We start from the raw sequence: 849723 nt of genomic DNA, 5'->3' as shown, positions 1-849723 counted from the left end.
ACTTGCTGCTTCCATTTTAAGGTAAGTGCAGCTGCTTCCAGTTGTTTCTTGCTGTGTATTTTGATTGAATGTTTGTTTTTTGGCGATGGCGCCATCCACGCCCTTTTGGCTATATTGTGGCATTTTTTATTGTTGTTGCATTGTTTGTTGCATTTGTTCAGTCACGTTGGATATGGTCCCTTGGGGATTGGGTTCGGGGCTTTAACCTTCACTCAGGCTACTTGGAAAGTGCTGTCAAGGCAAACAGCAGGATCATTGCAGATCTTTTTCTTTTTTTTTGACGGGGACATTGAGATGCTCAGCGGACAGCAGCGAGCGATGCTGTTTGCCCGGCTTGTGGTCCCCTATTGTGAGGAGACAAAAGTAAGCGATGCAAAAAGAAGCGCTTTTTGATTTAAACAGATCGGGCTAAATGTCAGCAGCAATTAGCTAACAGTGAGGTAGCGAGGTAGCCTGCTGTGTCTGTGGCCTTTGAGCGGTGCTTGACTTTTTGCACTTGTTGCATAGATAAGAAAAAGAAGATGGAAAAAAGCAGCAGGAACTATTTGGCTTCACTATTATTCGTCTCAGTGTGTAGTCCTTATTGTCTGTTTGTGTGTTATTGGAACCTGCATAGCTGAACAAGTGGTCATGTATAAAATATATTCTCAAAAAATTGGACTGAACTTGAGCATGGACGTCAAAAAAATCAATTTGCACTGACAGCACTTTTTAACTCATTCACTACCATTGACGGCTATAGACGTCAAAGATCTATTTTGACTAGGCTGGCAGTGAATGAGTAAAATAATGTTGTGTCCCCAACAAGGCTTTTGTCTTTGTCTTTTAAAATGACAACACAATGCATCCAGACATGATTACGCATGCAACAAATCGGCAGCGGCGTTTTATCCAAACGCTTAATTTCAAATTAATCCCACTAGCGACGTGATTACAGGAAAGCACCGTCGTGGTGTTCTCTGCAGGATTTAGCTGAAAGTTAATTTACTTTGGCGCGCCGTCACGCCGCTGTTCATTTGCAAAGCGACTCCCTTTGCGTCCCCCCCCCACCCCCAGCACGTAAATGTCAGACAGTTACACTCCACCATTAATGAAATCATTTGGTCGTTTGGAGTCAGTGCGTCTCGTGTTTCGTTTAAGCCTCGTGAGGAAACGGGTTTGGCCTGAAGGAACCCAGATGAACATATTAAATCATCCGTTTGTTTTCTTCACACCGCTGAAGATGGATAGGAAAACTCTCCTTATTAAATAATGTCCTCTGATACTGCATCGTGTTTCGCTACAAAGAAATAACTCTGTCAGAACGAGATAAATTGGCTTTATCTATGAGGCAATTTCAAAGTCAGTGGAGCGTCATAAATGTCCACAATAGCCCAATTAAGAAAAAAGTTGTCCAAGAAAAAATGACTTATCATGTATTACGAAAACACATTTTAGCTGCAATTGCTCATTGAAAGAACTCATTTTACCTCAAATAATGGGAATAATTTGTTCCGGGGTCAAATTGTGGACATGAAAAAGCTGCATAGGTATTTTTTTTTTGTAGGCACCAATGTCAGTTTTGTATTACACCCGATTAGTAACTACAGACCCGATGTGAATTTCGAGAATTGCCATTTTTGCTTCCATATTTGTGAAGGAAGATCTGCTGCTAGTTGCGCCTGTTGACACATTTCGACTGTAAACTTTGTGAGGCTCGTCATCTGTCAGATGCAAAGAAGAAGCAGCACCGAAGCGCAGCGACACATAATTTAGTTGTATAATGTCACTGGTTTTTTTTTTTTTTTTTTTTTTTGCTGAGTGTGCAGAAAATCGCTGTCAGCTCTCAGTGTTGAGGGCCTCGCTGAGATCCTCTAATCGCCGCAATAGCAAGAAAGTTTTGAAATATTCTTGAAGGTGTTTCATTTCCACAGGGGGGCCTGGCAAGGTTGCTGATTCTCGTCGGTTGATTTGAATTTAAAGAGGACTGATTTATGGTGAATTACCAAGGGAGTGGATTCTCTGGAAGCAGCTGGCGCTTTAGCGGCGATTAAGTGGATGTGAATATGGTGCACAAGCAAGCACGACGAGACGGATTTGGGATGGGTACGCATAGTGGACGTACAGTAAGGTGTTTTTGTGATTTGCATAAGAGCGGAACAAAGAGGCTGGGGTGTGTGTGTGTGTGTGTGTGTGTGTGTGAATGCAGAGAGAAATGGAAGCAAGTGTGAAGACAGGCTGAGAGTGCCTCTCAAGCAACACTGGCGCTCATCAATATGCACATAATTGCTCTTCAGCTTCAGCAAGTCCCACCGGCTGTTAATTGTTTTGTGCAGCTCTATTATGGAGACCACTTTAAGCTACTTTAAGCTTGACCATCTCTGAGCGAACAGGATCAGAAATGCTGAGATGTACGCAAACTTTATATCACTGGATGGCAACAGTGTTTGTTTAGCATAGTTCGGTCGTGTTTAACTTTGAAGTACAATATGTTTGTAATTAGTCTTGGAGCTGTTCACTTTTCAATATTTAGATTTTTTTTTTTTAGTGTGCAATGGTGCAAAGAATTATTTTTCATTCTTATATATTGAGAAACTGTGTTGGCTTCCAAAGGCAATGTTATTTTGGAGTTAATATTTTAATTTCAAAAAGGAATACAAATTAACAGATATTTTTTCCCTGCACAAAACAAGCCCAAAAATTGACTTGTCATCTTGACCCATCATGGTTGATTCTGACTCAACCAGAAATAATTTTCACCCCAGTTAGGGGTCGCCAGTGCAAGTCCCTAGTGTGATGTTTGGCACAGTTGGATGCACAAATTGAATCAGTGCCTCAACATTTTGTCCAAATAAAAAAAAAAAATACTTTGTGCTCACTTGAGATGCATCACTTGACCAGCATCTCTCCTGTGGTGACGTCAGAGGGTTGTGGAAGTATGCATAAGTGAGTGAGCATCACCAGAAGAAGCACTTCCAGGACTACAATGAAGGAGGAAGGTGGACTTCTGTGGACTTGGAGCGTCCAGTTTTACTGGGATTCTTTTTAAGACACTCCAGTGGACCACACATTTGCAGCACAGGAGTGGAGGAGGAGGAGGATGGTGATGATGAAGATGAGCTGTCGGAGGACGGGTCCAATGGAGCGTCATGCAGAACCTTGAGCCCCCATGGAGACATGGCACAGCGGTTCCTCTCGTCCGCCTTCATGCTGACCGTCTCGCTGTCGTGCACCTACCTGTGTTACACGATCATCTTCGGCCGCACCACCGTTATCTCGGGCCGGGCGTACGAGGGGAACCGATGCCCGCCGAACCCCAACGCGGCCGGGAAGAAACTTCTCGCCCAGTCGGAGCAGTGTGCCCGGCTGCGGGGGGTCCGCGCTGCCGCTGCAGCAGCCCAGCCCGGCGCGGCCGGATCTCCTCTTCTTCCTCCCTCTCCTCCGTCTCGCTGGATGAGGAACGCAAGTTTGGCGCAAAGATACGGCAATAAAAAACTCCCAGGCGTCTTAATAGTGGGAGTGAAGAAAGGAGGAACCAGGGCGGTGCTGGAGTTCATTCGGATCCATCCAGATGTGCGCGCGCTCGGAACCGAGCCGCATTTTTTCGACCGCAACTATGACCGAGGACTGGACTGGTACAGGTGGGTAAGACCAAGACAACTTTTTAGCGTTTAAATATTCATTTGCTTTATGTTTAAATTTGTGACGAATACATTTATTCGTCGCAAATTTGCATAGATTATTACAAGTGCGTACTTTTGTTCCTTTGCTCAACATACTGTAATGCTGCGTTTGGGAAAACCTGGGAAATTGGTGCGCCTTACAGTCGAGATTTCTATTTGGGAAGTCCGTGTCTTGGAATGTTGACACATTTGACGTCAGTTTACAAGGAAAATAGAACAGAAAACAATTTGGGTGGAATAGAATTGATAAGAATAAAACAGATCTTTTATTGTCATTGTATGCTGCACGAAAATGGTGTGCAAATCCAAGTGTGTTAGAATAAAAAAATAGAATTAAAAAATGAATCATAAAGCTATGAATTATGCAGTATGAATCGCAGAAAGGCACAATAATGTTCTGTGTAAAAGTTGCATAAAATAATTATATCAATTATGTACGCCACTGTGAATTTTCAGTAAGTCCAACGCCCCTGAAGTTGTTGCTGCATTTAAGAAAATTGGGAAAAAGCCACTTTTGTACCAAATTTGTTTTGACCAGCCCATGACATCATATCCACAGTAAAGTAAAACCTCAATTCATGCACAATTTTGAATTGATCCTATTAAATGTGAAACATCGATGCCCATATGCATATTTCTTGTTGAACTCGTCTCTCTCTCTCTCTCTCTCTCTCTCTCTCTCTCTCTCTCTCTCTCTCTCTCTCTCTCTCTCTCTCTCTGAACAGTGGAATGAGACTCTGGCGCAGGGGCGTTCAAAAGGGGGGGGGGGGGGATGCAAAGCATTGGTAGTCGCCCCGTTGACCGATGGGCATAAAGTATGAAAAGTATCCATATATTTAGTTTTAAAGTTTAATACTACCCCTCTAACATGCTTTAAACACATTTTTTCTTAAAAAAATTAACACTAAAAACTACTTTTTGATACATTTCTTTTTCCACTTTCTCACTGCTCGATTTGTGAACTTAAACAGTTATGAAAAATATTTTCTCTGACACACCGCAGCTAGCTTAATGCTAACATACTGTAAAATGGGAAATGTAGAATGCAGGCTAAAGGAAATTTGATCTTACAATAATTCTAAATCTAAAACATAAATTCTGTTTGTGGGAACATGTGATGGTCCCAGTCCTCACTTCTCCCGAGTTTTGTGAATTTGTCAGCATTCACAAGTTTTGAAGGAACTGCATTTTATTTTTGTTAGTCACTCGCCGAGCATGTTTACAATTCCGAGTGAAGACCGTCAGCCGCATATGAGTGCGCAGACTACAAACAACTGCGCTCAAACATTCTGAGCGTCATGTTTCATTATGTTTGACGCTCGGAAGTGTGTGTGCTAGCCAGTCTTCTGGAAAATGTACCACAGAGCAACATGAACAAGTGAAATGTTGAAGGCTAGAGTGGTGATGTTTATGCAAAAAAAAAAAAAATCTGTGACAGCCATCAGGAGTCCAAATGAATCGTTGGGCAAGTGACGTGTTTGTGGTTTGACGGCGTTGTCTACTCAAATCCGTTTTAATTGACACTTTAATTTCAGAGCCTCTCAGCATCTCTGCTTGATGAATGACTCGCTTAATCAATTACCAAAAAATGTCAGCCTTTGATTTTCTCAACTGCAAATTCTTTTTCTTTTGATTTCCTTCTTGACCTCTACTGTACTGACTCAATACACATTAATCACGGTATGATTCATTGCAATCACATTGTAGCTCACTCCAGTTACAATAAAACTCTCTTTATAACATCGTGGTTCACTTCAATCATATCTGTGTTCACGGTAACATTCACTCATTTATAATAAAATACGACTCACTCCAATAACAATATGAACCACCTCAATTGCAGTACAATTTATTTGAATCACGAGTGATTCAGCTCAATCCCGATACAGTTAATAGTCTAATTTGATTCACTGCCGTTATGATGTGATATGATTCACTCATAATACGATTCACTACAAATACAAAACAATTCTTGTCCAAACGATTCCCTGCAGTCACGCCACAGTTCATGGCAGTAGTGATACGATTCATTTGGCGAACGATACAACTCAGTTGCGATATGATTCACTCCAGTTTTTACGATTCAGTTCAATCATGATTCGATTCGTGATCATAGTTCGCTCTACTTACAATTCAATTCGTTCCCAATATGGTTCACTGCAATCACGATACATTTCACGACACTTATGATGAAATACGATTCACTCCAATTGTAATATAAGATGAATCACTTCAGTTGCTGTTCACTGTAAATACAGCACAATTCACTTCAGTTATGATAGAGTCAAATCAATTCAAATGAGATGACATTTTCCTCCACTTCTATGACATGATACGCTCCAATTATGATATAACAAGAGCATCATGTCTTTGATTACACCTACTTCACCTTTGCTCACCGCTCTGGTTAATGATGCCAAATCATGATGTAATGTGCACTTCACCTGAACGAGAACCATCCCACTTTCTGTCCGTCAAGCTTTTTTGGACGACTCCCCCCGCCAGATCTCCCTGCCTCCCCGAGCCAATTAACAGGGACCCCGGTGAGAATTTGTTGCCGTGGTCCAGGCTCATACAAGTTTTTTTTTCCAGAGTGAAATCAATACAACTGAGCGAGAGACACCCTTTAAAGTCTCAGCGTTGTAGTTTGATATTTGGTTTTAGAAAATTTGACCAAATGTGATTGTTTGAATTTTACGAGTTTGACTCAGTTATGCCGTTACGATTTGATGCGGAATGTGCCGCTCAGGCCGATACATTGCCCGATTCTCATTTTTGGTGCCGGCTGTTAACGTGACAGCATTTAAAATGGCTTCGATTCAGAGTCTTATTGCTCAAGGAGAGTAAATGTCAGTCATTTCCCTCTGCGCTGCAAACCATGAATAATTGTTATTCCAAAGTAAAGGCCTCCGGTTGAAAAAGGAGCATTTCAAGGTCAAGTGTGTTGTGCTGCTTTTTGGGTGCTACTTTTTCCTTTCCCTTTTTTTTTTTTAGTCTGAGCTGAACCTTCCACAGTAGCAAAGTCTTGCATTTGATTCATGACCGGATGTCTTTACAGCTCTAATTTTAGAGTAATACTTTAATAATGGAGCAGTTCTCGACTTGCTATCTGTCATATCGGGAAAAGAGGAAGATGCCTCTTTGTCTTTTTTTTTTTCCCCCTCCCTTTTACGAGGTGCAGCAACTGAGACTTAATGAGAATCACTCAAGTTGAAGACATTTCCCCTCCGTGTTCAAGCTTAGTTTTATTCCGTTCACGCTGTGTCAGATTTTTGGGGCATTTTGGGACAAATGGGACGTGATTCCGACTCCATTTGGACTGCCTGAGTGTTAAAAAACTGTGACATCTGTATTTTCCTGGTGGGCACTTGTGTCGTTCTCAGTTTTTGGTAGACATGGCTGCATAACTTCAAGTATTCATGCCAAAAAAAAAAATAAAAAAAACCAATGACATCCCTTAAGACCTTGCCCTAGATTTGACTACTTAGTAGTTGAAGATCTCGAGAGACTGGACAGCCTTGATTTTGTTGCTGCAGGCCTGCATATTGTTTAATGGGCATCATTATTATTACTTACGCAGATAAATAGTTGTTGTCCAGAAAGAGACAAAGGATATTATTTCCATTTTGATTCAACACAAAAGAATCTGGGGGACAATTTGTCCACACACTCGTGTTATCAGTTACTTTTTTGCAACAGACTTGTCCTTGTCCTTTTTTTTGGTGTGATTCTTGTTTAATCATCTGAACGATCCCCAAAGCCTTCTGATTGGTGTCTTTTTAGTTTTGAAAGTTTAGTTACAAAAGTTAATCTGAAAATAATACATTTACAAAGCTAATGCTAGCAGTCCCTCTCAATTTACTTATGTGTTAGCATTAAGCTAGCAGGGCTTTCAAATCATTTTTAATATGCTAACTTTATTTGTATGTGAACGTGTTTTGTTTAAAATTCTCTTAGAAAGATAGATAAGATTTTTTTATTTTATATTTGTCCATGGAGGTATGTCCCAATATATTTGTCAACAGTGTATGTACTAATTAGCCAAACAATCGCCATGTTGTTGCTTGTTATTCCAGTGATGCTGCACTCTGCGGCGGTACCGCAGCATAGGAGGGAGTCCTTGCTACTTTGAATTAAAAGACATGGGTGTTGTCTTCCTCCGTAACGATGTAGCGGTGTCCCAACGGGAAACGAGCGTGAACCCCGAGACCTCGCGCTTCGCTAGCGCACCCGCAGCAAGCTAGATAAATCGTGGAGCGACACAGCCGCCGGGCCCTCTCCGAGGTCGCTTTAGTAGTGAGCGCTCATTAAGTGAGGGAGCAGCAGGCGCTGTGTGTTCCGCTCTTGACCCAAAGTACCTGTAGAAGAACCTTCTCCAAGGCCACATGTTGTTATTTGCTACTTCTCGCTTAGCGTTGAATCAAACTCGGTAGAGGTGAGCAGTTCTCTGCTGGTCTACGTCAAGGTCCTTCGAATCTGCTGGTAACTTTTAGCAACGGCGTTTCGAGTTTAACCAATCAGATTTTAAATTTTCCTTAAAATAGTGTCAGTACCACCCGGTTGGCCTTTCACCCCGTGTTAGCTGAGGATAAGCAGATAAGACGCTGTACGATGTATCGTAAATTGGAACATTGCACTGAGTTTCGATTCTGAGAGAAGGGAATGATATCACTCAACTATTAAGGACAGAACATCTTGGATTGCTTTTTTTCCCCCCCTGACTCACAAGGTCAAACAAAGTGTGGATTCACACAAACAAGACTCACACACTTGCACAAATCCAATGCCAGAGGTGAATTAACGTATTTGAAGGCATTACATTGTGTACCTGATGAGATGTGCGGTGTGGTCTCCAAGTAAACATGCCTCCCTTTCTAACAGATTGTCCAATTCTCATTAAATGCAACACACATAGTGAAGAGAGAACACATTGTAAAAAATAATGCCACTATTAACAACCCTCCCATCTAATGGCTCACTCAATGGAAACGATTAATTATTGATAATACTTGATGTCCAAATGTATAGTATCTCATTAACAATTTAACACTAATTAAAATTTTTAAGCAGGTGAGTATACTGTACGCAATTACGGCACCGTTCGAGCGTTTTGGAGCTTCTGTCTGTGTTAACAGTATCGAACGCATTGTCCTCACCTTGCTCGGGTTCATTTTCTCAGAGTCATTAAAATGTCACCGCAGAGCCTCCTAATGCATCTTGACTTAAACTTTAATTCACCGTGTGTGTGCGTGTGTGATATTAATATATTATATATGTATGTGTGTATAAATATATATATGTATATGAAATACCAGTGCAGCACAATATGGCAGTGTGTTCCTAAACAACCTGTCAGTGTTGCACTATTTAAAGACACCACCATCTGCGACCTTTCACACCGTCAGCCCTATTGTGTGTGCGCCTTGACAGCTCGCAGCAGACACCTTCCACACCCCGGTTGCAATCGTCACCAAAAACGTGATCTGTGAAAAAAGGCCCGCGAGTTGCCGTTTGTTCTGGAAAAAAAAGGACTGCGTTCTCATGAAAGATTAATTGTTTGCTCTCTGGCCCCGAGGCTCCGGGGCCCCCGACGACTCGGAATGAATAAAGCAGAACGGATCGATAGCGGTGAGACTTAGAGGTAACCTATGGCTGGAGTTTGAAAGGTTAGCTCTTAATCGAAGCCTGCCCACACTCATAATGAAGAAATGTCATCTTTAATCATCCGCACGTTGAAGTACAGCGCTGTGAGAAATTGCGAAACAAATCTTTGGCGCGTTCTGGTGCCGGGAGCCGACCTATTACTTTTACAGTGATTACAACCTGATGTCGTTCAAAGTCGTCATGTTTCGGTATTTGTCATTTACAGTATGTACTGTATCCTATTCAAAAAGTTTGGGCTGATTGAATTTCAGGTTTTGTTCTGTTTCCCCCTCAAGGGGCCTCATGCCACGAACTTTGGAAAGTCAGATCACATTGGAGAAGACCCCCAGCTACTTTGTCACCAGGGAGGCACCCCGCCGCATCTCCAGCATGTCCCAACAGATCAAGCTGATCGTGGTGGTACGCAACCCAGTCACCCGAGCCATCTCGGACTACACGCAGACTCTGTCCAAGAAGCCCGACATCCCCACTTTTGAGGAGCTAGCCTTTAAGAACCGGAGCCTGGGCGTGGTGGACACATCGTGGAACGCCATCCGCATCGGCATGTACATCCTGCACCTGGAGAACTGGCTACGCTACTTCCGCCTCACGCAGATGCATTTTGTCAGCGGCGAACGGCTCATCACGGACCCGGCGGGCGAGATGGGCCGCGTTCAGGACTTCCTGGGACTCAAGCGGATCATCTCGGACAAGCACTTCTACTTCAACAGGACCAAGGGCTTCCCGTGTCTGAAGAAGCCGGAGAGCAGCGGGCAGCCTCGATGCTTGGGCAAGTCCAAAGGCAGGACTCACGTCCAAATCGAGCAGGAGGTCATCGAACAGCTGCAGGAGTTTTATAGACCATTCAACGTCAAGTTCTTCGAAACGGTCGGACAGGACTTCAAGTGGGATTGAACACAAAAACCAGACTTGGGTCCTTGAAACTTTGGCTTGGAACTACTTTAAGGAAGCTGCTTGACAAAATGAACTCATCCAAAGACTGGATTCGTCACGGACATAGCAGGAAGTTGTAAAAAAAAACGAAGGCTTGGAATATTTATGGAAGACACTTGAAAAAAATAGACATGACGGTATTCACAGGAATCATTTTGAACCACACCTTGAGATTGAATGTGTGATGTACAAACACAAAGGTTCTATGCGCTTAAATACAAATATTATTTTTGAATTTCAGCTCCAAAAGCCCTGAAAACTTCAAGGAAGACAAATGTTGACAAAACTGGGCTGATCTCGTCGCAAAATCAGACGGTATTTTGTGGTAACAGTATCGAACCACGGGATCGAAAACGTCAACAAACGAGAACTTGGATGTGTTCAGATCCAAATACTTTGTTCCTGAAAACTTTATGGAAGATGCTTGAGGCGTTTTTGGATGGACCACCCGGCACGTTTTCACCAAGTGGTTGTATCCCCCAAAATCGGAAATATAAAAATAATCGGGTGGTGCTACACATTTAATCAATCGGTTGACGATCACCCAAACCCTTGGTGAAAATATTGTTTAAGGTGTTGATTATCTAAAAAAAAAAAAAAAATCCCCAAATCAAATCAAGTGTAGTTGCCCCACGCATGTAAATCACATGAATAAATTATCGAAGAAGCTGCATTAATTCTTCAAGGCCTCTGTCGTGTTAGCGCTTCACGCCCATGCGAACGGCGCCGCTTAAATATTCATAAGCTCCGATTGCTTTCCGACGCGCTCGGAATGCACCCGTGCTTTTTCCTGTCGGTGCATCAACAACCCAAAAATAAAACGATTTTGTCGATTAGTAAATCTATCTAAATGAAAGCAAGACAAAAAAATTAATATTTGCTGTTTACCGGAATTTTGAATTCCTACTTGATGCTTCAGTGACTGATTGATTATGTCGCGGTGTCTGTCCGCCGATATCAATTGAATCGGACACAAAATGGGCTGAGTAGTTTGTCTCCACTATACATATCGATCGGCCAAAAATTCTCATTTCGATTTTTCTCCTTTTTAACTTTTTGATTGACAGGTCAATCGCGTTAGGCGTCTGTGTCTCGCCCAGCCGTCAGCGGCAGACACGTCGTGTTTGGCAACTTTATCTCGCCTCGGTTAATTATATTTTTCCCCTCACGTCTCCCTGCCAACCTCAGAAAGCTGGAGGCTTTATGATATTACACTCGCAAAGTTTGGCTGATGTGATACTTTCCATTTGACAAGTGATAAAAACCTGCTCGGCACAACAATTTTGTTGCAATCTTGTATGCTCGTGGTTTTCATTTGCTTATTAATCCGAGTATTGGTTTGTCATGTAATCACAGACGAGATATATGCAAGTGAGACTTCCAGTAATGAATGCAGAAGCTCTGTGATGACCGCTTGGAGGAAAGGCGATCAGCGAGATGATAGTCCAACTTGTCACGACATCCTCTCAGGTTTTAGCATTTCCATTATGACTTTTCTTCTTCTCCTTCTAGAGAAAATGGGTTCAATCCAGACGCTGTCGCCGTTCCCTGTCAGTCAGTGTTGACCTCAGGATTAACATATTCATGTTTCGCGATTTCTCCGTGGAATTATTGCAGCTCAAAATCTACAGTGAGGTACAAACTAATGAGATCCGATGCCAGGAATGTTTTAGTCATGATTATTATTCTGGTTGCAGTTTGAAGTGGTGAAGAAATTTCTCTCTATATATATATTATAAATTAATAGAGCAGATTCGTCTCCTGTTTGAACTCATTACATTTCTGACAACTTGGCACACTTCAAACGGCAGCAAAAATGAAACAAAGAAAAGACGGCTCGAGAGAAAAGTCCCGTGTCTCGTCATGCGTTCGGCAGAGACGACTGGACAGCAACAAAAGGATGTAAGCGTAACTCACGATAAGTTGTGCAGTGTTGAAATTGATTTTATTAAAGATTTTTATAACATTTAAAACAGGACAGTTTTGGTGATGGAGTGACTCAGGGATCCTAACCCAGCCCTTAAATCTTTTGGGATCGTTAAAATAGCATTTGGGGGCTGGGGCTAAAACAATTAGTTTACAATTTTTGCAAATATGGTGAACATGCAGTCATGGAAAAAAAATATTCGACCACCTCAAGGACCCCTACCTGAAATTCCAGGGATCACACCATCCTTAATTCATAAGCATCCATGATAGATGAAAGAGACTAAATTGCAAATATATTTGAACGTTTAATGTAGGCTGAGCATGGTGTCCAAGTTCAATCATTTGGAGGATTCATTTTCAAAAAGGCGGTTCAGCAGCTTTAATACACAGTTGATTTCAATCAGCGCTCTTGTGTTGTCAAAGGGACCAACTCAAGTATGAATTTGTTGCCACTCATTGGGATGAAAGATGAATCATTGGGCCCAGCCAAAACAGCCGCTCTTAAACTGGAGCTCGTCGCTGCAAAAGTGTTGGGGTGTTTTTATTTTTATGGCTAAAGGCACTTCAAGGGCCTCATCAAATCGTGTCGACACTTGGGGAAAAAAAGCTGTTTTGGGTTTTGAAGAGCTGCGTGAAGTTTGTTTTTTATGCGAGATTCATATTGCTTTGAAAGTCAATTCAAGGTTTTCGTCGGAGAGTATCGAAGATGAGCGGTTCCTCGACGTAATGGCGAGGTCGTGGAGTTTGCCTGTCTTCAAATTTGGAATTCAGACACATTGACTCTCTGTACAGCTGTCGGATAGAAGGGACATGAAACACGCCTATGTGGGTGAGTTTTACATTTACCGTATTGGCCTGAATATAAGACGACCCTGATTATAAGACGACATCCTCTTTTTCAAGACTCAAGTTTGAAAAAAGACTTTTTGAACACCAAATTTAAGTTTTATACAGAAAATAATTCCATTTTTCAGTCTTATTTCAATGCAAAAAACACCGTCTTATATTCGGGCCAATACGGTATTTACTTTTATTTGACTTTATTACAATTCTAACTCTCACTTTTGTGTAACAGGTTCAAATTTACAAAGTCGACTCTAGAAACCTCCTTTTCCATCTCTTTCAATGCTAAACGTCCATTATGGCCATTAAAGGGTGAGTAGTTTTACTTTATTTTAGTTTTATTTGTCCATTACACAGTTTTAACTTTTTTTTACGCTTGTATGACAGCTAAAAAATGAAAAAAAAAAGCTCCCTCTTGACCTATTCATTGTCATGAAAGTGAGTATTTTTTTATTATTATTAAATGATTCTGCAATATGAAATGATCAGACATTTTAATAATTTTTCGGAATTTTGAATTGAACATTGACAATAATGTGAACATGATGGAAAAAAGCTAGCGGACCTTAACATGGTCATATAAAGTGCTGACAAGAAACATTAAATCCAAGCCAGAGGTTGATGGGGGGGAAAAAATGTTTCTCTCCCTTCCAGCTAAGAAAACATTAAAAAGAAAATAAAGGTGCGCAATCGGTGTGAAAGGAGATGATTCATGGGGCCGGAATCAACGCAGCGGCTCTTGTTAAATGTTCTGCAAACCCGCCGTGGCCTTTCCAACTCCCCCCTCCCCTCACCCCAAAGTCTGTCATGCGTTCTTGCGCCGCATCTTCGGCCAACACTCCCGAGACGGAACGATATGTCAGAACTTCAGCCCCGCGTGGTTCATCACTGAAAAGGTCACTTAGAGCCTCGCGTGGACGACCTGAGCAGCATCCGAAAAAAGAGCTTGACTCTTTGGAGGCCAGACTTTGTTTTGATGAAGATTCTCACTAGTGTGTGTCGATTAAATGACCTCATGAGGGACAAATGACGACTAAAATACTAGCTAGTTTTCTCGTTAGCATTGTGTGCTATTATTTATAGTAGCAAGAGCTAAGGCTTGTAAACAGTAAATCTCCCTGCTGCCATTGCGGCTAATGAGCTGTGTTAGTTTAACTCTCCCTTTGCCTGCAGCAGCCACTCACCATAATGAGCAATAATTACCGGAACAGCACATACATAATTGCCATTGTGATAACATTTTTTTTTTTTTCCCCCACATGCATGCACAATGCACTTTAATTGGTTTCAGCGAGTCGTTTTGTACTAATGTTATGTGCAGGCCCGACGGTCGTTTACATTACAATGCTCATCGCTGCCTCCTATTGATTGCTTCTGAAATGATTATAGAAGTATTAAATGGTTTCAAATGTCAGCTGTTCACATTTGCGATTTTTAGACTCGGAAGATAAGACAATCTTCCACCTGCAAACAACCCCAGCCTTGGTCCAGTCCAAAAGCGGTGTGCTATTGACTTGATTTTCCCAGCATTGATATTACAAGCACACGTCGGGCAGGTTGTTTGAAACGCTTCTAAGCACAGCCTGAAGGCGGAATGTTCTTTGAACGCCGCAGATCAACACGTCTCCAGAGATGGGGAGCGACGGCGCTTATGCCGGCTCGCGTTTGAAGCGCCCCTGAAAGCTGTTCCTTTTTCAAACATTGCTGATTCCCGCAAACGTCGCGTGACCGCCGCAGTGCACGACCGCGAAGACAAGCAGGTGGATTTCGAGGACAGTGACGGAAAAGATTTGAACAATTCCGACACATGTAGACAGGAAATATAATACGATTCAGTCATGTATTCTTCGTCTTCTGCGTTGCGTGACTAATATTAGTGCTGTTCTGATGAGCTGAGAGGAGCTGAGCTTTTTAATTAATGCTGTCTGCCTCCTGGTGGCCAAAGCGGACAGCACAATTGTTGCAGTGCTACAAAATTTTGTTTTGCATAGTATGAGGCTAACAGTGAGGGAAATTTGTCAAGGACTGTTGGAAATTATTAAAATAACTCTAAAATGGTCGCTTTAAACAAAAATGCAAGACTTTGTCTTTTCAAGCAAAAGTCCTTGAAACCTTTTTTTTTTTTTTTATCTACTCTTGGTTACCAAATTGCATGTTGCTAAGTAAAAAGTTGCTTCAGGGTGGTTTCATCCTTGTAAGTAATGAAGAGATGTTTTTTTTTTTTTTTTTTAAAGCAGACCTTGCACTTTCACTGTTTCACTCCATCAAAAGTTTGTCTAATTACATGACGTGAGTACTTGGTAGAGAGCAGCACATTGCTTTGAGCCGACGTGTCCAAGTGGATCATCGTCGACGTGTCTTATTAATAAATTATTACAAAGCATGAAGCCGCTTTTTGATGTTCAAAATAGCCTGCAGAGGGACATTGTGTTTTTTTTTTTTTTTAATAAAAGATTATAAGTTGAGCATGATTGACTGTTTGCTAATCATTGCAGCTGTCTACAGACTTTGATAACAAATAGCAAAAGATGGAGGAGTTGATCGACTCACAAACCTGGCAATAAATTCAAATAAAGACCAAGTGCAGCAAAATGACATTGTGAACTTTACGCTAACTTATGCAAATGTAAGTCTGATTCCTGCAAGCTGCTTCATTAGCGCCTTTGACCTTTGCGGGTTAAAATTGTACTAAATAAAAAAAAGCAGCATGTAGTTATTGAATTCCCCAGATTATGTAGGCCTGTGGCGACTGCATTTAAAATGTGCAAATCGTTTAAAGTCATTTCGCCGCGTTTATTGTCGCGCACCTCATTAGCATTCATTTGTGCTCCTTGCGCTCGGGAGCTCATTAGCATGCTAACGGTAATCTTTTGGCCCTTTGTGCTCTTCCTGACAGACTTGTGTAAATAAATAGCCGCAATTAAACATAAACCGCTTTGAACTAGCCTCTCTGGCTCCCCTGAGTCATGGTTTATATTAGCCTCGTTTATGTTTTTGGATTAGAAAATAGCTTTTATATTTGCCTATGCATTTGGAGTTCAAATAATCGTAGCATGTTAGCTCCTAGCAATGAAACAATGAATATAAAGTTTATTTTGGCAACTAAGCAACATAATTCCAAAAAGAAATGTGACCAAATTGTAAAGTGGTAATCGCTAGCTAGCAGGGTCATCTGTTCAACATTTAATTAGCTATCTTAAAGGTTCATTCGTTAATTGATGGGTAGTTAGCAAAATAGTCGGTGCATTGATTAGTTGTAACCTGTGAATAAAGAGAAACAGACACATGAACATTTTTCAAAAACTTCCTTTGGTTTCTTTTGGGAGTAAACACCATTGATTTATGATTCAATTAACTCTTCGCCAAACAATCCAAAATGAGGTTTTCATGTGGACCTCTGAAGCGAGGATGATGTCTTTGAGTTCCCAAATTCATACGGTTTTGAATATCCTGAAAGATACTATAAATCATGTGTAAAGCCTCTCCGTGGCATACCCACGTTGACCGCCACGCTCTTTTCGTCTTTATTATATCGACATGGTGGCTGTCTGAGCTGACAGAAGATCCATCAGTAGAGTTACAGGCACCACTACCGGAGCCGCCCCCTGTGACTAAATGGAGATTAATTACGGAGACACTCGGTGTGTTGAGACAGGAAATCATGCGCTAGCAGTGAAGGCCTTGCTGGCCCTGACCATCCACCACTGGGGAGCACCACCTGTCACGTTGCGTAATGAACCGTAACGGCCATTTTGATGTGTGAAGCATGGTGGCGTACAGGACCGCCTCTGTGCTCACACCATGGGTAGAAACAGCGACGGGCAGCTGGCAGCTGCAAATGCTTTCACACGGCCAACAATGTGAAACATGCTAATTTGTTCCGAGCAAAATAGCCAGGCAAATGTTTGGAAAACAGTGATTAAAGTTTAGGGAACAAATGTCCCATAATAACAAAAGTTTTGGCTCTCGATAAAATGCACTTTTGCCATGCTATGCTAGCTACCCAAATGGCTAACAAAATAACTAACAATTGAATCTGTGTGCTAGCTAACTTGCACGCAAATTACCGTATTTTACGGACTATAATGTGCACCTAAAAACCTAAAATTTTCTCAAAAGCCAACAGTGCACCTTATAGTCTGGTGCGCCTTATACATAGACCAAATTCCTAGATTTAAACTAGCCTGAAGCATTGTGTCATGAAATCAATCAGAAGTGGCCCGCTGAAGACTATGAATCATGAATCAAAAAGACTATGGATCATTATTTTGTGATTATAAAGTAATTTGTTGCGTCTGAAGTTGAAATAAAAAAGATCAAATGGAGAATGATTTGATTTGGATTAAAAATCTGACATGATGCATTAATGGTGCGCCTTATAGTCCAGTGCGCCTTATAGTCCGGAAAATACGGTAATCTGCAACTAGCAAACTAACTAACCAATTAAATAACAGTATGAACATACTAGTTTCCTATTTTTTTCAGTTTGGTCGAAGCCGTTTGCGGTTGTCACGGAAAAGAAGAAGCCACAGAAAGTCAACAGTCTCAAGAAGGTAAAACTAAAAGTTGCCAAGGTTGCAGCATTCATATTTTACGTCTTTTTTTTCTACTTTCTTGTTATACTCTTGTAAGATCCCTTAAGGGAAGCGAAGAAAAAAAAAGATGAGTTGGAGATAATTTATGATATTCGTTGTCTGGCAATGAGGCTGTTTAATAAAGTGCAAGCTTACACGGCAGCCTGCTCTTAACTGTGATTCATTACGGAGCCGACGTGAAAATAAAAGAGGCGCCGAACCACCATTGCTCTTCACTCGCAACAAATTGCCGTCGCATTTGACTTGAATAAACCCGTTATTGAAACTTATTCAACATATTTTCGCTAAAGAAAGAACTTCTTAAAATTCGGGGCAGATTCGGTTAAAGGTGGCAATCTACTGTAGTGGTGCCTTAATTTGCAAGATTTTTATCTATAGTGACAAAAAAAAATAATATTCTGCCTTTATCATTAAATACTTTCTCCTTAAAAAATGTCATAGAAATTTGATTCCACCCCAACTTTGGACACCACGTGAACTGTTTACTTCATGCAGCCTCCTTTTTTATTATTTTTTATTTAGCCGTTAATTAAAAATGCATGAAAGGAGACTTTTAAGGCCCTTGCAAACTTCATCCACAGTAAAGCCCCCCCGCTATGTTTTATTCATTACCATGTTTCCTTACATCATAATTATAGCTGTAGACTTACAGAGCTTGCCTTCGAGTCACAGCCGACATTTCCCTGGGGAGCCTTCCTCCGAGGGCTTCTTCTTCTTCTTCTTCACCTCTCTTTTACAGCTCAGCTCAAATGAGCTCTTTAAGATGCTCGTTAGGTCGAACATCATTTTGCATCCTCACTCAAAAATCTTTTCACCCCGTCTCCAGTCAATTTGTTTCCATCGCCCTTGACAATCATGTTTTTGTGCTTCAATTGAAAATACAATGATATCCAGTTTAGTCATTTTTGTGTTGAGGAGTAAGCATTACTAGACGCCATGTTTCCTAACTTTCTTCCAATTGATGGAAACATAATTTTGAATTGCCATACGTGTAGCCTACAGCTAAGCTAGTTTGCACCCGTTAAACTTGGAGTGGGCAGGCCTGACCTGAGCTGGCCGGGTGGTGGAGTCTTCAAGCTGGAGACGACTCATTAGTCACCTTTTTCTCCCCGGCATTGAGAAATTTTTTTGAAATGGACGACTGGCCGTCCAAAGTGGTCGTTTTGCCCCTCCGAGCGAGGCTCTCACTGCTAATTCCTGCCGCCGGACTTCATTGTTATGCTCGGAATGTGACAGGGGTCTCTCCTTCCTGTTAATTAGTCGAGCTGATGCGATGGATTTCTTGTTTTTTTTCGAGGCTGCCACGAGCATGACACAAGGCCATTAGGTTGCAGAGAGCGCTGTCCTTTGCCGCAAAAGCTGGAATAAAACGAGCAGTTAACGACATTCGAGTGTCAAGGGAATGGTGTGTAAAAGAGGGCAGAGAGACACATGCTTCACATGCTTAAGGACAGTTTGGCTTTTGTGTACGTATAAAAGACGGGCAGCGGACCCTTACTAGGCCTTATTTTTGGAAATGGTGCATAATCAAAATAGGATTCTGTTTCTAATGTTGTATGTTGTGTTTTTCCGAATTAACAATTCTATTTTGTGAATATTTTTTAACTATAAAGAAATATTTTTTATTTTTTTAGAAATAATTTTGGCCTGATTTATATGGATTCTTTTAAGGCAGATTCTGATAGTTGGCAGAATAAAATTCCAGGAACCGATTAATCAACCGATTAATTTAAAGTAAATAAAATAACCTATTTTGGTTTACAACAATCAAGATATGAAGGAAGAAAAAGTTTACTTATTCGACAATTTTAAGAATACTGTATTTGAATACAGTGTTTACATATAATGGCTAAATTATACATGTAAAAAATTTTTTTGCGCCAATTGGCTGCAGCAGGGCGATGACGAAATTCGTGGTGACGTAAATACGAGCCACGTTGCTCATTACACCGACGCTGCTCTGTAAAAGGACGCACAGCAGAGCCATGCCTTTGCACCGTTACAATAAATAACACTTTAGTTTTGACAAGCTTCATCCAATTTTTATTCTTCTTTTTATATACGTAGCGAGTACAGGCGGTAATAATGCAAACATTTATGCACTTACGAGCGCCTCCTGTCACAAACGTTTTTTTTAAAGGATTCACCGGGAAATAAAAACGTCATGATGGATTGTTGCGCTTACGCTGACGACACCTCCTAAGGGTGACAAACGCACTAGGTCTCTTTTTCCTGAGTGAATAGTTCGCCTTCTATAAATCATATTCGAGAATCCAATGACAAGGTACTTCTAATTACCTGAAAGGCCAAAGTGTTTTCGAGTAGTATGCGGAAGAATAACTGAATTATAGGTTCCGGTGATCTATCCTGGATACAATTTAGACTTTACGGTCTGATCGTGTCCTAGCCAAAAAGCACTTGTACGGATAACAGTAACGTTTAGTTAGACACAGTTCATGTGCGTGACCTCTCGTGACTCATTTTTCCTGCATCCCAACCGTCGTTGTGGTAATGTAGTCACCCAGAGAAACTTTAATGAGGAAACAGCGCCCTCTAGTGTTTGCACAAGGGAAAATGATTACTATAATTGATGTGATTTTCCATATTTTTTATTTTACATGGGTAAACCAGCAAAATATGTACACAATTGTACATTTGAAGTAATAAAAAAAAGTGCATACACGATAACAATAAAAAGAGAAATAAATTAATACAGAAGACTTGGGTGATGTTTAAAATGCCGTGTTTTCCCTTGATGCATAAAAAGTATAAACATTAAAAATAAAACAGCTTAATAAACCTGCCAGGTTTTTCTTGAAGGGAGGGGGGGATTTATTGCAGATTGCAGGGCTGTACCTAATAAACTGGCAAGACAAGGGACATGATGTGCTTTCATTCAGCATTGTAGTGTCTTTAATTAAAGTTGGTAGGAAAAGAAAATGTAAAACTTAAAAAAAATATATCCAGTTGATCGTAACAAAATGACATTCAATCACTTGACAGCTCCTTATTTTTTCAGTCATAAGGCTTCTCAAAACATTCAGTATATTTGATACCAAGTCTTTCTATATGTAATATATACTATATACGCACTGCAAGTTTTTTTATTTTTAAAAAGCGTTCTCAATTTATGTATATTTTACCAGCAGGTCTTGTGATTTGGTGTTTGAAATATGATCATACGTTCATACTATAGTACAAAACTAGAAATGTATTACTTGTTATTGCATTTTGCTGCGTAAACTATTGAACTATTTATAGCGTGACATAAATAGTAAATACACGAAGCTCTTTCAGCACTTTTAAAAACTGTTTTTTTAAGTGTATCGGAGCACCCGGAGAGCACAAAATAAACAAAGTGATGATATAGAACGACGATGTGCAAAATGAAGCTGACATGCTCAAGCAAGACACTTGCATAGTTGATGACGAGCATGCTTGAGCGTTTACTGTACACGCGTGCGTCCCTTTTGTACATCCTTACGAATCGCAACTATTATTATATTGCTCCAAAGCGGCATGATGCGACTTAAAAACGACGGGAAGACAAATATATTGCCGTTTTAAAAGTTGGAAGAATCACAATAATAAGTTGATGTGAAAGCGGGGACGCACGTCACAGTGTAGAGGTTAAGCGAATGCAAACTTGCAGTCATTTATTTAAAATAAAAAAAAGTCTTGTTAGGCTTGACTTTTTTTTTCATGGCGTGAATTATATGAGCAAATATAAGATGCATTTTCAGGCAGATGAAGAAAAATACGTGAGGTAACAGCAGGTTGAGGCGAGATGCTCGAGTCACGTGATATAAAAAAAAAGTACCCATCTAGTCTAAGGCATGAAACTACTACGTGATGCTGAGACGATTACGTTAAAGTTTCGAGTGTTTTTTTTTCTACGAGTTAGTGGAGGAAACTAGCCATCTACTCAAAAGTGCAAGACAACATTCCTACTCAGTGATGCATAAAGTAGTAGACTAGTATTGGTTTGCGTAATTAGTGTTGAAAAGGCGCTTAAGATCGTTTTCAGTTTCCATTTGGAAAAAAAAACAGTTCATATTTTATATACCTTATATACAGACGCATCTATAGCTAATATATTATCTATGTTGATTTTTTTTTGTTTTTAAAGGGTGTCATTTCAAAACCCACCTTTTTTTTCCCCAAGAAAAAAAAAACATATAAAAACAGTTCTATCATAAAATGTCAACAAAAATAGTTGTAAAATATCTGAAAAATGATGGACATGTTGGATTATTTGACAGTGGATTTTCATATGTTGGCCTGACTGAAATTTTTCTCAAAGCACTTTTTCATTCCATAGGTGTGTGGTTGATCACAATAAAACTCCTATTTTTTTTGTGTAAGCGTTTGTGTGTGGTCTCCACAGCAGACCAGACCATTGAGGAGAAAGTCAATTTGGGGTCATTCACAAAGTCTGGATTTACACTGCATGCTTCCAGTGGCACATATTCTGAATTATTTTTCCCCCTTCCCCTTAGGTGGCACAACTGAGCTATGCGGCGTCAACCGGAATCTTCCAAATGTGGACTGATATGTTTCAAATATCTGCACAAACACAAACTGGATACACCCTGCCCTGAGGTCCTAAAAATGAGGTACACACACACCCTACATCTGCCCTAAACAACAATACCAAAAAACTCAAACTATAGCAAAAAAAAAAAACAACTAGATGCGATGAAATGTTGATTGTTCACATATTATTATATTATGTGCAATTTGCGTGACTCGTGTTCTGTCAGTGTAAACAGTCAGTTAAAAAATGTGCTTAAAAAACAGCCTAGCTTGGTATATTAAAAAAAAAAAAAAGTAATTAATGCCTTCCCCAAATAAGGTTGATGCAGCAGCTCAACTTGCTCAAACATAGTTGCTTGGCGCCAAGATGCTAAAAAAATGGCTGCAAAGCATCGTTATTGCGAATCAGTGAGTTTTTCAGCCAGTTTAAATAAATAAATAAAATGCGCAACTTTCATTGATTCAGTGAAGCCATTTAAGGAACCTGGAGTGTAAATCCAGCCTTGGGTATGATTTGAATTTTTTTTTGAGTGTGGGTATGTGTCAAGTCTGAATATTTATCGCTATGAGTAGAAGATAGGCACAAAGAATGTACAGTAGCTGCATTTGGAGAGAAGAGTACGTACGTTAGCTGCGTCACTGAGGCCTCTGCGAGGCCCGCGCGGGCGATTGCGTCCCCAACGACAGCTTCCGGGAAGACGTCTTCTTTTCGAGGGGCTTCTTGGTCCCGTTAGCGGGAGACTTGAGACTCACGTCGGCGCCGGAAGACTTGGATTTGCCGACGTGCAGCAGGGAGCGACCGAGCGAGCCTGTCTGCTTGATGGGCTCCGATTTGGGAGCGTCGGTGAGCGGCGGCGAGGAAGCCGCGGCGTCGGAGGCTTTTGCGTGCTCGACGCCGGCTTCCTTGACCTGTCCGTTCTGCTTGCACGTCCTCTCTGAGGTCTTTTTGAAGAGCAGCGTGCTCCTGCCCAAGTCGGCCGAGCGGCGGCTTTCTCGCTGCCTCAGGGCGCTCTTGAAAAAGGACAAGCCTTTTTCCTCCGACTTGCTGCCCCGCTGTAGGTCTCTGGTGGACACGCTGGGTGAGCGTAAGCTAGTGACGGAGGAGCTGCTGCTGGAACTGCGCACTGACCTCCGCTCCACTCGGCCACTGCCGTCCGCCGCCTTGGGGACGGACGAGCGCGCCGTCGCCGCGGTGCTTCCTCGCTGAGCGCTGACCACAGAATCCCGACTGTAGCTCCTCTCCACCTGACGCTTGCGAACGTTCTCTGGGTTCTTTTCATGGTTGTTGAGGTTCCTGGGAGAGGGCGATGCCGATGATTGTGGCGTGGAGCGCGCGCACAGTCGATGTTGCGGCGTGGAGCTGGAGGAAGGGAGCGACTTATTGCTTTTGGATGGGGTCCCGCTGGGAGTGGATGAGCTTGTCTTGTCACTCTTTTCTTTAGCGGCGGTCGCCTTTTTGCCTTTCACGGGTGTGCTGGTGGGTGTCTCGGATTTGTGGGTGGAGCACAGGCGCTTCTTGGAGGTTTTTCCTGACTCCGCTTTGGTGGATTTGGTGGCGACGCCGCTTTCCGCCTTGGATACAGAACCGCCAGTGCTGCTCTTGCGGTTCTGATCTTTGGAGGGGGCGTTTTGAATGTTTTGGTCTTTTGCCGTAATCTGGTTGTTGTTTTCTGTCGTCTTCTCCACCGGGGTGGGAGCGCGACAGTATATCATGTCCAGAAATCGCTTGTTGTTTTCCTGCTCGCCGCAGCTGCTTTCCACCGCCACCGGGGGCGGCCTGCCGCCGGAGTACCGCTCGTGCCGGCTATAGCCGCCGAAACAGGAAGTGGACACGTGGTCGTCGTAGGACTCGCCGATTCTCTCCAGGGGCGGCGAGCAACGTGAGTCCAGAGAGAAGCGCGAGGGCGAGTTGGGGCGAATTTGAAGCTTGGCCGACAGCGACCACGAGGGTTTGACGGCGCTGTCGCTCAAAGCTAGCGGGCTGGCTACGGATGACCTGGAAGTCACGCTCTGGCGCTGGATGCTCCTCACAAAGGGCCGCGCAGAGAAACCACCTTCAAAACAAAAAAATATTTCATGAAGACATTCAGTGTGTCAAAAACAAGCTGAGAAATTCCGTTTTTGAGGCGACATAGCATGTGGAAGGGCTTGCTAGAAAATCCGAGCAAATCGTAAAAACATACAGCGCTGAATTGACTGCGTTCCGGCTCATCAAACTCTGTCAAATACTACACAGGCAATAAGCGTTGTTGTGTGTGTGCTGGCCACACGCGCCCCGGGGCGACCATATGCTGAGGCAGCAGTCTGCAGCGTGAGCCCCTCATTACGAGAGCCACAAACAGCAGGCCTGGCTCACATCTGTTTCAGTTTGACACGGCAGAGCGGAGGACCACCTCGAATGGGTGTTTCCTTGTTTTTGTCTTCACCCCAAAAAAAAAGTAGTCCAAATTTGACGCAAAGGTGAGGAGAAAGTTTTGAAACGGTTGAGTTGCCTTCATGTTTCATTTGATTCTAACAGCAGTATTTTTATTGGGGAGAGCACGTTGGTAAAATATGTGTTTTGAAAAAAAAAATACTCTTGAGACTCGTTCAAGTCCAAACCAATTATTTAGATACCAGACTTGACTATAGTCATGAAGTTGTCAATCTGAAAAACGAAAATCAGAATGTCAGAATCAGTCTTGTGTGGTCGGCTCCTTTGGAAACCGATCTTGACCTCACCGTCGTCTTCGCTGCGCTCTCCGGTGAACTCCACTGACTCCGCCAGCGAAGCCAGTGAGGTGCGTCTCGACGAGGCGCCGGACGCTAGACTAGCAGGTCTGCTCCCGGGCAGCCTGTTGATCCAGTGGTCGCACAAAGAAGAACTGGTAGAACCTGTCAGACAAATCATTAAGAGTCACTATCCAAAGCAAAATAGTGCACCAAGGCTCTATTCTGAGTACTTTACTCTTTTGCCCCACATTATTTGAATCAGTCACAGACTGACCTGCAACAGAACTGTTGGCCGACCAAGAGGGAATGGCGGTCCTGCGTTGGTAGAAAAGTATGTAAGCCGTCTGCTGACACACGTCGTCGTCAGCCACCGGCGCCACCTCGCTGTCATCAAAGCAGTACCACTGACCGTCCACGGAGTTCTTGCAATAGGCTACGAGCGTAGACAGGAAACATTGCTTGAAAAAAAACCACTGCCCATCCCAATGACTCACAGGCTGTGATGTCATCGCTACCCGTGTAGTGGCCTCCGTGCATGCTCCCGTGATGGTTGCACACGGCGTAGAGATCATATAGGAAGTCGTCGGGGTTCCTCCCTAGGCCGTAGGGTCGTCTCCATGGCGACCAGTGTGAGGGGAGACTCCAGCTACTCTGGCTTCTCTTCACCACGTGAGGCGCCATGTCCATGCCCATGAGAGGGAATCTCACCATGTTCTGCATCTTCACCCTGCGGTCACCTTCCTACGGGGAAACCAAGGGAGGAACTCGTATCCGCTACAAGTTTAGAGTTCAAACTTCAAATTACCTGTCTGAATCTCTTGAGGTGCAATATGAGCACATCCGGCAGCGTCCATAGGCTGAGCTTGATGCGGCCCTGTTGCAGCTGCTTGCAATGGGGGCAGCGCCAGGCGTCGTCCGGGGCCAGCTGAAAAAGAACCAGAGCCATGAAGGACAAAATGTTTAAAAAAAAATAAAAAATCAAGGCGCTGGCTTTTGCCTCGCTTTCTACATTCTTTTCTGGCAGCGGCGAGCGAAGCCACAATGTTTATGTTGGTCGTCGCTTCTCGTGTCTAGCTTAGCGCTAACGTACCATTAGGAGTCGAATACGCAGCAAAACCACAGCGAGCTCAAGACTGTTATTACTCTCGGAGTGAGCACCGAGATAAACATGAAGAAAATATTCCAGCTGATGTGCTCTGAGCAAAATGGAGACACACAGAGTCAGACAGTATTTTTTATTTCTGTGGAAGGAACTTTGCCTCAAAGTCACTGGTAGTTATTAAACTCGACGTTTGATTGATGATTTTTTTTTTTTTTTTTTTTATCTAATTGTGATTTCTGAAGCTTTACCTGCTCCTCTTTAGCGTAGAGCTGAAAACACTGAGTATTTTTTATTTCAGTGTCAAAGACACTGGTAGTTATTAAACTCGACGTTTGATTGATGATTTTTTTTTAAATCTAGTTGTGATTTCTGAAATTTTACCTGCTCCTCTTTAGTGTAAAGCTGAAAACACTGAGCCAGCGTGCACGCCTGTGGCTGGTGGTGTTGTTCTCTGTGCAGATAAACGCTCTCGGCGTCGGGGATGTACTCCTCTTCCGTGTGCCCGAACAGACTGTGGGGGAAAAAGAAAAAAAAAATGGTGTGATTTGTGTTCATTAAGTTTGAACAAGATAAAAGCTGGCAGAGGTCAATTCATTTTAGCTTTATTGCGAGGTAGCTTGTCACCAATGATAAATTATGCCGGTGAATTAGAATTAGTCAAATGTCTACTAAATTAAAGACATATTCAACCTTTTGACCACAATTTGTATTGCCAAATAAGATGTGTGTGATGTAACTTGGAGATGACTCCACTTACTAATCTTTGGTCTCCTTGTCCCACTCCACCACAATTTTCACGTGGGGCGGTCCACCTTGTCCGCAGGATTTGTACGCTCTGAAACACCCACAAACAAAACCACAAATTTACCGTTGGTTAAGTTATTTAAGTTACGCGTTCAACAAAATATAAATGTTGCCGTACCAAAAAAATGTGTTTTAAAGTTTACTGTATTTCTATTAGCTACCCTTAGGACAAAAACTCAACTACGCTTTTTACTGATGAATTTTTGTGCTTGAGTGATGTTCTGGCTTGCTTTATGTACCTCAGGAAAGAAAGAAAAAAGTTTTAAACTGGCATTTGAGGACGTGCTCGGGCCTGTCACTGAACGGCTGTGAGACGATAAACAACACTTGCGGTTCTGATTGATGATGTTTTCCCTGGATGTGAAATTTGATACGCCAAAGAGTAACACTAACCTCTCCACCGTGGGGTGACAAAGCGGTCGCTCATCTTGAGGGAGGAGGTAGGTGATCCCGACTACACCAACCACACGGAGACTGAAAGGCCCCACCTGTGTGTGAAGATTGTTTTGCAAAGGTCAAATGATGCATTGGGGCTAAAAAAAAAAAAAAAAAAAGTAATTTCACTTTCTACCTGAATGTAGACCCCAGGTCGCAAAAGATGGCGCATTTTTTCCAAAATCTCCTTCTGCAGTGTGTCCCAGGTAGCCATGCGATCCATGAACAGCACGAAAGGCAAGCCAAACCTAAAACGAGAATTAACTCAATTTATAAATTGACGTCTATAGTTGTCAATGGCAGTGAATGTGTCAATTTTTTATTTTATTTTTTTAATGAAACCATGAAACAAAACTGAGTATCAACTTGGGGTCACAGTACAGATGGAAGCTTTACCTTTTTGCTTGGTGGCCGGTGCAGGCTCGGTTGCACACCAGCAGGATCATTTTCTCCGGTGCCATGTTCTTATTTGGGGACACCACGGGAGTCAAAGTCCCCTGCATGAAAGACGGCGTGCGGCCATTTTCCACGCCATATTTTAAGTTGTTTTGATTCAGGTTGGCCAGAAGACTTCCTGTACAAAGTAGTTAGCTAGTTTAGGCTGGATTTGAACTGTTGATGAGTATCCAATTTGTATCCGTTTGGGAGAGGACTGCACCAATTCCATCTTTTTTTTATTTTTGATGTGAATTGTTTCCATTTCACACAAAAAAAAGAAGTTACATGGACCTCTTTTTGTGCGTAGGTTCTCCAGTTTGAACATCTCTGGCGTCTCAAAGGCAAAGATGGAGTCGCTCTCTTGGATGATGTTCAGGTCGTCGTCATCGTCGCAAAACGAACGATGGAAGCCGTCGTAGTACATTTCAGTCAGAATGAACTAAAACAGGCAAGCAAGTAAGTAAGTCAAAGTGGAGAAAATTTGGCTATCGCGAAGCTGAAGGAATGAACACCTGGTCCATTGGCATCTTGGTCTCACGTGACACGGCATCTCGTAGGCGGTACACGGTGCTGTTGAGGGGCACGGCCACGCCGATCCGCAGACAGTGAGAGTACTTCCCCTGGTAGACCACCGTGACGTAGAGAGGGCTGGAAAACAAACACGTGAATTTCCTTGAAGCTGGTTCGCAGGCGTTGACAACGTCTCCACTTACCGTGTGTGTGGCAGGGGGATGGGTAAGGAGATGCACAGGAAGGGGTCAAAGGTATTGCTCTGTTTTTGGCAATGGGGGCAGGTGAGGGAGGACCTTCAGGAAAAAAACAACTATGGATCAACTCATGCTGTAGACGCATAGAAAGGAATGTAGTTTTTACCTGTACTGAGCCTGGAAGAGCTCCTGTACGAACGAGCCAGCCGAAAGGGGCGGGGAAGGTCCCTCCGTGGTTTGGTCATCTAAGTCGATAGGTGGCTGAACAAGCACAAACGTGTTTTAATGACAATAGCAGTGAAGAAATTGTAAACTACTGCAGCAGGCTTTCCTGTTTGGACACATTCAAGTTGCTTTCCGAGCTGCTGATATTTAACTCACCCTCAAGGTTGGCCTGGCGTTTGGGTTGACGGTGTTGAGGTCCTCGTGCACTCGGTCCAGCAGCCACAGCAGAAACTCTTGGGCGTCGTGCTGAGCGTTCCCTTTAAACTGCGTGGCGTTCTTGGACACCGCGTTCTGTAAAAAATGTTTGTGGTGGGTTTACTCGTGTTTGGATTTGCACAGCTTGGCTCCAAAAAAAAGCACGCTGAGATCAACTATGGCAGCTCATCAGCGTTACCTTAAAATCTCTGCTGTGCTGGGGGGTGTACTCAAAAGTCCATAAAGCCCGAACAAGTCCAGACAGTTGCTCTGTCACTTCCCCCTTGGCCATGGGACCTTTCTTCTGCAGATGGACGCCATTTGTTTTTGGTTTGTCCTCCTGGTTAGCCTCGTCCGCCCTGTACTGCTCCAGGACGAGGTACTCGGCAAACAGCTCGGTGTTGCTGAGGCACTGCAGAATAGCATTCATAAAGCAGGTATTGCCGTGGTTCTTCAGGCCGGACACGCCGGGAATCCTCTCGCCGGAGAGGTAGAACCGGAGGTCTCCGTCCTCCAAGGGTGCGTCCTTAAGTCCGGAGTGAAACGCCGAGAAGCCCCCGTCATCCTTGTCGTCGTCGGTTTGCACTTCGGAACCAAAGTGGGACAAGGCAGTGAGCGTCCTCAGGACTCTGCTCATAAAACTACCCACGGAGCGTACCGAGCCTCGCCTGAACAACTTCTTGCCGAAGCTCGTCTTCTTATCCTTGGTGGCGGCTTTACACGACATGATTGTACTACCCTCACCTTCACCCTCCAGTCCGAGTCAAAGGAGACCTTCAGCGGCGTGCTGTCCGCCGACGCTCCATCGCTCAAACAACCCTGAGCCGAGTTAACTAACCCCTCGCCAGGCATAACATTGTAACTACAGTCTCTCGCCCCACTTACTAAATAACATACCGAGAAGTAAGACTCCTCTTGGGAATATTAAAACAACCGCCGCGTTCGCTCCTTTTCTTCCCTTGGGGCGGCGGCAAGCTCCGTCCGGAGTCTCCTTACTTCGCGGTCGGCTGCCGCATAGCGACGAACTCACTCCGGATTGTCTTTCGGGTCGAAGAGCGCTGATGTTAGCCAAGGTGGCTAACGTTAGCTACACAAATTGGGGCCGAAAAAACGACGCCGGTCGTGTTCGGCCGAGAGGTCCAGGTCTAAAAAAGAGCGATAGTCCGCCATGGCGAGCACGGGGTGACATTCCATGAAGAGAGCGTGTCAAATGTGCAAATGTCTGAAAATTGTTTGCATATTTGCGAGGCACGTTCGTCAACGGGTGCCAAATAGCGGAGCGCTTCTGATTCTTCTTCTCGTTGTTTGTTTTGGCAGACAAGTGATGAGGAGGAAGACGTGGATTCATCTCCTCCTATCGTTCGGGCGGAAAAACTACAGTAGGGAAAAATGCATACAGTAAGTTTTCAATTCTCGTTTTTGCCTGTGGGTGGCGCAACAAGCACGCAGATTAAAAACAAATCGGCCAAAATATGTCGTGCCAAAAAGTCGTGACCCCCCATTTTTTTTTAACTGGCAAAGTGGATTGACAAAGTTTGTGTCGATTCTTAAAAAGTATTATATGCTAAAAACCTCAGTAGACCAGCGGTTGTTAAGAATTATAACACTAATTATTTATCGATTGACTCTGAGTTATTTTATTATAATTTGTGTTTATTTTTATTTGCCCACCTTTGTATGTAATAACCATGTGTAATAACTATGTTTGATAATTAACTATATTAGCAAGTCACCTAGCAACATGCTAGTCATGACTGTAATTGTAATTGTCTATTGTTCAATTCCAACTTTTAACATACAAAAAAAAAAAGATGGTTATTCAATTAATTCACAATTCTAAATTGTCCATAGATGTGACTGTGTAAATAGGAATGATTGTTTGTCCGTGTCCTGCGATTGGCTCGCCCAAAGTCCAGTAGAATAGGCAGTTACATCATCACGCTGTCATTTTGTGGTGACATGATGGAGGAGCATTCATAAGGTTGCAATCAATCAAATTGGGACGGATTAGTAAAATAATTAGTGGTGAGCAATTAAAGAGCGTGCACATGAGAACCGGTCATATAAATAACCTCTTCACTTGGTATTCAAGCAGGCAGAGGGAGCCAGCTGGGGATCTTCTCTCATGACGTGTCCATGGAAACAAGGCAAAGAGGGTGGGGGGCATCATGCGTTTTGTTATTTTGCCTGGGATAATGTCAAAACGTGGCAACATTAAAAAAGGGAAGTCAATTGTTTTGTTTTCCAACCAAATGAGTCCTCGGGTGGTTCTCTCTCATGAGGCCGCCTGTCAATCACAGCTCAGGTCGGCCTTGCAATGGCGAGGAAGTTCCACACGGTTGAGGAGGTCCTTCAATGTGACAACCAACCAATGGCGACACCCCTGAGGTTTTGTTTTCATTAGATGAGGTGACTCAGGGTGCATCGTTTGTTGTTTCTTTGAATTTCATTAACTTTAATAACTTGGACTTTGGAGAACTTATTGTTTAGCTATTAATAAACAAGACAAAAGCTTCAAATTTAAAGGCCACAATTTTAAGTAATTGCTTCCTAATTGATCAATTTGATTGCTCTGATGGCGTCCACAATCTACTCGCTTGGCATTGCTATGATGTGCTATGATGAATTAGCGAGCACGTTCTAGTTTGAATAAAACAGCTCTGAGCTGCACGCCTTTTCAGTCAGTGAGAAATCATATTTTGTGTAAGAAGAGAGACACCTCTCGCCTACTAGCTTATAATTACGTTCCTGTATCTATTTAAAGTGCTTTCACAGAAGATTGTGTTCTTATGCATCATCAGACAGGTGATAAATATGCCGTGTTTGTACTGTAATGTGAATGTGCCATCTGTTTTACTGGTTTGGCATATGCTGTGCAGCGCTACAGTGATATAAGCTAGTTTAATTAGTTTAATATGCACCAGCATTACAGAAAGTGACATTTGCTTGTTAGAATAATGTTAATTGCTCTTCAATTGGCCCAAAAGTTACAAATGGGGAAAAATACATAACTTAAAGTTCTGTCATAATCAAGTTGGAGTCACAGAGGACAAATGTCAGGCTCTGATTTTTATGCCTCAATTTGGTGGTGGAATGGATGTTTTGATGCATTAAAGGGCAGAAGAGAATTAAAGTACATGAAAGCCACTGTGACTGATGTCCAAGACATTCAGTCTTCTGTGACTGAGGAGAAAAATCCTTCTCAGAGCATCCCTCAGCAACAGTCGAGTGGTGCGTTCAGGTGCTAGTTGTCAGTGGCGTAATTCAAGAGTCACCCCCATTCCGCCCGTCATATGGACAGAGAGCACTGGAAAAAAAAACATTTTTTGATAATTTGATCTTTTGACCAAAGTGCAACAACTAGCAGAAAACAGACAAAATCTCATTCGTTTGAATTTGTGATTCAAAACACAACGTAAAAGCTTATAGAAACTTAAATGAAATTTAATTAGCCAAATAAAATCAATGTTAATTCTTCATAACAAGGTTACTGAAGGTTTAATAAATCTCAGGAATACGAAGCGTAGTATTTCCCACACTCTTTGCTGGACCTGAAGTTATCATCACGCTTCCTTTGCCCATATTTGGTCGCTCATCTGGGGAAAACGTGAGCTTGCCAAAGCATCTCGAAGGTCTAAAAATGAGCTTTTCTCTGTCGCCAGTCACAAGAAAAACATCCAAATCTTCAGTGGCAAGTCGATCACACGCCCGAGCCGAGTCGTGGTGCCGCGAAGAGCAACTCTGAGACGCGGCGACAAAACATTTGAAAGCGGACAACTGCCCGGAGGAGACACACAGGTAAGCTTGACGTCTCGTCGTTTTATTAATAGCGCCAACGACTGTTTTACTTTGCATTTTATGTCAAAATATATGTTGCTATTTGTTTTCCTGTTATTCTGAATCACACTGCAATCACTTGCGAGCTTTGTCGATGGCCACCTGTTGAGCTATTAAAATAAACATTCATTTATTGCAAGGAGCATAAAGTTGCGTTATGGAAATATATAAATGCATTTGTTTGACTGGAGAAAGTTGAAGTCTTATTGGAAAGATTTTTTTACATATTAATTTTGCAAAAATGACTAAAAAGTTGTTTATTTATTTAGACCAGTTTTGGGTGATCATCAAAAAGCTGCCATGAAATTAAAACGATACTCCTTTTATCATATTTATTTATTTAGTTGGTTAATTAGCTTTTTTTTTTTTTTTTAATCAAATCAGGAAAACAAGCTTGGCATGCATGTATGACATTCTCCATATACAATATTCAGGTTTGGGTAATATAAACACTGATATTATTTAAGAATTTTGCGTAGCAGGTTATATGTAACTCGTTGTCATGGGAGACGGGTTATTATTTAGCCAGGACACGTGAGAGCGGCAGTTTGTCAGACACAAATACTGCAACAATATTGAAGTGTGGCCAATAATTTCAAATCATCAGACGCTGTCGGATCCACTGGTACGCTAACAGAAGGCCCGAGAGGGCGAGGAGTTTGCAACACAGAGCAACATATGTGCAAACGTCAGAAATCTCCATATCTAAAAATATCATGTGTAACTTTGTCCTCATTCCTTCAGAGGCCGCCTTAGTCCTCTTTTGACTCATCTTCACATAGCAATTAGTTGTGAATTAATCACCGCCGACCTTTTTATCGTAATGTTATTTATAGTGGCGGATAGTGTTTTGTTCTCCTTGGCACTCAAAGAAGCGCCACAACAATATTGCTCATACGCCTTTAATTGCGGCACGGGCGAATGCCTTTATCTCCTTTTCTTCTACTCTAAGGGCTGAGTTGATTCTAATATGTTTGGCGTGAGCGAGCGAGCGAGTGTGAGGCCTTGTTTGTCGTTGTACAAACATTCGGCTGAGGTGCAGTCACAGCATGTAAAAGCTCTCAATTTCACTGGATTCTCCGCGCCGGATCGCTGGCCGAGCCAAATCGGCTTTCAGTTGCTGTCATTGCAGCCACCAGAAGCATTTGGGAATAGAGTGACTGACTGGATTTCTCTCCCCTCCCCCCTCCCCCCCCCTTCTCAGATCTTAAGCTGGGTAGACGCATGGCAATAATCGGTTATGCATTGAGAATGAATCTGCCTTTTCCGATCAAAGTCACAATTGTCTCTCTAAAAATTGATTCTGGTGGTGTTTAATATTTCCATCGGTTACATGTGAACTTCTGGGAGTGAGTTGTGGCCACCAGCAGCTTCTTGCCAGCTTCTGTGGCATTTGTGTGTTCGACTGGTTTTCACTTGAGATAAGTGGCTAAAAGTTAATAGGTGATTGTGGCTCCCCCTGTCCTCAGTGAAGGGAATTGCAGGTCCTTAATTGCTGTAATGTTGCTTAATTTTTTTTTATCACTAAATAAACAGTAATTGGAAAAAAAAGTTTTTAAAATGCTTAAATGCAAAATGCGATTTTATTCAATTAATCGATGGAATAATTGATTATTAAAAATATTTAATAGTGGTAGCTTGAGTTATTTGCGTACACTTGAGTACACCACACCATAAAGAAAGTGAGAACCCTCTTCCTCATCATGTGTATGGTCTTTCGAAGTTAAAAAAAATATTTGTGGATTAGCCGTGTTACCTGCAGGCGCAAGCGTTGGTGTCACTTTGATTCGCTCGTCACTTCAACTTCTTCAAATTGAATTGATGGTCGATCGTCTCTCGGCATAAAAGACTTCAGCAGAGGTCCATTTTTAAATTTCTGCCGATTTCAAGTCCTCATGCTCCCCTGGAGTTGGTCACCAGTCAATCACGGAAAGATTGCAAATGATTCCGTGACTGACACTTTATCCCGAGTGAACCGCTGCACTAATGACTCCTTCAAAGGTGCTTAACGTCTGCTTGAAACCACCCAAGCATAAAAAGTAGCCTTCTCGCATCTTACAAGACCCCAGGCACATGTCCAACTGTGTGTACATTTAACCATGTTAAGGCGAGCCCATTAGAACATCAAGGTTCCTCTGCTGGCCGGCCTTTTGTGAAATTCCATTTACCTGTATTTACTGGCTCCCTTTCCCCTCCGCCGTTACCATAGAGACACTCAGCTAGGCGCCTTTGGCTGCCGGGCTCATTGGCTCGCTCAGAAGAGACACTGGTGAGCGTTTTTCCCTGGCATGCCATCGCCGCCGATGTCGGGGGGGGGCTTTGACTGTGTTTCCCTGGCAGCTGCTTTAACAGAAACAAGCCAGCCCGCCGCACTTCCCGATGGGCACCGGCGAGACCCACTTTGTCACCACAGAGTCAAATCCAGTCAGTCGGCGGCTGTAATTGAAATGAGTTCACCTGGGAGCCAGCCGCTGTTGCCTGTCAACACGGGGCACGCTGAAAATGACGTGTTGGGGTGTGTGACCTCCCCCGCCCCACCCTCAGAGCAGTAAAGAAAACATTTCCACTTTCAACGATACGCTTCGGGAGGTCTCTGGGAGATGCCGTCAAGTGATCTGCCGATCACGATGCGGGCGCAGCGAAGCGTTAAAAACATCCAATCGTTTTTCACTTGAGGAGGCAGAAAATGGACTTGCACTTGGTTGCCACATTACTCACAAACTGAGCTCGTTGAATAACTCACGGAGACGTCGCTATTCCCCATACACCCGTGAAGATTTCTGGTCGAAAAAACACCAACACCTACGATTTATGGCTCGACTCTTTTTCGACCCCGTTATTGGGTCAAATCCATTTTTGTCAAAGCCAGTAACAGAATAAGAATTTTTTTTTGTTTATTTATACATTGACATTAAAGAGAAGCAAACTACAATTTGCTAACCAAAACAGCAGCACTTTTTTTCTTTTTTGCCAATTATCTACATTTTCTATCGTCCACCTTTTATCTGAAGCGCTACAATTTTCCAACACTTTCCTCTCAGCGGGATGCATTTAAAATGACCCACGGGTGAAATGTGGCAGAGAAGACAAGAAGACACTTGAGGCTAATGGAGTGGACGCACCGTGAGGGTTCCAGACGTCAGCGGCGTGGATCGATAAGATCGCGGCCGTCCGTGCAACTTGCACTTGCTCACGTCTGACTTGCTTCGAGACGGCCAGTCGGCTGATTAATTCGGCCATTGCACTAACGATGTCTGGAATCTCTACAATCTGTTTGTCTGCTGCTAATGTTTTGAGTTTTGGGACTGACTTCATTTTAATGGGGTCCACCCTAAAGCGATGATATTAATTCAAAGACTCCCTATTTGTCCTCAATTACACTTTGCTAATTGCAGCCGCCATTGTTCTTCTTCACTGACGTGGCCTGTCAACTTTTTAAAAGAGTGTTCGACCGAGTCGGGCTGACTGTGCGGAACGGCGTCTCCGTCAATCACGCCGGCTTCTCTTGTGCTTCTTGTCAGCGGTCTTTTGTGAGCTGGCTCTTCCAAGCTTCTCTTGATTCGTAACCTCACAAAAGGGGGCTTTGCAAGATGGGCGGCTGCACTTGGGGTGGATTTACACTGCTGGTCCTCACGCCCAATTGCCTTTAAAAGCCTAATTTGATTTCTGAACATTTCAAGTCACATTTAGGCAATATTGCAATATTTTTTGAAGTGCTCTCTTGTGTTTTTGTAACTAACTCAAGCCATTAATCTGTATTATAGTAAACAATATTTAAACTAGATTAATTATACATACATGTTTTGGTCTTGTAGGGTACTGAATTAATATAAAAGATAGTTCACCTACTTCAATTTAATTAGAATTTATCTAGATAAAACAAAATACACATAAAGGGAGGGAAAAAAAATCCCTCTTATGCTGCTATGATTCACATCTCAATTGTGCCACTTGAAAGCAAAAAATCCTAACACTAAATGTAAATCCAGTTTCAAAATGTCTGAAATGAATGGTGGCCTTCAAGAGGGTAGAAGCACCCCCCCCATCCTCCATGACATTTACACAATCTGATGAATGAGTGAAGCAAATCTGACCAACAGTTATAAGTCTAAAGTGATATTTACACGGCAGCTATATAAAAAAAATGAGAATATGATTAATGGCTCTGGGGTTAGATATGATCACTTATAGTAAATATAGTGAATGGTGGGGGCTTTTGACTTGGTCCGATTTCTCAAATGTTATTAGATGATATTGCAAGGAAAGCCAACCCCGCCCCGCGCTCGCCGCCTTGTGCCGCTCAGCTTCATTAAATCCATCTGACTTTATTTGAATCTTCTCTGCAGAGAGCCCGTCGCGTTATGAAGGTTACATAACTTTGTTAGTCTTGAAAGACAAACTTGAAGTGGAAATGAAAGTGAAGGGCGTGACAAGTTACTGCCGTCATTGTCTGCATTTGTAAAAAAAAAACAAAGCGAATGCATAACCTATTTAGACGTCCTCTTGATCAAGAAATTTTAGTTGCACGAAATTTGTACCTCCTCCAAGTGTCCTCGAGAAATTAATTTCAATTTTTTTCCAGTGCTAATCTAAACGAGCATGAATGTCACTCATGTGGGTCTGGCAAAAGAGGGGAGGGGCTGAACTGCAGTTGGACGTTGCCATAGCGATGATAACCGACTAATGAGACACACTGGCTGGCTTTTCTCACCTTTTTCACGCCTTTCGGAATAACGTGTTGGGCACCGAAGTGGTTGAAGAGGACCCACGGGACACAGTTTTGAGGTTTGGGGTTCAAATCCCAGCCTTTGTAAATGTGTCCTGTGAATTGCTGGCCCAGGTCTAAGGTTTTACCCCGCCTTTATGAGGACAGGTTTTATAATAAAAAAAAAAAAAATGAATCAATGTTAGGGTCCTCAAATGATCTCAATTTCTCACCTTATTCCTCCTTTGGGAGTCATAAGTGCTCAAGAATGAGTCATTGCAAAGTTAGGTGAATTGAAAGTGAACTTTTTCTGAATCCCTCTTTGTCTTTCGGGGTCCGACAGTGTGGCGCCATGACGACGCTGCTGGACCTGAAGAGTAGCGTCTTGCGGCAGGTACAAAGGAGCCAGTCGTTGAGGACCCGCAGGGAGTCGCCGCCCGCTGTCGGCAGCCCCCTCTCCCACTGCCCGGAACCCTTAACCCGAAGGTGAGTGGATGCCAAAACTCAAATAAATGCCTTACCCCAATTGGCCATGTGAAGCCATTTGAATAAAAATTGACGCTGCATCTCAAATTTACGGACCTCAACTCTAATGAACACCTTACCCCAATTGATAACCAGGCCACTTGTAGATCTCAAATATAGGGACCTCTGCTAAAATGGATGCCTTACCCCAATTGATCACCATCTTTGCCATCCATGACTGTATAAACATATACTTACATTTAATGTGCTGTTATGGCACTGCTTCGTGTTAACTGCACCAGCGTGTGGCTAAATGCATATGTTTATCTTCTGTTTTAAATCAAAATAACTTTACCATGTGCTTGTCTCATAGCAACAAATCAAGTGACACAGGTGACACCCCCCCTCCCTCCCCGGTTCTTATTTTGAAGCCTCATCTGCAGCAAAAAAAACACAACTAATAGTATGAACCTAGGGTTACCATAGCAACCTAAACCCCGGCTTTGCTGCCTCGACGTGAACTTCCTTTTGTAATGACGCCCGTGTTTATTTTTAACACGGAGGAAGGACGACCTCGGGTGCCGCGTGGAACCTGTTTATCTCCTGGCATATCACTCTGATTAGATATTTTAATAAATGCATAATCCAATGGGCTCCGGCAGGATCCATTTTGTTTATGCCTTTAAATAGTCGTCTGAACTGTCACGACGGTGCATGTCATTCCTCATTTCCCGTGCGGGCTCTCCGGTGTTAAAGCCTCCCCGCTGAGTCTCCACCATCCCCGTATATGATGACAGATCATCATTAGAGGTTGATCCTTGCTCGCCATTCCCGCCACTGTACACTGCTTGGATTGACAATGGAACCCGGCCAGGTCGATCATTTCTATTCAGCGAAATTTAGATGTGTGTGCGCGCACTAATTGCATCGGGAGGTGATAATCACTTTCCACTCGGCAGAGGTGGACTTCACACTTTGCATTTTTTGCCTTACCGGGATCTCATTAGCAGGTTTGCCTGCGTCGTGTCACTGCTTTTTAATCAGTGCACCGCTACCATCACTCCTAACCCTTCATCGAGGGGACCGAGTGGCTAAAACTGTTTAAATTTAATTTTTTTTTACCTGTGAATATATAAAAGGTATGAGTGACAAAACATGGGGATATCTCTGAGTGAGCACTCAGTGATTCCTTCTTGCTTAATTAATCGGGTAATTAGACCACGAGGAATTGGGGGGAGGGTGATCCTTGTCACGCACATCCTCCAGACGTGATAAGCGCCGCAAAGCGGATAGCGACAGCCGTGTGACAATCGGATTTCTTGAACAGAAAAAAAAAATCTTTTGATCGGAAGGCATCACATGGTCTTTCATCCATGGCGTTGCCGACGGTAACGCGCGCTCGGGTAATTGCCGTATATGTGCTGCCACAAGTTTCGAAACGAGCGGCCGCTTGTCACCTCTACTTTTTCAACAAGCCGTTTCCGTCTCCACACTAGCCCAAATGAGGGGGAAAACAAAAAAATAAAAGCATTGGAAGGAATTCAGGAAAGTATGTTTGACTCAAAAACAACATGAGCTGTTTCCTAGCAACATCAAGACACTTTTTCCGGTGACGTCAGTAAGACTGAGTGTCAAGTGCGTTTTGTTTATTTCACTGTGTCAGATCAGGCATTATTAAGAAATAAAAAAAAAAAAGTCTTGCTCCAAAAGCCGGGAACAAAAGAGCCGATGGTGTTTAGCCAAATCCTTTCCGGCAGTAAGACTGACAGAAGACTGAACAGATTTGTGCTCACTACAATGCCCACGACAATCAAGAACGGATGTGGAGGGAATTGAGAGTCTCAAAGCGCAACAACGAGTGGAGTGGAGCTTATTTGTATCGTATGCGCTGGAATAAAAGTGGAATACCACTCCAACAAAACAGACTCCCATCTGTGGGAGAATTTAGATTTCCACGTAACTTAACTCAAATATTCCAGCTGGTTTTCTGTGAGAGGTCGACCAGCACTCCCAGCATGCCTGCCATTAGTCTTCATCAATACCTCAGGGGTTTACCATCTGCTCCCCAGCCATGGTGAAAGTTGGCGGGTGGCGGCGAGGATGGGCTGCCACACCCCCCGCTGCGATGCGATGACGCCAATAAAAGCGAGCGTGATGGGGGCCCTCATTCCACCGCCGCCTAATATGACAAGGGAACAGGAAAAGGGTGGGCGGCGAGGGATTGGGGCGGGGGGCAAAAGGCGGATCCCCCGCTGCTCACATCAGAGGTGATTTCCATCCATGTTGGCGGGTGATGGTGGAAAGCTGTGAGAAATTTGGAAAAGGGGATTCTCAAGGTGTTGGAGGTTTCTACTCCACCCCGCCCTCGAAACGTGCCCCCGCGTATCGCCATGACGACCGGGAGGCTGAAAAAAATTTACATTTTTGCACACAGCTGTGCTCATTTGATTCAAATAGATCCCAGAGAGCAGCCATGATGGAGCAAATCAGTGAAGTCCAGACTACATTATTCTAATTGATATTTATGAGATAGTTTGAGTTTAATTTGATAGAATTCAATACTTATTCCGAACCACCCGACTCTCTTTTGGAAGCTCGTTTGCGATCGAAGAAGCTACCAACAGGTCCGCCGACCAATTTTCTGGTGTTTCGATAATTAATAAATAAAAATATATTAGTTTTCAGCACAGATTGACGTAAAACCAATTCGGGAATCTTCTTGTTTTGCCGTTGGTATTTCAAAGGCATATAAAGTCTTTGAAATGGTAAAACCAAAAACAGCATGAGCTCAAAATTTTTAAAAATTTATTTGTATTCATTTATCGTTCAAAAGTCCACATGACAAAAAAGATCAAGAGCAACTTGTATGAGGTCAATACTCAGCAAGCATAGCAAATCACGCTCGCCATGATTTCAACCTTCATCCACATGTTATGAGTCACCGGAACTATTCTAATGCCACAAAAGTTTTCTAAAAATCATTAAGGATAGATTCCGTGCACCAAAATGGCGACCAACTTCAGCCCCTTCAGCCCACCCAATTTTCAATCCCTTCTACTGGCTCAACAAATAACCCAACCACAATCATCAAATCAAGCATCTTGTTTGTTTCCTCTTCCCTTCCCAGGTTCTCCGAGGAGAGCACGGAGTTCTTTGAGCGTATGAATACCATTCTACAGAAACAGGAGAACATGCTGCAGGCCGGCCAGGCCGAGGTAACCTCCCACCCGACTTCCACCTTTCCATCTGTTGGCAAGCTAACGACGCTCAAGCTAGCGAAACGCGGGTGGGCGGCGCCGCAGCTCGGCCAAAGTGACGTCCACGAACAGACGGAGACAGTTTGTTTTGGAAGTTGGTCATTGACGAGCTGGCGGCGGTTCTGTTTCGCCTCCTGTCTTTACAGCGCATTGATGATTTCTTAGCATCTTGAAAAAAATGCTGCAATAAATGAAATATTGAACTTTCATTTATATTCGTCCAACGAGGATTCTCTGTTCCCATCACAGTGCCAAAGAGGAGCCTGTACCGTGCCACCACCACAAGAACATGTGGACCAGGCCTTTATCCAGGACCGAATCAGCAGAACAGAGGTTTAATTCCCATTTTTTGCTTGAAAACAACTTAAAGAATAAATATCGTGAATATTTTACGTTTTATTTCTCAGCTGGACTTGCTGTACGAAGAAGCCGTGTACACGGTGGTCAACCGAGTGGGCGTGCCTTCATCGGAACACGTGACGAGCGACGAAGAACTTTTTGCCTACCTGCTGAAGGTAATACCACGGCCAGACCGGACCTCCTAAAAAAAAAAATAATTACTCCTGTTTTCAAATAAAGGTTTTTGACATGGGGGAGGAGGAGCATGACATCATATTCCAGAAAGTGCAAGAATCCAAGGTGAGACGCCAAAGAATTCCTTCGTTAGGGTTGCAATTATTGGTGAATTTCTTCTACAGAGAGCTACATTTTCCTTGAGAGCTTCTGTCTTGAAAGCCAAAAACCTCCTGGCTAAGGACGCCAATGGTAAGACACTTCAAGTACTGAATCACCTCCCTCTGCCCGAAGCTAATTTAGCCTCCATTATGCCTCCGAAAAGCTTTTGAAGCACACTTAACGAAATACTCAATTATTTTTCCTCTCATTTGCTAATAGCATGTCATTTGTGTACAAGTGCGCAGTTGATTGATTGTGAATAAATATTTATCGCATGTGAGCAGCAAATAAAAAAATAAAATCACGGCCAAAGCAGGACGTCTTGGCAGTTTGAAATTGTAGCGGTCGACGTTAGCATCTGTTGCGTGTTGCGCAGGCTACAGCGACCCTTACTGCATGTTGGGCATCCTGGAGGGTCAAAGCCCGAGGGAGCCCGAGGACAAGAAGGAGAGAAAGTTCAGCTTCAGGAAGAGGAAGGAGAAACTGGAGAAACGCTCCAGCACCAAGGAGGCGCTGCCCGCCAGGTGCATCCAGGTCACCGAGGTCAAGCCGGAGACCCTCAATCCGGTCTGGGATGAGCATTTTGTCTTGTGAGTTGGACATTTTTGTGATGCTGGTGATGACATCACTTGGAAAATTCCAAAAAGGATCTTCTGTTTTTCGATCCACAGTGAAATTGATGACGTCCACAATGACTTGCTACATTTGGACATTTGGTATGATTCATTTTGTTTTTTTGTGATATTTTTCTTGAGATTTGATTGTTGATGTTCTTGTGACTGCAAAGAGAAGGAACTCTCTGTTTCTTCTCCAGGGATCACGATGATGACGTCTCAGTGGCCGAGGCCTGCAAAAAACTCAATGAAGTTAGTGGACTTCGAGGAATGGGAAGGTATTTTTGATTCTTCTGGCTTGGATTTTTTTTTTTTTTAATGTAAAAATAGTACAGCAGGAAAAAAGTAGTGTTCTAAATTGGCTTGGCTAGCTTAACTGAAACTGTTACCGCTCTGAAAGGTATTTTAAGCAGATTGCGAAATCGGTGCGCGCCAACGGATCGTCGTCATCCGGCTCCGAGGAGAACGTAGACGACTTCTTGGGATGCCTCAACATCTCTTTAAGCGTGAGAAAAAGTTCCAACATTTAGAATTAAGAGTATTTATTCTGATTTATATCGCTCATTTTTACCATTCTACCAGGAGATTCCCGTCGGCGGCTTCGACACTTGGTTCAAGCTGGAGCCCCGATCGAGCGCCTCCAAAGTGCAGGGCGAATGTCACCTGATACTGCAGCTCTTCACCAGCCAGGTACGAGCATCTGCCTCTCATTTCCAGGAAGGCGCTCACGCTTTCATATCCGACTCAGAGGGACACGACGCTGTCGAAGAAAGAATCCAACGTGTCCGTCCACAAGAAACTGCTGAGTCAAATTGTTGAGTATGAGCACGCTCACGTGAAGGTGAGTTGGTTCAATCGAGTTGCGTGCTTTGGTACATTTGACATCATATTTTTTTTGCTAGCGTGAGCCCTACAACTGGAACGGGCAGGTTAGCCCCCCGGCGTGGACAGTTTTGACTCACCACGCCGTGCAAACGGACCTCACCCGTCTCCAACAGGCCATTATGTGAGTTTCTATTGTAAGAGAATGAAAACAAAACAGCAGCTAACGTGCTAAAAGGTTGCGATTTCCGCCTCAGTCGCTGGCACTGCTACAGCGGCCACCATCGATCTCAACGGGTGTGCTACTCCCTGCTGCTGCGCCTCCTGAGGGCTATCGATGCAGAGTGGGACCCTCCCTCTGTGAGAGGAGACCTGGTAGGGGTGGAGGGGCGGGGGGTAAGGGTCATCATCTGGAAGCGTCCACCTCATTAGCTCATCGCTGACATTCATTAAAAGTTTTTGGTTCAGCCAAAAATGTCTCACGGGGGGACGCTTGGTGTGTCCAGGAGAGGCAGCTGTCAGACAGCTTCCGGTTGTACACAGAACACTGCCTGTGCTTGATGAAGAACATGCGGCAGGTTTTCCCCTGCACCAGCGTCGCCGCCATTACACGCTACGAGCTCATGCTGAGGTAACGTCCCTGCTGCCGCCATCACATCGCATCACGTCATGCGGTGGCGGGAAACTGTCTGACCTTTTCTCGCTGAGACGCCGCCGCCCACGTGACCCTTCTCCACTGAGCCATCTCGCCATTCTTCTACTCTTTAGCCTGCACAAATTTTAATCATCAATCGGTTGGGTCCGAAACAAAATCACCCATTGGGTTAAAGTAACCCAATCAGCTCAAAATCCACTGCTACCAAGATGATACCTGTAATAAGATGATCATCTTTTTTTACCAGGGGAATCGGTTACATGCAGAACATGCGGGCGTTCAAGACCGTTTGCCCTCTACGAAACGAGCTGCACTTGGACATCACATCCGCCGTGAAGGTAACAACAGTGGAATTACGACTCGCGGGAGTCCTCCTAATGAGTTTGAACTCACTTCTAATCACCGACTACTTGAAATGGCAGAAAGGAACCTCGGAGTGGTATGAGAGTCTAATTGCGCAGTACAAGCCAGAGGATGGGGTAAGTGCATGCGAGAGGAAAATTCCTCCGATTTATTTTTGTACTGTAGCGTCATGAATGTCAAAATTCTGCAGTCGCTTGAGGAGCACCTGAAAAAAATGGTTGTGGTGGTGGATGCCGTCAGCGCAGACGTTCAGAGAGCTCAGAATATCTACAATAAACTCTTCTACAGGTACAACCGAAGCTGAATCTATTTTTGCTTGAATTGACTTCCGTTAATGTTCACCTCCTGGTGTTTCTTTTGTTCTAATAGTGCGGTCAAAGTGGATTTCTTCAGCGTGTCCTACAGGCAGCTGGAGAAGCTGGTAGGTCTTCACAATCGTCTTTCAAAGGAGACGTATGAAGTCATCGTTAGCATTTTGCCGTCAAAATGCTAAGGAAACAAAAGAAATGTGACGACTTGGTGGTAGAAAACTGCTAAGAGGTTCCTGCGTTAATGTTTGGAAACTACCTAAGGTGTGTTTTCATGAACTAAAAATCTGTTAAAATATTAAACTGCTAGCTAAAGGCTAGCGGCTAGTTGCTAGCAGCTAGTTGCTAGCCAACACCTGGCACTAACACTGCAAATGTTTAATTTATTTGATCAAGGTCCTCGAGAACTGGTTAAACAAACCATAGAGAAATATTTTTCTATTTTTTGTATCGTAGGTGGCTGATGATGTCAACGTAGCCATGGAGAGGCTTTGCGGCACCCTGGAGCAAGAAAGTTCCAGACTGACGCAGACAATGGGCGAGACCATCTTTGAACTTTTCGTGTCCCTGAAGATCCTCAAAGGCTTCCGGGAGTTTCTTCCTCTCAAGTCTGTTGCTTACTTTCAGTTTGCCAGTGTCACAATACTTTTGTCGTGTTTTCTTCATCGTGCTCCTCCGCAGGGATGCAAAGATGTTAGCCTTGACCGGATTCCACGACTGGTTCAAGTCGTCCATTCACAAGTTCCTGCAGATCGTTCACGACAGGTCGTGCGACAGGATCTGCAAAGCGGTGGAGACGGATAAGGCAAGACGCCCTGCTCGGGATTTATCGGTCCTCGAGTGCGGTAACCATGGCGATACACCTATCGATTGTTGGTTTTTAGATGGAAGCGGTGCAGCAGGACAAGCACAGCTCCTCGGCACTAGAAGTCACATCTTGCTTCCGACAAGTCCGAGACATCTGGCTCCAGCTGGCCTGGCCGGACTCCGCTGGCGCCTTCATTTTTGTCACCCGCTTGACCGACGTAATAAATAAAATACATATCATTCATCATTTCTATGTTTCTGATTTTCACCCGATTTTTCACTCATCCTTGTTCCAGAACTTTTGCAACGAGGCCGTGTGTTACTCGGAGATGCTCACGCGCAAGATTGAGAGGAGCCAGCTGGGCCGGGACCACAAGAGCTTCATAGTTCAGGTAACGCCCGTAGTGAGGCTCGGTGACGTGTGATGCTAAATGGCAGCCAGGACCCCTCGCGCGCCGTGCCAGCAGGACCATGAGACCACGGCGTTGTGTTGACACTAAAAAAAAAAAATGTTGCCTGTCGGTCATTCACAGCGGCACCCTGCCCTCTTTGTAGCCCTGCTTCTTTTCCTTCAGCCTATTCTCCACCTCCGCCCTATCCCTCTCTCTTTTTCTGCTCCTTCGCTCCTCTTCCTCGCTTCCCGCTTAGCTGTGTGTGGCCCTCAATGACGTTGAACACGTACGCGTCTTCCTGGGTCACCTGCCCCGCGACCTGGGCTGGCAAGGCGTGGAGCGCGCCATGGAGGAGTCGTGCGGCGCCGAGGGCAAGGAGCAGGTGTTCAAGGCCCTCAACAGGCAGCTCTTCAACGTGGACCTGGACCTGCAAAGGGAAGCCAAACGCCTCATCGCAATACTCACGGACAAGGTGCAACCACCCCTTTTTTCAATTTTTTTAATATTATATTTATATATTATAATTATTTACATATATTATATATATATATAATATGTATATATATTTTTCCAAATATTTATGTTTCTATTTTTTCATATTAAATTTATATATTATTATTTATATATTTATAATATTTATATACTGTTATATTTATATATTATTATATATTATATATATTTTTTTCAAATATTTATGTTTCTATTGCCGCAGATGGTGCCGGAGCTTCGGCGCTACATCCAACACATCAGCTTGTCCCCCGACTCCATCAACAACGACGACGTAAACCCTCTAGTCAATTTGCTTCGATTTATAACCACACGCGTGTGCACTCGTGACCCGCGTGCACTCACGTTGTCGTGACCAGGCCGTGGACCCCCTCATGAAGTACCTGCAGGACACTGTGGTCATCCTCACCGATGCGCTGGTGAAGGACAACCTCACTCGGTAATTACTGCCTCCCACGTGCCTCCTTCCTCTAAATATTTTTCTCCTAACAGGCACAATGTGTGATTAGCATACCAATTATGATTTATAATTATACCTTCTGTTGAATTGCTTTTCCCCCCTGTGCATGTGTGTGTGTGCTGCCAATTATTTGCAAAGGTAGCGCAGAATCATAGCCCATAATGCTAATGCAAAAGTGAGATTATACTAAAAGAGACATTTCATACAAATTTGTCATAATTAAAAGTTACTGACGTTCTCCCGTCAAATGATAAAGAATTACAGCTCTTGGGGGCGGAGCTAGAGCTACCAACATTTCTGACCCCTCCAGTGACTTTCTTTTAAGGCAACACACGGCTCAAGATGTGTCATGTGTTTGACCCGTCAGGGTTCTGCAGAGCTTGTGGGAGCTGCTGTTGCGCATGATCCTGGATTCAGTCACGGAGAACCGAGGCGTTCAAGTGGAGTTCTACAACCGCTTCCAGTACACTGTCGAGGTCAGAGCGGTTTTATCGTGACGTGCGAATTGTGCGAGCGAATACATCCCTCCATTTTTTTGCCTTTTTCTCATATATGCAGACCTTATTGGAATTCCTCCAAGGAAACAGTCTGTCCCTTGATGATATGAAGAGTGGAGACTACAAGGTGATTTCTTTTTGTGGTAAATGTATAGATGATGAAAATGGTTGTTTATAATTTGAAAATGTTTTTGCTTCTGCAACAAAAACAGCCATTAAGAACATTTATGTGTTTTGTCCTTCCTTGCAAACATGACCTCATCCTCCTCCATGACCCCCCCCTCCAAGGCCCTGGAGGAGGAGCTGAAGTTGAACAAGTGTTCCTCTTTCGAGCTGATTGAACAGTATTACCTGGAAAAGATCTCCCTGCAGGTACATTCCGCTTCACCGGGCATCGATCCGGACGCCAGACACTTGTTCTCATTGTACGCTTCTATGGCTTCGATGTTATTATCAGATGAGGAAAAAAAAAAAAAAAAAAAAGTTGAGCTTTTTCTCAATAAGTGAATGTGTGTGCGTTGCAGAAAACCCTCAAACACACACGCTTCGGTCGGATCAGCGTCAAGTGCTACTACGACGCTCCCGAGCAGAGGTTGACCGTGGAGATCCTGCACGCCGCTGACATCATGGCGTTGGATGCAAATGGTAAAGATTCTTCTAAGTAGGGAGTCTGCACAGATTCTTATAAGACTGAAAAAATCCTCATGTTGTTAGCATATAAGCTAATCGTTAGCGTAATCGTCAATCGTCAGGTCTGAGCGACCCCTTTGTCATCGTGGAGCTGTGCCCCCACCACCTCTTCCCTCTGGCCAAGAGCCAGCGAACGCAGGTGAAGCTGAAGACGCTGCACCCCGTGTTCGACGAGCTCTTCTACTTGTGAGTGCTTGTTCCCGCTCGTGTCATGTAAAAGGTCACGCCAGGGTGGCTTATGTGCTTCGGGGATTGCTATTGCTTCACCACTCCATTTCTTCTTCGGAAAGGTCGCCCAAGTCCCCGCCCCCCGCCCCTGACATACCTTTCTCTTCACCTTTTATTAGCAACATGACATCAGTTGGTGGATTTATAGGATTTAACATAGAAAGTAATTAAGAGGAGTCATTTGAAAAGTAATGAAAAATGCTGCATTCCATATGAAAAAAAAAAAAAATCTCAATCCCACCGGCGCAGCCACGTGAGTCCCGAGCAGTACAGGCACCGATTCGCCTGCTTGACCTTCACCGTGATGGACTACGATTGGCTGTCCACTAACGACTTCGCCGGCGAGGCGGTGGCCCCGCTCAGCGATTTCTGCTGGCCGGGGAGGCCCAACGCCACGGCGGCCGGGAAGAGCGTGCAACCCTTCATCCTCCACCTGTCTCGCAGCAAGCCCAGCGGTCGGTACTCAAACACTCGGCAAAGACAGATGATCTCCTTCCCAATGTTCCGCTGTTCAAACTTGCTGTCAAAGGTTTTAATGGCATCATGGATTTTTGGGTTTTTTGCTTCTCACCCTACAGAGAAGCCAATCATGCGGATGCTGGACGCTCGGGCGGGCGACAGGGAGGCTCAGGAGTTTGTCCGCAGGCTGAAGGAGATTGAGAAGTCCATGGAGGAGGAGTAAAAAAAAAAAAAAAATCCCTGCGCCAAAGCGTATCGATGTTCTCTGACCAAGTGTCGCCACCTGTGCTCTTGTACCGGTACCATGTTTACAATTTTTGGGTTGTCGTTTGTTTTTTTACAATATTATCGTTCGTTTAGTATCTATACCAAAATGAGAAATTACGAGAGAGTCACTGTGCAACCCGATTCTGTCTCAGTTCAACTCCATTTTAGGGAAAAAAAAAAGTATCTGTGACTATTTTTTGTAACGTTCTCTGTCGTATATTTGATATGATATTGAATTCCGAACTATTTTGTGGAAGTAGCACTCAGTCAAAGTCTGAATCTTTACCTCACGTGTGTTTGTGGCAGTTTTGGAGGGTGTCCGATGGTAAGTGGAAGGAAGCTCAGGGTACAAAACTTGGGGGGGTGTTGAACGTTTTTCAACTTCGTATTTGTTCACTGTATTGTATTAATTAGTATACTACACTTAAAATAGTGGACATCAACTGCTAATTAGTGACTGCTAACTGTTATGAGAATTTAGTAGGATTTTGTCCAAAAAGTAACTTATTTATTTAATTTTTTGCAAATGATGATTTTTTTTTGAAAATTAATTCAGCTTTGTATTCTTCATTTGGTTAATATGCCAAAATCTAAATCGCTTTGAAATGTTTTTATAGTCGTGGGGACTGACTAACCAAATTTGGACATGGAAGATTGAAATATAAAATGGTAAAATAAAAATATACAAAATAAGTGAAATGCATTACTGATTATACAGAACACACAAATAGTACTAAAAATATAACAATATCAAAATCCTTCGATGGGGGGAATATAATTTTACAGTAAGATGGTGATGAACTTTTTGTACAATGTCCTACTAAAATCATTCCAGCATTTCTATCGGTTTATCACAAACAAATTATCGCATCAATTTTAGCGAGAATACAACTTGAATTACGTTTGTATGTGAATATATAGCAGCCTAAAAACAAACAGCATTTCTGAAAAGCATTTACATCTCACTTATAAGATGATGATGAGGGAGGAAAAAGTGTAGCAGGTCAACAAAACAAAAATTGCACTGACAGCATTTTTTGATGGTGTTGTAAACTCTGATCGTAACTTTTTGTGCAGTGTTGTGTTGTTTTTTTTGTGAAGTTGCTATGGAAGAGGAGGCAAACTTCCATTTTGGTTGAGCACAACACAAATTGAGGACACGTTTTATTTGGAAACTGGTGGTACGAGAAAAAACGTCAAGTGGCACTCTGGTGGGTTCGAAGGCGTCTTGTGGGTAAAGCACCTTGTTATAGTTGCAGTGAATTATTTGTCCTTAAACGTGTAAAAAAAAAAAAAAAGCTTGTGTTGCTATTTATTAGATGATCAAACTATTTGAGATCTGTCAATGGACTTGAAATAAAATGGTGTTTACATTTCAACTATGCTTTTAGTACTTTGGCAATTACTTCTTTTATGGCCTGAAACCTTTTATTTTTTCTAAAACGTTTGACTTTTAATTTGAACAATACTGTGACATCAAATCTGCGCACTCCATCTACTGACCTTTAATACACTTTTACTATTTGCTGTAATGCCACAGCAGCCCCACGGGAAGATACACACTTACACACTAAAAGCAAACATGACAACGTGTGAGACGAGAAGAGTTGGGACATGTCTCCTGGATGCTGCTCGGAAAATTCTTGAAGCCTTTGTGTGTGCATTTGCAGGTGTTGCTGTGGAAGACCTTGTCATCTACTCACGAATTTAAAAAGCAGCGGTGTCCAAAGTCCCACCCTGAGGTCATTTGCAGACGGTTGTAGATTTATCGTCCTGCTGACACATATTCAAAAATTAGTGGCGTTGATGCTAACGTGTGATTAACCTCGGAAGTTTAAAAATATATATACGTTTGCCAGCAGGTGGCAGTATTGAGTCTCGTTTGGAAGCGATCGTGTATAAAAACAATGCTGCATAGAAATATTAAATTAGAAGTTATCTTCAATAATTTTAATTTATTTTTTAAAAACAAAGATATTAAAACTTCAAGTAAAACTCCAAGTCAAATGCACAAATGCATTGTAATTTTAATGAAATTGTGTAATAGTTTGTTTGGATACAGCAGCCATAAGAATCTTTAAAATGAAGAACTAAAGTAAAAAAAATAAAAAAAAATCTTCCACGCATGTCAATCACCTTGTTCATGCTTTTCTAGTCTGTGCAGGTGTACCTAATATTGTGACCCACCGACGTAAACACCTGCAACGAGGCCCCTGGGGCCCCCGAAGGGAGCCCCGACACAGCAGCTCTTTTGTGTTTTCTGTGTCCGAGTAAGCGGACAAAATTGGACAGTGTGCATCAGAGGAATGCTAACTGGGGACGGCCTTCACTTGGCCGCCCGCCAGCCTCAGCTAGATCCGCCGTCGCGTCTCGAACCGAGGACGCATTGCTATCAGTACAGTGAGGGCTGCACAGTACTCGCTGTACGGCCTAACAAGAGGGCTGCAGGTTTGTTTCGCCATTGCACTGAATGTCCTTAGAATAAAAACAACCTCCCGTTTGTTTTACTTGATTAGATAGAATGACTATCACGGTCTTAGACAAACAATCAGTTGTGTTGGAAATGCACACATAGCTCATTGACTAGTCTTGACCTTTAATACTGTGGGTGGGAAGGGTTCTACGTGAAAAAAAAATACTGCACTTAACGAGTTTGCAGTTTAAAAAACACTTTTTGTTTCAGCTTGGGCCCGGCAAACAAGCTAGGATTCTGAGGCGCTGCGTGATTAGCAACATTTTTGCTCTACAGGTAAGTTTATTTCCTAGTAAATAAAAAAAAAGAGGTATTTTTGACGTTTGACTCTGCTTCTAAAACATAAATATTCAAAGTGACGTCATTACGAAAAGTTATGCTAGGAAATGTAGCCGTGGCTATCATTAGCTTATTAAACGTGCTAACGCTAGCGTAGCATTGCTATTTTCTGGATACCCTTTTGTTGTATTTTTGCAAACAAACATGGGAATTCAAGTAGAAATTCAAACCACCCATAGGCTTGGAGTTTGTACCAGATGAACGCACTTTTCGTTCGAGCCTTGAACCTTCTAAAACTAATTGGCTAAAAGGTACAGTGTGTTTCGTCAAGCGAGATGTTGATCTGACGGCTTAAAACCTGAAAATGGCTTTTCATGAAAGATCAAAAAGACAGGAATGTGTGCTGTCATCACGCCACACTGGGATAAACTCAGCAATGCGGAACATTGGGGGGGGGGGGTCTCTGTTTACATTTCGGGGCTAGCTTCATGCTAACATATACTGTGAAACGTCATAGATGGGCTAACAAAAATTAGCAGTGACGTTCCAGTCATTATAACCCTACAAAAATCTGTCTCTTCTCCATGCTGTTAATTAATTGTTAATGACTTTAAAAGATGAAATCTATTTGATAAAATGTTCATTTGGCATACCAGCAGACACAGTCGCGAGGGCTTTGACATTTTGACCAGGCTGTTGTTTATTCTGTGTCACCGCTGCCCTTTTCCTTAGGTAATCAATGGCCTAGCCAAAAATCCTTCAAAGTCGCAAACAAAAAGACCACCATCATTGCCTTCTTCTTTCTTTGTTGCTAATTGATGGATCCCCTTGGATGATTGCGACCCGAGTAATCCACAAAAGTCTTTTTCCCATCTCAGACCTTGGAGGGTCAAGTGGTCGTCGGCTGGCGGGGCTACCGAGTGGTCCTGCATGGCGCCCTTCTTTGAAGTGAAACAAAGACACCTGTAGCCATGGACGCCGGAGGGATATGCGGTGGCGAGGTTCGTTTTAAGGTCAGTGCAAGTTTCACACTTTTGAAACTTTAACTAACTGCGGACACTTAATAAGAAACACCACAGACTGGACAAAACAAAAGCGTCTATTCTTTATCCAATGCTGAACTCAGACTTGGACCCTTTCCAGAAACTTCACACGGAGGGTCTCATGCGTGCCCCCCACCTTTGATTCCGTGTATTAACTTACTAGACAGTTAAGTTGTGCATGGTACAGAACATAATGTGCTTTCTTTTCATGTGCGCTTAATGAATGTGAGAGAACACGTTTGTAGAAAGTCCCAGCCTGGGTCGGTGGGTGGTACGCACATACTGTATTGGGGGTCTGGGGGGTCCTTTTGACTTTTGTGACTTGGGAGGGAGACTACGAGGCATGAGAACAACAATGTGAGAATTTTCCTCTTTTTTTTTTTTTCTTCTCCTTTCTTCATATGGGCCACTTGCCTGCATGTTCAGTATTGGCTCTCCCTGTATAACGGAAGGGAACAAATTGCACTGTTTTCCCTTGAGGATTTAAACACACTCCAAAGTGAAATGGCTTCTCCCTTGTTTTGCTCTAGACACAAACAGATGCCGATCAATCGTCACTAAGTCGTAAAATAAACAAAAAAAAAAACTCCCCTGTCAACGACTATGAAGAAGACATGAGTGAAACAAGTTGCACTTTAGAAGGCTCGAATAAAAGGGAAAAAAAATAATTTCACAAGAAAAGTTCAAATGTTATTAATCTGATAAAGCTAATGTTGCAAAAACATTTATTTGACAAGAAAAAAGTCATTTTTAGAAAAGGAAAAAAGTCAATTAAGAAGTTGCTAATGCAGACAAAGTCCTAATTTTACTTGAAATTGAAAAAGGTAGCCTCACTTACGAAATGATAAAGTCAGCCTTTGTGCAAGTGTGAGATTCCCCGCCCCTCTGCTTCCAATCAGCGCTATGTCGCTTGTTTGGCTAACACCATCTGCCGAAGGCCGGGCCCCAGCGGAGTGAAACTAAATCCAGATGCCTGCTTGCTTTTTGGCAGCGCCGACCGGACCGGCAGTTCCGCGTCCGCCCAACGGGGGCCTCGGGCGACAACAACGCGTGGCGCTCGTACAGATGATCGCATGGGGCGAAACCTGACAAATATTGAATGACGCACGTTGAGATTCCGTTTAGACTGAGTCATCTGGATTGCGATTTACAGGGATTTCTCTTTGGGACTTACTGAAACATAATGGTTGAAGCAGTGGCGGTCAAAATGGGGCAGGTGGGGGGGCTTGGCCTCCCTCGCATTGAAATCGATGGACGATTTAGTCAGTGTATTCTTATTGAAAATTGATTAAAAAAAATATTTTGGTGCGGCTAAAAAGATTGAATACATTAATAGCATTAGCTAAAGTAATAAAACAAACCCTGGCCATAAGATTGATTAGCAATACATTATGTTATAAATAGTTGCTGGTGAGAAATGATTGTATTTGTGTGTAGCTGCTCTAAAATGCATCTTTTTTTTTTAATGAGGATTCATATTCGCATTTTAAAGCTTTTTGCTAATCAACAGTTTGAGATGAAGCACTTTGTGTTCCTTTTAATTGCACCACATAGTTGCTTTGAGCAGGTTTGCAGATATGGCCCTGGGGGAGCTTGCATTGATATAATGATAGCTTTTCTTTCTGCGTGCCCCGGTGGAGATAATCATCCTGCTTTTATTACAGAGCCTCACGCTGCCAAATCTCCCAACATCAAAACGTGAGATTACGCAAAAGTAAACACGGTTGCGCCTCCTATGTCGCACGGGTGGTCTGTTGCATTTGTGATATACATCCGATGGGAAATATTGTGGCCATAGGCTCCGATCCCATCATCATCACTCTGTGTGATTAATATGGCCACAAGGGGATAATAAAAAGCATCGCTCTTGTCGAAAGGCCAACAATATGGTGAGAAAACAAAAGGCCTCGAAAGGAGCTCTTACGCGCTCCCTGGATTCAACGCTTATCTGATCCCCCAAGGCCAAGCGAAGCCAGTTTTCATTTATTCAGTCTTTCTTGGACAAAAAGGCTAAAGCCTGCTTTTCCAACTCAGCTTTGGTCATGGGAGGTGGCTTTCGACATCATTTGTTGAAATCATGTTGAGGTATACCTTGACTCAAACATTTACAAAGTTCTAACAACTTTTGCGTCTTCTTTTTATGATACACCATGGGCGTAGCTATAGTTTTATTTTTAGGGTGGCCATGGTGACACAACACCTATTTGAGGTTCCTAAAATACACAACGCACGCTTTTATAAATGTGCTAATTTTCTGGCTCAAAGTCGACGAAATGGGTGGGAAAATAAACTCCTTCGCTAAGCGTGGTGTTGAAGCTTTTATTTCCAGGGAGCGAGGCAGAAAGATGTTTGTGGTGAGGAAGGCTGGAGCCTGCGCAGCTGATAAGAGCGCACAAGAACAATGGAAAGCAGGAGACACAGGGTAAAAAGGGGCCCACAAAGGGGGCGGCTGAAAGGCTGGAGCCGGAGTGGGAGGCACACGTCTGAGTGCATGCTGACTCGACCACTCTGAAAAGTGCACAACGTTTTTTGTTTGTGCAGCAACCCAACCTGTGTCACTCCTTTTAGCTTCATTTTTTTTATTGGACATTTTGAAACTTCATATCCTGTCCCTTGGCCAATCAGATGCCTGCTTTCACTTGTGTTCTCGCCATTGGTCGTCTGCCTCAACGAAACATGTTAATGCATTTTAGGTACGTTCGTACAAAAACGGGATTCGTTTACCTCGTACGATATGTGAAACATGTGGTCCTGTTCTGTGGTTTGGCATCTGGATTTGCCTCGCTGGTGAGCGGTGGGTGCACCGCAAGGGTGTGGAAAGATAAATCTCAGAGAAAGTGCGGTTCTTAGCCAGATCTGGTGGCACGTCGACAACATGGGCCGCGCGCCACAACAAACAAGAGCAAAGTTTTGATCACACTACATGTGGGCGGCATATGTAGCGAAACTAAATACTTTTTTGGTCCAAGTTTGATTTGAGTAAGATATTGTCAACATTAAAAATATGTCATTTGTTCCATATTATCCGTGAATTTGTTTCATTTTATACCACATTGAAAAACAACTTTTTCCGTGAGATTTTGGCCAAGCTAATAGCAGCTAACTCACTTAGCGTGAAGGAGAATGGCAAAAATGATTTGGCCCAGTCTAAAGGGACATTGATAAATGATCCATGTGGAGGGGAAATTATACAATTTTAAAGGTTGACTACAGTTATGGCTTTGAGCAAAAGCAGTGTGAAGGCCTTACATCTTTTTTTTTTTACAGCGTACATCTGTGCTAAGCTAAGCTAACCAGCTGTCGTTTTAAAATTCACCCTTACCATAAAACGTTATAAAACAGAGCTAGTATAAAAAAAATAATAAAAAATAACTTTTACGGCACAAGTTTAGTAGAGCCAAAACTTTTTTAAGCGGCAACTAAATCTTTTTGTTTGTTTGTTACCGTAAAGACTTTTCAGAGTATGAAGTAAATAAGCCTTATCAGATGTGCTGTTATCTGATGTTTGCAAAGCTTTCTGGCAAATAGAGGTCGAGCAGAAGCACACAACAGACTGGTTGGTGAGTGGGTTGCTATTTATTAGTTAATAACCGCAAGGGCTTTCTGCAAAAAAAAAAAAAGAACATCCAAATGTAGCTCAAATTTGTCTTTTTGCTGGCTTTTTCTTGATTTTAGCGGGGGAGTTTTGGGACCTTACCTAATGTGACTTTCAAGTTGTACATTCTCTACCTCATCTCGAGGACTTTGAGATATTCCTGTATGAGAGTTCACATTTGCGTCAGGAGCTTTTACCGGAATGAGACAAGGCAGAGCCACTCTGTTTCCTGGAAGGAATAACAAGATGAAGACATGACACTGGAGGATTGTTCTGTGCTTTTTCATCTTCCGCACCTCTAAGGGATTTTTTTTTTCTCTCGATGTCACTTGACGAAAGAGAAGAAGACCAGGTTCCTCGTTGTTAACTCAATGACGCCCAGAGGTCATCAGCATCCATCGAGCGGAAGATGCATGTCCTGTTTATTGCCCATAAAGATGGTTAACATTTCCCCCCCTGCTGTCTTCTGCTTCCTTGAACAAGCACAGGTTCCCCAATTGAATTCTCCACACTGCGGAGGCCTGCAGCCTTTCCCAGCACACACAGAATTCGGACGCACACATCAACGTGTCGGGAGTCCAGGAGCTCTTTGTTCCCTTGTTCAAAGGCTTCCTCGTACTTCCTTTCTTTTGAGGACATGGAGCCATCAGTCACAACATTTGGGACAACTGCACAATGTCATGCCGATCAATAGCTGTCTAGGAAATGCCCGATTTTCCCTGGATACATCGACGTTTTGAAACCTACATTGTGTACTTATTTGCTATTAATCAACCTTTTGTGTTAAGTGTCATAATTCAACAAATCTGTTAAAACCTAAATACAATTAGATAATATAATACTGGGGTGCCTTGAGATACAAATAATTTTTTTCTGTGATCAGGCTTCTAACCCTAAACAATCATATCTCAAATCGGCTTTCCCCATTGAAAGGAATGGAAATGCCACTAATCCGTTCCATCCTTCTCCAAAAAAGTATAGTAAAACAGGCATATAATATTCAGTAAAAATAATCAATAGTCTGTCCGGTTTTACTAATTAAGTGGTCATGATGTTGTCAGTCTTTGCAGAGGATAAAGAATGTATGCCTGCTAGTATTGCTCTATTATGTCTGTTTATTATGTGTTGCTGCACTATTTGTATTCATATATCCATTGCTTTAAAAGTATTGCTTTGCTTTGCTACATTTATGGTGTGTTGACGTTTGGCTTTTATTTATTTATTTTTTTATTCAAAGACGTAGAGGAAGTTCAGTAGAAGTACAGCTAATTCGACACAGCGCAAGCAAGAAGACTTTTAACGAGAGCGAAAGCTCCGAGTTGAGTTAGAGGGGAAGAGAGTGAGTTTCCGAGGAAAGCAACTCTCTGATGTTGATTAAAGACGCTGGATGTCATGAAAAAGTAATGAGCTTGTTCTCTACCCGGCCGTCCTTGAAAGGGCGCGTGAGCTTACTTAAAAAAAAAAAATGTAATAATATGCTGGAGCTGGAAAACATCAGCTGACCGAAGGTGCTTTGTTGGCAGCTCTCTCCTTTACGGATCACCGCTGTTTCCAGACTAAACAAGTTCCTTTTTTTTTTTCTGTTTTTGTTTTAGCGGATAGAGCATTTATATGAAGGCTGCAATACAAAAGCAAGGCATATAAACAGAGCTGGACAGACACAAACACACAGAGGCTGCTGCGGATTCGCTCGAGCACAACATGCTGACAGCCAAGCACTTTTTTTTTAGAGGGCGACCTCACCGCAACATCAAACAGGCCAATGTGTGCGCTGCAGGTGTGGGCCAACCAGGCACTTTTCTCCCAACTGTCAAATCGGAATTCATAGGCCAAATCGAAAAAATACTTGATGGGTCTAACGACGCAGCCCGAATGTCAGCCCTTTCACATCTTATGCCACCGATGTTGACGCATGATGGGCGAAGCCGCTTTCCAACTCTCGTAAATCCCGTGATGGTATTTAGCTCGTGCCAGGCTGTTTTATGAATAAAATCTTGAGACATTACCCAACCAGTCCTTTGGGGGTTGGTCCCCTGCAAAAAAAAAACAATGCGTCACATGCTAAGAAAGTTTGACTCAATTTGACAAAACGAGTTGCATAAAAAACATATGGAATAGGTTGGGGAAATCTCTCGTGTAATTTTCCGGAGTCCATCTTTTGTATTTAGCAATATGATCTAAAAAAATCTATTAAACTCATTAAATAAAAGCTTAATTTCGAAAAAAAAAAAAAGACTAGACAGGGCCGATAGGATTTACCAGCATGTATTTGAACCTTCTCACTAACTACAAGACTCATTAAGTTCATCATCAAGTTGGTAAGGAATGAAAAACTACATAGGTGCAAAAAAAAAAAAAAACAAGACCAGACAGGTCTGATGGTGTAGCGGCATGTATACATGTACGCTCACCGACCACGGCACGAATTCGTGTACTTTCCCGTCAGACCCGTCAAAATCATTGCTAGACGCCAAGTAAAAAAAATTCCGTCAAGAAAAAAAATGGTTATATATGCAATGTTTCCCGCATTTCAAGCGACAGAAAAAAAACCTTCCTGCTGTCTGCAGCCGGCGAGCTTTATGAACTTTGAGGTCAGTGGGAGGGGGAAAATGACCGAGGGGTCCGAGCCAAAGACGGAGCAGGGGTCCAGAAAGGCCGGAGCGTTCTGAAAGGCCCCAAGCGCACAGCTGTGTATGGACAGCCTCCCGCTGTTTGGAGCCCATCCACCACAACAGCTCGCTAATCCCTCTTAGATCTACTCGTCGGCACCCGTGCGAGCGCCAAAACTTTTTTTGTGGGTCTATCAGATTTGATGGAGAAACTACCACCCGATGAGGACACAAACATCCATAGGTGACCTTTTAGTAGGAGTAGGAGGCAAGGAAGAACAAACAGCCTTTGAGAAGTAACACATGAAGGTGATGACATGCTGTGAAGCTTCTTTTGTGCTGCTGGAGGCCTTTTTCTCGCATCAAAGGGATGCGGAAATCACAGGAGGCAAAATAATGTTAGCCAGAGTCAGCAAACAACATTTCGGCGGGACAATGTTTTTGGCTCTTAAGACCAGCGGCCATGACTCAAAGCAGCAGCAGCACATACAAATGGAAAAAATGCATCCTGACCTAAATCCCATTGAAAATATTTGGGTAAATCAGAAGAAAAAAAAAATGACTTGTGACTCTCCAGCATGGAAAGAATTTACTATTTTGCAAGAAGCCTCTGGATGGTTACAATAATTGCTCGTCGTACGGCTTCTGCTGTTGTTTACACACTCGGCATTCCTCAGGGCCGCAAAGTGTGACCGCGACTTTACTGAAAATACCATACAGTACTTTTCCAACGTAACCCCATAAGTGGTTTATGTACAAGAGGATTTGACAAGCGACCCAGACTACTTTGACCAAAGAAAACAGCTGACCACGACTGGATCTTTTACTTTGTATAAGGATACTTTCACTGTCGACTAAAAATCGAAGATAATGTCGCTTCATGGATGTTTTTGGCATCTACGGTACATCCCAGCAAGCTTGGCACCTCCTCTTTGAAACCCGCCCACCACCAGCTGATGCTTCTTCACTTATTCCAGGAATTCTGTTTAACAGTGTGGGATCTCTATATAGCCAAAAGCACATGTTGTCCATATTCTGGATAGAAAATATAATTCATACATTGGTGATTTTTTTTTGTTGCTTAGGATAATATTAAAATCTACTGTATCAGAAGGTTTATTTTTAAAAATATATTTCTATTGAGACTTTTGAAATTAAACATGAGCAAAGAAAACCTCATGGGGCAGATAACAGACCCTTGAGGGATACCACATTGCAAAACTTTCTTTTTGTTGCTTAGGATAGTATTAAAATCTACTGTATCAGAAGATATAGTTTTAAAATATATTTCTATTGAGACTTTTGAAATTAAACATGAGCAAAGAAAACCTCATGGGGCAGATAACAGACCCTTGAGGGATACCACATTGCAAAACTTTGTGATATCACATGGAGACAACCCACATGGTCAATTTTAACATCTTATCACTCTTCATTACTTTGATTTCAAATTTTTATGCAACCTCTTACTGCTTATTTAAGTGTAAACAGGGACAAAGGTTGTTGGTCCCAACAAAGATTCATCGCTACTATTATTAGCATCTCTCTGCGAAAGCATAAAAGTTGAGGGATCTTTCCAGGCCCGATGGTGGAAATGACACAGATGGAAGGGGAGTATTAAAGTTAATCATTAAAACTCTTTCCAAAATATCAGACATAAGATTTTGGAATATTGATCTAAGATATGTAGGGCCTGTTGGGTACTTTTTCTATACAATCTGTCATGAACTTTGAACACACAAGCAACAGTGCATATGCTGACCACGAATATATTTTTTAACCTCAAGTTCCTGGAACCAACCAAAAAGGAGAAAAACAGTACTGTATATAAAACTTATTTTTGTTCCTGTGCTTAGCTCATGTGATATCTGGCAACCTATTGCGTAACAAAACCAAAAATGACTTTATTCATCCCAACAATATTTGCTTGCCGCTTGAGTGCTTGAAGTTAAATTAAGACAGGACATCAAAAGTCCCCAAAAATGCATGTCCTCCGGTCTTGCTGGCAACATTCCAGGACTTTCTGCTGGAATCATCTCCGAGGTGCTAATGTGACAAATGCATTGTCGTCACAAACAAGTCAGTGTAGTCATTAGAACTCGTGTCTGTGACCATCTGGTGCCAAAGTCATTACGCAAACACCTTGACGTGCATCTGGGACGGACGAAGCAAAGATTTCAATTTGTAAACAGGCGGCGTGTGCAGACCAACGCCTCGCTGTGCCCTTAAGCCGTCCGAGAATAGGGAGAGATTTTAGTGCTTGCTTGCGGATCACGTGGATTGTTACCTTTAAGACATTCCACATTAAGATTAACAACTCCTTCCCGGATGCAGAAAACGAACGCATCCACTCCCCGTCAAAAGTATTGGGACAATGAGGCCACTTCCCTTTGGGAGATAAAATTATTGGTCTATACCACAGGTGTCAAACTCAAGGCCCGGGGGCCAGATACGGCCCGCCACATCATTTTATGTGGCCCTCAAAGACAAATTGTGCATCAAATTCGTGTCATTACTAGAATCGCAAATTGTCTTCACTTTTAATATCTGTTTTTTTTAATATTTGACCAGTTTTTACTCGTCTGATTTGAAAACGAGTTATTTGTCAGTTTGTTTTGTAGCTTTTACTGGATATAATATGAGGTGCTCATACATTTATTTGGGTTGACAGTCATAATGGCCCTCCGAAAGAAGCTATGAGAACAATGCAGCCCGCGAAAAAAATGAGTTTGACACACTAGCTCTATAGGATTTAAGTCAGGGGATTGCATTTTGGACCCTGATCAAGATTTTCATTGTAAGAGTATTTTATTATTACAATTAGCGCTATTGTAGGTGTGTTGAGTATGTCATGCTGTCTACTCTCAATACACAAACTGATGACACAGCGTTGTAAAGATTTGGCTTGTCGTCACACGAATCACAATACGGTGTTTAATCACGTTCATGTTTAATCACAGTTCAATGAGATAAACACTTGGCTTTCTTGTGTCACGCGAGCTTGCTCTAAAACCCGATCCTATGCATAATACATTTCCATTAGTCCTCCGGATAAGAAGATTAGTGAATTAAAGATTTAGCATCCTCCGTCTTTTAATTAAATAGAATACAAATGCTGACAAGTTTGTTGTTACAACCGAGGGATCATGAAAATAATCCAATAGATTTGAATGTTTAGGTAACATTGGCTGGAACATTTGTTGCAATGTTCTCTCATGCTCATTTTGTGCGGCTGTGCTACCTCAATAGTATAGATGAGTGAAGAGGTCACTTGTTTGAATCTTGCTGAAATAATGAGAAATGTTATTTTATAATTTTGTAGCTATGAATACGATGTTGGCGCAGGCGTGCATTTGTTTGAGATTGTTGTTTTGTACGAATGAGACATTTTATGAGTTGAACGGATGCCAGCGCTGTGCTTCTTAAGTGCGGCGCCGGTCAACAGGTTATCAGCCGTGGCTCAGGCGGCTTATCCCAAAGTACAGTAATTAAACTTTTGGAAACCCTGTTGATTTATTTACAATCTCTTTTGTTTTGTGCAATACAGTCATATTTGTCTTTATATATATATATATATAAAAAAACACTCATAAAATGGTGGTGTTTTGGGGTGCAGGAACTAATGAGTTTTTAATTTTTTAAAAAAAAACGGGCATACATCTCCAATAAACGTCTTCCGTGAAAAGTAAATAAATGAAAAAAAAAAGTAATTTGCCTGGATCCAATGTGCGTTTGCGCAACAAGGTCCCTTTCTTAACGCCCCGCCCCCTAAGCAACTACCCAATCAGAGCTGAGAACGTCCTCCGGGGCTCGCGACCGGAGATGAAGCGAGGGGAAGTGGGAGGGGGTGGGGGGTGAGGCAGAGGGAGGCTGGTGGGCTGTGGGGGAGGGTCACGTGTGTACACATTGTAACGCTCGTAAGCGTCTCCAGTGGACGGCCCACTCTTTTCAGAACAAGCTTCGTCGCAAAAGTTGCTGCCACGAATGGAGTAAAACGATATATTTTTTGTTTACTTCTGTAAAGGATTAAGCAACGCGGGTGGGAAGCCGACCAGGAGTGCTTTTCGGGACGTTTCTTCTCCAAATGCAGCGATTGAGAAATGCCTGTCGAAATGCTACATCCTGACCCGATGCCTCCGTAGATTGCTCCGAGCAAGTCTCAAACGTCTCTGGTGAGTCCCCCCCCCGACTTTTTACCCCCTTTTCCACTTTCTGATGTTTTTCCCTCCCACACCAAAAAATGTCGGTTTTCTTTTAGTTTCGTTTCGTTAATTTTTTACACGCGTGTAGTAGTAGTAGTAATAGTAGTAGTAGTAAACAATGGTGGAAAATGCTGACTAAACGGTGACAGCTGGGCACAATTTGTTCTGTGGCGTCAAGTGCGATGGAGCGATTATTTTCCTTATAACATACAATATGACAATTTTAAGTTGACATTAATTGTAAGGACATTTTTTATCATACAGTCTGCACCCAAAATCGGACGTCAAATCGTCGCAGAGGTCATTAAACTATATGTTGATACCAGGGAAAGTGTCATTTAATGGTTCCGGTTGAGTCTTGAGTTGCCAAAACCTGATGAAAAGGTTCAAACTATTAGAAAACAGCTCTCACTATTCCACAATAATAAGGAAAACATGTAGATGTCTTTGCGTAGACAGAATAGACCGTGTACCTAATTTTGTGGCCTGTGAGCGTATTTATTACGTTAGGTTCCCCCCCTCTTTGCCCCATAACGCAGTGGTCTCCAACTCATTTTATGTTGAGTAGGCTGGCGCAAGAATCTGGGTGTGTCTTGGCCACATTAGGTATTCCACAAAAAAGTCTAATCCAGTCAGTAACTACTACGACAACCAAAAAGTCAATTTAACAGCAGCAGAAAAGTAGTAATGGTAAACAGATGACTGAAAAGTGAAAGCTACAGTTTGATCAAATACTGTAATCATCTCGCTCAGCAAATTAAAACGGCGCCTGAGATTTAAGGGCCACCTGCCGGCCTGGCCGCCCGTTATCGTCCTCAACTTCATCCACGTGACCAAAAGGCGACGTGAGGCGTCCGGGCGTTGTGGCTTAGGTGCACGTAAGCCTGCTTTGTGCTGAACTGTTGAACTCTGGTGAACGGCTGGAGAGAAGTCACAACTCAAAAAAAACGTGCCTGTCGTTCGTTATCTTCAAGTTATATATGATGGAACTGACGGAAAGTGACAAAATGGCCAACGGGAGACCTTATCACAAAAGACATGGTGGTGGAAGTGACTCATTTTAATCAGCCTTGGATCGGATGGTTTATAATACCACCACCATGAATTATTAGGGAATAAGTCTGAGAAGCTTTGGGGACTCTAAAAATATAACTTGGTAATTCTTAAAAAAAAAAAAAATCTATAAGAATTATCTTGGTGCAGTTCTTTTGCTGTCGATTACACACCAAGAAGGGATGTCTGCAACATTTGTTTGTGTGTGTCTTTTTTTTTTTTTTTTAATATGCAATCATGTGACATAATCCAGTCATTTCTCAGAAGGCTCTGCAAATTCCGGTAAGGACGCAAGACTGTAAAACGAGGGGTGTGGAGCACGCATTATAACACGCGGGGCACATGGGGGTCACTCTTACGACATAGGTGGGGTCCTCGCCATCTGGGAAATATTTCATCCTGTCACAACTGACGCACAGTCGTGCAGGAAGTTCAGACTGCAGTTACGTGCGAGGACAACATATGCAAGATGTCTTCCTTGTGTTGTTATTGCCGAGGCTTGAGAAGCAAGTGCAAAACTTTTGCAGTTTCTGATGACAAAGGAAAACACTCGCAGTGATTTAAGATGAAAGAGACAAAGCTAAGCTAGCTAGTGCTTATCTGACGTGGGAGCTGCAATTACGGTTGTCAACTTCTCACTGTGATTTCGATTTGCGAGACACATAACGCTTTCAAGCTAACCGCTCGTTCCGCTATTTGTGTTTGTTCCCTAATTGGCCATTGTTGCGTTTCTTGCCAAAGCCACCACAAGTTTGTCAAACTCGACGCTGACCACAGGCGCGACAAATATGCAGTTGTTGATATTGAACAGGTTCAACAGGTTTAACTAGGACGTTTGTTTTCTAAGCAGATCAGGTCAGTAAATAAAAGACATGCTGTTTGGCATGTAGGAAATAATTTTACAAATATGAGGCATTATAATTATGCATGCTTTAATCTGCTTATTTCTCACACTAAGTTAAAAAAACAAACCACAAAAACCTGTTATTGCGAAACCACTGTAGAGAGCCTTATGAAAATTAGCATAGATGCTATACTAATTAGAAACCTTAAAATGAGACAACAGGGATGAGCCAACTGTTAAATAATATCTTCTAATATCAATGAGGATGTGGAAACCATTTCCACGTTTGCATGTATCAGCGCACGTTAAAACGTCACTTTTTTGCTTCCTCTCAATTGTTCTTTTTGTAAATTTCATTTATGCTAACTCTATAGCCGATTTCCCCTATGTGGTCTTAATTTGTTAAAGGGAGCCTGCTGCCCCATATCGAATTGCGTAAATAAAATCAACACCATACCCCTGCGTCCTAATCAACTTTACGATACATTACAGTTTGCGTTTAAGAAGGAGAGGACGATTAGCAAGCTAATTGCCGTGCGAGCTTTTCACTCAAGTAAAGCGCTTGTAAACGCCGCGGGCCGAGCGGCTCCGCTGCGGGCGAAAACCGACTTTTGTCGAGAGTAACCGGAGACGCTCTTCCTGCTGACCCTGTTTCTAGTCCAACCGCTTTGACTCCCAGTCTCAGCCACAGCCTCATTATAGCCAGTTGGAGTAGCGCAGAGACGGACTGATGTCTCCGCCTCCCCTAGGCCAAAACAGACCCTTAGTAGTGGCTCTTACGTAAGTCAAGGAAAAGGAATGCTTCCCGTCCTTACTGAAAATGCGACCTTGCAAAACAAAACAGATTTCCTGCACTTTGTTGTAGATTAGCGCAAGTTTTGCTTCCGAGTTGATTTTCCTCATCATCAGGGTTTTTGTAGATGCCAAAGTTGCAAAGGACCAAATTAAGCCCAGGGAAAATAAACAAGAGCTTTGGCTCGATTCCCCGGCGCTCCCCCGGTCATTTTCATGTGTCAAGAGGAAGATTCAAAGCGCTTCTCGCTAAGTTGCCAAAAATTCCTCGCATATATCAGCCCGTGTTGTCAATGCAGGATTCCTCGCAGTCTGAAGCCGAGACACTAAATACAGCGACGCCTCCACTCAGTCATTCGTCAAATAATCTGATTAAAAAAATGTTTTTTATCGGCATAGCATGTATTGTTGTGCCGGTGAGTGACATGGGTGTTAGCAAATTTGATTGACAACCTGTTACTTATTTGGCCACGCCCCTAATGGCACCCAAACGTGAGTGCCGTACAATCATTATATTTCATAAAAAACTTTTTTTTTAATTTACATGCTCTTGCAGTGCCCTTCATAATTGTTGTGGCACCAAGAGAATAAGTTGAATTGTGAATTGGACCATGAATGCCATTGTCTTGGAAACCATGCGGAAATCAGCAGGCCTGCACGTGACAGCGAGGTGGGAAAGAAGCTCGCGGGGGTGTCAAACAATTCCGTTTTGTGCGGCGCCACCAGAACAAGGCCTTCTTCATTTACTGTGGCCCGGCCCGCCTGGTGTGCGCCCCGAGATGTTGAGATTTCTGCCTGCTAGCTTCGCATGTTGATCTTTGAGTTCCTCAAGACTGAATGTTCCTTCTCCTTGATTGTGATTGCAGTCCACCTCCTCCGGGGTCCAGCGATGTGGATCTGCGTGGTTTACAATGAGACGGAAACCAGCGTGGACTTCCGTCTGTGCCAGGACTTTGGACTCATCCTGTCCGTGTTATCGCTGGTCTACCTGCTGGTGTGCTTCCCGCTGGGCCTGTGCTACAACGTGCTGCTGGTGGCCGTCAACCTCTCCAACAAGGTATCCATGACCATGCCCGACGTCTACTTTGTCAACATGGCCATCGCGGGCCTGGTGCTCAACGCGGTGGCGCCCGTGGAACTGCTCAGCTCCACCTTCACCCGCTGGCACGCGTGGGAATACACCAACGAAGTGTACATCACGCTGCTCATCCTCTTCAACATCTCCTCGCTGGTCATCATGTATTCCACCACGCTGCTCAGTTTGGACTATTACATCGAGCGGGCCCTGCCACGCACCTACATGTCCAGCGTGTACAACACCAAGCACGTGTGCGGCTTCATCTGGGGCGGCGCCGTGCTCACCAGCTTCTCCTCGCTGCTTTTTTACGTGTGCAACCACATCTCCACCAAGATGGTGGAGTGCTCCAAGATGCAGAACAAGGAGGCGGCCGACGCCATCATGATGTTCATCGGCTACGTGGTGCCCGCCGTGGCCGTCCTGTACGCCTTTGCGCTCATCCTCCGTATCCGGAAGGAGTCCACGCCGCTGGACCAGGACTCGGCCCGCTTGGACCCGTCCATCCACCGGCTCCTTTTAGCTTCCGTGTGCGTGCAGTTTGTGCTGTGGACTCCGTATTACGTGACGCTCCTGGTGCACACTGTGGCCGGCACGCCCGGGTACGCGGGCGGGTCACGCTACCTGCCCACCTACTACTTCCTACGCTGCGTGTCCAAGCTGCTGGCGTTTTCTAGCAGCTTCGCCATGCCGCTCATGTACCGCCAGATGAACAAAAACTTCTCCAACAAGCTGCGGCGGCTGCTAGCCAGGTTGCACTGCCGAGACCAGTCTTGTCCACACGAACGCTCCACAGTGCAGCAAGTGGTCACGTGAAGCCCCCCGCCCTAGCACTTATCTAACGTCCCTCCAGAGCCAGTATCTCGCCCTCGCCGTTTTGGACTGCGTTAAAGCGCGACATAGCAAACTGTGGAATTTCCTGTCACCTTCCGGAACGCGATCCGACGGATCCAAGAAACCACTAAGTGCTGCCATTTTGTCTGTGTGTGTGTGTGTGTGCGTGTGTGTGTTTGACCAAGGGAAGCTCTCCACTAAGTCACTTTGGCTGCATATCGGCTCTCAGCTCCCCCAGCAGTGCAGCGGCCTGACATCCTGGCAATGTGATGAACATGCGAATGTCACTGTACATTCATTAAGCTCTTCTTCAATATGACGACCCCCCCCCCTCCCCCCCGAGTTGCAGCTTGAAATGAAGTCATTGTGCAAGGAAAACATTAGCTAGCTCTGTTCTCTACGCACGACGTATCACAAAAAGACAAGCTGCTCAGCCTTTAAATTAACTCCAACTTGAAGGTCTCTTCTTGGATTGCGTTTTCACTCTGCTGCCAGAATTCCATTGTTGTGGTGCCAGAACACTGCCATTTAGTTCGGGCACGGGAAATAAATGTTGGCATTGCGGAAAAAAGATGTATAACATGTGTAGGCTGCTCGACACACTCGTAAAGCCTCGAAATGTGTTAACACCTGCAGAGGCTCTCGCTTCGATGCCAAAATTCTGCCATTAAGTTGAAAGTACAAATTAATTTTGTGCAATGCCAAACTTTGCTCGAATGCCCTCCAAATGGCAGCGTTTTGAATGAATCGTTACCTTGGATTTTGAAAAATGCCTTCACGTCGAAATACCGAACCCTACACCCTCGTTTGTTGTTCGGGGTTCACACATAACCGCTTTACCTCATTTCCAAGCAAATCATCAAATCCAGACCAAGAATTTGGCTCCAGTTGTAAGCTCCTTAGCATTTGCTCCGTTCAGCTAGCACTTGCTACCAAAGCTGTGTTTGCAAATTTAGTCTTTAATCATGTTTTTGTAAACAGTGCGCAGTTGAGTACTCACCACGAGTACTTTTGAACTTTTGTTAAAATATAAAAAACTGCACATCACGCCTTTCGGCAACGCTTCACTATGGGAAGTTCGGGTAAGGTTACAATTTGGTTTTATTAGCTCTACCGGCATCGCATCCATTTTAGAAAGTCTCTTAGGAGATGTGACGGCCTTTTTATAACACACACGTCTCATCAGTTAATCATTAGCTGCTCAAAGTTCATTGTAGCTCTTCATACAGTGCTGTATACTGTAGCCACGTTGCACGTCAACTATGAGGCATTGATTAAATCGACCTAGAAATACCTGCCATATTCTGAGATATGACACGTAACGTTAAATTGAAGAAGTCAACACCATTTTGGAACCTTTACAAACTGCTGTCTGTCTGGATGAAGTGTGGAAGATGATGTTGTTCCTCACCATGTAGCCACAGCGCCACCTGTTGGCCAAAATGTATAGTCATTTGGAATTCTGGCTGCATTTTAGGATCCGGACTAGCCGTTTATTTCAGCTTCAACAGCCTCAAAGTTCTCAGTTTTAGTCAGATGCAATGTTCTTACGTTCAACGGCAAAACCTCATAGGGTCCAGAGTCCACTTGTGCTTTTAATCCCCCCTCTGCGTTTGAGTGACTATGATGCAAAATGATTGTGTATATATTGTGAGCGATCGATATACTGTACTGTAGGGTGCTCTTTGAACACATTCAGTATTTTGTTGTTGTTTTTCCCCCAGAGATTTATCTAGATTCTCTAAGTAATCTACTTTCATCTGAGTCAAAGACTGAATAAAATCATAAACTAACTAATCATCCTTGTGTAACTCAGTCAGTTTATTAGGTAGACTTGGGTAATACCACATTTGAAATGCTCTCTTCTGAGAGACTCTGTATTTAATAAGACATTTGTTTTTTGCTATTTTGAGCAACACTGGATCATTAAAAATACTTTACATAATGACACGGTATTAAATTGGCACTGGGGTCAAGCTTTGTCTAACCTGGAGGGAGCTGTTGCCTAGCAACCGTACAGCCACCCAAACTGAGCTAATCCTTTTATATATGGGCCGAGAACCCGTCGATATACTGGATGACTGATTTTATCATAAACCCAAGTGCTTGTGGCAACGATTTTGCACTGATGTAATAATTTAAAATGTTCATGATTAGAGTTCTACATAACTTGTTCCACCTAAATTTTGCATTCCCCTCTGCAGAATTCAATTTCAGAGTCTTGAAACAAACAAAAAAAAAGGTATGAAGAATCCTCAGTTGGGGAAAAGGTCGCAGTGACATTGCACACGTTAGACTTGTTTTTCTTGATGTTTTTCCCTCATTAAGAAGCCTCTTGCCTCGCTGAAAGGTAGCAAAGGCTCAGAAACATTCGCAAAGCGTGAGACCACCTGGCCGTAACATTGGCCCCTGGTTTTACAAGTCTGGTTTGGCCATCAAGTTGAATTTATGAGGCCTTTTTTATGTGTTTGAGTCTGCTTGGATTATTTTTTTCACCCGAGGTCAAGATTCACAGTCTTCTATTAACGTAAGAACAATTTTTGAGTCTTCAAAAAAACAACGTTTTCGAAAACGTCAACGATTAAAGTAAACAAAGTTTGTAAAGTCATTTATGAGAGATTGACATTTTTTTGGGAGAAAGATTTCAAGAAGAACTGGGACGTTTCATGACTTCTGGGGTTAATTCTTCATCAAATACTTTTAAATTAAATTGAATATATTGTGTTCCGCCATCTAGTGGTCAAGAATAGAATTACATCCAAAATGTGAACATTTAACATTAAATTTTAAGCTTGTAGTCTTCAACGAAGAGTATAAGGACAAAGAAAAACATTTTCAAGTCCTCAAGGAAACTAGTGTATACACCAAAGATATTTCTTCTTAGCCAAACCTACTTTACCTGTTTTCATAAGACCGCTAGAATCAATGACAAAGACTGAAATGTTAATTAATTGATTAAGTTAATTATTTAATGCCCGTTATCCCTTTTCAACACCGCTTATTGAAAAGCAAACACAACCGTCCACACCCTTGTTAATCTTCCTTTTGTTGATTTTTTTCCTTGTTGCTAAGGCCACACACAAAAAAATGCTGTTGAGAGATTGTCTTTATTTGTGTGTGGTTTGCAACTCTTGGAGTTGTTGCGATGTCATCGTTTGCTTCCAGACGTTTAAGTGGAGGCAGATGAGACTCATGGTTGGAACCTCCCCTCGTGTAGACCGCCCACTCAGACCTAAACCCGATTACTTTCCATCAACTGTCACTTGTAAGGTCATTATATCCCGATTAAAGTCACTGGACGGTATATAAGGCGCACCTGCATTGTATATCTTTATGGACACTATAGCTTTGGTGACAGTGAAAATGTCCAGACTGTTTCCCCCATTTTGTAATATTATGTCCTTATTCCAAAATTAAATCAATTAATTTTTTCTGCAGAAAATTCTACACGTCACATATTGACAATGTAAAAGAAAGTATTTCGTAAATACATTCAAATAGAAAATAATTTCAGTGGACATAAAAGACTGACTTACTGTACATTCAAGTCTTGTTATTTTTTTAAAGCAAACGTTTGAGCGCTCACTCCAATCAAACACTGTGTTAGAGGGCCCTCTAGCGGATTTAAGACAGAAGTGCAATCTGCACTGCCAGTCTTTTTTTTTTTTTTTTTTTTTTTTTTTTAGGAGGTGCCAAAAGAGTCACTCGTCAGGCATTAAATTAGATATTGGCTCATACCGTTTTCACTTGTGCCTGAAGGCTAATTCGATCACAGAAAGTCTTTAGTGTCATTGCGCAATACTCACTGTTATTGATTCAGGGTCCCTACTGGACTGAAACCTGACATAATTGGAAACAGGTCCTCTTTTGTATTTCCTCTAGATCTGAACTAGACCATTTAGTCTTCGACATTTTTTTTTTTTAATAGTCTGTAAAGTGACAGTAGGGGTCCTGAAAGTCGCTTATAGAATAATTATATTTTATTCTAATTGTATTATTCTGATTCAATCTGCATTAATGTTCCCATACTGGTGTGTGTCCACCTTATTGACGCAGACAGGTGCCCAATTATATTGTATTTTTTTAAATTGTTATTAAAATCTGTGTACAAGAACGGTAAATTGAAATTCTATACATAAAAAAATCTGTAATATTAATAAATAGTGATGGAGCTGTTTAAAATTGATGTAACTTTTAAAGATGGGAGAAAAGGGAAGCTGAGGAGTCATGTCAAAAGTCCAAGTGACATGTTGTTGGCCCGCCTCCTCCCCTCTCCGAAAAGGGGGTGGAGGGCACTCACAGCAGGTGGTGCGGCAGAGGATCACGGACATGAGATTTGATAATCTCCACTTGTCTGACTTGGGCACAGGATAAGGAGAACCAAATTTGGGGACAAGTAAGTGCAATTTTGGATCCATAATTCATATTTTAGGGGATTTTTTTGGAGGAAATTCCAAGGCACTTTGGATGGAAATTACACTTATGGTGTACTTTTTTTTGCAGTTTTTTTTAATTAACTTCAAAATACCTTAGTTTGTGTGACTCAAGTTGCAATATTAGTTAATTTTCATTTTAGTTGACTTGTCCCCCTAAATTTGTTGTTGTTAATGATTATTATATAATTGCAGATTTTAATATGATTATCAAAATATACTCAGATTAATATGTGATTGTGATTTTGGCTAATTATTCTCAAAAAAAATTGTCTAGTGTGTATTTTCTAAGAAAAAAATAGAAACTACTGCAAAGTGTCTTTCTGTCATTTTCATGTATCGTACTTTATATGTCCTTATTGATGTTACTTAATATTTCTCTGTTGCATTGCAGCTGTTTTGTCAGACGATATTGTACAAAAAAGCGCTAACAATATTCAATATTTTAGTTGGTGTTTTATTCTCATGCTCCTGGGTGATGTTTGATTTGCATACAAACTAAATTCAAATCCTTCCAAGCTTGTTAGGTTAGCATAGCACGGTGCAAAGAAACATGTTAGCAACAAAAAGTGACTTGGAATTTTTGCTGGAATATGTTTCAATTTGGCTTCAACACTTAAAAGTGAATTTGTCTTTTTTTTTTTGTGCATACATGATGCTCCGCTTAAAAACTCTTAATAAGAGTACATTAATTTTGCAGAGTTTCCTCTCATGCAGCCTGCGGGCTGGGAATGTTTGTTAAAGGTCATGTTGGCCAAACAGATATCAGGATTTCTTTCTCTGGGGAGCATCTGACAACCAACAGCGGTTAATGTTAAAGCGCATAATTAAATAACAACAGTGATAATATAATATATATTGTGCCGTCGTACGCTGTGCATTTAATAATCGTGGGATAACCGCCCAAAACGTTTATCCATGGCTGTTTTCAGCTCGGCCATATGGACAACGCGGTAGCCGGAATTGGCCGAAAGGGTTTTAGAGGAGGAATTTCAATGCATCTGCTTAAGCCTGAAGCTTGAATTTTAATGAAGGTGCCTATTTGTCTGTCGTCCCGTTAGGACACAACAAAAAAAAAAAAGCAATGGGAGATTTTTCCAAACAGCTACTTGGTGAATCTCTGGCTCAAGAAGTGAACTTAATACTGTTTGGTTCCAACCTCGGAAAGAAATTCCTAATTTGTGGTGCGTTGGTTCTAATCTTCTCTTCTCTCCTTAGCTCAGGTGTCTCATCGGAATCGTCTCCAGCCGAGATCGGCTGAATAAAGATGGAGCGGCGGGGGGAAAGCGGCGGCCAGTGACGCATCGAATCAATCTCAGGCGTGCTAAGGCCAAAAGGTGTCATGGCGGTGCTCCCTGGTTGCGGCAGGAGTGCGTCCCCCTCAATTGCCAACGGAGCGTTCCTCCATCGGGATGGATGATCCAGTTGACGGACTCCAACCATGTAGCGGTGTCAGGTGATCCGAAAACGTTCCCACGGCAGCCACTATGGAAGTGCAAACCACCTCCCTGGTGTGGATTTACGTTAACGTCACGGTCAACGCTTCCGACGAATTCAACTCCACCGAGAGCTCGGAGAAGTCTTACACCATCGGTCTCTTCCTATCCTGCCTCTACACCGTCCTCCTCTTCCCCATCGGATTCATCGGCAACATCCTGATCCTGGTGGTCAACCTGAACCACCGCGAGAAGATGACCATCCCCGACCTGTACTTCGTCAACCTGGCGGTGGCCGACCTGATCCTGGTGGCCGACTCGCTCATCGAGGTGTTCAACCTGAACGAGAAGTACTACGACTACGCCGTGCTGTGCACCTTCATGTCGCTCTTCCTGCAGGTCAACATGTACAGCAGCATCTTCTTCCTCACGTGGATGAGCTTCGACCGCTACGTGGCGCTGGCCGGCTCGGTGGGCTGCAGCCCGATGAGGACCATGCGCCACGCCAAGCTCAGCTGCGGCCTCATCTGGATGGCGTCCATCCTGGCCACGCTTCTGCCCTTCACCATCGTACAGACGCAGCACCGCGGCGAGCTCCACTTTTGCTTCGCCAACGTCTTCGAGATCCAATGGCTGGAGGTGACCATCGGTTTCCTGGTGCCCTTCTCCGTCATCGGCCTTTGCTACTCCCTGATCGTCCGGATTCTCATGCGGGCGCAGAAGCACCGCGGGTTGTGGGCCAGGCGGCAGAAGGCGCTACGTATGATCGTGGTGGTGGTGCTGGTCTTCTTCATCTGCTGGTTGCCCGAGAACGTTTTCATCAGCATCCAGCTGCTGCAGGGCACGGCCGACCCTGCCCGTAGGACCACCGCCACTCTGTGGCACGACTATCCTCTGGCGGGCCACATTGTTAACCTGGCCGCCTTCTCCAACAGTTGCCTCAACCCCATCATCTACAGCTTTCTGGGCGAGACCTTCCGGGATAAGCTGAAGCTCTTTGTCAAGCAGAAGGCCAGCTGGTCTGCCGTCGGTCTCCATTTGGGACCTTCGGTCAGGACTGGGGTGACGCAGGTATAAGGACAGAGTGGGAAACAATACCTCGGATTTACGCCTCTTGGATTCAGTCACCTGCTCACTTTATGAACAAAAAACCTAAAGATGGATTCTGTACATATTATCTTAGCTCCACACCAAAATGTTCCCTTGCCTAAATGCTGCAAGAAAATATTCAAAGAAATCCCCCCGGCATGATTTTGCATTTGATGTTGACCTACATGTTAGCGTAGCGTAGCATTCACAGGGGACGCTGTCACATAAACAACACATTTTTATTTGCTTCGTGTATCCGTCAAATACTTGTAATCCAACTTACATGTCCAGTCCAGCAGTGCGGTGGTGGTCAAAGTATGGCTTGGGGGTCAAAAAAATTATTTAATCAGGGCTAGCAAGCATGTTATGCAATTTCAAAAAGAGATTGAAATATTTAAAAAAAAAAACTCTTTTACTTTCCCCTCACATTTGTCTGGGTTTTGGTGACATCAGCTCTTTTATTTTATTCCTGGAAATAAAGACAACAATTGCACTTTTTCAGCATTTTGAAGAATTATGATGTCATAAAAAAAGAATTATACAGGACATTATGTGATCGCGTTACGGTATGAAATGAGAGCTTTACCGTCCTGCAGACAGTCAACATGTTTGTCATGACAAGCATCCTGAGATGATTGTTTGTGTACCAAACCACAAAACTGTTTTTGCAGCTGTAAGCAGACCAGAAGCCCTGGGAAAGTAACATGGAAGGGGATACTGTTTTTACTGGTTTTCATTAAGAGGCTTGCAAAAATAATAAATGATTACGTCCGTTCTCCTGCTATACGTAATGTTTGCGTCGTTGTCTTTACAGGGCAGGAAAGACATTCTGCTCTCAGTCCCGCATAATGAATACTAATTAGAGCTATTTTAAGTGGACTTAACGGGCTGTGGGACCAGAGAAATGAAAATTGTGACCAAAACAATGCTGTCATGTTCACTTAGGGACAACAAGTCACCACAGCAATCCATGACCTCACATGGTATGAAAGCACTCAACATCAAAGTTTGATTTTAATTTTTGAAAGAGTTGAAAGAGGGAATTAGTTTGTACTGACTTCAGAAACGTGATGTCATGTGGCTTCTTTACATTGCTATTATTTTTTTATATATAATTTGCTTTTAAAAAACAAAAGGGAAATTACAAAAGAAAGTTTTTTGCCCTTATGTAACTTATGTACAGTATTGTGCTATTTGTAATGTCTGTGTGATGGGGCGGGGTTAGAGGGGGGGGGGGGGGGTCCCAAAGCAATTACAAGAGCCTTGTGGCGGTCTGTTGCATAATTACAAGGCAGGGTACTTGGTGCACTTCAGCGGCTGAATAATGGATTACAAGTATAATTGCATTTGTAAATTTAAATCCCATATGAGAGGGAAAGGGAAAAAATAGAATTGGAGGAAGAGAAAGGAAAACAAGACAAAGAAGTCCTTATATGATGTCATCATTATTTTAATATCAATCGAGGGAGTGAGTGAAAACTACAAATTTTAGAGTTAAGTTTTGAATTTTCGCCCCCCATCCAAAAAAACAGGGGGGTTATTGCATAACACAAAAAATACTCTAAAACAGAAATATATATTACTTAGAAAAAAAAACTTTTCCTTCGTGTTTGAAGTCCTTCTGTATTATCTTCTGGTGACCACTGGGTGGCGCGCTTCGTCAGCGACGTGCATTCGCCGTGCTGGAGCAACAGATCAACGCGCATGCGCACTTGATTGTTTTGACTGAAAATGCCGTCGGTTTCGAAAACGGCGGCCAATGCGTCTCCTCAAACCGAGAAACCAACCCATTATACGTGAGTATTGCACCGTTGCTGTGTGCGTCCTCTGCGACTCTGCGTCGTTCTCGCTTTGTTACAACTCTTTGCGTATGTGCGTGCGTTTACGAATACTGCTTTCGCAAGGCTTTGTGACTGCCCCCAAAAAACTGCGAGTCTCCGGGCTTGAGACGACAGCGCTTTAATGTTCCCTGATATGTTGGCCCTTAGCGGAATAGTTCTTAAAACGCCCAGTCGACGTGTTCTTTTGCACCGTGAACTTTACGAGCCAATCGTTTTTTAGCCAGGAGCTGTTAGCTCGCTGCCCCCCGTGTGCTTGTCAACAGCTTGGCCTTTATTTTTGTGCCCCCCCCCCTTTCGTCTTCTTTCTACGTGCTTTAATTTACGTACGCTCAAGGAATTCCCACAAGGGTTGCGTCGGAATGTGCGCGCATTCTGCTACGTGAATAGCGAGCGAACGCCAGTGACCCAAAACACAGCGTCTTTTAAAAACAATTTGCCAACATTAAATGAACCGAGGCAGGCGTTATGCATCAGAAAAATATCCACCAAACAAAAATGTCAAATAAGTATGACGTTGATGGCTAAGATCCCTTGTCCGTTTAACTCTTTGATCATATCCTTAAAGACATTAAAGCTTTGGGGGCCTTGAACTTTTTTAAAGGTGTTTTCAAAGAAGGCTTTCTTATATTTCAAAAAGTTTTTTTTTAACTTCTACTGTGCCTTAATAATCAATAGTAGAACTTTGTTTCATAAAATAATTGAGAGAAAACAACACCACTATAATACACCAATACTCCTTTAAAACTACGTGAAATAACTATTATTTACTTTATGTACAAACCTCATTCATGTTAACATAAATACCCACATTGAACATACTGTAAATAAAATCTTTCACCTTCATTCTTAGATTTATAGTTATACTGTAAATAAGATCTTTCACTTTTATTCTCAGACTTTTAGACTTTTTTTTTAAATTTTGTGATGTTTGCACTAGGAAGGGAGCAGCTCTCCAAATTTCGTTGTACAACTAAGTTGTAAAATGAGAATAAAGGGCATTCTATTCTATTCTATTCTATTCTATTCTATTCTATTCTATTCTATTCTATTCTATTCTATTCTATTCTATAGGCAGTTAGCAACCACCAAGCCATCAAAACAAACTTTTCATGACAAGAATCATGTCATGCATAATGGAAATTTTGACTTTCGTGAGATGTTTGACAATAAAAATATAACTTGATAACAAGGTTTTGATCAACATATGAGGATGTTGCTTGACTTGAACATCAATGGCTCTTTTACATGGTGTTCACCATTCATTACATGAGCGCTGTCATCTTTCCTCACAATTGTGACTCACATTTTTCCACTACAACACAAACTATTTATATTATACGTTCACATACTCCGTTTAAGTGTGAGGTTCCTAAATAAACAATTGCCTTTTTTTTTTTTGTGTGTCAATTTGTTAATATTGCATTGTCCCTTTCAGCTACTTGAAGGAGTTCAGAACAGAGCAGTGCCCGCTGTTCCTGCAGCACAAGTGCACGCAGCATAGACCGTTTACGTGCTTCCACTGGCACTTTCTCAACCAGAGGCGGAGGAGACCCATCCGCCGTAGGGACGGCACCTTCAATTACAGCCCCGACGTCTACTGCACCAAATACGACGAGACCACAGGCATCTGCCCGGATGGAGACGAGTAAGTTGACGGTTGAGATGCCGGCGATGCTGAGATGCTTTCGGGATTTGCAATAATAGGCCAACAAAAAAATAAGAAGTTAAGGATAGTATGAGATTAAACTTGAAATGCTCTTATGTTTGATTTAATTATTTTCGTGGTGATCATTTTAGCTTATTACTGAAATATTAGTTTGTAAATTTGCCTCCATTATTTCACAATGGTATCATTTCTTAGCCCTATAGTTGAGAAAAAAAACAAGTGGGGGAAAAAAAAATCAAGCTCCAGCCATCACTACGCCGCCCCTGATAATGCCAGCTATTTTTGTATGACCTTACCTGTTGCCATAGCAACTGTTGCTACTCGAGATAGATGGCAAAGTCGGTGCATGCAAGAAGTTAATAATGCAATATATTTGGACTCACAGTGGACTTTTTTTTTTTTTTTTTTCCTGTCTGGAATAATTTTTGTTTTGTGCCCACCTCTGTCAGTTGTCCTTATTTACACCGGACCACGGGTGACACAGAGCGCAAGTACCACCTCCGCTATTACAAGACGGGCACCTGCATCCACGAGACAGACGCTCGGGGGCACTGCGTGAAGAACGGCCTCCACTGCGCCTTTGCTCACGGCCCGCACGATCTCCGACCTCCTGTTTATGATATCAGGTAACCACAAAAGCAGAAATTAACCTGTTTTGCTGGAGGGGGCGGGGCTTTTCTCACACAAATTCATTTGGCAAAAATGTAAGGTGCAATACATTTAGTTGGTCGACACCTAGTAATCGTGTAAAAATGATATAAAAATGTGTCAATAGAGAGATTCAAGCACAAGAGGCACTCCAGAATGGACAGCTGGGCTCCAGCGAAGGAATTCCCGACCTGCAGCCCGGCGTGTTAGCCAGCCAAGCCATGATCGAGAAGACCCTGACGGAGGACCCCAGGTGGCAAGGTAATAAAACGCCGCTTCATTTCAAGCACTGTTAACTTTGAATTGATCTCTAACGAGTGCGTAAGATGAGACTTTGCCCTGCTTTTTTTTTTTTTTTCTTTTCTAGACACCAACTTTGTTTTAGCAAACTACAAGACAGAACAGTGCACAAAACCGCCCAGATTGTGCCGACAGGGCTACGCTTGTCCGCACTACCACAACAGTCGGGACCGCAGACGCAATCCGCGTAAATACAAGTACAGGTGAGCAATGAAGTCGATATTATTCTAGAATATGGAGATGATGTCAAAGGTCAATGTTTTCCATTGTCACGTGACATCACACCACAGGTCAACTCCGTGCCCCAGCGTGAAACATGGCGACGAATGGGGCGAGCCTTCCAAATGCGAAAGCGGCGACACCTGCCAGTATTGCCACTCACGCACGGAGCAGCAGTTTCACCCAGAGGTGGCTATCGAGTTTAGCTTTAACAACACGAATGTCTGACGTTAGTACAGTATATAATTTTGCTTCTTTTTTTTCCCCCTCAAGATCTACAAATCCACCAAGTGCAACGACATGCGGCAAACCGGCTACTGTCCCCGAGGGCCATTTTGTGCTTTTGCACACGTGGAAAGTGAGTCATTCAGATTTGCACTTTTACAGTAATAAATTACAGGAGACAAATTTACACAAAGTATCATAAAAGTTTGAAAATACAATCACTGGAATGGCACCAAATAGAGCGCAGGCAATGTCGAAATGTTAACAAAATGTTTTTACTTTGATTCTAGTCTGCAGGCGACTTCCTGTTTCTTAGAAAATGTCTGCATCAGCAGTTTTGTACAGATGCGCCCCCCCCACCCCCCCGTGTGTTTTATTGTAAAAAGATCTCTGAAGTTGACTAGCAAACAGTCCAGCTAGCTTTCGCTCAAAGTCACCTGAGATAGGGGCTCCGTCTCATTCCGTCACGTCTCCCCCTCAGGAATCCCCTCCGCCGAGGACACCATGAGCTCGTTGCTAACGGCGATACATTCCAACTCGCATTCCCAGCCGGGCTCTCAGCAGTATTCCGAGTGTCCGCTCGGCGAGTGGACGACGGCCGGCGGCTCCAACACCAGCAACGGACAAGTGGCCAGTGTATGTACTGTTACAATGTGTCCATATTCTTTTTGTGGTTGTAAGAAATTAAATCATGCACTCTGTATGTCCCCCTTTGACCCCAATCAGACACAAAATAGCGTTTTCTGCGCTGTGAACCCGCTGGCGTCGAGCTTCACCTCCAGCATAACGTCCAGCTTGGCCTCCAGCATTGGCTCGGACAGCTCCTCCCCGACCACCTTGTCCACCATGAACGCAAAAGCCACTCCCTTTTATCCCGGGAGCAACACAGTGGAATCAGTTATAGGTATGAGGATGTCAAATATTTATTTAAAAAAAAGAAAATCCTTTTAAACTTCTGATCCCCACTCAGGATCCGCTCTGGACCTCAACTTTTGTGACATCAACGTTGCGTCGCTTGATAAGGAGCTAGAAGAACAAGAAAACAATATTGGGCTGGAAAGTAAGCATGAAGAAATTCAAATATAATGTTTGGCTGGAAAGTCACCGCTTTATTGCATCGCGCCCATCGCAGGTCAAAGAATGCTCGGTGGCTCGGCCCCGGTCAACATTCCCGGCTCGCTGGCACGTTCGTCCTCCTTCAACTCCTCATCGTCGCTGTCCACCTCGCCGCTGAGCTCACTGTCGCAGTCGCAGTCACTGCTGTCTGGCGTCGTGTCGCATCACAACCACACGGCTAACATGTTGGCCAAGCACGAGCATGGCTTGCTGGGAACGCCTACTTCTTCTTCCCAGAATTCCTTAGGTCAGTGGGAAATAGTAGAAGCACTCAGATGGTTTGAATCTTTGTAACATTTAGAAAGGAAAGTTGATTATATTATTCCGGTAAAACAAGAAGATACTGGTACTGGAATTTCCCTTGGATTTAATATTTACTCATCTAAACACTGCTTGGAAAATTATTTATTTGAACTGCTAGTCAGAGTTTAAATATTCTGAGCTTGACTCCAGTCAGCTCATTAACATAAATCATTTTGCGCTGAGATTAGTGGCGCCATCAACCGCTTCCCACGGATATCAACTGAAGAATTTTTAGTCGTCGTAACTCAAAAATTGTTTGTTGCCATTTTCCACCCGACCAGGCTTAAACGGCGCCAGCAGCATTTGGGACTTTGTGAGCGGCAGTTTTTCACCAAGTCCGTCTCCGGTCTTCAGCAGCCTGACGGCCAGTGGCGACGTCTCGCGTCTCTTTCGGGAACTGGATGAAGCCAAGAGGAAAATTAAACAGTGGGAGGAGGCCTGGCATCAGGTCAAACAGGTACGCCTTGAAAAAAAAAAATGGATGATGTTTTATAATCCTCCTATCAAATTGTCATTCCTAATTTGGGAAAAATTTGTTGGCAGGCGTGCGAAAACTGCCAGAAAGACGCCCACGAAGCCAAGGAACAAGCCAAGGCGGCGGAGGCGGAGCGGCAGCTGGCCGAGCAGAAACGTGACGAGACGGAGCGCAAGTTGAAGGACCTGAGGGGCGACTTTGACGCTCTGTGCCGAGCGCCCGGAACGCCGCTCCTGCGCAGCTACGGCGAGCTGGACCAGCTGCCCCTGTCCAAACTACACTCGCTCAAGAACCAGCTGCGCAACGACCTCGACGCCATCGAAGGGGTAAGTAAAAAACACGGCTAGGAGTGTTCGTAATGGTCACGTTTGTCTCCTCCCGCCTCCCCCAGGTCATATATCTGCTTCAGTCAAAGAAATGTCTCGTTTGCCAAAAGCGCGACCGCTGCGTCGTGCTGCAGCCGTGCCAACATTACGTTCTATGCGAGAGCTGCTCGTCCAGCAAAGCCGAATGTCCCTACTGTCGAACAACAATACTCAAGTGGTGATGCACACTCAGAGGTACTATTTAGAAGAAACTACTAATAGATAGCAAATTTTTGTATATTTCATAGAATCGTTAAAAACGCTGAATGAAATGATGCTTGACTCATATAAATCTCTATCAAAACGTCGAATCGTGTACATGAGATTTGGATGTGGAGGTTTTTGCTCATTTTACGTGGCCAATATCTTCAGCGAGCAAAACGACGCACTTAAAATGGGCAACAATTTGACATCCACTTCCGCTTTAGTTAAAGAGGAACAATTGTCGGGAAAAAAAAAAATTCACTTGTATTTTGCGGAGAACATATTGTGAAATTTAACACTATGCAGAGTGAATCTTGGACGTATATATATTATATGAAACAAAAATATTTGTATTGCGAAATGATCAAGTGTTTTCAGGTATTAGCGCTGAATGTTCCTTTTTAAGTAACCCCCCCCAAATATTAGCTAATATGAATGCAGCTAGTCAAGCAATTATTCTGACCAATTTCCTGAAGATTTCTTAATTCAAGCACTTTGTTGACATGGGACTATTAAAAGGGTATGTAGACATTTTGTTTAAGCTGCTTCGTAGGTATTTGTTTTGTTTTTTAACTAGTCATACTTTTTATAAATATACCTATAAATGTATACATATAAGCTAATGCTTTTTAGTGCGTACCGTGAGACATAAATGGAATATTTCACGTTTCCTGTTGTTAAATCATGGCATGATTCTGGATATTAAGATTTAATAGCAAAATCAAAGTATTTAATAGTTTCTACTTTCATAGTTAGGTTTATAAATACATTTTGGAAAGGAAAAAAAAACAATCAAGTGCAAATTTATGATGCGTTTTAGGCATAACCAGCAGCAGTAATATGTGTAAAGTGCACACACGCTACACGTGGTTCAATCAGTTACTTTTTGTTTTTTGTAAAGATTTCTAAGGAGGAGCATGTGTTGTCTCTTTTACGTGTGTAGGAAACTAGCCTCGAGAACATATCGGCCTCCAGTTCAAAAGTGCCTTAAGGTCAAATTGTAGAAGCAGAAAAGCTCGTTTTTGGTGTCAAAAAAAAAAAAAGTTGACTTAAACATCATGACCATAGTGTATGTATTTTAGGCCCAGTCTCATAATCATGATAATTAGAATTTTTTTTTTTTTTTAAATGGAACATTACCAGTGCCTGCGTCCTTTAAGCAGGCCACGGTGCTCTTCCCGTGCAGCTTTTGCTCTTTGGAGATTTTCTTTCCTGGCTGTATGCAAACAGAAAAATCTATTAGGACAATTTCCATGATTAACGTCATCGAGTCCGTCTAAAATGACCTTCTACTGTGTCAGTGAATCGTCTCTTTCACACTCGCTCTCGCTTTACAAAAGAAAGTGTCTCCAGGTATAATTGAATTAAGCTACTTGTTAAGTTTACATTCCCCAATGTGCTCAGTGGACAAAAAAATATATATCGCAAAAGAAATTTGCTGACTTAAAGACGTGGCTGTAGCTATAATGATTCAAAATGGACCAGCGATCTAGCAATCGTAAATCCCGACAAAGAGGACCACCCACTGTTTTAAAACGAGAGACTCATGCTGCCTTCCAGAAAACTGGGAAGTCGGACATTTTGTCCGCAAATCAAAACACACCCGAGTTTTACGAACATCCAAAACAACAAATTAGCCCAAATTACCTTTCATTTTATTTTATTCTGTAAAAAAGTTGACACCCCCCGAAATATTTTCTCTTTTGTCCAGATTTTTGCCATGTTTTTGTTTGCATTACAACTTTAGACCCAACGTAAGCATTTAAGCTTGTCTCAAGCACAGATCGGTATCTTTCCGACTTCCCGGCAGCCTCGAACGCAGCACTAAATCTTAAGAACTTTTTTTTTTTTAAGAGACAATGTTGTCTTTCGAATGGATGAGTTCCATCCACTCATTTCTATACAGTTTGTATTTTCCTACACGATGTACAAAGCCTAAAAAGCTTCCGCTTGAGCCATACGAAAATTGACAATAATAATTGACTGTAATTGTGTCACACTGCCAGACTGTAGTTCGACTGACCCATTCGAACGTAAAATCATATGAATAACTATTGTAAAAAGTATTCATGTAGTTCCATCACAAATTCTTTTCAAATCATTTGAATGACTTTTGTTTAGGATCTCGGTAACTGCCCGTTGAATGATGTCACCGACCTGTACTGCTGTAAATTGTCAAAAGTGTTTGTTTTTCTTTTGTTTTTAAACTGTTTAATTTGACAAGGTCCTTTGGTCTTCAACATTTTGCCTGTAAAAAAAATTAATAATAATAACGATGTCTCATGCAAAATTAAGAGTAACCGACCAAAGCGTTTCTCGTAGTTGTCCGAAAATTCCAAAAGATTGTCCATCTTTAAAAGGGGACTCCACGTGTCGTTGGGGAGCACAAATGAATGCCCGTGTAAGACGTGGAATTCCATTTTGGAGGGCCTTTGCTATTTCACTTAACGGCTAAATAACTTTTATTCTTAACGTCATCGCACCTGAGCCCGTGTTTGTTGCAGTTTTACCAAAGACCTGTACTTTTTAGTTTTTCTTTCAGTCACAAACGTAGGTTGGTAACGGCTAAGGAAAATAATCACCTACCACCTTAAATAGTCAATTAGCAGTAGTCAATTAATTTTCCCTGAGTTGAGTTGAAAAATACAGACAAATCTCGACTAATGGTGTTTTTACGGGCGATTAAAGGGTTTCGTTGAGAACGGTGAAGGAATTGAATGTGCTACTGAAGTGGCTACATAACCTTCACTTTTTTTTTTTTTTTTTTGAAGTTTTCTTTATTCTAAATGGTTGGTTTATTCATTTGTCTATTGTTTATGATACTGTTCGGTGCTTTTAATTCAGTGTCCAGGAAATGAGGTTATCTGTGGCAGATACAGACCGAATTCATCCGAACAAAACAATCCCAGAAGTCCACTTTGTAAGCACTGCAGTTTATTATAACTTTTTGTGCCTTTTTTAAAATTCAAATTTGTGCTATCCTGACAGATAAAAATGGTCAAATTTCCCAGAATTAGGAACCAAATATTGAGTGCCTTACATAAGTCAAGTGGACAGGCCAATTAAGTGTGATTGGTATGAAAACAAGACAGGAACTTAAAAAAAGAACAGCAATATTCAGTTACTAAGGACACAATTAAGATCAATCTGGCACCAAATGGGAAACAAAAAGCACCAAATAGGAAGATTTTTGTAAATGAACTGTACACGGCATACTTTTCAATCTGTTTTACATTCTAGTTGTTTAGTCTAGTGTTTGTCGTCGTTTTTGAATGCTATGAACACGCCAGCCTGAAGATTTATGCAATCGTGTGTAATGAGTGTCATGTTGGAATTGAAAATGGCTTACTAGTACGATTGTTGTGGGAAGTAAAAAAAAAAAAAAAGAATCTGAATGTGGAACCAGCCGTTCCATGTACTGTAGACATGTTGTTGTTGTTATTATTATTATTATTATTATTATCAACATTTTGAAGCCCTGAAATATTGAATGTATTGTTCTAAATTAGATATTCAATGAAGAGGTCACTGGAATCTTATTATTACGGAGCTCAGTTCATTCATTTTGATGTAGCATCTAGTTGTAAACTGCTATTCAATAAAAACAAATGTATTAGCACTAAAGGTGTTTTTTTTTTCTACGTTATTGGAGTGCTTGAATGGAAACTGGATTCAGTGGGTTCATTCCTGTCAGTCTGTATGAATATTTAAATATTTTTTGTGATAATATGTAGGAATTCAAGCTGATAATCACAAAAATTTTACTGTCGGTATTAAATCTGTGTTGTGAACACAAACATACCGTATAGGTGCAAGTCTTAGAGTACTACCAGATTGTTTTTTTTTTCTTTATTATTTTTCAGTTTCTACATTAATGATTGTGTACTGCATATATTCTGTAGTGTATGGCTAGTTTGTTAACACTTGTTAAATTGTTACACTAAAGTGTTGTAATGGTTTACAGAGTTCACAAGATTATATTTTATCATCTTGACAATTAAACTAATTTTTCATCTCATGTGATTGATTATTTTCTTTCCATTAAATTGCAGTCATGACTATAGTCCTTTACAGGGATATTTAATTGTTCAATACACTTGATACATTTTGAAAAATCACATGTATTAAGCACGTTTTGGCTTTCCCACAGTGATATATTAATTTTGCAAATTAAAACTTCAAGGAAACATACATAAAAGCATTTTAGTACTCTAAATGTTTGAAACTTTTCAGTTTCCTTGCAGTTTGTCGTTCTACCACCAGGCGGCAGCCTAACTGCACTGCACTGGTTGAAAATCAATTAATTTTAAGATCACTTCAGCAGCTGAGGGTTAAAACATTAACGCAGCAGAGTTCCTTTTAAAGACTTTTTATTATGTTAATTGGCGCATCCTAGCTTAATAAAAAGTTCGGGCGTTAATGATTTGATTTACCTGTCAAAGCTGTCTTCGTGATGCTTTCAGGAACCTTCAGAGAAACACACCTTCAGCTATTTTTCGAAATTTTGTGTGAATCATTTTGCTAATTTAACATGCTTTTATTTTCCAAAGCCTTACCTTATAGGAACGCTCGAAAGAAAACTCCCAAAAGTGTATGTTAAATTATCGAGCTCGTTCGTTACCAACGTCACCTGTCTTAAATCTGAAAGGAACAATTCGTCTCGAACGCCACAATGTGAGTGGGAAGGACAAATCAGCAGACGTGAAGCACCCGCGGAATGATTGTTTTGTTATTTTTCTCAAACTTCTGCAACGGATCGAACTTGGCCAAGGTATGCTCAAAAACACAAATTATCTCACAACATCACCCCAGCAAGTCCTGTTATTAACTCAACTCACAATTAGTTTAACCTTTATTTTGTTGGTCACAATGTTAGCTAGCTAAACGAAAAGCTACCGGAAAAATATGAGATTTAAATAAACTACACCCTCAATAATCAACTCAAGTTTAGGTTAAAGTCAAAATTTAGGTTAAAATAATCTGTGTGACAGTGTTATCCAATTTGTGTGTTAGTGTCAATGACAGCTGACGAGGTTTGTTCGTAAGTCGGAACAGGGCGTCGTCGACTTACGTCAGAGTGGACACAAGTCTCGCCCAAGTACAAATACAGTTCTCGAATTTAAACAACATAAACTGGATAAAGTACGGATAAAAAAATCCTTTAATTAAATATAAAAAAATGCCAACTGAAAAAAATAATACAAAAAATCACTGTCAAGTATATTATGTACCCGTTTTGGTAATTAGGCGCAATGGGGGAAAAAAACAAAAAAAACAAAACTGCTTGGTGTATGATTGGAACTGTTATGTTGCTGACAGTCAAGGTCTTAAGACAAAAAAAGGGATTGGAGTACAGTTTTTGATGCGTTTATTGCACACTCCAGCACTTACAGTGCAAACTATTTTAAGGTAAACACAATTTCACTTGCATGTGACATTATTTGTCATTTTACAACCATTTTTATGTCCTCGTGCTTGTCACCAAGATGATTATACAAATGCATTTCTTATGGGTTATTTTTTTGCTTGTTTTTCAAAGTGATTTGGGTCACCACAATTGCTGCTTGTATCAATTTACGGCTGCTCTGCACGTTTGGAAGTGTTCGGCGTCAATATCTCGCAGATCCTGACCTGCTAGACGTGTGGGGTTAGTGCACGTTATGTTGTTATATATAGTGATGGTGCTGTCGGGTTCTTCGCCCTCGGCGTGCGTCTCCACTCGCCGAGGCACCACTTGCGCATTCCTCAAGCTGTAGTTCCTCAGCGAGACGGCGCCGCAGTCGCATTTCCAGCGGTTTCCAGACAACAGAAGCTTCTCCATGTTCTCTGAAAAATCCGGGGTGAGATTTGTCAAAGCGTTTGCTCTCAGGTCAAGGTAGCGTAGCCTTGGGAGGAGATGCTTGGTTCCGTTGTGCAGAAACTGGCGGCATTCATTGTTGGACAGCAGCAAGTACTCCAGATTCTGAAGACCGGAAAATGTGTGGCTGGTGAAAACTTCTAACTTATTGAAACTCAAGTCCAGTCCCAGTAAGCCCACCAGGTCTGCAAAGCTGTGGCGTTCCACGACGGAGATGTTGTTGTGCTGAAGGAAAAGTCTCCGTAGACTTGACAGCCCCGTGAATGCTTGATTTGTAATTTTTGTGAGACAACCTTTGTCCAGATGAAGGCTGTGAAGCTTTGATAGACCTTTGAAAACATGATTGGGCAGACTATGGAAGCAACTTCCCGACAGGTTGATGACGGCCACATGCGAGAGTCCCGTGAAGCTACCCACTTGTGCCTCCTGAACTCGGTTGTGCTCGAGCTCGAGAACCTCCAGATGTCCAAGGCCTTCAAAAATCCTTTCACCCAGAGCACGCAGTTTGTTGTAGCTGAGACGCAGCTCCTCCAAGAACTGAAGATCACGGAAAGTCCTCGGCCTAATTCCGGCAATGGTGTTGTTGGAAAGACGCAGCACGAGAAGATTGTGCAAGCCCAAGAAGGTGTCGTCATGAAGGCTGGTCATTTTGTTGTTGTTGAGGTCCAGCCATCTGAGAGCTCTCATGCCTACAAAGGCTCTCGGCGCCACCGTGACAATCTGATTCTGGGCCAGGTAAAGCTTCCGCAGTTTCACGAGTTTCACAAACACGTTCGCCTTGATGACTTTGAGGGAATTACCCGTTAGATCCAATTCTTTAAGCTCGCCAAGATTTTGGAAGAGCTGCGGCTGAAGGTAGGCTAGTCGGTTTCCCGCGAGGACCAGTTCTCTCAGACCCTGCAGGTCTTGGAAAATGTTCTCGGGCAAGACCGCTATTGCGTTCCATCCCAAGTTGAGAAGCCACATGTGCAAGAGTCCGGAAAAAAGCCTCTCCTCAATGCGAGCGAGTTGGTTGTTGTGCAGACTGATGGAGGCGATATTCGGCGTGTTCTGGAAAACGCTAACCGGCAACGTACGCAGGCGGTTGCGCTCCAGATGAATGTGAGCCAGCGACCTGAGTCCTCGGAAAGCCTGAGCATCCACGGTGGCCAGCTGACCGCTTTGCAAATTCAAAAAATCCAGATTGGCGAGATCCTTGAACGAGGCTGGCGGTAAGGTGGCGAAAAGATTTCCGTCGAGCCAGAGAGAGTGGGTTGCTCTCGGCATGTCCGTCGGGACCTGGGTAAAGTTACGGCCGCTACAGTACATGTTAAGTTCCAGGCTGTAGTCATCGTACAGACAAGCGCATCCTTTGGAACACGGAATGGGTTCTTCTGCCGTCGGGGTGGGATCCGGCAACACCGCTAATGTTCCCAGTACCCACAACGAGAACAACGCAAGGCTTTGCATCCCAGCTGTGGAAAGAGCGTCTGCTTCAATCCACCATGTGAAACGCGTCCCGAAAAGGAGTCGTGTAAACTCGCTTACCTTGAACCTGGAACGTTTCGCTTGTCGAAGCGCGAGCAGCGGAATGACTGAACCTTATGCAATCGTTTGTATGCTGGATGGCTGCTGAAGCAAACCCCGACCATTTTTTTTTTTCCAACGGATGTGTTCAGTTCCTTTCAACCGGTCTTAAAAAAAAAGTCAGATTACACACGTGACTAACTAAGCTCTTCTAAAAAAGTTGTTCTTCTTTTTGGATGTCATTGATAAATAAAGAAATGGTATCGGTGGCTTAGTCTCGGTGGCCTTTGGTGTTCACTGCTTCTGTCGGTGAGTGCATTAACTGTATATTGTAAATGATATACTGTCGAGTGCACAAGAGATAAGATAAACCCCCGCTGCACAAGACAAACAACTTTGTATGCGTTGTCCATTCACAAAAAAAAAAAAAAAACACTTGTCATGATGTGACCTTAATTCATAACGTCAAGAATATTCTCTCGTTTCTTGTTTTCTTTGCACAAGAGACGAGATGACCGTAGAGGTCCAGAGGTCCGTTTCCTAATCTGCAATCATAATGGCTAACTTTTTGTTTGCTCTTTTTCCTCTGTACCCAGAGGTTGTGTTAGCCATGAACCGGCGATGCTCTTGAGGACAAGACAACTAAATTTCGATAACACAAACTGTGTGTGTTTGTGTTTTCCAGGCACATAAACTCAATCGATTTTGATTGACACTGAAGAGAATGACGTCAGATTGACGCAGGTTGTCGTTGATAAAAGTCGTTATTGCTGTAACTCAAGAATATTTCTGACACCGTTTTCACAAAATTGGCAGAATTATTTGCAGGAAGTACTTCAAATGTTCCCTGTTCTCTCTTTTTTTTTGTTTGTTTTGTATTTATGAGTTTAGGCTGATATCCAAGTACAAGTTGCAAAAAGCTAAAGCACCTTTGAAACCTTGCGATGTTTCCACTTACCGTGTAAATATACCGAACAAACAAGCATCAAGGCTACACATTATGAGATTTATTTCTGAGAATCTCTCCATCAAAACGCAATTGCGAAATCTCCCTCAGTTGTTAAATTTCTAAACGTATCGACAGAAACAGAACAACACTGCCATGCACTGGTAAATTGGCGAACAAATTTTTTTTTAGTGGTCCCAAGCTAGCTGAGATGACCCATTTGTGACAAGTTACAAATAAGCAGGTAAAAGTGTGTCGTCGGGGAGGCCATGAGAATATTATGATGTGTGTTAACAGTCAGTAGCCCAGGGCTGCTGTTCCAAATATAGACAGAAGTGTAGGTCAATAAAAAAAAAAAAAAAAATTAACTGCACATGTGGGGTGATTGGAATGTTTTTAACTGTTTCATTTGGGAAAAACACTTGTAAGATAGGCAGACGTCTCGTATCAAAATAACCCATCGCAAAATATTTGTGTTTTGTTGTCTGACTCATTCATCCCATTACAAAGGTGTCAGCCGATACAATCACAGCATAAATCTTAAAACTATTTTAGGATATTTTCAGCTTGCCAGTCTGGCAAGATGTCAGTCTGTGAATAAATAAACAGTTAAGGATTCTTTCGTTCCATCTTCCCAGACAACTTCGCTTTCCCCTCAGTCTACCCTTGAACTTGGCGCTTAAAATTCCCAGCGGACAGCTAACGTTACATGGCGGAGGCTCCACTAACAACAGGAACTGGGCAACATGTATAATAAATATTAGCTGGATTCATGTGTGGGATGTTATTCCATGAATATGACTTTTAATGCGAGAGGAAGATTTTTTTTCCTCTTCTTTAGACTGTAAATGATTTTGGACTGAGAGCCAAGAAGTGAGCGCCAATACATCATTAATCAAGTATTAATTTAATTATGTTTTGCAGAAAACAGATGTTTGGCCGTCTTGAACGTAGACTAACAAATGCGAAATCCGATTCATGAAACGGCACAGTCTGTTATTAAAAATATTTTAATAGCCACACAAAACAAAACCATGCCATTTTTTGTACTGCTGCAACACAATTAAAAATGTTCTTTTTTTTGGACAATCCACCAAAAATTCAAATAATTTGGACTGTGTTCCCATTTTTTGTTGTTATTACAAATTAGTCAACTGCCCTATTACCCCAAAATAATTTGAAAATATTTCAAATAGTCCTCTAATATAATCTTTTGCTCAACTACCAACCTAAAAAGCTTGTTTTGATAAATTTTCCAGTTTGTACCATTAAAGGTCAAGTAGCTAAAATCTCGAATAGTCTCGCAACCATAATAAAAGACATTTTCTTTATTCTTGTAAAATATCAATCTTGCCCAGATAAAGGCATTCATTAGAACAAGCGAGTACAAATAGTGTATCAAACATATGTAATGTACATTCCTGATATGAAAACAACAATTAACCACAGAATGTAACAATAATATGTACTCACTACATTTAATAGCATTGTGACTGGTTGAAATGGAAAATATGACCTCAGTCTTGAAATAGGCAAACACATTTAATTAAGTGTTAATTTCACAAGTTGAGTAAAAAAAAAAAAAAACTGTGCCTTTTAGATACTGTATATGTGCTTATGATGTAATAAACATAACAGCCTGAGCCATTTTTAATTATTTTTTGGAATTTATGAAACATTACATTTTAGTGGTGGCTTGAGAGTAACCCAGTTTATTTTGGCAGGAATAAGATAAATAATATAAGTAAAATGGTGCGCAGAGTTTCAGTGTGTATGATTTAATTAGAATTTGTGATTTTGGTATTATTGTTCGTTAACACTCAAATGATTTTATGTCGAACAGTCCACAGTCATATTTTACACAAGCACTCGCTGTTCTTCATACTGTCACCTCCGTCTTGCTGTTGGTGACCAAATAGGGCTGCGGCGGCAAGAAGCGAACGTTCTGAACTTCCCTCCCGGTGATGCAAAGTTTAGTCGGGCCGAAGCACCGCTTCAGCCCCAGCGTGTCGTTGCTCTCCCAAGGTCTCGGCGTGGCCGGGCTGGAATGAGAACCGAAGGACAACGACTGGGAGCTGCTGTAGCTTCTCGGGTATTTGTGTTTGCGTCCGCTATGGTTGCTGGACATCTGTCTAGGCGGGCTGTAGGGGTTTCTGGGTTCCGGCTCCACGTGTTCCATTGGAAGGCCGCCCTTCGCTGTTATTCCGCTCAGCACTTGGCGGCGGTTGATGTAGAAGCTGTCGTTCGCTTTTTCTGCTGACATATCGACAAAAGCAAGAAGCATTAACCAAGGGGTCCTCAAATATTTGGACAAGATTTTTTTTCCAGTAGCTTAATCCGGTCCGGGTTTTCTTGATCGCCTCCTGTCCTCAATCTCATTAGCTAAGATCTGCTCTATTTTTGATCGTTCCTAATTATCTGTTTGCTTGAGACGCACTTCCGAGGAGTCGGAGGAGCTTCAGCTGCATGGTCCAAAACGGTCCCCGAGAGAGATTGTTCAAAAAGGAACACTGCTGGATGCTTATCGATATTGACGTCTAGTGTCCGACGTGTTTTGAACATCCTTTTTTTAGCGCCACCTGGGAAAGCGCGTCTATTTTTGGGCTCGCTTTAAGGTTTTGGCAATTGTCTCGTTTCAACTGCCGGTGTACGTCGGAGCAGTTCCAAAATGATCACTTGAGACGATCGACAAACACATCCTATAAATACATTTTGCTTCCTCTCTCTTCGGGCCTTGTTTGCCTATTGATTCAATGTTAAAGAAGGGAGAGTTCTAGAATCCTAAAAAAAACAACCAAGTGTCAAGAAACTTTGATTGACAATTTTTTTTTTGTAATAGTTGTCTGGAACTATTTTAATTAGCGTGAAAAAATGTTGTTTCTATTCTTACCAACAGCCTTGAGGGTGGCATACTTGTTAAAGTCCTTGATTGACGTCTGCGGTTCATAAGGGCTGCTGATCTGCTCCAGCAGTGCATAGGGCTCAGTTAGCAGAGGCGACACAGGCGTCGTCGTGTTGTTCATCTGGGGGCTGTCTGAAATATAAAAACAAAGATCCAATATTTGAAATGCAATACTTGTGGTTTAGCGCTCCGTGTACTCGAGGTAACCAAATAATTATATCCCCACCAACAACCGCCAATCTTCTGAGATAAAACAATATGTAGTACCAATATTGACCAGTGAGGGGCAGCATGGTGCATGCATATTACCAGAAATACAAATATTGAAAGTAAATAAGAAGTTGTAAAGGATGAAGTTAGGCTAACTGTTAGCTTAGCGGCATATTACCAGAAATACAATAATTGAAAGTAGGTAAGAAGTTGTAAAGGACGACAAAAAAGTTAGCTTGTTAACTTTTTCTTATAACTTATATTGCAGTGAAGGACTTGTAAGACATCAGCTCAGCGGAATGACTTTTTTTTATATTGTTTGCGGAATATACTTGAGCCTTTCTGTACATGCAGCTGGAGAATCGTGGCTGCTCTCCCAATCCTACACGAGACATCTGCGTAATTAATGGCTGTGCAGCAAATAAACGCTCCGTCGTGGCCTGGCACGACAGCGCTAGCAGATGTTCGGAAAGTCGCCGTTAGATTAGAGCGGGAAAGTTAGAGCAATTATAGGGGCTATTGCGTTTGAATTAACTGGGAAAAAAAAAAAAATCTACATCACTAGTTTCTTAATTCATATAAGGTTCTTTCCCTCATTGTCATCGCCATTTTTAGAGGTTTACCAACTTGAGTCGGCCTTTCCCTTGCTCTTGGATTTCTGTGGAAAAACAGATCATTAATCCAGAATGAGGTTAATGAGGCTCTTATTCCCCACTGGTCAGCAAGAGACTTTATTACTGTGCTAATTAATGCGCAAGAAGTCTCAAATCGCCAACTCCGTCTCGCCTTACGATGCACAAGACGGCTTTGACGACCAATTCCTCGGTAAAATCAGTTAAGTGTTAACCAATCCATAAAAAGGGAGTCCAAGGAAAAACTATTAAATTCCATGTCCTTTTGCTCTTGAGTTTTTCTTTCACTAAACTCATTTGTGATCAGCTCATGGCTTCCAGCCTTGACTTTGGACTTAGTTCTTTTCTGGTCTGTGTGAAGTCAATTCCCTCCAAGCTTTCGAGCTCCAGTACATCTATCTGACCTACAATCCGACATGCCAGAGGCGATGGTGATCAAAGCGCCGACCTTAGGGCAATCCCCGGCCAGGTCGTTGTGGTTTGACACAACACAACATTGCTTTGTCAGGCAAATGTCTCCACTTGTTGACCTGCTTTACTTTCATACAATTAAAGTAAAAGTGGGCCAAAGTCATTTTGTGTCATCTACTGCTATGCACATGATTTGACTCAGGCCTTGTTACCCGTTCGAACGGAATCTTTGAAATGTGACAGACACCGCACCGTTCGATTGTGTGACTCGAGATGGCCAACGCTGCACGGCTGTGGTGGAACCGAAACTGACAGAACCATGAGACAAAAATATCGATTCACCCTTAAGAATCTCGCTAAGACTGTCGTCATGGGAACAACAGTTGTTGTCTGGATAATTAGGCTGCGCTGCTCACCTTCAACGGCTTTATGGCGACAAACAATCAAAATTGTGGGAAATTTTAGATCGGCTCGTCTAATCATTATAATTTGTCTCGACAGATTATCCTGAGCAATTATCCAAAGGTTTAGGGTGATTAAAAAAGTTTTTACTCCGAAAAATAGTCAGAGTTTGAGACAAATTCTTGTGAATGTCAAGAGAAATTTGACTCGTGATGTGAAATGGAATGGCAGTGATTATAAAGCGATCCGAAGTTTGTGCTGTTGCTGTTGCTACTACTCCGTCTTGTTCTATGTCTTTTCCGTAAATCAGATTCCTTTTTGCACCATGCTGCCTCTCACAGGTCAGTATTGGTACTACAACAGCCATCTGGACGCTATAGATAGAGCAATCAGATTTTTTAAGTAATGAAATATTTATCCAATGTCAAAACTATTTTGAAATTTGTTGTCAATAACACTTACGGAGACTGTTTATTGCAACTCTTGTCTGCATGTTCTCATAGTGCAGCCCCAGGGTCATCTCGTCTGTATGTTCAGAGGCGGGATGACGGGTCACATGTGCCAAAGTTCTGCAAAGATGATATAAATACCCAAATACAATAAATGCTTGTTGAATTTTTAGGTGCAATCATGATTTCAAGATGACTGGAAATTACTTTGCTCTCGACTGTTGTGGCTATAGCGCCACCTGTTGCTTTGGCATGCACTTCCCAGCCTACTATGCTGCAAAATTTATTTTTGGCCATTAAAGGCAAAGTATAATTTCAAAAGTTGTATAAAAAGTCCTACTGTGACCTGTTGTCTTGGTTCGGTCGCTGTGTCTTCTCCAGCCCGAGCTTGGTGAAGATGCCAATCAGCGCCACGATGGCCACCAGCCCGCAGACGACATACACGATCATGTTGGTCTTGTCCTTGGTTGAGTCCTGCGCCACGTCCACTTTGGACGGCGGCCTGCCTGTCATCATCCACGGCGGCGTGTCGTAATTCTTACAGGTGGTCTGGTCCAGTCGGGAGCTGCGGAAGGCGCAGCAGAACCTGAAGCCGCACGTGCCGCAACAGTACAGGTAGTTGCCCGTCTGACACACGAACGGCGGGTCCCACTGGCCCATCACGTCGTAGTAGCCGCGACATTTGTCCTCCGTGTGCGGGATCTCCGTCACGCCGCTCGTCGTGGACTCCGCCGACTCGTTGTATCCGCTCACCAGCACCAACTCGTCCGCCGCGCGCTCCACCTGGCCTTCCACGTGCCGCACGCTCACTTTGGCCAGGACGTAAGCGAGCAGCAGCTCAGCGCCGCGCATCTTGCCTCACTTTGTTTTTCTTTCCCCTCCACGCTCACATCCTCCGCGCTGAGAGCCGTGCGTAAAAGTGCTTTGGGTGCAACTTGCCATGCGCCAAAGCACTACTTCCCCTTAATGCGATGTAATCTGGTAGTTCCAGCTCTCGAGTGACAAGACGGGGTGAAAAAATGCGCCGTGCTGGAGGTCCTCAGCCTCTTTCAGGCTGCCTCTCTCCAGCACTGAGTGGCAGCAGACAAAACAAGTTGGGTGAGGGAAGACGCAGAAGAGAGAGGTGCTCTCTGTGTGTACGTGAGAGAGAAAGCGAGAGAAATGGAGAGAGAGAGAGAGAGAGAGCGTGCTTTCAAAATGCTTATTTTAAGGAGCTGGAACAAATTAACAGCATTTCCATTTACAAGAGGATTTAAGATACTTTGTTGTGGAATAAATTAAAGTTGTATCTCAAGATATTACCATTTTTCTATACAAACAGCATTCTGTAATGTACATTTCAGACTTCTCGCAAAGGAAAAGGAAAAGGGTGGAAGGTCACTTCAAATTAGTTAACAAACTAGTAACCATATTGACACCATGTGACAGTGATTTTGCTCACGCGTCTTCTGAAAAAGAACCGCAACTAGTCAGCGGTTTATTTTTAGATAACTTTTTTTTTTTCTGATTGGAGAAATTATGCCTGCCATCTGCCACTTGAGAAATGGCTTTTTTGTTTTTTTGCGTTTTTTGATGTTGAATCATCTTGGCGGTGGGAGGTTACTTTTATTTACAATTGGCCACCGGGGGACTTTTGGCTTGTTTCATCTCGCTACGTCTTCTATAAATAGTTTGACTTCTCTAAGGAGGAAACTTTTTGAGTTGCTTTCAAGTACGAACAGCTCGCTCCCGACTGCGAAATGGCCACCTGGTCAAATAACAGACATCTTAGCCTTGAGCTAGCTAGGCCGTGTCAGCGTCGCTCACGCGGGGACGGCTTTGTTACATGAATCAGAAACGTCCGCGCCATGTTTACGCCCCAATTACCTCCATCAAGATATTTTTGTAGTTGATAATGAGGGTGGCAGCATGAAGACAACTTTCCTAAACAAATAAGCTGAATTTTGCAAAGCTTCCATCTACACTCGCTAGCTAACATGCTAACTTAGCTAACACATCAATAAAAAGGCGGGAAATTAATTCAACTTTTTGTTTAAAATATACAATATGATGTTTTAGCTCCTGGTGAATCACTTAGAGATTACAATGTGCTCCAACTAATATCTTAATTTGGGTTACATCACACCCTTTAAAGTGCTTTTTTTGGGTACAATTTTCTACTAAATTGCAGTGAGAGCATGACAGCTGCATAAAATGTGCGACAGGCGTTGGCGCGGGATCAGGTGGGTCGACCAGAGTGCTGCAACACACACACACACACACACACACACACACACACACACACACACACACACACACACACAGAGCGTAATTAAATGTGTGGGGATTTTCATGTAATGACTTACCATTGAATAAATAACATCTTTTCATTTTTACAGTCCACAACGGTGGAGTAAATGAAGGCCGTATAGACAACGATGAACGTTCAACCTCTGCGTGACACGCTCCGGAAAACTTTGATGCCGTCGACGTGCGGAATATTCATAACTTTCTGTGATCTCAGATGAAGTCTGTTTTCGTTCAAAGCTAATCTAACTCTGCTCATTTGGACCGCTATATTTATCTATTCTTTGAAAGCTTTTAATACCAGCGCAGGGAAAAAGGTTGACAGGAAGCTGGTCTTCAAAAGCGTTAATTTACAGAATAGGGTCATAATGGGCACATCCGCTCTCTAAATAACTGCACGTGTTTTCAGACAGATATATAAAATGACGATGGATGGACTTCCTGTGTGGTTGCATGCTGACACTTCCCCATTTTAAATGTCACTGTCCATTGCACCGCATCATCTTCCATTATTTTATCTTCAATGGGTTTCCGGGGCGCTTGTTGGACAGCTGTTGAGTTAAACAAGCTACTTACTTACATAACATGCTGCTTCTTGTTTTTGTTTGCTGTTGATTACTAAGAGCTTTTTTTTTTTGCAGGTGAATCAATAATGTCTGGCATTCCTACATCAACGTATTTGATGCAAGGATAAAGCATACTTTTTTTGCCACACTGTGCAATACTGAATTCAGTTTTTGTTACCATGACAACCCGGGACAGAGTTAGGGTGTTGTGACAAAGTAAGGTCTACTGAGTGTTCTATTCATTGTCGTTTCTCACCCCTCAGCCCTTCATCACTCAGCTGCAGTTTCCAGATATTTTGGCAATTCCTGAAGCAGATCCATGTGCCAAACGTACGCCTCGTGTCCACAACACAAATATTCAAATATGTGCCGGACGAGCTAATGCTAATTTGGAAAAAAAAATGCAGCTCATGCTAATGTGCAAAAAAAAAAAAACTAGAGTTCTATATTTGAGCCTTGATATGAAACTTCAGAAATCACAAAAGTTTTCCTTAGTTTTTCATCTCACATTTTAGAGTCCTGTTTGTATTCAAGTCATTAAAAAGTCAATTTTCCATTATATGGCCCCATTGGATGACGTCCAAAGATGAGCACAGAAGAAAAGTGCCAGTGGCATAATTTGCGGACAAATGATTGCGAAGCGTTCGCCGGCAACGCTACACACGCTGACATTTTTCCCTTTTGTCTTCCTCTTCAGCGGGCACGCAATCAAAGAGGCGGTAGAGTGCAGGGGAAACGTCGTCATGGTAACAGAAGAATCAGCCGCGATGACCGCGAGAAGCGAGGCGGGCTTGATCCTCCATGATCTGCTACCGCAGCTGAGCATCATTACGATGAGACGGACGTCTCGCACAGGTAGGGCCCCGGTGGGCTTTGAAAGGTCACGTGGATTTGCTGGCCAGACATCTTCATAACATCTTTTATTTCACTTATTAAATTATATAATAATTTTGGACATATTTATTGGGCGATATTTCAGTACAGTAGGCTGCATCCCTAATTAAAAACAAGACAATTTCCTAAAATACCTTTAAATATGTTGAGAGCTTTTCGTCCGGAGGTCACAATGGGAAAAATCAAATTTTTGTGCCCAAAACATGGCACGTGAGAAATAATAATTCGAAAAAATCGACAGCTTTTTTTAAATACAGAATTTCCAAACAAAAAATGTTTATTCTCAAATCCTGAAGTGTAATTATTTTCTTTCTAGTGGCGAGTACAGTGGAAAAGTTCAATGTCACTAGCACCCTACAGAATACCCCCCCCTCCCCATGTCAGAGAGCCTCTGCTTATTTCCTGCGGCCGCTTTCATGCCTTCACGAGTCTCCGGTGTCTTGTCAGGCTCATTATGGCGAGAGGAGAGTTCTTTCCCCCTCTCAAGACGTGAGCTTCACAGGCCATAACGAGCCTCCATGTCTGCACTCTGCACTCACACGACTTGTTTTAACCGGGAGTGGGGCCAGCCCAATTATATTTCAAAATCGCTGCACAATATAGCAAATCAAGGCGAAAATATCATAACAAAAGGAAGCAGGTAAAGTGAGGTCAAGTTAGGGTGACTTTGAATAGTGTCCTCTAAATTAGGAGCGCTTCAAAAAGTGACAGAGGAGATGTCGTTCAGGTCTCGAGGCCGGGAGATGTAACGTGAAACACGGGTGCTTCGATCAGACCTATTTTCAGACCACACTCTTACCTTTTTTTTTTTTCCGATGGGGTCAAAGCTGAAGTTGTGGAGTACCTGACCCCCCCCCCCCCCCCCCCCCCCCCCACACACACACACACACACATTTCGGGCAGCTAAATGAGAGCTCTTGGGAAGTCGCAGGTGTTCTCATCATCAGCTCCAAATGGAATCGGAAAACATGCAGATTCATGTGCAGCCTTATAAATACATTTTGAATAAATTAATGATATTTCCAATAGGGAGCTTATGATGATTGCACACACACGCACACACACATATATATATGCACTGGAAATGAGAAATGAAAACCACATTCCATTTATTGAGAGAGCAAAAAATATACATCTCACAGTGGCTATGTAACATCAGATAGAACCAAGTTAAAAAAAAAAAAAAATCTACATTTGAACTCGCTTTTTTTTTTTCAAATGTGTAATAATGACATCTGAGCAACCTTGTACATTAAATATTTTATAAAAGACTCATTTAATCTACAATATATATTTTGGGGGGTATCAAAATTGAGCATTACTGCCTGTATAGAGGCAGACGTTAGATGAATGCAAATGTTTCCTTATAATTCAATTTATAATCTAGTATCAACTTTCATGTCCAGGCCTTTTGCACAAATATAGCATAAATGAATTTCAATGGAGGCGCCCCTTATTCTGGCCTATTCTAATAACGCTCTTAGAGATTTAAGAACATCTTGATAATTTCACATTTGACAATTGCCTGGTAAAATCAAATTATCTCGCTCTGATGGCTTCATGAAAAGATTTTTTTATACGTGGGATGGAGAAAAGGTAATATAAAAAGACATGGACTCAGATATAATTTTATGACACATATTCCCATAACAAAGGAATAGATGGGCTCGAGTTCTCAAAGTTGTCAATGCAGCCTTCTGTCTTTGGCGCGCCAATGCTGACGAGCAGTTTTACAAATTTTGCTGACTCCTTCCACATGTGTCAAGCATTTCAAACTAAGTGGTCAGCCCTTTTTTTTTTTATCACGAGAACTTTTTTTTGGAACCATTTGAATTTGGGAAAGTTAGTGCAGTGGCCCGAAGATGCAAAAACATTATTTCACAGTAGAGGGCAGCACTAGTCTGTACATTCTCGCATTCTGTTATATTAGGTGAGAGTTTTGAAAAGCAAACTTTGAGCAACTATTTTCTCAGACAGCTATTTTATCGCTCCCGGGATGGATGTGTTGTTATATTTTAGCTTGACCACGTTTTTTATTGCCGCCCACAGCTCCCAAAATAAATATTCAGGGTTAGAACTATGTATCCTTTTTTGTTTACATATTGCAAACCACATTAGAAGTTCTTCAGATTCTTCTGTTTGTCTCATTTTGGTCATGTTTTTAGTTATTTTGCGGCACAGTGATATATTAGTGTTGTAAACATCATATTGAGCCTTTTTAAAATAATTAGATCCAAAGTAAACCATCATGTTTTCAGACCTTCAGTGTTTCCAATGAAATAATCGGTTCTGGAGTCAAACTGTATTTTACCGTTATTGAATGAAAGATACAAACAATGTCTAAGGTCATTAAAACTTTTTTGCTCCGGGAGATACAAACTTCAGGGAGTTATATTCTCGGCTCCACGATGAATATATTTTCTTAATTGAAGAGAAATATATGGATCGTAGGGGTCCCACGGTCGCCCTAATTCGTATGACATAATCTGTTTGAGTCATCCCAAAGAATCCTGACCAAACTGAAGTCGATTTTTTTTTTTTTTGTCTGTGTGGACAGGGAGGGAATGCTCCCATAAGGATAGCTTGTGGCCTTTGCACGCCGTGATGCAAATGCCATGTGGGTGTGGGATCTGGGCTCCACTCACTTTGGGCCTGAGTAAATACTACAGCCATTCCTGGCATGGTTGCATATGGCGCAGGAAGGAAATGTCTGTAATCGGGGGAACTTTGACGCTTTCCCATAGCTGCTTCAGGGAGTGGGTCGGCAGGAGAGCGATGACAAAGTGGCTATGCACGAGCCCTTCGATATATTTCATTTCGAGTCTGCATCCTCCTGAAAGATGTTTTGTGTCTATGATTCTAAGGAGAAATTTGGAGATAGTTCCCACATGGGACTTCAAAACATCTCTCCAGGGGGCCTAAAATTATATTATTTCCTGCTTTTCAAAGGACCAAATTATCTTTTTCCCCAGCACACAAAACATGTTAAGAATGTGTCAATAGTCATCAAGTTTGAATGCTTGCATGCTATGTCACAGCTTTTAGTTTAAAATTGAAAAGGCATTGATCTGAGACAAGAACCCTGGGGCACTCCGTTAAACTTATATCCTATAGTAATTAAAGCTTTTCATTTTTAACATAACTAAATGTATTTTTTTTTCATCAGCTGTCAGTTTATCTTAAGCGAGACATGATCATTTACATTTATTTATATTGTGATTATAGCTCACCGGATTAACGTTGTTGAGTTAATGCTGTTTTCCATCGAACGTTAATAATATCTTTTTCCTCTGCCTGAATAGAAATATGGGTTGAGGGGAAAAAAAAGAGCCCCTAATTATACGCTCCGACAGCTTTTTGCACCATAATTATCTATCCTTTAAGATTTGTGAGCTTGCAAAATATATATTTCAAATGGACACTTAGGGTGCTGGCCTGGAAACAGTCATTTCTATATATTTTTTTAAACCTCAGAAACTGCAGAACACATTTAATGTCACGTCAGAACCTCTCCTGGCCTTATGTAAACCTTCCCCTTGAGTCAGCAAAAGCACATGCCGGCTATTATAATATCCTTTAACGTCAAGTCTAAAACTGCTTGGTCGTCTAGAAAGTCATCATTGTAGATCCACTACTTGTTTTTTTGCCCGTCGAGTTCTGCCCAGCAACACGAACAACAGCAGTATTAAGTCGCGGCATGCCGGCAAGCACATATGGTTATTTTCATCTGTTTGTTTGCGAGCCCACGTTGAGTCAAGGCCACTCGAGGGTTAATTAGGGCTATGGGAAAGCTACAGTCTGTTGAAATCTGGGAATGTTGGGCAAGTGTGAAGTCGTCACCCACTCTTTGGTGTCGCCATAATCGTTTTATTTGATTTTTTTAAAACCCTGAGCTATCTAATGGCTATTTTTAGCTGTGTGGTTTTTGTTTGCCGATTGCTTGATATTGAATCTAATATATAATGTTAAATATTCGTTGTGGGTCATAAAGAAAACTAGCCTCGTGTTGTCATTAGGCAAACTAACAATGAAGAAGTAGGAAAAAAAAAAAGTTGCTAACCATACATGGTTGAATACAACAATTTCCTGTCCTGGCTTTGGTGACACGTGGGTATTTAGTGATGTAACCCCCAAGGGCAACCCTGGCTCTGATTTTTTCCAAAGCTGTGTTTGAACCTGTGGCTCAGGTTCTGCTCAAGCTTCTGTCAGTCAAAGCAGCTCTGCGTTGGCACTTGCACATCTGGGAAATGAATTTTTGAAGATGACTTCAAGCACGCTCAATTGGACTTTCATGTCTGGAGGAGAGAAAAATGGTTTTGGATGAAGACACTTCGCTTCATGAGAAACTTGTTTTCCTAGTTGCTGTTTGTGTTTATACTACAGAACGGAGCTTTTGGTAAATCTATATTTTTGACACCCAACATTTGACAATAGAAAAACAGAGTGTATTTTTTAGAGTGTGAAGTGATGTTATCTCATGAAAGTTGTTAGTAGTTTTGAGATGAATAGCAGGCAGCTGTGCAGAGTGTCGCTTCAAAAGAACTCTGAAGGGCCCACGGGGATTTTCTTCTGGCTTTCCCACCATTTGCACGGGTTTACATGAGCTGCAACGGGAGTTGAGTGCGAAGAAATTGTTACAAATTCTTTCAAACACATGTCTCCCCTCGCCTCCTTTGTATACATTTCATATTTAGTAAGAGTCAATAGAACCTCCAAGGTCCATAATTAAAATAGAAAAAAAACCGACAGAGCTTAAGTTTGATCATAATTTATGTGCTCATCCCTAAGAGTTGAAAAAGTTTCTACTCAAGCATTTTTGGTTCCTTATCTCCATCCAGGTGCTTTGTGATGCTTCCAATGCCATGACCCAGACTTTTTACTACCTGCATAAAAAATAAAAAAAAACTGCAAGGAGACATTGTACGTCAGGTTTCATGACCCGTCAATCAGGGAGCCAGAAGTCAAATCTCATAGAATCGTGTTTTTTGCCAACAAGGATTAGCATCACGAACCTCTTGGACTAGGCCAAAGCTGATGCTCCTGTGAATCTTCCTAACCTTCTCAAGAAGCCACCTTGGAATGAATACAGTCAAACCGCAGAAGGAATTTGCCAGTCTGGCTTTTATTTTAAACGTGAGCTTAACGTGAGTGCTGCGTAGCCTGACTCTTTGATTACGGTGCACCTGTATGCGATTACCACGTGCCAATCATCGGGCGCCATCGGAAAACCGACAGTAGCGCCCCGAAAGCTTTTTAATGCAGCTTCAAAAAAAATAAAATACTGCAGTAAATGATTTGCAGGCTACACCAGCTGCTTACTGACTAAAAACAGGCAGTTGTTGAAAGTTGTTTGGAACAAGGCTTAGGAAAATAGACAGAGCCACATGCTGCTTCACCAAAACAATGCTGTTGGTATTGACAACGCCCCACCAAATACATTTTATCGTAAACTAACTGACTGTACATCTTAAAAATGAAAGGTCTATTTAAAGACTTTGAGATGTTGATGTTAAAGAGTTGAGATGCGTCACGTTAAACTACTTCCTTGACACCGATTACTTCTTCCCTATCAGCCTGGGATTTGGCGCCATCTTGTGGCATCTTGGAGCATATAGCACAGATATTTTGAAAATTTCAGCCAAGACAGACAAATAGTGTGTGTGGGGCGGTTAACTTTACTTTGGTTAGTTTTCTTCCCCCCTACGCACATATTAATATTTCAAGAATATTCATCTTCACAACACTTGGCCGTACGAGTGTAGCTCAACTTCCCAAATCTGATGTCATGTTTGGAATGGATGAAACAGCAAACTGGTCGAGTTGTTGCGAAACCACAAAATCAGCACCATTGCGCGTCTGTGAGTGTTTTCACTGTATTAAAGTCGCGCTTTAGTCAAAAACATCTGGCCTGGCGTGCTGCAGATGGAGGCAATAATCCGTGTTGTAATCATCAAAAGCTCCACAATGACTTGTCGCAGTTGCAAATTAAAATTCTGTCACGTCACTGTGATCGCTTTGTTCTCTCCGTTATTTAGTATTTAGTCAACTGGAAACTTAATTTAAGCCAGAGGTTGAAAAAGAGCAAACGCAAAACAGATTTTTTTTTTTTTGGAAGGGGGCTTCGACAGGTAAATAATGGCACTCATTGAGTTTTGCTTCCCGAGCTGATTAATAGGACATGTTTTTCCCACATTCCTAATCCCCCCCGCAGAGCTCAGGTTGTTAACCATTATTTCATGTAAATAGGGACTGCTCATACTTCCGCTAATCCCCCTCGACTTGAACGGATGCCCCCGCTGCGTGACGTGCACGTTTCCTGAAAGCAAACGTCATTTGTTATCAAGTTGGCTCTCAGCGCTGGTCCAGCATGTGGAGGCCTGTTCACACATATCGCAGCATCAAATTCAAACCACGATTTAGAAAGAAAAAAAATGTAGCAAGCAGTGAGAAAGTGTCTCTAGAGCCATCCCGGTTCCCCTCAAATTAGAGGAACTCACCTCAATTAGTCTTTTTTTTTTATCTCACTTCCTGTTAGCGCGATCATTAGCATACCACCTCCACACTGACCCGTTTGGGTTTACTTCTCTGTTACGACTTGTAATGGCGATAAAAAGCGGAAGGGGGGAAAGAAGTTCATCATAAAACATGCATAGCGGGCACATAAATTAATAAAGACAAGTTAGAAGATAAGCTTCCCCGTCCCCGAGGGCTTGGTGTGTTTACTCATGTCTTTGTTATTTAGGACTCCATCAAGAAAAAACAAGACTTCTCATGAGAAGTGTCCACTATTGCGAAAAGTGCGGTGCGGGTGAGTTGAATGCGCTGTGTGAATGCAGTCAAAAATTAGCCAAATCAAATAAATAAAAATGAAAAAATATATTTGTAAAGTAAATCGAAAAAAAAAGCTTTTTTACACAATACTCAATAAATACTCTTAAAAAAAACGAATATATCCGAAACTAAAAATGCAGCATTTTCAACAACAACAAAAAATCCAGTAAAACTGAAATAACTATAATGGAAAATCCAAAAGTCTTGCATGCTCTTAGGGAGTGTTTTCATTTTTTTTATATTTGCCCGTGCGTTATGTTTAACTGTCCTAAAGTCTGGCCAAGCAGCCTTGAGAGGGTTAACACGAGCAGCGCCGATCCCTCCTACTGATTTTAACTCACACACACTGTCAACACACACTTTCTCAGCTGAGCCACAGAGGAGGGGGTTCGAAGCCGCCAACCCTAGCTGTCCTTGGCTCGGAGCTGAGTCTGGTCTACCCCGGACAGCTGCCGCCGTGTCGCTCCATGGGACTCCAGAGGTGCCCCCCCAGCACAGCACCCTCCATGATGGCCTGCCTCCATGTGGAGCCCCCCTCCATCTGCACAGGCAAGTTCAAATCAAGTAAGTCCTGCTACTTAGTACTTGTTGATATTTGTGAGGACAATATTGAATGATGGCTACTTTTGGGGGGGGGGGGCTCAGTAAGACACCAGGAAGTGACAAGGCAACGCTAAAATTCTTGGCATGGTAGACATCACTGTCACTGTTGTGGCAGAAGAAAAGACAAACATCTGAATGTGCGTCAAGAATGTGCGATTTACCGGATTGTAAGTGTTAGTGGAATTCTGTTTCCACACGGGAGTCGAACCCAGACCTAAAAAATTGTATTTCCAAAATGTCGCTGTATTGCTACTCTTTCTATGCATGCTCCCTCTAGTGGTACATGAGAGAATCACTCCCTGAATACAGTTCTGTTGTATTTAACTTGAGTATGATTCTTTTTAAAAATATATATGTATAAATATAATTTATGAAAACTTTACATGCAATACAGATTTAAATCATTAGGTTAAGGGCTACAGTAGAATTTTATTATTTTGCTCTAAGTGCGGCGTTAACATTCAAACTGTGAAGAATGTTGTCGTGGCTTACTCAGACAAGAACCTCCGTCTCGTTTTTGACAAACAGTTCGTCTTTCTACGCTTCTGTATTTTTATTTTGGTCATGATGGTGATACTTGGAGGACAAATTATTTTTTGAGGTTGTGCTTGGGAGAGTTGTTATTTTTTTAAGGTGGTACTTGGTGTAAAAGTTTGAGAACCATTGCAGACGTTCAAACCACTATTGCACCATGCTGGCGGAATTAAATCTAATTGGCCTAAAATGTTCCGCAGTTCAGGCGCCAAAAAAAGCGAAGTCCGACGTCAGATCGATGGATTACTGTTTAAGTGTGCAAAAATGCGTCGGAATTAGCTGCGCACAAACTGACTCGATATGATTGAGTAGTCTCCATCTTTGCTTAAAGTGCATCTAAAGCCATCTTTGGATATTTATAACCAATAAAGTCAACATAACTCACAGTCACCCGCTTTCTAAACATCTTTGTCTTGGCATCCACGAAAAAACTTTTTTCTTTTTTTAGTCCTCAAAGAATCAAATCAAATGGGAATCAAAACGGGAGCTTCACCGCGAGATAAGAGATGACGTCGCAAGAGCAACCTCTGCTTTTCCTCTGAAGCGGTTGACATGAAGAGGAGGTCAGCCAGGGTTCAGCGCAAACTTACAGGAGCTCCCCAGGGCTCGGATTGTGGTCCCCTTATATTTACGGATAGACGCTCATATGTTTTATTGCTTGGAGCATTTTTTCCAGGTCACAGTGACTGTAAACACTTAAAGGACGCATTTCCTTCTGTCTGCTCGTCTGGAAGAAAACAGCAACACCTTCAAGTGATTTGCTATGATTCAGAGAGTCTTGTTTGCACCCTTACCGAGTTGTCATTCTACAACCAAAGGCAAGTCCCGCCCCCCTTAAATTGCAGCCGACATGTCACCGTTCCCAGGCCTTGTTCTCACAGCTGCCCGGTTTATTTTTGCTCGCTTGAGTCAGAGGGGCCCGTTCAACGCTTTTCCCGGGAGAGCCGTGCAGGTCTGCCTTGTGTGTGTGTGGGTGTGTGGGGGGGGGGGAGTATTTACTTCCTGTGAGCCACTCTGCAAATGTCGCGACAATGCAGAGGTGACCATCCACGCATCAACAACTTCAGCTTTACTTCTTTACTTGGGTACACACTTTAATAAGCTTTTTGCAATTTTTGATAAGACTAAATCCGTTTGTATTTTGGGTTGTCGGCTTCTTAAATCCGGCTGTTTTTTGTTTTTTTTTAATTGTAGGCTGTGTGTCTAATCATTTGACTTTTTCTCCTTTCGAAAAAAAGCTCTCCACCAAAAAAAAAAAAAATTCTTGCTAATTTTTGCTAGCTTGCGGGCTTCCTTTTTTCCTGCCATATCACATGACCAAAATGAGTGGTTTGACATTTAAAACAGATGCAAAGTCGAAGTGTGGGCTCATAAAAGGCGGCATTCAAGCTAAGACCATCACTCGCGCTAACCATGAGACGCACCTCAGTAAATTTGGACAGTCAATCAAGAGCATCCTTATTTTTTCCGAAAGCAATTTTCAGTCCATAAAGGTTGGCTTGTATGAGTTCTGAACATAAAAACTAAAAACCAGGCACGTTGACATCTTGTAATAAGTTTTCCCAGCATCGTGCAAGCTGTTATTACTGCAAAAATGCCAAACCAAGTTCTTATTTTCATATTTCCTCTTGGCCAGGTGTCCCAATACTTTTGCGTCCACATTTCCTGATGAATCCATTTATCAACTTAGGGAGCAGACGTGACTCACGACGCTCTCCCCGGTGTTCTGTCTGACTGCGGCTTTACTCATTAACGCGCTCATAGTGTAGTTTGGATTCGAGTCTATTCACTGTTGACTTTGGCCTTTGAGTCTTGTTCAACACTATCGCCGTGTGGTTTCTCCCAACTTCCCTTATGGCTGAATACAGGAAGTGAATTTCCCTTCATTAACCTTGGGCGTTTATTACAAAGCATGTACCCGCGTGAAAAACTCTACGGGCGTCTCATTTCATGAAAAAAAAAATTCAGTTGTTGAAAGTGACGTTTGACTTTGTGAATTCCGACTCATTTTGCTACGCTGATCACATTTGGTATCGGTGTGAAGTATCGGCACACTTTAATGAAGATGGGTGATGGGTTGATCCTTATTTGATCAGACACATTTTAAATACTGAAAAGAATGCGGAATATGAAATGAGTCTATTTATGTTTTACCACCAATGTCGTCTCTGAGACGAAGAAGTCCAAGTCCCCCCACACGGAGTGAGCTCCTCCCTGGCTCCAACATAGCTTCATGAGTCACAGGCTGGGCCTTTGGGAGGTCACTCACCCCTTTGGACTCAAACAAAACCTCCCCTGGGTCAAGTCTCCATCCAGTAAGCGCCAAAGCGTTCTCTTGGTGCTGTTGCTATGCAGCCGACTGTTTTGGTTTCCTCCTTTCTTCATGCGTCCATTAAATTGGTCACAATGAAGGTGACTGTGTGCTCAGCATCTTGAAAAAAAAAATCAACATCACATTTAAAGATTTTTTTTTTTTTTTTCAGCTTTGAAAGCTCCTGCTGCCTTCCACGAGCAGATTCGCAGTCTGAACAGATCGAGGGTAAAAAAAAATTGGATTCTGTTTAGATGTCACTAATCAGTCTGTTTTGTAATTCATCCAACCTGAATTTTTTTTTTTTCTGAGCAGACAGGGAACTTAGTGAAGGACAAGCTTTGCCGCAGACCTGCTCGCTCGGAGATGGTGCACATGAAACTCCGACAAGGTGCGCAATCTCTTTGTTCCTTTTCCTAAAAGAGACAAACTGACGGCGTCTTCCTCACGCAGAGAGCGAGGCCGACGCTTCTGTTCAAGCCGCTCGGCTCGAGCTGAAGCGGGCGCTGCTGGCCGACGATCTCAAGCAGAAGATCGCCCGCAGGCCGGGACCCATGGAACTGGTGGAGAAGAACGATCATGATGGTAGATTTTCACGCATGGGCATCAACAATTTAGGTGGACGTTGGGGAAAAAAAAAAGTGTTGCTACAAACGTCAACAGGATATCAGTGTAAAAACAAAAATGATGACTTTTCTTGGCCTGCCATATAAAATACATTTTTCACACATGATTTTACGGTCTTCCGAGAATACACAATAATCACACAATAAACATTCGTTCTCATTTCTTATCTTTATTGTTATTTTTTTGTTTTACTTTGACCTCAAGGGAGTTTGGATTCTGAGAAAAGCAACCAAAACAAATTCACGTTATTGAAGAGGCAAGCCTGAAGAAATAAGCAGTAAGGCAAAATATGGGTACAACACGAGAAGAAAATAAAATCTGGCATGTTAAAGGAACGCAATACATTTTCACTGAGTCCTGATTGTTATCATTGCAATTAAAATGTTTGATTATTATAATTGCAATTACAATGTTTGTCCTCCAGGTGATAGTCCAGACCCGAGCGAGAGAGCAAATGTGTACACTTTGAGTGAGGACAACAGCGAGGCTTTATCGCCGTGCACTCGCGGCCAAACATCTCCGAGCGCCGACTCGGTCTCGCCGACTCGGACCGAGGCCTCGCCATGTAATTCCTCATCTGATTTATCCTCCACCGGCGAGCAACCCGCAGCTTCATCTCAGCTAATCGCTGCTGCGCTCACAAAGGTCAGCCTCACCTTTTCACAGACACACACACAACACACACACACACTCACACACAACGTCAATACAGATCGGGCAGCTTGATGGAAGCGTGGCCCACAGATTTGCCTCACAGTTTTGAGGTTCTGGGTTCGAGTCCAAAATCTCTACTGCCACAATACAGTAGTAGCTAAAATAAATAAATAAATGAAGCTCGTAAGCACATCAGTGACCTCTGACCTTTAAGTCGTCCAGCAGGTCCCGTTTTTCACCACTCATCTGCCGTTCTCTTCCTGCAGGTGTTAAAACAATGAGGATCTCATTTCCACTTCCTCTTTTTTCATCCAGACATTTTCATCAACTGTTTCCCCTGTGGCGTTCATCCAAATGTCTCATTTCTCATATGCTGTCCTGTGTGTGTGTGTGTGTTTGACTACACAGGAGAGCTCGCCAAAACCGCCGGGCGAGAAAAGCCGCGGCAAAAAGAGCCGAGAGGCCAAGCCAAGGATACGCAAGCTCAAGTATCATCAGTACATTCCCCCGGACCACCACAAACACGAGCTTAAGCCATCGCCGGCGGCGCGCGTGGACGCCGCTTATGTGCGCATTCTGCAGCAGCAGCAGCACTTTTTGCAGCTGCAGATCCTTAGCCAGCAGCACTTTGGCCACCAGCAGGTGGCGCTCAAGTATGATCATCATTTTATTAGATTTTGGGTACAGCTACTTCTTATAGTTTTTATTTATCTATTTATTTTAATTTAATTTTGTGTATATATGGAATCTATTTTTGTATTTAATTTTATTTATTTATTTATGTATTTATTTATTTATCTCTCTGATATGGCACTTTTCTTTTGTGTAAACAGCTGCCATGTGTCTCAAACAACCGCCCTTGTCTTTCTCCACAGCGGTGAAAATGCACAAATGAATCTCTCACTCCCTTTTCCCTTTCCGCTCTCGTTCTGACAGTTCAGCAAGCGACTTCCAAACCAGCTGTTCAGCTAAGGTCCCAAACGAAAACTGCAAGCCTTATCAGTTACCGAGCAATGTTGATGAAATGAAGGTGTGGTTCTTGTTTTTCTATGAAAATGACGACACACTATGAATTTTGTGTATTTGGCGCCATCTGCTGGTTTTGCACTGCCATTGCCTCAAGCGCAAAAGTGACGCGTTGTAATGCTGTTCTGTATGCACTTCCAGGTGGCGGAGCTGAAAGTGGAGCTCAAACTTCGCTCGCTTCCCGTCTCTGGCACCAAGATGGATCTGATCGAGCGGCTAAAGTTGTATCACGAACGTGTCGGCGGCGTGGAGACGAAAGCTCCCGAAAGCACCCCGCCGCTCTCCCCCAAAGCATCTGGCGTGGGCCCGGAGGACAACAGCGGGGCGGATGGTCCCGCGGCACTTCCTCCGGGGCAGAGCGGGTCCTTCGAGAAAGACCGGCGTCTCCACGAGAAGGAGCGTCAGATCGAGGAGCTGAAGAGGAGGCTAGAGCGCGAGCAGAAGCTTGTGGAGGAGCTCAAGCTGCAGCTGGAGGTGGAGAAGAGGACTCAGCAGCTGGGAGAGTCCTCGCCGCTTTCCCTCAGTCCTCCGTCTCCCCTCAAGGGGGAACGCGTGCAAGTCAAACAGGAAGTGGACACAGAGACGAAGCTCAAGCATGCAGATCATCTCAGTTGTCTCCAACAGCCTTGTGGCCATCCCGCGGCCTTCCTGCCACCACTTAAATGTAAGCTCCTCCGAGAGCCTCCTCGCTATGAAGACGCTGTGAAACACACGCGCATGCTGCCGGCTATTCAGGTGACAAACATTCTTCTCACGTTTCCGTCAAATACTGTAAAGCACAATGAAAATGTCATGGCAATGTTTCCTGTAGACTTTGTGTGCAGCAAGCCAGCAGATGGACGACCTGTTTGACATTCTCATTGAAAGCGGGGGTAAGAATGAAAACTATTATAATAGATGACTTTCCAAAAAACATGTGTGATAGGTCCACACTTTGTGAATGCACAGAGATGTCTCCCTCGCTCAAAACCGACCCTCCGGACGCCAACAAGCGAGTGGCGGTCACGCCCAGTGTCACCCTCCTGCCCGTCAACACCGTTCTGTCTCGCCCTCCGCCACGCGTCCAGGTGGCACACATGCCTGCCAAGGAGGTTCCTGTACCCTTGGTCGCCATGGAGATAGAGCCGGGCGACGGCGTGGACACCGAGTCCGACCTCCACGGTATGGACTGGTTGGACCTGAGCGTGTCGGCGCCTGAGGGTGTCTTTACTCCAGACTTCCTGGACACTTACCAGTTGCTCTAGGGGACCACAGAAAGTGGATCGCTCGAGAAAGACTGGCAGAGCAATTGTCAAATTTGCCCTTCAGCTATCAGGCGTGACGCTGTCGCCATCTCCTGGTAAGTTACTAAAATGCAGCCAGTGACAACTTTTTTTATGGGAATCCCAAATGGACGAGCTGTTATTTCTAAAAAAAATAAACAAACTTGCAATATGTGTAATATCAAATAAATACTTGGGACAGTGAATTCCTTATTTATTCATAATTCTTCAAAAAAATTGCAAAAGAAGAAACACGGTCTAAAAATTAGACAAACTCTGCATAAGAAATGAGCTTCAATTAAAGAGCTGTGTGGTTACATAAGCTTGAAAACCCTTTTTATGGCTGGAGATCTGCCCACAGGTGACGTCACCTGATTGTTTTTCTCCATTAAGCTCAACACGTAGTGTGTGGCCAGTAGAGGCCGCTAGAGTGCCATCATTACCAAGAACACGTGAATTAATTAGTATTTTTGTTACTACTTTATTTCAAAAAAATTACAGAGCATGGTGGAAAGATACAATGTATCACATGAGTTGTCGACACGTTCTCGTCCTCACGAGAAACAGATGTTAACATATCCTCCAAGGTCGCAGAAGCCACACAACAAAAAAAGAAAATTCATAGATAACAATGACTTAAGATCTGGTATTTAGTTTTACAAGTGGAAAATCCCTCGACAAGAGGTTCAAAGAACGAAAGCTTTGGCGGCGGGTTTGATGAAGGATGAGAACAGTTCATGATTCATGCGCGATTATCCTTTCACCACACACCTCACGCCACAGGAACATGCCTGGGTGTGTCGGCGAAGAGCTTGAGACGTATGTATCCATTTCGCCAGAAGTTAAAGATGACTCCTCCTGTCTTTCATGGTTTTCATCAGTGTTGCTGATTCATGCACCATGCACCGATTTTCCCTTCACGTGATTGACTTGTTTATCTGTGAATAATATCTGACTGTATTCTAATTAATGTGCAATCAGAAATCTTTGCACAATATGTTTAATTTTATAGAAACAATTCAAATGATGTAGAGGAAGAGAAAAGTTACAGGTTCAATACAATGTTAAACGACAGAAATTAGATAAAGAAGTTAGCTGTGACCTTGGCAACCTTAACAAATACAGAATGTCACAATTGACCATTTCCATGGCAAACACAAGCTTCGAAAGAAAACTCAAATGTAGGAAGTGAATCTTCTTCTTCCCGATTTGTGTCTGGTTGAAACGGTCAAGGGGGCACCGGTTGCGTAAACCGACGTCTCCTGAGGTCACCGTGGACATTTTGCTGACGAACAATACGGAACAATTGCGGCATGATATTTCGAATTGTATTTTTTTTTTTATTCTTGAGGGTTTCCGATGATTTTTTTCAGCTCATGCGACGAATACCCCGAAGCTGAGGGCATGCCGGGAATGGGTCGGACTTTGGTCAATTTAGAGGTTTCTGGTATCCCTCTAATTCCCAAGAAGGTATATTCTGACTCTTCTTTTTTTTCATGTGTCATTTCCTCCCATTTTCTTCCAGCAGCCAACATCTGGTACTCGACCGACGAGTCATGGTATCTTACAAAATTTCGTGCGTATGGGAACATTCACTTTTTTCCATGGAAGCCCTGCGCCAGCCTTTTGTCGTGTCTGCATCAAACGTGACGTCTCCTGTCTCTTCTGTTTTTCAGATTATGCCTTACAACACTGGTAATACTGCGGAAAATAATAAAAGTATTTAAACCGTTGGGTGGCCAGAAACGCAGTAAGCAGCCAAGTATGATGTCAGGAAGCAAGAAACAGACTCGACTTATTTATACATAGTCAGCTTTAGGTGTCGAATGTTCAAAAGCTACACAACAACCAAAACCCAATGACAATGGTCTACATTTGCAGACAAAGACAGTGATTTGACGCCTAGTCTACTTGTGAATGAAAGAATCTGATTAAATTGAGCAAAATTGCTTGAGATTACCGTTTTCTCAAAAAGCCACTCCGCAGTCAAATTTCCAACGAAAGGCCAATTACCTTGCGTGAGTAAGGGAAAAGAACGTGAAGAATTTTGACCATAACACCACGAGCCCTTCCCAGAAGGTGCGCCGGGTTCAGTTGAATCGCCCCCACATTGAATCTATTCAACTTTATGATGATGTCATCTCGAATCGTCCCCTGTGTTTTGCCGGTGGTATTTTTAATAACAGAGTCTGACCACATCCATCAAGTCATTAAAGACCACTTGACTCAGCGCTTGTCACAGCCATGTACATATTTCGCCATCGTAGTTTTTACATTGTTGCTGTGATTTTTTTTTTTTTCTTTTAAGGGGTATTCAGTTGATTGTTACCACCACCATTTTTCTAGGCATTGATGTCACATCTGGACATGTAATTATAAATCATTTGGTGACGCAAATAGGTTTCTCGTCACTGTGTTTCTCAAATCCCGTTTTACGATCATTTTTCTTCTTTTCAGAAGAACCTATTTAAGGTGTGAATAAAGAAATGTGACAAATTAATGAGAGGATAGGGGTGGATAAATTACACCCACTAATAGCCACCGCTGTCCTTTCCAGTGAAGACATGCTCTAAAAAAGTTGTTTTGGAAATGTCCATTACGGTCATGTTGGGACAAACATGTACTCGCAAAGCCAGCATGAGCTGGCCTGCTAACTTTAGCTCATTACTGTAAAGATGCCTCACAGACCTTTCAATCTAAAGTTTGTTTTTCAAGGACACAATGAACAAGTCTTTCCCTTTTACTTGACTAATTTAATTCAATAAAAAACTTTTATTAACTCAGGTTTCCCTTTCCTTTTCTAGTCAAAGTCTAGACAGCCCTTGGGTGGAGGGTGCGGGGTGTCCAAGCATATTTCAGGTGCCCCCACGAGCCCCCCCTAGCTCCGCCAGTGATCTCCTGACCACAGTGGCCACATTAGTCATTATCTAATCACCAGGTTCCGTTTCTTCGTATTTACCCAAGTTATGTTTCTTCACTTTTTTGTTTTCTCAGAAAAGTTTATACGCACGAATACGTGCGTGTATATGCTTGCGTGCTTTATGACAATGTGAAATAAAAAGTCACAGTGTATGACGTCATTTGGGGGCGGATTCGACAGCCATAAAAAGACCCTCGAGAACGTGAACTCAAGCAGAACAAGCCCGCCTTGTGCAGCGAACAGACGAGCCATTCAGAAACCGTTTTAACAACTGAAAGCTTTTGCTCTTTTTTGTTTGGTTAGTTTGTTGTTGTGATCAGTCAACGATGATCTGGACGGTGAAGAACTTCATGCTGCCCCTCGTGCTGCTGTGCTTGTGGCTGTTACAAGAAGGAGCGCAAGCCTGCACCTGTGGCGCGGCGCATCCGCAGCAGGCGCTTTGCCATGCAGATGTCGGTAAGTTTTGAACTTTAAATGTAGTTTTTTTCCATAATGAGTTATATCATGACGTAATATGTTTGAGGTAATTGATTGATAAAACTGTTTTTCCAGACTTGAAAGCCATTAGAGTCAATGTACTTTGATTGATGACGACACAATGTTTTTTCAAGACTTTCGCATCATAATAAATGTACGTTGATTGACGACATCTAAATAACTTTTAAGACGTCTCTAAGATTTTAATTAGATATGTACCAATTGTTCCGGACTGCCAAAAAGCACTATTGTGTAAGCAACGTCAGAAAGAGAATTGCAAAATATTTTCTTGCATTTCCAAAGAAAATGCGCAAACCTTAATTGAACATGGTAGAGGTTTCACACATGATTGAAATATAAAATGCAAATTTATTTTTTGTCAATATTCTCTCATGTTCATCAGTTAAGTTTGTATTTGTTTCCACTTTAAGTAGACTTGATAGCATGATTCAAAGTTTTGTACATCATTGCTATTTCATAGCCTGGCGTTTTTAATCTTTTAACAGGTTTTACTCTACTTTGCAAAAGTCATTAAAAAAATTACTACAATTATTGACTTATTTTGAATCGTGTTTTGAAATAAACTAATGTGCTTGTTTTTTCTACTGCAAAGTATTTAAAAGGCAATAGTTTTGCATGACTTTAAAATTTTCCCCAAAGATATCCTGACAGTCTGAAAGAGCTGTTTTCCTTCATTGGGATTATCCTCACCCTTCAAATATTTTACTTAACGCCAGTTGAGCGATGTTTGCGTGCAATTCTGCAAAGTCAGGCGAGCAGGATTACCGCAAATTGTAGCCAGAGCTGTTGGAGACTTTCTCAGCAACATCAGCACTGTTTTCTCCATTTGTCCACTTCTCGAGGTTTTTTTTTTTTGCAAGTCAGTTGTGCACATCTCCTTAAAAGGAGATACTGTGTTCTGGAGGCCACTATTATAATCCAATCATGATAAGTCAAAGAAAATGATCTTGTTTGCTTTGGCAGCCCCAAATGGATTCCGTGGAAGCATGAGTCACCTGCGTTGGCTCTACGATGATCGAATGATACTTTTCTTTCCTGTCACATGATCAATCACACGTTGAGCTTTTATTTTTGTTTAAGCACTTGGCTGTATTAGAGCTGAAAAGGCACATTTGTATCATCTTAATACTTTTCCACTTGATGTGTTCTATCCCTGCTCTCACATTCAAAGCTCTCAAATCAGGAAGCTGGAAAGTAAGAGTCATTTCCCCATCCCCATTTTTTTTTTTTAACAGAAACTCAGGAAGGTTTTTTTTAGGGCATTATCGTGGTTTAATTCTAGTCTTCAAAAGTGCTGACTGGCTTTCTTGGTGTGTTTTGGATTCCGGCTGGGTACATCTGATGAAACAGTCATGCGGTGCTGCCGTCTTGGCCGCAAATCCTCAAAGCTGGATGCCAGTATTTTTATTGTAATGTCATTTCATTTATTTTAGTCATCAAAGCAAAGGTGGTGGGAGTGATGGATAATGGTGACCTCTTCAAGCCCATGAAGTATAACATCAAACAGACCAAGGTAAAATATTTATTATATTCAAGTATCTGCATGTATGAAGACAGTAAATTGATTTTACTTTTTTTTTCAAACAGATGTTCAAGGGCCCTAACAAGAATTTTGATTTGATCTATACCCCTTCATTGTGCAGCGTCACTCTGTCTAAAGGCATCGATTATCTAATCTCAGGTATGTATGTATATTGTGCCCATGGTCCAACTATAGACATAAAAATATCATTCATTAATGCTTTAAACCTAATTGCCATTCACTGAGAATGATTTTTTTCACAAATGTCTTTATTATTTTTTTGCCCCCCACCGTCCTTTCTTGTCCTCTCCACAATTCCAGGCAGACTGGATTCCAACCACACGCTGCACGTCAACCTGTGCAACTTCGTCGAGCCGTGGAATAAGTTGACCGCTGCGCAAAGGAGTAGCCTGGTGCATCGCTACGAAATGGGCTGCGGGTGCAAGGTGGGAATTTTGTATTTTGCATTTAGACTGCTCAGTAGTGGCGCCCTTATGCTAACCAAAACAGCAGCACCTACCGATGAAAGTCAAGTCTTAGTTGTGGAGATGTTGTATAATGAGTGTTAGTGACCTTTGACCTTGGTTGCTCTCGCAGATCACTTACTGCACCTCCGTCCCGTGCGCCATCAGCACCCCCGCTGAGTGCTTGTGGACAGATTACCTGACGGAAGGTGTCGTCTTCGGCAGCCAGTCCCGGCACTTTGCCTGCATCAAGAGAAACGACGGCTCTTGCGCCTGGTACCGGGGTGCCGAATACCCCAAAAAGAAATTCATGGAAATTGAAGAGCCTTAAAATTATAGGGAGTGTTTTTTTTTCCATGGTGATGAGCACTTTCTGTCTTCAAAATATATTTCAGTAAACAATGATGAGCCCTCCTATGTTTTATATGCTATTTGTAAAATGTTGATTCTGTCAAGAGAACTAGATAGCTCACTCTTTTGCATACAAGTTTGTGAAGCCAATTTCAGTGGTGTTTGGAACAATATTGTATTTTTTTTGACTTGTTTAATAAATATTACAGTAATATTTGTAGTGGTTACTTGAAATCTGCTGCTCTCTGGTGGTAATTAATTATGGTGAATAACTATTCTAGGTTATTCAAATACACCGTTCCTTCAGATTAAAATTTTTATTTAAAACTAAAATTACCTTAAAACGCCACAGACGGGCAAACATACCATTTACAGTGTGTGGCAGATTTTTATAGCTAAGAACGCATATTTGTACACAGTGCAGAAACCAAACAATAGTTACATATTTTTTATCCTCTGCAAAGAATGATTAAAGCACTTAACAGTGGTTGAGTGGAATTCTATGATTAAACTTAACTTCTGCCTTGGTCAGAAATTTTATAATCGTGGTCACGCTGCATATGGTTTAATACATTTAGAGTATGTTATTAAGTATGAAGCACACTGTATAATGTGACGTTTAACAATTAAATTTCACTTCGGAAATGATCCTTTTTGAGTGTTGAAAGTTGATGACGGTCCGAATCTCGTATCTCAAGGTACCGCTGTGTTACGTAACCATTGGGAGGGTATGTCATCAATGTATATTACTCTTTATTTTTCTGAATCAGATTCCCGTAAAATTTGACCACTACATCTTGTAAGATTTCATTCTTGTTCTGTGGCTCTCAAATGTATTTAGTAACTCTAAAAAAAAAAAAAAAAGACATTATTTCAGCTTTCCAGTAGTTGATCATTGAAAATGGTAAACAGCATAGGCCGCGCGTCACGTCGCTTTCTGACAGCGTAGTAACTACTAAGCCGCTGATTGGCTCAACCTTGACACAAAGGCGGGACTTGTTCACCGATAGGTCTTCGCTAGGAGCCCATCAATGTCGTCACCGCCCTCTCATAATGCAGCATGGGCTAAAATACCAGCGGACCGAGAAGCAGCATCTGCCCAACGGACTTCTCCCTTCTCAAAGATTTTGACCGTTACAAAGGTGAGGCCATGAAGAAGGTTTACATATCAAAAAAAAAATTTTTTTTTGCCTCGTTTGTGCTTGAGTGATGTCATCGACGTTTTTGGGCGCGGAGACGCTAACCATTGCAGCAAGCGAGTGAGGGCAACGCGAACCCTCCCCGCCACGTTAGGTTAGCCGGCTAGCCTTTAGCCACCGCCGTCCTTTAAAAACACGCTAAATGGCTCAACTCCTCAAAATTAACGACACATAAATCACTCAACACGACTCTTAAAGTTAACATGGACGCAATGGCATCATTTCATTGCCCTTCTGACGCCGTTTAATGTCGACATTGGCTCTTGGTTGGGGTTAGCAACTTAGCATGCTAACCCCACGCTAAGTGGCCCGACACGTCGCGGTCATGAAGTGACAGACACAGCCGAGGTGAAAATGAGTTATGCCTTATAAAATATACATTTTTAAATGGTGGAATTGATTTTTACTATGTAATTACGACAAACTCGACGATCGAATTTTAGTGTCACGTATGGTGCATGGAAATAGTCGATGCCAAATGCCCTCAAACATGTTTCCATGTTGTATGCTGACCCACAAGGGAGAGACATTCACTGGGGAGGAAGTGTTCCACGTGTTAGGGTTGAAAGGGATGATTTATATGTAATTTAAGGGTTGAAATGGGAGTAGCTCTCTATGTAAACAGTTTTGTTGTGAACGATAAAGAGGCTTGACTAGTTGTCAGTTACAGCATCTCTCAAGTATCCATGACTGCCTTTCATCATTGGATCTGGTCGGCTGCAACCAAGGGGATTAAATGAAATTCTCTAATTTTTCAACTTTTAGTTTGTTTTGGATTGATGATTATCAGTTTGTCCAATTAGTGACTCAGTTGCATGGTCTTTTTTTTTTTTACATCGGACACTTTTGATGAAATCTACCTATTTCTGCAATGGTGTAGTATTTTGGTGACATAATCAGAAACGATATTAATAAATAAATCAGTTGCTCATATTTACATGCTGCTTTTTAAAATCATGTGCCTTTGTTGCTTGTTTAAAAAGTAGGCCCCAGAGGAATCAGAAAATCACATTTGCAACACAGATTGCGCTTTTGTTAAACTCTGATGGCAGCCGCGTTATTGTAAGCTGCAAGGACATGCTTTAAACTGCAGAAACTGTTTATTTTTTTTGCCCAACATCATCTGCAATGTGTAGGTTAGTGATTTATTTTTGCAAGCTTGATTCGAAACATGCCAGATATTTTTCTTATGGAATATCATTTTTAGAAGCAGCAGGCATGATTAATTGAAAATTCTTCCATTCACTGCCTTTGGCAATTTCTTGTTTTCCCTTTTACAGCCCCTTCATTATCCAATTGGTTGCAATTAAAAGGCGACTGTTAAATTGCATAACAACATGGCTGTCGTCTTCACACCCGTGGACTGCGTGTCATCCTATCGAGTCTGCAACGGCTGCACGTGAAGGTCGCGGTGTCCTTGTGCATATGTTCGGGCCTGCTCCCCCCCCACCCCATTCTGGTGACATCACCACCCTCTGTGATGTCTTTCTAGGTGTTGGGTAGTGTTTTGGAGCGACGCAAAGAAAGAGGATGTTTACGTTGAGCACAATCGTGCCGAGCTTTCTGATTATTAGGTGACTGGTACATGCTGCTTGTGGTCAAGCACATGCATGCTGAGCTTTTAGTGCGATTACAGTATTTAAAGGGACAGTAGCCTGACTACAACGCATTGATGGGCAGTTAATTTTTGATTAATCCAAACCAATTCCGAATGACTGAACTGTTTGGTGCCACGAAAGCTGTTGAGGGGAATTATTTCATTTTATTTTCGGGGGGGGGGGGGGGGGGGGGGCTCATATTCCACACAATTGACGCCTCCCTTCTTTTCAGTGATGGTCCAACAATGCCGATTGTGGACAAACTCAAGGAGGCGCTAAAGCCAAGTCGAAAGGAGTCAGGCGATGACGGCGACCTGAACAAGCTGCTGGCCTCCTCGGCCAAGAAGGTCCTCTTGCAGAAGATCGAGTTTGAGCCCGCCACCAAGGGTTTCTCCTATCAGCTGGACAGCTTGAAAAATAAGTACGTGATCCTCAATCCCAGGAATGAAAGTTGCCCCGGGCAGAAGGTGGGCGAGCCCGCCCAAATCAAGAGGCAAGGTAACCAAACGGAGCGCTTTGCTTTTCGACACGCGCATCTGTGCTTTGTTTTTATTCCAAATGTGAATGTCTAGTTTCAGAGAATACAGTCGGGGGCCAAGGCGATGGCATTGCCGCGCCGCAGAAGATGCTCTTCCCGGCGAACAAGTTGACCCTCAAATGGGAGCGGGTGTACAGGGTGGGGGCCGGCCTCCATAACCTGGGCAACACCTGTTTCCTCAACTCCACCGTGCAGTGTCTCACCTACACGCCGCCGCTCGCCAACTATTTGCTCTCCAAGGAGCACAGCCGCGTCTGTGAGTGTTTCATCCCAAACATAGCCTGGGTTACACAGCTTGCGTTCCCATGACAACCAGAGACGGAGCTAGGGCGTTGTGACTAGGAAAGCGACTTGGATACTGGATTTTTGGTGGTAGTTGGTGTCACTAGTATCAAAAACATACAATTGTACAGTTGATTTAGGATACCCCCACACACACAAATGTGTCATTACCACACTGACAAATGTTTGTGTTTTTCAGGCCACCAGTCAGGCTTCTGTATGATCTGCGTCATGCAGAACCACATCATCCAGACATTTGCCAACACGGGCAACGCCATCAAGCCCGTGTCCTTCATCAGAGACCTAAAAAGTGAGACAGCCGCCGTAGCTTTGTATTTGTTTTGCTTGATGCAACTCTGTGACGTCACACTGCGGTACATTCGGCGAGCAGAATGAATGAATGGAGGACGTATGGGGAGATGAGGGGAGAGTTTAGGTGCTGGAGTCCCAAAGGACCCCCCCCGCTATTCTCCTTCCTGGCGACCCCCCTCCCTACCTGCTTACTGCTGCAGTCTCCATAACCACCGCCCGTCCGCACCATCTTCCCCTCGAGTGCCCTCTCCGTCTCCTTGTGACTGCAGGCTTGGATGCTTTAGCACAAAAAAATTCCTGAAAAAACAACACAATGTCACCAGTATTAAATTATTAGGAAGACAAAAAGGATTTAGAATTTCCACCCACTGAATGTGACTTATTGCTGGGAATACAGCGATGAGAGTATTAAATATCGACCAGCTTCGTATTTTTTTTCCTCCTCCCTCCTGTGCCTCCAGGAAGGCTCGAAGCTTCCTGAGCTACATTAGCGCTAATGCGATCAGCCTGTTAAAACTCGCTAAGTGACTGTAAATGTTTCTTTTTTTTTTTTATTATTTAGGGGGAGGTTGAGAGGTTGCAAAAACATCACGGGTGGTTACTCAGAAAAGGGTGTGCCAAATCTGTTTTGAAGTATCTTGTTGTGACATTTTAAAAAGATTAACGGCGCTCTTTGGGCAGTCATTAACAAGCGATCATTCTGAACAACGCACTCACTGCCATCATTTTTTTTATTCCGCTTAATGCTATAATGACCACTTGCTGTTGAAAATATGGCATTTCAGTGATTTATGGAAAGTTGATTTGAGCGTGCTTTTTTTGTGCAGAGATCGCCCGACATTTCCGCTTCGGTAGCCAGGAGGATGCGCACGAGTTCTTGCGGTACACCATCGACGCCATGCAGAAAGCCTGTCTCAACGGCTACCCAAAGTATGCACCCCCCCTGCCCCTCCATGTCCACATCTTTTTTTTTTTTTCTTTAAATAACAAAGAACAATATTTTTAGACTCGACAGACAGACACAAGCCACAACACTGGTGCACCAGATTTTTGGAGGTTACCTGCGCTCAAGAGGTATTGACGGAGCAAAATATCACACGGGACAATTAGTTGATTGATCTTCTATTTATTGCTTTTGTATATTCTTTGCAGTAAAATGTTCCATTTGTAAAAGTGTGTCAGACACCTACGACCCTTACCTGGACATTGCTGTGGAGATTCGGGTAGGTTCAAACTAATACACAAACAAGAATGAATTAATTCCAGCTTGTAACGTCTTAAATGTCATTGTATCTTTTAGCAAGCTGTCAACATCGTGCGAGCCTTGGAGCTTTTTGTCAAACCAGATGTTTTAAGTGGCGACAATGCTTACATGTGTGCCAAGTAAGTCCAAGACCTTCTGTGTACTTTGTGGTCTGTTCACATTTAAGATGTGTGCCCCTCCCCTTTCAGGTGCAAAAAGAAAGTGCCAGCGACAAAGCGCTTCACCGTCCATCGAACGTCAAATGTGCTGACGCTTTCGCTCAAGAGATTTGCCAACTTCAGCGGAGGCAAAATAACAAAGGTCGACAAATAATTTCCCATGATTGAAGGACTGCATACTTTCTCCTCATACCTCACATATTTTCCTTTTTCTCCTTTTTTGTTTTTTAAAGGATGTTGGCTATCCAGAATTTCTCAACATCCGTCCCTACATGTCTCAGAGCTCAGGCGATCCCGTCATGTATGGCCTCTACGCCGTCCTGGTTCACTCTGGCTACAGCTGCCACGCCGGACACTACTACTGCTACGTTAAGGTGCCACCATTGCATACACAATCTTCATGGGGCAAAAAAAAAAAAAAAATAGCCTGAGAGATGCCAGTGTTCATCATGACAAGTTAACAACAGAAATCTCAAAAGGTTGCTTTGATGCTGCTGTGCACTGACCCCTAGTGGTGAGTCTTGTGCACGACAGCCCTAAGCTCATGTTTACAGTAGCGCTGTGGAATGTTTTGAGTCTATAATGAATCATCCTTACATGCATATTTATTTTGCTGTTGTAGGCGAGCAACGGACAATGGTACCAAATGAACGACTCCATGGTCCACTCCAGCAACATCAAAGTGGTCTTGAACCAGCAGGCCTACGTGCTTTTTTATCTGAGGTGAGAACCGGCGCGCTTTTGCGAGCGTCAACACTTTTACTACCACCTTTGTTGTTGTGTTTATTGAAGAATCCCAGAGACAAAGAAGAATGCAGATGGACAGTCGGGCAAACAGGGAATGCTGCATACTGCGAAGAACAGCGCCTCGTCAGAGCAAATTAAGAGGCTCAATCTGAATGGACCTCTTTCTTCCCCGCAGGTCACAAAGGTACATACATGTCGAAAAGAAAAATGAGGACGGGGTTTATTTGTCTTCTGATGAACACATATGACTAAATCTGGTTTCCGTGGCTGAACAGAAACTGGAGCCAGCGCAACTGCGTAAGATCCAGTCCATGGATGGCGGTTTGGGCCTACCGGTGGCCAGAAACGGCGTTAGCACTCAGCCGCAGCCCCGCCTCTCCGGCTGGACCTCGTCCTCCTCCAACGGCGCCGCCAAGCTGCCTGGCGGGCCCGCGGTTATCGAGGAGCCCTTCAAGAAGCTGAAGAAGCCCTCTCCTCAGAGCCAGTTGCGCTGCAGCACGCCGACGCCGTCCAGCAACGGCAACAACAACGGCGTCGGCAGGACCGATGGAGACAAAAAGCAAGATGGCGGCAGAGGCCTCACTGCGTCTACCTCATTCAAGTCTCTGTCCGACTCCTCCTCTGCCGACACCACAGAGTCAAAGGTAAGTCCGACGTTGCTTTTAAACAGCTACACCAGAGAATATGTGCCCAAGGGCCACATTTGATTTTTAAAACATTCCTATCATTGTTCTGCAAACCAGGACATGGCAGGTCCTAAGAGTGCGCCAGCGGGAGGCGCTCCCTCCACCCCTCGAAAAGCATCCGGCGCCACAGCATCCCCCGCCAAGAGCGTGGAGCGCTCCCACAGCGCAGAGGAGCAGAAGACGGCCAAAATGAAACCCCCGGCTCTCAACAACATCACAGCGGAAGCCACCGGAAGCACCATGTCCCCGCCTCCCGCCAAGAAGCTGGCGCTGTCGGCCAAGAAGGTGAACCACATTCACGAACTGTTTCGACTTTCGTTAAAATATTGTTGGAATCCATTGGAACATTCTTAAATACATCTAAACTGTCCTTAGGGGGCAGTAGAAAATATCACACTCTGATCAATACAATATAGTTATTCCTCCTCGCTGAACTCAATTGAATGATGTCACATTAAAGTTTCTTCCCTTGTGAATGTAACGGTCTAATCAACCACACAGTCTATGGTTTGTCTTCTTTTCCTTTTTTTACCTTCTTTTTTTTCTAACCATTTCTATTTGTTCTCTGCCATGCCCCCTCCTCTTTGTTCCTCCATCTTTTCCTGCCATCCCGCCATCCTTTATTTAATTTAATTCTCTCCTCCTTTCTTTGTCACATTCATGGCTACTTTTTTCTTTTAGACCACCAAGTTTTTATTTTTGTCGATAACTGCAGGCTCACAGCCGGAGTCCGAGCAGCACTGATTCTCCACGACGACTGTCTGGCGACTCCCTTCATGTAAATCACCATAACCACCTTGCCGCGACGCTTGATACTCACAGGTTGGGAATTTGTTGCTTCTTTTAGTTTATTTGGTGTAGTCCCTATGTTTTCTTTTTTTGGTACTAAAAGCAATGATTGTATTCCCAGAGCTTCATCCCGTTCCCCCAAAAAACACGCATCACCTTTGAAACGTTCCCCTGTCGTCACGCCGCTCCAACCGCACGCCAGCCCATCTCTGAACGGCTTCCACCTTCCTGCGCAAAAGAGCCCCAAGTCCTCCCACCAGCCCCAAGAAGAACCAAACCGCCCCCCGACTCAAAACGTCAACCAAAAGAAAAAGAGGAGAAAGAAGCGGCGCCACTCTGAGGTGGAAGTCAACCCGGAAGCTGTTGTGGAGGCGCCGTCAAACCCCGTCGGTGAAAAGAAGAAGAAAAAGAAGCGAAAAAGAGACCAAGAAGACGGCGAGAAGACAGCGGTGGGAGAAAGTCTCCCGTCCCATCTGGATCCAGCCAAGCCGGAAGAGGAGGATTGGTGCCAGGGCGGCATGTGGAGTCTCTCCAGTCGTCAAGAAGCTGAGGAGCCAAAAGAGAAGCGAGACTCCGCCGCAGAAACGGTGTGTCAGACCAACGGGAAAGACCATGAGGCGGACTGCGTGCTGTTAAAGAAGAAGAAACAGAAGAGGAAGAAAAAGAAAATTCTGCTGGAGGCTCCGCAGCAAACAAATTCATCAGCTAGCACTTCAGAAAGGTGAGAAGAGTTATCAAGTCTTAATCGACTTGAGCAGTTTTTAGCTCTTCTCTTTTGGAACAGTTTTGTGGGATTCACATTTTCTCAAAAATTTCACTGGGACATTTTCTCATATAGACTTTCTGAATAAGCAATATAGTCTTTTATGAAAGCTAAGTTGAAAAGGTAAATTTCTTTGAAAAAGTAATTTCTCCGTAATATCTCATTTAACTGCAGCCATTCCAAGGCCGATCTGAACGATGAAAAGGTCCTCACAAAAAAAGACAAAAAGAAGAAAAGGAAGCTGAAAGAAGTGAGTCAACCTTGCCCGGAGGCGCAAAATGGAGACGCTGAGGAGCCCCCGCCCAAAAAGAATGCGACGGCAGGTGAAAAGATGCGCAAGCTCAGCACCGGTACGCGCAACCACAGAAACGCAAACGTAAACAAAAATGACATGATTAGTTATTGTGTCATGTTTGTGCCATATGAAGCCACAGTGCTGGTTTGGGACAGCCAGGTGAAAGACGGCTATAAGCGGCGGCCACCGGCGAGTGACGTGTCGGAAGAAACCCCGGCCCGCACCGTCGCCAGTGCCGGCGTGTCCTGGGATGGCAAAAGGAGCAGCGACGTAGTGGAGGAGCTGATGCGGAACGCCTCGGACAAAGCCTATGGCGCTTGCGGTGAGAGAGTTGCTGCAGAAACCAGAGCAGAACTATTTGGAAAAATATTCATCATTTTATATATTTTTTGGTCCGCTCTAGTACTCAGTTGGGACGGTGAGGTTTCCGCTATCAGTCGAGACGCCATCCAAGATGCTCGCCTGGCCAAGAGCGATACGGTGATCGACGAGTGGGATGAAGACTTTGACAGTGGCAAGGTGAGAGGAGTGTCTTTTTAAAAATCATATGCCTTGCTGTCATTAGGAATAAATTCATTTCAAATATTTAGATTTCATGGATGTGGAAAAGATTTTCAAAGGAGTCTTGTGCTGGCTTTCACTAGGTGAAAAAGACAAAAAGCTGGAAAAGAGAAAAGTGGCGAGGCGGCGGCGGCAGCATCTTCCAGCAGATCCAGGACCGCCGCAACAAGTGGTCCGTGAAGCCCGGCGGGAGGCGAGCCTTCCCCGGGTGTCGCTGACAACTTCTGGACTGGAAATGGAGACACCCAAAAAAAAAAAAAATCCCTCCCCCTTTTTTTTTTTTGTTCTCGATTCTGAATGAGCCAATTACCAAAAATAATACTGGACCTCCATTTTGTATCATCAGCCTCAGTTTTTTTTTCCCTGGGCCACTGGATCTCTTTCTATGAAATAGAATTAAGTTCTCCATATATTTTAGTTTTCCGAATGTTCTGATTTTATACCTTTTATCAGCCGCTGTGTTATGTTGCTGTGTTGAGTGGCTAGTTTTTCCCACTGAATTTATTTTATTTTTTTAATTCATTTCCACACTTTTTGGAGCACCAAAAGGAACGGACGACATGTGTAGGCCATAATGTTACATTTTCTTCTCATGTTTTTTACGATACACAAATTGATATTCAATCTAATGATAAAATTCACTGTTGTGCTCAAGAGTATTTGCAATGGCGGCGAGGGGGCGTTTCTCAACTCACAGTTTAACATTGCGCTTGATCTCCCCCTCACGTCAGTTGAAGTAATTTATTCATATACCTCTATGCAATTTTTTTCGTCGCTCCCGGTCACCTCCACAAAATGGGCGGAGACTCAGGAAGCCATCACATATGTACTGTATTCCATCGCCATATGACCACAACTGTTTTGTAAATGTGGTGGGGGAAATTGGATGTCATCTTGCGCCAGAACATTAACTTAAGACACGCACTGTACAAATACTACATCAGTTTACAACAAATGGTTCAGGGTCACGACCCCTCCCTCCTGCACCAACGTCATGACACAAAATGCATTGTATACAGTCCTCCCATGCTGTAAAAATCTGCCCCTTCTTTCCAGTTTAGAGATTCTGCCTTGAATCGGCCGTATATAGTTATAAATATATTGAGAAGACATCTTTAATCGAGCAGTCGGTGGGTGTTTTACCTGCACAGCGTTTTGTCAAGGCCGCTGAAATGAACCTTACACACTTGCACCACGTTTGAAGAAAACAAAAAGAAAAGGTGCAATAAAGTTATGACTTTTTGTCAAGCTGCTCTGTGTTTGATATTACCCCCTGATTTTACAAAGTTGAAGGGTGACGTCACGGTCTGTGTGGGCGGGGCATGGGTGTGTATTGACCGGTGGCGTCAGAAGTACAGCGACACTCGTTTGACAGCACGTACGCTAATCGTTAGTTTGTGGTTTTGTCAGTTCTAAGTTCAAAGTGGCGAGGTGCAGGCTCCGTAAAGTACATACGAGCGAGGAGGAAAGCGGAGAAGGATTTGAAATAGAGAGAGAACCGAACAAGAAGGTTTCCGGCTTGCTGCGGGCGGCTCGGTGACAGCCTCGCTCCCGCCTCCCTCCCTCGGGCACTGAGACTTCTTCACGCCGCCAGAGAAGCACCAGGATGGAGGGAGACACTCCAGGTTTGTCCCAAACAATTCTTCCTTCTTCATATCGACCATTTGATTTGCTATATATGTAAAAAGAAAAAAAATGTTATGGGATGTTGATTATGAAGCGTCACACTGCAGATAAGACGGCACGCTACTGCTGTATTCGCCAGTTCGTGTAATCAAAGATGGAAATGATAAAAGACGATTGATTGGAATGAATGAGGTTGGTGAGGCAATGACAGAGGGATTTTTCTATCAATTATGCATCACTTTAGTATTCTGCGCTTGCAGTGGAATCTCAAAATAGAGCAGCACTAAGCACTGCCCTCATTGCAACGTTTCCTACAAAAAGAATGACTAAATGTTCAATGAATGGTTACGTGTGGCGCATTTGTCTTTTATTTCTAAAATAGTTTGATACGTTAATTTTTTTTTGCACATTTTAGTTTTTTTTTAAATATTTAAGGTAATATTTGAAAACATATTAATGTAATTACCTCACGTGCTAGCTATTTTTAGATCATCCTTTACCCTAACACAACAAAATTGAGAAAAAATAAGTTTAAAAGAATAAAATATGGGAATTTTTTTTAAAGAATATACTTTTTATATTTATCTTATGGTTTGCATATTATTTTTATTAAATGTACTGATATATTTAAAATTGGTCAGTTATAATTTGTTCCATTAAAAAAAATATTATGTAATTATAGATACTATATTTTTTGCATCTGACTGCACAAAGACAAAACTTTGGTCAGCAATTTTTTTAACATGCCACAACAGACGGTCAGCGATGACATGATGTAAATAGCCTGACAGTAATGGTGTTTCTTTTTCTTTGGCTTTTTGTCTGTACTGCCACCAACCCAGATGTGTTCGAAGGCAGCTTGTTGTGGTCATACTGGTGAGCCCTCCTACCACTATGATTGACACATGTGCAAGGTGTGCACACACATCTTGTCATGAACAAAGCAGAATGAAAATAAAGGAGCTGTCAAATTCACAGCTAAGCAGCCGAATCACAGGGGACCCATTCTGGGTACGTTAATAATGAAAAAACAAAGGATGACACAGAAACGAACGTCAAAAAGCAAGCGTCTCATTAAAATGCACCGATTGTGACCAAGGAAAGTTTCTACTCTGACAGTTTGAAGCTGTGATCTATATTTAGTGTCCAGTCACTGGGGAGGATGCTAACATTAGCGGTTTTATGTTGGTACGGTGGAGGTAGTGGTTGAGAGAGCTGTCTCGCTGTACTGAAGTTCTGAGTTCAAATCTCATTTGCATGCTTTAACTTTTTACCACCAGTTTTTCTTTCCAACTTTGAGCTTTCCCGTCAGTTCAGTTCAAATTGAGAGTGCACTAAAAAGTAGAGAGTGCTGACTCCACTGTGCCGATTCACCACTGCGGCATTTTTTGCTTGAGGATGACTGACGTCGCGGTTCACAAGCGGGTCAACTCTTGACTCTTGATGTCACATGAGACCATGTGGGGGAAAAAAACTTATCATGCCATGTTATGGCTACCATTTCTGTTTGAGTTCAGACAAGTAATAGCAAACCTCTTCTAAAGAAGGTCCAAATTTTAGAATTGGTTGTATTAAAAACTGTTGAGCGATGGATGGCACTGTTATTAACCGCCATAAAAATATACAAATTGAATCCGTTCAGAGAATAACAAAACTCGTAACTCAAATCAGGATATGTGAATTTGTGTAATAGCAAACCTCACCTAAAAGAGCTGCACATTTTGCTTGACCAATGGCTCAATTAACTATTAAATTACATTAATTACTGGAACTGAAATCTGGGGCAATAAAGAAGAATTTTCATATGAAAAGTGCATTTGCCTTTTCTGAGTGTCATCTCGCATCTTATTAGGGCGTGAGAGAAAACTGAGAAACCGACACAAAAAGAGGAACCAGGTGAAAGCGGAAACAGTTGCCGCCTCCGACAACAGGCGCGCCTAGATGGAGTGAATCCACCGTCATCTGGATTAGCTCAAGAACCTCTCCGTGGAATAACTATAGCATCTTTGAGTCTTGCTAAAAGTTTTCTATCAATTTGATTTTTGACTGTTATTAATATTATTAGACATGGGGACAGTAAGCGAACTTTGTGGGTCCAGTCTTCATTTATTCTTGTGTCCAACTGTGGATGTGGTCCAGCAAGTTGCAGGTAACCTTTTAAATGAAATGTTCTAATATTTGTTACGTGTAATTGTTTGAATTTATTCCTGCTGTGGCCGATTAATGGCTGTGAGTAGTGTAGTGGAATACAAAAATGGAAAATCTTCGCAAATTTGAGACATCACTGAGACACATTGCAACATTATTGCGGAAAAGGTCTTTGGTAACAAAAAGTGGTTGGAGTGAGTAAACAATATTTTGACCCAAATTAGAATTACTGTGAAAGCTTAACTCTCTCTGCATTCACATATTTAAAAAATAGATTTATATTTTTGGGTGCCCAGCAGCATTTTTGGAAGGCAAGTCAGTGTTGTTGGCATGACTTGACGGGTTGCGGCGAATCAGCTGCTGACGGAGTGTGACACAAAGGGAAGTGTCGCTGATTTCCAAACGTCTGAATCAGCACACCGCTTGTGCAAATGTGTGAATGTATATCGTGTGTGTGTAAAGAGATGACGTGGATGCTCAATGGGGAAGTTGTTTCTTGTGGTGTGGTAATGCGGGTACAGCACAATCTCGCTAGCCATTGTCACGCAACCTCAGGTAACCTCTGAAGGCCTCACTCATGTTTAATTTTGACCGATTTGTGTCGGTTACGGATGGACGACTATTCATCAGCTCCTCTATGGCATTTTGCATTGTGTGTTAGCATTAAGCTAACTCCAAGTTGTGTGCTTGGAACATAACATGTAATTCCGTTTAAGTTTAGTTTGACAGTAAACTTGAACTGTAACTGACACCAGGCTCACCAACTGGTCAGGACTTGGGTGAAAAAGCGCCTGTAGTGTAATGTAATGACCAACAGGGGTCACTGTTTGCACATTTTCTGTGCATTGATCACATTTCTTTACATGAGTGAAGTCAAAATGAGAAGCCTCTGTGAGTTGTCCCATTTTTTTTTTGCAACAGTTGAAGCATTGTAAAGTTTTCAACTCAACACGAGAAGCATTGTTGCGCGACGCTTAATCACAAGTGCGGCATTCACACACAGCGCAAAGTCATGCAAAACGAACTGTGGTTCTGATCTTTGAGAGGAACAATGTGTTTTTTGATGAGTGACTATTACCTGACACCGCTGCGCGGAATCCGCACATGGAGCGCGTGAGAGCCGGGGGGTGTTTTCACAGGCTGTCACAGGGCAGCATTCCTGCACCTCCAACTGTCTTCTGCCTTCGTGAGCAAGCAGCAACAGGCTCCGTCCTTTTCACTGGAAGTAAAAAAAAAACAAAAACAAAACGTTAATTCTGCATGTATTAGGGGGAAACTAACTTTTGGGGGTAACATTCACTGAAAATCGCGGGTCTTCACGGTATTTATGCTCGAATCCTGAAAGTATTACTTTGGCGCCATCTAGTGGAATTATGGTCTTCTTGTTAGGTTTAATTTTGGGGGGGGGGGGGTATGCGTTAGAGATGCTTTGTTTTGTTGGAAGTCTTTAAACGCACCTAGTGCCGTTCTACATTTTGTGGCATATACATTCAGTTACAAGTTATTTTAAATTATTATGCTGATTCGTGTAATTCGTGTCAGGGCTTGGTCACTATGTGGGTTTTCTCGGAATAAACTTAACTTAAGTGGCAGATAAAGTGGTGAAAACTGCTGAACGTGTCAATCAAGCTACCCGCCCCCACACGGTCCAGCTGTCCCGCCTCTCCCCACCCCCTGAGCTGTGTGCGTGCCTGGGCCAGTGCACAAAAGAGGGTGGAGAGGTGGGCCCCTGAACGCGTCATTGGGCCCTTTTCCTGCACCTTTCGCCCAACACAATGACACCCAGATTGTCATGTATTTTTCTTCAAAATAAGACTTTTTACTGTCACAAAAACACGTTATTGTGTTTTTAGTTAGACGTATTGCACTCTATGTAATATTAGACGAACCCCAACTTGTATTTCATGTTTATTTTCTCTGTACACATATGACCAAAACGACTGGGTGGTTTATTGCGAAAATATGGACCGGAACTGGCTTGTAGTTTTTGGCTGTCTTGATAGACTGACGCACCCCCTCCCTCCTCACACACAAACGCACACACAGGAGTGCCCGACAGGACAAGGGTGGACCTTTTGACTGAAACTTCCAGTAGATTTAACTGCTCCCTTTAACTGTCTACTGCCTAACTCTCCCGAGATAATATTTAAAGTTGTTAGTTGAAAACACAGAGACGAATTAATTAACTTTGGACGCTTGAAAAGGCTCGTCGAACTTTAGTGTCGGACTCGAAAGCAGCACGCAGACAAGAAGACAGACAGAAAACATGGTGTTAAAGTCTGAAGACGGCGTGGGTGAGTCAAACTCTTTTGACTTGTCATACTTATATAAATATAATGGAAATAATATTAACGTAATACCATATTAACTTTCGAGTCAGGTCCGGAAGTCGCTATTAGCATTTATTTCCGGTTTTTAAAAGTTCTATTTTCTTCTACAGGTATATAGGATGTTTATTTTCTCATTACTTAGTCTCATATTGTAGTTCTGTGTACTTTTTGTAGAATTTGAAAATACTACAATGCACTTGTGCTTCACATTCCGAGATTCTGGGTTCGAATCTGGAACCTGTGAGGCGTTTGTATTGTTCTCCTCCTGCTTTGAGTGTGTGTTCTTTGGTTACTCCAGCATCCTCCCACATTTCAAAACCATTCATATCAGGTTCATCAAGTATTTTTTATTGTCCGTGTGAGTGTGAATGGATGTTATATAAAGGCTGTGATTGGCTTGTGACCAGTCCAGGGTGTCCCTGGGCTGGGACAGGTTCCAGATCAACCTAATCAGGACTACAAAATGGATGGATGTTCACTGTTGTGCGGCCCTCATAATCCCTGAAATGGCCCCTGGAGGGTTTGTTTATGTCAATAAATGGGGGAGTTTTTAGACGGGTGATTAGACATTTGACATCTGACACCGCTTTCAGTCATCAAACTGAAAATGAAGTTCTAATGAACACAAAATATGTTTCAGTTGAAGTATTTTTTTAGAAACGTAGGGAAAAGTACCTTGCTCTGTTTGCCAAGGGAACTAAGATTCATGATCGCTTTCTATTCCTGTAGCTAACATTCAAAGAACACAAATACAATTGATGTACATAGAATAAAGTGAATAATCAATAACTTTATTTTTCTTTAATTTGTGCTCTAAGGCTTCTTTCTCTAGCGTCACCAAGACCTCTGTAGGCCTACGTCTATCCGACATTGTCATAAAATGGCTATTAAAGTGACGCATGTAATCGGAATAGGTCACATCGCATGAACACAGTTGACCAAAGATGTTGAATCATAATAATTTCAATTGGAATGACAATTGGTCACCCGATTAAAGAGGTGAACATTCATGTGGGTTAAATGTCATATTTAGCGCACACTCTGTAGCAACAGGTGTGAAGCACGACCACACACACCCCCTTACGTGTTCTCACGTTACCCCTCTTGAATGTTTTATAACCCCAACAAAGTGTGCTAGCAACAAGCCCAACAATGCGCTTCAGTTGCAGGCGGCGTTAATTAGCCCACGCCAACTGCACGAACGCTAATCGTATTAGCCTCGGTCTCGCTGACTGATCCTGTTATGTTCTGCCGCGATGAGACGGCCACACAGCTGCTTTGTTGTCCATGTGTCTGTGCCGCATGTTGGCGGGTGGGCCCGTCGAGTTAAAAGTAGTCGTGATGAACGGCTGCACCGCAAGTCGCCGGTGGTTTGATTTACCCCCGCCACAATCTTTACGTCTCGCCACAATCTTGTTTTATTTTCTCATGTTTTTGCGTTGGTGGACGCCCTTTTTCCACTCAACTCAGCACTTTTGAGTAAAATGCAGTCAGAAAATTGTGTTTTTACATTGGTCTGGTGTTACTAAACTACAACCATTTGTGCGGGGAAAAATGCCAAATCATTAAGAAATGGGAATCCCCAAGGTTTTGCAGTTTCAGACAGTTTCTATCCCCGAAATAGAAATAATATGTTCCAGGGTTAGAAATGTGAATTAACTGTTTACGTTGAGAAGTCTCAGCCACTTTCATTTTTTTAGGCACGTGTGCAGCAGGTACTAACATGCCTTGCAGTTGCGTTGTCCTCACCGCAAAATGGCGGCTCTGGTCTGCAGGTACGCCTTGCGGGTATCACACAAAGAAGTGAAACTATAAATATGACGTGCTTTGTTTGTTAGATGTAAATACAGAGAGCAAACACCCCAGAGAGAGAAAAAAAAGCCTTCCCAAAGGACAGGTGTGTTCCACTTGTGTGTGAGAACCAACAAACAGGAAGCTCCAGCATTTGAAACTACGCCACACAGGATGTGGCAACTTTCTGTCTTTGCTACAAACTCGCGAAGGTGATTTTTAAAGCAGAAAAAACCCCAAGAATGTACTTTCACAACAGTACACATACACAGTACTTTGCTAAAAGTACACATAAGTACCGATTCAACTCCTGTATTTAAAAAAACAAGTTTCAACAGATGTATTTGTATTTTTTTACTTCCCACCATCATACTAGAAATATTCACACGGGCTTGTCTGGATGTGTTGCCCTTTCCGAGAGGATGTTGATAATCGGTCGTCCACGATAAGAATCGAGGCTAGTGGCCGCCGGAGCACAAAGGCTCGCATTGTGCGGGTCCAAACGGCACTTCCGCTTCCAGGGGTGTCCGCACCAGCCTGTACAAACAACGAAATGATTAAGAGAAAGCAACGTCTTTTTAGCGTCCACCACGACGGATTACGCGCGTGTGATTATTCGAGTGCAGCCGTGGGATGTTTGTGTTTTCTCCGTTTGTTTTGATTCTGAAGCTGGGGCCGCCTCGCTTTACATTCCCTTCGACATTCCTTCACAGCGGCCTCGTTGTGCTAGTTGAACCAACATTTTTTGCAGACGTGAGGTCGCAAGCACATGTCTTGAACACACATGACGCAACACTCCATCATCTTACTCAAGGTCCCGGTATGTGTCACTAAACTATCCCGTGGAGAGTAATGATTGTCCTAAGCATAGATGTGCATTGTCGAGTGAGCCAGGCGTTAATCGGTATGACTCGTCAGGAGTGAGAGTGTCCCGCCGTGACGGGCTGACTCATGTCTGCCTGTGTTGGAGCTCCTGGCTTCTCCACAGATAACTTCATGCTCACAAATAGTCTTTTTTTGTTTTGTTAGCGTAGCATAATTCCCCGGCGCCTGTATGGTGCAATAGATCAGTTTTAGATATTCTGGCCTGGCAGTTAACCCAAAATGTAGAAAAATATGACGCAAGTATTGCTGCTTGCGGCTCTTCAAATAATATCAAGTGAAGAACATCTGCGATGTGTCTTGTCTTGTTTGTTTTCGCCTCGTCTGTCCTCCCTATATTGTTTTTTTTTTTTATGAGAGGAGGAGGAGGAGGCAGAGTAAGGAATGGCCACAGGGTGGAGCCTCCACATTTAAAGCTTGCAAAGGCAAAATAGAGAAATGGGATGGAGACGGGGGAGGAGGGAGGCTTCTTCCCACGTGTCTCGAGCTGGAAGCCGGCAGGGAGCTGCTCATTCCGCCGTGCAGCTGGAAAACACTGCGTAGCATCTATTTTTGCCTCATGAGGATGGACGCCTTGCTCGAAGGGAACTGAGCAAATGATTTTTTTTTTTTTAAAAACAAATCCAGTGTCATTTGGGAAGTCTTGGACTAGATAAGAAACCCCAAAAACTGGGCAGCTTGGCGTTTTTGTCATTCAGGTGAGTGGTCGGAGTTTGGGAATCCGTCTTGTTATGGTGAACTCGTTAAGATCGATCTGTCAAAGTTCGGAAGTTTAATTCGTGTAATTTAATTCTGATATTTTCGTGAGACCAAGACTAAGAATTTGTCCCTTCATTTGCACCTAGTCGCGGAATTCTTCTGATCCCACTTTAACTCACCCTGGGATCATTCCACCGACTCAGTTTCTATCCCACGCCGTCACGACTGCACAACGTTCCTTCTATTTCCTCCCACAGTCCAGGTCGGATGCTTTGGGGATTTACGATTCATAACCGGTGGTCTCGTCTTCTCATGTGTGCGGCAATAAAGAGTCAGGAGGTCAATGGTGAGCAAGTTTATTTGGGATGCTGCCCATTTGAGTGACTTTTGAAACCCCCGCTGGTCTTTGTTCCAGGTTGTTTGGTTTTAGGTCCGAATAGCGTGTGTGTGGTCTTCACAGCAATCCCAGAGGGACTTGTTGTAATGACGTTTAGTCTGCTTATGAATCTTACATCACCTTTTGCCTAATGGACGATGGTGTTGGCGGGCGTCCATAGGTTAGTGATGGATTGTCCACGTGCTTGCGACTTGCGCTGAATGCATTATGACATGGACCGCTTGGAGTTGCTCCCAGCACTCTTATTAGTTTCGGTTTGGGGTCGATTGATTGGAGCCTTGAGGGTTGAGGAGCAAGATATCTTCACGTAAGGATGGCCCAACATCCGTTTCCCTCGTTAAGCCTAATGAAGCTTGTCTTTGGACCAGATGGTTGCTGTTGCTTGAAATAGAAACGTTAGTCATGTTGCGGTGGAAGGACATAAAAAAGTGCTTCAGGTCAATCCAGGTTTTCCAAGGGTGTGTTCAGACTTGACAGTCTTGGGATTGGTTCAGTCCAATTCTGGTTTTGTGATAGTGTCTACGCAGACTCGCAAACCCAAGATCAAGTGAGCTTATATAAAGGTCGACTCTTATGCATTAGTTCCCCACCTTCCCCACTTGCCCTTCTCGTTTACGCCCTTTCTCGTTTTTCTTCCTTTCCGATGACTGCTTCTTTTCATCGGGTCGGGCCAGGCCAGACGTTGGCTGACTAACAGCCAAGTAGTGACTCTCAGACAAGAAGGGAAACAAGTAGCTCTCGGCATTTAATTTGAGTGGATGGTTTCCTGCCTGCGGTGCTGCTTATGTTCTTGGAAATGACAGACGCTTGCTAGCAACCTAGATGAGGCCTCTTTTTGTCCTGGTCCGTTCTGGACCTTATTGAGAGCGTTTTTTCCCAAAATACTCAACATCAATTAATTCGCTGCCAGTGACGATTATAGATGTCAAAAATTCATTTTAACTGGACTGGCAGGGAATCGGTTAATGACAAAGCTGGTTAGCTTGTGATGCTATAGGTTAATGGCAGCCAATCATCAGTCAACCTTTTGACAGTATATTGGAATTTAAAGCACCCTGCTAATTAAATGTTACGTGTAGCGCTTCTCTCCGTCGACATTAGCATTATGTTGCTAATTATTCACAGCCATCCACCAAGTCAGCATGGGCCATGCACCGCGCTAGCCTTTGAACCCTACCACTGATGTCATGAGGTTGAGAAAAAGTTTAACCCTGGAGTTAATTGGTGCCTGTTGTTGGCCGGTATATGTGGTAGAAGATCTGGTCTGCAATAATCCTCGATGTCGTCCCCGATGTTCTTTTTGGTGCCTTGTCCGCTAATCTCCCGTTTTTTCCTAGTGCCGGACGATCTTACTCCGGAGGAGCAGCAGGAGCTGGAGAACATCCGCCGGCGCAAGCTGGAGCTGCTGGAGGACATTCAGGTACTGTCAAGAATGCAGTTTTTCTTTTACAGGCTTCCCAATTTAAAGAAAAACCAAAATCTGTCATGAAGTGTTGCCTCTGTGGCTGAGTCTTTATATTTGGACTTGCAAAACAATGTCAAAATATTTGCTCGAACTCATTCACCACGCCTTCGTTCTCCCACCACTTTGTCTACAAATTCCCCCGCCACACATTTTAACCCAAGTGGAATGTCGGGAATTTCCTACCCAGATCTCATTTCCCCCAGAAAAAACATTTGGGCTATCTCCATTTAAAATGGTCGCCATCTACTGAGTGACGTGATGGGGAGTTTTAAACGCATCATGTGAAGCATTCAGATGAAATATGGGTGATTAGACAATTGACACACAAGGGTGACAGATTGTCACACCCGACGTCCAGATGTCCCCACGAGAGAGTCGGCTTCCAACTGTCCTTGCAGACAAACACCGCAGGCTGACACCCGCACTTTAATGAGCCTTGACTGGCATTGCCGCCCGAAAATACGCCCTCTTCTCCATATTTGGTCGTAGCGCCCCCCCCCCCCGGGCCCCTCGCTGACTCCCACGCCCTCCTCCGCCGGCCGTGCGGGTCAAGGCCTCTTGTGTGCGCCCGGCCATTGTTTGCGGAGGCGAGCATTCGAGGAATGCGTTGGGATTGCGCAGATCTTGACGACACAGATGTTGCCTTTGTGGTGCGGCCCGGAATAAATCGTTATGCACGGGACTTGGATATGAATCCGGCCTTTATCACTCAATACGGGACATTGACATAAAACTGGAGGCTAATGGGACTGTTAGCATAAATAACATGACATAAATGAGGTTTTGTCTCTGAAGGCTACATTTACGTGAAACCAACAAACTTTTTTTAATTTAAAATGAGACTGCCCCCAAATTCTCTGACATATAATGACTCGACCATAAATTGGAAAGAATTAACAAGTGAACTCTGTTTTGTTTTCCCCAGCGGCTAAAGGATGAGATAGCAGAGGTCACCAACGAGATTGAGAACCTGGGTTCCACCGAGGAGAGGTAAGATGGATGGACCTTTTATAGGTTTTGAGATAGAACCCAGAGATGCCTTCATTTACAGCCTGTGAAAAAAAACATTCCCTTCACGCCCCCCCCGACGGCAAACATCACCTCGCCTGTCGCCCAAATTGACTCGTTTGCCTTCTATTTACTTAGCAAATGAAGGCGTCAATTATTGATCGTCGATGGTAATCTCGTCACATCGAATACTCCTCCCACATTGGCCGTGCTTTTAAGGCACTTTAAATGTTTTATCCGGCGCACACCCCACATGATGGCAGGCCTCATTGAATAATGCAGCGGGCCGAGGCAGACAATACGCGGTCCCGAGGGAAAGGGGGCGCGGGGGTCGACTACTTTGGTCAGAGAGATCCCATCAACGGCAGATAAATCATGGCGCACTTTGGCGTTCCTCCCAAACCCATTAAGGCTCCTCGATGGCATCGCGGCGACACCGCACCATCACGTTGGTCTGTTGTCTGCTGCCGTTTGACTTAAAGAAGCTCAGCAGCAGACAAAAGCCAAAGGAATCTCACCGGGGGTTGCGGGAGAAGGTCGCCGTGGCGACAGAAGTACCTTGAGAACTCCACCCTGAACAGCTCCAGGCCTGAGAATGAAATTCTTCCCATAATCGGGATTAGTCACAGCAGCCAGGGTCGACGTGAATAGTTGGCGGGAAATATCATTTGGTAATGCGATTTATGAGTCACGTTGGATAAGATGACTCGTCTGTTTGATAAATGAATCAGGGAAGTGGCTTATAGCTGATAATTGGGAAAAATGCTTGGGTCAGACGGCATGCTAGCCTTGTGGTTTGGACGTCTGGCACCTAGCTTCAAGGTTCGGGGTTTGAGTCGATCTTCATAGTCCTACCTTCATAAATATCTAATTTATCTGACCTTCCAGGAAAATCATGCAGAGGAACAAACAGGTGGCCATGGGCCGTAAGAAATTCAACATGGACCCCAAAAAGGTAGGCCGGTGATTAGCATGAAACCTCACGTGTGTGAAAGAGGATTTTTTTTTGACCTCCCGCATGTCCTTTGTCACTCTTCCAGGGAATTCAGTTCCTCATTGAGAACGACCTGCTGAAGAACACGAGCGATGACATCGCTCAGTTCCTCTGCAAGGGGGAAGGTTTGAACAAAACTGCCATTGGGGATTACCTCGGGGAAAGGTGAGGACCTTAGCAAGTGCATAGTTTCCACCGTGCTCACTTTCCACCGAAATACTTTTCTGTTCCCGCATTTGGATAACGTCTGCTCCTCACTCATCTCCATCTGCTTTCAATTGTCTTAGTCACTCTTAAGTGACGCGCTCAAGACACTGTCTGCATCATTTAAGGGAAATTAAAGCTCGGACTCCACAGCCCGACGTTGCTTTACAAGTACGTGAAAATGATGCGGGGCTCGTTTTCGGAATGCGAGGATTACGGGTCAGACAGTCACGTATTAAAGGCGAGGTCCGGGAACGGCTGTTTTCACTCTGCACGCTTTAAGGCAATTGCTGGTCCGCTGGGAGTGATGCGGCGTGAGGCTCCCGGGGGAAGATCATCTACTCTGAAGGGCGTACGGGTCACGGGATGATGTCATCATCCAGATGAGATGTTAAACGAATTAGCAAAGGGGCGAGCCTTCTGATGGGAGCACAATCCCTTTACGACCAAAACATCTTCAGTCACGCTTTAAAGGCCTCAACAATCAGACTGAGACATTTTGTTCAAATTAGGGTGTTCCTCTTATTATCTTCTCAAATGTATTTCCTTGTTTGCCTCGTAGAGATGATTTCAACATCCAGGTCCTTCACGCTTTTGTTGAACTTCATGAATTCACAGACCTCAACCTGGTTCAGGCCCTGCGGTAAGACGACACACAATTGCTACATACCCCAAAAAACCAAACCGTGCCCTAACGGCGACCTTTGCCCTCACAGACAGTTCCTGTGGAGCTTTCGGTTACCGGGAGAAGCCCAGAAGATCGACCGTATGATGGAAGCCTTCGCTCAGCGCTACTGCCAATGCAACCCCGGCGTTTTCCAATCCACAGGTGCCAGCTAAGAACCTTTTCAATTTAGCTCCCACATAATCATGATTGAGTGCTTGATATTTCAGTCGAGGACGGCCTAATGGCGTGCCGAGCTACTTTACTTTCTTCCGCAGACAGAAAGTCTGCCCAGCTAGTCTTTTAGTCCGCCTTTTGGGAATAATGCGCATAGATGAGCGGCTTTATCATGGATGCAGATGGACGTGCATAATGCATGTGGGGCCGTACAACACATCAAGTGCTGCTTTGTCAGCTGCATGATCGGCCTTTCAATAGAAAAGTGGCCGCGCTAAGCTAACTTTCAGACTGCGGAATGCCCATCAGGTCTTGAGTGTGCCGCATGTGTTCCAGACACCTGCTACATCCTATCCTTCGCCATCATCATGCTCAACACTAGCCTCCACAACCCCAACGTGAAGGACAAGCCCACCGTCGAGCGCTTCATCTCCATGAACCGGGGCATCAACGAGGGCGGAGACCTACCCGAAGACCTGCTCAGGGCGAGTTTGGCTTCAAGGCTGCTTTCGGTCCCATTCCGAGGCGCCGCGTATTAACCGCGTCTTTTCTCCCAACGCAGAATCTCTACGAGAGCATCAAGAATGAGCCTTTTAAAATCCCAGAGGACGACGGCAACGACCTCACACACACCTTCTTCAACCCGGACCGAGAAGGCTGGCTCCTTAAACTGGGTGAGTGACGATCACTTGATAGCCTTAAAAGACAAATATCATCATACAATAGGCTTTGTTGTCGGGCAGGTAGCAGCACATCCATCAAGTGGGTTAAAAATGAGGTCACCAACCTGTGAATGTGTGCGTGTGTGTTTGTGAAACACACTTCATGCAGCCGCCATGTTCTCATGAATTATGAATGAGGCCTTGAGATCAGACCACCATATGTGAAGGCTTATAAATGTTTCAAGATGGATGCATACATTCACATAAGCACGGGAAAGGAAGTCAATCAAGTGTGCGTCTGAACGTGAACGTACTTTTAGTGCGCTTAATTTTCCGCACCATTAAAACTGTGAGCAGGTGTCCTTATGGAAGATTTAATTATATAATTAGCATGTTTCCAAGACGACAGTTTTAAATCAGCATTCACACGTCTCCTGTAGGTTTATATTCGAGATGTACATATAAAAGACACTTTTGGGCTGCCTTACTGCATTCCAGATGTTCCACAGGTCAACTGATGGTAGCTGAAAATAATAGCGCTTGGATTCCTCAACACTCCCCTCCTTCTGTTTCCTCCTCCTTGTTCTGATTCACGCTGATTTGTGAAAAGTCAATCGTGCTAATCACTGTGAATCCGGACAACTGGCTGACGTCAGACGTCTTCCTCTAAACGAAAAAAAAAAATCAAGGTGGAGGATAAAATAAATCGTCAATATGGAGCCAAGGCTTTTTGGTGTGCACAGCTCCACCATGTGGCGAATAGAAGTACAACAACAGCCTGAAAGCCAAATGAACGTCACTGTGGTGCAATAATTCCTTCTCATTTATTTAATTTGATGATTTATTTTGTTTCCTTTTCCCTCTTCGTTTGTTTGTTCCCATGATTTTGGCTGTTGTCTTTCCTACCTCAGGAGGTATGTACACCTGTTCTTCCCAAACCAACCAAACAAAAACAAAAGACCTGCTCCATCTCTCTCTCTCAGCTCTCCGGTGCTTTTGGTGGTGCGCCATTATTGCTTTTTGTTCTCCTCCGACATCCAGCTGGGTTTTTTATTTTCCATGTCTGTGGATATTTCTGTTTGTCCCTTCCATCGACGCATTTCCAACTTCAGATGTTTGTCTGTTCAGTCGACTCACCGCGCTGGCGGTTTTTTGATTTTTGTGTCCTGTCATTTTATCTCTGTGGGTGGTTGGCTGCCACCCTCGCGGGCTCCTCTCGCTTTCTGACCGCTCCCACCGAGGTCTTCTGATGGTCACTATCTTTTTCATGTGGCTTTTGGTTTCGTCGTCCTAAAGCTGCATTATACCCTTTCCTCCATCCAGTAGAGCAGCCACATCAAGATTTTGCTCTGTGTGTATGGAAAGGGAATACTGCAGCTTTTCAACTATGTGGCTCTTCTCTTTGCTATTCAATGGATCGGATGGGTGCGTGCTACGTGGCTGGAGAAAGCGGTGCGGCCAGCAAAGTGTTTTGATTGGATACCACCGACCGAATCCAAGTGGTCACAGAATTAGCCATCGTAATCCTTAAAAGCTGCCAGCATCCCGCCGTGCCTCCACTTGAGCATGCACCCGCTCAACCCTCCCTTAGCAACAATGTGCCGGGACCGCTACCCAGCTATTCTTGCATCGGAGGAGTTCGCTCTCTTCTTAGTCGGAGTGCGAGGAAAGCCCCCACCCCCCTTGACCATTTTATGGTGTTTGACCATAGCTTGAATGGCTGCATATGTGCGGTGCCTACGGGCCGTGACTTAAACTCCGTCTTTCCTATCGCAGTAGATGTACGTCAACTAACATGGTGGTGGGCTCACATAGTCTAGACTTGTAGCTAACCAAGAGCCCAACAGGAAATTCGACGCTTAAGAGTAGCAGAATGTAGCTGCAGGCTCCTGACCCTCATTGGCATCCTGTTTGGGGGGGGGCATCTGCTTATGTAGATCAGGTTTCCCCGCACAGGAAACTAGCCTGCTGTGTTTAAGGTGAGAGGTCAGGTAGGGTCAGCGATGCCCGAGTTAATGAAAAGTCCCACCGGGCGTGAAAGGGGGTGTGGCCTTGTAAAGAAAGACCAGATGATGAAGTGTTTTTTTTTTTTACTCATACATTGGGGGGGGGTGTTTTCACTCCAATTTCACTTGATATCAATTGCAATATGATAATAACAGTTACAGATAGTATTCTAAAAATAAAGGCATCGATGTCACCTCTATTTTCCTGGCAGGAAATGAATTTTCATATTCTGGTTCCGCCTAATTTTCCAGTCCAGTTTCATGTAATGTTGCCCTATTCTCGTTTCATTGATCTACAATAAAGTCCCCCACCCCACCCTTCTGGATGTTCCAGTAATGTGTGTTTCAAACTCTATTTATGGGGCGGGTGATGTCAGTTGTAGTATAAAAATAAAAGCGGCCTATCAAACACCTGCGTGTGTGTGCGGGAATGCAGTATTGGTATGCAAGTGGAGTAGCGGCCCCACACTGCGTCCTTTACGAGGTGTGTGTTTATCGGGCCAGATGAGGCCAGCAGCAAGTTTTCAATGACCTCATCAAAGCAGCACTTGAGTTTCTTTCTACCTATGGTGGTGGTGGTGGTGGTGTGGTGAGTGCATGACGGGACCCGGCGCACCATTTTGTGCGCGGGCGACTCGTCGGGAGCTTCCATCTGTCTGCCTGCTCACGTCTGTCCGCCTGCGTGTTGCTAGACTCAACGCTTTGCCTCCTGCGCTTTCTCCTCCTTCCCACCGAGCCCATCTGATGGTTTTGATTTGCCACGCAGGAGGCCGAGTTAAGACCTGGAAGCGACGATGGTTCATCTTAACCGACAACTGCCTCTACTACTTTGAATACACGACGGTGAGCACCACGTTACCTTAGTGCCGCTCTGACGCCGGGCGTCTCACTGAACTTGTTGTGTCTTCTTCACGTGCGCAGGACAAAGAGCCGCGAGGGATCATCCCATTGGAGAACCTCAGCATCAGGGAAGTGGAGGACAAGAAGCCTGTAAGCACACTGCACTCTTGTGTCTCGTTTTGGCACTACACGTAAAAATTCCTCGTTTTATTTCCCTCCATGACGGTGGTCTTTCTTTCCGCCACAGAACTGCTTTGAGCTTTTCATCCCCGACAACAAGGACCAAGTGATCAAGGCGTGCAAGACGGAGGCCGACGGTCGCGTGGTGGAGGGCAACCACACCTTCTACCGCATCTCCGCCCCCACCACCGAGGAGAAGGACGAATGGATGAACAGCATCAAGTACGTAACTAAGGGCTCCTCTTCTCAAAAAAATATTTTTCCAGAGGCCACCTTAAACAAATACTTGAAATGTCCGCAGGGCCGCCATCAGCAGGGACCCCTTTTACGAGATGCTGGCCGCCAGAAAGAAGAAGGTGTCGTCCATGAAGAGACACTGAGGAGCCCCGCCCCACGCTCACCATGTTGCACTTGACGGAGCAGATGGGGGTTCTCCTCGCTTTTTTTGGACTCAGCCGGTCAGGAAAGCAGGAAGCGCGCCGGATGCTCAGGATGGAGTCAAGCCAAGTCGCCCATCGCTTCCTGAAAAACAAAACACTCTGTAAGGCAGCCCCCCCAACACGCACTCCACCCGGCACATCGAACTCAGCAGGTCTGAACGCGCGGCAACAAAATAGTCCTCATAAGAAAAGAACTTTTCCAAAAGGCTTTAACATGTTTGGATACGTCTTTTTACAGCTTTACTCCCTTTTTTTGCTTTTGTATGCAAATGTTGGGAAATGCCAACAATTGGGTGACTTTATAGATACATTTCCTTCCATAATTGGTATTCTCAAGAGAAATGCTGCTGGTTAGCGATAGCAAATCAGTCCGAAGAGTAATAACTAGATAATAGTAGACGTTGTTTATGCACAAGTTCCATACAGAAGCTTTAGAAGACCACCGGTAGAAGTTCAACTGTGGCTCGTCTCAGGTTATCAAACCAAAACAGGTTTTTTTTTTTTTTTTGCGATTAGGAATACCTGATGTTTCTTACGCTTCCGCTATTTCCAGTGCACTAACATGTAGAGAATTGAAAGAAAACAATCATATTGCTAGTCAGTATTGGTTTATTTATCAACCTTTTTGTACATACTTAAATGTATAGTATTTGTTTTTCAAGATTTGTTTCACTATTAGTCGTGCCATCTTTTATTTTTTAAACCTTGTTAAGAAAAATTCTCTTGTCATTTAATCGAGTTAAAATAAAGTAAAATAAAAAATCGGTCAAGAAAAAGTATAGTTGTGTGTTATGGACGGCAGGGGGCGTTATGAGACTACTAAGTGCAGCCTGAGGAAAGGCTTCATATAATCCCTTACAATCAATCCTTAATGTTCTAATAGGCCCACTGGCTGGTTGCTTGTTCACTGATACAAAAGCCCGACTTTCTTCCAGTTAATTTTCTGCATATAAATTAAACATCTGCATGTTTTTCTAGCCTGAAGCAATTCCACAGCTTCACGTGTGCATGTGTGTCCGATCTCAGCATATATGCAGCGGAAATATGTACATTATGCCCGGAAAATTGCTCTTACTTTCGTGAATACTTTCAATGGATTGGACACTCATGCAGTGAACATCAGGTGAGAGAGGATTGCAGTTTACAAATAAGCAACGTGATGGAGGACACAAGGTCACACACAACCTTGAATGATCACATCTCAGCCGTCGAAGATGATAATGGTTATGATGCTCTCTGTGAGTGGGGAAAATGGTGACCCCGTGACTCCCTCGTGAGACGTCACTACAAACAGCAAAACACAGTAAAGCTGGATGACACCACTAAAGCCGAATGAAAAATTATACACTGCAGAATTGTCCAGAGCAGGGCTGAAGGCGAGCACTTTTCAACACGAGCAATTCGATTAACCATCTGAAGAAACTCAGTCTGAGACATACCTCGGAGCGACCGCAACGGCTCGAGATGATAACTGTTACACTGCTGGGTTAATAAAGTTTCCTACTCTGGCTCAGATGTCACACAGAGCTGTTTCTCAGCACCATGCGGCCGCATACAAAGTGAGCTGATGAGCTCTGTGTTACACTTTGTGGATGAAAATCCAAACGGGGTTACTGGAAACAGATGTTGAGAAGCTTTTTTAATAATAAAGACCCTGTTCCATAATTTGTTTTCAAATAATATTTGGTTAAAATAAAACTCCGCGGAAACAAACTGGTATCAGTGCATCCCTGATTTTAATGTAAATGTTGGGATCGATATGGTGTCAAAAATGTCACATAGGGACCATCACATTTCTTTTTCATTCTAACTGCACAAAAACATGCAAATCAAAAATTTGACAACTCTAATTTCTGCCAAAAAATCCATCTTGTACAATGCTTTTTAAAAAAAATATTAAATTTTGTCGCTAGGAAAGAGTGTATCAGGTTTTGTGCATTAATATCACACCAATGTTATTTTTATAATTTTCCATGGGACATTTTTGTAGGCCACATTTTTGAGGAGCAAGTGTGCCAGTTTTTTTTTTAATAGCTTTGCCAACTGAAACTAATAATTTAAAGATCAGAGGTTCCATAATAAACAATTTGTACGTGTCCCAGTGATAGCTCCAATATTATCGTTTGCGGTTTCCCCAGCAGACCCTCGCGCCTTTTTTTTTTTTTTTTTTTCTCTCGAGTGTGCCGCTTCCAATTAGGCCCAGATTGTTTCCCAGAAGCGTCCCTCCGCCTTTCTCCTGGCGCAGGCACGACGGCGGGAGAACCGAAGGTACCTCGCAACGGGAGTCCTTGCAGTGCCTACTTTGCGTGGGAAACCGAGGCTCATAAAATGTCAACGGTGTGGCACAGGCAAGTGAGTACGTTACCAAACAAACACATATTACAATTGTGGCCTGGCTGTTACACTTTTCACACGTGTTACGGTAGCGTCGCGCCGAGAGCTGGGGCAAAAACCCGGAAGTAAGCAAAAACGTTTTTTATTGTAGTTTGTTTTTATTTTCAACATTTTTTAACAAAGAGTTTGAACAATTAATGCCTAATAAATACAAAACGAGAACAAACAAGAAATTTGTTAGTTGCATATATCCCGTGATGCATTGCGTCATCGAGTTTGTTTTCCACCGCCCGTCCATTTTGTGTGTAAAGCGGTTCCCAAATACACGTAAATACAATTGTTTCGAATGTTTCATATTTGCTAAGTATAAATGCTATGGTTTATGTCCTGTACTACACATTCATGGCTTTTAATTAAAAAAAAATATATATATATCATATATATCGTTTTTGCTAGCTATCCCGTCATGCATTGCGTTGTAGTTCTTTTGAATATTATTTTTGCATCCTTCAATAGGGGTATGGCTAAAATATAACTGCCACATATTTATTGAAAATGCACTTTAGAAGTGAGCAGCATTTTTTTTTTTTTACAGCCATACAATAAATCACTGGTGCAACATTATACACTGGAGAGGGACAGTGAATGATTCCTGAGGGCAGCCTTTCTCAGAAAGAGGATTAGAAGGCAGCCACAAGACATGCCCTCCTTTTTCTTCCTATGGATTGTTGCGTGTCGTTAGATGAGCATGACTATTGTGCACGTGATGCAGCATTGTTCTCTTCAGACTTCCAATGAAATCTCACTTATAAAAGAGAAGTGGATCATAAACTGTTCAGTCACCCTGGTTGACTTGCAAATATTTGTTTTTCCTAAACAATTTTTACTCATAAATAATGTGAAGTGGATATTTCCAAGCAACTGCTGAAGTGGATATTTCCAAGCAACTGCTGATTAAATATAACTACTCTAACTTCTGTCATAGAATTACACGTTGCTTTGGAAAAATGACGTAAATTTAACGGTTATTTTCATGCAATGCTTTTTTTCTTTGCAAGTGATACCGCAACCTTGATGCATTTTGTTATTTTAATAAAGAAAAATTATGTTAAATTTGCATGTTTTTTTTTTTTCATTACGCTCGGACCTGGCTCCACTAGTCTAAACACGGTATTCTGATTCATCTCAGGGGGTGGCCATTTTATCACCTGCTGTCAACTGAAAACGTGCCTTAAGTCACAACCAATCACGGCTCAGCTTCTGAACATCATGTGACCAAACTCCGAAAACAGGTAAGGCATATAATTTACAATGTTATATTCTCTTTTTTTTTATATTGCTAAATTTGAGAGAGTGACAAATTAATAGGCTGTGCAAGCAAGAATCTCCTTTTTGATTCCTAAAACAAACTTTTAATACACGTTGCATTCCACAATTGTTTACTGTTTTTACATGCATGTGTAGTATTTCAAAAATTGTTCGACCAGTTCCCGTTTTACGGTAAGTTCCATTTCATGTCACACTGGTAATGGTACCCATTTAGATTTCCCAAATGTTGCCTCTGGGAGGAGGAAAAGAAGCTTTCCTGGAACTTATTCATATAATTGTTTTGTTTTATTTGCGTCTTATCAGCAGACCAGAATTGAAATAGGCCGCATTTTACGACTTGTATGTGTGAATATGTGCAGACAATAAAAGGCTTCTGTCAATGATTTGACACGTTAGCAGAAGTTGATGTAATGTGACCGCCCGGATTGCCAGCATTCATTATTACACTTACTGGAAGGGATGGACTTTGTTTTTGGGGGGTGGCGGGTGAGAAGGAAAATGTGGCATTTTGTGCGCATTCATTCACTTGTGCATTTGTGTGTGTGTGGCTTTCATTCTGGGAATTCTGGTTGTGTGTTTGTGGTGTGCCAGCATTATCTCCTGTGGGAATTTTAACAAGTGACCTCACATCTCATTACGTGACCTAACCCTAACCCCCCCCACCACCACCACCAAAGCTTGTGGTGCACATTCATAACGTCCACATTTGACGGCAAAGCTTTCTGAAATGGCGCAAGGTGTTTTGTTGACCCGCTGTTCGGAACTCACTGTACCGGTCCTTCTAGGATTCCAAGCTGGGAAGTGGGAGGGAGCAACAATAATAAGAAATTGAAAAAAATAAAAGCAGGCGGTGATTTTGGAGTGCCTCCAGAAGAATTTCCTGTCGTTGGGGAGCGCCCATTTTGAAGGGAACAAAGGGAAATGGCTTGAATGCTGTTTGAGTGATAGTGTATCATTTTGATTTTCATCTTCTGTCATTTTTTTTCTTCTCCTCCTCCAATCACACCATACTGTGAAAAACAACCTGGTGTGCGCGCCGTCGAGTGCCATGAGTAATTTCTTGAAGTACTATCAAGCAGTCACCAAGCAGGTGCATGTCACAATGTCGGCAGGCGGACTAAGTTTTCAGGTCAGTGCGCAGAGGCTGACAATGACCCCGTAAAGTAAATTCCGAGAAGTGACTTTCGCCGTCTCTCTGTCAGGTGGTTACCATAGCGACTCGCGGTATGAAAAGATGTAGTGCAAAATATGGCAAACTGTTTTTTTCTATTTGTTTGTCGAAGATAAATTGATATCTGCTAGTGCTGTTCTCAAATTGAGGAGTGAGTTGGCCATTTAAAAAAAACAACGCTGAATTATTAATGCCGAGGATCCAGTCAAAGTGCAGACAAAGCAAAAAAGATGGCACTATATTCTTAGATTTGCAATGGTGGCAGAGTCAAAAAATACAACTGGTTCATGAAGCAGATTTGAAGCTTCATCATCCCATCACTAAAAAAAAGACAGGGATAAATCATAAGTCATGAGTCTGAGCTCTTGAACATCACGATTAACCTTAAAGAGTCCCTGTAAGGAGGTCAAGTGGACTTGTGCATGAGCTTGTGTGCTTAAATGTAGAAATGCGCTGTCATGTATGAAGTCATACTCCCTAAATAAAATAAGGGAAGTGCGTCATGCTGTGTGATGGACACCTTGGCGCCAGGCGTGACTTGTTACAATGTTGCAATGATGTCAAAACAGGCGAATTGTTGAATACATTTGCGGCTTACGTCTTTTATGACCTTTTTCTTCCCCTCTTGCCATTTAAGGATCCGTTTTTGGTGTCATAGGATGTCGATAGTGTCCTCACCCCACCTGCATCGCAAACAAAGGCTCCATTGAAGCGTGCGAAAATGGCTCGCGCTCCCCTCGTATGATCTCATTGTATGTGTGACCACATTTACGCGCTGAGTCACGAAAATCGCTTCCTGATGGCATCAAAGCAAAAGGCATGTGGCGTCCTGAAACATCTGCCAGGTAAAGGAGGAAAGCTCCTTCAAAAGAAAGGCTTTGAAACGCGGCAGTACATTCATACAGCAATCTGGCTATCGTGGAAGCATCTAGCCATGCTTCCATCCATCCTTGCAGGTGTGGCTGTGTGTCATGTTAACCTTTACGCACACACACTTTCTATTTGGAAACTTCTTACCGGCATGGTACAGGATCCGATTACCGCATAGCCTCATCATGCGGATAACAATTTGGACCGCTTGTTTTGCATATGAATAATGCGCGTGTGTCTCCATACGTGCGTATGTGTGTGTGTGTGTTGGTGTTTGAAAACCACAACCTTCTCAGCTATCAGCGCGGTTGAGTCCGAGCTGCTGTTCCAGCGCAGACACATTCATTAGCCTTCTTCCCAATGACATCAGCCTGCTATTTCCAGACCCGCTGGTGGGAATCAAAGTCCATTCTGAACATCCCCATTATGTCACCGCCTCCTCCGTCTCCCGCCACCCGATACTGATAAACGGACGGCGGCGGCGGTGCCAGGCAGCCCGGCTCGGATCAATCCTAATACCGCCATGAATAACAACGGCCCGTTTTCAGCATGAGCTATTTGCCAGATAGGCATTTTTTACTCGTGTGTGTGTCTATGACCTCATGACCTTATCAGGGTTACAAACTCGCGCTATTTGTGTACGATAAAGATATGAGAAAAGACAACTTATAAATAGTATTCTGACTGCTGTATGTCTGACTAAATAAGTACATTTACAAGAAAATGTTCGCATTGTTGCATGAATAAGAGCTGTAAGGCCAAAAATATTTCTCAGTCCACACCTTTAATAGCACCTATTGTAAGCGAATATGTATGTATAAATTTGTGGGTCCAATAAAAGACAATTTTGATACGCTTTTCGATATATAATAGGGGCGATCCGATTTTAGGAGCGTTTATTTGAAAGTGAAACGATTCGGTTTGATTCGGCGGGATTCGAGAAAGAATGAGACGCTTTTTGTTGTTGACGCTTGTTATTTTACAATAGAAATGAACCTGTCAGTAGTTTCCCTCCAAGATACTGTTTCGTTCTCCAGTAAAACATGATTCGATATATTTTAAACTGAAACGATTCGATACAGTCACATCTTTTGAATCCAAAACGTTTTTTGATGGAGTTATATTATTCTGAGTACACCCGAATCGTATCTTTAGTTAGCTAGAATTGTGACAATGCTTCCTAAACAGTTCCTTGGAATCTCTCTAAATCTACATTCGTCCACGTCACGCGTAAGTGCTCGAGTTTCACGTGGAAACGTTGGTCCACGCATGTTAGGAAAGCTTGGATATGTCGTCAGTGAGGAAAACGGGAACAATCCAGAATGTTGTGAAGCAAGTACGCTTGAAGTTGCGCAAGTTTCTCCCACTCGCTGTATTTGGCATCATGAAACAAGACAACAAAAAGGCCCGAGTGTTGCAAGCGAGATTTGGGTTGCTTTAAATGACTTTCATCCGCAATGTGACTACATGACAAAGCGTGTGTGTGTGTGTGTGTCTGTGTTTATGTGTGTGTGTGTGTGTGTGTCAAAGGTGATTAATCATGGCAGTCTATTCTTAATGACACCACGTTTCTTTCCCGTAACATTTCAGGACAGCTAAGAAGTGATGAGGAAGTTTCAAATTCCTTTAATTACCTTTTTATTTTGCACATACACGTTGTCATAATTTTTTTTTTTTTTTTTTTTTAATTACTGTAAAGAAACAAACAAACAAATCAACCTGTGACGCATCATGTGCTTCACGTGTCAGCAATGAGAACACTGGCTGTAATTACAACTTTGAGCAGTTGTTTTAGCAAAGCGTCAAATGCCAGGAAGAACCACAGTTAAGCGCTTCTGCAACATGCGCTTTCGCAAAAAACAACACTCTTTTACGCACGTCTCCTTTGTTTATATGCAAAAAGGACTCTAACTTCCTCCTGTCAAATATATTAAATACACAAATGTTTGTGAAAATAAAATGTACACTGAATAATTCCACCGGAGGTTTTTAAATTATTTTCAATATTAATATAAAAAAAAATCTTGGCTCAAGTTTCATTACAGTTATACCTGATCGCAGATAATAATAGTAATTACCTTGATAACTGATGTCAAAGATGAGTGGAATGTTTTGGAAAAAAAAGTTCCTTCATCCGGTTCTACCGCTACGGACGTAATTTGTTTGTACCAACAGGAGACTTGCTATTGTGTGGAGTGCTGTAATATCGGGTTTTGTGACATGCATCAATGGTAGGACTTATTATCTGCATGCTGCATTGTGCTTTTTCCCAGAAGAGGCTTGTGACAGTAACAATATGCACCGCCGCCCTAAATAGCCCTCTTGTAAGAAGCAGGCGCCCGTGTGAAGCTCTGCATGTGTTCTCCAGGCCTCGCCCGTCCTTTCTTGTCTTCCGTGATCAGGTTTTTTTTTCAGTTTTAACTTTTGCGGTCAGCTAATTAACTTCACAAAACATATTCCGTTCACATAACACATTCTGTTAACTTGTTAATGCTAAAGCTAACATGTTTTTTTAAAATCCTGAGAATTAAAAATGTAAAAAATGCTAACTATTTAAGACATTTTGTCTATGTAGCCGTGTTATTAGCTAGTTAGCTTGATCGTGCTGAAGTTAGCTGAGGTCATTAGGTTAGCGCATTCAAATATCGGAGGTCTTGCAAAATAATGAGAACTAGTTTAGTTTTATCTGCCATGCATTATTATTGCTGTATAGCAATTTAAAATGACTCTTTGTGTCATGTATTACTTTTCACTGTGCAAGTGAGAAAAATCCAGAAAATAAGCATATGCGCAGTACGTATTCTAATTCCCTGAAGGCGACAAGAAAACAAAATGTTCCAGAGAATTCCTGGAATTCTGCGACACGCACGCATGCGCGCACACACTCGGAGGAGTCAACACACAGCACGTGCTTTTGGTCTGAGGATTGCAGTCTTGAGAAGGAAAAAAAAAGAAAGAAAATAAAGCAAGAACATGTCTCGTGGCTTGACACTTCCCATCATTGACAGTGAGAGAGGCTCAGTGAGCAGGAAGTGATTATCAGTGATCACATAGCGGCCAAGCCTGTTGGCTAAGCGGCACCACACGAAAGAGGAAGCCTGCAGGTAGACACAGGAAGTGACTGCACATCTCCAGCTCATGACGGGAAGGCAGCAGGAAGGATGATGAGTGCGTTTCGATGCCAGGAAGCTGCCACCTGGGTGCGTGGCACGCATGTAGCTTGCTAGCATTACTAAATTACCGAGTCCGAATTCATTGGCCGAAATTTACAGTACGTATTTTAAAAATGGAATCACCCTTTTCCTTTTTTTTTTTTCTCATTGTATCCAGCCTAATTTATTGCTTTAATTATTTTTTGAAATCAAATGAGCCTAGTTTTTTTTAAACATTTATTTCCTTTTATTTTTATTCAAAACACATTAAACAATGCCTTTCATTATTAGTTTTGTTAAAATATCAGCAAGTAGTAAACTAAATAAGCCCACCCTCAAAACATCTCATTTATTAATTTTATTTACTTAGTATGCTTTTTTTAATTAGGAAAAAAAAATAATTTAGCCCACTCCAAACATTACTCCCCCCTAATTCTGCCAACAAACAACCAGGCAATGAAAGCTTCCCTGGCAGAGGTAACAATCCCTTCCTTAGCAAGGCCCTGACATTCTGCCTGCACGACAAATATTTAGTATGAAAACATTATTTTTTTTTTCGCTCGTCATTCCAGGGGGAAGAATTCCTGCAAACTTCCCGTGTGTGCCCAACGGCCTTTTTACGGGAATGGTGAGCGAGGCTACATTTCTGAGTCAGTGTGGGAAAAAGCAGCTGTTTTTTTTTTTTGAAGCGGTTTAAACCCACGAGTTGTCATGGACTAGACTTCACTCCATAATTAAACGGACTGACTTTGCATAATAATGAGCCAGTGGACTTAAGCGCTGGCGTTTTGATTGGGTCGAATCTTCCATTTCTTTCTCATGTGGTGAAGCAGCATGTGGCTCAAGTGTTCCAAGTAGCTGCATACAAACCCACTTTTGTGTTCACTAGGCGATTCAACTTTTTGTAGAAGTGAGACAGCAAGTCAGAGGAGTCTGTGTTTTCCCAATGTGTATTACAGTAAAATTCAAAGTACTGTATTTCCACAACAGTTCTCTTTTTAGCTGCTTCTTGTCTTTGAAGGGCGAACGCTGTACTTAGACTTCCCTTTCTAGGAAGTGTGTAAATTACAGTGCGTGAGATGCAAGGTCATAATAGCAACCGTGCCGCTTGACATGGCGACCAATCAGAATGTTCTTCTCAGAGCCCCCCCACATATGGAGTCTTAGCTATGTCAGGGATTGGGGGAGGGAAAGTGAAAGAGTTGGGGGGTTGCTTTGAACGGGGACGTTAAGTACGTGTCTCACCGCGATGACACAAGAGATTTTCTGGAAACCAGTTCCGACACTATCTGCCCATCCCCCTGTCCCCTCTGAATCAGACAACACCTGATTCCTCTGTGGGTCCAGCTGGCTACCCGCAAGGCCCCCACTCTTCCCCCCCACCCCGAAGCGCCTCTGCTCACATCTGATATCATGGCTCATTTTTGCATGAGGGGCAAATGAGATCAGAGCCAGCAATTCTTGCTGTAGGTGAAGAATAGATATTTTTATTATATTTATTCCAGACTGATAATTGATTTTCTTGCTAATGCTGTCAGTAATAATGATGACTAAATCATTGAGCTGGTTCAGGAAAGCCACGGCGCGGCACTGGAAGATTAGCTGAGCCTTCTGCTGCAACTAGTGTCTGTGGTGATCGTGGCTGTGTCAGCAAGGCAAAGTGTAACTTGTGTTCAGCGTGAGCACCTTCTCAGTCACAAACATGATGCACATTGTCTTTACGTAAAGCTTCTGGAATCACCATTGCTCACTCCAGACATTCCAATAACCTCCTTATGACCCATGCACCGGTGAGAAGTAATCATGTATTCTCAGGTGTCTGTACATTTCAATTTCTAATTATTTATTTTTAGTACAGGAATACTAAAAGATGAGTACTTCTAAATTTACTTCAAGCCGTCAACTCTTATGTTCTGTACAGTAGAAAGCTTTCTCACGCGTCTTGTGTGATATGAATTCTGGCGCCCCCTTTGGCCAAGCTGGTTCCTGCAAGTTTTTTTTTTTTTTTTGTGGAAACCTCTTACCGTGAATTTCTGCGAAACTGATTACACAACCAAACCTTTCGGCACCGTCAAAGTCCTTACCTCATAGCGAGACAATAAAGAGGAACTTGTACTATGCAAATACGCAATTACGTACAGCATAACCTGTTTTTTTCTGTTTGTTGTGGTGATAAAGTAATCAAATGCCGGATGAATAATAAAAGTGAATTCACCGACATAGGAAGGGTGAGTGAAAGAGAGAGAGAGAGAGAGAAATAGAGTTTCCTGTCAACTTGCCAGCGCCTTACTGGAAGGAGGGGGGAGGGGGTGGGGCCTGCTAGCCCAGCAGACGCACATTGAACAGCAAGAGGAGCTGTATAAAGGCAGCCCTGTGCTTCCAAGCAGGGCTCAGACGCCTTTCACAACTGCTCCAGCGCGCTCAACTTTGGCAAACTCCCACAACTCCATTTTTGGGCGAGGAATTTCAATTTCAAACCAAATAAGAAGGCACCTCATCACCGAGGAACATTTGGACCATTTGGATTTAAATTTTGAAAAGACTTTGGAACAAGAGGTGAGCATCTATCTTTTTTTTTTCCTCTCAGATTTATAACTTTTAAATCATGCATGTGGATATTATTGCTAGTATGTTTATCTCAGTTCGTTACAAAATTAAGAGACTGCCCCAAAAAAAGTAATTAAATAAACCTTTTTAGGGAGAAAAAAAAGCCTGCTACAAATAACCAATATTTGCAGTTTGAAGCTCAAAATAGCTTTTATTATCAGTCTCTTAATTTTTTCCAGAGCTCTAGTTGTCTGTGAGCGACTAAGGACTTCCCGTGAAAATTTCACAATAACTTTACTGGAACTGACCGTGGTGCCTGAGGCAGAGGGTTGCACAAACAAAAAGGACTTACCGGATTTGCACGCCATCCTAAATGGGAATGTATGATTCAAAGACGTTAAAACAAACGAGCACTATTCTCCAGTCGCACTCACAAGTTACACTGCCAGGAAAAACCTAGTCAAGCTGTCGAAAAGCTCATTGTTGGACTCCAAGGTGACTTTTTTTTTTAAGTACCTTTAACTGCAATCAAAAGTTGCAGTACTCGAGCGCAACTTCCAATTAGACAAACGGTACTCTCATCATCTCATTTTTACCCTCCAAAAGTTACATTTATACTTTTATAAGGATCCAAAAATGAAATTGCCTCAAGTGGACCCGATTACAAAGAAAACAGGAGACCCTCATCTTAATTATTTGACTCTAAAGTCAAAAGTTTATTCAGTTTAAAATCCAGTGATGTACTTACTGGACTGTGATTGGCCGATTATATTATTAGCTAAGATTCTTGTCTGGTCTGATCCTGACATCTAAACTTTTCTGTCGTGACGCAAAGCAATATTATTTCAAGCAGTGTTTCCCAACCTCTCTTGCGCCAAGGCTCAGATTTTCCATGGCAAAATGTCACAAATAGTGGAAAGACGGGTTAATGACGTATCTTGTGCTGTTTTTTTGGTGGTTCCTGAATTAAATATAGAAATTGTACAATACATTGGTTAAGATAAGTTCACTTGTATTTAACTTAAGAGTTTTATATACAGCATCCAGACTTGGTGTGTTAACCTTGCTCCTCTTCCCGCTTCCTCAGGTGTCACCTCCTCAGAACACTTTTGTCCCAGTGTGGTCTTCTGCGGTGCCGCCCCACCTCCAGCACCACACCACATAGTGGCCACAGCGCCATGGTAACTCTCAGCAAGGCCTACTCCGCCATGAGCAGCAGCCACTTGGACTCTCCCGGCATGCGGCTGCCTCAGCGCTACAAGACGTTCACGTCCAAGGCTCAGTACCAGATGGTGCTGGCCACTCTGCGCAAGCTGCAGGAGAGCGGCTTCTACTGGGGCGCCATCACGGGCAAGAACGCCAACAGCCTGCTGTGCGCCGAGAAGGCCGGCACCTTCCTGGTACGCGACAGTTCCGACAACCGCCACCTCTTCACGCTCAGCGTCAAAACGGCGGCGGGCACCAAGAACCTGCGGGTCCAGTGCGACGCCGCCTCCTTCTACCTGCAGACGGACCCCAAGAACATCCACGCCGTGCCCCACTTTGACTGCATCCTCAAGCTGGTGCATTACTACATGCCCCAGAGCAGAGGGAACGGACGCAACGTGGACTATATTTACTCTGGCGGCGAGAAGGTGCCGCTGGAGTTGATCACACCGCTGGCGTGTTGCCCGTCCACCTTGCAGCACTTATGCAGGAAGACGGTGAACGGACATTTGGACATTTCCTCCACAAGGGACCAGCTGCCACATCCTCTGAGGCAATACATGCAGGATTATGACTCTCCCATTTAGAAGCTCATTCCAAGTCTGAGGGGAGCCACAAGGGAGGGAAGGACAGCTCGCCAGCCAGGAGTGAAGTTCCCGGCGAAGATGACGCACAGTTTCCCTCCGCTAATGATGCTGCTAACAATGTTCTGTGAGGCCTCGATGAACGCGTTGGCGCCCGTCCATCCGTCCAACGGCAGTCCCCGGGATGGCCGTCTCAGAGCGTATTCTGGGAGTTTGTTCGACAAGAGCGGTCGAACCTTTACAAGGGCTGAACTTTGGACTGAATCCTCCGTGACGGGAGATTCACATGGTCATATTTTGTATTTTTTGAAACTCTTGGCACTGACAGGAACGCCACTCGCTCGCCAATGAATGTATTTAAACGAGACGAAACAAGGTTGTCTTAATCCACTGTCTTTTTTTTTTTTTTTACAACTCCATGTTTACATTGAAGACAAAATCTTTTATAAAGATGTACTTAAGATGCTTGAAGGTTGTCTGGTCGACACAACGATTTGCACTTATTTATATGTGGACAGACATTTCAGTAATTTATAATAAAGAATGTTATTTTTTTACTGAGCTGCATCTCGGTGTGTGCTTTGTTTCCCACACTGTTCAATGGTGACTCTTGCATGTAGAGGCAATCAGCCCTAATTATCTTATAATTAGTAGAAATCATGCAAATGAGAAACTGCACCTCTTGGCTTAAAATAGCTACATTCCAAATCACTTAGGCTAATAGTAGTTTTTCTAGTATACATTAAAAAAAAAAAAAGTGTTAGCCCCTTTAAAAATTATCTATTAGTATGAGCACAATGCAAATTAAATACATTTCATACAAATTCCAAATATGTTTACATCACTTCTTAATAAATATAAATTATGTATGTTTTTATAGTAATATGTATACATATTATAGTATACATAAATATTATACAATGACATCTTCAAATTTGTTTATTATAGAAAGAAAACATGGAGAGTGTGAAAATGATGGGCCCAAAACAGACCCTTGTGGAACACCACAGGAACAGACAAACTGGCTAATGAGGACCAACAAGCAACAAAAAAAGTATTCTCTGGGCTCTCTCTTCTGAGCCATTTACTTCATGTAATATTTTTTTTGGCTGACACTTCACCCCAAATCATTTTACACTCTTCACGCACCATAAATATCTGTTCAATTTATTAATTAAATGTCAATACCATAACGTTTAAACCAGTTTAGATTCCTAATATGGTGACAGATGCTAAAGGTGACATTAAATTAAATTATAGGCCATATTCTGTAATGTATAATAAAAAGCTTAATTAAATGTCAGAATGAATTAAGTTATCAGACTTTGCACTCGCTGCTTGTTGATCTTATCCGACCTTCCTTTTTTTCATCTTGTGCTTCACTCATTGAAGTCCATGTAGTAAACAACCATCAAAAACCAGATGACATCCAGAAGCATTAAGGCGCTCTATATTTACAGCAAGCTGCTAAAATGACGGATGTGCAGGAATCCACAGTAACCTCCCGCGCTGTTAACGGGAAAAACCGCTCGGGCTTGGACCTGCTTCCACAGCACTTTTGCTCACAAGCAGTCTGGGCTTTGATTTGTGAACTGTCAGGAAACAATTAGAACTTCCTCTGTACCTCTGCACCCTTTTGATACGAGACGAAATTACGACGTGGGTGTAATTCACTGCAAATGCATGCCTATCTTGTTTTTGTTTTATAATTGCGGCATTTTGAATGACGTCGTCACATGGTGTGCAAGGTTTGCCGAGCTAGCCTTTCCAAAGTATGCGAACGAGTAGTTGAAGCCCGGGAGAGCTTCTGCCGAGCACTATAAAAAGCACCGTGTTGCTCTGAGGAAATTCTCTGGTAGGGAGGTCACGTGACCGCCGGCGGATACTAAATCCGTCACCATGGATACATAGATACAGTACACGCGTTCTTTCTGACTGTTGTGTAATTTTCACTTTGTGGAAACGTGACAGACTTACAAAGAATTTCGGTTTCTTCAGAATTATGAATGCAATCTGTCTCACTTAAATGTGTTTTTTTTCTGTGTTGCAATTGTTTGAGTGTGTACGGGAACAAATTGGGAATGGGCTCAAAGTGACAGGAAATCAAAGTGGAAGACTTCCTGTGTATTTCCTGACATGGGTTAAGGGGACTTTTGTTTTTTTGTGCGACTTTTCATGATAGAAGATCCTTCCAAGTATAATGCTGCGAAATTGACCAACCTTTAGGGGCTGAATTTTCAGAACCTTTACGACTGGACTATTGAGCCATTATTCTAAAAAATGTAAATGGCCACTTACTAGATAAAATGCTTGACTCCCTGTCTTTGCGGTCACGGGTTTTTGACTTTTTTGAGCATCCACTTAAGCTATAAGTACCTACTCAATTGTTTGTTGCTAAGGTGCCTTCAGGGGCTGCATTTTTTAAAACATTTACAGCTGTGCATTAGAGCCAGTTTTTTTATGGAAATGGCCGCTCTCAACCAAAATAGTTGACTCCCTGTGTCTTCTCAGGCTTGTATTCTTGAGACTTTTTTTGTGCATTTACTCATGATAAAAGTGCCAACTAAATTTCATGTTGCTGAGTCAAACTGACTTTGCAGGCTGAACTTTCCCCCAAAATTCGTGGTCTGAATTAAGCCAGTTTTGGAGGGAATACTTCAAACCAAACCTATATTTGCTTTGCTTTTTTTTTGTGTGTGTACCCACCCAATTTCATAATGCTTAGTCAAACTAGTTCTAGGGGCTGGATTTTCAAAACAATTTGGAATGTGCTTTGGACTCTTCCTCATGTAGCCTTTGAGGAATAGGTTCTTGAGACTTTTTCTGCGTCTTTTCATAATAGATGGGCCTACCAAATTTGATGTTTCTAATTGAACCAGGGTTTGGCGGCTGGATCAAGTTCATATTCCATGTGACTTGAAGTTGAACTATTGGTCTGTACTAAACTTCACAGAAGAGGGAGGGACTGTATCGCATGTCAACACAAGATCATTTTCACCTAACGTGCTCCCTGTGACCTCAGCATGTCAAGGCGGCGTTTTTATATGTGCGAGTGAGACGGGCACAAGGCAGCCTAAAGTGGCTTCCCGCTCGTCTTTCCACCGGCTCGGCCTGTTTACAATTCCACAACTGCCGGTTGCCATGGAGCGCGGTCGTCAATGAGCTCCAGATGCCAGATAGCACGGAGCGGGCCAGAATCTATGAGTCATCACGGACCAGTAAGTCCCGCCCACCCCTTCGGTCCAAAGTGTCTTCTCCGGGCACACTCCTCCTGTTCCTCCATATTTTGTGATTTACTGTCAGCCCCCCTCCCCCGTGGATCCACCGCCATGTAAACTTTTATCTGCTTCATCGAAGCATGCAAGATGATGCTTCATCTTTGCGTCACTTTGGATACATTCCAGCTGAGAGAAAAAAAAAGCGCCTGAAGGTTTGTTCTGTTAAAAAGAAAAACAACAACACCGCAGTCATTTGTTTCTGAGTCCAAATTGTGACGAGCACATGGCAGCTCACCAGGAGAAGCTAGAATAGCGTTCGTTCGACATCATCGCTCAGTGTTCCGTCTTGGCCCAAACAGATTGACTCCCGAAGCAGTCGCCAAATCCAAGTTCTTTGTTCCCAAAAAGTTTCTTTCGAGCAACATTTTGTTTTGACTGAGTGGAGTGCCATCCCACAGCAGTGTGCGGTGCGATAAGGTTTTGGTGATCCCTTAATTGTCAACTTGCAGAAACATAGTTGGCCAAGTGTTTCCTTTGGAATACCCCAGAAAAAGTTTCAAAACAACATCAAAAAAGTATTTCCCAGGCAACATTGTGCTTTTTGTTGCCAGTGGGCGGATAGCAACCAGATTGGATTTAGGTCATGACACAATGTGGTTGGATACCCCCTCGCAGTCATGGCTTTACGTCACATCGTGCATGACACTGAACACTTTCACAATGTCTGTCGTCAAGTAAATGTAGTTCTTGCACATTGCTAGCTCGACGTAGCGGACTCCCATCCCACAACATTGTTTGACTAGACAGTTAACCTGTTTTAATTCCAGTAGTTTGTGCTACCGTTTACCGTTCAAGGGAGTCTCCGATTTCCCTCCGCACGCTATACAACTATAGTCACGCAAAGCAAACAATGCAAAACAAAAAAATGTCAGCAGAGCAGAAATCCCGAGCAAACTCTCAGCGCTGTGTCGGGAAACACCCCGTGAGTCACTGTGACAGACGAAAGCTTGGAGGCTCTCCCTGAGTGAAGTGACGCCCTTCTGGTTAGCGAACGCTCGAGTTGCGCAAACACGACCCTCGTTAGCTGCGCCATGGCAACCAGAAACATAGCAGCAAAAAAAATAGACACTTGTTTATAATCATGGCTGAAAAATACACCAGTTAAAATCCTCCTTGTTTACATTGTTTTATATTTAAGAACAAATCCTGAGGAGGATCTATTGGGAAATCTGTTCTTGTTATATAACAAGCAGGTCTATTTCAAGTACGCTTCTTTGAACAATTGCCAACAAAAAAAGTTAAACAGGTACATGAATGTTTTTCTGTCGAGATTTTCTTTATAAAAGCGATAGCGTTTGTGGCCGCTTCATCTGAATTGAGCTGTAATGTAAGATAGCGGCGTAACTGATTGTTATCATTCCAGGAAATACAAAGTGACTCAATGACCTTCATATGGAAGTGAATCTTAAAATACAGTTCTACCAGAATACACTTCAAGTACATTGAATTAAAAAAGTATTCTCAGTCTCTTGGATGATTTTAGTCTGTAAAAATTAAAAAAAATGATTTTTGTTTGTTACATTGCCATATTTTTTTGTCTACTTTTATGCTAACATTGAAAAATGACTCGGGCAAATATGCTAGTATGCTAGCAATATTTGAAGAAAAGCATGTGGGAAACGAACAACTTGAACAAAGAAACGGTACGAAACTGTGATCAAATATTGTCATATAACGCAGGGTCATAAAACACGCTCAGTTGTTCGTGGAAGCAAAGCCTCCCTAATGCCTAATTGGTGAATCAGCGTTGCATTTTTCCTGTGAAGCGCGCTGCCACTTCCTCGGACTCTGAAAGGCGGGAGCGAGGGATGGGTTAGGGTTAGTGTTTGGTGCTGTCTTGTCATTCCAGGTCAGACTGCGACTCTTGGATGTAACGCTGCTTAAGATGCGATAAGGATGGCAGACTTCACGCTCTCGAAAGTGTTTAGCTGCCATTTCGTTAGGCTGGGTAACATTTGGGTAGAAATAGTCAGTAGTTATAGTAGTAGTGGGGTAAAGGTGATTTATGGAAGCCCATTTCCAGCATGTTGAGTCATAAAGTACACATGATGACTGGAACGTGAGCCGTTCATGCGTTTGTTAGCGTGCTAGCTGCTAGCATGACACACATCCTGCCCTTGTGCATTTTATCGGGAAATGGTCACGTTTCATAAGTCCCCCCCCAAAGTGTCGACATTGGTCAGCAAACAGGACAAATGTTGTGAAATGATATCAGAAAATGAAAGATTGCGTTAATGTGAACTTTTTGTTTGCTTTCCTACAAAAACAAGTTTTCTGATGTAGTTCAGTACATCAGAAGTCATTAACATCTGATACTACACCACATTTACGATAAGGCCTCAAAAGACTGATAAGTACTGCTTGTATTTTATGTAACAAATACGGTTTTATTATCCTTATTGTCTGGATCACTGGGCGGGGCCATGTGTACTCTCATGCGAATATTCTAATATTCAAGGAACTGAATGAGAAGTTTGAGAAATGTGAGTCACTTGCTGTGGCACGTCAGGAAACCACTCACTTGTTACACACTTGCCTCATATTCTTCATCCCATTGTCATTGACTCAAATACAGGACAACTGGAGTTCGAATGACAAAGTTTTCAAGGTCTGGGAATGGAAAAGATGGTGATGATAGTGCTTTCTCCGTAATTCGTCCAATCACATTTTTTTTGAGCAATGGGATTTGTCTGCCTGTGCACTTCGACGTCGTGCTGCTTTAAAAGCAACTCAAATAACATGCTGGGAGGAACACAAACAACAATCAATTTCCACCAATGTGATTGAGTCATTCATTCATCAGTACGCTGTGTGTGTGTGCGTGTGTGTGTGTCATTTGTGTTTCAGCTGGCTTTGATTTCATCCAAATGCATTCATCAAATGAAACCTTGGAGCAATGCAGATCGGATAGAATTGCCTTAAGGGATTGCGTCAATCCGAGCGCCATTCATGAAATGCACCAGTGCAATGGATACGTACGTACGCACAGCTACATTGGCAGAAATTATTTGAATTTTATAATTTTTTTTATTACTGCATATCATCCAACCCGGGGGTGGGGAGGCATAGAAAAAAAGCAGTCATTACAAACTTGAAAATGTTATGTACTTAACACACAGCGCAATCACACATTGTCATGTCAGATCCTCATTTTTATTTTTATTTATTTACATTTTATTTTAATTATTTTCTGTTATGCCCCCCGGGAAAATAAATATTTCACACTTACGACTATACTAAATCACTTGTCCATCAATTTGACACATCCGCATATTTTATATTTATTTTTTATTCAGAAGCCTTAATTTTTAAATGTCAACCTCGTGAGCAGTTCTTCCCACTAATGCAGATAACCTTGCTCGGAAGTGCCATCCAATGTCCAATTCGTCCAGCAATTTGGCTCAAGGACGTTCTTTTGCCCTGTCATTCATTCGCATAAATAACTTTTAGCCAAACTACGCAGACAGGACACCTTCATAAAAAAAATTTAAAAAAAAAAAAACAGTATGTCCAGCTTACCAAATGACTCGCGTGGGAAGGAATACGTTTTTCCATGACGTGCGCTCATGAGCTCATGTGCAGTTAGTTGAGCGTAAACACTTGCAGCTGCAGGGTCTTAAATTTTCAATCGCAGGAATTCAAACTGTGCTGAGCAGTCACTTTATTATCATAATACAATTATCTGTTTGGATGCATTTGTATGAATACAACACTTGAGGGCGGTTTGTTCATAAAACCACCAAAACGGAATTTGCATCGTTTCCACATAGTAGTCCAGCCAATGTTTTTTTTTTATCACCATCAAAAAGTTAATTATAGTGAAATTTCAAAAATGGTCACTATCTTACAAATATACGTATTGGCAAATTCTTTTGTTGCCAATCACTTTTTTTTTTAAATCAATTTCTGAACAATCGCTTTGACTTCTGATGTCCAAAGCAGTCATCCATTAACTTATTGTGTATTCAAGTAACCCCGTCAAAGAATAAATGGACACACCCTGTCTTAAAAAAGCACTTTCCAGCAAACATCTGCGCTTATCACTGCCTTATCTCATGATATGTTTAATTTGCTCTGTCTTGTGGGACCGTTCAGGTGTGCGCCCATTTTTACGATTGCTGCGGCTTCACACAACATGGCTAAGTTGCCGCCGAAAAGTTTTATAAGACCTGCCCGATGAGGAAATGAGGAAATTATCTGTTCGGATAGACCGACGGACAAATTGATAAAGAGACACTCAAAAGCACTTTCCCTCTTGCAGAAAACACAAATGAAAGTCTTTGCCCACAAAAACTGCTTTCCAGTGGTTCCTCTGATTATTTAGCTTGTTCTCAAAAAGCATCATCAAAGCAAGCCCTGAGATTTTTTTTTTTTTTTTTGTGCAGAGCGCGATTGAATTACGGATATCTGATAGAGCAATCTTTTCTTTTCCCGTGCGCGGTTGAATAATTGTCCGCAAACAACCGAGAAGTGGAGCTCAATGAACGGGGACGGACGCCATTTGTCCTGGCGAGAAACCCAAGCTCCTCCGGTGTGAGGTCATCGTCAGCGAGCGCTAGTGGGATCGCGTGTCGGCAGGGGCCACATTTTTAATCGACACGCGCGTACACCGACACACGTTTTTACCAGTAACCTTTACTCCAGTTTCTTTACTCAGAAGACGAATTTTTATGACAGTAATTTTCGTTATCTGCTTCATGATGCTGTGGGATTTCCTTTGTTTAGTTTCGCAGAATTTCACAGGAAACGTGGCCACCTGCTAGGGCCACTAATGTGGAATTACAAGCGTTATACATCGGTTTCCTCTTTCTTAATAACGAGACAGTATAACTGGCGGTTGAGCGAAAGGTCCTCTGACAGTCACATGATTGAAGTTAACCATGTGAGCTCATGTGTGATGTGGTGAGCGTCGCTGACCTCATTTTAGCCTGTGAGTCACTCGGTGAGTGATAGTGACTTAGTCACATTAAGAACGACCACCTCAGCTAGTTAACTTCGTCACCGCATTGCCCGGAATTCGACAATCGTCTAAGACTGCGTAGCTACTTTGACGATGATGCTTCAATACAAACGTTCAAAAGTTGATTCGTTCGGAATTGCACTGCTGTTTTTAACCACAGTGCCATCTGCTGGATCTGGCGGGGCAATGCTAGGCATGCCCCTTTTCTTTTTTGACGGCCAAAAAGCTGACTGCTCATGTTGTAGCACGTTCAGGAAATTGTGGGGGGATGTGTTTTCAGGCTTGTAACGATGACCTCATGTTGGCTCTTCCCGTCTTGGCTTTAATTGAGCTTCTCAAGCTTGCCAGTACTAGCATGTCATGCGGGTTTGTGGTGTTGGTGGATGGGGGAGGGGTGTGGGGGGGGTATTGTGGATTAATACTGCCCATAGTCAACATACTTTTCTCCAATGTTTGTTGTGACAGCAGGAGTCAGACTGATGGCGCTGCTCGACATGGGGGAGATTAGAGTAATGTGCACGGAAACATGGCACCATTGTTTGTTGGCTATTCTGGTCTGAGCCGCAAAAATAAATAATATAATAAATATTTTGTATGTGCTGCAGCCTGCTATACTATTGTCTGATGGTGGCTAGTCATAATTATTTTTGAGATTCTATTTGGTGCAAAAAGTAAAACAATGCAGTGGTGGTAGATTTTTAAATTGCTTTGCTGCAACATTCCCACACCGGAACTGAAGCGGCGTATCTGAACATTACCATTGACCTACATTCCGCAAACACTACCTGCCACATGGACTGACCCCTTTCCAATCAATCGCAGGACATCAGTGTACGTGAATGGAAGACAAACAAAACAGAAGCCACTGTTCAATCAAGAATAGATGCTCACTGTCAGCTGACATGCTGGATTCCAGGATGAGGTCAAAAGTCTTGGACGGGTCATGTCCATTCTTTGGCTGCCTGTTGACACCTTATAAATAAATCCAAGCAGGCGCAGCGTGATGAGAAGATGATGGGACGCTGACACCTAGTGGATTATGGGACGCCAGTCCAGAGCCAGATAATGATTGTCCTAGCGTAGCCAACAGGATGACTAATTACCGAAGCCTGCAGGCTTTGGTAATGACTTCGCCTGTGCAATCACCCTTCCGTCAAAAAGAAACCAGATGATTAATCTTTACCGCCGCGTTTAACTGTTAATTTCGTTTGTTTATGGGCCACGCACGTTCCTCCGGTCCCGAGTAAAACTTGATCAGCTGTGGCAGTTAAAATATGGTTGTCGTTCCCAGAGTGACTCCGCTTCAATTTTCACGAGAAATACCGTCACGAGAGCCGCTGTGCTCTTTTACGTGGAGAGTTTTAGGTGCCATTTGAATTCATGGTGGTGTGCTCAGTTGTCCCCAGACAACTCTTTCAGCAGCATCCACGGTCAAAGCGGCAATTGCACAGTTTCTTTTTCGATTTACCGTGACGGCGCCGATTCACCTCTCACTTCATATGTTGTTGCCTAACAACCGATCCTAACTACTTCATATCGTTGAGATTGGAAATAAGTGTCATTATGCTGAGTGCAGCCTCGCACCCAGGAGCAGACAATGCTTGAGGTGTGAAAATTGCTTGATTAAAACTTGAATAAAATACCAACTTAAGTTCAGGTTAACAAAAGGGAAAATTGGGGTTTACGCAATCTTCCCTTGCCGAATTTTGAACTCGTACACATCTCGATTTGATCTCTCTGTTTACCTTGGTGTTTTCACTCTTGAAGCAGTAAGCACGAGTCAGAAAGAAAAATAAAGACCAGTTATTCCACTCAAGTTAAAAAAAACATGCAAAAACAATGTTAAGCTTGGCATTCATCAGATCGCACTTGCGAACCTGAAATGAATGCAGATGAAGTCGCTAACAAGCTCAGCTCTTCAAGCGAAAGGTGCAAATGCCACCGTTGTGCATTGAGCTCCGTCACCCCCATACTGAACCTACCTCCCAGCGTGGGAGCTGTCTGTAATCAAATAACGGACGGACCATGATGTGTGATTGCTACTAATTACCGAATCTGGACGTTGCTTCCCTGCACTATTTGCTCGCATCATTTAACAACATGGCTTGGTAATTGGGCTTAGCTTGTGACTTTAAGCTGCAAAGTGGAGATAAAGTAGAGCCGTGCTTCAAGGAGAGCGCAAGTTCATTGTTTTCCGAGAAGTAGATGCCCGGGAGGCGGGTGAAAGAGCTCGCCAGTAAAGACAAAGATGAAGGAGGGTCGCGCAGTGTTCTTTGTACTTCCTCCATCATTGTGCTGCTGCACATTGTGCCACTTTTATCAAGGTGGGCACAGGAAGTCCATTCAGAGAGAATTGCGTGCCCCCACACAACCTATAAATGGAATAATGAGCACACTGCTTGTGTAATTTTATATTAATCATATCCAGCCTTCAGCCTCTGTCATTATAGCTGATGAGTAGCACTGATTTAGGTCATTGGTCCTTCATCATTGAAGAGCATATTTCATCACTATCAACCATCTAGCAATAAATTGTCACGATCATTAATTGGAAATTGCGGTTGATGTTCCACTGGGGTCAATGCTTGGCCCATCGTCAGTGGCTCAGACAATATTTACTGAAGCTAACAGCTATTCGCTCACAAATTCCTATTTTGTGCTTTCTATAACGCCGTCAAAGTTTTTGAAATTAAATAATCTGTAAATTATTTTTAAGACAAGAATTATTTTTACACTTGAACACTAACGGCGTTCATTATCGTTCAGCATTAGTTTGTATATTGAAAAAAAATAAAAGCTCATTAAATAATATCCCACAAGTGTCTGTGCTCAGACCATTAATGAAAATAAAAACAAGAAAAATATTTTCATTTGATGTAATATTTATCATGGACTGCACACACATCAATGCCCTCTTCACATGTAATTTTTTAATACATTACACTTTGACATTAAACACCAAGAAAAATGAGTTACATATACACAACATAAAACTCCAAATTGATATCTTGATTATACATTTATGGCTAAGTAGCTTTCCCTGATGTCATTTAGTGATGCAACTTGACAGAACATTAAAAACAAATTCACACCACCCAAAAAAATTAACCAATGCAAAAAATAAGTTAAAGCTACAACAACATTATACATATGCTGAAACAAAATTTACTGTACGCCAGAAAGCCACCAAGAAACGTGATGTTTGCAGTGACCTCTTTGAGAACTGAGGTATTTTTTGGGCGGCAAAACAGCATTCAACTCTGAATGAGGAATCAGTCGTGGGATTCCACAGGGATCTGTCCTCAAACCACCATTATTGCCTATTATTTGCATGTTACAGCAATAACTGTACCCAATATTCCAGTTTAAATCCTTACCTTATTGTTCGACTTGGCTCATGCTTGCTTACCGAGATTGACGCGGTTATTTCCCATGATGTACTAGCCCCCCCCCCCCCCCCCCCCCCCCGTCCACCTGTTTACATTCAGAAACCAATAATACATGATATAAAATCATAACATGTCTTGTCTGCTGTGACACTGAAGCCCAACAATGCTTCAGTAGATCTCAATCGATCACAGTTGTTGTTTGTTCAGAATAACAAATTGTGAAATGATCAATACAACACAACTGAAGCGAATGCACCATCCCATTTTTCTACAATAAGAAATAAAAATCCACATACAATGACAAAATTGAACCTAGTAGACAGTATTCACATAGAACAAGGTAGGCTTTTGTCGCAATTTATTTTTTTTCAAGTAACTGACCTTTCACTAAAACCCATTCCCTCTTGGTAACTGTCGCTAGCATCAAGCTTCAAGAACTGACACATGCATTCCCCAGAGGAGCATTATCAAACTTTCTGGGGGAAATTACAAGCAGCAGACAAAAGGATGCGCAGTGTTTTTTTTTATCAGGAGCTTGCGTTTGTCTGGCTTACATACTTTGGCATTCTGGAAAATGCATTAAAAATAATGGTTAAAATGGGCTAGTGGTTGAGTTGTGTGCTCAACTGTGATTGGCCCAGTCTGCATTTTTAGGGGAGTGTGACCATACCCTGCAGACATTTGATATTCACAAAGTGACGGCGACGCCACAATCATAGCGTCCTTTCATTTGGGTGATTTTGGCGGCCAGCAGGAGGAGAAGGCCGGCGGCCAGCTCCAAAGTGAAGGAGACCCACGCCATGGCGAAAGACCAGCCGAACGACACCCTCACATAAGCTAGCTCCTCCTGAGCCACGATTCGCCGGAACTCCTCCATGGCCTTGTTGGAGTATTCGATGTAGAGGCTTACGCCAGTCAGGGTAAAAAGACCTGGACAGATGAAAACAACAGATGGGATTCAACTCCCGTATTTTTCGCACTATAAGGCGCACCGGATTATAAAGCACACCTTCAATGAATGGCCCATTTTAAACCTTTGTCCATATATAAGGCGCACCGGATTATAAGGTGCACCTTCAATGAGTGGCCCATTTTAAAATTTTGTCCATATATAAGATATATACATTTGGCCCGCGGGCTGGACTTTGGACACGCCTGCTGTAGTGGCTCAATATTGGTCCATATATATAAGGCGCACCTGATTATAAGGCGCACTGTTGGCTTTTGAGAAAATTGGAGGTTTTTAGGTGCGCCTTATAGTGCGGAAAATGTGGTAAATATTTAAAAATATATATTTTTGATGTTTTGTGTTTTCACCTTAAACACTGGTTCCCCACCCAAAAAAAAAAACACATAAAAATGCGACTGGAGAGCAACTAGCCCAATAATAAAATCCAAAACAAATCAAGCCATCTGTCCTCAATGGCTGGCTAATGAAAAACAAAAACCAGCACGCTCATTATTTGAGCGCTTAGCGTTTCCATTAAGTCCGTCATTTATCAGCATCATATTGTTTTTGACCGCTCAATTGTCTTGAATGACAATCAAGGTCGGCTGAAAGCAGAGTCGGGACCGTTCAATTCGCCACAAGTTGGTGGATTTGCATGAAAATCATTTTCTTGACACAAAGCATGTGTTTCTTGATGAAATCATAAAGCAAAGCCATAATCACGACCTATCTGAATAAGTTAGAAAACAAAATTTGATTCCAGGCTCATTTCAATGCAGTGGCTTCCACTGAAGAATCTTTTCATTTTTTATATTTCTCTTCCAAAATACCTTAACACAACGTCTTCATCTCGAAGTGGCTACGGAATTCTCACCGAATAACGGCTGCCTTGATTTGCAAAACAAAGGAAGCCTTGATTATAAATGCGGCATTAAGGACAAGCAGTGCGAGGTGTCACAATAGCGCTTTTAAACACCTTTGGACCCCCAAAAAACATTTCGCAACAGCTAACACGACGGAAATAAGCTTTTGAGTGTCTTTGCCGAAAGATTATAAGTCATAGCCATTACGAGATCTTAAAAGGCTTGCAGTGTTTTTCTTTCACACCATTAGAATTGTGCATGAAATGAACTTGGCCCAGAAGATTGAAACATGAAGAGCCGTTTTTGTCTGAGACATATTTGCAGTGATGTGCAGTCGTTGCCGCTCTCCTTGGCAAACAGCCATTTCTCTTGACTTACTTTATGGACAGTGCCTATAAAATAGTGCATCGGCGCTGCATGAAGCCTTGCCACAAAAAGATTGCGGAGGGAATCTCATTAGTATTAGATGAGCGTTTAGCAGCATGGCAGTTCTCGTTACGGTGTTTTGTTGTCCGAAAACCTACAAATCCGATTTTGCTTTTCTTTTAGTCGAGGAAATAGAGGTCCCCGGTGAAGACAATTCGTTCGTAAAAGACATCTACAGAGCTTTCTTGAAATACGAGCAGGGTTGGGCAATCGATCTATTATTTATTTAATTATTTATTAATTTATTTACAATTTTATTTGATTAACTCAAGTTTGTCAGGATGATTTAAAAAAGAATAAATATATGTAGGTGTGTGTATAAAGTCAACCAAAATTATGTATTCAAAGTCAACTACGATAATTCAATTCCGTGAAATCAGTTGCTGGGTTTAGTGTTTGCAAAGCGTAAATGCGGACGGTTGTAAAAATGAATTAATGTCTAATGCCTCGGTCAACTGGAGTATTTGCCACCTGTTCACTTTCACAATGGAATGGACAGAGTATGTATTGACAAAGGCTGGAATGAGACTCTGACAGCCGCCTCGAGGAGGAAAAAAAAAAATCGTGGAAAGCTAAAAATGGATTCTCAAGGTTCATCTTGAGTGGAAACAAACAAAGCATTTAGCCCACACGCGTTACAGAAGAAAAGAAAACCAATGGCATTTGGACCTACTGCAGATGAGAAAGTAGAATGCGGTTACGGTCAACAGCTTCGGGCTGTAGGCCAAGGAACTGACGAGCCCGCAAATCCAACCAAACACCAGCAACACTAATCCGAATGGCAATATGATGACCACCGCCTTGTGCAGAGCTGAAAGAAAAACACACACACACACACGAAAATCTCATTAATCACAAGACTATAGGATTCCTATTTGTACTTGTCATCCAATCGACACCCCACGGCTGTTTTTTTGTTGTTGCTCTAATAATAGACAATTGGTGAGAAAATGAAAGTGATTTTAATCGGCCGATTTCCCATTCCGGCATATAATTACCCGAGATGAAAATGTGTTACAGAGATTGCATTTGTTGCACTTAGGTTTTTTTTCAGTATGTTTGTGCTGGTTTCCACAAATGAGTTGTGCCCATTATCGACTGCAAAGGGTGAGGATCCGAAAAAAGAAAACTAATTTTCACTCTCCTGTCATTACAGTTGGCTCGCATTGATGTGTTTGCAGGGACCAGCCACAACCAGCAGGTGGCGTTGAGTGTGACAGAATGGTAAGTCAAGATGGATGGACTGATGACAGTTTTTTTTTTTTTAAACACATAAAAAATACAAACACTCACTGAGAAGGTGCCTCTCCACTTCGGACAGGGCCGACATGTTTGCCGTAAAGGAAGAGATAACGGAACTCTTGTCTGATCCTGAAAATGTCAAGAGAAAATGTTCAACGGAAGATTAGCCTCATTGAGGCAAATCTGCTATTTGAAAGCAGAAAATGATGTTACTTTAATGGCTGTAATCTTGAAGAACTCGCATAGGAAAGGGTAAAAACCTCATTTTGTAACATTCATGACTCATACATTCAGACACCTGTTTTGCTGTGTTAGAGAACATAGATGCAGTGTGAAAAGCCTTTACGGTAATGGTGCATTTAAAAGTTTTTATGGTCTTGTCAATTTTTGTCAATTGTGAATATTTAATAGCTTGCTGACAAATTGTTGGGTTTCTGGAGTGTCAGCCCACACACTGAGTGCGACACAACCATTGTTTTTTTTTGCCCTCCATACTCCGGGCTCTCCATCAACACTCGCCTTGTTGCAACTCCCTAGATCTGTTGTCATGGTAATAAGAGCTATACTCGGTAGCTGCCACACAATGTAAAGTAGGTTGATCCAACTCAAATGATTAAATTATGAAGAAAAAAAAAAGCACAGGTTAAAGCCTCGGCCGGGGCAGTCAAGTGGCTTTCTCCCACGTCAGCAAAAGATGAACTCCTGATTTCTCCTGATGCTGTATGATCAGTACGTGAATGGCTGTGCATTACCATGACAATGTGTCTGATTCTTCAAGTTGCTTGGAGTACACGGAAGGATGAACAGCGACGTTTAAATTGAAGCCTATTTTGAATTAAGCCTGCATTCAAACGTCGTCATGACAATTGACGCCTAACTGTGACACATGTTGAAATTTTTGCAGCCCATTTCATTTTGCTGCCCATTTCATTTTGCAGCCGCGTTGGCAATTTCTGTACAAGAGGGACCTGATGAGATGAGGTGTTTCAAGTGTTACTTTAGTCTTTCTGTCAATTTTAAGTTGTGCTTTATTTGCATTGAAAAACAGTATTGGAAAAGCCACTTTTGCACACTGAAGACCCCTATTGTACCAAGATAAGACAGGGGGCTGGGGGGGTGGGCGTTTTGCAATGAGTTTTTTATGGATGGATGCCGTTGCTGACTTCACCCCTCCCTATTCATCTAAGTCTGTCCAGCTTTACCTCCCAGGGCCTCCATTTGTCACCCACCCATCCATGTACTGATCACAATTCAACTACCGTTCAGCTACCTTTGTTCCAATCAGAACCAAATTAAGGACGTGCGTCTAATCAATTACAGTGCAACAACGGATATAAAAAATAAATCAGAAAAACTTGTAAAAATGTGCTTTTCAGTGCAGCAATCAATAAGTGCACGTACCTTCATTAATCCTCCACAGTCCGGAGTAGGAACTCAGGTCCTCGGAGTCGGTGTAGTTAGGTTTATTCACATCGATGATGTACCAATAATCAGTTCCGATTGACACGGCGAGGCAGCAAAAACTGAGCAAACCCGAAAAGCCAGCAGAGAGAACTACCAAGCCGTACCTCATCGTGAAGGTGAGTTATTCGAATACTCCGTGCATTTTTCCCCTAGAAGAATAAATAAAACGGATTTCACAACGATCGTCCAAGACGCGCAAAAGCTTCGCTTCTTAATTCACTCTGAGTTTGTCTCTACTGCTCTCAGTGCAGCTGGGAACATTCGATAGAAAAATAACACTTTGTGCTCACTTTTTCTGCTAAAATAAAATAACAGATGCTTCTGTTTTGAGGGAGGTCACTGACAGGTGATTCGCACTCAACAGGGCGAACAAGCGACTGGGTAGCGACGTCAAGTGCGACGAAAGCGAATCATTGCTTCCGGTTTTAGATTTCAAACTAAAAGTAAATGCTATGGTTTGACTTATGAACTGCGTATTTATGTAACTCTCGTTTCCGGTCTCCGTGCAAGGTATCGCAATAGCTCTAATTAAATCGTTGAAAACGGAGTGACATTCTTCAAAGAAACCGAGTCTTGCCGCTGTTTTATAAAGTGAAAATGTCTATTTTATCGTCAAATTCAGAAGAGAAGAAGAATTCAACACGGCATCCACCCGTAAAACAAGTAACATTTATCTAACTAACACTTTGGCGGGAGAAAATGGTAGCCCTCTGCTGAAGGTAGGTATTGACTTTTGTCCCCCATGGAGAAAATAGTAAGAGGTCGATTGTTGGGAGAGGAAAGAGATGCCACTAACTTCTCAGGTAAATAAATAATCAACGCAGTGAGGTAGTTGAACAAATAAATTGGGGTGTAACTTAAAGGCACTTTTAAAAGCGGTATTTTATAACTAAAACAAGGCTTATTGATGTGAGGAGGATGTTGTAGAAGCTTTTACTTGTTTTCCCTTCCAAAAGGAAGATGGCCGCCTAATGAGCAGCGCTTTTGGAGACAACTAGAGCCTAATAATGTGCGTGCTTTGAACACTTAATTCCCTTCCACTTACACAAATAAGTGTGTCCGCTCCTTGGTGAGGGAAGAGAAGAGACATTTCCAAACAACTGGGGCCTCCACTTCAGGATATTTCAACCCCGTTCTCGTGTAATGAATTTCTGTGATGATCTCTTGTGGCTATGGATCTTTCAAAGCTGCTCTCTCAAAAGAGTGATGTTTAAGAAAAAAAGGGAAAACAAACTTTTTTTCAGTGGTAGAAAATGTTGAGATGGAGAACAAACAAAACCACACACAAAAGAGCACACTGAGTTTTGATTGTTGTCTTCTTGCCAGGCAGGACGTTGACGTTTGGAAGATTGTGGCAGTCACTCAAACGTGGGCTCGTAAACATGAGAAATGCTGCATTGTGGAGGAAAAAAAAAAAACGGCAACGCTGCAATTGAGCGCTCTGCGGTAAGCACGGACAATGGAATGATGTGAGGTTCTCTCTGGATTTAACTTGATTACTTGACATATAATTGGTCTTCACAAATAAACCATCTTCATTCTTATCAGGTTGGGTCTGGAGGACACCAACATCATCAGCAGCCTCTTGTTTAATTTGCAAGTCATGCATGATTTATCTTCCATTTTTGGAGTCAGCCCTTGACAGAGCTGGCTATTCTTTTACCATCTTAGCAAGCTAACAAAAGAAGAAATATGTTGCGGCAATATATTTTTTACAGTAGAGTTAACCTGATTTGAAGATAACCTACTCATTTTTTGGTGACCACAATGACCACTCTCGAATGAAAAATATTTGTGACTAATAATATATTTGTGTTTTGTTTAGGATGTTAAGGTTGGAGCTTTACTATACAAAGTTGCCTCTTTGTGGGCTTGTTGGCAGGAGAGCAAACCTTTCAATATGCTCCTCAAAGGCTCTCAGTCATAATGACTCGCTGTGCAACTTGAGGTAAGATCTTTTTCCATTATGTATTTTTTCACTATTTGATCAAAGCTGGAATCAAGTGACGTATATAAAAGTAGTAATAGATATTTTACTTTTACGGGATTGATTAAAATTGTTCATATGTTTTTTGTAATTTTGTCAAAGAAAATTACATTTACAAATCACAAATGGGTCTTCAGTCAATACACTTTAAATATGTATTTGTCAATAAATGTGAAAATGTTATTTTACCTGTGGGGTCAAATTGTACAGGTAAGTGGCAATTTAGTACTTGTTTGACAAATGTGCTATGTTTTTGTCGTGCAATTAAAAAACACTGTAGACACTCAAAACACAATACACAGAGAATAACGGCTGAGATCAAAACTCCAAACCTCTCAACTCTTATTTAATTTTTTTATTTCTGCTCAATTTTAGAGCTTGGCCTTTGAGGTTCAGCTTTCTTTCATTTTTCATAAAAGTGCATATGTGGTGTGGAGGTGAGTCATTCGGCGTCCCCTCAATACCCGCTGCGCGGTTGCATTTGACGTCATGACAACGCCGGAATGGGCAGCGAATAATTGAGTAGCTAAAATGTACTACTAGCTAAAACGACAAATGATGTTTTGCACTGCAATGATCTTATTCTTAGAGTTTAACTCTCCAACGCGAACACTGAGTCACATGAAAATAGTCCCGACTTTCTGTTCATTTTCTACGCTTTGGTGCATTGGCCATGCCATTCAGGAAGTACAGACTTTGCGCCGTCTGTGCCGACACTCCAGCCCGGTTAATGAACTCGATCCTTTCGACCAGCTGTCTCGGGGGTGGTGTCAATGGTCTTAACGGTGTGTGGCTCCAGATTGGAAAAGGGAATTGGCGCACTTCACCCCAACGCCAATCGTGCGCTGCCATTTTCTGCACCTTCTATAAACATGAGCAAGGTGTGGGCTTTTATCTCCATTTTCAATGATTTTCTGGACAGTTTGAATATGTGTCATGGATTTCGGGGTAAACCGGGATTTCATTCTGATTCGCTATTGTTTCAACAGGTGGTAATATATTTCTGCTGGCTATCAAAGGCAATTAAAGTTGACTTGTGCTACTTAAGAATATAGTGTGGAAGCTGTTTTTCATTCGTGCTTGCGGAGTTCACGCAATTTTGAAAGTCTTGCTTCCCAGAACCTTCTGTCCACCCACAACTACCTGTCAAGAAGCCTGTATAAGACCCCTGCTGGTAAAACGATTCTTATTTCTGTGCGGGTAATTTGAAAAATTGACTGCTGTGATGATAGTGAGCATTTTCTTCTTAGAGTTGTTTGTTCACGATACCGTGAAAATCAAGGACCTCTCAGCTGGTGATATCTAGAAACCCATCCAGATTCTCTGAAAAAAACATCGAATAATTATTACGTAGCTTAGTGATATTGCAAATGTATTTTTGGATTGTCTTACTGTTTCTTCACTTCTACTCTCTGGATCTCTGGAGTTTTAGTCAACATCAAATGATTATTACGTAGCTTAGTGATATTATTGCAAATTTATTTTTGGATTGTCTTACCGTTTCTTCACATCTACTTGTGATATTGTTCACTCGTCACATAGAAATGTTGACCGTGTACTGCAAAGTTTTTACGAGTTGGACGGGATGAAGAACGTTTTCCGCCCAAATAATTAACCTCTGTAGAATATGTTATATTAACCAGATCGCGATGACCTTCGAGGGCTCTATTGTGCGATATAATTTAAATGCAGGACAATATTACGGGGTGCTGCAGTTATTTCAAGGACGTTTAAATCCCTCACGTGTGTCCACTTGGACACATCGACCATTTGCTCTGCCAACGTTTCACGGCCCAGTTGGTCGAAAAGATATCAGTGCTGCCGTGACTGTTTACTTTGAGTCAACCATTCTTTTCATATTTGCCAGTTGAAAAACTTCGCTTGGCATGAGGCGTTCTCTCTGAAGCGCAACTTTGTTGTCCTTGTTTCGTATGTATACTGTTAGGATAGTGTTTTGCACTTGAGGTCGAGGTGGGGTGGAGTTGTGTGCTGGCGCCAGATGTCAGGGCTGGGAGCCAGCGAGCGTGCTAGGATTCTAAAAGATGCTGGCATCAAGCTACGGCGGTTGTCTCAGCCCTCGGAACCTGACTGTGTGTGTAAATTGACTCAATGACAAGAGGCACAGGTTGCCCTCTAGTGGAGGCAATGAAAAAGTTGCATGCACACAGTTGAGGCTTGTTGAATTTCCTGACGAAGCAAATCTCATGTTGGTTCCTTAGACGCTTTTAGATTTTATTTCTGCAGTGTTTTCAGAACATCTTTGATGGACAGCGTGCAAGTGGAGAGGAAGGCCAATGCGTATTGGCCGTGATTGAATCTTAGCAAGTGTCACTTTTTAACAACAGTGCTAACTCCGGGCGCAAGATGAAACCATGTTAACTTAATGGCTCGTATCACGCTGCCATCATACCGCCGTCTACTTACTTAAATATATTTTGCAATATTTGAGCTTACTACCAAGCCTTGCTATGCTTATGTATGTGATGAAATGAATTGTTTTGGGGATCATTAATCCGGATGACCAGTTTTAGGATTCTGCTAGCGGTGCTTAACTGACACGGTGGGCGTTAGCAAACATCGCATCGATCGATTTGTGGTCTTGCAAATTCTTGCTGCAATCTCTATTAGCATTCACTGAGGTAGCCGTAGCCTACCCAATGATCTCATGTACTGTTGAGTGCAGTGTAAGGCCGCAATGCAGAAACTTTTCCCACTTGACACTGATGGGCGCATTTCATTATCTTCCCCCATTCACAACACACATGTTCCACCAGGCGTGTTTTTTTCAAAGTTTGCTTTACTGTACATTGCTTAGCATGAGAGAACTATACAGTTCATTTGTGCGAGTCCACTTTGTGTCATACTGTGTTTTATGGAAGCTGTAAATGGTCCATTAAAATGAATGAAAACTCCGTCTTTAAAGACAATGGGGCATTACCGATCGCTCGGAGTGACGTTTAGCCTCGCCTATGGAGCATAAGAATTAAAAGCATCAGACAAAACAAAGGGATTGATGCAGAGGAGCTAAACTAAGTGTGCCTGTTTCAATATTTTAACAGATCTGGATTTTTCTTCCTGACAGAATTTTAGTGGTGGTTGTTGAGAACAATAATTTTGAATGGATGGTATTTCAGGAATATATTTTTCGATTTACCAAGACGGATCGTTGCATATTGTGGTTCAATAATCGGCTTTGCAAAATAACACTTGAAAGGCAGCGCTCGTAATAATAATGTTTTGGTTGCGGGTGTCTGCTTGGACGTCATGTACTGTTGCTGACCTACATATTTTGATTAGTTGTGTTTTTTTCATCATGTTGGCAATAATGTGGTCATTTGAAAAAAACTAAACAAAACCACACGTCTCCCTAAATGTCTTGATTGGAAAATGCAATTGGGTGTCTTCTGGCTGCTGGTATAAAAAGATGGCATGAAAATGTTAGCCAGCCAATCCACTTTGTGTGAGCTGACAGCAGCAGCTTCTTCATCTCATTATGGTCTTGCACTGTGTTAGGATACTGACTTGATGAGGTTTTAGTACTCCCAAAGAGACGATGCATCAACTGAAGTGCGATCGCCCATCAGCGTGCCGCCTTGGTCTCCCCGAAGGTACTTCCCGTTGGAACCTTTGATAGCTACTCGCCCGTGTTCCAGGAACTCCAAGAAAAAATCTTCAGCCTTATCTCCGTCCGAGCACACGAGGCCACTACTGGACACGTACCAGAACTTTCCAGTCACACCTGCCGAAACACGGGTTAAATAAGCGCGGTTGTGGATTTATTGATCGGGAAAAGTTCTGAAAACTGACATTGCACGTTGTAGGCTCCGTCGTTGAATATCAGTGAGAAAATGTCGTAGACCGATCGATTGGCGTTGAGAGTGTTGGAGTTCTTGTGATGACACACAAAGCCGTTCTCTCCGCGAAGGATCAGCATGGGTCGGTTGATGAGCTTCATCAGAAACAATTCATCCTCGCCTTTAAAAACAAGACATAGTGTACTGTTACAGCAATCAAGTTTAAGCCACGCCCCCCCTGCCTCCCAGAGCACTTACCTACTGCATCGCTCACTGCTGAGAGCTGCCCGTTTTTCTTTGTGCACACGTATTTGCCGTTACTGGCCTTGAGAGCCACTCGCTGGCCTCGCCACTCGATATCGAACATTGTATTGATCTCTCTGGGAGGGGTACATACAGCTCAAGATCAACTAATTTCTATAGCTCTCTAAACATCTTTTACCAGCCACTTACACTTCCGATGCGGTGGACTGGATCTCTCCGTGAGTCACAAGAGTCCAGTAAGATCCCCCGTTTGTCCTGAACGTGGCCTTTTTGCTCCTCTTGTCAATTTCCATCTGGAAAGTCTCCATGTCTGTTTCTGCGTCCTGATTGGCTGAAATGCTCACACCTGTAAGCAAGAGGAGAAGACGGCTTCTTGAGTTTCTACTTCACACCGGTATTTTTGTTGCCTGTTCGTCAAGGACGTCATTTCATCGCATCGCACTCATTCAACAGGTTATGACTGTTGATCTTTGCATCATTAATTTTCTTTTTTTGCAAGTCTTGGGGGAAGTCTTGTGGCCTGCAGACAAGCAAGACAAGCATGCCACGTACTTTATCTGAGGCTTTTTTTCCATCTTTTAATTGGGAACCTTGTCCAATGGGTCATTTGATACGTGATTTTTAAAAAAAGTTTTTTTAATGATAGTTACTGCAAATAAAGTATTTGCATATAATTTCCTGTCAGTCAGCCGGTGCCCTGGGGGGCGCCTCGCTTGCAGCCAATCCAATGTTTTCTGCTTAAGCCCTCACGAATTAGCTCCGTCTGGTTGCTTGTGTCAGGTGGTGGTGAATATACTCACAGACGCGTATAACTCAACGGTGTCTGCTGCGGGTCAAATTAGATGCCACGGAAATATCCTTCCAAACTCTTTCTTAAGCCTGTTACAACCCTAATCCTCCACAGTCAGCCCCCCCCCCCCCCTCCCTTCCTGCTCATTCGCTTGCTGTAATTCCCTGAGTGGTGAAATGCAAATCTTCACCGCGGGGCCCGTTAAGCAGCTTTCAGAAAACGTGAAACTGCCACCAGGACCAACAGTAGAGTTTCAAATGTTGGTCTGATAAAATAAATGGAGGGTTGTAGAAACATGAAGCTAAATCTACTCCAGTTAAGATGCTCTTCACTGATGGTGTCAGATGTTGTAATTGAGTCGAGGGAGCGCAGCCTGCGTATTACTTGCATGAGTAATTTTTACAGGAGAAGCGAACGGATCACCTCTCGCAGGCTGACGTGAGCGTCATTTCACAAGGCTCAGCTGTAATTATTTGTCATAGCCACACCGGCGTGTTTGAGAACCAAAATGGAGAACGGAGAACTTCCCCTCAGTGGGGAGGGACGGACAGTAAAGACTGAGCGGCGTCAAGGTTTAGCTTATTGACCCGTAGAGGACGATTTGGTCACGGCATCATTTCCTCCAGGCTGAGATGACAAAGACCATTACTATAATTACCTCCACCGTTTGGCTGACGACCATTCGGGGGCACGCACACAAGATAAACTCAGCTTTCTGCTATTCGTTATGGCTTCTTAATGTGACCGTCTTTTTTTTTTTGAGGGTCATATTAGGCCTGGCGACCGGTCCAGATTTCGTCACAGAGAAAAATAGTGTTTGTGTTGATTTTGTGGTCCATTTTAAAGGGGTAGTCGAGTCATTTTTTCTTTTTTCTTTCAATAATATGTCCAATGTGCCCTTTGAGTCTAAACATGGCATTTTGCCTTGTTCTGCCACTTGCTGTCGACTGAAAATGACATCACGGTGACTTAAGGGCTCAGCTTGGGAAGCGCGAGTGAAAAGCCAGAAAACTCATGAGCCCTGACTATTTTTTTACTATCGACATAATCAAATTCTCATTGTTCTAAATGAAAACCGAGCGTGATTGTGGATATGGCAAGACCGCCAACCTTAATTACATTGCGTTAACCGTGAGCTGTAAAGAAAAGTGTCAAGTAATAAGAAGGAAGAAATCAAAAATTACAACTAAGTGGACTGTGAAATCAATTGTAAGAAAATAGCCCGAATGCTGGGCACTAATGTTTTCATGACCATTTACATTCATAAATCCACCTTTTAGTCTGGCTTTCGTTCACATGATTTATGTTTTAATTAATTTTTATGTACTGCGAGCAAGCAATTACAGTCATGTAAATAGAATCCTCGTGCGTACTCGCGCAACCTTGGAATATTTACAGAGAAACACAATGTAAGCTTAATGCTAATATATGCAAATTGTTTTGTGAGGCTTAACTTTGTCCTGTGGGAGATTTTGGACAAATGTATTAGAAAGTTCTACAATTGTAAAGCAACACAGTTAACTTTAATGAACATCTATTTTGTTTATTTATCGGTGAATGCTGCTTTGTTTCTCATTGGTGTAGTTGTTGTGGAATTTTTTTTTATGCATCTCCAATCTCTAATACAAGGACTTGCTAAAAGCCACAGTGGGCTTTTGTTTTGGGATTGTGCCTAAAGTTGTAGCCCTTGGAACTCGGATTACAACAGGATCAGATTTTTTTTTTTTTTAATAATGGGATCATTGTGTCAGGAATACCAAAGTTTAACTGTTATAAGTTAGTGTAGTTGTATTTTTGGTTAAGATGGGGATTATTTCATTATTGATTCTTGAGATTTATTTTGTAATATCAAAATAGTATTCAAGCGAATATGATGGGATAATACAATTGTTCGGTCGGACAGTATATCCACAGAAACCTTTGAAACGTCCACTGTGAAATAAAATTTTGTAAGAATCTCGCAGATTTTCTGGGTTTGTCCTACACTTGTTCTATACTGACATTTGAAAACAGGCTGACATTTTAAAACCCAGTTAAGTATGAAAAATAATCTACTCAGTCACCCACAAAACATAAATTTAAGATGGTGTTATTTTTTCTTCTGGTTTACGTGAAGTGTGAGGCTTTGCGAGTAATGGACCGCTTAATTGTCGCTTCCTGCGAGTTTCCTTTTCAGTTGTCGTGTCGTGTTCTCCGCCGCCTGGCGGCAACGATGTGCGCTTTGCCGAGTTACCTTGCTTGACGGAGACAAATCTGTTATTGGCGGCTTGAAAGACAACTTGCGGGTGGCTTTCTTCAAGGTCAAAGAGCTCATCCTTGCCCGGCTTGGAGCATCGGCCGGATCGCAGCGTTCCCGTGGGACCCACCGGGGTTAGATATTTGCCGTCGCAGTCCTTGAAGGCCAGCTTGCCTGATTTCAGCTCCAGCGTGAAACTGGTCGCGTTGGTGTTCTCCTTGACGAGTTTGCCGTCATTACTCAGGAAACGCCCGTCGCAGGTTTTCAGGCTGTACTTGCCGTCCTGGTAGACCAGGGTGACCAAGGAGTCCACTCCCCAGGGGATGTTGCTGTCCACCGAGATCTCGCCGTCGGAGGCTGACAGGTGAGCGTAGCGTTTCCGTGCCACGCTCAGCAAACTGGCCTGTGGGTGCAAGGCCAAATGGACCGCCCACAATTCCTGCTCGCCAATCACCTGGGCAAAGCAGGACAGGTAGTCGGCAGAGCCTCCGAAGTAGCGGAGGTAGGACTCAGACTGTAGCGCCCAACGGCCATCAGACCGGGGCACGATCACAAAGCGGCACTCGGTGTCGGGACTTTCAGCCCCGCACATAATCTTGCCGTCCTTGTCGGACGCCAGGTAACGTCCCAAGTGACTGCGGAGGAAAACCACCTGGCCGTCCTGCTCGTCCTGCTCCAAGGTCCAGATCTGCTTCTTCTTCATACTGGTGCCAGAAGCGTTCACCTTGAAGCCAAAGGCCTCTGCTGTTAGGTAGCGGTTTTCGTAGTTGATGAGCCCAAACTGGAGCTTCAAGGCTTTGTTGATTCCGTTGGTGGGCATGTTTGCCTCACGATTGGATTCCAAGGATCACAGAAAAACAGAAAGAAACCAAGCAAGACGCTCCAAATAAAAAACTCCCAACTGCTTCTCCTCTACCTTTAAGTCATAGATAGCTACTTATCTCCCTCGATGGAATCTTGAGTGCTCCTTCCGTCGCTCGTCACTTTCTCTCTCTCGCCGGAGCACTTGTGCAGACACTTGCTCTCGGTTCCTTAACGACTTGGGATTAAAATCAGCGGGACAAAGCACCTCAATCCAACAAGCTGCTGACGTCACAAATGCTTTCACCAACTGCAAATCTCTCCTCTTCACTCCTCCTCCAACTCAGGACAACACACCCGCTGTACCTTCAAGCACATCACCTTTCATTTACTCTTTCTTTCCCCTTTATCATTCAACCTTCTTTATGGTATCGCTCACTTTGCCGCTCCCACAATGCCATAACCCATCGGATTAACCTTGCTTAGATCTGCCGGTGATCCGCAACCTAATTGGAAAATGCCCAACGAGGAGAGCTGCATTGTGTTGGCTCTCGTCTCACCTTTTTATTCAGCCGCTCCACGATCATCGAGCCATTCGGGCCTCAAGGCTTGAATGAAAAAGTCTTAAACCCCAAGGTGGTAACACAAAGGCGTCTTTATCAGCCACATGCTGTTTCAGCATACGCGAGTGCCAAGTCTTCCGTTTGCGAGCTTAGCTACCAGGATTTTAAATAGCCCATATTTGAATGCACGCACTTCGCTTATTTGCCTCTGCTGCGTTTTTTTACTTTTGATTGAACTTGATTTTTACAAATCCTGCATTCACAGCATCACCATAATGTGATGAGTTCATACCCACCCATCAGCCATATTGAATATTATTTCCAGGTCATATGCGCTTCCAGTTTGTCTTTATTACACTTTTGTAAACAGGATTCCACCTGTGCTCACTGGATGGCAGCATTGCAATTCTTATAAGTGAGATTATTTTTCCATGAAAAATTTGGGGAGCAACACGCTCCCAAAACACTTAGAATATCATTTCTTGGCACTGAAAGTGTTTTGCTAGGTCTTGAAAAAAATATTTGGGGTTTGGGGATCGCAATCATTCTGCTAAAACAAAATTAGTGTTTGTTTGACCGACTCAAAATGATGCTCAACTGGCAAAGATGGTCAAGCCAGTCGATAAAAATTGTGGAGGGAGTAGTAAAAAGTCATAGTGACAAATTTGCTTGCAATAGTGAATCAAAAGAACGAGTTCCGCCTCAAGCCTATTATTATTATACATCTTTCAACCTTGCAGTTGTGATCCGATTGAAGATGCGCTGCAGATGGCAGTGTCGACCAACAAATGCGAAGCGGCGATTTCACGCATGTCTGCTCGTTTGGGCTGAACTGCTGACAAATGAAAAACATTTCCTAAGATGAATGTTTTTCATTTTCTCATCCGTCTTCAGGGAATTCCTCGCCTGGTTGAACACAAAACAAAAAGCTGATTTCATTTGTTTGTGTTTAAGGACACGGGAATAACCCCGGGTCCGTTTGTCTATGGAGAGGACAAGATTTAAAAAAAATTGAGACACGCTGCGGTTGGTGTCACGTTACCTACTACTGACGTTGATGCTAATATTCCGCTAATGAGGCCATCCTTTTTTGCCCCGCCCCCTCCCTTTGCACATCGAGCTTGCCTGGCACTCCAGGAGCCTTCCAAGCAATAACATTACATCATTTTTACGGTGGCGTCTTAGTGCTCGCTGGCTATTAGATGCCAGATTGCCAATTGTGTCTTTTAAGTTGCTCCGTGATTGAATGGCGACCACTCCGGGGTGCACCCGGCCTGCCGCCCAAAGTCAGGTGGGACCACTGACGGATTCCTTTGAGTTATTTAGTCTCTTGTGTTTTTATCTTTCCATTCTACCAGAGGCAAAAGCTGACATTTTGCAAACTCTCTGTTCACTGTCATACTCAATGATTGAATGTGAGGTATGCCGGGCAAGGAGGGAAGGCGTTGGTCACTTGCAAACACACACAGACGTACATTTACACACCGCTCGCTCACACTAAGCCAAGGTCTCCCCTGAGGGCACGGCCACGGATTAATGTGCCCCGTATGATTATTTCATTTGTAACTGTCCTGGGCCTTTCTCTGATAAGACCATTTTTCAACTTGTCATCCATTAGCACCTTTGCACGGCATCCATTAGCCCGCTTCGTTTAAAGGGCCAGCGACCGCCGTATTACGATTCGATTGCGAGCAAGAGTCAAAGTTGTCAAATGACACAATGAACTCGATATAATCGCAAAAAAACTGAGGAACAAATGCTTGGAATAATTACAAAAGCGCCGATGCATGTAATGGCGTGACATTGTACGCGTTTGAAAACTGCGTTTGCCATCTAAGACGGGCTGGGCTCATTTGCAGACTGAAGGCAATTAAAAATAATAGCTGGTTCGAAATTATTGCATGGAAGGAAATAAAACAGTTTTCAAATGTGCTTTCGCTTTCAAACTGACACCAGGACGTGACCCGCCCGCCTTTGGTTTTCTTCTGCAAAAAAAAAATGTCTTGTGGCTCTTTGGGATCCTCCGGCTACCTCTTGTAAAACCAGCCAAGGAAAACGGGCCATGAGACGTGCAGTAAAAGTAGCGTAAAATATAAAATGGCTACATTGGCTGGGAATCTCCTTCCTCAGCAGCTTGCCGCGCACTGACCTCATCTACTGGATGAACCTCTCTCGGACCGTTAACGTCTCGGCCCCAATCCCAAGCCCGGACGTCTGGTCTCTCACCGCCGTTCCACCCGCCCGCCATAATTGGGACTTTACCAATGAGCCGAGTGTGGTCGGCCATATAAATGAGCCTTGCTAAATGTCAAGCCTTTTAATTCTCGCTTGTAATTGCACATTTGTTTTGTTGGCTGTCATTTGTCTTCAGAACCGGCCAAACCCGTTAAACCCCACTCGCCCCCTCCCCTTTCTTTGCAAGTCAAGACGCAGCATTGGTCATCCAGACTGAGAGGGAGAAAATGATGGTAGACCATAATTACAAATTCTCTTTCACACAGTGGACACTTGGAACGTAACCACAGTCAGTTCCAAAGTTCCAAACCAAAACTGCAACACATTTTAGTTTGGAGTCACGATAAAGCATGAAGCAACGCCTTTTCATTCTGCATTCAAATCCGTTATACTCTAATAGTGGATTTCGCCGCCCGGTTTTGACCTTCACGCTTCATTCAGCCTCAATTCAGTGCAAATGTTTTCTTTTGTTGTCAGTCATCTGCTCCAAACAATACATTCATAATCCAAGGCTGTCAACACTTCTCTGCCGGTGCCCAAGTACGTGTTTTGAAGGCCGGTTCTGGCAGCCAATTGAGATACCGCTGATAAAATTCTCGTTCACATTGTATTCACATTTTCGTGTAATAACACACGCAGCCCAGCGAGAAACAACGTGGTCTGTTAAATTCCCGAACACGGTAAATGGGACATCCTCGGCCTTTATGGCAATTCCCTCTCCGGACTCCAAAGTCCAGGCTGATGTACGTTGTAATTTATGTACGGCGTGCCTCCACATGTTGGTTGGGCTACTTAATGGTTGCACATAAAGCTCTGCCAAACATACTTGGCACGTTATTTGCCCGTCCTCACGTTTTACTGCATTCCCACACGGACAGATTGTAACGGTGAGTGATTTATACACACTCAAGTGAATGAATGCAGTGGCTTGGCATTACAGAACACTCGTGATACCCCCCCCCCCCCCCCCTGAAAACTTCAGCTGGTCAGTGGTTCCGTCAGACAGGTCATGTTTGTTTAGCGTAACTTGGACATTGAACTTGAACCATAACTCTTAAAATATTGATGAAACAATCCAGACCGTGGTAGCTTCAGGTAACCACACAAGGAACGGAATACAGAACGTCGTGGGAGCTTCTCCCGTTTAGTCGCAAACACATTCAAACCCGTCTCCCACCAGCGATGCCATTTGTCCCGACACTCCCCTCAAACAGACTACTGACGCATGTCTGAACAAATTGAACACATTTGTTTCATTGGGGACATGTCTTCGTCCCCCCGGTTGTCCCCCCACCAACTCGAAATGTGGGTTGTGCGTGTTTACAACAGGAAGTGCCTGGCGCCGACTCACTTGGCATTGGTGGGTAGACACTTGGCTGCTGCTCCAAGCCCAACATCGTTCACGGTCCCTGTATCTGCTTTGCTGTAATTCGTGATCTTCTGGGAGACATCCTTACTGTAATAATGGACACTTTTTTATTGAAGATTCCATCTGTTTTTGATTCTATCCTGGCAGACCAAGAGCCGTTGGACAATTGAGCTGTAATTCCTGAATTTGTTAATGGGCCCCAGGCTCCAAGTTTATATTGGGGCGAACAGCCGGTTGGCAACGATTGTCAATTGTTGCATGATGAATGCTTCTAAAGTGCCATGTAAAGACAGTTTGATCCATTTTCCAACCAAAGGTATCAAAAAACAGATTTTCTGATGGCTTTTTAATCCTGTGATGTGAAATATTTGAAAAATGAGACAGATGATTGTACACGGTGTAATAAACTTGTTCAGAGTTTACGAAACCAAGAGGAGAGTGACCATCGTCAGTGGAAAGCTCAAATGAACTTCGGAAAATGTGCTCTTGAGCCCTTGCGATGGATTTTGCATGATCCAAATAGCGCTAGCTTCTGGACAAGCGCTCCAATGGTGTTCTGTCGAAGTGCTAAGCCCGCCCGAGCAGTTTGTACCGGATCAGCTTTTATTTCCTCGAGCACCTGTCAGCAAGAAACACAAGCGTGCATGGATTTGGATTTGAGTGTGTTTACATGCCGGTGCATGGCCGTTACAAGCGTGTCAAACGCTTTGACCGTCAGTTCAAGCCAAGTGTTGTTCTAAGTCAACCGAAAGGGGCGGAGCTCTCTTATTAAGGAGTTTTTCGATTGTGTAATTGGATTCCAAAAGCGGCGGCGGGGGCTCGTATGCGCTCATTTTCACGAGCGTACATGCAACTTTCCCAAGGGGGCTACCTGATCCTATTACATTATCCGAAGCACATCAAAGGGTTAAGAACTGTCTGCTTCTATAGTCATTAAGCCCTCTCTTAGCCACGGTAAATCAACGCCGAGCTGGCAGCAGCTGCTCTGATCACCTATTAAAACTTCCATAATGTGCCGTGCGTACCGACTGGGCCTTGTAAGCCGACACCGAACGCTGGACCGCAGATGAAGGCTCGCTTGAGTTGTCTGATCTGGTTCCGATGGTCAAGATAGCAGAGGAAGTTCAGAGATGATGGAAAAGCCTTGAATGCGGAAGCTAGACCGTAGATCTAAGACACCGATAATAATAAGATGGTATCTGTTTTAAATCTTTAAGCCGAAATTCACTACTTTCGAAGCTAGTCTGACTTGGTGAAGGAATGGTAGCAGCTGAGGATGTTGTAATGAGTCACCAGTTTGACTCCAAAATGCTGTGCCAGATAATTTGATGACAACCTGTAGCCATTATTATGCTGCACATGTCATACCGGGCAATTCGTAGGCCAGTTTGACCAGATCAAGGTCAATTTACCAGGCAGAGCTCATTTGGATCAATTCCGACCTGGGTGGTTAGTTCTGTTACCGTGTAAATGAGCTTAGTCACGTTGAGTATCTTAAAGGTAATGGCAGAAAGCCACGGTGTCATTTACCATTTAGTTCCCCGCCCGCCGCATCATTTCAGTTTACAGCAGCAGGCAGGTAGGCCTAACCACAGGGCTGCTTTTTGTCCCCATCTGGTCAAGAACATTGTGGGGAAATCAATCGCCGGGCAGGCTAGTCGGTCAACAGTCGGCTCCCATCAAAGTGTGCACTCAGGAAGTCCGGTCTCCATGGAGACACAAACAATATACGAGACTACCCTCAGGTGAATTCACTGTTTGCCTCTGCCGACTGAATTGCTCCATTTAGCTTTCATTTTCTTTCTTTTTCTCTTTTCTTGCCTTTGACCCCGACTGTTCAGCCGCGGGCTCTCAGCCCACCTTGTCTTTCTCCGTGATTCATTCACTCAGTGTCTCCCCCACTGACGGGTTGACGTCGCGGAAATTCAAGAGAGGATATAAGACAAAATTGGTTTTCTGTACATAACTGTTATCACAGAAGAGCATTTGGGATTCGCCTCTGGCAAGGTTGCAGAGGTGTGTCGGATGATCTCAGTGTTGCCCATGCTTGCTGTGTCCTCACGTGTATAATCTCTTGAGCTCCTCCTCGTTGTTGAAAAGAAAGGTACATTTATAGCTGTGTCCTGCATCCTCGAGTACGTACACTTGATGCTTGATGAGTTTCTTTGGAATCTAGCCCCAATGGATTTGTTTGAAGCAATAGCGCAGCGTCTCCAAAATGTCTGATCAAAGCCCGGCTTAGCGGCCCAGGGGCTTCAACTCATGTTAATAAGTTGTCCAAGTGCCAGTCACGAGGCTTACGAACACCTTCTATCCCGAGAGATTGTGTATTTTTAAAAGTAGTGAGGAACACAGATGTGTGTTTTTTTTGGCAACTAACGGAGTCTGGATTTTATAATCTGCTCAAACTGTTACTTTTTAACATGCAGATGTGTCTCTCAGCCGCCACGTCTACTTTTATTGTATCAGGTCACCACTTAGCTAAAAAGATCGAGATTGAGCCGAAAAATGCCGCGTTAACGAGCTGATTTCATGTCGGAGTTTAGATCGCAGCCGAGTTGTGCCTCAAGAAATTATCGTCACCTGTTTCTGGTTTCATATCCAGTATACGTAACAACATGCAGCCCCTCCAAAGCATCGGCAGTTGCATATTAATTTATGCACCGTGTCTCTTGTCCTTGCAGCCAAGTAGTTTGCCTTGCAGCAGTCCACAGGCTGCCTGGGGCTGTTTGGTGGCCTTTTGGACAGGTTTCCTGTCGCCTGACTCAGCACCAGCTGTGCATGCCAACAGGAAAAACAACCCCCCCCCTCCAAAAAAAAAAAAAAACCTCCCAAGAGTTTCATGGTGCTGACCAAAATAGCCCAAGGGATACTGTACATAAAAGTGACATACCGGATAATCGGTATCTTGATCTGTATTTCCCGATATCAGAACGAGAACATGTCAGTGTGCAATGTAACCACGAAAACTGGCAATACAAACTGAAACTAAATTTAAGGAAAATCGTGCCGTCATGGAGTACGGTCATACTAATCCTTGCAGCTGGTAATGTGTGCCTCTTAAGTCAACAAATATCCAGAAAGATATTGGGATATAATTTTGAGGCTATATCGCCACAAAAAAAAAAAAAACCTAATCAAAAGCAGACCTTGGTCAATTTTCATCGTGGTTTGACAAGCTCCTCTGACGGTTTCCCTGGCTGACTTTATCCAGAACGCTCTTGGCATTGCCGGAGACTCTAAGCTTTATGACTTTTGCGTCCGTGCCAGCCAAGGCAGGCAATCATCGCGGTGGCAGCGGTAATGGCTGTCGACGAGAGCTCGTGCGGCAGAGCATTGTGGTTGAAGCGCCCGCTCTCGTTATAATGGAACAGCTGTTTGGAGCGCCGTGCAGCAGAGCAAGTCAGCGCAGAGTCAATAGCAGAGAAGAGCAACGTAAACAGAGATGAGATGGCCAAAGCTGCTGAAAGGGGGTAAACACCTGAGACTGGGTTTGGGGTTGTCAACACGAGAATGCACAAAACACCACGACATGGGAAAATAGGTGATTCGGTAATTCGCGGCGTGAATTACATTTCCAGATTGAAGCGGTTCTTTTCAAATTACAACTGCGTACGAGAACCAAACTGGGATCCGCCGCACCGCTTTTTACGTGTCCCCTCTTACAAAGAGCAAAGTCGTTACTCATGAGATTTTCCAGTTGTCCGCCACCTGACCCCTTTTATGACAGGTTGTAACTTTACTTGCCATTACTGTACTGGCTTATTGGACTGCTGAGATAACAACTGTGGCTGTTGGCACGCTATCGTTTTTATAACGGCAAGATCCAATTCTACCTTTTGGTTGCAATTCACTCTTTGAAAGTGTCATAACGTCTCAGCAAAAATGAAGATTCTGTATCCTGTAAAATTTTCAACTTCAGGAACGTCTGACTTTTTCCGGCTGGACTTTACATCCATCACGGTATAACTAAAGTAGGGCTCGCAATATGATGAGGTTCCGTTCTATTGCTTTATAATTGATATGCTTAACAATGAATGAGCGGGGCTTTAGTGCCCTTTAAGAAAGGGCACTCGGTATTTGATTGATATGTTTTTTCCTGCCGGGAGAGCCAGCATCTTGTTAAAACCCAGGACCTTACCTCAGCTACGTTTACCAGCCCCCCCTCACCTTTATCCACGCATCCAAACCGACTAATGCACACCAGGCTGTCTGTCCCCTGCTCAACCTCAACCCCCTTCACAGTCAGAGGCCAGACAGGGTCAAGCAGAGGGCGAGACATTTATGAGGTGCAGATATTTTGGCAAGAAAGTATTCCTCCTGTTGACACTGAGCAACGTCGTCTGGATACTGAGCAAGCTAATCCGGAGAGGAGGCAGTAAAAAAAAAAAAAAAATACATGGTATATCACAATAGGTAACAGTCAAGCGACCTTGGCTTTCCCACGAATATCCGTTGAGCGGTTGCGTCCCTTCCAACCCACATTTTCCAAATTAGAAGGCAGACCTTTCCTATCTTGACTGTGTATCTCAAAGCATGGCGAGGTAATGAGGCAAGTCCTTCTCCAAACAAAGAATGTTAACCTCATCATACTCGGACCCCCTTGTCCTAATCTCCCCCCTCCTGCCCGCACGCTGCTGAGACAGCAAAGGGCCGTGACTCGGACACGGGGCGGCGGCCATCGTCAACACAAAAGGTTGTGGTAGCAAACAGCCTTGTTTGTGTTCACTGGGCTGTTGTTGGAGATGACTGATGTCGCCATTAACCCCTGGTGAGGGCGTTGGCGGTGGGGGGGATGGGTGGTGGCGATGCTGCTCCAAAAACACCCGTGGGCCCGCAGACAAAGTCATTGACCCATATTGTTTCTCCTTCGGGCCCTGTCAGCGGTTCATTCACTATTAACAGAGATAAGCGTTGGCAAAGCTGACAGGGATGGATGCGGATATTTAAAATTTCTATCGAATCATTTGTGATCATTTCCTTTACATTTTATATCGAGTCAAATTTTTTTTAAATCTGGTTTTTCTATGGCTCCGCCTTCTTTTTGTAGCCTGGCAAGAGTGCGCTCCCGCTTAAATGTGCATCGACTGTATCTCTGAATCAGGCGCCATCATATTTACAGAGCTTGGCAGTTAAAGCCAGAAGGCTTTATCTGATGCTGTGACAGATCTGTCTATTTACCATGGAACTCCACGCTCGCCCAAACTCGGCTCAGCCCGAGACACTTACACAGAAAGACTTAGCACAACAAATAAAATTTGGCAGGCGAAGGTCTGATAAGTGTTCTCCAAATGTAACCTCAAATTCTTCCGCGTCGCGATGCGTTGACGAGAGCGCAGCCAAAAATCACAGACGTAATTCGTAGATGTTTGTGGACGAGAACAATCCAGTGTTTTTATTTCTTTTCACTGTTTGGCCTCTAGAAGACCACTTTTATTTAAGAAATGCAAAATGCGACATCACACCCATTTTTGAAAAACTGTCACATTCTCATAAAGCGCTCTTGGACAAACAGCAACGTTGACGTGAAAATAAATAGTGTTGGCGAACAAAATAAACTTTTGTCAATACAAGAGTCAGGATTGCATATAAAACAAGACTAATGTAGACAAAAGGGACTTGGCACAAATTAAATAAACTGAAATGAACTTAGTCCATTGCTTTGTGAATCTGATTGTCCTTCACAGTTACTATCGAGTATGTGCGCGTACTGTACAAAATCGACATGATATTCAAATGGAAGTAACATTTTTGAATGCTCAATCTCATATTTTGTCAGTACCTGGACGTTCATGCTCACGCTCCCTGGTGGGCTTTTAAAACTGCGAGAAGTCACAAGCAGAGCCAAAACACACAGCGGAGGAATATTTCCGATCAGTAATTTCCGATTCAAATTCGATACAGGTGCTTTGCGATACGATAAATTCAAATCAAGATATTAAAGCCACTTTGGTATGTTTTTTAGGATGTAGCACATTGTTAGAAGAGCCAGTCTTGTTCTAAATTCATTTGTATGGACATGATTAGTGATGACTCAAATGTCATTCATATCTTAAATTATTATCTATGATTGCAGTCCGCTGGGGTCTGCCTTAAAAATCAGTTGAGAAGGACATAAATAAAAAATGATAGGTTAAAAAAAAAAAAAATAACATTTACAAAAAAGCCACTTGACCTTTTTTTAAAACAGGACGACTCAGAATCTCTCAGAGAGCGAGTCTTGCCCGGTTATCCACCATATCCTTCTCTCTTTGTGCTCTGTCTGTTTCCGTCTCAGCAGGGCATAAGCAGTGCAACGCTAACATCTTCAAAAATGAGTTCCCAAAGCAAAAGAAAGAAAGCAAAAAATAACAACAACAACAATCTATACACATATAAAAATAAATCAATTGCAAACATGGAAAGATACATCTCATATGTACAATATAATCCCGTATAAAATAGCTTTTATGTACATATCGACAACAGACAACGATACAATATTCCATCTGTACAATCTGTACACCTGAACACTGAAGACAGGCGAGAGGTACTGAAGTGTATGGCTTGATTTGGATCCATTTCAAAATATTTACAGACATCGACTTTACACGTCGTCAACTTCCCTGGAATGACGAGGCTTTGGGAGAGTCCCGAGTCTCGCTCGCTTTCACTTCTTGGTTCAGGTAAGGCTACCTTCATCGAATTGGTCCTATAGAGACCGCGACGGCCTTGCCCAGCTTCGTTTCGGTGACACGTGATAGAAGCCAGGTTTATCAAACCGTTAGACCGATAAAACGCCAGTTTTATTGATGGCTGTGATGCAAAGGAAGACCCAGAGTTCAGCCGTTTTACTTAAATGGTCCAAGTTTTTGAAGTCTTCCACGTAGGTTAGACATCAGTAGTCTCCAGTGTGTAGTCTCAGACGGCCCGAAGCCAAGCAACACATCACTTTACAAGGCTAGAGTGGGGCTTCTTTGTAAAGTATTGGACTTTGATATTTCCGGCAGAGGAATTCTTCAGTAGTTTCCTCATAGAGGTTCAGCACAAGATCGAAACCCCTTCAGCAGTGACCAGCTGACCAGTGGTGGGGTCATAAGTCCCGGCCAGGTAATACAAATCTGGCACGGTACTGTTCGGCTTCTGATTGCGTGTCAGACTCTCATATTCCTCTTGACTCACGACCTGGCACTTATGAGAGATTGTCTGGACATCATTTTCATCCTCATGACATGACTGGTACAGGGCATGCTGGTTGGGAGAGGTTTGAGGTTAGTCAGAGCAAAACTAACATATTCCGGCAGAACAAACGTCTGCTTACCTTGCCGTCTCGCTGCCTTTTTCCTTGTTTGGTCTCTTCAGGGTGGTAGAACCACTTAACTTTGACCACCATGCTAGATGTCCAAGACTCCCAGAAGTTTTCAATTTTACCAATGTATGGTAGGTTGGGGCGCCCAGCTGAGAGGAACACGGCACAGTCTCCCACTTTCACTGCTTCTTTTCCTCTCACGATGCCCTTGTAGAAAAGCTTCTTGGCCTTACCTTTTAGGCCCCGCCTCTGTGGAAATCCGGACATGTCAGCAATCTTTCTTGACAAGCGCTGAAACCGATAATATCCTCACCTGTGTAGGGCTGCCAGACCATCTCCACATCTGGCGTCCCGCAAGGAATGTGGACATCTTGGGCCTCGGTATACATGAAATGTCATCTGGTAGCATTCTCGGTTTCTTGACAAATTCTCTCGATGACTTAGAGATGGAACTGTCGCAGTCTTTCCTCTTAAGAGATTTACTGTTGGAGACGTGTTCATCAAGCGGTCCTTTGGTATTGGAAACAGCCAAGGCTTTGGCCACAAACGAATGTTGCCGTGAGGACGTGGAGGCTTCACTAGGTTGGAGGAGTCCTCGGTGAGAAGACAGGCAGTTCTGTAGCATTAGTGTCGAACTTTCCTCATCCTCTGAGCTGTAGGACGAGTCGTTGTCAGAGGAACATAAGCTGGAGCTTGATATTGAGCCTGATGAAGAGGAGCTGGATGAACCAGAAGATGAGGATGAAACTGCAAGATGAGAGAGGAAATGTCCAGCTGTCCTTAGACCCCCTGAAGCTAACCTAAGTGCAGCCCTTTTCCTCTCTTGCTCTTCCTCCTCTTCATCATCCATATCAGAGTAGGAGCTATGACACTCTCGGTGCGAACTGAAGCCCAAGTCTCCATATTCTCCTAGAAGCAATGAAGGCTTTCTTTGGGGCGTGGTTCCTTTCAGGAGAAGTTCTACCCTCGAGTTGTCACCCTTTTTGTTGTCTTTAACAAGAAGGACCGGAGGTGAGTAACCCTCCGTCTTGGGCATTCCACTCAGACTGGAAGAGCCGCCTCGCAGCAGCAGAGCCTTGCTGTTCTTGGTCTTTGGGGAAGTTACTCCTTCGTGATCTAATTTGACCAGAAACTCCTGACTAGACTTCTTCACCCTGGGTGCAACCAATTCGTCTTGTCTGCGTTTCTGTCCGTAAATTCCACTTTTTGGACCGACAGATGAATCTGGACGTGATCCTGTGGACTTGGTACAGAAAGAGGAGTAGCCATTTGCAATGCTACTAAAGGAGTCCACCTCAAAGGAGCTACTGCTGAAAAGCCCTTTGGATTGGGTGGAGGCAAGCGGTTGGATGGGAGTCAAGGCAAATGAGTCATCCTCCCTCAATCTCAAGGCCTTTCTCGGTGTCCCATTGAGCTGAAATAGATTGTGGGACGTCCTCTTCCTGGTGCTCGTCAATGAAGGCCATGCCACAAAGAGGGAAGAATTTTTATTGGCATTTTCAGCCAGCTGTTGCTTTTGTTTTTTCCCAGATCCCTTTGGTCTCCCTAGGATGAAAAATTTTGCGGTGTCATTATCCAGCTTTCTTGAAAATTAGGACAAATATAGTGTTTTATTTGCAGGATGAAAAAAAATCTTACCTGGTCTTCTTTTTGGGAGAGTTAGCGGTTGGTTGTTTTTGACCATACTGACAGTGTTGAATCTATCATTGGCTATATTATTGAAACTGGAGCTTTTCTTGACCTGACTCCCGCTGGGTCCATATGCAGCAGGAGATGTCTCCTCACCTTAGGAAGTATATATTGATTTCAATTATTAGCATTTATTTACAGATAAATATCTTAAAAAGGCGGACACTTACAGTGTATTTGATATCCCGGTGGTAGGAGGCGGATGTTTGGTACAGAAATCTTCCCTCGGTCCCCGTCGTCAAACTCTACCATTACTCCTGGCCTCGCCTCATCGGTTGAAATCCCTGCAAGAGATAAACGTGAAATTTGTTGGAGTGAATATTTGGGATGTGCAAGATACTAGAAATTGAGGTTGACGTCTCACCTCTGCGAACATAGCCTGGGTACAAGCAGCGTGAACGTTCACTCCAGTAAGCGCACACCCTGGTTCCTTCGCCTAGCATAGCTTCTGACTCGGGGCGTACATCGAGGACCTGATACCCGGATGAAAATGTCATTATGGTTTGTTACAAGCTGTCCAAAATACCAGACACACATGTTGAAACAGTTTGAGCAAACTGAAACCAAGTTCATGAGCATCCAGTGTGCCGCAATTGTAAGCGGTTGCTTACTGCGTGTCATGCCAATCTGCCAGTCAGGGCTGAAAGCAACGGAAGCCTGGATGTAGTTAAAGCCTGACTTGCTGAGTAATACCAAAGAAGGCCTGAATAGAGAGCTTGTGATTGCCGGTTGCCAGATCCTCCTTCCAACAATACAGGCAGCCCTAACATCCGCCTCTCACTGGGGGCTCTTTCAGGTTGCTTTCATTTACTGTTGCCATGACGAGAGACCCTTTTGAAAGATGAGGCGTGGATGTGTGTGCAAGCGTGTGCAAGAAGGCGCTCGGGGAAATTTGTTGATGATCTCTCTTAACGTCCAACAAAGGATCTTGCTAGTTATCTCAGGCCACTGTGAGTAAAGCGGGTCCAATATATGGAACTATTGTTCCTAACCCCGCATCAACTGAAGTATGTACTACAGTCTCAAGTCATGACAGTTGGAGATAAACTTACAGCTTCCCGAAGCAGTTGCTCCAATGAATAGATCTTTGCCCGGTTTCCCCTTTCCCCGTCAATTGTGACACTAAATCTGGGAACAAAAATGCGTGTTTATTAGGCTTGATATCCTTGAAATGAATACAAAACTAACAATAAATAATAATGGTAATACATGACCAATACTTCAATTGCAGTCACTCACAAATGTCAATTTTCTTAAAAATAAATAAATACAATTTTCCCAGGATAGTCAAAAAACAGACTGTTTGTGTGCTTACATATCTGGGAAATCCATAGTGTGGATCCTGGCAGCGTAAAGAAGCTCATCTTCCTTTGAGACCAGAATCTTCAGTCCGTCCGTTAAGAGTTCTTTGGTCAAGACACAATTAGGAACTGCAACTGAAAAACGCAAAACATCCCAATGAATAATTTCGCATCCCTTCAAAATTGCCACATGATGTGGTTTGTAATTTGGTTTACCTTCAGGGTTCTTTTTGCCCGAATCACTGTTGTCCTCGTCGTCGTCCTCTTCGGAGAAGCTGCTGCTATTCATCTGAAAGCCCTCATCGGCCGCAAAGCTTTCCAACAGTCGACTAACTGCTCGGCCTTTTGTCTGTGGATCATCAAGGTCAAAATAGACAAATGTTGGAATTCATTTTGCATTTAAATAAGGTGACTGCTTCTGGTACCTGGTGCTCTTTGGCTCTTCTGCCTCTGCTTCCGTCCTCAGTCTTTGGCACCGGGGCCCAGCTATTTCTCCGCTAATAGACAAGATGATGGGGGGGGTAATTAAGATTTTGGGATAAATTATGAAAATCTTTATGCACAAATGTAATTAGTCTACGATATTTTCTTGCACATCTATGAGAATGACTTCTTGCTAACCTTAATTGTTCCTCTCAAGATGGTACTTTTCCGCGTGGCCTTCTTTAACCTCTCGCTCGTTGTCGGAAACGTTGGCAGCCCCATGCTACGTCGGAAACGGTTGCCCCGGTTGCTGTGGCTTCCCCACCGAGGCTCCTTGGGCCTGGGTGCTCGCGGTCCGCCAACCCCCCTTGCGTTGTGGTCCTCAAAGCGGGTTTTGACCGCACTGGCCGGGCTCAGTCTACCGGGGTTCTTCTTTCGTACTTTGACCTCACCCTCCGCGCCAGAAAGAGTATGGGAGCCTATGCGGTTCAATTGCAGAAACAGACACCGTTAACAAGCCACGAAGAGAAACGCAAAACAGATGCTTCTCGTGAAGATTCCTTATAAATCAAACAACTGTCACTCTTACCATAAAGCTCCTGTCTCTGTTTTTTGTTCCTGGCTTTCTGATTGGCCTCCAGTTTTACAATGGACGAAGGACTTGGACCGGTCACAGAAGAGCAAGAAGTCACATCTCTTGGCGGTTGTGCTCTTAGGTCTTGACCTTCATCACTATCATTACTGCCTTCCTCCTCTTCCTCTCCTGATGGGAACCGAGAATACAGAGCATGCGTTTTTGGGGTTAGAATGTTTTATCAAATGCCTTGCTGAACTGTGATTATCTTGAATGTCTCCATTATTTCACAAACACTTCATTAGCAGTCGAGTAAACATTGAACTGTTCATTGAAATGATGTATGAAGTGCTTTGCCTTGATGATATTTCCTGGTGTGAAGCCACATGCAACAGAGCCGGAAAACAACAGTGAGTGTGTGTGTGTGTGTCTGTGTGTGTGTTTGTCACATTGCTCTCCTTGAGCCAACCAGTCTCTCCGTCTCCAGGGCTGTCAAAGCCTCTCAGAGGCAAGTGTCCGCAGCTGCACATGTAGCGCGGAATCAGCCAACAAGGCTAGTGTCAAAATGTCCATGCGCACCTTGTCTTCCACACAAGGTGTTCCTCACCTTTTCACCCACATCTGGTTGCCTTCAGAGTGATTTGCGGATTTTAAGACTCACTAGAGTGTGGCACTGAATATCATGCATCGGCATTCCTCTGATCTCGAGGTTTACGGCGGTTCCTTTTGAGTTCAACCGCTCTTAAACCAGAATGGTTGGCTGTTATGTGCTTGTCACTTTGGATCAAGAGGTGGAAGGTAGTTGTGTGTGTTTTGCATTATCTAATATCACTTAATAGAATACATCTGTGAAGTGTGTATCAATAAAAAGTTTGGTTTTGAATGACTGCCAAATATTCTCATCTTACCTTGTTCCGAGGAGTCACTTTCAGGATTCGAACTGTCTCCCAGTGACTCCCGTCTTTGTCCACGGTGAACCCTCACTCTGGTCTTGCTATGATGAGCAGAACCATGTGTCTCTTTTTTAGATCCGCGGTGCCCTTCCCCAGCCCAGCTCTCCTGGGGGCAACTGTCCACACTTGCTGCTGAGAGAGTTCGACAATCCTTCTGAGATCTAGCTTTGCTCGACCTTACAATTAGTTTGACGGGTGAAATAATCGCAAAGCATGTACCTGTGTCGCTGTGTCCCCCAGACTCTCGTCTGTTGCCCTGGCTCCGGTGTCCATGCTTTGAGTTGCACGGTGAAACCTCCTTGTCCCTGTAGCGCATCCCTGAGAGACTCTTTTTCGCCTGGCTCTTCTGTTTGAGCTGTGCCACATCGGCAGCCATCTTTGAGCCCAGAACACTTTGAGGACCACCTTTTTTGCAACCTTGCGCTTTTATCTGCTACAGCAGAAGAGGGACAGTGAGACCTAGTTAAAGCTACAGCAAAAAAAAAAAAATTGACTATAAAAGCTGAAACAGAATATTAAGTGCCCAGGTGTAAAATGCATTAACATCAAGTGCTCGGGTTTCGACTCATGTCGATTGTATTTAATTAGAAACAGAGCTCAACAAAGTCGTATTTTAAATGCAACCGTGGCCTCTTTCATTCGGAGTTGCGTGGCGAACTTAAGAATAGCGGACAATGAGATCCTGACCTGTGTGCTTCCAAGTTGTTCAAAGGCTCGACAAGACAGCCTCTTCTTCCTTCTCTGGCTGTCTCCTCCCCCTCCGAGCTCCTCAGGCGTCAGGGAATGCCCCGTCACCATCGGCCTGTCAGTCAAAACAAGGGAGATGAATTCATTAGACAAGAATCGCAGTGGTTTGAGGGGAGCGAGGACATCACAAGGAAAAAGAGTTAAATCATCTAATAACTTTGCTATGTCTGAGGCAGAGCAACATAAAAGTAGAAGGACAGCCTGGGATCTGTACAGGACTGTGAGGAAAAATTGGCCATCTCACAAGAAAGCTGTGTTTGAAGAGAGATCGGCACACGGGAATGCACACAGCATGTGACCTAGCATTGAAAAGTTTTGGCAAGTGCTTGGAAGGATATTTATATTTAGCGCTATTGTTTTCAGTGGAAAAAAATTATAGATCTCCAATTGCATTGTCATTTTGGATCCTTTCACCAGCGCTAAAGAAGCAACACAAGTCAACCACTTCAAAAAATATATTGCAAAAGTATATATAGTGTATGCGCAGTGTACAATTCGGCAACCGCTAAAAATCTAGTGAATGGGTTGAGAATTTCTCCCATCTTTAATTTCAAGTTGTCAGAGATCAGATTGGAGCAATGTCAAATGTCCACTGAGACTCATTTCAATAATCCATCCCTGCAAGCGGTTAGAATGACATCTTCTTCATATTTTTTTCCTCAGTAAAAATATGGCCGAGTAAGCAGACCCTTTTATCTCATCATCGGAATTCAGCCTTGAACAATCCTTAAGAGAATACAATGACTGGGGTTGTTGTGCGGTGGGGTCTGCCAACAGACTATCTGGAGAATGACGGTAAAGTGCAACTTGCCTGCAAGAATGATTCTGCCGTCCGCCGCTAAACATGGCAAAGACTTTTGGGTTCGCTTTCCCAATTGATTAGCTGATGTTAAAAGATTTGCTACTATAGCACAAAGAACACCAGTGATGTAGCTTCAGCCTCTGTCCTGATTGACCCGTTGCCCTGGGTCGTGACACCCAAATATGACAACTAGCTATGACTTGTACACGGTGAGTGACTAGCCCGTGCTACAGCTTGCAAAACACCCGCCAACCCCAACAGCATGTTCGGTGGCGGGCCACCCTTCCCCCAATGCACCTTGCTGCAGGGCCTTGGCCCCGTTACCCTTTCACTTGGGCGTCACTGTCACCCGGCATCAGCGTCCCCCTCCTCTGGCGTCAGCAATGGCCTGGTGAGGGGGCAGGGGCGATACGGTTGAAAGAAGAGTGGAGGTGACATTGTAGAAGGGCAGCTCGGGGCACTGTCGTTGCCCGGAAACCACGAGAAAAAAGCGTGACACAACTAACCCAAGCCTGACGGTATTTGATTTCCCAATTCTTCTGCCTTAGCGGGAACAACACTATTTGGAATGACCACCATGTAATAGTTATATTTAGAGTCAAAATCCCTTTCCTCATCGTAAATATTGTTTTTATATATAGATGTTCATGTGAGCAGAGGTCACTATTTGAAGAATTACTAACCTATATTTATTTTAGTAACATATTTCATTTCATTTTTTACTGTACTCAAATGGCCTTGCCTCGTGGCCATTTGCATGCGTGGGATTCAATCTGTAGAACTGAACACGGCCATCGTGTTATCCTTCGTGACCCACGTTGACCCATTGAGCCCATATGACAGTGAGGTGTCACATTCCTTGCACAGGGGAAGATTACCAGAGAATTCACAGTACTCTAATTACATCGTCTGCCTGTTAGCCCCGCCCCCAGCCAAGCTCCAATAATACCAAGTTGAAACCTAATGGGTAGATTTTGTAGGTATGTCCTAACATAAATATTCTGCGAATAGCCATGAGCACAGCTGACACAGTTATGTCGTTATAGAATTAACACCGACGTTGAGGATTAAATGGACTTTCTTGAATGGTTCGATTGACTTCTCCCTTTTGTTTAACGCCAGCGAAAGGCAGTAGGAGAGATGGCGGGACTAAAACTTAACGCACTTGACTTTTCTTTGGCCCTCAGATGACACTGAGCTCGTTGTGAGGATGGGCTTCTTCTTCCTGGGTCGTCCCGGTCCTCTTCGTGCTGGGCTACGTGGCGTTTCCTCTTTTCTGTTTGAGCACACGTCAAAATGATGATGTTGTGAGTAGGAAAAATGGGTATAAATAGTCGGAAAGGCGTATCCCGCTTACTGATGATCGTGTTTCCTCTGGAGTTTGGCCAGCTCCCTTTGCTTCTCTTTATAGTGACGTTGAAGCTCGGCCAACTTGACACGCATCTCGAGCTCGGGACCGTCCATCGTTTCCATGCTGCCTTTGGTTTGGCACACCTGGAAAGTATCCATTGTCTCTTTAACATTAACCCAAATAAGAGCTTTGAGGGTGTTGACAGCAAAATGATACTCTTACTGGTTCATTGCGTGGCGTCCAGCTACATTTTCTTCGCAAGTTGAAGGTCTTGCGAACTGGGAACTGTCGACCCGAACACGTAGCGTTGCCTGCCTGTGGACTCGTCTCCAGTAATCGGGCTGTCGCTAGAGTTGCCAGGCTGTGGAGGTCAAACATCAACAACTCCTCCTCTGTGGAAAAAGACATGGTTGATGCTCATGATGAAAATTTAAAGCCTAATGAATTGTCTTGTTGTCCCACACATTTTGATAGACTTGCCATGACTTTGAAACATTGCACCGCTTCCCTAAGCTGTCAACAGTGCTTCATCACAAGCGCCTCACTGACTCCGAAATCAGTGGATGAAACCTTTTTTTTTTTTAATCGAGGTCCCTTTTGGGAGCTGTTAAATGCATTAGGACGCTGTGGTAAACACAAAACATCCTTTGCTTGAATGATATAAAAACACATGGCGCTTTGGAAAACAAGGAAGCTTTTAAAGGCACTTTGAAACAATGGGTTCTAATTAGCAAGGCAATGCTCCAGGGTGCTGAAAACATTGACTGCATTTGTGATTACGCACAGGCTAGGGGGTAGTGTTGTGTACGGGGAGGTGGTGGAACAATCATTGGGTTTCTTTTACTGTATAACGATGGATATCTGTTCAGTGTTAACACGTTTACTGAGATAGATGCCTTGTGGGGACCCTTTACATTTTGTGACATCTGAAGTGATGGGAAGCGACCGCCGAGTGAATGAAACCTACGCAAGTGCGCGTGTGGCTCAAATAACATTGTTCCCCGAGGAAGAGAATATATGGGAAAGAAAGAGGTGAACACCCTCTCTTACAGGGTTCGACCCTGTCCTGCTACTTTCGTCTCTCTCCCTCCAGAGGCCTTTGCATCGTGAGAGCAGCCTTTTAGGAAATAAAACTGCCTTTAGCACACCAAAGTAAGGAACGACAAGCAAGCATGCAGAGGATTTCCCTCGGGAGATTTCACCAGAGGCTCTAGAGATGGAGAAGAAGAGCGAAGAACCTAGGAGTGAGCACAGAGCAACGGAGGCTAGCCCTGAGGGGGAAGTGGGAGGTGGTCTCTGTGGGAAAATGTAGTTGAGTGATTGGTTACCAGAAAAATGGTTTCCTTACCTCTGCTTTCCCCACTGCGGTGCCTCTTCTGTTGTAGCTCCAGGTCGGCCACCTCACTGAGCAGCTCCATTCCCTGGCAGGGGTTGCTCTGTGACGGGACCGCCGGTGTAGAGTTGAAAGGAAGCAAGGGGAACGGGGGGACGTCTGTGCAGAAAGCAGCAGCGATGAGCAGCTCAAGGCTCCAGTAGCACGGCACAAGAGGTTTGTGGGATTCAGCAGACGTCGCCTGGCTTGGGCTGGGGACGGACGCCGCTACAGGGGAAAGACATGCCATCTCCAATGGGGCCTTGTCAGCCACCAGCATGTTCCCTTGCTGCTTCTGCTTGCAGTCCTTGAATTCTTCCACGCATTGTTCCAGCGGGGCTGCCGGCGTCGTAGCGTCAAGCTCCACGGTGGTGCCCGGGCCGGGTGTGTGCTCTTCTGACATAGCAGGCTCCACCTGGCTCTCCTCACCCATAGGCTCATCGTCCTCCAAGGTGATGACAGTCTCTGGCCTTTCTGCTTGATCCGTGCACAGGGGCACCACTGGACAGGAAGCAGCCTCGCACAGCGGGCTGTCAGCAGGGGGGCAGACGAGCACCTCTTCCTCGGAAGCCCCCTGCGTCTCCGCCTCGTTCTCCCTTGATACATAGTTGGCTACTGTAACCGCTGTGGCCTCCACCTCCTCTCTTTGGTCCAGGACTCGCTCAAGGATGCCCCCCTCATCTCCCTGATCCATTTCCTTAGGTTCAAGTGGCTCAGAGAGAGGCCTGACCACCGCTTGGCAGTCAAGCCCTTCCCCAAGGCTAGAAAGAGTCTGCGGAGCATGCTCGGAAGGCTCAGATTGGATTGCTTCCAGGTCGGCTGGTTCTGCAAGCTGAATGTTCTGGGGAGAAGGCCCGTTCCTGTAGCCAATCGTGACGGCAGAGTATGTGTATCCAGGAGGCAAGTCTTTGGGGAGAAAGAGATTTCAATTATTTCAGTAACCGCGCCAAGAGGGTTATGATCTTATCAGTTTGTTTGTTTGTGAACAGGATTACTACCAAATCTGCAAATTCCACAAAACTTTTAGGAGCAGTTATGCAAAAACCTGGAATTTTTTACCTCTTTTAGTGATTTTAAAAAAGGAAAACTGCAGATTCAAATTAGGATTGTTTGGCCTTGACAAAGTTTTGCACTCTGCTGGATGACACTTTTTGTAACTGATAAAAGAAAAATATATAAAGCTTCTATCTAAATATATAATTTACCACATCTTTAATGTGCTGAAAAAAATCCTCACAAGTACTTAAAAAGTGCTTGAATTCGACCTTGTAAAGATGATGCCTGTCTCACATCAAATCCTGCATGCACTAACGACTTTAGTTGTAAATCCTTTTGACACATTCTGCTTACCAGGCTCCAAAGATTCTGGATAATTTTGTGGGGGCTGGCCCTCCCCTCGCTTAACCTGGGGATCGGCCTCCTTGGGCATCTGGGATGGGGCCGGACTCATGGTAGGTGAGTGGGGGGCCGTAACAGCTGGGCTGGGAGCCCGGCACGGTGTTGAGGGAGTGCTTTTTGAATGCGGGTGCATTGAAGGGGACTGGCAGCAAGGGGACAAGAGAGCTGTGCAGGCTCCAGCAGGGGAGGTGTTCCTTTGGGGAGGGTTATAGGAGTAGGGCTTGGACGGTTTTGATGTCCTTGGTTTTGGAAGAAGTTCCTCCAGGTCAACAGAGGGTTCAACGCCCCTTTTCTGCATCTATTGGGGTTTAGACAAGGCATTAGGAAAAGCTTGAACTGATTATTTGCTCATAGTTGCTCAAATTTGTTTCCGGTCACCTGAGGATTATGAGGGGCTTGGTGTTGCATGTCCATGCCGTGCACAGCTTTGTGTTGTTGCTGCTGCTGCTGTGGTTGATGAGGCTGCGCGTGCGCTTGCTGCGACTGGTGGCTTTGGTGCTGATGCTGAAGCTGTTGATGCTGCTGGAGAGCGTAAAGCTCCTGTTGCCGTAGAAACTGGGATCGAGAGTATACTGTGGGATGCTGCATGTGGGAGGGTGGGCCCCGGGCGCCGTACACTGGGGGCCAAAGTCCTTGCTGTTCCATTACATCTAATGAGAACAGGAGAGTGAGACAAATGGGGGTTCTTAAAACTAAAAAGACATTTCCGTTTCAATATCTGATAGCCTAACGTATTGTATTTACTCTTAGTCATCTTTACCAGATTAATTTTTTAAATAATTTACCTTAAGACAAACTGGACTTTTAAGTGAAGATGGACTAAAAGTCATGATGTGTGATGTTTCTGACTCGGCGAGAGATGAAAAGGGCCTTATTAGGACATACCGAGGTGGTGGGATGCCGGATGAGTAGGGGCATCCGTGGGTAGGACCACCAACTGAGCAGAGGGATCCTGAGGCAGAGGCAGGACCGGTTGCAAAGGGCCTGGCATGGCTGCGGAGAAACCAGGGGGAAGATTCTGGTGCAGGGCGGTATGACCTATACCTGCTTTAAATAGAGAATGGGGACTCTGTATCGAATCGATCCGTGATACCTAAAATGAACTCTATAATAATCTGGCGATTTTACCATAAGAGTGTCCTGTCATCCAAAGGGATGGGCTTCCAGTTCTTGGCATCCAATGGTGGTGAGCAGAATGTGCAGCAGGGTCTGCTAATTGGCCAGATTGGAGGGAAGTCCCGCCTGGGACCATGAGATGAGACGTGAGGTCCCCGTGGCAGCTGTTGGAGGGATGAATCCTGGAAAACTCCACCCTTTCCTTATTATCTCTGTGTCGGGATATCAGGGAAAGGTAAACATAGGGGATCGCAAATCATCGAACAATGCAAATTTAATCTCTCAAGTAAATGCCTTGAAGTGGTTTACCTGAGATATGCGTCTCGATCCCTGTCCAAACACGTCAGACCTATCTGTTCCCCGCTCATCATTTTTCTCTCCTGCTCCGTCGTCGGATCTGAGGGATACATGGTGTGGGCTGGTCCTGAGAGACAAACATTAGCTTACAATTAACTAGCTCTGTTCAGCCTTGTGTGTCAAGGAGAGGACAAATTCTCTGGTGGCTCAGCTTTTTTAAAAACACCAACTTAACCCACAAGAGACTTGGTACGTAATATTTCCGCGCAAGACTATTCCAGCCAATAAGCAGCAGGGGGAGTGGTGCACAGTGACCGTGGCTTTTTCAAAGACTGATTTGACTGCACTTTAGATGTAAATTAGATGTAATATTTTCTTTCCGGCTGTTCCACTTGATTTTCCTTCATTTGGAACAACTGCCTTTGCTTGTATGCGGTCCTTATGTAAATTATGTCAGTATGAACGCTTGTCGTTTGAAATGTTTCTAATTGCTGCTTTAGCAAGCTTCTATATGGGCTATTAGGAAGATGAATGTCTGAATCAAGTTGTTAGTCCATAACCACAATGGGAGAAAATCATTTACAAACCCCATAAGATCATAAAAACGATTCCAACTAAAAGGGTACTAACGGCTAAAAGGCCCGACGCAACTATATTTTGAGCTGGTTCTACCGATGAAGGAGTTGACATTTGACTTCACCTTTCACGGTCGGCTGCACTCTGCCATGTCTGCTGCCGGAATGGCCGTCTGACGAATGACACGACGGTTCCCTTTGTCTTGCCACGGCGACCGCGATACCAACCGGCGGTTGCCGCACCTCGCCTTCCCCGTGGCCCGCTTCACCGATGTCCCGATGTCGTCCACTGTAATCGGGACGCTCGTTGTCACTGACTGGGCCCTTCCTTGATGGTAGAGTCTGTTTGTTAATCTGAAGGGCGCAGCTCCCCCCCGCAGGCCCCGATTTCAGGCTCCCGAGACCACCGAAGGGGGTTTTCTGCGAAAGGAGCTGTGGCTGCTGCTGGTTGCTATACTTGAGTAAGCTTTTCATGGCACTGCTCTCTCCCCGGGTTGAGCCTTGGCTGTCAGGTTGTTGCTGTGGCTGCTGCTGCTGTTGCTGACTGACTGAAGATGCAGTCGTTGGCTGAGGAGGCGGATTTATTCTCTGCTGCTGTTGCTGCGAATGTTGCATAGTACTGCTTCCTAACTCCATGTAGGACTTTCTCTGGTCCTCCTCATTGTGTGCCATGTGGTGAGGAGGTCTCATGGCCCATTGCGGCACAGGGGGCTGCTGCTGGTGGTGCTGCCGCCCACCGTTGCCACTGTAACCATAAGCCGACATGTCAATTTTTCTTTTCATCTCCTGCACCGTCCCCTGGTTGAGGTCACCCGGAGACGGAGCATCCGGACCAGGTCGCCCGTGCTGCTGGTGGCGAATCCTGGCCACTTTTTGGCCATCTCTCTGTAAGGAGCAGCTCCCGGCAGAAGCGCTATGCTGACTCATATTTTTGTTTCCAAGTGCGGAGGAATTTGCTGGGGGTCCTGAATGGGAACAGTCTCTATAAGGTGAAGTGTTGACAGAATGCGGGACAGTGTGTCCAGTTTTGGGTCCCTGGGGCAATGAGGATCGGAACATGTCCATGTCAACAGCACTGTTTACACACTCAACACTGCGTGAGCGGACAACTTGGTGCTGCTTCTGGGGTTGTGGAGGTTGTTGTTGTGGTTGTTGTTGGATAGGTGGAGGAAGCTGAGAGGCTTGGAGATGGTGGTGATGCGACTGCATCCAGTCTGGAGCCTTCTCTGTTTTTCTATACGTGTGCTGTTGTTGCTGCTGCTGCTGCTGCTGCTGCTGCTGCTGCTGTTGTTGTTGTTGTTGTTGTTGTTGTTGTTGTTGCTGCTGCTGTTTTCTATGCCAACTACCGTGGTGTCCACCACCTGCATTTTTTACCATATTTTTGTCCTTGGTAGTCCCCCCTCCACTGCCTACAATCTGGCAGTCGGGGTTCCCGAGTTGGAATGGCCCACCATGTTTCTCCCCTGCGTCTGCCACAGATGGCACAAATGTAGGCCCTGTGACTTTAGGTTCCCGCCCCGCATTTGCTTGCCCCCTGTCGTGTGAGGCGGGGTTACTTAGTGGGGCAGGAGCGGGTGGACAGAAGAATTCTGGGTGGTGGTGAGCATGGTGGGAAGGGTGTGGATGGTGCGGGTGGCTTGGGTGAAGCTGAAGGCAGTGGAAGCCTCCTGGGTGTGCATGCGTATGGGGGTGAGTGTGCGGGTGTGGGTGGGTGTGCGCCCCTCCAGTGGAGCCCAATTGTAAGGGTGGGGCTACGGAGTAAGACAAAGAGTGGTGAAGCGGCGCCTGCCCCCTTTCGAGGCAGTCTGAGGGCTGTTCGCTAATTCGCATCTCCCCACTTATCCCTTCTTTGGTGCAGCGGCTGTTTCCGTTGGAGCTCATATGTCTGCCGTGACCGTTCCCTCCACCTGCAATAGTTCCCAATGGTGTGCCCTCCCCTCCACAACTAGACATGGAGGTCTTGGGCCCAGCCACATTTGCGCTCTCTCCATTTTGCATCTTGCCATTGTGCAAACAAGCGCTTAATGGCTTGCCCATGATTTGTGGGTCCTTGCTGTATTCCATTGGGAGTGACGCCTTGTGCCTTTCCAGGGCCCGGCTGTTAACTTCCTCCAGGGGCAGTGGATGGTGGGGATAGTGTGGGTGCTGCTGATGGGAGTGAGAATGGTGGTGATGGTGGTGTGCGGGCAGGGCAGATTGGTGGCTGTGGTGCTGCGGTTGCTGCTGCTGCTGCTGCTGCTGCTGCTGCTGCTGCTGCTGCTGTTGCTGCTGTTGCTGCTGCTGCTGCTGCTGTTGTTGCTGCTGCTGCTGTTGATGTTGCTGTTGCTGTCTTTCCTTCGCCTCCTGTTTGCTATTCGACCTCTCCTTGTCTTTGACTGGTCCAACTCCCCTCTCCACCGCTCCCTCTTTGAGACCCTTGAGCAGAAGCGCTCCACCACCTGGATCTCTTTCTCTGCTGCAAGGCCCCTGGGAGAGTCCCGAGCCCGCCCTGGACATCGGTGGCAGACTGTGATTAGTCGAGATGAGAGGAGGCTGTGACGGGAGACCTCGAATGTAGAAGTTCTCTGCGACAAAGAGAGCAAACACAAATCAAATGAAAAAGAGATTTTCTAGAATTACATTATTCATCTCACCAATCATGTCCCTGGGCATTCGTTTATAAATACCCATAACGGATTAGGCCATACAATGTTTTATGGATTCAATTTACTTATTACTTCTGTCTGATTACATTCTAATCATCCGCGGCTCACCTTTTTGGGTGTCATAGAAACGGTGTTGACCATAGAGAACTCCGCCGTTGGCATGGTGATCCAAGTGGCTCATAGGAAGAAAAGTGTGGGCCAGACTCCCTGAGAATCGAGGATACCCCGCAGCGGCTGAAATAGATAGCACAGAATGGGGCACAGATAGCAGATAAGACGGGCCAGTAAGCACCATGATGCACTTATCCACACAAACTCTCCATAATCCTCCAGGTCCCATGCAGCTGCTGGTGTTCATACGCAAATAAGTAGTGGCTCCGCCTGTCATGTTTGCCTTTCCCGCTTGAATTTAGAATGCAGACAATACACGATAAGCTCGGGCTTGGGGATGATTGCGATGTCTCTTCAACATATGGCTATTTGTCTTTCATTCTCCCAGAAACGTCCGTGACACCTTTGTCCATCTGATTGTAAAGACTTCACGTTCTGTTTATTGCCATATTTTGACCTAGACCGTCTCTTGGATTCAGTGTGATCCTCTTATTGCTGTGCCCTTCAGGGGACTTAAATCCACTAAAGTTGAGTCAAAGGCAACTGGAATTTAAAATGGTTCCCTTTTTAAATCCAAAAGGGTTCTTCAGTTCGGAATTTCCACTGGACCAATGCTGCTGATTGAAAACAACCACTCAACAGATACTTTGGAACAAAAAAAAAAAGTCTCTTGAGACCACCCCCTTTCTTGAACAATCAAGGAGAAATCCAGATTCAGGAATTATCAGAAACTTGATGAAAATTTCCTGATGTGTTGACCTGCTATAGTTTGCGCCAAATCTTTCCTGTGTAATAATAAAGACTTTGTTGCAAACATTGATTGACAGGTGAGGCTGTCACATTGTTACGACCATCCTCATCTTGAAACATAGCGCACAGGTGAATGGAGGATGGGAGGAAGAAGGGGGGTGGGGAGTGAACAGGGAGGGAAACATGGGTTGTACAAGCTAAATGAAAGCCAGATGTATTTGTGTTGGCAAGTGTGCGGCCCGATCCTGGAAAGCGCAGATGCAGTTCACTTGGCTTTGTGTGTGTACGTGTGTGTGGCGGCGGCGGCGTGCTTTTCTTTTTTCTTTTTCTTTTTTTTTTCCCTTCCCTCTCAGCAGTGTTAGATGTCTCACTTTTAGCTCTCGGGAACAATGGCGACAGTGCTTGTGGTGGCTCTGGAAAGGGAGGAGTGTTGTGGTGGGCTAAATGACCTCGGCTCCGAGCAGAGGCCTCTTTGCCCAACCCGTCTTAATTAATGAAATGCGCCAAGAGGGCAAACAATAACACAGGAGGGGGATGCTTTCCACCGAGGGCACCAGGGTGATAATTACCCTCACTTTCCTTCACCTCTTTTTTTTTTTTTAACCCCTCCACTCTTTCTCCTCATCCCCATTTGTCTCATTCTCAATCTTTGCCGTCATGATTAATAAGCACCCAAATTTATGCCAATTTATCCACGGAGTAAGAAAGGGGGGAATCCTTTTGTTGAAAAAAAAGAGAAATACAGAGCGAGCTGCTTGGCGAGTCTTTATCCGAGCTTTTTTTCTTTCGTTCTTTTTTTTGGGGGAGAGTGAGTGTGACGATTGATGGCGTAATCCCTTTTCACAGTGTGGTCTGGCTGTGCCCGATAATGCCAGCCCGCTCCGTTTCAGCATGCCCTCCGCGTGTGGGGAGGGGGGTTCTGCCGGGCACAGCGTCGCCCATTCAGCCATTAATCTGGTCTGGACAAGGGAAGATGCTACTGCTCTTGCTGCAGGCCACGCAAGAAGGGTGTTAGCGCTGTCTGCTGACTGCACAGCGGCTTCGCTTTCTTTCTCTCTCTCCACAATAAACAAGTCAGCAGCCACAGAGGGGATTTCGCTAAGCGTGCCCTCGTTTTTAGCGGGCAGAGCGGGAGGCAGAACTAACAGAACCCGGGAGGGGCTCGAAAAGGTATTTCTCACAGCTTGGTGGTTTGAGAGGAACTGAATGACGAAGACAAAAAAAGGGCATAGTGAATCAAGACACCGAAAGGGAGGAGAGAAAATGAAAACTGTTTGGCGGGGGGAGGGGCTACGTGGCGATGCATCTCTCCAGGTCTGACTAATTGAAAGGAAAGGATGCAAACCAGCTCGGGAGAATTAAAGAGGCAGGAGAGGAACAGAGGCGACTTGGGGGGTTAGCTTGACATTTTAAATCCCTCAAAAGGGGGAAACGAGCTGCTGCTCACATACGGGAAAGATGGACAACTGAAGATAGGCATGGAAAGGCAAAAGTAATCCAAAATGGATTAGACAGGTGTGTGGAGGCATCTGTGAAGAGAGTGGCGTTCGGATTATTGTTTGGATCCAATCCAGCTGGCCTGAAGCCTGCGAGGCTCCCCGAAATTTTGCCAGATTTTTTTCCTGTTTCTCCTCTACACCTTTTACGTTTGTACTTGAAGAGCAAAGAACAAAAACATAAAAGTGCAAAACCGCTTCCACGCTTGGATTAGGCTGGAAAACGCGCTGAATAAATCATGACATCAGCCCTTAAGTGTTTTCCGTACCGAAGGGAAGAAAAAGAAAGTGGTTGCAAACAAAAAGAATAGCAGATCTGAATGTGAAGCTAATTCATGCAGTAAATTTCAATGATTTACTTTGCTTGCTGCTTCTTTATAATTATTTCCGTATTCGTCATCGAAGTGCCTTTATATGATTAATATAGCAACCGCTTTTATAATGAGCTAATTATTGGTGCCTGTGGTTGGCTGACAACCAGCCCACAGAGTAATCTTCCCTTCGCCCAAACTCTGCTGGGATTGCTTCCAGTTCACACGCGACCCTAATGAGGACAAGCATGATAGAAAATTGATATTTAACGCATTCAGTACCATTGACGGCTATAGACGTCATATATTCATTTCAACCGGGCTGGCGGTGAATGAATTAAAAATGTGTAAGATGTGTTCCCAGGTGCTTTGTGCTCTAAACAAAAAGTGTGTGCTCCATGTTCAAAGCGACCAAGGCCCAAACCGGGCCACATTCGCCGTTTCTTTATTTATGCACTTCACGACCACAACAAAGCAGTTGATGTCACAGTCCACAAGCATATTTTATCGGCTGCGAAACCCCGCAAGCCAACTAATGATTGGCGCGGCGTACTGTTTGAGAAATTGCGACCAAAAAAGATAAAGTTTATGTCATGTGTTCCATCTTGAATCACAACTTGGCCCAAATTCAACAGAGACTCGACGCCTGATTCTTTTTTTTTCTATCGGCCCAAGCAACCCTCGTGAAGACATGTTCATAATTTTGTCATCTTTTATGCATCCTGGGTACGGTCCACTTTTAGAAGTCGCAAATATTCCGTATTGTATAACTTTGATTTCGTTATGGCACAGCAGGGGCGGCACCATAGCGCCATTCTGACGGTACGGTTTTTAATAAGTACTCAATAAATCCACTCAAAAATATTGATGCACATCTGCACTTAATGAAACCCTGTAACATCCCGACATTTTTGATTCACTTTATTTCTAAAAAAAAGATCCTTAAAGCGACGCCTACCACATCAGTGCCTTCCACGCCTGATAGTTCGGGTTTCTTCCGATACCCGTCGAGAGAAGGTGCGATTGTGTGTAATTGTCCCGCTGGTTTTGATGACTTGCTTTTTATGCAAAACACGCCAAAAAGACAATATGCAATTATCTTGAGGAGAAAACAGCTGAATGCGGCTGATGAAAAGTCTGGATTCAATCATACACTTAGCACGTTAGATGCTATTAAACCGCAGATAATAGCCTCCATTGCCTACCGAGTAATAATCCCGCTCGTATCGTAATCACCTCCATTACGTTTATTCAGCTTGGCGTTATCATCGCCGCTCTTATTAATATTAGTCTACTTTTTCACAAGAATCAAATTTCTTGGACAATCAAAACATTCAAGTTTTGAGTGAAAATACGTTGCCTGGTACGGGTGCTCTTTCAGACGGGCTGGTTTCTGAGAAGTGCTTCGGATCTTGGTTGCAGTCGACGTAAATAAAGTCAAAGCTATTTTTAAGGATTTGGAGCCTGCCTCACTTTTAGTACACCGCTATTAAATCAAACATATATTGTTTATGTGACGACGCCTCCCTTGTCGGAGTAATTAAAAATAATTAAAAGCTAGATGAGTGAAATACGACTAACTCACAGTGCGAGTTGCTCCATGATCACGTAATGAAGAACAGATTGGCGACTATGTAGTAGTCACAGAAAGGCATCACAGAGGGGTAACACAACATAAACATCGAAAGGGGTACGAACAGAACGTACACCACAAAGTCTGCCATTTTTAGTCTTAATGTAAAGCCTCCTGTGTTTAACCAGGAAACCTTGATCTGATGTTTGCGCACACACAGTTCATTATTTTTAACTTTTACAAGGTTGATACACTTGTGTAAGAATGCAAAAACCACTTCTAGTTATTTCCAGCCAACCGACCACATCCGTTTTTTTGTGGGGTTTGTCCTCAGATGGGTCGCTGGAAGGGCACCAGTGGATAGTTTAGAAGAGGGGCGGCCACTTTTTTGTGTCCAATGATGAGCTAGGCCAGGTCATTTGTATGTTAAAATGGGCAAGCTAAAGCAGTAACATGTTATTTTGGTCATTGTTTCCGATCAGGTAAAACAACAAAATTTGAAGAAATAAATCGCCATTAGCGGTCCCACAAAATTTTAGCATCGTTCTACTGAAAGCATGTGTTTTCATTTTCTTCATTTTGCACGTGCGACATGTGCGCGACCCGGTTTTGTCTTTCTGATGCCGAGCGTTGGGAGGGACACGAGGCGAAGTTTTTTTTTTTACTGGCCCAAATTTACGAGTGCTGTTCCAGAGGCGTTCCGCCTGACGCGCTGCGAGGACCGCAAGATTCCCTGGCTGAACTTTTGACTCTCGTGTCCACGGCCAGAAACGGTGGCACAAGCGTTCCGTCCCAAACATACTGGGCTTGGAGCCTATTTTGCTGCCGAAATAAAAAGGCGGCAGACGGCCCGATTACAAGACATACTTGGTCAAAAAAAGCCAGTGTATCCTAAAAATAAAGAACAATGGCGCCCTGTGGGATTGTGGTTGGTTTGGGGAGTGTGCTTCTGAGATACCTTCATGCGAATGGGAGAACCAGATTTGCGATGCGCTGGAATGGGGTCCGCCCCGGAAGGAGGGCGAGGAAGGCGAGGAGGGCGGCCGGGAATGGTGAGACGGGTGGGAAGGGGGCGAGCCCAGACTGCTGGCCAGAAAGGTCCCCATGAAGGAGGCAGAGGAATTTCCCATCAATCCACCGCCTGTGTGAAGGAGACAAAACAGAGTCTTTTGATTTGTGTGAACAGAGCAAGAAACATCTGATGTGTCTGTCAAAGCTTTTTGTGGGAGAGGAAACAAATTTGACCATATATGGACGTGTCACAGGAAAACATTTGTAGAAAAGGACAGCGTTGCTTTGAAATTAGTGCCCCCAAAAATGTAGCGTAACACAAGAGTCCCATCTCACAGCTGAGCACACACTTTTCCAGGCTCGCTCCCTCTTGCTCTCGCACACTTTCGCCTCTGTTCCCCAATGTGCCCCCCCACCCCACCCACACTCTCATGCCCTCCATTATCTCTCACCGCTCCGTTCCACTTCTCTCATCTTTCGATTTCATTGCACAAATCTGAGAATCCCACCTTTTTTTTCCCCCCTCGTTAGTTAAATTTAGACTTTTTTTCTTGGTTCCATCTCAGTAAGCAGTAATACACTCGTGGTGGTTTGTATTAAAGCTTCCCATCACTTCAAGCTCAAGTTATGTCATCCTAACGTCGACTATTTTTTAATGAAGCAATTCTCAAAATAGAAGCTAAGTTCCTCCCAAATGCACCAAATACTTATATTCCCATAATATGGACTAATTTAGAATTGAATGCAAATTCCAAAAAGCACCAAAACAAAAACTTGAAGGCCCTTATCAAAATTGTGCCGTGTTGCACTTTCTCCTCTGTGGCTTCTGCTTTACAATGACATCACCTCTCGCTCCACTGGTGAGAAATGACCGTCTCCCGGTTCCTTACGTTTCTGCCGCTTAGCATCGCATTAGGCCTTGTTTTCCACCATAATGATCGCAGCAAAGAAATCCGTCGCCGGCTGCTGGAAGTGTGTGTTTAACAAGACTGCGATGAGTAATTGACCATTTGTAACAATGCTGAACACGGCCGCTACTGTGGGGCTGATTGTCGATTATGCATTGCCGGGGAAAACACACTCATTAAGCACTGCTTAAATTGCATTGCCATTATTTGCCCGCGACACTCCGCTCGAGTCGCACGACCGTGAAGTGTTACGCTTTTGTATAAAGACAGCGCTCATGCACACGATTGTATCCTGCATTGTGTCGCAAATGCACTGTGTACATCATACTGGAACCTGAGTCGGCGGCTTTCCGTGAATCCACAAATTTCATTGCGCACAAATCTCAATCTCAATTAGATTGCATTGAAAAGGAATCATTGTTTGTCCCCCTGGAGCAATTTAAGAATCTCCCGGAAATGAAAGGAATGGCCTTTTAATTCATGTATTTACGGAACGGTCTTGGTTTGTTTTCCTGGCAAGGACCGCAGAAATTTCACGTTCAAATCCCCATCCACTACTGTCCTTGAAGAAATTTTATTTTATTTTACATAGGACTTTGCCTCGTCCAGTGTGAAATACTTCTCCAGAGACTTCGGCTTGTTATAAACAGAACCCGAGCTAGACAATTGTGTCTTGAACATGCTGCAGAAAAGGGGGCCACCGCCGTATCGTTGTTTTGCGGTACAGGGATCCCGCCGGGCTGTTGAAGTGACGGGGGAGGCATTGTGTGGCAGCCCGCTGACATGCTACAATGTCGTAGGCTTTCTTACCCCCCCCCCCCCCCCCCCCCCCACCTTATCGCCTCCATCTCTGGTGCCACCTCAAATCACCCGAGTGCCTGCGGTAAAGCCCTGTCACGGCTCCAAAGACGACAGGGGCGGGCAAGGGGGGGGGTTGAGGACAGTGGGGGGATGGATGATTGCCAGCATGCTTGCCAGGCACACATCGTATCAGTCAGACACCCACAACCGCCGCTGCCATCTACCGTACACACACTCCTGCCCTGTTTTCGGCTTATTTCCCCTCCAGTTAGCCAAGCCAAGGCTCCTCGGTGCCTCGGGCTCACATAAATCAGCTAATCCTCTTGCATTATTAACAGCATGGCTCCGGAGAGAAAAAAGGGGTTAGAGAGACATCGGGAGTGACAGCGAGGCTTTTTTTTTGTGAGCGGTGACGGAGAAAGGTGTCTCTGCGACGATGACAAGAGAGAAAACATAGAAAAGGAGTGTCTGGATGTCAAGCGAGGAGAGCGGTACTTGATGAAAAACCTTCCGGATGACAAAGACCTGATCAGACCGAGCAATGACCTGCATCATGGGACCATGTCCTCACATTGAAATTATGGAAGGTCCATGTTTGGGTCTTCTTGGAGTCTCTAACGTCTGCTTCGTTTTGTGACATCAAGAAGCAGAATGAATCGGAGGTGGTGTCGAGAGTGCCCGTTAGTGCTCTGGTGTGTTAAGGCGACCCCAAAGGAGCGAAGATCAGAGGTTATTGGAGGTCATCAGGAAATCAACTTTCTACGTCGGTTTGCTTATGAAGGACCGTGTCGATGTTCTGTCTATTTTGAGCTGCAGTTCTTAAAGTGGTGCCATCAGAACATAGATTTGGTTCTCATCCCTCACAGCAATGGAGTTTAATCCCATTAGCGAATTCAGAGAGAAGGAAGCGTTTCATCGAACGTGCAACATAAACCTCCGGAGGTGGAGGTGTTGACTGAACAATGAAGCTCAATTTGTTCCCAACTGCAGCGTCACACATATTCATAAGTAGATGGACTGGAGGCCCCCACGGACAGCTCCGAGTGAGCAGCAGGCAGGGAGGATAAAGGCCCCGTTGTCATGGGAACAAAAGCGAACCAAAGCTCCAGGCAAGGAGACCGACTGAGTGCTCGCCATTAAAGCAGAAGAGGGGCGATGTGCTCGGTCAGTGTGATGCCCATCAGAGATCCCGTTGGAGCTCGTAGCTTGCATGTTTTTGCTCTCCCCCACCGAATTTAATCCAGTTTCAATCGGAGGGCTTCAGGGACAAAGGTAATCATCCCCCCCTTTTGGGTCACTAATCAGCTTTGATGAGTATTTTTTGCCTATTAAGCTAACCGTGAGGTAAGATTAGACTGATTCTTTTTTGCTGTCTTGAGGAATTATACAATAATAGGATGTCGAAGTTTGTGTAGGCAAACTGCTGAAAAAGACAACAAGCAACCACCCACAAAGGTCATGGATACTCTTGCGCCTCTAAATGCGAGGATAAAAATGAGATGTTTACATACTAAGCCGAACTATTGCCTCTTCAGCAAAATGGCAGGCCACCTGGAGATGTTCTAAATCTGTGTTACCGTCATTAAGAATAGGACTCATCGATTCCCAGACCTATCAAATGTCTATTTTGAAGAGTCATCCAAAAATGAAGACTGGAAAATGTTGACTTACCAAGTAAAAACATCACGAAGGCTTTTTCAGACAGTTTCTCCTCAGACTGTGTTGCTCATCTGATTTCCTGTCAGCGCAGTCCTTGTTGCGTGCCCAACACTTTCCACTTATACCTCATGTTCCTTAATCATTGCAACATCTTGAAACCGGACGGTCGGTGGCCTCGGAGAAACTGCACACACCACCGAGCAGGGCCGCTGACTAACCCAACATCGACTTCCTCACAATAAAACGCACAGGGAATTTGAAATGGCTACTCAAGTGGGGGGTGGGGGTGGATTTCCTTCAAACAGTCATCTTGAAAACATTAACTCAATTGGTAGCCAGATTGTTGCGCACAAATTGTCACAGACGTCTTTGTTCTGGTATCTCCAGCCCCCTTCTCTACAGCTTGGTTCTGTACGCACTGGTCCGGTACAAAAATGTATCTGTACGTGGATTTGCTTTTGGCTAGCCCACTATGTTGGAAACACAATCCAGATCTCCAAAATTAAAACTGAACTGTACCGTTTGGTGAACGGGTCGAAATCCTTCAACCCTACTTCACCCCCGACGTGTTTTGGATTGGATGGTGGCAGCATGACCAAACACGAGGGCCTGAACGTAAGATGAGACGAGCCCACGTCTTCTGTTGGAGGCTCGTCCGTACTCAAGTGAGCGAGCAGGCGCTCCAGTCCTGGAACCAGGCCCAGTACGGGGGCGGGGGAACGTGCCAGCAGCGCACGCCTCCGACACTCTACATGCCTGTGGACTGAGTTTAGTGGATGTGGTCAGCGTGGGTGGAGAAGGAACAGGAGAAGCATTTGGAAGAATTGATGGTGGAGGAAAGTGAGGGAGATTTTTCTGTACAACGGGGGGAACATCCCGATGATGGGTCAGGGCCGTAACTGAGCCGATAATGGTGTCGGGGATTTTTAGGGACTTGTCTTCATTGGTCTGGTGATTAACGGTGAGCAAAAAGGCATGCAGAGATCGTTTTCCCTTGACCTGGAGCATCATATTTATACAATTGAAGAATGTCACAGAAGGTTGTGAAGAACCGCCGAATATCAAAAAGCCAAGGACAAGATATGTCCTTGCAAAGGTAGCAAAAGGAAAACAGATTGGAAGTTAAATGTTCTCGTTCCAAGCCACACAAAGGTTTTAGAAGCTGGATGATCTCCATCCTTCCATTTCCTGAACTTGATCTCGGATTTTGTTATTCACGCCTCAGTTTTCTATGGTTACTTCAACACTCTTGTGTCTCTTTGCTTTTCCGTAGCTCTGGCTGTTATTTTCGACTGGTGCTGTCGCCCGTTCGCAGCCAAGTCAATTTTCCATGTGGTGCTCAATTTCTGAGAATCACAGCAAAAATCAGAATCAGCGACGCCACCGACCACCAGGCCGTCATTTTAGAAAGACGGAATCTTTGACGGCTAGAGGGGAAACAGCTTTTCTGTATCCCTTATCATGTCCAAGGTCACACGTGAGCTGGATCCAATCCCGACTGGCCGGTAGATCCGGGTCAGGTCGTCAGTTGATCGCAGGGTCCATATAACAACCATTGACACCTTGGTCCAATTCAGTTTTCTAATGTCAAGTCCAAGATGAGATTCAATCCCAGAAGCTCTAATTGCAGGGAAGACCGTGGCCCATATATGCTAGACTCCGTTATTTCAATCACAAGCCTGTTTTCTACGGGATAGATGTCGAGCGCTGTTTTTGTCCGTGAGAAAATGCCATAATGTGTCGAGTCACTGGCCTCAATTGAGGCCAACACATCGACATTCCATACTGGGACAGGGGAGGGAGTGGGAGGACAGATTTGAAACAGCAACAGGATGAGACCAGGACAAGGCCCATTACCTCCTTTTTTTACACCAACCGCCCACACTTGTACACTCAAACTTCCCACACCCACTGCACAGATTTGGTTTAATAGCCCAGGCAAGAAAAGCAAGGTCTCCGCCGAGAGTCGTGTAACGCTGGCTTCATGTTTATGATGTCACAGGAAGTCGATATTAAACCCAGACCAGGGTGCTATACTTTTGCTCCAAGCTTATTACAGAGTGTTTACTCTCCAAGCACCTTAGTTCCATTGTACTATATTGACTCACCCCCGCCCCTGCACCAGCTATTAAAGCCAATCTAAAGTGTCTGTCTCTTGCTTAAGATAATATACAAGAGGTCTGGCTGGCTGGCTGGCTTTGTATGCAGAGCAGTTCCACACCTCCTGGTGGAAAGCCATTTTCTACCTGTCCAAACGTTTGCGGAGCCGGCTTGTTAACTGACCTATTGTAACACGAGAAGCTTTCAGAGCCCTTTCCTACTTTCCGGATCGTTATTCCCGAGGCATAAAATCGCCATTATCATAGTGGAGCTCATCCATCTCACGCATGCATGCTAAACATCCGCTTTTAAAATTTCTTTCTTCCTCTTTCCACACACACACATACACACAGCAACACACCCAAACATAAAGACGCCCACAGCTGCGCCAGGCCATCTTTCTAACAATCCAATCTGTTTTCTTTCCCATGATGTTTCCCATTGGCACAGGCAGGAGAAAATCAGATTTACTCCCCCACAGGGCCAATGCAGTTGCACTGATATGGAAAATGATTTCAGAGCTGCTTTAGCCCATAAACATTATTTTGGTCCCCCCCCCCTTCCCCCCCTGTTAATGACACATTTCTTCCCAGCATTGTAGTCGGGATGAGTGTTTAGAGAGGAAGTGGGGAGGAATCCTCCAGGGCCACCCAAACATCGGGGGAGTCCTTCACCCTGTTCGCTGACATCCAAGACTTTGCTCTCTCTCTCTGTTTTTCATCCACACATACACACTTAATCAAGCACGGAGGAACTTATATTGTCACGGCCTTCAAATGTAAGCCCCGCCCTCCCACAAAGCTATCCTAGAGCCGATCCAAAACGGGATTTCTCTCCTCGCTCTCTCTGGAGCTGTCAGCCTGCTTCCTAACATTTGGCTTCCGGGCTCAAACCAGCCCGGCTACAATTGTGTCATACAGACCACAAATCTTTTTATTGGTGTAATGCGGCAAGCGCAACGACTCCCCCTCTTCAACGCGGCGATGAAACGCACACTCGTCAAGAGGGGGGCGAAGTTGCAAACACTTTGCCCGAGGCAGATTGTCAACAAGAGAGACCAAAATTGTAGCCTGGAGTCCAAAATGCGTTGTTGTCAAGAGACTCCAGCGGGCCAATGGCGGGGGCACTAAACCTTGCATTTGGCACCCATTAAAACACATCTGCACGACCGAACAGGAAGCGGCCATTTTGAATCCCGGAATGATCTTGTCGTGATTTTGTCTTTCACCGGAAAATATCATTAGAAAAACTCCGGATGTCCATATATTGATTGGCTTTATCCATTTATCCAGGTGATTTGCAGACAAAGGCCAATTAAAACACACGCTCAGCACTTTTTCCTTCCCCTGTTAAGTTTGGAACTGAATTGGCTAATTGGGACGTGGTTTGACTGAGCGGGTTTCGCCATCCCTGGGGGTGATCATACGGCTCCACTTTTCCACCCTGACACAGTCCTTCTGTCGCAATGAGAAGTAATGACGTCGTACAGGAGGCAGTAAAAAAAAAAAAAGAAAAAAGTGTTTTATCAAGATGGCTCCCTCGTGCCGCACATATGCTCATGCCACATGAAAAGCGGCTCTTTCCCGACGGCGTCCTGGGTGGTCTGGCCTCCCGCTCTGGTAGATGGATCTACTTTATGCAAAAGCAGAGCGGGGCTGGACCTCGTCTCGTGTGTTCTGCTGATCTCGGAAGTCCACTTGAGTGAGATGAACGCACGATCAACGATACAACCAGGACCGTATTAATTCACGGGCTTCTGAATTCATCGGCAGCTTTTTGGACCGTCTTGCCTCTTTTTGCTTTCATCATGTCTTTCCTCCCCCTTTTTATCTTCCCTCCTACTGTTCAACTCATGTTCCTTCACTTCCTCATCGCCTTGATGTCTTCCCTCAGCTGCCATCAAGTATGTGCTTCAAAGTGGCCTTCATTTCTCATATGTTGGGTTCTTAAGCACTTCCTCGCTGTCCGCTGTGGGCCGTTCTTTTTGTCCATCGGTTTTCCCTACGATTGTGACGGACATCTTTTTTTACTCTTCATACCACCGGCCGTAAATCAGCTTCAAGAAATTGCTGGAATGTCCTGTCCTTCTTTTAGGTCAAGAGCCGGGACATTTGGGACTCATTTGAAGTCCACACTTTGCTCCCGTCCTCTCAGTTCTGTCCCCGTTTGCCCTTAAAAACGATCAAGTCTGCGCGAAAGAAAACACAACCCTGGCTTCTCTTCATCTGATCCTTCCCGTCGAGGCGCAGAGACAGAACAAAGAAGATAAGAGAGCCGAAAGACGCCGAGCAGCCTGCTCAAGGTCTCGCCGGTGACCTCGGTGTAATTTGAGTTCACACGGAGAACAAAAGGGAAATATTTAACTCTGCTGGCTACTTGATCAGCTTGAGACGTCAGCTATGTCCTGCACGTCCCTCTTCCAGACAGTAGCGAGGAGGAGGAGGAGGAGGCCCGTCTGGTAACCTCCGTTTGCGGTTGCTCATTTTGCAACATGTGTATCAAAAGATGGAACCAGAGGGAGGAAGCACATTTCCAGCTAGCCCCGGCAGCTTTCAGCAGGTTATCACAATGCAAACAAAGCAGTCAGAGGCCACGATGGTGGAGGCAGAGGAGGGGATGAAGAGCAACACAAGCGATGAATAAAGAGGAGTTACTACCGGGACCTCAACTGACATGCTTATATTCCGGTGTCAAAACATTTGACACAGGTACTTGACCGTGGCTTTGAAATACAAATCAGTGCCGCTTCCCTCGTCTCTCCATCCCGATCACCAAGACCCTCAAGACTCCACGAGGAGCTTGAAAATGCATGGCCTGGTATTTCCTTTAAAGCCACGATGATGTCACCAGCAGCTCCGTAATGCCATCCGGCGCATTCCCTTATGTGGATGTTGGTTTTTCTTTCTGTATTTGTTCTGGCGGCGTTTTCTATTGTGGGGTCGGTCGGGCTTTTTGCACTCGCCAGATAAGAGGGCAGTTATGTCAACAGCGTGTGCTGCGAAATAGGCCGCCTGCTCATGTTGACATTCTACAACTCCGCTTATTTACCCTGACCACAACCGGCAATGAAGCCGCTAGTGCGCTAATGAACAGATGACTCTTGGTGAAGTGCCCCCTTCTGGCACCGACCGGTACTATATTTCCACTCGACGGGTGAACTCGGAACATTTGGACGAATTTTGGTTGTTTGGTCTGTGGGGGCTCAGACTCGATTTTTTTTGCTAGGAATGTTTTTCCGTGACGAAAGCCGATGGTGCTTGGGAAGTATTACTCTCGTGAGACCTGTGAATATTTTTTATGGAGCAGGGAAGCATGTCTGTTGAATTTTGGTGATTTTGCATAGGATTGCTGTGCAAAGTTTTGGAACTCTAGGTGTAAATGCAGGATCAGTGTGTGGGGGGGTAATAATGGGGGAAAAAATTAGAACCTGCAATAGCATGAGTGTGCATACCGAGCTGAGCGTGACTCTAAAGGAACTGGTGGAGCGGCATAATTAGGCCATGAAGGGAAGCGGGTTAATTGACTTCTTTGAGAAAAAGCCTGATTTCTATCAGCCAGTCCCATAATTATCTGAGCCCACTGAGCTTTCATTAAGCCCTCCCCCCCTTTCCTGATTTATCTCTCAACCCCCCCTCCCCTTTAAAGGAGGTAACACCCGGCCGCCCATGCCGTGCCCTCAGCATGGCCCGGGAAGACCGAGGCAGATTTACGGCCAGCACCTGAGCAAGTAAGGTGCACGGAGGCACATAAACACACCGGGAGTGCACAATTGCACACACTAGGCTCCAGACTGCTGCTGACCTCGCCAAGACCTCCGCGTGCTAATGTATTGACGAGCAGCTATTAGCCGCAGCGCGATGTATGCTGGAAGTATTACAGCACCAGGCCATGCTCATGAAATGAAGACATAAGAGAAAAGATGGTTTATAGTTTTTGTAGTGGGGCTGTGGAATTTTTGAAGATGGAAGCTCTTTTTTTTTTTTTTTTCCCCCAACAATTATGTTCTCATCTAAGATGTGTGAATGTTCTAAATGTCGACTAAACGGTTTGTGTTTCGATAGAAACAAATTGCCTTCTTCCTGGCTGCTCCTTTCTCGGGAAAAATATTTGAGCGACCATTGCGAGTACAAGCAGAAGGGGAGGGGGGATGATGAGGGGAAAAAAGAGATGAGAAGTGACAAATGAGCGATTTCCTACACAAACCCATAAATCAGTAGACTGAAGCAGGGGCAGTATGAGGTCTCCCTCGAAAGGCTTAATCTTCGCTCTCAAGCAGACGCACAACTTTTGCACACGCACAATCGTTGTCCAGATGGCGAACCGGTATAGCTTTGCTCTTTGTGAACGTGCCGTTTGGCTTGGCAGACTCTCTTAAACGTGAGTTTTCAAAGCGGCATGTGTGCTCAATTATGTCCCGTGTCTTCGGTCGCATACAAAAAGGGCGGCAGGGGGACTGTTGGCAAACTCAACGAAATTATCCGTCCACGCTGGGACTAGGCAATCTGGGTTAAGAAAGTGCAACAATCTAGTCAACTTTGTTTACGCCGTTGTGAGCTTTAATTGTAAGACAGGAAGGCGGAGACTACAGTCTGCTCGGAGGGGGGGGCGGAGCTAGGAAGGCCCAGTCGGTCCTTGGAAACTCGAGCCCCTCACAGGACAATCTGAGGTGGATTGATGAGGGTCCAAAAGGACTTAGGATCTGCTTTCATTGTGAGTGTTCGCCATCTGCTCGTTTGGAAAGAGAAGCCACAACGCCGAGGAAAACTCTTTTGAATGTCAGATGAGACGTAAAAAAGTGTGCGGTACGGTGGACGGCACGGCCGTATCGATCCTCAAAGCAGCTCTACTTTCTGAAATGAGATCTGTTAAATGGGAACCGGGAGCAGGAATGGTGTGAATACAACGCCGGTCCCCGCTACGTTTCTAAAATAACAGCGAGGCTCCACTTTCTACAGTAATATTTTCATTCCCCGCTTCTCCCAAATGAACATCCTCCTCCAGCCTGCTGTCGGCGATATTGATCCACTCACTTTCCATCTCTTGACTGTCAGTGAATTTTTTTTTTTTTACCCTTTTCAACCGGGGAGGTAAAAGTCTTTTCTCACTGCTAAATAATCTCGGCCGTTTAAGTAAATAATCTACAGCAAGCCCTCCCTTGAAACCTCGTAAAGGTCTCATCTAATCCCCCCCGGGTAACCCCTTAAACACTCTCAGCTATCTAAAACCCATGACTCACCTTGGAAGCAATCAGCAGGAAAAAAACCCACGTGAGGGTTTTTTTTTTTTTGACCTCTTAACCTTCCCCAAACCTCGACCCGCACGTGGCCTACTGATAGATTTCCGATACCCTCCGAACAGCTCCGGCGTTGGGGTGGAGAACAACGTTGCATAATGCGACGCAGACATTTGCTCGCGATATTGCAATCGAGGAACAAGGCGCGGGAGAAGCTCGGCAAACCACGCTCGAATGGAAGTTTAATCACAGATCCACATGGCAGCCACCCACACGTGCGCCCCCAATTATGCGGTAGAACCAAAAGGCATCCAGCGAGCGTTGAGAGCCAGCCAAGCGAGCGCTCTGTCAGAGCATTAGCCAGCATGTAACCATTGCCCAACCTCACGGCAATTACAAGTGCTTCTAATTCTTCGCTGGAATAATTGCCTTCTCCCGCCACTAATAGTTTACTTTTCTTCGACGGCTGACAGAGCCGAGACCGGGTTCCCGAGCGCAGACATACACGCTCGCGCGGCCGCAGCTGGAGCTCATCTGTCAGCGTGCGGGATCAAGATGGATACTGGGAACCGGCTCGGGCCGTGTCCCACTTGTGCAACATCAATCCCGTGACTCTTGACTCTAGCGCTGTGTTGCGGATGTGTGTGCGTGGATGTGTGCGCTCCCAGCAGCTCTCTAGTGCCTTCAGAAAATAATCATGGTGGAATAATTGCTTAAATGTTTGACAAATGAGCCCTTTCGACCTTTTTTTTTTTTTTTAAATGGCAAATGCTTGAAATAATCATTAAACTTTGACGCCATGTTCCGCTCGCATTAGATGCTTTGAGAAATTGGGCAGAATTCCATCCATCAAAACAGACACTATGGATTTTTCCCATTTTAACATCTTTACTTGATAACATACTGGCGGATGAAATTTAGCAGACAAAATCTCCAGTTTGTTTTTGAAGGAACCAGATGAACGGCTCAAACGTTGCCCTGGTATGTCTCTTCAAACCCAAATTTCTGAAAGCCTTTAAAATGGCAAATTATCCAACTTGAGAAGAACAATGTTGGCAAATTGAGGCAATTTCTAAAAAAACTCTTTGAGGCTCTCTGCACACGAGGTAGGCCCATTCTGGGAACACTAACGACTGACCAATCAGAGAGACCCTTCCTTGACTGTACTTGCCTGTCACTTCCTCCCACGATTAATCAGCCGCTCTCCTCGACATGCTCACAATGGAGCGATCATTATAGCCGTCGTGTTACACCTTGCCTTGACAGTGCGCCTTTATCTCCGCGCAAGCTAATTAATTTGCTTGCCATCGAGCTGAATGTTGCAGAGCAGCCACAGTTGGCTTGTGCTGAACGCAGCCGTTGGTTCCCATTGTGTGTGCGTGTGTGTGTTTAGAAGGGGGATGGGAACACCTGTCTCAGGTTGCATCCAGCTCCCGCCATGTTTTGACTTGATTTAGTTTTTTTTGTTATGCTTAATCATGATGGGGCTTGCGAAAGCAGCTCCATAAAAAATGTGATGTCATCGCATAGCAACAAGTGTCACGCACCATAAATTCAACTAGATGCTTCAAATCCTCTCTTGGAACTCGTCCAATTCATCTTGTCGATATCTGTGCGGAAGGAAGGCGCTACGAAAACTTCACATATAATATTTTGGGTGGCGGCGAGTGTAATTATTTGTTTTGTGAGGATTCTTGCCAAGTGCCCCTTCTCCCCCCCCCCCCTCCCCTCAGGTAATAAGAGCTACTCGGCTGCATATCAGCCACCAAGCTTGAGGATTAACTCCCGCTCTGCCCCCGTCTCTTTAACGCGAGATACATTTTTACACAAGTTAATCCCTGGCTTGGACTCTCTCTCTCCTTTTGTTTTGACTTGGCTTGATGGACGGCGAGAGCGCCGGGCAGAGGTGGCCAAATGACTCTTCTCTGGCGGCGATGGCCCCGATGAGCGTATTACCCTGACTAATGGGGGGAAATATATATCGCCCGGCTTCTCGTAAATTTGCACGTTGGTGTTACGCGAGGACAAGAGGGCTTACGATCCAGGGTGAGCACCCTCCACCTCCCTCCCACTCCCGCCTACTCTTGTAACTGTACTATGAGCTTGCTGCGCTGAGGCTATGAGATAACCACTTTCCATTGTGAGAAAAGCCTGTCGGAGCTTTTTTTTCCCCCTCTCTCTCTCTCGCTCTCTGGTAGGAAAAATATAAAAAGCTTCAGCCGCGATTGCAGAAATAGTTCTGTCACTATAATTAGATGTAAACAGTCAAAGCAGACGCTCGCGCTCGCTCCATCTCGCCGGCCCGTGGCCTCTTGGGAAACGAGATGTGTTAGTGCGTGTGACAACCGCGTGTGTGCGTCACTTTGCCATGCACCGGCGAGTGTATGACAGCATGAGACAATGCCCGTCGAGTCTGGCTGACTGGCTGACTGTCTGACTGTCGGTGTGTCCTTGAGAAAATACACCATCTCACTCGGCCCCCCCTACACGGCCACCAGAAGGGAGGTCAGCGGCTGCGCTCGGCGAGCTGGGAGAGCTAATGCATGCAGCGCCAGCGGACAAATGCACATCTGTTGCCGAGCCCTCCGTCGTTTGCCTCCACATCCTCAGGACATGCTGCAGTGTCCGAGGGAAAAGGCGGTGTAGCTTAGCGGCCCCATGGGACAAAAAAGAAAACCTGAGAGCGATCCGAGAGAGGACAAGCGATGAGTTGTTCAAGGATAGATGTGGACGAATCACCAAAGAACATGCAGAAGTGAAAGAATTCAGCTTAAAATCCAAAATGTTTTATTCTAATTCTAATGAAAGTTAGCAGAAAATCAAGACAGAGAAGGAAAAAGAACGAAGACGACCGAGCAACAAGTCCCCTTTGGATTGAGGACAAGACAGCTGGTTAGAGGATCTCCTGAGACTTATTAAAACGGAATTCCTGATGCTAATCTTTGTTTTCTCACCAACGGCGTGACGCATCCTTAAGAAGCATCTCGCCATGTATATTTAATGGCAAATGGCAGCATATGTTTAGCGGCGCAACCTCTGCCGGCCCTCAAATTTGATTCTTGATATTTTGGACTTGTGCGAGAAGTACTTGCTGGTCGCAGCAAAAAATGCACTTAACTGGAGACGCTTTATCAAGCTCATTATCTTGAGTGACACACGCAACGACAGCCCTCCGTGCCGTCATTTGTGAACGAAAGCGACGTCCTTGCGCACGCTGCAAAGATAACGCCGGCCTTTTATTTTTACAAAGTTGCCTTTCGAGAAAAGATAACTACCTTACACCCGCTGGAAGGAAATTCTGCTATTGTGGACACGAGCAGCACACGATTTAAAAATATGAATAAAATGGTCTTGTGTGAGCCAACCCTGAAATCTTTTACCCTCATCCAGATCCACCCCCGTTCAATTCAGGCCCTCCACTCCCTGAGTTTTGCGGTTCAGTCGTTTTTTGCTTAATCCAGCAAACAAACAAACAAACACACGGCCACCAAAACCTCCCAAGAAGAAAGCAAACACACGAACAACTGCTGAGCTGAATCCCATGTATGCAAAATAAATTCAGATCCTCCCCCCTTCTCCCGCTTGGTTGGTGGCCTCTAGACATGCTGCATTAAGGGCTGAAGTCCTGATGGGAGAACTCTTCCCGCAGATCCTGCAGGGACCGACTGAGACGTTGGAGGGTTAACAATGCACCTGTCTGGGCCTCCAAATCAACCACAGGGTGCCTGGCTCGAGTCATGCCGTCCTGGAAAGCGCGCACACACACACACACACACACACACACACATGCGTGCAAACCTCAAGTGTTGTTTCTCGCCACAAATCTGCCGACAACAATAGGGCACAATGGTCCCCCCTCTTTGTGTGTGTGCGTGTGTGTGTGTTCCCGTCACTGAGCGCTTAGAATAATACATTTGAAATTAAAAAACAAGTAATCTGGATTTTCCGCATGAGCCGTTAATAATGTCCAACAGCTGTCACCCGGACGCAACGCTGCCACTCGTTGAGGTGGACCGGCCAATCAGAAAAGAGCAGTTTGGAAGAAAAAAAAATCTATTCACTGTGCTGTAATATATTTCCAGTCCTTTTTTTGTTGGTCATGGGAAGTGAAGAAATACTTTGCAAACCCAGCTGGATTCTTCTCTCCTCCGCGCCGAGCATAAAAATAGATGAGGGCTACGCTTATGAAATTCAGCGCCCTGAAAGCTGATACAAGAAGCCGCTAGGCCGACCGCCGCGCTCGGCCGTGGGTCTCCTTTGTGTTTTGGCGCGGCGTACACGCCCCGTGCTCCGGGCCAGCGGGCTTTGTGGCAACACGCCAAGCGGGGGGAGTGTGGGTGGCGCAGCGTTTCAAGTGCCCTCTCGGAGGCGGCGAGGCCACTCGCTGGCCAAAATCCTTTTTTGCCTTTCGGAGAAGAGTTCTTGAATTTTAGCTCATTTCATGCTAGTCTTCTGTTAGACTCAACAGCGCCTCTGCTGGTGGCACTCTATTTTTACCTTCCAGACACCATTATTCAACAATTAATGGGTTATTATGGCCATTTCTAATCTTAATGGCAACAATCGGTCATGTGCAGGCGGTGGCAATCGATGAGGTTGTGCCATTTGCCGCCAATCTAATGCACTCCACTGAGTTGTAGTGCGAGGCAGGAAGACATTTCGGTCGCCATTGTAAATTACTTGGGTTCCACTGGGAGTGTTGGGGGGGATGGCAGAAACGCCAGCGAGGTGCCATTTTGCCCAGGTTTGCACTTTGCGGGGTGGATGCGTCAGTGATGTCATCTCGCCAAAATCACGCCACCCCCCCACCCAACCTCGACTGGAGCCAAGGCGGAAGGGCTTGTTCGGAGTCAAACCCGAATGGATTTTGGCCCGAACCCCATGTTCTGTCAGTGCAGCTGCTGAAGCGGGGTTACAAATAGCAGATTTCATGTAAAACTACAACGTCGATAGAAATGAATGCGTGACTTTGTGAGTCATCATTTGTCTTCAAAAGACTTTGAGATTCAGTTAAAGACAGCGGCACTAGTTTTTTTTTTAAGTCGAGTAAGTTGTCGCTCGATCAAATCTGTCATCATTAATTTGTCTTTGTCGTGTGCCAAATTTAAGGTTCTAATAAGCTTCTGATCTGCTGCCATTGGACTGAAGTGAAAAGTCAATGGAGCACTTAAGGTACTGTAATGCCCTTGCATGATCATTTTTAGTGGTTTGTTGAAGTAGTACAAACAGTCAAATACAAAATGAAAAGAGTCACAAAGCTGCTGTGGACCACAACTCACACTCAGACTCTCACACGCAGACGAACTGACTCCAGATGTTGCTATCACTCATAAGACCACACCCTCAAAAATACTGCAGCACGTACATTATTTACAGCATAAAATGTATTTTATTTTTCGTTAAAAAAAAACAACAACACTGACTGTTTGGTCCAATATTTACATGATAAAATGTATTTTCTTTTCTTTATAAAAAAAACAACACTTTGGCTATTTGAGAGACCCAATGTGCAACTGGAGGCTTTTATTAGATAATCTAAACTACCCTTAAATTGCCCGAAAACACTGTAGTGTGCATGCCAGGCCAGTAGGTGGCACTATTAAAGGCCATCTCGTGAATACCCTTAACTGGAACTAACATGATGTCACAAAACGGCCGAATTCGACATCGTTTTTATCGGTTGTTGTAAACAGCCCCGGTCACAATCGACCCATAACCCGTTCACTCGGCTTGATTCTTTTTAAAGGCTCGGGTCGTAAGCGGCCCTTTTGCTAATCCCTCCAGACACCTGTGTTTGTCTTTGAAGCGTCCTCAGACCCACGGGATATTCCAGCAATGAGATGTTCAATAAAAGTCTCAGTGAAGTTATTTATTCCCCTTTGGTTAAGGGGAAAAAAAGTGGGGGAGAGCGAGACGGCAGACAGCCCGGCTAACCTTTGAAGGGGGAAGCTGCCTCGAACGTAAAAACTGGGAGAATGACAGGGACATCCTACAAGAGAACAATAAAGGGGGTGGACGGGGCTGTTTTTTATCTTTAACAGCAGCCGTAAAACACACGCACAAAGCCGGGCTGGCCAACAATGGTCCAGGGCTGAGGGGACGGCGGCTCGAGCCCAAGTGGCAGGAAGGCCGCCGCTTCCCAGACACAGGGCTCTTCCTGCAAAGAACGGCTTGCGGGAAAGGGAAGCGAGGGGAGATGCAAAGGAAGTGGAAGTTTGAGCGTGCGGGATGACACAAATATGACCTCTCGCTACAGATCCCCCCCCACCTCACCCCTCCCTCCGCCCCACAGCTGCCTTCACACGAGCACACCTCCGTCAAGGCGCGGCGATTCAAACAATATGGCTGAAAGACGAGCCCCCTGCCATAAAGGCCGGCAGTAAAGGCCGCTTCCAGCGCGTCCCCGCCACAGCCAAGTGCAAACTGTCCCCCAAGTCAACAGACGATAGCGTTACCCCCTTCCGCCACCTCGTCAATGGACTCGCTGAATTCGAGCGCATTAAATGACTTTACAACTCGGGGAGGAAAAAGTTGATCCGCGGTCACGTTCGGCAATGCGCGACCGTAAACCGGCCACCTGGCACGCGTCTCAAACGCTCTTAAAATGAAAATGAACTGACAAGGTCGCAGTGTGTTTTTCTACAATTTTAAATTCCTGATGTAATCCGGTGTTTTCACTGTTTCGTGTCAAATTCGAGTCCCTGGTGGCCAGATCCAGCCCGTGATCCAATTTTTTGTGGCCCACTGTAGCAAACAGTGTATCCCCTTCATATTTCTTGGCTGAAAATAGAAGTTTGTGTCCCTTTTAGCAGCTATTATTTATTAAAATGTACAATATGATCAAGTCATCCTCTAGAAATGTGATTTTTGATTGTAAAAGTTCATGGTGACAGAGGCTCTCCACGCTTCGCTTTTTTACTCAAACGGAATCATGAATATAGTTCAGTATTACTGAAAGTATTGCACACCTTATCGTGACACTTTTTTGTTCTACACCCACCTTGAAATATTCATCGTGTCTGTTAAATATTGATGTCAACCAGTGTGCGAGTTAGTCCCCGAGGGGATCCGACGCACTCTGCAAACAAGATACTCAGTGAGGCTAACGTCGCTAGCATATAAGACAATGGACGGGGACATGAATGACTAACAACGGACATCCTACCTGAGAGGTTTTGTTTCTTTGGGTTTTGGAACATGTATTTTTTAGGGTTGAGACATAAAAGCTACTTTGAGAGGTATTTTCACGAGGTGGATATGTTGAGTTAATGAGGGGCCAAGCCGCTTCACCTTGTGTTTTCGACTCCATTTCAGTTTGTTGTTGCATTTGCCATTAACTGTGGTTATCGTATTTTTTTTTTTAAAACTTGTACATGGACATCAACAGTAGAAATTTTCAGATAATTTTGAATGAATGTGGTCGTACAGGCTGGATGAACAGATCATCTTTAAGGATTGGGTATAATTGTATTTACATAGCAACAATAGCATTTGCAAAAAATTTTAGCTTAGCCTTTAAACTAACATGTAAAGTAAAATTGTCAAAAATATATCAAATTAAAATTACAAATGGGGCCACATCGGAACAATATAACTGCTTAGGATTGCTTTTGCCATGTTTAGTAAACAAAATGTATAAAATAACATCCTTCAATGTTTCTTTGCGCAGCCCTCGGTAGGAAAGGTTAAACCACCCCTGTCATAAAGCATACATTTTACGTTTGAAATCTCATTTTAAATATGATACAATAAATGTCACATAGATAATACAGTAGCTTGGCACTGCACGTGGTGCTGTAAAAGAAAGACGTGTGTCAGGTTCTTCTTTTATTTTTATTTTAAAATACATCACCGTACTTCCAATATTCCAACGGAAGAAATTGCGAGTGAGAGAGCTAAAAATGTGCGGAGAATTAAACGGGTTTTAAAGGCTGCACGGGGAGATAAGGTTCCCTCCAGTCACGCCCAAAAGTGACGAGAGCGGCGAGAACAATAAGCCACCTGTGTTCACTGCACTGGAGCGCTGGCATTTGCAGTCTTTCGTCTTGCTGCAGCACAAAAGATAGTCGGTCCATCCTTTTCTACGTGTGTGCGCGCGCATGTGTGTGTGTCATAAGCAAACATGAATGCTGAGTGATGAAAGGCTAATAAATTCTTCGCATTCCACATCATTTTTTTTTGGTGTGTGAACGAGACGATTTTTCAAATGCATTTTTAGCTCTTTGTTATTTAGCCTCTCCCGTGTCAGTGAAAAATACAAAAGATGGTAACATCGGAACAAATGGAACATACGGGTATTTTATTGGGTGTGGAGAAATCAATACCAAAAGTGTCAATGTTGATGAAATATAAATAATATATATAAATATGAAAAAAATATCAACAAAGAAATAGTGGCAAAAATCTATTCATTTTCTTGCCATCAAGTAACGCAGATTAAAGTTCATTTTGGGATCTTTTCTAAATGAATCCGCTGAGCAAAAATATAAACGCTTTCGTTTTTGATCCATTTTTCATGACTCATGAAGTGAAGAATCTGAGATGTTATCTACGTGCCCAAAAGGCCTATTTGTCACATAATTGGTTCTGAATCTGTGTTCGGAAGCGCTTCTGCTTTTCCAAGATCAAAATGTGGTGCGCATAATAACCTCCCCACAACAAAATGTCAACTGCCATAAATCTAAAAGAAAGAAAAACACTGTAATAGTACTATGAATACATTTTCCTCCCACCAACTAACTCTGAATAAACTCCCCAAAGTTGCATGTTTCCTAAATGTATACACAGAGGAAAAACATCAAATTTTGCATCTGCGTCTGTTTTTCATGAGCTCCACAGAAAGCAAAAATTGTTGCTAAATTGATAAGCGCTTGCTTCTCTTGCGAGGATAGTCCATCCACCTCGCAGGTGTAGCATGCTAACATGCTAAATTACGCAGCATGCTTATTGCACAGGTGTGCCTCGGCCGCCCACTCTAAAATATCCACAATTGCATACTAACTGGTAGCTTGTGAAAAGGGGAGCAAAAACAAAAGTGTTTAAATTTTTTCAGTTATAGATGCGCACAAGTTGGAAAAAAATGCAGTTGTCTCTGTAGCTGCTTTATAAATGATAAATTAACGCCATGTCAGAAATGTAAATACGCCCGAGTCACTTGTCAAAGCTGGCGCGTGCACCGCGAACACATTTGCACCCCGACGCTTTGAAGGCCAACACGGGAGGACGCCCCCCCTACCGCCACCCTCCACTCCCCACCCCCCGCTCACATAGGCAGCCCACGTCCACGAGGCGACGGCGTCAACGCAAAGTGACAAAGCGAGGTTTTGCATGCGCGGCCGCGACCCTCAGCGACGCATGCCCGAGACGCCTCGTCAACAATGAAGGCCTTGATTATCCTCAAACACGACACTTGATCCTCAAATGTGTCATTCAAAGAACACGGAACAGCTTTGCTGTCTTTTCTTAATGTATTTATGTTGTGGCGGCACAGAGATTAGAATGGGCGGAAGCATCAATAATCTTTGGGTTGTCGTAGGAACGGGGGGGGGGGGGGGGGGGAGCTTTTTGTTATGGGCTCACATTTTCTTCACAATGTGATCGAAATGTGGCCTTAAAGTGGCTTTAATTTGATCTCCTTATGCATGCAGAGACCCTGCCGTAATTACTTTGACAAAATATCCATATCACATTGCTATGACATCAGACGTCATGGGAAATAGTACCATTTGTAGCAGTCCAGTTTAAGTACCTTTGCCGATCAGGTTGCTATCTTGCGATATGTTAGCATACCAACTGCTAGCATTTTAGCGATTCACCATTTCTCATTACAAATAGTGACTGATTCCCAACCTATATGTCAATTCCATAGCTTGATGTAGTTCTACTCAAGTAGCCATTTTGTTAGCATACCAACCAGGTAGCATGTTAGCATTTAATCACTTGCCATTGGAAATTGGACGTGAATAAATGGCAAGATTTCAAATCCTTATTCATCTGTCACGGTATTTTCACTGCTCGGGTTGCTATGTTACGAAACGTTAGCATAGCAACTGTTTTTGTGTATTTCATCAGTTCCCATCAGAAATGTTAATCGATGCAAGAAATTATGTAAAATCCATCCGGCTTGGCACTTTATAGCAGTTCTCATTCTACTAGCACTGATATCATTGCTTATCAGCTCATGTATCATTTAGCAGTGGCGACTGCTGTATGATCATTTTCTTATGCAGATTGACAATATTAATTTCTTATCACATTAAAGTAAAATTAATTGAATAACATCACATAAATATCGTAACATAGATCGATTATCACGCCGTTGCGGTATCGCGATACTATTGGTATCAAACAACCATAACTGCTGCTCGCTGTTGGGTTTTAAAAAGTATTCAAAGGTAGTAAAAGAAAATTGCAAAAATGAAGGCCATTAAAAGGTATTGCGTTGCATTTTTACGAGGTATTTCATTTTATTCTTGTGTTGAAAGGTTTATCTGTCAAAGTTGGCGGAGTGCTGGGTTTAGGTTTTTAAAAAAGTATTAAAAAGATATTACATTTAACTAAAGGACTTCTGAACAACAAAAAACGTGATACTTTAGCTGCTATTTGAGTAGTCAACGTGTCAACAGCCACTCCCTGTATGCCTTGATAAAAAAAATAAAAAAACATTTATTTTTTTTTCCATGAAGCACCATCAGTATTGCGCTGCACCAACCTGCACACGCTTGAATAAGAGTTAGGCTTGGTGGACTAACCTGAGTGAGGAGCCATCGGTATGTGTGACGGGTAGTACTTCCCCGCGGGGAAGTGACCGGCGTGCTGCACGGAGCTGTGGCCAGAGGGGGCGATCCGAGAGGTGGCTCGATGCACCAGGGCGCCCCGCTCCGAGAGGAGGTGGGCCGGAGCCGCGAAGTCCCGTCCTTCCATTCCCGACAATGTCCAATAATCCGCAATCCGGATGGGGCCCGGTGAGGAAAATCAAACGCAGCCCATATAATAATCCTCTCCTGCGGTTGCGTGTGTTGCATTCAGTCGATCGCGGGGCTCATGCAGCCGAAAACGTCGCTCCGGATCATCTTTTCTGCCCAGAAAAAAAAAAGAAATGAAAGCAAAATGATGCGAGGCGAGTACAAAACAAGACATTAGTGGCGCTTCATTGAATTTAGACTGCTTGAGATTCCCTCTTCTTTTTTCTTGAGCGGAGATCCTAACGGGCCCTGCTCTATTGATCATGCCGACTTGAGCGTGCCTCCCCCGGTCAAGCTTCGCTCCACTGCACGCTTCTATTTCCAGCCGTCCCCCTCGCTCGTTATTCGGGTTTAAACAAGCACATTTTCGCAAATAAACCTTGAACCCTTCGTGCGTTCTCGTTCTATTGTCTCCTCTATGCTGATTTAATTGTCACATTTTGCAGTAATACCACCTAGTGTTTTAAATTAATTGATTAATTAAGAAATGAAGAAATGCAACGCAGCTCTTAAATCAGTCGGTCCCTAATTGCAAGATTTTAGAAAGTGTCACGTGAAAAGCGGATACATGACATTTAAATTCAAAGATGCGTCATCAACCTCTCAGTGTGTGTGCGCGCGTGTGTGCGTGTGTGCGCGCGTGCGTGTGCATTATAGTCCACTCTAACCATGCAAAAGACTTAGATGACATCGGGACATCAAGAGAAGCACGTTTATTATTCTCGCTATTACAATTGGACATTATTGCACAGCCAAGATATAAAATTGTGAATAAATTACCAAAAATATATACGCAATCGACTAGAGCTATAATCACATTTTCATGTATAAAATTACGTTTGCGCCCAGCAGGATGACCACAGTACATTTAATTGAATAATATAATATAAATATCGCTTGTAATTTATGTGCCCCTGAACCTCCTGCATGCGAGCCCCTCCACCTCCTCCCATGCATGACAAACACACACGCACGCACACACACATGCACACACACACACAGCTCCTGTGTCGTGTGCTTCATCCACAACAATAAAAATCTCCCACGTAGTCGAAAACATGATGAAAGGAAGGCAACGTGTAGTGAGCTACCGTGCAAGCACATGCGGCTTATATGCGCAAAAGAGTAAAGAAAATGGCCACTGCAAACATGACAGCTGAGATTGTAAGGGAGGTAGAGGAGGAACGAGGAGAGGGGGGGTCTCATTGGAAGCGAATGGCCGCCCGTCAGCTGCCTTTGTCTCGGCTTTGCTTGCAGCCATTAGCCCGCCATGCTGGCGCGTCTAAACACGTCATCGACATTTCTGCTAAATGCGCTGTTCAAATGCTGCAAATCTACAAATAGTCGATTTTTTCTTTTTTTTGGGAGCGGGGTTGTTCCGCGATTTTTTCATTTCGCCTTAAATGTGCAGCTTCGAAACGTCGAGAAACTGATCGATTTGTTTATAAACGTAAAAATATTCGACGCAGTTTAACATAATTAATTAAATTGCTGACAATTTTGGCGCATATTAGTAAAAGGGGTGAGAATAAAATTAATTATGGGGTAGTTTGTTTTTTTGTTTATGGCTCAGACCGAGCTGCGGAGACAGGCGCTCCTTCGCGACAATGCCGGCCGAGGGTGAGCGCACCTCGACTGGGGAGAGGCAGGAGCATGATTCGCTGCTACAGTTTCGACTTTTCTGATCACAGCAACCGATATTTTCTTTTTACACATTTAGTAACTATACTAAAGATACTTAAATTTTAGATATCTTTGAAAAAAACCACATTAAATAAATAGATTTAATTTAAAAACAATACGCCAGTGATAAAAATAATTAAATGCATGGTGACAAACATTTATTTTGAGCTGAATGCTAAGGAAGTCAAACAATCATAATAATGACATTTTACTATTTAAGAATGCAATTTTCAGTTCGTTGTATTAATTCATATTTTCTGCCCAATGTGAAGCCCACGCATCCTGTTTATTTTAGACTATTACACGTCACATTTGGATTTTAGAAAGATAAAAACAGCCGGTTATACAATAAAACGACGGGAAGCTTGCCCTGTATTTCTTTCCATTCAATTAATTTAAGGCAGCATAAAACAATAATATAAGAAGCACTACTTACTGGCCTGTTAAATTCCTGCATACGAATGAATTAAAATCGTACAAATCGCTGAAGGTGAGACTGCAGGCAAAAATGCGACGCCCATTGAAAGTCGCGGTGAAGCGTTCAAACAGAGGCAGGCCGGCCGAGCGGCTCCGGTATGTCCATGAGAGGTGCCTCGGAGTCGGGATGCAACGGGGACTGGGACGCTTCCGGCCTGGCTCGATCGCGCCTCCGACCTTCCAAGCGGCGCTTTTCTCTCCCGGTGCAACTGCGTGCCTGGCGCCCGCGCGCAGGGTAAACACGCGCTGCTATTGGTTGGATACCTGCATGCTAATGAGCAGCGAGGCCTGTGATTGGTCGATGGCGCTGGCCAATCGCGCGTCGCTTTGGCTGATCTACTCGGAGGGAAGCGGCAGATTTAAAGCACAGGATGCTTTTGTTCACAATGCTTGTATGCAAGACAGGGGCGTGCAAGGCACAGTGGATGCCAGGGGCCAGCACATGAGTGCGATGCCCCCTAAAAATGATTGATGCTTGTGTGTTGTGTGTGCCGATATCTTGCTGCCATATATCTTATAGCAGATGGAACATTTAATGCATCTGTTGTATTGACTGACCAAAGTAATTTTGCTGCCCATTCAAAATTTTTCTTCGGTTAGGTGGAGGAGGATTCGGGGGATGCCTGGGGCTGGGCTGACTTCCCCCCCCCCCCCCACCACCACCACCCCAGTGTTGTTTTTAGCAGTTTTAAACATCCAATAATTCGAAAATAGTATCAAAACTGACACCAATTTAAAAAGCGAATGGAAGTTTGCATATCTGGCCCTGTTGTGTTGAGATCTACTTGTCGTTCACACAAGGCCGCTTTTAAAGGGAGAAAAGCCGCTCGTTTACATGACAACAGTGTTCTGGAGCCTGAAAAAGTAAACAATTCAAATCCTATCAAATCGCAAGTATTTTAAAATAGCAGCGTTAGCATTTCAATGCAAAGGGTTACAAACAGTGCTCGTAAGTGTGGACACACCCGAGCCGCAAATTCATGCCGGGTGATGCAAATCATACATTTGACTTGGGAATTAGGAGTTGAACCAACTAGTCGACGTTTAATGTTTTAAATTGACTAATAATCACAGGTTTTACAAATACAATCCAATATTTGGCCACATGACGAAAGCTGCTGTTGCTGACGTGCTTCGTAACAGCAAAATGTTTGGCCAGCAATGCGTCTTCGTCTTTCTTCATCAACAGGTTTTAGATTTTGAATGATCCTGCCAACGCACCAATGAACTTTGAATCCGATTGCTGCGATGTCATCCCTTCTCACAGCCACTTTGTGTCACGTTACACTTGAGTATTGCTGTGACATATTCGTCTTCACTTCCCGTGCTTCCGTCTCAGCACTCGTTTTTATTCCACAGCAGGTTTCGAAAGCCGCCAGCCTAAGGCGAGTCGCCGAGTGAAGCGCGGCTCCAATCAATGATCGCTATTACGTGTTGTTTGTTTTTGCGCGGCGTCATACGCACTTGCAGTAGTGTTTACGTTCCATTTTACATGACTTTTATAGAGGTGGCTTCCAATTGCACGGCATTTTAAAAATCAGCATTTACTGCATGGAGGCAGCAATCGGTGTTGGCTAAATCAAGTCAAACCAGATGCGGTTCTTTCTATTAGACTCTTGTTTTATTTGTATTCATAAAACAACACGGAAAAGTGTTTCTACACATTTCTGCTTGTCGGATTCTTGTGAATGGAGCCTTTTTTTAAAACATATATTTTATTGCAGTTTTGACACGTGGGTCTAACCTGGAGCGCAAAGTCCGCCAAAATAAGCACAGAGGGGATTCAACATAAATATAATTTATAAATATGTGCTATTTAACTGAAACGATGTCAAAATATTAGGTGATATATTTTCAGGTCTCATTGCAGTTTAAAACATATTACCTACGAGTTAGCCTGGTAAAAGAAAAACACTTATTTTGTCAATGATAAATTTCCTTTTGGGAACTGTTGGGAAAACATTCTTCATGAGGCCAATTTTGTTTATTTAATCACCCAATAAAACGGGATTCAGTAAATAATTGGATAAATACACATCTATCCATACCTTTGAATATTTACAAACGGAATGTGTGCGTCGGTACACCGGCGCTGCTGATTGGCTGGCGCGCCTCCATCGTATTGTCAGTCACCAGAATGTAAACAAGCCTCTGATTGGCTGATGGCCAGTCCGCATTGGACTGCCTGCAGAAAAAAGGCAATAACTGTCCAGGCGGTTTCAAGGCGTCCCTGGAGTAGATGATGAAAAGGGATAAGAAGGGGGGGGGGCTGTTTCAAGGCGCCCCCCACCCCCCCACCTATCCAAAGGCGGACCCCCGTTGGCCCTGAAGCCAAACGAGTCAAGCGTGAATCAAAGGGAATCTACTGCAGAGCGAGGGGGGGAACGATAGCGTGGATATGAGCATTAATGGAGCTGTTCCTGCCACCGAAATCTGCACCGAAAATCGTTGCAAGCTTGTCGTGCGTGGATCGTTGTTGTTGTTTTTAAGTGAAGACGACGCGCGTGGAAACATTTCTGCGTGTTTTCGCGTGCGGCTGCGGCATGCATGAGGTTTGTCGCAGTGGGCTGGCTGGTGCGGTAGAATAAAAACAACACTCGGTAATTGCTCGCAAGTAAATAATTTGCACATTTGCGGTTTGGGGGTGGAAAGGAAAAGGGGGTGGGTGGTTGCACGGTGAGTTCGGGAAAAGACAACGCGAACGACATGCTTGTTGTGTGTGAGCGTGTGCGCGCGCGATCGTTCAAGCCTGCCACTTCTCCCATTGTCAGCACCCACTCATTGGAGATAGAAGAGGAAAAAAAAGATCTGTTTCAATGTGTCTTTTAATCTTAACAAATCAAAGAATATAAACAGTACATTTAAGAAAATAAATTCGTGCATTTCTTATTTCTCATTATTTCTGCAATTACATTTTCTAAAAAGAAAAAGTCATTCACATGTACTATCAAATATTCCATATTTATTAAAATTTCCTTTTTATGTCACTCTTTTTGTTATATTTTGTACTATTGTCACCGCATACACCTTGCCCATATTTTGAAATCCAGTCGAAATGTAATGCTAATGTTGGCCACCACCAAATAAACACGTATTTTAATTCCCCTCATTTATGAGCACCCCACTAAAAATGAACCCTGCCCTTTACTATTACACACAAAGTATAAGTGCTGCCATATGAACTTCCAAAAATATTATAAAATGCTTTAAAATTAATGAATATTTCACTACAAATATACACTGCCAATTATTAATACACATTTGGAAGAAGTTACATTTTAAATGTGCCACCAAATAATGAGTTTTTGAAAAATCTTCCCTGATCACATGACCCATATGAATTTACCACAAAAAAATGCACACTGTCTCTTATTAATGCACATTTTAACAAAGGTGAAGCATTAATTATAAAAGTCATAAATTTTAAATAACCTTGACTGCAATTATGTGTAGATGAATAAAGCTAAATTTAAAAAAAAAGCCATACATTTTAATCCGGTTTACTTTTTAAAGGGGCGGTTGATTAATATAAAAAATGTTTAGAAAAAAAATGAACAGTGTAAAATGTATCTTACAATTTATACAGGACAACCTGCGTGATAATTAAAGCTGGCTGAGTGACTTGTAAAAGTAAAAAAAAGGCAGTTTTACAAGGAGGATTGTCCTTGATCAATGAAGTGTTGATGATTGACAGCGTCTTCCTCCCGCCCACATCCACAACAGGACAGACGGCCTTCGAACACGTTCAAGATGGACAAACCGTGCAGCCCTTTCGCCTTTATGTCCTCAATAAATAAAAAAAGTGGGCCACCACAGCAGACATTTTTATTCACAGGGGCGGCTTATCCTTTGGGGTTTAAAAAAAACAGCAAAAATAATAATCCCACCCAAAAAAGGATTAAGCATTAAGAGCACAAAAGCGCTTGATGACATTTTGTGGATCAAGACTTCCGCTTTTGTTCAAAACAAATCCACACATGTCACTCTCGCGAGCCAGTTCAGAAATTATATTTGATGATATACGTATTATTTGATATTGTTCGCTCTGACTGCTGGCAAAAGATACTAGCGGCTGAAGGCACGTATTTACTCAACCGCAGATGGGAGAGGGCATTTATTACTATTTGAGTTTATGACAAGTGAACGTGGTGTTTAAAGCAAAACAGAAAGAATCATTCTGGTGGAAGAGTTGAGGCAGACTATGGTGAACACATAGTTTTGCTAGTCTTTCCGTATAGTGTTTATGTGGCTTGATAGGTGCTGCTGTTTTGGTTAGCAAATACACTTTAATATCCAAGAATAATAATTTTTACCAAATTCTTTTTTTTTAACCTGTTGCTGCACCGTTTGTGTTCCAACGCAAAGAAATGTAAACATGGCGACATCGACGCTTGTTGGCTAGCCCAAGCGTTTTGCATTAGCATTAAGCTAGCTAGTTCGTTTAAGATGAGTTTAAAACGTAAGTAAACTTCAACGTCAAGTGTTAATGAACAGCTTGAAGCAAGCACACGTTCACTCCTTTGATAGAATAACGGGCTGGTGGATGGGTATTTTTTTTTTTTAACTCCAGAACCACTCGGCCGTTGCGCTACGGCGTCGAAACCATAGCATACATTTTTTTGTAGACATTTCGTTCCAATTTTCATCACTCCTACTTGTTTGCCCGCATTCCTCTTTCGTCGACTTAAAATTTGTCATTTCTCTGCAGCTCCCCACAATGTGTCACCTTTGCCCTTCCTCCTGCTGCAGGCCCGCGGCGAGCCTGTCAACAGGTTTGCATTCTTCCATCTGCCGCAGGTTGCATTTTAGTCTCTGTGGGGAAAGTGCGGGGATTCCCATTTCTTGTTTGCCACAAAAGACAAGCGCTTCCGCTGTTGTCATTCCAAGGTGACGCGCTATTGCAAACATATCGCTACAATGTAAACGTTTTAATTGCTGTATCGTCAGACGTCGTATTGAAACATAACTGTTAGTACAGTAATTCCTCGTCCGTGTTTTGTCAGCTTTTTACGCAAACGGCTTTGTGGTTAGGTGTTCCAGCGCCACCTGTTACTTTTTTTTATTTGGATTAATGGTTGTGGTGTGGAAGGAGATTTTTTGGGGTGTGCATAGTAGCAGAGAAAAGCCTCACGTCCCAGTTTTTGCGCTCAAGATTGATGCGTTTTAAATCACTTGGCGCGCGCTCCGATTATGCAGCCCAACAAAAACATTGGCCCGATTTGTTCAGACGTAGGATCCATTTTTCTTTCTTTCTTTCTACCCCACAATAGATAATATCGAATGCTGAAATGTTACTTCAAGTGCTTTTCCAGTTAAGTTTTATATTGGCCTGCATTTTTTTTTTTTTACACTTTAGTCAACACTAAACTTCTTTTGTCAATGACCCGGAACCGATTATTTCTAATACCATATGTGATTTATTTTATTAACTCAACAGATTCTTCTATTATTTTCTTAGAAATAAAAAAATGTAGGCAATATTTTTTTTTGTGTCTGATTTTTGCTAATATTTTCCCTTTTAGTTTTGTTACGCATTACCGTTTTTTTCCACCGTTTTACCGAGTGATGGTTTTAAGCAAAGTTAAAAGGCTGCCTGGTAACAAGACGACTACAAAAAAACAAAAACAAAAGAGATTCTTGGATTCAGATGTTGCGGCGCAGCGGGCTAAAAAAGCCTCGGAGGAGAAGTGGCTGGCTTACGGCGCATGCTGTGGTTTATGTACAGTGACAAGTGTGGAGGGATTGTGAAAAACATGCCAGGGAGCTCCGAAAAACAAAACAACTTTCCGTGTGTCGTGCTAAGACAAATATGTTTGTGTGACAAGAATGTTTTTTTTTTTGTATGCACTTGTCTAATTAAATTCGATGTCCCATCTACCCATTGGTGGTTGGATTACATCAATCGGGGTCAGCTCAGGGGCAACAACGATAAGAAGTAAAAAAAAAAAAAAACTTTACACGCACATTCGCGGAGGACTTGAAGGCGTCTCGAGGCAGGAGGACACGTCGAACGTCCCCGGCCACAAGACGGAATGTGACGGAGTGACTGGCTGCGCACGCTCATTAGTGTCATTAATCAGCAGAGACGGAGCAGCCTAATGATGGAAAGGGAGGAGGGACTTCATAGCGGCCTGGAGATGTGACAGAGATGGACGATTCTTCAGGAATACCAACATTCGGAAAATATATCTGGCTTTTTTTGGATTTGCAATTTCTGGCCTGTCGGTAATTAATACCAGCTAGGATTGTCACTCTCATTTGTCATAGGAGGAAGTGTGAGGCGGCGGGTGGGGGGGGCTCAGCCGGGTCTCTTGTGAGCGTGGACGGGGGAATCAAAAGGAACCTCTGTGGCCGCGTGACATTTTCTCACAGGCGTTTGATTGTGATTCTGAAGATTTCTCTTCCGGGACTTCCACTGGCTGGTCATTGCCCTCCGTAATGTGCGGCTAATGGGAGCAGCTGAACCTTGAACCAGATCTGTGTTGCTGCTTGTTTGGTGGGAGCACAAGGCTCTGGTGGGGGGAGGGCGGCGAGGGGGGTGGGAGGACAGCGGTGCATGCTTAGTGAGGGCCGGCTGTTTGATCAGCACATATTTTTAATTGGCTTCGGGCCCCCTGGAGTGTCAGCGTTGCCAACTGCACCTTTCCTAATTAAAATCATTACAAATTCCATACGCGTCATAAAGGATGAAACGAGACTTTGCCATTGTTCTTCTTGGTCATACAAGCAAGGCGAGTTTGCGCGTGGAAATAATACCGCTTAGACGAGATGAGATAGAAAAGTCGGAAAAATGTGTTTTACCTGATGCTTTTTTTCCATTGATTATTTGTTTGTGTGTAGTGTCAGCGGCGTGGTTTTAACAAGAGCACTTTGTCTTATTTGATATAATTGATGTCAGAGACGCGGCGTGATTCCGTCGAGGATTGTTTTTAAAAGGCGCCGGGAAGAAAAAACAACCACAACAAATGATCTCAAGAAAAGCTCCATGTAATTAAAAGAGGATGTTTATTAATTACGGCTGAAGTCGTTGCCTAATTAGTCATACAGTTGATTATTGTGTGTGAGCGGGTGGGGGGTGGGCCAAGCGTTTCAGTCTGAAGAGCCACGAAGGAAGTCGAAACCATTTCTCGTTCTGGGTTCATTTTTGGGCAAGTTCCATTTTGGAATTTCCCAGTTGATTCAGATATGAGGAATGGATATGGATGAACAAACCGTCTGGGAAAGCAGGATTGCCATGGATGCCTGGCGAAATTTTGAAATGCAAGTGATAGGCCTAGTTCAAAAAAAAAAAAAAAGTAGCTTGCTCAAATCTCACCAGATTTGTCGCCTGTATTTTTTTTTTTGCTATATTTTTCCTCCCCAGAACATTTTGGTTTCGTATATGTCTGCTATTTTAGGAGACCTCTCGAGAATTTAATATGGGGGAAAAAGTGACACATTCTCCACTACAACGCGAGTGTGAAACCCGCAGCAGTGATGCATTCCCACCATGGCAAATTCCACAAATATTGCCGACACGGCGTGTAGAAAATGCGTGTTTGGACACAAACATGAGAAATGTTGCCAATGCAGGCTTGTGATTTTCATCTAAACAAAATGTTCTTGTCCATGAACAACTCTAAATTGTCCTTTGGGTGTTGATGTAAGTGTGAATGGCCGTTTGTGCTTTCGATTGTATAAGACATCCCAAAGTCAGATGGGGACAAGCGCTAAAGAAAATGGACAGATGTGAAGGAATGGCGTCGATAAAACGGAGTTGTCCACGTAGCACAAACGGATCAAATACAGCGCTGGGCGGTTCTTCCAGAAAAAAAACATTGTGGGGACCCAACGTCCTCAGAAAAAAAAAACGCAGCCCTATTTTTAGAGGAGTATATTTGTGGAACAGGACCACTCGGTTAACGGATAACAGAAATGTGGCTGAGGCAAGCGAGTGAAAAATGGATTTGGGAGAGATGCGTCTGGGTGGGGCGCTTTCTCCTCCTCCTCGACGCCGCTTCCCGTCCGGGAAAAATCCATTCATCATTTTTTCACATCTCCGTGTCGCGGGTTACTTTGGCAATAGGCGCGAGTGTGGCAACGATGACACGCGGGATTGATGAGGTGCTGGCGGGGGGATGGAGATGGTCAAAGCAGATGTGGCGTGAGATGGGGCACGGATGGATCGCAGGGGGTGGGGGCGGGGCCAATGAAGGTCATCTTGTTCTCCGATGCCCCCATTAACAACGTGCACTCAACGGAGGCTCCACACATATTCTCTCCACGCGGTAAAGTGCAGCACTTAGATTATTTATACTGACCATATGATGGCAAATATTTCTGAATTCTTTCAGGAACAACAAGCAGAATCTCAACAGAGGGAGGCGGTATCATGGGATATAAAGTTTGGAGGACATTCGCTGTCCACTTGATGGATTAGTTTCTTTTCGCCAAACTTTTTATGCTGTTTAATCTTCAGTGACATCCATGGGAAAATGATGGTGCCATCAAAGTTTGAGGACTAAAAGACAAATCCTAAAGAACAACAAATGCACAGTTGGAGATGACCACAATAAATCCCACTGGGAGTTTATGATCTTATTGTGTTGAACCCTAACTATAGCTCAAGTCATTTTTCCCCTTTAAAACAAATGAAACAAATTCCTCACTCCCGCTAAAATAAAAAAATAATGATTGATCTAACTAACATTGTGTATTGCCGCACTCCCCCTTGTGGCGAAACGTCTCGGCCGTCCAGTCAACTGGAAACGCATGAAACAAATGAAACCAAGCGGAACTAAACGGGAGCCGTTCGTAGTATCAAAAAGGTGTTCTCGAGCCTCGCTCCGCTTCATCGTCGTCTTCCCAACTCGGTAGTTGATCACAACCAGGTGGGTCGGACCGCCATGTGTTTTGAATTTGCGCAGGATGTAAACGCATTCAATGAGATCCAAATGTCTGCCAAAGTGGGAAGGGAAAGGGGGGGGGGGCGGAGTGGCAGACGTTCAAAGGCCGTTAGATTACGGGCGGGATTGAGAATAAAACCTTCACTGGATGGGATTGGGCCATTAAATTGGTTGATGTGCACGTACTGATGGGCTCCGCTGTTCATTAGCAGCTGCCGTCAGTTATGTTCAGGATAACGGCAGCGCATTTTAAAGCGTAAAGCTCAAAATCCTTCTCGTAGTCTTAATTTCCAAAACACTGAGACACTGCATTTTCTTAATTAAAACATGAATAAGAATCTATCTGGTGTGTTATGTCTTGATAGGAAGTCAAGAAAAATGGATGTAAAATAACAATGTCTGCAAATTTTTTATCAAGTGAATTACAAAATGTATATTTACCGTCTCAGCATCGTTTCTGCTTCACATCTGAGTTGTAAGGATTCAACCAACTTTTTGAAAAAGGGAGAAAAGGGAGAATTAAAAAAAAATCACTGTACAATGTACATCGTAGATTTGGCAGCTTGCAAATCCCTCACCAGTCACAAGAAGCACGCACATAAAACTTAAAGACTTCCAGGCCGACTTGTAACACATCACCTTATTTTTGAATGGCCGCCATTACGCCGCCGTGGAAACGAGCACGCGCGTGAAATACGAAAAAAATACGAATAGAAAAGCGCCGTAATGAGCAATTTCACACGCAATAAAAAGCGCACGACAGATGTGCGAGTTGCGCGACGACAAAGCGTTTACAGCGGCGAAAACAAAAAGAGCGCCGATCGCTCTCGTCTTTACGCCGTAGTGGATCGCCGCTGCTGTTCTTATCAGCGTTCGCCGGTGCTTAATGAGCTCATTAGACGAGACCGACGGCAGATTGATGGCAAAACGGGCCCGGGCCCAAGTGAGATGTATGGCGGCGGAAGGTGATGGAGGAGTCGCGCTCGTTGGCTCCCAAAGGAGTTTTTCATCGTGCAAAAATCAGGAAGTAGACAACTTCATGACTGCCAAACGCTTTGCAGTCATTTATAAATGCTCAGCGTTCACACAATGAAACAAATCAAGTGCACCTGTGCAAACATGGCTGGAATAAAAAGGTAGTGCTGAAGGCAGAGTGTCACCGTACAAATGATACCCCGAGCTCATCTATAAAAGTCACGCGAGCGAGCGAAGCGGTCGTAGAACAAAAGGAGGGAAAAGCGGCCAGAGCACAAAGAGCACAGCGGTGTGTACGGGAGTGTGAACGACGTTATTGGGCCGGACGTTTGCTTCCCCCCGTGGGCGAGCTTGATAGGTCATCGTGTGTGAATCAGACAGTGGAAGAGCACCCCCGCCGGTGCCGCGTTCCCAAAGCCCGATCGAAACATGCGAGGGGAAGGTCAGCGCTAAAGCTAAAAAAGCGGTCAGGCTCTCTCGCTCTCGCTCGCCGTCCCCGGCGGGGCAGATGTGCTTTCAACTCCAGCTGTTGCCATGCGTGGAGATGGCGCCATCTGCTCTAGACCAGCCAATGTTTTTTTTATATGAGTATAATGGAGTAACTTTGATAGCAACCTTATTGGACAAGGAACAATTGTCGGAACTCGAAGTGGAAGGAATCAAATGATAAAAACGTTTCGCGTTGGACTCCGATAAATGTCAACTTGAAAATTCCAAATATGACGGCGCACACGGCAAGTTTCAAAAAATAAAGCCAGAAATTTGACTGAAAGGTTGAATGAAAGAAAAAAAAAAACGGAAAGTGATCTTTTGTGTGACGCCCGGCCCCGTAAAAGCTGATGAGATGTATCGAGCTGTAAAGTGTTATGAGAACCCGGGAGATGGCAGATTAAAACGCGCGGGGGCGATTTCCAGCTCGTACGCCCGCCCGCCGCTGATCTACAACTGCAGCTTGTATTTCAGCAACCGTCATAAAGCCACTTCACCAAAGAGAGGCGGACAATCAATTAATGCCCCCCTCCTCTGCCGGGACCGGGAGAAACGCTTTAAAACCTGCCGCGCGTGACCCCTGCACCGGCATTGAGCGGGAAAATCCCCTCTTTTTTTTTTTTCCGCCGCTTTGAATGCCCCTCGGCTTTCTTTGTGTGTGTTCTCGTGCGCCGTCCGTGCGTTGAAAGGCAAACTATCAAGCGCACTGCCTTAAAAGCCAATGAAAATAAAGCCGGGGAAATGGTAGGCATTCGGAAGCAACAGGGAGGAAAGCGAAAGGGAGACTTCATAAGGTTTAAGCGAGCCTCCTTTCAAATATACGCCGGCCGTAAATCGCCCACTTAATGTCTTCGAGGCTTCGCTTTTTACGGCCGGCGACAATGGCGCTGAGTGGAGGTCCCGTTTTTATTTTATGTTAATCAACGCGGCAACTTTCAACACTGGCGCGTGATCTCCATTTCCAGTAATGCAAGTTGACGTTACGCTTTGTTACATCATGCTCATCGTGGCAAATCGTTAGCGTTAGCAAACACACATGCCGCGCACATGGCCTCCATGCGGGAGTAGTTTTCTGAGCAACACTCAAAAGTATTGTGAGGAAAAAATATAAAGATTAGGAAATGGACTTGTATTCTTTTCTTTCTATTATCCTTTCCGAGAGAAATAAAAAAACATAGTTTGGGTGTGTCATTACCTGCACTCCGTCCAATGCATTACTCAGTATTTTCTTTGGAGAAAGGTTTTTTGCTTTTGCTTTTGCTTTTCTCTCAGTTGTGTTCTCCTTGTCCTTCCTTCCTTCCTTCCTTTCTTCCTTCCTTCCTTCCTTCCTTCCTTCCTTCCTTCCTTCCTTCCTTCCTTCCTTCCTTCTTTGCAATGGCACTTCGTACCTTTTGTTGTTGCTAGCGCGGCAGACAGAAAGCGAAGCGTTTGGTCGCCGCGGTCTTGCTTTCACGTTCGACAGAGGGGTGATCATCGGCACTGCCGACTTGATAGATGCCTTTAATAACCTCTGGCTGCTTTTTACGGCCCTGCAGGATTCGCTGTTATTAAGATGGAGGTCTTATGATGATGAGCGGCGCTTTCGTTGACTCCCGCATCACGTAACGTGTCGGTCCGAATCGACGCGCTGTCCAAACCCCCCCCCCCCCCCACCCCCCACTGCAGCCATCTTGTACTTCCACGGATCATTCACCTGACTTCATGATAACTTTAATAGTCCTCAGTGCAGCATTTGGAAGCTAGGGCTGACGTGCAGTTTGGTTCATGACTGGCGAGGCACCAACAATTAGGAAAGCATCCGTTATTTGAGGTTAAGCTTGATTACAACTGTATTTGAAACAGGAATTATTCAATTGTTATATAACCTCTGAAGGAAAAAGAAGACAACATCGCCGCACATTTTATTGCGCCTCCATTTCTTTGACGGCGAATCTAAACGCTCTGCTCCAGTGGCTCTAAGTAGCTTGGGCATAGATTTGGTGAGGGCCCATGTTTTATTAATTTGCAGATGAGCTCAGCTATTGATGGGCGCTGGCCGCCCATGGGTTCAATTAGGATAATACGGGGAGATGGGCAGATTATGGGCAGCTATTTAAGTGGAAGTGTATCTCTTCCTGACAGTTATAGTCCAAACGCAACAAATTGCACCTCGGTGACTACGAGAGGCACCGAGCCCCGGTAGCGGGTTCGCAGTCGCCGTCAGTCGAAAGGGAGGTACAAACCATCTCCGTTGTAGTAGCCACGACTGACCAATAGGTGGTAGCACAGGGTGAAGGGGCTTCCAGATTGCCAGAAAATACAACGATGTCGTAATAGAAGAAGCTAGGGCCTTATTGTTGGTATGCGAGTGTCCTGCTTGATATAGCGCCCTTCTGTTCTAACAGCTCCAAAAGCGAGTCACGTTTTTAGGGACGGGAGCCAACGGCGGCCGTAAAACTCTGCGACGCGAGGCACAAAAAGACTGCGCTCAGCCTTTCTTTCAGGCTTCTGGGGGCGAACGTTTATGATGATCGATAGAGGCCTTGACTGTGACTCGGCCGCGCAATGAAAACAGTCTACTGTACATTGTCTCCGGAGCACATTGTGTGAAATTGAATGGGAGGCGGAGGTTGGAGGAAAAGGGGGGGGGGGGGGGACAAGCCGTAAAGTGGAAGCGGAGACACTGACCCGAGCATGCCAAGCCTGTCGGTTATCGCAGCGCTGCCTTCGAAACACTGGCTGGCTCTAGAGAGGCCAGTCGACCGTTTTGGTTGGGGGGGGGGGGGGTATCAGCTATGTGTTTAGGCTACTGAGATTAGCCAGCTCTCGTTGCCAGCGAGCAGGATTGTCAGGGCCAGCGTCGACTGATTTGTACACAAGTGGAGAAGGTCCTCGAACTTTTACGCTCGTCGTAAGAGCCGTAAGAACCTTTTTATCGACTATAACTGGGCCCTCAACCATACGGCGAGTTGCACTTTTACGACTTTTCAAACAGGTGAATGTCGACATTTGAAGTGGTGCAGAGCTCAAGTAGTACTTTTAGAAGCACTTGAGCTCCAAAAGTGAGTTATAACCTTTTATTGCGGGATTAGTGGTAAATTTTAAAAATGTAAAAAAAAAAGATGTTTTCATTTCCAGTCGAAGCTAGTGAAGCAAAGCTAATCGCCAAGCTAATTCTCTACTCGCGCATTTTTCGAATAGAAACCCGAATATAAGTATGAAATCTGTTATCTTTCAAGTCCAACTCTTGAATGTCCTGCAAAATACTTCCCACGTTGAACCTTCAATCTTGTTGTCCAACTGCCGTGCCCCCGACTTTTTCCTGTGCCAGCCAGGACGGGGGCAGTAGGGCACCGCTAATTTGCACGCTGGGTCATTAATTCTTCGCATGGGGGGCGAGCCTTCTCGTCTGATACCGAGGCAAAAAAAAAAATGGCGGCAGGGAGGAGGCAAAGCAGATGTTTGGCTTGGCGTCGGGACCTCATGGACGCCAAAGCCAACGGGCGCCTCATGCCAGGCAACAGCTGCCCAAACACGTTCTGGCAAAGAGGAGCTCGGATTTAGCTCGCTCCTGCTTTCCATCGCGTTCACCGTGACATTTTGGTTATATTCAAACCACCGAGGGCCCCGTTTCTGCGAGGAAACTTGAAAGGGAGGCGAGAGACGATTCGCAGAGCTTTCAAGTTGAAGGTGAAAGCAGACGCTGATGAATAGAAGAATTTTGTTGTCGTCGCCCAGATCTTCTCGCCTTTGAGGAGCGATTAGGATCCGAGCCTAAAGGACACGGCCAAATAGAAAGGAGACACGACTAACCCGTTTGTTTTTTTTGCTTGTTGTTTCTGCTGGCCACAGTAAAAATATAACAATATATGCGCATACATAGACCCCGGAACCCGGAAAGTTCATTTAACTCTCTCTTGCCTCCTCGCTCAACTGATTTGAGTCATTCATCATCGCTTCATATCTGTGTGCCGCATAGAAAGTGTATGTATGGATAGAGAGAGGGAGAGAAATGATCTCCTACAAGACCTTCACACAGATCCTCCTGAATTAGTTTACAGGAGGAAGCATGTGCTGCCCTCTACTGAGCTTTTTGAGCACTTTTTGTAATATTGTACCCCCTTCTTCAATTTTTATCTACAAGGATGGATTGATTATTTATTTTGTATAATTTGTTTGTAATCTTGTGTGTTATTGTGTGACATTTTACATTGGGCTAATGTCACGTAAAAATATATTTTACATAACAAAACAATTGTTAACTACACACAATTACAACTTAAAAATATATATTATAAGCATAAAAGTTGTCTTGAGGAAAACAAAATCAAAATTGTAACCAAATGTCATAAGAAAATGATTTTTTTTTAATAGAAATTGCATATTGTATTTTCAACATTAATATATTCTTGATGACACTGAAGTTGGAATTTTTGTGGTGTAAGAAAAAAATCATACCATCCCATTAAAAAGAAATAATTAAACCATGATGCCATATTTAAATCTTACAATGTACTATAAGTTTGATCGATGTGTTATTGCAGTATATATAAGTGTTTGCTGCTTCAAATGACATCATAGCAATTAGCACGTATTTCCTCCAAAATCAAGCACCTATGCGAATGAATATGTGACCGTAATAAAACGAAGCCATCTCCAGTACAGTAACACCGTCATGAATCAGAGAAATGCCTCGCGCCGAATTACCATCGCCTCATTTGTCATCTCTAATTAAGCATCAATCATGGGTGGACTGACTAATAGGGACCGGTTGTGGCTGAGGGGGTAACCATGGCGACGCGGGTCACACTAATGCGCGTGATCTGTTATTGTGCGTGTGAGACAAGGACGTGCAGTGTGCTAATTAAAGAAGTCTTTGGCTGCTCACAGGTCAGAGCTCATTAGTGAGGGACTCAATGCACGGCCGCTTGTTCATTAAGAGCCAAAATGCGAGGATCAAAGTTCCTGCTTAGACTTATGATGTCGGGAAAATTTTTTAAAAATAGTTAGGTCTATAAATAACGGGGCATGGACACAATTTTGGTTCCTGCTTGTTCTATGGACATTTTGCCTTCAGTGCGATAAATATACACTTATTGATTTATATGGCTATGAATAACATTCCATTAATATCCCTTTAGTTGTTTTCATTTTGTGTTTTTTTTAATTGACATAATCTAGTGGTTGTAGATAACCAAACAAAAGCTACTTAAAAAAAAACTTTTATTTTGAAATCATTTACAATAACAGTGGCAATCAATGTCAAGTTAAATTCATGTACACAACTAAAATCATGAAGAAGAGAAAAATGCTGTTCAAAAAAAGGCTGAGCCTTCGCCCCCCCGGCTCTTAGGATGGACAGTGGACATACCAGGCACAAATACACATGGAGGGGCTGCGCTGTGCATTTTGTTTAGTAGTCGTTCTCTTCACTGAACAGAAAGGACAAGCTAAAATCAGCCGCTCTGGAGATGAGTGTTTTGGATCTAACTAGAAAGGGGAAAAGGACAGAAAAGTTCACAACCACGACCTCCCTGAGACTGCAAAACCACCCACACGTCCTAAACAAGTCAAAGCGACTGGTCCTAAACTTGTCATTTTGGCAGCTCCCGTCCAATTTTAGCATTAGTTTGGTCCCAGTTCTTAAATTATTGCTGATAATTTTCCCCTCCCTGATAGCTAACTAGCAAATATCGCGAAGTCACAGCTGCGTCTCTCGCGTTTGGCAGCGGCTGAGCAAGCTCTGGAAGTGCGCCTCCCTCAGAATGCGGTTGATAAGCAGATAGGAGGCGGCCGAGTCGCATGATTCGCCGGAGCTGAGGGGGCTGCAAGGGCCCGCGGCGCAGCGGCTACCGCTGGAGCTGCCGGATGCGTGCTCTGGGCTGCTGAGGCTGCTGGAGCTGTTGGACCACTGAAACAATAAAGCACCTTGTCAATTGAATTGAGCCACTCACAAATGTGTCTGGCCAAGCTGTAAAACAGAATTATTTTTATTTTTACCTCCGAATCCCAGGCATCTCGTCCCAGCTCGGGGGAAAGCGGGTGAGCTTGGTTCTGCCTTTTGGCTTGAGGAACCAGGTGGCCACTCTCATCACCACCACTGTGTTGCCTTTTCCTGTGTGGCAAGATCGAAGACACAAACATCAGCTTTACTGATGCCACATCTTTTGTGCAGCAGTAAAATATTACATAAGCACTCTAAGTCCTCCATTCCCTACCCTTAAAATATCATAAGCTCCTTTACAGATGCCACATCGGTGTATATCTCAGAAAAGGAAATATTCACGTTGATTGTACTCTTTGTCTTATCACTTTCTTATCAATGCCAACACGCATCCACAGCCTGTTATCACTGTCAGATGGTTATAATTTGAGAGATGAACGAATCACTCACCTGCTTTCAGTCAACATGTGATGATCACAAATGTCAACGTAGATGAAGTCCTTCAAGAATATCCGTCTGTGTCCAACAATCGCGCTAGCGGGTAGCTTGCATTTGGCAGCTATTAGCAAGCTTAACTAACCGGGCGGCTAATTGGGTTTTATGTGATGAAATTAGCCATTGTTACAAGTGAGAAAATCATACACGTTATATGTGTGTTATATGAAAATTTCGCAGATACTTTATATCACATAATAGCCAAATGGTGTCTCCTAAAGTGTATAAGCCCTCTTTCTTGGTCGTCACTCACAAGCTAACAGCGTTAGCCTTTATGCTGATCAGCGAAAAGTAGCCACCTGAAGTTCGTCGTTTAAAACACGCGTTAATTGTCTTTCCTCATACCGATGCAATCTCCACACATGATAAACTCCGAACTCATTAAAAAAAACTTGTAGTTTTAAAATCCAACGGCTAAAAAAATGAAGTTATCTACCATGACCAGCCGCTACGCCTGTGTTTACATCGTACTGCGCCTGCGCGGAGACCTTTACTGACGCGTTTACGTCATGTTGTATAAATATAAACTCCTTTTGGTGTCCTTCCATTTTGGGTCATTTAAAGAAATATATGACAGAAAAGAAAAACATCACCGTGATTGTTAATTAAAAAAAACTTGTTTGATATATTTGCTTTATCTTTTAAAAAGCATGACGGAACGGAGTAAAATGTATCCAAAAGATGTCGCTGTTTACAAAGGCATCCACGTTAAACGCAGTCGTGGCTCTTCTACTCATTTTGTTACTTATATATAAACAGTTCATCTTAACAATACATATTGAACCACTCTAGTTTTTAAAAAAATACTCCCGTTAATATTTATTGCAAATGAGTGAACATCTCAAAACAATTCTCTTTTTGACGTCAGTCAAAACCAGGAAGTGAATAACCAATGGCGTGAAAACACAGCAAAACAGAACCCCGCCCCTTTCTCCTATGACTCAAGCCAAAGGACGGAGGGGAGATTAACAAGAACCCTCAGCGGCATCGGCGCCACTCTTATTATATCATCCCATTAGAATATAGAAATTCAACAATGGGGAGTACCGATTCAAAACTGAGCTTCAGGAAAGCAGTGATTCAGCTGACAACCAAAACGCAGGTTAGATCCTATTGTTGCAAATGTAAGCGACGATAATCAGACAGCGCGTTCACAACAGTCAGTCCTCTTGCTGCATTTAACCATGTTAAATAATCATTCGGCGTTTCTTCGTGATCGCATTCACCGAAATGGAAAGTCGCCACGTTAGCAGCATGCACATATGTCATAGCTGTCATACCAAAAAAAATATTTTTACAAAATGATGGCCTGGTTAAATCAAAGCTGCATGGTGTTGACATGGATGCGGCAGCAGGTGCATGCTGTTTACATTGTCGTCATCACTCACTGAGCGGGCGACACAATAGACTCACACAATGATGCTTCCAATGTACTGCAAGCAATGCCGCATCGATTTCTACATTTTTGTTGAACATTCATGCATGTTTTACAGCCGGTGGAAGCCACAGATGATGCCTTCTGGGACCAATTCTGGGCAGACAGCACCACCACAGTCCAGGATGTCTTTGCACTGGTTCCAGCTGCCGAGATCAGGGCTCTACGAGAGGAGTCCCCCTCCAATTTAGCCACGCTCTGCTATAAGGTAAACACTGCAAACATTCGGATTGCTGCCTTTGCTGAACTTTTTGGAAAGTGCGTCACGGACCAGTGCTTCCGAACAATGTCCCGCTCTTAGATGTGGAAAGAAACGAGTCGCCTCCCTTCCCCCAGCTTTCTTTTCCACTTCCTGGCTCCTGCCTGAGGGTCGCCCTGAGAAAAACACTCTTAATGCTTTTACAAAGAATTGATTGATCAGACAAACTCCCCATTTGCTCATAAAGAGGCCCCGGCGTTTATGATCTTTCTGGTGGATGTAGTCCATTAAAGTAAAAGATGAATATGTGGTCTGATAAAAAAAAATAGATATGTTTTTTTAAATAGTGTGTTCTTAGAGTCATTAATTCTCTACCCTAAACTTGAGTTTTGTGGCGCTTGTCCTCAGGCTGTGGAGAAACTGGTGCAGGGCGCCGACTCGGGCTGCCCCAGCGAGAGGGAGAAGCAGGTGGTCCTCAACTCCACTCGTATCCTGACCCGCATCCTCCCCTACATCTTTGAGGACCAGGACTGGAGGGGTTTCTTCTGGTCCACCGTGCCCGGTGCTGGCCGAGCAGGGGTGAGTGGCAAAAAAAAAAAAGTTATTATGACTGACGGACCAATCTGCTATTTTTGTTTTTCTTCAGACAGAGGAGCTGGACGACGACGAAGGCGCTCGCCCCTTGGCTGAGTCGCTCCTCCTGGCCATCGCCGACTTGCTCTTCTGTCCCGACTTCACCGTGCACAGCCACAAAAGAGGCCCGGTAAGAACGACCCAGATCAGATTTGGGTGTATTTTTATTATTTCTCCTCAGTGTTTCCTCCTTCCTGCTACAAATCCACCCCACTAAACCTGTCGCCCAAGTTGCTTTGAAAAATCAAAACAGAGCGTGATGACATTGTCAGTCATAACAGGAAGAGCGCTTTACGGCTAATGGGCCCGAAAGGAATGTCGTAGCTCTGACTCATTTCAGTTGAGAAATATTGTGTAATTGACACAAAGAGCTTTATCTGCAAGTCACACTTTGATTGGCCAGATTGAATGAGATTTTTTTTTTCCCAACCTTCCTTTTATAAAAATGGAAATGAGTCAAAACATATTTTGAGCCATTCCATGGAAGATAGCGTTTTGTGTGTTGTAGGACTCTGTGGAGAACATGCACTCCATAGACAGCTGCGAGTACATCTGGGAAGCGGGAGTAGGCTTCGCACAGTCCCCCCCTCTCAACTACATCCACGATTTGAATCGGTGAGTTTCCGACTCCTTCTCTCATCTTGCCCGGACTCGCTTTTGACTCCTCGTCGTTTGGATCGGATGCCGTGCCAGCACGGAGCTGTTTAGGTTGCTGCTCACTTGCTTCTCCGAGGTCATGTATCTGCCAGCTTCGACCGACAACCACGTTCTCAACCCCTGGGTGACCTTCTTCTGCTCCACTGAGAATCGGTAAGCCGACGTTTGTCCTCGTGATTATATGAAAGAGGCGGGCCGAGCACACAGTTTCTTTTCAGGCACGCTTTGCCGCTGTTCACCTCGCTGCTCAACGTGGTGAGCGCCTACGACCCGGTGGGCTACGGCATCCCGTACAACCACCTGCTCTTCTCCGACTACCGGGAGCAGCTGGTGGAGCAGGCCGTGCAGATCCTCATTGTGACCCTGGAGCACGACGGAGGGCCTTCCCACTGCCCGTCGTCTCCCTCCAGCATGGAGGAGCACGAGGTTTGCTAACCGCCACCACTTTGGATGATTCACTTGAATAATCCTCCCTTTCTCTCTACCCAGTCTACCGGCCCCGAAAACCTTTTTGTGAATTATTTGTCGAGGATTCACAGAGAGGAGGTAGGGCCCTGACGACAGCGGTGAGTTAACATGAGGATTTTCTCCCTGAAGCTTTTGTTTGTGTTCCATCCAGGATTTTGACTTTGTACTAAAAGGGTTGGCCCGTCTCCTCACCAACCCTTTGACTCAAACGTACCTGCCCAATTCCACCAAAAAAATCCAGTTCCACCAGGAGCTCCTGGTGCTCTTCTGGAAACTCTGCGACTTCAATAAGGTAGCCGAGCACCCACAGTTCGACATGTTAAAAATAGATTTATTTCCAAGTTCGAGTACAAATCATGCAAATGATCATTTTATCCAAGTTGAGCAACGTTAAATAAAATTCATCCCAATTTTGTGTTCCCATGGCAGAAATTCCTCTTTTTCGTCCTCAAGAGTAGCGACGTACTGGATATCCTGGTTCCAATCCTTTTTTACCTTAACGATGCTAGAGCCGACCAGTGTAAGTCGTCTTATGTTTGCTCACCCCACCCGTAAAAAAAATATTACCAGGAAAATCCTGACTGAAGCATATGTTTGTGTGTGGGCAGCCCGTGTGGGCCTCATGCACATTGGCGTGTTCATCCTCCTGCTGCTGAGCGGCGAGAGGAACTTTGGCGTTCGCCTGAACAAGCCCTACGCTCTCCACGTGCCCATGGACATCCCGGTGTTCACGGGCACTCACGCCGACTTGCTGATTGTGGTGAGCGGCCCGACCGCGTCGCCATGGAGACCGGCCGACCTTTTTCCCGGTGAGAGCTGACCAGCTGTCGCTCTGTTTGCTTTTGCAGGTCTTCCACAAGATTATCACCACGGGCCACCAACGTTTGCAACCTCTCTTTGACTGCCTGCTCACAATTGTTGTCAACGGTGAGTCATTCGCTTCATTTTTATGGATTTAATAGTCCTCCCTATTAAAATAGTTTTTTTTTTTCTTTCAACAATCCATATTTTTCTCTCAGTGTCTCCATATTTGAAAAGTCTGTCCATGGTAGCGGCCAATAAGCTGCTCCACCTGCTGGAGGCTTTCTCCACCAGCTGGTTCCTGTTCTCTGCCGTCCAGAACCACCATCTTGCCTTTTTCCTCCTGGAGGCGTTCAATAACATCATCCAGTATCAGTTTGATGGTAGGAGATGCTTCTAATTTTGTTTTGGTCATACGTCAATTGCCTCGAGATGTGATTAATCATTAATGTGACACCCCCTCCCCTCCCCAGGGAACTGTAACCTGGTGTACGCCATCATCCGCAAGCGTAACATTTTCCACCAGCTGGCTAATCTTCCGTCAGACCCGGCCACCATTCAGAAGGCCCTGCAGCGAAAGAGGAAATCGCCCGACGTTATCTCCCGCACCAGCTCGCAGGAGACCGTCTCCATGGAAGGTTCCCGACCCGCCGTGCCTGCAGAACCTGGCACCCTCAAGGCCAGCCTGGTCGCCATACCTGGTACATCTACTTTTTTTTTTTTTATTATGATCATCAATCAAGAACTGGACATGGTAAGGAGCTAATTTATTTCTTTACAGGCATCGACAAACTGACCGAGAAGTCTCAGGTGTCTGAGGATGGCACCATGGTGTCTATCCCCAAGATGCAGCACTCAGCGCAGATTACAGCCGGCGGGACCAGCGACACTGAATCCAACTCGGGCAAAGACAATGAAGTCAGTGTGTTTCTGTTCTTCTGCCTCAGGGGCAACAATCCAAGGAGCTCTGGAGCTCAAAGAAAATTATATGAGTAATTCTTCCTTCCCACAGGATGTTTTCTATACCGAGGCCGAAATGGAGAGAAGTCGTTTGTCAAGTAGTTCAGCATCAAATTGGGTTCCCACACCAGACTGGGTGAGTAGATTCACCTTCTTTTCATAATAAGAGCTTAACTGAACACAAAAGCATTTCACTCTGGTCTTGTCCTTTCCAGGTCCTGTCCTGGAAATGTAAACTTCCCTTGCAGACCATCATGCGTCTGCTGCAGGTGTTGGTTCCACAGGTGGAGAAGATCTGCATCGACAAGTACGCATGTGTTGGATCATTGTCCGTCTTTCCGTGCGCGCTAAATCTTCTCGTTAATGTCCCGGCAGGGGTCTGACGGATGAATCGGAAATCTTGAAGTTCCTTCAGCACGGCACATTAGTTGGCCTGCTGCCTGTGCCTCACCCCATCCTCATCAGGAAGTACCAGGCCAACGCGGGCACGGCCATGTGGTTTCGCACCTACATGTGGGGTGTGGTCTACTTGCGGTGAGTATCCCCCATGATAATTAACTGTTATTTGATTCTAATTGTGCTATTTTGTCCCCGCCCCTTCCAGTAACGTGGACCCTCCCATCTGGTATGACACGGACGTGCGCCTCTTTGAGATTCAGAAGATGTAGACTACAGAGCATATACCCAACCACGTTAACGCAGCACTCTCATAATCCTTACGAAGCATGTCAAACGTTTCTTTATCGCGTATCAATATTGTCCATAGGCAATTTGTTACATGTCGTTTTGACCTGTGCAGCAGCTTTTAGTCTAAAAAAAAAAAAAAATCAGGTCAAGTCTGACTCAGAAGGCGATTTGGTCAAAGGGACACCGGTAAGTTTTTTTTTTTTTTGCCGCTGTGGCGTGAGGGCTTTAGCCTCCAATTTGGGGATGCGCGTTGGTAATGCACTGGGATGCTTGTTTGACACCTCATAATTATTCCAAACATGAATCCCCAGGCATGCCAATTGCAAAAAGGTGAATTTTTTTGGGGGGGGAACTGTTTGACATGCCCAAAGTGAATTTAACTTGCACCTTTATGTATCAGTACAAACTAGACTGGATTGTTTAATTTCTATCGTTGCTTGTTTAAAAATGTATTTTCCTTAAATTATTCTAAATACATATCGCAATGTGGAATGTGTGGTGAATACTAATGCAGTAATTAAATATTTTGAGACAGAACATCTGATGCCGTGCTTTAACCAGTGCTTATTTTTTGACCAGAAGATGGCACTGTTTCCCTCCCTTGATGCTGAAGATTGGGGCAATGAAGAAAAAAAAAAAAAGCCTGTCAAAATTTTCACTTTAAAGACAGAATTCTTTGATAATTTTAAATTTGAATTTTGAGATTAATTTTATGTTCGTTTTATTGTAAAAATATATTTTATTTATTACAAAAACTTGTGCAGATACAGACAGGCGAAAACTATGAAATAATATACACCTCGAAGAGACTGGCCACTGAGTGCATGCGGTAGAAGATTCCAAATGGCAGTCCGATGTTGACTACGGCCGTCCACATCCTGAACTTGTAAAACTTCATCTCCACCGTGTGGTTGAACTGAGGTCGAGCTCCAAAGGCAGGCATGATCCACAGCTGTCGAGGCAACAACAAACAGGATTAAAAAGTAGGAGCTCCATTATAGTTAAAATTGCGCTGAACTTACAATAATGTTAGCGAGCATCAGAAAGGCGCACACTTCCTTCAGCACTCTCCTCTTCCAGTTTGGCCGCATAGGCGGCGTCAGCCTGCACCTCGAATTTTGCCGGTTGGCGACACCGCTGGCCTCGGCGTGCAGGGTGTCTTCCTGCATGGCGTGGAAGGGCTCACGGTAGAGGCCCTCGATGATGAAGTAGTTCTGCAGGCACAGCTGCACCACCATGAGGACAGCCCACGACAAGTTGACAGCATCCAGGAGGTCCTGAGCCCCCGTGGCTGCCACCGCCACAACGGAGAAGTAGCTGATAATCAACTGGCCCATCGAGGCCCCCACCAGGAGTTGCACGTCCAGGCTGCGGGCGGGGTTCTTCTCAGAGATGTGTTTGCGGTGGTCCAGTCGGTAGATGACACAGCCCACCGCGGTGGAGACGCACATGAGGCTCACAATCACTATGTTTATGACGAAATGGATGAGCAGGGCATTGCGGTGCATGGCCTCGTCTTCCAGTGTGATCTCCACTTCGTACACGACGAAGGTCACCAGGCCCACCACCACGACCAGGAGCCCCAGCACGGGCCCCACGCGCACCTCTTTGGGACGGAACTTTGCCCTGCGGTGGCCCTGGTTGTCCGCCAGGCGGCCCACGTTCTTCCACATGACGTAAGCCATGGCCGAAGCAAAGAGGCTGTACTCGATGTTGAAGGGGTACAGGTAGTAGAAGGCCTCCTTGAAGGCGCTGCACGCTGAGTGACTGCAGCTGCACTTGGCCTCTTGGTTGTAACTGTCTGTCATGGAGACAACAGATATAACACGAACGGAAACTAGTACAAAGATGCGGCAGCATTTAATTCATGTCCTTAAGTTTCCTGAAAAGTGCTTGAACTGAAATGTATTGTGATTCACATCTTGTATTTGAATAGGGGCGAGCCACTTAAGAAAGGTAACTGATGACCTCCTGCGTCCAATACCTCTGTACATCTTGGACGGGAAGCTGACATTCAGATAAGGGCCATCCATTTGGTGAAGGGACTCCTCTGTGACGCTCGCCATCCACACCACCAGGTTAGTAGAGAGCATTAGCATGAGGCCACACCTGGCAAGAAGGGAAAAAAAACCTGACAAATGAGTCAATAGATCACATTGGAGGGGGAATTCTGCGAGAATGCCGTTTGTACCGTGTCACACTTGTTTGGAACTGCACGCAGTCCTTTGCGTGGACCCACAGGAAATAAGTCTAAGCGGAAAAAATTATCAACCAGTTAGACCGGTCTGCCTACCCGTTATGGATTAAAATCTGTTCTAGCACCAGGATGTATTCATTTATTTTTAAAAAAAATAGACCACCTGGGTGATTAAGAACACTGTTTGCACGGCAGGGAAGGCCACTTTGACTGCAGAGTCGCAGTGCAGGTAGCCGATGTAGTTGGCCATTTTGAAGATATCCATGAGCAGACTCAGCAGGCCAAAAAGCATAAGTCCACCTAGAGGAAAAAAAACAATTGAGGAATTTAAATAATCAAACTCAATCTATGAGGTGAGTAGTGAATGATCCCCATCGCGGTTACCTCGGAGCCACACCGGCCCGGCATGGCTGTCAAGAGTCATTAGGTTTTCGTTCCTGCGGTAGGTGACAGTGACGTACAAGAGCATCCAAAGCATTGTGAGGGCAAGGAGGAAGATGAGGAAGATCTGGCGGTGCACGGGTGTAACGGCCACGCTATTGATGGCGCTGCTGCCAACCAGCACGCAGCCCAGAATGAGGACATTGATGCACACAATGACCGACAGAAGCCAGGCGCCACCGTGGTGGGTGCGTTGGGCCGGCGCCTCCACATGGTGTGCGTGCTCCGGGGCCACCTCCACGTCACGCAAGTGCTGGATGTTTTCCATCTGGGCGGCCGTTTCGATGTTGGATGAGTGACCATCTGTGTCGCTGTTAGAGGTCTTCCTGCATGTACTTATTAGAAACAAGAAAGTTTTTTTGTTTACAGAGGATACCTGAATTTACATTCCTTAGTATGCCATCTCTGGAAATTTACCAGAAATGTTCCACCCCTTTTGCAACTTCACAAACAAAAAAGTTAGGCTCTTTTGTTATAAAAGTTGGTTTTTTTGCATTTATGTGTTGCCTTACCTTGTGAACAATAAGTTGCAGGTCCTTAGCATCTTTTGTGCCACAGTTCTCATTATGTCTTACACACAATACAGACAGTAAACACTGACGTCAATTGTTAGACAGGCGCCACATTTTTTTTACTTGAAAACTAAAATAAAATTGTGTAATCTGACAGGTCTCAAAGGGAAACGCAAGCAATATAAAGAGAAGGGAAGGCCGAAATGTCTTCGCCCGTCCAGCCTCGGAGATCGATACGACCACCAGGTGAGATTGGTTTATATTTATTACGTGTCGTCACTTCCGGTCAGATACAAATGCATGCTTTATTTTTAGATTTTCATGTATTACATTCAATCTATCTAGCATCTTGCTACCAATACGCGTCAAATAAATATACATAGTAATTTTATTTTAATTTCTCAACATTTTGTTGGATCAAGCTAGCAGTGGTCCATGGCCCCGACATACGTGGGTTCCAGGTTACGAACTGCGCCGTCATCAGTATGCACGCGCAATCGCCGCCTATCATTTGATTTTATTTATATTACTATATTATTATATGGTCTCGTGTTTTTTCCATATATAAATATTTAGCCTATTACTAGTGTGGTGGCGTCAGTTACTTATGGGCTACGGTCGTTTTATTCTTAACGAAGCGAGTGTGACGTCACATTTCTGCAGGTCAGTGCCAGGCGAGTTATGTAATTGGGGGGGATTAGATGAATTACGCAATGTCAAAGGTTGACAGTGTACACAGATTTTGAGTATCCTTTGTTTTGGCGGAGGGTTGGTACCATCGCAACTGAAAGAAAAATTACTTTTTCTGGATCGGCACCAAATTCCAATGAGTTATTCCTTGCATAAATTTCTACTCATGCAAACAAACAAACAAACAAATCACAATGTGATTGTAATGGCGGGAGGAAAAAACCAGATAATAAATCAAACACTTTAAAATCCTGCAATAATGACAACATACTTACTCTGCATATGAAAGTGCAAACGCTGAGAAAGTATAAGCAAACATGAAGTCCAGCGCATTTATTGCATAATATAAACCAAATACTAACACATTAACACTGTGCGGAGAAAGGTACACAGAGACGATAAAATCCTTCAAAGATATCGTTATGACTGACATTATCTACATAAATATTGACTCGGCATGCACTACACAGCGTGTGCAATTACAACAAATGATGATAAGCGAGTATTGTAAAATTGTCAAGGCTCGAGTTCACACATAACTGCAAGTATGCAGTCGTCTGGCCTGCAAATACGAGGCCGAATAATTTTTTTGATTTTGCATTAATAACATCGAGGGGCATGCTCCAAAAATACTATGCATGTAAAGTGTGTAAAAGACAACATGAGAGTCTCGGTCAACCCCACGGGGGCAAACGTGTCCGATGACACGACAAGTTTGTTCAACCACTTTGAATCTTGACATGGATCCTCTCCATGATAGAGGTAGATGGTTTAGTCGTCTCTCTTTGCAGTGATGCTCCCACCTCCACTTCAATCATCTGTACAACACGATGGGGGAGAAAAAAAACATGTAAGGAGAAGAAGCTGCTATATAGAAAATGGAGGAATGAGAACTACTCACAGTTCAGTGTCATCAATGGACTCGGGGTCCTCTATGGTCTCAAGGCGTCTCTGACAGGCATCTAAGATCTTTTTCCTGGGTCCTAAAGGGATGTGGATGCTCCTGAGATCCTGGTCAGAGCAGAGCAGCAGTGCTTGTAGGTCGATCTTTTCCCTCCTAAAGATGGAGAAGAACTCGCTCATGCCGTGCGTGGCCAAGAAGACTTCCAAAGGGCTGGTGAGGGCCTCATTGTCGTCGTCCAGTCCCAATTCCACCTCCTCCCAAGGAAGTTCCTCCAGGTTCCTCTCCTGCAGGCTGCGAGCGCTTCCGATGCTGTCCTCGTCCAAACTGGGATGAGGGTGCAGTCTGCCGCGGAAATGCACAGAGTGACCCGAGCCCTCGGTTCCGTCCGGATCGCCCATGTCAAACATCCCCCCGCTCACGTAGTTCCTCCTGAAGACCATGGTGCCCAGACCGGGCCGGTTGAATAGGGAATCGTGTCCCGAGTCCGTGCTGACCTCCGAGTGGTCAGCGTTGATTCCATGGAGGTCCGGCTCGCTGATGGCACGTGAAATGGCGTCGTCGTGATCTCGGGGGAACATGTCGCGGATGTTGCGGCGGCCGTAATCCTTAGGGTTGACGTATGTTCCGGGTTTGAGGAACATGACGTCATTGCCCAGTTGGAGTCCAGAAAGGGAGCGTACGCTCTTCCTCCCGTCCTCGTAGATTTTAAAGGTCCCATCTCCTTGTTTCCTTTTTTCCAGCTTCTTCTGGATTTTTGTCTTCCCTCGGTTTGTGGCTTGAAGAGTAGCCTGGTAGAAACAAAGCAGAGATTCAATGACGTACATTGAAACGCTCGTTGAGTCATCGCTAATATTTGCCGCACGGTTTTAAATGTAAACAACCTGCGAATATGGCACACCGACGGCGGCCTCGTCCAAGTTGCGCAACTTGTGGCTAACCGAGCCGCTGCTGTAACTGGAAAAACTCATAACATCTGACACGGATGCCTCTGGCGCCTCCTTGTGGTACTTCTTCTCCATACGCTTATGGTGCTTCTTCTGCATCTTGGCGCAATCTTTGATGCGCCGCTCGGCGTCTCGAAACGCCCGCTCCTTCAGCTTGTTGACCAGCTTGGGGTTGAGCCCCATTTGCTTGGAAGCGATGGAGTCCAGGTAGCGAACACAGTCCATGTGGTTCTTGGTGGCGGCCATGTTGAGTGGCGTGTGGTAGTCATTATCAAGGCACCAGATGTTGGCGCCGAACGTCACCAGGAAGAAAAGGCAGTTGTGGTGACCGTTGGCAGCGGCGAGGTGGAGAGGCGTGTTGCCCCAGATGTCACACTTGTCAGGGTTCCCTCTGTGAAACACAACGGGGTTCAATTGCTTATGCTAACACTTTTTGAAAATCATGTCGGCCTGTTTTCAAAACATGGCGGCACCCTCGGTTTTGAGTTCCCAGCAAACCTTGTTGTCACCTCCTTGAGAGTCACACAGCGGCTGCAATTTGATCTACGGCTTGTCGCCGCTACTGCTCGGCCACCCCGGCTCGTGTTACACGCCGGCCTTTCAAAAAGGTTTCAGTCGGCTCCCACCGCATAATTGTGCATGGCGGATGATCTCAGACGCATTCCTCAAGTCTAATCATGACTGGTAGCACAATGTGCATCTTTCACATCCTGTAGCGTGAGCTTTAAAGAATGTGTTGTTAATTTGTCTGCTATTTTTCTCGTACTGGTAATCGAAAGTGCCGAGCGGACGCTAAATGGGTAATGCAAATTATTTGTGCATCAAAAGATTTTCCCATTTTTCCCTATCGTTACACACCTTCAATTAAGAAACCTGTGAACTTGTTTAAATATCGGGGGGAGAAAATGTATAAATGTGCTTTTCAGGTGAGACCATGTCTCTTTAAGTTCTAGGCTATGTACTTAAATGATGTGCCACGAGGTTCAAACAAATCATCAACAGGCTATAAATAAACATTAAAAGATGTCATGTGATTATCCATGTTCAAATTTTATTTGAAGTAATTTATGATATTCTCAGTTCGGATTACATAACGTAAGGAATGGTGATAGCTTTATGCGTACTAATTTATGTGCCGTCGTTGAAAATGCTGAATACGAGAGGGTCGTCCGTTTGTTTACCCCTCGAGTGTCTTTTATCTCATTACGGAACGTTTGCTTTGCATAACGGCCGTTTGCCGAGCATGGCATGTTCCTGAGACGCGCTCATCGTTATCATTCAATGGCAGTTATTTATGTTAGTACATGATGTATCATTCGAGGGATACTATGTCCTTACAGGACTGCGGGGACGGTTGTTTGCACAGATTCCGTGGGAATTGGTAGATTTTGTTTTGTTCAGCAGACTGCTCGTATTATCGTCTGATTTCTTGTGTTTGATCACGAGATGTGGTAAAGATTTGTAATTTTCTAATATGACAGCCTCACAGGACATGAATTATTTGTTCGTGTGACCCAGGCTTTAATTAAAGAGCCTTCATAATAGGCCCATTTTTCTGACTTGCAGGCGAAATAGGTCAGCCGTTAACGATGAGCCTGTTTTGTACTTTACCATCCTAGCGGTGCCTCACGCTTTTGTGCTTCCACTAAAAGTCTAAAAGTTTTGTGATTTTTTTCCCCTTGGTCACAATTTTGTTCAAACAGCTCCGACAAACAGGATGTTTATGTAAAAGGCCAACACAAATGTCGCCGTGCCGCTTTATCTTCTAAACGGACGATCCACTGCTTATTTTATCAAGCGCGATCTTTTGTGATAACAGCCACGTTATAAAAGTCACAACGATGGCCGCCGGCTCTTGTTAAAGTGTCACACCAACGGCATCCATAACAGTGCGACCATTTAGGGAGGCGCCGTAATTCACATGCTTTTTACGGGCCCCAACGTGGACGTTCCGGCGAGCGCGCAGTAAAATATTGAAGAGGGAACGCATGGCTGAAGAGCATTTAATGAAATGCGATAACTCGCACATGACCTTGAACGCCGTGACGGCGTAGTGACATTTCAGAGTCGTCATTAAACCACCCTGCCGGGCGTTAAAGATAACTAAGTATCTTCTGCCTTTGTGTATTGCTAACAATCGAGGGTAGTGCAGTCGGACACATCTTTGTGCTCAAGGGCAGCAAGATTTTTCAAAACAGGTGGGCCAGGTCATTTGTAGATTCAGTAGAAAATTAATAAAGGTGGATGTTCCTTACGCGGGCAGGCTAATTTATACATATTGTATATTACATTAATGACTGCTCAGTTAGCTGCAGTAATATTAATCATTTTTTGGAGAGGAGCTAAATTAAACTGCTTGTCCACATAAGTTGCTGCACCATTGGTGTTCAAATCAATGCAACATCAATGCTAGCTTTGTTAGCCTGTCCATCGCGTCTTAATGTGTCCAAGTTGGGAAACCAAGGATGATTTACAAGTTCAACAACTCATTAAAAATAACTGTTTAAAAAGTTTATAACAATAATCGACTATTTATTTGAAAAATAACCTAATAACCTATTCTGATTGTTACGTATACGTGTAAAATTAGCAATAAAATTAGTGTGTGAAATGCATATGACTAGTATATTGTTATTTATAAATATATTTTAACTAATTGATTCTAGGGTGGAAAAAAAGTCAATCTGTATGTAGTGTATGTTTGATGGACAGTTATTTAGTTCAATTATCAGTTATCCAATTATTATTTGATATTCAAATGTAAAATCCAGGTTAAAATAAACTCTTAAATTCATAGAAAGTCTTCCCACCCCCGAACAATGGCTCATGTTTTTTTAAAACAGTCACCAAACAAGAAATTCTGCCTGGTTGTTGCTGCTTCCAGTCATTTGCTGGCGCCACGTCTAGGACCTTCCGCATCTTTATCTTCCTCTAATGTCATACAAGATACACCATGTGCACCTTAAAAATTCTCCTGAGGGGCCCACATTTTTCACATAGCAGACTTTGGGGTAGGTCAAATACAAGCAAGAGCATTCTCGAATGAGAGATTGGATGTTGTCCGTTAAAAATGATAAAAAATAAATACATAAAATAGGGGGTGGCAAAGTCGCATATTAAATAAATCCCATTTAAGGTTATGGATTCATTTTTTCATCACAAACTGGTGACTTTTCCATAAAAGGTTATTTGAATCATTTTCATACCAATTGATTTCATCATAATTGAATCATCTTTCCCCACCTACTACGCCTTACCTTTTCACCAACATACAATTCCCATTGTTTAAGTTTTGTTGAGAACTCGTACCAATTAACAAATAAATAATACAATTATTAACAATAGGGCAATTGTGTGATAGAGGTTTTCACTGATGTAGGGATTTTACAAGCACGGCATTCTCACCATTTAAGGTTTGTGTGTGTTTGGGAGATTTGTTCAAATATAAACACGAATCTGCTTTGTGATTGCATCGCAGATACGTATTTCTTATATTTTGGTTAATTTTTTTATTAGATGGCTAAAACTGAAAGTACATAGAAACAATTACGCAACTACAACCACTTAACACCTGTCTCCGCGTAAGTGTAGGTGTGCCCGACGAGTTGGCCTTCGGGAGTTTTTTTTTGTACCCACCCCCTCGCGACGATGAGCCGCAGAGCCTCCAGGTTCCCGTGGTAGGCCGCCCATAGCGTCGGTGTCATGCCATCCTCATCGGGCGCGTTGAGGTCCTTGCGTGTGGCCTCCCTCAGCAGGTCCAGGTAGCCGTCCCGGGCCGCCTTGTGGTACCTGTCATTCATGGCGACCCGTTAGTCCGTCCTGGTCCGTTTGGCTTCATCGACACTTCCAGTAGCGCCAGTAACACCAGTAAAGCGGCACCTCCGCTACCGCCGTAGTCCTCGTCGTTAACCTCATAGCGGAGTTGCCAAGTCGCCCTCCCACCCACCAGCGTCGGTCAGTCGGTCGGTGTCCGGACTCTCCCGAGTCCCGAAGGCTTGTGCGCGTCGCTGGTATCCAGGGAGGCGACGACGCGGTCGCTCATCGCTCAGGCAGCCTAAACACTGCTCCCCCGTGGCCGATCTGCTCCTAAACACGCACACATGAGGGACCCTCATATAATGAGCAAATACTACCACCACCATTACTACTATTTATGTTATTACATCTTTGTTATTACTACTGGTACCACCATTGCTATGCAAAATAACTACGACTACTGCTACAAAAAAATTATAGCAGCGACATTACTACGTACTGTTCTTTTGGTATTGGTTTTTGCCCACTGTTTTTTTTTCTGAATAGATTTTGATGATCAGGCTTTGTTGGCAATCTGATCTATTGACTGACTGGAAGGCGGAAATTCTGGGCCCCTTTTTTTTCCGTTAACAAAGTTAGCCTTTTTCCAAACCTGTTGGTGTTGAAGTCTCACTTCACTGGAAGCATATATGCATGACGTAAATTAACTTCCTCATTGGAACAGGTTGAGATTATTGTAAGCCTGATGTGTCTGATTACAACCACGGGCACATACAAGGAAGGTTTTTCGTTTTATACGGGCTGTTGCAATGTCTAAAATGCACTCCAGCTGCCTCCACCCTGACAAGCATCTTGCATGGCAACTAATTAAAAAATAATAAGTATATTTAGCCTTGAACAGCTTTAAAAACCTGAAAGTATTCATTTCAAGCATCAAATCAAAGATAGGCAAATGCATTTGCTTCTCACACCTGTTAGGTGAATTTCCATCATGCTGAAATTGTGACGGTCAAGTCAAAGTTGGCTTTACCGGTCCTGCAAATGAGAAAATTCGGATGTTCATAATGTAAAATGTACATAAAGGTCAACTGTCGAGAAATTATATACAAACAGAACATCTGATGTGTGTTATGAGAAGGAACCGGTTTCAGCGTGCGATGGGAATTAGTGAAAAATAGGTATTACCGGGAATTAGGTTTTGAACTTTAGTGGAATATTTTGAGCAAAACAGGCCTTGTTTGCCCACAATATGTTTTGCGGCTCACGACAGATTTATTGACCTTTATGGCTCCTCCAGCTGTTTGGGTGCTTATAAAAAGGGGAACGGACACCTCTGCATCCCACACTTGCGGTCAAGTTAGCCTACAGGTAAGGTCCCAACCTCCACATTCTCTTTTTTTTGGGGTATTTTGAATGAGTGCATGCTATTGGTGAGAATAACAATGTACAAAGACTTATTAGGAATCTGACATTTTTACTTTTAATGCCTTCCTTTGAAAACGGACATTTGTACTTTCTATTTGTCAAAATAGGCTTGTTACTTTTTTCAAAATAGGCTTGTTACCTTCCGCGGATGCAAAAAAATAAATAAAAATAAAATAGGCAGAGGTATACTCAACTGTAGATGAGATTTTGATTGATTTATTGATATTTTGGGGACTTATTGGTCTTTAACAATGATGGCGCACATGAGACTTATTAACGTTACAGAAAAGTGCATCATTCCTGTTAACATTAGTAATTTAGCTTTTTTTTTGTTAGCCGGTTCACAGTGATGCTCTGTCACTCTTATAAAAGCGTAAATCTTAATGAGTTATTTTTAAGGTTAAATGACTCTTAACAAATTTAATAAAGTCAGTCTTAGAATGTGCTGTTTAAATGGTGTGAAAATCAGAGCTAACGCTACTTAGCTTTTTTTCATCACTGTATGAACACTACAAAGGTTTTGCCAACTGTCTATAGGTGAAAGTAAAAATCTCTATTCAGTGTGTTTGTTTTGTTCCTCTTTGTATGAACCACAAGTATTGAGTATTGTGACTTTGGCAACAGATGGAAACTATGTGCCATTTGCTGACGAACTCAGTCGAACCTGTGTTGCAATCTCAAAGTGTCAATTATGTTGATTCCAGTCACGGAAACATTTGAACCTGGGCGGGTTCTTTACGGGGAACGGCAAACAGTGGGCAAGCTTGTAAAACCAGTCACATCTCGAAAAGGCGCTCAGATGCCGCCGGTAATTCAAATGCAATGTTATGTCGCAGGACATGTGCTTGAACATGGGCTTCCCATGCAACTGTCTTGCCGACGGGAAGCTCTGTGAACCCTGCAGGATGAGCAAAGACGGTCACGACGTCGACTCCCACCACGGCGCCGTGGCGGAGAACACGGGCGAGCCCGAGCACCCGAACGAAAAAACGAGTTCTCCCAATAAGGAAAGGGACAGAAACTGGGGATGGATTCTCTCCGGGGTCATCTTTATCAACATCCTGATGTTGGGCATCGCGTTGGTGAGCGGCAGCGCCTACGAGCATGTCGACATCAGTATGTCCGACCTCCAGATTTTCATGGTCATCATCCTCATCCTCACCTGCATCTGGATGATCTACTACATCATCTTCACGGCCAGAATTGATAACGCGGTGGCTTACAGGGACCAACACGCCGGACCCGTTTGGCTCAGGGGTATGGAATCTTGATAAATCCATATTTGGGGGAGGGGGGTCCGAATACATAAGTGTCAACATAATGTCCATCTTGCAGGAGGAATGGTGCTCTTTGGACTCCTCAGTATCATCATGGACATTTTCAAGATAGCGAGCTACGTCGGCTACCTCCACTGCGAGTCGGCCATCAAGATTGTTTTTCCTGTGGTCCAACTTATTTTCATTGTTGTGCAGGTAAATGTCAAGTTTGCATGCTCATTACAATAGCTATTGTTGGAATGACCCTCAAAAGTTTTAACTGGGAAATTTGTTATCAGACATATTTCATGTGGGTCCATGCCAAAGACTGCGTACAGCTCCAAAGGAACCTTACACGGTAAGCCACGATTTGGATTTGTGACTTTAAAACAGGCAACGGCCCTTTAATATATGTACAAAAACATGGACGGACCATGGATGGATAGACAGCCGGATACATTGACGCTGAGTTCTGGATTGACGTCACAAGTGGTTCTGAACTGGTTGTTCGACTCTTGCGGTCTATTTTCCCCTAAATGTTTCGGTTAAATTCTGAACTGCATGAGCGTGAGAATAGATTCAAGTTCCATCTCATTATACAAAGAAGTGCTTAAGCGTAAATCCGCATATACAATAGTAATTCATTTTCAAATCATTCCATTCAAACACATGCATGAAGCTGCCTGTGTCTCTAAAGGTGGATTTCCGCCACACCAGCGAAGCAACCACAAAACGTTTTTGCGTCACAGCAGTAGCAACGCAAGTATTAATAGGTGGAGAATCGAGAAAAAAATTGGCACCACCATTCTTTTCCTTTTCTGGGCAGTCAACTATGAACTAAATAAAATCCGGTTCAGGCACATATTCATGAGAAAATCTCATGGCCTGACCTTCTGCCATCTAGTGAAAGCATTTTTTATTGTTCCGTCTGTCATTATAAGTTGCTGGCATGGATCGATCAGCAATAAAACATTATGTGTAGTAAATAAAAGATTTTTGAGGAATTAAATTGGATTGAATAATTTCCCGGCAGGTGCGGTCTGATGCTCGTCCTTTCCATTAATCTGGTTTTGTGGATGGCTGCGGTCACCGACGAGTCCCTGCACCAAACAGCCCACCCAGACGGCGGCGGCCATGGTGGCGGCCATGGTGGCGGCCATGGTGGCGGCCATGGCGACGACCACGGCAGCGATAACGGCGGCGACCACGGCGGCGCACACGGCAACGACACACACGAATCCGACGACCACCATGACAACAGCTCTCATAAGATGTGGGGACGGATGATCTACATCCAGAAAGGTACAGAAGATGCCATTTGAGAATCGTTTGAGCTCAAAACCACATTTGAGTTTCAAAGCGGATCTGATAAGCTCGCGTTCTTTTCCCGCTGCAGCGAGTTACGGCGAGGACCAATGCAACTGCAGCCACACGTCCTGTACCCTGTTCAAAGACGCCTACTTCTACCTGTACCCCTTCAACATCGAGTACAGCCTCTTCGCCTCGGCCATGGCCTACGTCATGTGGAAAAACGTCGGGCGACTGGGCAAGGCCCATGACCCGCACAGCCACGGCCACGCACACAAGTTCCACCTGAAAGATGCACTCATTGGCCCCCTGGTGGGCGTTCTGCTGGTTTTCGCCGGCCTGGCCACATTCATCGTGTACGAGATGGAGATGAATGAGGACAAAGAAGATGACCACAGCAAGAGAGACCAAGCGCTGTTGATCCACTTTGTCATAAACATCGTGATTATCAGCCTGATGCTGGTGGCCACCCTGGTCGGCACCACCATCTACAAGCTGGACCGCCGGGAACACGACTCAGAGAAGAACCCCACACGGAGCTTGGACGTGGGCCTGCTGGTGGGAACCTCCATGGGGCAGTTCATCATCAGCTACTTCACGATAGTCGCCATGGTGGCATCTGGATCCCAGGGCCACCTTAACAGGCTCAACTTGACCTGGGCTATACTGATGGTGATCCAGATCGGGCTGCAGAACTTCTTCATCGTCGAAGGTCTCCACCGGGAGCCTTTCCACGAAGAACAACATCATGAGCACATAACCACGATGACCAACATCTACGCCGTGGAGCACTACAGCAAAGAGATGGACGGTCTGCAAGGATCGGAAATAAGAGCCAAGCCTGAGATGGAGGTGCCGGAGGTGAACCCGTTTAACCACATCGTGCACTACCCGCATAAACTGACGTGGAAGAGGAGAGTCCTGAAGGAAGTGTCAGTTTTTTTATTGTTGGCCAACATCATTGTGAGTATCGTTTTACCAACCCAGCGAACCCATCGCTGATCTTTTACACTATTTTAAAACAACAAAATTGCTAACGTTTGCTTCTTTTCGCCAGCTGTGGATCATGCCGGCGTTCGGCGCTCGCCCCCAGTTTGACCACCCGGCTGAAACGGAATTCTACGACTTTAACATGTGGGCGGCCATTGTGAACGTCGGACTGCCTTTTGCCATCTTTTACCGCATGCACTCAGTGGCCGCCCTCTTGGAAGTGTTTGTCATCTCTTAAGTGGACGACCTCCGTGGTTTGTTCTTTTTTTTTTTCCATCAAACCAATAGTCCCCAAACTCTTTTTGAAGACGGGTTTCACGTTAAGCAATTTTTCAACAAGTGATTAACAACACAACTTAGCTTTAGCTTAGCTTTAGCAACACTCAATGGAGTTGTTGTTGCCGGCCCCATCTTGGGGAAATTGTGAGCGTCTTTCTTCTGTCCAGTCTGTGCCTGATTTTTAAATCAAAACTTCAAGATGCAGATTTATAAATTAATATCTTTTTCTACAATCGTTTTGTGCCGCACAGTACTAGTCGCGGCCTGGTGGTTGGGGATCTGATTTATTCCACTTATCCTAGTTAGGATGAGAGGAAAGCTGGAACTTATCCAAGCTAACTTTGGGCGAGAAGAGGGGGAAAGTTTGTTATACCCTGGATGAACAACCAGTCACACTCAAACAAGTAAAAGTGTTCACTTGAGCCAACATAATGAGAAAACCAAATCAAGCACAGAAAAAGCATGCAAACACTGTTTCTGTGCAGTTTAAGGCTGACGTGTTCGCCATTTGCGCGGTTCCACAAAATGTTTGTACAATATGAATGTAAATTTTGTTTCTCTAAAGACACTTTAGTAATGTGGTAAAGTTTTGACTGACGTTATTGCGATTGATGTTTGTTTTATTATTAAGGGAGAAAAGTATTTATTTTACCCCGTAAATAAATACACGTGTAGGTGTAATGTACAGATGCTGAACGAAAATAAATTAATTGCATTCTTTATCGGCTTCAGCGTGTATTAAAAAATAATAAAAATGATTTCAGGTGGTCATGATTATTGCCTTTGTGTAATTTGTCATTCTGGTCAAATTGCTTCTGGGCATTTATTACTTGAGATAACACAAAAAGTTAAAGATTTTTTAGACCTTGATGCAATACAGTTATCATATAGGATTCTCCTGTTATCATAAAAACATTAACTGGATTTTATTGTAAAAAAACATAATCTATATTTCTTCCCAAAAAGTGTATTTCAGATTTTTTCAAATGGATGATGCTTTCTTATGGTATCTATCGATACGAAATAAAACGTTTCATAAACACCAGCAGGTGGCAGCGTTTGCTCTGCCAACTACACGCTCCTAAAAGGAACTAATATTTACTAATTTTAACCATATTTCACAATTTTTACAACTTTAATTTGGAAACCTATTTTCCTGCTTTTCACGTTAGTACTAACTATCCATTTTTTCAATTTATACATTTCAAGAGGTAAGTTTCCAGAACAAATATGACGCAATAATACAGTGACGTAGACTTCCGGACATGCGCAGTGCACCTTAAGTGAGGGAATGATGGCGTCTTCTGCTGCCCGCTGTTCCTCACGCTGGTTAACTCTCATCGTGTCGTCTGGGCACCACCGGCACCTCCGTGTGACGGGCGCTATTGTTACCTCTTCTCGTGGCTCGCTCCGGGGCGTCTGCACGTTTGGAACCGAGACGCTTTGGACCGGTGGGAGTAAGGCATGTGGCGCTGTTGGGAAAGGATTGACATTGAGAGGGCTACCAGGTTTGTGACGTTTGATTTTAGCATTGGGGTAATGCTAGGCTTTATTTAGGTGTCATTTCTGTTTTGCAGTTCGATTTGAATTACCTCACAATTATTTGATATTGTTCTTTGAGTGTTCTTTGAAGTATGCACTTTCTGTAGATATCGTCAAAGCTGACTTAAGTTTTTTTTTTCTTGTTTCATAATTGATACTCCCTACCAAAACTTGTATTTTTTTTTCATGATGTATCTGTACTGTCTTTTAACCTCCCAGGATTCAAAGCAGCTCAATGCGGATTTCATACAAGCACTTCAGCCAAAAATAAGCAGGACTTCTACCAGGTCCTTGGGGTACCTCGCACAGCAACCCAGAAGGAGATCAAGAAGGCCTACTATCAGGTCTGCTTTTGCTGGGCAGATTTACAACACGTATTTTGTCTCTTTTACCACAGTCGGCTTCTTTGTCGTCCCCCAGATGGCCAAAAAGTACCACCCGGACACCAATAAAGATGACCCAAAAGCCAAGGAGAAATTTGCTCAGCTGGCTGAAGCTTATGAGGTTTAGCGTTACCCTTCTAGCTTTCGAATGTTTATTTAAGGCTCAAACCACTATAACATTTATTCCTCAGGTCCTCAGCGATGAAGGAAAGAGGAAGCAGTACGACACGTATGGCCAAGCGGGCTTCAACGCCGGACAGGCAGGCGGCGGGCAGCAGTACTGGTCCGGGCAGACGCAAAACGTGAACGCTGAGGAGCTTTTCCGCAAGATCTTTGGGGAATACTCCGGAGGACGTGGATTTGGAGACTTTGATGCCATTTTTGAGCAGCCGCAGGAGGTTAGTTGTCTAGATTACGATGATGCTTTAAGAGATTATATGATACTTGTTGGTTTTCTTTCCATTTATGTTTTTATCTCCTCCCAGTATTGTTTGTCATGAAATCAACATTTTTATCATGTTTGCATAGCCCCAATTTGTATTTTGTTTTCTTTGCACAGTACTTCATGGAGCTGACGTTTACTCAAGCAGCCAAGGGAGTCAACAAGGAGATGACAGTCAACACTGAAGCCACCTGCCAGCGCTGTGACGGGAAGGGCCACGAGCCTGGCTCCAAGGTCCAGCACTGCCACTCCTGCAATGGCTCCGGCACGGTAACATTATCTTCTATCTTCTTCAACGCACTTCCTTCCTAAGCATGTATGACCTCAAAATGTGGCTTAGACTCGAATCGTAATAATTTTAGTAAACATCTGGATGCGCCATGACCATTGTAACACAGATTTCCTTTCAAATGGGTGCCTTACCGCAATTAATGTCCCGCAGGAAACGGTGAACACGGGACCGTTTGTGATGCGCTCTACTTGTCGACGTTGCGGCGGCAAGGGATCGGTCATTTCCAACCCATGTCACACCTGCCGCGGGACTGGACAGACCAAGCAGAGGAAAACTGTCACGGTTCCTGTGCCCGCTGGTCGGTCACGCCGCCATTGTGAACGCCATCAGCAATATAAGTAACAAATATCAAATAACTATTGAATGTTTATTTTTTTCCTTCAGGAGTGGAGGATGGCCAGACTGTGCGAATGCCTGTTGGAAAGAAGGAGATCTTCATCACGTTTAGGGTGAGTAGATCAGATCTGCATTTGAGTAAATAAACTTTTAAGGAAATGACAGGAATTCATCCTTCAGTGTAAACGGTTTGTGGTTTCAGGTCCAAAAGAGCCCAATGTTCAGACGGGAGGGCGCCGACATCCACTCGGACCTTTACGTCTCTGTGGCGCAAGCAATCCTGGGTGGCACAGCCAAGACGCAAGGCCTTTACGAAACGCTCAATTTAGCGGTAAATACTTTTAAGAAAAAAAAAAAAAAGCCTCGTGAGGACAACAGTGGTCAAGTATTTGACTTTGGTCCTTGGATCAGATCCCAGCAGGCGTCCAGACAGACCATAGAATCCACCTGGCAGGGAAAGGAATCGCCCGCATCAGCGGCTACGGATTTGGAGACCACTATGTCCATATCAAAGTTAGAGTACCTAAGTAAGACATTTGAGGGGGACGTGTGGATATTCATCACAAGACCTGACCTGTTTGGATAACGCCGGTTGCTTTTTTTCTTTTTTTAAACCTTCTTCGAAGGATGCTGACGGACCGGCAGAGAGCTCTACTCCTGAGCTACGCTGAGGACGAGGCAAATGTGGAAGGAACGGTTAACGGCGTCACAGCAACCGCTACAGGTAGATGTTGCTCATTTCACTCGATTCATTTCGCCACCTTGAAATGAGTGGGAATGCCTTTAAATTTGTTATAGCCCCCCAACAACAACAACAAAAATCAGGTCACTTGTAAATTGAAGCACCACTTCGTTTTGCAGTAGTTAATTTACGAGTAATGTCTGACACGGGGTGAATGTGTGTCCAGGAGGGGGCAGCAGTGGTAAGCAATTTGAGGAAAGGCTTGACACAAAAGGAGGCCAGTTGAAACAAGAGGAGGGCTTTTTCGCCACACTCAAGAAATTGTTTAGTTCCTCCTGACAGCCACAAACCAGGTAGGACGAGTACAGGTCACCTCTGGTTTGTGGCTATCGGGCTCCGATGTCCTCAGCGCATTTCAAGTGTATTTCTGATTGTCTTCCAGGTAAGAGGTCTTCCTGGAGTTGAGAGGCTCGGTCCTCCCGCGCAAAGACCGGCATGCCCTCGGCGTTCCCGCACGCATCCCGCGATGCAAAGAAGATCCCGTTTCGGCTGATTAAAACGTTTCGTCCACTTCAGCCTCAACGACTCTAAAAGATGGCTAATCGTAGCAGTCTCCTCATCCACAAATAAATGATGTACGAAGACGCAATCATGAAAGGTTTGTCACTACACACCCTGCTGTTAATCGTGCTTACATGTTGACACGCTCATGTTATTTTATAACTTGAAAAGTTTATCTGGCCCTCTGGAGGATCTTTAAATTTGTGTATATGTAATAAATGTAAAACTAAGCATTTAGTTTCTTATGTGTCAATCTATTGGATCTGCTTCAGAAAGACAAAAAATTATTCCATACATCAGTCACATAGGTTTTATTTGATTTCAGACAGCAGAGTTTTGTCCAGATAATGAGAGCAGCAATACAAGTGCATGCACATTGTTTTCCATTCGACTTATCATGCCGGACATGTGCTTTGCCCTCTTTTGACTGTCTCAAGAGTCTCCAAAATACAATACGATCTCAGTATTGCCTTGAAATTAGAGTGTCTTTTAAAATAATATGTCGTGAGGGAAAATACAGAAGTTAAAAATAAACATGTCAGCATTCAAATTAAAATCACTGAAGTGTGCAATTACACTACATGTACACAAAAACAATAAACCAGCACAGTATGAATTAAAGGAAGAATATGAATGCAACCGACAAAACTTTTATAAATTGATACCTAACCTTCCATCAAATACTCAAATAGGCCTTCATGTAATGTGCCCTATTTTTACTCTCCATTTAAAAAAAAAAACACAGCAACAATCTCCTTTGTCTACACCATCATAGTATAAGCTAAATAGTATTGCAGTGTTATTAATATAGACTCCTTTGGCATATTAAACTAATCTGTCATTCATGTTGGGATCAAACTGTGCAATGTTTAAAAAAAAAAAAAAAAGGCAGTTGGGTTTGTTTTTTTCTTTAAACTAATGCATCAAGCCTTGGTGCATAATTCCCAAATACTTAGCACTAATCATTCACTTGTCAAAGCATGATACCACAATTCCTCCGTTGCTCTTTTAAATCCCATTCCTCATTATTGTCCAATCCAATAAATAAAACATGGATTGCAATCTTGCGCATAGCTGAGATGACATCTGTAAAACACATCTACAGATTCTTACAATAAATTGTACAATAGTCTACTAACCAGCTCTTACTTGGGATATTTTTTAATATATGTGATAAGAAAAAAAATATTTATCCCATCTATTTACTTGCATAAATGGATACGTGAGGAAATAGTTAACATGAAAGGCCCGTGTAGGAATGATAAAATGTAACCATTTTTTTATTATTTTAGCAGTACATCAACTGTTTAGCACACTGCAATATCAAATAGTATTATGTGTAAGGAATAAACCGCTCTATTGGTAAAACCGTTTCTTTCCTGAGTCAAATCGAGTCCCTGTATAGCCAAAAATACTCATTACGAACTCATCTGCAACATGTGCATAGTATGTTTTGACCAAGTAATTATCATTAAACATCATCAAGACCTGTGCTTCGATCATCTGTCAAGTTAGGGGAAAGTGAGAGAAAACCTGATGTGATGACATCACAGGACGGACGGATGGTGCAAAGGAGGTAGAAAAAATAATAGACAGGGTGAGGGGTCAACCAGGTTAACACATTGGAATACTACATCCAGGCAGATTTCCGATGGCTGCACGAGGCAGCTTTCAATACACTTGACTTGGTCTTTGAGCCTGAGACCTTCTTCCAGCGTACCGCCCTTCAGTGTTTTCCCTCCTCACATCAGATACCAGGCAGCCACGCCGGCTAAAGCAGCGAACCACGCGGCGATGAGGACTTGCCCTGTGGGGTGCCGCAGGATGGCCATGGCCAGTTGATAAGCATACGCCGTCCCACCTGTTGCCGCTAAAGTGAGAGGAACAAAAAATGAAAGTGCTTAGTAGGCCGAGTGCTAAGTATGTTATAAAAACAAAAGCGTACCCATTTTGGCAGCATAGTAGGGACATTTGCTGATGTCACCTCCCGTATCTCCATGAACGGGCATTCCTGCTTCGGAGACTTCCTCTTGGAAGGTTTTCCCGATTTCCTCCAGCTCCTCGAAAACCTGTTCATGCCCGTAACTATTGTTAATATTGTCTGTCTTGAGTTTTCACAGTTCGGGATTTACCTCAGTACTGGTATCTTGTGGCGTCTTACCTCCATGTTGAACTGGAAGGCCTTGACAGCCTCGTCCACCAGGCTCTTCTTGGTCTCCACGTCCAGTTCCAGCTCGTTCATGCGGCTACGGTAAAGCTGCTTGAAGGCCTTGGCGTTGTCGATGGCGTCGAACTGGTAGAACTCCAGGCCCTCTCCTGTGGGAGGGAGCTTCAAGGCTCTCTGCGCCACCTTCTTCAGCACCTGGCCCCCGGACAGGTCGCCCATGTAGCGGGTGTAGGCGTGGGCCACCAGGAGCGCTGGGTCCTCCTGGCCCACTCGGTGGATGCGCTCCACATAGCGTTGTGTGGCCGGGGAGCAGCTGATCTCGTTCTTCCATTGGGGGCCGTAAAAGTATTCCAGGTCGCGGGCCAGAGCCTCGTGGCGGTGCAGCTCGGCCGGGAAATACAGCGGGGCGAAATGGGGGTGCTCTTGGTTTATCTCAATTTCCTCCTCCATGGCTGTATAGGTGTAGTAGAGAGCTACGGCGCCTAGCTGATGGGGAAAAAATAGCAATCGTGATATCATTTCCATCAAAGCCGTCTGTGTTACTTTCATCTTTGTTCCTCACCTTGAAGAGCTCTTTGCGGATTCTACCCCTCAGGAAGTCCTTCACGAATTGTGTGTTCTCTGCCTTTTCATGGACTTCTTTGGTACCAGCAGCCAGCATCTCTGATAAATCATCGGGACTGAGGAGAAGAATGGAATAATGTTCTGTGGTCACGAATATTGATGCTGGTATGTCAACATCTTAGTTTTCTGTTCTTGGTGTCAGAAAAATAGTTTGGTACTAGTGTGATATAATACTTGTAAAAATGATCCTTTAACTTTAATCAATTGGTTCTGTTTTAAGAAACACTAAAAATCCAAGAGAGGTTTAACCTGACGGTGTCGTCTTTCTCTTTGTGCATGGGCCCTCCTCCGTTGGACACGGTCTCTGGCGTTGCGGCCATCTTGTCTGATGGTTGCCGCCCCTAGAAAACATAAAACACCAAAAATGTAGAAAGCCCCAAAGAGTGTAAGATTGAATGGAAAATCAAAGTTGTGATTGATAGTGTGATAAATATAAAATTCAGTGCTTGTGTTTGGTGAGGTGCCACAGACAATTACTAGCTTTGTCAAGGCAGAATTTCGGATAAAGCACCTGTATTGCTTGCCGAATGTGACGTCCGACGTTGTATTGTGTACAATGGTACAAAGCGTGTGACCGTTTGTGATGAGTAATCACTTTGCCTTATACTATACAAAGCAGTCACATGCATTGATGACAGAACAAAAAATGAGGAAATAACATGGTGCATTATGTTATGTATTTTTTTTTTAACAGCTCCAATGTGTCTTAGGAACAAATCTGTAACCTGTGTTAACTTTGTGTGCGTAAAGATCAGAATCAAAAGAAGGCAAATACAACCTAGTTAAATTTGGGTCAAAGAGTGAATGGATTTTTTTATTTACCAAACAGCCAGATGTTCAGATCAGGAAAAAGAGGTGGCCCTACTGTGGTGTTGATTTCCCTGAGATTATGGTGGTGGTGATGCCACAAGATACCAGCCTCTGGGAAGATGACAAAGCAACGGTCGGTTCAAAGCTGATTAAAAACAGGCCTGGTTTAAAGTTAAATAGGACTGTAGGTTACAAGGACAGAATACTAGCAACAACAAAAAAAAAAAAACATCAAGACAAAGGGGCCCGGTGTGATTCACGTCGATTATAGATGGCACGGCTACAATTTGGTCAACTTTTATTGATGAGAGATTTACAACCTTCGTCTCAATACGATTAATACACTGCTTCTTTGAGGAAGAGTTTTGCAAAAAAAACGTCATTATGACAACAATAACAACAGCTAACTTTGCTAACAAGACGCACGCTAATACCTAGAAAGGTCTCGGCTAAGTTTTGCAACAAGACGGTCAGCAAATTTAAGATTCAAACATAACGTGATTATTTTTGTACACTTTTAGAGTTCAGATTTAAAACGGCACAATGGTGTATTGCTATAACACCGTACTAACCTTCACTCCAGTCACTTGAACTAGACGTCAACTGCGCATGTCAAGTTCCACCCCCAACAATATTTAGAGCGTCACGTGATATCACCATGTGATTGAAAACCGGAAAAATTAAGGGCCAGTTTCCAAACCACGAGGATACAAAGTCGCGTTCCTGCTTTTGTCGGTGATTATGTAATTAAAAGTCGTTTGTGTTTTGTCAAACGGGGAAATTTGGCTCACAAGCGTTTTAAGAATTTTCATTATTGCTAGTACTATTTTAACTTTTTTTTGTCAGTTACTTCCGTATACGTCATAGAGATTCGTATTTTTTCATGTTAGTTTTTGAGGGGAAATATAACGGCACACTTCGACGCTTTCGAATCAACTCATCCCGATTTTATGTTCTTTTAAAGTCCAGAACAGCACAACAACTACAGTATGTCGCTGCTTACCTCTGTCGAGACAGCCATCAAGTCGTGCAAAGACGAACAGGCGAGGGTAAATGGTCGCATTCAGTTATACAAAGACCTTCTAAATAGCCTGTAAGTACCCTTTTATTGTTCGACAAGGACCAGGAATATTTACCTAGTTGCTGCCGATTCAACTTGATGACTGTCGCCTCAGCGGGCACCTGGCGCTGTGGCTTAGTTGGTTAAAGCGCCTGTCTAGTAAACAGGAGATCCTGGGTTCGAATCCCAGCAGTGCCTTTTTGACGCGATGTGACGTAATGTTATTTAACTAGGTGTATTAAACAGGCACGATTGTATTGCTCTTGTCATATATTAAGTAACGAAAATGTCACCTTTTAATAAAAGCATGTATCAAGTCAATGTGGATAAAATTAAATACATTTTAATTTGACTATTGTATGTAGTTGCTAAAATTTCCTAGTTATATATGTTTATAAATTAAAAAAGTATAAAATTAAATACATTTTAATTTGACTATTGTATGTAGTTGCTAAAATTTCCTAGTTATATATGTTTAGTCCCATTCTGTCTTTTCCCTCCAGGACTGCTCCAGAAGAACCAGAACCGACGAATGATGCTCTGACCGGTAATATTGAGAAAAAATCCCCGGTAATATTAAGAAAAAAATATATATATTAAAAACAATTGAAAACTGCTGTGTTAAATAACTTGAGTCACTTTGGAGGAACATTCGATGCTCAGGAAAATGTCTTCTATTTGCGTTGAGGTGCTTATTTATTTAAATGGATGACGCTGGGTGCATCACACTGCAATTAGTTGGCTGACATGGGGCCACTATTTGAGGAAATATGGAGCTAATTAGATTCTGCTAGTGTACCTCATATATCGTAGATGTATCGTCTTTAAATTATGGAATAATGTTTGTGTATCTTTTTAGACCCAACCATATCATTTCCAGAGGAGATCCAAGAAATGATGCTGCTTGAGAAAGCATTAGAAAAAGCTCTTTGCGTGCGCACTGGCAAAAGGCTTACCAGTGAAGACCACAAGGGAAACAAACCAACTCAGTTTCGAAATGACTTTGCTGCCATACCCAAAAAGGCGACTTTAAAGACCTTTGGAATTCCGACAAACAGCAAAACAACCCTCAAGTCCACCACTACTGACAAAAAAGCACCTCAAAAGTCCGTGACATCCTCAAGCTCCTCGACCACCTGTGGTCCCGTAAGGTGTAAAAATACCACTAGTAAAAATGGGACCCGTTTGAAAACCATCCAACATCACGCTGTAAAAAGTTCTCAGCAGACTGCCCCAGTGAGCATCACCGGAGGAAATATCGCAGCAAGTGGTGAGCATCGGACCAACGTTTCAGCTGCTACGTCGTCACATGACAAAGGAGACATGGGAGATGACAGTCTGCCTCAACCGAGAAGGTACATGCTCAACCTAAATAGTGACTGGTTTGCATTATGTGGAAATCTGCCATTTTGAGACACCAACAGCAACAACATTAATTTATCTCCATCCAGACAAAGCAAGCAGAAGGAAGAGTGGATTTATTTGAGGCACAAGCAAAACAGGTGTGTAAAATCGCTCCCTATTTGTCCGACCGTTACACAGGTCGTTTCTTACTTTCCTTACTCCGCCATTTCCTTCCTCGACAGAATGTGGGACAAAGTGATGGCCGCTCAAAGGAAACCTGCGGCGGGGAGGAGTCGCTTCATGGAGAGAGTGAGAGCAACGGTATATCCTTCCTCTTTTCGAGTGACCCCTGCCAAATTTTGGTGGGAAAACTCTCACGCACATTTTCCCCACTCGAGTAGCGGTTAGCACATCTGCTTCACAGTCGACGTGTGTGAGAAAGTTTATTGAAGACTAGACTCCCCATAGAGTGCCCTCAAATAATCACACAATGCATTTTGAATGGGACTCAACAACCAATCAATTTGGTCCAGCAGTATGGATACTTATAATGTCAATGTGACGTTTACAGTTTCCCAAGGACTGGCCGTCTGGAAGCCCAGAGCAGATCGAAAGTCTGGTCGACAGACTGACTCACCGGGTTGCTGAACTCGACCAGCAGTGCCAAACGATGAACCTTCTGGATCAGCAGACCTCAGAGCAAAGCGCGGAAGCGGGTACAGTCGAAGTTTTTAATTAACCTTGGCAGAAGAGTAAAACATGAGAAGAGGAAGAACTATGACATTTTGAATCCAATCCAGGCTTTTTAATTTTACTTTGACCTTGGCAGAGGCCTGAGAGCTGATTGGAAGTGGTTGTCTTAGGAATTTACATTCTTGCGGTTCTCCTTGACTCAATTTTTATTTTTTTTGGCAAGACTGCAAGCCATAACGTCTTCAAAGCATGTTTGCATTGAACACCTCGCATTGTTTGAATCCTTGCAGGGATGAAAGAAAACTGCCGCTCCTGCCTCACGCCCGAGACACTGCAAACAACAGCAACGGAGCTTCAGAATGTTGCAGAGCGAGCGAAACAAGGTTTTTTTATTATTACTATGCTAATTCCATTTTAAAGTGAACCATGGTCACATATTTATGCCACAATTAGTACCCTAACCCATTTTCAGTAATGGACGGATTAAATATTTACTTGGTAGTTTAATTTGACACTTGATGGGGTGGGCAGGTACTCAGGAGCCCCATGCGATTAAAAATTCATTTCCCATAATGCAATTCCCGTGAAAGCCATTTGAGCCGCCCTGGCTCATCAAGCTAAGGCACCAAATATTTTATGGTTGCTCCTGCTCTAAAAACAATTTTCGCCAGCGTGGGAAGCGTGGGATCGATGTAAGCCGGACGCCGTTTGTCTTCACGCCGGCGAGCCAGTACAAGATGAGGCGATCACACGGCGTCTTCCTGTGACCGTCACTTACGCCTCAGAGGCCGAGCTCCGACAGCTGGAGGCCATCAGGATGCGAGTGGCTCTGCTGCAGCAGGAGGTTCACCTGCAGCAGGTGAGTACAATGCACTCATTCTGGAATATTTCATAAATGAGCCAATGGTGTTTACCCGTCCTCGTCACAGGCTCTAGTGGACGCTCTGTCCCCTCAACTGGCGTCCATCATCCCTTCGTGTACCAACCGCAGTGTGCTGAGAGACTTGTACTCCCTGTTAGGTGAAGGAGGTCAGCGTTTCCCTGCCATCGTCCTGGACTCTGAGCCTGAGTAAGGATTGATTTTCAAAATGATTGTTTTGGAATAACTTGGAATAAATTTTTCTGTTTGCTACATCGCCTGTTGCAGGGGACTCGCAGAGTTGGACCACCATTCGCAATAAGTGACGACTGAACCGGCGCACAAAGTAAGTCAACCACCACATTGTTCATGATTTGTTTCGTTCAATATTTGAACATAAAATCGTTCGAAACTCTCAGTTGATGTGGTTCCCATTAAAATGCCCCACACAGTCTAACTTTGAAAACTAGTCGTTCGCGTAGTTAATATCTCGGACAATAAAGATAAAAGAACCGTCAGAAGTTCAAGCCATTGCGACAGACTTCAGGGAATTAAAAGATGTCATTAAAATGGCTCATTCTAGTGAAGTGTGCAGAATACAAAGTAATTCCCCATCTGTGATGCGGAGGAACTCGGCCATTGTGGGTTTATTTTCTGAGAAAATATGACGTCGGAAGCCTCGAAAGAGGCCTTGAGGGCTTGCGCCCCCAGATGACGTTTGGATGGCCTCAGACTTGCCAGACGGGGCGACAGGTGGCTCCGAGTTCACACAGCAGGACGTGGGTGTTGGAAGCCTGCTCTCTGAACACACCAAGGCTGAGATGATACACACGGGGACGTGCTCGGCCGTATGCTACGATCTGGAAATGCCAACATTTCCCTCCTGGGAGGGGGGGGGTAGAAAAAGAGCTGAAGTTCAAATGTTCTACCGAGTGAATCTTAATAATAAGAGCACTCGAGAAAGAAAAAGTCCGACCTCTCGTCAAGGATCAGAAGTCTCAGACAGCATCCTCCGCCAGGTCGTATTAGCTCAGGTCCAAGTTGTGGTGGCGCCGATGTAGCGCAGCCTTTCTCTGACCGGAATCATTCAGCTGTCACCAGGTCAGCGCTCCCGCCCGCTTGGCCTCGCCCTGCCTGTCTCATGCCCGTTTTTCTCTTTTTCCCAATATCCTCATTTTCCGGTGAGGACGACACTTTGTTTCCGATGTCAACCGTAGCTATCAGCAGAATTACTCATTTGTCAAATAAGAGTTGTGGCCGCCTGCCAGGTAGGGTTCATGGAGTCTAAGCATAACCGCAATGAAAAAAATTGCCGTGCTTGGCCAACTAGGTCATCAACGGGTTTTGAATGCAAGCTTGAACGCTTGTCTCCATGTGTCCTACGACCTCAATGGAACCCGCCTCTCACCCAGAGTTGAAGAATCTCTCATTTTGCCCCAGAAGCTAAGAAAGAAATTCCACAGAAACTGGAAAGCTCCCCCAGGAATCTCCGCTTTTCTCTTGAACGTGTTTTTTCCTTCAGTGCTTACAAAAACATTCCTCTCCTCCTGTTCCCATCTTTTGTTTTTGGCTTCTGCGCCTCTCGAGTTCTCCTTTGGCGCAACAGCATTGGCCGCTTAGTCACCGTGTTCAGCTGCATATGGGTGTGTGGTACTCTCCATTTCCAACGTTCCCCTGAGCAAGATGTTCGAATATCACAGCAAAACAGTGTGCTGTATCTTACAGGAGGAAAAAAAGTGTACCTTATCTCGGAAGATCTTATGTGGTTGGCATACATATGAGAATATTACGTCTTCAATTATCTCGTAATGCAGGCCTTGAGGAGCAGCCGTCCTTTTATCGAATCACGGGAAGACGGCCAAAGTCATACTACTTCCTGCAATTTTCAACCCTTAATTCGTTTTGGTCGCATTTTCAGTCATAAAAGACTCCCAACTCACCGGCCACGTGAGATCGGGTAACCCGAGCACCACTTTGATATTGAGCGAGGGGATGGCTAGCAGCGTTTATGCATGTAAACATGTTGCCTGCTCGCTGCACGGAAAGGCGTGGGTAGATGTCCACATGAAGACCTCATCAGGAGGGAAATTTTACATGGTGGTGAAGCGACACACCTTTGTTATTGCAGAGTGGTGCAGAGCATATCAAATTTACGTCAAAGGGATTCTCCGTCACGTCTCAGTCGGCTTCTGGCTTTTTTTTTTTTTTTTTTTCCCCCCCGACTGGATAACATCGAAAATACAACAAATGTGAGGCATTGATGGGGAGATGCGGGGGAAAAAAGAGGAAGCTGTTAACGCTCCCCTTCGCTGCTATCGTCACCCCAAAGAGCACCAATGGGAGGACTCGGACTCCCCCAGAGCTCCTCCCCCTCCCCACGCTGCTTTATATGAGCCTCGCCACTGCGCTCAGTCCCAGTGCACAATGTGCAGCCAGAGAGTCAGAGTAGAGACGCTCACAAAGGGAGGGGGAGAACGTGAGGGCTGTTTTCAGACCAACTTCATCTGAAAGCTTTTCTGCTCCTGTCTGCAGAGACCTCGTCTCTCTGTTTGGACTTTCTCTATCCAAGTGACTGTACAAAAGGGGCTCAAGCGAAGACTCACCTGCCCCTGCAGCAAGGATGGGCTGCACCACAGGGCCCCTTGCGTGCCAGCCGCAAGAGAGCCAGTCCTTAGAAGCCGGAAGTGCCAAAGTCCCGGAGGTGCTCTCCTCCTTGGAGCGTCTGTCCCAGGCTACAGGGGGTATGGAGAAGTCTTGGTACCGCTGCATCTTCCCCTTTGGAATCATCTCCTTGGTGATCGGGGCAGCAGGAACGGGGGTTACCTACGCTTACAACGACTTGCCCCAAACCAAGGTGGTGTCTCTGGTGCTTCTGGTCTCCGGGCTGTTGCTTCTGCTGATGGCCACCGCTTGCTGGAGCGTCCACAAGAGGAAGAGGAGGAAAAAGAAAGAAGGAGGCTCCTTTGCCTCGGAGCAGTGTCCGCTGTGAAGCGTACGCGAGGAGAGGGGGAAAGTGTTGTCGGAACTTCCGAAGCGGAGGTTGGAGGGCTGACTGAAAAAGCTAGCACTCCACCTCCGGCGTATGCCTTCGTTCCTCTCTTCTCCCAGCTTTGGGGACGGCCGATGTACAGACGCTCCGGATCTGTTTAGTCTGGACCGCTTTGGATTGGCAAGGAGCGATACACCGTGTTTCACATAGTGTTTTATCATCAAGCAGGTGTCCAGTGTCAAAACAACCTCCAAGGAGACGTGCATATTTACGCGCACTGGCAGAGCTCCCTCGCTATGCAGAAGCGCCGCCAAAGTCACTGCTGGCGTCACCGGCCGCGTCAGTCGCGGCATTCCTCCCACCCCGGAACAGGTGACTCTCCGAAAGGGCCCGAAGACGGCAACCCGATACTCGGGGCCCAAAGAGCAGCGCACCCACGTCAGCGGACGGCGTCACTCGCTCGTCCTGTGACACCGCAGCAATGTGTCGGGGGGGCTTTTTTTATGCAACGAGAGAGTGGAACTTGAGTCGGCGAAGATCTCCATGGCGGCATCAAATCGGCGTCCTCAAAATGAAAGACTCCGGGACTTTGTTACAGAGGAACACCAATATTTTCACAAGCAAAGCTCCCAAATGGGCGATGACGGGGATCTCTGTGCGGGGTACCTCAACTCCGCACAAGTCAGGCCAGGATTACTGAAGGACACATGCCATAACTGGGACCCTGTCTGATCCCGCTCAGCCAGAAGCCCCTCCCGCTTCGTGCCTTGACCAAGCACACATGGAAAAAGGCTCTTGTCACATTCGTATGTTTCCATATGAACTCATGCCCCACTTGCCCTACGCTCACCCTCGTGCTCCTTTCCCAGGCAGCACTTTTTCATCCATCTCCCATTACACGACCCGCTAATCGTTTTCACAGCTGAAAGTGATTATTTGACACTCACTGAAACGGAGCAAACTAGCGAGTCAATGTAGCATTGTCGAGGGAACTTGTGTCCCGGGGTTGTCGTCTTTAACTCGCTGTTCCAAACTCGTGACCATCGGTGAGTTGTGAATGCAAATTGATATGGAACTTTTTTTTTTCCATTTGATGAATGTGAATGCTGACTTCACAATGAAACGCTACCTCTTATAGGATTCAGATGTGTAGCGTGATTAACAAAGCAAGACATAATCCAGCCAAAACATCCAAATTATAATATTGAAATAAGAAAATGTATGAAGTGGCCACGATTTTGTATTTTGTGGTCACAAATTAGCATTTTTATGAGCACGTTGGATCTGTATTGTGACCAAAATTAATTTTCTTAGTGTCTTGTCTGCGGCTCCAAAGTGCCATGTTCTGAATGTATGTAAGATTAAGATTGATACCCTGCCCCCCCCTTACTCTCAAAAATAAGTGTTAACTCGCCGATCAAATGTGTCTATGCATCCAGAAGTAGCAGATACAACAACACTTAATGCCAAAGTCAACCCCAACTGGGAGGAAAATGACATATCGCTGGCCTGGGAAAATAAGGGATTCTATGGCATGTCTGAAGGGTTGAATTGAAATCAGTCCATTTAATCGATAAGTTTTAATTCAACTCAAAAAGGATCAGTGAGATGTAAGTGTTGTAATTTGTTCTTTTTTTTTCTGGCAGTCTGGATGCACTTTGGCTCCTCTCACAAGTCAGTCTTGGTACGACAACGGGTGTCATGTGAGGCCCCCCCATTTTAAAAATCGGGTTCAATGTTAATCAAGAGTGTATCCTGTGAAGTAATGAATTCTAAATCCTCGCTGGTGTGGTATTGAATCATGCAGTTGTGAACAATTTGGAAGTATCGACAGACGCTGTTAGCAATTTCTTACTAATCTGTGTCATTGTGTTGCCACGGTGCACTTACACAGATGACAAAGTGACCAGATAATTGTAGGTTTTTTGTTTTCCCTTCTGCCTTTAAATATGAAAACTAAGGGAAATTCTACCTCTGTGCAAGGTCGGGCAACTTTGTAGTGCTGTACTTTTGCCTCAAGGATGACAATGTTTTCTGCTTTTGCTGTTGGTGGAGATGTGTATTGGTCCTGTACATGCAACAACTTTATATTTGTATTGTATATTTCTATGTAGATGTACATTTTACAATGGTGTAAATAAATGGTGAACAATAAATGTCTTTGATTTGATTTTTTTTTTCTTTTTTTTTTTTGTTATGCCGCCAGGAAAATTTTACTGGAAAACAGCTGCGTGTGAGTGCGAATGTGTGTGACGTTTATGTTTGAACAAAGTGGGTGTGGAGGCTAACAAGGCCACGGAGCACATGTGGTGGAAGTGGTTGGTTGCTTTGCAAGCCTCGGCACAGATGACAGGAAACAAGATGTGGGAGCATCTCATCCGCCTGTCCATCTCCGCCGCTTTCTGTCCACTTGGCAGTCAACCATCTTTGATTTCACACAATTTAGAAAGATATGTTGTTCATAAATCAATTACAGTAAATGTTTCTATTCTCTGGTAGTAGTTATTTTAAACTGTGGTTAAACCTTCCGTTTCCCCTGAGCCTTTTACTGGTCATTTTGTGTTTTATTGAGTGTACTGGATTGGAGTTTCCATGGAAACAGCCACGTTACGAATGTCCCAGCCTCTGCTCCAGCTGAGGTCATTGAGTTACAAAACAATTGGATCGGAAAACACAGTTTGGGAAGAATTCCCTTTGTATTTTGGAAAAAAAATTTATGTTAAAATCCACCTGAATCCACCAGGTCATTGAAAAATTCTAATCCGAAAAAACACACATAATTAAGGTCCATTTTCTTCTTCTCCTGAGATAGTTTTGCATTTTAAGTTGCTCATGTTTTAGTAGTTATGGCCTGATACTCCTGTGAGAATTTAATATTGCGGCTACAGTTATTTATTTTTTCTTTTGGGTACGATCATCTTGTACAATGTCTTGTTTGAACACGATTTTTTCAATCGAGTAGTTAAAAAAAAAAGTTAAAGATTTACTTTCTCTCTCTGGTGATTGTGTCTGTCTCTTTAAATGCCGTACCTTTAAATTGTACGTTATTATCCACAACTACATATCCCATAATCCTCAATACGATCCTCAATGGGTGTTCTTGATAATCAGGTCAACCAATGCCATGCCCTCGTTGGCGAGCGCGTACTTCGAATTGCAACCATTTTATCCAATTGCGTCGCGGTGTTCTGATGTTTATAAAACTCCGGCCAATAAGAGCGGCCTTGACTGACCTCAGCCAATGGTGGCGGACTTCAGCACAACCAATCAGATCAAATGTAGTGTTTAAACAGTCGACGCGGGCGGTGCTCAGAGAGCTTCGGGGCGTGCCGAGCAAGTAGGGACTTATGGTTGGATTTGAATTCAGCCAGCAATTTCAAACATTAGTAGTTTGTGTTGCTCCAACTTGGAAAAGCGAGGGAGTCATTTGACGACAAGCTTCCCCATAAAGATAGTTTTAAATTTGCACGTGTTTCGGTGTATCTAACACTTTAGTTTAAATCGCTGCTACAAAGATCGCCGGTGGGAAGATTCAAGATACTGTACATTGAGTACAATTGCAATGAAAGCCGGTGGTAAGTCTTTTTGTTTTCCTCTTAAATAATCTCTTATTGATGCAAATGTTGTAACTAATACATGTGAAGGACTTCCATATAATATTACTATTGCAATACTTATTACCGAGTTAGCATGGCTAGCTCTGCATACAGGCTAAATAGTGTATATTAACTCGCTATTAGCCTCAGTATTTCTGTGAAACGTGAGTATTACGTTTTTAAATTATCTAAAAGAATACTTCAATGTTGAATTTCCTGAAATTTTATCGTATATTTAAAGTTTACCCCAGTTGCGCCACAGGAGGGAAATTTGAGCGCTCACTTGGGTTGACTTGTTGAGCTCACCAGCGCGTTCCGAATCCACTCTAGTCAGTAAAGGATGTTTTCTTTCCATATTTTTTTAAATGTTATTTTCAGTATTGAATATATAAGTTGGTGGTTTAATGAGTTGACACAGATTTAATACTCCAATTGTTAAATCTACTTTTGAATGTGGGGGGAATGACGTCAAGGCGAGAAAATGCCTACTTCTTACCATGCAATTTTTTTAGTATGATAAAATGGCATGATATTGAAGAAAATTGAAAACTAAACATTAGCACAGCTAAAATATGCAGAAACTGACATTAAGACGGAGTGCAATAATATGTACATCAATTGTGAATCTTAATTTTTAATGTTTTTTCCTAGTCTGTGACAGACTCTTTTAAAATAAAAACCCAATACATGTTCTGACTTTCCACTGCCTTGTTTTGTCATCAGTCCACTGCCATTGCCCAAAATGCTACTCCGTCCCGGTTCGAAAGAGGGTCCGCCTGCGCACGCCAACCATCACTTTGTTGAGTCTACCCAAGGAGGTCCTTCTCTGTGTGTTCCAGTGCCTCCCTGCTGAAGACCTGCCGTCTGTCAGGGCTGTGAGTCACCATTTTCATCATTAGTAACATCGACGCACAATTGACAAGTCTACACCACTTTTCACAAGCACACGCTTCGCCGTGCCCCCACTGCATTTGTTCGGCTTGAGCGTCTTTATTTTTTGTGGCTGTGTTGACTAAATGAAGCGCACTCTGTTGCAGGTTCACTCTCAGCTTCGTGACATTGTTGACAACCACGCCAGTGTTTGGGCCCGAACCAGCTTCAGAGATTCTTGGCCATCCCCTAAAAATTTGTGGTTATTTGAAAGGTAAAAAAACATAGTATATATTAATCAGTACGTTTCTTCATGCTTTTTTTTGTTGGCCTAACAAATATTTGTTTCACAGAGCTGCAGAAAAAGGGAATTTTGAAGCTGCCATCAAGTTAGGGATCGCTTACTTGTACAACGAAGGACGTAAGTAAAATGTATTTCTCCTCATCTACTGCAGAATTTTTAAAACACATGCAAGAAGAGGTTTTATTACAGTCAACTTAAATATTCATTTTCCCATTCTGGACTCAATTATCATTGAAAGAAACCTGTCACCCTAAAATAATTCCAAGAATGATAGTTTGCACTTCAACTGAAATCTTCTGGCCAAATGTGCATCAACTCAAACTCAACCTTCCCCGTAAAATAGCGCTGCTGAGCGACGAGGGTCGCGCCGACGTGTGCGGGCGTAAAGCGTCGCATTTCTTCAGCCTGGCCGAGAGCCTGCGTTCCCCCGCCGCCGACCCGTTCAGCTGGCTGTTTATCAGGCCGCCGTGGTCGCCCACCGGCAGCTGCTGCAAAGCGGTCGTCTTTGAGCACCTCAAGGCTGAGTGTGACAACAAGGTGGGCTGCCGTAAAATTGTAGGCAGGGTTGTTGTTTTTTTCTTACAGTTCAAAAGCTTACAATGTGTTGCTGTTTTTCCCATCTTTCATTTTCTAGGAAAAGAAGGGTCACTTGTTGCATTGCTTGGCGAGAATCTTGCAGTTATTTGAGGTGAGTCTCACCTAGAACCGGGTGTGGTCAGCGTTGTTTCTTTTACTTAACAAAGCACTTTTAATTTTTTGGAGTGATACTCATTGCTTCTCCTACCTTCGTCTAGGAGGATGACAAACATGCTGAAGCCATATCCATGTTGGAAGAGTCTTCACGTTCAGGTTGTTTGCAGAGCTCCTTTCTTGTGTGGGAGCACAACCGCAAAGATGCTGTAAGTTCAATATAAAAATTTAAATATTTGATTGGAGAGGGTCAAGTTTTGTTTACAAATGAGAAAGCTTACCAGTGACTGGTGGAACCCTTTTGAATATTTTTAAGCATATTTTATATTTCCTATCTCTCGGTCCCCCAGTGAACTAAACAGATTAAACCTTTCGTGACTTGCAGATGTCAGATCCCGGCAGATACCTCCAGTGTATTCGAACCCTCCGGGATTGCGCTGCAAAAGGATGCTGGGAGGCGCAGGTTAGTGTGGGTCCAATACACGTGATACAATTAACTTTCAATGTTATGTGTCTAACAGCTTGCCTCTGTCTACGCAGCTCTCCCTGGCCAAAGTGTGCAGCAGTGGCAATCCACTGGGCTTGGAGGCTAAAGCCTGCGCAGACTTGGTGTCTCAACTTTTTAACACCTCCCAGCAGGCCGAACAGCACGGCAGTGACGCTATCCTCAGGCGGGGCATTAAGGACACCATGAGGTAAGCCACAAATCCTCGGTGATAACGCTATCCTGCCGCTGGCTCCTCACCCTTTTTTGTCTCTCTGCAGGTACATTCTCGTGGACTGGCTGGTGGAGGTGACCACCATGAAGGACTTTTCCAGCCTGATGCTGCACGTGACCGTCGGCTGCGTGGACCGCTACTTGGCGCTGCGCTCCGTCCCCAGGGTTCGCCTTCAGCTGCTGGGGATTGCCTGCATGGTGGTTTGTACACGGTAAGAATAATCGTTTTCAGGTTACTGCGTATTGGAGGGAGGTGGATTTTCTTTTCGTTTATACAATGTAGTGAGATTTTTTTTCTCTTTTGTAGCTATATCAGTAAGGATATTCTTACCATAAGAGAAGCAGTGTGGCTCACGGACAACACCTACAAATATGAGGACCTGGTCCGAATGATGGGAGAGGTCGTCTCTGTGCTGGAGGGGAAAATTAGGGTAAGTCTAATGATAAAAAAAAAAAAAAATTGTCCAAATAAAAACAATCTAGCCATTTTACTGCCTGTTTTAATGAGACCCAATGCAAGCTTTTATTGTAAAGGGGACTCTCTGTATTGTCTGGCAGTCTTCAGTTGACTTCTCAATTGGTTTATCAAACACAGACACACAGGGGTACCTAATAAAGTGGTTTGCAAGTCTGTAAAGGATGGACTATGTTTCTTATCAGAGCCCCACACTGCTGGACTACGGCGAGGTGCTACTGTCCCTCCTCCCCACGGGGAGACGGACCACTCACCTCTTCAGCTACATCTGCGAGCTGTCCTTGCTCCACACGGCCCTGACGGCGAGGTCCGCCAAGATGGCCTGCGCCGTGCTGCTGCTCACGAGAGCGCTGCATCACTACGGTAAAGAGCAGCCGCCCGGGCCGAGAGCCGTCGTTTGAATCCGATGATTGATTGCTTTTATTTTTGACAAACGCAGCTCCCGTCTGGCCCAGTCAGTTGGTGGATTACACCGGCTTCTCCAAGCAAGACCTCACTCAGCTCGCCGTGCTGCTTTACGTCAAGTGGTAAGACGCTGTCGACGAGCACAATCGACCACTATTCTGCAGCCCCGCTTCACACACATGTTGAATCCCGCTCATTAGAGCTGCTATTCACCGGTTTCACAACAACCTATAATTTGCGTCGTTGCCGAGGAAACTGTCCACCTTGATGGATTTTTATTTTGTGTTTAAAAAGTAGTTTGATTACATCTCTGGTAAAAGCGCCTATTGTAGGCAAGACGTAGCACAATTATTGTAGATGGATGTCGAATGAATAGGGCTCAAAAGTGAAAACGTGGAGTTGAAACGTGTGCCCCCCCCTCCTTTTATTTTCTTCAGTTTCAATCAAGATGCTCCGACAGACTACAGACACGTGTCTCTGACTGGCGTGAAGCAGCGCTTCGAAGATGACCTCTACCAGCACATCAGCAGGGAAAAAGTACATGCACCTTTATGGTCTCTTCTGTCTCCAAAATGATTGCTATTTATAAACCAATTTTTTTTTGCTCTCCAAGGTGATGGATTACAAGGAGCTGTGTCATATTCTTGAGATTCCTGAAGTGGAACCTCAGTTGGAGCCTCCCAGTCCCACTGGCCCAACAGCAGAAATCCACGTTTTCCTTGCCTCACCTACCAGTACCAGTAAAAAGTAATGCACAAAGAGATTTACTTGAAATTTTGTAATTTTTACGTTTTTTCTTCCCCTCCTCACAAAGACAAAACCAAACAAAAAACTTAATGAGTCACAAAATGACTCCTTCTGGCTGTGCTCATTTAGCTTGCATCCTACAAGTTTCCACCTCTCAACAGACGTGAACTGTTTAGTCCAGAAGGGGTTTGTTTGTTGGATCCATCTGTGAGACAATCCAATGACTCACCCCAACCTCTCATCTTCTCCCTAGGAGCCGCAACGCTGGCACGCAGACAGACAGAGGCAGCCGAGTGACCACGCCCACCGCAGAGCTATCCAATCAGGAGCAGAGTTTACTGGGCGACATCCTGGACTGGAGTCTGGACACGACCTCCTCTGGCTACGAGGGTGACCACGAGGAGAGCGAGTGGGAGAAAGATGGTGATTGTGAGTGTGGAAACGCGACCCCCCCCCCCCACCCCCCACCCCCCCCCCCCCCCCACCCCCCCCCACCTGCTCGTGATGAATCTGTTCCGTTCACTGTTTAAAGCCTATGACGTCTTTCTCTTGTTGACAGTTTCCATGATACCCATCGATATGGATGCCATCCCAGACACCAGTCAAGAGAATTGCAGAGCACTGTCCAGCGACGAAGAGGACGAAAGTGACCAGGCCCGCCTTCCCAAAGAACCGCGCAGCCTTTTCTTCTCCAGGGACCTTCAAAGTTCAGGCTACTCGTCGGTGCCGAGTGTCAGCTCGACGTCTTTGTCCTGCTCCCCCTCTTCCTCTTCACTTGTCCCGTGCTCGCTCAAAACCTTTGCCGCTTACCCCAACCAGGCCGCCTCGGCTCATTCCCAGCCGGGCTTTCGCCTTTTGGTCCCCATGCAAAGGCCCCGGGGCCACTCCAGCAAACAAGTGAAGCGGAAGAACTCTGCGGCGCACAGTGGAGGTGAGGTGGAGAGGGAAGATGAAAAAGAGGAAGAGGCGGAAGATGAGCAGTATTCAGCCAATGTGGGCTTCCGGATTCTGTAGACAGCGACTGTTTCAGGATGCACGAAAATGCATTTTAGGTTTATCATGAAATGTCACGATTCGAGAATAGTGTATGTAAAAATAGAGTTTATTTGAACGGAAAAAAACTATCCCAATTTGGACCAAAGGCATTAGTATTAAGAACAGATCTTATTCTGGGTGAGAAACTCATTATTATCATAGATATATTATTGGATATATTGGTAAAAAGGGAAAACCCATAAAAAGAAGCTCATTGCACATGAATATAAAATTAATAGATTTAATATTAAATCTAATATTAGAATGTAAAAAAACACTCGCCACAAAATAACTCAATTTTGTGCAACGGTCGCAACTTGATGTAGATGGAATTAAGTCATAATTGCAGTAAATATTTGTAAGGAAAAAAAAGCCGTCATCAGCCGTAAATATAAAACAAATAAGTATTGCGGCAAGTGAGTGGGCCGCCTTCTACGAACCATTAAGAGCTTAATCTTATGTTGTTGTTTTTTCCCCATCACTAACGACGCTAAATGTAAAATCTTGGCAGCACTGATGATCACACAGTACGTTTCATTTTTGTTTACAGGAAGAAAAAACATTTTAAACCTCTAGTTGTCTTTTATGAAACTACCGACGTACCTCAGGACCTGTTTTTGGTTTTTTTTATTCCACAATAACCACAGTGGATAGTTGTAAACTGTGAGGAGACCCTAACTTCGGTTATTTTGGGTTTTGTCCGCTTTTCAAATGCACTGTCCTTACAAGAGCATCTTGTATTTGCCAAGCCACTGAACAAGCTGTGTGCCAAAGGTACTGTTGTTGTTTTAGTTTAAAAAAAAAAAAAAAAATGTGAATCTCAACATGTGCTCTTCAGTCATCAGTGCAGCACACTAAAAAGACACTGCCGAGGTCTCCACATTCAAAGTGTTATTTATTTTTTTATTTTTCCCCCCAAGCTGCCTCTCATGATAATTAAGTCTGGCATTTAGTTTTTTATTTTATGTTTATTTTTCTAACATTCCAGACTGAATGCAAGTGGATTATCATTTGATACTCCAGTTTAACATAATTTTACATGGCTGCGTTGTCGTGGAAAATAGATCGGACAGGTTCAGAAATTCATTTTTTTTTTTAAATGATAGTTGACTGAACATTCATATGATATCAATATGAATAACATCAGTTGTTGGACTGGTTCTCGCCTGTGTTTTCTGAAATGTACTGTACTTTTGTGCACAGTATGTGAAGAACAAATGTGCTACTACTACTTGAAAATGTGCTTGAAACAAATTTGTTCGTTCACACGTTAGGTAGTATTTTTCTACCATACAGTACACAGCTGTGATGTTTTTGAATGTTAGCTTTTTTGCAAATAAATCATGGATTGTGAAACTTGGTCATTGAACCTATTGCATTCTAAATTAAGAATGAAATCAAATGGTTGTTGATTTGGAAAGGGACTATCTGCGTCGCACACTGGTTATGTATTGAATTGATGTTTTTCAATTATAGTGATGTATTTGTCGGTGACGTCACAAACAACCAATCCGTACTCTCGGCTGGAACGCTGAAGTCATGTGACACCGGCGATTCCACAGTGGGTCACGTGGTGTTTTTTTGTTGACTATTCCGCTGTAATTTCGTGATGTATGCGCGAGCTCACCACCGCCGGAGCTAGTGCGCCGTCATCGCCTCGCTAGCAGGCTGGCAGGCTCGAAGGGCGAAACCCGCTGTTGGAGCAATGCGATTTCTTATGTTAGTAGAGGAGGACCATAGATAAGAAAGAAAAAAAATCACACGGGGATGTTTTTATTCCTATTCAATTAAGTCGACGAGGCAGAATTGGGACTGCAAGCCTGGGAAGTTAACCTGCCAAACAACGATACTGAGGTAATTTGTTGACTTTTTCAACACGCCAAAGAATTGATTCATGATAGTGTTTTTAAATGCAAAATTGAAGACATAGCCGCGAGAGGTATTTAATTCGGTTAATTTATTAACCTTCAATTCCATCCTTTTACATTCATCAGGAAGCATTTGGGATTGACGAGCAGGTTTGTTATCCAATCACAGGGCGTTATATCTCCGCTGGGCCAATCAGGGAGGACAGAATGGCAACAAGGAAACTCTTCCCGTTTTAAGGCGTTTCTGTTTATTTATTCAAATTCAAAAAAACAAAGCAGATATCATTTTCCAACCAATATATGGTTATTATATTAAAGTTATTAGGGATTGCGTTAACATCAAAGCAATAATGAAGCTAAATTTTATTTGTCAAAAAGTTATATTTTATTTTATCCAGGGTGTCCCGATGGACCAATCAGGGTGTACGAAGGCGTGGCTTGTAGCAACAAGGAAACATTGGCGTCTTGAGGAATTTTTATTTTTTAAGAATACTGGTAAAGATACAAACAATATTAGGACCATGATTCCGGGATCGTGTTGAAATTAAACGAGATAATTAAGGTAAATTCTTATTCACTGGACTGATTACTTTGTGGTTTGTTGAAACTGTCTAATTAATCTCGTGTTTGTGTGTCGTTCCGCACGTTTTATATTATTAAACTAAGCTTTCTCTAAACAGTTTTTTTTTCCACGCCACTAGCCTGACTGTTGAAAATGGCTATCGTGCGCCAGTTTGGACTCTTGGTCTGGAAAAACTACCTTCACCAGGTAAGTTGGAGCAAGGTGGAGCCATTTAGTGCAAGTGACGATTGTGAGAAAGAATTTGTGCGTGTTTTTAGGTCACAGAGGCTGTAAATTAAGTCGACTCGTACCTGCCTGCTGCTGATCATATTGTTTTTTACAAGTTTTATATGGATGTGTAAGACCTAGATGATAATAAAAAAAAACTGAGATAATGTGATATTGATAATGGACAACTGGACAGGGAGGCTACGAAGAGGCTGAGAGCAACTTTGTAGGATCTGAAAGAATTTCTGGCAAGTACTGGCTGTTCAGTTGATGACAACAGAATTCTGTGATCTTCTTATGTTTGATGTAGAGTGACAAATCAGAAACCTTAATATTTCAAAGAAAAATATCAAAACCTGGCTCCACTTAACCCAAAGCTGAACTACTTGGAAATAATTCCAAAAAGTGACGAGCATCAACTATTGGCAGATCAGGCTTTGTGCCTTTCTGAATAGCGTCTTGCAAATCTCAGTTAAAGTTTGCACAATGCAACACATATTTCGATAAGTTGTTGTTGCTCCGTCAAATGTTATCTTTGAACCCCTGTGGCTTCACTTTGGGACAACACTGCCAATCTCAGCAATGCATGCCTGACCCTGGCTCACTTTGCATGCAAAATTAGTCAAACGTGTTCTGTTCACTTGTGCTGTTAACTGAAATTTGCAATAAGGTGAAGTCGAGGGAGATGTCGGTGTAGCTGTCATATTGTCTGTAATGTAAATATAGACTCAAGTTATTGGATGTGAAAATTATGTAATGCATGCTTTCTGTGAGTCCTAGAGGTAGAAAAAAGAAATGAATGTGGTCACGTGACTGAATTGCCTTTGCGTCATTGTGTGTTCCAATCAGTCATCACAAGAATCCAATTACTTCTACTTTCAAGTCATTTCAGGCCATGTTGCCATTAATTACCATTAATTAGGAAGCGTTCTGGAAGGATGCACAGACCCCATCTTTTCATTTATATTTCTCAAAGATCCCCTTTGACATTTTAGAGCTCCAGAAAAACAAGACTTTCCACAAACAAAGAAAGGAAAGTAACCTGATCAGCAAATATTTCTGAAAGTCTCAAGTGTGATCATTCCCACTTCCTCTGAAGACTTGAATGCGGCAATGTACTTCCTTTCATTATGTCAAACCCATGACCGACAAGTCATGACCAATAACCCGTGATCTCAATTACCCCCCCACCCCCAACAGAAACGTCAAATCTTGGTAACCCTGGTGGAGATCATCTTGCCCTTGCTGTTCTCCGGCATCCTCATTGTACTGCGCCAGAAGGTTCCCTTCAAGGACTTCCCCAATGCCACCGTTTACGAGAGCTTCGCCGTCGGCGCTTTGCCTCAAAACTTCTTGAGGCACTTGCAGTTGGCCTACGTGCCGGCCAACTCCAGCGCCGTGCGGCAAGTGGCGGAGGATGTGCGACTCAACCTCGCCATCGCTTCAGGTGGGTTTGGTGTCTCCATTCATTTTCTATATAAACCTTTTACACCAAGCACCACCGAAAATTAATTTATAGTAGCAGGCCAAAGACACTGTTTTCATTCAAAACCGAGAGAACTGGTTCCTCCGGGTCAAGAGTGTAAACGCGCCACGCCCACCTCTCAATTAATACACAAAGAAAGATGCCTTCAACCTTTGCTCAGCAGTGGGACTTGACTCATATGCAAGCCAGCTGACAATAAGCCACAGTGTGAAGCGTGTCGTCCTGTACACCCTGCAACCTCTCTCCGATGAATAATTAAATCGGCCTCGTTGTTTCCAGAGCCGACAATTAGTACGTACGCACAAGAACAACAAAAAGCCAACTCGGTTGCTTTTGTGTTCAGTGGCTGAAACGCCCACTGATATTTAAAATGTCACAGTCGTGGTTTTGAAATGTCTGCATGTTTTTTTTAGCTGTTTTTTTTTTTTTTCTTCACAGTTTATTGCGAAATGAGACATTGTGTAATCTCACTTCTGATTATAGACTTTTCCAAAACTAATCCTAATATTTAAAATCAATTGAAAATTTGTGTCATCATGACTGTTTGAATCTATGGATGAATTGATTTGTACTAAGTCTTGTTTTTCTCCCCCCCACATGATTTTTAGCATCAGTTAGAGGAGCTTTATGGTCATCAAAAAATAAAGTGTATCGTGACCTTTAGAACACACTTTGTGTACGCAAAAAAAAAAAATCATATATACATTGTAGAGGAGCTTTATGGTTATCAAAAAAGAAAGTGTTTCGTGACCTTTAGAACACGCTTTATGTGTACATAAAAAAAAAAAAAATCACATATAGTACATTGTAGACAATGCAGCGTCAATTTCCTGAAAATTTTCAGCCTCATTGCACTGAACCATTTTGTCAAATAGCAAAAGAACCTTTTAGTATTCGTCTCAGGCTGAAGCAGAGCGAGCACATTTGAACCGATGCAGCTGCTCGTCCTTTGTTGTCCTGCTGTGTGTGTGTGTATGTGTGTGTGTGTTTACTCGCTGGGTCTGACCCAGATTTAACCTCCTGGGCATGCGTGTCAAACCCCACCGCACTCTCAATACCTGCATGTGTCCGTGATAAGTGCAATCTTTTGTAACTTCTGGAACGATGCTTTTATATGACTCATGCGCGGTGGATCAGCGTTTGATAAGACTGGTTTGATAATAAAAAAAAAAAAAAAATAACGTCATCTTTCCCCAGTACGTGGCTTTGAGACGGAGAAGCACTTTGAGGACTTTGTGAGGAATGACCCCGAGTCTGGAAATCTCCTGGCCGCCGTGGTTTTCGAGAAGCCCTGCTGTCACAATGACGAGCCTTTGCCCCTTCAGGTATAAGTGCCACCCTATATTAAAAATCGACAACAAAACCCAAGCATTATCTTTTGTCTGAAATCCTTTCTTGAACTTTTTATTATTCGCTCATGTATGCAGGTCAGCTACCATCTGCGTTTCACCTTCACCCCTCGCAACGCCCCACCCAAAGAGAAATCGGAGCTAGACCCCAACAGTGACTTGGACTGGCACACGCTCAGCCTCTACCCGCTTTTTCAGCTACCCGGCCCGAGAGAACAATACGACAGGCATGGGGGAACACCTGGTAAGAGCCTTTCTTTTAACGTGCTTCTTTATTTTCAATTCAAGCTGGTGCCAGTGCTGGTTTAGAAATAAAGCGGCCATTTGTTGCGGATAAATCTCATGCCTGAGGAACACTAACTCTTAATCGTTCCTGCGGGAAAGCCTCTATGAAAGTGGAGCACTTTCTCCAAACTTTGTGTTACGGCCTTATTTCATATAAATGTATGATTTTTTTTCTTCAATATTCTGGAGGTTTATCACTTTAGTCTCCTCCCTAGGAGGTATTTGTATAGGGGTGTGTAGACTTTTTATATCCACTGTATCTAGTCTGGAAGACACATTTGCCAAAAGACCATAAGCTGTAAAAACAATAAACTCTCTCGCTCCTTTCAGTTCCCTACAGGTGTAATTTTGTGTAATAGCAAAACAATGTCAGTTTTAATTTCCATTACGATGATACTTAAAAAGTCAGTTAAATTGGATTTTTCAAAATGAAGGCTCAGCATGTTTTCTTTAGGGCATTAAAATCAAATAAATTAGAATAAAGCCATAAGTACATAAATTTTAGTGGTGCTTAAAAAGTCAGTTCTGTTTGACATCCTCAGACCAGCAGATGCCCCGCCCTTAATCTCAGCAGCCTCTCGGCACAAGGCTACGTTTCCGTGGAAACCGCCATCCGGCACGTTCAGTGTGACCCCTCTGTGCAGTGTGACATCTGCGAGGCGTTCAGGCGCCGTTCGTACACACACTCGAGACTTTGCGACGTGGCGAGGACAACTTGAGTTTGTAAGATGCATCGAAGCTCCTCAGAAGATTGAATTGTTCTCCGTTGCCATGGTTTCCCTCAAGAAAATAAAGACATCTCTGTTTCCATCCAAAATCAAGATAGCCTCATTAAGAGTGAAAGTAAATATCTGCTCTTCTTCCCTTCCAAGGTTATTTCCGTGAGGGCTTCCTGGCCGTGCAGCACGCCGTGGACAAAGCCATCATGCGCTCTTACAACAGGACGGCGGCCGACACGCTTCTGGGACAGACCAGAGTGGTTCTGTCCCGCTTTCCTTACCCGCCCTTCATTTACGACGTCTTCATCCTGGCCATCCAGAACCAACTGCCTCTGCTGCTGGTGCTCAGCTTCACCTACACGTCCCTCAACATCGTCCGAGCCGTGGTGCAGGAGAAGGAGAGGAAGCTGAAGGTGCCTGTCATTTGGTTTTTTTTATCCATTTATTTATTTCAATTTGCATTCTAATCCTTTTTGTCTGTGCTCTTTTGTGGATCTCAGGAGTACATGAGGATGATGGGACTCAGCAACTGGCTCCACTGGACTGCTTGGTTCCTCATGTTTTTTCTGTTCCTCTCCATCTCAGTCTTCTTTGTCACGCTGCTCCTCTGCATTCAAGTGAGTTTGCTAAAATTGTAATTTAATAACCTCCTCGAGCAAACTAACTAACCGCATGAGCTTTATTGTTTTAGGTAAGTCCAAATGGAGCGGTCTTGAGTTACAGTGACCCCACGCTGGTCTTTGGTTTTCTTCTAATCTTCGCCGTGGCTACCATCAACTTCAGCTTCATGATCAGTGCCTTCTTTTCACGAGGTGTGTGATGGATTGATCGAGATTGTTATTTTTTTAAGGATTTATTATTCCTAATTGTATCATGGCGACCTGGTGGTCAACAGGTCACATGGATGTTAGTCTATACCTAAATGTGTGTGAATACAGACTAAAATCCTTTTTTTGCAAATTCATATATTAAAATGTTTTTTTTTTTTTTGTTTAACTGGGTCCGGAAAGCAATAACGCTGGTAAATGCAAAACATCATATATCAGAACAATCCCCGGATACGCATTTCATGGCTCCATTTCCAAGCTAATTAAAATGCTTGATAACAAACTCTCCTAATTAGACTTGCGAGGGTCGGCGGTGTGCTGTTGCAGGTTTTGTCTTTTGCTCGAGCAGCAGCCTCGGCACGACGTCGACTCGCAACGCACTTTGTAAGTGCACTCCAAATGTCACAGCTCTTTTGAGAGCTTCTTTTTGTCGCAAATGGAAGCCGGCACCCTTTTATCCGGCTCGTTCATTAATTATCTTGCATTCACACTTGGTCCAGTTTGGTCTTTTTGTGTGGGTAGTCGGGAGTAGTCAGTCAAGTAAAAAAACAATTTTATGCTGATCTTAATGTACCAGGCTATTCTTTTGCGTACTTTTCTCAGAGGTGACTAGCTAATCAGAGTGATCAATTCTTTTTGCATGACACAACAATCCCACAAATGTATTTCAGACGAAAAGCTATTTTTAGTCAACTTTATAATGGCCATGTATTGCTGGAGTATTTAGTTTTCTAGGAGCAGCTTATTCCTTTTGGTAACCATGGCGACGACTGAAAAAGATATCTTTCTTGCCGCATTGTCAGACAGATATTTAGCGTTATTTATTTTTTTTCTCCTCACTGTGCCCTTTTCTTTATTTTGCAGCCAACGTGGCAGCGGCGGCAGGCGGCTTTACATATTTCCTGAGCTATCTGCCTTATTTGTTCCTGTGGCCACGTTACGACCTACTCAGCCATGCTCAGAAGGTTTCGGCCTGCCTTATCTCCAACGTGGCCATGGCCATGGGAGCTCAACTTTTGGGAATGTTTGAAGGCAAAGGTGGGTCGGCAGACATTTTTGTTCTCAAGAGCCATATTTGATTTTTAAAATCAGTTATTTGTAGATGAGGTAAAAAAAAAAGAATATATATTGTTTTGTAGTCGAATAAAAATGTATTAATTTTTTTTATTTTATTTTCTTCAAATTTAATTATTCAATAATTTTTTCCTGTCCTCCGCAGGCACAGGCATTCAATGGAGTAACTTGTTTGATTCGGTAACGGTGGACGACGATTTCTCGATGGCTCAGGTGATGAGCTTGCTGCTGTTTGACGCCGTTCTCTACGGCCTGGTGGCCTGGTATGTGGAGGCAGTTTTTCCTGGAGAGTACGGCGTGCCATTGCCCTCATACTTCTTCATACTGGTACGCTGTGCTCAGCTTTTTGCACACGATCTAATCAAACTGATTTAATCCAAAACTTGACGGGAACAGTTTGTCCATTTCACTTTATTGTACGTACAATGTGGTGAGGGCGGTGAAGCAGAACTTAGAAGTTTAGATTCATTATTGCTGCTACCTACAAGCAGCAATTATATTATTGAAAATATAATTGCAAAATTTTGTAGAAAATTAGCATATCATTTTGAGCCCATATCACCCACTCCTACTTGTCATATTTGATTCAAGCCTGAATAGCCTCCGCAAATCATTACAGTTATGGATGATAAAAAAACAGGCACATAAATAATCTTTTGCAATTAAAAAAAAGACACATCCAGTCCCAGGGTATGGAGCAATATTGTGATAGCTTGACGCCGTAAATGATTTTGCCTCATCCATAATGAATGGGATGTGAGATAATGAGTTTTGTTCATTATTTTTAATTTGCCGCCACCTGAGTCTAAGCTCTTCTTTTCCACGTGCAGCCTTCCTACTGGTGCAGCAGCCCTCGCATGGCTCTGTTGAACGAAAAGGAGGAAGAGGAGGACGCCGAAAAGGCTCTGAAAGGAGAATTTATAGAGGAGGAGCCAAACGGAGTCGTCGCCGGGGTTAAGATAAAGCATCTTGCCAAGGCAAGCACAACAGACAGTAATTTGATTTGTTTTTTTTTCCAAAGTGAAATAATTTATTCTTGTTCCGTGGCAGGAATTCAAAGTGGGCAACAAAACCCGTAAGGCCGTGCGGGATCTCACGCTGAACATGTTTGAGGGGCAGATCACGGTGCTGTTAGGACACAACGGTGCCGGCAAGACCACCACGCTGTCCATGTTGACAGGTGACCAAAATGTTACATTTCGTAAACAATATTGAGCTCCATTTTGTGTCAGAAGAGCGACACCGGATGAATTGTAGAAAAATGTTTGTGACTCCCCTTCTTTTTTTCCTCCACAGGTTTGTTCCCCCCAACCAGCGGCAGGGCCTACATCAACGGTTACGATATCTGTCAGGACATGGCTCTGATCCGACGCAGTCTCGGACTCTGTCCCCAGCACGATGTTCTGTTCGATAATCTGACTGTGAGAGAGCACCTGCTTTTCTACGCCCAGGTATTTGTCTTTAAAAAAATGGGCTTCATATTTTATGGTGAAGGATGTAAACCATTTGAGAACTCATGGTTTAAAAGTAGAAGATGAATATGCTGTGTGATTCAGCTGAAAGGTTTCTCTAAAGAGAAGATCCCAGATGAGGTGGACCGAATAATCTGCATCCTCCAACTTGAAGACAAGCGACACGCCCGCTCCAAGACGCTGTCAGGCGGCATGAAGAGAAAACTCTCCATTGGCATCGCCCTCATCGGCGACTCCAAGGTGAGGAATCACTCGTCATGCTATTTGTCAAATTTGAATTCCATCTTCTGCAATCCAGGTGGTGATGTTGGACGAGCCCACGTCCGGTATGGACCCGTCAGCCCGACGCGCCACGTGGGATCTGCTGCAGGGTGAGAAGAGCGGACGCACCATCCTGCTCACCACGCACTTCATGGACGAGGCCGACCTGCTCGGCGACCGCATCGCCATCATGGCCGGTGGGGAGCTCCAGTGCTGCGGCTCGCCGCTTTTCCTCAAGAACAAATACGGTGAGGACCAGCTCTTGAGATGATGGATGGGTTCAGCTCAAATGGATCTTTGACGTCTCTATCCATCAATGGCAGTGAATGACTTAGATATAATATTACTGTGCTTTCCAGGTGCCGGCTACCACATGGTGATCGTCAAAGAAGCTCTCTGCAACGTGTCGGAGATCACCCGCCTCGTTCACCTCTACGTTCCGAACGCCACGCTGGAGAGCAGCGCCGGGGCCGAGCTGTCTTACATCCTCCCGAAGGAAAGCACCAGCAGGTTGGTCATGCAGATCCTGTTTAGGTATCTCAATATAATCTGAGACTATTTATTTCTTGCTTTTTTTTTTTTTTTCTCTCAGGTTTGAGCTGCTGTTTGCCGAGCTGGAGATGAACAGAGAAGAATTGGGCATTGCTAGCTACGGCGCATCCGTTACCACAATGGAGGAGGTGTTTCTCAGGTCGGAATTATAGGAAAAAAAGAAGTGCCTGTTGTGCAAACTGAGAGCTTCTTTGACTCAGATTAATGCGAAAGGCTACAATAACATCATTATCTTATTATGTGATAACGACTTAATGATATTCATCGAAGTCAAGGCACTGATAATGATTCCACACAATAATTAGGAAAGATAAATATTTGACTTCAATAAATCTCCGCGAGTGTTCACATTTCAAATGATCACAGATGGACAGCTGTTCCAGGAAAGTTTCGACTTGGCATCATTTTCCTCTCCATTTTGACTTCACACTGCTTCATTTCGCCTCCCGCGTTGTCTCTATGGCAACAATTTACAACAACATGCTGCTTCGGCTAGCAACATGAAAAATTATAATTGGTGCTACTGCGAATGTTTCCCCCCCCCGGGCTTATTATCCGCAAATCCAGTCAGGAAACAATCAGTGGCTGTCCATGCTTTTTTAAATGTCATAAATGTTTGCTCCTTGAGGGAGAAAATAATAGGAACGGGAATGGTCCTATTACTTTGTTATTGTGGCTTTATCCTGCACCTTCCCTTGTTAGCCGGGATTCAGCTAACAAGTCTATTTTCTTTCTTGCTATATATATTGCACTTGCTGCCTCGCTATCTATCTAGCCTCGAATTGTTAGCAATTACTTGAAATGGAAAGGGCAAAATCACCTAGGGTTGTGAGCCACATGCTGCTTCACCAAGTCTATGTCCCATCAACTTCTGTATTGTGTGTTCAGAGTGGGCAAATTGGTGGATTCCAGTTTGGACATCCAAGCAATCCAACTGCCCGCCCTGCAGTACCAGCACGAAAGACGCTCGCACGACTGGACGACGGACGACGCCAGCAGCATCAGCGGCATGACCGACGTCACCGACTTCACCGACAGCGGCACTCTCATTTCTGAGGACTGCTCCAACATCAAATTGAATACAGGGGTGAGTTCAATAAAGTAAAGTTGGAGGGATTTCAATGACAGCCTTTTTTTCTACCAGGTGAGACTTTACCTGCAGCAGTTTTACGCCATGTTCCTGAAGAGGGCGCTGTACAGCTGGCGAAACTGGAAAGTCATGGTGGCCCAATTCCTCATCCCCTTGGTGTTCATTGTGGTGGCTTTAGTGGTGGCGCGCACCCTCCCCAACCATAAGAACGCTCCTCAGCTGGGACTGGAGCTGCGCCGTTACGGCCCCACCCGGGTCCCCATCGCTCTCCAGATGGAGGCGGGGGCCTTAGCCTCCGACTTGGCCAACATTTTCGGATCGCAGCTCCTCGCTCAGCATGGAGAACTCGTTAACATCACGGGTAAGTGTTGAGAAAAAGAGGTTCGATTAATCATTCGGCCCCACTTTAAAGCATGTTTCTTCTCTCCTCCCAGACTTTACCGATTACATCCTGAACCAGGCGGAGGAAGAAGGCGGCAGCTTTAACGAGCGCTGCGTGGTGGGCGCCGCTTTCCGCGGCAGCAGCAAGCACTTTGCCGAGGCGACGGCGTACTTCAACAACGAGGGCTACCACACGCCCGCCACAGCTCTCATGATGGTGGACAACGCTCTATTCAGACTCCTCGCCGGGCCCAACGCTTCCATCCACGCGGGAAACTACCCGATGCCGCGCAATCTCTCCGAGGCCGCCCAAAGCCAGCTCACATTGTATGCGACTCAGATACGGGATGACACGTACAATTTCAATTAACTAATGGTCGCCATGTTTCCTCAGGGGAAAGACGGGCTTCATCATCGCCATCAACTTGATGTACGGGATGGCCTCCCTGTCCAGCACCTTCGCGCTCCTCCTCGTCACCGAATCGGCCATCAAGGCCAAACACGTGCAGAAGGTCAGCGGCGTCTACCTGTCCAACTTCTGGTTCTCGGCGCTGCTGTGGGATCTGGTCAACTTCCTGCTGCCGTGTCTCCTCATGTTGGTCAGTAACAGGATGTTGAAGACACACTTTTGATATTCATGAATGCAAATTTGATTTTGTATCATGGTGATTTCTTCGGCAGGGTGTGTTCCAGGCTTTCAGCGTGGACGCCTTCACGTTGGACAACCGGCTGGTGGACGTGCTGCTGATGCTCCTGCTGTACGGCTGGGCCGTGGTGCCGCTCATGTACCTGCTCAGCTTCCTCTTCTCCTCCGCCGCCACCGCTTACACCCGCCTCACCATCTTCAACATGATCTCCGGCACTGCCACATTCCTGGCCGTCACCATCATGACCATCCCAGGTGAGAGTGGAGAGTTTGGGAAGATCCAAGCCAGACATTTTCATCCACAATATAATCATAAATATAATTTTCAATGTGGTTTCCTTTTCCCGCCCAGAGTTGAACCTGCAGAACCTGTCCCGCCTACTGGACAAAGTGTTCCTGATCTTCCCAAATTATTGTCTGGGAATGTCCTTTTCGCAGTTCTATCAGAACTACGAATTCATCTCGTTTTGCACCTCCAGCCCAGTCACGGAGGCCATCTGCAAGTATTTAAGTAAGTTATCTGCAAGTAATATTTTGAGAAGAGAAGAATTTCTTTTTTCATTTGTGATGTCAACATTTCTCTCGTGTTAGATATCAAATACCAACCCAACTACTTCTCCATATCCGAGCCCGGCGTGGGACGCTTCCTGTTGGCCTTCACCATACAAGGCGTCGTCTTCATCCTTCTGCTCTTCATCATCGAACTGCAGTGCGTCCGCTCTCTCCGACGACTCCTCTCCTCCCTCTGCAGGAGGCGAAAACAGGTATTTGACTTCTTCACTTTCATGACCTTGATATTTTGCGACAGTATTAGCGGGCCAGCCATGATCGTCATTCATAATCGAATTTACAAGGGTTCCCTGTAATCCTCTTTTGTGTGTCAGTTATCTTTTCTAGGAGACTCCACGCTCCTTGCCGAGGACCGAGATGTAGCAGATGAGAGAAAGCGGGTTCTTGAGTGCCAGCCCATGGTGGAGTCCATGGTTGGGAGTCCCCTTATTCTGCACGAGCTCAGCAAGGTGTGCTTCATGTCTCGTTATGTGGTTCGTAAATCTGCGTGTATATATGTAAAATGATGTCGTGGTCTTTTTTTCAGGTGTACTGCAACGGCGAGCCTCTTCTGGCCGTGGACCGCCTGTCTTTGGCCGTGAGTAAAGGAGAGTGTTTTGGCCTGCTGGGCTTCAACGGCGCCGGGAAGACCACCACCTTCAAGATGCTAACTGGCGACGAGACCGTGAGCTCCGGCGACGCCTACATTGACGGTTACAGCATCTTGAGAGACATTAAGAAGGTAAGCGCCGTTTGGTGTTTGTCCGTTGTAAAAGTCGGATGTGATGAACCACCGCTTATTTGTTTCACAGGTGCAACAGCGGATTGGTTATTGCCCTCAGTTTGACGCCGTGTTGGATCATATGACGGGTAGGGAAACCCTGAGCATGTACGCCAGGCTCCGAGGAATACCCGAGAAGTACGTGTCGGGCTGCGTGGAGAACGTTCTGAGGTCTCTGCTGCTGGAACCACACGCGGATAAACTGGTGCGCAACTACAGGTGAGACAAAATGGCGGTTTTTCCGTACGATTTAATTTTGGGCTGAGCGTAACGATCGCTATGCACACGTAGCGGCGGCAACAAGCGCAAGCTGAGCGCCGGCACGGCTCTCATCGGCGGACCTCCGGTCATCTTTCTGGATGAGCCGTCCACCGGGATGGATCCCGTCGCCAGGAGGTTGTTGTGGGACGCCGTGACGCGCACGCGGGAATCGGGCAAGGCCATCATCATCACTTCGCATAGGTGAGTGTGAGGGAAACACGTTTATATCATTTATTGATTTATTTCCAAAGTGTTAGGGTTCGTACGTTTAACCAAACTCGCTTCCTCCGCCAGTATGGAGGAATGCGAGGCGCTGTGCACCAGACTGGCCGTGATGGTCAACGGACAGTTCAAGTGTCTCGGGAGCCCCCAGCACCTGAAGAGCAAATTCGGCAGCGGCTACACACTGCTAGCTAAAGTACGCGTCGAGGCCGAGTTGGAGGACAGCGACCTGAAGCTTTTTAAAGACTTTATCGAAAGCACCTTCCCAGGTCGGACCTTCACTAAACGGAATTTTATTTGACTTTGTCCTTATGTGGTGTTGAATGGCAGATTTAACTGTGATTTGGCTTCTCTTACAGGAAGTCAAATGAAGGATGAACACCAGGGAATGGTCCACTATCATTTGACGGACAAGACGCTAACTTGGGCTCAGGTATTGAGAACAGGGAAACTTGAGTTAAATTAATCAAATTTTTTAAATCCCTCTGTGTCTTCTTTTGAAGGTGTTTGGCACCTTGGAGGCAGCCAAAGAGAAGTACAGCATTGAGGACTACTGCGTAAGCCAGATCTCATTGGAGCAGGTCTTCCTCAGCTTTGCTCAGTTCCAACACTGCATTGAAGGCAGGAGGAAGTAAGGCCCGTCCTTCCCGACGCCTGTTCCACACACATCCGACACCCGTCCGTCCTTTGCATGTGTGTGTGTGTGTGTGTGTGACACAGGTTGACATGGACTTGACACAAGCAGTCGATTCCATTGCATCACACCACTGTTGCGTAACAGACTTGGAGTCGTTTAGCTACTCGCCGCTATCGCTTTTTATTATCTTTTTAGTAAGGTGAAAGGCAACGGTGTCATACGTCGCCGCCGAGTTGCGTCCAACTTTTTTGGTGTGTGCGTGTGTTATTTAAAAGGTGATTTTAGAATGTGTTCGAAGGACTTAAGAAAAAATTAACCACTGTTTGTTCATGATTGTTGAAAGCCTTACCTAAACAAATGAGGGTTAGGTTTATTTTGTTTGCTTTTTTTTTCTTTTTTTTTTATTGCCTTTGTTTAAAGCCTTTAAATGTTGCCAGCTGCAAAAATCATGTGATGTGCTCAAGGTGCAACCCTTCCCAAAAAAGGAATAGGGCATTTCAAGTTTTGGTTGCTTTGCGTAGGAGTTGATTAGCTGAGAAACAACAAGAAAATATTTTTTAATTTCAAGCTATTAACTGGCATCCATTTTCTTTCTCTGTTTGCTCCTTTAAAACAACTGACGGCTGTGGCACCAAAAAAAAAAAAACTGAACTAAAAAAACAAAAGCTGTTTGTGCGCATGTGAGGATTAGATCGTATACACTGTAATGTATATAATACTTTGAAATCAATGTCTGACAATAGAGAAAGTTTCTCAAGTGTGCTTCTGGACAAGCTGCAAATGCCTCGTGTTTCATATCAAGCTGCTTTTTCCCCAACTTAAAACGCCTTCTCGCTAATGTGGAATGATCGGACGGCTGGTTATTCCTCTTTTAATCCGCAAGTCTATTCCTACAAAGCCTTTTTTTGCACTATGAAATAGATTATATGTGTATTCCTAATCCATAGGAATTGTTACGGTAATAATCTTGCTGTCCTCAACGTACAATATTGTCAGATGTGAGATGAATGTATTTACCAAGCAAAAAAAAAAAAAAACAAAGCGCTACTAACTGTGTCGGCAGCTCGAGATACTTTTGCAGAGCTTCCCTAAAATCTGACATTCCGCAAAGATTATTTAACGCAGGTATGATCTTTTTTTTTTCTCGCATTTTAATTTTTTTTTAATATAATTGTATTTTGCACACATCATCACTTCGGTGCACGACTTGAATCAAAAGTGCGAATTAGTCGGGGGTTTGCGCTGCTGATGCTGCTGTATGATATTTCAAAAAGGGAATAGTGACATCATTGTAGCTGTATGGAGCTCACTCACCCTGTCCACTGTATATGTATGTATGTATCGCCATCTTCCTTTTTACATTAAAAAAAAAAAAAAGGCTCTATGCAATCGGGAGCTAGCCTGCTGTTGTTTTTGCACATACTCGGGGTGGGTCAAAATGAAAACCGGTTAGATCAGAAAATTGTTTTGTTGATTGTTTTCGAGATCTGGAAGGGCAAGTGTCATTCATTTTGTCTTTATTTGACTTTTTACTTTAATAATCCATTGACTTTCTTCTGCAATAAGTAAATGGTAAAAACAGGAAAAAGTTTAATACCTTTAAAAGATTATTTTCGAGATCTAAGATTTCTGACCTACTAATTTGACGAGCCAATTGCTGCAATTTAGGATCGAGCTAGAGATTGATTGATTTTTATTGCTGTCAGTGATGTTACACAATACAGGCCTGTAATTTATTATTCATTGTTTGAAGTTAAAATCTAACCCTGCTGCTGTTTTCATTGTACTAAATTCAAATAGCTAACTTATTTGCACTTTGTGATGCCGGTTATTCAGCCAGTTATTTGCAAAGGATGACCAAAGTGGGCGAGGCTTCATTTTGGGAGCTCCACAAATAAAAACAGTGAGACAGCCCTTGTGAGTGTCACACAAACACCAGGTCCGCCCCAAAGTCAACATGTCTCTTTCGGAAGACTCTTCGGCCGCCTTGCTTTCATCCAGCGCCACGCCGGTGCTGGCGTGCGTGGCCGCGTTGTCCCTCTTAGCTTTCGTCTCCAAACACTTCAGCTCACCGCGGGACGGCAGGAAGGAGCCGCCGGGACCGAGGCCCTTGCCGTTGCTTGGCAACCTGCTGCAGCTGGATCTCCCGTGGCTCAACAAAACTCTGTGTCGGGTAAATGTGCAACATCTTTGCTTGCCTCAAGGGATGATTTAACTCTTATTGTTGTTGTAGTTTGCAAAACAGTACGGTTCGGTGTTCACCATCTACCTGGGCACCCAAAAAGTGGTGGTCCTGGCTGGATACAAGACGGTCAAAGAGGCTCTGGTTGGCCATGCCATGGAATTTGGAGAACGCTTTGTCCAACCCATGCCCGCCGATCTCTCAGGTGGTCATGGTAGGACCTTTCTTTAACTGTATTGATTTATTTTTTGCAGATTCACCTGCATAAAAGGCAAAAATGTATCTTTCACAGGGATTATTTTTGCCAACGGGGAGTCATGGAAAGAATTGAGACGTTTTGCCCTCAGCACTTTGCGAGATTTTGGCATGGGCAAAAAACTCACACAGGACAAAGTCTTGGAAGAGTGCAGCAGTCTCATTCCAGTTTTGGAGAGTCATCAAGGTGAGTATAATCCAGTTGTGTCCTGTGATGAACTCTGATCTTGTTTCCTGTTATTGTTTTATTGCAGACATTCTCAAACAGGTGAGTATAATCTAGTTGTGTCCTGTGATGCCCTCTGTTGTAGTTTACGGTTATTGTTTTACGGCAGACATTATTCTCAAACAGGTTCATATAATCCAGATTTGTCCCGTGATGACCTCTATTCTTGTTTACTGGGTTAATCTCAAACATGGAAATTGTTACGTAATCTCTCACGTCAATAAATGATGAGCTATTTATGCATTCTAACGTGGTACATTTTGAAATTCCACCTTGATGTTTTTCGAAGAATTTGAAAGAGCAAACTACCAAACCTTTCCTCCAGGGCAACCTTTCGATACGACATCACCGATGAGTTGGGCGACATCCAACATCATCTGCTCCATCGTGTACGGGAACAGATTTGAATACAGCGACCCTCGCTTCACAGCCTTGGTGCGACGAAGCAATGAGAGCATTCGATACTTTGGCTCGCTCCAGATACAGGTGTGTGCATTTTTTTATTTTTTATTTTTCTCCTGCCCTGAGATGACAAATTCATTTCCATTTTATTCATGCGGCAGCTCTACAACATGTTCCCGTGGTTGTTTCGCTGGGTGAAACTCCGGCAGTGTCTTCTCGACAACCGTGACGAGACCATAAAGGATGTGAAGGAGCTCCTGCGCCAACGGAAGGAGAAACTTGACCCCGAAATGTGCACGGGGGTGGTTGACTGCTTCTTTGTCCGCCAGCAAAAAGAAGAGGTTTGTCTCACTTTCTAGGCTGCAAGTAATATTTGTATTTTTTATAAATATTTATAAAAATGACTGATCGCATTCAAAACCGATGTCCCTCTCCCTGGATGCTGATTGGTCGACTATATGTATTGAATACGTTTCCCACTTCCTCTAGGAAGCAGGTCGCAAGCAGGGTTACTACAATGAGGAAAATATGATTTTCCTGGTCAACAATCTGTTTGCTGCGGGCACCGACACTTCCGCCACCACGTTGAGATGGGCCTTGCTGCTCATGGCCAAATATCCGCAAATACAAGGTAGACACCTTGTTCATGGGTCTTCACCAGGCAGACACCATTTTATTTATTTATTTATTTTAGAGAATGTCCACGAGGAGCTGAGCAGGGTATTGGAAAGCCGCCCGATTGATATTGAGGATCGCAAGAACCTTCCGTACACCAACGCCGTCATTCACGAAGTTCAGAGATTCGCCAATATCGTCCCCATGTCCATTTTGCACCAAACCAGCCAGGACGTCACCTTCCAGGGCTACTTCATCGAAAAGGTTACTTTCTTGATTCACTAGATCACCAGGGCTGTCCACCTGCCCAAAACAAAATGTAAATTAAGAAAATTACACTCTATGGCCTTGACCGATTAATCTTTTTTTTTTTTCTTACAAAAATTGGCTAAGATCTAAAAAAATTGACCCACATAAGCTCATTTGGTCTTTCCCTCACACGCAGGGCACCGTTGTGATTCCTCTGCTGTCTTCCGCCCTCTACGATGAGAACGAATGGGAAACTCCAAACACCTTCAACCCTTCCCACTTCTTGGATAAAGACGGGAACTTTGTCAAGCGGGATGCCCTCATTCCCTTTTCTGCAGGTACAACCGGTCTCACCCTCTTTTATTTTTTGCTTCCATTCTAGTGTTAAAAAAAAATATTGCGGTTTTGTCATGTTGCAGGTCGCAGGGTTTGTCTGGGCGAGGGTCTGGCCCGCATGGAACTCTTTCTCTTTTTCACAAGTCTCCTCCAGCACTTCCGCTTTACTCCCCCGCCTGGGATTTCTGAGGACGAGCTGGATTTGAGTCCCGTAGTGGGCTTCACCACCAATCCCGCACCTCATCGGTTGTGTGCCATCAAGCGGCAGTGACACTCAAATGTCGGGTCATGGAATCTTTTATTGTCATTGAATTCTCCATCATGTATTTGAAATAGATATTAAACCAAATTCACTCGTTCTTTCTTTTACTCATTCTGTAGAAAAGGCTGCTAGAGGACTGTGTGACTCTCCTTTAAGAGGGCGGAGTTTTGAATCTGCGCCTCGTTGTCCGTGTTAGAAGGAAAAAAGAGGAAAACAAAAAAGAGACGGTACAAGTTCGGATTACACATAGTTTAAATTTAGTTCAGCCCAGTACAGTGTGCGTAAAGAAAGTAAGTTCTGCACGTTGTTTATTGTTTATAACTACTATAGAGTGATCAGATTTGGGTTTCTGAATAATAGGAGACTTTTTTTGGGGGTCGGGGGGCATTTTTTTATGGGGGGGTAATTTATGTCATATGTTATGACACAAATGACATGGTGTCTGTATAGCAATTGCATTTATTGGCCCGAGTAAAACAAAACAACATATATACAATAACAAAAACATATTTACACTAACAAAAACATGTGTACACTGACATTTTATAGTTTTATGGTGGTACACTAAATAAAAAAACATCAGAAAACCCAAGACCACCTCTTTTTTGGAGCTCCGAACCAGATTCACCATAGTGTTCTGCACTACCCCACCAGCGCATTAGCCGACAATATTTAAGCCATTTAACGTACCCAAATAATTGTTTTTATCTGCATGGAGCAGAAAATAAGTCACTCTTTACATTGATCTTTGTACCCTTATTGCCTTTTTTTTTTTTTTCAAAATATTGGTGTTTAGCTGAGTGGGCTACTCAAACACACCCAGTGGACTGTGATTGGTAAGCTTTATCTGTCAGCCCTACCTCAACTTTCTTCCAGTAAGCCACAGATTGCATTTGCATGAGTTTCAGTGCGTGCGAGAAGATGTTTGAAGAACTCCTGCAGGATGCGGTCTCGCTCTCCTTGTTGGGCGCCCTTGCAGGGGTGCTGGCTGTCCACCTGTACTCCATCTTGAGCTTCCGGAGCAAGGTCAAATTGGAGCCTCCGGGGCCCAGATCGCTCCCCCTGGTTGGCAACCTGCTTCAGGTGGATCTCAAGAGACTGGACGAGTCTCTTTTCAGTGTGAGGCATTCTGGGTTTTTTTTTTTCTCTGTCTAACAAGCAAGTATTGTTGACTGTGATAGTGGCCATTTGTGTCCACTATTTTTTACCAGTTAAGATGTTTTTATGAAAATGTAATGAAACTTTTTATCAAGTCAAGTTTATTTAATCACTGACAAGTCTCAAAGGGCGTGGAAAATTTCTCTGCCACTCTAAACAAAATACATAAAAAATATTTCAGGTAACCACACCACTTGGTGTTTTTAATGTAAAGTACAATGCCACGCAGATTTCTAACAGAGTTATAGCGCCCCCTAACCACGGCGTTACATTTTAACCGAACTGACCTTTTGTTTTTCCAGCTATCCAAGACCTATGGCCCGGTTTTCACAGTCCACTTAGGACCCAAGAAGGTGGTGGTCCTGGCCGGAAGCAAGATGGTCAGAGAGGCTCTCATAAACCATCCTGAGGAATTTGGAGAAAGGGACATCAATCCACTCTTCCATGATTTCAGTGAAGGACATGGTAATTCAAATTTTTTATCGCTCTTAATTACTGCTCTGTATTAAATACAAAATATGTAAACCAAGCGGTTTGAGCTATGATGAAATAAAATGGCTGCTTGGTTCTAGGCATCATATTTGCTAACGGGGATTCATGGAAGGAAATGAGACGTTTCACCTTGACAACGCTGAGAGACTTTGGGATGGGCAAGAAGCTTAGTGAGGAGAAAATCATTGAGGAGTGTCACTTCCTCATCAAGGAATTTGAGCAACACAAAGGTAAATGATTGAAACACTTTGGGTCCATTTGGTTTCTCATGAAATTGTTTTGCTCTTAGGTGAACCTTTTAACAGCGCAACAGTCGTCAGCTACGCAGCTTCTAATATCATCTCGGCGATTATGTTTGGAAAGAGGTTTGAATACGACGATAAGGTTTTCCAAGAAATGATACAGACGGACGTCGACACCATCTATCTGTCTGGAACGGCTCCTATGCTGGTACCTCAAATACTGACTTAAATTCTCGGGTCACAAAGAAAAAAGGAAAATTTTCGTTATGAAATTCAGCATTATTTAAAAGCAATATCTGTGACATCATTTAATCCTCCCTGGATTTTGTTTTCTTTTTTTGCTCCATGACAGATGTACAGTTTCTTCCCCTGGCTGCGCCCCTTTCTCAAATCGTGGAAGGTTATTATGCATAACGTGGAAATTACCAAGCAGCATATCCGAAACTTAATAGCCGAGCTAAAGCAGACGTTGAGTCCTCACGTTTGCAGAGGCTTTGTCGATGTTTTCTTCACACGGATCGAAAATATGGAGGTAGGATGCTTTCCTTTCATATAGTCAAGTCTCAGAACCTCAAAGTGGGAACAATGTGCTAACTATTAGCCTGCCGTTAAAGGTTAAGGCGTAACCCATGACTGGGTATGCATTTTCTTTCCTGTAGAATGAAAACCAGAAGCCGTACTATCATGACGACAACCTGGTCAACAGCGTGTTTAATTTGTTCGGAGCGGGCACCGACACCACATCCGACACGATTTCCTGGAGTCTGCTTTACATGGCCAAGTACCCTCAAATTCAAGGTACCCATACGTGAATGCTCTTATGGGCTAAAGGCACATTAACATTGTCCTTCTTCCCCCGTAGATAAAGTCCAGGAGGAGCTGAGCAGGGTGGTCGGACTCCGACAGGTTCAAACGGAGGACCGCAAGAACCTGCCTTTTGTGAACGCCGTCATCCACGAGACTCAGAGGCTGGCCAACATCGTCCCCATGTCCATCATGCACCAAACCAGCCGAGATGTTACCTTCCACGGATACAATATCCAAAAAGTATGTGGATTTTAAATTGAGTGTGAATTTGAATTTATAGTAGCTGCTATTTTGCCTAAAGGGGACCGCCATCATGCCTCTGCTGACGTCCGTCCTTCGTGACGAGAGCGAATGGGAAACGCCCAATGCCTTCAACCCGTGGCACTTCCTGGATGGAGAGGGTAACTTCGTCAAGAGGGACGCCTTCTTGCCCTTCTCTGCAGGTACCCTCAGAAAATGCACATTTGTGAACTTTTTCAGTCATTTGACTCAGAACCTCTTCACAGGCCGCAGGGTTTGTCTGGGTGAGGGTCTGGCCCGGATGGAGCTCTTCCTCTTCTTCACGTTTCTCCTGCAGCGCTTCCGCTTCACTCCTCCGCCCGGGACTACCGAAGACGAGCTGGATTTGAGGCCCGTGGTGGGTTTCACCCTTCACCCAACGCCTCAACGGCTGTGTGCCATCCGGCGCTACTGAGGAGCTTAAATCGAAAGCCATAGGAAAGTTCAAAACGTGTGAACTCAATCAAATCCAGTTCACCAAGTCGTATCATATTTGGGTGTCTCCTGTTACTTGCTGACAATTTTTAAGCTATTAATATTTGAATAAAAACAGGCGGCTAAATACAACGATAAAAACTACAACTCAAAATTGAAATTTAATTGAATGCAAATACAAATAAAACAGAAAATGACAAATAAAAATACAATATCAAGTCTCATGTTAGTCATTCCGGCGTTTGCCAGCAAGTGGCGCTGTCGCGCGTTTGCTCTCTTATTTTATGGTGCCATGCGCGTGACAACGGAAAATGTGGGCGCGTGCGTGACGTACGAACGTTAACAGTCCTCGTAGTTCTCAGGCGCGCAGTTCTCTGTCGAGAGAAGTGTCACGAAGTAACTTTTAGAAGATTTGGACTAAAAAACGACTACCAGGATAAAATTGGAACTGTCACCCTGCACTCGGAGAGAGTTGCCGTGTAAGTAGTGCTCAAGTCTTCCTTTTTGAACTTGGCTTACCTGCGCCGTCAGGATTTTATGCTTTGTATTTTTAGCCTCGTTAAAGCTTGGCCTGGTTAACGTTGTTGACTTTCAAAGCAGGAAAGCAAGCGCGCGTTGGTGCCTTTTGACGTCACATACGCTGAATGGAACCCGGATACTCGCGGTTCGGTATTTAAAAAAGTTTTCCTAAAAAAATATATGTACCTTTTGCGTTTTCAAAAACACTGTTATTTGTTTTTGATGAGGAAAATAGCACTTATTACACTTTTCATCAGACTGATGACAGTACAAATAATCACTCGAGTACTTATCGATACAGGATACTGATACCAATTGATTATTCTTGACACATACCACATAATTTCAGTTCAATTAATGACAGGTAATTGTAAATGAAGAGCTTTATGATGCATTGTGTCAAACGGCCGCAGTGTATCGCCAACTACTGACGAGGAGGACTCAATGTGTAAGAATTTCTTTTATTTTTGTGCCTTATACGTGGCTGGTCTCTGCAGCCTTCACGATTTCCTGATACCCTGAAATAAGGCTGGCATTGGGCGATACCCTAGTAAATACTTTACATAGGGTAGTATCCACGTGTTGGATGTTTGCCTTTCGAGGGGTGTGGCTTAGTGACGTCAGCTGTATTCAGCCTTGCTGGTTATTTTAGTGTGTCTGGGTGTCAGTTGTTTTTTTAGTATTTGTGTGTTAGCTCTGCTTGACGAACAGCTGAAAATTAATTGCTGCTGTGGGTTGTCTTGCGTGATTGTTTTTTTGGTTGTTGTTGGGGGGGGTGGCAAAGGGGGATTTTGCACACTGTCTACTATTCAAGAACCGCCACAGGGCCCAGTTGTCAGCTCACAATTGAGTGATTGTCTTTGCAAGTGTAACTGTCCCTCCCGTGTGATTGAATGCTGCAAGTGTGCACGTATGTGATTTGCAAACTGGCCCTGCTAAAGAATGCAACTTGCTCCTATTGAATGTAACTGTCGGCTGGCGAGTGAGTGCAGCCCCGGCAGCTGTCAGGCGGCACATCGGCTCCTCCAATGGATTTGAGGCGGTTGTGCCGAGTGGGAGGATCAGCCGCACAGCATCACAGCAGCCATCCTTGTGTGCTTTGTCCGCTCGGGAAGCCATTTTGGAAACAACACCACACACTCACTTCAGTTCGCAACTTTCGATCGCGTTGAAGAGAGCACAAGGTCGCGCCACAAACCAAAAGGACGCTTTGTTTTTTGTGTTTTTTATCTACGGGAATGCCACCAGAGGGAGTTTAGCGCGTCGACGGTCAGCGGTGGATTTTGGGAATCGCTTTAGGATGATGCTACCGTGCACGGATTCGCAGTACACGGGCAAGTTATGGTACTAGAACGTGCACAACGCCGTGGAACAAGTACGATCAAATCTGGCTAGAAAATAAGCTCATTAACGTCCAAATTTGCGCTGCATAACCACTTCGATTATTAGTCAGTATGTCGGCTGGTCCCAAAAAACGCTTCTAAATTTAGCACGGCCGGACGGACCATGTTGCCGTCCGTGTGCAGCTGGTCGAGTGCTGTCACCGATTTGACGCTCGCTACCCCGTCGTTGTTTTAAGGCCAGCGGCTGGCTTGCAGGTGGTTTGGCGTAAAGGAGCGAGCAAAGCTGACGTACAGAGCAGACATACTACACTTGTCAAAGTGTCGGCGTGCTGCACGTTTATGGTCAACACAAGTGCGAGGGTGCCGGTGTGTTTCTCAGAGAGAGAGAGAGTGCAATGTTCAACCTGTCTCTTTGTAATAACGAAGGTTAGCAAAGCCGCAATTTTGGAAGCTTGTTTGGGGTGCTTTGGTTGGCACTGAGATAAGTCATCTTCATCGAATGAGATTGCAAAAAAAAAAAAACTCTTGGCTTAGTTAAGAGCTGATCGCCCCCCTCCTGGTTTTTGGATCTTTGCTCCAGCTTATCCCTCTTTTGGACTCAAGGGTCCTGATTTGAAACAATTATGAGCTGAGACTCAAGCGGTGGGATTGCAGGATTTGGCCATCTGTTTGTTTGCATTTGTGTCTGCACGAAAAGAAAATCCCCAAGAAAGCGTGAGTTTAAAAAAAAAAAAGTTATTATTCTGGCAGCTCTGTGAGGAAGATTGTCTTCACTAATGTGGCTTGGTTATGTACCTGAGGGGACCCACAGACAGAAAATAGTGTCCCTCTTTTATAAAACAACCAGGAGTCTCTAAAAATGTAAAAATCAGCTACAAAGTAAGAAAGTTTGTTGACAGCAAGTTGTAAGGGTGGAAAAGTGCAAAAATAGCAAAATGCTCATGGAAATTGTGGAGCTAAATTCAACATAATTCATTTAGCACACCATCCATGCACTTAACTAGCTGTTAGCAGTTAGCCACAAGTTCTTGGCTTATAACCAATTGTGTTTACCCAATCTGAAAATGCAGGTTCCAATGTGTCAAGTACAACTTCACTGCCTTGTGTTTTCCCGCCCGTTTCCCTAAAAGAAAAAAAGAAAACTGGCCACACCCCTCAGTTTCATAACACTCTCTTCCCTGTGTGCCAAGCTCACACACACAAGTAGTAGCTTCAGCCTGGAGACGGCTGGAGGACTAAGAGGATCTGCTCGCCCGTCAGTCACTACCACAGGGGGGACACGACCGCTTATCGGTTCCAGTCAACGGCGGCAACATGGAGGAAAAGGTTAAGACGGCCACCATGACAGTGTCATTGTTCCTGCTGTGTGTCGGGCCTGCCCGGGTTGTTGTTTTGCCTGACGTTGAACAGAAACTACATAGCAGCTAGAGCAAATTGTTCTGGAGTTTATCGGCGTTATTGTGTCTTTTTAGAGTTGCTAGTTGAGTGGTTTAAGACAAAAGAGACAGGCTGAACAAGACAGTGTGTGCGTGTGTTTGTGCTAATCTCCCTACATTATGTCAGCGTGGGCTGACCCTACCCCCTGCATCCTGACTCTTGCAGTCTAAGCAAAGAAGAATGACCATGGATTTTTCCCAACTGCACACATACACGCCGCCGCAGTGTGCTCCGGAGAACACCGGCTATACCTACTCCCTCAGGTGAGACCTCTGGCACGCGTGAGCTCAGCAGAGCAACTTGTTGCCGATCAAGTTCACCCGCTCCGCTCGAGTTATTTGAAGAGGAAATATTTTGTCGGCGTTGCGTTGAGGATTCGTCCCGCTTTGAGAGATTCGAAAGGAACACAAATAGGCTTTGTTGAAAAGCTCAGTTTGTGGTTTTTTATTCGAAGTATTACGTGGGGAAGTGATTTGGATGATTCGATGGTTGGCTCACGGAATGTTCGGAATATTAGAAGCTTATATTGATCAAAAATGGAGTGCATTGTAGCGTGGGTGTGGTCGAGTCGGTTTGTGCATGTGGAAAAATGGCGATGCCAAAATGATGTCCCATTAGTCAAGAGCAAGAATGTTTAGTAAATTTACTGCCTGTCTGTGCAAATATGCCTTTCATCGTACATTTTTCACAAGTGAGCTGAAAACGTTCAGGTGGTCATTTTTTAAATACGTTGTTGGGCTTGGTGTTCAAATAGTTTGGTGGCAATCTACTTTGAAAAGAGTCGCTCAGAATCTGACAGCCAGGTGGACCAGAATGAACCTCGCCGTCACAAGCATGGCCCTGATCCCGGATTAGAATTTAGAAGAACCCTTTCTACACCATTGTGAGCAGAACAAGCTATGCTGTGTGTTTTTCTTTTAAGCAATTTGTATGTGGACACGATGTCCAAACTCTAAACGGATGTTCTAATTTTTTTGTGGCTGTGGCTCGATTTGCATTTCATACCGTCGCCAAAACGTCAATGTGTCGAGATGAACAAACCAAGCGTTTACGACACTGAATAGAAGTGCAGTCGGACCACCGAGTAGTCAAATATGACCGTTTTTCACTTGCAAATCCGAGTTAATCATAAATAGAATGTACAAGGCCAGAACGTTTACAATCTGGATTGAAAGTGTCTCTTTTTGCAGAGCAGAGAAGGTTGCGCTCTGTTGCACTCACAGAGGGCCTTCATATTTGATGGTGCTGGAAGTGGGTCAGGGGGGCCTCCAGTGCAGTTTTTTTCCTCAAGAGACAACAGACCTTTGTGAATACTAAACAACAAAATAATCCAGTTGCAAAAAAATAGATTTGTTTACCCCCTTTTTTTTTTTTTTTATGTGAACTTGTCAAGATCCGATCACACTTGGCAAGACGACGCTAAGGAATGCAACCCAAACATTGGCGCCTTGTGAGTGTGATTGTGACATTCTGACTGAAGTCAAACAGAGAGACGAAAAGTCCGAGGGTGGGATCCAATGATGCTAATCTGTGCCAAGTGGGAGTCGGATGGCAATTTAGCAGCCCACCATATTTGTCTCTCCCTTCCCAAATGCTTGTAAACACGGGCTTGTGGATCCTGAGAGGATTTTGGTTGCTCTGTTGCAGTCCCGGCGAGCAAGATGTCAGCGTGCTGTTCATTTTGTATTTGGACATGTCCCATGAATGTGATTCATTAGCTAAAGTCCAGCTTGTTAGAACGTTCAGTTGGACATGTCCCATGAATGTGATTCATTAGCTAAAGTCCAGCTTGTTAGAACCTTCAGCCTCACGGTAGTTATTTTCCCTAATGCCATGATGGGTGTTTTTTTTTTTTTTTTTTTTAAATTCAGTATGCAAAGAAGGCAGCATGTGAGTGGGTAGTACGCCCATTTAGTGGCAGCAAACCAACTTTTAATGTCTTTGTCACGGAGGGAATTATGTTTGTTTGATTCAAGTGGACAAGCCTGGTTAGCACTCCACCTGCCAGAAGAAAAATAGCTCCATCCGATAAGATACTTTGAGTTGCGTGCCTCTGACGCAAGATCACCGGCAGTGCCCACTGAGTGTGGGAAGGCCATCAAAACCTGGCGTTATGCAAGGAGGGCTGATTGTCCGACATCTTTGATGTCCATGCTTGGCTGTCTTGCCTTCTTCTCTTGCTTCTAAAAGCGTAGTCTCTATTTATATCACCGATGTGGGCTGGCGGAGCTGCCTGAGAGCGAGCGGCGGAAGTGTCGATATGGAAAATAATTAGTTGATCAGATGAAACACATTTTAAACACTATCCTATAAGTTTGTTGGAGAGATGCTGAGTAAACAACAAAGCACGTAATTGGATGGAGGCGACGCTGTGTAATCCTCAGGCTTTAGCTTGGAGATCAGGTCCACAGACGTGTGCACGTGCGCCCGCCGCGCCATTCACAGTTTCGCTTACAATGGTATGTTTTGCTAATAATAAACTTGCTTAAAAAAACTGCCAGAGCTAGTTTTTTTTTTTCCCCTTCCATGAGGGGGTCAAGGATATCCCAGAGGCTTCATTTATTGATTTATTTATTACAAACTGGCAAAATTCATCCAATTGCATGTATTTTAATAGCATTATATTCCATTTTAATCAGTTTGTGGAGTTTGATGTTCAATTCATTTAGGACTCTAGATGGAGTTTGATGTTAAATTCATTTAGGACTCTAGATTGCCTGTACTAGTTGTGAATGTAATCCGAGTAAATGAATGAGTGGCTGGCTATCATGGCTGACAGTTGAATAATTTTGATCTATTTTCCTCTAATGGCAGTTAAAGTAGTGTCTTTCCAGTGCTCTGTGTTTGTGTTGGCGTGTGTGCCTCCAGCGCTGTGCTGGCCGGGTGGGTGTGGCCCTGTGACTCAGCGCAGCGTGATCCACAGCAGCTTTCAATTTACAACTTTTATGCTGCCTTTCGGATCACCGGCCGCTGCATTGCTTTTGCTTGTCAATGTGAGTGAGTACTTTGGGGAAATGATGCCAGCCTGTGTTTCCATTAGGCAGTGAAGCGTGCACCACACGCTGCCTTCTATTGTTGTCTTGTTTTGCCTTGTGGCTGAGTCACTTCCTGTTGGCTAAGCTGCTGGCGTGCCAGCTTTAATTTCTCTCTCCGTGCTGTCCTAGCTTGGTTTTGTTTTATCCGGCTCCTCTGAAGTGCAAACTGTGTCCTCATTTGAAGCGGTCTGGGATTCCTCCTTAAAGTTGTTTTTCTTCAACTCTTGCGCTCGTCTCCGCAGCTCCAGCTACTCGACGGCAGCCTTAGAGTTTGAGAAGGAGCACCAGATTGCTCCGGTCTACGAGTCGCCCAGGATGTCACGGCGGAGCCTGCGTCTGCAAAACATGGCCGATCACCATGGTAACGACAGCCTTATGGACTACACCAGAAGCCAGAGCAGCTATGCTTCCAGGAAAGAGTCACGGCAAGTGTCTTGAAGGAAATAAAAGTCAAAATATCAGATTGGTCTTTAAGATTTTTTTTTCTTTTACAGGACGCTACGGGGGAGAAAGCTGCAGTCCAACACCTTGTCGTTGTCCCTGAGCCAAGCCGACACGCCCAGGCAGCACCTCAGCTTCTCCGCCATCAGCACCCCGATAAGCAGCAGCACCAGGGTGGAGGAAAGCAACGCGGCGGCGTTTGCCGGCAACCTGCGTGACGGCGCCGCCGACCACCTGAGACAGCGCACCGTCACGACCACCACGACGTCAGTCGACGGCATCTGGGGTCAGTTTAGAAAATAGAGATGACCATTACAAGATACGTGTACTAAAAAACATAAACGTGTCCTCCACAGGAAGGACGTCCCACTCCGTGCACAGCTCGTCCAACGTCAACGGCGACGTGGATGCTTCCAAATCCTACGTGACGCACGCCAACGGCTTCATCTGCAAAGACTGCTCCTTCCATTCTGAAAAGAACGACTCCCTCATCACGCACACGTCATCGACATCATCGCCGTCGTCTCGCGCCGAAGGAGCGTGCGCCGATTCCCTCTACTACTCGTCGTCACCTTTCGCAACTATATACACCAGAGACAGGAGTCAGAAGAACAAGACAGGTGCGAAGATTTGCATCAAATGCACATGGCTGGAAAGTTGCTTCATTCCATTGAGATGTTTTTTTTTTTCTCCTTAGGCATCCTAACGTCAGTGTCCAATACGTGCGTGCGTCTGAGCAAAAAAGTCCTGGCTCCTTTTGTGTCCATCTTCACCATGCTTTACAACAGCGTGCTCTGGCTACACACACGAACCACAAGCGGCACACAAGGAAGAGGTAGACAATTCCAACGACCTCCATTAAAATAGTTGCAGTTTGAACTTGCACCACTAGGGAGAGCCTTTAACCTTGTGTAGGAATTGGGTTAACACTCTTTAATATATATATTTTTTTTTTCTGTCTTGATACTGCCGTGTGTGTATTTTGACGAAGACCGCGTGTTTCCAGCAGGCGTCTTTGCGTCATGCACGGACTCCCTGAGACAGACGGCGTCCTCCAGTTTGTCCCAAGTGTGGCTACTCAAGCGCAGGGTGATGGGCGACAGCTCTGAAAACTCTCAAGTACAAGGTAACGCCCCCGTTCTTAACATAAGGTCATAGCTCCACCTCAAATCTCAGTACATTTATAGTATTCATTAGTTTTCCTTTTGTTGATTTTGTTGTGCATTTTTATCGCAACATTCAAATAAAAATGAGCTTTGTGTGTCTTTCAGCTCACTCGAGTTACTGTGGGAGCATGAATGTTAAAGATCTGGTGACAGAAGATGCATCACATCTCAATCTCAATGGTTCCCTATGTAAGGGCGTTCACACACACACACACACACACACACTCACACTGCCTGTTGTCTGTTGATTGACAGAATTAATGTGACCTGCGTGACCTGTGTCGGGGTCATTCTGCAGAGGTTGTGTGAACCGCTTTGACTGCTCGGCAACTTGTTGACTCATTTTTAGGCTGTTTGACATTTTAGACATGGAACTCAATGCTTTATCCATCTCCGCTAGTCCAATATGTAAACACAAGTGAATATACTTGTTGAGGGGTCAGCAAGATGTTCGTGGCAGCCCGCACTTGTGCATGCTTTTTTTTTTTTTGCTAACTTACGTCATTTCTTTTTTTATTCCTTTTTCCATTTTGCTTATCTGACAATTCATGCATGTTGGTTTTTCTGTGTGCACTTTGATTTTGCTTGCCGTGGTTTTGCTGCACGCAGGTGATGACTGTAAAGGGAAGCAGTCCTTTGAGACGCACACCGTCCTCGTCACTCAGTCCTCCAGGTCCCGGCGCCTGGCGGAAGCGCTGTGGAGCCTTCTGGCTTGCGCAGGTTGACCAGCGCTCCTATTAATGCCCAAATGATGTCGATGAATATTCGAACGCAAGCCGTGACAAATAACTGCTTCCGTTTCCAGGTTACTGCTTCCTCCGGCCGGGTCACTACGCGGTGAGAGGCGCTAAAGCTTTGGGCTCAGGGGTCAGCACGCTGACGCAGAGACTGCTTACGTTGCTGTGGACAATCCTAGCGGCTCCAGGTTGGTCATGTGTTCTTTTGTCGCCCTTGAAATCATCTTTAAGGTTCTGATGATGTTGCCGTCGTGTTTTTACGTCAATCCGCCCACAGGGAAGGCAGGCCGGGGTCTTCTGTGGTTTCTCGCCAGTGGCTGGTACCACCTTGCATCCCTCGCGGCTCTCCTCAACGTCTTCTTTCTGACACGGTAAGAGCCAACATGGCTTTTTTTTGTGTGTGTGTATTCTTAATTTCTTTTTGTTTCATGTTTTACTTCTAGGTGCCTTCCAAAACTCTGGAAGCTCCTCCTGCTTTTACTGCCGCTCCTGCTCCTCTTAGGTGAGTTGTTAAAAACTAGCTTATTTCTTTTTTTGTAACAATTCCCGCCAATACATTTTATACCATAAAGCCTTTTTATTTCTATTTTTAAATGTTGCACAAACCTACACCAATTAATTCAGCATTTTTTCTTGTTCTTGTCATTCAGCTTGGTGGCTGTGGAGCCCGCCCGTCGCCGTCCTGCTCAGCTACTTACCGGCCGCAAACCTCACCGAGTGGCGTCCTTCCTCCCTGATCACGTACCTGTCTATCTTAATGCCAGCCTCTGCTCCGGTTCCTGTATCTGCTCCGGTTCCTGTACCTGCTGCAGAGTTCCAGACCTCAGCTCCCGTTTCACAAGCGCCAGTGGGTTGGATTGTAAAAGTGAAGAATTATAAACCACCATGTCTTGTTTTCTAATTGTGTGGGTTTTTTTTCTCCTCAGCCAATTGTAGTCTCGAGTTTGGACATGGAGCGCCTCGAGCGTCTGGAGCGCCAGCTAGCGCTCCTGTGGCAGCGAGTCCAGCAGAGCGAGCAGAAGCAGGAGCAGAAGCACACGGATATAATGGCTCTGTACGCCACGCTGAGGGAGAAGCTCCACGCTGAGACCGACAAGAAGACGCTGGGACTGTGGGTGTCGTCCCTGCTGGAGCAGAGGCTGGGCGTGTTGCGAGGAGAGCTGAGAGAGGACCACGCCCTCAGAGAGCAGGTCTGTAAACACAAATTATATCTTGCTGATGTGAGTTGAGCGTCAACTGTCATTTGGCATCCCCGCAGAACGAAGAGCAGCTCAAAGCGTTACAAGGGAGTCACACGACACGGTTGGCCGAGGTGGAACTGCTGCTCGGCGCTCTGGCTGCCAAGACTGAGGTATGCTTGCTTCTGCACGCCTGCAAGGAAAGCAGTTGAAGAAACATTAGCCAGTGACAATTACTTTCTTATTTTTTCTGTTTTATAAATATTTTATCTTGTTGTTTTTGTAGACCGTGCAACAGAGGCAGCAGCAATATGAACTTGACAAAGAGAAAATCGAAGTCGGCGTCGCTCCAGCAGTAGACACGCCTCCTCTTAGGTACCATAAACACACACACTGATGATTTTATTTGCGAGGAGTAGCTCTGATGTGTTTTGCCTCGCTGTTGCCGCCGCAGTGTGGGAGTGAAGCAGGAGACGCACGATGCGTTGCAGGCCGAGGTGCAAAGACTTGAGATGGATTTGGTCAAAGTCAGGCAGGACCTCCACGCCGTCATGGGATGCAGGGGCAAGTGTGAACAGCTGGACTCGCTGCAGGAGACGGTAAGACGGAGCATTCATCATATGTCGTACAGCAAAAGATGTCTTAATCATGTCTAATTAATTTTTATTTATTTTTTTTGCCTTGGGTGGGGAATTTTCAACTGGCACCACCCACCCAAAAATATTTAAAGATGCCAGAAGATGGCAGCAAAGCACTTTTTTTTCCCCTCTTAATTTCAATGCCTTCTCTTTCCAGATGTCGGCTCAGGTTTCCTCCCAAGTGCGTAAGGAGTTGCACGCTCTCTTCTTCGGCAGCGGCTCGTCAGATGAGTCTCAGGAGGAATTGCCCGAATCTCTGGTGGTCTGGCTCTCCCAGCGCTACGCCACCACACCCGACCTGCGGGCGTCGCTGGTTGCCCTGGAGCAGAGCATCCTGAGCAACGTTTCTCGGCAGCTGCAGCTGAGCCGTGTCGAGACTCTCAGCGAGGCCGAGTTCAAGGCCGCGTCCATCGCTGGCGCGGCGACCGTCACGGTGCAGAACGCTGCCTCGACCGAGTGCCTGTCGGAAGAGGTAGAGGAAGTAGAATGCATTGGCAAAGATATTTTTGCTAACTGTAATTTACACTGAAAGGTTTTCATTCATGTATTATTGTGTGTTGTTTATCCCAGCAAGTAAAATTGATCGCCCAGAATGTGCTGAAGCTCTACTCGCAGGACAAGACCGGTCTGGTGGACTATGCCCTGGAGTCTGGAGGTAAGAAAGTTCATGATTGTGTCCGTGCCAGATGGATTGTGGCTTTTGATCCTCTTGTTCATCACTTCTTTGTCACTGTTCTCCGCCATTGGTATATTCAGGCGGGAGCATCCTCAGCACTCGCTGTTCAGAGACACACGAGACCAAGACAGCCCTCATGAGTCTCTTTGGGGTCCCGCTCTGGTACTTCTCCCAGTCCCCTCGAGTTGTCATCCAGGTGGGTTTTACATGTGCAGATGCCTGAACCCAAAGGATATTTCAGAACACTTTGCTTTCCGCTCCATCAGCCTGACATGTACCCAGGCAACTGCTGGGCGTTCAAAGGCTCACAGGGTTACCTCGTGATCCGGCTTTCCATGAGAATCCGGCCCACGTCCTTCTGCTTGGAACATATTCCCAAAGCGCTGTCCCCCACCGGGAACATCAGCAGTGCCCCTCGTAACTTCACAGTCTTTGTAAGAAGCGTGATCTATTATGAATAATATTTTTTTTTAAAAATCAACAGGCTGTCAGTGATTTTTTTTTTTTTTCTTTTTGCCATCCTTCCCACAGGGACTGGATGACGAGTACCAAGAAGAAGGCGAGTTGCTCGGTCACTACACCTACCAGGAAGACGGAGAATCGCTGCAAATCTTCCCTGTTAAGGTTATTTGAATTATTTTATCGTAGGGTTTGCCGATTAATCGTTTTTTGCTGTATTGCGTACATTACGTCACACTATACACTGGCGCCACTTTGGCCCTTTTTTAACTTCCAGGAGCCGACGGAGAAGACTTTCCAAGTCATGGAGGTCCAGGTGATGTCCAACTGGGGGCATCCCGACTACACTTGCTTATATCGCTTTCGAGTCCACGGAGAACCTCGCCCTCAGTGAACCAACCACTACGAAACACAAAAAACTGTTGTACATACAGCAAAGGCGCTCTGAAGTCCTCGTGGATGTGAGGCTGACCAGATGGTGGCAGGTTTTATTTCTTTTTTTTTTTGTGCTGAAAGCATAACAGAGACATCCAAATGGAGACTTGAGGACAAGAACTTTGATTTCCTAAGAGACATCTTGCACTGAATGAACTTACGAGGGCACAAGACTAACTCAAACCACCCAAAATGAAACCTTCGCTCCCTCCTTCCTCTCATCCTGCTTTTTTTTGGGATTTGGCCTGTTTATTTGTTTTTTTTTGTACCTGTTTTTATTTTACTGGCCATTGTGCGTGGTCATCCATTTTATTCCACCAGCTGATCGGAATGATTTACTACTTTATGATGCATTTCACCCTTTAAGGACACTGCAACCCACTTGCGGAGGTTCTTCCGCTCTGTAAAGTAATCACCATAGACAAAATGCGTCAGTGTAATGTTGGATGGACTTTCTCTCGCAATTTTCTTTTAACAACAGCTTTTAAGAGAGTGTTGCCTCTGAAAGTCATGTGCCCGGATCTCCAATTGGCAATCAATTTGGAATGGTTAGAATCTTAATTACGCTCGTGGAGTTTTTTTCTTTAAAAATAACATTCTGTTCCTCTTTCCTTTAAGCTAAGTTATCCGCTTCCTTTTATCCGAGACTTAGGCCGAATGTAACCTGTATATTTGATGTCCATCATATAGTCGGTATTTTTATGAAATCTGCTTTCATCAGTGTTGATTTATATCAGAACAACCTATCGCTATTGTCTATTATTTTTGCCAGTTTGTTTTGGTTGAATGATGTTTTTGTAAGGATGCACTGCAGATGTAGTCGTTCTTTAATTGAGAGGGGTTGACTTGTGATTTTGATTGCAAATATAAGTGGAATGCCTAAATTTTGTACAAAAAATGTTTTATCCCACTTTCCTATTTATTACGAGGTCAATTGATGACTGTGGTATACGAATTCTGCCTTGTATATTTTGTCGAAAGCTATTTAGTGCATTTTGAAAGCATCTTGGGGTTTAATTTTGTTTTTTTTAAGAAAAAAGATAAATGGCTATTTTTGGTTGTCGTAAGACAAGTGCTTTGGAATATATTCCAATAAAGAGCTTAATTTTGAATCGTGAAGTTCATGCAATTAAATGAAATTGCAGCGTATCGGTTTTGGAAATGAAAAATTTTAACTTTACAATGGCAGACCAGCTAATGAGTCGTCATCCATATAATCCACTTTCATGGAGTCGACATGTTTGACAACATCCAGCAGCATGGTATTAAAAGTATGTTAATATCTCTTCTGCAACTCACCTTCCTCTCTTTCAGCCTCCACTGAAGAAAGACAACGGTGCCAATAAATAGGTCACGTGATAAACATGTTGAAGACCTTGGGATGTTAGAAAGAGCCCGGAGATCCTCCCCTACTGATCACCTTTTATAAATGGAAGAAAGCCCGACTCACCCTAACACAATTTTGACTGAGGCCACATCCCGCCTGCTGTTTCGCAAACAGCTTTAATTCACACTGGTAAGTAACAAGATTATCAAAGTTTTGCAGATTTGTGCACATTATTTTTCTGGTGCGTTTTTTTTTTTTATTTTAATGATCAAATCATGCATCCTTTCGTCCCGATTTTGCATTTGCTTAGATGATTTTGCGGGTTATATTTACAGTATCTATATTTTACTATTTTGTGAAGACAAATAGAAATCCAATGGGCTCCTCATAATACCGTACTAATATGTATATATTGTATATTATGAATTTAATGAGTATCCAAGATGGCTGATGTCAGATATTTTATACATTGTTGAAACCACCAATACTGTACTAACATATCTAAATGTAGTATTTATTACTAGTATTAAGATCCCCTCTCAAATATAGAGAGATTAAATTTTGGATTGTATGTTTTGTTAAATTCGGGAAGAAATCATGACAGCAGTAATGTACAAATATTTATCGCAAATTTAATATTTATTGTGACGTTGCCAAAATATGCCATGTACATTAAAGTATATTGCATTAGAGTTCTAAAAAAAAAAAAAAAAAAAAAATTTAAAAAAGACACACTCGCAGGTAAACTAAAAAAAATAAATACTAAATCAGAATCATAAGAGCAGTCATGCATATTTTTAAAATGCACGTTTATTCTCCTCGCGTAAAACCACAATTGATTTCACGTTACATCTCGGGAGACAAATCTTCTGTCGGTGTGATTAGTCCCACGAGAGTCCCCCGAGGGAAAACAATCCGCAGAGAACGGCCAGCCCTTCATAGGTGCACGAACACTTTGTTTCTAAAAAAAAAAAAAAGGACATTAGGACATCAATTGGTTTCTCAGTAGACCCCCCCCCCCCCCCCCATCCCCCCCTATAAAAAAAAAACTAAAAACAAAAAGGCATTCCTTAGACTCCATGTAAAAACTTGTCCAGGTCTGATCATAAGTTGGCAAAGCAGGCCATTTACGTGCCGACAGCCGTCCTTTTATTCATCTCAGAATGGGCGTAGCTTGAAGCGAGAGTGCTCCCGAGTGATGGAGACGTCCCCGAAAACAGAGGCTGGGTCCCAGCGGAGGCTCCGCAAAGTGACAATAACAAGATAACAGCCTGAGGAGAAGAAAAAGCCCTGATGGGGTTTCGAACATGTTTACGTGTTGCTAAAGCTCTCGATTTGCAGAGGACTAATCTTCTTTTGCTCAACATTTGCACCACTGCAAATATCTTGATGACATGTTGACACATAAGGGCCATTGTTTAAACCCAAATAATGTTCAGCGGTTCTAGTAGGATTCAGGATAGCAAAAAAAAACAACTGAACTTGTATTTAGGTTTAATCAGAGGCACTTTGAATCCACTGCAGAAACCTGGGGTGTGTAGACTTTTTCAACCCCACTGCACCACTCTTCTCCCATCCTAGTCCACCGCCATGGCCGCCAATGCATCCTGGCTGACGCCGGCGAACGAGACAACGGGAGACAACCAGACGGCGAAACCCTTCAGCGTGTTCGACGGCTGCGACACCCAAGTGGAGGGCATCCTGTACGACCTGACGCTGCAGTGCATCAACGTGGTGGTGGGCATCCCCGCCAACTTGCTGGTCATCGCCCTGCTGGTGCGCAACCGCAAAGAGTCCACCACCTCCGACATTTACCTGGGCTCCCTGGCCTTCATGGATGCCTACTTTGGCTCCATGACGCCCATCAGCTTCCTCAACCTCTACCACTGGCACAGCAAGGAGGTGTGGTCCGCCCTCAAGTTCTCCTACGGGGTGAAGGACACAAGCGGGCCTCTCTTCCTGTCCTGCATCTGTCTGGACCGCTTCTTAGCCGTCGTCTTCCCGCTGGCATTCGGACGATTCAAACGCGTCGAGTACCGCTTGAGTCTGTCCGTCTTGGTCTTCGGACTCACCTTCGCCTACTCCGCCGCCAAGACGGTGGGCGGCCTGCCCGACTTCGAGAAAGTTTTCACCGGCGAGATCCTGGCCACCTTCACCTGGATGGTGGTGTGCAACGCCAGCATCCTGTGGGCCCTGAAGAAGTCTGGCGGCGTCGGGAAGGACGACATGCGGCCCATGAAGAGGAAGGCGTTCAAGATCGTGCTGTCCATCCTTTGCATCATTGTGGTCAACTACTTGCCGCCCGTGGCGTTGTTCCCTTTCGAGGACTACTACTCTCCTGACGTCTTCCGCTGCTACGTGCAGCCCATCGGGTTCTCCTTCCTCAACATCAGCAGCACTATCCAGCCTCTGGTCTACCTATGCCGCCTGGACAAGGTCCCCTTCCTGCCGGACGCTTGTGTCCGCAAGTGGTGCCCCTGTGTCCCCCAGGAGAAAGACAAAACAACACCTGCGCAGAAGCCATCTGGCTAACTAGAACATTTTTACATCAGGGCCTAAATTTTGCTCTTTCTAGTCAGTTACATAGTGGATATAAAAACACATCCCTGATGAAAAAAAAATTGTGATAGGGTCCTAGATAATATTCTGTCCACCTTGAACCAGATCAGACACGTTCAACTGTGGAGATAAATATTCCCTTTATTTCAAAGTGTGATTGTGCTTGGATACTTGTACCTTAAAATACAAAGTTCATTTGCCATAGCGCCCTCGTGTGTACAACAGCAATAATGCAGTTTGTAATAATAACTGTGTCTGAGCTTGCCATTATGTGCATTTTTTTTAAAGGTGCAAAAATAGTGCAGGCCTGCAGAGTCCCTTCCCGACATGAAAAAGCAGACTTTATAGAAGTTGAATGGAAGATACTAATAGAATTGAATTTTAATCAGAATGCAAATTTAAGTTCCAATCGAGGTTTCATTGCCTCAGCATAGTGACAAGCCCCCTTCTCCGGAAGAATCTTTAACGGATGGCTGCTTTGCGTGTAAAAATAAGGAAGCAGCGTTTCATTAAAGGTGTGTTCGTACGCGTGAATCAGCGAATCGTCATCGGCGTCCCAAAACATCACGGTGCCTTTGTCGTAATCCACGTGCACTTTGATTCGCTTCGGCGTCTTGGACACAGCCAGCCGTCTCGGTGGGGAGGTCATGGCCTTGACCTGGCCATCCCTAAAGCACAAAGTCCAGAAGCCGTTCTCGGGTCTGGCGTTGACCTCGGCGTTCCTGGGGATGGATGAGGAAGCCACGCCCAGGAGCCAGTCTTGGTTGCTTTCCGTCTGCACCACCCAGCGATGGCTGCCCGAGCCCAGCGCCATGGCGCCGACCACCTCGGCGCTCAGGTGGAAGCGCTCCGGGTTGTCAGGGCAACAGTTCATTTGGTTGGTGTAGTGGCAGGAAGTGAGGTCGTCGGACAGGATGAGGCAAGGGTGTGCTGTGTTTGGGTCCAAGGTCACCGGGGCTGAAAGGCAGGAAATGAAATGGAAGTTTCTTTCAACACACACATTCACACACACTTACTATAATCAATATGTTCCAGCATTTTTTCCCACACGCTGTACTTGAGGTTGGAGAGATGGTTGGTCACATCGATAAGAGGAACACTCATGTTGTCGGAGCCCAACGTTGTGCTTCTGTCGTCACACAATCACACTCCTGTTTTCAAATGTCAACGATTACGTCAGACCCAAATGATTCCGTACCTGTTCTCATGATCTTTTAAGTTCTGTGAAAAGAAAAGAGTGACTCAACGTCTATAATGGAAGTTTTTTTTCTTTCAACATCATTTTTGAATGTTGATCTCTCAGCGGTTTTCTCTACAGACCTTCAAAAAGACCATGTCGTCTTTCTCCAGAAGCTGGCGCACGACTTCGATGTGTTCCTCCAACGACATCCTCTCGGCCTCCATCTTGTCGTTCATGGCCACTATCTTCTCCTCTTCCTCCCGCTTGACCGCCGCCAACCGGGCCTCCTCCTCCCGATCCAGCATTTGACGGAGCTGCTCGAACTGACCCCGGATCCGACGTTGTGTGTCCGCTGCCTGTTCCTAGAAGAGGAAATACCTCAGGTGGTCCGTCATCGGTTTGTAACAGTGGTTAGCGGTCAGGTATGGCAAACATGTCCCAGAATTGGACTGCAAAATTATATTCGCTACTTCTAATAGTGCTGTAGAGTTTTGTTAATCAAAATATATTTTTTATTTATTTCATTTTAATCCATTCTTAAAATTAGACCAACTCACTTTGATGTACTTAAACATGTCGGTGGAGGACTTTTCAATGGTCTTCAGCTTGTTCAATTTGTCTTCCAGGCTCTTGAGGGACTTGTTCATTTTCTCCTGGAAAAAACAACCAGAAAGTGATGAGCTAGCATACGGTAAAGTTTGGACTGGTTGGAATTGTTCAGAGTGTTGGACAGACTCGAAGAACAACATTCTACATGGAAGTGTTTGCATGGTTACTTAATGAATTACTTTGCGGCCTTGTTCTTGTTCGACACGCACAAGCTTTTGCAGAAATATTTTTTTCTATTTTTTTCTTTCTATGGAAACTTCCCACTCCTGATTCTTGTTAAGTTTCTTTTGCAACAGTGTAACCATGGTGAAGGTTCACACCCTGCCGCCGTACCTTGCAGTCTGTCGCCGCCTCTTCTACAGGTGAGCACTGGTGGTCCTTGTGCGCCTTGGAGCAATGGCACACTACGCAGATGGGCTCCTTGTCCTCCAGACAGAAAAGTTTAAACTTCTCTCTGTGCAGGGGACACATCAGCCTCTCCTCCTCAACTTCCATCTCTTTACAGGAGACCACGGCCTCGCAGATGTTCTTCAGGGCCAGGTTGGGGAAGTGGCTGGAGCTCTTCTTGCGACAGACAGGACATTCACAAAGACATCCGTCCCACCAGCGCTCTTGACATGTCCTACAGAAGCTGTGGCTGCATGACAGCACCACCGGGTCAGAGAAGATTTCAAGGCAGATGGGGCAGGTGAGATCCTCTTCCGAAAGTGACATGGTCCATCCAAGTTTAAAAAGTTCTCTGAGATTCCCACATGATTCTGAAAGTTGTATCCTGCTCTGTTGCAAAGAGGGTTGTGTGGGTGTCGCTGAGGGACGCAGTCAGACAACAATACAAAAATGTTAGAAGCAGGAAGTTGAGCGTCATTGGTTGCTTGCTGGCTGGTTACTTTGCACAAGTGAGGAATGCAATCATGCAGGATCTCAACGCTTTTTGTTGCTGTTAGCAGAATCGACACGCCACATTAGCAGTTATTCACCCTAATTAATTCATTACACAGTTGCTTTCAAAAAAAGTTTGGTTGCTAAGAGAATTGAGAACTAGAGTGGGCTAACTCCATTTCTGTTTTATTTTATTTAGTGCAGTGATAGATTTAAAAAAAAACTGAATTTATATCAATGACCCCCAGGGGACAGTATAAAACATTTACTAAGATTAAAAAGAAAAAGATCTCAATAAACTGAGTATTGGTGTCATCTAAGGTGTACCTAATATTGTGGCCAGTTAGAACTTGTTTGATTGGGTGGTATCCAGAAATGTGTTGTTCTATTTTTAAAAGGGTTTGGGTTATTTTTAAACAATGTTTCAAAAAAAAAAAAGAGAGAGAGAGAGATTGAAAAACGAGAAAATAACTGACAGAGTGCGTAAGAAGACAATAGGAGCATCTCAGACGTCGCACCCTATCTCGCACTTCCACGGCCCGGCAGCCCCGCCCTCTTCTCCTCCGCTCTTTGGTTGCCATGACGATGACGTCATCTTGCACCACCGCTTTCCTCCAGTAGAAGCGTTGCGAGAGGGAGGAGTCGCATCCATCTCAGAAAGAAACAGACGTCGATTGAGCAGCCGTAATCCATCGTCGCTTCTCTTCTCTTTCATCTTCTCGAATCTTCCACGTCCCACATCTCAAAATGCGTGAGATTGTGCACCTTCAAGCCGGCCAGTGCGGAAACCAGATCGGCGCCAAGGTAATCTAAGCTTCATGATGTCACGTTTAAATCTAATTTTGTTCGTGCGCAGTTAAGTGCGTACATGTGGTCATGCGTCGTTGAACAGCGGCCTAGAAAGCCGAATCCACCCTCTCAGGAGTTTCTAAAGATTTTTCCTCCTATTATTTCGCTTAATAAAAACGACTGTTTGTAAATTAAATACATTTTTGTGATAGTTTAGTCCATTATGTGTTTCAATCACAGGGTGGAGCCCCCCCCCCCGCCCCCCCATGACCTAGTTTTACCACATTTAAACAAATTACACCGTCACGTATTTGCATAGCTAGGTATATTTTAATTGTGTTAGTTTATTTATCGCACATTCAAATGTACGTATGTCTTGAGCTAAATTTTAATCATGTTAATTCTTCCATCATTTGATTGAGATACATCATCTATTATTTTTGTTCCATACAGTTCTGGGAGGTGATTAGTGACGAACACGGCATTGATCCCACCGGAACGTACCATGGCGACAGTGACCTGCAGCTCGACAGGATCAGCGTGTATTACAACGAAGCCACTGGTAACATCATTTCATTTTTCAAAAATGCATCATGAATAATAAAAAACATAGACAAAAGTCGTGAGATGCACCCCTTGATCAATAATTTATCAATTGAGGGTTTGTCAAAACGCCCTTTGTCTTAATTTTTTTCACTTACCAAGACATTTTAGACTACCATGCTCTGCTCTAATGCAACATGGTAAATCTGGAAGCAGTCAATATGCTTCTTAAATTATCATTTCTTTTTTGCAGGTGGGAAATATGTTCCCCGTGCCATCCTGGTGGATCTGGAGCCAGGAACAATGGATTCCGTCAGGTCTGGACCCTTTGGTCAGATTTTTAGACCTGACAACTTTGTGTTTGGTAAGTCAACAGAAAGTAATCTTCACAAGAGCATACCTTCAAATATTTAGTTATATTGCCATACTTATAATTTATCAAAGTTGGTTGCCTTGATGTTCGTGGCTCTTTGAAAATTGCCAATGTAGGAGATCATGTGATCGTTGATGCTGATCGCGTGTTCTTTTTCAGGTCAGAGCGGAGCAGGCAACAACTGGGCCAAGGGCCACTACACAGAGGGAGCCGAGTTGGTAGACTCGGTCCTGGATGTGGTTAGGAAGGAGGCGGAGAGCTGCGATTGCCTGCAGGGCTTCCAGCTCACGCACTCCTTGGGCGGCGGCACCGGTTCTGGCATGGGCACACTCCTCATTAGCAAAATCCGCGAGGAGTACCCAGACCGCATTATGAACACCTTTAGCGTGGTGCCCTCGCCCAAAGTGTCCGACACGGTGGTGGAGCCGTACAACGCCACCCTGTCGGTGCATCAGCTGGTGGAAAACACGGACGAAACGTATTGCATTGACAACGAGGCGCTCTATGACATCTGCTTCCGCACGCTGAAGTTGACCACGCCCACTTATGGAGATCTCAACCATTTGGTGTCGGCCACTATGAGCGGAGTCACAACCTGCCTGCGGTTCCCCGGCCAGCTCAACGCCGACTTGCGCAAGCTAGCCGTCAACATGGTGCCATTCCCCCGCTTGCACTTCTTTATGCCAGGCTTCGCCCCTCTCACCAGTAGGGGGAGCCAACAGTACCGCGCCCTCTCCGTCCCTGAGCTCACCCAGCAAATGTTCGACGCCAAGAACATGATGGCGGCATGCGACCCGCGCCACGGCCGCTATTTAACCGTCGCCGCCGTCTTCCGCGGCCGCATGTCGATGAAAGAGGTGGACGAGCAGATGCTGAATGTGCAAAACAAGAATAGCAGCTACTTTGTGGAGTGGATCCCGAACAACGTGAAGACGGCCGTGTGCGACATCCCACCACGCGGTCTGAAGATGGCCGCCACCTTTATCGGCAATAGCACGGCTATCCAGGAGCTCTTTAAGCGCATATCAGAGCAGTTCACCGCCATGTTCCGCCGTAAGGCTTTCCTGCATTGGTACACGGGCGAGGGCATGGACGAGATGGAGTTCACCGAGGCCGAGAGTAACATGAACGACCTCGTGTCCGAGTACCAGCAGTACCAGGACGCCACCGCCGAAGAGGGCGAGTTTGAAGAGGAGGGTGAGGAAGAGGGCGCCTAAAAAAAATCCCCAACTCCTCAACCAACCTATCTAACATTCACTAACCATTTCACCTCAACATTCCATCTTAGTTCCACCTCACGCTGGTGTTTTATTAGACGTTAGCTGTTTTCGGAAACACTCAGTAATTTTTACATACTTACAGCTCAGTTAAAATACAGTAATTATTTGGGTTCGGAATTATTCACTGATTGGGACATACGTGCTCCACTACAAAATCTATGTACTAAATGGCCGGTGGTTTGAGCCCACTGGTAGAATAAAGTACTGAGTAGTATGTAAGTGAGTGGTTTCGAACTCAGCCGTTGTGTTAGCGACGCTAGTGAAGGTTACGCTTGTGGTTTTAAGCTATGTTGTTAAAGCACTGATTCAACCCCCACATTTGCACCCCCGCCCCACCATTGTTCCCAAGCAAGCGAGTTTCAACTGTGAAGCATTTCCATTGGAGAAGCATTAAAAACAAAATCTGACTCAAAAGCCGCTTTTAGCGTCCTTGTGTCTTTATCGTGTCGTTTGCCGCGTTCCAGCCTTTTATTCATTTAATTTAAAATATTTAATATTAGTTTTTCATGTTAATTGCAATTAGTCTGTCCCACGCTATTTGAGAGGTTCTCAGCATGGAGGTTTTCATGTTCAGCCATGGTTGCATGTTAAATAACCCCAACTTAAATAAATAAATGACCCTAATATAGCGATGACTTAGCAATTCTCAGGATTTTTTTGCATTAAAAGACAAATTGTACAAATACAGTAATCCTTTATTAGACAAAGGTATAAATTAACTTTAAAACAGACGACACCATGACACTAATTGATCAAATGAAATGTCCTACACGTGTAAACAGCTGTTGATTCAAACAAAAATTGACTTGTGATGAGTAGTGTGTTAGGGTAACAAAATGTTCAAGTGCACTGGGGTCCTCAAAACAACAAAATCTCAAACAGTTTTTCAAAAAAATGCTAATTAATGTTTATTAAATGTTCTCTTTGGGGGATGGGTAGAAATGTAGCACGGGGGGTGTGGAGGGGAGGCAGTGCCCTCGTGGCCCCCCCGCTAGCTCTGCCATGACACTGACATTGTGGTATTGTTTTACTATATGGTGCATAATACATATCACTAAGCAAGTTTAAAGCCACTTCAAGTGAAAGATGTTAGGTAGTGATAAAATACTGAAGCTCCTCTTTCATTTGTGCAGAGGAAAATGATTGAAGACCGCTTTCAAGAAAAAGTTGGTTTTCAGCTGGGACCCCCAACAAAGAGGATCCTTAAATTAGTCTTTCCTCCTTGGGGAGCTTGAGTATGTCAGTGGCGGCCACGCTGCGAGTGCCGCACTGCTCCTCGGCGCTTGGTCGGTACGCACCTTCCGTCTGTCGCTTTTTCTTTACCATGCACAGCAGCCAGCCCGTTACTGCCAAGATTATGGCGAGGAGGCCCAACGTGACGGTGGGGGCCACTATGGCTGCAATGTTAGTCTCCTGGAAATAGAAAGAAGAAAAAAAATGGAAAATGCTTTGTCAGGTTGTCAAGGAAAATCCCAACCAAAAGGGGGCGCTATAACGCGGAGTTAACTTAATTTTAGTGGGGATAAAAAGTCTACACACCCCTGTTAAATGCCAGGTTTTGATGAGATAAAAATGAGACCAAGATAAAAGAATTCAAAACTTTTTCAACCGTGAATGTCTTTCAATCATTAATGTGACCTATGACCTGGAAAACACAATTGGAAAAAAAATAACTGAGTTTTGGTAAGTAAATTCATTTAAAAATAGAATAAATAAAAACACCCATTTTCCCCTGAACCTTTATTATTTTAAAAATAATGGGCTTCACTTACTGTTGCATTTTGTGATCTGAAGTTACTCGATACAGTGTTGTTCCCTGTCAAAAGAAAAAATATAATTTATAAAAAAGTGAAAGCAAGAGAAATGTAATCATGCTACATTGTTATCTAAGTCAGCTAAATCTTGTTGTCATGGCAACCACAGTAGTTTATTGTTGCCGTTTTATCTCACGAGTGCTGCATGTTCTGCTCGCTTGGCTAAGTTGTACCCCCACTGCTTCTGTTCCTTTTTTTTTATCCATGTGAGCGACCATGTGATGACTCAGTGACATCACGAAACTACACAGTAACCACTTTGAGGAGTAGGAGGTTAGGCTGAGGAATGTGGAGTGCACTGCTACCTTCTCGTCGGCTCAATCAAAACCACGCTGAGATATGAATTTAAAAAAAAACACGCTCATGTAAACGATCAAATTTGTCTATTCAGCAGCTATGACTTTCTGCTTGAGCCACTTTTGGGAAACTACAAACAAAACAAAAAACAACGAATCACCAAGTCCCGGAGTCAATAATTCACCAGAGCAAATAGTCACGTTAGCAAGGACAAAAGTGCAACGTGATAAGGGTGTAGGGGGGAAGGCAAGACCAAGATCAAAAAGAAGAAATTTAATTATGCCTTGATACGCTACAGTGTTTCATTGCAAAATATGCGCCTTTCAACTTTTGTCATAGCCGGCATTACAAAGTGACTAGAAATTGATTTTGCCCTGAAATGCAATTCATGAGCATGGTAGCACAGGTGCAATGGTTCTCAAACTTTTTAAACAAAATACCACCTAAGAAAATAACATACAAAATACCACCATCATGACTTAGAATTTTTAAAAAAAAGCCATAACATCAGTCATCGCGTGTCCCTGTCTTGGATTCAAACCTTGACCTCCAAGCTGCGAGGCTAGCCACTAAGGTACCGAGCCTCAAGATTGTTTTCATTATTATTATTACACTTTCAAAGAGGCGCCAAGCCAGTGACTCACCCCAGGCATGATTGGCGAAACGCACCAGGAGGAGAAATAGGACTCGTCCCACCGCGATGCCGGGGAAGGAAGGCCACCTGTCCATGTCTAGAACCAGGCCAGGTGGACAGGCACGGACCGGGTCTGGCTGGCATCAGCTGGGGTCCATCTGCTGACAAATGCTGCCGAGACCAATGTGCTTCCGATGACTATTTTAAACAGAGACGAGGAACAAGCAGTGAGTCAAGCTTAATCACCGCAAAACCACCAAAGATAAAATCAGTCCACAAAGGTGGACAACCTGTCTTTTTGACACAAAAGGGTACAAGTCAAAACCACAACTATGTAATCCAGAAGAAAACTTTTGGCAATGTTAATGTGATATGATTTTTAGTTTCATTTGTTAATCCTAAACACAGTCACAACTACATTGATGAGAGGGTGTACACACTTATGCAGCCACATCAACAGAGCTTCTCTGTTGTTTAGTTTGACTTCCCCTCTTGAAGTGTTCATTTTTGCTTTGAATGGTGTATATGTCACGTTAATAATGGAAAAGCTTTTAAAAGTTCATTCTGTACTCAAATTAACTGAATATGCGGAAATTAAGATATTCAACCTTTTCTTTTAGTTTAATATGGAACAGTTACTTGTGTGAGTCACTCAAATGATGCCTTGGTGATTAGCCGTGCATATTAAACAAAAAAATTATACATTAGAGAATAAATGACACAAACCTCAATCGGTCGGGCTGTAAACGGACAATCAAATGTTGTTTTCAACGCGTCCCAATAGTAATGAAAATAATGAGAATAAGAATAAAAAGCACCTGCTTCAAGAGCGAGCGGTGTGCTCGCTCACATCCTCTTTAGGGAAAGCGGTTTTGAGCGTCGATCACGTGACCCTGCTCGGTGTTACATTACCTGAGCGCACCTTCCTGGCTTCCTTCGCTCGTGCACCAGCACAGATCCTCCTTTGTGCAAAGTCCACTTCAAAAAACGCCGTTTAGTGGAGCACAGCAGCCTCGAGTTACACTCAACACAAACGCGCCTAGTATCTCACTGAAACCTGTTGTGAGAAATTTCAATGAATGGGTTGTTTTTGCTCTCGAAACGAGCCATCTTTCTCTTGCTCTCTCCTTGTGTGAGCGCCGATGTTGGACTCAATTTGCTTTTGAACCTCACCACCTAGCAACCTGCCTAGTGTCTAATAACTGGGATGCGTCAAACAGCACCCTCATCAGGCGGATGTCTGCTCTACACCTAGGGGAAATGCATGGTGACATTCCTGGAATATTTATCGGGATGAAAACCTGCAGCCAAGCAAGACCTCTAAAACCTAATCTGCACCTAATCTCCCCTGGACTGCAGAAGGTGGGCGGGGTTTAAAAATGCATGCTTATAGAATAAAATACATTATAGTACATAGGAACTCAAACAACATTAAGGTAGTTAAATAAATGTTTATATTCTCCCCAAATTGCTTAAATTGTCAGTTGAGTTCAATCTATTCAGTTCTCGGCCTCACGTCGTCTGATGAGTGTACTTCCACAGTTGACCACAGAGGGGCGTATTTCAGTTGCAAGCAACCGGAAGTTTAAAGTCTTTCGCGAAGAAGGGCATTTTGGGTAAGCTTGTCAAAGCGGCGGGAGAGCGGGTAACATCTTACTCCAAATATTTAGGGCTCAAAAAAGGAGAAAAAGACAAAGCCTTGCCCTTTGTTCTATGCGATTGACTTGCGTATATTCTGTTGTGTAAAAAAAAAAAAAAAAAGTCTGGTGTCGTTTAGAATTAATTCGAAGTGTGTATTTGCCAGACGGCCAAGTGAGCTTTCAGGATTTCCCGGGAAAAGGGTATTTGAAGCGCCTGTTTTGTGCTTAGCCTCACCGTGCTAACGCTAGCACAAGCTCGGCGACTCCAACGATGGCGAAGGTACAGGTGTTGAACGTGGCCGTTCTGGATAACCCGAGTCCGTTTGGGAACCCCTTCCAGTTCGAAATAACGTTTGAGTGCATGGAGGACCTGCCTGAAGGTGAGCAGCGCTACTGTCATGGTCTCACTTTAATGCTAGCCGCTAACGGCTAGCTGACTTCATTTAATGCAATTTTTACGAGGTCACATGAAAATACCTGCAAGCTTTCTCAACTCGATTCAAATGTATCTGCAATGTATGTGCGTACAATTTCCAGAATTTAACAAAAGCAGCTTTACTTGACAATTGCGTTCAAATAAGTTGTATCGAATAGTAAGAAACTTGTGATTATTCTTAAACGTTAAAGTTATTGAGGTCAATATCGTTCTACTCTAATTTCGTCATCTTTCTGAGTAACATGACATCACATCGTTTTTATGCTTGTCCAGACTTAGAGTGGAAGATCATTTATGTGGGCTCAGCAGAGAGTGAAGAGTATGACCAAGTCCTGGACTCAGTCTTGGTCGGACCAGTACCTGCTGGACGACATATGTTTGTGTTCCAGGTGACGTCATACAGTCGTGTTTTATTCCAGTCTATGGCTCCAACAATTAACTGTGTATTGTATTTAATTGACACAATGGAGATGAGTAATAACAAATAAAATCCCCCGAATAATATTTTTTACTGTATTCCATATTCTCCACATTCACCCTTTTTTGTTTTTTCTTGATAGGCAGATGCGCCAAAGACGGGCTTGATCCCAGAGAGCGACGCCGTAGGCGTCACCGTCGTGCTGATCACCTGCACATACCGAGGCCAAGAGTTCATCCGCATCGGTTACTATGTCAACAACGAGTACACAGACCAGGAGCTCCGTGAGAATCCGCCCATGAAACCAGACTACACACAGGTTGGACCAACTTAGACATGAATGTGTTTTTAAATCTCCAAAAGTCACATGGTTGCCGCTGAAAATGTATTGAAATATTGGTTCTTGTGTTCAGCTCCAGAGAAACATCCTGGCATCGAATCCGCGCGTCACCAGGTTCCACATAAACTGGGAAGGCTGTGCTGAACGGATGGAGGACTCTGAGAACGTTGACCCGTCTTCCAACTCCATGCTGCCGCCGTCCTGTCTTCCTGGCAAAGCCCCGCCTTTGGGAATACTACCAGAGAACTCAATGGACTGCTTATAGATGTGTCTCGTTTCATTTGTTCTTTTTGTGAAGTTTGGAGGGTGGTGGTGGGAGGGGGTCATTCTAATGTACAGACTTGATTGCCTTATAATTGCTCTACTCATTCAAGCGCTTCAAAAAGTGTGGGGAAATTCCACATAATTGGATGTGGTTCCATTTTGCTTCCCACCACTCACACACACACAGCAGATTTGTACCACATTAAAAAAATTACAGCACTGTAGTTGCATCCAAAAGGCAATATTTGCTGTGCAAGTTGACACACTGATGGGAAATTGTTACTTTCTCCATGTGTTTTTTTCTAATTTGCCATTTTGTGTTCCAAATAAAAATATGTATTTGTAGTTGTGTGTTGAGAGTCATGCTGTATGCACGTATGTGTAGCTGTAGATTGACATTTATGAGTAATTCCGTATGTTTTCACATGTTGCTAAAAATAGCCTGTCAACGTCACGCCCAGTCAGATGGATCGGGCAGCAGTAGCTGTTATGACTGCATGAAATGCTTGTATTAATTCGACACTGATAATAATTTTATTATTTTGAGTTCCTACACAATTACTCGTCAATCACTAGATTTTAAACGGATTAATTCGAGCAACCGGTAAATTAGAAGGTAGAAAAACAACAGCTCCTCTTACGGTCGGGCTATCTATTGGCTAGACGCAGGCCTTGTAGGCGGGACACAGCTGGGTTCTTGCCCAATCACATGTCCGTAGCCACTTCACATGTCAAGTTCTGTCCAATCCGCGCTGGCTCTCCATGCCTATCATTGCAATGAGCCAATCGGAAGCCTTCAAGGGGCGCTGCTCGGTGGATGGATGACTGGAGTTTCCCTTGCGGTCTAAAGATTAATGGAAAGGCTCTGTTGATTTGGGGAACTGTCCCTTAGACGGTCGGCTCCGCATTCGGCCTGGCTGGATTCGAAGCGTGCGTGGATAAGAAAGAAAAGAGTGGACGGAACGAGGAATTAACCTGGATACCGTATTTGTTTCTACACAGGAAAAAAAGAAGAAAGGGCCTGCCCACACACACAGTGGCTGGTTTGACAAGGCCAGTGTGCGACTACTGGGGACGCTAACAGGCTAACAGCTAGTCAAAAACTGGGGGAGCGAAAAGCGGCTGCCGACTATTCTTTGTATGCCCCTGGACTACCTTTGGATACGTTACTTCAACTGAATAGCTTCAAAACCTCCAATCGAGTGCTGTTTTGAAAATTTAATATTTGACAAGCAACCCGAGCTAACACCCACTTAGCCGCGCCTGCTAGCGTGCTAACCTTAGCCAACTGTAGCACAAGGCTCGGTTTTAAAAGTTGTCCGTGAAAACAGTGGTCGTCTGAAAGAAGGGGAATATTTCACGAGCCGTTTGTCGAGAATGATAACGGTCAGGTAGTGGGCAACCGGACAGCTTCATTGAGCACTGTTACTCGGCGTGATCGTCAAGCCAACCCAAGTCGCTACAGAACCTCCAGGAGTCCGCTTGACAGGCTGCCATCATGGGCAACACGCCCACCGCGAAGAAAGGCAATGAGATGGAGAGTGGTAAGTCCATTTTATTTAATTTTTGTATCAACCTTTTTTTTTATATATGTGGTTTTCCTTCCAAAGTTTTCTTCTGATGCAGCTTGGCTTTCTGGCCTATCCGTTGATCCGCACCTTCCATTGAACAAACGAGGATTTTATTCGTGTTCTCCTCGGATTTTGTGGCAAAAGCTCGTGATTGAAAGTGCCCCGAGGTGCATGCAGAGGTAGCACTCATGACGACAACACAAGCAGCCTGCATTGAGTTAGGCCTCTTCGTTGTTGTGAAAGTCTATCCCAGGCTAATAATTAAACCCACTAATCTTGAGAGGGGGGACTCATTCGTCTTATTGCGATTTTAGTAAAAATGGTGGAATGTGAGGGATATTGTGATTGCAGTGACAAGGGAGGACAGGACAATGCAGTCATATGATGATCCTCTCCGGGCAATCAAACTTGGGAGTTGAGAAGTCTCTTGAACATCATGTGAGGGAGCACACATGTTCAAGAACAAGGCTGTTTGTATATACGTATATAAATATATGTATGGGTTTGTCAACGACACAGACGCTGTGCATTGCTAAGTGCAGTGCGAAAAGTGTCAAACTGTCCATGTCTTGCAATAATATTACTTTTTCGGAACATGACCTCTGTCTGACACGTCAATCAACGTCAATACTGCTGTTTAATATGAGTCATAATTGTGGTACTTGGAGAGTGAAATATTTTTACTGGTTGTAGTAGATACAAAAATCTGAACAATTGACTGCGAGGCTATTTGGCCAATGAAATGAGCCATACGTTCTCCCGCCAACCTGTTGAACCCTTTGGTCGAACACACCCTGTTCCAGGACATTCCGTTATAATGGTTTGTCCCAGAGTCAAACTATCGGTGTCATAAAAACTTTTGATTATTCGAACTTTTGTCCTTATTAGGATTTTGTCGCTAACTCCTTGTACATCGTAATAAAGTCCAATCTATGGATGTATGATGAGTTATTGCTTTCTTCACGGTTCATGGGGTCCAAGCAAAGGCTTAAGAGAACTCGGTGTTATGTTTTTATTCATAACATCGCGAGTGACGCTCAAGTGTGAGCTGCGAAATGAACGACGGCTCCTCGTTGCTGCTCGTGAGGACGTGTGAAAGAAGGGAAATGTTTGACGCAGCCGTCCAAACTGGTGTGACTCTTTCACTTGTTTGCTAGTTAGGAATTATGTGGAACTGAATGCAAATTGGCATGCTTAATATTCTGCTTGGGTAGGATTATGTAAATCTGTTGTTGTTGTGAAATTAGGAGGGAAAAGGAGCTAATGTTAAAAATTATTTTATTTTCCTATTATGTACCAACTTTTTCTTTGAAAGGTAAAAAAAAAAAAATCTTCCCGTAATAATCAAATTTTGTTCGCACAAGACACGTGCTTTTTTTTTCTTGCATATATAATAACAGAACAGAGACCTTTTTTTTGTTTGCATGCAAAATACAGTGTCAAGGTTTGTCGAAACACGGTGAATAAAGAGCTGCGGCACCGCAATGTACAAAACTGAGGCCGAGCCCACAGGAAGAGGCCCGACCCAGTGGAGGAAGTGAAAGAGCGAGCGAGGTTCAGTCCAAAGCTTCCTCGGATGGGAGGAGTGGGTGGAGCTTATGCCATGTTTGTGTGTGTTTCAGTGGATGTCAGCCTTGCTCTCTTTGTGTTGGCACATTGTGAGTTTTTGTAAGCGCCTGCAGCCATGCTTGTTAGTATTTGGATGTGAACACACACACGCACGGACATACACGGTCTAGCCAAGTGTTATGTAAGCAATTGTTTTCCACTAACACTTTCAACGGCGATATCAGTCAGTCATTGTCAAGTGAGTGTCAATCCGAGCCAAACTTGTTTTTTGTGAAAAAGTGAGTTCCGTTGCTCTCGTCTGTTACGTATGCTCAACCCTTGTGATCTGCGCTTACTGTCAGAAATCGGGTTAATCAGATGACCTCGCTGATTTGGGATAACTTGTGACGACGTCAAGGATAGGAGAGTACAAGTGGAGCTTGTTCCTGCGTCACACTCGCCCAGCGAGGCCCATAAGAGAAATGTGGGATTGATTTTTTTCTTTTTTTCATGGGGAGGGGTAGTTGGGTGGATCGATCAATGAAGCCCTGTCACCGCATTGACTCTGTACCATATTTGGCTGTCTTTATTGTCTCTTGAGCCAAACACTTGTCATTGAATGCACATCATTTCAAAACGGTCCCAACTGATTGTGTCCACTTTGCCTCATCCACGTTTACGCACTACTTCCTCTCAGGTTTGGAGAGATAGCCTAACTAGGCCCCGCCCCCTCCCGATGACCACATCAATATGTATCCCCCCGTGTGCGTGTTTGATGTGAGAGGCAACAGCAGGCGAGAACCTTGCGTACAGAATAAATATTGATACAAACCAAGCAGGGGTCCAGTTGATTCATGTGACCACTGACAACAAACTGGACGCTTCTCGGGATTGAGCTGAAACGCCAGCGAGGACGCTCGTTTTCCCGTACGTGAGGCCCACCGTAAAACTGACCCGGAGAAACTGGGAAGCGGGGGAATGAGTGTGCTGTGAGGAAGAACCCGAGAGAGACCCCCCCAAAAAAAAAAAGTAGGGAGAGGGACTGTTGTGCTCATGTGTGACCGCAAGAGCTCCAGAAGACATGCGAGCAAGCGGGACTCCTCAAAGGAATCCTCAAAGGAGTCGTCGCGCTCATCTGAATCGAGCTCGCGCTCATCTGAATCGAGCTCGCGTTCGGCAGAGGTGCCCGTGGTCATCCCTGATGGTGAGAAATTTGGAGTAATCTCGCTTAGAACATGAATGGTCTTCCCAAAAGAGCTGCAGCTTCCCATCTCTGACCTTCCCAGCTCAATTGGTCCCTCTTTCCCAGGAAACCCTTTATTAATTTACTTTTTGTCTTCCACTCAACTCCTCAAATCATCTTGCTCCCAGTGGGACGTTCTGAACGTGTTTACGCAATCCCTGCGCTCGCTCAGCCGATTGTTGCAGCTGTTGCTCTTTGGAGGATTTGCAAGCCTTATACTTGTTTAAATTAAATGTCCATCTGTGTGTGTGTTCCTGTTCAATGGTTCACTGTTGAAGTCTCCACCATGCCAGCAAATCCTTTTGTGTTTGTGTGATGGCATTACCAAAAGCTACCAGTGATAAAAGGAAAAGTACGATGCTAGTCGTGGGATGGAAAATGGTGTCGCTGCTCCATACAAAGAGCCAAAGAATTCAGTAACTATCATAATTAATTTCACAGTGTAAATGGAATGTTGCCAAAAGCAAAATGGCGAACTGACAAGCGTGGAAATGATCCAAGACGAGTTTCTATCAGGCATCTTCAAATGTAGTTTGACATAATTTGACTTGTTTTGGTATGATCCAGTTCTTGTTTGACTGTTAGAAATTCAAAACTGTGACCAAAGATATTACTTGTCCACAGTGAGACTAGTTTGAGAGTCAAAATGGCGGCTGTGACGGTTGGAGACTGTACCTCTTGCAGATGACTGGCTTTGCGCTCGCATTTAGCCGCGGGCTGTTGTTTGGCATTGATTATTCCGACATTCCCGCACGATCCTGAAATGCTCAATATACTTTCCGCTTTTTTTTTTTTTATAACCTGCTATAACGAGTCGCTCTTGCTTTCCGTTAGTTGATTTTCTGCCCGGTTGCTACAATCTATGAAAAGCGTGCTAGGAGCTCTGCATCCGTCCTCCACAGCGTGTTCTTTAAACAATGAATGGAGAAGGGCTTATTATCAGCGTGTTCCCACAGAGAATCATAATTCAGCTCATAAAGATAAGGAGCAAAAAAAAAAAAGTGTACTTCTGCATATGATACCATCACGCTGTTGGAATATATCCGCAGGCGTGTCTTTGGCCGTGCATGTGTTAGCTGCGCTGATGGCCAGTAGTTCTCATTTTATTTCTTTGTTGCCCATCACAGTGAAGGAGTTCCTTGCCAAAGCCAAAGAAGATTTCCTCAAGAAATGGGAGAATCCAGCCCAGGTAAGACCAGATCTAAACGTTATGTTCGTTGGAGTCTCAAGTGCGCCCTCTGCTGGTTTAAAACGAAACTTGCCGTTTTTCGATTTTTTTTTTTTTTTTTTTTTTTTACATTGTCCTTGGTGTCGGTCCTCAGCAAACGGCAGGATTGGACCACTTTGAGCGTCTCAAGACTTTAGGCACCGGCTCCTTCGGCAGAGTCATGCTGGTCAAGCACAAAGAGTCGGGCCAGCACTTTGCCATGAAGATACTTGACAAACAAAAGGTAATTGAATTGAAAATGTTTTGTTGTGAAAACGCCATACTAGACATGAGAGAAGAAAATGTATAATGAAATTTAAAAAAATGTCTTGCGGCATCTATCAGGTGGTGAAGCTGAAGCAGATCGAGCACACGCTGAATGAGAAGCGCATCCTGCAGGCGGTTAACTTTCCCTTCCTTGTGCGACTCGAGCACTCTTTTAAGGTTTGCATTTTGTACGCCTTTTATTGAGCAGGCTGCTCGCCTCATTTCCGTTTGATTTTTTTTTTTTTTTATGTCTTGCTAAGCATCTTGATCGTCTGCCAACAGGACAACAGTAATCTCTACATGATAATGGAGTACGTGCCCGGAGGCGAAATGTTCTCCCACTTGAGGAGAATCGGCAGATTCAGGTATTCCCCACCCCCCCCTGCTTAGTTTGTCCTAAATGCATCTGCTGTGTACAAATTGTTTTATTTTTACATGTATGGATTTTTTTTTTTTTTTTCCTCACAGTGAACCACACGCCCGCTTCTATGCGGCGCAGATTGTACTGACCTTCGAGTACCTTCACTCGCTGGATCTCATCTACAGAGACCTGAAGCCAGAGAACCTTCTCATTGACCAGCAGGGTTACATCCAGGCAAGGCCATTTGACAACGCCTGAAACATTTTTTTTTTGCTTCAAAGTATCAATATTGAGTCCTGTACACTTTTTACTTGGGCAGGTTACAGATTTCGGCTTTGCGAAAAGAGTGAAAGGCCGAACCTGGACACTTTGCGGAACCCCCGAGTACCTGGCACCGGAGATCATCCTCAGTAAAGTGAGCATTTGACCGCAATTCTCAAAGCTGCTTTTGAAGATACCTCAGCACCTTTTTATTTGTGTTTCCAGGGCTACAATAAAGCTGTCGACTGGTGGGCTTTGGGAGTGCTCATATACGAGATGGCCGCTGGCTACCCTCCCTTCTTTGCAGACCAACCCATCCAAATATATGAGAAGATTGTATCAGGGAAGGTGAGTTTATTAGGTTGTCATTTTTTTGCAGTGTGTGAAGTGCACAGGAACAGTTTCTCATCCACACTGAGGTTTTTATTATTCCAATCACCTTATATCCTTCTATGTTTGTCATCCCCAAAAAAAATTCCATTTGCAACACTGACTCACGGATTGTGTGCAGGTTCGCTTCCCCTCGCATTTCAGCTCGGACCTGAAGGACATGTTGAGAAACCTGCTGCAGGTGGACCTCACCAAGCGCTTTGGAAACCTCAGGAACGGAGTCAATGACATCAAGGGCCACAAGTGGTTTGCCACCACTGACTGGATCGCCATCTACCAGAGGAAGGTGAGCCCGGCATCCCCCCTGTCACTCCTTAGTGGTGGTGGGGAAGTAAGTTACTCCAGTCGATTATGACTTGAGGGCTGGCTGTCTCCAAAGTAAGGTGACCCCTTAAAGGTCACCCGCTCCCATCCACTCATTTACTAGCGTAATCATGTGATCCAGGTGGAAGCGCCATTCATCCCCAAGTGCAGAGGCCCCGGCGACACCAGCAACTTTGACGACTACGACGAGGAGGAGATCCGAGTGTCCATCACGGAGAAGTGCATCAAGGAGTTCGCCGAGTTCTAGGTTCCCATTTAATGCGTTGCCAGAGTTGGGCTTGTGGGGGTGGGACGCGCGGATTGGGTGGACTGCTTGTTCATAACCCCCCCCTCCCTTCCCCAATCCTTCGTCTCCAGACGGGAGACGCGGGTCAAGCAGCAAGGAGAGAGCCACCACAACCAGCAGTGTTGCCTTTTTCTCATTTCGAATGCCAACTGTTACCTGTTCATCCCTAAGCGTGTTTCGTCGTGGCCGGGTTGTCATCAGGCGTCGTTAAGGTACCAAATCTGCTTGTCCCTCACCCCCCCTCGTTCGCTGAGCGGCGACTTGATTGTCTCGTTAACCCGCCGCCCCCACAATCGCGCACCCACCCACTCCAAAAGCGTCCAAGCAATACCGAGTCCAACAGATGTGCCTATCGCCATGCCAACCGGTTAGAGCACTGTCAGACAAATAGCCTCCACGTAAAGCTTTAGAGTCAGAAAAGATTTATCACCAACGACGCATTTCTTTTTTGTTTCTCACATCCGTCTTTACTGCATCTTATTTTTTAATCCTACTGGTGATCTCTTTTTTTTATGTTGATCTGTGCTTGTCTTTATTTGGTGTTTAACATTTGGATTAAACACTTTGGTTATTTAAATTCCTTACAATACGTGTATATTGATTATATACACCGGATATAAAAAGTCTGCACACCCCTGGTGAATCGAATTTGGGGTTAATCAGAAGTATGCGTGTGTGTTGACTACCATTTAACTTTTTTGAATGAGATTAATTCTGAGCACATCCTTGGAAGTAGGGGGTGTGTAGACTTTTTCTATCCACTGTATATAGAGAGGCACTCAAAAGGATTCAACCTCCAAATTGTGAACGAATGAACCAACATTTCCATGAAAACGTTACATTGACCGTCTAGTGAACATTTGTTCGTTTGCAAATAAATGTGCTTCACAATGAGCGGCACGATGGAAAAGTGGTTACCTCTGAGGTTCATGTTCAAAACCCCGCTTACTCCAATTTACTCCGACATTCCACAAATATTCCGCGAAGACTCGATGGATGCGCTTTACAACAGGGCTTTGAATGCTTGCGAGAGCAAGCTTAAAAGATGGGGAACATTTTTCAACATTGACTCTCATAGCTGTGACATCCACTTTGCCCCATTTGACAAAACTCAGAGCATTGCAAGGTTTTCTGTAAGGATAAAAAAAAAAAAAAGAGTAGCAGATATGTTCAGAGAATTGTGCCTGTGTGTGTCTGTATTTTTTATTGCTCCAAAATATGTAACCGACCCTGAAATGCTGGTAACATTTGCTCAATTGAATCTGGCTCTCGGAGGACTTGACAAAACCTAAAATGGCCGCTGATCAGACAGATTTTCCGCAGTGTCCAATCGTTATTTGAATTTTGGATGCAAGACAATCGCAGACCAGTGCTGATCCCTGGTTTGTTGATTTGTGAAGCTTGTACGCTTACCGTCCTCCCTCACACGCCGTGCGAGGCCCGAGGTGCTAGACTCGTCCGTGTTTCTTTCTTTCCATGCGTGTGCATTGCTTTGGACTAGCGTCGCTCCATTTTGTGACATAACTGTTTTGTTTGTTTTCTTGAATGTGATCGGTTTCAATGCAGGCTGTCGTCAGTTAATGGCCTCGTAATGTAACGGAGCTCAAACGCTGGACGAAATTCATTACGAATGCCCCCGACATGTCTGATGGTTTCAAATGCTGTTCAGAAAATATGATGTTTTGATGTTGTTGGGTTTTTTTTAGGTCGCGGTAATCCGGTGAGCTTTTCTCTCTCTCTCTCTCCTATTTAGTAAAGCTATGTCGACGAGCTTACTTACACATTCAATACATGATGTTGTCACAAAAAGCGTGGATCTTGACCCAAATTATTTTTTCCAATACAGTGGAACCTCCAAAGTCCAAATTGTCATTTCAAAGCCCCCTCCTACCCCCCCAAGGTCTTGTCTACATGCATTGTTAGCCTCATAGCATAGTTGCCTAACTTTAAAAAAAAAAAAAAAAAAGCACAACAAATTTCAACCAACGAGGTACTCCATTGCCTCAACTTAACTTTAGCAGATTACCCATGACCAGAATGACCAAGAAAGAATAACGATTCACCTCATTTTTAATACTGTGATAGCGAGTTCAAAATGAAATAATGCTAATGACCTTGTGCTGAGCTGACGACTTACTTTGCCACAGTGAGTTTCATTTCCAAATTTGCAACGCTATTGTTATTTTTTTGTCACGAGTGCCCCTTATTTGGGACCTTGGACTTTGGGGGTCCCCACTCATGTGAAGACACTGTATGTATGTACCGCATTGAAGAGAGCACATGTAATATGTTAAGACGAAAAGGCAACAATCCACAATCCGGGTTGATGCTTTTATATTGTTGCGTGCCACATGCCTCTATTGTTATTATTGTATATCAGATGAACACTAAATAATAAGTGAACAGAATACTTTTCTCTGGTTGTTTGCCTTCAAATTAACAAACATAAACTTTCCATGTTCAAACATAACTCTTTTTACATCCAACATGTTTTAGGTTCATATTTTCTAATTGTATTTTCAAAAAAAAAAAAAATCCAAAGATAAAAAAAAAAAAAAGGTAACTTTTTTTTTCCTTCTCACGACCCGGGTACAGTGATTGTGTAGTCTAATGTTTGGGGTGGGGGGTGGGGGGGGGGACAATACTGTATATTATAATGCCTTTACAGTCTTAACTATCTTACCTTCTGGAGAACTTGACAGATACCCTTAGAACACAGTTTAAATGGTTAAAAAATAAATATATATATATATATACATAACATATTTTGCAAAATGTATAATTCTAATAAAGTTTTACTTGTTAAGACAAATCTGTCCGCGTTCTGTGTACATTTTCTAGCCAACCAGCAATTGACCAAGTCTACTAATTGCGTTACTCCAAATAGAAATGACCAGGATAGTACTGGATGTGCAATTGGCCATCCGTTCGTTAGATAAAATAATCAAGACCCCACAAATGGGAGAGAAACAAACTTCGTTTATATAGCATCAACTTTGAAATGCAGTACACAGTTACAGTAAATAGTTAAATGAAAGCTAAACAAGACCCTTTTTTTTCCCGTCAAATTTTGTTGCATTGTTGCATACGACATGCAAAAGGCCTAAAAAAAATCCTTGAAAAACAAGTCTTGCATGCAGACCCCACTCACACGGAGTCACACCCTGTCCTCAACAAATTGGTTTTCTGGCCACGACAATGCATTAAGTTGTACCGTGTGCAGCCCCCCCCCCCCCCCCCCCCCCATCCCAATGCGGTTTTCCAGCACAGCCTCGTGTTGTGTTTTGCTTTAAATGGCCTTTGTTACAGTGTGATGGCAACCGACCCGCAAGAACTCCTCGCTACACCACCTACAAACAAACGTTCAAATTAGTACTTTGACTCCCTTTCACGCGTCCTGCGCTTCACGCATGATTTATACACGCTCAGTCCGGGAGCGCAATGGGGCGGGAGGGACGAAACTTTTGACTGCAACTCGGCCGGTCTACCTTTAGCGCGAGGCAGCCAGCGTAGCGCGAATCTGACAGTGGGACGACAGTTAAGTTAGCGTGTTAACCCGGAAGTGGTCCTTGTGTGACGTATGAGAATTAGGTCGCGTCGATACCAAATCATATTATAAGCCTTTATTTTGGTACGCTATACCGGAAGCGCGTTTATTTCCACCTGGGCATGCCAACGAGGGGCATAGTCTTGAGGAAAACGCTGTGAGAATAAAGGCCAAGAGGACGTTGTTGTAGCATTTGTCTTCTAGCGTCACGTTTTTAGTCAAATACGTTTTAATGAAAGCTTGCAGGACTGCGAAACGACTTGGACGCAGCTGGCGTGTCAAACCCGGAAGTTGGCTGCGTTTGATTTCACATTATAAGATACATCAACGCGAACGTATCTTCTTGACTTTTATTTTAACGCGACGTGTCGGAAATAGACCATTATTTACACTTTAGCTTATCAACGAGGGAGCGTGAAGCGGCGACAGTCTGCAAATCGTGTAAATGCATTCATGTTGACGGTTTTCGCCGTGATGTTTATTTCAGATACGTATTAGCCTTGCGAGATTACAACCATTACCAAGGCCTCCAAACGTGCCGTCGCGTTGTTTTAGTCACGCGTCGCCGTGTGGGCCGCTTTAACACAAACTTGTGGCGTTTAACTTTTCCGTTCCACCTTAAGCGCACAGCAGACGCAGGCTGCGTCGACTGTGTGGAGCAAGCTAGCCCGATATTACCCGGAAAAGAACTGCTTTGTTTTTCACAATTGAAGCCATTGGAAGTACAAATTCAGGGTCGTGCTATTAATTTTGAAACGTCGTCCAGGAATTACGTGTTTGTGTTACGCTTTGCTTCACAACCGGCGAGTTCAACTAAAACGCCGTACCTGAAGCATTGTCGACTGTCTCCGAGCGTCATGTGTCATTCAAAACACGTTTTAGCGTGACGAGATTACGACCCGTCCCCCCGCTCACTTTCTTACTCGCTAAACGTGCCCCCACTTTGTTTAGTCGCGCGTCGCCGTAAGCTCCACCCAGCAGTGCGAGCGAGCGAAAGGGAGGGCGAAACTTTTGGCCTGGAACCCTGCCGTTCCACCTTAAGCGCACGAGCCAGACGCAGGCAAGCGTACGGACGAAGGTTTCCGCTTCTCGGCCGCTGCAACTAACGCACTAGAGAGGCAAGACACCCCCTTACCCCCCACCCCACCCCCCCAAAAAATTAATAACACAAGAGGAGGAAAATGTCCGACGCCAAGTACCGCGAGTGGATACTGGACACTATCGACTCTCTGCGGTCGCGAAAAGCCCGACCGGACTTGGAGCGAATCTGCCGAATGGTCCGGCGGCGTCACGGGTGCGAGCCCGACCAAACGTGCGGCGAGCTGGAGAAGCTCATACGCGAGCAGACGGTGCTCAAAGTCAACTACAAGGGCTCCATTTCGTACCGGAACGCCGCCAAGGTTCAGAGGAGGTGCCGCAAAAAGGACGACGCCGTGACGGCGTCTTCTGCAGCGGCGGCGGTAACGGCGACGTCTGTGGCGGCCGTAAACGACGCCAGTCACTCGGACTTGAGCAACGGGGATAGCGCGCTCGGCCCCGCGGACCCGGACGACGACGACGAGGAGGAGGTAAGTCACGTTTCTTTCTTTCTTGTTCTATTAAATTTTTTTTTTACAATTAAGTAATTCCTTCACAGGTGGGGAGACAAAACACAGCACAGCATCCCTTGTTGTTTATTTTTTATTTTAAAATATATTATGTCTAAGCGTCTCTAATGTTTCTTGCGTGGGGAGTGGTTTGCGAGTGTACCCAGAAAAGGAATGCCGCAAACGGGGAGCGGCGGTTGAGCGCTACCGCGGACGACAGAAAGGAGGGAGGAGGAGGTGGAGGGGGCGAGGGAGAAGGTGCGCGTGCGAGCACAGTAACGCGCATTACCCACTCGTTTATGCTTAAAATCCAGCCAAACACACTCACGAGTTGTTTAAAGGGTGTACTTTTCGACAGAAACAGCTGTTTGAGCTCAAAACCAGCTCAAAACTTAGCGTTCGTGGAGCTTATGGTCGGGCGTCGGTAAAGCTCGCTCTCAATCAGCGAGTCAAACCCCGAAGTCGAGTTTCACAATTAAACAACTGAAGTTCAAGCTAACTAAAACGGCCTTTATTTTGACACGATCCAGAATACGCGTTTGTCTTTGTATAATGTTAATAACTAGGGACTCAGATGTAAAAAGTGCCAAAAAATACACTAGACGCGAGGACATTGTTGCTTCTTTTTTTTTTTCCAGCGTCATGTGTTTTTAAGACACGTTTTAGCTGTGACGAGAATACAAACCTTCCTCTCTTACTCCCAAACGCGCCATACACTTTATAATAAGTCACATTTGAGCGACTTATCCCGTGGCTATACTGCCGTGGAAGTGCCATCTGCGTCACTTTTTAAAAAAAAAATTTTTTATCGATGGACGCGTGACGAGGCGACACGGCAACCCTCTGTGTGCATTATCGGACACTGAAAGAGCGCGGCTCTGTGTTTTGATTTATCGGAGCATTTCCATATAAAAGTGGTTGGTAATTGTAAACGACAACAACAAGCTTGCTTGCTCGCTTGCTCGACTGGATGGACGTGGCCGTCCGTCCGATGTGGGTTAAGCCGCGATCACGTCGAGTTAGTCCCCGTAAAAATAATTTTAAAAGGTGATGCAAAACACATGGATTGGATCACCCGATGTGTGAACGGCACGTGTACGATAACGGACGCGTCCAAACGCCAAATTAGGGTTGCATGCGCGTCGCTTCAAAGAGCCCCCCCTCACCCCTCTCCTACAAAACGCCCTCTTCGCTCGCACCACGCACGCACAATGGCGAGACATTCGAACTGCATGCGCACTTCGTAGGAAATGTGCGAAAAACAACACAAACCACCTCCCATCGGCCCTTTCCATGTTGTCGCTTGCGTTTTAGCGATTAAGAATGAATGCATACACCGACGAGGATCACATCGGCGTGTGGTTTTAGTGCCACACAATCCTCGGTTGGTGCTTTTTCAGGGGCGGGAGTGAAAGTTGTGTGAAATGCGGCGAGGCGAGGCGCGCTCCACGACACGCAGCAGCGAAGCTCGTTCACGAGCCGCCCCGTCGAACAAGAAACGTCCCATCAACTCGTTATTTTCCCTTCTTTCTCCAAAGTTGTGTGGCTCGTGAGTCGCAGCTAATGATTTACCTCCACTGGGGTCAAATTGCGACATGTGCACGAGTATTTTTCAGACGCGTTCGGATAGTCAGCTCCCTGCAGTCGTGTCAACAATCCCTTCGGGTTGAACGCACTGGGGACGAGCAGGCTTTTCTTCCAGGACCTGCACGGCACAGTTCAACCATGTTGTTCGTGCTTTGCAAACGGGAAGTAACAGAAACCAAAAAGTAGCGAGAAAAACTAAAGTTTCATCTTCTGTGAGCTACTTTTACACGAGCAAACGTGCAGAGGAGCGACTCGCATTCAGTAACATTTAATATAATTTCCACAGTTGTACAAAAAACGTGCAATGTACAGATGAAAGAACACAATGTACGGTATGGTATACATAAAAGAGCAGTTCATTTACAAACAGAAAACTATCTGTTGAGAGATTAACATCCACCCAGAATAAACACTGCACTAATTGCAGACCAAATGTATTTTATGCAAAGGCAACAAAACAATCCTGACAAGTCATATGCCATATGCAGAATGTGCAAAGTGAACTCATACACTCAACTCTTCCAGGCCGACGCCTCCATGGCCATGGACACAGATAGCAATATGGACGAGGAAGGGGGTGACGAGAGCCGGGACGGCCAGGACGGACCCTTCCCCTCACCGGGCCCCGTGTGCTTGGCCACGTCGGCGGTATTGCGAGCAGCGTCCGCCCCCTGCTCGCCCTCTCACGCTCGTCCCGCTCCCGGCCCGGGTCGCAGTCCTGGTGCGGCCCCAGGCTCCGGTCTGGATTGCGTCATCTCCTTCCAAATGGCTACCGCCAGACCCAGCTCCCTGCCCGCTTCCAGCCCAAAGTCCCTCACATACAACAACTTGGCCAACGGGACCAATGGTGTCGCCAGCTGCCCGGTGGAGCACCAGGAGCTTGGAATGCACACAGATAAAGGTACCTTCTGTTGTCCCCGCCACCTGGAGGCAGTTAAAGCACCGTAACGTAGATGCTAATTAGCTTAAGCATTAAGCTAGCGGGGACATTCTATGGGGAGTTGTCGGGTCATTTAAAATAGTAAATAGTTTGAGAGTACACTTTTTGGTGTTATGAATTGTCATTATTTGCTACACTTCTGACTTATTTGTGCCTCTGTTGTTAGTATGTCCAGTGACAGTCCACCCCGTAGCCATCTGCCCGAGCGCTCCCAAGAACAACCTGAAGGAGGAGGACAAGATGGAGGACAGCAGCCCCCTCTTGGACCAACTGGTACCCGACTACGCCGTGCAACTGGTAACCCGGCCCCGTTCCTGCTGTTCGTTTCCTGCTCGACCCGACCTGACTCTCCCCATGTTTTTTTTTTTTTTCCCGTCACACAGGAGAGGAGCGGAGATGCGTCCCAGGTTAGAGTGCAGGTGCTGTCATCGTCGAACGACTGTGAGTTTGTCAAAAGAAAACAAAACTGTTTGTGCAGCTTGATTAATTAATTCATTGCGACGCCTTCTGGTGTGGACGAGTTGGCCACCTGGGGGCAGTAAAACATAATAAGAAAAAAGTTTTTTTTTCCCTAATGGAAAATTTTGTCTTCAATTAATTCTTTTTGCTGTGTGTTTAGTTTTACAAACTAAACATCTGCGCATTCAATTGTGCATTCACAGCATGGCATACGCCGCACCATTCAGACATAGTTTTTTTATCCTTTGCAGTAGCTATAATGTATAATTGAGCCCTGTGTTCCCTCAACAGGCACTCTAAAGAAGAACGCGGAAATGCTCGCCTCCTTGGCACAAGCCGAGAGCGTCCACGTGAACGGCAACGATAAAAGCGACGACCTGTAAGTCGAGCGTCAACCTTCTCATGAATCGAAACAAAATTCATGTCGTCTTTCTGCGTTGGCAGCTCGGTGAAGAAAGAGAAGTTGAGTCAAAACTTGCTGCAGTGGACGGTGGCCGACGTGGCCAGTTACTTTGCCGATGCTGGCTTTCCAGAGCAGGCCCTGGCCTTCAGGACGCAGGTGGGTGCTCGTTCCCGTACGTCCACGTACGGAGCTAAATTGGTTGTCCACCCACAGGAGATCGACGGCAAGTCGCTGCTGCTCATGCAACGCAGCGACGTTCTGACCGGCCTCTCCATCCGACTGGGGCCCGCGCTGAAAATCTACGAGCGCCACATCAAGGTGCTGCAAAGGAGCCACTTCCTGGAGTGCGACGACCTCTGATGGTAGGCACGGACTATGTCGGGGGAAGACCGAGTGAACTCTTCCACTAGGATCCTGCCACACGATGCATATATTGACACGTGGAGGAAGGAAAGGACCTGTGACAAAACAATCATCCTACCTCTCATGATCCTCGTTCTCCCCCATGCAAAAGGAGCAGTGGCCCTTTAAGAAAAGCCACACGTGCACTTCCTGTGGACTTTCTGACTGCGACGCGTTTCGCCTCTGACTCCCACCAAAGTCTCGCAGCTAAAACAAAACCCTCGCGTGTTGCGCGTACACACATCCAGTTCCTGGCGTAGCTGCTAACACGTGACCTTCCGTGTTCATTTCTCTCGTTATGTACCTCATTGCGTTTTCTTAGCGGCGACACACGTGGTTGATCATAAAAAAACAAAACAGGCAATATTGAAGATTTAAAAGGCCAACGCGGTGGACCACATGCAATATTTTCAGTGTTAATCGTCTGCCGCTTTGTTCGTGTTGTGATACAAGTCATCCATTTGAAGCGTGTAACATTCCATAGCATGTAGCATTTTTTTTTTTTTAAATCAATCAGTCCATGCTTCCGACAAGAGTCACAAATAAAGTTCACGCCTGTTTGACCTATCGGTTTAATTTTTCCTTGGCAATGTTCGGTACAGATGAAGAAAGCGTCTAGCTTGTAGCGTGAACACAATCATGAAGCCATGTTGCTACTGTATTCAGTAGGTAAATTAATCAATACAAACAAACCATTTTCAGGAGGCTCTTAAATAGCATTAGCTAGCATACCGCAAACTTTAAGACTTAAAGCAGCAAAACGTTGACGGTATATCCCGTGACCTTTAGAGATTTACAGATTGCCATGCAAATGTCAAAACAATTACAACATAGCTGAAAAGAAAAAGGACACCTGTAATTTCTAATTGGGCTTTGTTGCATTCATTTTCAAATACATTTTGAACCACCCTGGGAGGACATAAACAAAAATGGCCCCTGATAGGAAAAAAGTACACGTGGCGCTCTAGAGGATGAATGGTAGTATAGGAGAACGCAGGCTGGGGTAGTCCTTGAATTCCCTTAAGTAGGCGCGGTGTTTGCCTCGGGCCCACACGCTCATCTGCACAAAGGCGGCCAGAGTGAAGAGAGCCACGGGCAGGCACTGCGTCATCACGCTGAAGCCCAACCACGAGCCCACCTAAACACATACACACACTAATGAACACACAAAAAAGCTGTACCAAAAAAAATGATTGCTAATTGACCTCATATGTGTAGTTTGGACAAGACACCAGCCAGAAAACCCACGTGAAGGGATTCTTCGTCGGGTAAGGAATCTTCTTGGATTTTGAACCTAAAATGACATGAAACAAATTTTCAACTCATGCAAATGTACTGTCAAACAATTTAAATACCTGGCTGTTTAAGGTTACGAAGTGCTATGTGGATGGAGAAATTCCCAACTTGGCAAAACTGTGCAAAAGAAAAAAAAAACATGAGTACTTATGTATATTCACAGCACTGATTTTAATTTTAAACCTACCAGGAAAACGTAAAGTCCAACATTCACCTGCTGTTGCCCGTAAACTAAAAAAAAAAAGTATGAACTGCTGTATGAACAAACAAGGAACATACGTGAAGATGACACTTACGTGGTGGCGTGTAGAGCGGGTGGTTGATATAGTACGCCATCCAGGCTGCGGTACACCAGTAAAATCCGCAATTCTGCAATGATTATCATTCAATACTTGCTGAGTCATATTTTGCTGACACGCACATAGCGGACTCACTTTAAAGATGTTCCGTAGAGGCATGGTCCCGTGTGAGATGCGGTGAACAAAAAGCGTCTCCAGAATCCTCTTGATGTAATGTAAAGAGTGACAGACACAAGCAGAACTGCGCAAAAAAAAAAAAAAATCATTTAAAATATAATGATGGGAAAAAAAAAAAACTGACACTGACTGTACGACCCAGTTCTTGCTGGCGGTGAAGTCATATTTTGGAGCGTAGATGAACGGGAGGCGGAAGTAGAACATTAAATAGATGACCAGTGGACCCACACACTCTGCAAGGAACACCTAAAAAGGTAAGCAGAGGTCAAATTTATTTTGACAGTTTATCACAAAAACTGGATCTCAGTGACTTGCTCTCAAAGTGATGATCTTGACTTAATTTCTTCTTTCTGATCTGTAAAATAGTGCTCATGGAAATATTCAGAAGCAACATGGTGGGCAACAACGTGGCACTGTGAGGGAGTCAAGAACCCTGGATGAGGGTGGCGGGATAAACACCTTGGAGAAAAATGGGGCCATGAGATTAGATGTCCCGGGATAAATAGACACTGCGGGAGGTGAGAGCAAAACAAACGACCGCAAATGGCCTTTTGGGTGTCACACTCAGTATGTCGACCGTTTATTTGCTACCTGGCCCTTCGGAAGGGACTTACCCAACTTAATCCGTATCTTAACACCCGCCACTATCATCGTGCAATTATAGACACCCTCAAAACAAAATCTGTGTGAGGGTTGGGAACTCACAGTCCCCCATGTGAGTTGTGGACCAAGGTCACTGAAGTAGAAGCTGGCTGTGGTTCCCACAGGAAGTGTTTGGAGGACTTCCTCATCCCTGAGACACTTTGTTTCTGAAGAAGAGAAAAAAAAAATCTGGCTTTAGATGACCTCCCGGATATTGTAACCTGACCTGTTGCACCTACTTGGATCTAAGCGTAGAGATTGTCTCGCAGGGTACCACTTTGGATCTGTCAAAATGGACACACCTGTAGTGAAACATTAAAAGGTATTTTTTTTTCCTTCTTTTAAACCTACGTACATGATTTGTGAAACAAAGCCTTAATATCCAAAATAGTGGCAGTTGGCTCCACCTGAAATCACAAGGCAAACACAATTCCGGTTTTAATAACAGCACTGATCTTGACAACTGCAATGATGTCATAGTTTGTCCAAAACGACAGAACATCAAAGTCATCCTAGGAGGTGCCAAAGTTAACTATAAAACCTCCAACATGCTTCACATTCTTCAGCTGTCTTACTTGTGTAAGGTCAAGGACTAAACATCTGCGCTCTCGATGCAATGATTTAAAAATACTTTATCATCCGAAAATAATACCGGCTAACACTCTTACCTTGTCCAGCAACAGCAGTTTCTCTTTAGTCTTCACATCCACAATCTCTACCTCAAAGTAAACAATCCTTTTGGGCTTTTTCGCTGGTTTAGGTCTGGGTCTGGATGAAGTCTTCTTCTCGGGCTCGGAACCGTTTGGATTTTTTGCCTCTAAGGCCAGGACATCCATAATTGCCAAGAGTCTGCTGGTGAAACAACCTCCGGCGCTGCTGATCTGCTGGTCTGGTGCGAGTGCTGAGGGAAAAGCTTTTCAACGCCGGGAGGAAGACGGTGGCGGACCGCAGCTATCCCTCGGGTTGGTGTGCCGAGCGTGCAGTAAAAAAATGCCTGGAAGACGAACCGGTGGGGAAGAACATGACACTGAGCCTCACCTGAATAGCTCGGACCGCAGCCCCGTCATGCTAGGCAGAGGCGTTGAAGACGAAACCGGAGAGCCACAAGACATAATCCACAGAACGCCATTTGCGAGGCTAAATATAAGCCGCCTGATTTGCTCTTCACACAGCAGCTCGGCCGTAACCTTGGGACGACGAATACAGTGCACAGTCGAGCCAGTGACAAATACCGACGTGTGGTCCTTTGGACCCAGGTCAACTGTCTACTACTTTAGAAGAAACTGCTTCTGTCTGTTGTGATTCTGGCTCGAGCAGGCCTGCTTTCAAGTTGGATTTGGTGCGATGAAGCCCCACCACATGCCATACGCACACTTCTTACTCTCACCTCTGACCTCAAGACCACCTGTTTACCTATTCTTTCCTATTCCTGACCTCAAATGTCCCATTAATAATGCAAATCTACCGTGGTGATTTCACATTAGGCTATACTCCAAAATATTTGGCAGATGTTAGAAGTATTTCTATTTATATAGTATTATTATCTGATTCCTGCTGATTCCTGCCAATTCCATTTGTCAATTCTCAGTTGTGAGGGCAGCATTTTTTGTATTACCGAGTCACATACTGTATTATATATTTGAATTGCAAAATTAATCTTCATAAAGTACCTTGTTTAATTATATTTTGGAAGAATTTTCTAACATTAGGTCTAAGTTGGGTTAGGCTTAAGAATGATGTAAAATAAGGTCTCATAAAGTTTTTGTGCATTATCAATTTTTTTTTCTATACGCGCACATACACACGCGCACAAACACGACCCTGTCAAATTATTATTTATATTTATCGTAGAAGAGGACTTTTTGTTAAATCACACACGCACACATGCACACCGTCATATGCAGGAATCAAACTCGAGTCCTGACTTTCCCGTTCGCGAACGAGTCAATGAGTGAACTGCCTTTCCGTGCATCAACGGATCAGTCAGTGAACGTGTTGCGGCTCCTTGCATGAACAATTTGACGTTTGAACAAATCTTTTGAGAGAACTGATTCTAAAGATTCAAATCACTTAAAAGAACTGTAATGCACATCACTATGCACAACACTATCAGCCATCGCCCCTAGAAGAAGACTTTAGACTACTTCCTGGTTTTCGCGCAAAACCGGAAGTAACAAGGAGTGAATCATCTCACTGCGCACACAGGCATGCACACACGTCAGGAGAGCCAGCTTCTTCCAGAAGTTTCTTCCTCGCGGTTGGCTGGCTGCTTCGGCAGCCCAGGCAGTCGAGACATCGATGACCCGGGACACACGCGGGTCTGACGTCTCCTCGTTCCATCTGGGTGACACTTGATTCTTCGTCTTTGCCGCGAAGCGCAAATTCGTCTCCGTACCGAAGTGAGCCGGGCCAGGCTAACCCTTTACCTGTCGCTAGCTAGAAAGCTAGCGAGAAGTGAGTGGCGGTTAAGCCACATGCAGGCGGTGGCTCCACCTGGGATATTTTTTTTCTCGAGAACTAGGTGAAGAAGTGACCGCTGGTTGCGATGGGTAAAGACTACTACAAGGTGCTGGGAATAGCCAAGGGTGCGTCAGAAGACGAAATCAAGAAGGCGTACAGAAAGCAGGCCCTCCGCTATCACCCTGACAAGAACAAGTCTGCCGGAGCTGAGGACAAATTTAAGGAGATAGCAGAAGCCTACGACGTCCTCAGCGACGCCAAGAAGAAAGATATTTATGACCGATATGGCGAAGAAGGTAAATGACCAGTTTCTATATCCCATTCTTCAATAATTGCTCCTAAAGTGGCCATAAATGTGTCACCGTTGCAGCTTGAGAACTTTCTAGAAAGCGACAGAACCCCACTGACGTTTGTTGCTAAACTAGATGCAACGCTGCTAAAAAAAAAAGTAATTTCTTGGTGAATTTTTGCACAGCTCACTCCCACTTGTCAGTGAGTATTGCTAACGTGACAGATAGTGACGTCATCGCTACGTCGCTAATTTACATGCGCTCTCACCTCATTTTAATGAATGAATAATTGCAAAGTCCGCCGTTTTGATTTAAAACTCTCGTATGCATCATTAGCTTTGTTGTAATTGAAAATTTGTGCTCAAAATAAAATAAAACCCCTTTTTGCTGTATGGTGTAACTGCATTCATGTCAGGAAAAGCCTGCTAGAACATCAATTTGAGGGTGGGGGGCTTTAAATATTAGCAAATGGATCAATAAAGGTTGGGAAACACTGATTCTTCTCTTCTGTTTTAGGGTTGAAGGGCTCAGCCGGAGGTGGCGGTGGAGGCCACTGTGGCTCCACCTACAACTACACCTTCCATGGCGACCCCCATGCCATGTTCGCTGAGTTTTTTGGTGGCCGCAACCCTTTTGACCACTATTTCTCGCATAACGGTTGCGACGACATGGTGGACACCGCCGACCCCTTTGCCGCCTTCGGGATGGGTGGGATGGGTGGCTTCCAGCGGCCCTTCAAGTCCCACTTGGGCGGCCCTCGCGTCGCCCGTGAGAAGCAGAAGGATCCACCGGTGGTGCACGAGCTAAAGGTGAGCCTGGAGGAGGTCTTCGCCGGCTGCACCAAGAAGATGAAGATCTGCCGCAAGAGACTGAACCCTGACGGGCGAACCATGCGCAGCGAGGACAAGATTCTGTCGGTGGACATCAAGCGCGGCTGGAAAGAGGGAACCAAGATCACTTTCCCCCGCGAGGGTGACGAGACCCCCACTAACATTCCCGCCGACGTGGTGTTTGTCGTTAAAGACAAGCCTCACCCCGTTTTCAGGAGGGAGGGCTCCGACATTATTTACCCTGCCAAAATATCACTCAGAGATGTAAGTAACACTTAGGTACACATGCACCACTTACGTTTTTCCCCCCCCCACACAATATTGTCAATAATACAACTTGGAGTGTCTGCTTTTATTTTTTTCAGGCATTGTGTGGGTGCACGGTCAGCGCACCGACGCTGGACGGCCGCACCATCACAGTGACGTCGCGAGACGTGGTGAAGCCAGGCACCAAGAAGCGCATCGTTGGCGAGGGACTGCCGCTGTCCAAGTGGCCTGACAAGCGGGGCGACATGATCTTGGACTTCTGCGTCAAGTTCCCTGACAAGCTGGGGCAAAACACACGCGACACACTCAGGCAGGTTCTCCCGCCGTGATGGTCACATGGAAGACTGTTCCCCCTTCAAACCGTTCTTCAGGGTGCTGTTTACTTTTCAAACGTACCTGCTCTGTACATGACTCAGGGCTGCTTTGCGTTGACTTCAGTTTGCTTGGTGAAGACAAAGAAAACTTCAAAAATGTCGTAAGACAAGAGAAGTGATTTTAGTATTTATCCGCATTCAAGGACATTTTTTAAATTATTTTTTTAATTGTGAAAAGGCACTGCCTCAGTTTGGAGCTTTTTATCTCTTACGTCTTCTACTAGCACAGACGAACACTTAAAAGTTGGCAAAGTGAAAATCGGCAACAAAGGAATGGAGGATTTAGGTTGCCCTGACAACAGTAAGACAGGATGAAGTCGGAATATCGTAGGACAAATGGTGTAATTTTGCTAAGCAAAACAAAATATACAAGAAAATGCATTATTAATTTGATGTCAAAATATTATGAGGAGAGTCACAATCTTTTTTTTTTTCTTTCTCAGCCAGTGTGCATGACTGTAAAAGCACATTACATTTTATGAAATTAAGTAAAATTTCATTGTCAATTTATTCACACATCCAAATGGCATTAATTCTCGTAATATTATGACATTTTCTCTCCAAAGAACTCACTTTAAATTCTTGATATATTTATGCGGCGTTTTCCTTGTAATTTCTTTTCAGTGCCGCCCTTGTAGACTTCATTTCAGAAAGCACCTTAACTGTATTTATTCAAAAAGCTCCGCCCCTTTCCACCATTTGCATTAATGCCGCTGCCTGAGGTGCTAGCTCCACGTAAAAAAACCGTACCGCTGACGTAGCACTGTGAGCTCCGTTTCATCATTGCTGACCTCATGCAAACTATGTTTACGAAGTCGGTTACCTCAGTCGCGCCACTCCTGGTGCGTTAGTCCCGCAATTAACAATGCCAGTGAAGTAGCGCGCTAGTACACTTTTTGTATGAACTTGGGGAAAACATAATTTTAGTTGATGTGCCAAATGATTGTCATGTAGGTTTTGTGTGAACGTTGAAAGCAACTTTAAAATACTTGTCTAGTTTTGAGTTTTTGCACGTCGCATTTAAAGAAAAAGGTGGCAGGTTTTCCCTCAGTCACAGAAATATTACGCGCGTTGAGATGCGTAATATATGTTTAGCTTGAATCCTTTTAATGGCATCATTGCCTTTGTTTTGTTTACATTATATGAAGTGGATATAGTTTACACACCCTTGTTTAAATTACGGCCCTGTAACAAAATAACAAAAAAATACAAGCAGAACATTTCCGTTTTACAATACTTTGTCCTTTTTAACTTCATGTATTTACAAAAAGGCTTCTATAGGTTAAACAAGCAGATTTTCTTATGGAATTCAAGTGGTTTGATTTAATCTTAACGACTGTGTGGATTTGCATTGTTGCCATCGACATGACCATGCAACAACTGGTTAAATTGTGATGCATTTTCTTAATTTTGCACTATAAACTTAAGGAGTTTTACATGGATTTTATTGTATTCACACTGACTATATGCCTCTGCGATATGTGAATTGATACTTCATTGACCAGATGACTGCAAATAAAACATGTTATGATGTAATCTTACAGTGCATATTAATTATTACAAGGTCGGTGGCCTTTCTGCCGGTTTTCGGTGCCTCTGGCGCCATCTAGTGTACAAGTGGAAACATGCACGATACTTAAATCACTTGCATGTTGTTAAGTGTTACAATTTGCGTAGTAAGCGTTCTCTAAAAATTGTAAATTGATATAAAACGACTCGAGTGAGGCCTTACAGGTAGTGTGACACTCCAATTAATATCCTTTGGTGGTTTTTAAACGCAGCCATAAGCGTGTGAGCTCCTTGCTGACGTCACCTCCACCGAGAGCAGTTCGCTTTGACGTGTCGGTGACTAAAAGGAACGTAACCTTGAGATTTATGACCACATTACTGACGTAAATCATGTTCTCATTTAATTGTAATCTTATGTTTGTGATTAAATGCAAGTTGGTGTAAACTATTGAAAAAATATATATATTTCATTTTATTTTTTTCATCCACTGGCAGTGCGAAGCTTTTAGAAACAAGATGGATGTCGACCTCCAGCCTGGTGGGTGTAATATAAGTTTATACATTTGCGGAATTAACCAAGTTAAAATAAGTAGCAATTTATTGTAATTGATTTGATATTCAGTCACTGTACTTTTTCCAAATAACCGTCATGCACTTGAGACAAATGACAAATTTTTCCCATATGGAAAAAGGTCACAACCTTCATGATGTATCTCAAGTTTAAAAATTTGTTTTATGTGCAGTATTATAAATGTATGTGATGGACATGATGACACCATCTTTAACATTTTAATGACGATTGGCAATATTGTAGACAACAAATCCTTCTTTTTAAAATGTAAATTTAATTTAAATTTACCAAAACTGCACAAGCAAGTTGATGTTGAGTTTCTTCTACCAGTTGCAGGCACCAGAGAATGTTGCTCATGTTTGGAAGATTGTGTGGTGGTGAGAGATTCTGAAGGTATGGTCTTTGGGAACAGAGGACTACCTACAAAGAGACATCATGACCACCTCCCAGATGCTGGAGGCTTCAGAGAGGTAGCATCTGATGAAAGTGTGCCAGCCAAAAGGACCAAGCATATGAGAATAATAACTGGTGTCAAAGCCACCAAGGTATCTGTTAAGGCTTCACTGGCTAAGAGGACCAAACCGAAGACCGGCACCAAACTGCAGACACTCAAAGAGTGTCAGAGGGTCAAAGTTACAAAAGTTCCTGTCAGGGCTAAAGTGGCCAAAAAGACTACACCCAAACCAGAAAGCCTTCTAAGGAATCGAAGGACCACGACCGCCAGGGTTTCGATGAAGGTCAGACCCACTAAGGGGACCAAGCGGAAAACTGGCGTAAAATCTGAGACCCTTGTGAAGAAGCAGAGGTTTGAAACCACCAAGGTGTCTGTAAAGATTGTACCAGCAAACGGGTCCAAACTTAAGGCTGGACCCAGACTACAGACTCGTATGAGGAAGCGCCGAGGTAAATCCAAACCACAGACCCTCATGAGGAAGCACAGATGTAAAACCAAACCAGACGTCCTGATAAGGAAAATAAAAAATAACGCCAATATGAAGACTAGGAATGCAGAAGATAAGGCCCGACTGGAAACACGAATGTGTAATCGAGGTAGTAAAGCCAACCCAGATATCCTTAGATGGAGACAAGAAGGTACAACGGAGACCATGACTACTGTCACCTCAACCAAACGGAGAGCCGACACAAAACTGAGAACCCTTCAAAATAAGCAGCGGATCACAGTTACCGATGTCCTAAAGTCTCAAGGACCCAAACAAAAAGCCAGTACAAAACCAGAGACCCTATCAAGGAGTCAGTGGCTCAAAGCTACCCAGATGTCCATGGTGCAACATGCCGAGAAACGACTTTTGCCTACCGCCTGTCAAGGTAAGCCCCAACAGACTGTTAGTCCGCAAGACATAAGAGGCCTTGACCAGCTTCTGCTTGATCATGCTTGTTGTTTCTCTGCGCAGCCTCGTTAGCTCACAAGTATCAGCAACTCGATAAGATTGGCGAAGGAGGCTTCGGATCTGTCTACGTTGGTTACCGGAAAACTGATTTGTTTCCTGTAAGTAGTCTGTACAAACACTTCACTACATTTTCATAAAATAATGCTGCTGTTAGCTAGTTTGACAAAAAGCTAATGTCATAGCTAAGCTAACATAGCTAGCTATATACTGTTTTTTTTTTTTTGTCGTAAGCACTAAAGACTATGTCCTCTAGGTGGCCATCAAACACATCCCCAAACATGAAGTTAAGATCCTCCCCCTGGTGAGAAGAACCTCAATGGAGGCCTTTTTATTTTTTGTGGATATTTCCGAGCTAGGTTTCTACTTTGCTTCTTCTACTATTGTCTTTTCTCCGATAGAACATAAAAGGGAGGAAACACGACGTCCCCCTGGAGGCGCTACTCATGCTGCAGGCGTCGTGCATCAAAAACGCCGACGGGCAATCGGCCGTCGTGTCTCTGCTGGACAAGTTCGACTTCGACGAAGAGCTGGTGCTAGTCATGGAGAAGCCGGCGCGATCCGTTGACCTCTTCACGTACATTACCAGGTGTCGGCTAGGACACCTCAAGGAGAATGAAGCCAAGGTTTGGATAGGAACCTCTATCATCTTGATATCTGTGTGAGTAATTTGCACCAATCACAAATGACTTTGTCAGAACATCATGAGGCAGTTGGTGGACGCCGCCATCAAAATGCACGCCGTCAACGTCTTCCATCGGGATCTCAAACCGGGAAACATCCTCCTGGAGGCCACCTACGGCGTCCCCCGAGTGCGGATCATCGACTTTGGCTGCAGCTGCTTCGTAACCGAGGAGCCTTATTACGACTACACCGGTGAGTCAGCTCACTCGTCAATTTTTAGCAGCCAGTGGTGCAATTCGTGCTGTTTTATTTTAGGGACCCTCTCCTATGCTCCTCCGGAGTTTGTCCTGAGGGGGTCCTACAGGGCAGGCCCAACCACAGTGTGGCACCTTGGGGCCATGCTCTTTGAGTTATTAGCTGGAAGTAAACAGTTTGACACACTCCTCTTCATCTCCCAGATGCTCCAACTCAATCGAGTTCTTTCCCAAGGTATTACATGAAAAAAAAAAAGTCAGATACAAAACGTGACCTGAAACTCACAAGTATTTGACATCTTTCTCTCCAATCAGATTGCAGAGATTTTTTGCAAATGTGCTTGCAGTGTGATCCGGGGCAGCGCGCCACCCTGGTGCAGGTCCACCAGCATCCATGGCTCATTTGATGCTTCCCATCAACTCATTGTAAACTGTTGAGTGTGTCAATCATATATTTTGATGTGTAGTCAAACACTCTGCATTCCAAACAAATCCTTTTAATGATCACTGGAGCAGTTTTCTTACTGTATTGTTACTGCACGTGACAGAGATCAGTTTTTTTTCCCAAAAGAAAATATGTTGACATGGAAAATAGATGGCCACTTCGAGTTAAAGCCCAGACCCCCTATGAGGAAACTCATTTTGGCTGGTTGTGTCTGCGATCTTCACAGCGTATAAAGAGGAATAGTCCAAAAATGTATCTTGATTGTTGTGCACATCTGCTTATTGCTGCCAAAAAAAGATAAATTATGTGTTAAATGCAAGCACTTCCTCCATGCACACCAAATGTTTATTTTCAATAAAATGTTGAAATCATAATTTCATGAGTGGTAATTATTTAGGGACTCTGCACATCCTTGTGAGTTAAATGGTAGGTACATTTAATGACCATTAATTTTTTTAGAAATTTAAGAAATTCCAAAGGGTTCATACATTTGACATAATTTGGATTCACAAAATTAGCTGGAAAATAAATCAAGTCTAAATAATACATCACGTTTATATTTAAAAATGTTACAAGTATTTTCCATTTTCAATTTCTCAGACCACCTGCAATACCAGCACGGACCACTAGAGGAACGCGGATCACCGGTTGACAATCCCTGCACTAAATCATGAGGTACAAACTGCTTAATTCTTACCATTCTATTTTATTTGCCACGTTTGTATGAAGGTACAACATTACATGGGAGTTATTTTCTTTCTTGCATTATTTATCCTATTTGATAAAGTACAAAATATAGTGCGCTACTTGCACTGAAAAAAAAATTTTTTTAGAGTGGTGGCTGCAACGGATTATATATGTATTTGTAAAAAAAATTAAATGCTTGGAAACGATTTGTTGCTACCAACACTTTTTTTGCTGCAGCTGTACCTAATGTATTGTCCACGGTCCAGCGTAGTCCGACACAGCCCAGTCGTGCCTCGTATTGACTTTTTGTAATAACAGCACAGTTGCCTCTGATAAAGCAAACCTCGCATACTTGAGCACTTTGATTGGAACGTCAATAACAGCTTTCGCAAAGCTCTCAAGCGCATCACGATGAGAAAAGGTGACGGCGCTTCATGTCTTTGTCCAAAGTGGATTGATTTCTGAAGGTCGTGCTCGGCGCCGGTTTAAGTCGCCAGCTTGTGTCACGCCCGTCGGGCCCTTGTTCGAGTCCCGCCGGCGAGTCCGCGCCTTTGACGTGTTTGTGATCGCAGCCCCTTTATGACTCAGCTGCAGCACGCGCAAGCCTCTAAAACACAGTCTCTGCATTATGTGCAAAGGGATCCATGTTTACACTCAAGAAATAAGCATAACGACGGGCCCGTTCTGCAGGCAACAGCAGCAACATGAACGTCGACAAGTTTCACCCGTTTCCATTTCTTCCCACTAACATCCACCCTGGTGAGTTACAAGCAACGGAAGTGCTAATCTTTAAAATTGCATTGGAGAAATAGGTTTCATCATATGTTTAGGATCATGCCGGAACATAAAAGAGTTTTGTAATATAATATTCCCAAATAGTAGCATGTGGCTTATAGGCATGCAAATGATCACGGTGCAAAAAACTGCAACTTGTTTCAAAATGTTAAACATTTAGATTTTAAAATAAAAATATGGAATATTTTGTCCGTCCTTACAATTTGATATCTCTTAGTTACAGAAGCTCGAGACTTCACCCCCTTTATGGAAGGCTGCGTGCTGTTAAAACCTGACACTAAGGCCATCAGAAATGGAGCGATGCCCATGAGGAGATTTTGTGGCACCATTCCAATCGTTGGCGAAACCAAGCAGCCGGGACAGGAGCTGGCGCAAACTATACCGGAGACCGTAGATCAGATTTCCCAGAAGGTGGTGCCGGTTAAGAGGACCAAGTGGCAGACAACCCCAAAACAAGACATCCAACCCAAGGAACAGAGACCGGAAGTCGCTGAGGTTCCGGGGAATGTTCTTCAGGTCAAAAGGACTAGTAAACGAAAAGCAGTAATAAAACCTGAGTCCCTCACCAAGGAGCAAGGACTGGACCTCATCGAGGTCTCAGCCAAAGGGTTGCCCGCTAAAAGGCAGAGACGCAAGTCCAACGCTAAAGCGGATGTCCTCGCCAAGGAACCCACCACCGAGTTGTCCGTCAAGGCCCTGCTGGCTAAAGTCCTAAACAGCAAATACAGCGCAAAACCCGAAGTGGCCGTCGTCGCCAAAAAGCCTCAGGTAGAAGTTGCCGACGTGTCCGTCAAAGCTCTGCTGGCCAAGCTGACCACCAAGAGGAAGTCCAGCGTGAAAGCCGAAGTCCAAAAACAAACCAGGCAACCCGTGAAGAATGTCGCTCAGAAGTCCGCCACCCTCCCGGCTTGTCCTTGCTGCCCGCCCGCCTTGCAACCGGCCGACACCACCCGAAGTAAGTTCAGAACTTTGTAAAGTCACAATCCAGTACTGCATTTGAATTCCTCCCAAAAAAAAATCAATCTGTCTGCTCTGAGGTAAGCAAAGTAAACCTGATCTTTGTCTTTGCAGCATTGTTTGTGCAGAAGTATCAGCAGCTAGAAAAGCTCGGAGAAGGAGGCTTCGGATCGGTATACGCCGGATTCAGGAAAAGCGACTATTTCCCAGTAAGTGCGCTTTTACGAAACCCCCTACCATCGTTCCCCGTAATAACGATTTGACTCTATCCCGTAGGTGGCCATCAAATACATCCCCATCGAAAAAGTGGAGAGCGTCTTTTTGGTGAGTGTGCCAGCCTTGCCCAACATGCTTAAAAATTCAAACAGAAGCAAACCTATGTAAAAAAAATTATGAAATCCTGACAGTCAATATTTCTTCATTTGTAGTACATCAACGGAAAAGTCCAGAAGGTGCCCTTAGAAGCATGGCTCATGCTGCAAGCATCCTCGTTAAAAAACGCTGACGGCTCCTCCGCAGTCGTCCTGCTGTTGGACACGTATGACCTAGAAAAAGAGCTGGTTCTGGTCATGGAGAGGCCGGTACCTTCCGTGGACCTCTTCACGTTCAGGACTAAATACAAACTTGGGCCGTTGGAGGAGTATGAAGCAAAGGTAAAGAAATTCTTATGACTATTTTTTATTTTTTAAGTGGCTGATAAAACTCTTTTGTTTACGTTTGTCAGAACATCATGAAGCAGCTTGTGGACGCCGCAATCAAAATGCACGCCGTCAACGTTTTCCATCGAGATCTGAAGCAGAGGAACATCTTGCTGGAGGCCACTTTCAGTCTCCCTCGAGTACGCCTCATAGACTTCGGCTGCAGCTGCTTCGTGAACGAAGAACCTTATCGAGAATATGCCGGTAAAGCGGGAGAAACCGAATGGAAAAAAAAAATCATCACCAAGGATTATCTTAAGAACCATAGCCCGAAATATTCTTTGTGTTTACCTACAGGAACCTTACGGTACGCCCCTCCAGAATATGTTTTTAAGCGGCCGTACAAGGCCGGCCCGGCCACCGTTTGGCAGCTAGGCGCGCTGCTCTTCGAATTACTGGACGGAACGGAACGTTTTGATACACTCATGTTCCTCTTTAAAGGCCTCACGTTGAACCGAGTACTATCTCAAGGTAAAAGTTATCTTAGTAGACCTTTAAATGTTTAATTGGGATTTGGAAAACTGGGGACAGATCAGTGATTTTAATTTACACTTCAGGGGTGGTCTTATTGTTTCCAAACGTTGTGAAATGCTCTATAAAGTTGATTATTTTCTCCATCACTGCAACTAACAACCTATTTTGTTCCCCGCAGATTGCAAAGACTTCCTATGGATTTGCTTAACATCAGACATGGAGCAGCGAGCCACATTGGAGCAGATGCAATGGCATCCGTGGCTACTCTGATTCCACACCAAAATGATAAAGACTTTAGCCTGTGTTGCAAGACTTGTGCAGGCAACTATGAACAAAGTGTGGCCTTTTTAAAAGAAAATATTTTTTACATAAAAACAAGATGTCTCCGGAAGCCAAGAAAGAGGACAAACTTGGTGCATTCAAGTATTTATGCTGGCATAACTACACGTATCATTAAACGTTTGAACTGTCGTGATCCATGTAAAAATATTTTGAATAACAGTCCGGAATGTGGATATTTATGTTTCCGAGTGGACGTGAAAGCGTCATGTCTCCCCTTAATGCGTTTCATTTTTCCAAGTGAACGTGGATGCATCATTGCTCCACCCCTAACCGGGCTGGAAAGCTAAAGCTAACCATCCGCAGCTGCATACCAGCACGCAAGCAGTACACACCCGGCGCATTTCATCCCCCCTCGCTTTTAAACCCCATCGAGAACAACTGCAACTGTCAGCTGGGTGGTCCAACTCTTACGATTTCATTTGTGGATCTTATTTCGTTGACAACTTCACCTCAGGACTTGCTGTTAGTGGACTAGCTAACGACACTTGGCTAAAAACTCCTGCTCGGGTAAGACTTGACTGGCCCGTCCTGTTTTAACCACACTCTGTTCACAAGTCACTATTAAATTGAGAATTTTAATAAGGGCGTCAGTTGTAATTCATGTTTGTGTTTAAATCGGCGTGTTGGGCTTTCCGATTTCCGTTAGCGCGCTAGCTCTGACATGACAGGTGAGAAAGAGCATTTTATGGAAATACATGGATTCGAAAGCATCTACAGATGTGCTTTGTTTGGGTTCGCTTATGTAACAAAAGAACGCTCATCGCCTCTTACATTCTTTTTTGTTGTTTAGCAGCGGACGACCCCCCGCGGAACCCCTCCTGGACTTCTATTCCACTTCTCTGATGTGTGGATTTGTGTGTCCACACCCTGGCGCTTTAAGACAGCTCTCGAGCTCGTCTGAAGCACCACAGTCTCACTGTCAACTACAAATCCAACCCACCTGCTCATAGGACCACCACTGTCTCAACAACCCCCCCTCCCAGAAAGACAATGCCTCTGGGTCTGGGAAGAAGAAAGAAGGCGTCCCCCCTGGTGGAAAATGAGGAAGCGGAGCCCATCCGCGCCGGTCTCAACGTGGATGGTTTGAATGGAAGCGGAGTGGTGGGCTTAGGAGAAGGCGCTGCCTCGGAGGGTTTGCCTCCGCCGCCAAGTGGCATGCGGCCGCGCCTCATCTTCCACACGCAGCTGGCCCATGGCAGCCCCACCGGACGCATCGAGGGCTTCAGCAACGTGCGGGAGCTCTACGCCAAGATCGGCGAAGCCTTCGGGATCCCTCCGGCGGAGGTGAGTCGCCACGTGGACCTTTTATATCAAGACCTGAGCAACATAAGCATTTTCCTCTTCCTCTGCAGGTGATGTTTTGCACATTGAACACTCACAAGGTGGATATGGACAAATTGTTGGGGGGGCAAATTGGGTTAGAGGACTTTATCTTTGCCCACATTAAAGGCCAAAAGAAAGAAATTGAAGTGTTCAAAGGGGAGGATGCACTTGGCTTGACCATCACTGATAATGGAGCCGGTTATGCTTTCATCAAGGTGAGGTGCTTTTTTTGAAAAGTTCTCTCCAGTAAAGTGGAAAAAAATAGAAGATTCCACTTTTTTTGTTTTTTTTATACCCACCCAACTCGTGCAGAGAATCCGCGAAGGCAGCATCATCCATCAGATCCAGGTGATCAACGTGGGCGACATGATCGAGTCCATCAACGGCCATCGCCTGATTGGCTGTCGGCATTACGAGGTTGCCAAGATGCTCAAGGAGCTGCCCAAGGGCAAGGACTTCACCATCAAGCTGGTGGAGCCGCTCAAAGCCTTCGGTAGAGCTGACGTGGATTTTATCTTCCCGTCTGTGTCCTGTGTGTGTGTAACTGAGTGTTTACTATGTGCAGATATGATCAGCCAGCGATCTGGAGGCTCCAGGTCATCATCCGGGGTCCAGCTAGGCACCGGCAGGGGAACCTTACGGTTGCGTTCTAAGGGTCCCGCTACCGTAGAGGAAGTGGTGAGCTTGCAGTGAACTCTGACGAGTTGACATTTTCTCAATTGTGTATTTTGAGCGTGTAATGTTTTGGTTTGTCACGCCTTCTTCAGCCCTCGGCATTTGAGGAAAAAGCCATTGAGAAGGTAGACGACCTCCTGGAGAGCTACATGGGCATCAGAGATAGCGAGCTGGGTACGTCCACTGTAGGCTATCGTCAAGTCTTGCTAACATTTAAGAGACATTTTTGGAAGCTAATTCTCCTGCTAATTTATATTGAATTTTGGAAGCCTAATTTGAAACTTTTCCCTCCAGCGGCCACCATGGTGGAGCTGGGAAAGGACAAAAAGAACCCAGACGAGTTTGCCGAGGCTCTCGACGAGACGTTGGGAGACTTCGCCTTCCCGGATGAGTTTGTCTTCGACGTGTGGGGCGCTATCGGCGACGCTAAAGTCGGACGGGTGTGAGCGTCACATGGCTTACCGAGGGAGCCTGACGGACTTGTGTGTGTGGTCACTACTTGGGAACTCAACACAAATGGTTTGTTTTTATTCACTATACTGTTTAACTCCTGCTGTTTGCCATTTTTGTCTTTGGTAGAGACTTTTGTGACAAAGAGGTGGAAATCAAGTGCATTTATTTTTATTTTACCTCGTCTTCCTATGGTTCCCATCTATAAAGGGGTGTCAGGGCCACCCTGGAAAGTTCAAATGTATTTTCTCTGATACATCTCAAATCATCTTTCCCCATTGAAATGAATGGAAATGCCACTAATCCGTTCCAGCGTCACAAAAATCACAGTAATTTAAAGATTCGTCTGGTTTGTTGCATGCAATTTATGTGTGTATGATTTTCACATAAATCTGGTAGTGCAATTATTATTCTTTTTGAGTGTGGCCCTAGCATTCCTCGGCAGGTGTGAAAGAATATGCGTGTGTAAGCATGAAGACGAGCCTCGCGAACGTGCATGCCGCACACTGACTACTGCAGGGTTGAGAAATCTTTTCCCTATCAAGCCGCCATTTCAGTCCCTCAAGGGCCACGCATGTCTTAAATGTTCAATTTGTTTTGTTAATGTTTCCTATTTACTTTGTATGTGTGTCAACTTGCATGGTGGGCCATGTATTGGTTGCCCCTCCCCTTCCACACACACACAAATCGATGTTATATGGTGTTCGGTGGCCCGAGACAACAGAGGCTCTGTTGTATTGGCAGTGTTGTGTTTATTCCGAGCCTCTCTACTTGCTTTATTATTTTTTTGACAAGCATGTTTTAATTTTTATTCATCAACTTTGCTGTATTTGACTTCCTAAGGAGAAGTGGGCTGTCAAAAAGGTCATAATGTTAAGTGTAGCTTGCCTAGCGGTAGTGTTTGAGTCGCACCTTCTATTGTGGTGACTGCGGTATTACTTTTCATGACACTTATATTGTATAAAAAAAAAAAAGCAGTGTTAGGTTACTTGCTTAGGTTCAGAGATGCAGTTTAGTTGCTTTGCTGGTTTTTTTTTTATGGCTAGTGTTTTTATATAAAGTGATAAACATGACAGCGCTGTGGAAGTAAAGGAATTTAAGTTATAAAAACTTTTTTCTTTTCAATATGAGTTCATATAGGAGGAAGGTCTACTAGGAATGACTTCTGTTATGCGTCTTCTTGCTGTTTGGGGAAAAACATGCTCTTATGTGTGGGCAGAATTCTGAAGCCATTTTGTTATTCACACTTTGGAGATGATGTTACTAAACACTGACTGCAGCAAACGTGACTTTGTATGGCACTCTTCATGGCTAATTATAATGCAGTTCTAATCAAGATCACATGGTTGGTGTTTTTGCTTCAGTTTCTTTCTCACCATTTTGGAAACAATTCGTTTTTTTTCTGGTCAGGTTGACAGTGTGCATCACATGACCATGTGTTGCTGTTTCCACCTAAAAAAATAAAGTAGCCAATGAGGGCTTTTCCCAAACCTGTTTTTCGAGTCCCTGTAGTTCAAAAGCCCCTGTTGCCGTAAACCCAGCCTAGTCCACTCTCGGCAGTTTGAGGATCGCATTATCTAAGCCATGGCGTCACGCCCACGCGCTTCCTCCCAACCCGGGAAGCTTTCCTTCCTGCAGACCTCCAAGGCGAACACGGCCCTGCGACCGAGGGCCGTGTCGTCGCGCTCCAGTTCCGTGCTGGAAGAGGAGCTGTCGTGCCCGGTGTGCTGTGAGATCTTCAAGGAGCCCGTGGTGCTCAAGTGCAGCCACAGCTTCTGCCGGGCTTGCCTGCAGCAGTTTTGGAACAAGAAGAAGGCCCGCCGCGAGTGCCCTATCTGCCGCAGGAAATGCTCGCTGACCGAGCCCACCGTCAGCTTGGCCCTCAAGAACGTGGCTGACACCTTTCTGGTGGAGCAGCGGCGCCGGGCGGACAGCGCGGGGGCTACAGGACTGAACGGCCACTGGGATGAGGAGCAGCAGCAGCAGGTGGTGAGGTGTGATTCCCATGGAGAAGTCCTCAAGCTCTTCTGCCTGGATGACTTGGAGGTCCTCTGCTGCGTGTGCCACACCTCCAAGAAACACCACGGTCACAGAGTGTGTCCTCTGGAAGAAGGTGCGCACGATTGTAAGGTAGGTCTGGTGCTAGTGACAGATTTTCTTGTGTCTTTGGCCGTATTTTCATATTTTGGGGATTTCATTTGACCTCTTATGATTCATCACTATCAATGTGTTTTGTATGTTTGTTATGCTTGAGCAACTATAAAATATTTATTTTTTTTGCTTGTTTTGTATTTCATAAGGTTCAAATGCAAGACTATGAAATGTGTCATCACCCTTACACCTGTCTATTCTTTGTCATGTCATGGTGTCGCCCTCAGGAAGAGCTGAAGAAGGATCTGATCCCCTTAAAGAAGAACCTGCGGCGCCTGTATGAGGCCAAGCAGGAGTGTGATGACACAACTGTGCACATCAAGGTATCAACAAACAGAATGCTTTGAAAACAATCCAACGTGATGAAAGATGTTTTTGCAGGTGAATAATAGACAACAGATTTTTTATGCATGTTTTTGTTTTATAGAAAAAGAAAGTGTGGGCAACATTTAAAAAGTAATGACAAAATGATTCAATTAAAATTGCACAAAATGGAAAAAAAAAGTGTCAAAAGAAAACATTCTTAAACAATTTAATGTAGTTCAAAGTTAAATACAACTCAACTCTACTGAGACAATGATTCAATCAGACACCACTAGAGGGAGCTTTTGAGCCACTAGTTCAAATTTACTGAACCGGACACAATTTGGAGTCGTAATCTATGTTGTTGACTCATTTGTTTATGTTTCAGAACCAAACTCAGGCCACTGAGCAGCATATCAAAGAGGAGTTTCAGCAGCTGCGTGACTTCCTACAAAAGGAGGAAACAACACGGCTGGCCGTCGTGCAGCAGGAGGCGGAGGAGAAGCGAGACCTGGTGAAGAAGAAGGCCGACAGCATCACCAGAGACATCCTTACCTTCTCGCACGCTGTCATCGCCGTGGAGAATGAGATCGCGTCCGCCGACGCGCGCTTCCTGCAGGTGACTTTACGTTTTGCCGATTCATCTGCAAGCCGAGCGGACAAATAAAGGGATACTGTCATTAAAAGAATGTTAGAAATCGATTCATACTTGAATGTTTTTTCACTTTTCATTCCAGAACTATCCCAACACGAAGAAAAGGTAAGCGTGTTTATATTCCTGACGATGCCATAACCACTTTAACCCGATTGTGTTGTGTGTGTGTTAGAAGATTTGAATGTTATTTTTTTTCGGATGGTTCAAAGGGCAGAGATTCAAGTGAAGGATCCGGGAAAAGTGCCTGGAGCGCTTCTCAACGTGGCAAAGCACGTCAGTTCCCTCAAGTACCACATTTGGGCGAAGATGGTGGCCATGGTCCAATACAGTAAGCACATTGCAATGCTTTATTTATGTAGAGCAGGGCTATTTTCTTGTTACCATGACAACCAGGGGTGGAGCTTGTTTAATTCAACTTGCAGAAGCAGAGCGTGGGAGAAAAATGGGTGGGCAATCTGTGCGGAGATAATTAGTAAATTAGCCACATTTTTACATAACTCATGTTTGAAAATTATGCTCATTTTTTTTCTTTTAGCACCCATCACCCTGGATCCCAACACGGCGTATTCGTGGTTGTCCATCTCCAAGGACCTCACTTGCGTGGCTAACAGCGGCTCCCTCCAGCAGCTCCCAGATAACCCGGAGCGGTTCGGCCACTTTGTCTTCGTGTTGGGCTCCGAAGGCTTCACGGCGGGCCGCCACGCCTGGGAGGTGGAGGTGGGAGACAAGGAAGACTGGATGCTTGGGGTGGTCAAGGAGTCCATTGACAGGAAAGGCCGCATCTCCGGCTGCCCCGAGGGCGGTTTTTGGATGATCTCACACTACGAGGGTGAGTACTCGGCCATGACCAGGCCCAGCACCACCTTGCGCGTGGAGGGCGAGTTAAACAGGGTCAGGGTGCAGCTGGACTATGACGCCGGCGAGGTGATCTTCTCCAATCCGGTCAGCATGACAACCATCTACACATTCACCGACTTCTTCACAGACAAAATGTATCCGTTCTTCTGCCCTGGGGCAAATATCAACGGGAATAACCCCAACCCGCTCAAAATCTGCCCTGCTACTGTAGCGGTGTGGAACAGCGCCACATGGTGAAGGAACCAAGTCCATGTTACCACCTGGAGGTACACAGTTACCCCCAAACGTATTGGAATAGCTCGCAAGAGCAATCCCAAGGTTTTGGGAGGTAATCTTGCTGTTCCAAAACTTTGAGGAGATTCTACTTCCCTCTCTCAGTATCACCTTAATGACCAGAAAATAATATTCAATTAAACTATCGTACAACAGCTCATGTACGTAGTTTTGTCATTTATATAAGTGATTCCTCTGCCTACCACTAGGGAGAGCAACCCCCAACACACACACTTCCTGAGCTGTCTCAGAAAGTACAGCCGCTGCTGGGCCTTCTTCCGGACAGTCTATGTGGCCGGTCCATTTTAGGTCCCAAGAGATTATGGATCCTAGGAACTTGAAGGTGAGGGGTGGAAGTGGTGAAGGGTCTCTCCTGGTCCACTTTCATCTCCACGGCCTTGAGCTGGTTCAACTCCAGGTGGTTTTGGCCACACCAGTGGACCAGTCGCTCCACCTGTCTGTACGCAGTCTCGTCTCCGTCCCGGATCAGTCCGATGAGAGTGGTGTCATCCGCATACTTCAGTAGCTTCACAGAAGAGTCGCCTGAGGAGCAATTGTTGATAGAGAGAATGGTTAGCATTTAAAGCCCTGCAGAAGAATTTACTTACTGGCAGAGAAGAAACAAGTCCAACCTGAGCTTGGGCAGCCTCAACGACAACCCTGCAGACACAAGCGGCCTTACTGGAGGTGCGGAGTTTCCCTATTGTTTCCCTTCTGGTTTCCTTTTCCCGGAATGGACTAAATTATGAGTCTCATGTGGAGGTGTCAAAAATCATCAGACTCGGAATGCCTTTTATTTTTCATTATACATAGTATAACAAGATTGGAACAGTACAAAATAAAACAAAGTATATAGAAAAAAATAAAGTAAGGAAAATATGATAGATGTTGCACTATATATACAGGACTGTCTCAGAAAATTTGAATATTGTGATAGTTATTTTCTGAAATGCAATTAAAAAAAACAAAAATGTCATACATTCTGGACTCCTTACAAATCAATTGAAATATTGCAAGCCTTTTATTTTAATATTGCTGATTATGGTTTAGTTTAATGCATGTCAGAAAATAAAGAACTTCATCACAATATTCTAATTTTCTGAGACAGTCCTGTATACCAGTGTTTCCCAACCTTTTTTCATTCAGGGCACACCTTTTCATTGGAAAAAATCTCGCGGCACACCGCCAACAAAAATCTGTTAAGCTCCTATATTAAAATCAGTTGTATTACAACGAAAGATGTAGAGTCCTATTCCTATATATGTATGGAGAGCCGAATAATTTAATAGAAATAAATACTTAATATTCTTTAAATTGTATTCCTTTTTTTAAATAAAAGTGAGTTTTTTTTTAAAAGGTTTTAGACAGTGTAAGAAATAAACAATTTAAAGTGATTGTGATTAAAATAAAAGTCAACGTGATTTTGTTTACTGTTTTAGACTACCGTAAAACCTATGAAATCGATTATCATTTCTCTGGTTTTGCTGGTGTTTAATGCAAGGTTGTTCTCTGAGCACCAGGCTGCCAACCTCAGGACTTCCTCTCTGGAGGCAGCTAAGTCATCCTTGGAGATGAGACTGACCACTCTGGTGTCATCCCAGAACTTGACGGTCAGATTTTGTCTGTGGGCTCGTTGTCAGTCTTGAGCATAGAGTCAGTAGAAGAGGCTAAGCACACAGCCCTGAGGGGTCGATAATGAATTGATGAATCAACAAACATCGATTATCAAATGAATCTCAAATTTTGATGATCATATTTGATAATCAAGTAATCCATAATTTTCCTCTATAATTTCATACATTTTTTTAAACAAAACAAAAAAGCCTTACTTGGACAGCATCTTTATCTTTTCTTTTTTCCTGGAGGGGAATAAATTATGAGTGTCATGTGGAGGTGTCAAAATAAATCGATTAATCAACAAACATCAATTATCAAATGAATCTCAAATTTTGATAATCATATTTGATAATCAAGTAATCCATAATTTTCCTCTATAATTTCATAAATGTTTTTAAACAAAACAAAAAAGCCTTACTTGGACAGCATCTTTTTCTTTTCTTTTTTCCTGGTGGGGAATAAATTATGAGTGTCATGTGGAGGTGTCAAAATAAATCGATTAATCAACAAACATCAATTATCAAATGAATCTCATATTTTGATAATCGAGTAATCCATAATTTTCTTCGGTCAGCCAAAGTAATTTTCCTTTAAAATAAGTATTGCATATGGCTTGTTGGGTGGCGCCCGCCTGTCAACTTGCTCTGTGCTGTTTCCGCTGTCATCGCCAATAACTTTACTGAACAAATGAAGAAAAGTTTTATATTACCTCATGTACTTCCTGCACAGGACCACGACCGCGATCACGCCTACAACCACAGCCACGACCCCCGAGATTATGCCTGCTACACATACAGTCATCGTTATCAAGGGGTGGGACTCGTTTTCATCCGTGGCATTTCATGTCAGACCAGTCCCATACTCACCATTCTTTAAAGTATCATTGGCAATAGGATGAGTTACATTGGGCTGACTACTGGCTCCGGGCGCTCCTAACATGCAGATCACAGTTTTGAATTGTTAGATAGGCGTAATTTTAGGCATTTCATGACTCAGACCAGTTCCAAACTCACCATAAGTACAACAGAAATCTGTGCTGTATTCAGGTATCCCCTGAAACACAAAAGACGGTACAATTGACCACGATAGAATCCACGGTTCAAAAAAATCACAAATTTACAGACAAGTTTAAAACAAAATGGAAATAGCATAACTTACATTACAATTGTGGTACACTATTGAACCGTTAATGCAGTGGTTTAAGAAAATACCACTCTCATTCATAGATCTTGTGAATGTTTTATCGATGTCAAAGCTGGGCGGATTCTTGCTGTAGTCGGCATGGCCAATAGTAGTCTGTTAGCAAACAGAACATTGAAGATCAAGATCAGTTTCAGATCGATACATAAAAACAACAATAACATAAGAGATAAGTTTGAAATCCAAATACCTCGTCTTTCAGTACGATCACTTGACCCCCTGGGGAACATTTATCAAACTTGTGGTAACAGCCTTCGTTGCCTTGAATTTCACGGCAAGACACTTCATCCTGCACAGAATCTACGAGAAGAATATTTCGTCATTCCCCTTAAATCAGGGGAGTCAAACTCATTATTTCCACGGGCCGCATTGTAGTCATAGCTCCTTTCGGAAGGCCATTATGACTGTCAACCCAAATAAATGTATGAGCACCTCATATTATATCCAGTAAAAGCTACAAAACAAACTGACAAATAACTCGTTTTCAAATCAGACGAGTAAAAACTGGTCAAATAAATAAAAAAAGGTATTAAATGGGAGGACAATTTGCACTTCTAGTAATGACATGAATTTGATGCACAATTTGTCTTCGCGGGGCACATAAAATGATGTGGCGGGCCGTATCTGGCTCCCGGGCCATGGCATCCATCATCGAACCCGCACCCTCCTAACTGTGAGGCGGACGTGCGCATGCCCAGTGTGCTCAGTGCCCCACCGAGCCGCCTCCGTCAGCATCTATTGCTAATGATTAGCAACACAACAAATACATGAAAACCTACCTTGGTTTGCAAAGTAAAGCAACAAAAAAAGTGCAATCATCTTTGGTCTCTTTTATAAAGCAGTTGATTCTGAGACGTCTTCGCTCGAGCTCGCTCTTCGGGCCGAACACAGACAGCCAAACTAGGAGAACTATGAAAGTGACGGAAGTGGAGTTAAAGGCTGCCGGCGAATTGTCACGTCCGGTTTTCGCAGCGGAGAAATCACGCGAGCACAAACCTATCAAAAATAAATCATTTAAAATAATTATTATTTTAAATAATTATTTTAAATAATTGTTCTGAATTACAACCACTTCAGGGTGTGCCCTGCCTACTCCCCGATGACTACTGGGAGAGGCTCCAGCACGCACGCGACCCCCGTGGGGTCAAGCGGTATAGAAAATGTATGTATGGATGTTTTGAACTAAAATCTCAATTATTTTAAATAATTGTTCAGAACTAAAATGTCACTAACTTTGAGATCAAGATCAACCAAACAGCGTGGAGTAGCTTGTTCTTCATCTATCCAGGCGCCTTAAGAATCAAGCGACTGTGTTCACTTAAGACAGGGGTCACCAACACGGTGCCCGCGGGCACCAGGTAGCCCGTGAGGACCGCATGAGTCGCCCGCAGGACTGTTCTAAAATTAGCTCAAATAGCGGCACTTGTCAGTGAGCTGCATCTATTTATTTTACAGTCAAACCTCGGTTTCTGAACGTCCCGGTTCTCGAACAAGTCGGAATTTGAATAAAAAATTCGAGATTTTTTTGCTTCGGTTGTTGAACAAAATTCAAAGGTCGAACCTCACTAGATGAGCCGGGAGGACCCGAGAAAACCCGACCGCGCGGCCCGGATGCCGACTGAATCTGTGGTTATGGTATTTTCGTTGCTTTGAGGATTGTATTAACCCCTAATCATGCCTCAAAAGAAAGCAAGTGGGAGCAGTAAAGCCATCCTAAAACACAAAGACGCTCTTAAAGTAATGCGACACTGAGCGCCGGCGCGCTGCGGTTGCGCGATCAGACCAAATAAAGCTCCCCGTGCACTGAGGTCCACCTAAATTTTGGAAAGTACATCAGGACTTTAAGAATATTTTCTAAATTTCAGCGACGGCTCTGTCACAATAATGCGACCAGCGCGGTGCAGTTGCGCGGTCGGCGACGCGCTACGGTTGCGCGTTCGGCGGTGCGCTGCAGTTGCGCGATCGGGCAAAAATGCGCAAATGAAAAAAATGTTAAAAAAAAAAAAAAGAAAGGGGGGGTTTCTTTTAGTCTTGGAACGGACTAAATTTTTTTCTATTGCTTGTAATGGGAAAAATAGATTCGGAATTCGACCGATTTGCTTCTCGAACCGTCTTCTGGAACAGATTGTGGTCGAAAACCGAGATTTGACTGTATTTTTGCTATTCTTGTTAAAATCACACTTACATGAGAACTGGAAATAACAATGATAAAACAAAGTGATAGCTAAATTGAGCAAATTGGCTATTTCAGAAGTGTGTGTCAAACTGGTAGCCCTTTGCCTTAATCAGTACCCAGGAAGTAGCTCTCGGTTTAAGAAAGGTTGGTGACCCCTGACTTAAGATGTTTAAAAATATATTAGCCTACTTTCACTGAAGAAAATAACTACAATTTCACTTCAACTCAAAGTATGGACAATTTTAGGCTTGACTGTATTTTTAATGGCACGAAATGAGTTAGCTGTTGTGGCTGGCCACCTTGCACTTGAGTCCAGCAAATAATATTCAATTAAACTATTGTAAAACAGTTCTTGTATGTAGTTTTGTAATTTATTTAAGTAATTCCTCTGCCTAAAGAGTATGACCCTTTGCATCAGCAATGTTGGTTATTTGTTAATTCCAAATAAATAAAATGCTGACGTCATTCATTTAATTACATTTTTTTAAATCAACAATAGATGGCGCTAGCTTGTTTGGACACAGCAGAACGCCGCGCATGATACGGAATATGGAAATCACGAAGAAGAATGAGCGGCTTCTGATGTCGCACGCTGGTTGATGTGCCCAAAAGTTTGATAAAACTGGTAAAATGTATTTCTTCCACACCACTCAGTTCAAGTGTGTGTTCAAGTAATGAAATATAACGAATTTTAATGTTGCACACCTTGATAAACCACGTGACGTTTAAAACAGGTGCCATCTGATGTGCCAAGCTAGAGCAAAATGTTCGTCTGCTAGTTTAACAACAGTTGCTAATAAACGCTCAAGCTCACAAAAAGGGTAAGTGAATTTAACGTTTTAGGGATTATTTATAAAATATGATATTTTCTTGTGAATGTTCACTTAAATGTGATAATATTAAGTGATGTTTCGTTGAGTCCCGCCTTTCTTCGTGAGCGTACGACATCACGACTGACTAGAAAGTAAGTCACCATGGCTGCTCATTAATGGCCGACGTCATTGGTTGACCAACATCTTTCTCATGTGCTCGCTGTAGTTTACGTCTGGCCATAAATATTTTACTTCCAGTTTTTCCACACCAGACCTTTGCTGCATTCTAAGCTGAAACTACCTTTTTAAATTAATACTTAAAAAATGTACCTCCACCCCAACCCCCCTCCTCTTTGCAGAACTTTAAGAAAAAAATGAGAATTCAGTTTCATCTGTCAAAGTTTTAAAGTCATCTGTCAATTCTTTCTGTTTAGGCTACATTTGATTATAAACTGACTAAAACTCTCCAAGACAACCTGACAGAAATGGAATGCACAGAAGCAAACTAAAGAAAGACAAGTTGACCAACTTTAATATGTACATGTTCGTTTTAGAATGGCACTAAAGCTACAGCAACCACATAGCTGCACCATTCATTGAGTGGGGAAATGGCACATTCAGAGGTTCGGACGTGTAAAGAGCCAGCAGACCCTTTGTGAACATATTGTATCGAAACAGTGCAAAACCAAATGTGAGCATTTGCGGGGCTCACTTTTGTGATTTCACAATGGGAGGGGGGAATACAAAAAAGAGAAGGAAAACTCAATGTGAGTACACCGCTAATAAAACCCAACACCACTTAATGTGACAAAAACACACACACACACACACACAAAAAAGTCCCTTCACTTCCAGTTGGCAGCTGATTCTGGGTTACATCGGCAGTTTTCATTCTCCTACACGCACACATGCTTGCAAATATTGACCTTTTCACCATGATGTCAAACAGAACGAGATTTTATCATTGTTTTCAATTCCGCTCAGTGGTAGTCAGTCACTTTCTGCTACCAGAACCCTTGTGAATTTTGTTTACAAACATTATGAAAAGGTCTACACTACATGGACGTAAGTAAGTATTGAGGCACACATTCGACCCCCATAACTGTTCATTTTCTATGAGCCCATGAAGGTATGCGTGATGAATCCATCCACGGATATGCTGTCCCAATACTTTTGTCCATGTAGTGGCATATGCTGCAGTACAAAAACATGCACATACGTAGAAATAAATACATAGTTTTTCCTTTCACATTAAATGCACTTCTGTGTCCCGAAGTCTTTGAAAATTTGGAAGGTGCAAGACTGAAACGTCCGCAGCGTTCTAAGACGAGCTGCACGAACATCCGCCGTGGCTAAGCTAGAGATTTGACGCCCATCTGGGTGCATCGCTCTCGCTTCTCTCAAGAGTGAGTTCTTCAGTGTATCACTTTTTTTTTTGTTTTGTTATTTTTGTTCATTCATGTCTCACAGGTGGGTGCTGTCTTGGGGGTCGAACTTGTGGCTCTCTGCCAGTCCGGCACTGCACTTCCTGCCGCTCCCTTGATTGGGTACCAGTGAGAGGGGGTCTGGTCTGATGAGGTACCTATGGATGGGAAACAGACCGGTAAGGATCTTGCCCGGATAATACTATAGTACACTACATGCAATTCAGTCATTTTGAACTGAATAGCTGTAGGGAGTGAACAAGTGTAATTAACATGGAAAACAGTAGAGGCCACTGTTGCCCTTGAAAAGTTATTTTAAACAACAACAACAAAAAAATCCAGCCTTTATTTTAGCATCCAAAATGCTGTCTCTCCATCATACCTGACCACCCATCAAGTGTAAAATTGAATAGCTAAGTAAATCTTTTGCTAGCTGCAGCTTATTTCTAAAAATTTAATATTTTTTCATTTCTGGCACTGATAGCATAATGACCAGTCCATGATTTGACAAGCTTGACTTTGTGAAGGTCCCGAAGCCCTTTCTCGCATGTGGCCGTTGGACTACACTAGCTATTGGGGGACTTCCCCACCTAATGCAGGATCACCACTGTCATTAGTGTACTCACACAACATCGTGCACCTCCAGTCTGGTGTCTGGAGAGGGGTTGATAAGGATGTACGACAGTCTGTTGCCTTGGTCCGTCATGCCATCTGAAATAGGAACAAAGAAGCAGGTGAAGTGGGGAATGAAGTGGACACCAGTAGTGGGGAAATCCACTTGCACACTAAATAAACGCGGAGTAACAAATGGAGTATTTACAAGCAGCGCTACTTAAAGTGCTGCAGACTTACTGAAGCCAGTGGGAGAAAGACCCAAATGCTTCATCCTGGTCCTCACGAGGGCATTGAGTTCCTGCCTCTCCGATCGCCGGAAGAGTGTCAATCTCTGCTGGCTGATCCTTTCGGCCGCGCTGCCAGCGCCGCCCTTGGCCCCGCTTGAGCTCCGGCCCCCCTTCCTGCTCAGGCGCCGCGCCCACTGCATGCTCTTCCTGCGGAGCAGCGGGTGGTCCGAGGAGTGGGACGAGGTCGAGAAGGGCTCTGAGGAGGTAGAGTTGCGATGAGCGCCACTTCGGGACAGCAGGGGCTCCCTGGGTTCTCTGGTGTCCTCGTAGTCTTCCACTGTGATGGATACCTGCGACTGATATTTATTGACACACTCAAGTCAAGGATGGTCCATGCTTTTTGCGTGATATGACGGATTGAGTCAGAATAGCAGCTGACCTCTGAAACTGGAAGCTTGTGAGCTTCTGTTCTGTAGATGCCAATAGGAATGTCCCCTGTGGAGGAGCACAGCTTCTGGTAGAGCCTGCCGTACGTCCGTATCCACAGGTCATCCTCTGTGATTTTCATCTACGAGACAAAACATTGCGGTCTTTGTCTGATCCATTTGTGACCAGCCGGCGTTGCTCTCTTACAGCGCAGAGGAACCCTGAACCGGGCATGGAGTCGAGGCCCAGCAGCAACCTGGTGATGGAGATCATGTAATCCTTGACGAAGGACTGTCCAAAGTGAGGTAACGTTAAAAAGTTGGATTGTAGTCTTTTTTTCCACAATGAGTTAGTGAAACATTGAATATTTTCTTTTTACCTGGTAGAGGAGTGTGTCTAGCATGCTAACGCTGAAGACTTTGCCTGCTGCGAAGGGCAGGCGGAACATAAATACCAGGTTGGATCCTCTCTCCCTTTCCTTCTGCAGGTAACGTGCGCCCACACACACAAACGCAAGCAAACACTTTTTCTGCTTAATCTTGACGAGACGAAATAAACAGCGTCGGAATTTTCTTGATTTGCATCTGCATGATAACGATGCACATTTGGCGCGTATGTGCAGAAATATTATAAGCCTTACATGTCGGTCACATTTACCTTTTCCAGCTTGGACAGCGCTTGAGAGTAGTGGTCTTTGACTTTGAACTGCATGAAGCGCATGTTGGCCGGGTGTGTGAGCTCAGTGATAATACTCAGCGCTGGGAACAGTCTGGATGCATAAAGACAAAGATGGCAACAGTCGAAGTTTTTTTCGGAAGTTGAGCAGCTACCAGGTGGGCAAAGCAGACCTGAAGAGGGTTTGGACGTTGACGATGGTCTTTGCGTCAGCCATGTAGTCTTCCTCGGCGATCATGGAGCTCTCCTTGTCAACCACCACCATGGTGTCTGCAAACGTCACTCCACACCGCAATAGGCTGTCTAAACTTTTGGGAGCGTAAATAATAATAATACAGGTGAGATGGAAAATCTGCTATGCAAAGTGTGGCACCATTTGTCTAAATAATTTGAACTAAACTGATCCTAAATTTTAAAATCTGATGAGACCTTTGATGTGCCTTACTTGTCCATAGAGCCCACTGTGTAGAAAACCATTGGGAACCAACAGATCGCCTCCAGGAAGTCAGCCTCGGGTCTAGACCAATCAAAACAAAAACGTGTCAGTGTTCCTTCAGCGATGCAAACACTCCCGCTTGCCAATTTAAATGAATTTGGCACAGTGCTACTCTGGAGCGGCTCATGGTTTTATAGCCTTTTAGCCCAGCTATTTTTGTACCCTACTAGCCACAAATGTAGCATTGTGACCTGAAAGCCTTTCACAAATCATGTTTACTGTGGCCAAAAATAGCTCGCTTATTCTTCTCCCCTACCGGAGAAGACCACGTTTTACCACCCTGCGCAACTACGATTTATAGAATGGCCGTTATGCTCATAACACCCTTTCTGAGGAGCATTACAAATCCTCTTCGCTTAAAATCCAGCCACACCAAAAAGCCCAAACCAAGAAAACCATCTCACATGCTCTCCAGAAGCAGTACGATGGGATTCAGCTCCTTTCTGGGTCGATAGTAGGCCCGAAGAGGTACGATGAAATTGTAAAGGCCGTTCCCCGCGCTCTCTGCTGACACGATGATTAATTTGTTTTTGAAGCCGTAGGAGCGGGCATCTTCGAATGGGATATGGTGACAAGCCTGTTGGAGAACGAGCATGCTGTCAGTCAATGTCGAAGGGACGGTCATCTGTTTCAAGTGCTTACCTTGTCCATGCGTAGGCAGCAAAAAGGCATCTTTTCTTGTAGAAGGTGGCAAAGAGCAGGAGAACTACCAATGTACGGCGAGTTGAGCGGGTAACCCTTCACCCACCTGGCCCGCACAGACACAGTCAACCTTGAACAACCGTAACCGGCCCAAACTGCCCATTTCAAATACTCACTCGCAGTGTCGACCCCACCAGTGGGCGCTCTCGTCTTTGTCGCTGTCGTCCTTGCTCTCCTCCCCTCCCTCGTCTTCCGACTGGTCTCCCAGCAGGTCAAAAGCAGGGCTGCTCACGCCGTCCACCAACTCCAAGACGGGCGCAATGCTGTGCCGCCTCTCTTCAGCGGAGTCACTCAGGGCGGGTAAGGCCAACGTGTTGGCCCCGCTCATCTCCGTCCTGGAGCTGCTTCGGCTTCCTCTCCCGCTGCCGGGACCCGCGCTGCCCGGGTCTGGACCTTCCGGGCTGCTGTCGCTGGAATCCTGAAGGTCGATGGCTACCGTGCCTGAAAACGACAGAAAGACACAGCAATGAATCAAGGTGTGGTGAAGCGAATAATTCCTCTGCGTGTCAACGGAACCCATCGATAGAAGCCAAGTGAGTAAATGTAAACCAAGCCTGGCTCACTTACCCATGCTGGCGATAATGCTGTGCACCGGCAGGCGGGTGAGTCCGTGGTAAATGCTCTGGTGAACCCCCCTGGCATTGCTCCCCACGCTGCCCCACGACGGCTCCCTCTGGCCACGGACAAATGCCGAGTTCTCCTCTTTGGAGATGTTGATGTAGAAGCAAATGTCAGAGGCTCCCATGATATGACAGGGTCCGGGGTTCAGCAGGATGTTGCTGGTGTCCAGCCTGCGTACTCCGATCAGACACACTCCGTACCTGTTGCCACGGAGACAGTTCAGCTCTCAACTTCATCCATTTGGGGGGGCTTTGACTGTCACTTACTTTTTGTGAGCATGAAAGGAGGCAAATGTGAAACTCTTGCCCTGGTATTCCCCGAAGAATTTACTCTCTTCCAACCGAATGTGATGCACCTCATTGGCCGAGCAGCGGCGGTAGGTTCGATGCCACTGGTCGGCAGCGCAGGCCCCGCCTTCCCTGCGAAACAAAGAAGACGATCAATTGGCCGTGCCGTCTGAGATTGACCTTTTTAAGAGTTAAACGCAAAGCTTCCAGCGCAGCCACTGTGGTCGGAAGGATTTTCCACTCAAGCCTGGAGAATTAACGTCTCTGTCAGAACACTGTGATCAATACTTCAATCTGTACACGGGGAAAGATCGGCAGCCTGTCGGAACAACAGAGCCCACGTACGTGTAGAACACGCTAAGTGGACAGCCGTGTTCTCAGGGGCTTTAGATGTTAAGGCCACCGAGGTGATAACAGGAAGCAAGGCTGTGGGGGCAGTGTGAATGTGGGTGGCCTGTGACAAAAAAAAAAAAGCCTTCTCAACCAAGTCTTTAAGCAACTGCAGTTGGCGGAAAATTGATTAACTCAATTCATTACAGTGCACCGATGCCAAAAATCCTCAAATGCATGCGTACACAAAATTAGGGATCGCCGTTTTGCGTCATCTGAGGAGAAAATTCTTTCAGAGAGGTAAATGTAATGTAGGAGCAGTCTTACCTGTTCAGTGCTTGAAAGGCTCCTCCACGTTGCTTAAAGGCCTCCTGGGGTGCCGTTCTAAAAAAAAAAACACCAAGAAAAATTTAATCTAAAATGAGTGAATGGAGCCGATCATTTCAACACAGGTGCACTTGCGCAATCTCCTGAGATTCAGCACAATAATTGCATTATTGGACTTTGCAGTTCTGTGTAGCCTACCGAGAGCTGTTTCTAATATTTTGATACTTTGCAACAAACTCTCAATAGGAAATAGACATTGACAGTTTCAATAAAATGTCAGCATTCTTTTTGATCGAGTGTCCTCGTATTTCACCAGGTGTTCTTTTACGAGAATGGCTGCCTGTTGGAAAAAAAGAATCAGAAGAAGCGAACTCACTGTCCTCTGGAGGAGTGGATCAACAGAGTAATGAGTGTCGAAGTACCGGGGCACACGCAGTTCAAAGCCAGCATGGCGTACTTGAACTCTTCCTCACACACCACATGATCTGCGGACAAGGAGGACAGCGGGGAACACGGTCAGTGCATTTGTGTGTGATTGAGAATGTCACGTGACACGCCACAGCCTATCACGATGCGCCTTTCAAATATCTGAACTGAAGTCATTAAATTGTATTGAAATCCATTAAAGGGTTACTCAGGTATTTCCTCTCTGAACTGTAAATGTCAGGTTCGAGGTTGACATTCTCAAACAGATCGGGCGGTGTCAGTAACCTTGATTTGACCTCACCTCGAGAGGGAGAAGGTCTCAAGCTAAAGGGGATTTTATTTAATCCCTTCCATTAGCAGCAAGATTTCCCCCTACGTCCTTGAAAGGTTCATTCAGAGTTTTTATTTGACCTTAAACGGTCATTGGTCCACTTATCACCCAAGTGGGTTAAATCATCTTGGGCGGGTAGAAAAAAAAATCTGGCTTATTCATTATGACTTTCTGTTTGTCAAATCAATCAGTAATAATTATTCTCAATCTAAAACCCACAAAACAAGCTTGAGTAGAAGGTAGAAATACGTGTCTGGCATTTCCACAGCAATTACCAAACGTTCCATTGTGCTGATCAACAGAAAAGACATTCCAAAAGACAAAATGTTCCTAATTCTAACTTTTTTTTTCTATATGATTGTAATGAGCCAATCAGCACACAGCACGTACTCGCTGCCGCCACTGCGGTGTAATTCTTAATTGTGTTCACTGGCCGGGGCTGGGCATCATAAGGCTGCGACGTGTCATGAATCTGTAAACAAGCACTGGATGGATCAACCATTGAGTCCAACAAACGGTTTCTTAAATCCCTCTGATGCAGGATTTGGGATTTTCTTTCTTTTTCATTCAAATTCTCTTGTAAGGAAACATAATTGGTCACAAAATGGACTCTGCATAGAATAGCCATAAAAACAAACTTGAATTAGCTGTGAGAGGTCAGTATGTGGATCGCACCTCCACTTTTGTACCCACCTGCAAACTTGACATGGAACTTGTTCTCTGGCTTGAGGATCTGCACGTACAGCGGACAGTTGGGAGCAAAGTCTTTCACCGCCCAGGCCCGCAGGATGGTTTGATGATCCTGGTCAAATTTGAGACGGGCGGCAGTGAAATTGAGATTGTGACAACTTTTGGCCAATACCGAGACCTCTCGATGGGCATTTTGAAAAAGCATAAACGGGTGTTAGAAGAGCCGAGTGTAACTAACGTACAGCAGCGATACGGTCCACTTCAAAACGGTTACTGAGGATGAAGCAGGCCTCGGCGTCATCCATCCTGCGGGCGGTTAGTGAGAGCGAGGAGGAGAGAATCGAGGGGAAGACACCAAGCAAGGCTTTTGTTAGTTTACTCTGAGACTTGACAAAAGCAGAAAACAAACAGCAGATCTTTGAAGAAGAACAGGAAATAAAAAGCCACCCTGAAGTGAATGAAGCAGGTGCGTTGTTAACAATAAGCATCTTTCATCGGACCGCCTGCCGAACTTATTTCATGTGGCAATGGAGAATGTTAAAAAGTGACAAAATGAACATTTGCCATTTTTTTTTCCCCTGTGTTGTTGCAGTGACTCACTTGGCCCGCATCAGGTCTTGGTCTTTGAGAGCAGAGCCCTGCAGGTAGATGACTCTCTGGGCCCACAGTGGAACATGAAGTACTCTTCGAACCTGGACATCCATTTCTGCCGGGCACAGGATCACGACGTAGTAATCCTGAACACACACACACACACACACACACACACATTTTGATCTTTGTCAGCACCCCAGAAAATCTCAACCTGATTGAACAAACTGTCCGTCTATTTTCTGAAATATTTGTCCTCGCTAATATTTTGTTATATTTAGTTCGGGCTAATTCGCATGACCAAAAGCCGTGACAACCATCTTTGATGTCAACAAGTTAACAGGCGCACCTGTTTTCCACCAACTGCTTTATTTAGCCTTCGTGTTAACCTCAGCCGGGAGAGAATTATGAATAAATCGCGCCGCGTGAAGCTATTGGCAGTCCACCTGCAGTCGAGGGTGAGCAAAAAACTCATTGAGGAAATCCATGAGAAGGTCTATCTTGAGGCAGCTGACACACAGCACCACGTGCTTCTCCGTCTGCGCTCGGTAGCGGCTGTAGTTTCCGCCCGACTTTTGCCGCTCCATCCACAGGAAGGCCAGCTGCTCAAACTGTTATCGGGATGACATCAGACACATTGGGCAGATGGACATCACATTAAAGTAGAGCATGAGAAAAACAGGTCACGTGCTCTCTGGCGTGTCTGATTCGGGAATAAATTTCGAGATATATTCCGATGGCAATATCAGTCGCAATTTCACATTCATTTATTCCAATAAAGTAATTATGTAGTTAATAGTTAATGTCATTTTTCTACGAAATATGGCAACAGGCTTCCATGACACATCCTCATTAAAAAGACACTTTTATGCCTCACTCAAGTCATCCATCAATATTTTTTTTAAAGACAGCTTTGAGTCTCAAGATGGTCATTCCCGTGCCTTTGTCGTGTATCGTCAACACAGTTGTACATGTTGCACACGTGTCCACAGATCCACGCATGCCACAATTTGCTCGGAGGCTGTTTTACTGTCGCTAGTGGTGCAGATAAACGGCATTGATTTTGCGCTGAGACATTGTCGGCGCCGTGTGAAAAGCTACGTGAATCCTTGGCAACAGCTTCATGCGATGACACGTTTGTCATTTGTTTACAGGAGAAAAAAAAAAAATCAAAAAGACATGACGGTCGCGTCAATATAACTTTCTGTATTTGCTGTAGCATAACAATGCCTGGTGAAGGTTTGAGGAAGAGAGCGTGCGTGTTTGAGTTGTGAAGGACAATGTAGGCGGTAAAAAAAAAAAGAAAAAAAAGCTAAAACCTGATGGTTTGAGGCTTCCCTGTGTAGGTCATGGCAGGACACACTACACGCATACACACGGGCTGGGGGGCCCAAATCTAAATGTCATGTGGTATTTATGGAAGAGCAGAGGGAGGCTGAATAGAAAAAAAAATGGACATGACAAGGCGGCCATGTTTATGATGCACACATTGTCAGTTTTATTTCAATTTTCTTGTTCATACTTCTTTTTTTTAGGGGATATTAGCTGCTGATGCTAACGTAGCTCGCCCACTTCGCCTCCATTTTTGACCTGCTGGGAGATGCACCATGATTGCGAGTTGTTCCGTGCAGGTGTCTGTGCATTTTATTCGAGGAAGTGAGTGAGTGAGTTGTCGGAATAAAAATAGCGTTGCAAATCAACGTAGGATGGATGAAGTGAGTCACCGCCGCACGTCTGCGCGAGCTCGTCTCAATGTAACCTTCGTTGAAGCGGGTTTACTAGGCTAAGTGTGCAATTCAGTCTTTCTATTGAGGGCGTCATTTTAAAATGGCTATTATGCAATTTCAAGTTGACCACCTGGAATAACATTACATTACATTACAATAACATTACTTTTTCTTTCTCTCTCACCTGAATGGGAAGCACAATAAGCGCCACAAAGATCATGATGACCACTAGCAGCTGCGAGGGCCAGATCTGCGGGGTGACGTCCCCGAAGCCCACCGTGGAGAAGGTGACCACGCAGAAGTAGAGCGAATCGAACAAGGTCAGGTTGTTGCCGGCCCGCTCCAAATGCTGAATGCCGCAGATGCTGTTTTGGTGAACAGGTAAGACAAACACATTATGTTGTTGAATGCTCGTGTCAATCCAAACTGAGCATTATTTTCGTTGACAGCACCTTTAAATGCGATCAAATGAGAATTTAATCTGCCAATTTTTTAGCTTTTGCAGGTGTAGCTAATGAAGTGTTTGAATTTTTTAACAGTGCGTTTGCTTGGTAGGCGGTTGGATGCACTCCAGAGCTACTGTGCGAAACTCTGCATATTTTTAAAGTCTTAAGTGTGTGAGATAAGAGCCTGTTGCCAAGATTAAGAAAAAGGTAAGTGTCCGCTTTGAGATTCATTATCAGCTCTGTGGTTGATCTTTCAAGATGCGCTCAGCCTTTGTTGCTTTGCAACAATCACCGATTGTTATGTCACGTCGCTATCTCATACTCGCAGTCACCAATTATCTCTGCTGTGTTTTATTCCCCGTTTTCATTCTCCCTCCATGTCTGTTGTTGCACGTTTCAGCACACCATTTTTTGCCCTCTTTCCTTTCACCCCACCTGTCGCCCCCTCCATCTCTGCTGTGAAATCACTTCCTGTCCATTTCATTTTGCAGTCCATACGGGGTACCCACCATGTGAACATGAGACACACCAACGTACTGATGAGTATCACCACTTGGTTGAACATGGCCGAGTGTGTCCGCTGGATGGCCCTGTGGAGATCGTTCTGCAGAGAGAGTGAGACGCAAGATGAGGCGTGCAAAAGGAAACGTGGCCTCAAGGTGCTCCGCTCAGGTTTTAAACACATCGGACGTGTGCTTGGTGGAGCGTGTGAGAAAGAATGTTTCCTTAAATAGTGGCTTTAACCCAATTCATCGCCAGGTCATCCACTTAGCACAAATCAACGTCCTTTTTTTCCCTTAAGGAAAAAAAAATGCAATTACCAGCAGCACGGGACTAATGGTTAGCATATCTGTCTCACAGTTCTGTAGTTTGATGATGACTGAATGTGCTCGACTCACTATCATGTTCTCCAAAGCATGTTTTGCCAGCCAGCAATTTAGGAAAACAGGAATGAAGAGATTTCTGAAGGAGGGCAGAATCACCTATGTGGGGGGGGGAAAAAAAGAGAGGCAGAAAGCACATCACTTGTGCTTCTCCAACAGAATGCATACGCAATCATCTCTCGCGGGGAAGCGAAAGCCAACTGTGTAAGCCATAAGTGCCGTATACTGTAGCAGCAGGTAATAAATGTGTTTTCCAGAAGGGGGGGGGGGGGGCTGTTTGAGAGTGCTTTCGGTGCTCACTGGTGCATGTTTTTCCACTCACAGTGATCATGAAGGGGACGGCGCTGATCATCTCCAGAATGAAGGGGACACGTAGTACTTGCTCCCAGACGTTGCCCTGGAAACGCAAAGCACACACAAGAGGTCAGGGAACTCCATTGTCATGGCGACCCCCGCGGGCGGGATTACCACGTAACAGGCCCGTTTAGCGAAAGGGGACATGAAATAAATAGACGGGTTATACAAGTCGCACGAGTGCCATTTAAGGAGAAAAACATTAATTCGGTCTGATCTGTCTGCGGTTAACTTTTTTTTTTTTTTAATGTGACCCCGTCTCCAAAGAGCGTAGGTGGACGTCCTCACATCATGTGTCCACAGGACCCGGTTGGCTTTAAAGCGCACATGGGGCCCTTCATGGGCTTATAGTGCCAAGTACATGAAAGGCACGGGCACATCTGGATGGATGGACGCCCTGCGGTAGCAACACGGGGGCTCACCCTAAAGTTCGTCTCATGCATCAATATTAAGGCGGGGTACACACGTGTTGGTTTCTAACTTCGTATTGAACAGCTTTAACATTTTTGGTGACACCATTTTTTTTTCCTAAAAAGTCTTCTCTCAGCAACTCACCTTGTAGCTAAGATACACCAGCAGCATAGTTTCTGAAAAGCTGATAAAAGCCACAAGCACCTGCAACGGGAGAGAGAGAGAGAGGAAAGACTGGCATTAAAGAGAGAGCGAGAGATCAGACGGGGAGTCGAGACTGTCTGAGAAGAGGGAGAGAAATTAGACATGGCGGAGATGTAAGAAGAGCGCGTGGGTGGCATCAGTGGGCGTGCTGATGATTGAGCTACTGAGAGAAAGTAGCTGATGTGAGCAACCAAGGGGGAACGTGCTGTCATTGTGTCCACTTTTATGTCCATTAGTGCGCCATTATTCGCATCTCATTAGATGTATGCAAGCGAAATGAGGATAAAAGCTCACATGCAAAATGTATATGGGGTCCTTGTGGGGGCATGTTTACAACATACATGATCTATTCTATCTGACCTGCAGGGCCCACAGGGGTAGAGGTCGTTCCACCCAGATGATCAGCTTCCTGCACAGTGGAAGGACATGACAGGAGAAGGAGCAAAGGTACGACCGATACAGACGCAGCAATTTTGTAGGAAATAGAACCAAAAAAATTGGAATTCATTGTCAAATCCAGACGACATGAAATACTGCGCTTGGGGCGCCGTCACATTATCGACAATACCATGCTAATGAATAAAATATGTCGTAATGGATATAACAGGCAGCAATTAGCAGCCGTGCTCCAAATGTTGCATTACCGTCCTTGTTAAAGTGGTAAACTCTACACAGGTCATTTATGCTGCTGTCCAAGCTGTTTCTTACTTAATGGAAGTGCCTGCGCGTGCGTGTGCGTGTCTATTATGCTCATAATTGGGCTATTTTCCAACAACAGGAGTGTCGATGTGCCCGCACAAAACCTGTCAGTGACTCACCCAAGAAAATAAAATTACAAACATTTTTGTGAACGTTCTACCAATTAGACTGCATTATTATTTTTTTACATTATTAAAGTTTATGCAAATAGACTTGATACTGTCAACAAATGCAAATGATAGCTAATTTAAATAACATTTTTCTCCCCTAAGCTTTCACCTTTTTTTTCCCCCCCAACAAGAGCATGGTCATGAGTGGCTGCTAAAATGGATAAGAAACTTGTAGCAGCACCATCAACAGCCCATGTTCTCATATTGTAGGCGAAAAGTGATATTCACACAGTCAACTAGAAATTTACAGCCTTATTGTGAGAAAAAGGTCCCCCCCCTCCCTTTCCAAAGACACCCTGGGGCCTATCATGGCTGCTTGCCTGCTTGATTCGACTCCTCCGAGTCGGCCGCCTGAAGCAGTAGGCGACAGCAGCCCTTCCCCGAGCTCGCCCTGTCAGCCTCCTGAGTCATTTGTTGCCGGAGCTTAGCCAGCGTCACCGACCACCAATTAGATCAGTCGGTCCCCGGGCTGGAACCACGGGATGGTTTTCCAAGGGGCCCGTGATCCACCACTTCCTGTTTTGCCCCCCCTCCCTCCCCCCTCCCGCTGCTGTATATTACGTGCTTTATCTCCACTAGATCGCTGTTGATTAGGCTGCACGGGCACTAGATACATATTATACTGACAACTAATCCATACGGCCGAATTGTGATAAATGAACGTGGATCTGGAATGTTCAATATCAGCTTGTGAATCGCATCAGTTAAGGCGAAGTCGTATTGATCGCGTTGGATAACGCTCCTGACCATTAAGGGCCCAGGCCAAGGGAGGTCATCACTCCTGATTTAAAGACGCGCCGCATGCTTACCAGTCAAATTCACTCCATTGGCGAGAGGATGTGTTTTGTTTGGTACAGTTGGCGCCACTCATGCTACAGGGATGAGGACACAAAAAAAAAAAAAAGTCAGTTCCTGTCTAGAATCCACTTGAATGTGCACAATGACGCTGGGTTGTGTTCTTCTCACCAGTCGGGCCTCCACTCTTGGGGATTGTCCAGCAACACTCTGACAATGTAGAGGAGGCAGCTCAGCACTTTGAGCGCAAAGTTAAACATTCGCACTCGCAAACCTGCAATAGAAAGATTGTGGGGATCCTTTAGATTTCATTGAGATCATGATGGTGAGGAAATATATTTTGGACCATGTGAAAAATAATACATCTTTTTAAATTTGTTGTTCAGACTGCTTGAAGTCAATCGTGCAAAACCAAAAGGTCAATTGAGGCACGTGTTCAAAAGCTGTAATGGTGTTGGCAACTCACTGGATCTTTGGTTTTTGATGAAGAACAGCTTGAGGCGCTCCTTGAACGTGTTCTCATTCACGTAGAACTCCACCTGTACCCTGAAGCACAGAAGGGAGACAAAAAAAAAAAGTCTAGAGACCACGAGCCGCACTGCGAGCGACAAAATCATATTGCGGATGAAAAGGGGTGATAATTATTTAAGCAAATCAAGTATTCGAAAAAGCACTTTTAATGGCTTTTCGGAGGAAATGGCGCTCCACTAGAGCCCGGTCATCCTCTGTCGCTCTCGTTAGCTGCGCTGATTGAATATAGAGCAACAAATGACTTCCCTCTGATATGACTGCTCGACATGGGAGTCCATAATTGCTGCTTTTTTTTCCCGCCCCTTTTCTATGCCGGCACCCTTCTGGCGAGAGCGACACGTGCGCATAAATACCCGCCTGCACGCGCGTGGGTTATTAGGATTATTACAGCACTCATGCAGAGACGTGATGGAAAACAACAAAGAGGCCCTGCCGGATTGTCCAGCATGGGAGCAGTCGGACTGGAGGTGACCGTATTTCCTGTTTGACCACTCAGTCTCCTTTCATCCGCCCTTTGGGAGTGGAATGACTCAGGTGGGGGGGGGTGGACTCCAGACCGGGCCTCAACTGTCGCAACGTCATTGGCCAGCGCGGGGGTTCCACTGTGACCCTTACACACACACATACACACACTTGTAGGGCGAGGGAGGTGCAAGCTTCCCTCTAGTTGCCACGGTAACGCAAGGACGGCTCGCCTCCCGCTTCCCTCGCAGATGTGAGCAAACATACTTGTGAAGGGCGCTCAGCCATGGGGTGCAAACCTGTTGACGCTTCGCCCCAACATTAGATGGGAGAAAACACGAGGGATATTTGCATACGGACTATGTTATAATGTATTCAGAAGGATTCGTGCGGTAGCGAGTCTGAACTAATCGATGCGCAGAGCAATCAAGCAATCGATATCGACGTCATGACAAAGTGATCCGTTATCAGCGATTTCCTGGCCGAAACATTTTCTACCTGGTTTTATAAAGGTGTTCGATAGAAATGAAAGTACCGCAGAAACTCACCTGCACCAAAAATATGAATAAAACATACCAGGAAAATAATAATAGTAAAGAATATTGCAAACTACCAGCAAATACATACTGCAAAGTTTTTGTTTCAGCACCGCCAGTCCCTTCCCAAAGACCACCAACTGAGGTAAACATGCAAATCCATTCATATACCCTTTGAGTCGTACGACGCAACCTCTGTTCTATGCATGGGGGCCCCGCCATTCACCAAAAATCCCTAAAGCTTATTCAAATGATGTCAGCGGAGCGCTTGTAAATGTCCCATGGGAAGAGGATCATGTGTCTTTCTGTAAGCTGCAGTCTTTTTCCCTCGAATGAACATGAGCAGTACGAAAGCCCGATAAGGCTTGGAGGGATTCAGGTGGAAAAACATGACATTACAATGGCTTTGTGTCCGGCTTGTAAATGTTAAAGAAAAAAAAAAGTCCACTGCACACTGAAGGAAGTCTTCCAAAAAAATGAATTGTTCATTAATGTTTGTCTCAAAAGTTTTGTCTTGCATCAGTGCTCAGCGAGTCCAAAATATGGCAGTGTGGCCGCTGTCAATGTTTGTCTCAGACTGGCCTTTTCCAACCATGCGCTCTCTTCATCCTGTCCATCCAAGTTTATCAAATGGATTCCATCTCAGCGTGCGACCGAGACTGTCTCCGCAAAGTAAAAACAGCAGCCGGGAAACAACAACAGTGGCTCGACATGCCATTTCAAGATAGGAAAACGCTGTATTTACTCACGGTGGGTCTCTAAAGCAATTTCTGATTTGAGTCCTGAATCAATTTGTTTTGTCTTTCTACTTTCAAGTGAGCCATAGCTGACATGATGCTGACTGACAACAAGTTTGTGGGTAAGGTTACGCACGTGAAAGAGTTGTCAACTGTGCCAGTGAAACTATGTCGTGAATATACAGACACACCGTGGGAGACTGTGGCTTCAACGAGGAGGACACTTTGAAACTCTCAGGCTCTCCCTGCTGCTTCCAAGCCACGCTGGCACGCCAATCATGACACAGCACCGGCCTTCTAATCACATGACGGGAAGACGAAAGAGGTTTCGCAGTCCGTGGCCAATGTCAACTTCAAGCCGGGAACGGCGGCCGTACGTGTGACAAGGTCAGTACTCGCATCCTGATTGATTTGTTCACGGAATAGATCTTATATCGAGTGGGTTAGGTTCCATAGCTTCACACAATAGGTAAAAATCTAGCATATTGGCAACTGTGGCTTTAGTATATATAATTTAGTAAGTATACTAAAAAAAAAAATTCAAATAAATAAAAATACAGTAAAGCAGGGACGCCAACAAAAAAATATAACCACTCAATACTGTCAGGTTTTTTTGTGTAATCTACTAAACAAAAATGGATGAAAACCTTATTTAACTTTCAAATTGATAGGCTGACCGTATTTCAAAACACAGAAATCAATTAAATGCATCAATAAATTTGGATGCGAGACGCCTTTTTTTTTTGGCAAGCGCCAACAGCGACCGATGCTTTATTTCCAAGATCGAAGAAGGACAAGCAGAAAGACTGATGACAAGCTCACCTCTAAAAGGAGACGGCACAAAAGGAAACACATGACTGCTAATTCACTCTTGGTGACGCCGTTTTCATTTGTTACAAGAAATATGCGCATTCATTTGAAGTACGCCACGGAAAACTGCTGACAGCCATAAAGTAGCGGGAAGTTTATTACGCTGCGTCCTGTACTCTGTCATCTCTAGAGAAGAGAACACTGTTAAAAAAAAACCGACAATAATATCACGGAACCTCAAAAATGAGGACAAGAGGCAAGTAAATTGCTCGAATAATTGCTCAAGAGTCAAGATGCACTCTTGTTCTGACGTTGTTGAAATGATTGACACAACACCTTGCCGCTGACCCACATACGGCAGGATGTGGGATAACAAAGAAAAATTAGGCCTCAATACAAAGAAACATTTTCACCCTTGAGTGGGGCTCGACTTCGGGTCCCCGTGAAGAGGGAGGAAAATCTTATTAATTCCACACGTCGCTAGCAGGAGATTGATTTGAACACTTCAGTGAAACAAGCGGACTTTCATAATCGCTTAATAATGCCTGAAATCTTAAAACGCTCCACAGGTGACCTCGGTACTTGCATCCGGGGATTTAAAAAAAAAAAAAAAAATCTGCTTGATTCGGATGGTATGGACTGATAAATTATTTTATTACTTGCTATTACTAATATCCAAACAGGGAAAGCCCAAGAATACAACACAGACAAAAGTATCCACTCATGTTATTCAAAGGACATATTTTAAACATTTTACTGCTCTTAGAAAAAATACACACAAGATTTACAAAGTCCCTAGCTAGCATCCAGAACAGCTCCTTTGTGTGCTCTCCAAAGTTGAACCAAAACAAACAAAGCAGCATTTTATTAGGCTCATTACCTGCGGAGGCAACGTTCTGAAAACTTTCAAACTGTCAGTTCATTTAAAATAGCGCATAAAACATGATTTATTTTACTGCAGCATTTGTTTTGATTTAATAATCTTTTTTTTGATTAGCTTCATCTTAAACATTTTATTCTGTTTTAACTCCGTGTTGTTTTTAAAATGTTCCTTTATTGTAATAACTTTTACTGTTAACTTTTTATTGACTTAATGTATTCTTTGACGTTTTTAAAGCACTTTAATATGAATTCCGCATTACAAATAGACTCGCTGGTCTAGACTGTGACTCCAACAGGCTAAGTTGCTAACAAGTTGCTAACCACTCTTCCAACATTTCAAACTCTTGCAATCTCCAAAATGCATCAAGAGAACAGATGCCAGATTGTTTGGGTAATAAATAAACCCCAAAGGACGTTTCTTGTTGGTAATTCAGGTTAATTCACAGCGCACCTGCTGTCCTAACACAATGCTACAAGATAACAAGTCAGGCAAGACAAAAGTGTGAATGTGAGTGTGAATGGTACAAACCAATCCAGGGTGGATCCCGCCTCTTGCCCTTTAAATCTGCATTGTGGAACAAAAAATATACTTTATCTCCATGTACTTCCATACATCATCCGCGCTCGGGCCTTTTGCTCCCTGACGTCAGCCTTGCCTCACCCCCTTGGCTGAATAGAGCGTTCACAACCCACCGCTCGTTAGAAACACTTTGTCTCAGAAGAGAGGAATAATCGCACAGTGAATGAAACAATATATCACTCACTATGAATAACTCCATTAAAACCCAAGCGCCAATCTGTCCCCCCACCGTCTCCTCACGTTACATTTTCCGTAGATGAGAGCAGAAAATTGCCATCATATCAACTCTGCGTGAAGCGCCCGTCTGTCTTATCTTAAATCAGTGCAGTAAAAAAAAAAGAATGAAATGTGAGAGGAATGGCCGCTGTGGCCGATGCAGTAGGAGACTCTAACACGGTTTGGGAATGAGGCAGGCGTGATCGGCGACCACGCGTGTTAGTGATCCGCCTCGCGAGCCGGGAGAGGCCCTCCGGCACCATCCGACACCAGCCGGGACTGGAATTACAGCGGTCGACCGTTAACGCCGGTTGTACCTGCGCCTGCAGTGCTGTCTGAATCTACAAAAGTCTTAAAAGCGGGAGGACTGTTTCCAAAATTCAACGTTTTGTTGGATTGCGATGGTGGCTGAGTAGTCCCATCGTGACGCTGACGGCAAATAGGGAACCCAAAGCCCTTTCGCAAAAACAGTTGCTAGCAGACTACTTCCTGGTTAATGGAGGGTGGCGGAAGACATTACGATTAAACCCTTGCAAGTGTTGAAATTGTATTCTGAGGGAAAAGGTTCCATTGCGACTCATTTAGACACAAACGCTGGTGCACTTTTAATGGCTTTTGTGAACATGCTAACAGCGTAAACATCTAATAAGTACATTTGTACACAAGCTGCTATGCTGTGTTAAAAAGAATCAAACAATAAATAAATAAATGCAGTAAATTCAAAATTTTAAATCAAGAATCGAAATACCTAAATTGCGAACTTTTAAGTTTTGCTGTTGATAAAATTAACTCTCCCGCATTTAACAATAAGGAAACAAAAGTGTACAGAAGCAATTGTCCCAATTATTTTTAACTGTAGAACAATTGATTCTAAAAAATATTCAGTAGCTGTAGACCGGCTATTAGAAGGAGCTTTTCCTTGCAAACCTAGCCAGGAAACAGCCATGTTCCTCAAAGGATGTCTCATTAGGACTTTGGACTTCTGTGAAAGCACATTGAACGCTTTTCACCTTTGCCAATATCAATTATACTTTATTTTTAATTAACCCGAAGGGACACACGTCGTGTTGGCATATTGGTCTTATTAGGCATCTCCGCTCCCCAGGCCGCAGCCAACCATCGACCATGTCATTCCTGTTACCCGTTTTTCCCCCAGCCTACAATTTCACAACTCCACCCCACAATTCTTCACATCTCATACGCTAAATACCCAGAAAGGCGCGCTTGTACCTTTAAAGCCATAAATATTAACCATCAGTGAGGTGGTGGGGTGGAGTAGACTGAGATGAAGCGTGAGGAGATACCAAAGCGACGTTGTTTTGAGGACAAAAAGCATGTTGGTAATTCCAGAGAGCTCCAGCTGTGCAGCAATGCATCTATAATGTTTTGTTTGATGCACCACTGTGCCGGGAGCTTGTTTATTTTTATGAGCGTGCTTAAAAAACTGGTTGAGAAAAGCCAAACCAATAGTTTTAGTTAAAAATAAAATAATTTCTCTCTATTTCACTAACACTTTTTGAATTGAACTGCTGGAACAAGTAAAGGGCATCATCGAACAGGCGGCCTGTTTGTAGCTAACAAGTCCAGGGATGCTAATAAACACGAATAACACGTATACGAGTCACAGGTTTCATTTAAAAATTCTTGCCATGGTCCTGCAACAAAGTGTCGAGTCATCTGGCATCCTCTCAAAAAAAGGACACCATCTGATTCACTGCCAGAGGATATAAAAGTAGTACATTTGATGAGAGATGTGGCTTTAAAATAAAAGAAACACCTGGACACATAAAAAAAACATGTATTTGCAAAAGCAATTGTTCAACTTGGCAGGAATCTCACTGTAAACTCCCTTTCACACAACAAAAAGGCGTCTCTCATTTATCCCTCATACAAAATGACTTTTTTTTCCCCCCTGTCATACCAACTGGCCAATAAACACAGCCACTGTTTGCAGCTCCTCCAACTGATCTTCCCAAAGTCAATGTTATAAATCACGCAGGCAACAAAAAACGATTCAGAGTAAAACTTCACAGCCTCAAATAAAATATTCACTATGTAGTAAAAGTAAATCAACTCTATTGATACTATCTCGAAAATGTAATCACTGCTCTGCGTCACATATCAAATATTCGCTCGATCCCCCGCCACCAGATGGCGCTGTGTTCCGTTTCCTTGATTATTTTCAGTTCTATCACGCAGCGTCTTTTGTGCGGCAAAATTATGTCAGCCGAGGGCCTTGGGTTGCATTTCAGCAGATTACAGGAACGCTTTTGAACGACACTTCAATTCAAGACTCTTGAATCAGATCTCGAGGGATGGGGCGTGAGTCAAGAGGTTAAAGGGGTTTAAGAGCGACAATGTGTTCATGCGGCAGGGTTGCGGTCGGTGGCCCCACGTGGTGCTTTGAGGCGCCGACGACTTTGTTTGCTTTCTGGTTAAAGGGCTATTCCGCCATTAATGCAGCGTGGCAGCAAAACACCGTGTGATGCGCCGGTAATTAAGACCTCTGTCACTATCAATCTCAACTCAGCCCCGCTTTTTAATCCAGCCGCTTTATTGCAGCTAATGATCCTCTCGCCACGGAGATCACCATCTTACCCTCGCCGTTTTCCCGTTTGTCTGTGACAGCTTTTAGATGATCACAAACGCACGCAATGAAGCGTGAATAAAAAAGTGTACTCATCTCATTTGCATAGTACAAATAATAGCCAGTGGAGTGTTATTTCCTCAAACAATATGGGAATAAATTAAGTATTACAATTTGTCAAGTGAAAGTGGACTTTAAAACTAAACTTTATGCTTTCTTAGTTTGCTTGTTAAATTATGCAGGTGACAAAGCCTTGTGGAGCTCTACAGTCAGGTGGGTTCTCTTTGCCCAGGAAATTTTAGTCACAAATGCCCTAAACACTTTGAAATTACAATGACAATTGACCCAAAAAAAAAATCGTTTGCCATTGTGGAACCACCAAAAGGTCCACCATGTTTGCAGGGTCACTCAGGTTGCTGGAAAATAGTCGAGTTAAGTTATGAACTTTACTAGCAATCCTCCCCATCCTCCCTCTTGCGATCATCAAACAAACACAGGCTGTATACTTAAGAGCTTGTCCTTATTCACTTGATCTTTCTGTGTTTGCAGGGTATTGCAGCAACATCTGTGAGACCAACACAGCCGCAGACACACACACTTCTCGGCCAAAGCAATCCCAAAGCACCCCTCCTTTTGTTTACATTCCCCGGAGAAATGTCTCAAGTGAGATTGTTGGACTGTAACTGCCGTGCTCCCCGTGCCAAAGCTTCGTGTAATCAGGTGACTGGAGGCCATGCTGCACTCAGAAATTTGAGAGCTCCATCCAATTCACAGACAAATTACTAGCGGTAAGTGAACAAGAGAAAAGCGCTCTCAGGCACAAAAAGTGACTGACTAGTGCTGACCTCAACTAAAATCATCTCAAAAGCTTGTGTTTGGAACTGCGCCAGCATGATTTCCTCCGGGCTAAAAGAAAAACAAAAAACCTGAATTATCCAGTGAAAGCAATGGGAGAGGAGGATGAATCAAGTGGATGTCTTCAATTCTTGTACAGCGAAGATTGCAAAACTACCTTGAGGCCTGCGTAGCCACGTCTCAATTTTTTTCTCACAGGTATGTATAAAATGTTTAGTCACATAACTTCTTTTTGACTACGATGTTAGAGAAGCAGTCTAAAATAATCATTCAAATTGTACAAGAACAAGAAACTCCGACATCACAGCTAGGTAAGTAGGTATAGCTAGCTAGCTAGGGTAGGTAGTGAGGTCGGTGGGTCAATGAGATGTCCTTCCTGCTCTCAATTTGACATCTCACTAATGAATTCCTTGTGGGCACATGGTTGAGTTTGCTATTCCATAAGGGTTTATGCGAAACATGATGTGATAAACGTCTCGTTGACTCGCCGCGTTATCAGCGCTGACACTAGCAGATGGAGTAGCTGACGTTTATGCGTGGCTGAGCCTCAAGCTGGTGCTGAAGGTTCAAATGTGCCATTATAGTCTCTCAGTTATTTGGAAATCGTTTATAAATATTTGCGTAACTACGCCAGGGTCATTCCAAGCCAACTTTGTAGTTAAAAACAGCCACTCGAGCTCTGACAAGCCCGCGAGTGATCTTCAGACTTTGTGTCAAATGCAGGTTGAGGTTTTCCCATTAGACGTCCTAATGAAATATCCATATTAAGCACCGTATAGCACGTCAAATCTGTCGGCCTGCAAATGGAGTGTAAGCAAAGGTTAATTGCCAGTTACTGGGAGCAGCCACTTGAAATTGCCTGCCCAGGTGGCAGATGGTCCACTATGAATCTCTGCTATTATGACAGCGGGAGACGGGAAAAAGGTGCATGCAACATCTTGATCTTTTGTGCCACATTCCACCCCTACAAGGTTTGAGAAAGAGATTTTTTTGGGGGGTGTATCACGCATGCACTTGCAAAAAAAAAAGATGAAGTTAGTAAGAAGTGCTTTTATGTCGTTTTTGGCCTCTCGTAGAACAGCTTGTGCATGTGCGCATACGCTAACAAGTGGACCTGTTGCAGCATCACTCCACAGACGCAAGCTGCGAACAAATCCCAGAAAACGCCAACTGCACGCAGATGACGCTCCCACTTTTGCACTCGTTTTTATTTGCGCAAAAAAAGTGCGTGCGTAAAAACAAGCAACCCCGTCGGCCGCACGACTTTACCTGTCGTCGGTCTGCCAGTCCCCGAGCAACAGGTCTCGGAACCGGTACCGCGGGGGCAGCGGGAGCACCTCCTTCTCCAGTTCGACCATCCTTCTACCTCGGGGCTGCACCGAGAGACGCGGCGCGCGCGCGGATCACCGCAAAAACCTCCGTACGGAGGAGGGGGAACCACCACCCCAAAAATCTCCGCTCCTCCTCGTAGTCCTTATAATAGCATCACCATCGGCGACATGGTGCTTTCTGATCGACTCGGCTTCCTAATTACAATTCGGCTGCACTTGCCCCCGCGCCGAGGCAACAGGTTGCGTCTGCGAATCCACTTTGGCAGCTGAAGAGCAACTGGTTGCTTGCGTCGCTCGTCCGCAGCATCCTCCCCGCCTGAGCTCCACATGCATCGACGCGCTCGCTGCAAGTGTACGACCAGCCACTGGGGATTAGCGATGCCACCACTTGGATGTGCGTGCGCGCGCGAGCGTAGTACACGACCAGCCTGGCCACTTTATTAGGAACACCTACGCATTCTGTCATATTTTTTCAAGAATGGTCATTATGACTTGAAAGTAGTAATGATAAAATGCATCTGTGGGGGTAAAATAGCTTTCGATAGCACCATGCTGTGCCTCTAATTTGATATACAAAAAGCAGCATGCCCGAGGAAAAACAACCAAAGACCGAAGGTGCAACTCATGAGGTGTCATTTGTTGTGCGCTTTTCTTTATGGCCTTAGCAATAATTGTTATTGCTTTGATATATATATATATATATTTTTTTTTGCAACAAATGATTGACTCCTTTTTTCCTGATTGTTTTTCCACAGGCGCAGTGAGAAGCACAAGATGGATTCATAATGGCCCATCATTTTTGTTGTTGCAGTTTTGCAGTACATCACAATGAGGTAATTCTAATATTATACGCACTTCTCCATAATAATCAATTTTAGTCAAGGCAGATGTGATTATATAAGATCTTATTTAGGTTGTGCAGGTCTACCAAATGAAGCGGCTGGTGTATTTATTAATTTTAAAAAAAAAGTAATACGATATATATCAATTAAACACCATCCTCCATCAACACCTTCGCCTCATTAGGAGAATAACAGAATAAGGCAACGGGAATCCACGCAACCCCTTCAAGTGTCCATCACAACTGCCTACCACTGAGTTGTCGGTGCACTTGAAAGTTCCAATACTGCTCTTTAATGAGCATGTTTGTCATGTTGCTTTTCTGAAACAGCTCCCCCCTCCCCCCGATACATGACAACGCGTCCAATTAACGCAGTGAAAGCCTTAAACACTTTTCTGGGGCCCGGTAATACGATTCTGCACGGCTTGGCAACTAACCCCCCCCCCCTTCCTCTTTTTCACCAGGCATATTCCAAAATAAACAGCTAACACCCATACTGTAAATATAATCCTGCGATTAATTAAGATATCATAATCGCATAGACGCAGTGAGGAAAGAATATGGGCGTATTTAGAAGGGGGGGGGCGCAATATGTGCTTTTAGTTTGCGGAATCACTTTGCGCTGGAGTGCAGAGCTGTCACTGCTTCGCTTGGGAGATTATTCAAAAAGAGGTACACACTGGGCCAAATTTGAGAATTATTATGAAAATTGTGAATCAATATCCCAAGATAAGGTCCGTTTGTCCTTCTATAAGAACAGTTAAAAATCAATAGATGTTAAAAATCAGTATGCATGTGCCCTCGCTTCACAGAAGGATGCAAATATTATCTTAAGAGGACCAGCGTCCATTAGTCATCTCCAAGTGAGCATTATTTATCAGCCATGACCAATTGCTATTGATGCTCCATTGGTTTCTTGTGTGTATGCAGATATTTTGCCCTCTGCTGGATGTAACGACAAGCACCCACTTGGCTCGTCTTGTCGCGATGTACAGCAAAGTGCACGCTCTCATCACATTCGTGCTTGCGATGACAAATGAACACGCCTCCTTTTAACACACCCATCCGTGCAAAGAGCAAGACAGGCGAGGCGAAAAACCCATTTCTCCTTTCAGGTGGGTGGGCCTCACCGCGTAACCATAGCGACAGCACCCCAAAAATAAAAAAAAATGGTGCGCATCCCGTGAGACACGCTTTGGTTTTTTTTTTTTTCCCCCTTTCCAAACCTCATTTAAACCTTATTCCGTGGCGTATTATCATAATGTCGACTCTGAGGACAATTTGCAAAGGCTGCAGGTTGTTTGCCTTGCCACATAATAAAAGCTCCATCTCGGTGATCTAAAGCCGCAACCCCCCCCCCCCCCCCCAAACGCCCACGCGCCCACAAAACAGGGCAATACAAATGTAACCAACGAATAAAAAACAATCATCTGTTTAAGAAACGATCTGTCGCTGTTCATCTGCGTGATCGATTAGCTGCATCTATAAAAAAAAAAAAGGATTGTCTCTGAGGTGTTACTCTAAAGTGATGTTGACGGAGGCCAGAGCATCCACAGCCCAGCCGGGGTACTGGTCACGGGACGGGAACATACGGCGCATGAAGGCTCGTATAAAGTCTGGGAAGCGGCCTTGCACGATACTCTGTCGCACGGAATGCATCAGGTTGAGCTGCAGGGAAGAAAAAAAAACATGTGGGATTATGCCATATTAGATTAAAATTACATTCCAATCTGACATTCTTAATTGGATTTGAATCGACTTCATGATGTAGTAGAATGCAATTTTTAAATCGAAAAAAAAAAAAAAAGCTCAATCTGACCTGGCCAGAAGGCTTTATTTATTTTCTATATATTTTATATATTTATTTTCAGGAGTTCAGTGCTTAAGGAGGACAGTCGGCCATCTTCTTTCCTTGCAATTTTATAGTCATGAGTGCATAAACATCTCCACGGCAAGCTAACATCGACCTCCGTAAATGCTAACGGGGTGTTGGTTAGCGTTGTTATTCGGCAAACGTATTGTGGGGGGAAAAAAAAATATTTGTAACAGTGCTAAAAAGGCTCATCCTTCACCCTTTGGCAGAGCGGGGTTCATCGATGAGTCGCCATGTCACCCGGTTTGTGCGGCTCAAATGGGATAGGGAGGCCCTCTTTTGAATAGTGATGTGTTGTATAAGTAGACAGCTACAGCGTGAGTGTGTGTGTGATGCCGCGGGACGCGTGTCACAAGGGGACACTCCTCACTGTTGTGTTATTGTCGTTTTGCACAGTTTGAAGGATGAGTCATATATCACGCTCTGTCTGTCACAGGGAATCTCTCACTGAGCTCAGAACAAAAGAGGGGCATTTGATTACTTGATTTTATCTCCAGTTGATGACAAGTCATCATTGCAGCACTACCCCCAAGAAAAACAATTGTTATTCCATGTTTTTTTAAAAAGGACATTGTGTTGTAAATATAAAAAAAAGAAAATGTGAAAAAAACATTTTCATGAAGTGTAATTAAGAAAGTCACAAGTGTTTTGTGCCTTTAAGGGGCGTGGCCTAGTATCAGGCGTTAGGGTCGGTATTGTCGGCTGCTTCATGCACTTGTTTTCATTTTCATTTCCTGTGTGTGACTTTAGAGGCTTCTTTTTCCCGGAAACGTGTGACCTAATGTTGCACTGTGTTATTTCCCTTTGTGTTGTCTGGCATTAAATGTGTCTTGAAGAAAGTCGGTCGCTATAGTTACCTGGTAGGCGATGTTGTGGATGGTGATGTGATGCATGGCTGCTGTGTCGCTCTTAAACAGAGCATGCAGGTACGCCCGGCTGTGTCTGAAACAGAACAAGCGTGCCTTTACATATAAGTTGAATTATATATTTGGAACTTTTTTTTTTCCATTTCAGCGTTTATAAAAGTCCTCTGAGGGTTGTACTAACATCATTTAAATATAATGCAACACAACTGCGAGCTTTTTTGTTTGTTTTTGTAAGGCTTCCTCTGAGGTTTGTTTGTACAAGTACGCAGCAGCTTTTAATAAGACCCAAAACGATATACTGTATCAATAAAATCTGCTTTGGCAAAAATAATTGTGCAGTTATGCTTCTCATGCTGAGAGGTTTTTAATATGTTGATCTGGGCAACAGATATTGTTAATGAAAATTTACAGATGTAGTTCTATCCCTTTACAAGTCTGGCCAACCTTTTGCAGGTGGGACACTGGCAGTCAGGATCAATGGGCTTGAAGTCCTTGGCATACTGCTTGTGCTTGACCTGCAGGGATCCCCAGGGTACCAGCGCCGAGCCGAACCTCTGAGGAATGACAGGCGTGACTGAATTTATCTCCTTTCAAAGTCAAGTCACATCGGAAGGAGGATCTTACCGCTGTGCGTGTGGGAAAGACGCAGTCGAACATGTCGCAACCCAGAGCGACGCACACCACCAAGTCCACGGCGTACCTGTGGCACGGATTGCAGGTCAGTTCAACCTTGACCACACTGTGAAGCGTCAACTTCAGTCCTCCTCTGTACTTACCCAACGCCCATCAGGTAGCGAGGTTTTTCTCGAGGTAGGTGGTCAGTGCTGAGCGTCACCATCCGCCAAAAGTCATCCTTCTCTTCCCCTCCGCTTAAGCCCCCGATCGCAAAGCCGGGAACGTCACGTTTAGTCATTTCTATGAGACATGCAGGGGAGGTTCGGTAACTATTCACTTAGACACTTCATTAGGTACGCCACTGAATGACATTCAACACAAAATGCATAGATGGGTTCAAGATCGAACCCTAACAGCAGAATAAGACCGAGTACCATCGAGACAGGTTTTGCGAAGCCCGGCGTTCAGCCCGCCCTGGATGATGGCGAAAAGGTTTTGCTTGTGCGGATTCTTATTGGCTGTGATGCAGCGATCAAGCCAGCGAATGGATCTGTGCATGGCCTCCTCCACACGTGGCCCCGTCACTGTGCTGCTCACTACGTCGTCCAGCTGCATCATGATGTCTGAACCTGGACGAATTTGGCGATTTGGGCTATTCAAGAATCTTTGCAGTACATTGATGTGGAGGAACCCACCAGTGGGTTTGCCTTGGGCCCCTGTAATTGCCAGGAATCACTGACCTAGGCTGTTCTGTATGGCGATGGACTTTTCCGGACTGAGGAGGATGGTTTCTCCATCATAGGGTGACTTGAATGTGACCCCTTCTTCGGTCACCTCGGAGAGCTCCACAAGAGATACCATCTGGAAGCCTCCGCTGTCCTTCAAAGCAGTGGAAAGAATCATATTTTGAACTGGTTTCGTACTGCAAGATAGAATATCACCTTAAAAAGTTACCGTCAACAGATTCCTTTTCCAGTTCATAAATCCATGCAAACCATTGGCCTTTTCGATCAAATCCGGTCCCTTTGGAAGCAGAACAAATAAAGGGGAGGGGGGGGAGAACACTTTAATTGGTACGCTGTTGAAAACATGTCATCTATGACAGGATGAACAGTTAAATGCTCTTCCACTAGATGGCATAAGGCACAATTAACCTTTGCAACCACTTTTTGATGACTGGTGTGCCTTGACATTTTTTCAAATATGTGCCTTGGCTCAATAATGGTATCCAAGGCAACATCTTTGCATGCTATCTAGAGATTCCGTACCGGCCTCATCCCCAGGTGGTACGTGTTCCCGAGACATATCTGACATCCGAGAGCATCCAGTTGATCCGAGGTGATTCCCTTCATGGTCCCCTGAGTGCCGACCGGCATGAAAACCGGCGTGCTAACGACGGAGTGCGGCAGCTTCAAGTCGCACGCTCTTGCTTTTGTCACCGGACACTCGGCGACGATGTGTAAAGTGAGGGGAGACGCGATGGCGAGCGCTTTCTTTAAAGACATGTTCGTGCACGACTGTGTTTCCACGCAAGGTCTGGTGGCGGCCATGTTGGTGTGAGTCACGTGACAGGGAAGTGGTTTGAGTGGCATACTTGTTCACCAACCGGAAATTAGATTCCGAAAAGGGCCTTTGAGTTTTTAAGATATCCAATCAAAAGGGTCTACGGAGAAACGGCAGAAAAAAATAGCCAATAGAGATCAAAAGTTGGTATGAAAGAGGCGGGGCTTAACATGCCGGTGATGATCGGATGTAGTTTCCGCTGACCGGATAATGTTTGTGTAGTAGTGGAAGTTTTGTTTTTCGAGTTCTCCGTTCACTTCGATTTATTGAACGTTTTGGCAATGTCCTCCGGAAAAGGCAAGATACTAGCCGTGTGATTTACACACCGGGAAGAGCACAAATGTTTGTTTATTAAACACTCAAGGGAAGTAAAATTCAAAGGTCTTTGAAGTAGAATTGACACCGTATTCCGGTGAGCACCTTACCGCTAACGGAGTCGAGCTAGTCGACGCGGCTAACTTTAGCCTCCGCTTTTTTTGCGTTGTGCGGAGGAGCTCCTCTGAGCTAACGAAGCCATGGGGAACCGGGGCATGGAAGACCTCATTCCCCTCATCAACAAGCTTCAGGACGCCTTCAGCTCCATCGGGCAAAGTTGCAATTTGGACCTTCCGCAGATTGCCGTGGTCGGAGGGCAGAGTGCCGGGAAAAGCTCTGTTTTGGAGAATTTTGTGGGCAGGTAAACTCACCTAATTACTTATTGGTGTTGAATCGAGGTGATTGAGCGGTTTGCTGGTCCGTTCGGTGCTTAAACGTACCCATCAAACGCACGTCCCATACAGTGAAGCTAATATTTCATGCTAACTCCTACAGGCTGTGTAAACCTTTCTGGTAAAAGAGTGCCCATTCAGTAACTTCAAAATATCAACATTTATAATATCGGTGTATATTTTCCTCTTGACTCTGCCTGAATGCTGTTTCATCCAGAAAGCAAGGTCAAATGTCTTCCGTATATTCACAACTGTGATGTTGCGATCAATTGAATTAATTGCCACACCCGTACCATTGACGCTTTCATATCTGTTTGTGGGTTTTATACTGAATCATAGCAACATAGTTTGTTCTCTCGAGTCAATTTAATATCGAGCTGCCTTTCCATTGCAGAATGTCTTTTATTTCAGCAGCACTTACTGCACTTGCCTTGTACAATAGCTCTCTTTCAACATTTTTGCTCTAGAAATGGAGACAGCGGCTAGACACAACTTCCTTGTGCATCTTCCGCTTTTATTGCTTTTTGGGCATTTCAGAGACCACAATTCTCATTGGAGTTCGTCCTGGCCTCTCCCACTTCTGCAGTGAATAAGAACTGCCTGCAGGTAAACAAGCTTGCTCTCGGCCTGCTTGTTGAGCAGGTTTTCACTGCGGTTGAAGCCAAACTTGTGTTATGGAAGACACAAGAACAGCGATCGGCATTAGATAGACATCGGGTGAGACAGCATGTTGTAACATGCTCGCCGATTTGAATGCACATGCAGGCTGGTCTGTTTTTTTTTAATATAGTGAGACATTTGACACTTATCAGATACTGACTGACAGTCAGAGACCTCAGTTTCAGTGCCCGCTGGCAACCTATGCAAATGTGCTTGTGACTTTTACAGTCTGATGGGCTTTATGCAACCCGCTCAGTAATGTGACAAAGGTGCAAGGTGCACATGGAGGCAAGGTGTCCAAGGACTTCTGTAAGAATGGGTGTGTTCTTGTGTGGTGACTCACAGTTGAGGGATCCAAATACAGTATAGCTGCCATGAGTTTCCCTTGTTGAGGCTGGTGAAAAATAAATGTATCCTTCCCTTTCTCCATTCATCATTCAGCACACAAATTGGCTGATACTGGCTTCTCCCACAGCTGTTTTCCAGGTGTGTTGTCTGACATAAGTTTAAATGATGACCAACTTTTATACAGTTGCTGACATCGCTAAAATTATTGGAGCAATACATTTCTAACACAGTAATGTTTGTTTGATTTCCAATAAAACTTTCAATTCCATCTCTTCAAATTCTAATTTGGGCGTTTAGTGCTTCCACAAATGTTCCATGGGGAAAAAACCCATCAACGCTACCTAAATTGTTTCCACCAATTTTTTTACCCTCTGCCAACAGTCCTTGCAATCCATTAGTGAATCAACACGCTTTGTCGTCTTTGTTAATCAAGCGCTAAGAATTAGGACCCGACTGATAAATCAGCCGGCTAATTTAATCAGCCAATATGGGTGGTTTTAAAATTGGTGAAAATAGGCTTCGTGATTTATGTATTTTTGCAGGCTTTTTATCCGTTATTCGTTTTAACACTTTAAAACAAAAGACAAAGATAACGTAACTGCCAACTGATTTTCCTGTAATGCATATTTTGATTGTTGAAACATAAGGGGCCAAGAATGTCACACCTCGCCTCATGTCATCCTTACGCTTTACACATAGTCAAAAATCAACAAAGCATCAAACGAGCCCATAGCTTATTGCGCGAACATATGGTTGCAATTTGCAAGAAGTCAGCGCTTTCCTCTCCATGTCTGTATGTGCACTGCCAAAGCTTCAAAGTATCAAAGGATTACTACTATTCTATGAACTTATCAACATATCATAGCTATTCTTTTATACAAGAACAGATTGCTTCAGTGTGGGGGGGGGGCATTTTAGTATTTAACCCAGTCTGCTCAGGTTCAATTGAGTTGGCTGGCGCTGATGCGTTGATGGGATCTGGGCCCACGTTCCCGGCGAGTGTGTCACAGGTGAGCAGAGCACATTGGATGCTTAGCCAGACACAAGATAATCAAATCTTTTCCGCCTTGTGGATTTGTGAATGCTGCTCTTTGTTAACAAGGACGAGATGTCATCTTGTTGAGTTTCCTTCTCAAGGCCAATCTGGGCCCTGAAACATATAATAAATACAATACATTCTAAAGCACCTTTTCAGCGTCCGCTCTAGCTTGTCTTCGCCAATGATTCATTTAATGAGGTTCAAAGTACACTAAACCATGTGACGTCAAACATTGCCCGTTCTGGGAAGCTGGTTCACTTCTGATTTGTTTGGATGCCTTCTTCCTTAATGATGATTCTACTTGTCCCACGGTGGAGGAAGGGCAACTTATCTCAACACCACCAGCCGTTGTATCGGCCTTATCTCGGATGTTGTGAATGAGATGCTGCTGCGTTGCTGTAGTGCCATTATAAGGTATTAGTCCACTCAGCTATCAAGACAACTGTAGCCGTCTGTCTTTACAAAGATAATGACATTTACCCACCCCAAGAGAGTATGAAGCAAGAGAGCCGCCATCTTCTCTCCCTATCCTCTTCTCCATCTTTCTCCAGAGAGAGATTCGCACGCCGACGCTCGGCCCGACCCATCCATAATGTATGAAACGATACACAATCTGCTCAGCCTCGTCTATCATTTACAGCCCATCAATAATGGAATCCGGTTCTTTTGCCATCCCTTTCAATAGGCCGTCGCTATGAAAGCACCTCTCTTTGTGAAGACAATTCAGCCAATGGCTCTTTTATGGATGCCCCGTGGAACGTTTCAACAGTTTGATCCATTTGCTCGCTCGCTGATGGCGATGCTTAACTGAACCACCATTGAGTCGCTCTTTTTTCGTGGCAGAGCGCTGCGCTCTCGCTCGACTTAGCGTCCGTTAGTTTCAACGGCATCGCTTCCTCTCTCTGGTTCACCATTTCCACAATTCCCTACCGTCTGCCGCTCCCACAAATCATGTTCCTCATTATGCGCATGACACAGCACTGGCGGCTTTGTGCTGATGTAAGAGTCATCTCGAACCTTCCCCGTTGCGTCCTGCTGCCCTTTTACACAGACCACAGGACTTTTCTTCTCACCCTGGCGCTGACTCACCGCTTCCACGATGAAGTCAGCAAGCGCCGCCATGGTCCACCAGAGCGTGCGATCCAGCAGACATAAGGAAAACGTCCCAAGGCGGGAACGGCTTATTACCCCCAGATGTTGAATGCTGAGAAGGGGGGGGGGGGGAGTTACATTGGCTTCGCGGTTAAACAGTCATCGTCACGAGCCATAATCATCCGGCCTATAGGTGTTCTCACCCATTCGCACGACATGTTGCACTGACAGCTTTTGTTCGTTTGGGTTGCCGTCATCGATTGTCGCCGAGGAGGCATTACTGTGGCTGAAAGCACTTGTATTGACACAGGGTGGCTTCACACAAAAGCTTATTTGAAGCCATTAACCCCGCTTGTTCCTTAAACTTGAACAATGGCTGCCGTTGTTCACGCTCAAGAGCCATAAAGGCTAATAGCGCTTTAAAACATCATGTACTTTATATACATCTATTTATAAGCAAGGGAAACATCACAGTATTGTTAAGTAGAAAAACAATGAATGAATACAAAAAGAAGATAACTGGTTTCATAAAGTATAATTAAGCCACCATTGGTGTGTTGTGCATCTTATGGTGTGGCCTTGTGAGTAATGTCAAGAACTTTGTGTGTGTGTGGCTTTGACATGAGTATGGTTTAAGTGTACTACGCTTAAGTGTACTCGCCTAGAATCCAACGCAAGAGCATTTCGAAAACATCTTAAAAAGAACGCTCAGTTTAATGGATGTTGATATTGAATCTCTTGAGTGTCGAGCCTGTTGTTATAAAATCACAGTCTGTCATGAGTCAAAGCTGTTCTGACAGCTGCTCAGTCTCGAGGTTTGCAAATTAAACACGAGCTGAAATGTCGGATTCCTCACTGGTACAATGTGCGGAACTCTCGGGTATTTGATTTTCCTCACAGCAGTGGGAGTGAGCTGAGCGAGCATAAATGCTTCGCCTCGCTTCTTTAATGATGAGACAGAATGACTTTGTCACATCGGGCACAAGGTGTGAAATCCACCCCTGAGCCTGTCACCCTTCACCAAGAGTGACGTTGTGCTGTGTGAGCGCTGCAGATAAAATGGCCTTGTTCTTTTGTCTGCCGGCCCTCTTACCCAACATGTTTTCACGTCGGCTGTTTTGTTGAACTTGCCCTGTCTCTCTGTGTGTCACCCAAGGGACTTTCTTCCGCGAGGATCTGGCATCGTTACACGCAGACCTCTCATCTTGCAACTGGTCAACAATAAAGCAGGTGAGTGTGTCGGCAACCTCTGGTCTGCATCATCGCCGGGATGCAATGTGGCTCCTCTGTGCCGCCGTGCCGGAGGCTAGGCTTTGTCATCTGCCATCACGCCGCCTTAATTTAATATTCCCTCGTCTCCCTTATGTCCTTTCCCCGTCCTCCAACCTCCGTGCGTAGAATATGCCGAGTTCCTGCACTGCAAGTCCAAGAAGTTTGTGGACTTTGAAGAGGTACGTGCGGAAATCGAAGCGGAGACCGACAGGATAACGGGCTCTAACAAAGGCATCTCCAGTGTCCCAATCAACTTGAGGGTCTTCTCGCCACATGGTAATAAACTGAAATCACATGCATGCTTTTTACTTTGCACCCACGGACTCTGATCATCTTTGTGCTCCTGACAGTTTTGAACCTGACACTGATCGACCTTCCGGGAATGACCAAAGTTGCCGTGGGAGACCAGCCGATAGACATCGAGCATCAAATCAGAGACATGCTCCTGCAGTTCATCACCAAGGACAGCTGTCTGATCCTGGCCGTCACGCCCGCCAACACCGACTTGGCCAACTCGGATGCCCTCAAAATCGCCAAGGAGGTGGACCCGCAAGGTAAGCGTGTTGTGTAGGAATTGTTCTTGGCTTGCGTCTGCACGTCCGTCTTGTAAATTATGTGAAATGGCTGGCAGGTTTGCGCACCATCGGCGTCATCACAAAACTGGACCTGATGGACGAAGGGACGGATGCAAAAGATATCCTTGAAAATAAACTTTTGCCCCTGCGAAGAGGTAAGGACTTTGAAGGGGAGCACATTGGTGGTGGTTGGTTCTAAAGCGATTCGTGTGTGTCCGCTCAGGCTACATCGGTGTGGTGAACCGTAGTCAGAAAGACATTGACGGTAAGAAGGACATTCGTGCTGCCCTGGCGGCTGAGAGGAAGTTCTTCCTGTCCCACCCTGCTTATAGACACATGGCAGAGCGAATGGGCACGCCGCATCTTCAAAAGGCTCTCAATCAGGTTTGCTTCTACAGCTCCATTAAAATAAAAAAAAATCTCGCGTGGTGTGCGCTTGAATATAATCCCCCATTTCTTCCCCTGCAGCAATTGACCAATCACATTAGGGACACACTTCCTGGTCTGCGCAGCAAGCTACAGAGTCAGATGCTGTCCTTGGAAAAGGAGGTGGAGGAGTACAAGAACTTCCGTCCAGATGACCCTACACGCAAGACCAAGGCTTTGTTGCAGTGAGTGCACTTCAAACGTACAACACGCCGCCCGCAAGACAATTTTTATTCCTCTTCCTCCTTCTCCTCCGCAGGATGGTGCAGCAGTTCGGTGTGGACTTTGAGAAGTGCATCGAAGGCTCCGGAGATCAGGTGGACACCAACGAACTGTCAGGCGGCGCCAAGATCAACCGCCTCTTCCATGAACGCTTCCCGTTTGAGCTGGTCAAGGTCAGTCGTGTTGCACATAAACACTGAGAGACCCAATGCACAAATGACTTGTGAGACATGTTGCGCAATACCCGATACCTCTCGTTGTTCCTCCATTTGCGTCAGTGTTTTTTAAGTGTTGTTTTTCAGTAATGTCAAACAATCTAAAACCCTGTAGAAAGCCTTACTTGCTAATGTTGTCGTTCAAAGCCAGGTGACCCATTACTTTTGTACAGTGATGTGCTTTGGACCTGTTACAGTATTTGTCTGTTTCCCCCCCATCTTCACAGATTGTCTTTGATGAAAAGGAGCTGCGTCGGGAAATCAGTCACGCAATCAAGAACGTTCATGGCGTCAGGCAAGTGGAGCGCAACAGCTGACCCTTCTCGCCGTTTACGTTCATTTGCTCGAATTTAACACTTAGTGTCTGTCATCCGTGGTTTTTAAATCAAGCAGGGATGAATTTGCGGTTCTCGAGAATCACACGTCTTCTCACTGCAAGTCTGCCAGCTGCTTTTCTGCGCTGAGGAATTCCGTTCTTGTTTTGTGTTCCGTTTTGTCGACATTAGTCACGCCGTATCTTAATTTAATCATTATCATCCAGTTTGTGGGCTTTTTTTCATCACTACATGATCTGTTGTCAATGTCCGTGTTTAATTAGCTCTCAGATGTCAGTCATTTTTTTTTTTTTTGGTCTGCTCAACCATTCGTGTGCATGTCGGTCAAAGGTCCACACGTGTTAACTGTCCCGTGTGTCTGCGTCCGCTTGTGTCCTGTCTCTCTATCCATCCTCAGAACGGGGCTGTTCACTCCAGACCTGGCGTTCGAGGTCATCGTGAAAAAGCAGATCGTTAAGCTGAAAACGCCCTGTCTCAAATGTATCGATCTGGTCATTCAGGAGCTCATCAACACAGTCAGGCAGTGCACCAACAAGGTACTGCGCCCGTCCAGCATCTCCCGAGACGGCAGGGCGAGCGCGGGCCGCCCTGCGTCCAAGCGGCGCTGTCGTGTTGTGGAGTGTTGTGACGGGTGACGTGTGGTCAGGTTCCCGGATGTTTCAGGGCCTGTCTGAGCATCTGGGTTCTTTCCTGGACAAGCCGCAGGTCGTACAGCTCAGAAAAAGTCGTGCTCTCGAACTGTTAATTCGGCCCTTCTGTTGGCGTCGGTCCAAAAAGTGGGAAAACCTTTGGCTTGTCCGCCGCTTGCCTTTTTTTTTTTTTTTTCTCTCGTCAACAACTAGAATCGACTAACTGAATGCAGACCCTGTTTTTTCCTTCCCTGTCTCTTTTTTCCCCCTTTCCTCTTTCTCCATCTGCCACACAACAAATTACACCCTTCTAACCTTGCGCCAACCCCCCCACCCCAGAACGGGGCTCTTCACCCCCGACCTGGCTTTCGAGGCGATTGTCAAAAAGCTGATCCTCAAACTCAAAGAGCCCAGCCTCAAATGCGTGGACCTGGTGGTGTCCGAGCTCACCGCCCTGGCCATGAAGTGTGCCGTGAAGGTAACCGTGGGACACGCCCGCCGGGTGACTGGCATGGAAATAGAAGCCATCCCCCTCATTGAAGTCCGCTTCCCACCTTTACCTCCCCTGCAGCCATTTGTGTCCCCGTATCGTCAAGATTTTAAACGCAACTTAAAATTTCCCACTTCCATGAAGTCGTCTGTAGATCATCGAAATGTCGTTTTCACACCACCTCTGCATTGCTTGCTCCCATTTGCCTCCATGTCCAAATTCCAAACTGGCCCTCCCGGCTACGCTTCCCCACTGAGTTGCATTGGCAGACTGACATTCAGATGGACTTGGAGGGATCTGGGGAGGACAGGATATGACTGTAATGGGCCCTGAAGGCGCTGTGAGCCGAGTTGCCATAGCAACCGTGCTCCCCTGCCCCCTTGTGGACAGAGGAGAACCCTCCATGACATCCCACCTGTGCTTTTTTCCCCCCCCACATTCTGTCACTTTCCCTTCTCATCCAGCCTTTCACACGCGTGCCCTCAGCCAGATACGACTATTTTGAAATGGAAAATCTCTTTTTGGGTATCTCAAGCTCCAATTTTTCGAAACGTAATTGTTTCGTCTGGCTGATGGTAAAAGTCGTATGTCTTTGTTCGAAGAGATGGCTGCTATATACTGTGTGTGTTTTCTAAAGCGCGTGGCCCTGAAATGGCACTTGACTGTCTCCTTCCCTTTTCTTTGTTCTCATTTTTATTATTCTCACTTCTCACACCTGTCCTCTTTCGATTGGTAAGTGGTGCTAGGTTTAAACTCGCATGTCTACTACACCAGTGGGTTTTTTTGTGGGTCAAGCACTGCATCAGCCGTCTTGTTTTTCAGCTCAATTCCTACCCGAGGCTGCGAGAGGAGACCGAGAGGATTGTGACCACTCACATCCGAGAAAGGGAAGGAAAGAGCAAAGATCAGGTGAAGGCTCTGAAATTGATGCTGAGTCGGAATAGTTTTAGGACATGTCTCATGTGTTCACCGTGACAAATTGACAGCGCGTCTCTCGTCGTCATGTTTAATTGTGACCTCGCTGTCCTAATTGTGATTTTCTGCTTCAAATGAAGGTTCTGCTACTGATTGACATTGAGCTGTCCTACATCAACACCAACCACGAGGACTTCATTGGCTTTGCTAAGTATGCACATCCAGCTTTTCCCTCCACCCTACCCCTCCCCTCCCCGCCTTACCTACAGCTTGTTTTCAGTGGCTCAGTACAGACACCGCGTTCCTCATTAAATGCTCGTCCTACTTTAAAAAGATGCCCCGTAATCATAATCGAACCATACGTCAAATCTGTCAACTTTTGCATTCAAAAAGTTGCAAATACTAAGCTGCTTGGAAGCTGCAATGCATCCATGACTGCACATGCTCGGTGTGACGGTAGCCCCTCTGCTCGCTGTGAGTGTGTGTGTGTGTGCATTTGTGGCACCTGACGAAGAGAGGCTGCGTTCGGTGCCTCGCGCCTGCATGGCGAGTAGATTCTTCCGTGTAACACGACGGAGCTCGACTGGAGCTCTTTAACGGTTCTTATGACATCACTTTCAGTCTTGACTACAGAAGGCTTGATGATGGTAGCTCCCCAGGGTTCGGCAACAACAGGTGGGATGTAGGGCTGTGTGTATGGTGCGTGCGTGTGTGTGAGAGAGATTTCTTCTCATGATTTGGAGTGTTCACCAAACAATATGGGAGTTACTTCAACGTGTACTTTAGAAGCTCTTTGTCTCGTCGTCTGTGCTGATGGTCTCGTCTTTGTGTGACGACAGTGCGCAGCAGAGGAACACGGCAGTCAACAAGAAACGAGCCGTTCCCAACCAGGTACGTTCCACCAGCCGCCGTTGGCCTTTTCACCATTGTCAAATGTAATCTCTCCTGATGGATGCGTCCCATTAGCAAGCCTATTAATTGTCGGTAGCGCCGGTTTCGGCCGCGGCTTTTCATCTGACGTGACCTACGTAGCTGCTAATCAGAGCAACCTTGTGTGTTGTTTTAACTGCCAGGATGTGCTCATTAAAGCGGACTAATATGTGCACATTTGCGTGACTTAAAACCGCAGTTGTTAAACTAAAAAGCTGATATCAAGTCACCCCCCCCCCCCCGGACCCCGTCTTCGTGCTTTGCTGCAGCCCCTCACTTTTTTCTTTTTTTAAAAGAAACTTTGCAACTACGTTTGCATGTGAGTGTATGGGCATGTTCTTCAACTGCTGTGAAGCATTTAAGGCCCTAATTGTAACTTTTGTTGTTATGCTGCATTAACTTGGCTCCATTAACTATGCGCTGTCTTATGTATCAAAATTGAGAGCGTGCATGAAGCTGGCGCATGTCACCTGCGCTATGAACGATAACCAAATTGTGGTTGAGCTGAAGTCATTTCTAATTGCATGTAACTCTCTGGCTCTGTTTCTCCCTTTTATCCTTTCCTCCATCCTTCTGTCCTTCGCCCCTCCAATTTCTACTTCCTCTCCTCTTCCTCTCCTCCTCTACACCCTTGCCTGCTTCCTCACTTCTTCTGACTGGTTTTATGCTACCCCCCCTTCCACCCTTTTTTCCTTTAATTCCCCTTCCCTATTACCACAGGGTGAAATTCTGGTAAGTACCTGCTGATATAATTCACACCTTGCCAGGCAAGGCAGCAGAGGTAAGGCCGGGCAGCAGAACCAGGGCGGCCGCATCCAGGTCAAACTCGGGAGACGAGCGAAAATCATTGCTCTCGCCCTACTGAGTTGTTTCACCCCTCTACAGCTGGGCGCTTTTGGCGAGCTCCTGGAGGAGAAGGTACAGAAGACTGATTGCAGTCCTCCCAGTACTGTGCAGTTACCAGTAATTTGGAACTGCCTGTGCAATCACTGTGAATTCTTTGATAACAAGACAATAATTGTCTGCCATTCTCTCCACGCCACTAACATTGAAAGCCAAATGACGCACACCTGGTGCGCGCCGCCATCGTTCAGAGATGACGCCGGTTCTCGTTGTCTTCAGGCTCTCGCCTCTGCTGCCAGCTCGTACTCGGCGGACCCGAACGTCTGCGTCTTGGTCTCATCCAGGATTTTATTGGGGGTGGTCGGGGCGTCCAATCAACAACATACTTTTGTCGTGACTCATCCATGCATGTCAACTTAACAATCAAAGATAAATTAACAATGTCATATTCACTTTGCATAAAAAAACACTCCTGAACTTTACATTTGACCATAGGTGGGACTTTCAGAAGAAAAATTGAGCAATATATCAGAATAGTTTGTTTCAAAATGTTTATTTGGAGGTTGAAAACAATAAGAAAAACAACACTAACTAATTGATTGAGCTTTTTTTTATTGCAATCATACAGTCCAAAAAAACTCACCCCATTACAAATTCATACATTACCTCCTGAAACAGAATGAACTGCCGGTCTGAAAAGGAGTAGGGCACAGTTTAAATGTATGATGTGAATATGAATGCTAGCAAAAACGATAACGCAACAATGTATGGTCGTCGTCTATAAACTGCAATTGATCATTTAATACAAAGACCCTTCATTTCCAGAAAAATAGTAGAATGAAATACTCAAATATAACACAAATTATTAACATTGTACCACAATGTTGATATTTAATCTCAACTGCCACCTCCCATCAACTAACTGTGTATGAACAAAAGCATCTGAGCAGCGATGCCCCCCCTTCGCTTCTCATTTGCGTCGCCGCATCCTTCAGCGGCTCCTGCCGAGAAACAATTTGGAAATTCTGAGAAAGTTATTTTTGCTGGCAAAGCAGGCTTGCCGCTGGAAGGAACTCTTAATGTGCCGCGCTTTCCCGTCCGTGTTTACTTTGGCGCCTACAAGCTAGCAACTTACTTTTTCTTCAAGTAGTCAGACACTTTTTTTTTCTAATTGCATCCATTCACACTTCAACTAATCGGAAATCACGTGATCTCTTCTCCAGCTTCATCTGTGATCTTAGTTCAGTGAATAAAAATCTACTCTCTGCTCCTCCTTCTCTAAGCCAAAATGAACGCCGCTAACACGCCCTCTTGTGTAAAAGCTGACACTCACACACTTGAGTCGCCTCTCGATCCGCCTGAGCAACATCTGCTTCTGTTTGGGGCCTTTTCCGTGGCATCACGACGGACTAATGGTGCTGATTGCTGTCATCGTGTGTCATTTTGCATGATGTAACCCATAAAAACCATCTCGTATGTCACATCCATTCTCCTTAAATCATAACATAGTTGTCATATAAAGAGGTGAACGTGTTTCATTTAGGATTGAAAACAACTAAGGTGAGTTGGTAAGTTTTTATTCATGATGTCATCGGGCCATTTTGACAATTGATTAAGCTGTTTTACGCGATTCTAACAACCTCTTCCCACCCTCCCATCTTTTGATCAGGTGATCAGGAAAGGCTGGTTGACCCTCCACATTAGTATAATGAAGGGAGGCTCCAAGGAGTACTGGTTCGTCCTCACCGCAGAATCCCTGTCCTGGTATAAAGACGAGGAGGTGAGCGTCGTTTGCCTTCATCCCGCTGGTCGGCTAACCGTGCGTGCGTGTGTCCCGGCCCAGCCTAACCAATGTGCAGACTACTGTTCAGCTGAAGCCGGATGAACAGGTAGTCTGAACACTGGGCAGGCGGGGGGGTGCGGAGGCCTCCGATGGGGGGAAGGACCCCGAGGTCAGCGTGGCCGTCGGTCGCTCGTTACTTGGGACAGAGTACACAGAGATTAAACATTACCTCGAGGGTCACATACATGTTCCAGCTCACGCTCCTTTTCACGTCTTCAAAAGTCGATTTAATTTTTTTTTTTTTTTAATGGTTACAGTGCGTGCATGGAATTACCTCTGCTTTTAGACTTTTGAGGACTTGCACGGTCACCACACAAGCTTGTCATTTTGCATTCAAGTCCATGCATGAAAGGCCCTTACTTCACTTCATAAATCATACATTTTATATCAAATGCATAATCACGTCGAAGTAGGGTCATGAAAAAACAAGGCTGTAAAAGCGACACTCACCACTTTGTCGTCTTCGCAGAGGCCTTGTTCCCATCCAGTAAACTAAAAAAAGTAGACCCCGGCTGAACACGTTGCACTTTCTAATGCTGGCCGCCACCAAGAGAGAGAGAGAGAAAGAGAGAGAGAGAGAGAGGCGACGCGAGTGGGGAGGATGGTGGAGGCAAACTGACGTGGCAGGCGGGCTGAAGTGTTCCAGCCGGGATCTGACTTTGGAATTTGCAGGAAATCGTACTGGGTTACGGGGGGCGTGGGGGTTGCCATAGTGTGCGTGTGTGTGTGTGTACGCGCTGGCGTGTGGCCTTACTGTTTGGACTGTGGGTCCAAAATCGTTGTCAGGGTCAGTTTGTCTACAGTCGGCCAACGTGTATCATGCACGTATACTTTTTTTTTGTTTTGTTTTACACTTTGTGTGTGTCGTGTTGGGTGACGTAACGATTGGGCTCACGCCACCCTTTGCAGATATAAATGCTTCCAGATGTTTCTTCTCACCAGTGAAAACTGGCACCGCATCCTCCCCCTCCATGCTGCTCCTTCACGCGCTTTTTCTTCCTCCCCCACCCACCGCATTCCCTGATTCTCCTTTTTACACCAATTTGATGGTCTACGACGCAAAATTAAAAAAGAAAATATGTTCTATCACATCAACAGCTTTTTAAAAAAAATATAATCATAGGTCAAGTGATCGCTAATTATATTTCATTCCATACAGGACGCTGACATGTCTCATGGCCTTTTTTCTTGCTACGAATACCTGAAGGAGACAATCACACGATCGCAAATTTTCTCTATCGGTGACTGTATCATGTAACAACTACAATGTACCCGCTTCAAACGGATGTTGCATTCTTTTAGTTTACCACTAGATGGCGCTAAACACTTTAAAGTCCACCCTATGCCTCAATACTTGTCAGTGGCACCACCTGTTATATATTTTTCTCCCCTTCAGTAAAAGACAAGGCGTCCATTTGAGAAAATCCAGCAGTATCGTTTTTCCTCTGTCAAATTCAAATGAATGGATTCTGATGTTTGATGTTCCCTCTTTGCTCCCCTTGTCAGGAAAAAGAGAAGAAGTACATGCTGCCTTTGGATAATCTAAAGCTCAGAGACGTGGAGAAAGGCTTCATGTCCACCAAGCACATCTTTGCAATCTTTAACACAGAACAGAGGTCCGCTTGCACTTTCATCGGCACCTTTTTTGGAGTGGTGCTCATATTGCGTTTGTGTGCGCAGGAATGTGTACAAGGATTTACGGCAAATCGAGTTGGCCTGCGACTCTCAGGAGGATGTGGACAGCTGGAAAGCCTCCTTCCTCAGGGCCGGAGTTTACCCGGAGAAGGACCAGGTCAGAGCAGTTCAACAACATGACAAAGAAACATCCACAATGGGAAGTGTTGCTAAAGAGATGCCTCCCCAGACGGAGAACGAGGAGGCGGTGCCAGCGGACACGTTCTCCATGGACCCTCAGCTGGAGCGTCAGGTGGAAACCATCCGCAACCTAGTGGATTCCTACATAGGCATCATCAACAAGTCCATCCGGGACCTGGTGCCCAAGACCATCATGCACCTCATGATCAACAGTGTGCGTTAAGGAAGCTCAATTTTGTACATCCCTAGTTGTGTATGCCAGTATTAGGTTGATGTTGATGCATTCTGTTGATTGCTTCTCCCGCAGGCGAAAGACTTCATCCACTCGGAGCTGCTGGCTTACCTCTACTCGTCGGCCGACCAGAACAGCCTCATGGAGGAGTCGGCCGACCAGGCGCAGCGTAGGGACGAAATGCTGCGCATGTACCACGCCCTCAAGGAGGCGTTGCACATCATTGGTGACATCACCACCAGCACAATCACCACCCCGGTGCCCCCGCCTGTAAATAACACCTGGATACAAGAAGCCAGGTGAGACGCTGCACTGTGCAGCAACTGGCTTGTTACTAATGGCTATGAATTAAATTAATCGAATTTAAATTGACGTAAGCGTAATTACAACCAATGAGCATTCTCCTCCCAGCCCAACCCCTCAGCGCAGGCCGCCCCCGTCGGCAGCCCCGCCCCCCAGCCGCCCGCCGGCCGTGCGGGGTCCGACGCCAGGACCACCCGTGAACCCTTCCCCGGTTTTCGGCGCCGCTCCGCTCAACCCGTCATCCGGCTTCGGCGCCCCTCCCATCCCCTCTCGGCCCGGCCCGACGTCTGCAGCCTTCAACAGCCTCCAGGACCCCTTCAGCGCACCCCCGCTGATCCCCTCTCGGCCAGCACGTATCCCACCCGGCGTTCCCAGGTATGATGACCGTAACATGCGCCGCCCAAATTCTGTCTCGTTCCCTTTCTGTCTCTCTGACTTCTGTCTCTGTCGGGATGTTTTGGTTTCACTGCGTGTTCTCTATCTTCTCTCCACACTGCAGTCGAAGACCCCCTGGTGCTCCCTCTCACCGGCCCACCATTATCCGCCCTGCCGAGCCTTCCCTGCTAGACTAGACCCCGTGGGCTGAACCCACCCTAATTCTCTTCTGTGGGTCTGTGTTTTTGTGATGGGGCGGGGAGGTGATTTATGATCTATGCGTAGGATGCATTTTCAGTCTCATCCTGCCTGTTGCTCATGAGTCCCTTTAACTACCTGCTCAACCAATCAATGAGCTCAATCTCTTCAGACAACTTTTGAAAGCAATGAGTTAACTTTCACAACACGACTTTCTATTGTTGAATTTAAATAAAGAATGACAATGAATGGTGAGGAAATTAGAAAGTCACCATGGTTAGTATTTTACACTTTCTGCCTTACAGCAGTGCTTTGAGATATGAGTGACCTGACTTTGCAGTGAACTCAATTGACAAACAGTTCTTTCAAAAAAGAGATTCCGATCAGTTTTTTGTTTGTTTTATAATTCCACTATTTGAATCACCAGTAGTCATGGAACAAGTTGAACTTGTATCTCAAGCACTACTGTACTACAATGCCCCCAAACCTTTGTACCAATCACGTGACACTTGACAGTCGTATATTTAAACAAACATTGCGTTCAATAACATGGACACACATGCAGAGCAAGTAGCCAAACCGCCTTAACCAGTTCACTACAGTTCTAAAGAAGTATGTCTGTCCTTTTTTTTTCTTCCAAGAGTAAAACATCGGCTGAATGTAGCTTTCGGTCCCTGAGCGGCCGCGTGCACGCACTTCCTCCCCGCCATCCATCGTGCTTTTTGACTCTGTAGCCGCTTCTATGCATTCAAACTCTTGTAAATATCCAGAGCGGGAGGTAGCACATGTATAGCTGATTGAGTCAACATGCTTTAGATTTCAAACAGGAAGAGCGGGAAGCATTAACGGCTGCGTGTGTGTCATGTGACTAACTTTTATTTATAACCCGTCATGTTTTGGTTGTCTGTGGATGAGAGGAGCCTTGATTGTTTGTTTGCTTGCTTGCTTTAATTCGGGGTTTCCCAAACCTGTTTGAGTCCTTCCATTGTGTATTAGCATATACTGTACATAATAAACGACTAATAAAGAACTCAAGGAAGCTGACTGAAGAACACATGAAACATCATTTTTTGTACTTCACAATTGAATTGTCGAGCCGCTTAAATGGAAGCGTTTGGGAAGCCCTGCTTGCCTTTATTGAATGAGATGATCATCAATTGTAGGGCTTCTTGTGTTCAATGGTGGTGGTTGTTTTTGTGTTTTAAAGGCATAGTTTGTCCATGGAACATCTCTTTTAAATGACAAAAACTGGCCTTAAGTGATGTCAAGAAATGGATTCGCTTGTCACCAACCACTCCTTAAACCTTTTTACACAAAAGTACCACCTAAAAAAAAAAACAATATACATGGCGCTTAAAGTGCCACCATCAGGACCAAAAGTAAAACAATACCAGAGTAAGTCAAATGGTTTTCATCAAACACTTGTCCATCTAGCTGTTGGTGTGTCTGCTTGTGTGTTTGTATGTGTGTCTGTCTGGCTTTCTGTCTGTGTGTCTGCCTGTCTGTCTAGCTGTCTATGTGTCTGTCTTATTAATCAAGATGATGATGTAATGCGTGAGAGATTAACATTGGCTGATTGTTGTCAAAACAGGCGTCCCGCTCCACGACGGAATCAGTGGTGACCTTGACAGTCCTTGGGCCAAAATGAAAAAAGGATGCTACAAATAAATAAATGTTCCATTGGTGCCAATAAAACATATATTGCCAATAAATAATACATACAACAGAACTTTTTATTTTCGTCTTGTGAATGCCTACATGGACTGCAATAATCCAGTGAAAGGAAAGTACAGCCCTGTTCAAATACCAGATTTCTTAACTATTCACCTAGTTCCCTTCTTTACATAAATACTGCAGAAATCACTCATCTTGTGATGTTCACGGACACTCCATTAGGTACACTGCTGTTTTCAGGTGTACCTAATAACGAGGGTAACTTGGAAAACATTGGAACGCGCCCCCGAGGACTAGAGCTTAACACCTGTGACCTTTGACCATGATATGTCCCTAATAAAGTGGCCTGTTATTAGGTACACTTAAAAATGGCGGTGTACCTAATGGAGTGTCCGTGTGATTCCCTCGTTAAGTGCAGGTGCGTGAAAAGTTTTAGCTCCTTTTGAATGTGAAAGTGGCTAAAACTTTTCACGCACCTGCACTTAACGAGGGTAACTTGGAAAACATATTGGAACGTGGCCCCCAGGACTAGAGCTTGACACCTGTGACCTTTGACCATGATATGTCCCTAATAAAGTGGCCTGTTATTAGGTACACTTAAAAATGGCGGTGTACCTAATGGAGTGTCCGTGTGATTCCCTCGTTAAGTGCAGGTGCGTGAAAAGTTTTAGCTCCTTTTGAATGTGAAAGTGGCTAAAACTTTTCACGCACCTGCACTTAACGAGGGTAACTTGGAAAACATATTGGAACGTGGCCCCCAGGACTAGAGCTTGACACCTGTGACCTTTGACCATGATATGTCCCTAATAAAGTGGCCTGTTATTAGGTACACTTGAAAATGGCGGTGTACCTAATGGAGTGTCCGTGTGATTCCCTCGTTAAGTGCAGGTGCGTGAAAAGTTTTAGCTCCTTTTGAATGTGAAAGTGGCTAAAACTTTTTACGCACCTGCACTTAACGAGGGTAACTTGGAAAACATATTGGAACGTGGCCCCGAGGACTAGAGCTTGACACCTGTGACCTTTGACCATGATATTTCCCTAATAAAGTGGCCTGTTATTAGGTACACTTGAAAATGGCGGTGTACCTAATGGAGTGTCCGTGTGATTCCCTCGTTAAGTGCAGGTGCGTGAAAAGTTTTAGCTCCTTTTGAATGTGAAAGTGGCTAAAACTTTTCACGCACCTGCACTTAACGAGGGTAACTTGGAAAACATATTGGAACGTGGCCCCGAGGACTAGAGCTTGACACCTAATGGAGTGTCCGTGTAATTCCCTCGTTAAGTGCAGGTGCGTGAAAGGTTTTAGCTCCTTTTGAATGTGAAAGTGGCTAAAACTTTTCACGCACCTGCACTTAACGAGGGTAACTTGGAAACATATTGGAACGTGGCCCTGAGGACTAGAGCTTGACACCTGTGACCTTTGACAATGATATGTCCCTAATAAAGTGGCCTGTTATTAGGTACACTTGAAAATGGCGGTGTACCTTATGGAGTGTCCGTGTGATTCCCTCGTTAAGTGCAGGTGCGTGAAAAGTTTTAGCTCCTTTTGAATGTGAAAGTGGCTAAAACTTTTCACGCACCTGCACTTAACGAGGGTAACTTGGAAAACATATTGGAACGTGGCCCCGAGGACTAGAGCTTTGACACCTAATGGAGTGTCCGTGTGATTCCCTCATTAAGTGCAGGTGCGTGAAAAGTTTTATCTCCTTTTGAATGTGAAAGTGGCTAAAACTTTTCACGCACCTGCACTTAACGAGGGTAACTTGGAAAACATATTGGAACGTGGCCCCGAGGACTAGAGCTTGACACCTGTGACCTTTGACCTAACCCTAACCCTAACCCTAACCCTAACTTGGAAAACATATTGGAACGTGGCCCCGAGGACTAGAGCTTGACACCTGTGACCTTTGGCCTAACCCTAACCCTAACCCTAACTTGGAAAACATATTGGAACGTGGCCCCGAGGACTAGAGCTTGACACCTGTGACCTTTGACCTAACCCTAACCCTAACCCTAACCCTAACTTGGAAAACATATTGGAACGTGGCCCCGAGGACTAGAGCTTGACACCTGTGACCTTTGACCTAACCCTAACCCTAACCCTAACTTGGAAAACATATTGGAACGTGGCCCCGAGGACTAGAGCTTGACACCTGTGACCTTTGACCTAACCCTAATCCTAACCCTAACTTGGAAAACATATTGGAACGTGGCCCCGAGGACTAGAGCTTGACACCTAATGGCGTGTCCGTGTGATTCCCTCGTTAAGTGCAGGTGCGTGAAAAGTTTTAGCTCCTTTTGAATGTGAAAGTGGCTAAGACTTTTCACGCACCTGCACTTAACGAGGGTAACTTGGAAAACATATTGGAACGCGGCCCCGAGGACTAGAGCTTGACACCTGTGACCTTTGACCTAACCCTAACCCTAACCCCAACCCTAACTTGGAAAACATATTGGAACGTGGCCCCGAGGATTAGAGCTTGACACCTAAAGCGTGTCCGTGTGATTCCCTCGTTAAGTGCAGGTGCGTGAAAAGTTTTAGCTCCTTTTGAATGTGAAAGTGGCTAAAACTTTTCACGCACCTGCACTTAATGAGGGTAACTTGGAAAACATATTGGAATGCGGACCGGAGAACTAGAGCTTGACACCTAATGGAGTGTCCGTGTGATTCCCTCGTTAAGTGCAGGTGCGTGAAAAGTTTTAGCTCCTTTTGAATGTGAAAGTGGCTAAAACTTTTCACGCACCTGCACTTAATGAGGGTAACTTGGAAAACATATTGGAACGTGGCCCCCAGGACTAGAGCTTGACACCTGTGACCTTTGACCATGATATTTCCCTAATAAAGTGGCCTGTTATTAGGTACACTTGAAAATGGCGGTGTACCTAATGGAGTGTCCGTGTGATTCCCTCGTTAAGTGCAGGTGCGTGAAAAGTTTTAGCTCCTTTTGAATGTGAAAGTGGCTAAAACTTTTCACGCACCTGCACTTAACGAGGGTAACTTGGAAAACATATTGGAACGTGGCCCCGAGGACTAGAGCTTGACACCTGTGACCTTTGACCATGATATGTCCCTAATAAAGTGGACTGTTATTAGGTACACTTGAAAATGGCGGTGTACCTAATGGAATGTCCATGTGACTCCCTCGTTAAGGGCACCTGCGTGAAAAGTTTTAGCTCCTACAGTACGTGAAAATGAACAAATCTTTTCACACAGGTGTGTTTAACGAGGGTAACTTGGAAAACATATTGGAACGCGGTCCCTCGAGGACTGGAGGTCGACCCCCCTGGTGTAAGTGAAAAGTGCCACACCCGCCCTCACCCCCACTTTCTGATTGGCTGGTTGATCTGTGACGTCACACGGACACTCCATTAGGTACGCCACCATTTTCATGTGTACCTAACAGGTCACTTCATTAGGGAAAAATCATGACCAAAGCTGAAAGTGAAGTGTCACACCCGCCCTCACCCCCACCTCTTGATTGGCTGGTTGATCTGTGACGTCACACGGACACTCCATTAGCTGTACCTAATAACTATGCATTTTTTTTTGTACGTGTCAAGAATGTGTATTTGACTACTTGCTCTTTATTTTGGGGTACACCAACACATTATACAACGTAAAACACATATACATATTGTCATATAAAGCAGTTAACCAAATGTCAAACTTTTGTTTTAATGCCCCAAAAAATAAAAAGGAATAAAACACCAGACAAGTTTTAACATAAATGTTTATTATAATAATAATAAAAATAATAATAATAACAGTACATTTCAAACCAGCAATCTAATGTGAAATTGCAGTAGATATATTGGATAACAATATTTAGGCGTGTATATGCATACACGTTATTTAAAAACTACTATGTTATAAAATCAAGATTACCCAAAGAGACGCATAATCTCCCCGCTGTTGCATAACAGCGCATCCTTTAATGCAATAAAGAAATCGAGCACAAAATAAGTGGGGTTTCAGTGTGTGGTTTTCTTTCCTTGGCAAATCGTTTATGAACATTCTGGCTCACGTTCATTCATTGAATTGTTCAGGCAAGGAGCCGCAACACGTTCTCTGACTGATCCGTTGATGCACGGAAAGGCAGTTCACTCATTGACTCGTTCGCAAACTGGAAAGTCAGGACTCGTTCCCTCACTGATCCGTTCTCGAGATGAACGGGAAATGCAAATCACTTACCCACTGACTCGTTCGCTCACAGATCCGTTGGGTTAGTGAACGGGAAATGCAATTCATGACTCGTTCGTGAACGGGAAGTTACGTAATTTTCTTCTTCGTTTTGTTTTACGGCGAGGAGGCACCAGCTTCAATGGGCATTACCGACTCCTACTGGTTGAAGTCATATGAACTGAAAAAAGAACGAATCACTTTAGGAAGTGATTCATTCACTCTCGTTTACTGAAAAGATTTGTTCCTTTGAACGAATCGTTCACTCACGAGCCAACACTAATTTCGGCAGCTCGAACCTTGGGCAAAACACATTGCACACCTTGCCTCAGGGATTACAGATGAATAATAGCCCCTTGTGGTACACTGTGTGAACGCTGTCCCTGTCAAATAAACAAAAATTAAATCGAAAAAAAATCAAATCACAAAAATGTGGCAATTAAACAGGGGTGTGTAGACTTTCAATACACAGTATTACAACTTGTTATGGTCCTTTGGTTTAATTTTTCTCATTTTCCTACAATTGTGACTTTTCTCATCAGATTACTATTCACCCATTTTCTGCACTGCTTATCTTGAGTTTTGTGCTCGTATATTGGTGTAGGAAGGTGAATCTGAGACAAAAACGTGGATGATGAATTCATTGAATTGGTTTACTTTTTGAAATCATCAAAGATGGATTTAAGATACAAGCAGCAAGGAGAACCAATTCACCTTGTAAGTGAAGGCGTGAGTGTACAAACGTTAGACTGTGCCGAAGCTGCCCACCGGCCGCGGGGGTCGTTCTACCTCCCGGGGAAGAGCGACTCAAGTGCGCGCACCTGAGAGACGCCCACAACTATGATCACCACCAGGCAGAAGAAGGACCAGAAGCTGACTCTCCACAGATTGTTGTCCTGCAGTCGCTGGTCCCTGGTGTCAAAGGTCCTGAGCATGAGCTGGATCACGCGACCCCTCTGGATTTTATTGTGTAAGGCGTCGATACGGGTCTGTGGGACACCACAACGTCATGACTTACGCCATCTCTCTCTAGTGGTCAACCAAGTTCTAGCATGTAAAAATGAAATAACTTGAAGTACATTTGATAACGTTCTACTGCCACTTGTACATTGTTGTGCAGTTTTCCAGTGTGCCAGAGCTTTCTCTTTCCAAGTGTGTTTGTCACCTTGAAGTCTTGCAGCCTATATTCCATAGTTTCAGTTTCAGCGATCTCCTTCAGATCCTCTTCGTCGTCTTCGTCCATGTCATTGGGATCGCTGATGAGCAACGTGAAGAACAACAGCTTCTGCTTTATCTTGCTGAAAACGTTGTCGAAGCACAGCTGGTAATCGCCTTCATCAGTGTTCTGCAGCCTACAAAGAAAATGTGTCATTGTGACAGACATTCATACATATGTACATACAAATATACAGACAGACAGACAGACAGACAGACAGACAGACAGACAGACAGACAGACAAAGGTACTTGTGGAGGCCGTGATTTTTTCTGTTGTCCTCAAACAATCGGCGGCCACTGGGTGAGAACATAGTGAAGATCACATCCATACTTGGCTGGCCAATTACCTGAAAGACGCACACATGCATGAACATTAAAATATGGATTTTTGTAGGCCATTCTTGCTGAAAGAATTCATTCATCCAGAAAATGCATTCCGTAGTCATTAAGTGGCATCAATGTTGTTCCAAGTGTAGCTCAACTTGTTTTTCTATCCTCAAGTACCACTGATGATGGGCATGACGTGGCTTGGCGCTTTCAAGAGCACCTGTAAAACCTCTTCTCTTCCTTTCAACAATGCCCCATACAAAGTCAACGTACTAAAAACACATGGTAATTAAAAGTGAAGGAAGCTGACGGAAGTGTAGTCCAAACAACCACGCCTTTCTACAGCAACAATACAAAAAATTAAAGTTGAGCAACAAATCAAACTTTCCCTTTTCCTGTGGCAAGGTCAAGAAAGCTTGACTTCACGTGACGTGTATTTTGAGCGACTAATGAAATGTGAAAACGTTTCATTTGAATGTTACCACTGCATCATAATGGTCATTAAAATGCAATACTTCATTTTATTATTGTAATTTCTTTAACCCGCCCCCCTCTAAAATCACACCCTGAAATCACAGCGGCTCAACCAAGACCACACGGTCCCATTACTTTTGTCCACACAGCATCTATTCAAGTATTCTTTGACTAATTGAAGTAAAGCTCACGTCAAGTTACGACAAGTAAGACCAGGTACCGTACTTGGTATTCGAACTCTAGCCTGTTGTCCTTTCCTACGGGTTGAAAGAAGCACTCCTTGCTGCCCGCCGGTAACAAGAAGGTAAATTCCATGTCTCGACTGGAATCAAAAGACAAAGCCTGGGCCAGGTATGCGGCCAGATAGGCCACCAAAGACAACCAACACGCCATGGTCCCAATCGCAGTGTGAGCGCAGGGACGAGAGTCGCCGGCAAAGCGGCTCCTGTCAGAACCTGCTCGGCCGGCTCGGCTCCGGTCTTTCGAGTTTGTTGGCCCGCGGCTAATTGATGAGCGTCTGCCAGCCGGCAGCACCAGATTGTCGCACGAGTATTAGAGGAAACTGACAAGCTTGGAAACATTAAATCAAACCATGACACCTCGCTACATGACACAATAGAAGCTAACCGGTTAGGGAGGGTGGTTAGAAAAAATTGACACAAGCCTGTTCAAATACCAGATTAAGACCAAGATAAATCTTTTCAAAATCTTTGTCCAGTTTCAGTCGGGTTTCAAACTACGGTTGATGTTTCAAATCACGGTTTTTCAAACTAAGGTCAGGGTTTCAACATATGATTAGTGTTTCAAATTAGGGTTTTCTCAATTTGAACATATGCACATTGGTGTCAAACTCAAGGCTTGGGGTCAGACGCGGCCCATCACATCATTTTGAGGCCCGCGAGGACAAATTGACTTCATGTGTGAATAATAAAATTACAAATTGTGTTCGCTTATGAAAAATAGAGAAATTACTAGCAATTTTTATTACCATTCATCTTTTTAAAATATTTGAATACTTGTTACTCGTCTCAGATTTCAAAACTAGTTTACCGTAAGGCATTGCCAGTCATGATGGTCCTCCAAAGGAAACAATGCGGTCCACCACAAAAGTGAGTTTGACACCCCTGTAAATGTATCCGAGCAAATGTGTGAAAGAAAACAGTTCTTAAAGATGAAATGCAAACGCATAGTATTTAAAAGTAACAAAACTAACTGACACAGGTCACCACTATAACCTTAAAAATAGTTTGAACATTCAATTCAGTAACTTTCTGCGGCTATCAAGTTGTAACCTTACACGTAATCAAACCTGAAGTACTGACGCCACATTGTACGCGTTGCTGGGGTAACCACAAAGAAGCCCACCCATCTACTTATTTTCTCACCTCTCAACCATCGAACTATTCGACTCAGTTTTGCTCCTGCATAGACATGAGGCACCGACCGTCTGTGTACTTTGTGGACAGCCACACCGGCCCCCCTCCGCTACCGCCCCGAGCGGGCCGGAACCGGCGATGCAGCAGCCTGGCCCAGACGCTCCTTTTTGTGCTGGTGAGTGTGGCTCTGAGCGGGCTCGTCGTGGAAGCGCTGCTCATCTTCTACCTGCATTCAAGTCAGTTAGTCGGGGTAAGTATTTTTTTTTTTGTTAGGATTTAGATTTTAATTAAAAAAATATATATATATTTTCACTGTGACCATGTATTAAATTTCTTTTTAACGACATTATTTTTTATTCCAAATGATTGACATTAAATTTGCAAATAATATCTTGTGGAGTGGCAGCCATTTTGACTCGAGTTACTTCATCTGACTCCAACTCTTGAAAGGTTACAATGTTCAGTTGGTTTGGTGTCATGGCCAGTTATATTATAACGAGTGAACATATAAGATTAAAAAGAGTGAGCATTTCCTGTCAGGGTCTTGAGGTTGCTCGTCAATGGCAAAAGACAAACTGTACACAGAGGCGAATGTGGCAAAAGGAAGTGGTCACGTTCTTCTTTTCTCGCACAAGCATCACTTAAGGGTTTGACACGTCTCAAATCTATTTGACTTTGCATTGCAGGCACCATCAATGTCATTCTCCAAGTTGAGTGCAGGTAAGCAAAATGTCAGCAAACACATACGCTGCATATAAAAAGTCTGCATTACAGTAATGTCGGGAAAAGTCTCCCAGAACAGTTACAAAAGGGTGTGCACACTTGTGCAACAACATTTTAACAATAGAGAAGTACGGGTTATATGTTAATGGTAGACTTTTTTTCCTCCTATTGATTTGTCTTGGTCTGGTTTTCATATCACAAATATGTTTTTTTTTAAACAGGGGTGTGTAGACTTTTTATATCTGTAAACGATGTCACTGGTTTTCCTCCTCCCTCGACAGAAAAAAGTGCATTTCCTCCCACTTCCACTCGTCATAGCCCTACTTCCAAACCACTCGCACGCCAGATCGGTGAGTCTAACAAGTGCTGCGGCATCATAGGAGGGTGTGCACACTTGTGCAACGGAATATAAGTGTACAAATTACATTAGATTTTTTTCAAAAGAGATTTGATCTCATTTTTTAAAAGTCACAAATACATTGCATTCAAACAGGGGTGTGTAGACTTTTTTTTTTTTTTTTTTACTACTGTAAATAATATTCCTCTTTTCTTCCTTCCCCACCAGAAAAAAATGCATCTCAATATACTACTTGCAAATCTTGTTTCCCTCTTTTCAAACCAGTTGCACGCCTGATGGGTGAGTCCGACAAGTGCGACTCTTTTATTTAGCTAAATGTGGGATACTGGGACAGTGTAGATGTGAATTACCCTCAGGTGCCAAAGATGTGGGTCACGGCAAAGGCATCGTAGGCTGGAACCGCATTTCGGACCACCTCCTCCGCGGCATGGACTACAAGGACGGGAGTCTGCTGATCCGTCGGGAAGGTTTCTACTTTGTCTACTGCAAATTGTCCTTTCACAGCCACCGCGTCTTCCACCACACCGTCGAGATGCACACTCGCCGGCACTCCGCTGGCCCCGTTGTCCTCCTTCAGGCCAGGAAATATTCCTCCGCAGACGGCAACATCAGCAATTCTTTCCTCGGCGGGGTTTTCCACCTGCACAAAGATGACGCCCTGTTTGTCAAAGTCAGGGACACCTCGAAAATAGTGCAGGTTATTGCCTACGAGAGCATCTTTGGTGCATTTATGATATAATTGATGTCACATTAAGCTTATTTACAGCCACTTCAGATGCTCTCACTCAAAATGTTGCGACTTGTTAATATTGATTTGACGCCACCTTGTGGCATTTTAATGCAATTTTAATTCGTAGACCATCAGAGATTAAATCAATACTCTTGATTTTGAACACCTACATGACCAAGTTACGCTATTTTGAATTGGTCATGTAGATATTGTGCAGTAGGCAGTAATATCCAGCAGAGGGTGTTGTTTACCCTTCTTAATCCCAAACGGGTGTTTAAGCAAGAAATGTATAATATAAATATACTTCGAACTAGAAGAGATTTTTTGTTTTGTTTTGAGTGCATTTGTTTGTGTAAGCCTCAGTCACATTTGAAATTTTTCAGTAAAGAAAAAAAAAATACCAAACAAATTGGGAATTTGTTGATTATGTTAGTAAAAATGATGAGTAATTGTTAGTAGGCTTTTCATATTATTTAAGGGATTATTATTGCAAAAGCTTTTAATTTGAATGTTGAAGTTTGACAAGATTCAACGACAATAGAAAGTAGACAGGAATGACGAATGAACTCTAATCGGGTCACTGCTGTGCGTTGGGCAAAGGTAGGAGCAGTTTCACTGTTATTGTTTTGAGTTGTCATTAGCTGCAATTCTTCGAATACATAAGAGGAATTCCATTACATACTTTCATTTCACACCAAAGGTGTAAAGGTGCACAAATGACTCAATATTGTAAGGAGATGATGTGGACGTGATCCACTTGCTTCGTCAGCGCAATTGCGTAGGGTTTACATGTTCACAATTTTTTTTTACTATGGAAAAAAAAATTTCTTTTTTCATAGTCTACTAACACTTACATCTACAACACTAGTGAATTTTAATGCAAGGCAAAGTAATTGGCAAGTCCAGTATTAAGTGATTGCTGCAGTTACCACCCATGAACGCATGGTGGTGCTAAAGGTGCGTAAATATCCTCAGCATGAGAATGAGCGAAGCGGTGGGACCAAACCCCAAACCACCACATCAAATAAACTGATTACATCTTGTCAAATGTTACAAAGTAACTCAACGAAGAGGACCTGTAAATTATACAACTCAGTTGACTGCCCACTGTAGTGGTGGAACTAATTCTAACCTATAATTCTTTATGGCGTAATTTACCGAATGTAATATACTGTCATCGTTTGGTGAATTAAATTGGGGAACATTCAGGTTTTCCATGTGACCAACATTCATCTATTTACATTGTGCTGGAATCCATCCGAGCGAACCTTTGGACGTGAGGCACGGTACAGGATGGACTTTGATCTGTTTGATTGACATTTCTTTTCATGAGAAAGTACGTGTACCTAATGAAGTGTCTTGCAGTTCGTTAGGCCTGGCATCGTGACAGTGGATGAGTCAATGTTGTGTTGTAGGTCAGATGCCGATCGAACGGGTCAGCTCCAAATTGCATATCGATTTAATGTTGGGCAGTGATTACAGTTAAGCTGTCGCAAAAGCTGTCGTACCGGAAGTGCAACATCAAAGCGATGAAAGTAAAATCGTCACACCGGAAGATTACTTTGAAGTTTTACTCCGCAGGAAAAAAGTTTTCCCTCTTGTGTGTTATACACAAACGTGATTGAGGTTCGGGAGGACGGTTAGAGAAGTTGTGGAGTGTGCTTGCCCGCCCACTTGCAGCACTCTTCACCGGGACCATCGGCACTCTTGGGTACCGGATGCCCGCAGCGCAAGCACCCACGAGCGGCTTGCTTTCCCGGAGTCTCACGGTCAACTTTTCCTTAAAAACCATGGATTTTTGGCACCGGCGGACGGACTGAAAAACTTCTGACACTTGTCACCAGACTTTAATCTGCGACCAGTAAGCATTACCATTTGAGCGACTTTTTTGGAGCGAGTTGCGTGAGCGGGACATGCAAAAGTTTAATGCCCACGGGAGCAGCACGCTGCCCCGGCTGGCTGACAGTGACGGGGCCGGGGAGGGGAAGGAAAACGGTGCTGGGAAGCATTTTCTCAGCAAGCCCGACAAGGAGGAGGAGGATAGCTCCATCTGCACCAAGAGGAAGATGCTCGTCGGTTTGGATGTAATATGCCTGTGTGTCGGTAAGGCTTCAAATAACAAATCACATCCATTAATTGCTTTGAGCCACACATGCAAAGTGCATGCAAAGTGCAGTCGTTGCCTTTGGGGGAAATTGCGAGGAATTTGTTTTCCCCTCCTTCCAAATAGCCCAAATGAAAGTGTTCCCTGTAGAGGGATAGGAGGGTGGGAAGAATGGGGCTGAGTGCAGTTGTCCCAGGAATTCATCAGTTCCCATGGTAACCTCCCCTCACCCTAAAGTTCCCGGGAGAAGAACGTGGGAATTGGGATGAAAACATAGCTGTGCTCGGGTACATTGAATGTCAGCCACATAATTTACAGTGCTCAGCTGGAAGCTTGGATCGCATTAGAATAACAGCAAACACGGCCCCACACTGACAATAAAAGTGGAATAAGTGAACACGAGGCATAATATCTGTAATGACTATTTTTTTTACAGCGTAATTTCGTTTTTTGTTGCAAAACAATGGTTGGGTTTGTTAGAAGAGCACTTAATACTGCAAAATGGAGTGTATTAAGCCGTTCCAAATGAAAACTTTCAAGTTTATGTCATGCACATCATCAATGGTGAACAACAATGAAGCGTAGAAAAGGGCGGCACGTTTTCAGTTACAATTGTTAACGAACAAATCATGTTCATGCCTGTGTGTTGAGTGCTTAACGGGCATTGTGCCAGAGAGTAATTATTGTTTTATATGTGTATATATATAGTTTTAAAAACATGACAGATTTAATAGTGACCGAACCACAGGCGGGTTATGTTTTGAGGTGTGCAGCAGAAATTTGTGGTGTAGCAGTAAAAGAAAAAAACAAAACAAAATTATTACCATAACATGACCTATTTTAATTTGAGCGTTTATTAAAATGACTTATTAAGAGAGGAGAAAGTAAGTGATGAAGAGGTGTAACCTGCTCAGGCAGACGAACTGGTCCGATGTCTTGTGTGACGGTTAAACTAGCAAGAACGTCGGGTTTATTATTTAACCTTGCTCTTGTCGTTGCTAACCTCAGCAACTTAGTTTAGCCAAGCTTTTGTGTTTAAGAAGCGGCGAGCATCAGTCAACATGATGGAGGAAATCCCACACCCGCCCCATGAAAGTGGAAGCCACCTACCGCCTTCGCTGTACATCCTCCCTGACCCCCGACTTAGCCATGTTGCGTCTCAAGCTGGAAAAAAGCAAAGCGGATGTCAGATGGTTTTGTGATTTCAGATACACGAGTGGAAAAAACAATCAAATGATGAGCTACACAGTTATGGGCCTATTATAAAGTGTACTGTTAAGGGAGTGGTGCTTTTGGAGAATGTCACAACAATAGAGTACGGATTTTCACCGAGGCCCAACTCTAAACAAAGGTGGAGTGGACTGCCTTACTTGGGATTGTTTGTATAACTGTTAGCTAGCAGGCTACTTCCTGGTTCATGGAGGATGACGGAAGGCTTTACGAATTGGAAGATGGGATAATTTTCTTTTTTTTTAAATAAATATACTTGTGTAGATTTTGAAGACTTCCAACGTTGCACTGGCCCCGTGATTGGAATTCAACAAAGCAAGTCCTAAACTGGATGGCATGCAGTCTGGTGCGCATCCTGCCTGTCTCACGTTGCTTATCTGCAGAGGCCTGACCTTGACTCATCTGGGGGCATCCCGGAGTGAATGGCGCGACTTATTGGCAATGAATTGACTCCTTCTTTTGGCCAAATCCTCTTATCTCTGACTAACACAATTTGCCCACGAAAAAAAAAAAAAATGCCATCAGCAGACGATTTGACCTGGCGGCGTTCTTCATCCCGTGAAGGGGCTCATTGACTACTGTAACTGTGGAATTTCAGCCTCGAGCATCCCGTCCTCATTATGTTATCAGCTTGAGAGGGATCCCGAAATGCTCTGAGCTTTTTTTTTCTGCAGAACTGGCTAATTTAAATAGTATTTACCTCACAATGAAGCGCTGACAAAAAAAGGATGATGTGTCATTTGGAATTGACTTTAATCTGTCTGCAGCGCTTCTTTGGCTCTTGGTTGTGCGTCAATAAGCAGGCTCGGCTGTTTTTTTGCGCTTCTCTGACACGCTGGTGATGGATATTCTGCTTCTGGTTCAGCAGAAAGCTTTTTTCTTGGCTGTTTATTAGCGTGCGTGCATTCCTGGTAGTTGTGGGACTATGGAAGGGGGCGGGGTCTTCTTGACCTGACAAGGCGCTGCGGCCTGCAGCTAAACCTGAAATGTCCAGCCACCCAGAGGTCACAATCGGGTTTTTGTCATGTGAGGTGAGCGTGCAAGGACAGGCCCTGCTGTTTGGCTTCTTGCGCAGGTGGTCTTAAGGCTGCCCTCCCCAATAAAGCTACTTGGAGCTCTTCTCCCCAAATTATGCAATGATTTCTTGGAGGTGAGCCTTTAAAAGCTGACCTTAACACTGCTGTCGCTGTGCTCGTCCTTCTAGAATTGTTTTGAAGCAAGAGGTTTGCAAAGGCGGCCTTTTGGAACTTTGAAAAAAAAATTAACGGGTACATACAGTCCCTCTCAGTCTGTCTCGCTATAACTCACCAAAAAGGACTTTTCGAAAGGATGTTTTCTCCAGCAGGACAAGAAGTTCCTCACAAAGTGTCATTTCCACGAACTACCTCGTACAACGTTTTTAAAGTCACAAAACCCCGGTGAACGCTCAGATCGTTTTGAATTGACTGCCTGTACATGAAACACGTGACAAGCGTAAAAGTCCCGTCAATAAGCACTCCGTCTTTTCCCAGTTCCCACTTTTCTCCTCCCATAATAAAAACACAAATTTAAAAGTGAGTTCATGCAAGTTGTGAGGTGTGTGTGTTTTTTTAATGTCAGCATGCGTTGGACGGCTGCTAGATTTATGTAAGTAGGATTCCAGTGTTTTGGCAAGCTGTGTGCGGCCAACACGCAACAACATGTCAAGGCGTACGAGGCCTGGAATATTAAACGCTCTCCTGCGTGTGTGTGTGCGTGTGTGTGTATTTTCTAGACGTGTGAACGCGTGTCAGCCGTACCGGCTGCCATTTAAGCATTGTTTGTTGACAAATTTAACTTGGCGTCACTTCTGCGGCTAACGGAGGGCGTGCCATTAAAAATGTGGCAGTCTAATTATTAGCCAACGGAAGAAAAGCTTTTGCTGACTCTCCTTAGTGGACGTAGCGCCGTGCTGCTGCATCCATTAGCTTCCCTCAATGCAATCACATTGCGTTTCCTTTTAATAGCTCGCTCATAAGCCCACTAAGGCTGGCTTGGAAATGTCTCATTTAGCATCAGGTCGAAGGGGGAAACGCTAGCTTGAATGAAGGGATGGCCCAAGTCTTGGGCATCTACAACGGGTTCTCCTGAGATGTAATTTTAATGAGGCGTCTGCAATCTTCTCCTAGGTTCCATTAGTGGCCAATGTTAGCTATTAGCTGTAATGAGGGAAAAGCTGAGGAGCATCGGCATGTCCACCTGAGTATGACTCGGTCTTTCCCTTAAGGATTTTATCTATTGTTTCACTATGAGTCACATATGATTCCCTAACCACCCCTACCGAGTTTCCATCGATCGTGCCTTTTCTGCAAGTTACTTCTGGTTGGCTAATGACGTGACATGGTTTCATAGTTAGTTCATTTGGAAACGTGGGAGATATGATTTGAAAATATCTTTTTCCAAGGTTGCTGTTGTGTAAGCTTACCCTTAGACAACAGCCCATGGCAGTGTTATCAAGACCATTCTAGCAGTGTGTCCTATCTCACCTGAAGGTTCCTTCCACCTCCTCTGGAGCTGTGCCAACAAACCAAAACCCGCAAAACCCAAACACGCAGATAAAACTGCTCTCATTTTGTTCCATGCCAAGCGCCCCCCGCCCGCACCAAGCTCCCTTACAGTCTGAACCACAACCCTGCCTCATTCTCATATTGCAGCCTGTCAGACTTTACCTTCGCCATACTGAAACCACCCCAGAGCTCCTTTAAAGTTTCCAAGGTACATACCACAGTGGCAGTTCCTGCTGAATCAGACGAGGGGATACCTCGGAAATCACCACGCATGCCCTGAACTCCCGAACGGGCCTCCAGGAAGCGAGTCAGTCAAGTGTAGCGGGAACACAAGCAGCTGCAAGAAGTATGTCTGCAAAGGCACAGCTGTAACGGGTCAAGGGGTGAGGAAAGAGCTCTCCTGGTGGATGTGACTAAGGCCTGGCCTCCTTTTGGAGAAATTAGGAAGAGAATACGCATAAAAAGTGGAAGCCATGGTTGCTGGTATCTTGTCGTGAAACATTCTATTGTGCAGGTGTACCTTGGGTTACGCTTGTGTATCTTGTTCGGGAGCAGATGCTAAGTGTTTAGCCTCATCAGTCACTCTTTGTTCCTCTTTGACTTTGTGGCTTTGTGTGACCATCAGGGTAGACAAAACAGATTAGACTCTCAGACCAATAACAGCCAATTCTAGAAAGGGCCGGTTTTGGGCTCTTATCTCACCACAACTTGCCTGAGCCCACCAAGGGCAACCAGGAAGAAAAACCATTCTCCGTCTTGGGCGCACACTCGCAGTCTTCTTTCATTGAGCTTGTCTTAATCACAGCCTTGGTGTGAATGATTTCACTTCCTGTAAAAGTGTTACTCCGCTGCACAATTCTCTGAATGTCCCTTAATCTCTTCCTGCACTACTTGCCAAAAAAAGACCACCTCTTCTGAATCCAGACTCTTTTCCTTGAAGTAACTGACTCAGACCGGGCTAGATACGGGAACCGTCTTTGAGCAGTCATCAAAGAGCAAATAATTGTGCAAGGCCACCGGGACCAGCTGTAGCCTGCTGTTTATGAGCTCGTACTTTGCCTCTTGTGATGACGTTAGCGGGGGATAATCGGACTCGCAAATAACAAATTACGACACTTTACAAGTCAGGAACCCCGCCTGTGTTTTTTATTCGAGAGCTCGACTTGACACTAAGCACACATCTTAAATTTTACTCGGGAAATGTTGGCATGCTAGCGAGGGGGCCGGGCCAGAGTGGACCACCCCAGAGGGGTCCTGGTACACCGCACTGGCCTGCTCTGCGGATTCGCAAACTGTAAGTCCGATGGCCTTGACAGGTCATTCATTGATTGTGTGTCCTCTTTGACCCGTTGCCCTCAGGCAGGCGCTACCGGTCCATCAGAACCAGAACAAACAGACTCAGGAACAGTTTCTTTCCACAGGCCATCACTACACTGAACTTCAAATAACTCATAACAAATTCCATTGCTGCTACTGTACACAACACATATGCCTATGGCATTGCACTGTTATGCATAAAAATTATTATTATAAATTCTTCATCTGCTCTGCACGTCAAGTTACTGTACTGTATCCTGTGTTACATGCACATATTGTTTGACTTGTTTTATTGTTTGGAGTTGCTCCCCAATTTTGTTGTATCCCACCATACAATGACAATAAGGGCTTTTCATCTTATCTAAGAGTAAAGTCTGCACGGTCAAATAATATTGGATGTGATGAAACAGCTTTGACATCGCTTCAGGCTAAATGTGCTGCTAATCTAGGATGATGATGCACTGGATGTTTGCAGAAGCCTTCATAGGAAATCATTTGGGTCAGTGGTAATGATGAGTAAACACTTCAATATTCAATTTGTGTTTTGGTTTTCTCTCCGAGTCCAGTGTAGTTTGAATACGTTGGTTTTGTGGTTGTCATTTTGGTTTTTGTGGTTTGTTTGGTTGCCACTTTGTTTGTATGGTTGTGGATTTGGTTTGTTTGCATCTTTGACGTGCATCTAAGTGTCCTAAGCTGGGGGGGGTGTTCTTCAAGTTGAGGTAGGGTCGTGTTTACAGAGCGGGTCCCAGCAGAGCCCGGATCCCTGACCCTCGCATTCCAGAACCACTCTAATCGTCTCCGTCTGGTGTTCTCTTTGCCTTTGCCGCATCACTCTTGTTCAGCCCCATGGTTCCGATACAACTCTAGCCCCGCCCCCGTTTGTCAATCTTTTGACTGTAATGTTGAACTAACTTGTTTTTGAGCTGGGGCTCCATTTTTTTTTCTCCCTTGCTATTGGTTGTTGTTCTCTCACAGTGAGCTCATTCGGGGCTGTGGTCATAGATGTGTAAATTAGAACCAGAAGACTTTCTCAGAGTGAGGCACACATATCCCTTCTGCTCTCATTCCTTCGCTCGCTACTTTCTTCCCGCCCTCCCTCTTCTGTTCTTCTTTCAGTCCAGGCCCTTTTGACTATGTGAAAGAAAGCATTCCTGCCTTTGAATGTCCAGCGAGTAGCAGATGCTGAGCTGGCTCTGTAAGCCGATCCTCTTCGCCATGTCCTCCGCCATTTGGCCAGGTGTTTTAGTTTTCTCACAGCTGCCTGACACATGATGTGAAGGCCTGTAGAAGGTTGGGGGTCTTGTTGTGATAACTATTTTAAAGTCGTTGTAAAAGGCTAGAGGTTGACTGTGACAACACTATGGGACGGTGCAAATGCTGTGTAAGCTACCAGGGTAGTGCGAGCTTTCAGGCCAAACTTTGCTCAAGTGATGTTTGGATCCTGGCCATCTGGGCCATTAGGACACAAACCGTCAGTAATAGCAGGCCTCAGGGCTGTAAGGCAAACCTCTACCCAGGTCAGCACTTCCCATATGTATGGACCAATATCCCTCAAGAGATCCATGCTCCGACCGTAACTGTAGTGTTTAGGCTGTGACAGAAAGCGTGTCGTCCATCCAGGAGAATATTGACCATCTGTCCTATCCAATATGGCTCGGATGAAGGGACTGGCTGTTAATGTATAGAAATTGATTAGCTGACGAAAGCATGACCTCACATTCTTCATGTCCCAAAACTCAGTTAAGAACATTTTGTGTCACAAACACAATAAAACATCACCTCATTGGCAGAGGTAACTACACCAACTTTAATTCCTTATTGTCAACCTTTGAACCTTCTATACAAAATAATAGCTTCTGAAATGCAATCAGTCGTTATTACCAACTATGATGCACGCCCGTTGCCTACTGCAGGTTTCCACCGAGCTGTAATAAACACTGATCAGGAACCAGGAAATCCTCTTAGAGGATGTTTGTTTTCCAGGAAAAATACAACAATGTGTTTTTTATTTAAATGTATCCCTTGAGACAACGCTTAACCTAAAAATAGTCACGTTAAAAAAAAACTCAACTGAGTTGCTTGGTGAACGCTTACATAAAATCAACGCGTGTGGATACTCGATGATTTTCTGAATAAACTACAGGCGGTCCTTGGGTTACGACGTCCTTGATTTACGCTGTTCCGTGTATTGTATCATTTTTGTTATCATTTTCATTATGGCTTGATGGTTTTATTACTGTTCCTACTGTACTGTTTCATTTTATAATTGTTTAATTACTGTTCCGACTGATACCAAAACTCTGTTTACATCGCATACATAGGAACGTCGTAAACTGAATTCCCCCTTTAATTTATAAGGTGGTCTGGACTTTGGAAGTGTCTTTTCAGTCAATGGAATGTCAACACAACCTCCGGCACCTGCATGCAACTTGAACCTGTTTGTGTTACAGATACGATGTCCGCATGCAGGTTGTAAAACCAGAATTTACATGATGCACATGAGGGGGTTCCTTATTTGGGGAGGGCAAGATGTTTCCTGTCTTTCTCTGACATGTCACAGGGCCTGTAGTTTTTCCGCCGCTCTCATTTTTATATACACACCATCGAGCCTGGTCCGATCTGTGTTTGGTATTTCTGCTAGGGCAGCGTGACTTTGATGACAGTTGGACTGTTTCAAGCCATCTGACTTGCCACGTCATCACAGATGTGAAATATGGCCCCAGCTTGTTTTTTTCCACAGAGATAACCTCAAACCTGCAGATTATTACCCTCGCCTTATCAGTTCAATGGTCATGAATGAGCAAGGAAGGCGTGTTCTTGTCTAACTAGGGAATACAAAAAAGTGAACCAAGTCTGGATTTGTAGACCTGGTGTTCATTTGACTGATATGAACTGGCTGTGAGAGTCACGAGCTGTGTGCTTCCCTGGCAGGAAGAACGTTTTGGGCCAAGGAGCTCAGGGAGAGGCAAAGAGGTTAATGATTAGTCCTGTGGTCTTACTGCACTCTGCGGAATGACAAGAAGCTGAAACTTTCTACCAAATACTAGCTAAGAAAAACAATAGAACAGTCCGGCTTTCAATCTGAGGTACTAACATTGCTCAACTTGGTCACTAGTGAACTTTCACCGTTGGTCTGTGAGCTTTATTTGTCGGGTGGCTCAGCCAGACCTTGAACTCTTTTAACTTGATAACGAGAAGTGCTATAATTAGCAACTTAGCAGGACGTACAACAGGATCTACCGCACATCCTCAAATTGTGGCACATGAAAATAGAGGACGCACTCAGGAGCGGGAAATATGTTTCAGATAGTCTTAAAATTTTCTGTCGTAACCCAGAACGTTTTAAACGCAGTCTTACTTTCATTCCTGTCCCCTATCATAACACTCGTAGCTGAAAGTCTTATTGTTTGGTCAACCCATCATAAATTAGTTTAGAAGAAAATTCACAGCAAGTGCAAACGTGAATGCTCAAGAGCTTCTCGGGTATGTAAACACCTGAAGCCATGTGTGAAGACATTCAGCAGTTAGCACATCTTTTAATATATTCTTCTTCCTTCCTTTCCTCATTCAACATGCCCATCTCCAACCCATCTTTCATCTCTCCGGCTCCTTTTGTGAAAGCAGAAATGTGCGGAATGCCCGATCCGCCTGTAATCTGTAAATCTCCGGTTGACTGACACTCCTCATGTCGCTACACATTCATGGCGGCCATCTTTACGTTGTTATCGCTGTATCATGCGCTTCATAATCTCGCTCGGATCCGAGACCACAGAAAGCCATTAAGCTTATTTATTTATTTTTCCTTTGCCTTTTTGACTCATCTCATCAGCCTCCATCCCATTCTTTGCGTGCGAGCTGAAGGCGGTGGAAACGTACAGACGAGGCTTCTTCTGCGGGGACACCAGCATAACGTATCCCTACGTGGAGCGGGAGGCAATCCCGGATGGCCTGCTCATCGCTGGCGGAATCGCCATCACCGGCCTCACGGTAAGACGCCGATGATCCGATCAGCCTGGTTGCCTCACGTTAACCACTTTGCTCATTCTCCTTCTAGATCGCACTCGGCGAATGTTTCCGGGTCCGTTTCCGAGGCGTACGCTCAAGATCGTTTGTTGGCAACGGCTATGTGTCGTGCCTGTACAAAGAGCTGGGGAGCTTCCTGTTTGGTTGCTGCGTGGGCCAATCGCTCACTAATATGGCCAAGCTGAGCGTGGGACGCTTGCGACCTAACTTCCTCTCTGTCTGCAATATCACTTACGCATCCATCAACTGCACGCCGGGCAGCTACGTGTCCCAGGTGACCTGCCAGCAACTTAACCACAAGATGGTCGAGGAGGCAAGGTGTGTGCACGTTATATCGCGGATGCAGTATGCAGCATCTTGGCTCATGGAGATAATTCTTGATGTCTTTCAGGAAGTCCTTTTTTTCCGGCCATGCGTCCTTCGCCATGTACACCATGCTCTATCTAGCAGTAAGTGACCTCTCGTTTACCTCTGCAAACTCTCATTCTCCGTCCCGGGCATTAGAAGGCAAACCTTCAGAGGCCAGGAACACCGTGTCTTATCCAGACAAGTTAATTACACATGTGCTAACACTCCAAGACATGGACTGTTTTATATGATCAAGGATCCTGGTCATGAGGGAGAAGATGTTTGAAGGCTGCGAGTCTCCAAAGGCATCCCGCTTCCAGCCGGTGAGGCCGAGAGACAAGGAGGGAGGGAGAGAATGAGGAATACTGTTTTCCACGGGGGACATGAATAGATGAAGAGCCTATGGAGACAGAGGAGGCCTTGTTGTGGGACTCATTTAAAAAGGGGGTGGTAGTGAAGGACTGAATACGCCTGCTGAGAGATCGACAGGCTTCTTTCAGAGCAAGACACCCGCTCGCTCATGCCCCCCCCTCCCTCTATCGTTTCATCATTTTCTCACTACACTGCCCACCAGTCATTGGTGCACTGTGAGAGAGAGATGACAGTTCCAGCAAGACAAAAGCACATTATTAATCTTGAAATATAAATATTCCTCTTGCTTCTTCAAGTAGTGATGGGTGACGGGATAAAATATGACTCAGAGATGAGGGGAGAAAGCGTTAGGGCGTATTACCCTTTGTCTTTCCAAAGACTGTGGTTAACCTTGAGAGTTATGAAGAAGATCAGAAGCTCAATCTGAAAAGACATGGGTTCAAGTTCTTCCAAAATGACCCAGTTTCTCACAAGCATTTTGTTTTCTACAAGGTGAAGACGAACAAAAGAAGGAAGCGGGGTTGAGATCGTATTCATGAACTCACGCCCAGCTTCTCTTCCCGCTTTGCGTAGCAAAAGAAAAATAAGCTAACATTGAGTTATTTTGTGTGACCTCATGTCACATTTTGTCCTCTTCCTTGTCCTAGTTTTACCTGCAGGCTCGGTTGTCATGGCGAGGAGCTCGACTGTTGCGCCCTCTCATACAGTTCATCTTGGTGATGATCGCCATCTACACCGGGCTGAGCCGCATCTCAGACTACCGCCACCATCCGACCGACGTCCTCACGGGGTTTATCCAAGGAGGGCTCACTGCGTACTGGGTGGTATGTCAACGTGATAGATGTTTTGTTTATCAACATTTATTGAGGTTTTGCGCGCGCTGATCTTTGACATTCTTATAGTTCGTCACGTTTCTCAACTTTTTCCACTTCTAAGCACTTTTGTCTGACCAAAGTTTTGGAACGTATTTGGGTTTAATTGGATGTGTCGCTTTGCCATGAACCACGGATTAATTCATAATCACATTTTTTTTCCAGTCATAATTCAGGCATAGTTGTGAACACATTTGGATGAACTTTTTGGTTTTATCCAATCTTGGCTCTGGATGAATTTGCCTTGGGAAAATACATTGTGGTCTTCCAAGCCCGTGCATGTCGGGTTCATCGTTCAGGGGTTGGGCGAGTCCCTTCAGTTGCTTCTGAATCTTAAAGACCTTTTGGAAAAAATACACGCTTCCAACTTTGCGGGAACAAAATTTATAAACATTCCCTAAGACTCACTCCAACGTCTCGTCGAAAGCATTTTCAGAAAGAGTGAAAGTGAGGAGAAGTGTTCCAATACTCGGACCCATTTTGTGTACTTCCTAAATCTTCCTCACTCCATCTCTCTAGTGGTGTTTCAAAAACAGCAGATGATTGACAGGCGCGCTTGGTCCTAATATGTTCACTGACATGTGCTGTATCTGTGCCTGCAGGCCTTCTACATCTCCTCCATGTTTAAGCCTTGCACCCGTCCAGACCTGTCTCCCACTAGCACGTCCTTGGAGAGTCCTCTTTCCAGCCAACAGACTGTGTGTTAACATAAAATGGCTCTGGAGAAGCGTCAAACGAAAGAGAGAGAGAGAGAGACACGACGAATGTCAAAGAATTTGCGAGAAGAAATTTTTTTTGTTCAAGAAAGGGAATCGTTCCGAGGAGATGATTGACGTCGATGGAGAACAATCTAACACACTGACACACACAAAGTCACACGGCAGCGATGTAACCTGCTCTCACATGTGAAACACAAGAAGCACATATGACTTAAAGTCAAACCCGTCCAGTGAGAACTGCGTAGTGATTTAGTAGTTTTTTTTTGTTTTTTGTTTTTTAAAGTCTATTTTTCCAGAGGATTATTAGAAGCTGCTAATATTGATAGTTGTTTTTGTCTGTGGCTGAGGTCAAGTGTGCTTGGTCAGCCGTCCAAGCCGAACTTTGGTGTCTTAAAAAAAAAAAGCCGTCTTTCTCCAAGATAGCACTCGGCTGCTGTGAAATGATGCCACGAAGCCTCCCATGTAAAGAGACAAACACTTGCTGATGAGAAACAAGCACTGGCGTAGACTTCTATAACCTGCTCGAGTCAGGCTGCCCCTCCCACTAGATGGTCACAATAACTTTAAATGATATATATTGTTTCTGTACTAACCACTTTGACTGCGTCTCAGAGGCGGAGCGTTGACTGAATTTTTGCAACTTTTGCCCCCAGACTCGGCCTCTGAGCTGCACCTTGATTTGTGTGAATTCCTCTTTTCTTAGGAGCACTTGAACGTACATAACTGAACCTTGTAAGGATTATAATCGATATTATATATTTTATGACAAGTTAAAAAAAGAAAAAGAATAATCAGTTTTTTTTCCAGAAGATGTTTAAGGCCACATTGAAAGTGAAATATTTACTACTACTTATATAAGAAAACAGTCATAATTACAAGAATAAAGTTTTGTAACATTACAAGAATAAACTTTGTACGAGTGTACACTTGAGTTTCATCGTGAATGAAACTTTATTCTCGTAGTTTTCCTTTTCATTGTGGCCCGATGACTCATTTGTGGTTTTGTGTTTTGGTTCTCCCGTGAAATGATAATTATTCCAATTGAATGTAAATAGTTTGCGTCATTTTATAAACCACACAATTTCACGCGTGTTCATTTGTGTGACCATGTCGGTGTTTTCTTTACATGTATGTATGTTGATCAGGTACAGACATATTTGTGTTATAACAACTAGACTGAGCCATAGATTATCAGAAAGCTATTGTTGTGTTCCCCCATATTGTCGTCTGTGAAGGCCAGAAAGGCACAAATAACCACTGTACTCGAAAAAAAGAAAAAAAAAACCCAAACCAATAAAATGAATGGTGAATGTTACTGTGCGATCGCCTTATTTTTTTCCGCTCTTTGTTAATTTGAGGAAATATGATCAGCAAGAAATGAGTATAATTGATTGTTTTAACTTTGTGTTGTGTTAGGAAGCTCCTACTTTTCCTCCATTCTTTTTCCCCTTCCCTGCTTTTCTCCTTTCAGTCCTTTTGGAGTGCACTGGAGCATGATGGACCCTTTTAGGGGGTCATGCTACCATGGAGATGCCGAGTCTGATAGAGATTGGGGCTTCTGAGGGCATTTTCTTTCACTTCTCTCGACCCCCATCCCTCGCTCTGATCCACTTTCAGGCAGAGGAAGGAGAATAAAGGGCAGATCAGATGGGGGGGGGGGGCTTTAGTAAGCTGGGAGACACACAAGATGGAAACGCAGTCCACTAATGAAGGGAAGGGAAGCGTTGGCAGAGCGAGATGGGGCGGGGTATCGGGAAAGAGTGAGGGTGATGTGTGGGGGTGGGCTCCTGGGTGGGAAGGAATGTGATCATGGTTTTGAGGCCTGTTTTGTTTTAATAATACTGTAACTAGGGAGACATGTTTCATTCCACAGTGATTTAAATATGCCCGTGCTTGTGTGTCATCTGCCTGTATGTGTGTGTGATGTGTGTCGGGCCGCTTGAGTGAACATATGGTCAAACAAGTGGCGAGATGCAGCATGTGAGCGGCTGGCTACGTTATATGACTACTTTAGGCATTTAAAAAAAAAAAAAGTGAAGATGGAAGCACAAAAGTGAAGGTACTTCACTTTATGGGCTGAATGCGTTGTCACATGCTCTTCTAAAATACAAACACCAGCCTACGCTTCCTCATAGTTTGCTTTTGGGAATTCCTTGATAAGATTCTGAATTAACTCAGGCAGGTTGTAAAAAATAGACTCTGCTGTGCCAGGAAGTGTTGATTCATTTTGATGTGCAGATAAGGATACTGCTGGAGGCACGTAGCTCACCTGGGAGGGACACCTATGTCGTAGTTGTTTAAATGATAGCATCACTGAGGCATTGGGAACTCTGCCAAATTCCATTTGCTCAGGTCTGTCTCATTTTCAAGTGATGAAAGGTAAATAAGTTTACCTCCTACAAGGAAAAGGGGATGGGGAGAAGTTAAAGAACAGCAAGCTGAAGTGAAAATAGAATACGGAGTTGATCTTTCTACATTTTGGAGGATATTGGACTCCTGCTAGTTCACTCCAGGAGTTTGTGATAAAGGTTATTCCACATCTAAGCAAATCTTTTTGGACTCACTTTATGAATGAAGATTCAATTCAAGACCTCAAACTGTTCACAATTCTGAATTAAAGTTGCCTACAATGTCTGATATTGAGATTCACAGGGAAGTTGCTAACCAGCTAGCAAGCTAAATAACAAATGGGATAGCCGCTATAGCTAACCGCAGGCTAACTAGCTAGCTAACTGACCTAATTTCTAGTCAAATCGTTAAGTCTAGTGGCCACTGTCAAACGCCAAGACAAAAACCACGAGCAACCCTCCTGGCGAATCAAATATTAGGAACCCGGGAGCTACGCCAGCTTTTTAGCCCGCAGTAGTGCAAGGCGTAATAGAATTAAACCGGATTAAGAGACTCTTTAGTATGCTCAAATCGAGGCCTGCTCCCCTTGCCTCACTTGCTGCTTTGCATAATTCTGGCGGTGTCAGTGAATGTATTGGTTCTTGTCATTAGCATTGCGGGCGGGAACCCCGGCTTGGCACAAGTCAGTGAAAAGAATCAGCTAGCGGGGTCTGGGGCAGACATAATGTGGTCTTCTCGGTCTCTCCGATAGATTTCAGATACTCTCGAATTAGCACATGCTTAATTGTTTTTAGGCCTTGATCGCTGCCAAATGTGGAATCCTAGCTAAGTATTCATGTTTCTGTGAGACGTTCGTCACATAGGCGACGGGAAATGCCCTATACTGCTAGTTAATCAGCGTGTGCATAGCTGCAACACAATACTATCTGATTAGGGCAGTGTCATTGCTGATTAGGATCCTATCGCTCCACTGAATGCATGCTACACAGGCTTTTTGTTTTTCCATTTCTTTTTTTCAACTCAAAGAGTTGAAAGGCTCACATTTGAGGCGGTCACTTTGATGATGCTAATATTAGCAAAACCACAACAGTTGCCGATTTGGGAGGAAATGGAAGGCCTTGCACAAACAAACAACGTACGGACAAATGACCATTTAATTTGGAATGTTGAGTTCCACTGAACTATGAGGTTAACGTGCTAAGTTGTCACGCGCACAAGCCGAAATGCAAATGTTTGCCTTTGAGTTTCTTTTCAGCCAACATAATCTCAGTTTGTTATGAAGTACGCCAGACGTCAAATGGAGCAGAAATTGTATGCACAAGTCACTATTTATTTATCTATCAAATTGTCTACACAAGAGGCTACCTGATAAAGACAAAGGCGCCCAAACACGTTCAGGTTGACCTGGAACATCCCTTTGAGGAAGGTTCAGGTGCTTTCCGGCCGACCAGCCGTTTCATGTTGCTCTGAAAACAAACCGCGATAAAATATGTTGAAAACACCTCTCTGGGAAAACGGATGAATTGGATTTTTTTTTTTTTTTTTCCAGAATGGTGGCAACGCAGCTGCATTTTTGATGTGACGAGCTTTTAATAAAACAAGCTTATCTAGGAGAACATAGACAAGACGTGCTGGCGGGGATCCACCAGTATTTTATTTAAACTGCACGTCTCGAGAACGAGTGACGTCTGCTGCAGTGTGTGTGTGCGCGTGTGTGTTTATGCTTGTTCTGTAACCCTCAGGCTGCTGAGGGTAGACTGGAATGTAAAAACACCATCATGTGAATAAAAACAATAGGCAGAATCTGGGAGGTGTCAGCGACAATGGCAGTGGAGGAGATGGAGGCGCCTGATTTGGGTCTTCAAGGTTAGCCAGCCGAGTAGCCAAAAATGGTGCGCACGTGTCTCTAATAGTGCGTCGTTAATGTTAACACAAACTGGCCGCCCATAGAAAGACACTTGAACAAACTTTGACTATTCAGGAAAACATATATTTCTTTATTAATTTAATAACTTTCCAGCATATAAAGGAAAATGTCTTCAATAATTTGAAAATAAGTGGAAGTTCACGATATTTACAACAAATTCAATTAACATGATTTTCTTTTGGAACATCTTTTGAAAAGAACAACCCAGAAATGATTGTGTTCCTCTATTTTTTTTTAACTTATTTAGTTTCATGAAAAAGGCCATTTTTAGCGCAATATTATATGCACAAGAGTCGGAAACTTAATAGTGTGAAAAATGACGCTGATGTATTTTATGCAGGGGAGGACACAGCGTGCGTTGGAGCGTTAATGTTTGTTTTGGACTTCCTGTGAATGAGAGGACGATCGCGTGTGAGAGAAGAATGCACGCGGCACGGAAGTGCACAGAGTGTTGGAAAAAGGGGGAAAAAACAATAACAACAGGGGGTTGCATGGACAGCAAAGTGTCTCTTTGGCAACAGTGACGCAACAATCAAGTGCTTCAAAGACAATATTTGGACATGTGGAGTGTGATGCAGTTTGAACTTAGTGCAGCCGTGCTTGGAAGACTGCTGACTATCCGTAATGCGATTCCCTCAAAAGGTCAAGTGTGAACGCTGACATGATGCAGCAAAGCCGAAGTGAAACAAATAGTAGGTCCTGAACTCGGGCTGAAATTCAAATAGAACGGAGAGAGTCTACAACACCATGCATCTAGCCTGCACACATCCATGTTACATAAAAATAATCAATACAAATAAATCGCCTTCCTATGAGGCTCATGTTAGCATATTAGCTTAGCATACCTACATACCACTCAGTAAGAAATTGAATGGCGGTAGTATTTTTTGTTTATCATTCCTCTCTTAAAACAAACAGTCGCTTTCCTGAGGCATAGGGGCAACAGGTGGACCGCAGTGGATTTTTACGACGGATTGTTTAGAGTCTTTTGGTGCAATTGTGAAACAATGTCACGGCTGCCGCTGACCGTTGTTATTAGTGTTAACCTGAGGTGCTGGTGAGTTATGGTTGCTTCTGTCCTGTAATTATGTTTTCCCTTCCTCTCGCTTGTGGAGAGAGATGATGACGGCAGTGGAAAAGCCTGTGAAGGCGAGCTCCACTCGGGGAAGATGAGGAATGATGGCGGTGACAGGGAAACAATCCCAAGCCTGGATGTGCAGAAGTACCCTCTTGTCTGTCTAGACGGCCAGCAGCTGTCTTCGACAAGAGCCGGCATGTGTGTGAAATGTTTAGGAAGATGGCAATCTGAAAGTCAACTATTTAAAACAAAAACAAAAAAAGTGTTGGGGTATCTTAAACGAGTTTATAGCAATCTTGTCTGGTTAGGTTATAAGTGACTCTGCCTATGTACTGTATCTAGCAAGTTAGCTAAATTAAATCTACATTCGCTTGAGAGAAACTTTTACAATAATTAAGTTTTTTCTTCATCAAATTCACAAGCGACAAAACATGGAAATGTCTGCTCTGGTGGGTTGTTGTTGGTTTTGTGTGTGTGAGGTCTGGAGACAAAAACAATAAATGAGCTAGCTGATGTTAGCGACAAGCGCTAACACTATCTATGCATCCATTCTCTGTACCGCTTATCCTCACAAGCATACTGGGGCTAACATTAAAAAAGTGCTCATTCCTGTATTTCAAAATAAATTCTGGCCATCATCGCTTTTCATTGACTTTATCACTTCCATTTTTGTTTTAATGCTAGTGGGCCAAATTTCAATATCTTCCACGATCTTGGCCTTATTGACCAAGCAAGCCATAGCAGGGATTTAACAGGTGGATCGAATAACATGACCTCATTTTAGTATCCCAGTTAAAAAAAACTGTTGCTTCTAATACTTTTTCCTCCCATAATGCATTTTAATGCAGTGTGATCCTCTCGTTCTGTTTTCCGTTTTCGCTCTCCAGTTTTCCAGGTGAGTGCCCGATTGCTGCGCTGATCCGTGGCAAAACCAAACATAACGCTTTGTTTATTTAACCACAGGACTCAGCCGAGTGTGAAAAGCTACGCAAGGTGCTGCCCTAACCAAACAGAACAGTGATAGACGTTCCGACCTGACTGCCATTTTTACAGCACGGCATCATCGGCTTGCCATTTCCAGAGGCCCTGATGCTCTCTACCTTCCATCATGTCAGTCGTAATTTTAATTGTAAGTCGATGAATGGCAGAGGCGGAAAAGTGCGCGTGTGCCAGAATATAAGCTTCCTCTGCGTACAGAGCCGATGTGTGTTAAAGCATATTTACACGAGACGCCAAGGAAACAACAGAAGGTCTCAGTTTAAAAATCTCAATTGTTTCTGAGGGGATTTGCCTGCACAATGCAGGCCTTTATCAACGACTGCGAGGCTGTAACAAGACACGCTCACACGAACTTTAGCCTACACCAAATACAGTGGTGAGACTTGAGCCAGTCGTGAAGTAGCTAGCGTCGATAGAGTCAAGGCCAATTGAAGCGGCTCCCCTCATTTCCGTTAAAATCAAGTTTTGTGGGCAATTGGTGACTGCCTTGCACCCATGACCTTGTTTTTAAGACCTTAATTTTAAGATGACACTAAGTTCATTTCTACGATGATCAATTAGACAATTCACTGTTCAGAAAATGGATGTAGGGATATTTATCATGAAACATTCATTGATGCTAAACTTGGGTCAGAAAGCAAATTTGACAAATTTCGATTTGCTCTCACTGTCTATTGTTGTTCCAGGAGGAAGCAAGAATGAGAAGAGAAAGAGAGAGAGAAAACAGGCCCTGAGGAGGAGAAGAGCCAATAGGCAGAACAAGTTGAACTTGAGGCCACACTTCAAACAGAGAGTGTTTTTTGACAGAGATCCCTCTCATGAGGCTATGCCGGAAAGTGGATTTATAGAGCCAAGCAACATGTACCTCCGGATAGCCACGGAAAAAATAAAAATTCAATTCCCAAATTATATTTCCAGGATTTATGAAAGAAATGAGGAAAACAAATGAGGAAATCAGATGACAGCGCTTGCATCTACAAAAAGCTTTTGGTGTCAGGAAGTTTTTTATTCTTCTCAACTTTGACTGAAGAGGGGTTTTGAAAACGTTCTCATTGGAATGGAAAAGTAATCATTTCATTCCTATTGGTAAAAACATTTTAAAGGGAATTTAGAAATACAACAAAAATCAGGTAATGACCAAACACAGCTGACTCGTTTTCTGTGTTTGGTCATGTGACGTTCACAAGCTGATCCTTTGGGCACTGTGATGTCATTTGCAGTCGGCAGCAAGTGGCAAAATGGCCGCCACTTGAGCTAGATAAAGACGGATGAGTTTTGCTGCTTAAATCATATTCTACAAATGCATTTTTAGACTTATTATGGCAAAGAAAAGTTTTGACTTGACTTCCTCTTTTAAAAAAAAAGTGAATTTTTTTTCTCTTTTTTTTGCTGTTTTAGTCCGACTGAGTCCAAATGAAGTTTAGCGGAGTGCAGCCAGCACTTTTGTTCCAATACTGCTCAGAATTCTCAGTGTGGCTTGGCCTCACCACTGACTCCACAACTCACACGCTCTCAATAGCGACCACTTGTTCTTTTTTAACTCGGGCTCATAACATTGAAGCTTTTTCTCTTCTTTTGTGGCTAATTATTCTAAATGCCAGGCCCTGAATTTGGCTCGCAACCAAAGTGCTGCAGCAACGTGACGGGCGGACAAGAATCGCCACTCGCATTGTAATTACTTACCCTGAATGTGCTTTATTTAATTAAGAAACTCACAGAGACGGGGATTTCAAGGATGGTGAAGTTGTTAAGTGGAGGGAAGGGTGAGGGGGAGGCTAGATGGAGTAATGGAGGGAGGCAAGTGGATGGAGTGATAGAGAGGGGCCCACATCTAGTGACACAGACGATGGTTTGTGTTTTGTCGGTGGACCAGAGAAGATGCGCTCTCAATGAAGGTGGCTCCTGCATTATCGTTGCACACGGTGTGTGTGTGTGTGTGCGCCCAACAGAGGCCTCACTATCTGCTGTCATGGAATAGTTTGCTAAATTCTTGCGATTTCTTCTGTTTTAGGTTGCAAAAATAAACAAACGTGCTTTGATCTGCTTCATATTGTGATTACTAGTCATCTATTTTTTAAAGCTATCTAGCTAAACCTACCATGCGTATTTTTGGAATATGGGAGACAATGCGAGACCATGCAAAGGGGTGGATGTGATAACCCATGTGTTGCCTTTTGTGAATTTTAAGGAATATATTTTAAGTGAAGTAATGTATCTTAAATTCCATTATATGATAAAAAGGAAAGATGAAGACAAATTAGTAACAGTTGTATACATGTCCTCGTATTTGTCATGTTGTTCTATAGTTACATACTGTACTTGACACTTAAAGTTGGACTCAAGTGCAAGAGCACCCCCTAGTGGCCAGCCACAGACAAGGGTGTCAAACTCCTCTCCTCGGGGGCCGAGTCCTTACATGTTTTCCAAGTTTATTCTTGTTCCATTAAAAATACAGTCAAGCCTAAAATTACCCATACTTTGAGTTGAAGTGAATTTGTAGTTATTTTCTTCAGTGAAAGTAAGCTAATATATTTTTAAACAACATACATATTTACATACAATTCACAAACAATACACATAATTTACATTTAAACTCAACGTTAGTTGAAGAAAATAATTTCCCTTTCAGTTAAACTTTTCAGTTTCAGGAATTTTAGTTTCAACCCGGGTTGTTTTATTAATTCTAAGGTTCAATCTGTTTAGTTACCTCGCTTTGTGTTGTTTGAATAACATTCAGTACAGGTATGCAAGTAATTCGAAAGTAGTAAATCTATTTTGAGTTCAGTTAAAGCCACTTTTAAATTCCCACCATTTCACTGATTTTGTTCAAACCAATCAATATTTCAATAACACCATTACAGCATCATCACATATATAGATCACAAAAATAAAAGTGACAATGTACAAAACTCAAAACAATGCAGCAAAAGACTGAACGACTTTCAATATCCAAATGTCTCTATATGCCTTCAGTTGGCTTCTCCTGATTTTCCTGAATAGTCAGTCAATCCTTTCTGAATCCACTTCGGTGTAACAGAGGAAAAAAATGGATAGATCCTACCAGGTTCGATGAAAAACGTCCAGCGAGTGCTCTGCGCTCCTGCGTGAGAGACAATTCAAAGGCCTCTTTTGTGGCTCGCCATCTTGCGACTCGCACAAGAAATCAGCTTTGTTATTGGTTCCGATGTTTCTGAACCAACTCTCGTGAATCAAGTCCCGTTCCTCACTTAGTGCATCACCAAGGTGAAAAGAAAGTTTGAAAACAGAAAAATAAAGTCAAAAGTCAAAGTCTGCTTTATTGTCAATTTCTTCACGTCAAGACACACAAAGAGATCAAAATTACGTTTCCCACTATCCCACGGTGACAAGACATAGTACACAATATACATACAGGTAAACAGCACAAAAAGTAAAAACAAGAAGGCACAAACAATGAATAAATAAGAGCGATGAATAAATAATAAATAAACAAATAACAATAAATAAGAGGAGCAAAAATGGAGCAAGTGTGCATACAGTAGACAGTCAGAATATAGCGCAAAAGTACAGGACATTTTATCCAGTCGAGGGTGGAGGGGCGGGAGAGAGTTCAGGATCCTAACAGCCTGGAGTATGAAGCTGTTGGTGAGTCTAGTGGTGCGGGACCTCTTCCCAGAGGGCAGAAGATCAAACAAAGAGTGAGCGGGGTGACTCACATCACACACAATCGTGGTCGCCTTGCGGGTGAGATGGGAGGTGTAAATGTCCTTCGGGGGGAGTGAAGCACCAATAATCTTACCAGCTGTGTTCACTATGCGCTGCAGGTCCTTCATGTTGTATTCAGTGCAGCTACCACCCCACACAGCGATACAACTGGAGAGGACGCTCTCAATGGTGCCACGGTAGAATGTGGTCATGATGGCCGGAGGAGCACTTGCTCGCCTGAGTTTCCGCAGGAAGTACAGTCGGCGCTGAGCTTTCTTCGCCAGTGATGCAGTGTTGGTGGTCCAGGAGAGGTCCTCACTGATGTGCACCCCCAGGAATCTGGTGCTGCTCACTCTCTCCACCACAGCACCGTCGATGGTCAGTGGCAGGTGTTGGGTGTGACCCTTCCGGAAGTCAACAACAATCTCCTTGGTCTTGTTGACGTTCAGCAGGAGGTTGTTGTCCCTGCACCACGTGGCCAGAAGGTCGACCTTCGACCTGTATTGAGTCTCGTCGCCCTCGGTGATGAGACCCACCAGAGTCGTGTCGTCGGCATATTTCAGCACGCGGTTGCTGCTGTAAGTTGCAGTGCAGTCATGCGTCAGCAGGGTGAAGAGCAGCGGACTGAGCACGCAGCCTTGGGGGGTTCCCATGCTCAGCGTGATGCTGGCGGAGATATCGCCAACACGTACTACCTGAGGCCTCTGACAGAGGAAGTCCAGTAGCCAGTTGCAGAGGTAGGTACTGAGGCCCAGCTTGTCGAGTTTGCAGATGAGTCGCTGTGGTACAATGGAGTTGAATGCAGAACTGGAGTCCACAAACAGCAATCTCACATAAGAGTCCCTTCTCTCCAGGTGGGTGAGGGCTGAGTGGAGGGCAGAGCAGATGGCATCCTCAGAGGACCGTTTGGCTCGGTACGCAAACTGGAAGGGGTCTACGGTGGGGGGAAGAATGGATCTGATGTGCTCCATGACAAGTCCATCAAATACAAAAAAAACTTTATATAATCCTGTTTCACTCTCTCTCTTACCTTTAGTTTAACGTGCTTACTCCCGTATTTAGTGCACCTTTGTCGTCATCCGAAAAAGAACGGCGGAAAAAAAAAAGTAGAGTTCGCATTTTTTGACACATGGGTCTTTTCATTACGTCATCATGTCTCCTTCAAAATAAAAGTGAATGTTCACACTTATCATTGTAACAAATACAAAACATTAATAAAATAATGAATTTGTATTGTTTTAATAATTTATATGCTTTTAATCTGTGTTGGTCTGTTTAGAAAATATTTACAATGTACTTTCTTTATGACTGTTTTATAAACTCTTATTTTGCAAGGCTATGTTAACCTGGGTTACACCAGCTAGCGTGAAGACGTCTGACATTCATTCATTTATTTAAAAATGAAACCAAAGATTTTTGTAACTTTTATTTTAGAACAATTATTTCAAATAATAATTATTTCAAATAATTACTTCAAATAATAATTATTTAAAATTTATTTTGATAGGTTTATGATCACGTGATTATAGGCGTGGTTTGAAGCGCACGTGATAATCTAACTTCCTGAAAAACTTATGTTAGAGCATGTTCGGGCAAGTTCTCCCACAGACAGCTAACAATCCTTCACTGATTTAAAAATGAAAACAAAGATGATTGTCTTGTTTTTGTTGCGTTTTTACTTTGTCAGCGCAAACCAGGGTAAGCTCAAACATTTAGCTTTTTCATGTGCTTGGTGTGTCGCACGGGAAATTACTAATCAGAAATGTTCTTTTCGTAGTTCCTACGCAGCGTAAAAATGTGTCCTGCCATGAAATTCAAACCAAAGGAGGCTATTTCTACAAAATTGATCCTTGTACAGAGGGTGAAGTTGTCATTGAACAGAACAAGGTATTTGTTATTGTTTTTTTTTTTCCAATCTGAAACTTATCTTGATTGACAAGTTCACGTGGGTTCTGTTTTCTAACAGCATGTTATTGGAAGAGCCATGTCCGGCAAGTTTTCTTCCACTGATCTAGTAATACTTACGAATGAGAGTGGTATTGTCACAAAATACTGCGAGAACACTTTGGCAGAGTTCCATGGTTGTGATGTAAGTTCTGTTATTTCTATCATGTTTTAAACCTGACTGTTCATTAATGTGATTTTGTGAACTGTGGATTCTATAATGGCCAATTCTACTGTCTTTCGTATTTCAGAAGACGTCTGTAGCTAGGATAGAATACTATCCTACTAATGATACTTCAAACAATGGTGGGTTTGGACTGGTCTGAGTCATGAAACGCCACGGTATCTAACAATTCAAAACTGTGATCTGTATGTTAGGAGCGCCCGGATCCAGTAGCCATCCCAATGTAACTCATCCTATTGCCAATGATACTTATGGTGAGTTTGGAACTGGTCTGAGTTATGAAATGCCTAAAATCACGCCTATCTAACGATTCAAAACTGATCTGTATGTTAGGAGTGCCCGGAGCCAGGAGCCATCCCAATGTAACTCATCCTATCGCCAATGATACTTCAAAGAATGGTGAGTATGGGACTGGTCTGAAACATGAAATGCCACGGATGAAAACGAGTCCCACCCCCTGATAACGATGACTATGTGTAGTTGTCCTATCCATCGGGATGGTCGGAGTTCTGGTCGCCTTGGTGTTTGTGATGGAGCCCTGGAAGTGCGTGAGGTAATATGAAACTTTTCTACATTTGTTCAGTAAAGTTATTGGCGAAGACAGCAGAAACAGCACAGAGCAAGTTGACAGGCGGGCACCACCCAACAAGCCATATGTAATACTTATTTTAAAGGAATATTACTTTCACTGACCGAGGAAAATTATGGATTACTCGATGATCAAAATATGAGATTCATTTGATAATCGATGTTTGTTGATTAATTGATTCATTTAGACACCTCCACATGACACATAATTTATTCCCCTCCAGGAGGAGGAAACCAGACAACCATGAGGGAAACGGTACAGCAATGCAGCCCCTCAAGTAAGGCCTTTTTGTTTTGTTAAAAAACAATAACGGAAAAAACGTATGAAATTGGTGTTTATTGTTGCCGCTTGTGTCTGCAGTGCTGTCACTGAGGCTAATCAAGATGCCCAAGCTTAGGTTGGACTTGTTTCTTCTCTGCCAGTAAGTCCATTTTTCTGTAGGTCTTTAAATGCTAACCATTCTATCTTTATTTTATACATTCATCATTTCATTTTGTTTGCTTGTTTCTTTAGAGCATTGATGTGCAATCAAAGGCTGACAAGAGGAAAACGCTGTGCTGGTTGCACATAAGAATGGCAAAAGGAATATATTAGTAATACATATTAGTAATTAATAATACTTTATTATTATGCCTCCTATAGTTCTGATATAGCAACAAGATGCGATGGACGCAAACTGCTAGTATTATACTGTACTTTATTATGACAAGCATATAAAACTATAATAATAATAATAATAATAATAATAATAAATATATTCCTTCATTGTTATGACCCTGATCGGAGGGTTTTCACATGTATTGGAAATGAGCGCTTCAAATATACGTATACTCTGACTTATACTGTAACTTTTTTCCACCAATTATAATCTCTGCTACTTGGTAAGCTTGAAATAAAGGTTGATCATACAAAATCCGGTGTCCTTTTTTGCGAGGGGGTGGATATTTAAATATAATAATAGTACAGTATATAGAACTATATTAAAAAAACTGTCCTGTATATTTGAGAATGGAATCCAAATTTATGACGCAGTGCAATAAAATGTATAAATAAAAAGCAATCTTGTGGAAAACGGCAAATCAAAAACTGCCCTTGGAGATTTTTTTTTCATTTAAATTAATAGATATTATTGCCTATTATTTTCAGGCTTTCCACCATTTAGTAATTAATAAATATGTTTAAAACAAGTGTCAACCTTGACATGTCCTGATGTATGGCGGCCATTAACTTTACACAACCACACGAGGGAGAAAGACCGAGTTGAATTTTAGTTCAATATCTCCTGGGATCTACAGGGCCTTGATTTGTCAATGGCTCTCTATTTTAAGATTTCCTTTCATGTACAGAGACCTTGAGGGAAACCGACTCTTTGACCTGGAGAGTGTTTCCAGGTCGGAGGCTTAGTTTGGTAGATGTTTGTGTCGAAATAAAAATAAAATCAACAGGGGTGAGCGCGTGGCCACAGCTTTGACGTTTTGCCACGCGGGTAACTCTTGGACGAATTTGGTGGGGTTGAGCAACAAAAGCTGTCACGTCTACGCTCGAGTGCATGTAATAGCTCCACATGAGCTAATTAGCCACCAAGCAGCTTGTAATGATGCAGCCACATTTTGGAACAGTCAGCGGGAGCATCTTCCCCCAAAGTGTTCATGCCACATTGAAAGCAATCCAACCTGTTTTATTCCCTCCCGTAAAATAGCCATAAAACAAAAGTCACCTAAAGGTCACGTTCTTTTCTTAAGCAACTCTCATCACATGTGTCTTTATAAAAGATTTCATTCTTAAATGATTCATTTTACAACAAGCTTCCACATAAACTGGGCATCCATTTTGATTTCCAAAACATTCAACTAAGACTAATTTGTGCAAATAACTTACCGTTTAGCTGTGTAGTCTTACGTCTGGACAGAATATTGATGCCACAATAAATTAAAGTCCAGCTAGCTTGCATAGATAATTTCTGAAACAGGTAGATACAAAAAAAGAGACTTAGTGGTTGTTTAAATTCACTTGGTTGCTGGGCCTGCACTCCAAAAACCATTTAGCATAGAAACCATTAAAAAGTGCATTTTCTGTGTCACCAGGTGCTGCCTTGCAATTAGTGCTTCGATAAAACAAGAAATCTTTATAATACAAATGAGAGCAACTAGCAGTGGCTCTCTGGACCACACTAGTGCTAAAACATTTATATTTTTTTCTGACAATATAACAAAATGTACTCACAGTCCCACTTTAATTGAATTTGTCTCTCAAAAGCCACCATCCTTTCTGGTTAATCTACTGTAGAAACAAACCCGATGGCTAAGCTATTAAGCTTGAGTTTTCGGCATTATTTACATAGCAAATGAACATGGTAATGTGCGTTTCAATTGAAATATTTACAAAAAAAATTAGGTGTGCAGAATATACCGCCTAAAAAGGACACAAACAAGCGACACGAGGTGCTAACAAGTTACCTTGCATCAACGGAGGAGGAATGGCGATGTACATCACGTGACCACTCACAATCACCTGCAGTGCGTCCTGGGCATTTTGTTAGTCATCAAAATAAAGATGCATTCACGAGCTAAATTAAAAAAAATAAACGAGTGGCAACAGTGGTATTTGCAGGGATGTAAAAATGATTTAAAGACACCCATTATTCTTATAATCGTTATGCTAATCACTTAGGCTGAACCTGAAGCATGACGTCATCGCTGTTAGTACATTACACTATCGGGCACATTAGGTAGACACACACTATTACGTCCAAAAAAAAACAACACAACCAAAGAAACATTTTTCTCTCCATTCAAATAGTCTTTCAGCCGTGAAGAACCATTGAAGAGCTATTTCATTGTTGTCCTTATCAAATAAAAAAAAAAAAGCTTACTTTTGATTGACATTTTGAAACGGTTGACTGTGCACTGTAGCTAATGAAGCATTCAGTGAGTTTACAAAGCACGTGTTATCATTACTCTGGTTGCAAAAGGCAACAAACAAACAAACAAACAAACAAACAAACAAACAAACAAACAAACAAACAAACAAACAAACAAACAGATAAATCTTCATATCGGATGTACTTCAAAGAAGTAGCCGTCTTATTTTTAACGTTGCTGGGCCCACAGATGCTCAGCACAATGCGGCTGTAACCTGCAGACGGGGCGCATGCATAAAACATGAGCCTTACATTAGTCACTCTCTTCATTTATATGAATCGTCAGGCAGGCAGAGTTGCAAGCTTACATGCATATTGTGGATGCTGTAAAAAATTAATTCCATCACGTGCACACAGTCAGGGCACTCAAACACACAAGTCAAAGGCAGTTTCTTTAAGATGCTGCCAGAGAAATATGAGCTGTATATATTTAGATTTGCACTTCATATATGATTTTGACAAGCTTTTGGCAACAACATGAGCGGTTTTCAAATTATGACACTATCATTGACTTAGTACTGACATACACGTACACCTGTCTTGGAAAAGATGCATTCATTTTAATTTTGGATATGCAGACTCCTTCATTCTACCCTCCATTAAACACAGTGGCTGGCGACTACAAGCGAGCGCCCCAGAAATCTAAAAGCGCCAGTGTCTTTAGCTTCAAAGAGAAGGACAATCACATTTTTCTGTCTTTAACAAAGCCCATTTATTTTAGCACTCTCCATTGGAAGCGCGACGTGATAACCTCTGCACTGCAAACCACCAACCGAGAGTCATTTGAGACAAAGCGCCGCATCCCTCTCCTTATCTCCACATGCAGCCTCGCCACAAATGCAAGCATCCAGCCACCTACCCCTCCGGCCCCAATCCAGGCTATCGCTGCGCCACCCGCGCTGCTAGCGACATTGTCCTCTCTTGGGACTTCTTCAGGTTAGGTAACTCCACATATTTCGAGGGCATTTTGACACCCTCAATAGGCTAACCATCTCGGTTGCCATTATTCCAGGCCAAAGCATGACTTTGCGGCCTTTTTCCGACATGGCCGCCATGCGGAAATTCATTCATGCCGACCGACCAAAGTGCGTACTATTCATCCGACTTAGAGTAGACTAGAGCAGACTACAAAGTGGCAAAGTTCCCATTGATGGCAATGCATCAACGCATGTGGCGGCCATGTTAGCAGGGGCGAGTGTCCTATCAAAAATAATGGAAAGCAAGGACATTAGCGTAGCATTAGCATTGTAAGCACGGACCTCAAAAGGAGTGTTGTGTCTAACTATTCCATATCCATGGCTTTTAAAACATGCTTTCTTTTTTTGTACGGTACTTGCTGATGCCAGGCACTTTTTGGGACATGACTATCTGAACTCAGTCTCAGTCTTCTCCTTGTGAGCATCGGTAGACCGAGATCTTCACGGATCTCGTTTCGAGAGGTTCTTGAAACATAACGACCCCTCTCTTCTTCCGTTGCAACAAAAAGGGGTCAAATTGAAGTGAACTGACTCATCAACACACTTTGCTCCCTGCTCACAATAAGCTGCAGGCTTTAACAAACACACGTGTACATTTTAAAATAAAGGAGCGAGGCCCAGTTCACTACTGCAAATGAGTATACCTAGAGTGCAATTAGAGCTTTGGAAAGCAGAAGAAAGTCCCCCAGCCGACACCGTGGGCCGCAGCCTTCCTCGTGTATAATCATCATCATTTAGCACAGTATGCGCAGTCTATGTTTATTGCGATATTAATCCAGGATAAACAAAGCTTTTGACAAAACAAATTAACATCCCTCAATAGAAAGCGCCGTGCTAATGGAGCCTACCGAGACTGATATTAAAAAAGCGGATGAGACGGGAGGAGAAAGGGGAGCTCGGGAAGGTGCTGGGAAAGGCAAAATCAGGCCCAAGGTGCCTAAACGGTGTTTCACCCCGAGCTCTGGAGATCAGCATCAGCACATCATAACAGAGGAGCTAATTGTGGTGATTATGTTGGTAATTAGGCTGCGGATGAGGAAAGCTGTTTTCAGCCCCGTCTGATAATACGCATTCATTTGCTGTCAACTGACCAGGACCGCATTTGCTCTGCATATCGAGGGCTCGTTTGCAAATCCAAGATCTATTGCACACGTACCCTTTGGTGAGATGAATAATTCAGATGTTTTTTTTTTTGTACACACTGCACTATTTGCTATAATATTTACGATTTTTTTTTTTTAGCAAAAAAACCAAAAAAAAAAACAAGCTAAGCAGCAATGATGCAATGTGATATTATGCCAAGAGCTTCATTTTTGAATAATTTACAAGTTTCTCAGGTTTGGGCAGCATATTATTATTATTAAAAATACCATACTAGTAATGATGCATTTTAAAGCACCTATGATGGATTATTTTAAAAAAGGAAAAACATTACCGTAAGTAAATTACCCTGAAATTGAAAACACATGAAAAAGAATAATGTCTCATAAGAATAAATAAATAAGTAGAGAAGTATATTTATTCATAAGAATGAATAAACAAACATATAAATAAATAGATACATAAATAAAGATTGTGTTTTTGTGTTTTATATTTCCTATTATTTGGCCTTAAAGTTCTACTCAGGGAGTTCTCAATGCAAATATACATTATCAGTAGAATTCCCCTTTTGTTTTCCTGTTTTTAATCCCACCTATGACCTCCCCCTCCTCCCCCAGTGGGCTCTCTCTTGAGTGCGGCGGGCAAATGTCGCACAGCAGCGGATGCATCTATTTCCTGCTCACGTTCCAGCCACAGAGCTGCATCTTCCTCTTCAAAAAAAAAAAAGAGGAACAGGATGTGAGTTAAAGAAAGAGCCGCAATGGTAAGAATGTATCAAATGTGAATAAATCTTTTAAAGAGAGAAAACATACAAGAAATAAATAAAGCATGGCAAAAGGGAGATGACGGAGGGTAAGAAGTCGGCTCCTAAAGGTCAGGGAGATTGCGGTTGGACTGCTTGTTCTTTGGCCTCTCTCCTGACAACTCATTTCTCTCAAATGTATCACGCAAGTGCACTCCCTGAGCTCTTATCTTGTGCCAGCTCCTGTCTTTCCTACCCTTTCACCTCGCACTTGAATGCACCGCAGTGACCAATCCGAATGTGTCGGCCATTTTAAAATATCTCCCTAAAATAGACGTAAAACGGGGAAAATGAATGAAATTTATTCTACACCTGTATAAGGGGTCAAAAGTTTTGTACTTGGAAAAAAATAAAAACTTTCCAGTCACAAACTCCCCAAAAAAGAAACATTTTATTTTTCTCTTTTGTTGCAAGTACAAGAAGTCCATTTCTCATTGCGCATTTTACCTTTGTTGCTTTTGATCATCCGGCCCGTTGTCCCTATTTATTTACACGGTAGGAATAAAGCGGAATCACGCTGCGGTTCTCGTATGTACACGTTTTGTTTATAGTGTTGTCGTTCACAACCACACACAGGAGACAAAAGTCCACTTGGGCTGGCTAGGCTCTAACACAGAAAGTACCAGGAGGAGGAGCGGGGGGAGAGCCCCAAACTCTCCCGGGGATACAAATCCAAAGTCAACAAAAGGAATAAAAACATAGCAAGGCAGTCATGTCTTGGAATGCCTAAAAAGCAAAACAGGCAGAGAGGGGCAGCGGGTGAAAATGTTCTGGGAGAGGAAATGGGACAGCACCTCCACCTCTAATCCAGGAAAAGAAGGCAAACTCCTCTGAAACGTCTTCAACTGAAGATGGACAACTGGTTTCACTTGTAATCTTCAATAATGAGCACTTCTGGATATGTGTGTGAGTGTATGTGTGTGTGTGTACTTTCTGTTGTTCTGGCTCAACAATAGAGATTTTTTGGCAACAATGAAGAGCTTTTCTGTGAGACATTTTTTTTTTGCTGCTACGAGACGCCGCTCGTCTCCATAGCTGACTAGCAAACGATGGCCGGTACGAAAGGGTAAATAAGTGAGCAAATACAAAATGATAGTCTCGTCTCCGGAAACATTTTTCAGAGCTTTTGTTAGAGCAAAGTATTGAGAGATCCTAAAAGGGGAGAGGGGGTGGCCGGGGGTCGGTACATTCAGAGTGCTGGACTTGGTCCAAAGGAACCGGGTAGGCTTGGATCGATGTTTCTTAAAAAGTCAAAGGCTTCTTTTCTGAAGGTCACTCTGTTTTGTCTCTTCTATTGGTTCAGTCAAAGTTAAGAGAAAGAAAGGCAACCAAACAAGCAGGAAGTGGACCGGCGCGAGGGCACCGTAGGCTAGGAGGCAACTCTTGCCCTAACTCGGGTCCCCGAACTTCCCTCTCGGGGCTCCGGTCACAGGCTGGTGACCAGCTGCATTTGTCCATCGCCCTCGTTATGGGAGGACTCCTGAGCCTGGTGCGGAGGGTCCCCGCTCGGCCTCTTGGACTGGGCCTGGTAGAAGGTCTGCATGGGGGCGCCGCGAGAGCCCAAGGCGGGCCTCCCGGAGCTATAGTAAAGTTCTTCGGGGGGCTGGGCCGATCGGGGCACCACCTCCAGGGGTTCGGGACTGCTGTCCGGGTAGGGAGAGTCTCGCAGGTTGCTGATGCTGGTGTACAGAGATTCCCTGGCGGGTGAGTCCGGCGCTCTGTTGCCCGTCTGCCCACTGGAACTCTGACCGCTGTGGCCGAGACTCTCGGTGAGGTCGGCGGTGTAACTCTCTGACTCCTCCGGGTCGCTCTGGTAGAGGACAGACTGGGCTCGCTGTAGGAGCAGGGGCTCCTCTAGAGCTTTGTACAGCAGCTCTACATCCTGCGGCGTGCGCTGCCTGCCATCCCTCAGAAAGTCATCGTCTTGGTCTCCTGACTCGGGCCCGGCGGCTGCTCGAGGGTGCCCCCCGGCTAGGCCTCCGCAGACCCTGTCCCCGGCGTCGCCCCCTGCCATGTTCCCTCCGCCTCGCAGGTTGTTGTGCACCAGCTCAGAGATGATCATCTTCTCGAAGGCGGCCGCGTCGGAGAGATTCCGCCGGCCGCTGCCCAGCGTCTCCGAGCCGCGTGGGTTGAGCAGCGGCGGGGTGCTGTCGCCACCCCCGCCGCCGCCGCTACCGCTAAGGAAGTCACAGCTGCCACCGCCTCCTCCCCCTGGACCGGCACGCAGGGAGTAGCTGTTGTTGAAGTTGCCGTTCAGCGGCAGCGTTTCCATTCCGCAGGGGTCACGGGCCTTGGATGTGATCTCTGCATCCAAAAACAGAGAGAGAAACCAGTTTGGACTTCGAAGTCTGTAAAATCAAAGCCCAAACGTAACGACCGAAGACACTTACTTGGATCTCGGAAAGTTCCTGTCCATCCGAGAGAATGCCGTGCGAAGGCGATATAATGAAAGACGGGAAGTGTCATTTAATGCAACATTAACTTGATCAATTCATTTTTAAAGATTTTTAAATGGCCACCATTAATGGAATGAAAAAATATATCCGGCTTCTTTCGCCATCTTTGCGTCTCCTTCTTGGGAATCAACATCCCAATTCAGGCACTGCCTTGTCATTTAAAACGCAAATATAATGCGACCTTCCTCTTTGGGATTCTTTTGACAGCATGTGAATGCAGTTGAGTGATTTTATTTGCTCTTCCTTGAATCAATTCAAGAGTCCCGTCTGAACAGAAATGTCTCATTCTGCTCATTCTGGAGCAGCAGCCTTTCATTCAGGCAGTGCCACTGCGGTGTAATTAGACATTCGACTGAAGCGCTTTCTCCTCTTTACCGGCTCTCGAAAAAATGTCTGCGGCTGTCAGCCCTTGACGTATCTGTCGGGCGGAGCGTTGAAATATTTAACAGCGATGCCGCCTCACATTTCAGCGGCCGGACGATGGCCGAGATGGCAACGAAGGCAGAAAGTCCGAGTTCGGAGCAGTTTTTGATGCGTCACCTGGAGTCACGTTTTCCGGTGACTGCGATGATGTGCCAATTATTACCGATTATTTCCCAACTCCATTCTTTGTATTCACGCCGATTCATTATCCTCCTTAGCGACGGCACAATTGTCCCCCTTGTGATTTCTGGCAGTCAAAGTCGCAGCGAAACTTAACTCATCAGACTGCCATTCGAGATGAGGCCAGATGGCAAAGTCAGGCTGTTTGTTTTGCGCAGCCTGGTTAGATCCGTTTGACAGTTAACGCAGGAAAGGCAGTGTTACTTTTGTCAACTGTAGATGTACACACACACACGTACATAAACTAACCTGTGGAGTTGAAGACGCCGGGCGAGGGCGGGGTGAAGCTCTCCGCCAGCAGCGTGTTGTAAGGAGACGTGCCGCTGCGTGTCTGCAGCACCGGGTTGGCTAAAAGGTGGTTGCCCATGGCCGCTGTAATATAGCAAAATAAAACATCCACATACATATTGAGAAACTGGCACTTTGCATTCCAGGCAAATAAAGCCCAGTCTGGGTAATAACACCTGAAATGACACCAATGTTTACAGTTGCTCCAAACGGGGCTGTTTTTGTTACAGCGGTGTTTTATGGAGTCATTTCGTTGCCTCCTGATTGTAACCTTTGAGTAAAAAAACACAATTGGAAGGCAAAGTCACTGTTTGCTGTTATTGCCGTTTGTTTCCCTTTGGCTCTCAGGGAGGGAGGGGGGGAGGGAGGGAGAGAGAGGGGGAGGATCAGTAATGCATGCCATTATGTACGTAGTCCCAGAGTGCAGCCATTGAAACACAGTTAATTTTACACTGAAAATGTGAATGCCACCAAAAAGACAAATAGAAGTGAAAGCGCACGGAGGATGTGGCATAAAAGGCCCGAGGCAACCGCGAGCAGAAATGCCATGAAATTAAAAACAGGACAGCATGACGGAGAGCGCGCAGACGCCAAGTGCGAGCTGCAGGTACGGCCCCGGCCTGCCCTCGCCTTCATCACCTGGAAAATAAAAAGACGGCTATTTATTCATCATTTCCCCTCCTCCCTCGAAGCCTCTGGCAAAGCGTGTTGCCTGCTTTCTACTTTGGCTTGTTCTCTTATGTCGCTTCAACCATTTTTTTTTTATACTTCCTGTCGCCAGACACCCCCCCTTTCCACAAAGAGGCAAACGCCACCAAATTAATGTGGATACGCTCCTTTTAGGAATATCCGAGCTACTAGATTGAAGTGAAGAGGGAAAGTAGGGCAAAGGAAATCATTTTTGCAAGCGTGTCATGAGCACCTTGCTTCCAGGACCTGCCAGAAATTGTTGTGCAACATCGTGACACAATCTAGTGGAAAATTAAAAAAAATAAAGAAGCATCTTATTTTTGTTTTGAGCCGTTGTTTTATTTCCTTTGACTGGAAAGCAAACCTGCATCCTGGAATGTGGAAGGTGTTTGAACAATTGATCAAAACACGATTGCTAGCCTGCTAGCTGACATTAGCGCTGTAACATGCTCCCTATTTCACGCTCAAAATTTCATCAGTGCCATTGATCTGAGCAAATGATAAATCCATTAATTAGCCTCAATGTTCATGTCAGCTATGACGTCCACCCCGTTTATTCTTGAATCAATTAACATATTGTAATTCAAATTACAGCCGGCGTCTGGTTTCTATTGTACGCAATTAACCTCACGTCACATCTTTCTCTCAAATAAAATCTATTTACTATCGGTATCGCTCGGAGGTACGCGTGACGTCATGATGGAAAGATGTATGGTCTCAGTTTCTGAATTGGTTCCAGTTAAACAGCTTTGGTGACACGCTACTAAATTTCCTTCAGCGTACAGTGGGGTGCAAAAGAAGGCAAACTCACCGCGGTTGAGCGTGGGCGTGCTGTTGATATCCCCCGCCATGAAGGAAGATTCCGTCTGCTTCCGAACCGTGTCATTCCACATGCGGCGGATCCGGCTCTGAGGGAAGGAGCAGCGGAGGGTGAGGAAAAAAAAAACAAACGTGTGGTGGCGGGCATGGGTGAGGAGTGGGGGAGTTTTATAGCTCTGCGGGGATGCTGTAATCACAACTGCGGCGTTTGCTATAAGCCACAAAGAAAACAAGAGACGCAAAGAGACAACTAGGAGACAATGTCATGTCATCACGAAAGGGCCAAATAACGACGAGATGTGCCAGACATGATTGCGGCAGCTGATGTTGTCCCATTATGAAAAACATTCTTTATTGCCTGCGAGAATTGTTTCCGATGCTGCGTGTTGCTTGATTGCTGTTTAACACATAAAACAGACCAAAAATGTGTTTTTCGAGAAAAACGTCTTAGTCACGCACACATTTAACGACTGGCCTTAAAGTATGTAAAATTGCACATTGGTATCGAATGAGAAACAATACAAAATATAGTATATTTTAGCACTTGGTATTTGGTGTGTTACAATTTTAACCATGCAATGATAAGTAACAAATGCAAAAAAAAATTAAATAAAAAATTATCTCTCTGAGTGTGCAAATGCACCTAAATTCGTGGCTATTGTGTGAACTCGACAATACAAGCTTTTAAGCTAAGTGGCTTCAGTTTACCGAACACCCCTTTACAAGCCAAAAAAAAAAAAAAAGTCTGTGTATATTTTTCCTGATTTACAGGGCTATTTATCTTGTTATGACTCAAATTTGCTGGCAAAAATAAAGTGCGGCCAATCCATCCCATTTTGGATGAAACTCAATCACATCGGTAAGAACCATTTGTCATTTGCACACAATTTCCGAGCTCAGCGAGAGAAGAATGACGCACGGCGGACGTGACAAAAATAAATGAATAAATTAGTCAATTGAAAAAAAGAGGATGGATTAAAAAAAATGTAAAAAAAAATAAAACAAAAAAATAACAAAACAAATAATTAAATAAATCGCATGTGTCATGCAAAAAGCACAAGGCATCCATCTTGCCTGCACCTGTCTGTGGGCCGCCGCATGTCGCGCTTGACTGCCGCTGTAGTAACGATTGTTGGCACGCAGGCCAGAGTTCTTCATGGCGCCGTGGGAGCTGCTGGTGGACGTGCGGTTGCAGCAATAGGAATGACGCAGGCACTTGCTGTACTCCTTGTGGACCTGCGACGTACGGGCAAAAAACACATTTGTCACAGCAGCCCTGGTGCGGAGAAGAAAGCTGGAGAACACACACAGTCATCATGGGACGTAACATAAGTTGGAGGCCAGAAGAGACCAGAGACCTTTTTCTGAAGAGCGCAGTGGAAAATGAAGATGAACATGCCCTGGAAGGCGTTGAAGGTGGTGAAGAGGTACGCCATGATGAGAGAATTCTCGTTGATGAACAGCAGGCCGAATGCCCAGGTCAGCCCCAAGAGGAACAACAGAGTGATGGCGCCCAACACCCATGACCTGCAAGACAACATGTCATCACATCACAATGATTCCAGCAGCAGCCTTACTAAACACGCAATTTGAATCACAGGTGAAGGCAAACACTTCAGCTGTGAGTGTTAATAAACAGCTCAGAAAGATTTGTTTACTATCTGTCAAACGGCTGCTTGTTGTGAACTTTGAGTTGAGTGGAGCTCTCTGTCGCTATATCCTTTCATTTATTTAAGCAGACAATTGAGATGACACATTGTTATTTTGCGAGCCGAGAGGCAATTTAGAGTCCAGAGACTTGCCCGAGGACAAATTGTTTCTATATTTCCTATGGTGAAAAACTATTTTAAACCCTCAACCAATTTGAAGACTTCAGCTTGTGTTCGTGCTGAAAGGTTCCACTGTATAACTTCATGTTAAAAAAAAAAATCAAAAAACTTGCAAAGTCCATCTCACTTGATGCTATCCAGACGGCTGGAGTCAGGCTTGAGCGCCGACGAGTTTCGAACCATCTTGTGTAAGGTGATCATCAGCAGAACGAGGTTGAGCTAAGATAAGGAAGAGAGAGAGAGCGCGAGCAATCAAATAAAAGTGCAGCGGAGCGTGGAGCAAAACGCCCGCCTTTGCACTTTCCATAACCTCAACCCAAGTACCACGCGATACTCTCCAGGTTTGACTGCGCAATATCGAAAGCGCACGCCAGAGAGAGACAAAAGAGCCATCACGCTGGCAGACAGTAAAGCTAATACCATAATAACAAATGAAACGGGTCCAATGAAGCTCCAGATGAAGTAGTTATCCACCCGCAGCCAGCATCTGGAGTGGCACACAGAGGAGAAGGGAATTAGACCGAAGTGAGCTCAAACACAGTCACACACAATTTGGTTGTCTCTGTGGATTATTACGCGAGGGCTAATCATCGAGCTTTTGGCTAAGTGTGTTCACGGAGGCCGGTCCGCGGGGAGGCGCGGGATATTACGCTCCCTGCCGGGGCTACTTCTCAATCAGCAGGTGCCAAAAAAAAAAAGAGAGTCCGCCTCGGCACGTACGCTTTCTTGGTCCCGTAGCTCCTGTAGTCAATGGCCGCCGAGATGCCCACCACCAGCGCGGGGAAGCAGTAGCCGCACAGGTAGTAGTACTTTTTACGGGAGTACTCGCTCTCAAACACCTCCACCAGCATGAGATAGAGCTGCACGCCCTCCAGACACATCCACGAGAAGGCGGCCAAGAAGAAGAAATGCAGCAGTCCGGCGAAAATGGGACAGGCGATCTGAAGCGAAGGGGGAGATTGAGGAGCAGGGAGGAAATTCAAGTGGAGAGGACAGAAGAGAAGCAAAACTATCAGCTAGTGTAGTTGTTCGGTTTGGGTGGAGGAGGGGGGGGAAAGGGAGAAAACTGACTTGAAGAGGTTATCAAAAGTCTACACACCCAAGTTCAAATGTTATTTTTTTGGGGGATAAAAAAAAACCAATCAAATCAAGACTCAATTAAAAAAATCAAAAAGCAGCTGAAGTAATGTGGTTGCCCAAATTTCATGTGTAGGTGTACCTAATGAAGTGTCCCATGTCTTCTCAATCTACGCAGTCCTACAAATGTGCAAGTTTCCAAGAAATTTCACCGTAAAGTTCACCTGGTAGTCGGTCTTGTCGATGCCGACGAGGAAGAGCAGCTCGGCGACAAACAGGTTGACGCAAAGGTTCTTGTGGATGGTATTGCGGTCCGTCTGGAGGCCGCGCAGGAAGCAGAAGGTTGAGATGCAGATGGCCAGGCACACCAGCGAGATGACGATGCCCACCCAGGTGATCACAAACAGGATCAGCTCCTGCATTCTGCCCTGGAACTGAGGCCCCCGGGAGGCGGAGAAAAAACAACCCGAGAGGGGGACGGGAGGACAAATGAGACAAATTGAGGTGGCAACAACATGAGACAAAGTGCGAGGACGACAGCGAGATGAGAAATGAGCGTGCCGAGCGACAGCACAAAAGGAGAAGGCAGAGAAAAGGCAACAGCGCTCCATTTAATATTTGTAAATATATGCAAAGAGCTAAAGTGTGAAGACAAGAGACAAGACATCCTGGGTTTAAAAAAAAATGTGAATGTCAGCTGGAAATTGGAAGACAGGAATTTGTAAGCCTCCGCAAGTGTCGGTCGGCTTGAAAGATGGACAGAAGGAAATATTTCCAAACAAAGAGGCTGTCAACTTGCAGAGCGTGCATTAATGCGGCCGCATTAATTACTCCCACTGCTGGACCGCATGGCCATTACAGGCGGGCATTTCCTTCATCACTGATCGGGAAAATTAACAATCAATTATCCCTTCATTCTTAATATGATTAGACTCATTATAAGGGCAGAAAACGTGGAACAAAATGGCTTCTTCCACACAGAAAGTCTTAATATTCAGCTATTTATTTCAAAACCCGCAACAATTTTTCTGCGTTTTTGAATCCCCCGAGGATCCCACAAGATGGCGCCCAAGCCCTGGCTAATAAATAGCAAGGTAGTAATTGGTGTCAAGGAAGTATGTTGGAGCGATACATCTCGACTTTTGTAAGATCTTTGTATGTTGGGGAGCGGCTAGGTTTGGCCTGGGTTGTTAGTGGAAATTCTAAAGTAGGCTTGACTCTTATCCAATGCCAACTCATTAGCATAACCTAAAAGTATATCAGTTAGTTCCAAGTCGAACGAGGCCTTCTCGTGTACTCACGTCGGTGTCGTGATGCGTCATGAGCACGGCGAAGTTGGTGAGGTGGCTGCAGGAGCAGGTGGTGTGTGTGTCGTTGGTGTCCAGCAGCCTGCAGCCCTGCGTGGACCACTGGCCCGTCATGGAGCGCTCCGAGTAGTTCCAAAAGGAGCAGTTTGGGCTGTAGTAGTTCTCCAACTGGGAGAAGAAAAGTTAACAATACGTAAAGGAATGTTGAAGGATTACAACACAACATCATCAATCGTCCATGTTGCTTTGCATTGTGTGTAGCATTAAGCTAGCAGACAAAATGATATGGTGTTTAGTTTTTGTTTTGTTTTTCAGTAGCTTGAAACTTTTTGTTGGCTACTGTTAGCTAGCGCTCACTGAAAACATCCCGTGCACCTTTGAAGTGAGTGAGACACCCACCTGTAGATGTTTGAGCGTGAACACCACCGGCTCGGTGAGGAACACGCGGCTGGACTCCTTGTTGATGGAGGCCGAGATAACGTGGGAGTTGACCGCCAGGCGCCTCCGGCCGTGGGCTGGCTGCGCGTCCATCTTGACCGTGGCGTTCTCGGTTGACAGGAAGGAGCCCAGGTTCTTATACATGATGAACACCACCTTCACTTGCCCTGCGAGACGCAACCAGAGAGGCGGAAAGTAAAAACGGGAGCGCAAATGGAAGCAAAACGGGGCCGTAATATGCTAATGGCGCTAAGAGTGAGCTATGGAAGGGCGGGGAGTGAAGGGGCGAGAGAGCGGGAGACAAAGAGAGGGAGTTAGTGAAGGTTAGAATGATGGGAAAGAGCGTTTCATTTTAACGGGTAGCGGCGAGCGAGATTTAATGCGGAGGCCAATGGAACATTCATCCCTCAAGCATTCACAGATCTCTTATTATTCCGTATGAATATTTCATGCGCGTTTGTTTCAATCATTCTAATCTGGTTGCCGAGCGCAGACAGACAACAGAGGAGGGATTGGGATGAGAGCAAAAGATTGCTGAGATCGCCAGGCGCGACCGGCGGCGGGCCCGATTGTGATCGACATGCCTGCCCGGCCATTCTATTAAGACTCCAAACCGTCGCGGAGCGGCGGGAAAAAAAATAAATGGTCTCAGCGCTTTTTGTTAATCTGATTAGCCCGTTATTACGAAGCTCTAACTCAGTCGATGCTTTAGGCTGGCATAAAAATGCAAATGGACTGAGTGAGCGGGGAAGTTAAGGTAGAGCAGGGTGGGCAAAGTATGGCCCGTGAGATACTTAAGGTCTGCTATGTTTTTAAATGCGGTCCGCTGAATTTTTATATTGCTGACCGTTGCGACTGTACTGCTTGATGGTGGACGCCGACAGATGGATGGTGCTGTCGTTGGCGTGGTTGAGAGGGAAGGACAAGTCCTGCAGTTCCATCTCCGTGTTCAGAACGTGCACCTCCAGATCTTGCGGTGGTGGAAAAAAAAACATTATAAGACACGGATGATCCTTTTTGAGTAGTTGAGTGTTGTTCTCGCTCACCAATGTTGGCCGCTCGGTCGGAGAATCGAGTCCCGTACATGTTGTTGGCCAGAAGGAAGGCTCCTTTCTCCAGGATGTCCAGCAGCATGGTGGCCGTGTGAGCCTGCTCCGTGCTGTTCATGTCCTGCCACGAGTCCAGCGAATCGGGACGGAGGAGGTTGTCCACCGTCTGCACCACCGCCTGCGCAACATTTTCACTTTATTGTCAAAAGAATGCAGTCAGTCAATTAATAATGTAAAAACAGTCAAGCCGAGACATCTCGGGATTTATTCTTCATCTTGTCTTCACTTCCTCGCATTTTGTATCTACTCCATGACAGCCACATTACACATTCTATTCCCTCCAAATAAAATTCATTTAAATGGCAATTTTATTTGAGTAGCCCGTTTGATGAATCATGTAATTCTCTTCTAGAGGCCTCTCGGAATGAAAGATTGACTCGGTCGCTCGTGCCATGGCAGGCAGTCAGAGTCTTTTCTGCTCATAAAATCTACATGGCATTCAAATTGGCTCCATCATTGCCGAATAGTCGACTCTCCAAAATAGCGTGTAGGAGCTATTCTTCTTGCAACAACAGCTTATGAGGTGTCATGTAACTGCACTGCGAAAAGGTCATGGAGATAAGAAAGGCTCCTTTCATCATTACAAGGACAAACACACACGTGTGTACCTGTTTTTATGATATTACGTTATCGCTTTCGCAGATATTGCTGAAATATTGAAAAGGTGCAGCTTGGTAGGACAAAACGCCTCACATGCTAACGGCTAAGGTTGGGAAAATTAATAGAAAAGCCCATAATTGTTTTATCAAATATTACAATTTTATTCTTTCATCCTATTCTAATTGGAGCTGCCACTTGTAAGAGAAACACTAATTAGAAAACAGGAACGAGGCTCCCTGGAGGATTCAAATTTGCTTCACAAGTGTGAAAAGCTGGTAGACAAAAGAGAACACGTACCTGGATGTAGGCCCGACACGTCCGCTCGCGCTTCTGGAACTGGGTGGACAGAAAAAATAAGTCAAGACGAAAAGAATATAAAAAAAAATCGATAAATCCGACTTTATGCCTGCACCTTATTGTAGTTGCGTGCAGCCGACTCCTTGTTGCCGGGCCTGAGGGACTGCAGCTGGGCATCCAGGATGTCCAGGAGCTGCTCGATCAGTCTCACCGACGAGCTGATGTCCCCGGCCTGAATCCGCCCTCGCGTGTGGTTGGCCAGCTCGCCGGCGATGTTCGCCGCATTCTCTCCGCTTTTGATCTTTTTGGAGAAAAAGCACACAAACACGTGTTTTATTCAAGAGGAGCCAGCCGGCGCTAACAACAGGCTTTGATTCCGCCTATTTCAAACTGTGTGGCTTCACACGTCGAGCAGAAGTAAAAAGAAAACGTGCATTTTGTATCTCCATAAAAAAAAAAAAAAAAAAAAAAAATCTCTCTCGAGTTATCATTTTTCCCCAGACCCTCAGAACGGGATCTTCATCACAGCTCTTCTTGTAAACAAACCTTGTAGTACACACTGTCAAGTGGAAGCTCAGTTCACAAATCACACCCTGAGCGACTGCTTTTGCGCCGCCGCTATCGATCGTTGCCAAAAGCAAGAGATTACTCACGGCGTGAAACTTTTCCATTCTCCGACGTGAGCAGACAAAGTTAGTTGTGCCTTAAATAGAAAAAAAAAAAGCGGCGGGGATCCGCTCTCGAAGTGAAATTCACCGTACGATAATGATTCGAGCTCACACTCGCGTGTTTTGGCACGAACAACATGGACGTCTCGCTGAAATCAACAGGTGCGTAAATAATTCTAATACATTTTACTTTTTTCTCGGCAGCGAGCGTGTGACCCGCTTCCTCAAAAGTAATGGAACTTTACTTGACTGGAAGTACATGAGAGTGAGTTAATTAAGTATTAAGAGCAGATGGGTGGTAATGAAGGGCCAGCTGAAATGAGTGTGTATATTAATAAGAGCAGCCTTGGAGATATGTAAATACACGAGGAGGTGCGCGAGGGAGCATGGAGGCCACGAGGAGGCCAAGAGGAGCAGGCTCCGGGGTCTCACCTTCTGGGCTACCTGGTTGACCCATGGGGACGTGCAGTTGCTCAGGTCAGGACCGCGCGGGTTCCACATGACCTGCTCGGTCAAACACTGGAAGGAAGCGATGCCTGGAGATCAGCAGTGGGAAGGTAAGATGCATTAGGTGTGTGCAATTAAAGGACAGAAAGTGTGTGTGTTTTAAATGAAGTTAATGTTTGGTCGAGAAAGTTAGAGTTGTTCATCTAAAGAGGTATATTACAGCCATTTTGAAAAGCTCTTTTAAAATATGTGCCATATTGATAATATCATATCCGGTGTGCCTCAAGGATCTGTGCTCGGTCCTAAGCTTTTTTTCTTTACATCACCAATTAAGAATTTTTTAAGCTTCGATATTGTAGCTAGCATTTTAATACTAGCAACTGTATTTTCTCCCCTCAGTTTAGGCACGCTACCATTCTTTGTAGCAACTATGTAGATACAGTTGACCGCGAAAAGGGCTAAGTAGGGTCGCGTGGGAACCTGGGTGGAGACGTTGGATTTGGAAACAAGCTTTTACGCTGTTAACAAAAGCAAGCATTTAAAATGCACCCGGACGCAAAACATGATAAAAATACATCGCACATGATCCCTCAATATCTTATAAAAGCTTCCCCCCCACCCCTGAAGGGAAGCGTCGTCTTCTTCTAGCCGGGCTGTCATTTCCAGCAAGCGTGTTGTGTTTAACGGAGCGGGTTCACAGAAAGGACAGCACTCTAGGATGAGCCCAGAGAAGCGTCCGTCCCGCTAGGAGTACAAACAAGCGGCGTCGAGATGCAAACACAAGGGCGAAGAAAAGAAGGAAGAAGAGGGGAAGCGATTAAAGACAACACAGCGAGCGGAGGGATCAGAGAGGATGCGCTGGTGCATTTAAACGGCCTATTTCCTGCTCTTGTCCATCGCATGCAGATTGGCTTCGAGAGCTAATTTAGTGCGGCTAATGTAACGTTAATGTATTCCCACCGAGCAAAACATCTTGCACACGCAGCAAACAACAACGCTAAGCGAGCAAGAAAGAACAGTTTGCCCGTTTGGAAGAATAGAAGGTAGCACAAAAAAAAAAAAAAAAAAGGAGATGAGGCCAGTGTTGCCTCGGCTTTCATTTCATTATTCGCCACTTTCAATCAGCTCGCTTTCTGTGGGGGATGAGCCTTTCATTTGTGGAGGAGCCGTTTTCATCTGAGAGTCCTCGGGGACGTTTGCCTGCTGGCCAGGACGATGCGACAAGACCAAAACTATAGATAGATTTTTTTTTTTTTTTTTTCCCCCACATAGCATCACATGCATGGTGGATATATCAGTATCAGAAAAACTTAACAGTACACCATGCTGCACTCAAAATATAAAACATTGCATTTTTAAATAGCTTTCATTTGTTCCACTACCACAAAACCCCAGGAAAAAAAATCTTTCTTTATTGAAATGATAGTATAGAAGATTTCCCCTTACCGAGAGATCCTTTGGGACAGGGGCGGTCCACCGTCTCCCCTCTCAGCGTGCTGGGCCACTGGACGCCCCGCACCAGCTTGCTCTCGCAGACGTAGGGGCCCTGCGAGGACGGCGGCGTCCAGCGGGTGACGGGCACGGTGGCCGTGATGGCCCGGAGGTCAGGGTGCTTGTTGATGGAGCTGATGGGCCGCAACGTTGGGGCCACCGGACGGGCGGTGGAGGGGCTGGCGCTGGAGGTGAAGGGCCGGGCCGGGACGGTGGTGGTCACCTGTGTGGTGGTCAGAGGACCTGAGGGAACAATCACACAGAAATACATTCAGGGATTGTTTCTATGGCATTTTATGTTAACATTAAGACAGCAGGCAAGTTATATGGTTGATATTAGTATCAATATTCTAATATTGATATAATATTGATAATTAAAATATACTAAAATATTATAATATAATATTATAATAATATAATATTTTAATATTATATTATATTATAGCTATGATGAATTAATATAATGTTAAAATGTAATGTTATAATTATACTATTCAGGATCAATAATAAAATAATTCTCGTGGGTTTGCTGCCATCAAACTAAAATGTAAAAAAACAAAAAACATCTGAATGACACTTAAGAGAATCACTACAAATGATGGCAACAAAAAGCTCCAAATAAAATCAAGCATGACATATGTATGTGAATACCAAATACGGCTTCTTCCCGAGGTTCAAAAGGGAATATAAAATTGCGCTTCGGAAAGACAGCCCTGGCAATAATTGGGGTAACAAATACTTTTCGGGGGCCCTTCAAAGCGTCACCCCCGGAGATTGTGCCTGGGGTGGAACCCTCATCGCAAGTCAGGCAGAAGTAAATAATTGATCAAATGTATGAGAGAAGTCTCCATCACCAACAACAAGACTTAATGGGAAGATAAAAGTCGTGCATCACAACGGCGGAATCCTGAGTGATCAAACGCGGCGGCTCACATCTGCGCATCGCTCACACAAGACCTTCATGTGGCTGCGGCTCCGCCGAAGCTCGCATGTTCCACTGACGTGCTGCCAAGATGCTCATCTCATCCTCCGCTCCCCCCCCCCCCCCCCCCCCCACTTGCTTTATCACTTTGCGGCGACTTTTTCATTATCTACGACACGGAGCGGTTGAGGCTCGCCTTCCCCATCGCTGCTGCGACAACAGCTGGAGATTTTAAAAGCGGCCTGTTGGCGCTTGCTGCAGACAGATGTCGACGGGAGAAGCGGCAAGGAGAGGTTCTGAGGGTTGACCAATCAAAACAGTCAATCTGGAGTGAAACAGAATGCTAATTTGAAGGCAGCGTGAACATTTATCTGATGAGATCTTCAATGTAAGAGTTGTAGCACTAAACATGGGGGCAGGGATGGATTATGAAAAAAAAAAGACTTTTTAAATTATTATACACATTTACACATATACTACAGTTCAACTCTGACCGTGAAATAAAATGTCAAGAAATTGGAATATCACAATAAAAAAAAGTCAGTATAATGCCAACGATTTAAAAAAAAAGAAGAAAGAAATCAAGTGAAATTATCTTTAGAAAGAAAAAAAATATCGAAAGGATGTGGGAACAGCCATTCTGACTGATGACACTTAAATACGTTTTTAATTCAAATAAAACGTGAGCATGCTCAATAAATCCAACCCCCGAGTCAACTGCAGAGAGCTTCGTCTCATTTATAATATTTGCCGTCACAGTCGAGAGCAAAAAGGTTTCATTTGATTTGCAGTGTCAACTTTTAATAGTCGCCTGTCGCTTTCAGATTGATTTCACGACTTAGACGGGTCTCGCTGAGGTTTATCTTGGTAATTTGCAACTTTTCAGATTGACAGTAATTGCTCTCTTACTTTATTACGCCATGTAAGTGTGGCGCCAACCTGTGGTGGGGTCCGGCGGCCCGAACTCCAGCGGGTAGCGCAGCACGTTGTAGTTGTTCCACACGTAGAGCTGGTTGTCGCGAGGGTTGTAGTCCACGGAGGAGATGTACTGGTACGGGTTGGGGAAGGCGATGTTGACGGGTTCCTCGCGCCCGTGGTTGGTGTTGTAGGCGTACATGAGCAGGTCGCCGCCCGCCTCGCTGTCGTCGTCCTGGTAGACGGAGCGCACGGCGTAGAGCACGCCGCACGCCATGAAGGCGTTGGACGCCACCCGCTTGTCGAAGCTGGTCTCCCAGGTGCCCTCGAAGCGCAACGTGTAAGGATTCACCTGGGCGAAATCAAGCAAGAGACCCAATTTCAGTCTCCTGCCAATTTTCTGCACTTTTTCCATCAGCGTAGATCAATTTAGAGGCACAGGATGGAGCCGAAATGGGCTGTTTTGTCCTCAGCTACAAGATAATGCTAATTAGCATTAGCATTGTGAATTTTATGAAGCTGAATAAGACCCATTTCACTTTGCTGGCAATACGATAAAAAGAACATATTGGAATGTGAATGTAAATCATCATTTGAAAGGAAGTTTGAAGACGTTTGCACCAACAGCACTTATTGATCGACGTATGCTGATTCATTTCTGCCTGTAAATGACAACAACAAAGCCAACGAACAACGGCGCGTATTTTCAAAGGTATTAAACCTTCACGTTGGCCGTCAGACGTGCTGTTGTGCTCTCGCCGCTGTTTAATGTCGCGTCAAAGCGCTCACGTCGGCACAAAGCTGACATCGAAATGAGCGTGACGAATAATCAAAGTCAGCAGAAAACAAACAATTTGTTGATGATGAGTGCCGTCACTTTGAGCCGTACTATCTTTTTAGTCAAATCTGAGGTTGGAATGAAAAGGTCAAACAAACAAACCCACCTGGCTGACCACCAGCCGCCCATTGTTGGACTCTGTGGCGTAGATCACCCACAAGCCGTTCTCGTCCACGGCCAGGTCAATGTCCGACTTGCCGCCCCAGCGGTACGGCGACGTGTCGTGGTAGTTGGCGTTGGTGATGATGGCCTCGCCGCTCTTGATGCGTGTGCGCAGGTCGTATTTGACGATGTTGCGCGTGCGCTCCTTGTTGTAAAACACGGCGCCGTCGTACACCACGAAGCCCGTGCCGTCCACTCGGTTGGGCAACCTGGGGAGGGGGCGAACAGATCAGTCGAGGCCCTGCTACAAGAGGATCTGATGGTGAGCCAACATCGGGGTGGCGCAGTGGGATGTCACCAATTATAAGAACATCTGAAGCCACAAGTTCTTGAGCAGAAAAAGTTTGGAAACTTTTGCCTTACTATGAGGCACATAGGGATTAGATTTTTACCCTTAATGTGCTATAAAGCTCCTTATAACCCGAGGCTCTTATAACCTAGTTTGGAAATTAGCAAAAAAGAAACTTCCCTTTAAATGCAGTACATTAAATTTATTTTGTAAGGTTCGGTTGTATTTAACTTTTAAATACAGTACAATACATTTCCACATTTTATTTAAAAATATTTATTTTATTTAACTTATTTTTTCAAATCTAAACCGCCTTCCACCTATTACGAAGAAACCTGCGAACTGTTTTAAATTGTGAAAAAATGCGTGGATGTGTGAACACGCCCTCGAGGCGTGAAATCAAAACAGCTGCTGTTTGCCAATCTGCTCACTTGTAGGTGGTGGTAGCTCGGCTCTGTTTGAAGTCCTCCCAGGAGGCGTACTCAAAGAGCATGTCGGTGCGGTAGGGGGTCCAGGGCATGACGTATAGGCGGTCTCCGGACTGGAGCGGGTCCTTGCACCAGGCGCCCGCCTGGTGCTCGGCCTCCTGCAAAGAGCTGGGCGCTTGTACGCGCAGCAGCGTCCCCGGGCACACGAAGACTGCAGCGGAAGGGAAGGAAGCGCAGTGGAGAAAGCGGACACAGAGTGTCATCATTGTCATCATTAAAAGCTATGGCGGAGATGGGGAGGGGGAGCGGGGGACGGGGAGGGGAGGTTCAAAATAAAAAAAAAGATCAGGGTCGATAAAAGTTAGTTGGGAATTTAAAATAAGGACACAAAGGATAGGATGATAATGGGCAGCAGCAGAGTGAGATGAGATGCATTATCAGCTCATTTGTAGGACATCAGCGTCGTGCTCGTCGGGGCTTGATAAATGGGGAGCGCTCCGGCTGACGCTCGCTCCCCGCTTAGGTGTAGTCTCTAATCGCATTCATCTCGGCCTACTTTTTTTTATTTGATTGCGCAATTTTACCTCAAAGGCCTCGTCGTGGAAAAACAGTCAACGCGGAGCTTGTTTTATTACGACCCAATTTGGCGCTCAGCCGAATGTCAGAAGACAGGTTTCCTCCATAAATCGATGCCAAAAAGTTGGGAAGGTCGCCAAGATACATGATGGCATCGTTGCTTTTGGTAGTGCCAAAAAGTGGCGCAATATCTAAAAAGGGGTACACGAGGACTCAACTTCTGTCCCTCAAGGCAAAACCAACACTACCTCATATAATGACTTATTAGGAGTTGGAGTCACTACAGGATAAAACAGCTGAGACCCCCCCGCCCCCTCACCCCACCATCAATACAGTGCCAGTTTAGTAATGTGGCTCTCTGGCTTGAGGTATCAGACACCTGCTGGTCACCTTGTGATTGAACGCATCTCTGAACTAATTGGACACTGCGGGGGAGATTTGGACACACGGGACACAGTGCATGACATCCAAGCACACACACGTGGCGAGTGCACAGAGTGCGCACATGCTGTGTGTACACTCGCGAACAGGGCCGCGAAAAACTTCTGTCACACCGTGATGGATGAGTCTGGCCTCAAAACGTGTTGAATATTGCATGGAGTCTGGTGCAGCAGGAGATTGCTAACACGGCGTCTGCCGTGGGTCACTACGCAATGAGCTAGTTCTGTCTTTTCTACTGCGCGGGCAAATTTTCACGTAAAAAAACAAGCCGAATTGAAGGCATCAGTGGAAAAGATGCTAACAGTCGAGTACAATTAAAGCTAATTAGAAATAATAATGGATGAGGGACGAGTATGTGATTCCGTGGGATATTTTTTAAAATTAAATATAAATATATGTATGAAAAAAAACAACAACTAAAATCGCATTACTATTTGTGGGGGAAAAAAACATTGAGATTTTATTTTAAAACCCAGCAGCATTACTGTAGCGCCGCGTTAATCCAACAAGTTACCTTGCAGCGGGGATTGAAACTGGCAGCTAAAACAGGAATTAAATCAAACATGAGCATAAACAAACACTTAAGAGACTCCTTATACTTGACACGCACAATTGTCAAGCCACAATGGAAGCCTCCGGTGTTTGCACTGCAAACTCAAACGTGGGTGACTGAAAAATGCAAAATAACCGTCGGAGTTAAATCAGGCCGAGAATCTCTATCACTAACGGCAACTCCGACTCCCGCGGGCTACAATCAAACGACATCTTCATCGATCTAGACGCAGTAGGGGAGTAACACACATGAAGGCGGAAATAAAAAAAAAAAAAAAGAAAAACATTGTAAGCACTGTGAAGGGCGAGATGTTATCAGAACTGAAATGCTGCAGTGCGAGGGAGTCGGCCGATAAAAGTAGGACAGCGTCATAAAAGTATAATGCTGGTGTAAAAAGGAGAAATAAACAGCACGCACAAGGCGATGGACTTAGCGGGTCCATGTAGGTGACCCATAAACAAAAATGGGAATACTCGGCCTCAAGGTAGAATTAAGGACAAAAACAAGTATGCCATCGCTCACAAAAAAGCGCTAACGTGTTGTAAAAAATGTACGCATTAACATGCGTGCTGACGACAATTTCATTTCGTAGGAGAACGGAATTATTTTTGCCATGTGAGCATAACTGGAGGGGGAAAAAAAAAAATAAACGCCAACTGGCCACCAGCCCTTGATTCAATACAGATCCTGTTCGAGAAGTATTTAGGGAACAATATGCTTATTATTGTGGTTATGGTTTGCACTATGCCTAAGACAAGTCAGTATGATGGAACACAGCACTGCAAACTAAAACCACAATAACAAACATTCAAGGGAGATGTTACCAAAAAAAATGACATTTTAATTGCTTGTCTGCAAATAATTGGCTCTCTGGAGTGCCTGCCAAACCATCCCAATATCACCCAAGTGTGAAATTAAACAACTAAGTCAAATTTTTCTTATCTTCCTATTTCTCTGAATATGTGCCTATAAACATGTGAATTTCATGAAGTGTGAGGTCATATTTTGGTTAATTAGTTACCAATACTACTACTCTTAACTACTCTGTTCAGCAGCTAGGCTAGCTAAGAAGCAGGGCAGCCATGTTAGCAAAAATTAGCGTTAGCTAAACGTATAGTAAGTCTCCTCTTGAAGTTTACAATATTTCCCCCCCCAAATTAAGTAATTTAAATCAGTTTGTAAATCAAATAACACTTTAAAATGTCATTGAATATGTCAAATGAAAATGACTGATCCATGTTGACGGTTCAAATACTATGTTTCAAATTCAACTGAGTTCTAACAGAAGATTTTTATATTTCAAATCTCAATCAAATTTTGCTGGTGTACAGTACCTAATGAAGCATCCAAAGAGCATAGCCGTGAGTGATTTAACGACGCTGAAAGTCGATCAAAAGCAGCCCGAGTGGGTTGCTCTCTTGTCATTACATTAGACCGATTGAAGCCAATGCACTTGGCCGAGAGCGGTTTTATTATGCACGACACAAAACATCAACGTCCTGGCCAAAATCAGTCCATTACTGCACCTGACCCCCCCAAATAGCCTTGTCCTAAATTGGTGCCGGCCTCCATTTTATGGGACTGAGAGCAATAACATTAGCGACTGCACGGGTGAGTGAAGTTGCTTGTATCTCAAATCATTTTTCGCCATTGAAATGAATGGAAATGACATGGAGCCTCTTTCGTGATCAACTGTTTAGAATCTGCCACACTGCTGCTTGTTATCGGATAAATTGAGTCATGTAGCGCTTGTATGTTGAATATTTGCTCTTAAGTCAAGACAAAGCAAAACAAATCCACTAAAAGATGGCTTGTATTTTTAAAATTCAAGTCTGATCAAATGATCTGACTATGCACCGTCGTATCACGATATCGATGCTAGTTTTCTTAGCCCGTTGTTTCTTATTAGCGTTAGCATCAAGCAAATGGACATTACCTTAGACACATTTCGTGTTTACCACACTTCCCTCTCTCGCCCTCTAACTAAATGATGATTGCAGCAGCGGGAAAACCCAGCAGCGATCTTATAGTACACGACGCTATTATGGTCACAGTATGAACGAGGTATTAAGTAACAGGCATTGGGTATTAAGCATAAATCTTCAGATTAGGTATTATGCGGGTCTGGTTAGAGCAGGTTAGCCAGGGGAAAAACCATGCGGATTTACGCCAGGCAGTTAGATTAAATCGATTAATTCTTGTTAGAGTGGCAATCTTGTTGTTTGTGACGGCCGGCACTTCTTTAGCCTGCAAACTAGCCAGATGGCGAATGAAATTCACCTTATCAGGGATTAAAAAGACAGACTTTTTTTTCGCTATCACACTCTTGCACGGCTATTAGCACGGTGCAGACGGGGAAAATGTGGCTGTAATAATTGACTATTCATCTCCATAATCCTTTGCGCAGGCACAGGTCAGCCCGCTACTTGTCAATATGAGTCGACTGCAAAAATGGATTTTGGAGGAGGGGAAAAAAAAAATATGCAGGCTCCCCTGAGTGAGAAGGAGTCATTTTCTAAATGACTTGTAAAACAATTAAAAGGTGAGTTGCCTGGGGGTAAATTGAGGATTTTCATTTTGGATCCTCCATGATGCATCCAGTACAGTATAAACAAATACAACCGCTTTAGCGCTACATTGAATTGGAATTGTGTGTGTGAATTATACTCAATGGATTGATTAATGTATCGTACAACAATTTAATCAGTCTAACCAGTGAGTTTAGTGTGGTGTTTTCTTTTAATCTGAAAGGCACCACTTTGCCCAGTTTGCCTTCCCGCCCCTTCTGACCTACTGCGGAGCGCCTGCTGCTTTAATTGAATCCTGCACCTGTTACTGGCAGATACGGTGCATGGGCAGCAGGGGGCAGAATGGAGCGCGACATGCTACCCCAAGCCACATGCTGAAAAGTTAATGGGCATGAAAGGGGGTTACAGTCGGCGAGTAGGAGAATGTGATTTCCAATAGTCCAATCTGTGTGTCTAATTCTCTGAGGTAGTGGTACTAAATAGTTTGGACTTGGGGAAAACAAAAAGTGCTCCATGAATAAATGGTTAAATGTATGTGACATTATTTGCAAACTTAGAATAAAGATAAAAAAAATTTACAAACTAGGGCTGTAAGGGTCCAGTGTACAGTGTGAGTTGTATGGCAACACCACAGGGACAAAAAGAACGATACGGCAATATTTTGTAAAATAGAATTTTTGTTGGGGATGAATTATGCGACTAAAATTTAGTATAAATAAAAACATTAGTGTGGAGCTCTGGAATGTGTTCTGCATGATGGAAAAAGGAAGAGAGAGAAAGAGAGAAAGCAAGCGAGAGCAAAGTGGAGTAAGAAGTGATAAATGGGTTATTTCCTGTAAAATGAGAATTTAGAGTTAAAGTTAACCTGCTGAGGAGCAACAAAGTGACAGGAGAAATGCTGAGTGCGCTTCTTCTGTTTCCTTCAGACTACAAGGGGGCGGAGTCAATGGATTGAAAACACACAAAGACGCTTTCTCACACCCACACACACAATGCATGCGCTTTTCAGACGGCGGTAGGAGGCAGGTGTCAAATCGGAGCCTTTATCGAGTCAAACGTCCACCCCGGAGAATACTTTTCGCCGAGAGCAGATAGCGGCCGTTTGCCAGCGAGCCTTATCGGCCTCCGGGCGACGTCGGATGACAACCATGTTGGCTGGGATGCGTCTACTCGGGCTACAGATGACAGGAGGCCATTCTGTGCCTTGACAGACTAAAGGCTCAAGTGGCGGCAGATTCGAAGAGAGAGAGAGCTTTGACGTAAATAACACACTTGCAGTTCACTCAATAGCTCAATCTCTCAACAAAACACGCCCCATCAAATTTTTGATCCAACAAGGGGTAAAAACTAGCCACACTAAAAATCAAATCTACTGAGTTACAAAGACTATCATCTATCCGTAGCTGAACCAAATCCAACTTGCGAGCCAAAATGATTAGCTAAAACACACACTGCCCCTGCTCGGTGAACAAATATTGAATTGAATTCAAATGAATTTGGTCGCGTTCCTTTTTATTAAATAGGTCATGAATATTTGAACTGGAAACTGTCAACAAAATAATTCCCATTCACAGGCAAACGGGCTGGTGATATTAATTGACGTTATGACGACGTGGAAAAATGTCTCTGAAAAGGTCGAGCACTTGCAATTGAATCAATATCTCCACCTGTCCTTCACTCTGTCGCCATTGCCGTCACGAGCACGTTAAAATGCCGAGGGTCAACCTAATGAGGCTCGGAGCCCGCCGTCTCCATGACGATGGCTGTGCCTTGATCTCACAATGCAACGGCGCACCTCTTCACTCCTTTGCCATTCACTTTTACAAATAACAGGTGGCGACTCGAGCGCGATTTACGCGCCCACTCCTCCCGGGCATGTTTTTTTCCGTCTCGAGAAGAAAAATTACAGCGCGGAGGTTCGGTCGGTCGTGACAGGGGAAAAAAAAAATAAAAGGAATGCATGATGACGAGGGAAGGGCGCCCCGTGCGACTGTCAAGCGTATGGAGGTGAAAAGAAGCGATGGCGAGAAGCAGAGGTGCGTGACACTCGCTCTTAAAATAGACGGCAGGTCCAAACATGGCAAATGCATTTCAAGTCACCACACCGACGCTGTCCCACACATTATCCCGATCCCAAACAGACGCCATTAATTGGACATTTGCGTGCAAGAAGGGTCTGGAATGTTAAAATCACATAGAGGTGAGCTAACAGAGGAAAAACGCTGTTTTCCTCTTAGTGTTAGTGGGAGGAAGAGGAGTAAACAACAACCGGTCGAGTGAGGAGGAGGAGGAGGAAGGAGGAAGGGAGGAAGGAAGGGTTGGTGTCGTGCGATGCCTCTGCATGAAGAGCTAAGATGGCTGCTGGTGCTGGGAAAGAAATGTGGGACACGTTTCATGGACAGACAAAGGGTTCCTTTGACCAGTTGATGGTCTAACAGCTGATTCCCTAGCTGATACCCCCCCAAAAGGCACGGGGGCCAGACAGGGATCGATGGGAAAAACATTGCCATGAGAAAAAAGGTGCGCGACCTCAATCAAAAATATCTAAAATGGATGTCGTCAGTCTTGGTGAATACTTTTTGTCCACCAGGGGTTTGTTCATTTGGATTTGTTTGGACTTTTCCTAAAATGTCAAGTTTAATTTTTTTTGAGTTTTTTTTATATTGGATATGAGAATTTCTTCAGCACAAAGTCTATGTTGACCTACACTGGAGGTTGAATCGACTTTACTACTGCGAATTGACGGTTAAAGGTTGAGGCAGACGAATCGCTAAGCTGGGCTGTCATCTTACATGTTAGCTATGCTATGCTACCATGCTATGCTATATTTTGATTTATCATCGCTGCATTTTTCGGCCGCATAATGTGGCCGAAATTAATAACACAATAAATGAAACATTGCTTTACACAAGTGGATTTCGCCCTTTTAAACTTGTGTTACATTGTTAACGTATTTCCATTCCTTTCAAATCTCCTCTGAGATGATTAAAAAGAAGAAAAAAAGACATTAGTATATCATTAGCTCATTTCTCCTCCCATTTGGTCTCTTCTAATCAGTACATTTCAAAAGTTTTTGCTGACATTTTTGACCCTGGAGGACAAGCGCTGATGGCAACTCTTCGCCGTTCGCCTCAAAGAGTGGCGGTCAGGGCAGATTTTTTTTGGAGCCGCTCGTGATTGAGGCTGATTGGGGCTCTTTAGGAGGCCCTGGCTGCATTACAAGGAGCTCTGAGTGCTCCTCACGCGGTGACCGCATACCGCTTTTCCCGTCCTCTCCGGACCCCCGGGCGCGGGGCTCGAGAAAGGGTCGGGTGGGCTCGCAGTAAAAGAAGAAGAAAGCAAAGCCAAGGCGCTGGCACACTGTAGAAAGAAGAAAAGAGGAGGGGGGGGGGGGGGGGGGGGGGGGGGGGGGAGTGTGCAAATTGACGCCGCTTGAACGGCCGACGGTCTGAGAGATAAACCGACCAAGGAAAGATGAGAGGAAAAAGAAAGGTGATGACGGACGAGAGGTGATCATGATGAACCTGGAGATGGGAACTAGCTTAGCCCGGTTACTTGGACAAACAAAATGAGACAAATGTCTTTTTATTTCCAGAGTAGAAAAAAAAAAACGGACGTCGTTGGCATGTGGGAATGAGATGATTCAGTGCGAGTGCTTTCATTAGAGGGGAAAAAAAATGAACCCATGTCCAGTTTATCTCTCATTGATTATTTTGAAAGGGGGCCAAGAGAGTGTGTGCGATTTTCAGCTCGCTGCCATCACGTAGACATCTAGAAGGATTTTAGACTTTTTGGTTATAAACTCCAGAGAGACGGAAAGAAGAAGACGGCGGAAGGGGTGGGGAGGAGGATCTGGACGTCATGAGCACACAACACAAGGTGCTGGGTTGTAGGAAGGATTATGGGGGAGGGGAGGGGGGGGAGGAGGAGGAAGGGGCGAGCTGTGGTTGTTATGTTCATAGCGGTCGTTACCTTTTTGATCCACTTCTATTCAAGCGTCGGAAAAAAGAGGGAGACAGAGAGATAAAAATAGACAGACAGCGGAGGGAGAGAGAGAGAGGGAGGGAAAGGAGAACGAAAGGAGCGGGGGAGGGAAAAGAGAGATTAAAAAAAAGGCTGGCCTTTCTCTCATCTAACTTATCTTGTCTGTCTTTTAGCTTCTCAAGGCGACGGAAATATGAGGAGAAGGGGAAGAAATTGCCTGAGCTAGCTTGGAAATTCAGTTCAACTTCATCAATAATGTCGAGCCCCCCCACAACACACTCTCGACCCGACCTCCAACCCTCTGCTTTTGCCACACCCCTCCCCGAAGGGCCGGCGCCTGTAGGACCTGCTGGAGAGAAAAACAATCCACCTCGACGTCCTCTTCAGCTGTGGAGGCAAAAGAAGACAGGAAAAAAGAATGAAGAAGAAATGGAAATGCAAGATCAGGGATGGGCACATTTTTAGTTGCTTAAAAAAATATTATTAAATTGAATGTACAATATAATTCTATATTAATAGGAAAGACGAGACAGAGCCCGGCTGATTGTACAGGTGGAGATGGAATCCTTTTCACTCTCTCCAAGTACAGTTGGCGTCGACATCGATGACCCCCCCACCCCCAACCCCCTTCCCACCTCTCTCACTCATATAAAAGCAGCGGTGCTTTTTGGCGGGCGTGCGACACGCCAAAGCGGCGCCAAAGAAAACACGAGCGCCTCATCTTTGGCTCACCTAAACATTGCTGGCTCGTCACAGAGGAGAACAAACAAGCGAGGGCAAATTAAAAAAAAGGGAAGGGCATGACTGAGGGGTCTCCTTCCACCCACAATACAGAGACCCCACTAGTATACTGGGGTCTCTGTATTGTATGCCATTAATGGCGGCCATTATCGGAGGCCATCTTTATCCATTGAGCTCGAAATGAAGAAAGCCGGCATAATGCCGCTCCGGGGTGCGGGCTTTCCACATTCGGAGGCGTGACGAGTAAAAGTGTCAGCCACCACACTGGCTCTCAATTACTCCCTTGATGGCAGCGCAATCGCTCCTTTTCTATTAAACGTTACGGGCGAGGGGTGAGGTCACGCTCGTCGCAGCATACATCGAGCGAGCTGACACCGAACAATACGGGCCGGCTCGGCCGGGGAACAATCCATTTGGAAGGCTAAGCCTGTCAATATGTTTGTTGTCTCCACTCGGGGTGCAACGGAACACCGAAAATCGTTTGGGTTCCCAGTAAACGGTCGGGGGTCGCCATTGGGGAATAAAGTGAAAAACGCCGAATTGCATATTTTGGGCTGAACAATGAAACAAGTTCAAGTTGGAGGATGAACATGAAAAGCGACCAAATCTGGGAAACATTTGTGTGCTGGATTCACTGAAGTGTACTGCTTGATGTCAACTTGACTCATTTTCAGTTCCATATTGGCGCTAGCTCATCTTTTTCCCCCAAGAGGCACTCAAAGGGGCTCACTCAGTTGGGGCTAAAAAGTAGGATAGCATTTTATGCTAAGAATTTGGTTCAGCTAGTATTTGATGTTGTGTAGGGATTTTCATCCAACAAAGGGTAATAACTAGGAAGTTAGCGGTAGCAAGAACCTGGTTATAATAGCTGTGCTTCAATATTGATGCTAAATTAGTATTATTATCATTGTTATTATTATCATTATTATTATCATCATCAATACTATTATCACCTATGTTTTTTTCCACCCAACTAAAATCTTTCTAAATGATTTCAATCATGGAGTGAAGGTGGCATGTTGTCCAAAGAGGGAAAAAAAGAAAAAAAGGCTGCAAAGAAGAAAAGGGTAGAAGAGGTGATAGACGTCTGTTTACTTGATTTTCTTTCCTGCCGCTCGTCCTGAGGAGAAAAAACAGAAGAAGACGGAGAGCACACAGAGAGAGATTCAGCACATGTGGCTACCTGAGGACAAGGATGCAGACTATTCACGATAGACACCAGGCGAGTTTAAGGCCACCTCGGTCGCTTGTGTGATTGCTTCGGGCTTCCTCGTCTTTTCAGAGCCCTTTTGAGAAATAAGCCGCGGCCCTCGCTCTCCTTAATCACTCTGCTCAATGCTTTCTACAAGCCTATCAATTACTCCTACTCTAATGAGCAACAGCAAAACACACAAGCACACGGGCACACACATTGTGCCGCCCTTATGTGTCCTCTCCAGTTTCTTCAGCCTCTCGCTGCTTAACAAAAGCGTCTCATTCGCACAAACATCGAAAGACGATACTTAAATGCTAATTAATACAGTTTGTTGAAAATGTGTCGTATTAGAGCCGAAAGTGGAGTGGGGGAGGGGTCGTGGGTCAGGGGCCACCCACAGCCTCTTTTAATGTCAAGTGAGTTGGATCGGTACGATTGTAGCTTAATGACGACGCTGTAGGCAATAGTTAAAAAAAAAAAAAAAAAAATCTTCATTGGACTACCAAATCGTCAGACAAAATTTTTTCCCTAACCCTTTCATCAAAGGATATTTAAACATGAAACAGTAGTGCAGTAATATAACTCACAGGCACATCTTCTTTATCCTCCGCAAAGAACAATATTACTGTTGCCGTGGCTATATAAGACCGCTCCCCAGGTTATTAGTCCCTATTCTAGCCTTTTTGTATTCGGGCCACAATCGATGTACGGATGCAAATATGAACATAAAGGTTGGACAGTGTGAGGCCGAGTGGCGATCCACCACTTTTAAAGCTCGTGTAGACACTTTTAAAACCGCGGCTAACTGGATGCATATTAACAAGATAAATCACAGCCGGTGAAATGGTCTAATGGCTCGGACCCGGCCGCAGCGGATAGCCCCACCGGAGAGCGAGGTGCTGGGGGGTGGGAGGGGGGATCGATAATGATGAAGTGCCGCGCTCCGGGGCGGCGGGGAGGACAGGTGGCGACCTCTCGTGAGGGAGATTTACTTTGACTTTGTGTACGTGTGTGTTAATGGCGCAGCGGTAGCAACACACCGATTGATCGGCGATGTCTTAATGGAACGCGGGAGCGTTTACAGTAGCGTGATACCGAGACCGACAAAGGTGGGCAAAAGTTTTGGGACGACAGTCACTTTCTGTGTGGTTAAGGTTCAATGTCAATAATAATGCTATTAAATGGAAAAGCCATTGTGGTTAAATAATTAAAAGGTCTGTCAGGCTTGAAATGATTGTGTTCAATATCGCTAAGCAATGCAATTCACAAATGGACAATTTCATGAATGCTTCCGTATTCATCACACCTGCCGCTCGGTCAAACATGCAAAAGAAATCGAAATAGTTTTGTGTGAAACAGTCTTATCGGTAATTAGGCTCACACAGCTGGTGTTGTCGAGGCGATCGCACGGCAACTAAACAAGCGTGTCCTGTCAGAGATGCGCGTGTCATTTCCTGCTGTCACGTCCCCGTTTTCAGGTGACTGGTAAACATCTCGCCGACATGAGTCACCAAAACAAAAAGCGTTTGCCAGACGGTGAGTGAACGACGAGGGCAACACCGGAGCGATTAGAAGCAGCAAATTCAATTAATCTTGACAAATCTCTGCTGAGGCAGAACGGAAAGGAGCCGCTCGTTGCCCCTCCCCCTCGCTGGTAATTAAAAGTGACCGAGTTGAGTGGCGGGTGACCGACTTGAAGTGTTTGGGATGAGCGCTTCGGAATGCGCGAGTCAGATCAGGTTTGGTCTGTTTTTTTTTTTGTTTTTTTTTGTTCGAGGACGGGAGTAATTGACTCCTCGTTCTCATTCCAGACAGACCTCTCATCACAGAAGGGGATCAGCTTCCAATTTTCTAAGCCGTGCCGTTCTTCAGATTCAATCGACAAAGTTTGTCTCCTTTTTTTTCTTTCTTCTCTTCGCCCTGACAACCCAGAATGCAAGGAGCAAAAAAAAAAAAATGCAAGTCAGCAGCTCTTTAATTATCCGCTTGATTGCTTTACGGCAATAGAACAAGCAGCCAGCCGGCGGGAAGAGGACAAGGTGAGCATGCACAAAGACGGGAAGTCGAGTACAACAAAGCTAGGCGCGTTTCTGCGACCTCTTTGAAAGATCTGAGAATGCGCTCAAAAAAAAACAATACAGAAAAAATATGGTTAGTGGACCCGAGTAGGATCTTATCACAGTAAGATTATGGGAATTTGCCCAAGATGGCTGCTCCAAACCAAAATGGCGGCCTTCCTGTTCAACTCCTGGACTTTTTTTGCACATCCCGTTATGCTAGACACATCCACCGAAGTTTGTGTGGATCGGCAAAAATATTCCCCAGCTGCCTTGAACGCAGCCCGACAACGACAAATCCAGCGATCAAAAAACGGACTTTTCTGTTTTGTGTTGCACAACATCACAGGAGAAGAGCGCGAGGGGCGGAGGACACTGGAGAGGACATTTACACTTCCCAAGCATGAAAACACGTTTTCTTATCGGCGGCCGCTCTATCATTCCCTCACAAGGTAAACTGAAAGGTGCGAAAGCAGTGAGCAGAGGAAGGGGCGGGGCATAAAAGAAGCGCTTGCAACTCCCTGAGTTTCTTTGAGCCTCCCTGAAAGCTTTTCACCTGCAAAGAAGAAAGAGAAGAGAGAGTACGCCGATAGAGGGAGCGTTTGGAATGGAAGAATGATGAGGGCGGGGCGGGGGGGAGGTCGGATTTGAGGAGCTCGGAGGATAAACAGGGTAGGCGAGCACTAATGAAATTGAGCGGAGACCTGAGAGTGAGGCCATGAGGAGGGAGTAGAAGAAAGCCAAGGAGGTTAGCGGCGTCATCCTCATGCTTCGCTGGCACCTGAGGGGGGGAATAAAAAAAACAGACAACCCGACCGACTCCCAAACCACCCCTCACTTTAACACCACTTGCACCCACACATCCGGGCCGAGGCTCCTCCCCCCCGCCGTCAGGCGATCCTGCATAGTGGAGGGATCGATTGAGTAGAGTAACACCAAAGTGTGTGTTAGAGCACATTTTCACATGAGGGAGGTTCAACACAAAGCCTATAAATCCTTTTGCCTGTCTATGCAAAAAAAAAAAAAAAAGATATGTGCGTGTGTGTGTGTGATGGGGTGTTTCCATGGCGACGTTAAGTGACGGTGTGCTGTCGTATGGCGTGTTTGTGTTAGTGTTCCCTCCTGCCTTTTCAGTTCTTGTTTTGATTGGGAAATTAGCACAACAGCAAAGCGGCTCTTAGATGACACGAGAAAATGTCTTGCAGTCAACATATTTTCTTTTTCCTGTCATCTTGATCCACATTGAGAAAAATAAAACTCTAAACTAGGGCCCGAGATGGATTTTTTTTTATTTGGTAGAATAAAAATTCAATAATCGATTAATTGATTGATTAATTAAAAAAAAATAGTATAATGAATAAAATAACTACTTTTTCGGTCCCCAAAAATATGAATTACTGGTTTGCTTTGCTCTTTAGTATTTATCTACTGTTTTGCAGATTTTGCTTTTTTATGTGGAATGTCAAAGAATAGGCAAGCATTACCTCAATTTAGGAAAATTTCAAATTAAACTCGGAACCAATTAAGTTTGTAACTTGAGGTTCTTCTGTACCTTAGAGTTCAAAATAACTTTTTTAAAGAAACAAGACTTATACAGCCATTCACATTAAAAATAATTCTTGTTTGAGCCGATGGCTGTAGAATGAGTGCGAAACCTTTTACAGCGTGTGTGTGTGTGTTGGTGTGTTTTGTGTGCCCCATCCACACAATGCGCGTGTCTGAGCATCATGAGGACTTTGAAGGGTTGGCGCAAGAGCGGCAAAGGGGGCGGTGGGGGGGTGGGAAACTCAAGCGGGATGCTCTTGTGAAACGCTTGTGAAAAAGCGAGTGTACTCACTGTAGGGGACGCACTCGTATTGGATCTCCAAGTACTTGTAGGTGCCGGGGCAGGGGTCTGGGAACACGTCGGACCCGGCCACCACCACACACTGAGTGCGGTTGTTACACCTGGATGGGAGAAGAGAGGAATGATAAAACTGAATAGAAAAAGCAGGAACAGTGAAATAATAATAATAATAATAAATTAAATAAATACATAACAGCAATTGTAAACAACTAGAGTGCAACACCTGTGTCCCAAAAAAGATGATAGGAAGATGAGGGGAGGAAGCACTTTCACACTGGACAAGATCATGTGACAGCCGCACCAGATGGGAGGGGGGGAGTGACGTCAGAGCCTCCCTCTCGTGGGGCATCGTGAGTGGGAGCAATTAGAGGTGAGAGAACATGGAAGGACGAAGGCAAACACTCCTCGCCGCATGTGAACGGGGAGGGGGAGAGAGAGGGGGGGAACCATTCGTATGCACACGACACCTCCGTCTAAAGCGCACGGCTTCATGCCTTCTCACACACACGCACACATAATCCCGTGTTTAAGCATTTCTGCCGTGTTGTCTCCTAAACCTCCGGTGCATTCACACCATCTCGCCGTCATGTTTAGTGCTAGTTCTCCTTGCTTTGCCCGCTCGTTTTTTTCCTCAGAGAGAGAGCTTACCTTTACACCCCAGCCCACCCCCCCACCCTCGCGCCTCCATTACATGCGTGATGGATAGCGGGGAGAGGCTTCGCATTGATCCGAGCCCGGCTCAGAGGAAGCGGGTGCGGAACGCAAACGCAGAGAGCATCGGCGAGAAGTCTTACAAAGGCACTTGAAACTACAATAGAAAAAAAAAATATATATATATATGTGCATTCGTAGCAAGACACATTTGCACAAGGATGCTGACTTGAGTGATTTGCTCACAGAGGATTGAATCAAACGGCTCAAAGCAGACATGTAAGATATTCAAGGTCAGTGGTTCGCAAACTTTTTACACCAAGTACCTCTCCTTTCTAGGCAGCTAACTATCTAGCTAGTTACACATCAACTCCTGCCAAAGAGGACTTAACTGTCTAGCTAACAAGCTAGTTAGTTAGGAATCAACTCCTGCCGAAGAGGTATTAATGTAAGGATTTTCTTTGCCTTAAGTTAGCTGTACCGGAAACTGGTATCGGCAGCTTCCTCAAGTACTCAACACCTAAAAAGGCCATATCGCTCTGATACTGATTATTGATGTAAATGAATGTGAAGGTGTACCTAATGAAGTGGCCTGTGAGTGTATATGAACACGGTGCAGACGGACCTTTGTGACATGATCTTAACGGCGTCGGGCAGGTAACACTGCACGTTCTCCATCTGGAAGGGGTCGGCGTCGCAGATCTTGTCGTCCGTGCGTCCGTAGTTGGCCGTCTCGATCATGATGACGTCGCTCCCCGGGCAGCGCAGCTCGATGGGGTAGCCTTCGCACGCCAGTTCTCGGCGCATCAAGCCAAAGGGCATCATCGACCGGCTTAGCGCTGGATGGGGAAAGATGGCGGGAGGGGGAGTAAAAATTATTGATAAATCGACAGACCTTGATTCTCTTAAAGGAGACGCTTTACTACCGGGCCACGCTGTAAATATGAGGTGAGGTGTCGACCTGGGTTCTTATCCTCTTGGAGCACATAAAGGAGATACTAAAGCATAGCCAAGTGAAAATAAATGAACTTTAGGGATATCTATGGAGCTCATCCACAATAGGGTGGCGGCTAAGCTATCACTTAGCGACATGAGTCAGGTAGCAAGCTGACCACGGCTAGCATAAGTCATGCTAGGAAAGCCAATATTATTATTATTTAATTATGAGTTTAATTCCTACACAAACACTTGGATGGTTGGATCTCCAAGGCTTAATAATTTGACATGCACACAAAAACTGGCGCTCTGCTTGTGATCGCGTACTGGCAGGCGGGACTCTTGTGAGACAAACTGTGACAGTGTCAAATGTTAACAGACTCCTACACTCGGAGCTCACGGCGGGGGAGGAGGCAGGGGGTCCTGCGCTGGAACCTCGTGTCAGAAACGCAGACGGGAAGGATGGTAAAAATCAAATTGTCAGTCTGCACTTTTGTTTCTGCTCTGTGCGTGTTTGGTTGCAGCTATTTGACATGCGCGGTGGTCGGCGAGCGAGTGAGGGGCTTCGGTGTGGAGCCAGCAGGGAGCAGGGGGGTGCGTTGGGTTAATCGGCCAGCTAGGCTGAGAGGCATGAATGAGGGCTTGGAGAGGTGCTTGGAGAGTTACTTGTTGTCTCTCCAGCACACTCCTCCACCGCACACCTTGACACCGCCTCTCTCGAATAAAAAAAAATAAAAATAAAAACACACAAATACAGGTCTTCTCTAAATATGCCAAAAAAGTGAAATGTATCAAAATTGTGCCAGTGCGCCGCCGATCAGAGATATCCTGTCAATGCCAGCTTGAGTCGCTGTCCATGGTGCTGAACTAACCAGACTTGTTAGACTGGCAGAACGAGAATTTCGTTACGGACTCTCTGCGCTTAAGTTGGAGTGTGAGTGCTTTTGCCACCTCAGATTGTACTGGCACAGTGCCCATTTGGGTCAATGTCGACATCAGTCACTCCGCCCCGCCCCCCCCCCCCCCCCTTCCCCCACGTGCTCCGTAGCCGTGTGCTACATGATTCACTGCCAATTGACTTGCTCGTATTTCTAAATGCCACCCATTGATGCGGCGGGGTGTGTGTGTGTGTGTGTGGAGGTGGGGGAGTTGTGTAACTAACTCCCATCAGGGCTGAATGACTCACACCCACACACACACACACACACACGGTATCTTTTCTGCCTCGCCAGCATGCAGCGCCAAATCACAAAGACCGAGATGCAAAAACGCATACTCATTAAAGGCGCAGAGATGCAAACAGCAGGCGAGGCAAAATAACAACCATCCCTATGTGAATGCAAAAAAAACAACCAAAAGAGTGCAAAAACACTTTGTGAGACACACACACACACACACACACGGTAGAGTGCACAGCGGCGTTCGATGTCAGTGTGTGGCCTTGTTCTCTTAACAAGCCCGTGGTGAAAGCACACCGCAGCTGGACAATGATTAGAAGCTCACACTGAGAGAGTCAATGGAAGACGGGGGGCGGGGCATAGGTGAGTGATCCCACTCATACGAGAACTCTGCACGCACTGGAGGGAAATTTTGTTTTTTCGGCATTGCATAACAATCTTGAAGCGCAATTGCTAACTATGACAAGGGTTGGCAAAATTTCTTTCTATTACATTACTGGGTCGGTAAAAAAAAGAAATAAAAAGAAAAAATTCCTGCGCTGTTTGTGATTGATAGCGGGTTGCTTCATTACTGCCGCATATGCTTATCTTCTTGTCTTTGTGTAATTACTTTTGGCTTAATATCTGCGCGCCTGCACGGCGCCGTCTATCATCCCGTTTTGACGCTCAAGTGTTTACTTTGTCACACACCGAGGCCACGTTCTAATTTCATACAGAATGGCATGAATGAAGACAAAGCCATTAGTTGCTTCAGGTAATTTATCATTAGTGCTGCTGCTCGCAGGTCACAGCATTAGGGACACTTGCACAATCAATTTCAAAATATTATCACAAAGGAACTATGTTCATTGTTTGAGGTTGTTCCTAATATTGTGGTGGTATTTTGTCTTCTGATTTGCATTTTGGGGGGCTCAACATGCCCGAATACACCTGACAGCAATTCTACAGATCGTCACTAAACTGGGTGGACAAGTCCATCATGACCGGACCCATGAAAATATCTCAAGAGCCCTTACTTGAAATTGAACAGGAAGTCGGCCATTTTGGTCTGAAGTAGCCATTTTGGGCAATATCCAGGCTTAATACTTGGCCAGACTGCAACTGGGGAATTGGTCCAAATAGGTTCCAATCGGAAGCAGATGTGAGAGGCTTAGTTGCCAAGCTATTTTTTTTTTATGCTTACGCCATCTGACTTGGGCAGTGCGGTTTTCGTCAATATTATTTTTTTTCTTACAAGAGTTGGAATTTTTAGGTGGTTCTTATTTGAAAAAGTTGGATAACCATTGAAAAGGACATTTTCAGGACTGTTAGTGCTTGCCGGGGGGCTGATTTGGGGCAGTTGCATGGGGTCTCATTAGATTGTGAGTGCACGACAAGATTACAGCCATTATTACTTTTGAAGTCATTCGCTGCTGAAACTCACAAAGTTGGGAAGTTTTTTTTTTTGCGCTGACATCAGCACATCAGGCTGTACTTTGCATTTGCGTTTGAATGGAGTACAACTTTACTGATGTGTGCATGGCTGTGTGTGAGGAAGCGTGTGCATGCAGCCAGATGGCTGGAGGCCTCGCTGGAGAGGAACTGAGCTGAGACGAGATGAGCAAAGGATGAGTTTGGACCGGCCATGAGCTACGATTGTCCTTCACTGCGCGGGAATCCATTACGCTTTCAGGGTCGCCGCGGCCAGCTAGCGCAAACACAAACACACACACGCATTCAGCATTGAGTCGCGCGTGTCACAACAACCGGATGACAAAATGTCGTCCTCAGCAGAAGCCGTATGTATGGCTGCGTCTAATCTCTCGATGAGATTATGACTCATCTCCTATGGTAGTGAATCTCAATTCTCATTTCAATACATTTGTTTCGGTCATACCCCTACACACTCTCCGTCCAACTTCCCACATGCTAGCATCACGGCAGTGAACGAGTTAACGTGGGCATGATGGCAGTACCAGGTGAATTTTTGGAGGTGATTCTTGGTGTTAAACTCAAATTCTCTGATTCTATGGGCTGATCGGGATGGAGCACGGCACGCCCGGTATTACTCCAGGGCGACGGGCGCGTGGGGCTGAAGTGCTTGCTTTTATAATGGAAGCTACAAATTAAGAGCAAGAGAGAAAGATGATTGGATTTGAATCATTATCCTCGCACAGTAATTAATGCCTGAGGGTGAATGGATGTTTGGACGGTCTGACAAGAATTTTTCTTTTCCATCCCCTCCCTCTCGAGCTTGCTCTTTTTTTTTCCATCTATTCGACACTCGGCGGCCGCTTCTCTTTTGTTGCGCCAGACTCAATGCGCCGGCAAGACGAGGACTCTTAGCCATTAACGCCGCTCGACGCACAATGAAAAGGAAGGATAAAAAGTTCCGTCTTCAACAAAAGGCTGCATTTACACGGCAGATCAAATAATGCGGCGAAAGAGCTACTTGGTTTTACTGGACACAAGAAACAAGTCAGATGCAAACAATACAAAACCATGTAAACACAAGTTGGGACATTGGTAAACACTGATTCATCCTCCCCATTGGTTTCAATTCAGGTGGCAAATTTCCACAACGTTCATCTTAAATTATGCTACGTAAATACACATCCAAACTGTCATAATAATAAAAGTTACGGAAGTTTTTCCCAGTCCGGCTAAATTCCCCTTGACATTCCCAGAGAACTATTTCACATGCGGTGCACAACTTGATCCCGCCGTATCCACGCGGAGCTGTCAGCTTTTTTGGACGTTTTGGAAGCTTCAGCTTTTGGGATTTGTCCAATTTTTTCCCCCCGCCCAAATCTGACGGTGGGATGTTAGCGTTGACATTTCTGACAACCTGTGCAGAACCCCTGAACATGTCTAGAAACACATATCTGGTCAATAGCTGTCCATGAAGTGAAATGTGATTAATTCAATCTAGTCCCTGAAAAGCACTTAGTTTAATAAAAGAAAATCATCACACTGTAAATTATTAATAAACGAGGAATGTCACGGGTGGCGTGTTTTCATCAGGACATCCGACTTGTGGCGCTCGCCCGCCAACTTGTTGGCTTTCTGGACCCGTAATGTGACGAGCCACGCTAAGACCTCCTGTCTGCTCCAGCACTTATCTCTTAATGCTGCTCATTAGCATTGCACTCAAGCATAGAGCCAAAGAAAAGTCAAACCGAAAATGTGCCGGGAAATTGCGGAAGTCAAAGTCCCGCTTTGTCTTCTATCTTCTTTGTCCTTCGACTGGCCTCCATGCCGGCCAGGAACACAACTCATCCTGCATTCACGGGGGACAGCGATGGGGGTGGGGGGGGATCCCGACGCAGCCGAGAAGCGTCTCTGGCAATTCATCAGTTTAGCGGGCTCGGATCTTCGCCACTCACTTAGCGCGCTAAGTTAGCCTAATGAGTCGCTAGAGCTCGGCCTGTCAACGCCGGCCGCGGCTACGACTGCCACATTCGCGCAATCGCCTTCGAGTTGAAGGGCTGCGACATCCCGAGACAAACCTAAAGGCGAGCTACATGATGTGGGCAAAAGTATTGGGACAGCCGCTGATGAGAAAATGCAAGAAAATACGGAGTCAGTGCTCCATTTTGTAGTTTTAACCACTATTGCTTTTGGAGTGGGGATTTCTGCCCAGTTTTGGACAGGGTTGCGGTCATGGTTCTTCTTGTATCCATCATGCCAAATCTGTTCAATCGGCACCTTAGTGAGACACGGCTTCGTGCTGCCTAGCGCCTTCAAAACGATACAAAAGGAAGCAGTGACAGCTCTCACGAAGGCTGCAGTGACAGCCAAAACTGTCAGTCAGCGAGCTAAGAAGATTTTCTTTCTCTCTATCTCTCTCTCTACCTTGTTCTGTTACAGAATGTAAATTTCTTCTCTGGAATTTCAGGTGCATGAGCTCTACAAAAAGAAGTCCAGAGGCATCTTTTTGATATCCACATACATTAAGAAACACATTTCTAAATTCACTCTCTTGAATTGATTCGGAGGTGTCCCAATACTTTTGTCCATACCATCTACAAGCTAATTCTCGGATAGCCAACTGAGACGAGATGAGGAGTGATCGTGTAGGCGACTCACCAGCCGCCTTCTCCTTACCAGGGTCAGAAGACACACACAAAAAAAATACTGACAATGATGAAATGTGATCACAAGACAGGCTCGAATAACATCCTCGCCAAATAAACGGCATTACAGAGCAATCCATGACATTACATCAGTCAAGGGAGAATCAAACAAGCCCCAATTGGAAAGGACATAAACAAGTACTGTCTCAAATTTGCAAAAAATACCAAAACATAGTCTCATAGGCAAACAGCCCAAAAAAAAACTCATCCGGATTCGACCTCCAGAACTCCCGCTTGTTGACAAACTTTGCTTTAGGGAGACCTAGCAGGCATGGCGGGGGAGATTAAGACAGCCACTGGGATGCCAACACACACACACAGTTGAGGAGCGAGGCGAGACGGGACGTGCTCATACTGTCAAAGCACTTCATCGCTAGCTCTGGTGCCTAATTATGCAATAAAAAAAAATAAAAAAAAGAACTCCAGGAGGGGAGGGGAGAAGACTTAGCCTCAAAATAAAAATCAGCCCATCCATGTATGAGCTGTAAAATATTTTCCCCCAAGGGAGAGAGAAGCTATGCTACTGGCGACTTGCATCACACATCGACAACGCTAGCGGTAACGAAGAAATAATCAAGCCTGGTTAACTTTGCTACTGTACATTTTCTTTCCTATTGTCAACTTCAGGGAGGAATCAAAACAAGGGCCTTAACAACCTCCCTGTGGGCTTCAAACTCCAGTGGGTCAGAACCTGAAGGGAGGAGCCAAACATTAGATTCAACTCGATATCGATTCAAACGTGACTTAAGTAACCGAGTAGATCCAGCTCGCAACGAGCGACCTCTGCCTGAGCGAGACGTGCTAGTGTGAAAGTCAAGAGCGGGTCGGAGAGAAGAGAAGCCAGCAGCCGAGAGGCAAAGTGTGGAGGCGAGCGAGGGTGAGGCTCCTTGTCAGAAAAATGCCCGCGCATTCCGAAGAGTTGCAAATCGTATCCAGAGACCTGTTAGGGAAGATGAGTGTCAAAGCTCGGGCCTGCCTCCGCATTAGACACTTAATTAACCTCCTTAGACGGCAGCGGGCCAAAGCCTTAACCGTGCTAATATTTGGCCTCCCGCAGTCGGGTGTCTACCAGCAAGCCGATCCCTTTTTGCAATATGGATGCGACTTGATTGTGCAGTAATGGCCGCCGCGCTTCTGACCTCAAATTTACGCTGGCACCGATAAAAGACACTTAGCAGTATAACGCTTGTTGAACGCTCCCATCTTTGCTTGCCGTCTTACTTAACCCTGTTTTCTTCACTTAAAACTAAATGCCTGATTAAATTTGACTCGGAAGAAAATCCATTAATACCTTCACACTTAACTGCCTGGTTCTTTTGATGCGTCCGCCACATGTTTCTATCAGTTCAGTCTATCCATGCAACATCTTTCAATGCCAGGCATTTTTAAAAAGAGAATTTACTTAGTGCCAGAAAATTTAGAGCAACGATTGGCATGCTACGTAGTCGTAGTATCTAGTCACGTGTAAATGTGTTCAAATATCACACAACAGCACAAACAGCCCGGCAGGCTTTTTGTACGAGCCATGTTTGAAGTGTTTGAATCAATGTGCACGAGCCAACATACATCCAAACACAAACATCAAAACACACAAACATTGCTACGCGTTGATACCGCAAACACAGAAACCAAAAAAAAAATAGAAGCATACACAAACGTGGGACCACGGGAGAGCAGAGTGTCATCTTCAAAAAAGGACGCGGCTCCTCCGCCGCCGCCGCCTCCCCCGACTCGCGATTCATGTTCAAAGGCCGTCCATTAACCTTTGGCAAGCACGGGCCCGCCGTGTGATCCGCCGCTCTCGGCCCAGGACTTTGAAAGCCCCCGCACGGAGCGGGGGCCGCGAGTAAGTGACGGCGAAAAACACGTGCGTCGGACCTCCGACAACTGTGAGAGACGTGCGTTTACGGCAAAGCGCCGGAAGGTGAGGACAGGGCGACAGGAAAGTGTTTTGCGCGAGAGCTGTCACATCATCACGTAGTCACGACCGAGGTGAGAAAAGAAAAAATGGATACATCATCCAAGAAGAGACCAGAATGCCGCCGCTCTTGCTAATAAGAGTACGAGACAACCGGGAACTGGAGATAACAAATTTGGCAGCCCGAGGTGCCTCAAACTTGAACAGCGCCAAATAAATGAATAAATAAAGTAGTCAAACGAAAGCCTGCTCATTTAATAATACATACAGACACAAAGCAAACAAACGTCTCAATGTTTCAGCGAGCTTCAAACGTTCAGCAAACGTTGGCATTGATTTTGCGGTTCAGAATTGGTTCATCTGACACCCAGGAGGCATTCGAAATTTTAACAACACAAGAAAGGTAAATATTAACTTGTAAAATTAATTATGAGTGTGCCGTGTCCAATTTAACTCAAAATGTTTGCTTCTAGAGGATCCTCCAGTTGTTGACAACCAGTGACACCGCTAACAAGCTACTTGAATATATTTGAGCCTTTTTTTTTTGCAGTAACAACCAATCTAATGCATAACTATTCTAAGTAACTTCTTTGTACTGCGATGTTTACCTTCTTTTTATATGCTAAAGTCAAGTCAGTCATAAACATATGCACAGCTATACATTATTCCCACGCCAAGTTGTCATTTACACACATTAGCACGGATATTAAAATAAAACTTAAGTGCCTCTTTGTTAGTGCCAGTTGAAAATAGGGAGATGTACATATGTGTAACACTTTCTACATGGTGCGCTACGCTGAATATATGATGTGCAAACAAAGGCTTTTTTGAAATTTGAAAGTGCGCCGGGGAAGGTCGAGTCTTCTATCAGACGGCGGCGCTTTTAACGAGCGCGCCGCCTTAAGAGTTGTGAAGTGCATTCGGAACTGATGAAAGTAAGCGTGCGTGTATACATTTACTCAAAAGATGTCGACAACTAAAAGTGACGCAAATGTACAAAGAACAAAAATATGAAGGCCATGCGGCGCCATCACTTAGCGCTTTATGAAATCTACAGAAACTATAACAATAGCGGGGTTAGCGGTGTCGCCACTCTTAATGTTATTTACTCGGCTGCCAGGAAATCAATTGTGTTATGAATTAAGAGAGTCGGTGCAATTGTAATTTCAATAGTATCCGATCGCTACAGTAACGGATGTTGTTTAGACTTTCACTTTTCTGTATATTTCTATACTGAAGTGAAGGCCACAGATGTGGTTGTGGATTGCCATGTATAGAAATGTCTGACTTGGAGGGACACAGCAATTAAAAAAAAAAAATGAAATCACTGAAAACTGTATAACCAAGCAACAAATAAAAATAAAACAAAAGGTGAGCAAATGGACCTGAGGGGATTTAGATGCTACCTGGAATTAGCAAATCAACAGGTACATTTCTCACTTCTACTAGTTTTTAAATTGTTTCTACATTCCAAAAACTGAAACTACAAACGGGTGACTCTTAATGTTAGAGTAACACTACATTAAATACGTCGCGCTATTGCTATAGCAACTGAAGCGAACGTCGGCTTGTTCACAGAGCTAATGCTAACTTAGCATCTTAGCTAGCACTGCTATTTTGTTAACCATTTACCCCTTAATAGTCACATGCCATTATGCTTGAGAATTTGGCACATAAGTCACTTGCGTGTTTTTAATTTGGTTCCAAATTGTAAGTCGTACATATTGCGCAGGGGATGAAATGTATATTTACTATTGTAGAGTTGTGTCTAATAATATGGTCGGTTTATGTACAGCATGATTTTGATGCCGTCATCCCGTAGGCCTGTGCAAGTGTAGCTAATCAAGTGTCTAGTGAGTCTATATATCATAGATAGAATGCGGGCGCACATGAATAACAGAAAATGTAATTGAAAGAAAGAAAAAAAAAACACAGGGACCAGAAGGGGAGGACGCTTATATTATACGAGATTAAACTAGTAAGCCAGCTCCCGCCCTAGCGTGGAACACAAGTAAGACGCATGAGGCTACGTGAGCGCATTTGCAAATTGAAACATGTCACAAGCATTATGTGGTGAAATGACTTACAAATAGCCTTATAATGGCCGTGCTGCCACCGCCGTGAAATGGCGCACGGCGGCGCGCGCCGCGGCGAGGTTAGCGGCGTGCTAAATGAAAGCTGGGGCGTCGGGGGGGCTCCATCACATACGCCGCGGCGGGCCTGCCATGTTTGCCGCATTAGGCCGGCCTAATGGACTTTCAGAGGGAGGTTGGTGTGCGTTTGGGGGACTTGACGTCATGAACAATCGATGGAACGTTCCACATTTGTCAGGTAACGTGTCATTCTGTTAGGACGCTTGTGGGGCAGGTTGGAGGGAGCTAGCTTGCACTTAGGCCGCACACAACTTTACTGTTTGTTTCTTGTTATTAAATATAAAAAAAGACGCTAGTTTGATTATTTTTTTATTTCAAATTGAATTGATCTGAAAGCAAAATGCCGATCACGGTCACGCTTGAGTTACCCCCATATTATCGAATGATAATCGGCTATAATATTAGGTTTAAAGAGACAAGAGGGGCAGGCGTGCGCATTATACGGTGAAGCCAAGTGCAATGAACCTGCCGCCTCCGAAATAGGTTCTCATTAGCCGTCTTAAAAGGTTCTCATCACATCACAAAAAGGCCTATTCGGCTAAATTCCATCTCTGTTGTTCTTCCTCCTCTCTCCTCCCGATCCTCGGGTCATGGCAATAAAAGGAAATTAAATAAATTAATTAAAACTGTGCGGCCCAAATGAGCAGCACGGTGCTGCGGGGGCGAGCGTGGATCTTTTTACATACACGTGTGCCGGAGTCCATTAGCGTGGAGAAAAGATTTGCGCTAGCGCCTCAGGCCTGGGTACACGTTGAATTGATTAGGAATGCATTATTAATGCTGTCTGAGGGGTCGGCTCGCATAGCCGGATGCCTTGTACCCTCTCAAATGCGCTGCATATGGACAGGCAAGACGTATGACCTCGCTAGCCGCTGCGGTATACGCGCGCCATCACTTGCTAGCATAATTTGATGCATTGGATTAAAAGGTTTTCAGTTCCACGCCTATTCTAAATAAAAGGACATCATAGCATATTGATAGTGTAGAAAATAACAAAGATGAAGTTCCTACCCTACTGCCAAAAACAGATCACCCTTTTCGCAGCCAATTAAAATCAGCGCAGCTCTGCTTACCTCTCAGTCGAGTTTCGGATTATAGCCATCACTTGAAATTAGTTCTCTATCTTCACCTAGCTGCCAAGTCACGCACAGCAAAAAAAAACTTGGCGTAGGCGCAGATTTTATATAAATAATCGCAATGTTATGTAACTAAAGGGTCAAAGTGGACAACGGCTGGCATTTTCACAATTTCAGAAATAAGCAAAGAACAAAAGATTCCCAAAGTTTGTTAATTTCACACTTGATGAGTGGGCAGCCACTCCAGACACGCAACTATTTGTATGCACAGCTCTCTAAAGTCCATTTTCCATAATTGTAAACATTTTCTGTTGAAGATTTTATTGTTGGGCATCTAGAATGAAAGAATTCAACGTACGTCACATACGGAAATCCAAGCACTCTGTTAATGAGCTTCCACTGCAGAACAAAACAGCGCCAAAGGGCAAATGTGACAGAGGGCGAACGTGTGTAACGCCACAAAAGGAGCAGAACCAAAACAAAGCGGCTGCTACTCGACTTGGTGGTCAACTAACACGGCGGGGAATGCTAATCGCGCCGCTGACACAAGCACAAACAACAAATATTTACATCCCGGCCCCACTCCGCTACGGCTTCATCAACTGGCATCGCACCATGGCGACCGAACCCCCCATCCCTCCCCCCAACGCCCCCTCGGCTTGCTAAATGTCCGTCACCCAGAGGCTAGTTGGCACGGCGCTGACTGGGAGCGTTGCAGCAGATGGTGAGCTGCCGTCTGTGTGTCAGGCCACTAGCAGGACACCCAGCAGCCCCTCCGACTCCTCCTCCTCCTCCTCCAGCGTCACGCTGCCTAACCGGGTCACCTGCTGCCAGGCGTGAAAAAGCATCGCGTACACTCACACACACATTAGAAAGTGCAGCTGGTCTCAAAAATGCGGGAAGGATGTGGAATGCATTTTGAAATGATTAGAATGTAAAACCTGAAAATTTGAAAAAGCATCTCGCTCAATGGGATTTTTTACTGGTGAATACAAAATCATGGGGAGGATGGGAATTGGCTGGAAGTCAATCGGTTAATTATCGTTGGGGATTTTAGATATGTGACAAATACCAGAAGGAGCAGCACGACTTCCATTAAAATGAAGCAAAAACTGTTTTGCTGTACACTCCTTTTCTCATCAAGACACGGCTGCAATGAACTAAAAATAATAAACATGAAGAAAAATGCTCTTCCGCAGTCACACAATCATGAAATGAAATTGCATTACGGTGCAGGGCACGCGATGAGCTGCGCATCTGCTATCATTACACGCACGGATTGCGCTCCTCTACCTCGGCCACGCTCCGACTCGTCGGCAAACGTTTTTGACATTCACACGTAGACCCCCCACCCCCCCTCCCTCCACAAGCTTGCACCACGTTTGCTTTCTAGCATGGTCAGCAAGTCGATACGCTTACAAACTATACGGCGCGGCTCACATGTAAATATTACATGCTCGTTTGCGATAACCTTCGTCTGAACGCATGGCGGGGCGAGTCGCAATGGGTCAAGGAAGCAACGAATTATGCGGCTTACAGTTTATAAATAAACAATATTGAATGTACAGTATGCTGTCCGACAGGAGGCGAGTAAAAAAATGACATCCTTTGATTCAGCCACTATTCGCCTTGATTACAGCATTCATTTGCCTTGGCGTGTCACACGATTCATTTTCATCAAGATTCTCTTTCATTTTTGGGCCAATATCTGATTGATGTCGGGTTGTGTTGGACCAATCCCAAAAACATCCGAATGTGGTTATGGCCCAGACTGAAAAAAGTATGTCTCTCTTTCATAATTTGAGCCTGATGAATCCTGGCATTGTCATCTTTGCAATATGTCCGTTACGTCAAGGAAGGGGGGGAAAAAAAATCCATTCATGAGGACAAAAAAAACATGGTCCTCATTGAAGAAATTCAAGTGACATTTTTTTGGAAGCCTCACATAAACATTGTGGAACACAGCCAAAATGTAACACAAGCCCCCACAAGCTTAGCTAGCCAGCGCTGTGAAGAAGACTCCAAAGGTTTTTTTTTTTTGCGATTGTACCAGCCTGTCTGCCACACAGTTCTGAAGTTGTGGCTTTGAACAAATTAGCGATATAAACACACAAGTATAAAAAAAACGTATTATTCCTCTTTAATGTACTTTGGCGTGCCCTAATTAGCCGGTTAGTTTTGAAAGTTACAATCTGGGTCCAATTTTCTTTTGCTTTGTGTTGAGAGTGAAAATATGAGTTATTGTGAAGTGATGTCAAAGCACACAAATGTACTCATGTATAAGCTAACATTTAGCCTAGCTTCCTTTAAATCTACTTTTTCTTCTTTGCTGTGTATTACAGCAACATGACCGCCGCCCACAGGTCAGTCTTGGTACGGCAACTGATATCTGCTTCCGTATTAACCGTTAATCGTTCTGAGGTACCTTGAGAGGACGGCGCGACGTTGCTGAGAGCCACGGCGCACGTCAACCAAATCCAGACTGCGAGAGCCATGATGGATGGCGGTCGGTGAAGGGGGTGCGGCGGAAGGCGATGGGCGGGCTCAGCTTACACCCTCTCTGGGGGACAACCTAAAAGGGAAGAGACAACAGAATATGTCAGCGTTGTTGGTTTACAGCTCGGCGTGGCGTAGCCGCGACGCTCAGGTAGATTGATGGAGATGGAGGCGGCGGCGGCGTGCGGCCCGCCGCGGCGACAGCTGTCACCACGAGCGGTTCGTCACTCCGCTACGATTGGATGCTCGATTGAATCAGACATGCGACATATGTCGCGGGGCCATTAATGCGGCCATATTCAACATGTGCGCTATGAAAAATACTCATTGTGTGTGTCTGTGTGTGTGTGAGTCGGAAGTGCCGCAGGACTCGCACATCTCATTTGACTAATGAAATAAAGCACAATCTGGAACTTTAGCTCTTGATTTTTGACAGTAAAGCCCGCTCCGGCCCTCTGGGGGCTTAAAGAGCGTAAACAGTCGAGACGTGAGTGCCGAGACTCGCTCCTGCTGAGCTCGCCGCCACCGTCTGCGCCGCTCGTCTTTTCTGGATTGGACGGATTTCGGAGGAATGCTTTCATCCCCGCCAACCTCGATCCTGTTTATTTCATGGTCGCCACCGACATCTTTATAAATTGTTAATACAAGTATACTGTGTACATCAAGGGTGTCAAACTCATTTTTTTGGCGGGCCGCATTGTAGTCATAGCTTCTTTAAGACTGTCAACCCAAATAAATGTATGAGCACCTCATATTATATCCAGTAAAAGCTACAAAACAAACTGACAAATACCTCGTTTTCAAATCGGACGAGTAAAAACTGGTCAAATATTTAAAAAACAAAGATATTAAAAGTGAAGACAATTTGCAATTCTAGTAATAACGCGCAAATTTGATGCACAATTTGTCTTCGCGGAACTCAATAACTAAAATAGCCGACAGAAAAGACCTTCAATATTTTCGGGAATTAGCCGGTTTTATTTGGTTTCAAGTTGCCATGCGCTCAACGAGTCCCTTCATCATCCCTCATTTGGCTTTCCCTCCTCTTCCTCTTCCTCGCACCCCTCCTGGCGCTGACCTTCTCTGATATTTACCCATCTCCCCGGTGGCACTGCCCGGCCCAAAGCTGCGACCTGCTGGGTGTCGTCGGGCGGATTAGTGTGCCGGCGACGAGCACCGATGCAATGAAGAGGGCGAGGAAGGGGGAAAAAAACGGCAGACGGAAGCTGCATCTTTCCGAACGTACTCGACGTGTGTTCTGGCTTTAAATCAGGTGTTTGTGTCGGCGGTGAGGTTGACCAGCGGCCGAAAGAAAAGGACAAGCCCGGAGGGAGTGAAGACAAGAGGAAAAACAAGAGTAAAGAGACAGTAATAACTGGTAATAGATGTGCCCGAGGATGGCGGTCTCTGCAATTTAACGCTCAGAAATCGGCCGTACCCCGTCGAGCCAAGGCCCCTTGTTTCTTTTCCTCTCTTAAACTTTTGAGCTCTTAATAAGAAAAATCAGTCTTCCCCCCCCTCCCTTTGGTAACTGCTTCAGTCTGTACCTTTGGACAATAGCTCTCCTGTGGCCTCAGTAGATGAGGAGAGTAGGGAGGGAGGTCATAATGACAGCGATGGAGGGAAAAGTGCGAGGTGGAAAAATGGTTTCTATTTTGTGACCCAAAAAAGCAGGAAAGTGAGCAAGGTGCGCTTTTAATGTAGTAGGAAGGAATGACGGATTGCGGGAAATAACGGTGCGACAGGATGAGGAAAGCAGAGAAAAGGAGGGCAAGCCCAGTTAATAGCAAACGCAAGAAAGCCAGCAACAAATGAGCTCAGGAAGTGTTTTTCTCGGACAAATGAACCGGGGGAGATTTGTTTCGGTGAAAAGCATTCTGGAAAAATGTTTTCTTCTGGCGGAAAATACCATTTTAGTGCACTTTAAACTGGGTTTGAAAATTGAATCGACTAAATGATTTTTTATATTTTATTTTATAGGAAATTATAATATAATTATATAAATAATGATATAATATGAAATATAATTATATGAATATTTTATCAATCAAATGATTTACTTTATTGTATAGGAAAAACAAGTCTCAAAGGAGATTAAAAAAAGCAGCCTACGTCTGTGTGCATCTGTACCAACTTCCAATGTAGCGAGATACAATGAGCCCGAGGCCGCACACTGACCTTTGGCCCCAGAATGCATGCGGCGCTATTTTAATAGAGCAGAAAACACGACGTCCCCACGAGAGCACTGGCCGCAAGATGAGCGATTTCACGCCGCCATCGGGAACGTTCGCAGGCGAGGAGACGGAAAGTGTCAGTGGCATCGGCGACCGGCCGGCGTTATCTTTTTTCCCGCCGCCCGCCCGCCCGCCAGCCGCTCTTCATTTGCGGGTGGCCTTGATCCAAAGCAAATAGCCTCATTATCCTCTTGCGCTGGATCATTTTGATAATCACCGCGATCATTAAGATCAGTTTGCTTTCCATCCAGAACAGGGTGTCTCTTAATGCAGGGCGGCTGACGAGGGCCATTTTCCCATCACACAAAAAAAGAAGAAGCTTTTCGGAACATTACCCGACGCGAATGGAAAAGGAACAAAGGGCTCGCGTCGAAGCGTTTTGCTGAACAATGAGGAAAAGCTGGTGAAGTTCGGCTTGGGGTCTTTGAGCTACGGAGAGACGGACGGACACGCTGCGTGGACAAAAGCAAACGACGCTAGGCGCTAAAAAAAAGAAATCAAGAGTGTGTCAGTCATTTCTCCTGCGCACTGCTGCTGATTGCAGTTTGGGTTTCACAACTTAGGGGTGCCAAAGACGTCGCGCACACAAAGCCTGCCAGCATCTCAACACATTTCAAGACCAGCTCTGTCTCGGCGTGAACGAAGACCGGAGGGAGGCAAAGTGGCAAGTGGAACGAAAACGTGGAAACGCATTTGTTTAGGAAATAGACGACAGATTAGCCCGGCGGTCACCCCGAATGTTTCCATCACGTCTTTTCCATTTCCTGTTTGTGCCGAAGCTGACAGAAAAAAGGGAGGCAATGATTTGGTTCCTAGCAACAGGCGGCGAGCAAACGGCACAATCACTTTTTCCTTACAAATCACAGAGCGGTGCCGCGTGAAATATTAGTAATCACGGCGAAAAATAATCCGGCGATTCGGACGCAAATTAGAATAAATCAAGACGGAGACACAATTCTCTTTTTTTATTTTCAGACACGGCGACGATTATCTCAGTTTGATGGGACCGCTGAGGATGACAGAAGAGGTACACGTCGCCGAGGGGGCTTTAATTCTGCCCGTGACGCATCGCTGCTGAAACTTTGTCACAATTTGTACTCAACCCCGAGCCCCACCCCCTTCCACCGACCCGCCTTTGGACTACAGGGAGCAATACAAGGAGGTGGTGCAATAAAAGCAGAAAGGAAAGCATTAATTACACCTTAGCCATAAAACTAATCACTTTCTTAAACGGATATAATCGTCTGAGTGATGCGGTAATCCTCATCACCCCTCCAAGCGAGGCCATCCGGTCTCGTCGAGTGTCGGCTGTCAAAAAGTTGACGTCTGACGCCAATTTGATTTAATGGTTTCATAAACTCCGCCAAGAAAATCCAATTATCATCGGCCTTTGTTTTGGTCGATGGCAGGCGGCGGTTAGCAGGAGGATAAAAGTTTGCCTGTCATCCTACTTTTGACATTAGAGAGAAGAATGCAGAATTTATTGGCACAACAGACGCAAGGATTATTTGGACCACAACACGAACATGCAAATTAATATGGTGCCGGATTAAACATTTACCGTGAGTCCCTGTAAAGTGAAAGAAATATAAGCAAACCTGCAAAAAGTTGTAGTAAATAGAAGGAAGCTTTGACTAACATCATACATAAAAAAAAATAAAATGTATCAGCTTAATATGAGCAGCTAGCTACCAGCTAGCAAGCTAGCTAACAGGGCATACCAAGCTGGCAAATTGGATGCGCTATGGTAGAAATTATTTAGTGAGCGAGGGAGGCTCATGCCAGACCACAAAGTGTGTCACTGAGCACGGATTAAGGTGAAGAAAAAAAAAAAAATCAGAAAATGGAAAAGAAACAAATCTCAGAATTCACTTTGCAAAGTCTTTAAAAAATCTGGTATTAAAAAAAGCATGCTGGTATCTAACTGTGAATGTGTTTTAATGTTTTAATAAGCTCTACCAAGAAAACGATCACACTTCCGACGGCGTTTTCCCCACCTTAGTCCGGAAGGCCACGTAGTTTTGATTCAGGGAATCTTTTAGTCCTTGCAACCGAACTTTAATGCAGCTTCTGCTTCTGGGACCTGAAACGTTTCTGCTGCTAAAATTACCCCCTGGTTTTGTAGGCTTATTTTGATCTCCTAAAGTTCCAAGGCCATTATAGTTCAGCTACAAAATAAAACTACCAAATTAGCAGCGCTTATCGTAAGATGGGCCAAAGCATTGGAGTCAAAGTTGTATGCACCCTTAAACTTGAAAATAGGAAGCTCATTTTAAGCATTATTGTGTAACCCCTCCCCTTTTCGAATCCTCCATCTGTACAGTGGACATCTGCAGTAGAAAGCCTGAATCAATACCACCGCATAGAATATGATAGCATCTCGTATAAAGCAGCACCCTCCTGTCCCCCCCCCCCCCGCCTTTTTTCTGTTATCTTCCCGTTGGGTCCATATCTCTCATCTCCCAAATCCTTTTCGATGACGCTATCGCTAGCAAAGGCAACATAATAGCATTAGATATCGTTGCTTCAAAACAAACCGATTCTTTTACATTTGCATTGACACTCGGCGGCGAGAACCAATCGCCTGGACGGATAATGCTGCTCATCTGGCAAGTTCGAGGGGGGTCAGACCATCCTAACACGTCTCCGTTTTACTCGAATGTGTTAGTCAAGGCTGTTTATATAATGACACCATCAAGCTGGGCCCCGTGTAGACGGAACATCCGAGCTCTTGTAATGGCCCGCGTATGAGGACTCGTGTGTTTGATTACTGAGTCGTGAGCGGCGAGGAGAGGCTGCGGCGTCGACCGGGAATATAAGACTCCCTCCGAGTCGGCGATCTGGCAGCGGCGTGAGGCAGCGAGGAGTGAAAGAACAGACAGACTTCAATGAACGAGGGCTTTAAAGGCTTGTAAAGGGTTGAATACTGATTGGGCAAATTACATCGCTGGAGGCCATTTTGTTGTGATTTGAGATCCTGAACTTAAGTAACTCACAGTAAGCAGCAGTTTGTCAGGTAGAATTAGTCATTGTTGAAAACAAAATTGTCAGTTGGAGTTTACTGACAAATAAAAGACAAAAACAAGACTTGCACCTTGTGTTAGCCAAATAGCTTTGATTTAGAGTCCGCTAACAATGCTAACATAAGACAACAAGGTAATTGTTAGCTTGTTGTCTTATATTAGCATTAGCATCGGCATGCTGTTGTACCACTTTAAGCAACTCAAATTTGAACACAAAAGGTGGAGCAACACGTAGACTCACAACACTCGCAGAAATAGAAATATTCTGCTACGAAATACAACAATCGGTGAAATCCCTTGTTTTTGCCACGTACTAACACTCCATGCATATTTGAATCTTTTTTTTTTAAGCTGCGGCAATAGGGAATAAAAGACGAGTCGGCTATCCGACAGCAGAATGAGGGGGCGAGATGGTGGGGGGGGAACGGAGCGACTTTAATGGACGTGTGCTTTAAGGGAATGTAAATGAGACAAGGGAATGTGGAGAGCTGTGTGAGGATATCAAACAGGACTGGTGAGGTTGTCAAAGAGGTAAACGCGAAAGGGAAAGAGGAGGAGAAGAGAGACCTCTCACTTTATTCAACGGAGAGACACACACGCACCCGCACGCGCACGCACGCTCGAGTCGACAACCGATTCGTCACTTTGAAAAAACAAGGAGCCAATAAGATCGTATGGATGACATACTGCACTGCTGCGTACGTTGTCGTTTTGTTCAGGAATGCAATCATATGAACATGCCAAGTAACTATTAAATAAGAGTAGCCTCTCCAACTTTAATGGTGAGATAAATAGAAGCTTTCTCCTTACGTTACGGCGCGCTAACTTTATTAAGGTTTAAGCTTGAATTAAAGCCACTTTACAAGGTGAACTTTCTACACATTCCATTAACCTTCGCAAAGAAGTTTGCGGAGAGAGCAACCGAGCGGCCATCCACGGTGAATTGGTCCAAATTCAATTGGGCACAATAAAAGAAGACCAGATGTTGAAGTTTACGGCTTTTGTGTCGACTTGGGGTGGAAATCGTATTTCCTGCATCGAGCAGAATTCCGGCAAAAGCGTCAGTGTGAATTTCTTTTGTCACTTTCGGGGTGACAAATTGGATCTTCAGGCGAACACGCACACAGGTTGTCAGGTTTGCAAAGCGCGTGAATATTCCGTAGTGGCAGCGGCGGCAGTCGGTCAGATTGTTTTCTCTATATGGCTCGGCCTTCTCCGGCGCGGTCCTGTGATCTCTCGTGGCAAGCGCCGACCTTGTCAGCGCTTATTACGTCTGCCGGGACAGGAGGCGGCGAGCGTCACCCATCAACGCTCGGCCCCGTGACGCCCCGCCGGGAAGTGACCTCGGCGGTCCACCTGCGCTATCACACTAACGCCTGCTGTAGAGTTGATATCATAGAGGTTGGAATGATGGACATATATTTCCAACAAATTGGAAGTTCCAAAGCAGTCAGGGTCAAATTAGACACGGGTGAATTATCAGTCTTCCTGCGTCGTCAATGTCGTCGGCCTCGCAAATCGATAGAGGCAAATGAATAATTCACCCTAACTGTGAGGGCTAAACAACAAGAGTGAGTGATAACTTACAAGACGGCGAGCCAGCGACGATAGCGTGATTATGCTAATGTTATAAAATTGAACTCCGCCTTCGCTACGGTCGGATCGCGGCTCCCGCGTTATCCGCCGGCTGTGACTGGCAGGTTCTGCTTGATCCGATCCTTATAACCTCCCCCGAGGCAAAAGCACAAGGGATTGTTTTGATCATTTGAGTCGCACCCCACACCCCATTCATCCCCACGGGACACATTTTTACCAAACGGTAAGCAAGGTTTCGCAAAGACTACTCGACCCATTTCTGTGATATTTCATTAAAAAGGGAGAATCTGTTGAATTTGTCGCTCCAGCCACATTACAGCAGTGAAACGGAATATAACATGTTTTCATAGCAGGGGCCCTAACATAGAACCCTGTGGAACACCACACTTTATTTTTTTTGCCAATTTAGTGAAATATAAAGACTTTAACATACTTATAAGACATTTTAGAGAAATTAATTTTCATTATCCAATTTCAATCTCAATGGAAAGGTTTTTATCGTTTTTATCGGGACATAGACTAAATTATTGTTGTGTGGATTCACGACAATTTCTACTGCCTCAGCTGGCTACACAACTTTTATGCATTTTTTCCCCCTCTGTCCTTCAGTGCCAGATTAGCTAAAGAACGAAGCGCATTGCCTTGAATGTTATCGGTGACTTTTAATGCCAACTTTACGGCAGCCCATCCATAGATCACTTTCCATTAAAAAGGGTCTCAATAGAGTTAAACCCCTTTGCAGATAACGCGTGTTCACTCCTAACTGGCCAAGATAAAAGGTGATTAAATGAAATGGATTCATAATTGTTGAGTCACCTTTGGGAATCGCTCGTAAACTAAAGACAAGCTGTAACTGAGTGTGTGTGTGTGTGTGTGTGTGTTCAGGAAATGAACACATGATGGTGAGTTGATTGTCACCGACACACACACGCGTTCTCATATGCACACAGAGCAGCCCACAGGGGTGCCACATGTGATGTTGACCCACTTTAGATGTGTGGCACAAAGTAGAGCAGGGATCCAGAACATAAAAAAGAGAGAGTGACATTTAAAAATAGGCTGGGGTTTCTTTTCATCCCTTCCACATGCCGTACAATGGAAGTATCCATCTTTTGTGTCATTGAGAACTTCATCTCATTATTCTGTCACATCTTCAGCGGGCCACTTGGACAGCAGCTGAAGGGACATCATTTCAAGTTATTTGTCAGGTAGACTCCACCTCAGGTATCACAAAATAATCTACAATATCGGAATCGAACGCGCCCTTTGTGTCGGCGCCACTCCCTTCACGCTTGCATGTAAATGACCCACACGGGTGTAGTCGAGTTTGCACTCGTAACTCCGGCTCGGGCAGCTTCCAGCCTTTAATGTGTGCGTACATAAATTAGGCCGACGACGAGTGCACTGGGGCTTATCAAGGCGGCGTACTCCACCCACCCCCCAACAAGACAGGCCTTGCCTGTAAAGATCCTAATTTAGGGCCATTTTCGAAGGCAACCCAACTTTCCGTGGCTCCTTTGAAGCTCGGCGTCCGTCTGCTGTTATTCACGAGGTTTGATTACACGCGGCGTGTTAAGATGTTTTGCGGAGATGCACACATTGTAGATAATGCAGTCGGGGGCACCGCAACTCCATTTGTGACAAAGAAGGCTTGTTGATACTATTTATTTTTGGATTCTGGTTTCTACATCAGAAAAAGAACACAAATTCAAAGTGCCTCGGAGTAACTTTTGTCACAAAGCGTCGTTTCATAAATAAAACAAGGGAATGTGAAGCATTGTGCAACGGTGTGCCTTTTGTGATGTATCCAATCGGATGGTAGTGACCCCAATCTGCCTGCCAAGGTTACCCGGCTCCGGGATGGGCCGAGTGGTCATCGGGAGATCCTGACACAGCAGGCCCGGCTGCCACGTCCCAATTTCCAAAACGCGCCTGTCACTCGCCTACCTCCGCCCTCATCTACCTCGGTCAAGCACGCACATATGCGACGAGACGAGAGATGAAGGTGCGCCGACTTTGGCCTACATACAGCGGTGGATGTGCTTCGTGGTAGCGGCCTTCAAGCTCGGAAGGTAAAATAACTGCCAAGGCTGAAATATTTGGAATCCTCCAAACTCGACTGGCATTTGTAAAAATATATATTTTCACATCAGAGCCTCGGGCCAGGCATATATAAAACAGATGTCTCCTGTCATTCAACCATATATCAGTCGATTAGCAATAGCATTGTCCTCATGATGGTTACAAGGAGCTCAATTTCACACGGGAGGCCCTGAGTCAAAGTTTGAACGAGAGGAGTCAAAATGATTCGATTGAACAATAAGTACAGCAGTAATTGATATCTTACAAAATCCAAATTGGTGCATGATCTCAGAAAAAAATATAACGTTTCGTCCTTGGAGGAGGTAATTACTACAATACATCATGCAAGGGCAAGTCTCTCCTTTGTCTTCATCTCTTGCTAATGCTGCTCCTGTTCTGTAATTTTTTTTCGGATGGTAAATCAGCACAAGTGCACACTTGAGTGCCGTTAGGTCCCACGAGTCGGGGCGCTCGGATTATCAAAGGGGAGCTCGAGCCGGGTGGTTGGAGGTTTCGGGTTAGTCAGGCAGGAACAGGTGGGACTTTCCACTGCTTGCTTCTGTTAATTACCAAAGCCAAACGCCGAGCCAGGTGAACAGCCATCGGCGCCTGGAGAGGATCCAGAGGGTCCGCCTGACCAAAGTCGCTTGACTTGGGGAACACACGCTAGAGAACACAAGCCTTGCCGACAACACGAGCTTTTTGTCAGCGTCCAAGGAGAAATGATTGTTTTAATTGGGGCCAAGATAAAAAGCGTTTGACGGCATATGAAAAAAAAAAAGACTACAAACGACTGACAAGATTGGACGGATTCAACAACAGAGCTCCATCAATCAATGCTTTAAAATGTTTACAAGCGGACTTACAAGCACGCCAACTAACGGCTTACGATAACGGCTAGTTACGAGCTGTGAGCTTCTTCCAACCGCGCAGGGAGCAAAAGTGTAGATTATTTTCAACACAATTTAAAACCATTCTCTAGATGACTCGATTATAAAATTATTAAACTATTTACAGTATTATTTTTTTTATAAAGGACCATTTTCATGTGAAGACATTTTGAAAATTGAAAATATCACTCACTATATTAGCTATATTGGCATCAGCGATTTTCTAACAAGTGTCGTCTAATTTCTGATAACACAATTGGTGTTGGCTCATTATTGGATTTAATGATCTGGTGATAACATTACACTTTGTATTGCTGCCTTTGCTCCCCGCCGCCATTTTGTGGTCCGGCTGCCGCTGTTATGACAGTTAACGGCGAATGGGCTAGCTTCAGCTAGCAACATGATTCTATTTCCTTCCAAATGAGCCCACAGCTTTGCCCTACATGGTTTTCAACAAACCATTATGTGTTATCAGTTGTACGTACAATGACAATACTTCCACAAAAGCTACAGCTCTCTTTTTACAAGCAGACTATTTTTTCAAACAGTTTCCAATGAGTGGGCATTCATCTGCCGTTCGGTCTCCTCGTCTCTGGAGAGCCGAGTACACGGACACAGCGGTGGTCTCTGCGGATCCTCCCGTTTCAAGTGACCTTTCTCCGCCTTTATCCGGCGAGTCTCCGGCGTCTGGTCACTCTGAATCGCTCGGCCCGATCGGCCATTGTTCGCTTAAAAAAAGGTCGCTAGACGAATGCATAAAAAAAAGTGGAAGGACCCCACAAGACCTCACGGTTGGAAGAATAGACAGTCCGAGCTCACATTCCACCAAATAAGTTCTTTTTTTATATCCATATTTGGTCTTTAGATCTCCGACTCAATAATGGCAAAATGTTTCGAAAATACGCTGGTGGGAGGCGGGCAAATGAGATCACGAGCGCGTATGATCCCCTTAAAAGCAGGACTAAATTATTCAGGTGAGTTTTTGCTGCGAAATTCCCCACTCTGAAAACCACACAGGAACCTCTCTGGCACTCTCCGCAGGGGGGGAGGGGGGTGGGGGGGGGTACGACAGATTTACAATGCAAATCAGCTCTCACTGACTTGCAACACTTCGTCGTGGAGCGAAACAGCCTTAAAGACAAGCAAACACATGCAAATGAGCTGATTAGCCCAATATGCAAATGGTATTATTATTCATAGACACCATTAATATGTTAATTGACACTGCAGTTGCGCGCCTCGCATTAATTATATATATTATATATTAAGCGCGTAATAATCTGAACCAGTGGATCCAGATGAAAAGATAAAGACGACAATTAGATACCATTAGTCAGGATTCATTTCGGGTTGCCATTGATGTGTCAAATGCGGCTCGCTGATCCTTTTGTGAGCAGAGACAGTCAGTTATGAAAAATTAAAAAAAAAAAGTAAAAAGAGGCGGCAGTGTGTTGCAAAGGGTGAGCGGTGAAGTGGGTGGGGGTGGGGGGGAGTGCTCGTTGTCGGCATTCTCATCTGTCTGCCTGCCGGCCCCGCATGACCCGAGCCACTCTCACGTTGCCGCCTCCGATCGATAGTTGGCCTCTGACTCGGGGCCGACTCACCGAGCCCTCCCAGGAGCGTCTGGCCGTGGTGTTTTGGCAGGACCAGGGTCTACACGTGTGTGTGTGTGTGTGTGTCTGCGAGGCAGGATTTGGCAAAGCTGCTGCGTGTTGCGTCTCGTGCGTCTGCCAACTTCATTGTCAGCCGCCCCCTTTTCCCCGACGCCACCCACCACGTCCCCTCAAGTGATGGCAGTAAAAAAAACAGATTGATTGCTCCCCCTCCCACGCACAAACAATTAACAAGACAGCGCTCAATTAGATGCCCGCAGGAGACCCCTTCAGACCCGCCTTCGCCTTGACCCACTGCTAACCCGCAAAGTTCCGAGGTGTGAAAAACGACGGGAGGAAGTGAGATAAAGGTAGGAAGGTGTCGGGGTTTCTCGCTGTTTCCGTGGTGTCTTCCAAAGTGAGATTATCCCTAATGAAGGCGACGGGAGGAAGTTTCATTATCGCCCCGCGCCGCCCCGCAGATTGTCACACCGTGTCGACGTTTTGGAAGCAAAGGAATTTCATAGAAAACATGCACGAACTAACTCACTAGTAATGGGACATTATGATTTCCTAAGAATCCACTGTCACCATACTTGTTTTATTAAAAGTACTCCAGTGGCAATCGACCTTGCAATTTTAGATTCTCCAAATTCATTCGAAAGTGACAAAGTGTCGTGATTAAATGAACCAGTTTAGCGTTGGAAGCGGGAGAAGATGGCGGCGGCCCAGGATGCGACGTGGGAAGGGCTGGAGGACACGCGCTAACCGCTGTGACTGACAGCTCTGTTAATTCCGACGTGATGAATATTGCAAGACTCCTCCGCGTGCCTCGCTAATGTAAAACAGTCGGGGTGAGGGAAGGCGAGCGCCAATCCCACATGACTCACAAACACACACACGGCGACTCGAGACCGTCTCTGTGGAAACTCTCCCAACTTTCACGCCCTTAGCGAGGAGGGGGGGTATGACTTGGTGACACACAGAAGGAAGTCACAGGAGAATAGCGACTGTCACAACCGCCGCCCTCCCCTTCCATGCGAGATCAGCAGAGGGGAAAGAGGACAAGCTCGGCAAGTGAGACTTTTTTCCGGTGAAGGTTGACCTTAAAAAGCTTCCCAGCGCCACATAACGCCGTAACACTCAACCTTGTGAATATTTCATCACGCCTTGAGCGACTTGTCGAATATAGCAGGTCGGCCATGCCGCCGCCGCCGTACTTGCTGAAGAAATTTTTCTGTAGTAGCGAGGCCCCGAATGGTATTAATGGAAATCCCCAAGTTGGGATGCGGAGTAGAGGCCCCGCGGATTGTAACGTAGCGCGGGTGAGGGGGGTTGGATTGTTTGGATTGTGATTACTAAAAGCATTTAAATCCACCCTCCTTCCCTCTGGCGCTTATCTGATCAGCGCAGCAAAGCAAGCTAGCCCCTCGGCGTCGGGATTTAATATCAAACCCGGGACATAAGCCGTGTTCAATTGCCATGACAAGAACAAACATCGGCGGCGGTGGCGGCGGCACGCTACGGAGCAGGCAAGCTCTTATGCGGTAGACGTGGTCATGCATCCGAGGAGGCGAGAACATCAACTCTGGATCCACCGATACCACTACTCAGGCTTGAATACTCGTAGAGAGTGCCGATACCTTATTACCTTTAGTACCGATACTAACATTGAGATTCAACCCCAGAATCTAAAGTAAAAGTCCCTCAAAGTATGACAATGTTAGATCGTAATAATAATAGAACAAAGACGAAAAAAAAATCCAGGTAAGGACGCAAGTGCCCCGCGGCGTCGACATCACCTTCTACGTAAGAGAACAGGAGGCACGCACACAGACGACACACACTCTTCACAGCGTTGCGTGAGGCGCGGCTGCAACAAAGAGTCAGCACAAGACGACCCGCCGAGAGAGAAAGTGTGTGAGAGTAATCGCTCACGTGTACAATAGTTGGACGCGTGTGCTCGCACCACTGACACCAGGTGTTTTCTTCTTTGCCGCCAGACTGGCAGATAATTAGAAACGTTTGCCCTCACCGGAGCGGTGCGATAAGAATTTCCTTTCTCTCTCTGGTTTCATTAAAAGACGCACACAGGCTCGCGCACCCTCGAAATCTATCATCTATCTCGGCCTCAGACGTTATGACTGATGCCCTCAAAGGCTGAAATCACAATCAATGTCGGTGCGGCTGGCTGCGGGAGCAACTATCAAATCCTCGATTTTTTACTTATTTAGCTCGGAATTGGTTTATTTTAATGTTCCCGAACTCACTCGGTAGTAAGATTGGCGAGGTCCGTTGACACAAATTTGGGTGGACAATTGTATCATAACAAACGACTGTAACTAAAAGTCGGCCATTTTGATTTGAAAGAATCGGTCCCCGCCTGTTTAATTCGGCAAACACACACATGAATTGCAATCAAGCGCGTTGGTCAAAATAAAGCCACTTAATGTCGGAGAACTGCTCTCAATAATTTGATCTTTTCTATTTCTTGTCAATAGATTTTAAAGTGCTCCGTTCTGAAGCTGATCGCTCTTTAAAAACGGAAGCGCCCTTGTTTAACTTGGCTTCCACGACTCTCGCCTCTTTGCTCGGCGGGCCAGGCCCCGTTTCAACATTTCTGAGCACTGTCCTGGGAGACATAAAGCCAATGAGAAAGCAAGGGCACAGGGGGGGGAGGTGGTGTGGGGGGGTAGAAGCTGCTACTGTGCTAACGCTGCTGTGAGGTTCAGTAGAAGACTGACGGAGGTTTTTCTTTTTAAATACAGCAAAGGAATGACGGATGGCACTTCGGGAAGGAAAGTTTTCCCGATCGAGACATTTGCAACCTTAAGTGTACAGGGAATATTGCAAGAAAAAAAATACTGAAATGAATCCTCGTTCTAACTCATCCTGGTAAAATTCATTACAGCTTCTTCTTCCCCGCCCTCAATTTCTTCCATTTGTCTCCATTTTATCTTCGGGCTTGGCCCATTTTCGAGTTGTATTGGCAGGCTGATCAAACACTTGCAGCTGCACCTTTTTCCTCTTGTTAAATCCTCCACAAGCAAAAAGAAGAACTCTTGGCCGCCCTTGCCACAGAGCCTTGAGGCGAGCGGAGAAGAAGCGGTGCAACATTAGCCCCGCCCCCTTCCCACCCCTGCTGCACCTGTGCATGTTTGAGCAGATCACTTTGGAGCAGGGTGCTTCCAAAAACCCCAGGGGACATTGTTTCCGTAATACAACACCCAAAATATTACACCATTCTAATGCAATATAATAAAAACACAATATAAGTGCTCTTTTCCCACCTTTGCCACGAGTTGCTAGGCAGAATTGATTTCCCGATTGACTCTGTAGTAGTGAGTATTAAAATTCACTTTTCCCCGTTAAAAAACGATTCTTGAAAGCTTCTTATTGACTTAAACACTAACAGTTTCACTGCGGGGCCAAAATAAATTTGCCCGATTGTTACCAGCACTCTTGACTGTTCATGAACATAATCAAATAAAGCAATAATCATCCAGAAATGTAGCTGTTGGAGAGAACCGGCTGGGACCGGACGCCAAGTGCGTCATGGATAAAAGCGAGCAACTGTTTTCACACGCAGCTGTCCGTTGGTCTGTCCAAACCAGACAACACACAGTCAACATCTTGTACAAACCGGATGATTCCATTTTTTTTTTCTTTTCTCCTCGCTAATGTTTAAGGAAAATGCTCCATCACATCTGTTGCCTTCTCTCGCCGCCAATGTGGTGATCATGACACGGGCGATGGTGCCAATTGCGTTTTGGGCGTTTCTACGGCAACACTCGCTGTGTTACAGTTTGCTGTCAGTGTGTGTGTGTGTGTGTGTACTGTAAAAGGCGCAGAGACCAATGTGCTAAATCTGTGTTTCTCAAACTTTTTTGACACTAAGTGCTCCTGGAGAAATACTTGAACAGCTTTAATGTCAGTCATGACTGACATTAAAATTCAATAGCTTAGTGTTCATTAAACACATATCAAAAAGGTTTTAGTCCTAAAGTCCTCGTCTTCTGAATTATTGCACGCCCACTGAAAAGTTGCAAGTATCCAAAAAGGAGGCGGCCATTTTGGGTGGGTTCCAAGAATAGTCGGGATCGCACTGGGACGAGTTGCCCGAACGAGTCGTAAATGCGAGCGGGTATTCGAGACAGATGGGCAACACGGAACAGCTAAGCTTTTCTAAAATGGGAACATGCCATCAAAGTTTGACGATCATTTCGAGTATACGCCGTGAAAAAGCGGCAAAGGCTCGTTCATCACAGCTTAAACATTTCTTTGTTATGTTAAAAGTGAAAATGCTCCGTCGGCCATGTTGTTTTTACGCATTCATCAGAGCTCCTGTCGTCTGTTGCCGCACGAAGCCGATGGTGAAGCGGCAGGACTGCACCCCGGGAGGCGGGACTCCTCGGGGGAATGCAATCTGCATGGTGACAAGCTGCTGTCCTGATCAATAGGGCCCATTATTGATCACCGGTGATCAATGTCTCCTCTTGTCTGTATCATCATGGCGATGAATGGGATTATCGAGCTCCACGCTTCCCATTATCGTTCACAGACTCTCGTACATGCTGCGTTTTTAAAATCACGCTGTAAAGCGACCTAATGACATGCGCGTATGAAACCGATCAAATTCCAATATTTTGAAATTCAAATTAATCTCAGCGGAATATGTTTTGACCGACTGTAAAGTCAAATTACAGTGTAAAGTCAGCGTGAGGGAAATTCTGGAGACGAGAGGAGAGAGGATGAGAGAGACGGCGTCACAGTGGGGAGCTTGATGAGAAAAGACAAAAAGGAGGAGGAAAACGGGCCAAGAGGTGAGAGGATCGGGCTCTTACGAGTAATTTGCTTAACCAAAGTGACAGACGGTCGCAAACGAGCGTGTTCGGCGGGAAATAGTCCGAAAATTGGCGGGCTGGGAAAAATCGAGGCAATAACCAAACTTCCGTCACTTTTTATGACTCGTTAAGTCGTTCGGGTCGTGGGCAAGCTTGAGTCTGTCTCAGATGGCTGAGGGAGACTTTGAAAGGCGGAGCCTGGTGTGGTGAGTGACGTGGGTGTCAATGAATAAAAATGTATTCTACCTTCCAACTTGGGGCCCAAACGCTTAAGCGTTTTAAAAATACGAAAGTCACAATGACGCAAGAGGTCGAAGTTGGAGTGGGGTGGGGGGGTGAATAAAAAAAAAAAAAAACGGGCCTTAATCAAAATGTTTTTCAATTAACTCCACAATGAGGCCGGCGCTCGTTAGCCGCGGCACACACAAGCGATGACATTGCGAGTCGTGCAAAGCTTGTCATTAATATAATGATGACAGATTAGCGCTCCTGTGGGACGAGCTCCGTGACAGCTGGGCCCGCTGTGACATCACCTCGGCGAGGGCGGGGCGGGGCCGCGGCGGCCTTCGTCGTCGGTCTGTTTAACTTGAACAACAAAAGGGGGAGAAGAAACAAACTGGCCGTTCCCCTCATGCCCCTGAGTTGGCTGGCGTTGCAGCATTGTGCAGTTTGTTATCTCACACGCAATCAATCACTCGGGCAGCGGAGCACGTGCTCGCACACACACATACACACACACGCGCGCGCACCCTCCTGCAGGAGTCTGACTCTCTTATACACTGTTGTCATGGCAACCCCATTAAGGGAGCCACTCCAGGCTGCAACTCTGGTGAAAATCAGCCTCTTCCTCTCTCTCTCTCTCTATCCACTGACACACCTTCTTTTTCTTTCACCCATTTCTTTGTCTCCCTCCATTCCTCACCCCTTGTAGATTTTCTGCTCTTCTTTGCAGCATCCTTGGCATAAACCCGTCTGCCCACGGCTCTCCATTACTCGGCTACCTGTTCATCTTCTCACCTCTTTACCCTTTATCATGCTTATATCTGTGACTTGCGAGCTCCACGCCCGCCTCGCTCGCTGGCTCAGGCCGTCACCATCCTTCTCCAGCCGTCTGTCCTTCCATTCGGCAAGACGGAGAATCCACCTTTTCCGCCGCCCTGTCTTCTCCCAATTAATGGGGAGCTTTACAAGGGGGATCAGTCAGAGGGCAGCCTTTGGAGGACAGCTTTAATAAGGGCTCTGTGTTTTTCATACTCCCGTTTCTTTCGTGACAACATGCTTTGCCATTTAAGAAGCGGTGGTGGTGGTGGTGGGGGGGGGTTACGAGGCAGGCCGGCCCCCAAAATTATAAACACAAGCTAATAAAGGCAAGCTAATGTTGGATGACTATACTGAACTCAGACAAACCTTTTAATAACCTCATTAATCAATGTGGAGTTTGAGACGGGCCCCTAATGGCTAATCGGTTAGCAGAGTCAGACACATCCAGTAGTATTTCATCAATAAGGGTGCAAGTTGTTTTAGCCGCTAAAGGACAGAACGAACCTTATATGTTTATTAAAGTATTATCCAATGGGGTCAAAGGTCGCAGCGATAATTTTGTCCATGGAACGGATTATTCGGGCATAAAGGTTGAAATTCCTTCATTCATGTTTTATTTCCTGTCGCTATCTTATCCAGCCGACGGTTGTTATACTTGGAGAGTTTATGATATTGACAAAGCATCGTCAGGTTGATTTACAAAGCATCGACCGCCGCGGGAAGGAAACAAGTTGTCGCTCGCCGCCGTTACCGTCCGCAACGACGTGAGACAATGAGTGCGATTGTGTTGAGAAAGAGAGCGTTTTGCATTCGAAGACACTTCTGTGTGTGATTGACACAAAGGCACCGGCGTTATGTGGGAGGAAAACAGAAACACAAAGCCGAAGCGGAGAAAAGACAAGCTGTTAAGAGGAGTACGCAACGCGGCGTTATCGACCCACATTGAGGCACGTGGGCCATGTGATGTCTTAAGATGGGTACACAAAAAAGGATTTTTTTTTTAACAACTTCACCGATTTTTTTTCTTTCTTTCAATATGAGTGACGGCCGACGATTCCCATGCTAATTAGACTTAAAGGTCCCACAACCCGTCGAGCTTTGTACCCGCTCCTCCGCCAAGGCTCGACCCCGCCCACTCTGATCCACTTCAAGCCCACTTGATGAGCGAGATAACTCGGCGTGGTAGCGAGCGCGTATAGGAGATCCCCCCCCACGAGAAATAATCAGGAGCTACAATGGCCGTACGCGAGGCTCCGAGTTGGCGGGCGGCCTCCGTGATGAGAGGAGCGCCGGGCGGAGATAAAGGCAGAGAGGGGAAGGCTCAATGAAAGACAAGATTGACAGAGGGGAGAAGATGAGGGAGGGTTTTCATTAAGCGAGAGAAGGATAGGGAGTTATAACGAAGGGATGAGAGTGGCGAGGGGGCCCCCGGATGTGTATCATGGCTTCCTGTGAGAGATCCAACCTTCACCTCGCTTCAGAGGCCACCATACGACTCATCATCAGCGTGTCGTTAGCATGCGCGCTAGTTTGCACGACCTCCGGCTCTCCCCAGGGGGGGCTTGCAGTGCAGTTCAAAGTGGTTGGAGCCCTTTCGTGGTTGGCCTTGACTGAGGGGGAGGCTGAAGACAAAGGATGGGGGTGTGTATTAAGACATCTTTTCCACCGACGGATTGGGATTGTGTTCCGCTGAGGAGCGGAAATTCGGTTTCAAATTACATTTGAACGCTTCTCAAGTGCAATCAAGTGATTAATTTATCAAGTAAATTAAAAACAAAATCTTTGAACCATTCTGCCTTTCCTTAAAACTGTTACGAAACAATATGGCGGAACTGACAGTATGAGTTGAATGTAGTTTAAGTTGCAATCTCAGTAATCACCACTAGATGGCAGAAGACTTAGATATGCTGGTCTAATACTGTTCAGCAGTTTTGCACCGACCCATATCGGTAAGAACCCGGTTGTTGCTTATAGAGGAGGAGGGCCAGAAGCAGAGGTAGTGTTTGGCAGGGTGGCGAGGGGCGGGATGAAAGGATGCGGTGGCCAGCGGCGGAGGTGGAGACCCATCCTGAGCTCGTGACTAAAAAGCGGGACGGGTCATTGGCGGGTGGGGAGGCGGGAGGCTCCTGCTGCTGAGACAGATGCCGCACTTGTTAGGCCCCCAATTTGCTGTGCCAAGCTCCACCCAGCTCTGGCTGCAAACAAACACAAGTGCTTGCGACCTGTGTGTGTGAGTGTCTGCACAGTGGAACAACACTATTTGATGGCACATTAGGATGCAGCAAAGCCTCGGCCGCCTTCCTCCGGTGTGTTTTCGCCGACGCCATTTTAGCCCATCCATCTAACTCTTTCAAGACTCTATCTCAATCTTTAGCCTCTGCAGCAAAGCAGAGTTGCACTGCAGTGGAGAGGAAAATAAAGAGGCTTGGAAGCACAAAGCGGCGCGGACTAAAAACATAAAAAGGTGGGACTTAGTGTAGCAGTTTTTGATTTGAGAAGATTACACAAAAGCAAATCCTTTCAAAATCATACACGAATGTCATTTGACAGTGGAGCCTATTCATCTCTCGCATCCATTCACCCGTGCAATGAGATCTAATTACGTTCTCACGAATAATTAAAATGGAAGCTGAAAAAAAGGACCAAAAAGCTAAATTGACTAATTGACCCCCATTTTGTGTTCATTAGACAAGCCCGTTATTCTCAAAATCTAGAAACTTTGTACTCAAGGGCTACATTGATTTTTAACTCATTCAATGGCAGCCCAGTTAAAATTTTAGCCGTCAATGGCAGTGAATGAGTTAAAACGGAAATATGGGCCATGTAATTCTAAAACTAAAGTTCAAATGTGTCTTTAACTTCGAGATGCGAGTTGACATTTATGAATTCATGGAAAAAAATGAACGGCAGCATTTGACTCGCATTTGAATCCAAGTATTGATCAAGGTTGAGTTTGAGCTTTAAAAGAAATTGATGAAATATACTAAAAGACACACGAGGCAATATTAAATGCTGATGGCGTCATTCAAATGGATGAGCGAGACCACGGCATCACCGCAAGCTTCAAAAGTTGCGCACACACACACAAACACACACTCCCCCCGCATTCATTTCATCAGCGGCACAGCAAGTCTTTGGGTGTCGATCTATAAACATCGATTCACGCTTCAGCGGCTCTTACTCGTTTATCTATTTACTCATTCGTTCACTTATGTGTTTCTCCTCCAAAAAAGAATCGGGCTCTGTGGCTAAAACAGACGGCTTTTGTATTTATTGGATTTTCAACAATTTTCGTCCTCCTATGCCAATTCAACATAATGTCGCGAGTGTTTTGCAGAAGTTAATACAAAAAACAAAGTTGCACTGACAACAAACTCAAAGCAGTTGTGGTACCGAATTTTCTTCACATTGATTTCATTAAAGAGCTGCTATTCCATTTTCTTTCGTAGTTTGAAAAGTTCACCATTGTCTTTTTTTTTTCATTGTCCGAACCCTCAATTTCTGCATTTCAATTACATTCTTGTCAAGCTATTAGTATTGAAGAAAATTCTTTATCCAATGCATGAATTGTACAAAATAAAAATTAATCAATCAATCAATATATCAATCAATAAAATCCTTTGTTTTTGGTGCCTCACGACAAAACAAGCACAAAAATACCTTGACTAATTTATTTTTGTCCTTACAAAGCATCCTTCAAGTTTATTGAGCTCTTATTCTATTTCATTGAGAGTCTTTTCCCCAGAGTGCGGAACCTTTCAATGACGCTGCAATCAAAAAGTTTTTTTTAACCCTCGTATAAATTTTCTACAAATTGACTTATTTTCCACCATTTTGTTCTTGTAGAAATTGTTGGTCCCACTGCTGCAGTGTAACTGTGTAATTTCTTCCATATAAATGAAGAAAAACAAGAAACCATTTCAATCGGACCAAAATTAAAGTGCATTAACAAACATATTTCCCCCACCGTCTACTGTAATAACATCGAGCGTGTCAGCATTGTGACATTGACATCTCGCATTTAGACAGCTAATTGTCAACCGAAGACCAAAAAGTTGAGCCCGATTAAATTCCGAGTGATTTAGCGAGCGGTGACTGGTGAAAGCGGCAGCGTGGCGCGACGCGTCACGCCGTCTGGGAGGTGGACAGGCTTCAGACAGCAACAATAGCGGGAATTAAATTCCATTTAAAGCTAATCCCATTGCCCGGACCTCGGCAGAAGGAGTCTCGCTGCTTTCCCGACAGTCGGCCAAATCCGTCTCGATTGTCCCGTCGCACCAATTGATAGCGAAAGCGTGAAAAATTGAGTTTGATCACCGAGAGGTGTGACCCCCCCCCCCCACCATCGAATATCCCCGCCACCCTTGAGGGGAACGGGACGGGTCGGACAAGCGTTTGGCGATGGGAGGGCGATGAAGACAAGCGAGCAGAGCGAAGTGAAAGGCCAAAAGAGAGGGAGACGGAAAACAGAGTGTGTGCATTAATGCCATGCTAATTCTCTTGACATTTTACACTAGCACTGCTATCACACACACACAAGATGACAGAGGGGAAAAGCATTTGATTAGGAAGCACAATAAGCTTTTGTTACGGGACGACCCCCCCCCTCCCCTCCCCCCAACAGAGCGTATCTGCGGTGACACTCATGTATGCCCATGTTTGCGTTGAATATGGATCAACGCCTGTATCTCGCCGCTCTCTAATAAGAGCTGCGGCCGGAGTCGCACCAGTAAACAACTGATTACATGAAAAATGAAACGGCTCCCGCTGATTTATAGTACAAAGAGTTTCAATCAAGCAGACGCGCGGGGTTCAACGCCACAATATTGACCCGAGCGTCACCTGACCTTGTCAACATGATGGAACGCGCAACGGTAGCTCGTTAGCGGATTGATTTGCAGGTACCCAACGTAATTGTCATGATTGACTACGGGGGGGATCAAAAATCAATTAATCTGTGACGCTACTTTATGATACAGTAGAAATGCATATTTTATGGTGTGTTTTTTTTTTTTTATTGTGGGCAGCCAAAGAGGCAAGGTCTCATGTGTGGCTCAATTTAACTATGCTATGAGGCTAACGTTAGCTTAGCATGTTATTTGAGTATTTCTAAGTAAATACAGTAGTTGACTGGAGCTCAGTGAGTCAACTCTGATACCAGTCCAAGTTCCACTTTGCTCAATTAAAAATCTTGTTAAACAATTCATATTTTTCAATATCATTCATTAGCATTCCACATGCTCATTTGTGTAATTCAGCAGTGAGTCACGACTTCTCATTAAGTAAACTAAAATAAATAGATTCTGTTGGCTGTTTAGGGTTTAATATAGACCATTTTAAAAATGCAAGACATCATTTGGGTGTCTAGGCGAGGCCAAAAAAAAAAAAAAAAAAAGAGCGAGGAGAAAACAAAAAGCAGATGAAACAAATTGGCTGGAATTATAGAGAAGATGAAATGGGGGCGCTGAGATGCGGCAACAATTATGTGGCGCCGAGAATGCACAGAATCTCTCCCTCCCCTGGGCTCATCAAAAATGATGCCGGCGCGCTCACGGACTGACACATGGAGATGGATGTGCAAACAGCCGCCGCACACACCTCTCTTGCACTTTCGCCTATTTGCATTCATTTCACATCCAAGCCGACGAAACACACGTCCGATTTTGCAGTTGCCGCACGTTCGGGGTGGCACTCGAATCCCGCCACTTGCGCATGCCGACCAGATTGGCGGGTCAACGCGGTTAAAGCTGACGCGGTCTGTCAACACATCCGTCTCTCACCCCGATTACTTGCTCGCTCGGGTTGGCCCGCCCGTGCCCTGACTTTGCCGTTCAGCAACAGGCGGCATGCGGGCGCGCTCGAGCTGAACGGGAGTCAACGACAATGGATACTTAAGACATTTTTAGAGTTGCTGAAAGTCAAATTTCCTGCCGGACTAATTTATTCAGGTTAAAAATCGCCTAGCCAAATTAGCTATTAGCCTTTGGATTATGCTGATCTTCATGTAGCAGCAAACGGAAGAACATAAAAACGGATTGATTGCTAGCTTGTTTTACATTTACAGCCTCGAAGTGTTTTACATACAAATATTGACCGTAGTTATGTTTTTACTACCGTGTTAGCATCGATTAGCGGCACACTAGCATGCGTTCAGCTCGGGCTGAGCATGTTCAATATACTTGGGGAACGAAATCCGTCCAGTGGCCATCTTTTGCCGTGTAATTGTTACGGGACAGTGACGATGATCTGGGATGAGCTCCCCAGTCATTCCACATGATTCTACTTGTCCTGTTGTTTGCTACTCCCCCAAATCTGGGTTTCTCAGCCATTGTTCCCGTGGGCACTCTCCTTACTCTCCGTCACACGCCTCTCAGCCGCTCCGTTACTTCATTAAGCCTCCTCCAAGGATGACACAGACCCTCAGCTCACCTCATCTCCTCAAACTCGCCGTCTTTTCTCTTCTCTTCATAGCGATTGCTTTCAATAAAAGATTTAGAAGCTCCTTTAAGTGATAATCAGGTTGTCATCCGTGCAGGCCAAAATCAGAGGCCGGATAAATAAAGGCTCCTCTGTGCTGGCTGGCAGCTCGCTGCGCTTAAATAGGTGACACCGGAGTGCATTCTGAGCACGGCGGATCGATGCCAGAGGCCCCCGGGGGTCCCCCTGAAACGATGAACCCAGACAAAGTTTAGCGCTCGATAATAGCACGAGGACGGGCGGCTCGCTCCCTATTTTCAGATGAACTCTCAGCGGGCTCGTCCTCACGCGTCCCCTCTTCCTCGCTCGTTTCGTGACGGGTTCTTTTTCAAGCGAGCGGCATCACCATAAAGCGGCGAGCCAAAGCGTTCGCTTTTGTTGACGCGCGACGTGACGCCGTCGCACAAGCCGAGGGGAATCGACACAGCAATCATGGCCGTCATCTTCCTTCAGTCCCCGACCGTCGCCATCATCTCATCGCTTCCCGACACTGCCAATTTGCCGCTTCGCCCGATCTCACGCTTGGACATCACTCAAAATAGCCCATCGCCGTCCCTGACTGTCGCTTGCGGTGTCATATCGCTAAGCGCCGACGTACTTTCTTGTCCAATATATCCAGCCTCAAGCCTGGACGGACAGATGTGCGCTATCGCTGACCCCACGCCAAGATGCCGTCGCCCCGCGGTGGTCCGACTCCACTCTCCCTCGCATTAAAAGCTCTTCAACCCCACCAGGGTAATCTAAAAAGGGTCGACTGTTCCTCCCTCTGTGGTTCCTTTGCCTGGCTTTGATTTTCTGTCCATCAAGTGGGGGAGGGGGTTCTTGGATTAGCACTCTCTTGTTTATCTGCTCGTCCAGTTTTATCTATCGCTAAGCTATCCAGTGCGCCGTCGCGGCCCCCGCACTGCATTAATCCCCCTATCAGCCAAAGCATCCATCCATCCATCCATCCATCACCCCGCTGTCTATCACGTCAGATCCATCATCCGCCCATCTGTCTCGGGCGGCCATCGCTCGGAGATGATCTCCTGCGGGAGAGCCGAATTGGCGCGGCGAGAAACGGCGAGCTCGGAGGGAAGATTCTGACCTTGGCCTTCTCTTCATTTTCTTTCTTTCTCCCTCGCTGATGTCACTAGCCGCTTATTAGCCGGCGCGTTTGTTTCCTTTTAATTTGTTTGTCCTACCCGGCTAACGAGTGCAAGCGCAGGGAGCGATAGCGGCTCCAGACAGGGGTCATAAATCCCGTAAAAGCAAGATGTCTTTGTCTTCCTCCACTATACGGCGGTCTGTGGTTCGTATAAAACATAGCACACTTAGCAAGTATTTGTTAATATTTTCCGTAAGGGTCTCGCAGATTTCTAGCCCCGCTCGAGCGAGGAGCCGCTCGCCCCTCCCACACCTGAACCGGGGTGAAGGGGATACGATCTAAAGCCTCCCAGCTTTAAAACGGCTCAATATGGAGTTTCATCAGAGGTCATTTTTATTTTCATCCGTATCATGCCGGGCGCCGAGGTGGAGCGGTGGACGACTCGCGGTGTAAACAAACGCACTTTTGGAGCAAACAGCACATGTTTAGTTCGTCGTGTGAAATGTAAATGGCCGTCGAGCGGATGTGGGCTGAAGTGGCGTGATTATTCCGTGTCGCAAGCGAGGGCAGAGCAAATTGTTTTTGGATGAAAAGGAACACGAGAGGGCGGGGGCGGGAAAATGCATGTTTATGGAATGGAACAAGTCAAATGTAAGCCTTGTCGGACCAAACAGAGAAGATTTGTGTGAATTAGAAAACCTTTAACCTGTTTACTGGGAACAAATCAAGGCAACCGCAGTTCGCAGTAACTCGATTGGGAGCGTGCAGCTGCCGGAGACAAACATGATTTGTTTGATACTGAACGGCCGGGTGATTTTTTTTTTATTCTCGCTCGAACAATGGAGAAAGGGAGGGGTTGCGACAATGTTTTTGTTGTGATAATCATTTTACGGCGTCCTCGAAGGGCGGAACACGAAAGCGGCGACGAAACGCGCTGTCGGGCTTTGTTTGCGATGACACCTCGAGACGAAGCGCCTCGCAGACAAAGATCGATTTGAAGGGTATGCAAATGAGTTTGGCTAATTTCTAACGGGCTAATCTTGTTAGCGTGCGGCTGCGATCGGAGCGTGGCTTTAAGATTGCGTTACCTGAGCACAAGCGAAAAAGCTTCGAGGGAGTTGAAGGTGAATTTTTCTTGAAACACCGGCGGATATAAAGAAGCATCCGCGATCTACGATCATAATAAAAGCCTTTCTGAAAAAGCACACTCAATGCCAAATGGAGCGCAATGATTTCTTTCTTTCACACACTTTGAGAAGGTATTCATAAACTGAACTCTCGCTGTATATATCATATAGGAGAGTTTGTTCAAGTGGGAAGCTAATGCACAGAAAATCACATCGCGCAGATATCCAGCTCAAGGCCGACCACATCATCTACTTTGCACAAGTTCTCCTCGAGCAAAACTTTGAAAGTAGTTTCCCGACAAAAAAAAGTCTATACATGATGATATATATACTGCTCCAGTACGAGCTGTTTTGCTAATCAGTGACACGAGTCATAGCAAAGTGCAGAAAATCACTGAAAGTTCAGATTCCGAGCTCCGGAACAGTAATATCAACGGCCCCGCGGTTTCCCACGCAACACGGGGGAGCCAGACGAGTGAAGCCTCGCCTTTTAAAACTGTAATGAGCCTAAACAAACACCTCCAAATAAATGTTCCCCATCAGCAGGCGGCGGAATCAGATGAGACAGCTGTCAGAAAGCATCATCCGTCCACAGTTAGTTCTAATTAGGCCGCTACTTTCCCGCCTTTGACAGGTACCGCTCAATCGCCGCGTCGGTGCTACGTCGAGGCCCCACCGCTGTTACACAATGACACCTCTCGCCGCGTGCACAAGCGGGCGGGAGCGCTCACACTGTGCGCCAACGCCGGCTTATTTTGCAAAATAGATGGGAAAAGCCTCATCATTAAGGGTTTGGCCATTTCCTGCAGTTGGCACACACCAAAGTGCGCTGACAGGAAGAACGGTTTATTCTGCTAGGAGTATAATTAGGTGGCTGCAAAGTTTGCCATTGTTGATTAACTAGGGATTTAAAATGTGAATTTTTAACAATAAAAGAAAAGTTTCAACCTGCCAAAAAGAAGACTGTAACCTGGTAGAAATATAGAAAATAATTCTCTGAATGCTATGTACTGAATGCTAATTAACGTGTATACCGGCTAAGCTAACTAGCAAGGGTAATTTACGCTGAGTATTGACTATTAAATTATTGACGCAGGTTTGAATAGAAAGAGGCGCTTAGGCGGCTAGATAAAAATATTTTTTTAAACAGGCTAACCTAATTAAAACAACTTGTTTGGAGTAAAAATATTCTGAGGACAACAATCTTTAAATCATCCAAAATACGTTTTTTCAATTAAAAGTAAATCTATTAATTAAAACATTTAAAAAATCTCAGCAAATATTTATGGGTGCAGTCTTGTACGGTTTTGATTGTCATTTCATTACCTTTTGAATAAACACCCAAAAAAATGCTTAGGTTGCAGAATCTGTCGCTCATAACACATGCGGACACGGAACACCAACACTCACTTAACCCCACGACGCCTTGGCGACATTGTTTTGTACACAGCGAATTAATGAAGGAGTGGACAAATAGCTGTATAAATACTGCGGATAAACGATCGATAGCGTACACTCAATTCATTCCGAGTTCAGAGACGCGCGGCGCGGTTCCCATTGCGCACTGATTAAACTGGCACCGCATTAATTCAGCCAATCAATAAGATTTTCTAATAAATCAAGTCGCACCGACCATTCCAGCCAAGCGGTCAGCGAGAAGACATTAGAATTCTCCTCGCTGCCGTTCCCCAAGGGAATAACTCACTTGTTTTTTGCCATTTGGAATGAAAAGGATTCATCAATTAAACAATAAGCGAGCCGCGCGTCATAATAAGAAACACGCCGGTTCGTCAATAACGCCAGTCGGCCGTGCGTGAAGGAGCGATACGTCTTCAACTGCGATCTGTTCGGATTTACTGAGTTAATGTTAACGATATTTTCTAGAGGGTACACTCTGGAATTTCCGCTAACAACCCATGCTAAAGTAAAATATGCGAATGGTTGTTTGAATGCATCTGAGTGTGTAATAAATCGATACAGCAGCTCTAACAACCTGACAATATATATTTTTTTAAACGTCACAAAAGGACTACTGCAGCCTCAGTGCTATCTTTGTACTTGGAAAGACTTGCTCCTGAGGGGTGGAGGTGGAAAATAAATAAATAAATAAATAAATAAAAAGGCTACTTCCGCCTGTTTGTCCAGAGCTCATTACCGCGGCTTCTGTGTGCTGCAGGGTTAAAGTGCAGCTGTGGGAAAGCTGGAATGATTTTTTTTTTTTTTATTATTACTATTATTTTGTCGTTCAATATCCAGCAGAGACGTGTAAAAAGTCAGACACTGCGGCATTTACTGGGTAAACTGGCAGTTATGTGGAAAATATAACATGGTTTGTCATGCTTGCAAACATATGCATTCATGTATCAAACCACCCTAAAAAATAAAAGTGAGCATAATTTTGCTAAACATTATATGACACAGTCAATTTCTGTATTAAATGACCCCCAATTTTTGTATGGAGCCTACATTTTTTTGTGCTAGGATATTAGCCAGTTAGCGAGCAACAATTGCAGGTTTGCGCTTTATAGGACCTACAGCAGCTTGTATATCCCAGTGAATTGAATTTAGAAGATCAAGTAGATGTATTAATAATGCAGTCGGCCGGCCGGCCGGCAACAAAATGGACATATGGACGGGAGAGAAGCATTCAAACAGCGCAAGTGCAACATATGCTGAAGCAGATTGTAAAAGGCAGCGGAGAGGCTTTTAGATACAATTCGAGCGCGGCGGTGGTCAACAAGAGGTGAACGTGCGGGACCGCAAGTGAGCCTCGTGTTTTCATCTCATTGTTATGAAGCGGGAGAGAACGGCGGGCGGGCGGGGGGCTAACACAGGGCACCGGGAGCCAAGCGTCGGCGGCAAAGGGGCAGTCTCAGGTGAGGCCCGCACGGTCCCAATGTAATTATAATCCTTAATTAATCCACCCTGGATGTGATGTGCTCTCCTGCTCGTTGAGCTCACTTTCCATCACGCGGCCTCTTCTGGTGCTCTGCTCTTTCTTTTTCCCCCCAGCACACACACATAACACACACACTTATGTATTAGTCCAACAACCAAGTGCTATTTTTTTTCCCCCTCCCTCACTACTATATTTGCAATTTAATATGCAAATATTTAATTTTACATTTAAGTCCTGTTTGCATTTATTTATTTATATACACAAATAATACATACACATGAGTAAGTACAAACTTTAAAAATAAATATGCAAAACTGTTTGAAATGCAACTTTTATACAACTGAACTGTACTGCGCCGGATGAAAACAAAAATGAAGCCACTGTAACGTTACGCGTAGTTCGAGAAATTGAATTCCGTGATTTATATTTGCGTACCACTAGAGGGAGCTCATGTACCTCCAGTGCTACACGCACTACACTTTGACAATGATGTGTTTAAGGAAAGGTTTGCTAATGCCGGACAAAAACTTTTGAGAACCTCCATTCTACAAAACTGTTGCCTGTAGAGAACAGACAGGTAGTCAAACACACACACACACACACACACACACACACACACACACACACACACACACACACACACACACACACACACACACACACACAGTTAATACATTGTCTCTCCTAATTTTGCAGCCTGACTGAACGTGTCGATGTTGAGCGTTAGACTTTAAAAGGGGTCGTACACGCTATTAAGAAGACGGTTGCGAGGACAAAGAGGTGACAGTATTGACGCCGCCCGCAAGAGCTGCGAGGACCGCCGAGCTCGGGAGGAGGAGGAAGGAAGGAAGGAGTGGACTCCTGCCATTAACACTGCCTCTCCCGTGTTCAAGCCAATTACACCGGCGCCCCCGTGTCGGGCCGTCAGAAAAACATGGAGATTGATCGGGGCGAGCTATTAGGTCAATTGATCAGCGTTTGCTTTCATTTGCAGGTGACTCCTCTTTTTAGAGGGGACAGGTGGGAAGCTGCTTTGACTGATGTCAATTGTGCATTTGTTGCTCAAGCGGCAACCACGGAAAACCAAAAAATGGCACAGAGCCGCTCGACTTTCCCAAACATTCAAATTGGTTGGTCTTTTATGATTTTTTGCTGTTGGCTTCCTGCGTGGCAATATTCAATACGGTTTGCTATTAGAGCAACAGCATGGCAATCGATCCTGCAGCTTTAAGAGCGCTGTTGCCCTTCTAAAGCTTTGGCAGGAGCAGCCGTGACCGACTTCGCTGAAATGCCAAACAACCAGTAGGGCAAGGTTATATTGATTCGAGGTGGGGTGGGCCATCAGGGGTGGGGAGGGGGGGGGGCGTTTTCTCTAGTGGCGTCAGAATGATATTTGCACGGTGCCTTTAAAGCCCATTCAACGTGTGAGAAAACATAGCGATCCGAATAGAACTTTGGAGATGAATAGTGAAAATCAGGCGGGCGACAAAGGGGCAATCAGAAGTGGCCATTACAAGATTACAGTAACATTGCAAGTATTTGCTGGTGAAAATTGCACCGGCTTTCACTCTGAAAGAAGTCCAAACACAAATGGCGGCAGGCCTGATTGTTCCTTATTGATCGAGCATCAGGGTTGGGGTCTTTTCAGCCGGTGTCGCAGTCAATAGACACCACCCAAATATACCGCTCACTCAATCCCACGTGTTGCCCGCCAGCCCCGTTTGGCTAATTTAACACCCACTCAATTTATGAAAAACAGTCCCTATCGATTTTTTTTTTTTTTTAATGTGCGCGTGTCCGTGCTCTCCTGTTGTCGACGCTTATTTTCGCCAACGCTGGCGCCAGTGCGCGGAAGGCCGGCAGCCGTGGAATTGAATTAGCACGTGAAATGGGTTCCAGGAAAACGGATCACTCGGAACCTAAACCTCCAGCTTTCAACTGCAGCTTGTCGTGTGCACGGCAACACGGCAATCATTGTGATCTGAGTTAAAATGAATCATCTAAATAATTATACGAGTAGGAGTAATACTGTAGTTGAGTAAAAGGATTTTTGCATCAGAACTATTCTGACAAGCATAACAGTATCGACCGCCCTATTAAGGTTGTTTTGCAATCGGGAACTAGAATTTAGAAATTAGAAGAATATTAGATTGCCGTTAATGTTATATAATTTTAAGGAATATTTGTGTGCTAAAAAGGTAAAAAATTATGTCTCAAAATTACTAGTGGTATCGGTTCTTGGTATCTGTGACCCCTTGAGAACTGAGTACTGGTATCGGTCTGGGAAAAAAAGTGGTGTCAAATATCCCTACCAAATAGTTACTTAAATAAACATAATAGAGTAAATATTCATATTCAACAATTAAAACTACACAAGCACGGGATAAGACGATGTACAGGAGATTCAAAGCCTGAATCCAGTGAGTCGGACAAACCATCCACTATGCCACTGTACTGGACCCAAATGAGAAAATTAAAACAAAACAAAAAAGAACACATTACAAAACCACAATTAGCCATTTTAGCTAGCAATGACTTGTGGCGTAAGCTGTTTTTTTCAACACTGAAGAGCAATAAACCGTTGATCCGATGGCAACGGCCTTGCCGTCCTGCCTCACCAGAGACGCCGCTCGCCAATACGAGAAGACAAACCGATAGCTGCTCTTTGTTCCCAAACTATCTGGGGACAGATTGTAGCGGAGAAAATGCACACAACAGCTCACAATACGTCGCACGGCATCCATCACAGACGCCTGCAGTCTAATTGGTAGGAATTGCTGGTGGAAAACTCCCTAATCACTTCTCGCAATTAAAACACTTAAATCATTAACACTTCTGAAAAGAAATTGCCGACAAATATCATGAAAACCCGGTTCGCTACGAAGACAAAATGACTTATGTATTTATTTGGGCAGCGGAGAATAGAAATAAAAAAAAATAAAAAAATCCAATCATGCAAAAGGATTCAATGGATTATAATTGTAAACAATCTTCGGAATTACAGAGAATCAATACAGAGCACGGACGTGAATAGCACGAATATAACTTCCTCAGAGGTCAGCTGGACAGAGGCACGAAATTGTGCAGTTTTATATATATATATATATATATATATATATATATATATATATATATATATATATATATATATATATAATATTTATTTATTCATTCATCAATTTAGACTTTGGGCTATTGGGCTGAATGGGAGCTAGCATAAAATGAAACATAAAAACACGGCAGTGTTTTTAGAAGGCACAAAGAGTACTGATGAAAATTTTATGTCATAAGTGACAGTTTTGTGAGTCAGACTGTGAGATTTGAAAATCAAAACGCTGCCCAGATGGACGGCATATTTGTGGAATTGTTGCATCGCCGCAAGACATTATTATGTTTTTAATTAAAACTGTTCGCTGAGCTCAAAGGCCAACGTGACTTGAAAAACAACTTTTTCAATGCGTCCGTGAAAGCGCACTGACAAAAGTCTGACTAGAAAGCTTTTTTTTTGGTTGTTTTTTTGTGTGCCTCCAATAAATGGTGATTCTTCTTTTCAGAATTTTAAGCCTGACCTGGATTTTAGAAGCCTTGCATCACTCGTGGAGGGGGACAAAAAAAAAAAATAACGTAGCTGTCCTGAGGACATGAAGGAAATTCAGTGTCGTGGGTCAATTTCTGAAATTCATATTAGTGGCTGTCTTTCTGATGATTTCCCATTAACATATTCATCGAGGAAGCCTTGTTAAAAGAGCTGTAGGGGGAGCGCATGCATATTAAAAGACGTGGAAGGAAACAAGAGGATTCACTTTTGGGACATTTCACCTCCATTTATGTATGCGTCTAAATTAAAAATGTAGAAATGTGTGTGCGCACATCTGCCTTTTGCACGGCTGCTCGCTCACCCGCGCGTGAGCGCAAAGGCGGCAAATGAATTTAGCATACGAGCAAAAAAAAAAATGATATAGGCCGTCTATATTTCCTCCATCCTCTGGCAACAGAGTCGGCCAATCGGACCGGGGCAGTGTTTCGATTGTGAACGGCAATAAATCTAATTACGGCCAGTGACTTATTAAAAGTCTGACGGCCATTAATGCCATGCTAATGTATGAATATTATTCAGCCAGTGAGAGGCGAGAATAATTTTTCTGATAGTGATGTGACGCACAGACAAGAAGGTGGGGAGGCAAGGAGAGAGGGGGGGGGGGGGGGGGGGAATAAATCCCTCTGTCTTCCTAGGGAGGGCGGGTTTGGCAGTAAACCAATTCCGAGTCTGGCTTCTTGAACGGCCAGATAACGCCATCAGACAGCTCCAATATTGCTATTTTTTTTCTCTTCTTCTCTTTTAGCACCTGAAGAATTTGAATTTCATTTAACAGCCCCCCCCCGCCTCCCACCTTGGAATAGACACGGCAATTGTCAGAACCGACACAATGTATCCTGGTGAAATGAGTAAAAGGAAATAACATGCCTGGCTTGCTCTCTTTTTGTTTTCCTACCTACCTACCGCTTCAATTTTATCACAACAACACCAAGACAAAAGGTTTAATTTCTTCCGTGGGCCGCCCGTGCCTCTCTTTTTTTCCTTCTTATTTTTATTACATATTTTATTATGCAGGGGAATTAGATCAGCATAGCTTCACCATGTGAACCCCGAGATGAAATGTTTAATTACTGCGCGGAAGAAGAAGGAGCTGGTGTGTGTGTGGGGTGGGGGGGGGGGTCTTTTTTTTCCAGGCTTATTCTGCAGCCAAACAAGACATTTGTCAACCTCACCTCCATTTTTAGACTACTTTGCCAAAGTTAAAAGGGAAATTAAAGTACAACTCAATTTGCCATGGGGACGTTTGTCAAGGACTCTTGTGGCCCTTCTCTTTCTCCCTCTCTCTCCCTTTTCCATCTCTCCTCCTCCTCCTCCTGCTGAGGGCAAACGGCCCACAGGTCATGATTTGACAAGGTGGAGGATTAATGGTGTACTCTGTACGGGATGTTGAGAGTAGTTCACTTTGTGGCTCTGCACTGTAAATTCAAAAACACTTCTAGGGAGTGTGCGTGTGTGTGGGGGGGGGGGGGGGGGTGGAGAGGGGGGAACTAAGGTGAAATATTCTGTGCACGCTTGTCCTTGTTGGCTGCATTAAAAGAAAGCCCAGCTTTTGCAGGGACGCATATCGGAGTCCATCTATATTAATAATGTATATACGTAACACAAGCCCAGTCGGAGAAGTCGATGCACATACGTCACGTGAAAAAAATCACAAGAATGAAAAGCGTCCTACCTGTGGTCGTGCAATGTGCTCTTGCTGGGGAAGCTCAGTGTGGCTCATTCATTCGTTCGTTCATTCATTCATTCTGGCGTCCCGCCTCACTTTCTTGCAGCTTCTTCCTTGCTCTCTCCTCCTCTCTGGATGCCACCTTCGTGCGGATGCATACGAATGAAAAATGAACGGCCTGATGTCTTAAAGGCAAAACAAAATTGCCCCCTCCACCCCAAAAAAAAAAAGGTAAAAAGTCAAAAATAGGTAGTTTAGGGATGGGAGGTTTGGCTCCTCACTGATAAAAACGCGCCCGTGCGGGCATCAGAAATAAACAACGACCGCATCGTCCCGCTTCGGGAAGGACGCGCAGTGGGCACGCAAGTTAGCGTCATACGCAACAACGCAAAAATAAGTCTAGTTTTTTCTTTGGGTTGAAATGTCCTTGATTCCGGAGCGTGTGTGCGGTCTCCTCGACCGCTCGCAGCCTCAAATGAGAGGCGATGAAGAGGCAAAGCGAGCAGGAGGGGAAGGAAGAACGCAGCGTGTGCGCTCTCTCTCGCTCTCGCATGCGCCGAAACGCTGCGCACTGACGCACACACTCGCGGGATTCTTTTCCCCCCCGCGGTTAGTCAACAGACAGCTGACACACACAAGCTGCCTCACACATACACACTTGCAGTAAAGAAAAAAAAATAGAAATTCTCAAGCTCCTTTTGCACCAGTGCACTTCTTCGTCGGGCTGACAGTCGAAGCAGCTGGTGGCGCCTTCTCGTCGTTTCATTTCCAGTTGTGAAACGCCCCCCAATGTCCAAAAAAGGAAAACGTATGTGACACTTCCGCCTGTCAAACTGTTCATGTGCATTGTGCAGGATTGACTTAATAGAAGCGTTTTTATAAAATAGTTTTAGTAAAATAAATGTGCAAAAAAAAAACTCCTATTCAAATCCCACTGTCTGCGAATTTATCTCGGCACTTGATGTCTGCAGGTGAACCAAAAAGTCCAGAGTCCTTTCGCTGAGCTGTTTTGGTGGGTGGCAAACGGGCGCGCTTGTGAGTCAGCGGGTGACGAGGGAAGCTACTCAGCGGCCCCTTGCGCGTGTTTGCGTGCATGCAAAAGCTGCCGCATGCGCTCTCTTGCTCTTACTCAGCACTTTAACGCGGGGTCATACATTACAACTGCCACTACGTTTACACGCAGAGGGGACGACAGCAAAGGACTGAATTAAACGACAATAACCTTGCCAAGCTCATAGGTTGGGATAAACAGCACAACACAAGATAGGTTACGCTGCCAAATGGATTTATCCAATTGAAGTATCGTCGGCGTTTTTTATTTTTTATTTGTCGGGTTCTATTAGGACTGCGAACGGAACGCTGAAATAACCGGATTGGACTTGATACGTCTTGAGTCTGTGTATCTCCAATCCTCTCAACTGACCTTCACGGGCAACAATGTACTCTGCAGCACACACATGAGAAATACTTGAACAATAAATGATGTGTGTGTATGTGTGAGAGAGAGAGAGCACGAGAGCACTTGTGTGTGAGATCAGACGAGACTCCAGGGTAAGCCCCCGCGGACCGGTGGCCCACTCCCAAGCAAAACGTGAACACATTTCCAGTGTGTACCCACAGTCGGTTGTACATCCCACCCTCCGGTCTCTTAGCAACAACAACAGTGACGACACAATGCCAACACTATTGTTCCGTCGCCACGATTAAATAGTACACAATTGCAATCCTTGCTCGGTGTCTATTCTCTGCCGACGGAGCAGAAAACCAGATTGCCAGCATTCAGGCAGCTGACAGTAAATCTATACAATATCATGTAGGACACATTTGGTGCTGAAGATGTTTGTATTCCTTGCGAGGCGTAACAAGTCTAAGTGACAGATGTCGGCGGCGGCGGGGAACGTGACTGCTACCAGTCGTGACTCGCTTACGCACAGTTGAGCGCGTTGCTCCTCCTTTCTGTCATCCAGTCACGCCCTATTTTTTTTTTATTTATTTAAAAAAATTTTTTGAATCATGTCGTTTTAACCCAAAACACAGATAAACAATTCTATACATGCTGTAAATACATACACACAGATATACAATGAAGTCACCGTTTAATCGAATGCGACTCGACTCTCATCGGCAAATTGGAAAAAAAAAATTGGTCAAATTAAGCTACGTTTCTTTATAGTTCTGAAAAGTCTTTTGCTGAAGGGGAGACGATCCGGATCGATCCCCGAAATAAATTGATTGTTGACATTTTTAAACCTGCTAACAAAACCTTTTGCAAAGCAAAGGTCAGCGGCTTCAAATATCATCATCTATCCATCCACAACATTCCGATTGTCATCTACAGTAAGCACACAACTATTATGGCGACTCTCCAATATTAATATTGTAGAGGATATTATATTTCGCGACTCCTTGTACAAACGGGCTTTGGCATTGATAGACGCGGCCCTGAATCACAGTCGCATTCAAAATGGCCTCCGATTGTCACATCATAATAGGTTTTGCTGCTTTCGTGCAGATGTCACTTGATAAAGAAAAAAAATATACAAGCGGCGCAGGCAAAATGAAAGCAAATCTAAAGATAAGAAAGTCACCGTTGTTTTTCATTGTGGCGGTTTTATCGCGCAATCTCGTCTTTGTTAAAACTAATTATTCTCATTCGCTCGTCTTCCATCTTCTTTAGCCGAGCGTCGGTTGGTTTTGTCTTTTAAAGTATATTAAGGCCGGCTGCCATTTTTTAATTTGTCCCACCTCATGTTTGGTGAATGTCAATTTCTCCGAGTCAGGGTTCACGTTAAAGCAGCATGGCTGTTTACACGACACCTTTAGCCTGTTTGCAAGCGCCTTCTATTTCTACCAGCAGACAGCTTTCTTATTTAGCAATGATTGGAAAATTATCTCCTGTAGCACAAAACGGCAGATATGTTGTGCTCGTTAGAGGCTTTCTGGAGTTACAAATTCTCAAACTGTTTACAGAAATTATCACAGATTTCGAGAATACTCGTGGAAATGGTGGCTGTTATTGGCACACGTAAACTCCATGCTAAAAATAGTCACTAGCAATATGTTTAGCTAGCTTTGTTTAGCTTCGCTTCATTCGGGGGGGAAATAACTATGACAATACTCAGTTTAAACTCCTGTGTGAATCTGAAACATCTATAATCTGATATTTTAATTTGTGTTAATTGTAATATATTTCAATTAGCATTAAAAATGTATCTCTTAATTATTTGTACTTCCTGATTGGCGGAAATGAGCTATTAGCAGCGGGGCTCGGTCTGTTGTCCAACGCAGCCCTTTGTACGAATCCCCGCATTGTGCTGGGCATGCTGATGTTTTCTAAAAGCATAACCAAAGACATATTTTCATAATAAAAGGATCAATATCCTATTTGTGTTGGCTGTTGGAGAAACATGAAAACACTTTGGTGCGCACTCAGCATCCCTGGAGGAAGTCTTTTCGGGGGGCTTTCATGCGTGCCCTTTATATTCGCCGTTGAAGGAGGCCTGTAGGCGTAGATATGAGAAAGAAGAAGAAAAGGGAAAAAAAAAAAAAAGAACAACCTGCATGGCATTTCCAGGAGTGCAATGGGAAGGAAGCAGCTGAAAAAGAGTTTAAGGGTCCAACAAAGCCAAATAGATTTCGGCAACGGGAGCCGGCAAAGCGTCGGTGTAACACCTCGGCTTTTATGCGGCAACCCCGCGACCGCCGAAGCGCTCCTTCCCATCATGCACTTTGCTCACATCGTTTTCGCACCACACGTGCACGATAAAGACACCTCCGCCGTCGCCGCCTCGATCGGCCTCCTTTTCTCTACGCCGTTCTCCGTGTCTTGTTTTTGTTTTTTTTTCCACTTCTGCGGTCCAACATAGTCCATTATCTGCTTTTAGTACTAATTGGTGTATTAACGCCATGCTGTGGGTGACACAGCCAGAGCGGTGGGGGAGGAAAGGGGGGAGGAGAAGTGGGGATACAGAATGAATGAGAGAGGGTGGGAGTGAGGCTCCGGGGGGGCAGCGTGACTCTGCAGACCGACGAGAGGAGGACAAGGTAAATCTTTTCAGCTGCACAAGTGCTTAAGAACTGGAAGGGGAGGGGCGGGGCACAACTATGAAAGCACGACTGGAATCACTTTTATCCCTTTTTTTTTTTTTTTTTGGACAACTTAATTGCTTTTCCAAGGCCTTGAAATGTCATCAATCTTGCCAATTTTGTCAGGCGCATGTGTCCTGGTGAAAATGTATTTTAAGGGTGCCCAGCAAAAACGGAATCAGTCAGCCATTTTGATTTGAAGCAGTTTTGAAGCTGAAGAAAAGCAAGAAAGTGAAGCACAAAGCCACCCACGGGTGAACATTTTGTCGGATTACGTTGATTTAGTTAGAGAGACGCGCGCGCACACACCAGGAGGCCCCCCAATAAAGTTCGTGCCTCAAGTAGCACACATTTACACATTACATTTACGCGAGTCATTAAAACTGTTGCACATATGGACGTTCTCTAATTACCTCGGCCGAACGCAAATGCGAGGAGGCGGAGCCGCGGCACCTCAGGCAAGTGGAATAAATAACAGCCCACCACTGATCTCCACCTCCAGCATGCCCCGCCTGCCAGCGCAACTATTTCTGTACATCATGCACAGGATCTACTTAATATAATAATCAACGTGATCATTTAGATATACTGTGGGGGTGATTTCATATTCTACTATAAGGAATAAACAGTAATCGTGGAACATTTTTTAATTAAACTCAACAAATAAATTCTTTATACAATTATTTGATTACCGTATTTTCCGGACTATAAGGCGCACCTTCAATGAATGGCCCATTTTAAAACTTTGTCCTTATATAAGGCGCACCGGACTACAAGGCGCACCATTAATGCATCATGTCAGATTTTTAATCCAAATCAAATCATTCTCCATTTTATCTTTTTTATTTCAACTTCAGATGCAACAAATTAGTTTATAATCACATAATAATGAGCCATAGTCTTTTTGATTCATGATTCATAGTTTTCAGGTGGCCACTTATGATAGATTTCATGACACAATGCTTCGGACCAGTTTAAATTTAGGAATTTGGTCCATATATAGACGCACCGTATTATTAGGCGCACTGTCGGCTTTTGAGAAAAGGTGCGCCTTATAGTCCGGAAAATACGAATAATCGAGTTTAAAAATATTCTCTGGTGACAGCTCAATTTTGTAAAGAGGTAGCTGGCAAAATCTGACTTTGTTATGTAATGTCTGATTTATGGGCAGGAAGTCCACAGACTCAACTATTTGTATGCAAGACATTTAAAAGGCTATTTCCCATAATATGTCGCCGTTAAGCGATGGAGCAGAGCTCTGCTTTATTCTCATCACATGCAATGAAGCAATGAATCCACGCGCACGTAATGATATGCGGCGACGGGAGCACAGGTGCACGTCGGCCGCGCTGCAGGGGGTCCGGATGCGCGCCTCGCGGGCGACTGGTTGGATCAGAAGGCGCATTCGCGTCATGTGACAGCGATGAGTCTGCGGGCTGATTATTCAGATAAGCAGATTCATCCCGGAGGGCAGAACAGAACGGAGGCTGGGTGTTTTGTTTATTACCATTAAGCTCGCATTCCGCAGCCAACTTCTCAAATACGTTAATTTGCTCAATTATTTCCAATAGTAGCGCCACCGCCGCTTCTGCCGCCATCGAATTCACTTGTTGATTGACGGCAAAGGCTAATTAGAAGAGGAAGGGGAAAAACCAAAACCCCTCAAATGTTAATCACCGCCGATTGGCGTCAGAAAATCGTTCGCCGACTCATGCTTAAAAATGTCCGTTTGACTCGACGGGGCCTTATGAGCGCGAGGCTGCACTTGAAAGTTTTCAGATTTCTAACATTCCAAGCTCAAAGATTTTCTTCATCCGCCTGGAGAAAAGGGTGCGAGCGTTCAAAGACAGCGCTTGAATCCATCAAGGGTGCCATGTCTGAACGCCTTTAGCACATTTATTTCAAGGTAGCGCGCTCTCACTTCAGGTTTTGAGGTGGAGAGAGAAAAAAAAACAACTCCACGGCAGCAGGCGCAGGAATCAATGAGGAACTGCTCTGGAGCTTAATAGAGAGACGAGCTGATCCAAATGAGTCTTGTTAAAACATTTTTCAACAAACAACAAGCACAACATGGCCGCCGAACAAACATAACATGGCCGCCGTGGGTATCCCGTCATCAACCGACCGAGTGCTACCGTTCCATATCATCAAAAAAATTCCGAAGGATATCTACCGTAACGTTCGCCTATGGATTCGGAATAGATGTCTATTTTTAGCGACCAGCCACTCTCTAGCACTTGATCCAATCTGCCTTCTTCAAACTTATTGATATTGTTTTGTCAGTGGAGTAGCCCTATTGATTATGCGAATAGTATCCAAGCTCGAAGCAAGGTTGGGCCACAGGTCGTCCAATGTTTATCGTTCCCCCTATCGGCACTCGACGCGTTGCAATTTTCAACCGATTGTTCTCGATGCCAATCAGCGAGCTCTTCACTTATGCGGCATTGAAAGATACCATTTGAAGCTCCAAACAAGCTGATTAGATCAATGCGCGCAGTCCTTCTTCAGCCGAGCGAAAGAAGCGATGGACGAGGGGAGGGGGGGGGGGCGGCTCTGTTCTCCAACAACCGCAATTACTGTACAATAAATGCGTCTTTGTTCGAGTGTAAAAGAAGAAAATCAGATAGCTCGAGTTTTTGTAGCCGGCGAGTGATGCTGATCAAAACAGAATATGTCGGAATATTTTGGAAGGGGAAAGATGGAATAAATTTGTCCTGATGGCGGGGAGGTGGGCTACCTGGGCGGTGCTTCCTTGTGACTTCCCTTAATGGCATTAGAGTCTTAATGAGTTGTAATTGGAAGGCGATCTTAACTGGAGGGGCTAATTGCATCTGATTAAAGACAATATTAGTTTTACTGCTGGCAAATTGGCAGAGAAGTGTGGAGGGGGGGGCGTTGATACGGGGGGTGGCTAAAGGATCAGTGGCGTCCTTGCGGCGAGCTGCGAGTAAAGGTGAAGAGCACGAGGCACCATTACGGCAATTAGTGGCGTGCATTAGAGCAACAACGTGGCTTTGGTTCCATTGATTGTGCCCATTTGAGCCTCACGGTGCTTTTGTGTATTTCGGAATTTTTTTTTTTCTCTACCTTCCATTTCTCATGAGCGAGCGGGTGAAAATCTTCTGAAACCAAATTTGCAGTGTAATTTGTGCGGTCGACGGGCGGTCAATCAATATTAGAGAAACGCAACGGGCCGACGCTCAAAGCTGGGAAAGCCGAGCGGCGGGCTTCTCATCCGTGTAGGCGCTTCAAATATTTGGGGTTTAATGACACGTGCAGCTAACTGGCCCGGATTGAGCCATTTGGAAAAAATGGATTCAAACCTGCTGCGCTGTTCAAAAAAATTCATAATGTATTAATGGCGGATTTTTTTTTTTTTTTGCAGTCAACGATAACGTGACGACAGTCTAGTCGACATTTGATCAAAGACGATATTTTTTCAAGCTCGCTGGCTCACTCTACCCATCATGCTCGGTTGCATAAGCTCCGCCCCCTGACTTATTCCTCCAATCATTGCTTTTCCTTTCACATCCAAACACCTTCACTGCCTTGCAGACAATCGTAAAACGAATACTCCCGTAACACGACGACATGATTTAATCAAATCTCTAATTATAAAAAAAAAAGTACAATTTAGTCTAATGGCTGAAGTAGAAATCTGTTTCATTGTGTTTCAATTGGCTAGCAACCAGTCCAGATTGGAAAATAACTCATTTAAATCGGAAGTAACTCGATTTTGATGATGCACTGTGGTCAAAATACAACAGCATATTTTGCTAAATGGCAGTCAAAATGTTATTCTATTACCCGTGCGAGGGCATCAATTACCATCCAGCTGCGGTATTGGAACTCGTTAGATTGTGTGGGTGTAACTAATGAAGTGACACACGCAGTAAAAAGCTATATATAAAGATGCATGCAATGAGTAAACAACAGTAATTGCCCCCCTTGCTTCTGACAAAAAAAAAAAAAAATGCCGTGGACCAGCAGTGATTTAAAGGCAGACACAAGAGACAAAATAGTAAATTAGGCTTCTATGAGGCATCATTTCCTGTTCTTCTTAAGCACTCGCTTAATTGCCATCCTCACCTGAGCAATTGTATCATTTCCTGTATTTTTTTTTTCCTCCTCTACCCACAATATGAGTCTATAATGAGCTGTGGGTGTCCCCCAAAGCCGGGCCTGGCGCTCGGAAATAGGCTTTCGCTAATTTACCAATTACAGTGGAAGTACCCCAAGTCCGCAGCCCCCTCCTCCCCCAATATGATTGTTCAATCTCTGCAGTGATCATCACTCCAAACTTGGCCCGAGCGCACTTGGCTAGTTTTGGTCCCACCTGCACTTTGGATATTACTCCAAGCTGCGAGAACACGGCAAATGTGTCTACCTGGCTAGCGCCGAGCTTTTGAAGTACAGCTGGGACCGCTTTCGCTGACCGGGATGTGAGGCGCGCTTGGTCGTGTGGAGATGAGAAAACTTATGAGGAGTAGGATAAAGTTAGCGAGCAGCAAAGTGAAAGTTAGCTGGAGGTGCAAATGTAATTTATGGTTTGAGAGGAGAGCGTGTTATGTTTCTAGCCTTGATTTGCGCCGCCATTAAAACTAAACCTGAGGACAAATAGGAAATAAAATGAAAGAACGGGGGAAAAAAAAAAAAAAAAAAGCCTTGGCGCAGCAAATATCAAGACCTCGGCGTTGCTTGTTATTATTCTGCGTGAGGCAATCAATATGTGGGAGGTCATTTATCAGTGTCTTTTTTTGGGGGGTGCCAGGGTCAGTTATATTTCCAGCGTGGCAATAAACGCAATCTATAATTCTTTATTTTTTCCCTTTTCGTATCCTCTTGAGATGACAGGCTGAACAACACCCACAGTCAAGTCAAATATTTAGCGTGTAATCGAGGAAAATGACTCTCGCCGATATTCCATCCATTACTGTTTTGACCTTTTGGAAGCTGACATTTATTTGCGGCATGTGATTAGATGAGCATGATTGGAATGACCTAGCAAGAACACCGGATCAGAACAATTGACTAGATTTGAATTTTTCCGTATTTGTTTTTTTTAAATGACTTTTTTTTCGATGCATTATTCAATTGTACGTATTTTGAAACCAAATGGGTTCTTGTTCATATGTGACGCAAATCCAGCAACTTTGATACCAGGTTGATGGTGATAGATCCTCGTACTTTTCAAGATGTGCGAGTCTTTTACAAGTCATCCAAAAAGCGCCATGTGCTCTCGCAATTACAGTGCATGGCACTTTTTTGCACAATACTCCAGCGGATTCCCACGAGATGCGTGAAACAGTGTGATCAGGCGTTAGCTCGGGCGCCTGGCTCAGATGTTTGTTGTCAGCCGGAGCGCACGCCGCGCTTCATTGAAACTGCGGAACAATTACGGTTTAATTTAGGAGCGGCGGAATGATGGCACTCCGTCTCCAAATAACATCAAATGGCTGCGCCGGGACCGAGGGAGAACTAATTACCAGATAGGAGAGAAACACTCGGGTTGTGATCTGCGCCGGCGCAATTGTGAGCCCATCTAAATGCTGAGAGGCGCGTTTGTCGCCTCGCAAATGACACGTTCAAAGTCATCACTGACTCTTTACTTAGAATCACTTTGCGCCATCAAAATGAAGCGCTCCTTGCACTCTTTTACTTTGGCTCATTAAAGTAAGCGCCCTTAGAATTGTCCTAGGTTGCTTCCGCTCAAATCCATGAATACAATGGAATTTTTCAGTTTATTAGAAAAAAATATTTATGACAAAAATGTTTTGATTATTATTATTTTATTTATTATTTTATTATTATTATTATTTTAAGTTTGATTAGATCAATATTTAAAGACAAATGAGCTAATCTGCCCAAAAACGTTTATGCCAAGCAAGTCCAACCGATTAATCGATTTAATCAGCCGATATTGATTCTTTTAAAATTTGCTGACTTGTGCCGATTTTCTGAACACGCTATCACATTACAGCGTAAGAAAATTAAATTAAAGATTATTAAATTAAAACATTAGCGGCCTGCCCACGAAAATGCCAAAATATGCAAGAAATGTGAAAAACATGCACACACAAAAAAAACCCCACAAAAAATACCAAACAAAATTGCAAGAAAATGCGGATTTTTCTTTGTTGTACAGTTAAACAAATACTAAAGGACAATGCCCACGGCACATAGCCTGTGATTGATCGGCGACCAATCAGGGTATAGCCTGCATCACGCATTAACTCGTCTGATCGGCTTCAGCTCGCTTCAACCTTGAACAAGTAAGTTTAAGTAGCAAAGAAAATAGATGGATGGCTTCATTACAAAAGATCTTCTGTGGCACTTAAGTATGTGTGTCTTCTGTTGTCATGGTTACGCTATTAACCCTGAGCTTTTTTTCATAACCGAGAACGGGGTGTTGTTTTTGAAAAGCCAAAGGTAAAAATCGTCTGTATTATTCATGAGCGCGACAAGATCGTAGGCGGGAAAAAATATCGTAAAATGGGAAAAACTGCACTTGAGACTCATTATGGTCGTGTATCCGGGTAAATATGTGCACTGTGCGGCGGTACTGGAGACTTGTCATCTGGCTGAGAATCCTGGCGGAATGCTGGGAACATCTGGTTCCAATGAAAGCCTTTTTGGGGATGTTTCAAGTCATTGTGCAAGCAAAAATGTGTGTGCGTGCGTGAGTGTGTGACTTAAGAGTAAAGGACTCTCGTTTTCTCTCACCTTCTATGACAGATTGATAATACAGAAGAGAAAAACAACACAAGAATAAAAGGAACGGGTGTGGTTATGGTGGTGGGGGGGGTGGAGTGTGTCGGAAAATAAAACAACACATTCTGGGAAGCTGAGAACATGAGGCTGTTGGCGAGCGTGGAGAAATGTTGGCTGCGTAATGGGGTGATGGAGAGTTCAGGATCGTGCAGGAATAGGCGCAGCAATGGATTGCACCAAAACACACGTAAATGATCTACTGGAAAGAGGACTGAATTAGAGAGAGAGAGGAAAAGAGATTGAAAGAAAAGTTGCGTGAAAAGATGGGAGATGGGAATTGAACAGTCCCTGGCGGCGATTTAGTTGACCCCACCCCCTCCCTCCCTCCCCTCCCTTGTTATACACCCACTGTACAAGCCACTTCCTGCTATCATCTAGGAACAAAAGAATATCTTGAGGTCTCGTCAAAGATTCTTGTTCTTATTATTAGGTACACCAGCACAATCTACTTTGCAATAAGATGAAAGCTATCGGGAAGGAATCGAATATTAATGCCACCTCATTAGTTATCTTCATTTGACACTGTCAAAGAGAAATTCTTTATGTAACAAAAGTTTTTTTTTTTAAATGGAGCTGCAGCAGACTGGAAGCAAAGCCCAACAGATGTAAGATCAGTAGAAATAAGGTCAATTTAAAGTCTTCGGAATGTGGGCGGAGCAGAAATGAGGAGGCGGGGTCAGAAATTCCAAATCCTTGGCCACCTGAGGGCAGTGTAGGACAGTCTCAGCTTGTCAGTAGAGCCAAAATGTCAGTCGTTCTTTGCAGAGGATAAAGCAGTTTGTCTGTCGGCATAACTTGCTGCACCATTTGTGTTCCTGAAGTTTGCAAATTGCTATCAAGAACGGTAAGGTAAAAAGACATCAACGTCAATGTTAAAATTCTGAAAACAAAGACAACCAAAAAGGTGCATAATTCAAGCCGAGCGTTTAGCAGTGCCAAATTAAAAAATAATATTTTGTCCCATTGGTGCATATCAAATGCGTATATATTTACTTGTCATTTGCTTTGCAGCATCTTTGAGGGAGTATCTCAGCCTTGCTCTCTCTTCCATATCGATGCTAATGGACAACACCCCCCCCTACACACAACACACTACACCCTAATCAAAAATCAATTAAAAACACCTCGCCACCAAGTCTCCAGAGAAAGGCTTTAGGTTGAGGAGTGGAAGAGAAACGCTTCCCGTATTCCCTCCAACGCTCTCATGCCTTCTCTCATACTCCCTCTGCCCTTAAGCTCCGCCCTCCTGTCTACTGGAAGTTGGCAACATGATTTACGAGAATAGAGAACTTCATTTATATATTTTTTTTCTTCCTCTTGCATCCTCTCATTTATTTATTAGATTTTTTTTCTCTCTCTCTTTCTCCCTCTCTCTCTCCCGGACGCCTCTTCCTGTCTCTGGTGCGGATGAGAGTGGGAGAGCGAGGATGGGATTAGATGGAGAGTGGTCTCAAGGCAGACCAGTAGACTGGCAGGCCTGCAGACATGGAACAGATCTGTCCCACACTTAATGGCATTAGTGCCGTCCCCGGGAGGGGGAGGGGGAGCCAGCAGGGAGACGGGCTAACATATTAAAACGGCTTCTATAGCAGACGCTTGTCTACTCCACTCAAACTCCAGGCCGCTTCCCTTTTCGGGATTGCGGCGTGCGCGCGCCAGTTCTTGGCAAACTTTTTTCCGTGCACGCGACAATAATACGATGGCAAAAGTTGTGTCCTGTATCAATAAGGTGCTTTTGCTTACGAGTGTAAACTCATCTGTTTAATGCAGACTCGTCGCCATCTTTTGTCAGGTGCAAATGGTGGAAACGTGGAAAGTGACATGCCCCGTCGAGTCCGTCCATGCGGATGACGCGCCAATCACTCGTCCTTCACTCTCTTCTGAGCTCATTTACACTTGGCCTCTCCGGACTTTCACACATCTCAGCCATCTTGCTGCCATCAGCGGCAGAGTTCTGACTGTCAGCGCACCTTTCAAAACTACATCCAAGCCCCCACGGCCGCTTCTGGGACTCAAATTACCCTCTTCAACCTGCTTGGACAGCACGTTGACACACTCCCTCTGTTGCAAAAGCTTTACGGGGACCGGACGTGAACGGAGGGATAAAGACGAGCGAGAAAATGTGAAAGACCGGCGTCAGCAGCTAAAGCCCGGTGTTAGAAAAGATGGCGAGTGGCTGGGTGGGGGGGTGGGGGTGTATCTCCCGCATATCAAGTGTAAGGCGGTCTTGTGATGTAGCCAAAGGAGAGGAAGTGGCACAGGAATGTGAGAGGATGCCGAAAGACAGGTGGAGGCGGCACGCTGCGTCCGGTGATGGATGGAGCGGAGCTTTGGTAAATATACATGGACCCCGCCCCTCCGGCTCTTTCGGCTGTCTCAGCACAGATGGATGGAAGGATTCTATTCTGCCTTTAACAAAAGGTTAAGTTACAATATTGTCACTGTCATATTGGAAATATTAGTATGACTCCCCACACGCGTGGATCCCGTCTTTGATTTATCCGTTTTGTTCCGTGCGGGCTTCGGGGGGGGGAGATGGGCCGACACAGCCCGGGGAGAGGTTTGTCTTTATCTGCGTGTCACAAAGGCCACCCCGGGTACCGCGGGTGTGTCTGAAAGCGGCTCCATCGATCTAGTCCGGCTCTGCCCACATCCTCAGGCCCCGAGGACAACTATACAGGAAAAGGCCACGTCGGAAAGGTCAAAGCCGGATGAAGGAGGGCAGAGGAAAGCGGCGTACTTGTTTAGTGACTCCTCTGGCTGAGCTCACTTCCTAATTAAAGAGAAGAGAGGTTGTTGACGTCCCCATCGGATAAGGAGGGGGAGGAACCTCGTTTCAACGGATGAGCTCGAAACAAACTTTCCAACATTGATCATCGAATCAAATGACAACCTTCCACTTTGTTCCTCCGACCACCTCTTGCAAATTCTCAATTTACCGACATCGCATATTGCTAACATGTATCCGTGTCGACGCTCAATTTGGCGCCCTGTCCAATCACAAGGGATGAGATCCAAATTCCGTATCTACAAATAATACAGTTTTGATTGACACCGTCTCGGGGCGGTATTGGATTAGTAGCAGTGCGCTACGTTTTATTGAAAGTCCAATCTAATAATTCACCTATGCATCCACGAGGGACCAAACAGCTCTGTACGATGCAGTAGAATTCTGCATTATTGCAAAATACACCCGCAGCAATACACAGAACTCGAAATGCAAGGTCAGGCAACCGCAACATCTCGTAGCCTAAAGGTCGCGTTGAGCATCCAAGTGGGAGGAAGGCACAAGTTCTGTACTTGTTAGTCATCGTGCTTTATTCACGGAAGTCCCCGTCATGGTCTTTTAAGTTGTGTGTGTTTAGCCTGCAGTTAATTCTCGATGAGCGTGAACGTCCATTAAAAGTCATTTTGTTTTTGAGTCTGGCCATTAAACCGCAACTTGAGAGAATTCCCCCCCCACACACACGGTGAGGACATCATCCTAGCTGCATGAAATCTCTGAGTATAAATATGGAGGCTTTTCAAGTGCTACCTGTTTTTGGAAAGAAAGAAAAAAAAAATGCGCAGACATCAACAAACATGCTGAGATATTTCTGAGAATCAAAAGAGTAAAAATAAACTCGTGCACCTTCATTCATCAAGCACCAATCAGTCTGTCAGCAGAAGCGGCGGCGCCTTTTATCTGCCGTCATTATTTCGCATCGCCGCTGCGGCCGAGCGTGTCCGCGTTTTTACCCCCCCACCATTTTATCGCCTCAAAACGTACGAACAAACCGGAAAACAAGACACAGATTTTTTTGGGGGTCTTTTGAAGGAGTGCTTTCAGAGCTGATCCACGCTCTAACACTTATCTCAACAGCACGGCGCGACGACTTTAATCGGATTGCCGGCTCCATTAAAAGTTTTTTTTTAACCCGGGCTCAGGGGCCTCCCGACGAGGCTCGACCGCCGGGACTGGGCCGGCCGATCGAGTCCAGACTCGCCGGGGTCTGCTGATGCAAGCTTTGAGTAAGACAATCCTAATGAGAGACTCGCAATGAGCCGATTCAATTAGCGCTCGCACACCATACGCTAGCTGAACCGGCTATTACTGCGAGCGTGAAATCAAACACACACATTTGGACTTAGACTTTTGTTTTTTTTTTGTACTGGCTTTACACCTACACATCAATACATGGACACACACATACACACGTTCAGAGGATTTCATCTATCAGCGGTTCACTGTGCCCTAAAGCGAGCGAGATGCGCAGCAGACATTGATCAAACTGACTTCTTACATGAAAACGTTCAAATCTTGGATTTCAAAACCGCTTTTTACTGCCAGAAAGCCTCCAACCAACGTTGCCAGAGAAGAGGAAGCGAGCGGGCAGTCACACACAAATACACACGCGTCAACACGTACACTCAAACTCGGGTTGGCCACGCAAGCTCATTATTTTTGCAGCGTTGCGCGCCACCCCGCAAAGACCGGCGTTCGAATCACGAGATAAGACGAGCCGCCTCTTATGCAACGCGAGACAGCCGAGAGAATTTTTAGTGCGCACTCGCACATAAATAGCATTTGTGACATTTGAGTAGCTGAATAATTGAATAGAAATTAACACACGAACTACGTGGCACAAATGCGGTAGATAAACAACCTCACAAAAGTGAGCACACCCCTCCCATATTTTTTCAAAAATGCCATAAACGATTATCTCAATTTTGTTTTAGTATGAGGAAATTTCAGCTGCTTCTGTGTTGTTATTTTATTCTAATTAACTGTGTCAAAAATGTGGTAATTGAGTTGTTCCAGGAAAATTTTGTGTCGATTGGATTGCGCTTTTTCACTTGAATAACAAACACATTCATTGCATTTATTTGTTGAGGGGAGCTCTGGTGCTATTCGATTTGGGGGATTAATGAGTTTGTCAACCGCAGCAAATACTAATATTGTTAAAGTTCGGAAAAAAAAAATGCTTTTGTCCAACCTTTCCAAAGTCTTTCCTCAAATCTCACCATATAAATGCTTCGAACTAATTGGCTCCTGATTTGTTGTCTTAATCTTTGGCATCACGCAGTCCGACACCCTCTAATTGTCACTTTTGCTTTATTTATGTATCAGCAGACTTTCACCACAGACGCCGTTTTGTGTGTTCTTTACACCTCCTTCACTCGACGACGAAATATAATAAATTGGGCAATTGTTACGAAGCTTCAAATTCTCCCGTCAGGTTGTCTCCCTCTTTGTGGGAAATAATAGAAACCTCCTCCGAGAGGTACCAAGAGTCAAGGAAACGCCTGGTGCTTTTAGCGCAGCTGCTAAGGAGCTACTCGCCTTTCCTCGCTCTGCTTTGCATATTTCGCCTTCCCTCCTGCCCACATCCATGTTAATGCACTCCCACACAAACAGATCGGTGTGAACAGGCCAAGTAGATTCCACTATATATCCCGCCGGCTCTCATTTCTCACTTTCAACAATGACATCACACTCATAGATTTGTCCAGGTCTTTCGGACTCTCAAGAGTGCTGGATCAGCTGAAATGGGATCCGTCCTTTAGATCCCGCTGTACCCCCGGCACATACTGATGGAGCCGGAACTCGGGAGAATTTTTTCAGCAGAGGGAATCTCACTCCGTTCAACATCCACCTATATAAATTTGAATGGCGATGCCGAAGCCGCCGCCAAGAAACAACTGGAGTGCTACACCCGAAGCTCTCAATAAATTTCGCAGGCCTTTAATCTGGAGATCCCGATTACCTTTATCTCTGTGTCGAGATCTATGGCCTTTTCCGTGGCTTTATTTCAGGCCTTGGCATCAAAGCGAGTGATTTGTCTCCTGGTTGGACATATGGAACTGTAGCTGCACAGCTTTGTAAAATATTCTTTCTGCAGCGTAACAAACCCAAAACAGCTGAGCAGGCCAAGTCCTGTCTTAAAGTCAAATCGTTGGCTCGGTGCTAAAACTAACTAGCTCTCTCCAGCGCGGTGATGAATTTCCAAAATACGAGAACATTTTAGGAATTGGAAATAATAGCGATAAGTGTTTACCAACTATGTCTAGCGTTCCGGCCTCTGCACGATCCTTTTATATCTCAAGGCTCTTTAGTTAACGCACCGATTTCGCTTTCCTGCTCCAAAACTAGAACAGACAGTTCTCGTGGACCGATACAGAGGAAGTCGTAGACAAGGTCCCTCGGGCCTTTTACTACCTCAACAATGCTCGTTATCTTTCAAGACCAGTGAATCATTCTTGCTGTATGGTTGAAGCAATTTTTTTTTCTTACGTTGGCCGAAGTATTCAACACTAGCTGGAGGACATTTCCTCCATATGAATTCGAAAGATGCTTGGGTCGTCTCTCTTCAAGTGACCACATTTGTTCTCATTAACTCAAGTACGCAAACAGTTTCATCTTGTTTAATGTGGAAAGTTTTCTGAAGGAGGAACTCCGGCTCTCGCCACTGCGGCGGGCTCCTCCCAAAGCGATAATCAGTTACAGGAGCCACTGCGTTTAAAAAAAAATAAAAATGGAAGGACAGTTTTACTTGATGTGACGCACAAAGGGGCATTTTGTCTCTCGTGTGCGTCAAAGGCGGAGTCTCAAAGATGTACTAAGTCTAATACCCTCGTGAGTGTCAACAATCATATCGCACTTAAGTTTCATTATCAGATGTTGCAAGAGACTATTTTGACCGCCTTGTTTTCTTCCCCTAAAAATCTGCCGCGCTCTCCCTTCATCATGGCTTTTTGTCCGTGAGCACACGCGGTGACAGATGTGTTTATTGTTGCTCTGGTCGACCCCGCGGCGCAGCCTCCTGCCATTAAATCGGCGACCGGCCAAGCTAAAAATCCATGGAAGGGGAGCCGGACTGTAGACGTCTGAAAGACTCGCTCCATCCAAATGAAATTAGGATCAGAGAATGGCGCAGTTGAGGCAAGAGCGTCATTAGATCGCTCTGTAGAGTAAGTAAAGGGAAGGAGAGTCGGCGCAACAGAGACGGTTGGAGTTGTGTGCATCTTTTTCAGACTTCTCTTAAGCATCACGATGATGGACATTTTATGTCCTCCTGTTTCCATGGCGTAACGTTGGATCATGTCAAGTACAAACCGGATTCGGTTGAAGTTGGGAAATTGTGTAAAATGTAAATAAAAACAAAATACAATGATTTGAAAAGCCTTTTCAACCTATATTCAATTGAATACACTACAAAGACAAATATTTAATGCTCAAACTCATAAAGTTTATTTTATTTTTCAAATAATAATTAACTTGGAATTTCGTGGCTGCAACACGTGCAGTAGAAGTTGGGAAAGGGCGAGAAATTCTAAGTTGATTATTATTTGGCAACAAACAATGAAGTTGATCAGTTTGAACATTAAATATGTTGTCTTTGTAGTGTATTCAATTGAATATGGGTTGAGAAGGATTTTCAAATCGTTGTATTTTGTTTTGATTTACATTTTACACAATTTCCCAACTTCAACCGAATCTGGTTTGTATAATAGAGGGGGCGGAGTCAGTTCTAATTTGTATCCTAGCTGGTCAGAGTTGCAATCAAAGTTTTGTTGATTGACTCCATCGACAAAGAATCACATTGAATATTACACACTGGCGGCGGTGGCGGACGAGCGGCGTGCAAAGACGCAGCTGCGGCGACTGTGAGAAGATGGGTGACAGACTGCGAGGAAGATGAAAGACCTCGGGAGGACGAGGAGGTGGATTCAAGTGAAGCCGAAAGCCGGTCAGAAGCAAAATGGAAATACGAGGTGATTGATATGCCCGTCATCACACTCCGACTTAGGGAAATATGTCTTGGAAACAAGGGACCGTTCGGGAGATTAGCGAGCGTTAGATGGCCGCGTTTGGTCGCCGGGAGATGAAGAGACACTTTGGTGCCGAGCGCAAGTGACAAAGACGCGGGGCGGAGAGTCATTTTGATACAGTTTGCAGGCGGGAGAGCGTCGTGGCGGGGTGGGGAAAGGGGAGCGCGCTGTGAAAAAGATACAAGGAAGGCGAGGTATGAGGATTGCCGAGATAGAGATAGATGGGCCGGCCCGGAGTGAGACAGAGTTATCGGCCTCCATCGATCTGGCCGGCGGATGCCAAATGGGGGGTGTAATGGTGGGTAATGATATGAGCCTGCAGAGGGAGGACAGCGCATATGTGCACGCTGCGTGTGTGTGTGTGTGCGTGTGTGTTGCATCAGTGACCACGCGCCTCACACTTTCATTAATGTAGTCAATTAATCGTACTTCACAGAGAGGAATTTAAAGCTCAATCTATTACGGCACCCAGCAGCCACAATATTAGGAACAGTCGCAAAAGCTATTAAAACGTAATTAGTTTGCACTGCAACTGCTAAATATGCGGTTCAAAATACGGCGGGCGTTGAGATACTAAAGATTTGAGTTTCCAGATAAGAGTCAGGATTGTGAGCTGAATTTTTGTGGAGTCACCTCAACTCAGCAGCAGTTTGGCAGAACGTAAACAATTTTGTATTTGCCTTCGTGAAGACCGTTTAGTTTGATGCTAACAAACAATGCAAAACAAAATAATGTTATGGAGGGAAAACATGAGCTAGCGGTTTAATTAGTTAGCTGGTTACTTAGCTACCTCGCTAGCAGAAATATGCCACATTTTATCCCGACACTCTCTTGTTTTCAGTTATGCTAATGTGCGTAGCACCATTATTTTGCTAAGTAGCTAGCATGACAGTTTCGTTACGTAACCACACTCAGTGTCAATCCAAACTGAGCATTGTTTTGAAGGAATTATCCAATGCACTGACAAAAGCTCATTAGCGCCGAATAAAGTGTCCGCTAAGTGCATACAACACAATTCATCATCTGTCCATTATTTTCACCAGCTTCCCTTAAACGAATCGCGCCCGGCTTGTCAATTGACAAAACGTAGGAAAGGCAACACGCCCACACGCTCACATACATTTATCAGCACGCCCTTGGCAGACCTGCTGACTCTTAAACAGTTTCCACAGCAACGTGAAGTGGCCGACGGTAATGTATTCCGTTATGGCGAGGGATGATTTGCATCGCCCCGCTCGCTTTCTTCTCATCCGGCGGCGTAATCGTTTTAAAAAGAGCCACGTCCAAATTGACTTGAAAACTGGCCAGCGAACCAAAGAGACAAAATTCCCTGTCGGTGTCGAGGGAGGGGGGAATTGATGCAACAGTTATCGGAGGAGGATAGAAAACTATCCCGACCGGCTGAAAAGAGTAATCAGAAAGCGCTGTTCTCTGGACTCGTCTCTGGCCATTACTATGGAAACAGAATGCGGAGTGCAATTCAGAAATTTAGGCCAAGCTGATATCTCTCAAACATTTTCTATAGCAGTGGTGCCCATTCATTCCCGCTCAGCAAATTTTTGTGGGTGTGGCAGGTAAGGCAGAGGATTTTGAAATATATTGCTTCTCCAAATTTTGCTCTTTGCTATTTTATGTTTTATTTATTAGTATTGTACTGCACGTTACTGTTTCAATTGTGAGTGGGTGATTGCGCAACAGTGATTGGATGACATGCGAGTGCACAAACACATAACACGGAAAGTAAACTGCAAAACTAAAAAAAAAAAATGCAGTCTATAAGTATCTTTAATTGGATTGCAAAAGGTTTGGTGATGTCCAGCATCTTCGATAAACTCGTCGTTCAACTTCAGCCATTGTATGCTCAACATGTGTATGTTGAGCAATGCTTTCGCCCAGGAGGAATATTTTTATCGTGGAATTTAAATCATGCATCATACGGATGGAGATCACACGGGCGGAAGACCCATGACAAGTATGTTCCATCGTGTTTGATTAAAGACGAAAAACGTGTTTCACAGTAGTTGAAAGCCAACGAAGGCAATTAAATTTAAATGATTACAAATGCGGCCTGTGAGGATGAAGTACTCACGACAGAACTGCTAAAGCCCCCCCCGCCAAAAAAAAAAAAACAATCAAAGAGGTGAATTGGAGAACATTGAGATTTAAATTTGCCATTGGGGGAAAACAAATTATAAAGATTGTGAGGCAAGAAGCCTCAATAAAATGTAGAGCACAGTTTGCAAACTTATTCACATTAAATCAAATATTTGGAAAATTGACCTTTTTTGGGGGGGGGGATATTACCTCGCCTGCTATGTGATAGAAAAATGTAATGATGTTGGGGTGAGAGTAGCAAAACATGTCCACTATTTCTCTTGGGCCTCATTTGTGCCATTTAAAAGGTATCCGATGGCTCATTTGCAGACCTCGTTTTCGGTTGACCTCAAGCAAATGATGACGACCGACAACAAGCAGCCCGGCAGCGACCCAGCTTTGGACTGTTATCGTTCCCGCGGAAACTTCTGGATACTTCTCGGAGTTAAGGGCGGGGGAGGGGGGGTGGGGGGGCGCAACTGGTATGGACAAACTGGCTTGTGAGGAAATAAATGAGAAGGAAAGGCTTGGTAATGAGAAATGCTATTTTTACCGCTTTGATGTCCCCTATGCACATAAGCACACGGCTTTAGACAAAAACAAATTAGAGATGTCGACAGCCTCCCAAAGACATTAAAAACATATTAGCACAACTAGCGTGCGAGATTTGCACGTGCGCTGTGTGTGCGGGCGCGCCTCCTCCAAACTTGGCGAAAAAAGGGGAGCTAGCGCGCCGCTCGCGCTTGTCCGTGCCGCGCGGCATTACGCAGTCACCGTGACAGACGTTCCTTATGGCTCATAATAGACAAACAACATAATGGCACTATAGTTTCTCCAAGGCGAGATGACTCGCAGGCGTACTATGATTAATTCCCCTTCGGAGAGCCGTGCGGAATACAAATCGACGGCAAAGTGGTGATGAATGCGCTTTGTCTAACTTTTAGAACTAATACAGATGTCAGTTCTCTATCTCCTCAAAGGGTGTTTTTCATTTTGGCATGATGGGGGGATGAACAGAAGCAAGGAAGAAGGACGGGCTTCAATGAGTATCATTACTGTGGCAAAGGGGGGGGGTTAGTTTTTTTTTTTTTCCACTTTCAGCAACTTTCAGCAAATAACGAATCTTATTGTGACACACATGACTTTAATTTTGTATCCGGGCCAACAAACTGAAGAGAGAACGCAGGAATGACACTGACGATGTATTTTGCGCATGCACTTTCCACGAAACATGTGCGGCCGAGGACACAAATGTAATGAAAGCAGAAGAAGCGAACAAAAGGGCCGAGGATAAGTGACACTTAGGCCGCAAATGCCGACGACAAGCCAGATGAGGGAAGACTGCTCAAAATGAGCAAACAAAACAAACGGGGCTGCAATAACTGACCAGCGACTCGGGCCCGCAGTTAATATATCTAAATAGATTTAAGCTCCGGCACGACGCAGCTAATGCGCCAGCACACACACACACACGAACGATGTGGACGCAAACACACAAAACCAACTCGGAATTGCTTTAATTCCACCTGCTGGCTTTGAAAGTGAGAATGGGAAGTGACATTATACACACACACACACAGACACACACACACACGCGCTGCTTCGCTTTGGTGCCTGCCCGCAGCTTCATTGGGTAGGTGGGGGCAGCAAGGTTGCAGGCTGCAATATTAAACCATCAATCACCCCACCCCCAAATTAGGCATTTTACATCACACAAGCACGTTACAGCCCCCTCCCCTCCCTCCCTCCCTCCCTCCCTCCCTCCCTCCCTCCCACAGGTGGGGTCCAAGCCTGGGGAGGAGAGATTACATCACATAAGCGACGACCGTGCAGCAAGAGCCATGAATACATTAGTACATTACCCAAACGCATCCAACACGCTAATAAATCATAATGAATAATATCACATTAACTTGTTGTTTTTATTTTAACTCGGAGCTATATGAAGTATGCATATGTTGGAATTTTACTATGGTCCAATGCGCAATAGCTTCTGGTCATAGAAAATGGAAAAAGTGATTTACATGAATATTTCCTAAAATATACTATAGGGGGAAAAAATATGTTAAATACTTCGTAAGACTTTGAAATTTGGTAAAACACAGCAAGTGTATGGCGAGTCACCCGTCGAAGCGTGGACGACTTGTCCGCTGGTCTTTGTGTGTTTTGGATTATAAGAACATCGGCGGTATCAAAAGAGCATGGAGGCCCCATTAACGAGCGCAGAGCGGCACCAGCAAAGGAAGCGACCCGATGACAGAGCGAGCGTAGCGCTGGGCTTTAAGGAGACGCCAAGGAGGAAAAACAAGAGCGGAGAAGACAGGCGGGAATATAGGCGAGGAGGTTAAACGAAGCGTGGGCTCGCATTTATCCCAATTAGCGACTGCGCGGGGTTTCGCCAAAGATGGGGGACGTTGTCCGGCCCCATTAACAATGTTTACGGACACGGCCGCGTCTGATTGGGGAATAGGAAGCCATTGCGAGAGTGGGCAGCAGAAAGCATCGGCCTCTTAAAAATAATGGCTCGAGTTATATTTTGACAACAAAAACAAAACATCTTTGGGTATTATGCATCTCATAATGGTGGGAATCTTTTCTAAAATGGCCGACATCCAACAATCGCAAAGTAGCCCGAGTGGCAAGAGAAGGAGGAAGAGAACGCGATGGATGGGGAGAAAGCAAGAAAGCAAGGCGAGGAAGCGACAAGAAGAAATGGGAATGAACAGAAGGCAAGCAAAAGCGACAACAAGTGTGACAAAATGTGTGACAAAATGAGACGACGAGGCTTCGTGCGGACATTAAACGAGTAAATGTGCTTTCTCGGAGTACACGTTCGCAGGAAAGAAAATCAATTCAAGTATTTCTGCCTACATATCCTTTTACCCATTACAGGGATGTTTTTTGTTTTCCATATTTTCTCCTAAACAAACCTTCGCAAACATAAGCTTTGATTGTATGGCCACTTTTTGGACAATGGTGAGCTCAAATTTGCTGTTCAGGTGTATGACAAATCTGATTTGCGAGTTGAAATACATCTTAAGCCGCATTTACGTGCCGACGAATCAGAGTTCCGTTATGGTGATTAATACGTAATTAAGCAAGCTCCATCTTGGTTCCGAGACAATCTAAAGAGAATTCAAGGCATCATACAAATGTCACGTATGATGTGTTTTGTAATTTAGCGCAAATGTAGGAGTATGGAAAATTTCGAGGAGGGATCGGAAAAGCTTAAGAGTAGCCTTCGCGCTCGCCAACATGTTGGGCAGTTCCGGTGGGATTCTCAAAAATCTCGTTACGTTGGCTGAGATAAACCGCTCGTGGGCGAACGCTCCGCTGTGTTGCTGACCCGGTAATGCAAAACAAAATAACCTCCGTGGCATGTCGGTATGGAAGAGAAGGTAATCAAGAGCGCGGAGAAGGTTCCGAAGGGGGGGAGCGCTTCGAGGCATATCTCAAGGAAACCAGAAAGGAATGCCAAGCAAAGTGGTGGAGTGTAAAAGGGAAGAGGAATAATTCAACCAAAGAGCTTCTTTACTAATAGAATTTGTTCAAAAGACATTTCATTCATGATTTGAATGTGTATTTATATCTGTAGAATGCAGCCTGTGTTTCGCAATCGATTGTTTCGGGTGGGGGGGGGGGGGTTACTCTGGTTTCAAAGGAACAATCGTAGCCGTTCCTCCCACCCGACTCTGCTCCATGCGTGACCTCGCTCACCTCCTCCGCCAGCCTCAAGCTCCGACAAAATCGGAAGAGCGACATCTAGTGGTGCGGAATGAATCAGACGTCCGGCATCCCACCCCAATTGACTTCGCCGTGACACCTGCATCCTCTTCAAGGAGGCTTAATGAAGCCACATTCATCAAAGTGAAACACTAACCATAGCAATTATCGGACTGATGTGTGCATCACTCACCAGGCGTCGCTCAAAGAAGTGTGCGTGTGTGTGTGTCTGTGTGTGTTTCCTGGAAGGGTCCCAAAATTAACAAACGGCGCTTATGGATGGATGAGGTGTCACTTTTTCGGGCTGCTCAACATGGAGTGACTCAAAATATGAACAAAAGGAGGAACATGGCTGATAATATTAACTCATTCGCTGACAGTTCTGCTGCAATTCATCTTTGACATCTTAAGTCGTCAATGCGACATGAAGATCTCGATTAGTTGTCTGACACCAAAAATGAATATTTGTGATGGTCTGACATTTCTTTTTGAAGTGAAAAAATCATGCAAGTCATGAATCTCCTAAAAGTGTTCATCAGGCTTCCCTGATAAAAGCTCACAGACATGAACGGCGGTGTTAGACCCCGACAGTCCAATCAGAGAAGCTCGGGTCGATCGATCACGCTGTTATCTGCGGAAGAGGAATATTACCTGGTGCAAGAACAGCCCCGCCGGGCACGCGGCGATGCGGGAGTCCGATAGCCCGGCCGGGCTGTCATCCATCCTGGCTGATTAATGACGAGCCGGGCCCGCTGTTTAATGCTTTTTAATAAGGGCCGGCGACGAGGCCGCCGCACGGACCAGACACGCCCATCCGGCTGACTGATGCGTTCACGCTTCCCTTCCCGTGCATTCTTTCACACATCGTAAAAATAGACGCGCATATCATTAAAGTCACGCTTACGTTTTTTTTCCATGCTCACTCGTCATGTGAGGGGGCTTCATCGCACAACCACATTTGCTATGAGGTACATCTAAAAGCAAATGTGCGTCAAAATATCGATACATCTCCTGAATTCATAAACGGTAGCAATGATCAAACTCGTCTCAGTTGCGTCATACCCATCCATCCATTTTTTATAGATGTCTTCCTCATTAAGGTTTTGAGTGAGCGCGAACCTATCACTAATAAAATCATTGCCGGCTATAAAAGGTCTACACACTCCTGTTCGAACGCCATGATTTTGTGACATTTCTCTCCGTCGTTTCATGAAACGGTGTAGCAATTTTCAAAATAGACTGATGTGAGCACGTGACCCCCGAGCTGTTTCGGTAAATGTCTCGGGGATGCTTCCGCCTTCCTCGCACCGAATAATGAAACAGTTATTGTTGCAACCGGGCTTCACCAAAACTCTCCTCCTCCTCCTCCTTAAATCTTCATCCACTCTTTTTTGCCTCCACAATGTCTTTTACTCTCGCCCTGCCTCGCTCTCCTCCACCCACCTGCCAATTTTCACTTCTCCTCCTCCCGGTTTCTCATGCTCCTTCGCTCTCGTTTCATCTATCACCTCCTCTGCAATGTTCTCATTTAATCACCCCCTCAAGAAACGTATTCACCTCGGAACGAGCGAGGGCCCCTTTTCGAGATTGCGCGCTAACGTTAGCGTGGCCAATTCCTGCGCTGCCAGAGAGGGGGCGCCATTCCAAGCAAAGATATTTAAGATACTGCTAACCGTGCTAGGCTACATCCAAAAAGTAAATTGGCAAACGACAGATTTTTTTTTTTTTTCAAAAATGTGCCAATCTCTCATGAGAGTGTTCCACACAATTTTTATTTCCACACTTGATGAGAACCCCTAGCGGCAATTTGCCTTTTAAATATTCTGGATGAAGCTTGTCTTTATCGATTTGGGGGGGGGGGCGGTTCTGGCTCCCAGTAACATTTAATAAAACATGTTCGGAGAGGTGCTGAACCCAGGCGCTAAGTGCTTGTTGAGTCACTCCCTCCATGTGTGGGTTGGATTGAAAATGTCATTTTTCCCAGCGCACACTCCGGCATGAGATGCTCTCCCGCTGGGAAGCCCTCGGTGAGGTAAACAGGAAGGCGGGACGCCGCGCTCGGATCGGACGGGTTTAATGAAACATCGGCTCTCTGAAGGCTTGCGAGCCGAGGCACGAGTTTGCGTGAGAGCCACTCCGGGATTGACTGTTTTTAATATACACTCACATGTCATCAAAGTACACTTGGACAAACTAATGAGTTCCAGGTCTTTGGTGTTCCTAATAATTAGGAATATGCATGTCTTTTAATATATACTTATTATCTTCATATTTCTTTGACACCTCCCGCGAAGGCAAAATGGCTGCCCTCTGCTGCTCTCACCACCCGATCCCATCTGTGCATTTATTTACACACGAGGCTCTCACAACACATGGGCGGGATCCAAACAAATGCACGCTTTCATGTGAGCATATAGCCGCCGTACACGTTCCTATGCGGGCGCGAGGGAACATATGTAAATGTAGCAAATACGCAACATCGATTTCACACGCCGGCGAACCCGCCGAAGGCGATTCCGTTTCGCCGTGTACGAGGACGTGACAGACAATGGAGATCAAATGGAAAATGGCATACGTAATATTCCCGGGTCAATATAAGGTGCCGTCGGTGCGTCCTCATTAGAATCAATCAGTCGTCATTAAAAAAATGGAGCGGAATAATTAAATTCTCAAGTCTTATTAGAGGCGGCCTAACGTTTTCACACGTTCTAGTAGAATGTGTTGCCTCCATTTTATCATTTCTATTTCTTCCCTGGGAGGTAATTATTACAAAGTGAGCCATTTTGGATCATGTAGGCGCAGCATATGACCATTTTGCTACATGCCTATTAAATGCTAACAATAGTCCTTTCATTGTCCACCCTGATGTATTTTACTAAGGTCTGCACATTATTATTTTTTTTAAAAGCATTGAATTCCAAACAGCGGGATATTTACTGAACACAATGAATATCTAAATCCACCTTTCGAGTGACTTTGACTTGCTCGCTGCTTTGCAACTGGCAAAAGCAGGTTTTGAAAGCTCCGTTGTAATCATTATCTCTAAGTAGCTCATCTAAGAGTGCGAGCGCACAGCTTGTAGAGGTGAGCCAGCGCGGTGTAAAGAATATTTCCAGCTCTCGGCTCCCAAGTGATGTATCATAACAATAATCATCGTCGCTCCCGGAATGAAGGTGCTTCTTTCAAAACAGGAAGGAGGGGGGGAGTGGAGGCAGAAGTGTGGTAATTATGCAGCTGTAATAGAGTTGCTGCCCGGCGAGAGCCTAATGAGCTTACTGAAGTCCGCCGTTGAGAATTGATTTAGGAGAAGAACGAAAAAAGGGGGAAAAAAAGAGGTGATGCCCGGTTGTTGTGCGTTCGACTGACAGGGAGCCGACACGCAAAGATATTCCCCCAGAGTTGGAATATAATAAAAGTGCTCGACATCATCAACACTGCACAAAAACACGATCAAACGTGTACAAAGTTGAATGACATCATAAAAAGTGATTTTTTTTTTTTTAACACTGCTGTTTTTGCAACCCCCCCCAAAAAAAAAAGACGAGGTACATCGGAAAGGTTAATAGCCTCGCTTTTAACAGATCAGACAGCAGGAGACAAGGCTTTCAGGCTCGATTTTCGCACAAAGTTCGCTCAGTAAGTGCTTTTCCATCTTTTAACACATTTTGTCCTTCATTACCAACTTTTCCGTCATCCCGCTGAACTCCATTCACGTACTATTTAGGCAAGGTAAATGAGAAGCAGCAACGGTGCACCTAAATTACACTGCAAGGCCATTCGAACTTGTTTACCAATTCCTAAAACTTGATAAGTGTTTTTTTTCCTTCCGCAGCTGCAAGGACATTAAAAAAAAAAAAAAAAAAAAGAAGAGCCGTTAATAGTTTTTCCAGAAAGAAAGGCTTATAACTTAATCCTAGATGACATGTTTCGGAGTAAGTGTAAAGCTTAGGAAGCATTTCAGTGGCTTTATCGGAGGCTTTGCTGCACATAAGTTGTATCCTCTCCACATCGCCCCCCTCCCCTCGTTGCCCCTTCCCCTTCATGCTCCTTGCCTGAAGCTCACACATTCCAAATATGCACAGCTGCAAAAGTAAATCAACGACAAAAACAGGTGCGAGTGTGTTTGCGCGAGAGGAGATTTTAACACTGCTTACGGATTCAAACTCGCCATCTGTCATGAACACAACGTGCGTTGCACTCTCCGGCGCTAATTGACTTGCGCTGTGCGAGCGATCGCGACAAAAAAATGTGCAAGTGTCCAAATTTGTCATTCTCGATATTAGGAAGCTCCTATTTAAGTCTTTAAGTCAAAGAAATTTATTGTGCTGATCTACAGTGGTTTGTTGGATACACAATTAGCATAAGCTAACAGCAGTAGTCTTTCGTTTCACTTTATTGGAAAGTGCCTAACTTTTATTTATATTTGAAACCCTAAACATGACCTAAAACATTTCTAAAAAGATTTTAAGACGACATTTAGGGTCTGAAATGAATTCATCCCATAGCTGTTGAGCTACTGTGTTTTGTTGGTTGCACAATTAGCATAAGCTAACAGCACTAGCCGTTAATTTACTTCACTACACTGTGGTCAACTTGTATTGTTAAATGAAACCCTAAATATGACCTAAAACATAGCCAGTACAGTTAATAAAGATTTTAAGGCGCTGACATTTAGTCTCTGGAATGAATTAATCCACTTTGTAAGTTGTTAGAAAACATAGCTGTTGAGCTAGTATGTTTTGTTGGTTGCGAAATTAGCATAAGCTAACAGCATTAGCCTTTCATTTTATTTTATGACACAGTGCTTAACTTTTTTTTATAATTTATCATTATAATTTTATAATTGTATAATTGAAACACTAAATGTAACCTAAAACAGTTAATAAAGATTTTAAGACACTGACATTTAGCATCTGGACAGAATGAATCCACTTTGTAAGTAGTTTGAACACAAAGGCGTCATGTAATGGTTGTGATGTTAAAGGCATGATTAATATCTCAACTTCTTATTTCCTAATTAGCTGTGACTGGCCATCTGAATACCTCCAGTAAATGTATTTCAAGTAGCTACTCTAAATGCTGCCGAAAAGTGCTGAAGCATTTACGGAGAAGGCGTGGGGGGCTCAGTGAAGCAAGTGACACAGCACTATTATTATTGCAGTGCTTTGTATTTTTTGGGGCCTGGTGATATATTACCTATTCGGGCAATTTCTGTCGGATCTCTGGTCTAATTAGCCGACTAATTCATATCACTGGCGATGTTGTTTCGATAACAAAGCGAGTCTCCCACGCGGGCGGGAGCAGGCCCACGCGTAGGCGCTCGCTATTCATGTTGTTGCAATAACCAACGCTTGCCAACAGAGGTCAGAGATGACGTAAAAGCTCTTTAAATCAGATGACAGCTCCTTAAAAGGGGGATGAATGCATTTATCATTGTGCAATTTTTTTTTTTCTCCAAAACAAATCCCACAGGTGGGAGAAGTTCAACCGACTGTTTTTTTTTTTCATTCGTTGTAACATGAAATGCAGACAAAGTGAAGTGCTGTGAATACTTTCCAGATCCACTCCAAGCTCGGGTCCAAGTTAATACTGATGCATGAAAAAAAAAAAAGACAGTGAAGTGAAGGAGTGTGGGAGCACTCGAGGATGGCGGCTATCAGGGAGCACGCAGAGCCCCGTTTACACGTCACCGAAGCGTGTTGCTATAGAAGCGAGAGCAGGTTCGTTTTTTTTTTTTTTTTTTTTTTTTTTTTATAAATAAAAAGGGACATCACACACCTACACATAAAAGAAGCGTTCATTTAATGTTCTCCTGAGGGACCGGATCACTGCAGCACACTATTCATCCCCCCCCCCCGGCACCTCTACACCTCATCCTTTCAATGACTGACGCTGTTGCTCTTTTTTGCAGGTGCAGGCTGTATGAATTAAAATAGAAAAAGAGAAAAAAAAAGCGGAATTGAATAATTCATCCCATTTGATTTTATTGGGCTGTTAAAATGTCCATTTACAATGTCCCGCTCAGCACAAATCTTTTGTCGTTTTTCATTATTCAGGCTTTCCTTTGGAAAGGAGGCTAATGTCGTAACGAGAATAACTACAATGGCGACGGATAAAGGAAACAACTCAAACTTTTATGATTTTAATTTTGAGAAAAAAAAGTCGATTAAAGACTTGACTAATGTTGTTTACTTTTTTTTATGTTTTATAACTGTATTTTATGCATTTCCAGGAGCAGAGTGGCTAACTGAGAATCTCTCCATGTGGCCGAGGCAAGGCCAAACATTCACGGCGGCCCGGAAGATTAACAACGAGGATAGTCGGAGAGCCTCATCGGGAGAAACACAAACCAAACGGATAAAAAGGCGAAATTAAAAACAGCTCTGATTTAATTATGATGCCTCTGGTTTTCATTAGCTTTTTTTTTTTTTACTGGATCCCGGCCAGCCGCCCCCACCGCCGACCGGCCCCGCTTTTGCAGTTTGACCCTGACAGATTTCGAGTGCGCCCATGGGTTAAAGCGTTATTCATGAGCTCCATTTGCGTCTCTCCATTTCTACGAGCCCTTTGCCCCCCCCTCTGCTCCGGTCGACTTCAGTAGGGCTGCTTGTTTGACATAACCTTCTTGAAAAATTCTAATTTGTATAATTGTATGGAAATGTAGTAATCTCATGGAAAGAATAGTCCGGGCAGTTTCTCGTGCAGGTAAAGAGAGAGAGAGAGAGAAAAAAAAAAGACGTAAGATCATCGCCGTCTATTTTGGTGGCTCTGATGATTTCATTTGAATGCGTTTCAACCTCTGGCAGGTTTTGTCAGCCTGCAGTTTCAGCAGAGGTGACATCCATTCATTATTAATGATTGGCTGGCGCCAGTACAATACATCACCTGTGCCCTTAACACGGCTAATTACACTTTTATGGGCGATAAGTAAGCCGGACAAATGAACTGTCGGCGCTCGCATTGCGTCATGCTAATTACCGCGGGAAGCCAGATGCTAATTAGTTTTATTACCATCCATATGTTGGCTTTTAATGTAGCGCAGAACTGGCAATTCTGCGGTTTGTCATCATAATCCGATAGAAGAGGACGTTTGTTTGGATGCTATCCGGATATAAAGACATATAGGGGCCAGACAGCCCGGGATGTGCTTGAGTTCAACGAGGCCCACAGATCTCGGCGAAGTCACTTCCTGCTGTCACAATAAGCACCGGCCGGTGACGGATGAGCGGGCGACTGTCTGCGGGGAGAGAGGTCAAGCGTATTAACGGCCTCCTTTGAGAGGAGTCGAGATCTATGGACCACCGACGAGATGTGTTTGCCGCCACTGCCGGCCGCAGCTATTAAAACAAAGATTACGAGGAGGGAATAAACACACAAATGTCATGTTTTGGGTTTCCGCCCGCCGGTGACGACATTTGACGGATATCGCGCGGAGCCAGGTCGGACGCCACGCCAGGAACTGTCAGGTGCTCATTGTGTTATCGTGAAGAAGCTAGCGCTTCTTTGAACGCGAGGTAACCATGACAACGGGCTCTCGCTACAAAATAGGGGCGACCTGATTCCCAGCTGTTAAGTAAGACAACTTTGTAAAAAGACGAACAAGAAAGGAGGATGAGGCTTTTAAAACAGGAAGAGAAATGATTAACACTTCAGGGCTAAATTATGGCTCTGAGTGAATCAAGGCAAATTAGGCAGCGGGTGGAGGGCGGCTGGAGGGGGGAGTCAGGAGAGCTCAGAGGAAGCAGAATACTTCAAGGCCGGCGGTGCTGTGGTCCTCGTCTCTCTAGTGGAGACTCGAATCACACTACCTGCACTTTAATTAGAGATTATGGAGATGCTTCAGAGAGCGGAGCAGGACGAGAGGGATACATACTATATGTAGGGAGTTGGTCATTAGTGAATCTGAGAGTACAATTAGGAGTGGATGATATGAAGCGGATCTTCTGGAGGTGGTTTGGGAAGAGGGGAGGGTTACAGTAAAATCAGCATTTTTTTTTTCCCGTGGCTAGGCATGAATACCACGAGGGAAGGTTTATAGATTATAGATAGCATACAGTCGTCGGCAAGGATGAGTTGAGCTGTGCCTCGAGAGTAAATTATTCTAGGAGTATAATATGGAAGTCCAAATATTGAAGCCATATGGAAGTTTGTTGAGATTTGCCATCGATTTGTTTGAACTATTCCATTTGAGGCCAAGATGAGTTGATCACAATCTGAAAAGACTGGATGTACTTTTTACTTTATTGCATTTTTTTTTCTCTCCACAAATATAGCACAAAACAGCCATATCAGAGCCGTAACAGAAAATGTGCTCTTCATCCATCTGTGCCTTTTACGCACAACAACTTTCCAAAGCATTGTGAATGCACAATATTGGTTGGATATTATTTCCCGCTTCTTTGTCAGAGCGGCTAATACAAGACAACGACCCGAAAAAGGGCGGATAAATCCCGGCTTTAAAATCCGGCATAAATGGGTTCATGATTTTTCCTAGTCGAGCGAGTCAGGCAGACGTGTTTAGAATTGTTCGACTTTGGCAGAGGTCTACGCCATGCCGGTTTAATGTAGCAAATGTAGCGACATCAATTACCATCGTTTTGCTCGCTCTGAAAAATATCTCACCCAACGCAGATCCTGCCACGTGCGTTTTTCAGTCGTCTTGTGAGACCAGGGGAGCGTCTAAGGGTGGCCGCTTTGCCAGGATTTAAGGTCCCCGTTAATCCCCCCCGCCTTTATGGCTCCGACGCTAAAACACATTTTCGTGCTCATGCTCTGTAGCAGCCGGCTTTGGTGTGTGACTTAAGCTCGCGGCAACAAGGAAGCAAAGATCCCGCCATTTTTTCTTTCCACGCGAGAGACTTTTTTTTTTTTTCCCGGTGCCATACTGTTGGCCGCGTGTATTTTGCGGATTAGTGGCTTAATCGACCTTGTAATGGGGAGATCGGACTAGCATAGAAGCATGGAACGAAACACGCGCATACACACGGGTTGACACTTAACTATATTCCTCCCGTTTAAGCAAACAAACGCCTGACTTGATTAAAACCACCATGCTGTCATCACATGCTCACGTTGAAGTCAAAAGGTCACCGCTGTGTCGGAAAGCAGCCCGCCTCCCACCGGGTCCGGTGGGCTGTATGTACACACCACACAGGAACACTAATAACCTCATACGTCTTCCCCTCAACAGCCAGAAAATGTACTCGCACGTACCACAAAGTGTATTAAAGTACACATATAGGTAATATGCTGCAGCTGCACAGTAGAGCGAGGTCTCTCCGGGGGGTCACTGCGTTGTCTCGATGAACAATGAGCACTCTAGCTAATGCTTGTACGAACTTCGGAGGTCACCCCACTGAGTCACCGGCCGTGAATTTTCCAGCAGCGCACGTCCATCTCTGGCTTCAGACAAGCGTTGTACCAAACGCGGTTTGAGTTGGAGGACGGCGACGTAATCCGGGCGTTATCTCTCAAACAGCGTCGTTTATGGAATCCGGTGCAATGTGGCTGATAAGATGAACAAACAGTTGGGATCATTAGAGCGGAGATATTGTGTAATCACTGCGATAATCTTCCCCTAATCCCGACATCGTCCAAATGTGCCGGCGGCGCCAAAGCAAGCGCGCCGATACATCGGCCAAAAAGACAGGCGCTCCGTTCCAAATGCAGAACTAACATCCAAGTTGGACGGCACACACTCTTGTGCTTGCAAAAAAAAGTGGAGCCAGTATTGGCCTACAGTTTAGATTTGGACTGCAGGTCTTAATTTTGAAATAGTTAAATCAGTGATTCTTTCATGTTCCACAAGAGGGCGCTACTTAATACAACAGAGTTATTTCAAGATTTAAAATGACAAGAAAAAAAAAAACAGATGTATTAAAAAATTTTTTTTTAGTTGATTATAGTTTTACAAGACTGACCAGATCATCCACTGTACTTCTTTTTCTAAGCACATAGGCAAGTTATTGCAACATACACGCAAAGTCAGACAAGACACTGTTGTTTTCTTCTAATCTAATAACAGGCTGTGTGCACAAGGCCAGCTCTCAAGAAGAAAAAAAAAATCAATACTCTCAAGTCAAATATCAAGATTTCTTTCATCCTGCTATTTTCTACGTCTTTTGCCTGCTCCCCCTATTGCTCACCACTCCCTTCTTGAGCTGAAATTGTCCACCTCCTGATCCTCAGAGACAGCACCCCGTGCTGCTCTCGGCCAGTACGATGCCCGCGAGGCTGATCGATTCCAATAAGACATTTTCCCAGGATGCTCATCTCCTCTCGGTGACCCGCGCCGATGCCCCCCTCGGGCCCAGCACAGGACCCCAATCCTGGAAGCGGAAACCTACGCGCTTGTGGGTCATCTAGGCCCCTGCATTTATTTGATAGACGCTCATGGATTCGTCTTGGCTCGCTCTCCTAGCTCGGCATATAAAAATGGAGAAGAGCGGGAAGGGGGGGGGGGGGGTAGATAAGGAGCCATTTGGGGAAACATGCGGAGATGTAGATGCTGTAGAATTTAATTCATCCAATCTGGCATCTTTTCTTCTCTAATGGCGAGCGAAACAAAACCGGATTTGTCAATTTAGGAGTGTTTGCAGATGGACAGAAGATTGGAGGCACTCAAGATGGCCAACGAGGACGGAGATCATTCTTTTCCCATGTCTCGCCGGAAATGAGAGAGGGGACATGAGGAGGCAGCCTGTTTTGGTTTTATTTTATTTTTTGTCTAAATCCTTGGCACAAGCAAAATGCTGCGTGCGTGCCAGTGAAGCATTTTTGTAATTAATTGAATGGACAGACGCGGGCTGCAAGACAAAGGCGACTGAAGGAAAGGTGTCAAAAGGGAAAACTCTTCATGACTCACTTTTTATATCACGTAAAAAAAATATATATATATAGAAGCCTCGTTTCGTCTCCGTAGTTAATTTATTTATTTGAAGTTGGGGGCTTAATGAGATCCCAGCGGTACTACAGTAACTACCAATGTGGAAAATAGAAAGAGACGATGACAAGAGAACGAATCCAAACGAGAGCAGCGGATACGATCCCACCGGCAGAGCTGACCCAATAGCGGTCCTCCTGCCGAGCTCAACAGTTGCTTATTGATAAACATCCCCCGTGAGCCGGCAGATTGCTCGAGCCCGGCCCGTGAGCGATTGGCCGAGGCGTTGCGGCGGCACCGGTCCAGCCCTTTGTGCCCGGCAAAGGAACGGAAAACAGATGCCACATAAAATGCTCTGGCGCCGGGGCCGTGTGTTGATTCACTCGCTTGATTTTCTCTCTTTGAACAATGCGGCTTTATTACATGGATAAATATACTGGACGCTTGCTTGCATGCGCACATGTGCGGGTGCTTATGTTCCGGAGTGGATCCAAGCCGTGACAAAAATGAAAAAAAATAAAATAAATTGTGAATTGACAACACATCTATGTTAATCTGAAATGTTCGGCGATACGTTTACATGTAAACTAGGGTTTGATTGATCGTTTCAGCGACAGGTGGAATTTATTTTCTAAAACGTCCTACGCGTGGTAAAATTTGTCAACCTCCTGCCAAAGCGAAAATGTGTTTTCCTGATGATTTGAAATGTGTTCACTTGTTGTTTTCCGACTTTTGGGAGGGAACACAAGCACCACTGGAGGTAATATGAAGCTAATGTGTGACGAATTGAGGCAAAGGGCACCGGAGGCAAGCTGCGTGGCGGCGCCGATGAGTGGCGAGGAGATGAGGGCACGGAAAAATGCCGAGCTGAAGGGTTTGGAAGAGCAAAATCAGCACTTATGCAAACACTTGAGAAGGAAAAAAAAAAAAAAACTTCACACAGCCATTCATGCTGCGTGTTTGGCTGTACGATGAATCTCATCCATATGAGGATGTCACACCGGGCAAAGTCGTCGCTTGGAAAAGCGGGCGGCCATTGTGCTGCGAGGCTATTACATGGTCTAACAGAGCTCAACTAATAACGGCCACCGAGCCAACCTACCGGCTTCCTTCCCATGCCACAGCTGGAACCATTTTTTACCAACTATTCGTGCCTATAGACACCTCTCAAACACGATTGGCAACACAGAAAGTAAGACTGGTCAACAGTCAAAATAAAATTGTATTTCCGATTTTAATCGATTTTCACTCATCGGAAAGATTTTAATCAATTTTCACTTATGGAAACAGCATTTTTTAGTTTGGAATAGTAGCCTTTTGGTTGTTGAATATACTATCCAAAAATGTGAAACGAATGAATAATCGTTTTTTCCCTATAATCGGCCAGCCAGATTGGAAACACCCTAGAAAGTTGCTTTTGTCCATAGGCCGTAAATTCAAAGAGAAACAAGTTGTTGCCACAATCCCTGTTTAATTGCTGCGAGCGTGTTTGTGTTTGCTCGTCAGTTTGAGAAGCGGTGGGAAGCTTTCCGAAAGCCCTTCCCACGAGGTTCATCGCCGTCGTGGCTCAGCACACATCTGTCTCTTGCTCAAACACAAATCTCGAGTCCAAAGCCTTTGCGCATCGACACCTTCGCTCCCTAAGAAAAAAAGTTGCGGCCAGAGAGTGGCGAGTTGTTTACTGTTGTCATTGTGAATTGCGACGCTCGGATTTGAAAGTTTGCCTTCTGCGCTTTGCCGCTGATTGGATCGATTCCGCAGAGCGACAAGAACGATAAAGGGAGATGACATGTGGAAAATCATTGTATTTAATAGTCAGCTCTCATCGACTTTTGCGACGTTGTAATTGCGCCGAGCCAAAATGCGTCCTTGATGAGGTTTCGGATTACATGTACCGCCACCAGTGCCTATTACGCTGACTCCTCGAAAATTTGCTTCATTGCTCTCGGTGATGGAAAACAGAGCAGAGTAGAAAATGTGTCATTGTTCTTTTTGTTCCTCCTCAATGGCTCGACCATCCGCCAAGAAAAGACCGAGCCGCGCAACGACCAACGTTGTTGCACCGACGTATATTATCTTACAGTCAACGCGCTCGTTTCCAGGTGACATAATAACGTTGCGTAATAACGCGGTGAGACAATGAGTGCGTTTGCACAAAAAGACCTCCTTTGGGGGATTGTAATGGAACGCCATTAGCACACGCGCACCGCTCCGAATGGCCTTCATTGCAAGTGGGGGCGCACTAACTGCAAAGTGTCTCGACGGCAATGCACGGAGCATCCGCCCCCACTGCCACCCCCCCTCCCCTCCCCATGCACATCAGGCCTCTTGCCTTTGCACACCCGCTCCCTCCCTTGACTCATTTCTTCCTTCATCAACTCAATGACATCCATCTATGGGCCGTGACATTACAGAGAAACAGAGCCGGGGAAGGAGGACGTGGTGAAATGAAAGGAGGGGGGGAGAAAAAAAAAAAGATTGAGACTGCACGGGCAAGCGGGGGAGATTAAAACAAAAAGGGTTAGCGGGGTTGCGGGTGGGGAAGGGGGGAGGCTTAGAATAAGATTGAGAGGGAGCAAGCGAGACGGCGAGCGAGGGACGTGCGAGCGGTTCCGTCAATGTCACGAGGCGACGTTGAGGTGGCCGCGGACATGGGTGAAGGAGCGGTGAAGCGGCTTTGACGGCGCCGCACTCGTGTGACGAGGGGAAACGCTCTCCCGCTCTCCTTGAGAGAAAAAGGCTTAATAATTCAAAGGAGAGGTGGAAGGGCGGGGGAGAAGAAGAAAAAAAAAAGAGTGGAGGGGAAAGCTGTGTAATGGTGCCTGACGGAGTTATAGAGGTTAACTTCGGCGTGGGGGAGGTCAGAGGTCTCATAATGACATTACTATCAGATGGCTATTTACACTGATTATAATAAGTCTACACACCCCTGTCCAAATGCTTTTTTTTTTTCAATATATATATATTGTTTTGTAATTTAGCGCTTCCACTGTAGTGAGCTAGCAAGCTGTGCAGTTAATTCCAGTTTTATGACTGCAGCAGTTTGCCAAATAAGCAACTCATTTACTTTCAAAGATTGGTGGGAGGCTTGTGATCGTGAAGGAAACAGTCAAACACTGAATCAAAATGGCCTACAAGTGTCTCTTCTTCAAAGCAAGAAAATCGAAAAAAAAGCGGACAAGGGAATACAAAATGGCCCTCCAACAGCTGTCTGTTAAGCCTTGGTTCTTCAAGAGACTATTCACCGCGATACAAAAAATCTTTAAACGACAAGTCGTAGAATCACAAGCGCTTGACTGATTCAAACTCAACTGAGAGCAAAAAAAATATTGAGCAGGGTGAGCTATTCCTTTTGTAGACAAAAAAAAAAGCTGTTTTTTATTTTCATGTGGATTTGTATTAAGATGGATTGTCCACCGTTGTGCTTCTTTTTTGACAACCTATTCTCTTTTTCTGTCTAATTCATTTAAGCCTATCACGGACTTGTGCTGCTATAATGTCACAATTGTGGTCGCTGAGGCAGTTTTAGCACCCAAAATTTATTCTGTTATTCCTCCAGGAGAATTATGTGCTGCAGCTTGGGCCAAGTGAACTTAATTTAGCCTTGTGGAAAAAGGTAATACGACTAAGACTAAGATAGTACGTAATGAGGGAGGAGGGGAGCTGGAGGGAAAAAAAAATTGACAAGACATTAATTCCGAGATTTAGCTCTAAGCTAAATGAATGTTCAGCTGCGTAAAAATAAAAAAGGGGTCACGGTGAGTGAAGCCGCGACAAGAGGACACGGATTGAAATTCCTCCCGACGCAGCCGCTTTTAAGTGTCTTTCTAGGGGCAAAAAAAAATTGGATTGCCAAAGATTTCGGAATGTGGAATTGTTGGCAAGTGGGATGACAATAATAGCCGCTGAGCTAATTAGAAGATGACTTCAATTAAGCATTAGGCAACAAGATAATCTCTATCATTTCTCCAAACTCTAATTTGAGTGCAGATATTCATTTAGGTGAAGAATGGTATTCATTTTCTCCATCTTGCACTCACACAAATAGCCCCCCCCCCTCCCTTGGTGCAACTAGAAAAGGCTGCTTGATAGTTCCGGATTTGATGTGTGAAGGGACTACAGTGCATCCTGCTGGTGGAAAACACCAACAACAGGCCACACAAAGCAACACGACACTTGGAAATGATGTATTTATCCATCCAACAACTTAATTAACAATTTTTCTTACCTTGTACTTGACCAATCCTCCAGATATACATAAAAATAAAGCTAAAACTAAAAGTAATTGAAAAATAACAAACTTGCTCTAAAAACTAATTTAAAAAAATCAAAATAAAAACTCAAAAACCTCAAACTCTTACCAACAAGCAACTTCTCAGTGGCTAAAATGCACGCAAATTTTGTTCGTCAGCAGAACCTTTTCACCAAATGACCCCAAGTTTGAGCACAGTTGAATGCACCGCTGAGAAATGTATGTAAAATAATGCTAAATAATTGCAAAATAACGATCCCAAAGATATCGAGCCAAAGAGCTTTCATTCATCCCGGCAGCCGTGCGACGATTATGCGCCTCCAAACCGAATCACGCCCGCATAACATTTATTCTGTACACGCTTACAAATGACGGCAATCAATTTCAAGTGTCTTTCAAAACAATATGAAGTACATCAGTCTGTGATTATTAACTTAGTGGTGTTGAACGGGTCCAGAGGGTCTGACTTTTAGACAAATGGGCTTTCTGGAAATCCACATTAAGCGCGGGGGGATCATCGCACTGCCATGTGGGAGCGATGGCGCCGTTGGCGCTTTGCAGCGTCTTCAAATATCGAGTTCAAAACAAAATGTGTACAGTAACAAAAACATTACGGCTATCAATTCGTCGTGTTTTATGCCCTCATTTTTGTAGTTAATCTAAAAATCAATAGATAGCAAGAATATAAATAATCTCATTTATAGTCCATCCTTCAGACGATTAATCACGTCGATCTTACGACTCATACATTTTATTGGATTAATCCAGCTAATAGCCCGAAGGGCTCGTTAGTAAACAGCACATCGTGAAATATTTGCGCATATTTAATGCGTCGCTATAAACTTGCAAGTTGCACATTACACGGATCCGCCGTTCGGGTCGGGACTGCTCAAGTAGGGATCGTTACGATAAGGCTAATAAATGGATTACAGTCGCCGGTCACAATATTAGGAACACTAGCAGAGTTGAAACAAGAACTGGAGTGTCTATTTTTCAAAAGTTCAGGTATTCATTGAACAATGATGTGGTTCGAGGAGAACATGAGACTTTCAAACATTGGGTGTTAATTTGATTACTGCATATTAGAGGAACTAAATATTCTGAAACTTTTTTAAATTGATAGTAATGCCACCAAAATGGTGTTAATGTAGCAGATAGTATTTTATGACCAAGCATGGCTCACCTGTTTTTTCTGTGGTCATGTGACATTGGAGTCCTGTCATTTTCAGTCAAGAGCAAATCACAAAATGGCCGCGCCTGAGATGAATAAAAATTGCTTAATTCATATTCCACAAATACAATATTCATCAGAATGCCGTATTTAGACTATTGTAAACTAACTACAACATATTACTGCAAAGAACATTTTTGACTTGACTTAATATAATTTTACATCTGAGAAACCCCAAATGAAATCCCCTGAAGAAATTAATATATGACATGCAGTAAGATATGTTTTTACAATAGAAACTAGCTTGGATTTGGCCTTCTGAAATGACTAGTAATGAATCTATAAATACGAGCTGACTTTGCAACCACTGAAATGCTGCTGTATTCAAACTTATTAAAGGAGTACCCGTGTACATCTTTTTTACAATAAAATTGAAATTGAAATAGCTTTTGCCAAGGTAGGTCTCCTGCTGGCCACCTTCTGCTCAGCCAGCCTGCTTTGCATTTAAGGGCTCTACAAAGCAGTCAGGCTGGTTTTTTGGTTCCTCCATTCCTCAGTCATGGCAGGTGATGTGTGTGTGCGCGTGTGCTTCGGCCCTACGGCCTAAGGCGAGGAGAAGTTCTCCGTGTGGATGAAAGCTCCGACAGAGCAGAACTTTCACACTTTCTCCTCACAGAGCCTTTTGAGCACCGCGGGGACTCAATAGAAGCAAGTCATGTAAAAAGTTTGGTTAGGGGAGATTTTACACTCGACACCCAATCCCAGGCGTGACTATGGATCCGTGTTGCATTCCATCCAACATGGCACCCACTTGCTGCTATATTATTTTTTAATACCTCTAAAGTCTAACTTGATCCTGCTTGCATAGGAAATTATGGAAACTAATCATCTGTTTCGAGGCCATCCTAACATCTGTGTGCTGGCAATGCTGTAAGTAATATTTTATCGAAATTTTAATTGCAAAAAAAAGAAGTCAAGCACAGCATCAGTATTTAATACTGTACAAATGCTCCGATACTACACATTGATAATCGCAGGAGACAACATTTTCAAAGGCAATGGCATGATTAAGTATCCTTATCGGCATTTGGTGACATCTCGCAATATATGCTGACATGTCATTATTGGTGTATTTTTCTAGAAATTGCCGATTAAATACTGGATATGCCATCTGTGGTGCTCATTTGTAACACCCATACAGAGCAAGTAATGACGTCTTGTTCTTCCTGAGCACTGTTATTTATGACGACATGACTAAGCTCCATGCATTCATCCACCATGTCCAATCTTTTAATTGAATCCAGCATGTCCAAATGTAGCATGCTTTAAAAAGTCTACTCCAGAGAGACGCGGGGAGACCAATGCAATGCAACTATGTTATTTCTGCAAACATAAAACATATTCCATCATTTTGCCTTAAGCCGCCTCCTGGCTTATGGTGCATGTGGACCAGTACATCGTGTTCAGAATGTTTGGGTCAGCATTTTGTGGAGTTTTATACAAAATGTAAAAAAAATAAATAAAAAAAAAATAACAACTTACTGAATTTGCTGAGTTGGTGCTTCGACCTTAATTTCCAGCTTGTTGTTCCACATTGCACCTGATGAGAATATATTTTTTTCCCCCTCCGTGCTGGAAATACACTACAGACTCCTTTTAAGATGACCTGCCAACAATAATTCACACACGGGTGAATACAAAATGCGCTTAAACAAGGCTGGAAAATGCTGTTGGTCTGGAAAAAAAAACATTTAAGTGTAAGATTACAGTATGCAGCAGAAGAGAATAAGTGCGTAAATTAAAACAATTGAGAGGGTAACCAACTGACCAAGTTTGGATGTCAGAATTCTCAGAAGATGTAGAACCATACTTGTCCACTAGCAGGTGCTGTAACGGTAAGAAAAACATATTAAAGTATTTTATAAATTTCATATTGTGCATTTAAATATAAAGGTAATCAATTAAATTAAAAATATAAATTATACAAAAAATAGTGCATTTTATACGTATCATATAACATCTATAAATCTACTTAAAAGTAACTATAATGGTAAATTGTATAACTGTTTTCAATTATTTATCGACATTAATTTTTACATTGTGTACATTCACAAAAGAACTAAATATAAAAGAATGATGTTACTTATTTTCTAAAAATACATAGTCCATAGCAAGGTCATGCACGACAAGGTTGAATTGTGTACATTTTTCCAAATAAGCATAAGATGAAGTGAAAATGATTTTTACAAAAACAAAATTAGGATAGTTACATAACCTATGCTTCCTCAAAGTTAGCCTCTTGAATTCTAAGTGTGACAATAAGCCAAGTCATTTCCTCTGTGAACAGTGGACCGAGGAGGTCAATAAACCAAAACTCAACATCTTATAAATTGCAACAATACACGGCAAATATATTTCAGCACATGATATAAAAAGGTACGGCTCGTATGTGTAAGAGCGGACAGACTTAATCAGCACAGTCTCCAGGCTGTGCTCTACAAGGACAATTTATTCCTGACAAAAAAAGGCAAATGTCATTTTGCACATATTGTATCAAGTTAGCACAAAGCGTTCGTTCTACTCCAAGACTGACGTGTTTGGCTTGAAGGGTCACTGTGACTACAAAAAAAGAATCATTCCCATGAATTGCCTATTTTTTTTGGTTCCAATCCAACTGTCTGATAAAAAAAAAAAAAAAACTAACCCTAAAAAAAAAGAAGTTTAGAACGTGGAATGGGGACAGCAAGAGGACAAAATAATACCTGCACATCACAAGCACATTTTGCTTTGAAATACATTTTCATTTTGTATTTTTTTTTAATTAGTCAGACTATTCTTTGATAGCTGCAGCCAAAATGTTAACCGCTTCCCAGGAACTTACCAGATGCTGTTGTTGATAGGTGAGTGTACTCAAGCCAGGTGCTTTGCTTTATGGGAGCTAGACAAGCAGAAAAAATGCTTATTACTCTGATTCAAGCAGGACATGAACGATTAAACAGACTAAACAAAAATGAGAAGGTTTCCATATGAGGCTGGCCTACTTACTTCTGGACTCCTCTTCAATAAATGGAGACAAGAGAATCCCCAGAGGAAGATCCTGGAACTATTTAAGACAACATTTGTGTATTTAATTTCTTTCTTATCTATCTTTTCTACCATTATCTTAAGAACTTATGTTGGCGGGAAAAGGACGCCATAAATCGTGAAAGTGGTGGTTTCTTACCCAGGTGTGTCCAATCAAAACACAAAATGTCAACCAGATAAAGTTTACGTACAAGATGAATGTTGACACAAAATATGTCAGGAATATTATGACACGATGAAACTTAATAACGCTGAAATGATAATTTCTTAAAACGAAGATAAATGGTAACAAAATTTGTGGCGACTTACGTTGTACGACCGCAATGGATATACACCGGAAATAGAACAGACACACCTTTCACAATAAAACCGGAAATATCACTTCATTGTAATTACAAAATAAGAATGACTAAAGCTGAGTTGTTTGCAAGATGGATAAATGTTTGACACATGGTGGTATAAAGAACTAATACAATTAAAATAATATTTATCTTCTGGTGACAATTGCAAAATAATTTCGACGTTGCCAGTCTGAAAATAAACGCAGCCGAGAGAGCATTCAGTCTCCATCCTGAGCCCTTTTCTGCCCTGTGTTTGTCAGGAAGTTGTTGAGACAGCTGGACTTGCACGGAGGTCCCTCCTCATTGTTTGAGAACTCCAAAACGAGGCACAACCGACACAAAGCAGTCCAAAATGTTGTAAGTGCTCCATCTCTCTGTATGCGCGTGCAGGAAGAAGGTGGTGAGATAACAGGATAAGCCCTTGAATGCTTGTTTGGGTGCAACTGTACAATCTGATGAGATCCAACGTAAAAGCCACAATAAACATCCAGAATTAATTTCCAAATATCAGCAAGATTAAGCAATGTTTGCTTGTGTCGAAAATGTACACAATCGCTTTTGTGTGCTTGTCATTTTTCAAATCTGGAGAAAACATTCTTCCTGTAACTCTGACAGCTCACCAAGTCTCATTTTTTAAGGCCATGTTTGTGTCAGTAACATTTCAAGCTAACCCCTACCACCCGGACCCCCTGGAGAACAGCTGTCTATCAATCTCACGCCGAAAATGACCTACCAACTCGGGGTGTTAGCGTGTGGACGTGGAGTCGTGAACTACGAGTGGCCTTGTCACAGAAAAGACGCCGTCTAGTGTGTTATTTTGTATATTTGTTCTCTCTAAAAAAAAAAAAAAAAAAAAAAAAAAAACAGTTGCTAGGCAGAATTGAGGAGCCCATTGACAGAATCTAGAAATATTATGAAATCTGGGCAATTTTGGTAATGCCCCAAAAGTCACCTCTCTAATTTTTGTCTTCTGGTTCTGTACATTTTGATTAAGAAATACTCCAGGAAGAATCCAAATGAGAAAATGTTAGGAAAATAGAAGAAGGGAAGTTCAACGTCAGGCACCATTGTTTCATTGTCTCCCTCAGTCTCAATCAGAGACAGAAGCCATTTATATGTCATCGCCATAGTTAAACTGTGTCTCTGTAATAACCAGCGGGAGGGCGAAACTTCATATTGGGGGTCACATGAAACAATGATAGGTCACAGAGTCCAAACAGATCATGACCTCCTCCAACTGCCTCCTGAACAGAATATTATCATGTAGAAGGAAGTGAGAAGTTGACACGATGATGTGCACAAACACAAAAAAAAAAACTTGATGCATCACACACCCTGTTTTCTCACCCCTCCCACACATGAGCACACAAGTACTCCCTCACAAGCTTTTATGTCAGAAGTTGCTTCTCAGCAAAGACGAGAAGCAAAGATTGTTTTTCTCTGGTCACCATGGAAGGGCGTTGGAAACTTCTGCTTCTGGGTGAGTCAAAATGATTTTCTCACATGGAAAATTGTCTGCTTTTAACCAAGTACGCGATAAACATTTTAAATTAGATTGTTAATGTCTTTGGGGGGAATGTCATTAATTTGCTGGCAAATCCATTATTACAATTTGGGGAATTCAACAGATTATAACCCCGACAATTATATTTGTTTTTTTATCTTTCATTGTGTGTTTATCTTGATGATCATTGCTTTTCTTAATGATTGGCTAAGCGAAATAATCTGGTTTTACTCCCTCATAATGAGACAGGTCCTTTCAAATTCTAGACGGACAAAAGTGTTGGGACACATGGATGCTGCAGTGAAAAAAAACTGTATTTCCTAGTCATTATTCAAAGATTATTCAAAATAGATGATATAGAAGACAAGTAGGAAAATAGTATTGACACATAATACACCTTTTATATTGTCTGCCAGCTTTATTGGAAGCCCATACAGAATCTTCTTGGAGGCGACAACTTCATCCTCTCATCCCACGCCGGTGCTTTTTATACTGAACAGTGGTCCGGAAAACTCCCCTTTTTAACAAGCCATGTAAAACCCGCTTGTAACCGCTTCCAATTTTCTTTTTCAAGACATTCTACAAGATGTCTGTGTGAGGAAGATTGTTCACCTTCATCCTGCACGGGCTTTGATAGGAAGTTCTACAAAACCAAATTCAGTCAAACATAGCTTTTTTTAATGTCAGCTGCAGTGATTTAATAAAGCAGAGGTGTCAAACTAACCTTCAGAGGGTCATTGTGACAACTTCTTGTAGTATATGCTACTCAAGAAACTGATGAATAACTAATTTTGAAATCAGACACTCGTAAAAACTATTCAATCATTTTTAAAAAATAGTGGTAATAAAAATTGCTAGCAACATCTCTATTTTTTAAAAGTGAATACAATCTGTAATTTTAGTATTGACATAAAGTCAATGCACAATTTGTCTTCGGGGGCCACATAAAATGACGTGGCAGGCCGTATCTGGCCCCCCGGGCCTTGGGTTTGACACCAATGTAACAAAGGCAGGTGTTTCATATGATTGGTCCCAAAAATGAAAAAAAAAGGAAAAAAATTAATGTCTGTATCAAGAAAACTAAGCATTCACACCCACAGTCACATTTATAGATAATTTACACTTATTAGTCATATTATTTTTCTCGAATGTGGGAGGGCACCACATAAACTCCACGCACGAAGGCCACCAGTGTTGCTAGGTAGTTCGAGTCTTACGAAACGGCAACGCAAACTAAAAGGAACTGGGAGGAGGTGTGACTCTGCTTTCCATCAAAAAAACGTTATCTCATCTACACAACAGGGTTCTCTGTTCTGCTTTTCTTAAAAAAAAGATAATTATATACTATGACCTCATGGCAGGCAGAATCCGCCTGAAAACAAACCTAACTTTTTTTTGCAAGCAGCCCAACTTTTAGACAACCACAGAGGACTGATTGTGTGTTTTGAGATGATGTAACTTTTATATATATATATTCTTTTTACAGCTGCAGTGCCAGCCGAGGTTTCCTCGCCCATAGGAAGTACTGCGCGGCCTCGCCGATGAGTGATAGTGTGCGCGGCGTATATGGGAACAATCTGAGGAAATGAGGGTGGAGAAATGAGGGCATTTGCCTTTTGACAAAGAGTCTGGCACACTAATCCATGTCAAGCGTATCATTTGACACCTCCGTGGGTGCGTTTATAGATTGATTGAGCGAACGGCGAAAAGATGAAGCGTGGGCGCCACTTTAAGATGCATGTGAAGAGGTGATGAAATGGAGGCTGACAGCAATTTCTCATCTTTTCCCTTTCAGCTCTGTGTCTGTCGTCCATCTTGGCGCTGTCAGAGTCCTCGTGCCCCCAGGGATTTGCTCTGGTGAAAGGTGAATGCCATGGTATGAACATTGTTTTCTATTTATTAAATAACCACAGAAAAAGTTTCAGCCCACAAAGTCTACATAGCAACAATTGACAATATATATATATTCATCTGGATTTTTGCAATTGTTAAGTCTACAGTTTTTTTTATTTGCATTTACACAAAAATATTTGTGCCTCATGAATTCTGCCTAGCAACAATTGACCAACAATTACTGCTTACTGAATGGATTGCTTCAAAATTTTTGACATGATTTATTCAAACATGGCCTATATTAGTCTACACTTTTTTTTGTATATCATAAATTAAAAATATATATTTTTAATTGGGCTTTGGGGCGGAAATTATTGTGCCCCGTTCAAAATCTGCCCAGCAACTACTGAGTCCATGCAGTGCTACAGAAACAATGATTTATTTGAAATTTTTATTCATTCACCCATGTTTTCCCAAAGATGTAGACGAGTGTGAGCTGGATGAGGACTACCCTGACAACACGAAACCATGCGGAAACCACGCGCACTGTTACAACACCAATGGCAGCGCCTACTGCACGTGCGATGCTGGTTATCAAACCGATATAAAGACAACAAATTTTACCCTTCCGTCACCTTTAACATGTCGCGGTAAATCATTTCCTCAACAATCCAGATTCATTTCAGATTCGTTTTGCAGTTTGTTTCAAATTATTTCTTTTTTTCCTCACAGATATAAATGAATGTTTGGAAAACAAAGAAATTTGTGGATCACGACCTTGTATCAACACCAACCCAATGTACCATTGTGGTTGTAATCAGGGATTCGTCCCCAATGTTAATTCTGGCTGCGACGGTAAGATGCCCAATTTGCAATACCGACATCTTTCCTGTTTATAGATTGATGATGTTTGTCCATACACTGTGTAGATGTGAATGAGTGTCTCGGGGAAAATATCTGCGGGCCTAATGCGATGTGCATCAACACGGTTGGCGGTTATAACTGTGTCTGCAAAGCCGGCTTTGCGACCAAGTCTGGCAATGTACCTCAGGAGCCATGTGAAGGTCAGCAACGTCATGTGACTGCAGTGTGTGTAATCCACGACAAATGTTGCACCGGACAACCTTTATTGAGCCATGACACATATTTTATATATATAAAAAAAATCTCATAAAGATGTCACAAAATAATGGATACGCTGGTGTATTACGTACCGTCTCCTAACTAGGATTCAATTGTTTATCCCAAAATGTTGACATTCTCTTTCGATTTTCTCCAGCCGTATGTTCAGTTGATGAGACGAACCACTGTGGAAATGGAACGTGCCACATTGGAGCCAGCGGCCCTTACTGCACATGCTACACCGGCTTCACCAATTATAAAAACAAAGCTGCTCGTTGCACAGGTATTGTTTTTTTCCTCCACTCCAGCATCCAGTTCTGGACAATTTATTGAATAAAACTTCTTTGTCATCAGAGTTAGACTGCGATGCATTCAAAGACGCAAAGAACCTTGAAGAGGTAACTCCACGCAAAAATCCTGGACTTCAAATGTTCTACTTGTTTTTAATTCTCCTTCAATTGTTCTTGTTTAGAAGGTCCCCATTGAACAGAATCTGACGATGCTGCTGAAAAAAAGTTGTGTGGATCTGGCCAAGGGTGCAGACTCAGAAGATTTAGATGATCAGAAGCTACTTTTGGTATTTCTTCTCAGAACATTGCATTAAAAGTTGCAAAATTAAAATACTAGGGCACCATCTGTACTGTATTCATATATGACAAAATGCTCCAATACTACAACACCGATACTACTCTCCCAGTCTAACATAAGGACAGATGGAGTAGGCAGGTGCTACTTCAGCTGTGTGGAGTAATTTTAAAGTATATTAATGAAATTAATATGTAATGTTCAACAAAAATTGTGTTTTGTCCTCACAGAAACTTTTGGAGGTCATTGACCACCTCTTGTCCACTGGCGCTCTGAATAACACCAGGAAGGTGTCCATCTTTCTGGACCTAGTAGAGAGCGCATTGAGACTGGTGGGACCTCTTGTTAGAGACTCCAGAATAAATAAATCATCCCCCTATACAGGTAATAATAAAAAATATTTAAATGAATTATACATTTTTTAAATATTTCTTGACCAAAACAAATTTCCAATATTTCTCTTCAGAACTAGACCTGCTTTCTCTCAAAGGACCCAAGGCACCACGGGGGGTCCAGATATTACGAACTAAGCCAGTCAAGTTGCAGATCCATTTGGAAACAGTTTCTGGAGATGCTTCCCAATACCCAGGTGGTGATCACGCACGCCTTCAACCATCTTTTATGAAGACTGATTGTTGTGTTTATCTTGTGACTATTTCAGGCTTCGCAAGCGTGTCCTTGCTCAGGTATGCAAACCTAGACACTTTCACCAACACCTTCTACAGTGGGATGAATCCAGAAGCAAACGAAAGATTCATCATCAACTCCAAAGTGGCGACTGTCTCCGTCACAAACACCAACACCAGCCATCTGGAAAAGCCAGTTATGCTAACTTTTAGCCACCTGATGCAGGTAACTATTAACCTTGTAAATGTCATTTGTACATCCCCTACATTGTACATCTGTATTGTTTTCATCCAGGTAAACAGGTCTCGGCATGTGTGCGTGTTCTGGAACACCTCCCAGGGGAGCTGGTCTACTGACGGGTGCAAAGCAGTGAAGTCCAACTCTGAATTCACCGTCTGCTCCTGCAACCACTTGAGCACATTTGCCGTGCTCATGGCCCTCTACGACGTTGAGGTAAACTGATATATTAGAAATACATGATTTGTCATGTTGAGATGTTCTTCTTTCTCTGGACAGGCAACGTTCGAGTTGCAGATGGTGACCTGGGTGGGATTATCCCTGTCACTAATTTGCCTCCTCATCTGCATCCTGACCTTCTCGCTCATCCGGTCCATCCAAGGCCCCCGGACCACCATCCACTTGCACCTGTGCATTAGCCTCTTTGTCGCCGCCTTCATCTTTCTCGTGGGGATTTCTCGTACAGAGAACCAGGTGAGTGGAAATAATAAATCCTCGACATAAAGTGTGACTGTATTATTACTGATTAACTTCAGGGAGCCTTGCACTGGCCTCGAAATTGAACCCTGTGGAACACCAAATAAGAATGACATATGTTCAAAACTGCTGCTGCTGTGTTCATCCTCCAGACTACCTGTGCAGTGATTGCAGGCTTTCTGCATTTCTTCTTCTTGTCCGCATTCTGCTGGATGTGTCTGGAAGGCGTGCAGCTATTCCGGATGGTCATCTTTGTGTTCAACACCAACTTTCCAACCCTCTATATGATGTTGGGGGGCTACGGTGTTCCGGCTGTGATTGTCGCCATCTCCGCTATGGTCAACCGCAAAGGATACGGCACCCAAAGATAGTGAGCACAATTTCCATCATCACCTTGGAACTATCTGCTCATTTTAAAACGTGTGTTTGCAGTTGTTGGTTAAATGTGGATTTCATCTGGAGTTTTTTGGGCCCGGCTTGTGTTATCATTGCCGTAAGTACCACAGTAATTTCATAAAACATTCAGAAAATTAGCGTGTGAGTATTTGTATGTAAATTAGTCCAATTGTCCCCCCCCTGTTGTTTTCCAGATCAACATATTCTTCTTTCTCATCACGGTGTGGAAGTTGGCGCAGAAATTTTCAAGTCTGAACCCTGACCTGAACACCTTACAGAAAATAAAGTAAGTCAGCAAGTGAAAATTGTGAAACATGACACCTTATTTCACCCGCTGCGTTCTTTTGCCGCCCCCTGCAGAGCTTTCACCATCACTGCAGTGGCCCAGCTGTGCGTGCTTGGCACCACGTGGATTTTTGGTTGCTTCCAATTTGAGGAGAGCACCATGGTCATGTCTTACCTGTTCACCATCTTCGCCAGCCTGCAGGGCCTTATGCTTTTTGTGATGCACTGTCTGTTCTCCAAGCAGGTCAGTCACGATGATCATCAGTCAGATGTCATCAAACTAGAATAAGATTTGAAGTGGAACTTTGTATGGGTTTTAGGTGAGGGATGAGTATGGAAACCTCCTGTCCAGATTCAGTGGACCGCCGAAGAAAAGCTACACTGAATTCAGCTCATTTCCCAGCAGACAGCACGTGAGAACTAATTTAGTTTCGTTTTCAAGACAATTTACACTATCAAAATAATGTATATATCACATACACTTAATTTAAAAATAACTAATTATTATGAGAATATTTATTGAATATGTCATTTTTAAATGACATAAATCGAAAATAAAATTCTGCAAAAATTATCTGTTGCAGTGTAGTCACTGAAAAAGCGCAATCTTGAGCGATTGATCACATGGAAGTGAAGCTTTTTTTATCCTGCTGACAGAGCCACCGAGCCTTTGCAGATAATGAACGAGCAATAAAGTTGTCGGGCGGTGACTGATTGTTTTTCTTCCTGTCATCCATCCCAAGGCCTCCAATAGCAGCCAGAACACAGGAGAATCGCACATCTGAGGAGACAAACTCGCAACTGGCCTTCATTTGTAAAATTGGATTCAAACCCAAGAATAATTAAAACCTGTTTTGTCAGGTGCCTCAATCCAGGTACTGTATTTAATGACCCCAGACGATCTAAAATGTATATATTTTTTCTGTATAGTCTGTCAGTATGCCTTATAAATATTGCCCCTAAAAAAACAGAGACCAATTTGGAGAGATTTGCATTATTTTTTTTGTCCATACTGTGGTGAGATTTACTGTCTACTGTCTATTGTGTTCTACTCCTCCATCTGTTGTGCTAAAATGTATATTTGTGATTGTTTTGAAAAAAGGCATTATAACTAACGTATGCAATTTTTGTTGTTGTTGTTGTTAAGGACACTTGTTTTAATTGTTGTATTGTCTGCCCAGGTGGTTTAAAAATACAAAATAAAAAATGAGACAGAAAGGTTTTATTTCTTTATATATATATATATATATATATATATTTGTATCTAGATTTTTAGAAGCAGTTCTGAGAGCGCAAATGGGGCACAAGTTTGCTTGTCACAAAATAATTCACACTCATGTACCACATATCTTTAACTTTGAAAATTAAGAAAAAAAAAAAAAAGAAAAAGCCAAAACACATCAGCCTACAGAAACACTTCTGGCTTGCTTCCCAACAAAAGGGCTAAAATGCAGAAAGTAAACAAGCACGACAGTGACACCCTTCCAACAGAAACCGTTGACTGTGTGGTGTGATTTTCAAAGGTGTGATTGAACAAAAAGACATTCTTGAGGTGGAGAACTTGTTAACCTGGTGGAACACGATTTGACTCCAGAACTGCCCCATCTTGTTTAGGGAAAATTGTAAATGAACTACAAACTGCAGTGTCTTTTTTGTTCACAAATGTCCCACATATGACTCCTTATTGGACTCTGGGGTTTGTTTTCTTGGGCCACAAGAGTACAGGTATGTTCCGATACAGTCAGGGTGAGGTGTCAAGGGAGAAAATGTGATTGTATCTGTGAGTGATGTTGAAATTGTAGAGCAAGAGGTTGGTATTACACTGGTTTCCTGTGTTAGTGTTTGCTGGAGTCATTTCCTAATCGTGCGCTTTTTGCATGTGATTATGCACACCATGATGTTTTGACAATCATTTTACAAAAATAAAAATGGTCATTCTTGCAGCTTTAGAACTAGACACTAGAATCATAAAACACTTTTCACTTTTTTATTTCGGGAAGGAACTGACATTTTTGTGCAAATTGCTCTACTAAATATGACATTTGTTTTATTTATCAGAAGAAATATGTCCTTCTGACAATTTGATAAAACAATTAATGTTGATTTTGCAATTACCTTGGCTCGTAAATAGTTCGCCAAAATACGGTCTTAACAGAGTTCATTCAACTTTGTCGTTTTTCTATTCAGCAAGCATATAACGCCAAAGGAGCAAAGTATTTCAGAGGATGTTCATCATATTTACGCAACATTTTCGTACGGTATTTAATCTGTGCTATTGATACCGTTCAGCAACCACAAGCAAATCTGACTCGATGATATGATCCAATAGGAACAGAGCATTTCCTTGATTAGCATCTAAATCAACCAATAGACGAGCTCTTTACGTCGCCCTCACGCCATGACGGGGCGGGCTTAAACCACGACCTCCCTGTTCAACATGGAGTACAGAGAGGAGAAAAAAGGCAGGAACACCCTAAAAACTTAAAAATGCACATTTAGATGTAGTTTCCGAAGATAGAAACGATGGACTCCTGATTTTAAACGGCCCACTTGGTTCCGGGACTCTTGCGTCGGGCGCCATTTGAAGTGTCGATTAGCTTCTTTTTTTTTTGTACTGTAACCACGCGAACCGGCGTCATGCGAAAGTGTCACAACTATTGAAGGGGAAAAAAAGCCCGTTACTAAATAGGGCCACTTATCTCTTATCGCTAACAATCGGAAACAGGTGATAATATCGTGACCCGCATTGGTTAGGTCCGGGTTATTGGGTGAAAGGTGACACTGAGTTTACTTGAGGTAAGTTCATGTATCGTAATAGTACGCATAAATTAAACTAGCCTCAACTCGTGTTAACTTTGGGAAAAGTAAAAGTCCATCATTCTTTATTAGTGTCATTTTACACAAATCTGGATTTTATCTAATACTGTTAATCCATTTGTCGTTTTTATATCAGCATCTATCAGTCCATAATCAATACATCCATTCATATTTTCATCTAATCTTTTAGAATGCACAATGCAGTGAGTGTGTCAGCCTCTCTGGGCTCCATTGGGCTGCTGCGTCTTTTCGGACTGTCCTGGACCTGGAGTCTGCTGGCGGGACTCGGGGTGTACCTGGGCACCAGTCGCTGGAAGTATTTCTATGTGGCAGCACGGACCGCCAAAAGAGATGTCACGTAAGACTACTTTTGTGTATTTTTCTATTTATTTTGATGGCTTTCTTGTAAAATTCCGTATCTGTTCTCTTTGTCAGAGGTCTGTGTGTATTACTAAGAGTCAAGGTGGCTTTGTGGCGCTACATGCGTGACGGAAGCAACGTCCTCACCATGTTCGCCGAGACGGTGAAACGCAACCCTAACAAGATTGCGCTCATCTATGAGGCCACGGGGGAATCGTGGACCTTCACCCAGCTGGACCAACTGTCCAACTCGGTGGCTCACTGGGCCAGAAGTCAGGGTTGGGTCACCGGAGACATAGTGGCTCTCTTTATGGAGAGTCGACCGTTGCAGGTGGCCCTCTGGTTGGGCTTGGCCAAAGTCGGCGTGGAAGCTGCTCTCATCAACTTCAACCTTCGCAAGGACTCACTCCTGCACTGCATTGGGGTGTCTCGATCTCGGGCTATTGTGTTTGGAACCGAGCTTGCTGATGGTAAAAAAAAAAAATGGAATATGAAAATTAGTCCTTTTAAGCAAAATAATTAACATGAGCTCCTTTATCTATTTATTCTGGCTATCAGCCATCTCCGAGATCAGCACCTCCCTCAGTCAATCCATGGTGAGGTTTTGTACCGGAGACCTCAGCACTCATCACGAGGCCTATCTGGGGGCAACGCACTTGGATCCAATTTTAGCGTCTACGCCGAGGCACTCCCCTTTGCCTTGTGTTAAGCATAAAGGCATGAATGGTAAATAAAAATGGCACATTCATTTTTATATTTATTAAATTTGATTATACTTTTGGTTATAGAACAGAGAATACATTTTGTCAAAGGAAAGTCAATTTAGCTCAACGTATGAGTTTTTAATTTACATGTCAAGGCACCACTGTGATAGCTACATTTTGTTTCTTCAATCTTTTTGCTAGCAAATTTTTATGCATTTATTATTATTTTTAGACTGGAATCCCCTCAGGGCAAATTGTTGGCAGATGACAGTGAGAGCAGGGAGCATGTGGAGTGAATGTTTAGAGGAATGAAGATTAGCTGGGAAAGGTTTATAAAAAAAAAAAAGTGGTCGGCCATGATGCACAGCTTAGACACAGTGGCACTGAAGACACGACAAAAGGCAGAGCTGAAGATGTTGAGGTTCCTAATAATAGTGATCAGGTTGGCTAGGATCAGAAAAAGTGTTTGGAAGATGTCCGTTGTTGTTGCTCTGGTTCTTACTTGCTCTTATCTGTAACTGGAGGTTCTGTTGTTTTCTCCCCTGCAGACTGTTTATTTTACATCTACACCTCTGGCACTACAGGACTACCCAAGGCTGCTATTGTTGTGCACAGTCGGTATGTTGCCCTCAATAAAATGTTCTCCCTCCAAAAAAAGAAATTAACAGCTGAAAGCATGTGTGCTTTCTACAGGTACTACAGAATTGTTGCTTTCGGCTACTACGCTTTTCGTATGCGCCAGGATGACATCATCTATGACTGTCTTCCGCTCTATCATTCTGCAGGTATAATAGATTATTATTTGTCAGCACTTTTTCCCCCCCACCAAGAAGTGCAAGTGATGCCTAAGCCTTCATCTTTGCCAGGTAACATCATGGGCGTCGGCCAGTGTCTGCTCAATGGCCTCACTGTCGTCGTCAAGAAGAAGTTCTCCGCAAGTCGTTTCTGGGATGATTGTATCAAGTACAACTGCACCGTAAGAGATTTATTCAAGGAGACAGTTTGTGTGTAAAGTTTATATTCCATTGCTGCGTCCCTAATTATTTCATCTCACTTGCAGGTGGTTCAGTATATCGGTGAAATTTGCCGCTACCTCCTGTCTCAGCCGGTGCGTCCGTCAGAAAAGGCCCACAAGGTTCGCTTGGCGGTCGGAAATGGTCTTCGTCCAAGCGTGTGGGAAGCCTTCACCGAACGTTTTGGCGTGACGCAGATCGGCGAGTTCTACGGAGCGACCGAATGCAACTGTAGTATCGCCAACTTGGACGGCAAGGTCAGAATTCACACCGGGTCTTTGTATTATTTGCTAAAATGAAAGAACCTAAGTGAGTTTTCATTCCTAGGTGGGCGCCTGTGGATTCAACAGTCGCATTCTGCCCAACATTTACCCCATCCGTCTGGTCAAAGTGGACGAGAACACGATGGAGCTAGTCCGGGATAGCCGGGGTCTTTGCGTGCCCTGTCAACCTGGTAATTCATACGACCCTTCCCTCGATATGGTAACCAACTTGAACGATACCCACTGTATTCCATCTGTGTTTTCCAGGTGAGCCAGGGCTCCTGGTTGGCCGCATCAATCAACAGGACCCTCTGAGGCGCTTTGACGGCTACGTGAACCACGAAGCCACTAGCAAGAAAATAGCCCAAAATGTTTTCAAGAAGAATGACTCAGCCTACTTGTCAGGTTAGCAGCACTCCGCTAATATTCATTATTGACACTATATTCTGAGGTGAACCTTGATTGTCTCTCGTAGGTGACGTCTTGGTGATGGATGAATTAGGCTACATGTATTTCCGCGACCGCAGCGGCGACACGTTTCGCTGGCGGGGAGAGAACGTGTCCACCATCGAAGTAGAGGGCATACTGAGCAGCCTCTTGGATCAGACCGACGTGGCTGTTTACGGTGTGATGGTGCCAGGTAAGCGCAACGTAAAAGAGAAAATCACTTTTACAGAGGGGGACAAGTAGATTTAGAGTAGGGGCCTCGGGACAGAACCCTGAGGCACACCTGACTAGATAAGAGTTGGATAAATTGAAAGTGTAGCATTGTATCCTAATACTTGATCTCCTCCTGATCTCCTCAGGTGTCGAAGGGAAGGCAGGCATGGCCGCCATTGCAGACGGCAACGGCACGTTCGACCTCGACGCCTTCCTGCAGAAGGTCCAGACGGCTCTCCCGCCGTACGCTCGGCCGGTGTTCCTACGACTCTCGCCGAGCGTCGACACCACGGGTAAACCACCACCACAGAGCTCCCATTTGCGAAGCACAAAGTCTTAAAGAATATCAATTCTACCACTTTCCAAATAGGTACCTTCAAAATCCAAAAAACAAGGCTTCAGAGGGAAGGCTATGACCCACGACTCACAAGCGACCGGCTCTACTTCTTAAACGTGAAAGCCGGCCGCTACGTTCCTGTAGACGACGAGCTCTTTATTGCCATAATGGAGGCCCGAGTGCATTTATGACGTGGAAGTCTGGAATTGTAACCATTCAGGGAGCAGATTTGACAAGACTACTCACCAAGGCACCACTGTTACAGGTGATTCCTTTTGTTTATTTTTTAACACTGTAAGAGTAAAATGCCGCATCACATGAGGGCATTGATAACCTCTTCCACCTCACCGAGCTTTTGCTGCACATACTTGATGCCATCCTGATTTAAGAGATAAATCCGGTGGCTTGGTCAACTTTGTCGCAAGGAGGTAGCAGTTAATCTCGTGGGGTTAAGCGACGCCATGAAGGGGGTCGCAAGGTCAAATACTAATGTTTTTAATGCCGTAGGAGGAAAAAAAAAAATCATGTCCACATGACTCAAAAGCAACAATTAATAATGTGCCTTATGTAAAAAAAAAAAAAAGAAGTGGAATTTTATGAGAAAAAAGTTTTTTTTTAATATGTCACCTATTGGTGCCCTCATTACATGTAACATGTCTAAAACCTTTAGTGACATCATCATCAGCTGACAAAGATTTAATATAGAAATCATCAGCTCTTGTGCGAACTCCAATTAAAAATCCTATCCTATAAAATGTGCCTTGAATTAGTTTCATGTTATTTTAGAATTGTGGCTCTCGAACTGTGGTCGTAGTGTGCCTGAAAAATTATGAAGAAAGAGCAGTTGGACACTAGTAAGTTAAGGTAGCGTCCTTGTCAGGAATCTTTTAGTTTTATTTAAAGTTAACCTTTCCACGCCTACTGCATATGAATTCAAACTGAATACGAGTGCTTTTTTCCACTTGATGGTAGCTGACGCCGCATGCCCACAATTGTCTCTTGTGTAAGAACAAAGACTGGATTCTTCTTCTGATTCAGCTGCTGTCTTCGCTTCGTGCGGATGCTCGTGCGTGAGGAGGGATCAGTCGGTCGAAAGAGTCAATCTAGCGGGCAGGATCGTCAGCGGGTGTTCTTTGCAAGCGGTGCAAAAGTAAGGAAAGGCTTTGGCCGTGAAGACGTCGGTGAAGGTGTAGAGCGGCTCCCTTTCCGGGGGGCTGTAAAAGGCCACCTTGCCTCGGTCCATGTCCAGCAGTATCTTGATGATGTCCGGCTTAGACTTCATGTTGAGCGGCTCCCACGGCGCCGTGCACGCCTTGTACTCGTCGTTGCGAAAGCGTATTGTCCAGAAGCCCTCGGCTGGCGTCAGCACGTGCTTGCCCTTGCGGTTGATGGACTCGCTGGCCACGCCCACCACCCAGTAGGTGTTGTCCTTTACCTCCACGGTCCAGCTATGGCGACCCTCCGTGTAGCCCTCAGCGCCTAGCATCTCGGCGCTAATGTCGAAACGTTCCGGGTTGTTGGGGACTTTGAAGTTCTGTGTTGAATTCTGGACCGCTGTCAGGTCCTCGGACAGGATGAAGCAGTTGGCAGCTGTGTTAGGATCCACGATGACAGGACCTTGAAGTGGACACTTTGTTAGACTTAACATAATTTAGTTTCCGAGTATCGGTTATCAAAATTGTTGCCAATGGTTTTGAAAAAAAAAACTCCATAGGGGCGGGGCCTAATTTCACATGTACCTGTAACTACAAAGCGAAGCGTGGAGAGTCTCTGTTGTCAAATTTAAAACAATGAAAATAAATAGAAATCAATAAAAAATATTACAACTATTTAAAAAAATATATGAAATATACCAATTGTGACATAGGAGTTGCTAATTTTTTATGAATAACTTACTATATTTAACTATTTTCCTCATTTTCTCCCACACTTGGTACTTCAGTGTGCCGATATGCTTTGCCACGTCAATCAGAGCATCAAACATTTCTTCTGGCTCGCAGCAGCTTATCCAGGTTCTGCAAATATTGAAAATTAGTCATGCGCACATCCTCGTTTGATTCATAACTTTAACAAAAGTGAGTCTCACCTCCTTATTATGTCCTTGTAATTCTGTGAACAAAAATGACCACAGCTGCTCACATCGTTTTTTGAGGCAATTTTGAATTTTTTTTAAATATTGGTCATCCCTACCTTAAGGAAGTGAATATCTTGCATTTCCATCTCCCTCTCCACTAAGCTGATCACTCTGGAGAGCGAGACCAACTCTTGGTCCAAATCGTCGATCCTCTGCTGGATGATCAGGCTCTTTGTAGCCTCCTCGTTCTTCAGGGCGGACAGCCTGGCCTCCTCCTGCTCCCTCAGGAATAGGTGGAGCGCCTCAAATTCCATCTTGATCTGCCTTTCCGTGTTATCCAACTGGATCTGCGTAAGAGAGACGCGCCTCAAATCTTCAAATGTCCCTCTTCAAATTTCTGACATTTCTGACTGAGCTGTATTTCACCCAACTCTAAGATGAGTACCTTGACGTGCTCCTGCATGTCCTCGCATACAATTTTGGCCTCCTTATACTGCTGCAACTTCTCCTTCAAAGGCAGCAGGGCTCCCTTCAGCTCTTCCTATATGAAAGTCAGTTGACCTCAAGGTCAGTAAGCTGCTGGTGGCGGACGGCGGCGCCAAAGAAATGGGTCACATCTGTGTGAATGGCTCAAGCACAGCCTGGTGACAAGCACAAAGCTCAAGTCACACTGCTCAGACCAAGCGAGTATTCTTTTCACATTAGTAGGAGCATGTCTCACTCTTGATAGAAGCCCAGCAGGCAGAATGGGATGAGCTATCATAAAAAAAAAAAGTGCACAGGGGCTCGGATTTCAGGACCCCAGCAGCCACGCTAAACCCTAAAATATCAATCTATTATTAGAATGGCAATAATCTCTGATAACCATCATCATGGATATTCAAGAAATGCCATGGCTGTGTGATTGATAGCTATAGCGATGCCACGATACATGCAGTTAAAAGTACTTCAGTGTGAGTTTATAATTTATTTTTATTATTATTTATAATTATATATTATAATTACTCATGTACAAGGATCAAAATATCAAGGTAATGTGGAAAAAATCATTTATAATCATTCTAAAATGGAAAAAATCAATAAGTAAAAGAAAAACTAAAATGCCAGACAAAATAAATAAGGAAATGTAACAACTAGAAAATAAAAAATACACATTTTAATAATTTATAAAAAATGAAAATGGTTTGATATTAATGTTAGAATATTTAAAAAAAATTTAAAAAATCCAAACAACTTAAAATAATTATACCAAAAATGTAATAATAATATATTAAAGTAAAATAATTATAAATACAAAATAGTATTTTTTACATCAAAAAGACAAATCGTAAAGTTTAAACAAATGCTAGAGGAATGAGTACTAATACAAATTCAAATTAAAATCCAAGTATAAATAATTGAAAAAGTACAATTGCATATAAAGACTGCATAAGTCCACATCTAGTAAATCACTGTGTATCATTTAAATATATAATGTTAGTGTGCCATTCACAGATGATGTGCTCCCACGTTCACCATGTGCCCCGCTTACCTTACAGTCATGTGCCCCCTCTCCAATGGGGTAAAGCCTGTGCCCCCCGTGGGCCCCACCTTTAGCGCAAGCCCCGCAGATGGGCTCCAAGTCTTCCAAGCAGAAGAGCGTGAGCTTCTGCCCGTGCTCGCCGCACGCATCAGGGTCGCTCCTAGACCTGCTGTCTGTCGCGAAGGCCTCGCGGGCCCTCCCCAGCACCATTTGGTCCATGGATCGAAAAGGAATCTTGAGCTGTCGCTTTGCGTCCTGCCTAGCTGTCTTTCCGGGAAGCCTGTCAGAGAGCCAATGTAGTCACTCAGTTAGGTCCGGCGAGGTCAACCTCTCAGTGAGCTAGTCCGACGACCATGAGCAAGGCAGGGGCTGTCCACTCCCACACCGACACGCCCCCCTAAATTCAGGACAACCTCCATCTTTAAGCCCCGAAATAAGTGTTAAGACCCTGGCTCCCAAAAGCGTATCTCATGTCGGCTGGCGTTGTCCGACTATGCGCATCGCACGTTCTCGAATCAACACAGCGGATGAAAATAGAACAGAGGCTTTGTTCACGAGGTGGCGTGTCAAGCCATGACAGCGGAGGGAAGAATTGATGACGCTGGAATATTTGCCGTGATTGCTTCTATGATATCTGAGAAGAGTGATGAAAAAAGCTGGCGACCCGCTACTCGTCGCTCATGTGAGACGCAGATTAATAGGGATTTAATTGTTGTTGGCGAAATGTGCTGAGTATTCGCGCTCAATAAAATGTATAAATATAAATACAGACATGACAAATCCATTTCCGTGTCACAAGCCAGCGAGACACACCCGAGCGCCGTCGGTTTTACAATAAACCATATTTAGAATTTCATGTGTTCCTGTGTTACATATGTATATATTTTATATTTTTTAGCATAATATAAGTCCTTTAAGATCACAAAAACATGGTATTTAAATAAAGGGGTGTGCAGACTTTTTATAAATTAGGTCAACAAAATATGAGAATCTCAAGTCTTACTTTGCCATAAAACCACAACAACCATATTTTTAAAAAGGACTTTGAAACGAAGGATTCTTATTGTGGCTCACAGTGTAATCCAGTATTTTGTTATGGAAGCAAATTACAAGAACTGACGCACTCCCCAAAATAGGACGCTAACGTAGACATGGAACACTTGGGCGGTGGGGTTGAACTTCTTACCACGAATGGAGTGTATAGCATACAAAGTACTATTTAAGGATGAGCCCGCCACTTTAAAAGCAGGCAGGTGAAGCAAAAACAATGCACGGTGTCGTCGAGAAACTATTTAGTCTTATTTTAGGTCCCACGTTTTTTTTTTTTTTTTATATCAGGGCTTCGCCAGTGCCGAATGCATTCCTATGTGATGACGCACAAGTAATGGAAGCCTTCCACTCTGCGTGTGTCCAATCAGGCTTCTTGGAGTGCATTCTGTCGGTGAAAGCTTAATCTGTACTCATCCTGGCGGACCAAATTTGTCGTCTTGTCCGCACGGGTGACGGGGCAAAAGTTCAGAGATAATGTAGCCGACATGATAACTGACAGGAGTCAACAGATGCATACTGTACTGAGGTCACAATGGAACCATGTGATGCCTGCCAGCCAATCAGTAAATAGTAATAAAATGCAATACATAGGAGTGGATGCCGTATAAGAAGTTTACAAATGTGACACTTTATTAATGAACCAATATAAAGCATTCCCGCTCATTAAAATCTGCGGTTGCAAAAGTGTACACACCCTCTCGTAACCAGCATTTTGGGTGTTTAGAATTAACCAATCGCCGCCAAATTTGTTTTACATTACCTCAGTTGAAGCCTAAATAACCTTTTCCTGTTCTTGTAGGTTTTTCCTGACTTGTTTTAGTCACATCTTTGAGCAGAAGACTCTTTGTATCCACTGAGTCCAAGTGTGAATGCTTGATGACGTGCTAGTCACGCTAAAAAAAAAATATTGAGCATCGCGATTAGGCGCCGGATGAAGAGTAACAGAAAAAGATGACACCAGAACTAGCTCTACTTGTCTTTTTCGAGTTTTATTTGCTTTTTGGTGAAGGGCACGTCGAGCATCACGTGTGTTCTAGCTTTATCGGCAACTTTACACACGAATAACGGCAAAAGCCAAGGAATATATTAGCATTAAAAGGACAAACAAAGAGTGAATGTTAGGCCAGCTGTTGCTATAAAACGAGCGGTGTGTAACAAGAATAAAAGGCATACCGAGAATATAGTATACCTCGTCTTACATGGAAAAGTTAATCTGGCTCACAGCTCTGAACATGTGACGCATAGCTCACATGACAATAAATCATCATTGTGCTCAATGGCATGAAATGTTTCGCTTGAAATACATGGAATGGAACAAGTGAATCTAGAAACAGAAGGAGGGGAAAAAATACTTCATACTGTACTTCGTACCGCCTGACAGAAAAACTCATGATTGTGTTACGGCGAGTCACAACATTGTTTTCATTCACAAAGGGCAGCAGTGTAAGACTTTGTCACAAAAGTTAAAAAAAAAAAAAATGAAGGCAAAGCACCTACAAAAAAAAAATCTGTCGAAACACCACTGCAAACCACAATAATAAACATTGAGAAATGTATTGAATTCTTGATAGTTCAGTAAATGACAGTGAATTAGATTTCATGCACTTTAATCAAAACAACAAAAAGAGGAATGAGGACCAAAAAAGAAAGACAGGTGAATTGAACATTCTCGTCATGCCAGTGTATGTACAAGCTTCATAATCTCATATTTGGTTCCAGTCATCAAGTTTTTTTTTTTTTTCCAGTATGGGGGTGACCTCATATCAGCTTCCTGTCGGGCGGCTCGGCCACGCGCCCCGAGCGCTGGTGCCGTACCTCCAGGTGTTGACCCTGCACGCAGTCAAAGTGGCGAAGCAGTTCGCCGTAGTCCACGTGGGCATGCGGGGCGCGCTTGTGCTCCACATCGGTTTCCTTGGTGTCGGCGCGCTTGGGCCCGTCCACTGTCCGCATGAGCTCCGGGTTGGGCACGCATTGCAGGCGGTGCGAGAGCAGCTGGAAAGCCTGGCTTTGCGGAAGAAGCATCAGTAGGCCGTACAGTGCCTTGATCAGGTACGGGTTGCTCTCCACGTCCAGCAGTTGGAGGCGCAAGTAGGTGAAGATGGGGCTTTCCACCAGCTGCACCAGCTTGTCCACCTCCATCAGGAAGTCAACAGTCACCTCCAGCCCGCCAAACTTCTGGATGAGGTCATAGGCGTGTTTGTAGTTCTGCGTGAGGAAGCAGAGCGACACGGTGGCGACGGGGTTGTGGCACCACGAGCGGTAGAGGCAGCAGAAGAGCGCGCAGCTCTCGGCCGTGCGCAGATCTTTCAGCTGGTTGCGTAGCTGGAAGAGCTCGGCCGACGTGAGCAGGATGGTGTTGAGCGTCTGCACCATGGTGGAGGCGAACTTCAGGTCTTCCTCCTTGAGGAGGATATCCGCCATGGAGTGGAAGATGTTCTCGGCGTGGAGGAGCAGGCAGAGCTGGCGGATGATGAAGGCCCCTCTGCTCTCCAACAGCTTCCTCTCGGCGCTGAAGCGTTTCAGGAGGTTGATCATGAACTTGTAAAAGTAGGAGTTCATGCTCGGGGTGGACGGGGAGGATTCGGCGCCCCCGGTCTTGGCCGCCTTGTTCGGCACTTTGAGCGCAGGTCCGTTGTCGACCCCGTCGCAGGTCACCGCCGGATACGTCTGGCCGGCAGGTGACGACGCGATCTCGGCCAAGACCTCCAGATCTTTGAGTATGACCTCGTCCGACTCGTCCGAGAGGGTCTTGAGCAACATGGGGAAAAGGCTGTCTGTGTGACGGAACATCTTGCGTGGAGTTTTGATGTAGAGGTGGTAGAGCCACTTGAGCACGGCGATGCGCGTCATCATGCCTGTCGAGGTGTCGTGGAGGTGGCGGTCCAGCACCTGCACGATACCGTCCAAGTCTAGGGTCACCTGAGACCTGTCGCTGCTTGCAGGGGTGAAGAAGCTGATGCTGCTGAAGCCCACTGCTTCCTGTGACGAGTTCAGCACGTCACCGCCGCCATCGTCAACCTTGTCTTCTCTCGACGGCGACTCGACACTTCCGCTTCTCTCCTCTTCTTCATCCTCGTCGTCCTCAGGAGTGACGAGCTTCATTAAACTGTAGTTACAGGCGCTCGCCGCCTCCTTGGTGTTCTTCTTGCGGTCGTCGTAGGAGAGGCACGGCAGAACTGCAGTGAGGATCCCCGACGAATACGGCAGCACTGCACGGCCGGCCAGCTGGATGAACTCCCTCATCCACGTCATGGCAGTCAGCTGAATGAGGTCATTGGTCACCTTGGTCTCATCCGCCACCTGGCAATGGATGACCAGGATGTTGGCCATCTCAGCAAACTTCACGCTGGACGGCGTCTTCTTGATCTCTTTCAGAAACTCGCCAAGCACCACCTCGCACGTCCGGCGGATCTCCTTGCTGTTGTCCCCCAGGATCTGGAAGAGGCCATCCAGGATCTCGGGGAGATAGTGCAGCAGGTTGATGTCAGGTACGGACTCCAAGACATGGATCCAGGAGATGATGAACTGCCGGGCGTACTGGTTGTTGGAGTAAATGCGCTCTCTTAGTAGAGGTACAAATGCAACGAGGTCGAACTTGTTGCTTTCAGTCACAATGTCCTTCAGGAGCCGGTCCAAAAGTTCTGAGCCACTTTTGACATTGGGGTCCGGATCAGCCGCAAGCTTGCTCAGCCCATCAAAAAGGAGATTGAAATGGGGCAGAACTGCGCCCCTGGCCACCTTGACGATATTATAGAGAGCCTCGCAGGCGTAGTAACGCAGGCGGCTGTCGGAGTCGTTAAAACAAGTGAGAACCGGCTCGATGAGCTCCTTCAAATACAGACCCGAGTCTTTACCCAGCGCTATGGAGCACGCAGCCAAACCGATGAGTCCTCCTTTGCGGCTGTGCGGGTGCTGAGACAAAGCGAACTCCGAGGCCAGGATCTGGATGACGTGTCGGATCTGAGTGGAGTTGTTCTGAGCCACGAACTCGCGCACCAGCTTCTCGATTTCCAGGGCCGCCACCTTCCTCTTCTCGTACAGTTTATCATTCAGAGCCCGGACGATGTTAGGCGTCAGCGGCGTAAAGTCCTTCTCCGTGTTCATGATCGCAGCGGAGATCCGAGCAAAGGTCTTTGTATATGTGTAGTCCCTTTGATGGTTAGGGGAAATAGGGAGAGAAACAATGCATTTAGAAGAATTTGTCACGGGGAACGAGACGTTAAGAGAACCAGGAAGCGGCGAGTAAATGCGACGCAGCTGACCGGTTGCTTCCGGCGGAAAGGAATACGTCACGTTTAGCGAACACAATTTGTTTATTTTTTATTTTTTTAGTACTTATACATTTTATGTATTAAGAATAACGTAATGAACTAAACACAATTTTATACACGTATTTTATTTTGTTTATTGCATTGACTCCCGTCCTACACTCCAGTAGAGGTAATGCACGTGACAGTTTGTTTGCTAACCGTCAACAAACACCACCGAAGAAGAAAAAGAAGAAGCACATCATTACGTCACGTCTGCTCTTACCCGATTGGTTCCGCTTGACTTGAGGAGCAGACATTCCTTCTTCATTGTCGTCTCGAATCCCCTTTTTATTTTACTCCTAAGCAGTTTTATTTTACATACCAAGACACTTTTTGTGACACGTACGGACGTTTTCAGAAACACTTTCCAAAGAGATGGAGCTCAACATAGCTCTTCATTCCAAGCTTTCCTCCATCATGGATGCGATGGCCGAGTCCGCCATGGTCGAGCTTTGCAAGGTAGTGGACGAGGACACCGTCGAGCTGCGTTTGGAGCTGTCACGGCTCAAGACGCTCAACTCGGCCTTGACAGAAAAGGTTGACACGCTACAGTGCGAGTTGACCGCGGCCAGGAGTGAGATACCCGGGCTATCTCCGAGGCACCGTACCGTTGCCATCCAGACGGACGACGACGTTAACGGTAGATAGTCCTTTGTTTACATGCACGCTCCATGTATTACGCACACCTTTGGCATTAAATTGGAAATAATACTTAATAACAATAATTAGTATTGCATCAGATGTAATCGTGAGCAAAAATAAAACCAATATAAACTACAGATATCGGGGATTTTTGTGATAGACATACGATGCATTCCATATTTGTCCACATAACAGTATTTTTAAATTATTTTTTTGTCTTTAGGGAGATTAACAAGCAGTGATCATATTAAATAATCTATTGCCAGACACAAATAGCTTTTGTAATACAATATTATGTGCAGTAATCCATGACAAGGATGGCTAATAATTTTACAAAGAAACAGATACATATTTTTCAACCTTTGTTTTTTTTTCTAGAGTCTGTCTCTCCAGTTATCGAGGGAGTATTTGGAAAGGACTGGTGCCTTAACCTGTGGAAAGACAGATCTCGTGTTAATCAAAAGATGGATGTTCAGCAAGTAGATGACGTGAGTGTCGAATATTCAGTGTCTCTACGTTCATGCTGTAGCTATAAATGTTTTTTCTTATTCTCTGCAGGATATGGTTATGTCTACGCCTCTTGACTGTTTCACTCTGTGCAAAGCACAGGATTTGGAGAAAGGCACTGAGTTTCACAGTTTTGAGTCTTTTTCGAAGGCTATTGAAAGATGGCAGAGGTCCAATTTTGTGGAGCTTTACAGGCGTAGCTCCAGGACCGTGGAGAATGCCAAAAAGCGGGCGAGGAAAAAATCGTTCAGTGACGATTTAGTGTTCGCCGAGCTGGACTTTGCGTGCGCCTATGGCAGCAAATGGTAAGTTTTTACAATTACACTGAGATTAGACCCCACAACAAATCAGAATAATTGATACTGGAAAAACTGTTACTTAGCAAAGTTATTTTTTGTCGTAGCCCCGATATGAAACGTTGTCCATTCACCATCAAAGTGCGAGTTACACCTGACGGAAGGAAGCTTTACATAAAGGACATCAGTCCTGCAGATTGCCACAACCATGAACTCTCCCAGGTAAGGTCATTGGGGCTGTCCCGTACTTGGGGGGGGGGGTAAAATAAAAACATTTTGATTGTGGCTGCTCCATTTCCCAGGTTCTGATAACTGGGTCCGACTCTGAGAATGTCGATGTGATTCAGGTCAAGGTGGAAGATTATTTGGAGGGCGCTGCTGGAAGCTTCTCGCAGGGAGCAGTCAGTCAAGAAAGTAAGTGAAATACACGCATGGTAATGTTTAGCAAACTAGCAGATCTTTAAAAAAACATGAGCGAAGACATAAAAAAATGTTTCTTCATTTTGCTCTTGTAATGTGTGTGCTATATTTCATGACAAACATGGCACAGCTCTCATGAATAATTGGAGTCTCCTGATATCTGTTGTAGTACCAAGGTGGACCTTTGAGGGGCAGCATGGTGCCACAAGGCAGACACTTAAACATTCAACCATTTACTCCTCTTTTTCTGTCTGGTAACAACATGACCTTCAGGTGACTTCCTAATTGGCTAAAGGGTCAGAAATTAGTTTGAATATGTGGTTAATACAATCGGTTTTGAATTGAAGTCTTATGAAGTTCCCAACTTGATTGCAATAAGCACAAGTGCTTCAGGACTTACACAAAAATATTTTCCCATTCCATCAAAACATATTTAAAGAATGATTAATTAGTCAATCTTGAAAAGTAGTCAAATCTTTAGTCGGTTGACTAAGAGTCAAGAAACAAAAGCAAAGATTGGCAGCGAGAGAATTAAAAACTGTTTATGTTGCCCTTTTCCGGACAACATCAGCACACAACAGCGCACCCTGGACTTTCGAGGAAGTGCAGACCTTCCTCGGTATCCTCGCCGAAGACGAGGTGCAGCGGGAGCTTGTTCGTGCGGTTCACAACAGGAGGGTTTTCCAGCTGGTCTCTCAGCGGATGGCCGCCAAGGGCTTCCAGCGGACGTGCGGCCAGTGCCAGTTGAAGTGCAAGAAGCTGCGCTGCAAGTATCGCAAAATAAAAGCACAGAACAGGAACAAATCGTGGCGCTGGTTCGTCTTGGTGGACGCCGTGTATGGTCGTAGGCCGCCGATAAGCAAGCCAAGCGTGGACGCCGCCGCCGCTATGCTGGAGGCCGTGATGGACTCTGTCGGTAAGTTATGCTTACATGTCCGATAAATGAGGAAGAAAGTATGATAAAATACCTTCATGTGATTTTTTTTTTCATTTTAGTGAGGGAGGAATTTATCTCGTCATTACATGTCAGTATTATGGGAAGATGGACAACATACAATTTTTTATTTAATAGTGTAAATTTAATTGCCACTTATAAAATAGTTTGCGTAGACCGCAAAAAAACAATTGACGCTCTAGTTAAATGACCAGCCAAATGTAAAAACAGATAAAACTTCTTCTCACCCTTAATTTTGATGACGGGTTGCGTGATCGGGAGGCGATCGGCTTCAAATCAAGACTACATGTAAACGTTTTTGGTGCGTATTCTTTTATTTTTATTATTATAGCTATATTGTACTGAAAAGGGCAGATGCATGTGTGCCGCATAAGTATGTTTTGTGTATATTTGAACTAAAAACAAACTCCACTCCCGAGTATTGTATTGCTAGTAGTCGTAAAACATCAATTCAAAAAATTGAAAAATATTTTTTAAAAATCTATGTCATGGTTAATAACACAAATTTTGCATCACTTCTCAGTCCAGGGTCTTGGCTCCAGCTGCAGCAGCAACCCGCTTATCTTAATTGGCGAGTGAAGACCTTGACGCCGACAGAACCGGGGATCGTTTCCTCACCGTATGTCTGCCCGAAAGACGAAAAGGTCTTACGGTGACGACATGCTGAAGGTGGAAGATGGAGATGCGCGGACAGCATGGAAGACACTCGCGTAGCCGACCAGATCAGGGAGAAACTCGGCCAGTCGCCCGGTGTCAGTGAGTGGACCAGGCTGCGCGGTGGAAAGTTGGCGAATCGTCAAATCCCGTCTCTGTTGTTTTGCTCCATTGTATGTAGTTTTTGTAAGCAATTTGTACAACAGGCTCCAAAAATAAACTTTATTACAAAACCATATGTTTTGTAACCATTGTCTTTTTTACACATAATATTATTAAGGCTGTTTCCAATTATTTGGTAGAATTAAATTCCAATAAACGATTGATCGGGCGATTAAATATATTATTAATAAAATGCTAGGTTTTATTATATAAAAAAATTTGACTAAGTTAAGTCATTATAAAAATTGATCTACATGCAGCTAAATGGATAAAATTAAATTATTTAAGAGAGATGTATAGTGATTGCACAAGTGTACACACCCTCTGGTCACATTCATGTCAGCGGACGAAATGTCTCTGATTCACCCCAAACAAATTTCAGATGTTCTGGTATGCTTTTGAAAATGATTTATCACAGTCCACAGTACTTTCTAAATGTGCCTTGAATTTTGTTTGTGTTGTTATAGTCTGACATCTGAGCATCTTTCTATTTTATGTTTTTTAACAGACAAGGAGGAGCTCTCGTCGGAAGAACTGGAGCAAACGCCAGCATGGCCGGCGGACGTCTCGATGGAGCCAGACAGTAAGAATCATTATGACACTAATGGCACCGGAGAGCGAGCCATTCCGTCGGATCACGACGCCCAGGACGAATGTTTCGAATTCGTTGTCGAAGACGGGCAGGAGAAATTATCGGTACAAACGAGCTCAAGTTCCAGTGGCAAAAAATACGTGTGTTTACGCTGCAACATTTCATTCTACAACCCCAACACCCTGATGCTGCACCAAAGAGCCCACCAGCCGTACTGGTGCAACGTGTGCAAGGAGCAATTTGACAGCAAGGCCAAGTTGAAGCACCACAAGTGCGAGGTGGCCCCCAACAAGTGCCGCCTGTGCGGGAAGACTTGGGCCAGCCAGTCGGCGCTCCAGACCCACATGGTGGTGCACACGGGCGACAAACGCTTTGTGTGTCGCTTTTGTGGACAGAGGTTCGCGCAGAAGGGCAGCATGAGGAATCACCTCATACGAACGCACATCGGCTGCGGCGAATGCGGAGTGACGTACGAGGCCAAGACGCAACTGCTGCGTCATTTGGTGAGGCACAAGAATGGCACAATTTAGCGGGACTCTAATGTGGACACTTTAGGTTGATGTAGAAGCTGAGTTGCTGGAGGATTGGAATGACCGATATGCGCCACAAGGGGGCGCCTAAGCGCTACATTTCTATGAGGACTTTGGTACAGTATCCCCTTCGTAGTTCCTTGGCAACAAGATGGTGCCTAAGCACTGCTTTTCTCTTAGCTTGGGTGCCATTTTGTGGCGTTTTAGGGTGTTTCAGAAAGAGCTCAAAATAGCAAATAGAAGAGTGGATAAAATGCCGAAACGTAAGCGCTATTGTATCAAAATAAAGAATTTGGTGTCTTGGTGAAGCCATAAGTCGCTAAACTGACATGTCAATAGGGGTGTAAAAAGTGGATGGAACGTTTGCTGTCATTGCGAATTTGAAATGACATTCATCTCCAGCCTTTCTGTTTGTTAAACGCATATTAGATCGCTTTAATCTTCACAATAATCATCAGCAGCCTTCACTTGGGAGTCAGAAAGTTTATTAAATAAAACATCCCTCCAAAAAATACAGTCAGAGTGTGCTTTGTTCAGAAGCGAAGAACGCACTTTCCGTTAAACTCCAAATAACATTTGGGACACACTAACATTCGGGTGGGGGGCTTTGTTAGGGCATGCAAGCACAAATCTGTATTTGAGTTATTTTAGCATGTTCAACAACACTGTTGCGATATAAATTATTTCAGGAAGGGGAAACAACAAGCACCCATATTTTAAAAATCCTAACTTCAGTCACAGGAGTTATTGAAATTAAAGGACACACTGTGTAGTCTACTGTTGTGATGAGGTAGTTGACGGTGTGTGCTACACATCGGCACAAACATTATTTAATCCACTGCGGCCTTGAAGGAGGTATTTCAAACATTGCACAGCAAACATGAAACGGCATGCGATGCGGATGAGGTCAGCGTTTCAATGAGGTATTCACACTAAGTGCCATAAAACGGACAAATACTAAACTGGACCTGCAAGGTCTGAGATGAAGACGACTAGGCGTCCCGTGTGGATTTTTCGCATGCACACTTTTGTGCGGTTACAAAAACAGCAAACCTATTCAAAGGAGAAAAATTCAGTGCGCCCCCTGCTGGTTAATTATGAAATATGTAGAAAGCTCCACCTACTTTTATCAATCTCAGGTAAGAAGCATCACCTGATGAGGGTTGGGTCATGTGGCATATTGACAATTGAAGCAAGAGGCTCCCTTTTTTGACTCGATGGTTTTTCGAACGAGAATAAAACACGCCGCATGCAAGCACGCATTAGATGGGCTTCATATGGGTGAAACACTGGTGATGGTTCAAGCCATACTTGTAGGCGTAACATTTGCCGCAGTCCATGCAACTGTACGGCTTCTCGCCCGTGTGCGTCCGAAGGTGGATATTAAGCGAGCTCTTCTGGGAGAAACTACGTCCGCAGTTGGGGCAGCTGTACGGCTTCTCGCCGGAGTGCACGCGCTGATGCAGCTTCAGGTAAGTCTTCTGGGCGAAGCGTTTGCCGCACACCGTGCAGCTGAAGGGCTTCTCGCCCGAGTGCCGTCTCACGTGAACTTTCAGGCTGCTCAGGTAGTTGAACACTTTGCCGCAGAAGAGACACTGGAAGTGCTTGCTCGGTCTGATGGGCTTGGCAGGGAGGAGAGCCAGTTGTTTTCCGGTGCCGCCGTGGATGTTGCTGGTGTAGTCGACGTAGTCGGTGGTGGGGGCCGAGGGAGGGCCCGGGGCGTCCAGCAGCGTGCTCATTGCGGCGTCCTCAATCAGCTTGTCCATGATGTTAGGCTGCGAGCGCTGCGCCTGGTTGTCGGCCATCAACGGGAAGCTGTTCAGAACCTCCGAGTGAAGCTGGAGCTCGTTGACGGAGCGATGGAGCTCGCCGTCCAACGTCTCCACATCTGCACCGCACACAAACTGTTATTATGCAATACTCAGGTTGGTAGTTCACTTACGAAAAAGTTGACCTTTTCTGTTATCAGTCAATCTCATCTGCTGCCCGAACGAATGATCGTCGTACGCTTCCTCCTTGATGAAGATGAGGTCGGGTTCTGTGTCGATTATATCGAACACCTGCCAAAATGTGACCATGTGAATGCCTTGGGGAAAAAAACATGACAGCTGCACAGTTTTACCGTACCGGCGCTCCCATGCTTGACATGGCAACGGGCTCGGCTGCTTCCTTCCTTTGAACGGAGGCTCTTTTGTCTTCCCTCCACAGATCCATGCACCAATCTTTCCCAAAGACTCCGTCAATGGCAGGAGCGGCCGTCTGCTGCTGTTGCTGCTGCTGCTGCTGTTGGTGGTGGTCTGCAAAAATCAGATGGAAGAGGTGAAAGGTGGACATAAAATCAAAAGCATCCGATTCTGCATAGGCATACTCAAAATTATTCTAAGAATACAATCTGGAGCTGATTTGGATTATTCTCACTGACTTTAAATAGATGTTTATTTTTAAACAACAATATACACAAATTAAATTCTGGATCACATATGCATAAAAGATCAGATCAATTGACTACATTTGAAACTTTCTTTTAAAAAAAAATTGACATTTTTATGACATCATCAATGTGGCACTTCAATTTTCCTGGGAACACCCTTGGAATGTGCTCCATTTTTAAAGCCCCTCTCCCCCTGAATTGACCCACCGGTTTTATGTACATCTTGACCTTCGGGATTCCTTCGGCCGAGGTTGTTGACGTGGCTCGGGTAGTAGTGAGCCTCCCGGGCGGCCCTCAACTGCAGCTCCAGGGAGTAGCATCTCTTCTTCAGGGCCTCGTTCTCGCTCTTGTGCAGGGAGATCTCGCCGAGCAGCACCGACGAGCACTCGTCCGCCAGGTTTCCGATCTCCATCAGGGCAGTCTTGGTGAGCTTCTCCAGGATGGCCGCGAGCTGCATCCGGAAGCTTCTGTTGGTGGTATCGCACATCATCTCAAAGCGGAATAAGTGCAAATAATTTGGCGGTTCGGCATGTATTTGACGAAACGAGCTCCGCGAGCGCTGGACCAAAGCTAGCCGCTAGCAGCTGTGCCGCGGTGCATTGTGGGATGCGGACATGCCCTTTCCGAGCTGAACTTGAACGTAGCACGTTATCCTATTAAAATCAACTCTATTAGCTATCATAATTTCAGCTATCAAAAACACAAATTCCAGTCTAAAATTAAAACAAATATTTATTTTTTTAATTATTTGATTCTAATTAATTTAATTATTGTATTAAAACGTTAATTGTTCTTCTACAATTGCAATTCAAATGTGTTTGTTATCATGAAATAGATGCCACATCACAGTCCAAAGTAATGACAAAAATTCATTTTAGTAATCGATTTATTTGATTGATTTAAATAGACAGACAGACAAACATGGTAGTTTGATTTATATAGCGCATTTGATATGGAAGGCAACTCAGTGTGCTTAACGCACAGCATTCGTATTTTCAACAAGCAGCACAGCAATTTACATGAGACCAGCCACAGTGTTGGATGCGGTTTCGTTCATTGTCGTCTCGCTTTGCGCCAAGCCACCACTGCCGCAGAGTTGCATATCGGACTCAAGGTGCACCAAGAGATGCTTTTTCAAATTGCAGTTCTTTGTGAAGCCTTTGCCGCACTGGACACACACAAAAGGCTTTTCCCCCGTGTGCGTGCGCTGATGCATGTCCAGGGTGCACTTCTGGATGAAGCCCTTACCGCAAATGGGGCAGCGGTACGGTTTCTCCCCGGTGTGCGTGCGCTGGTGTGTGTACAAGTGCCCCTTCTGAGCGTAGCGCTTCCCGCACAATGTGCACCGGAAAGGCTTTTCTCCTGTGTGACTCCTCTGGTGGATCTCCAGCTGGCTGTAGCAGCGGAAGCTCTTACCGCACTGCAAACAGCCGAACCTCTTGGCGGTGGCGGTGCTCCTCAGGTGGTGCATCTTGGCGCTCTTGAGTGGGTTTTGGGGCATGGCATTCCCAGGCATGCTTCTGTCGGCCTCGTGGCTCGCATGCGGTTGCGTCAGCGAGGGGTTCCACTGGACTTCCCTCCTTTCAGGTGTCGTGAGGCACGAGGGAGCATTGAGACTCACAAAGCAGTCAAGGTACACAGGAAGATGGCGTTCCGAGACGGGTTTGTGGCGCTGGCTCACCTCTAGACTCTTATGGATGCCTGTTGGCAGGATGCACATGATGTCAAGCTTAAAATGATAGCTTCACATTTATTTACTCCTGAAATACCTTCCTTCTAAATCTGGATCGGATCTGGATTCAATTTACAAAATCTAACTGTAAACACACTTGCATGAATATAGCAAACTTAAATACAAGTGATTCCAAACTCACTGTTTTCATTTGTTCTTTCCTGTTCGACCTCTCTGATGTCCACCTCTGTTGGCTCCTCTTTTACCACCACTTCAGTTGGTAACTGAAGTGTCTTATTGGGGAGATGGTACAATCATTCCACAGCACAACACGGCATGGCAACCATTGGAAAAACAAACCTCAGCTGGAGGATGATGCTCATCTTGGACGGAAGTGCTCGTCTCAGGTGAGGAGCTGATGTTCTCCCATGCAAATTCACTAGAATGCAACAATTTGACAGTCATACAAGGTGCAGCCATGATGGAACTTTGCTGTTGTCTCCATGACGACACCAAGGGAGTGATGACAAGATGGAAGAAAAACAGGTCTACCTTTTGGAGGCAGGTCTTGCCCTTTCAGGCTCTAGCACGACGCTTTCTAAGCCTTCCCTGGCGTCCTGCGGCCTGCCCCGCTGCGCCATGTGAAGCAAAGTCTCCATCAAATTCAGCTTCTCGGTGAGGGATGCAATTTCGTTACGGCCCCGGGTGATCTCGATTTTCAGCATCTTCGACTCGATCTCTACCAGTTTGCCGATTTCTGTCACGGTCGCTTTGCACAACGCGTCCATGATGGACACGAGCTGTGTCTGGAAACAGAAAGCCGTCATGTTGCTCCAATTAAAGACTTAAACACAAAAGGAGCTGCCCGCATGGAAACAACACAAGTCGTTATGTCTTCTTCTTTTCCCATAAAGTTCATAAGATTACATTCAGACTGCAAGTACTGCTGTCCTCTAGCGGTCGTAAGAGATTTGCTTAGAATAAGCAACTTGTGTAAAATCATACACAATTTCAGGTCTTTTGTTTTATATTAACCCCAATTTACGCTAACATTTCTTTCAGGTACCTGAAGCAGAAACACGCTTAATCATAATCCACATTGATCTAAACAGAACGGCATTGGTTGTTGAAACTCGCTTGAAAATGATTTTTTGTCAACTTTTTGTATTCACGCGCATCATTTACGTGTATTAATATTTTTCCCTGCAATATTTCATTATTTGCATATCGAAACACCGTACTTATGTCTGGGAAACGGAACGGAAACTTCATTTACCACAATGCATTGCGACGTAAATTTAGAATGTGATTGGCTACTTAAATTCGTTCCAGGAAGTGATCAATTTTGATTTACTACCTTCACCAAACATCCTCCACGTACACTTTTTCTACTCAGGCACTGTATATAATGTCACGTACGACAACTTTTTACGGAAGTTTTAATTTGTTGTCTTTTTAAACACTTTGCCGGTTATGTTTAATGTTTCGTCTCGCACTAAATAGAGACACCATTAACCACAATGCACCGCGGTATTAACCTGACACATGATTGGCTAGAAATTTGTTCCAGGAAGGGATTTACATTTGCCGACTGAAATTGTTCCTCGTTCACTTTGTCGTTCATTCATCGGTAAGTACTGTTTAAACGCTAGAAACTGTAATTCCATTAATTTATGGAAGTGTTTTTCTAAAAGGGTTTTGCTTTTGGTTGTGAGAAGCACATTGCTTACCGTGTTTGAACTGTACTACAGAGGGAAAAAAAGAAGGAAATAAAAAGGAAAAAAATACTCAACCTGGTCAAGCTACACTGAAGTTTCATCATGATGACTTGCCAAATATTGTTTGCTCACACAAACCATTGCACCATCTCCCCCTCGCCCTCACACACACACAGACAACATGGCCGGCAGGAGAGTGGTGGTCTTCCCCACATCAGCAGAACTTGGCCCGGCGCTGGCCCATCTGGTGACATCTCGGGCGCAGCAGGCAGTTAGTTCCCGGGGCAGGTTCACCTTGGGCCTCTCTGGAGGGAGCCTGGTGACCATGCTCAGCAAAGAGCTGCTCGCTCTGCCAGGCTTGGACTGCAGCAAGTGGGTTGTGGGGTTCTGTGATGAGAGAGTCGTACCATTTGACAGCCCTGACAGCACCTATGGACTCTACAAGGTAATACACACATTTGGTTGATTGTATCCAGAACTAAAATATTCCTTTCTTTGTCCTTAGACCCATTTCTTTTCAAAGATTAACATCCCAGAGGACTCAGTTTTGGCCATCGACTTCTCACTCCCTGTGAAAGAGTGCGCTGAGGATTACACTTGCAAACTGAGAAAGGTTCAACGTCTTTTTTAAAAATGTGTGATTTGACTTGTTGGATGAAATTCACGTTGTGTTGTGCAGGCTTTCCCTGATAACAGCATCCCGGTGTTTGACCTGCTCCTGCTGGGCATGGGGCCAGATGGACACACATGCTCCCTCTTCCCAGAGCACCCTCTTTTAGAGGTGAGAGCTGCACTTAATTCAGATTACCAAATAACTAATTTTACTCGCACCTTGTGAGCAGGAGAGCCAGAAGATCGTGGCTCCCATCAGCGACTCTCCCAAGCCACCACCAGAGCGTGTGACCATGACGTTTCCGGTGGTGAACGCCGCCCGCTGTGCCGCTTTTGTGTCCACTGGGGGCAGCAAAGCGCCTGTTTTGAAGGTAAAACAAATTTTTAGTTTGAATTTGAGCGTTTTCGACAGTGGCTCACCTTCTCCACATGCGAGGGCATGACAGTGTCATCATTGTTTCCTCGCAGGAGGTTCTGGAGGGACGAGAGGGTCCACCTTTCCCGGCAGCCCGCGTCCTCCCGACAAACGGGGAGCTGTTTTGGCTCATCGACGAGCCCGCTGCCGCTGCTTTAGCGATTAAGGTGGAGCGGCTCGGTTCTGGGGCCAAACTTTAGAGCTTTCCAATGGAGACGAGAAGAAACTGTGTGTCCATTGCACTTATTCAAAGCTTGTTGTTTCTGTGTCCAGAGACTTTGGAAAGTTTACTCTTTTAGATTTACATTTGTAAAATGGGAAAATGAAACCAACTAAAATACATTTTTGTGAGTGTTTTAAGACAGTGCAAAGGTGTGTAGATATAAATTTGTGGATTTGGTCAAAATACTGCTTGTAATATAGCTGTCAAATGTGTTTTAGCACAGATAGCAAAGCGCAACATAATAAATCATATTTTCCAGTCAGCTTCACGACCGCGGTGCAGTTCTTCTCTCCGCCAGGCCCATCCCCTTTAACATAACACCGTCCTCCCCTTTAAATCCCAACTTTGCAGCTCCGCTACAACAGTACAGTATCCTTTTCCCCCTCTTATGATAAGAATGCATCCAACGGAGACAATCTCCGCATAGCACCTTGTGTGCATCCCTGTCACCGCTCGCATATATTTATTAAGACCCCCCACCCCGATCCCACCCGAGGAATCATCATGACGTACGGCGTCGCTTTGGTTCTGCTGTCCCTGTTGTCCGGCTTCTGCACGCCCTCCCTGGGCTACTTCGCCGAGGAGCGCTGGAGCCCCGAGTCCCCACTTCTGGCTCCTAGGGTCGTCCTCGCCCTCATCTGCCGCAACTCTGAGCACTCCCTGCCTTACGTGCTTGGAGCCGTGGAACATCTCAACTACCCCAAAGAGCGCATCGCTGTGTGGTGAGTGAGAACGTTTGCATTTCAGTTTCATTCACAATTTTTTTTTTTACATGCATGAACTGATCGCTGATGTGTGTTTGCAAGTAGCTGTAAAAAAAAAAATGATGCTGTGCTGCACGTGTGTATGTAGTGGGCATGTTATCCATTGATCTGTATACGTGGAGGGGAGGTGGGCGGGGTTTAGGTGTTTGGGTCCATTGCTGGACAGTCATCTCCTGTCATCACTGGAGTAGGAAAAGCACGCTAACTTCACGGGGATTGTTTTTAAAGGGTTTGTTGGGTATGTAGTTCTGGTTTATGTCACCTGCATGCACTCATGGCAGACAATGGGGCGCTCTAAAGCGGCTGTCTGAAGGGACGGTTTTTATTTTCCACGCCTCATCTTCAACCCTGTGTAATGTTTTTTGAAACAAATCTTTGAATTCACTTCACAAGGTCTTTAAACATTAACTCACATCCAGTTTTAAATTAACGCGCAGCGCCTTAAGTAAAAGTGAGTTGCGGTGCAAGCTTCTGTGTTTCTCTGCCATGAGTTTTAACAACATGCCGCAACAGCCCACCCGCGCCTTTACCCCGAGGAGGTATGCTTGTCACACACCAACTTCACCTTTATGTGGTGCCTTTCGTGTGGGCCGAGCAGTTAATTGCCCCCCTCTCATTTTGGTGTTTGTCCAAAACGGGTCAGAAGTAATGAAAGTTTTATACATGCAGCTGTCTTGTGTTGTAAACAACATGTGGAAGAATGTTTTTATGTAAGCAAGCCATCAGAAATGGAGTCTGTGTCTACATTTAACGCAAGGCAGAAAAAAAAAAAGCTACTTGTGAATGTAGCATCAACAAGCTTTGGACAAACATTTATTGGAGCACAGAGACTGCGCGTCATGTTTGAGGACTTGTAGACGAGTGATGGCTTAGCAGGGAGCTGCTGCAGTGTTCTCACAGTCGTGAGAAATGTGTCCCATTCCCGACTGTCTGGATGTTGTCCATTCCAGAGGGGAAAAAAAAAAAAAAAGACTAAAGCTGCTGCTGATGGTTGTCTGGCAACACAACACGAAGCTGTTGTGTATGTTAAAGCTGCACTGTTTAATGCTGTGAAATACAAACAAAAGCCACCAGTAAATAACAGCTGAGATTTTGCCGCTGGTGACACCACAAGATGGATATTTAAGTCTTTCAAAGAAAGCTCTGACTTTGCTCATTTTAGGAAGGAGGAAAAGGGAAGACATGGAGCAAAGAGAAACTCGGAGGGAACTCGGATTGTTTAATTGGGCCGTTACTTGTATATAAGTCTGCCAAAAAAGCACTAAACCTCATACAATTGACCCAAGCCATATGCAGGGGTTCAAGGACTGACCCTTGAGGGACCCCTTCACGTGTCTAATGGCATACACATGAATGTCTAAAAGTTCACTTTAATGTTAAGGGTCAGGAAGTTCACATATTTGCATGTTGGAAATGAAAGGCTAAGCATCAAATATGTGTTTGGTAAGAGCTAGCATTCACACATGCTGGCATGTATCCAGACAGCGAGGAAGTAACCGCTATTTGTGAGAATGCCGCAAGCCAAATGTTTGCTCTAATGCTATCATGCATAAACATGTTTTTGTTAATGTTAATGATCGGAGAAAAACTGAAAGCCGCCAGCAAGTAAATTGAAAATGCTGAGTCGAGCGTTGAAGTTGCAAAATCCACAGCGTTTTCGATATAATAGTAGAAGACTGTGTAAATCCAAAAAGACAAACATTCACAAATGCCAAAAAGCATCTACTTTATTTTTTTTTCATTTTACCTTCCGACTGGCCTTATCTTTGTAATTCATTTTTAAGAACGTCAGCACACTCTTGCCGTACCGGTACTTGAGTGCATACTGAAGCCGCTCTTGCACACAGCCTCGTTGGCGCAGTAGGCAGCGCGTCAGTCTCATAATCTGAAGGTCGTGAGTTCGAGCCTCACACGGGGCAAAGTTTTTTTTTTCTCTCTCGCCCATTTGTGCGGGGGGGTCTTCGTTTAATATTTACCAAAGAGGCTCAGCCATTTTAAGTGACTGGCCAATACTGTCTGAACAAAATTGCTTTTGTTTAGACAGTCTTACTAATGCGACTCCATGTTATGCTTTTAGCTTTGTATGGTTGACACTTGCTCTCATTCCCGCAGCTGCACACAATGTGATGCCCTTACATAACTGGAGGTGTCATATTTTTCTGCTTTTGTATCAGCGGTACATTATAGCCCCTCTACATGTTGTTGTCTGTTTTGACAGGGTGGCGACCGATCACAACGAGGACAACACCACGGCCATCCTGCGCGACTGGCTCGTGAAGGTGCAGAGTCTTTACCATTATGTGGAATGGAGGCCAAAGGAGGAGCCCAGGTTGGTTGACTGCTGATGTTTTTTGGACAATGAGGAGTTCAAAGACGTGGATGTCTGTTGCAGTCGATATGAGGGCGAAGAAGGTCCCAAGGAGTGGCCGGACCCCCGTTACGACCACATCATGAAGCTGCGGCAAGTCGCACTGGAGTCGGCACGGGAGATGTGGGCCGACTATTTCATGGTAGGTCGACTACCGTATTTTCCGGACTATAAGGCGCATTGGACTGACTGTAAGGCGCACCTTCAATAAATGGCCCATTTTAAAACGTTGTCCTTATATAAGGCGCACCGGACTATAAGGCGCACTAATGCATCATGTCAGATGTTTAATCCAAATCAAATCATTCTCCATTTTATCTTTTTTATTTCAACTTCAGACGCAACAAATTACTTTATAATCACAAAATGATGATCCATAGTCTTTTTGATTCATGATTCATAGTCTTCAGTGGGCCACTTATGATTGATTTCATGACACAATGTTTCGGGCCAGTTTAAATTTAGGAATTTGGTCCATATATAAGGCGCACTGTCGGCTTTTGAGAAAATTTTCGGTTTTTAGGTGCGCCTTATAGTCTGGAAAATACGGTAAATAAGAGCGCTAGGCCCACAATTGATACAATTAGTGTAGTATGACAGTTTCTTGGCACCTTCCATAATAGAAAGAAATACAACAACTTTTTTAAGGTCACAGCATTCTTAGTCATGCACAGGCATTTCATTGCTCGGAAAACACACAGAAAATGTTTTTTGCTAGTTTTGATTAACTATAATAGCCTTGCCATGTGCAATAGAAATAAACACAAATCTGCAATCTGTGGCCAAATCTGGCACAGTTTGAATTGTCAAGAAAAAAAAATAAATCCATGTACAGCTAAAAGATTCCGACCTCCACGCTGGTGTATCTTTGTTGTCCAATAATAGTCAACGGATAAGTACAGGGATTTTTTTTGGCACTGGAAATCATATTGGAATTGGACCCTGTCATATTTGTCTGCCTCGTCTGTGGTTCTTCTGCGACGTCTTCTGGCGGTGGCACTCCGATGAACCTCTGTGCATGTTTCTATTTGTACTCCGCAAGCCTCGCCCACTTGCTGCAGCTTCAGCTCAGGGTGTAATTTAGCCGCATGTAACATCCAGGTTTGTTGCGCTATGAATGTTCTTTAGACTTTCTTAAGAGTTTATTGAATATCATTTTGGTTATAATGTCGCAAAGATCTTCATACTATTTATTTTCACGTAGTTGATGGACTGCGACAACCTGCTCACCAACCCGAACGTGCTCTGGAGTCTCATTAGCGAAAATAAGACGATCATCGCCCCCATGTTGGATTCCCGTGCGGCCTATTCCAACTTTTGGTGCGGAATGTCCAGCCAGGTATGGAGGACGATAACGACGATGATGACCGTCGACTGATACCTGATTTGTTTGTTCAGGGCTACTACAAGCGCACTCCGGCATACATGCCCATAAGGAAGCGGGTGCGAAAGGGCTGTTTTGCGGTGCCGATGGTGCACTCCACCTTCTTGATCGATCTTCGAAAGGAGGCCTCCAGGCAGCTGGCTTTCCACCCGCCGCACCCGGAGTACAACTGGGCCTTCGATGACATCATCGTTTTTGCATACTCGGCTCGGATGGCAGGTGACAGGCCACGAAATCTTGATTGACATTCTCTCTCGAAGTCTATTTTTGAGTCTTTAAATGTTGATGGAGGTTATAAATAGCTCACAGTTGAAGTGTGATGTGAAAGATGGAAAATGTTGGGTTGGGTTAAAATAATAGCACACGAAAACGGTCTTGCGGCTACTTAAAGTTCGAGGTTACAGCACCACGTTGTGATATATACATTTTAAGTGGATGTTTTTTTTCTATAAAACACTCAAAGATTTTTTTCAAAACCACAAAAGGGATCTACGTTTAAAAATATCCTCCTTAGAGTGCTTCTCTAGATTGCTTTCTTTGTTTTACGCTAACTATGTCATCCTCTGGCTCGGACAGACGTGCAGATGTTCGTGTGCAACCGAGAGACGTACGGCTACCTCCCCGTGCCGCTGCGTGGCCACAATACTTTGCAAGACGAGGCCGACAGCTTCACGCATTGCCTGATGGAGGTTGAAGGTGAGGAGTGGAAGTGCTAACTCGGCTAAACCGTAAACTAACGTGAAAATTGTCTGTCCTCACAGTGCGACATCCCCCGGTGTTGCCGTCCGATTATATTCCCGCTCCCCTGAAACAACCCGACAAAATGGACTTCGATGAGGTAATCAGGGAAACTTCCCCGCACAAAATAGTAGTACCTACACCAAAGAGAATTACAAAAGTCTGCTAGCTTAATGCTAACACACAATGCAAAGCACCATAGACAGGCTAATAAAACTAGCATTGATGAAATTTGTCAGTCAAGGAATTAATCCACCTGCTGCTCATGCATCCAGGTCTTCATGATCAACCTCCGAAGGCGGACCGACCGCCGGGAACGCATGCTGAGAGCTCTTTACCAGCAGGAGATTGACTGCAAGGTCACGGAGGCTGTCGATGGAACGTGAGTCATGACCTTATACCGTCAATCCTGTCCTCGAGAACCACTATCCTGCAACTTTCCTGTTCCCCTCATCTGCTTGAAGGGCTTTGAACACCAGCGACGTTCAAAATATGGGCATCCGCATGCTCCCCGGCTACAGCGACCCTTACCACGGCCGCCCGCTGACTAAAGGAGAGCTGGGATGCTTCCTTTCGCACTATAACATCTGGAAGGAGGTCAGCAAATCATGATGGAGTAAAGCAAATTAAAAAAAATATATAAAATGAATATAAACGGTTGTGTTCAGATTGTCGAGCGCGGCCTGCTCACCTCTTTGGTGATCGAAGACGACCTGCGCTTCGAGATCTTCTTCAAGCGGCGTCTCATGTACCTGATGGACGACATCGAGGAAGAAGGACTCGACTGGGATCTCATGTGAGCGTTCTCAAGCCCCGCCTCCTCCAGCTCCAGACTTTGAATCCCAATTGTATTTGCAGCTACATCGGCCGCAAGCGAATGCAGGTGGACCACTCAGAGAAGGCGGTGCCTAATGTCCACAACCTGGTGGAAGCCGACTATTCCTATTGGACGCTGGGTTACATGATCACCTTGCAAGGAGCGGAGAAGCTGTTAAGAGCCGAGCCGTTGAAGAGAGTACTGCCCGTGGATGAGTTTCTGCCCATTATGTACAACAAACATCCAGTGTAAGCATTCCGACGTGAGCCCATGCTGGATTTGTAGGTTTGTTTAAATTTGACCCCCCCGACCCCCCAGGTCTGAATACATGGAGCAGTTCGAGACGCGTGACCTGAAAGCCTTCTCAGCGGAGCCCCTTTTGGTTTACCCCACCCACTACACGGGAGACTCAGGCTACATCAGTGATACAGAGACGTCCACCGTGTGGGACAACGACAAGGTCCGCACGGACTGGGACCGAGGACGCTCGGGCAAAACTCACCAGCAGGGCAAGCTCAGCACCGAAGCCCAGAACTCGGACGTGCTGCAGTCGCCGTTGGACAGCACGGCGCGGGACGAGCTGTGAGCGGAACTCTATCCAAACAACAGTACTTTTTTTTTTTGTTGTCGTTTTACACTACATTGCATTACAGCGGGAGGATGTAAAAAAAAGTTTTTGAACGTGTTCCGATGGAAACGGCACTAGACTTGCCACACGGGTTGGCATTTGCAGTACCCAACGTGCGTCTGTCATACAGAAAAGAAGCTCTCCATCTCTTTCTTGGTCCGAAGGTGACGTTACACTGTGAATTGGAATTTTAGTCAAGTAAAAGGGTGGATGCAACTTCTTGTCTTCTTCTTCTTCTTCGGAATATTTTTTTGGTGTATCTTGACACGCTTTCAAGAACAAATGTGACAAACATGCCCTCTCTGCTGCCACCTATGCAATTTCCACGTCGCCACATCAGCTCGGGCTGGCAGCTGTCAACGAGACAAACCGCCCAACAGCAAAGCGTTTACAGATGCACATCAAACGTGCACACACACACACAGACACACACACACGGAAATCTCATGTATCTCATGATTAAACATCTGCGCTAGCTTGATTGAAGGCTCTTTAAATAAGACGGGATGGAACATTTTGTTTCCTCGGGTTTAACGCTTTGCATGCCTCAGATGCAAGCTCCGCAAAATTGTTTTGGCTAGCACCATAACTCGATCCAAACGTGCACTTTATGTGTGTCTGTCGAGGCGCACGTTTGTAATTATCCGTCTGACATTTGCTAAGTTCATTTATTAAAAGTGACACAAAACTCCGTTGGTGGTCCAAGTAGCCACAATGACCAAGTACTTTTTTTTGGGAGTTGACCAAGCGTGATATATTTCCTTCTTATTTTGACTAAGCTGAGTAAAAAAACAACAACTATTAAATAAAGTGTATGTTGAGCGTTTCACCAGCGATGAAAGTAAAAGTTGAATTTGCATACTAACTGATGTTTGGTATCTTCTCATCTCCAGCACAAGTGCTGAGCGTAGGCGCGGCTTCTAGCCGCACTTCCTCTTCCTATTACAGCAACAGGCCGAGCTCGCAAGTAGATGAAGATGCAGACGGCGGCCGTCTCCAAGTGACGTGCCAGAGATCGCTTTTGGGAAGACTTTCCACCCCGTGTGGCGTGATCATGTGACCTGTGCGCGGACGGCGTTGAGGCTTGAGGTCAACCTGGTGGACAAGATGGACCAGGAGCAGGAGCCGGGTCAGGAATCTCCTCAGGTTACAGGTGAGCAAAAAATTGAAATGTTTAAAATGAAGTTGGCGAAGGATTTGAAGCCGCCTGGAATTATCGACTGAGTGTGTTGTTTTCTTTGTGCTGAACTCCTCGACATCCTCTTTGTCAGAGCTGGACCGACTTCCTGAAAATCATTTTTGGCTAAGCTGTTCGGAGCGATCAAAATGGCAATAATTAATATAAAGGATAAATGGTGGCTTTGCTTATTAGGCCCATTCGGTTTTTGTTTTTGCAATTTTTGGCCTCCTTTTTTTTCGGCCCACAACTAACAGCTAGCGAGTGATTGCGCAATCTGAGGTGAGCTTTTTTTTTTTTTTTTGGCATTGTGAATGCAGAACTGTGTCAAGGCACCAACAGCAAACAGGATGCGGTTGGCCAACGAGGAGACGCGTGTCTCGTTTGACGCACCAGATTCATGTTCAAATTAGCCAATAAAATTTTAGTAACGACATGCTAATTCTTTTTTTGGTTCCTTTGAGATACATGTGAAGCTTCTGATTTATGAGCTCTTGGTTTTATAGCTTTTTTTTTTATTTCCCTGCAATAAAATTGTGGTTTAATCTGATTGAGCACATTTCTAGAAGGAAGTCACATGTGCAGAAAGCGTAATTTCACACCTAACAGAAGATGAAAAACATAACTAGTCCGACCCCATCTTCTTTTTTTTTTGGGTGGTTGCTTAACCTTTAAATATTTTATTTCAGATGTCATCAAAGCACCCCAGAAATGTGAGACCAAGCGCTACAGCGAGATCTTCAGAGACTTTGACAACCTCGAGTTATCATTTATCGCCATGTAAGTGCAGTATATACTCTACATACCGTGGTTATAAAAAGTCTACACACCCTTAGCTTGTGATTGAGAGCTGTTCATTAAACCATCGGAATTGAATTTTTATGACTTTATTGATACGTCTACTACATATATGTGAGTTTTAAATCTTTTCAGTGACACGGACGATTTGGTGTCCGACACATTCGAGTGCAACACTGGCGAGGAAGAAGATCTCGCAGAGCACAGTGAACCAGCTGTAAGTGCTCCAATATTTTTAATTTTGTTTCAGGATTTTTTTTGGGGTGCTGTTGATTGTGGAAAATAAATAATGTTTTTTTTTATCATGACTTTTTTAAAATATTTTTTGGGGGGGAAGATCTCCATTTTTTTTTTCTCCATTGTATTTCAATGAGCGTCAATTATAAATAGATTTTCACTATTTACGAACCGATGCAAATAGCAGGTTACATGTAGTCATGTAATTTTTTTTTTGTAGGAACGCTGCGTTACCATTGAAGGTGATGGAAACTCGGGTAAGGCTCCTTTATGATTTCTTGCCTTCCTCTTCCTGTTCATCATTCATAAAAATCTTCTCCCATCCCTTATTCCCGTTGCTTTTTTCCATACAGTGTCTTCCTCGAATTGTAATTGCCGCGCCGTAACAAGATTAGGATACAGATTAAGCAGCAGGCAGCTGCCCTCTTTTACCGGGCGAGGCATTAACGCCTGCAAGTCTACAAACACAAATGAAGCCCAGAAAAGCGACGACTAAACTTAGCATTTTTCGCAGCGGGAGACGAGCAGATCTAACGGGAGTGTGGAAAAACCGCAATTGGAAGGTGGCGAGCGCATGACAACATTTATCTCCAAACCGCGACTCACTGCCGGGCTTCTTTTTGTGGTCGGCTTGCGGCTCCTTTTTTGCATTTGTCTGCACCCCCGACAGTACTTCATTCTTGAGTGTGTTGTATTAATTCGAGTGTGCCCAGAGAAAAAGATCCCTGGCAGCCTTTTATGTGTTCCCTGCTCCCATTGGCCGGGATGAATTACCCATCAGGCCTTTTAGCACTCTGTTCAAAGTGTTACTGGGCAGGTGGCCAACCTAGAAAGCTCATCAGTCTGCAATCCGAGTTGGCGCAAACTAATCCTCCAGCGCTCGGAACAGTTAGGACGCAGCACAATCTACTTGGATATTGATTTCTAAATGAGACGAAGGCTGAGTAAGCATTTTTTGGGGAGGAGATGTGCGATTGTCCTCCGCATTGTGTGAGTTTCTTAGGAAGAACCACAAGGAGGAGGAGGAAGGGGGGGTTGCTGTATCAACACCCACTCAGCCTATTTTCCAAAACACTCCCTCGATCATTTGTGTCTTCTGCCTTATGCAAAGTACTTTTTTTGGGTGGGACGACTAAGTGAACGTCTTCTGGAAACTATGACTCGCTTCTCTGAGTGGAGGTCCTGCAAGCTTCTGAGTGGGCTTCACTGATAGTTTTTTTTTTGCTGCCGTGATGCTGATGTACTCCTTCTCAGCCCACGAGGCCGACCTGGCGCTGTGCCGCTGCGAGGATGGCGTGGAGACGGCCCTACAGTACGCCAAGATGTGGTGCCGCTACGCCAAGGACCTCCTGGCATGGATGGAGAAGAAGCTCAGCTTGGGTGAGTGCACAGCGGCTAATTATTGTGTTGCTAGTTAGCTAGCTAAATATATTGATGAATATTTATCAATCTATTTATGAACTTCATAAAGGAAGAAGTTTGGATTCAGCTTTTGTGTGAGATTTTTGTTGTTTTTGTCAAATTCAAGTGATGACTAGATGTTCCACATGCAGAAAGGATTAGCAAGGGAGGATTAGCAGACTGGAGCAAGGTTGTGAGAGGCGACAGGGATAAAGTATGCAGTGACTCACTTCATATCAACAAAGAGAGAAAATTAGGGTCAAACAAAAGCAGACAAAAACATTTCAAATGCAACTTGAGGTGATGTCCCACTTTTGTAACGTGTGATAAATCAAGACATTCCACGATGACCTTTTTTTTATTTTTTTTATCCTTGACAGAACAAGAATTTGCCAAAAATCTCACAAAGACATCGGAAGCCGCCAAAGCCAGTTTGGCAGCACAGGTAGACAAAAATGATTCTGAACATTTTGCTTCTTCCCGTGCTAATCGAAAGTCGTTGTCACGTAGGAAACGATGCCGCTGCAGTACATCTACGCCATGGCTCTCGAGCAAGACCTGAAGAACAGTTTGAACTCTCGCAGGACTTCGGACCTCATACACAGCCGCTGTTACCAGGTAAGGCAGAGTTGTGCTCCTCCGTGTTGTTTCAAGAAGGTCGCCGCCACGCAAAGTTGTTAATCCATTCTCGCCTGTCTCGAAGGCCTTGGCTGCCAAGAGGAATGAGATTGATAAGTGGCGGCGGGAATTCAAGGAGCAGTGGGTGAAGGAGCAGAGGAAGATGGTGAGCGAATTAGGACAACGGCCCGGTTTGGGAACATCCCAAGAATGCGTCATGGCATTGTGATTTGATGATGACCCTGATTAGGTCAGCATTTTTTTTTTTTTAGCATGTAATCTTTTCTGCGTGTTTCCCTAGAACGAAGCGGTTACGGCTCTGAAAAAGTCTCGTCAGCAATACTACCAGCGCTGTGAAGAACTGCAGAAGGCCAAAGCCATCACGGCTAAAACCGTGGACGAACCAGGCGGCATCAAAAATATGGATAAGAGGAGAAAGTCCAAGGATGAAGCCCAGACGAAGGCAAGAGCGGTCTTCTGGAAAAGTCCCTCCTGAGACTCCAATCTTAACAAAACCCAATGTTCTCAAGGTGATGGAGTCTGAGCTCCTCTACAGACAGTGCGTGCTGGATGCCCAGATCCACCAGGATGAGCTGGTCAAGGTCAAAGAGAGAATCATCTCCCACACCCGCAAGCTCATCTGTCAGGGGGACACGGTTCTCAAGCAGGTGGGTGCTAGCGTCTCCGCGCAAACCTATCCTCATGCTAACGCGCTTTTCCGCCAGGTCACCGTCAACATGTTCTACTACCAGCGGCAGCAGACCGAGCCGGTTCCTCTGGCCTATCACAATTTGGAGCTAACGTGCCGCTCACTGGAGCCCGGCGAGCCCTACTTGATGTACGTACGCGGAACGCCACGCCAGGAGACACCTCTGCAGAACTTCTCCTTTCAGGAACATCAGGGAAAACGGTAAGGAAAAACCTGTCCGTTTTTAAATTGCAGAACTGATCAAAAATTGAGGCTCCTTTCGTGATGTGATCTCAGGAACAAACGGAAAACCAGCAACCCACTTAGGTCCCTTCAGGACTCGTCGCCGCTTACGGAGGAGAGTCCGTACAGACAACCCGGTGATTCCAGTAGGCCGCCATTTTGTCTGTAAAAAAAATCCTCGCCTCAATTTGATTGGGGAGTAATCAATGCATCTGCTGCTCGTTAGGGAGATTTGGCTTCAGCGACAGCGAGAGCGTCGGCGGCAGCTTGGAGTCTCTATCCAGTCCCGGTAATCTCAAGTCTTTTCGGTTCTTCTCGGCAATATCCGAAACTGAAGTGTTGTCTTTCCTGATGGCAGCTCACGGGAGGGTTCACAGAACTTACAACTTGGAGGACACGGATGACCGCGACGTGGCGTCTGAATCTGGTTTGTGATCTCTCCTTCGTGTCCATAAAAACAAAATGTAGATTATTTCAATATGGCGTCCATCCTTAATTTTCTCCAGAGTGCCTCGACGGCCAGCGGGTCAAAGTTCGCACGCCATCCCGGGCGGCGCTAACTCACCGACTGAAGAAGTTGAAGAGCAAGATGGTGAAATGCAAACAGTGTGACAACTATATTTACGTCAACGGCGTGGAATGCGAAGAGGTGCGTGTCCCTTTAACACAATTCTTCAACGGAGAGCGGCTCCATTTTTATTCCCGTTCTGCCTCCCTCAGTGCGGGCTGGGTTTGCACCGGAAGTGCCTGGATGTGTGTCAGATGGAGTGTGACAACCACAAGGGGTCGCTGTTTGGCATTCCCCTGTCCTTACTGCTGCGGGACACCTCGGACGATGTCCCTTTTGTGGTGCGACGTTGCACCGGCGAGATCGAGAGTCGTGCGCTCTCCTTGCAGGTATTTAGGAAAATAATCTCGAACCCTTCTCGGATATCTTTATTACAAGATCTCAGATAGTTTTAAGTGAAAATACAGGAATAGAGATCTTCATCTCTTTGCATGCAGACTACCAATGAATGACACGAGCTTAAACGTTAGCGACTAGCAATAAATTAGCATCTTTTAGCATCATTTGTCTTTTTTCCCACCGAGGGTGTGTACCGGGTGAGCGGGTCCAAGCCTCGCGTACAGAAGCTATGCCAGGCCTTGGAGGAGCTCAAAGAGGACGTGGACCTCTCGGAGGTGTCTCCACATGACATCACCTCCATCCTGAAGCACTTCTTCAAGGAGGTACGTAGGACAACTTGTAGATTTTTTTTTCCCCTCTTTATTTTAATTTTGTTGCCGATCAGCTTCCGGAGCCCCTGCTGACCTTTGAACTCTACAATGAGTTCATCGCGGCCGGGAGGAGCATCCAGCGTGTTGGCGATTGGGAAACGACGCAAGACGCTAACAAGTTGATGGACCTCGTTGGAAATCTGCAGCAGCTCCTGCGGAAACTCCCCACCTGCCGTTACAACACTTTGCAACACCTCATACGCCATCTTCACAAGTAAGTTCAACTCAACAGGGTACAGAATTTTGAAGCCTCATGCAGCTTCAATTTATCTCCCACACTTGCCTGCAGGGTCTCCAGAAACAACGAAAACAAAATGTCTTCCAACAACTTGGGGATCGTCTTCGGTCCGACTCTCTTGCGCCCCCCGGTGTGCACAGAGCAGCCCGCGGTGGCCCTGCAGGAAAACACCTACCAGGCTTCACTGGTGGACTTCCTCATCTCGCACCACGACAAGATCTTCGTCCTCCGGCAGAGAGCCAGGACGGCCACTCCTCCTCCGGCCCCAATCGGTCCGCTTCCGGAGACCCCTCCCAGACACACCTGTCCTCTGGATGAGGACTTGGACACCAGACCAGAACAAGGAACATCTTCCAGGGAGCGGCCTTACTCACTAGAAGTAAGTCATTTTATCAAGATGACCTCACTGGACTGCTTTGCTTGCATGTTGTTGCTTTTTTTTTTCACCTCTTTTGCTTCCCACTTGTTTCAATTTCACATTCTCTGAGAAGCCGAAATGTAGATGCTAGTATTTGGACACCGCCCCAATACTGCAAGTTGAAAACCATTAAAAAGCTAAATTAATAATTAAATGCGCTATTGGCAGGATTAAAGAGTTACTTTTGATGCGACCACTGTGTCCCAATAATTTTGTCCGTGTCCTGTCATTGGATCTTTCCGAGTTAGGCGACTAGAATCCAACGCCCCTCAATTTATGTCGTTCCAACAGAGCGAAAGAATGAAGAGAGAGTCGAGCGAGGGTTATATATCTGACAAGTCTTCATCCAATGAGGCAGTGGACCAGCTCAGCCCCGAAGCCAATAACAGAGCAGGTAGGCGGGACTAGAGCTGTAGAACAGAGATGGCAAATTAGTCGGCTTGTAGAAATAATAATTATTCTTCTGTGGTCCATTTTTAAGATGATTCTATCAAGTGTTTTGGTCCTGCTGGCTGACTTTTTAGTTCCTTGTTTTTTCTCACTTTGGGACCTTTTTGTGGTTATGTAAGAATCACTTCCTTCCTTCGCTGCGCTTTCTGTTTGAGTGCGTTCAACTGTTTGTTTTCAGTTCTTCTTTGGAGCTCTGTGGAAGACATACATTTAAAAAACTTTATTTAAAAAAACAACATGTGTTTTTCCTCCTCCTGGTGTCCCAGTCTTGGCTATGAGCGGAGCCCCGAGCAAGACTCATCAAGACCCGATGCGGGATTTTGTCTTGGACAAGCCGCAGTACCGCTTCACCAGGCAGCCCGTCAAGTACCACCGCCATAACAACCCGAGGGGACGAGCCGCCGGGCAGAACCGTGACCCCAGACGGCCCGCGCCGCCTTCCGTCGATGCTCCGGGAAGCCCAGACAGCAGTCGCAGCTCCTCCCCGGAGCGAGCCGCGAACGGACGTTCCCGGAGTTTGGACCGGGCCGCCGGTGCTGCTGAGGACGTTCCTCCTCTCAGCCCGCGGGATGTGGTGCAATACATGCTCGGACTGGAGCCGGCGGGTGACCTCGGCGTGAGCTGCGCCCCGGTTGGTGCACAGAGGAAGGCATTGTGTCACTCTCCGAGGGCAATTCCCACGGAGCATCACTTCACCTCACCCTCGCAGAAGATTCTGTCCGGTCTGAAGCTGAGGCGCAGCCAATCAGGCAAGGAGGAACAACTTTTTGTGTGAGCACCAGCAACTTGCTACTTTCACAATGTCTTCTCACTGGGGTGGTTCTGCTTTTGTAGCCTTCACACTAGTCTAGATTGTACCTTGAGAGACAGAAATGGACTCAAACAAAGCATATACATAATAACGACAAATAATAAAAAAAAAATCATCATGGGATGTCTTGAAAATATTCTCCTGAGTGATTATCCTGTGGTGTGTTAGGTGAGTTTCCCTCCTTCTCGTCAACAAAGGTTGATATCGTGTATTTTGGGGGACTTTAGTGCAAAAAAAAAAAAAAAACGTCGTGATTTTATTTTTGCACGTTTTCTGTTTGGACACATGGGGGCGCTGTTCTCCCACTGCAGTCGCTTCAGGAGTAAAATAGCACATTTTAAATTGTTTTCTATGAATGGCAGTTGTTGGGAGTTGTACACTTCTACATTTATTTTCATTTTTTTCTTTTTAAACATTATTTAATGGTTATGTTATTTTTATTTAAGGAAAAATAACGACATATACAGCACTTTTGGATTCCCATCCCAAACCCCTCAAACATCCTTCCTATCAATCAATGCCATGTCTCCCACCTTGGCTTCCCTCCCTCTCCTTGCAATCCGTCCACATCCCTCCCTCTGTCTCCATGCATGCCCCCCCACGCACAAAACACGCCAGAGGAGAGGTGGCGAGGCTGCTAGACCAGAAGAAGAGGAGGAGGAGAGACAATAGCCTGTCTGCGACGTGCTGTGTCGTCATGGATGTTTAGTTAGGCGAGGCGCAGCAACAGCGAGCGTGCAGGTGAAAGCGGTCCGTGAACGCATCTGGAAGTTGCCACTGTATTTTTAATGTTGCCCACCGAGATAACAGGAGTGTGTTTCACCTCAAGGTAAGACAGCATCCGTGCAACAGGAAGGCACATTTTAGCCAGTAGTTTTTTTTTTTTTTTTTAAACTTGTGCGCAAAATTCGGTGCTAACTACGCAAGTCACTCAAACGCGCAGTTTTTGCACGCCTTTTATGATAAACAGTCATTTTTAATGTTCTTTCCACTTGAATTTTTATCTACACTCAAATGATTTAATTTGTGAAATTATCTCTTTTGAATTATTTGATAATTGTGTATTTTGTTTTCATTACAGTTGTAGGATTTTTTTTCTCGTTTGGTGTCAACATACAATTATCAGTGCATAATATAATGTGCCCCTCGTGTATTTTTCATCCCCCCAAGCTTCCAGTTAGTCATGAAGCTAAATTAGATCACGCTTGAATTTCCATAATTCATTTGTTTTATCGTTTTTTATTGTTTCTTTAAATAATGTGGCAATTAAACGGGAAATCATCAGCCGGCATCAAATAATTATGGTCTTTAAATATTTATCTTAATAATGAGGCGAAAATCAAAATGGATGTTCAGTGCAATTTGATTACAGGCTGTGCATGTCCTATTAACGACCGTTGAGCTGTTAAAGGCAAAGAGAGAATAAAGTCAGAATAAACGGACACGATGTTACGCTATGAAAAACAATTATATTTCAAAATGATCATCTTAAAAAAGGCGTGTTTTTGTTGTGACATGAAAAAGGTACCAAATTTAATAGAACTTCATTAAAAAAATCGTGCATGAGGGCCAGTTTATTTCTGGATATTTGTTATGACAGATTTCATGTTTTTAAACTGTATCGTCAAAAACAAAAAGTTTTGAATTTAATTTCATTCTCGGAGGATTTCATCCGGCGTCAGGTTCCATCTCAAATGTCTTATCATATCGCTTGTACTTTTTTCTAATCATTTATTTTATCTGCTGTATTGCTGTTGTTTTAAATAACATTTAAAATAATTTTGTGTGCTTTTTTTTGTGTTCAGCGACCACACTGAGGCAAGGAGAGAAGGCATGAAAACGGAGGAGAGCCAACAGTCGTGTCTGCAGCAGCTTCCATCTTCAACACCTTTTGTTGGTGAGTGAGACTGACCAACTACTAGCATCAAAATATAAACATAAATAAAGATAAATAAATAGCTTCTGCAACTTATCTAAAAGGCCCAAAACTCCCCGTGGCGTTCCTTTAGTTTGGCTCCGATGGGCCTTTTTATATCAATGCACCGTCTCCACAATAAATACCACGTGGGTGCTGATCCATAATAATAATAAACCATAAGATAATTATACTATACCGAAGGAAATTAAATAAATAGTAAGAATGTGGCATTTCTTTCCCAACTAAGGCCAACAGGGAAACTAAAAACGCGTGATAAATAAAAACGTTGCAATAAAAAGCAATAACTAGTATACGTGTAAGATTAAAAAAAAAAAGAATTACAAAGAGTGCAGAAATACACTCGCTGGAAAAGACTTAAAAAGTCAGAAAATCTATGCGTTGGTATATAGCCTATATTGTTAAATTCCAATTACATATTGTCATACTTTACTGATATGAATTAAAATAAATGCACACCCCATAACTGCCTCACTATTAACGACTGCTTCTAATATTTTTGCTTACCATGAAATGTTTTGTTCTTTTTTTTTTTTTTTTTACTTTAATACATAGAAGTGTATCGATACTAATTGATTACTCGAAGTATACCAATACTAAGGGCTGTTTCTAATATTTTTGTCATTCAAGCCACATAGGGATATAAAAATAAATTACATTTTGATTACTATCCCATCAGTGCGTACTCAATAAACATAAGCAAATTAGAACTATATTATACCTGGAGGCTGTTTCTAATATTTTGCAAGTTGCATATTTCGTGCGGCTAAATAACCCAAATATTAGAAACACCTGTCACTGTAATGCAGCGCCTATAAAATTGTACAGAGTCTTCGTTTTATTCTTTGTTTCATGTTTCAATGAATTGTATGCGTTTACAAATATTTATTGTAATTATGAATTTTATTTTCCGATTTACCGGACGCGGCTCCGTTGTAAATCGATGAGCCAATTAAGTTAAGGATTTTTGTGATGGAATTTCACCCTTATTTCACGAGTCGTCCAATTTCATCAGACTGGGACTGTTTTTTTTTTTTTTACTGTCGTATATGTCGGGACCGTTGTAGGCCGCGGTAAAAGTAAAGATTTTTGTGCGATTGTAACTTTTTTTGGTTCCGGGTGGGCCTCGGTCCCCCTTCGCGACCCCCATGCAGGTCCAGACTACTCGGGTGGAGGCAGCGAGGTGTGCGCGGGCTGCTCGTCCCCGATCGCCGACCGCTTCCTGCTGCGCGTCAACGAGCGCTCGTGGCACGAGTCGTGCGTCAAGTGCACGGTGTGCATGAGCGCGCTCACGGGCACGTGCTACTGCCGGGACCGACTCCTCTACTGCAAGCCCGACTATGAGAAGTAAGGATCACATCACACCGGTGGGGGGGCTGTGCAGGGGCAACTCACCCCCATGCTTCACTTAACTATCACAACAAATAAGAGCTCGAGAGTCAGTTGACTGGAGTGTAATTAACCTGTATGCCTGGTTTGTTTGCACTTGGGATATTAAAAAGTTACAAGAAAAAAATATATATGTAATTTGCAACATTAAAAGACTCAATTGAAGAAAATCGGAGGGATTTTAAATGGCGATCATTTAACATGATTTCAAATGTGATTGATAAATACTGAACAGGGTGTGCACACTTGCGCAACCACATGATCTCAGTTGTTTGTTTACATATCCCTTTCTAAATGATTTTAGTTTCCCCTACTTGTAGATGTTATGTTAATTACTTCGAGGAACCACGTAGGAGTTTATAGATATGCTTTAAAATCAAATTTAATATTTCAAGTTGATTTGCAAGTGGATATAATGCACGGGGAACTTGGGTTAGGATTTTATTAAGTGTCGACAGGTTTATTCATGCTGTCTTTTCCGTTTAGAAGGCAGGGAGGAGATGTCATACATAAATAAACAAGTGGCGTAACACACAATGCAAATCTCCCATCGTCATTCCAGATGTTCAAGCATGTTTCTCATTTCCTGAGCCTGAGCTTTGGGCGTTAGGGTTGCGTGCGCGGCGCATCGTCGCTATCAATGTTTTGAAAAGTGTCAGACTGCATCCAGCAGCTCCCACTCTACCTGACATCTGGAGGAGCCAGCGAGAGCTCAATGAGGCGTAGCCAAAGAGGAACTGGCCGCAGATGAAAGTCCCATTGTATGACGTTTATCTTTGGGGGGCAAGCACGAGCTTATCAAAAATAACTTTTTTTTTTTTTTTTTTTAATTCCAGGGAGTGAAAAAGTTGTTCCCCTGGTGTAATGACTGTGGTAGAAGGCCGAGATTAATAGCCGGAGGCTCATTCGCTGCATGCTTGACTGAGTCCCCCTGTATGCATTCCATATGGATTGCTGCCTTGTTTTTCGGTTGTTTCTGTGCCAGACTTGGCACTCGGTGCAGCCTGTGACCTTCAGTGAATCAGCAACAATGTCTCCTTGTTTTCCTTGCATGCACTCGCTCCGTCAGCGCCTCCCCCGTCCGTATGTGTGCCGCACATCACGGCCAGTATCTTGAGAGTGCATTTGGAATTGTTTTATAAAAAGTTGTGGGAACATATTAAAGTGTAGTTCATCGTATACAATACAAGACAACCAATATGGCAAAGTTTGTATTGATTTTTTGATATTTTTAGGCTCACAGGTCCTCTAGTATATTGACAACAAAAGAAGAACCCAGTATAGGCATTTTCTTTGTGCTATAAAATAAGGAGATTTTTATTCCTCTGTTTTTTCATTTATTATGGAAATGAGGGGATTTAAAAAGGAATCATGTGTGAATCCATACGCCGTCTTGTTAGGGAGCAGATGTTTACGTCGAAGCTTTCCCGCTTAAACTAGATTATTCCACCTATATATAAGACATATGGTATATTCCTTGCGGGAGCACTCACAAAGTGCGTCAAGCTCGAAACTTTGATGTAGAACTCATTTACTTTGTCATTTATAAAGTTCATAAAAGTTTAATGGCACAAATCCCCTCTGAAAAATTAGAATGAAATTGCAGTGGAGCCTTGAGATACGAGGGAAAAGCACTTTAAGAATTAATAGCTTTGGTCTCCTTTTGGTGTGTTCCACTCGGCCACTAGGGAGCAGTATAATCCAGTCATGCAGACATAAGCGAAGAAGAGTTTCACAACTACTTTAAGTGACTTCAGTACACGATGTGCTTAAAATTTCACCTCTGCTGCAGTCCGTGGAAGATTCCGACGAGGCTATTTTGCAGCACCGCTGTGGGAACGAGGCAAATGTGATCATAACAAAAGTGCTGTTTAAGTAAACGGGGCCTCTTGACAGCCGTTAGCTTCCTCCAGTGTAGGTCAGCCGCATGGTTCCTCGCCAAGCCGCGAGCTTTAAGAGCGTCGTTTCCCGGTCAATGATGTCGAGCGCGGATAGAATGAGCCTGCGAGCCCTCCTCGTAAGCTTCCAAGACCCTGTGGAAAAACAGGTCGCCGGGGGTGGAGATTCACCAAAGCTGGGATTTAATAGCTCACTCTGTGTGGGGTGGAGGCCGCTCACGCTACATCTTAGCTTTAGAAACTCACACCGAAGGAGATCCCACCGGCTGAGGACTTTTTTCCTCTTTTGAGGTAGCAGAAGAGCTTTGAATTGTCACATAGTGATTGTCAGACTGAATTTGTGCAGTTATGTTCGGAACCTGAGCCCTTTGGCAGTGATGTCAATTGACAGGAAGTGGAAACAAAATGGCCGCCCCTGTGATTACGAATAGTGATCCTTGCTACTTCGCGTTTTATCGCGGCTTCACTACATCGCAGATTTTTTTTTCCAAATTAAAAAAACATTTAAAATTCAAAATAAATCTTCTAAATTCAGGAAACGTGTCTAACTTTTAGGACAATGTAGTATTGCTCTAAATGTTTACATTCCTTTAGATGTCCGTTTTCGCGTGTTAGCACGATCGCGAATTAGCATATTTCCGCGAACTCATTAGCTTGCCCAGTACCAATTATCCGCGATAAGCGAGGGATTACTGTACCGACATATTATTGTCAAGAAATGTTTGACTTGACTTCTGGTTGAAGAACATTTCTCTTGGTTCTTCTGTCGCCTATCTTCTTCGGCTTCAGCCACCATCTCTCCTTCTGTCTGCCACCTCGTTCATCACTGTCTGCTTTGCAATCATATTTCTCCATCCCAAACCTCATTTCCTTTTCAGTGAGATTGATCGCAGCCATGACACCAAACAGCTTATCTCATGTTTTCTCTTAATGTCGCCACCCCCTCCGCCTCATCCCCGTCTACCACTCGTGGCGCTTTGTGTTCCCTGCAGGGAGTACAATGGGGTGGGGGGGCTGATTGGGAACAAGGCTAATTAGCCACAGTTCTTGTCTCACTGACATGCTTGACACGGACTGTGGGGAAATATTGTTAGCGCGTGTCAACAAGCTCTCGTTAGCGTCAACTAAACCTGGGCTGACTCGTGAAGATCGTGAAGGTGTCGATGGAAGCTTGAACTTACTTTCTACATCTTGACCCAGCATCCTGGGTCAAATCAACCCAATACGATGAATACAGACAAAAACACAGCTTTGGCTCAGTCGCTCGAACCTGGTTTTGCTAATTCACCCAGTTTGGGTTACTTTTAAATCAACGAGCGTGTCAGACCTGGAGTAGATGATGAGTGAAGTTGTGTCCCAAATATGGCATGTGTAATGTTTTGACAGTATTATGAAAGGCCAAATGTCACGTCATCGAGTAAGTTCGATGGAGAGGGTTAAGAAGACAAGGTGGATTTCTTTTTAGCCACATGTGTGAGGTTGTAATATTGCCACCATTTTTGCATATTATGAGACCCCGTCATCTTTCACCCCAACACCCCCACACACAACAATTTTATAACAGACAGCTAATAAATGTTTCATGGCAGAACAAGCTGCTCGCCTCGCCTTTATTAAATCTGAGATAATAAAAGCAGAGAGGAAGAGGAGGAAGAGTGTGAGAGAGAATAGAGGAGGGGTGGTGGGGGGTTTGGGGGAACGGCGTAGACACTTTCCACCGAATCGCTGCATCTCCTGTTTCTGGGGCAACGGGTCCCGCTGTCCCCCGTCACCGCCATCTTAGCACCCCCCACACCCCCTTTACTCCCCTGCCCCGCTGCTTCCCGCTCCGCCTGAGACAGACAGGAAATGAGAAGCGGGCAGACAGGATATTGCGTTCTGGTGGCCTGGGGATTAACTGTTTTATCTAAACTAACACACACACAGCCACACACACGTGAGCTTGGTCCTCGCGCATTGCATTAATTTTTGGTTGCATCAGGTGAAAATCAAACATATTCTGAGATAAATCACAATACAAGCTGGATTTTAATCATCAGTGCTTTGTTTGGATTGGACCATCACATCTTTACTGGAACACAAATGGTGCCACAAATCATGTAGACAGACTCAGTTGCTTATTTTTTTTAACCCCTGCAAAAAATATTACTGCAGATAACTGAGTCGCTAACAGGTGTTGTGAAAAACGTCCTTGTTTGTGTCTGCATGAATGCATTATACTGCCCCCTGGTGGCCAGGTTACACAAACTAGATTCGATTTTATTTAACTAGAGTAATATTTTCCTTCATTAAAAATATTTTATGTGTGTTCTAAGGTGGGTAGAATGTTTTGTAATAATCTACAATAAATTTAGATTTTATCAGCGTCATCGAGAAAGGGCTTGAGAGATTTAGTCTCGGGTTTATCAGGACAATAAAGATAGCATATATTAAATTTTTTTCTAACTCATTTCGGAAACTTTCATTCACGCAAGAGGACTGTTTACCATTTTAGTTTATCGGCGCACGCCATGGTGGCCAAACAACAGCATCTGGCCTTGTTTTATGGATGTTTGGGCCCGGCCACCTTATCTGCTTTTCCACAAACTGAGCATTGGTGGTTATGTGACTGTGTATATAGTATTGGCTATCCATGTGTGAGTGTGTAAGTGAGTGAGTGAGAGGTGTGTGTCACTGTACTCTATGTATTCATATATATATGTGTGTGTGTGTCTGTGTGTGTGTAAGTGAGTGAGTGAGAGGTGGCAGGGGTAGCAAGTATCGTGGGGAATGCTGGGAGATTTTAATAACACAGAAGCAGTGCAGGGAGATTTAATAAACGGAGATGATGTGATTACTGAACCTTGGCTCTGAGCCATTTTGCTTCACAGAGCAATATCCGCCCAAAGTGTGCACACACACACACACACACGTACACAGAAACACACACACTCAGACACATGCATAAGAAAATGGATACTAAAGTGACTTAAAAGTACAACGGTTGCATATCGTTTGTCTCAAATGCAGGCTGGTCAATTTGGATGTGTTTGAGACTTAGTGTAGGCATCCATACTTTAGTTTACTTGAAATATGTGTCATCGTTGTGAAAGACGACTCGGAGACATCTACATATTTATGAAATGATTGCGTGGTTGCAGGCGAGACATTGCTGCATTCGTGACATGTCTTTTGATTGTGTTATTGTCATTGTCTCGTGTGGAATACAGCTAGAAGGGCTGACGACGCGTCACCCGTTTTTTTAGAGCCTGTGTACCAAAGGCCCTCATGGATTTGTGTTTATTATTCTTGTGACAAATAAATCACCTTTTGGGGGGCTCATTATTCCAGAATTTTTATTATTATTATAGTTATTATTGTTCACATCTGTATATGTGAAAAGCACCAAGATCAGTAGTTTTGATACTACGAGACTCACGACAACATACCCAACTCAAGGCCCGGGGGCCAGATACGGCCCGCCACATCATTTTATGTGGCCCGCGAAGAGATATTGTGCATCAAATTCGTGTCATTACTAGAATTGCAAATTGTCTTCACTTTCAATAATATATATTTTTTTTTTAAATATTTGACCAGTTTTTACTCGTCTGATTTGAAAATGAGTTATTTTTCAGTTTGTTTTTTAGCTTTTACTGTATATAATATGAGGTGCTCATACATTTATTTGGGTTGACAGTCATAATGGCCCTCCGAAAGAAGCTATGACTACAATGCAGCCCGTGAATAAAATGAGTTTGACTCCCTTGCACAACAAGCTAATAATTTGCTTAGTATTAGACAGTTTTGTCCTCCCTGAGAATTCTGTGTACATTTTGGCAGATAAAAAGCCAACATGTTCTTGCTACAGGGTGTCTATTAACATACGAGTTGAAGTTTACTGTAAAATTAAAGTCAATATAACGACATATAGCCTTGTATAGCTAACAAAACGCAATGCTCTATCTCTGCTAGCTTAATGCTAACACGTGAAACAAATCAGATGCGGGTATTGTAGAAAGGCGGGTGACGTAAATTTGACAATCTAGCAAATGTGGGCAATTTCAAACATTTGCAGGGAAAAGTGGGAATCTGTTTACTGCTGTGCATCGCTTAAATCTTCCTCTAGTTTTCTGATTTCGTAACAAGTGTACATGCAATGAATCAAGGCCTCCAACCCCCTCCGCATGATCACGGAGCCCACAGCTTTTTGAAACGCTCGTAAAGTCGACTGTTCTCTTCCGTCTTTCATGTTCACCATGTTTGACACGCCGCTTGTACAACACGCTCACTATCACAGAAGTAACCCAACAAAGAAAGGTTCATTTGCAGGCCTCCCGAAAAGTGTTTTTCTTATGTTTGACCACATTCTCCTTGATCGTTTCTGTACTGACTAATTAATCCTAGCTTCTTTCATTTAACATCTTAGGGACTACTTTAGTTAAATCATCAATTGTATGATCTAAGTGGCGTTAGATTTTTTTTTTTTTTTATTCCCATGAGGACGGATGTAGTCAGGTATGCTGTTTAAAATCCCAAAATGGCCCCTGCATGCGGTTGCTCTTTAGCCGCTCGTTGCACCCCTGTCATGGCCGGTGTGAATGATACTTCTATTAGGGGGGGGATTAGACTGATCTACTTACAGACCCCCCTCTGGGGCAGTTGCCCCTAGTTGCCTCCGTTTGCTGTGCTGAGTAAATTCCCACCATGCTGCGCGCGCCCCTATTTAGGGAATGTGAAGACTTAACACGGTCGGTCTCATGTCGAGCGATCGTCGTCATTTTGGAGTGTTTTGTCCCTCGGGTGAAAGGAAGTGTCACTTTAGAAAGAAATAGCAATAGAGAACAAAGCACTGACTTTTTATTTTTAATATAAACCTGTACAGTCTTACTTTTGAATAGGTTCTTTACAGATCTGCATCAGAATTATCTTTATGCTACGTTTTTTTTAGCTAGCAATAATTGAATGTAGCCTCCCTTCATTAGTCTTAAGCCCTCACTAATGTGCTTGAGTTTTTCTCAAACATGTTTTTTTGTTAACGGCATGCTATTATGAACATGTGTCGTCATCATAGTAACAGAAAAAGCTTCGTCAGCGACAACAAAATAATAGCGCTAGAAATACTAAGCTAGCATTAGCAGTGTGAACAGGCTGCCATGTTGTTAGCATGATTTACTTGTAATTAATTGTGGGTGATGTTGTTCGCATGATTTATTTGTAACTAATTGTGGGTGGATATTCCGTCATGGTTCCAGCAAAGCCGCTCAGTCCTACTTTCGTAGATCTTTTTTTTCCCCATGTACTAATGTCAGGTCATAGAGTTTTAATTGAAATTTATTTTATTGCAATCTCAACCTTCAGGTACACCATGTGAGTACTTTAACCATAAAACGCAGTCATTTGGGGGAATTTGGAGATACTTTTTGGCAGATGGAATGGAAGAGATTAGCCGTGGCAGCTGCGTTTGAGACGGAATGACAGATTCGGAGCTCTAATGTGCAGACCTGGCTCCAGATTTGTGCAGCAACACCTTCCTCGCACTCAGTCAGGGAGCAACAACACTTTTGTGTGTGCCTTCCTCCCCCTTGCACACTCTCGTGCCAGTACTCCCTTTCGCCTTATCCCGGTTTGTATCTAGTTCCTGCTTTTTGGCTCAAATTAGATCTCTGGCGCTCTTATCCCGCTGAAACCCCAAATCTTTGATTGATGGTTGCGGGAGCGTTAGTGGTATAGCGACACACATCAGAATAGGTATTGATACTCGAGTGTTTGTGCGTGGCTCAGTGTGCATAAGTGAGTGGCTAGAGATTAACCCCATGCTATCCTCAATCCCTGGTTATGAGTTTACAGCGTCTGTCTGGCCATCGCCCTGTTTAAACAACAATCTAATTAATCCCGTCTTTATTAGTTTCAGTGAACTGGGGGCGGCGGGCTGGGAGGGCGAACTGGGAATGCTGGCAGAAAATACCAAGGTGGGGTAGGGAGGGGGGTATCGGGCGGATGGAGGCAGGGTGGGTGAGGTTGTAGGAAAGCGAGAGCGAGAGCGGGGATTTGAGAGGAATTTTCTAATGGCGGGGAATTAGGTGCGGGTGAATGGGAATGAGTTTGTGATGTGATGGTGGGGTTGGAAATGAAGGGATGAAGAGGTGGAGGGATAAAAACAGGAAAGCGAGAGGAAACGGTAGACTAAGGCTAGCTTTATAATATTGAATTGTATGAGCATGGTGATGTATTGGTTAGCATGTCCGCCTTATATGTCTGAAGTTCAGAATTTGAATCTCGAGTCATTGAACAGATTGTCTAAATTGTCCATGGAGTTAATGTGAGTGGGATGGTTGTGACCAGTCTAGGTTAGTTAGCTAATATTAGTCTAAATTAAATTAAATTAGCATAGTTAATTTGAGGCTGCAGTGATTCTTGTCACTGTTGTACTTGGTACTTGAGAACAATGTTGTACTTGGTACTCGAGTTCACGCTAAAGAAAAAGTCACAGCCTGAGTTTAGTTGTATTTAACATTTTGATGCAATTTTCCCACAATTTGGTTAAACGTGCATTTATGTGAGGGAACTTGCAATTATCATTAGTTTCATGAACACTTAGGCCTACTATACTAATGTCATGTTGGTGGTACTTTTAAGTGCATTTTTTTTTAGGTAGAGCTTGGTTTTAAATTTCCGCTTTATTTTTCAAGAATATTCGTGAAATGACAGATGCCTTTAAAAATCATTCAGCTGATCTCACCAAAAATTCCACCGTGAAAGCGATTCACTACCAGGCTCACTACTGCCATCTACTCTCCAAAAGATGTAAATGAAGCACAACAACTGAAACAGATTCTCACTCAGCAGTACAGTAATTCCTTGTATAGCAGATGTTCACCTTGCCGCTCTGTGAATTGGGTAATGTTTATACGGCCTTTAATTAAGAGACGACGCTAATCTCAGGAATCGTTGCATACGAGTGGGAAAGTGTTGAGGGGCTCCTTGTCTACGCCTCCATCTTTAATTACCTCACCTCCTTTCAGCTCCTTGACCCTCATGATGCTCGACTTTACATCCAATATGTAGGCGTCCCTCACCATGTGTGCAACCCCTTCTGTTTTTGTGTGTGTGTTTGCAGGCTGTTTGTGAGGAAGTGCAGCTCCTGCCTGCAGGTGATTGGCCGCTCCGAGTTGATCATGCGCGTGCTGGGCCAGGTGTACCACCTGGGCTGCTTCAGCTGCTGCGAGTGCGAACGCCGGCTGCAGCGGGGCGACGAGTTTGTGCTGAAGGAAGGTCAGCTGCTGTGCCGCATGGACTACGAGAAGGAGAGGGAGATGCTCGCCGCAATTAGTCCCACGCCCACGGAATCGGGTAGAAAAGGCCGAAAAAGATTGCGACCCAGAACCTCAAGGTTGTGAGGCAACCGCTAATATTTATGTCTCTCGTGTTTATTAAGTGAAAAGTGAGGATGAAGATGGCGGCGGGGGCTCGGGAGGGTGCAAAGGAGGCGATGAGGGCAAGGAGCACAAACGCTCCAAGCGACCACGCACAATCTTGACCACGCAGCAGAGGCGCGCGTTCAAAGCGTCCTTCGAGGTATCGGCCAAGCCTTGTCGTAAGGTGAGAGGGCACGCTGAAGGTTTTCAAACTACAGTGGGAGTGTGACTTGATATGAATCTGAGACTTATTTTCCTTTTTTCATTAAGTAAAACAAAGTAAATCTAACCATCAGGTGAGAGAGACGCTAGCTGCTGAGACGGGTCTCACGGTGCGAGTTGTGCAAGTGTGGTTTCAAAACCAGAGAGCAAAGGTAATACTTTTAGAGTTTGCAAAATCCATCTTCAAAATCTTGAGTGTTTTTTTTTGTTTTTTTGGAATCAGATGAAAAAGATTGCCCGGAGACAGCAGCAACAGCAACAACAGCAGCAGGAACAGGAACAGCTGGGAGGGGCCAGGAGGGGCGCAAATCGAGGGGGACGTCAAAGCAATGACGACAGCGAGGGTAAACACTTGATTTTTCCTCCATTTTGTTCCGGCAAAATCTTAAATAAAGCATTGAGTCCATGTTGGGTTAGCTATTGGGCCCCATTTAATCCATACATTTTAAGTGTTGGTTTCCTCATCTCCACATAGATGGCTCAAGTGGTCACGGCATGGACGGCATACTGGGATTCCCCTCTCTGCCTCGACAGCAGCTACTTACCCTGGACCCCAACATTTACGGCGGGGAACCCTTCCGACACGGACTCACTCCGCCTCAGCTGCCCAACGAGCAGCTTCATCCATACGGTAAGATCAAGAGTTTGATAAGATTTTAGAATAATAATACACTTCATTTCCACTGTGGGGCGCTAAATGCACCTCAGATGGGACTCGAACCCACAATCCCTGGCTTAGGAGGCCAGTGCCTTATCCATTAGGCCACTGAGGCTGTGAGGAGACGCTGGTGGTGAGGTCCAGTAAGTCACCGCTCACCACAAATGCGTTCCTCTACAGATTCCGAGACTGTGTTTCACGACCTGGACAGCGATGGCAGTCTGGGTCATCTCGGCGACTGCCTCCTGGCAGCAGGCGAGGGAGGCCTCCTGGCCGCGCGGGTGGGGAACCCCATCGACCGCCTGTACTCCATGCAAAATTCCTACTTCACCTCGTGACCTTTAGAAACACTCGGCCAAAATTTCCTCTTCCAAATCTCACCTCAAGAGACGCGGCTAAAATGACAAAGGGAAAAATAACGCTTACAAATTGTTGGCCAATAATTTGCCGTCTCTGACAATGATGAGAACGTCTCTGAGAGACAACGAGAAAAATTTTCATAACACACTGGAGGACAGTTTTGCGCTCAGGTTTTGTGTGTGTATGTTTGACCTGAGATGTAACTCAGGATATTACACTGGATAAAATTCAAATTAATCAATGTTTTATAAATGTGAAGAAATATTTTGAAGCGACCCTCCATATGAAATGATCATTTCAATTTTTTTCCCACCCATTGAGACGCCACAACAGGGTCATTTTTACGGCGCCTTATTCGGAGACAGGGTTGACGAGAGACTATTAACTTTATTTTATAGTTAAATCAACAAGGAGTGAACCACTTCCACCAACAAAAGGTCGCGTACTGCCCCGGACACTGAGCTCCAAATGTAAAAGTGTGACTGTATTGATGTATATAATTGTAGTCGTTTCTTTCCATATATATTTATTTCTCTCATCACAAATTAGATGGGTAGCCATTTTGTACCTTCTGTGATCAGCATGATTATTTGTCACAGTGTAGATTCTAACGCAAAGCTTCCAGACAAACAGGAAAGCAGAAACGGGCTCAGAAAGCAGTGCAATTTAAAAAAGGGGGGAAAAAAAATAGGTCTAGCGATGCTTTTAGCTGCTAAATTGGACACGTGCGCATTTCTACAGTGATATTTTGTGAGGGTAACTTATTTGTGCCGTGTTAGCTGAGTTGCAATCTTATGTTGTGACGTGCTTTGAATGTATCATGTTGCTGTATATTCAATACAGGCTGCAATTTCATGCTACGGCGTGCTTGTATTGTTTTTCTATTTTGACAATGCTTGGCTTGCCTCCTGCGCTTTTCGCCACTATGTTATATTAATTCAAGATTAGTTTGTTCTCTTTGGTGGGCACAGAGATCATAACTCAACAAAACTCCCTTCTCTGAGATGGCTTCCTCCTCCAGCTCTTTTCTTCCCAAACTCCCTATTTCGGTGTCAGCGAGTAGTCGGGAGATTTTGTGTGGGAGTGCAACATTCTGGTTTAATATTTGACTCTGACTCAGCACCGAAGATGATGATATATGGAGCTGAAAACAAAAGATGGAAACCCCCACTGGCTGAGTAAGACATACTCCACTTTTAATGAAATACGACCATGATTAGGCAAAAGTAACAGTTGATTTGAAAATAGGAAATAATTACAGTATGTAAAGTTGACAAAAACAGAACAAGTAGGAGAATCTTCGCTTTAGGATCAGGGTTGAAATGGTTGAACGCTACGATGGCACAGGTACTGGATTTATCTCTGGAAAAAAAGGAATAAGCAAATAATTAAACTTTTTAATAATGCGCCCGAGACGCTACATCACCTTTACTGACTTACCCACTCCACTGAGATCCACCGTCTCGGCACAGCCAAGAAAGCGAGTCACGTGCGCTGAACAAGAGGCAGGTGTACCCTGATTTTCCATCAGACACTTCTCAAACTCCACAAATTGCTTGGAACAGTCTTGTCTGATCTTCTGGATCACCGGGCTGGAAGGACAAAATCAGGATTTTAGAACAAGTGAGTAGTTTGGGGGTGACACGGGTTGAATAGGCCTTACTGTGATGATGTGCATTGTGCAACCTTCATTTTTAGTTCATGACACTTCTCCTGCCATGTTGATGGATTGGAAGCCACACATGTACCATAGGCGTCCATCTCTTTGTGGCAGTACTTTGCCGTGATATCCATAGCCGCTTGCCTAAGAGGAAAAAGAGAGCAGTGCTGTCACAAAATTGGAAATACATAACTTGAGTTTGCTGGAATGGTTTGCAGCATAAAGCAAATTTCATATATTTTACTCAACAAGTACACAAAACTTCGGGTAATATGAATATTGAATAGTTGCACGAGAAAAATATTAAAATGAATGACTTACATTTTAGTATTTTATGTTTGTTAGAAGCAATGACCCAGTTCAGTCAAGGTTTGCCTTCTCCGTGTGGCGCCATGTATGTGGAGTAAGGGAACGCCTCCATGTAAGCCCATTGGATAGAAACCAGAAAATATTCCTTCTGATTGGATGGAAACCCGGCGAGAGAACACCATCTCAAATCCTATTGGTTGAGCTTGATGTCAATTGCCCAATTTAGCTCCGGGTCTGGCGATGACGACACGTAAATTAAAGACACAGAGCCCTGATTTTTTTATTTACTTTGAAACCAAACATGTTATTTGTTTAATTAAAATGATTAATATATATGTAAAGAAATTTATATGTACAGTTCGCCTGGACAAAAGCTCAAACCCCTTTGATTTCAGTGGTTCACGCCTCAAGGTATGCGTGCGCATCTTACGCGCTGACGTATGCGGAAACAATGGTTGATGAAAAGGGACCATAGAGAGAGACTGGGCTCAGGAAGGAATCACCGAGGAACGTTCCGCGGGTACAATTGCGTTTTTACCGGTATCAACACGACCGGGAGGCGGTGGATAACAGAGGGGGGCCAGGGGGTGAGCAGAGTACAATGAACGACGCCAAAAAAGAGGACAAAATGACCGCGGACGGCGTCAGTGGACCGGGCGAGCTACTGACGGCCCCCTCTGTGAGCCACAACCAGCATGATAATGGCACCGGTGACGAGCTGGTGAGCTCAGTAACACTGTACAGGCGAAGGCCGCGGCTTTTACACGGCACCGTCCTCCCGTTCTTGACGGTCCTCTATCCGGGATGGCTGTACGTGTGGCTGGGGGTGTACGGTGCTTCGGAGTATCCGGAGGCTGGCCTCCTGGCTCTGGCTGCCATCGGAATCGCGCACGTCCTCACGGCACTGTCCGGTTATTGGTCCGTGCACGCCCACTGTTGGCTCACTTGTTCAAAGGTAAACAGAAGCAAAAAACACTCTAAAATGATCATATTCCATTGACATTAACGCTGTCATCTTCATGGAGATCACAGTCGATCAGCATCCATCAAAAATATCAGAGTAGAAGTCCCCTTCTACCTCTGAAATGTTATTACACATATATTTGAAATTTGTTATCATTACTATTACAATGTACAATGTAAAATCTTAAGATTTCTCAAAGAATGTTCACCAACAGGAATTGGACCCAAATAAGGCGACACTAGCAAAGGTTGTACCCACCCCCAATAATGGTTCTGCTGAGCTTGTGGCACTACAAAGGGACCAGGTCAGTATGGACCTGGACTCCAGTTAGTTCTTAGTTTTCTTCTGTTACATTTTATTTTTTTCCCTCCTCCACAGGATGAAAATGGAGACAAGACACTGTCATTTGAGTTTCAGAAAATCCGCTACACTTTTGACCACAAAGAAAAAAAATGCTTCTTTCCCATCGCGTTCCCCATCAACCACCCGATGGGCTACTTCCAGTTGTGGCGTGGCTACCAGGAGGAAGCTGATCTCAAATCGGCTGAGAAGCGCTACGGCACCAATCGCGCCGAAATGATGGTTCCTGATTTCTTGGAACTATTTCGGGAGAGAGCCACGGCCCCATTTTTTGTCTTCCAGGTTTGTGGGAATGTTTTTAGGTGTTTTGGTTACACGAAGCACATTTAGTTGCCATGTCAATAAAATTATCGTTGCGTTTTATTTTGATATGATGATAACTGTTCACGTTTACTTAAAAACAGCCATCACCTGTTTTTCCATCCCTCAGGTGTTCTGTGTGGGGTTGTGGTGTCTGGACGAGTACTGGTACTACAGCGTGTTCACGCTTTTCATGCTGGTGGCATTCGAGGCTTCGCTGGTCCAGCAGCAAATGAGGAACATGTCCGAGATCCGGCGCATGGGGAACAAGCCGTACATGATCCAGGTTGGCTTTCCATCCACGCTACCTAATATCTACAAACTGTTCCAGTTTAACCTTGGGTCCTTCTGGCAGGTTTATAGGAACCGTAAATGGAGGCCCATCTCGAGTGACGAGCTCGTCCCAGGTGACCTTGTCTCCATCGGTAAGCGACTGTTTTCCGCTGTCAGCAGTTCTCTGAACCTGAGTGGACAGTTGATGCGAATTGGTTCGGGTTCCAGGACGTTCCCCACAGGACAACCTGGTACCGTGCGATGTGCTTCTACTCCGCGGTCGTTGCATCGTGGATGAAGCTATGCTGACTGGAGAGTCTGTGCCTCAAATGAAGGTAAGAAGATGACAAAGTTCTGGGGGGGTGGACAAATTTGAGGATGAGCTCATTCACCCGTCGAATGAGTTTTTGTTATATATTTTAAGTAAAGTATTTTAAACTGTAGTTAAGCGCTATAAAATGTTTATTTTTAAGTGTGGAACAAATGACATGATATTGCTTCATTTTTTTTTTTAATATGGTTTCGTCATCATTTTTCTGAACTAATAAATCACAAGATGGATTAATTTGTACTGCCAGAATGATTAGTAAATTCGTGTTGTGAAAAGAATGGAAGTTGTTTATTCGGTTGATATTGCAATAACTGCTGACATTTGCGGGCTTTGTTCAGGAGCCAGTAGAAGACTTGGACCCCGGTCAAATCCTCGACCTTCAAGCGGACTCTCGGCTCCACGTCATCTCCGGCGGGACCAAAGTGGTTCAGCACAGCCCTCCTTTAAAGGCCAGTGCTGGACTCAAACGTAAGCGAAGAAGTTTTGCTCTGGTTGTAAATAAAAGTTGTCGAGTCATTTCATCTCACCTTTGTGTATCTTCTCGTTGGCATGCGCAGCCGTAGACAACGGTTGCGTGGCCTACGTACTGCGGACCGGATTCTACACCTCTCAGGTGTGTTTCCTCTTCATCAGGAGTGCTGGTTAGAGTTGGCGGTGAATTTAATCTGGTGTCATGTTCGCTCGCAGGGTAAACTTCTGCGCACCATCCTCTTTGGTGTGAAGAGGGTCACGGCAAACAACCTGGAGACCTTCATCTTCATCCTCTTCCTCCTGGTGTTCGCCATCGCAGCCGCTGCCTACGTGTGGGTGGAAGGTGAGGTTGAAAGAATCTTGATTTATTCTGTCTGAGTGGATTGCGTAGTATCTGGAGTGTCATCTGTCTTATTTCAGGGACAAAGGACCTCAGCAGGAACCGTTACAAGCTCTTCTTGGAGTGCACCTTAATTCTCACCTCGGTGGTTCCACCGGAACTTCCCATCGAACTTTCCCTGGCTGTGAACACATCGCTTATTGCCTTAGCCAAACTATGTAAGCAAGTTTTCATTTACACTCCTTCTCACACTTGCAGAGGCTCATTTTCATTTTTTTGCTTTCGCTTAGATGTTTTCTGTACCGAGCCCTTCAGGATTCCGTTCGCGGGGAAAGTGGAGGTCTGCTGCTTTGACAAAACGGGAACACTTACTAGCGATAGTCTGGTGGTGCGAGGAGTTGCAGGTCTCAGGTAAAAATCTCCGTCTTTATTATACGTGTGTGGAAGTAGTCTTCAAAATTTGGGTTACATCACCAAGTTCCCTCCTGCGTTGTATTTTTTTAATTTGTATCAACTGAACAGGGAAGGGAAAGAGGTGATGCCCGTATCGGAGATCCCAGTGGAGACGCATCGGGTAGTGGCGACCTGCCACTCGCTGGTCACTCTCGATGACGGTCAACTGGTTGGAGATCCACTGGAGAAGGCCATGTTGACTGCAGCTGATTGGAGCCTCACTAAAGGTGAAGTTTTTATAAGGACCTGAATGAAGTGCTCGGCTGATAATTATCTCCCCAACCAGACGAAAAGGTCTTCCCACGTAGCATCAAGACGCAAGGCCTCAAGATCCATCAGCGCTTCCACTTTGCCAGCGCGCTCAAGAGGATGTCTGTTCTGGCCTCCTATGAGAAGCTGGGGTCCATTGAACTCTCCTACATCTCTACCGTTAAAGGCGCTCCAGAGACACTCAAAGCGATGGTACGTGTGAAATTTGTCTCAATTGTGTAGCTGAGTTCTTCTAAAAAGATTTTTCATGGTTGTAGTTTTCCGAGCGTCCTGAGAGTTACGATAAGGTGCACAAGGAAATCTCCCGGGAAGGAGCGAGAGTGCTTGCGTTAGGTTACAAAGAGATGGGACATCTCAGTCATCAACAGGTTTGTTCTAGCTCTCTCCTCAAAAAGTCCAGAATGTATCGTATGTTTTGTTTGAAAATGTTTAGACCTTTTTTTTTTTTTTTCTCCTTCTAGGTCCGGGAGATGAACCGCAATTCCTTAGAATGTGACTTGAACTTTGTCGGCTTCATGGTGGTGACCTGCCCCCTAAAGAGCGACAGCAAAGCGGTCATCAGAGAGATCCAGGAAGCATCTCATCATGTGATCAAAGTTCACACAACTCCTCGCTACTGTTGTTCCGGAACTGAGGATTGTTCTTCTTGTGCTTTCAGGTGGTGATGATCACAGGGGACAACCCTTTAACGGCGTGCCATGTGGCCAAAGAGCTCCACTTCCTCCAAAAGGAACAAACACTTATATTGCAGTCGGCCCACGGTAGGAATCGGATGCACTTAACAGTCACAACATTCTGAGACATGATAATATTCAGCATTTCGATTTTCATGATGATATTATTCAGAAATGCAAACTTTTATTAAACATAGCAACTCAAATTTAACACTTTATACACACAATTAAATGTTTGCCCTGCTACTGCTGTACACACTTTGGCCTCCAGGGGGCAGTGTGGCGCACACCTATAAATTGAGGAAGCACATCCCGGCAAAGCTGCAGTAATAGAACTCATTTTTCATCTTTCTCTATAAATTATTACACCATTTGTGTTTGAAGATACTGCAAAATCGATGCTATGCGTTAGCCTGTCAATTGTGTTTCACATGATGTGTTAGCATGAAGCTAGCGGACGTTTGGAAGCCGAAGCTGAAATTTTCTTCAGTTTGTGATCTTTTGATGTAAATTTGAATTGAAATAGTCAGCAAACAGCTTGATGCAAGCACACAAATATTTGTAATCTGTCAAAATACAAACAACATATGACATGTTTTACCTAGGCGGGTGGCAGTGGGAGTCCATCGACGGCACGGTGCACGTACCCCTTCCGCCTCCCTCCGTCTCTTCCTTTGTGCACCAGTACGACCTGTGCGTAACCGGGGAGGGGCTGGCCAGACTGTGCTGTGACCCCCGACTCCTGCACGCCCTCTTGCCTCACGTACAAGTGTTTGCACGAGTCAGCCCAAAACAGAAGGTAAGACCGAAGACACGCAATGAGGTTGAGATCAATTGGAATAACGTGAGAAATTGTACGTCCGCAGGAATTTGTCGTCACCAGTCTCAAGGGGCTGGGTTACGTAACGCTGATGTGCGGCGACGGTACAAACGATGTCGGCGCTCTCAAACATGCCCACATAGGTACGAATGTCCAAAATACGTGACCGTATTAGACTGGCTGTCATTAAAAGTTTCTTTCTTTTTTTTTTTTTTTTTTTCTACACAGGTGTAGCTTTATTAGCCAACGCCCCCGAGCGCATGCCGGAAAAAAGGAAACGAGGGAAAGAGAAGGAGGCGCCCGCCGTTGACATTCGACCTTCGCTACCTGTCAACGCAGGAGGCAAACCGACGTCCAGAGGTGCCAGGCAGAGGATGATGGCGCAAAGAGAGGAACAACTGGCAGCACAAAAGGTGTCCTTAAATTTCATCGCCCTTGCGATACCGTTTTTTTTTTTTTTTTTTCCCCCATCTCAAAGAGTGGCTTCATTTTGTTATTGATTTTTGGATAATAGTGTTGTTGTTGTTATAGGAGAGGATAAGTCAAGTCTTACGGGAACTTGAAGAAGATCAGGTCCAAATCGTAAAACTGGGAGACGCCTCCATCGCCGCCCCTTTCACCTCCAAACTGTCCTCCATTCAGTGCAGTGAGTAACAAACATCACAACAGACGGTTGAGTCTGCTTCCACGCCTAAAATGGCTTCCTTTCCTCGCTCTCTGTCCAGTCTGTCATGTCATCAAACAAGGCCGTTGCACTCTGGTAACAACGCTACAGATGTTTAAGATCCTCGCTCTCAATGCCCTGGTGCTCGCCTACAGCCAGTCTGTGCTCTACCTGGAGGGGGTCAAGTTTAGCGATTTCCAGGCGACCCTGCAGGGTCTGCTGTTGGCTGGATGCTTCCTCTTCATCTCTCGCTCAAAGGTTCGAATTTAGATTCAGGAAATACACACCCATGCAATGTCGCTGATGTCTTTTTCCGCCCTTCAGCCGCTGAAAACGTTGTCCCGGGAGCGGCCCTTACCCAACATCTTCAATCTTTATACCGTGTTGACGGTGCTGCTGCAGTTTGCAGTCCACTTCTGCAGTCTGGTCTTTCTTTACAAAGAGGCGCAGAGCAGAAGTCCGCCGAGGTAAGAAACGGAAACTGCTTGGCTTCTGCTTTACAAGCTAAAACGTTGCATTTCTCTCTATTTGTATTTTACAGAGAAGATCAGTTTGTGGATCTGTACAAAGAGTTTGAACCCAGTCTAATCAACAGCACCGTCTATATCATGTCCATGGCGATGCAGATGGCCACATTTGCCATCAACTACAAGGTATTGATACGGGTTCCTCGGAGTATGACAGCTCATCACATTTTTAGCCTCTTGTCAGAATGCAGCCTGTTTACTTTTACAGTATAACAACATGACTCCATATTTATCCTCTCGCATAGGGTCACCCCTTCATGGAGTCTCTCACTGAGAATAGACCACTTCTATGGAGCATCGCTCTGTCTGGCTTAGCAATTGTGGGACTTCTTTCGGGTTCTTCGCCCGAGTTCAATGAACAGTTTGCCCTCGTTGATATTCCGACTGAGGTGAATTGACACAAATAATTTTTTATGAGATGTTTCGGAATAACAGTCTGCTGTATTTCTCCCCCACAGTTCAAAATGATCATCGCCCAGGTGCTGGTGGTGGACTTTTTTGCTGCTCTATTTGTGGACCGTGTGCTGCAGTTCTTGCTTGGCAGAGGAACTCTGAGGGTGCCTTCTTGATCTCTTCTTGCCATCAGCACCCGTGGTCCTTATGTACTCTAAAGGGAGAGAAGACTTTGGGAAGGAAGAAAGAGAAGTGAGATGGTGTTGGGGGTTCAGTGCTGTACACTCCACTCCTTCAGTGCGCTCCTCCGAACCCCGCCCCCTTTATCGTATTTCCATCGGCTACGCATTCTTCTTTTTCCTCTTTTTCTGCCAAACTGCATCTATTCCTCCCCACAACCACACAAGGCCACGAAGAGCAGTATTGAGAGGAGTGCGAGACTGTGCCAGCAGAGTGACACTCAAGACACACAAGAGGGGCATTCTCCAAGAGAATTAACGAGCCGTTTTGATTACTCTTCTTGATTTTGTAAAAAGTGAAAAGACATCTCTAACAGACTTATAAAAAGACTTACAAACAAATAGGCCTGTCAAGTGTTTGTTTTTCTCAATCGCAGATTTGTCTGAACGTCTCCGAGGACACACATGGAAGGCAAAAAAAATTCATCTTGTTTCATTTATCTCCAAAGGAATATTGTTATTGATGTGCCCATAATAGCAAGGAATGTTTTTTTTCTGAAATTATTTGACGATAATCGGTCTACTCAAAACAAAAAAAAGCAACTGAAATTAAAAGGGACTAACACTAATAAGTTATTACGTGCAATGAAGCCAAAGCTAAGACTAAAAGCATGATAAAATCCGGTATTTTTTCATTTTATTGCATCTAATCAGAGGTCAATGCCATTTACTTTTGCAAACAATTTTGTTTCGCTAATAACTAGTGCGGAGCGCGTCCGTCATTAAAAAAACTACATTTCCCATAGTGCAACATTGCGTAAAGGGGCGTGGCTTGTAAGGCGCGCGATGTCAGGAAAACAGTTTGAAAAGAAAAAATGGCGGAAGATACATCGTCCACAGACCAAGACGGGTTTGTTTATTTGTGCTTCTTGTTATTTCCAAACGTTTGTGTTGTAGTGTTGATGAAGTATAGCTAAACCTAACCTGTAATCTTTCAAGCTTTAGATCTGAAGTTTAAGCGTGATATCGAGCGGAATATGTAGCTCGTTATTAGAGTTGGGCGTGCTAACTCATACGGCACATTAAAATGTCGGCCAATGTTAATTCAATTTAATAAATGAGCTGTTTATTGTCAGGTTCACGTATTTAACTGAGTTCACAGTCATTTAAAATTGTGTTGCAGTTGCGGTTCTGTCGCCGGTGTGGAAGCCAAGAACGACGTACGTAGGCCTATGTTTAAGCAGTGATTGTGAATTACCGCTTTAGAAAAATAGCTAATAAATAGTATTTTTTTTACTTCAGGTCAAGCTGTCACCCAAACGGTGTTCGTCGCCCAGTGCTCCAGATGGCACCCCTCCACAGAAATCACCCCGGGTTGAAACACGGTTACTCGACACACAGACACCCCATGGCGGAGAGCATTTGGACACAGACAGGCTGGAAAAGGCGTCTGGAAGCAAGAAGGAACCCGAATCTTGTCCGCCTGCAAACGCTACTGCTCGGAGGAAATCGTGGAGGAGAGCCACCTTGTCAAGGCGCTCCTTGTCCGCACTTGCCAACCCGTATCAAAGTGAGTCGAATGCATCGCTCATCAGAATTTTCATCAGACTAGTATTGATGTGACATTTTGTTTTTGAATATAGATTTGAGCAGGAGCATCAGCACATCCTTATCACAACAAGAGAGGTTGACTATGTTGATGGAATCTGCAATGAAGGTAAGGTGAAACCCAAAAGACATCATTTGAATAAGAATTGTTATTAGATTTATGAAGGATGTGAAATTCTCTTAAAATAAAACCTCTTGTGTCCAGCTGGCCACAGATAGACTTCAGAATTCGCTCCAGTCGGTGCCAAATTCCTCACAGGAGTCTTTTCAGAAACAAGGTGCCCTGTTTTCTGTGGTACACAAAATAACCAATTCTCTACTTCTTACCTGAAACTGTCATTACTTTTTGTTTTCTTCCCTTAGTTAAGAGCTTGAAGAAAAAGTGCAAAGCTGTGGCCAAAAGCATAAGCAACGAACAACAGACTGAAAGGTAAATTTGTTTATTACTCTTCAAACATTTGATAAATTTTTATTATCAAACCAAATTATTCGCTTTCAGGGTTGGTGAGTTTGGAGTGCGGACTGCTCTGATGATGGAAAATACAATTAACAGGTTTGCAAGTCTTATATAAGACTACTGGAGTACGCCCCATTTATTTCTTTATTTTTTATGGCCTTTTTGTGTTTTAGGATTCAAGCTGAAAGCCAATCATGGGAAGCACTCGCACGCAAACACCAGAGTAAAGCAGAAGAATTAGAAAGGTGAATGTGTGACATATGTTTTCAGTTTTTAAACTTTCTACTAATGGTTTATTCTATTTGTCACAGCAAACTGGCTCTGGGTCAAAAGAAAGCCATCTCATCAGACCACACGTGTATGGTCCAGTCTTCACAGTACCAGTTGATTCGGAGTAAACCTGACTACCATGACCTCCTCCACAGACAACAGTCCACGCTGCGCACGATGGCAACTCTTGTAGTGCGTACAGATATTTTATTTTTTACCACACATTTCCAGCCTGTTCTATTGTCCTTAAACGTTCATTAATTTAGTCTCATTGTAGATTTTGTTTTTAATACACAGATGGACACTCAGTGTAAGCTCACACGAGAGCTTCAGTCCGTCAAGGAGCTGTCACAAGTGGTGGTGAAAGAGACCAGCGGCCGATTGGGTAATTATTATTATTATTTGTTGCTATTCTAAATCTTTGAGGCTCGAAGTAACTAAACACACGACTTCGTTTTTTTTTTTTCTTCCCCCTATCAGCGGCCCAAGCAGGATTTCAGGATCTGTCTCCCAACGTCATTCAGGACATAATCAGTGCACCTTTTACGTCCGCAAGCACACAGTCACATTAAATAGACTGGTTTTATGAGTTGTATATAATGGAAAACAAATATCTGTTTTCGTACCGCATGTTTTATTTTACTGTACAATACTAAAATTCTACACTTGTTCATATTAAGAGTCTTGTGTTGGTCGTTGATGTAATTCACACATGCGTCCAGCAGGTGGCAGCGCCTGTCCTGCAAAAACATTTTTAAAGCAGGATGTCTCTTAAATCGTTACAAATACAAATGCTTTCCCTTAAAAAAAACATAAGAAACCTCAAAAATTTGAGTGTCCTGAAAACAGAAGACACATGTAGGTTAAAACAAAAAACTGCACATTTTTAGGGTTTTATGAGCCGCAAATATTCAGGTATGATTATTCAAAACATGAATGATTTTTGCGTTGATTAAATTTTGAGAGATTTTTTTTTTTGGTAACTATTCCCACATGTAAGGGTCAAAAGTAAGCATTCAATACATGGGGTAAATTTAAAATGAATATATGTATATTAAGAAAGACGGCTTTTCCTCGGGCCCGTTGACTCTTTTTCCTTTGCAGCTGCATCTATTTCACTTCATCAGTGTCTCCTGACCATTGAAGAGAAAGCCCCTCCCCCCGCGGTGACTCAATCTCTTGCATTTGGCTGGGTCACTGATGCAGAACGAAGCTTTGACATTGTACCAGTCAGTCAAAAGCTTTGTTTGCTATCACTCCCCATCTCCTGGAACCATTCACTAATTAATGTCCCTGCGCAATTTGAAGGGTGCAGCGTAAAGAATTGCAAAGGGGGGGGCGTCTTATTTCTTTCCTGTCGTGTGGCGTGCCGCGGTTATGATCTTGACTAGAGCGAGGGTGACATTTTCAGCGGGATGGTGTTCGAGGGGCTGACAGGAGAAGAGGGACAGGCGAGGAGGAAAAGACGAGCAGGGTTGTGACCGTGAGAGTTGTGAGAGAGGGAGGATGGCGCGCAGCAGGAGAAATCGATTCTTATTTAGATGAAAATGAGGCTTGATGCTGGTGGGGTGCGAAGAGGGCACCTTAAGCATCCAAATGAATAGGAACTTTCGCAGAAATGATCCCCACGTGAATTGACGACAATAAAAAAAGTGCAAGGTCCACAAAGACGCTGTCGTCTCTTCGCTTCGCAAAGGAAGCTTTTCTCCCGGCAGTCAAATGCAATTACTTTGGCATTAGATGGTAATCCTTGGATCTTTTCACTCAAAAGTGTGAGGAACAAAACGCCCGAGACAAACCTCAATGGCCCCTTTTGGAGTGAAGTGTTTGGTTTTTAACGTTTGGATAAAGGGTGAGACGTGGCTCACCTTCACACTCCTTGTTTGTAGACTCACAAAATGGATGAAAGGAAGCTTTGTTATGATGAAATGGAGAGTTTATTATTGCAGTATTGTGGACGTTACAAATATGAAAGTGTTTTTCCCATACGAAAAAAATTGGAGTCTAAGAAATTGCCATTGTAATATATTTTAAAAGTCTACACACCCCTGTTCGATAACTATTTGTTGTAATATAAAATTGAGAGCAAAGTTAAAGATTCGAAACCATTTTCCTCAATGTTAATGTGACCTTTGACCTGTGCAACTCAATCGGAAAGAAAATTAAAAGCTATTCGATGTAAAATATAACAGGGTGTGCACACTTTTGCAATCACATCACGGTCGATTTTTACTGCCCCACATTTTATTCTACAGGTTTATAGGTCGCGTTGATGGCGAAGATTTCGAAATGATTTATATTGGCCTCATTTTCCCCCGCATATCACAAAAAGCTGTTATTTGAACAGGGGTGTGTAGACTTTTGTTCATTAAACATAACCTGTGAATCAGGAGCTTTAACATGATTACTGCTGTTAGCATTTAGCCTACTGCTTACTCACTTGCTGTCTCCAGTTTGAGATTGATTAGTCCCAGATTGCCGTGGACTGATGTGTGGAGAGTCAGCATAAAGCGGCGCCGGTTTGGTCGCTACTACCTTATGCACACCCATCATCTCCTCATAGTACGTCTGGGCCCGCCGCATCGGCCTTTCCTACGCACGCATCCAAACAGCCATTCGTCTTGGAAGGCTGTCTCTCCGATCTGAGTGATAAACTGCAGCAGAATTGCCCCGTTTGCAAAAAATATAAAATAAAAGACACAAGGACACTAGTTTTTCAATCTGTGCTGTCATCATTTTTAGACTGGAAACTGATGCCGTGTTTCATTGGCTTGCTTTCTTCGGTTGTGCTTCTGGGAGGCATTGTCTTTTTGTATGATGTAAATTTGACCACTTTGGCATTATCAGATGGGCTGTTTTGTCTCCTCGCAGCTCACTGAGCAGAAACAGATTACAGAGGTTTTATATTGATGCGCCTAATTAGTACCCTTCTCGATTGTCATCAACACATTTTTGAACGCGTTACACGCCATTTTAGTTCTCTTTAAGGCCGCCTCTGCCCGACTGGCACTTAGTATATCGCTGAATAGTAAAACTAAAAGTAAAACTTGTCACCCTTTGACGCCGCCTCGGGGAGAGTAATGGACACTTGGCAAGCTGTCATTGTCATGCAAGTCAACTGCCATTACGCTTTCACTTACATGTTATTTATGTTAGCGTTTCCTTTGAGGAATGTATTTACATGTGTAATTGATATTTAATTACCATTGTTCTGACCATTTTCCATTTACTGTTCTGTGGTTATTATCACACATTTCCCTCTGTCTCAACACCCACACAAAATAAACAGTGGTGGAGTTCTTCTTTTAAATGCAAATGCTTAACCATAAAATGATTATGAACCACTGTTTTGGTTCATAAGATGTTGATCTGTGTTTTCCAAAGTAAGAACAGATGTTTGCAAATCAGCCTGCTTCCATGGAGGACAACAGAAACTGGAGAGTATGAACTGCTGAGGCTGAATCTGAAGATTTGAACAACTTAGCACGGTCTCGAAACGATGACTTGCTTATTAAAGTAGGTTATTTTACATGTGACTTCAGCTTGTCCTCCACACTAATAATAAACATGTTATTACATCAGTATCCAGGAAATCTGATCTCAGTGATGCAGCTCCTACATTGTAATTCAAATTCCACCAGTGTTTCCAATGTTTTTGACATCAAGTTTCCTTTATTGGCCTGAATTGTGTTTAATGACTAACATATTGATGACGTCAGTGGCTAGCCATGCGTAACGCTTGCCATGGGGGGATTCATGGTTTTCACCTGGACAAAAAATTAACACAACCCCGCCCCCACCTTGAGGCTCTCGTCGCAAATATGTTACACCAATATATCCGTGAAGGTATAACGTGGCTAGTTGTCGGAGAAGCGGACTTTTGGGCCACCCGCTAGCAAGCCGTGTCGTGTGGGTTGCAAGTGAGTGGAAGAAGCCGAGCTCGCCCACAGCACCACCAGCGAGTAGAGCACATCCCACATAGTCGCGCGACACTCAGCAACAACAATGGCCAAGCGTAGTCAGTGGCGGTAGGAGCGCTGTCTTCTTCGCTCGCTCGTCGGAGTCCTCCTCGATTTTTTTTTTGGGACTCCGGGACGGAGAAAACAAAAACAACCCGTAGATAATCGCGCTCGTGTTTTATTCGACTCGTTCCACAATGTTCGAGGCAAGCCCACACGGACCGTGCGTGTGTGTCCCCGCTGCTGCTTGTTGGCCGCTGGGTTGCAGCTACTAACCTAGCTGCTTTTCACTCGCTGCTTAGCTAACGTTTTTTAGCCCCCCCTCCTCCTTGCGCGCCCCCCTGTTGTTTTCTTCAAACAACAAGCCAATGTTTTAGAGTATTCGCGTGAACTGTTTTATGACAACAACAGTTCCCAACTACCTTTTATTCGTTAAAGGAGCGTGTGTGTGTATGTTTGTCGCGGAAACTAGTTTGCGGGCTAGCTAACAGGCTAGCCATTTGTGTGTGTGTGTGCGTGTGTGTGTGTGTTCGCGCAAGGAAGGAAAACGGCGAGTTTCCTTTTTTAACAAAGTATGGATGACCAGACCAGGATGCTGACGGGTCTCACCGGACTTGGTGGACTACAGCCAGGCGACGTGGGCGACCCGGACTCGGTTCGGAAACAGCAGTCCCTCGGCCAGCCCCAACAAGACATCGGGGATATCCTACAGCAAATAATGGCCATCACCGACGAGAGCCTGGACGAAGCACAGGCCAGGTAAGAGCGAGCGGCCAAGAGCCATTTTCCATCACGCTGCTACGCCGCTCCGTAGCTCACATCTAGCCAACGTGCTTTTTAAAATTAACCATAATTATTTCTAATAATCAACTTTATAATACGCGATCGACTGCCAGCACAACGCTCGCATTTTACTAGTGTTCCAAAAAAGGCAAGGCGGTTCTTTGTTACTTCTATTGTACTCGGCTTGCTTTTGAGTTTGCAAACACATTTAGTATCGAATAAGAAACAACCAGCAGGGTACGTCGACGGATTATTTAGTTTTTACTTGTGAAAGTTTGAGCTTTCAAAACGAGACAATGGTTGTTGCACTGCTAATGATCTCCCAGCCACTTGGCTGCCACTTAAACTGCACTTGCATGGCTCATATAACTGCTTCATTACATTACAGCAGCAGTAGTAGTTAACATTTTAGGGCCTTTTATTAACCCCTGTATAAAACGCTAAACCCATTCCTCACACTTGAAGCGATCTGTCAGGTAAACATAGAGTTGTTGACATAAATCTGTTTTTTTTTCCTAATTCAAGGAGTGCACGATTTCCCCCCTAAAAAAAAAAGGTTCCAAAGCTGCACCACATTGCTGTTTATGCCTAATGAGATTTGTCTAATTGCACCCCAATGCGTCTGAATAGCGTTCTGCATCAATTGATAGTCGATGTCATTATCCGATGAAATGCAAATGAATGCAGGGATTACTCAATTGGCTCGCGTATCCAGTCAGGAGCTCCCCGTGATGACAGCAGCCATTCATTCATAGAACTCCTCACTTAATGCTCATATCACAGAGGCATTCCGGTGTTTGCATTATTCCTAGCGATGGGGTGGGGGCGGGATATATGCAAGGAACCCCGGCACTCATGCGCCATGTGGCCCGGGGAGCATAAGGTCAGCTTTCAGATAAAGCCCCGGTATCTCAACAATAGGAAGGCGTCCACTTGCAAGACCGTGGCCACAGTGTGATGTGTCATTAGCTAGTGATTTTCCACCCAACATTTGACCACCTGGTTCTCTTAATTAATTCACTCCCCTTTCACTCCCTCCCTCCCTGGTGTTCATCCTTTTCATTGTGTGCTGGGTGCAATCAATTCTCCTATAATGTGTACGCGAGTGCAGCTGTCCGCAAATCGAGTTTCTATTAATGAGGTGGTGTTGAAGGGGGGGGTGATGCGATGCTATATGGCCAAAGCACACACTCGGGCTTGTTTGGTTTTTGTTACCTTTTCTAATATGAGAGTTTGAGAATATAATCTGGGCCAATGCAGTTTTTGTTGTCGTCACGCTGCACCCCCCCCTTCGCTCGTAAATATGTTCGCACCAGCGTGGATAGTGCAAATGATAGTGCTTTGCTCTTAAACAGGCACAATTACTGCGTAAGTAACAGGCTAAACAGGTTACAAATATACAGTATGTAAGTAAAGGTGTGTCGGGGGTTCTATAGGCGTACCTGTTGTCAGAATGTCCACTTTAGGTACACGAGGGCCACTTGACACACACAGGCTGTAATGTGCAAACGATTTAATCAATAAAGGCAATTCCATTCCATTTTGATAAAATATTCATTTATTGAACAGTGGGTGCTTGCTCGAGGTAGGAGACCCTTCATCTGCTTGCTAATTGGCCTCTCTCTGTTTTTTTGTTTTTTTTTAACTTCTGGTGCAAAAACTTAAATGCAAGCAGTCTCGATGAATAGTTTGCACAACCAGTTTTTTTTACCTCCCGTGAAGAGGTTATGTTGCAGAGTGTGCTTAAACGTGGCTACAAAACTTTGCCGTGCAGTGGGAAGTAGTCGTTAAGGGAGACAGATTACATTTTTTTATGTGGGTTGTTATGGCTCTAAGATCAAAACATTTTTGAAAGCTCAAAGTCCAGGTTTTGGACAGTGTGAGCGTTCCCTTACAAACAGTAAAACCATGAGGGTGTACAAATGTAGGGCATGCATGTTAAAAGAGAATTTAAGTCAAAAATGTTGTTTCAAATATCTTCCACTTGTCAAAACCCCAAATTCTGATCATATTGAGTTTGTGGAATATGAAGAAATATCAAGAGAGAATATATAAAATAAATGTTTGATATGACTTCTGCTTTAAGAAGTGTTTGCTTTTAAATATTTTTTGTGCAATTTTGAACTTTTCTATGCAGTACATTTTTTCATTTTCTTCCATTTTCTCACTTTCACGATCCAAATGTCCATAATGTTACAATGGCTGACAGTAATATTAAATCTAATTTTTAGGAATAAAATAAGTCTCGCTGTTGATGAACAAGCTGCATTATATTAAAGTTGGCCATCATTTTGATATTTAAGTTTATGAGGTGGCAGCAGGTTTGTATGTCTGAAGGTGCACAGTTTGGTGCTGATCCAAATTAGGATTGTTCGGCTCTGTCGGAGGTCGCCCGTTACAAATGGCTTTGGTCCTTTTCCAAAGGCCACCCCGGAACGGTACGTTCGTCGTAATTCTTACCGTGGTTAAGTTTGTCCGTCCCACATCGGTCATGAAACAGAACACATGACGCGACCGACACGCGCCCATGACACTCCTGTTGTGGGCGGGGGGCGTGTTGGGATGGGGAGCGCTCAGGGCAGCGCAAGAACTTTGGTGCCCTTTCTGCACGCCCTGCCTGCCCTGCGCCCTCATCCTCTTCCCCCCACCCGCCCCACCCCTCCTGTCGCCATATGTTTAGATGCTGGCCAGAAGATTCGCCGGCGCATTGGGGTGGATCAGACGACCCCACAGAGGGAGGGAGAGCAGGGGGGGGCACGGCAGGGGGTGGCCTGCCAGTCAACTTCCAGTACAGGTCAGTACAGGACCGCATGAGCACCTCCCTCTCCCCCTCCTGCTCATACCCTCCATTCTGATGGCAGCCCACCCCCAACTCAAATCCAGCCGTGATAAGTTTAATGCCACGTTGACTCTGTAGCAATAAATAATCGAATAACTCGATTACCAAAAAAGGGCAAAGCAAAGCCTCAGTCTCGAAAAATTCCTAAGTACGTGTGGATGGCGACCCCAAGTGGACAAAAGCACCTGCACCTCGAGCACGTTGTTTACTAACGCACCAAAAAAATTTTAACCGATTAATCGTTTGGCTAATCGATAGCATGTTGTTGTAGTTGCTTGTTGCTGTAATACTTGAGTGGCTCCAACTAGTGCAGACAAATTCCTTGTGTGTTTTTCACATACTCTTGCCAGTTGAGACGGTTCCGATGATTCCAATTCTGAGAATACTCGATTCCAAATTTCTTCGGTAGCTGCAGCTATCGCTCGGCCTCAATTCCTCTCACATTGAGGGCAGGATAACAAAGCGTATTATCTTTGCAGCCCCTTCTTGAATTCGCCTCGAGGCTTTCACAACTGGAATTGTTGTTGTGGTCAGGTGTAGCCAAATCATAATCATTTGTGGTTGTCTGTTCTCATGGAAAATATCGTGTCATCCTTTTCAGTCCACGCTCATCACGTCCAAAGCCGTGCGCCCGCGTTTGCTTTTAGCCTCATCCAAACACCAAACGTGGGGGCTAAAACTTATTACCACCCCAAACATGTTCTTTGAGCACCCGTTGTGATGTCATAATGCGCTCATGTTTGTTCTATCACGACCAGACGGTTGCCATTAACGTAAATGACACATCTCGCGCTACTTCAACAGTGATTGGATTTAATGAGATACATGGGGATAGATCTCATGAATCTGACGCCTGGCTGGAAGTCTTAATAATGGGAAATTAATTAGTCTCATCGAAAGGCGCCGCTCACTGTTGCCGTACAATGCTGTGATTTTTTTTTCTCCCCCCCCACCTCAATAAAACTAACAATCATGGCTAGTCAGAACAGACTTAGTTACAAAACACATGAGGAACTAGACTCTGCAATGCATTAGCTCTCAGGCTCTTGCCTCATAGTGCTAATCGCCAAAATGACATCATTGTTTTTTTTTTTCTCTTCACATCGAAGCGTCATATATTTCCGATGTGACAGACAAAGGCATTTCCCATCGAGAATGTCGAGAAGTCACTTTGAAACACTTAGGTAGACTTGCGTGAGTTTTAAGAAGAGAAAGACGAGGTACAACTTGAGATGGTGGTTGGGGGGGATGATTCTTTTTATTTATGTTTTTTTTTTGTACGCTCTCTCTCCCCCACTTTTCTGATTTCCCTCTTCTCTCTCGTGCAGGAAGCATGCCCTTAACTGTCACAGAATGAAGCCAGCCCTGTTCAGTGTTCTCTGCGAGATCAAAGAGAAGACAGGTAAGTTTCGACTCGGCTCTTTCCCTTTTGATTCGGCGCGCCGCGCAAGTCGAAACCCCGTTCTGTCGCGCCTTCCCTCCAATAATGGCTTCCTCGCATACGAGCCGCTTCCTTCCTGGCCTCGGCGTACTCGCAAATGATTGAGTGTTGATTGTATTCGTTTGGCCTCGGCGGTGTCCGTTCTCAGCAAAATCACAACCGAGTATCTGCTGACTACCTACCGCAATCGGTATTGTTTTCAAATTAATAGGATGGGGGGGTTGGGGAAAAAAAAAATACCCTTGCATAATCTTGACAGAAAATTCACACACTGGTTGACAGCAGGCAGATATGAAAAGAATCCGCGGGGGTTATTGCTTCACACAGCCAGTCCATTATAGCTTCTCGACATGCTATTTTCCGACGAGCTCCTCCAACGTCTACGCTCGCCGCAGCATAATGCAATTATGCATCGGTAATAAATTGCTATGCATATCAATGCGGCGCCCTCAGCCAAACATAGCATGAAGTCAAAAGAAGGAAACTCTCCCCAACCATATCATCGGATCTCGTCTCGACGCGATGCGATGCGATGCGAGGCTCCGTTTGAACACGTGCAATTATTTAGAGTTTAATCGCAGTCGCACAATTATTTGAAGCAAAAGCAGCTGGTTATCTACCCCCCCACTTCTTGTTAGCTATTCCAGTCAGCTATCTGACAGATTCGAGTGCGGTTCAAAGGACGAAGGCTTAGGATGGCTGGCAGATTGATGGTTATGGTACTGTGAATGGGTGGGATTTTGAATCCCACCCCCCCCGTCTCATCCCCTTGCCTCTCACTCGCCGTGTATCTTCTCACCGAAAAAAAAAAATCCTCTCTTGTTCAAATACAATTTGAAAATGCTGCACTGCTGCCTGCCGTGGCCCTCTGTCAATAATGTATTATTGCTCTCCGGTGATTGGAGAAAAGTACAGGCTAGGCTTTGAGTGAGTGGGGCAGGGTATAGCGTTTCCCAGGCAACCGCTGCTCTTATTTACCCTAATGCCATTCACTTTGATTTTCACATTTAGTCTCCCGGCCAACTAGAGAGAAGCTCCGTTAGTACTCGCCAAGCGGGCTGCTCGTTAAAAGCCCGATTCTTCACAGTGGAGGTGAAGATGCGTACAATAAGATGGCGAAATATTTGCCTTTGCTGCTTGGCCGTGTGCCACGCAAGCGCCATGGCTCCCCGCCGCACCGGGTTACCTGCTTTGCCATTTCCCTGCTCCCTCATAAGACCCCCTGCAGGCTCCATTATGTGCCGGCGGAATGGGAATTGACTTCTCTTCGCCGCTGCTTTCGGAAGAGCCAATCAGTAACCCTCGTGGATCCTCCACTCGTTTGATGCCGTCCCCCCACCCGCCACCCCAACCCATTGACATGCACTTGTCAGTGCATATACACACGCTCTCTCTTGCACACATACAGTACAAGCGCATTGAAGGAGGATAAAAGCAAAGTCGGTCTCTGGGTCTACTCCGACTGATTCGGCGTTGTCCTCTTCTCCTCTCCGCCTCAGCCTCACTCCCTTTCTTGAAAAAGAAGACTCGCTTTGAACTCGGGGGGGCTTTGATATGGTAATGTAATGGTGCCGTTGGAGGAGGGGAAGGAGGGCCGGTGGGGGAGGGGAGGTGAATTCCTCTGAGTGCTGCAGTTGGTTAGATTGTTTTCATTGTAAAGGAAATGTTCTGCGCAAATGCCAGCGCCCCCTTCTTGCTACATCGACCTACCGACACCCCCTTCCCCACGCCCCGCCCTTCCCCAAACCAACAAATTCAACATCTGCATGAAACGTGATACTCTTTAATAGTTGATTAAAAAACAACACTTTGAGGAAGAAAGTAAAAGAGATGGAGAATGATCAGAGTGAGGAGTTAGGGGCTCTGCTTCAACTCTTGTTCTCGTCTCGCACGCTCTCGTGGGGATTTACTGTAAAAATAGCTCTGGCGTAGTGCAATGGGACAGCATATGCCAAAAAAGCCCCCACAAGCTAGTGCGGTTCCCCTCAGAAGTTTTTCTGTTTAGTTCGGGCATCTTTTTGGCCGCTTTCTGTTTACCTTTCATGTTCTCCCTTTTGCCGTCCACGTAAACAACGCCAGCCTGTCACTCACTCCGTTCCGTCACAAGACTCCTTTTATTGTTGCCAATTTATTTTTCACGGATGCGTTTTGAATAAGATTTGAATTGTTTTCATGAGGAATTGACATGACACTGTGCAACACTGCACCTTGGAGACAATCAAAAAGTAGTGAAGACTTGGGGAGCAAATAGTTTGATAAAAAATCCGGATTAGAGCGTGGGTCTTGGTAGAAAATCGGTAGCTTGTTTGAAATTTTTAATCAAGAGCGTTAAAGCAGTCTATTTAACCAGGTATATATTAGTGCGATGCTTTATGTTATGTAAATAATCCTTATCTAGCTAATAGCACCTCACGACCCCCCCGACCCCAAGTAGCGTTAGCAATCGCAGTCCTCGTCACGTGCATCACAATACATGACATTTTCAACCGGCAAATGGCCTCAATTACATGTTAATTCAATTGCAACATAGTTGAAGTTGTAAATAAATTAAAAAATACAAAACAGGCTGTTAATGAAGCCAGTTGTTTGTTCACAACCGCCGTCGTCATTCGTGGATTGTTTTGACGAGTGCAACTTTTGCGGCGTCTAGTAAGTAAACAAAAAATATCTACGTTGCACTATATGGTGGCTATTTGTTGTCCAGAAAATGAAACCATGGAGGTTAAATTTATTTATTTTCAAATCCAACCTGACTTTAGTGTTTGCGCTATTAATTTCATTGAACTGCGCACATGAAGCTTTGTGGATTGCGGGCCTCATTAAAGCATCTTAATTATTACAAGTTTTAAAGAGCCCAATTTAGAAAAGCTATAAAATTTTATTGTTGTTCCCAAACCTATGGGCTACTATTATTGTATTTTTATGAAGCTTGATAGCAACGCTAACTCCGGATCCTCACATGGCCACCTTTTAATTATTTCCTGAAACCTCTCGATTTATATTAATGCAATGCAGCGGAGCAGGATTATCTCATTGCTTTTTGAGGGATCTCACTTGTGATGCGTGGTGTCCTGTCACTCAGCCTGCCCCCTCCCCGCCACCACCCCCTTCCTCTCCCCCAGAAGAGAATGGAAAAAAGATGGTGGTGGAGGGGCGGGGGGAGGGGGGCTTGTGCAGGAGTGATACAAGGAGATTGATGAGGCAGTAAGAGCAGGAGTAATTACTCGATGTCCATTTCCCAAGCCAGATTGGCAGACGGCTAATATCACACAGACCCCTGGCCCTGACAGACGCATCATCAACCCCGCCCCCAGCCCCCAAAACCTCAACCGCCACCCCCCAACTTAGGCACCTCAACCTTCAGCCCAGGCCTAATGGTGTGTGGGCCGGCTGACTTTCCCATGTGGCGTTATTCCTACAGGAACTGGACGCCTGTTTACTGACAAGACTGTCTGGAGTTGGAGGATGAGGACACCTTAGTGTAATATTTCAGTGTCATAAATATGATTTTGTCATGTTGTGCCTGACGAACTCGGAAATTGACCCTCGCACATCCAACCAAAAAACTGTGACCCCCCAGGGTTGTCATCTGCAAACACCAGTATGAGGTGCATCACCAAGCGTTATTTTTAATTTATTTTTAATGAATCCACAAAAACCCGGGGTGAATATTCAAGAGGCTGTCTACTCAATTCATCCACTCAATTTGCGCTACAGAGACTCTCCACGCTGTGCTTTTTATCTTCACGTACATATTGCCGCCATCGGGCCGAACCAAAAATTGTTTGCATCGGCTAAGAGAGCAAATTCATATTAATTCTCAAGATTAGTCAATAATTACCATAATACATTTACCAAATGGAGTTATGATGTTAAGAGTTTTGGTTTGATGTGCAATTGACTACTCGGATACGTTTGTGTCCAATTGTGACAGTCTCAAAGCTGGAAATATTATGCGACCTGTCAGTACTGGGTCAGCATCGCCCATACAGTGAACTCCGACCTCTTCATCTCGGGTCTTCCTCTCAGCATGTCCTGCTCCTCTCACACTGCTTTTAAAAGGCTTGCTCCTTTTAAGACTCGGTCCCTTTAATCAAAGACATGTAAATATGTTCCCAGCTGGATTGCGCAAGGTTGGTGGCAGAGGGGTGGGAGAGCGTCAAATCGCAGCTCTTAATCCTGACTAATTAAGGATTAATTATAATTGATGGGCGCCTTCCACCCCTCTGCAATTGTTCACATTGCTATCTCAGAGTGTTTTACACCGCGTCATAAACGCAGGGATTGGCACTGATATAGTGGGTGCCGTAAACCTACTTTTACACAAAGTTTATTTAAGTCTTCAGTGTGGGGGGAGGGAAAAAAAAATCATCCCATCGTTACGGCGCTCTGTTTGGTTACATTTATCTAAACAAAGCAGGTGGAAATTTACACCAATGTGTTTATTTTGTGGGGGTGATTTTACACCTGGATTAATTCATTTCACACCTTCCTGCCATTTTGTTGTTGTGGAGCACAACATCTGCCTCCCCCCACTTTTTTTTTTTTTTTTAAACTCATTCAAATCAACAAAATTGGGCCGTCTGTAAATTTGAAATCTAACTCTGTGGGTTAGTTTGAGCTTGCATTTAAATCACCTTTCGCAAAATAATGTCTGCGATGGTATTTTGACCAAGCATAAATACAATTAGCCCGGCGGCTTTATTCCTCCGAGGTATATCAACCGGTGGAGGCTAAACATGTCGCCTCAGCTCCGTGACACCATCTGACTGTGTCATAATGCTTGTTCACGTGTTATAAATGAGGAGCGCCGGTCTGATCTATCGCTTAATTGCGGCATCATTTGCATAACAGTGCAAATTAACGACCTCTCAAATGAGCGTTCATTTTTCACAAAGTCTTTAGGAGCTCCTTAAGAGTCTGCGCTAATGAGCACAGGAGGCAGCTGGCCTGATGAGAGTCGACTGGGGGAAGAGGCGAGCCGCGCCGTTGCCGCTTTGCTTTTACGCCTTCTTCATCCTCCTCCTCTTCCTCTCGTGACATTTCACAAACCCGTGCTTTTCATCTTTCCCCGGGCGCAACGGCGCCGGACTTGATATTACACCGGAGACCGACTCTTTGGAATTCTCGTTGCTTTATTGTTGATTAATCACGTTTGGAAGCGAAAAATAAAAATGGAATGCCTGGCCGCAACCAGAAGATGCGCCGTCGATTCCAGGCGACACAAGAATGACGTCAGTTATGGGGAATTGATCAGGCAAAAAAAAAAAATTATTAAAATGGTCATCTGCGCTCCCCTTTTTGTGATCACACAAAATATGCAAATGAATAATTAAGACACAGCAAAGCCTCCATTACCTGACAACACTAATTGATCTATCCCTCATTAGTGTTAAGTGCGCTCCTGAGCTGGTGTGTTTGTTTGTGCTCGGGTGAGACGGTGTTTGTGTATGACCATTCAAGGTGGGGAGGGGGGAGAGCGGCAGGGGTGGGGGGGTGACTTGCGTCATTGCTCTGGCATCCAATTCTCTCCCTTTTAGTTAATTAAGTGCTGATTAATGATGTGCTGGACCTGAAGTGTCGCCCAAGGTGTGAGTTGTCCAATTCCACACCTTAATCAGACCACATCGTGTTTACTATGTATATAGAGGGAGATATTTGTGTGGAGGGCTGCGTGCAACAGGACGTCGGTGAGCTCCCCAAACAGATGCTGATTAGTGTGAGCTGCTTAAAGTAGCAATGAACATATGGATTGTGCTCATTAAGTTGACTGTACTCCCCCCCCCAAAAAAAAACCCCTTATTTAATACAGAAAAAAAAGAGGGGGGGGTCGAGGCTGTAACATTGCTCGAATGTTGACATCACAACATTTTCATCGACTTAAAGCCCATTAAGGAAACATCTCATTTGTAATGCAGGCTCTTTAGTGTTGATGTCAGACAGCGTCCTCGTCAACGTCCCCGCCTTTCTTTTAACCTTCCAACGTACTAGCGTCACAATATCCTGATTATTTAATAAATTATTATGAGCATCATGTGTACATAAATAGCACCTGTGACAGTCGAGCTACCTTGTAAGGTAAATTTGCGTCGTCTTTTTCTGTCCATTTTTTTTATTATTATTATTGTGGAAAGATTTCCATGTCCCAGTTCTCTTTATCTGTGTAATGAAAGGATAACTGATGTATTCACACTCCCATCTTTTCTCCCTCGCTGGCATGCCTCGACTCTGGATTCTTTATATTTCTGTAACCGCTCGGTGTCTCTTCCCCGCTTTGCACAAACACACACACACACACACACACACACACACACACACGCGCGCGCGCAGACGCACATCTTCTCCTGTGACTCCTTTTTGCAATTCTCCTTGGTTCTCCTTCCACCCTCCCCTCTCTCCTCACCTTTCCCCCCCCCCCCACTCTTCCTCCCCTTCCCCTATCCTTCTCTCCCGCTCCCTTGCTCTCTCCCAGTGAAAGGCTGAGAATACCCAAGGGAGCTGATGCAATTAAAATGCTAATCCTGTCTGTCTACAGAGAGAGGGAGAGGGGGGGGCTGACAGCATGAGGGATTGCGGCTCACATGGAGAACTCGACTGAAATGGAGAACAGAGGGGGGGGTGAGAGAGAGAGAGAAGAGGGGGTGCGCTGAAAGGGAGAGGGGGGGAAGGGATGCGTGTTGGTGGGGGAGACGGAGTGAAAAAGGGGATGCTAGCGAGGGGAAAGACAGACAAGGATAAAGCTTGTGCTGTGAGCTGAGCAATGATATACTGACTGCGTTTAAGTCTTATCTGCCCGCGCCTGGGCGTGCGTGGACGGCATTACGCTTAATGTACATCACGCCGCAGCGTCGCTCGGGCTCTTCGCCCTTACTTACGACCACGCTCGGCTGTTGTGTCTGCACAGCTCAGCGGCTCGCTGGCGCGACGCAGGAATGAGAATGATTATGTATGCAGCCAAAGCTCAGCTGGATAGCTTGAATATTTCATAGTATATGTTACTCGCTCCATCTCCCGGTACCACGGCGAGGGTGGGAACATGTGCAAAGTACTGTAGGCCCTCTCGCGTCTTATCCGAGGAAGGCGAATTTAAGCAGCGCCGCTTCTCATTAAGTCGGCCGTCGCCGAGCCGCTTGAGCAAAACAGCTTTTTGACGCCCTTTTGATGTCATTTTTCACTGTGTTTGCGGTGGGTGTGAGAAGGTGCGATAGCGACAAGCGGCGGAAAAAAAAGGATGGAATTCGTATTTTCTTTTTTTTTTTTTTAGAGATAAAACAAACTTACCTAATTTCCACGGCTTTACACAATCCCGACTCGAGCCGGCGTCTGCTATAATACCGCGAGACCACTAGACTGTGCTTGAGAGCAATCGTGGGTAATCACGGCTTAATTAGAGTAATTAGGGGAATGTAAGGGCATTAGGCTACAGCTGGGGGGCATAATGAGGTGGGGAGAGGGGGGGCAAAATTGTGAGAAGCTTCTTCAGTTGCCCTCCGTACTGTACGTCAGCTTTGCGACTCCCTTGAATGGAGTCAAAAAGGCCTCTTGACCCCAACTTGTTTTATAGCAGCACCCAAAACTCCCGCGTCTACAAAACTTCAAAGAAATTTCGTTATCAAACCAGGTCCAAAAAAATGTCACGTTGTTCAATTTGCTTGACGTTTTCTGGCTAAGTAGTGGAGGGTCTGCTGGTGAATGACTGCAAGGGAGGAAAAAGTGGAGGGAAAATGATGGGCGAATCAGGGTCATTAGTTCAGGCGGCAGGGTCTGCTGCATTCCTGAGTCCTAAGATGGGGGAGCAGCAGAGCAGGAATGCGCCTTGGAAAGAGAAGAGACCGAAGCAGAGGGGAAGAAACAGGCAAGAAGGAACAAGAAAAGGGAGGGAAAAAAAGGGGGGAGGGAGGGAGGGAGTTGGAAGCTTTGCTACAAATGGTGGAACACTCATTTATCAAACGAAGGTTGGAGGAAAAAAAACTCAACTCATCTGCTCGCTCTGTGGCATCTGGAATGTTTGAGCCAACTTTTTTTTTTTTCTTCTTTCTTTTCCACATTCGTTAGCACAACAACCAACACGCTCTGCTCTGTAGTCGCTAACCTGTTTTTCTCTCCCGCTCTGAAACGTCCCCACAATGACTCACAAGAGCGTTGTACAAAAGTCACACAAAAGCCGAGACGCTCCCAACGACCGAGTTTGTGCACCTTGGACTAACTCGCGGAATCCGTGAGGACCAACCCAGTTTCCTGCAGGATTAACTGTGTCAGCCATATTGTAGGCGTGCGTTTAAAACAAACTCCCGGGATTCGGTCTCCTGTTAAAAAAAAAAAAAAAAAAAGTATTTTTGTGAGTTCTGACTTGAGACATAACATTTTGATTGATAAAATTGACGGAGTTTAATCGTTGTGTTTAGGGTTTCATGATGTCGAAACGCAACGTTTGTGTTTTTTTGTGAAATGCTGTTGCCGTAGCAACGTGCTGTTTGCCAAGAAAACAACTACAAATGGCTCAGTAGCATCACTCTAGAAATTTTAGCCCCCAGTAGTGCATTTAAAAAAAAAAATCTATGAAAAATTACAGTCAGTTTCATCTTTACAAATTATTAGCTTGCAAGTAACCCCAAGTGAACTCAAAAGGCAACGTTTCCATGTTATTAGTCATTCTGAGAGAGCAGAGACATTCTCTCGCTCTCTCTCTCTCTCCCTCCAAGACGTGAACTACTTCTCTTTACCTTTCCAGGAACGTGAAAGATTTAAGATCGACAAAAAGGCGGCAAAGTAAAAGATACTTGTCTGCGCCAGAAAGTTTCCACTAACAGAGTGTTATCTGGAGGTTTGTGTATGTGCGAAAGAGAGAGATGAGAGCGGGGCTGCGGGCTGACAGAGGTCCTGCTATAATACAGTGGTGGAGAGCAGCCACTGATAACTATACTTATGGCCACTGGGGCTCGTAGTGACAGCACATGCACTCCCATTACTGGTCCCATGCCTCATGCCCTTATCTCTGGCAGCCTGCCACCGAGGGACCACACTGCCCTCTGCTGCGCATCCCGAGCACAAGTTGGGGGCTTATTGGCAATTCAGTCGGCGACCGCTCGGGGGTGGGGAGGAGGCGACCCGACGGGGCTTGACAGAGCGCTTGGAATTTGGTGGCTTTGAGGTATAACCTAAGATTTTTTTTTTTTTTTCTCTCCATACAGTTCTGAGTATACGAGGCGTGCAGGAGGAAGACCCCCCAGACCCGCAGATCATGCGTCTGGATAACATGCTGCTGGCGGAGGGCGTGTCCGGGCCGGAGAAAGGAGGCGGGTCGGCGGCGGCGGCCGCTGCGGCGGCGGCAGCGGGAGGCTCGCCTACCGACAGCAGCATCGAACACTCCGACTACAGAGCCAAACTGGCCCAGATTCGTCAGATATATCACTCGGAGCTGGAGAAATATGAGCAGGTGTGCTCCTCGGGCCACTTGGAAATCATTTGGAAAGCTGTCAGTCATGTTAAAGACGTGGTTCCGTGTGCTATTTTGCATCCAATGTTTTCCCCAGTACTCCACACTCCAAAAATGATGTTTGGTTCGTTTAAAACTAGCACCACAAAAAATGGACGGCTGGATTTATGTCTGAAAATCTCCCAAAATGTTGTAGTTCTTTTTAGCCCGTGAAAGTTCTTAACCGTACTTTTCCATGACAAGCAGATTATCCAGTCAGAAAGAGTTAGGGAGCCGAAACGGTCTCTTCATATCCAGCGAGTCTTTCCGTAGCACCTGACAGCTTTCTTTATCTCAGCGGTAGCTTTCAAGACGTGTCTCGGCTCTCTCGGCAGGCGTGCAGCGAGTTCACCAACCATGTAATGAACCTGCTGAGAGAGCAGTCTCGAACACGGCCCATCTCGCCCAAGGAGATCGAGCGCATGGTGGCCATCATCCACCGCAAGTTCAGCTCCATCCAGATGCAGCTCAAGCAGAGCACCTGCGAGGCCGTGATGATTCTGCGCTCACGCTTCCTCGACGCCAGGTTTGACCCCCCCCCCAATATCGATTTGCATGTCTAATTGTTAAGAATACTCGGATAGGCCCGACCGGTGTATAATTTTTTTTTTTTTGCTTGCCAAGTAGCATTCCGAGCATGTCGCTGATTGTTTCCTCTCTCCATATCAGACGCAAGAGGCGCAACTTCAACAAGCAAGCGACGGAGGTGCTCAACGAGTATTTCTACTCCCACTTGTCTAACCCTTACCCTAGTGAGGAGGCAAAGGAGGAGTTGGCCAAAAAGTGTGGGATCACCGTGTCTCAGGTAATAGAATTAATTAATTAATCATCCAATTAATTGAAAGAAAATCTGTCATGAATAAAACATCTTATTTTCCGATCCCTTTATTGGTTTTGTGATTGTCATTGATCATCATCTTCCCCAGGTCTCTAATTGGTTCGGCAACAAGAGAATACGTTACAAGAAGAACATCGGCAAGTTCCAGGAGGAAGCCAACCTCTACGCAGTCAAGACAGCAGTGGACGCCGCCAACGTGTCGGCGCAAGCCAGCCAGGCCAACTCGCCTGCGACGCCCAACTCAGGTAACGCGAGTGACCATCTCGAGAAATTGCTGACGCAGCATTCCGGATGGGCTTCAGATCCTCGGATACTTCTCAAACTTCAAAAATTTGTAGCCCTCCCTGTGTCACCGCAATGACCAACATTAGCCGGCCCAAGTATCGAAGCATCCCCTTCTAATTTCTCCAAATGCTACGTGATCTTTTCTGACCTCGTACTACCAAGCGTGGCGTCTTCTTCATGTCGGGGTGATGCGGTTTGTCTCACGCAGGCGACAGCTACATTGGGCTGCGATTGCTCAACGGGGAGGGCATCGGCGCGGCACCCTCTCTCCAGCCGCAGGTACGCACTGAGGACGGCTGCGCCCGCCGACCTCACTGCCAGGGATAGCTTTCCTTTAGCGTAGCTTCCTTTTTGACCCTTGACCTCTCCTCCCCAGTCCCTATTCATCCCGAGAAAGTCCATGCAAGGCGCACTGGGGGCGTTAGTAGAATAATTGCAGGATCCAATCCTTGACTCATGTGAGCGTGTCCCCCCTTCCTGAGTACCGAGCGATCGTCAGCTTCCACCCTCGGGTGCAAATAGACGATCCGCACTTCCTGCCTTCATTGATCCCGCCACGCTCCTACAGACATCCCTCTTCTTGTTTTGTCCAGATACACTTGAAAAGAAAAAGTACGGAAGCATAAAATGTCATCAAAGTCACGACAATTGATGAACGTGATAAAAACCAGTTAAGAGTAGTTTGAACCAAATTCTCATTTACTGCGGCACACTTGATCCCATCTTGATTTAATCTGACTTTTTTTTTTTTTTTTCTGTTGTGACTTCAACGAAAATCAAATGACATTTTATGACCAATTCCTGCAGACCTCCAGGTAACTCCAAAAATTCCGATACTTTTTCTTGCGAGTGTACGTTCCGCCGCGCAAACAGAACACAACTTGCGCCAGTGAGCTTTTTGTTGCGAGCGTCTCTCCAGCTCTCTGGCTTTTTTTTTTTTTTGCCGTCTGTCTTTCCACGGCAAGAAACTCCAAAGTGTACTCGTCATGTTCGTTATGATTAAGATGAAGCGCAACGTTCAGTGGTCAACAAGACAGGCGGCGATGACTACAAGATTGCGGACACTCACTCGGCCATGTTGTTGTCTGCTTGTGGCGTTTGGAAGTAATGACTTTGTGTAGTTGCTGTGACTGACTGCTCGTGCGTGTGTGTGTGTGTGTGTGTGTTGACAGGTGGATACCCTGCACCGTGCTACACACCTGACGGGCGGCTATGAGGAGCTGTCAGGTAGCGGCCTCTACACCCCTCATCGCCTGGATGTGAGTAACTCATTAGCACACATCACCATTGTCATTTTAATTTCATTTCAAGGGAGGCCCTTTTTTTTTCTTTCTCTCTCTCCAATATTTGAAGCAGTTCCCAAGTGTCTTCATAAAAAGTCTCTTTGGGCGAAATTCACAAAGGATCACACTGCGTAATCAATAAAGCTGTGATCATTAATGAAATGAATTTGAAGCGCATTTTTTTTGCTATTCCAGGCTAACAGCTGGCAGGACTCAACCGACCCCCCCTCCGTCACCTCCCCTCCCGGCGCTCCCGGTAGCGTCCACTCCGACACCTCCAACTGATCCGAGTAGCATCCGCCTTCCATCGTTAACGCCGTTTCCACTCGAGGGAGGCGGCGGTGGGGCCAACCCCCCCCCCCCACTCCCACCCACCGCCATCTTGGACTCAACGGGATCATGTCATGAACACAACACCACTGTGCTGGAACGCAGGACAGCAACGCAATTCTGGTCTCCTCTCCCTCCACCCCGCCCACACTTGATGCCCACACGTACACGTGTATCTGCTCGTTATCTTAACACACGCTCACATTTCATCCGTGGCTTCGTTCGATTGGTCGCCCCAGCAGGGTCTTACCAAAGCGCCACCGCCCGGCTCGTAATCAGCATCACCGTGTCACACTGTTAGCATCCTTGTTATGAGCGTGGCTAACTGTGGCTAACCGGTTAGCAGACCAAGAAGAGTGGACGGAACTAATCCCACTTTCTTTTGGGTCACTAAATTCGACAATTTGTTTTTACTGTCCGCTAGTTTCTCTGATTGTAGGCCATTTTATGTGCGTGTTTTTTTTTTTTTTTAAAGAATGCACCAGCCGCCACCAAAAATAAAACACGCTGCCAATAGCGCATCAGAGAAGGCAAGGGAGGAGGGGGCTCGTGACAGCGAGGGCGACCATCCGGATTCTAGTAAAACTCGTCTTCCATGCATGTTAGGACTCGTTCAGCCCCGCCCTCACTTTTCACCTTGGTTTTTAATTACGATAAATGGAGGGGAAAAAATGAATTAAAAGGGTATAAATATTATAGTCTGACCAAAAAATACAAACAAAAAAGAAACGAGCGTGCTGTTTGGATAGTTGTGTGTTGTCATGGCGACGCTCACGACGACCACCTGTTGTACCAAAACCAAAAATACCACAGTCAGTAATCATGATAATGGTGATGATGCCACCTACTATTTTTGTGTGTCTTGTTGTATTTTATTTTTTGGGGGTGTGGGGGGCTGGAAACATTTCTATTTTCACTGTTTACAAATATGGACTTCCCTGTGTTGCCATTTTTTTTTCTTGGCTAATTAAATGAGGGCTCCACTAGCTCTCTCGCCCTTATTACCAAAAAAAGGAAACCACTTTTTTGCCATTTTTTTAAACACAAGTTTTAATCGTCAAGTTAAGTCGTCTTGTTATGAAGACAGGAATGTCCTTAACTCATTCACTGCCAGCCGCTAAAAAAAACTATACAACAGTGATCTTTTCCAGTTGACCAATATAGACGTGAATGGGTTAAAGAAAAACAAAAACTTGGCCTAAATGTCCGATGTAATATCCCAACATGTAATTACTTTTGTTAGTTCTAATACACCAAAATGTGATCAAGCCCCTCCCTCCATCCTGCCTGACCCGCCCCCCCTCTCTTTTTCTACCTGTGTAATGGATGTCACTGTACAGTTTGTGTAATGTTTCACTCTTTCTTTTATATACTCGACCTTGGTTCAGATGCTAATTATTATTTGGCATTTTTGTCTCCCCCCCCCCCCCCCCCCCCACGATACCCCTCCCCCGGCTGATTCCCGACACACACATGACTCGCTATATAAACCTGTATCAACATTATTTTTTATTATTGTTATTATTTAGGCTTTTTGTTACATAACCGGGTGGAAATGTGGGGTTTACTGCTCGGGACATTTGATGCTGTGGAAATTGCTGGTTCCCATGAATCTTTCATGAAAGTGATGAGTGAAAGAAAAAATGCCTCCACAGTATCAAATGTCTCCCCCAAAAAGCCCTTTTGATTATTATTCTTTTTTTTTTCCTCTTAGTATATTTGTATCGCCTCTCTTTCCCTTGTATTTAGCCCTCTCTCTACCTCTGTCTTTCCATCTCTGTTGTATATATAACCCCCCCAAATGCCCCCAACCCCACCGCTGTTTTCAGACCCACGCGTCTGTCTGAACTCCTTTTATACCTCAACTTTAGAATTGTTCTAGAAAGAAAGAGTTAAAGGAAGAATGACAAATTGTAGTGTTCTTATTAGAAACTTAATAAAAAAAACAATTTAGTGTGATTTTTTTTTTCTTTTCCTTTCTTCTTCCAGTATTTTATTTCAAATTTTAGGAGTGCTTCATTTTATAAGTTGTCACAAAATGCTCTTGTGATAGTCAAATGTAATAAAAAAGAGAGATTGCACCATCTTCTGAATCATGTCAGTCTTATAACATGAAATCGTTTATATATACATATATGTATATAAGTGTATATATGTATATGTGTGTATATATATGTATATGTGTGTGTGTGTATACATATATATATAGAGTATGTGTGTGTGTGTATATATATATATATATATATATAGACACACAAACACCCGCGACCCCAAGTGGGGACAAGTGGTATAGAAAATGGATGATTGGATATATACATAGAAATACTCAAGATGACCACAAGATGGCGACACCGTGGCGCTTGAAGACGTTATATGGCCCTGATAAAATAGTCGGCACCTTTTGATTCCTTGTGTGAAGTGTATACCTAGTAGAAGTGGACAGAGCAGAACGCAGGTCACTAGGGTACGAAAATGACAAAATTGGAACAGGGCGTGTTGCGCCATCGGTTTACGCCAAGATGTTGGAGCTGCGTCTTCAAGCGTCTGTTATACTTTCTTTAGTACAGTAGGTGTCAGTAGAGAGCTGTGAATAAATAACCTCTTGAGTTTAAGCAACTCAAGGATCTTTCATATTTAAGGAATTAAATGAAGAATAATGAATAATACATTGAGTTGGAATATATGATGATTGACTTTCATCTCCAAATTTAGAAATTTATTAATCTACAAAGTCGGTCCCTATTGGCCCGCGCTTTTACCTGGCAACTTCCGCCTGTGACGTAATTAACATCGCGAGAATTTGTCAAACTCACGCAGAACCCTGTGCTGCGTTCATGTCTACCGGAATAATTTCTTCCTTGCAGAGAAACATCCGAATATTTTATTAACTGCCTTGATTAAAAGACGAAATAATGGTAGATACCTCAGGTCAGTGAACGGTCGGACATGGCATAGGCATCAGTGTTTACATTTGATATTTATACACGTGATAAGTTGTCCTTGATAACCAATTTGTTTGCTAAAGTTGTATTTTAGATAAAGGTGACAAAATGGATTTTCTCTGGGCTCTATCTTATCTAAGGAGACGTCAGAATTGCACAGGAACTTCATGCTCTGATAAAATATTCACGGAACAATTAATTACAGCAATTGTACAGTTTTGTTCTGTATGTTGATTCCCTGTTTCGCTCATCTCAGATTAATATATTTATTTAGTGAATGTGCTGATATAGCACATTCCAAAGTGAACATTTCAACTAAGTTCCCCAAACTACCCTCGATCAATTTATCATTTTTTTTTGCCATTTCTGTTGTTGTTTTCGTTTGACTTGCACGTCACACGTGACTCTGTTCAACTAGCAGCCGACTGGCACGCTCATTACGTCCCCGACGAAAAGACCGACGCGTGACGTCATCCACAAGGAGAGGTGTTCATGGTCCTCGGAGAGAGAGAACCCGCGCGCCCTGGCAACCTGATAAACCCAGGTAATGGCCATTGTTTCAACCTCTAATTCTCTCGCTTGTGTCGCGTCCGTCAACTGTGCCAGTGATCGGTGTGGAACACGGCGACGGCGGCGTGAAAAGCCTTAAATTGGGAAGGGGGAGACGTTGATAGCCGGCGCCCGTTGCGAGCGTTGACTTGCACGGCGGGCCTGCTTCGGTTGGCTAGGCTAGCTTATTAGCCAAACGCTAGCTGGCACTTGTCTACAAAAAGACACAATAACCGCACTTGACTTGTGTGTCCGTCTGTCATCCCTTCCACTTAATAACCACCGTTAGCCCCCATTGTACCACCCGCAGCCCACCAAACGCCGTTACGAACGCCGTTCTCGGCGGCTAAGGGCTACTTGGCTCGTCGACTGTCTTGTGTTGTGGGAGACGGTGACGCCGTCACAGTGATGATGGCGCACGTTTACACTGTGGCAATTTGCTCAGAACAGAGCCGGTGAAGCAAATGACGGTAGTCTTATTGTCATCTGTTAAACGGTCAAGATTGTGGATAGTCGCACCGACAAGCGTGTTAGCAAGCCTGGTTTCACTTTGTGTTCGGACGTCCGTTACGAAACTGCTTCTAATCCATGCCCGATGGCCTAACATTTGGCTGGCCGACGATGGCGACTACTTAGCCGTTACCCATTAACCGAATCACTTCATGACTCCTTTACTTGACATGTGTGGCTAATAATGACAGAGTATAATGGACGAACCCAATCGAGTCTACTTATGTTACTGTGCAAGCAGCCCCACGGCGCCCAGGCCCGTTACATGGCAGACTGTCCGTGCTCTATTCTTAGAAACAGCATTTCTTGAATTATACACACGTACTGTACTTTAATCTCTTTTATCTTTGCTGGAATGGCGCAATGTGGTGGTCCATAAATGTAAGCACGCGGTTCTAGTAGACGCCACCACATTGGATTTGCATTGGGATGATGTCAATGTTCTTGACTGAAGACTTAATTTGAGAAGAGGGTAAGGTGGTGGAATTTTCACAGTTTGTATATGCATGGATAATTGGCTGCTCAGATGTTCCATGACTCGGTGAGCATGTATGGCTGCCAACTGAACCGGTTCTGTTACATGACAGGACAAAAAGCAGCAGGTTGATTGAAATGTCAAATGTTTTGGAATGGATCGCATGGCACTTCACAGTGCAGATGGACAATGACCCAAAGTACACTGCGAAAGCAGCCAAAGAGTTTTTTTTGGGCAAAGAACTGATCGTACATTTATAAAATCTTTGTAAACATTTGTATGGTTTTGATGTGATCATTTTGTGTGCTTAGGACGTACTTTTCTTAGCTTTATGCCCCCCCCAATCCCCCAGCTCTCTGTTATGATGCTGTTTTTGGTTCTGCTCTCCAGTTGCCATGGAAACATTTTTGGCCTAGATATGAGTGACCTCTAGATGAAACGGAGAGTTTGTTCTGGGAACAAATGAGCCGGCCAGCCGAATCCATAAGTCTTTTTTTTGCGCTGCACCATTTTTGCGATAACGGAGGCCGTCACCTGAAAATGACATCACATGCTTGTGGATGTCACATGACCAAACCCAGTAAACAGTAAATAGGCCGTTCTTGTAATTATGACTTTTCAACTGTTGGTGTGCGTTTCAACTTGCGTACGAATGACAACTAATCCAAACAGGACATTGAGTGACTATCAGCTATAGCAAAGTCCGTTGCTCAAACGTTGATGGCGTGTGGCTCTTGCTGAATGTTTGGCTTTCATCTCCACGTCCAAAGTTGTTTGTGTGTCCCTGTTGCACAACAAACAAGAAATTGCGTTGTCGAAAAAGCGCTTCCACTGGTGCTAATTTGTAGCATTGCCATTCAAACGTGTTCTTTTTGCATCGTATTGCGCCAATAACTTTCCCAACCTCTGCATTTCTCGTCTCCGCTCCAAAGTGGGTAATCATTTTCTTTAATCCTCGCTCTTGTTCTCTCTTCCGCACTTAATTACTGGTGTCCGTTCCGCGTCTCTCTGTGTTTTGATCTTAATCGTTTACATACCTGCCTTGTCACGTACAACACAACTTTGATGACATTTTCTCCCACATGGTGGGTACGGGTATCCTTTAAGTGGTTTGGTTTGCCAAGAAGAGACCGAGTGGGGGTGGAGCACGATGAAGCGGACAGCAGCAAAGACAGGAAGGGGTGGGGTGTTAAAGGTGGAGGAGTCGGGCAGAGGGAGAGAGAGAGAGGCGAGCGAGCGAGGACCTCAAGCTATTGATGGGGAAACAGGGGAGGGGTGGAATGAACAAGCACGTATGGCAGCCAGAGGAAGGGAGGGGTGTGTGTGTGCGCGCGCGAGTGTGTGGGCCGAGGCTCCGGTGAATGAGGAAGCAGCCGAGCCATTTTTCCTCTTGAGAAACTGCACGCTGGTCCGCCCGTGCTAGAGGGGCAGCGAGCGAGCGAGCGAGCGAGGCGATCAAAGTCCTCCTCCCGGAGTCTCTCCGGGGTCCTCGCGAGGCCGGCCTTGCGTGCCTCCCCGCTCGCCGCTTGCTTTTCATTTCAGTTAGGGAGGCCCCGAAGAGGACACAATGGAGCGCAGAGCCTTTGGCAACTGGGCCGTTGTACTACTGAGAGGGGGATGGGGCAGAGAGAAGACCGGTTCACACAGCTAACGCAGCCTGCCGGCTGCCGCCTAGCCTGGCCTCTCCTCGGATCCCGACCCAGCTCTTCCCGTCTGCCGGGCTATTTTTTTTCCTGGAACAGCCAACCCCCCACCACCCCTCCTCTCAAAACTCCACTTGGACTACGCAATGGATTTACCCATCATGTTTTGTGGGATTTTAGGATACGCACCATAGCCTCGAGTTTAAATCTGCGTTCTGGATGACAGAAAAGGAAAAACAAAGTTTCCTAATCGCTTTTTAACCCTTCTTTGGGGGATTGTGGCTTGTTTCCGTGCGCTGGAGTTGATCTAAATGGATTACAAGATGCATGCCAAGTCCAACGATTTGCTGGATTTCCAAAAACTGGATGCCCTTCTGGAAAAGATTGCACATTCAGTCTCGGTGAAAAGGTAAATTGTATTGAGCGGCAAACTTCTTCTCAGAACGTCTCTTTTTTTAGGAAGCTCACAGCCACTTTGTTCTTGGTTTCTTTTTGAAACTTACATAAGAAATCAGTTCCAGGCAAAGCGTGTTGATATGCAGAAGACACGGCAACATTGCAACAGCCCGAAGTCTCGGCGCCTGGGACTGTCATGTGGCGAGCGTGTATTGACATGGCCCGACATCCCCCTCTTGAGATATTTCTTACATTCTCATGTAGAGGACAGTTCTTTTTCCACATTTGATCTTATGTTTTTGCCAGAAGCCATGAACCAACCTCCTGGTGTGAGAGGGTGTGTGTGTGGGGGGAAGGGGGACGGCGGCGGAGGAAGAAGGGGGATGTGTGTGATTCATGGAAGTTTGGCTGGCGGATCACGGCCAGCTGGAAGTTCACCATGAAAGGGCCTTCATTTTCTTTTGCTTGAGTCACGCTTGGCCCCATTTGAGGCTTATCGTGGCCTGACTCACGCAGACGCATTACTTCGCACGACTTTGCATTGTCGGGACATCATCCAGTCATCCAAACGTTGTTTTTTTTTAGTAGCTCTTTGACATGGTTCATTTGCATACAAAACTAACGTGACGCTGTCAGGCGGAGAAGCAGCTGTAATTCTTGGGTGGGAGCAAATGTTCCACTTCCCTAAATAAGGTGGGGGGTAGTGATACTGATACTGGTGGTGTAAATCCTTCCATATGCAAATTATGTCGAAGCTAAGATCTGGCATTTCACGGTTGCACCCGCTTTATCATTGTCCCGATGATTAATCACTTCATCATCGCTAATTCAATCCTTGTAATGACCTCACCTGTATTCCACTTATTGACCTAGTTAAGGAATGATTGATAGCCCCCCCGCCACCTCCCCATTTGTTCTCATTCAAACATCGGCTCCTTCCCCTCAGAGGTTGCAAAATAACCGCTCCGGGGGCCGTAACTGAACTTTTATTTCTAGAACACAAGGTGAGTTTGGATGTAAAAAAATAACCCCGGGAGCGTCGGTTGAAAATATTAACATAACTGGAAGTGTCATTAATTCAACTTCCTCATACTTAAGCACGAAGGCCGGTCCCATTACAAAGGTCAAAGGTCATATGTGTTAACCGAGATCAATAGTAAATCGCTTTATCAGCATTCATTTTAGTTAGAAGCAGCCCAGTTTCAGTTGTAGGAAAGCGGCAAATGCCTTTTGGGATCAGCGAGGATGCTCGGCGCCTGAGCGCTATTAATTATTTAAGCATTTACTTTTAGGCTTAACACTAGAGAGCTGTCTGACATCTTTACCTGCGCCTGACCCGACCCGAGCATGAATGATTCATCGAGACTTTGACGGGAGACATCTTGCCACGATGTTCTTTCCTCCGCAGTCGCTGTGAGGCCAAACACAAGAGCAGCACATTTCCTGGTGTGAGACAACCCCAGGAACTTAAAGCCCCTTCCGCTCTTTTCAACATTCCACAGCAGTCTGCAGTGATGTATGTCCAGGTCAAAGGTCAACTGGTCTTCCAGAACTCAAGGGGCAATGTAGGACATGCAAGCGGCAGGAAGCGGACTTTTTGATTGCCCTCACTTTAGTGCTTCTGCACACTTGATTAGTCTCACATGCCAACAACCGTTTCTGCTTCGGCCTTCACCATTAGGAGTTTTAAAGAAATGCTAATTTGGTTTCTTTTTTTCCGTAAACATTTTTCCCCCAGTTTGAAATACGACTTCAACTCAGCACTCAGACTCCGCAGTGAGTGTGACGACTTGGCCGAGAGCTACTTGGTCCTTAGGCCAAGATTCGGGTTTTCTTGACATCGTGTGTAAGCAAAGCGAAACCTCAACGCATAAGGCGACTTTACTGCCCAGTGCGATTGTTAGTTTGTCTTACTAATCACCGTTTACAGTCTCGTTTCTTTAAATTATACGGGATGTTAAGTGGTCATAAAAAGCCGACGTTTCCCGTTTGGATCTCCTCAAAATGTGTGGCTTTTCAAATTAAAACTAAACGTGGATCTGCCAACACGCGAGTCATCCGATAGTCAAACACAATTTAGTATCGAATTGCGGCAGACGCCAGCGATACTATCACCGATACATTCATATAAATAGACGTCCCGTGTCCCTCAAGCGCACCGATGTGGAAAGTATTGTGAGCCGTTTTCCGAGTCAGGCTCCGCGACAGATGCCGGTAACCCTGCGGGAGGTTTAAGTTGACGCTCGTGCGTTTATTGCTGATGAATGCCTTCCGCGAGTTTGTTTGCACTTTTCATTGTGAAAGACTGTCGCGAGCGACGGCGGTTGTCGCTGATGTTAACGAGCGGCTGAGTACCATCTGGCAATATTTATTCGCACGATAAGAGTTTGGCGCGTCGAGCAACTGGTTGTGGCTACGGCTTTTTTTTTTTTTCTGTTTGACTTTGTCCTTGTGGAACTCTGTCGCCCCAAAGGAAACCTGAAACACATTTCAAAGACTAGCAGGGACGACTGGATTTGTAATCGAGTACGCTGCCGAGCATTGCTCGCCTTGCCCTTTTGCCCTGCGCCCTACAGATGTTGTTTGCACACTCGCGCCACATTTGTTTAGTCACCCTATCCCGCAAGGATTCATCGGATTTAGCCGTTTGTTCGACGTAAGGCTAGCCGGCTCACTTTTGATGAATTTGTAAAGTTTTCCCCGCCTTCATCGGTTGATATTAATATCCGAACCCATATATCATCCGAAGAACTGGTTTGATTTCAAGCAGACTCGTCGGTACAGAAACAAACCAGCTACAAACACATTACATAATGTTCAGTTTGACCTGGAGCGACCCCTTAATGTGTTGAAATGCATGAGAGCAACGGCGGCCATTTTGCTCCCTTTTTAATGACTTTTGCACCTCTGGGTGTTTGCTGAAGTTTGGATTTACCACAAGCATGTTGTTTGGTTAGTCTTTGATCTGTGTATGACGGCGTTACGTACGACCTTGAAGCACTCAGCATGCGTTCTGAACTTTATCTAAGGCAAGACATTAAGAAAACATTTTCGGAAAAAATCAAGTAAACTTCAAATCATGAAGTTCAGTTCTAGCTTTTATCATGTGTGACCTCAAGATAGTCAGATTCTCTGCTGTGTGTTTGAATGCCCCGAGGTGGTCGAGCTCATGTCATGTGTTTGCACAAACTGTTTCCCTGTTCCTATTAAGTGACTCATCAAGAATGGGATTTGTCTCAGACAATACGGCTAATGTTGAAGCTTAAAGTCTTGTGGAAACAGCTTCCGCTTTAATCTCTTCATCTCGACGCCCCACTTTGACGTTGGCTTCGCCGATGAGCTAAGATGGGCTCTTTGAGTCGTGAATTGTACTGTAAACGCTAATTACATTTGTTAGCGGCAACATAAACGGAAATGCTGCCAAGAAAATGAACATCTGGCCTCTTTTCTCCGCCCGCCCCCCTTCTAGAGAGTCCGGCGAGGAGTGCAATGGGATCAGTGGTGCTCTGTCAGTGGAGTCTGTGCCGGGGCCAAGATTGAACTGGTGCACTGCCAACAGCGCTCCCCCTGCCCCCGCGCCGGGGCCCGAGCCCATGCCCAACCCCGTCAGGATGGGGGACGGCCTGGACGCAGCGCAGATGTCGAGCAGCAGTAGCAGCAGCGGCGGCCAGGGGCATCCCCACAGCGTGGGCAACCCCCCGCCCCCGGAATACATCAACCTTGACAGGCCCAAACGCCAGACCAATCAGCTGCAGTACCTGCTCAAGGTGGTGGTCAAGTCCCTGTGGAAGCACCAGTTCGCCTGGCCCTTCCATTTACCGGTCGATTCTGTCAAACTCAATCTTCCCGTAAGTCATCTCTTTTTTTTCTTGTGCTGCAAAATGGCGCCACGGCGAATATCCGGGTGATTATTGTGCCCTCGTTTGCTTGCTCGAGCCGGAAAGTAAACCGGATAAACTTTAACCGACATCAATCATCACTTCAGCCTGACCAAACAAAATGCTTTTTGATGAACTTTCTGCAGCGATGATGTCACAAGGTCCTTACACGATTACTCACGGGTGTGACATAATTGAAAGGGGAACATACACTGGAAAGATTTTTTTCTCAAATGATGCTTTTTGCAGGACTACTACACCATCATAAAAAGTCCGATGGACATGGGAACAATCAAGAAAAGGCTTGAAAACAGCTACTACTGGAATGCCCAAGAATGTATCCAAGACTTCAACAAGATGTTTACCAACTGCTACATGTACAATAAGGTACTGCAGCGGCGCTCTTGATCCCTCACGACAAGTGGAGAAGTTGACCAGACTCGCCGTTTGTCTGCCATTGCAGCCTTCGGACGACATCGTCTTAATGGCCAAGGCGCTAGAGAAGGCTTTCCTCCAAAAGGTCGCCGACATGCCTCAGGAAGAAATTGAGATTGCGGTCATGACAGGGAAAGGCCGGGGCCGAGGTCGGAGAGACGCCGGTACGTGTTTCCGAGTCGGCGTCACCGTCGCGTGTCGCTTTTCCTCAACTGTGTGTCTCTTCAGGTCTCAGCTTGAAACCCGGGGCGATCATCGACCCTTCGTCCACCACCCCTCAAACGCGAGGTCTGTCCAACCTCTCGGCGGCGGCTCAGAGCAGAGGACCGGTGCAGGGCCCGCCTTCACTACCTCCTCAGCCTTTAATGCAGGCCCTCCCGTCCCACGTTCCCCCGACGTTACCGGGCCACGCGGCGCCACTCGGAGCGCCTTACGCTTTGGGCCAATTGGATTGCACTCTTCAAGTTCCCATGATGACCTCCGTGCCTCCTCCTGTTCAGACCTCCCTTCCCCCGGCGTCCATCCAGAGCACCGCCCCCATGCTGCAAAACCCTATCACCATGACCAAAGTGAGTGTGCGATCGACGCCGGGAATCATTAACTTTCTTTTTTTTTAATCTCGCCGACATCAATGTTTTGCAACAGAGAGGGAGAAATAAATAAAATAAGTAAATAATAGCAGATGTTAGGCAAATTACACTCTTTATCTTATTTCCCAACCTGATTTCAACACAGAATAGAAGATCAAAGAATGGCTTGTTTTCAATTTTAAAACAAAAAACAAAACCTGACTCATTTCCAGTTCAGCGGCAACACTGCCTCCTAGTGGACGGAGGAGAGGACAGCCTTTTCCACACAAACGTGTGCTTAATTTGAAAACGAATGCACCTTCAAAGTCACAAGCAGCAAATTTGACCAATAATAAAAGTTGAAATAAAAAAAAAAAAAAAAACATGAATACATCTGTGAATTTCCCTTTACTGTCATTTTTCTCCAGCAAAGAAAGAGCCAGAAAAGAAAAGCGGACACCACAACACCCACCGCTAACGACCAGCTCAGCGAGTCCTCGCCGGCCGAGTCCAAGTCGGGCAAGACCCTGCCCAGGCGGGAGAGCACCCGCCCCACCAAACTGATCAAGAAAGAGGCGCCCGACTCGCAGCATCAAGTAGCCATGGGCCTGGGAATGAGCGGGCCCAGTAGCGGCCACAGCCCCGTCCCGCAAGATCAACTGGGCTATTGCTTAAGTCTCGTCCGGGAGATGTTGTCCAAGAAGCACACCATCTACGCCTGGCCCTTCTACAAACCCGTCGACGTGGCCGCGCTCGGCCTGCACGATTATCATGACATCATCAAACATCCCATGGACCTCAGCACCATTAAGGTGTGCCTGGCTTTTGACTAAGCGCTGCGTCACACATTCCAGGTCATTTCCTCAATTGTTTTTGTTGTTTTTGTTCTACGTAGGCCAAGCTGGAGAACAGGCAATACCGGGAGCCGCAGGAATTTGCTGCCGACGTGCGGTTAATGTTTTCCAACTGCTATAAATATAATCCGCCTGACCACGAGGTGGTGGCTATGGCACGCAAGCTGCAGGTGGGTTTTTGGGAAAGGTGTGGCAATATTATTAAATGCTTCATATAATTGGTTTCAATGAAACGATTATCTTAGCCGCATGCTTGTAAACGATTCTCAATGTTTTTTCAAGGGAAATTGAATTGTCGCCAAGCCAACAGCTTGTGAAAATTTGTTTGAACCGAGCTCCTTTTGAATCTCAAACAACAAAAGTGTCATTTGTTTTGCGCCTTTTGGTTTTTCTTTCTAGGATGTGTTTGAGATGCGCTTTGCCAAGATGCCAGATGAGCCCGAGTCCAAGCCGCTCGCCTCCGTCCCGGCACCTCCGCTCCACCACCCCGCCCCGGTGAAACCCCAGCCTCCCATGGCCCGCGTCGCCTCCTCCTCCGACAGCTCCAGCGATTCCTCCTCCGAGTCCGAGTCTTCCACCGACGACTCGGAGGAGGAGCGAGCTCAGCGGCTGGCGGAGCTCCAGGAGCAGGTCAGCATCAAACGAGGACACTTTGGTTACACCGCCAGTCCTCGTTCGTGATAAGCACGCGCTCCCCTTGTCTCTGTGCAGCTGAAGGCCGTCCACGAGCAGCTGGCCGCCCTTTCCCAGCCCCAAGCCAGCAAACCAAAGAGAAAAGAGAAGGAAAAGAAGGAGAAGAAGAAAGAGAAACACAAGAAGAAAGTTGGCATGCCCAGCCTCGTCGAGGAGATCCAGGATGCCGCACCTGTTTCGCAGCTGTCGAAAAGGACCAAGTCGAGTACAAATAACAATAAAGAGCTTCCCAAGAAGAAATCCAGGTGGGTTTATTTGAGTGTCGCGACCTCCAGGGGGCGCTTTGAGAGGATTAATCATATGTATCTGCGTTGTGTTCATAGTAAAAAAGAGGCGATGAAAAACATCCAGCCCCCTAACCTTCCGCCCATCCTCGGCCTGGAAGACGACCCGGCGGGCTCGTCGGCCTCGTCAGAGAAATGCAAGCCCATGACGTACGAAGAGAAGAGGCAACTCAGTCTGGACATCAATAAGCTTCCCGGCGACAAACTGGGCCGCGTGGTCCACATCATCCAGTCGAGAGAGCCCTCGCTCAAGAACTCCAACCCCGACGAGATCGAGATTGACTTTGAGACGCTCAAGCCTTCCACTCTGCGAGAGCTGGAGCGATACGTGTCCACGTGCCTTCGCAAGAAAAAGAAGGGCGGAGGTCCGATTTGTTCTTTCCGTGTCTTATCACAGTGGTGTTTGGACATGGAGATTCACACGCGATTGTTTTGCAGCTGAGAAATCTCTGGAGTCTATGGTTTCTTCCAAAAAGCCGGGATCTTCTTCAGACAGCAGCGGCTCCAGCTCCGATAGCGAAACCGAAGCTCCGGGTATGTGCCTTTGAGTTGGAATTGAACTTTCTTCAACAAACCTACAACGGAATTCCTCATTTTGATTTCAGGGATGATGAAAGCGCTAAAGAAGAAGGCCCAACCTGTGAAGGAGAGCAAGAAGACGCATTCGCACATGCTGGGCGCCCCCGTTCAGCTTGCGCTTCATCCGCAAGTGGCCGCTTTTCAGCCTCCGATGAAGCAGCATCAGCCCCCCCCTCCTCTGGACTACATGCCCCCTCCCGTAGCCGCCCTGGAGTCTTCCCAAATGCTGGAGAACAGCTTCGATCCCTTGCCGTCGTTCGGCCAGCCCCTCATGCATCTTTCCCACCATGCGGGAAACTCCTCGTCCCCCGCCCCGCCTCAGCTCAGCGCCAACAGCGCCGGGCCGGTGTCCCCTGAGACGCACCCCTTCCTCAACCATCCCATTCTGCCCTCTCCAGGTAGGGTGACTTGACACATTATAGACGCTGTGTTTGTCTGTCTATTGACATGATCTTTTTATTTCTTGTCCTTTAGCCTTGCACACTTCCATGCCTCAGCAGCCGTCTCGACCGAGTCACAAGGCAGCGCCTCTTCATCCCAAACTTGCCCAGCAGCAGCAGCAGCCAGCGCCTCCCCAGCAGCAGCCAGTGTTGCAGCAGCAGCCGACATTGCAGCAGCCTGCGTTGCAGCATCCCCCTCTCCAGCCCCAGTCGGCCCCTCCGCCGCATCAGCTGCCCCCGCAGATCCTCCACCCTCCTCAGCCCATGCATCAGCGGCCCCTGTCCCCGCCCACACTCACGCCGCAAGGCTTGCTGTCTTCCCAGCCTCCCCAGATGCTGCTGGAGGACGACGACGAGTCGGGCTCCTCGGCGCCCCTCAACCAAGTGCAATTGTACCTGCAGCAGTTCCAACAAGCCCGTCAGCCCCAGCAGTCTTTGCAGTCGCTCCAGGCGCAGGCTCGTCAGCAGCAGCAACAGCAAGTGGGACAACAGTCATCTCTGCTCCAGTCAATCCAGAGCCAACCCCAACTCTCCTCCCAAGCCACGCTGCCCACTCCCCAGCTCCCGCTTCAGGTGCAGGCTCCGGTAGCCCTGCCGCATCAAGCCCCGTCCCAGCAGATGTCCCTCCACCAGAGTCGCCACCTGCCGCCGCAGCCTCAGCAGCAAGCGCCGCCGCCCCCACAGCAGCAACAGCAGCAGCTGAACTATCAGCAGGTTTCCACGCTCATCGGTCAGCCTCAGGGGCCTTCACACAAGGTGGCTATGGCCACCGGCAACAAAGCACAGCAGATCATCCAGCCCCCAGAGCAGCTGTCCCCTCGGCCGCCCAAGCCGGACCTTTTCATCGGAGGTGAGCGCCGAGGCGGTAAACCAAACAATGCGAACACGCCGGCTTGAGAAAGTTCTGATTTTTTTGGGGGGTGTGTGTTGACAGGACACATGAGGGACAACCCATCCCCTCTAATGATGCATTCCCCGCAACTTCCTCAGTACCCGCCCGTGTCTCACCAGTCTCCGCCTCACAATATGCAGTCCAAAAAGGTGAGAACGACTTGTAGAAATGAATTGAACATTCTGAAGATGATTTCTTGGGGGCAGAATGTATACGATACATGATGTTATAAAGATGGCGCTTGTGCTTGCAATGCAGCCGAGGGTGCCCGGCAATCAAGTAGCGCTCAAAGACGACAAACTTCCCCCCTCACCCGTGATGAGAGGAGAGCCTTTCAACCCGGCCATGAGGCCCGAGCATCACAAGCATCCCGACAGCAAGCCCACTCAGCCGGGCCTCGGCCAACAGAGTAAGACTTGTTAACCCCCCCCCCCCCCCCCCCCCCCCCTCCTTTCCTTCAAAACTTGACCCATTTATTGAGCGAGGGCCTGCTCGTTTCGCTTAGATGTGAAGTCCTTGGACAGCTCTCGGCCTGTCATCCGCTCTTCTGAGCCCAGCATACCGCCACCCTCCTTGCAAGACAAGGAGAAGTTCAAGCAGGAGTCCAAGGCACCCTCTGCACCCAAAAAGGTACGTAACAAAATAACAAAAATAAATAAAAAATAGTGGGCCTTGGTGCCAGTTGTCCTCAAACGGTCAACTCACAAATCTTGCCTTATTCTGTTAGGATGTGAAACTGAAGAACATGGGCTCATGGGCCAGTCTTGCCCAGAAGTCCACGTCGACGCCGATGTCCGCCGTCAAGTCGTCGAGCGACAGCTTCGAGCAGTTCCGCCGGGCCGCCCGCGAGAAGGAGGAGCGGGAGAAGGCACTGAAAGCGCAAGCCGAGCAGGCGGAAAAAGACCGAATGCGCCGAGAGCAGGACAAACTTCGGCAAGTGAAGCGTTTTGAAAGCATTTGCCATCGCAAACAGATAAAGATGACATGAGCGCTCTCTAGTGGCTAATTTAATTACAACACTACACTTTGACTTCAGCAACAAACGGTGTTGAGTGAAATATTATCCAAATCTAAACAAGTTGTGATGGCGAATCTTTCAGAGGTCGAGATGACGACGACATCCTGGAGACGAGCAGGAGGGTGCACGAGGAACCGCGCAGGCGTCTGGAGCAGCAGCAGCAGCACATCCAAGTGCCCCCACAGCAGCCCGAGCCTCCGCCAGCTGTGATCCGAACGCCCCCCCAGCAGCTGCAGCCGCCGCCGCAGCAGCAGCCGCCACCGCAGCCCCCCACGCCGCCTCAGACCACCGCCGTCCAAAGCCCACTCGACCAGCAGAGGGAGATGGCCCGCCGACGGGAGCAGGAGAGGAGGCGGCGAGAAGCGGTAAGAAAAACAATCTAACAATCTTTTGTTGCATCTGTCTTCATTTTGGAATTTATTTTTTCCCCAAATAGTTCCAATTTTTAGAAGTCTTTTCTCGTAATCCGACGTCATTCTCATAACATTGCAACATTTTTTTGTCCCTAGATGGCAGCAACAATTGACATGAATTTCCAAAGTGACTTAATGGCGATCTTTGAGGAGAACATCTTCTGAGGAGATGAGGAATGGAAAGACAAGGAGAAGGAAAGGAAACAAACTGCAAATCAAGACCCCCCCCCCTCCCGACACACACACAAAAAGAGGGGACAAGCAACTTTTTTAAAGAGGGACGACTGAGCGAACGTCACGTCATCCTTATCATCACCTCCCTTTGGGAAAAAGACGCCATGTCGGTACTCTTTGCCTTTTTTGCCTCCGCCATCTTGCGGGGGGGTGGAGGGGTGTAACGACAACAATAATTTGAACTCGAAGCTCTGATTCTTTACTGACACAAGACTGGAGCAAGCTTGTTTCTGGAACTGAAGTGGACAACAAGATTTGCTCGTTTTTTTTTATGTTTGTTGTATGTGAACACATGAGATGAGCGGGGCGGGCGGGGGAGGGAGGGAGGGAGGGGGGGCTTCCACACTGTAAAACATGTCTATCTCTCAATAGAGAAGGTACACTTTGCCTTACACATCTCTCTCTTTAAGACCAGGAGGTTCTGTGGCCTGCACACACACACACGCACGCACACACACATATACAGTTGAAAAATGACATTTACTACAAACAACTACGACATGTAGGAGCAGTCATCCTCTTAGTATCTACTGTAAAGAAGTATTTTCTTATACTACAATAACTCTTTATTTTGGAGCTTTTATTTTGACTTTACCGACACACTCCACACACACACACACGCATCTCTATGCCAAACAACTTTTTATGCTCGGTCCTCGTCATGTCATAAGTAGCTAGATAAAATTTTTAAAAAAATATATGCATTATCATAGCTCCAGCAAGTATTTAATTAACAGACGGTTGAAGTCGTATTTTGAAATCACTGACAGGACACAGAGGTTGATATTCCAGAGCTTCAGCTATTATTATTACAATGGTGATTTCACTACAGAACAAAAAGCTTGCACCGCTTTCCTTGTACTCCATATCGGCAGTCACACTACTGGATTCACTCGGACACATTCTCTATTTTACAAGTTTTAAAAAAAAAAAAAAAAGACTAGGAGCCCATTTTTAGTTATTGTTAGTGGACGTGACTTCTTTGGGATGACGTTGTCTCTCCTGGTGTTTGTTTTTCTCCAGTGCCTGTATTAATTTTATTATTATTATTACTATTGTATTGAAATTCTCCTTTCACTTATATTACACTCGAAGGGGGCGGGGCTAGAGTGTAATATCTGAACAGGTGAGTTTGAGTGAATGTCATTCTTTTTGTTTTTCAACAAGTTTGTGTATAAAAGAGGAACACAAAAAGCGAAAAAAAACGACGTTTTATATCTGACCCGACATTTGGGATTTTAAATGTGGCTGGACTTTGCTCTCGTTTTAGTCTTGGCGCAGACACATTTTGCTTTGGATTCTGCCCATGTGTGTTTGTGTACATTTGAGTGGCTGCGCGGTTGTGTGTGTTTATAACTTTTTTAAACATATTTGCGTTCTATTGAAAAGAATAAACAGTACTTCAGGAGAATTTTTTTTGTGCTTAAGTCACCTTTTATTAATTCCCAATGAAGTCCACCGTATAAGAATATACCACGTCTGGCTTTGAAAGGATGAAAAAACTGAACTCGTTGGCTTTTATTTTGCTCGCTCTCCTCATTTCACAACTGTCGTGCCATGTGTTCTATGGAGAATGTGCTGACTCAGCCCAAGAGTTTGCTTTATTCAGGTATTTTATTTTGTTACATGCGTTCATGCGATTTTTGGAGGGGTGGGTGGGCGAGGGGATTGTTCACAATGTCCTCAATTTATTGTTTGCTTTTATGTGAGTGGTCTATCGAGATCTCTTGATTCAGTCTGTTCTGATCATTAAATAAACTCATCTCTTTTTTTATAGAAAACAATAAAAACAAAGTAAACAAAAATCTGTCTTGTACTTGCTATACATGGTCATTTTTAAGCCTAATATACAGTAATCCCGCGTTTATCGTGGATAATTGGTTCCAAAAACCACCCGCGATAAGTGAAATCCGCGAAGTACGGTCACCAACAAGAAGTACTGGGCAGGCTAACGAGTTAGCTAATTCGTGATCGTGCTAACACGCAAAAACGGACTTCTAAAGGAACATAAACGAACATTTGGAGCAATACTACATTGTCTTAAAGGTTAGACACATGTTTCCTCAATTTACAGGTTTTATTTTGACTTAAATTGTTTTTTAATTTGGAAAAAAAATCCGCGATGTAGTGAAGCCGCGATAAACGAAACGCGAAGTAGCGAGGGATCACTGCATATCTTCCAATAATTATGCTTTTATTTTGAAGGTCACCAACGCCGCTGTGTTACCGTAATACAGCAATGGTGCGGCTAGCTAGCTAGGTTGACATTACAGTGAAGGTCTTCGGCTGCACTGAATTTAGGTAACGTTTCAGTTACCGTGGTGAAATTTTACGTCAGAATGGGCGTTAAAATAGAGATGTTCAAAGTAAGTACAGCTGTCTATTTTTTTAAAAACCGTTACTCTTAAAGTACTGACGATTTCGGTGTTGTTTTGGTTCAAGTCATAGTCAAGGCTATTGACTGACATGCTTGTGTTTTAATTATGTTGTGGAATAGATGGTGCTGTATTTATCCTTTCCTGTTACTATGTTTTGGATCTCGAATCAAGCAGAATATTTTGAGGAATACATCGTAAAGCGGAAGGTTTGTAGTAGTTCAATTTCACACAGAGTTGGAAAATGCCGTAAACCGGTGACGTAAAACTGATCCAGCTTTCTCTTTTTTTTAATGAACTTTTTGTGGAACGCAGAGAGAGATCTTCCCAGCTGACGAGGGGATTCAAGTAAGATTCATTTACATTTCATTTATACGTTTAGTCTTTAAGTTGTTTTCTTTTGTGGGAAAGAAATCTGTCAAAAATCGATTTGCATTGTAGTTGTGACCATCATTTTGGGTTTAGTTCTATATTTGGGGGGTTCCCGTCAACTTTAGAACATCATCAAAAGTTACATGATTCCGACTAATGTTTATCATGTTTACTTGCAGAGAAAAGAGTTGGAGGACTTCAAGGAAAAAGTTCGAGCACGAAATGAGCAGCAGCGAATGAAACAACTCTCTTTGGAGTCAGAGAATTAAAGTTGTTGCCCCCCAAAAAATATATTTATACCATAACTGTTTGCGTTGTATCAGGCAAGAAAGAATGAATGGAACCGGGCGATTTTCATTTCTATGATAATTTTCCCATTGAACTTTGACAGCATGTTCATGTGATGTAATTATGATTTACATAATGATTCACTGACTATAAATGCTGTTCGACTTTTTGATGTTTGGTGTATTTAATTTTTAAATTGCATCATATCACGTGTGACAAGCTTTTTTTAATGATAAGTGAATAAATACATTTTAATAAGAGTATCATCACAGGCCTGTTTTTCCTGATGTAACGTATGAACATGAGATTTGGGTGAGCCGTGTGTTATACTGTTGATGGACTGTAGGGGTCACTATTTCCCTAGGAAATTTGTATGACAAGCAGGTAGTCAGACTTTAACAACAAGGAAGTGGCCAACAGTGACACAAGTTAACCGACTGCTGATGATGGCACCGATTGGGCTAAAAACAATCGTAGGCGAAAGTAAGTGGCGCATATTATATTCTCGAACTGTCTCCAATTGTAACATATTAGTTTACATGCTCAAAGTGAAGTTTCGTGGGATGAATCGGGAAGTGAACGTGACGTCTGAGAACAAAATGTATTTCTCGAATGTGTTTCCGGGCTAAAATCTGTATTAAAACGTCAAATAGAGATAATGTCACACGGGCGACGTAATTAGCAAGGAGCCAAAATATTGTTTTGTGAAAATTTTTGATAGAAACTTTATTTCTTGGCCGTTGAGCACTTGATGCAGATGAAGGCTAATGATAGCTAGCTTACGTAATAGGGAAGTTGGGCAAGTTTTTCCTTCCCATCGATTACACGTAATAATTATTGAAATTTAGCTAATTTTAAACATATATCACGATTTACATTTTGTGTAACTTATATTTTTAATGGACTCGTTTAAAAAAAACGCTTTAATTAATAATTTATGAATAAAACAACCACAATCTGCCGAGTTGGGTTTTTTTCTTTTTTGGGGGGGTTCTATTTAAAGGCAAACTATAACTCAATGATGCAGTTGCTTATAGCAAAGGATTCACAACTAATGTTCTGTTGCTACCTCTTATAAAACTTTTTGTCACAGCAGGAAGTGGTTCAGAGCATCTCAAGTTCTGCAATTTTGTAATCTCTGTGTTTATCTCAACAGAAATCTTGAATGGTGTCATCAAGAGTGTAAGAAAGGATGGAGAGTGGAAGGTAAACATTATCCAAACATAACACATAACTAAGTGTCTGAGACTGAAAGGCTCATTTGGATTTCCAAATAGTATTTACATTTTTTTATTTTTTTTTTTTTTTTATTAATCAATGGCTTCAGGTTCTTATCGTGGACCACATGAGCATGCGGATTCTGTCATCTTGTTGCAAGATGTCAGACATTCTGGCAGAAGGGGTCACGAGTAAGTATGCTGTGTGTAAATCTGGTCATGTGTCCTGCTGAGTGCAAAGTATTTATATGACCATGCCTGACATAATTCCTGTCCTCGGGATGAAGTAATCCTTATCTAAATTGATTTCATACTGATGGCTTCATAGTGTTGCTCCTTTTTTGCGCGGTTGTTGAGGTCTCGTGTGCTTTCAGTTGTGGAGGACCTCTATAAAAGCAGGGAACCCATCTCCTGCCTGGAAGCCATATATTTGATCTCACCGGTGGAGAAGGTCTGCTTACTCACTAAACTTAAATTATTTATACTCACAAACTACCCCAAAAAAGGGTCCGTTGATTTCATGAAGCGATAACAAAGACTTTAACTTTCAGTCTGTTCGGGCTCTCATTAACGACTTCAAGGACTCCGCCTTCACGTACAAAGCAGCCCACGTCTTCTTCACAGACAGTAAGATACCGCTTCGATGTGTTCCAAAACAATCAAAATGCTCACCCAGGTTATTTCATGTTTTTATTTATTTTTGACTCCACCAGCTTGCCCTGATAATCTTTTCAATGAAATTGCAAGATCAAGAGTCTCCAAATCCACCAAGACGTTAAAAGAGATTAACGTCGCTTTCTTGCCGTATGAGTCTCAGGTAGGATTTTTAAGGAAAAAAAAAATCCTACTAGAACAACAAAACTATATTTCAAATATCTATTTTTACTCTCACTCTCGAAAATCATTCTTGTTCCACGTCTTCTCGGCAGGTGTTCTCCCTGGACCACCAAAGCTCCTTCCACTCCTTCTACAGCCCCAAATCCAACAAAGAGACCCGAGACAAAATGATCGAGAGTCTCGCCGAGCAGATCGCTACCTTATGCGACACGCTCAAGGAGTACCCCGCCATCCGATATCGCAAGTAGGCACCTCCTTGTCACTTCCATATAAGCAAAAACAATTGCACTCATTCGTTTTTTCTCATGTCCCCGTAGCGGAGCGGACAGGACCGCCAAACTGGCCGAAGAGGTCTACCAGCATCTGAATGCTCACAAAGCGGACAACCCAAGCATGGGAGAGGTTCAAGCCCTTCACTTACTCCTCTTTAACATGTTGTACACAAGTGAATTATTATTCCTTTTTTTCTTCTCTAGCATCTTTTTCCATATAAGAGTGTAAACATACATTAGGATGCTGCAGCTTTTCACCTCTACAGGTTGTGGGTATCTTTTTTTTTCTTCACTGCTGCTTTCCCCTATTTTCTTCTTTCTTCTTTCTCTTAGCTCACCTTTTCCTAGCTCCGGGATGAATCTCATCAGGCATGTATTATTTTTTCTGTGTTCTTTGGTTGTTTGGTGTTGCCTTGAGAATATTCAGTATGTTGCATGAGAGGAAAAGAATTCAAGGGCATTCAAAGTTCATACGCATGTTAGTCCACCATCAACCCATGTAGCCAAAAACATAACCCCTACATCGGTGTGAAAATCTAACCTGCACACAGACAATGAAATGTGGATTGCATGGCGGAATAAAAATAAATATTTCAATTAATGTTGTGTTAATCCCATTTCTCGATTTATTTCAGGGAGTAAACAAGGGGCGCTCGCAGCTCATTATCGTGGACCGTGGCTTCGATCCCATCTCACCTCTCCTGCACGAGCTGACCTTCCAAGCTATGGCCTACGATTTGCTGGACATCGAAAAGGACATATACACGTGAGTACACTTGTTTCATTTCCCTGCTTATTGTTTGCTTAAACTCTTTTGGAATAGTTACCAGACGACCGGCATTGGGAATGCCAAAGAGAGAGAAGTGTTGCTGGATGAAGACGATGAGCTCTGGGTCCAACTCCGACATCTGCACATTGCCGATGTCTCGACGTGAGTATGGCGGGACTCAAACGCACACCTTGTCAATTGACTTCCTTCCATTGATTTTTTTTTTTGTTGTTGTAGGAAAGTGACGGAGCTGCTGAACACGTTTTGTGAAAGCAAGAGAATGTGCACTGACAATGTATGGCTGTCTTTGTCCTTTTGTTATTATACACACAATTTAATTTGTTAATAGTGCTTTTTTGGTGGTTCTCTTATTTTTTTGCACAAAAGGCAAACATCAAAGATCTCTCGCAGATGTTAAAGAAGATGCCACAGTATCAGAAGGAGTTGAGTATGGTAAGCGACATTTTTTTTTATTATGTCTAATCATTAAGTAAATGTATTTTCTTGTCACTAGTGCTGCGTTATGAATGTTTGTTTTTTGACAGTACTCCACACACCTGCACTTGGCCGAAGCTTGCATGAAGAAATTCAAGGCGTCCCTTGATAAGCTCTGCGAAGTGGAACAGGTCAGCGTTTCGTCAGTCTCGCAGTCTCAATTTTAGAGATCCCTCAATTAATTGACGATTAAATCAACAACATATTATTGTAATTGCTATTTTTGGAACATGGCAGCGGTCATCTTTCACCACATCTGGTCACAGAGTACTTTGTAGCTGACATTATAAATAGAAGGTTAATGCACTGTTGATCCTCCCAACACAGGAAGGGAAGCCCGGACCATTAAACCTATCAGCACTGGTCTTAGTATGTTTTGAAAACAAAGCCAAGATATTTCCATCGGCGAGGATGCGTTACCGTAAATCGGTTACGCGATACGAGAATTTGGCGTCCCGAGTGTGAATTTTCAGATGCCGCTGGCAAGCAAGCTGTAATGTCCCGACACATTTAATGACATGGCGACGTACAAAGCCTTCCAAGCACTGTGGCTTAGATTTATCAGGGATAGGATAACAGAAGATACCGACTCATGTCCTTTTTTTTTTTGTTTGCTGAGTGATGCATTACTTGGTCATGAGTGTGTTTCAACGCCACCATCTCGTAAATCCCGCTAACTTGTTTTGGCTTTTAATGAGGACACCAAGGTCCAAAAGGCCAGTGAGTTTCGGTTTTCATTGCCGTGTGGTCTATAAATGACATGTGTGAAGGACTTTGCCAATTTCTACAAAGCTCTGGCAGCCAAAGACGAGTCCATAATTATCCCTCTTGTCAGTTTCCCTGTCTCTCTCTTCACAGGACTTGGTGATGGGCGCTAATGCAGAGGGGGAGCCTCTAAAAGACGCCATGAAGAGCATCGTGCCCGTACTGCTTGACAACGACGTTTCAGCCTACAACAAGATCCGCATCATCCTGCTCTTCATCTTCCACAAAAAAAAAGGTGCAACCCCTCCTTTTTTTTATAAATCAGAACTGTGGCTGATGTGATGGATTGCAGGCATTGGTGAGGAGAACCTGGACAAACTCATCCAGCATGCCAACGTGACGGCCGACAGAAACATCATCACCAACTTCCAGAACCTGGGCTGTAACATCATCGCTGGGGTATATATTTATGGCAATAGTGGGAAACTCAAAATACACTGCCTTTTTATGTTTTATTTTATTTTATTACATTAGTTCCAGATATGCCAGTCACTCAATTTGTACCAAATGTGTTTAGGGAGTCAATGCCGGTGTGACTCTGCCCGATCGCAAACAGCGCGCCGACAGCACGTACCAGCTCTCCAGATGGACACCCATCCTCAAGGACATCATGGAGGTGTGAGAATTCCCGTTGCTTTTTTTTTTTTTTTGTCAATAATTGACAAAGCACAAAGTTTTAATTAAGTCGCTTCCATCAGAACGCCATCGAAGACAAGCTGGACAAGCGCAACTGGCCCTTCATTTCGGACCCCGCCCCCATCAATACCACTCACACGGCAGTCAGGTAGGTTACTATAAGTCACGAAAACTAAATTGAAATTCAAACCGCTGATCTTCATAATTGTCCGCCTGATGATTCATTTATCCATTTTTAGAACATTCCTAGAAATGTGTGTTTAAACAAACTAAACGAGCGGTCACAGACGGATTATTTTTGTCAGATAAAAGCCTTTATCCCTGTAACTAAATCCAAGTGGAGCTCTTTGGTGAAAATAGTGAGAGTGAGTCGAAGGTTTAAAAGGTGAAATTAAGGCCGTTTTGCGTCAAACGCTGCCGTAATCCTGCCGGGGATTCCCATTTTTGCAACCTGGGCGGGTTCAGCTCATAATCTGCTCGTGTCATTCCTCTTTTGCAAAGTGCATAAAATCAGTCTTGAGTAGTCATTAAAACGACTCCGGCTGTTCAAATGCAAGTTATCGTTTCTGATTTATGTAACGGCGCACGTTGTTCTTGTTGTTTATTGATACAGTGCTCGTCTGGGCCAGTGGCACAACAACAGACCTCCAACAGAGTATCACACCGGACCCAGGCTCATTATTTTTGTCATCGGCGGGGTGACCCACTCGGAGATGCGCGCCGCTTACGAAGTCACCCGAGCCAATGCCGGCAAATGGGAGGTTCTGATTGGTAAGCGTTGTTTTATTTCAGACCAGCGTCCAAAACAAAAACACGCATTTGTTCATTCAAGCGAGCATTAGCTTAGCATTATAAATTCCTTTTGTTTCATTCAATCTGACAGGCTCCTCTCACATCCTTACTCCAACCGTTTTCCTCAACGACCTCAAGAGTCTCGATCAGGTTCCTAATCCAGATTGCGAAAACAACGCAGATCCCAACAGTGGGCGGCTACAATGAAGGAAGAACCTTTCCTTTCTTTTGATTGGCTCCGGGTTTTACATAAGTACGTCACATGAAGATCACTTTTTTTTCTTTCTTAGTATTGTTTATATAGTTTGCTCTGCAATTAGTTCTGTGCTCATATAAAAGTATTTTAATGCCTCCTAGCCTCATCAGCCCGTGAATGACATCACTGTATGAACCTTTGAAGGTACCTTAAATTAAACCCCCAACTCACTTTATTCCGGTAAATCTAATGGCAACTGCTGTCTTTGATATCCTTGCACATGATTTAATTCTAATGCTGGAATGTGGTGTGTCTTTGTCATGTATAAAAGAAGTAATAAAAGAAGCAATATTTACTTTGGATCTGCTCTGATTGTCATTAGCTTGCGCCTTCTGCCGACCACGTTGAGACTTCTTAATTGCGAGTGTGTGTGTGTGTTACATTTAGGAGCATCCCATCTCCATCCCGAGGATTATGTTTTCATCTAGGATTACATATGGCAATATTAAGACGGGGACACGGGCTGCGGCGTTAATGGCGATCAGTTAATACTCTGCACTTAACTCCATTTAAAAGCCTTTCATCCCAGCCGAGTTGGGTACACAGTCAGATCAGCAGGACGTTGGGACAACCTCAGCCGCGGCAAAGCGAAGATTCCGTTCATCATCGACTGACTTTTGATGTGGTTATGTGTGCAGAAGAAGAGCGTCATGCTGGGATGGTGAGCAAACGTTTTTATCATCCTTACAAATCTGTGCCATAATAATGTCTAAAAATATTATTTGAACAATCCAATGAGGTTAAATAAAGAAAAATATTGCTTTTAATAATTTGGTTTGATTCTTACTGACAGTGTGGCTATGGACATTTTGTCCCTTGGTGCAACTCAATTTGAATAAATCAAAATATACTTTATTTTTGATTTTTAATAGTACTTTTAATTGTACTATATTATTTTTGATTTTTAATAGTACTTTTAATTGTACTATATCGCAAATACTATGAGATATTTTTTTAATCCTCCCAAGATTCCATATAGGTAGATCATAGCAGTTTCCGAACATCATGAGTTCATCACAGCGAGGACAAAGGGAAGAACCGCGCAAGTCAATCCCTACATCTGCTTCAATCCAACAACGAGACTTTGCTGAGCAGCAGGTGTCAACAGCAGCAGCAAAGTGTCAAGTATGCTAAAAATTTAATTTAGCGTAAAGTCACCATTTTTCTTTCTTTCAGGAGACAAAAACTTTTCAACATGAGGGTTTGGCCCCTCAGATTTCAGTGACCCAGAGCACTCCGGACATGAACAGGAAGCTGCTCTTGTTGCCAGGCAACCAGTGTCAAGCCCACGCGAGTTCCAGCAAGGTCACTTGAGCTACCTGACACGTATGAACAAGTTTTATGACGCTAATTAATGACATTGTTTTGGCCTCGGACAGGCGCACTTGTCCGAGGAACAGCAAAAGTTGACAAATCTTGTCCATCACGATCAGCGTGGACATGTGGAGGACTGCTCCCTGAATCTCAGCCACGGTGACACCACAAGAAACTCTGACCGGCAGCCTCATGCTGCGATATCCAATGAAGGTGATCGGCGATAATTCCACATTGGTCGACACTGAATTTGAAACAAAAATGTCCTCCTCCTCTTCATTTTCCCCAGATTTCGACGCACTCTTCAATCTGTTGACCAACAGTCAGAGCAGACGGCTCGACGACCAACGCGTGTCTCTTCCTTCGTTACCCGGTTTGGACAAAAACGAGCCGCAGTCATCATCTGACACGGATTCAAGCTACTTATGCTACATGGTCTCCAAAGTCCAGGTTATTACATCACATACATTATATCCAAACCCGTCTCGGAATGGAATATTAAATTTGAAATAATTTTATAATCTGTGGCCAGGGGAGCAGAATGGAAAACCAAAGGTGCTCCCTACCTCAAATCCAGCCTTTGGAGCCGGAACGGAAGGGAGACAACATTGCACGCTCGGCCTCTTTCAGCCCCGGTTTGAACATGGAACGCCCCAAGAGCCAAGCTATGACCTCCCCCAAAAAGGTAGGAGTACAGATAACTGTTGTTGACAGCCTATTTCAAATGTAGCTAAAAAAATGTCCCTCAAGTAATCAAATAAATGCAGGAGTTGAGTCAAGCTGAGCAGAAGCAATTCCTCAACTTAATGGCTCACGCGCAGCGAGGCCGCATGGAAGAGCAGCGATGTGTCCTCAACCTTAGTCCGCAGACTTTCCCTAAACACAAGCCCGCCCAGAACGCCGCAGCCGCAGGTTCTAAGCTCACTTATTTATGTGCAAGTCTGAATGTTTACGATATCATTCTGTCTTTTGATTACATTGGTCAATATGTCTCCTTGTGTCCGGGCAGGTCCGCCGGATTCTGACAGGTTCTTCAACCTGCTGGCCAACTCGCAAGGCAAACGTCTGGATGACCAGCGAGTTTGTCTTCCATCTTTGCCCGGGATTCAAAATGGAGGCCCCTCTCAAACGTCAAAAACAGACGCGAGCTATTTGTGTTACATGGTCTCTAAAGTCCAGGTGAGGGGACTTTTCAGCAAAACTAAACCCAGTGGTTATTCAATATCCACCAATGCTTTTTTCCAATGACAGGGCTCCAGGTTTGATGATCAGAGATGTTCTGCGCCTCATATCAGTCAGAGTTTAGGCACTCCAAAACCCCAGCACAAAGTTTCGCCCACCTCAGAATCATCTGACAAAGCTCAAAGGAGGTCCGGCTCCCTAGACAGAAGTGACACTCACCAGCAGGTGAGGAGGAGAGAGGAGGAGGGGCTAGTCTTTTTTTTTGATTATTCTATATCCTCTATGATTTTTTTTTTTTAAAGCTCTCTCCACCTGATCAGCAACAATTCCTCAAAATGATGACTCGCGCTCAGAGAGGACGCATGGAGGATCAGCGTTGCACTTTAGCCCAAAGCAGGAGCACGCCCAATACGCCCACACACAACCAAAATAAAACCCCTGCAGGTACCTGAGAAACTGCCACACGAGCCACTCTGAGGTCATCAAGTTTGTTGTCTTGCTCTGAGATGGGAGTCTTTTATGCAGGTCTAGATACGGATGGGTTGTTCCTCAGGCTGGCCTCTAGTCAGGCACACAGGCTGGACGACCAGAGGCTCGCTCTGCCCTCCCTACCCGGGATAAGTGCCACCACAAAGGTTTCTTCCTATAAAAATTATTTGGGGTTAAAAGATTTTTCATCATGTTTTCTATCAATATCAATAGGACCTAATCAATTGTGTTGGCATATAACGCACACATTCTAACCTTTTATGGTTCACTTCCAGGTTAGCGCCCCACAAATCAGTGTGGTTGAAAGCAAGGCCTCCAAAAAACAAGGGGCGAAAAAGCCGGCTTGTCAGGCCCAGACGACGGCGGCACCTTCGGGCTGCAGCCTGCCAAAATCGTCATCCTTCAACTGCGAGACAAAATATCAGCGGACGCTTGACTCCACAGCTCAGGTAAGTCACAATAAGATTGAATGAATAAATTGAATTTATGTTTTAAAAGAAAACAAGTAAGAATCAAAATTTGAATCAGAAAGGCTTTGTTGTTCTCCCATAGGGTGCAATGAAATGGAACAGAGACTGTTTTTATTTATTGATCTATTTATTTATTTATTTATTTGTTTGTTTATTCAATTATGATGTATTTATTCATTCATTTTTTTATTTTTTTATTTAGGGTGCAATGAAATGAAACAGACAGTTTATATTTATTTTATTTTTTATTTCATTTTTTTTCATTTCTCATTTCAGATTTTTTAATTTTAATTTTTCTACTTATCGGTGGATCTCATTCCAATTTATGATGTCCTTTTCAGATGACTGTAAAGGTGTCAATGAGCTTCACACCACAAACGGTAAGCTGATCTAACGTGTATATTTAAAATCACTTCAATCACCATTTTCTATTTGCTCACCTACTAAACGGACACAAGAATGTCAACCAGCCTTTCCCAGAGGTCTTCCTCACTCTGGGCGCCCCGGGAGAAAATCTCATGATCCCTCTCAGCCCGAGACCTGGCCGACCCGTCTCCTTGGACCTGAACCTCGTCCCCAGCCCCAGGAATCCCCGCTCGAGGCCATCGTCGCCCCAGCCCAAAGCGGCCCGGAAGGCGCATCCCTTTACTTCTGGCCCTCCGAGACAGGAAGGGTCCGTATCCTGCCCCATCGGCCCACAGGAAGACTGCTTCTCTCTGATTGAGAAGGTTCACACGTCCCACCTTAAAGTCGGAGTGACTCAAGGGGGGCAGAAACACAAAGAGGATGCAGTGAAGGGGCGGGGCAATGGAAAAGGGCACGCTAAGAAAGATCGGAAGGACGCTGCTAATAAACACTAGACAGTCTCATCAAGGTAAGTTGAAATTAGAAGTAAGAGACACTGTTTGTTGTAGTTGGTTATCCTAATTACAATCACCCCCCCCTCCTCAATTCTTGACATTTAGTATTCACAACATAGTCCCCCCCAACCCCCAAAAAATGCATGAACCACTCTGTTATCAGTTGAAACAAAATAAGATGAACATAATGTGAAATATAAATAAATGACTGGAAATGCACACATGGACAATCGCAATGTTTTTTTTCTTTTTATTTATTTGTTTTATTGAATGTATTTCGGATATGTTTCATTTGCAGTACGGTGACGTTAAAGAACCTGTGAAGTGAATTGTAATTAAAGTCTTATGTATTTAATTTTTTTAATTTAGTTTCACTTTAAAGGCAATACATGACATGCTTTCGTAAGTTTGGGTCCCGGCGAATTCTTTGTGGGTCAATAAGTTCAAATCTGATTTTATATTTTATTTGAGTGTATTTTCACAAAGAAATATATATATTTTGACTTTTTTTTATTTCATGTGATTCTTCAGTTTGACCATTTGAAGACAATGTGATATGACACCATTTTAATTAGAAAAAAACAACCAGATTTTTTTTTTCTTTTTTCATTTATTGCTATAATTGAATTGCCACACAACAGGGTCCATATTTTATGGATCCCTCCAATTATTTCACTGGATCTTATTCAGTAGAGTCAGTTCCCTGAAAAAGAAGAGCATAAAGATAATCAGTCATCCTTGAGCGACCAAACATTTTCGACTTAAAATAAGCATGTCACCTTCCCACTCTCACGACTCTTGGCCCTCATCTTGTTGACCTGGGACTCAGCAATGTCAGCACGTTCCTGAGCCTCCTCCAGCTCATGCTGGACCTTCCTGAGCCTGGACATGTGAGTATTGGCATGCTCTTCCTGTGATAGAAAACAAACGTTGACATTGTGTGAATGCCATTTTTGTGAAATCACTATGTGGTGGACTTACGGCTTCCTCCGCTTGTCTCTTGTAAGCCTTGACCTTCATTTGTAATTTATCCACCAGATCCTGAAGCCTGGTCCCGTTCTTCTTGTCCTCCTCAGTCTGTTTGGGTGAAATTTTTTGCTGCTGATCCCAAAAAGGAAACTTGCGAGTGTGGCGGAATGGAACGCACCTGGTAGGTCAGCTCCTTGACTCTCCTCTCATATTTGCGGACACCTTTAACAGCATCCGCTCCACGTCTCTGCTCAGTCTCCACTTCAGTTTCCAGCTGACGGACCTGAAAAATGGACATAAATGAAACGTTCGAGTAGGAGGGTTAGGAATCATTTATGTGATGAAAGAGAATTTTCGAGCAGTTCTTACTCTAGCCTCCAGTTTCTGGAGTTGCTTCTTGCCACCCTTCATGGCGAGGTTCTCAGCCTCATCCAGACGGTGCTGCAGGTCCTTGACAGTCACCTCCAGGTTCTTCTTCATCCTCTCCAGGTGAGCGCTGGTGTCCTGCTCCTTCTTCAGCTCCTCGGCCATCATGGCAGCCTGAAATCAAGAGTGTTGTTTTGATATTTCAAAATATTGATTCCATTGGCAGGTCGGTGTTCACGTTCTCACTCACATCAGTGATGGCCTTTTTGGCCTTCTCTTCAGCATTTCTTGATTCCTGAACGGCATCGTCCACTTCACCTTGAACCTGAACGAAGTCAGCCTCCAGCTTCTTCTTGGTGTTCATCAGGCTGGTGTTCTGAATGTGACAAAGTTATGAATCAGAACAGTTTCGTATCCGAAAGTGAAAGACTTTAGAACTATTGTGCACGAACCTGAGAGTGAAGCAGTCCGACACGCTCGTTAGCATCAACCAGCTCCTGCTCGGCCACTTTGCGGGACCTTTCCGTCTGTTCTAGAGCGGCTCTCAGCTCCTCAATTTCAGCCAGCATCAGGCCGTTCCTGCGCTCCACCATGGCAGCCTGTTCCTTCATGTCTTCTTGTCCCCGTATAGCATCATCAAGGTGCAGTTGGGCATCCTGACAAACAAAAAAAGCAAATAGTCATTTTTCATTTTGTATGCATCGAGTAAAGACCTCACCTTGAGTTGTCCCTGGACATTCCTCAGTTGCTTCTGGGCTTCAGCTGCCTGTCTGTTGGCGTGGCTCAACTGAATCTCCATCTCGTTCAGGTCTCCCTCCATCTTCTTCTTGATTCTCAGGGCATCGTTCCTGCTCCTGACCTCAGCGTCAAGAGTGGTCTGCATGGAGTCAATCACTCTCTGGCTGTTCCTCTTGATCTGCTCCATCTCCTCGTCCTTCTCTGCAAGCTTCCTGTCAACCTCGCCTTTGATTTGGTTGAGCTCGAGCTGAACGCGAAGAATCTTGGACTCTTCATGCTCCAGCGTACCCTGTGTTTGGGAAACATGACTCAAGTAAGATTGAATACAGTGTCACGGTTTTGTCATGGCAACCATAGAATTCCGAAAAATAGCCAGAGTATCGATGATTCAATTGAATGATTTGATAATGTGATACCTCGGCTTCCTCAAGAGCAGTCTGAATCTCGGCCTTTTCACTTTCAACAGTCTTTTTAGCCTTTTCCAGATCGTGGATGCTCTTTCCGGTCTCCCCAATCTGTTCAGTTAGATCTGAGATCTCCTCTACGGGTCAAAAACAAACCAAAAAATTCAACCATTGTGATCATTTGCCCTAACTGTAGTGCAAATTGACTCACGCTGCAGGTTCTTGTTCTCCCTCTTCAAGGTCTCTAGGTGATCCAAAGCCTCCTCATAGGAGTTCTTCATCTTAAACAGTTCAGTGCTGAGAGAACGGGCCTCCTTCTGGGAACCTTCCAGCTCTGCCTGGCCCTCCTCATATTTCTGCTTCCATTCTGCCAGGACCTGAACATTTCAAAGACTCATTAGAAATGGAGTCATGTGTCATTGATGAATGCGACCAATGGAGATATGAACCTTATCAAAGTTCCTCTGCTTCTTGTCAAGGTTGGCAGCCAGGGCATTAGCTCTCTCCACATCAATCATGAGGTCCTCCACCTCACCCTGGAGCCTCTGCTTGGTCTTCTCCAAAGAGGCACACTTGGAGTTCACAGCCTCAATGGACTCCTCTGCTTCCTGGAGACGCTGGGCAAGCTTCTTTCTGTAATGGGCAAAGATTTTGGGTTTGCAGAAAATCTCTGGAAACATCCTCCCCTTATGTCAAAGTTCCTCACTTGGCCTCCTCCAGCTCCTCAGTGCGCTGGATAGCATCAGTTTCGTACTTAGACCTCCACTGTGCCACCTCACTATTGGCCTTGGACATTCCTCGCTGCAGTTCAGCTTTAGCCTCCTGCTCTTCCTCATATTGCTCTCTGAGCAGATCGCAGTCATGACGGGCAGACTGAACAGCATGAGCCAGGGCATTCTTGGCCTATATAAGTTCAAAACAAGTTGGATAGCACCAGTGGCATATGAATACTGGATCCAAGTCCTGGTAGGGATGCTTCTTTGTTCTTCTACCTTAACTTCCTCCTCAATGTGTCTTTTGAGCTCTTCAATCTGCTGAGTGTAAGCCTGCTTGCCCCTGGTCAGCTGGGAAATGAGGGCTTCCTTCTCTTCAAGCTGACGAGAGAACTCACCTGCAATGACATGTATACATTCTCAAAATGAGGTCATTGAACTGAAAATAGTTGGCTTACTCACCGTTCTCTGTTTGCAGTCTTGCCTTCTGCGCACTCAAGTCGTTGAGCTGGCGAACATTCTCATCATTCTTGGTCTTAATTTCACTTAACTGGTCTTCAAGAGTTCTGCATAGTTTCTCCAAGTTGCCCTACAAAGACCAAATCATCTTGTAGAGTTACTATTTGGGGATCAGGTCATTTTTTTGTTTAGATCAAAATGGCTGAAACAAACTTTGGCTTTGGCGACGGCCTCCATGTTGCTGGAGAGATCGTCAATCTCCATCTTGTACTCGCTCTTCTCCTTCTCTAGCTTCTGCTTGACACGCTGGAGGTTGTCGATCTGCTCGCCCAACTCTGCCACGCTGTCAGCCTGCTTCTTGCGGAGAGCGGCGGAAGTCGCCTCATGCTGGAGGGTGGACTCTTCAAGATCACGACGAAGCTTCTGGAACTCAGCCTCCCGCTTCTTGTTCATCTCAATCTGAGCGGCCGTTGCTCCACCAGCTTCCTCAAGCCTCTCGCTAATCTCCTCTAATTCCCTGGAGAGGTCAGACCTCTGCTTCTCCACCTTGGCCCGAGCTGCCCTCTCAGCTTCTATCTCCTCTTCCAGCTCCTCAATACGAGCCTAGGTGGGACGACATTATTGTATTGACTGCAACCCAACGAGATCTTCTCATGGTAAGTTTAATTAGGTGAGAAATGTACCTGGAGTTCCTTGATCTTCTTCTGGAGCTGAGCACCAAGAGACTGTTCATCCTCAATCTTACTGAGGAGCTGACTGGTCTCAAAGTCTTTCCTTTGAATAGAAAGGAGAAAGACATGCTCCATCTTTGCAGCAGGAATCAACAGAAACCACAAGTTCCACTCCGATTCTTTCTCTTACTTTTTGATTTTCTCCTCTGATTGCTGTTTATCATTCTCCAGATCCATTATGGATTCCTGGGCCAGTTTCAGGTCACCTTCAAGCTTCCTCTTGGCTCTCTCAAGGTCCATGCGGAGCTTCTTCTCTTGCTCCAGGGAGCCTTCAAGCTGTTACATTGCATTTATTTAAATGACAATGAGTCATGATCCATAAAACATTTATATGGCCACTGTGGTGTTCTTACATCATCCACTTGCTGCTCCAGCTTGGTCTTGGCCTTGGTCAGAGTGTTGACTTTGTCTTCCTCTGCCTGCAGATCGTCCAGTGTTTGCTGGTGAGCCTCTTGGAGGGCTTTCTTCTCCTTTGTCAACTTAGCAATAGTCTCATCTTGAGTTGCCATCTCCTCTGTCAGATTTTTCACCTAAAATATTGAAGCAATACGTCACTGCCAGCTGTTTCTGGTGGCGAAATTTAAAATGAGGTCGAAGTTCACCTTGTTTTCAGTGGCGTGTTTCTCCTTTTCTACTTTAGCCAAGGTGAGTTCCAAATCATCAATATCTTTCTTGAGCTCTGAGCATTCGTCCTCCAGCTTTCTCTTCTTCGTGGTCAGCTCAGCGTTGATTTCTTCTTCATCTTCCAGTCTCTCGGTCGTCTCTTTGAGTTTGGCCTCAAGCTGGATCTTGCTCTTAATGAGCCCCTCGCATCTTTCCTCAGCATCTGAAAGGTTCTCACCTTCCTGTTGTTAAAAATAAGCATTGTTTGTTTTTGTACAAAAACGATTATAACAACTGATCTGGTGATATCTCAGAGACCACTCACAGCTGCCACTTGCAGTTGCAGGTCATTCTTCTCCTGCAACAGGGAGACCATCTTCTCCTCCAGCTCTTTCTTTTTGGCCAGAGCAGTCGCCAGGTCAGATTGCATTTTGCCATAATTCTCCTTCATCTGCGCCAGCTCTTTCTCAGTCTCGGCACTCTTCAGGAGAGGCTTGATCTTGAAGTACAGATGCATCCATGGCCAGTTCTTCACATTCATGAAGGAACGGACGTTGTACTGGACGGTGAAGATTGCGTCTCTAGGAAGCACAATATGAAGAAAATGGATCCACTGCATTTCACTTGAAACACATCTGGTTTTTGGTCAAGTTTCTACCTCCTCTCCATCATCTTCACAAACTCTTTCCTCATGAGGTATCCTCTGCAGAGAGCTTGAGTCATGGTCACCAATGCAGCCAGTTTCTCATCTCGCATCTCCTCCAGGGTACCCAACAGACCAGCTTTGAAGAACACCTGTGTGTTGTGAACAAGAGTTTTTAGTGACTTGCCAATCTATGTGCCATTGGTGACTCACCTTAGTGTGTCCAAATTTGTACTGAGTGTGATCAACATCGATGGAGCCCAACAATTTCTCTGCTGCCTTCTTGTTGTCAATGAACTGACCCTCAGGGATGATGCTAGCGTTCAATACTTTGTATCTACAAGAGAATGAGAAACATATTTTGTTGACCTCGTGATAGGTCAGCTAAGACCAATTTTCTCGCACTCACCTCTGCTTGAAATCACCGTAGAGGATTCTGCTGGGGAATCCCTTTCTGCAGATTCTGATACCCTCAAGCACACCGTTACATCTCAGCTGGTGGATAACCAGGTAGTTCTCCATAAGACCTGAACATTGTTCAGAAGATTTAATTTCTGTTTCAAACAGCTGTTTGGAGTAGAACCCTACGAGGACGACATCAAACCTGGGGTCTTATGGTCATTGGGGATCAGGCAGCGCACAAAGTGAGGATGAGTGCTCCTCAAGTTAGTCATCAGCTTGCCCAAGTTCTCCTGTGAGGTGAAATGTCGTCATTCTTGCAACGTCAAGTCACGATCTCATGAGGTAAACAATTCACACATATGAGTGACATTACCCTGAATAGAGCAGAGACAGTCTGGAAAGAACCACCCTTCTTCTTTCCACCACCCTTCTTGCCACCACCACCACCACCACTCTCTGTTTCATAAACGTTTGTCAAGATAAGCACACCAAAGCGACATTTGCAGGATGAGCTTTATACCTTCAGCTGAAGCGTGGGTGGCGTACAGCATGCCCAGCAGCTTGTTTGAAGACTTCTGGTAGAGCTGGACAACGGAGTCATTCAGGGGATCCTTGTTTTTGTCCAACCAGCCGGTGATATTGTAGTCCACAGTACCAGCGTAGTGGACCAGTGAGAAGTGGGCCTCAGCTTTACCCTTTGCGGGTTTTGGCTTCTCAAAGGCCTTGGTCTTGCCAAGATGCTGATCATACAGCTTGTTCTTGAAAGACACGTCTGTCGCCTTGGGGAACATGCACTCCTCTTCAAGGATGGAGAAGATGCCCATTGGCTATCGTGGGGGGGGAATGGTGTCGGTCATTTTGGAGGAACACTGAGATTCATAAATGTTCTCAGATCCAAGCACAATCGTCTCACCTTCTCAATAAGCTCAATGCAAGCCGCCAAGTCCATACCAAAGTCGATGAATTCCCAATGGATGCCTTCTTTCTTGTATTCCTCTTGCTCCAAGACAAACATGTGGTGGTTGAAGAACTGTTGCAGTTTCTCATTGGTGAAGTTGATGCACAGTTGCTCCAAGCTGTTGAACTACAGAATACAGACATTACACCTTATTAATCCACTGATGTGTTTGTCTGAGCTGATTCGATTGTTCTGTGACTCACATCAAAGATCTCAAATCCAGCGATATCCAACACTCCAATGAAGAACTGTCTTGGCTGCTTTGTGTCCAACATCTCATTGATTCGGATGACCATCCACAAGAACATTTTCTCATAGATGGATTTGCAGAGAGCTGACACAGAATTGTTGACCTAGTAAAGAGATGTTAAGGTTACAATTTGTTTTGTTCAATATGGAAGTTATGACGGAGTCTCAATTTTATTTTTTTTACCTGTGGGACGGTTTGACCTTTGGTCACAAATTCATTCCCAACTTTGACTCGAGGGTAGCACAGAGCTTTCAGCATATCCGCTGAGTTCAGACCCAAGAGGTAAGCGATTTTATCAGCCTCTAAAAGGAAAAAAAAATTATCGTGTAACGTTTCATATTGTGTGTGGAGACATCAGAGAATTGTTGTGGTTACCCTCAGTGCCATCAGGTTCCGCCTGCTCCTCACGCTGCTTCTGCTTGAATTTTATGTTGCCGTGATGCATCACAGCACCAGTCAGCTTGAAAATGCTCATTTTTTCCTCACTGGTGAAGCCCAGGATGTCGATAGCGGTCTGGATTTAATACAAGTGAGGGTTATTTATCACAGATATGCTAATCGTCATTATTGCTGACTCACATCTGTTGCGATGAACTCCTCAACGTCATTGATGCTCTTGACAGTGATTTCACCCTGACTGACCATATGATAGTCATACGGATTGGTGGTGATCAGAAGGGCCTCTGGAATGAAGTTCAGTGAGTATAGTTTCAATTTGATACATTTTGGGGTTTTATTTGGTGTGCCATACCGAGCAGCTCAGGCTTGTGTCCTGTCATCAGCTGATAGAAGATATGGTAGCTCCTCTCAGCTGACAGCTGGAAGGTGACACGGGACTTCTCCAGCAGATCTGAGCATTTGTTAGACACACATGAGAATTTATTTGTAGCCAAAATTATTTTGGCCACTCATGTGGGGACTGAAAACTCACAAGTTTCAATATCAGCAGAGGCCAGCTTGCCAGTAGAGCCAAAGTGGATTCTGATGAATTTACCCTAAATGTTGACCAGGAACGTGTCAGTTTTTTTCTTTGACAGTCAACATGCGGAAATTAAAGCGTTCCGATTGAGCTACTTACGAAACGGGACGAGTTGTCGTTCCTTACGGTCTTGGCATTACCGTAGGCCTCCAGCAGGGGGTTGGCTGCAATGATTTGATCTTCCAGAGAACCCTACAAAGGCGCAACCATACCGTCAACAAAGATTTTTAGGAGCGACCATGCTCTTTTGAGTATAATTGTAGTTTTACCTGTATCTTCCCAGGTTCAACCTTTTTGACTCCAGCAACTGCAATTGTTGCAAAGTATTGGATGACACGCTTGGTGTTGACAGTCTTTCCGGCACCGGATTCTCCACTGGAGAAGATAAGGATATTTCAGTGCAGTGTCTCAAAATTTCAAATAAAATAGCTGTTTTCATGACTTACGTGATCAGGACGGACTGATTTTCACGGTCTAAAATGAGAGAAGTAGCCAAAAATATTAGCTATTAATTGTAGCTACTACAATGTCGTGGTTTCAGGACTTGATCGAAAAATTGTTACCAGTGAGCATGAACTGATAGGCGTTGTCAGAGATGGAGAAGATGTGGGGTGGAGCCTCAATTCTCTTCTTGCCTCTGTAGGCCCCTACGACCTCCTGGTCGTACACCGGAAGCCACTTGTAGGGATTGACCACGACGCAGAACAGCCCAGAGTAGGTCTGGAAAGAGATTGTGTTGCTCTCACAAGTCCATGACTTAAATTCAGACCATCCAGAGTTGAAAAGCAGGACATTGATGTCGACTCACGTAGATCATCCATGATGCAAAACGCTCTTTGAGGTTATACAACACGGCGGGCTCGTTGAGGTGGGTCATCATGGCCATGTCCTCAATTTTGTCGAACTTGGGAGGGTTCATGGGATGGATGTCGTCTTCTTTGACGGTGATGGTCTGAAAGGTCATTTCTTTCATTTGGAACTGATTTGCCAGTGAAGGCTCCTCAAGTAGGTTTCATCTGGGGCCTCGATAGACTTTACCTTATTTCCAATGAGTGTCTCGACGGTAGCTTTGCCCCCCTCTCTTTTGACGAGTTTGGCCTTGACGTACATCTCGTCAGGAACGGCCACGAAGAAGGCTGACTTGGCATCAAAGGGAGCCGTCTGAGCCTCAATCCTCTCCTTCTCGGGCTTCCTGAGGTAAATGGCTGCGACGCCATACTGCTCCATCTCCGCGTCGGTACTCATGGTGGCACTTTATTGGACACTGAGAGAAGGCACAGTTCAAATTTGCTTCCATCACTTCATCAAATGTTTACATTACACGCAATTGTGATTACCTCTTAAGGTCCCACCAGAAGATGAAAATCAGATCAGTTCTTGTGATCCTATGAATCAGAGATCAGTAGGATGAGTGTTGTTATAAAATAAAACCACAAAAATAGATGCCGTTGATTCACCAACCTGTGTTGAAAGCCTATCAGTTATTGTGAGCGTCCCGGGCACTGTCTTTTATAGAGGACCCATGTCTCCTTGGTAGGTGTGCCCTGCTGTACTTGGTCATGTATTCTTGTCATGTTGTCGCTAATCCTGTGACAGTGACATTTAACGTGATTGTGTTGCCTTGTGCCTTGTTTTATGGTTGCCGTTTATTTCATTCCAACCCTCCCCCCTGTGCCGATGTAAATACCCACCCATAAACGAGAGAAAAATAAAATAATAGAACTATTACAATACCCTGATATTAAGGGAATTCAGGTGTTCTGCTATTGTTGAAACTAGCTTTTTATAGTGTTAAAATATGAATTGATAGATTTATAAATCAAGCTAACGTCACAATAATAAAATCCAACCCCGCATTAGAGAAGTTGTTGGGCTCCACCATGTCCAAATGTTGTTTCCGATTTAATTATTGGCGACATATGATCATCTTGACCTGGTGCGCTGTGCCAGGCACTGGCTGTGGTTTTGGCGAATGTCAGCGGTATACAGTTGCAGAAGCACCACACAGCTCACATGTCAAGGATTGGCCAAGTGCTGTTCCAGAAAACGAAAGGAGGGGATTACATGTCGCCTTGGAATGTGATGGATGAACAGTTGTCAACCAGACTTTGATAAGACCCAAAATTAGTCCTTTGATAATAAACAAGATGGTGGAGATGCCACCATGAATAAACAAGATGGTGGAGATGCCACCATGAATAAAAGCATGAGGCAAGACTTGGGTCACTTTGAAAATCTGGATTTAGCAAAATGCTAATCTACTTTGGTACTTTGGTGATTTAATTTTCAAATATGGACTGTTGAGTCCAGACTTGCTGCCGCCTTTTAAATTTACCTTTTTGACCTTGCAGTGTTTAAACATATTGGGTAGATGTGATTTCAAACAAGGTCAAAGGTTTCCTCAGCTGGCCTGAAAATAATTGCTCAATAATTGTCCAACTTCACCATTTGTCGACCTTATTCGGTCGGCCGCTACCTATTGCGCCGATTTTCCGTTGGGATCTATTTTGGAAAAAGCAAAGGTTTATGGGTGGTGTCGTAAATAGGTGCGAGTTCCTTGGCAGCGAGATGCATGAGTCCAGTTGTTTGACACCTTGCAGCTTGGCGTTCATCTCCACCCAAGTTGCGCATGACTGCTTCCTGGGTCACCTTGACTTCAGCTGTGACCATGTGAGCCATTGTTCCGCACGGTGACAAAATGTTGCAGCCCGGTTCACGCTGACGGCATGGTGGAGTCATCATTTAACTCAAACCTCTTCAGTTTGTAAAGGTAAAAATAGTCCGAGTCGTAATAGACCTGAAATAGAGAAATTCTTGTCGGCTTTTCGTACCCGTCGGAATGGTTTACAGAACAAAAAGAACCTCTTCAGAACATCCTTGTGTTTGCAGATCTTTTTTAAGAGTCCTACACATCTAGCCCTTGAACTGAAAACACCTCCAAAATTGTTTGGAGAGGAGGAGTCTGACATCCTTTAAAAGAACAAAGGTAGCTAAATTCTATCTGACCTTTAGACCTTTTCTTTTGAGAAAGTGCTTTTTTAAAGGTCCACTTAGTTATCTAGTATGGAGTGTAGAAGGTTGTTTGCCACCACCAATCAAATAATTTATTGCTTCTCTCAGCTAAGGTCATGACACAGTGGGGTCATTTTTAGTTCGTGTGAGCATCCGAGCAAGCAAAAGAGAACACTAATTTTAGATGAAAATAAATAAAGTTGGCCTTAACAACTGGACTTTTGTGGACAATAAAATAATTTTTTGTCATCATGGGCAGTCCGCTGATGTAATCTAATGAGCTGAACAAAGACAGCTTTAAAGTCTAAATATAGCCGTGCACTATAAATGGACTACAGGCGTGGCTAAAATGTCTTAAAGAATAGCAATTGAATCTGCCATTTACATTTGCTTCCACTGCCAGTTGAAATTTTTAGTTAACATTTGGTTTTTATTACTTTTCCCTAGGGCACTCGGTCCACTATTTGAGGAAATGTACATCAGTTCACCAGTGATTTATCAATCCATACAACAACTTTTGTTTTTCAAATATGGTCTGACTGAGGATCATGGGTAATAGTCCTGTTAACAGGGATTACTCTTAATTTGTCCTGTCATCACTGGACCATTTAGAGTTTGCAAGGAAAAGATGTATTAGTGAGGTACTTAACATTTCTGTAATGGTCCAGAGTTTATATTAGGCCTGTTGTCATTCCACAACAACTATCACTTACACAGTGCTCCTAAAATGATTCATTGTGCTACTTAACTTGTCAGTGCCATTGATTCTTTAAGTGTGACATTGAAAAGCGAGCATCTGTGAGGATTAGGGCCGCGGTGTTGCCTTTGAAATTACAAATAAATTGGAATGTAATGACAGAATTAATACTTAAAGTGGGTCACATAACAAAACATGCATTCTGTACTTGAAATAGATAGAACGTATATAATTAGGACAAAATATCTATTATTATTATTATTATTACTATTATTATTATTATTATTATTATTATTATTATTATTATTATTATTATTATTATTATTATTATTATTATTATTATTTCGCTAGTACTGTGTTTTGAAATGATTACTGCACCTGCGAGTTTTGGATGACGTAGCATGTTCTAATGTCCGCCGTGATATCATCACCCCCGCTGCTAAAAGACTTTAATTGTGTTAGAAGGTGGACAAAAAATGGATAAAATATTGCGGGGTAAGTTTTGTCTTTTATCACACTTTTCACACACAGTTAATGGTACCTATGTAAAAATGAAGGCAAGAAAATATCTTCGTAAAAGAGCTAGCATTCGTTTAGCATTAGTTATTAGCAAGCTAGTAGAGTGGGTTGGGGTAGCTAGCGAATGAATAAACTACTTTTTAAAATTTGTTTTTAAAAGAACATGAACATTTAGGAGCTAAGTAACGTATTATTATCAATCTGTGTCTTAAAATCGCTGTTTTATGATATGCCGCATGCAAAAAACAACTATTCATGAGAAGTGCCCCCATTTTATTGTAAATTACTAATTATCTTTTAAGTGTGTAATTAATGTTTCTGAAATAGTAGTTTAAAGAGTTAAAATTAAAAAATTAATTAACGCACTTATTCAATTATACAAATTCTCCACTAGATGGTGCACTTTTATCCAACTATACTGGCATATTGATTTGTATGTTGGTTTTGTGTTTTTTTTAATGAGGTAATATGATCCAGGAGATGTCCTCTGGTGCAACAAATTGTGGCTGTACATTTATTGACAGTAAATGCTTTGGCTGAAGACGTGCCAGGTAAGTGAGCATCAGGCCAGCCTGTTTGTGTACTTGAATTAAAAACTTCATTTTCAATGTTATAATTTATACAGTTCGTGGAAGTACTGTTCATTAGGCTCTAGCGACACACATCACCTACATGTTGGGCAGGTTAAGAAGAGCTATAGGGTACATATCACATTTTTTGCGACATGTAATTTATTTTGAGCGTGTGCATTTTCAGACAGGGCAGCTTTCTTAAATAGAAAAGCATTTTAAACATCCAGGCCTGCTGCCGACAAGTATAGATTGAACAGAGATTACATGTAGAGCAACTCATAAGTGGCTATATGTCGTATAAGTATCCAGTTCCCTGACAAATATGTCAGGAATTTCACATCAGCTGTTCATGTTTCACTCAGTGGGTGCTAGTTAATTTACGTGTCTGTTTGCCTCAAGAGGTGAAAGTTGACCCTAACAAGGTGCAATATGGAGTGTTCCGCTTGCTCTTACTGTCGTTGAATAGCTGGAGGATAAGCTTACAAGTTGAACATTTGCAACGGATTACGTGACTGGTATCAATTAGCGCAGCGAGAGTTGCAAAGACAAGCAGACTCTTATCGGTTGTCTCAGTCAGTCTGACACCTGATCTGATTTTATTTTTGTTTTGTTTTTGAGGTTCTCAGTCAGACAACCCTAATTAAGAGTCACAAAGACTTGCAGAGTTATTATAGGTTGTGGTAGTCTTACACTTGATCTGTTTTTATTTTTGTTTTATTACATTCTCACCAGGATGGCGCTAATTAGGAGTATTAAAGAATAATCTTGCAGAGTTATTATAGGTTGTGGTAGTCTTACACTTGATCTGTTTTTATTTTTGTTTTATTACATTCTCACCAGGATGGCGCTAATTAGGAGTATTAAAGATTAATCTTGCTAGTTTGGTTGTAATATGAATAATAAGAGGAATAAATCTTATTGCATTGTGATATTGCTTTGAGTATGTGCATTGTTTTCCAAGCGAAAATTAATGTCAGTAGTCGAGAGTAATCTAATTTCCTGATGCTATGTTTTACTGGACGTTTTTTTTTTTTTTTTTTTGCATAGACAAATTCACAAACTATGTGTAATAAAACTTGTAGCTTCAAAGGTGCTATTTGAAAAGCTACAGTGAGAACTGAATGAGACATAATCATAGATGCGAATAAATTTTATTGAGTAAAAGCATTGTAAGAAGCCATTTCAACAGCTACTTCATATTATATGATTTCTGTTGAATGTCCTCCAAGGGTGGTCCCTTATTCAGCAGCGTCAGACTAGGGGGGGAAAAATCATGAAAAAATATTAACTCTATTCAAGTTCACCAAGCAAGTGTTGTTAATCGAAGTCTGTAGTCACCTTGCCAATATCACGGCTCTTGGCCCTCAACTTGTTGACCTGTGACTCGGCAATGTCAGCACGCTCCTGAGCTTCCTCCAGCTCATGCTGGACCTTCCTGAACCTGGCCATGTGAGTATTGGCCTGCTCCTCCTGTGGAAGATTTAGAGATAGGACAGAGTAAAAAAAAAAAAGTAATTGTAGCCAATATGGAAAATATATTTTGAAAATGTACTCACAGCCTCCTCAGACTGCCTCTTGTAAGACTTGACTTTGAGCTGCAATTTGTCCACCAGATCCTGAAGTCTGGTCATGTTCTTCTTGTCCTCCTCAGTCTATCAGGACAAAAATTTGAAAGTGTTGAAATGTGGCTTTTTAAACTTGAGTGAAAAAGAAGATACCTGGTAGGTCAGCTCCTTCACTCTTCTCTCATATTTGCGTACGCCTTTAATAGCATCAGCTCCACGTTTCTGTTCGGCATCTACTTCAGCTTCAAGCTCACGCACCTGACAAAGGAAACACATTTGTTCGATCGTAAGACTGGTCTCAAGTCCGGTGTGATGCTCAAAAATAGATTTAGACAAAATATCAAAACGTACTCTAGACTCGAGTTTCTGGAGTTGCTTCTTGCCACCCTTCATGGCGAGGCTCTCAGCCTCATCCAGGCGGTGCTGCAGGTCCTTGACAGTCACCTCCAGGTTCTTCTTCATCCTCTCCAGGTGAGCGCTGGTGTCCTGCTCCTTCTTCAGCTCCTCGGCCATCATGGCAGCCTGAAACCAAGAGTGTTGTTTTGATATTTCAAAATATTGATTGCATTGGCAGTGGTGCCAGGTAAGTGTTCACGTTCTCACTCACATCAGTGATGGCCTTTTTGGCCTTCTCCTCAGCATTTCGTGCCTCCTGAACAGCATCGTCGACCTCACCTTGAACCTGAACAAAGTCAGCCTCCAGCTTCTTCTTGGTGTTGATCAGGCTGGTGTTCTGAACGTGACAAAGTTATGAATCAGAACTGTTTTGTATCTGAAAGTGAAGGACTTTAGAACTATGGTGCACGAACCTGAGAGTGAAGCAGTCCGACACGCTCGCTGGCATCAACCAGCTCCTGCTCAGCCAGTTTGCGGGATCTATCCGTCTGTTCCAGAGCGGCTCTCAGCTCCTCAATTTCAGCCAGCATCAATCCGTTCCTGCGCTCTACCATGGCAACCTGTTCCTTCATGTCTTCTTGTCCTCTAATAGCATCATCAAGGTGCAGTTGAGCATCCTAGCAAGAGCAGAGCATTTTCTTTAATTCCTTTAGCCTCCAACAGTTTGTGTAATAAACATAAACTCACCTTGAGTTGTCCCTGGACATTCCTCAGTTGCTTCTGGGCTTCAGCAGCCTGTCTGTTGGCGTGGCTCAGCTGAATCTCCATCTCGTTGAGGTCTCCCTCCATCTTCTTCTTGAGCCTCAGGGCATCGTTCCTGCTCCTGACCTCAGCGTCAAGCGTGCTCTGCATGGAGTCAATCACTCTCTGGCTGTTCCTCTTGATCTGCTCCATCTCCTCGTCCTTCTCGGCCAGCTTTCTATCAACCTCACCCTTGACTTGGTTGAGCTCAAGCTGAATGCGGAGAATCTTGGCTTCCTCGTGCTCCAGCGTGCCCTTTGGAGAAAGTTGAAATTGTCGCTTTGCTTCACCAAGTTGTGTGTTATCCAATTGAATATATATATTCCTTATGAATTAAAGACATTCAAAGTATCAAGACATTCTATTTACTGTACCTCTGCCTCCTCTAGTGCTGTCTGTATTTCAGACTTTTCACTCTCCACTGTCTTTTTGGCCTTTTCCAGCTCATGGAGGGTCTTTCCACTCTCACCTATCTGTTCAGTCAAGTCAGAGATCTCCTCTATAGAAGAATAAACACATAATATTAAACACATCCTTAAGATAGTGGCAAAGGAAATAAACAATATTTTTTAAGCTCAGCATTAATTTAAGTATATCTAGACTAGACTAGAGCCATCTTAACATGATCAAAATACAGTACTTTATATGATAGTGTTGAAATTGTACTGTTGCTACCACCTTTGGGTGTAAACAGTGGGGGTAATAATCTTGATTGCATAAGATAGTTTCATCTCAGTCATAATGACTCACGCTGGAGGTTCTTGTTCTCCCTCTTCAAGGTCTCCAGCTGATCCAAGGCCTCTTCATAAGAGTTCTTCATCTTGAACAGTTCAGTGCTGAGAGAACGGGCCTCCTTCTGGGAACCTTCCAGCTCTGCCTGGCCCTCCTCAAATTTCTGCTTCCATTCGGCCATGATCTGGACATATTTAGTTTTTTCGTAGTGAAGTACTGTGAACTATGGAGTCGTCACAATATTTAATCGCTCGTTCACCTTATCAAAGTTCCTCTGCTTCTTGTCAAGGTTGGCAGCAAGGGCATTGGCTCTCTCCACATCAATCATGAGGTCCTCCACCTCACCCTGGAGCCTCTGCTTGGTCTTCTCCAAAGAGGCACACTTGGAGTTCACAGCCTCAATGGACTCCTCTGCTTCCTGGAGACGCTGGGCAAGCTTCTTTCTGTAATGGGCAAAGATTTTTGGGTTTGCAGAAAATCTCTGGAAACATCCTCCCCTTATGTCAAAGTTCCTTACTTGGCCTCCTCCAGCTCCTCAGTGCGCTGGATAGCATCGGTCTCATACTTGGCCCTCCACTGTGCCACCTCACTATTGGCCTTGGACATTCCTCGCTGCAGTTCAGCTTTAGCCTCCTGCTCTTCCTCATATTGCTCTCGGAGCAGATCGCAGTCGTGGCGGGCAGACTGAACCGCATGTGCCAGGGCATTCTTGGCCTGATGAACCCAACAAAATCAATTTGAGTTATTGTTTCGGTTTGTATGAAAAAGAAACCTTCAGTGATCGTTCGAGGCAAGGCTCGTGTAACTTGCGACACAGGAGAAGGATTGCATCCTGTTTATAGTATCTTCTACCTTCACTTCTTCCTCATTCAGCCTCTTGAGCTCGTCCATTTGCTGAGTGAATGCCTGTTTACCCCTCGTCAACTGAGAAACAAGGGCCTCCTTCTCCTCAAGCTGACGAGAAAACTCACCTGAATGACGAATTGGGAGGATTAGTATTTGAACATTCACATTGCAAATTTCATCACAGTTGGCCCACAGCTGACTTACCATTCTCCGTTTGGAGTCTCGCCTTCTGTATAGCGATGTCATTCAACTGACGAGCATTCTCATCGTATTTGGATTTGAGCTCTCCACACTGGTCTTCAAGTGTTCTGCACATTTTTTCCAAGTTGCTCTGTCATCATAAAGGATAAGGGATTGTCAGCATTTAGTGTGTCATCATATAGATCCAAATAATTTCATTTTGTCATTATAATTATTCTTGCCTTGGATTTGGCAACAGCCTCCATGTTGCTGGAGAGGTCATCAATCTCCATCTTGTACTCGCTCTTTTCCTTCTCCAGCTTCTGCTTGACACGCTGGAGGTTGTCGAGCTGCTCGCCCAACTCTGCCACGCTGTCAGCCTGCTTCTTGCGGAGAGCGGCGGCCGTCGACTCATGCTGCAGGGTGGACTCTTCAAGATCCCGACGCAGCTTCTGGAACTCAGCCTCCCGCTTCTTGTTCATCTCAATCTGAGCGGCCGTTGCTCCACCGGCTTCCTCAAGCCTCTCGCTGATCTCCTCCAGTTCCCTGGAGAGGTCCGCCCTTTGCTTCTCCACCTTGGCCCGAGCTGCCCTCTCAGCTTCGATCTCTTCTTCCAGCTCCTCAATACGAGCCTAGGTGGGACAATATTATTGTATTGACTGCAACCCAATGAGATCATCTCATGGCAAGTGTAATTAGGTGAGAAATGTACCTGCAGTTCCTTGATCTTCTTCTGCAGCTGAGCACCAAGAGACTGTTCATCCTCAATCTTGCTGAGGAGCTGACTGGTCTCAAAGTCTTTCCTTTGAGTAGAAAGGAGAAAGACATGCTACATCTTTGCAGCAGGAATCAACATAAACCACAAGTTCCAATCTGATTCTTTCTCTTACTTCTTGAGTTTTTCATCTGATTGTTGTTTATCATTCTCCAGATCCATTATGGATTCCTGGGCCAGTTTTAGGTCACCTTCAAGCTTCCTCTTGGCTCTCTCAAGGTCCATGCGGATCTTCTTCTCTTGCTCCAGGGAGCCTTCAAGCTGTTGCATCGCATTTATTTAAACGACAACGAGTCATGATCCTTAAAAGATGTTCTACCTGAGTCCATTTGAATCATTTATGTGGCCGTGATGGTGTTCTTACGTCATCCACTTGCTGCTCCAGCTTTGTCTTGGCCTTGGTCAGAGTGTTGACTTTGTCTTCCTCTGCCTGCAGATCATCCAGTGTTTGCTGGTGAGTCTCTTGGAGGGCTTTCTTCTCCTTTGTCAACTTGGCAATCGTCTCATCTTGAGTTGCCATCTCCTCTGTCAGATTTTTCACCTAAAATATTTAAGCAATACTTCACTGCCAGCTGTTTCTGGTGGCGAAATTTAAAATGAGGTCGAAGTTCACCTTGTTTTCAGTGGCGTGTTTCTCCTTTTCTACTTTAGCCAAGGTGAGTTCCAAATCATCAATATCTTTCTTGAGCTCTGAGCATTCATCCTCCAGCTTTCTCTTCTTCGTGGTCAGCTCAGCGTTGATTTCTTCTTCATCTTCCAGTCTCTCGGTCGTCTCTTTGAGTTTGGCCTCAAGCTGGATCTTGCTCTTAATGAGCCCCTCGCATCTTTCCTCAGCATCTGAAAGGTGCTCACCTTCCTAGATGCAAATGAAGATTTTACACAATTTCAGACTGCATTTTCTGCATGTCTTTGCAGAGTATGCCATGTACTAAGTATCTACTTTTTCCCTTACCGCTGCGATTTGCAGTTGCAGGTCATTCTTCTCTTGCAGCAGGGACACCATTTTCTCTTCCAGCTCCTTCTTTTTGGCCAGAGCAGTAGCGAGGTCTGATTGCATCTTATCATAATTCTCCTTCATCTGCGCCAGCTCTTTCTCCGTCTCGGCACTCTTCAGGAGAGGCTTGACCTTGAAGTACAGCTTCAGCCACGGCCAGTTTTTCACATTCATGAAGGAACGGAGGTTGTACTGGATGCTGAAGATGGATTCTCTGAGGGAGGAAAGGAACAGAAGGGTATTTTATTGCGGTATGTTTTTGGGGACTGCTGTTGGTTGGATGTACACAAAATGACAATAGACTTACCTCCTCTCCATCATCTTCACAAACTCTTTCCTCATGACATATCCTCTGCAGAGGGCCTGAGTCATGGTCACCAATGCAGCCAGTTTCTCATCTCTCATCTCCTCCAGGGTACCCAGCAGACCAGCTTTGAAGAACACCTAGATCAGCAATTGAAGTAAATACGTCTTTAGCAAATATCTATCCAGCTGAATATGTGGTATGTCTTCTATTTCCATTTGTTACTCTGGAAATGCACCTTTGTGTGTCCAAATCTATACTGAGTGTGATCTACATCAATGGAGCCCAGCAGTTTCTCTGAAGCTTTCTTGTTGTCAATGAATTGTCCATCTGGGATGACACTGGCATTCAATACTTTGTATCTGTGAAAGAAGGCTGGGTGGTTAATCACAGCACATTGTATTTCATTTTATTTTTTACCTAGTGTCTCACTTTCAGTGAAGACATTTGAATGAATTAACAGCTACCTCTGCTTGAAATCAGCATAGAGGATCCTACTGGGGAAGCCCTTTCTGCAGATTCTGATACCCTCAAGCACACCGTTACACCTCAGCTGGTGGATGACCAAGAAGTTCTCCATCAGACCTGAATGCAAAAGATTTTAGTCATTTCTTTTCTTTTTTTGGGCTACAGTTCATGAAAATGACTCTTCCCTAAAAGATCGAACCTGGGGTTTTTGATTCGTTGGGAATCAGGCAACGGACAAAGTGAGGATGAGTGCTCCTCAAGTTGGTCATCAGCTTAGCCAAATTCTCCTGTGGTTGAGCACAACAAATTCTGGTCAGCCCCTTTCCAACGTGATCAAAGTTTTTTTTTTTTTTTTTTTAATTCTTATTTTAATTCTTATAGAAGAGAAAACGTACCCTGAAAAGAGCAGACACAGTCTGGAAGGAACCACCCTTCTTCTTTCCACCACCTTTTTTTGCACCAGCATCTGTTTTTCAAAGACAACCTTTCCCTTATGTCCGCTTCAATTAATTTGACAATACTTCATTTTATTTTCCGTATCATTATGTTTACATTGTAATTCTGAATGGTATACATTTACCTTCAGCTGAAGCATGGGCGACATACAACATAGCCAGCAGCTTGTTTGCTGCCTTCTGATAGAGCTGGACAACGGAGTCATTCAATGGGTCCTTGTTCTTGTCCAACCAACCATTGATATTGTAGTCCACGGTACCGGCGTAGTGAACCAGTGAGAAGTGGGCCTCAGCCTTGCCCTTTGCAGGCTTTGGCTTCTCAAAGGCCTTGGTTTTGCCAAGATGCTGGTCATGCAACTTGTTCTTGAAGGTGGTGTCAGAGGCCTTGGGGAACATGCATTCCTCTTCAAGGATGGAGAAGATGCCCATTGGCTGAAGAAGAGTATTTGTCAGATACTTACAAATCAAGATTTTGAATCAAATTGAATGTTGACATACACAGTATGTCTCTCACCTTCTCAATAAGCTCAATGCAAGCTGCCAAGTCCATACCAAAGTCAATGAACTCCCATTCAATGCCTTCTTTCTTGTATTCCTCTTGCTCCAGGACAAACATGTGTTGGTTGAAGAACTGTTGCAGTTTCTCATTGGTGAAGTTGATGCACAGTTGCTCCAAGCTGTTGAACTACAGAATACAGATATTACACCTTATTAATCCACTGATGTGTTTGTCTGAGCTGATTCGATTGTTCTGTGACTCACATCGAAGATCTCAAATCCAGCGATGTCCAACACTCCAATGAAGAACTGTCTTGGCTGCTTTGTGTCCAACATCTCATTGATACGGATGACCATCCACAAGAACATTTTCTCATAGATGGATTTGCAGAGAGCTGACACAGAATTGTTGACCTCGTGAAGAGATGTTAAGGTTACAATTTGTTTTGTTCAATATGGAAGTTATAACGGAGTCTCAATTTTATTATTTTTTTACCTGTGGGACGGTTTGACCTTTGGTCACAAATTCATTCCCAACTTTGACTCGAGGGTAGCACAGAGCTTTCAGCATATCGGCCGAGTTCAAGCCCAAAAGATAGGCGATCTTGTCAGCCACTAAGAAGAGACATTTTACAGTCAGTTTAGACATGAATGCTGCTTTATATTCAACACTTGGTACAGTTCCTAAAATACCCAAGACATACCTTCGGTGCCGTCAGGTTCCGCCTGCTCCTCACGCTGCTTCTGCTTGAATTTCATGTTGCCATGATGCATCACAGCACCAGTCAGCTTGTAGATGCCGAGTTTCTCTTCCCCAGTGAATCCCAGGATGTCGATAGCTGTCTGCAATGTACATTAACCACAGTTAAAGTTTGGGATTCTCATTCTCGTACTGCACGAACCTCTTTAATAGTGTTTGAATTGTATCCTTACATCTGTTGCGATGAACTCCTCAATGTCATTGATGCTCTTGACAGTGATTTCACCCTGACTGATCATTGGGTAGTCATATGGGTTGGTGGTGATCAGAAGCCCCTCTGGAGTTAAGTTCAGTGAGCACACAAGTCAATTTTTCAGATTTACTGAAGTTTTACTGAAGTCTATTTGTCGTGGCATACCGAGCAGCTCTGGCTTGTGGCCTGTCATCAGCTGATAGAAGATATGGTAGCTCCTCTCAGCTGACAGCTGGAAGGTGACACGGGACTTCTCCAGCAGATCTGAGAGTAGTAATTAAATGTGAGAGTGTGGCAATATTAAATTTTATATCGTCCTACCAGACATGAGTATTTAGTGCTTATTTCCGAGTACAGTTTAAACTCACATGTTTCAATATCAGCAGAGGACAGCTTTCCACTGGAGCCAAAATGGATCCTGATAAATTTTCCCTATTTAACAACAACAGAAGCTTTTTAATTCAGGATAACACAATGAGTGATCAAAACAAAAATGACGATTTGAACTACTTACAAAACGAGACGAGTTGTCATTCCTCACAGTCTTGGCATTACCGTAGGCCTCCAGCAGAGGGTTGGCTGCAACAATTTGGTCTTCAAGAGAGCCCTGCCCAAAAAAATTATAAAATCACTGTAATTCCCTTGCCCCAATCCTGTTCACATGTACATTTACACCATTTACCTGAATTTTGCCTGCTGTTTGTTGTTCAGCCTTCTTGGAACCAATAGCTGCAATTGTTGCAAAGTACTGGATGACACGCTTGGTGTTGACAGTCTTTCCTGCACCGGATTCTCCACTGCATTAGACAAAACCAAATAAAAATTTAGACCTCGGGTCCTGTAATGTTATCCAACATTGTCTGCTTTACTCACGTAATCAGGACAGACTGATTCTCACGATCTATAAAACGAACATAAATGATTTCAGTGAGCATTTTTACAAAGTAGTCAACATCTAGTTCCTTAAATTAAAGTCTCTTGGCTTCTTACCTGTGAGCATGAACTGATAGGCGTTGTCAGAGATGGAGAAGATGTGGGGCGGGGCCTCAATCCTCTTCTTGCCTCTGTACGCTCCTACGCATGTAGCGTCGTACACCGGAAGCCACTTGTAGGGATTCACCACGACGCAGAACAACCCAGAGTAGGTCTGCAGAAGTAGCCATGAGAAGTTAGACGTGTCAAGTTAAGATTGCTAGAAAGTGAAAACTCACGTAGATCATCCATGACGCGTAACGCTCTTTGAGGTTATACAGCACACAAGGCTCGTTGAGGTGGGTCATCATGGCCATGTCCTCAATTTTGTCGAACTTGGGCGGGTTTCTGGGGTGGATGTCATCCTCTTTCACAGTGACAGTCTAAATGACAATACACGATAAGTCTTGATGAAATTCATTAGATCATTATTAACAGTCAATCTAAAATCACCAAAATAAATCTGCAGACTTTAAGAAACAAGGACCATATCTCAGATTATTAGTAGTACATTAACAAGAACTGGAAAATGTTGGCAGATGTCATACAATCGGTTCCCTACCTTTCCACCATCAATTTCAACTGTGGCTTTTCCACCCTCCCTCTTGGTGACTTTACCCTTGAGGTACATCTCAGCTGGATCTACCACAAAGTAGGCGCTTTTGGCATCAAAGGGAGCTGCCTGAGCCTCAATCCTCTCCCTCTCGGGCTTCCTGAGGTAAATGGCTGCAGCGCCATACTGCTCCATCTCTGCATCGGTGCTCATGGTGGCACTTGAATGGAGACTGCAAAAAGATTCAAATGGCGATGACGGTTTGCTTTTGCTACCATACATATACAGTGTTTCAATGGTTGTATGTTGTCTTACCTCTAGCTCGTTAGAAAAAATAAATCAAGGGTACTCCGTCCAATTGAGTCTTGCGATGCTGTAAAAAAAATTTGAAAAATACTATTTAGTACAACAGTTTCAATCCTTGTTTTTTACATTTTACATCAGAATTAAGTAACTAATTAGAGAATCAAAGAGAGTGAGGTAGTTGTTGTTATTTACTACAGTCATACATTTGTGTAAAATTGAATTGGGATTTATATAATATCACAAATAGTAACATTTAAAATCTGGCTGTATGGATGCCAAGTGACGTAAAATCAACTATCACTACATCAACTCATCAATCAAGAGTAAAGAAACCAATGCCACACACTCACCTGTGTTGTAAACCTATCAGCTGATGCTCGAGAGCGGGGCTGACTTTTTTATAGAGGGTTGGAGTGCCTGGTCAGCAGGAGACTCACTCAAGTTTGGTCATGGCCCTTTATTCATCCTGTTGCCTATTTGGTCACTCGGACATTTGTTATTAGAATTGAAAAAATCCAGTATAAAGTTACACCATCTGCTTGAAAGGCACAAACCCTTGTGTGAAATTCCAACAAACATTCTCAACAATTCACTCAAATAAAAAAATAAAAATAAAATAAAAACCTTCAGTATGGTTCCAAATTTAATTTAAAATGCTTATTTTTGAAAAATGTGCCATCATGCCACTATTAACTTTTGATCACTTAACTATAGGATGTGGTAACACTAAAATGATGATCACAAGAATAAACAGTAAACAGAAATTAATTAAGGCCTTTTATGTACAGTAAAAGTGTATATTAGTTCTTTCATGAGAAAGATAGAAAATCATTGCTGCCCATGAGTGAGAAAACTATTGCTATGCAAATGTTCTGCAGCTGACTGGCACCGCTAAGTGAAAGTGATCTCGTTGCTCAAGTCCATTGATATCCTTTGCGAAACAGCCAGAATACTCTTTGTGTACGCTTCCCAATAATGTAGTTCTAGATTTAAAAGAACATAACAACATGTCATTAATGTCAACCAAGTTTAATTCGGGATAGCTTGAAGGAAAGGATTGATTGATGGCTGGAAGACGCATCTGAATTCCACCGGTGTTTGGTTACAGGACACTTGCATGTTTGAAATCTTTGTAATGAAAGAAAGACGCTCTCACCCACCCTGAAGCTTTCATTGGCCACTTTCCTCAGAACTATTTTCTACCTCGGACTGAAATGTATATGCAATGCCTAATTGTAAATCTATTCTTAACCCCAAATTTTCTCAGTTTGCTGGTCTGACCACTAAACTCATTTTAAATCTTCAAAACATATTATATTAGCTTCTCCATTTGTTGTGTACCATTTCAAAATACTTATGAAAACTCACCTAATTCTCCATAACATTATTTTGTACAGGCACCCTGGCTCAGACATAAGTGGTCTTCAGTTTCCTGTATACCGTGCATCTCACATTCCTCTAATAAAACCAAAGATGCAGTTCTACTCTTACACGCTCAGTCGCCAGCCATGCGTGTCCCTAAATGGGTAAACAAACACTTGGCAACTCATTTGAGATCATGCCCAAAATAAATTGCACGCAAGCCAATTGAACTTAATCCACTTGCTGTGTATGATACTGTAAGTCGCTGACATCTGCTAATGCTGTGTGATGCATGTGTCCCTGCGGACTTTTGCTGTATGTTTGTTGCTTCACTTTTGCTGACTTTCCTGGTCCTTATCTAAGAGGGAGAGGACTTGAAATTTATGCATTTCAGTCACTTTTAAATTTGGCCTCTTTTTAGGTATTTTCTCACTGTATATTAAACCAAGATTCCGAACTGGACTTCACTGCAATTGGAATAAGATTTTAGTCTTTAAGCAAATAATGAAAGAAGGAAATTAATTTTATTGTTGATTTTCAATTATCATTTTGGATTCATTTGCAAAATTAGAGTGTGCCTTAAATGCAAGATAAAATATTCCTACCGGGTTACTTTGTTAAGTCGACGTGCAATGCTGATAGTCTGTTGTACGACTGTTAGCTTAGTAGCGTGAAACCTCCTTTTCACCACAACAGTTTACATCAATCCATCTATTTTCAACATCGTTTATTCTCATTATCCTCATTAGGGTTGCAGATGTTATAAAGTTATAGTTACCCTAAAACAAATCCAAAGATTCAAGATAGTAGTAATAAATATGTACTTTATTGATGAACCCTTAATCACAGCATATTTTATGCTTGCTTTTTAAAGGCATCTTCGTGCTCTTCTTACTCAGCGGAGTCGCTCTGCAAAGAAAATGAAAAAAAAAAATCAGTTATAGGACCTGATTCAAAACAGTAACGCACAGAGATTGCTTCTCGCATGATTGCAGTTGCCCAAATGTTACCTTGCCAATATCACGGCTCTTGGCCCTCAGCTTGTTGACCTGGGACTCGGCGATGTCAGCACGCTCCTGAGCCTCCTCCATCTCATGCTGGACCTTCCTGTACCTTGACATGTGAGTGTTGGCCTGCTCCTCCTGTGTTTCAAATAGGCAACAATCACCGTTACGGTAAAGTCATAAAGTTAGCTGCAGAATCTGAAGATCTACGCAATTTAACTTACAGCCTCCTCAGCCAGTCTCTTGTAAGACTTGACCTTCAATTGCAGTTTGTCCACCAGATCCTGAAGTCTGCTGTTGTTCTTCTTGTCCTCCTCAGTCTATAGAGAAAGGATTCCATAGTCAGTAAGAAAAGACTTTTATGAAATTCAAGTTTTGTTTTTGTTGAGCTTGAGGTAGTTATACCTGGTAGGTCAGCTCCTTCACTCTCCTCTCATATTTACGAACACCTTTAATAGCGTCGGCTCCACGTCTCTGTTCGGCATCAACCTCTGATTCCAGCTCACGCACCTACAGGGCGCATGAGGTGGTGCGTTTGTATTTTACAATGTAGTGTAGTGGAATATAGTCTTTATAACTGGATGCATGGAGATTATAGTTCATACCCTAGCCTCCAGTTTCTGGAGTTGCTTCTTGCCACCCTTCATGGCGAGGCTCTCGGCCTCATCCAGGCGGTGCTGCAGGTCCTTGACAGTCACCTCCAGGTTCTTCTTCATCCTCTCCAGGTGAGCGCTGGTGTCCTGCTCCTTCTTCAGCTCCTCGGCCATCATGGCAGCCTGAAATCAAGAGTGTTGTTTTGATATTTCAAAATATTGATTCCATTGGCAGGTCGGTGTTCACGTTCTCACTCACATCAGTGATGGCCTTTTTGGCCTTCTCCTCAGCATTTCGTGCCTCCTGAACAGCATCTTCAACTTCACCTTGAACCTGAACGAAGTCACCCTCCAGCTTCTTCTTGGTGTTCATCAGGCTAGTGTTCTGAATGTGACAAATTTATGAATTAGAACCGTTTTGTATCCGAAAGTAAAAGACTTTAGAACTACTGAGCACGAACCTGAGAGTGAAGCAGTCCGACACGCTCGCTAGCGTCAACCAGCTCCTGCTCGGCCACTTTGCGGCATCTATCCGTCTGTTCCAGAGCGACTCTCAACTCCTCAATTTCAGCCAGCATCAGGCCGTTCCTGCGCTCCACCATGGCAAACTGCTCCTTCATTTCTTCCTGTCCTCGAATAGCCTCATCAAGGTGCAGTTGGGCATCCTGACAAAAAAAGTAAATAGTAATTTCTATTGCCATTAGTATTTTATATGCATTGAGTAAAGACCTCACCTTGAGTTGTCCCTGGACATTCCTCAGTTGCTTCTGGGCTTCAGCAGATTGTCTGTTGGCGTGGCTCAGCTGAATCTCCATCTCGTTGAGGTCTCCCTCCATCTTCTTCTTGAGTCTCAGGGCATCGTTCCTGCTCCTGACCTCAGCGTCAAGAGTGCTCTGCATGGAGTCAATCACTCTTTGGCTGTTCCTCTTGATCTGCTCCATCTCCTCATCCTTCTCTGCAAGCTTCCTGTCAACCTCGCCCTTGATTTGGTTGAGCTCGAGCTGAACACGCAGAATCTTGGCTTCCTCGTGCTCCAGTGCTCCCTGAAGGGAATGGTTGGGACATTGCCTTTGGTTACCCAAGATACATCTTATCGGACAAGGTAAAGAAATCTATTTGTTATCACAGTCACATCAAATCAAGACATTTGAGAAAATTTGTTTTACCTCTGCCTCCTCCAGTGCTGCCTGAATTTCAGCCTTCTCACCCTCAACAATCTTTTTGGCCTTTTCTAGCTCATGGATGCATTTTCCACTCTGACCAAGTTGTTCAGTCAGGTCGGAGATTTCCTCTAAATATTAGTAAACATAATAAATGAATGGCAAATCCTTTTACACCATTTTTTTTTTCCAATTGAAAAAATCCCATGAATTTAAAATGCCATCAAAGTTTAAATGTATGTCGACGTTCTTGGGAAGTAAAAGATTCTAACGCATATCATTTCATCCACTTTAAGAAGGAATAACTCACGCTGCAGATTCTTGTTCTCCCTCTTCAAGGTCTCCAGCTGATCCAAGGCCTCCTCATAAGAGTTCTTCATCTTGAACAGCTCAGTGCTGAGAGAACGGGCCTCCTTCTGGGAACCCTCCAGCTCTGCCTGGCCCTCCTCATATTTCTGCTTCCATTCGGCCAGGACCTGGACAATTTTAGATGTTTCGCATTGAAGTACTTTGAACTACTGTACTTCACTCAGAACCTTTAATCGCTTGTTCACCTTATCAAAGTTCCTCTGCTTCTTGTCAAGGTTGGCAGCAAGGGCATTAGCTCTCTCCACATCAATCATGAGGTCCTCCACCTCAGCCTGGAGCCTCTGCTTGGTCTTCTCCAAAGAGGCACACTTGGCGTTCACAGCCTCAATGGACTCCTCGGCATCCTGGAGACGCTGGGCAAGCTTCTTTCTGTAATGGCCAAAGATTTTTGGGTTGTCATTTATGAGCAGAAATATAGCTACTCAGAAAACACTTGGAGTGTCGAAGAGTGTCTAAATTACTGTACTTACTTGGCCTCCTCCAGCTCCTCAGTGCGCTGGATAGCATCGGTCTCATACTTCGACCTCCACTGTGCCACCTCACTATTGGCCTTGGACATTCCTCGCTGCAGTTCAGCTTTAGCCTCCTGCTCTTCCTCATATTGCTCTCTGAGCAGATCGCAGTCATGACGGGCAGACTGCACTGAATGAGCCAGAGCATTCTTGGCCTGATGAGCAAAGAAACAATTGCTATTTGTTGAAGTCAGTGTGATTTTTTTTTTCTGTACCTTTTTAATAGGGATCTTTCAAATATGGTCATATCAGATGAAACATAGATGTTACCAGTTCTGTCTTAAAGGATCAGGACATCCATTCAGAATTTACCTTCACTTCCTCCTCAACAAGTCGCTTGAGTTCCTCAATCTGCTGAGTATAGACCTGCTTGCTCCTGGTGAGCTGGGAAACCAGAGCTTCTTTCTCTTCAAGCTGGCGTGAAAACTCGCCTAAAAAGGAAAGTGACAAGGGATCGATGAACATGAAGGCCAAATCTAATAATATGAGATCATGTTATCTTCTGACTTACCATTTTCTGTATGGAGCCTTGCCCTCTGGGCACTCATGTCATTGAACTGACGGAAATTCTCGTCATATTTGGACTTGAGCTCTGCCAGCTGGTCTTCAAGGCTTCTGGCCATTTTCTCCAAGTTACTCTGTAATTGAATTCTCAATATTTAGCATGATGTGATTTTAATTCAGATAAAAATGTCACCCTCGTGGAAATATCCTTGCCTTGGATTTGGCAACAGTCTCCATGTTGCTGGAGAGGTCGTCAATCTCCATCTTGTACTCGCTCTTTTCCTTCTCCAGCTTCTGCTTGACACGCTGGAGGTTGTCGAGCTGCTCGCCCAACTCTGCCACGCTGTCAGCCTGCTTCTTGCGGAGAGCGGCGGCCGTCGCCTCATGCTGCAGGGTGGACTCTTCAAGATCCCGACGAAGCTTCTGGAACTCAGCCTCCCGCTTCTTGTTCATCTCAATCTGAGCGGCTGTTGCTCCACCGGCTTCCTCAAGCCTTTCGCTGATCTCCTCCAGTTCCCTGGAGAGGTCAGACCTCTGCTTCTCCACCTTGGCCCGAGCTGCCCTCTCAGCTTCGATCTCTTCTTCCAGCTCCTCAATACGAGCCTAGGTGGGACGACATTATTGTATTGACTGCAACCCAACGAGATCTTCTCATGGCAAGTGTAATTAGGTGAGCAATGTACCTGGAGTTCCTTGATCTTCTTCTGGAGCTGAGCACCAAGAGACTGTTCATCCTCAATCTTGCTGAGGAGCTGACTGGTCTCAAAGTCTTTCCTTTGAGTAGAAAGGAGAAAGACATGCTACATCTTTGCAGCAGGAATCAACAGAAACCATAATTTCCAATCTGATTCTTTCTCTTACTTCTTGAGTTTTTCATCTGATTGTTGTTTATCATTCTCCAGATCCATTATGGATTCCTGGGCCAGTTTCAGGTCACCCTCAAGCTTCCTCTTGGCTCTCTCAAGGTCCATGCGGAGCTTCTTCTCTTGCTCCAGGGAGCCCTCAAGCTGTGACATGTCATTTTTGGGTAATGTAAATGAGTTATCTTTGAATAATATAACACAGATGACAGTCCACTTGAATCATTTCTGTGGCCACTGTGGTGTTCTTACGTCGTCCACTTGCTGTTCCAGCTTTGTCTTGGCCTTGGTCAGAGTGTTGACTTTGTCTTCCTCCGCCTGCAGATCGTCCAGTGTTTGCTGGTGAGCCTCTTGGAGTGCTTTCTTCTCCTTTGTCAACTTGGCAATAGCCTCATCTTGAGTTGCCAACTCCTCTGTCAGGTTTTTCACCTGAAAGATTGTGATTTTGTTTAAGTATTTAAGGCAAGTACTTGATTTAGTTGTGACTGTAATAAATATAAACTGAGTCGAAGTTTACCTTATTTTCAGTGGCGTGTTTCTCCTTTTCCACTTTAGCCAAGGTGAGTTCCATATCATCAATATCCTTCTTCAGCTCTGAGCATTCATCCTCCAGCTTCCTCTTCTTAGCGGTCAGCTCAGCATTGATCTCTTCTTCATCTTCCAGTCTCTCGGCTGTCTCTTTGACTTTAGCCTCAAGCTGGATCTTGCTCTTAATGAGCCCCTCGCATCTTTCCTCAGCATCTGAAAGGTGCTCACCTTCCTAGATGCAAATGAAGATTTTACACAATTTGAGACTGCATTTTGTGCAGGTCTTTGCAGAGTATGCCATGTTCTAAGTCTCTACTATTTCCCTTACCGCTGCGATTTGCAGTTGCAGGTCATTCTTCTCCTGCAGCAGGGACACCATTTTCTCTTCCAGCTCCTTCTTTTTGGCCAGAGCATTAGCGAGGTCTGATTGCATCTTATCATAATTCTCCTTCATCTGCGCCAGCTCTTTCTCAGTCTCGGCACTCTTCAGGAGAGGCTTGACCTTGAAGTACAGCTTCAGCCATGGCCAGTTTTTCACATTCATGAAGGAACGGAGGTTGTACTGGATGCTGAAGATAGATTCTCTGAGGGAGGAAAGGAACAGAAGGGTATTTTATTGCGGTATGTTTTTGGGGACTGCTGTTGGTTGGATGTACACTAAATGACAATAGACTTACCTCCTCTCCATCATCTTCACAAACTCTTTCCTCATGACATATCCTCTGCAGAGGGCCTGAGTCATGGTCACCAGCTCAGCCAGTTTCTCATCTCTCATCTCCTCCAGGGCACCCAGCAAACCAGCTTTGAAGAACACCTGTGTGGTGTGATTCATAGTTGATTAGACATGCACACAACTCAGAAAAGATGAAGTCCCTCTGTCATACCTTTGTGTGGCCAAATTTGTATTGAGTGTGATCCACATCAATGGAGCCCAGCAGTTTCTCTGAAGCTTTCTTATTGTCAATGAACTGACCTTCAGGAATGACGCTGGCATTCAAGACTTTGTATCTGTGTGGTAGGAGATGTTTTACTTGGCATATTGTCTTGACTGTACACTACCGCATTATAGTTTAAGCAACATTTAGAAATTTATAGTCACCTCTGCTTGAAATCACCGTAGAGGATTCTGCTGGGGAAGCCCTTTCTGCAGATTCTGATACCCTCAAGCACACCGTTACACCTCAGCTGGTGGATGACCAAGAAGTTCTCCATCAGACCTGAATGCAAAAGACTTCAGTTATTTCTGGGTTGGGTTCTGGCTACAGTTCAGGAAAATGGCTTTTAAGTAAAACATCAAACCTGGGGTTTTTGATTCGTTGGGAATCAGGCAACGCACAAAGTGAGGATGAGTGCTCCTCAAGTTGGTCATCAGCTTGCCCAAGTTCTCCTGTGACGCAGAATAGAACAGTTCTTTTTAATGTCAACAGAAATTGATGGAAAAGTCATCTATTTCTTTCAGGTTTTTTCTTATGTTACCCTGAATAGAGCAGAGACAGTCTGGAAAGAACCACCCTTCTTCTTTCCTCCCTTCTTTGCACCAGAGTCTAGTTTTGAAAATATGTAATAGTTTTATTGAACGTGCATATTCAATGTCAAAGCAATTGCTGAATTGACAGCAACCGAATGAGCTTCATACCTTCAGCGGCATTATGGGTGGCATACAACATAGCCAGCAGCTTGTTTGCTGCCTTCTGGTAGAGCTGAACAACAGAGTCGTTCAGGGGGTCCTTGTTCTTGTCCAACCAACCATTGATATTGTAGTCCACGGTACCGGCGTAGTGAACCAGTGAGAAGTGGGCCTCAGCCTTGCCCTTTGCGGGCTTTGGCTTCTCAAAGGCCTTGGTTTTGCCAAGATGCTGGTCATGCAACTTGTTCTTGAAGGTGGTGTCAGAGGCCTTGGGGAACATGCATTCCTCTTCAAGGATGGAGAAGATGCCCATTGGCTGAAGAAGAGTATTTGTCAGATACTTACAAATCAGGATTTTGTATCAAATTGAATGTTGTCATACACAGTATGTCTCTCACCTTCTCAATAAGCTCAATGCAAGCTGCCAAGTCCATACCAAAGTCAATGAATTCCCATTCAATGCCTTCTTTCTTGTATTCCTCTTGCTCCAGGACAAACATGTGGTGGTTGAAGAACTGTTGCAGTTTCTCATTGGTGAAGTTGATGCACAGTTGCTCCAAGCTGTTGAACTACAGAATACAGACATTACACTTTATTAATCCACTGATGTGTTTGTCTGAGCTGATTCGATTGTTCTGTGACTCACATCGAAGATCTCAAATCCAGCGATATCCAACACTCCAATGAAGAACTGTCTTGGCTGCTTTGTGTCCAACATCTCATTGATACGGATGACCATCCACAAGAACATTTTCTCATAGATGGATTTGCAGAGAGCTGACACAGAATTGTTGACCTAGTATAGAGATGTTAAGGTTACAATTTGTTTTGTTCAATATGGAAGTTATAACGGAGTCTCAATTTTATTATTTTTTTACCTGTGGGACGGTTTGACCTTTGGTCACAAATTCATTCCCAACTTTGACTCGAGGATAGCACAGAGCTTTCAGCATATCGGCAGAGTTCAAGCCCAAAAGATAGGCGATCTTGTCAGCCACTAAGAAGAGACATTTTACAGTTTAGACATGAATGCTGCTTTATATTCAACACTTGATACAGTTCCTAAAATACCCAAGACATACCTTCGGTGCCGTCAGGTTCCGCCTGCTCCTCACGCTGCTTCTGCTTGAATTTCATGTTGCCATGATGCATCACAGCACCAGTCAGCTTGTAGATGCCGAGTTTCTCTTCCCCAGTGAATCCCAGGATGTCGATAGCTGTCTGCAATGTACATTAACCACAGTTAGAGTTGGATTCTCGTTCTCGTATTGCACAAACCTCATTAATAGTGTTTGAATTGTATCCTTACATCTGTTGCGACGAACTCCTCAACGTCATCAATGCTCTTGACAGTGATTTCACCCTGACTGATCATCGGATAGTCATACGGATTGGTGGTGATCAGAAGCCCCTCTGGAATGAAGTTCAGTGAGTATATTTTCAATTTTATACATTTTTGGGTTTTATTTGGTGTGCCATACCGAGCAGCTCAGGCTTGTGTCCTGTCATCAGCTGATAGAAGATATGGTAGCTCCTCTCAGCTGACAGCTGGAAGGTGACACGGGACTTTTCCAGCAGATCTGAGCATTTGTTAGACACACATGAGAATTCATTTGTAGCCAACATGTCTTTGGCCACTCATATGGGGTCTGAAAACTCACAAGTTTCAATATCAGCGGAGGCCAGCTTGCCAGTAGAGCCAAAGTGGATTCTGATGAATTTACCCTAAATGTTGACCAGGAACGTGTCAATCTTTCTCTTTGACAATCAACATGCAGAAATTAAAGTGTTCTGATTGAGCTACTTACGAAACGGGACGAGTTGTCGTTCCTTACGGTCTTGGCATTACCGTAGGCCTCCAGCAGGGGGTTGGCTGCAATGATCTGATCTTCCAGAGAACCCTACAAAGGCACAACCATACCGTCAACAAAGATTTTTAGGAGCGACCATGCTCTTTTGAGTATAATTGTAGTTTTACCTGCATCTTCCCAGGTTCAGCCTTTTTGACTCCAGCAACTGCAATTGTTGCAAAGTACTGGATGACACGCTTGGTGTTGACAGTCTTTCCGGCACCGGATTCTCCACTGGAGAAGATAAGGATATTTCAGTGCAGTGTCTCAAAATTTCAAATAAAATAGTTGTTTTTATGACTTACGTGATCAGGATGGACTGATTTTCACGGTCTAAAATGAGAGAAGTAGCCAAAAATATTAGCTATTAATTGTAGCTACTACAATGTCGTGGTTTCAGGACTTGATCAAAAAATTGTTACCAGTGAGCATGAACTGATAGGCGTTGTCAGAGATGGAGAAGATGTGGGGTGGGGCTTCAATCCTCTTCTTGCCTCTGTACGCTGCTACGCACGTAGCGTCGTACACCGGAAGCCACTTGTAGGGATTCACCACAACGCAGAACAACCCAGAGTAGGTCTGCAAAAGTAGCCATGAGGAGTTAGACATGTAAAGTTAAGAAATACAGATTGCTAGATAGTGAAAACTCACGTAGATCATCCATGATGCATAACGCTCTTTGAGGTTATACAACACACAAGGCTCGTTGAGGTGGGTCATCATGGCCATGTCCTCAATTTTGTCGAACTTGGGAGGGTTCATGGGATGAATCTCATCCTCTTTGACGGTGACTGACTATCAATAGAAAATAAATTATTTAAAAAAATGATAGTACTCTATCACATGGACATTTTTCACACTATAAATTTCGCACCTTTCCAGCAACTCCAAGAACTTCAACGGTCGCTTTGCCACCCTCTTTACTGACGAGTTTGCCCTTGAGGTACATCTCATCAGGAACAGTCACAAAGTATGCCGTTTTAGCATCAAAAGGTGTATTCTGAGCCTCAATCCTCTCCTTCTCTGGTTTGCGGAGGTAAATAGCCGCCGCCCCAAAGCTATCCATGTCCTTGTCCCCCATGATGGCACCTTTATTTGAGACTGAAACAAAGAATAACTATGAAGTGAAATGTCTTGATTTTCACGTACGAGACAGTTTTACAAATAATAATGGCCGTGTGCCTAATACTGTAACATCATACCTCACTTAAACAAGAACGTGGGGCGCAGTATTTTGGCGCTTGCCTGAAAGCAGTGATAAAAAAAAAAAAATCAGAAACGAGCACAGTTACAGTAAAATTCAATTTGTAAAATTATATAAATATTTTTTTCTTTAAATATTTATTAGCTTCATTAACAGTTATCTTAAATATAGAATGAGCTGTTAAATGAGTACTAAGCCTTCCTGCTGGTCTAAAATCAACTAAAGAATTTTTCAAAACCTTAAATGTTAAAGTGTATAACACGGGATCACATCAAACTGTTTAATTAAAAAAAAAAAAAAAGGTATTCGGATAATAAACAGCGTGAACAGCACAAACCTGGGTGGGTGAGAAGCCTGCCTTTCAGTTGTCAGTGGATGTGAGGGGTTTGCGTTTATATAGGCGGGACATGAGCATGTCAGCAGATGATCACAACTCGATTTGGGCATGTATCTCTCTCATCATGATGGACATCTTCTGACACCCGAGCTTCGCGAAGCTTTTTGTGTCTGAACATGAAACTGTAAGCCAAAAATGTCTGTAGTACAGCAGATAGGAAATAGTGATGACACACCCAAAATTAAAACAATGATTTTCATCATGTTTTTTATTCATGAGCACCTAAAATGCCCTTTTGAGATGTAAATGTCACAAGTGTTAAGTTACGGTGCTTGACGATGTTTGAAGTCATTGAAATCATAACCCACATTTTGTAGGGCATTTTTTGATAACTAAATAAATAAAACAATTATCGTAACATTATAACACTTTAATTTGGTTTGGAACCGATACGGGATGTAATACAAGTAACTCATCTGGACAGAAATACTTGAGCTAAGCCAATAAAATGTTAGGTGTGACAGTAATGGCTGAAGAATTTTTCCAAATTGATGACGATGGCTATGAATCCATCAAGCAATCTTTAAAGTCCTACTTTGCTCCAATCAAAAAACTGGAATACATTTATAATCTGGCTTACTTGACAAATTTTTATTGCACTTATTTACAAGATCAGCTGCCTTTACGTCTGTCTCGCATAGGTAGCCAACAGTTTGGAACCCATCTGCTTGTGAGATATAGTTGCAGAACACTTGTCCTACTCGTCTGCCTCTATTAAAGTCAAACAGATTTAAAGTTCAAGTGCTTGAAACACCATCCCTTAGAAGGTATTGTGGACCATCTGCCAACTAGACCTATATTAAGTCCCACTCGAATATCCAAGAGCTTCATCCTTGGAATTCATTTGATTCTAAGGATGATGTTGAGATGGTAAATCGCTGTCCTTGTCAATGACACGACCCTGACTTTGATATGCTGTTGGCTCCAAATTGGATCTCCAGCTGGCTTAAAGACCTTGGATAAGTATGATTGTTACATGTGTAAAAATAAAACTTAAATCAACAAAATGTTTGCTTGTGAACAAGAACATCGTTCATTGAAATGCCACGTCTGCAGGGCATCTGTTCCGTGACAAAAAAGCTCAGATTTCGACCCTCTGACAGTTAAGACAGACCAAGATTATAAATGAACATGCCTTCATGGTATCGTGGCATCAGCCTTTCTAATGTTTATCGCACAAATTATTTTTGAAATATATGAAAACGTTATACAAGAGGATTTTTCAGTACGACCCAATCAGAACAAATAGAGTATTTTATTTTATTTTTTTGTCAAGCAAGATTAAAAACCTACGTATGTTGTAAATGCTTTCAAAGAGGAACATTTTGTGGCCACTTTTAGAGTCATAGTTTAAGCTTCAGTTTGTAAAAGGTGAACTTTGAAATTTAGCTTGTGCCAGATCCCATTTTATTGTGCAGATTAGTAACCTAATGAAGGGATCTGGTGTAGCATAAACATTATACCCTGAAAAGAATTTGTTCAACATTATAGCAGCCTTGAGTCAAAATCCAGTCTATTAATTGTGACAAATGACAAGCGGGAGCCATCAGATGATTCATATGTAGTGGGAAAAAAGATGCCCAATACGTATAAATAGTAGTGATACTCCTTATTCTTGCATATGCGTGCTGGATTTCATACTATATGTTAAGAGCAAATTCCAAAGGGTGACATATGACCAAGTGGGTCAGAGTCTCCCGCCTCCTATCTATTTGTGGACACTTCTGACATCCATTTATCTTGTTTATTTTCTTTTAAATGATTGTAAACATTCAGTCATTCCAGAATATTGCCAAAAATAATGAAAGGGGTCAACCAGGCACGGGCATCGTTTCTGGTGGGTTAGAGGCGACTACTGTCAGATGATATTTAACATCTGACCCTAAGCAACCTTTGGCCTCAGACACTTTGGCTATTAACACGAGGGCGGTTTCTTTTTTCTATGGATTATACTCAGGCTGATTGATTATTGAGGGATGCATCTTTAACAGGCAAGTCACGGGCCAAGAAAAAGAAAACGTGTGATTTTAACCAAATTTTGATTCATTTAATTATACCTGTTTATTTTACCCACTTTTTTTGTTGCAAATGATAAAATAACTATTAAAATATTTAAATTATTTTTTTGAATGTATGTAAGTTTATTACGAACTGTAGTACACTAAGCAGTTTTTTCTGGGTCTTCACTTATTTATTTTAATTTTGTGTTGCCTGTTTGTATTTATTAAAAACAAAAAAAACAGTTTGGATGAAACCTCCAGAGATTTTCTAAAAAAACAAGATTTCATATGAAGTTGTTGGCCTCGACCTGGATAGTGACTGAATTAAATATATTTCGGGAAGTGGTTCTGTAGCTTTAAAAATAGATTTAATTCAACAAAAATGTAATGTCTATTTACGAATAATAATAGTGTTCGATCTGCGACATTTGGGATGCAACGTAACGTGTTACGACAGAAGGGATGACTTTACGGCTGCAGCAAATTCACTAACATCATTGGCTGACAGGCAATCACATGAGCCTTAGGTTGCCTGTGTTACACGCTTCAGGAAATTAGCGAGCTAAAGTTAGCCAAAGCTAACAGCACAAATTTTCATTGAGCCCACCATTTACCGTGGTAGAGATGCCATCGGCAAAAAGGAAACAGGATGTTATGTTTGTAAGTTTTAGTTTTATTACGTTGTTTATCTAAATATACAAAAAAAACCTCCTGTGTTTCCATAAGCTAACGCTAACGATTGCTGCAGTGCTAGGCTAAGTGTGTGCGTGACGCTGATGAAGTAAACTTATTATGAAGATTGTTATATGGCCGTAGTTTGATTGTTGAACACGTGTATCTTTGACCCCCAAAATATGTACCTACGAATGTATGTGAACAGTTTTGTCAAACTTGAGTTCTCACACCATTGAATGCGATTTGATTTCCCCCTTTATTAGGAGGACGATGATCTCCCATATGAGGAGGAGATTATCAGAAATCCATATTCAGTCAAGTGCTGGATGCGTTACATCGAGTTCAAACAGAATGCGCCCAAAACAGTCCTCAATATGATCTATGAACGGGCTCTGAAAGAGTTGCCTGGAAGGTAAATGCGTCTTCAGATCTTCACTGTATTGTTGATAGTGATTTTTTTGACGTTATTGTTTTACCTTTCTGTAATAATTTAAATCTAAAAGCAAAGAACTTGGTGGTCAAGTGTTTTTTTTTTTCATTTTGCTTTCCCACAGTTATAAACTATGGTACAATTACCTGAGGGAGAGGAGGAAACAAGTCAAAGGGAAATGTATCAATGAACCAGTGTTTGAAGAAGTTAACAACTGCCATGAAAGAGCGCTGGTGTTCATGCACAAGGTGATAAAGAGCCAACGGATTATTTAACGCCTTTTAATGAATGTAGAAGTTGTTTACTGAAATTGTCCATCCATCAAACCAGACTTTGATTTTGATCTGCTGTGATTCCAGATGCCCAGGATATGGACCGATTATTGCCTGTTCCTAGTGTCGCAGTGCGAGATCACAAGGAGTCGGCGATCATTTGACCGTGCGCTCCGAGCTCTTCCTGTTACTCAGCATCCACGCATCTGGCCTCTCTATCTTCGCTTTGTCCGAAGCTTACCCCTACCTGAGACGGCCATACGAGTCTACCGCAGATACCTTAAGGTACTGACGAGAAAGAGTTGGTAATAGCTGGCGGATTTGTTGGTTAAAAATGTCAACTTGTGTATGTGCAGCTTTCCCCAGAGAATACAGAGGAATACATTGAGTACTTAAAATCCGTTGGCCGCTTGGATGAAGCCGCTGTACGTCTAGCGGCTGTAGTCAATGACGAAAGCTTTGTGTCCAAAGAAGGCAAGTCGAACTACCAGGTATGTTTTTCTACATTCCCTGAGAGTTTGACAATATTTGAATCAACTATATCAAATGTATCATTATTATATATTTGTTGTTGCAGTTGTGGCACGAGTTATGCGACCTGATTTCTCAGAACCCCGACAAGGTGACTTCTCTAAATGTTGGCGCCATCATCCGAGGAGGGCTTACTCGCTTTACGGACCAGCTTGGCAAGCTTTGGTGCTCCTTAGCGGATTATTACATCAGAAGTGGCCTCTTTGAAAAGGTTTGTAAACAAACTGTCCAAAGTGCACAACCAAGGATATTCTTCTCGTTTTCCTTCCAAAAAATAGCCCCTGCTCTCCATGGAGAGGTACACCTTAACCTTCTTATCATGTCTTCTAGGCCCGTGATGTGTATGAGGAGGCTATTCTTACTGTTGTAACTGTCAGGGATTTCACGCAAGTCTTTGACAGTTACGCCCAATTTGAGGAGAGCATGATTGCAGCCAAGATGGAGACCACCTCCGAGATGGGCCAGGACGAAGAAGGTTCGTGTGCAGTCATCGAAAGCGCAACCCTCCCCTCTTTACTCAGTCTCACTTGTTCTTTCACTTTGTTCTACCCTCTCCAAGATGATATCGACCTGGAGCTTCGACTCGCCCGCTTTGAGGAGCTGATAACACGGCGGCCTCTTCTTCTCAACAGTGTGCTGTTGCGCCAGAACCCTCACAATGTCCACGAATGGCACAAACGTGTAAAACTGTACGAGGGCATTCCACGACAGGTGAGTCAACTTACGAGCGCCCCAATGAAAAATCCAGAAACAATCAAAAATGTCAGTTGTGTCACAGCACTAAAACGTGATGTCCCCTCCACCCACTCTACAGATCATCAACACGTACACAGAGGCTGTGCAGACTGTCGATGCCATGAAGGCCACTGGGAAGCCCCACACACTCTGGGTCACTTTTGCAAAATTCTACGAGGACAATGAGCAGCTGGATGATGTAAGTGCATCAAGCCTGGAGGATACTCAATAGTAAAGCTCCGGCGAGGAAACTTGGAACGCTTTTTGTCATTTAGGCTAGGACCATATTTGAGAAGGCCACCAAGGTGAATTACAAGCAGGTGGACGACCTGGCCGCGGTTTGGTGCGAGTATGGCGAGATGGAACTCCGCCACGAAAACTACGACCAGGCACTGAGAATACTGAGGGTGAGACTTGCCTTTTTATTTCACGTCAATCTTCTACAGAGGCTTTGCCACATAATTTTTTTCCCGTGTGTGTGGAGCATATCTACTTGTGTAATGCGGAAATAGCTGCAATATCATAAAATCTGCGCTTGAGCAATTGCTTACACTGTTCTTAATTTGATGACTTTAGAAAGCCACAGCCATCCCATCCAAGAAGGCCGAGTATTTTGATGCCTCGGAGCCAGTCCAAAATAGAGTCTACAAGTCTTTGAAGGTCTGGTCCATGTTGGCAGACTTGGAAGAGAGTCTTGGCACATTCCAGGTGTGTATCTGCGTGTCTTTTGGGTTTTTGCTCCTTAATGCAGCCAGTAAATTGTGAACTGCAGCCATGTTGCCTAATTCTTCTTCTCTCCAGTCCACAAAAGCGGTGTACGACCGCATTATTGACCTGCGCATCGCCACGCCGCAAATTGTCATCAACTACGCCATGTTCCTCGAAGAGCACAAATACTTTGAGGAGAGCTTCAAAGTAAAAACATGACAGTGATGTATAAATGTTGCCCACTGCGTACAATCCTAAATGTTCACGTTAAACGTTGCCCTTTGCCTCCAGGCGTACGAGCGTGGCATAGCCCTCTTCAAGTGGCCAAACGTTTACGACATCTGGAACACTTACCTCACCAAGTTCATTGACCGATACGGAGGCAAAAAGCTGGAGCGAGCCCGAGATCTCTTTGAGCAAGCTCTCGACGGCTGCCCCGCTAAATTCGCCAAGAGTGAGTTGCTTTCTGAAAGTCGCCAATTATCATCTGCATTTAATATGGTACTGACCCTGCATGGTGTTCCAGCCATCTACCTGCTCTATGCCAAGCTGGAGGAGGAGTACGGACTGGCTCGTCACGCCATGGCTGTTTACGAAAGAGCGACGCAGGCGGTGGAAAATGAGGAGCGACACCAGATGTTCAATATCTACATCAAGAGAGCGGCTGAAATATATGGCGTCACGTACACCAGGGCCATTTACCAGAAGGCTATTGAGGTACGTGTTTCATTTGAACATGTTGTATGGAACCCAAGGGATTTCAGTTGTGGTGTCTCAGTGGGAACACGAGGGGGCTCTATCGCTGCACTCCTCGCAACTATGCCAATCATTCGAAATCATTAATCCTTTATTTCTCCAGGTTCTCCCTGATGAGCATTCCAGGGACATGTGCTTGCGATTCGCCGACATGGAGAGCAAACTTGGTGAAATCGATCGGGCCAGAGCCATCTATTCTTACTGCTCTCAGATCTGCGACCCCAGGGTAGGAGCATCGTCCCACTGCAGCGTGTCCCTTTTTCACCAATTAATTGCGCATATATGAATCCAACCCCTCCCTTCTCTCTTCTCCCTCAGGTCACTGCTGTATTCTGGCAGACGTGGAAAGAATTTGAGATCCGCCATGGAAACGAGGACACCATTAGAGAGATGCTCCGACTCAAGCGCAGCGTGCAAGCCACGTACAATACTCAGGTCAACTTCATGTCATCTCAGATGCTGAAGGCCACTACAAGCTCTACAGGCACCGGTAAGATGACCGCTTTGAATGCTCCGATTTAGTTACCGGTCATTAATTGCAACCACATTTTTTGGGGGTGTCCAGTGTCTGATCTTGCTCCAGGCCAGTTGGGAATTGACGACATGAAGATGTTGGAGCAGAAAGCGCAGCAGCTTGCAGCAGAGGCAGAGCAGGATAAACCCAAGCCAAAAGAAAAGATTCTCTTTATTAGGTCTGTTATTTTGCTTGTATGCCCATAAGATTATCTACATTTTAATACGTTTGAGTGTACAAAAAGTAAACTTGTCTTCTTTTCTGCATGCGCAGGAGTGACACATCTCGCAGCGAGTTGGCTGAGCTGGCCAAACAAGCCAATCCCGATGAGATCGATATTGATGACGAGGATGATGGGCAAGGCCCGGAGGGTGAGTATCACGACAAGGCTTCTAATGTTTGTTTTTAAGATGATCTTACTTGCTTAATGTCCCCCTCTTGTTGTCTTCCCACTTACAGAAGTCCAGCTGGAACAGAAGAGCGTTCCCACCGCTGTCTACGGAGGTCTGAAAGATGATTGAGCTACTTCTCAAGAAGACTTACTGACTTTTGTAACATTGTAGTCATTTTTAACCTCACGTCATAAAAGATACATTTGTGAATTTGTATAAATTCTTGCATTCACTGATGAGAATTTTGATGACAGCATGGCTGCCCTCCACACTTTGCCTGGAGAAAGTAACATGCATTTTGGAGTGATGACCACAGTGGGTCAGGCTTTCTCAAGTCTGTGATAGCAGGTAGTGCAATTGGGCAGGTGAATAGTTTGGGTTCGTGGAATTTCATCATAGTGTTTTGTTCGAAATTCTGTCCTTAGTTAAAGAAATTACATTTGTACTTGTATCGTCATATGTAACAGGAATTCAAATATTACCTTGAATTGATTAAATTTGTGTAATTTTTTAATCAAACTAAGAGACGATTATTACATCCCTTCAATGAACATTCTGTGTGGGATGAACTTTGTACTTTTCCAAAGGTACCAACAAGTGGAGAAATATTTTCATAATTAGATTAACATAGCTGGAAGATAATCCTCTTACAAAGTTACTGCAGTGGGTTGCAAGGCGATCAACGTCATGTGATGAGGCATCCTTGCTATTTGCTCTCTTGTGGGCACGGTGTCGCTGGAAAAAAGGCTTCGAAACAACTGGAAAAAACCTTCCCAATTTATAGTTGGTGAATAATGTCACTTAAATGACTCCACAGTGCATTTGAACAGCCCTATAAATTATGTTATCCAACTCAGGAAATTTGGAATATAAATTGTCTCTTTAAAAAGTGAAACTATATGTATGGGGACCAGTGTGCCAAGTTTTCAGCCAATTAAAATCACTTAAATGACAGCATAACATGAATCTGACATCCCTGGAAGATTTTTTTTTTTAAACAAAGGGGATATTGTCATTGTCATAGGAATACAATTATATTTTCTCAAAAACAAAAGACTTTTTTTTTTTTTAAACGCAATATTTCTACTTATTGAAATGACAGCACCTGTAAATCAGCGTCGACGTTCCCAACCGGGAAATCCCGCCTCCCGTTTCAACAATCTCTATTCCTATTGGTTCTCCCGTTGAGTGACGTTGACGGCGTTCACCTGGTAATCCGTCATCGGCGGCGAGGCTCAGCATGAACCGACTCCACCGACGCACACGGAGAGCTATGCGGTCGAACAAGAGGACAAACCGGGGCTCTTGTTCGCTTTAACCTCGCCTTCCTCCAACGCTTCGGCCCTAAGAGCCTTCCACGAAGGATTCAAGCACTTTTCACCGCGGCGAGGAGGTCGTTAGCGGGCTTCGGAAGCAGCTCCGGGCTGGATATTTCCCCGACTTAATCCTCCAGCCACATCCGTATTCCCAGCCGTCATCGCGGACTGGAGTGACAATGCTTGTTTAGAGCTTTTTCGACGCGCTTTTGGAGGCCTTTTTTCCCAAGCATCGCATTGTATTTTTTAATTAACAACCCCGCCATGGTGGACTCCATAAGGAAGACTTTTGTCGTCCCCGATATCAAGCCACTGGATTTGTACGACTGCACTAAAGCAAAAATATGCTCAAGTGTCGCCTGGTTGTTGGCGAAGTCCTACGGCAGTGCAGGTAGGTTCACATACGCAGGCCCCGGGAACGATGCCCGTAGCTTTAACGCTGTTATGATCACGCTGCGAGTTTTTTAAAAAAAAAATTCGAGTGTGCTGGGAAACGTTTTAACATCCCACTCAGCGGTTTTGCAGCACAAAGAGGTGCACATGAAAGGGGGGAAGCACGCTTGTTCTCATTCAATAGCTGCTCACCTTTCTGAGGGGGAAGGTGTATTTGTGTCACAAACGGGCCACCCTGCCCTTTCGATGTTTCTTTCAATGAATCCATAGCAAACATTCTTTTATGCAGTGTGAGATGATCATTTTTGACATGTCACACTGGGCGTGGATAATGTGCTGCCTCTCTGGGATGACAGGCCCGCTAACACTTGACTCTTGTAGTTCATCATTAAAATAATCAGCTGGAGAACACAGTTAATTTATAAATTGCATGACCTCAGGGTTGTTCATCTGTGAAAATACCATTTTAGGTGTCAAAATAGATTGTCTTTGAGCGATTCTGAACTGTAAACATCAAGTTCACAGCTCGAGAGAACAGCACAGAACTGACTCTTGCAGTTCGTCAACTAAATAATCACGACATTACTGGCTCAGCAAGTGAAGCTAGTTACTAATATAATGGTTTGACCCCAAGTTATCGCTGAAGAACGCACCCATCTATTAAAAATACTCCTAGGTACCATAAATAGTATTTTACTGTCTGCACTGTAAACTTTAACTTCTGTAAGCTATTAAACGTAATGAACTGATACGGATAATAACAAAACAAGGCTGAACAAACAATTTATGCATGTTTCTATGTGCAAAATTAAGGAAAATGTTCTGGGTTGATAGGCCTTGAATTCTTGTGGTTTATCAGCAACTGTTATAATTGCATGACCCCAGCGTTTCACTCCAAATGCTATTTTGGGTATTATGGTTGGTCGTGTTTTGCCCTAAACTCATTGCTGTGCTTTTTAAAAAATGTAAACAATAGTGAAAAAAAAAAATCCTGCTCAATTCCTTTTATTCCCACAACATCTCTCAAGTAATTTCCGTGAACAATTTTTCACTTAATTCAGATCACTTATTGTGGTTTTAGATGGTGGGAATAGTGTAGCATGTTATGCACAAAACATGGCTTGCTTACACAATTTCAGAGTCCGGATCTCCCGGTAGTAGCTACTGTGTTTGCCCTGACCCCTCAACACACACACACACACACACACACACCTTCCTAGCCACGCCCTCTGGGTCAAAGTCACTTTCCATTCCTCCAGTCTGCAGGGTTATGCTGACTAGAAAGATTGTTTCCCATTGTTGTTTTTTCTTTTTCTCGAGTCAACTTCTGCAGCCCGGATGACATCAAGTCTGATTTGGGAAAACTCAAGGCCATGTTGAGAACGGTTGCCGGGGTGTCTGGTGCCTTGCTTGACCAGAACCTAATTAGAGTCACGGAGACATCCTTATGACAAGACTGTGATAAATAATAGCGTCGCCCGCAGATCCTTGTTGTTGGAACTGACAGAACTCGAGTGGGTGTTCCCCACAGACGCTGTTTGATCCACCCACCGACGTTACGCATTCACCTCCAGAATAATCTCCTAATTGCTATCTCTGTCCCATAACGTGTTTCAATGCTGCATTGTGCACATTATTAATAAACGTAATTGGAATAATCCGATTGCAAAGAAATCTTGGCGCAAAATGTCTGCCCTGAAGCGCTGCAGGGATTACATTTCCAGCAGATACATGTTCACCTTTGTGTAAAAATAAATCATTAAGGCGGAAAGAATGCATAAAAGACAGAGAATGTTCAAGGTTTGCTATTTTTTTCACACCTATAAACAGAAGCTAAGTTTGACGTTAGCTAATTTAACATTTTGAGAATCAAATCTAATGGTGGTCAAGGATAAACATGGCCGCCGTTGCATTTACTTTATTGACCAAACAGTAGCAAATTAGTCACACAATAAATGTCGTGCAGGATTGGCCGACGTTTGGCTGCTCAGTCGTCTTATCCTGACACAGAGCTATGTTTTGCGTCAAGGTGAAGGCTGTCGTGATTGTGTACGAGTAGAGAATTTCCAAACCCGGCCTTGATGCCGGGTGACGACTGATGTGACGGATAAATGACTCAAGGCAACTTTGCGGCTTTACACTGGAACGAGACCAGAAACTCTTGATTCGCCTGTTCTGGCTAACGTGTGCATTCCCGGTTAGCCTTACGTGGCTTTTTTTATATTATTCATTCATGAAGAGGGAAGTACTGCATCTTGTTTTATTCTGATTGGCAACCAATTATAATCAATTCGAAAACTGGGCTTTGTTAACGCTTCAGACTTTAATTGTCGTAGAAGTAGAAAAACAAATTAATCACTGCCTTTTAAATCTGGATTAAAATAACAAATTGTTGACATATTGTCGACTCTGAAGTCTAGCTATCAAAATACTCCAAATCTTCTCGAAATGATTACTCATCCCCCCCCACCAGCGGTCGCTATGGTGAGTCAGCAGGCCAAGGATGTGAGGAGCAGGATACTTTTGTTTACCCTCCAACCCTTTAACACACTGTCCATGGCTGTGTAGTGTGTTTCATGCTACTGCGCTCCATCAATGATCAGTTGAAGTACGCTACACACTAACAAGCCTCGTGTAACCTGAAGACGCTCCCGGAGGCGAAGATAATCGATGCAAAAAGCAAAAGCATCATCTCGTATAGGTTCTGTCGCACTGTCTGTGAATCCTCCTCTCGGGCATGCGTAATGTAATCGCACACTGTTGTCTTCAGTACAGGATGACGCCCCCGCCCAGTTTAATGCAATTTTAAGACTCCTCGGCTTCCCTGGTGTATTCGCTTGTGCTGGTCTACTCGTTCTTTCTGTCAATAGAATCGATGGGGTTGATCGATTCTGAAAAGATTGCCAGTCCAAAGAAAGGAAGGAAGATCCTTTAATTTGTTTCCCCGTTTAAGGACAGTGCTTTTGTCAGCATTCCGCTCCGTATGTCACATGTGGGTCGCAGTGCCACAATGTGATTTGGGAGAGCGACAAAACAGGATGCGTTTGAAACAAAATAGTGGAGTGAAATAAAATACAGACGGCGCATAATAAGGAGGAGTTAGTCAGCAATCAGGAATGCATGTGCTGATTCTATTTGCTTGAATTTTGGATGGAACCCAAGAATTATTTTCTTCTTATTTAGCAGCCTACCACATTGGTTTAGATAACATTTGGTGAAAGCCAGATTTATTCCGATTTTTGAAAGAACTACACATGGTCCCGACCTTGGCATATAGTACAAGCACACCTAATCAAGAAAGATCAATCGAGGCTCATATTGATCCCTATTCGAAAAATATTTTGGATTATTGCATGCTTTGCGGGAGTAGTTTGTAAAAAGCCAGAACACAACCCAATTAATGCCATATTTTTGTCAATTTTCTCTTCTAGTTGTGTGTCATCCCGATACTTTTGAATAGCCAATATGATCGCGTCTAACGTCGCCCGTTTGCGTGCGCCGGTATCTGTGACAAAAGCAGCCGGCAGGCAATCTGGATAGATCAATAAAGAGCACGTGGCGGCACATGGTCAAATGTTGGTCAGTTCTGACACTGCGGAAAATTGCTCGATTGGGTTTGTCAGATGTCATCCATCCAACTCTTAATAACTTATGGCATTTGCATCCTACTTTGCCTTCTGGGCAATTTTTTTTTTTGGGATTGAGCCACGTGACTCCCAACTTGACGATTCTCAATGACACGTCGAGTGGTTCTGCACGGCCGTTGTTTCTAAGGCGAAGCTGGCCGCTTTGTTGTTCCGATACCGTGCCGATCGCTTGCGTGATTTACGATTACATGCCATTATATGGCGACAACTCCCATTGTTTACACACTTAGGTGTAATCTAGAGGACCCAGACACACTTTCAGTTCAAGCGTGTCCTTTTACACAAAAATATTGAGAGCTTCTACGTTTGTCTCGGCCACAAAAGTATTGAGACACCCACCCATATTTTCAATCTAGCTTCCACATTTCATAATTCGAAACATCCTTTTAACATTTTAGGTCATGTGGCCTCTGAGTGTGTTTTGCATCTTTGAGTTTGCTTCTGGTTCAGCCTACATGTGGAGGAACCAGTTTTGAAAGAGGGCGTGTTGGGTGTTTTCAGTAATCTGTTTGCAGGAAAACCAGTCGGAGCAGATATATAATGAAGGTATCCACGGCTAGCCCGTCAATGTATCACGATGTATGTTTCCTCTGAGGCGACGCTGGTGTTAGTTTTCTCCTGTACATGTGATAGTTTACAAAATTCGACACATTTTGATTTATTTGTCATCTGCTGCCAGCTTGATATATCCGATTTAGAGTTAATCTCAAATTTCATATCTGAAGGAATAAATAAGTAGACAAATTTGAGCCTTTATTCCCTTTCCTCTCTTGAATAAAATCCTCGATTCTCCAATGATGCACAGTTTAACCCAATGTTTTGTGTCTCCCGCTAGAAAATGTCCCCGCCGAGCTGCGAGATCCCTTCTATTGTGACCAGTATGAGCAGGAGCACCTTAAACCGCCCGTCACTCGCCTCTTGCAGTCCTCGGAGCTTTATTGCCGCACCTACAGCCTCCTGCTGCGAAGCCGAACCGGTTCGCAGCCCAAAGACAACGTCGCCCTGCTGCAGCTGCTGGCCGAGCGAAACCTGGTCTCCAAAGAGCCTGACTCAGCGGTGACTGACGCAGACCTGCGACACAAGCCCATCAAAATGGTAACATATATTTAATGGATAGAATGCAAAGTGCTTTTGAAAGGCAAACGACTCTCATTAGGTTGTGTAGGTGCACCACACTGGAATAGAAAGGGTCCCGGGATAGAACCCTGTGGGACCCCTCTTGCTCATTTTTGTCTGTTAAACTAAAGTACATACGTTTGTGTTCTACAATATACTTCAAATTCAAATTTATGCCTCCGATGTAATAACCTCTCTCATCCATAGATAAGTGTATTTTCTTTATTTTGTTTTTTGCAATTTTTATTTATATTTATAAAAATAAGTACAGTATAATACAGTTCCTTCAATTCAATTTCTCAAGTGTGCCTAATGATGTGGCCAGACTGTCCGCTCGGCTAGCTACCAGTCCTACTGGTCGTGTGGGTTTTTGAATTTGGGTCTTGTTTACGCTTTGATTCACGGGATTAAAGGACCTCCTGAAAGACCCCCGCGCATTCATCCGTGCTCCCTTCCCCCCCTCCTTTACATCGCTCCCTCCAACTCATTCTGCTTATCCCAGAGGATGAGTGGATCCAGCTGCCAGGACAGCCACAAGCCTCTTTGACCCGCCGTAAAACCGAATCCTCCGCCATTATGCCCCTAGAACGTATCAGTGTAGGTGTTCACATTTGTGCAAGGGTTTGTATTCCGGGGTTTGTGAAGGGCGCTACAATGGATGCTCCTAAACAGAACAATAGCCCGAGCGGTTCTGATGAAACTCAGGATCTTGTGAACACCCCAGGCTAGGCCTTGTAAGACAAGTCCAGCGAAACCCGTTTGTCCTCGCGCCTCCCCCCTTTCCCATGTTTTTTTTTTTTTTCTTTTAGACAATGAAACACTGTCCGTCCCTCACTCTCACTCGGCTTTGAAAATGATCGTCTTGAGGATCCACCAGCAATTAGCTTGTCTGAAAGAGGCCGACTGTTTTCTTGGTAATTTAGTCACGTGTAACCTCTCGACAACTTTCTTCCTCAGTGGGAACCTGTTTTTAAGAAAGCCATTGCAGAACGATGGCGGGCAAACGTGTCGCTTGCGTGCCTCCGATCCAAATCCCATCCACTAAACCCCTTTTTTGGCTGGTTATTTTGTATTTTTTTTTTCCTCACTGCATCATCCCGTCCATCCTAACCTAATCTGGGTCACGTATATCAAAGCTTTGCATTAAGTGTGTCGTTTTCGCTGCGATGCGTTTGGTGTAGTCAGATGGAAACTTCTGACAGTGTCAATCAAGTCTAATCTTTGTCCCATCCGTGTCAAGTTGTAGGCCGCACCCGCATCACAAACGAGCTCGGCATATCTGCTGTCTAGAAAGCGACGCACAGCGCAATTTGTGTCCGAGTAGCACTTTTGTCACGTCGTCATTGAAATCACACACTGTTCTTTTTATCGTCACGCGTTAAACCCAACAATTATTTCACGGAACGATATAATCGGCAACTATTTTAGCAGATACTAGATGCAGGCTCGCATATAATTATTTTAGATACTTTTCTGGGTTTTTCGGCGTATTCTTTAACCTCAACAACGGTTTCATTTGTTTTGAACTTGTTTGCTTGATTTGATTCAAACGGAGCTAACGACTCGTATCTGCTGCTGCCAAAGCGAAGGTTTATTTTGATAATGTCCAACAAAACAGTTACCAGAGCATTCCTCCTGAAAGTGAAGTTATCTTGACCCTTTTTTTGGTGGAGGCCTGGCCTGCACTACTCCTCAGATTGAGGGTAAAGATATGTGAAGATTAGAGATAATCTGCTACGCAGACTGAACGTCATGCCTTGTGATTGGATGACACAGCCGAGCGAAGCGCAACGGGGTCCGTCTACCAACATCGAGCTGATCTGCTTCGTTTTTATTTACACTGTGCAGTGTTTTCTTTTTTTATTGGCTATTTAATCACACACAAGTGTTTGCAGTTATTAGAATCACAGTAATAATGAATTAATCAATAAGGATTTTTATTTTATCATTCTTGATTATAATTTTTTTAAATATAAATGCACTTCTAATAATTTTATAGTTTTATAAATAGTATATTTTAAAATGGATTAGAATAGATTTTACTCATATAAATAACTAACCAATGATTTTAAATTTAATGATTAAAAACAAATAAAGGCAGAAATAAATATTCCACGACCTTTTATGATGCCAATGCTTATTGGGCCAGATTCAAGACTGGAGTGGGGGTGGGGTGTTGTTGAGTCATATTTCAGACGTAATCGGGCCGTGCCCTCGTCATAATCTTGCTTAATGAGCCAAAAAAATGCCCCGCTGTTATTTGTTTGCCGCCCGCAACACTTTGACACGCATATTTCCCAAGTTGCTCCGCTGATGAGGCTCATGGAGGGGAGCGCTGATTGGTCACATGGGTCACTCAGGAACTGATACTTGTGAGGCAGGAACGTGGAGATTTTTTTTTTTTTTTTAGCTCAGAGGCCAAGGTTTGAGTTGAGGTGCATTGTGGGTCAGCTGGCTGGTTGTCATGGCGATCTGGCAGCTTCTGCCTCATGCATTCTCGAGTGGCTCCTCTCTCGCCTCTCATTAGGGAGACTGGACCGGCCCACTCATAAGATGGGGGGGGGGTTCTAACAACAAACACCGCCCTCCCCCTCCCTTTCATTTTCCACTTGTTCATAAATTACTCCTCTGATTAATTAACACTCTCGCCAGCCTGTTTATGTCTGCTTCCATCTCTTGTTGCTGGGCGTGGAATAATAACCAAACATGTTTTGATATGTTTTTATTTTCAAAGCAGCCTCACCGAACTCGTCTAAAGATCAGACAGTCCTATTAAAGTGTTTTGTCAGGTGAACTGCCTTGTGCACGAAATGCTGAGTCTTTTCACCCCACTTTTATATTTTCGTAATGAAACAAAATTGATAATGGTGTAATCCAATTTGCGTAACCATTATAAATAAATAGTTAGTCACGACTAAGTTGAATTGTGAGCTCTGAGAGGATTATTCTATTCTTCATCAGCATGCATTGGCTGTTTGTCCTATTTTCTGCTGCTACAGCGGCGCATCATCTCCACAGCGGAGCGAAAAAGCTCCCCGCAGACACCGACGAGGCATTCCTGCCCTCGGCCATCATGTCAGGAAGGGCTGCCGCGTCCGCCTCAAAAAACTGTCAGACAAGCGCTTGCTGGCACGTGACCGGCAAAGGTCAGCACTTTGCCGGACGAGATTCATGCATGCGTGCGTGCGTGTGTGCGCGCAGCTGGAGCGACCCCATCGCCGGCCGGCCCATGCGGGAATGTCTGAGCCTGTAAAGTGGAATTAATGCCGCCTCAAAGAGAACAGCCACCGATTTGGACAGATTAGGCTCAACGTTGGACTAGACCCATGAGCAGAATGTGCTGCTGGTGACAATTAATTAGGAGGCCGGTATTGTTAGTCAGGTGAGAGGGGCCTCGCTGAGCCATTTGAAAGAATGTAAGCCGTCTTTTAATGTACTCCGGCCGCTAAAAGGTTCTGTCTGCACTTACGAGAGCGTGCACTTAGCATTGGAGGGAGACTAACAACTGGATCGAGTCTGTGACATAACTCCAAATGCAAACAATGCTAGATGAGTCATGTTTTGAAGCTGTCCAAAAGAGAAAGCAGGAAGCAGCTGAGGAATGAGTATCAAGCTCGGACCCCTCCCCTCCCCACCCACACACAAGCATACAGTACATGTGACCATATCGCTGATCTGCTTCCAATGTAATGATTTAACGACAGAACACATACGAGTCCAAAGGTCAGCCGCTTCAATTGACGTGGTTTTTTTCTGCTGACTCGTATGTGGCTTCTGCTGACGCCTACAGGAGACTCTTTGTAAATCCACCTTGGCAAAAGTCATGGCTTCTAAATTGAGAAACAAGTTGAATTTGATTATTATTTTTTTTAAAGTTTAGGTTCTGTCCCATTTCTCCTTGCAGAGTGCTCACCTGGCTATGATGGACGCCCTGATGGCCGTGGGAGCCTCGGAGACGGTGACTTCGGTCAAGTCGGGCGCTTCGCAACACCTCCTGGGCGGGACTTTGAGCTGGGAAGATGCTCTGCTACACTGGGTTAACACGGTCAGTGGACACGAAACGAAAATATTTGGAGGCACCTATGTTTGGACTGTTGACAGCGGTAATCAACTTGCTTTGACGTGTTCAGCTCAACCAGAGGCTGAAGGAACTCACGGAAGGAGCCCAAAATGAACAAAGCCCTCAAGCCATCACCGAGAATGAGCTCCAACCTCTTCAACCTGCTGTGAGTATTTATCTCGCTGCCGTTGTATCCAAACACGTAAAAAATCTCGCCCCGGTTTTTCTACATTTGCAAGCTGACAATCATATTTTGCTCCAGCACATTTATATGCTGATACGAAATAATCCTGCCAGGTGGTTTGCAAGAAGCTCCACAGTTGTTTTTTGTGCAACCTCTACTTCCTTCACTGTCGTGTTTTAAATCTCTCTTTGTGCTCCTGTCCTCCATTCCTCCTTTTTCTCTTCTCTGTCGCCTTGCTGTCCTTAAATGCCTCTTTGACAGTGTCCTACTCGCTGGTACTGGAAACTAGTTCCTGTAAGTTCCCTTTCTTTGCTCTGCTCCTTTCCCCCCTCCATTCCTCCAGTGTCCTCATCAAATGTCTGACAGGTTAGACGGTTTCTTTTTGTTTGTTTTTTTGTTTTGCTACATTTAATTTGAGTTCTGCAAGTACAGGCTGCGACACAGTTGATTAAGCCGCGAGCGGGTGCATGATGGCCAAGCACGTCGGCACATGTTTGAATGGTAATAACAGCGGTGCTTTGTTTACATGTGGGAATTTGTGATCACACCCTTAACTCTTTGCTTTTGTTCCATCTTTACGCGTTCCCATACAGAAGCACGGATTAGCAAGAGCATGTTTGCACCTGTTCTACACAATGTAACTCTTTGTTTAGCTTCTACCTCATTTGTTTACAGTCTGTGTCATACTGCACTGTACATTTTTCCATTTGGAAAAACAAGAAAACAACAAACGCACAATTTTTTTCCGAAGGCTAATTATTACCTATTTTCTTTAGTAAAAATAACTAATTGTTTCTTATTTAATCATCTAATTTTGTGAAATGAGGATTTTTGCCTTTTGGTTAGCTGGAAGGTACAATCGTTAAAATTATAAAATCATTAAATATTTTAATGTTGTGAATCAATATGATTTTCACTTTTTCAATGAAACGATTAAAATAAGAATTTTTAACGCCGTACCTTTTTATTTAAACGATCATGAAAATCTTAGCACGTGGCGTTCACAACCACTAGGGGGCGTATTTGCATCGTCCCAACAGCATTTCCTGTCAGCTTCTTGTTGTCTTATTGCTTTTATTTGTATGTTTCAGCTTCGCTACAGAAAGGATAAAGTTCAGTCCAAACAGAACCCCGTTTTCCCGGCGGTGAACGAAGTCCGAGACCTCTCTAGCGGCTGTGCTATCGCTGCTGTCCTACATTACTACTGCCCCGGCCTGCTAAGACTTGAAGGTAGCAACGTGCTAGCACCTGAACTGCGCAGGTGTTGAATTTCATGTGGTCTTGTCCCTCTAGATGTTTGCATGAAGGAGACCATGTCGGCCACAGACAGCTTGCACAACCTGCAGTTCATCCGCGAGTTCTGCGACAGCTGCCTGAAGAGCTGCTGCCACTTGGCCTTGGAGGATTTGCTCTATGCACCTCAAGAGCTTCGGGTACTGACGTTCATCCCTCTTGACTATTCATCGCATGGCAAAATATTGCGTAACTCATTTTTCCCCTTCTGTGTGATTTTTTTTTTTTTTTTTTTTCTCAGCTCAACACGCTCAGCTTTGTAGCAGAGCTGCTCCACTGGTTCGAAGTGCAAAGGCCAGATTTTGTTCAACCGGTGGACACGTTGAGTAAGCGTCAATCATTGACTCTTCCTTTGGGAACACGTTTGTATCATCTCGCTGAATGAATGAACGAGTCGGTGCGGCGACTCTGTGTTTATTTGATTCAAACGAATATTTTCTGTAATTCTGACTTCATTTGTAAGTGTGACATAAACAGAAGACCATTTTCAACTGAGGTCCATTATTTCTTAATGAAGTAATACAATTTCATATTTGTGATTCAATTTGCCGATTGTGTTCTTTTCCCTCAGATGGCTGCACACCATCGACGCCCCGCGGTGTGAGCAGTAATAGGTGAGATACCTCATGAATACAAACGGAATTGTAGCGAGCCATGAAGCTATTTTTCACGTGTTTCCGCTTCACAGCACATCTCCATCTATCTTAAAGAAGCCTTTCCTCCCAATTTCCTCCCCTGCATCAGGTGAGATTCCGATTCATCGTGCAAAATATCTTGTCATGATTATAAACTTTTTAATTCAATGTATCCGCATTTCAAGCACTTGTTTCTTTTGGCATGATTAATTTAATGCATGTTGCAGTTTCATGTGCGGTGTTTGTGTGTGCGCATGCTTTTACTTTGTGCGTCTGTGTGTGTTCCACCGTGCGTAGGGTCTTTGAATCACTCTACCTCAATGTCTCATTTAGAAGGAGTTGGAAAGACGTGGAGCAAGAAAAGGTGCGTATTTGCGACCAAGTCAACAGCGTGTGTTTTATTTGGACTCACACTTGCTTTGTTTTCTGCCTAGCCGCCCCTTGTCAGCCGTTTCCTTCAGCATTCCTTTCGGCCTGGACAGCGACGTGGACATTGTGATGGGCAACCCGGTGATAACGCGATCGCTGAGCTCGGACCAGCTCGCCCCACTCAGCCCAAACGTGACTCGATCGCCCTTCACGCCTGGCGAGCACCCGGGCAAAGCTGCTTCCAACGGCGTCCACAGAGCCTCCTGGTGCACCCAGAGTCCCGATCATCCGATATTAGCGGAGAACGGCATCGGGGCGACTGAAACGGGGGAGCTGCCGACCATCGAGGAGGCCCTCCAGATCATTCACAACGAGAGAAAGTTGGAGCCTCGCTTGCATCCCGACGGCGCTCCCGACGGCTTCTACCTCCACTCTCCGGACGAACCCGCCAGCTCGAGACATCACAGAAGGTCGGCGCCCGTCAGCTGCTCGGCCCCGGCCCGCTCAGGAATGATGCACCGGTCCAAAGGGCCCACTCGAACCAGAAATACTTCGGAATGCTCGCGTGACGACGACTCGGTCTTAAGAGACGGCAGCGTGGATTCTGATGCGTCGGAGGACACGCCCCGGGCTCAGTCCATGCCCGGCACACCCGGAGCCCAGTCGGACAGCGGCGTGAAGATGACCAGCTTTGCGGAACGCAAAAAGAAGCAAAGTGAAGACTCTCGCAAAGGCAGCGACGATTCTGTTCCGCCCGCCACCAGCTGGGACGTGAAGTTTGAAGAAAGCCCCGGCAAGAGCCCTCAGCTCACCAATGAAATGTCAGAGCTCGGCGTACGTCTGGAGGAAAAGCGGCGGGCCATTGAAGCCCAGAAGAAGCGCATCGAGGCCATCTTTGCCAAGCATCGGCAAAGGTTGGGGAAGAGCGCCTTTCTACAGCTGAAGAAGGAGGAGGACGGCGAGGCCAAAGGAGGCCCCTCCTCTGCTGAAGAAGACCTCGCTCGGTTGACGCTGGAGGAACGGCTGGCCAGCGTGGAGGACGACGAGCGTGAAAGTCACGTTAAAGGGGGACTCGGACTCACCAAAGACAAGGCAAGTACGCCCGGAGAAAAACCAGCAGCGCCACTCGGGGACTACAACAACGCCGTGTCTAAGCTGACTGCCGCGCTCAGTTCACTTCAGAGCGACATGCAGCGGCTCACCGAGCAGCAGAACCAACTGGTGCAAAAGAAAGTTCCTGGCAACAAATCCTGGGTCATCCCACCTAGCCCCAAGACTTCCACGCCGTCCCCCTCCCCCGCACGCCTCTCACGGGAATCCACCCGGGACTTGAATTCAGCTTCACCTTCGCCATCCCACAAGCTGGCCAACCACATCACCCCTCCAAAGTCTCCTCAAGTGGTCCATCGTAGAACTCAGTCCATGCCCCCTAAGAGCCCCAAACACGGTCGCCCCACAGAGGGACGATTCCCGGCTCTATCGAGGGTCATCAACGTGCCGACGAGTGTTGACCGCATTCCGCATCTTCGTCGGGTGAACCTCTCGCAGTCTCAAATTCAGACGTCATCCTCGTTCTCCATCGGCGACGCCGATAGCTTTGACGAGGTTCGCTCTCTCGCTGCCACGCCCATCTCCACAGCGACGCTCACCCCAACACAGACTCGGCGTCATCCCACAGATGACATCCTCTCCGAAGTGGGCTCCAACGACGACGAAAGTATATTCAGTGTGGACGTGGAAGCCAGGCCCTCGCATGCCAACAGGAAGGAAGGGGCGGGAAGAGGGGGCTCCAGCTCCGGCGCCCCGTCCGAATGCTCCTTCGAGAGCGACGCCCCGCCCGCGGTCGTCAACGGCAAACGGAGTAGCCTCATTGAGATCTCGCTGTCTTCACTGCAAGGAGATGCAGAGGAGGACGAGGACCAAGGGCCCGATCCTTTGCCCGACGAGTCGGAGGCGAAATCAGGAGTCGGTTTCTTCTTCAAGGTAGGACACGGAAAGCTGCTTTGTGTGAGCTGAATGACTTGCCACCATCGTAAAACTGCTCCTCCTCTTTAGGACGACAAGGTACGACCTGAAGATGAGATGGCGCAGAGGAAAGCTGCCTTGCTGGAGAAACAGCAGAAGCGGACAGAGGAGATGAGGAAACGCAAGCAGGAACAGGATAAAGAGTGGGTTCTTCTGCCTTTCTCCCTTTCTCCCTTTTTAAATTGTTGGCTGTGAATTAATTGAAAAATTCTTCTCTGTCCTCACCTCAGCAAGCCTCAGTGGATGGTCATCGAAGGCTGGGGCAACAAGAGTGAGGACCGACCCCAGACCCCCGGCACCCCTCCAGCATCGCACACCCCCTCGGCCGAGGGAACTCCCCAGCGCAGAGGAGATTTCACGCGGCAGGAGTATGAACGCAGGCATCAGCTGAAGATCATGGAGGACCTGGACAAGGTGCTCAGACAAAAGCCCACCACCGTGCGCGGCGTCAAGAAGCAGAGACCCAAGACCGTGTTCAGGGACGACTCGGCCCTCGCGCACAGCCCCATCAAGGGTCTCCTGGGTAACTCCAGTCTTGGTCTCAAATCGACATCTTCTTCCCTTTTAGTTCTTTTGCTGATATGATTTTGTTTTTTCCCTTGTAGGCAGCCGGCTGAACAAAGTCTACTCCCAATCCACCATGAACTTATCCTCCATGGCGAATGACTCTGGAGGCTTGACTGTCAGGAGATCTACCAGGTAACAAAACAGGATTCACAAGTACAGAAGTATCTTGGGTAGGGCCTGACAGATCTTGATTTTTTTATTATTTTTTTTAACCGATTAATCGGACAATAATTGGGGGGAAAAACTCTTAAATTACTCTGTATTCTTCTTTCCTTTCACCAGTCGTTCGCACTCTCCCTCCCGTCTCATGTCGCCGGGAAGAATGAGCGCTCACAACGGCGACTGGGAAAACGGCTCCACGATTTCCTCCACTGCCTCCATCCCCGAGTACACAGGTTAGACCTAACGTTAACTGTGACTTGATGTGTTCAGTAAAGTGTGCTTTTTTTTTTTTTTTTAATATAACTTTTCATTTATTTATTTAATTCTTAATTTTTATTTATTTGACTCTTTCAAATTGACAAGCATGTTTTTTTTTTTTTTTTCCAGGACCAAAGCTGTATAAAGAGCCAAGCTTTAAGTCCAACAAGTTCATCATCCATAATGCCATCTCACGCTGCTGTCTGGCCGGCAAGGTCAACGAACCCCAGAAAAACAAGATTGTAGAGGTGAGCTCTCCGCTCGCCGTGTCAAAGTCCGACGCCGAAGTCTGTCGTAACGTGTTCCATATTTTTCCGCAGGAAATGGAGAAGAGCACAGCCAACCATTTCCTCATCCTCTTCAGGGACTCCAGTTGCCAGTTCCGGGCGGTGTACACTATGAACCCCGAAACGGAAGAAATGTCGCGGCTCACCGGCATCGGGCCGCGCGTCATCACACTGGACATGGTGGAGTCCATCTACAAGTACAACTCGGACCGCAAGCAGTTCACCGCCATCCCGTCCAAGACCATGTCCATGAGCGTGGACGCCATCACCATCCCCGGACACTTGTGGCAAAAGCGCCCGGGAACTCCCAAGAAGCTCGCCACCCCAAAATGAACACACCGTTGCGATTCAGGTTTTCTATTCTGGCCAGTCTGGGGAACTTTCAATTTTTTTTTATCTTAGTAGCAGACGAATGGAGTGACTGAGAACAATCAACGCTATGTGCCAAGAAAACGGATGAATCCCTTTGATTGCTTCCCTCCTCGGAGCTTCTGGATTTATGATTGTATGCGGGAAAAAAAAAATGTTGGGGTAGGGGCATTCTGTGTCGTTCCTCACGCTCCGCCTCCTCTAACATCTTTTGCCTTTTCCTGGCCCAAGACTCAAGTTGAGAGAACTTCACTGCTTTGCCTTCGTGCAACAACATTTAATGGCCGGAGAATTTCCCACGCCTCTCCCTCCGGCTTCCCGCTTTTTTTTTCTCCATTGCCTTTTCTTCTCTCTAGGGCTCGATGGCTAGACAGCCGACTGAAATGCGAGGTCACATCTGGAAAAAGACGGCTTTCGTATGAATGTCGGCGATCCCCGTCTGCCGCCCGTGCATTCGACTCGCTCTGCTGTAAAGACATCTGGATGTCAATTTTTTATTATTTGCTGGATTGACACGTGGTGCGCTTAGAAACACAACTGGAAAGAAAACAATGGAGGGCTCGTGTTTGTACTTTGCTCAGCAATGCTGATTTGACACATAAAGAATGCTGATCACTTTTCAAGAATAATTTGCTTCTAAATAAAAGCTGCATATTTCCCTTTTGTAAGCTCGGAATAAGCTAGTCTGCTGCGTAAGTGTTGGTTGGATGTGTGCTTGGGATCAAATGAGTGCGTAAAAGAAAAACGTTTTGTCGCCGGGGCGCTTGTTTATGACCATGAATTGATTTCCTTCTTGTCTGTCCAGGCTTCTTGATGAAGGATTATTCTGGACTGTAGCAGCCCTAAATATACAATACACTATTTTGACTCTTTCTTGTCAAACTGGAGAAATGTAAAATGGCCAAACTTTTTGCAATCACAATTGTAGTTGCCAGTGATGTAGTTGCCATGGTAAATTGGCCACCGTTATCTTCCTTGTGCCGCCTCTTAAAAAAAAAAAAAAATCACTGGCTGCCTCCAACACGTGTTATGAATGACATTTGAATACAGATGTGAATACAGAAAAATTAAAAAAAAATCAAGAACGTGTGCACATGAACTATGGATGTGACGCTTGTATTTATTTGTTTATCAAAACGTAGTATGTGGTTATGCAATGACTTTATTTTGATTCTGTGCAATCCTCCCCCCTAAAATTCTTGCCAGCTGTGGGGATCTATTTATTTAGTTTGCTTTAGATTTGATGTTTAATTTCAGGTTGTATGTCTGTGGGTTCAGGTTAGGCTCCCCCTCCCCTTCCCTTCCTTGCTCCTTTAGGTGTCATGACGTTTTTATTTTTTTTTCATCAAATCTGTGCCAGTACGTGTATACTTTTCACTCATTGTCTCTCCTTGGCATCAAGACCAGAATAAAAATCATTTTTAAATCAGTCATTTTTTGTTGTTCCATCCATGTTATCATTTTTTTATTTTATTTTTTTACATCACAGCAGCAAGTTGAGGTCGTCACCATGTAAACAAAAAAGAAAAAAACAATCCCTATTTTAATTGGACTGTCATATGAAGTTGCAACGTTTTCAAAAGTGATCTCAGCTGTGTTTGGTGTGCAGCATTTCAGTAAGCAGAGAGTTACAGGGTAAATCACCCAGCAGGTGGCGCTGGTACAAATATTCCTCCACCTGCAGGCTGATGCTGCGCACCTCGGGCAGCCGAAGCAGCAACTGGCCAAATTTGTCCGAATGTCCCGGGTGAGTCCTCTGCGTGTGCTCCATCAGCGCCCTGTTCACTCTCTCTTGCGTGTGCTCCACTTGCTGCCGACTTTGCACGGACTTCACATCTACGCCAACACAAACACACATTAGATTTACTCAAATATCTCTCAAGTTATACCTACAAAATTTTCTGTCAGTTGAAGTGCGCCAGTGTTTGTGTTCGTCAGTTATTTTATTTTATAAAATATTGTTTACTGTTCGTTTTAAAACCGCATAATTGTTTTGTGCTATTTCAAGTCACGTTACTAGCATAACTGTGGCTAACGCTGGTTTGTTTACAGTTAGCAATGCCGTCTTAGCGAACATTGCATTTTAGTTGCTGCAATAGATGACAACGGTACATTTGGTAGCAAGGTAATGGCGTTTGAGTCACATGTCCATGCCTATTTTATATTTTACTTTTAAAAAGAACTTTAAGGACTATTTCTTTCCCTGCATTAAATTCTTAAACATACTTCAGCCACAAGAAGCCCCTAGATGGCGCCATAGCATAGCTAGCATAGTTCTCTAATGTCGGTCGCTATACTTTACTACTTACGTCCTTTATAGTGATATCTATTAACCTATATTGTTGTTCTTAGTGTAATTCCACATTCGTTGTTGCATTCCTCTCTGCTGAGGAAATGAGAAGCTCACCGGGGTTAAAAAGCACCAAATATTTGAGACAGACAAACTCGTGCCTGTCAAAGTGGAGTGCCTTCAGTTTGGACACCAAATCCTGTGTTCTGGTAACCAAACTGCTGAGTGTGGCTCCTGCTTGAGAAATGATGGTTGACATCTCGATCTAGGGAGGAGGAGAATGATAGACGTGTTCCATTTGCAATCGACACCTTTTTCTTAATCTTTTGAGTTGCGCCCATTACCTGTTGTCCCATGACCAGATATATGCAACCCTCTTTTCCATAGTTGACCTGTCTGCAGAGATGGTCCAGAACCAGAAGCTCACTCCAGCAACTCTGTAGGAGGACCATCTGGTCTTCCACCTTTGAGGTAGAAGAACAAGTGTGTCAAGGTAATGACTATTCTAATAAAACTCTTTAGATGTCACCACTGTATTTGGTAGCTCAGATGTAGGATGTTTTTTTTCTAGTCAATCAACAAAAATATTAAAAATACTCCTGAAAATAGTTTTACAGTGACTTGAAACTGAGCCCTGTGTGAGTAATTGATCACCAAAGCAAAAGGCTTGTAATTGCCTATTTATGCCACAAGATGGAGGCAAAGCACTTTGATGTTCCCAACTAAATGAAGCCCATTTCCGTAGTTCGACATAGTTGCTTGGCATGACTGTTACATTTCCATTGATGCATCTATGATCTGTAAAGCTGTTCACCTTGAGCTCCTTGAAGAGCGAACTGTTCCTGGCCCACTCCACCAAACTAAACAAAGTTTGGTCCGCCATTTTGCACATGATACTAAACGTGTTGAGGCAGTCGTGCTTGCCTCGGTTGGCCTGTTCCCTCTGCAGACTGGCCACCACCTTGGCGCATAGCTGACTCTCGTCTTGCTCCCCTTCCAGGAGTTGAGCGAGAAAGGCCGAGTGGGCGCCGTGGGGGGCCGAGCAGTCGACCGGGCCGGGCGGGGTGGATGGGACGCTTGAGCACGGCGAAGTCGAGGGGGTTCGTAACATGTACGTGCTGCTCGGGGTTCTGTGCGTGGGGTAGTGTGAAGGAGTCGGGCTGTAGCCCAGAGGCGGTTGGAGTTCCTCCGGGAGGTAACCGGGGAATGTCTGGTGACGAATTCCGCTGTAGGGAAGTGGCGGAGGAGGGACCACCCTGTCGTCGTTCATAGTGCAGTCTAAAGGCAAGGGGGGGTACATGTGTGATTGGTGGAAAGCGTCCGGAGACATGGGAGCGCACGTGGGGTTGCGCATGAATGAACAGTCACTAGCAGCTGCAGGCCAAAGCCTTTGCGTTGTTTCCATTTTGGTCCTATAGGGGGCGGCGTTGCCCTGGGGGTGCACTTTTTGTTCTTTCATCTGCCTGTAGAAGGGTCCGAACTTGTTCCTGCCACCTCGCATGCGGTCCGCTCTCACGGCTGTCCCACAGGGCATGAAACACACAATGTTTAGACATTTCAAATTTATCAATTTATTTTAATAATTATATTAATTTAAATTGACATTATGCTGTAGTCAAATTGGTGTTCTGCTGCAGCGCTCTTTTTTTTTAATTTTTTTTTTTATAAGAACGTAGCTTATCTCCGCACTATAAAATCGTCTTATGTAAACTGGGTCATCACAAGTGGTGCTCATGTTGAATTTTATGACCTCCCAGATACAGAGGTGAGCACATGCGTGTCAGTGGAGCAAAATCAGTGCTGCCCATGAACAAAGGGCACGCGCTCTCAAGACGTACCTTCTGTCTTCATGCCCACCGTCAGACACTTTTGAAAGCGACAGGAGGGGCAGCGCTTCCTCTGGGCGACGTTCATCGGGCAGCTCTGTCCCTCTGCGCAAGTGTAGCGTTTGTTGTTCTGCACGGAGCGCTTGAAGAAACCCTGCCGAGACGCCACCAGTTAGACATTTTGAAATGCGGCTTGACGTTGCTGTCATCCGCTATACCTTGCAGCTCTCGCAGGTGAGCAGGCCGTAGTGGTACCCCGATATTTTATCCCCGCACACTGGACATCCCTCGCCGGGTTCGGGTCTAGCGTCCGCGTCCTGCCGTGACTCCTGAGCTGAAAACACAACCAAGTTCAAAGATACATGCTGTAGCTGACAAGATTTGCTTGCGCGTCACAGGCCGAGATAAGTTGTGAACTGATGAAGTTCCGAGCGAGTGATAACACCTGCTTTCTAACGGGAACTCCCTGTTTTTCTTTTATACCCATTCACGCAGTTCGACCGTCTGACAGTTTTTCCGCTCATCTCAAATCATCTTTGCTTGTCGTAAAGTGAGTTGAAGTGAGTCACCTGCCACCGGCCAGCGCTTGATATCTCAAGCTTGCCCTTGCACTAGTATCTTGAAAACTCGGAAGACAGCCACCCCGTATCTCAAGAATATTTTTTTATTGCTGAATCACTTGCGAGAACCATAAATGGTCATTCCATGATTGCTAAGTGAAGTCTTATGTAGTGCCGTTTCACAAAAAGTGTTGTATTCGAGTAATTCACCATTCGATAGTCCCATCAATAGTGAAACACAACCATGTGTCACCATTCAGTTTGATATGCGTCATCACAGATACGACACTTGCATAATTGACATTGGCCCCGGGAGATAATGACTTCCATCGGAATCTCTTCCACCCAGCAGTCGACTTTTACGACATCTGCACATCTCCTTCAGACATTTTGGTTTTCCAATTTAGCCACGTAACTTTTGCACGCACATGCCTCTTGGGTCATTGGCATGTTTTCTCTCGGTATGATTCAGTGAAAACTACACTTAGCATTAAATTGAATGAATACGGCCTGAACTGGGCAAGGTGCACCTAATGACATGATCGGTGTTACTACTCACACGTTGATGCTTCTTCTAAAGGGAAGATGTCCTCATGGTAGTTGTCCGTCTTGGCACCAGAAGCCTGCTCCTGTTGCGGCGGCTGTTCTTGGAATTGATCAGGGAAGTCCATATTGTCTCGAGGGGCGACAGGTCCACGGTCGGGTCAGCTCAGGTCTTCATAGTCTCGGGTACAACGGGGAGCGGACGCACACCACGCAGCCCCGAGCGCTCCCGGTGGACTGACAATCGTTTGAGGGCCGCATGTGGACTTTGATCGGTAGTCGTAAAAAAAAAAAAGAAAAAACCTCTCCTGACTGGCACTCCTAGCCTACGTCCGCTAGACAGTCAGTCGTATAGCCACCTGCTGGAATGTTACTGTAGTGAAGTCAGTGAGCCATTTCTTCTCGAGCTGGAAGCGCGATAAGATAACGCTCACCACCGCTGCAAATTGTGGCCATTCACAGATTTCATATCTTCATTTCGTGCCTTTGTATTGTGTATTGTTTATGGAGTCGCCAAGGAAGCGCATTACGAAACAAATCCTCGATTATTGATTGAAATCGTACGAAAAGCATCTTCCCCTTATTTCAATGAATAGTAATGCCAATACTGTAATTCATCCTATCCTCCTGCCAAAAAAATAAAATGTTATCTTTTTTATATAATAGCACTCTATAATAACTATACTTTATAAAATAATATACTGTATTAAAAATAATTAAATCTTCACACTCCTCATACTTGAGATCGTTACAGACAGAGTGCAAAAAAGGTTTCATTATTTTTAAAAATGTACTTAAAACTCAGCAAAAGCCAGCTTGTTATTTATGAAACACAGGGTCAGAGGTGATTTACTGAGCATTTTAGGGACCTCTAGTGGCTATAAACAGCCTAACTCACCAGACACTATTAAGTACACTTGCACAGTAGCAAGTATCAAAGGCCCTTTAAAAATCTCCCCATGTTTTTGGGATCTATTTTTTTCACGTTTTACAATCATACCGACATGACAAGGATCAATTGCAAACTCGTAACTTTATTGATACCTCTATGTGAAAAGAAGATTATTGCTATTCTTTTTTTATTATTTGAAATGCCGACCCAGTCTCTCATATGGGTCTGAAAGCGACAACGTGCGCCGACGTTAAAGCATCAGTCCATTTCCTCGCTGCTCCCACAAACTGGTTCGTCCTCGGCGATCACCCACACCTCATTGTGCCTCTCCCACATTGTCATGGGGCTGCAGCACACACACACACACACACACACACACACACACACACACACACACACACACACACACACACACACACACACACACACACACACACACACACACACACACACACACACGTCAAAAGCAAGACACAGGCTTCTTTCCCAAAAAAGTATAACCACTTAAAAATTAAACGTAATATACTAAAAAGTTCAACAGAATTGTGCTGTACTTAAGAAGTTATTTTGCCACTAGAGGGCATCCCGCACAATTCAAGCTCAATGTGTGACGTGATATACATATAAAAAAAATGACCTGTTATATCCGGCGCCGTAGTGGCAATCGTCTTTGAAGCGAGCGCCGACCTTCATCAGGTCGTACATCAGGCCCTCGCTGTGATGACAGTCACTCAACGAGTTCAACCACCCGCCATAACTCCGAACGTACACGTTTACAGCCGGCATATCGTAGAAGAACACCTGCGGGCCGATGTCAGTCAAGCGGGGTGTTTAATGACAATCGGACAAATGACAGCAGCTACCCCAAAATGAGTTATTTTGTTAAACGACAAGACAACAGTTAGCTTAGATTCTTCTGTTTCATCTGCGTACGCCACAAATGATAATAGCAGTGAGCACATGCAGAGATATGGGCGCGTGAGGGGTCTCTAATATTTAAATTTTGTCCGATCGTAATACAATTACCTCGTAATCGGTTGGCATTGGAGGATAGGCCTGGTACTCCATAGGCAGCAAGAAGCTAATTATGAATTCCTTTTCTTCCCAAAACCACTTCTTCATGCCTGTCTTGATTAGTACTGGTGACGTCATTTCAATCTTTTGTCCTGGAGCATTGAGCACACAGAGCATTGAAGTTAATACAGCGGATAGAAAAAATCTACACACCCCTGTTCCGATGACCGGATTTGTTTATAGTCAAGGCACCTTGACAAGGAATCTTCAATTCAAATCAAAGAGTTAAGAAAAGGCTACTGGAACATCTGAAATTAATTTATGTGTGGGTAGACTTTTTGTATTCACTGCAGTCAACATTTTGTCGATGATCTTTGTACAGGCAAGCGCTTATTTTATACGAGGTTTCGCACCATTCTTATTTTGGCCATCGATGTAGCGATAGAGCCGCATAAAGCCCTTCATACAGGCAATATCCATGGACCATGAGGACACTCTGGTTGACACCCACTTGGCAGCTTCGTAATGACGCACCTAGTGAAAGACACAGTCGGCATCCCACAGTGGACAACTTTTTGTTTTTATCCGTTAACATAGTAATAGTCACTCACCTCGTATTTATCAGTCTTGCACATAACCTTGAACAGCATACATTGATTTGTCTCGGTCATGAATGAGAGGTCAGAGCAGTTCCTGTGACAACAAGGCATCAATGCTTGGTGTTTTTCTGCACAATTCTTCCCAAAAGAGGTTTTATAAAGTTCAACATTTTAGAGTAGCTGACTAAAACACTTTTACAAACATTTTTGTTAGTTTTTGGGGAAGCTGGAACAGATTAATGTCACTTCCAGCCATTTCAATGGAGTGAGATGATTTGAGATACTATAGAATTGTTTTTGACCTAGGAGCGTGTCCACCTAATCACTTAAAATCGTATTATTGTAGTATTACACTTCCCGTTCCAGATATGGCACAACTTTGGGAATATTATCTCTAAATGTCTTGAAAATATTCTTACCCGACTCCGGCCTCAGCTGTGAGCGCGAGCAGGCAACCAACAAGTCCTGCGAGCAGAAACCTGGAATAAAACGATTAAAACAAAAAATATAGTTTTCACTTCGTTAGAACTCCGGTAATATCGAGAAATGCTTATTTATACGACGTAATGTGCGGTCCACGCACGACAAGAAGAATGCGTTTGAATACTTACATGGTGGAAGATAGTTTGGTGCGGTGGCGCAAAAGATCCCAAGACGAGTTATAAAAGGAAAAGTGGCCACACCCTGAAAGTCCAGACAATACAAGGGGGGGGGGGATTGAAGCAAAACACACTGCGTGCTGTAAATAACACGTGTAACACCTGCTGAAATGCAACACGGCACAACGTCATTGCCTCTCATTGTACTTGCACACCATTCATCTATTAATTGACTTTCTTTTGTACAGTGATTATCACTAAGCAAGTAACGATGTCACATACTTGGCACAATATGTTCAAATGTTTGTTTATAATATTGAAGTACTGGCTTTCACTTAAAATTGTGTATGTTAAAGTAACAAACATTTTTCAGTAGTGTTTCAGTTGCAGGCAGGATTTATGGCTATAGTGAGTATTTTAAAGGCAGGGAAAAAAATCAAAACCACATATGATGTGGTAAGATAAGACAGGATTGGATAAGATAAGACGGTAACAAAAGATTGAGAAGTCAGCATGACATGACAAGACATGGCAAGTCAGGGACCAGGCAAGACTGAATCGAAGTACACTGAATAAAATACGTCAAAGCAAAATAGATTGTTAAATTCGATTGCTGCAGTTTGAGACGTTTTATAACATTCAACTTCCGCTAATCCATGGCAAGTTTCTCCAAGCGGGAGCTGTTCTTGACAAAACTTGTATTGAAGCTTTTGTGATACCTTTTTTTTGTGTTCACTCACAAAAACAACCAAACCCACCAGTGGGTTCCCACACTGGAACCTGATATTGCTCCTGGGAAGAAAATGATAAAAGAACATTAAGTTAAACTTGATTTTTATTTTGATTTGCCACAACACAGTCACTAAAGAATCAGTCAGTACTGCGGATTTTTTTAATTTATTTAATCTTATGAGTGTGTCCGCACAGGATTGAGTTACACTTACTGGAACTCATTGTTACGACATAAACAGAGGCCTAGTCGGTGATCCATTTTACCCGCTTTTGTCCAAAACCTTTTGTGATCTTTAGCTTTGTGTACAGAACATTTAACAATACTTATCACCCTCTCCCTGCCCTTCATAAACGCCCCAAAGAGCCTCTTTGCACGCCATCATACTGAAAATAATAATGTAGTCCCCCATTCATCCTCTAGTGGCCACAGGAGTAAACGCAAAATATGAAACGTCCACATTTGTCATTTCAGCTTTTATTTGAAACCAAACCAAACAGACTTACGTTTTGCTATTTAAGATTAAAACCTGTAAAACATTTGGGGCAAGTACCAAGTGCTGTAAATTATTTGCCTTTTATTCGTATATCACACCAGGGGGCGCTGTTTCATTATTGACGGTATAAGGTCGTCATTAGTCTTTTTTTTTCTAATAAACTCAACTTACGAACTTATAACTTAAATTTTTTAGTATAGGCCTAATACTAATTTGTACTCTTGTGTGGAACCAGAAACCGGTAGTTGTGTTTTCCAAAATTCAGCAAAAATTCCAAATGGCCTGCCCAGGAACAAATTTTCAAAAATACACAGATAACTCAAGATTTACTTGACTTTAATTTCCACAATTTATGGATGAGCAGGCACTGAAAGGGCCCAACTATATGTAGACAAGCCATTACAAAGTCAAATTTCCATAACATGCCCCCTTTAACAAAAATGACTGCGATCTTTTCACCGCCATCTCCGGGTTACATTCAGTCAGTCGGTTTCTTGCCTACGATACTATTTTTAACGTAACTGCACAACTTGGAGCCTCTTGTGGCGTCATGTGACAATACTGTGAAGCAAAATAATGCCAACTAAACGCGTTTACTGGTTTCAATTTACCCGAGAGACAGCACATGCACGTTACCGCTCGCTGGAACTAAACGGACACTACGAGTACGGCCCGGAGTGAGCACGAAGCAAAAGCCTTTTGCGACACGGATTACTGTAATAGTATCAAGTTGACAAGCGTGACGTGGACACTCGTGCATTTGGTCGGATGAAAGGAAGGGACAACGAGGAGATAGTGACTGCTTTTTTTTTTTTTTGAGGCTCTTATTTTTGAAGGACGGAGCCAACGTTCCATGCTGCAGAGGGAGGCGGGATGGGACGGAGTTGCTAGTGGAGACGTTAGCGGAGGCGCTAGCAGACGTTAAGGTCAGGATATGCAGTATTTGTGTATTGCGCTGGGCGGCTAAGACATGTCCACCTCCCTCTCGATGCCGACATATTTGAGGGCGTCCGCTTGGCTGTATCTGCGGAAGGAAGCCAAAAGCCGCAGTCAGAAGGCAAGAATCCAGGGAAACACCACAGCCTGTTTGGATTTTCGCTCACAATATTTGTGAGTTGTTTTTAACGCCACTCGCCTGTAGTCAAAGAAAAGCTCTTCTCCTTGCATGATGGCCCGCTTGGCAAAGATCCCGATGCGGTGGTCTCCGTTCACCATCACCACTGCAAACGATAAACCTTGAACATTCCTTGACTCGAAGTTGCTTTTAAATATCTATCTGGCTAAAGTGGATATAAAAAGTCTACACACCCCTGCAAGGTTTTTGTAATGAAAAGCGATTACCTTTGGCGTAGCAGTTGGGATTGACCGAGTGATTGGCAAAGCGGATTTTGTTCCCCTTCCTGGTGGCATCGACGACAAAGTCTGCAGAGAGGGAAGGCGTTAGGATGGCCTTAGGATGGCCTCAGGATGGCGATGTGACCGTCGTCAGACAGAATACTTACCGTTGTTCAGGTTGAAAAGGAAGCTGGACATGTATTTGTCGTAGATTCTTCCTCGTCGGTCGGCCTCGTCTTGCGAGATGAGCTGCGAGATGAAAACAGGAGATTTTTAAATCGTGACGGTGCAGTTTTTGTGATTTTTGCACTGTACTTTACCTCTCCGCAATACTCTGAGATGAACTCGTTCTTCTGCACAGGCTCTTTGATGAAAGTGCCCCACCCGGCGACGTCTGACGGCGCCAGCAGAAGGTGCTGTCAAATGTACAAATGTAAGTAGGCGTACCGCAAGAGTCCGTCTCGAATCCACTGTAATTGTAACTGTAATTACCAAACATGTACCACGAAAGATTTTATTGAAGTGACCAAATAGCGTAGTGCGTGTTGCGACTACCTTTTTGAGGCCCCTCTGGATGCTGCAGTTCTTGCACGACACCACTTTGCTGTCCCAGTGGTCGGCGGCGCCGCAGGTCATGCACAGGTCCGGGTCGCACTCCCTCACGGCCAGGTAGCAGGGACACTGCTTGGTGTTGCACTGGGTCTTGCACCTGCAGCCTGGGAAGCGGTTCTGGCCTGCAAAGCAGAGTTGGTAGGGAGTGACGAGGACCTCTGCTGGCAGAAATGCCCCATGACAAGTTTGCAGAAGCGGAAAGAAAAACGTCTGCCGTCTGGCTAATCGGAGCTGGATTGAAACGTTCCATCTGCGGCATTGTTTAGCCATAGCTGTCGGAACTGCGCTGCTGACATTGGAGCTGATGTTGTAAATCAGGCACGACGCCCGTCACGGCTCTTTGATTCCCCTCCAGGCCTTTTACAGCGCACAATTGTAACTTCCTGTTTGGCCTCGAGTAGCCCTGTGCTACGGGAAAAAGGCGGTGTGAGGGTCTGGCGTGGAAGGAAGGAGGGCGGTGGGCTGACTGAATCACCACACGTAGAATGTAGAAAAAGTAGGAATGACTTTTTTTGCTGCAGAAGAAGCTAATTTATTCTTACAAATGCAGCTGTGTGTCAGGAACTTACACTCGTGCTCACACTGGCAAAACTTCTCGCAGAAATTCTGGGTGATGACACACGGGCAAGTGCTGTCACATGGGTGGTCCGGGTGGTCACATGGCTGGTAGTTGTACACTTGATTGGACAAGTTATCTGGAATGACACAGCACAGTCAAGCAATCGGAAAGGGAAGTGGATAAAAATAGCCGTGTCGTGATGTGTCAGACGTACCTTTTTTTAGCTGTATTTTTGCCCATAACCTGCGTCGGAGGGACAAAAAAATGTAACAGTTGAGTAGAATTATTTTATTGCGTCCGTAATTGATCACAAATAAGAGCGGGTGCTCGCTCGCCTGTGCTTCCTTTTCTTCTTCTGCGGCGAGATGCCTCCATCCACCAGGGGGACGTGATGGATGAGTGCCTCCTTCACCGCAAAAGCGTACACCTGGGAGACATTAAACCAAAAACATAATGTCCAATCGTCTGTCTGTGTGGTCATATTGCGCAATCACGTCACTTTTTACCTCCTTGCAATTTTTAGTGCCAATGAGGCGGGCGATGGAGCAGAAGTTGTTGAAGTAGGTGCCGTGCAGCACCCGGAAAAGCGACTCCTCGGCGCCGCTCCACTCCACCGCGCAGCACGTCGGCTGCTCGGCTTCGTCGTCGGCCGGCCGTAGTTTGGTCGGGGTCGGGCAGCGCGAATTCCCCTCTGTAATACACGTGCACACGTTTGACTAGTACAGATTAACAAAAGCGCAAAACAGATGAATGACTTTGACTTTAAGCGCGGAGGCCACTATTTGACGTTCCGCAATAAAAACGTCACGGTACAAACGCACAACAGCATCGCAAATGTGCCGTACTGCTGCTTTTGCCACGCACGCGCGACCGTTGACTTTGTTTTGGAAACAACATAAGCGTTGTTCGCGCACTTGCACGCGCCGAATGTTGCTTGGCAACAAGCTGAAGGCAGCGTTGCCGGAGCAGCGTGCTCTGTCGTCTTTATTAATCTGCTCAGCAATCTGTTTCCCACACGCACACACCAACCCGAAATGTGTGAGAGCGTCTGCTGAGGCCGCACGTGACTTCCAGAAAGAGAGGCCTCCGGTGAGGGAGGGGTGACTTATTTGCCTCCCACTGTTCACCGCATGAAGATGTCAATAGGACTGAGTGGAAGGAAGTGTTTATGTTGGGGCCCAGGCATGCCAAATTCTTGATTTGGCTTGGCCAGAGTGCCAAGGACGGTCTGACTCGGAGGCTGTCATCCGCTGCCAAATGTCATTCTTCGAAAAGAGCTGCAGTGAGGGAGGGGGGAGCAGGAGGAGGGGAGCTTTGGGGGGGGGGGGGCTTATGGTAAATGATGCTTCTTTCAGAGTCATGGGCTGACTCATGCAGCTATTAAAATAACTGCGTCTGCACTTGCTACTTTTAAGAGCCACTAGGGGAGCCACAATTCCTGCCATAGATGTAAAACGGGTCAAAACAATTGGATTGTACCTGAGGATGATGTCGTTTCATGGTCGCTTTCTCCATCTTTGCTCTCTTCGGCAAAGCCCGATGGTCCAGGGCAACTCGCACTGGCGGGCCGCTGTTGCTGCTGTTGGTGCAGCTGTTGTTGCTGTTGCTGTTGTTGCTGCCTGCGCTTCTTCCGGAACCTCCGCGAGCGCAACATGTTCTGATCCACGAACTCTTTAGCCCCTTTCTTCGCCAGAGAGGAGAGAAGTTAGCCATACGTAGCGGCAGAAAAGCTCGTGAGCGAACGACGGGCACCTGCAACAGGAAGCAGTCGGCGCCGCACGGATCCGTCTCCATTCGGATCTCTTTGCTCTTCCTCTTGTACACGCTTGGTGTTGCATGGAAAGCTAAACAAACAAGCGGACTTTTAGCATATTCAGACTTTGTGTACTCTTAAAAAGTGCCAAGTCAGAACTGAAATCCAAAAATAACAAACCCATCTTACGGTGGAGGAAGCAATCATATTTGAAGCATCGCCTGCAGAAGAGCGTGTGGAAGGAGTGCAGCGACTGCTCTCGCTGCACCGACTTTGCAAAGGGTCCGTCCAGGTTGGGGGTGCAGAGGGGGGGCAGCTTGACCAGGCTGGGAGGTTCCAGGAGGTCCTTGTACCTACAGAAACCAAAAAAGAAATAGGTGAAAAGAGAAGAGAACCTTTCGAGTCCATTTGAGCCACTTTGCTTTGTTGTCGAGGTCTTTCAGGATGCTACAAATGCCCTTTTGAGGAACCCAGCGCGGATGGGGGGGGGGGGGGTTGCGTGGTGGTGGGGGTTGTCATTATTACCTCCCTTCCCAAATGTTTGCCTCTTCGTGGCGAACACTAAGCAACGGCCCCATTCAGCATTGTGCCACCAAGATGGTCACCCCCCTTACTTTTCCTTCAGCTCCTCCGTGGTGCCCTTGTACGGGAACATGGAGGCAATGGCGGTGAAGATCTTGTCGCTGGGGATCTTCTTGCTGCCAGATGGGTCCCGAACTGTGGGAACATTTTGTTAGTTATATATTTTTTAAAGGTGATCTCATAGTGAGTAAAACTGCTCTGTGTTCAAACAGAAAGCAAGCGAGGGACACGTTGGCCACATGTCCAGGCCAGGCGTGGCGCTGGCAGTGGCATGGTGACCGGACAAACAGTGGCGACCTTGTTGTGCCGCTCGCACGGGACAAAGTCTGTCGCTACGACACGCGCTCACTCACCCTCCACAGTGCTCCTCCTCTTCCTGCGGATGAACGGCGCTTTGGTCTCCTCTGAGCCCTCGCTCGAGCTTCGCCTCATCGCTCGTTCATCTTCCTTTTTTTCGGTCGCGGTCGCCATCGCCACTTCCTCCTCCTCGTCGTCCTCGTGGTCAGAGTACTGGCTCAAGGCCTCCACCAGTTCCTTAAAGATCTCGTCGCTCATGAAGCCCCCCTCTGGGAGGCGATATGGCAATATGAGCTGAGTAGATGTCAAGGAATGATGGCTTAAAAAGAAAAAAAAAAACAACGCACCTCTGTCGCCATGGACGCCGTCGTAGTTGTCAATCAGTTCCTCCAGGAAAGCCTCGTCCTGTTCCAATACCTCGTCACCCATGTAGGGAATGTTGTGCAGGAATGTCTCATCCTCCACCTATCACAAATCAAACATTCACAATTTGTATCTATTGAACAAAAAAAAAAAAAACGGAACTATTTTTAGGAAGCAGCATCACGTGACACGCTTTACTTTTAATCCGTGCGAACCGAGCTTTGAAAATCTAGTCCACAATATTAGGTACACCTACACAATGTTGGAATAAAGCACTTTAATGGCTTTAGTGGGCGCAGGTGTACCTAATATTTTGACCTGGTGGGTTGGGCATCGTTTGTGTGCTCACCATAAAGTTGTGCTGCAAAGGCGACCAGGAGTACATGAAGGGAATTCCCGTCACTGTCGACAGAGGCCTCATTGCCACGGCCTGAACTTTGAACCCCGGGAAGCCCGACTCCACGGTACACATCTGCGAGAAGCATTTTTTTAGTTCCAAACGGACAAATATTTTCAAACGTTTAGGTTCGATATCTTTTCTTACCTTCTTAGTAGCTGCCGGGCCGGGGCCTGAACTCGACAAGGGCACCGACTGGATCCTCAGTTTGGACCATTCCTCATTGAGGATGCCGGTCTGTTTCTCGATCTTCACCCGGTTAGATACAAACACGGCCTGTGAACACAAAACAGAGCCAAAAGCAACATTTAAAACCACAGGCGGTGCAGAAAGGAATGCCGCAGTTAGCAAGCAGGGCATGACCCACCTTGACCTCCTCTGCTTTCTTGAGGCGCTTCAGCTGGCGGAGGCGCATGTACTCGGACCTGACCCGCCGACGCCACTCCAGCAGGCTGTGGGCGGGGCTGAGGTATAAGGGCGGTTGAGGTTTCGGGGCGGGCGGAGCAGCGACGGCCGGGGTAGGAGCTTCAGCAGAGTTTACCTCCATGGTTCTTGTATTGAAAGAAAATATACAGAAGAAATACGTGCATATCTGAACAGTTGAGGTTGATTGACAATTAGTGGTCATAATATTAGGTACACCTTCCTTGACATCTTTCTTCATTTTACCACTTATGGTGGTGTTAGTAAAATGTTTATGTTGGCCAAATGGAAACAGACTGTTTCTGAAACATCTGGCAAAGAACGAGTTTCTGAAGAAACGACAATATTATTAACATTGTTAATTTGTTACATTGATAACAGACATCGTCCAACGAAAGATAAAATATTTGCATTCGTCCTGATCCTAATTGCGTCAACGCTGACCTTTTAACGCCTACTCTTGTCTGTGGGAAACAGCGCCCTCTTGTGACGGCAAAACAAACAAACGTGTCACTGGAGTAAAATAAGCCTTCGTGGCCATTTAAAAGGCTGCGAAGGGTTTAAAAGTCTCCTTGTCGCTGTATGCCCGCTTGCCAAACAGTGCGCCAGGGCTGGCAAACGCTAGTTCGTTACGTGCACGGACTTAACATGGCAGAAACACGCACAGTGGTCGCGAGTGGGCGTGCCTCGGTCAGAAGAAAAGTGCGTAGTGCTCCGTGCGTGCTTGTGTTCATGTGCCTCGCTTAAGTTGCGTGCGCGCTGAAGATGCGTGAAAACGAGCTGCGCAACATCCAACGTCTGCGTCACGCACACTCACGCGTGGAATTCCCCCCCACCCCCTCCACACCTCTACCCGTCATCATCCATCGCAGTAATCGTCACATACCTTCAAATCCACGCGTGTTCGTCGAATGGATAGTCCCAAGAGATGATCCCGTGAGGATTGGTAGCGCGCGCGTCCTCGTTTATGGAGGTGACGCAGATTCGGTGTCCGCATGACGACGGTTGAATGTCCGAGCGATCCCTCGGCGGCGGCTCTGCGGGGCCATGCTGCTGCTGCTGTGGGCTAACCTTGTTGTCGTGGGGTGGGGGTGTGGAGAGGGAGGAGGGGGGCGTCCACGGAGCTGCGCACTTGGCAGAGCAGCAGAGGCGTCAGTAGCAGCAGCAGCAGCGGCGGTGACGTATTCGAGGGTCAGGGGAGGAAGATTTATGACTAAATTGTTTTGTGCCGTCTGGGGAATGGAGAAAGTGTCGTGCATGGGGCAGCCAGCTCCTCCTCTAACACCAAAGACTAATCGTAGACAGACACTCGGCAGAAATAAATCACATTTCAAAGTCACCAACACCACTTCCTTGCTGTGAAGCTGGTCATAAAGACTAGCTTAATGTGTGATTATTAGTAATCGATCAGAAAAGTTGGACGCGATCCAGCAGCTGCTTTTCGCAGTCGTCAAAACACTCAAATGATCGTTCTGCAGTCCTCCTCTAGGGGGCGAAGGAGGCTACATGTAGCTTGTAGCGTCGAAGAACTTATTTCCGGCCAATGGTGCCTTCATGTACATCACGAGAATCGCCCTTTCTGTCTGAAAGGAGAAAAGCGATACATTCCAACGGGTTATTCTGTTTGGACGTGGGGTGTTTTCTGTACTTTAATGTTCTTACATCAAAAGAGTCATGCTGAAATAAAAACCAACACGTCTATTACAAAAAGCAAAAATATTACCTGTGAAACATATCTGTGCTTCAAAGAATTTTGGGGTCATCGAAGCATTGTATATTCTAACCACCGAAACGTTACATTTTGTGTCCTTATTTTATTTTTGACTTTCCCTCGTTTCATAGCATCTTACGGGAAAATTTTAACGTCAAGTTGTAGTCTTGGCTGTTACGCAAGAGGGCGCCATTGAACCTCATTTAATGCCAAACGTGCACATCAGCGGGTCCCATATTCTTCCAAAGCTGGTCATTGCTTGTTGTGTTTGGAAGGTCATTCATTCCTGCTTACTAATTACACAGTGGGAAATTGAAGTCTGCGCGTATGGTGTGTTGATAATGAACTGTCAAACAAAAGCAAACACTCTTTGGAAGATAAGCTGTCAGCCATTGAGGCCTTATCGGGAGGAAGTTATGATTGTGCTTATTGTCAACTGGGCGTGTTGCTTTTGGCACCTGCTGTTGGGAATCTGTTACATGTTTATGCAACATCCAAGAGAAACGGCGAACATGTGGAGTTTAAGTACATTTGAATGATGACAGGCTAAAGTGATCTTTCACTTCTTAAGGGAAAATCTCTCCGCTTTAAAGCTTTATAAGGCAGACAATGGATATTTCGGTTAGTCATTGGAGCAAATTGGCAGCGTCTTTAAATGAAATTTAAGACATCATTTGATGATATGAATCAGTGATGGAGACTGTATATTTGTAACATCTATTTAGTTGACAAACATAAAACATGCAAGCTAATTCATTAGTACTAAGTATGCATTTGTTTTTGTATCGCAGATATACTGCAAACCTGTCCTGACTACTCAGCAAAATATGTCCAAGTTCACAACACATCAAGGTGAGATGAAAAGCGACTTTCAATTGTTATGACCAAGTGATGGAGTGGCTCTCTCTCTCTCTCAGATGAGAGCCCGGGATAGTAGCAGTGTCGACCTTATCACGGGCTCTCTGTCCTCTTTGGCAGGAAAACCGCCCATCCTAGGAAACGTGGGCTTCCTGTTGTTTTATGGAGCCTTCCTGTTAAAGAAAGGGGGAGTGAGCTATGTAACCCCCAGCTAGCCTCCAACTGGGAGAAGGACACCGCACTGTTGGGCAACATGACATCCAGCAGGTTTCACCTAGTTTTTGCTGTCCGTTTTCTTCTCATGTGGGGTAAGTGAAGTACTTCAGGGCTCACCTCAGAGTAGGAATTCCCAGATGTCTTCACCTTAGAGGCCCTTTAATTGAATCTACTTTTACGTATTTCCCGTTTTCATCCATGTGTCATACGAGCTAAGTATTATTTATTTTATGAGACTGTTTTGCTTGTGAAGTCTTGCTACAGATGTTTAAAATAACAATTTGGCATTGTCGTAGCTGATGTTTTCTATTTGTTCCACCTTTTTGGAAGCGCAGTAAAGAAGATGAAATTCAATTTATTTTCTTCCTTTAAATAGCCTCACATAACCCGGTGAGTTGTCTGGTGGATGAAAAGTTATCTTTGCAGTCAGCCACTACAGTAGGTAAGAACACGCTTGTTGTAAATAGATCAAATTAAGAACATCCTCAACCTCATTTGTATCCAAATGAAACTACCTGCCAACTTTCCATAGATCATTGCTGTCCAAAAAATTAAGCACGCTCTTTTCTAAATATTTTTATAGTATTGCGGAACATGTTTTTCGTATAACCCCGCTCACCAATCAACCCGTCGAACAAGCAGTCCTTGGCAGAAGAAACGTGACCTAGCACACGTCGTCCTCGAGATGTATTTTCTTATGTTACTCTCTTCTTTACAGTGTATCAATCAACAGAAATGATGAACGGCATTGCAAGTAAGTGTCATGTTGAATTCATAATTGCATAATAACGCCCACAACCACGCTATCACATCATAACATCGCCCGTCGTGTTTTGACTGACTGTGTGTGTCCACTCCGGTGGGGAATATTTGGCATCATATTCCGAAACTCAAAGAGCTGAGCGATGTGGGAGATGATGACCTCGGCCAAGATTTGCTTGTGTGTGTGCGTGTTTGCTCCAATCCAACACAAACTCCCGGTGAGGTCTCCTCAGCCGAGACCTCGGCGAAAGGTTAACTGAAAGCGTGCCCCACCTGGTGCGACTTCCTGCATTTGTTCGTCATTGAGCCCCCTTGCTGTGCCGGACGGCGTGTTGTGAAACCGGTTTGCAAGAAGCGCCCCTTCGCTGTTCCTCATCATATGCTGCCCCCCCTCCTTCCCCCCTGCCAACTCCCCCGAGTCGTAGCTCCTCCTCTTAAGAAAAAACAGAAAAGACACTTCCTGATGTCATTACTAAATCAAAAAGTGCCTCGGCTAGCAGATGTCAAGAGAGGCCCCGTGAGCTGATTCTATGACAAGTAAAGTACCATAAAAAGTTTCCGGCTGCTTTGTTATCATTTTGACAAACTGGTTCAAGGTCCCCAGAACATATAAAAACGTTTTCCAAAAAGCCCAAACGGGTGTAGGAATCGTAAGGTTTTGGATAAAACTGCAAGATACTACAAACAGTAACCGCTTTGGTGTCCTCCAGGGACCAGAAGTTAGCCCACTAACAAATTATATAATCATGCAGTGTAGTCATCAGACATGATTAGTTGTTATCAGACATGATTATTGGAGTCGCTGTGCTTTTACGAGCGCCGAAACCCGGATCGTATGACGAGCAGTCATTTGCCGGTCATCATACCCAGAAGAAGGCCTGGAAGCACATCAAGCTCACTCGCTTGCTCGCCTCGCACGTGTTAGTTTGTCTTTCATTTGGTTCCACTGAAGCCAAATATCGATCTACGCCGCTTGCACACTCGTGATTCCCATCAAGCCACTGAGAAGCTCTAAATGTTTGCTTATGTTTCCTATTTGGCAGAGGCAGCCCGAGAAAAAAAAAAAAAAAGGCAAATAAATCACATGCTGTGAGACTGGCCAGGCCTTCAACTGTGAGAAACTAAAAAGCAGAACAAGAGTTGAGGAGTAAAGGGTTTTCAGATGTGAGTCCAGCCCAGATCGCTCGCTTTGGGTGTGCTCCTTTTTTATTTGGGGGAGAATGGAGAGGACACTCTCTGTTGCCTCCACCCCCTCCAGAAGGCAGAACCGTCCCAGGGAAGCACCAGTCGGAGACGGGAAGAGCCGCCGAGCCGCCTTGGCCGTGGGGCTGATCTGAGGGGAACATCTGGCGAGGCGGGCGGGCGGGCGAGCTCTCCGTCGGACATCTGCTGGCGAGGGTTTTACGCCGCGTCGCTCTCGTCCTGACGCCGCTTCCTGTTATGCCTCGCTGTGCCTCGGCGTCTTCGTGCGGGAGGAGACACCCCGATTCATTTATTCTGACATGAAGGGAGCGCTTGGCTTGATTGCGGTGTTGCTCTCCTTTCTCTACGGTGAGTGTGTGAGTACGTGTGTGTGTGTGTGCGTGTGCTTTTTCCAGCTGCAGATGGTTTCCCGTGGAACACACGGAGCTGCATTCATGGACACATAACACTTTTTTTTCAAAGTCCTTGTATTGCATGCATGCCATTCAAACTTTTAATCTCAACTGTATCTCCTCCAGATGGCACCTTAGGAGACACCGCCTCACCAATTGGTATGTTGAACAATAATTTCATTAGGTACACCTGTACAATTTAATATGTGCCAATTCAAAACACAATAAGGGTTCGCGATCAAATAACCCCATCAGCACCAATACGATACATCGAAAAGTGCTCCGATACTAAGACATCAATATTTACAATCTTGGCATATATCTTCAGGCCACGGCCAGATTAAGCCTCTTACATTTTTCAAAGACTACCACATCTTGATTCAAACTACTGAGAATGAACAATAAACAGCGGATAAAAAAATCTGAATAGGTCATGTGAATAATCTGTCCGGTGTGTGTATGATTTGAACCTTTCCAAACGCTTCCTTGCAGGTTGTGTGAAAAACCCACCGGGTTGTATGGACCTTTACTCTGTGTGCCATGCCTTATTCAACGGAGCCACCATGGACTGCCTGTACAATCTCCTGGACCACATCTGCTTCTGCAACTTCAACGAGGCCATGGCGGCCATGAACGCCACCGACTGGTGCGCTTGGGGCAACGTAAGCGGGTAAGTGCACTTGGAGTGCTTCTCGAGCGTATTCTAAAGTCGTGATGACGAGCCGCCGCCTCTTGACAGGCTGTACAGCAACTTGAGCCTCTGCACTGAGAACATCTCCGACTGCCTGGGCATCCCGTGGCCCAACCCTATGGTGGAGGAGACATTTGTGGAAATCCACCACAAGTTTTTCAAGGACTGCCCCATGGAAGAGCTCAGTGACCCGCCACCGCCCATCATCTTCGCCCTGGTGATCACGCCGATCCTCCTCATCCCTGTCATGGTCAGTCTGGTGGTCCTCAAGACCAAGAATGGAGATGGCAGCTCCTGATTGCGATTTATAGGCAGGAGCCACTAAAGGCAGAACGTCACGGGAGATTTTGAATACCGTAGGTGCATTTCAACTAAAAAGTACCTGCTTATTCAAGATTCAAATGGCCCATTGTTATTTATGTAGCACTGGAGTCCATTTGATGCAGGAAGAAGAATTTACCTTCTAGTTTCTCCTTAACTTATTCGGCTTGCCATTTACCAAGCTTATGTTTTTGCTAGCCCCAACACACGGATGCCAAAAGTGATACATCACGGCGCGTTTCCACAAACAAATCGTATCAAACTGTGCTACTCTGTGAAAATTGAATTCATCTTTTTCATGACAAGACCTTCAGAAGAGGGGTCGCATGTAATATGAACCAAATGTCGACAAACACATTTTTAGTACATTATGTGTGATTATGACAAAAGCTCCTGGGCTTGCTGGGTTGACCTCCATTTTGGGAGTTTTTTTTTTTTTTTTTTTTTAAATATTGGGTGGCACAGGTAGCTCTCCATGATATGGGTTGGGCAGGATGGGATGCTAGAGATGATGGAATGCGATTGTGAGGAGAAGGAGCCTTCTTTCCTCCCATTGTCTCCTTTGAAAACACAATCTTCATCATCCTAGGCAGATCCAATTCATATTTGACTTAATTTCTCAAACAAGAAGCAAAAGGTAAAAATAACGTTTCGCTTTGTTCCAGTGACGAGGGAAAGCTCTTTTTAGTGCGTTCAGACTTAGTTCCTATTTATGTGGATTTTTTTTTTCTCTGTGTATTTTCTGGACTTCCTGTAACATCTGAAGGGAAACTATACAATGTACTGTATTGTAATTAAAAACACATTTTATACATAGAGATCTAAGATTGCTTGTCAATTGTGATTTATGTAATGAAAGTTTAACTACAACATTGGATAAACAAACCAGGAAGAAAAATCTGTAGCTGGAGTTGTTGTTTCCATCTGCTACACTACTGAAATATTATTTCACTTGTGATATTATCTTTGTTTATTATTTGAAACATTGCATTTAAAATACTAAAATATTGAAAAATGCATAAAAGAGAGTAAGTGGCTATAAAAACATTGCTGACACTCCTGATTACACCCCCATTTGGCAAAACACTGCAGGGAGGGCCCAGTTTGTCCATATCGTGTGTGTGTTTGTGTGATAGAAAGTGTGTGAGGTGACCTCCTTCCTCTCTGGATGTGTGGGGTCATCCTCGTCTCCACCCCGTTCCAAAAGAAAACCCCACCTCAGGTCTGTTGCTGCTTTCTGACGTCATCGGGGCGCAAGCCTCCATTATCGTTGACCGCCTCCCTTTACATTTTGTTTCTCTCAACAATACATACAGCCATGCTGTCACCTTGTTTTAGGGTAAAGTAAGCAGACACTGCCCTCTTGTGGTGGATAAATGAATAACAGGTGCAATTAAACAAACCATGGCTGCTCTCAAACACCAACTATATTGAAAGGTCTGACCGAGTATTTCGTAGTTGTTGATGTGTCCCAGCACGATTGCCCCTCCCGTGTATTTTGGATGAACTCAAAAGTTGTTATTATTAAGTTTTACACAATATTGCAAGAGCGCAGCTTAGTGATGTGCGCTGCAGTTCATTTAAGTGAACTGAATCTTTAGAATCAGTTCTCTCAAAAGATTCGTTCAAACGAATCGTTCAACGAATCGTCCCCCCCACCACCACACACACACACACACACACAATGGCAACAGTCACTCACTCGGTCGTGAACGGGAAATTACGTCACTGACTCGTAAAGTCCCTCCTCCGTCTATCACTCGCTGCTGATTGGTCGTTCGCGAAGATTCACGAGTGAGTGACAGACAGTAGTGTTGCTATCTCAGCCGACGCACGTTATGCTGACATTGATGTATTTGTTGGCTTGTAGTTGTTGGTGTTATTATACTGAATGTGTTTGACGAAAAGGTTGAACGGAAAAAAAACTTATGCAGTTGTTTTCAGGTTAGCTACCTAAATGTTGTATAGAGAACGTGATGTCAAATTCCTTGTTTGGCATGCTCAAACTTGGCAAATAAAAATTGATTTGATTTGAAAGTGAAAAGTGCCACACCCACCCTCACCTCCTGATTGGCTGGTTGATCTGTGACGTCACACCGACACTCCGTTAGGTACGCCGCCATTTTCACGTCTCCCCCACCTCCTGATAGGCTGGTTGATCTGTGACGTCACACGGACACTCCATTAGGTACGGCGCCATTTTCAGGTGTACCTAATAACCGGCCACTTCATTAGGGAAAAATCATGGCCAAAGCTGAACTGAAAGTGAAAAGTGCCACACCCGCCCTCACCCCCACTTTCTGATTGGCTGTTTGATCTGTGACGTCACTTGGACACTCCATTAGGTACACTGCCATTTTCAAGCTCTAGTCCTCGGGGCCGCATTCCAATATGTTTTCCAAGTTACCCTCGTTAAGTGCAGGTGCGTGAAAAGTTTTAGCCACTTTCACATTCAAAAGAAGCTAAAACTTTTCACGCACCTGCACTTAACGAGGGAATCACACGGACTCTCCATTAGGTACACCGCCATTTTCAAGTGTACTTAATAACAGGCCACTTTATTAGGGAAATATCATGGTCAAAGGTCACAGCTGTCAAGCTGTAGTCCTCGGGGCCGCATTCCAATATGTTTTCCAAGTTACCCTCGTTAAGTGCAGGTGCGTGAAAAGTTTTAGCCACTTTCACATTCAAAAGGAGCTAAAACTTTTCACGCACCTGCACTTAACGAGGGAATCACGCGGACACTCCATTAGGTACACCGCCATTTTCAAGTGTACCTAATAACAGGCCACTTTATTAGGGAAATATCATGGTCAAAGGTCACAGCTGTCAAGCTCTAGTCCTCGGGGCCGCATTCCAATATGTTTTCCAAGTTACCCTCATTAAGTGCAGGTGCGTGAAAAGTTTTAGCCACTTTCACATTCAAAAGTAGCTAAAACTTTTCACGCACCTGCACTTAACGAGGGAATCACACGGACACTACATTAGGTACACCGCCATTTTCAAGTGTACCTAATAACAGGCCACTTTATTAGGGAAATATCATGGTCAAAGGTCACAGCTGTCAAGCTCTAGTCCTCGGGGCCGCATTCCAACATGTTTTCCAAGATTCCCTCGTTAAGTGCAGGTGCGTGAAAAGTTTTAGCCACTTTCACATTCAAAAGGAGCTAAAACTTTTCACGCACCTGCACTTAACGAGGGAATCACACGGACACTACATTAGGTACACCGCCATTTTCAAGTGTACCTAATAACAGGCCACTTTATTAGGGAAATATCATGGTCAAAGGTCACAGCTGTCAAGCTCTAGTCCTCGGGGCCGCATTCCAATATGGTTTCCAAGTTACCCTCGTTAAGTGCAGGTGCGTGAAAAGTTTTAGCCACTTTCACATTCAAAAGTAGCTAAAACTTTTCACGCACCTGCACTTAACGAGGGAATCACACGGACACTCCATTAGGTACACCGCCAGTTTCAAGTGTACCTAATAACAGGCCACTTTATTAGGGAAATTTCATGGTCAAAGGTCACAGGTGTCAAGCTCTAGTCCTCGGGGCCGCATTCCAAGATTAGGGTTAGGGTTAGGGTTAAGGTTAGGGTTAGGGTTTCCAAGATTCCCTCGTTAAGTGCACCTGTGTGAAAAGTTGGGCTCCTGCAGAACGTGAAAATGAACAAATCTTTTCACGCAGGACTGTTTAACGAGGGTAACTTGGAAAACATATTGGAATGCGGCCCCTCGAGGACTGGAGGTCGACACCCCTGGTTTAAGCGAAAAGTGCCACACCCGCCCTCACCCCCACTTTCTGATTGGCTGTTTGATCTGTGACGTCAGATCACTTTCACTCATTTTCAGATGTACCTAATAACTTTATGCATTTTTTTTATACGTGTCAAGAATGTGTATTTGACTACTTGCTCTTTATTTTGGGGGACACTAACACATATTACGCAACGTAAAACATATATATTGTCATATAAAGCAGTTAACCAAATGTCAAATTCTTATGTTTTCATGCCCCAAAAAATAAAAACAAGGAATAAAACACCAGACAAGTTTTAACATGTTTATTAAAATAATAATACAAATAATAATAATAAAAGTACATTTCAAACAAGCAATCTAATGTGAAATTGCAGTAGATATATTGGATAACAATATTTAGGCGTGTATATGCATACACGTTATTTAAGAACTACTGTAAGTGTTATAAGATAAAGATTACCCAAAGAGAAGCATAATCTCCCCGCTGTTGCATAACGGAGCATCTTTTCATGCAATAAAGTTAGTCGTTAATTTGGAGAAAACGAGCACAAAAGAAGTGGTGTTTCAGTGTGTGGTTCTTTCTTTCCTTGGCAAATCGTTTATGTACATTCTGGCTGACGTTCATTCACTGAATTGTTCACGCAAGGAGCCGCCACACGTTCACTGACTGATCCGTTGATGCACGGGAAGGCAGTTCACTCGTTGACTCGTCCGCGAACGAGAGAGTCAGGACTCGGTCCCTCACCGATCCTTTCTCGCGATGAACTGGAAATGCAAATCACTGACTCATTCGCTCACAGACCTTTTCAATTGGAGAACAGGAAATGCAATTCACGACTCGTTCGTGAACGGGAAGTTACGTCATTTTCTTCTTCGTTTTGTTTTACAGCGAGGTGGCACCAGCTTCAATGGACATTACCGACATCTACTGGTTGAAGTCATATGAACAGAAGAAAGAACTCTCGTTCACTGGAAAGATTTGTTCTTTTAAACGAATTGTTCACTCACGAGCCAACACCAGCGCAGCTGCTCCACTTGTGTGGGACGGCGAGCTCCTGGCTCATGAAACCTCTCAGGAGATGTTCAGAGTTTGTAGGACAGGGTAAAAGGTCTTTGCAGCGTTCATAATCCCACAAACCCTGGATAGAAAACAATAAAAACAATGCCTGAAATGAATAACAGCACTCCTAAAAATAATGAAATACATCTTTAAAAAAAAACAGATGTCCTGTTTCAAGTGTCAAAAATAAATATATCTTATTATATATTTTTCTAAACATGTATGGACATAAAAATATCAATTAATGACAAAATAGTAGGAAAGCAAATATTTTGAAAACTAAACAATTTGGAAAAAAAAATACAAATTCTGAATTATGCTGAAAAAGCAGGTTTTGCCTTTACTCCTCATCCCACAACCACGTTTCCTCTAAAACTGTACTAAATATTCATATAAATATTTGAATCTCAAATTTCTGTTTTGCTTCAATAGCTGCAAGGTAGTTATAACCAATACAGCCTCTAGATGGCAGCCTTTGAAAGCTTTTCGATGCTCAGCGTTCACCAATAACTGTGCATTCATCATTCATTCAAAACCTGGGCCAATTTACTTTGAGCCCAGTACCGTGACCCTAAACAATCCCTTCCTCACGCACTGCACTTTGAAAAGAAAGAAACAAAAAGAAAAATAAACAGGGAGCAAACAGCAATATTGTAGCAGGTGGCACCTTCCCCAACAATAGTTTCCTCTTATTTGCCTGGCGGCAGCTTTCGCCTGAGGCTTACGTGCTTATTTGCTTGGATCAACTGACAATTATATCAGAAAAAGACATACGAGCGTGTTAAAATCCCGAATGCCTCCACCTCTAATATCACGAGTTTTTTTTTCCACGCCTATGGGATTGTATAGCATAACAAAAAAGCCACTATAGACTGTGCTATTGAAATATCACCAACGCTGAGCATTTTAAGTAATAAGCAAATAAACGACGGTCAAAATCTCACACTGTTCTCTTATACGATACGTAGGCGATGAATATAAACTCAGTGTGCGCACAATATTAAATGTAACTTTCCATCTGCGTGAGGGCAAGTGCGTGTGTCGGCTGCCCACACTCAGATGCTTCACGCGCAAAAGTTCAAGTATTTATGAAGGGTTTCTTTTGGTGAGAATGAAGGATTAACATAAAAAAAGATTGGGATATTGTGGGTTGGTGTAAAAAAAAAAATCCCCCCCCCACTGAACGCTGCCGGGAATTGCGCCCAAGCATGAGTATTTAGGCTCCTTGTGACGTCATGTCGACGTCAACCCCTAAGGAATGATAAAATGGATAACTAGAACGAAGTAGTCCAAATCTGCTTCTTCGACAGCACTCGATCTGCTCAAAATTCTTAGCTATTCTTAGCTTTAGTGCTTAACTTATTGTATATTCTTTCTTTCAAAAGAATATCCTGGATTGCATGCAGTGTGCAGGTATGAAAATATGCGTGTGGAAGAACAAGCTGACTTCAAAGTCTTCTTGTTGCCTATGCCGCAAAACACACATGTTCGCCTCCATCAAAAAGACCATTTTGCATTCATGAATTTTAATCAGATTTTCAGCCGGTTTTTCCACATCCAGTCAATCAACAGACAAACCGCTTTGACGGAAAAAAAAAACCAAGTCTATTTTGCTCACACGGGGTACAATGTCAAGGTAAATACTCACGCGAGCTTTTCTTCAGCAATCTGCCCTCGTCTCGCTGGTGAGTCGTTCGTTCATTTCCATTTCTAAAGATGTTGTTGTTTAACCGGGGCGCTATTGAACAAAGCGTCACATTTGAAAAGGAAGGCAGGATTGCCGCCTGGATGTATAAACACACTCAACTCTGATCTTAAGCAGATTTATTGAAGGGAAGGAGGCCGCCATACAGATAAAAAATACGTCGGTTGATTGACGAAGACGGCGGCTGCCTACATGGACGTGAAGAGCTTATCCCACAATTCCACCTTCATGATGGCTTTGCCCAGCGGGCCCATGCTGGCTTTGACATCGAGGTAATTGCCCACGTAGTTGATCCCCGTGCCCGTGGCCTCCTCACGGGTAAAGCCGTGCTCTCGCTGCTTCTTCTCGTTGTACATCTCTTTGAACAAGTCCTTGTTGCATTCGCGGCCCTTCTTGTAGATGCCCACGGCGAACCAGTTCTTGTACAGGTTGTAGTCCCACGGCACAGAGAACATGATGGCCACCGTCTCGATGAAATCCTTCTGAGACCTCTCGAAGAGGTCGTAGGTGAGGACGCCCACGCTGCCCGTGGCTTTGCTGCTGGACTTGGTGAAGGTGCACACTTCAGTCTTCAGGGGTCGCACCGTGGGCTGAGGCGGGTTGTACACCTCGCCGTTCTCCAGGTAGACCCTGTCGTGGGCCATCCGTGAATTGAGTAATTGAACGTTTAGAATTCAGCTGCTTGTGCGAAAAAAATAATGCTATACTTGACTATAACCATCAGAGGCGCTGTTGAGTCACTTTTTTGAGATTGGGGTGTTGAGATACGAGTGACTGCATGAGCTGATTTTTGCTTTGACTTGAGTGCAAATATTTGAGATGCTGTCCATTGAATTGAAGCAAAATATGTGGCCAAAACCGTTACATTCTTTGCAAAGACATTACGAACGTTAGTTTTCTGGAACGGATTAATGGCATTACCATTTATTTAAATGGGGAACGATGACTTGAGATAAGACTGTTATGAGTGTGAACAAGAAATAAGTCTGACTTGCATCTCAAGGTACCACCGTATCCACATCATTAAAATAAAGTTGTAAAGTTCCTTGAGCATTCTAATTGGGTTTACAAACCTGACCCTGCTCTGGCAGTGTCTAATATTTTGAATCAGATCTACCAAGACTATCTTTCGGTGCTTACTTGGGGTTAATGAGGCAGTAGTTGTTGGTCAAATTGATGATCTCAATGGTCACGCTCCTCCTGCTGCTCACTTCAGCGGCCACAGCTTCGGCGGATTCCGTCATGTCGGCTCTAGCGTAAAAAGAGCAGAAAATGGAGATGGAGGAATTAGCGCTCGCTTCTCTCCTTCACCTCAGTCGTCAGGACGATTCCTCCTAAAACTTGGTCCTGACCTATACTCTGCCGATGCCGCTCTGCTGGCATTCGGCTGACCTTCTGAGGCACCGGTAGAGCCGCTGCGCTTATAAATGATGGATTTGGGCCGGATAATGAGATGTGTGAAGCGCAGCCAGGAGAACCGCTTCGTTCTGACTGTCGACGGCCTAATTAGCCAGCGTACCTTTTCAATTACGGCTCCCCGACCAAGTCTATCGGCTGAAAGAAAGTCGGCTATACAAAATCACGCAGTCGTCTCAGCGGGCCTCTCGCTTTAACTTTTCATCAACAAAGGCCAGTAAGGTAAAATGTTTCGAAGCAAGAGGCTCTTACCTGCTTAGGTGCTTTCAAATTCCAAAGTGGGGGGAGAAAAAAAAAAAGAAGAAAAGCCTAGGAGGAGGAGTTTTTTTTTCTTTTTTTTAAGGTAGGACAACACCCTTTTCAGTCCAAACGTGTCCGCCCTTGAAAAAGTTTCAGTCATCGCGATCCTCCCGTCTGCGGTTCAATGACAGCAAATATTTTTGCACCTGAGCCGCACCCAATTCTGCAGTGTGTATTTTGAAATCTATTCTGTTTTCTATCCTGCAGGTTTACCCGGTTAACGCTTTGTGTGGTCGTCAAGCAACACTATCAATCAGTCAGAGGCAAGTTGCGACATAGGTCCGGAGCGCTTTTAGTCATGCTCTGGAATTTTTGACACAGTTGGCGGGGCCACATAATAGTGTAGTCAACTTTTGGGTTCAAATTGGGGTTTTAAAATGAAGTTGGGGTTTCAAATTAGGGTATTAAATGAAAATTTGTTTTGCAAATTAGGATTAAGGTTTCAAATTAAGGTTTTGAACTAGGATTAGGGGGTTCAAATTAGGGTTTATAAACTGAGGGGAGGATTTCAAATTAAGGTTAGGGTTTCTAAAAAGTTTCAAACTAGGGTTATAGTTTCAAATTAAGGTTTTAAAGTAACATTTGTTTTTAAAATCATGGTTAGTTTAAAACTCAAGTGTAAAACTAGGGTTAGCGTTTTAAATTTGGATTTTAAAGTAGGATTAGGGTTTCAAATTAGCTTTTCAAATGAGGGTTAGGGTTTTAAATATGGTTTTAACTAATGTTAGGGTTTCAAATTGCACATTTCAAATTAGGGTTTTGAGCCAGCGTTTCAAACTTGCATTTAGCTCACGTAGTTTTGTCATGGCTTTAGTAGACTTGGTAGAGTAGCTATTGAAACTAAAAAAATAAAATAAAATAAACCAACAAAAAAAAACATACCTCTTGTGGTGTAATAGTAACACGCTCATCCTTTGGGGTGGGAGATTCCATGTGCAAATCCTGGCAAGAGAATACAACTTGTTGGTTAAATCAATACTTCATTTAAACAGTATTTGATTCCTCCAACAATTTAAAACATAGAAATAAAATGCAACATGGGCACAACATGCAAATTACACGCTGGCACTTTGAGGATGAAAACCTACCCACGCCGGTGCGTTGAACTCTTGACCTCCCAACTCTCCCTTTAATGCACCAACTGATCATGCCTGTGATTGAAAACACAAAACATCCACACAGATTCACCTTTAGCTGCTACTTAAGTGAAATAATGACTCATAACAACCAAACGTTAATATTTGAGTACTTTATTATATCAATCCAATAACCTTGAAGGCATAATTCAAAATAGCTTGATGCACACATTTTTGTATTTTTTTTTTTTTTTTTAATACAGCAGATCCAAGGGATGTGCAAGGCGCTAGCGATTCAACTGATCATAAAATTCCACTTTCACAATAGCCTTGCCCACAGTGGACATGGTGGCCCTCACATCCACCTGTTGGGTGCCATACACAAGCCCAGAGCCGTTGGCGTCCGCCCGGCTGAAGCCGTTCATATCCTTGCCGTCGTACATTTGCTCGTAGAGCTTCTTGTCGCAGGCGCGCGACGTCTGGAAGATGCCCACCGCCAGCCGGTTCTTATACAGATTGTGGTCGTAGGGCACCGAGAACATGACGGCCATACGCAGTGAGCACGCGCGGCTCTGCATGTGGAAGAGGTCATAGGTCAGCAGGCCCACGGCACCGGTGGCCGTGTGGTCGTCTTTGGTGAAGGAGCACAGCTCGGTTTGCCCGCTGCGGATGCTCGGCTGCGGCGGGTGTTGGCAGAAGCCGCTCGACATGTACACCCTGCCGCACAAAAAACAACGCAGAATCAAAGCTCTGACATGAACACATTACAACCACGGTGGCCTACAAGGGTCAAAATGTCTCATGAACCAGGACACACTAGACCAGGGATTGTATAGGTCCATTTTCCTTCGGTGCAAAATAAAATATTCCGCCAAAGCAGTGGTCCCCAAGTTGCTTCTTGGTTATAATGGTAGTCCCTTGGACAAAACCAGTTGGAGACCCCTGCACTAGATGGTTATGTTCTGATCAAAACAGAAAGCAGGTTTGTAACAACTCACTTGGGGTTGATGAGGCAGTAGATGGAGCTCACATTGGTGATTTCGAATGAGCAGTTCGTGTTGGTGGTGAGGGTCGCTGACAGGGCCTCTGCCGTTTTCATGGTGGCTGCAACAACAAAGTTAGCATCTTCACGCCAAAAGAAGTAAAGTCCTCCTTACCTTTTTTTGGGGTGAATCAACCGGCTTGTGTGAGGTAGCAGCGTCTGTGTTTTCTCCCGACCAGTGCGAGAAGGACGAAGAGGAGGAGGAAGAGGCGGAACAGGCGAGGACGCTCTTAGTAGACGACCGAGACAAGTGCGGGCGTGTTCACTGTGCTAAGTGGAAGAAAGAACAAAACACACATTTTGGCTACACCCTCACAAAGCGACTAACAAATGATTGACAGCTCGACACAATACAAATATGTAGAAAATGTAACGTATGTAGAAAATGTAACATTCACATGTTAAATAAAATATAAACTACTTTTCCAATGTGTTCCTCCTCTGTTTTTGTTTTAATATTTGATTATTTGAATACGATTAACATGCTCCTCATTTACAAAAGACAAGTCTCAAACGACTCAGTGGAACGTTCCAGGTTGTAACTTGCAGCCGCGGTCAGTTCATTCCTCCCCTTATTGCGCAACGGCGTGCCAGTGGCTGCAAGTGAAGGCGCGCTTGGGAATGCCCATTCCATACGTCAACACTCGTATAGAATATTCGTGGCTGGCTGCATACTTCCCCTGGAGAGACCTCAAGAATAACACAAAAACAACAACACACACACACACACCCACTACTACTGGAATATGAGATGATAGCCACTTGCCAATTAACTGTGTTTCCTGCTTTCCCAGACGTTTTGAGATGTGCTTAACTCGTGCATATAACACGGCGCCAGCTGTAGGGAAGCCTTCATCTTCGATGCTTCAAGTCAGCAGATGGTCACAAACGACTGCAAAAAAAAAAAAGAAGAACATATCTATTTTTGAAAAAAAAAAGAAGATACATTTGCATTAAACAGACTTTGTACGGTCAAGCATTCCATGTGAAGCTCAGCCAGTTACCTTGGCAGAAAGCTGTATTAAACATGAGGCGCCTGGCCTCGCCTTCATTATATCCCGCCGTAACGTTGGTTAATCAGATTGGGAAATAAAATGGTAGGCTACAAGAAAAATAACTCTGATGAGTGATGATAATTGACTCGCTTTTCTTTTTCATTCAAACCTAAGAAAAGTTGTCTCGACAAACGGCTATAAATTGTTAAAAGTCACAAGTAGAAATTTGACCTCATTTGAGGGTGTAAAAATGCAAAAACGGACCAATAAAGACAGTTTACATGTAGAAATACAAAACTAACACCATCCTAAATTTATCATTTTACATTGGCCTAATTTTGAATTAAATTCAGAATTTTATAGATTTTATTTGTGTTTACGACAAATTTGTGTGGTCACTTGTTGCTGGGCAGAATTGGTGGGGCACAAGAAATGGGGGGAAAAAGAAAAGGAATGGCTTTTGCAAATTTTCGTTTCTCTTTTATGGTTGTGGCCTTTCCTGCTACAAAACGACCTGCTTTTGTCGTGTCGTTATCTTTGAGACCACTTAAGCGGGTGACAAAAGAACAAAGTAATAATATTCATTGATGGAAAGAAAAATGAGCTCAAGATAAAATCGTAGTGTCAATTACATTGAACACGGCATCAATACCACGCACGTTTGTCGTCCTCATGAGACGAGCAAAGCTGTTGCTTTTTTTTTTTAATCCAAATGATGTGGTGAAGATACATGCGTGCTGCTGAATTCAAAGTGGAGATTAAGAGAAACTACTCAAATTACAAGCAGGTATTATTAATTGAGGATTATCATTGAGCCGAGATAATTAAATAAACAAAATATAAAGGATTATAAAATATGCCATTAATGTCATCCTTGTTTTTTTTTTATAGGTTTTATGTGGAACTTTTATCATCCTAAAATGTACAAAGGAGAATTAAGGACTAGAATGAAACAAAGACCAAAAGGTCGAATATTGCAGCAAGGACCGAAAATGGCGATAAGAAACTTGATTGGCAAAAGAACAATCTGGCGACACCTAGTGGACAGGTGTAGGCATAGGTGCCTTTTTTATTCTTTTTTTTCCCACAGATATTTAGGCTTACTTTCAGTAGCCTAAGTTTTTTTATGTTTATTTTTTATTTGAATTGTTAATTAGATGTATTACTTTTAATCACATTCTATATAACTGATCTTTAATTTAAATGACTTTTTAACATATGTAATGTTAAAGGAATAACTTTAAATAAATAGGCATTACATTTACATTTCTCAAACGCTTTGCATCCTGAGCATGGGGACATCACGGCTTTGGAGTTTTATGTCACTATACTTTTTTACTTTGGATTAAAATCCTCTTCTCTGGCGCCTTATTAAGTGGCTGGGCCGGGCCTGGAGTTGCCCCCTCCGCCCACTCTTCCTTTCCTCTTACAGGAAACCCAAACTTTGGAACTGTGAGGCAGATGTGCTAACCACACGTGCCACCGTGCACTAGAAAACCATAACGTAGTCATTTTCTAAACTTTATACTAAATCTCCAATCCCATATTCCACATCATCGCTACGCATTCATCACAACTGAGAGCAGGGGGCAGGCCTGATTAATCCCCGTGGTCATGCCAACAGTTTTCAAAGGTAAACGCAGAGTAATAGGCACGGCCCCTCCCAACAAGTGAGGTCGAGGTATAAAGTGGCATTATGCAAACTTCACAGTGATTAATTTGGGTATCTGAAATGATGTTTCGCCGGGAGACGAGCGTATTGATTGATTGCTGCGAGGGGGGGGTTTGCACATTTACTCGGTGATGAATAGGCTGTCAGGGCCGGCCGGCGCCAAATATGGCCTTGTAAATGAATGTTTAAGCGATTATGGTTTAAGTGTAAATATTACATCCATTAGGGGAAGTAGGATGGGGGATTACATTGAAACGGGGAGGGGGGGGGGGCAAACCTGAGGAAGTACATCCGGACACATGGCTTTAATCTGCATGTGCGATGTTTAGTCAAAAGTCCTTGACATTAATCGGCCCGTGTGTGTGTTTGTGCGCTTTGAAGAGGGCACGCGCTGAAGAAGGCGAGCGGGGTGGCGAGGTTTAGCGGAGAGGGGGGGGCTTTAAGTTGACAGAGCATGCTGGCGCATCCGCTCGCTCAAATTAGCGGCAGCTAAAACTTAGGCGGGGTGACGCGCCAGAGGTGAGAGCGGGAATAAAAAGCACGCCTGGGAGATGATTTGCACGGATTAATACTCGTCGTCATCCTCTGGCTGAGCCAAATCAATATTGTGCCATGCAGGAATACAAAAAAAAACAACAACTAAGGAGAAACGAAGACGACGACGTCGAGTCAAAACAAGCCAAACTGTTTGGCGGCTTGCAATTAGCACGCGCCACTCTTGCTATCCCTTTTCTCCATCTGTGGGAATTACGCGTGTTGAAAAATAGCGCTCGGGCAAACTTTTTGAAGACAAAGTATTTGATGGCTCAATTATGCAAATGTATGCAGCATATATCCATATTTGCATTTGCTGGGTGACTTGAAAAGACATTAGATTAGATTAGAATTACACAGCGGAGTCTCTTGTGTCGTCAAATTTTAATGGCTACTTTTAAATTTATAGTTCAATTCCACGTATGTGATTCAAGTATCGGTGGTCAGTATCAGTGAGTACTCAATGAATTACTTGTACTCACACCCGGTCTCAATAAATGTTATGCCCCCGAGGGGCCACCGCCCCATAGGACCCCCCCCTTTTGCACGCCCCTGTTAAGAACTAACCCTGAATGTTTCTAGCAGCATGTGTATATTTTCCTCCATCAGTGTGAGCATCAAAACCAGAAGAAGTTTGAAGCCTCAAGATATGCTAATATATGCGCTATACATGCACGCTTTCGTTGTTTGAGTAAGCAATCAGAACGAGAGGCGTCATTGATTTCTGATTATCGGTGCGCGCCGATACACAAAAAGGCCCTTGAACGCCAATTCGCTTCCCTCCTTGCATATCTTCCGCTAATTACCACACGGGAATATGCAATGTACTCTTTTGGATACGATTCCTCAAGAAAAAAAGATTTTTTTTGTTCTGCATGTATGCATGCAAATATGCGGACGATTTGCATATCTCCTGATGCACAAACACAGGCCTCCTCACTCTTGCATTAATGCAATACAAACACCGGGATCTTCGCTAGGGGATCGATTGTGTCCGCTGCATGCGCCACGTGCACTGATCTGCACACATTTGGGGATGAAGTGCTGCCGCCACGAGGGAAAACACAGTATTTAATATATATTTTTTTTTTACGCCAATTCCAAATAGAGAAGAAGCATAATCCCATCGATCGCAAAGCCGTCGGGGACCGCTGGTCTGTAAACGGACGAGTGCTCAATAAGAGGATAATTTGGAAGGATGCTCGGAGGGGTGAGACAGGTGGGAAGGTGGGGGGGTCATCTTATCGGTGAATCTTGCCGTCATTTATCAGTTTTATTGCTTTCTTGTCTTGTTGCTGGCCGCTACTATCACCCCTCACCTGCCCCCTCCCCCCTCCTCACCCCACATGCAAGACCTCGAGCTGTGCCCATCACAGTCAGTTAGCCAGGCCAGCGCAATTAAAAGCGCGCCGCCCGGGGTGAGGCGATGAAACGTATGACATTTTGCCGTTGACTGATGATGAATCCGGAGCGACGGGCCGGCTGGACACACAGGGGGCACGGTCATGGATTTGACCCCCCCCTCCGTGTTATGCTCCTGCGCTTCCCTACTGTCTTATTTTAGCCATTTTAGCAGGCGTACCCTCCAAGCCCCCCCCAAACACTTCCTTTATCATCACTTGACAGTTTAACAGGGCGCAATGCAATGGGTGGATTCTCTTAAGTGTTTCCATGGTTATATTCTTCCGATTCTTCACCTTTGATAAAGTCAATCTGCTTGCTCGCAGCTTTGCCGCCAAGCTCATTTGTCACCCACACAATAACATCTCGCTATCCTATCACTTTTTCTTGTTTGTTTTTTCCCCACTCATGTTAGAGGGCCTCAAAGTACCTTTTCCTTCCCTTATATGACTGTTTTTAATAAAGATGGACGATTGGAGCTACTTCATCTCCATTCAATGATGAGCTTTGTGCTTTTCCTTTCATCCCAGTTCTCACGACAACGTCGGTCACATTTGTAAAGAGTGTCACTTAGTATTGCAAGTTGACTTTCTAATAAAAAAATAAAAAATAAAAAACCTGTACAAACAGTTGGATCTCTAAATTCTTGTGTCCCACCCATGTTGGGGGAAACTTTGTTTTAAATATAATAACAACAGCAAATAATGCATAAAATGCTTGAAAAAAAAAAAAGACAAATAAAAAAAAACCCTCAAATGCAGTAAAGCAAAACTCAACACTCACAGCTGACTGCATTAAAAGAAAGTCTAAAAATTGACCCCAATCCAAAATCCATAGCTTACGCACGTGACGAGACCTTGCTTTTTCCCAAAGATACATCAACAATCTTGAAGCGTGATTTTGATTAATTGGACATGGAAAGTGCTGGCTGGCAGCATTGATCCAAACGCCAACAAGCGCACAATCAGGGACACTTGCGTGCTGGATCGATCGGCGCCGCAACACAAGCAACACAGATCTTAAGGTCAAAGACACATTCTTGCCACGGACCCGCAAAACTAACTGTTCTGGTCGTGAAACGGACCCATCCGTAACATTTTGAGTATAAACAGGAAGAAAAAAAATAAAAGCAAGGAAAGTTATCCATGGCGCTCATTTAAAAACTCCAGATGGCACATTTGAGTTGATACCCACTGAAAGGTTATCACTCAATGGAGCATTTTAAAAAGCACTAATTAAATCCACTTTTCCCCCCACGCAGAAAAAAAAAAGTGGCTATAATGCACGTATTTAAAAAGCAGTAGGCGGCCGGCGTGATGGGGAAGATTGATGGTCGCGAGGTCGACCGGCGCGTTGGCCCGATGTCCCTGACACGTCATAACGCCAGTTTAGGGCCAATGATGCTAATAATACATCTTGGTGACACATTGTGATTACAGCTGCAATATGTCACGGCAACGGATATGTGCTTACTCAACAGTGGAGAAGGCCTTTGGCTCCTTCTAATGCAAAGTTTAATTTGAAAAGTACTTCTTCAAGGAAAAGCCTGACTGTCACTTTTTGCAGCGTGGAGGCCAGCTGACCACGTCTGCTGTGCAAATTGTAATTTGGCTAGCAAAAGTGGGGAAAAAAAATTACAAACTACAATAAAAAATACAAATTAAATATGACTTAAAGAAGGTAAAATACAATTACATTTTCTATACCTTGACTATTTTTTATTTATTTACTGAAGGCAGAAAAAAAATTCTACCATTAATTTCAAATGAGCCAATTTTTGTGACATTTATATTTTATTTTACTCTGTATAAGCGTGGATCATTTTTAACACAATTTTTTGAAAAATTTCCAACTAAATTATATTTCCGCCATGTTGCATAAGAAAATATGGCGTGAATGTAATTTGGAAAAAAATCCTCTCCAAATATTAAGGGACAAATGTCAGAAAAAAAATCCTCTCCAAATATTAAGGGAAAAATGTCAGCCCTTTCAGAATCAATTTAGCTATGTTCACTCCCACAACGGCGCAAACGCCCATTTCTAACTGCACCTGTCTACAAAACAGCCCAAAAAAAGAAAACTACCTATTGCGCTAGACTTGCCAAACTCAGCCCCTTCATCTTGAAACAGGCCTGATAAAGAGTCCTAAACTGATTTTGGCTCAAAACCAATCTGAGGTGGATTATTGTGGATAAACTGCTCCCAATTCAGCAATCTTTGGCCTCTAGTCATCACTCGTGAGTATTTTGCAGAGCCAAAGTGTCCAATAAAAAAGTGGATCGGATCCCTCAAAAAAAAAAAAAAAAAAAAAAAAAATCCCCGCCACCTGTGTACAAGCCCGCAGAATAAACCGACACGCTCATGCTTTCCATTGGCTTAAGTGTGTAATATCTACAACACGTCCCTTCAGGCTCTCGCTTCCTCTCACACCGCAGCCTTTCCTTTAATTGTTTTCTTCACTTCTCAATTCGCAGAGAGAGAGTGAGAGTGTGAGTGCCTGTGCCAATAGCCCTGCAAGTCATGCACCCCGGGCCAATTCTCCTCCAGTCAGAACCTGGCACACCATCACGCTATGGCACCTGCGCAGATGGCAGACCTCGACTGCTCGGCGAGGTGAGAGGAGATAGCGCGAGGAAGCTAAAGGCAACGAGCGCGTGCACACGTTTTGTTTGACGGCTGTGCAACAAACTGATGAAAAGGATGGAAATAAATATTTTGTGGTCTTCTTTTCAGTTATTCAATTCAATAGTCTGGGGCTTTTGTTGTGTGTTCCACAATGACAATAAAAATCTAAATCCAACATATTAGACCTCACAATTAGCCATACAGATAATTTGTAAATCCTCTAAAAATTTTTAACCCCAGACATCACAGGTGTCAAAGTCAAGGCCCGGGGGCCAGATACGGCCTGCCACATTATTTTAGGTGGCCCGCGAAGACAAATTGTGCATCGAATTTATATGTCAATTCCAGAATTTCAAATTATTTTCACTTTTAAAAAATAGAGATATTGTTAGCAATTTTTATTACCATTAATTTTGTAAAATACTTTTTATTTTTAAATATTTGATTTGATTTCGATATTTGAACAGTTTTTATTAGTCTCTGTTTTGAAAACGAGTTATTCATCAGTTTGTTGTGTAGCCCATACTATATATACAATACGAGACGTTCATGCGTTTAGTTGGGTTGACAATTTTAATGGCAAACTACGACTATGACCGCGACAAAAATAATTTGGACACCCCTCACATACATCTCCATTTCAATCCAGCCTTGACTGGTCTCCAGACAACCACAAGGCACATATGGACGATCACACACTAAATTCACACCAATAACTTAATATAGCTCATTTTCAAGCACTTTGTTCCAACTTTTATACACTTAAAAAAAAAAAATTCATGTGCATGTCATATGCCGCAATATGCTGCACATCTGTGAGACGCTTTAATGTTTCTCTCACAGGAAGTATTAATCAGCGAGACTTTCTTTAAAAAGCACTCACCCGACCCCTCCCCGGCGGTGAGACGATTGACTGTATATTTAACGTTATGTTCACATAAAGCGTCAATTACGAGAACGTTTTAACAACCGCATCGATCCGAGACATCATTTGGAGACTTCCTACTAGCCCTCGATGACAAATAAATCCATGTAGGAGTCAAATTTCATGTATATTGCTACACTGGAATTTATAATGTCACTCAGTAGCGCCCCCTGGAAAGTGGAAGAGAAATTGCAACCGAGTTTTACCAACTGATGTGAAATTGGGTGGACATGTCTCACGTAAGAGGAGATACAAAAAACGTCCTCCTGGACTAAAAAGACAAGTTGTAAGAAAGTCCCCCCACCCTCCCATTTTTGCCGTTATTGCTCCCGCATCTCTTCTTGACAGCACCGTGATTCATTTCCTCCCCGCCTGAAAGGCGAGAAATGAATAGAAAGTGGTAGGTTTCGTCAAATGTTAAACGGTTGAAGGGCCAGCTCGGCTGAGTCTCTTTGGATGCATTTAGGGAGGGGTGGTTACTTTCGCAATATGTCACTCAAGTTCGTTTAGTGTGTGTCACAGGTACCGAAAGCAAAGAAAGGTGTAAGGTTCAAAATGTTCATGCTTCAAATGAGAAAAACATCTATGAAGGCAGAATTACGCTCGATTCTATGAAATAAAATAAATGTATGTGACTTCAACGTCACCGGGCGTTTTCTTGAAGGTGAGCATCTAGTGGCATGTCTGTAATAGATCCAGACAAGCGTGATCCCGCCTGAGGTGGGCGATCCATAATGAAGACGTCAAGCTCAGTCGGGTTGATCCCATGAGGTGGCCTCTCCACAGGGGGGGCGGGTCCTTGGGATGTTATTTACGCAATGTGTATAACGGAGAAATATTTATTTCTTTAGAATGAAATTCCGTTTCCTCGGACTTTGACAGAATTTGTAATTACGCTTAATCTTCGGTGAGACGTGGGAGGTTAGGGGGGAGGGAGGGGAGGGGCAGCAAGTGAGCGCTGCGTCATGCGTGTCACAACTTCAGACGACTTTCCACGGGATTATACATGTGAGCCCGGTTTGAGCCGGCCTGCTGCCCGCCCGAGTTCGGCTCGGGCGCTCGATTTATGGCCGGGTGCTGAATTAAATATTTGCACGCATGCCATCCTCAATCTGTGCCCCCTCAAACCTTCCAAGAGCGTGCAATTAGTCTCACAGCACATACTCACGTGGCCAAAAATGGGATTAATGTGGGGGAAGGCGAGGTATGACGGCGGGAATCAAATCTTTTGAAATACTTTTTTGGAAGGGTAACGACTCACGGCGACCTGGTGGTACCTGAGATCTGTCACCCAGTGGGTGGAGTCAAGCCCCGCCCCCCCGCTGGTGAGCCATATGGGTGAGGGAGACTTTTTCACGGGCGTCAATGTTTGGCAGCGAGTGGCAATCTGATCCCTCTGCTGCTTTCTCATTATCGAGGAATAAATAGAACAAGACAACACAAGAGTGGCCCTGGTGTGTCGTCGTCGTCCTGACTTCTGGGCCGGGCAGATGGCGCCGAATTGTAAAAGACGACATTTGAGATGTTTGGGCTGCGGCACTAAAGACAAAGTTTTAAAAAAAAAAAAAATGAAAGGAACGAAGCAGCAGTTGATATAAAAAGTCTAAATACTCCTCCTAAGAAAATGAATACTTACTCATATTATTTGTTGCCAAAATAGCAGTGGACAAAATTTGAAATATTTTACATTTAATACAGTGATCATGGTGTAAAATGAAATTAAAAAAATGTGTGCACATTTCTATGTTTCTACAAGAGCTACAATCAGATTTTTGGATTTTCCAACCTAGTTAATTCCATTTTGGCTTTCGCCGGTTAATACCAAAGTGTATTCTTCCCGGTAACCAAAAACAGTCTTGTGTTTCTTTATCTTCTCATATTTCACTTCTGAAAATCTTGCTCACCGTTTGCCGTCTGTGTGGTGTCTGCAGTGGCCCATGTGAGAAGAAGCAAGAGATGTCAGATCTCCTCCAAAGGTGGTGGTCTACAGAGAGGGAGGAGGGGGGTGCTCAAACAGAGGCTGCCTTCAAATAAAGCGTTGCTGCTCACGAGCTTCCCTTTCCATTAAACAGCCGTGCACTTGCTAGCTCCTGTCTTTATTGCGCCGCTGCTTCGGGAGCGTGAGCCCATGAGACTCGTCACCATTATTAGCAGCTCGCAGTACATAATCCCACCGCAGATTCTCGAGGAGGTCCGAAAGAGAGGTTGGGGTGCATTATACAGTGCGGCCTCAATGACACACGCCAGATGGCGGCCCCCTGAGCCGCCGAGGCCGGACTCCGCGCCAGTCGCCCTCCTCTGGCATTCCTTTTGGAGGGGCGATGAAGATATCTCCCCAAAGCCTCGGCCTCGTTCCGCTTCCGATACTCTCAGGTGCTTCCAGAGAGGAGCCGGGAAGCCAAAACAACCCCTGCGTTTTCCCCTCCCTCATCTTCCGTCCTCATCTGCATAAATGTCCTTTTGATTCATCATGTATAAGGTTAAGACGAGAGTCTATGCGAGCGACGGCGGCCCGCCGATTCGTTGTTATTCATGCGCACAAAGCAAGTATGCGGAAAAGGAAAAATGTCTTCACTACGGGGGAGAAACTCAAAATAAGCAATAGCGCACCTTCATGGAAACACACCGCCTGATTTTCGTCTTTCACATATCATAACTGCTCTGAAATGTAAAATTCCACCACAATTAAATTTTCTGTGTTCCTCATTAAGAAGAAGCTTTCAAAGCAGGAATCTATGAGGCTTCAAAATAATTTATGTACAGCGTTTTATAGTGCAATATACTGGGGTGGTTATCCTTGTCGAAAGGTGCAACAATGCAGTAAATCTGAAAAGATTTGAGACCTTGGATTAAAATTTGAAGTCATGTTCCCCTCCTCACTAATGGCCTCCTCGTGTGCGTTTCTAACCGAAGCGACCCGAGAGCGCAGGGAGGGCGCGGCGAGGTGTCACTTCATGTTGCTAGCGCGCATGCTAATTTCCCCGTTAAGCATTGATATGCTGTGAGTGACTGAAACAATAACGAGGCGGGACAATGCGCATGTAGTGCAGCCGGAGCTCCTAATTGTTACTGATGGGGGGGGCGGCGGCAACGTGTGGAGCAAGGAGGGAGAAAAGAATTCCTCAACTTGCGAAAGAATTTAGGGCGAAAATGTTAAGAAGGCCGCCGGGTCATATGACGCCAAGGACGATTGTGCTGCTGCGACAGCGGCGTATAGACAGCTATGTAAATAAAAATGTAAATAATAGACGCAGTGGGAGCTCATCAAAAGCGAGGCTAAAAGATCTCAATCATTCCCTGTTGGCTTGTTGCGGCTCAGGCCATGAATTGCAACCTCTCAGTGATATTGGAGGAGAAAATAAATGAATGTGCGCACGGTACAATAAATGTGTCGGCGTTTGATATTACTATTAATGTTCAGCTATAGTCGCAGCAATAACTTGTAACTTATGTATGCTTTACAGTTTCTGAAACATACTGTGGATATATTTTTGGCATCATTTTGCATTCTAATCTCTGTGTGGGGCAGCAGTGTCCTCTGCCCCACTTTGCTAAGGAAACGGAATAGTAAGTCTGACTGGCAAATTTCAATAAAAATAAATTAGCTTGAGGGGCAAAAACTGACATGTCTCCAAGAATTAATCACCAATGCAGTCTTAGTTGGGCGAGTTTTAGATTTTGGTACTTTTTTCTAAAATGGGGTTGAGGGGCACACGTCATCATGCCCCAAGAATTCTACCTAGCAACAGTGTAAGTGGCCAAACAATCAAAACTATTTAAATTTATTAAAAAAATGTAATAAAATTTTCAAAATAAATCACTTTTCTTTTTCTATTTTTGGGAATGATTTTCCAAGTGGCTGTCAAACTTTGTGCTGACTATATTCCAGTTGACTCCCTCTCTTGACTGTTTGATCTTATTTGAAACAAATGATGTTGACTTACCGTAAAAAAAATGAATACTTGTCGAAGAAGCTGTACAGTTGCCATATTCTTCAAACAGACGAGCCGTCGGGATCGCCGCCGCCTGGTAATTAGACACACACTGCCACCGCCCTGCGTGTCAGAGGATGAAGATACCATCTTAATATCCTTCAGAGAAATGCCTCATTAGCATCGTTAGCAAGCGGCGAGTGATTATCATTCTTATCAGCCTATGAGAAGCGAGAGGAACGCGGCTCGGGACAACAAAACGACTCACACGGTGTGTCACTGCGACACAAACACATTTCGGAACGGTCGGTGTGTGATTAGAGGCCGCCGATGGCACAAAATAAAGCATATCGAGCCTTGGCACTTGCCTGACAGCGCTTGCTCGTCCTTTCACTTTGTCACACCGAAACCTGTAATCTAACCCACGTGGGGACTTGTGTGCTAAACATCCCCTACAAATCAATGTTTTCCCACCCAAAAGGCCACCGTGTAATCTTCTTTTTGACACACAGGAAAAACATTTTTCTTCTTACAAATATTGTAAGCTATAAATATTTGACAGGAAATTCAATGGAAAAAAAAAAGAAAGTTCAATGCTAGACATTTAGAAAGCGGTTCAGATATTAAATTGCAATAGCAATCACAATTTGATTATTTTGCTTCAGCCCAACTTCTCACTAATTATAACACATTTTTTGTGAAAATCCCACTAAATTCTCTAGAGAAAAATCCGCTCTGGCAGCAAGCAGTACCTCATCCCCTCACATGACCCCCCCCCCTCCCTCCTGCACTCTGAAGCACCGACTGCTGACACATTTGCAATTCAAATCAAGTAAGGTTGGAAGGCTGAAGTTCGTGGGTTCGAATCCCGATCCAAACTGACCTTTACACCCCCCCACCCTTCCCTGGCATCCCGGGCGCGCTTGGCGCTGATTTCAATACCAACGCCGTTCTGGGAATTGGACTGAATTTCAAGATAACGCTTGGACGGGTGGCGGCCATCTTTTGAATAAAGAGTGGTGCGCAGGTAGGCGCAGCAGCCGCGAAAGGTTAATGAATGCTCAGCGAACGCCACACAGCCCCCGGCCCACTTTGGCCCATCGTGTATTCAGCTTCCACGCCGCTTTGGCCCCGCTCATGATCTACTGTACTCTCCAGACGGTTTATTAATATTTCATAACAACCCCCTCCAATTCTGCTGCAGGTCTAAACTTTTTAGTCCAACTTAAACAGCGACAACGATTAGGCGCGCTGACACGTCACGTCAAGTTTTTTTTTATAATATTTTTTCCTAAGAGGCAGGAATGAGGCGAAGTCGCCGGCATGTCAAGGTGAGAGATGGCTGTCACCTTGACGTGACATTTATGGCCAATTAAAGGAGAAAGTGGAGGAAATGGCTTTCAAAGTAGCTCGATGGAGATGTCACAGGGAGCACGATGGCTGAATGCAGTGTCATCCAACATTTACTGAACTAAGGGAAATATTCTGGCACGGTCTGGCAGGCTTGACTGAGTTTTGGTATTTGCCGGTACAAATACGTTTTTTTTTTTTGCATCGGATAAGATTACAGATGGGCAAAGTGGGCACTTCCAGCCAGACCGTACGTATCCATGTGCGGACTTGCCGGAGGTGGTAATTGAACTAATTAGGCAAGCATTCCAATACGGTATTCATACTAAATCGCCCGCTCTCCGGTGAATATCAATTGGCCGATAATTTCCCAGCACATCCTCTCCACCCGCAGCCCTTTTGTCACATCTCTTAGCGATTAAACGGGTCGATTTCTGTTCTCCGTGGGTGATTAATCCCACGGGGTTAGAGAGATTAGGAGAAAAAAAGAGAGTGGCTGCACACAGTGAAGGAGGCGTTCTTAATGGATTCACACAGCGAGCCTCTCATTCATGGGGCTAATGAGATTGGATTACGGGAGATGAAGAGAAAAACACACAAACGGGGTGGAGGGTCGGGGGTACAGGATGAAAAGGAAGCTTTAACATGATACGTGACCCCTCGCATCTGAGACTTTGCTCTTATCGTGTTCTCTCACACCGTGTGCATGGCGTCATGCTGCTAAGCCTGTGTGGCGAGCTCGCCATGACTGTGGAGTGACATGTTGGGCCGCATCGCTCCGAGTGGCTGGAGAGGACTCCTATCGCAGGGCCACAGGTGGACTTCCTGTGAATCTCGTGGACAAAGTTCACCGCATTTCTCATGATGGACATTCCAGTCGGCAATAAGCCATGGAATATATTCATACTTACCAGATGTGTGTGTTTGTGTGAGATCACGGAGTGGCCTGGCGTGCACGTCTAACATGCCGCCGCATGGGAAGTGATGTGCCATGAGGGCAGGGGGTGTTACACGAGGACGCAAACATGGACGCCGAGGTGTTGTGTCTTATCACAATGCAAACAAGTCACACACACTGACCTCAACCTCAGCTTGTCTGCTCCTGTCTGGACAGGATGGGTGTGCAACATCACAAGGAATGTCACCACACAACAGCGTGAACTCAGGTCTCCTCAAATTGGTACTATGTTGGAAAGTGCACATCTGGGACAGGTGCTCAATCAAACACTGGCATCCCGCAGGTTAGTGTGTTCAGCCCCTTTATGTTATTTACGTGTGCACACATCTACATTGTTCAAACTTCATGATCAGATTTTTGATGATGATAGGATTATTGATCATAGACAACAAAAATACAATACTGACTTTGAAACGACAACAAACACACCTGATCACATTGATGGACCTGTTGGTCAATTTCAGGAGGTCTGCATTTCTGATGCTCATTCCAGGACCCTGAACACCACCAACTAGCAGTTTGTCTTCTTTCTGATGAGAGTTAAACATCTCAGCTCATTTACATAACAATAATTCATTTTAAACAACAATAAAAGTATAATAAATGAAGCAAACATAACCAAATTGAGTCCAAGATAAATTAAAACATGAGAACATGAAATCCAGTAGAATGAAAAAATAAAATGCAGGACTTTTAACATCTAATTAAAAAACTCCCCTATGTGATTTAGTGCATCTTACCTAGTCACGTAAAATAAAACAAGAAAAATGATTAACATTATGAACTTTAAAATGAAATAATTGGAATGTATGCATTGCCTACAGGAGATTTTGCCACACAAACACAAGGTTACCTTAGTGCGTCGCATTTTGACGTCACACTTTAGAATTATGAGTGCTAATTGTGGAGCAGCGCATGGGAGCTTTGTGTGGTCAAAGTGCACAATTACACACCAGCACAAAAAAAAAAACATGGCACACACTTTTTGTAGCGCGCAGCGTCGTCTCCAGGCAGCGAGGCGCAAGTTTTCCCTCAACGGAGAAGCCATTAGTCAGAATGCTGCTGATTTATGGGATGTCTGCTTGCAGAATTTAAATGAAGTGCCATGCTGTTCTCACCGAGGGCGGGTGGGAGTTTGGGGGGTGGAGGGGAGGGGGGGGGAGCAAGCTCCCCCTTTGCGCTCCACCTCTCGCCCTCGTCGGGGGACGTTTTTTGGCTTCAGTCGTGTTGTCAGGTGCTCTGAGAGGATGTTCATCTGGAGGAAAGGAAGCAGGACAAGGTCAGCGGTTACTGCGAAGTTACCACATGTTCTCTCACTCACACACACACACACACGCACGCACATACACACACAAAAAAACAAACAATTTTAGCATAAATGCTCCGTTTCCCGTAGTCGTTTCCTAGCATTAATAATAAATTTGCCATACAAAAAGATAATCACGAGGTGGTCTCATTATTCCTACATTCTGCACACCGCGATTAATGACTCTCATATTAATGATGTTGTTGCGATGTAGTCTCTCCTCCCTGAAGACTGTTTGATACATAAATGAGCTGCCAGGACGTCCCGCGGCATGATAGTCAAATCTCATTGTAAATTCAGCTGAAGGGGCAAATGGGGCAGCTGGCCAATGTGATTGGGGAAAATGGCCGGTCAGAATTGGAATTTTATGTGGCTTCAAAGTGCGGTAAAACCAAAACTGTAAAACTAACATGAGACAGTTGTTTTTTGTTGGTCTTAGTTCGTTGCAGTCTTTAAGACCCAAAAACTTTAGGCAAGCTAATTTTAAGGTAACTGTTGGCGTGAAAAGAGATCGATAATTAGTAACTCCTATAGCAAAGCTGCCAAGTGATACATTCAACACTTTACACAACAGCTCTCAGTGTGAAAGCACTTGGGGGAAATACTGAAATATCCAAACCGTTTTTCACAACATTAAAGCAACCGCTTGAACCCTCCACATACTGTTTTCCAACCTACTTAACTGTTACCTTACAAATTTTCCAAGCTCAAAGAGTATACGAGCTACTGTATGTCACTCCAAGATGTTCTGGAGCAAAGTATTCCTTGGTGGTTTGTGTCACGGCACGAAGGGGATTGAGCACGAACCTCTTTGGGTCACTCAACAAGAAGGGCAGAAAAAAAGAGAACATAAATGTCACTTCACATACTGTTTTTTTTTTTTTTTTACCATTTAATAGTCTCCATGTTAACACAACATTAAGCAACTCAAGTCACAATTTTCTTGACACCATATACAGCTATTGATGAAAAACTAATGAAAAGCACTGACGTTGTCGTAGCACTAAAGAAATGAACAATGGGGCCACAAAAGCCCGAGAGCCACAAACCCAACAGCCTTAAAATGAGTTCAATCCAGTGAGTTCAAGTGCAAAGTAGTAAAGTAGGCTACAGTGGCTGCAAAAGAGAATTCATACATACATTACAGTGCTGATAATTGTGTTGTGGGGCGTACGAACAATAACTGCCGCTAATCATGAATCACATGCGAGCACAAGTGTGACCTTTCCTCACGACGGGGTGGGAAAATGGAGAGAGGCGTGAGCTAAGGGGGAGAGAGCCGCCACGTGGAGCGTTTAGCGAGGAGATGAGTTTGGGGCTCCGGCTGTGACCGACGCCACGGCGCTGGCCCAGGTAGAAAGGTCACGCCGTCATTTGGACGGCGGCAAAGGGGAAAAGAATCGAAAGAGCGGGCGAGCTAACAGACGCCGCGGGCGAGGCAGATGGCGACGACGCGCGCATGAATCACACGTGGATGCTCGATGTGGCGCATTTATGGCGATACCTGGATCAGCGACTTTCTCCTCGGTGAAAGGGTTAAAGAGCGACTTCCCCGAGGCTTTTTTTGCCGCTCAGTTGAGGGGAAAAGACAATGTGAAGGCGAGCCTCGACGCGGTCGCTTTTCACTACATGAAGTCATAAATATTGCAAGAGGTTGTATTGCGCTAATCAGCTTACAATGTAACAACACGAAACAATAACACGCACATGAGGCCGACAAATGAAAGCGGCCTTGTGGACAACTTAGGTCATAGTTCGCATTTTTAACAACAACATTGTGGTGCAGGGTATAACTCAAAAAGTGGTACCATATGTCCACGCTGATGCTAGCCATGCTAGTTAGCGGCTCGATAGTAAGTTACTCTCGTAGCTAGCTGCTAATGCTCATTTCAAAGCAGCATTAAAAAACATGATATTGTTTATCTAGTCTTAGCGTATTTTTGTATGCTATATTTGTATGTGTTGCGGCTCGATGTGAGAAGGAACTTGTCTATGTTAACTTTTGTTAGCCACGGTGTTTTGCATTTGTGTTAGCATTAAGCTACTGGACTTCTGATGAAAATCATAAGCTTTTGTTAAACATTTTGGGGTTTAAATATTATAATGTTCATAATATATAATGTTATAAATGTTGTTCGTACAGACAAAACAGCTTGAAGCAAGCACACTTGGGTCCTATTTGGAGAACAGGCTCGTAATGCCCAAGTTTTTTGACTGGGGTATTTTATTTTATTTTTCAAAAATGGGGTACTCCTTGCCAGCAAACTGCCAACTCTCCAGCCGCTACTCTCACTGAACGTGCTGAAGTCCCAACTATTTTTGAACTGCCATTCCTCCACCGGGTCCGAAAGCGTACACTTTCTCTAGCTGACTGAAACCTCGAGGCAGTAGCAAAAGTAATGGCCTACATAAGAACACAAAAAGCACCAGGGAGGGCAGCTGAACAAAATAAACACTCTGACAATGTTATCTCCCTGGCAGCTGCCAGCAACTCTACCAAGCATTCAAGGGCTGTCAGGTGAACAAAGTTCTTTCCCTTCATCTAAATTGAACCATAAATTACATCTTTAGGGACTGAACAAGTTCGGGACGGATGTTTTTATGTCTCCTCGCCAAAAAGGCAACACGTGACTTTTGGAAATCAAGGCAGACGTCACGCATGATCTATGCATGGATGCAGACTACTACACAGCTTCACGGCCATCTGTGTGTGTGTGTGTGTGTGTGTGTGGGGGGGGGGGGGGGGGGGGGGGGGGCGTCCTTCACTGTTTCTGGACACTACCTGGATGTTGTGCAAGTCAGCAAAAATCACTGAGGCAGAACGAGCGTAAGGCAAATGCATATTAATTTTCTCAGCATGTAAGCAGAACCCATATTACTGTGCAATATTATTAGGACAATATTACTTGAATGATTTAAAAAAAAAATAGTATCTTGACTTGCGAGTTTAAAAGCAGGGGAAAAAAAATCACTTTTTTGGGGCTATCTGTTAAAACTGTACAAAGAGACAGTCGAATATTTGTGTTGTTTTTGAGGAAATTCATTCCGCTCTAAAAATAACACAAATAAATACATTGGTTTTAGCAAGTGTAGCTGAGGCGAACATCTCCCAGCACGTTTGGGACCTCAGAGGAGTACTAACGTACGTAAAGCGAGAACGCTCACTTCCTCCACACCCACGAATGCATCTTCGACCTCATCTTCTGTTTTGACTTCCTGTGCGGTGCCCACTTTTGTGTTGCCCCCCTCGCCACTGGTGCCCTCCCTCCCCTAGCGTGTTCTCGTGAAAGGAGCTCTTTGATAGGCGGTGGGCAGGAGCGACACAAGGGAAGCAATCAGAGTGCGGATGACTGTGCCCGCTTGTGATGTTGTTTTGCTTCTTTGACCTGCTAAACTTCTCTCTTTCTCTTTCTAAAAACAAATGGAATCCTTGAAGACTCTTGCACGTGTTTTGTGCTTTCTGTCCCCTGTGCACCTTCTGAAACATTTGTTCTGCCTCTGCCTGCCTCCTTTGGAAGCGCGGAAAACAACAGCACTTCGGGCTTTGAAAGTCTTTCGGATGACTGACATAGTGATTTCCTGCTTTTTGTTGTTGTTGCTTTTATTCCATTTCTTTCTTTCATTCCGCTCTCATTGATTGACTGCCGTGTCTTCACGGTACAGAAAAAAATAAAATAAATCGACTAACTTCCTGCCTTCCTTTAGATCAAGTGCAAGGCTGGACTTCAGGAATTACGACACAGCCGGGTTTCGCAACCACACTGTTCCCACTGAGCTGGAGGTGTCAAAAAGACAGCGGAGACGTTCGCAAAACGCCAGCGGTGCCCAATGGGCCAAATCTGGAACTAGTCATTGAATCACAACTGCGCCCTGTGAACAAAAAATGAGCTAAAATGTGCTTCTATTAAATCAGAGATGATGCGAAACTCAGCAACGACATTCTTCCGCATTGTCTTTTAGTTCGTCCTCTTCCCTCGCGGTGATCCCTTTGCTCGTGAGATTGCGGTTTGGGTCTTGGCCGATGTGACTGGCAGGTCCAGGCAGCAGGTGTCGGGAGCAAACAGCCGCCATCGCCCCCTCCCCCCTCCCATCCTTGAACAAACCGTAAAACCAATTTACGGCCTGTGTGCTTCCTCATATAGGTAAACTTCGTCTCCGTTATGAGGACTAAAACAATAAGGTAAATATGCATTGCAGGCACACCTGCTGTGTGGCGGGTATTTGGACGAGGACGTTGCGATGCGTTATTTGCTCACTGAGAAAATTAGACACGGACCGGCGGCGAAGCAACGCTTTGATAGTTTGGTCACGATGAAGAGACGAGTCGTACAAAGACAACTTCAACGGCTGATCCATCTCAATCTGTCGCAAGAGTTCAGTCCAGCGGGCCGGTGCCAGCCAGGAAAAGTCCATGTTGATTTTCAGGAAGAAAAGCCAAGAGTATGTTTGTCCAACTTGTGATCGCTCGAAGGCTGAGGCCAGAAACTGTAAAATGTGCTGACGTCAGCGTTGGAAATGCCAATTGTGATGAAGGAAGCCTTGAAACACACCCCATTAATCGATTAATGAATCAATAAACGCTTTGACTGGACTCCTTGTCCAGTTTGAACAATTGCTTCCAACTTTGGAGGAGTTGGCAGGAGGGACTTTTATAGTTTCCAATGCACAAAAGCAAGTTCCATAAACTCATACTTGGACGGAGAAGAACTTGGCCATTTAAACACCGGTATGTGGCTACTCTGCTTATCTGAACACAAATGATGCAGCAACACTTGCAGACGGACAATATAACACAATGCATGTTCAATTTTCAGCTCCTTGACATTGACATTTTTTTTATGCACAAACAAAATCTAAAATTGTCACTATAGTGCATCTACGTTAATCTTTGAGGAGGAAACAGATTCCACAATGTGCATTTTATCATCGAGGGTTACACAGCCATTGCAGGATTGATTTGAAACATAACTACCATATCTGTTTTTAGCATGTTGCCATGGTGCATTTGTCTAATTAGCCATAGCAACCGCCGAACAACAGCAAACATCTTTTTTGCTTCCTTCTTACTTTGTGTCACTCCCAGAGGATGAAAATATCATCCAAATAACATTACTGCTGCATATTGATTTTTTTTCCACCCACACCACAGCAGCCATAATTTGATGTAAGTCTGAAAATCTATATCATAGATGCCAATAAGAGGAGGTGTCAGCCCGTTTGAGCAAAGGGATAACTTCAGCACAACGTCAATGACGGAAGTCCCGGAAGAGCTAGCCTTAAAAAAAAAAAAAGTTTATTACCTTCAACAACAAATTATTCTCTGTCTGTCAATGCCTCGACCGCTTTGTCCGTCTCTCAGTGTGGAATTCTCTATAAAGACAGAGGACGAAAATATAATAAGTAATTTTTCTGATGATACATCACATTGACATTTCACGTAAAGGGCGACTCGTTTGCGATCCACTTTTGAGGCGGCTTCACGTTCAACTTCAATTACAGGCCACGAGGGCCTTTAATAACTGCCCGCAGGTCTCGTTATTAACATTATTAAGTACAAATATGTGGCATGTTTACACGGAATCACATCAGGTTCTTCTCGCGTGTGGCTCTCTCCTTATTTTTAGAAGCTGGAAGCTGCTGAGACGACGAAGCAACAAAAGTGGGAAAAAAAAAAATGAGAGAAAGGTGGTGAGCGAGGTGAGAGTTGAAGAAAGAAGGGGGAAGTGAGTGATGAAAGAGAGAGAGAAGAGAGGAAGGGAGGGAGGGGATGGAGCCACTCTTGTCTCTCACTCGGTTATTACCCACTGCTAGCACCTTATAAGAATCCAAGCCTGAGAATCCAGCTTCAAAACCTCACCGCACACACAACACACATCTGGTGGCCGCAACTCTCTCTCTCTCACTCTCTCTCTCGCCCTCCCTCCATCCCTGCAGACTCCCTCTCGCATCCTTCTGTCTTCCGCTCACAAGTCAGAGAGTGTTTGGAAGTGCGCGCTGACTGTCTGGCTCAGTGCGCGCCACGCCGGCTTCCTCAAAGTGGTTTGTGCGTGCGCTGCCACCGACCGAGCGCAGCCGGGAGCTCCGTCCAAGTGTATGAGGGTCTCTGCCTGGCGCGCCCGCCGCTCCAGCCATCGCGCCCATCCTCAGGATCTGCGGGTCCTTTTCCTCGGCGACAGGCTCCCCACACCAAGCGGTCACCATTTCCGCCCCCGGGAGATCCACGCTGGCCGCTCAGCCCCTTCCCCGACTCAGCATCGGGAGGAAGACCCTGGTGGCGGCCGCCGTGGGGGTTATGCTGGTCCTGGTCCTGGTGGTACTCATCCCCGTGCTCGTCAGTTCCGTGTCGACGGACCCCAGCCACTATGAGATGCTGGGCACCTGTCGGATGGTGTGCGACCCCTACCTGAACAAGGGAACCCCGAGCAGCAGCACCAGCTCCACCGGCTTGCAAGCGGAGGCGGAGGCGCTGAGCGACCGCGGCAACGTGCTGCCGCCCTCCACGCTCCTGCAGGGCCCGCAGGGGAAGCCCGGCAGGCCAGGGAAGCCGGGGCCGCCGGGGCCGCCCGGCGAACCGGGCCCGCCCGGACCGGCGGGGCCTCCGGGGGACAGGTCGGACCAGGGAAGGACTGGGATTTTGGGTCTGGGGGGGAACGGAGCTATCAGCACGGCCACCTACAGCACGGTTCCTCGGGTGGCCTTCTACGCCGGCCTCAAGAACCCGCACGAGGGCTACGAGATCCTCAAGTTTGACGATGTGGTCACCAATCTGGGCAACAACTACGACGGCATCGCCGGCAAGTTTGTGTGCAG

The 849723-nt window shown here is 44.4% G+C and overlaps 82 protein-coding genes, 6 long non-coding RNA genes and 3 other non-coding genes across 202 annotated transcripts in view; 56 read left to right on the top strand and 35 right to left on the bottom strand.

The window, feature by feature from the left end:
- Positions 1-2877: 2877 nt before the first annotated feature.
- hs3st2 (heparan sulfate (glucosamine) 3-O-sulfotransferase 2) lies at positions 2878-10932 on the top strand. The gene is made up of 2 exons (XM_088358097.1): positions 2878-3620; positions 9602-10932. The coding sequence occupies exons 1-2, from the start codon at positions 3157-3159 to the stop codon at positions 10218-10220; spliced, it is 1083 nt and encodes a 360-aa protein (XP_088214223.1). The 5' UTR covers positions 2878-3156; the 3' UTR covers positions 10221-10932.
- A 9287-nt stretch (positions 10933-20219) lies between these two features.
- On the bottom strand, positions 20220-30075 carry usp31 (ubiquitin specific peptidase 31). The gene is made up of 16 exons (XM_088357211.1): positions 28980-30075; positions 28742-28876; positions 28527-28621; positions 28367-28459; positions 28166-28301; positions 27945-28092; positions 27612-27789; positions 27352-27463; positions 27174-27268; positions 26734-26811; positions 26358-26487; positions 25680-25799; positions 25390-25615; positions 25149-25307; positions 24884-25036; positions 20220-24216 (listed from the first exon to the last, which is right to left on the bottom strand). The coding sequence occupies exons 1-16, from the start codon at positions 29505-29507 to the stop codon at positions 22799-22801; spliced, it is 3804 nt and encodes a 1267-aa protein (XP_088213337.1). The 5' UTR covers positions 29508-30075; the 3' UTR covers positions 20220-22798.
- Positions 28814-50182, top strand: baiap3 (BAI1 associated protein 3). 2 transcript variants are annotated; one of them, XM_088357213.1, is made up of 35 exons: positions 28814-30178; positions 32443-32578; positions 37666-37808; positions 40915-41002; positions 41294-41377; positions 41452-41559; positions 41624-41683; positions 41743-41809; positions 42096-42309; positions 42391-42435; positions 42534-42611; positions 42734-42839; positions 42916-43023; positions 43082-43174; positions 43236-43339; positions 43413-43530; positions 43662-43786; positions 44058-44148; positions 44233-44289; positions 44364-44461; positions 44543-44594; positions 44938-45089; positions 45163-45286; positions 45366-45506; positions 45585-45680; positions 45937-46152; positions 46393-46461; positions 46547-46626; positions 47015-47123; positions 47206-47271; positions 47433-47516; positions 47669-47789; positions 47897-48020; positions 48312-48517; positions 48641-50182. In XM_088357213.1, the coding sequence occupies exons 1-35, from the start codon at positions 29973-29975 to the stop codon at positions 48742-48744; spliced, it is 3873 nt and encodes a 1290-aa protein (XP_088213339.1). In that variant the 5' UTR covers positions 28814-29972; the 3' UTR covers positions 48745-50182. The 2 variants fall into 2 exon arrangements, with proteins under 2 accessions (XP_088213339.1, XP_088213338.1); XM_088357212.1 differs by lacking the exon at positions 28814-30178 and having other exon boundaries at positions 32382-32578; positions 48641-50181.
- Positions 50183-50987: 805 nt separating this feature from the next.
- On the top strand, positions 50988-69387 carry gpr146 (G protein-coupled receptor 146). Of its 3 annotated transcripts, XM_088357238.1 has the most exons (5): positions 50988-51236; positions 51472-51537; positions 52419-52553; positions 62812-62959; positions 66545-69387. In XM_088357238.1, the coding sequence occupies exon 5, from the start codon at positions 66568-66570 to the stop codon at positions 67567-67569; it is 1002 nt and encodes a 333-aa protein (XP_088213364.1). In that variant the 5' UTR covers positions 50988-51236; positions 51472-51537; positions 52419-52553; positions 62812-62959; positions 66545-66567; the 3' UTR covers positions 67570-69387. The 3 variants fall into 3 exon arrangements, with proteins under 3 accessions (XP_088213364.1, XP_088213366.1, XP_088213365.1); XM_088357240.1 differs by lacking the exons at positions 50988-51236; positions 51472-51537 and adding an exon at positions 51716-51851; XM_088357239.1 differs by lacking the exons at positions 50988-51236; positions 51472-51537; positions 52419-52553 and having other exon boundaries at positions 62656-62959.
- Positions 69388-71874: 2487 nt separating this feature from the next.
- On the top strand, positions 71875-75431 carry gper1 (G protein-coupled estrogen receptor 1). Of its 2 annotated transcripts, none has more exons than XM_088357930.1 (2): positions 71875-71983; positions 73239-75431. In XM_088357930.1, the coding sequence occupies exon 2, from the start codon at positions 73508-73510 to the stop codon at positions 74531-74533; it is 1026 nt and encodes a 341-aa protein (XP_088214056.1). In that variant the 5' UTR covers positions 71875-71983; positions 73239-73507; the 3' UTR covers positions 74534-75431. The 2 variants fall into 2 exon arrangements, with proteins under 2 accessions (XP_088214056.1, XP_088214057.1); XM_088357931.1 differs by having other exon boundaries at positions 71912-71983; positions 73244-75431.
- A 754-nt stretch (positions 75432-76185) lies between these two features.
- On the top strand, positions 76186-85925 carry unkl (unk like zinc finger). 2 transcript variants are annotated; one of them, XM_088358810.1, is made up of 14 exons: positions 76186-76341; positions 77822-78031; positions 78502-78678; positions 78828-78961; positions 79068-79203; positions 79291-79408; positions 79493-79577; positions 79926-80080; positions 80171-80348; positions 80415-80504; positions 80577-80807; positions 81145-81320; positions 81407-81664; positions 81730-85925. In XM_088358810.1, the coding sequence occupies exons 1-14, from the start codon at positions 76277-76279 to the stop codon at positions 81883-81885; spliced, it is 2169 nt and encodes a 722-aa protein (XP_088214936.1). In that variant the 5' UTR covers positions 76186-76276; the 3' UTR covers positions 81886-85925. The 2 variants fall into 2 exon arrangements, with proteins under 2 accessions (XP_088214936.1, XP_088214935.1); XM_088358809.1 differs by having other exon boundaries at positions 79926-80348.
- Positions 80343-89857, bottom strand: igfals (insulin-like growth factor binding protein, acid labile subunit). Of its 2 annotated transcripts, XR_015853557.1 has the most exons (4): positions 89292-89857; positions 83048-83119; positions 80550-81326; positions 80343-80470 (listed from the first exon to the last, which is right to left on the bottom strand). XR_015853557.1 is itself a non-coding variant. In XM_088358823.1 (2 exons), the coding sequence occupies exon 2, from the start codon at positions 89211-89213 to the stop codon at positions 87477-87479; it is 1737 nt and encodes a 578-aa protein (XP_088214949.1). In that variant the 5' UTR covers positions 89214-89218; positions 89292-89636; the 3' UTR covers positions 87259-87476. The 2 variants fall into 2 exon arrangements, 1 of the variants encoding a protein (XP_088214949.1); XM_088358823.1 differs by lacking the exons at positions 80343-80470; positions 80550-81326; positions 83048-83119 and adding an exon at positions 87259-89218 and having other exon boundaries at positions 89292-89636.
- Positions 86565-115510, top strand: mrtfbb (myocardin related transcription factor Bb). 11 transcript variants are annotated; one of them, XR_015853556.1, is made up of 15 exons: positions 86579-86678; positions 95604-95837; positions 98338-98404; positions 98772-98929; positions 106168-106363; positions 109420-109475; positions 109563-109638; positions 109701-109832; positions 110299-110519; positions 110937-111181; positions 111465-111558; positions 111696-112289; positions 112366-112426; positions 112503-112893; positions 114190-115510. XR_015853556.1 is itself a non-coding variant. In XM_088358821.1 (14 exons), the coding sequence occupies exons 5-14, from the start codon at positions 106267-106269 to the stop codon at positions 112796-112798; spliced, it is 1857 nt and encodes a 618-aa protein (XP_088214947.1). In that variant the 5' UTR covers positions 86578-86678; positions 95604-95837; positions 98338-98404; positions 98772-98929; positions 106168-106266; the 3' UTR covers positions 112799-113022. The 11 variants fall into 11 exon arrangements, 10 of the variants coding, with proteins under 10 accessions (XP_088214944.1, XP_088214947.1, XP_088214937.1 ...); XM_088358821.1 differs by lacking the exon at positions 114190-115510 and having other exon boundaries at positions 86578-86678; positions 106168-106348; positions 112503-113022; XM_088358811.1 differs by lacking the exon at positions 114190-115510 and having other exon boundaries at positions 112503-113022.
- Positions 91211-96326, bottom strand: shisa9b (shisa family member 9b). 3 transcript variants are annotated; one of them, XM_088358826.1, is made up of 4 exons: positions 95563-96326; positions 95236-95342; positions 93107-93250; positions 91211-92469 (listed from the first exon to the last, which is right to left on the bottom strand). In XM_088358826.1, the coding sequence occupies exons 1-4, from the start codon at positions 96072-96074 to the stop codon at positions 92096-92098; spliced, it is 1137 nt and encodes a 378-aa protein (XP_088214952.1). In that variant the 5' UTR covers positions 96075-96326; the 3' UTR covers positions 91211-92095. The 3 variants fall into 3 exon arrangements, with proteins under 3 accessions (XP_088214952.1, XP_088214951.1, XP_088214953.1); XM_088358825.1 differs by having other exon boundaries at positions 91211-92472; positions 95563-96325; XM_088358827.1 differs by having other exon boundaries at positions 91211-92472; positions 95569-96324.
- Positions 115511-115931: 421 nt separating the features above from the next.
- On the top strand, positions 115932-118785 carry LOC148384061 (metalloproteinase inhibitor 2-like). Its single transcript, XM_088358828.1, has 5 exons — positions 115932-116192; positions 117668-117747; positions 117822-117915; positions 118078-118202; positions 118354-118785. Exons 1-5 carry the CDS (start codon positions 116063-116065, stop codon positions 118549-118551), a joined length of 627 nt encoding a protein of 208 aa, XP_088214954.1. The 5' UTR covers positions 115932-116062; the 3' UTR covers positions 118552-118785.
- Positions 118786-119593: 808 nt separating this feature from the next.
- On the top strand, positions 119594-129011 carry usp36 (ubiquitin specific peptidase 36). 3 transcript variants are annotated; one of them, XM_088357540.1, is made up of 20 exons: positions 119594-119713; positions 121601-121866; positions 121941-122162; positions 122388-122498; positions 123328-123430; positions 123507-123574; positions 123653-123723; positions 123801-123883; positions 123953-124064; positions 124156-124296; positions 124545-124645; positions 124715-124853; positions 124945-125313; positions 125413-125640; positions 126071-126177; positions 126266-126865; positions 127082-127257; positions 127336-127524; positions 127606-127721; positions 127847-129011. In XM_088357540.1, exons 2-20 carry the CDS (start codon positions 121614-121616, stop codon positions 127979-127981), a joined length of 3324 nt encoding a protein of 1107 aa, XP_088213666.1. In that variant the 5' UTR covers positions 119594-119713; positions 121601-121613; the 3' UTR covers positions 127982-129011. The 3 variants fall into 3 exon arrangements, with proteins under 3 accessions (XP_088213666.1, XP_088213667.1, XP_088213665.1); XM_088357541.1 differs by having other exon boundaries at positions 127079-127230; XM_088357539.1 differs by having other exon boundaries at positions 127079-127257.
- Positions 129012-129149: 138 nt separating this feature from the next.
- LOC148384059 (cytohesin-1) lies at positions 129150-147052 on the top strand. 3 transcript variants are annotated; one of them, XM_088357545.1, is made up of 13 exons: positions 129150-129388; positions 138974-139056; positions 140027-140091; positions 140998-141064; positions 141150-141268; positions 141870-141950; positions 142024-142136; positions 142485-142633; positions 142711-142822; positions 145583-145659; positions 145738-145806; positions 145904-146058; positions 146138-147052. In XM_088357545.1, the coding sequence occupies exons 1-13, from the start codon at positions 129370-129372 to the stop codon at positions 146214-146216; spliced, it is 1188 nt and encodes a 395-aa protein (XP_088213671.1). In that variant the 5' UTR covers positions 129150-129369; the 3' UTR covers positions 146217-147052. The 3 variants fall into 3 exon arrangements, with proteins under 3 accessions (XP_088213671.1, XP_088213668.1, XP_088213670.1); XM_088357542.1 differs by lacking the exon at positions 129150-129388 and adding an exon at positions 131336-131538; XM_088357544.1 differs by lacking the exon at positions 129150-129388 and adding an exon at positions 133553-133831.
- Positions 147053-148039: 987 nt separating this feature from the next.
- Positions 148040-250240, top strand: LOC148384054 (uncharacterized). 7 transcript variants are annotated; one of them, XR_015853387.1, is made up of 9 exons: positions 148040-148628; positions 149800-149902; positions 165595-165722; positions 174491-174558; positions 174656-174828; positions 177367-177486; positions 177866-177988; positions 178403-178464; positions 178781-179041. It is a non-coding gene; the product is annotated as an uncharacterized LOC148384054 (long non-coding RNA). The 7 variants fall into 7 exon arrangements; XR_015853386.1 differs by lacking the exons at positions 178403-178464; positions 178781-179041 and adding an exon at positions 246396-247101 and having other exon boundaries at positions 148042-148628; XR_015853388.1 differs by lacking the exon at positions 178403-178464 and having other exon boundaries at positions 148042-148628; positions 178712-179042.
- On the top strand, positions 157500-160030 carry LOC148384058 (suppressor of cytokine signaling 3-like). Its single transcript, XM_088358466.1, has 2 exons — positions 157500-157688; positions 158767-160030. Exon 2 carries the CDS (start codon positions 158858-158860, stop codon positions 159470-159472), a length of 615 nt encoding a protein of 204 aa, XP_088214592.1. The 5' UTR covers positions 157500-157688; positions 158767-158857; the 3' UTR covers positions 159473-160030.
- Positions 171173-176473, bottom strand: LOC148384057 (transmembrane protein 235-like). Of its 2 annotated transcripts, XM_088357893.1 has the most exons (5): positions 176331-176473; positions 175978-176189; positions 174628-174705; positions 174008-174145; positions 171173-172026 (listed from the first exon to the last, which is right to left on the bottom strand). In XM_088357893.1, the coding sequence occupies exons 2-5, from the start codon at positions 176147-176149 to the stop codon at positions 171785-171787; spliced, it is 630 nt and encodes a 209-aa protein (XP_088214019.1). In that variant the 5' UTR covers positions 176150-176189; positions 176331-176473; the 3' UTR covers positions 171173-171784. The 2 variants fall into 2 exon arrangements, with proteins under 2 accessions (XP_088214019.1, XP_088214018.1); XM_088357892.1 differs by having other exon boundaries at positions 175978-176450.
- LOC148384056 (fascin-2-like) lies at positions 180805-186320 on the bottom strand. Its single transcript, XM_088358699.1, has 5 exons — positions 185109-186320; positions 182275-182431; positions 182080-182201; positions 181835-182002; positions 180805-181766 (listed from the first exon to the last, which is right to left on the bottom strand). Exons 1-5 carry the CDS (start codon positions 185929-185931, stop codon positions 181561-181563), a joined length of 1476 nt encoding a protein of 491 aa, XP_088214825.1. The 5' UTR covers positions 185932-186320; the 3' UTR covers positions 180805-181560.
- bahcc1a (BAH domain and coiled-coil containing 1a) lies at positions 195448-241899 on the bottom strand. Of its 6 annotated transcripts, none has more exons than XM_088357869.1 (29): positions 241643-241899; positions 239315-239640; positions 217810-217992; positions 212719-212844; positions 210091-212529; positions 209403-209517; positions 209106-209305; positions 208863-209024; positions 208356-208627; positions 207930-208275; positions 206556-207485; positions 205430-205599; positions 205214-205350; positions 205022-205132; positions 202995-203109; positions 202527-202740; positions 202263-202439; positions 201370-201543; positions 200979-201259; positions 200783-200854; positions 200574-200706; positions 200372-200492; positions 200109-200184; positions 199421-199529; positions 199227-199340; positions 199006-199152; positions 197681-198912; positions 197380-197616; positions 195448-197309 (listed from the first exon to the last, which is right to left on the bottom strand). In XM_088357869.1, the coding sequence occupies exons 2-29, from the start codon at positions 239484-239486 to the stop codon at positions 197100-197102; spliced, it is 8775 nt and encodes a 2924-aa protein (XP_088213995.1). In that variant the 5' UTR covers positions 239487-239640; positions 241643-241899; the 3' UTR covers positions 195448-197099. The 6 variants fall into 6 exon arrangements, with proteins under 6 accessions (XP_088213995.1, XP_088213994.1, XP_088213996.1 ...); XM_088357868.1 differs by having other exon boundaries at positions 241647-241899; XM_088357870.1 differs by having other exon boundaries at positions 202263-202436; positions 241647-241899.
- Positions 250241-257226: 6986 nt separating the features above from the next.
- Positions 257227-258956, bottom strand: LOC148384053 (uncharacterized). Its single transcript, XM_088357896.1, has 3 exons — positions 258410-258956; positions 258016-258130; positions 257227-257926 (listed from the first exon to the last, which is right to left on the bottom strand). The coding sequence occupies exons 1-3, from the start codon at positions 258424-258426 to the stop codon at positions 257717-257719; spliced, it is 342 nt and encodes a 113-aa protein (XP_088214022.1). The 5' UTR covers positions 258427-258956; the 3' UTR covers positions 257227-257716.
- Positions 258957-259381: 425 nt separating this feature from the next.
- Positions 259382-264831, top strand: hid1a (HID1 domain containing a). Its single transcript, XM_088357875.1, has 19 exons — positions 259382-259556; positions 259948-260097; positions 260497-260667; positions 260735-260851; positions 261230-261336; positions 261415-261531; positions 261597-261804; positions 261868-261924; positions 261998-262138; positions 262276-262366; positions 262455-262606; positions 262695-262773; positions 262866-263030; positions 263121-263348; positions 263429-263565; positions 263660-263743; positions 263823-263914; positions 263983-264141; positions 264212-264831. The coding sequence occupies exons 1-19, from the start codon at positions 259491-259493 to the stop codon at positions 264273-264275; spliced, it is 2385 nt and encodes a 794-aa protein (XP_088214001.1). The 5' UTR covers positions 259382-259490; the 3' UTR covers positions 264276-264831.
- A 190-nt stretch (positions 264832-265021) lies between these two features.
- Positions 265022-267688, bottom strand: LOC148384051 (proton channel OTOP2-like). The gene is made up of 7 exons (XM_088357878.1): positions 267445-267688; positions 266876-267267; positions 266655-266791; positions 266486-266544; positions 266279-266403; positions 265317-266095; positions 265022-265246 (listed from the first exon to the last, which is right to left on the bottom strand). The coding sequence occupies exons 1-7, from the start codon at positions 267495-267497 to the stop codon at positions 265076-265078; spliced, it is 1716 nt and encodes a 571-aa protein (XP_088214004.1). The 5' UTR covers positions 267498-267688; the 3' UTR covers positions 265022-265075.
- A 764-nt stretch (positions 267689-268452) lies between these two features.
- ush1ga (Usher syndrome 1Ga (autosomal recessive)) lies at positions 268453-274305 on the bottom strand. Of its 3 annotated transcripts, XM_088357885.1 has the most exons (5): positions 273862-274302; positions 273619-273771; positions 269920-270373; positions 269036-269826; positions 268453-268952 (listed from the first exon to the last, which is right to left on the bottom strand). In XM_088357885.1, the coding sequence occupies exons 2-5, from the start codon at positions 273684-273686 to the stop codon at positions 268949-268951; spliced, it is 1317 nt and encodes a 438-aa protein (XP_088214011.1). In that variant the 5' UTR covers positions 273687-273771; positions 273862-274302; the 3' UTR covers positions 268453-268948. The 3 variants fall into 3 exon arrangements, with proteins under 3 accessions (XP_088214011.1, XP_088214009.1, XP_088214010.1); XM_088357883.1 differs by having other exon boundaries at positions 273619-274302; XM_088357884.1 differs by lacking the exon at positions 268453-268952 and having other exon boundaries at positions 269032-269826; positions 273619-274305.
- Positions 274306-275931: 1626 nt separating this feature from the next.
- LOC148384049 (proton channel OTOP2-like) lies at positions 275932-279770 on the top strand. The gene is made up of 6 exons (XM_088357877.1): positions 275932-276420; positions 276499-276635; positions 276719-276777; positions 277453-277721; positions 277816-278690; positions 278785-279770. The coding sequence occupies exons 1-6, from the start codon at positions 275991-275993 to the stop codon at positions 278953-278955; spliced, it is 1941 nt and encodes a 646-aa protein (XP_088214003.1). The 5' UTR covers positions 275932-275990; the 3' UTR covers positions 278956-279770.
- Positions 279771-280250: 480 nt separating this feature from the next.
- dnaja3a (DnaJ heat shock protein family (Hsp40) member A3a) lies at positions 280251-283465 on the top strand. Of its 3 annotated transcripts, XM_088357880.1 has the most exons (12): positions 280251-280504; positions 280758-280882; positions 280959-281042; positions 281113-281319; positions 281481-281633; positions 281806-281953; positions 282040-282104; positions 282194-282322; positions 282403-282518; positions 282618-282715; positions 282900-283026; positions 283116-283465. In XM_088357880.1, exons 1-11 carry the CDS (start codon positions 280288-280290, stop codon positions 283010-283012), a joined length of 1455 nt encoding a protein of 484 aa, XP_088214006.1. In that variant the 5' UTR covers positions 280251-280287; the 3' UTR covers positions 283013-283026; positions 283116-283465. The 3 variants fall into 3 exon arrangements, with proteins under 3 accessions (XP_088214006.1, XP_088214007.1, XP_088214008.1); XM_088357881.1 differs by lacking the exon at positions 282900-283026 and having other exon boundaries at positions 283250-283465; XM_088357882.1 differs by lacking the exon at positions 282900-283026 and having other exon boundaries at positions 280252-280504.
- A 65-nt stretch (positions 283466-283530) lies between these two features.
- hmox2b (heme oxygenase 2b) lies at positions 283531-288115 on the bottom strand. Of its 3 annotated transcripts, none has more exons than XM_088357890.1 (7): positions 287972-288115; positions 286848-286946; positions 286275-286366; positions 285964-286081; positions 285396-285887; positions 285180-285303; positions 283531-285104 (listed from the first exon to the last, which is right to left on the bottom strand). In XM_088357890.1, exons 3-7 carry the CDS (start codon positions 286343-286345, stop codon positions 284977-284979), a joined length of 933 nt encoding a protein of 310 aa, XP_088214016.1. In that variant the 5' UTR covers positions 286346-286366; positions 286848-286946; positions 287972-288115; the 3' UTR covers positions 283531-284976. The 3 variants fall into 3 exon arrangements, with proteins under 3 accessions (XP_088214016.1, XP_088214014.1, XP_088214017.1); XM_088357888.1 differs by having other exon boundaries at positions 287839-287989; XM_088357891.1 differs by lacking the exon at positions 287972-288115 and adding an exon at positions 287408-287470.
- On the top strand, positions 285553-295936 carry tedc2 (tubulin epsilon and delta complex 2). 2 transcript variants are annotated; one of them, XM_088357886.1, is made up of 12 exons: positions 285556-286130; positions 287800-287928; positions 288399-288442; positions 288755-289250; positions 289347-289397; positions 289482-289560; positions 289811-289955; positions 290223-290315; positions 290604-290791; positions 290862-291001; positions 291080-291137; positions 294006-295936. In XM_088357886.1, the coding sequence occupies exons 2-11, from the start codon at positions 287825-287827 to the stop codon at positions 291111-291113; spliced, it is 1374 nt and encodes a 457-aa protein (XP_088214012.1). In that variant the 5' UTR covers positions 285556-286130; positions 287800-287824; the 3' UTR covers positions 291114-291137; positions 294006-295936. The 2 variants fall into 2 exon arrangements, with proteins under 2 accessions (XP_088214013.1, XP_088214012.1); XM_088357887.1 differs by lacking the exons at positions 291080-291137; positions 294006-295936 and having other exon boundaries at positions 285553-286130; positions 290862-291005.
- trnat-agu (transfer RNA threonine (anticodon AGU)) lies at positions 288020-288093 on the top strand. Its single transcript has one exon. It is a non-coding gene; the product is annotated as a tRNA-Thr (tRNA).
- LOC148384045 (transmembrane protein 100) lies at positions 291080-295936 on the top strand. The gene is made up of 2 exons (XM_088357895.1): positions 291080-291137; positions 293324-295936. Exon 2 carries the CDS (start codon positions 293412-293414, stop codon positions 293778-293780), a length of 369 nt encoding a protein of 122 aa, XP_088214021.1. The 5' UTR covers positions 291080-291137; positions 293324-293411; the 3' UTR covers positions 293781-295936.
- A 1142-nt stretch (positions 295937-297078) lies between these two features.
- On the top strand, positions 297079-303976 carry ccnf (cyclin F). Its single transcript, XM_088357876.1, has 17 exons — positions 297079-297355; positions 298100-298251; positions 298414-298520; positions 298600-298667; positions 298894-299087; positions 299185-299238; positions 299345-299449; positions 299626-299703; positions 299781-299935; positions 300006-300170; positions 300266-300389; positions 300619-300796; positions 300873-300960; positions 301276-301375; positions 301452-301585; positions 301839-302014; positions 302145-303976. The coding sequence occupies exons 1-17, from the start codon at positions 297343-297345 to the stop codon at positions 302597-302599; spliced, it is 2346 nt and encodes a 781-aa protein (XP_088214002.1). The 5' UTR covers positions 297079-297342; the 3' UTR covers positions 302600-303976.
- Positions 303977-304217: 241 nt separating this feature from the next.
- abca3b (ATP binding cassette subfamily A member 3b) lies at positions 304218-322485 on the top strand. Of its 3 annotated transcripts, XM_088357695.1 has the most exons (38): positions 304225-304474; positions 305190-305257; positions 306479-306725; positions 307962-308089; positions 308192-308357; positions 309271-309530; positions 309618-309734; positions 309809-309929; positions 310809-310982; positions 311164-311345; positions 311849-311995; positions 312069-312198; positions 312315-312469; positions 312575-312730; positions 312789-312999; positions 313111-313261; positions 313344-313442; positions 314192-314390; positions 314448-314754; positions 314828-315101; positions 315169-315373; positions 315456-315675; positions 315773-315931; positions 316012-316184; positions 316305-316439; positions 316517-316711; positions 316782-316969; positions 317042-317212; positions 317306-317502; positions 317593-317666; positions 320104-320266; positions 320345-320494; positions 320859-321019; positions 321097-321276; positions 321425-321566; positions 321630-321814; positions 321996-322137; positions 322219-322485. In XM_088357695.1, exons 2-38 carry the CDS (start codon positions 305204-305206, stop codon positions 322404-322406), a joined length of 6306 nt encoding a protein of 2101 aa, XP_088213821.1. In that variant the 5' UTR covers positions 304225-304474; positions 305190-305203; the 3' UTR covers positions 322407-322485. The 3 variants fall into 3 exon arrangements, with proteins under 3 accessions (XP_088213819.1, XP_088213821.1, XP_088213820.1); XM_088357693.1 differs by lacking the exons at positions 320104-320266; positions 320345-320494; positions 320859-321019; ... (3 more) ...; positions 321996-322137; positions 322219-322485 and adding an exon at positions 317737-319265 and having other exon boundaries at positions 304218-304474; XM_088357694.1 differs by lacking the exons at positions 304225-304474; positions 305190-305257; positions 306479-306725; ... (25 more) ...; positions 317306-317502; positions 317593-317666 and adding an exon at positions 317866-320043.
- Positions 322486-323260: 775 nt separating this feature from the next.
- LOC148384041 (cytochrome P450 2K1-like) lies at positions 323261-326028 on the top strand. The gene is made up of 9 exons (XM_088357700.1): positions 323261-323516; positions 323858-324020; positions 324128-324277; positions 324337-324497; positions 324642-324821; positions 324949-325087; positions 325152-325336; positions 325398-325539; positions 325603-326028. Exons 1-9 carry the CDS (start codon positions 323295-323297, stop codon positions 325788-325790), a joined length of 1530 nt encoding a protein of 509 aa, XP_088213826.1. The 5' UTR covers positions 323261-323294; the 3' UTR covers positions 325791-326028.
- Positions 326029-327424: 1396 nt separating this feature from the next.
- Positions 327425-338986, top strand: sun1b (Sad1 and UNC84 domain containing 1b). Of its 3 annotated transcripts, none has more exons than XM_088357699.1 (23): positions 327425-327663; positions 329275-329372; positions 332387-332569; positions 332639-332871; positions 332942-333205; positions 333283-333420; positions 333592-333711; positions 333857-333940; positions 334361-334471; positions 334557-334676; positions 334766-334859; positions 334932-334990; positions 335139-335335; positions 335415-335678; positions 335747-335839; positions 335953-336041; positions 336121-336265; positions 336462-336776; positions 336875-336959; positions 337061-337176; positions 337247-337414; positions 337512-337604; positions 337717-338986. In XM_088357699.1, the coding sequence occupies exons 2-23, from the start codon at positions 329290-329292 to the stop codon at positions 337831-337833; spliced, it is 3171 nt and encodes a 1056-aa protein (XP_088213825.1). In that variant the 5' UTR covers positions 327425-327663; positions 329275-329289; the 3' UTR covers positions 337834-338986. The 3 variants fall into 3 exon arrangements, with proteins under 3 accessions (XP_088213825.1, XP_088213822.1, XP_088213823.1); XM_088357696.1 differs by lacking the exon at positions 327425-327663 and adding an exon at positions 327777-328998; XM_088357697.1 differs by lacking the exon at positions 327425-327663 and adding an exon at positions 327778-328998 and having other exon boundaries at positions 333595-333711.
- Positions 338987-339131: 145 nt separating this feature from the next.
- Positions 339132-341999, top strand: LOC148384039 (G protein-coupled receptor 183). The gene is made up of 2 exons (XM_088357703.1): positions 339132-339390; positions 340783-341999. Exon 2 carries the CDS (start codon positions 340792-340794, stop codon positions 341731-341733), a length of 942 nt encoding a protein of 313 aa, XP_088213829.1. The 5' UTR covers positions 339132-339390; positions 340783-340791; the 3' UTR covers positions 341734-341999.
- Positions 341882-344429, bottom strand: LOC148384038 (E3 ubiquitin-protein ligase TRIM39). The gene is given in 9 exon segments (XM_088357701.1): positions 341882-342207; positions 342209-342717; positions 342777-342889; positions 342959-342981; positions 343081-343302; positions 343498-343593; positions 343883-344277; positions 344280-344387; positions 344390-344429. Coding segments are annotated over 9 exon segments (1521 nt in total). The 5' UTR covers positions 344415-344429; the 3' UTR covers positions 341882-342177.
- A 634-nt stretch (positions 344430-345063) lies between these two features.
- Positions 345064-347830, top strand: tubb4bl (tubulin, beta 4B class IVb-like). Its single transcript, XM_088357702.1, has 4 exons — positions 345064-345232; positions 345671-345779; positions 346014-346124; positions 346293-347830. The coding sequence occupies exons 1-4, from the start codon at positions 345176-345178 to the stop codon at positions 347348-347350; spliced, it is 1335 nt and encodes a 444-aa protein (XP_088213828.1). The 5' UTR covers positions 345064-345175; the 3' UTR covers positions 347351-347830.
- A 257-nt stretch (positions 347831-348087) lies between these two features.
- Positions 348088-351338, bottom strand: crb3a (crumbs homolog 3a). 4 transcript variants are annotated; one of them, XM_088357708.1, is made up of 5 exons: positions 350977-351338; positions 350885-350898; positions 350169-350356; positions 349186-349229; positions 348088-348826 (listed from the first exon to the last, which is right to left on the bottom strand). In XM_088357708.1, the coding sequence occupies exons 3-5, from the start codon at positions 350251-350253 to the stop codon at positions 348617-348619; spliced, it is 339 nt and encodes a 112-aa protein (XP_088213834.1). In that variant the 5' UTR covers positions 350254-350356; positions 350885-350898; positions 350977-351338; the 3' UTR covers positions 348088-348616. The 4 variants fall into 4 exon arrangements, with proteins under 4 accessions (XP_088213834.1, XP_088213831.1, XP_088213832.1 ...); XM_088357705.1 differs by having other exon boundaries at positions 350885-351338; XM_088357706.1 differs by lacking the exon at positions 350885-350898.
- Positions 351339-351755: 417 nt separating this feature from the next.
- On the top strand, positions 351756-353601 carry LOC148384035 (histone chaperone asf1b-B). Its single transcript, XM_088357704.1, has 4 exons — positions 351756-352178; positions 352508-352623; positions 352795-352971; positions 353066-353601. The coding sequence occupies exons 1-4, from the start codon at positions 352070-352072 to the stop codon at positions 353255-353257; spliced, it is 594 nt and encodes a 197-aa protein (XP_088213830.1). The 5' UTR covers positions 351756-352069; the 3' UTR covers positions 353258-353601.
- Positions 353602-354060: 459 nt separating this feature from the next.
- On the top strand, positions 354061-363122 carry prkacaa (protein kinase, cAMP-dependent, catalytic, alpha, genome duplicate a). 2 transcript variants are annotated; one of them, XM_088357963.1, is made up of 10 exons: positions 354061-354800; positions 358746-358807; positions 358941-359069; positions 359171-359269; positions 359375-359457; positions 359561-359687; positions 359773-359868; positions 359940-360062; positions 360226-360390; positions 360550-363122. In XM_088357963.1, the coding sequence occupies exons 1-10, from the start codon at positions 354755-354757 to the stop codon at positions 360673-360675; spliced, it is 1056 nt and encodes a 351-aa protein (XP_088214089.1). In that variant the 5' UTR covers positions 354061-354754; the 3' UTR covers positions 360676-363122. The 2 variants fall into 2 exon arrangements, with proteins under 2 accessions (XP_088214089.1, XP_088214088.1); XM_088357962.1 differs by lacking the exon at positions 354061-354800 and adding an exon at positions 357217-357579.
- Positions 363123-364581: 1459 nt separating this feature from the next.
- On the top strand, positions 364582-370201 carry samd1a (sterile alpha motif domain containing 1a). Its single transcript, XM_088356840.1, has 7 exons — positions 364582-365829; positions 367960-368335; positions 368541-368671; positions 368758-368815; positions 369125-369212; positions 369278-369392; positions 369450-370201. Exons 1-7 carry the CDS (start codon positions 365443-365445, stop codon positions 369594-369596), a joined length of 1302 nt encoding a protein of 433 aa, XP_088212966.1. The 5' UTR covers positions 364582-365442; the 3' UTR covers positions 369597-370201.
- Positions 370197-374982, bottom strand: LOC148384032 (very-long-chain enoyl-CoA reductase-like). The gene is made up of 11 exons (XM_088356841.1): positions 372721-374982; positions 372408-372459; positions 372292-372336; positions 372116-372219; positions 371541-371656; positions 371369-371474; positions 371231-371303; positions 371122-371165; positions 370994-371051; positions 370844-370932; positions 370197-370776 (listed from the first exon to the last, which is right to left on the bottom strand). The coding sequence occupies exons 1-11, from the start codon at positions 372886-372888 to the stop codon at positions 370603-370605; spliced, it is 1029 nt and encodes a 342-aa protein (XP_088212967.1). The 5' UTR covers positions 372889-374982; the 3' UTR covers positions 370197-370602.
- dnajb1a (DnaJ heat shock protein family (Hsp40) member B1a) lies at positions 374227-377814 on the top strand. The gene is made up of 3 exons (XM_088356842.1): positions 374227-374808; positions 375319-375896; positions 375998-377814. Exons 1-3 carry the CDS (start codon positions 374598-374600, stop codon positions 376226-376228), a joined length of 1020 nt encoding a protein of 339 aa, XP_088212968.1. The 5' UTR covers positions 374227-374597; the 3' UTR covers positions 376229-377814.
- A 348-nt stretch (positions 377815-378162) lies between these two features.
- LOC148384030 (uncharacterized) lies at positions 378163-381456 on the top strand. Of its 2 annotated transcripts, none has more exons than XM_088356836.1 (8): positions 378163-378320; positions 378684-379679; positions 379766-379860; positions 380016-380063; positions 380161-380385; positions 380458-380635; positions 380699-380872; positions 380985-381456. In XM_088356836.1, exons 1-8 carry the CDS (start codon positions 378299-378301, stop codon positions 380987-380989), a joined length of 1743 nt encoding a protein of 580 aa, XP_088212962.1. In that variant the 5' UTR covers positions 378163-378298; the 3' UTR covers positions 380990-381456. The 2 variants fall into 2 exon arrangements, with proteins under 2 accessions (XP_088212962.1, XP_088212961.1); XM_088356835.1 differs by having other exon boundaries at positions 380953-381456.
- Positions 381457-382227: 771 nt separating this feature from the next.
- On the top strand, positions 382228-385168 carry LOC148384029 (serine/threonine-protein kinase pim-3-like). The gene is made up of 8 exons (XM_088356837.1): positions 382228-382528; positions 382782-383519; positions 383636-383730; positions 383798-383845; positions 383950-384174; positions 384246-384423; positions 384517-384690; positions 384872-385168. The coding sequence occupies exons 1-8, from the start codon at positions 382474-382476 to the stop codon at positions 384961-384963; spliced, it is 1605 nt and encodes a 534-aa protein (XP_088212963.1). The 5' UTR covers positions 382228-382473; the 3' UTR covers positions 384964-385168.
- Positions 384989-388973, top strand: gipc1 (GIPC PDZ domain containing family, member 1). Its single transcript, XM_088356843.1, has 7 exons — positions 384989-385542; positions 385826-386319; positions 386388-386573; positions 386671-386851; positions 386924-387036; positions 387126-387207; positions 387328-388973. The coding sequence occupies exons 2-7, from the start codon at positions 386026-386028 to the stop codon at positions 387477-387479; spliced, it is 1008 nt and encodes a 335-aa protein (XP_088212969.1). The 5' UTR covers positions 384989-385542; positions 385826-386025; the 3' UTR covers positions 387480-388973.
- A 44-nt stretch (positions 388974-389017) lies between these two features.
- LOC148384027 (E3 ubiquitin-protein ligase TRIM39-like) lies at positions 389018-392961 on the top strand. Its single transcript, XM_088356839.1, has 6 exons — positions 389018-389613; positions 389862-389957; positions 390326-390556; positions 390675-390697; positions 390802-390920; positions 391128-392961. Exons 1-6 carry the CDS (start codon positions 389068-389070, stop codon positions 391685-391687), a joined length of 1575 nt encoding a protein of 524 aa, XP_088212965.1. The 5' UTR covers positions 389018-389067; the 3' UTR covers positions 391688-392961.
- On the bottom strand, positions 392481-395505 carry LOC148384026 (uncharacterized). Of its 2 annotated transcripts, none has more exons than XM_088356844.1 (9): positions 395320-395505; positions 394731-394840; positions 394499-394636; positions 394354-394393; positions 394207-394272; positions 394050-394125; positions 393759-393788; positions 393553-393582; positions 392481-393404 (listed from the first exon to the last, which is right to left on the bottom strand). In XM_088356844.1, the coding sequence occupies exons 1-9, from the start codon at positions 395357-395359 to the stop codon at positions 393335-393337; spliced, it is 600 nt and encodes a 199-aa protein (XP_088212970.1). In that variant the 5' UTR covers positions 395360-395505; the 3' UTR covers positions 392481-393334. The 2 variants fall into 2 exon arrangements, with proteins under 2 accessions (XP_088212970.1, XP_088212971.1); XM_088356845.1 differs by having other exon boundaries at positions 394050-394122.
- Positions 395506-397256: 1751 nt separating this feature from the next.
- Positions 397257-425211, top strand: LOC148384024 (uncharacterized). Of its 18 annotated transcripts, XR_015853582.1 has the most exons (23): positions 397257-397537; positions 398805-398934; positions 398999-399131; positions 400430-400525; positions 400607-402626; positions 403975-404173; positions 405698-405833; positions 407232-407352; positions 407620-407804; positions 407963-408076; positions 408361-408528; positions 408913-408990; positions 409078-409176; positions 410089-410169; positions 413538-413665; positions 413732-413774; positions 413838-414039; positions 419277-419515; positions 419596-419780; positions 421669-421746; positions 422685-422869; positions 424947-425025; positions 425090-425211. It is a non-coding gene; the product is annotated as an uncharacterized LOC148384024 (long non-coding RNA). The 18 variants fall into 18 exon arrangements; XR_015853587.1 differs by lacking the exon at positions 422685-422869 and having other exon boundaries at positions 400607-400707; positions 400887-402626; positions 424947-425094; XR_015853585.1 differs by lacking the exon at positions 422685-422869 and having other exon boundaries at positions 400607-401233; positions 401351-402626; positions 424947-425094.
- kcnt2b (potassium sodium-activated channel subfamily T member 2b) lies at positions 398044-422295 on the bottom strand. Of its 2 annotated transcripts, none has more exons than XM_088358911.1 (30): positions 420852-422295; positions 411853-411932; positions 411558-411660; positions 411401-411463; positions 410083-410131; positions 409663-409722; positions 409076-409150; positions 408769-408852; positions 408379-408473; positions 407608-407788; positions 406143-406307; positions 405706-405842; positions 405348-405411; positions 405109-405217; positions 404035-404143; positions 403659-403715; positions 402981-403133; positions 402661-402914; positions 402210-402534; positions 402034-402139; positions 401796-401968; positions 401341-401412; positions 401069-401203; positions 400878-400989; positions 400600-400701; positions 400428-400511; positions 400234-400362; positions 399805-400150; positions 399579-399663; positions 398044-399110 (listed from the first exon to the last, which is right to left on the bottom strand). In XM_088358911.1, exons 1-30 carry the CDS (start codon positions 420938-420940, stop codon positions 398993-398995), a joined length of 3714 nt encoding a protein of 1237 aa, XP_088215037.1. In that variant the 5' UTR covers positions 420941-422295; the 3' UTR covers positions 398044-398992. The 2 variants fall into 2 exon arrangements, with proteins under 2 accessions (XP_088215037.1, XP_088215038.1); XM_088358912.1 differs by having other exon boundaries at positions 400600-400698.
- qtrt1 (queuine tRNA-ribosyltransferase 1) lies at positions 423171-426692 on the bottom strand. Its single transcript, XM_088358924.1, has 9 exons — positions 426377-426692; positions 426063-426131; positions 425849-425987; positions 425543-425737; positions 425270-425408; positions 425118-425193; positions 424938-425047; positions 424485-424569; positions 423171-423422 (listed from the first exon to the last, which is right to left on the bottom strand). The coding sequence occupies exons 1-9, from the start codon at positions 426656-426658 to the stop codon at positions 423270-423272; spliced, it is 1248 nt and encodes a 415-aa protein (XP_088215050.1). The 5' UTR covers positions 426659-426692; the 3' UTR covers positions 423171-423269.
- A 152-nt stretch (positions 426693-426844) lies between these two features.
- dnm2a (dynamin 2a) lies at positions 426845-443864 on the top strand. 9 transcript variants are annotated; one of them, XM_088358919.1, is made up of 22 exons: positions 426847-427347; positions 431674-431747; positions 431916-432065; positions 432140-432343; positions 432421-432519; positions 432588-432748; positions 432833-432975; positions 433050-433185; positions 433455-433522; positions 433960-434098; positions 435504-435590; positions 435737-435807; positions 436436-436487; positions 437247-437258; positions 437412-437444; positions 439039-439149; positions 440719-440828; positions 440893-441004; positions 441077-441241; positions 441335-441558; positions 441671-441937; positions 442062-443189. In XM_088358919.1, exons 1-22 carry the CDS (start codon positions 427187-427189, stop codon positions 442132-442134), a joined length of 2652 nt encoding a protein of 883 aa, XP_088215045.1. In that variant the 5' UTR covers positions 426847-427186; the 3' UTR covers positions 442135-443189. The 9 variants fall into 9 exon arrangements, with proteins under 9 accessions (XP_088215043.1, XP_088215040.1, XP_088215041.1 ...); XM_088358917.1 differs by lacking the exon at positions 442062-443189 and adding an exon at positions 443727-443864 and having other exon boundaries at positions 426845-427347; positions 440893-441241; XM_088358914.1 differs by having other exon boundaries at positions 426846-427347; positions 440893-441241.
- LOC148384022 (uncharacterized) lies at positions 438933-439936 on the bottom strand. The gene is made up of 2 exons (XR_015853597.1): positions 439663-439936; positions 438933-439348 (listed from the first exon to the last, which is right to left on the bottom strand). It is a non-coding gene; the product is annotated as an uncharacterized LOC148384022 (long non-coding RNA).
- Positions 443865-448625: 4761 nt separating the features above from the next.
- Positions 448626-450433, bottom strand: LOC148384020 (transmembrane emp24 domain-containing protein 5-like). The gene is made up of 4 exons (XM_088357368.1): positions 450230-450433; positions 449453-449550; positions 449152-449338; positions 448626-448975 (listed from the first exon to the last, which is right to left on the bottom strand). The coding sequence occupies exons 1-4, from the start codon at positions 450395-450397 to the stop codon at positions 448772-448774; spliced, it is 657 nt and encodes a 218-aa protein (XP_088213494.1). The 5' UTR covers positions 450398-450433; the 3' UTR covers positions 448626-448771.
- Positions 450434-451384: 951 nt separating this feature from the next.
- Positions 451385-453511, top strand: tnfsf14a (TNF superfamily member 14a). The gene is made up of 5 exons (XM_088357369.1): positions 451385-451630; positions 452067-452100; positions 452385-452453; positions 452669-452740; positions 452818-453511. The coding sequence occupies exons 1-5, from the start codon at positions 451436-451438 to the stop codon at positions 453198-453200; spliced, it is 753 nt and encodes a 250-aa protein (XP_088213495.1). The 5' UTR covers positions 451385-451435; the 3' UTR covers positions 453201-453511.
- A 1278-nt stretch (positions 453512-454789) lies between these two features.
- On the top strand, positions 454790-468016 carry ppap2d (phosphatidic acid phosphatase type 2D). The gene is made up of 6 exons (XM_088357367.1): positions 454790-455294; positions 464197-464354; positions 464422-464708; positions 464782-464839; positions 465758-465934; positions 466585-468016. The coding sequence occupies exons 1-6, from the start codon at positions 455105-455107 to the stop codon at positions 466687-466689; spliced, it is 975 nt and encodes a 324-aa protein (XP_088213493.1). The 5' UTR covers positions 454790-455104; the 3' UTR covers positions 466690-468016.
- Positions 468017-475315: 7299 nt separating this feature from the next.
- Positions 475316-481896, bottom strand: LOC148384016 (uncharacterized). The gene is made up of 3 exons (XR_015853316.1): positions 481679-481896; positions 481334-481415; positions 475316-476280 (listed from the first exon to the last, which is right to left on the bottom strand). It is a non-coding gene; the product is annotated as an uncharacterized LOC148384016 (long non-coding RNA).
- On the top strand, positions 478285-480368 carry LOC148384017 (uncharacterized). The gene is made up of 10 exons (XM_088357370.1): positions 478285-478436; positions 478516-478625; positions 478705-478827; positions 478934-478988; positions 479061-479120; positions 479200-479265; positions 479347-479419; positions 479679-479732; positions 479816-479876; positions 479969-480368. The coding sequence occupies exons 1-9, from the start codon at positions 478376-478378 to the stop codon at positions 479850-479852; spliced, it is 639 nt and encodes a 212-aa protein (XP_088213496.1). The 5' UTR covers positions 478285-478375; the 3' UTR covers positions 479853-479876; positions 479969-480368.
- Positions 481897-484964: 3068 nt separating the features above from the next.
- On the bottom strand, positions 484965-609799 carry adgrl1a (adhesion G protein-coupled receptor L1a). Of its 10 annotated transcripts, none has more exons than XM_088357296.1 (31): positions 609713-609798; positions 609365-609422; positions 609201-609257; positions 608148-608206; positions 607862-608054; positions 606332-606405; positions 565535-565670; positions 531302-531448; positions 518126-518339; positions 516841-516950; positions 502932-503139; positions 502156-502420; positions 501236-501563; positions 499330-499617; positions 497869-497972; positions 496884-497069; positions 496769-496807; positions 495809-495989; positions 495610-495732; positions 494724-494929; positions 494319-494492; positions 493242-493451; positions 492661-492881; positions 492361-492427; positions 492068-492159; positions 491470-491638; positions 491186-491347; positions 490104-490200; positions 488564-488686; positions 487646-487663; positions 485628-487559 (listed from the first exon to the last, which is right to left on the bottom strand). In XM_088357296.1, the coding sequence occupies exons 8-31, from the start codon at positions 531369-531371 to the stop codon at positions 486682-486684; spliced, it is 4533 nt and encodes a 1510-aa protein (XP_088213422.1). In that variant the 5' UTR covers positions 531372-531448; positions 565535-565670; positions 606332-606405; positions 607862-608054; positions 608148-608206; positions 609201-609257; positions 609365-609422; positions 609713-609798; the 3' UTR covers positions 485628-486681. The 10 variants fall into 10 exon arrangements, with proteins under 10 accessions (XP_088213428.1, XP_088213422.1, XP_088213418.1 ...); XM_088357292.1 differs by having other exon boundaries at positions 607862-607985; XM_088357297.1 differs by having other exon boundaries at positions 491192-491347; positions 607862-607985.
- Positions 594016-596380, top strand: LOC148384015 (uncharacterized). Its single transcript, XR_015853312.1, has 3 exons — positions 594016-594125; positions 595574-595734; positions 596247-596380. It is a non-coding gene; the product is annotated as an uncharacterized LOC148384015 (long non-coding RNA).
- Positions 609800-611078: 1279 nt separating the features above from the next.
- Positions 611079-618023, top strand: adgre5a (adhesion G protein-coupled receptor E5a). 2 transcript variants are annotated; one of them, XM_088358702.1, is made up of 19 exons: positions 611079-611224; positions 613044-613124; positions 613561-613731; positions 613814-613936; positions 614011-614145; positions 614361-614486; positions 614558-614601; positions 614676-614780; positions 615019-615172; positions 615255-615377; positions 615450-615640; positions 615710-615868; positions 615932-616126; positions 616282-616499; positions 616562-616622; positions 616720-616811; positions 616886-617054; positions 617131-617223; positions 617554-618023. In XM_088358702.1, exons 1-19 carry the CDS (start codon positions 611194-611196, stop codon positions 617593-617595), a joined length of 2313 nt encoding a protein of 770 aa, XP_088214828.1. In that variant the 5' UTR covers positions 611079-611193; the 3' UTR covers positions 617596-618023. The 2 variants fall into 2 exon arrangements, with proteins under 2 accessions (XP_088214828.1, XP_088214829.1); XM_088358703.1 differs by lacking the exon at positions 611079-611224 and adding an exon at positions 612243-612922.
- Positions 618024-618361: 338 nt separating this feature from the next.
- On the top strand, positions 618362-623723 carry slc27a1a (solute carrier family 27 member 1a). Of its 3 annotated transcripts, none has more exons than XM_088357984.1 (13): positions 618362-618535; positions 619818-619985; positions 620063-620457; positions 620546-620713; positions 621240-621309; positions 621385-621476; positions 621558-621667; positions 621752-621961; positions 622032-622158; positions 622235-622372; positions 622443-622607; positions 622774-622920; positions 622998-623723. In XM_088357984.1, the coding sequence occupies exons 2-13, from the start codon at positions 619819-619821 to the stop codon at positions 623153-623155; spliced, it is 1947 nt and encodes a 648-aa protein (XP_088214110.1). In that variant the 5' UTR covers positions 618362-618535; position 619818; the 3' UTR covers positions 623156-623723. The 3 variants fall into 3 exon arrangements, with proteins under 3 accessions (XP_088214110.1, XP_088214109.1, XP_088214111.1); XM_088357983.1 differs by lacking the exon at positions 618362-618535 and adding an exon at positions 619218-619606; XM_088357985.1 differs by lacking the exon at positions 618362-618535 and adding an exon at positions 619249-619272.
- trim35-13 (tripartite motif containing 35-13) lies at positions 623535-627043 on the bottom strand. Its single transcript, XM_088357997.1, has 6 exons — positions 626570-627043; positions 625484-625579; positions 625155-625385; positions 625051-625073; positions 624861-624979; positions 623535-624581 (listed from the first exon to the last, which is right to left on the bottom strand). Exons 1-6 carry the CDS (start codon positions 626777-626779, stop codon positions 624046-624048), a joined length of 1215 nt encoding a protein of 404 aa, XP_088214123.1. The 5' UTR covers positions 626780-627043; the 3' UTR covers positions 623535-624045.
- Positions 627044-628583: 1540 nt separating this feature from the next.
- Positions 628584-631896, bottom strand: vac14 (vac14 homolog (S. cerevisiae)). The gene has a single exon (XM_088357986.1). It carries the CDS (start codon positions 631712-631714, stop codon positions 629369-629371), a length of 2346 nt encoding a protein of 781 aa, XP_088214112.1. The 5' UTR covers positions 631715-631896; the 3' UTR covers positions 628584-629368.
- A 60-nt stretch (positions 631897-631956) lies between these two features.
- Positions 631957-637194, top strand: LOC148384009 (uncharacterized). Of its 3 annotated transcripts, none has more exons than XM_088357989.1 (7): positions 631957-632560; positions 632941-633050; positions 633121-633374; positions 633473-633587; positions 633713-633779; positions 634357-634701; positions 636065-637194. In XM_088357989.1, the coding sequence occupies exons 1-7, from the start codon at positions 632296-632298 to the stop codon at positions 636676-636678; spliced, it is 1770 nt and encodes a 589-aa protein (XP_088214115.1). In that variant the 5' UTR covers positions 631957-632295; the 3' UTR covers positions 636679-637194. The 3 variants fall into 3 exon arrangements, with proteins under 3 accessions (XP_088214115.1, XP_088214114.1, XP_088214116.1); XM_088357988.1 differs by having other exon boundaries at positions 633668-633779; XM_088357990.1 differs by lacking the exon at positions 634357-634701 and having other exon boundaries at positions 631962-632560; positions 633668-633779.
- A 256-nt stretch (positions 637195-637450) lies between these two features.
- On the bottom strand, positions 637451-639728 carry LOC148384008 (uncharacterized). Of its 2 annotated transcripts, none has more exons than XM_088357998.1 (4): positions 639317-639728; positions 638806-638975; positions 638633-638738; positions 637451-638566 (listed from the first exon to the last, which is right to left on the bottom strand). In XM_088357998.1, exons 1-4 carry the CDS (start codon positions 639597-639599, stop codon positions 637941-637943), a joined length of 1185 nt encoding a protein of 394 aa, XP_088214124.1. In that variant the 5' UTR covers positions 639600-639728; the 3' UTR covers positions 637451-637940. The 2 variants fall into 2 exon arrangements, with proteins under 2 accessions (XP_088214124.1, XP_088214125.1); XM_088357999.1 differs by having other exon boundaries at positions 639338-639728.
- Positions 639510-644017, top strand: pgls (6-phosphogluconolactonase). 2 transcript variants are annotated; one of them, XM_088358002.1, is made up of 6 exons: positions 639510-639534; positions 642676-642944; positions 643005-643112; positions 643179-643280; positions 643342-643482; positions 643580-644017. In XM_088358002.1, exons 2-6 carry the CDS (start codon positions 642681-642683, stop codon positions 643724-643726), a joined length of 762 nt encoding a protein of 253 aa, XP_088214128.1. In that variant the 5' UTR covers positions 639510-639534; positions 642676-642680; the 3' UTR covers positions 643727-644017. The 2 variants fall into 2 exon arrangements, with proteins under 2 accessions (XP_088214128.1, XP_088214129.1); XM_088358003.1 differs by lacking the exon at positions 639510-639534 and adding an exon at positions 642254-642411.
- On the bottom strand, positions 639978-641716 carry LOC148384007 (uncharacterized). The gene is made up of 4 exons (XM_088358001.1): positions 641334-641716; positions 641142-641220; positions 640984-641074; positions 639978-640810 (listed from the first exon to the last, which is right to left on the bottom strand). The coding sequence occupies exons 1-4, from the start codon at positions 641606-641608 to the stop codon at positions 640125-640127; spliced, it is 1131 nt and encodes a 376-aa protein (XP_088214127.1). The 5' UTR covers positions 641609-641716; the 3' UTR covers positions 639978-640124.
- Positions 644018-644110: 93 nt separating the features above from the next.
- On the top strand, positions 644111-650664 carry colgalt1a (collagen beta(1-O)galactosyltransferase 1a). Its single transcript, XM_088357987.1, has 12 exons — positions 644111-644471; positions 646732-646842; positions 646906-647023; positions 648086-648220; positions 648280-648484; positions 648842-648961; positions 649027-649103; positions 649279-649385; positions 649468-649600; positions 649672-649799; positions 649862-650068; positions 650139-650664. The coding sequence occupies exons 1-12, from the start codon at positions 644254-644256 to the stop codon at positions 650404-650406; spliced, it is 1827 nt and encodes a 608-aa protein (XP_088214113.1). The 5' UTR covers positions 644111-644253; the 3' UTR covers positions 650407-650664.
- trnam-cau (transfer RNA methionine (anticodon CAU)) lies at positions 646360-646432 on the top strand. Its single transcript has one exon. It is a non-coding gene; the product is annotated as a tRNA-Met (tRNA).
- A 717-nt stretch (positions 650665-651381) lies between the features above and the next one.
- Positions 651382-658939, top strand: gmip (GEM interacting protein). 2 transcript variants are annotated; one of them, XM_088357981.1, is made up of 21 exons: positions 651382-651601; positions 652315-652405; positions 652559-652640; positions 652881-652917; positions 653915-654040; positions 654442-654506; positions 654572-654679; positions 654765-654845; positions 654981-655142; positions 655210-655347; positions 655405-655589; positions 655665-655747; positions 655837-655899; positions 655969-656037; positions 656117-656259; positions 656331-656507; positions 656703-656840; positions 656903-657102; positions 657178-657505; positions 657836-657938; positions 658261-658939. In XM_088357981.1, exons 1-21 carry the CDS (start codon positions 651556-651558, stop codon positions 658767-658769), a joined length of 2934 nt encoding a protein of 977 aa, XP_088214107.1. In that variant the 5' UTR covers positions 651382-651555; the 3' UTR covers positions 658770-658939. The 2 variants fall into 2 exon arrangements, with proteins under 2 accessions (XP_088214107.1, XP_088214106.1); XM_088357980.1 differs by having other exon boundaries at positions 651383-651601; positions 655665-655756.
- A 154-nt stretch (positions 658940-659093) lies between these two features.
- On the top strand, positions 659094-673520 carry lmx1al (LIM homeobox transcription factor 1, alpha-like). The gene is made up of 9 exons (XM_088357996.1): positions 659094-659634; positions 660611-660702; positions 661896-662088; positions 671128-671360; positions 671446-671609; positions 671722-671799; positions 671871-671991; positions 672123-672278; positions 672486-673520. The coding sequence occupies exons 1-9, from the start codon at positions 659594-659596 to the stop codon at positions 672641-672643; spliced, it is 1236 nt and encodes a 411-aa protein (XP_088214122.1). The 5' UTR covers positions 659094-659593; the 3' UTR covers positions 672644-673520.
- Positions 672348-672420, bottom strand: trnar-ccu (transfer RNA arginine (anticodon CCU)). Its single transcript has one exon. It is a non-coding gene; the product is annotated as a tRNA-Arg (tRNA).
- A 320-nt stretch (positions 673521-673840) lies between the features above and the next one.
- On the bottom strand, positions 673841-674789 carry chchd5 (coiled-coil-helix-coiled-coil-helix domain containing 5). Its single transcript, XM_088358005.1, has 4 exons — positions 674647-674789; positions 674329-674469; positions 674106-674257; positions 673841-674027 (listed from the first exon to the last, which is right to left on the bottom strand). Coding segments are annotated over exons 1-4 (324 nt in total). The 5' UTR covers positions 674649-674789; the 3' UTR covers positions 673841-673998.
- Positions 674790-675070: 281 nt separating this feature from the next.
- atp13a1 (ATPase 13A1) lies at positions 675071-682055 on the top strand. Its single transcript, XM_088357979.1, has 25 exons — positions 675071-675589; positions 675813-675902; positions 675977-676240; positions 676389-676544; positions 676614-676683; positions 676760-676866; positions 677201-677330; positions 677420-677475; positions 677550-677676; positions 677754-677891; positions 677964-678084; positions 678196-678353; positions 678413-678588; positions 678654-678764; positions 678858-678983; positions 679055-679157; positions 679676-679869; positions 679937-680033; positions 680119-680303; positions 680422-680536; positions 680616-680812; positions 680879-681021; positions 681096-681207; positions 681327-681470; positions 681540-682055. The coding sequence occupies exons 1-25, from the start codon at positions 675236-675238 to the stop codon at positions 681648-681650; spliced, it is 3585 nt and encodes a 1194-aa protein (XP_088214105.1). The 5' UTR covers positions 675071-675235; the 3' UTR covers positions 681651-682055.
- Positions 682056-682458: 403 nt separating this feature from the next.
- On the top strand, positions 682459-684667 carry dsn1 (DSN1 component of MIS12 kinetochore complex). The gene is made up of 11 exons (XM_088358004.1): positions 682459-682563; positions 682837-682873; positions 682956-683223; positions 683297-683370; positions 683467-683539; positions 683625-683691; positions 683761-683814; positions 683892-683963; positions 684030-684180; positions 684286-684373; positions 684469-684667. Exons 1-11 carry the CDS (start codon positions 682529-682531, stop codon positions 684558-684560), a joined length of 1011 nt encoding a protein of 336 aa, XP_088214130.1. The 5' UTR covers positions 682459-682528; the 3' UTR covers positions 684561-684667.
- A 3103-nt stretch (positions 684668-687770) lies between these two features.
- pbx4 (pre-B-cell leukemia transcription factor 4) lies at positions 687771-707307 on the top strand. Of its 4 annotated transcripts, XM_088357993.1 has the most exons (11): positions 687771-687908; positions 688534-688706; positions 691411-691524; positions 692898-692971; positions 702202-702446; positions 702821-703011; positions 703155-703290; positions 703412-703568; positions 703817-703887; positions 704781-704867; positions 705087-707307. In XM_088357993.1, exons 2-11 carry the CDS (start codon positions 688540-688542, stop codon positions 705174-705176), a joined length of 1332 nt encoding a protein of 443 aa, XP_088214119.1. In that variant the 5' UTR covers positions 687771-687908; positions 688534-688539; the 3' UTR covers positions 705177-707307. The 4 variants fall into 4 exon arrangements, with proteins under 4 accessions (XP_088214119.1, XP_088214118.1, XP_088214120.1 ...); XM_088357992.1 differs by lacking the exon at positions 687771-687908 and having other exon boundaries at positions 687938-688706; XM_088357994.1 differs by lacking the exons at positions 687771-687908; positions 691411-691524 and having other exon boundaries at positions 687942-688706.
- Positions 707308-708563: 1256 nt separating this feature from the next.
- Positions 708564-723436, top strand: brd4 (bromodomain containing 4). 2 transcript variants are annotated; one of them, XM_088357161.1, is made up of 19 exons: positions 708564-708707; positions 715206-715584; positions 715864-716001; positions 716078-716213; positions 716278-716618; positions 717047-717430; positions 717514-717642; positions 717872-718102; positions 718184-718410; positions 718489-718814; positions 718888-718983; positions 719055-719426; positions 719503-720318; positions 720403-720509; positions 720619-720769; positions 720866-720990; positions 721088-721293; positions 721461-721743; positions 721888-723436. In XM_088357161.1, the coding sequence occupies exons 2-19, from the start codon at positions 715330-715332 to the stop codon at positions 721954-721956; spliced, it is 4392 nt and encodes a 1463-aa protein (XP_088213287.1). In that variant the 5' UTR covers positions 708564-708707; positions 715206-715329; the 3' UTR covers positions 721957-723436. The 2 variants fall into 2 exon arrangements, with proteins under 2 accessions (XP_088213287.1, XP_088213286.1); XM_088357160.1 differs by lacking the exon at positions 708564-708707 and adding an exon at positions 711007-711749.
- Positions 710281-710938, bottom strand: LOC148383996 (uncharacterized). The gene is made up of 2 exons (XR_015853283.1): positions 710602-710938; positions 710281-710481 (listed from the first exon to the last, which is right to left on the bottom strand). It is a non-coding gene; the product is annotated as an uncharacterized LOC148383996 (long non-coding RNA).
- A 795-nt stretch (positions 723437-724231) lies between the features above and the next one.
- On the top strand, positions 724232-725323 carry pet100 (PET100 cytochrome c oxidase chaperone). The gene is made up of 4 exons (XM_088357166.1): positions 724232-724391; positions 724523-724609; positions 724716-724748; positions 724952-725323. Exons 1-4 carry the CDS (start codon positions 724365-724367, stop codon positions 725039-725041), a joined length of 237 nt encoding a protein of 78 aa, XP_088213292.1. The 5' UTR covers positions 724232-724364; the 3' UTR covers positions 725042-725323.
- A 70-nt stretch (positions 725324-725393) lies between these two features.
- stxbp2 (syntaxin binding protein 2) lies at positions 725394-731399 on the top strand. The gene is made up of 19 exons (XM_088357165.1): positions 725394-725543; positions 726217-726266; positions 726388-726469; positions 726652-726728; positions 726829-726904; positions 726991-727094; positions 727207-727358; positions 727432-727516; positions 728022-728152; positions 728210-728317; positions 728393-728450; positions 728543-728608; positions 728701-728781; positions 729509-729650; positions 729708-729814; positions 729933-730031; positions 730114-730199; positions 730665-730822; positions 730935-731399. Exons 1-19 carry the CDS (start codon positions 725504-725506, stop codon positions 731048-731050), a joined length of 1818 nt encoding a protein of 605 aa, XP_088213291.1. The 5' UTR covers positions 725394-725503; the 3' UTR covers positions 731051-731399.
- Positions 731400-731527: 128 nt separating this feature from the next.
- Positions 731528-735835, top strand: LOC148383992 (uncharacterized). 2 transcript variants are annotated; one of them, XM_088357163.1, is made up of 14 exons: positions 731528-731760; positions 732068-732197; positions 732276-732404; positions 732479-732626; positions 732703-732863; positions 732946-733098; positions 733181-733325; positions 733423-733592; positions 733665-733820; positions 733898-734039; positions 734121-734230; positions 734360-734533; positions 734896-734934; positions 735013-735835. In XM_088357163.1, exons 2-14 carry the CDS (start codon positions 732105-732107, stop codon positions 735412-735414), a joined length of 2022 nt encoding a protein of 673 aa, XP_088213289.1. In that variant the 5' UTR covers positions 731528-731760; positions 732068-732104; the 3' UTR covers positions 735415-735835. The 2 variants fall into 2 exon arrangements, with proteins under 2 accessions (XP_088213289.1, XP_088213290.1); XM_088357164.1 differs by lacking the exons at positions 731528-731760; positions 732068-732197 and having other exon boundaries at positions 732278-732404; positions 732479-732863.
- A 210-nt stretch (positions 735836-736045) lies between these two features.
- LOC148383991 (myosin heavy chain, fast skeletal muscle-like) lies at positions 736046-746423 on the bottom strand. The gene is made up of 42 exons (XM_088357817.1): positions 746223-746423; positions 745091-745216; positions 744967-745014; positions 744668-744893; positions 744438-744581; positions 744193-744349; positions 744076-744103; positions 743899-744004; positions 743729-743821; positions 743582-743645; positions 743402-743500; positions 743230-743333; positions 743026-743164; positions 742834-742952; positions 742604-742753; positions 742356-742526; positions 741963-742269; positions 741816-741898; positions 741645-741732; positions 741450-741567; positions 741254-741377; positions 741056-741192; positions 740723-740978; positions 740397-740639; positions 740148-740324; positions 739925-740070; positions 739747-739837; positions 739277-739666; positions 739067-739193; positions 738884-739002; positions 738598-738794; positions 738341-738524; positions 738103-738268; positions 737904-738028; positions 737468-737776; positions 737202-737405; positions 737000-737125; positions 736753-736923; positions 736562-736666; positions 736396-736491; positions 736194-736325; positions 736046-736117 (listed from the first exon to the last, which is right to left on the bottom strand). Exons 4-42 carry the CDS (start codon positions 744872-744874, stop codon positions 736097-736099), a joined length of 5823 nt encoding a protein of 1940 aa, XP_088213943.1. The 5' UTR covers positions 744875-744893; positions 744967-745014; positions 745091-745216; positions 746223-746423; the 3' UTR covers positions 736046-736096.
- A 1903-nt stretch (positions 746424-748326) lies between these two features.
- Positions 748327-778669, top strand: xab2 (XPA binding protein 2). 2 transcript variants are annotated; one of them, XM_088357822.1, is made up of 19 exons: positions 748327-748408; positions 774076-774224; positions 774367-774490; positions 774602-774799; positions 774871-775005; positions 775092-775256; positions 775376-775520; positions 775605-775756; positions 775860-775979; positions 776056-776187; positions 776357-776488; positions 776582-776695; positions 776780-776942; positions 777015-777205; positions 777348-777470; positions 777563-777734; positions 777810-777936; positions 778032-778129; positions 778218-778669. In XM_088357822.1, exons 1-19 carry the CDS (start codon positions 748385-748387, stop codon positions 778277-778279), a joined length of 2526 nt encoding a protein of 841 aa, XP_088213948.1. In that variant the 5' UTR covers positions 748327-748384; the 3' UTR covers positions 778280-778669. The 2 variants fall into 2 exon arrangements, with proteins under 2 accessions (XP_088213948.1, XP_088213947.1); XM_088357821.1 differs by lacking the exon at positions 748327-748408 and adding an exon at positions 773628-773797.
- On the bottom strand, positions 749618-759074 carry LOC148383990 (myosin heavy chain, fast skeletal muscle-like). The gene is made up of 39 exons (XM_088357820.1): positions 758871-759074; positions 758548-758691; positions 758327-758483; positions 758210-758237; positions 758019-758133; positions 757851-757943; positions 757705-757768; positions 757502-757600; positions 757317-757420; positions 757088-757226; positions 756880-756998; positions 756648-756797; positions 756400-756570; positions 756011-756317; positions 755826-755896; positions 755630-755717; positions 755430-755547; positions 755201-755324; positions 754966-755102; positions 754617-754872; positions 754278-754520; positions 754029-754205; positions 753780-753925; positions 753602-753692; positions 753132-753521; positions 752914-753040; positions 752716-752834; positions 752381-752577; positions 752123-752306; positions 751882-752047; positions 751506-751630; positions 751078-751386; positions 750804-751007; positions 750602-750727; positions 750346-750516; positions 750148-750252; positions 749986-750081; positions 749768-749899; positions 749618-749685 (listed from the first exon to the last, which is right to left on the bottom strand). Exons 1-39 carry the CDS (start codon positions 759072-759074, stop codon positions 749668-749670), a joined length of 5814 nt encoding a protein of 1937 aa, XP_088213946.1. The 3' UTR covers positions 749618-749667.
- Positions 761421-770298, bottom strand: LOC148383989 (myosin heavy chain, fast skeletal muscle-like). The gene is made up of 38 exons (XM_088358168.1): positions 770188-770298; positions 769959-770115; positions 769842-769869; positions 769665-769770; positions 769495-769587; positions 769348-769411; positions 769168-769266; positions 768996-769099; positions 768769-768907; positions 768565-768683; positions 768333-768482; positions 768085-768255; positions 767696-768002; positions 767536-767603; positions 767359-767446; positions 767159-767276; positions 766944-767067; positions 766737-766873; positions 766388-766643; positions 766049-766291; positions 765784-765960; positions 765533-765678; positions 765355-765445; positions 764885-765274; positions 764679-764805; positions 764480-764598; positions 764126-764322; positions 763841-764024; positions 763597-763762; positions 763293-763417; positions 762861-763169; positions 762588-762791; positions 762386-762511; positions 762139-762309; positions 761939-762043; positions 761758-761853; positions 761540-761671; positions 761421-761438 (listed from the first exon to the last, which is right to left on the bottom strand). The coding sequence occupies exons 1-38, from the start codon at positions 770296-770298 to the stop codon at positions 761421-761423; spliced, it is 5565 nt and encodes a 1854-aa protein (XP_088214294.1).
- Positions 778670-779365: 696 nt separating the features above from the next.
- Positions 779366-796260, top strand: camsap3 (calmodulin regulated spectrin-associated protein family, member 3). Of its 3 annotated transcripts, none has more exons than XM_088356645.1 (17): positions 779366-779857; positions 784342-784601; positions 788527-788667; positions 788753-788848; positions 789958-790096; positions 790160-790299; positions 790401-790485; positions 790731-790773; positions 790848-790903; positions 791131-791158; positions 791229-793146; positions 793219-793331; positions 793419-793711; positions 793794-793887; positions 794038-794150; positions 794305-794423; positions 794496-796260. In XM_088356645.1, the coding sequence occupies exons 1-17, from the start codon at positions 779731-779733 to the stop codon at positions 794793-794795; spliced, it is 4065 nt and encodes a 1354-aa protein (XP_088212771.1). In that variant the 5' UTR covers positions 779366-779730; the 3' UTR covers positions 794796-796260. The 3 variants fall into 3 exon arrangements, with proteins under 3 accessions (XP_088212771.1, XP_088212770.1, XP_088212769.1); XM_088356644.1 differs by having other exon boundaries at positions 791128-791158; XM_088356643.1 differs by having other exon boundaries at positions 779367-779857; positions 791092-791158.
- On the bottom strand, positions 795978-800576 carry nr5a5 (nuclear receptor subfamily 5, group A, member 5). Of its 2 annotated transcripts, none has more exons than XM_088356655.1 (7): positions 800067-800576; positions 799166-799281; positions 798960-799101; positions 797936-798639; positions 797466-797585; positions 797283-797386; positions 795978-796667 (listed from the first exon to the last, which is right to left on the bottom strand). In XM_088356655.1, the coding sequence occupies exons 1-7, from the start codon at positions 800176-800178 to the stop codon at positions 796472-796474; spliced, it is 1494 nt and encodes a 497-aa protein (XP_088212781.1). In that variant the 5' UTR covers positions 800179-800576; the 3' UTR covers positions 795978-796471. The 2 variants fall into 2 exon arrangements, with proteins under 2 accessions (XP_088212781.1, XP_088212780.1); XM_088356654.1 differs by having other exon boundaries at positions 797239-797386; positions 800067-800574.
- A 488-nt stretch (positions 800577-801064) lies between these two features.
- On the bottom strand, positions 801065-803372 carry soul5 (heme-binding protein soul5). The gene is made up of 8 exons (XM_088358179.1): positions 803362-803372; positions 803167-803316; positions 802975-803034; positions 802568-802649; positions 802370-802490; positions 801969-802108; positions 801580-801743; positions 801065-801288 (listed from the first exon to the last, which is right to left on the bottom strand). Exons 1-8 carry the CDS (start codon positions 803370-803372, stop codon positions 801201-801203), a joined length of 816 nt encoding a protein of 271 aa, XP_088214305.1. The 3' UTR covers positions 801065-801200.
- A 1327-nt stretch (positions 803373-804699) lies between these two features.
- Positions 804700-812132, bottom strand: ezh1 (enhancer of zeste 1 polycomb repressive complex 2 subunit). 6 transcript variants are annotated; one of them, XM_088356648.1, is made up of 20 exons: positions 811588-812132; positions 810646-810829; positions 810426-810554; positions 810231-810353; positions 809866-809983; positions 809575-809787; positions 809254-809356; positions 808820-808992; positions 808639-808730; positions 808366-808570; positions 807393-807577; positions 807222-807313; positions 807101-807129; positions 806897-807022; positions 806271-806449; positions 806036-806131; positions 805883-805964; positions 805722-805802; positions 805484-805600; positions 804700-805404 (listed from the first exon to the last, which is right to left on the bottom strand). In XM_088356648.1, the coding sequence occupies exons 2-20, from the start codon at positions 810823-810825 to the stop codon at positions 805292-805294; spliced, it is 2436 nt and encodes an 811-aa protein (XP_088212774.1). In that variant the 5' UTR covers positions 810826-810829; positions 811588-812132; the 3' UTR covers positions 804700-805291. The 6 variants fall into 6 exon arrangements, with proteins under 6 accessions (XP_088212774.1, XP_088212775.1, XP_088212779.1 ...); XM_088356649.1 differs by having other exon boundaries at positions 808829-808992; positions 811588-812129; XM_088356653.1 differs by having other exon boundaries at positions 805516-805600; positions 811588-812127.
- A 1071-nt stretch (positions 812133-813203) lies between these two features.
- Positions 813204-817753, top strand: ramp2 (receptor (G protein-coupled) activity modifying protein 2). 3 transcript variants are annotated; one of them, XM_088356656.1, is made up of 7 exons: positions 813204-813264; positions 813330-813578; positions 813863-813928; positions 814205-814240; positions 815970-816002; positions 816336-816513; positions 816583-817753. In XM_088356656.1, exons 2-7 carry the CDS (start codon positions 813524-813526, stop codon positions 816830-816832), a joined length of 618 nt encoding a protein of 205 aa, XP_088212782.1. In that variant the 5' UTR covers positions 813204-813264; positions 813330-813523; the 3' UTR covers positions 816833-817753. The 3 variants fall into 3 exon arrangements, with proteins under 3 accessions (XP_088212782.1, XP_088212785.1, XP_088212784.1); XM_088356659.1 differs by having other exon boundaries at positions 813214-813264; positions 813391-813578; XM_088356658.1 differs by lacking the exons at positions 813204-813264; positions 813330-813578; positions 813863-813928; positions 814205-814240 and adding an exon at positions 814503-815799.
- A 5730-nt stretch (positions 817754-823483) lies between these two features.
- On the bottom strand, positions 823484-825214 carry apnl (actinoporin-like protein). 2 transcript variants are annotated; one of them, XM_088358856.1, is made up of 3 exons: positions 825050-825214; positions 824522-824632; positions 823484-824011 (listed from the first exon to the last, which is right to left on the bottom strand). In XM_088358856.1, the coding sequence occupies exons 2-3, from the start codon at positions 824623-824625 to the stop codon at positions 823570-823572; spliced, it is 546 nt and encodes a 181-aa protein (XP_088214982.1). In that variant the 5' UTR covers positions 824626-824632; positions 825050-825214; the 3' UTR covers positions 823484-823569. The 2 variants fall into 2 exon arrangements, with proteins under 2 accessions (XP_088214982.1, XP_088214983.1); XM_088358857.1 differs by lacking the exon at positions 825050-825214 and adding an exon at positions 824901-825043.
- A 1117-nt stretch (positions 825215-826331) lies between these two features.
- On the bottom strand, positions 826332-828107 carry LOC148383981 (uncharacterized). Its single transcript, XM_088358858.1, has 4 exons — positions 827982-828107; positions 827331-827485; positions 827172-827277; positions 826332-826890 (listed from the first exon to the last, which is right to left on the bottom strand). The coding sequence occupies exons 3-4, from the start codon at positions 827270-827272 to the stop codon at positions 826461-826463; spliced, it is 531 nt and encodes a 176-aa protein (XP_088214984.1). The 5' UTR covers positions 827273-827277; positions 827331-827485; positions 827982-828107; the 3' UTR covers positions 826332-826460.
- Positions 828108-848758: 20651 nt separating this feature from the next.
- Positions 848759-849723, top strand: part of c1ql1l2 (complement component 1, q subcomponent-like 1-like 2) — a 10707-nt gene continuing 9742 nt past the window's right edge. The window contains exon 1 of the mRNA XM_088358852.1: positions 848759-849723. This exon is cut by the window's right edge and continues 91 nt beyond it. Coding sequence (XP_088214978.1) covers positions 849206-849723 — 518 coding nt within the window. The 5' untranslated portion in view covers positions 848759-849205.

This window comes from Syngnathus floridae, chromosome 17 (assembly GCF_059516105.1).
Source record: "Syngnathus floridae isolate MCC-2025c chromosome 17, RoL_Sflo_1.0, whole genome shotgun sequence".
NCBI classification, from domain to species: Eukaryota; Metazoa; Chordata; class Actinopteri; order Syngnathiformes; family Syngnathidae; genus Syngnathus; species Syngnathus floridae.
The sequence above is the reverse complement of the archived record's forward strand: the minus strand, read 5'-3'. Positions and strand labels throughout refer to the sequence as shown.

Bases quoted from the DNA above. Each gene is read 5' to 3' on its own strand.
- LOC148384017 (XM_088357370.1), top strand. From the start codon at position 478,376: ATGAAAACAAAGATGATTGTCTTGTTTTTGTTGCGTTTTTACTTTGTC. The intron at 479,420-479,678 runs GTAATATGAAAC...ATTCCCCTCCAG, and splicing joins GAGCCCTGGAAGTGCGTGAG to GAGGAGGAAACCAGACAACC. The intron at 479,733-479,815 runs GTAAGGCCTTTT...TTGTGTCTGCAG, and splicing joins ACAGCAATGCAGCCCCTCAA to TGCTGTCACTGAGGCTAATC.
- camsap3 (XM_088356643.1), top strand. From the start codon at position 779,731: ATGGTGGACTCCATAAGGAAGACTTTTGTCGTCCCCGATATCAAGCCA. The intron at 794,151-794,304 runs GTTAGACCTAAC...TTTTTTTTCCAG, and splicing joins CTCCATCCCCGAGTACACAG to GACCAAAGCTGTATAAAGAG. The intron at 794,424-794,495 runs GTGAGCTCTCCG...ATTTTTCCGCAG, and splicing joins AGAAAAACAAGATTGTAGAG to GAAATGGAGAAGAGCACAGC.
- LOC148383991 (XM_088357817.1), bottom strand. From the start codon at position 744,874: ATGAGTACCGACGCGGAGATGGAGCAGTATGGCGTCGCAGCCATTTAC. The intron at 736,667-736,752 runs GTAAGAACTGCT...TCCATTTTTCAG, and splicing joins TCCAGAAACTGGAGGCTAGA to GTCCGTCAGCTGGAAACTGA. The intron at 736,118-736,193 runs GTGACATGCTTA...CTTCTTTTTCAG, and splicing joins AGAGTCGTGAGAGTGGGAAG to GGAACTGACTCTACTGAATA.
- dnajb1a (XM_088356842.1), top strand. From the start codon at position 374,598: ATGGGTAAAGACTACTACAAGGTGCTGGGAATAGCCAAGGGTGCGTCA. The intron at 374,809-375,318 runs GTAAATGACCAG...CTTCTGTTTTAG, and splicing joins TGACCGATATGGCGAAGAAG to GGTTGAAGGGCTCAGCCGGA. The intron at 375,897-375,997 runs GTAAGTAACACT...TATTTTTTTCAG, and splicing joins CCAAAATATCACTCAGAGAT to GCATTGTGTGGGTGCACGGT.
- ramp2 (XM_088356656.1), top strand. From the start codon at position 813,524: ATGACATCCAGCAGGTTTCACCTAGTTTTTGCTGTCCGTTTTCTTCTC. The intron at 813,579-813,862 runs GTAAGTGAAGTA...TCCTTTAAATAG, and splicing joins CCGTTTTCTTCTCATGTGGG to CCTCACATAACCCGGTGAGT. The intron at 816,003-816,335 runs GTATGTTGAACA...GCTTCCTTGCAG, and splicing joins AGACACCGCCTCACCAATTG to GTTGTGTGAAAAACCCACCG.
- dsn1 (XM_088358004.1), top strand. From the start codon at position 682,529: ATGGCGGAAGATACATCGTCCACAGACCAAGACGG. The intron at 684,181-684,285 runs GTGCGTACAGAT...TTTAATACACAG, and splicing joins GCACGATGGCAACTCTTGTA to ATGGACACTCAGTGTAAGCT. The intron at 684,374-684,468 runs GTAATTATTATT...TCCCCCTATCAG, and splicing joins AGAGACCAGCGGCCGATTGG to CGGCCCAAGCAGGATTTCAG.
- vac14 (XM_088357986.1), bottom strand. From the start codon at position 631,714: ATGAACACGGAGAAGGACTTTACGCCGCTGACGCCTAACATCGTCCGG.
- colgalt1a (XM_088357987.1), top strand. From the start codon at position 644,254: ATGACGTACGGCGTCGCTTTGGTTCTGCTGTCCCTGTTGTCCGGCTTC. The intron at 648,485-648,841 runs GTGACAGGCCAC...TGGCTCGGACAG, and splicing joins ATACTCGGCTCGGATGGCAG to ACGTGCAGATGTTCGTGTGC. The intron at 649,386-649,467 runs GTGAGTCATGAC...ATCTGCTTGAAG, and splicing joins ACGGAGGCTGTCGATGGAAC to GGCTTTGAACACCAGCGACG.
- LOC148384027 (XM_088356839.1), top strand. From the start codon at position 389,068: ATGGCGTCACGCCCACGCGCTTCCTCCCAACCCGGGAAGCTTTCCTTC. The intron at 390,698-390,801 runs GTAAGCGTGTTT...GATGGTTCAAAG, and splicing joins TATCCCAACACGAAGAAAAG to GGCAGAGATTCAAGTGAAGG. The intron at 390,921-391,127 runs GTAAGCACATTG...TTTTTCTTTTAG, and splicing joins GGTGGCCATGGTCCAATACA to CACCCATCACCCTGGATCCC.
- LOC148384030 (XM_088356835.1), top strand. From the start codon at position 378,299: ATGGATGTCGACCTCCAGCCTG. The intron at 379,861-380,015 runs GTAAGTAGTCTG...TATGTCCTCTAG, and splicing joins GGAAAACTGATTTGTTTCCT to GTGGCCATCAAACACATCCC. The intron at 380,636-380,698 runs GTGAGTCAGCTC...GTTTTATTTTAG, and splicing joins GCCTTATTACGACTACACCG to GGACCCTCTCCTATGCTCCT.
- kcnt2b (XM_088358911.1), bottom strand. From the start codon at position 420,940: ATGGTCGAACTGGAGAAGGAGGTGCTCCCGCTGCCCCCGCGGTACCGG. The intron at 409,723-410,082 runs GTCAGATAGAAT...CTCCCGTTGCAG, and splicing joins TACCCCTGTGGGCCCTGCAG to GTGCTTGTGGCTTTTATCAG. The intron at 400,363-400,427 runs GTAAGAGAGCAA...TTTGTCTCGTAG, and splicing joins GTTCAGGGTTCCTCTGCGCT to ATGAAAATCACAGAGGATGA.
- LOC148383989 (XM_088358168.1), bottom strand. From the start codon at position 770,298: ATGAACCCTCCCAAGTTCGACAAAATTGAGGACATGGCCATGATGACC. The intron at 769,412-769,494 runs GTAAGTAGCTCA...GTCAACATTTAG, and splicing joins ACGACAACTCGTCCCGTTTC to GGTAAATTCATCAGAATCCA. The intron at 762,310-762,385 runs GTGAGTGAGAAC...TCTTGATTTCAG, and splicing joins CCAAAAAGGCCATCACTGAT to GCTGCCATGATGGCCGAGGA.
- crb3a (XM_088357705.1), bottom strand. From the start codon at position 350,253: ATGGACAGGTGGCCTTCCTTCCCCGGCATCGCGGTGGGACGAGTCCTA. The intron at 349,230-350,168 runs GTGAGTCACTGG...TTCTTTTGACAG, and splicing joins TTTCGCCAATCATGCCTGGG to GGAACAACACTGTATCGAGT. The intron at 348,827-349,185 runs GTAAGTGAAGCC...TTCTATTTCCAG, and splicing joins TCAGATCACAAAATGCAACA to GAGACTAACATTGCAGCCAT.
- lmx1al (XM_088357996.1), top strand. From the start codon at position 659,594: ATGTTGCCCACCGAGATAACAGGAGTGTGTTTCACCTCAAG. The intron at 671,361-671,445 runs GTAGAAAAGGCC...GTGTTTATTAAG, and splicing joins TCCCACGCCCACGGAATCGG to TGAAAAGTGAGGATGAAGAT. The intron at 671,992-672,122 runs GTAAACACTTGA...ATCTCCACATAG, and splicing joins AAGCAATGACGACAGCGAGG to ATGGCTCAAGTGGTCACGGC.
- LOC148383981 (XM_088358858.1), bottom strand. From the start codon at position 827,272: ATGAAAACGGCAGAGGCCCTGTCAGCGACCCTCACCACCAACACGAAC. The intron at 826,891-827,171 runs GTGAGTTGTTAC...TTTGTGCGGCAG, and splicing joins TACTGCCTCATCAACCCCAA to GGTGTACATGTCGAGCGGCT.
- LOC148384056 (XM_088358699.1), bottom strand. From the start codon at position 185,931: ATGCCCACCAACGGAATCAACAAAGCCTTGAAGCTCCAGTTTGGGCTC. The intron at 182,202-182,274 runs GTAAGTGGCTGG...TACCCCTCCCAG, and splicing joins CAGTCCACCGCATCGGAAGT to AGAGATCAATACAATGTTCG. The intron at 181,767-181,834 runs GTCAGTTTTCAG...GTGTTTCGGCAG, and splicing joins CGGAGCCTACAACGTGCAAT to GTGTGACTGGAAAGTTCTGG.
- unkl (XM_088358809.1), top strand. From the start codon at position 76,277: ATGCCGTCGGTTTCGAAAACGGCGGCCAATGCGTCTCCTCAAACCGAG. The intron at 80,505-80,576 runs GTAAGCATGAAG...CGCCCATCGCAG, and splicing joins AAACAATATTGGGCTGGAAA to GTCAAAGAATGCTCGGTGGC. The intron at 81,665-81,729 runs GTAAGTAAAAAA...CGCCTCCCCCAG, and splicing joins ACCTCGACGCCATCGAAGGG to GTCATATATCTGCTTCAGTC.
- shisa9b (XM_088358825.1), bottom strand. From the start codon at position 96,074: ATGCGCGGCGCTGAGCTGCTGCTCGCTTACGTCCTGGCCAAAGTGAGC. The intron at 95,343-95,562 runs GTAGGACTTTTT...TCATCTTTGCAG, and splicing joins AACCAAGACAACAGGTCACA to AACTTTGGCACATGTGACCC. The intron at 92,473-93,106 runs GTAAGAATAGAA...TCGATATGTCAG, and splicing joins TGCCACCCTCAAGGCTGTTG to CAGAAAAAGCGAACGACAGC.
- LOC148384029 (XM_088356837.1), top strand. From the start codon at position 382,474: ATGAACGTCGACAAGTTTCACCCGTTTCCATTTCTTCCCACTAACATC. The intron at 383,731-383,797 runs GTAAGTGCGCTT...TCTATCCCGTAG, and splicing joins GGAAAAGCGACTATTTCCCA to GTGGCCATCAAATACATCCC. The intron at 383,846-383,949 runs GTGAGTGTGCCA...CTTCATTTGTAG, and splicing joins AAGTGGAGAGCGTCTTTTTG to TACATCAACGGAAAAGTCCA.
- usp36 (XM_088357539.1), top strand. From the start codon at position 121,614: ATGCCGATTGTGGACAAACTCAAGGAGGCGCTAAAGCCAAGTCGAAAG. The intron at 122,499-123,327 runs GTGAGACAGCCG...TTTTTTGTGCAG, and splicing joins CTTCATCAGAGACCTAAAAA to AGATCGCCCGACATTTCCGC. The intron at 127,722-127,846 runs GTGAGAGGAGTG...GGCTTTCACTAG, and splicing joins AAGACTTTGACAGTGGCAAG to GTGAAAAAGACAAAAAGCTG.
- LOC148384039 (XM_088357703.1), top strand. From the start codon at position 340,792: ATGGCCGCCAATGCATCCTGGCTGACGCCGGCGAACGAGACAACGGGA.
- chchd5 (XM_088358005.1), bottom strand. The intron at 674,258-674,328 runs GTAAGGCCTATT...TTGTCCTTCCAG, and splicing joins GCACAATGCACATCATCACA to CCCGGTGATCCAGAAGATCA. The intron at 674,028-674,105 runs GTAAGTCAGTAA...CTTTTTTTCCAG, and splicing joins GGTGGATCTCAGTGGAGTGG to AGATAAATCCAGTACCTGTG.
- LOC148383992 (XM_088357163.1), top strand. From the start codon at position 732,105: ATGAGTTCATCACAGCGAGGACAAAGGGAAGAACCGCGCAAGTCAATC. The intron at 732,627-732,702 runs GTGATCGGCGAT...CATTTTCCCCAG, and splicing joins TGCTGCGATATCCAATGAAG to ATTTCGACGCACTCTTCAAT. The intron at 733,326-733,422 runs GTTCTAAGCTCA...GTGTCCGGGCAG, and splicing joins CCAGAACGCCGCAGCCGCAG to GTCCGCCGGATTCTGACAGG.
- adgre5a (XM_088358702.1), top strand. From the start codon at position 611,194: ATGGAAGGGCGTTGGAAACTTCTGCTTCTGG. The intron at 614,487-614,557 runs GTATTGTTTTTT...CTTTGTCATCAG, and splicing joins CAAAGCTGCTCGTTGCACAG to AGTTAGACTGCGATGCATTC. The intron at 616,500-616,561 runs GTGAGCACAATT...GTGTGTTTGCAG, and splicing joins GGATACGGCACCCAAAGATA to TTGTTGGTTAAATGTGGATT.
- LOC148384032 (XM_088356841.1), bottom strand. From the start codon at position 372,888: ATGGATGTCCTGGCCTTAGAGGCAAAAAATCCAAACGGTTCCGAGCCC. The intron at 370,933-370,993 runs GTATTTAAATTG...ATGTCATTTTAG, and splicing joins TCGTAACCTTAAACAGCCAG to GTTCAAAATCCAAGAAGATT. The intron at 370,777-370,843 runs GTCAATTAGCAA...GTATGTGTTTAG, and splicing joins GTCCAAACTACACATATGAG to GTGGGCTCGTGGTTGGGCTT.
- LOC148384020 (XM_088357368.1), bottom strand. From the start codon at position 450,397: ATGGCGTGTTGGTTGTCTTTGGTGGCCTATCTGGCCGCATACCTGGCC. The intron at 449,551-450,229 runs GTACGGTACCTG...TGCGTCTTTCAG, and splicing joins GGCTAGAGTTCGAATACCAA to GTAATTGGCCAGCCAAGTAT. The intron at 448,976-449,151 runs GTGACAAACACA...GGTGTCCCACAG, and splicing joins ATAGGCTGCAAGACTTCAAG to ACCCGTATCGACGCCTTACA.
- pgls (XM_088358002.1), top strand. From the start codon at position 642,681: ATGGCCGGCAGGAGAGTGGTGGTCTTCCCCACATCAGCAGAACTTGGC. The intron at 643,113-643,178 runs GTTCAACGTCTT...TGTGTTGTGCAG, and splicing joins ACACTTGCAAACTGAGAAAG to GCTTTCCCTGATAACAGCAT. The intron at 643,281-643,341 runs GTGAGAGCTGCA...CCTTGTGAGCAG, and splicing joins CAGAGCACCCTCTTTTAGAG to GAGAGCCAGAAGATCGTGGC.
- LOC148383990 (XM_088357820.1), bottom strand. From the start codon at position 759,074: ATGAGCACCGATGCAGAGATGGAGCAGTATGGCGCTGCAGCCATTTAC. The intron at 756,999-757,087 runs GTATGTCTTGGG...GTCTCTTCTTAG, and splicing joins GGAACCTGACGGCACCGAAG to TGGCTGACAAGATCGCCTAT. The intron at 754,873-754,965 runs GTAAGTCTATTG...TTCCTCCCTCAG, and splicing joins GTGAAGATGATGGAGAGGAG to AGAATCCATCTTCAGCATCC.
- ush1ga (XM_088357884.1), bottom strand. From the start codon at position 273,782: ATGAATGACAGGTACCACAAGGCGGCCCGGGACGGCTACCTGGACCTG. The intron at 270,374-273,618 runs GTGGGTACAAAA...TGTGTTTCACAG, and splicing joins CGGCTCATCGTCGCGAGGGG to AGGGAACCCTGACAAGTGTG. The intron at 269,827-269,919 runs GTTGTTTACATT...TGTTTCTACCAG, and splicing joins TCGGTGTGCCATATTCGCAG to GCTACTCTTCAAGCCACAAA.
- dnaja3a (XM_088357880.1), top strand. From the start codon at position 280,288: ATGATGGCGTCTTCTGCTGCCCGCTGTTCCTCACGCTGGTTAACTCTC. The intron at 281,954-282,039 runs GTCGGTCACGCC...TTTTTCCTTCAG, and splicing joins CACGGTTCCTGTGCCCGCTG to GAGTGGAGGATGGCCAGACT. The intron at 282,323-282,402 runs GTAAATACTTTT...TCCTTGGATCAG, and splicing joins ACGAAACGCTCAATTTAGCG to ATCCCAGCAGGCGTCCAGAC.
- hid1a (XM_088357875.1), top strand. From the start codon at position 259,491: ATGGGGAGTACCGATTCAAAACTGAGCTTCAGGAAAGCAGTGATTCAG. The intron at 261,532-261,596 runs GTAAGCCGACGT...GTTTCTTTTCAG, and splicing joins TTCTGCTCCACTGAGAATCG to GCACGCTTTGCCGCTGTTCA. The intron at 263,744-263,822 runs GTGAGTAGATTC...TGTCCTTTCCAG, and splicing joins GGGTTCCCACACCAGACTGG to GTCCTGTCCTGGAAATGTAA.
- brd4 (XM_088357160.1), top strand. From the start codon at position 711,652: ATGGATTACAAGATGCATGCCAAGTCCAACGATTTGCTGGATTTCCAA. The intron at 719,427-719,502 runs GTAGGGTGACTT...CTTGTCCTTTAG, and splicing joins TCCCATTCTGCCCTCTCCAG to CCTTGCACACTTCCATGCCT. The intron at 720,770-720,865 runs GTAAGACTTGTT...CGTTTCGCTTAG, and splicing joins GCCGGGCCTCGGCCAACAGA to ATGTGAAGTCCTTGGACAGC.
- ccnf (XM_088357876.1), top strand. The intron at 299,704-299,780 runs GTTAGTGTGGGT...CTGTCTACGCAG, and splicing joins AAGGATGCTGGGAGGCGCAG to CTCTCCCTGGCCAAAGTGTG. The intron at 300,797-300,872 runs GTAAAGAGCAGC...TGACAAACGCAG, and splicing joins GAGAGCGCTGCATCACTACG to CTCCCGTCTGGCCCAGTCAG.
- LOC148384051 (XM_088357878.1), bottom strand. From the start codon at position 267,497: ATGAGAACTGTGGCACAAAAGATGCTAAGGACCTGCAACTTATTGTTC. The intron at 266,792-266,875 runs GTAACCGCGATG...TTTTTCCTCTAG, and splicing joins CGGGCCGGTGTGGCTCCGAG to GTGGACTTATGCTTTTTGGC. The intron at 265,247-265,316 runs GTAAGTTCAGCG...TTGCCTCGACAG, and splicing joins TGATGCTCGCTAACATTATT to CTGTGGATCATGCCTGCCTT.
- soul5 (XM_088358179.1), bottom strand. The intron at 802,650-802,974 runs GTAAGAATATTT...TTGTTGTCACAG, and splicing joins ACAGCTGAGGCCGGAGTCGG to GAACTGCTCTGACCTCTCAT. The intron at 801,744-801,968 runs GTAATTGTATTA...ATCGGCCCGCAG, and splicing joins CAATGCCAACCGATTACGAG to GTGTTCTTCTACGATATGCC.
- tubb4bl (XM_088357702.1), top strand. From the start codon at position 345,176: ATGCGTGAGATTGTGCACCTTCAAGCCGGCCAGTGCGGAAACCAGATC. The intron at 345,233-345,670 runs GTAATCTAAGCT...TGTTCCATACAG, and splicing joins GAAACCAGATCGGCGCCAAG to TTCTGGGAGGTGATTAGTGA. The intron at 345,780-346,013 runs GTAACATCATTT...TCTTTTTTGCAG, and splicing joins GTATTACAACGAAGCCACTG to GTGGGAAATATGTTCCCCGT.
- LOC148384058 (XM_088358466.1), top strand. From the start codon at position 158,858: ATGGTAACTCTCAGCAAGGCCTACTCCGCCATGAGCAGCAGCCACTTG.
- LOC148384045 (XM_088357895.1), top strand. From the start codon at position 293,412: ATGGGCTGCACCACAGGGCCCCTTGCGTGCCAGCCGCAAGAGAGCCAG.
- ezh1 (XM_088356648.1), bottom strand. From the start codon at position 810,825: ATGGAGGTAAACTCTGCTGAAGCTCCTACCCCGGCCGTCGCTGCTCCG. The intron at 809,357-809,574 runs GTGAGTGAGCGC...ATGTTCCCACAG, and splicing joins GAGGAGGAGCACTGTGGAGG to TTCGGGACCCATCTGGCAGC. The intron at 807,023-807,100 runs GTACGTCTGACA...GTGTCATTCCAG, and splicing joins AAAAATACAGCTAAAAAAAG to ATAACTTGTCCAATCAAGTG.
- LOC148384049 (XM_088357877.1), top strand. From the start codon at position 275,991: ATGTCGCAGGACATGTGCTTGAACATGGGCTTCCCATGCAACTGTCTT. The intron at 276,636-276,718 runs GTAAATGTCAAG...ATTTGTTATCAG, and splicing joins TTATTTTCATTGTTGTGCAG to ACATATTTCATGTGGGTCCA. The intron at 276,778-277,452 runs GTAAGCCACGAT...ATTTCCCGGCAG, and splicing joins CTCCAAAGGAACCTTACACG to GTGCGGTCTGATGCTCGTCC.
- trim35-13 (XM_088357997.1), bottom strand. From the start codon at position 626,779: ATGGACCAAATGGTGCTGGGGAGGGCCCGCGAGGCCTTCGCGACAGAC. The intron at 625,386-625,483 runs GTACTCATCTTA...TCTCTTACGCAG, and splicing joins ACATGCAGGAGCACGTCAAG to ATCCAGTTGGATAACACGGA. The intron at 624,582-624,860 runs GTAAGTTATTCA...GTCCACTTCAAG, and splicing joins GAGGAAAATAGTTAAATATA to GTCCTGTCATCGTGGATCCT.
- LOC148384026 (XM_088356844.1), bottom strand. From the start codon at position 395,359: ATGATTGCACTTTTTTTGTTGCTTTACTTTGCAAACCAAG. The intron at 394,394-394,498 runs GTAAGTTATGCT...TTTGTGTTTCAG, and splicing joins TAGTGTACCACAATTGTAAT to GGGATACCTGAATACAGCAC. The intron at 393,405-393,552 runs GTAAGGCTTTTT...TCGACCCCTCAG, and splicing joins AAGATAAAGATGCTGTCCAA to GGCTGTGTGCTTAGCCTCTT.
- pet100 (XM_088357166.1), top strand. From the start codon at position 724,365: ATGGGCGTTAAAATAGAGATGTTCAAA. The intron at 724,392-724,522 runs GTAAGTACAGCT...GTTGTGGAATAG, and splicing joins TTAAAATAGAGATGTTCAAA to ATGGTGCTGTATTTATCCTT. The intron at 724,749-724,951 runs GTAAGATTCATT...GTTTACTTGCAG, and splicing joins CAGCTGACGAGGGGATTCAA to AGAAAAGAGTTGGAGGACTT.
- LOC148384053 (XM_088357896.1), bottom strand. The intron at 257,927-258,015 runs GTAAAAATAAAA...TTATTGTTTCAG, and splicing joins GAGATGCCTGGGATTCGGAG to TGGTCCAACAGCTCCAGCAG.
- abca3b (XM_088357695.1), top strand. From the start codon at position 305,204: ATGGCTATCGTGCGCCAGTTTGGACTCTTGGTCTGGAAAAACTACCTT. The intron at 315,676-315,772 runs GTGAGAGTGGAG...TTTCCCGCCCAG, and splicing joins CACCATCATGACCATCCCAG to AGTTGAACCTGCAGAACCTG. The intron at 315,932-316,011 runs GTAAGTTATCTG...CTCTCGTGTTAG, and splicing joins GGCCATCTGCAAGTATTTAA to ATATCAAATACCAACCCAAC.
- baiap3 (XM_088357213.1), top strand. From the start codon at position 29,973: ATGAAGAGAGCGTGTCAAATGTGCAAATGTCTGAAAATTGTTTGCATA. The intron at 41,684-41,742 runs GTGAGACGCCAA...TTTCTTCTACAG, and splicing joins AGAAAGTGCAAGAATCCAAG to AGAGCTACATTTTCCTTGAG. The intron at 43,531-43,661 runs GTAGGGGTGGAG...TGGTGTGTCCAG, and splicing joins CCTCTGTGAGAGGAGACCTG to GAGAGGCAGCTGTCAGACAG.
- LOC148384009 (XM_088357988.1), top strand. From the start codon at position 632,296: ATGGAGCTCAACATAGCTCTTCATTCCAAGCTTTCCTCCATCATGGAT. The intron at 633,588-633,667 runs GTAAGGTCATTG...TCCATTTCCCAG, and splicing joins ACAACCATGAACTCTCCCAG to GTTCTGATAACTGGGTCCGA. The intron at 634,702-636,064 runs GTAAGTTATGCT...GTTTTTTAACAG, and splicing joins GGCCGTGATGGACTCTGTCG to ACAAGGAGGAGCTCTCGTCG.
- LOC148384008 (XM_088357998.1), bottom strand. From the start codon at position 639,599: ATGATGTGCGATACCACCAACAGAAGCTTCCGGATGCAGCTCGCGGCC. The intron at 638,976-639,316 runs GTGGGTCAATTC...TGATTTTTGCAG, and splicing joins TCAAGATGTACATAAAACCG to ACCACCACCAACAGCAGCAG. The intron at 638,567-638,632 runs GTCAACTTTTTC...TGTGCGGTGCAG, and splicing joins ATTGACTGATAACAGAAAAG to ATGTGGAGACGTTGGACGGC.
- stxbp2 (XM_088357165.1), top strand. From the start codon at position 725,504: ATGATGGCACCGATTGGGCTAAAAACAATCGTAGGCGAAA. The intron at 728,153-728,209 runs GTGAGTACACTT...CTTTTGGAATAG, and splicing joins ATCGAAAAGGACATATACAC to TTACCAGACGACCGGCATTG. The intron at 730,823-730,934 runs GTAAGCGTTGTT...TCAATCTGACAG, and splicing joins CAAATGGGAGGTTCTGATTG to GCTCCTCTCACATCCTTACT.
- hmox2b (XM_088357890.1), bottom strand. From the start codon at position 286,345: ATGGCCGCAACGCCAGAGACCGTGTCCAACGGAGGAGGGCCCATGCAC. The intron at 285,888-285,963 runs GTGAGGAACAAA...TTTCCCCATCAG, and splicing joins TCCGCAAAGAGCTCTTCAAG to CTAGGCGCCGTAGCTCTCTA. The intron at 285,105-285,179 runs GTACGCTTTTGT...CTCTCACTTTAG, and splicing joins CTACTATGCTGCCAAAATGG to CGGCAACAGGTGGGACGGCG.
- LOC148384057 (XM_088357893.1), bottom strand. From the start codon at position 176,149: ATGAGGTACGGCTTGGTAGTTCTCTCTGCTGGCTTTTCGGGTTTGCTC. The intron at 174,706-175,977 runs GTACGTGCACTT...TGACATTTTCAG, and splicing joins ACTGTGGAGGATTAATGAAG to GATCAGACAAGAGTTCCGTT. The intron at 174,146-174,627 runs GTGAGTGTTTGT...TTTTTCTTTCAG, and splicing joins AGTGGAGAGGCACCTTCTCA to CTCTGCACAAGGCGGTGGTC.
- LOC148384035 (XM_088357704.1), top strand. From the start codon at position 352,070: ATGGCGAAGGTACAGGTGTTGAACGTGGCCGTTCTGGATAACCCGAGT. The intron at 352,624-352,794 runs GTGACGTCATAC...TTTTCTTGATAG, and splicing joins GACATATGTTTGTGTTCCAG to GCAGATGCGCCAAAGACGGG. The intron at 352,972-353,065 runs GTTGGACCAACT...TCTTGTGTTCAG, and splicing joins TGAAACCAGACTACACACAG to CTCCAGAGAAACATCCTGGC.
- qtrt1 (XM_088358924.1), bottom strand. From the start codon at position 426,658: ATGGCCGCCACCAGACCTTGCGTGGAAACACAGTCGTGCACGAACATG. The intron at 425,194-425,269 runs GTAAGTACAGAG...TCCGTGCCACAG, and splicing joins CGCTACCTGATGGGCGTTGG to GTACGCCGTGGACTTGGTGG. The intron at 425,048-425,117 runs GTAAGATCCTCC...GTCATTCCTCAG, and splicing joins TCTTTCCCACACGCACAGCG to AGGTTCGGCTCGGCGCTGGT.
- hs3st2 (XM_088358097.1), top strand. From the start codon at position 3,157: ATGGCACAGCGGTTCCTCTCGTCCGCCTTCATGCTGACCGTCTCGCTG. The intron at 3,621-9,601 runs GTGGGTAAGACC...TTCCCCCTCAAG, and splicing joins CGAGGACTGGACTGGTACAG to GGGCCTCATGCCACGAACTT.
- LOC148384059 (XM_088357542.1), top strand. From the start codon at position 131,457: ATGGGGACAGTAAGCGAACTTTGTGGGTCCAGTCTTCATTTATTCTTG. The intron at 142,634-142,710 runs GCGAGTTTGGCT...CTCCCAACGCAG, and splicing joins TACCCGAAGACCTGCTCAGG to AATCTCTACGAGAGCATCAA. The intron at 146,059-146,137 runs GTACGTAACTAA...AAATGTCCGCAG, and splicing joins GAATGGATGAACAGCATCAA to GGCCGCCATCAGCAGGGACC.
- apnl (XM_088358856.1), bottom strand. From the start codon at position 824,625: ATGACGGAATCCGCCGAAGCTGTGGCCGCTGAAGTGAGCAGCAGGAGG. The intron at 824,012-824,521 runs GTAAGCACCGAA...GGCCCACGACAG, and splicing joins TACTGCCTCATTAACCCCAA to GGTCTACCTGGAGAACGGCG.
- mrtfbb (XM_088358818.1), top strand. From the start codon at position 106,267: ATGGGACTCCAGAGGTGCCCCCCCAGCACAGCACCCTCCATGATGGCC. The intron at 109,639-109,700 runs GTGCGCAATCTC...TTCCTCACGCAG, and splicing joins GCACATGAAACTCCGACAAG to AGAGCGAGGCCGACGCTTCT. The intron at 111,559-111,695 runs GTGTGGTTCTTG...ATGCACTTCCAG, and splicing joins GCAATGTTGATGAAATGAAG to GTGGCGGAGCTGAAAGTGGA.
- dnm2a (XM_088358914.1), top strand. From the start codon at position 427,187: ATGGGGAACCGGGGCATGGAAGACCTCATTCCCCTCATCAACAAGCTT. The intron at 433,186-433,454 runs GTCAGTCGTGTT...CCATCTTCACAG, and splicing joins TCCCGTTTGAGCTGGTCAAG to ATTGTCTTTGATGAAAAGGA. The intron at 440,829-440,892 runs GTCCGCTTGCAC...TTGTGTGCGCAG, and splicing joins ATCTTTAACACAGAACAGAG to GAATGTGTACAAGGATTTAC.
- ppap2d (XM_088357367.1), top strand. From the start codon at position 455,105: ATGCAAAAGTTTAATGCCCACGGGAGCAGCACGCTGCCCCGGCTGGCT. The intron at 464,355-464,421 runs GTAAGACGCCGA...TTCTCCTTCTAG, and splicing joins TCGCCATCACCGGCCTCACG to ATCGCACTCGGCGAATGTTT. The intron at 464,709-464,781 runs GTGTGTGCACGT...GATGTCTTTCAG, and splicing joins AAGATGGTCGAGGAGGCAAG to GAAGTCCTTTTTTTCCGGCC.
- adgrl1a (XM_088357296.1), bottom strand. From the start codon at position 531,371: ATGGCTCTCGCAGTCTGGATTTGGTTGACGTGCGCCGTGGCTCTCAGC. The intron at 501,564-502,155 runs GTGGGTTTGTTT...GATTTCGCCCAG, and splicing joins GGCGGCTGGTGGTCAGCCAG to GTGAATCCTTACACGTTGCG. The intron at 490,201-491,185 runs GCAAGATGGATG...TCCTTCCCTCAG, and splicing joins CGGCCCACAGACAGGTGCAG to AGCCGGATCCGCCGCATGTG.
- nr5a5 (XM_088356654.1), bottom strand. From the start codon at position 800,178: ATGGACTTCCCTGATCAATTCCAAGAACAGCCGCCGCAACAGGAGCAG. The intron at 799,282-800,066 runs GTGAGTAGTAAC...TTGTGTTTTCAG, and splicing joins TTTAGAAGAAGCATCAACGT to CTCAGGAGTCACGGCAGGAC. The intron at 796,668-797,238 runs GTGAGCTTCTCA...GTGTTGGCGTAG, and splicing joins TTTGGTGCTTTTTAACCCCG to ATGTGAAGTCCGTGCAAAGT.
- xab2 (XM_088357821.1), top strand. From the start codon at position 773,762: ATGCCATCGGCAAAAAGGAAACAGGATGTTATGTTT. The intron at 774,800-774,870 runs GTACTGACGAGA...GTGTATGTGCAG, and splicing joins TCTACCGCAGATACCTTAAG to CTTTCCCCAGAGAATACAGA. The intron at 775,521-775,604 runs GTTCGTGTGCAG...ACCCTCTCCAAG, and splicing joins GATGGGCCAGGACGAAGAAG to ATGATATCGACCTGGAGCTT.
- tnfsf14a (XM_088357369.1), top strand. From the start codon at position 451,436: ATGAGGCACCGACCGTCTGTGTACTTTGTGGACAGCCACACCGGCCCC. The intron at 452,101-452,384 runs GTAAGCAAAATG...CTCCCTCGACAG, and splicing joins ATTCTCCAAGTTGAGTGCAG to AAAAAAGTGCATTTCCTCCC. The intron at 452,741-452,817 runs GTGAGTCCGACA...AATTACCCTCAG, and splicing joins ACCAGTTGCACGCCTGATGG to GTGCCAAAGATGTGGGTCAC.
- LOC148384007 (XM_088358001.1), bottom strand. From the start codon at position 641,608: ATGACGGCTTTCTGTTTCCAGACACAGCTCGTGTCCATCATGGACGCG. The intron at 641,221-641,333 runs GTAGACCTGTTT...GTTGCATTCTAG, and splicing joins GCAAGACCTGCCTCCAAAAG to TGAATTTGCATGGGAGAACA. The intron at 641,075-641,141 runs GTTTGTTTTTCC...CTCCCCAATAAG, and splicing joins AGCATCATCCTCCAGCTGAG to ACACTTCAGTTACCAACTGA.
- LOC148384041 (XM_088357700.1), top strand. From the start codon at position 323,295: ATGAGTTTCAGTGCGTGCGAGAAGATGTTTGAAGAACTCCTGCAGGAT. The intron at 324,822-324,948 runs GTAGGATGCTTT...TCTTTCCTGTAG, and splicing joins CACGGATCGAAAATATGGAG to AATGAAAACCAGAAGCCGTA. The intron at 325,540-325,602 runs GTACCCTCAGAA...ACCTCTTCACAG, and splicing joins CTTCTTGCCCTTCTCTGCAG to GCCGCAGGGTTTGTCTGGGT.
- atp13a1 (XM_088357979.1), top strand. From the start codon at position 675,236: ATGAACGACGCCAAAAAAGAGGACAAAATGACCGCGGACGGCGTCAGT. The intron at 676,241-676,388 runs GTTTGTGGGAAT...TCCATCCCTCAG, and splicing joins CCCCATTTTTTGTCTTCCAG to GTGTTCTGTGTGGGGTTGTG. The intron at 680,813-680,878 runs GTTCGAATTTAG...TCCGCCCTTCAG, and splicing joins TCTTCATCTCTCGCTCAAAG to CCGCTGAAAACGTTGTCCCG.
- pbx4 (XM_088357992.1), top strand. From the start codon at position 688,522: ATGGATGACCAGACCAGGATGCTGACGGGTCTCACCGGACTTGGTGGA. The intron at 688,707-691,410 runs GTAAGAGCGAGC...CCATATGTTTAG, and splicing joins CTGGACGAAGCACAGGCCAG to ATGCTGGCCAGAAGATTCGC. The intron at 703,569-703,816 runs GTAACGCGAGTG...TGTCTCACGCAG, and splicing joins GCCTGCGACGCCCAACTCAG to GCGACAGCTACATTGGGCTG.
- gmip (XM_088357980.1), top strand. From the start codon at position 651,556: ATGGACCAGGAGCAGGAGCCGGGTCAGGAATCTCCTCAGGTTACAG. The intron at 655,757-655,836 runs GTAGGCCGCCAT...GCTGCTCGTTAG, and splicing joins CAGACAACCCGGTGATTCCA to GGAGATTTGGCTTCAGCGAC. The intron at 657,939-658,260 runs GTAGGCGGGACT...CTGGTGTCCCAG, and splicing joins CGAAGCCAATAACAGAGCAG to TCTTGGCTATGAGCGGAGCC.
- bahcc1a (XM_088357869.1), bottom strand. From the start codon at position 239,486: ATGGAAGGACGGGACTTCGCGGCTCCGGCCCACCTCCTCTCGGAGCGG. The intron at 212,845-217,809 runs GTATCTCAGAAG...TATCTATTTCAG, and splicing joins GTTCTCCCATTCGCATGAAG to CCGCTGCGGGGTATCCTCGA. The intron at 212,530-212,718 runs GTGAGCCGCGGA...TCTTTGTCGCAG, and splicing joins TTTCTATGACACCCAAAAAG to AGAACTTCTACATTCGAGGT.
- sun1b (XM_088357696.1), top strand. The intron at 333,421-333,591 runs GTAGACAATTCC...GCGTGTTTCCAG, and splicing joins AAGCGGCACACAAGGAAGAG to CAGGCGTCTTTGCGTCATGC. The intron at 335,336-335,414 runs GTGGGTTGGATT...TTTTCTCCTCAG, and splicing joins CTCCCGTTTCACAAGCGCCA to CCAATTGTAGTCTCGAGTTT.
- usp31 (XM_088357211.1), bottom strand. From the start codon at position 29,507: ATGTCGTGTAAAGCCGCCACCAAGGATAAGAAGACGAGCTTCGGCAAG. The intron at 26,488-26,733 runs GTAAGTGGAGTC...TTTCCCCCACAG, and splicing joins GACAAGGAGACCAAAGATTA to TCTGTTCGGGCACACGGAAG. The intron at 25,037-25,148 runs GTCAGTCTGTGA...TTTGTCTGACAG, and splicing joins GGCCAACAGTTCTGTTGCAG to GTTCTACCAGTTCTTCTTTG.
- LOC148384061 (XM_088358828.1), top strand. From the start codon at position 116,063: ATGATCTGGACGGTGAAGAACTTCATGCTGCCCCTCGTGCTGCTGTGC. The intron at 116,193-117,667 runs GTAAGTTTTGAA...CATTTATTTTAG, and splicing joins GCTTTGCCATGCAGATGTCG to TCATCAAAGCAAAGGTGGTG. The intron at 118,203-118,353 runs GTGGGAATTTTG...TTGCTCTCGCAG, and splicing joins AAATGGGCTGCGGGTGCAAG to ATCACTTACTGCACCTCCGT.
- gper1 (XM_088357930.1), top strand. From the start codon at position 73,508: ATGGAAGTGCAAACCACCTCCCTGGTGTGGATTTACGTTAACGTCACG.
- slc27a1a (XM_088357984.1), top strand. From the start codon at position 619,819: ATGCACAATGCAGTGAGTGTGTCAGCCTCTCTGGGCTCCATTGGGCTG. The intron at 621,310-621,384 runs GTATGTTGCCCT...TGCTTTCTACAG, and splicing joins GCTATTGTTGTGCACAGTCG to GTACTACAGAATTGTTGCTT. The intron at 621,962-622,031 runs GTCAGAATTCAC...TTTCATTCCTAG, and splicing joins TCGCCAACTTGGACGGCAAG to GTGGGCGCCTGTGGATTCAA.
- gipc1 (XM_088356843.1), top strand. From the start codon at position 386,026: ATGCCTCTGGGTCTGGGAAGAAGAAAGAAGGCGTCCCCCCTGGTGGAA. The intron at 386,852-386,923 runs GTAGAGCTGACG...TACTATGTGCAG, and splicing joins GGAGCCGCTCAAAGCCTTCG to ATATGATCAGCCAGCGATCT. The intron at 387,037-387,125 runs GTGAGCTTGCAG...CGCCTTCTTCAG, and splicing joins CCGCTACCGTAGAGGAAGTG to CCCTCGGCATTTGAGGAAAA.
- samd1a (XM_088356840.1), top strand. From the start codon at position 365,443: ATGTCCGACGCCAAGTACCGCGAGTGGATACTGGACACTATCGACTCT. The intron at 368,336-368,540 runs GTACCTTCTGTT...CTCTGTTGTTAG, and splicing joins TGGAATGCACACAGATAAAG to TATGTCCAGTGACAGTCCAC. The intron at 368,672-368,757 runs GTAACCCGGCCC...CCCGTCACACAG, and splicing joins CCGACTACGCCGTGCAACTG to GAGAGGAGCGGAGATGCGTC.
- gpr146 (XM_088357238.1), top strand. From the start codon at position 66,568: ATGTGGATCTGCGTGGTTTACAATGAGACGGAAACCAGCGTGGACTTC.
- tedc2 (XM_088357886.1), top strand. From the start codon at position 287,825: ATGTCGCTGCTTACCTCTGTCGAGACAGCCATCAAGTCGTGCAAAGAC. The intron at 287,929-288,398 runs GTAAGTACCCTT...TTTTCCCTCCAG, and splicing joins AAAGACCTTCTAAATAGCCT to GACTGCTCCAGAAGAACCAG. The intron at 290,792-290,861 runs GTGAGTACAATG...TCCTCGTCACAG, and splicing joins AGGAGGTTCACCTGCAGCAG to GCTCTAGTGGACGCTCTGTC.
- igfals (XM_088358823.1), bottom strand. From the start codon at position 89,213: ATGCAAAGCCTTGCGTTGTTCTCGTTGTGGGTACTGGGAACATTAGCG.
- prkacaa (XM_088357962.1), top strand. From the start codon at position 357,429: ATGTGTGACCGCAAGAGCTCCAGAAGACATGCGAGCAAGCGGGACTCC. The intron at 359,070-359,170 runs GTAATTGAATTG...GGCATCTATCAG, and splicing joins AGATACTTGACAAACAAAAG to GTGGTGAAGCTGAAGCAGAT. The intron at 359,869-359,939 runs GTGAGCATTTGA...TTGTGTTTCCAG, and splicing joins CGGAGATCATCCTCAGTAAA to GGCTACAATAAAGCTGTCGA.